We start from the raw sequence: 1,153,433 nt of genomic DNA, 5'->3' as shown, positions 1-1,153,433 counted from the left end.
TCCTTCCTGATTTAAAGATCACAGTTTAAAAAGCATATTCTAACCCAATGCAAAGAAGCTAAGAACCTTGATAAAAGATTACAGGAACTGCTAAATAGGCCAGTTTAGAGAGGAACATAAATGATGTGATGGAGCTGAAAAACACAGCACAAGGACTTCATGAAGCATGCACAAGTATCAATAGCTGAATTGATCAAGCGGAAGAAAGTATATCAGAGTTTGAAGACCACCTTGTGGAAATAAGGCATGCAGCCAAGGTTAGACAAAAAAGAATGACAAGAAATGAACAAAACCTTCAGGAAATATGGGACTGTATGAAAAGACCGAACCTGTGATTGATTGGAGTACCTGAAAAAGACAGCAGGAATGGAACCAAGTTGGAAAACACAATTCAGTATGTTATCCAGGAGAACTTGCCCAATCTAGCAAGACAGTCCAACATTCAAATTCAGGAAATACAGCGAACACCACTAAGATACCCCACCAGAAGATCAAACCCAAGATACAAAATCATCAGACCCTCGAAGGTGGAAATGAAGGAAAAAATGTTAAGGGGAGCCACAGACAAAGACCAGGACACCCACAAAGGGAAGCCCATCAGACTAACAGCAGATCTCTCAGCAGAAACCCTACAAGCCAGAAGAAGAGTGGGGCCAATATTCAATATTCTTATAGAAAAGTATTTTCAACCTATAATTTCGTATCCAGCACACCAAGCTTCATAAGCAAAGGAGAAATAAAATCCTTTCCAGAAAAGCAAATGCTAAAGGATTTTATCAGCACAAGGCCTGCCATGCAAGAGCTCCTGAAGGAAGCACTAAATGTGGAAAGGAAAAATCGTACCAATCACTGCAGAAAACACACTAAAATATAAAGAACAATGACACTATGAAGAAAATGTATCAACTAATGTGCAAAATAACCAGCTAGCATCATGATGACAGGATCAAATTCATACATAACAATATTAACCTTAAATGTAAACATGCTAAATGTCTGAATTAAAGGACACAGACTGGCAAATTGGATAAAGAGTAATGACCCATCAGTGTGCTGTATTCAGGAGACCCGTCTCACATACAATGCCACATATAGGTTCAAAATAAAGGATTGGAGGAATATTTACCAAGCAAATGGAAAGCAAAATAAATAAATAAATAAGTAAATAAGGGGCTGCAATCCTAGTCTCAGACAAAACAGATTTTGAACCAACAAAAATCAAAAAAGACAAAGAAGGGCATTACCTAATGGTAAAGGGATCAATATAACAAGAAGAGCTAACAATTCTAAATATATATATCTATATATATATATATGGATATATATATATAGATATACCAATACAGGAGCATCTGAAGTTGTAAAACAGGTTCTTAGAGACCTACAGAGACTTAGACTCCCACACAATAATAGTGGGATACTTTAAAACCCCACTGTCAATATTAGACAGATCATTGAAATAGAAAATTAACAAAGATATTCAGGACTTGAACTCAGCTCTAGATCAAGTGGACATAAGAGACATCTACAGAACTCTCCACCCCAAATCAACAGAATATATATTCTTCTCAGTGCCACATGGCACTTATTCTAAAATCAACCATGTAATTAGAAGTAAAACACTCCTCAGCAAATGCAAAGGAACTGAAATCATAACAAACAGTCTCTCAGACCACAGCACAAAAATATGAGAACTCAGGATTAAGAAACTCAGTCAAAACCACATAATTTCCATGGAAATTGAGCAACCTGCTCCTGAATGAGTCCTGGGACAATAATGAAGTTAGGGCAGAAATCAAGAAGTTCTTTGAAACCAAGGAGAACAGGGAGACCACATACCAGAATCTCTAGAACACAGGTAAAACAGCGTTAAGAGGGAAATTTATAGCACTAAATGCCCACATTAGAAAGCTGAAAAGATCTCAAACTGACACCCTAGCATCACAATTAAAAGAACTAGAGAAGCAAGATCAAACAAATCCAAAAGCTGGCAGAAGACAAAAAAATAACTAAGATCAGAGCAGAACTGAAGGAGAGACACAAAAAATCAATGAATCCAGGAGCTGTTTTTTGAAAAAAATAACAAAATAGATAGAGGCTAGATAGACTAATAAATAAGAAAAGAGAGAAGAATCAAATATACCCAATAAAAAATGATAAAGGGATATCACCACTGACCCCACAGAAATGCAAACTATAATCAGAGAATATTATAAACACTTCTATGCAAACAAACTAGAAAATCTAGAAGAAATGGATAAATTCCTGGACACATACATCCTCCCAAGACAAAACCAGGAAGAAGTTGAATCCAATAATAAGTTCTGAAATAGAGGCAGTAATTAATAGACTACCAACCAAAAAAAAAAAAAAAAAAACCAGGACCAGATGGATTCACAGCTGAATTCTACCAGAAGTACAAGGACAAGATGGTACCATCTTTTTTTCTGAAACCATTGCAAACAATTGAAAAGAAGGGAGTCCTTCCTAACTCATTTTATGAGAATAGCATCATTCTCATAGAAAAACCTGGCAGAGACACAACAAAAAAAACGAAACTTCAGGCCAATATCCCTGATGAACATCAATGTGAAAATCCTCTATAAAATAATGCAAACCAAATCAAGAAGCACATCAAAAAGCATATCCAACATGATCAAGTTGGCTTCATCCCTGGGATGCAAGGTTAGTTCAACATACTCACATCAATAAATGTAATTAATCACATAAAAAGAACCAATGACAAAAACTACATGATTATCTCAAAAGATGCAGAAAAGGCCTTAGAAAAATATTTAACATCCCTTTATGTTAAAAAATTTCAATAAACTTGATATTGGTGGAACATACATCAAAATAATAAGAGCTACTTAGGACAAACCCATAGCCAATATCATACTGAATGGGCAAAAGCTGGAAGCATTCGATTTGAAAAACAGCACAAAACAAGGATGCCCTCTCTCACCACTCCTATTCAACATAGTACTAGAAGTTCTGGCCAGGGCAATCAGGCAAGACAAAGAAATAAAGTGTATTCAGATAGGAAGAGAGGAAGTCAAATTTGCAGATGACATCATTTTATATTTAGAAAACCCCATCATCTCAGCCGCAAACTCCTTAAGCAGATAAGCAACTTCAGCAAAGTCTCAGGATAAAAAATCATTGTGCAAAAATCACAAGCATTCCTATACACCAACAATAGACAAGCAGAGAGCCAAATCATGAATGAATTTCCATTCACAACTGCTGCAAAGGAAATAAAATACCTAGGAATACAGTTTACAAGGGACATGAAGGACCTCTTCAAGAAGAACTACAAACCACTGCTCAAGGAAATAAGACAGGCCGTAAACAAATGAAAAAGCATTCCATGCTCATGGATAGGAATAATCAATATCGTGAGAATGGCCCCAATGCCCAAAGTAATTTGTAGATTCAATGCTATTCCCATCAAACTACCATTGACATTCTACACAGAATTAGAAAAAAAATAGTTTAAATTTCATATGCAACCAAAAAAGAGCCCATACAGCAAAGACAATCCTAAGCAAAAAGAACAAAGCTGGAGGCATTATGCTACCTGTCTTCAAACTATACTGCAAGGCTATAGTAACCAAAACAACATGGTACTGGTTCCAAAACAGACATATAGACCAATGGAACAGAACAGAGACCTCAGAAATAACACCACACATCTACAACCATCTGATCTTTAACAAACCTGACAAAAACAAGCAATTGGGAAAGGAATCCTTATTTAATAAGTGGTGCTGGGAAAACTGGCTAGCCATATGCAGAAAATTGAAACTGGATCCCTTCCTTACACCTTATACAATAATTAACTCAAGATAGGTTAAAAACTTAAATGTAAAACCCAAAACCATAAAAACCCTAGAAGAAAACCTAGGCAATACCATTCAGGACATAGGCATGGGCAAAGACTTTATGACTAAAACACCAAAGCAACTGCATCAAAAACCAAAATTGACAAATGTGATCTCATTAAACTAAAGAGCTTCTGCACAGCAAAAGAAACTACTATCAGAGTGAACAGGCAACTTACAGAATGGGAGAATATTTTTGCAATCTACTCATCTGACAAAGGTCTAATATCCAGAATCAACAAGGAACTTAAATAAATTTACAAGAAAAAATAAACCCAATCAAAAGTAGGCAACGGATATGAACAGACACTTCTCAAAAGAAGACATGTATGCAGCCAAGAAACATACAAAAAAAAAGCCCATCATCCCTGATTATTAGAGAAATGCAAATCAAAACTACAAGGAGATACCATCTCAGGCCAGTCAGAATGGTGATGATTAAAAAGTCAAGAAACAACAGATGCTTGCAAGGCTGTGGAGAAATAGAAACACTTTTATCCTATTGGTGGGAATGTAAATTAGTTCAACCATTGTAAAAGACAGTGTGGCAATTCCTCGAGGACCTAGAACCAGAAATACCATTTAACCCAGCAATCCCATTACTGGGTATATACTCAAAGGATTATAATTCATTCTACTATAAAGACATATGCACACATATGTTTATTGTAGTACTGTTTACAATAGCAAAGACATGGAACCAACCCAAATGCCCACCAATGATATACTGAATAAAGACAATGTGGCACATATACACCATGGAATGCTATGCAGCTATAAAAAGGAATGAAATCATATCCTTTAAAAGAACATGGATGAAACTGGAAGCCATCATTCTCAGCAAACTAACACAGAACAGAAATCCAAATACTGCTTGTTCTCACTCGTAAGTGGGAGCTGAACCATGAGAACGCATGGACACAGGGAGGGGAACAACCCACGCCGGGGCCTTTCAGGGGTTGCAGGGCAAGGGCATGGAGAGCATTAAGAGAAATACCTAATGCACCTGGGGCTTAAAACCTAGATGATGGGTTGATAGGTGCAGCAAACCACCATGACACATGTATACCTATATAACAAACCTGCACGTTCTGCACGTGTATCCCAGAACTTAAAGTGAAATAAAAATAAATAAAATAAAATAAATAAAGCTCACAGAGTTGTTCTTTCTGTACTATTTGATATTCTCAAGTGGCTGAGGCATGCTAAAAGCCTCTAAGCACAGTCTTGAAAATAAAAACGTATGATTTCTTAAAGGTAAATATATTCAGCTGATAATACCAAATATTTACATGAATCCAAGTTTAACTCAGTTCTCATTCCTACATTTGATATCACCTCTAGTAAAAAGAAAACAAAATTTCTAAAATTTTTCTGAGGTTTAGAATCCAACTAATATTCCTTTCCTTCTCTGACTGAAATGACCAATGAATAAATGACAAGGACCATTTGAAAGATATGTTTCTAGGTCTGATCAAAAAGAGAAAAAAGAAAGTCCCTGGGCATGGGCTACAGATTTGCATGGGACCTCATGAACCAAATCCAGCTTCTAGATTCCCTTTCTTCCCTGAGCTCAAGGGTGAAGATACAGAATTCTGAATTTCAGGGAAGCTATGCAGGGAGAAGAGTACATGAGATCCTTTCAAGTCAATAGCAACAGAGGTCTTTGTTTGTTTGTTTTTCATACATAGCATTCCTCTTTTTTTCTAGCAAATATCTTGTTGGATTTATAAGTGATTGGGATTATTTTTGTTGATATTGGAATATTGGAAAAGAGTTCACATAGTCGGGTGCTGAATGGGGGAGCAAGTCTAATATGAATATTGGTACAAAATTCCTAAAATCTCATCAGGAATTAGAAGAGGGCATCTTGTTTTGTTTTTGATTTTTTAAAATAGACTCTTCTAGAAGTTGTAATTAAATACAATTAAATAATTAATGAAATAAAACATATGGATCATCAGTTTTAGATTGTGAAAAGTTGTCTCCATATAGCACATGGAAAAGTTTATCCCACTTCACAACTTTTGCTCAATGTTGTAGAGACTGATAGGTGGAAGAACACAGCACATGGTAATAGGAGTAGTAGGGATCAATATAATAGACATAGTAGCAACACTGCCTGATATCAATTAATTATATGCCTACTATATGTATGTACATATATAAAAATACACATACACACATAAATATGTGAAAGTGTCTTAAATTTTTTTCGCTAAGCAGGTATAGTTGCCACATAGAGAGATGAGGAAACAATTAGAGAAGATAACAAATTTTGCCAGTCTAATAACTATCAAACAGCTAAACAAATAAATATCTAAACAGCTAAATATCAAATGCATAAGGATCTAAACCCACATTTTCCTACTCGAAAGTCACTACAAATTACACCATTCAACATTTTGCCTATTTTATTTCCTACAAAATTTCACAAAATTCTCTTTTCTACATATTATATTTTTCTAATTCTAGCTTTTCCTGAATTATTAATTCCCCTGGACTTTCCTGGAATGATTTCAAACCTTTTCACTTCCTGGCTTTATTTTAGCAGTCTTTGGGCCCTGATGGCCAGGCTGATCCTCATGAAAGTGGAAAGCTGCCATTTCTCATTAGCCCCTGCTGTTTGTTATCACAAAACCATCTCCAAGGTTAAGTAGTGTAATAGTGATCCCTGAGGTCTGCCTTTGCATTTTGCCTTTGATGGAACATTTGTGAGCATGAGCCCAAGCTAGGCGTTTACTATTATCTTACTACCACAAGAAGAGTATAATTTAATACAATCAATGATCAACTATATTTCAGGGATACATTCCACGATAATCACAATCAGAAGTCATTAGTGCTTCTAAATGGAAAATAAAGGATACTCCTGTGCCTTTACAAAGAAAATCACATTTGTTATAAATGTATTTACAGCCTTGATATAATGAGCATGTTACATTTAAGCAGTTAAGCAGCCTGTTTAACCAGGTATGACAAAATGTAGTAACCTCAGGGGATCAAAGTGATTGTCTCACAAGAAAGACAGGAAAAAGCAATAAAGCTGGGATCACCACTTGAAATGTACACAGGGGCCAAGTGGTTATCATAAAGCACAGTCTTTGCCAGGCACAGGTGCTCATTCCAGTAATCCTAGCACTTCGGTTGAACAAGGTGAGAAGATTGCTTAAGGCTGGGAGTTGAGACCAGTGTGGGCAACATAGCAAGACCCTGTCTCTACCCAAAAATAAAATTTTAAAAAATCAGCCTGGTACAGTGATGCATGCCTGCAGTCTCAGTTACTTGGGAGACTGAGGCAGGAGGATCACTTGAGCTCAGGAGTTTAAGGCTGCAGTGACCTATGATCGTGTCACTGCAGTGCAGCCTCGGTCACATGGTTCTGCCTCTAAAAAAGAAAAGAAGAAAGAAAAACAAAAAAAAAAACCACTGAGTAAGATACCTTTAATAGGGAGGGGCAGTAGTCTGTATCTTCAGTAGGGAGTAGTGTACTGTGGTGAACCAAAGTGCCCAAACCAGCTGTAATGCGGTAGTCACAGCTTATAATCCAATGTGTCTAGTATTGTTAGAACCCTACATTTTGTGGGGAGAAATAGCAATACAGATGTAAACGTTAAATCCCCCAGATGTTTAATGTTGGAAGTAGACTCAATCTATTTCAGAAAAATAGGCCAAATCTAACATTTGTGATTTTAATACCAGAGGAGTGTTTGGTAGTCATTAAAAGTGTAGAATTACTGGTTCCCTTCCAAAAACCCACAAATATCTATAGAAGCATTAGCCAAGGCTAGTTGTATATCATGTTTATGTTTGAAATAAATCATAATGTATAGGTATTTCCCTCATTATAAGAATTTGTGTAACATGAGTTATAAACAAATATTTATTGTATGCATGGTAAAAATAATGAAATATATTTTAGTAACAGAAGAAATCTTATACATTTTCTTAAGAGAATTTAAGTATCCAATAGTTAGAATCCAAGCATTTATATTAAAAACAGCCACACCAACATGACCTGCAGAAAACTCAGGACAAAGAAAAAGATAAAAACTCCAATATAAGACTCTCAGCCCTCTATAGCACATGTGAAACATATCATATATGAAACATTTTAAATAATGAACTGACGTATTTAAAGTAATGTTTTTATGGACATGATAAATAATCTGAAATGGTATATGCCACTTGTTTCTATGTAGTATTTGGTGTGTGCATTTTTAAGTTTTTCATTATCTGTATTTTCTATTTTTTAGTCTCATTGTAAAGATCTTAAAATCTTATGTTGCTTTTTCTATTTTTATTCTGATTGTATATATTTTAAGAGAGATAAAATAAATGACTAAAATTATACCATGTCCTTCCAAGTTCTGAAAATAAATACTTACCAAAAGACAAAAACAAAGCATTTGGAAGTTTCAGAGGAATTTTTATTTTAAATAGAATGACTCGTGCAAACTGTAAGTTATGTCATATCACTAAAGACATCTCATAAACAGTAAGGCAGAATTTTACATTCGGCATGAAAGGAAACTGAATTAAAATCATGTACTGTATAAGCAAGACAATGTATCAGTGCTCTCACTCACCTTGCCCAAGATCACAGTGAAAATGGTAAAAGGAATTGGACAGGAAATGTCTGAAAAGCCAGATCCCCAGCCAGAGTGAGGCTATGGGGAATTTCACAATTAAAGGCTGGCAGGAAAATATCATTGGAATGGTTATGAAACATTAGGACATCTTCCTGTTTCCTCCAGGAGCAAGAGAAGAAGCCTGGATTCTGCTATTAGCCATTATTTTGAGATTTCTGTTAGGATTTTTAGGCTTGAAGGCATGGAAAAGTGGAAATGAGTTCTACATTAGTAGTAGAATTCTAATGAGCTCAGTAATTATGGGAATCATCTGGAAAGAACAGCTGTCTCACCTTTGTCTGGATTCTAAAAATGCCTTATAATGAGAGGAGACCCTGAGCATAGTTTGTGCAAAATTTGGGGCCTTTATATCAGATAGATTTCAAAGCACAGAGCTACGAATAAAGATTTTGGATGGTACATATCAAGACTCAACACTTCGGCCATTCAAGTGGACTATATGTTGAGCGTATTATGAATCTTCTGGAAAGGGCTTGAAGTAACTAGCAAGTTTTCTCTAAAATCCATGGAAAGATTTATTTGTTCGCTTGCAAAAGTGATTAATTGAAGAGCCCTGGACATAGAGTGTCAGAGATCAGGTGAAGAAACTGAGCTCATTGTTAACCATCCTTCAATCAATTGCTTCTAAATCTCTGCAGGTGAGATTTGTGTAAATTTTCATAAGAAACATTATTACATTTTATATTTATCTTTCTAAGATTTACATTGAAAATACTGTAAAATAAGATAAACAAAAAACCAATGAACAAGAATTAAAAGCAAAAAGTAATAACAGTACCAAAAAAAGAAAAAAAAGTATAAAAGAAAAATAATTAACAAGGACTTCTAATGGAAATAATGAAAATAAAATACTAACACCACTGAAGAACTAGAATCAAAAATTAAAGAAAATGGACTAAAAGATCACAAAAAAATAAAACTAAAAAGATTAAAAATATTTTAAAATAATGAATAACAATAAAAGTATAATCATGTGATTATATTTATTTTATGTGCTTAAGTTGATTGTTAAAGAGTTTCATGTGAGTCAACTCTAATTAATACCACTTATAAATTTTTATATACAAGAAGAATGACATTGACCCTTCAGACACTGTCTTCATGCCTTACCTTTTCAAGATGGTCTTGATTTGTCTCATAGATTCATAATCTCTTCTTTGCACACCTCCTCATTTCAATTGCACACCTTCAAATGTTTAAACAATTTTACTTTTATTAACATTTCATACTCTTTGGAAGTTATCCTTGAACTTCTTCCACCCTAACTCTTAGATGGCTCTAAAAAGCAGATTTCCTAACTCCTTCCCCTGTGTGTGTATATGTATGTGTATGTGTAACATTATCTTCAGTTTTATGCAAATGCACACTGACCTGTCACGCAAATACATAAGCAAGTGTTGTTTCTACTTGCTGTCTTATTGCTAAGCCCTTTCAAACTATTTGGTGGAAAGAAACAACTCTTTCTTTTCTGGGGAAGAAAAGTATAGCATCAGAGAGTATCATTCTTATGTTCAGCTTCATAGTAAGAAATATTTGGAATGGGATTCTATGTAGTAAATTTTTACTGAATATTTGATTTTTAAACAGGTATTCTTATATTAATTATAACAGTTCCATAAGAAATTTGATACGACACTTTTCACTAGAGGTTGATTGGTTTTGGACACTATATGAATAAGTTTTATCTATTAAACCACAATAGACATGATAAAAAATGATCATTTAGCAACAGTTCTGCAGATCTGTTCATGCCCAAAGAAGCCACAAGAAAGATTTATGAAAGAGAATATCCAGCAGTGTTAACATTTCTGAGCTTCTGGAAGAAAACAGTGGATCAAGGGAAACATCTTCACATTAGAGGAGCAATAATATCTCATAAGGAGTCCATTGTTGAATTAAAAATTTAAAAAAAAGTTTTTTAATGCCTCCAAGTCTGTGGATTAGTCTTCTCTGTTTACCATAGAGAAACTGTATTGGCTTTCACATAGATGACTAGATGTTCTTGAGCTATTTATTTTTACTAAATAATTTCAGTTGATTGAATTAAAGCATTTTGTATTTTTTCAATGTGTTTATTAAATCACTATAAAGACACAAAAGATGACAATTCATCCTTATCCACCTGTCCTCTTTGATATTAGGATTGTTACATATTATTTTGTTTTAATATTTTTGTTACGTGACAGGAAAAAGCAAGGTATGGGGACAAAAATGACTTCTTTTTACATTCATTAGGAACTTTTCCTCTTTATTCTTTTCTCCTAGTCTATTTTGCTTCCCTCCTGAGGCACAAATCTCTTTGCTCCTCTGTTCTTTAATTCATTATCTATTGAATAACACCATGGGAAACAACACATTGCTCCCCAAGGTGCTTTCAATAAATAATGAAGCAACCAGATGACTATGTCTCACCAGCATGGGAGAGGAGTGAGGAGCTGAGAATTCATGAAAGGCATGGGATTATTTTTTGAAAGGAATTGTTTTTTTCACTTGTACAGTATAGAAGCCTTGGGTCCCATTTCCCTTCATGGGGTTCCATAAGCTTTTAGCTCTAAAGTTTTATTGAGAAACACAACTGGGGACTTCTCAGGAATCCACACTGATCTTGTCAGCTGCCTGGGTTGTGAAATTGGTGAGAGAGAAATGACAGGACTGTTGTCAGCAGCCACAGTGTCAGCAGAAAACAAAGTGCACAGACATGTGAATCAAAGGAGCCATGTTTGTGACCATTAGAAACTTAGATTGACTTGCTAATGTCTTACTCATGGCACTAAAACAAGAAACAGGTATTTGTAATGGTGATCGAGGTCCATTTATAACTGGTTCGGCAAGGGAGAGACTGATTTGTTGGTGAGCATTTTGGCACTGGTTTATATTCTCTAATCATGTCATTCAGCTGATTAAAAAACAAGGTCATAATTTGTTCAGGTTTAATCAGAATATATTTATATAAAATACATATTCACTACATTTTACATCTCTAAAATTTCACCAGACACTAAATAAGAATGAAGTAAATAAATTGATAAAAAATTAGATTAAAGGAAGAACTTCTGTTTTTGCAAATTCTTGTCACTATGCACAAAATCTGCTCACCATTTCATGTTGTGTTTCGCATGTTTTATTCATCAAGAGATAAAAGGAAAAACAGTGGGAAATTTTGAAAATAAGAATCTTAAGGCTAAAGAGGTTGCTAATATGTACCTTTGTTTTGAGACAGGACTGCACTCAGAACTCATGGAGGGAAAAGGTAGCTGCAGACTACTCTTCTGAAAAATAAGACGCAATTGAAGGCACACATGTAATTTCCTTTTGCTACTTATCTTGGCATCTGACAGCTCTTAAAATCATAATCGGCTTCGTAAGACTATCAAATATAAGATGGTAAGTTAAAAAGGCACTACTTTTCTTGTCTTGGTTTTGGTTGAATCAAAATAGCAGCCTATATATAGGTTCCCATATGAGATAATATTATGTAAACCCAAATAGAACCCTCTGGGAGCTACATTACCACCACCATCACCTTCTTTTCTTTACCCCACTAACTGGCACTTTTAATTTTCCTAGAAAGAGGTCTCAGTAAGGATAAAATTCAGAAACCAGTAAGCTTTAGGTGTTAGAACCCCTTCTGGAAAAGCAATGTCCAGAAATGTTGCCCTGAAAACTCTGTGCATGTTTCTGACTAAACCCCGAAGTACTCTTGTTAGAAAGATTTGGTTAATCTTGGTTTCAGTATTCCTTTTCCTGAGTTGATGTGGATGGGGAGATTATGGGAAGAAGGTAGATAAAAGAGCAGTTATTCTGTTAAATTTCATCTAAAAGTCATCTTCTGAGCTCACACAATGGTAAAAACACTGGCTTTTGACAAAGTTGACTTGAGTTTGAAATCAGCTTTGCTATGAGCATTAGATAAATTACTTACATTTACTGAATTTAAATTTGCATAATCATAAAATGGAGCTAAACCCATCCGTCTCGCATGATTCCTGTTAATATTAGGAATAATTCACATCAAGCACCTAACGCAGCTCTTGGCATCTATTAAATAGTAAATGTTCAATAAATTATAGCTAACATTGTTACTCTTTTCATCATCCCTTTAAAACATTATAAATTCACCTAATTTCCTATAGCAATCTTAACTATATTTATGCCTTTCTGTTTAAATGTAAACTTTTTTTTATTTTATACACATATATGTATATGTACTTTAGAAATAACTGAAAGTCTTTTTTTGTTCTTAAAATACCTGTCTCCATTACTGATATCTTGTTAAACAGCAACTTACAAGAACAGAAATAAGTTACTTCTGTTTTTTCCCCAAGCATTTATTACATTTGTCCTATTCAACATGTAGCCATAAAAGTGATTTATGTGAGATGAAAGCTAAAAGCGATAGCTTAATTTCTCAAAATTAAACAATTCCTCAAATCTATGCAAATTGAAATGCCCAAATGAGATGGGAGATGTAAAATGCTAACTGCAAGTAATGTTAAAGAGGCTATTCTTTTAATAAATTAAAGACTGATGCTATTAGCATTGTTAACAAAAGACTTTTAAGAACAGATGCTTCTACACTTTACTCGTGTACGTAATCTAGATAAGGTGTGGAAGTGATGAGCCCAATTTATAGCCCTCACAGCATTCCTTCAAACAGTAGTCACCAATGTATGAAAAGAGACCCTGTAAAAAATAACAAATGCTGCAGCCATACTAATCTGTATATTCTTGCCTAAAAATAGCATTTTAAAATGCACCTCCTCTGGTTCTTGTTTGTTCATTTCGTGTATGTAACTTCAAGATTTTACATAACAGCACCATAACAACACTGCACTAGAGACAGTTTTATTCATTTCAGTAGCTTACACTGACACTCCTTTTAGAAAAACAGCCATCTTGATGGCTAACATAAAAAAAACACGTATTAAATATGAACATATGAGCAGCTCAGAGGAATCTCTTTGTCTTATTTGTCAGGAACTGAGAATTTCATTCGGAGTTCTTGGAGCTCAGGGCAGATGGAAATGTGCAGTTCCTTAGTTTGAGAAGTCATTAATATTCAAACCTGTAATGGGTATTAAGAAAAACTGCAATCTGGGATTTGGACCACTGTACCAGAATTAGTTTAGATTCTTTGAATATTACGTTATGCAAATGTAACATATTGTTTCTTTTTAGAATTTTGAAGAAATCCATAGGAAAGAAATATCAGAAAAATAAGTTCAGATTATATACATATTAAACTAATATTTTCCTTTTACAATGTTTTTTTCAATAATTAATGAGTGTATATTTCAGAGCTACTAATAGCCTGAGAGACAGGAACTGAAGAATGTCAGCAGATCCCCTGTGTTTGAGACAATCTGTCATACTCTGCTGTATGGGAATGTTGGGGCTCAGCAAACAACACCCCAAAATGAAGGCCTCAGCAGCATCCTCAAAAACAAAAGTTGTTTTTTTTTTTTCTCTGACCTTCTGCCCTCTTGTCTTTCTGAGTCATTCTCCCCCGAGGATAGCCATTAAACCTAGAACCCCTCTTCGGCAAGACAGGCCATAGAAATCAGAACCCCTTTTCCCGAAAGCCGGCCATAAAACCTAAAAATGTTCTATGTAAAAACTGGCCATAAAGAAATCTTACTTAACTTGTTTGACTGTGGGTCATAAGACCCCCATTCCAGAGAGGGTCCTATCCGCACCCAGAAAGAAAGAATGCATGTTCAGAGAGGCCAAAAAGAGTCTAGGCAGGCATTGCTGGGTTTTTCCACTCAGCCTATTAGCATGAGATCATACCCTTCTTGTGTAATCACATTTCTACGTAACTGTCCATATTTTGTTGAACCTAAGCACAAAAATGGGCAAATTTCCCCTGTATCTTTGGGTCTTCATTCTGAATCCTCCTGTGTATACACGTTAAATAAATTTGTATGTCTTTTCTTCTAGCAATCAATCTGCCTTATGTCAGTGATTTTTCAGCAAAAATTTAGGGGGCCAAGTTTCTTAGCTCCTACAGAGACTTACTTGGTAATGAGAATGTTCTCCTTTCTTGAGTTATTTTGCAGACAACTGTATGAAGCTTGGCCTAATGCCAAAGTCAACCATGCTGGGAAATGAAATAATCTATGAAAATACACAAATAGATGCACACACATCATCTTGTAGTTTACAAAAATTGTCTTTGTGTGTTTTTTCTTATTTCCTATTATCTAGCTTAGTAAATTCACATTTAAGTGGAATCTAGGATTTTTCCATTCTACTGTAGGAAATGCATAAGAGCAAAAGTATGAGAACTCTCCAGTGTACATATATAAGAAAAAACAATGAAGTTTACATGAAATTATCAAACTGATCATCAAGCTAACAGTAAAATTCTTTGTTTTAAAAAGCAGAGTTATTCTTTTTTTTTTTTTAGAGTTTCACTCTTGTCGCCCAGGCTGGAGTGCAGTGGCGTGATCTTGGCTCATTGCAACCTCTGCTTCTGGGGTTCAAGTGATTCTTCTACCTCAACCTCCTGAGTAGCTGGGATTACAGGTACCTGCCACCATGCCCAGCTAATTTTTGTATTTTTAGTAGAGACAGGGTTTCACCATGTTGGCCAGGCTGGTCTCGGACTCCTGAGCTCAGGCAATCCACCTACCTCAGCCTCCCAAAGTGCTGGGATTACAGGCATAAGCTACTGTGCCTAGCCTAAAAAGTCGAATTTTTTAAATGGCTAAAATAATTGCAATAAAAATAGAAATGAAATTTGTATAGGTCAAGTGCTATAAAAAATTTCAAAATATAGACACCAATTTTCATACTCACCATTACAAATTTAACCATTATTTGAGAAAATAATTACGTAAAAGCCACAGACTTAGTTTTCCAGTCTGTTGACAAAATAATATGAGTCCTATACGCTCTCTTAAAGAAAGAAACAACACTTGCCCACAGGAAGACATGAGTTGTAGGGGCCAAAATTACAGCTGACTATTTCATACAGAAAAGAGACATCATTTTTAAATGTTTTTATATTCAAGTTATAAAACAATTAAGATCTAGTGGTGAATTTCTGCTCATGTTTAGATTAACTGAAAGTGCATTCCAAGTTTACATAACCATAAAATAAAATGCTATACATTATTTGAGAGACAATTTGGTGGGGCTGGGAGAGAGAGGGAAAGAAGAAAGCAAAGAAAGAAAAAAAATGAAAGTTATCTATTAAGTACATATGAATGACAAAGAAAAGCATTTTAGTTTTGGCTTCTAGAACAATTAAAGGAGGTGTTACACCTTAATTGTCGAACAGTTTGTTACTTTAGCCCTTTTCTATATATTAAAGAAAAATAGGAATAAGAAAATAAAACATTTTATTATAAATGGGAGCTAACATTAAGTACATGTGGACATAAAGAAGGAAGTAACAGACACCGTGGTCTAGTTGAGGATGGAGAGAGAGAGGAGGGTGAGGATCAAAAACTGCCTGTCGGGTACTATGCTTATTACCTGTGTAACTGAATAATCTGTACACCAATCCCCAGGGACACGCAATTTACCTATATAACAAACCTGCACATGTACCCCTGAGCCTAAAATAATTTTTTAAGTTTAAAAATAAATAAATACATAAATAGAGATACCTGGTATTTGAAAATATTTGGATCCTATTCTTCAATCAAACCTGATTGTCAATAGCTAATATTAAAAACAAGTACTCCTAGGCCGGGCGCGGTGGCTCACGCCTGTAATCCCAGCACTGTGGGAGGCCGAGGCGGGCGGATCACCAGGTCAGGAGACAGAGACCATCCTGGCTAACACAGTGAAACCCCGTCTCTACTAAAAATACAAAAAATTAGCCAGGCGAGGTGGCGGGCGCCTGTAGTCCCAGCTACTCGGAGAGGCTGAGGCAGGAGAATGGCGGGAACCCGGGAGGCGGAGCTTGCAGTGAGCCGAGATCGCGCCACTGCACTCCAGCCTGGGCGACAGAGCGAGACTCCGTCTCAAAAAAAAAAAAAAAAAAAAAAGTACTCCTTTCCTATTTCCTCATAATCGTCTATTGTTTCCATGGAATAAAACTACAGATGCACAAAAACCAGGTGTACTGTCTTTGTAAATAGCCCATATATTATACAACATTGAAATTGATTCTGACAGGTTATTTATTGTTGGCTTTACTCCAAGATTGGAAAATATTATAACATTGTGAGACGCATATATTGAGAAAAGAACAGTAAGGCAAAGAATAAATAAGAAGAAATAATCAGGAATGGATTACATTTTTTAATGTAAAGGAACATGTTTTGCTAAAGTATGTACAACGCCCAATAGCGGAATTTTGTTGAAATTAATTCTTTGAGCTATTTTCCGAAAATTTAATGTTTTGTTATAACATAATTTTTTATGTTGTATTCATCTTGTCATCATTTGGATGCCATCAAATAACTATTAACATCTTTTTTTCGGTAAATAGAATGATTTCCTATGAATTTAAAGAAATAATTTTATTTGTTTTTCTTTAACTAAAATTTTAAAATATATATCTTGTCTATTTATTTTGACCATTAACAGTGAATGATAAGTAGCATAAATTATTTCTACTAGTTCTGACTCTGCTTCTCTGATCTATGCTATGGTTTTAACAGGTTAAGAGAGCTAAATGTCTTTTAGTTTTCTGTAGCATAGTCAGTTAAGCCATCAGGAAACTTAGATTCCTGTCCTGGTTGTTGTAGAACGAGATTACTATTATAATAAAAAAACAGTAAGTATATCAGATTATGCACATCTTCTCTATGCTAGAGTTAATTTCCTCTAGTTGTAATCATGAATTCTTTTAGACTAATGTAATCATGAATTCTTTTGTGCTTTTTTTCTTCAAAAATGTTGTTTCTGAAATTCAACTATGGTTTAGTCTATATTGCTTATTAATTTTCTTTGCTTAAACTCTTACACTGAATGAATACTCTAAAAAATTTGTTCATATAACTGGAAGAACATATACAGAATATTTGCATATGTACTTAAGAGAAAAATTGCTACATGAGACAGCTTGTGGGTCTTAAAATGTGTTAAATAATGTAAAACTGTTTTCTGAGATGGTTGAAGCAATTTACATTCTAATTAACAACATGAAGATACTAGGTGCCTACAATCTTGCCAGTAGTTACCTATCATGTGGAAATTTTGGCCATTCTGGTGGATAAATAATAGCAACATGTTGCCTTTCTAATTTTTATTTTTTTGATTACCAATAGTATGAAAAATATTTCCATGTGTTTATTGGCCTTTTGCATTGTTTCACATGTGAAGAACTTACGCTAGTCCAACTTACCTCCCTTTTTCTCATTGACTGGTGTGGATTCCTTATATATTGTAGGTACTATTCGTCCTCTATTGTATGTGTAACAATAATCTTCTCCTTTATGTGAAGTTTCTTTTAAGATTTAACATTTTTATTATCATCATTTATTGGCTAAGAGGTAATTTATTTAAATGTAATGATAAAATTTGCTATAATAAATTACCTCTTAGCGAATTTTAGTTTAGTAAATAAATGATGACAAAATTGGCTATAAGAAATTACCTCCTCTTCTAGACGTCATTCTTTGCCATAAGTTATTGAATATCATTTTCTATATTACATTCTAGAATATGATCAGTTTTAGATTTCACAGTTTAGTCTTTGATCTCACTAGAATTTCCATTTTTTTAAAGTGAGGTAGAGGTATAATTTAATTTTTTTCCATATAGATACCCAATTACATCAGCTTTTTTGTTAAAATGCTATCTTTGTCCCACTGTTCTGCAGTAGCACCTCATTGTATTTTAATTGTCTATATATGTGTGGCTCTGAGTTTTCTCTTGTATCCTATCAGTCCATGTAGATCCTCAAACAAAATCTATGCTGTCTTTACTACTGTAGCTATATCTTTAGCACATATATCTGATCATGTAAATACTCTTTTTTTTTTTAAATACTAAACTGGCATTCTTTGTCCTTTGCATTTTTCTAAGAATTTTAGAACCAGCTTATCAATTTCACAAAAATGTGTTGGAATATTTAATAGTGTTCTGTTAAATCTGAAATTAAATTCTGGAGTATCAGAGTTTTTGAAAACTAGAAATTTCAATATACAGCCATGCATCACTTAATGACAGAGACACCTTGTAAGAAATGCCTCCTTAGGCGATTTGGTCACTGTGTGAACATCGTACAGTGTACTGATACAACCCTAGATAACCTAGCCTAATAAACACATGGATTCTATGATACAGCCCTTGGCTCCTAGGCTCCCAACCTGTACTGCATGCTACTTTACTGAACACTGTAGGCAACTGTAACTCAATGGTGTCTGTGTATCTAAACATATCAATATAGAAAAGTTACAGTAAAAATATGATATAAAAGATAAAAATAGGGCACTTAACATAGATGGAGTATGCCGGCATGGAAGTTCCTCTTAGTGAGTCAGTGAATGACTAGCAAGTGAATGGAAAGGCCCAGGGCATTACTAGACACTATGTAGACTTTGAAAACACTGGACACCTAGATTATATTAATTTTTTTTAAATTTTTTGTTAAATAACGAATTAACCTTAGCTTACTGTAACTTCTTTATAAACATTTTATTTATTTTAATTTTTGACTTGTAGAAACACCTTAAAACACAAATACATTGTATGTCTATAGAAAGATATTTTCATTCTTTATGTCCTAATTCTATGGCATTTTTCTATTTTTAATTTTATTTTAGTTTTTAAACGTTTTTGTTAAAAACTAAGACATAAGCACACACATTAGCCTAGGCTTACACAGGGTAAGGATCATCACAGTCACTGTGTTCTGACTTCACAATTTGTCCCTTTGTCCCTCTCAATGGTTTTCAGGGACAATAGGACTTATAGAGAGAGCTGTCGTCTCCTGTAATATCAATACCTTCTTCTGAAATATCTCCTGAAAGACCTGACAGAGGCTGGTTTTTGTTTTTTTGTTTTTTTTTTTTTTGAGATGGAGTCTTACTATGTAACCGAGGCTGGAGTGCAGTGGTGTGACTCGGCTCACTGTAACCTCCACCTCCCGGGTTCAAGCAATTCTCCTGCCTCAGCCTCCAGAGTAGCTGGAACTACAGGCACTCGCCACCACACCTGGCTAATTTCTGTATTTTTAGTAGAGACAGGGTTTGGTCAGGCTGGTCTTGAACTCCTGACCTCGGGTGATCCACCCACCTCTGCCTCCGAAAGTGCTGGGATTACAGGCGTGAGCCACCGCGCCCAGCCGGCTGTTTTTTTATAGTTAACTCTTTTTATTAAGCAGAAGTACTCTGTAAAATAGCAATAACAAATATACAGCTATCTAATGAATAACATAGATTTAATATGTACATGTCCAGTTATAAGCAGATCTTTTTCAACCAAACATGGATTAAAAATACAGTATTTGCAGGATGTGAAATATGCATATACACTGAAGGCCAACTTTTTTTTTTTTTTATTATTATACTTTAGGTTTTAGGGTACATGTGCACAATATGCAGGTTTGTTACATATGTATCCATGTGCCATGTTGATTTCCTGCACCCATTAACTCGTCATTTAGCATTAGGTATATCTCCTAATGCTGTCCCTCCCCCCTCCCCCCACCCCACAACAGTCCCCGGAATGTGATGTTCCCCTTCCTGTGTCCATGAGTTCTCATTGTTCAATTCCCACCTGTGAGTGAGAACATGCAGTGTTTGGTTTTTTGTCCTTGCGAGAGTTTACTGAGAATGATGTTTTCCAGTTTCATCCATGTCCCTACAAAGGACACGAACTCATCATTTTTTATGGCTGCATAGTATTCCATGGTGTATATGTGCCACATTTTCTTAATCCAGTCTATTATTGTTGGAAATTTGGGTTGGTTCCAACTCTTTGCTATTGTGAATAGTGCCGCAACAAACATAAGTGTGCATGTGTCTTCAAACTACCTGACTTCAAACTATACTACAAGGCTACAGTAACCAAAACAGCATGGTACTGGTACCACAACAGAGATATAGATCAATGGACAGAACAGAGCCCTCAGAAATGATGCCGCATATCTACAACTATCTGATCTTCGACAAACCTGACAAAAACAAGAAATGGGGAAAGGATTCCCTATTTAATAAATGGTGCTGGGAAAACTGGCTAGCCATATGTAGAAAGCTGAAACTGGATCCCTTTCTTACACCTTATACAAAAATTAATTCAAGATGGATTAAAGACTTATATGTTAGACCTAAAACCATTAAAATCCTACAAGAAAACCTAGGCAATACCATTCAGGACATAGGGTGGGCAAGGACTTCATGTCTAAAACACCAAAAGCAATGGCAACAAAAGCCAAAATTGACAAATGGGATCTCATTAAACTAAAGAGCTTCTGCACAGCAAAAGAAACTACCATCAGAGTGAACAGGCAACCTACAGAATGGGAGAACATTTTTGCAACCTACTCATCTGACAAAGGGCTAATATCCAGAATCTACAATGAACTCAAACAAATTTACAAGAAAAAAACAAACAACCCCACCAAAAAGTGGGCAAAGGACATGAACAGACACTTCCCAAAAGAAGACATTTATGCAGCCAAAAAACACATGAAGAAATGCTCATCATCACTGGCCATCAGAGAAATGCAAATCAAAACCACAGTGAGATACCATCTCACACCAGTTAGAATGGCCATCATTAAAAAAGCAGGAAACAACAGGTGCTGGAGAGGATGTGGAGAAATAGGAACACTTTTACACTGTTGGTGGGACTGTAAACTAGTTCAACCATTGTGGAAGTCAGTGTGGCGATTCCTCAGGGATCTAGAACTAGAAATACCATTTGATCCAGCCATCCCATTACTGGGTATATACCCAAAGGTCTATAAATCATGCTGCTATAAGGCCAACTTTTTATATACACAAGTTCTATAAGGCCAACTGCAGGACTTGAGTATGTGTGCATTTTGGTATATGTGAGAAGTCCTGGAGTCATTCCTCTGCTTATACTGAGGGACAACTGTAGTATAGTAAATACTAGATGATAAGAATTTTTCAACTCCATCATAATCTTATGGGACTACTGTAATATACACAGAATGCTATTGACTGAGATGTTACATGATGCATGATTGTATAAACATGCTATATCTCTCCATTTATTTTGATTCTTTAATGTCTCTCAATACTTTGTTATTTTTATCTTTCATATTTTCTTTAAACTCATTCTTAGGTACTTTGTATATTTGCTATTAAAATGTACATTATTAATTTAACACTAAAAATTGATATCTAAAATCTAAAGTCACCAAAATTAAAGATAATATGAAGAGTGAAAATGTTCTAGAACAAATAATGGCTTCTCTCTTTTTCTCTCTCTCAATCTAATTATTAATTTGAACTAATCTCTTCAATAGAAAAGACATTATTATATTGTTCTAATTCTTAAGCATTTCTAGTTCTCAGTGCCTGAATATTGTTTTTGGAATTTTTGGCTCAGTATGAAAAATGAACACACAGTGAACACATAAGAAATCATTATGTACTCTAAAAGTAAAAAATGGATAATTTTGATTATGATGAGGTTGATGGGCTAATTTTAATAGTCTCTGAAGCTGACTTATAGCGATAAAAATGGTCATCTTACATTATTAACAAACTTTCTTATATTGCACATTTTATTGTGTAAGTACATACATGTAACACCGATTTGCTAGAGTTGTTTGATTAATCCTGATCATCTAATTGTTTAAAATCAATTCATAATCTCCATATTTTATTCTTGATGTAAGCTACTATTAAACTCAATTATCTTTTTTAATAAAATATATATTATCTTATTCATGAGGTAGAAATTTCAGGTAATAACCTAAAACAAAAACAAAAAAATAAAATATATGAAACAATGGTTTTCAAGATACTGGACATCAAGCAATAAAGGATAGAGTTCACTGAGAGGCAAGAAAGAGATAGGGTTAGGCTAGGAATTCCTCCACTTACTGACTTAAAATGTTTACAAGCACTGACACAGTGAAGGGAAATCAAGGTGAAGTTCAGCTCACTCCATGAGTTGAGAAGATGGAGCTCAGGTTCCCGCATAGACTAAGGAAGGCAGTATTTACCAGGCAGAATACCAGAGAGAAGAGAACTTCACAGAGAATCTGTTATCTGCAGAGGGTATCACTTGACTATTCAGCAGTTATCAGAACATAAATGTGAGCAAATCTTTCAAGGCAAGGGAAAGAACCAAACAAATGGATTAGAGGAAACGGTACATCTATTTCTCCTGATGAAAGTATAAAGTCTAAAAATTTACAGGACGTTGAATAGAGTATCTACAAGGTTGTTGCCTCAGCAGTGGTGAAGATTTAACCTTAGATCAACTGCTCCTTTGGTTTAACAGATTTTTAAAACATTGTACTTTTTATCAGTGAATGCATAAAAAGATCACATTGTTTCCAAATACAAAATTGTGTCCCAGAATACAGCTCAAGAGTATTTGTAAGAATATATAAATATGCAGCACACAACGATGTAATATCTACAATGTCTGGATCAAATCAAAGATCTCCAAGAATGCAGAGAAACAAAAAAATACAATTGGACCTCTATATACATGGTTTTCACATTTATGAATATGGAGGTTCAAATAAGGAACTTGAGCATCCATGAATTTTTATATCTGCAGAGATCTCAGAACCAATTCTTCATGAATATAGAGGGCCAAATGTGTGTCCTGAAGCGAGGAGAAAATAAATTGATTGACTTTGACAATAATTGAAACAAATGTTACATTTAGCAGACAAGGATATTAAAGAAGTTACTAGAGCTAAATGCAATATGTTTAAGAAGTTAGGTAGAGACATAGACAAATCTCATGTCAAATCTTTACAGCTGAAAATTACAATATCTGAAATAAAAATTCTACTGTTTATGACTAATCACAATTAGACATTTCATCCTTTTTTTTTTTTTTTTTTTTGACAGTCTTGCTCTGTCGCCCAGGCTGGAATGCAGTGGCACAATCTCAGCTCACCTCCACCTCCTGGGTTCAAGTGATTCTTATGCCTCAGCCTCCCAGGTAGCTGGGATTACAGGCTAGAAAGAGGGAAAGTGTTGAAAAACTAACTGTAGAATACTACACTCACTACCTGGGTGATGGGATCATTTGTATCCCAAACCTAACCATCATGCAATATATTCATTTAACAAATCTGCATATGTACCCCGTGAATCTAAAATAAGATCTAAAATTATTTAAAAACTAAACAAAATAAAATAAACATATTATTGACCTATGTTGATATAAATAAATGACTGAATAAATAAATGAGGGAGAAGAAACAATTTTTCACAGAGAAATTCCAAATAACAAATATAGAAGGAATGAGAAAAAAATCACCTTTAGAACAGTAATGAAACAATTACTGAGGCAAGATGAACTTAAGAATACCAAAATTATTGGGCTAAAGTTTAGGTACAAAGGATAATTGTAAAGCTTAAAATATCTTGTCCAAAATACGTGTTAAATTACTTTCGTGGTTTTACCATATGTTTACAAAATCTGTGATACTGCTTTCTCTGGGAGAAGCTTAATTTCTTTTCTTGATTTTGGGGTAGAAATGGTGACTTACTTCTAAATAATGGAGTTTGGAAGGAAAGAGTAGTAACCTCAGGGTGGAGAAACCCAAGATATAGTACCTTCACCATGTGATCAACATTACTGTCACCAGCAATGTCAGGTGGACATTATGTATCACTTGATATGATGTGATAAAGGGGACATGCCACCTTGTTTTATTTTTTTCCTAATATCCATAACTTCAAGCTAATCATGGGGAAACACCTGGAAAAAAAAAAAAACAAGAGAAAGACATTTTGTAAAATACCTGATTACTACTCTCAGAGCGTCTAAGTCAGAAAAACAGAATGGTGATGACATTGTCATGCACTGAAGCAGAATAATGAACCTATGTAAATTACTAGTATATGCAGCTAGGTAATCTGGATAGATCCCGGAAGGCTAGAGAAAGCCTGTAGTTTAGTTAAGAGTATTGTGCCAATATTAATTTATTTTTTGACAAATGCACAATAATTATATGAGATATAACATGATGGAATGCTGCCTAAAGATGTAAGTAAACTCTGTGTACTACTTTTGTAATTCTCATGCAAATGAAAATTATGTCAAAATAAATTTTTAAAAATTGTATGATGCTCATCAATTGACTCAAAAGTTACTCTAAAGACATGGTAGCTAAGACAATGTGGTATGGAGAAGTATAGATACAGATCAATGGAACAGAACTGAAAGTACTGAAGAGAACCACACATATATGGTCAACTGATTTCTGAAAAAATGCAAAGGCAATTCTATGTAGCAACGATAATATTTTCAACACATGGTGCAAGAAAAATTAAGCATCCTTACAAAAAACAGAACCTTAATCTATACTTTCTTCCTTATACAAAAATGAACTCAAAATGGCTCATGACCACAAATATAAAATCTGAAAATAATTCTATAAGAAACAGGAGAAAATTGTTACAGCCATGATTTGAGCAAATTCCATACTACGATTCCAAAAACACATCCCATGTAAAAATAAATAAATTGCACTTAATCAAAATTAGAGACACTGATCAGAGAACAAAAGACATCCCATGCTGTGAGAAAAATATTTGCAAGTTACTGGATAAAAGGGCTCGGATCCAGAATATATACAGTCTTTGCAAAACTCAATAAGTATGTAATCAACCCATTAAATATAGGCAAAAGGTTTGAACAGATAATTCTCCCAAGAATATATACGAAGGGTAATAAACACATGAACAGATGCTCAACATCATTAGTCATCAGCTAAGTGTAAATTATTACATCACTACGTACTACCAGACAACTAATTAAATGACTTAAAACACACACACACACACAGAGAGAGAAAATACCAAGTGCTTCTGAGAGGTGACAGCCTGCTGGCAGTCCTCACAGCCCTCCCTTGCTCTCAGTGCCTCCTCTGCCTGGGCTCCCACTTTGGCGGCACTTGAGGAGCCCCCTTCTGGGCTGGCCAAGGCGGGAGCCGGCTCCCTCAGCTTGCAGGGAGGTGTGGAGGGAGAGGCGCGAGCGGGAACCGGGGCTGCGCGCCGGCGCTTCCGGGCCGACTGGAGTTCCGGGTGGGCGTGGGCTTGGCGGGCCCCCCGACTGAGAGCAGCCGGCCGGCCCTGCCGGCCCCGGGCAATGAGGGGCTTAGCACCCAGGCCAGCGGCTGCGGAGGGTGTACCGGGTCCCCCAGCAGTGCCAGCCCCCCAGCGCTGCGCTCGATTTCTCACGGGACCTTAGCTGCTTTCCCGCGGGGCGGGGCTGAGGACCTGCAGCCGCCATGCCTGAGCCTCCCACCCCCTCCGTGGGCTCCTGTGCGGCCCGAGCCTCCCCGACGAGCGCCACCCACTGCTCCACGGCGCCCAGTCCCATCAACCACCCAAGGGCTGAGGAGTGCGAGCGCACGGTGCGCGACCAGCAGGCAGCTCCACCTGCAGCCCCAGTGCGGGATCCACTGGGTGAAGCCAGCTGGGCTCCTGATTCTGGTGGGGACATGGACAACCTTTATGTTTAGCTCAGGGATTGTAAACACACCAATCAGCACCCTGTGTCTAGCTCAGGGTCTGTGGATGCACCAATCGACACTCTGTATCTAGTTGCTCTGGCGGGGCCTTGGAGAACCTTTGTGTCCATACTGTGTATCTAACTGATCTGATGGGGACGTGGAGAACGTTTATGTCTAGCTCAAGGATGGTAAACGCACCAATCAGCGCCCTGTCAGAACAGACCACTCGGCTCTACCAATCAGCAGGACGTGGGTGGGGCCAGATAAGAGAATAAAAGCAGGCTGCCCGAGCCAGCAGTGGCAACCCGCTCAGGTCCCCTTCCACGCTGTGGAAGCTTTCTTCTTTCGCTCTTTGCAATAAATCTTGCTACTGCTCACTCTTTGGGTCCACGCTGCTTTTATGAGCTGTAACGCTCACTGCAAAGGTCTGCAGCTTCACTCCTGAAGCCAGCGAGACCAAGAGCCCGCCATGAGGAAGGAACAACTCCAGACGCGCCACCTTAAGAGCTGTAACACTCACCGCGAAGGTCTGCAGCTTCACTCCTGAGCCAGCGAGACCAGGAACCCACCAGAAGGAAGAAACTCCGAAGACATCCGAACTTCAGAGGGAACAAACTCCGGACAGGCCGCTTTTAGAACTGTAACATCGGGAGAGTCTGCGGCTTCATTCTTGAAGTCAGTGAGACCAAGAACCCACCAATTCCGGACACACTTCGTTGTTTGTCAGGCTGCAGAGCAATCGGCACTCTCATATATTGATGCTGGAAGTATGAAAAGTACAGTTGCTTTGGAACAGAGGGAGACAGCCAAGTATAACGCGCTCCCGGAAGAATCTCCAATCAGCCGCGCACTGGGAGAACAGGGTGGAGCCACACATATTTGCAAATGGGAGGAGCCTGGCCCGGCCTGTTGCTGTGGTAACCTGGGATTCCATAGGTAAGATGGGGGCCTGTTAACAGTAACCCCTCTCACTTTACTGTGCTGTTCTTCCTTTTTCCTTTGCTTCCAATAAATTCCCTCCCCCTTTACCCTTCACAGTGTCTGAGAGCCTAATCTTTCCTGGTCGTGTGATAAGAACTTGATTTTTAGCTGAACTAAGGAGAAAGTCTTGCAACAAGAGTTTGGCACATTTATATAAACGTAAACATATACTTACCATATGACACAGCATTCTAACTGCCAAGTATATATTCAAGTAAATTAAAATTTTGTTTATGAAAGCCTGTATGCAAACATGTATACTAAGCCTGTATGCAAACATGTATACTTTGTTCATATTTGCTGAAAACTAGAAACAGCCCAAATATGCTTCATTTATTGAATTAATAAATTGTGGTGCATCCATACAATAGTGGAACAGCTATATCATAATGCTATTCCTCAATAAAAATAAATTATTAATCTATGCAATAACATGAATGAATCTCAAATGGATTATGCTGAGTAAAAGAAGTCACAATTAAAAAGTTATCTATGATTACATTTATACAGCGTTCTAAAAGAGACAAAACTCCAGTGACAGAAAGTGGAGTGCAGCAGAAGTTGCTTGGGACTGGGCATGAATGGAAGTGTTGACTGCAAAGCAGGATTGTGGAGTTTGGGGAATGATTTTGATAGACATGACTGCAAGCATTTGCCAAAACTTGCAGAAATCTTCACTAAAAAGGGTGAGTTGTACCAAATATAAATTATACCTTAATATAAAAAGCAAAAGGAACAGCATTGATCCCTTTTCTACTTTTCCTTACAAAAATCTAGGATTTCAGCATTTACTTTAGCTCCAAAGTGATATTTTAAGTAGAGCTTTTTGATGAAAAACATTTAATCCCCATGAAATTGTATTTAAATACTTTTTTTGCCCTGCATACTTCCTGCAGTGAATAAAGACAAGGAATCATTATTTCCTGAAATAATTTTATCTTAAGGATGCTCATGTATAATAATAAATTATAATAAATAAATGTTAATGTTAATAAGTGAACTTTAACACATGATATTAGTGTAAAATTGGTCCTATAATGATGTTTGAAATTGAAACTAGAACTTTGAAATTGAACTTTATTAATGAGAACTGGGTATCAGACTGTACTACTCCAAAAGTTTATCAGACAAAAGTTTAAATGAGTTAGAAGTTGACATACAAAAAATGCTAAACATTGATAATGATATACTTGTTATGTTTTCTTTGCATAATGGGGAAATTACTCTACCGTTGTTTAATAATTGTAAGCGTAAGATATTCCTGAAAATGTTAATGATATAAAATAATGTTAATGCGGGTGACAAAACCACTGTTAGTGATATAGTAATAATGGGTGTTCTATTAACTGCTCCCCTTGAACAGCATGTTTCAGTGAGCAAGAGATTCAAGGGCATTTATTCAATTAAAGTTGGATTACTTAGACAGAAAACCGTATTAGTGGACCAGATAACAATACGATAGTGTTTTAAAAGGCTTTTAAAACAACTATTGTAGTGTTATTTTATCCCTACGTACCCTATTCCATCATTGTCAACAGATGTCCAACTCCAGATTAAATACAGCAGCAATAATAAAGCTCCGTTTCCAATATCCTCAAATATTTGTAATCAATGTGTATGGCACATATGAGTACAGATACAATGTAGTTTGGACCTACATATGTGAGAAGTTTTATTACATATATGCATTAAAAATAAGAACTTCTAGTATTTACTCTTTATATTTATCCCACTATTTCACTTACCACTTTAGCAAAATACAGTGTCTGCTTAAATAGTGATAAAAGAAAAACTGCAGCCAAATTAAATGTAAAGGAGTTTAATTGAGCAATGAATGATTCATGAATTGGACAGTCCCCAGAATCACAGCAGAGTCACAGAGACTCCAGGAATGCCTCGTGGTAAGAACATATTTGTAGGCAAAAAATGTAAAGTGATGTACAGACATCAAAAGTGAGGTACAGAAACAGCAAGATAGGTTACAGCTGGCCATGTGCCTTATTTGAATGCAGTCTGAACACTCAGAAATCTATGAGTGGTTGAAGTATGGCTGCTGGGATTGGCCAACACTCAGGTATTGTTACAAGTTCATGCTATTAAGTTAGGGTTTTGGTTTTTGTTTTTTTTTTGAGACAGGGTTTTGCTTTTGTTGCCCAGGCTGTAGTGCAACACCACAATCTCGGCCCACTGCAACATCCACCTCCCAAGTTCAAATGATTCTCCTTCCTCAGGCTCCTGAGTAGCTGGGATTACAGGTGCCCTCCACCACACCTGGCTAATTTTTGTATTTTTAGTAAAGACAGGGTTTCACCATGTTGGATGGGCTGGTCTCGACCTCCTGACCTCAGGTGATCCTCCCGCCTTGGCCTCCCAAAGTGCTGGGATTACAGGAATGAGCCACCGTGCCCTGCCAGGTTTTCAATTTGTCTATTAAGCGAGGTTACAGTTCATCCACAAGGACTCAAGTATGGTAGTACAGAGTCCTTCTCAGGCCATACTTAGTTTGCTTTAACAATTTTCCCCTTTTGGTCATTTTCTCAATTTTGAGAGAATGACCATATCCTTTAGTATCATTATCATAAATGTACTTAAATGGTTTTGAAACTCACTGGGAAACAGAAAAGTGGGTTTTGCAAGGAGGGAAAAATGACTAAGCAGAGGGTACCTCCTTAAGCTGGGACATCCTGTTTACAGGAGAAAAAACAAAACCTGGTCTGTTCCAGGATGTGTGTGTTTTCTTGAAGCCTTAGTTTGATGATGTCACATTTAGCCTGAGTGACTCCATTTTAGTTTGGTTTGATTTGTTGGGGCCTAGTGCATAAGCTCAGTTCAAAATAGTGGCCTCCCATAATTTGGTTTTAAAAGATACCCCCCTTTTTGCCAGGTTCTTGCTTAGGTGAGAGTGTCACCAAAACTTAGGGCCTTAGCACCACTCTCAGTTACCATCATTTTGGGTTTCCAGTCTCAGCACGTCAGTCATAGGTTATGGTGTCCTCTTGGTGGCACATTTCTTTCAGCTTTTGTCATTCCAGTTGAAGAAAAACCGTTTGACATTCTGGAAATGGATGCATGCAAACATTTAAAACTTTTGAGAGAATACAGCACACCAGGGAGACTATTATTATGACTGTCAGGATGATAATACCAAGAGGTGGGAGTATGCTCCTTACCTAGGGTCCTCATAAACCAAACCACATAAAATTAACTAGATTAAAGAATGAGCTAGAAAAAGAGCCTACTCTTCTGAGTAAGTGGTCTTTTCATTAATCCCCTACAACTGATTTTTTATAATCTACATTTGATATATTCCTCCAGAGGCCACAAGCGCAGCAGCTGCACAGGTACTTTTCTATTTAGCCAATTCTATTATTTAGCATAATTTCACAAGAAAATTTAAAGTGTACTGTGTAACGATAGCCTTTAAAGTAGAATTTGCTGTAGAGCCTATTATGAGGGAGACATTTGTAGTTATTTCCTCTTTTATTCTAAACCATGGAAAAGGACCTAAGAAATGATGTCTTTCTAGAAGAGTGAAGGCCTTCTGGCAATGTTCTCTTTAATCTATGATGTGGGTTAAGAAGAGTTTCGACTGATTATGAGGCAGCATACGTACCACTAAATTTTCTCACCTACATTGGGTTTTCATCTTTCATCTATTAAAGTATAAGTTTATTCATGTATAAGGCTGGCTGCAAAATTCTTCACAAAAGTATACCCTATAACTGCTTATAATAGATCTCGTTTTCATTTCTATTGTTCTTAGAGGCATAAACAAAGAAAAATATTCAAAGATAAGAGTCTCGTGAGAGTAGACATTTTGAGCCATGATCTTGGGAAAAGCTGTTCACATCAAGGATGCCATCTTCTTCTGGGGAGAAACTATCCTGGTTAGTTTTACTTTAAGGGTACCGATGGCTGTACAGTTCCAGGAATGTGGCGGGACCTTTCTCAGTTGTGAGATTAGGAACCCAAGGTTCAAAGCTCCATAGTTTTGCTGTAGTGTGGATGGTGCGGACAGTCTTTCTCTGATGTTCTCAGAAGATCCAATCTTTAGGTTCTAGATTGTGAAGAAACTGTCCTCTGTGAACCATAAAAAGCTTTCTTTACCTGGTGAAAATATACTGTGGCATAATAATCTACTGTTACAACATCAGCCCCCTTGCATGGGAAAGCTTTATACAACCAGAAAATATGCATTGAAAATAACAGTTGAACGAAATCCCTTTATAAATGTTTAAATGGCCCATCAGGTAGCAAAATGTACCTGAAGCTTTGATTGTCTTTCCAGGAATATGGAACCAAACATTGCTTTTAAACTATTTACACAATTTGTAAGTCACCACATCAATATATTCGATTTGGATTATTTTATCTTTTCCATGACGTCATGGAATGCAGAACCTTTAATAATAAAAGCTTTCAGGACTCAGGAAGGACAAGGAGGCCGTCTTGGGTCTTTATGAGTCCATGCTTAACAATGGACTTATGTCCTCTGGAATAACAGTTGTTTCTCCGATTTAGCTGCATAGCACAGATAACTAATGGGCTGTCATAGGTAATTTGACTTAGACCATGTAGTTCACTCAAATTGTGTATTTAAGCAATTTTAGTATTGGCTGATTTAGCATGATAGTCTAGAGCTTGATTTTTAAAGCTTTAAATACCAAAGGTTTAAAACATTGGATATTATAAAATAGAATCTTAGGTTACCATAAGTCATTTACTTAGCCAAAATGATAATTCAAAATTTTTTAAAGGAAAAAATATTATGCTGATAGAGGAGACTTATCTTCCCAAACAAGAGCCAGGGAAGACAGCGTGAGGCCAACTGATTGTCTCCTTTCTTTCCTTTCCTCCCATTTTCTTTCGTAGTTTACTTAAAAGGTAAACGAAAACCTTTCATTATATTTTACTATTACATAAAAATCACTTTGAAAAGAGAAAAACAAATTTTATGTTTTCATTACTATACTTTAAATATTAAAGCTAGTTTTTAATAACATTTTATAAATCTATTCAGTTTTAATTAGTTTGACCAAAAGGTAATATTTTTATAAACCTTTTATAACCATTTACAATATTTTTTCAAGAAAACTGTTGTGCTTTTATTCCAATGTCCAATTTATGGAAGAAAAACTGAATAATGTCATTTTAACTTTTGTCGATATGTTCACACATAAAATATCTTACACTTAATTTTTATAAACCTGCTACAACTTATTCAAACCTCTAGCTTTATTTAATTTGAAACAATCCTTTAACCCTCTAACCTAGGCAAAAATTTACATTCCCGTACCTTCTTATAATCTCTTACAAAAACAGATTTTATTCTTCTTACACATCTTGTATGTGAACTTATCTTTTTCAGTAGTCTCAATTACATATGACAATGGGAACTCTCAGAGACTTTTACTTTTGGTGAAAAGCTTGGTAAGTAAGGGATTCTAATTAAGTACTAGGTGTGGAGTCTACCCTAGGACACACCAGGCAGAAGTGCAGATAAGGGCTACCTCTCCTGCACAGCTAGGGGGCATGACCAACTAGTCCACATCTCCCAGGCCTAATCTAGAATCTAATATCTCCAAGGTCGGTAAATTGAACAATTTTCAACAGCCTAAGAAGCAGTTTATAACCTTAAAGCATTTAGTAAACTTAGTATCTTACCTGCATAATTAAGACCAAATGTCTATTTTACCAATAATTTCTATTATATTATTAGTATTTTTAATTATACTTTAAGTTCTTGGGTACACGTGCATAACGTGCAGGTTTGTTACATTTGTATACATGTGCCATGTTGGTGTGCTACACCCATTAACTCGTCATTTACATTAGGTATATCTCCTAATGCTATCCCTCCCCTCTCCCCCCATTCCACCACAAGCCCCAGTGTGTGATGTTCCCCTTCCTGTGTCCAAGTATTCTCATTGTTCAATTTCTACCTATGAGTGAGAACATGCAGTGTTTGTTTTTTTGTCCTGGAGATAGTTTGCTCAGAATGATGGTTTCCAGCTTCATCCATGTCCCTGCAAAGGACGTGAACTCATCATTTTTTATCGCTGCATAGTATTCCATGGTGTATATACGGCACATTTTCTTAATCCAGTCTATCGTTGTTGGACATTTGGGTTGATTCCAAGTCTTTGCTATTGTGAATAGTGCCGCAATAAAAATATGTGTGCATGTGTCTTTATAGCAGCATGATTTATAGTCCTTTGGGTATATACCCGGTAATGGGATAGCTGGGTCAATTGGTATTTCTAGTTCTAGATCCCTGAGGAATTGCCACACTGACTTCCACAATGGTTGAACTAGTTTACCGTCCCACCAACAGTGTAAAAGTGTTCCTATTTCTCCACATCCTCTCCAGCACCTGTTGTTTCCTGACTTTTTAATGATGGCCATTCCAACTGGTGTGAGATGGTATCTCATTGTGGTTTTGATTTGCATTTCTCTGATGGCCAGTGATGATGAGCATTTTTTCATGTGTCTTTTGGCTGCGTAAATGTCTTCTTTTGAGAAGTGTCTGTTCATGTCCTTTGCCCACTTTTTAGTGAGGTTGTTTGTTTTTTTCTTGTAAATTTCCTTGAGTTCATTGTAGATTCTGAATAGATTCTGGATATTAGCCCTTTGTCAGATGAGTAGGTTGCAAAAATGTTCTCCCATTCTGTAGGTTGCCTGTTCACTCTGATGGTAGTTTCTTTTGCTGTGCAGAAGCTCTTTAGTTTAATTACATCCCATTTGTCAATTTTGGCTTTTGTTGCCATTACTTTTGGTGTTTTAGTCATGAAGTCCTTGCCCACACCTATGTCCTGAATGGTATTGCCTAGGTTTTCTTCTAGGGTTTTTATGGTTTTAGGTCTAACATGTAAGTCTTTAATCCATCTTGAATTAATTTTTGTATAAGGTGTAAGGAAGGGATCCAGTTTCAGCTTTCTACATATGGCTAGCCAGTTTTCCCAGCAGCATTTATTAAATAGGGAATCCTTTCCCCATTTCTTGTTTTTGTCAGGTTTGTCAAAGATCAGATGGTTGTAGATGTGTGGTATTATTTCTGAGGGCTCTGTTCTGGTCCATTGGTCTATATCTCTGTTGTGGTACCAGTACCATGCTGTTTTGGTTACTATAGCTTTGTAGTATAGTTTGAAGTCAGGTAGCATGACGCCTCCAGCTTTGTTCTTTTGGCTTAGGCCTGTCTTAGCAATGTGGGCTCTTTTTTGGTTCCATATGAACTTTAAAGTAGTTTTTTCCAATTCTGTGAAGAAATTCATTGGTAGCTTGATGGGGATGCCATTAAATCTGTAAATTACCTTGGGCATTATAGCCATTTTAATGATATCGATTCTTCCTATCCATGAGCATGGAATGTTCTTCCATTTGTTTGTGTCCTCTTTTATTTCGTTGAGCAGTGGTTTGTAGTTCTCCTTGAAGAATTCCTTCACATCCCTTGTAAGTTGCATTCCTAAGTATTTTATGCTCTTTGAAGCAAGTGTGAATAGGAATTCACTCATGATTTGGCTCTCTGTTTGTCTGTTATTGGTGTACAAAAATGCTTGTGATTTTTGCACGTTGGTTTTGTATGCTGAGACTTTGCTGAAGTTGCTTATCAGGTTAAGGAGATTTTGGGCTGAGATGCTGGGGTTTTCTAAATAGACAATCATGTCATCTGCAAACAGGGACAATTTGACTTCCTCTTTTCCTAATTGAATACCCTTTATTTCTTTCTCTTGCCTGATTGCCCTGGCCAGAACTTCCAACACTATGTGGAATAGGAGTGGTGAGAGAGGGCATCCCTTTCTTGTGCCAATTTTCAAAGGGAATGCTTCCAGTTTTTGCTCATTCAGTATGATAATGCCTGTGGGTTTTTCATAAATAGCTCTTATTATTTTGAGATACATCCCATCAATACCTAATTTATTGAGAGGTTTTAGCCTGAAGGGTTGTTGAATTTTGTTAAAGGCCTTTTCTGCATCTATTGAGATAATCATGTGGTTTTTGTCTTTGGTTCTGTTTATATGCTGGATTACATTTATTTATTTGCGTATGTTGAAGCAGCCTTGCATCCCAGGGATGATGCACACTTGATCATGGTGGATAAGTGTTTTGATGTGCTGCTGGATTCGGTTTGCCAGTATTTTATTGAGGCTTTTTGCATCGATGTTCATCAGGGATATTGGTCTAAAATTCTATTTTTTTGTTGTGTGTCTGCCAGGCTTTGGTATCAGGATGATGCTGGCCTCATAAAATGAGTTAGGGAGGATTCTGTCTTTTTCTATTGATTGGAATAGTTTCAGAAGGAATGGTACCACCTCCTCCTTGTACCTCTGGTAGAATTCGGCTGTGAATCCATCTGGTCCTGGACTTTTTTTGGTTGATAAGCTATTAATTATTTCCTCTATTTCAGAGCCTGTTATTGGTCTGTTCAGGGATTCAAGTTCTTCCAGGTTTAGTCTTGGGAGGGTGTATGTGACTAGGAATTTATCCATTTCTTCTAGATTTTTCTAGTTTACATCCACAGAGGTGTTTATAGTATTCTTTGATGGTAGTTTGAATTTTTGTGGGATCGGTGGTGATATCCCCTTTATCATTTTTTATTGAGTCTGTTTGATTCTTCCCTCTTTTCTTCTTTGTCTTGCTAGTGCTTTATCAATTTTGTTGATCTTTTCAAAAAACTAGCTCCTGGATTCATTGATTTTTTTGAAGGGTTTTTTCATGTCTCTGTCTCCTTCAGTTCTGCTCTGATCTTAGTTATTTCTTGCCTTCTGCTAGCTTTTGAATGTGTTTGCTCTTGCTTAAAACTATCTTTATCCCCAAGATTACTTAAGTCACATGAACTAAAAGGCAAGAACACTTTTTATTTTGTTTTCAAAATATGTAAGTGCTTATTTTTGTTTAAGCCAATAAATTAGAGCTCTTTTATATAAACATTACGCACAACAATATATAATTACACAGACAGATGGAAGATTATTACAGTAGTTGAAAGATTTTTCATTTGTCTGTTTTAAGTTTCTCACCTGGTTATTTGCTTTATGGTGGAGTCCTTGGAAAAACAGGGCCAGGAAAGGGGTTTCTGGTGCCTCCTGTTTTTCCCATGGAGTCCAGGCTGTTCAAGCCTGAATATCCAGTTTTAATTAAGCTTGCTTTTAACCGTAGGACTCTTTAATAAAGTCCTTTTAAAATTTCTTATTACCTGATTTTAGCCAGGCCAAATGGCCAATATTTCTGGCTTTTGAATTTTACCAAAGTAACCTCCCAGGTGCTCAGAGAAAGGAAAATTTAAGATAGTCCGTGGAGTTAAAGGCAACAGGTCTGGTGGATATGAAACCAGAAAGGACTTACTTCCTAAGCAGGGAATCCCACTCAGACCACCATTGCGAAATGGGAAGAACCTAGCTACTGAGCTGTAGCACAGGACAGTCTCCATCACACTTCCCTGAAGGAGTCTGGAGTAGTTAATTTTGAGCTTGTAAAGGTTTTTAACTACTCAAGATGATTTTTAGAGCTAACTATGACATAAACCCTAAAATTCCCATTCCCTGGAAGGTGGAGACCAAAAATACTGTCATGTGGTTACAAGGTCAAGCTCCCAAGAACATAAAAGAAGTTAGAGACCCCATCTAGTTTTTTGGCTTGTTTCAGAGACCTGCAGGAAAGTTTGTTGCTGACCAGCTTGCTGGGCCGTCTTGAGTGCAAGCTTATGGGGTCCTAAGCCCATATTTTATCCTAAGGTACCCCTCGAAACAGAAAACAAATTCATAGCATGTCAGTTTAAGGACTAGCCTCACAATTGTTTTTCTCATTAATAAAAAATTTACAGAAGAGATAAACAGCGATTTTTACCATTCATTCAACCATTTGCACAGAAAGAGAGAAGCCAGAAATCTGACTGGTAAGAAATTTTTACCCTTTTGCCCACATGCCAGGCTTCTGTGTTCCCTCTCTCTGAGCTGACCTAGCGACTCAGCTTGCGGCACCATTGCACTGGGGGCCAAGACGCATCATAAAGGAAACTTATCCAGAGCAAAATACATGTGATAAAAGATAGACATTAGCCACTCTGCTTAGCACCCAATATCAAACTGGTAAGACTCAAATTTGCCTTCAGATGGGCCCCGACATCTTTAATCCAACCTCCAACTAGGGGTTTGAACACATGGTCTCTGGGCAAGATAGTCACCCTGAGTAATAGAAAAGACAAGAAAGGGAAAGGAGAAAGAGAAAAGCATTGCCTGTGCAAGGTGGGGCAGGCAAAATGATCAGGGAGGCCAGAGAAAGATCCACCCATTTAGTGACACTGAAAAGCTCAGGTAGCTGCTTCTCGGTAGCAAAGGGATTTTTTCCAGCAGTCTCATCACCTCTAGTTTCCCCTTTTAGGGAGGAAAGAGCTTCCCATGTCCCACGATCCTGTACATGCCTAATCTTGTCACCCACAGCCGTCAGCAAAGAGTGGAAGGCAGATTATTCCAAAGAGAACAGCAGTTGACATCCTGTTGTGCCAAACCCGTTCTTAGCCAGAAGGGACTTTACCGAGAGCCCTCACTTTTAAACGTACTTCAATGCATTGTTGTTCATTTCGGAAGTTCCACTGTTAAGTTCTCTGTAGTAAGATTTTGCAGTTTCTATAAGACTTTGCTGCCTCCCAGGCCTAAAGTATAGGCCAGAAGGAGCTCAGTTTTCCCAAAATTAAGGACCTCATTTGCCTAAAATATTGGTTAGTTTCTGTTGATTAACTTGTCCAATGATTTTTCTTATCTAAGCGTGCAAGAAAAATGAAACAAAGGGGTAGAACACAAAAATCACTCTGAATTTTCAAAAGCCAAATGTTATAACCCGTGTAATATTACTGCTTACTACCAGTTCCTTTCTGACCCAGTCGGATGTAAGAGGCCTCTAGCTGGATCTAAGGCAGTTAATTCCCAGATCAAATCCATTCCTGGACCGAGTCTAGTTTCTTTCTCGACTCCAAACCCACTTTGGATCAGAAATTTGGTCAAAGAAACCCAGAGAGCTCAAAAAAGAAATCCGTGGAGTTTCGAAATCCAAGAAGGAGCTCACCCAGTATTCCAGCTGCTCTGAGAGACCAGTGGACACAAGTGGGTCCTGCAGGTACTTTGTGTGTTCCCTCAGTGATCCTGGGGCTTGCTAGAAGCTCCATTTTGGATCCCACTCCTGACATCATCTGATAAAACAAAATCTTCAGCCGAATTTAATTTAAAGGAGTTTAATTCAGGAATGAATGTCTCCAGATCCCTCATGGTCAGAACAAGTTTACAGACAAAAAAGATAAAGTGATGTAGAGGAATCGGAAGTGAGGTACAGAAACAGAGATTGGTTACAGCTAAGCATGTGCCTTGTTTGAATGTAGTTTGAACACTCAGTGGTCTATGAGTGGTTGGAAGTGTGGCCACTGAAGTATGGACAATACTCAGCTATTGCTACCCATGCATCCATGCATACTATTAAGTTTTGAATTTTTATTTATTTTTTTATTCTGAGGCAGAATTTTGCTCATCACCAAGACTGGAGTGCAAATAGCACAATCTTGGCTCACTGCAACCTCCACCTCCTGGGTTCAAGCAATTCTCCTGCCCTAGCCTCCTAAGTAGCTGGGATTACAGGCATCCATGACCACCACAACCAGGCTCTACTTCTCAGGCTTTTTGTACTTTTAGTAGAGATGGGGTTTCACCGTGTTGGACAGGCTGGTCTCGAACTCCTGAACTCAGATGATCCACCCACCTCAGCCTCCCAAAGTGCTGGGATTACAGGCATGAGGCACTGCGCCCAGCCAAGTTTTCAATTTTGTCTATTAAGCTAGGTTACAGTTCATTCACAAGGACTCAAATATAGAAGTATGGAGTCCTTCTCAGGCCATATTTGGTTTGTTTTAACAATAGTCATAATAGTCTTTTTCTAACTTAGTGCAAATAGTTATATATTTTGTTATAGAAATATTAATATTCATATAAACAGGTTGCTATTACTATAATAGACTGTTGTAGATTATTGAGAATATTACATAATTTGTAAATATATAGACATTACCACTCTAAAAATAAAGCAAATGGTAAATTCTAAAACATATCTAACCGACAATATTTTATATACGCATTTTAGAACTATAATTTCCCGTATATCATGAGTTAGATAGTCCATCCTGGGGTCGTTTTCATTTTCGTCTAATCTCTGAAAGATTATTTATGTGAAAGAGCTTTTTATTCCCCAAAGATACTGTGAAGTGTTACCTGTAAACATTTTGGGGTATTCATGTCACATTAATAATTAAATGTCATCCAATACTATAGATCTATAAATTCCCTGGTTCATTTTCTAGAAACATTTATAATAATTTATAAACACTAGTAGAAAAGTATTTATCTGATCTATTTTTTTAACTTCAATACATAATTCTCTTCATATTTTCTCCTTTTTCTTTCTCAGTCTTTTTCCCCATTTCTCTTTCTTTACTTTTCCCTCCCTTCCTTATCTCTCTCTATCTTTATAGGTATTTCTGTCTCATTTTTTTTTTTTTTGAGACAGGATATTGCTCTGTCACCCAGGCTGGATTTCAGTGGCACAATCACAGCTCACTACAGCCTCTACCTCTCAGGCTCAAGTGATCCTCCCACCTCAGCCTCCCAAACAGTTGGGACTAGAGGTGTGTGCCACCATGCTTTGCTAATTTTTGTAGTTTCTTTTAGAGACAGGGTTTCGCTATGTTGCACAGGCTGGATCTCGAATTCCTGGGCTCAAGCTATCGTCCCTCTTCAGCTTCCTAAAGTGCAAGGATTACAGGCATGAGCCATGGCATCAGGCCTCTATCTAATTTCTATATTACCTATAGTTAGAGGAAACTCTTCCCTTGGACTTACTGGGTCAGGCTCTTCTAATCAGACATATGTTTTCCCTTTTAATTTTCTTCCATATATTTTCAGCTTTTTTGAGTATACTCATTCTCTCATTTCACAGTTTCGGGTATTTTAAATAATTTTCCCTTAAACAATGTCTACTATTCTTCATATTCATTTTAACACCTACATTTTCTAAGCATTCTAATTGCCGTTTTTTCCAAATGTATCTTTTTGTCTTAATATACAGCAGTTCCTCAAATAATGTCATTTCATTCAATGTCATTTTGTTATAACACTGCCTAGAAAGAAATCTATTTCTGGCTGGGGCCACTGACTGCTTGGAATTTGTAGCTCTCCCCATGTCTGCCTGGGTTTTCTTTAGGTACACCAGTTTCCTTTGTGAAAAGAAATAAAATTTAAAAGCTGTTGGAACTCCAAAAGACATTTTAAGCCTTGAGAGAAATAGGACTGTAATCTGAGCCTCATATGATTACAACTTCTGTTCTCAGATTATAGATTAACTTGCTTTCTTCTTTTACAATTACTGGAGAGAATGAAATAATGTCAGGGACAAAAACCTCCTGCCTTCTTAATTAGCGACCCTTATTATCGATGAACTTCCCCTTTTTCTGTCCTGCTTTGCTTAGACCAGATGACAGAAAACCCATGATTACTACATCCTCTTTAGAAAGTGCTAAATGTACCCTTCCCAAAAGGAAACACTGCCTGTAACCAAACAACTGCTATAATTATGTGCCAGCGTTGTATAATACAAATAATGTAATCCTGCTGAAAGCTCGTCTGTCTCTGCCTATGGATAACATCTTAATGTGCCTACTTTGGAATGCTGACTCCATTCTTTTGGCATTGGTGTTTCCAGGTGGTCTAGCCTCATACTTTGTGCTTGAACAAATTCTCTTTAAATTAGATTCTGATCCTTTTGATTATCTTAGGTTGACCCCTCCTGCATCCTAAAGATGTGCAACTTTGGTGAACCAGTGTTTAAATTTCCCCGTCTGAGAAAGTGTAGGCATATGAGTGTGTTTACCCTGTGGTGGGATGATGCCATGTCCTGGCTGGTTCCTGTCTTGTTCCCTGCACTGCCAGGAGAGGTTCCAGCCACCCATCTCTTTTTTTTTTTTGAGATGGAGTCTCGCTCTGTTGCCCAGGCTGGAGAGCAGTGGCGCGATGTCGGCTCACCGCAAGCTCTGCCTCCCAGGTTCACGCCATTCTCCTGCCTCAGCTTCCCAAGTACCCGAGTAGCTGGGACTACAGGCACCTGCCACCGCACCCGGCTATTTTGTTTTTGTTGTTGTTGTTGTTGTTGTTTGTATTTTTAGTAGAGATGGGGTTTCACCGTGTTAGCCAGGATGGTCTCCATCTCCTGACCTCGTGATTAGCCCGCCTCGGCCTCCCAAGGTGCTGGGATTACAGGCGTGAGCCACCGTGCCCAGCCCACCCACCTCCCTTGACTGGAATATATGGGTTAGAAAATAAATGAAAAATTATTGTAAAATAAAAATTTTTAATAAGTCTACAATAATCATATAAATGCATGACAATAAATGACACAATTGCATGGTGACAGGAGGAACTCCTAACAATTTCTGACATCACCACTGTCACTCACTAAATCACCAAAAATAAGGTAAATAATTATTTTGCTTGTTTTTATTAATCTTTCTTAAATGTAAGTATGGCTTACATTTATTTCAGTGTTTAATATTAGAAGTGTTTTGAGTCTATTTAGAAGTTTGGTTATGTTTCTGTGACAACACATCTACTTTAGGAACTTTTACTCTTGTTTATATCAATAAGCCTATGGTAAAATTGGTTTCATTATACACTGCTTTGCTCAAAGTCACAGTTTCCAAGAACTTACTGATGAGGTTAAGTGATGATTTATTGTACTGTTCATTTTTTTAAAATAACAGATACTATAATTGTAAATTGTTTACAAACCACTTATACAGTATTACTATTTATGAACAGATATTTCTATTGCAAAAAACAATGACGTATTTCTGTCCCATGGCACAATAGAGTATTTTAATTTTCTGTTCCCTAATCCATTAATAATTCTCTTAGTGCCTGCAGTGTTTAGGGCATCCTTCTTTTACAGAGTGGTAAAACTGCAGACAGCAAATGTTGAATTCACTGTAACATGCAGCTCTGCTTTCAGCAAGCCCACGTTACACTGATTCTTGGTGTCAGTTCAATGTGATGACATAAAAATAAATATCCTCTGGACAAAAGTATTTGAGCATAGAGTATTTAGGATTTTACTTACTAAGAACAGTACATTTGTAGGCTTGTGGAACATAGTTAACAACTCTTCAAAGATGTTCATCCACTTTTTGGCTTGTTTTGGTGAATGAGCTCCTTATTAATCTGGTCCTTTGCATCTATAAAGTCATTATGAGACTCTCCATGTCTAAAATATCCATCATTATTGACACGTTACATGTCATCATAATTTTAACCCCTCTTTCTCATGGAAAATGGTTTTAAAGCACAGAGCTAACTTGAACTTGTGAAATCAAAGTTGGATCCTATGAATGTTCTCTTTTAATGGGCTCTTTGCAGTATCTTTCAGATATACATGAACCAGTGAGCAAAGATTTAAAACTTCTCTTCTTTTCATATGCTCATTAGTCTTTGAAGGTTCTCAATTTATGAAAACTTCTTAATTTGAGCTGCATTTTGAGTAGGCTTAAAGCCATATCATCTGCTTACCTCTGGGCATTTAAACCATACCATAGTTCCCCACTATTAGATCTTATATGCTAATCTTTTCCTACACAATCCTCAGCCAGTACTGCATTGTCTGTACATAAAGCACTCACATCAAATTCTCTCCTTTTTGTGCATGTAAAGATTTACATTTTATTTTTTTGCTTTCTAACTGCAGCCATATTTTCTTACATAAACTGTCTAATAGATTGAGCATCTATGTATTGTCTTTGCTTAACTCGGAAGCCATGATCTATGTTTATATTTTATAGTGTTAGCATTTCATGTCAGCCTGGAATGCCATCTTGCCAAGCAGTCACCTACATAGCCTACTATATAATAAATTTTCATTTTATCTGTTTTTTTTGAAGAAGAAAAGATTAATGAAATAGAGTCCTAGAAATTTTCTTGAAATCAATGCATTTTGTTCATATTCATCTATTGTCTACTGTACGTACACACGATTTGGGCTGCTTTTCCACTACATCGCTACCACTCCCTGTTCCATCTCTTGTAGATAATTTTTAAAGACTGGATACAAAACAGAGTTTCTACCTCACCATTTGTTTGGTAAAACTAGAAATAAACATGTGAATCCTTTGCATTTTAGTAATATTTTTAGTTATTATAACAGAAAAAAACAGGAATAGCAAAGAAATGAACAGGAGAAAAAATGAAAAAACTTAATGTACCCCAATTTTTTTTTTACAATCATAGTATCTGACCTCTATTTTCTCATTTCCCTCTGTGGTTTCACTATTGCATTTGCTTATATAGGTAGCATTTATATTAGTAATCTCCCAATCCCCATTTATTCTATTAAGTTTCTACTCCCAAATCCATAAATCCATCATTTGATTTATTTATAAAAAGTGTTTATTCCTTGTCTCACATGTGTCATTTGTAGTTTTAGAAATTTGAAACTAACTGCAAAGTTCGGTCATATATTGGAAATTATTTTCTCTTGACATTTCTTTAGAAGTTTTTATAAAGGAAGACAGAAAGATGAACCAATCTACATCTACATAAAGCTTGCCTGTGCTAACAGAAACTAGAAAAAAAAAAGAAAGAAAGAAAGAAAAGAAAATTGCCAGTAAGGTGATAGGTAGGCATTTCAAAAGACATGATCACTTGTTGGACTAAGCTGAAGCCAGTATCAGAGATTTTTAGCAAAGATAAGTAAACCTATTATAAAACCCTTCCAAAATTCTGACCCACAATGTAATGATTTGCGTGGCCCCCTATCCTGAAATTCCTGCAATATCAGAACTTCTCAACAGTTAGTGATTACTTATGGCTGGTAACAAGGTTTTGATCAATACTGTTATTATAGCCAAGCGGCACTTAGAGAGTACTAGGTCACACTTGGGTAACGACATCAGTATATTCCTGGTCCTACTGTTACTTCATCATTACCGATTTTTTTTTTTTTTTTTTTTTTTTGCTCCTTTTGTTCAGGTCCATGAATTAAAAACACTGTCTAGATTTCTGTTTACCTCCCACTATGAGTTCGACATGGCCCAGTCAGGTTGCGAACCCCCGATCCCCTATCTTTTTGAGGATCATTGGTTTGCCATGCCTCACTTAGTTTCCAATTTTAATCTCCACCATTGTTTCCTTTCTAGCTACAGCAGATTTCCTGACAAAGCTGATTGATTGGGTTTCAATGTATTGTTCTTGCTTAAGTCTGAACCGTGATCCCTTTATGTTTCTAAACTGGGAAGCTGTCACCTATAACCAGACATCAGAATGATTACATTAACAGTAATGACAATAACTAAAATATATTATGTATTTGATATGTACCCGTCACTGTGCCAAGTACTGCACCATGCTTTACCTCATTTAATCCTTATAAACATACTGTTTATATTATTATGCTCATTTTATATAAGGAAGCTGAGTTTCATAGAGTAAGTAGTTTAAATTGGGTCACACAGTAAATAATGCCAGAAAAATATGATCTGAATCCAGCTGGATGGAACTCCAGATCTCAACCACAATTACCATACTATATCTTTCTATGTACTTTTAAACATTTTTTTCTGATTGGATTTTTAAGATAAGTGATTTATTTAAACCCCTAGTCATTAATCCTGACTAATGTCTTCACAATCTTAGTTTCCACACTGTGGGGGTGTATCAAATGGCTTATTTAACAGCTAGAGCTACCCTTGGTCTTTTTGTCAGTTTTAATGACTATTAGGAATCAATGAAATAACTGAATCAGAATTATTATCTTAATTTTTTTAATGTGTCTCTTTGTCTAGCTACTCTTTCTGGGGGAAAAAATCTAGCAAATCTATGATTTAGGCTCAATGCCATATTTTAAAAATTATAAAATCTTTGTACCAAGAATAGACTCCTCAATGGTCCATGCCATTCCTAAAATTATAAGCAGCTCAAATCTAAAACTATGTTTTCAATCTTAACTCCCAGTCTAGTTCCAAGTCCTTGTGACTAGTCTTCATGCATTTTCTCCCATTCTCCCTTCTCTTCTCCTTTCTCCTAATTGATCCGGAACCATGCGCCACTGGCCTGCCCTCTCAAATCAAAATATCTTTAAGGAGTTTCTTTCATCATTATGTCAGTGGTAGCTCTACCAATCTGCACACTCCCAGATGGCTAAGAAATACTTTTAGATCATCTAATCATGTGCTTCTCAGATTCCTGATGACTGATTTATAAGAAGATTATGTTTCATAAATTGATTGGGTTAGATAAGGGACTATTAAAATTTCATTATTTCTTTCAACTGTTGTTATGACTATGACCACATTTAGAATTAAGTGATTTGTTTTAATGTAGGTATATATGAAGCCAGGATAAGGAAAATAAAGGGAAATAATTATTTCCTTTTAAAAAGTGGAATGATGCTAATATGGCCAAAATATGATTGACTTTGTCGGGCATCAGTTTACTTGTATTATATCCGGCAGCAAGAACATAGTTGAAGGAGGTCAGTAGGCATTACTTCTTGATAAGGCTTACATTCAAGGTTCCAATTTCAGATTGTATTCCTAAAAATATTCCTATGATTTAAATTTGCAAATGGAGTGGTTTTTAGCTCAGAGTTTATGTGATAAAACGACCAACTTAAGCATCAAAACTGGCATCAAAATTGAACAACACATTTTATTTCCAAAATAGAAGATACTGTTTTAATACAATACATTCTAAATTTTGGTGGTAAGAGTCTAGAAGGATCACAAATATTTAAAATGATAAAAAGTAGACTATTCAAGAATGTAACTAACAGAAAATCACAGAATATTATTTTATTTTATTATTATTATTTTTTTTTTTTGAGGCAGAATCTTGCTCTGTCGCCCAGGCTGGAGTGCAGCGGTATAATCTCGGCTCACTGCAAGCTCTGCCTCCCAGGTTCACGCCATTCTCCTGCCTCAGCCTCCCAAGTAGCTGGGACTACAGGTGCCCACCACCACGCCCAGCTAATTTTTTGTATTTGTAGTAGAGACAGGATTTCACCGTATTAGCCTGGATGGTCTCAATCTCCTGACGTCGTGATCCACCTGCCTCAGCCTCCCAAAGTGCTGGGATTACAGGTGTGAGCCACTGTGCCTGGCCAAGAATATTAATTTTATATAATACCAATGTACAATACAGATCATTCAATAAGAAATCTTTCTTACAATTTGATAACTAGATTATTTAAAGTTGTCAACTGTCTCTGTCTGTGACTGACCTGTAAAAATTTAAATATCTGAACATTTTTCTATAGTTTTATGTAATAACTGTAAGCCAAGTTTGAAAAGAAATCACAGAATATATTTTAAAATCCAGTTCCCATCTGGTGTCTCACAGCTTGAGTTTTGTTTCAAGGTGATTTTTAAAATTGTATGTCACATAGAGATGTCAGTGAGCAATGATGCATAACCATGTGTGGACTAATTTATGCCACAAGCACTCATTTGAAGAAGGAAGAGAGAAATGAAACTTGGTCATGTTTACTTGTTACAGAATCAAGTACTGTATTGATATCAAATGTTCATAGAGTTCATAGAGTCAAAATTAAAAAAGAAAACTCAACACTGAATGGGGATATACAGTCACAAAAATTGTATACTAGAAGTCTTTATTTTTAGAAACTTTTAGGAATGTATTATAACATGGAAAAATTGAAAAAAATTACTAAGTCATCTACAAAATTGAGAAATGTTGATTTTCTCATGATCCTTTTTTTAATCGCTAATGTTTTTCTTCATTATTTAACTGTCACACACCCACACATATATATGTATACACGTATATGTGTGTATGTGTATACAATGTACATTCATTGAATCATCTCATTATCTTTATTTTCAGAAATAAATATAAGAATCATCACAGAAGCAACATGGTGGAATAGGAAGCCCTGGACCTTCCTTCCCCATCTGTCCCCCTACAAATGTATTGATTCAGCAACAATCACTGACCAATTCCCTTTGTCAAAAATCAGGAACTAAGAAAAAGAGTCAGGTCTGGTAGTCAAGGAATAACCCACTTCAACTCTGCACTAGCTGAATGCTCACTAAGTCCTGGACATTGGGTATAACCTGAACTACCACCTCACTCTCATTCTAGCTGTGATAAAGATTTTCACCTAACCTGAAAATGGAAAATAAGCAAGGCAAATGCCCTGTCTATTGGCAAACTCCTGGTCAGATAACTCTTTTCTCTCTACAACATAGTTTAAAGAAAAATAAAACCCTAATAATTCATTGTTGAAAACTAATTGAAAGCCACGGAAAACAGTTTCCTATTGTTTCAAAGAAAGTCTTAACTGGGAAAAGGTTCTTAGCTAAAAACAGGAAAACTGTTCAAAATCTCTTTGACATTCTTGACAAGGAGGCAATACTCATATTCATGAAAGATAATAAAGGGCATAAGAAAAGGTGAGCTGAAATTTAAGTAGGAATGTGTATGACACATATACCAAAGAAAAAATGGGTTAACAAAATTAAATCCTAACTACGGAACTCACCTTTTAGTGAAGTATATTACTGGCATAGAAAAAAGGTTGAAGGATTCTTCTCAAAATTCAAAATACAGTAATGGAAATATGCAAAGGATAAGAAAGTAAAAGATATGGGGGACATGAGAGAAGTTTAAAATTAAATAATTTCATCTAAAAATAACAGATCAGGAAAAAAAAAACAGTAGAGAAGCAAAAGTAAAATTCCTAAAATATCCAAATGCATAGACCTGAATCTGTGTATTGCTCTAGGAAAAAAAAAATGATGAGAAAAAAAGCAGGATGACCTTCTCTTATCTGTAACTTTATAAATCAATATGAGAAGAAATGTGGTGCATACCAGTTGTTAACCCAAATATGCTCCAGTTATCCAGTGAAAACTATTTTATTTACTTTCACATAATTAACATGACTTGTATTGCTACGTATGAAGGAGTTGTTTGCAGCTTACCAATGACCCTTTTGAGAATAATTCAGATGGAAAATACACAAATGTATATTTTTATTGACTTTGGAGATCTGAAGAATCAACCTGAAATAGAGGAGACAAGAGAACTGTGAAGGGATGACATGACAGGCTATTGTCTTCTTCCCTCTGGACACTTTCCGATTCTGGTCCCTAGGCAAGAGTTCAAGAATCTGGGTTTTGCCTGAGAAAAGCTTACTTTTGAGAAGCAGAAAAGAAATAGAGATTTCAATTCATTCAGAAGGCTAAAGAGACTTGAGAAAGAAAAACAAAAAGCAATAAAAAGAGAACCCTCCAGTGAATGTCCCACTTTCAGGAAAATCAAATTGAACAAGTATCCACAGAAGAAAACACCTTCATTAAGAACTAAAAATTACATAAGCAATCACAGTACTTGGTTTTAATATCATATCAACAAAAGAGTCACTGAAGATGGTAGGAAAGACAGTCTTGGATTGCAGAAACTACCCCTTCCCCATCACCCAGAAGCAACTTTATGGTGCAACAAGGGTTCCAGTAAGCTCCACCATCATAGCATAAAGCACTCTGGGGTCGTACACTTGAAGGCAGTTTAGGCCACAGGATTGCAATTCCTGGGCAAATCCTGGTGCTGTGCTGGTCTTAGAGCCAGTGGACTTGCAGTGCACAAGACCTAGTGAGAGACCAGCTAGAACAGTCATGGGAATGCTGGCATCACCCTTCTCCCAACCCCAAGAAGCACAGCTCACAGCTATGGGAGAGTTTCTTCTGCTTGAGAAGAGGAGAGGGGCGAACAAACAGGGTTTGTCTTGCAACTTGGATACCAGCTCAGCCGCAGTAGAATAGGGCACCTGGCAGAATTCTGTGGCCCACATTCCATGCCCTAGCTAGCGTGTCAATTCTAGACACACCCTAGGCCAAAAGGGAACCTGTTGCCTTGAGGGGAACGACCTACTCCTAGGAGGATTCATTACATGCTGACTCAAGAATCCATGGGCCTTGAATATACACTAGCAGTACCCAGGCAGCACTCAAAGTGGGCCTTGGGTAAGACCCAGAGCCGTGGTGACTTCAAGAGTGACTCAACTCATCCCCAGCTGTGGTGACCATGAAGACAGTATCCTCCTGCTTAAGGAAAGGAGAAAGAAGAGTAAAGGGGACTTTGTCTTGCAGCTTAGGCACCAGCTTGGCCACAGTGGAGTAGAGCACTTAGCAGTATCTTGGGGTCCCTGATTCTGTGCCTTGGTTCCTGAATGGCATTTCTGGACCTGCTCTGAGCCAGAGGGGAGCTCACTGCCCTGATGAGGGGTACCCAGGCCTAGCAGCATTTACCACAAGCTGACAGAAGAGCCTTTTAGGCTTGAGCGAATATCAGTAATAGCCAGACAGTACTCACCATGGGCTTGGAGCAGTGGTGGCCATGGGGAAAGACTAACTCTGCATGAGGAAAGGAGACAGGAGAGGGAAGAGTGGGAAGAACTTTATCTAGAGGCTTAGATGCCTCAATTCTCTTTGAATACTCCAAAAGCCTTCCCCAGAAGGGTAGGTACAAACAAGCCCAGAACGAGAAAACTACAATAAATACCTAACTCTTCAAGACCTAGACATCAAAGAACACCTCCAAGCATCAAGGAAAATATGAACTCACCAAACAAACTAAGTAAGGTACCAGAGGCCAATCCCAGAGTGACAGATACATGTGATTATTCAGACAGAAAATTCAAAATAGTTGTTTTGAGGGAGCTCAACAAATTTGAAAGATAGCACAGAGAAGGAATTCAGAAACCTATCAGATAAATCTAACAAAGAGATTAAAATAATTTTTAAAAAGCAGAAATTGTCGAGCTCAAAAATGCAACTAGTATCCTGAAGATTGCTTCGGAGTCTCCTAACAGCAGAATTGATCAAGCAGAATAAAAAATGAGTGAGCTTGAAGACAGGATATTTGAAAACACACAGTCAGAGAAGGCAAACGAAGAAAGAATGAAGTATGCCACCAAGAAAATAGCATGCCTCAAAGATCAGTGATCTTTGACAAACCTGACAAAAACAGGAAATGGGGAAAGGATTCCCTATTTAATAAATGGTGCTGGGAAAACTGGCTAGCCATATGTTGGAAGCTGAAACTGGATCCCTTCCTTACACCTTATACAAAAATTAATTCAAGATGGATTAAAGACTTAAATGTTAGACCTAAAACCATGAAAACCCTAGAAGAAAATCTAGGCAATACCATTCAGGACATAGGCATGGGCAAGGACTTCATGACTAAAACACCAAAAGTAATGGCAGCAAAAGCCAAAATTGACAAATGGGATCTAATCAAACTAAAGAGCTTCTGCACAGCAAAAGAAACTATCATCAGACTGAACAGGCAACCTACAGAATGGGAGAAAATTTTTACAATCTACCCATCTGACAAAGCACTAATATCCAGAAGCTACAAAGAACTCAAACCAATTTGCAAAAAAAAAAAAAAAAATCAAACAACCCTATCAAAAAGAGGGCAAAGTATATGAACACTTCTCAAAAGAAGGCATTTATGCAGCCAATAGACACATGAAACAATGCTCATCATCACTGGCCATCAGAGAAATGCAAATCAAAACCACAATGAGACACCATCTCACACCAGTTAGAATGGCCACCATTAAAAAGTCAGGAAACAATAGGTGCTAGAGAGGATGTGGAGAAATAGGAACACTTTTACACTGTTGGTGGGACTGTAAAGTAGTTCAACCATTGTGGAAGACAGTGTGGTGATTTCTCAAGGATCTAGAACTAGAAATAACATTTGACCCAGCCATCCCATTACAGGGTATATACCCAAAGTCTTATAAATCATGCTACTATTAAAGACACATGCACACGTATGCTTATTGCGGCACTATCCACAATAGCAAAGACTTGGAACCGACCCAAATGCCCATCAACGATAGACAGGATTAAGAAAATGTGGCACATATACACCATGGAATACTATGCAGCCACAAAAAATGATGAGTTCATGTCCTTTGTAGGGACATGGATGAAGCTGGAAACCATCATTCTGAGCAAACTATCTCCAAGACAAAAAACCAAACACTGCATGTTCTCACTCATAGGTGGGAATTGAACAATGAGAGCACTTGGACACAAGGTGTGGAACATCACACACTGGGGCCTGTCGTGGGGTCAGGAGAGTGGGGGAGGGATAGCATTAGGAGATATACCTCATGTAAATGACGAGTTAACAGGTGCAGCACAGCAACGTGGTACATGTATACATATGTAACAAACCTGCACGTTGTGCACATGTACCCTAAACCTTAAAGTATAATAATAAAAAAACTGAATGATCTCTACAATGAAAACTGTGAAATATTAATGTAAACAATTGAAGAGGACATACGAAAAATAGAAAGATATTCCATGTTCACAGATAGTAGGAATCAATATTGTTAAAATATTCATACTACCCAAAGCAATCTACAAATTTAATGCAATCCCTATCAAAATACCAGTGACATTAATTATGGAAATTAAAAAATCAATCCTAAAATTTATTTGGAACCACAAAAAACCCATAATAGGCAAAACCATCTCAAGCAAAAAACAAAACTCAATGAATCAGACTAGCTGACTTCAAATTATGCTACAAAGCTATAATAATCTAAACAACATGGTACTGTCATAAAAACAGAAACATAGTCCAATGGAATGGAATACAGAACCCAGAAATAAATCCATCCATCTACAGTGAACTCATTTTTGACAAAGATACCAAGAACATACACTGGGAAAAGCATAGTGTCTTCAATAATGGTGTTTGAAAAACTGGATATTCATATGCAGAATACAACTAGACCCCATCTGTCATCATAACAAAAATAAAATCAAAATGGATTAAAGACTTAAATCTAAGCCTTCAAAATATGAAACTACTAAGAGAAAACATTGGGAAAATTCTCCAGGACTTTGGGTGGGCAAAAAATTCTTGAGTAATACTCCAAAAGTACAGGTAACCAGAGCAAAAATGGACACATGGGATCACTTTAATTTAAAAATCTTCTGCACAGCCAAGGAACCAAACAACCGAAGGAAGAGACAACCCACAGAATGGAAGAAAATATTTGCAAACTATCCATCTGACAGGAGATTAATAACCAGAATATGTAAGAAGCTCAAACAATTCAAGAGAAAAAAATTAATAATATGATTTTTAAAAGGGCAAAAGATCAGAATAGACATTTCTCAAAAGAAGACATACAAATGGCAGACAGGTATATAAAAACATACGCAATATCACTGATCATCAGAGAAATTCAAATCAAAACTACAATGGAATATTTCACTTCAGTTAAATGGCTTTTATCCAAAAGACGGGCAATAATGAATTCTGGTGTGGTGCAAAGGGAAGCTTCCTACAATGTTGGTGGGAATGTAAATTAGTACAGCCACTAAGATGTTCCTCAAAAAACTAAATATAGAACTATCATATGAACCAGAAATCCCACTGTGAGGTATATAGCCAAAAGAAAGCAAATAAGTATATTAAACAGATATCTCCATTCCCACATTTATTGCAAAACTATTCACAAAAGCCATAATTTGGAAGCAATGTGTCTGTCAACTGTCGAATAAATAAAGAATATACACAACAGAGTACTATTCAGCCATACAAAATAGTTTTGCAACAACATGGATGGACTGAAAGAATATTATGTTAGTGAAATAAGCCACGTACAGAAGTGAGATACATTTTTCACACATTTGTGGAAGCTACGAAATTAAAACAATTAAACTCACAGGGATAGAGAATAGAATGATGAATACCAGAGGCTGGCACAGATAGTGAGTGGGAGGGAAATGTTTAATGGATATAAAAACATAGATAGAATGAATGAGCACAACAAGCTGGCTACAGTCAAAAATAATTTACATTTTAAAATAACAAACAATATAATTGTAATGTCTGTTACACAAAGAAATGATCAATGCTTGAGGTGATGGATATCCCATTTACCCTGATGTAATTATTACATATGATACGCCCGTTTTAAAATATCTCATGTACGCCATAAATACATACACCTAACATAAAAATGAAAAAAAAAAGTTAGCCAATTGAGAATGGAGGAATGAGAGCTGAGCCTATAAGTAAGCCTTTTTCCCCTAAAGACATTTGCCAAAATGTAAAGTTGCATTTACAATGAAGTAAATAACTAAATAGCCTCAAAGATAAGCAGAGAATTTAGCTGTTTCATCAGCCCAAGAAGAAAGAAATTGCAATTGAGACCTTCCATGTGAGGAGGCCCTGGTGAAACAGACCAGGCTCTTAGATGAAAGTCTTGCTAGGTTTGGCCTTACATGAAGGTAAATCAGGCAAGATGATTGTGGATAACTATAGTGAGCAATAAGGTTGGGGCAGTACTTACCATTGTTGATGTCCCTTGGGTTGAAATTGATGTACAGTCTACTAAAATTTTATTTCAGTTGTAAGTGACAAACCTTTATAGAGGTGTTTGTTTCATTTTGTTTTGGTTTTCTAAGCTGAGTACTTGAATCTACAAGAAGGTTACTTCTCAGACTTTTCAGAAATTACTGAAGTTGGCTCTGAACTGAAATTAATTCCTTGAAACCCAAAATGCCATTTTGGTGTGCCACTGCAAGTAGGGACTAGTGGGTTTAGTTTATTAATGATGTTTTGGCTTTGGTCTCTCTCGTGGTAGGTTCATTGGGCTTCTAAATACATTCTGTAGTTCTTTATCTCAGTTCCAGACTGCACAGTTGAAATAGACACATTCAACAAACAGTAGAATTTCCTTACAAGTTTCCTGACCTGTGCAGTAAGAACTACTATGGTACGACTTGAAAGAGAAAAGAAATTAGAACTGCTTCTCCCTATTAAAATAATAATTCAAAACTGATGCTACATCCCTGGAAAGATGGCGAAGTTGTGTGTTACCATCGCAGACTTAAAGGAGAAAGGGGTAGTGATTCTTACTACTGTGTCCCATTTTACTTGTCTGTTTGTCTGTGAAGGACACAGATGGATATTGGAGAATGATAGTGGATTACTATAAATTTAATCATATTTTAACTCCATTTTCAGCTCCTTTTCCTGATTTTTTTACTGGAGCAAATCAACACAGGCTTGATACTTGATATGCAACTAATATTCAAGCTAACACACACACATATACACACACACATTATAATCTGCTAGTAGAGACAAACAGGATAAGTTTGCCTTCTTCTGACAAAGATAACATGCAATATATGTCAGTATACGTTTACTATCTTACCTAAGAGCTATATAAATTCACGTCTAGCCTTATAATAATAATAATTTACTTTTCAGGAATGAATTTTGGATATCATTCTGGTTTGCTTCATTGATATCATTGTTCTGACTGAGCAAGGTAAACAAAAAGTAGTGAATAATGATACACCTTCCTGTGACATATGCTGGGGCCAGGGTGAGGATCAAAGTGAGGTGAGTCAGGGACTCTCCTTGGGAGCTAAGGTGCACCAAAAAAAACTCTGGATCAATAACATTTTCAAGTAATATTTAAAGAAATCAATTAGATTTTTTAAATTCATGAGAAAAATATTAAAATTCTAAAAATAACAATTGAAATAATTAAATTATTAAAACAATTTAAATATTTCAATTATTAAAAGTGTAAATACTATTTAATTATTAAAACAATTTAAATAATGTTTAAATTATTAAAACTTAAATAATAAAATTTTAAATAATAATTTAAAGAATAATAAGAATGAGTAATACTTATTTTTCCCATTTGACTAAGGCTCCAATATGGTATAGAGTGGCACTATTATTAATCCTGAACAGTAAAACAGAGCCAACCAAAATTATTGCAGATGAAGCGCTTTATTATAGGAGTCTGAGTTTGCACAGATGTGGGAGGGATTTGAGGAACAAAGATCGGGAAGGCTACAACAAGATTATAAAAAAGGTCATTACTACTTTAGTCTGATGCACTGGAGTAACTTGAAGAGCTACTATGGGTTGGGGAAAAATGTTTAGCTACCAAAGTGACATCATGAACTGGGAGCTTATAGACAGTTTTATATAGTTCATTACTATATATGTAACTGGTGGAAAAGCCTGTGATATGTAACTGATGGAACAGCCTGTGAAGTCACCATGCGTAGATGAAGCCACTGTATCTGGCAGTCTGACAGCTATGTTCTCTTTAGAATTTACAGCCTTTGCTTCACTTCTGTTTTCCAAATCCTCTGCTAGTTCCTCTCATTGGTAAACTCTAACCTGGATCCATATAGGAAAGAATATGATAATGAAGTGTTTCCAGTCTTGCATGTGGTGGTTATGCCTAATAGAGAACAGACAATTCATCCATTTGTCATCTCAGCAGCCATACAAAGCTTTTTAAATTTATCTGAATACAGGTAAAGAGTGTATCATGCTTCTGTCTAAGCTGGCATAACTATCCTTTATACAGCATTCTAGGGTTACATACACAAAATAAATGTTTATAGAAAGCCAAAATAGGGGCCAAGATGGCTAATTAGAAGCAGCTGCAGTCAGAGGATCTCACTGGGAAGAATGAAAACGGCAAGTGAATCCTGCACTGGCAACTGAGGTCTCCAGGTTCTTTCACTGGGACTGACTGGATAGTTGGCATGACCCACTGAGAGCAAGGAAAAGCAGGATGGTGTGACGGCCCACCTGGATCCACATGGGGCAAGGGGAGCCCCCACCCCCAGCCAAGGGAGGTAGCGAGTGACCATGCTACCCTGCCTGAGAAACCACACTTTTTCCACAGATCTGTGAAACCAATGGCTCAGGTGATCCCCCTCATGAGCCCATGCCACCAGGCCCTTGGGTACCAAGTACAGAGCTGTGCAGATTCTCAGCAGCCACTCAGCTGGAAACTGCCTAAGGCTACCAAGTAAGTGGGGAGAGGGGCGGCTGCTATCACTGTGGCTGCCTGCTGCCTAAGTTGACTGAGCTTCCTGGGGGAGGAGCAGCAGCCATCAGTGAAGCTCCTGTCTGCCGTTTTTGAGGAAACTGGATAGTTTGGACCCAGGAGGAATTTCCCACAGCACAGCACAGCAGCTATGGCAGACTGTGGCCAGACTGCCTCTTTAGGCCAGACCTGCACCCATGCCTCCTCACTGGTGGGACTGCCCTGCAGGAATTTCAGCAACTATAGCCAGGGGTTTAGGGAAAGGACTCTGATCTTCCTAAGATTGAGCCCTTAAGGGGAGGGGTGGCCATGGTCTCCATAAATCAGTAGACTTAGTCTTTCCCTCTGCTGGCTCTGAAGAATCCAGGCAATCTGGATGAGTGGGATTTCAGCCTGTGCGGGGCACCCTCACCGTCAAGGGGCAGCCAGAGTGCTTCGTTAACCAGGACCCAGATCCAGTGCCTCCTGATTGGGTGAGACCCCCAACAGGGGTCACCAGACACCTTATACAGGATCGTTCCTGCTGGCATCAGGTTGGTGCATCTCTGGGATGGAGATCCCAGGGGAAGGAGCGGGAAGCCATCTGCTGCTGTTCTGCAGCCTCCACCGGTGACACCTCCAGGTGCGGGAGGAACCCAGGGAAATCGCAGCAGTCTTACAGAAGAAGAGCCTGACTGTTAAAAGAAAAACAAACAGAAAGCAGAAAAGGCCTTTGATAAAATTCAACATTCCTTTATGTTAAAAACTCTCAATAAACTTGGTATTGATGGAACATACCTCAAAATAATAAGAGCCATTTATGACAAACCCACTATGTCATACTGAATGGGCAAAAGCTAGAAGCATTCCCTTTGAAAGCTGGCACAAGAAAATGATGCCCTCTCTCACCACTCCTATTCAACATAATTTTGGAAGTTCTGGCCAGGGCAATCAGGCAAGAGAAAGAAAGAAAGTCAAACTGTCTGTTTGCATACAGCATGATCGTATATTTAGAAAACCCCATCGTCTCAGCCCAAAGGCTTCTTAAGCTGATAAGCAACTTGAGCAAAGTATTACTACTATTGCTTTTGAGAATATATTACTTTCTTATTTTTTGAGAATCATTATTTTTAAGAGCTTTTCGAAGAACGGAATGCGGCTAATCCTGTGTAACTCTCTCTGCCTTTGTGTTTGGTTCCCTAAGTTTTTAGTGTAATGAAAATGCACTGAAAAGATGGTGGATTTTAACCCATCAGTTTTCTCTTCTTACCCTGTGTCCTTGGTTTGTTATATCTCTATTATCATTATAGGATACTTTTGACAGATATTTTGATTGTTCATTTCGCACAGTTTAGTTACACCTTCTATATTCTCCTAAATTCTTCACTTAAAATTATTCAATCAAATACGTTCATTTTTATATTTTTATTTTGAGGCATATATGTGTGTGTGGGGTGTATATATATGTGTGTGTGTATATATATATACAGACACATACACACAGATATATACACACACACAAATATATATGTATTATATATATATACCACATATACTTTATATATATAGATATATACCAAATATATATATACCATATATATATTATGATGGGGGCTTTTAGTAGAAGTACCTCAACTGTTTGTTTCATCAAATAGGTTTTTATATCTGTAGACTGTCTTATATTTGCATTATATACTATGATAGCTTTATAGTTACTTTGTTTTTCCTATGAATTATTTTTCTGAGACCATATATAAATATTTAATTTGTCTTTCACCTTGAGGATCAATTGGCTATTAATGATTTCTGACAAAAATTAGTTTGTATTTTCCTTCCTTACTACCATATAGCAGAATATTTACAACAATGTAAGAAACTTCCTCCAATTAAGTGTTTGTTGTCAGCTATTCTTAAAAAGTCTAGCTTTTCATCAAAAGACAACACTCTTTCCTTCTTAAACCATTTCTGAAAATAGCTGTAATCTTTTAACCATCTGCCATCACTGCATAACAAATACTAGTCACTAGTCATAGACCAGCTATTTTCTTTCTGTTGTATTTATAATTAAAATTTATTTATTTATATTATTAAAATTTCTGAATGCACACAACTATTCACTCTTTTGTTTCTGTATTTGGCAATACACTAGGGTAAACTACTTCCTACTAATTTAAGAGAGTTAATCATATGAAATAATGGAATAACAAGCAATATGTATATAATATGTCTGCAGGATATATGTAATGTTAAATATGGTTATGAAAACATGACAGCGTAAGTAATAACAGACAAAGTCTAAGGAAAACCTGGCAAGTCATTGTCCTTTGGCAGGAACAAACATCTGAAAAAATTAATTACTTGTAGAAGGTTTGGATTGAATGGGATAACGAACTTCTTTTCCTTCTAATAAAAATCAACTTGCCAATAACATCAATTGAATGTTTAGTACTGGGCGAACATTTCAGTGCTGACAAACTTCATAAACATTCTAGCAAGATATGTTACTATTATAGTTGTCCAGACAATTTGCACTCAGTCCACAAGAAATAAATTGCCATTTATGCACAGTGGTAAATAGAATGGGGAAATGTACATTAGTAAGATGAAAAGTAAATATAAAAATTTAAGCATGAAATATAAAGGAAGTTCAAATTTTTAGCTAAAGGTTCTGCTCAGACAACACACACACACACACACACACACACAGAGTAGTAACCTAAAGATTAACAAAGTAGTTGTTAAGGTGTAAGGAATCTCAAAAAAAATTAAACAAAGTTAAAGGTTTTCTAACTCATTTATATTTATGAAAATTTTGGAAATCAATGCTTTAAGATTGTTTTTTATTTCCTCAGCATCATCAACACCATTATTTTTTTCTTAAGGAATTGAGTTAATACATCAATGGAATTATGTTTTCACAGTCATCTCGACTAACTTGTCGTACTTTTCTGTTCAGCTTGTTTCTGCTAGTACCTTTCCCCTAGTGCCTGTCTTCTTTATTCTGGGTGTATTCATGGCCGAAAAATCAGTTTCTTAGGCATGTTTTCCAGTTGAGTTGCTTTCCCCTTTGACAAATGGTTTTGAATGAACTCTTCTCACCTTTTTCAGCTCTCTTTTTAAATTACCTACCAAAATGGGCCAATAGATTAACTTTTTAGTTGCAGTTACAAACTCTTACCTATTTTTCTAGATGTATGCTCTCTCAAATTCCAGGGGACCTTCCAAGGTCCCTCAAGTCGTCCCTTTTTTTCCCATAAATTTCAGCTTTCTGCTGCCCTCTCCTGGCCTTCTGTGGCATGTAAACATTTAATCCTACTGCTGAAAGTATAAATCTAGAGTTTTACTTCGAGGGAAGTAAAGTAATGATTCTGAAAATTTAGTGAGTATCAAAATCTCCTGGGAAGATTGTAAATAAGTTACAAAGCCCCTCACTAGGAGTTGATTATTCTGTATATCTGAGGCAGAGATCATGAACCTTCAGTTTTAATAGACAGTGTTATTGTGGTTCATGTGAACTATAAACCACATTTCAAGAAACCCTGAAATAGGAAAATCTGACTCAAGGTACTGGTCATAAGATCTTTGATTGAAAAAATAAGTCTTGAAACAATGATATTAATTAAGAAAAAAGTGTTTTGCATGCCTTTCAATTTAAATGTTTTAATTTTTATGTAAACAGCAAAACAAAAAAAACCAATATTTTGGAGTTATCTAACTGATATCCAAAATTAGACCAAATTTAAAGAAATATAAATACCTAGATACAAGTAGATACAATGACCTCTAACTTATTAGCTAACTCTTCTTATTCTTAGAATTATCTGCTCTGGCCCAATTTTGTTGTTGGTTAGTCATTAGGACAAGTCAGATCTTTCTTGTCATAATCGAATAATTCCAATAAATTCTACTGATCGTATTTGCAAGTATCAGGTCAATAGTCTTTAAATATGGATTTTTTTAATCTAAAAAATATAAAACTTGCTTAAGTGTGCAGAATTAGATACAATATTAACTTTATTTCTCACTGATGTCTATAGCATTTATTTGCCAAGGTCTCTAAATGTATGATTCATAAGCTTAGCCCATATGAGAATTACCTGATAACTTTAATAATATACCTATACTTGAGTCTCACTCCCAGAAATTCTGATTTAATTGATCTGGGTACATTCCAAGTATCAGGATTTTTGAAACCCCCTGCCCCAGGTGAGTTTAATGTACTCAGACTCTTTTTCACTTAGACTTCTGGCCAGAACAATGGTGGTTGTTCATCTGTTTTCTTATACTCTCGGGAGCCTGCTTTGCCTCATCTCCAGTTACCATCATTTTTATTCTTTAATTATTGATAGAATATGTAATTTCTAAAACACGTAAAATTGGCTGGAGGATATTCACGGTTATGGTACATCTGCTAGGCTCAGTATTGGGGGGCAAGGTTTTAAAGTCTTCATTTATTTCATCTTAAATAAGTAGAAGCCTGACATTTTCCAGAGTATTGCAGGACAAAGGACCCTTGAGTCCTTGATCTTTTTTTCTCAAAAAGAGTTGGAAAAATTAAAAAGCTAGGTAGCATACTTTTTTCTGTATCTATGGCTTCTGCTAGTAACATATAATTATCTTACTCTCTTAATTCTGATTCTGGGATTCAAATCTATACCTGTGTCGGTCCTAACTTGCATGGCATAGGTAATTTATATCCATTCTCTGTAAAAGCTTGATAAAAATATAGCATCATCTTCTGAAAGAAATTGGAATTCTAAAAGTAGTTACATAGCTAAAGATTTGACAGCATTATCAATGGGATGTAAAGTGGCTTCAGGTCACTTATAAACAGATGTTTTCTGAGTTTGGCCTCATCAGTATGAATTTGTCTAAAATATGGATTTAACATTTTACAATAAATTAGAACTCTAAGTAGTCATCCATCTCTAAGGCTAGAATGAAGGTATACTGAATAAAGTAAAGAACTGAGTACATTAAAGGTGCCCATTGTCCTTAGATCATCTTACGCTGCAATGTAAGCAGTGTGAAGGACAACGCTTGCCTAAAGCTACAACATGGAAGTATTTTAGCTGCTTTAAAATGCTGCATTAATTCTTTATGTAATTCAGATTGTAGAGGAGAGAAGAAAATTAAGGCAGTCCTGCAGGTTTGCACTTAAGTCTTTAATGTGCATTTTTAATTGAAAGATCAATTTAAGTAGGAATTTGGACTGCCTTTTAAATAAGGTCAAAAATCTGGCTAGAGAAAGGCCCTTATCATAAATCCTGTGCTCAATTTTTTCCAGGGAAGAGTGAACACAAATATAATGAGATAAAGAAATTGTTATACTGTTAGTAGTTTGTGCACCTTCTCCCTTAAGGAGAAAAAGGGAAAAGTTCTCAAAAAGCATTTGTCTTGAGACAGTTGGAAAAGTGAGTATGTTCCCTCCAGAAAACGAGGGAGCATATGCAGAGGAAAGTGAAGCAGATTAAAACTGAACAAAGAAAAGTCATGGAAAGTGGTTATTTCCAGAAAACGAATACAATAAATTATAGGTGTGTATTAGTCTGTTTTCACACCACTGATAAAGACATACCTGAGACAGGGCAATTTACAAAAGAAAGAGGTTTATTTGGACTTACAGTTCCACGTGGTTGGGGAAGCCTCACAATCATGGTGCAAGGCAAGGAGGAGCAAGTCCGGTCTTACAAGAATGGCAGCAGGCAAAGAGAGAATGAGAGTCAAGTGAAAGGGGTTTCCCTTATCAAACCATCTGATCTCTTGAGACTCGTTCACAATCACGAGAACAGCAAACAAAAGAAACACCCCCATAATTCAATCACTCAACAGTGGGTTCCTCCCATGACACACCGGAACTGTGGGAGTTGCAATTCAAATGAGATTTGGGTGGGGGCACAGCTAAACCATATCAAGGTGCAAGGAATCCTTTGTGGAAAACGTTGAAGCACCTGCTTATTTGTTCCAGATTGATGGAGAACAGGGTGGAGACAGAGGATAACATAGGCATGTTAACTACAAGCTAATCTTCAGCAGTTACAAGGAGCCCTCCTGATTCTCAAAGATCACAAATCAAGTTTAACTAGGTTTCTGAATCTGCAGGGGTGCCAGCTTACAACTGGTTTACTAACGAATTAACATAAAACCTCTACATTTAATAAAAGTCATTCGGTTTTGTTGTTTTCTTATCCAGAACTGTCACTGGTACAAGACATAATCACTAAAAGAAATAGTTTCCCCACTCCATGTCCTAAAGAAGTCTATTCCTAAAACGGCCTTAACTCCGTTACAGATGAGTAGGGCTTGGAAAAGAGACCTTTGTTGAGCACTGACATTGTCATCTGCAGTTGCTGCACCAAGTCTCAAAGCCTCTAGCATAAACTAGTGAGAACAAAATGAAGTAAGGAGCTTGAAATAGGATGTATAAACATGTTACTACATACTGACTACATACAATCTTGATATAAATGACTGTCTATTTTAGCTCCACTTTATAATCAGTATGTTGAGAAAACCCTTCTCTTTCCCGGTATGTTTTATCCCTGTCCTCTTCGTGTCTAATTTTCATAAAAGAGTTATCTGTATTTACTGTGCCCATTTACCCTCTTTCCACTCTTTCTTCAATCCATTACAATCATTCACTTTTTACTTTATATTTAAAATAGATTTTAACAAGGTGATCAATGACTATTATGCGGCTAACTCAAATGGGATTTTTAAATTTATACAACTTTTATCTTTTTTGAATTTGCTTTTCTATGTGTCTCTAACACAACTCTCAACTGATCTTTTTCTGCCTTCTCCCACATCTTTACCAATTTATTTTCACTTATCTGATATTTAGATTCAGAATCCTAGCTCATGGTTCAGCAAACCATGGCCCATGGGTCAAGTCCGATTTGCTTCCTAATATCTGCTAATAAAAATTTATTGGAACACAATAATGCTCATTCATTTATATATTGTCTATGGCCAATTTCGCACTACAGTGGCAAATGTGTAGTAGCGACGGAGACCATTTGACCTACAAAGCCTAAAATATTTACTATCTGGCCATTTTTAGAAAAAAATGTTGACTCCGTTTATAGTATTAAATATTAGGCCAGTTTCTCATTTTTCTAATAGTTTTTGATATAAATTTCCTCAACTCCTCTGCCTTCAATTTGTATCTATAAAGAGATGACTTTCAAATTTATTGACTAAGTCTAGATGACAGTTCAGGGTTTTAAATCTTTATATCCACTTGCAATTTCACTAGTTCTAATGAGATGTCTCACAGATATTTCAAAGCCCGATTCACATTTTATAATTTTGAATTTAAATTCACACACAGACACACACACACACTTTCACACACAAAACTGCCCTCATTAGCTCCTTTCCTTAGTGAATGGCGCCACCATTGATCCAAGTGCTAAAATCCGAAGTCTGCCATTCACAGCATTTCCCTTTCTCTACACTTCACCAAAGGTAAGCAGTAGCAAGTCCAAGCAATTCTACATTTTAATGTATCTCATACGTGTCTAATTGTATCTCTAAATTAACTCAATTTTCGTTATCTCTCATCAGGACAAATGCAATAACCCCTTCACTGGTCTCCCTGCTTCCATTTGTATTTCTACTCTATCTTCTTTGTATTTAAAAAAAAAGAGGGGTGAGGAGTGTCTTTTTTCAAGATGCAAAAAGTGTTAACTGTTCTCTGTGAGAGGTGGTTGTAGTTAACATATTTATGGTATGCTGACCCACATGCATTTCAATTTGCTCTCTCTCTCTCTGACTCTTTATTTTTTGCTTCTATTTTAAAGGAATACATATAGTTTACGTAGCTTAGATAGTTAGGCAATCTCTAAAATATTTACGCACTGATAATCAGATCTTTTAAACTCCTACCTAATGATACATACCTGTAAACAAAGTTGTAAGTTCTGTGTATAGCTTACATCTCATTCCTGGCAGAATGCTTTATTTATAAAGCAGAAATACTGCTGCAAGCTGTAAATTTCCCAAATTAAATCTTTCTGAATTAACCTTAGCAAGTCTGCTCTTTTAAACCTGCATTTCTACAGTAAGCTAGTGTATATCAAATGTGAATGTAAAGGACCTAAAGCCCCCCCGCCACCCCGGCCACACACACACACACACAGAGCATTTTGCACATTATTGGGCCAAGCTTTTAAGCAGACTGAATCTGGTACTCAGTCCAGCCACCCCCTTATCCCTACCTGGGTCCTGGCATGTAACTTTATCTGTGTCAGCCTGATCTTGAACTCCCACATCGTTATCAGAAAATGGCTGGTTTTAAGGCACACTGAGTTCTAGGTAAATTCCCCCGCTAATGACACAAAATAATATTCCATTCTATGTCTAGTGCAAGTAAGTAATTTATCATTTATAGAATGAATTTGAATGTTTTTTCTTTGTGACCTACTATGCCGGTCCATCAAACACTCGCTCCCTTCTGTCTCCAAATTTATCCTAGTTCCCGCTAATCCCTGGGAGAGAAGTGCTGCAATATTCAAATGACATAAGCCTTTTCCTGTGCCTTCAGCAATCAGTTCCCTTGCCTCTCCAATCGCCTGACTTAAAATACATGCCTGGTGTTTGGAAAATCAATAGCAGGTACAGGAAGTGGGCTGGGATCAATTAAGCCAGCCATATCAATCAGTGGCTCTAAGCCTCTGTATTAGTTTAATTAATTAATTAATCATTCATTCACTTACAATTTGTATGTCAAGTTCTACTGTGTAACAAAATCCTTACTAAAATTGAGGAATGCATCAGTAAAAATGAAAGTGAAAAGAGATAAAACATCCCTAATTTCATAGAGGAAAGGTACAGATAAACAAACATACATAACTGCAACATGGAGTATGCGAATTGGAATGATTGTTTTGAGGAAACAAAAGACAATAAGAAGAGGGGCGAGGAGTGTGTATTCTTAAATGGTTGATTAACACATTTCTCATTACTAAGTTTATATTTGAATAGGGATATGAAGAATAAAGGGGGCAAGTTATGTTATTAGAGAAAAACATCCTGGTCAGCAGAGCGCAGCCAAGCTGTGGACATTTTAGGGTGTTCGGGAATACCAAGGAGGTTGGCAAGTCTAGAGCAAATTGAGTTGAGCAAAAAGGAGAGTAATGAAAGCCATCACCAGAAAGGAAATAAGGAAAGAGATTTTATAGAGCCTTACAGGGTGTTGAGGGGATTTTAGCGTTTCTTTTGAGTGAGGCGATAAGTTATGGGGATTCTAAGCAGAAGAGTGACACCATATGACATGTTTTTAAAAGGGTCACTCTAAAGTCAGTGTAGAGAAGAGAATATAGAAAGATAAGGGTGGAACCAAAAGAACAGTAAAGATGTTTTGCAAATTTCCATTGAGAGATGATAGTGGCTTATACTATGTTACAGTGGTGGAAATGATGTGAAGTGTTCAGATGAGTGCCTTTTGAATGCTGGGTCGATGAGATTTGCAACCAGAACGGATATGAAGTAGGAAATACAAAGGAGTGAAAGATGTTTTTGGTATGAGCAAATTGGAAAAATAAATTTAGCACTGAATTTATTGTGGGAAGTACAAGCTTTAGGAACAGGAAAGAGTTTTGTTTTGGACATGTTAATTTTGAGACAGCTATAAATCTTCAGTAGAGATGCTGTGTGTACTTTTGGATATGAAAGTGTACAGTTCACGTCACAGCATCTATATGGAGATATAAATCAGAGAGTCATTATAGTACAGTTGGTATTAAAAGCCATCTAACTAAGTGAAATTGCTGAGGGACTTCGTATGGATAAAGATGATAAAGGTCTGAAGACTGGGATCTAACCATGAAAATATAAAGAGGTTGACAAAGGAGCAACCAATATAAGAGGAAACCAGACAAACATGGAGCCTCAGAATACAAGTGAAGAACATGTATGAAAGAGAAAAGAGCAATCCTTTCTTTTAAATCCTCCGATAGGTCAAGCAAGATATCAGTTCCAATCACCATTGGATATACCAAATGATTAGTGATGAAGAGTATTTTTCTTTTTCTTTCTTTTCTTTTTTTTTTTTTTTTTTTTTTTTTTTTTTGAGAGAGAGTCTCGCTGTCTCCCAGGCTGGCGTGCAGTGGTGCGATCTCCGCTCACTGCAAGCTCCGCCTCCTGGGTTCACACCATTCTCCTGCCTCAGCCTCCCGAGTAGCTGGGACTACACGTGCCCGCCACCATGCCTGGCTAATTTTTTTGTATTTTTAGTAGAGACGGGTTTTCACCGTGTTAGCCAGGATGGTCTCGATCTCCTGACCTCGTGATCTGCCCGCCTCGGCCTCCCAAAGTGCTGAGATTACAGGCGTGAGCCACCGCGCCTGGCCAATGAAGAGTATTTTTCATAGAGCAGTGGGGAAAAAATGTCTAATTTAAATAGTTTGTGAGAAAGAATGTCCAGGCATGACTTTGGAGGAGTTTTTTCTGTACAGTGGTGGAGAATAATAGGTCAGTAGTTGGGGAATATATGGGGTATTAGGAGATACATTTTTCCTTAAAAATACTGAACAATATGTAATTACTGATTAAAATGCTATTGTGGAGGCTGAATAAATGATAATGTCGAAATTAGAATAAAGAATTCCCTTTCAGTAGGTAAGAGGGAACTAGTAGAACTATTGTCAGAAGAAATGGCAGAGTATAAGGATATGAGAGAAGATACATGGGTGGTATGTGTTAATATATTAGGGGAGACTATACAAGTTCCCTTCTCAGTGAAATAGGAAGAAAAATGGTCAGCTGAGCATAAAATAGGAAGAATGTGTAAACAGCTTACGTAGAGAGCATATGACATGAAATGGTTTTCTTATAAAATAGGAAAGTAAGATAGTAACATTATCTCATGGCACTAAAGACCTCCTGGTAATTAGTATTCGGTTTCTTCCAAGGTTGAAATTTTGCCATATGCATATGAAAAAGGAAGAAAAGGGCAAGGAAGTTGTTATTCTGCAAAGAAGTGATTATAATGATGGACCATGGAAACTGAGCTGTGCACAAGGGGGAAATTTTATTTTTTCTCATCATTTTACGTCAAGAGTTAAAATTAACCAATTTATTTATTTAGCAATGCCATGGTGCTTATGCACTAGTAAGCTAGAAACTAGTAAGTTTCTAGTAGACAAAGCAAATTTAACAAAATACTCAAACAAATAATTTAAAATTACTCTTGTAATAAGTATAACAAACGATAAGTGCATGATATAATAGGGAGATTTGAACATTTTAGATGATCAGATAGTTCTTCATTAGGGGATGCAGCACTCAATTTGTCATCTGAAGAATAAGGAGAGGTAGCCTCTGGCATATGAAAGAGTTCATGCAAATACATTGAGTGGGGAGGGAGTGTGGCATGGACCAAGGAACGAGCAAAAAGCTGGAGCTATGAGAGTGAGAAAGATCAAGGTTCAGAATGAAGCTGAAGAGGAAGGAAGAAGGCAGATAATAAAGGGCCTTACAGTTAGAGTGAGCGTAAAATTTATTGTCAAATTTTGTACCCTTATGAATGAAAGGGCTGCTAGTGAAAATTATGCCACTAAGATAACAGATATAAACTGAAACTGCCTTGGCAATGTAGTATGTACAGCCATTTTATTCAAAAAGCATTTTAAGGACTTAAATTTATCTACCAGTCACAGTGAATTATTGAACATTTTTGTGCAGGAAAGTGAGATAATCAGACAAATTTTGAAATAATCACTCTGACCACAGGGTAGAGATTAAAATGGATAAAATTCAGATTGACTCTTTAAAGAGTAATTTAAAGAGGCCATACAGAAAATAATAGAAAGATAAAGAGAAATTGAGAGAAAAGATTAATTCAAGATATATTTATCAGGTGAAATTTACCCAACTTTGCGACGTTGTGGTAATGGAAGTTGCTAGGACAGACTTGTGTATTTGAGGCTTTAATAACTGAATGGGTGACAAAAACATATTCTGAAATAGGGAATACTGAAAGAGAATAATATTAGAAGAAATATCATGGACTCACTTTTGAATATTTTCAGTTTGGAATACTCTTTTTTATTTTTCTTTAACAGTTGACTGTAGGCACAATGTTCTAGAGCAGACCTCTACAACCTACTCATCTTACATAACTAAGAAATCATGCTTGTTAAACAGGAACCACTTGTTTTACCCTACACTCGCTCTCTGACAACCATCACTCTACTCTCTGTCTCCATGAATTTCCTTATTGCTTATTTACCTCATGCTGTGGTTGAATGTTTCCCCCAAAACTCATGCGATGGAAACTTAATTCCCAATGCAACAGTGTCAAAAGGTGGAACCTGTTAAGAGGTGATTAGGTCATGAAGGCTGAACTCTGATGAATAAATTAATTCTATTATTGTGGGAGTGGGTTTCTTATAAAAGAATATTTGGCCCTCTCTTGTCTCTCTCTCAGCTCACCCTCTCTTTGTCCTTCAGCCGTGGGATGACACAGCAAGAAGGTCCTCACAAGATGCCAGTGCCATGCTCTCGGACTTCCTAGGCTCTAGAAGAGTGAGCCAATAAATTGTGTTCATTAAGAATTACCAAGCTCAGGTATTTTGTTATACCACAAGACAGACTAAAACACAACGTATAACTGGATTCATAAAGCATTTTCCTTCTATGACTGGCTTGTTTCACTTAGCATAATGCCTTCCATATTTACCCATATGGCAGGGTTTTCTTCCTTTTTATAGTTGAATAATACTTATTGTGCGTTTATTCCACATTGTCTTTATCCTGTCATCGGTTGATGGACATTTAGGTTTTTTCCAAATCTTGACTATTATAAATAAAACTATGATGAATATGAGGTTGCAGACATATCCCATTTTTTTTATATGTACCCAGAAGTGTAATTCCTAGATCACACAGTAGTTTCCCCTTTCATTTTTTGAAGAAACTCCATGTTTTTTATAGCAGCTGTGCTAACTTACATTCCTACCAAGTGTTCCATTTTCTCCATATCCTTGCCAAAATTTATTATATTTTATTTTTATGGCAATAGCCTTCCTAACAGGTATGAGTTGATATTTCATTGTGATTTTGATTTACCTTTCCCTGAGGATTAGTGATGTTAAAGATCTTTTCATATAACTCTTGGCTGTTCTTATGTCTTCTTTGGAGAAATGATCCATTCTAAATTGGCAAATGTTATAATTAATGTATTTGTATAAACTCTTTAGTTTTTTCAAAAATATCAACTTAGATATTTACCTAATATCTAAGATTTTTTGTAGTATATTTTTCTAAGTAAAGCTGCACAAAATTTTGAAATTTCAATTTCAAAATTCAAATTCAATTTCAAAATTGAAACGATAACAATTTTATCATTGTCTATTTTATACCATATTAATATTGATTCATTTTAATATTTAATACTTTAATAAATATTTATTGGCATTTATCTTCATTTTGTAATTCTTCCAGATTAAGTATGGTGAATTTTCTGATAATTTAAGTGTCTAAAAGTGTCTTTATTTTGACCTCACATTTAATAGTAGAGTGAGTACCTAATTTTATTTTTAAACCTAGTTTTGTTCATAACTTTGACAATATCTTACAACATATATTTTCTCTTTGGAAGCATTTAAGATATTCTCATCACAACTTACGTGTTCTGATATTTCTCCAGAGACTGTACTGATCTTTTTAATGCTACTTATAACTTAGGAGGATTCTTCTAGTTTGAGGATGTGACATTATTTAGTTTTGAACACTTTCCCTCGATTGTTTCCTTGAAGTTTACCTTATGTTCATTTCCTGTTTTGTCTTTCCGAAAGTTCTATTTGCTAGTGTTGTCATTTCTAGAATTATCTCTCAGGCTCTTGACTTTTCTTCCATGTTTTCTATTTAGTTTTCTCATTGTTGGCACTTGGAAAGAATTTTTCCTGTTGACATAACTGCTAATTAATTTCCTCTACACTCGTGCCAATTGTGCTAGTGAGCTCTTTATTTTGCTGCTGCTGCTGCTGTTGTCGCTGTTTAATTAGAGAAAATGTGAATCATGAGACAGACATGATTAAGCCACTGGAAGAAACTATGAGACCCCTATAATCCAATTCAGGAGAAGGACACAGAGAATTTCCCAGATAACAGCAGAAAAATTTCCCAGGATAATAGGTGCACAACATACCCAAGAGAAAGTAATTCAGATAGAAGAATTGAGATTCCCAGGGGAAATGCTTCCAAGAGGGAAAAAAATGAAGATTTATTGTTATGGATTAAATTGTGTACCCTCCCTGCTCTCAAAGAAAAATATGCTGAAGTCCTAACCCTCAGCACCTCAAAATGTGACCTTATTTCGAAATAGAGTTGTTGAGTATGTAGTTAAGTTGAAGTCATACTGAAGTAGGGTGGGCCCTTCATCCAATATGACAAGTGTCATTATACAAAGAAAAGAGACACAGACACAGGAGTGGCAGGTCTGGGGGAGAATGCCCTGTGATGAAGGAGGTAAAGTTTGAAGTGCTGCAGCTGCAAGCCAAGGAATGAACGCAAACCCCTAGAAGCTAGGAGGAAACAAGGAAGGATTCTCCCCTGCCGTTTTTTTCTTTTTAAAACTTTTGTTGTGAGTTCAGGGGTGCATGTACAGGATGTGCAGGTTTTTGCATAGTTAAACTTGTGTCATGGAGATTTGTTGTACAGATTATTTCATCACTCAGGTATTAAGCCTAGTACACATTAGTTGTTTTTCCTGATCCTCTCCCTCCTTCCACCCTTCACCCTCCAATATGCCCCAGTGTGTGTTGTTCCCCTCTATATGTCCATGTGCTTTCCTCATTTAGCTCCCACTTATAACTGAGAACATGCAATATTTGGTTTTCTGTTCCTTTGTTAGTTTGCTAAAGATAATTACCTCCAGCTCCATCCATGTCCCTGCAAAGGATATGATCTCATTTTTTATGCCTGCATAGTATTCCATGGTATATATGTACCACATTGTCTTTGTCCAGTTTATAATGAGTATTTATGTTGATTCCATGATTTTGCTGAGTATTTGGGTTGACTCCATGTCTTTGCTATTGTGAATAGTGCTGAAATGGACATACATGTACGTGTGTTTTTATAATAGAACTATTTATATTTCCCACTAATGGGATTGCTGGGTCAGATGGTATTTCTGTCTTTAGGTCTTAGGAATTGCCACACTGTCTTCCGCAATGGTTGAACTAATTTACATTCCCACCAACAGTGTATAAGCATTCCTTTTTCTCCACAACCTCATTAGCAACTGTTATTTTTTGACTTTTCCATAATAGCCATTCTGACTGGCATGAGACGGTATCTCATTGTGTTTTTGACTTGCATTTCTCTAATAATCAATGATGTTGAGCTTTTTCGATATGCTTGTTGGCCACACGTATGTCTTCTTTTGTGAAGTGTCTGTTCATGTCCTTTGTCCACTTTTTAATGGGGTTGTTTGCTTTTTCTTTTAAATTTGCTTAAGTTGCTTATATTAGATCTGGGTATTGACCTTAGTTTGCAATTTTTCTTCCCATTCTGTAGGTCGTCTGCTCATTGTGTTGATAGTTTCCTTTGCAGTGCAGAAGCTCTGTAGTTTGATTAGATACCATTTGTCAGTTTTTGCTTTTGCTGCAATTTCTTTTGGCATCTTCATCACAAAATTCTTGCCTATGCCTTTGTCCTGAATGGTATTGCCTAGGTTGTCTTCCAGGGTTTTTACAGTTTGGGGTTTTATATTTAAGTCTTTAATCCATCTTGAGTTAGTTTGTGTATACGGTGTAAGGAAGGGGTCCAATTTCAATTTTCTGCATATGGCTAGCCAGTTTTCCCAGCACCATTTATTGAATGGTGAATCTTTTTCCCATTGCTTATTTTTGTCAGGTTTTTTGAAGATCAGATAGTTGTAGGTGTGTGGCCTTATTTCTGGGCTCTCTAATCTGTTACATTGATCTATGTGTCTGTTTTTGTACCAGTACCACGCTGTTTTGGTTACTGTAACCCTCCCTACAGGTTTGAGAGGGAGTATGGCCCTGAGGAACGAATGCTTGCTTTTGAATTTCTGGCCTCCAGAACTGTGAGACAATACATTTCTGTTATTTTAAGCCACCTAGTTTGAGGAAACATTGTTATGGCTGACCTAAAAAATTAATGCATCCATCAATTTTCAGTGGGTGCAAAGATATTGACTAAATTATAAAACAAGACAATTATTAGCTAAACCAAAAAGTATTAAAGAGACATCATTGCAGCACACTAAAGTGTTCATCTGTGAGTAATATTTGAGCAAACGTAATAGTATAGGCATTCAATATTGACTTTACTAAAATTTAATATAACTGTAGCAGTATATGGGAAAATAAAAGTAGAAAGAATGACATCAAAGATCTAGATACTTACCATCACAGAAAGTCAATATTCTTTTCCAAAATTGATGAATCAAAAGATAACAGTATATGTTATTCAGATATATGGAAATATGAAAATAAAAAGCTGAGTCTATGCTGCAGATGCGAGGTGAGCCTCTGGAATAGTGAAAAGACATCACTAGAACATTCTTGACTTTTTTGTTTTAAATCTTTTATTTCCATTAATTTAGAAACTGCTGTTCATATATTGCTTGATAAAAGTAAAGCAAAGATACAAAAATTTACTGCCTATGCAATAAAAAATAAACATACAAAGAACGTTTAGACTCTCAGAAATTAAAAAGATGACAATATCGTTAACAGAATAAAAGATACGAGATAAAATCTCAAAACTCTCCCAAAAGTTAAAATAATATTTGAAAATACAAAATTAAATAATTAAAAACACATACAATTATTTTTTAAAGTTCATCATATCAATTCCAGAAAAATATAAAACAGATAAAAGGTACAGAAATAAATAACTAAAGATACCATAGAAGTCAAAATATGCAAAGACTTCTTTTGAACTCTTTATCTTTTCTGATCAGTCTCCTGAAAGCCTTCATCCTCTCACATACAGCTCTATAATCCAATCCCACTGGGTTTGTTTGTTTGTTTGTTTGTTTGTTGTTTTCATTTCTAAAACTCTTTATGCTTTTTTCACATCTGGGCGTTCTCTTATGCCCTTTTTTATACATGGAATTTAATCTTTGATTTTGCTTATATCTCAGTTTTGATGCCTCTTCTTTCTGGAAACTTTCTCTGGTGCCTTCCTACTTTTCTTCTGGGTAAGGGTTCCTCTTGGCACTCTTATAACTCTCTCTAATACCCATATTTGAGCACTTATTAAGCTCCCAATGTTATATACATATGTATTTCAACATTTTCATTTTCATCATGTTAGTCCCATACCTATAGGTTCTTTGTGTTATACAAATAAAGAGTAAACTACATTATTAGAGAAACGTGAATGTATATGTGATTTCTGTCTAATGTTTATTGTTTAAAGGTAGACTATATTATTACAAAATAGCACCAGCCAGATAATAGTATTGTTAGACATTTATAGGTCTTTTTTACAGAACTGCCACAGGCTATTTTTTCTATGCCATTCCTTAATTTTCAAATCAGTAGTCCAAGACCCTTTGTTTGAAAATTATTCAGACATTCTATTTTCTAAATTTAAAACTATAATACTCATGTACAATTACTGAGAAAAAAATATTAGAAGTGATAATATAACATATAGCTGAATCACTTTCAGTATTGTTCTTCAATCCACAGAATAAAATAACATTTTTAATTTCTATTATACCCTATATCTAATGCATTTTTATTAATTATTCAAAGACTATGCCAAATAACCTAAGAAATACATTCAGGAATCATCATTATTATTTTCCTATTGTCTGATAATGATTAATATCATATACTTATATGTTTATTAATTTCTTTGAACAAAACGTAACAAAAATAATATTTTATTTTTGCATTTCTCCGAAAGCTTTGTAAGTCTGGTAAATCAGATTTAAATTCAGTGCAAATTCTTAGAATGTCTGCTTGCCAGCTGGGAATAGAACCCCTGGGGATTCTGCAGGCATACTGAAGGATTGATATAATGATAAAGTGCTCTGAAGATCTCCAAAAATATTCTTGGATGAAAATAAAAAGAAAAAGACAATCAAATGATACCTGTTTTCAAAAAAAAAAAAGAAAAAACACACAGCATTGAGATTGCATTTACATCCAAGCAAGTAAAATGTACCCCAATTATTTGTTATTCTTTTGCATAACTAATTCAATAGTTGAAAAACAACTCAAAAGTCTGAAGACCCAGAACTCCTTCTTTATCAGAGTTCTCTTTGTTTGTTTGTTTTGTTTTGTCGAGACAGAGTTTCACTCTGTGGCCCAGGCTGGAGTGCAGTGGCGCGATCTCGGCTCACTGCAAGCTCCGCCTCCCGGGTTCACGCCATTGTCCTGCCTCAGCCTCCCGAGTAGCTGGGACTGCAGGCGTCCGCCACCACGCCCGGCTAATTTTTTATATTTTTAGTAGAGACCGGGTGTCACCGTGTTAGCCAGGTTGGTCTCGATCTCCTGACCTCATGATCCACCCCCCTCGGCCTCCCAAAGTGGTGGAATTACAGGCGTGAGCCACGGCGCCCAGCCTATCACAGATTTTTAATCACTGTCTTTATTTCCCTTACCAGTCTGCCAATTTTTTGCTCAAGACTCAAATGTATCCTTAACATGGATAGCATTTTAAGAAAAAATACTTCAAAGAATGAATATATTTTTGATGAATTCATTTAAAGTATATTGTTTATTTTTTTAAATTTTAATTATGAATGCATAATAGTTGTACATATTTATGGGGTATATGTGGTATTTTGATACAAGTATATAATGTGTAACAATCAAATCAGGGTATTTGGGGTATCCACTACCTTATGCATTCATCAATTGTATTGTGTGATAGGGACATTCCAATTCCATTCTTTTAGTTATTTTGAAATATACAATAAATTATTGTTAACTATAGTCACCTATTGTGCTACCAAATACTAGATCTTATTCCTTCTATCTAACTGTATTTCTTTTTTAACCATTAACCATCTCCTCTTTGTCTCCCTCTCCTCATTACTGTTCCAGGCTTTTGGCAACCATCATTTTACTGTCTATCTCCATGAGTCCATTTTTTTTTGTTAGCTCTCACATATGAATGAGAACATGCAAAATTTGCCTTTCTGTGCCTGGCTTGTTTCACTTAATGTAATATCCTTCAGTTTCATCCATGTTGTTGCATATTACAAGATTTCATTCCTTTTTATGGCTGAATAGTAATTGTGTATATGTACCAGATTTTGTTTTTTTCATTTTTCTTTTTTTATTATTAGTATTTTCGGTGGCACAGGTGATTTTGGTCACGTGGATGAGTTTTTTAGTAGTGAATTCTGTGATTTTAGTGCCCTTGTCACCTGAGTAGTGTACATTGTACCCAATATGTTGCCTTTTATACCTCACTCCCTTCTCAACCTCCCCTCAACTGAGTCCCCAAAGTCCATTATATCATTCTGTAGGTTTTGCATCCTCATAGCTTAGCTCCCACTTATAAGTGAGAACATGACAGGATTTGGTTTTCCATTCCTGAGTTACTTCACTTAGAATAACGCCCTCCAGTTCCGTCTATGTTGTTGCAAATGACAGGATTTCATTCTTTTATGGCCAAGTAGTATTTCACTGTGTCTGTGTACCACATTTTTCTTCAATTTTTATTTTAGATTCAGGGTTTACATTTGGAGGTTTGTTAGCTGGGTATATTGCATGATACTGAAGTTTGAGAATCAATGAGTACCGTCACCCACGTACTGAGCATAGTACTCAATAGTTGATTTTTCAACCCTTGCCCCTTTTCCTTCCTCCCCCATCTAGTAGTCCCTAGTTTCCATTGTTGCTGTCTTTATGGCTCTGAGTACCCAATGTTTAACTCCCACTTACAAGTGAGAACATGTGTATACCAGATTTTTTTAAATTCATTCATCTGTTATTGGACACTTAGGTTGCTTTCATATCTTGACTATTGTAAATAGTACTGCAATACACATGGAAGTGCAGATATATATATTCAATATACTGATTTTCTTTATTTTGGCTATATACCCAGCAGTGGGATAACTGGATCAAATGGTAGTTCTATTTTTAGTTCACTGAGGAAGCGCCATGCTGTTCTTCATAGTGGTTATACTAATTTACATTCCCACCAACAGTGTATGAGGGTTCCCTTTTCTCCACATCCTCACCAGCATTTGTTTTTGCTTATCTTTTGGATAAAAGCCATTTTAACTGGGGTGAGATGATACCTCATTGTGGTTTTTATTTGAATTTCTCTGATGACTAGTAATGTTGAGTATTTCTTACATAGTTGTTAGCCATTTGTATGTCTTATTTTGAGAAATATCTATTCAGATATTTTGCCCTTTTATAAAGTGGATTATTTGGGTTTTTCTTCCTTATTGAGTTGTTTGAGCTTCTTATATATTGTGGTCATTAATCTCTTGACAGATGGGTAGTTTGCAAATATTTTCTCCCATTCTGTAAGTTGTCTCATTCTTTTGTTGATTGTTGTGTTTGCCAAAAACCAGAAACTTTTTAACTTGATGTGATCCCACTTTACCATTTTTGCTTTGGTTCCCTGTTTCTGAGGTCCTCCTTAAGAAATACTTTGCCCAACCCAATGTTCTGGAGAGTTTCCGCAATTATTTCTTTCAGTTATTTCACAGTTTAAACTCTTAGATTTCAGTTTTTAATCCATTTTGGTTGGATTTTTGTATATGGTGAGAGATAGGAGTCTAGTTTCATTCTTCTGCATATGGAAATCCAGTTTTCCCAGCACTCTTTATTGAAAAGACTGTCTTTTGGCATGTTCTTGGTGCCTTTGTCAAAAATGAGTTCACTGGAAATGGATGGATTTATTTCTGAGTTCTCTATTCTGTTCCATAGGTCTATGTGTCTGCTTTTATGCCTATACCATACTGTTTGTGTTACTATAACTTTGTAGTATAATTTGAAGTCAGGTAATGTGTTGCCTCCGGTTTTTTTGCTCAGGATTACTTTGGCTATTCTGTCTCTTTTGTGGTTCCACATAAGTTTTATGATTACTTTTTCCATTTCTGTGATGAATTTCATTGTTATTTTGTTGGGACTGCATTGAATCTGTAGAATTTTTTGAATAGTGTGTACATTTTTTTCAGATAGTGTGCATATTTTAACATTATTAATTCTTTCAGTTCATGAACATAGAATGTGTTAACCATTTCGTCTCTTCCATTTCTTTCATGAGTATTTTAGAGTTTTCATTGTAGAGATCTTTCCCTTCTTTGGAAAAGTTTATTTTTAGGAATTTCATTTTATTTTCAGCTACTGTAAATGGGATTACTTTCTCAGTTTTGTTTTCAGATTGTAAACTGTTGGCATGTATAAATACAACTTTTTTTGTATGTTGATTTTGTGTTCCTCAACTTTACTGAATTTCTGTCAGAAGATGCAAGAGTTTATTCATACTAGTCATAAAATTAGTTTTCTGTAAATTTATGGGTAAATGTTAATGAAGTAAATTTACAAATTTACTATTATTAGCTTCTAAATATATTATTAAATAGTTTGTGTTTTGAATATATTCAAGTGACATTTGTTTCCAGGATAAGACACGCATATTCAACACTTCTTAGGCTATACTTTTAATCAATTGCTACTAATTTGTGGCCAAAAAATCTAAAATCTACACTCCCTTATATGCTTATAAATACTGTGGACCACAATTAATACTGTGTTATTTCCCCAATTTAAATTGAAATGTAGCAAATAATTTTATAAGCTATCTCTCTTCAGGAAATTCTGTCTTTAAAAAGTCACATTAAATCTTATATATTTTTAGATTACCAGGCCTATTTATTGCGCTGTTACTGCCATCTTTTTATCTTAAGGGGTTAAAAAAAATCACACCTAAAAAAATGTGGATTCTTAAATGCGCTGCTGGCCCTTGTATATTTATCTGAAAGGTAGGGGAAAGTACAAATTGATCACTTAAATGAGCCACTTGGGAAGGCAACAGGGACTAATCTCAAATAATAAAAGGTCAAATCCTGTCAAGGAAATGTGTTTGCTATCCAGTGTTTTTTAAAACTCACTTTAAAAATGCCTGTTAGATTGGGAAGCATGCTAAGTGCGAGATCTGCTGTGAGAGGCACAGACTGTGGTCAACTATAATTTTAACTAAACCTGTGTATGAAAGAAAACTGACACTACAACCCATATCCTTTGCCCTCAGAGGTTACAACATTTAGAAAGTGTTTGAAATGTTCAGTGCAACATTTATATCAGTAAGAAATGTTAAATTGTTGAATAACTCGATTTTCTTATTGCTGTGGGAATTTAGTTAAATGCCCATTAATTCTCAAGATTTTGCGTGTGTGTGTGTGTGTGTGTGTGTGTGTTTGTGTGTGTGTGTTGGAGTTTCACTCTTGTTGCCCAGGCTGGAGTGCAATGGCACGATCTCTGCTAACTGCAACCTCCCCCTCACAGGTTCAAGCGGTTCTCCTGCCGCGGCCTCCTGAGTAGCTGGGATTACAGGCACGCACCACCACGCCAGGCTAACTTTTTGTGTTTTCAGTAGAGACAGGGTTTCACGCTGTTACCCAGGATGATGTCGATCTCCTGACCTCAGGTGATCCGCCCACCTTGGCCTCCCAAAGTGCTGGGATTACAGGCGTGAGCAACCATGCCCAGCTGTCTGATTTTTTAAAAAGCCTCAAACTTAAAACTTATATCCACTCACATTCCCTGGTTAATTAATCTACAGTTAGGATAGCATTTCTCATTTTGCAAAGTCATCATTTCCACAAATTTTACTCTCTTCAAAATCTATAATGTTTTATCTTTAAAAAAAAAATCCTTAGCATTTGTGTACGTGGGAGCAATGTAATTTTAGGGCTGAGATCTCAACTGCAGCTGCTTGTGCCATTTCTCCTCTGTGGACATTCATGTATATAACATGCCAGTAGGCTGTATTTAGGATGACGTACACTATCAGATAGATATTCAATATTATTTTGTTCTTTATTCAGTTGTTTTGTTAATATTGATATTAATCAAGTTTTCTTCAAGCATAAATGCCTTTAGCAAAATGCAATTGGCAGATCATTGGGCTACAATTGTTTGTACTCTCAATGATAATCCATATTTTATAAAGGCTGTATATTGATCATACACCTCAAGAATCAGAATGTGCTGGTTGAACCTAATTCTTTTTTTTACTGTGCTGTGCAAATTATGAGTAGCCCACATGTTCAGGGCTCACTAATCTAAATAAATATAAAGTCATGTTTTCATATTACAGAAGCTTGTATTCCCTCATCATAATTGGCTGCATCTCCAACTTCTCAGCAAAACAGAATGCTCCCAAGTTATTACTGAGAGTTCACAAAAGACAGTGTCACTTGTTCTTACAATGTATTGTGCCCTCTATAGTTGCAACACAGGGTCTTCCTTTGTTGCTACTCCAGCTATCCCTGCCCAGTGTCCCTTCAATCACTTGAAAGGGATTGGCTATTTCCACCTGGCAGTGGAATTTCTTAAGAGACAAGCGATATGCTTGTCCAGGATATTCTCCCTGATACTCCAATATTCCCACTCTCTGTGCAGTGCCGGATTCTGAGTGTAAACAGAGAGAATGGCTGTTTTCTCAAATCTGAGCTAAAATTTTTCATCCGTTCCTCAAATCAACAGTACTTAGGCCCAAAGTTTCAAAAAGTTTCTCATGAAAGTAATTTTTCCTGCATCTCCCCTCTGCTGCTCAAATTCTGCAGGTAACTCTCAAAAGTAAAAATCAATAATGAAAACCACTCATTACAAAAATAACCTGTCTTACTCAAGCACACAGAAAAACATATTTATCCTGCTTCCTCACTCCAGCCCACAAGCAAATAAAGCAAACTTCTTCAGGAATGTAACTCCAGCACATCTTCACCAACCAATATATGTTACCTTCTAGTATACATGTTAACTTCTGGTTAACTGCTTCCTGACAACTGACTACATCCCAAGCCCATGAAGATGATTTGCCAAAAATGAAGAAGCATTCTGCACCAATTGAAACAGTTCTATTAGCTATGACTATGTCCCAGGGCAGAAGTCTGCCAAACACATATTTGTCCTTGAATTAGATATAAAACACCAGTTCTAGTCATTTGTTGTAAATTGTTGTGTTGGAATGCAATATACTTAACCACTTGATTATTTCCTGGAGGATTGTACTAAAGAAATAAAATAGTATTCATCAAATATTTAAGCATGTGCCAAACACTATTCTAAGGATTTCACACTATTAAGAAAAATTCTGAGCAAAATGGAAATGAGTATCTACAGAACCCTAAATTCAAAAGGTATGAGAAATTAGAAGTATTGTCAGCATGCCAGAAGCAAGAACAACACAAACAGAGTGACTACAGAAACCAACAGAAAAACCACATGCGACTGAACTTGATTGTTGTCCCTAACTCAACTGCACCATCAGCAAATGTGTGATGCCTTGTATAGACTATGGACTATTCGCGATTTTTTTTTTTTTTTACTTAATAAATTTCATACCAGCCCCCTTCCTCAAAGCATCATCTCTCAGAGCTTAACTATGAAACACTGTTTTCAGTTTGTTCCACAGCACTCTCTGATGCTCTATTCTTGCTATGTTCTTTTTGTTTTTGCATCTGTTTCCATTTTTTAAAAGAGATAGAGTCTGGCTCCATTTCCCAAGCTGGAGGGCAGAGTGCAGTGGTGCAATCCTAGCTGATTGCAACCTGGAACTTCTGGTCTGAAGCAATCCTCGTATCTTCGCCCCCTGAATACCTGGGACTACAGGGACGTGCCACCACACCTTGGCCAGCTTATTTTTTAAAAGTCCCCTTTCTCTGTTTGATTTTGTATTGGTTTTGTTGTCGTTTTCAATTTCATTAACGTTTACTTCTACAATGTCTAATTTACCACTTACATGTCCAGCATATATTTTACTACTCCCATTGTAGTTTTTATCTTTAAAAGTTCAGTTTGGGTTGCATTTATTTATTTATTTGGGGACAGAGTCTCGCTCTGTGGCCCAGGTTGTAGTGCAGTGGCAAACAGCTCACTACAGCCACAACCCCCTGGGTTCAAGCAGTCTTTCCCCCTCAGCCTCCCAAGTAGCACAGCCACCAGGCCTGCCTCATTTTTAAATTTTTTATAGAGATGGAGCCTCATTATGTTGCTCAGGCTGGCACTGAACTCCTGGGCTCAAGTGATCCTCCTGTCTAGGCCTCCCAAAGTGCTGGGATTACAGGTGTGAGCCACTGTGCCTGGCTTGGGTTGCTTTTAAATCTCCCCTTTCTCTACTTAACAGGTTCAAATCATTCCCCAAATTTCTTAAACATATGGAATGCAATTATATGAACTATTTTAATGACCTATGCTACTAATTTTATCACTGTTAATTGAGTTTAATTGACTAAATTTTCTCCATGTGAGGGGTGATAATTTTCCTTTTTTGGGGGGAGGGGGGCTGCCTATAACTTTATTGAATGCTAGACATTGTAAATGTTGCTTCGTTAGGTGATGGGTGTGTTTTTTTTGTATTTTTTTAAGTATGTTTTATTCTTATCCTGAGATATTTTAAACTAGTTGAAAACAGTATAATCTTTTGGGATCTTGGTCTTAAACTTTGTTGGGTGGGACCATAGTAACATTTATTTGAGGCTTAATTTTTCTCCACTATTGAACATGCTACTAAATATCCTATCAATTTTGAAGTTTTCCACTATGATTTGTGAGAAAATGAACTGTTTCTGGCCAAGTGTGAGCTCTGGGGATTTTCTTCCTTCTAATCCTTTCTGAACTCTATTCCAGGTGTGGTAGTTTCCTGATTAGTGCTCAGCAGAATACTCATGAGATATTTGCATTTTTGGAGTTCTCTCTCCGTGTAACTCTCTCATCACTGATACTCTGCCCTGCAAACTCTGGCCGTCTTGGCCTTCTTAGAGCCCCAGTTCTGTTTTTCATACTCATGTAGAGTAGCAGACTCCATCTTGCTTTTTCACTCAGTGCCACAATCTAGTGTCTCTCTAGGTAGTAAACTGGAGATGCTGTAGGGCTCATCTACCTGTTTTCCCTTTTTTAGAGATCATGGTTCTTTGCTGTGATGTCCACTGTCTTAAGAAACATTGACTCATATATTTGTGTTGTTTTTGAAAATTGTCTTAGACAGTGTTATGGACAAATTCAGTGTCTCCCAAAAATACATGTGTCGAAGCCCTAACCACCACTGTGGCTATATTTGGACATGGGGCCTCTAAAGAAGTAATGAAGGTTAAATGAAGTCCTAAACATGGGGTTCTGATCTGAAAGGATTGGAGTGCTTGTAAGAAGAGACATCGGAGTATATATATTCTTTATCTCTCTCTCTTCCCTCCCTTCCTCTCCCTTTGTCTCCCTACCCATACACAGGAAAGACCACTCACTTGAGAATGCAGGAAGAAGGCAGCCATTTGCAAGCAAGCAAGATGGCCGTCACCAGAAAATGAGTCTACTGGCACCTTAATCTTGGACTTCTGACCTCCAGAACTGGGAAAAAATAAGCCAAGACACAAATTTCAGTGATACAGAGAACATAGAAGTGAAAGTGTGTCCGGAATTGGTGGGTTCTTGGTCTCACTGACTTCAAGAATGAAGCTGCGGACCCTCGCGGTGAGTGTTACAGCTGTTAAGGTGGCGCATCTGGAGTTGTTCGTTCCTTCTGATGTTTGGATGTGTTCGGAGTTTCTTCCTTCTGGTGGGTTCGTGGTCTCGCTGGCTCAGGAGTGAAGCTGCAGACCTTCACGATGAGTGTTACAGCTCTTAAGGCGGCGCGTCTGGAGTTGTTCGTTCCTCCTGGTGGGCTCGTGGGCTCTCTGGCTTCAGGAGTGAAGCTGCAGACCTTTGGGGTGAGTGTTACAGCTCATAAAAGCAGTGTGGACCCAAAGAGTGAGCAGTAGCAAGATTTATTGCAAAGAGCGAAAGAACAAAGCTTCCACAGCGTGGAAGGGGACCCGAGTGGGTTGCCACTGCTGGCTCGGGCATGCTGCCTTTATTGTTTTATCTGGCCCCACCCACGTCCTGCTGATTGGTAGAGCTGAGTGGTCTGTTGTGACAGTGCGCTGATTGGTGTGTTTACAATCCCTGAGCTAGACATAAAAGTTCGCCACATCCCCATCAGGTCAGTTAGATACAGAGTATGGACACAAAGGTTCTCCAAGGCCCCACCAGAGCAGGCAGACACAGAGTGTCGATTGGTGCATCCGCAAACCTCTAGCTAGACACAGGGTGCTGATTGGTGTGTTTACAATCCCTGAGCTAGACATAAAGGTTTTCCACGTCTCCACCAGCCTCAGGAGTCCAGCTGGCTTCACCCAGTGGATCCCACACCGGGGCTGCAGGTGGAGCTGCCCGCCAGTCCCATGCCGCGCCTGCCCTCCCCAGCCCTTGGGTGGTTGATGGGACTGGGCGCTGTGGAGCAGGAGGTGGCACTCGTCGGGGAGGCTCGGGCTGCACAGGAGCCCACGGAGGGGGTGGGAGGCTCAGGCATGGCGGCTGCAGGTCCCGAGTCCTGCCCCGCGGGAAGGCAGCCAAGGTCCAGTGAGAAATCAAGGGCAGTGCTGGTGGGTTGGCACTGCTGGGGGACCCGGTACACCCTCCGCAGCCGCTGGCCTGGGTGCTGTGCCTCTCATTGCCTGGGGCCGGCAGGGCCTGCCGGCTGCTCCGAGTAGGGGGGCCCGCCAAGCCCACGCCCATCCAGAACTCCAGCTGGCCCGCAAGCGTGCAGCCCCAGTTCCCGCTCACGCCTCTCCCTCCACACCTCCCTGCAAGCTGAGGGAGCCGGCTCCCGCCTTGGCCAGCCCAGAAAGGGGCTCCCACAGTGCAGCGGTGGGCTGAAGGGCTCCTCAAGTGCCACCAAAGTGGGACCCCAGGCAGAGGAGGCGCCGAGAGCAAGCCAGGGCTGTGAGGACTGCCAGCAGGCTGTCACCTCTCAAAAGCATGGAGCTAATATCAGCAGAGTCCAGTAATATTAATACTAGTAACATTTATGAAGTATTTATTCATGTGTTAGCTATACATGTGATAAGCACATCATAATGCTTTATCTCTTTGTCTTCCCTCCCTTCCTTTCCCTTTGTCTCCCTACCCATACACAGGAAAGACCACTCACTTGAGAATGCAGTAAGAAGGCAGCGATTTGCAAGCAAGAAAGATGGCCCTCACCAGAAAACCAATCTGCTGGCACCTTGATCTTGGACTTCTGACCTCCAGAACTGGGAGAAAAGAAGCTTCTATTGTTTAAGCTACCAAGTCTGTGATGTTCCCTTAGAGCAGCACAAGTGGACTAAGAGAGTCTGGAAGATAAATCCTGTCCATTACTCCGTACTGGTCCAAAGCAGAAGTCGCAGGTGAGTAATCTTATTCAGCCAAGACACAAATTTCAGTGATACAGAGAACATAGAAGTGAAAGCATGGAGCTAATATCAGCAAAGTCCAGTAATATTAATACTAGTAATATTTATGAAGTATTTATTCATGTGTTAGCTACGCATGTGATAAGTACATCATATGCTAAGTGTTTCTTTTCAGGATTATTTAGAAAAGCTCAGAACTCCTACTCAGAAAACCAACTCTCTCTAGACCTCCAGCCCATTATAGAAAGCAGTGAGGAGGGTTCTTGAGAACTCTGGGTGCTTCAGTGACCTAGCAAGAACTTCATGCTTGCTTTTATTTCTCCTTCTTAACAGCAAAATTCTGCCTTGTGACTTAGGGACTAACATCACTGGTCATCCATTTTCACCAAATAATTCCAATTTATTTAAAAAGCCAAGTGAACATATTAGAACTAAAAATAATATAGTTGGAATTGGGAAGTCAGCAAATGGAATTGACAGCAAATTGGATACAGCAAAGGAGTACATTTGAAATCAGATCAATAGAAAATATTCAAATAGCAGTAAAAGGGAAAAATGGAAAATACAGAAAAATAATACAAGACATGTAGAACATAGTAAAAGTTTTATATGTATGCACATAGAAAGAGAGGTAAAAGACAGTGGATCAGAAGCATTATATAAAGGAAAAACATCTGAAAATGTTCCAAAGGTCATGAATAACATCAATCTGTAAATTCAAGAAACTGAAAGTCCTGAGAATAAATGCTCAATAAAAGTCCCAAGAAAACCATTATAATAAGCATCCTAGTAAAACTGCTGAAAACCAAAAGCTAAAAGAATATATAAAAGCAGGATGAGCACTAGGCTTAATACTTGGGTGATGAAATAAACTGTACAATAAACCCCCATAACACAAGTTTACCTATGTAACAAAGCTGCACTTGTACCCATGAGCTTAAAATAAAAATTAAAAATAAATAAATAAATAAATAGAGATGGTGATGAAAAAAGAATATATGAAAACACAAATATGGATATGTTTTCTTCAAAGAAGCGAGGATGAGAAATTTCTCAACAGAAATAATGGCAGACAAAAGCTAATGGAATGACATATTTTAGTGGAGAAAGCAAATGATTGCCATTCTAAAAGTTTATAATAAAAACAATCTTCAAGACTGTATGTAAAATCTGCATGCTTATAGCAACACAATTTGCAATTGCAAAAATATGGAACCAACCTAAGTGCCCATCAACCAATTAGTGAATAAAGACAACGTAATATAAATAGACCATGGAATACTCCTGAGACATAAAAAAGGAATGAAATAATGTTCTTTGCAGCAATTTGGATGGTGCTGGAGGCCATTATTCTAAATGAAGTAACTGAGGAATGAAAAACCAAATATTGTATTTTCTCACTTATAAGTGGGAGCTAAGCTATAAGGATGCAAAGGCATAAGAATGATACAATTGCCTTTGGGGACTCAGGAGGAAGGGTGGGAGGCAGGTGAGGGATAAAAGACTACAAGTTGGGTACAGTGTACACTGCTCAGGTGATAGGCGTACCAGAATCTCAGAAATCACCACTAAAGAATTTATCCACGTAACCAAAAACGACCTGTACCCCAAAAACTATTAAAAAAATTTTAACTGAAAAAATTTTAATATGAAATAAATACATTTCCAGACAAATAAAAAGTGAAAGAATTTTTTCCAGAAAACTTGCATTTAAAACAAACAAAAACCCAGTAAAGTGAATTCTGCTGGCAGGAAGAAAGTGATCCTGAAGGAAACAAGAGAATGAAAGAAGAAAAGAGGAACATAGGGAATGATAAACGTGTGCAAACACAGATGAATACTGACTATAAAAACATCAATAAGCTTGTATTCATTGTGTACGTATGTGCATGTACATGTATGCTTCCTGGTGACTTTCAAATATTGTCTTCAACTTTGACCTCTCATCTGAAATGAGCACCCATATAGTAAACTTTTGTTTCAACATCTCCTTTTTTAAGTCTAATATACATCTCAAATTTAGTATGTTCAAAATTCAAATTGTGGCCTTCCCTCCTAAACAATTGCATTTTCCATAGATGTCAATTTCTTGATGAATGTCCAGTTTAGTTTTCCAATTACTCAGGTAAAATATCTTTAAGTCAACTTTTACTCCTATAGTTTTTCCTAGGTAGATATACTTTCAGCAAATTCTGTCTTCACACTATTGCCAGAACCAGATAACACCATCTCCACTGCAAACATTCTGATCCATCTTTCCCTTGGATTACCGCAGTTGCCTCCTGAGTGGTATCCCTTCTTCTCCCTTCCCTCCACACAGGTTAATCTCAAGACAGCAACCAGAGACATCCTTTTCAAAACCTAAATCAGACCTTGCCACTGTTCAAAATGATCCAGTAGATTCTATTGCATTCAGAATAGAAGTAAAGTTCTTTCAGTGGTAAACAAGGCTATCCTAAATATGCCTCCCGTTATCTATCTGACACCGTCTCATACCTCTCTCTCCCTTTTGCTAACTCTGCCCCAGCCATAATGTTTTCCCTGCTTTTTCTCAGAATTCCAGGCCTGTGCCTCACTAAGAAACTTTGTAATTGCTATTTTCTGTAGCTAGAATGCTCTTCTTCCAGGCATTTGCAGCTTTTCTATTTCATCTCCCTCAAATGTCCTTCAAATCTCTTCTCAGACATCTCCTTACTTATCAGGCCTTTCCTGACCGCACAATTTTTAACATTAACCATACTCAGCACTCCCCATTTTTTTCCTTATGGCACTTACCACCATCTGATAATCTATACATTTTACTATTTTTGTCCATATTTTTTTCCCACATGAAAGCTAAGTAACATGAAGGCAGGTATTTGGCAGATAATCTTATTTCAGTGAGTACATCCACAGCATAGAAATAGCCATTTAGACACCTAATCTTACTTGTTCAGAGGAACATGTAGCAATACTGGACATTTAGAATACACATTTTACAGATGGGAAACAAAGTAACTACTTTTGTGAAGCTCATCAGCAAATAAGTGCTGAAATCAGGAGTAAAACCCAAAATGCACCAACTGTGTCCTTTCTGTTTGCCTTTGAGCTATCTTCAAACCTTGCTTCAAACCACTAAGAAGAAGGATTTAATCAGTCTTTGTGTCTCCACTGGAAAGACCTTGAGCTAATGTACACAAGGAATTCTTAAGACAGCAAAGCCGAACCTATATGTTTCTTTCAATAGGTTGGATTTCAGAGAGCGATTATCTTACAGTACCTCTGGCAAAAGTAATGTTTACTCCTTGGAGCCTTTTAAGATAAAATTAATAGAAAGTATTTGAGGGACTCTAACCGCCAGCTGAATTAATCATTATTTTTCACTGGGATTCTTGAACTTGAGATGTAGTGAATGGAGTCTAGAATTTTAAGTGAGAAGTCTTCGGAGAGACACACCCATGTTTCCCACAAGAGAAGCAAAGGGAGATGGTCTTCAGAAACAAAGGTAGTGATGAAGCAGAATCAGGAGAGGAGAGAATAGGAGGAAGAGGCTTTTGATCATTCTTCTAGTGCACTTTTTTACTGACTTTTAGTAGAAATGCATAAACATTTTCTACCATGATATAACCTGAAAGTTTTCAGGGTTTCTTTTCTATGTTTCTCTTTATTTGAAATCTGTTTTTATTGCAAGAAATGAGGATATAATTTTGTATATATGTGAACATCAACTGCCAAAACCTCATTCATTGAATTGTTTCTATTTTTCATAGTGATTTGGGATCACTTAATCAAAACAATCTGTATAAAAATAAGTTTTACACATTTTAATGAGCTATGCTTTCTAGATGCAAGCTACAGTACTGGTCAGTAAGAATGTTAAAGATCAGACGTATCCTTGAGTGTAATTCAGGAGCCACTTATTGCCCTGAAAACCTCAAAATTCGTGTGTAACATGGCAAAATATATTTGAAGATTACTATGCTATAAACACATATTATGAAGAACAATCCATCTTATTTCTGTGCTGTTTAATAATCAGATTATATGGTTAAATGTTTTCATTAATACAAATAGGTAGATAGTAAAATAAACATTTAATTTAAATAAATTGTATAGTAACAAATACTTCCATAACAAATTGGCAAAAACTTAGTAGTTATTAAAAATTGGTATAATTCAACAGTTATATAGAAATGATAGGCTTGTTTCTATGTATAAGACTGACTTTTGGTAAAATCCACACTTTCTTCCATTGGAAAAAATTATCTCCTTTCTCTTTTACCAAGACATGATGTTTTTCAAGTGTCAATTATAGAAGGAACTAGTACAAAGAGTTTCATATGTTCATGTATTTGGTACATATCTTACAAGTTTTTATTAGAAAATAAAGTCTAGTCACAATTTTTTAATATTGCCAGGTTTTTATGGCTGTAATATTGACACCCATTATTCTCTATTTGGAAACGTTTACTATTATTTTAAAAAGTGGTCACATTTTTAAGAAGGAACTGTCTTTCTAGGAAATAAGATTACTTCCTACACGTCACTCAGGAAAATATTTATCTGAGTATACATCTAGTATTTAGATGATACCAAACGGTACCAAATTGGCCATGACTCATCTCATTTATAGTTGATCTCCATATCTGTTACTACTGCCTACTTTTATTTTATTTTAAACATAGTAGAAGTGTATTTCAATGTTCTTAATATGAAGAACAATTGATATTCCAGTCTTATGTGGTGCTTCTCTCTTACTTTTTTAACTTCTCAAGGGTTACATGTGTTTCTCTGTTTTTATAACATTAAGTAAATCATATATTACTTGAAGATTTAGTTTCCATTTGCATCACTTCTCAGATCATTAATAAAAGTTATGCTAAGATCAATCCCTATATGAGCTCCCTTTAACTTGACAGTCTACTATTTTTCATGATTCTTTGTTTGCTGTCCTTCAGCATGTTGTCAATCTTGCTGACAATCCTCATGGCACAGGGACGAGTTAATTTTTCAAGCAAGACACTCTGAGAAATATGAAGCAATTTTAAAAGACTTGCAATGATGGATTCTCCTAAAGCAAAATTCTTCCATTGCTTATGAAAGTTATTTATGAAGTTATTTATCATTAATATGAGATGAGAATAATCACAACTCATTTTTTTTTAATTTAGAAAGGAGAGCTTTACTTCCCATACAGGGTTGCAGCCTGCAAGGTGGCCATTCTGACAGGCTAGGAAGCATAGCCTCAGGTCAGAAGCCAAAAACAGACACTTCTAAAGAGGGACAAAGGGAACTGGAATTTATGCTGAACAGGGGAACAAATATGCTTAATCACAATTCTAGTTTTTGTTTTGTTTCGGTTTCGTTTGGTTTTTGAGGCAGGGTCTCACTCTGTCACTCAGGCTGGAGTCCAGTGGTGCCATCACAGTTCACTATAACCTCCACCTCGTCAGCTCAAGCAGTCCTCCTGCCTCAGCTTCCCAAGTAGCTGGGATCACAGGCATATGCCACCATGTCCAGCTGTTTTTAAAAATTTCTTGTAGAAATAGGGTGTCCCTGTGTTGCTCAGGCTGGTCTCAAAACTACTTGGCTCAAGTTATCCTCCTGCCTCGGCCAGCAAAGGTGCTGGGATTACAGGCATGAGTCACTGTACCGGTTATGATTGTTGATATAATGTATTTTAGTGCTGTCTCCTTTAATACATGTATAGTAAAATAGTAATAAAATGTGATTACAAATTGTATCAGGCCATTTAAACCATTATATGTAAAAGCTTTGCTCCTATTTATTTTTACTTGTTCTTAAATGAAAATCTGGATCATTTTTGTGTTCCAATTATGAACCAGCCCCAACTACCTCAATATGATTCTTCAATTATCTAAAATATTTGCCAGTTTGCTAATCGTGTGTAAAAATGGTATCATTCATTCCATAGAGAGACTCACAAAAAGAGCAGTTGAAGCAACGCAATATCTCTCATCTAGTTTATAATAGGAGATATATTTCATGATGAATACATTGACAGTTTCCTTTAAGCATTTTCTACAGCCTTCAATCAATATTCCTTAGGTTTTGTGAAATTTATATAAATTTTTTCGGATATCCCCTTAACAGTCAGTCTCCTCAAAGATACCTGTTTTGTTAATTATAAAAGAATGTCTTTTCATTTCCTGTTTTACAGATATAAGATTTGTATTAATTTCTATTTATAGTGTCTAGGTAAATTTTTCTAGTTTATCAAAAGGAGAGACACTGGTTATACTTGATTTAACTGTATTTGAATGATAGCAATGCCTAAAATCTTGTGATGACTTTGATTCACTAATATACAACAACAGTTTCCTGAAATCTAAATTAATGGCATTAGCCCAGGTGTTTTCAGATGTTTGAAATAAAACACCTTTTTTTCAAACGAAATCATAGGAATATCTCAAGATATGTAACAGATAAAAGCAGATATCTTTATGTGAAACAGGTGCAAGGGTCTGGAAGCTTTCTTCCATCTGTCTCTAGACCCCCAAGATTTTCCACTTCACACCCTAAGTCACCTCCAGAGAATTCTAATATGGTGAGAATATCATTCTGTTGATTGGGAAAGTTGGCATGGAGATATACAATCAAGAGATATACATTCAGAGGCAGATCAATGGCCTATGCAGATCTTAGCAAATAAGGGTTAAACACCCATTCCCCCACCACACACACACACTCACACACACACACACGTTTGCTCTGAAAACCTGCAAGTATTCTACAGAAACAGAGGTGATCACAAGGAAGATTCTACTCTATTGGCTGAGATATGCCAGATGTATACCAGGTTTGTAGCCTAGGAGTAGTAGGCTATCCCATATTGCCTAGGTGTGGGTAAGTGCACTCGATTTAGGTTTGGGTAAGTGTACTCTATGATGTTCTCATGAACACAAAACTGCTTGACACATTTTTGTGAACATGTCCTTGTCATTAAGTGATAGATGACTATATTTATAAATATGGTACAGGAATCCCTCTCTGTACTCTAGCCCCAGGCACCTGAAAATCAGACATAAACCTGATTACAGTGACAGTCTACTTAGCAAGTAAAGGAAGAAAACACTCAGGAAAGCCATCTTAATAAACAACTAATTGGAATAATTTAATTTCCAAATATTTGATTCGTTTTTAGCTTGTTTCTCCCCCTTTGGGTGAGCTGAATTGACAAGCCCCCTGGTCTAAAACAAATGGCAAAAATAGACACATTGACCAATTTCTCATTCTGTTTGGAAATGGGTGAGAATTAAATGAATAACACAAAATAATTCTTGATCAGACACACTAGCTCATGCCTGTAATCCCCACACTTCGGGAGGCCAAAATCGGCAGATTGCTTCAGCCCAGGAGTTTGAGACCAGCCTGGGCAACATGGAAAAATCCTTTCTCTACAAAAAAACACAAATATCAGCTAGGCACGGTGACGTGCATCTATAGTCCCAGCTACTCAGGAGGCTGAAGTGAGATGATCGTTTGAGCCTGGGAGGTGAAGGTTGCAGTGAGGGTTGCACCACTACAGAATGAGACCTGGGCGACAGAATGAGACCCAGCCTGAAAAAAAAAAAAAAAAAAAAAAAAAAAAAAAAAAGCGTCATTTTCCATTTGCAAATAAGTGTAGATACAAAAATCCTGAATAAATTATTTTTTAGAAAATGTTTTATATCTTTAATTTTTATAATCATACGTCATCAAATATACTATATGTATGTCATACATATATGACATAATATGCCTGTGTGTTATAATAGCTTCTTGAGAGCCTAGTACACTTTAGAATAAATTCATCATAAATGCTTTTGTTTAAAATTCTAAATTTAATTGTTTTGATTTAAATGCTAAATGGCACTGAGAAAAAACTGCACGTTACATGAATTCTTGAATAAAAAGGTAATATTTATAAATTTATAGTAATATTATAGTAAAAGTGTATTTATAAAATTAGGTATTACTCAAGTGTCCCAGAAGAAGTCAAGTTATCTTTTGGAAAACAGAAATTTTTACTATATTTTCTTAGAAGTTATGCATGAAGTAAAATATTTTATTAACCTAAGAAATCTGAATGATGATATACTTTTTTAGTCTGAAAGTTTACGCATTTATATTTTTATTTTCTGCTATTTAAAAAACATTTATTTATGTTCAGGAGAATATGTGCAGATTTGTGACATAGGTAAATTGCGTGTCACCGCAGTTTGGTGTACAGATTATTTCATGACCCATGTGATAAGCATAGTACCTAATAGGTAATTTTTCAATCCTCACCTTTCTGTCACCCTTCACCCCCAAGTAGGCCCCAAAGTCTGTTGTTCCCTATTTGTGTTAATGTGTACTCAATATTTAGCTCCCACTTGTGAGAACGTGCAGTATTTGGTTTTCTATTCCTGTGTTTTTTCACTTAGGGTAGTGGCCTCCAGCTTCTTCCATGTTGCTGCAAAGGATGTGATCTCTTTCTTTTTTTATGGCTATGTAGTATTCCATGGTGTATATGTACCACATTTTCTTTATCCAGTGTATCATCAATGTGCATTTAGTTGGATTCCTTGTTTTTGCTATTGTGAATAGTGTTACATTGAAGATATGCATTCATGTATCTTTATGATGAAATGATTTCTATTCGTTTAGGTATATAACCAATAATGAGATTGCTGGGTTGAGTGGTACCTTTCTTAAACTTCTTTGAGAAATCACCACATTGCTTTCTATAATGGCTGAACTAATTTACATTCCCACCAGCAGTGTATAGGCATTCTGTTTGCTCCATAACCTCGACAGCATCTGTTATTTTTTGACTTTTTAATAATAGCCCTTCTGACTGGTGTTGTTGGCATCCCGTTGTGGTTTTGATTTGCATTTCTCTAATGATTAGTGATGTTGAGCATTTTTATATGCTTGTTGACCATGTGTATGTCTTCTTTTGAAAAATATCTGTTCATGTCTTTTGCTCACTTTTTAATGGGGTTGTTTTCTGCCTGTTAATTTGTTTATGTTCCTTATAGATTCCTGGATATTAGAACTTTATCAAATGCATACTTTGCAAATATTTTCTACTATCATTTGGTCATCTGTTTACTCTGCTGATAGTTTCTTTTTCTGTGCAAAAGCTCTTTAGTTTAATTAGGTCCCATCTCTTAATTTTTGTTTTGGTTGCAATTGCTTTTGGAGTATTTGTCATAAAATCTTTGCCAGGGCCTGTGTCCAGAATGGGATTTCCTAGGCTATTTTCCAGGGTTTTTATAGTTTCAGGTTTTATATTTTTGTGTTTAGACCATCTTGAGTTGATTTTTGTACATGGTGTAAGAAAGAGGTCCAGTTTCAATGTTTCCCATAACTAGCCAGTTATCCCAGCACCACAATACTAGGATTTTGATGATCACAAATTATGTATGATTATATTTTTATGGATTTTATCTGAGCACGAATCTCATGTGTGATTGATTTTCAAAATATGTTAAATGAAATATACTTTCGAGGTCCATTTATTCAAGATGAGGTTCATGTCATATAAAATATAAATAATTTCTTAAAAATTATAAAGACTAAACCGTCTTCTAAACACCAGAGTTCACATGGATTCCTAGAGTAGAGAGAATGTTTTTTATTAAATGATACAATAATTTTAATCAGTGCTTCTACAGAGTGTAATATATATCTCAAAGAAAGTTCAGTGTATTCTTTAATCTGATTTTTCAACTTCATTTCGTCAATCAGCATACAAGGAAAAACATCTTTCTCCAATAATTATTAATTATCTTTCTCCAATAATTATTATTATTTCTTTAATAAGTGTATTAAACCACCAAGTTCTCATTCATTCACTCACTAATTCATTTATACATTTATTTATTCAACAAATTTTAATTGAGAGCCTCCCACATGGCAGAGACTGTGCTAGGAGTTAGGTTATGAGCGTGCACGTGAACACAGCCACACACCGATTACTATATAAGGAAGTTAATAATATATAGACGACGACAGATACATAACTGGATTTAATGTGGATTGCTAAACTCTGTGTTAGAATAAAAATTTCCTCCTTAAATATATCTGCCGAAGGTCAGCAAGGTAACTTCATCTCTATGCAGTGTGGACAATATGATTTCTTTCAGTATATTAAAGTTAATTCATGGTTGTATATGTTCTGTGTTTAGATTCATACACCACTTCCCCCAAAACAAATCAAAATTTGGAACTAACTGACTAAGAATTGACGTCAATGTTAAAATTAAGAGAAAAAGGCTGGATGAGGTGGCTCACGCCTGTAATCCCACCACTTTGGGAGGCCAAGGCTGGTGGATCACCTGAGGTCTGCAGTTGGAGACCAGCCTGGCCAACATAGTGAAACCCCATCTCTACTAAAAAGTACAAAAAGTTTGCTAGGCGTGGTGACGCATGCCTGTAATCCCAGCTACTCAAGAGGCTGAGGCATAAGAATCGCTTGAATTCGGGAGGCGGAGGTTGCAATGAGATTGTGCCACTGCACTCCAGCCTGGACGAGAAAGTAAGATTCTGTCTCAAAAAAAAATCAGACAAGGACAAGAAAACAGTTGTAAGAACCCTATTTGATATGTTCAAAAGCTTAGTAGAACATAAAAATATAAAATACGCAAATTTGTAATAATGAAAATTCTAATATCTGTTATTAAAATACTAGATGGAATTAATAGTAGATTAGACCTTGCAAAAGAAAAAAATAATGAATTTGAAGACATGGTAGTCCAAGTGAAGCACAAATTGAAGCAATACAGAAAGAAAATTAAGACAGTAGCATCAGAGAGTTTTGAGACAAATGCAAATGACCTAGAATCTAAAATTGGGGTCCCTAATGGAGAAAAAGTGGGATGGAGGGACAGGAGAGAAAAAGTATATGCACATTTTTCTAACTTGAAGAAAATTATAAACTTAGAAATCCCCCCCAATCTAACAAACCTCAAGCACAAAAAAAGAAGAAAAAATATATCAAAGCACATTATAATCAAATCACTCAAAATTGGTAATATAGAGAAAATCCTAAGGCAGCAAAAGAGAAAAAGCATAAATTACATACAGAAAACCAAAAATAAGGAGAATGGCATATTTCTTTTGAAAATATTGCAAGTGAAAAGATAATGAAGTAGCTTTTTAAAAGTACTGATTTTTTTTAAATCCTATAAACCTAAAATTCTATATCCAGTGAAAAATCTCTTTCAAAAACAAAGATGAACTAAAATCCTTTTAGACATTGAAAAGCTGAAAGAATTATTCACCAGAGGGTCTAAACTATGAGAAATATTAAAGGAACTCCTTCATGCAGAAAGAAAGTTATACCCAATGGAGATATAAATCAATGCAAAGGAATGCATAGCACTGAAAATGGTAACTATGTAAGTCAATGTATCTTTGTATTATTTGTAAGTCTTTAAAAGAGAAATAATTGCTTAACAAAAATAATGTGTTGTGAGATTTAAACATATATAGATTTAAAATGTATAACGATAAGAACAAATGGCTTGGAGAGAAAGAATGGAATTATATTGTTGAAAGGTTTAATAATTTGTATGAGGTAATATCATATCATTTGAAAGTAGACTTAAATAAGATAATTATACATATGCTAAACCTTGATGCAACCACTAAAATAAGAAAACAAGATTTATAGCTAATAGGCCAACAAAAGACATAAATGGAACTATAAAATGTACTTACTTGATCCAGAAACAAAAAAGGCAAAGAAAGAGAAAAACAAATGAAGAATAAATGGAATGAACAAAAAGCAATAGAAAGATTATAGATTCAAAGGTAACCATACTGATAGTCACATTAAATGTAAAAATCGCCTACCCAGCACATTGAAAAGGCAGAGAGTACCAGACTGGATAGAAAAGTAAGTCACCAATATGCTGCCTAGCCAAAAAGCAAAAAAGACAAAAAACACTTTAAAGACACAATTAAATAAAGGGTAAAAGCAATAAATATGATTGGCTCTTCTGAAACTCAAAGGTTTAATAAAATTAGTCCTGTTTTCCATCAAGTAACATGGAATCAGCATTTCACTCTGGAACATATTCTCAACGGTCAAGGTCAAGAACATTACTGGCAAGTAGATAATTGTGGCCCTTTATCTATTGTTCCAGGTGGACTTAAATAGATTTATGTATATTCTGGGTTTGGCTGTGTAAACTAGTGAATGAAGCCAATGCTGTTGAGATGGAGTCTCGCTCTGTCACCCAGTCACCTCCCATGTTTAAGCAATCCTCCCACCTCAACCTCCTGAGTTGCTGGGATTACAGATATGGACCACCATGCCCGGCTAATTTTTGTATTTTTGTTTTTTCTTTTTGTGATGGAGTCTCACACTGCCGCCCTTACTAGAGTGCAATGGCACAATCTTGGCTCACAGCAACCTCCACCTCGGGGGTTCAAGGGATTCTCCTGTCTCAGCCTCCCGAGTAGCTGGGATTACAGGTGGCCACCACCGCACCCGGCTAAATTTTTGTATTTTTAGTAGAGATGAGATTTCACCTTGTTGGCCAGGTTGGTCTCGAACTCCTGACCTCAAGTGATGTACCCGCCTTGGCCTCTGAAAGTGGTGGGATTACAGGTGTGAGTCACTGTGCCCAGACTCTTGGGTGCATTTCATCAAATCAGGGCACTCACTTCACTTCCTACTTGGTATGACAATGGAATAATAAATATTACCTTCACTGGACCAATCATATTTCTTATTACCTTCACAGGAATGGGTTAACAGGAAATGGCAATAGATAAGTGAAAATTGGATATAAAGGCTGGCAAGGGGGACGAAGTCACAAAGAATTAAAGGGTTGGTTCACAAACTCCAGTATTGTTTTACAACTTAACGTGAAGGCAACTAAAGATATATCTCCATTATATAAGCTATTACACTTTTAGGGGAAATTGTGAGACAGGAACTGAAAGATGGCAAGGGAATTTAATAGAAATCTCTCCTGCTTTACCATAACTTTTAAATTACAAGTCTAATAGTCACTAGACTGGCTACAATTAAAGATACCAGATGCCACAATTTTTCAAAAGGAACACTTTACCTATTAAATTGAACTAGCATTCTAGATGTACCCTAATTTATAAAATAAGGCTTTTTAAAATTTTTGAATTTAATCATATACAACACAATCAGATTATTGCTAAGTGAAGAAATATCTACCTAGCCAAAAAAAAGTGACAAAAAGTCATAACACAGCAATTTTTATGGAACTTGGTCTGCAGGTTACACAACAGTAAAAGAGCATGGGCTTTGGAATGAAAACACTCTGGTGATGGTTCCAATCTATCTGCCCAGTAGCTCTTGTGGTCAAAATTAAAATTGTAACATTTTATTTAGCCAACTTTATTGTCCAAATGCTGTCAGCACAGTATCTCACCTTCCACATGCTTTTTCAATGTGACTTTACCACTTCCCCTTCAAGATGTAGAGTGTCGTCTCTCTTTCCTTGAACCTGGGCCGGTCTTGGTGACTTGCTTGTAACCAACAGAATGTGGCAACAGTGATGCCATATGACTCTTCAGACTAGGTCAGAAGGAGTTTTACAGGTTCTGGCTATGTCCCTTGGAACACTTGTTCCCCAGAAATGCAGTTACCATTCTATGTGAAGCCTGAATCTCATGAAGTCACAACTGGGGGTCTCCAAGTGACTGCCTTACATAGCCTAGCCTTAAATTCATCCCAGTCCAGGCATCAGACATTTGAGGAAAGTTCTTAGATGATCTTAGCCCACAGCAATTCAAATAACTCCTGCTATTCCAGTGGGAAGCCAGCAGGCTTGCAGACATGGAACAGAGACAAGCCCTCATGTATGCTTTCTGAATTGCTGACTCAAGGAAATCATGAGCATAATATAATAGTTGTTGTTTTGTATCATTAAATTTGGATAACTTTGAGGTTTGAAGAATTAAGGAAGATAAGGTATAAAGATAACTAATTTATTAAACAGTCCACTGTCAGCCCTCACTAAGGGTAAATTTCCTTCTTTTATGTACCTTTAGATCAAGAGCTCAGACAATTAAACTAGAATTGATCATGTATCAAAACTTTACAATGCCCTAAGTAGGAATGATAATAATGACATAATGCACACCTTTGAATGAAGTATTGAACAATTTTTTGAAAAAATTTTTCAGTTGAACTAAACAAATTTTTAAAGTCTCATTTTAATAGCTAATATGCCTCTTATTTTAAAGTTATATAGTGTGAATGAAATAAAAATTCAATCTAGGTTATACTCAATTTTCCTATGTAGTTTAGTTTCTTTTTCTTTAAGGAATGGCTTTGCTTTCTTTTGAACGTTAACGCCCAGTAATAATGATGACTTTATTAGTTACACAGGTAGGGGAGTAAGTCTTGATTCATAGGAAGAGTCAACGCTAAGTTGGGAGCCTGCAGTTTTCTTAGCATGATTTTTGTGTAGTGAACTCTTTGGGACAACATGCTATTTCATTAAATCATTCCTCTTCTAGCCAATTTTTACTACTACCTCCCCATACAGCTCTCCCTAAAAACTCTATCATTCTCTTACTTCCAATTGTATCTACTACTAACTGTATAATGTTTTGTGTTTTGCAAAAAAAGCAAATTAGGTGGCACTAATTTCGTTCAGGAAAGAGCACTAGTTCTAGGAGAAACATGAGTTATTCTTGCTGTAAAAGAAGGGATGACTGCCTGCAAGTTTACTTGTTTATCCTGGAGGCGCTGTTGAGTTTGCCCAGCCTGGAAGAATCTTACAGCAGATCTGAAATTATTAATGTTTTAAAAACATAAATGTTAGCATTTAAACATGTTTGAAAAACTTTAATTTCCTGAAAATGGATTAAAGGAAATGGCAAAAGATTAAAATTGATATAGAAATATATAATGTTGTGTAATAAATATTCACTTCAATTTTACTGATCCATATTATCTGGGGATAAAAACCAGACCATAAAAATAATTACTATTCTTATTGATATAAAGCATATTTCAAAGAACAGTAGTAACGTGAGTACCTTAAAGTTATTTCAAATGATTGAGAATGATGCCATAGGGTTTTTGGCTATGATGTGACGTCTAACTTTTCTTCTTAATTATGGCAGCTGTTATCATGAATTCAATGACATCTTTTTCCAGCCTAGATTTTGCAACAATATATGTTTTGCAGCATATCTATAAAAGAACCTTATGCATCTTTATCTTTATTGGGAATATACTCCCAATAAACAGGGTATCCATTGGACAAGTGGTAAATTTAATTTTTCCTCAAAATCTAACATAGGGCCGGGCGTGGTGGTTCACACCTGTAATCCCAGGACTTTGGGGGACTCAGGCGGGTGAATCACTTGAAGCCAAGAGTTGGGACCAGCCTGGCCATCATGGTGAAACCCCATGTCTACTAAAAACACAGAAAATTAGCTGGGTGTGGTGGTACACACCTGTAATCCCAGCTACTCGAGAGGTTGGGGCATGAGAATCGCTTGAACCCGGGAGACAGAGGCTGCAGTGAGCTGAGATCGAGCCACTGTACTCCAGCCTGGGTGACAGAGCAAAACTCCATCTAAAAAAATAAAAATATACAAATAAATAAATAAATAATTCTCATTTAGTTCTATCTGCACATCTAGAAGTTCATTTTAAAACAATTTAATATGAAGGAAACATTTTATCAAGGTAAAGCTGACTTGAAGAATTTGTGTCTGATTCCTTACTGTGGCTTCCTCCTTGTCTTTTCACATATCCAATAAACTTCATATTTGTTTTCCCTGTGTATGTATAATATCTAGAGAGAGTAAATTCATTTCTGCTCAAGTGTATGGGTTTATATTAACGTATCTGTTTAGTTTATGTTTTTAAAAATATTTAGGTCAGAGTAAGTAAGAAAAGGGAAAGACCTCATTTACTATAATTTTTTGGAGGGGCCAGCTAAGAAGTACAGTTGTATGTAGGTAATAAGAATTAACTACAGTTAGAAGTTTCTTTTGTAGCAGGAGGTTTCATGACTCTAATGAAGATATCCTTTGTGTGTTGGTTTTATTACTTGTTTTACTGTAGGCTTACATTACTTGAGGCATTAGTTTCTTTCTGTAATTTGCAAAACTGACATTATTAGGAATCACTGTATCAGAGGTCATCATGCCTGCCCACCCACTGTCAATACATACATGAGCAATAAATTTAGTTAACTTATCTTGCAACCTAGGTCTTGTTGGAAATGAGGACTGCTGAGTCTTTTGACCTCTCACAGTATCCCTCTTGCTTTAAGTTTCAGGCTATTAGTTTCTGCTAGTAAAATTATAGCTTCGAATGTTCATATTCAAAAACTTAAAATGTCTAAAATTGAGTATCCAAGCTTCTGCCTTAAACAACTAAAAAAGAAGAGTAAAATAAGTAAGTGTAAACAAGAAAAAATTAAAAAGTAAAAATTAAATAAATAGCAAACCAAAAAAATGAGAAAAACAATGAAAACAAGTTATTTCTTTTAAAAGACTGATAACATTGTTAAATCACTAGGAATAGTAGTAAAAAAAAATGTAGAGAAAAGACATGTTTTCCAGTACGAAGAGTGAGTGTGGATAAATTATTATAGTTTCTTTAGACATCAAGTAATATATTGTTAACGTTACGAGCAACTTTATGCTAATCAATTCAACATCTTTGATGGCTTGGAGAAATTTCTTGAAAGGCACAAGTTAACCACAAAGGTTCAAAAAATCAGTAAATGGACCTAACTCTATATGAATTAAAAAATTGAATTCATAATTTAAAACAGTTCCACAAATAAGGCATGCACATCTGCTTACATTGCTTGTATTCTACACTGTACTGGAGATGCTAGTCAGTGCAATAAAGCACATAAAAAATAAAAGACATACAGTGTGGAAAGGAAATAGAAAAACTGTCTTATTCACAGATCACTTGATTGACTATAAAATCCCAGGAGTCTACCCAAAAATCCTCTGTGACTAGGACGTGAAATTAGAAAGGTACAGTGTACAAGATCTAGTATATATTTTTATACTCGCAGAAAAATATTAAAATACAATATTGAGGGGAAAAGTGGGACTTACAGTAACATCAAAATTGAAACGAATTCCCCTTCCTGTGTCCAAGGGGAACATCACACACCGGCTCCTGTCGTGGGATGGGGGGAGGGGGGAGGGACAGCATTAGGAGATATACCTAATGTAAATGACGAGTTAACGGGTGCAGCACACCAACATGGCACATGTGTACATATGTAACAAACCTGCACGTTGTGCACATGTACGCCAGAACTTAAAGTATAATAAAAAAGATAAAAAAATATTCAAACAAATTTATCAGAAGGCTTGTGAGCCTCAAACTGAAAACATGAACAATTGCAAAGATAAATTAATATTTAAATGTATAAGAAGTTATAGTATGTTCATGGGTGGGAAAATTAAATTGTAAATATTTAAATTTTCTGCAAATAGCTCAATAGTATCAATACAACATCACTTAAAATATCAAGTCATGCTTATGGACAAGCTCATTCTAAAATTTATGCGGCTATGAAAAAGACCTGGATAGATAAAAATGTCTTGGGCCAGGCACAGTGGCTCACGCCTGTGATCCCATCACTTTGGGAGGCCGAGGTGGGCAGATTACCTGAGGTCAGGAGTTTGAGACCAGCCTGGGCGACATGGTGAAACCCTGTCTCTACTAAAAATACAAAAATTAGCTGGGCGTGATGGCACATGCCTGTAATCCCAGCTATTCAGGAGGCTGAGGCAGGAGAATTGCGTGAGCCCGGGAGATGGAGGTTAAAGTGAGCTGAGATCCTGCCACTGCACTCCAGCCTGGCTGACAGAGCAAGACTCTATCTCAAAAAAAAAAAAAAATCTTACAAAATGAAAACGTAAAATACTATTTCCACTCACTATCTGATTTCAAAACTTAAATAAAGCAACAACATTCAAGACAGTATGATAGTGGCATGAGGAAAGATAAATATGTCAATGGAACAGAACATAGAGTCCTTAAATTAACCTACACATATAAATAGATTTTTGACAAAATCTCCAAGGCAATTCAGTGGAATAAAGAAACTCTTTTCAGGTTGTGTTGCTGGAGCACTTGCATAAATTCAGGAGATATATTGGCCCTGATCTCACATCATAAAAGTAAAATAATTTGAAATTATTCATAAGCCGAAAGAAAAAGCTAAAACTATGAAGCTTCTGACAGAAAACATAGTATACACTTTATAGTAAACAGAGTTTTCTTAGAAAACTGAAATGTCACAAAAAGCACTAACCACAAAACATGATAAAACTGAACTCCATTGATCCCGTAAACTTCTGCTCATCAAAAGTCACCGTTAAGGAAATAAAAACATAGAAGCCACAGACTGGGAGAACATACCTGCAAACTCACATATGCGACAAAATACTTCTTTTATTCAACATATATGAACAACTCCAATATAGCATTTAAAAAATTTCAACCAAATTAGGACAAAAAAATCAGAAAATTTAAAGAAAGACATAAATTGGAAATAAGTGTATGAAGAAGTGCTCCATATCTTTAGTCATCTGTGAAATGGCATTAAAAATACAATGACATACCACTTCTCATCTACTAGAATAGTTAAAATTAAATGTCAGCATCAACATTGGAGAGGATATGGAGCAAGTGGAACATTCCTACATTGCTAGGGCTGTGTAAAATTGTACAATCTCTTTGAAAATTGTGTTTTTTAAAATAAAGCTAATCATGTTTACCGTATGACACCACAGTTTCACTTGTTAGGCTATCCCCTCAAGTAAAACAGATGTACTGTTAAATGATTACAGATAAAATATTTGGTAGATTTATTATTAGCTGCCAAAAAGCCAAATGTCCATCAACAGGAGAATGGGTTTTAAAAACTCTGATATGTTCAGAGTGGAATATTACTTAGGAAATAAAAGTGAATTGCTGACTTATGCAGCAACCGGCATGAACCTCAATATAATGTTAGCATTATCTTAAGCATTGTCATATATGGCAAAAGTAACATATGTTAGTATAATGCTATCAGAAGTGTGATTGTTTATGGAGTCTGGGATTAATCTGAAGAGAAAAAGAAATTTTCTGAGTTGATAGAAATATTCTACATTGTAACACTTGTCAAATTTCATCAAAGGGTATACAAGGTATGAATTTATCCGTTTATGTAAATCTTACCTCAAAAAGAAAAATGTCCCAGAAGTTCAAGTGTTGATGAGGATACAGAATAGCTATAATTTTTATACATTGTTGATAGGAGTGTAAAATGGAATAACCTCTTTGGGACACCTGTTGTCAGTATCTACTAAAACTGAACATACATATATCCTGACAACTAGCATCTGTACACCTAGTTATTTATCCGAGAAATATAAATGCCTATGTCTGCAGGAAGATATTAAAAATGCTCGGACTGCATTATTTATAATTGCCATAAACAGGAAACAAGCCAAATTTCCACCAAGAGGAGAAAATAATCCAGCTTATTTAAGAGTGGCAATATTGACATTTTCGACCAAATAATTATTTTTGTGGGAATTATGTTGTGGATTATAGGATTTGACAGTATCCGTGGCCTCTATCCACTAAATGTCACTAGCAATCTCACAGTTATGACAATCAAAAATATCTGCAGACATTGCCATATGTACCATCAGGGCACAAAAACTACCTCAGTTGAGACCCACTGAGATAGAGTAACATGGTATATTAATTTTCTGGTATATTACTCAACAATAAAAATTAGTGAACCATTAATCAACACAACATAATAAATCTAAAACAAGGTAGTGTGTTGATAAATGTCTAACAACATGTTCTCTGAGGTGAAGGTGACGGGGAGGCGGATATGGAGCATTTGCCATGGTTTCTACAACTATTTCAAAGTCTAGGTTTTAGATGGTAAGAGATTTATGTTTTTTGGAAAATTTTCTAACATTTAGGCCATCCTAATATATCTGGATATGTGATATACCTTCATTAATTAGGTTATAGGTGCCATTTCACAATTTATTGAAGGTTTTATATAAAAGTTTGCGAATCTATAAATTTTGAAGTCTTCTAATGTTGAGATTCTGTAGTATTTATAAGATTGACATTTGTCCTCAGAATCTATTGCTTGTTTGTGGTTTTTGAAATGAAATGGACCTAAATTTTTAGTGATTTTTTTTAATAAATGTTCCTTTTGCGTTTATTTGTAAATTCAAATGTGTCTTTTTATCAGTCACTAAGAAGAAATTGCTTTGTATTTTTAAAATTTAATGTATTTACATACATATATCTGTATGAAAGATCCCTTTAATATATGCAAATAAGTAAAGGTCAGGCCTTGCTTAGAAGTTAAAGATGATTTTGGGACCACTGACATTTTTTTTATTAAGCCTGTGGTTCTGAATTGCTGATAATATGGATATTAAATGTGACATTGAATTCTATTTAAAGATGCACTCACAGGAGTAATTAAGAGGGAGTCAAGAAAGGAAGCCTGGCTTTTGACTCCAAAAGAAAACATTTGATTTCTAGATCACATCGAAGGACCAACCAATCATGCCGTTACGAATTCTGTAACATGGCTGTAATATTTAGATTTCAAATAAATAACGCAAGTGAATTCTTGAAATTTAACTTTCTATCTTCATCCCCATTTCACTACTCTTTTTCTCTGCAGACTCAAGGTGAAGGCTGATTACAGACTGTACTTGATCACTAACGAATGAGTCAGCATCTTTTTCAGATTTGAAAGATTCCTGGATTGAGTACTGAATTAATACCTCACATAGCAATACAGTCACTAAAGCTATTAACATTTCTTTGCAAAGCAAGGAGCACTTTGTTATATCACTCCAAATCAATGTCATTCAGTAATTTGGGGAAAACATTACCTGTAAACTACGTCCACTTCTATCACAACATGTACAAGTTCTTAGAAAGCAAAGGAGGGTAAACACTGGGCTTCGTTCTTCCTCGTGTTAGTTTAAAACTGTAAAATAAATTAGTATTGGTAAAACACACTTGTGAATGCCACTTGAACATCTCTTTTGCATCCTTCACTAGAGTTCGAGAATAATTTCAAAAGCATTTCACAAAAGTTATTTACACTTTCAGTAATGGCTTAGGTGCATATAATAGAAGTAAGTTTGCGTCACTCAGTAGCTGTATCTATTCTCATGTACATTTATCTCTGAATTTCACCAACTCCACATCAACCTTCCTGATCATAATTCACCTCAGGGACACTAGATAAAAATCCAAAATGTTTTTTAAGGAACGAAATTGGTGTTTGTCTTGGAAGCAATACTTAATGTATGTCATGTGAATATTTTGTTACAGCAAAGTTATGTTTGTTGTGAAGAGCAAAGCAACTGCCCCTTTCAAAAATGAGAACATAAATTTCTCTTGCCCATAAATGTAAAAGCATGCCCTTGCTAAATAATACATGGTCAGTACCAAACTATAACTGCAGTGAGTAAATTGATTTCTTTGAGAAACTTAGCCAGTACCAGGTGTTAAGAAATCTTATTTCATGTAACTTATTATAAATTATAAATATAAACTTACACTTTAGCCATTACATGTCTAATGCAATTATTTGTTGTCTCTTAAAAGTTTATAAAAGTCACAATATTAAAATCATCTCCAAACATTCCCAAAGATATGAAACACATTGAACTTCCTTTTAATTAAGAACTAAATGCAGTTTGCTTTATTTAGGGTCTTTCTGCCTCAGTTCTTCAGAATATGACCATAATCTGCTATAATTAGGAAGTACTTCATACCTTAAGCAAGTTTTACAACCCACTAAAAAGCTAATTAATTTTAAGTTCGAATTGGTTCTCTTGCACTGACATTGCTGTGAGTAGTTGGCTTGGCTCAAATATAAAGTGCATTTATCTTTGACCTTATATAACTGAATGCAAGGGTAGCTCATTAGAAGAATTGTAGCATTTCTCTTGCATGGATGTATTAGTAATGGTTGGTTTTCAAACGGAAAAAAAATGATATGGGGCTGCGAACTAGTGAAATTCAAGCAAGGTCAAATACCACATGCAGTTTAAGGCCTCTTTTCACTTGCTCGTGACATCGGGCAGGAAGCAAGTGTCTAGAAGTCAGATAGAGTGTTTCTGCCTTCTTCGCTGTGCTAATATTTCTAATTTGGGTTTTAAACCATTCAACCTAAGGTTATTTAACCTTACTGGGCATCTTTACAAAGCGATGTTCTTGCATTTTCAGAGAAATGTATGTATTTACCTATGTGCATAAGATGCCTCTTATAATCACCTCAAATCCTTCTGTCTCCGCCGCTTCCTAAGCCATTGTTCTGGTCACCATGTCCTCGCAAGCTTTGACCAGCTTTGTGAAGATGCACTTGGAAATGCGGCAATGCCTTGGCTCATGCCAGTGTCCTGTATTTTTTCTCTTCTGCCCTCGGATACATGGGTTGCCAAGAAGTATGGAGAGTTAACAACTATGAAACTGCTCTCAACTAATGGAGATCAATGTTTCCCCTTCTTCCAGCTGTACAGTTTCCTGAGCTAATTTACTAAAACTCCTTGGGAGGTCCACCTGCATAAAGCTCAGGTGGCTAGTAACAAATGCCAACTTGATGTTTGCTCATTTTCCTGTTTTATTACTTAACTCCTGCTCTCTGAGATCATTTCCCAAATAAACTACCTGCATGCCAAACCCTCCCTTAGTCTTAGCTTTCAGGAACCTGAGACAAGACAGGAAACAAGACATACAACAATGAACACATTGAGAGTCTTTTTTGAATATGATTGTCTCCTACTTTATAACATGATAAATATTAAGAGACTAATTTCTAGGCTTCTTAATTTCGCCAACAGGCAAAATTTTTTAAAAAATAAAGGACTAATGTAGCATTGACAACTACTTTTTTTTAACAAGTATAACATTTAAAACAAGATAATCATCTTCTTATAATCCTAGGTTCGAAAATGTCACCTATATCTGGATGTAAAGAATGTGACTTGTTAGGGCATTGGGTAAGTTATTAGGACTTTAGTCAAGTTATTAATATCTTGAGCCTCAGTTCCTTCATCTGTAAAATGGAGATAATAATCGCATAATAAAAAGTTCTAATAGTAGCACAGTAGATAATAGATAATAAAGTGTATCAGATATTTCTTGTGGCTTAACAAACCAGCCTCCATCTAAGCAGCTTAAAATATCAACCATTTAATTTTCTCAGGATTCTAAAATGTGGGCTGGAATCAACAGGCCTGTTTCTACTGCTTTCTGTCTCTGGGGTTATTCATGTAGTTGTCACAATCTAGAAGTTTCACAAGAGTTAGGTAGTTAGTTCCAGATGGCCTCACTCGCATATCTATCTGGTGGGTTAGCTGGGTGCCTTGAATCTCCTCCAGGAGGTCTGGTGAGAGGGCTGCTGGGATTTCTTACACTGAGGCAAGCAACATTCCAAGTGGGAGAGAGGGGAATCTGTAAAAATGCCTTGAGGCTGAGACTGATAAGTAACAAAATGTTAGTTCTTTCTCATTGGATTGGTCATAGCAAATCACAAGGATTTGGAAAGGAAAGAAATAAACTGCACATCTTAATGGGAGAAGCAGTAAATAATTTCTGGCCATTGTAAGGTGTGTACCTCAGGAGTAGTGCTTGTAAAGAGCTAAGTACAGTGCCTAGCACACGGTCTCTACTATTTAAACAATAGCTTATTTTCGTTACATGTTACTATTTTCTATTCCTGTCTTATAAAAGAGGAGTAAAATGCAATTTTCTTGGAAGTGCAGAAAATGTATTAAGCTGAAGAATAGTACTTTATATGTAATAAATCTAGCCTAAGAGAAACTAAACATATTTATTTTTCTCATTTCACACAAATATCAAATCAATGTATATGTAGATAAATATCACTAGTTCCAGCACCACAGCATCAGTGTTTAGTAATTACTTGTGAAAAACACCATTTTATTTATTTATTTATTTATTTATTTATTCTTGAGGTAGAGTCTCACTCTGTCACCCAGGCTGGAGTGCAGTGGCACGATCTTGACTCACTGCAACCTCTACCTTCCAGGTTCAAGTGATTCTCTCACGTCAGCCTCCAAAGTAGCTGGAATTACAGGCACTGGCCACCACACTCGGCTAATTTTTGTATTTTTAGTAGAGACAGTGTTTCACCAAGTTGGCCAGGCTGGTCTTGAACTCCTGACCTCAGGTAGTCCACCTGCCTCAGCCTCCCAAAGTGCTGGGATTACAGGCATGAGCCACTGTGCCCAGCCATAACACAATTTTTCTTTTACAATCCGGTCATATGGAATCCAGTTTGCCTCGTTTTTGCACAAAAGCTCTTACCACAATATGAGCATAACATGATTTCCATGTCATTTTCTGCCCCATCAGACCTAGAGCATCCAAATATAAGAACATATCTATTCTGCTTGGGAACAAATTAGAAGGTTAGGATTGTGTGGTTCCCTTTCTACAAATATTCCTAAACTTCATGTGTAAATTAAGGCATAAACTTAATTATAGCAATGGACATAAAACAAGTACAATCATCCCTCTGTATCTATGAGGGATTGGTTCCAGTATTTGTATTGGAATTTGATATGTTCCCCCACATGTACCAAAATCACTGGATGCTTACGTCTCTTACATTAAATGGCATAGTTTGAGTATAACCTACACATATGCTCCTGTATACTTTCAGTCATCTCTAGATTTCTTATAATACCTAACACAATGTAAATACTGAGTAAGTCATTTTCACACGGCCGAGACCAGCCCAGTCATGGAGACCCTAACGCAGCAGCACTAGAGGAGTTAGACACACACACAGAAATAGCGTGTGTGGAGTGGCAAATCAGGGATCTCACAGCCTTCAGAGCTGAGAGCCTCAAACAGAGATTTACCCACATATTTATTGACAGCAAGCCAGTGACAAGCATTGTTTGTATAGATTACAGATTAACTGAAAGTATCCCTTATGGGAAATAAAGGGATGGGCCAAAATAAAGGGATGGGCTGGGCTAGTTACCTGCAGCAAGAGCATATCGTTAAGGCACAGATCACTCATGCTAATGTTTGTGGTTTAAAAATGACTTAAGCAGTTTTCTGCCCTGGGTGGGCCAGGTGTTCTTTGCCCTCATTCCGGTAAACCCACAACCTTCCAGCATGGGCATCAAGGCCATCACGAGTATGTCACAGTGCTGCAGAGATTTTGTTTATGGCCAGTTTTGGGGCCAGTTTATGGCCAGATTTTGGGGCCTGTTCCCAACACATACCGTATTTTTAATTTGTACTTTTTCATTGTTAAATTATTATTTGGAATTTCATCCAAATATTTCTGATCTGCAATTGGTTGAATCTACAGATGTGGAATCCATAAGTAACCATGGCAAACTGTATAAAGATTTTGCCTGGGAATATATGGCCAAATGTCAACTCCATTCTTGTTACTTCAGTAACCTCCTGTTACTCTCTTTAATAAAAGAGGAACATTTTCCATAGGTGGTTTTAAGTATTAGATGAAATAATGAACGTGTATGATGCCTTAGAGCAAAAGTCATTATTTATAATACACACACACACACACACACACACACACACACACTCAAATGTAAGCTATATTTACTATGTTACAATAATGCACTTAATATCTAGTTATTAACTACTGAGTGCCAAGACTTCCACAGTAGTCTTTGATTGTGCAAAGAATGTTGGTCCGCTAATCACTTTCATAGGAATTTGATTTCGGCATCACTTGGTTTGCTGAATGTCACACCTCATCTCTGTATGCCTGAGTGCCTGACCACTACTCCTTGTCCTGTAGACCTACCCCCTAGGCAAAATAACTAGGATTACCTGCTAGCTTCCCTTCAGTTAAATCAGATACACTTCCTACCGGGTGACCTGTCTGGCGTTGTAGCTGCTCAAGACCCATAGTGAAAGGATTAGAAAGTGATAATCAAAGTAGCTAACCTTGCTGCTCTACGACTTGTCCATTTTAGGAGAATTGGATCAGCTACACCAAGTTCGTCTCTAAACAGCAATAAAATTCCAGCAGACACTCTAATTACTATCGTAAGATCTCAGTACATTGTGATCTTGGTAGGATTTAACTAAAATCTTCCATAACCCGAAGAAGCTATCCTCTAATTTCCTGATTTAGAATTTTTTCAGGTCATCTCTATCTGCCTTCTGGAATTGATACAAGTTGATAATATATAAACAAAAGACTTATACCTATTGCACCCAGGCCTTGCAAAAGACCAAATCAGTGAGGGTATTTTCTAAGGTATACTAAGTATGCTTTTTATTTTGACGAGTTACTTAGCAGGACTTGCTTATTCAAACAAACTTTCTGAAAACTCTTTAGAATTCCTACAGTTTTCAATGATTCTTATTTTGCCTAGTATATATTCTGGTGCTGTCTACGTGTTCTCACATGGCAGAAGGGAGAGAAAGGGCAAAAGAGGACAAATGCTATATCTTCTCATGGTAAGAAAGTCTAAGAGCAAAAAGGGCCTAATTACTTCCCTCCAGCCCCTTTATAAGGCACTAATTATTTCATGAAGACACTACCCTGATGACTTAATCACGTCCCAAAAGTCCCTACCTCTTAACACCACCACGATAGGGGTTAAGTTTCAACACATAAATTTTGGAGGGTATGCATTCAAACTACAACAATTATTTAACAGCGTTGTATTATTTTCTAAACCTAATTACCAAGGTAAACCAAATAATTTATATCATGAAGAGTCATGTAGTTTAATGTAAGGTGAACACATGTAAATGTGGGTGAGCAGTGGAAGATTAAAAGTCAAATTTACTAATTCATCATGTTGGCATTCTTTCTAACAATCTTTGAGATACTTATGTAAATGTTCATGTGAGCAGAAGGTGGTTTAAATTTGAGGAGAAAAAGAGTCACAAGGAAGACATTTGTGATGTTTTCAAGAGTATTTGTTTTCCTCGTGGGGCTTACTCGGGAATAAGATGTTTCACTCTAAACGTTGAGGTCTTTAAAGCAAAAGAAATGATCCTTTACATGATGACTGGAAACAGAAAATAAAATACCACTACAGTAAGCAAAGTAATAACGGGAGCAAATGGTTGTAGAATGGAAAAGAAGAAATGAAAGTGAGTCATAGGCTGTGTGGAGAAAACGAAAGAAACATAGAAAAAAGATTATTCAGAAGAAATGGAAGTCAAGAAAAAATGAGTCTGAAAGAATATGTTGCTGGTGTAGGAAAGTCTTAGAAATACCGGTGATAATAGGACAGTGAGATATTTGTGGAAGCAGCATTTTAGCACTTTGAAACAAGCCAAGGGGAAAGACTAAAGAAGATAAATCCATCCAATTCTTGAGGGAAAATTACCACATTCCCAATCAACAGCAATTAGAGGCCAAACTTTAACTCACCCCTGAGTGCTTCTGTAATTAGATTTGGAATATTTGCAGTGATAAATAGTCTAGTAAAAATATTGATTGGAAGAATGGTACAAAGTGAAAAGATCTTGGAATGTATAATATGACCAAAAAAAAAAAAAACCTGTGGTTTAACTTTCAGCTTGAGCTCTTAATAGCAATGTGACCCTGGGCAACTTATTTCAGTTCTATCGAGATAATTTTTTTGATATATTTATTGAGATAAACCTCAATTTCCTTATCTGTGAAAAAACATTTTAACTGTCTCATGCTGTTGTGCGTAAAGTTATTAAATCTAATGGATTGTAATAATTAGAATTGCCTTATCTGGGCACTGCTTTGGAGAGAAATACTTATTTTTGAGAGACAATAGTATTTCTTTAAATCAACACCCTGATGTCCATCACTGTATATCTTCTCTTCCCTCTTGTTTCTTTAAATTAGGAAAGTTTAAGTAGAAATGATGGAAGTGGCTGGATCTAATATCATTAATATCATTAGAGTAGTTAAATTTATAAAATCATAACTTCATTATAGAATTTAAGAGCAGTTTTAGCAGCTCTAGGAAAGAAACTACTTAAGCATTTATTCTTTTTATAGTTTAGCCTATAACACAGCAAGTTGCTATTTTATTTTCTCTCTGTTTTATGTATTCTTAAAAGACAAGTGAGCATAAAAAAATCCTATTAAATGTTGCATAATTAATGTTTGAAGGTTATAGTCCCACTTTCTTCTGTAAAACTTTTAAAATCATAAACCTTAAATTAGAAAAAATATATGTTTGTCCAAATTCATAAACCAGATTTTAGCCTTATAAAGAGTTTCTTAAAGCTTTTCTTTTCTCATCACCTATCAGTGTAGGATTTTCAGAGTTCAGAGATTTTCCTACAAGAGAAGGTACTTTTCTTTTTCTCTATTCACCACCTCTCCCAAGAACTTCCCATTGAGAAAATAAGAAACATTAGAACAAGTTTCATGCTATTTATTCAGCCATAATGGAACTTTGGTGATTTAAGAGAGATACCTGCAAAGAAGATTAGGATATGACATGATCAGATCTTTATTTTGGACTATATTTCACTCAGATATAAAGTACTTTATATCATTCAAAATCAGCATCCTTTTTCAACAGTTCGTACATATAATGTTTATGTCTACCTCTATAAATATTATTCCCATTATCCCTCCTTCTGACAATTTTTATGTAAATTTGGTGACATTCTTCTAGCATTCTTATCTCCAGGATAAGTCAGACTGCTTCCACAATGGGTAAAAGAGGACAAGAAAAGATGTGACTACAATAGTCTGGAACCCAAACAGATTAAAGTATGAGATATTTCATAGCATAAGCAGTATATTATTAATCATATTTCCTAGTACATAATACATGCTCAATAAGAAGTTATTGCATTAATGTAACTGAAGACTGAACTAGAATTACCTGAGTGAAATTGCACAGGATCTAGGAGATTTAGAAAATAGTAGAAGGCTTGCTAGCAGCATCTGGCACTTGATTGGCCATACAGATTCATCAAATGGGAAAGACAGCTGATACAAGGAGGAACACATGACTGGGAGAATCATGTGAACTAAGAGACTAGGTTCTAAAAAAGAGAAATAGGAGCACATTTGGGGATGGAAGATGAACTATTTTTATTTTTAAATGTTAAAAATTAGACACCTTTATTGTGTTAAAATGTCCTTCATGGAGTTGGAAAAAGTTTAAGACTGTAGAAATGTCCTTACAATGTTAATTTATCTGGAGCTGGGGATTTAAATCCATTTAATGTGGCTCAATTCTGTTGAGCAATCTCCTTAACTGTCTTGGGATTCGTTCCCGTGTTATCATGATTCGTTTCAGACTGTGAGTTCCTAACAGAGAAGTTAGAAGAAAATGCGAACTTAATCTCAAATAATGTAATAGATTTCTTCAAGCTATACAACTTTCTCTCCCAAGTTTTTCTTCCTGTACCAAGTCCAAAGTATGAACATGCCTTGTTTCCCTGTTTAGCACTTTTAAGGTTTTACTCAAATATAAAGTACCCTATATCATTCAAAATGAGTAATCTTTTTCAACAGTTTGTACTTACAGTGTTTATGTCTACTTCTATAAATATTATTCCCATTATTCCTCCTTCTGACAATTCTATGTAAATTTACAATTTATATAAAGCCTTCTATCCCTAGACAAAATTCTTTACCACTTGAAGGTTACAACCACTCTGCTCTGTATTACATTTAAAGATTTTTATGAACTTCAAAACTCCCATTTCCTAAAACTTCTACTGCCTCAATCAATTATTCCTGATCAGATTAAATAAAATATAGCAGCAATACCTTTCTCATGACTTTCTCTATCTTCTAAAATTACTCTTCTGAGAAAAATGGGTGTGGCTTCATTTGATTTCTGCTTTTGCTGAGCGTAACCTCCAGTAAACATACACTTTGCAGTATGGTACAGTGTTTAAGACCATTGTCTCAGAGCCAGACTGTCTGGGTGCAAACCTTGAGTCTACCACTGGTTTAGTAGTTGTGGCACTGATCAAATCACTTAAAGTTCCTGATCCTCAGTTTCTTCATCTGTACCCGAGTAGAACAGTAGTTCCTATTTCATAAGGCTTTGTGCTATGTATCTTATATTTGCCCACCAGATTCCCCTCTGAACCTAGTTCCAGTCTGTTCTGTGCCCAGGGAGGTTTATTCATATGAATGGAATCATTGCGTTCTCTTGCCTGATAGCTTCCAACTGGACCAGAGCTGAAGGAGGTGGAGTGTGAAGTAAGAGTATTTATTCTCCTTTCTTCTTGCCAAGTTACTGTACATTGGCTACATTCACCAATCAAGGGCCATAGCTTCTGGTTGGCAACAATTCATATAACTATAGATTCCATTAATTCCTCCTTTCATTTGCCCCTTCAGGTCTAGGGATGGTAAAAGACTTCCACTGTGCTAGCCCCATGCTATCAGTGCCCTTCTTGAGGTAGATTCAGCTCTCCTTGTATCATTTGTTTAAAATATGCCATTATTTTCCTGTTGGCACCCAGAGAGGAATTGAAGAAATTAAAGGAGGTAATATGTGTCCAGTGCCTAGCAGAGTCAGTTCTACAAAAAGGGTTAGATATTATATTATACTACACTATTATCATTATTATTCTATTATCTCTGGATATTTGAAGTTTTTATGACATAATAACATGTATCATTTACATACAACTGGTAAGTTCAAAGTGCTTAATGGAAATCAACTAATTTAATAACACAACCCTGCTGAGTAGCCACTATCATTATACTTTACCACAGGAACTAAGGAATAGAGATACGAAGTAACCTGCCAAAGATCCTACCTGTAGTACGTACCAGAACTGGAATTTAACCTGTCAATCAGCCTTTGCATTATTTACTCTTAGCAATCTATATTGTTACCTTCATATCTTCTCTTGAGCCAGTAACCCTGAAGTATATTTTTACTCTGACCTGTCTTTAATATCACTCTGTTTCTCTCTTCTGCTCTCTTTCATGGAAATTTATTTCCATTAAATCTATCTTGTTCTTGCCCTCATAGTTGTGCATGTTTGTGCTGATATAAATTTTCTCACCAACTGCTAATTTATCTTGCCTCCTAAAAATCAATGGAGGTAAATGTTGTACATATGCATTCACAAAATAGAAGCAAAATGATTTACACATGCACCAAAAAATAGAAGCAAAATGAAGAACTTAAGTGAACATGTTTTAATAATGGAGCTTAAATACGAGCAAACAAAAATCATATAATCATAAATAATGCTAATACAGAGAAAAATGATAAGCATGGGATTACCACATCAAGCATCATAGAGATAATAGAAAAAAATATCCAAATACAAAACTTTTCTTGCCATTTCAAAATATTAAACATAATAACATAATTTTAAATGTAATTCCAAAACCTAATTCTAATCCTTTACTGTTTTCAAATAAAGAGTAGCGCTTAATTTTAATTGGATTTAGTTTAAATAAGATGTAATCATCAAATAATAGCATATGTTTATAGTACATATTCATCATATTATTAATTTTAAAATATAATTCTTTTATTTCCTATGTCTTATACTATTTTTGTATTTCCCAACAATGGTACTTTTCATGTTTATCTCGAGGAAACAAATTTACATTTTAAATATGAAGTGAAATTTGCTCTTATGAAATAACACTCAGAAATATAAGTATTATTTACTTTTGATTTACTATTTCACACACAGAAATATATATTATTATAATCTTTAACGAAAATAAATGTGTATCAAAGGCCTACTATATTCCAGATACTTTGCTAGTTACTGGGATTTGGAGAAAAATTAAGATTCCGGATATACTCCAGGAAGCTTAATATCCAGTAGAGAAGATTAGCTTTAAGAATAAAATATTTCAATAAAAAGAACAAAATATCCTGAGGAAACCCCCAAGTGAAGGAAAAGAATAGTGATTATAAGCTATCAAGGAATGTTTATAGGAGAATCAATCATTCGAGCTAGGTGTGATTATTTTAAAAGCTTTTAAAAAGGAGAGATCATGAAGTTGAAGAAAGAATCATTTCCAGTGGAGGAGAAATGCTTAAGTACAGGACAGTGACTGGAAAATTAAGCATATTTTCAGCCTAACCAAACTCATCTTCCTCTGGAGGATACTGTATACCAAGTATAATAGTAAAAAGTAAGACATGAACAGCAGGGTGGTGGCAACTCATGTAGATTATTGATTGTTAGTTGAGGAGTTTAGACTTCCTTGTTGAAAATCTGAATGTCACTCCTTCAGAAAATGTATGTTGTCATCGGCATATGGGCTAAATTTAGGGTAAGAGAAAATAATGGCAAAGACACCAATAAGAAAGCCATTGAAATAGTGAATGTAGAGTATGCTATGCACTTGAATTCTTACAATATCTTTGTGAATATAAAGCAGAGGAAATATGTAAGAAACATTTGTTGTGTCCTGTTCATGATCATTCATAGAGATTAGATAGAATAGGTTCACGCATTTCCTCTCAAAGGCATTTATTATTTGACTAGATGACTTTCTACATCGTTTATGAGAACCTTTATGAGTAAGTGGTTTGTATTTACTAATGTAACAGTGAAGAAAAATAGCATAAGAAAAGAGAGCAAGCTGTTTTGGTTACTGTGGCTTTATAGTATAGTTTGAAGTTGAGTAGTCTTATGCCTCTGGCTTTGTTCTTTTTTGGGATTGCTTTTTTGTTCAGGATCTTTTCGGTTCCATATACATTTTAGAATGGTTTTTTCTAATTCTGTGAAGAATGACATAGTTTGATAGGAATAACATTGAATCTGTAAATTGCTTTGGGGAGTATGCCTATTTCTATGATAGCTGTTCTTTTAGTCCATTAGCATGGAATGTTTTTCTTTTTTTATTTTTATTTTTAGTTCTGGGGTACATGTGCAGGATGTGCAGGTTTGTTGCACAGGTAAACATGTACCATGGTGGTTTGCTGCATCTATCAACTGATCACTTAGGTATTAAGCCCAGCATGAATTAGCCATTTTTCCCAATGCTCTCCCTCCCCCAACCCCCCCCCGACAGGCCCCGATGTGTGTTGCTCCCCACCCTGTGTCCATGTGTTCTCATTGTTCAGCTTCCACTTTCAAGTGAGAACATGCGGTGTTTGGTTTTCTGTTCCTGCGTTAGTTTGCTGAGGATAAAGGCTTCCAGTTTCATCCACATCCCTACCAAGGACATGAGCTCATTCCTTTTTATGAATGCATAGTACCCCATGCTGTATATGTACCACATTTTCTTTATCCAGCCGATTGTTGATGGGCATTTGGGTTGATCCCATGTTTTTGTTATTGTGAATAGTGCTGCAATGAATATATGCATGCATGTATCTTTGTCATAGAATGATTTATATTACTTTGGGTATATAACCAGAAATGGGATTGCTGGGTCAAATGGTATTTCTTTTTCTAGATTTATGAGGAACTGCCACAATGTCTTCCACGATGGTTGAACTAATTTAAATTCCCACTAACAGTCTAAAAATGTTCCTATTTCTCCACAACCTCTCCACGAACTGTTGTTTCTTAACTTTTTAGTAATGGTCGTTCTGACTGGCATGAGATGGTATCTCACTGTGGATTTGATTTGCATTTCTCTAATGATCAGTGATGTTGAGCTATTTAAAATATGTTTGTTGGCTGCATGAAAGTGTTCTTTTGAGAAGTGTGTGTTAATGTCCTTTGCCCACTTTTTAATGGGGTTGTTTGTTTTTTACTTGTAAACTTGTTTGAGTTCCTTGTAGATTCTGGATATTAGCCCTTTGTCAGATTCATAGATTGCAAACATTTTCTCCCATTCTATAGATACCCTGTTCACTCTGATGGTAGTTTCTTTTGCTGTGCAGAAGCTCTTTAGTTTAATTAGATCCCATGTGTCAATTTTTGCTTTTGTTGCAATTGCTTTTGGCGATTTCATCGTAAAATATTTGCCCATGCCAATGTCCTGAATGCATGTATACCTAGATTTTCTTCTAGGGTTTTTATAGTTTAGGGTTTTACGTTCAAGTCTTTAATTCATCTTCAGTTAATTTTTGTATAAGTTGTGAGGAAGAGTTCCAGTTTCACTTTTCTGCATATAGATAGCCTGTTGTCCCAGCACCATTTATTAAATAGGGAATCCTTTTCCCCATTGCTTGTTTTTGTCTCGTTTGTTAAAGATTAGATGGTTGTAGATGGGCAATCTTATTTCTCAGTTCTCTATTCTGTTCTGTTGGTCTATATATCTGTTTTTCAACCAGTATCATGCTGTTTTGGTTACTGAAGCCTTATAGCATAGTTTGAAGTCTCATAGCATGATGACTACAGCTTTGTTCTTTTTGCTTAGGGTTGTCTTGGCTATACGGGCTGTTTTTTGGTTCCATACAAATTTTAAAGTAGTTTTTTTTTAATTCCATGAAGAATATCAATGGTAGTTTAATGGGAATAACATTGAATCTATAAATTACTGCGAGCAATGAGGCCATTTTTATGATATTGATTCTGCCTATCCATGAGCGTGGAATCTTTTTCCATTCGTTTGTGTCCTTTCTGGTTTCCTTGAGCAGTGGTTTGTAGTTTTCCTTGAAGAGGTCCTTCACTTTCCTTGTTAGCTGTATTCCAGGATTTTATTCTCTTTGTAGGAATTGTCAGTAGGAGTTCATTCATTATTTGGCTCTCTGCTTGTCTGTTTTGGGGTATAGGAATGCTTGTGACTTGTGCACATTCATTTAGTATTCTGAGACTTTGTTGAAGTAGCTTCTCCACTTAAGGAGCTTTTGGGCTGAGACAATGGGGTTTTCTAGATACAGGATCATGTCATCTGCAAAAAAAGACAATTTTACTTCTTCCCTTCCTATTTGAATATGCTTTATTTCTTTCTCTTGCCAGCTTGCCCTGGCCAGAACTTCCAATACTATGTTGAATAGGAGTGGCAAGAGAGAGTATCCTTGTCTTGTGCAGGATTTCAAGGGGAATGCTTCTAGCTTTTGCCCATTCAGTATGATACTGGCTGTAGGTTTGTCATAAATGGCTCTTATTATTTTCAGGTAGTTTCCTTCAATACCTAGTCTATTGAGAGTTTTTAACATAAAGAGACGTTGAATTTTCTCAAAGGCCTTTCCTGCGTCTATAGAGATAATCATGTGGTTTTTGTCACTGGTTCTGTTTATGTGATGAATTACATTTATGGATTTGCATGTGTTGAGCCACCTTGCATCCCGGGAATTAAGCCAACTTGCTCGTAGTGGATAAGCATTTTGAGTTGCTACTGGTTTCAGTTTGCCAATATTTTATTAAGAGTTTTCGCATTGATGTTCATCAGGGATATTGGCCTGAACTTTTCTTTTTTTGTTGTATCTCTGCCAGGTTTGTGTATCAGGATGATGCTGGCATCATAGAGTGGGTTAGAGAGGAGTCCTTCCTTTTCAATTGTTTGGAATAGTTTCAGAAGAAGTGTTATCAGCCCCTCTTTGTATTTCTGGTAGAGTTCAGCTGTAAATCTATCTGGTCCTGGGCTTTGTTTGGTTGGTAGGCTATTTATCACTGCCTCAATTTCAGAATTATTGGTCTATTCAGGAATTCAAGTTCTTCCTGGTTTAGTTTTGGGAGGGTGTATGTGTTCAGGAATTTATCCATTTCTTCTATGTTTTCTAGTTTTTTGCATAGCTGTTTATAGTATTTTCTAATGGCTATTTGTATTTCTGTGGGGTCAGTGGTAATATTCCTTTTATAATTTTTTATTGTGTCTACTTGATTCTTCTCTTTTCTTCCTTATTAGTCTAGTTAGCAGTCAATCTATTTTATTAACTTCTTTCAAATACCAGCTTCTAGATTCATTGATTTTTTTAAAGAGTCTTTCGAGTTTCTATCTTCTTCAGTTCCTCTCCGATCTTGGTTATTTCTTGTCTTTTGCTGGCTTCGGGATTTATTTTCTCTTGGTTCTCTAGTACTTTTAGTAGTGATGCTAGGGTGTCAATTGAGATCTTTCTAGCTTTTTGATGTGGTCATTTAGTACTGTAAATTTCCCACTTAACACTGCTTTAACTGCATACCAGAGATCCTGGTATGTTGTCTCTTTATTTTCATTGGTTTCAAAGAACTTCTTAATTTCTACCTCAATTTTTTTTTATTATTATTGTTATACTTTAAGTTTTAGGGTACATGTACACAATGTGCAGGTTTGTTACATAAGTATCCATGTGCCATGTTGGTGTGCTGCATCCATTAACTCATCATTTAGCATTAGGTATATCTTCTAATGCTGTCCTTCCCCCCGCCCCTCACCCCACAACAGTCCCCAGAGTGTGATGTTCCCCTTCCTGTGTCCATGTGTTCTCATTGTTCAATTCCCACCTATCAGTGAGAACATGTGGTGTTTGCTTTTTGTCCTTGCGATAGTTTACTGAGAATGATGGCTTCCAGTTTCATCCATGTCCCTACAAAGGACATGAACTCATCATTTCTTATGGCTGCATAGTATTCCATGGTGTATATGTGCCACATTTTCTTAATCCAGTCTATCGTTGTTGGACATTTGGGTTGGTTCCAAGTCTTTGCTATTGCGAATAGTGCCGCAATAAACATACGTGTGCATGTGTCTTTATAGCAGCATGATTTATAGTCCTTTGGGTATATACCCAGTAATGGGATGGCTGGGTCAAATGGTATTTCTAGTTCTAGATCCCTGAGGAATCGCCATACTGACTTCCACAATGGTTGAACTAGTTTACAGTCCCACCAACAGTGTAAAAGTGTTCCTATTTCTCCACATCCTCTCCAGCACCTGTTCTTTCCTGATTGAATAGGAGTGGTGAGAGAGGGTATCCCTGTCTTGTGCCAGTTTTCAAAAGGAATGCTTCCAGTTTTTGCCCATTCAGTATGATATTGGCTGTGGGTTTGTCAGAGATAGCTCTTATTATTTTGAGATACGTCCCATCAATACCTAATTTATTGAGAGTTTTTAGCATGAAGCGTTATTGAATTTTGTCAAAGGCCTTTTCTGCATCTATTGAGATAATCATGTGGTTTTTGTCTTTGGTTCTGTTTCTATGCTGGACTACATTTATTGATTTGCATATGTTGAACCAGCCTTGCATCCCAGGGATGAAGCCTACTTGATCATGGTGGATAAGCTTTTTGATATGCTGCTGGATTCAGTTTGCCAGTATTTTATTGAGGATTTTTGCATCAATGTTCATCAAGGATATTGGTCTGAAATTCTCTTTTTTTTGTTGAGTCTCTGCCAGGCTTTGGTATCAGGATGATGCTGGCCTCATAAAATGTGTTAGGGAGGATTCCCTCTTTTTCTATCGATTGGAATAGTTTCAGAAGGAATGGTACCAGTTCCTCCTTGTACCCCTGGTAGAATTCGGCTGTGAATCCATCAGGTCCTGGACTCTTTTTGGTTGGTAAGCTATTGATTATTGCCAAAATTTCAGAGCCTGTTATTGGTCTATTCAGAGATTCAACTTCTTCCTGGTTTAGTCTTGGGAGGGTGTATTTGTCGAGGAATTTATCCATTTCTTCTAGATTTTCTAGTTTATTTGCATAGAGGTGTTTGTAGAATTCTCTGATGGTAGATTGTATTTCTGTGGGATCGGTGGTGATATCCCCTTTATCATTTTTTATTGCATCTATTTGATTCTTCTCTCTTTTCTTCTTTATTAGTCTTGCTAGCAGTCTATCAATTTTTTTGATGTTTTCAAAAAACAGCTCCTGGATTCATTAATTTTTTGAAGGGTTTTTTTTGTCTCTATTTCCTTCAGTTCTGCTCTGATCTTAGTTATTTCTTGCCTTCTGCTAGCTTTTGAATTGCTCTTGCTTTTCTAGTTCTTTTAATTGGGCTGTTAGGGTGTCAGTTTTGGATCTTTCTTGCTTTCTTTTGTGGGCATTTAGTGCTATAAATTTCCCTCTACACACTGCTTTGAACGTGTCCCAGAGATTCTGGTATGTTGTGTCTTTGTTCTCATTGGTTTCAAAGAACATCTTTATTTCTGCCTTCATTTCGTTATGTACTCAGTAGTCATTCAGGAGCAGGTTGTTCAGTTTCCATGTAGTTGAGTGGTTTTGAGTGAGTTTCTTAATCCTGAGTTCTAGTTTCATTGCACTGTGGTCTGATACACAGTTTGTTATAATTTCTGTTCTTTTACATTTGCTGAGGATAGCTTTACTTCCAACTATGTGGTCAATTTTGGAATAGGTGTGGTGTGGTGCTGAAAAAAATGTATATTCTGTTGATTTGGGGTGGAGAGTTCTGTAGATGTCTATTAGGTCCGCTTGATGCAGAGGTGAGTTCAAGTCCTGGGTATCCTTCTTAACTTTCTGTCTCGTTGATCTGTCTAATGTTGACAGTGGGGTGTTAAAATCTCCCATTATTATTGTGTGGGAGTCTAAGACTCTGTAGGTCACTCAGGACTTGTTTTATGAATCTGGGTGCTCCTGCATTGGGTGCATATATATTTAGGATAGTTAGCTCTTCTTGTTGAATTGATCACTTTACCATTATGTAATGGCCTTCTTTGTCTCTTTTGATCTTTGTTGGTTTAAAGTCCATTTTATCAGAGACTAGGATTGCAACCCCTGCCTTTTTTTGTTGTCCATTTGCTTGATAGATCTTCCTCCATCCCTTTATTTTGAGTCTATGTGTGTCTCTACACATGAGATGGGTTTCCTGAATACAGCACACTGATGGGTCTTGACTCCTTATCCAATTTGCCAGTCTGTGTCTTTTAATTGGAGCATTTAGCCCATTTACATTTAACGTTAATATTGTTATGTGTGAATTTGATCCTGTCATTATGATATTAGCTGGTTATTTTGCTCATTAGTTGATGCAGTTTCTTCCTAGCCTCGATGGTCTTTACAATTTGGCATGTTTTTGCAGTGGCTGGTACCGGTTTTTCCTTTCCATGTTTAGTGCTTCCTTCAGGAGCTCTTTTAGGGCAGGCCTGGTGGTGACAAAATCACTCAGCATTTGCTTGTCTGTAAAGTATTTTATTTCTCCTTCACTTATGAAGCTTAGTTTGGCTGGATATGAAATTCTGGGTTGAAAATTCTTTTCTTTAAGAATGTTGAATATCGTCCCCCACTCTCTTCTGGCTTGTAGAGTTTCTGCTGAGAGATCAGTTGTTAGTCTGATGGGCTTCCCTTTTTGGGTAACCCGACCTTTCTCTGTGCCTGCCCTTAACATTTTTTTCCTTCATTTCAACTTTGGTGAATCTGACAATTATGTGTCTTGGAGTTGCTCTTCTCGAGGAGTATCTTTGTGGCGTTCTCTGTATTTCCTGAATCTGAATGTTGGCCTGCCTTGCTAGATTGGGGAAGTTCTCCTGGATAATATCCTGCAGAGTGTTTTCCAACTTGTTTCCATTCTCCCCGTCACTTTCAGGTACACCAATCAGACGTAGGTTTGGTCTTTTCACATAGTCCCTTATGTCTTGGAGGCTTTGTTCATTTCTTTTTATTCTTTTTTCTCTAAACTTCCCTTCTCACTTCATGTCATTCATTTCATCTTCCATCACTGATACCCTTTCTTCCAGTTGATCACATCGGCTACTGAGGCTTCTGCAGTCTTCATGTAGTTCTCGAAACTTGGCTTTCAGCTCCGTCAGCTCCTTTAAGCACTTCTCTGCATTGGTTATTTTAGTTAAACATTCGTCTAATTTTTTTTCAAAGTTTTTAACTTCTTTGCCATTGGTTTGAATTTCCTCTTGTAGCTCGGAGTAGTTTGATCAACTGAAGCCTTCTTCTCTCAACTCGTCAAAGTCATTCTCCGTCCAGCTTTGTTCCGTTGCTGGTGAGGAACTGCATTCCTTTGGAGGAGGAGAGGCACTCTGCTTTTTGAGTTTCCAGTTTTTCTGCTCTGTTTCCTCCCCATCTTTGTAGTTTTTTCTACTTTTGGTCTTCGATGATGGTGATGTACAGATGGGTTTTTGGTGTGGGTGTCCTTTCTGTTTGTTAGTTTTCCTTCTACCAGACAGGACCCTCAGCTGCAGGTCTGTTGGAGTTTGCTAGAGGTCCACTCCTGACCCTGTTTGGCTGGGTGTCAGCAGCAGTGGCTGCAGAACAGCAGATTTTCGTGAACCGCAAATTCAGCTGTCTGATCGTTTCTCTGGAAGTTTTGTCTCAGAGGAGTACCTGGCCAAGTGAGGTATCAGTCTGTCCCTACTGGGGGGTGCCTCCCAGTTAGGCTGCTAGGGGGTCAGGGTCCCACTTGAGGAGGCAGTCTGCCTGTTCTCAGATCTCCAGCTGTGTGCTGGGAAAACAACTACTCTCTTCAAAGCTGTCAGACAGGGACATTTAAGTCTGCAGAGGTTCCTGCTGACTTTTTGTTTGTCTGTGTCCTGCCCCCAGAGGTGGAGCCTACAGAGGCAGGCAGGCCTCCTTGAGCTGTGGTGGGCTCCACCCAGTTCGAGCTTCCTGGCTGCTTTGTTTACCTAAGCAACCCTGGGCAATGGCGGGCGCCCCTCCCCCAGCCCTGCTGCCGCCTTGCAGTTTGATCTCAGACTGCTGTGCTAGCAATCAGCAAGACTCCATGGGCATAGGACCCTCCGAGCCAGGTGCAGGACACAATCTCCTGGTTTGCCATTTTCCAAGCCCGTTGGAAAAGTGCAATATTATGGTGGGAGTGACCCAATTTTCCAGGTGCTGTCTGTTACCCCTTTCTTTGACTAGGAAAGGGAACTCCCTGACCCCTTGTGCTTCCCGAGTGAGGCAATGCCTCACCCTGCTTCGGCTGGCGCAGGGTGCGCTGCACCAACTGTCCTGCACCCACTGTTTGGCACTCCCTAGTGAGATGAACCCAGTACCTCAGATGGAAATGCAGAAATCACCCGTCTTCTGCATCACTCACGCTGGGAGCTGTAGACCAGAGCTGTGCCTATTCGGCCATCTTGGCTCACTCTGCCTCAATTTTATTATTTACTCAGGAGTCATTCAGGATCAGGTTGTTCAATTTCCATATAGTTGTGTGGTTTTGAGTGAGTTTCCTACTCTTGAGTTCTAATCTGATGGCATTGTTGTCTGAGATACTTTTTGTTATGATTTCAGTTCTTTTGCATTTGCTGAGGAGTGATTTACTTCCAATTATGTGATCAGTTTTAGAGTAAGTGCCATGTGGCACGAGGAGGAATGTATATTCTGTTGTCTTTGGGGTGGAAATATCTGTAGATATCTATCAGGTCCACTTGATCCAGAGCTGAGTTCAACTCTTGAATATCTTTGTTAATTTTCTGTCTTGATGATCTGTCTAATATTGACAGTGTAATGTTAAACTTTTCCACTATTATTGTATAGGAGTCTAAGTCTTTTTGTAGGTTTCTAAGGACTTGTTTTATGAATCTAAGTGCTCCTGTATTGGGTGCATATATATTTAGCATAGTTAGCTCTTCTTGTTGAATTGTCCCCTTTACCAATATGTCTTTTTTGATCTTTGCTGGTTAAAAGTCTATTTTTTCAGAAACTGTGATTGCAAACCCTGCTTTTTTCTGTTTTCCATTTGCTTGATATATTTTCCTCCATCCTTTTGTTTTCAGTCTATGTGTGTCTTCGCATGTGAGATGGGTATCTTGAACAGCACACCCATGGGTTTTGACTCTTTATCTAGCTTGCCACTGGGTTACTGTAGCTGTAATTGGGGCAATTACAATTACTGTGTAATTGTAATTGAGGCAAATGTAACTGGGGCATTTAGCCCTTTTACATTGAACGTTAATATTGTTATGTGTGAATTTGATTCTGACATCGTGATACTAGTTGGTTATTTTTCAGATGTATTTATGTTTTTGCTTCAGAGTGTCACTGGTCTGTTTATTTCAGTGTGTTTTTTTGTAGTGGCTGATAACGGTTTTTTCCTTTCCACATTTAGTGCCTCCTTCATGAGGTCTTACAAGGCAGGCCTGGTTGTGTTGAATTCCCTCAGCATTTGCTTGTCTGAAACAAACAAACAAAAAGATTTCTCTTTCACCTATAAAGCTTAGTTTGGCTGGATATGAAATTCTAGGTTGGAAATTCTTTTAAGAATGTTGAAAATTGGCCCCCAATCTCTTCTGGCCTGCAGGGTTTCTGTGGCTTCTGCTATTATTCTGCTGGGCTTCCCTTTATAGGTGACCTGGCCGTTGTCTCTAGCTGCCATTAACATTATTTCTTTCATTTTGTCCTTGGAGTATCTTATGATTATGTGTCTTTGGGTTGTTCTTCTTGTGGAGTATTTTACCAGAGTTCTCTGGATTTCCTGAATTTAAATATTGGCCTGTTTTTCTAGGTTGTGGAAGTTCTCCTGGATGATATCCTGAAGCGTGTTTTCCAACTTGGTTCTGTTCTCCCTGTCTCTTTCAGGTACCCCTGTCAGTCTTAGGTTCAGTCTTTTAATATAATCCCATAGTTCTCAGAGGTTTTGTTCATTCCTTTTCATTATTTTTTCTCTAATTTTATTTGACTTATTTCAGCAAGATAATCTTCAAGCTCTGATATCCTTTCTTCCACTTTGTCTATTTGGCTATTGGTACTTGTGTTTGCATTTTGAAGTTCTCTTGTGTTTTTCACCTCTATCTGATCATTTATGTTCCTCTTCAAACTGGTTATTCTGGTTAACAGCTCCTGTAATGTTTTATCATGGTTCCTAGCTTCTTTGCAGTGAGTTAGACCAGCATCCTTTAGCTTGGCAAAGTTCATTGTCACCCATCTTCTGAAGCCTGCTTATGTCAATTCTTACATCTCAGCCTCAGCCCCATTCTAAGCTCAGCTGTAGACTTGTTGCAATCTTTTGGAAGAGAAGAGGCACTCTGGCTTTTTGAGTTTTCAGCATTTTTGTGTTTATTCTTTCTCATCTTCATGGATTTAACTACCTTCAATCTTTGAGGCTGCTGACTTTTGGATGGGGTTTTTGTGGTGTCTTTTTCATTGATATTGTTGCTTTCTGCTTTTGTTTTCTTTTAGTAGTCAGGCCCCTCTTCTGTAGCCGTGCTGTGGTTTGCTTGGGGTCCACTCCAGCCCCTATTCACCTGAGTCTCTCCCATCCCTGTAGATATCACCAGTGGAGGCTGCAGACCAGCAAAAATAGCAGCCTGCTCCTTCCTCTGGAGCTCTTTCCCAGAGGGCCATGGGCTGATGCTGGCTAGAACATTCTTGTATGAAGTGTCTGGAGACTCCTGTTGGGAGTTCTCAGTCAGTCAAGAGGAGTGGGGTCAGAAATCCACTTACATAAGCAATCTATCTGCCTCTTTGCAGGGCGGGTATGCTGCACTGAGGGAAATCCCCCTCTTCTGGGCTGCCTTGACTCTCCAGACGCAGCAGGCAGAAACGACTGAAATCACTGATCCAGGATACTGCAGCCAGCCCTCCTCCCAGGGGCTCCTCTCAGGGTTATCAGTGTTCTATCCATAAACCCCTGTCTGGGGATGCTGAGATTCCCACAGGGAGGCCCCACCCAGTGAGGAGTGGATCTGGGTCTCACCCCATCTCGTTCGCACCAGCGGCAAGGGAAAGCAGCCACTGGAGCCATGGGGATGACGACCACCCCTCCCCCCAGGGAACTCGGTCTTCTTAAGCAGTTTCTAGCCAGCCACGCTGGCCAGCAGAGATACCAAACTAGTGGGTATTAGCTTGTGGAGTTCCTTGAGAGCGAGGCTGCTTGTCTCCCTGTGCCATATTGTCTTTATGGTAGAACAATTTATATTTATTTGGGCATATATCCAGTAATGGGATTGATAACACTAAATGTTAGCAATGATTAGCAGCAACCAGACTCTTAAATTTATGTAAAATATCCTACTATTTTGTAAAACAGTCATTAAACAGCTATTATATGACTGGGAAATTCCACTCCTATATAGTTACACAAGAAATTTTTTTAATATATTAAAAGAAGATTTTAAAAAGATGCTCATAGTAGCTTTATTCATATTGCCCCAAGCTGAAAAGAGCTTAAATGTCAATCAGTAAGAGAATGAATAAGAAAATTGTGGTGCATTTATTTAATTAATACTATTTACAATAAATGGAACAAATTACTAATATATACAACAATATAGATGATTCTCAAAAAAGTATATTGAACAGAAGATGTAAATATAAAAATTAACATACTGTGTAATATGTCTTTGTGTGTCTACTACCTCAAGTGACATGTTAACAACTTCAGACGGGAGAGGAACAATCTTGTCAGATAGGGAAGAGTTGTTTCTGCTGACAAGAAAGGCTGAGTGGAACTTAGACTTCAGATACTGAGAAATATCTGATTACACCAAAGCACCACATATCAATTCTTAGAGTCCCACTCTTTTCCAACAGATGTCCTAAATTTAAATAAGATATTTTCAGAAGCAATCAATTCAATTTATTTTGTAATTTGGCAACCCAAAGAATCAGACTCTTTTCCTGATTTTTTATATAATAGCCTTGTGCCTTCAAGAGATAGATTCTACTAAGAGGCAACATGGATCTCTCATCCTCTGACAATTCATTAAGGAAGAATTTTAGGCTCTAATCTAATCATTTTATTTTTTCTATGAGAGTGCTAAGTAAGTGGAAAAGAGCCTAACACAGTCTTATGTTACATGTTACATGATAAGCACTTTATTCTAAGCAACTACACATAAAACTATAACTACCTCTTCACAACTATGGACTATGTGCTGGGGCATTGCCTTGTTCTCTGATATTTAATTCTAGGATCTGTCTAGAAAGATATTTATTACTTTCAAACCCAACCAGATCAATTTAGCAACTTAGGCCTTCCCTTTTCTTGAGATTCTCTGGCCTTCCATATCTCCGTGTAATATTTAATCTATCAGTCTGTGTTCTGTACCAAAAAAAGATAATCCCTTCTAACTAATTTAGGGATTTATTTCAAGGTAGTAAGTAATTTAAAGGATTTCTGGAAGGGCTGATGAAACACAACAGAGTGTGAGCTGGTAGGAATGCACCAAAAGTCACCCCACAGAATTTGATCTTCAACTGTTGCTCTAACCCAGATCAGGAGGCTGCCTGACAAGTTGGGAAGCCACTTCTACAGTATCCTCTGCTACGATGAATCCTTTCATTACATGAATTAAATTATATATGAGAGCTAAATGACATAAAAAGAACACAGTGTATAGCTGCATTGGTTTATAAGAAAGTTTCCCAGTTTGTTCACCTTGTATATTAAGTAATAACATCTGAAGGCACAGTACACTAATACAGTCTGTGCAGCAAACACCAATAGTTGTCACTTCCTCCCTAAACATGATATCCATTCACCATCGCCTTTCTCCTGGGCCCAGTTTGTGAAGCACCCTTGGAGGTTTTTAATATGCAATTTGAACTATATTAGAGTTTGAGTTTCCTATTTTATTATGTCAGATTGGCCAAAACATAGGGGATATGCATTTTATTTCACCCAGAGATAGGAGAGGTTTATGGAAAGCCCAAGACCTGAAGTGAAAGCAAAATTATTTGCCTTTTGATTGAATCTTACTGTATACATCTCATTCAACAAATCATTTAACTTCAATGATAGATTTTCCAACTCTTCACTTGTCTCTGATATAATTATATAACTATAGCCATAGCTTCATTATTGGCAAGGTGTACTTTCCCTCATCTTGACGCTGAACTTGAGCATGGAATTTCTCTGGCCAATGAGAAGTTAGTGTAAGTTACTTAAGCAGAGTCTCAAAATGTATTTGTGGAGTTCAGTTTGCCTTCTTCAACCCTGGTGATTCACCATGAGAAGAAAATGACCCCAGCAAGCCACTGATCTTCTACGTGGATCTCAGAATAAGATGCATGGAGATGGGCAAATGCACTGGGTGATTGCTAGACCCAGAAGATTGAGCATCATAAGGAGCATAGCTGAATCCAATCTGTAGTCTACAGCTGGAAGCCTGGAGCCTAGATGTTAGAGTACATCCTTGGCCGGCCACAATGTGGTCAGCCCCTGACCCATGAGTATGAAAATTAATTGCTACTATTTTAAACCACTGATTTTTAGGGTGACTTGTTTCACAGCATTACTGTAGCAATAGCTGACTGATACACATTAATATTTTAATTATATACTTGTATTCCTGTGTATAAAAAATTGTTATGATTCATCTAGCTTGCCCAAAGTAACATATTCTAGACAAGACGTGGTTGAAAGATGTTAAAACTATTATAGAAGAAATAATTAGAAAATGATAACTTTTATAATTCAAATAAAATATATATTAAGATTTTAGCACACATCTAACAATACACTTTTATTTATATAGGGACTGTATTTTTTTTTTTACTTTTTTTTTTATTATACTTTAGGTTTTAGGGTACATGTGCACAATGTGCAGGTTTGTTACATATGTATCCATGTGCCATATTGATTTCCTGCACCCATTAACTCGTCATTTAGCATTAGGTATATCTCCTAATGCTGTCCCTCCCCCCTCCCCCCGCCCCACAACAGTCCCCAGAGTGTGATGTTGCCCTTCCTGTGTCCATCAGTTCTCATTGTTCAATTCCCACCTATGAGTGAGAGCATGCAGTGTTTGTTTTTTTGTCCTTGCGATAGTTTACTGAGAATGATGTTTTCCAGTTTCATCCATGTCCCTACAAAGGACACGAACTCATCATTTTTTATGGCTGCATAGTATTCCATGGTGTATATGTGCCACATTTTCTTAATCCAGTCTATCGTTGTTGGACATTTGGGTTGGTTCCAACTCTTTGCTATTGTGAATAGTGCCGCAATAAATATACGTGTGCATGTGTCTTTATAGCAGCATGATTTATAGTCCTTTGGGTATATACCCAGTAATGGGATGGCTGGGTCAAATGGTATTTCTAGTTCTAGATCCCTGAGGAATCGCCTCACTGACTTCCACAATGGTTGAACTAGTTTACAGTCCCACCAACAGTGTAAAAGTGTTCCTATTTCTCCACATCCTGTCCAGCACCTGTTGTTTCCTGACTTTTTAATGATGGCCATTCTAACTGGTGTGAGATGGTATCTCACTGTGGTTTTGATTTGCATTTCTCTGATGGCCAGTGATGATGAGCATTTCTTCATGTGTTTTTTGGCTGCATAAATGTCTTCTTTTGAGAAGTGTCTGTTCATGTCCTTTGCCCACTTTTTGATGGGGTTGTTTGTTTTTTTCTTGTAAATTTGTTTGAGTTCATTGTAGATTCTGGATATTAGCCCTTTGTCAGATGAGTAGGTTGCAAAAATTTTCTCCCATTCTGTAGGTTGCCTGTTCACTCTGATGGTAGTTTCTTTTGCTGTGCAGAAGCTCTTTAGTTTAATTAGATCCCATTTGTCAATTTTGGCTTTGGTTGCCATTGCTTTTGATGTTTTAGACATGAAGTCCTTGCCCACGCCTATGTCCTGAATGGTATTGCCTAGGTTTTCTTGTAGGATTTTAATGGTTTTAGGTCTAACATTTAAGTCTTTAATCCATCTTGAATTAATTTTTGCAATACACTTTTTTAACCTTGCAAAAATCTTTCTTCCTTTTGTAGAATATTTCTTTTTGTTGTTAGTTTAAGGCTGGTTGAAAGCATATTCATAGATGGAGAAAAATATAAACTAATAGAAGTAGCTCTATGGAGGAATTTCAATGTTTGCTGGAATGAATTTTATCAAATAGTCTAAGTAGAACTCATTAATTACATCAATTATGAGAAATATTTATGAAATACAAATATGGGTAAATTCCATGTATAAATTAAATTTCAGATATTATCTCATTTGGTCCCTACTATAATGTTGACAAATTCTTTTTTTATAATCATTCCTCTTTTAGAGATAAGAAGACCAAAGTAAAGTTTCTTGTTGAAAATATTTATCAACAAAATTTACTTAGTAACTATTTAAATAAAATGTGCTTGTAATAAGTTAAATCAATATAATACAAATATGTAAACATTTAGGAATTGATAATATTATATTCCCTCACCATTTTAAGCCAGCTATTTGGCTGGGCATGGTGGCTCATGCCTGTAATCACAGTACTTTGGGAGGCCGAGGTGGGCAGATCACTAGAGGTCAGGAGTTTGAGACCAGACTGACCAACATGGTGAAACCCAGACTCTACTAAAAATAGAAAAATTAGCCCAGCGTGGTGGTGTGTGTGTGTGTGTGCCTGTAATCCTAGCTACTCCAGAGGCTGAGGCACAAGAATCACTTGAACCTGGGAGGCAGAGGTTGAAGTGAGCTGAGATTATCCCACTCCACTCCTGCCTGGGCAACAGATCAAGACTCTATCTAAAAATAAAAATAAAAATAAACCAGCTATTTTAGCCACTTTCCTAAAATCCAATACTCTACATGTGTCAAAGTGATAATGGGTACAATTTCCAAGGTAATCGGTTAAGTTTCCATTAAATATTTCCTAGAAAAACACTTCAAAGAATATAATGCTTCACCTTTAAAATGAAGACCAAAAAATCAGCCTATTGAAATTAGTTCCCTCAAAAACATGAGTGCCCCTTAATGTACAGAAAACATATTTTAAGGAAATAATACTGCCGAAGTCCTTACTCCTCTTTATTGCAAGATGACATAAGTGATTTAAAGTTAAAAAATACATAAAATTAATTAAATTTTGAAATTTATGAGAAAGATATAAAACCCGAAAGGCAAATGACTGCAAGTTGCAAGAGCAGACTAATAGCAAAGAAAAAAAAAAAAGAGCAAGTTATGTAGGACTAGCATATTAGGTGTGTGTGATCTAAGAACAGTGAAGTCCTTTGCCTTTGAAATGTGACTACAGCCCTGTCATGCTCTAATACTCCACAGGGCAGCAGAATGATTGGAGTGAATATTAACTCAGACAGTTCTGGGGAGTCTCTATTTAGCAACAGCTGTATAACTAGCACAAACCTAATATTGTAGAACAGGATAGATAGTAAAACACCACATAATCTTTTGGTCATGGGGCACTGTTACATAAATGCATCTGTGTTGTTCATTTGAAGACTGCCAGCAGCAGTTTATTAGATTTAAACAAAAGGGCTAAAGTCAAAACTACACAATATGCAATTGTAATAATCTTCCCTTACATTCTATGCAGGTGTGTTCGTGTGAGGCATCAATCCATCTGTTAAAATCACATTTATATTTCACAGTTTGTATTTCCTTGTAAAGAAAGCTATCATAATTCTTAGGATCAAAAGTCTGCAGAGCTACAGATCTAGGTGAAATTCTCAACTGAGTTACTTAGTACCGATCTGAACTAAGCAAATGTCAGCTTTAGAAACAACTGTACAGTCTTCAAAGAGTGTTTGGAGATAGGTCAACTAATATATATTAAACCATTATGCCCTTAAGACAGTAATTAAAACATGAGAAGTACTGAGTATATGTCTTTTTCTATTGTCAATATTATTGATCCATTTTCTTATGCTTTTTCTGTTCTCACTTCAAATTTTAGAACACTTAATTTGAAAATACAGTCTAATGTGCTTGGTGAAAACATGAGATGGACAGGAATGATGACAAAAGTTGGGAGAGATGGAATCATTGAAAAAAGAATGTCAGTATAATAGCCAGTAAAGTTTTGCTGTGCTCAGGGTTAAGCTGGTGTAGCAGTTTAACAAATCTAGAAATCAATCAGAGAACACGGCTTATTCTTCCTGCTGCAGACAGTAGAAAACTATTACTGTGTTCATGTAGATCAGTGGTCTTACATTCTCTAATATTTTCTAAAATGTCCTACACTGTACATCCTTATCAGTTCAGGCTGCTGTAACAAAATACCCTAGACTCGATGCATTATACACAACAGAAATTCATTTCTCACCGTTCCAGAGGCTGGAAGTCTAAGATCAGGGAGCCAGCATAGTTAGGTTCTGGTGAGCGACCTCTTCTGGATTGCAAACTGTGTACCTATTACATCTTTTGACGGTGGGAAGAGGGTGGGAAGAGACCTAGCCAGCTTTCTGGTCTCTTCTTATGAGGGCACCAGTTCCATTCCTAAGGGCCCCACTCTTATGACCTAATTACCTCTCAAAAGCCATCACATTGGGGTGAGGTTTTATCATGCAAATTTTGGGGGGAACACAGTCCTTTGCACAGCTTAAAATCACATTTATAGGAAATACAATCTAAGGGCCAGGCACAGTGGCTCACGCCTGTAATCCCAGCACTTTGGGAGGCCAAGGCGGGCAGATCACGAGGTCAGGAGATCGAGACCATCCTGGCTAACACAGTGAAACCCCGTCTCTACTAAAAATACAAAAAATTAGCTGGTTATGGTGGCAGGCGCCTGTATTCCCAGCTACTCAGGAGGCTGAGGCAGGAGAATGGTGTGAACCCAGGAGGCGGAGCCTGCAGTGAGCCGAGATCACGCCACTACACTCCAACCTGGGCGACAGAGCGAGACTCCGTCTCAAAAAAAGAAAGAAAGAAAGATCTAAAACAAGTCATTAGAATAATTCAAAATCACACATTATTGATGCAAAAATCTTATATATTTTTAGTTTGTTATTATACTTTAAGTTTTAGGGTACAGGTGCACAATGTGCAGGTTTGTTACATATGTATCCATGTGCCATGTTGGTGTGCTGCACCCATTAAGTCATCGTTTAGCATTAGGTATATCTTATATTGATTCACAAGTATCAGTGTAGCTCATAACCAAAAGAAAAGAAACAAGATTTGTTGCAAAATAATTAGCTATTATAAAAGACCTTATGAAGTCATTACATTCCTGCACCTTCTCAGGCTAAGTTTGAACACAAGAGAAGGAGCTTAATATAACTAGAGCAGGAAAGTAAAAAAAGAGACGTGTGTCCAGATACTAAAATAAAAACTGTATTAAGCTAATTAATAGTTGTCAGTAAGATAGCTAATAACAGTAATAAATAACAGTACAGCCCATTGTTGTCTAATATGATAACCCCTAGCCTGGTGTGATTATGGAGCATTTAAAATGTGGTCAGTGCTACTGAAAATTGAATTTTTAATGTTATTTAATTTTAGTAAGGTTAGATTTATATTAAAAACTAAGAAAATGTACAATATCTCAATAATGTTTACACTGATTAATTATAGATTTGAATTACAATTAGGAGATGCACTGTGTTAAATATAGTACATAATTAAAATTATTTTTTTCTGTTTTATTCTACTTTTTGTAATGTGGCCACTAGAACATTTCAAATGATAAATGTGACTTACATTTGTATCTCCATAACACAGTGTTGCTCTCGTCAAAGTGAGTGCTAGACCTCTGAGCATATAGCAGGATAAAATTGATTAATGATAAATTCTCTCTCTAATTTGTTTCAATATGTGATTTTTATAACTGAGACACATTATTTCAATATGTGATTTCTGCAACCTAGATTTATGCATGTTACAAAAATTAAATTGCATACATAGGTGTGTGCGTATACATATATATATATAAAATTTTAAAACAATGTTTATTCATTAAATTCAGTGAGAATTCTGAATTTTATGTGTTCTGCTGAAGTTGCTTAAAGTGTGTTAAAAGGAATCTCATGTTTCCTCTGCTACACAGACCCATCAGTAATCTTGCTTTTGCCAGAATTAAACTGTAACCCTGACAGCCTTTCACCAAATATGTTCTTGGAAATTCTGGAGCAATTTAACTTTCTTCTTTCCAAAGCAATGTATATAAGACATCAAACACCTTGCATAATTAGATTGGTTAAAGTGTACTTTGGTCCCTGAAAACATTGATTTTCAGCTCAATTAAATTTTTCAGAAAATTTTGGCTAGCAATGTTCTTCCTCTCTTTCAAATAAATTAATTACTCAGTCCAGTTTTGTAAATTAAACCAAAATTAAAAAAACTAATCATAATCTCATTTTAGCAGCCATTCAGAAAAAGCAATCTACTTGGATTTATCTAACTTCTGCAAAAATAAAAGCTGTAAAAATGTTTGATGCTCAAGCTACTTTTAAATAATATATGTTTGCTTAAATATCTCATGACAATCCTGGTTACTATAAGATTGATTTTATTTTCTAGCAGCTTATAAAGGATATCATTTAACTATACAAATATGTAAAGATATCTGAAAGATATAGCATATCATTTTTGTGATATTTGAATTATGATGCTTAATTTTTCTTTTAATGAATCAAAAATTTTTAAATAATTTTATATAATAAAAAATTAAATATACATTAAAAACTCATCCTAATTCCAATTTCAAATGAATGCAATTACCATTGCATAGTTTATTTTTTATTTTGTTGCTAACACTGTGATATGCTTTGGCTGTGTCCCCACTCAAATTTCATCTTGAATTATAGTTCCCATAATCCCCATGTGGTGTGGGAAGGGAACCAGTGGGAAGTATTTGGATCATGGGGGTGGAGGTAGGAAGATGTGGGGAAATTTGGAACTCCCTAGAGACTTGTTGAATGACTTTGGCCAAAATACTGATAGTGATATGGACAATGAAGTCCAGGCTGAGGTGGTCTCAGATGGAGTTGAGGAACTTGTTGGGAATTAAAGCATAGGTGTTTTCTGCTATGCTTTATCAAAGAGACTGGCAGCATTTTGCCCCTGTCCTAGAGATCTGTGGAACTTTGAATTTGAGAGAGATGATTTAGGGTATCTAGCAGAAAAAATTTCTAAGTGGCAAAGCATTCAAGAGGAAGCAGAGCATAAAAATTTGGAAAATTTGCAGCCTGATGATGCAATAGAAAAGAAAAACCCATTTTCTGGGGAGAAAGACAAGCCTATTGCAGAAATTTGCATAAGCAACATGAAGCTGCGTGTTAACAACCAAGATAATGGGGAGAATGTCTCCAGGGCATGTCAGAGACCTTCGTGGCAGCCCCTCCCATCACAGACCTGGAGGTCTAGGAGAAAAAAAGGGTTTAATGGGCCAGTCCCAGAGCCCCCCACACCCCTTGCTGTGTGCAGCCTCAGGACTTGGTGCCCTGTATCTCAGCTGCTCCATCCATGGCTAAGAGGGAGCAAGATACAGTTCAGGCCATGGCTTCAGAGGGGGCAAGTCCAAAGCCTTGGCAGCTTCCAGGTGGTATTGAGCCTGCAGGTGCACAGAAGTTAAGAACTGAGCTTTGGGAACCTCCACCTAGATTTCAGAAGATGTGCGGAAACACCTTGGTGTCCAGGCAGAAGTTTGCTGCAGGATGGACCCCTCATGGAGAACCTCTGCTAGGGCAGTGCAGAAGGGAAATGTGGGGTTGGAGCCCCCACACAGAGTCCCCACTGGGGCACTGCCTAGTGGAGCTGTGAGGAGACGGCCACCATCCTCCAGACCCCAGAATGGTAGAACCACTGACAGCTTGCACCATGCAACTGGAAAAGGTGCAGACATTCAACATCAGCCTGTGCAAGCAGACAGAGGGGTCTGTACCCTGAAAATCCACAGGGGCAGAACTTTGCAAGGCCACAGAAACCCACATCCTGCATCAGCATGCCCTGGATGTGAGACATGGAGTCAAAGGAGATCATTTTGGAAACTTAAGGTTTAATGACTGCCCTACTGGATTTTGAACTTCATGGGGCTTATAGCCCATTTGTTTTGGCCAATTTCTCCCATTTGGAATGGCTGTCTTTACCCAATGCCTGTAACACCATCGTATCTAGGAAGTAAGTAACTTGCTTGTGATTTTACAGGCTCATAGGCAGAAGGGACTTGCTTGTCTCAGATGAGCCTTTGGACTTGGACTTTTGAGTTAATGCTGGGATGAGTTAAGACCTTGGCGGACTGTTGGAGGGGCACTATTGTGTTTTGAAATGTGAGGACATGAGATTTGGAAGGAGGCTAGGGCAGAATAATATGGTTTTACAGTGTCCCCACCCAAATCTTATCTTGAATTATAAAATAGCTCCAATTAATCCCCATGTATCATGGGAGGGACCCAGTGGGAGGTAATTGAAACATGGGGGCTGTTCTCATGACAGTGAGTGAGTTATCATGAGATCTGGTGGTTTTATAAGGGGCTTTTCCCTCCCTTTACTGCACACTTCTTGCTGCCACCGTGTGAAGAAGGGCATGTTTGCCTTCTCTTCCACCATGATTGTAAGTTTCCTGAGGACTGACTCCCCAGCCCTGCAGAACTGGGAGTCAATTAAACCTCTTTCCTTTGTAAATTACCCAGGCTCAGGTGCTTCTTCGTAATGGCCTGAGAATGGACTAATACACTGAATGCAACATTCATTGATTTTGAAGCATTCCTTTCATGTCCTTAATGCTTATATATTGTCACTTAATAATGCAGTGAATTACTAAAGTACCTAGAGCTATTGAAGTTGACTCTAAATCCACTTTGTAGACCTATCATTGCTGATATCCAAGTAGTGGTCTTTGAAAGTGAATATGTTTTTCTATGAGCTATTTTTTAAGGGATTTGCAAATTGACAATCTCTTTGTATCTATTCTCAGTACTTTTGAAAGTAACATTTTTTCATGTTTTTTAATCTTTATGAAACTTATTTATAAGCAGCATTGAATCATTTTCATATAGGATACTTTCATCTATTGTATGAAAATGTGCTTGGCTGCAGTTCATTGCACATTTTCATGGAAGTGTCAATGATCTTTGACATTTTTCACAATTTTATCAAGCCTTCTTAATGCAATATCATTGCTTAGTGAAATACAAATTTTTTTATTTTAATTTCTTTCTAACATAAAATAACAATGTTTCATACAGCTGGAAATATTAATATTCTTTAATATTTTGGCCTTATTTATCTTATAATGCATTGTGCTATCCTGTAAGAAATAATGAGACCTTTATTTCTCCGATTAAGACAGATTTAAAACAGTTTGGTGACAGTAACACAGTTTTCAAACTTTTCTCATAAATTTCAGAAACGTGATACTATATCCTTGCTAATTTAATCAGTGTGCTCCTTAGAAAAATTTACATTAAATCTTGTAGTTTTATTGTTTCATTTAAAAATCTGTTGCTCTTTGGTGGCTCATGCTTATAATCCTAGCACTGTGGGAGGCTGAGGCGGGAGAATCAGTTGAGGCCAGAAGTTCAAGATCAGCCTAGTGAAACTCCTCTCCAGAAAAAATAAAAAAAAATCTGAGTGTGGTGGTGTGCAACTGTAGTGCAGCTACTTCGGAGGCTGAGGTGGCAGATGGCTTGAGTCCAGGAAGTGGAGGCTGCACTGAGCCATGATCATGCCACTGGATTCCAGCTGGGGTGACAGAGTGAGATCCTGTCTCAAAATTAAAAGTGTTGGCGGACTAGTCATATGATAAATGGTTCAATTATTAGATAAGCTATAAAACTATGTTAAATAACCAGCTAAATATAATTGATACATTTTCTTTGTATTTGACATTTAAAAATATTTTTAAATTTATAGTTAAAATTTTCATAAATATATTATAAATGCAAACATACACAGGTATATTACATTGATAACTCAAATATCATTTACAACTTTGACATTGTAACATCATTTTCCAAAATAGGGAACAACTTTTGGTAAAAGTTGAGCAAAACAGTAGAAAACGTTCCCTTGATTTATAGATGAATTCCAGGAAAATTCATTGCATATTACCACCACTGAAAATATTTTGCTTATATGTATAATGGAGTTACATTCTAGGCTCAGATGATTTTAAATGGCAATGAGGAACATTCAAAATTTGTGCAGCATGGGAGAATTTTGTTTGTTTTGCAGGACAGCTCCATGGTTTATAAGATATCTAATATTCTTGGTCATCATCTACTAATGCAGCAACATCCCCTAATATTTTAACAATAATCAAAGAAATGCCTCCAATAAATTTCTAAATGCCCTGAGTGGTTGTGGCTCTGTTATCAAGGAGAGCACTGACTCAGATATAAAACAGTGAATTCTGTTATCCATGGGAAAACCATTGCAGACTTGTGCCACATTTGCCTCTCATCTGCTATTCTGTGTCCTTTTATATTAAATCAATAATCTTAGTTATATCATAATCTCCTTCATAAAAGCAGCTATTATTAAAAGCTTAATCTTTGCAAGAGACTTTTGGGTTCATCACAGAAGGATAATATTAGGGGGCTTTTTAGCAAGTTCATAAGAATTAATTTTTTTTTATATTTCTGATACGAAATTTCTGTTTCTGTACACTAGACACATAGTTTTACATTAAACATATAATATACAGATTCATCTTTACATATCTTTTATATAAATACAGTCATTTAGTAAATGTTGTAGTGACCACAATATATATTTTAAATGAAAAAATAACATAGCTTTGCCCTCTGAAACACAAATGAAAGTAATCATTGACTTGCTTTTGCATACAATATTTGTGTCTTTATTTCAAACTAAGGAAGGACTTAGTGTGCATTTAATATTATCAAAATATTAAAATACACATTTAATCCTCACAACAATCCCAAGAAGCTATTAAAGATGAAGAAACAAATATCAGATTAAATGACATTGTCAAAGTCATAGTGAAAGTCAAGTTTGGTTAAGCTTTTCTACTTTACCACCCTGCCTTCCGTCTCAGCTTGTCTGTGCATGGAGTGTTACAAACTTTTCCCTTTAAAAGGCCCCCCCTGTTAATGATAAATAAATATCATAGTGACTTAGTGCTCCTTTTCCCCGGAAGATAAAAATAATTTTGGAAGTATGTTTTAATGCATCTATTTTTTGTTTGTTTGTTTTGATACTTTGCCTCCTTATTGTCATTCTACTCAACTTATTCTCTTCACTTTTAAGGCTATTGAAGCATCTTGCTATTTTTGATTGTGTGCTGTTCAATATAATGAGCATTTTGGTTATTGAATAAGTGTTAAATGCATACTTCCCCTAAAATATGTTTGCTATAGTCTGTAGACTAATAACATGGATTTTGGGAATAAACAAGCCAATGCTACTGTGTTTCATATCTACACTGAAAGTACTGAATTTCCTTAAACAGGTAAATTTAAAAGTTGTACTTGTATTTGAGGATTTTAAGAATATTGCTAGTTTTATAATTAGAACTGTGAGAAAATCCATGGCAGAAACCTCATCAGAACTATCGGTGTGAATAAATCGATTTACTTCTTTTTAGACGCTTACTCTTCTGTTATTTTTATTTTTCTAAGATGGTTTCTATAGTCAAAATTTCTTTGGAATACCCATAAATCATCTATTCCACTAATATTAGTCTCATTGAATAGCAGTATTTATGATGGGATGATTGGAAAACTATTTATCATCTCTCTATGGTCACTCAGGCTTTTATCCCAGTCTTACTTGTATCTGCATTTCTTCTCACTTTTAAAGAGACGGGTTCAGCCCAGCCAGGCTATTCATTAGTCTTTGACATAAACTTAGGTTTTTAAGCACTTGTTCCTCTGAAGACTTACATAGTTTCTCTTGCAGTTTTACGTTGTTAATTGGGACAGTCAGCTATTCTCACAGCTTCATTTCCAATCATCTCCCATTGAATTTCCCACCACAGAGTAATTTTCCAGCATTGGAAAATAATAAGCACATTCTCTCTTTGATTCTGCTGTCAGTTCCCCAGTACCTGAAATACTCCACATTATTTTCCTAGGCAATTTTTTTTCCTTTAAAAAACTAGACCTAGCCAGGTACAGTGGTTCATGCCTGTAATCCCAGAAATTTGGGAGGTGAAGACTGGAGGATCACTCGAGCCAGGTAGTTTGAGACCAGCCTGGGCAACAAAGTGAGATCCCTGTCTCTACAAAAAAATGTAAAAAATAGCCAGGTGTGGCAGCACACACCTGTAGTTCCAGCTACACAGGAGGCTGATGCAGGAGGATTGCTTGAGCTCAGGAGGTCAAGACTGCAGTGAGTCAAGATCGAGCCACTGCACTCTAGCCTGCAACAGAGTGAGACCCTGTTTCATAAAAAAAGAAAACTGGAACTAGACTCATGGGCAGTAGGGCAAGGTGAAGGAGAAAGTGAAATATTTTCTTCCTAGGCATACTGAACTAAATATCTACTGTCTGTATGAGTTTAAGATTGTCTGCAAAACACCTGGTTATCTTCATTCTCATGCTCTCTCTTTTTGTTTTCTTCTCCACAAGCAATACTTTCTAGTATCACAAACCCACAGTATAAATAAATGTAGAAATATTAAATGGGAAAGCTACGTAAAAGTGTCCCTCTTCTTCATTCTTACTATTGATATGTTCTAAATTTCTATTTATATATGTGAACCTTATAGGAACAAATCATTGCTTTTTGTCGATTCTTCACATCCACAAGGTTCTTTCACTCATGGATACCCCCATAAATGTTTGATTTTTATTAAGAAATTAACTTGTAGAACCGCTACTGATAAAACTTGAAAACAGCTGATATTAGTTTCCACCTTAAAATAAGTACATACTTATAAATTTAAGGTTGTTTATATATTTTGTTTTACTGGATGCTGTGGTGAAAAAAGAAAAGCGACAAATAGAAACTGTAGGAAAAGAGCAATACCTATAATTGTTAGAGATGAGACAATTAATTAATTTGAAAGTGAAATTGCACTGCCTTATTTTGACCAAAATGGAAAGAAAATAGCGTGGCTAAAATGGAGAGAATAAGATAATCAGATCACTGACCTTAGAAATGAAGTACACTGTCCAATTCTCTAGGGATATGCATTCTCATGCAATTAAGATATATAGTGGAGACTAAATAGAAATTTTGAGAATTAAAATGATATTTTAAATGCAAATCTAATGTAAGGAAACTAAAAGAAAGAATCCATAAATAACGAGTCATGCACATTGTACAAAAGAAAGGAATTCTTTAAAAAATTAATAAAACAACTTCAAATGATAATTCACTTTATATTTATAAACATGTATATTGGGATACTTGTTTTCATATAATCGAACATGACCTAAAACAATTTTAAAACAGTTTATGCTGTAAACAAATAGCTGCTCATAAGAGAATCCTCATAGGAAAATAAACATTCCAGAATGGAGCCTCCTTAAAAGTACATTTTATAAAATCATTTCCAATTTCTATATTCAAGTCCCCTGCAATTTTCATTAATTTCTATGGAGCAGAAATACATTTGCTTGTAAATGTATGCCTTATTACAATGACTTATAGTGTAAGGTGCTTAAACAAGCAAACATATATGACATATTTGAAATGCTTAATCTCACTAAAGAAGTTTCAAAACTCAATTTTATTAATAATAATTTTAAAGATTTACATGTTTACTATTAGAAATAAACAGATACATGTGCATTAAAATAATGGGGCTGGAGCAGAGGAGCAAGATGGTTGAACATAGGCCTCCACTGACCATTCCCTCTGCAGAAACACCCATTTTAACAACTATCTACACATACAAAAAAAACCACCTTTATAAGAACCCAAACTCAGGTGAACCCTTAGTATCTGCTTTTAACTTTATATTTCTTAAAAGGAGGCATTGAAAAGGTAGGAAGACAGTCTTGAATCACCAAAACCACCCTTTCCCCCAACACCTAGTAGCAGCAGGTGACGTAGATAGAGAATTTGTGTGTTTGGGTGAGGGAGAGCACAGCAATTGTTGAACTTTGCATTGAACTCAATGCTGACCTGTCATAGTGAAAAGAAAAACTGGGCAGAACTCAGCTGATGCAAGCCCATAGAGGGAGCAATTAGAACAGCCCTAGCCAGATGGAAATTGCTCATCCCAGTGATCAGATCTTGAATTCTGGCAAGCCAGATCAGTGGGGGTTAAAGGCCTCTGGGTTCCTAAATAAACTTGAAGGGCAGTCTAGGCCACAATGACTACAATTCTTAGGCAAATCAGAGTGCTGTGTTGGGCTCAAATCCAGTGTACATAAGGGACATGTGACTTAGTGAAACATGAGCTGGGGTGAATAAGGGAGTGCTTGTGGCACCCATTCCCCAACCCCAGGAAGCACAGCTTGTAGCCCCAAAAGTGACCCCTTCCTTCCATCTGAGGAAAGGAGAGGGAAGAATAAAGAGGATTTGTCTTGCATCTTGGATACCAGCTCAGCCACAGTAGGATAGGGCACTGGGCAGAATTGTGAGGGTCTCATTCTAGGCCCTAGCTTCTGGACAACTTTTCTAGACATACCTGGGCCAAAAGGGAACCCACTTCCTATAAGGGAAGAACAAAATATGGGAAGATTTCATCTGCCACTCACTAAAGAGCACCTGAGCCCTGAATAACCATAGCAATACCCAGGTAGCATTCATCATGGGCCTTATATGAGACTCTAGATTGTGATGGCTTCAGATACTGGCTCAACCATAGTTGGGTAGAGCACCAAGTGGGCTCTTAGGGTCCCTAATTCCAAGCACTGGTTCTTGGATGGCATTTCTGGACCCACTAGGCCAAAAGGGAGCTCACTACCCAAAAAGTGAGTCTCAGGCCTGGCAGCATTAACCACAAACTACAGAAGAGCCCTTGGACCTTAAGTGAACACAAGAGGTCACGTGGAAGTACTCTGTGTAGGCTTGTAATGGGGGTAGCCACATGGAGAGGCTCCTCTGCATGTGGAAAAGGGAGAGAAGACTGGGAAGGACATTTTTCTCATGGTGTGATGGCCAGGGTAGCAGCAGTGGAATAGAGAGAGCATCTGGTAGAGTTTAAGGTTTTGTGACTCCAGTCCCTGGTTCTTGGACAGCATAACTGGATCCACCTGGGGCCTGGGGGAACTTGCCAACCTGAAAGGAAAGACACAAGTGTGATTGAATTCACCACCCAGTAATTGTAGAGACCTAGGGCCTTAAGCAAACATAAGCAATAGCCAAGTAGTAGTTACAGTGGGCCTTGGGTGAGACCCAGTGCTGTGCTGACATCAGGTTTGACTCAGCACAGTCCCCATGGTGGTGGTCACAGGTTTACTTAAGTCACCCCACACCCAGCCCCAGGCAGCTCAGAACACACAGAGAGAGATACTCCATTTATTTGGGAGAAGGGAAGGGAAGAGAACAAAAGTCTCTGTCTGGTAATCAAGGAATTCTTCTGGATATTATCCAACACCACCAAGGCAGTACATCTATGAATATGCAAGAACCACAGCGGTACTGAAATTAGTGTGCCCCCTAATGCAGACATGGCTTAGATCACAACCCCCACATCCCTTCAAATACCTGAAAAGCCTTCCCAAGAAGAGCAAGTACATCCAGCCCAGACTGTGAAGACTACAATAAATACCTAACTCTTCAGTGCTCAGATCCCAGTGAACAGCCACGAGCATCAAGTTGCTCCAGGAAAACATAGCCTTACCAAATGAAATAAATAAGGCATCAAAGACCAATCCCAGAGAAGCAGCTATATATGAACTTTCAGACCAAGAAATCACAATAGGTGTTTTGAGAAAACTCAAAGAAATTCAAGATAACACAGAGAGGGAATTCAGAATCCGATTAGATAAATTTTAAAAAGAGAATAAAATAATTAAAAAGATCAAGCAGGAATTCTGGAGTTGAAAAATGCAAGAATATATGAGTCTCTTAATAGCAGAATTGATCAAGAAGAAGAAAGAATTAGAGAGCTTGAATACAGACTATTTGAAAATACACACTCAGAAGAGACAAAAGAAAAAAGAATAAAAAACAATGAAGCATATTTACAGGATCTAGAAAATAGCTTTAAAAGGGCAAATCTAAGTTGCTGGCCTTAAATAAGAGTTAAAGAAAGAAATAGAAGTAGAAAACTCGTTCAAAGGGATACTAACAGAGAATATCCCAAACTTAGAGTAATACATCAGCATTCAAGTACAAGAAAGTTATAGAACAATAAGCAGATGTAACTCAAAGGAGCCTACCTCAAGGCATTTAATAATTAATCTCCCAAAAGTCAATGATAAAGAAAAAATTGTAAAAGGAAGAGAAAGAAACAGATAACATATAAAGGATCTCCAGTATGTCTGGCAGCAGACTTCTCAGTGGAAACCTTATAGGGCAGAAGAGAGTAGCATGACATATTTTAAGTGCTGAAGGAAAAACAAAACTCACTGTTACCTTTTACCATAAAAGAGTATAACCACTGAAAATATCCTTCAAACATGATAAAGAAATAAAGATTTTCACAGACAAACAAAAGCTGAGGCATTTCATCAACACCAGACCTGTCCTAAAAGAAATGCTAAAGAGATTTTTGCAATCATAAAGAAAAAGGATGTCAATGATCAATAACATGTCATTTGAAGGTACAAAACTCACTAGCATTAGTAAGTACACAAAAACCGACAAAATATTATAATACTCGAATTGTTGTGTATAAATTACTTTTATCTTAAGTAGAAAGATTAAAAGATGAAGCAATCAAAAATAATAACTACAGCAACTTTTCAAGGCATATACAGTACAATAAGATAAGAATAGAAACAATAAAAAGCTGAAGAGTGGGGAGACAAAGTTATAGTGTAGAGTTTTTGTGAGTTTTTATTTTGCTTGTTTGTTTGCTTAGACAAGCAGTGTTAAGTTGTTATTAGCTTAAAATAATAAGTTATAATATAGTATTGCAAGCCTCATGGTAACCCCAAATAAAAAAAAATACAATGGATACATATAGAGAAAAAAGCAAGAAATTAAGTCATACCAGCAGAGAAAATCACCTTCACTAAAAGGAAGACATGAAGGAAGAAAAGAAGAAAGAGAAGACCACAAAACAACCAGAAAACAAATGATAAAATGGCAACAGCAAGTCCTCACTTACCAATAATACTATGGAATTAAAATGGACTAAACTCTCCAATCAAAGACATAGAGTGGCTGAATGGATGAAAAAATGATACCCCAATGATCTGCTGCCTACAAGTAACAAAATTCACCTATAAAGACACATATAGACTGAAACTAAAAAAAAAAAAAAAAAACAGAAAAAGATATTCCATGACAATCTTTTGAAAGAAGAGCAGAAGTAGCTTATACTTATATCATAAAAAAGTATTTCAAGACAAAAACTACAAGAAGAGACAAAGAAGGTCAATATATAATGATAAAGTGATCAATTAAACAAGACGATATAACTATTGCAAATTTACATGCACCCAACACTGGAGCACCCAGAAATAAAAAGTAAATTTTATTAGAACTAAAGAGAGAGATAGACCCCAATATAATAATAGCTGGAGACATAGCGACCCACTTTCAGCATTGACCCAATCTTCTAGACAGATAACAAGGAACCATCACATTTTATTGGCACTGTAGACCAAAAAGACCTAAGAGATATTTACAGAACATTTTATCCAATGATACAGAATACACATTCTTTTCCTTAGCACATTGATCTTTCTCAGGAATAGACCGTATATTATTTTGTGCATATAGCGCACAAAACAAGTCTTAAAACCTTCAAAAAAACAGAAAAAATATCAAGCATCTTTTCTGATCACAGTGCAATAAAACTACAAATCAATAACAAGGGCATTTTGGAAGCTCTGCAAACACGTGGAAATGAAACAATATGCTGCTGACGTACTAGTGGGTCAATTAAGACTGTAATTTAAAATTGTCTTGAAATGATAATGGAAACACAATATACCAAAACCTATGGGAGACAGCAACAGTAGTACTGAGAGGAAAATTTATAGCTATAAGTGCCTACATTAAAAGGTAGAAAACTTCAAATAAATAACCTAACAATGCAACTTAAAGAACTGGAGAAGCAAGAACAAACCAAAGCCAAAATTCGTAGAAGAAAAAAAATAATAAATATCAGAGCAGAAACCCTCTGTTGCTGACCTCCACCTGTGTTCCTTCCTTTACTATGGCAATGACAGTTTTTCTTTTGTTCTGTCAGCCCCAGGACAGTGTGTGGAGGCTCACATTGTGAAAATTTACTCCTAGAACTACCATAGCGACATACCAGGAAAACAGAAATAATTTTCAGTTTGAAAGAAATAGCTTTGCTGCTGCAAACTTTGTTAGACAGCCAAAAAACTGAATGCCCAAAGTGTGAGAGGGGAAAGTTCCCCTCTGAACACACATCCTCACTGGGGAACCTGAAAATCCAAATCATAGGAGAAGGATTTAACCTTAACCAGAGCTGAAATGAATTTAGAGAGCTAACCAACGTATAAAAGTAGAACAGCAGGAAGAGCTCCATAGGCACTCCCAGTCCCCTGGGAAGCCATTTTTTACTTTGTCTCACAGGGGTACTAGGCGAGGGCTGCCAGTGGAACTGGGGAAGGATGAAAGGGAGAAGGAAACTTTCAGCTGAACTTTGTAATAATTTTGCCCAAGAGTAAATTTTCCTGGGCAGAATCTGGGGTTAGGTAGCAGGGGGGTGAATAGGAAGTACAGATAAGAGCACAGAAGCCATGGCAGGATGGAAGGGGTGAGTCCTGAAAGCCCTGCTTGCTTTCTCAGTGGGAAGGCATGTAGACTGGAGCAAGATCTCAGCCAGATACCTGGATATAAACTCAGTGCTGTTGGTGAAGCATGGAGGGAGTGAGACTGACCTTGCTGGTGGCATGGGAGCTGGGTGAGACCTGTCATTGCTGGTGTTACCCCCACTTCCCTGGTGACCTGTATGATGCAGCAGAGGTAACCATAATCCCCCTGGGAACATAACCCCATTGGCCTGAGAACCACACCTCCATCTCTCACAGCAGCTGCAAGAAGCCGCACCCATGAAGAGTCTGAGCTCAGACACATCTAACCCTGCTCCTAGTGGACTTTCTTTACCCATCCTGGTAGCCAGTGACAAAAGACATAATCTCTTGGGAGTTCTATGGCTCTTCCCATTGCCTGAGAAACAAAAATGCCTATCCAAGTGACCTTAGGGCAAGCTTGTACCCGCACTATACTACTGCAGCTGATGCTGTCTTGAAAGCACCACCTCCTGGCTGGAAGCTAACCAACTGAAGCCATTACAGCAATTCATAAAAGAAGGACCCTGCTCCAAGAAAGGAGAAAACAACAGCTAATTCTACCACCTATAATATTCTGACTAACCAGAGGTCCTGAGTCTGTCTATGTGACAACTTCACTGCCTGCACAACTAGCGTTTGAGAAAACCAGCATACTAAACAAAAATAAAACCAAGGACCTTCACAGAGTCCAAATCACTCCCCTGCTACCTCCACTGCAGAAGGAGGCTGTATCCACAGCTGAGAGACCTGAAGACAAATCACATCACTGGACACTTCTGACACTTTGTAGACACTCCCCAGTACCAGCCCAGAGGCTGATGACTCCACGGGGTGGCTGGACTCAGAAAAGCAATAAAAATCACTGCAGTCTAGCTCTCAGGAAGCCCCATCTCTAGGGGAAGGAGGAGAGCACCACATCAAGGGATCACACTTTGGGACAAAGAAATCTGAACTGCAGCCCCTGAATCCTAGATCCTTCCTCTGACATAGTCTGCTCAAATGAGAAGGAACCAGAAAAACAATTCTGGTAATATAACAAAGCAAGATTCTTTAACACCCCTAAAAGATCACACTAAATAACCAGCAATATATCCAAACCAAAAAGAAATCTCTGATTTGCCAGAAAAAAAAAGAATTCAGAAAGTTATTAAGCTACTTAAGGAGGCACCAGAGAAAGGTAAAAACCAAGTTAAAGGAATTTAAAAAATAATACCAGATATAGATGAAGAAATCTCCAGAGAAATAGATATCATAAATTAAAAATAATCACAACTTCTGGAAATGAAACACACTAAGAGACATGCAAAATACACTGGAAAGTTTCAACAATGGAATCAAACAAATAAAAGAAAGAACTTCAGAGCTTGAAAACAAGGCTTTAGAATGAACCCAATCCAATGAAGTCAAAGAAAAAAAGAATTTAAAAAATGAGCAAAGCCTCCAATAGTTGTGATTATGTTAAATGACCCAACCTAAGAATAATTTGTGTTCCTGAAGTAAAAGAGAAATCTCAAAGTTTGGAAAACTTATCTGAGAAAATAATCAAGGAAAAATTCCCTGGCCTTGCTAGAGACCTAGACTTCCAAATACAAGAAGCACAAAGAATGCCTTGGAAATTCATTGCAAAAAGAACACTGCCTACGCACATAGTCATCAGGTTATCTAAAGTCAACACGAAGAATCTTAAGAGATGTGAAGCAAAAGCATCGGGTAACCTATAAAGGAAAATCTATCAGATTAACAGCAGTATTCTCAGCAGAAACCCTGCAAGCTAGAAGTAACTGGGTCCTATCTTTAGCCCCCTTAAACAAAACAAGTATCAGCTAAGAATTTTGTATCTAGCTTCGTTAAACAAGACAATTATCAGCCAAAAATTTTGTATCCAGCAAAACTACGCTTCATACATGGAGTGATAAAGTCCTTTTCAGACAAACAAATGCTGACAGAATTCTCCACTACCAAGCCAGCACTACAAGAACTTCTAAAACGAGTTCTAAATCTTGAAACAAAACCTCTAAATACACCAGAATAGAACCTCCTTAAAGCATAAATCTCACAGGGCCTATAAAACAATGAAGAAAAAAACGAGGTCTTCCCACAACAACTAGCAGGATGAATAGAATAGTACTCACATCTCAATACTAACATTGAATGTAAGTAAGCTAAATGCTCCACTTAAAAGATACAGAGTGGCAGATTGGATAAGAATTCACCAACCAAGTATCTGCTGTCTTCAAGAGACTCTCTTAACACATAAGGACCCACATAAATTGAAGGTTAAAAGGCAGAAAAAGATATTCCATGCAAATGGACACTGAAAATGAGTAGGAGTAGCTATTCTTATATCAGATAAAACAGACTTTAAGGCAACAACAGTTAAAAAAGACAGAGGGACATTATATAGTGAATGATAAAAGGACTAGTCCAACAGGAAAATATCACAATCCTAAGTATATATTCTAACACTGGAGCTCCCAAATTTATAAAACAATTAATATTTGATATAAGAAATGAGATAGACAGCAACACAATAATAGTGGGGTCTTCAATACCCCATTGACAGCACTAGACAATCATCAGGACAGAAAGTCAAGAAAGAAACAATGGACTTAAACTATACCCTAGAAAAGAATGGACATAACAGACATTTACAGAACATTCTACTTAACAACTGCAGAATATACATTATATTCATCAGCACATGGAACATTCTCCAAGATAGATCATATCATAGGCCACAAAACAAGTCTCAATAAGTTTAAGAAAATCAAAATTATCTTAAGTATTCTCTCAGACAACAGTGGAATAATATTGTAAATCAATTCCAAATGGAATCCTCAAAATTATGCAAATCTATAAAATTAAATAATCCACTCCCGAAAGATTGTTGGTCAATAATGAAATCAAGGTGGAAATTTTAAAAATCTTTGAACCAAATGACAATAGTAATACAACCTATCAAAAACTCTGGGATACAGCAAAAGTGGTGCTAAGAGGAAAGTTCATAGCATTAATTGCTTACATCAAAAAGTCTGAAACAGCACAAATAGACAATTAAGGTCACATCTCAAGGAACTAGAGAAACAGGAACAAACCCAACAGAAGAAAAGAAATAACAAAGATCAGAGAAGGACTAAATGAAATGCAAACAAAAAATACAAAAGATAAATGAAGCAAAATGCTGATTCTTTAAAAAAATAGATAACATTGGTAAAACATTAGTAAAGTTAACCAAGAGAAGAAGACAGAAGATTCAAATAAGCTCAATTAGAAATGAAATAAAAGATTACAACCAATGCCACAGAAATAGAAAAGATCATTCAAGGATACTATGAACCCCTTTATATGCACAAACTAAAAAACCTAGAGGAGATGGATAAATTCCTGAAAATACACAACCCTCCTGGATTAAATCGGGAAGAAATAGAAACTCTGAACAGACCAATAACAAGCAGTGAGTTTGAAGTGGTAATAAAATAATTTCCAACCAAAAAATGTCCAAGACCAGATGAATTCACAGCTGAATTATATCAGACATTCGAAGAAGAATTTGTACCAATCCTATTGAAAGTATTAGATAAGATTCCATAAAATAGAGAAAGAGGGAATTTTAACCAAATTATTCTATGAAGCCAGTACCACCTTAACACCAAAACCAGGAAAGGACATAATAAAAAAAGGAAACTACAGACCAATATCCCTGATGAATATAGACGCAAAAATCCTCAACAAAATACTACGTGAGTCCGTCAACATATCCAAAAGATAAGCCACCATGATCAAATGGGTTTCATGCTAGGAATGCAAGGATAGTTTAACATATGCAAGTCAATAAATGTGATACACCACATAAACAGAATTTAAAATAAAAATCACATGATTATCTCAATAAATGCAGAAAAATCATTTGACAAAATCCAGCATCACTTTATGATTAAAACCCTCAATAAAATCTACCTAGAAGGGGTACAGTTTAAGGTAATAATAGCTATCTATGAAAAACCCACAGCCAACATTATACTGAAGGGAAAAAGTTGAAAGAATTCCCCCTGAGAACTGAAACAAGACAAGGATGCCCAATGCCACCACTTCTTTTCAACATAGTACTGGAAGCAATAACCAGACCAATAAGACAAGAGAAAAAAAGAAAGGTCATTCAAATCGGTAAATAAGAAGACAAACCGTTGCTGTTTACCCATGATATGAGTGTATGCCTAGAAAACCCCAAATACTCATCAAAAAAGCTCCTAGATCTCGTAAATGAATTCAGTAAGGTTTCAGGTTACAAAATCAATCACACAGATCAGTAGCACTGCTATACACCAACAGTGAGCAAGATAAGAATCAAATCAAGAACCCGACCACTTTTACAATAGTGGCAAAAATGAAATAAAATAAGTAAAAAAATAAAATACTTGGAAATATCCTTAACAGGAATATCCTTAAAAGGTGAATGACTTTTACAAGGAGAACTACAAAACACTGCTGAAATAAATCATAGATGACACAAGCAAATGGAAACACATTTCATGCTCATGGATGAGTAGAATCAATATTGTAAAAATGACCATACTGCCAAAAGCAATCTACAAATTTAATGCAATTTTCTACAAATTGCCATCACCATTCTTCACAGAACTAGAAAAAACAATCCTAAAATTCATATAGAACCATAAAAGAGCCTGCATAGCCAAAGCAAGATGAAGCAAAAAGGACAAATCTCAAGGAATCACATTACCTGATTTCAAACTATACTATAAAGCTATAGACACCAAAATAACATGGTACTGGTATAAAAATAGGCACATAGACCAATGGAACAGACTAGAGAACCCAGAAATAAACCCAAATACTTACAGGCAAGTGATCTTCAACAAAGCAAACAAAAACACAAAAGGACACCCTATTCAACAAATGGTACAGGGATATTTGGCAAGCCACATGGAGAAGAATAAAACTGGATCCATACCTCTCTCATTATACTAAAGTCAACACAATATGGATCAAAGACTTAAATCTAAGAACTGATACCACAAAAATTCTGGAAGATTACATCAGAAAAATTCCTCTAGACATTGGCTTAGGCAGAGACTTCATGACAAAGAACCCAAAAGCAAATACAACAAAAATAAAGATAAATAGATGGGACTTAATTAAACTAAAAACTTCTACACCACAAAATAAATAATTAGCAGAGTAAACAGACAACCCACAGAGTGGGAGAAAATCTTCACAAACTATGCATTCAACAAAGGACAAATATCCAGATTCTATAAGGAACTCAAACAAATCAGCAAGAAAAAAACAAATAATCCCATCAAAAAGTGGACTAAGGACATGAATAGGCAATTCTCAAAAGAAGATATATAAATGACCAACAAACACATTAAAAATGCTCAGCATCACTAATGATCAGGGAAATGCAAATCAAAACCACAGTGTGATACCACCTTACTTCTGCAAGAATGGCCATAATAAAAAAAATCATAAAATAATAGATGTTGGTGTGGATGTGGTGAAAAGGGAACACTTTTACACTGTTGGTGGGAATGTAAAGTAGTACAACCATTATGGGAAACATTGTGGAGATTCCTTAAGGAACTAAAAGTAGATCTACCATTTGATCCTGAAATTCCACTACTGAGTATCTACCCAGAAGAAGATAAGTCATCATATGAAAAAGACATTTGCACACATGTTTATAGCACCATAATTTGCAATTGCAAAAATATGAACCCAGCCCAAATGCCCATCAATCAACCTATGGATAAAGAAAATGTGATATGTATATACACATACATACACACGATGGAATGCTATTCACCCATAAAAAGGAATGAAGTAACGGCATTTACAGAAACCTGGGTGCAGCTAGAGACCATTATTCTAAGTTAACTCCAGAATGGAAAACTAAACATTGTATGTTCTCACTTATAAGTGGGATCTAAGCTATGGGATGCAATGGCATAAGAATGATACAATGGACTTTGGGGACTCAGAGAGAATGGTGGGAGGGGAGTGAGGGATAAAAGACTATACATTGGATACAGTGTACACTGCTTGGGTAATGGATGCACTGCAATTTTAGAAATCACCACTAAAGAACTTATCCATGTAACCAAACACCACCTGTTCCCCAAAAACCTATTGAAATAAAAAAAAAGATCAGAGCAGAAATAAGTAAATTTGAAATTATGAAAACAATACAAAAGATCAATGAAACAAAAAGGTGGGTTATTTTTAGAGATAAATACAATGAACATACCTTTAGTCAGACTCTGAGAAAAGGAGAAAAGACACAAATAAATAAATCCGATTTGAATAAGTACACATTACAATCCATACCACAGAATTTTAAAGGATCATTAGTGTCTACTACGTGCAACTATATGCCAATAAATTGGAACATCCAGAATAAATATATAAATTCTTATACACATACAACCTACCAAGATTAAACTATGAAGAAAGCCAACACTTGAACAGACCAATAACAAGTAATGAGAAGGAAGCTGCAATAAAAATTCTTCCAGCAACTAAAAGCCCAAGACATGATGACATCACAGCTGAATTCTACCAAACATTTAAAGAAGAACTAATAGCAGTCCTACTCAAACTATTCCAAAACATAGAGGAGGAATCACTTCAAAACTTACTCTATGAGGCAAGTTTTAGCCTAATAACAAAAGCAAACAAAGATACATCAGAGAAAGGAAACTAAAGGCCAGTATTCCTGATGAATATTGATGCAAAAATCCTCACGAAAATACTAAAAAACCAAGTTCAACAACATAATAAAAAGATTATTAAGTATGTTTAAGTGGGATTTATCCCTGGTATCCAAGAACGATTAGACATATGCAAATCAATTAATGTGATACACATTATATCAACAGAATGAAGCCCAAAATCTGTACAATCATTTCAATTGATGCTGATACAGCATCTGATAAAATACAATATCCCTTTACTATCTAAACCCCATAAACTGAGCTAAAAAAAACATACCTCATCATAAGAAAAGTCATCTACAGGAGACCCACAGCTAGTATTGTACTGAATGGGAAAAAACTGAAAGCTTTTCCTTTACGATCTAGAATACAACAAGAAAGCCATCTTTCACCACTGTTATTCAATGTAGTACTGGAAGTCCTAGCTGGAGCAATCTGAAAGATGAAATAAATAAAATCCATTCAAATTGGAAAGGAAAAAGTCAAATCATCCTTTTTTACTGATGCTATGACCTAATGTTTATACAAAACTAAATACACCACCAAAACACTGTTGAAATTGATTAACAAATTCAGTAAATTTGCAGGATAGAACATCAATCGACAAAATCAATAGGATTTCTATGCACCTACAGCAAACAATCTGAAAAATAAATCAAGAAAGGAATCTCATTTACAATAGCTGCAAATAAAATACTTAGAAATTAACCAAAGAAGTTAAAGATATCTACAATAAAAACTATAAAACCTTGATGCAAGAAATTGAAGAGGACACAAAAATTGAAAAATATTCCATGTTCATGGATTGGAAGAATAAATATTGTTAAAATGACCATATTACCCAAGGCAACCTATAGTTTCAATGCAGTGTCTATCAAGGTAGCTATGGTATTCTTCACAGAAATAGAAAAAATAATTCTTAAAATGTATATGGAACCACAAAAAACAGAATAGCCAAAGCTATCCTGAACAAAAAGACCAAAACTGGAGAAATCACATTATCTAACTTCAAATTACACTGCAGAGCTATAGTGATCAAAGCAGCATGGTACTAGCATAAAAACAGACACATAGATGAAGGGAACAGATTAGAGAACCCTGAAATAAATCCATCCACCTATAGGTACTCATTCTCAACAAAGATACTGAGAACATACATTGGGGAAAGGATAGTCTCTTCAATAAATGGTGTTGGAATAACTGGATATTATAGCAGAATAAAACTTGACTCCTATCTCACCATGTACACAAATCAAACCAAATGGGTTAAATACTTACATCTAGGACCTCACCATAGGAAACTATTAAAAGAAAACATCAAGGAATCTCTCCAGAACATTGAATGGGGCTGGAATTTCATGAGTAATACTTCACCAGCACAGACAACCAAAGTAAAAAGGGACAAATGGGATGACATCAAGTTAAAAAGCTTCTACACAGCAAAGGAAACAATCAACAAAGTGAAGAGACAACCTACAGAATGACAGAAAATATTTGCAAACCCATCTGTCAAGAGATTAATAACTAGAATATATAAAGAGCTCAAACAGCTCTATAGAAAAAAATCTAATAAACCAATTTAAAAATGGGCAAAAGTCTGAATAGACATTTTTCAAAAGAAGGCATACAAATGAGATATATGAAAAGGTGCTCAACATCACTGATCATCAGAGAAACAAATCAAAACAATGGGATATTATCTCACTCCATTAAAATGACCTTTATCAAAAAGAAAAGCAATAACAAATGCTGGTGGGGAGGTGGAGAAAAGGGAACCCTGGTACACTGTTGGAGGGAATGTAAATTAGTACAATCACTATGTAGAACATCTTGGAAGTTCCTTAAAAAACTAAAATTAGAACTGCCATGTAATCCAGCAATCTCACTGCTAGATATAAACCCAAAAGAAATGAAATCAGTATATGAAAGAGATACCTGCACTCCCACATTCATCGCAGCACTATTCACAATAGCCAAGGTTTGAAAGCAAACTAGATGTGCATTAGCAGATGAATGGATAAAGAAAATGTGGGACATATACAGGACGGAGTACTTGTCAGCCATAAAAAAAAAGACCCTGTCATCTGCAACAACATGGATGGAACTGGAAGTCATCATGTCAAGCGAAATAAACCACGCACAGAAAGACAAACTTCACATGTTCTCGCTTATTTGTGGGATCTAAAAATTAAAACAATTTTACTCATGGAGATGCTTGAGGTGGCAGATACCCCATTTACCCTGATGTGAAATGAGAGGTAGCTGTAGAAATCCTGAGTAATGATTTACACATTACATGCCTGTATCCAAATATCTCATGTACTCCACAAATATATGCACCTACTGTGTACCCACAAAAGTTAAAAATTAAAAAAGAATGAGACAACAATGAATGCTGTAAAATCAATATTTTAAATTAAAATCAAAATTAAAAATATAAGTTAGATTATTGAAATTATTTTAATGTATGACTCTACATAATATATATTTAAAGTATTATAGCACAATATTGCCATTAACATAAAAAAATTAAATGTCAAATTTATACTATCAGAATAAAAAACTGAATCTACAAAATTCATGCCAATGAAAATAAACAATTTTAACATATAATCTAACTGATAACTGAGAAAATTATGGTTCTTAAATACATAAAAATAAATTTTAATGTTGCTAATTAAGCAGCTCTTTCTTGAGAGAACTTACCTTAATACAAAACAGACTAAAAAACTTTGCAAGAAAAGCCCTTAACATCAAACACATTCTCTGTCCACATAAATCCTGGCAGAGTGAAGAGAAAGTGATTTCGACATGCTTTCAGGTACTTCTCGCCACCCCTAGTGGCAAAAACATAAAATTTACCAAATATGTCATGTGCTTCCATATGAAGAGAGAGCCATGAAACTAATTCTAGGCAATGAATCTAGAAATGAACCGTGCCACTTCCGGGATAAGAATGGACGTGAAGGTGTGCTTTCTCTCTGTACACTTCTTTGACCATGTGCTCTTCTGGATGGTCTCTCAATGGCTGTGAAGCAGAGCTCCATCATGATGCATGTTGGACATGCATCCTCAGAGAACATTAAATGTTGTGCTGACACATTGCAATTTTGAGACTGTTGCCTACCATGAATCAGACTTCCGAAATGAGAAAGGTTTGAAGCCTGCATATTCAGGCCTGCACTATTTCACCAGCCTCACCAACAGAAGTGCCTGGCCTCTCCTCTGAAAGTACAATGCCTTCATAGAGGAGAAAGATAATTGACATCATTACTATTTCCAGAGGTAGGGTTAGGGTTAGACATAAGTTTGGGGTTTAGTTTAAGTCTTAGGTTGAGCTTCTCATTAATTAACATGCTCTCAGGGAGCCACAGCCTAAGAGTTGTATATTATCTCTGACTCTGGAGATAGCTTATGATATTAAAAATATACATAGCTCAGTAGACAAAATAATAAATGTTGGAGTCAGGGAAGTATGAATTCAAATACTTATTATTTACTGACCCTGTGAGTATGAACTGGTTACTGAGTATCTGCAACTACGCTTTGTCTGGAAAAGAGGAATATCAAATCTGTTCCCATAGACTAGTTATTTGGAGGGAATATAATACATTATGAAAATACTTAGCACAGTATCTGGCATATGATAGTAACTGGTAATTATCATACGCTTACTAAGTGCTCAATAAATAAAAGTTATTATTAAGTTGCCTTGATTCTTCTCCAATGGTATCATTCTATAACTCATAGTGTATATGTTGTGAAGAATCATTGTTCTACTCCTTTTTCTATTATCTTCTCTTTAAAAGTTTGAAAAAAAATTGTTCTAATATTCATTTTTATATAATTGTTATCTATACTTTTAACCAGATTATAACATACTTATGATTTAATATTAGATTGTATCAAATATTTGTTTGTTTGTTGAGATGGAGTCTAGTTCTGTAGCTAGGCTGGAGTGCAGTGGCGCGATTTCGGCTCACTGCAACCTCTGCCTCCTGGGTACAAGTGATTCTCCTGCCTCAACTGGGACTACAAGTGTGCGCCACCACGCCCAGCTAATTTTTTTTTTTTTTTTTAGTAGAGAAGGGGTTTCATCATGTTGGCCAGGATGGTCTCTCTCTCTCTTGACCGTGTCATCCGCCTGTCTCAGCCTCCCAAAATGCTGGGATTACAGGCATGAGCCACTGCGCCCAGCCTATCAAATATTTTGATAAAAATTAATAATTTAACTTTTGAGCTTCATACCTATGTCTAGTCCGTAGTAGGATTCAAAAAATGTAGTTTTATAATTTTGTAACAAATCTTTCAATGTTGTCATTGGCATGCAACTTTAATACATTTACTAGATAAATTGACCTAAATTCTCTTTGATCCTTCAGCCTGAATTCAAAATCTCAAGCAAGCAAACAGTAATACCCCGGACTTCAAGGATGAATGTTGGGGCAAGCAGGAATGATGGTGGAGAAATGAGAGGTAGCCGTAGAAATCCCGAGTAATGAATTTAGTCTCTAATTGTTTGTCCTTTTTTCCTAACGCATTTTTCTCACTGTTTGCCATTGAGCTTACTCTTAAGTCTCGCTCCCCATTAGAGACCTGGTTTACAGCAAACTGCACCTGGCCAACTCACGTTTGTCTTCCTCGCATGCTATTTCCATTTTTGACATTAAATTTTCAGTGAAATGTGCTCTTTTTTCCTACAAAGCTATTTAAATTCCCTCATTATTCTAAATGGTCTTATTTCACTTCCACAGAACATTTCTCGTATTTCAAATGGGGTCTTTGAAAGGGAAGGGTCACAGAAATCCTATTTTCTTCTTTGTCCGCCTTTTTTTTTTTTTCGTTAACTATAAAAGCACGTGGGATCCAGATGACAGTGCATCCTCTCCTGAAAATGTGTTCTATATTGGAGAAACTTAACGTCATACAATTTTGTCAACAGAAACTCGCACCACCCTGGGCTGTGTTGGGTGATTGTAGTGGAATACAGTTCTGACACATTTGCAATCACTTGTGCATTGTCTGGCCCAAGCAGCCTGCACTCCATTGGCCCTTCTGTCTCACAGTGCTCACCTGCTGGCTGTCATTTTAAGAAGGGCCTTGATTGCAAGTGGCCTTAGCTTCAGGGTACTCTGGAGCTATATATTTTTCTGTTTTTTGTCTATTTTTTTTAATCTTGCAGTTGCTTTTGAGTTCTGAGAAAGAAAAAAATACCAATACATGCATATATACAAATGTATGCATATATATGTCCCCATTACATTGAAATTATGATATATTAATATAATCACTGAGAAAAGTTTTACTCTTTTTTTTCCGGTTTTATAAAACCAAGGTTTTATTTTGTTTGACTCACTTAAACCTGAGTTATTTCACTTCTCTTTTAATACGTTTAGAAGTCACAAAGCTTCCCAAATTTCCCTTAACATTTTTTCAAGACTTTTATGTAGAAAACATACTCAACTCTGTAGCATTGCAACTAGGTCAGATAGAAATTCCCTGGAGGAAGTAGGGAATGTATCTATCATTTTCATATGCTTATTACTAGGAGCTCATCTGAAATCTTATTAGGGTTGAGTACAGGGATTTATTTATTTCCCTTCCCTTTGGCTAATGACTTATTTACATATTGACCTGTTCCATGGGATTTTGGAGGGAATAAAAAACAATAAATGGGCATTTGTCTCAAAAATGAAATAGTATTCAAAATTGTATTTTTATGAAAATCCTTCTTTTGTTGCATTAACAATTTGAAATGATGATTGTGTCATGAAATAATCACTAAATGACATATGGTCCTTAATCAGCATTGTTCACTGCCGGCAGGATCAGAGTCACTGGGCTTGCAGACTCAGGTTTTAACTCATGGTGGCTTAGTGTATTGTATGAAAATCGGAGATTGGGTATTTTCAGCCAAAAATACTCAACTCTGATTTTACATACGTGGATACTACTGGCCTGCATAACAAAATGAAGTTTGTTATCTGCTTTTATTCTATTATTGTGAGGTTTGCTCAGGATATTTGTGTGAGATTTTATATTGAATGAAAGATACATGCTGCACCTTTTTTTAAAAAAGCAAATTGTGTACATTTAAAGATAATTCTGCTAATGCTGTAGCTAAGCTTACTGCAGTGTTGATCCTAAACAACATTCCTCGTCATGATTTATAGAAACGCGTCTCTCTTCAGCAAATATCAGCTCACAAAACTGGTCTGCATAAGGACTGAGATTATCATCAATAGAAACACTATTTTTGATTCAAGATGTTATCTCCACAAAATCATAAATTTTAATCTGGTACAGTAAGAATTAGAAGAAATTAAAATATTATCCTTCCCTAATTACTTGGTGCCAAATACAGCATTGTTAATTTTTTAACGACAAGTATATTACCGATATCAATAGCTTTTACAAATAGATATTATTGAGATAGAATATATATTGAAGATTATTTTAATAAAATAGCATTGCATATATGTTTATGATGGGTGAACAGAAACTGCTAAGGCATAGATTTCTCTCTATTTACAGCAGAAAGTAAGTTCCAAGATAAAAACCAACTTGCTCTTTTTTAGCATTATATTATGTATCACTGAATTTTTATATATGTATAAATACTTCAGGTTATTAATCCACTTTGATGTTACTAAACCTTTGAGGAGAAATAGGAACAAGTACGATATTTCTTCTTTTACAGATAGAGCAAACAAGATGATAATGCATAATATCACGAAATTGCCCAAATAAAATTCCTGTCAAGAAATATTTTCATATATACTGGGTGTTCTGAATATATGCTTGCTTTCATTTGTTTATCTTATCTAAATTTTAGTTATAACAATCTGAGATTGTTACTTTCTATTTGTTTAGGAAAATAAACCGTCTTATGGAGGTTAAGTGACTTTCAGAAATTCCAACAACTTGTCGACAGAAGAGTTAACATTATAACACCGTTCTTCTGTCTTCTAAGGTGTATTCCATGTCTATTGCAAATTGAAACGAATAAAATTAATTCATAATAAGAATATATCAGCTATTTCTATGATAAACAAAGCCTATAGGTCCATTGTCTTCTCTAAGAAAAACATTTCTGTGTAGTGAGACAAATTTTGTCTTTTCTGGCTACCTGATTTCCTGGATTACTTTGTTGGAATGGATCCTAAGAACACAGTTCATTGCCATGATTCAGAGTAAATATTTGGACATAGATGCTGCTCCCTGGATTTGTTTCAGGGCTACAGTTTGGCAGTCTCAGCCCTACCTTTGACTGATAACAAATCGAGATGGCTACTATAGTAAGCTTTACTCCTAAACTTAGAGAAGAGAAAGAAAAAATAAATCTGTGAACTCATAGCTTTATGTTATTATTTATATTTTTTTCTGACTAATAAATGCCATACTTTAAAAAGATTGATCTTATCTCCAGCAGCACTTGTGCACACAAATCTTGGAGTACTGGTCATGTGCAGCTTACAAAGCCTTTCTTTTACGAGTGTCTTTTATCTTTTCAATTAGGATCTGAGCTTTTTGATACCAGTGACATATTTTATGCCCTTTGCCATTCATAGTGCACTAAGTCAAAGCCTTTACATAGTAGATTCTGGAATTTTTTTAATTTCCTTTTTGATTATTTAATTTATTGTGTTTGACTCCACTTAATATTTGAAAATGTTACAACTTTAGAAACATTGTTTTTTTCTTTTTCATTTTGTATATCCAGATAAAATTATTTAAATAATATCCTCTATTTTCCTGATAATTGTCTGCATCTCATTTAATTTAAATAATTTTTTATTCCTAATTTTCTTAATGTTAATAATAAATCCTCAATTTAACATTCTTTTTCTTTACTGGTACTTTAGTCATGTAACAGTTCATCAAATTCTGTTAGAAATGAATTCTGTTCATTTATAAAAATTTTTATATGTATCTTCAGAAATCAAATTTTAATTAAATCACTACATTCTTTAAAAAATGCATCTTACTGCATATTTTTATATATTGTAATTATACATTTTCAAACCAGTATTCGTATTTTCTTTTATTAAATGGATTCATATTTATTTATAAACCATTTCTTACTATTGTATTTTTGCATGTCTTTGGAGAAATTACATGTTTTAGAATATATTGTCACAGAAGGGCCTCACCGGGTTTCTCTGCCTCCTTCTATTTTACAAAATAATGTGATATTTGATTTAACATAGCAATATGTCCAGTGATACTTTTTGAGTCTCCACAAATAACGTCATGAAGATATTCTATTTTTGTCCACAGAAGGCTTTTACTTTTAGCTCTTATGTTAGGTCTATTATTGATATTCTATTAATTTTTAAATGTGATATGGAAGTCAAGGGTTCATATATATATTAATGGGTATATACGTGTGTGTGTGTGTGTGTGTGTATATATATACACATATATAGTTGTTTAAACACTATTTGTTGTAAATAATTTTTGTTTCCCAATTGACTTGCTTTGGCTACTGGGTCAAAAACATTTGAGGCTTTTATCTGGAATTTTTTAAAACTTTTTCTTCTATGCCATACCATTCATGGTCTTTTGTTCCACCAATATCACAATATCCTGATTATTATATATTTTATTGATAATGAATCTTGAAGTGAATTAGAGTAAGTTCTCTAAGTCTGTTCTTTTTTTCAGAATTATTTTGTTGTTTTTCTATATAAATTTTTAAACAGTGAGTTAATTTATTTGTAAATTTTTGCTAGGATATTGGGATTGCATTAAATCTATATATCAATTTGGGGAAAATTAAAATATTCATAAATGAAGTGCTTTAATCCATACACATGCTATATCTCTTTATTTCATTACTCATTTCCCCCCCAGCAGGAAGCTCTGGGCACACAACCACCCTCAAGTGCCAGACGTCTCTTGCCTGGTCCTTGCTATGAGACTCAATGTTAGGCAGATCAAGATTTGGGATATGCAGACGGGGCTCCTGCTTTTGAATCTTTCCAGCCACCAAGATTGTGTAACAGATCTGAGCTTTACACCCAGCTGCGGTTTGATTTTGGTCTCTGTGTCATGGGGTAAGACTCTTCACATCTGGGACCTGAAGAACCATGGTATGGAGGTGAAGGAACTACTTGGCAATTCCAAAAATACTGTATTTGCTCCTTTCTCCACTTTACCAGTGTCATTTTTACCTTAAAAAAAGGACTTTGTTCACTTCTCTTCTATGCCTAAATACCCTTAGAGTCTACTCAATGAGCTTTTGGAGAAGTCTTACATATTTTTCATTAAATTTACCATAAAGTAGTTTACGTTTTTAAATGTTAGTGTAAATTGTTCTTTTGATAATTTTGTTTTCTAATTGGTCACTGCTAATGCATAGAAATTCAAGTGATTTTTTGATATTAACTTAGTGTCTTAATTCTTTAGTGCTGCTGTAACAAAACACCATAACCAGATACCTTATAAACAAAAGAGATTTATTTCTCTCAGTTCCTGTGGCCGGGCAACCCCATGATCAAGGTGCCAGCAGAGTCAGCGTCTGTTTAAGGCTATTTTCTGCCTCATAGAGGACACCTTCTAGCCATGTTCTCACGTGGCTGAAGGGACAAGGCAGCTATCAGGTTGTTCTTTCATAAGGGCACTAATGCCATTCATGAGGGCTCTGATATAATGCACTAATTATTTCTCAAAGGCCCTACCTCCTAAAACCATCGCACTGTTGATTAGGATTCAACATATGAATATGAGGGGAATGCAAACATTCAGACCATTGCACTTAGTGACCTGAATTTTTGTGGAATTCACTTACTGCCTCTAGTAGATATTTTTATAGATTTCCTTAATTTTATTTTCCAACATTTAATTGATAGTATTAAAAGATAGAATTAACTTTTGGGTATTAACATTATGTTCTGCAACACTGGTATATTTACTTTATTCCTAATATGTATTATTTGGTAGACTCGTTAGAGTTTTCTATACACAAAAGAGGTCATAGGAGAAAGACAGTTTATTTTTGTCTTTGTAAGCTCTATATCTACTTATTTTCCTTGACTTATTGTATATACTAGCCAGTATCTCCTCATATATTAAATGAAAAAGTGAGAGAAAAATCATTTGCTATGTTTTTAACTTCAGAGGCAAATGCACTATGTCATATTTAGTATGATACTAGCTACAGAAATTTTTAATAACTTCATTCATTAAAGATATGTCCTTCTGTTGCTAGCTTGATGAGATATTTTTCATCAGTGGATATTAAATTTAGACATATTTTTAAGACTCTAAAGGATCACATAATATTTTTTCTTTTTTCTGTTAATGTGTTACACTAAATAATTTTTGTATATTTTTGTATCTTAAATGAATCTTATATTATTAGGATAAGCCATATTTTCTTATAATATGTTTTATATGTAGTATTCAATTTGCTAATATTTTTAATAGAAATATTTGCCTCTTATTCATGAGAGGTATTTGTCTATAATACTTCTCTGTTTGAGTATCCTTGTCTGGTTTTGGAATCAAAGACATACTTGCCTAATAAAATAAGTTTGAAATACTTCTTTTTCTTCTATTTTCTAATATAATTAGTATATTATCATTTTCTTAAATGCCTAGAATCCACTAGTGAAGCAAAACAGTCCTAGAGGTATCTTTGCAAGAAGATTCCATCATTAAAATTTTATTTTTTTAATATAAATAATACTATTGAGATTTTATATGTCTTGTGCCAATTATGTCTTTCAAAAAATTCAAAACAATTTTTTTTCCTCCATTCACATTGTCAAAGTTATTCACACTGAGTTATTTATTGCATTTTCTTAGTAATGTAATACTGAGAAATGACATCCATTATTTCATTTCTTATTTTGGTAATTTGTAGCTTCTCTCTTTCCAGAGGATTACTTTGTTGACATTCTCTACTTTTTTCCATTTTCATTTTTAATGACTTCCACTGTTTAGTTTCTTCTTTTTTCTGACTTTATAAATTTGAGAAATATATTATGAATTCTATGTATTTTTGATTTGTAAAGATAGTTACTAATTACCTTGTAGTATACTCTTTAGCTTCATCTCACACATTTTGAAAATTCATGTTGTCACTAATATTCATTTCTAAGTATTTCCTAATATTGGTTTCTTTTTTTTTTTGACTTGTGGTAATTTAGAATATGTTGAGTAATTTTCACAAATTTGGTGTTGTCAAAATTATCTTTCTGTTATTGATTTTTATTTTAATTTCCACATGATCAGAGAACATACTCTATTGATTTCTGTTTTTTAAAACTTATATTAACGTATTTTGCTATATTTATGTCTATGTGCTTCAATTTTTATGCTATTATAATTAGTATTTTTTAAGTTTAAATTTTTTTATATTCAGCAATGAAAAGAAGAAAGAATTGGAACATTCCATAATGTTAAGATGTTAATTTTTCCCAATTTCGTCTATTAATTTAACAGAATCTCAATAAAAATCCCAGCAAGATGAGAGGCTGAGGCGGGCAGATCATGAGGTCAGGAGTTCCAGATCAGCCTGGCCAACACAGTGAAACCCCATCTCTACTAAAAAATACAAAAATCAGCTGGGAATGGTGGCAGGTGCCTGTAATCCCAGCTACTCAGGAGGTTGAGGCAGGAGAATCACTTGAACCTGGGAGGCGGAGGTTGCAGTGAGCCGAGATCGCGCCACTGCACTCCAGCATGGGTGAGAGAGCTAGACTCTATCTCAAAAATAAATAAATAAATAAATAAAAATCTCAGCAAGCTTTTTGTAGATGTTCTGTTCATAAGATGGTTCAATATTTATCTGGAAAGGTAAAGCTACTAAAATAATCAGAACAATTTTTCAAAAGAAAAAGTTACAAGACTCCTATTACCTGATTTTAAAACATGTTATTCAGCTTCAGTAATTACAACTATTAGCTATTAACAAAAAGATAGAAATACGGATCAATGGAATACAATAGAGATTCCAAAAATATACTTACACAAATAGGGTCAAAACACATAAAAACTTACAGCAAAAAGAGTGAAAAAGAAATTCTGCATCTAGAAGAAAGCATAGGACAACAATCTACATTACCTAGGGCTTGACTGTGTTTTAAAGTACGGCATTAACAGTATAACACCTGAAAGAACATAATGATAAATTAAACTTTAAATAAAATTTTAAAATATTTTGCTCTGTGAAGGATGCAGTTGCAAGAATGAAAAGACAAGTCATAAACTGGGAGAAAATATTTGCAAATAATATATCTGATAAAGAACTTGTACTTAATTAATAACGAGGCAAAAGATCTAAATAGACTCTTCACTGACAATTCCCAAACCTGGCAAGGATTCACAGCAGCAGGACCTCTCATTCATTGCTGATGGGGATACAAAACGGCACTTTGCAAGGTAGTTTGGCAATATCTTACTAAATATAACTTAGATTTATCATCCAATGTAGCAAGCATGTTCCTGAATATTTATGCAATTGATTTGAAAATATATATCTAAAAAATACATGCAGAGGAATGTTTTTAGCAGTTTTATTCATAATCACCAAAAATTTCAAGCAATGTTGAAATAATATCCTTTAGTTAGATTAATGGATAAAGAAACAGTGGTACATCCATACAATGGAATATTACTCAGTGATAAAAAGAAACAAGCTATTAACTAATGGAGCTGCTTAGATGAACTTTAAGTGGATGTTGCTATACATAAGAAGTCAGGCTGAAAGTCTGCATGTTGAAGTCCATTCGTATGACATTCTGGAGAAGGGAAAACTGTTGGATTGAAAGGCAGATCAGAATATTCAAGTGATTGTGGAAGCGAGAGTATTTGATGAAGAGAACCACTAAGATGTTTCAGTTCAATGGAACTAATCCGTATTATAGTGTAGGGGTGGATATAAAACACTATGCGTTTGTTGAAACCCATAAAGATATACCACAAAAAGTCTGGACGCAGTGGCTCATTGCCTGTAATCCCAGCACTTTGGGAGACTGAGGTGGGCGGATCACGAGATCAGCAGTTCGAGACCAGCGTGGCCAACATGGTGAAACCCCATATCTACTAAAAATACAAAAATTAGCCAGGCATGGTGGTGAATCCCTGTAATCCCAGCTACTCAGCAGGCTGAGGCAGGAGAATCGCTTGAACCTGGGAGGTGGAGGTTGCAGTGAACCAAGACTGCGCCATTGCACTTCAGCGTGGGCAACAGAGTGAGAATCCATCTCAAAAAAAAAAAAAAAAAAAAAAGATATACAACAAAATGAGTGAAACTTAATTTATGAAAATTAAAAGAATTAACCAGAAGAATGTATTGTATGCAATGAACATGGTGACAAAAACATTCTAGCTATATCACACATTTATGGAAAATCCTCACTGAAAAGGGTGGGCAGAAAACTAGCTGACAAGTAATTTTGGGAAACGGTGCTTTGATTGGAAACTCTAAGACTAGAAACAAAAGGAACTGTACATAAACACTATAGTTGTTTTTCACAGCCGCCTGGGTTAACAATTCTGAAAAAGCTGTACATGTAGAGTAGGGTTGAACGAATACGTAAATACATGGTGGATGCTGTGAGGCAGGTCTATTTCTATTGGGAAAGCAGTTTCAGATAGGCAAGGACAGGGGAAACTAGAATGAACCACGTGGTCATGGAATAGAGTTACAGACAGCTGTATGAACTTATGTTTAGCTTAAAACAGATACAAATGTATAAGCAGGTAAATGATTATATATATTTGTGTAAACATGAGTTAGTACACGTATATATATTCTCTAGTTCTATCAGTTGAAGACCTAGAAGTAGCAACACTCCAGTAAAAGTGACCCACTCAACTACCAGATCTTTGTTTCTAAAACTGTTCTTGAAGAAAATAAATCAAGGTTCCTCAGAGAAATGGCCTAATCCAAAGACGAGCAGGGAATACACAAGATGAGCCTAGAGTACAGCTACTCTCAAGAAGACGAGAAATAACAACTCTTAGTGAGGATGTGGAGAAAGAGAACCCCAGTACACTGCTGGTGGGAATGTAAATTGGTACAACCACTACAAAGAACAGTTTGCAGAATTCTCAAAAAAATAAAAATAGAACTATCTTTTCTGGGCATATATTCGAAGTAAATAAAATCATTAGCTCAAAGAAATACCTGCACTCTGTTGTTCATTGCGGCATTATTTACAATAGCCAAGGTATGAAAACAACTTGAATGCTATCAACAGGTGAATAAATAAAGAAAATGTAGTACCTATACACAATGGAATAGTAATCAGCCATAAAAAAGAAGAAATCCTGTCATTCGCAACAACATGAATAAATCGGATGCATTATGCTAAGTGAAAAAGGCAGACACAGAAAGATAAATACTGTGCCATCTCACTTATATGTGGAATTTATAAAAATCCAACTCATGGAAACAGAGTAGAATACTGGTTGCTAATGGACAATGGCCTGGGGGTTAGGGGAAACGCAGGCACGCTGATGAACGTGCACAAATTTCAGTTATAAGATGAATAAGCTCTGAGGATCTAATGTACAGCATGGAGACTAGAGTTAACAATACTGTATTGTATACTTGAAATTTTGCCAGGCCGGGTGCAGTGACTCACCCTGTAATCCTAGCACTTTGGGAGGCTGAGGTGGATGGATCATGTGAGGTCAGGAGTTCAAGACAAACCTGCCTGACATGGTGAAACCACATCTCTACTAAAAATACAAAATACTAGCCTGATGTAGTGGCAGGTGCCTGTAATCCAAGCTACTCGGGAGGTTGAAGTAGAAGAATCGCTTGAACCTGGAGGTGGATGTTGCAGTGAGATGGCTGCCTCACCCCATTCTATCGTCTAAGAACACAGCAAGAAGGCGCCCTCTATGAAAAGGAAAGTGGACCCTAACCAGGCACCGAATCTGCCAATACCTTGAACTTAAGAGTTCCAAGACTCCAGAACTGTGAGGAATACATTTCTGTTATTTTTAAGCCACTCAGTTCATGATATTTTCTTATAGTAGCCCAAATAGACTAAGACACTCTCTCTCGAGTGTGGGTTGTAGCGAATAGTGACTTGCTTTCAAAAACTACCGTGTGCACTGTGGGAGGCTGAGGCGGGCGGATCACGAGGTCAGGAAATCGAGACCAGCCTGGCTAACACGGTGAAACCCCGTCTCTACTAAAAAAAAAAGACAAAAAATTAGCCGGGCGTGATGGCGGCGCCTGTAGTTCTATGTACTTCTAGCTACGCGGGAGGCTGAGGCAGGAGAATGGCGGGAACCCGGGGGGCGGAGCCTGCAGTGAGCGGAGATCGCGCCACTGCACTCCAGCCTGCGCGACAGCGAGACTCCGTCTAAAAAAAAAAACAAGAACTACAATGTGGAAGAGAGGAGAATGCTGTGAAAGAGAGGAGAATAATGCCTTTACAGTTGAAAAAGCTGTTCAACACTACTTTGGTGAGGTAATCAAAGTTAGTATCATCAACGATAAGTCACGCTGTTAGCATACATCCTTACTACAAGGTGATGAAAAAGATACTTTACAATCTAAAGCTCTTTTTATGCAATCTGTCTTCCTCCTCTTTCTAGTTTGACCAGTATTAATACATTGGCAATAGAAATGCTTTCCTGCTACTCCTAATGACCCCCGTGTTTGTTATTCACAGGTGTTACCATGAGAAAATATCTTGAACTTCTACTCTGTGTGAGTAAACTTTCTAGAAGAACCAAATGATATTTACTTGTAATGTAATAATTACTATGTTTGAGTTTAAGTCTACTAAAATGGTATTTGTTTTTCATCTCTAGAGTGAATTGGTATTTTTAGTATTCCATTTTATCTCCTTTTCATTTCTAGTCATGTTTCTTTGTGTTGTTTATTTTGTGGTTTCTCTTATGTATCTTTAATTTGTAACAATCTAGCTTCTAAAATAGTGTACTACTTTATAAACAATAAGAATTTTACAAAAATATAATTTGAATTACTACCTTCCTGATATTTGTGCTCTCATCATATATTTAATTACACAAATGTTACAAGCTATCACAGTTCATTCTTATATTGCTTTTAAACAGTCCATAGTATCTTAAAGATATTTAAAGAGATAGATACAAATAGTAATATAAAGTCATGAACATAGATGCAGATGTTTCAAAATTTTTGTAAATATGTTCTTTATATTTACTTATATATTTGCTGTTTCTGATGTTCTAGGTTTATGTGTATTAGATTTATAGATATTCACTTTCTATAGCCTGAAGAACTTATTTTAGTCTTTCTTGTAACGCTTTGCTGCAGACAAATTCTTTGAGCTTTTATTTAAACGTACCTTTATTTTACAAGATTATTTTCTTTGAATATAGAAATTTTTATGCATAATTTTTGTCCAACAGTATAAAGATTTCATTCTAACGTTTTTTTGGTTTAAATCATTTCTGGTAAGAAATCAGCAATTCTCTTAATGTTATTTCACCTTAAAGAATGTGATGTCTTTTTTTCTCCACCAGTTTTTACTATTTCCTCTTTTCCTTTGTTTTTCAGCAGTTTCACCGTGATATGTCCATGTACAGTTTCAGCATACACATTGTGCTTAACCTGTGAATTGATGTAATACCAATTTTGAAAAAACATTTGCTATTCTATCTTTAAATAGTTTTTTCTGTGCAATTTTACTTCAGATTCTTGAGCTTCAATTACTATGTTTCATATTATGTTTTAATTTTATATTCAATATTTATATTTTATAGCATCCCTTAAATCTTGCAAGCTGCATTTTCTTTTATTTACTCTTTGATATGGTTTGGATTTGTGTCCCCACTCAAATCTCATGTAGAATTGTGATCCCCAGTGTTGGATGAGGAGCCTGGTGGGAGGTGATTGGATCATGGGGGTGGATTTCTCCCGTGCTGTTCTCAGGGTAGTGAGTGAGTTCTCATGAGAGCTGGTTGTTTAAAAGTGTGTATCACCTCCCACTTCTCACTCTTCTTTCTGCTGCATCCATGTAGGATGTGCCAGCTTCTCCTTCCCCTTCTGCCATGATTGTAAGTCTCCTGAGGCCTCCCCAGCCATGCTTCCTGTACAGTCTGTGGAACTTTAAGTCAATTAAGACTCTTTTCTTTATAAATTACCCAGTCTCAAGTAGTTCTTTATAGCAATGAGAGAATGGAATAATACACTCTTTTACTTTTGGTGTTTCAATTTGAACAGTTTCTAGTTACTTGCTTGTTGGTCACTGACTCACTGATTCTTTCCTCTGCTGTGCAGTCTTCCAATAAGCCAGCTGATCAGAAGAATTATTCATTTTTGTTGCGATATTTTTAATTTCTAGCATTTTCCTTTCACCTTATTCTTTATAATATATGTCTGTGCTGGTAGTTCCCATCTGTTCCTGCTTGTTGTCATCTGCTTTTTGCCCAAGGTCATTTAACATATTTCACATAGTTACTTTAAAATAGCTGGCCTTTCCTTAAGACCGTTTAACATTTTTATTACAGTTATTTTTAAGTCCCTGTTTGATAATTCTCACATCTCTTGACTGCTTCTCTCCTGACAATGGGTCTCATTTTCTTTCCTCTTCATTTGTCTCATAAATTTTGCTTACGTTCTGGACAATTTGTGAAAAAAAATTGATGCTGATGTAAATATTTGTGGCTATAAAAGGGCATGCTCCTTCTGAGTCAACCTAGTCTATAGTTGACCTAGGTCTGTTGTTGCTTCAGTTAGATTTAGTTCCCTACAGGTTTCAAATTATTTGAGGGTAGTTTTAGAACTTTTATTTTAATAAACTTGGGATCTGAGTGCCTGAACCATTTATTTTCCTGTCATCAGACCTCATGCTCATGCACTTGGGATAGGTTTATTTCATCTTTCTTTCCCCACACTCAGCTACAAATGGCATCTGCCTCATGCTTACTGTCAGACCCAGAGTGCATATAGGGATGCCCTCCATTTTTTTTTCTCATGGTCCTCAGACCTCAGTAATCTCTGTACATTTGCACCTTTAGAAGTCATTCTCACCTGTTCTCTAGGCACAGAGAGGTGCTTTTCCCTATTAAGTATAAGGCACCATGGCCTAAGGGCTTTCTTGCAGTTATACTGCTCTGCTCTCACATTTTAGCAGGCTCATCACATTACCACATGAAGAGTATCTGAAGCGTCCAGAGGTTTCTATCAGTCCTACTTCTTCCCCTCAGACTTCAGCAGCCCCCACACACCTGAACCTCCCATGGAATCTGTCTCAGCTCTCCTGTGCTGCCCATAATGTTTCTCATGAGACCTCAATAAGGCTTGTGGGAAAGAGTTGGCAGATAGTTGCCCATGTTTTTCATCTATGACTCCTAGGGATTCTGTCATACCAGTCTGTTATTAGTCTTTAACAACTCACTGAAAGTGTAACTGTTTTCTTCTTGCTCACAGCTTTGGTGGCTTCTTCATTATTCAGCTGTTTGGCCACAGATTAAAGCATTTGTGGATCACTTCTATTATAAGCAAATCACTGTGTGGGTTATAATTTAGTAGGTTTCTTTGCATGCTCCCATCTCTAATGAGCTTAAGAAACTATGACTTTAAGTTTCTCCTGGTTAGGATTGAAGAGACATCCTCTTGCAACTCTATGTTCTAAGTGGAAGAAGAAGATATCACCCATTATTTTTAACGGACTAATTCTCCCAGTAGTATCTTTGTAAAATGATTAATGAAAAACGTTTTGAATATTTTTTTTTAATTGCAATTTTTTTATTTCTAAAAGCTTACTTAGGAATAAAAGCTTTTAATTTTTCTAAAAATTTTGAGATGCCCACGATATTGGAATTTCTCAGAAAAATAGACAGTTTCAGCCAGGCATGGTGGCTCACACCTGTAATCTCAGCGCTTTGGGAGGCTGAGGCGGGTGGATCACCTGAGGTCAGGAGTTCAAGACCAGAGTGGCCAACATGGTGAAACCCTGTCTTTACTAAAAATATAAAAAATTAGCTGGGTGTAGTGGCGGGCGCCTATAATCTCAGCTACGCGGGAGGCTGAGGCAGGAGAGTCACTTGAACTGAGGAGGCAGAGGTTGTGGCGAGACAAGATCGCACCATTGCACTTTACCCTGGGTGACAGAGCGAGACTCCCTCTCAAAAAAGAAAAAACTGTACACACACACACACACACACACACACACAGTTTCTATGTCCTGGGCTTACTAAATCCCAGGCATAAATCCAATTTACAGTAGCTAAAATAACAAACAAACATGGTTAACTGCTAAGAAAATATCATGGTTTTACACCACAAGTTAAAAGCAAAATTCTCCTGTATGTAAAACTAGAACAATATTGCTATGGAACTAAGAATACTGAAGTGTAAGTACCAAATTCTAGGTGAGATTAAGATAGTTTTGGGAACATAAAAGTCATGTTGAGTACAAAGAATGATGACTTAATAAGTTGATCACTTAGGCCTTATTTAAATCAATGTTTAAAGCTTAAGAGAGGCAAAACAATATTTTTTACGATACCTGAATATAAAATATTATTTGCATTTTAACATACAATCACCTTGAATATAAATTTGAAAACTCCAGGTTAATATATTCTAAAGTAATAATGAATGGTTTAATCATAAAAATTACTATTATTCAATAAATTCAAAAATGTGCACCCTCATCCAAACGTAGTTAACAAATTGGTGTTGCTCTATTTCAACCATGTATTTCTTGTTTAAAAAATCCATAGTTGTCCAATTAATCGGAAAAGTTCTGAGTTACAAATTAGCAACCAGTTAGCTCAAGAACAAAAACAATAAAAACAAATTATTGATTAAATCTGAGTATACATATACAATAAATATTGACTGAAGACTATATTTATTATTAAAAAGTCCATTAGTTCTTCAATAAAAAAGGACAAATTATAACTGCAATATGAGTAAAAGTGAAAGAGAGAAACTGAAGTTTATTAAGTAGTTACCATGTGACTGGCACTATTACATCACAACTTTATTTTTTACAGTGTGCAGTTTATGGAGCTTGTGGGAAAGAGGTCAGTTTCTTAGCCTTAGTCAAACACTAGTGGGGCTTAGTTTCAAAATCAGGTATGACTGCCTTTTAATTCCATCTGTAAGAAAAAAAAACTGGAGGTGATAGGATTAGAAGGATAAGAAGATGAGGCCTAACTTCAAAGATAAGAAGTTTTCTGCAAAACCACAGACCGTAGAAAACAGAATGAGGGGGGCCATCAAACAATAAAATTCTCTCAGGGAACATTAAGTCAGTTCTTGGCCACAAAGAAAGGAACACAAATATTCCGGCAGCTCTACACACTGGTTATCTAATAGTGAAACAACTTAGGCAAGGAGTTAAAGTATTACCAAATCACCAAGGGCTATGGCTGGAAGAATCAATCAAAGGAGGCATAAAAATGCCTCATAGTTGCACCTAGGGACTCTTTATAAAATAAAGTTTGGTTAAAACATAGCTAGAGATCAGCAAATAGCTTGAATATCCTCCAGTAATGCTCAAGGCAATGAAAGAGTTGACTGTGTTCATATACACAGCTCCAAGACATTCAAGTGGTAGAAAGACTGGCAATTTTAAAATATAAAATGACCCTGAAATATCAACCAGCTGGAAAAAGCAACAACTTTCTACTTTTCTGAACAATTGTCTTCTTCAAGCTACTTATTGTCCCCTGGACATTCTTTAGGAAATTAACTTAGAATTAACTTTTTATGTATTAATTTACTAAACTCAGTCCACTAGCCATGATCTTTATAATATGTAATATCTCCAAAGAATGCTTTATATTTGGATGACAGCTTTTATTTAAGCATTAAAATGTAGATGTTTGAATGACAAAAATTAAGAGCTTTTTATCTGGGCTTTATCATATCACAAAGGGCAGAATTGTGTTTTGGGAACAATTTTGAATATTAGAATTTAAACACATAGATAAATACACATATACATATATTAAGTCAGGTATCAAATTAAATAGAAATTATACTATCATGCTATAAAACTATATTATAATATAGCTATGAAATATGGAAATGTAAATGCTATATTATAAGGGAGATTATTTTCTTTAAAAGCTCTGCCTATGAAAATCAGCAACAGAGGTCAGTAGGTTTGTTTTCAAATATAATGCTTCAAAATGTACCCCAGAAATATCAATTCTGTAGGTTATTGGCAGTTCCTTTTCTCCTCACGTAGAGAACTTAATATAACAAATAAGGATAATTATCAAATCTGTGGCTATATGTGTGAAGTCTTTATTTTTTATAGTGAACACTTTTCCTACAAGCAACAGAAAAACCAACCATGCGGTAGGAAAATATTTCACTTCACAAGAACCTAAAGTGAAGCAGTCACGCCTTTCCTTACTCATCTCACAAAAATCAGGATTCTCAGTCAGCACCAGTATTAGTTAAGATTAGTTTTGGATTTAAGGGACAGAAAATTCAAAATAAAAATAGGTTAAAAATATGGAAATGTAATCATTTACTGTGTAAAAGTTCAGATACATGTACCATGGCTGAAAGATGCCCCACAGAATTAGATATCTAACATCTTTTTATCTTGCTGCATCATTTTTATTTGGAATTCCATTTTCAATTCACCTTAAGGTACAAAAAATTGCTTTAGCTAGAGCTATATGCAACAGGATAAACTAGAAAGAGGGAAAATATCAAAAGTTGCATATCTTTGATCAGAACTTAATGACCTGACAGCAACTAACATCAAGAAAAGTTGGTACATATATAGACGTTAAGCTGTTTCTATTATAATTTTCTTGTTTTTCCCTGGGATACCAAAGGATTATCACAGCTTCAGCCACTGCAGAGTTAGGTTTTATTCAAGGGCAAGAGGCAGAAGAAGCAGGAGCTATCTCCATCCGTTATCCCCTTATTATTTAAGAGGATATTCTTTTTCCAGTTGCTTCCTCAAGATATCTCCAGTTACAACTCAATGGACAGAACTAGGTCACATGCCCAGCTCTAGCAGCCAGGACAGTCATGAAAGCAAGGATTTATCAAGGAGAATAAGATTGGCTTCTATGACCAAAACCAATGATAAGGAATCCTCTTCGACTGGGAACTTTGGAGTCAAAACAAGGAGTTTTGTTGGTATGCAAAATTGGAGAACACCTATTAGCTAAGCAAACCATAGTGTTTGCCAGTTTAACAATGTTTTGGATGTTAAAAATCCAACAACATAATAAAGCCAAACACAAAAATATTTAGCACAAATTGTTCAGTTTTGGAAAGTGGTATTAGAAAATTGAAAAGAAAAGAAGAAAGGAGAGAAGGAAGAAATGGAATAAAGATCAAATGTGTTACATTTCCAAATATTTATTCAAATAAACAGGAAATCAAAGCATGTTATAAACTAGAATTGAACAAAATTGAAAATACAACATATAAAAATATTACACAGTGCAGCTAAAATTTTTCTAAAAAAATTAAAAGTCTTAAATGTTATGAGAAAGTAGGAAATAATAAAAATATATATTATTAGATTAAAAAAGAAAACTACAAATATATTTTAAGATATGAAAAAATAATTTGAAATCAGTATGCATTTTTAATTTTTAAAAAAAAATCACGTGACAAACTAAGAATAGGACACAAGATATTTACCCTATTGAAGAATATCATGAATCAATAAAAAACCCCTTATTAACAAGGAACAAAGAAATGATGCCCAATTGAACAACTATTATTTATGTTATTATTTTAGAAAATATAGTAGAAAATTGAAGAATTTAGTCATCTTGGTAGTGGAATGTTAATAATAATGATAGCTTTTATTATTAATACATAGAAATATAGGTACATTAACTAACATGATATTCAAATTTATGAGAGAACGTAGTAACATTCAAGACAAGATATATCATACCTTATGCCATATCCCTGCTCTATACTATAGTTCTATAATATCAGAAATAAACAGATTTTTTAAAAGTAATGTAGAAGTGTTGATATGGTTTGGTTGTGTCCTCACCCAAGTCTCATCTAGAACTGTAACTCCCATAATTCCTGCATAATGTGGAAGGGACCCAGTGGGAGTTAATTGATTCATGGGGGCAGGTTTTCCCCTGCTGTTCTCATGATAGTGAGTAAGTCTCATGAGATGTAATGATTTTATAAAAGGGCAGTTTCCCTGCACACGCTGTCTTGCTTGCTGCCATGTAAGACATGTCTTGTTTCCCCTTTGCTCTCTGCCATGATTGTGAGGCTTCCTAGCCACGTGGAACTGTGAGTCAATTAAACCCTCTCCTGTATAAATTACCCAGTTTCAGGTTTGCCTTTATTAGCAGCATGAAAACAGATGAATACAAGTATCTTTCCCGCAATACAAATAAAAGAAGGGTTAAACAACATAAATCTGCAAGAGTGTTATGAAGAAAATAATAAATCTCTACTTAAAAATGTAAAGCAAGACCTGAATAATTAGAGAGATATCACATATTCCTAGAAAAAAAGAGTTACCGTGGAAAATATTTTACTTATATTCAAATGCAAATAACAATGCAATTATGTTTCTATAAACCAATAAAACCTGAGTCAATGGACTTCCCTAGAATATTATCTTTATAGGATTCTGAAACTCAAATGAGAGGTGCTAGGGAGACCTCAGCTGATCTAAGAATCAACAAAAAATCTACTGGCCTGCTAAATTCAAAAGATATGCCTTAAAATACTGTCATTAGGTAAAATAATTCATGGTTTCTATCATCACTCTCACACACACAGAACAATGAAAACCACAAGTTCCTCTGATTCATACATATTACATGTTATAATTTGAAATAGTGCTGCTGTTCATGTGAATTATGATGACAGCTTTGGGCCACGTGGTATCCATTCAACCTCCAACAGTCCATAGACTAGAGGTCAGCCATGTGGGCAGTCAAACAGAGTTCCAGTAAAATCTCTGGAAACTAAAGTTCTGAAGAGCTTCCTCGGTTGGCAATATTCTATGCATATTGTCACACATTGATGTCAGGAGCGTAATGCATCCTGAAAATAATAGAAGCCTCACATTTGAAACACCCACACCCCCACTTCATTGAACTCTGCCCTGTGCACCTCTTCCCTTGGCAGATTTTATTCTGTATTCTTTCTCTATAATAAACCATAACCATGAATATATCACAGCTTTCAGTGAGTTCCCTAGGTCTTTCTAGTGACTTGTTAAATCTGAGAGTGATCTTGGGAAACCCCAAACATGCAATTGGTATTCAAAGTGAGGATGGTCTCGCGAACCGTGTCTTCCAACTTTACAGAAAATATCTCACATGTTGCCCCTTACAGATACTCCTTCTTTAATGACATTGTACAGGACACTGAATGCTTGTAAAATCATGCCTAACATGAATTCTTAACATGGAGTCAAGAAAGTAATAATGAGCTGTCCAGCTACCAAGAGATCATAACAGATAAGGAGGTTTTCTCAGACGTATTGTTCCCAGAAGTACCAGTTACTGAAGGAAAGAAGAAATTCTGGGTCATCAAGGAGACTAAAATAAACTGCTGCCATAACCAGTGCTGCTGGTGTTTACTGACTGGGGTATCCACTGGGAGGATGTCAACGTGGAAACACACTATGGGCTAGAGGAGCCTGGTGGCCTCTACCATTGCAAGGTGTGAAACCATGAACATCCGGGGGCAACGGTAAAGATGCTTAGTCTATGAAATATTGCATCACAGAGGGAAACCTGACTCTCCAGTAAGCCTGATGAGCTCAGATGAATTGTACACAACCACAGACACTTGAGGTTGTAGATTGTCTCTTAGGTATCAGACAGAAGACGTGGTCTGCTAAGAGAACACTGTAGTGCTATTTTCCAATTGAATTTTATATAAAATTAGAAATTCATTCATCCGGAAAATAATTTACTTCTAAGGTTTACAAATTATTTAACACCTTTTAATTAAACTAAAGTTTAAAATGTATATGCATATATACTACATAAATGTCAGAAGATAATTTTAATAAATTTGTAATAGTATTTATGATACACTGTGAGCTGTACATTTGGCAGAGTTGCTTAAACATCTAGGGAAAACAATGTAAGCTTAAATATAAAAGAAAAAAAACACTAAGTTTGTTTTAAAGTACCTCATTTACGTAACAGAGTGTGACCATGCAGCTCAGTCTTTGCTTGGTCATGTTTAACTGTTTCTAAAATGATTGGTTTTTAGTAAGAAGCAGCTTACCTTGGGCTTAGAGGGGAAATCAGAATGTTGTATCAACAGTAAATAATAAGATGCTAGTACTATAAAGGAGATTAAGGAAAAGTATGAGAAACACTTATTAAAAAACATACACATTGGCCGGGTGCAATGGCTCACACCTGTAATCCCGGCACTTTGGGAGGCGGAGGCAGGCAGATCACAAGGTCAAGAGATCGAGACCATTCTAGCCAACATGGTGAAACCCCGAATCTACTAAAAGTACAAAAAAAAAATTAGCTGGGCGTGGTGGCGCGCACCTGTAGTCCCAGCTACTCGGGAGGCTGAGGCAGGAAAACCGCTTGAGCCCGGGAGGGGGAGGTTGCAGTGAGCTGAGATTGCGCCACTGCACTCCAGCCTGGTGACAAAGCGAGACTCCATCTCAAAAAAAAAAAAAAAGCATTTTAAATATGTAAAATTAACCCAAGCAATGAGTATTTAATCAGTTCACTGCTTAAAATCTTGTGACAATGTATCTCTTATCATTGTTTCTATATAATAAAGAACACTTGTACCAGTGTTCGTGATAAATTTTTAAAGCGTGGAGACACTAATGAAAGTCATATCAGCTTATTTTCAAAGAATCCCAGAGTATCTAGGCTCAGTGGGGGAAAACAGCCACTGAACGTGATACTCAAGGACATATCAGGAGGGAAAGGGCCGAAAATACATTGGTAATCAGCAGTAGTTGATATTTGAAAATAGGCTAGGAGGCCCTGTACTAAGTGCATTCCATGTGTTCCTTCACAGGAAGCAAAAGCTGATGTCAATTATGATAACTGATCAAAATGGTGAATTATATGAAGCCCGATTTAATAGCACAGTCCGACCCTTTCTACCACTCTCCAGTGTCAGGAAGAGAGTGTAGAGAGTTTGTATTTGCATATTTAGGAGGTGGAAGTAAAATGATCTTTGTCCTTTGATAAAATTAAGAACTGTAGAAATTTCAATGATACAAGGGATTGCAGCTACCATACCCTGGCTGCTGGAAATTGGCTTATTTTAATTATGAGATCATATCCAGACATAATACATGTTCCTGAATGAGCATAATTTTTGCAATGTTCTCATACCTAGAAATATAATGCTGTGAATGACAGCAGAATGACAAGGGTGGCTAAAGAATAGCTCAACAAACATGCTCAAGGCAACTGGTGAAGAAATGTGACCCAGTATTTTAACCAGGTTCTTAAATCATTGCAGTTTGGCAGTAGACCTGGCGGAGGGAGTGGGCAGGAAAAAGAGGTTTTTTTAAAAAAGAAAAGACGAGAGACAACACAAAGACCTGCAAAAATAAAGCTACAGGCATTTCAAGTGATTTAAACAACTCTCTTTTATCAAATTGCACCTGTGTATGCAAGGCAGTGTTGTTTAACATAACGGTAGAGGAGTAACTGGGAATTATTGATAGCTGTTCAGGCTATTTCAGAGGAAGGCAGAGCTCAGCACTTCTCCAACCTGCAGCCTTATCTCTGTGAAGCAGCAGCCCTGAGAACATAGCTCACTCCATCTGTGTTATATTCTCTGATGTTAGCAGCTGAGGAACAGCAGGTGATAGACTCCTAACCTCTAGGGAGTTGGAGCAATAAATAAATACTCGAGACAAATAGCTCACTGCATCACCACTGTTTACCTATACAGAGCTCTTTGGAAATTATGCGTTATCAGTTTCAAATCATACACCTTAAGCTACGTGATGTTTGAAGATGTTGTAATATTTGGCTGGTAGCCAGAATCTTAGTGGGTTATAGATTCCAAGTGTTTTATGAGTATTGTGCCTTTGACCCTTGTTTCCTTTCATTATAATGGACAATGCTTGTTAGCTTGTTATTTAACATACTGCATTATGCACAGTTTGTCCTGTGTCAGTAAGCCTGATGTTTTGGTGAACATTTTTGTGAACAGTAGAAGGAAAAACTGACAGAATTCTGTATTGAAATTTCATATTATTATTTATTCCGTTGCTATTGTTGCTTCAACAAGCTTGAGTTTTGGTTTGTTGGTTTGTTTGTTTGTTGCCTATTGTTTGCTCTGCTTAATGGAAAACAGGAACAGGTAGTTTTACTTCATACCTAAGTAGCCTGATAAAGTTCTGGTCTGCAACAGGGAAAGGATATTGGATCTCTTGGAATTGACGAGGAATCTATATAATTCTCTAAGGTACTCATTTTACTGAAGTTTACATGGCATGTAAAAATAGCCAATGTTTTTAAAGGGATACAGATTGCTGTTATGTTACATAAAAGTTTTACCTTCCAAGTCGTGGAAAATTAATAAACTAACAAATGAGAAAGGGAGAGGAAAAATAGTAGTGAACTATAAGCTTGTGAGTGAAGAATGTAGTAGCATATGTTAAAAATGTGGTATGGGCCGGGCACAGTTGCTCATGCCTGTAATCTCAGAACTTTGGGAGGCCAAGGTGGGTGAATCCAATGGACTCAGTAGTTCGAGGTCAGCCTAGGCAACATGGTGAAACCCTGTCTCTACCAGAGACGAGATTGTGCCACTGCACTTCAACCTGGGTGACAGAGTGAGATCCTTTCTCAAAATAAATAAATAAATTAAAAGTGATGTGTCAAGTCTTTTCTCCAGCTGAATATGCGTGTCTCACTGGCTTTTCTGCATGTGCTATCTGTGAAACTGTAGAGGAGAAAAAGCTATTTCTTTTCCTCACCCATCACTGGGTTCATGACTGTGACTTCTATAACAAAAGACAGATTACAAGAGAAAACCATACAAACGTATTTAATATAAATTTTACGTAATATGGAAACTTCAAAGGTGAAAACCCAAAGAAACAGGGAAAACTGTATATTTTGTGCTAAGCCTGATGAAGAAGTAGACAGTTGTGGAGGCACATGATTGGGAAAAAGGAAGATATGATCTAATAGCTATAAACTGGGAGAAAATTTAGCAAAACCTGTTTGTTCTGACAGAAACCAGAATATTTCACCACAAAATGTACTTCTTTGGCATATTTCTGTATGGCTATTCAGAAGGGCTGCAACCCACAGAAATACTTCTGAAAAAAGCTGCCCTTTTGTGTGGGAGATTTGCATTATAGAGAAAATCTGCATTAGTTAAAAAATACAGCAATGCAAACAGATTTTTTCTGAGGGTCCTCTTATCTGGATCTAGGAAAGATTAACTCACAGAAAAACAGACTAAAACCTTATACCTTTAAAGAAGGTTTGACTGAAAAATGTCACTGCAGGCCACCATGTATGCTTTCTGAGAGTTGCTATCGGTGAGATTTCTGCAATAACAAGACTGCTTTTGCTCACCATGCCTTTCCTCCTCCCTCCCTCCCATATCCTATCTTGCCCCTATTGCTTCTGTAACTCCAGGATGGTACAAAAACTTTAGCTATCTGGCACTTCCTTTGAGTCTCATACTCTATGCATGGCTCCTATATCTATATACATGTTAGTAAAATTTGTAAACCTTTTTGTTCCTCTTCATTTGTCTTTTATTTTTTTGTTTGTTTGTTTGTTTTTGTTTTACACAGGTATCCTAGCAAAAACCTTGTGAGGACTGAGAAAAAATATTTCTATTTTCTCCCCTTCAGATTTTTTCTTGGTGTTCCTGTGTGACATTCCTTTCTTCTGGGTATATTTCAAAAATCCCCTGAAATGAGAGTCTTATGACCTATTTTCAGGGGAAGCTCAGCTAGGTTTTATGGTCTGCTTTAGGAGACAAAGTCAAGGTGAATTCCTTTTTTTAACTGTTTCTATATCCTGCTTCAGAGACATCTTCCTGTTTTTGTGGTTTGATCAATTCCTTCATCTTAAAATACTCATTGTGTCAAGGTGCTGTATTTTGGATAGCACGTCCTGAACCACATCCTTGTATAAACTTGGGCAAGTTCCATAATCTTAGAATATACTTAGTTTTCTCATATGAAAAACATGCAAAAGGAGATTAAATAGGACTCTTGAGAAAAGTAAACAAATAAACTATATTAGCAGCTTATTATCATGCCTGGCACATGTTAAGTGCTTAGAAAATACCAATTACTGTAACTACCTAAATAAGTCACCAACTAAAAAACCAATGTATCTAAATTATAAATCCAGTGATTCTAATTCTAATTCTTGAGATTCAGTCATGGAAACTGTCCATTTTTTTCACTAAAGATTATTGGTTGTGCTATTAATAAAATTTGCACATAATACCTATCGCTTTACGTTTCTTATATTTTTCAATGTTAGTCATTCAGGTTTCAGGAATAGGACATGGCATTCACATGGGAAATAAAATCTGTACTCAAATTGGGCAACATTTGGCAGATGAAGAGACTTTGATGTCTTTTGTAGTGTTGGCACACATTGCCTATTTTGGATTTAATTAAGACTTCAAAAATTTAATTTTCTTGGAAGTAGTCTTTTTAATGTCCACATCCAGAGACATTGTTTTGTAAATAAAACTGTTGACCTTTTTGAAAAAGTTGTTCTGTGTTTTTGTTGTGTTATATATATATCTTAAAACTGGTTTTTATGCATAGTTTAAGAAGCAATTGTTAAAAAAATTTTAAAGGGCTATTGAAAGGTTTCACTTCTTCACCCACGAGTTAATACTTGACATTTAACAGCTAGTGTTTTATTTTAGCTAGCAAAATTTTAATTTTTGTAAAACAGATGCTATTTCTGTGCAGTGTGTAGAGCCCACTCAGCTGATTTAATTTTTTTTTTTTACTCAGAATGAGTTAATTTGTTCCACAAATTTCTCAAATGTTTTGAGATGATAAAAAGGTAAAATACTATGAATGTTAGTGAGTGAAAATGGGGGCATACTTTGAAAGGAAAATGATGTAAAGTTGGAAATTGAAGTACTACAGAAACATTTGCCTACTTCAGAATTCCCTAGGATCTTATTTCTTTACTCAGAAGGCCTTTAAAAGTCAGATTAGGGAAAGAAGACCCATGAGGTTATTGTGCAGAGACAGTGCTAGGGAAGTTCAGTTCATTTGGGCCATCATCATGGAGATAGAAAGGGCTAGGAAACCCCAGAGTCAAGAAGAATAAATCTCTTCCTCAGTGCCATGACAAGCCATGTCTGAGCCTGATGCAAAAGAAGAAATGGGCTCTGCAATATACACTTACGTAAAATATCCGTAAATTTCATTTGTTGAAGCAAATGAAAAAGTAATAAAACGTAATAGAAATCAAAAACCATGAGTATACATAAAGGCCTGAGTTGTCTCACTTGTTCCAACACTATTGTCAACCCTTAATTAGCCCACTCCATGGGGGATGTGACAGTTTTGTGGCCCTGACTAGGACCTAGGGCTCATTGGGAACAACTTTTTCTCTTGCACAAAACACAGGGTTGTAAAACAAAGAAGCAACAATAGCCTGTCTTTATGATTTTCACCATGGATTTTTTAAAGTATTTTTTTAGAACAGTTTTATATTCACAGCAAAAGTGAGAGGAAGGGTCACAGCATCAATGTACCTCCTGTCTCCACACATGCATAGCGTTTCTCATTAGCAACATCCCCCACCAACATGGTACATTTCTTATGACTGATGAACCTATACAGACACATTATTATCACCCAGAGTCCAAAATTTACATTATTGTTCACTGTTGGTGTTGTACATTCCATAGGTTTGTACAAATTTGCAATGACATGTATCCATCTTTATAGTATCAGACAGATGATTTTCACTGCCCTGAATTTGATCCCTCCCCTCAACACCTAGAAACCACAGTGAAGTTTTACTGTCTCAATACTTTTGGCATTTCCAGAGTGTCATATAGTTGAAATGATACAGTATGTACCTTTTCAAATTGGCTTTTTTATTCGGTAGTATGCATTTACGTTTCTTCCATGTCTTTTCGTGGATTGATAGTTCATTTCTTTTTAGCAATAAATAATATTATATTGTCTGGATATACAACAGTTTACTTAGGCATTTACCTACTGAAAGACAACTTGGTTGCTTCCATGTTTTGGTAATTATAAATGAAGCTGCTTTAAACATCCGTATGTAGATTTTTGCTTGGACATGTTTATAGTTCCTTTGGGTTAATATTAAGGAGCATAACTGCCGAATTGTAGGATAAGAGTATGTTTAGTTTTGTAAGAAACTGCTAAACTGTCATTCAAAGTGGCTATACCATTTTGCATTCCCCCCAGAATGAATGAAGGTATCTGTTGCTCCACATCTTCATCAGCATTTGGTGTTGTCAATGTTCTGGATTTTGGTTACTGTAATAGATGTTTAGAGGAATTTCTTTATTTTAATTTGCATTTCCCTCGTGATATAGGATATGGAGCATATTCTCATATGCTTATTGCTATTTGTGTATCATATTTGCTAAGGTATGAGGTCTTTTGCCCATTTTTAAAACTGTTTTCTTATTGTTATGTTTTAAGAGTTCTTTCTATATGTTGAACAACAGTCCTTCATGAGATATGTCTTTTGCAAATATTTTCAGTCTGTGATTTGTCTTTTCATTGTCTTAACAATATCTTTTACAGAGTAGACATTTTTAATTTTCATTAAGTTCAGCTTGCCAATTCTTTCTTTCATGAATTATGCGCTTGCTATTATATATAAAATGTTATCGGCAAATCCAGGGTCATCTACAATGGTCCTATGTTTCCTTTTAGGAGTTTTATAGCTTTGCATTTACACTTAGGTTTTTGAACCTTTTTGAATAAATTTTTGTGATGGGTATAAGGTTAGCATTTAGATTTAGTGTTTTGCGTGTACATATCCAGTTATTCCAGCACCATTTCTTGAAAGGACTATCTTCTCCATAGTATGTTTTTGATCCTTTGTTTAAGGTTAGTTGAGTACATTCATGTAGCTTTATTTCTGGGTGCTCTCTTCTGTTCCATTGATCTGTTTATCCTTTTGCAAATATTAGGCTACTTCGATTACTGTAGATTTAAAAGTAAGTCTTGATGTCAATACTACCAATCCTCCAATTTTGTTCCAGTCTTTCAATATTCTCTTGGCTATTCTGGTTCTTTTTCTTTTTCATATAAATTTTAGAATCAGTTTGTCAGTATCTACAAAATGACTAGTGAGATTTTGATGACGATTGCATTGAATCTACAGATCAAGTTTGGAAGAAATGACATCTTGGCAATATTGAGTTTTCCTGTCCATGGACGTGAACTATCACTCTAGTTCTTGGATTCCTTTCATCATAGCTTTGTAGTATTCCTTGTAGAGGTCTTGTACATATTTTGTTGGATTTACACCTAAGTTTTTATTTTTGTGGGTTCTAATATAAATGACATTGTGTTTTTAATTTCAAATTCAAATTTTTATTGCTGGTATGTAGGAAAGTGATTGGCTTTTGCATGTTAACCTTTTGTCCCACAACCTTGCTATAATTGCTTATTAGCTCTAGGAGGGTTTTTTGGTCAATTCTTTAGGCTTTTCTACATAAATGATTGTGTCATCTGTGAACAAAGTTTTATTTTTTCCTTTCCAATCTGTATACCTTTTATTTCTTTTTCTGTTTTATGTCATTAACTAGGACTTTGAGTACAATGGTGGAAAGCAGTAGTGACAGGAAATATTCTTGCCTTCTTTCTGTTTTAGTGGGACAGCTTCCAGGTCCTCATCATTAAAGATGATGTTACACTGTAGGCTTTTCATAGATATTCCGTTTCAATTTGAGGGAGATTTCTTCTATTCCCAGTTTACTGAGAGTTTTTGTCATATGTCAGTGTTGGATTTTGTCAAATACCTTTTCTGCATCTACTGATACAATTTCATGACTTTTTAAGCCTCTCGATGCAATGGATTGCATTAATTGATTTTTGATGCTGAACCAGCATTGCATATCTGAGATAAATCTCACTTGGTTCTGATGTATAAATCTTTTTATATCTTGTTGGATTAAATTTGCAAATACTTTGTTAAAGTTTTTTTTTGCATCTATACTCATAAGAGATATTAATCTGCAGTTTTCTTGTAAAGTCTGTCTGATTTTGATATCAGGATAATGTTGGCCTCATAGAAAGAGTTGAGAAGTACTCCTTCTACTTCTATTTTCTGAAATAAATGGTAGAGAACTGGTATAATTTCTTTCTTCAATCTTTGTTAGAATTCACCAGTGAACCTCTTTGGGCCTGATGCTATCTGTTGTGGAAGGCTATTAATTATTGAGTCAATTTCTTTCATAGATATAGGGCTATTTGGATTTTGTATTCCTTTTTGTGTGAGTTTTGGCAGACTTTGTTACTTAAGAAATTGACGCATTTCATCTAGATTATCAAATTTATGGGCATGCAGTTGTTTATAGTATGCCTTTACTATCTTTTTGTTGTCAATGGAGTTGTAGTGATATTCCCTCTTCCATCTCTCATATTAAAAATTTGTGTCCTTTTTCCTTTTTTTTTTTTTTTTCAGTTGGCCTGGTAGAGGTTTATCTATTTTATCTATTTTATTTACCTTGCAAAAAATCAGCTTCTGGTTACATTGATTTTATTTATTGATATCTTACTTTCAAATTCATTGATATCTTACTTTCAAATTCATTGATTTTTTTGCTCTAGTTTTCATTATTTATTTTCTTCTCATTATTTTGAATTAAATTTTATATTCTTTTACTAATTTCCAATGGTGGAAGCTTAAATTATTGATTTTAGATCCTTCTTCTTCTTCTTCTTCTTCTTTCTTCTTTCTTCTTCTTCTTTCTTTCTCCTTCTCCTTCTTCTTTTTGATAGAGTCTTGCTCTGTAGTCCAGGCTGGAGCACAGTGGCGCGATCTCGACTCACTGCAATCTCTGCCTCCTGGGTTCAAGCAATTCTCCTGCCTTAGCCTCCCAGGTAGCTGGGATTACAGGCATGTGCCACCACGCCCAGCTAGTTTTTGTATTTTTAGTAGAGACGAGGTTTCACCATGTTTTCCAGGCTGGTCTGGAACTACTGACCTCAAGAGATCCACCTGCCTTGGCCTCCCAAAGTGCTGAGATTACAGGTGTGAGCCACCGCACTTTTCTAAAATATGTATTCAATGCTATAAATTCTAGGAACTGATTTTACTATATCTCACAAATGTTATTGTGTTTTCATTTTCATTTATTCCCTTTTTTTGTTTTTCTTAATTTTTTTTGATTTATATGTTATCTTGAAATGTGTTATTTTGAGATTTTTCCAGTTATCTTTCTGTTATTGTTTTCTAGTTTAAATACACTGTGGCTTGAGAGCACAATGCATCATTCTTTTTTAAAATTTTTGTTAAGGTGTGTTTTATGGCCCAGCATGTGTTCTATCTTAGCTAAGGTACCGTGTGAGCTTGAGAAGAAATGTATTCTGCTGTTGTTGGATAAAGTAGGTCTATAGATGTCAATTACATTCAGTTGATTGATGATGCTGTTGAGTTCAACTGTGTCCTTAAATTTATTTTCTGCTTGTTGGATGTGTCCATTTGTGATAGAAGGATGAGGTCTTCAACTAAAACAGTGGATTCATCAATTGCACCTAGCAGTTCCATCAGTTTTTGCCTTCCATACTTTGATACTTTGTTTTTAGGCACATATACATTACAGGTTGTTATGACTTCTGGAAGAATGAACCCCTTTACCATTATGCAATGCTCCTCCTTTTAATATTATTTTTAACTGACAAATCATAATTGTACATTTATAGGGTACAATGGGATATTTTGATATGTGTGTACAATGTGAAATAATTAAATCAAGCTAATTAATATATGCATCACCTACTTTATCCATCATTTTTCTGGTGAAACATTTGAAATGTACTCTCTTAGTTATTTTGAAATACAAAATACATTATTGACCATAGTCACACTGCTGTGCAATAAATATCAACACTTATTCCTCCTATCTGAAACATTGTACTTTTTGCCTAAAATCTTCCCATTTTCTCCTTCCCCGTCACCCACCCAGCCTCTGGTACCTATTATTTAGTCTCTACTTCCATGATTTCAGCTATTTTAGATTCCAAGTGTAAGTGAGATCTTAGATTCCAAGTATAAGTGAGATCTCTTGATGTAACTCTTTGAAGTCAAGAGTTTGAGGCTGGGCACGGTGACTCACGCCTATAATCCCAACACTTTGGGAGGCAAAGGCAGGCAGATCATGAGGTCAGGAGGTCGAGCCCATCCTGGCTAACACGGTGAAATCCCATCTTTACTAAAAATACAAAAAATTAGCCAGGCGTGGTGTCGGGCACCTGTAGTCCCAGCTACTCTGGAGGCTGAGGCAGGAGAATGGTGTGAACCCAGAAGGCGGAGCTTGCAGTGAGCTGAGATGCATCACTGCACTCCAGCCTGGGTGACGAGCAAGACTCTGTTTAAAAAAAAAAAAAAAAAAAAAAAGAGAAATAAACATCTATCTTATTTGAACTACTGTTTATGTGGAATTTTGTCAAAGCCACCTATATCCTGTTCAGGATTTATATATATTATATATGTATAAATGTATATATTAGAAGGATTTTCTTATTTAATATATTTTTCATTTTATAACTTCTATTTGGCCTCTTTTCAAATATATCTGTTTTTTATGTCACCTTATCTCTTATAGTAATTGATTTCCTCTTTCCTGCTTCATTCAATTTAAAGCTACTTATTTTATAGTCTCTGTGTCACAGTCTGATCTGAGAAGCAGTACCACCAGATTTGTATATAATAAGGGATTTGTAATACGGATTTGCCTTATATATTTGTGGAAACTGTTGAAAAGTCTTTGTGAAGCTATTGTTTCTGTGTCTAGTGCTGAGACTAAAGTCATCAGCACACGCAGTCTGAAAGATAAAATGGACGTAAAATGAGGGAAGGAAGACAAACTGGTACCTGCAAGAATAAACCCGAATCTATCAGGACAGAGTTGTAACCCTGCTTCCATGTGTCCAACTTTAAAGTTGGGGTAATCTGCAGGAGGAACTGCTGCGAGCTAAACCATACCTCACTGAAAGTCGGAGTGATTGAAAGTGGGTGTCTGGCAGCTGTGGCATTTCTGAGAGCCCAGCTGCTGTCCTACTCCAACAATGTGATCCCACAGATAAATGACACCTGCATGAGCTACAACAGTGCCATGTTCCCAGTGCTGACTTTCTGAAAATAAAGACAATATAGATGCTCTTTCATTTCATCCTTCCAACTCTCATACAAAATATCTCTCATGGCCCTCACTAACAAAGATGATATGGTTTGGCTGTGTCCCCACCCAAATCTTATCTTGAATTCCCGAGTGTTGTGTGAGGGACCTGGTGGAAAGTAACTGGATCACAGGGGCAGGTCTTTCCCATGGTGTTAGGTGGGTCTCATGAGATCTGATGGTATTATAAGGGGGAGTTTCCCTGCACAAGCTCTCTCTTTCTTTGCCTGCAGCCATCCATGTAAGACATGACTTGCTCCTTCTGCCATGATTGTGAGGCTTCCCCAGCCACATGGAACTGTAGGTCCATGTTAAACCTCTTTCTTCTGTAAATTGCCTAGTCTCAGGTATGTCTTTATCATCAGCGTGAAAATGGACGAATACAAAAGAACTATGCTTGGAGGGGAATTCTGGGGAATGCAATTCCAGTTTAGTTCATTTGGCATGATACAAATCCACCATAGTCTCTGTAGTAACCAACATTCAATATTTTCCTAGTAAACATTGGCTCCTGGTATTCACACTCCTATCTAATTCCATCCCACAATTAATAAGACTTACATATGTGACAAATAGAATATTGTCGAAGTGAAAGTGTGTGATGTAGGAATTAGGTCATTAAAAAGTTTACAGCCTCCTCTCTGGTCTTCCATTTTGCTCATTTTGGGAGGAGTTAGCTACCATATTCTGAGGACACTCAAGTAGCCATGTAGAGAAGATCATGTGGAGAAAAAACGGAGGCTGACTGCCAACAGTAAGCACCAATTCTCCAGCCATGTGAAGTAACATTAGAAGCAGCTTCTTTATCCCCAATCAATTCTTTAGATAATTCAAACCAGTCAGCCCTCAAGTCTTCCAGCTGATATGTCAAATAATGTGGAAGTGGAAAGAAATCACTCATCTGCACTGAGTGTGTGACCCTTAAAAACTGAGAGATAATATGATTAGTGTTGTTTAAGCCACTAAACAACAGTTAAATAACACAATCTTTAGTGCTAGATACTGCTTTGAATGGATTATTTCTTCTCCTGGTTTGCCATTTTGTATTTTGAACTCATTTTGGAAGAGTTTTATTTGGAGTGACACTAGATGGTTTGGTTTTAGAGTATTTACCATCAGAGAGTCTTGCATTTGTTTCTGTCAGATGCATGAGGGGATCCACTGATCTAAGTATAATTTGACACCAATACTTTTAGCTTGAGGATGCCCACATCTTACAGACAATTGAAAAAAAATGAAGCCCAGATTCACATGACATGAAATGCATTGTCTTAATTTGTATTTTCCTGAAAGCATTGCTTGATACAATGACTTATATATATGTGGCATATTTGGGAGGGGGGTCTCAGTAAGTCAGAATGAGGCAGGGAAGAACATGATACCGATAAAGAGTATGCTACTGAGCTGTCATCATCGCTGGAGGGAGATAGGGCTCAATCCTTCTGGGGTGTTATCAGAAACAATGTGAAATATCCCTCAGAATCTTCCTTTGAAAAGGAGTTGAGAAATGTTGAGAAATGTTTTTCCTAACTCTCATCCTCCATTGATTGAGGATTGTCCAAGGTGTGTTATGGGCTTTAGAGAAAAGCTGGGGGATGGGGCAGTTACATGAGTTGAGACTCCACTAAACGCAAAGAAATTCTCTACTACAGCTGTAGCAGAAATTGAAGATGGACACAGAGCATATATATATACACATCACAATACTATTGCATCACTGCACTGCAGCCTGGGTGACAAGGTCTCACTCTGTCACCCAGGCTGGAGTGCAGTAGCATAATAGTGGCTGCACACCCTCATATCTCCCTGACACACCCTCAACCTCCAAGGCTGAAGCCATTCTCCCACCTTAGACTTTTGGGTAGCTGAGACCACAGGCATGCACCACCACGCCTAGCTCATTATTGTATTTTTTGTAAAGACAGGGTCTCTACATGTTGCCCAGGCTGGTCTCAAATTCCTGGCCTCAAGTGATCCCCCTGCCTCAGTCTTCCAAAGTGTTGGGGTTACGGGCGTGAGCCACCACGACTGGCTTAAGTTATCTTAATGTGCCAGCAGGAAAATTATGTTTTCTTATTCTATCTTTCCAGTGAAGGTCTAGCACTTTTGCAGATCTAGCACTTTCTGCTTTACCTGAAAAACTCAGTTCCAATTCACTATCAGCACTCTCTACTTCATCTTCTATTCTAATGTGAACATTGGAACCAAGCTACTAAAATTTCTTTCTTCCCTGAGAGTAAAGCTGCAGCATCACCTCCTAAATTTATTGCTCTAATTTTCCATCTCATCATCAATCTGAAACATAAATATTTTATTTACTTTATTGAGAGTTTAGCTGTCCATTTTTAATATTTGTTTTTCAATGTTTTATCCGTAATTTTAGATGCTTTACAATAGAAAGATATTCAGCGTATCTAGTCAAACACATTAACAAAATGGAAATCCCTGGCCTTCTTGCTTGATTGCAGTGTGGAAATTCTCTGAGGAAAGAGATGCTAGCCTTTCTGTCATTAAATTCTAATCATTCTCCAGTGAATTCTCTAGAAGAGATTTTGGATACAATGATCCTTGATAGGATCACTAAAATATGATTTGGGAACTATTGAGTTTTGGGTGGGTAGTTGGGAGGGGAAATGCTATTGGAATGCAAGACAAGACTGTGAGCTTTGGCTGCAGAAGTAATTCCCCAATGTTTAGCCTAAGATTGAAACCATTCTTAGTTTCAAGCTAAATTAAGTAGAGCATTGCAGAAATCATCTAAATAATTCATGCCAAAACAAGACATAGCTATGTTTTGCCAATATTTTGTAGCTATTTCAGATTGTTATTTATTTTTAGGGAGTAACGAATGGCAAGGGGTAAAACTGATATCAGGCAGAATTTCTATAATTATAGTCTGAACATATTATATTTTATATCCTTCTATCAGGATATAAACTAAAGAAACATTTACTCTTCTCCACTTCATTTTACACTTGTCTGGGCTCCTTGGCAAGTGTCCATATTCCCCTTTTCCTTCTGTGGTTAAGGAAACAAGTCTTTTTACTTTCTTTGAGAAGTTAACTGATCTAAATTGTTAATCACAGTCAAGTCTCTGCTTTGAAGAAATGTATACGTATTTCCTTGATCTTATAAATTGATGCAAATCCACTTATCAGAATTTTTCTACTTCTTACTGCTTCTTTGGAAGTCCTACTGTTCAGAAACGTCCAGTAGTTCCCAAGACTGGCCATGCATTACATATCAACACAGGAAAGCTTTTAAGAAATAAAGATTGTTCACTCCTGATAGGATTTAAGATTTACAAAGGTGTGGATCAAGTACTGATAATATTAACAAACTTCTCCAAGTGATACATATAAATTCTGCTTAGCCCAGATTCTCGGACTCCAGTGAGAATGACTGAATTAGAATATGTCAACTATTTTCCTCCAGGATTTAGACAAGATCTTCTAGCAACTAATGTACCCTTGAATGAACAAGGAAACTGTGGCTTAGAGAAAAGGAATAAAAATTACTGTTGTCAAAATGGGATCTGATTACTAATGAAAAGTAAATTGTTTAGAAGAAAACAGTAATGGGCATTTTTAGAAAGAGGAGTTAATTTGCTGTTTTAGTTATCTCTACCTCAGTAAGACTGAAAGAAATTTGTTTCAAATTAGACAAGAACATAAGGAAATACTCCTTCAGAGTAAAAGCTACAGGATAATGTCCAGTTATTTTTATAAGATCAAACTGGTTTTATATGTGAGCCCAACATATGAATGTAATTTTTTAGAATTAAAAGGTTTAATATTTTTATTTTCATTGTTAACTGAGGTATAATTGATGTATATCAATTACACATACTTAAAGTTAAAACTTGAGAAGTTTTGACAGATCCGTACACCTGAAGAACCATCATTACAATTAGTGTAGTGAACATATTCAACACCCCCCACCAAAAGGTTCTTCCTGCTTTTATGCAATCCCTCCCTCCTTCTGTGTAATCCCACCCTCCATCTATGTAATATCTCCTTCCAACTTCATCACAGCCCTCCACAGGGAATCGCTCTGATCTGCTTGCTGTCTCTATTAACTGACTTACATCTTCTCAAATTTTAGATAAATGGAATCGTGTAATATATAAAGATCATTGTCTGGCTTCCTTAATTTAGTATAGTTATTTTTAGATTTATCTACATTGTTGTTTGTGTTAGTGCTTCATTTTGTTATTGCTGAATAAGATTCCATGTATGGACGTACTACTATTTGTTTATCAATCCACCTGCTAATAGAGAATTGAATCATTTACAGTTTTGGGCTATTACAATAAAGCTGTTATGAACATTTATGTGTAAATCTTTGTATGACTATAGGCTGTATTTTCACTTGCATAAATACCTAAAAGTCAATAGCTGGATCAAATGGTAGGTATTTCTTTTTTTTCCATATATTTTCAAAAGCTGCCAAACTGTTTTTTTTTTTGAATGATTGCACCATTTTCTAATCTTATCAGCAATGAATGAGAATTTCAGATCCTCCGCATTCTTACCAACAATTTTTATGGTCAGTCTTTAATTTTAGCCATCTAAAAAGTATGTAGTAATCTCTTATTGTGGCTCCAGTTTGTATTCCTATAATGACTAATGATATTGATTATTTTTGCATGCTTATATTTTATTCATATATCTTCTTTAGTAAAGTATCTGTTCAAATTCTTTTATATTTTGTTTTTGGTTGTTTTCTTATTGAGTTTAGGGATTCTTTATATTTTCTCTGTATCTTCTAATAAGTCATTTACATTTTTTTTCCTACAAGTTTGTAGTATTGGGAACAGGGCCCCCAAAATCTGGCCATAAACTGGCCCCAAAACTGGCCATAAACAAAATCTCTGCAGCACTGTGACATGTTTGTGATGGCCATAACACCCACGCTGGAAGGTTGTGGGTTTACCAGAATGAGGGCAAAGAACACCTGGCCCACCCAGGGTGGAAAACTGCTTAAAGGCGTTCTTAAACCACAAACAATAGCATGAACGATCTGTGCCTTAACGACATGCTCCTCCTGCAGATAACTAGCCCAACCCATCCCTTTATTTTGGCCCATCCCTTCATTTCCCATAAGGGATACTTTTAGTTAATCTAATATCTATAGAAACAATGCTAATGACTGGCTTGCTGTTAATAAATACGTGGATAAATCTCTGTTCAGGGCTCTCAGCTCTAAGGGCTGTAAGACCCCTGATTTCCCACTTCACACCTCTATATTTCTGTGTGTGTGTGTCTTTAATTCCTCTAGCGCCGCTGTGTTAGGGTGTCCCACCAAGCTGGTCTTGGCATTGTAGTTTTTCTTTTTATTGTCCTAACAGTGTCCTTTGAAGCACTAAATATTTTAATGTTGATAAATTCAAATTTATCAATTTTTATTTCATTATTTTTACAACGTATAAGACCCAAAGCCACTGATATGGTTTGGCTCTGTTTCCCCACCCAAATTTCATGTCTAATTGTAATTCCCAGTGTTGACAGAGGGAGCTGTTAGGAGGTGATTGAATCATGGGGGGTGGACTTCCCCCTTGCTGTTCTTCTGATAGAATTTCCACAAGATCTCATCAGTTGAAAGTGTGTAGCACTTCGCCCTGTTCTCTCGCCCTCTCTCTCCTGCTGCCATGTGAAGAAGGTGCTTGCTTCCTCTTCACCTTCCGCCATGGTTGTAAGATTCCTGAGGCCTCCCAGACATGCTTCCTATTAAGCCTGCAGAACTGTGAGTTAATTAAACCTCTTTTCTTCATAAATTACCAAGTCTCAAGTAGTTCCTTATAGCAGTGTGAGAATGAACTAATACAGTCACAAAGATTTTTTTGTTTTCTTTTAGTTATTTTATTTTATTATTTTATTTATTATTATTATTTTTTGAGATGGAGTCTTGCTCTGTTGCCCAGGCTGCAGTGCAGTGGCACAATCTCAGCTCACTGCAACTTCCACCTCCCGTGTTCAAGTGATTCCCCTGCCTCAGCCTCTTGAGTAGCTTAGACTACAGTGCCTGCCATCATGTCCAGCTTATTTTTGTATTTTCAGTAGTGACAGAGTTTCACCATGTTGGCCAGGCTGGTCTTGAACTCGATCTCAGGTGTTTCCTTGGCCTTGGCGTCCCAAAGTACTGGCATTACAGGCATGAGCCACCAGATCTGGCCTTTTTTAGACATCTTATAGTTCTATATTTTACACTTAATTATAACATCCAATTTGTGTTAAAATTTTTGTATTCAGGTAGACATGAGTTCATTTTATAAGGAAATAGGGAGGATATTGAGTTTTAATTATTCAATCACCAGATGCCGATCCTACCTCCACAGAAATACTTTTTACTTTTGCCAAAAAATTTGTTGTCCATATTTGAACTCATGTTCTGACCTATTAAACTGTTTGTCAATCTTTATGCAAGTATCATACTGAATCCTATTAAATACTTTAGCTTTATATTTTGAAATCAAGTAATGTTAGTATTCCTACTTTGTTTCCCTTCAAAGTTATTTTGACCATTTTTGTTTTTTTGCCTTTCCATATGCATTTTTACAATAAGCTTGCTAACTTCTACAAAAATAAAACTGATAGGATTTTTATTGGAATTATGTGGAATCTACAGATCAATTTTGGGATAAGTGTTATCCTAACAATACTAAATATTCTTACCTATGAGCAAAATATGTCCCACCATTTACTTACGTTTTCTTTAATTTCTCTCAGCAATGTTGTGTTTTTATTCAGTGTTCAAGTGTTGCATATTTTAGGTCAGATTTATTTAAGTATTTAACAGTTTGTGATGCCATTGTAAATTACATTTTTTAATTTTTATTTTTCTATTTTTATTGCCAGCAGATAGTAATACAATTGATGTGTTTCAAATCAATATTTTGCACTGAAGACTTTCTAAACTCTGTTATTAGTTTTAGTAGATTTGTTTTAGATTTCATCGGATTGTTCGTATGGATGAGTAGGTTATTTGCTAATAAACAGAGTTTAACTTATTTTCCCATTTGTATGCCTTTGATTTTATTTTCTTGTCATATTACATTGGCTACAACCCCCAGTATAATATTAAGGAAAAGTGGTGAGGGCAGTCATTCTTGTCTTTTTCCTGATTGTACAGGAAAAATCAGTCAGTATTTTACAATGAAATATAACATTAGTTGTAAGTTTTTCATAGATGCCATTTATAAATTTTGAGGAAGTCTTTTTCAGTTTCTATTTTTCTGATAGTTTTATCAGGAACAAATATTAGATTTTTGCAAAATGCTTTTTCTATATCCATTGAGATAATCATACAATTTTTCTTTTTCAGTTTGCAGTTATGATAGGTTTCAATAGCTGATTTTCAAATGTTTAAAAGAACCAGGTTGGGGATGGTGGCTCACCCCTGTAATCCCAGCACTTTGGGAGGCCAAGGCAGGTGGATCATGATGTCAGGAGATCAAGACCATCCTGGCTAACATGGTGAAACCCCGTCTCTACTAAAAAATACAAAAAATTAGCCAGGTGTAGTGTCATGCACCTGTAGTCCCAGCTACTCAGGAGGCTGAGGCAGGAGAATCGCTTGAACCTAGGAGGCAGAGGTTGCAGTGAGTTGAGATTGCACCACTGCACTCCAGCCTGGGTGACAGAGTGAGACTCTGTCTCAAAAAAAAAAAAAAAAGGGGCCATGCAAGTCTGCATAAATTCACTTAGTCATAACATATTATACTTTTAAAAATAGCATTTCATCTGACTTGCTGATTAAAATTTTTGTACCTATGTTTATAATGGATATAAGTCTATAAGAATATAGGTCTGTGTTTTTGTGTGAGTTTGTGTTTCTTGTAATGTCTTTGTCCCTTTGGTATTAGGAGAAAGCCGACCTATAGAACAAGTTGAGAACTATTTCTTTCTCTTCAATTATAAGAAAGAGTTTGTGTAGAATTAGTATTATTTATTCCTTAATGTTTAATAGAATTCAGTAGTGAAGGCATGTAAGGTCAGAGTTTTCTTTATGGGAAGATTTAAACTGCAAATTCAATTTCTTTAGTCGATATAAGGCTATTTCGGTTATCTATTCTTGTTCCATGACCTTTAGTAGTTTGAGGTTGTTAAATAATGTGCCTTTGTTATTGACATTGTTGAAATTATTTATATATTGTTATAACACTGGTTTTAATATTTCCTTAATACCTGTAGATTTCATAGTGATGTCACTTCCCTAATTCCTTCTGCTGTTAGTTTGTATCTTCTCTCTCTCCCTCCCTCTCTCTCCTTCTCTGATCAGCCTGGCTATAGTTTAGTTTGGTTAATATCCAATCAATTTAATGTGAACAAAGTGTTTTACGTGTGAGCACAACATAAGCATTACATTTCAGAATTAAAAGTTTTCAGATCTGCGTCTGTGCAGCATGGCCACTGTGTCTGTTCAGGAGGTGAAGCATCTAAAGTTTGGTATGAAGTAGCTGATTAGTGCTGTTATCTCCTCTTTCTAGCCTATCCAGGTTTCAGGATTTTCTTAGCAGTGGGTAAAGAGAATGATCCAGAAAGGGTTCATTCTATGGTTTAATTCTTGGAAGTCAGGATTTGACTGGTTACTCATCTGATTCATGGAATGAAAGGCAAGAGTCTCTAAGTTTGTCTGGAGCCACAATTCACTTCCATGAAGAGGTAGCCAATCAAATATAGGAAGAGAGAGTTTAGTTTACTGATTACTTTTTGGATAGTTTTGAGATTTTTATATTGTGACATTAGTCAGAGCCTTTGCATATGTTTCAAAGCAAAGCCTAGTATTAGGAACAATACAAGTACTGATATACGGGAGAAGGACAGAAAAATTCCTAGAAGCCAACAAACATTTTGGAGGGTAGTGCTGACGTATGTGAAAGGAGTGGTAGTGAGAAGCAGCTTCAGAGCCTGATTGCCAGGGAAGAAAAGTCAAGGACAAAGAAGAAGCTCTAGTAGGTGGGAATTGAACCACTAGAGACCAGGAAATGTCACTTAAAAATATACCTTAATAAGTTTGCAAGGAGGACAGGAGAAGAACAGCTAATAGTATTGTCACTATTAATGCCTTGGCAGGCATTAATTTTAGTAATTGAATAGGAATTTAGAAAAACCTATGTTTTAGACATGAAGTCCTTGCCCACGCCTATGTCCTGAATGTTATTGCCTAGGTTTTCTTCTAGGGTTTTTATGGTTTTAGGTCTCACATGTAAGTCTTTAATCCATCTTGAATTAATTTTTGTATAAGGTGTAAGGAAGGGATCCAGTTTCAGCTTTCTACATATGGCTAGCCAGTTTTCCCATCACCATTTATTAAATAGGGAATCCTTTCCCCATTGCTTGTCTTTGTCAGGTTTGTCAAAGATCAGATAGTTGTAGATATGTGGCATTATTTCTGAGGGCTCTGTTCTGTTCCATTGATCTATGTCTCTGTTGTGGTACCAGTACCATGCTGTTTTGGTTACTGTAGCCTTGTAGTATAGTTTGAAGTCAGGTAGGGTGATGCCTCCAGCTTTGTTCTTTTGGCTCAGGATAGACTTGGCGATGCGGGCTCTGTTTTGGTTCCATATGAACTTTAAAGTACTTTTTTCCAATTCTGTGAAGAAAGTCATTGGTAGCTTGATGGGGATGGCATTGAATCTATAAATTACCTTGAGCAGCAAGGCCATTTTCACGATATTGATTCTTCCAACCCACGAGCATGGAATGTTCTTCCATTTGTTTGTATCCTCTTTTATTTCATTGAGCAGTGGTTTGTAGTTCTCCTTGAAGAGTTCCTTCACATCCCTTGTAAGTTGGATTCCTAGGTATTTTATTCTCTTTGAAGCAATTGTGAATGGGAGTTCACTCATGATTTGGCTCTCTGTTTGTCTGTGATTGGTGTACAAGAATGCTTGTGATTTTTGTACATTGATTTTGTATCCTGAGACTTTGCTGAAGTTGCTAATCAGCCTAAGGAGATTTTGGGCTGAGACAATGGGGTTTTCTAGATATACAATCATGTCATCTGCAAACAGGGACAATTTGACTTCCTCTTTTCCTAATTGAATACCCTTTATTTCCTTCTGCTGCCTGATTGCCCTGGCCAGAACTTCCAGCACTGTGTTGAACAGGAGTGGTGAGAGAGGGCATCCCTGTCTTGTGCCAGTTTTCAAAGGGAATGCTTCCAGTTTTTGCCCATTCAGTGTGATATTGGCCATGGGTTTGTCATAGATAGCTCTTATTATTTTGAGATACGTCCAATCAATACCTAATTTATTGAGAGTTTTTAGCATGAAGTGTTGTTGAATTTTGTGAAAGGCCTTTTCTGCATCTATTGAGATAATTATGTGGTTTTTGTCTTTGATTCTGTTTATATGCTGGATTACATTTATTGATTTGCGTATGTTGAACCAGCCTTGCAATGGCAACAAAAGCCCAAATTGACAAATGGGATCTAATTAAACTAAAGAGCTTCTGCACAGCAAAAGAAACTACCATCAGAGTGAACAAACAACCTACAGAATGGGAGAAAATTTTTGCAACCTACTCATCTGACAAAGGGCTAATATCCAGAATCTACAATGAACTCAAACAAATTTACAAGAAAAAAACAACCCCATCAAAAAGTGGGTGAAGGACATGAACAGACACTTCTCAAAAGAAGACATTTATGCAGCCAAAAAACACATGAAAAAATGCTCATTATCACTGGCCATCAGAGAAATGCAAATCAAAACCACAATGAGATACCATCTCACACCACTTAGAATGGCCATCATTAAAAAGTCAGGAAACAACAGTTGCTGGAGAGGATGCATAGAAATAGGAACACTTTTGTACTGTTGGTGGGACTGTAAACTAGTTCAACCATTGTGGAAGTCAGTGTGGTGATTCCTCAGGGATCTAGAACTAGAAATACCATTTGATCCAGTCATCCCATTACTGGGTATATACCCAAAGGACTACAAATCATGCTGCTATAAAGACACATGCACACGTATGTTTATTGCGGCACTATTCACAATAGCAAAGAATTGGAAGAGTTACATTTTTTATTTAAGCAAACTTTCAGTTGATCAATTCGTTAAAAAAACTCTTCATCTGCTTACTTATTAGATAGCCGCTATGATCATTTCCCACTAAATGTAAAGAAGGGTCGATAATATTATCGATCCATTCTGTGAAAGATAAACAAAAACTCAGGATTCGAATTCACTACGCCAATAAATAAATAAATAAAGCTGAAAACTGAGTCATGAAAGGAACTGCCTTTCCTTTTGTTCCTAAGCAGATAGCTACAGATAAAAGTTAAATGTCTCCATAGGTAGCTACTCTATGCTCACCTTATCTTATGTAAAGTGCCAATTTACTGAGCACAAGATGAATATATAATGGAATATTCCCCTACCTGCTCCTTTTCCCTGACAACATGTGAATTACCAGACCCACCTTATTTCTCTTTCAGCCTATTTTTCCCTTTTACATCTTGAAGCACTCAAGGTCATCTATGGAGAAAGGCACAGACCACAGACTGTTTCTGTGATTTCAGGTTTATTTCTTCCGGGCATGCCCTTAACCTTGGCAAAATAAACTTCTAAACTGAGTGAGACCGGTTTCAGATACTTTTTTTTTTTTTAATTGAGATGCAGTCTCACTCTGTCACATAGGCCAGAGTGCACTGGCGCGATCTTGACTCACTGCAACCTCTGCCTCCTGGGTTCAAGCAATTCTCCTGCCTCAGCCTCCCGAGTAGCTGGAATTACAGGTGCCTGCCACCACACCTGGATAAGTTTTGTATTTGAGTAGAGATGGGGTTTCACCATGTTGGTCAGGCTGATCTCGAAATCCTGACCCCAAATGATCAGCCCACCTCAGCCTCCCAAAGTGCTGAGATTACAGGCGTGAGCCACCACGCCTGTTCACAATTCTAACCAAAATTTTTATTTAACAAATATTCAGTATGATTCATACTATTAAATTTAATCATTGTTTTTCATTTGTCTTTATCTCGGTATTTCATATAATCATTTCAACTGTAATAATTTTTGAACATATTTTTCCAATTGAAAAACACTCACATAGAAAAATCAACAATAATGACAAATATAAAGAAGAATGTTAAATATGTACATGTGGCTCTTGAGCAACACGGGAGTTAAGGGCTCTGGCATCCCAGTGCAGTTGAAAGTCTATGTATAACTTTTTACTCCCCCCAAACTTAACTAGCAAGAGCCTACCATTGACTGCAAGCCTTATGAATAACATAAAGCCAATTATCACATATTTTTTATGGTATATTTATGTGATTCTGTATTCTTACAAAAAAAGTAAGCAAGAGAAAATAAAATGTCATTAAGAAAACCATACAGAACAGAAAATATATTTACTGTTCCTTAAGTGTAAGTGGATTATGGTAAAGGTCTTCATCCTCATCATCTTCACCTAGAGTAGACTGAGATGGAGGGGGAAGAAGGGTTGCTCTTGTTGTCTCAGAGGTGGAAGAGAGGGAGGCAGGTAAGCAGGCACACAGGGTGTGACTCTTATTGAAAAAAATCTTTTGTAACTGCATCCACATAGTTCAAACCAATTATTGTTCAAGGGCCAACTAGAAATATAAGAAATAGTGTTAAAACCACTCAAAATCTCACAAGACAGAAGCAAAGATTTTTAACAGTTTTTCTGTACACATGAACTCTGTCTAGAACCACACTTCTATAGATACAAATGCAGATGTCTTTCTTTGTACTTTTGTTCCTTCTTAGGGGCCTCTGTTAAGTTTTCCTGTAATCAAGCGCAAGTTACAACAATAAATATGAAATGCCACTTAAAATGTTTTAACGTCTACTGGGGTGAAAATGAGTGTAACATTCCCAGTTTAGAAGTCTTTTGACCATCCCAGATCCATATAGACAAATAAGAGGTGAACCTCCAAACAAATTCCACCTATTCAGATAGCATCTCAAAACTATGCCTGGGAAATGGGGGTAAGGAGGAACTAGAACCATTATCCCCTTGTCTCCTTTTCCCTTCACTACTGAGAATCTCCACCTTTAATTCTCTTGAAGTGTTTTTAATGACTGAGAGTTAAATACATTTGTAGGTTGCAAATTTGAATCTTGCATTTAACAACCATTCTTTCAAAAGACACCACATTTGAACAATCTTCATTTTCTTTGGATGTTAATGTTAAACATCAAAAAAAAAAGAAGCTTTCTGTTTTGTTCTCTAATTATAACCCAGAGGTTTGGACAATTTTCCCGAAAGATGTTTATTTTCTTTGGAAAATAAATTAAAGGGGTTTTTCTCCTTAGTTACACACATAAAATCTGTTATTTAATTTATGTTGAATTTAATGAGAAATTAGCAAATGTGTTATAGCACAGTCTGCACTTAATGGGGAATGGCAATTTCTGTTTAATGATTATTAAATGGTTTTATTGCCAAAATGCATCATTAATACACAATATTAAATTGGCATGGAATCTGAAACACAAACTGCATTAATGGCTTTCTTTTCATCCTCTCCAAATTTTCCCTCTGCACCACTGCACACAAGTGACACCCACAGAGAGCTGGGTGCAGAGTCACTAACTTCTTTGAAGCAGATGTCCACCACAGCTTGGTGGGCACAGGATCACTCAGCTTCCCTCACATATAACATTCCAGAAATTAATCACAGAAGGAGGGAAAAGAGATTATGTTTTTTTTCTTCCCTGGAAGATTTAAGTTCTAAACAAGAAAGCCAATGCCAGCATTATGCCTTATCCCTGCAAACTAAGAGGGAAGGCTAGTAACTAAATACGCGGTAGAAAGTGAGTTGATTCTGCCCTGCAGTATCATTGATACCAGTTTTCCAAAAACTATGTCCAAAACATGAGAGTCAGAACAAAATGGAGTTGAAATACTAATTTCCTTCTTTTTCCTATTGCATTATCGGTACTTTGTTAGAATTCTCAGTATTTTTCCCAGGGCTGTCATACTTCTGTAAAATGAAAGCAAATATGATTCCGTCATAATAAAATAAGCAGAACCAAGAGGGTAGCTAAAATGATATATCAGGAGTGACATAGAAATGTGATTTCAAAAAAAAAAAAAAACCTAACTTGATTTTAAGCAGTCATTGCAGAATGTGTTAGCAAATGATGACAGCTTTCCAATCCTTTTTGTAACTCCCATTATAAACTTTATATGAGCTCTCTAACACTCCCAGTTTTTTCCATTTATTATTATTCAGGATATTTCTTTATAATGAAAATGATTTGACTGTATACGATTCTTTATTTTTTTAAAGATGTAAAATTACAAAAATAAGATTATAATTATTTTAAAGAAACTACTATAGATAATATTGAGAAACAATTCCTTTTAGGGTTCAAGCCTGAAATCTTACACAGGACAAAAGCAGCAGTTAAAAATTGATTGCTGGATAATGGCAAATTATGTGATACTTCTCAGTGTGTGTGTGTGTATTATACAGATATATATATAGTACATATATAATATATAATTGTGTATATAATAACTGTATATATATATATATATATATATATATACGTCCTAACAGTGCTTTCTTTTTATTTGCATATTTCCATTAAAATGAACTAGCATTTTCCCAGAAGACTTCGTAGTTTACTAGGAGCTCATAAAATTAGAGACCAGAAAAAATAAGAAAGAAATGAACAGAGTTACATTTAGCTTCTATGTATTGCCCATAGCACTGTCACATAATAACAGCGATGAAATAGCAGCTCTTATTTTGATCTCCTGAAATCCTATTTGTGTGCTCTGTCTCAGCTTTAGCAAACATGGTTGCATTTGCTAAAATTCATTGGATTCTGTAGGGTAAGTAAATACATTAATTTTGCCCAAAATGTTATATTACTTTTATTCAACTCTTATTGTCTTCAGTGATATTCTAAAGCCAAATTTGGGAAGGATTTTTTTTGGGGTCATTGATATCCAAATGGGAATACAGAAAATAATGGGCATATTTGGACATGAGGTCCAGCTCAGTGATTGTATTTCAGATGGCAAGTATACCTTTTTGTACAGAAGATAATATAACTTATCAATGTTAGGAACATTTTGATATATAATTAGCTTAATTATCATTTTAGACCAGAGATATATTTCTATCTTTAAAAGTAAAATTTGTCTCCTGAGTGATAATAATGTTCTAACATAAAGTAATGGGAAAAAATTGAAAAAGTTCCTTATTAAGATGAGTAAGTGTGATTTTGTACTTACATATATGATATGTATGTACGTGTGTGTGTGTGTGTGTGTGTGTTTCTAATCAGTTTTTCAGCTTGGTCACTCTGGAATTAACTGTCACCCTGGGTTTAAGTTATTGATCCACATATTGAGATGAATTGCAATCCAGTGATCAGACTTACCATTAGCCCATATCTGTTTTTGACTGGTATGCTAAGAAGCAGATACTGCTTTGTCCTGGAGATTAAATACTGACTTGGAGCGCTGTATTTATGAATGGAGAGATTTATTAAAACCACTCTTGGTTTAACATGTCTTTCTTCTGTCAGGCCCTAATAACAGAAATGCTTTTCTCCACCCATGTCAAGGACATCCTTGTTGTGTCCTGATTGATTTGGCCAACCTAGCAGCTGAGATTCCACTTAGATCTTATGACTCCCTTTTATTCAGTTGCAGATTGAACCATCCTTTAGAATGTATGTTTGTAGTTTGTTTGTTGAGCTACTACTATGCTTGTTATGATCGTCTCTTCTCTTACAAATACGTTCACCAGAGCAGACCTAATGACAATGGTTGATTATGTTAGCTCTTTTGATTTAAATTATAATTTATTTTGGACAAAAATCTTTTAGGGGTATAATCCTACTGGGGAAGTTCTTAATATATTTGTATGCTTTGTCTCCATATTGTGTTTCTGCAATTTAAATATAAATACCTTCAAAGAAGAGAACAGAGCAACAGAGCGTAAAAAAGCACTATATTTTTAATTGGGTTGCATGAAGAAGCAGATTTCAGTTCACACAGGAAGATACTTCCTAATTTAACCTTGAACTACTCCAAAAGTAATTAGATAACCCAAGAACAGAGGAGTGAGTTCGAAGATATTAAAAACCAGATTAGCCTATCACTAGATGGTGATGTTTTATATGCCTTAAAATAACAGAACCAGAATAGTTTAGAATATGATCCCTAAGAGTACTCCCAACTCTACAATTTTATAATACTGTGTAATGGTACAAGTCCAGTGTAACTAAGGTTATAAGCCCAGCTCTTTCTACATGCTATAGGCCCTCATCCAAAATGCTGAACCTTTCTGATCCTCATTCCTCTCATATTTAAAATGAGTATAATAATGTTTTCAGGGCCATGGTGAGGATTAAGGAGAGTGTGTAAAGCTCTCCAGCACTTTATTTGTTGACAATGTTATAATTTCATTGTAGTTATTATTAAAATGATGTTTGATAAGACTTTAAAGGCTGTCCAATTCAAATACTCTTTCAAATGCTTAAATGTTCTTTACAGCATTATTGCCAATGCAATTCTGTGATTGTTAACTTTTAAAACATAGATTTATTATCTTTTCATCTTATAAAATCTGGATATGTAAAATACAAAAATGTGGATTTGTTTTCCTTAAGTTGAGGTAGAGGTCTCTTGTCCTACCAATTTACCTCCTTAGCCAGAACATCCTCTGAACCTGAAAATCATGGATTATTCATACGTTTTCACAGCTGCATAAACATCATTACTTTTAAGGTAGCTCTCCCCTTATCTGAATATCTACCATTATTAGAAAGCTCTTTCTTATAATAGAAAACAAAACTGCCTCTCTGGCCTTCATCTCCATGATAGTGTTGCAACAATTTGCGGCCAAACAGAACAAGTCACCAACAGGCATTCTTAAACATTTGGAAACAAAAGTTAGTTTTACCGCTCTTTATTTTTCAAAGGTCAGATTTCCCAATCTGAAGGAATACAGTTTATATACATTTTCAAATGCCTCCAAATCCATTGACACTCTATTTTGTTTTATTTTATTTTATTTTATTTTATTTATCTTTATGATGTTACCCAAACACCAAGGGTTATTCTGACTAGGGGAAAGTATTATAAGACTGTGACCTCCCTTATTCTCAGAATATAATCTAAATCTTCAAGCAATCGTATCCCATTAATGAATAACATTTAGATTTCCGCCAAATAAAAGTTCTAAAGCTTTTTATACACTCTGCTGCTAAAATCAAACTGTCTCATTCCATATAGACAGGTTATTTTTTTTTAATTTTGAACCTAGCCCACTTGATGTTCTCTTGTTAAATCTGTAATCTAATAGGTATGACAAATCATTGATCTAAATTGTTGATTTGAAGTATTGAACAAGATAGTTGTAAATACAAACATCATAGTGAAAACCTCTCTCCAGACTGGCAGCAAATGATTCTTTAAGTGTCTTCAAATGCAGTAATTCTAGTCAATCCAAAAATACTATGAGCATTCAGTCACTACTTCTTTGTGAAAGGTAATATAGGAGGACATACTCACAAGTTAATTAAAAAAGTCGTATATTAAACTGGTTGTGTTTAGCCCAAGTAAAAGCTACTTGTTAACGCTTCATATGTGAGACTAGCACACAGTCAACACATTTATTGCAATAATAAAAAGTAAATATGAGGAACTTTTAGAATATGTAGTATTTGAGGAGATACTACTGGATGATGGTGTAAATATATACTTTGCATTACAACACCAATTTTAAGTTTAACAATTTATTCTTAAATCAATAGCTTTGATGAGGAAGGTATGCTGTTTTTCGTATGAAGGGATAATATTGCAGTTTGTACAACTGTAATAAGAACTTCAGCTGAGACAACTGACTTGTTAAAAACATGGCTAAAGATAATTCAAGAATAAAAGTTTTTATCAGCACAGGAGGATTAAACATTTTAGAAAAGATGGTCATTATGATGTACAAAACAGTGATCAAGTTAACTCTAGTACTGATGAAAATATCAGAAATTTCAGATCTGAATTCTCAAGTAAGAAAATAAGCTATGAGAACAAAGAAATCTGAATTTAGATCTATACAACTAGTTCTCAAACACCATGAACATGTACAATATTTTTACAGAAGACAGTGCTCCACATTTTGAGTAATAAACTTTCATTCTTTATTCTGAGAGAAGTAAAGCAAAGCATTTCTACAGAAAATAGTTGTCAGGGCAAAGACATAGGTGTCTGGGCATATGCAAAAATGTATGTCAAAAAGCCAAGGAGAAAAATTAAAGATGTCTGATATCCAAAAAGTTGTATGCTTTAAAATCATAAGAAGTCGATGGGTTGATTTAGATTCTCTTTATGCATAAATCATTTCACTAGATCAAAATATCAATCAAACTTAGTATATAGAAATTCTATATTATTTTAAAAATTCAGAATGAGAAACTTTTATAATTTTCAAATCTATATTTAACAAGAATATGTCACAGATCCTGAATAGAATTTTTTTTTTTTTTTTGAGGCAGAATCTCTCTCTGTCACCCAGGATGGAGTGCAGTGGTGCAATCTTGGCTCACTGCACCCTCTGCCTCCTGAGTTCAAGGGACCCTCTTGCCTCAGCCTCCCAAGTAACTGGGATTACAGGCATGTGCCACCACACCTGGCTAACTTGGGTATTTTTAGTAGAGATGGGGTTTCATCATATTGGCCAGGCTGGTCTCAAACTCCTGACCTCAAGTGATCTGCCCGCCTTGGTCTCCCAAACTGCTGGGATTACAGGTGTGAGCCACTGCGCCCAACCCTAATATAATTTTAATTAAAACATTTAAATGGTAAATATATGTATTTAATTCATTATTGTTTTCTTTTTCCAAATGAGCTTTAAGAGCAGAAGAAGCATATTTTGAAGAAGTGAATAGTTTCAGAAGTAACTAATATTTGACAACAGTTACCTTTTAATTATACAAGTTTCTGAAAAATTTTTTTAATTATTGGCATTATTTTACAAAAGTCTACCAATTACTTTACAATTTTTAAAAAGCAAACACAATGGCCAGGTGCGGTGGCTCACACCTGTAATCGCAGCACTTTGGGAGGCCGAGGCCTGCAGATCACTTGAGGTCAAGAGTTCAAGACCAGCCTGGTCAACATGGTGAAACCCCATCTCTACTAAAAATACAAAAATTAGCTGGGAGTGGTGGTGTGTGCCTGTAATCCCACCTACTCAGGAGGCTGAGGCAGGAGAATTGCTTGAACCTGGGAAGCGGAGTTTGCAGTGAGCCAAGACCACGCCACTGCGCTCCAGCCTGGGCGGCAGAGCAAGACTCCATCTCAAAATAAATAAAAAAACAACAGGAAAAAGCAAAAAACATAAACACAATAGCATTTCTAAGATTGACTTAATTATTTCCACTATTTTTCTTTTATTAATTAATTTAGATTGAGTCAATAATTTACTTGCACTTATATAGCTATAAAATTTGAAAAGAGTCTATGTCATTTAAAAATTATGGGGCTTTGATAACTGCTTTTTTATTATTTAAATTTTTAGGTGGAATTAAGTATGTTAATAAACTTCTTAAAGTAAGCTTTTAACAATTTGTCTTTTCCCTATAGATAAACATGTCAGCATAGTAATCATTCATCTGGGGTTTCATTCTAAATTCCATTTTATTATGATGGACTATGAATATTAGGTCAGATAAATTGAGTTTTGTTAATAGATGTGTATATCTTCATGAAACTAAGGTGGCTAAAGGAAAAAATATTATGACATGAATATATGATATTTTTATGCAATAGTTTCAAGTAAACTATTTTATAACCAAAACGTTTCAAATTGTTCTACTCTGTGGTCTTTTTAACTCTGTAAGTAACAATGTAGCATAGTGGACATAGAAAAATTATTTCAGTATCAGAGTACACTTTTCTAAAAATGTTATATGCTTGTGATAATTGATTTCATAATCAACACATTCATCTATTTAATTCATTAAACAAATATTCTTCCTATCTACTCAGTGCCAGACAATATTTTAGAATTTGGAGATACCCCAGTGAAGAAAACATTTTAAAATGTCTTCCATCTTACATTGTAGTCTATATATTGAATAGTTGGGCTGAAAGTGGATGTCAGCTTCTTTGTGCACAGTAAATATTTTGATGCTGTTGACAACTCCACCTTCTTGATATATTCTATTTTAGTTCCGCTTCTTTGCCAAACTACTTTTCTACCAACTTGATGTTAGTCTCCTTTGCTAGTTCTTATTTCAATACTTTAAATATTAGTGTTTCCAAAAGTATGTTCCCTGGTTCCTTCATTTCTTTGTTGTCTAGCCATGAATATTTACATTCCCTTCTAAGACTTCATCCACCATCTTCATATATTTAATATCCACTTCTAATCTCTGATCTATGCCACGCCTTTGCATTCCATATCGTTATTTGGAATATGATCATTTCAAATAATGATTATATTCCTGATCATATTCCTGTCTATATCCAAAGTAAAGTTCAGGCACGAGCACTGTAAAAGGCAAACAGGATGATTTAATTGATGCATAATAACATTAACAGAGTATGAGGTACCAAATAACAGCTTCCAATGTAAAATGAAAGTATTGTTAGTATTGAAATTATTGTTTTATATACATAAACAAACACAGCAGTACAAATATCCTTTAAAACATACCTCATTGGGCTAGGTTGCAGTGATCAATACAGTTAAAACATCAGAAGACATTAATTATTAGAAAGATGTAGATTTGTCTAATACTGCAATCAAATGAAATTATATGTAAAATTCAATAACATAATTTTATTATAAAAACTTAAATATTCTTCTAAACAACATCAAAACCATTATCAGGAAACTGTAATAATTAATATAGAAAATTTTATATTGAATACTATAAAGTTTAACTTGACAAGAATTTAAAATGCTAACAGCATCACTAAATAGGGTTCATAATTGAAGTAAAAACATTTATTCTGTGACAAAATGAATAATAATTGTTGACCAACATGTTTGGCCCATCTCCTCTCATAAAGTGATGGCTGCAGTCTCTAGGAGTTGATTTGCAAATTCACTAGCTGAAGGAGTATTTGGAACACCCCAGCCTGGACAGGAAACAGAGAGACTGAAAAATGGTGTATTGTGGAGAGTAGCCCCCTTGCCAGGCATCATTCATGCTGAAATGTCAAGGAGAGAGACCCTGAAAGCTGAATCTGAGCTTAGTCTTCAAGGGACTCTGAAATACAAGCATAGGATTAATGCTTCATGACATGGGAAAAATGTGTGAGGAAGAGTGAGAGAGTAGAGTTGTTCATGTTTGTGCAAAAACACACACGCACATGTATACATATATATACATACACATATGTCATGTTCTTAGCAGATTGAGAACTCTTAGTGTTTGTGCATTGTTTTAATATCTTAAGATCTTAAGTTTTGCAAGCAATAGTAGACAACATTCTTGCCGGGATGTCAATGTTGTCAAAGCAGACTTTAGACAAAATAGTGGAAGTTAGCACCTATCAACAGCTTCCAGTGAGAAAGAATCATAGAAAATGATATAAGAAAGCTGTAAAACTTTATGCCAAAACATTTTAAAACTTAGATGAAATTTACAATTTCCTACAGAGATTCCAACTAACAAAACTGTCTCAAAAAGAAATAAATAATCTGAATAGTCCGTAACTACTAAAGAACTTAATTCAGCAAGTTTAAATTTTCCCACAAAAATACACCATGCCTAGATGGTTTTATTAGCAAGTAATAAATATCACATAATAGATGATAAAACTTTTTACAAATAGAAAAGAGGAACCATCCTACAACTCATTTATGGGATTATATAACATAAGGACATTATGAAAGAGAATGTTTTATATCAACTTTACTATTGAATATAGATACAAAAACACAGAAGAAAACTCAGAAACAATATATAACTTACTGAAGAATTTGAGATTAACCCAGGATTTCAGTTAGTTTCATGCCAAAGACTATTAATGTAATTTGCCACCTTAGGAGAGTGAAGGTAAATATCTAAATGATCATTTTGATAAACACAGGGAGAAAAATATAAATAAAAAGTCTATAATCTTTCATGTTACATCCTTCAACACAAGGAAGAAAACTTTCAAAATATGATAAAGAATATTTACCCAAAACTCATAGTGAAATGTATTAAAATCATGTATTCTTTTTAAAATAGAGATTATATTATAAATCCAGACTATGCCTACTGTGAGCAATTTTATTCCATCTTTTACAGGATGCTAAAGTCAGTGTAATCAGAGAGGATAAAGAAATAAGATGCAAGATTTAAAAGGAAGAAAGAAGTGTTTCATAATAAGCATATTATAAGATACTCTAAATAGAAACCCCCCCAAATCTGTAGATATATAATTAATATATAATTCAAGGTACAGTCAGGTAAACGGAAATAATAGAGAAGAATTTAATGCCAGTAATCGGGTTACAAAATGTCTACATGGATTAGAGAAACAAAACAAAGTGAAAATAATAACTAGATAGATTAGGAAAAATGGGGGAAGAAATCAGGTACTATAGGGAGATCTGGTGGTCTATCCCAGGGGCAGGCACTACTGCAGAAAACTTCAGCCTTTTGCTGGTTACCAGCCTCCAAAACCTGTGCTCTTCTGAACTTACTTCCCTCTTTCCCCAAGTATGACCTAGTCACCACAGAAGGCACCATTCGTTTCCAGTTACCAGCACGAACACCATGATTGCCATAATCAATTGCTGTAACCAGTTGCCTAAAACCACCTCTGCTATGGCTGCTGATACTGTGAAAGCCAACAGTTGCCTGTGGAAGCCACAGGCCAATGGCTTCCACCTTCCTCCTCTCTCCTCCGCTCTAATCTCCTGAGAGTGTTGACCTTTGGCAGAAATAATCCCAATCTCGTTCTCAAGGAATTCTAGAAATTCTGTTTTAAGTATCTAGCTTCAGCAGTAGAGGGATAGAATTGAAGGTGAGTGTGGGCCTCCGAATCAACAGAAAATATCAGGTGAAATTAATACAAGAAATGGGCAAAATTTCTAAATGCAAAAGCTAGATATAAAATCATTAAACAAAAATAAATTAAATTTTCATATAAGTTATCAATCAGAAATTAAAATAGGCCAGGCTTGGTGGCTCATGCTTGTACTCCTAGCACTTTGGGAGGCTGAGGCAGGAGGACGGCTTGAGCCCAGGAGTTTGAGACCAGTCTGGGCAACATAGCCAGACCCTGTCTCTAAAAAAAAAAAAAAAAAAAAAAACTTAAAAATATTAGCCAGGCATGGTGGCATGCACCTGTGGTCCTAGCTACTTGGGAGACTGAGGCCTGAGGATCACTTGAGCCTAGGAGGTTGAGGCTGCAGTGAGCCATGATGGTGTCAATGCACTCCAGTGTGAGCACCAAAGCGAGACCCCCCATCTCAAACAATAGGAATAAATTACTATGAATGATTCTAAAACAACTAAAATATCTAAGAGTAAAACTAAAATTACAAAACTTTATTATAAGACATTAAAGAGGCTGGGCACGGCGGCTCATGCCTGTAATCCCAGCGCTTTGGGAGGCCAAGAGGGACAGATCACTTGAGCCCAGGAGTTCGAGACCAGCTGAGCAACATGGTGAAACCCTGTCTCTATAAAAAATGCAAAAATTAGCCGGGACATGGTGGCATGCACCTATAGTCCCAGCTACTCGGGAGGTCGAGGTGAGAGGATCACCTTAGCCCAGGGGGATTAAAAAAAAACGGCATTACAGAATATGAGTTGCAAATCATAATCAGACTAAGAAGACTCAATATTTCCAATATCAAATCTCCCCAAATTGATATATAAAATCAGAGTACCTCCAATCATCATCACTATATCATCTGTTTTGTTGTTTTTGTTTTTTTAATGCCAAAATGTATATAAAATATCTAGCTCCAATATATACCTGAATGAGTATGAAATGGCTCTACTATATGTAAAGCATAAGCAATGAGACAATATATATACATATAGTAATTAAGACTGAGTAATGAATAGATAAATTACAGAGACTAGAGTACCCAGGCTTACACGTTATATCCCAAATGATAAAACTATCATTGCCAATCAATAGAAAAAGTATGGATTGTTAAAAAAAATTATACTAGCAAAATTAGTTGATCTTTTTTTTAAAAAATAAATGAGATTTCTATTTCACATCTTATACAAATCATTTCCAGGAATACTTAATATGTAAGTAGTAAAAGCAAAATTTAGAACTTTTACTTTTTAAAAGTAGGGGATTATGACACCTGTTAATCAAAAGTCACCATAAAGACAGTATACAAATTGAAAAAAATTTTCAGCAATATTAGCTGAGAAATACTTTTACCTAGAGACTACAATTTTTTTTTACCATATTAAAGGTAAATAATTACTCCAATAGAAAATGAAAAAAAATACATATTTCACAGAAGAAAAATTTCCTGTCCAATACAAACATGAAAAAACAATCGGCCTAACTAGTCATTGTAAAGTACTTTTTTTTTTTTTTTTTTTTGAGGCGGAGTTCTGCTCTTGTTGCCCAGGCTGAGTGCAATAGCACGATATCGGCTCACCGCAACTTCACAGGTTCAAGCGATTCTCCCGTCTCAGCCTCCGGAGTAGCTGAGATTACAAGCATGAGCCACCGTGCCCGGCTAATGTTGTATTTTTAGTAGAGGCGGGGTTTCTCAACGTTGGTCAAGCTGGTCGCGACTCCCGACCTCAGGTGATCCGCCCACCTTGGCCTCCCAAAGTGCTGGGATTACTGGCGTGAGCCACCATGCCCGGCCATAAAATACTTTTTCACAATCACAATGTAATACAATTTTACACCCACCAGAGAGAAAATATTAAAAAGTCTAACAATACTAAGTGTGAGAATGTGGAACAAATGCTGGTGTAATGTAATTTGATATGATACCTTCGGAAAATGACTTGACATTATCTGGTAGAAGTAAAAGATATGTGTATCTTGTGATACCATAATTCAACTCCTGGAATAAATCGTTGAGAAACTGTTGCACATATACATATAAGGAGAAATTATAGTAATGTTAATCATAGCCTGATTTTTCTTAGCAACACCTGAAAACAACCAATATGTTTTCTGAAAGGAGAGCAATTAACTATGTGTTTGTATATTTTAAACCAGTAGATGAACTTGTCACATTTGTTGAAACAGATGATACTGTGCTACAGTGCATTCTATTCACACATTCATTCTAATATAAGACATTATTACTATTAGGCTTACACAGTTTAAGGAAATAACAGAATCATCACATATTGTGCATTTTTTAATGTATGTAAAGCAAAAAAGTTCAATATGTTGCTCACAGTAGTGAAAAATATTCATGTTTTTTTATAGATAAGAGAAATAAGACCTATATAAGTTATCAAAAACAAATGTTTAAATGGCTAGTTGATAACAAACTTTTAAACCTCTGGAAAATGAGTAGCATTCATCTGAGAATTCTGAAGTTTCTAAAGTACAAACCTCTTAAAATAATTAAAAGGAAATATTACATTTTCTAGAACACTGGATGTTGTGTTTGTCCTAAACTTTTTTTTTTTTTCAGAATGAGTAATTTATTGAAAAGATCATTTAACTTCCTCTGTCACATACTTTTCATATCTATAAAGCATTAAAGGCAGAAAATAACATAAGCTATGTTCACTATGTCAACATAGTTTTTATATACAAGCGTTTTTATAAAAACCTGTGTGCACATATCGTCCAATACTCATAAGTTGTCTTAATGATATATGGTTCCAATGAACATTCAAGCCAAATAAATGACTTAGGAAAAAATGTAAATTAATCAAAGACATTCTACTTTTTGTACAAAGACGTTGCATTATAATCCAGTCAGTACTCAGTGAATCATTCAATCTCATCTTTAGGTAAATTTTATTTTTTTTTCTTTTTTTTTTTTTATTATACTTTAGGTTTTAGGGTACATGTGCACAATGTGCAGGTTTGTCACATATGTATCCATGTGCCATGTTGATTTCCTGCACCCATTAACTCGTCATTTAGCATTAGGTATATCTCTTAATGTTGTCCCTCCCCCCTCCCCCCACCCCACAACACTCCCCGGAATGTGATGTTCCCCTTCCTGTATCCATGAGTTCTCATTGTTCAATTCCCACGTATGAGTGAGAACATGCGGTGTTTGGTTTTTTGTCCTTGCGATAGTTTACTGAGAATGATGTTTTCCAGTTTCATCCATGTCCCTACAAAGGACACGAACTCATCATTTTTTATGGCTGCATAGTATTCCATGGTGTATATGTGCCACATTTTCTTAATCCAGTCTATCGTTGTTGGACATTTGGGTTGGTTCCAAGTCTTTGCTATTGTGAATAGTGCCGCAATAAACATACGTGTGCATGTGTCTTTATAGCAGCATGATTTATAGTCCTTTGGGTATATACCCAGTAATGTGATGGCTGGGTCAAATGGTATTTCTAGTTCTAGATCCCTGAGGAATCGCCACACTGACTTCCACAATGGTTGAACTAGTTTACAGTCCCACCAACAGTGTAAAAGTGTTCCTATTTCTCCACATCCTCTCCAGCACCTGTTGTTTCCTGATTTTTTAATGATGGCCATTCTAACTGGTGTGAGATGGTATCTCACTGTGGTTTTGATTTGCATTTCTCTGATGGCCAGTGATGATGGCATTTTTCATGTGTTTTTTGGCTGCATAAATGTCTTCTTTTGAGAAGTGTCTGTTCATGTCCTTTGCCCACTTTTTGATGGAGTTGTTTGTTTTTTTCTTGTAAATTTGTTTGAGTTCATTGTAGATTCTGGATATTAGCCCTTTGTCAGATGAGTAGGTTGCAAAAATTTTCTCCCATTCTGTAGGTTGCCTGTTCACTCTGATGGTAGTTTCTTTTGCTGTGCAGAAGCTCTTTAGTTTAATTAGATCCCATTTGTCAATTTTGGCTTTGGTTGCCATTGCTTTTGATGTTTTAGACATGAAGTCCTTGCCCACGCCTATGTCCTGAATGGTATTGCCTAGGTTTTCTTGTAGGATTTTAATGGTTTTAGGTCTAACATTTAAGTCTTTAATCCATCTTGAATTAATTTTTGTATAAGGTGTAAGGAAGGGATCCAGTTTCAGCTTTCTACATATGGCTAGCCAGTTTTCCCAGCACCATTTATTAAATAAGGAATCCTTTCCCCATTTCTTGTTTTTGTCAGGTTTGTCAAAGATCAGATAGTTGTAGATATGCGGCATTATTTCTGAGGGCTGTGTTCTGTTCCATTGATCTATATCTCTGTTGTGGTACCAGTACCATGCTGTTTTGGTTACTGTAGCCTTGTAGTATAGTTTGAAGTCAGGTAGGGTGATGCCTCCAGCTTTGTTCTTTTGGCTTAGGATTGACTTGGCGATGCGGGCTCTTTTTTGTTTCCATATGAACTTTAAAGTAGTTTTTTCCAATTCTGTGAAGAAAGTCATTGGTAGCTTGATGGGGATGGCATTGAATCTATAAATTACCTTGGGCAGGAAGGCCATTTTCACGATATTGATTCTTCCAACCCATGAGCATGGAATGTTCTTCCATTTGTTTGTATCCTCTTTTATTTCATTGAGCAGTGGTTTGTAGTTCTCCTTGAAGAGGTCCTTCACATCCCTTGTAAGTTGGATTCCTAGGTATTTTATCCTCTTTGAAGCAATTGTGAATGGGAGTTCACTCACGATTTGGCTCTCTGTCTGTGATTGGTGTACAAGAATGCTTGTGATTTTTGTACATTGATTTTGTATCCTGAGACTTTGCTGAAGTTGCTAATCAGCTTAAGGAGATTTTGGGCTGAGACAATGGGATTTTCTAGATATACAATCATGTCATCTGCAAACAGGGACAATTTGACTTCCTCTTTTCCTAATTGAATACCCTTTATTTCCTTCTCCTGCCTGATTGCTCTGGCCAGAACTTCCAGCACTATGTTGAATAGGAGTGGTGAGAGAGGGCATCCCTGTCTTGTGCCAGTTTTCAGAGGGAATGCTTCCAGTTTTTGCCCATTCAGTATGATATTGGCTGTGGGTTTGTCGTATATAGCTCTTATTATTTTGAGATACGTCCCATCAATACCTAATTTATTGAGAGTTTTTAGCATGAAGTGTTGTTGAATTTTGTCAAAGGCCTTTTCTGCATCTATTGAGCTAATCATGTGGTTTTTGTCTTTGGTTCTGTTTATATGCTGGATTACATTTATTGATTGTCCTAAACTTTTAAAAGGACGTTTGTGGCTATACAGGGAATTATGGACCAGTAGGACTTATGTTATATCCCCTCCCCACTTAAGACAAATCATAAGGTAATTGATGAAAAAAATAAAGCTAGCCATAAAATATGTAAATAAGTTTAATTCCTTGGGAATAAACCACTATATTTTCCATGAAAGCATAATAATTTTTGGCCTCTGTAAGTGCAAACCAGTGCATTAGCAGTCTGAAAACTATAAGACATTTGAAAGAGATCAAAACAATAATTGATCAAGAAAGTTCGACTTTTAAAAATTAAAAGAAATTTTACAAGTCCTTAATGAAGAGATGAAAAAATCATTGACCTTGGCATTATAGAATAGTCTTAGCTTGAATACTAAGTGAGCTAAATACAAAACGAAACAAACATTGCTCAAACAAAATAAAATGCCATATTAGCTTTTATAAGAGGAGATGATCTGCGGATGTCTCATCTTCTGCTCAACTCACTGATAATGAGAAAAAGGGCGTAGAGAAATATCTCAGTGCCACCTGTCTCTCCACATGGTCACTCAGATTCCACCCTGTCACTGCAAGCCCTATAGACCATACAGTTCTTGCCACCTCCCAAGTTGACGATGCTCACCTACTCTCCCTGGGCCAGTCTTATTTTATGCTTATTTCCCATTAATCAAAGAACATGACCTTTTTTTAAATCTTCAAAGACTTATTTTTCTCCAAATACTTTTTTAATGAAAAGCTTTGATATTCAGAATAATTGTACTGATGTGGCGTTCAGAAGTTATTTTGGAGTTCTGAAACAGATTGTTCACTAGATCTTTCTCTTTGCATTTCTCCCATAATGCACCTTGTTCTTCTACAGATGATGTAGGTGTTTCTGACAATACAGGTAAAGAAAGCTCATAAATATTTCAGTTTATCATCTTACTACACACATATTAACTGATATGGTTTGGCTTTGTGTCCCCATCCAAATCTCATTTCAAACTGTAATCCTCAATGTCGGAGGAGGGTCCTCCAACAATATAGGAGGTGACTGGATCATGCAGGTGGACTTCCCCTTTGCTGTTCTTGTGATAGTGAGTTCTCACAAGATCTGGTTGTTTAAAAGTGTATAGCACCTCCTCCTTCACTCTCTTCCTTCTGCTCCAGCCACATAGTCTGTGCCTGCTTCTCCTTCACCTTCTGACATAATTGTAAGTTTCCTGAGGCCTCCTCAGCCATGCTTCCTGTAAAGCCTGCAGAACTGTGTGTCAATGAAACCTTTTTTCTTTATAAATTACCCAGTCTGAGGTAGTTCTTTATAGCAGTGCAAGAACAGACTAATACATTAACCTAATACCTACTCTATGCCAGGGGAGTGGACATGCATTGCAGGAATGCCCTCTCAGTGAGTTTGTCCTCCTTCACTAACAATATCAACAATACTTATGTGGATCACTTGAAAGGTAAAAGCAGCCAGCCTGCATTTGCCCTACAAGTCACACTTAGAATATGAATAAATGGAATACATTGAGAGTATTCCTCCAAAGAGAAATCTAAAGATCATTTAAGTTGCCATAAGGAGAAATAATTTTAATCACTAAGAGCATTATATTTATATTATGAGGTGGTATGCTTTCTAGTTTTTTGTGTTAGCTTCATTTTAGACTTCATTTTGCATTTCTGACTGTGTTTTACATATCTTTTCCTGTATCACCAATTTTTTCTGTATGTTGTTTATTTTGTATATTCCTATGAATTGTAAATTTTCTTTCTGTCTTTTAGGAACAAGATAGTGCATAAATAACTACACCTTTGACATATTCGTAGGCTGGTTTGGAGAAAGTTAAAGGTATACTCATGCATACTAAGAGTAGAGGAACAGATGGGTGTCAAGTATAACACTAACCTAACATATCTTTGGCATATAGTATTCAAGTGATTATTGTCCCTAGATAATCTATTTGTTCCTTCTTAAAATGTATTCTCAACCAGAAGTTCTCAGTATGCATGAAAAACAGATTTTGAGAAATTCATGTGTTCTGAAGCATATAAAATAGGTTGAAGGAAAATGTTTCCACATTGGGAACTTGACAACATTATTATTGTGAGTATAAGCACTGGGATGTGAGTTTAAGTCACGGAAAAAGGGAGGAAAATGTTGATATCAGAGAATTAACAACAGAGAGATCGATGCAGGGAATATACAGGAAAAATTAAATGAGATTCCCAAACTTCTGGCCAGGAGAATGCACAGCCTGTAGCTGTTATTTAAAAGATCAGAGTAAGTAGAGGAAAAAAAATCAAGTTGAAATAAGACTAAAATCTCTATTTCTGTGTATTTAATCAAGTGTGGGAGATATGACACATGCTTTAAAATGGCAATTAGTAATAATTGAAAATATTATAAAGATTGCTGCAAGAAAACGGAAGGAGAATGCAGTTAAAGAGAAAAGAGCATGGGAGAAATGTCAAAACCAGCTAAGACAGCACAGGATGCTAGCGGTATGAATAGGAACAAAGGCCTGAGGACGCAGTGAGGTCTTCCAGTTGACAGAGAGTTCAAGAAAGCAAACAATATTTTTTAACCTAGACTTTCAGAAGGCATCAAAAAATTACTTCAGTAACAGTAATTTCCCTTGAGTGATGCAAGGGATGTAGCCAAGCTGAAAAAAATATTGTAACTCTGAAAGACATTTAGAAACACAAAGCAGGAAAATGGAAGTGGAGGGAACTGCTATTTATTGAGTAACACCTATCTGTCAAGTTCTATGCTAGCTACTCTTCTTGTGTTCTCTGATTCCGCACTTCAAATATTGTAGCAAGAAGATTTGCAGCCAGTGGAATAAAACAAGGACATATACAAAGCAGGTAAACTACAACAAAAAAGACATTTACAAAGTACAATACTTCAAGTCACCAATCAAGAAGGGATTTAATCATTTCACAAGAAATTTCAGACAAGCAAGGCTGAGGGTCTACAAAGCAATTGGCACAGGTTCTTCAAAATGTTATGATGCTAAAAGATAAAGATAGACTAGGGAACATTTCCAGATTTAAAGGGACTAAAGGAACGTGACAACTAATAGTATCAGAGTGTGATAATGGAAGTTAAATTAAAATAATGATATTTTTCAAGATTGTATGATAATAGTTTAAAAACCTGTAATTTGTATGATGACTTTTTATTTCTGAATAAATATTGACTGTCATCCTTTTTTATTTGTAATGTTATATAATGTACAGTAAAATAATATAAAAAATAATGCAATTTCTTTTTTATGGGGCCCCTAAAATTGTATGAAGTTCAAGCCCCACAAACCCATGAATTTTCTCCTAGAAGCAGAGGGAGAATTTATACTCAGAAATGAAAGAAAAAGGGGAAATTTTTTTTATAGAGTAAGCATGTGCTCTAGTAAAGAAAAGAGGTGGGAATATTCACCTGAAATGTGCAGTCATCTTCTGGTTCAAGTGATCTCAGACCACTTTAGATGGGTATGTTTACATTCCAATATTTTAAATCTATACTCAATATTAAAATGATCAATTAATGTGTACAACAGATTTCTGCACACCACAAAGACCCACCTATATTTGATTTTACAGAAAGACTGGCATTTCCACTGAAGCAGAATGAATCTGCAGAACTCCACTGGAATGTTTAAACTGTGAAAGAAAACTCATTTACAAAATGCTGGAGTTAAAAATGAATAACTTGAAAGCTGGATTACCCTAGATATTTGCATTTAACTCCCTAGGCTCCTTTTTCATTCTGTTCATCTGTTATTAGCTGATTTTATGATTTCAATGCGCACATCTATACGAACAGGCCCCAATACAAGGGTCTGGTCACCTAATGTTTAAAAAACTTAAAGTTCTCATCAGTGAGTACAATGATCAGTTTCCCATTTTTATACCCGTGTTTGAAAGAAGCAGACCTGGCTTTCAAATCTCAAGTATTTCATTAAAATCATCATACGTGGTCTTTAACCATTTTGGTTCCAATATTGCTCAGTATTTTTTGACTGTTTGGATTCTCAAGCTGGGGTTTGGTGCTGTTGTCGTCAAAACTAGACACTATTTATTACCCATTTCCAGAATCACAAACCTCTTAGTATAAAATCCACAAATGTAGGTTATATAGATTTTATTCAATTGTATATTTGTACATAGACTTCCATGTTCCATCCAAGTAAGTAAATAAAGTAAGTAAATATTTTGAGTGTCAGTTGTCACTTCAGTGCTTCAGAATGACATGTAGGCCCCAAAGCAAATTCTTGCAAGATATTGTGTGCTAGTCACCTACAGGGGTGTTCAAAAGATTAAGTGTAATTTCTTGGTAACAGTTACCGTCATCTTAAATACATGGCGCTTAACTTTAAACTCATCAGCCACTGCATAAACGCTGTCTTGTTTAAAGAATATGTTGTCCCTGGCTTTTCCCCTGAGTTAATACGATATTAACAGGGTATTAGTTACACTTATCTGTGACATCAGCCCGCAGACTCACCCGCAAACTGCGACTATGAAGCAAGAGATGAGCTTTCAGGAAACAAAAACAAAAACATTAAAAGCCTGTCAAACATCTATCAACTACTGAGTTCTTGTGGGAGAGCTTCCTTCTTAGCTTCCATTCCCTGACATTGATTAGAAGCATGGGATCGGAAGGCAGCTCACTATTAGCCCCCAAATTACACTCTGGGAAGATACACAGCATCTGGCTGAATATGCTGTCAGACATTCTTTTATAGCAGGGCCAGAAAGAGAGAGATTTTGTATCTTATTTCTGTGGCCAGCACACTGTTAATTTCTAATCTGGTACAAAGATCTGATTAGTTAATGAACATATTTTGTTGATAAAAGCTCCAGAAAACAGTTAAAATGCAAACTACTTTGTTTTGGGAACTATTGATACTGTCCAAAAGACTTGCATCTGGCACCCTAGACATTTCAGCTTTCATCAAACTCTGCATGTCCTAGTTTTTGGCCATCCCCGTTCATGATTATTCCCAATTTTTTTGGAAATTACCAAAGGACTAATTAGGTCACTTGTAGCTTGGCTTCAGTGCCAGGTCCAGGATCCCAGCTGGAAGTGAAGGCGCTTAGGAGAGCAATCACCATGTCTAACACTGCTGCTTGGCTTTGGGGATAATTGACATTTCAAGAGCTGAACAAGCTTAACATTGAATGAAATGCACTGAGGCAGAGCTGACACTAGGAAATGAACACATTTGTTTTACAAATATTTTCCAGGCATTTGCTATGCGCCAGCCATTGTGCTAGATGCTGAAGACAGAAAGGTTAAAATTAAATAGCACCAACCCAAGGAAACTACAGCCTATGGATTTAGATAAGTTGTGATTTACAATATAGTACGATGAATGCCAAAACTGAGGCAAAGTAGGAGCATAAAATGGGTTATAAAGGAAAAAGGAGGAAGGTTTTGAGAAAGAAGAGTCCTGCTAGGGGTGACTAGGAAATAATAGCAGATGTAAAAGAAAACATTATAAGTGGAAAACAGATTGTATATTGAAAACATGGCACCTTCTCAGAAATCAAAATATTTAGAATATAGAGTGCACGCTCATTCCCATGATTCTTAATACTCTGCATTATTACCTGTGTCTTACTTTCTTAGCATTATTTAAATGTTCACTATTCTTTAGTTTTTCATGCTTTGGTTCACATCTCCAACACTCTAAGCTCTTTCCTGGTTTATGCTCTTTGCCCATTTGGTACTGCCACGATTGGACCAATCTTAGCCTTTTTCTCAGCTTAGATCTCATCTCCTTAAGGACATATTTAAGTGACCACATCTCCCTTATATTACCATCATGAAAACCTATAGAATCTTAATAGTAATAGTTGTAGCAATTGATAATCACTGAGTTTCATCATTACATTAGTCCCCTCCTATCCGCAGAGGGGTATGTTCCAAGACCCCCAGTGGGTACCTGAAGCCACAGATAGTATAAAACTCTAAAAACACTGTTTTTTCCTACACATACATACCAAGGGTAAAGTTTAAGTTGCAAATTAGGTACAGTAAGAGATTACTAATTACATCTAATAATAAAATAGAAAAACTATAACAATATACTGTAATACATGTTATGTGAATGTTATGCTCACTCTCTCTTTCCAATAGTAATATAATACTCTTAGACCACAGTTGACTGCTAGTAACTGAAACATTCGGAAGTGAAACAGCAGCTAAGGGGGCACTACTGTACTTGTTTATCGACTATATTTGAGCATTTCTATCTCTGTTTCCGGATATAATTTTTATTGTTTGAATGTTATTTCATCAGTATCTAGATCAGTTACTGGCATATAGTAGAGTCTCAACAAATATGTGTTAAACAAGTGAATGAACATTTCCCTCCTCTTCACTCTTACCTTTCAAGAGAACATGGATAGTTGGTCATACTTACCTTTGTATCCTCACAGTTTAGGTCAGTTCTTGACACACAGTCGATACTCAAAAGATAGATGTTGATTGATTAAATAAATGAATGCAGGGTGGAGAGCTATAAGAAACTGGGCTGATGACGGAAGTCAGAAGCCAAATCCTAAAGGGCTTTTTAAGCCTCATTAAGGAATTTAGATTTTTCTCTGGGGGCAATATAAGCAAATGAATGGTTTCAAAATTGGGAGTGACATAATCAGAATTGTTTAAATAATAAAGGTGTCCCAGATGCAGTGTCACAATGAATCAAAGGGAAAAAACTATAGCAAGTCTGGGAAATAATTCTATACAAACAATCTATATGATTCAATCTCTGTCCTAGGGATTAAATATACCAGTATAAGAAAGATAATGCTATCAGAAGATATTCTCCACATGGGCCCTTTATCTTTAGTTGGTCTTTTTTTTTTTTTTTACGATTTTATTTTATATTTTTATTTTTTTATTTTTTATTTTTTTTTTATTACTATACTTTAGGTTTTAGGGTACATGTGCACAATGTGCAGGTTTGTTACATATGTATCCATGTGCCGTGTTGGTTTGCTGCACCCATTAACTCGTCATTTAGCATTCGGTATATCTCCTAATGCTGTCTCTCCCCCCTCCCCCCAACCCACAACAGTCCCCGAGTGTGATGTTCCCCTTCCTGTGTCCATGAGTTCTCATTGTTCAATTACCACCTATGAGTGAGAACATGCGGTGTTTGGTTTTTTGTCCTTGCGATAGTTTACTGAGAATGATGGTTTCCAGTTTCATCCATGTCCCTACAAACGACATGAACTCATCATTTTTTATGGCTGCATAGTATTCCATGGTGTATATGTGCCACATTTTCTTAATCCAGTCTATTCTTGTTGGACATTTGGGTTGGTTCCAAGTCTTTGCTATTGTCAACAGTGCCGCAACAAACATACGTGTGCATGTGTCTTTATAGCAGCATGATTTATAGTCCTTTGGGTATATACCCAGTAATGGGATGGCTGGGTCAAATGGTATTTCTAGTTCTAGATCCCTGAGGAATCGCCACACTGACTTCCACAATGGTTGAACTAGTTTACAGTCCCACCAACAGTGTAAAAGTGTTCCTATTTCTCCACATCCTCTCCAGCACCTGTTGTTTCCTGACTTTTTAATGATGGCCATTCTAACTGGTGTGAGATGGCATCTCATTGTGGTTTTGATTTGCATTTCTCTGATGGCCAGTGATAATGAGCATTTTTTCATGTGTTTTTTGGCTGCCTAAATGTCTTCTTTTGAGAAGTGTCTGTTCATGTCCTTCGCCCACTTTTTGATGGGGTTGTTTGTTTTTTTCTTGTAAATTTGTTTGTGTTCATTGTAGATTCTGGATCTTAGCCCTTTGTCAGATGAGTAGGTTGCAAAAATTTTCTCCCATTCTGTAGGTTGCCTGTTCACTCTGATGGTAGTTTCTTTTGCTGTGCAGAAGCTCTTTAGTTTAATTAGATCCCATTTGTCAATTTTGGCTTTTGTTGCCATTGCTTTTGGTGTTTTAGACATGAAGTCCTTGCCCACACCTATGTCCTGAATGGTATTGCCTAGGCTTTCTTCTAGGGTTTTTATGGTTTTAGGTCTAACATGTAAGTCTTTAATCCATCTTGAATTAATTTTTGTATAAGGTGTAAGGAAGGGATCCAGTTTCAGCTTTCTACATATGGCTAGCCAGTTTTCCCAGCACCATTTATTAAATAGGAAATCCTTTCCCCATTGCTTGTTTTTGTCAGGTTTGTCAAAGATCAGATAATTTTAGATATGCGGAATCATTTCTGAGGGCGCTGTTATGTTCCATTGATCTATGTCTCTGTTTTGGTACCAGTACCATGCTGTTTTGGTTACTGTAGCCTTGTAGAATAGTTTGAAGTCAGGTAGCGTGATGCCTCCAGCTTTGTTCTTTTGGCTTAGGATTGACTTGGCGATGCGGGCTATTTTTTGGTTCCATATGAACTTTAAAGTAGGTTTTTCCAATTCTGTGAAGAAAGTCATTGGTAGCTTGATGGGGATGGCATTGAATCTATAAATTACCTTGGGCAGTATGGCCATTTTCACGATATTGATTCTTCCAACCCATGAGCATGGAATGTTCTTCCATTTGTTTGTATCCTCTTTTATTTCATTGAGCAGTGGTTTGTAGTTCTCCTTGAAGAGTTCCTTCACATCCCTTGTAAGTTGGATTCCTAGGTATTTTATTCTCTTTGAAGCAATTGTGAATGGGAGTTCACTCATGATTTGGCTCTCTGTTTGTCTGTGATTGGTGTACAAGAATGCTTGTGATTTTTGTACATTGATTTTGTATCCTGAGACTTTGCTGAAGTTGCTAATCAGCATAAGGAGATTTTGGGCTGAGACGATGGGGTTTTCTAGATATACAATCATGTCATCTGCAAACAGGGACAATTTGACTTCCTCTTTTCCTAACTGAATATCCTTTATTTCCTTCTCCCGCCTGATTGCCCTGGCCAGAACTTCCAACACTATGTTGAATAGGAGTGGTGAGAGAGGGCATTCCTGTCTTGTGCCAGTTTTCAGAGGGAATGCTTCCAGTTTTTGCCCATTCAGTATGATATTGGCTGTGGGTTTGTCATAGATAGCTCTTATTATTTTGAGATACGTCCCATCAATACCTAATTTATTGAGAGTTTTTAGCATGAAGGGTTGTTGAATTTTGTCAAAGGCCTTTTCTGCATCTATTGAGATAATCATGTGGTTTTTGTCTTTGGTTCTGTTTATATGCTGGATTACATTTATTGATTTGCATATGTTGAACCAGGCTTGCATCCCAGGGATGAAGCCCACTTGATCATGTTGTATAAGCTTTTTGATGTGCTGCTGGATTGGGTTTGGCAGTATTTTACTGAGGATTTTTGCATCAATATTCATCAAGGATATTAGTCTGAAATTCTCTTTTTTGGTTATGTCTCTGCCATGCTTTGGTATCAGGATGATGCTGGCCTCATAAAATGTGTTAGGGAGGATTCTCTCTTTTTCTATCGATTGGACTAGTTTCAGAAGGAATGGTACCAGTTCCTCCTTGTACCTCTGGTAGAATTCAGCTGTGAATCCATCAGGTCCTGGACTCTGTTTGGTTGGTAAGCTATTGATTATTGCCACAATTTCAGAGCCTGTTATTGGTCTATTCAGAGATTCAACTTCTTCCTGGTTTAGTCTTGGGAGGGTGTATTTGTCGAGGAATTTATCCATTTCTTCTAGATTTTCTAGTTTATTTGCATAGAGGTGTTTGTAGTATTCTCTGATGGTAGATTGTATTTCTGTGGGATCCGTGGTGATAACCCCTTTTTCAGTTTTTATTGCATCTATTTGATTCTTCTCTCTTTTCTTCTTTATTAGTCTTGCTAGCGGTCTATCAATTTTGTTGATCTTTTCAAAAAACCAGCTCCTGGATTCATTAATTTTTTGAATGGTTGTTTGTGTCTCTATTTCCTTCAGTTCTGCTCTGATTTTAGTTATTTCTAGCCTTCTGCTAGCTTTCGAATGTGTTTGCTCTTGCTTTTCTAGTTTTAATTGTGATGTTATGTTGTCAGTTTTGGATCTTTCCTGCTTTCTCTTGTGGGCATTTAGTGCTATAAATTTCCCTCTACACACTGCTTTGAATGTGTCCCAGATATTCTGGTATGTTGTGTCTTTGTTCTCGTTAGTTTCAAAGAACATCTTTATTTCTGCCTTTGTTTCATTATGTACCCAATAGTCATTCAGGAGCAGGTTGTTTGGTTTCCATGTAGTTGAGTGGTTTTGAGTGAGTTTCTTAATCCTGAGTTCTAGTTTGATTGCACTGTGGTCTGAGAGACAGTTTGTTATAATTTCTGTTCTTTTACATTTGCTGAGGAGAGCTTTACTTCCAACTATGTGGTCAGTTTTGGAATAGGTGTGGTGTGGTGCTGAAAAAAATGTATATTCTGTTGATTTGGGGTGGAGAGTTCTGTAGATGTCTATTAGGTCCACTTTGTGCAGAGCTGAGTTCAATTCCTGGATATCCTTGTTAACTTTCTGTCTCGATGATCTGTCTAATGTTGACAGTGGGGTGTTAAAATCTCCCATTATTATTGTGGGGGAGTTTAAGTCCCTTTTTAGGTCACTCAGGACTTGCTTTATGAGTCTGGGTCGTCCTGTGTTGGGTGCATATATATTTAGGATAGTTAGCTCTTCTTGTTGAATTGATCCCTTTACCATTATGTAATGGCCTTCTTTGTCTCTTTTGATCTTTGTTGGTTTAAAGTGTATTTTATCAGAGACTAGGATTGCAACCCCTGCCTTTTTTTGTTTTCCATTTGCTTGATAGATCTTCCTCCATCCCTTTATTTTGAGTCTATGTGTGTCTCTGCAGGTGAGATGGGTTTCCTGAATACAGCACACTGATGGATCTTGACTCCTTATCCAGTTTGCCAGTCTGTGTCTTTTAATTGGAGCATTTACCCCATTTACATTTAAAGTTAATATTGTTATGTGTGGGTTTGATCCTGTCATTATAATGTTAGTTGGTTATTTTGCTTGTTAGTTGATGCAGTTTCTTCCTAGCCTCGATGGTCTTTATAATTTGGCATGTTTTTGCAGTGGCTGGTACCGGTTTTTCCTTTCCATGTTTAGTGCTTCCTTCAGGAGCTCTTTTAGGGCAGGCCTGGTGGTGACAAAGTCACTCAGCATTTGCTTGTCTGTAAAGTATTTTATTTCTCCTTCACTTATGAAGCTTAGTTTGGCTGGATAGGAAATGCTGGGTTGAAAATTCTTTTCTTTAAGAATGTTGAATATCGGCCCCCACTCTCTTCTGGCTTGTAGAGTTTCTGCCGAGAGATCAGCTCTTAGTCTGATGGGCTTCCCTTTGTGGGTAACCCGACCTTTCTCTCTGGCCGCCCTTAACATTTTTTCCTTCATTTCAACTTTGGTGAATCTGACAATTATGTGTCTTGGATTTGCTCTTCTCGAGGAGTATCTTTGTGGCGTTCTCTGTATTTCCTGAATCTGAATGTTGGCCTGCCTTGCTAGATTGGGGAAGTTCTCCTGGATAATATCTTGCAGAGTGTTTTCCAACTTGGTTCCATTCTCCCTGTCATTTTGAGGTACACCAATCAGACTTAGGTTTGGTCTTTTCACATAGTCCCAAATTTCTTGGAGGCTTTGTTCATTTCTTTTTATTCTTTTTTCTCTAGACTTCCCTTCTCCCTTCATTTCATTCATTTCATCTTCCGTCAGCGATACCCTTTCTTCCAGTTGATTGCATCAGCTCCCAAGGCTTCTGCAGTCTTCGCGTAGTGCTGGAAACTTGGCTTTCAGCTCCATCATCTCCTTTAAGCCCTTCTCTCCATTGGTTATTCTAGTTATCCATTAGTCTAATTTTTTTTCAAAGTTTTTAACTTCTTTGCCATTGTTTTGAATTTCCTTCCATAGCTTGGAGTAGTTTGATTGTCTGAAGCCTTCTTCTCTCAACTCATCAAAGTCATTCTCCATCCAGCTTTGTTCCCTTGCTGGTGAGGAACTGCGTTCCTTTGGAGGAGGAGAGGTGCTCTGCTTTTTAGAGTTTCCAGTTTTTCTGCTCTGTTTTTTCCCCATCTTTGTGGTTTTATCTACTTTTGGTCTTTGATGATGGTGATGTACAGATGGGTTTTTGGTGTGGGTGTCCTTTCTGTTTGTTAGTTTTCCTTCTACAAGACAGGACCCTCAGCTGCAGGTCTGTTGGAGTTTGCTAGAGGTCCACTGCAGACCCTGTTTGGCTGAGTGTCAGCAGTGGTGGCTGCAGAACAGTGGATTTTCGTGAGACCACAAATTCAGCTGTCTGATAGTTCCTCTGGAAGTTTTGTCTCAGAGGAGTACCTGGCCGAGTGAGGTGTCAGTCTGTCCCTACTCGGGGGGGTGCCTCCCAGTTAGGCTGCTCGGGGGTCAGGGACCCACTTTAGGAGGCAGTCTGTCCGTTCTCAGATATCCAGCTGTGTGCTGGGTGAACCACTACTCTCTTCAAAGCTGTCAGACAGGGACATTTAAGTCTGCAGAGGTTCCTGCTGAGTTTTTATTTGTCTGTGCCCTGCCCCCAGAGGTGGAGCCTATAGAGGCAGGCAGGCCTCCTTGAGCATGGTGGCCTCCACCCAGTTGGAGATTCCTGGCTGCTTTGTTTATCTAAGCAAGCCTGGGCAATGGCGGGCACCCCTCCCCCAGCCTCGCTGCTGCCTTGCAGTTTGATCTCAGACTGCTGTGCTAGCAATCAGCGAGAGTCCGTGGGCATAGGACCCTCCGAGCCAGGTGCAGGACACAGTCTCCTGGTGTGCCATTTTCCAAGCCCATTGGAAATGCGCAGTATTAGGGTGGGAGTGACCCATTTTTCCAGGTGCCGTCTGTTACCCCTTTCTTTGACTAGGAAAGGGAACTCCCTGACCCCTTGTGCTTCCCGAGTGAGGCAATGCCTCACCCTGCTTCGGCTGTCGTACAGTGCGCTGCACCAACTGTCCTGCACCCACTGTTTGGCACTCCCTAGTGAGATGAACCCAGTACCTCAAACAGAAATGCAGAGATCACCCATCTTCTGTGTCACTCACGCCGGGAGCTGGAGACTGGAGCTGTTCCTATTCAGCCATCTTGGCTCTACCCCCCTATTTGGACTTATAAAGCTGATGCTATTGCTTTTACATTTGTGTCCAAATGTTCCTTTTCTTGGACATTGAATGATTGTTTTTTTAAATGAAGCTCATTTATCATTAAACTATGAGGACATATTAGGAGGAGAAAACTTATTTTCTCAGAATCTTGTTCATTTAACAATATTTAACATTAGCTGCCTTCCTTTTTTTCAGGTTTTGAGATTTTACTTGAAAATTTATAAAAGCAGAAAACCATAACATCTTACAAAATATGTTGAAAATAAGGTTGTATTTACCAACCACTGGGGGAATATTAATTTACAAGAGAGATACAAAAATGAATATGCTGCCTTTCAATAGTGCACCTCAACCAATTTTTTAAATGCTTCTAACTTAGTAATATTTAAATAAATTTGGGAACCAGTTTAAAGGTTTCAGATAAAAGCAATTTAATGCCTTAGGAAGTCTGATAGGCAAGATATTTCAGTTACATAGTTTACTTAATACTGTATGTATTTCATCGTTCAATATAAAAATAATGATAGATTTCCTGAAAGTTTATCAATTTTTGAATATCTAGATGATCATGAATAGAAGAGTATAAAGACTGTCATTAGTAATTTCTCTTTAGGAGACAATGTATATACCACATATGTGCACCTACCTAACCATAATTACATAGAGTGTCAGCAGCAGACCTCAGATTTGAAAACACAGTACTTGTGCATAAACTTTGCATTGGTCTGAAACTAGGCTTGATTTCTCTTAATCTCTCCTTGTCTCCCGGATTTCATCAGATGAAGGATAAATAAACATGTCTCTCAAAGCCATCTTTGTTCGAAGAAGTTTCTTTCGTGCTACACATCTAAAGTTCTTTCTATGAACATCTTGTATGAATTGATACCTGATTAAGCTGCATCTATGTATTTGTATATGTGTCTCATTGCCTCATAAAAATCCAGAAGTCTTTAAATGTGATTCAGAACCAACAAAAAAGCAAATAAACATTTAAATAAATTAGTAAGAAAATGTGATGTAGCACGTAATAAAAGAGTAAAATGTGAACTGCCTATCTAAAACAGGATAAAACTGAAAATGTGTTTAAGAAAATAATATTTTAACAGCTTTTAAGGGATAGAAATTTTCTGCTAACTAGAGATACTTATTAGTTCATTTGTTTGTACTCCTATGATCCATAAAATTGAAATCTACATTCCTTAAGCTAAAATGAGACAATAGGGCATTAAAATGCTATGACTGTGCACTTTTGATGTCTTATGACTTCATTAGAACATACTAATTCTAACAGGTCATTAATTTAATATTTCTCTTATTTATACATCATTGATTTCACTTGTCAAGATCAAAGTCACTGATAAAAATCTTTGCAGAATGGCTGGGAACTTCCTAAGAAATAAAACCTGAACTTCATCCTGTAGTTCTAACACAGTGCATATAAAGGAGAGACCGTACCTAAATGTTTAAATATCTTATCCCAGGAACAAAGTATCAGGAAGCAGTTTTTCTTGATTTACGGAAACAACAGACCAACTCTATTATCCTTTTTTACAGGAGTCCACATTTTATTCTGCCCAAATACCTCAGGAGCAGTCCACAGGAACAATAACCTCAGTTGTGATTTATGATTTCTTTTCTTTTTTGTTTTATTTTTTTGAGACAGGGTCTCCCTCTGTTGCCCAGGATCGCGTGCAGTGGTGTGATCTTGGCTCACTGCTGCCTCTGCCTCCTGAGTTCAAGTGATTCTCCTGCCTCAGCCTCCCGAGTAGCTGGGATTACAGGCACACGTCACCAGCCTAATTTTTGTAGAGACTAGGGGGTTTTGCCATGTTGCCTAGGTGGTCTCAAACTCCTGGACTCAAGTGATCTGCCTGTCTCAGCCTCCCAAAGTTCTGGGATTACAGGCATGAGCCACCATGCTCAGCCAGGATGATCTATTTTCTTATTACACTTATTTTCTGACTTTTTTCATGGTACAATATAAACTTTCAATTCCACTAAATGAGTAATAACCTCTCAACTATTTTTAGGAAAAACAGTTTGCTGAAAATATTAAGCACAAGTGATTTTCATTGGGTAATTGTTTTTCTGTGTGTTTAGTAATCTTCAATTTTGTTATTTAATTGAGTATTTAAAAGACACTAGGAAAATCAATTGATTATGTGGCTGATTCAGGAAGAAAAATCTTAGCATATTCCTAAAGCCTGTATTATGAGTTAATTTATATGCTGCAGTAAAATGTTGTAATTGACAGTATTTACAACTGTTAGTAGCAGAATCTAAGGAGACAGAAGGCAACAACTGGCCAGTCTTCCCTGTGAAGTCAAAATTCCATTCTCTTCCCTGGGGAAGAGGCAGAGTCAAATAATGGAGGTGCTCAATTTCTTACTCTCTGAGGCTACCTAATGTCTCAGCCTCGCAGCCAACAGAGTGCAATCAAGTCTCTAAAAGAACAGCTGATGCGGCCGAGCGCGGTGGCTCATACCTGTAATCCCAGCACTTTGGGAGGCTGACGCAGGTGGATCACAAGGTCAGGAGATCAAGACCATCCTGGCTAACATGGTGAAACCCCATCTCTACTAAAAATACAAAAAAAAATTAGCTGGATGTGGTGGCGGGCCCCTGTAGTCCCAGCTACTCGGGAGGCTGAGGCAAGAGAATCCCTTGAACCCAGGAGGTGGAGGTTGCAGTGAACCAAGATTGCGCCACTGCACTCCAGCCTGGGGGACAGAGTGAGACTCTGTCTCAGGTAAAAAATAAATAACAACTGACGCACATGCACTCTTTTCACAGCTGCTGGGCTTGGATGGTGGCGTATACTGAATACTCATGGAAACATTAATATTTACTTCCATAATAGAAGGATTAATAACACACAACCTTCTTTAACTGACCGAAATCATTCTCTTCTTTCAGTATTGAAAAAGCCTAATGGTGAAGTACAAACAGAGCTTTTTATTTTATTTTTTAAGCAAAGGGAGCATTTAAGACTCTCACTTCTGTATTGCTTAATATCAATATATTCTCTTTCTTCCCAACCACCAGCACCAGCACAAGAAGAAGAAAGTATACACACATGAATACTCTGTACTATTTTATGACTCATCTCAAATCTCATTATTCAGAATTTTAATGTGGGTCCCAGGGAATCTATAATTTTTTCAAGAAAATAAAATTTTGAAAATGTGCTGTAAACTCTTGATAAACACCACGTTATCTGCCCATACAGATATATTTACTACCAGCCACAGATAGAAGCATAATCTTAAGCTCTGAGAACATTCTCAGATGTGTATTACCAATGAAAACTGTAGCAATTAAGCCATGACACAATCGAATTAAATGTATAATTTTAATAATTGACTACATACATAGTATATATGAAAGTTTTCCCCAAATCATTATTTAACTACATGCCTTTTAAGTTATTAGAAATACAACAGCTGAAGTCTGTCCTAGCTCCTAATGCCTATAAACTAATAAGTGATTGTCAATTTTTTATTTTGCATAGTTAAATGTGATCACATCCTTTGATCTATATTTCACTATCCACCCCCAATGCAATACACCTAAATGAGCAACCTAAAAGTATTATTTTCAATATTTTACCGTCACAAAGACTGTTCCATTTGTAACTAGGTTTGTTTTGGTGGCTATAGAAATAGCTGTTCGTAGAGATCCAGGATTTCGTAAAACACAGGGCAAATGGGAATTTTTAAAAACTGGCTTTACATCTACTTGATTTATTTAGACAAACAGGGTATAGTTAAAAATGTGTTAATGAGTTTTATATTTATGTGAATTGACAGAAGAGGTAAAAGTTATCTGACATGTTTATTCTCCTTTCTGAAATAGACTGAAAATACGTTGTAGTTGGAATTTAGTATCTGGCAGTTACAACAGGCTCATAAACCCAGGATGACTTCGGTGCTTCACTTAAAGACTGCAAATGGTAACATAAATGTGAACTCTCTTTAGATATTCAATTTAGACTGTAAAAGAGATTAAGAAATGAAAACCACCAATTATATAGGAAGAGAGCAAGAAATTGCGTTCAGAAAAAAATCTATTTCAAAGCAAAATGGATAACTCCCCAAAAAAAGAAAGTGCAAGGGAATAGTTATTATAAATTCAGATAACAGTTATTGCAAATCAGATAACAGCACTGCATATATTATATTCGTATAATATTGCTTTATTATGTAGACTGCATATTACTGAAATGATCTTTCAAGGAATTGTCATCTTACTTTATTCACCATTGTTCTTTGCTTATTTTTTGTTAGTGCAACTGAGGAAAATGATTGAGCAAAATTAAGTCATTCAGAAATTCAGTAAAAGAACTAAAAATAGGATAGACTTTACTGTTGGAATGTGTTTTTGTTTTTGTTTGTTTTTGTTTTGTTTTGTTTTGTTTTGTTTGAGAAAGGGCTTCACTCTGTCACCCAGGCTGAAGTGCATTATCTCAGCTCACTGCAAACTCGGCCTCCCAAACTCAAGCCCTCCTTCCACCTCAGCCTCCCGAGTCGCTGGGATTACAGGTGCACGACTCCAAACCTGTCTAAGGTTTGGTTTTGCCATTTGCCCAGGCTGGTCTCGAACTCCTGGGCTCAAGCAATCTGCCTGCCTCTGCCTCCGAAAGTGCTTGGATTACAGGCATGAATCTTAATTCCACTGTTGGCATTTCTTTTCAACTGTTCTTAAAAAGAGTCAAAATTTGGAAATTGTCCAATTTAATTACAGTATGAAACCATTATTTTGTTCTGAGTTATAAAATTGTGGGTATAACAAAGAATAACTGTGATGCTTGGATTCCTACAAAATCATGTGTTAAAAAATTTTGAAGAGCTTTAAATCACAGTAGAAAATTAGTAACATGAGAATTATATTTTAGTTACAAGCCTTACATATAATAAACATTTCCAATAGGGACACTCAGTAGTCAATTTGATTATCTCCCCTTGGTTTGGGGGATGTCACAGTGCCATCAAAAATGATCCCAAAACGTGATCCACATGTGAAAAACAAGTAAATCAGGTTAGCTATTGGTTCCACATTTTGAAACTCCACATCTGCAGAGCTTCAGCCTTCTTTCAAGAAGCTCCCTCCATCTAGAATGTATACAGCCTTGGATTATATGCCCAGCGGACCTGTGACTCATCAGGAGCAAGGCCAGCTTCACTCAGATTGCTCTCCATAGACTGCCTAGTCCTCTCCTCCAAGCCCTCTGTTTCACACTTAGACAACTAGCAGAATGCCATCTAGGCTTACGCTGTGCTGTTGCTGCATTGCCAATAGTCAAAGGTGCTGTTTGAACTCTCTGAAGAAAATAGTCAAATGTGTCCTTTCTCTTTATTCTGCTTCTCAAATTAATACAGACTTTAAAGACACAGCTCTTTCAGCATTTCACACAGTTCTTTATCCCCACAGCACATATCTGCTTCTAGACAATCTAGGTCAAAGCTGTCACACAGTACTAGGAACCTCAGGCCCTGTCGTTAAAGCTGCCTCATCACGCCACACTTCACAAGTTCCTTGGTGACATTTGCTCTGATAGCTCAACCTCCTGCCAATTGTCTCCATTTTTACATGCCATGTAAAAACATGTCTAAACATGTCATTCTCTTATGAGGCATTTCAACTTCCATGAAAATCAGAAGATAGATATATACTTTTTTATTTATATTTGTTTATATACCATATATAAACATAGTTCTTGGCTCCTACTATGTATAAAACTATAGTCTTGGTCCCCACTCTCTCTATATATGTAATTATTATATTTATAATATAATTACAAATTTATAATATATTATAAATTTACATTTATAATATTTATAAATTTGTATTTATAAATATTATAAATGTATATTTATAATATATAAATATATTTATATTATATATAATTATATAATTACATAATCATATATAAATATATAACTGTCTATCCATATCTATATATATAGTAGGGGCCAGGGAATGGGGAAGAGAATGATGTTACCTGTTTCTATAAGCTATTCGTAACATTGAACTTCTCAGTGTAAAAGGACTTTGTTGCCACAGTACACAGAGAATTACTAACAATTGAGTGACATCAGTTTAACAGCATCCACGTTGTTATATATACACTTTCATAATCTCCCACAAAAAATTCTTTCACAAAAATTCACCTGAAAAGTTTGATTTCCATGGTACATTATCATGATCATGATTTTGATCATCATCTCCAACAACAACAATAAGAATCACAATATCTCAGCCTCACTTTATACTCTGTTCTTTTCTTCCATGGTAGTAACATTCTACAGACATTTCATAATTTCCAGGATGCTTCACTTTATCCAACCGTGCATGCTAAGGCACTAAGAATGTATGTGGAGTAAAGTGGAGAATTGTGGTGAATATTCGTTGAATAAATAAATTAATAAATTAGTCAGCTTGGGCTGCCATAACAAAATACTGTATAATGAGTGGCTTAAACAACAGAAATTTATTTTCTCAAAGCTCTGGAGGGTGGAAGTCTAAAATCAACGCGTTGCCAGGGTTGGGCTCCCCCAGGGCCTGTCTCCTTGGCTTATGATAGCTCTGTCCCCTCATTGTGTCCTGACATGGTCTCTTATTTCTCCATGCTTAAGTCTGCTGCCTTTAGGTGTGCCTAGATTTCTTCTTCTTATAAGAACGCCATTCAGATTACATTAAGGCCCACCCTAAAGACTTCATTTTAACTTAATCACTTTTTCAAGGCCTTAAGCTCAAATATAGCCACATATGAAGTACTGGGGATTAGAGATTCAACATACAAATTTTAGGGGAACACAATTCAATTCATCTCCTGAACTATAAACACTTACATCATCCACTCAAAACTCAGTATTACAATAAGACAGGCAAATGCCAATTTATGTGAAAACCTCATTGTTATCTGTTTAGTCAGTAAGTATGCATATCCTATAAAAAATTTAAAAGTTTATTGACAGAGAAGAAACTCAGTAAAAATAATAAATTTTAATAGGAAAAAAATCAAGAAAAGAGTTACAATGTGTGATGGTTAATACTGTCAACTTGACTGGACGGAAGGATGCAAACTTTTGTTCTGGGGTGTGTCTGTGAAAGTGTTGCCAAAGGAGATTAACATTTGAGTCAGTGGACAGGAGAGGCAGACCCACTCTCAGTCTGAGTGGGCACCATCTAATCAGCTGCCAGCACAGCTGGAATAAAGCAGTCAGAAGAAATTGGAAGGAGCAGACTTGCTGAGTCTTCTGGACTTCATCTTTCTCCCGTGCTGGATGCTTCCTGCCCTCGCATCAGACTCCAAGTTCTTCAGGTGTCAGACCCTTGGACTTGCAGCAGTGGTTCGCCAGGGACTCTCTGGCCTTTGGCTGCAGACTGAAGGCTGCACTGTTGGCTTCTGTACTTCTGAGGTTTTGGGACTCCAATTTGCTTCCTGGCTCCTCAGCTGGCAGACAGCCTATCGAGGGACTTTACCTTGTGATCGTGTTAGTCAATTCTCCTTAATAAACTCCCTTTCATATATACATATAGCCTATCAGTCTGTCCCTCTAGAGACCCCCGACTAATACACAATGCCAGTGTTTGTATAGGGAAACTAGTTAACAGGTTGTGGCTGTTCTTGTACAATCCCTTCACATGTGTATTGGGTAAGTAAAGAGAACGTGTGATGAATGAAAAGTACAAGAGAAAAGAAGAAAAATAAAAACAGAACTCTAGAGTTCTAAACCCAAGGGCAACATTTTTAGTTTAAAATTAATTATAGTGATGGATTTTGTTTAAAAAAAAAGAAAAAGAAAGAAAAGAAGAACAAATCATAAAAGTATTGTAAAAGAGAAGCAGAATTCTACAGTGGTAAAAAACAGAAGCTGGAAGCAAAGCAGACCTATGTCTCTCCCTAACTGATTTGAATGACTTATTTAACTTTCTGAATCTGTTTTTTCTTCAGTTAAAAAAAGTATTAATTGCGGATTAAAACAAGGCAAATAAAGAGCTTTGCACAGTGTCTGGAGAACAGTCAATATTCAATAAAGGACAGGAAAAAGAAGAAGGATATACACGAAACTGAGTGCTAAATAGTCAACTTACTCGCATCAATATAGGGTTATGGATATGTGATTCATGTGGCACATGCTTAGTTTCCAGGTCAGAGGTAGAAATATAAGATCAAATTATCATCTTGTTCATTAGCAACCTTTTGGTAGTTCATATTTGCTGAATGCTGACTTTGCAAAACAATACGCTAGACATTTTATGAGCATGGTCTTATTTAATGTTCCCTACACACACACACACACACACACACACTCACACACACACACCTAGTGTTATTATCCACACTTTACAAATGAAACAAAGCAATTTTTCCAATGTCATGCATTTGCATTTAACTTAGGTATTTATAATTCTAGAAACTAAATTTTAGCCCAGCCTACTTATTGTCAATTGTGGTTGCTATTAAAATTGTTTCCAGAGAAGCCAACTGAAGTATGTTAACTAAATTATTTTATGTATGTAAGATTAAAATATATTAAAATTACCTATTTATTGCACATCTCAACCAAAAATAAGGTCAAATGTTTTCTCTTGCATTCTATTTTATAAAGAAGATGTGACTACCAAGTAAACAAGTTAACTTTGGACATACATGGAAGAAAGGGGCTCATCTGTAGTCCCTTTCACTTGATAGATATGGGCCATGGGAACCTGCTTCATTGCTCGCTTTTCAAAAGAGAACTTTTACTTTGATAAAGAGATGCCTACTAGAAGGTACCCCGTGCCCTGTCTTCTTGCCTGCCTTGGTCACTGATGTGGAAAGACAGGATTCCTGGAGCAACATGACTGATTTTGTTATCATGACAATAAAGCTAATAGCCTCTCAGAGGTGTCGAATTCAACAGCTCTGGAACCACATTAGAGCTTTAGGGTATAATTTTTGAATTAATTGTCCATATTGCTTAAGCCATGTTTAATTGAGTTTTCTCTTACTGAAAGCCAAAAGCCTCCCTAAATGATGCAAGTTCCATTCACTGTGCAAAAACCTTGAATAATCAAATGTGAATTAACTGTGACAATTCCTTATACTGATTTATTTTTTTCTCTAGTACACATACAAGATTACTATTTTTTCCCTGAGGAAAAAATAGATAATAATTTTAGACTAGAAAATATAGAAAGCTGTTCTTACATGAAAACTATTTTTATGTATGACTAAATTAACAAAAAGGCCCTTGGCAAAAAATGAAAAATTCTAGCAAAAATAATTTGACAGAGGATATGAAGATTTTCCATGTGGCTCTAATTATGTGTATATTGCCCATAAAACAATTGGCATTTTCCTTATTTAGATCAATACTGGGCCAAAAAATTACAAAATAAGAAATACCTCTTGTCATTGTAAATGTTCGTTTTGCTAAAATATCGTTGATTTTTTTTTGTACTGTTTCATCATCAGTGATATAAGAATTCTCTCTTTCTTCAACAATTGTAACACAATATATTTTCAATGCAGACCATTTATTAGGATTTTGGTTGCTTGTGAACTGTAAATGATGCTGTTGCTGATGCTCTCCCTGGTGTGCTTACTATCCCTGAGACACTTTCAAAAGTTTTCAAGTTATGATCATAGAATCAGTCTACACTAGACTCCAGTCATCTGTACCATCATTGAAATTTCTTTTAAGGGTAATAGAAAGGGCAAGAGAAAACATTCAGAAGCCAAAAAGACTCTTCTGGTCTCCTAAGAGGTTGATGCGACAAGATTCTCAAGCAGAACTGGGTATACACAAACACATAACCTCAGAAATGCAGCACAGATTTGAAGTGTACCTGTATTCACAAGTTAAATAAAATTGTTATTTTTTAACATAAGCAATTAATAATATAGTGTTACAGATTAGAAACGCATAAGAATTTGGACACTTTCTCACTGTGTGAAAAGAGCAGACCTTCTCTCAAAACTCTTCACAAACCATATCCATGAAATACTATAAAATCCCTGAAGACAGGTGATATCCTGTAACATAAAATAAAATGTTCTATTAACCTCTCTGCCATAGACATTAAAAAATTTTAGAATATAATTTTATATCAAAGTTTGACAACTCAATCAAAAAAGGTTTTTCTTTTTCCTATAATTATATTTTCTTATTATGTATTCAAATATAATTTCTCTTTATGTTAATAATGGCAATGCTGGAAGGTAGTTTAAGGGAATTGAGGCTTGCTAATAATCAGGTGAACTGATCCTTCACCGCTAGTTAAGCCTCAACATGACTACAGGTCTGGCTAACAGCTTGACTATAACTCCATAAGAGACTCTTAGCATAAATCACTCAGCCAAGCTGCTCCAGGATAATGGATCTTCAGAAATTATACGAGATAGTAAATACATTAAGCTGCTAAGTTTTGGGGTAATTTGTTAGACAGCAATAGATAACTAACACAGATACAAACTAAACAGGAACTATTTATTTGGCCATAGTAGTTGATAAATAAAAAAAGAATTTGAAGACTGATCAGAATCCATTTGCAGGACCAGAATCCACTTGCAGCGTCTGCAGTTCATGGTGTATGGGTATTGTTAAAAAGTATTTATTTCAAACAGTAGGTTAAGTCATTATTAATATATAATTTGCTTTTTTTTGCAACAAAGTCCCAAGTTAACAGGCATTTTATATATATGCTTATCCATCTAACTATCCATCTATCTTTCCATTGATACACTTATCTATCTAAAGATGGGACTAAATGAAGCCTACTTAAATATTAACAATCAAGGTTATGGGGCCTAAAAAGGGTACAATTTGTTTTACGTGACAAATTCTGTCTTAAAGAATTTAATTTATTTCTTAATGTGCTATTTATTCTATAATAATGATACTTCATGGTATTGAGTGGTAAAATCTTAAGGTACAATCTCAGGCAAAGAAAACGAAGGAAGCAGTTAAAGGCAAAAACAACACCAACAACAAAAACATAGTGATGGCGGTGATGGCAGTGATGGCCCATCTGGAGGGACCACTGCAAAGAAGTCGGCTGCAGCAGGGGAGGTGCAGTAGGGATGTGTGCTTAAGGAGCCAGCGGGGGATGGGAACAGGTGGAAGCCCCACTCCCTACTGAGTTAGTGGGTGCAGCTGCAGCTGCCCAGCCATAACTCTGAACTCAGGCACCCATACACTCTTGGGGCCCAGGAAGCCCCCCTACTCTTGCAGGCTTGGAAGTGCCTGCTCCTGCTCCCTGGCTTCTCCCTGTGCCCGGCACCTGCTCTGATTTTTAAGGGAAGTTGAAGCCAAGCCTGGGCACTGTCTTGACCTGGACAGGTGTGTGTGCACTTGGGGTGGCGCTGACATGCCAGGCCCCTTTCCCCCTCTGAAACTTTGGGCACTGATGGGGCACCTCCAGGCATGCACTGAGCCACCCTCAGTGCCCCCACCCTGAGCCTCCCTCCCTGAACTCATCAGTGCCTCAGCCCCATCTGAACCTTTGGGCACTGAGAAGCTCAGGGAGGGAGACGCGGGGAGGGGGGCTGATGGTGGCTCGGTGCAGGCCTGCAGATGCCCCTGAGCACAAACGACTTGGTCACTGTGGACAGCATGTTGACAGAGGCAGGAGGAGGACAGGCTCCTGGGTGGAAAGGGGTGGGTCCCTGGTGAAATCTCACCTTCAAGCCAGGGACAGCCTGAAGCCTGCCAGTTCTAGGTGGAGTCTGGTGCCCACAGTGAGAACCTATAGTGCTTTTTCTGGGTCTGCCCATGGCCACCCACGGACCAGTCAGCACATGCTTCCTCACTTCCGAGCCCATAAAAACCCCAGACTCAGCCAGACTAGGACAGATGTCGAGACCTGTGGAAAGGAGCTACCCACTGTGGGTCTACTCTCTGCCTAGAGCTGGACACTTTTTGGATGACCTGGCTGCAGAAAGGAGCAATCGACTTTGGATTTCCTGAGAGCTGTTCTGTTGCTCATTGAAGCTCTTCTCTGTCTTGCTCACCTTTGAGCTGTCCACGTACCTCATTCTTCCAGGACATGGGACAAGAACTTGGGACCCACTGAATGACTGGACAGAAAGAACTGTAACACAAACAGGGTTGAAATGCGCCCTCTCTCCCCACTCACCACATTGTGAGAGATGAGGAGAAAAGAGCTGCAGGCCTTTGGGAAGCCCAGACCTAGGGACTCCATGAGCCAGGGCTGTGACACCCTCTTTCAAGCTCTGCAGTTCCTGGCATCTCCAAGCTTCCAGGTACCACTGCATTCCCCTTGTCCAGACACAGGTGCCTGCTGCAAACACCATGTGCAATACATCTGGTCGAGCCACAGCTTTGCATGGAGACAGCACCTGTGCCAGTGCCTGGAGCTGCCTGCCAGATGCAGCAGCCTGTGTGTCTGGCTGTATGCTGTGGCCAGACCCTGCACTTGCTCACCCACATGTTCCTCACTGTTCAACGCCTGGCTCGCGCCTAGCAGGTGTGGGATCCAGGCCAGTAGCTCAAGCCGAGCACAGCTTGCTGGGCTAAGTGGGCAAAATGAGGCCAGTGGGCACAAGCAATACTCAGGCAGAAGGTGCTGCCGGTCACAGGCTTCTGGCTGGTGAAGCAACACTCCAAAGATCTTGTGATGATGGCACATATAATCTAATCTATGTCCGTAGAGGCAGGTATACTGTGGTACTGTTTGCTAAAACAGGAGATTTTACTTTAACAAAATCACATTTTTTTAAAACACTTTCTTATTCAAAAAAAGAAAAAACAAATGGCACATAACAGTCATTAGTCCATATGAATTCTGAAATACAGAAGGGAATATTTCTGAAGTCTTCTCTTTTACAGAGGCAAGGTACAATGTATGTTCCTTGGCAAGGATACATGTACTTTCTGGGAATGATTTTACATGGCTCTTAAGCCTTTGCTGCAGGCTCTTAGCTCTAACTTCTGAGTTATTCTTTATTTTCCATAAGAAATGGGTAGTGTTTGCAACTGAGTGTCTTTCTCAGTCTGCTTCCTGCCCGTAGAAATTTGGTTGCCCAAAGGCCTCTTTTCCATTTTTTCTGTCTCTTTTAGTCAACATTTGTGGGGACTTTGCCAATAAAATTATCTTGAAAATATAATGAATTTTCTATGAGTCTTACTGGGTTTATTTCATTAGAAATTTTCATTCAAAATCACACTCACAAGTCTTTTTGAGGCAGAACTCTATCTAGTTCATTTTACAAGACAGGGTGTTATGGGACTATGCTGTTAAGATTCATGCCCATAATATGACTAGTACTTTTGTGTAGATGAGAAGCTCTAACTCAAAGTATTGACTTAAATTTTATGTAAGTCTTAACCCTCAATTTGAAACTGACTCTGAGCATATTTTATCCATAGTACCCTGAATTTTGTCTTCCTAAAGTCATTTTTATTTTGCAAATCTCTTGCTTTTTGCTGATAATGTAACCCAGAAAATACTTGAACAGGAGGGTTTCTTCTAAAGTCTTTTTGAAAACTCAACTATTATTTATCTCTTTCTTGCAATACATTATCAGAGACAGCTAAAAGCAGCCAACTTTAGTTTCAAAGTGCTGCCTAGAAACGTAGTTATCCAGATTCACACTCTATTAGGTTCATTTTTTATCTTCTATGTCACTGAAAGTGATAGTCTTATTAATTGTTTCAACAATGCATAGCAGCTCCCTGTGATCCAGTAATGTCTTCCTTTTCAATCTATATAAACAGCCTCTTTTCTACCCTTCAGGGCTCAGTTTGGTCCCAAAGACATTATCATATGTTTAAATATTTCTCATGACAGTATCCCACTTTTAGGTGCTAATTTCTATTTCAGTTCCATACTCCCAGGTGAGAAAGAAACCCAAAGTTAGTTTTTTTTTTCTAAAGCACAATTTATTATTTCTCATGATTCTGCAATCTTGGTTAGGCTCAGTTGTTCAGCTCTTCTCTTCTGCCTAGTACCATCTTGGCCTGGATCATACAAGGAAGCTTCAACTAGAAAGGATGATACACTTTATGGCTGGCCAGTAATTTTCTGTTTCCACCTGGGCTGTTCTCCCGGCTAGCTTATGCTTCCTTGTATATAATAGTATGGTGGCTTTAGAGGAGTCAGACTTCTTACCTGGTGGTTGACTTCCAAGAAGGCAGAAGTTAAAGCAGCCAGTTTTCTCAAAAGCTTGATCCAAATTTTCACAGCATGCCATCCAACTCATTTGATTCTTCAGACAACTCACAAGGCTAGCCTAGATTCGAGAAGAAAACTAGACTAAGCTTCTTAATGTCAGGTACATCATGAACATATAGGAAAAGAAGAAACTAATGATTGGCAACTTTGAAAGCTGCATATTTATAGTTTTCTCATTAGCATTGCAATTTTCTCATGCAAAATACTTTAAATCACCATAATTTCGAATTATGGTAGTAATTTTTTTCAGTGTTTAACATTTTCAAGTTATAATTTATATCTAAAATCATTTGACTCTACAAAGCTTCTTGCTAGCCATTAGATTTCTAATTAGATTAAAAATTAAATTCTTGCTAGCCATTAGATTTTATATTTAATTTTAATATAAAATCATGTTACATAGAAAATGTATTTTATAATTTTTAAATATTATATTAATAAATAACATATAGCAGGATATAGAATACATATCATCTAGTATCCACAGTTCCCATAGATGATTATGTATTCTATATCCTGCTGTGTTATTTATTAATATATTTAAAAATTATAAAATGTATTTTCTATATAATATATATAATACATATATATATTTTGTTCACATATATACTATGGGTCCCTAATAACTAACTGATATTGTTGTGTTTGATCTATAGGTAACCCTGTTCTATAGCCATGTGATAGCATAAGTTGTCATTTGTAGACAGGTTTATGTAGTGTATGAGGCTGTTGTCTCCTGCTCAATAGAGACCCTGTCTTTCCCTCCAGCCACTCCTCTAAAGCCATGTACAGTGGAGATATATATACATCAGTTAGTGCTTTTAACCTTCCCCCAGCAAGTCAATATTTTCCTCAGATTTAAAGAAGTAGCTGTTTCCTCCAAGGACTTTTTTTCTTAATCTCTATATCTTAAGATGCAAAGAACAGAATCTAAGTTTAAAACCATGCTTCATCGGAAATACTCTCAATGTACTAATGGAACACATTATCATTGCTGATTATTATTTTCTCTAATACCATTAAACCTCTTGATTATTTCTGATACTCATATAATAAAATACATTTTATATTGGTAACATCAGGTAAATAAATTGTTATGGATATCAAAAGTATGAGGAGTACAAGCCAGAGTTTTATATTGCCCCCCACCTTAAAAATTACACTGTTACACACTGATATCCCTGAAAACAAATGTGTTAAAACATATCACTCTAAATCATTCACAGTGATATTACTGAATTAATTGTTTATTTACTTACCCTATTTGGTAATCAAAACAGGTGTACAGGAACCATATCATGCAGTGATTAAGCTGCACCCCTGTTAATAAGTGTGTCTAAAGATTTTTTCACACTTTGTTATTTGACTAAGGCTATATCTTAGAGACTTAAATAAAATTCACTCAATATTTCTATAAAGCTTTTTGAAAATAAATATGTTATATGCGTAACAGACATTTTTGTATTTGGGGGCCTGCCTAGTATCTGTGCCTTTTCCTATGTTTGGAGACTTCTCCATTGTATAAGTCTTGACTGGAAGCAAATTTCTACCACAATTATAAAAGCCGAAAGCATAAGATTCTAACTTACAATTTCTTCTGATAGATAGGATTCCAGAATGTTAATCTACATTCGGCCAAGCTTATGAAGCTCCTTGGTGTGTGAGTCTTGAGCTAATACACAAAGACTTGGGCATCATAAAGCATTCTTTATAGCAGAGTCAGTAAGTGTAAGGTTTTAAAGACAATAGCATTTGGCGTCCAGTGCTTTTATTTTTGGCAAGATGAATTCTGGAATGGTGTTTTTACCAATGAAAGTAGTAATCGTGTTAGGAAAGAATTTTGGCTCTTTATTCTTATCAAATTTAAGACCCTAGGCTTCTTCTATTCTGGTATTTATGTGAGATCCTTGACATCCTTCCAATAAAGTTATTTTTTTGTTATTAAGTTGCCAAAGTCAGATTATGATGGTTGCACATAAGAAACCCAACTGATAACTTGGTACCTAAAGTGATGCAGCAGAATCCGAGGAAAGCGAGAGCATCTTGGAATACTTATTTGGCAAAAGTAAAAATATGGCCGAAGCGACACCATCTTTAGGCATAGCTCTTGACTGCTTTGAGATCTCTCAGTTTCCTTTTGAGAGTTTGCTTTTAAGATGATACCTCTGGGAACACACCTTCCGTACTGGAAGCCCAGAAGGTCACATGTAGATACTGTAGTTGAGAGCCCTAAATGCACTCCCAGCATCAACTACTACCCCTGTGAGGGAGCCATCTTGGACATTCGGCACAGTAAAGCCTTCACATGACTGTAGCCACGTGGGAAAAAGAGACACTCCAAGAGAGAATCATCCACTGATGCTGTCAAACCATGGAATACTAATACATTGCTGAGTAAAGCTATGCAGTTGGTGGGTATTTTGCTATACAGCAATAGATACATAGAAGTGACATATCAGTTAGCATCCAACAAGAGATAGAAACCACAACATCAGTTTGAACAGGGAAAATGTAATATAAAATCTGTTAATTAGTAAAAAGTGGTTCATTTCAGCTCACTGCAACCTCTGCCTCCTGGATTCAAGCAATTCTCCTGCCTCAGCCTCCTGAGTAGCTGGGAGCCTGCCACCATGCGTGGCTAATTTTTGTATTTTTAGCAGAGATGAGATTTCGCCATGTTGGCCAGGCTGGTTTCGAACCTTGTTTCACATTGGTTACGCGCATAGCAGGCAAGGAGAAAATCTACAACTCTAAAACAGTCCTTATTTTTGTAATTGCTCATGAAGAGGTATCTATCCTTATCTTAATCTTATTACACATATGAAGTTAGGTTTCCTTTCCAACCTCAGCTGGTTGTGGTGTTTTATCTAGTGGGTGAACCATCATTTCTGAAAGGTTTGAATCCTTAATGATTTTGGCTTTTTGATTTTATTGTTGTCATTTTCTATTAGCACTTAACATTTGTCATGGAAGTACTTAAAGGCACCTGCAAGAATCCCCTGGGTTCCAGACATAATCCTCATTGGCCTATTGTGTAGCAACAAATTCATGTCCCTTGAATTATTAGGATCAATCACTGCACCTAGTGGAGTGACACCTTTATTTGTTTACTCACTCAGCAGCATGAAAAACCCCTAAAATGTGCAGGCAACACTCTATGCTTCAAAGGGAATTGAAAGCATTATTGTGTTCCCTGATGAAAGCATTCCCTTTTTGGGAATTAAGACCTCAAGGTTTCCAGGGCGGGAAAAAACATTCTGTGTCTGTATGATTAGGTAAAATCATGAAAGACACCAATCCCTAGCTTTGATATTGCAGCCTATGTTTCTGGCGTTAGGGGAAACAGAAATATGTAATATTGTCTCTGACCTAAAGTATATACTTCACCCTATGAGACCACATTTTTTCAGAATAGTGTCACACATTACCACTATAAATGACTCTTCAGTAAAGCATTCTACCTTTGTATTTGGCCAACTACTTCTGAGTGAGAGAGTATGTAACAAGGCCAATGGACTCTGTAAGACCATTGTAGTTTATGTTAAGAAACTAGTGCCTTAATTAGAATCAATGCCCTGAAAATCTCATAACGCTCATTAACGTATTATAAGACTGCAGATAGTTGTGCTAGGAGAAACGTAATGGGCACTGAGGGCAAAGCCATATCCAGAAAATATTTTTAATTATGGTGAAGTTAAATTTCTATCTCCTCCCTCATGTAAAAATGTAATATATCTGCTTCCAAATGGCATGCTGGTCCACATGAGGAAAGGTGCTATATAGAGAACTCATTGTTGGTCTATGTTACCGGGAGATTAGGCACTGAGCAGTGACATTATTCGTGTCAGCTTTGGTGAAAAGGAAGTCCTCTTATTGAAGTCCATATTTCATCCCTACTGCTATGATCTCTTTGTTCACGGGACCATTGAGTGAGTACTGGGATGGCTGGGGAAGGAAGCTACTGGTAACCATGGAGTTATTTGCCTACTTTGTAATTTAAGATCTCTTCCAAATTGCATGCCTTTTGGTAGGCATTCACAAAAAGCTAAAGTTTCTTCACAATATGTTCCTACTAGAGATATCTGTCCACATACATCTTCCCAAGAATTTCTTCTAGCCAATTTGTCACTCCTTTCACATCCCTAATCATCCGGTCAAACTACTAACAGCTGTATATCAATCAATGTAGTCCATAGGTCTAGATACCTTTCATTCCATCCAAAGCAGACAGCAAAATATATTGCTTGAAGTTCTGCCTAGTGGGAGGTCACACTACACTGCTGCCCTCCAGGGTCATCTTTGTGGGACTGAAAATTTGCTTCTGGTCACTTTTAGGTGCCATAAGCATATTATCTAGAACCATCCAAAAACTATTGTTTTCTTGCTTTTAACCCCTCAGTCCATGGATTATAAGTAACTCCTCATGAGGCCAGAAGTACGGTTTGAAAGAGAGGAAGCAATGCTGCAAGAGTTGGTTCCAAGTAAGTCTGAACCACCTGTTCATACAACTTATTAGCACCTCTGGGACCTGCCTGAGCCAAGTTTCTAATATACTATGTCCATTTGATGATGATTGCTTTTGCTCATGCCCAACCTTTAGTCTGATAGATCAGAAAATGACTAGTTCATGATTGAAAGATCAGACCTCATGGTACCTGATATTCCACACTTAGCACTGAGTCTTTACCGATGCCAAGTAGCAAGCCAGAAGCTCTTTCTCAAGAGGAAAATAGTTATCTGCCAAAGAGGGCATGGGTTTCCTCCAAAATCCTTAAGGAATTTTTAATCCTTTGTACTGCAGTTCTGCAATAGGTTTTTGCCAGGTTCTCCATACAGTATTCCTATTTGCCACAGATGATTAGAGCATCATTGGATTGCCTTGATTATAGGCCCAACAGAAAAGTCGGATTGTACTGAAGGGTAGATTGCAACAGAGCCTTCTTTTCCCCTGGGAGACTAAACTTACAGGTAATTTGGTACAGAAACACAGAAATGTGGCATACGTTTCTTCCAAATTAAAAACAACAACAGCAACCCCACCGAACACTGCCTTGTGTATGTGTGTTGGTGGGGTGGGGGGTGGGGGCAGGGGTTAGTTAGGCAATGTGAAGTAAAGTAACCTGTGTTTCAAGTTGAAGAATATATCTTGTGCCCCAGACCATTTGACTTACAGAAACTATACTGATGTGAGAAGCCCCTGAAATTTTGTGGGGTTTATCTCTGTCTCTCTGACTCATCTACGTATTACTAAGATATGTAAAGAATTTACTGCATCCAGCTCATCCAATCCAATTTGGGCAATAACATCAATTTATAGAAACAATGTGATATTTTGTGGAATGTGGTGATCAAGAGCTCTGAAGACTGTATTATGCACAGAGGAGGGGAAGAGACATAACCCTGAGGTATGGCTGTGAGAATGTACCATTGATCATGCTGGACGAGACCAACTTCTGATGGTCCTTGCAATTTTTGCATGGAGAAAAAAGGATTGGTTAGGTCAATATCTGAAAATCAAGTCTTAAGGATGATACTGATTTTTCTAGTAAAAATATTATATCTGGATTATTGGCTGCAAATAGAGTCATCAAAGTCATTCTCTAAGAACCATCAAACTCTTGTGTAGGTCAAATAGTCAAGTTAAATGGAGATGTGATAAGTATCACCACCCTGCATTTTTACAAGTCTTTATGATGACAGTACAAATATTTTCAAAGCCTTCAAGCATTGTTTCTTGTTTAATATCTGAATAGCGAGAAAAAGGCCCAGTGGCTTTCATTTAGACCTTGTTACTATTGTGGCCTTTATGCATGGGCCACAAAGCTAATGTGGATTTTGCCAGTTGCCAAGTGTGTCTTTTCTAATACATATTCAGAAACTGGAAAAATAGCTATGGAATTGATCTGTTGACCAACTAGGAGCCCACTGTGACAAACCTGGGCTAAGACTTCAGCTTTCCCCTAACTACCATTACCTCCTGCTTTGGCAATCAATGGCAACAAACTTTGAATGGTTCTGGGCACAATGGAGTCAAAAAGCTGCTGCTATGATAATAGAGAAACTTGCTAGAAGGCAAGGACTCATAGCCTATGAAAGTTGATGCTGTGATGAATAATAGTAGGCTCTCTACATAAGAATCCACTAACTTTTACGTGGGACAAAGCATATAGGTAAAAGGAAAGTTCTTTCCTCCTGCTCTGATCTTGCAGTGACCTTCTAGTGTCCATTACAGCATCAAGTCAAAGTCTAAAATCTCAAATCCAATCAGCTCAATAGTCCCCCCAAATCACATCATCTGAATCCGTTAAGTAATCCATTAGGTATAGCACCTGGGAACAATTTCTCTCCATCTGTGAATAAACGACATTAAAAAGACATCTTCTCTACCCAACCACAATGGTGGGACAGGCATAGTATAACAGTTACAGACATTACGGTTCAAACAGAGAGGAAATGGAATATAAAATGGAGTAAGCATTCTAAAATAGTTTCTAAATCAAGCCCAGCAAGGTCCATATGTTTCATGACCTGGAGTAATTCTTTGTGGCTCTTGACTCTGTCCTCTGGTCTCTGCTAACCTCACAAATTATCCTTCCTTTTTAATGATAGTTAGCAGGATTTGCAGGTAAATTGTTTGTTTGTTTGTTTTTTAATTCAAGGGTATAGAAATTTATTTTTTAAATGTAAACACAGTCCTAATATTATTTAGAAACTACATGGAAAATGAAAATCACAGAGTGTCAAAACTGCTTTGCAAGTGTTAGTTTAATTTCAAGACATAAAACATCAGGAGAATCAATCAAAATACATGATTTGAAGTTCACATTCATGTATTTCCCATGACTTCATTATGAGACTATATCAGTCAGGATAATCTAGACAAAAGATTAGCAAGTAAGGCTCCATGGACCAAACCTGACTTGCCAACACCAACTTTTTACTTTGCTTTTAATATTTTTATTGTGGTAAGAACATGTAACGTGAGATCTATTATCTTAACAAATCTTTAAATAAACAGTATAGTATTGTTAAGTATAAGCAAAACGTTGTGCAGCAGATCTCTAGGACTTACTCATCTTGTATAACTGAAGTTTTATACAACTTGAACAGCAACTCCCCACTTCTCCCTATCCCCAGCCCCTGACAACTGCCATTCTACTATCTGTTTCAATTAGTTTGACTATTTTAGATACTTACATAAGTGAAATCATGCTGTATTTGCCTTTATGTGACAGGCTTATTTTATTTAACATAATGTCCTGCAGGTTCACTCATGTTGTCACACATGGCAGATTTTTATTTATTAATGGTCAAATAATATTCCATTGAGAGCATGTACCACATTGTATTTGTATATCCATCCATTGATAGATATTTAGGTTGTTTTTAAATCTTGGTTATTGTGAATACTAAGATGAACATAAAATAGAAATAAATTTTTGAGATTCTGACTTCAATACCTTTTTTTTTTTCTTTTTTTCTTTTTGAGATGGAGTCTAGCTCCAGGCTGGAGTGCAATGCTGAGATTTTGGCTCACTGCAACCTCCACCTCCCGGTTTCAAGTGATTCTTCTGCCTCAGCCTCCCGCGTAGCTGGGATTACAGGCACATGCCACCACACCTGGCTAATTTTTGTATTTTTAGTAGAGATGGGGTTTCACTGTGTTTTTCAGCCTGGTGTTGAACTCCTGACCTTGTGATCCACCTGCCTTAACCTCCCAAAGTCCTGGGATTACAGGCATGAGCCACCGCACCCAGCAGGCTTCAATTCTTTTAATAAATACCCAGAAGTCGGATTGCTGGATTATATGATAATTCTATTTTTAATATATTTAGGAGCCACTATACTGTTTCTCATAGAAACTATGTTACTGAAACATGAGAGGTTTGGTCTAGGTCCTGCTGCTCCTGCACAGAAAGCCAATCAAAGACAATGATTATTGCCAAGGAAGAAGAATTTAATTAGGTGCACAGCGAAGGAGATGGGAGATCAGTCTCAAATCCAACTCCCTGCTCAACTAAAATTAGGGGTTCGTATGACAAGGAAGAAATTTCACTACGTATGGAAAAACAGGAACTCAGGAGGAGTAAGAAGGCAATCATAATGAATGAGGAGCCTGGTTCTCATTGTCTAGATGGGATGTTTCAGTTCTTTGATAACTTTTGAGAAGTCTGGTTTTTCATTGTCAGGATCTGCTAAGTTTCAAGCTTAAAACCAGAAGGGTCAATTTCTATGTTTATCAAAAACAAAACAAAACAAAACAAAGCTGTCTATGGGACTACTGGGTCGGTTTCAGTCCCCTCTTTGTATTGACTGATTCCTTAGTCATGGGGAATCTGGTTGTTGATTTTTCTGGCTGCTTCAAGCTGAGAAGGGGGTGTCCTTTGCAGCTCCATACCATGGGTGACCACGTGGCCACCCAGGAATCAAAGGTTAATCTAATACTGTAGTTTTCTTCTGAAAAACAATCTTTCTCTCTCTAGTCCTCCACTTCTACCAAAGACTAATCACAGCAGGACCAACTTACTTACCAAATAATCTTCAGTCCCATATACTTGGCCTGATTACCCATAAAAAGTGCAGCAAAAATCATTGTCCACAAAGGCTCTTCTAAATTGGCTTTGCTGGAACTTCTCACAAGGTCATTTCAGTCAAAGCCATGGGAAAATAATCAGTTCCTTCAACTGTGTCCCATTATAAAAGGAAACAGATTCTTATTAAATGTATGCAAACAAACACATTGCCATAAATTAAGAATCACAAATAGTTTACAAATTCTGGAGAAATTAGGCAAAGAGAGATAAATATGCCTCAAATTCTGTATACTCTACTCAGTATACCTAAAGTGTATTTAAAAGCTATAGATAGCTCAAAAATGTTCTCCAGACCCTGAAAAACAAAACAAAAATAATCAGCAATATTTCAAATTTAAAAAGCCATAAAAATTATTTCAGTTCTCCATTAAGTCAGTCTATTCAACCAACTCCTGCTCTGCTTCATATTGGGTTGGTAGTCTTTGTGAACACATTAGTCTTTTAATTAGGGTCCCGGAAGTTTTCTCTCTAATCCAGTGGCACAATTTCCAAAGTTATGAGAAACTTGCATTCAAAAGTCCTTTCCATGAGCTCATCCAAAGAAGCAAGCTCTGGAGTGTAATTGATTATAAGTCACTTTTGGGAAGAATCAACACAAAACAACTGTGGATGACAAAAGTCTTAAAGCAGCCATAAGTAAAGACACAGTTAACAAGGAAATTTCATTATTTCTGTTGGCATACAACAATTTAAAATAATAATTGTAATCATTACTGACAATATAAATTAAGACACATCAGAATTTCAGGAATGTTACATAATCCTGAAACAGATATTAATAACACGTCTGTATAAATATAACTTGAATGAAGCTAAATAGCACCTCACATTTGACAATGCTTCCTGTATAATTTTTACATAACAAATAGCCTAATATGTTTCACTCGGACTTCAGGGGACCCAATACCTGAAAACAGTTACTCTGAGGTCAAAAAGACTGAATTTAAAACTTAATATTTTGCTGCTGGAAAATATGTCAAATATTAAAGTTTTAAGATACTTGATATCACAAAATAGAATCACAAGTTACTCTAAAATAGTCATTCATTTAGCCAAGATGATAATATGAAGACATTTACCCTTTGATAGTGAGTAGACTCAATTTCCCAAACAATAAGATCTAATAAAGACAGCATGAGGCCAAATAAATCTGTGTCTCCCCTATCCTTCTTTTCTCCTCTGCATTTTACTCATAAGGTAAACAAAAATCTCTTATTATCCCTTACATACAATTTTTTTCAGAAAAGAAAACCAAATTGTACCTTTGTATGGTGTATTATTAATGTTAAAGCTAATTTTAATAAAATCTTATAAACAAATTATCTAATTTTAATCAGTTTGACCATAAGGTAAGATTTCCATAAACCTTTTATAAACTTTTACAACTTGCTATTAAAGAGCAGATCAGTGCTTCAAGAAAACCCTGTTATTCTGACATATGGGCTCCAATGCTGGCTTTGCATCAGTGTGCTTTTGATAGTTTCTTTTGCTGTGCAGAAGCTTTATGTGCCTTCTGTGTATATCACAGGAGTTTGCTCCATTATACAAGACACTTATTGGGAGATCTTACCTAAATAATCCCTTCTTGATTTTTGCTTCTATTGATGTAGCTGAGGAACATTTACCTCAAGATTTCTAGAGGTCCTATGGTTTGAGAATTTCTGTGAGTCACACCCTTAATTTAAAAAAAAAAAAAAAAAGGCTTTTCGTGTGACTAAATACTCATGAATTTTGATCTTCATGAGGTTTCAGGAAAGAGTTTTAAGGTCACATCCCCAGCATTTTCTATAGATCACACTTTCCTGTTTGTAAATTTCTTCTATCTTACCATAGTTGCAATGTGGATTGGCTGAGAATTTCCAAAAATCATCAGTACTTCTCCTTTTAGTATAATAATTCTTCTCTCAATTTATCTCTCTCTTCTCAAATTTTACTATCCCCACCAGGCATAAATCAGGTCACATCTTCAAAACTTAGCTTGGAAAACTCCTTAACTAAGGATTATACCATAGTTCATTGAATCAATCCCTGTTAGTGTATATTTGCACTGTATTCTATTCTCTTTCTTTTATAAATAGTACTACATTTTTTTTCCTGTACACATGCCTTTTTGTATATTTTTGCCAGTACATGTTTGGGATAGGAAAGAATTTCCAGATACAAGGGAAAATGTGTATGTGATATTGTCAAGTTGCCTAACTTCTTTCCATACTTGTTGCATTATCTTGTGTTAAATGAGAATGCCTATTCCCCAAGTCTTACTAACATAATAGTTTCAAACTTTTAAAACTTTTTCCATTACAATAGATGAGAAATGACATTTAGTGCACATTCATTTTGCATTTTTTGCTAGTGTGCATTAGTCTGTTTGCATTGCTATAAAGGAATGGCAACTGGGTAATTTATAAAGAAAAGAGGTTTATTTTGGCTCATGTTCTTATACGGTATATAAGCATGACATTAACATCTGCACAGCTTCTGTTAGGGGCCTCTGGAAGCTTACAATCATGGCAGAAGAGGACAAGGAAGCAGGTGTATCACACGATGAGAGAGCAAGGGGAAAGATGTCATACTCTTTTAAACAAGCCGATCTCACATGAACTTATATAGTGGGAACTCACTCATTACCATGAGGACATCGCCAAGCCACTCATGAGGGATCCTCTCCCATGACCCACACACCTCCCACCAGGCTCACTATCAACTTTGGAGGTCACATTACAACATGAGATTTGGAGGGGACAGAACATCCGAACCATATCAGATTGTGATGAAGAATGAGCACCTTTTCCTCTTGTTCACTTCATTTGTGAAGACTATTTTCTCTGTGTATAGAATACTTAACTTTTAATAATTTGAAGATATTATTTCACTGACATCTGGCTTGAATTTTTTTCTGTTGAGGAATGTGGCTTCAATCCTATTTTAAATTCTTTGCAGGTAACCCATCTTTTTTTCCGAGTGCTTTAATGATTTCTCTTTGTTTGTTTTGTTTAGTTTTAGTAGTGTATTTATCTTATTATGTGGAAGTGCGTTTTCTTCATTTGACTTCTTCCTGATAAATATAATGGCTAAATATAATTTCAACTTTTTATTTTACATTCAGGGGGTGCATGTGCAAGTTTATTACATGGGTATATTTTGTGATGCTGAGGTGTGGGATACAAATAATTCTTTCCCCAGGTAGTGACCATAGTACCCAATAGATAGTTTTTCAACGCAGAGACCCCAAGTTCCCTTTCCTCTCTAGTAGTCCCCAGTGTCTATTGTTGCCATCTTTACATCCATGAACACTCCATGTTTAGTTCTCACTTATAAGTAAGAACATGCAGTATTTGGTTTTCTGTTCCTGCGTTAATTCTGTGTTCATCCTGTGCTTAGGATAATGGTTTCCAGCACATCCATGTTGCCTCAAAAAATATAATTCCATTTTTTTTATGGCTATGTATTATTCCATGGTGTATATGTACCATATTTTCTTTTTCCACCATTGGTTCACACCTAGGTTGATTCCTTGTCTTTGCCGTTATAAATAGTGCTGCAATGAACATACAAGTGCATGTTTCTTTTGGGTAGAACGATGTATTTACTTTGGGATATATACCCAGTAATGGGGTTGCTGGGTCAAATGAGAGTTCTGTTTAAAGTTCTTTGAGAAATCTAAAAACTACTTTCCACAGTGACTGAACTAATTTATATTGTCAGAAACAGCATATAAGGATTCCTTTTTCTCCACAGCCTTGCCAGCATCTATTGTTTTTCAAGTTGTTTATGATAGCCATTCTGACTGGTGGTGAGATTGTATCTCATTGAGTTTTTGATTTGCATATCTCTGATGATTACTGATATTGAGCATTTTTTCATGTACTTGTGACTGCTTGTATGTCTTCTTTGGAGAAGCGACTGTTCATGTCTTTTGCCCACTTTTTAATGGGGTTATTAGTTTTTTGCTTGTTTAATCAAATTCCTTATAAATCATTTTTTAGATGCACGGTTTGTAAATACTCTCTCCCATTATGTAGGCTGTCCATTTATTCTGTTAATAGTTTCTTTTACTGTGCAGAAGCTCTTTAGATTAGTTAGGTCCCATTTGTCAATTTTTGTTTTTGTTGCAATTGCTTTTGAGGACTTTGTCATAAATTCTTTCCAAAAGACAATGTTAAGAATGGTGTTTCTTAGGTTTTCTTCTAGGATTCTTAAAGTTTGAAATCTTACATTTAAATCTTTAACCAATCTTGAGTTCATTTTTGGATATGGTGAAACGTAGGAGTCAAGTTGCATTCTTCTGCATATGGTTAGCAAGCTATTCCAGCACCATTTATTGAAAAGGGAGTCCTTTTCCTATTGATTATTTTCATCAACTTTGTCAAAGATCAGATGGCTGGAAGTATGCAGCTTTACATCTGGGTTCTCTATTCTGTCCCACTGGTCTATGTGTCTGTTTTTTGTACAAGTACCATGTTGCTTTGGTTATTGTAGCCTTACAGTACAGTTTGAAGTTGGGTAATGTGGTGCCTCCAGCTGCATTCCTTTTGCTTGGGATTGTTTTGGCTTTCAGTGTTTTTTGTAAGGGCGTGGTGAGCCCTGTTTTGTTTTCCTTTTGTATGACAGATCTTTCCCCAACCCTTTACTTTGAGTCTATGGGTGTCATTACACATTTGCTTCTTAATTTGAGGCTTTATGTTATCATCAGTTTTTCCTTTTTTCAGTTATTATATCTTTAAATTTTAATACCTTTTTCCTCCTTGGAATCCAATAATGGATACATAGACTATTTTTGTTAATCTCTTGTCTCATATGCTCTGTTCTGTATTTTCTGTTCCTCTATTTTTTTGGCTATATTTGAGAAGTTGTCTTCTGATCTGTCATCCAGTTCAGTAGTCTTTCTTCATCTATATCAAATCTCTTATTAAATCCATCTTTGAGTTCTTGATTTCAGTTTCTCAATTTTCCAGTTATAGAGTTTCTCAGGTTATTATAATAGTTTCCATTTCTGTGTAAATCATTTATTTTAGCTCCTGGAATATTTTAGGTATAGACTTTATTTTCCCTATATAGAGACCACAGCTATCTGGCTTCCCCATAGATATTTCTATTTTATGTTTCCTTGGGCTTTTATCACTATATTAGTATAACAGTACTGTGATGAGTAAGTATCAATCAGGTGGCTAACGTAACAAAAATATATTTTCTCACAATTTTGGCTTGTAGATGGCCATCTTCATCTGATGTTTTCACATCATTTTCCCTCTGTGTCTTTTTTAATATCCTCCTCTTATAACAACATCAGGTAATATTAGATTATAGCTCATCCACTGTCCTGATTTTATCTAAGTCACCACTTTACAGGCCCTATCTTCAAACAGAATCACTTTATGAGGTACTGGAAGTTAGAACTTCAACATATGAATTTGGGGGCAGAGATGGCACAATTCAGACAATAGCAGTCAATTCGCCTTATTTCTTCACACATTTGGATATACTGGATTAGGCCATCAGTATTGTTCATTTTAAAATGAATTGTAGAACTTCCAGCTTCAGTAGCATGGATGTATAGTCCCGGCTAGTTTGCAGGCTGAGGTGGGATGATGGCTTGAGCCAAGAAGTTCAAGTTCAGCCTTGGTAACGTAGCAAAACCCCATCTCTAAAATATTAAAAATTTAAAAATAATTGGAAAATAAATAAATTGTAGAACCTGAGACTTGAGGCAATATAATATTATCTGGATTACCTTAATCACATAAGTGCTGGAGTTGATTTCAAGCTGTGATTCAGACCCAGTGAGAGCTAGTCTATTTCAGTTTCATCTTTACTCCTAAATTGCAGATCTTTCAGGTTTCAAATTAAACTTGGTATTTTACCATGCTTTATTTTTTTAGTGGGTGCTAAATCACAACTTTACCCTGCTAGGCCCTTGAATTTGTTGAAATATTTTGCTTTGCTTTTCAGCCTCTTGGCCACGTCTTCAGGAACATGCTAATTCTTTGTGTTGAGAGAAAAGGGAAAGTGACCTCAATGCTTGGGTTACTATCCTAGGTATTTTTTTATCTCTTAAATCTTGCCCCACAATTCTCACTGGCTTGTTAGTTCTCTGTTGTTTAGATAGACAGACAGACAGACATGTACACTGATGTAGATATATAGCTATACAGAAATTCTCTTTACAAATTACTGATTTTTCAGTGGCAATTTTGATCCAAATTACCTAGACTGTCATTACCAGGAAAAAAGCTCCACCCCACTGATACTTCTTAATGAGCTCAAATTAGCTATGATAGCAAGGATACGGGAGAAAGAACAAACTAAAAATGAGTTTTATTTTTTTATTGATACATATTTCAAGTCCTTTTAATTATTATTTGAGAGGTAAACAATTAATGTTAGAGACATTTACTATATTACTTCCCTTTTTCTTTTTGAAAGCATCCCTGGAAACTTACGCTTTTAAGTATTTTCTTCAAAAACTGATTTAGACAGATAAAATAAACATCTTTGAGTCAAAGAATTTTAAGAAATGCATATATTTTAAATGTTTGCTAAATTAGAAAAATAAATGGCAATTATACACTATCTGCAAAATAAACAAGATAGGTAATTTTCAATTCTGCATGCTGGAAGTCATTGTTTCTGAGTGTGAATTCTTTAGGTAGCTTAAAAATTAAGATGAAAAATAACAGTCATTATAAGCCATATGCAGTGGCTCATGCTGGTAATCACAGAATTTCGGGATGCTGAGGTGGGAGAATTGCTTGAGGCCTGGAGTTCAAGACCAGTCTGGGAAACAAAGTGAGAGCAAGTCTCTACTATATATATATACATAAATACATATATGTATATTCTGTATTTAGCCAGAAGTGATGGTGCATCCGTATAGTCCTAGATAATCTCGAGGTTAAGGTGGAAGAATATCATGAGCTCAGGAGTTTGAGGCTGTGGTGAGCTATGATTACACCATGCACTCCAGCCTGGCCAACAGAAAGAAACCCTGACTTTAAAATTAATAATAATAATTACAGCAATATTCACTATAAATTATTTTAAATAATCTGTGATGACGTTAGATTTCTTGTACATAACTTTATTTTATACTTATTAGCTTTCAACATTGTGTGAGAAATCAATATTTTGTGTTTACCTGAATGTTTTGTTAACTAAATGTGAGGATATCATTTGAATTGTGATACTATTTATTTGCACCATATCATTGAAAGAAGGCAAACATAAAGATTGTATTACAAACCTAGACTTTCTCAAAAGTGATAATTACCCCATTATGTTTTCACAATTTCCTGTTTACAACTCTTTCTAACATTATTAATTCAATATGGAAAGTAAACATGAGACTCACTTTATTTTGAAATGTAAAGAAGTAACTTGAAATTCACTATCAGTTCTTTATTTCTATGCTAACAAGAGGAAGGGTTACATTTCAGCAGAAAAGGCAGTACACTGAGTCAGATAAGCAATAATTGTATCCTTTGGGCATTTGTTTATCAAATAAAGAAGCCCTGAATAAATATGGAATTACTCTATATTGTGGGGAAAGACAACATATTTTAAAAATATATTGCATTATGTTGTCATCAAAATTAATTATTTTGAGCATTTGCAAATTCAAAGCTGGATTTTAAATTAACAGATATGTCCCAAGAAAAAGAAAATTATTCTGCAACACCTCTAGTCATCCTAAAATAAGACTTTCAACATAGATTATGATTTACGCCCAAATAAAATAATTACTTGACAAATTGGGTTAAAGTTAGGATGTAATGCTATAATCTAAGAATATTATTAATAAAATTGCAGTTTCTTAGCAAAGTGATCCAATTCAAGGTATGAAGAGATAGCAAGTCTCAAAAGTCAGTGTGTGCCTCTCACAATCTTTGAACCTGGTACACTGTTTTTCTGCCTAATTCCAAACCTGTAGAGTGAAAGCATGTATTTTACTCTGTCATATATTTTTCTTCAATTAACTAAATCCAGGTTTTGTTCATTTCTAATTAAAGCATTTTTCAACAAAATTTTTGGAAAAATCGTATGCTTGTTAGCAAGGTAAAGCATGGTGTGACTAGAGAGTGGTTTGTCTTTAGATTAGACTTAATAATAAAATGACAGGATGAGTGTTATTTGCTTTAAAAGACTCTTGAAAAATAGAATAATATAATATGTTCCTGTGTTGGTGTGAGTGTTAACTGAAAGGAACGTGAATGGGGGAGGAATTTGGAAGTGCTGACAATATTCTGTTTGTTTTATCTGTTTGTTTTATCTGTGTGCTGGTTACATCAGTGTGTTCAGTTAGAGAAAACTCATTTTACTGTACACTTATGATATATGCACTTATGATATATGCACTTTTCTGTGTATATTACAATTCCATGAAGATTTTAAAAATTAAATGGGATAGGACACATTAAAATGTATAGCAAATGTTAATATTTATTGAAATTGAATGGCAGGCTATATGGGGTCTTATGCTTTGCTTTTAGAATTTTAAAATGTTTTGAGATTTTAAAAACAAAAAGATTTTTAAAATAAAGTAAGATGATGCAAGATGGATAGCTGGGTTGGCAACAATTACTGACTTCCTGGCATGAAGCTTTTACATGAGAAACTAGCACTATTATAATTATGTAAAACAATGGCTTGGAACAAACATTTTGGTGATAAGTTTAATTGAATAGAATAAATTTCTAAGAAATTACCTCTTGGACATATATGCATTGATTGACACCTCCAGTAATGATTTGGTATCATATATACAAAGCTTGGAGGTGAATCTGAGTCTAAGAATCACATCTAAGAAAGGGAAATGCTCTCTATAAAGAAGGGCACTTCTTAGGTGATGATTCTCCACAAGTAGTGCCTGATCCCAGAAAGCACAGTTAGGGAAATGAGATCAAAAAGGTGGTAAAGTCAATAAACCATGTGCTAATAAATGGGCATTGCTGCGAGCAACTGCAGACTCAGATTTGCTGATTTCATACTGAGAGAATTTCTCACCAATGAGTCAGAAAGGTGAGGTTTTATCTAACAATCAATATTCCTTATTGTTTGAAAGTTTCTCTTACGGGCATTAATTTTCCCACACCTCTGGCCTGCTCCTGCAGCAGACTTCATGTGCTTCTGCAACTACAGAAAGCCTTCAGGTTGAGGTGTCTGAGGTAGGAAGCCATTGGCTTGTATGACATTCTTCACCGAAACTGCAGGTGACCTCCAGGGTGGACCAAAAGAGTAAGGTCAGGGCATTATAAAAATGCTATACTTTCCTGAATGTATTTAACCAATGTTTCAAATGTGTTAATATTACTACTCATCTAAACTTTTAATTCATACTTTGTGGTTTTGCTTCCTTTTGTTTCATATAAAGTTGATAATAAAAGTAATAGTAAGATGCACAATGTATTTGGTTCAGATGTTTTGTATGGGTTCAGGCTTCTAAGAATTTTCTCTGAGATTCTGAAGCAAGAGTTCTTCCACTTTCAAAACAGGTGACCTGTGCTAAATCCATTTCAGTTTAATTTCTGTTGCTGTAGAATGAGATTTGTTTTTAATACAATCTTATAATGATACTTTGTGATTCTATCATCCTTTTCATGGGTATTTTGTAAGCAATAAGGGCAATTTAACAAAATTCAAAATAACCTAAAGAATACAAGCAAGGCAAAATTTATTATGGCTACAGGTAACAATATGCAGAATGGTTGGATTGTTGACAACAATGAAAGTAAACATGATGACTTAAACTAAAAGTTCAGAACATTTAATGTAATAATTCCCATTTCAATGATATGTGGCTATGAGACCCCAGTGCAGCCTTCTCCAGACAGGAAAAAAAATAAAGCACAGAAAAAGACAAAAACTAATAAGGAAAAGAGAACCTTAGCTTTAGGCTATAATTGGGATGCAACTGACATACTTCAAATAGACAGAGAAGTAGCTGGAGGGAGAACACAAGAAAGAGGGAAGAAAGGGAGGAAGGGAGGAAAGGAAGAAGGGAAAGGTGGAGAAAAAAGGCAAAGAAAAGAAAAGAAAGAGAGAAGGAAGGAAAGAAGGAAGGGAGAAAAGAAAGAAGAAAGGAAGGAAGGAAAGAAAGAAAGAGAAAGAAAAGAGGAAAGGAGCGAGGGAGAGAGGCATGCAGGGAGGGAGGGAGAGAGGCATGCAGGGAGGGAGGGAAGAAGGAAGGAAGGAGAAAGAAGGGAGGGAGGGAGAGAGGGAAGGAGGAAAGAAAGGAAGGAGGGAAGGAAAGAGAGAGAGAGAAAAAAAAGAAAGAAAGAAAGAAAAAGAAAGAAAAGAAAGAGAAAGAGAGGAGGAAAGAACCTATCTAATTCTGGCAATAGCCTCCACTAAAGTCAAGAGATTGACTGCAAAAAAACATGAAAGATGTTTTTTGCATTCCCTAAATCAGAATCTGTACTAACTAAATATTAGGCAAGCACGCGTCTTTACCTTTCAGGTGCAGTTTGCAAAGGAAGTGACACCATGCACACTTTCTGGAAAGTATAGTTAACTACAAAGTGAGCACTGAAGAGGTGACAGACATTTTAAAAACCCTGTTGCAGCATCCTGGAAATTATGGAATTTATCTACAATATTGGTTTAGAACCAGAAAATCAGCTTATGCATGCAGTAGAAAAAAAGCCTGAAAATAATAGAGAATTGCATGGCTTGCTCCTTGCTAAGGCTAAAGCAACTTACCCTCAGCGATCACTGTCAGAAGGGAATTTCACCATTGCACAAATAATAAGAAAACAGGACCTAAGACAATTCATTTGTTCTGCTAACAAAAATTAAATCCTCATAGATCTAAACTCTCTTTTAAAAGAAAAGTAATTAGCCTCAGGCTAATACAAAATTCTGCAGCAAAAGAGTAAGGGAGCAACACTGAACAGAGCACATCTGTGACAATCATTTACTTCAGGGTCTAGAAGATTATAGTTACTTATTTAACAAGGCTTAGGACCTCCTGAGTGTCAGGAGAGGACATAAGGCAAAAACAAGATGAAGAAAAGAAAGCAATAAGTAAGTTATCAAAAACCTTCAAGGAAAATTATGAATCAGTGATAAAATCTCCATTTGACTCTTGAGCGGTTATTCACTGTTGGGGAAAATCATAGCAGTATATAGACCAGAATCATTAGAAGATTTTTTTTACGTATTTGCTTTATACTAAAGCCTCTTTCATACATATATGTGTGAGCCTCTGTGTGTATTCATTTGTGTATATAATATATAATATGTATATAGATTATACATGTGTAATATATATATAATATATGGGGAATATATGTATATATAATACATGAAGATATATTTTACAAATATATTATATATTATATATACTGTATATATATATACTGTATATACACACATTATATATAGTATATACTGTATATATACATTATATATCATATATACTGTGTATATACATTATATATAGTATATACTGTATATATATACATTATATTATATATAATATAATGCATAATATAACATATATCTCTTCATATATATGAGGAGATATATATATGTATGTGCTCATTTGTATATATAATATACATACACATGCACACTCACACACATATATATATATGAAAGAGGTTTTAGCGTAAAGCAAATAGTAGCTGCTCCCAAAAGTGTATGACTAGAATAAACAGGGAAGACACAATTAGGAGACATTTCAGAGATGACAGAGGGCTTATTACATTTAAAGTATAATTTCTTAGAAAGTATATATATATATCCTGATGAAATATGTGACTCAGAAACGGGAAATAAAAGCACTGAAAGAATCTGAGGAGAAAAAACAGATACCTGTAGTGGATGAAAAATCGACCTGGCCTCAGATGTCTTGTCTACAATAATGAATGACAAAATACATTGGTGCAGAAGGCATCAAATTACATCAAGATACAATGCACATAAATAATCTAATTAGGGTTTTTTATACTTATATTTACATATAAAATTTTTAATCTTACACTCAAGATTACACACTATTTTTAGAGTATAGAAAATATTTACCTAGAAGAATCCTAAAAGGCCACAATACAAATTTCAATGAACTTAAAAAAGCAGAAATAATATAATCTTCATTTTTGTCAGTATGCTATATTTAATGGGGTAGTTATCTAATCAAAATTTTTAAAACTTCTTCCTGGCATCCCTAGGTAACCCAGAATTCAAAGCAAAAACTGTACACTCTACATGGGAACAAAAAAGACAACAGAATCTGTGCAAAATAGAATGAAACAGCAAATTCTACACTCAAAATCAGAGGTATAAATCTAAACATTTCATAAGTAAATAGATAAGGATACAAATAATAAACTAACTCCTCAATTTAAGAAACTATAATTGGAATGCCAAACTTATCTCAAGGAAACAAAGAGATAGGAGTAATTAGGGATAAAAACAAAAGAAAGACTTAATTAATTAGAAAAGAAGAAACAGGGCCTGGCACAATGTCTCACACCTGTAATGCCAGCACTTTGGGAGGCCCAGGTGGGCAGATCACCTAAGGTCGGGAGTCAGAGACCAGGCTGACCAACATGGAGAAACCCCGTCTCTACTAAAAAATAAATGGTGCTGGGAAAACTGGCTAGCCATATGTAGAAAGCTGAAACCAGATCCTTTCCTTACAGCTTATACAAAAATTAATTCAAGATGGATAAGGGGGGAAGGACAGCATTAGAAGGTATACCTAATGTAAATGACGAGTTAACGGGTGCAGCACACCAACATGGCACATGGATACATATGTAACAAACCTGCACGTTGTGCACATGTGCCCTAAAACTTAAAGTATAATAATAATAAAAAAATTAAAAATAAATAAAAATAAATAAATAAATAAGTAAAAATACATAAATAAAAAATTTAAAAATACGAAATTAGCCAGCGTGGTGGCGCATGCCTGTAATCCCAGCTACTTGGGAGCCTGAGGCAGGAGAATTGCTTGAACCCAGGAGGTGGAGGTTGTGGTGAGCCGAGATTGTGACACTGCGCTCCAGCCTGGGCAACAAGAGCGAAACTCCTTCTCAAAAACAAAAACAAAAACAAAAAACAAAACAAGAAACAGTATAATCAACAAATAAATTTCAAAAACAGTTGATTGAATAGGCCAAAAAATACATTAAACTTAACTCACAAAATATATATATTAATATACATATACACAAAGAAAATAAAAGTACTAAATTTTTAAAATGAGAAAAGTGATACAAACATATTTAGAGATGTTTATTAAAATTTAAAACTATTACTTATAAAACTTGATTTAATATATGTAAAGAAATACATGGCTATGATACTATAAATCGAGTAGACTAATAGAGAATGACCTTCAAAAACATTCAAATCTAGATAACTAACAGGTAAGCTCTTTTGAACCTTTTTGAAGAGGTACGCTTTTTGAAATTATGTAACTATTTCTAGAATATTCTGGAGCTCATAAGAATTAGAAGCTTTCTAATTAACCTAATAAATATGGCACAAAAAATTTGAGATACATTTCAAATAGAAATATAAACAAATAAAATTATAAATAAAATTACTAGTAAATTCAGCACTTTACCAAGACCTAATGTATTATTATGTGTGGGATTTTTTTCAGTAATACAAAAATTTTTCAACATGATAAGTGTTTTATGCCTCAGTTTCCTCGTTTACAAACTGAATAACGATAAACTCTATCTCATATGGTGATTAGGAAAATTGAATGTATTAAGTTTAAATGCCCTAGAAATTTTGTTACATAACATCTTAAGTAATAGTGTCTATCCGTACTAATATAATAGCAATGAACATTGATTAATTACATTAACATTCATCAAAGTGGTTTTGAATCAGATGGATTTGTATTTAGAATCCTAACAATGAATTTAACCTCTTTAAATGTCATCTTTTTATAGATGCAAATATACAATTATGTTTTTCTTCTAGAATTATTGTGATTAATACATTATAAATTTTCATCGTAATTGTCATTACAATGAACTTATGTTTATTTTTTTATTTTTATTTTTTATTATACTTTAGGTTTTAGGGTACATGTGCACAATGTGCAGGTTTGTTACATATGTATCCATGTGCCATGTTGATTTCCTGCACCCATTAACTCGTCATTTAGCATTAGGTATATCTCCTAATGCTGTCCCTCCCCCCTCCCCCCACCCCACAACAGTCCCTGGAATGTGATGTTCCCCTTCCTGTGTCCATGAGTTCTCATTGTTCAATTCCCACCTATGAGTGAGAACATGCAGTGTTTGGTTTTTTGTCCTTGCGATAGTTTACTGAGAATGATGTTTTCCAGTTTCATCCATGTCCCTACAAAGGACACGAACTCATCATTTTTTATGGCTGCACAGTATTCCATGGTGTATATGTGCCACATTTTCTTAATCCAGTCTATCGTTGTTGGACATTTGGGTTGGTTCCAAGTCTTTGCTATTGTGAATAGTGCCATAATAAACATACGTGTGCATGTGTCTTTATAGCAGCATGATTTATAGTCCTTTGGGTATATACCCAGTAATGGGATGGCTGCGTCAAATGGTATTTCTAGTTCCAGATCCCTGAGGAATCACCACACTGACTTCCACAATGGTTGAACTAGTTTACAGTCCCACCAACAGTGTAAAAGTGTTCCTATTTCTCCACATCCTCTCCAGCACCTGTTGTTTCCTGTTTTTTTTTAATGATGGCCATTCTAACTGGTGTGAGATGGTATCTCACTGTGGTTTTGATTTGCATTTCTCTGATGGCCAGTGATGATGAGCATTTCTTCATGTGTTTTTTGGCTGCATAAATGTCTTCTTTTGAGAATTGTCTGTTCATGTCCTTTGCCCACCTTTTGATGGGGTTGTTTTCTTCTTGTAAATTTGTTTGAGTTCACAATGAACTTGTGTTTAAAATCATTGTGAAATGATTAAAATTCATACCAAAATGGCATTGGTTAAATCAATTAGCCATGCAGATTGGGTGAGCTAGGTGGGAGAATAGGAAAAATGACTGCAACAAAAAACAACACAAAGAAACCTTTTTTTTTTTTTTTTAGATGAGATCTCACTCTGTCACCTAGTTTGGAGGGCTCACTGCAATCTCTGCCTCCTAGGCTCAAGCAATCCTCCCACCTCAGCCTCCCAACTACCTGGGACCTCAGGAATGCAACAAAATGACTGGCTAATTTTTTGTATTTTTGGTAGAGAGCAGGTTTCACCATGTTGCCCAGGCTGGTCTTGAAGTACTGCTGAGCTCAGGAGATTCACAAGCCTTGCCCTTCCAAAGTGCTGGGATTATAGGTATGAGCCACCATGCTCAGTGAGACCAATCTTTTATTAAACTAGGAATTGTACATCCATTTGAAACTAACAGTCAGTGTTGTTCTGATCTGTGAAAAGCTAGAAGCAGTCCAGTGATAATCTGAAACATGTTATCAATACCATTTTTCTACTATATAACAGAAATTTCTAACAATAAAATTTTGCAAAAACGGAAGGGTGGAGACTCATTACTACTGGAAAGAAGCAAACACAATTGTCATTATCAGCAGAATATATGATTGTCTCCCTAACTTATAAACTCAAGATAATCAATGAAAATGAAAAACAGACTTAACAAAAAAAACTCATCTAATTAACAAATGATTATACAAAAATCAGATAACTTTGCTACCACTAAGGACTGAGCTGTGTCCCCTTAAAATTTATACATTAAAGCCCTAACCTCCAATGTGGTGGTATTTGGAGATGGGGCCTTTGGTATATAATAAGGTTTAGTTGAGATTATGGGGATTTGGACCTCATGATGGCATTAGTATCTATTCATAAGAAGAAAATCCAGAGAGGAAGTTGTCTGTCTCTCCCTCTCCCTCCTTGCCCTCAGCTCTCTCTCTCTCTCTCTCTCTGTCTTTCTCTCTCTGTGTCTCTGTTTCTCTGTCATGTGAGGACTTAGTAAGAAGATGGCTGTCCACAAGCAAGGAAGAAACTCCACAAGCAAGGAAGAAAGCCCTCACCAGAAATTGATTGTACTGTCACCTTGCTCTTGGACTTCTAGCCTCATAACTGTAAGAAAGTGAATTTCTATTGTTTAAGCCACCCAGTCTATGGTATTTGGTTATGGCAACCCGAGCTAACTAATACACCTATATACCAACTATAATCAATTCAAAAATATAATTTAGAAGTTTAGTGTTCATAGAACTAAGGTATAATTTTATAAAAATGTACAAAGCATATAAAATTAAAAGTATAAAATAATATTTAAAAACTTATAAAACCTAAGTGAATTTGAAAACAATCCATATTACTAGGTGTGTGTAAATTGTTTGTTTTCTAATCCTGAAAGTGACTGTATCATATGCTGATTTCCCAGATCAATTCATTCATATCCATATCCAATACACCCACCGATTATAGGCTGTCTCCTCTCCTGAAGATAGTTTTTGTCTCTCCTCTTCTGGGATAGTTTCTCTGTTGTCTCTACTCTTTAAATCTTTATATATCGCCATTTTCTAATTTTTTGGTACTTATCAGGCCTCATTTTTTTTTTTATTTTTTTGAGGTAAGCTTCTTTTTTATTAGACTTTTAAGTTTTAGGGTACATGTGCAAACATGCAGGTTTGTTACATATGTATACATGTGCCATGTTGGTTTGCTGCACTCATTAAGTCGTCATTTAACGTTAGGTTAGGTATATCTCCTAATGCTATCCCTCCCCCCTTCCCCCACCCCACAACAGGCCCCGGAGTGTGATGTTCCCCACCCTGTGTCCATGTGTTCTCATTGTTCGATTCCCACCTATGAGTGAGAACATGCGGTGTTTGGTTTTCTGTCCTTGCAATAGTATGCTGAGAATGATGGTTTCCAGCTTCATCCATGTCCCTACAAAGGACATGAACTCACCATTTTTTATGGCTGCGTAGTATTCCATGGTGTATATGTGCCACATTTTCTTAATCCAGTCTATCCTTGATGGACATTTGAGTTCATTCCAAGTCTTTGCTATTATGAATAGTGCTGCAGTAAACATACGTTTGCATGTGTCTTTATAGCAGCATGAGTTATAATCCTTTGGGTATATACCCAGTAATGGGATGGCTGGGTCAAATGGTATTTCTAGTTCTAGATCCCTGAGGAATCGCCACACTGACTTCCACAATGGTTGAACTAGTTTGCAGTCCCACCAACAGTGTAAAAGTGTTCCTATTTCTCCACATCCTCTCCAGCACCTGTTGTTTCCTGATTTTTTAATGATGGCCATTCTAACTGGTGTGAGATGGTATCTCACTGTGGTTTTGATTTGCATTTTTCTGATGGCAGTGATGATGAGCATTTTTTCATGTGTCTTTTGGCTGCATAAATGTCTTCTTTTGAGAAGTGTCTGTTCATATCATTTGCCCAGTTTTTGATAGGGTTGTTTGATTTTTTGATTATTTGATTATAAAATTATAAACTAAGGTATAATTTCTATTTGATTATTCTCTCTTTTCTTCTTTATTAGTCTTGCTAGCAGGGGCACAGAGCACTATCACACACCCTTAGGACAGGTTCTTTCTTCTACCACCACTGCCACTGCTGCCACTGGGGCCAAAGTGTATTCTCACCAGTGCCTGAAAGCCACATACATGTCTGCCTGAAGTCGCTCCCGCTAACAGCAACCTCCCCCACCACCAAGCAGTATGGCTGCTGTGCACAAACATGCACTCTGAGAATAGGCTCCTTGTACACTGCTGCAGCTGTCACCAGTGGCCCAAACACACTCCCCCCAGAGACTGAAAGCCTCGCAACTACCTGGGAATTCTCCCATTGGTAGAATTCCTCCAACCCCCACCAGCATCAGGGCCATTGTTCACTTGCATGTGACCTGAGTTCATGCTCTCTCCACCCACCAACATAGGTTGCACTGCTCCACCCATCATGGTCTCTGCCCCTCTGCATCACTAAGGGACCTGATGACAGGCATGCCCCATCTCGCTGTTACCCACTGCTGCCACTGCTGGCCCTTGAACAAACCATCCAGAGGCCAAAGAATAGACCCACCTTGATCCACTAACAATGGTGCTAAAAACTGACAGGGATAACTCCTCACATATCAGTAATAACCTTGAAGGTTAAGTGATTAAATTTTCCACTTAATATATATAGATTGGTTGAATAAACAACAAAACAAAAAAAAAATGAACCAACTATCTGCTGCCCACAGAAAACTCATTTCACTTGCAAAGACACATATAGTCTAAAAGCAAAGAGATGGAAAAAAGATATTCCATGCAAATGGAAACCAAAGCAAGCAAAGGTAGTTATATTTATATCCAATAAAAGACTTTGAGTGAAAAATAGTAAAAGGACATAAAGAAGGACATTATGACAAAGAGATAAATTCATCTAGAAGATATGACAATTCTAAACATACAGGCACCCAACACAGAAGCACCCAGATATATATAGCAAATGTTATTAGATATAACGGTTGAAATAGACTCCAATGTAGTAATAGTGGAGGCTTCAACACCACACTCTCAGGAGTCTAGAAAATCAACACAGAAACATTGGATTTAAACTGGACTTTAGACCAAATAATCCTAACAGACATTTACCAAACATTTTATCCAACAGCTGCAGAATGCACATTCTTCTCATCAGCACACAGAATGTTCTCTGGGATATACTACTACATGTAAGGCCACAAAAGAAATCTCAACAAATTTTTAAAAATCAAAATCATATTAAGTATCTTCTCAGACCATGAAGGAATAAAACTAGAAATTAATAACAAGAGGAACTTTGAAAATTGTAAAAATACATGGAAATTAAACAACATGCTTCTGAACAAACATTGGTTCAATGAAGAAGTGAAGAAGGAAATTTTAAAATTTTGGAAGAAAATGAAAATGGAAGCACAATATATCAAAACTTATGGGATACAGTAAAAACATTGATAAGAGAAAACTTTATAGCAATAAATACCTACATCAAAATATTAAAAAGATTTCAAAGAAACAACATAACAAGTCACCTCAGGAAACTAGAAAAGGAAAAAAACACAAAACAAAATTAATAGAAGGAAAGAAATAATAAAGATCAGAGCAGAACTAAAGAAAATAGACCAATAACAACAAAGGATTAATAAATGAAAAGTTGGTTTTTTGAAAATATAATTAAACCACTAGCTATACTAACCAAGGGAAAAAAGAGAAACTCAAGTAAATAAAATCAGAAACAAAAACTTAGACATTACAATTGATACTACAGATATGTGAAAGATCATCAGAGATTATTATGAACAACTATACACTCAAGAATCTCTCTCTCTCTAAAACCTAGAGGAAATAAGCAAATTCCTGTACAAATATAACCTACAAGATTGAATCAGAAAGAAATAGAAAATCTGAATGGACCCATAATGAGTAAAGAGATTGAATCAGTATTAAGAATTTTCCCAGAAAAGAAAAGCCCAGGACCCAAAGACTTCACCAACAAATTCTACCAAACTTAAAAAGATGAACTAACTCAAATTGTCCTCAAAGTATTCCAAAAAATTAAAGAGGAGGAAATTCTCTTTAACTCGTTCTAGGAGGCCAGCATTACCCTGCAAACAAAGCCAGATAAGGATACAACAAACTAAGAAGAGTATTGATCAATATCCCTGATGAATATAAATACAAATATCCTCAACAGAATACTGGCAAAATGAATCCACAGTACATCGAAAAGATAATACTCCATGTTCACGTGAGATTTATCACAAGAATGCAAAGGTGACTCAACATATGCAAATCAATAAACATGATACATCACATCAAGAGAATCAAGGATAAAAACCATATGATCATCTCAGTAGACAGAGAAAAATCATTTGATAAAATTCAACATTGCTCTATAATAAAAACCCACAATAAACTAGGCATAGAAGAACATCCCTCAATATCATAAAGGCCTTATATGATAAACGCAGAGTTCACATCATACTGAATGGGGAAAAGCTGAAAGCCATTTTTTTAAGAACTAGAACAAGACAAAAATGCCTACTTTCACCACTCCTATTCAACATAGTACTAGAAGTCTCAGCCAGAGCAATCAGACAAGAGAAAAATAAAAGGCCTCTAAGTTAGAGGAAGTCAAATTGTCCCTTTTTGCAGAAAACATGATGTTATAGTTAGAAAACCCTGAAGACTCCACCAAAAATCTCTTAGAATAGATAAACATATTCCGGAAAGTTAGAGGATATGAAATCAATATGCAGAAATCAGTGGTCTTTCTATACACTAATAATGAACTAACTGAGAAGGAACTCACGACAGCAATTCTGTTTACAATAGCTACGATAAAATAAAATACTCAGAATAAATTTAACCAAGGAGGCTAAAGACATCTACAAAGAAAACTACAAAACACTGATAAAAGAAATTGAAGAGTGCAAGAACAGCAAAACATCTCATGCTAATGGATAAGAAGAATTAATATTGTTTAAATGACCATACTACCAAAAGCAATCTACAGATTCAATACAATTCCTATCAAAATACCAATGCTATTTTTCAAAGAAATGGAAAAAAATTCTGAAATTCATATAGAACCACAAAAGACTCATAATAGCCAAAGCAATCCTGAGCAAAAAGATCAAAGCTAGAGGCAACACATTACTTCAAAATGTATTACAAGGCTGTAGTAATGAAAGTAGCACTGTATTGGCATAAAAACAGACACACAGACCAATGAAACAGCAATGAAACAGATAACTCAGAAATACATCCATGTATTTACAGCCAACTGATTTTTGACAAAGGTGCTAAGAATATGCATCAGGGAAAGAACAACCTCTTAATAAATATTGCTGGGAAAATTAGATATCCATATGCAGGAGAATGAAACTAGATCCCTATCTCTTACCATATACAGAAATTAACTCAAAATAGATAAAAGACTTGAACATAAGTTGTAAATTTACTTAAGTGTAAATTTATAAAACTACAAAACTACTAGCAAAAAACATAGAGGAAATACTCCAGGATATCGATGTAGGCAAAGATTTTATGGTTATGACATCAAAAGCACAGGTGACAGAAACAAAAATAGAGAAATGAGATTATACTAATCTAAAAAGCTTCTGCGCAGCAAAGAAACAATCAATACAGTGAAGAGGCAACCTGATGAATGGGAAAAATATTCACAAACTATTCATCCAACAGGGCACTAATATCCAAAATATACAAAGAATTCAAACAACTCAATAGCAAAATAAACCCAAATAATTTCGTTGAAAAGTAGGTAAAAGACCTGAACAGACATTTCTCAAAAGAAGACATTCTAATAGCCAACAGGTACATCATCAAATGCTCAACATCACTAATCATTAGGAAACTGCAGTTCAAAACCACAATTAAGTATCATCTTGTCCCAATTAGAATGACTATTAACAAAAAGACTAAAAATAGCAGATAGTGGTGAGGATGCAGAGAAAAGAGAACTCTTATGCACTGTTCATGGGAATGTAAATTAGTAAAGCCATTATGGAAAATGATGTGGAGATTTCTCAAAAAATCTAAAAACAGAAATATCATATATTCTTACAATCCTACTACTGGGTATTTATCCAAATACTATTGGGTATTTATTCAATCAATACTGCTGTTTAAGGAAATCAGTATATCAAGGGAATAACTTAATTCCTATTTTTAATGCAACACTATTCACAATAGCAAAGATATGGAATCAACCTGAGTGTTCATCAGTGAATGAATGGATTTTAAAAAGTGGCATATTTACACAATAAAATACTATTCAGCAATAAAAAAGAATGAAATCCTGTCACGTACAACAACATGGATGAAACTGGAGGACAATATATTAAGTGAAATAAACTAGGCACAGAAAGACAGACATTAAATGTTCTTATTAATATACAGAAATTAAAAGAACTGATTTCATGTAGGTAGAGAGTAGAATAATAGTTACCAGAGGTGGAGAAAGATGTGTGTCAGCAGCAGGTAGGGGACGGGATGGGAGAGGTTGGTTAATGCATACAACATACTGTTAGATAAAAAGAACAGCATCTATTGTACAATAGCAGAGTAGAGTGACTACAGTTAACAACAGTGTATTCTGTATTTCAAAATCGCTAGAAATAAAAGGGCTTCAAATGTCCCTGACACATAGAAATGATAAATTCATGAGGTGATGTATTCCTAAATACCCTGACTCGATAATTGCGCATCCTATATATGTACATATCCCATAAACATGTACAAATATTATTTATCAATAAAATAATCTTTATTTCTTGTCTGCTTTTTTATTGTTTGTTTCCTCTCATTAGAATGTAACCTTTCGAAAGAAACCAAATGCTAACAAGGGAGGTTAGTTAAATGATTACATTGCGTTTACACATTGGAACACTATTCAGTCATTAAAAATGTTGCCAGAAATGATCCCTTATTGCAATGGAAAGATGTCATTCTGTATTAAATGAAAAAATGGATATAAAATATGTAAGAAAAAAAGAATGTCACTCAACATATATCTTTAAAGCTGGGTGTGGTGTTGCATGCCTGTAGTCCCAGCTACTAGGGAGCCTGAGGTAGAGGGATCACTTAAATCCAGGAGTTTGAGGCTAGCCTGGGAACGTAATGAGGCTTTGTCTCTGATATATACATATATATCAGAGACATATATATGTTTATATATCTCTTTCTATATATATCTCTCTGTATATATAGATATATATAGATCTACAGATATATAGAGAAATATATATACATATATGTTAATATCTCTCTATATATCTTCATATATATCGATATATAGAGATATATAGATATAGATATATATGTATATACATATATACATATATACAGAGAGAGATATACAGATATATATACATATAGATCTTATATACCTTTATAGATCGAGATCTATATTACATTTGTATATGTCTATACATGTAGGCATACACACACACATACACAGATATATAAGTATCCCTCCTCCAAGGCCTAAAAGATTTATTACCTCAGAGCAGAGGGAGGATAAATGTTAAATGTTCTCTTCAGGCTTTTTAGAAAGAGGAGTTGCTTTTTTAAAATTTATTTTTGTGTTTTTGGACGTGCACCTCAGCATGCCCAAAACCAGGATTTTTTTTTTTTTTTTGAGACGGAATCCTGCCATCACCCAGGCTGGAGAGCTGTGGTGCAATCACAGCTCACTTCAACCTCTGCCTCCCAGGTTCAAGCAATTCTCCTTTTTCAGCCTCCTGAGTAGCTGGGATTACAGGCACCTGCCACCACACCTGCTAATTATTTTATTTTTAATAGAGATGGGGTTTCACCATGTTGACCAGGCTGATCTTGAACTCCTGACTTCAGGTGATCTGCCTGCCCCAGCCTCCCAAAGTGATGGGATTATAGACATGAGCCACCGTGCCAGGCCCCAAACCAGGATTTTCACTTAGCATAATCTATGACATACTAAATAGTTGTAGAACATTTTTAATATGTTCCAACCACCCTTTTTAAAGATAATGCGGAATCAAATGGAATGAATAGAAAGAAACATATCAAAATACTTTGCACATGCTAAGGGTAATTGCTTTGTAAGGGAAAAAATATGTTCTGGATTGTGTGTGCCTGTGTGTGTGTGTACTGGTTCACGATATTATTTGGGGTTGAGGTTAAAAAAATAGCAAGAAAAGACAGTTTGAAAGCTTCTACTCTACATAAATTTTATTTAAGGGAGACAGGAAGAAGAGGGAAATTCCCCTCTTCTGGTCAAAGGAAAGTAAGAAAAAAGAGGAGAGGGCTTGTGAGATTTCCTCAGACCTTTTCTAAGTAAAGTGGTCTTCATCAGATAGATGCAAGGGAATGCTGAGGACAGGGGCCACTGCTGCCGTGATTCTTCTCTAGGACATCTCGGGCTACTACACCCCTATCTGGAGAGCAGCCTCATTCAAGTTAACTTGGGCATAGGAGTCCTTCAAGTCTAGCTTTCCTGGTTCTTTCTGGTTCCCTGAGAGAGGGAATAATATGTCGTCTATGTTTTAAAAAGCGTTATTCCAGTGAGCTCTCAAGATATTTTTCTGAAGTATGTTTTACAGATGCAGAAACTCAAGTGCTATCGATTATCTAAGCTAGACAAGTGTGATTCCATAATGATTTAAAAGAAAATTTCCTAAAGTCAAGGAACTGGGATAAAGACCCTAGTTATTTGGTCTTAGCCAAATAACTTCTGTGTAGACTCTCCCTGAAGGTACAAAATGAGCTCTTGTATTCATTTCCTAGGAATGCTGTAACAAGTACCTCAAACTGGGTGGCTTATAGCAGAATTTTGTTTTTTATCTTACAGTTCTGGAGGCCAGAAGTATGCAGTCAAGATACACAGCAGGATCATGCTCTCTCTGGGGGATCTAGGGAGACTGTGTTCTATGCCTTTCTCTTAGCCTCTGGTGTTGCTGGCAATCCTTGACGTTCCTGAACTTGTCAATACATCACTGTAATCTCTGACTCCATTGTCACATGGTGTCCTCCCCTGCGTGTGTGTCTTTTGCTGTGCCTTTCTAGAGCATGTTGATCCACATCTATTTCCTTGCTCTGCTGAGCAATAAAACTTGAAAATGAAAATTAAAAAAGACATCAGTCATATTGGATTAAGGGCTCATGCTACTCCAATATGACCTCATCTTAACTGATTTCATCTGTTGCGACCATTTTCCAAATCAGCTCACATTCTGAGATTCTGAGAAGGATGTGAATTTTGGGGGGACACTACACCCTCTAGTACAGCTCCCTTTGCCACGTTTCTTCTTTCTGTATCTATCTTGTCATGTTCTTGCTCGTTGACCTGCATCAGGTGACTCAGCTGCATAGGTTTATTCGGCTGGTCTTATTTTCTTCACCCTTCCAGTTTGATGACACACACTGGGATACCGGCCTCTCCAAACTCCTAATAATCAATTTCCTTCCTACAGGTTTTTTCCCCCTTCTTCAAGGTACTTCTTTTCATTGATTCCTCTGAAATCCTCCTACTCCAGCCCTGCATTCCTGTGGATCTCCTCCTGACCTTAGAAAAAGAGGTTTTGCCTTCCTAGGCCACCCCAAATAGGTCCTGGTCCTACCACCTTACTAACTTATTTATAGAGGGTTCGGCAATGCAGCCGTAAATTGAAAATATCTTACATTCAATTTATTTCTGATTCCCTGTAATTCCTGCTGCTCTATGGTTTCACATTTATTGAAGTTGAGCATCCCTTCAGGGAAAGGGCAAAAGCCAAGGGAAGAAAAAATGTGTCAGAGCAGATATTTGAGAGAAAAACGTTTTTTAGGGGAACTCCCAGACTTAAGCTTTAAATTATTAAGTTCTAGCTCAGAGGATTCAGACCATGGCAGTCTTTTGTAAACCAGAGAGTAGGGAGAATGCAAGGTTGAAATGAGGTCCATTTTTCCCTATACAAGGAAGGTAAAAACTCCCCTGGTGGGAGGCTTGGGGGACAGTGGAGGAACAGAGAGAGACAGAAAGAGAGACAAAAGAGACAGCAAAGTTGGAAGGTAGGTATATGCATGTCCCTTACACTTTAAACATTCTGTGGTATAGAAAGTCTTTTTGCAAATCTTGCCTTAACTCTGATGGAAATGCCTCACAGAGTATAAATTAGAAAATATACAAAGGAGTAGAAATGTCAACATGGTATATCCAGGTACAGAGAAGGAAAAGTGGGGCCATTTGGTTTCCCAATGTGAGTGATATGCAAGAGTTCCAGAATTTCTTGATGGCCTCAGAGGAGAATGGGAAATGCTTCCATGGCTGGAGAGCTGGGAAAAGCCTGATGTTTGGAAGAGGGGGGAGCTAAGTCCTTTTTACTTAAAGCCAGTGTGCAGAGATGTGAGCTGTGGGTATAGCAGGGTAAGTGGCAGACACTCACAGATCAAGTGGAGGCCAGAAATATTGGACAAAAAAGAACATCCTTCCCCATTGTCAGTACAAGGGGAGAGGACAAGGAGAAGACTGTGCGAGAGTAACCCAGAAAAACTGGGTAATTACATAAAGGAGACTAAGTTGTAAACCCCGAAGATACTGTGTTTCTCTGACGTCCAAACATTAGCTGATATGAGTAGCTCATTAGCAGATTGAGTTTAATTATGGAGGATGTTAAAAGTTACATTTCTATAAATATCTGTTTTGATGGCAAATTTCAAGCCTATCATCTGGTTAAGACGCAAATATTCTTTTATTTCCTAGTACATGCACATCTGTAAATTGCTCCAAACACAGAATCTTGGAAAACATTTTTCAACTCTCTTCTAGTCCTTTATATCTTATCTGTGGGTTAATCAGATCATCTCTTTGTCAGAAACAATAGATGTTTTAATATTTACATCACAAAATTTCTAATCTAACTTTGATGTTGATCTTTAATCTGGTCTATGGGCAATCTAAACGTGTATGCATTGCTTCATACTAACATGCTTTTAAAAGATAGTAAACCAAGCATAGTGATAAACAGGAACTTCTTCACATTAATATTTAAGCTGTCGCGTTCTCCAAGGATACATCCAGGGATGTGGCACTTTCAAAAATAATCTTGAAGCAGAGTTACACTCTCAAATTTTCAAGTTTCCAGAAGATATTAAGTGATGCCTAAGTACTGAACTGCCAAACCATTACAGCTAAACTGTGGAAAGACTTCAGAATTCGATGTGACTGGACAGAAATGGGGCAGATGAAGTTTGAATGAAAGAAAGTAAAGTAACGCTTTTAGAGAAAAACATGTCATCATACTTATAAAACTAAAGGTTCTAAGCTGTCAGTTCATCCCCAAATGGAAATTATTCAAGTTATTACCCCTGTATATTAACACCCTTTAACTAAAAATATTATCAATAAAAATATTGAGTAAGAATAACATATTACTTGACCACTATGTGCTAGGTGATGAGTATATCTTACATGTGTTATTTTATTTAAAATTCTAGTATTCTTTCGCTCTTTTCCTTTTACGGGACAAGGGGAATATCAAGGTCATACTGACGTCAACGATCCGGCCTAGGGCAGTCTGATGTCAAAGCTCCGACATTTACCTACTATGTTACCCTGCCCTGCACTGAACATCTTCTCCTCTGGAACAAATCAGCCTTGTGTCTGTTCCTGAAATAGCGTCAGAATTATAATAAGAGTTCAAGGTAGACATGCCAGAATAAGAATAAATCTAGGGCAGGGCTACTAAAATTACCCAGGATATGGTATCTAAGGGTAGCCTTTTAAAAAATAATTATAGGTTCAAGATACAAATTGTATAGAAATCAAGAGTGGTACGCAAAATCCTGAAAGTTGAAATTAGGGACTAGCGTGTCTGGCTTGAAAAAGGGATGGCATTTACCAAACAAGTAAAAACTCTCAGAAATGTGTTGCTACTTTTAAGCTGAAGATAGAATATCTAGAATACCAAGATCCTTACCTCATGCTTTCTGCCTCTCCTTCTTCTTTTCTCAGCTAGATACTCTTCACTGGCAGCCACAATATATCTGAGACCTCAGCCCCATCATCTGGTTACAAATTACCTTGGCATCCCCTCAAACAGTATCCAAATATACAGCCTTTCCTGGGTACCTCCTCTTCTATTTGCACCCCCAATTTGCTATTTCCCGGGATTGTTCTTTGGGTATTTTGTTGCTGCCTCAAGTTGAATATCTCTCCTGGACACAGTGGGGATCTGGGACTTGACCTGCCTCCTTATTTCTAATATTAGAATTAACCATTCTTATTCCTCTTTTTATTCTCACTAAAGCCCTCTTGAGAGATAATTCTGTTTCCCTAAGTGAAATTGTCTCATACCTAACAGCAGTGTCTGGGTCCCAGTGCTTAGGAGCAACTGTCCCCTAACTGCCTCCTGGAAATAATCAGCACCTGGAATCTCCAATGCTATTCTGTGCCTCATGGCTTTCACTATCATCTGAAACAGCCAGTTCTATGTGATGCTTCTTAGACTTCTAACGGTGAGTCTTGCTTGCTGGAAACTATTACTAAGTAGAAAGAAAGAAATGGGTGAACAGGGATTTGGCTAGAAATAATTTACCATCATCACTGATAATTTTCGCGTTCTTGTTTGGCAATAGTATGAGTAGGAGTTTGTGTGACTTTAAGGGCCGGCAGGGAACGTGGAAGTTGATGTAAACAACAAACAGGACCTGAGATTTGTGTTCTGGGAAAAGGCTAAGTTGGAAAGAAAGATTTGTCCCCAGTGTTCTGAATTTGCCTTACTCAGCTGTATCTCTGGAGATACCAGTTTTTCTCACTTCTGTCCCACTACCTTGGTGGAATCTTGTGCCAACCTGTGACTCACGTCTCCCCCATGCTATGGAGGTTGGAACATCAAGCTCATACTGGAGAATGGAGACAGAAATTTTAAATAAAACTATAGTCAATAAAATGATAACAGGTTATTACAGCAGGTTATGTGGAAATTTTTATGCTCTATGCAACACCCATATTCACTGTGAAAAATCCAAGAAACTTGTGATTTCTGAAATTATTTACACTGCTCCTGAAGAAAACTGCTCTAATGGGCGATATAAAGTGTGCTGGGCCAGATTTCATAGTGATCTCTGGGCCTGCCTTCTACAGCTTTTCCCTTCTCTCTGATCTGAACCATCTCTTGCCTGTCCTTAAGCTTCAGCTCAGGCTCACCACCTGGAGGCCTTCATTAGCCAGTGCTAAGGTGTGGTTGTATATATTATGTCTGGTTGGTCAGTGCAGCCTGAAGAATGTTGAACTGCAAGAAGCAAAAAACATAGTTTGATTAAACTGACAATTTTTTCCATAAGTAATCTATGTAGTATTTTCATAGGAACAGAAAACCCATATTAAATACAGTGCATTTAAAAAAATCTGTTATATAAGTCATTTAATGATTGCATGTAAAATGTGCCACTTTGTGCCCTAGGACTTTGTTTATCTACAGCACTTACAATATCAGTAAAAGTTATGGTGCAGATGTTGACCAATGCACTCTGCCCACTAGACTGTGTGCTTCCTGAAGGAAGGAAATACGTCTTGTAAAATCTTTAAGTGTACAACAGTCTAGGATAAGGCCCAGCAAAGAGTAGCTGCATCTAGCTATTTCCTCATTTTTAATTTAAACTACAACTGGAATAAATTGTAAATTGACTGAGTTCTCTAAGTTCAAAGATTTCACTGAGGCATTGCTGAGGGCTCACCGGGTGCATGTTCCTTCCTCTGCAGAGATGAGCGTTATATGGAATAGAAAGGTCCTGGGCTCCTGAGGCTCTGTTCTAATGTTGAAGGTTAAGAGTAATCTCCATACTGAGTCTGGGCTCCTTTAAAATGATACACTGACGTTTGGGGATGACAAAGTATTCCAATCTAGAGTCCTTCACACACTCAAAGATCCTATGATTCCATAACTAAGCGTTAAAAAGTGCAGTACAAATATGGGGGTGAAGTACTGCTTCAGAACATGATAAGCTGAAATCAGGAAGAGCCTCATGACGAGATACATTATGAGCTTTGAGCTGAGAAAGGAGGTGCAGTTTATTGCCCCATGAAGCTACTGTGCTGCAAGTGTACAGGAATGATCTGCTCATAAAAGGCAGATTTCTAAAATCATGAGACAATTTTTACCCCACAGGTGACCAGGGAGTGTCACTCATTTTTCTTCAGAAATGGCACGTATTGACTTTACTTATATATAGTATGATGCTTAATTCCATGTAGTTAAAGTGGAATTTCAAAAATAACGGGTTCTCAACACTATGTGAGTGATCCCCTGGGGGACCTCTCAAAATGTTTGGTTTCTCGTATCTTGTAAACCCAGAGGGTAAGCACTAAATCGCACCCTATAAAAAATACTATGCACCCTTCATTTAAGTGAGGAAAAGGACCTTGGGGGAAAGACTGGGGACTACACATTTTCCAGTGCTTAGGGTCCCCCACCCCCAGCAGAAGTACAGCATGGGGAGAGGGACCTGCAGTGTGTGCTACTAGTCTATTACGGGAGCAGATAAGTGAATGCTCTGCTCCAGATTTCCCATAGCAATTACTTTTGTATGTAACACATGTATAAGTGTGCGTTTTAAACCATTCCAATCACTTCCTACCCATATGCTGTTTGAATAGTGAAGAATATATTCAACAAAGTGGACTGCCTACAGGAAACATTATTATCTCGGTTACAGAAAAAAAACCACTACTATATTCCCAGATGTTCCCTATTAATTTTTAGCGAAGTATTCCCACACTTGTTGCAATATAAATTAAAGATGCTTTAGATTTTCTAATCCTTTTGTACCTATAAGTTTTTAAAGCCCCTGAAACATTAGAACTACCTCTGCCCCAACAAAAGAGCCTGTCTTTCACACAGGAAAAGATTTTCCAAGCAGTTAACTTTAGTAGGAGACACTGCATATAAAATAAACGAATCTCTGAACTCCTAGTGTTTCTTCCCCCAGTGCCTTCATCTACTGTGATGACCATATTTCCTTTAAAGAAGACAGAAATAGAGAAGAAACGTTGCCACTTCCAAATGCTGTGGCCTGTTCTGCCCTCTAGCCAAGCATAACGGATCCTGGAAGACCTTGGGCGGCGGAGAGGAGATGGTGTGTCATGTAGTTCCCCCGGGTCTAAGGTGGTAGCTGGCCCTTCGGCGTGCAAACGCGGACGGCGGCATCAGACATACATAACGGGCAGTGGCCAAGCGCTTCGGCGGGGGAGGTTGGAGGCCCGATGCCGCCGGCCTCGCGGAGCCTTTCGGCGTTGTCCGTACGGATGAGCTCGGCCGACACAGGAAGGCAGCGTACAGGAGGGGCAGGGGAGGCGCGGAGGCAGGAGGCAGAGCGGTGGGTGCACCCGGCTTTGACGTCGCCCGGCTGCGGCTACAGCTCGCGCTCTCAGCACGTAGCGCACAACGTGACCGCACACAGCCTTCCTCCCCGGCAGCCCGGCCTCCTCCTCCTCCTCCTCCTCCTCCTGCTCCTCCTCCTCCCTCCTTTCGCCTCCGCGGCGCGCATCTCCGCGCACACCCAGGGATCCCGGCCGGCTTCGAACCCCGGACGCCCCGCCGCCCAGCCAGGGCACCTCGGCCCGAGCGGACGCAACGCACAGCCGGGTCCCCTCCGCCGGCGGCCGCTCCCGCGTTCACCTCTGGATGCCGCCACCACGTTAGCTCGAGCGGGGAACCCCTTCTGCGGCTCCCTCCTCTAAACTCGCGCCTGTCCCGACCGTCCCCACCCCCTCCACCTGGCGGGGGCGGCGCGGAAGCGAAGGGGACGCGCAGTGCCGGTGGGCGCGCGTGGACGTGTGTGCGGGTCGGGCGTTTGCCCGGCGTTCTCCCTTTCTCGCAAGTGGCGGTGCCCGGACTCTGCTTTCGGCTCCGGGCATTGGTGCGGCCGGCCGGGGCGCCTCTCCGCCGGCGGGCGCTGAAGGCTCTTTTGGAGCGTGGCGGCGGTGGCGGCTGTGGCTGGTGTGCCCGAGCGAGCTCCAGACGCGCACTCCGCTCCCCGTTGGACCCTTTCCTCCTCCCCCTTCCCCCTCCTCCCTTCCCTCTTCCCCACCCCCGGTCCCCCAGCCCCACTCCTCCTCCTCCTCCTCCTCCTCCTCCTCCTCCTCCTCCTCCTCTTCCTCCCCTCCCGGTTCGGCGATGCGAGTCTGTATCGTGTAACAGGATTGGCGTTGCAATGGCAACTGATGGAATGGGGGAAGGCAAGACGGCAGGGCTGGGGGCTTCGGACTGCGGGCGGGCGGGCCGCTGTCGCCGCTTGACGCCCCTCCGGGGACCTTCGCGAGTTACTTTGTAAAGGCGAATCCGGGCAAGAGAGCCCTGCTCGGCGTCCTGGGCCAGAGGCCGCTTCCTGCTCCGCGGCTGTCCAAGCCGGGCTCCCACCGCGCGGCCCCCCGGCCCCCTGCCCGCGCCCGCCGCCGCCGCCGCCGCCTCTGCGGAGACTCGAGCCCGCTTCCCCGGAGAACACTTCGCCTCGCGGCTCCGCTTCCCATCACCGCCCCCTGCTCCTTCCCGGCGTCTGCGATCTTCCCAGGCACCCGGTGTGAGTGCGGCGTGCGTGTGAGTGTGTGTCACGGTATCGTGTTGTGTGTGTGTGTGTGTGTGAGTGTGTGTGTGTGTGCATGAGCGTGTGGAGTGCGGGGCTCCTGCGCTCCGCTCGCGGCCGCCGCCGGGGAAGGACAGACGGACGGCGCTTCTTCCTTCGGCGAGCGGTTCCCGGGCACCTCGGCTCGGCCCGGCCGCGAGTGGAGCGCGCCTGGCTGGCCGCCGGCCTCCGGAAGGTCCCGCCGCGTCCCCCCTGGGCTGGATATGTTCATGTTCACGTGAAGATGGATTTACTGTACGGTCTCGTGTGGCTGCTGACAGTCCTCCTGGAGGGGATCTCTGGCCAAGGAGTGTACGGTGAGTGGAATCGCGATGCTATCGTGACCTTGTGATTCTTAGGCGAGACAGGCTGGGGAGCGAACATGCACGACTCGCGCCGTTCCGGGGCCCCTCCCGGCGTGGCATTTGATTTGCACTTCATCACGTTATTGGGAGCGATAAGGAGGCAGCGAGCGCGCTGCGGATTGGGCTGCCAGCCGCTCCCCCGGCGCCTGGGCTCTGGCTCGGAGTTGGGTCTAGCCGGCAGCAACGCACTCTTGCGAACGAGTGGCTTTGCGCTTGGTTTATCCCCGCGGGGAATCCGAGCTCCAGCAGTCTTTGATTTAATAATGGTTTGGCTCCTTGCATGCCACGGTGTCGGTGCCGCGGTTTCCCCGCACCCGCCAGGGAAGCTTCCAGTGTGACCCCGTGAGTCTCCCCACCCCTCTCCGCCCCCCGCCGCCTCCTCCTCTCCACCTTTTCCTTTTTCTGTGAATGCCTACATGCCTTGATTTTCCGGCTCAGGAAGTGGGGTGACAGTTGAGTTGCGCTCTGCACCAGCGGTTGCCATGAGCACTGACTTGGGGAGGGGAAAATAGCAGGCAAGATTCTCGGTGCCAGACACAATTAAGGGACGTGTTTGTGTGAATGGATGAGCAAGTGCATGAATGAACGGACTGCTAAGTCCGCGCGTCTGGGTTCCAGGGCAGGACACTAGCTCGCTGCAGCGGGAACACAATCTCATCTCCCCTCTGGAAAACCCAGATTTAGGTTTAGGAACTAGAGAAGGGCAAGCTTGTTAATTAGGAGGTTTTGAAGTCCTCAAAAGCAAATTCAGGTTTTTTTTTGCCCGTCAGCAGTTGGCACCCTTAGCTTTCAGGATGGAAACACACACACACACACACACACACACACACACACACACACACACCCAGGTCATAGTTAATAGTGGACTAAAATGTAAGTCTTCTCTTGGGACAAGCAGGTGGTGTCCAAAAAAAAACTTCTGCGTTTTTGAGGTCTGGTGGGAGGTTAGAGGTGCACCCCTTGAGGGGACATCAAGCCAAGACCCGCCCACAGCCAGTCCCACCCCTCGCCCCTGAGTCAGTGTCCACAGAATGTGTGCTGAAAATCCAGCCCACTCGCGCTTGGTTTCACTTAGGGGTTTGGACTCTGGTGCTGCAGGACTAAGTGAATGGCTGACCCGGGGCAAAAAGGAATGAATTATTTGTGGAAGTGTCAGAGCTTTCCCTGCAGACCCTGGAACTGACTGCAGAGTGGACACAGGTGCCGGTGAATCCTGAGTCCTCAAACTCTCTGGGAACGGATTGTCCAGTGGGTGGGTGTTTGGGGATGACTGCCACAGACCCAGTCTTTACTCTGTCCACTGTGTTCTGTCCAGGGCTGAACAGTGCTGAGGTGAGCTCTGGTACCCACTGCACTCCATCTGCTCTTCCCCTTTCCTGTGTTTCTAGCTCCCTTCTTGGCTCCCAAGAAACCTTCACTTTCTCCCGACTCTAGGGATCAGAATGTACCCTCTCCCAATCCCTCCTTCCCAAATGAAAGACAACTTGCCTGGTGGTGGTGATGGTTGTGGTAATGGTGGGGGAGGGACGTGTGTATGAGAGAGATGCTGAGTCTCCTGGCGGACCTCAAGGTTTGACTGACAACAGGAGGTGGGGCCTGAAAAGAGTAGGAATTAACTTAGTGCTCTTGTGACTATCCTGGACCCTGGTGCCCTCTGAACAGCTGAGAAAAATGGGGATTCTAGGGATGTAGGAATGCCTGAGATGAAGCCTTCCCAAGGGGCTGTTCCTTAGGATGGGAGAGTCTGAATTCTTCTCATCCCATGCCCAACTCTGTATTCCTCTCTCATTGATTCAGATCATCTTAGCTAAAAGGAATTTTTTGTTCTGGTTTGCTTTTTAAATTTGTGTGTATACGTGTGTGAGTGTATGTGTGTGTGACGGGGTGATGAGAAGTGAGAAAGGTTGGGGGCATGTGGAGACAGTGGTACATTGCTGGAACTATCTGGATCAGAAGGGCATGGTTCCATTTTCCTGTCACTTTTTGTTATTCAGATTATTTGTCCTGGCAAGTCTCAGATTGGGTAGTGGAAAAGGGTAAGATCTAGTAGTGAAGACAAATAGGAAACAATTGCATTAAAATAATCCTGTGTTTATGTCTGTTAACAATAAACAAGGAGGCAGTTCTGCTACTGAGCTGATGACTGTGATGAAGGCGGGGGTCTTTTTCATTTAGTTTTGTTTTTATATTGATGTGGTTATTAGTTATGTAGCTAGGAACAGAATTGCTTTTGTGTGAAAAATATTAATCAGTATTCCTGGCCATTGTAAATGTCACAGCTATGAGGTGGGTTACAAATTATATGTTACTTTTCAGATATGTTTTACCTGTCACAGATGTTAGGTTCTCAAAGAAGATTAGGCCCCTAATCTTCAGCATTAGCATCGCCCTGGGACTTGTTTGAAGTGCACATTTTCGGGCCCCTCTAAGACTTTCTAAATTAGAAACTCAGAGCGTAGGGCCCAGTGATTTATGTTCATCACCTCAAGTGATGATTACAGTGGACACTGAAGTTGAGAAGCACTAACATAGGCTTACAGTTTCATTGCTTTCATTTTGTAAGTCATCAACTTTCTTAACCTAAGTAGTTTCATTTTTATTTGTGGAAGCATTTATAAGGAAGAGAACACTTTTTAAATTTATCAAAAAAAGGAATCAATTGTAAAGGAGATAGACATAAGATTTAGTGTAAAGTTAAAAAATGTGTTTTGAACATTTTATATGAATAACTTTGAGAATGATTAATTTAAAAGGCAGGGTTATTATAAACAGAAACTTCAAAAGCCTAGATAGGAACTTCGCTAGCATAAAAATCTGTATTCCTTTATTTGCCTATATTTGCTACATGTAAAGCCATTCATACTACACACAAAGTAATATTTCTCAATAGTGTTTTCTAGTATCGTGGTTGAAGAGGAAACACAAATGGTTTTCTAGGTTACTCAGGCAAAATCACTTCATTGTAGCCTAAAATTGTTTACATGATTGAGAACTATGTCATTATAAACTTTCTTCCCAGGAATAGCTAGGGTATCCCTTTCCTCCTCTACTTCCTCACTGAAAAACTCTGAGCATGAAATTCAGATTCTATTTTTTAGTGAATTGAGAATATTTGTTGTAACGCATGGATTGTATTGTCTCAAGTATTTTAATCTTCTTCCTGTTATGCCCAATCTGTTTGACAACCACGTGCAATACTTAAGTATAAAAGTTTCTGCTATAGACCTAGGAACTTACTGTCATTTATCTGGGAATATTGCTTAGCAAACTAACTGCACAATAGCTAAGATTTATATATGGTGTCACAGTTGGATGAGGGAGATTATCTCTTAACTGCCTACATTCCACCAATAATTCTGTCCTATAATTTTTTTTGTAAGTGGGATTTGTACTTTAATTTATTACATTTTCAATATCAGATGTAACATTACAGTAATATGAATTACTTGAAAATATTTCTGAAGGAAAAATTGCAAGAAAACCTCTTCATAATAGAATAGCACAAAAAAATCATATGGACTAACCAAGGCAATTTTAATGGATACTACCCATTTGACATATATATTTGGCAATATATATATGTGCATTTAAAAAATTTTACTTCCTTAAGCTATAGATTTTTGCTTATTGGATTTTAAAGTTATTTATATTAAAATAATTCTCCCAAATACTCTTGGAATGTTAAAGTTTTGTTTGAATTTTCCTTTTAGCTTAATTAAACACCACTGGATAACAAAAAGTCACTAAATGAACTGGTATCTATTTATCACGTTATTGATTTTGTTGCACTCACATTTCATTAGATTTAGGTTAACTAATCAACGTAGCCTCAAGAATTGGAATGTAAAACCTAGCTATCGGTGTGCTTATTGAAATACCTAGAGCTAAGTGATCCAACGCATTTTCTTAGTTTTGAAAGTTTTCTTTGTAAGTCATTCTATGGTAGTAAGTCATTTGGGTTAACTGTGTTTTCTAGAGGTCCTATTGATAATGACATCATATCAAGAATTGTATCTCCTGTAAACTTATCAGTTGGCTTGCTAAAAAAAGAAAAAGTACTCTATTGACATATTCTTTAATTTTACTTCTGGTCACCATGCCTTTAATTTCCAAGGAAGTTATTAAACATTATGAATGCATCAGCACAGACAAATCCCCACTACAAACAAAAAACAAAATACAACTCCAAGTCTGAATTGTTTTGTTGGGAACCAAATCAAACGATGATTTGGTGTCCTGAAATGGTTAATTCACTGTCCAAAAATAGCTTTCAGAATGCATTAGAAATAATAAATAGAGTTAGCTTAAGAAACACGTGAGTATGACAAATTAGCAAGCTATATTAACTCAATTCAGGTAATATCAGTAAATCTCATACAATTTAAGAATGACACCCCAGGCAGTAGCTGGACAGAAATGGCCTTGGTGAAATTAAGAACAAGGGCATAAGTGATACAAGAAGGCTCTGGAAGATATTTCAGATGCTACTTTAGTGGGTTGAATCTGGATGGATAGGAAGGGATAAGAATGACATGGATGGTCGGTTGGCCATTACCATTCAGTCTCACGATGTTGCCATTCTCATAGCAGAGCTGTCCCAAGGTACATCGATGATGATTTTTGTTCAGATTGGGTTTGGAGAGGGCGTGTGATGAGATACTGCCTTTGACTAAACCATATTTAGGGTGTTAGTCTGTAGGACAAGAGGAAGAAATTATTTTAATAAATGCTGTTAAAAAATCAATGTGAAGCTCTATTATATACCATCAGCTCCAACCTCTTTTTCCTCTTCTCACTCCATTGTCCCTACACACTCATGCACATTCTTATATTGTCACCACCTTGGCTACGATTACGAAGGAAAAGTGGCTGGGCTGCTCATTGTTTCTTGGGATAATTTTTGCCCGTTCAAAAATTGTCCTCGTTGGTCATATTACTGAGATTTCACATGCAAAATTGGCAGATTATTTTATATAGTGTTGCTTGCTCATGTCCTATATTTCCCTGGGAAAGCCCCTAAGTGGACTAATAAGTATTTTAGGTTGAGCAGATTGAGCCTAACTTATTTTACAATGAATAAGTCAGTGAGAGTGCCAGGGTTTAGACAATTAACAGTCAGAGATAAAAGTTTAGAGATGAAATAATTCTGGTGAATAGATGTCACAAAAGTAATTCTAGGAAGGCATTTTTCATGATCTTGATTTCTTTGCTTAATTTTATCATCTCTGGTTATGCTTCTTTATACTTATATTTTGCCAATATTTTTATTTTTGTTTTATAGTTGTGAAATACCTCAAACCCTGGTTGAGAAGCAGGGTACAAATAAACTTTTCTGAAAGGATGTGCTCTGTACTTTTAAAAACTTATTATTTTAATGTAACTGCAGTAGGACTCATGGGGATGGGATTATAGCATAAGCCTTGTGAGTTCAATTATATTTTATTAAAACATTGTCAGGAACGATGGTTTTGGGTTGTGTTCCAGGTATAGAGGTGATTCATCACTCATATTCTCTGACTTGGTCCTCATGCTTCGAGAAGAGTCTTGCAAGGGTTGGGCTCAAGGTTTGTAATCTACAAAGGCAACAGCAAACAGCCAGATACACCGACCTACTCTGGGAACTGAGCTCCAGAGCTTGTGCTTGTTGGTAGCTCAGATTAACTAAGGGAATGTGCTGTCATCTCAGTTAAGTAAGAGAAGGGCTTCCTTAGGCTCCCTTTTGGCTATTTTGGAAGGATATGCAAAGTATATTGCATATATTTAAAGTATGGAAAGAGTGAACATTTTTAGCTTCTTTGTAATTGACATTAACTTAATGGTCCCACAAAATAACTTTTGTTTCTTTGCTTCAGTGACTGTGAGTGTAAACACTATATTACTTAGAGCAAACAATAAATATCGCATTCATAGAAAAGTATATCCTATCTTTATTTTCAAATCCAATTAATAATCTTTTGGCCCTGTAAAATCATAAAGCTGGAAGTGAGAAGAGACTTTAAGATATCATTAAATCATCTCACTAATTCAAGGCACAGTGATTTTACCATTATGTCAGGCAGATGGAGGTCCTGCATTATTTGTGAAACCTATTTTCTCCAGGGTCCAGTCGTATTCATTAGATGGATTTGTTTTTTACAAATTACTAAAATCTCTTATTAAAATAATCTCTTATTAAAATAATGGGGCATGTACTTAGTTATTTCCATTTTATACCAGTGCAATTCCATTTTCTTTTCTAACTATACCACCTTGCACTTATCCCATTTCAGGTTTTCTATATCAGTTTCTTGCTTTTCCAAGACACTATGCCATTTCTAATCTTATATTTTAAAAACTGTTTCTTTTCCTGTTGATTTCATTGATTGAATTGAGTAAGATCTATGCTTTCTGTTTCAACATCCAAATGACATATTCCCTAGGAGTTACAAAAGAGGATTTCAACTATTATAAACATATTTTTGGCTATTACACATTTACTACAAAGTTATTTAAATACATATTGTGGTATGATGAAAGGCATTAGAAATTATGATGTAACTTACTCTTTCTGTCTCTACAACTTTGCATGAACAGGAACCTCAGTTTCTTGCTGTTTCTGCTCAAATCTATATTAAGGACTGTTGTGTGGCTGAAATTTGGGGTCATGTGTATGACATGTTACAGTATCTTCAAGCAGTATATTTTTTGTCTTGTTTTGTTGTAATGTGAACGGTGGAAATAAAAATAATCAAGTGATCCTGTGGAAGGGGAAACACATCTTCCTGAAAGAGGAAGGGTTTGTTCACAGCTAGGTGTCTCTAAGTCTTAAGGGACAGCACGAAAGGCAGCTGAGATCTGAAGGAGGTGAGTAGGAAGTAAAGGCTATTAGAAAAATGTATCTACCCTTTAAATAATGGCAAAACAGCAAAAGCAGATATTTGTTTCTTTCAGATATTTTTATCTGAAGCCATTAGAACTTTGTTGTAGTGCATCAGGGTGAAAAAGAAAAATGTCTGCTGTCTGCCTGAAGAAAGACCATCTTGAGGGAGATTTTTTCTGGTGTCCTGAAAGGAAAGGATGACGGGATAAAGGGCTCTTAATAAAGCCTGTGGTCACTCTGAACCAGATTACTCTTCTTACTGATGGATTGTGGGATTTGGGAACACAAGGAAAGGTTGGGTACAGATTGATCATTGGAGCATTCCATCTTTTACTCCTGAGTGTAACTGAGTTGGTTTTTTGCCTCACCTCTGCTGGACTCCTTACTAGGAAGGCTAGAAAATACTGGAGGAAGATGTGCTACTTTACCGAAGTGGTGACCAGTGAGAATTCCCCACAGAAATTCCAGGGCGATTTAGCTTCAGTTCTCATAAATTCAGTCAACTAATTAATGTATAACTGCTGTGGATGATGCATGTAGCTATGTAGTAATGTGTCCGGAATTGGTGCGTTCTTGGTCTCACTGACTTCAAGAATGAAGCCGCGGACCCTCGTGGTGAGTGTTACAGTTCTTAAAGGCGGCATGTCCGGAGTTCCTTCTGATGTTCGGATGTGTTCAGAGTTCCTTCCTTCTGGGTTCGTGGTCTTGCTGGCTCAGCAGTGAAGCTGCAGACCTTCGCGATGAGTGTTACAGCTCTTAAGGCAGCACGTCTGGAGTTGTTCGTTCCTCCTGGTGGGTTTGTGGTCTCGCTGGCTTCAGGAGTGAAGCTGCAGACCTTCGTGGTGAGTGTTACAGCTCATAAAGGCAGTGTGTACCCAAAGAGTGAGTAGCAGCAAGATTTATTGCAAAGAGCAAAAGACGAAAGCTTCCACAGTGTGAAAGGGGACCTGAGTGGGTTGCCACTGCTATTTCCGGCTGCCTGCTTTTATTTCCTTCTTTGGCCCCACCCACATCCTGCTGATTGGTCCATTTTACAGAGAGCCGATTGGTCTGTTTTATAGAGAGCTGATTGGTCCGTTTTGGCAGGGTGCTGATTGGTGCGTTTATAATTCCTGAGCTAGATGCAAAAGTTCTCCACGTTCCCACTAGGTTAGCTAGATACAGAGTGTCGATTGGTGTATTTACAAACCTTGAGCTAGATACAGAGTGCTGATTCGTGCATCCACAAACCCTGAGCTAGACATAAAGGTTCTCTTAAGTCCCTACCAGATCAGCTAGACACAGAGCTCAAATCTATATTAGTTATTTCCATTTTCTACCAGATTGGTGCATTTACAAACCTTAAGCTAGACACAGAGTGCTGATTGGTGCATTTACAAACCTTGAGCTAGATACAGAGTGCCGATTGGTGCATCCCCAAACCTGAGCTAGACACAGGGTGCTGATTGGTGTGTTTACAAACCTTGAGCTAGATACAGAGTGCTGATTGGTGTATTTACAATCCCTTAGCTGGACATAAAGGTTCTCCAAGTTCCCACTAGACTGAGGAGCCCAGCTGGCTTCACCCAGTGGGTCTCACACCCGGGCCACAGGTGGAGCTGCCTGCCAGTCCCGCGTGGTGTGCCCGCACTCCTCAGCCAGGGGGCGGTGCTCATCCGGTTGGCTCAGGCTGCGCAGGAGCCCACTGGTGGGGTGGGGGGGGTGGGGGTGACGTTGGGGGGGATGGGGGTGGCAGGGGGACACTCAGGCCTGATGGTCTGCAGGTCCCGAGCCCTGCCCCGTGGGGAGGCAGCTAAGGCCCAGCGAAAAATCAGCGCAGCGCCAGTGGGCCAGCACTGCTGGGGGACGTGGCACACCCTCCGCAGCTGCTGGCCCAGGTGCTAAGCCCCTCACTGCTCAGGGCCGGCAGGGCTGGTCGCTCCGAGCGCGGGGTCCGCCAAGCCCACGCCCACCCGGAACTCCAGCTGGCCTGCAAGCGCCCCACGCAGCCCCGGTTCCCGCTCGTGTCTCTCCCTCCACACCTCCCCACAAGCCAAGGGAGCCGGCTCCAGCCTCGGCCAGCCCAGAGAACGGCTCCCACGGTGCAGCGGCAGGCCGAAGGGCTCCTCAAGCATGGCCAGAATGGGCGCCGAGGCCGAGGAGGCACCAAGAGTGAGCGAGAGCTGTGAGGGCTGCCAGCATGCTGTCACCTCTCAGTAAGTGCTGTAAAATCAAAGAGGTTATGCATTAATCCAGGAGACAGAAACAAATGGAAAAACAAATAAAATAAGGCTATGAGAAATACACAAAAGTGTGTACCTAGACAAGAGGGAGGAATTACACTTCCTGTTGTGGTTGGAGAAAACTTGAAAAAGCACGGAACAGTTAAGACTTGAAAGTGGGTAGGCATAATATAGGTAAAGAAGGAAGAAAGGGCATTGCTATATAGCACGGGTTCTAGGTGGAGGAACAGTGGTCCAGAAAGAAAAGTAGTCCTGGAATGGGTGTGTAATAAAGCCTCAGCAATTTCTTTAAAGTTTACCCCAACTAGAAAGATGTATCTGTCCTTTAACCTATGTCATCATGTAATTTTATTGTATGATACTCTGGAACTTGCTCAGATATATATGTCCATCAAGATTCTGAAGTGGTGTGTGTGTTAAATGTGCGAAGCTAACTGACCATTTCTTCAGAAGATAGGACAGTTATCTCTAAAGTTCCTGTGGGGGCAACTCCTTTTGGAGGTGAACTCAAAGGCTTTTTAAAGTCTTTTTAGAGTGCTAAAAAGAAGTGCTGTTTAGCAGCAGCAGACTTTGGGTCCAGAATGACTTAAATCATATCGTTCTTTACGAATGTACAGCCAGAGAGATGAAGGCATTGCCCTTGTGAAAAGAGAGGTATGTGCTTTCATCATTGTTTTTTATTACAGTGCAAGACAGCATGATGTAGTTGAAAACTGTTGGGTAACGTGGGCTTTCTTCTTGTTCAGCTGCTGCTTTACTGTGTTACTTCAGGCAAAAATCTTAATCTCTATCCCTCAGTTTCCACATCGAATAAACTCTTAGAAGAGTGGGCTGATGCACAGAAGAAATGTAGATATTAGCAAGAATAAGAAACTATGGCTGCATTTTTATATCTGGAGTAGAAGGGAGAGGGAGCATGGAGAGTTTCCCTTCTGTTCTTAAAAATCTACATTTAGTTGCTCTAGCAGTTGAACCTCATAACAGGACTATCATTTAGTTTTTAGAGCAGAATAAGAAGCTAGGAGGTAACAGAGACCAAGTAATTGTTTTTCTGGAAAAAATATTCTGGTTGTGTCAGTCTAGTGGGAAATGACAGAAATTGAATATTTTTAAACACTTTAAGTATTATAAATATGTGCATGAAAATGCGATTTGATATTGTATTTCGATGCACGTGTACTTCATACTGTTGCTTATGCTAGTCTCCCTTTCCCAATCCACATAAGCCAGGAGTTTCTCCTTTTTCTCCTTAATGGTGGTTAGCAAGGAGCTGGCATCCTCCCCCGTCATTTAAGGCTCCAGAGAACATTAGTGTATCCTAAACCTTATGGCTATGGGTAAATTTATTCTTATATAAATCTATAAGTGTGTTCAAATACGTGTATCGATCTTGTTTTTGAATCAAGGAGTAAAAATAATTTTAATATTAATAGTCTTCAAGACGAATAGTCTTCATTTCAAGGCTAACTGAAAAATAGCAGTTTGCAAAAATCAGCCATCCAATTGGAAAAAAATAACCTGGGGATATATTTATTTATAAGAATACTTATAATTGGTAGTTAATACATAAAAACAGAAAATGAGGATAAACCATTAAATGGGGTCATCACACAATTACTCTGTCACATCTTCTAGTTTTGATCCAGAAGTAAACAAAATTGGTGTTTCCCACCCAGTCACCTAATCATTTAAATCATTTTTAAATTAGAATTAACTGAAAAGGGCTGAATGGGACTTTACTCACCATTAAACTGTAACAGCCACATACCTAAGAAAGCGTTTTATACATAACGCAATCGTTTTCTTTGGCAAACACTTTCTATTTTTGGAGGGTGGAAGGTAGTTCTCTTCCATATTCTCTATTCATATAATTAACTAGATGGCTGTAATTGCTTAATTCAATTATTCTTCTCCATGTCTGAATATTAACTCAGTATTCGTCGAGTATATTGGTCAAGTATCTCTTTAACCACGTAGAAGGCAATCTTTACTTCGGACTGTGAAAGACAACAAAAATTGTTAGTTGAGAAGATTTTTCCCATTATGTGAAATGAGCAATATTGACTTTGCTAAACAAATCACCTTAAGCAAAGACACACAGTACTGTGTAATATGGACAGATACAACTGCCAAGTAATTTTACAGCTGTCAGTCTAACTTGGTATTTCAGAATGAGTTAAGTTATTATCAAGAATTGGCATAGTTAATGTTTTTATTTCAGTTCTGAACTTGTTCCTTGTTTTTCATGGGTTACTCTAGGCCATTATTGTGATTCTCTCTCATCTTTTGAGTAACTTATATTTTTCATTTGGTTCATGTTTGACACTGGTTTGTACCACCTGTAAGAAGAGATTCTATATTCATTTTAGAGTTTCAGGTCTTAGTCCCAATTAATCAAACTCAACCTTTGACTAATTTTGTTCTTCCTTTGTTGTGCATAGATTTATGTAAATATACTCGTCTACGGAAGTGCAACCCTTTTCCATTATGACCATTGCCTACAATATTATAAACTACATAATGACATCATTACTGTGAAAATCGGGGTTTAGAAACCTCCCAGTCTTCCCCCAAGACAAGAATAACTCCCAGTGGACTGCAGCCTGAAATAATCTGTCTTGTTACTCAGAGACTGCTTATTCTCTGATTATTTCCTGTGCCTCACTATCAAACATCCCTCCAATTCCAGCAGCTGGGATGGAAAGTGGCCTTCTTCTTGCTTCCTGTGATTTTGCAGTTGAACTCTGTGGTCATTATATCTTTTTGATTAATATTTCAAACAGTGTTTCAGTTTTATTTTCTGTCGTCATTGATACTAATGTAATGCCTTAACTCTCTAAGCTTACTTATGCAAAGAAGTACTTTGACACCCTTATGTTTAACCACCTCCTGTCTTCCAGAGAGAGCTAAAAAAGATACACACACACACACACGCATGTGCACATGTGCATATACATACACACATTCATAACACAAATATATGTTTGTATATAGAGTATTTGCATGTATACTATAAAAAATACATATTACATGTTCAAATAGAAATCGATTAACTATGTTAAGAGTATATAAGAGTATGTGTGTGTATTCAAAAAATGCATGGAATAGTAGGTAAACTTTAGGCTAATCCCAAGCAACTGTGTGCTTTTTCCACTTCCCTTGCAAAGCTGACTCTAATTCAGTGTTGGCAGCAGAGTATGCAGTCTGTCACCTAATACTCAGTTTGTGTTTCAATATTTGTGGTACATTCATGTTTCTATTGTTCATGGGTTTACAAAATTACCTTTAGAAACTCCAACTACTGGCCGGGCGCGTTGGCTCAGGCCTGTAATCCCAGCAGTTTGAGAGGCCGAGGCAGGCGGATCAACTGAAGTCAGGAGATCGAGACCAGCCTGCCCAACATGGTGAAACCCCGTCTCTACTAAAAATACAAAAACTTAGCTGGGCGTAGTGGCGGGCGCCTGTAATCCCAGCTACTCGGGAGGCTGCGGCAGGAGAATCGCTTGAACCCGAGAGGCGGAGGTTGCGCCACTGCACTCCATCCTGGGCGACAAGAGTGAAACTCTGTCTCAAAAAACAAACAAAAAAACAAAACAAAACAAAACAAAAACTCTGATTACTTCTTTTTTTGCAGTTGACAGAACAGAAATATTTCTTAGCTGCCTAACAGCAATGCATGTGCAGTTTATTCTACCTGCATTACAGTAATGTGTATATTTGAAGCTTAGCATCTCTTGCATATTCAGAAGACCATCCCTGCCATTCTATTAATCAGGACTTTAAGTTGTATTTTATTCTTTATAAGTGAGCTTTCAGTGCCCTAGCCATATCTATATTCATGTCTGGATTCTAAAATACATACACAAACAAAACTTCAGTAATTTGGATTATCTTCCATCTTTTTTCACCTATAATTGAAAAATAATTAAAGATGAGATATAGTAATTTTTCATAAAATAATTGCCATTTATCAAGTGACTACTGTATGCCACACCTTGTATTAGAAATTTTATACACATTGTACCGTACTCTAATCTTTGTTTGAGATAGATACAAAATCTGAAGCTCATGAAGTTTAAATAACCACCATATAGTTACTGGTGGTTGAATTTGGAATCAAATATGAAATGTATGTAAAAATAAATACTTGCATTTATACTTATTTATATTATTAAAATTATATTCAGATATGTGTGTGCTTATACTTATTCTAATTAAATCATAAAACGTAGCTTACATTGTGCTATGCATGAAAATTATCTTAAAAGTATATACTTGCAATGCAACTTGGGTAATACATTTTAGCTTGTCACATCAGAAGTATATGTAGGTAGCTAATGTCAGTACTTTATACCATATGGTTTTCTTTCTTAGAAAAGAAAGATATGATTTATAATTCTTTTTTCTTTTCAGTATTGAAATTGCCCATACTGAGGACTCTCTCTCATATAATTTATTTTTGAAATGATAGGATATTTTAAGCTTATTCATAATCAGTAACCTCTAAAAATGAAGAAATGGTTCTACTACATATTCTGCAGAAGTAGTTATATTCCTCCATGTAAAATAGTAGGTGTGTGCTTATAAAAAAATAACCACTGTCAGGTGTACTACTTTATTTCTCCCTAGGCTGATTAACAATCACTGGTCTTGGAAAGATTGATAGTTAAATGTCATATTTGGCCTGATTTTTGCTGAGTTCCCTCCGAGTATTGCTTGGGCATTTTTCGCACAGAGTTAATTGAGGAGACTCTATCAGCGGATTTCTTTTCTTGAAAATCTTGTTGTGTTGAAGAGGACAGTTGATTGCAAGCTCTGCCCTTCTCTTAGCTGACAGTGAGTTCCTCAGACCTCAAAGCTTACAAATTCGTGCAGTTTAGTGATTTGTTTTAGGCTTTTAGCTACAGTATTTGCCACTATAAAAGTCATTTTTCCTATGCTTTTTGAATACTGTTATTGTATCCTATAGTATAACCCTGTATCATTGTGGCTATTGTGTCATTGATACAGAAACTGCTTCAATAGGAAACCATTTCAAGAGAGAACAGGAAAGGTATTATATTCAGCTGTAGCGCCATGCATTTCTAAGCAGCTGATGTTTTCTTTAACTGATAAACATCCCCCCTCAATTTTCAGAGGCAATTGAGTCTTTAGAACTTTAACTCTTAATTCAGTCTGGCTGCAAGAGCACTGCCCTGAAATTCATTATACATTCACATTTTACAATTGGGAATTCATTAATTCTGTAGTATAATTGTTGTTACTGTATTTCAAAGCCAGATCTCTTCTTTTTTTTTTTTTAAAAAAAAAAAAAGCATGGAGAAGCACTGATTTTGTGAATTCCTTCTTTAAACAATGACTTCCTAATATCTAACCAAATACTTGAAACTAATGGGATATGACTTTTTGCACACTGGAAATAGTGCTAATGTTAAATGGTGGAGCCACCATGCATTTTGTAACCAAAAATTTCAAATTAAACTGGAAGCCTTTGTAAAGGGTAGAGTAAAAGATGAGTCAAATCCAAGTTCATAAGAGTTTAATAGATTTCGTGTTTTTACAATTTACACATTTAGTTCTATATTTGGGAGTACTCATAGAATATAGTACACCTTTTTAAAGTCTTTCTCTGCTTCCAATTTTTGCATTTTGTGATATATTAGATGCATGCTCTATTTTGAGTGAGAGTGGATAGTGACTTCATAATTGAGGTATACACTTATACACCTAAGATTTAAGTACATATCTATGTTGTGGTTTATCATTTAATTTTACCAATAATAATTAAATAATATCCATGAAAGTTGGAATAGAGTTTCTTAAATAAAATAAAAGGTAAAATATCTTATGAACCTAAAAATTCCATTTAAATGTCTTTGGCTGTGACGAAAGCTAATTTAGACTTTCTTAAGATATTTCTAAGTTTGTTCTAAGAATATTTTTAGCGGCTTAACTATTGACTGCTTCTCTTTCATTTTGCATAGCTGTCACCCTCCCGACAATTATTATGACATTTCAAAGGTTTTCACAGTAGTAATGAAAGACTCAGCATTTCTACAGATGGAAAGTTATTTATAAAGCAAATAATGAAAATAGTAAAGCAGAATTTCAACTTACTATTGTGCTCTGCTCTGGGGATTAGACTTGAAGTTGCATGGGTAGGAGCAGATGTGTTAGTCTGGTCACAATCTTAGCCTAGAGAAATAGGCCTAGAGAATAGGAATAAATTTATTGACATAGCCGGGTGATAGGAGGACTTCGTGTCCTGAGGATTAATAGAATAGATCAAGGCAGAATGCAGTGTGTTCATGTCATAGGTTGACTTCCCCAGGAAACTGAACCCAAGTGGAAGGTTTACGTGCAGGGGGTTTATTAGAGAGCGATGTTGGGAAGAACACCTGTAAGGGAAGAAGGGAGCCTGGGTAGAGCAGAGGGAGAAGGTGAACTCTGATTCACTTGCAACAGAGTCCTAGGCTGAGTGCATGGGATGCTGTAAAGTTGGGACGGACCTTCAGAGATGTTCCACATAGAGAAAGAATTCTGTTTACTCCCTTTTCTACCAGTCCTTGGACGTGGGTTGCCCCTGGGGCTGAGCCAATATATTTGGGTTAGGCAGCTCCCTTTGGTGAAAGGGAAATTCTGGGAGGAACTCAGTTGTGAGCAATCACCAGGTAACACTCTTGGAAGTTGGGAGAGTGGATGTCTTCTTCATGCAGAAGGAGTTCTGGATGTTCCATCCCATCTCAGACCACTTGTGTTGCTCATATCTGCTTGCTTATCCTATTTGAGGACTGGCCCTCCGGGAGCCGGCCTTTTATCTTAAGGAAACTTACAAAAGAGGATGGTTAACGGGACAAACGTCAGTCCCTATGTCTGGTCTCAGAACCATGTCTGATACTCATCATTCCCCTTTTCTACTACTTCTTCTAGAACCCATTACCCTCAGCTAGCAATTCTAAAGGATTAGATTGTGAACTTGGCGAAGTGACCTGAAGGGCCTAAGATCTTGGTCGCCAAGATCTTCTCAGGTCACAGCTGATGCATTTATCGGTTTTCTACCACAACTAGGTAAGAGAGCATCAACACATACTTCAAGTGGGCCACTGGGGTGCCAGAGGTCTTCTCCCCTGCTCATGTTACATAACAGCAGCCTTCCCTCCTCCAGCCAATCAGGATTTATTATCCCTGCCTGAAAAGTGACTTTGTTCTTTGCCTGCTTGTCTTTTGCATAAGGAGCCCAACTAAATAGGTGACAACCGTCACAGGAGTTTGAGACTCTTGCTATTGTCCCTAAGAAAAGTGTTCCCCCTCTGGGAACCAACACATCTTAGCCACACAGGCCCCGTAATTCTGGGGACAGGAAGCACAGATACCCTACGTATGTCATGGGAGTGAAGACAACTGTGAGGATACTACACTGCCTCCTCTTGGCTCTTGGACTTATGTATTCTACCTACTGGGGACACAGCTACATATAATAGGCATTAATTTAGGACTGTGTCATATCCTGCAAGTGTGGGGTCCAACTTTAAGAGTATCATCTCCAAGCTGCTGTATTAATGCTGCTCCTTCAAAAGTTTTCTATTAGGTGATGTGATAGAACCAGTAGATTCCATGATCGTTGCAGCACCTTCTTTTCTGTTCAGTGGATCCCTTTGATTAATGCAATGTTAGGAGAGATCCTGTTTTGGGTATATCACATATTCTGAAATCTCTTATATTGATGTGTTTTACGGGGCACTATAGGCACAAGGTAACTGTCAGTTCTGATCAAGATGAATTTCTAATCTTTCGTTTGTAAATGGAGTCCATTGTACTCAATTTCTACCAAATGCCTAGTTAGTTTCCTTGAGGAATGGGGTACATCAGGGTCCCTCCTGCTGGCAGGTTGGACATTTAGCAGCAGCATTAGCTAGTTCAATGCTGATGAATGGGAGCTTTTGCTCTTCAGTATATGGATAATGTCCATAATTTTCGCTATGGCTTCTTCCTTTTTGTGTCTATTGATGCAACATTGGAGTAGCTGATGTCAAGCTGACTAATGTCAATAAATCAAGTTATTCTGTATTCTGATTCCAATTACTATTGCTCTGTAACAACCGACCCCAACTTTGTGGTATAAAACACTCCCTTTATTATATTCATAAATTCTGTGGGCCAAGAATTTATATGAGGGATATTCAGAATGGTTTATCTTTGCCCCATAATTTCTGAGCCCTTACCTGGGAAGACTTGATGGGGGAGGATGACTTGACATCTGGAGGCTGGAATCATCTGCTGGCGTCTTCACTGACATATGTGATACTTGAGACTCTGGCTGATAGCTGGGACTTTGGCTGAATTGGAAAGTTTGGGTTTTCTTGCAGCATGGTGTCAGGATTCTAAGAGTAAGTATCCTGAAAAAGTACAAAGGATCTCTTGGAATTTTGCACTGGAAGTTACATGGATCAATTCTGTGACGCTCTATTGTTTGAGGCAGAGACAAAGGTCCACCCAGGTTGAAAGAAAGGGATTATAGATCTCGCCTCTTTACACCTCTTTATGGGAATAGTGTTAAGTTTACATTTAATGCATGACTTCTAGAATTGGAGAAATTGATGTGGCCTTTTTAAAAGAATACAATCTGCCACCTGCCTCTTTTGTGGTGGATGCTCTCTGGGGGGCAATAACATGGCCTACAAAGATCTCTCTACTTTATGCCCACTCCCATAGGAGGTACATTTGTTGCCTGTTTTTCTAAGTTATTGTTGCTGATTTTCTGTCACTTCTCTTTTCAGGCCTCCAGCCAACAATCAGCTAAGTTATTCAGTGCTGCCAATAAGACTATGTTTATTTTTACCGCAGCCACTTCTCTTTCCATACAACCTCTATGGTCCCTGATGCTGTATCCCATTGGGAATATTTTCTCTCATTGCACTCTTTGAAGGCACCCATTAGTGGGGCTGCAGGGCAGGAGAAGTATCTTTTTGGTTGATACCACATTTGGAGCTAACAGATCTGTGAACGTGTCTTGAACTTGATGGTTAGACAGGACTGTCCATGCAGTCATAGGGATGAGTTGAGGGAAATGAGGCAGTGCAGTAGGAAAGATGTAGGGGTTTGCCATTTCTGCATATAGCTTACTTGGGCTTTCTCTGTCTACTTGTGCTCAGTCCCAAATGTATCATTTTTATTTAATAATGGATTGCTACAGGACCTACTTGATCTTATGACTTGGCTGACAAAACCTAGTTATAATGGACATTTTTGGCACCATGGTCTCTTAATTGCCTATTTTGAGGCATTCTGCCTAAGTAAGTTCCCAGTAGTACACCATAAACTGTTTGTCAAGTGATTTGTAATTCTATATTGCAAATGGCACAGGCTTGCTGAAAAACCTTCAGTGGCTAACATTGTGATTTTTCTACAGGGACTTGCCATAGACTTTACCTGTGGCTTGTCACACTAAAGATACTTCTAATATCATGGGGCATGTGGGGTTATATGGTCTAAGCTTGAGGAATTAATTCTTCAGTTGAACCTATACCTCCTCCAAGGTCTTTAACTGCCCTAAGCCCCAGTCCAAGCCAGCATCCTTCTGTGGCACTGGTAATTAGGTCAGAATAGTATTCCTGACATGGACTGTGTTCTCTCTTAGATCTAAAGTGTTCTTGTGGATTGTCCTACCTTCTTATTGATGGGGAAAGTGAGCTAATTTGTTCTTTTTTTTGGAAGATTGCCCTTTATTTTGGAATTTGCATCAATTTGTCTTTCTCTTTGGAAAGATTGTCTTTCCATGACTCAGGCCATAGACTCCTACAACTCACTGAGGAGGTGTCTGTTTTCCATCCTCTGAGCACATGTCTTACCCAGACTTCCAAAGTACTTGCCACTTTTTGCTTATTCGGTTCTCTTACAGGATGTCATTGATATTATATAATGGACCAGGATAATGTTCTTTCTAATGTCCAATAAATTCAGATTCTTTCAGACTGCATTATGGCAGAGGACAGAAAAGTTATTATAATCCTGGGTCAGGATGGAATGGAAGATGCATACTGCTGTTATGTCCATGTGAATGAGAACTGCTTCTGGTTCACTTTCTTGGTAGAGATGGATAACAGTGTTTTTGCTAGATCAGTTGCCAGGTACTATGAACTAAAGTTGCGTTAATCTGCTGTAGCAAAGATACTGCAACTGCCAAGCACTTGCAAATGGGGCTTCTACTTGGTTGAATTTGTGTAGTTCAATTCCAACTTCCAGCATCTATCTGCTTGTTGTATCAACAAGAGTGGTGAATAAAATGGAGGGCACAATGAGGACTATAAAATGTGCCTCCTTTAGATCTTTAAGAGTGGTACTGACATCTTACATTTTTTCTAGAATGCAATATTGTCTTTATCCTAGCAACATTATCACACCATTTTCTGGAGTCCTCATCAGGGTGTTATTAAATCCTGTATCCTGGGAGGGTCCTCCCAGATTAAAAATGCCTCTCTTATCCAACATTATATTCCTTCCCATCTTAATCTAGCATCCTTGGAATCAATTCATCTACATACTCTTCTAACTTCTGCCAGTACTTATTGGCTAAATCTACGTCTTTCAGAGCATAAGTCTTTTTTCTTCTTCTTTTCTCCCTTGGTTATCTCAGCACCTTCATTGCTAGGTTAACTTGTAACTTAACCCTGGTGATGAGTTTGGCTGCCAGTAGGAGAGTTGGGGATATATTCTAAGGGGGAAATATACTGTCTTGATAGGTGGAGATCTCTTCATAACTGGAACTCTCAGTTATTCAACTTTATGTTCCATTTTCTGGTGACCCAGCATCTTTGGAATTGGTTCCAAAGTTATTCTAGTGATTCTGCTGGAACATATTGGCTAGGTCTTGTGGCTCTTTTGGGCTATTGTCCCCGTCCTCCTTTTGAAGGGTTAGCACTTCAGCCAGTTGTGACTTACCCTTAGTTATTGGCCAGTTGGCCAGCAGAGGAGGTGGTGGAAAATCCTGGGTGGGACTTACCTTCTTTTTCAGGGACAAGTCATCTTCGTTGTCTTCAAGCAGGGGGGAAGCAGGAAGCACTAGTGTCTTAACAGAGAGGAGACTTCTGTAGGTACCTAGTGTCCATGGGAACCTGATGATCAAGATTATTGACTGCATCAAACTAGATTTTGTTATTTCTAGGCCTCTTTATCTTCCTAATTTGCACCCTTACTTTCGTGTAGCTAATTTTTCAGGTGAATTCAACCATATCTAGAGCTTTGCTGTTATAATTAAGTTCTGTATCTGAACCTAAGGAATTTTTATGGTATTTGTAGAGGTGAAATTCTTTTTATTTACTCCATGGGAAGATCTTTGTCCTTAAATTGATGATTGTGCTAGTTTTCTTTTGTTTTCGTAACAAATTACCACAGACTTGGTGGTTTTAAGCAATATTAACTCTCTGTGTAGGTCAGAAGCCTGACATGGGTCTCATTGAGCTAATATCAAGGGGTCAGCAGAGCTGCACTTCTTTTTGACAGCTCTAAGGGAGAATCCATTTCCTTGCCCTTCCCAACTTCTACAGCCTCCTTATATGTCTTGGTTCGTGGCCTGTTTGTTCCGTCTCCAAAGCTAACAACATCACATCTCTCTGTGCCTTTCTTCCATAGTCCTGTCTCCCTCTGACTGTCCTCTTTTTCCGCTGTCTTGCACTTTCTGAGACCCTTGAGTACATTGGACTCACCCTGATAATTCAGGATGTCCTCTTTATTTTAAAGTCAGCTGATTAGTGACTTTAACTACATCTACAATCTTAATTCCACGTTGTCATGCAGTCTAACATATTCACAGTTTCCAGGAATTAGGATGTGGACTTTTTTTGGCGAGGTTTGGTTTGTTACTGGTTTATTACTGCTTACCACAGTAATACATCAGTGTCATCTTTCCATTTTCCATTGGCTTTCTCAAACGCCTGGGTAGCCTCCAGATATAACCATCTAACTTTGTAGTCCTTGTAATTATTACTTCCCCCAACTCTTTAAGCACCAGCGACATTTCACATACCTTCCTCTGGTATATTATCCCAGTTCACCTAGAGAAGACAATTACATAAAGCTCAAGAGCAATCTCAGTCATAGATCTCAGCAAATCTCAGCAAAGAACTGTTGCTTCCACAGTATTCCCTGGATGAATGAAATCTATTCTCCTGGAAAAATCATTGCTATTGTGTTGTTTGTATTTCCTGACTTTTTTGTGTTCCATAGAAAATTGATTTTTCTATTTTAAAAGACCTTAACTGTGGCAATTTCACATCTTCTTATGGTGAGAATTATTTCTTGTCCATCTAAGATTCTTATGGGATATTGAGGTTCTACTGGGATAGCACTCATATCCACCAGTGGCTCCATGAATTGGTTTTTGGAAGTTAGCAGGATAAAAATGGAGAGAAGATAGTTTGTCAGACAGTGCTTCAACCTGAATCTGGCTCAGATTTTCAATTACTTCCCTGTGGTGTAGTAAGAATCTGGGCCACACAGGTCAGTTCGTTAGGGATTTTGAAATCCTGATTTCTGACTCTGAGTTATAGTTCTTACTCATTTTTACTTTTTTGAAAAAATTAAAAGTGATATGTTTTCTTTCCACTATTAATTATCAGTTGCTGGATAAATATTTGTATGTGCCTGGGGGGAGGGGAGCAGCATTGAAATGATCTTTGCAATTTTAAAAATTACTGAAGAGTTATAAGGTACTAATTTTTTATGCAATATCCACTTGCCTGGTTTGCTGATGTTTTGCAGTACTTGTTTTAATTCAGCAAATAATTATATAATCCTGAAACTTTAATGAAATTTTAATATCATCTTTATAAGCTTGTTACTTGTGAATCAAAGTTTAATTCTATTTCAACACATGTAACTATTATAACTTGAACAAATTGGTATTTTCAGATAAAGGAAACTGACTTTGTAGTTTTGCCATCATTGGAGTTAGTCTCATTTATATAAGATTTAAGAACATTCGTGTGTTTCTGATACTTTTATTGCTGTTATGTATGTATAGTAGAAGTTCAGGTTTCTCTGTTGATAATTTATGATGTCTATATAAAACTTTGTTCTCAGGAATAATAGGTGAGAGGAATATGGGCTGTGTATAAATTTTGTGTAAATAACCTTCTTTATTCCGAAATAATTTCAGATGTTCTGATAGTACTTTATAGCAAAAGAAAGTAATAATACTTTCTAGCAGATAAATATATTTGATAACTAATGCTTCTGTATAACCTTTGCTAGTTCTTCCTGTTCTCCTCAATCACGAGTAATCAAGATCCTTATATTTCTGTCCTTGTCCCTCTTGCTTTTCTCACCATGCACCCTCTTGCCTTAGGCAGTTTAAATACCACCCCTGTTTGCCAACTTTTAAACTTACACTTCATATCAGGTCCTTGTTCTGAGTTCCAGATGCGTATGTGTAACTGCCTCTTTCACATTATTACTTAGCGTGCTCAAAGGCATCCACATTAATTTGTCGAAAGCTGGACTCTTGGTCTAACCAACTCTTTCTTCTCGTCCTACCCCTTCTCATTAAGTCAGCCAGGTCCACATATCATTCACCTGAAAGTCATGCTTGACCTTGACCTTTCGTTTTTATCCCTGAAAGCAGACGGTCACCTTTATTTGGGGAGCAGTTCTGCAGAATAGATCTCAGCTGTGCCACTGCCACCACCATTACCCCTTCCAGGTTTCTACTTTGTCTCATCGAACGCAGTATTCTCTTCATTAGTCTCCCATTTGCCCTGTGAGTACCCCTTCCTCATGCTTCATATAACTCCCTACATACATCCATACATCAAGCCTGTGTGATGGCTAAAAAAAAAACAGCAGATTACATCACTCTTCTGCTTTAAAAGCCATTCAGTGGTTTCTCATTCCTCTGAAGATACATTTGAACCTCTACTATCATTCTCACACACTCCAGATCTGGCCCTGCCCACTGTGCTGCCTCATCTTGAATTGCTTCTCCCTTTAAGCATTGTGGTGGAGACACAGTGATTTTTATTTCATCCCACGGAAGCGCTAGGCTCTTTCCTGCCTCAGTCTTTGTGTGTGCTTATCCATTGCTCCGAAAATGTCTGCCCTGTATTACAGCTCTTCAGAGAAACAGAACCAATAGGATATGTGTGTATAGGTATTTATGGGTGTACACACACACACACACACACATGCACACACACACACACAGAATCTCCCTTAAGGTCATCTACAGGTTCTTGAAAACTGTGACTTTAAGCAAAATGACATATAATGAAACAGATTTTACCATAAGCTAGTTAACATAAATGACAGTTAAGTTCCTGTGGTATGTTTTTGGTCGCAAAATCATCACCAAATTTCTAAATAAAGACCCAAAAAGCTTCTAATATTAAACATTGAAATAAATGTTAGTTACACATACTTTTAAGAAATAATAACACCAAGTAAGATAATTATTTACCCAATTTTTGGTGAATCATTGAGTGACAGCAGTCACAGTGGCAGTGGGTCAAATCAAGGAATAAAAGTTTGCAAAAAGAAAACTGTCACTACCTACCATCATGCAATTCAAAACAAACAATAACAAATATGATGGTCTTGCTGAGTGTGTTCATGCCGCATTGTTTTTTTGTGCATTTGTATGATTATCATCTGCTTCACATATTTTTATTTTACAATAATTTGTGTTCATTCATTCATTTATGCATTTTTCCAACCTGCTTATTCCAGTTCAAGGTTGCAGGTGGCCAGACTCTATCTCAGCAGCCCAGGGTGCAAGTTGGGAAGCAACCCTGAACGGGTCGCCTTTCCATCACAGGGTGTACTCACATATACCCATACTTACTCATACTGGGACAATTTAGACATGCCAGTTTGCGTAATGTGTATATCTTTGGGATTTGGGAGGAAACCAGAGTACCCAGAAAAAACCCATACAGATATGGAGAGCCTGCACCCTCCACATAGGCAGTGGCTTCTGCTGGGAATTGATTTCCTTTTCTCATCAAAATTATGATGAAAAGATGTTGAAAGAAACAATGTTATTCAAGGACCTGCTGCATATGTAAAATAAGGAATTGGCTCACATGATTATGGTGGCTGATAAGTCCCAAGATCTGCAGTTGGCAAAGTGGAGTCCCAGGAGAGCTGAGGATGTAGTTCCAGCCTAAAGGCTGGCATGCTTTGGGCCCAAAAAGAGATGTTTAAGCATGACTCCCAGAGCATGAAAAAACATGAGGTCTCAGTTTGAAGGCAGTCAGGCAGGAGGAATTCCCTTTTATCTGGACAAGGGTCTGCCTTTTGTTCTTTTCAGGCCTTCGATTGATTGGATGAGGCCCACCCACATTAGAGAGACCATGTGCTTTAATCAGTCTGTTGATTTAAATGTTAAACTCATCTAAAAGCATCCTCATAGAAGCACTTAGACTAAAGTTTGACCAAATATCTAGTATCCTATTACCCAGTCAAGTTAACACATAAAATTAACCATTACATTCTCTTCCTCTCTCCCAATTTTTTAGCCTAATTCATCCTGGTTTTTCGATATTCAGATTAAAAATAGAGCCACCTCAATAATTACCATCCCCTAAATTTAAATTTAAATCCACTGTTATGTCTCCTATAGCATTACATGTTTTCTCTCTGAGTACTTATTATAATTTATTATGCTCTATATATTTGTGGGGTTTTTTTGTTTTGTTTTGTTTTGTTTTTGAGATGAAGCCTCACTCTGTTGCCCAGGCTGGAGGGCAATGGCATGATGTCTGTTTACTATAACCTCTGCCTCCCAGGTTCAAGCGATTTTTGTGTCTCAGCCTCCTGAGTAGCTGGAATTACAGGCGCGTGCCACCATGCTCAGCCAATTTTTGTATTTTTAGTAGAGACGGGTTTTCACCATGTTGGCCAGGCTGGTCTCCCAGGCTATGCTGTATAAATTTGTGAAATGATTTGTTTAATGTGTAAAATTCGATGACCAAGAGGACAGGAACTACTATGACTTGTTTGCCATTTATACATAAAGCACTTAGCAGTTTGCCTGACACAACACATTTATTTTACTGGAGCCACAGAATTAATGAGTAGATCCATGAACAAACTCTTTAGCTTAAATTTGTCTATAGATAAACTTTTAAGCAGTTGCTGCAGTCTCTAAATAATAGGACAGTAAGAAAGTTTTCCAGTAGTAAGTTGCAATTTACTCCCTCATTTATTAAGAAGAAAAAAATACCCAATAGGTTTTTTGGCAAAAATGTAAAGTTACTCTAAAATCACTATGACTATGGAAATAATAATTAAAACATTTAATGAGTATACAAATATTTTATATGATGAATTTTAAACATTTGAAAATGTATTGATATTTCTAAATAATTATTTCCCCTAGGTACTAGACATGAGGTCAGAATACATATATAAACCAACCATCATTTTTAAGTGTTAATGTGATAGCTGCAGGTACAATTGATGTTAATATAATTTTAGGTAAAAATGTATTATCTCTTCTCCATTTCTGTTTGTATTCTAAAGAAGATCTGTTTAAATATGGTTTAAGAAAGAAGTGTTGAACACACATGAAGAAATTCCAAAGTTAAGTGATTTTATGAACACCTTCTTATGAACTTTATTTTAAGAACACTTCAATTAGGTGAAAATATGCTTCTGAAATGTGTTCTGCAGAGAACATTGGGTGATTTTATTTATCCAGTCTTATGCTACCTATGAAATGCTTTTACTTCCCATTCCTGGTCCCCTGTCTGCCATTGATCTTTCTCTGACTATACCAGCCCACTCAGATATTCTTTGCTGATTAACTTTGCTTGTGCTTATATTTCAGTGCCTTATGGTTTAGCACTTATTGTTCTCTATTTATTTTTGATTACGATTGTTCTTTGAGCAAATCATTATTAGACATTATGTATATAGCAGGCTACTTTCTAGTCATTGAGGGAAACCCTCAAAGAATCATAAAAATGGTTTTTGTCTTCAAATGGCATATACTGTCATTGGAAAGATATGAGAACTTATAATCATGCCCATAATAATAACATTTACTGAGAATATACTATATAGGAAGAACTCGATTTCAAAAATTCTCAACATACTTCTTTAATAGTATCCCAAAATTCAGAGGAAGAAGTTAAGTCTCAGACTGCATAAATAGTGAAAGGTTATGTAACTAATAAATGTGAAAGCGTAGATTAAAAACAGAAGTGTCACACTTGACAATCTGTATTCATGTCTCTTAACAACAATATAAAATGGCACAGTATGACATAGGCAAACCGTTGGAAGATTCACAGGAAACAAAGTTTGAAGTTGTGTGTATGTAAGCAGATATTTGCCTACACAATTTGAAGTGGTTAGTCATAGTTTATTGTTGTTTTGTAGGCATTTATTTATTTGTTTATTATTGATGCATAATAGATACACATATTTTGGTGGCGTCTGCAATAATTTAATACATTAATATAATTTGTAAAGATCAAATCAGTGTATTTGGGATAGCCATCACCTTAAATGTTTGTCTTTTAAAAAATGCATCTATGTAAGTTATAGCAATGTTATAGAATGCAGAAAATAAAATGACAAAGATACTACAATGTATATAGCTGATTTCATGTTTTATATTTCATGTTTAAGCTTGTGAAACTTTTAAAACAGCTATAAAACACATATGTTTTGGACAGAAGGGTATTAATATTTCCATGTTATTTTGTGGTAAGTGAAAAGTGGCAAACCACCTGCCCACCCTGATATTACTGTACTGCACAGAGTAAGTTAAGTATCAACATGGGTAATGCGAACTACTTTCTCTACAAGAGGAGATCAGTATTGCATACAGTGTTTATAAAAGGTTATGGTTTATTTCTCCAGTTGCGTTTTGATCAACTAGGATGAAAAATCTTATGACATTCAGTCCCTGAGCCAAATGGAGAAGTGGAATTGTGTTTCACAGAAATTATCATATTTTTTTGCCTTTTTAAAGCTTGTGTCTAATGTTAATGCCTACTATTATAAGGAAAAGTCATCCCAAGGATGACATTACAAAGATTCATCCAGTGCAATAAAATGAATAATTCATTTGAAATTGGCCATGTGTGTTACTGCTTATAATCTAATATAACATGTTGCAATTAATAGAAAACTTTTGAAGTTGATTTTGCAAGGTGAGGCTTCAAAATGTTCGAACAGACCTAAAATACGCTTGAATAATTAAAATCTTACAGTATTTTTAATCTTCCTGACTTAATCTGCATGAAACGTATTTTGGCAAATGGATACAAACATTTATTTTAATGAACGTTTGACTTACTAGAATACCATATATGGTGATAGAGCTAAAGATTAATCCAAACAGTATTTAGTATAGACGGTCATAATTCATAAGACATGGCAATGTGTTTCATTAGTAAACTATCTCTTCGATATTCATGTAAATTATGGTGCAGTAGAATGCTCCTAAATAGTTGAGTGAAACTTGGTCCAAGGGAAGCAGAAATATTAATCACACAAAGCACTATTTACACACACACTGAAGAGTGTGGATTTAAGGAGCAAGTCAATCTCACTTTCAAATGACAGATTCACAAACAATTTCATTTTACATAAAATGACTCTGATCCAAATTCAACCCTAAAATTAAATTGTCATCTAATATTTGTTCAGAATGTGCCATATTTTACGCTAAGGGTTGTAGAGCATTAAATGATGTATAAGAAAAACTTCTATTCATAGAAATTATGCTCATGATTGGGCAAGTATTTCATATGCATTCTCAGCTGCACACCATAATGAAGAATGCATTATTGTTATCCCCACTTCACTGATTATTATACCAAGCTTAGAGAGCATAAAAAACATGTCCAAGTTAACCCAACTAGTAGGTGGCACACCAAGGATCCAAGGATCCAGACCCAAGAAGAAAGACTCTGAAGCCTGCATTTTTAATCACTTTTCCACTATTTTGGCTTCAGAAGTAAAATTTAAACTGAAAATCTGCTAAGAATTGTATGTATAATATATATGCATCTATATGTATTACATATGAGTATTATATATGTCATATGTGTATATGTGTATGTATATACATGCATATATGTATATGAAAAGCTTCATGAAGTAATTGTACGGATCTTTGAAGTATGCTTTAAGAAACTAGTTTGGTAATCCTAGACACTCATTAGTAAGTGAAAAAAGCAAAACCTATTGGTATGTTGTATATATTTATATCTTTGTAGTTAACATTGAGTGTATTTCAAAAATGAAAGTTTATGTGACGTAGTAAAACTGAGAAAAATTTTCTTCCTTTTTTTTTTTTTTTTTTTTTTTTGAGACGGAGTCTTGCTCTGTTGCCCAGGCTGGAGTGCAGTGGCGGGATGTCAGCTCACTGCAAGCTCTGCCTCCCGAGTTCATGCCATTCTCCTGCCTCAGCCTCCGGAGTAGCTGGGACTACAGGAGCCTGCCACCACGCCCGGCTAAATTTTTTTCTTTTGTATTTTAATAAAGACTGGGTTTCATCGTGTTAGCCAGGATGGTCTCGATCTCCTGACCTCGTGATCCACCTGCCTCAGCTTCCCAGAGTGCTGAGATTACAGGTATGAGCCACCGCGCCCAGCCTGTTTTCTTCCTCTTTAATGTTGGGTGTTATTGTTAATCTGTTTTGTTAAATAGTTACATTTTGGTTACATCTTCTTTTGATCAGTTGTAAGCATTTTTGTTAATGCTGGTACTAGTTTTAGGAAATCTTAAAAAATTGTGTAATAATGAAACAGTCGGTAATTATAATAATTGTAATTATAAGAATTCTTATTTTTATAAGAATTATACGAATTATTTTTATAAGATTTATAAGAACTGTGAATCATAAGAATTGAATTGGGCCGGGTGCGGTGGCTCATGCCTTGTAATCCCAGCACTTTGGGAGGACGAGGCAGGCGGATCTTGAGGTCAGGAGATCGAGACCATCCTGGCTAACACGGTGAAACCCCGTCTTTAATAAAAATACAAAAAAATTAGCCGGGCGTGGTGTCATGCGCCTGTAGTCCCAGCTACTCGGAGAGGCTGAGGCAGGAGAATGGCGTGAACCCGGGAGGCGGAGCTTGCAGTGAGCCGAGATCGCGCCACTGCGCTCCAGCCTGGGCGACAGAGTGAGACTCTCTCTAAAAAAAAACAAAGATTGAATTATAAGAATTGTGTAAAAATGGTAGCTGCATTATTTTTAGAGAAACAGTGTCTTAGTTTCTTATCGCTGCTGTAATGAATTCACACAAATTCAGTGGATTAAAACCATTCAAATATGTTATCTAAAGTTCTAGAAGTCAGAAATCTGAAGTGAGTCTTATAGGGCTAAAATCAGTCTGTCTGTAGGGCTATGTTTTTTTCTGCAGCCTCTAGGGGAAAATCAGTTTCCTTGTCTTTTGCAGCTTCTAGTGGCTGCCTGCATTCCTTAGCTCATGACCCCTTCCTTCTTTTCCAAAACCAACATGGTAGCATTTTCAAATCTTTCTCCTACTCTGAAACTCCCGCCTAATTATTATTTTAAGATAGATATGTATTTTTAAGGTTTATTTTTAGTTTTAATTGATAAATAATAATTGCATAAACTTAGGAGTAGAGTGTAATGTTTCCATATACATGTGTAGTGATCAAATCAGGGCATTTAGCATGTCCGTCACCTCATACATTTATCATTTCTTTAAGATAAGAACATTCAAAATCCTCTCTTCTAGTTTTTTTTTTTCAAATTTACAATACAATATTGTTAACTGTCTTCACCCTGTTGTGCAATAGAACACCAGAATTTATTTCTCCTCTCTTAACTATAATTTTATACCCGTGGATCGATCTCTTCCCTTCTCGCTCTCCTTCCTACCCTCTCCAGCATCTGGTAACTTCTCTTCTGCTCTGTACTTCTGCAGCTTTTTTAGATCCCACAGATGAGTGAGATCATGTGGTATTTGTCTTTCCGTGTCTGTCTTATTTCACTTAATGTCCTACAGATTCATCCTTATTCAAAAATGACAAGATTGTAATCTTTTCTTATGATTAAGATTCCATTTTGTATATATACCACATTTTCCTTATCCATTTTGTCCATCGATGGACACTTAGGTTGATCTTATAAGAATCTTTGTGTTTACAACATATTCACAGCTTTTAGGGATTAGGTGTGGGAATCTTTGGGGACCATTATTCTGCCTACCACAGCCAGATTCTAGTATATAGACGGAAGTGACTGTTTTTCTATAAAAACATATCTTTATATATCCTACTGTGTGCGTATAGATGCTTTAATAAACTAATTTCAAATTGGCTGTGGAAAAACTCACCTGGTCTACACTCTGATCCACTGAATGACCTTTTAATGGCTTATTTCCTCCTTTTCACTATATAAATTATACTGAACAAGGAGAGTGCTCAGTAATGAGCTTTTAGCTATTACTGTATTTTTAAGAACTGATTTAATCAGTAACCCTCACAAAAATTTTTCTTTTCTATTTAAATAAAGAAAAGTGGAGAATCTATGCCATTTAAAAATCCTGGTGCTGGTTATTCCTAAATTTGTCTTTGCAGGAAAAATGAAAAAGTAGAAACATTTTGTTATTTTATCAAATGAAGATTATTATTACATAAGGAATGTGTCAGTCAAATTATGACTTCTTGATATTTTTTATGTACACAGCAGACCTTTTAAGAAGAGATTAAGAACTGTTAGGTAGGTTAACATTTGGTGCCTCCTTGCTTTCCTGCTTGTGAATGGCTGGTGATAGAAAGATGCAAGGTTTTATTTCCGGAACTAGGATGCTATTGTCTTGTATATTAAACTACTACTAGGGGATGGGTATCTAGGAATTATCGGGAAAAAATTGCCATATGCTATTTACGTAGGTAATTTCCATGTAGCAAATCTGATGGTGTAGAGAAATCATTAATTTACATATGCATGTCCCAAAATGGTGAATGTTAGTGATTGCTGCATGATTTAAAAAATGATTGACAAGAAGGACCATAGATGCTAAAATAGGCTGCTCATTAAATATGTTTTCAACTTTTGATGGACATTTTATTAAAAATGGTATAATGTAATACTTTAAAATATTTTCCTTTTAAAAATTTTTTGCTTATGAATAGAATTAAAAATAAATGAAGATTTACAGAACCTGTTATATATTTGGCTCTTCTTTTAAGAATAGAATGTGGTTTCTTATTAGTATAAGGAAGGAATATAATTATTGTGCTTTATCCAGAATAACGACAGTAATGCTCATAGCGAATGCTTACACAGTGGTTAGTATTTGCCAGGTGATATTTTAAGTGCCTTACATGCATATATACATACATACATACATACATACATACAAAATATTCTGTTGTTATCCTTATTTGACATATGAGGAAAATTAGGCAAAGACACATTAAGCCCAAGTCCCTTTAGTCTTAAATAAACAGCTGGAGTTTGAACCCAATCTATCTCCAGCTCATTAAGAAATAAATTATATTGGATTGTTTAAGATGTTATTAGGGAGTCGTCTTGATGAAATGCGAGTAAAGCAATCCACTTATTAATCTTCTAGAGGCTAAATTTACAAAGTTAATGTTTTTTTAGTTAACAGAAGTTGGGTTATGGAATTTACAATGTTTATGCTTTAATACAGATATTATTATCTAGAGATGGATAGATGATAGATAGATAGATAGATAGTTACATAGATAGGGCTGGTAGGGTTGAGGACTCTAGTACTTCTATATAATATGGATTTAGGAACACAGTTTGTTTGCTTGGTAGGATATGAAGCAGTGTTTGCCAAGCAATATGTGTGAGGCTGAGAAATGTCAATTTTTGATCCAAGTGTATCTGATAGATAATCTGTGGGAACTAAAGCTCTCTCCAGGCCCTCTTTTGGAATGGTCAATGGATGTATATTATTGTCTGTTTTTAATATGTTGCGAAGTCATGTTTTGAGCTCATTTCGTTATCTTAAAATGCATACATATTTGTTCGGTATAAAGAGTTATGTACTGCTGATTTATATATCAGGCCCTTTTCTAAGTGCTTTGGGAATACTGATTCAATTAATTCTCCTAAGAGTCCAATGAGATAAGTACCAGAATAATTCTCATTTTACTGGTGAGGGAGCTGAGTAGTAAGAAATGGGCACATAGGTGAAGGCTACTGAGATAACAAGTGGCAGAGCTGTCTCCAGAGTCCATTCCTTATTCATAAATAAAGTAGTTCACATCTAAGAGCAAGTTCTCCCTGGGAGAGAATCTTCTCCCCTCCTTATTTTACCCCACTTTACAATTTTTCCTACGTTACACATTTGTATTGAGGTAATTAAGCACTGTAACACCCAGTTCCCATTCTTCACCACTTGGGTTCTAGCTTATTTTCATCTGCAGATTGTACTGATTCTCTTCCTTCTCCTTCGCTCTCCTCTGCTCTCCTCTTCTCCATTCCTATCCTTGCATCTCTTCCCTATCAAATGAGTTCAGTTGACTAATGAACTGGTAAATAAATTAATACACTTTTAAAATGGCATTTTATATGCAGTGCCTGACAAACTTAGCTAAAGCTGTTATATGCAGATGAGGTATTACAGCAAAACTTTCTAATTATTTAATACCAAATTGTGTTATCAGAAATGTTCAACCTAAAATGTATTCTAAGAGGTTGATATCCTCATTATGATAAATAGCAGCTTTTTAGAAGATAGCCACTACTTATCAGTCTTTCTTTTGATTTCTTATTGACTCTCGTCTGGACTTTTGAACTCCTAGCAACGATTCAACTCCTTATTCAAATGCTATTTCTTTTTGGTATCCTCTCTTGCACTGGATCTTCTCTCTCCTTTCCCTTTTTCTCTAATACTTGGATCCTCATTATAGTATTTTCATTAGTCTTCTTTTTACAGTCACATTTGGACCTGGACTCAAGTAAACAGAAATGGTGAGATGTGTCTAGAGACATTCATTGAATCAGGGATTACAATTGTCCAGAGTGGGCAGAATGGACAATGTAAATGAAATAACTCATCATGCTTTGGAATCAGACTTGCATGTACTTGACTAAGGGACCTGTTTTATCCTTTAGACCAGACGTGGTCATTTAGGAATCAAGCTAATGATCTGTATCCCTGGCAAGCCTATGGACTTCTTGGCTTGACTTCAAGTATAACAAGTTGAGACATACTTAATTTGCATTGAATACATACATATGTATAGGTGTACATATGAATACTTCTGTATTTTTAATTAAATGAGTAATTTAATGAGTGTTTCATTCACTGGGAAGAAGATGAATATTGCTTCTTGCCATTGAGGAACTACTTGAGTAGGGAAAACAAAACAAAAAAAAGGTAAAGAAATCATTGCAAACTTGTTTATTCAGGAAATGGTTGATACATACTTTCTTGGTGCAAGTCATACTAAGCTCCATAATACCAGCTGTGAACCAGAGACAGGCGCTCCTGCCTTTATCAGCCTTACACTGCGATCTTGTGTATGAGAGAAAGCAGAAAGGGCTTGATGATAACATAAAGAAAGGAAGGTGAGAGAACAGTCAAGTGCCAAGGAAGATGTACAAAGAAGAGGTAGGATTCTTAACATTTGGGGCTTTTATGATATGCCAAAAATTTGGTTTATATGCATTCTAGAATGATACAGAAATCCCTCCACAATGTTTTAGAAAGGAATATGATATGATGATTTTACCACTAAAAACCAAAAACCACAACAATAAAGAGCAACCATAAGGAAGACTGGTGGGGTAAAATTGGAGGCAGGAAAGACAGTTCAGAAGTCATTGCAGTACATCTGGTAGGAAATAATGACGTAATCATGTCAATGTTAAATGAGGGAAGACTCACTGAAGAAACATTTAGAAGAAAAAGCCTTCAGAAGTTGAAAACTGGGTATACACCATCAGGGAGGAGAAATGATTCTCAAATCCTTGACTCAAGATAAAAACTATACAAGAAGGGGACCATTTGGCATTAAACTAGAGGGTGAGGAAAGAGGAGATGGAGAAATACATGACTTACGTTGTGACCATGTTGTGCATTAAATGTGCAAAGACACTCCCAGTGAAGAGAGCATATCTAATAGGAAGTGCTATAGTTCTGGAAACAAAGGCAAGATGTTACACAGAGTTATACATTTACTTGAGAGTTCTCATTCATTCAGCAGATATTTACTTACCTTCCATTCTTTACCAAGTACTGGGCTTAAAGCCAGTGATGCAGTAATGAGTAGGTTAAGGCCCCTTTTCTCAAGGAGCTAAGAATGGAAAAGTGAATCATGGGTATTTGAGAGTTTAAGCTATATAGATATTTGAGATTGTCCAGGCAGTGTTTCTACTGTGCAGAAAGGCACATGTGGAGTCTTACAGAGTGTTAACATTTTGATGGATTGCTGTTGGAGGAGAAGTCCTTGAATGAGAGACTGGGAAGCAGCAGCCTCTGGTAGGAGCTGAACTGGGAAACACATGGAAACATAGAACAGTATACAATATGAAATGCCATAAAAGTCTTAAATAAAAGAAGAATAAAAATAGCATTTTTTATCTGAAATCTAAGAGGTTATCTGTGCCCCTGTTGTAAGGAGTCATGATGTACTTGTGAGCAGAATTCAACGTGTAGTGCTTTGATGCAAAAATGCAAAGCATTGTACGCTGGAGCCCACGAGTAATTGTAAAAGCAAGGAGGGCTCATATCTTAGACAAAATAATTTTTTAAAAAATTACTATCTCTGTCGTATTCAAAGGGGAAGAAGGTGGAGGAAAGCCAAAGGATGTATCTATGTCTGGAATAGAGTTTTTCAGAGAGTGAAGTTCATAGCAGATGAGGCATGGTAAGGCAGTAGTGGTGTCTAGTGAATATGTTTGTTCATCAAAGTTTTAAGCAAATGACGTTTTCAAAAGATATAAACAGCTGTTCACATGGAGCTTACATTCTAAGAGGGTAAAATAGACAACAAATTTATATCTGTATCTATACACACACCTTTATACTCACACATATCAGGTGGTAGTAAGTGCTATAAAGAAATATAAGATGAGAAGATGAAGAAAAATGGCAGGAGGTTCCTAATTAAAGTAAAGTAGCCAGGGAAGACTTCCTGTGGTGACATTTCATCAAACACCTAAATTATGTGATGAAGTTAGGATAGAGCATTGCAGGGTGAGGAAATGCTGACTGCCAAGACCCTAATGTATGTGAATGTCTGATATCTTCAAAGAATGCCAAGAAACTACACAGAACTAGAGAAAGTAATAGAAGGTGAGACCAGGGAGGTAACCAGGGGCCAGTCGTGTGAGGCTTGACCATTTTAATAATGAATTGTAGGGTCTGAGTGGTGATGTGAAATAATCTATCACATGTTTTAAAGGGATCGCTTTGGTGCATGGGTAAAGACTTGACTATAGAGGGTTAAACCTGTATGAGAGAGGCCTGTTACAAGTCACTTGCCATAGTTAAGGGGAAGGATGATGTGGTCTGGAGTAGGGCAGGAGGTGATGCAAAGATTCATGATGCATTTTGAAAGTAGAGGCTTAACCGTTTTGAGTACTGGGTGAGGGGTACGGGAGAAAGAGAGGCGACCAGAACTACTCAGGAATTTTAGCCGGAGTAATGGTGCAGGATTAGGCTGAATAAATATGAAGGTGAAATTGTTTGGGAGATCTGTAATTCCTACTTCTTACCTAACACTGGCAATTGCATGTTCCAAAGAGGGTGCACATGGTATACATTTAATGAATGTTGGCATTAATTCCATCCGAAAGTAAGGATGGAGAGGCAGTTTTTGTTTGAGGTGCAAAAATTATCCTAGGTACTGTTGTTGCTAAGTTTTCTCATAGCAAAACTGGATTTCTAATTTATTATCTTCCCATGAATTCTCTCTGCCTGTTACTCTTACTGCTCAAATTAAATTTATTTTGATTGATTTCAACTGCAAAATGGGTTTTATATTTATATCTAAACATTTGTATGTCTGCACACACACCCATAATGCACACGTGTATTCTGTGGACACGTACAGACTTAGCTAACATGGACCCCTTTTCTACTGAGTATTTCTGACTGTAGATGTCAGGGGCCTCATCTAAATTATTTGCTTTAGGCATCATTAAACCAGCTTCAGTGATTCTGTTGTAGCTTTGAAGACTATAATCACATGTTCAAAGCCTGGCAGGATTTGATTGATGATGACAAAGGAGAGAGTAAGCAAATGAATCAGAGTTGTGTCACATCATCTCTTTGGGTAACAGTGTAGACATTTAATCTAAGTGTGTTTTAGTTTGCCTCACCAAAGCCAGTGTAGGAACAGTGCTGTGCAATTAGCATGAAAGTTCATCCAAGAAGAACAATGAAATGAGACCAGCTAAACTTTAGTATTACGTATATCATATTTGAAATCTGACACTTGACACTATCTAAAAACTAACTTGGGTAACATTTTCTATGGCGAATTCACATGAGTTTTTATTTCTTATAATATGTTACATGAGGGCATTTTTATGCAGAGCTACATGTATTTACAATACGCAGAATTTAGATTTTTAAGAGGTAGGAGTGGTACAAACTTTTGGGGAGATATTTAAACCTCCAAAAATTATTTCCTTAACGTTTCACCAGGATATTATTCTCAGAAAATTGTTTAAAACTAAATTTCTGTACTGGTTATTTTAAGTGACAATTTGGCTATATTATCTCAGGAGGAACTTAGCCATTAGGAGAGTGGTTTTCCTCTCAAATTCATTTTTGTATATTTATGCGGAATTTAGTTATTTTAAATTGCTGCCAAAGTTAAATAGTTTATTCATAAAATTAAATAACTGTGAGCATCTTAACAACCAACAAAACCAGCATCTCATAGTGGTTAGAGTTAGAAGCGCTTGAGTTGTTCTACTTGGATTTGTATCCCGTTTGTACCCCTAGTCAATTGAGTGATCTTGCTCAACTCATTCAACTTCATATACATACCCATATCCATAAGTATGTTTTATGAGACTTGTGTCCTTATTTATAAAATGCAGATAAAATAGCAGGTCTCAGAAAGTTGTTTTATATGCTGAAATGTGAAAAGGGATGTACATATTTATTATGATGTTTAAAACTTTGTAAATACTTATGCACTTTTTAAACTGCTTCAAGTATATGCATACATTTATTCATTTTTTTTAATTTTTTTTTTTTGAGACAGAGTCTCGCTCTGTCACCCAGGCTGGAGTGCAGTGGCGCGATCTCGGCTCACTGCAACCTTCACCTCCCGGGTTGACGCCATTCTCTTGCCTCAACCTCCTGAGTAGCTGGGACTACGGGCGCCTGCCACTACGCCCGGCTAATGTTTTGTATTTTTAGTAGAGACGGGGTTTCACCATGTTGGCCAGGCTGGTCTCAAACTCCTGACCTCAGGCGATCTGCCGGCCTTGGCCTTCCAAAGTGCTGGGATTACAAGCGTGAGCTACTGCACCTGGCCCACTCATGCATTTATTAATGCTGGCTTCTGGATGCTAGATATCTTCAGTTGATGTAGCTTTCTGTAGCTACAACAATTTTAGTGGATTTTGCTCTGATGATTAATTGAAACCTAGAAACCAACAAAAACTGCCTTCTTCATTTGCATGAATGAAGGCACAGTTAGACAGCTTTGGGGTTTCATACAGTTTATTTCCAGTTATACTGAAAAGTTGTTGCTTTTAAGAGTAAAATTAATATTATTTTATCTTTTTTGCTTAAATTCAAGTTATACCTTATGAAGATATATGTGTTTTAGGAGTTTTTGAGTCTGGGGGGATCGAAGTGTTTGAAAGTATATAACCATAGAAACATCAGATATAGTGATATGATATCCATGTTGTAACAAATTATTTGTCCTTTACTGGCAAGCCTTATTCCCTAAATAGGTTTTGGAAAAAAAATTCCGATTTATCCTGCTGCTTCTTAGTTGCTCGAGTATTTTAAAATAGGCAACTTTTTGAATGAAGATTTGCAAATGCCTGTGTTTTTTGTCAGTAAGTTTATTGTCTGACCATCGTTCTCTCAGATTATGTCTTACATAAGGTGTGTCTATTTTTATGTTTTCTAATTTAATACTTTGCCACCTTATTCTTGGATATTCACACACTGCTTGCATTAAACCTGCACTCACTGGAAGATAACAAGGCATGAATAATTTTCCTGACAGCAAATCAGCATTATTGTTCTTGGAAGTTTGAGTTGCAAGATTATAAAACATTAACACTTCTGATTTTAAGGACCATTGAATTTGGGGGGTTGTTCTCTGTGAAGACAGATTTAAATCAGATAACGGCCACAGTCCTTTGTATCCAGAAATTGATATTTTTCTAGTCTTGTAGAAAGGTATTTGCACTTTGGCATCAAAGTACATTTAATATGTAAGGGATGATGACAACTCATGACATTCGGCCTGTTGAAGTTATTTTTTGTAAATTAAATTCACGTCTACTGGAGCAACTTTTTTTCGCACAATTATCCCTACTTTTAAAAAGTATTATTATTTGTAAACCATCTTCTCTGTGTTAGATACTATGTCAGGTCATATAAAAATTAGGAGAGAATAAATTGATTATATTGTATTCAATTCTATTGTATGTCTCATTTAATCATGTCTAAATCATAATGTAGGCATTTATCTGATTTTATTAGTGATGAACCTGATACTCAGATAAATAAGTGACCTGCTTAAGGTCAAAACTTTGAGATACAGAATCCTTGGACTTTCTCTTAGAAAAACAACATAAAATGTATTTCTTGCCATGCTTTGTAGAGTACTTTAATATGAAACCCAGCTGTGATTAAAAATGAGTGACGATGATACAATTAATAAATATTTTTTACCACTTGCCATTTACTGATCTAAATGTTTTCTGTCTATAAAAGCGTTTAATGTTCAGCACAACTCTATTGGGTAGGTATTACTATTATTACCCATGATAATAATCAGATGAACAATTTGAAGCAGCGAGATGTCAAGTCACTTGCGTGAGGTCATACAGTTTATTAAAGAAGCGTTGAACTATGATTTTATAGCCCGCCATTGAAATAGTTTTATTTCATACTAATGCGCTCTTTTGAAAGTGATTCAGTTAGTGAACCTACACATGGATGGAAGACTCTAAGAGCAATAAGCCTTTTACCTAGCATCCTGTAGATTTTTCATTTATCACAAAGTAAATAAAATGAAAGTATTCTTTGTCCTATATGAACTGGTGTTCAAGAGCTCATGAAGTCAGATTAACTGCTACTAAGATCAATCAGTCTAACTAAAGTTTATAGTTTAGGCATAGGAAATACAAAGTTGATCATATTATTTAAAAAATGTAGCACAAAATATAGATTAGAAAAGCTAAAAAAGAAAAAACAGTTTCGTTTACTGGAGGCCAGATTTACAAGCGATTTTTCTTTTAGAACAGACAATATTAATAAAATTCTAAGACTGTGTTTTTACATTTGGGGAATTTTTTTACATGGGCACGTATAAAAATATGCATATTACACAGAACTTATTAAGTGAGCTTACACAGTTATACAACTAATAAATTATTATTTTTCTTGTCTACTTCTTGATATGATTATATAATTTTTACATAATTGAAATCAATTTATATCAAATATTTTATTTGATATTTTATGATAACATGAAAAGTGCTTACGATAGAACTAATTTTAAGGGCTGCATTTGATGTGTCAATATGCAAAATTTATTTTGAATCTAGATAGATTTTAGTTTTTCCCCTCTATTTTGAGAAATACCACACTAAGCAAAAAATTACAACAAATGGTGCATTTGGCTTTTTTCTTTTTATATTTAAGGTGAATTCCTTGAGAGAGGATTACTGGGTCAAACTATACAAACATTTTTCCAAATTACGTCCCAAAAGATATGTACTTTATTTTCCATCTTAAAGGATCCACTTACTGGCTAGATACATTTTGGTCTGTACTTCATCCTAGGAAAGGACAGTCTTTTTTTCAAACCTTTCACCTTTATAGCATTTTAATGTAGGAAGTTTCTCATCTAAACATTTCGGACCCAGTTAATAGAGTTTGCACCGATCCTTATGTTACAAAACTCAGGATCCTTTAGCTAACCTACAGGAAGCATTTTCGAAGGTTGCTTAGAGCCAGGGAAGAATTAGACCCAGGGAAAATGGTCTCGTCATATAGTTAAAGTGGACTGCAAACTAAAATTTGTGTTGTCTTTATAGCAGCATCAGTAGAATTCGCACAGCATTTGTAAAATAAGCAAAATGTGCAGTGTAGTTCACTGGAAATTACTGATGTGATACCAGTATTTTGGGATGTATCGGAATTCTTCAAACTGCAATTTGGTGTTTTTTCTTATATGCCCACTTAGTTTTGTCATGTTTACCTATGAATTTATTTATACTACATGTTTACTAAAGTGTTTACAACATATACTAACATCTCACATTTTAAAAAAGTAAACAGTGTTAGAGATTATCCCTGGATGGTTCAATTTACACACTTACACATGCACAAATACTATGATTATTCCTTCCAGGAGCAGCTTTTAAAAGCGCACAGCCTGTGCAGTTGGAGAGTTCTTTGGAATTCCAAAGCCCCCTGCTCTTTTTGAACTAAGGTTTAACTGGTGTTATTATGGGCTCATGTCTGTGTCAGGTGTCCAGAATTCAGCAGCAAATAAAACGGGCATAGTCCTGACCCTTAAGAGCTTCAATAGAGTGGAAGATTTGGAACAATAAAAAAAGACATCGTCGTTCCATGTAATGGGAACAATGACAGGAGCAGTACGGGGCGTGATGAGAGCAGTTAGGATACTGACCAAAAACATTTCTAGGGTCAATGAAAGTATCCCAGGTGCATGAAAATAATAACATTTACTGACAACATTTGCCAGGCAGCATGCCAACCACTTTACAAGCATTATCTCATTTCACATGTATATACTTATATGAGATGACATATTTCCATTATCCTCATTTTAAAGAGGAGGTGGTTGCAAATTAGAGAAGTTAAACAACTCCTTTAGGTTCACACTGTAAGAAATGATAGAGTCTCAGTTCAAACACAGGCAGAGTTAAAAGTAGGAGCATTTATTGTTGAACAAAAACTTGAAAGATAAGGGAAGTGTTAATCAGAAGGAGAGAGAGGTTGCGGAAGGAAGGAAAGAAAGAGGCCTCCCCAAAAAAAAGAAAGAAAGAAAAGAAACTATGCCAAGTCTTAGAAGCTAGAAAGAACATGACAAACTCAAGGAAATTTAAGAAGGTCATTATGGATGTTTCTTTTAATGTGAAAGATAAAATCGCATGCTGTAAGACCATAAAGGAAAATAATGATCAGTTCATGAAGGATCTTTTAAGATAACAAGTTTGAACTTTATTCTGAGGGAACTGTAGGACCACTGAAGTTTTATTAAGAAACATGACCTTTTACAGTTTGCTTTTTACAGTGTTTCTCATGACTACCATTTGTGTATTGGAGTAGAGGGAATGAACAAAACTGGGAACAGTTAGGAATAGTAATTTAGGGAGTAGATAATAGCAGCCAGGCTGGGAAAGTAAGGATGATATCTAGAAGACATATTTAAGGATTAAAAAGACTTAATGATTGGTTTGGACTCAATGATTGGATGTTTGTGTAGGAAGAGAGAGGTTTCAGGAATGCAGGTATGTTTCTGGGATGGGAGTGAATTCATGGCACCATTCATTTCTATAGGGAAAATGGATAAAATTTTGTGGGGGAGGATGATGAGTTTGCCCTTGGACATATTAAGTGACTGCAGACATATCTAATTTACAGTAGGACATATGAATGCACAGTTCAAGAGAGATTAAACAGGGCATCAGGATTTGTGATTTACATCCCGTAACAGTATTCATGTGGGTTTCATGTCCATGCATAGGTGTCCAATCTTTTGGCACCCTTGGGACACATTGGAAGAAGAAAAACCATCTTGGGTCATACATAAAATACACTAACACTAACAATAGCGGATGAGCTAAAAAAACAAAACAAAACAACAAAAAAACAGAAAAATCTCGTAATGTTTTAAGAAAGTTTACAAATTTGGGATGGGCGGCATTCAAAGCTGTCCTGGGCCACGTGCGGCCTGCGGGGTGCGGTCTGGACAAGCTTGCATTAGATATTATGAGAAACCCTTGTCTCGCGTCGATGTATGTAACACAAGAAGCTTGCAAAGTGACTAAGAAGGACCTTACAAAATCATAGGAGAAAAAGCCAGGAAAGTGCAGTGTTGCAGCAATGAAAATAAACAACTGGGAAAGGAAAATATTAAGAGTCAACTACTGATAGGAGAGATATTGGGTGAAAAGTAATTTTGGTGTCAATATAGAGAGTTGAGGTAGAAATCAGGCTAACAGGGTAATGTATGAGTGGCAGGAAATATTGTCATCCATTGTGGATAATTTGGGGAAGAAATTTGGCTTTGTTGGGATAGGATAGGCTAAAAGGTTATGTGATGACAAAGAGGGCTTTTCGTTTTTGTTTTTAAAAATAAGAGAAATTTAATCATTTTAAAATAGCAATGGAAATGTATTCAGGGAGGTTCCTGGAAAGGAGTTTGGGCTCGGGGGAAGAGAGGATTCAAAAATTACTCTCCAGCGTAGACCAGAGGAAGTGGATGTGGATAGAAAGTGTCCATTACATAGCATCTACTGTCCTTGAGAAATGAGAAATGAGGTCATCGTCTGGTTACACTGACGGGAGTAGAAGAGAACAAGATCATTTAAATGCTCCAGAATAGTGGTTTTCAGCTCTGGCTATGAAAACCAAACATCAGAGAATTTAAGTTAGAATCTCTAAGAGGTAGCATCGAGGAATTAGTACTGCAAAAGCTTTCCAGGTGATCACATGGTGTATCCATAGTTGAGAACTATTAAGAGGATTTTTTACCTATCTTTTCAGAGGAAAAAAGGAGCTGTCTTGCTCTGTGACCAAGGACGGATTTCTCAGCATTTGTGTTTTGCTTGCAAAATGGGAATAATAGGGCTTAACCTCACTAGGTTGCTATGAGGAATAGCTGAGCAAGGAGATGTAAAGCAACTACCATACTCTCTGGAATATAGGAAGTACACAATGAATATTGATTGTGTTGTTCTTTATATCTAAATAGAAGAGAATCTTAGAAATGTGTTTCATTTCTAGTATCTGGCTGTTCTGTGTACTCAAGACATTGGGATAGTTGTATTGACTTCGTTGGAATGGAACAGGTGGGGAATAGATACTCTAGATGTCCTTACTTCCTTTTGTACTATTATAATAATTCCTTCTCAGAGTTACAGGATGCATAGCTGCATATGGCTTATTTTGATGATTGCCATTGTTTTTAATATTCAGACAACTGAAAGTACAGGATTCTTTCCAGAAAGAAAGTCTCTGCATTGTATGGATAATTCTATAAGCACAAAAAGTAAGATTTTTACTGAAGAAACAGACATGAAACCAAAGTGTTTGGATCATCAACTTGTATTATCTGTCACTGAAATGCATTACATAATCTTTGACATACAAAATTTGAATCTGTGTATGATGCACACACACACACATACACATACATAGACATATACTACATACATATATACTCAAATTACAAGCTAAAGATTTAGTTTCCTTAGTATAAAAATAAGCTATTGAAATTTTGTTGCTCCATGTAACCCATACTTATAAAAATATATAACTTTTTGAGGTATATATTGCGGAAGTGATTGCTAACTAGGCTTTTGTCTGTGTGTTCATTTTATAAGTACAACAATTAAGTGCCTGTGTGACTTTTTGTAAACTTATGCTGTGTGTGTGTGTTTGTATTTTTTTGTTCACAAAAATTTATATATCCTTTTTTTAGTATCAGAAGTACTGCCTTATATCTAAGTCATATTCTGTGAGCCCTCCCCACAAGTTGTGTTTTTATACCTTGCTTTTATACCTTGCTATTCAGAGTGTGGTCCATAGACCAGCAGTATCAGTATCACCTGAGTGATACTGGAAATGCAGAATCTCAGGGCTCACCACAGACCCCCAGAATTAGAATCTGCATTTTAATGAGATCCTTTGGGTGATTTGTATTCACAGTAATGTTTGAGAAGCCCAAGTGCCTCAAGGGAAGCCTTTTCTTCTCTAGAAGACATTTTCTAATGAGCTGCAGAGGAAGGAGAATGTTTATTCCTTTAGGAAGAAAGGATGCACCTAATTTTAATTGCTTAACTGTAAAATATGCATAACTAATGTATAAGGGAGAAAGTAATAAGGGTTACATTTTAGCTAGTCGGCTGCAAAATAATAATTCCTTTATTTCAATAACAAACAGTTGTATCTCCTTCCTTTTGTATAAGGCATCCCTTCTTACCCTGAACTAGTTACATGTTCATTCTGCAGTACTTACTGTCTGAACCAATGCCTTTATATGGAAGATCTCCCGTTTTCAGGGAGGTAAACAGAAACCGCTGTGGTATGGCACAAATAGGGCATGCCTGCCCTCCACTATTTCCTTTTTTGGCATAAAACTATCTTCAATAATGTATTACTTAGCCTGTGTTTATCAGGCAAATGCAGACCATAATAGTTAATAAATTTTTAAAAACCAGAACAATAATACCAATATATCTGTAAACCTCCACTCAGCTTAAATGAATCAGAATTGCTATTAATATAATGCTGTTGTAAGAATCATATGCTGTCCTTCTAGTAGCTTAGTTATTTAATAATAGCATGTACATCCCCACAACACAGATATGACACAGATTATTTATAAGCCACTTTTATTCACATACGACCCTAACATGTTTTTCTTGTCACCAATGGGAAGAGATATCCTGGATGTGAGGCAGGCCCTGAGATGGAGGTTAGCACGCAGGATGTTTGTTAGGTGTGGTTATTAGAATCAAGACAAGCAGGAGTGGGTACAGGGAGGAGTTGAGTGAGGCTACAGTGCCTGTGACAGCCTCTGTGGACTCCATGGAGAGCTCTGGAGGTGGGATGGGTCTTCAGGCTTGTCTCAAGGTGGGATATGGGGCTGACCTTTATATATCTGGAGTATGAGTGTCCCTGCAAGGAGCAAAGTTCTCAAACGCAGCAGTTTCCTTCCCTTGAGACTTCCTAAAGCTACGCTTAAGTGTAGCACAAAATGAGCTGTAACTCTCACACCAGCTGGGGGGGATAAATCTTCATTCTTGAAGGGGAGTCGGGCTGGTGCATCATAGTATCCGTCATATTTTCCCTTGAGATGTAAAGAAATATAAGGTCCTTCGGTATACCTTGATATTCAAAAAGAGGTTAGTACTGTTCACCATAGTTTTAGTCTTAGGAGTTTTGGTTGGTCTTTGAAAATTGCCCATTTATTAATCTAATACTTAGTGAGAACCCTCTATGGGCAGTTCTGTATTGTACAATTTCTTAGTGTTACAAAGTTACATAGAATCACAATTCGTCAGAAATAATGAAGCTTAGTGAAAGAGACTTTAAATTCATTAAAAAAATATTTCTAAGCACCACATGGTGCCAGTCACTGTGCCAGGCCTTGAGTTTAGGATGGTGAACAAAACCAACGTGTTCTCAGACCTCATGGAACTTGTGGAGGATGTAGAGGCAGATATGAAACAAATAGTCATGCAAATAGGCCCATAATTATACATTTTGATAGGAGCTATGAAAGAAAAGCAAAATATGCCATGCAAGAGCAATTTGCATAAAAATGGATGAGGGCAATTATTGAGAAAGTGTCAGGTAAGATGAGACCTGGAGGTAAGTGATGGCAAGAGTGGGGAGAAGAGAACTTGAGACAGAGGGAAGAGAATATGCTAAAGCTGGTAAAGAGTTCAGGTTTGCTCCTTTTCTACCCACCTACCCCACCAAAACCCCAAAACTATGGCAGGTGGTAATGTGTCCAGAATTGGTGGGTTCTTGGTCTCACTGACTTCAAGAATGAAGCCGCCGAACCTCGCGGTGAGTGTTACGGTTCTTAAAGGCGGCATGTCTGGAGTTTGTTCCTTCTGATGTTCAGGTGTGTTGGGAGTTTCTTCCTTCTGGTGGGTCCGTGGTCTTGCTGGCTCAGGAGTGAAGCTGCAGACCTTTGCAGTGAGTGTTACAGCTCATAAAGGCAATGTGGACCCAAAGATTGAGCAGCAGCAAGATTTATTGCAAAGAGCAAAAGAGCCAGGCGTGGTGGCTCACGCCTGTAATCCCAGCTGAGGCGGGTGGATCACGAGGTCAGGAGATTGAGACCATCCTGACCAACACGATGAAACCCCATCTCTACTAAAAATACCAAAAATTAGCCAGGCATGGTGGTGGGCGCCTGTAGTCCCAGCTACTCAGGAGGCTGAGGCAGGAGAATGGCGTGAACCCGGCAGGCAGAGCTTGCAGTGAGCTAAGATTCCTCCATTGCACTCCAGCCTGGGGGACAGAGCAAGACTCCGTCTCAAAAAAAAAAAAAAAAAAAAAAAAAAAAAAAAAAAAAAAAAAAATCAAAAGAACAAAGCTTCCACAGTGTGGAAGGTGACCCCAGCGGGTTGCCACTGCTGGCTCAGGCAGCCTGCTTTTATTGTCTTATCTGGCCCCACCCACATCTTGCTGATTGGTCCATTTTACGGAGAGCCGATTGGTCTGTTTTACAGAGAGCTGATTGGTCTGTTCTGTCAGGGTGCTGATTGGTGCATTTACAATCCCTGAGCTAGATACAAAAGTTCTCCACCTTCCCACTAGATTAGCTAGATACAGAGTGTCGATTGGTGTATTTACAAACCTTGAGCTAGACACAGAGTGCTGATTGGTGTATTTACAAACCTTGAGCTAGACACAGAGTGCTGATTGGTGCATTTACAAAACTTGAGCTAGATGCAGAGTGCCGATTGGTGCATTCACAATCCCCTAGGTAGACCTAAATGTTCTCCAGTCCCCCCCAGATTAACTAGATACAGACTGCCGATTGTTGCATTCACAAACCCTGAGCTAGGCACAGGGTGGTGATTGGTGTGTTTACAAACCTTGAGCTAGATACAGAGTGCTGATTGGTGTATTTACAATCCCTTAGCTAGACAAAAAGGTTCTCCAAGTCCCCACCAGAGGAGCTAGATACAGAATGCGCATTGGTGCATCCACAAACCCTGAGGTAGACACAGGGTGGTGATTGGTGTGTTTACAATCCCTTAGCTAGACATAAAGATTCTCCAAGTCCCCACCAGACTCAGGAGCCCAGCTGAATTCACCCAGTGGATCCCACACTGGTGCGCAGGTGGAGCTGCCTGCCAGTCCTGGGCCCTGCGCCTGCCCTCCTCAGCCCTTGGGCGGCTGATGGGACTGGGCGCAGTGGAGTAGGGGGCGGCGCTCGTCGGGGGAGGTTCGGGCTGCGCAGGAGCGCATGGAGCGTGGGGGAATCTCAGGCATGGCGGGCTGCAGGTCTGGAGCCCTGCCCCGCGGGGAGGCAGCTAAGGCCCAGAGAGAAATCGAGCACAGCAGCTGCTGGCCCAGGTGCTAAGCCCCTCACTGCCCGGGTGGGCGGGGCTGGCCGGCGGCTCCCAGTGCGGGGCCCGCGGAGCCCACGCCCACCCGGAACTCGCGCCGGCCCGCAAGCGCCGCGGGCAGTTCCGGTTCCCGCCTGCGCCTCTTCGTCCGCATTTCCCCGCAAGCTGAGGGAGCCGGCTCCGGCCTTGGCCAGCCCAGAAAGGGGATCTCACAGTGCAGCGGCGGGGCTGAAGGGCTCCTCAAGCGGTCAGAGTGGGTGCCAAGGCCGAGGAAGCACCCAGAGCGAACGGGGACTGTGAGGGGGGCCAGCATGCTGTCACCGCTCAGCATAGTGGACAGGAAGAAGAATGTTGCCAGGCAGGTAAGGCTGAAGACTTGAGCCAGAGTATCTCAGGTAGAGCCTAAGGCGGCTATTGTCCGGAATTCAGGAGACAAGTAATGACTGTTTTTAATGATATGATTAGTTTACCAAAAAAGGAAAAAACCCAAAACAAAAACCTATCTGCCCTGTAGAAAATGGATTCAGCCCAGATTGTTGATGGATAGAATGCAAATATTCAGAGGATGCGGTAAGACCACCCAAAAGGGCATCTAATGAAACAGAGGGTCAATGCCATGCTTGAGCAAAGACTTAAGTTTGAGTGAGTCTCACTGTACCATTGATGGGAAGCAAAGGATTCTAGGCCCAGGAAAACAGTAACTTGTAATTAACGGAGACTGGAAACTCTGTCTGCTGTTCCGAGGTTCCACTTAGAATAATTAGTTGTATAAAGATAGCAAAGGAACATGGGGCAAAAGAGAGGGCAAAGACTGTCATCGGGCTCCTGAGATTAAGATTGAGAATTTTTCGTTTTTTTCTGACAACTAAAGCACTAATGAAGGCTTTAAAGCAGAAAAATGACCATCAGCCTAATGAGCATATTAGAAAGATAACTTTGTTAGTCCTGAGAAATAAAGTTTGGAGAGTGATTGGTAAGACTCGACTTAGGGAAATGGTTAGACAGACATTTCAGTAATCCGGATAATAAATAAAGAAGGCTTATTTTGAGACATTGAAAATGAAGATTGAGGAACAGAATCTAAAAATGTTTCATGTGAATCTATATATGTCTATTTTTATTTGCCAGTTTTATTTGATAATCCGAAGTCATGGGGCAATTTTGGTATTTGGAAACCACAGTTACCCTATTTTAGACCGAAAATACAAACATAAATGTTGTGTGACATTGCTGTTAGGGTGATATTGTGACCATCAGCACTGGTATGTGAGTAGCAGGTACAAGGTAAGTTTTAATAGACTAAGTAAAACATTGTTATACCAATATTTTAGTACAGTAAAGAATCTTGTACTCTGAAGTTAAATGACATCCTTTTTTTTTGTTTTTGCATGAACATTGTTTAGGATCATCTGTGTCCTTTATCATTTCTCTCACTGCAGATCTAAGACGTTTGACCAACTTTTAATAGAGGTCCTTACAGTATGCTAAAGAAAAGCATTCCAAGATAAATAAAAACTTGTCATAGAAACAACTATACTGTAACCTGCTGTGTAAAAGGAACCATAGATGTGTCACCTACTATCTATACAATCTAGGGCAAACTGTTTAATTTTTAGGGCCTATAAGTTGGTCAGGGCATATATGTAGAACCATTCTACAACATAAAACTGTAAAAATGAGAGTTTCAGTGATTTTTAAAAAATTTAGATGTCAAGTGAATAGTAGAACCAGGTCTAAATGAAGTTTCCATTTAATTATGATACTAATAGAAATATCTATATGGCAAAGATTAAAATCATATATTCAAAATTTAGCTATCGTGCATTTGCAGAGTTTTATGGGGTGCCTGACATAGTCTCTTTATTTCTATGTACTATAGTTTTTATCTGAGAAGCATTTCTTGTTATGAAGAAGATAAGCAGAAGTGTTATGTTTCCCTAGGTTGAGATCAAAGGAACTAAATTGGTTTTGACTTCCACCATTTCAGTGTGACCTCAATTTTAATTTAAAATTAGAAGCACATAGGGAAATTATTTACCATCTATCTTACAGCCTGGAGCTTAAAAAAAACTGATTAGATATAAGAATATTCATTTATATTCAGGTTCTGGAACCAACCCTTTGGCTCTATTTATATCCTTACAGTTTGATAAAATGTATAGTTGTTTTCTCATGGGTAAATAGGAAAGAGTTATCATTTATTTATTTATTTGTTTGTTTACTTATTTGAGATGGAGTCTCGTTCCCTTGCCCAGGCTGCAGTGCGGTGTTGCGATCTCAGCTCACTGCAACGTCCACCTCCTGGATTCAAACGATTCTCCTGCCTCAGCCTCCTGAGTAGCTGGGATTACAGGTGCCCGCCACCATGCCTGGCTAATTTTTGTGTTTTGAGTAGAGACGGGATTTCACTGTGTTGGCCATGCTGGTCTTGAACTCCTGACCTCAGGTGATCCTCCCGGCTCGGCCTTTCAAAGTGCTAGGATTACAGGCCTGAGCTACCACACCTGGCCTAGAAAAAGATTTATCAAACAAAAGGAACGAGGACCTTCAACCTTACTACGTTGTGAGCACATCTTTTACAAATTACAATGATTGAATTAAAACAATACTTATATGGGTAGACATTAAAGGAAAATCAGTGCCTCAAAAAAGGGGATGGTAAGGATAACATAGATGAATAACCTCCTGAGCATACGATGTAGCTGAACATTTTTCTCACTGAAATTACCAGAAGAAGTCAGCCATTGTTCTTTGGTTTGGGAATTAAACAAAAGAATTTGTTTGAAGTGATGGATAATTTCAGTATATTCTTGGGTTTTGCCACATAGATAACCAGCTAATGCTTCTGAGTTTTCTGCATAGATTGTTTAAGTGGCACACATCAAAGGGGTAATAGTTTGGGTTTTAGTTATAATCCATTACAAATTCACATTGGGATTTTAGGCAAGTGTTAAAATTTGCTCAAGCCTTAATTTTTTTTTTCAGTTATAAAATGAGGATATTAATACTGGTTTTCTGTAACTCACAAAATTGTAATGACAATTAAATGAGGTGTTTATGATGAATGGGAAAGCATTTGAAATAAAGGGAAGTGCTATGCAAATAAAGTAGTAATAACCCCTTAGATCCCTGAAGACATGCCTGCCTCTGGTGGTTCACAGAGAGAAGTATTTAATATATTCTGATGATATACGCCGACAGTACTGCATTAGATATTGTATGTGACCTAATTTCTTAAAAAAAAATCTATGCGTTAGTTTCATTGAGACCACCAGTCCCTTGAAACTTCAGCTTTTATAGTTTCTTGTCAGTAGAAACATCCTGTCTTCGTTCAGTTTTTGTTGCTACAATGGAATATCACAGACTGGTTAATTTATGTAGAAAAGAAATTTATGTCTCACAGTTTTGGAGGATGAGAAGTCCAATATCAAGGTGCTGGCATCTAGTGAGGGCCTTCTTGTTGCATCATCCCATGGTGGAAGGGTGGACGGGCAAAAAAGCATGTGTATGAGAGGGTGGAAAGGGACTGAACTCATCGTTTTATCAGGAACCCACTCCTTCAATAACAAACCCATGCCTGAGATACTGGCATTAATCCATTCATGAAGGCAGAGCCCTCTTGATTTAATTACCTCTGAATAGTCCCACTTCTCAACACTATTGCATTGGGGATTCTTTCCAACATGAACGTTAGGGATGCATTCAAACCTCACCACACCCTCACCACCATCCTTTAATTTTCCTGAGGTAGATAGAATAGTCCACAATGGCAGCTACACTGTGGTCAACATCCACAATTCATTTCCTTCTTGGCTTCAGTGCAACCATCTGGCATGAGAAGCTGCTCTGGAACAAGCCACCTATCTACTTCCCTATGACTATGACCAATCCTAGTGTTGCCATAGAAAATCGCCCAACTCTGAAGATTCATGCCATTCTGATGACATTTTATAACAGGCTAGCAGCAACACCTAGAAGATTTCCGCATCCGCGGGTGAGTTTCCGTACTTATTTTCTGTAATGGCTGCATCAGACCTCATGCAACTTCCTAAAGATGAGCTTTTGTCCCCCACCACCTTTAATTGACAACAGATGGTGTTATTTGTTTTCACTGGGAAAGCAGACATCAGCTGTCTGCTCTACCTGAAACATTCTTTCCATATCAACTTTGTCTACTTCATCTACATACCTCCCGTTTATTCTTGAGGTTACAACCTGGGGAAAATGTCCTTGACCCAAGTCACTGTGTTTTTTTCACACTGGAGGACACATGTGCTTATAATTGCTGCTTCCTTTTCATGATTTCTCTCACTCAATGAAGGCAGAATTGCCCCCTTCACAGTTGTCTCCTTGATGCCTGTCACTGTGTCTGAGTCATAGTTAAGTGTTCAATAAATATTTATTGAGTAGAAAATAGTGATGTCATTCATTCTCCCATCCCCCTCCAAATCTTATTCTTCTCTCTTTTGTGGCTCTCTTCAGGTTACCTTTTTGTTACCTTTAACTTTGACTTAATGTAATATGTATTTATTAAGTAACTGTCACTCTTCTAGGCATATCAGGAATTTATGCCTAGTTTTGTTCTTTGAAGGATGTTAGAAAATGAAACAGATACATGTGGAATACGTTATAATAGCTCATGTGAATTGAATACTTACTATGTTACAAGCACAGTGCTTATCACCATGCCCATTATCTCATTTAATCATCACTATGTTTAACCAACATTACATGTTAATTCCTATGTAATAATGTATTAGTTTTCTCTAGATTATGCTCTGGTGACATAATCCCAGAATTTCAGTTGTTTAGAACAGTAAAAGCTTATTTTTCGCTTACAATGTATGTTGGCTGTGGTTCAGCTGTGATTCTGCTCTGTGTCTTCTTCACTTTGCGAACTAGACAGAATGAGCAGCCCCTTTTGAAGATATGTCTTAGTCCTTCTTAGCCTTCTTAGGGGTTACCAACATTCAGACCACAGGAGGACTTGACATTCTTGTGTCAGAAGGAAAAGAAAGAAGTGGCAGAAACAGTTAACATCATCCCTGCTCACATTTTGCTGGCCAGAGGAAATCACATGGCCACTCCTAATGCCCATGTTTTGATGTGTTATACTTACGAAGAGATGCTGTTTGCTCTGGGTGCATGATCAAGAGAATTACATGAAAAGAGGCAAGAATGTATTATTAAGGAGTGGGAAGCCAGCCACAGTGGTGAGCTCCTGTAGTCCTAGCTACTTAGGAGGCTGGCGTGGGAGGATCATTTGAACCCAGGAGCTCCAGTCCAGCCTGGGCAATAGAGTAAGTCCTTGTCTCTCAAAAAAAATTTTTAAAAAGAAATAACAAAAAAAGATGAGGGAGGTTGGGCAGGATCTCCCATGCATATTTGAGTATTCAGAAAAGTGACATGGAAAGAAGAAGGGAGAATAATAATTCCTAAGGACTAGATCTTAACTGTATTTAATATAGGGTTTAAGAATTTGTGAAGGGACTTGGAATTGTAAATAAAAGGAAAATCAAGTTCTAATATGCAAGAATATGAGTGGTGGGAGTTAATGAGAGTGCTCGGTAATGCCAAATGCATGTATTCAAGCATAAAGATCATTAATTTGGCCAGCAGAAGGAGGGTGAACAAAATTTCAAAGGATTTGCTCTGTTTAAGTAATCTCCAAATATTTGTTATGTTGAAGTATATTACAGGTAAATGGCTGGATCTAATTTTCAGCATTGGAGATGCTCAATGATTACAGTTGTAATTGGGCTTCAGGTGACAAATAGTGGGCAATTTTGCCAACTCATGCTTTACCTTGTCTTAATTAAAGTCATGTTGTGCCTCAGCCAGCCTGACCCAGTCATGGTGAACACAGATACCCAATCATTTACTGCTGGGGAAAATTCAGGTTTGCTATTCCAAAAGACTGAAAGCCCATTCTTTCAATTTCTCCGTTCTTCCCTCAAAGCTTTGTACTGTATTTGAGCCATACAATGGCAACCAGATTCTTAATCTTATTTAAAAATTGTTGATACTCTGAAGGGCGGTGTATAAGCTAACCTTATAATTTAGAACTTGGAATAGACAAAATTTGGGGGCAAAGTTTATGGCCCAATTAGGGAAACAATTAGGTTATCCTGCCCTCTCATCATTATTTGAAGAAGTATGTTTGTAAGCATCTACAATATACATCTATCATTAGATGGGAAGTATTCACATGTAATCAGATCTTTATGATTTAAAAATTTGGAATTCAAATTGAAGAAAGTTTTAACTTGCATTTGCCAAAGATTTCCTGTAAACAGCAATTTTCTTAGAGTATCTTTATGTACGTTAACAATATCACAGTGGTGTCCACTATATATCATTTTGTTCCATGTATCCTGGCACAGGCCACACAGCGTCATGACTGCTAGTTATTGCTGTCATTCAAAAACTCAGTTATTAATGTCTTCTTCAATCAGAAACAGTGATTCATAGTTTGATAAAATATTCTGTTGCCGTTAGTCACTTGATGATTCCTTTATTTCTAAAATGTAGCGTCAATTCGATGCCTTGGTTTTCATATTACATGCATGCTTAGGTCCTCATATCCATCCTTCAATATTTAACTTCAGATTTAATGTATGCCAGCATTAAGCCAAGGATTATGTGTGCTCCTAGCTAAGAGCCTCCTGTGAACCTTTCATTGGAGCCTCTTTCCTGGCCAAGATGTGAAGGAAGGTTTGGGCCATCGGAATCAAGTGGATGGCTGTGTGCTGGGATGAGGAGAACAACAGATCAATCTGTGAGTCAGTCAGGCTTCCCTGCCAAGAGTAGAGCAGCCCTGGATACCTAAGTAATAAGTTAAATTTCAATCGCATTTAGAATCAGTGTTAAAAATCTATTCAGATATTGTCTGTGGTGAAAAGTGACCAACTGGATGACTGATCTTGTCAAAGGAAACAAAACATAAAATTCACAGCCTTTTAAAACGTCAGTACCAGGATCAAAAAGAGCAATGTAGCTCCTTATGCTTGACCTGTGAGTATAGGGAATTACCTACTCATCTGTGAGTTGTGCTACGTGCTCCCTTGAAAGCCCTTAAGGCTTGGTCATTCTGAGATTACATGTTTGCCATCCGAAAGCTGGAGAGATGTGTCACTGTGCCCTTTATCTGCCTCCTCAGATGCTTTCTGACTGAATACAAAGTTCTGAGTCATGGCTACTTCCGCTCTTCACTTGATGTGTGAAGACTTTGACTTACCTATGAAATTATTAGTATTAGTTTTAATGTACTTAAAGCTGTTTGCTAATTCATTCAAAAAAATAAGCCATCTATTTCTTTGTTAGTAGCCCACCTCATTGTGGTGATGATGCAGCTAACCACTATGCCATAAAGAGTACAATTTTTATTCATATGGCTTATATTCGGAATATTATTGAGCACTAAAATTATTAGGTACTATTTATGATTGTCTAGTTAGTAGTATCTAACACAATGCTAGGTGCTGTATAGACATTGTTTCCAATCATATTAGCAGTTTTGTAGATAATGTATCTCTCCCTATGTGTGTGTGTGTGTGTGTATATATATATATATAATTAAACTGAGGCTCAGAGATGCTATTATATCAATGTATCAAAATCATTATCACCTAGAGATTTGTACTTCAGGGCTCTGTATCAAAACCTTGATTCTTTCATCCTTTCAACCTGTAACAAAAAAAAGAGGCCTGTGGAAGCTAGAGTCCCTGGATGGGTCACATCTGACCACCATGAAAGGCTTTTTTATTCCCTCCAGTGTGCCTTGTATGTGTGGCCCTTTTCTATGATTGCCTTGAAGAGGAAATTTGGAAAACTCTAAAGTCTACTAAGTTGTGGTACTGGAATTTCAGCTCAAGTCTGCATGGATCCAAAGCTGCGTTATTTACGTCATCCTGGCTTAGTTTTTTTTGTTTTTGCTTTTAAACCCAATCTAATTTCATTCATGTTCCAAGCTTACAGACATTTGTAATTTTGTGGCCAGTTAAAAGTACTAGAATAGCCATTGTAGAAAAGTAAATGCAAAGAATAAATGCAAGGTGGATAAAATAAAATATTAGATGCGGCATTCAGAAAAATTACAAAAATGAGCGACATACAGTGCCTTCTTGTAACACATTTAGAGAACTTAACATGTATTGCCGTAAGAAAAATTGAAATAGAGAGTTTTAGAGAGTCTTGAGAAAGGACGGGTCACATTCGGGGAGTAGGGGATGATTGAAACATCCAGATAGACATCCACACAGACTTGATGGACAGGTAGGCTTTTGATAATGAGGAGCATGCAGAGGGACACTTGGCAAAAGGAACAGATCAACAGAAATGGAGGTACAATGCCCACTAACTTTCATAGAATTCACTTATCTTTCATTCTGAATTTTGCATTGCAAAAAGTGCACCAAGGTAGGTCCTCACTGCTTTATAGGCATCGGAATAATCTTTAAGACTGACTGTGGTACAATTTATGAGTGGAGCATTTTGCTTGATTAGAAGCAGCATCTCAAGCTAGTATGATTATTTGTATTTATGCATATGTTTATCCTTGTCTCCCTTTTGGCCATAATGATAATAATTATGTTTCTCAAAATTGCTCTGACTTTTGCCATTTTCACCCCTATTGAACACTGATAGGATGTAGCTAAGAGATGCAAAACCAGTGAGTTCTTAGCTGAATTCAGACTCTCAGATTCAGCTTAAATTGAAAACTTTTTAATTAAAAAGTTATATATTAAGAAACTCTTTGGGTTTTTTCTAAGTACTGGCATTTTTTAATGTAAATCTTTTATTAATCCACTCATTTATGTACAATGAATATGAATTTACCCACCATTCCCCAATTAAATTGTTCGTCAAGCTGTCTCTATCTCCCTCTTGGTCTATGTATAGTATTTAGTTTGCACATAATATGCTATATGGAAATATATAAATAATATGCATGCAACCTAAGGAAAAATCAATAAATATAAATTAGTTTACCAACCAACTCAGTTATGGTTTTGTAAGACATCCATAAAGAACTGTAGCAAGCTGGTAGGTTTAGTGCAGAAATTGTTTTTTAAAACTGTACTGACTTGATAGCAGCATGCAAGCTCACCAGTTCCTTATTTAAAAAAGGACTAATAGGCCGGATGCGTTGATTCACACTTGTAATCCCAGCACTTTGGGAGGCCGAGGTGGGTGGATCACCTGGGGTCAGGAGTTCAAGAGCAGCCTGGCCAACATGGTGAACCGCGTCTTTACTAAAAATACAAAAATTAGCCAGGTGTGGTGGTGGGCGCCTGTAATCCCAGCTACTCGGGAGGCTGAGGCAGAGAATCGCTTGAACCTGGGAGGCAGAGGTTGCAGTGAGCCAAAATGGGGCCACTGCACTCCAGCCTAGGCGACAGAGCGAGACTCTGTCTCAAAAAAAAAAAAAAAAGACTAATAAAATTTAAATGATATTAGAAATGCTTTATTATTCACCTAGTTTGCCAGAATATTCTACTCTTCACTATATATGAGACTGTTAGATCTTTTGTAGGCGTATGAGTTGAATCCCTTAAAGTTCTTTATTTAGTAACAAGATCATACCAACAGTGGTGCTCTAAAATCATTGCTGTCTGGTAGGAGGTAGGTGAATGATGGAGATGTTTTACATTTGTGCTGTCCAATAGGACAGTTGCTAACCACATTTGGTTTTTGAGCACTTGATATGAGGCTAGTAAGAATGAGGAAGTAAATTTTTACTTTTGTTTAATTTTAATTAATTTTAATTTAAATAGTCACATATGATTAGTCACTACCTAGAATATAGCTCAGTTTTAACTGATTCATGTCATATTTCTAATGTTTTTGGACAAATATATCTTGTGAACATTTTATATATGAGCTCATACAAATATGGAAAATGCATTTATAGTCCATTATCTAAAAAATTGTTCTATTTTTATGTTATGCTTTCTTAGGTGCAAACTTTAGAAATTAGTGAGATTTCAGTTGTCCCTTTTGTGTGTGACAATTTCTAAAAGTAGCCTAAGGAACCATTTGGCCCATTACTTTGTGCTTAAAGCAGACCCAGTAATTCACAGGAGAAGCATATAGAAGAGCTTTTGGAAACTCAAGACAGGCCTCAAGCAAAAGGTGTCTGAGATAAAGAAGTACGTGCCCCAAAACTGTACTGGCAGGTAAGTAATGAGGAAGGAGAAGTTAACAGCATTATAAAATTTAGGTCTTCTTTTTTTGGCATTTTAACCCAATACCTAGAACAATATTAAAACAACCATTATCTTACAAATTATATGAGTAGCATAAATGCATAAGCAGACACTGTTAATATATCTCTTCTAATTGGCTAATTTAGAGTTTACTGCCAGGAACAAAGTAGTCTGGAAATTTTAGCAGTGTATCAGAGGAGGGGCAGACAATGTGCAGACACTTACTTTGGTTCTCCTGTCAAATTTGACAGTAATGGCCCTTCATATTTTACTGTCTGCTTCAAAATTCAGAGTCAAATGTATTTTTGTTATAGCACTGAAACTCATAGTGCTTATTGGTCTTATGCTGAGATTTTGTGGTCCTGATCTCTCTTCCTTACTTTCTGTCGCTCCTACTCATTCCTCCCAGGAGAAGTGGAGTAACTTTTGTACTTGGAGAGATTGGAAGGAGGAACAAGGCCTCCCCCTTTAGTATTTCCAGCCCCACCCATGCTAGTGCCAAAGACCCCATTGAAGGGCTCAGGCTCAGATCGTTCCAGTGTGTCAGTGCTGAATGGACATGGTCAGTCCACTCAGTTCTGGGGTCAGTATCAGGAATCCCATTTGCTCACAGATTTCAGTCATACTTTACAATTTCTGCTTTATTAATAATCAAGGTGAGGTGGGGAAGAGGTTTGTTATTTATTAGACCCCTTTGAAACCTGATAGTTCTCACCTAAGCTGGTGATAAATGAGATTGAGGCTTTAGGGTTGTCTATTAGAATATCTGGGGGACCATGTCAATGTGCATTTGGCCTCTTCCTTCTATCCTCTGTCTAACTGACCTAATTCAAGTGCAGTCCCTGTAAATATCTCCACTGAGAACTGGCTTAGGATATTGGAAAAGCCCAGTTACTATTCTACTTAGTGTAGACTTGCATATTCCCCATTTCAGACTTTGACTACACCAGGCTACTATACTGTGAAACATTGTTCTGTATGTGGGCTTGGACTAGAATCATACACTTTACATTTACCTTGGTCAATCCCTCAATGCTTAACATAGCCATTGATCTGTATAACTGGAATTTCTCTTAAAATGTTCATGAATTTCAAATTTTATATTAATTTTTAGTAAAATGTTATTATAGAATGGTTAAAATAATTATTTTTGTAGAAATTAAAAGCACCATTAAAATGTTATTTTTAAATTTTCTGAATCTTTTTTTATTCGACATCTGTTGCTCAGGAGGTCAAGGCAAATAAAATAAATATGTTTGTCTTTTTTATGGCCCTACGTCTATGAGAAAGAATATAAAGGCAAGTAATAATAATAAAAATACCATATCAGCAATATGAATCAAATTTGCTTTAGGATTTTTTTTAAATTAAATAATGAATTCTACCCAAGAAAAAAATAAAGCAAATAGGTGGTTACTAAGCCCACCAATTATAGAATCTACTTTCTGACTGCCAAATACTAATAATAAAGTTAAACTTATGGAACATTTACTGTGTACCAGATATAGGGCCAAATCCTTAATAGATACAATATTCTAAAAATCCAAACCCCACCTGAAGTGGGTACTATTATTGGCACCATATTATAGAAGAGAAAAGTAAGAGATAGAGAAATTACATAATTACTAGGTCCTGGAAACATGTACCTTAACATCTTACAATGTGGAATTGTTTAAATCTGAGATGCATACAAATTGCTACACTTCTCATTTTCCCTTTTTCTTCAGTAGAGGTTTTATCTGATCAGATAGCGATTTAGATCCTTGTCCCACTGGAGGGTTTTAAATCAGGAAGCTTGGCCTTTTTAAAATCTATAGCCGTTTTTAAGAATCACTCATTGGTGAACACTTCTAATTTAGATGGCTTCATGGAAGAATGTTGTATTAAAATTAATGTATAATTTATCTGTGAGTTAGCACATTGAGTATGGAAATAAGATTAATGGAAGGCCAGTATTGGGTGTAAGAGAGGTAGGATTCTGCTCCAGAAAACTGAGTGAAATGCATCTGAGAAAAATCATTGATTTAAAAGGTGAAAAAGTGGCCGGATGCGGTGGCTCATGCCTGTAATCGCAGCACTTTGGCAGCCGAAGGTGGGTGGATCACTGGAAGTCAGGACTTCGAGACCAGCCTGACTAACATGGTGAAACCCTGTCTCTACAAAAAATACAAAAATTAGCTCAACGTAATGGCGGGTGCCTGTAATCCCAGCTACTCGGACCACCTGAACCCAGGAGGCAGAGGTTTCAGTGAGCTGAGATCGCACCATTGCACCACTGTTTTTTTTGAGACAGTCAAAAAAAAAAAAAAAAAGAATAACCAATCTCTGGGCAAATTTAAACAACATTTTTTATGGGAAAAATTGATTTTTATCCAGGAAAAGTGTATCATAACTTCTAAATAATCTATATAAATTTCCTCTAGAATGGCACAAATTCTGTTGTCAACCCCTCCAATAGAGCTACATAGTAGCCATATTTAACACTACTCCAAATATTGCAAAGATGTTTTAAATGTGTTCATAACTGATGAAAGAAATTTAAAATAGTTCATATAAAAGTATAGGTAAAATGTTTAATAAGTGAATGGGGGTTTATTTTTAGTGTGACATGAAAAGTTAACCACATGAAATCTTTTACCAGCAAAGAAAATTACATTGTCATCATGTGTGATTAATGTTGATAGGGCAGATGTGTATCATTCACAAAGGAAATCAGGATAGCTATATATAAATGTATGTGCAGATAACATATTAAATCCATATTCTAGATTGTTTGGGTGTTTTCAGCCCTCATGAAGTGAATCTCTCTTTCACAATAAATAATATTTCTGCAAGTTCAGGATTTATTTCTGGAATGGTTGGTGCATGTGTGTCTGCGTGTGAGTGTGTGTGTCAGAGAGAGAGAGAGATAAATGAAGTAAAGTTGCCTGCGAAGAGTAGATTCAGAACCTCCTCCCCAAAATATGCATTCCCATCTTCTGGTGAATGTCTGAAATCCACCTTGCAGCTTGTTTTATTTCTTTTGTTTAAAACTTTGCTAATGTGTTCAGATGTAGAATTCATTTGAATAGGATATGTTTTTGGCAGTTTGCAGTCTAATGTAAAACGGGGCTTTTGGGGTCAGACAGAGCTGGAGTTGACCCTTGCCAGTAGCTGGCTGAGTGGCCATAGGCAAGTTATTTATACCCTAAGGTCTCCTCAGTTCTATCTCTACAGGAAAGTAAGGTAATGGTAGTTACTTCAGAGTTGGTATGAAAAAGAAATGAGAAAACTATAGCAAAGATCACAATAGCTGGCGTATGGAAGGCGCTTAAAACTCAATGTGAACGGCTTTCTGAGATTCTTCCTTAAGTTCAGTTTTCAATACCCACAATAAGGGAAAGAAAATATGGTATCGGTAGGTCTCCAGAGGATGCTAAAGTGTTGGAGAGGTGAGGAAGGGGAAATATCAGGTCCTGCCAATAAACTTGATCAGCTTTTAAGTATCGTTAGGTTTAGATGACTGGAGCACATTTGCCTAATCAATAAGTACCATATTTTAAAATAGATATGAGTTTTATTCTGTGTGTTTTTACCTGGTGGAATATGTATAAAGTACACTTAATTTCTTGTATATAACACATTTCCTATAGAAATGCTATTTTAGCACCGCATGTGGGAAAAAAAACAAAGTATAGATAGCTTTTAAAGAGTACCAACAGTGGCAAATTGCTTGGAGAAGGTATAGAAGCATACCCAAATAGATTTTCATAGCCGGTAATTTTAAAAATTACATTATAAATGCTGTTTAAGAAGTTGAGAGACAGATCACCTTGGAATACTAATAAAATTTAAAATTGAGATGCCAGAGGTTATAACCTTCGACATCCAGAACTTTGAGCAGCTTGAGAAAGTTATATGACTCAAGTTTTTGTTATTGTTGTTAAAGCTTGTATTTGAAAAAAAATTTTGAGGTATTAGAAACATAACAACTTATTATTTTAGATTGGTAGTTTTTCCATGAGTGTGTGTAACCTCCTAAATTACATGAATTCTATTGAATAAGCTTTTATCCTGTGACTGTGGGGTGTCACACTTTATGCCAGATGACAGCAATTAATAAAACACAGAAGATCTATCTATCTATCTATCTATCTATCTATCTATCTATCTATCTATCATCTATCACATTTGAAGTATAATTTGGTGAATGCAGTGATAAAGTTGAATTTGGGTACAGAATAGGGAAATCATATTTCTTGGATTTAGCATTCACTTGGAAACTTGGGAAGTATTGCCAGACAAGATAGCCAGAATTTCTTCCCTCTAAACATTTTGTTTGAGTCCCAAATAATTTTTTAAACTGGTGATTCTGTGGTATGTCTCCCTTGCTAAACACAACTTTCCAGTCTTGGGAAGTAATAGGTTTTAGTGTTTCTCTGTTTACTGGACAAGTGCTTCACATAGGTGACTTACTCTGCTGTTGCTCCCCATAATTGCTTTTTGATGTGTTATGTTATGCTGTTGGCCAATAAAATGCTTGATCAATATGCACTATATCCCAGATAATCCTGTTATTTTCATTGGCTCCACTATGCTTTGTTTGGCATGTGGCTTTCCAAGCACCTAAGATTGGGAACATCTCAAACCTAACATCAGAACTGAATGCCTACTGTTTTTTTATTTTTTGATTATGGCCATTTTGGCAGGAGTAAAGTGATATCACATTGTGGTTTTGATTGGCATTTCCCTGATCATTAGTGATGTTGAGTATTTTTTTATGTTTGTTGGCCATTTGTATATCTTCTTTTGAGAATTGTCTCTTCTTGTCCTTAGCCAACTTTTCGATGGGATTGTTTGTTTTTTGCTGATTTGTTTGAGTTTGTTGTCGATTCTGGGTATTAGTCCCTTGTCAAATATATATATATATATATATATATATATATATATATATATATATATATACATATATATATATATATATATATGGTGAAGATTTTCTCCCACTCTGTGGGTTGTCTGTTTACTCTGCTGACTGTTCCTTTTGCCACGCAAAAGCTCTTTAGTTTAATTAAGTCCCAGCTATTTATCTTTGTTTTTATTGCATTTGCTTTTGGGTTCTTGGTCATGAAATCTTTGTCTAAGCCAATGTTTAGAAGGGTTTTTCCAATGTAATTTTGTAGAATTTTTATAGTTTCAGGTCTTAGGTTTAAGTTCTTAATCCATATTGAGTTGATTTTTATATAAGGTGAGAGATAAGGATCCAGTTTCATTCTCCTACCTGTGACTTGCCAATTATCCCAGCACCATTTTTGAATAGGGTGTCCTTTTTCCACTTTATGTTTTTGTTTGCTTTGTCAAAGATCAGTTGGCTGAAAGTATTTGGGTTTACTTCTGGGTTCTCTATTCTGTTGCATTGGTCTATGTGCCTATTTTTATGCCAGTACCATGCTGTTTTGGTGACTGTGGCCTTATAGTATATTTTGAAATCAGGTAGTGTGATGCCCCCTGATTTGTCCTTTTTGCTTTGTCTTGCTTTGGCTATGCGGGCTCTTTTTTGGTTCCATATGAATTTTAGAATGGTTTTTTTTCTAATTCTGTAAAGAATAATGGTGGTATTTTGATGGGGATTGCATTGAATTTGTAGATTGGTTTTGGCAGTATGGTTATTTTCACAATATTGATTCTCTGCATCCTTCACAATATTGATTCTCCCCATCCATGAGCATGGGATGTGTTTCCATTTGTTTGTGTCATCTAATTTCTTTCAGCAGTGGTTTATAGTTTTCCTTGTAGAGATCTTACACCTCCTTGGTTAGGTATATTCCTAAGTTTTTATTGTTGTTGTTGTTGTTTGTTTGTTTTTAGCTATTGTAAAAGGGGTTGACTTCTTGATTTGATTCTCCGCCTGGTTGCTGTTGGTGTATAGGAGAACTACTGATTTTTGTACATTAGTCTTGTATCCGGAAACTTTGCTCAATTATTTTATTCTAGGAGCTTTCTGGAGGAGTCGTTAGGGTTTTCATGATAAACGATCATATTGTCAGCAAACTGTGACAGTTTGACTTCCTCTTTACCAGTTTGAATGCCCTTACTTTCTCTTGTCTGGTTACTCTGGCTAGGACTTCCAGTACTATGTTGAAGAGGAGTGGTGAGAGTAGACATCTTGTCTTGTTCCAGTTCTCAGAGGGAGTGCTTTCAGCTTTTCCCCATTCAGTATTATGTTGGTAGTGGGTTTGTCATAGATGACTTTTATTACATTGAGGTATATCCCTTTTATGCCAATTTTTGCTGAGAGTTTTAATCATAAATAGTGCTGGATTTTGTGGAATGCTTTTTCCGCATCTATTGAGATGATCATGTGATTTTTGTTTTTAATTCTGTTTATGTGGTGCATCACATTTATTGACTTCCCTGGTATGAAACCCACTTGATCATGGTGGATTCAGTTAGCTAGTATTGTGTTACGGATTTTAGCATCTATGTTCATCAGGGATATCAGTCTGTTGTTTTCTTTTTTGGTTATATCCTTTCCTAGTTTTAGCATTAGGGTGATGCTGGCTTCATAGAATGAATTAGGGAGGGTTCCCTCTGTCTCTGTCTTGTGGAATAGTGTCAATAGGATTGGTACCAATTCTTCTTTGAATGTCTGGTAGAATTCTGCAGTGAAGCCATCTGATCCTAGATGTTGGTGTGGATGCAGTGATTGGGGAACACTTCTACACTGCTGATGGGAATGGAAACTACTACAGCCACTATGGAAAACAGTGTGGAGATTCCTTAAAGAGCTAAAAGTAGAACTACTATTTGATCCAGCAATCCCACTACTGGGTATCTACCCAGAGGAAAAGAAGTCATTATACAAAAAAGATACTAGCACACACATTTTTATAGCAGCACAATTCACAATTGCAAAATCATGGAACCAACCCAAATGCCCATCAATCAACAAGTAGGTAAAGAAACATATATATATATATATGACGGAATACTACTCAGCCATAGAAAAGGAATGAATTGACAGCATTTACAGTGACCTGGATAAAATTGGAGACTATTATTCTATGTGAAGTAACTCAGTAATGGAAAACCAAACATCATATGTTCTCACAGATATGTTTTAGCTAAGCTATGAGGACGCAAGAGCATAAGAATGATACGATACAATGAACTTTGGGGACTTGAGAAGAAGGGTAGGAGGGAGGTGAGGGATAAAAGACAACAAATACTGTGCAGCGTATACTGCTCGGGTGATGGGTGCCCCAAAACCTCACCAATCACCACTAAAGAACTTACTCATGTAACCAAATACCACCTGTACCCCAATAACCTATGGAAAAATAAAAAAAAAATTAAAAAAGAACTGAATGCCTGATTTTCCCTCACTGGACCTGCTCTTCTAGACCTTTTTTTTTCTCAGTAAGTGATAAATTCATTCTTTGAGTTGCTCAGGGCAAAAACTTTGACTCCCTTTTTTCTCTCCAGACCAAATTCCAACCTGTCAGCATAGTTCTGCTTCTACAAATATCCAGAATCCAGCCAGTTTCCCTGCTACTACCCTCATCCAAGTCACATGTCATCACCTGTCAACTGAATCACAGACAAGATCCTAACTAGTCTCCTGCTTCTTCCCTTGTGCCCCCCAGTCTGTTTTCAGTACAGCAGCCAGAGTGATTCTTTTAAAACTTACTTTTACATCTTTCACCTGCTTAGATGACTAAGTCACCTCCAGTGACTCCCTGTCTCATTCAGAGGAAAGCCAAAGATGTTTACGGTGGCATAGCAGTTCCATATGATCAGGTCCTTGTTGCCTCTGAATTTCGTTTTTACAGTGCCTATCCCCTACTACTCTAGCCACATGTACTTTCTGCTCAGTGTTCTTCATATATGGACGTGCATTCACCCATTTCACAGCCTTTTTATTTGTATTTGTTATTCCCTTTGTTTGAATGTTCTTCCCTATGAGCCTAACTTAGAATTTTCTCGTGAGCATCGTATGCTCTCAAATATTTTTGCAAGAATGTATGGATTTAGTGGGATCTACACAAAAGTTGACATATAAGTTGCCTTACTGATGTCTGTCTGAGGATCATGTTACATAATTAGGATTATTTGTTTCTCACAGTTCTGCCCAGAAAAAAGTGGAAAAGTCTTAATAAAAGACGCCCAATTCACTAGGAACTACTTGTGCATATTCCTAAGCCAGTGTCTATGAGCAGTGATACATGCTATGCACCATTCAGTGATGTCTTTCCCACCATGAGTTAAAGGTATTACTCAATGGAGATTAAACTATTCTTTTATTGGGCTTACATTATGTCTCTCAAACCATTTCCAGTGACATTGTGGTCATGGAAATGTAAAAGAAAATGATAGTAATTTAAATAATGACAAGTCTTTTAGAGCTTTGTATTTTTTATTATTAGGAAAAAACAATCAATAAATGTAAGTTTATCAGAAAAAAAAACATGGCTGTGATGCAATTCAAAGTATTACCAAAATACTTGCTTTTATCATATTATGAACACTTTGGGGCTGGATCAGGCCATTTCTAATATACACAAGAGTATTAACCTGTTTTAAGTATTCAGATAGCTATTGACTACTTATTTGAACATACTGAATTAAGTTTGCTTATTAACCAGTTGTATAAAATACAAATCCCATATCCTCTCTGGCCTACATGATGCAATCAAAACCACTTACTCTGGTTGCAAGGGACTTCCTGCTTTGTCCATTGATCTGATGACCTGACTACCCTATTGCTTGCAAGGACCCTCTAACCTCCTGCCCTCTATGCCCTCAAAATTCAGCTCATTGACTTGTATGTTATGAACCAAAACTGCTGCCTTTGATCTTTGGTGTCCAACCGTACAATTTGAACCATTTCCCAGTTTAAAATGTGTATTTTAAAACTAAAGGCATAGAAGATTGTATTTAAATTTTTATTTTGCCAAAAGAATAGTTCTGTTGATAGATAGCAACTAAAATAACCTTATATTTTCCTTCTTAGCTGCAGTAAAATTCAAGAAAGGAGAAAAATAAGTGGATGAACAGGGTTCATATATCACTAGTTGTAATGTTTTCTTAAACTATAAATGAAATTGAAATACCTATCTTTATAAATATGCACTTTATTTTCTTCTTTTCCCCACACTGATCTCTTTCATAGGAGAGTAAAGAAGTTACAGAGATTTGGAAGCGGCACGTGCCTGGAGATGAATGTCAGGCAATTTGTGTTCTGCTGAAGTGTGCGATATAATAGAGAACTATAGGTCTGTTTCCTTGGGTATTTATATCTTATAACAAATCTTAACTTTCAAAGTAATTTGGCTCTTGCTAGTCATTGAGCAAATAATCTTTAGCAAACAATAATGCATATTTTTTAAAATTAAGGTGTTGAAAAATTTTCCTCTACCATTTAAAGTTTAGAAAAAAATTAGTTACACCAGTGTGTGTGTTTTTCTTTATTCAGGCATCCTAAAGTTATAAATTTTACCTATACAGGACATATTTCGTATTACTCATTAAGCTGCAAATAAAATGGCAAAGTTTAAGCAGTAGGGAAAACTGGTGAATTATTTTACAAAATTCTCTGTGCTTCATGGAGCAAGGCATTTCAGTTTTGCAGAAGATGCATGCTTTCTGACTCACTCACAGCAGCTCTTTTTGTCCTACAAACCATTTCTTCCCAGTGGGAAACAAATCATATCATACATCTTTATAAGTATATTGTGCACTATAGGGAAGGGTGGTGCATTTTCAAAGTGATGTGGTGGATCTGCTGACACAAGGCAAACAGTACCTTTAATATTTAGCCTCAGATGTAAGTTTTTAGCTGGAGGCCATGATTCTGAGATTGCTATACACAGGTCTCAGTTACCTCTACTGATGGAGAAGTTCAGGTATCTCATGTTCTGACATGTGATTAATACAATAAATACATTTAAACATATAGAATATATATTTAGCTTTTGAATTAAATTGTGTTCCACACAATAGATACAATTTAAAAAGTTTCGTTAGGCCCATATCAAAATTTAGCTTTCTTTTTGGAGTACTGAGGTTGATAGAAAAGCAAGAGATTCCAAATTATGTGGCAGGAAGAAATTACGTGGGATTAAATACTTTAGCCTGGCTGGTAGATCAACTTTGCACTTTCTATATCTAGTTCATTTGTCCAATTCATGCAACAAACACATATGTTCTAGATACTAAGGACATAGTAGTGAGTATGGAAAGGAAGGTCCTTGATCTCATAAACTATTAATTTAGTTGGAGAGAAATAAATAATAAATAAGTCAACAAATTAAAATGCAAGGTAATTTCAGCTAATGATATGTGTTACGTAAAGTAGTATATCAGATTAATATTTAAAACACTAACTTGGGCAACAGGCACCATTATATATGGTGTTTGAAGACGGCCTATTTGATTCAGCACCCTGAAGGAAGAGACTTGGATGATGACCATGAGATGGCCCTTTGTGGACTGAGCATATTTGAGATAAACCAAGGCCACACTAAAGAGTGGGAAAAGGAGATAAGGAGAGATGGGGAAGGAATTGGATTACTGGGGGCATTACATTATGAAATATGTGTATACCATGTGACCAAATGGCAATAGAGTTTTTGAAAACCTACTGTAAAATCAAATTTGCCTTTTGTGGGGGATTATCAGTCCTCAATTTTTGGAAAGGTATTCCACAAACGTCCTTCAGAACTTAAAGTGATTTTGAGGAATTCTGATTAATCTTTTTTTCATTGTAACCATTACAAAGCTTATCTATAACACTATGGGAACACTGGGTATTGCCTTAATTTTCCTGCCTTGAATATTTGCTGGACTGATTTGATGTGATTTTCTCCATTCTGGCAAGTGATCTTATTCTACCTGTAATGTTTATAGAAAAATGTGAAAGATACAGCAGTTCCTGATTTTCTGTTTACCGGCTGAGTCATCCATTCCCGTGTGTCCACACATCTCTCTAGTAGTTAGGACTTCTGCATTTTAGTACATAAAGTCCTTGTAGCTATAATAAAAAGCGTGTGCATGTGCCTCCATATGCACACATATACAAACACACATACATTGCCACTTAACCATTTTTCTTCTTATCTCTAAGTGAAAAAGAATGATTGCCTTCATCTGTCTCATTGAAAATTTAGGTGAATCCATGGGGTCATGGGCAAGTGCTGTGTTACTCATTGAAGAAAAAATGATTTGCCAAAGGCAAATAAATAAACCTAAGGGAACTCTTATGACTAGACAAATGTCTGTAGCATTGGTAGCACAGGGCATTTTAAACTATGGGGGGAAAAAAGAGAGAGGAGGAGTAAAAGAAAATCAGACACTGAAAGTGGAGTCTATCAGTTATGTATGCCTTCACAGCATACACCCCGCAACCAAGTTTAGTGGTTTTAAAAAATACCATGAATTTGTGAATGGTGTGGTGGTTCTTCTGCTGGTCTTGCTTGTACTGTGTAATGAGGAGTCCTGTGCAGGTAGGTCAGCTGGGATGGCTGGGCTTTTCTCTATGTGGCATTTCAGCCTCAAAAAGAAAGCCAGAGCAGGCTTCCTGAGAGCAGGTAATCTCAAAGTACCAAAAGGTTGAGAATGAGGTCTTTTTGGAAATTCCAAGATCATTTCCACTGAAAGTCATAGAATCGGCCCAGACTAAAAGGATGTGCAAATAAATTCCTGTTCTTGACAAAAGGGGCTGTAAAGAATATGTGGTCCTTTTAAATTTGAGACAGAGTAAAACCAAGATTAAAGACTAGGTTGGGTGTGGTGGCTCACACCTGTAATCCTAGCATTTTTGGGAGGCTGAGACTAGAGGATCACTTGAAGCCAGGAGTTCGAGACCACCCATGGCAACAAAGAAAGATCTTGTCTTTATGGTGGGGGGCGGTGAGGTGGAGGGGCGGTGGGGAAGCTGTGAATGGTGGAACACACCTATAGTTCCAGCTACTTGGTAAGCTGAGGTGAGAGGATAGCTTGAGTCCAGGAGTTTAAGGCTGCAGAGAGCTAAGATTGTGCCACTGAACTCCAGCCTCGGTGACAGAGCAAGACCCACATCTCTTAAAAAAATAAAAATAAAAACTAAAGAAAAATAATAAACATGGGATGAGAGTGGTGGAGGGGAGAGAAAGGGATGGAGGTGGGAAGGAAAGGAGAAAGTGACACGAAACATGAAGGTTACAAGTATTCCTTCCAAGTTTTATGCTGTTAATCAGCCATATGTAAGTTAAGAAAAGTCTTCCAAGGGCTTGGAGGCTGTATTTGGCTGTTCTCATATTGCTATAAAGTAATACCTGTGACCAGGTAATTTATAAAGAAAGAAAAGACATTTATTTGACTCATGGTTCTGCAGGCTGTGTACAAGCATGGCACTGGCACCTGCTCAGCTTCTGGGGAAGCCTCAAGGAAGCTTTTACCTAAGGTGGAAGGTGAAGAGGGAGCAGGCACTTCACATGGCAAGAGCAGGAGCAAGAAAGAGAGCAGGGAAGGTACCACACACTTTTAAACAACCAGGTCTTGCGTGAACTCACAAATAGAAAGCTCTCATTACCAAGGGGATGGTGCTAAGCCATCCACTGGATCTGCCCCTATGATCCAATCACCCCTCACCCGGCCCTACCTCTAAAATTGGAGACTACATTTCAACATGATATTTAGAGGGGACACATCCAAATCATATCAGACACTATGGGTGCTGGGTAGGAGAAGGAAACGAGGAAGGGAAGAGGGCAGAAAGAGAGGACAAGAGCAACAGAGAGAGAGAGAAAGACTGAGGGATAAGTGGGGGAACTGGAAACAAATCCGCATTCTAATTTTAGCTCAATCATTGGACAAAATAAAAGTGTTTGCTAATCAGTGTTATGCAGAATATAGGTATCTTGTTAGTTCGGTGGAATGACCGGGCATAGCACTTTGCAGTGTGATATCAAATATGACCCCCTTTGAAGAAGCTAGTCTTTTGACAGTGATGATTTTATGTCTATGGTACACAATTTGAAGATGTACTCTGATGTTTTGGACTGATACATCAGTGTGTGGAATTAGCGTAGACTGATCTATTCGTGTAGTAAAGCATTCAAATGAAATCTGATAGTTTCATTAATGACTAAGAAAGGATTATAAAAGCAAAGTCAATTAGTAGTGAGATAGGAAAAATTAGGATTCTTTTATTTAAATCTTTGAAGGCGGAAAAAGTAAAAATATTGCATGTCTCTGCGTCTTGGCAGACTGACTATGTTGTTACTTAGAGAGCTGTGGTCCCAATTCTTACTGGGGTAGATTATATATAGACTCATCAATTTAAACCCCTAAATTGGCTAGATGAACTTGTAAGGAGAAGGAGGCTCCCATGGCCTTGTGTGGGCAACAACTGGAAGTCTTATATAGGCTCTACTTAATGTAGGACTGGTGGTCCATCTTGTTTCCTTCTTATTGATAACTTGAGCCATTCAGATGTACCAAGTACTTCACTTGGACTCCATTGATACATTCAATCAGAACAAAGTTCAGAAGTGTTATGCAGGACTAACCCTAACGTTCCGCACTGTGGAGCCATTTCTATATATAGTACAACGTATTTCACAGTCCTTGAGCCCTGAATAAGGGAAACGTGTATGATGGGCTACTTTTCACCAAGCTCTCTCTTTTGTCTGCTTTGCATGCTACAGACAAACTGATGGTAAGTTTTCCTGCCGTTGGAGGCCTCAAGGAAAAAGCCTAACAATTTTATGTCTGTCACTTTTATCCTCCAAGGGGGCAAAAAGAAATTCCTGTGCAAACTCTTCCTTACTGTAAATAGTTTTTGATAGAGACATTGCAGGAAACTAAAAATATGCACATTTCAACCTAAAAAGAGAAGAAACATAGGTGGTCTCTTTTTTCCTGTTGCTTTTAGAAAAATTGTGATTTTTTTTTTTAAATAAAGAGTTCCAGAGCTCTGTAAACACCCTGTAAAATAGAGTTGAATTATTCTACTGTTCTAATGAGTGATTCATCTGGTCAAAGTTAATGCTGTTCATTTCTCTTGGCTCACCATGATCTAGAAGCAGGGATTAATTAGTGCTTTTAGTGCACTCAGTCCATGCTGGGACTCTAGGTCTTACCCGTGTTTTTGGATTTTAGAATTACTGGCACTCATAGGGCACTTTTGTGATCGGGTCTGTTGGTTGGTTGTTTACCATGGTCATTTCATAGAAACCTTACATTGCTGGTAGAAGATTGAAGCAAAATATGTGTCACTTACTTTAAAAAAATAGTTTGTTAGCATTCAAAATAGTCGCAAGTTTTCAGTCCTGAGAGGAGCTTTCTTAGGTTAATAATGTAGCTAGATTGTATCATTTATTCTGCATCATAAATGTGTCATTTTTTCCCTTTCTGAATGAGTAAATTTCCTATAGTAGCCATACATAAAACAGTGCATGCGACTCTAGGAAAGTAAGCCTAAATCAAAACTCCGAAGCTGGGGGAGAGAATATAATTTTTGTACTTTTATGGATTCAATAGATTTCCTTGTAGTTAAATCAAGTTCACCTTTCATTAAAGAATGTCTTTTAGCATGGGCCCATACATACACAGACTTGCTTTCATATGCACTGGGCTAACAGATCTAAACACTATTCACTGATGTAGCTAAAACATGACCCTTTGACCTTGTCTCAGATGCCTCTGAAATGGGAATGAAAAAATCTTTTACCCACATATTTTAGGAACAAAATTTTAGCTTTATCTCAACTATGTATATAACTCTGACATGCTATTGTCTTTCTTATTTAAAATAAGAAATGTTTTAAATAAAACCATTTCGTTTCATTGTTGAATAATGGAAAAGGAAATGAATAGAGCTGTTTTATCCTACATTAGTAATAGAAAATAGCTTTATATGTAAGCGTCCTTTATAGTTTAAGGGTCATACCTTAAACTATTTCTTTTTAATCCTTTGTCATCTTCCAGAAAGATAACTGCCTTTGATCAATACAGATTTTTTAAAAAAAATTTGCTTCTAAACCTAGGATGTAGAGACTGGTGAAGAAAGTCACAAAAGTATTCACTTCATGGCCTGTCACCTCAAAGGAGTCCTTGATCTTGCCCTATAACCACAGCTGTTCCAAACAGCCTCTCTTCATTGTTCGCTGTAAATATTAGAGACCTTCGCTACTTTCTTCATGCCTCCTATCTCACTCCTCATCTCTATTTAGCTGATGGCACTGATTAGTATTTATTCGACAGAGCAAAAGGAGGTTGCCAATATACAACATAGTCAGTGCTCAAAAATATTTGTTAAATTAAGATGCTTAGGATTTCTATTTGACTTCTTATAAAATATTTTGTCAGCCTGTACTCAAAAACCTTCTGAAAACATACTTACACTGTACTCTAGATAGCTATACAGTCTTATAAACAGTAGATATTTTGTACCACATATCTCTGTATGTTGTAAGAAAGTGCTGTATTAACAGCATACAATTTTGGTATCACTAAATTTAAAATTCTTGTTAAAGTTTCTCATTAAGTCATGGGAAACCTACTGGCTACCATTACTTTTTTCATTACTTGGAAATGACTTATGAGCGATCAGGCAGACAGTTCAAAGCTGCCTTTTGGCAGTAGGGCTGGATTGATAATTGAAGTGCAGTGCACTCTTCCCTACTTTTTTTTTTTTTTTTATGATCCGATGAGAAGAGACGCAACTCGTGTAGTTTACCAGGACAAGGATGACTGAGGTTGGAGTTGTGAAACATAAGCATCCTCACCTGTGGGTTTAGATGCATTCGTTTTATCTCAACAGCATAGAACTCCAATAAATCAAGACTACAGAGAGTCCTGGAAAAAGTTTGGACACAATTCTTACTACCTTTAAAAGGAACCATGTAGACAGTAATTCAATAAGAATTAGGTTAAGTATTAAACTATTTTCCTGGAAAAACCATATATGATATTTTTAAAAATTTTTTGAGACAATATCTTGCTCTGTCATCCAAGCTGGAGTGTGGTGGCATGATTGCCGCTCACTGCAAACTCTGCCTCCCGGATTCCAGTGTTTCTCATGCCTCAGCGTCTCTAGTAGCTGGGATTGCAGGTGGACACCACCACCTGCAATCCCCAAAAAATACAAAATACAAAAAAATACAAAAAGCTACTTTTTTGTATTTTTGGTGCAGACAGGGTTTCACCATGTTGGCGAGGCTGGTCTCAAACTCCTGAGCTCAAGCAATCCACCTACCTCAGCCTCCCAAAGTGCTGGGATTAGAAGCATGAGCCACCGCGCCTGGCCCATATACAATATTATAGAAGAGAAAATTCAATGTAGCCATGTCATCTATATGGCTATAAGTCATGTATGTCACATTTCTTTGAAAATTTGCATTACACTTCTTTATTCTGTGTAGTGTAAACTAACAACCAAATAAACTCTTATTTTGGCTCTGTGGAGTGACATTATTGAGGATATATGAAATATGCAGTAGGTTGTCTATATAAATATATTAAATCTTTAATTTGTATGTATTTTATACATTCCAAAAAGACCTCTTCTTCATTTTAAAACACAAGAGTTGAGGGGATGATGACACAGAATAATTCGTCAGTAGACTTGATGCCGAGCCCTGGCTCTAGCACTGACCCACTGACCAGCAGAGCAACGTTGAGAATGTAATTTACATACTCTTGTCCTTATTTATCTGTGAAAGGAAGAGATGGGGACACACTTATTTTTAAAAATCTGTTCTAGTTCTACATTAGTATAATTTTAGACCAGAAACTCGCAAAATGTATGCAGGCAATGTTGTCAAATGGGGAAATGGAGGTAAAGTCCGTAACTTTTTTGAGGCCTATTGTTTGGTATGGGATCAAATTCATTGGTGGGGTCAAATGAAAATCTCATGACTCCTTATTCCAAGCATGTGCTACTTTCTACTACTTCTTGGAAGAAATAAAATATTGAATGCAGTAAATAGCTGTGTGTAAGTGCTTTGAGTTCCATGTATTGCCTTTTCCTTTTGTGCCTAAGTATACATCAGTAATTATCTTAATTTGATTTGCTGCCATTTGAATAAAATGCAAAAAAACAGCATTTGTCTTAGTTTCCAACTGCCTTCATTCTTTCCTGATAGCAGATTTTCTATCTAGTTATGTTTCAGATGGAATGGCTTAACAGATTCGTTTTAAGTTAAAATCATTGACTCAATTACAGAATATCTTCTTTGTGCATAATGATATTTTGAGGCATACTAGAAGAGGACAGGCATAATGTCTTCCCAAATGGTCTTATTATCTAGTTTAGGAGATGAAATAAACTGATGGGAAACAAATAGAGAATGACATATGGCTGTTGTAGCACACGAGATTCGTGATTTGAACTCAGATACTTTCTACTAAACTAGGTATATATTCACTAGGTATTGTGTCTAGATTTTTAAAATAACACTTCCTTACAATGTATCTCATATCAGTTAGTTCTGCTAATTATTGTTTCTGTGGAGAAAGTCTTTGAAACTTATTTAGGTGGGGAAGAGCGTAGAGACAGTTGTAGCTTGAAATACGTAGAACATACTGTTTATCATTTTAATTCTTTGTCAGTATACAGATTCAGTGGCATTAAATACACTCACGGTGTTGTGCAACCATCACCACTATCTATACCCACATCTTTTCAGCAATTATCTCCAAGATAAACTCTGTACCCATTGAACAATAACTTCCCCTTCCCTTTTTCCCCTAGCCTTTGGTTATCTCTATTCTAATTTCTGTCTCTGTGAATTTGCCTATTCCAGATACCTCATGTGAGTGAAATCACACAATATTTGTACTTTTGTGTCTGAATTATTCACTAAACATGTTTTCAAGGTCTATCCATGTTGTCATATGTATCAAAATGTCCTTTTTTTATGGCTGAACAATACTTGATTGTATATATCACTTTCTATTTATCATTTATCTGTGGATGGATACTTGAGTTGTTTTCACCATTTGGCTATTGTGAATAATGCAGCTACAAACGCCAGTGTACAAATATTTGTTCAAATTCCTGCTTTCAGTTATTTTGAATATGTACAGCATAGAACTCCAATAAATTCTAGGAGTGGAATTGACAGGCTGTGTAGTAGTTCTATGATTAACCTTTTGAGGAAGCACCAGACTCTTTTCCACAGCAGCTGTAATATTTTATGTTTTCACCAACAATACGTAAGGATTGCAATTTTTCAATATCCTTACCAACATTTGTTATTTTCTATTCTTTTTAAAATGATAACCTTCATAATAGGTGTGAATTTGTGAAGTCCTAGCTTTGTGGCTCTGGTTTGCATTGCCTTCATGAATAATGATGTTGAATGCCTTTCTGCATGGTTATGACAGCTTGTTTTTCCAGCATGTATACTAAAGCACACTTTATGACTATGTCTTACAGATACTTTAGTTGTAAAGGTTTATATACACGCTCAATGTCTTAATCAATATTTTTTCTTGGATAATTATATCTAGAAGTGGCAAGTCCAGACTCTGTGTTTTGTGTGTGTGTGTGTGTGTGTGTGTGTGTGTGTGTGTGTGGTTGGTGTGCGTCTCTGGCGTCTCTGTGTGTTTAAGGAATCTTCCATATATTTAACTCTCTCTAAAATAAACTCTAATTGACTATATTTTTTAAAGGAAGCCATTGTAGCAGCTATTAAACCCAACCAAAGATGTGTGAAAGTATTTTAAAGTTGTTATAATAATTATGATTAGGAGAAGGGTGTTTAGCAAAGGTCTATTGTGATTCAAATGACTATAAACTTGTCATATTTATATTCATAAGCAATGAATATAAAAGAAACGGAGATACTATAAAGTTATTTTTTACGTTTTCCAATTTCTGAGATATAAAAATACAGAGTTAAAAGACTTAATGTATTCCCTGACACCCCAGGGGCTAGTCATATTATACTTGGAATATTTTACCAACATTATTAACTTATGTTCATTATTGAAAAAGAATTGTGGTGAATTTGATGCAAAGAAAAAAAATACAGGGAAGTGTCACCTGTAATATTTTTCCCAATTGATTTCAGTTTTACTGAAGAAAAAAAATAATTTCTTTAATATGTTCATTTTGTTTAAAAGTTGGATAGATTACTTCATATGTATCATTTATTGATTAGCCAATCTTGATAAATCTGTGATAAATAATCTTGAATTTATTTTAATGATTCTCTTAGATTTTTTAAACTGATTACCCAGAAAATTTAACCTTTAAGGGGAAATCTTCATGACCAGAGTTTTGTAATGAAACTGTCTCATAACTGCTTGAACATACCCCTTTATCACAGAAACTCTCAGTCATGTATATAGTAAGAAGGTTTTGATGGGATTTTGAATGTATGGTCTCAGTGTAGTAACACAGTGAGTCACTAACACCTTAGCATGAATCCTTTATTTTATTGAGCTACCGATTAAGGCGGAGCAGGGCTCTTAGAGAATGGGCTTATCTAGCAGGACATGTTAGTTATGGATACAGGCTCTTGATTTGGACTTGAATCAAGACTCCATGACTTACTAATTTTTAGGAGTTAGGAAAGTTTCCTAACCTCTACAGGACTAGTTTCTTCATCCGCAAAAAGGGGAATAACCAAATACTAACCTCACAGTGATATTTTGAAAATTAAATAAACTACTGCACTTAGCAGAATGCCTGGGAGATGTTACATGTTTAGGTAGTATTAGCTGTTAATGATATTGGTAGTAATTTTTGGTAGGGGTATGAGGATAGGAGGAAAACAGAAAAGTGCAATTTCTAGGCACTTGCTATTTATTTATGTCACACGGAGCCCTTCAGGACAGCCAAGGATAAAATGGGCTTCCTGGGAGGAGACAGAGTGGGGAAGGTGATGCTGAAAGTGAAGCTGGATAATGGTTAAAAGCAAACGTCACCTGCATAATAATTTTACTGTGGTCCCTGAATATATGAAACATCAAAGAAAAACATAAATATGGAAATAAGCCTCTAAAATGGACTTTCCAGAATGAGTCAGAAATACTTTCTGAAGATGATGAAGAGCTAAATCCTTATCTGTTTTCAGGTTTCAGTTCTTAGGGTGAGTCAAATGCTTAAAGCTAGTTAATTCTCATGAAAATCCTACTTCTTGACTCTAGAATTACTAGAACAAAACCGTATGTGTTTTGGCTTCCTTTTTATTTAGCTTTAAATTTCATTTAGATATAATTAGCATGCAATAAAATGCACTTATTTTAAGTTTGTAGGCCCATGAGTTTTGACAAATTTGTACACCTGTGTAACGACCCTCACAATGAAAATATAGAATACTTCCATTATGCACCCAAATTATCTAGCCTTCCTTTGCAGCCAGCTTCCCCACCATGGCCTCAGGAAGCAACTTACCTACTTTCCAGAATTATAGATTAGATTTCTGTGTTCTATAATTTTATAAAACTGTAATTAAATAGAATATAACATTTCATATTTGGCTTGTTTCATTCCCTATGGGGATCTTATTAAAGTCAGATTTTTCCCATAGAAAAAGCATTATACCTTATGCAGATATCTGTTTCTTTACTTGGGGCTTTGCAAACTACCTAGTCATATAAGAACATTGAGTTATGGGGCAGAGATCACTATATGTCACTATATGCCTATATGCCTTTGCCTAGAGTCCGCACTGCCCCAGTGACTCATTCCAGGTAATAAACATTTAAGATGCATGACTGAGGGTGGCTCCTTCAAAGAAAATAATTCATGCCTCTCACTTCATTATGCTGTCATGTCCTTGCGATTCAACTAAAAACATAGTAGGATGAGTTTTTGTGGGTTGCTCTTTTTTTTTTTTTTTTTTTTTTGAGAAGGAGTTGCACTTGTTGCCTAGGCTGGACTGCAATGGGATGATCTTGGCTCACTGATACCTCCACCTCCCAGGTTGAAGCGATTCTCGTACCTCAGCCTCCCGAGTAGCTGGGATTACAGGCGCCCACCACCGTGCCCAGCTATTTTTGTATTTTTAGTAGAGAAGGGGTTTCACCAAGTTGGCCAGGCTGATCTCAAACTCCTGACCTCAGGTAATCCACCCGCCTTGGCCTCCCAAAGGGCTGGGATTACTAATTTCTTAAAGTATATCAGTTTTTCTTTTTTCTTTTTTTTTCTCTAATGCTATAGATCTACAAGAAAAATGGCTTGAAAATCTCTCCCCGATTATTACATTAGTCACTTGCCATGTCCAAATACAACAGGCCTTTATAGTATGCAAACTTTTTGTTAGTCACTTTCAGGGACGAGAGAGGAACTTGTTACAGGCTTTGTTCTAGATAAGCACGTGTGTATCAGTCTGGGATTTGTGAAAAAAATGTTTAGCTGTACCTTCAAAGTGGGGAAGGTTTTAATTATGAGGAGTGGGGAAGCATTCACCGGTGAGGAGAATAAGTACTAATAAAGGCCAAAAGGTTTGAGGGAGATAGAGGAAATCAGGGAGATGATAGATAATTTGTGATCTACACCATACAGTCTTTCTTACCCGTTGTGCTGCAAGTAACTTAAGAACAAAGAAGCTTTTTGGCTCCATTTGATCACCAGCATCTAGCACAGTTCTGGTTACACAGTTGGCACTCAATACATACTGGTTTAAAAATGAAAGGGTGCATGGAACCTCACAGTGGGAACTAGGCCTAGTGGGAATGGCTCTGAATCTACAATACCTATGTGGTTAAGAATCATGGTTAAAGAGTCTTTAAGTAACTAGCACAATTGTGTCTGACTTCTGAGAATACCAGCAACACTTAGGGCGAGTATTTCCTCCTCTTAAGTTTTGAGGAGCACTGGACCTAGAGTATTGCATAAGATGAAAGAGTCCTCTTTTGCTCAAACTGAAACTTAATGTGTCTATTAATTTATTATACCTTTCCAATGAAAACAACTCTTTGGGTCCTTCAGAGAAATCTGTTCATGAAGCTTTGCTTTCATGGGACTGTTGAATTTATGCACATGCTCTCAAGACATTATGCTAACACTTTATGATGAAAATCAGGATAGGATTAGTTATTACCAGCAATAGCTATTATAAATGTATGGGAGAAAATATGTTAAAATAGAGGAAAATATTCATCTCCATCTCCTCACCATGTTCTAACAAACTGGATCTTTAACAGTATGACCACCTACTCTAATGTTTGTCCTACACAAAATCAGAAATTCTTTAAAGGGAGCAAGCCTTAATTTAGGAATTAATTATACTTTGTGTGAAGACTATTTCTTCACTCCATGCTGAATCTAAATTCTTTTCTGAGGGAGAAAAATGCACTGATTGATTTATTTTGAAAAAATTGTAAGTTTTATCCTGAAAAGTCCTAGCACTTCTACAGTTTTGCTAGTCATTCAATTATATTTTAAATATTTAAAATGTGAAAGTCACTGACAAAAATCTCTCTGCAAGAAATATTTGCAGTGGCTAACCTCACAAATAGTCAGGCAAAGTTTTGTTTTTAACAAGTATTTTATTTTATTTTATTTTATTGTAAATTACAGGATACAAGCGCAGGACGTGCAGGTTTGTTAGATAGGTAAATGTGTGCCATGGTGGTTTGCTGCACAGATCATCCCATCACCTAGGTATTAAGGCCTGCATCCATTAGCCATTTATCCTGATGCTCTCCCTCCCCCATCCCCCAACAGGCCCTAGTGTGTGTTGTTCCCCTCCCTGTGTCATGTTTTCTTATTGTTCAGTTCACACTTATGAGTGAGAACTGATTTTCTGTTGCTTTGGTAGTTGGCTGAGAATAATGGCTTCCAACTCCATCCATGTCCCTGCAAAGGACATGATCTCGTTCCTTTTCTGGCTGCATAGTATTCCATGGTGTCTATGTACCACATTTTCTTTATCCAGTCTATCACTGATGGACATTTAGTTTCATTCCATGTCCTTGTTAATGTGAACAGTGCGGCAGTGAACAAATGCATGCATGTATCTTTATAATAGAATGATATGTTCCTTTGGGTATACACCCAGTAATGGGATTGATGGGTCAAATGGTATTTCTGGTTCTACGTCTTTGAGGAATTGCCACGCTGTCTTCTACAATGTTTGAACTAATTTACATTTCCATCAACAGTGTAAAAGCATTCCTGTTTCTCTACCACCTTGCCAGCATCTGTTGTTTCTTGACTTTTTAGTAATTGCCATTCAGACTGGCATAAAATGGTATCTCACTGAGGTTCTGATTTGCATTTCTCTAATGATTAGTGACGTTGAACTTTTATTCATATGTTTGTTGGCTTTGTAAATGTCTTCTTTTGAGAAGTGTCTGTTCATGTCCTTTGCCCACTTTTAATGGATTTTTTTTCTTGTAAATTTGTTTGCGTTCCTTATAGATTCAGGATATGAGCCCTTTGTCAGATGGATAGATTGCAAAAATTTTCTCCCACTCTATAGATTGTCTGTTCACTCCAGTGAGAGTTACTTTTGCTGTGCAGAATTTCTTTAGTTTAATTAGATATAATTTGCCAGTTTTTGCTTTTCTTGCAATTACTTTTGACATTTTTGTCATGAAATCTTTGCCCATGCCTATGTCCCAAATGGTATTGCCTAGATTATTTTTCCAGGGTTCTTATAGCCTTTGGTTTTACATTTAAGTTTTTAATCCATCTTGAGTTAATTTTTGTATAAGGCGTAAGGAAAGGGTTCAGTTTCAATTTTCTGCATATGGCTAGCCAATTTTCCCAGCACCATTTATTGAATAGGGAATCCTTTCCTCATTGCTTGTTTTTGTCAGGTTTGTCAAAGATCAGATTGTTGTAGATGTATAGTCTTATTTCTGAGATCTCTATTCCATTCCATTGGTGTGTCTGTTTTCATACCAATACCATGCTTTTTTGGTTGCTGTAGCCTTGTAGTATAGTTTGAAGTCAGGTAACGGGATGCCTCCAGCTTTGTTCTTTTTGCTTAGGATTGTCTTGGCTATACAGGCTCTTTTTTGGTTCCGTATGAATTTTAAAGTTTTTTTTTTTTAATTCTGTGAAGAATGGCAATGGTAGTTTAATGGGAATAGCATTGAATATATAAATTGCTTGGGGAAATACGGCCATTTTCATGATATTGATCCTTCCTATCCGTGAGCATGGAATGCTTTTCCATTTGTGTGCTCTTTGATTTCCTTGAGCAGTGGTTTGCAGTTCTCCTTGAAGAGGTTCATCACTTCCTTTGTTTATTGTATTCCTAGGTATTTTATTCTCTTTGCAGCAATAATGAATGGGAGTTCATTCATGATTTGGCTTTCTGCTTGACTGTTGTTGGTTTATAGGAATACTTGTGATTTTTGCACATCGATTTTTTTATCCCAAGACTTTGTTGAAGTTGCTTATCAGTTTAAGAAGCTTTCGGACTAGGATTATGGGGTTTTCTAGATATAGGATCGTGTTATCTACAAACAGACACACTTCAACTGTCTCTCCTTCTATTTGAATACACTTTATTTCTTTCCCTTGCCTGATTGCCCTGGCCAAAATTTCCAATACTATGTTGAATAGGAGTGAGAGAGGGCATCTTTGTCTTGTACCGGTTTTCAAAGGGAATGTTTCTAGCTTTTGCCCATTCAATATGATATCGGCTGAGGGTTTGTCGTATATGGCTTTTATTATTGTGACATATGTTACATCAATGGCTAGTTTATTGAGAATTTTTAACATGAAGGGATGTTGAATTTTATTGAAGGCTTTTTCTGAGTCTATTGAGATATTGTCTTTAGTTTTGTTTATGTGCTGAATTATGTTTATTGATTTGCATATTTTTGAACCAGCTTTGCATCCTGGAGATGAAGCCGACTTGATCATGGTAGAAGCTTTTTGATGTGCTGCTGAATTCCGTTTGCCAGTACTTTATTGAGGATTTTCACATCGATGTTTATCAGGGATATTGGCTTGAAGTTTTCTTTTTTTGTTGTATCTCTGCCAGGTTTGGGTATCAGTATGTTGCTGGCTTCCTAAAATGAGTTAGGAAGAAGTCACTCCATTTAAATTGTTTGGAATGGTTTCAAAAGAAATGGTACCAGCTCCTGTTTGTACCTCTGGTAGAATTCAGCTATAAATGTCATGCTGTCTTAACTAAACTGCTGCCTTTGCATGGCAGTGAGCTTTTCAGCTTGTTTGAATTTCTGCCAAACTTTAACAAATAAGTGTGAGAGCATGAATGGGAGATGTACAATCCCAGAATTTGAACCTGGGAAATTTCACATTAGCGGTTTTCTTTTGCCATAAGAATGAGCAGAGAGAGAAATTCTCCTCTGTAAAGCTGGTACTAAAATGTTGTAAGATTCCACAGACTAGAATCATTTCTTTTGACTTATCAAAGTTCTATTCATTTCCAGCTTAAAGGTGAAATGTCCTGTCCTGTTCCAGAGTTAGGCTGTAGTTGGGTTAAATTGACTTTTTTTTCTAACAATTCATCATTATTTGTTGATTAGTCATCAAATTTCAAAAATATTACTTTGTCAAGTCAATGGAAAACTATCCTCCTGACTGTGGTTGGTCAGTGAACATACTGGAAAATATTGTTTAATGCAATGCTAATACAATTGTCTTGGAATACAGCTTATGAAATTTTCTTTATTCTATTCAGAAAAATTTTTATGGTTACATAGTAGGCGTATATATTTATGGGGTACACGAGATATTTCAATACAGGCATACAATGTACAATAATCACATCAGCCATCATCTCTAGCATTTATCCTTTGTTTTTGTTACAAACAATCCAATTATAATCTTTTAGTTATTTTAAAATGTTCAATAAATTATTGTTGACTGTAGTCACCCTGTAATGCTATCAGATATCTTGACTTAAACAATCTATATTATATTCATGGTATTTTAATAATTAAATTTAAAAAAATGAAGACAGACCTCCAATTTTTCTGATCTGTAAAAATTATACCTAATATTCATAATCATGACCTATCTTTTCTTTCTAAATGTATTTTTTTACACCTTTCCCTCTGCCTAGAATGTAAAACTCCAACTCATTCTTAGGGATCTAGGCCATGGTCTTTTATTTCTACTAATAAGTGATAACTACATCTCCTGAAATGTCTATTTGCGTCTTTCTTTTGGCATTTTTTATGTTTTGCTTTTTACAATTAAAATAAAAAGTGATATCTGCTCCTACCACTTCTGGTTAACATTATACTGTAGGGTCTGGCTAGAGTAGTTAAGCAAAGAAAAGAAAGAAAGAAATGGTATCTAGATTGGAAAGGAAGAAGTAAACCTATCTCTGTAAATAGACAACATGCTTTTGCTTATAGAAAACCGTAAGGAATACACACACACATACACACATACACACACACAAAATTAGAACTAATAAACTAGTTCATTAAGTTTGTAGGGTACAAGATCAATACACAAAAATCACTCATGTTTTTATACACTGGCAAAACAATCCAAAAATGATATTAAGAAAGCAATTGCATTTATAACACCATGAAAAAAGAATAAAGTACTTGAGTAAATCTCACAAAAGTGCAAGGTTTGTACACTGAAAACTACAAAACATTATTGAAAGAAGTTAAAGAATACCTAAATACATAGAAAAATATCTCGTGTTCATGGATTGGAAGACTTACTCTTATTAAGATGACAATAATTCTCAAATTAATCTATAGCTTCCATACAATCTACATCAAAACCCCCTCTGCCTTTTCTGCAGAAATTAAGGTAATTCAAAAACTCACATAAAACTTGAAGGACCCAGAATAGCTAAAACAGTGTTGAAAAAAGACTAACGAATTTGGAGGATTCATGTGACCTGATATAAAAACTTACTACAAAGCTGCAGTAATCAAGGAAATGTGATATGATATATAGCATAGATCAATGGATTAGAGTCTGGCAATAAACTCATATATTTTTGGTAAGTTGATTTTTCATAAGGGTGCTAAGACAATTCTATGAGAAAAGCAGTCTTCAGAACTAATAATGCTACTGGGACAAATGGATATGCACATGCAAAAAATGACATTGGACTTGTCCTTTACACCACATACAGAAATTAATGCCAAATGAATTATAGACCTAAATGTAAGAACTAAAACTATGCAACTTTTAGAAGAAAATGTAGCCCTAAATCTTGATGATTTTAGGTTAGGCAATGATTTCTTAGAAACGACATCAAAAGCATAAGTGACAAAAGAAAAAATAGAGTGTGATTGTTAAAATAACTGCCCCACAAAGATGTCCACATTTGAATCTTCAGAGCCTGCAATTATCTTACATGATAAAAGGGACTTTGTGGATGCAATTAAGTTAAGGATCTCAACATGGGGAGATAATCCTTGATTATCTAGGTGAGCGCAATGTAATCTCAAGAGTCCTTACAAGAGAAAAAACAAGGCAGGAGAGTTGTAATCAGAGGAGGAAATGTAAAGATGGAACCAGAGGGTGGAATGATGCAGGGCCAAAAGCCAATACATGCAGCCTCTAGAGCTGAATGGACAAGGAAACAGATACTTTCCTAGAGCCTCCAGCAGTCATGCAGTCCTGCCAAATTCGAGTGAGATCCATTTTGCCTAGAACCGTAATATAATAATTCTGTATTAGTTTCAGCCATTGGGTTTGTGGTAATTTATTACAGCAACAATAGAAACCTAATATATATAGATAAATTGGACTTCATTAGAATTCAACCACTGGTGCTTCAAAGGACAACATCAACTGAGTGAAAGGACAACTTCAAAAATGGGAGCAAATATTTGAAAATCATGTATCTGATTACGGATTCACATGTAGAAAATATAAAGAACTTTAAAACTCAACAAGAAAAAGATAAATTACTCAATTAAAAAATGGCCGAAGAATTTGAATATCTTCTTCAAGGAAGATACACAGATCGTTAATAGGCATATGGAAAGATATCCAACATTATTGTTCATTAAGGAAATGCAATTCACGCACTAGGATGACTGTAATGAAAATGATGAACAATAGCAATGTTGACAAGGATGTTAGAAATTGCTACCCTCATACACTGTTGGTAGAAATGTAAAATGTTTTGGCCATTTTGAAAAACAGTTAGTGGTTTTTCAAAATGTTAATCATAAAATTACTTATGAGCCACCAATTTGTGTATATACATATATATATATGTCCAGGAGATTTGAAAATATAGTTTTACACAATAATTTGTATATGACTGTTCATGACAGCATTATTCATAATACTTCAAATGTAGAAACAACAAAATGTTCATCCACCTATGAGTAGATAAATAAAATATGGGCCATTTATATAATTGAATATTATTCAGTAATAGAAATGCAGTAATGGTATATGCCACAATATGGATGAACCTTGCAAACATGTTAAGTGAAAGAAACCAGACATAAACGGCATTTCTTATATGACCTCATTTATGTGAAATGTTTGGAATAGGCAAATTCATAGGAAAAGACAGTAGATAAGAGGTGCAAGGAGTGTCTAATGGGTGGCAAGGGAAGCGGAAACAGATTGTTATTCAGTGTGGAGTTTCTTTTGGGATGATGAAAACATTCTGGAATTAGATTGTGGCAATGGATGCGGAATTCTGTGAATGTACTAACCAAAGACTCCTGAATTGTACACAAAATTGTGAAGTTTATGGCTTGCAGATTGTATCTGAGTAGAGCTGTTATTAAAAATATACTAAAAAATGGCCGGGCGCGGTGGCTCACGCTTGTAATCCCGGCACTTTGGGAGGCCGAGGCGGGCGGATCACGAGGTCAGGAGATCGAGACCACGGTGAAACCCCGTCTCTACTAAAAATACAAAAAATTAGCTGGGCGTGGTGGCGGGCGCCTGTAGTCCCAGCTACTCGGAGAGGCTGAGGCAGGAGAATGGCGTGAACCCGGGAGGCGGAGCTTGCAGTGAGCCGAGATCGCGCCACTGCACTCCAGCCTGGGCGACAGAGCGAGACTCCATCTCAAAAAAAAAAAAAAAAAAAAAAAAAAAAAAAAAAAAAAATATATATATATATATATATATATATACTAAAAAATAAAATTCAGGGCAATGAATACTTTAAACAGAAATATGCAAGTATTTCCATACCTTAGGAGTGCTACCTCAGGATGACTGAGGTTGTTATGAAAGACTTCTTTATAAAAGAGATATCTAAGTAGGAACATAAAATAATTTGTTTACTCATATTTTCTTGTAGCCAGTGACTTCCCTAACAACAAAAAGTGCATTTTTGGGAGACACAGTATCAGATAAAATAGACAGTTCAAGGGTGTATAAATGGCACAGTGAAGCCAACAGGAATAGTTAGATGCCCTCATTATATATATTTTTTCAATTTTAACATGAATAGGCTTATTTTTTAAAGTAATAAATATATATTCCAAAAATATCTCAGGTTTTTATTTTAAGTTTTAAGTTCCGGGGTACATGTGCAGGTTGTTTCATAGGTAAACTTGTGAAATGGATCGTTTTTGTACAGATTATTTCCTCACCCAGGTATTAAGCCTAGTACCCATTTGTTATTTTTCCTCATCCTCTCCAACCTCTGATAGGCCCCAGTGTATTTTGTTACCTTCTATGTGTCCATGTGTTCTCATTATTTAGCTTCCATTTATAAGTGAGAACAGGCAGTGTTTGATTTTCTGGTTCTGATGCCTTCATTATTATAGGAGCACATTGCATAAATTCAGCTGTGTGGCCAAAACTAAAACAATCCAAGAATTAATAGCTATTTGTAGTTAAGACTAAGGTACTGACCTCTGAAAGAAAGACAATGCAATGGACAGTGACTACTAAGAAAGTTTGAACATGTTTGCAAACAGGGCAGATGTTCATGATGAAAGAGTGCTTGGACAGAGCAAAGTATGTGGAGACCACTTATAGATGATTTTTTGTGGTTCAGCCCATGTCTGCTAGGTACTCAATATCCTTATGTTGCTGTCCTCCTGCAAGCTTCTGTGACTTTGGCTTGAAGGGCTTTCTTTCAACCCTCATGGAGGGTGGGTGTGAGGAAATGCTTGGGGATAGACATACCCTAGGGCTGCCCTCAACCACTGCCAAATGAATGGTGGAGGATAAATATTCCCTGATTTTCTGTTCTTTGGAAACAACAACTCTGGAAAGACTGGTGGACCATTTCCCAGATGTGCCCAGTGGACTTGAGTCCCTGATGTCTGCAGATATAACCTGTTCTTTGATTCCTATCATGTTGGCTTACTTGCATTCACTGTCTTGCTTTCCTATTCTATTCTAAGCTTTCTAAGATCATCCTAGCAAAGACTCAGTTATACTCAAATCTCTGTATTTTGGGTCTGCATCTGAAAAAAGAAAATTTAGATACCACTGAAACAGGAACCATGAGTGAAGACATTACAGAACAATCAGAATGACAGACTAAATCTCATTGACTAACATAGGTGGTCAGGTAGAGTGTGAAGACACCGTGCTGTTGGTCAGGGTTATGGTGGTAGTAGTATTAAGTGCAGTCTCCTGTTAACGGTTAATGCTGTGCACCAATTCTTCAGGGAGTAGTCAATTAAAATGAATTATTGAAACAAGCTTAATTTAACTACGACCAAGTTGGAAATGGAGATATTACTAAGAAGAATAAAATAATAAATACTACTTACATCTGTCCAATGTACGTCCTTTCCCATTCTGGTAACAGACATCACCCTCCAGAACTCAGGAGTAAATATGTGACCTAGGTTGAACAAGTTGTAGTTACTTCTCCTCCCATCTGCAATAATTGCTTCAGAGCTGACCAGTCAGAGGCCTTCCCAGAGACTGTATACCCTGAGATGAAAGAAGGAAATGTTTCTTGCCTCTTGTTTTGCTAAGTGGTTTGCTAAGATTGAATGACATGTAAGCTGACAGCTCCCGGACTGAGGAAAGTGATACACAGTGGAAGACAATTGGAAAAAATGTACATAGGAATATTATGAAAATATATTTATGTATAAGGGAAGGATGAAAGGGGAATAGGTAGAGAGAGAGAGATTGGTAGATCGAGTCTGCAAGTGAAAGAGAATTAAGAAATTATGGCAGCCTATTAGACGCCTTATACTTCCTAGTTATGGGAGCCAGTGAATCACTCTTCTTTCGGCTTCTGTTGGTTTACCTTGAGTAATCAGTTGCACCTGAGAGACTCTTAACTGTCAATGTCTCTCTTTCCTGTGCATTACTGTACACCATACTTTCTTATAAGCCCTGTGCTTGTATTCTCATTTAATCCTTATAGCACTTTCCGAGATGTGTATTGTTATTATCTCAATTTTATAGATAAGAAAACTGGGGTTAGAGATCAGTAATTTGCTCAAGTTTTTTGTTGTTATCTGTGAAGCAGGATCTTAAACATAAAGTACAAGTTCTGTGGTAACCCGTCATTGTTCTGGAAGCTGAGTGGTGCTAATGCTGCAGAGAAGCTATTGGGTGAACCAACATCTGGAGAGTTGGGGAAAAGGCGGCCATCCTATTTGACATATGTTTTTGTTTCCTGCAGGACCTCTATACTGTCTCCAATAGTCACTCAATATATTTTCATTTAGTGCCAAATTACCTATTTGGAATAAAAAGTTAAGATTGTAAACCTTAGCAAATTGTATTCAACCAGGAATAGGTACTCCTGTATGCATACATGTTTCTAAAAGTACGTTAGAGTCTGGGCATTACAACTTAAGTGATACTGTTATAAGGAACATTAAGTAGGAAATAAAGTTTTGCTTGAATGGGGAAGTGGGATTCAGGAAAAGCTTTATTGAGTGTCATCTTGATATGAATAAATGTGTACCATTCAGGTTGAAGGGGAAGGCATTCTAAGGACAGGGAGCAAGTGGGAAGGGTATGAAGCCATGAAACAAAATGAGTGTTACAGAAACTATAACAGCTTGGCTGAGTTGTGGGGTATTAATGGGATGTAGGCAATGATTAATTCATGGAGGAACTTCTATGGGATTATAAGAAGTTTGAATTTTATTAGTAAGAAAAAAGAAATCACTGAAGATTGGGTATTCACAAAGATGGCATAAGAAGATAAACCTTTAAAAATGGAAGATGATTTTGATTTATGCAATAGGGGAGATTTAGGAGATTTTGTGATAATCCAGGCAGGAGGCTCTAAATTTCTGAATCAGTGCCATAGCAGAAGGAATGGAAAGGATTGGTATGAGAGTTTTTAAGATATTTAAGAAATATGAAATTTGGTTATCTGTACTACAACAACAGAACAGTGCTTTTCTCTACATAAAGCTCTGTCTTACTTATGGTTCTGCTACTTAAATTATATCTACATAACAAAATATTATCAGTCATCAAGTATTGACTGAACAACCATCATGTTCTCAGATTTAAGGTTAATCTAGCAAACAGTTATTCACAAGTGTGATCATGTTTTACATTGCATAACATATTATGTTAAAAAAATCAGTGACTTGATTGCCAGAAGAGAACTCATTTGATTCACATTTGTATCCTCAGTACCTAGCACAATGTGCAGATAATAGAAGGTACATAGTAAATGCTTGTTCAATGGGTGAGTGAAATATTAACAAATTTCATGGAATCACTGAATTAAAAATTAAAGGGTTTTATAAAATATGGATGATTTTATTATTTAAATAAACATTTATATGTTTCTCAAATATATTGTCATCAGAGGGATAACTGGCTAAGGTGCTTACTTTTTACCAGACACTTTGTGACCGTGAAAATGCAGGTGATAGAGTAATCAGAATAAGTAACTTAATTGCCTAGTGCCTCAGTTTACGCATCAGCACAGTAGGGATAAGATTGTCTTCCCTTTACATCACTAAAATGTGTTGAGGATTATGTGGATTTAAAGTAATTAAAAATAAAAGACTAAAGGGATGACTAAGCTCTTCAGAGAAAATGCTGTTTACACATAAGGTAATCATTTCAAATTCTAGAGACAGCTAATAAAGAAGTTGTCTTTAAAAGTAATCACGTATCATCTGGGGACCAGATTCCAGCCTGAAGACAGAAGGAGTTTTAGATTATTTTAATCTAAGATCCAAACACAGAGATTTAAATAACAGGTAGTTATTAATAAACAGACATAATGTAAAATTTATCATTTTTTCCATCCTCCTGAAAGTTAAAGGCAGATAGTTAGCTTTATTGCTGGGTGTTAAGATACTTATCAATTTTTCAAAGTTGAGAGAACTCAACATACGTATTTGAAATATATTTCAAGAAAATCTTGATTATTCAACCTCCCAAAGTCTGACAGCTGAAAGTCTCTGAAAATAAATGAGAAATCAGCTTTTAATGAGAATTGTCAAGGTGAATCAAAGGCTCATATTGCCATTTAAATCAGGAGTTACAAAGTTCTCTGTTCTCACTGGCTAGCTGCTTCTTGTCATTCAGAGCTCGGCTTTAATCTCATCTCCTGATAGACAGGCCCTTCCTGACCATACAGTCTAATGCAGCCATTCTCCCTCACGTCATTCTATCTGAAGTCTCTGCATTACACTACACTTGGTCATTTATTTACTTGCACATCTCCTGATAGACAGGCCCTTCCTGACCATACAGTCTAATCCAGCCGTTCTCCCTCACGTCATTCTATCTGAAGTCTCTGCATTACACTACACTTGTTCATTCATTTACTTGCACATTGTCTGTGTCACCCCAAGCTCTGTGAGAACAGAGACCTTTTCTCTCTGGCTTCCTTCTCTGTCTCCAGTATCAAAAACCATACATTATGTGTTCTCAGTAAAGTTTGATTGAATTAATGAGTTATGAATAAAAATCATAATTTGGATTGTCTTCAGAAGAAATATCTTAAGCTTTTACAATTTGGTGTTATTTACCCATCAAAGAGAGTGCTGTGGCATTCACGATAAGATGGACATTTGCTCACTTGCCGTAATTAGAAGCTTATGCAGTGAGAGACTGAGTTGAACCTGACAAAGAGGTTGAGGTTGTTTCTAATTCTGAATTAAGAGAAGATGTTTTGAATAATGCTATCTCATCAAAGAGTACTGATGAATAAAGTACAATTTTATTGAGAATATAAACAAACCCCAAGGAAAACTGCTGCTTCCTTTGATTGATTTATCTGGGTAGAATAATGGTTATGTAGCACTGTAGCACAAGGCTAGCATTGATACATCCTGCTCTGATATTTAAGCTAAACAATGGAAAATATTGTATATGATTTGATTTAGAAATAGAAGCCATAATATTTGCTCTAGAATCAGTACTGAAACTCTATATTGAAAATACAAAATATTATAATTACTAAAAATTAATAAGAAACTAAGACATGGTGTCATTGAAGATGATTAGGTTTCTAAAAAGTCCGTACACTGAACAAGCAAGGTTTAGCATATAAATTAGAGACATTTCCGTCAAAAGGACTGAAAATAATTTCAGTGTAAATATCAGATTCAGCCACATGTAAAAGCCATTCTCATCACATTTTTAAAACATGAATTGATTGTGATTCCATCTTTGCTGTTGCATGTTTTATGAAAAATCTTCAGTGAAGTATAGAGATCCATTTTTCATGACGCTATTATGGAGGACTGGCCGTTGGAAGAGCATTCCTTTCTTCCTCCCTCTTTTATGTCTCATATCCTACTTAGACCTTTAAGAGCAGTGTGTGCCATAATACTGTGTCAGGAATTAAGACATAAGTAATGAAAAAGCAACAACACCATAGCTAATATTCAGTGAATCTTTACTGTATATCAAACACTGTACTAAGAATTTTAAGTCTGTTATCTTACTTAGCACTAACAATAACAATATGAGATAGATGATATTATTATGTCAGTTTTACAACTGAATAAGCTTGCAGAAGTTAATTTACTGAAGGTCCATTTTATTTCAGAACTTGCATGCTTAACTGTTATTTCTTTACCTACAATAATGCAGCCCTGGGCAGAATGAGGGAAACAGGTATGTAAAACAATTTTTGAAACCCAGTGTGTATTAGCCAGGTTTATATACTAGAAAGCACTAACTAACAACAAAATTTCAGAGACTTATAATGGTAAACATTTACTTTCCTGCATAACTTCAGCTTGTTGCACCTGTGTTTTCATTTTCGGACCGTTGGCCACTGGCGCATGTTCTTTCCACGAAGAAGCAAAAGAGAAGAAGAGTTTTATAATTACTAAGGAAGCCTTTACTCTGAATTGGCAAATGGTCACCTCTGCTCAGGTTTTGGTTATCAATACAAGTCATGTGAGCAAGTCCAAAATCAATGGGACAACAAAATATAAGGATTTAGAGTGGGAATATGCACTGTACATATTTCATACGGTAGAGCTTTCTATGTTCTTGCCATGTTACTCAGCTAAGTTCATTCTAAAGTGTATCCCCCGGATTATTGGATCCTTCTTAAAAGAATATATTTGAACATATTTCCATAAAAACTTGATTGTTCACAATTTCCAATTCTTATATCCTCAAATAATCAAAACAGCCATCCTTAACCAGAGCTTGGGTTTTTGAAAATGAGGATTCAGTGAAGTTAGCAGGCAGAGGTAATGTGGAAATGATGCTTTTGTATCTGACTCTTATTCTCAAATCCTGTTGAGAACTACTTTCTAAAAATACTGCTTTTCTCCAGTCAGTAAGTGAGCTCAAATGCAGAAAGTAATGTAGGAGAGGTTGGAGAGAGATTTCTCTTTGCTGTATGTTCATGAAAATACATGCTTAGGGCTTTCATGAGCTTGAAAGCTGGATGAAGGCATAAAAGCTTTTAAAGCAAATTATTGAAGAAATTTAAGGCATTATGGTAACTTGTAAGTGCTTTCCTGATTTCATGTGATTAAAATTTTGCTTTGCTCAGTGTGGTTGAGCTATTCAAACTTATTAGCAATCATTTTTCTTTTCTAAAATGACACAAGTTAGAGAAGTCTGGTAAGCCAGCCAACTACTGTTGATATATGTTCCTTTGATGTGTAACCTGTGGAGAGGGCCATTGTCACCAAGTTGGCTAAGAGGAAACAGGCAGCATGTTATGTAGTGGAAGCATTATTTCCCATAACTGCAAACCATAGGGTAAGAAAACCAGTGCCTTCTTCTGATGTAAAGCCTCAGGAAATTGTAAATACATATTGTTTCAAAGAAAAAAAAATGACTTCCAAGAGACAAACTGGCTTTTTTTTCCCTTTGTGCTTTCAAATATATACAGACTCCATGTAGTCTCGTCTTTTCAGAGATTACTGGCAGGTGGAATATTTCCCCTTTAAATTTCTGTTTCCACAATCTCAGATCTTCTGTTGATAGAGCTTAAAATAGTGGCTCGAATGGAATCTTGTTGATATGGTAACATTTTGTAAAGACTCACTGCTGTGGTCTAGATATTTGTGTACCCTGAAAATTGATATGTTGAAACCTACTACCAAATGCAAAATGATGAAGAGATGGAGCCATTAGGAGGAGATTAGATCGTAAGGGCAATGCCCTCATGAATGGGACTAGCAACCTTGTAAAAGAGGTGTGAGGGATCTTCTTTGCTCCTTCACCACATGAGGACATAGAAGGCAAAAATCTATGAGGAGTGGGCCATCACAAGACACTGAATCTGTTGGGTCTTGATCTTGGACTTCCCTGCCTCAGAAACGTAAGCAATAAATTTCTGTTGTATATAAATTACCCAGTCTAAGATACTTTATTATAATAGTAGGAACAAACTAAGACATTAATTTACGTGTAAAAACTTGAGCTTTGGAGAGTATTCAGTAGAGCTGGGTTCAAGTTTTTGCTCTACCATTTAATTGGGGTGAGAATTTGACAATGAAAAGCAACCTCTTTGGATCTGCTTTCACATCTGTAATATAAGAATAATAATTCCTCCCTCTTTGAACCTACTATGTAAATTAGATGTAAATATATATATTCACATAGCATAATAACATGTAGTAATACTAATAATGGGTATCCAATAGTTTTAGTGATTGCTATCTCTTTTTAAGAAATGTTTTCACCTTGAAAATGGATATGCAGCAAGGACTACCTTCCCTTTGTATAGCGTAAGAGTCTATTGGATTCAATTGTAGATTTTAGTGTCTTTTGAGAGCAATCCTAACTTTTTCTAAAGACTGATGTATCATGATTTTTATTATTTTTAGATGTCTTGCAAAACACAAAGAGAACACATATTTCATTTTAAAAGTGAAAATAAAACTTACCCTATCTTTTTAAATTATCGTATTGGTCCATTGGCCCTTACTATAAATTTAAGATATATTATGGGATTTTAGCAGTATCATTTTTCCTGTATCTTGAAAGACACTGCTGTTTCATCATTCCTAGGGATTATTTCTTTATTCATCATTAATGTTCGACTATCAGAAAAATACTAAGAAATGCAATTAAAAGGGAAGATAATCTGCAATTATTAAATGAGTGAAAAGAAACAGCAGCTCTGTAGACTTTGATGATGTTGCTGAAATTTATAAGCAAAATCTCAAACCATGAATCTTCAGATTACCATATTCTCGATGAATTTTCTCAAAATCAAGAATAAGTGGATGAATAATATCTTTTTAAGGACAAAAATAAATATGGTATTCTCACTTCGTTAGTCATTCAACTGGAAGGACATTATCATGTCATACTTTACTACAAAAACTTGATCCATTCTATTTTGATAAAAGGTTATCTTTTGTAATATTTTTATCCAAGAATTCATTTGAAAAGAGATTAGTATGTTTAAATATTTTTATAAATTGTAACTTTTCAATTGTCTTTCCTGTTCTGTAAATTGTTCATAAAACTTAAAAATATATTTAAGATATTTATGTTAAAAAATTGGACCCAAATAGCAAATGCTGATGATTATTTTTCCTGGAATGCTAAGGGTAAAATATTCATATACTTTGACCTAACATTGTACTCCCAGAAGTTTGCCTTAAGAAAATCTTTCAACTGAAGCAAGAGTAAATTCATTGCAGTACAAAATGTAAACAAGCTAACTGGATAACATATGGAATGCTTTGATAAATTATGATGTATCAACAGCATAGCACATCATGCAGCCTCTAACGATGATAATTATGAAGATCATGCAAACTTAGAAAAACACTTCTGATGTTGACTAAAAACAACATTTAAAGCATTCAAAAGAACTTAATAAGTCAGTACTTTTTGTAGGAATTATGGTAGTGGATGAATTAAGAAGAAAAATATTAACTCTGCTGTTTTTCCATTATTTGAGAAGAAAGACAATTAGTAAAATTAGCAAAGCTTAATTTTGCCCTGTTTTGGTGATGTCTCACTATCATCATTGCTTGGCTGGGGAACTGAATTTAGATTTTGATTATTTCCTTAGAGTAAGATGGAAATTCACCATACTTTTGGGACACTGTGTATTGGGACATAATTTTGCTCAAGGAGCTTATTTCTTTTTTTTAATTTTTTATTTTTAAGTTCCAAAATACAAGTGCAGAATGTGTAGGTTTGTTACATAGGTATGTGTGTGCAATGGTGTGCTGCACCTATCAACGTGTCTTCTAGGTTTTAAGCCCCACATGCATTAGCTATTTGTCCTAATGCTCTCCTTCCCCTCAACCCCACCCCCTGACTGGCTCTGATGTGTGTTGTTCCCCTCTCTGTCGCCATGTATCTCACTTACGAGCGAGAACATGTGGTGTTTGGTTTTCTGTTTCTGTGTTAGTTTGCCGAGGATAATGACTTCCAGCTTCATCCATGTCCGTGAAAAGGACGTGATCTCATTCCTTTTTATGGCTGCATAGTATTCCATGGTGTATATATACTGCTTTTTCTTTATCCAGTCTATCACTGATGGACATTTGGGTGGGTTCTATGTCTTTGCTATTGTAAATAGCACTGCAGTAAACATAAGTGTGCATGTGTCTTTGCTGTAGAATGGTTTATATTCCTTTGGGTATATACCCAGTAATGGGATTGCTCAGTCAAATGGTATTTCTGATTCTAGATCTTTGAGGAATCACCACACTGTCTTCTGCAATGGTTGAACTAATTTACATTCCTACCAACAGAATTAAAGCATTCCTATTTCTGAACAGCCTCGCCAGCATCTATTGTTTATTGAATTTTTAATAATCGCCATTCTGACTGGTGGCGGTTTTGATTTGCATTTCTCTAATGATCAGTGATGTTGAGTTGTTTTCCATATGTTTGTTGGCTGCATAAATGTCTTCTTTTGAGAAGTATCTGTTCCTATCATTTGCCCACTTTTTAATGAGGTTGTTTTTTCTTGTAAATTTGTTTAAGTTCCTTGTAGATTCTGGATACTAGACCTTTGTCACATGGGTAGATTGCACACATTTTCTCCCATTCTGTAGGTTGTCTGTTCCCTCTGATGATAGTTTCTTTTGCTGTGCAGAAACTTTTTAGTTTAATTAGATCCTATTTGTCAATTTTGGCTTTTTGTTGCAATTGCTTTTGGCATTTGCATCATGAAGTCTTTGCCCATGCCTATGTCCTGAATACTATTGCCTATGTTTTCTTCTAGGGTTTTTATGGTTTGGGGTTTTACATTTAAGTCTTTAACCCATCTTGAGTTAATTTTTTTATAAAGTGTATAAGGTGTAAGGAAGGGATTCAGCTTCAATTTTCTGCATATGGCTAGCCAGTTTTCCCAGCACCATGTATTAAATAGGGAATCCTTTCCCCATTGTCAAGCAGCTTATTTCTACTCTTTACTCTGCTTTTGTCTCCTGTCTCATTTATCTTCCTCCTTTTAAGAAATATGCATAATAACATGATTAACTTTACCATCTTTCTTTAAGAATATTCTAGGCTGGGCATGGTGGCTCACGCTTGTAATCCTAGCACTTTGGGAGGCAGAGGCAAGAGAGTTGCTTAAACATAGGCATTTGAGACCAGCCTGGGCAATATAGTGAGACCCCATCTCTATAAAAAATAAAATTAGGGGGGTACAGTGGCACATGCCCATGGTCCCAGATACTTAGGAGGCTGAAGCAGGAGGATTGCTTGGGCCTGGGAGGTTGAGGCTGCAGTGAGCTGAACTCGCAGCCTGGGTGACAGAATGAGAATCTGCCTCAAAACAAAACAAAGCAAAATAGTACTTTGACTAGACAGGAAAGTATACTTTCAAAGAGGATCAAGACATTTCTTCTAAATTTGAGAACCAAAAATATCTGTGTTTGATTCTTGATAATTATCGTATTCTGGTTGTTTTTCCCCTTTTTAAACAGTTTATAAGCTTCCTGAAGACAGGGATGGCTTCTGAGTTCACATTTTATCTATTATAAACACACAAAAAATTTCTTAGATTGAATTAATTTAAATACTTCCGTGAGAACAAAGCAGGTACAATGAGTGCAATCAGAAGAACACATTTTGAGACAAAGGGAAGAGATTGAAAAAAATAAAAACAGATTTTTTGAGTATCTCAAATATGCCACTCATGGACATAAAATTTCTACATCTATTCTTGTAATAATTTTCACTAAAATCTCTAAAGTACATATTATTTTTTGTATCGTTAATAGATGATAAAATTTTGGTTCAAAAATGTTTTATGTTCAAGGTCACAGTGCTAATAAGTTTCTGAGCCAGAATTTCAACACTGGTCTACATACTTCCCAGTGTGTTTACTATACACTACTCCATACAAAGTAGAGAAACAGAACAACAACAACGAAAAGCCTACTACATAAGCTATTGTCTAAGATTGAGACACTTATCCAATTATCTGTAAAGTTGGTTGCCACCTTTTACAAATGGTGAAATGTACAAAATGTGTAATTATTTGACTAGTCCAAGGTTGTAATAGGCTACTGGGTAAAGAAGAATGAACTTTGGTATGGTTTTGATTCTCAGTTTTGTGTCCCGTAAAATCAACTGTTTGGCCTTATTAAACATGCAAGACACACTCACACACACCCCAATGTGATGTCTTTACAATAAACTACCTTGTTAATACCTGAAGCTCTTTGGCTAGATGTAGCAGCTACATTGGCGTATGTCACCCTGTGATAAATTTCAAATAACTTAGAATGAAAATAGAGCTGTGACTAGGTTACTATGGTAGATGTTTTAGGTTTTTTTTGTTTTTGTTTGTTTTGTTTTGTTTTGTTTTTTGCTTACATTTTCATTAGAAAAGATACAGCATGTCATGGGTTTATGTTAATGTTTTTACAGTCTGCACTCCAGATATACCAACCACAGGGTTACAAGACACTGACCTTGCAGTGGGGCTTGGGGAGTGCATTTATGGAATTTCATTTATAAGGAAAGGAAAAACTACCATGCCACTGAAGTCAACTGAAGACCTGGAAGCATAGTTCTCAAGTTAGTATGCTCGAATTTCTTCCTGACCTTATTAAATCCTATCTCCCTGTTCCTACTGGATTTAACAATGCTTCCCAACCTCCAATTGCAATAGATACAGCCTGTGGGGTACAGAATCTGTGTGACATACATACTCTTCTTAAAACTACAAAGCTAAAGAAGAAATACACTGATGCACAGACTAGAGATAGAAAATATACCTTAGATTTTTTAGATGAGCTAAAGAAGTTATCAGTTTAATGAGTATTTGGCCCATAGTAGGCCATTTATACTATTTTTGTTATTATCAATACTAACATTTGTCTTCACCCACAGTAATAAACTAGTATATTTTTGCAAGGCTCTCTTCTCATGTATGCACCTCATTGGCTCCTTTTAATTTGTACTCTTCCAATATTGCCAGATTGACTCTGGAGATTGAACACTGGGGAAATATGGCTGTTTTTTTATAATGATTGATTTGACATTTGCACCATCACGCATAACTTAATTTTGAGATATGACAAAAGCAGGGAAATGAAGAGCCAAATTCATATGGAAGGAATCTCTCTATTTTTTGTTGTTTTTAAAATCATACCAGTAATTCACATTAAAACTCCATTATGGAAGCAGTTTCAGCAATACTGGTCTATACTATAGAAATACATATTAAATTCTTTCTAGAGTAAGCTGATTTTTATGTTTTTTGTTTTTGCTTATAGCTTCAATATTTCATAAAAACTTTGATACTGGTTTAAAAATAGTATCTGTAATGAAATGGGAAAATAGAAACTAAGTTAAAAAATCTGTTTTAAGTATGTAGAAGCCAAGTTATAAGCATACATATAATCAGTCTCTGTGATTGACATTCAGATTTGTACTTCAGCTTCTAGGAAACTGGAGTTGGGATTAAGGAAAAAGCAAACATGATGTAATTATGTAATTTATAACACTGATAAAGGAATATATATATAATAGTTCATCAGAGGAAGCCCAGATTTCTTTAGCACTGAATTCCAAAATGCATCATGTGGGTTTTTGTGTGCTAGATATAAATTGATAGAAAATGTCCTAAATTATATTTTTACATAGTATCAGTATTAAATTTTATATATATTTTATGTGACCTTCAAAATTAGGAGCACGATATTAAATTGTCTTTTAGTAAAGTTGATTCTGTGAGGGACAAAATTTATGTAATTGAAGTTCAAATACTTACAATAGCTGATCTTGATCTCTGATAAAATTTAAAGTACCAGGGGAAAGGGTGGCTCACACACATTTTCCCTAAACATTACTTCTTGTCCTTCATGGACAGTATATGGCAAAACATCCAAAGTTTTATTTTCTAATGATTACCTATGAGGTTGGCATGGCAAAAGTAATTTTTGCCTGGAAATACTTCAAAACTTGTATTAATAGTCACCATGTTTGGCCAGTCAATCAGCGGTTCCAAGTGACATGGTGGAATTTCTCTCGGCGTCTACCCAGATGATTTTGATTATTTGCCAGAAAAGATGTTTATGCTTTTGATAGAATTAACATGTGATTCATTTCTTCAAATACTTAGATAATGAGACCAGACTTTTTTCCTTGCTATTTTATATGAAAGCTGTTCATTAAAATGATGAAAATCATATCATCAGTATTTAAAAGGAAATTACTCTTCACTGTAGTACTGGGATTTGATTTTTTTCTGTTTTTCAATTATGTGATAAAATGTCCTCTCCGTTATTCCGTGTACTACAGTGGTTCATTTTCAAATTTAATATATTGATTGCATTTTGTAAAATGGACACAATGATTAGAAATTATCTACTCACTCAGAAAAGTAATCTGGAAGAGTAAACTCAGAAGTCACTCATACTAAAATAAGCCATGGGTGTTCCAAAAATAGAAGACACCTACCTATATAAACTTCATACACACAGACCCATGTACACTTTATACACACAGACCCACATATACTCATGCACTTATGTCCCTTAATGATAGAAGATAGAGGTTGTGGGTAGCCCAGGGCCACATGGCGGCTGGAATAGAGCAGTGAGGAGCAGAGACTCTGGGGCCAGACTTGCTGGCTTCAAATTCCAGCTCTAGTGACTGGCTCCATAACTTTCGGCAGATTATTTGCTCTTTAGTGCCTCAGTTTTGTCATCTGTAAACAGAGCTAACAGTAGCAACTACCTTAAAGAGTTGGTGTTCAGGTTAAATAACTAGTATATGTAAAGTATTAAGAAGTTTTTCTCATTCATAATAAGCACTGAATAAATTTTATCTATTATTTTTATTAGTAGTAATAATAGCAGTGGTACTAGACATGAAGGCAAAGAGCATTCTTCGTTTTAAAGGCAGAAATCAGATATTACAATTGACCTGTCATGACTGGATTAACTAGAATTAGGGTATAATTCATAATTAAGAATATGAAAGCAAAAAGAATATTTGAAAATTGTATTTAGTTCATCAAACTGGACTAAGAAATACAGAGTTGGAATATAAGGGTGGCTGAATTAGGCTTAGAGGCCAGGGACAAAGCAGATGAAAGTTCTGTTGCTGGGCCAAGCCCAGGAGCCCAGGAGAGGAAAGATGCACTTGGAAAGCTGGCTGATACATAGGATTCTGGCATGCGGACCTTAGCAAGCAGCCCGGGAAGTAAGACCATAAAGGAGTAGTAAAGTACCTTTACTTAGCCTCGTGATATGGATAGGGCCACAGTTGCTGATCTTCAGCAAGGACGATAGTGTTTGAATTGCACAATACCTACTTGGGTTTAATCTGCTCTCTTCCTTGGTCTGACTCTAGCATGTAAAAAAAGCCACGATCCACAGAACCCATTTTCTTCTCCGTAAGAACTTGCCATATATAACCTGATGTTTTTGCTTGTACTTGTATACACCATGTGAAGTTTATTATCAACATAACAAAGAGAAAAGAGAATAAACACAAAAAAAGTTCATTTTGATTCAAAGCAGTTTTGATGCAGTCCATAGAATTGAAAGGTTTTTTTTTTCTATTAACTTCGAAGTTTTACTCTCTACTCTTTGACCTTTCTGGAATTTGTGAAAACAGCAGCATTCTACAATGAAATCACTTCTTAATTTTTTAAAATAAGGTTAACAAATTCATGAGTTGTAAAACACTCCTTCCGTGTCATTTCTTCCAATCAGCTCTTCATATGCTTTTAGCTGATTTTCTCCTGCTTATTAAGAGCAGCTGTGTTTAAGCAGCTGGAGCACAAGTTGGCCAGTAAATGCATGCTATATAGACATTTAATACCACTTGGTGCTTTATCAGGCTTTACAACTCTAATTAGTTAAACCACAGAACACCCAAGCATATTAGGTAATTATTACTTTTCCCCCATTTCACAGATAAGGAAACTGAGCGTGAGAAAGATTTGTTTTCTGTTAGACTCTAACGGTTAAAGACGTGTGTAAGATGAACACTGGGTTTGTGAAAAAACGTGCTGGCTAGTGATATGGCAAGTCCTCAGGGCGCTGGAAATGAGAAATGTAGTGACATTGCTGCCAGTATTATCCGAAAGATTATAATGTGGCTGATAGCAAGCTACATTTTCAGAGCTAGTAATAGTCTATGTATATTATGCTGGATTCTCTAACCAACAGTTCATGCTCAACTGCTTGGAAAACACTCCCCAAAAGAATAATGCTCATTTCTTCAGTGTTGTTATCTTAATCAAGTCTCATCTTTTCATTGATATTTTGATGGAACTTATATCTATTAATGTTTCCAGAGGTGTAAAATGAGTCAGAGAAGCAAATTCCTTAATGGATATATTTGGTTACGGAATTATGCATTAAATTAGAGACATAATCAGTTGTAGAAGGGTTGGTAATTGGTATTGTTTCTTTAATGGATATATTTGGTTACGGAATTATGCATTAAATTAGAGAAATAATCAATTGCAGAGGGGTTGGTCATTGGTATTGCTTCATAGGGATCTGCTCAAAAAAACAGAAGACCATGGTAAATGAATTCGATTGTCTGTTTCTTAGCATAATTTCTGCCTTTACTTATTGCTTTACGCTGAACTAGAAAGAAAATATTAAAATAACCAAAAAATAAAGAGCATTTATATTAAAATTCTAATCAGAGTCGGGTAAATTTGTTTCATATGTGAAGTTTAAATTAGTCTGCTGTTCTGATTGGTTTACACTATTGGATTGTGCTACTGAGGCCAGAATTTCTGGTTCCATTTATATATGGGCCAGTTAATTTTCCATTGTGAAAAAATATATTACTGTTTCTGAGGTCTGTATTCCTAAGTCCAGCTAGTTGCCTTCCCAGAAACTTGGCTGCCTCTCTTGAGTAGTCCCAGTGGAGGTGGAGAGTTCCTCCCAGAGGACCCAGAGAAGACATGCTGCCTATTGCAGGATCTGGTGGAATTTCCACCTGAAATATTTGGTCCTTCATAAGGCAACTCTGCAAAAACCTGAGTATTGACATAGCGGATGCCATCAATTCATCCCTTAAACATTTTTGATGATCGATTCTTATGTTTGAATCAGGTCAGAATTTGTTTAAAATTATGCAGTCAAAGTTTAATAGCCTTAATCATAGTCAAGTGATTGTTATAATTAATAACATGATCCCAAATATTTCTGATTTAAGCAAGATGTACAGCTAGCAGTTATTCTAATACATAAAATATGGCCCATGATTTAGATAAAGTTTGTGTGGGGACATTAAAAATATACAAGCGGCTTTTATAAAGTAATAAGAGAGCACAGAGAAGTCAAAATTATTGTTCATAGTCACTGTATACACACATACCTTGTATTTTGTAGAGAAGAAAAGTCAGCAATGTAATAAATCATAAATGCCACAAGCAGTGCAACAATTTGGAACAGCAAGGGATGGGATTGAATAGCCTCAGATTCTATTTGGAACTTCTTTCTGCAGTAAAATAGACGTGGAAGACATGCTGTGTGGAAGGAGTAATAAGAATAAATGGTGGAGACCAAAAACCAGATCCAGATTCTGACTGCATATACTTTTATTTAACAAATGAGCAAAGTATGTATGTGTGTGCATAAGAATGTACTGTTCAGGTGTGTTTGTGTGAATGTATGCAGTACTTTTTTAATTATACTTTAAGTTCTGGGATATGTGTACAGAACGTGCAGGTTTGTTACATAGGTATACACATGCCCTGGTGGTTTGCTGCACCCATCAACCCGTCATCTACATTAGGTATTTCTCCTAATGCTATGCCTCCCCTATCCCCCCACCGCCCCCCAACAGGCCCTGCTGTGTGATGTTCCCTTCCTTATGTCCATGTGTTCTCACTGATCAACTCCCACTTACGAATGAGAACATGCAGTGTTTGGTTTTTTGTTCTTGTGTTAGTTTGCTGAGAATGATGGTTTCCAGTTTCATCCATGTCCCTGCAAAGGACATGAACTCATCCTTTTTTATGACTACATAGTATTCCATGGTGTATATGTGCCACATTTTCTTAATCCAGTCTATCATTAATGGACATTTGGGTTGGTTCCAAATCTTTGCCATTGTGAGTAGTGTCGCCATAAATATACATGTGCATGTGTCTTTATAGCAGCATGATTTATAGTCCTTTGGGTATATACCCAGTAACGGGATTGCTGTGTCCAATGGTATTTCTAGTTCTAGATCCCTGAGGAATCGCCACACTGACTTCCACAATGGTTGAACTAATTTACACTCCCAACAGTGTGAAAGCATTTCTATTTCTCCACATCGTCTCCAGCATCTATTGTTTCCTGACTGTTTAATGATCACCATTCTAACCGATATGAGATGGTATCTCATTGTGGTTTTGATTTGCATTTCTCTAATGACCAGTGATGATGAAGTTTTTTTCATATTTGTTGGCTGCATAAATGTCTTCTTTTGAGAAGTGCCTGTTTATATCCTTCACCTACTTTTTGATGGAGTTGTTTGTTTTTTTCTTGTAAATTTGTTTAAGTTCTTTGTATATTCTGGATATTAGCCCTTTTTCAGATGGATGGATTGCAAAAATTTTCTCCCATTCTGTAGGTTGCGTGTTCACTCTGATGATAGTTTCTTTTGCTGTGCAGAAGCTCTTTAGTTTAATCAGATACCATTTGTCAATTTTGGCTTTTGTTCCCGTTGCTTTTGGTGTTTTAGACATGAAGTCCTTGCCCATGCCTATGTCCTGAATGGTATTGCCTAGGTTTTCTTCTAGGGTTTTTATGGTTTTAGGTCTAACATTTAAGTGTTTAATCCATCTTGAATTAATTTTTGTATAAGGTGTAAGGAAGGGATCCAGTTTCAGTTTTCTGCATATGGCTAGCCAGTTTTCCCAGCACCATTTATTAGATAGGGAATCCTTTCTCCATTGCTTGTTTCTGTAAGGTTTGTCAAATACCAGATAGTTGTAGATGTGTGGTGTTGTTTCTGGGGCTGTATATTTTTAAGAGAAAATATACCTTTGGTTGACAATATGAAATGGAAATACAGAAAGAAGTATCACTTATAAAGTAATATATCATTTAAACTTCTAACAACTCCATGAAAGGAAAATTATTATCCTCATTTTGCACATGAGTATACTGACTTAAGGAGGTTATAGAACTTGTCTAAGTTGAACATATATCTCTAACTCCAAAATCTGCTTATTTGAGTATGATAGTAGCAGCTTTGGTTTAGAGAATATTCATGTGAGGTTGCTTTTGCCATTGAAACTAATGGCAAAAACCACAATTGTGTTTGCCCCAAGGATATAATATATTCAGGATACTAAGTGGGTCCTGTGCCTGTTATTTCTTTAAGTAGAAAAGCATTCTTTCTTTTCATTTTAGTTTTTGTAATTAATTCTGTGGCATATTTGAGAAAGAAGATAACATTTTTAAGGTTAATATTTTATGGCATCTTATCTGGACACATTCTCATATTATATATTAATTTTTAAAAAACCTTTTCCTTTATTCATTAAATTTGATCGATGTGTGAGGTTACACTTAATTCCAGTTTAAATATTTTCCTATCTTCAACAATGTAAGATTTATTTTGCCTAAACATTTTATTCAATACTTCATTAAAGTTTTTGCTTCGTGAATGTAACCATAGATCTTTAAAAGCAGATTTACAGTTCCTCATGCTTAAGATGAACCTTTCTTTAAAAGTGACCTTTTTGAAATTAAAACATTAGAAGTTATTAATTGTACATAAGTGGAATACAAAACAACAAGAGAATAATCTGTACCTGAAATATACTTAAGTTTGATTTATCAATTGGATTATTCTTTTAATAAACTGAATGAATTAGGACACTGTGAGCTGTAGTAATGGAAATTCTGACAGAACTGGCCTAAATAAGAAGAGAATTTCTTATCTCCAGAATTTCTCAGTGCTCGAGAATTGATGGTTGACTGAACCATAGCATCAGGACCTCTCTACTCACTGCCCTGCCATTTTTGGTGTATTAGTTTCTTCCTTTGGCTGGTTTACATGGTGCTTGCACGATGGCTGAGCACATGACCTGGGGCTGTGTTGGGTTTTTCTTCATAGTCAATGAGACACAGAAAATCTGTTCCCTAATCACGAAATGTAAATATTTTTTTTAACCTGACTGGACCAGATTAACTGCAGTTGCCAGTTAATGCCATGCACTGGTAAGCCAGCAGTACTCAAGATCCATCCCCTGGAGGCAGTTGTGGGGAAGATGCATGAACAAAATTGTGGATTAAAATGAGGAGAATGATTATTAGATTTTGGCTCTGGACACTAAAAACACGTATCATTTCATAATCCAGTATTAATGTTAGTTTCAACCTTAGTTTTTGTAAAAGATCTCTGATTATCAAAGAGTTGATTTTTGTTTTGTTTTTTCTCACCCTGTCTTATGGTGCTGACAGAGAGTGTTATTTTGAAAAGCAAATAAAGGTATTAAAAACAAAAAACTCCACAAGGTTAGATATATTATTTATTTCAGTAATCAGCCAATTTTATATCAAAAATGACAATAAGTGTGATAGTAAGTTCAAAACCAGCCTGGGCAACATACTGAGACCCTGTTAAAAAAAAAAAAAGACAGTAATTTTATGTTTTAGTAAGATGTGAGGGAAGAAATTACCCTACCAAAAGAAAGTTAAAAACTCTCCAAATGGAAGCTTAGTTCATAAACATCAGTGCAAACTTAAAAAAAAAAATTGGAAGTACATGTTTTATAGCCAGCAAAGTAAATGTCACCAAAAGTTGATCATGAGAAAAATTCTCCATTAAAAAATACTCTGACCCCAGCAACAATTTACAATATAACAGGATTATTTTTTATATACTGTAACGATTGGCAGAAAGATAATTTTACCAATCTCCAAATATTTCTTAACAGAAATTATTTAAATACTCTTTAACTTTATTCTCCTTAGATAATATAAGCTTAATAGTGTTTGGGGCAATATCTATGAAATTTAAATTGGAATAAATGATCAATTAAAGGACTTTAAGTGGTGTAAATCATCCATGCCACCTTCTCTAAAGGCATATTTGAAGTTTCTCTTTACTGTGAAGAAAATGCCCTTTTTTCTTGGTGATGTATTTTTGCTAAAAATTGGTTATTAATCCATAGTCCATTCAGTCATATTCAGTATTTAGATGTACTTGTCAAAAACTGAATTCCAAAATAGCTGCATTTTGTTATATTTGTATGATTCATTAAGTTTTATATGTTCTATTAAAAGCATGACTGCTGATGAATGCTTTAAGTGGACAGGAATAAGGGATGCGGAAGAGCTGTAACATTCTTACTTGCGGTACTGGAGTAAAATCCCCCAGAACAGCAGTTGATTGATGACTTTAGGCTACATAGACAGCATGAGTTCCATAAAATCCCCATGTGATTTTAAAACTTTAACTTTAATAACCTCGCTGTGTCATAATTCAGGCAAGCTGGAACATAATCCATATTATTAGGGCCCCAGCAGTACTGACTAATGAAGAAAAGAAGGAAAATGGGATTTGGTGGACACAGGGGAGTGAGCCCAGGAAATCTGTAGGGCTAGATTCTTATTGGGAGCTAGCATGGGAGTAGCCCAGAAAGTCCAAAAACATATCCAGGTGTTTGTAACATGCCAGCAAGCAGAGGAATATGAGGTTTTAGACAATCTGACAATTCATAGTGAATTTCAGCCATGCCTGGAAGTACAACAAATACAATTTTGTACTTTTTGTTGATGAGGTGAATGTTAAAATCAAAATAAACAAAATAAACAAAAACTATACATAGAGTTAAGGCCGTAGTTTAGTGGAGCACTCTCAGATCAGGTTCCCTGGCCCAGTAAGAAATGGGGTGTTAGGGAAGTGGAATTGGAAGTCTAGGCATTTTCTGGGTCAAGCAAATGCAGATGATAGCAGCTACCCCAAAGGAGCATGTGTTCAGCCCTCCCACAAATGCTATAGACGCTGGATCTCATCACGGAAAACTCTTAATTTTACCTTACCTACAAGTGTTTTGCATATGAAGGCATTCTCTGTCATAGTTGGAATGAGCTCGGAAAGATGAAATTTAGTTTCTAGAGAAACAGTATTGCTGCTTGTTTGGGCAAGCAAATGTTGAATGGTTGCTAGAGTGTGTCATTCAACATGTAGCATTTCTAGGATAATGTATGATAAGTGTTTTTCCTTCAGTTGTTATGTTCCTCATTTTAGCTTGCCATAAGTAAAGCTTACCATCTTATTCTGTTAGATACTTTTTGTCACAGGTTCTATAATAAACATGAATGGCAAATAATTACATATGATAGTCGTTTGGATGGATATCTTCTAAAATATTTTAAAATAATACTTTATTGGGCTGGGCATGGTGACTCAGGCCTATAGTCCCAGCACTTTGGGAGGCTGAGGTGGGAGGATCACTTGAGCTCAGGAGTTCCAACCTGGGCAATATAGTGAGACCCCATCTCTACAAAAATTAAAAAAAAACAGCTGGGCATAGTGGCACATGCCTGTAGTCCGATTTACTCAGGATGCTGGGGCAGGAAGATCACTCCACAACCTTAGGGAGACCGGCACCCGGGACCCACCAGCATCTCACCCCATCCAACCAGTATGCGCTCTGTCATATGGCCGCAACTGCTGGCACAAGAAGCAAGGAAGTCAGATCCTGCTGCTGCCACTCAACAAAGAACTTTGTCTGGTACCACCCTCAGAGAATTGAGACCAACAGTTTGGGAATGCGGACTTGCTCGGCCCCTCCAGCTCAGCAGGTTTCCAACCTCCAGCCAGAGAACAAAGCTGGGGGCCTGATAACAGCCCCCCAAAGTTAAAATACACAGCCGAATAATACTGAGCTGAACCTGGGCCCTCAAAAACGTATAAGAAACAAAGCCAGTGAACTGGACCTACCTTATGCCACAATCAAACTGCCAAGGACATCAAAGAAGATAGAAAAGCAAACACAACAAAACAAAATAACAACAACAATCCAAAAGGCAGCAACCTGAAAGATTGAAGGCACAGCAGCCCACACAAATGAGAAAGAACCAGCACAAGGACTCTGGCAACTCAGAAAGCAAGAGAGTCTTCTCACCTCCAAATGACTACACTAGTTCCCCGGAGCAGTGGTTCTTAGCTAGGCTGAAATGGCTGAAATGACCAAAACAGAATTCAGAATATGGATAGGAGCAAAGACAATCAACATCCAGGAAAGAATTGAAATCCAATCCAAGGATTCTACAGAGTACAATAAAACTATACAGAAAATGAGAAAAAAAAAAGTGGCCGTTTTAAGAAAGAACCAAACTGAGCTGATGGAGCTGAAAAACTCAACAAGAATTTCAAAATACAATCACAGGTATTAACAGCAAAATCCACCAAGCTGAGGAAAGAATCTCAGAGCTTGAAGACCAGCTCTCCCCAATAAATCAGTGCGACAAAAAATAAAGAAAAAAGAATAAAGAAGAATGAACAAAACCTCTGAGAAATATTGGATGATGTAAAGAGACCATATCTGTGACTCACTGACATCCCTGAAAGACAGGGAGAGAAAGCAAGCAATGTGGACAACGTATTTCAGTATATATTGTTCATGAAAATTTCCCCAACCTCACTGCAGACGCCAGCTGATATGGTTTGGCTCTGTGTCCCCACCCAAATCTGATCTTGAATTGAACTTCCATAATTCTCACGTCGGAGGGACCTGGTGGGAGATAATTAAATCATGGGAGCAGTTTCTCCCATACTGCTTTCATGGTAGTGAATAATTCTCCTGAGATTTGAGGGTTTTATAAGGAGAAACCCCTTTTGCTTGGCTCTCTTTGCCTGCTGCCATCTGTGAAAGACGTGACCTGCTCTTCCTTGCCTTCCACCATGATTGTGAGGCTTCCCCAGCCTTGTGGAACCATAAGTAGATTAAGCCTGTTTCTTCTGCAGATTGCCCAGTCTCGGGTATGCCTTTGTCAGCAGCATGGAAACAGACTAATACATCAACATTCAAATTCAGAAAATGCAGAGAACCCATGTGAAATACTACAAAAGACCATCCCCAAGACATATAGTCATCAGATTCTCCAAGGTCAAAGTGAAAGAAAAAATGTTAAAGAGAGCTAGAGAGAAGGGGCAGCCACCTACAAAGGGAACCCCATCAGGCTAACAGTGGACCTTTTAGCAGAAACCCTACAAGCCAGAAGAGATGAGGGCCTATATTCATCATTCTTAAAGAAAATAGTTTCCAACCAAGAATTTCACGAACAGCCAAAGTAAGCTTCATAAGTGGAGAGAAATAAGATTCTTTTCAGACAAGCAAGTGCTAAAGGATTTCAATACCACTAGAATTGTCTTGCAAGAGTTCCTGACGGGATTGCTAAACATGGAAAGGAAAGAACATTACTCACCGCTACAAAAACACGTATAGTACATAAACCAGTGATACCATAAAGCAACCACACAAACAAGTCTGCATGATAACCAGCTACCAACATGATGACAGGAATAAACCTGCATATATCAATATTAACTTTTAATTTAAAGGGGCTAAATGACCCAATTAAAAGGCACAGTATGGCAAGTTAGATAAAAAAGCAAGATCCAGTGGTATGTGAGACCCATCTCACGTGTGGTGACATCATAGGCTCAAAGTAGAGATGGAAAAAAAAAAATCTACCAAGCAAATAAAAAAAAAAAAAAAAGAAAAAAGCAGGGGTTGCTATTCTAATTTCAGACAAAACAGACTTTAAACCAACAAAATTTTTTTTAAAGGTGAAGAAGGGCATTACTTAACGGTAAAGGACTAGATGCAACAGGAAGACCTAACTAACCATCCTAAATATATACGCACCTAACACAGGAGCACCCAGATTCATAAAGCAAGTTCTTAGAAACCTATGTAGATACTTAGGTAACTACAAAATAATAGTGGGAGACTGCAGCGTGCCCATTGACAGTATTAGATGATTGAGGCAGAAAACTAACAAAAATATTCAGGACCTGAATTTGACATTTGACAAAATTGACCTAATATACATCTAAAGAACACTCCACCCAAAAACAACAGGATATATATTCCTCTTATCTGCACATAAAACATACTCTAAAATTAATCACATAATCATACATCAAGCAATCCTCAGAAAAATTTTTTTAAAAAAATGAAATCATACCAACCATGCTTTCAGACCACAATGCAATGAAAATAGAAATTGATACTAAAAAAATGACTCAAAACCATAACATTATATGGAAATTCAACAGCCTGCTACTGAATGACTTTTGGGTAAATAATGAAATTAAGGCAGAAATCAAGAAATTCTTTAAAATTAATGAGAACAACGATAAGATACAACATACCAGAATTACTGGGACATAGCTAAGGCAGTGTTAAGAGGGATATTTATAGCACTAAACTCCCACCAAAAAAAGATAGCAAAATAGCAAATTAACAACCTAACATCACAACTGGAGGAATTAGAGAAACAAGAGCAAACCAACCCCAAAGCTAGCAGAAGACAAGAAACAACCAAAATCAAAGCTGAACTGAAGGAAATTGAAATGCAAAAACCCACACCAAAGATCAACAAATTCAGGACTTTGCTTTTTGAGAAAATTAAGAGAAATAGAATACTAGCTAGACTAATAAAGGAAAAAAGATTCAACTAAACATAATCGGAAATAAAACATGAGACATTACCACCGATCCCCCAGAAATACAAAAATCCTCAGAGGCTATGATGAACAACTCAATGCACACAAGCTAGAAAACCTAGAAGAAACTGATAAATTCCTGGACACACACAACCTTCCAAGACTGAACCAGGAAGAAATAGAATCCCTGAATACCAATAATGAGTTCTGATATTGAGTCAGTAATAAAAAGCCTGCCAACCAACCAACCAAACAAACAAACAAAATCCCAGGACAAGATGGATTTACAACCAAATTCTGCCAGCTGTATCAAGAAGATCTACTACCATTCCTACTGAAACTATTCCAAAATATGGAGAAGGAGGGAATCCTCCCTGACTCACTCTATGAGGCCAGCACCATGCTGATACCAAAACCTGGCAGACACAACAACAAAAAAATACAACTCAGGCTGATATCCTTGAAGAACTTAGATGCCCAAACCCTCAACAAAATACTAGCAAACTGAATCCAGCAACACATGAAGAAGTTAATCTACCATGATCAAGTAGGCTTTATCCGTGGGAAGCAAAGTTGGTTCAATATTTGCAAATCGGTAAATGGGATTTATCCTGTAGACAGAACTAAAAATAAAAATCACATGATCATCTTAATAGATGTGGAAAAGGTTTTTGGTAAATTTCAACATCTCCTCATGTTAAAAACCCTCAACAAACTAGGCACTGATGGAACATACTTTAAAATAATAAGAGCCTTCTATGACAGATTTACAGCTAACATCATGCTAAATGGACAAAAGCTGGAAGGTTTCCCCTTGAAAACTGGAACAAGACAAGGATGTCCTCCCTCAGCACTCCTATTCAACATAGTACTGCAAGTCCTGGACAGTACACTCAAGAAAGATAAAGAAATAAAAGGCGTCAAAATAGGAAGAGAGGAAGTCAAACTATTCCTGTTTGCAGGACTATATGATTCATACCTAGAAAACCCCATGGTCTCTGCCCAAAAGCTCCTTGACAGGATAAACAACTTCAGCAAAGTTTCAGGACAAAATCAATGTACATAAATCAGTAGCGTTCCCATGCACCAACAACGTGCAAGCTGAGAGCCAAATCAAGAATGTAACCCCACTCACAAAACTTAGAAAAAGAATAAAATAACTAAGAATATAGCTAAACGGGGAGGTGAGGGATCTCTATAATGACAATTACAAAACACTGCTGAAAGGAGTCAGTGACATGAACAATTAGGAAAATATTCCATGCTCATGGATGAGAAGACTCAATGTCGTTAAAATGGCTATGCTGCCCAAATTAATTTACAGATTCAATGCTATTTCTGTAAAACTACCAATGACGTTCTTCACAAAACTAGAAAAAACTATTTTAAAATTGATATGGAAACAAAAAAGAGCCAGATTAGTTAAGGCAATCCTAAGCAAAAAAAAAAAAAAAAAAAAAAAAGGTGGAGGTATCATGCTAGCCTATTTCAAACTATACCACAGGGCTAAAGTAACCAAAACAGCGTGGAACAATACAGAATCAGACATGCAGAACAATGGAACAGAATAGAGGGCCCAGAAATAATGCTGCACACCTATAACCATCAAATCTTCAACAGAATTGACAAAAACAAGCAATGGAGAAAGGATTCTGTATCCAATAAATGATGCTGGGATAATTGGCTAGCCAAATGCAGAAGATTGAAACTGAACCCCTTCCTTACCCTGTATATAAAAAATCAATTCAAGATGTACTAACAACTTAAATGTAAAACCTAAAACTATAAAAACCTTAGAGGATTACCTAGGATATACGACCTGGCAAAGATTTCATGATGAAGATGCCAAAAGCAATTTCAACAAAAACAAAAATTGACAAATAGGATCTAATTAAACTAAAGAGTTTCTGCACAGCAAAAGAAACTATCAACAGAGTAAACAGACAGCCTACAGAATAAGAGAAAATATTTGCAAACTGTGCACCTGACAAAGATCTAATATCCAGAATCTATAAGCAACTTTACAAAGCAAATTTACAAGCAAAAAACAAACAACCACATTAAAAAGCGGGCCAAGAACATGAACAGACACATTTCAAAAGAAGACATAAACATGGCCAAGAAACATGAAAAATGCTCAATATGACTAATTGTAAGAGAAATGGAAATCAAAACCACAATGAGATACCACCTCACAGCAGTCAGAAAGCCATTATTAAAAAATCCGAAGATAGGCCAGGCGCGGTGGGTCATGCCTGTAATCCCAGCACTTTGGGAGGCCGAGGCGGACGGATCACGAGGTCAGGAGATTGAGACCATCCTGGCTAACACGGTGAAACCCCATCTCTACTAAAAATGCAAAAAAAATTAGCCAGGCATGGTGGCGGGCGCCTGTAGTCCCAGCTACTTGGGAGGCTGAGGCAGGAGAATGGCGTGAACTCGGGAGGCAGAGCTTGCAGTGAGCCAAGATAGCGCCGCTGCACTCCAGCCTGGGCGACAGAAAGAGTCTCCGTCTAAAAAACAAACAAACAAAAAAGATCCTAAGATAACAGATGCCAGTGAGGTTGCAGAGAAAAGGTAACACTTATTCACTGTTGGCAGAAGTGTAAATTAGTTCAGCCATTGTGGAAAACAATGTTGCAATTTTTCAAAGAACTTAAAACAGATGTGCCATTTGACCCAGCAATCCCGTTACTGCATATATTCCCAAAGGAATATAAATCATTCTACCATAAAAATACTTGGCTGGGCATGGTGGCTCACGCCTGTAATCCCAGCACTTTGGGAGGCCTAGGTGGGTGGATCACCTGAGGTCAGGAGTTCAGACCAGCCTGACCAACATGGTGAAACCTCGTCTCTACTAAAAATACAAAAATTAGCTGGGCGTGGTGGTGGGCACCTGTAATCCTAGCTACTTGGGAGGCTGAGGCAGGAGAATTGCTTGAACCCGGGAGGCGGGGGTTGCAGTGAGCTGAGATCGTGCCACTGACCACTGCACTCCAGCCTGGGCGACAGAGTGAGACTTTGTCTGAAAAAAAAAAAAAAAAAAAAAAAAAAAAAACACTTGTACTCATATATTCATCACAGCACCATTCACAGTAGCAAAGACATGAGTTTAACCCAAATGCCCATGAATAGTAGATTGGATAAAGAAAATGTGATGCATATACACCATAGAATAACTAGCCATAAAAAAGAACAAGATCATGTCCTTTGCACTTTGCAGGAGGAACATGGATGGAGCTGGAAGCCATTATCCTAAGTGAACTAATACAGCAACAGAAAACCAAATACCACATGCTCTTATAAACGGCAGCTAAACATCAAGTATATATGGACACAAAGAAGGGAACAACAGACTACTGGGACCTACTTGACGTGAAAAACTGCCTGTCATGTACTATGCTTATTACCTGGGTGAAAAAATAATCTGCACACCAAACCCTTGCAACATGCAATTTACCTATGTAATGAATTTGCACATGTACCCTTGAACCTAAAATAAAAGTTTAAAAAAAGATAAAAACTTCATCTCAACTTTTCATCTAAGGTCTTACTGATTAATGTTTTAAAGTGCTTTATTATTTGAGACTCCTGTATAAAATCTCGAACAATTTAATATAAAAGCTCTTTTGCAGAATCATATGTGTATCATATGTATATATTCAAATTTTTAAGAAAATATAATAAAATTTACAGATTATAGCTGCCTATTTTACTTCTTTAAAAAAAAAACAGGAATGATAGAAAATTGTCTAATCAGAATTCTGTGAGAAGCTCTATTGTTAAAAATAATCATTTCTCATCATAAATACACCCCCAATATTTTATTATAATTGTCATTATTTAATATGTATTTCCTCTCTGCCCTTGCTGAAAGAGTTAAATTTATATGCACTTATAAAAAGGATAAGCATATTTTCATTGACTGGCAGGAAACAGTTATTTCATAAAAGGCAGAAAACTTGTCAAGATGGACAAAGAGGATGTGCACATGTGTGCTCTCCCTGAAAGCGGAGGCTAATTATGAAATCCACTACTTAAAAGCCTGTTTTATTTTGTCAATTTATGTCACTTATTTATTTCTGAAATCCAGAGATGTTTACTTATTATTTTTGGAAACTTGACTGTTGTTCTTCATTTGCTGAGGTACAAATAATGTACTCCCCCAGAAAACTGCAGAGTGAGCCAGTCATTTTCAGTAAACATTACTTTTATATTGAAAATATAACTTCCTCCAGATGCTGGGTTAAAATCAAAACTAGCATTATATTAGCCTAGACCTAAAATTTCTCCAGGATATCAAAGTGGACTAATTCTTTTCTTACCCCTGCCCAACCCTATCACAGGTGATTTTAAACCAGGATTGGATACTCTTTGAAGAGTAATGTTGTTTTTAGAAAACATTACGTTTGTATCCATAGGCATAGATGGTAATAGAGTCTTCACCCAACCATAGTCTTTTTTTTCTAGGGCCTCTGGCATTATGGTGTCAGTCATACCTTCTTCCTGCCACACTCCCCACTTGCCTTCATTTTCACTGTCGACTATTCCACAGGATTCTACTTTTTAAAGTCATGATGACTCATATTTATTAGAAAGTGGACTATTCACACTGATATCTCAACTATGTAAGATAAGCGAAGTATTTATAATGACAAATGTGGATAATCCAAAAATCTATTTGCCTATCTATGGATCTGTTTGAAACTCTTTTATATAACAATGTGGAGACGTGAGTTTTGAATGTACAAATTAATAAAGGGAGGCCAAATCAAACATTTGTTAAAGATGACTCGTAAGTCAATCATATACAGTTATAACACAAGTTATAGACATAGGGCTAAGGATACTATTCCTAACAAACAAATCTTTTATTCACATTATATCTGTAGTGCCTGAGGTAGAACATGATGCGGTATAGCAGGTACTTAGTAAAAGGTTTTTGACTGAGAAATGGATTTAGTTTGATGCAATGTAACATTTGTGAAAATTTTTCTCTATTTTGAACTGTTGAATGTTGACTCAAGCTTTTTAACATTGTATCTGCCTCCCCTCCCTTTCCTACCAGGTGTTGGAAGTCTCTGACTTTCTCTGGTTCTTAAAGACCTGTCATGAAAGGGTCTTTTCTCACAATTGATTTGTCAGCCTAGACTATTGGGACGTTATGTAGACCTAAGGAACTGTAGAACCAAACCTGTTTATTTTATAATTGCAAATTACACCCTTAAATTTTCCCAGAGATAAAATGATACACCAATTTCTGAAATGTTCCTGATTTTATCATGATCTTTAACATGATTTGAATACTAAAATGTGCCCATCCTCAAAGTTCTGTAAATTTTACTTCTATTAGATTTGTAAATCTTGCCTCCCTTATAGTGCCATTTTTCTTCCTTGGTTAAATTAGTCCAGGTAACACAGTCATTCTGGGGATAGTTCAATTTTACTCCTGAATAATAATTTGTGAAATGTGTATTATGTACCTACTTTGTACAAAAATAAAATGAGCTATGCACCCCGGGAAATGGAAAGATTCCAAATGCATGGTTGTTCCCTCCCAAAGAAGCTATGCCACTGTGGAGCTTGCTGAGGCTAGTGTCAGAGAGTTTGGCATTCACTAGATACATGTGTCTTTGGATCAGTCACTTTGTCTCTCAGTCTTACTTTTCTTTATTTGCGAACTGGGGAGAAATCCTTGATTACAGAGCTCTTGTGTGCATTAAATTTTTTTGATGCAGAAATTTTAGCAAATAAACATCACATAAAGATACTAAACATCCCAGAAAAGCTTACAAAAGGAGAGAGGAACTATACCAATTAAACGTCTTAGTTTTATTTTAGTAAAAGTACCATAGAGCTATGTTATAATAGCAAATACTTACTGAGCTTGTATTATATGCCAGGCACTTTTCATTTTAAACTCAGATAATTTTCCAATAACTGTATGAAGTTGCAGCTGTTGTTTTCTCCATTCTGCAGACTGGGATGCAAGGCTGAAAGAAACTTAACTTGACCAGGCTGTTCCAGCTGGTGTATTAGGGATCCAAACCTAGATAAACTAGTTTCTCTGTTGTTCTGCTCAAGGTGATGAAATTTTGGAAGCTGAGTTTACTTCTGGCTGTAATCCGGAAAAAATGTCTTTAAAATGCAACCTGGGAAAATACATAGAATTCTAACAAGTGCAGATTAATTTCTGAGAAGATCCTTCCTGACCCAGGGGATTGTGTGAAGAAAGGATCAGGGATGGGAATGTACTGGGCAGGATTTGGAATGACTTTTGCAGGTGTCTGGAGCGAAGTGAAGAGGTAATGAATTACAGGTTCTAATAGATGGGATAGATCAGATGGTGGAGTCTTAAATGTCACTATATAGAGTTTCTGTTTGATTAAGTGGGCAACAGGGTCCTATAACCTGTCCTATGTGTCACTTGCAATGACAGAACCAACTTAGAAGCCAGGCACAACCTAAGGTCTGATGCTGGGAAACGTGAGTGAAGCTACCCACCCCAATGCAGCCAAAAAAGCTGGAACAAAAGAACTGGGGGTCAGGTGTCTGGAAGGAAGTCACTCATTAAGAGTGATTGTTAAGAACCTAGCTCAAGATAGGCCCTAAATTCAGAAATGTCAAAATTTTTGAGCAAAGGAAACTTTTAAGCCCAAGCAACAATTTTGTTTGGTTGCAGGCTGTTTGAAGAACCAGTTTGCCCTCGCTGATGGCTAGGGGGATGGAGGAGCTTTCTCAGGGTTTACAAGCAGGGCTTACATGGAAAGCAAGGTAAATGATAGAGTTGTGTTTGTGGAAAAAATAATTACCAAAGGGTTGAGATGGATGAAGAGACTGAAGATAGAAGGAGCAGTTTAAATGAAATCTAGTGGAGTTTTTGTCAATGATTTCATTGTGGGAGGTGGAGAAGATCTAGTGACTCTAATTTCCACTGATTCACTCTTGCTCTATTTTCTTATCTTCATTTTTCTGGGAAAATGTCTCTTGCAAGGTAAATATTTTTAACTTTTAAAAATATGATTGTGGTGGATTGTTACTTACATTCCTGCCTCTTGAGTCTTCCTGCTGAGGATATGGGAAGATTATGACTTTAAGTTGAACATACATGGCAACTTAATGACAACATTGAGTATGGCGTCTTCAAATATCCCCAGCACACATACTGGTCAGAATAAAATGCTGTGTCTTTCCCAGACTCAGGAGTATATAGTCTTTGTTCCATTCTACGTCCAATTTCATCAGTCTCTCTTATACACAACTTACAAACTCTCCACAGCCACACACTCCCAGTTCTTAAAAGAATGAGACTCCAGTGACTGAGAAAGTTACAGCATTGTTGAATATAAAGCAATGAAAAGTCAGTTTCTGAGTTCTAATTCTAGTGCTACTGCTAGATAGTTATACAACCTTGGTTAAAAATATTGGAGAGGCCGGGGGCGGTGGCTCACGCCTGTAATCCCAGCACTTTGGGAGGCCGAGGCGGGTGGATCACGAGGTCAGGAGATCGAGACCATCCTGGCTAACACAGTGAAAGCCCATCTCTACTAAAAATATAAAAAATTAGCCGGGTGAGGTGGTGGGCACCTATAGTCCCAGCTACTCGGGAGGCTGAGGCAGGAGAGTGGCGTGAACCCCGGGGGGCGGAACCTGCAGTGAGCCGACATCACACCACTGCACTCCAGTCTGGACGACAGAGCGAGACACCGTCTCAAAAAAAAAAAAAAAAAAAATATTGGAGAGATATTTGCCTTCAACTTGGCGAAGAAAGCCAGAGAAAGCATTGGTGATGGTTTTTTTTTTTTTTTTTTTTTTGGTCAGTGAGAACACACACAATAGAAATTGTATCTCTTGTTGCTAGCTTGTACTTTGATAAAGGTAGCCATTCTGTTCTAATAATCTCCTTTCCCATAACATTTGTAGGCCGCAACTCAGGATTCAGAATGTCATTTTGGCTTAGTTGAACTTATTTGCTTGTCTGGACTTTCCCTTATTCTGTAACTCCACTGGGAAAAATTAGAAAAGAGAAATGTGGGAATAAGGAGAAGAGAGGTCAAATCGGTCCATAACAGCTTGTGGTGAATAACTTTCGTTCTCAGTTTCCACACTGATAAAAGAAAGCATTTGGGGGTGGAGCCAAGATGGCCGAATAGGAACAGCTCTGGTCTACAGCTCCCAGCGTGAGCGACACAGAAGATGGGTGATTTCTGCATTTCCATTTGAGGTACCGGGTTCCTCTCACTAGGGAGTGCCAAACGGTGGGTGCAGGACAGTCGGTGCAGTGCACTGTGCGCATGCCGAAGCAGGGCGAGGCATTGCCTCAATGGGGAAGCGCAAGGGGTCAGGGAGTTCCCTTTCCTAGTCAAAGAAAGGGGTGACAGACGGCACCCGGAAAATCGGGTCAGTCCCACCCTAAAACTGCGCTTTTCCAACGGGCTTGGAAAATGGCACACCAGGAGATTGTGTCCCGCACCTGGTTCGGAGGGTCCTATGCCCACGGAGTGTCGCTGATTGCTAGCACACCAGTCTGAGATCAAACTGCAAGGCGGCAGCAAGGCTGGGGGAGGGGCGCCCGACATTGCCCAGGCTTGCTTAGGTAAACAAAGCAGCCAGGAAGCTCGAACTGGGTGGAGCCCACGACAGCTCAAAGAGGCCTGCCTGCCTCTGTAGGCTCCACCTCTGGGGGCAGGGCACAGACAAACAGAAAGTCAGCAGGAACCTCTGCAGACTTAAATGTCCCTGTCTGACAGCCTTGAAGAGAGTAGTGGTTCTCCCAGCATGCAGCTGGAGATCTGAGAATGGGCAGACTGCCTCCTAAAGTCGGTCCCTGACCCCCGAGCAGCCTAACTGGGAGGCACCCCCAAGTAGGGACAGACTGACACCTCACTCGGCCAGGTACTCCTCTGAGACAAAACTTCCAGAGGAACGATCAGACAGCTGAATTTGCGGTCTAACGAAAATCCGCTGTTCTGTAGCCACCTCTGCTGAAACCTAGCCAAACAGGGACTGGAGTGGACCTCTAGCAAACTCCAACAGACCTGCAGCTGAGGGTCCTGTCTTGTAGAAGGAAAACTAACAAACAGAAAGGACATCCACACCAAAAACCCGTCTGCACATCACCATCATCAAAGACCAAAAGTAGATAAAACCACAAAGATGGGGAAAAAACAGAGCAGAAAAACTGGAAACTCTAAAAAGCAGAGCACCTCTCCTCCTCCAAAGGAACACAGTTCTTCACCAGCAACGGAACAAAGCTGGATGGAGAATGACTTTGATGAGTTGAGAGAAGAAGGCTTCAGATGATCAAACTACTCCGAGCTATGGGAGGAAATTCAAAACAATGGCAAAGAAGCTAAAAACTTTGAAAAAAAATTAGACGAATGGATAACTAGAATAACCAATGCAGAGAAGGGCTTAAAGGAGCTGATGGAGCTGAAAGCCAAGTTTTGAGAACTACACGAAGATTGCAGAAGCCTCGGTAGCCGATGCGATCAAATGGAAGAAAGGGTATCAGTGATGGAAGATGAAATCAATGAAATGAAGAGAGAAGGGAAGTTTAGAGAAAAAAGAATAAAAAGAAATGAACAAAACCTCCAAGAAATATGGGACTATGTGAAAAGACCAAACCTACGTCTGATTGGTGTACCTGAAAGTGATGGGGAGAATGGAGCAAAGTTGGAAAACACTCTGCAAGATATTATCCAGGAGAACTTCCCCAAGCTAGCAAGGCAGGCCAACATTCAGATTCAGGAAATACAGAGAATGCCACAAAGATACTCCTCGAGAAGAGCAACTCCAAGACACATAATTGTCAGATTCACCAAACTTGAAATGTAGGAAAAAATTTTAAGGGTGGGCAGAGAGAAAGGTCAGGTTACTCACAAAGGGAAGCACATCAGACTAACAGCAGATCTCTCAGCAGAAACTCTACAAGCCAGAAGAGAGAGGGGGCCGATATTCAACATTCTTAAAGAAAAGAATTTTCAACCCAGAATTTCATATCCAGCCAAACTAAGCTTCATAAGTGAAGGAGAAATAAAATACTTTACAGGCAAGCAAATGCTGAGTGATTTTGTCACCACCAGGCCTTCCCTAAAAGAGCTCCTGAAGGAAGCACTAAACATGGAAAGGAACAACCAGTACCAGCCACTGCAAAAACATGCCAAATTGTAAAGACCATCGAGGCTAGGAAGAAACTGCATCAACTAACGAGCAAAATAACCAACTAACATCATAATGACAGGACCAAATTCACACATAACAATATTAACTTTAAATGTAAATGGGCTAAATGCTCCAATTAAAAGACACAGACTGGCAAATTGGATAAGGAGTCAAGACCCATCAGTGTGCTGTATTCAGGAAACCCATCTCACGTTCAGAGACACAGATACAGTCAAAATAAAGGGATGGAGGAAGATCTATCAAGCAAATGGAAAACAAAAAAGGGCAGGGGTTGCAATCCTAGTCTCTGATAAAATGGACTTTAAACCAACAAAGATCAAAAGAGACAAAGAAGGCCATTACATAATGGTAAAGGGATCAATTCAACAAGAAGAGCTACCTATCCTACATATATATGCACCCAACACAGGAGCACCCAGATTCATAAAGCAAGTCCTGAGTGACCTACATAGGGACTTAAACTCCCCCACAATAATAATGGGAGATTTTAACACCCCACTGTCAACATTAGACAGAACAACGAGACAGAAAGTTAACAAGGATATCCAGGAATTGAACTCAGCACTGCACAAAGTGGACCTAATAGACATCTACAGAACTCTTCACCCCAAATCAACAGAATATACATTCTTTTCAGCACCACACCACACCTATTCCAAAATTGACCACATAGTTGGAAGTAAAGCTCTCCTCAGCAAATGTAAAGAACAGAAATTATAACAAACTGTCTATCAGACCACAGTGCAATCAAACTAGAACTCAGGATTAAGAAACTCACTCAAAACCGCCCAACTACATGCAAACTGAACAACCTGCTCCTGAATGACTACTGGGTACATAACAAAATGAAGGCAGAAATAAAGATGTTCTTTGAAACCAACGAGAACAAAGACACAACATACCAGAATCTCTGGGACACATTCAAAGCAGTGTGTAGAGGGAAATTTATAGCACTAAATGCCCACAAGAGAAAGCAGGAAAGATCCAAAATTGACACCCCAACATCACAATTAAAAGAACTAGAAAAGCAAGAGCAAACACATTCAAAAGCTAGCAGAAGGCTAGAAATAACTAAAATCAGAGCAGAACTGAAGGAAATAGAGACACAAAAAACCCTTCAAAAAATTAATGAATCCAGGAGCTGGTTTTTTGAAAAGATCGACAAAATTGATAGACCGCTAGCAAGACTAATAAAGAAGAAAAGAGAGAAGAATGAAATAGATGCAATAAAAAATGAAAAAGGGGATATCACCACCGATCCCACAGAAATACATCTACCATCAGAGAATACTACAAAAACCTCTATGCAAATAAACTAGAAAATCTAGAAGAAATGGATAAATTCCTCGACAAATACACCCTCCCAAGACTAAACCAGGAAGAAATTGAATCTCTGAATAGACCAATAACAGGTTCTGAAATTGTGGCAATAATCAATAGCTTACCAACCAAAAAGAGTCCAGGACCTGATGGATTCACAGCTGAATTCTACGAGAGGTACAAGGAGGAACTGGTACGATTCCTTCTGAAGCTATTCCAATGGATAGAAAAAGAGGGAATCCTCCCTAACACATTTTATGAGGCCAGCGTCATCCTGATACCAAAGCCTGGCAGAGACACAACCAAAAAAGAGAATTTCAGAACAATATCCTTGATGAACATTGATGCAAAAATCCTCAATAAAATACTGGTAGGCCGGGCGCAGTGGCTCACGCTTGTAATCCCAGCACTTTGGGAGGCCGAGGCGGGCGGATCACGAGGTCAGGAGATCGAGACCACAGTGAAACCCCGTCTCTACTAAAAATACAAAAAAATTAGCTAGGCGTGGTGGTGGGCGCCTGTAGTCCCAGCTACTTGGAGAGGCTGAGGCAGGAGAATGGCGTGAACCCGGGAGGCGGAGCTTGCAGTGAGCCGAGATTGCGCCACTGCACTCCAGCCTGGGCGACAGAGCGAGACTCCGTCTCAAAAAAAAAAAAAAAAAATACTGGCAAACCAAATCCAGCAGCACATCAAAAAGCTTATCCACCGTGATCAAGTGGGCTTCATCCCTGGGATGCAAGGCTGGTTCAACATATGCAAATCAATAAATGTAATCCAGCATATAAACAGAACCAAAGACAAAAACCACATGATTATCTCAATAGACACACAAAAGGCCTTTGACAAAATTCAACAACCCTTCATGCTAAAAACTCTCAATAAATTAGGTATTGATGGGATGCGTATCAAAATAATAAGAGCTATCTTTGACAAACCCACAGCCAATATCATACTGAATGGGCAAAAACTAGAAGCATTCCCTCTGAAAACTGGCACAAGACAGGGATGCCCTCTCTCACCACTCCTGTTCAACATAGTGCTGGAAGTTCTGGCCAGGGCAATCAGGCAGGAGAAGGAAATAAAGGGTATTCAATTAGGAAAAGAGGAAGTCAAATTGTCCCTGTTTGCAGATGATATGATTGTATGTCTAGAAAACCCCATCATCTCATCCCAAAATCTCCTTAAGCTGATTAGCAACTTCAGCAAAGTCTCAGGATACAAAATCAATGTACAAAAATCACAAGCATTCTTGTACACCAATCACAGACAAACAGAGAGCCAAATCATGAGTGAACTCCCATTCACAATTGCTTCAAAGAGAATAAAATACCTAGGAATCCAACTTACAAGGGATGTGAAGGACCTCTTCAAGGAGAACTACAAACCACTGCTCAATGAAATAAAAGAGGATACAAACAAATGGGAGAACATTCCATGCTCATGGCTTGGAAGAATCAATATCGTGAAAATGGCCATACTGCCCAAGGTAATTTATAGATTCAATGCCATCCCCATCAAGCTACCAATGACTTTCTTCACAGAATTGGAAAAAACTACTTTCAAGTTCATATGGAACCAAAAAAGAGCCCGCATCGCCAAGTCAATCCTAAGCCAAAAGAACAAAGCTGGAGGCATCATGCTACCTGACTTCAAACTATACTACAAGGCTACAGTAATCAAAACAGCGTAGTACTGGTACCGCAACAGAGACGTAGATCAATGGAACAGAACAGAGCCCTCAGAAACAGTGCCGCATGTCTACAACTATCTGATCTTTGACAAAGCTGACAAAAGCAAGCAATGGGAAAGGATTCCCTATTTAATAAATGGTGCTGGGAAAACTGGCTAGCCATATGTAGAAAGCTGAAACTGAATCCCTTCCTTACACCTTATACAAAAATTAATTCAAGATGGATTAAAGACTTACATGTTAGACCTCAAACCATAAAATCCCTTGGAAGAAAACCTAGGCAATACCATTCAGGACATAGGCATGGGCAAGGACTTCATGTCTAAAACACCAAAAGCAATGGCAACAAAAGCCAAAATTGACAAATGGGATCTAATTAAACTAAAGAGCTTCTGCACAGCAAAAGAAAATACCTTCAGAGTGAACAGGCAACCTACAAAATTGGAGAAAATTTTCTCAACCTACTTATCTGACAAAGGGCTAATATCCAGAATCTACAAGAACTCAAACAAATTTAGAAGAAAAAAGCAACCCCATCAAAAAGTGGGCAAAGGACATGAATAGACACTTCTCAAAAGAAGACGTTTATGCAGCCAAAAAACACATGAAAAAATGCTCATCATCACTGGCCATCAGAGAAATGCAAATCAAAACCACAAACCACAATGAGATACCATCTCACACCAGTTAGAATGGCCATCAGTAAAAAGTCGGGAAACAACAGGTGCTGGAGAGGATGTGGAGAAATAGGAACACTTTTACGCTGTTGGTGGGACTATAAACTAGTTCAGCCATTGTGGAAGTCAGTGTGGCGATTCCTCAGGGATGTAGAACTAGAAATACCATTTGACCCAGCCATGTCATTAGTGGGTATATACCCAAAGGACTATAAATCATGCTGCTATAAAGACACATGCACATGTATGTTTATTGTGGCACAATTCACAATAGCAAAGTCTTGGAACCAACCCAAATGTCCAACAACGATATACTGGATTAAGGAAATGTGGCACATATACACCATGGAATACTATGCAGCCATAAAAAATGATGAGTTCATGTCCTTTGTAGGGACATGGATGAAACTGGAAACCATCATTCTCAGTAAACTATCACAAGGACAAAAAACCAAACACCCCATGTTCTCACTCATAGGTGGGAATTGAACAATGAGAACACATGGACACAAGAATGGGAACATCACACTCCGCTGACTGTTGTGGGGTGGGGGGACGGGGGAAGGACAGCATTAGGAGGTACACCTAATGCTAAATGACGAGTTAATGGGTGCAGCAAACCAACATGGCACATGGATACATATGTAACAAACCTTTACATTGTGCACATGTGCCCTAAAACCTAAAGTATAATTAAAAAAAAAAAAAGAATGCATTTGAAGGATGTGATTGCTAAAGCCAAAGTGTAAAGACTCTGTATTCTATGTCTTCTAAGACTCTGTATTTGAATGTAACCAAAGTTTAGAGGTAGTGGATTAGAATAGAAAGAGTCCAGTCTCAACCAGAGACTCTTAGGTGAAATGGAAAACTATTTTTTGTCATTAAAATTAGGAAATTGGATCAACTAAAATTTTCCTAAAATTAGGAAATTGGATTTCAACAAAACACTTAACATTAAAAATTATTTATCATGAATATAATTAGGGAAATAGATTTATTAAAAATATACTAGTAATAAAATTACCTCGTTCCTTGGAAATTTTCCCAAGAATTATTACCAACTTCTAAGTTGTTTAGTATTCCTATCCACCAGATATTCATTCATCCAGAATGAGTTATTTCTTATGTTCCCAGGGTAGTCTCTGAAGACAAGATAATTTTTCAAGGTTTCACCATTATTTGAGTGCATCAAACACAAACATAAGAAAAAACAAACAAACATGCATTTCAAAAAAAATCTTCAAAGTTATTTTTCCTAGCAGCAAAATTCATATCCATATATTTGCTTTTCTGGGAAATAAAATAGAGACAAACTACTAGGTATGTGATATACTCATCATCAGAGACAGTCAGATGGCAAATGCAGACTGCAGCTCAGAGAAAGGAACACAGCCCAAATCAATATCACCTGTAATGGAACTCCCACGCCAAAATCCAGGACATAGGCATCAAGAGAATCAAATGCTCTTCCATAATGGAGAGCGATTTCAGCAACAAACATTCTTTGAAAGAAAATGGATTTCTTAAATGATAACGGGGTGGAGGGGGAAAAGGAGGAAGGATTAAAACAACAAAACCCAGACGAAAATACATAGAATTGCTATTTTCCCACCTGAAAAGTAAACAGAATGCTTCATTTCATTTCACCTGTGGCTTAGCTATTAGGAAAGTATAGGTAGTTTCATATTATCTTCATTACTGATAAATATTTATTAAACATCTAATGTGTGCAAAACATTGGCAAGTTTCAGAGATGCAATGAAATATAGGACAACATATATACTTTTATGCCATATTTTTTCTTATATTATGAACTATATCCTATAGTATTGTTTTGATAAGTATATATACACATACATACATATATGAATACATTACAGTCACACACATATGTATACACATACTTGTATGTATGCAATGTATATGTAGGAAAATATCAGGAATAAGTATTTCAAAATGTCAGTAACATTAAAATAAAGATGACATTTTATTTTACCTTTTAGAGTTTTCCAAAAGCTTTCAAATGTCCACACTATTATTTGAAAAAATGAGCTATTTAAACATTAAATAAATAATAAGTATATAATTCATTTCAGATATTACTTAATAAGTTAATTATCTATTTATGTTACATAATAGTAGAAATTACTGAATGCCTAGCAGGGGTTCCAAGGAGCTGACCATAATATACTAGTTGATTTCTAGACATCACATGTCATAGCCATAGTTATAATGTTTTTTAGACATCTATTCTGCGCCACCCACTTTTCTTGTTGCTAGAAGCAGCGAAAAAGTACACAAAATTTTTTGCCATCAGAAAGTTCACATTCTAGCGGGGAGAGTTAGAGAATGATAATAGAAACCACCAATAAATATGCAGTACATCAGATGATAATAAATGTATAGCTAAAATAAATCAATGAAGTGGCATAGAGTGCCAAAGCAGAGGTTAGGGCCGCCTTTTAAAATAGGTTGATTAGTGAAGGTTTTCCTGAGAGGGTAATATCTGAGTAAATATCTCAACGAAGTCAGGGAATCAGCCAGCAGATAGCTGAGGGAAAAGCAATCCATGGGGGAAGGAGTGTAAGTACAAAGATGGTGTAGCAAGAGCTTGCTTAGCGTTTGAGGTATACAAAGGAGTCACATGGAGACTGAAAAAAGGCAAGAGTAGGGCATCGTAAGAGATGTTATTGTGCTTCTAGTAAGAAATAAAGAATTTGACTATTACTTTGAATTTAAAATTTTTAAAAAAGCCATTGGTAGGGTTTTACCAAAGGAGTGACATGATCTGACTTTTTCTCACATTTTTTTTTACCAGAGGGAAAGAAAAAGACCAGTTAGGAGGCTGTTGTAGTTCAGGGGTGAAAAGGTGATGATGATTTGGACCATTATAAAAGTGGTGGAAATTATGAGGTGTGATCAGATTCTAACTGTATTTTGACATTATAATAAATAGGATTTGATGAAAGATTAGATACTGTAGCATAAGAGAAAGTATTCAGGAATTTCCTCAATATTTTTGGCCTGAACAATGGAAAGGACATAGTTGCAATTTCCTAAGGAGGGTTAAACTGTGGAAGAGCTTTAGCCCGAAGCCAGTTTTAGACATACTAGTTTGGAAATGCCCATTTAATATCCAGGTGGAGTCACTGAGTAGACAGTTGAGTAGTCAGGTCTGGAATTCAGAAGAAAGTTTGAGGCTGGAGGGATACATATGACAGTAGACAGTCAAAGGTGGTATTTAAGTCTGTGGACCTAGGTAAGATCTCTGGCAGAGTGAGTGCTTATACAGTAGAAATGAAGGTCAAGGGCTAATCCTGGGAGAAGTACAATATATAGGGTCACTGAATTGAGATAAAAGCAGGCTAATATGAAATGGCAAGGGGAGGAGGAAAGAAAACTAGGAAAGTTGATGTCTTGAAATATTATTTTTAGTCTGGTTTAAAATAAGCCCCAAATGATCATGAATCTTTCAGAAATAAAGTATCCTTTCTTATTGGAAAACAGAAAAATAACTGGAGTCCTTTTGTAAATAGTATTGTTGCTGTTATTTCTCCTACTGTTTTTCACTTTCCTCTTTCACATACATAATTTCCTCTTACCGCTCCAAAAAGAACAAAGATAAGATCTACCGAGAAAGGACAAATGGGAATTGATTTGTACCTCGTAGGTATTACATGAAAAAAAATTTTTAAATATGGCTACAAATAGTTTTGAAGTTGTTTGTTTTATGTTCCAATATGTCAAGGAATAGATATCAGCATGTAATACTAAGGTCTTGGGAGATCTGGCTTTGAGTCTATTAATATTTCTGTTGCTTTTTATATTGTGCAAATTCTTGGGATATGCAGGATTGATATATAAAATGTCTGATAATGCAGAAATGTCTATCAGTGATTAATAAGAGATCAAATTGGGGGAAAGATTGAAATTATTAATGTAGAATGGCATGGACATCCTTTATTTAAATAAAATGTCAGGGTGTTTCGTGGAAACCCAGAAGAACAATATGTACGTATTTAGGTATGGGGTGAAGAAGTGAGAACATCATCATATTTAGCCTGAAGTGCAGCTTCATGCAGTAGATAATGTTTTGATAGAACAGAAAAGCATAGAAAGCAAAAGTGTTTATCCCCAGGCAAAGAACAGGCTTCAGTTATTTCTGAGCTGGTCATCAGAAATCACTCTAATAAGTTAAAGGCTGGTCTGTGATAAAAGGCTAAAGGAAAACCACCTACCTAAGCAGTCTGGAGGCAGAATTTAGAGATATGCATTTCAAAATTTTTTTAAATCAAAAACAATATTATCCTCTTAATTATATTAAACAATTATTGAAGTTGATTTATATTTTAACCTAATATTTACATATGTACTAATACATTAATATTACACATATGTTTCTCATTTTAGTAAGTACTTTCACCTTTATGAATGCCCTTCAAAAGTGTAAATTAATGAGACTCTATTTGTGCTTTAAAAAGGCTAGGTTGCTTTGCCTCCTACATGTTCCGTAGAGATCAATTCAACCTGGTGGCCGCAACTTGGCTTGGACAGGGTAGATTCTGAGAGAGACTCTGCCACTCTCTCAGTGTGAATGCTGGGCAACCTCTGCTCTTTAAATTCAACAAGGAAGTGTTTTCCTGTGTGTTACCCGGTTATCAAAAATAAGATTCCCCTAAACAGAACTGATTATAACTCGTAACAGAGGCAAAACCATTGTCCCATCTGGCAACACATAGAATTTCAGGAATTCCGCTTTAGTATTAAATGCAGGGGCAGTGTTTACAAAGATGCAGTGTCATATAGTGAGACAAGAGTTTGGTCTTTTCTTTTTTTCAGGATGGCGAATTTAAAAGTAAAAAAAAAAACAGCGAATGAATCATGTATTAACTTACATAACATCTAGGAATTTCTGTGATTTTCTTCACCAAATCATCTACTCTACTGATAGGTTGTTCAGTAGTACTGTAGACTCATTTAGTATCACATACACATTCTCTGCAATATCAGTGTCGATGATAGTGGTTTTATATTTATAGAGCATGGCTTTTAGATGCTTGATACTGTTGATTCTGAAATAAGTGAAGGAATATTAACATATTGAAGTGGTTTGCCAAACATATTGTACTGTATCCTATAGCCACAGCCACAGCCACAGCCACAGTTGGATTATAATCATTTTATTCACAAAGAAGTCACTAGTAAAGAAAATAAAATGCTATTTAGCCTTAAATATCTAGTTTAGAAGTTGTCAATAAATAGCTTTGAAAGACATTTTATAGAATTGACTTTACTAGAGTATATGAACCTGAGTACCTGGGAGTGTGAATCATTAGCTCAAATTAGGAAAGACGCGGGGGCAAGGGTACTGATTTAGTTTGAGTTCTTTTTGGAACTTGTTGAAATTATGAGGACAAAAGAACATCAACGAAGCAATACCCAGCAGGAAGTTTTTTTAAAGTATGCTAACAATTCTCAAGTGAGCTTAGGAGTTGAGAAGGAGATTTGGGGATAGTAGCTGTATTTGTCAGCTTGGGCTGCCATAACAAAATACCACAGATTAAATGGCTTAAACAACAGCAAAATTATTGTCTCACAGTTCTGGAGGCCGGAAGTCTCAGATCAGGGTGCAGCATGGTCGCTTTCTGGTGAGGGCTCTCTTCTTGGCTTATAGACAGCCACCTTCTTGCTGTGTGCTCATATGGCCTTTCCTTAATGCATGCATATGGGGACAGTTGGCAGTATGAGAGCGAAAGAGTGCTCTTTGGTGTCTCTGCTTGTAAGGACAACCAGTCCTATCAGATCAGGGCTCTTCACCCTTCTTACCTCATTTAACTTCAGTTACATTCTTATAGGCCATATCTCCAAATATAATCACATTGAATATTAGGGGTTCAGCCTATGAATTTTGGAAGGAACTTAATTTTGTCCATAGTAGGCAGCAAAGCCAAGGACTAGGTAGAATTGCTGGTGCTTTGCATATTGAAAATATGAGTATAAGAGCCAAAGGAAAAGTCCGATAGTAAAGAATGATGAAGACTAAGGGAAATGATTGATGCTGGATAGTAAAGTACCCTCATGAGAGAACCATACTGGAATAGTGGAAAAATGACCTCCAAAAAAGACTGTTCTTCAGAGAGAGAGAGAGAGAGAGAGAGAGAGATAATACTGGTGAAACCTATCGACATGAACTTTTTTAGAATTCTAGAAGTAACTCAAAACGCTGCAACAATCCAGAGTATTTATTTGAGAAAAATCATTGAATTTCAATAAGAGCAAAGAACTTTCTGGCATTTTTTTGCTTTCTCTATGTTCATCCCACACTCCCTAACCAACCAGTAGCCTCCTGAAAGCAGTAGCTATGGAAACTAGCAGGGTACCAACCATCGGTGAGAGACAACAGATTTGGAACCCCTCAAAAAACTCCATCTTCACTGATTTGTCACTATTTGACCTGTCTGGCAGATCCCTGGAAGAGCCCCATTCACAAGTTCTATCTTTTTTTTACCTCACGTAGAGCTCATTCAGTGAGGAAAGGCCTATCACTCAGGAGTTTGTTGAAAAAAATAAATAAATAACCTCAGCTGCAGTTGTGAACATTGTTGCTGTCTGAAGTAGTGATACCATTTGGGCCAAGCAATAGACTGACCACAACTTTAAAGGAAAATTTAAGGAATGAGAAGACCATAGGAAATATGATAATCTCCGCCATACTCCTGGAGATCTAGAAGGCCGCAGGCATGTGCACGCTGGCCACATTCAGGGTTGTGTGCATGCCCAGAAAGGAATTCAGAAAACCTTAATTTCTCACCCTTGACTGATCTCGAGGCTTTGCACAAACAAGAAGTGAAGTCTAAGACAGTTTTTAAATGTTAGAACTTTGAAAACACACCTCCAATACACGCAGAGAGCTCCTATTCAAAAGCTAAGAAACTTACTGGTTCAATGCATTTAAGAAATCTCTGTCTCATCATTTGCTGGTCATATGCTAACTAAGCAGAGACTTCTATGGATGCATGTGACAAAGTATACAGACTTTCCGAATTAGTCCTTAAGCAAAAAAATTAGTCATTAAGCAAACAGCAGCAACAACAAACTATGGGGATGGGGGACTCTGTTTCTTAAATTGTCCCGTTTTCAACCAAAAAAAAAAAAAAAATAGTCGCAAGAAACAGGAAAGCAATGGCTCTCATACAGAGGTTTAAAAAAAAAGTCAAAACTATGCTTGAGGAAGTTCAGATGATGGATTCAATTGAGAAAGACTTCAAGTTAGTTATTTTACATATGTTCACCAAACTAAAGGAAACTATGTAATAAACTAAATGAGAGAGCTCTAGGCAGTATCCTGAGACCACATGAAGAAATAAAGAACGCAGGTACAAGTTACTATAGACATGCATATAAAAGAGAGTACAAATATATTTTAGTTTGTAACTTTTTTATCTGATTTAAAAGGCAACAGCGTAGTTTTAGAAATTGGGTTGGTGGATTTATCATATGTAAGGATGTAATTTGTGTGACAATAATAGCAGAAAGCAGGGGAGGGGCAAACATAGTTATATTGGATCAAAGTTTTTGCATGGAAATTAAGTTGTTAATAATTTTAACTAGATGGTTAAGATTTTAGATTAATCGTATTTAATAATAACCACATCTAAACTAAGGGATATAATTTTTATCCATTTACAAATGCTCAATTGATGCTTTACAGAATTTACAGTTACAGAATTTAACTGACTTGTTCGTGGTCATACCAAGAGTAAGCACAGAGTCAGATTTTAAATCCAAGACTTCTTATTTGAGAATCTCTGTGTTTAACATATTTTAGGCTTCGAAAGAATTTTATAAAGCGGTAAGCACCTTTTATGCTTTTACCTGGACAAACCTGGGAATGTCAAGTAGCTGTGAAAAAATGCTATTTCTCTTTCAGCTGCAGCCAGTTTCTCTGACTGTCACCCTTACTTGGCATGACTGATTCCCAACTCCTGTCCTCCCCACTTTGTATTCTGTTCAGAACAAACCCTGGATGGAAACACATAAAACCTAGGAAAGGAAAACAGGAAGATAAGGAAGTTGGAGGAATCATGTTCTTAGAATCTCCCCTTCAGTTTTTGATTCTGTTGAGCACCAACAGTGATACAAAATAGAAGTGCAAGGATGAAAAACCAAGGGGCTGGTGTTCAAAGGTTTCAAAGCCTGTAATGAACGCATGTGGCAACTGATGACTGCAATTCTGTCCATTACCTTTTATTGTTGCCCTGGCCCTCTTCCGTATATACTGGATGCAGTCTTTCTTTCATGTATAGAAGAGTCTTAATTCAATCTTGTTTTGCTGTCACTGTCTTATCAATAATGAAAAAATTAGGTTAGGACTAAAATAGAGCTGTTTTAGTCGAGATTTCCTTTTAGTAATTCGTGTGAGACACCCTCATTAAAAACTGAATGGGCCTAAATAACATGCTTCAGGAAAATATACATTGGGGATAATTTTTTTTTAAAAAAAACTTGTTTTGTTCCTTTGTGAATCATGGAGGATAAATAACCTTGGTTAAAATAAGTTATTGACAGCTTTAACATTAATTCATTCTGTTTACTGTGTACCTAAAATGAATCAGGTACTGTTCTAGGTATCAGGCTCTAAAGTGAACATGATTCAACTCCCTGACTTTCTGGAGATCCACCGAAGGTAAAAAAGGGAATAACCCAGGAGCTAGAGAGACCAAGAAACATTCTCAGGGTTTTAAATTAATATGAAATCCCAGACGCTCAGTCCCCCTTTCTGGAGCTCCCACAACCCTTCTTTGATGGCCAGATCCCTGCTCAAAACCAAAGAGATTTTCTTGTGTGTCTCATTTTGGATCCTTTCCGTTTCTGAAGTTCTTTGGTTAGAGTTAGTCGCAAAGCAAAACTTCTACATTTGTATGGAATTACTTCCTGATGGTCTAAATGCAGTCCTTGAATTTGTTTTCCCATAGAAATATGATGGTTCTGTTCATATTCAATATTCAATAAATATTGTAGCCTGCCTTAATAATACTATGATGAGTAGATTCTGTAGGTAAACATATACCTGTATGTGTGTTAATATTACACAAAATTAGTCCACATTGTTAGTTGATTAATAACTGTGTCTTCTAATCCTTCCCCAGAGCAATCACCTGACCCCCTTGAGTGTTTCCCAGCAGGACTCCTTTCTTCGCAGCATACCTAGTTATATGCTGCTCTCACACTGTATCTTATTAGTCTCCATTTCCTAGCCTTACTAGATTCTCATGCCTGTTAAGCTATATCATTCTGCTTAAATCATGTTTTCCAAGTTCATGTTAAAATGAAGCTTCTGTATATTTTTCTCCCCATCTGTAACTTCTCTTCTTCTGAATTATCATAAAATTATGTTTGTATTTATTTTAGCATACCAATATACTACTTGGCATAATGGTTTTTTCTCCTAAATACAGTACTTTTTTCTCCATTCCACCATTAAACCAGTCATTTAAAAGGCAGAAATTCTGCTTAAAGAATCTAAATATTTCCCAAAAGTGCTTAGCACAGCACTGCATACTGAGATGAGCACTTAAAATACAGCCTATTCATAAAGTGGGCTACATTAATTCCAGCCAGGCATCTCAATAAACACTATTTTTAAATTGATTAGATGCAGTTGATGGGCATTGCTTTCAAGCCCCCATACTATCTCCTTCTTGATTTCTTTTTGTAGCCCGCTGCTGTACATGAGACTGCTGCTGTTTTTTTTTTCTTATCATTATTAAATACTTGATGTTAGAATCCAAGCAGCTTCTTTTTTCCTTTGACCATGACAATTTCTTAAATGTCATTGATTGAAACCACAGAGTTGAAATGTGTTTTAGGGAATAAAGCTTTGTTGGAAGAAAGTCACCTGTGTAAATAAAACATTAGAAGTAGAACCCTGCATAGTTTTCCTTTGCTTTTGGTATGTGCAGACCTTTAATCTATAGCTTTCATTCTTCTTTATAATGTATGTCAAATCATGAACATGTGTTCTTTGAGAAATAAAGTGTATTCTGCCTCTCTCACATGATCCCTGCCCCTCTTTCTAATCTTTTGTGATCTATAGAAACATGAGATGTTTTCAAACCAAATATTGAGTCTATCTGACCACAAAATGGAGATTTCCTCTTTAGTGAAAGCGTGTGTTGATGGATTTTATGGTGTGCCGTTTAAACTGCTTCTCAACCATTAAATATGGACCCTTAAATGCATGTAGGGTTTGGACATCAGCTTTTAGTGGCATCAGCCTTCCTATTTTGTTCTTTTTTTTTGCACAAATATTAAACACAGCCAACAGTGACTTCGAATTAATTCATGGATATGAAACTCATTTGTCACAGAACCTGACAGATTTTTACAATACCAATAGAAGGCCAGGATTTTTCATCTAAATATTGAACTTGGTGTTGCATAGTTGAATAATGAAGATGATTCTTCTTTCTTAAAAAATTAAAATCAATTTTAGTTGGCACAGAATTTAGATAATAATTTTATACTCACTTCTCTTGGTATCATTCTGTTAGTAAATTAGATGAAATTTAGAAAAGGTTGTTTTACTTTTAAAAATAAATCCAGTCTGAAACTGCAGCCATCTTGGTGATCTAAAGGGTTCTGAGAATAAGCTATTTCATATTGGCCCTGTAATATTACTGTCATGGTATCTACAGGTTTGATCCCATTAGACAGTCTCTTTGTATTATCTAGTACAGACTGGATGGGAGAAACAATGTGATTGGCTTTGCTAATTAACCTCACCTCTGGTGGGAAGACAGAGTCCTCACAGCCCAGCACTTTGTAGGCCATTAACCAGTTGACCTGGTATTCAGTGTACTCGTCTGGACCCATCAGTGACTACCCTCTATACAAAAAATAAACCAACCAATAGCATTAACAAGGAAGCAAACACACACAGAAAAACAAACAGCATAGCACTATCTTACAAGGAAGCATCTTTGCTGGAGAGGGGAGTATTAGGCTTGGCAGACACATGATTGACATATCCCATCCAACCATTCATTCAGAATTGGATTTGAAGAGGCAATGATTGCCTCACATTGAGCTTTCCTGGCAATTAAAAAAATATGCAATTTAGGAAGCATATATTTTATTATAGTTGTTAGCCCATAATTACAAGTTTTAAATAGGAAAATTGTGTATTTTACCTTCGGAAAGCAAGTTAGTAAAGTACACTTTAACCTGCTAATGGTTTTTTTAAAAATCAGGGAGCTTACACACATAGTCTTATGATTGGTTAGGCATGAACACAACTTGACTTTTAATAACAGTTATTTTCTCACTGGTGATATTAATCTTAGCATTTAGTCTCTGACATACTTTCTATAGTCTTTATATTTCAAATGTGTGGACATTATCTTTAATTCTTTTGACCATATTTAGTATTAGAACTTCATAAGACCCATTCTTAAAGCTTCAAGATGTGCCTGAGGGGGACCAAAGAAGTTTGGCTAAATGTTTCCTAGTAAATATAATGGAAAGACACTGGATTAAACAAAGTTAACCAGGTTTTTTGCAATACACGTTCTCAAAGCCTTTCTATGTTACATATTTTGGGACTCTGGACTGTGGCAGAGAAGGTTAAGAAACCGACCCCTGTCTTCTTTATACTTAGAAAGCTCACTGGACTAATGCTCTGTAGTATTCACTTTGCCAAATGATATTTTAGTGCTTAATCTCTTAGATAGCATCTTTCAAAACATCTCCCTTGTTGATTTATAGATTTTTATGAAGTCTGGTGACTAGATTAGATGATTTATGACTATACCTCTAGCAGGGTGCATGAGTGAACACAATATATTTTTGAATTATCTGAGTATATTCATTTGAAGTGGCAAGAACAAGGGTCATTAACTTATTAACCATGGGGAAAAACTAGAAAATTGATGGTGTCACCTGCTCAGAAGTTATATTCAGTTCATTGCTTTGGATCATGCTTATGTCCTAAACTCTTTTATACTGAAGTGTCAACTATTTAACCAGCTATCTCCTTATTTCAGGGTTAGTGTTTACTTTCTGCTTGTACATCTTTAGACAATAAGGCAAATTATAATAATGTATAAGACAGTGAACTCTGTGCCTGATGTTTTTTGTCATACTTTCATAATTGCCATTATTATTTTCTGCATCTTTTTTATATTTTTCTACTTCCCATTCTTTTTGTTTTTTTAGAGTGCATGCATTACTCTATAACCTAGAAGATAAAATACTTTTATAGGTCTATTTTCTTTGTCGTTGTTGCTGGGACAGGGTCTTATTGTGTTACCCAGGCTGGAGTGCAGTGGTGCAGCCATGGCTTACCGCAGCCTGGACCTCCCAGGCTCAAGTGACTGCCCCACCTCAGCTCCCAAGTAGCTGGGACTGCAGATGTGCACCACCATGCCTGTCTAATTTTTCTATTTTTTGTAAAGACAGGTTTTTGCCATGTTGCTCAGGAAGGTCTCAAAGTCTTGGGCTCAAGCAATTTGCCCAGCTTGGCCTCCTGAAATGTTGGAACTACAGGTGTGAGCCAGTGCACCCAGCCTATAGATCTATTTTCTAATTCAACACAATGCCTGACACGTCTTTGTATTATCCAGTTGTCAGTATCCACAAATTAGTTAATACCAAATATAAGAAGCAATTATTGCTTGTTAATTAAAACAAAACAATACTAAAATGTATATAAAGATAAAGTAGCATTTTTATAATAGCACCTTAGAATTGTTTTCTCAAATTTTTTTTTAAAATCTGATTTAACTGGTTTATTTTTATTCCAGTTGACTTGTAGGTACATAGGAATTTTTCTTAAACCTTTTTTTGTGAACACAAATTTATTGTTGTTAAACAAAACCTAAATGATATTATTATGTCTTCAACCTACTAATGACTTAAAATACTGTCTCTTTTTAAACTGTACTAGAGTGTAAAGGATATAGTAACAGTCTTGACTCTGAATTTACCAGTAAGAGTATAAATATCACTAAAATTAAATAAAAACTGAAAGAGCATCAACTACACTAATCATAATCAACCTCTGACTTATATTGTGTACCAACCGATTCATCAAATGTGCTTCTCTGGGGTTTTTACAAAACTCACAGGAAGTTGTCTAAGTACAAATCTTTTCAGAAATAAAGATGAGTTTTTAAATGTCTGTTAAAGGCATAATAACAGAAGATATTGTGAGTAGAATATCCTAAGGAGAAACATGTGCTTTTCAAAAAGTAAATATTTTGGCTCCCTATAAAATACAATCTTAATTATTTATTAGGACCATGTAGTCGCAGAATCATGGAACACAAGTGGTGCTTTAAGATTATGCTTTAAGGCTACATCGTCCATTCTTTTGCCTTGAATGAGGGATAATTTGTAACAAAATAATTATTGTTTCTTATTCCTTATCCTCCTCCTTCATGGTTTTCCTATCTTTGTGTCTTTCTCTTTTCCTAACTCTTTCTCTCTCTCTGTCTCTATATTAGTCAGTTTCTCCTTTCCCTTTTGTGTTAGACAAAGTAAGGAAAGTAGATGATAATACATTGAGAGAGCAGTTCAGTAATCCAGAATAGTATATGGTAAAATGAGTGACAGCACCAGTATTTTACTTTCTGAAGAAGACAAAGGAGCCTTGTGTGATTCTCCCTATTAAGCAGAGACAGATTCAGGCTGCTCAGGGGAGGAGCAGCCAGAGCCCTGGAGGACAACCTAAGAACAGTACTGGGAAGTGATTGCAAGGCTTAAGAAGAGGATAAAATGGAGTGGTTTCCAGGGGAACTCAAACACTGTAAGAAAATTAGAGATTGTAGATGAAGAAATTTCTCCAAGCTCTCAGACCGATGAAGAGGTAAAACTATAATTCAACTCTCCCCTCCCTACTTTTTTTCTGATTCCAAAGCAGATGTTCCTTCTGAAAATTTACTGTGTGTGGGCTACTGGCAGAAAAGACTGAAAGAATAGAGAATATAAAGAGGAAAAAGGGAAGAGACAGTGATGTCTTTATGGGGACAAGAGCTTATGGGTAAGAGAGAGAACTGCAACATTAAGAGTCTGAGCATCAGTACAGAAAGGGTAAATTTAGAAACCAAACAAGGAATTTCCTTAATATACCCCAAGTGTGGGAAAATTATGTGGCATCCTAATTGCTGTGACTGCTTTCTGCCTCTGGACATATTTTGTTTGTCTTGCAAAGTGTTTTGGTTTTATTTTTGGATTCTTCTTGTTCTTAAATTGAATTAGTGCCTACATTTACAGACTAGATTATACCCCAAAGTGCTCATTTTATTCCACTTTTGAAAAGTCTGAAAATGACAATACATGATTCTTATTCCTGTATGGTCACAATTTTCAATAGAGATCATAAATAATTACTCTTTCAGACACACATTCATCACTTCACTCAGGGACTCACCCCAGCCTGCTTCAGTCATTTGTCTGCCTTGGTATCTAGGTGGATTTGAATTTTTTGAAATATGAAGTAAGGAGCAAGCAATAATCTAATCTTAGATTGTAGGATGAGTCATTTGACATGTATTTACTGATCAGGCAGTAATCTAGGACATAAAATATAATATAGTGAAGAAACCAGAAAAAAATTCCTTCATGGTGCTTGTGTTTTAATGTGCATGGCAGATAATTACCAAACAATCAAATAAAATATATAGTGTGGTTGGGTGTAGTAGCTCATACCTGTAATCCTTGCACTTCGGGAGGCCAAGCTGGGAGGATTACTTGAGGTCAGGAGTTCAAGACCAACCTACGCTACATAGTGAGACCCTGTATCTAAAAAAATACATTTTTTAAATTAGCCAGGCATGGGGGTGCGTACCTGTGGTCCTAGCTTGGAAGGCTTTGGCAGGAGGATTGCTTGACCTCAGGAGTTTGAGGTTACAGTGAGCTATGAGCACACACTGAACTCCAGCCTGAGTGAAAGAGCAAGATCCTGTCTCTCTCTCTATGTATATATATATATATATATATATATATATATATATACATATACACACACACACGTATACACAGAGAGAGAGAGAGAGAGAGAGAAAGTGGGGGGAGGGACGGAGTGTGTGTGTTGGTGATAAATGCTTAAGAGAAAAAGCATGAAAGGGGACAGGAAGTATCAGTGGGTTGCTATTTTAAATAGGATAGATAGGAAAAGTCTTACTGTGGAAGTACCACTTGAGTCACTTGAAAATGAGTGGATGGGCTGGGCGTGGTGGCTCATGCCTGTAATCCCAGCACTTTGGTAGGCCGAGGCGGGCGGATCACGAGGTCCGGAGATCGAGACCACGGTGAAACCCCGTCTCTACTAAAATTACAAAAAATTAGCCAGGCGTGGTGGCGGGCGCCTGTAGTCCCAGCTACTCGGGAGGCTGAGGCAGGAGAATGGCGTGAACCCGGGAGGTGGAGCTTGCAGTGAGCCGAGATTGTGCCACTGCACTCCAGCTTGGGCGACAGAGCGAGACTCCGTCTCAAAAAAAAAAAAAAAAGAAAAAGAAAATGAGTGGATGATCCCTGTGGCTCTTTTAAGGAAAAGTGTTCTGAGCAGAGGGCAAAACCAAGGGCAGATGCCCTGAATGGATTTGCCAGTGTGTTCTAGGAATCTTGACGAGGCCAGTGTGGTGAGCATGGAGTGAACCAGTGGGAGAAATAAGGGTCCAGATTTGGAACGCTTTACAGGTGATTGCTACTACTTCAGCTTTCACTGACTATGGTATGAACCATATATAACTATAAATATTAGGCTGTAAAGAAAGTGAGCTTATGCCAAATCTACTCTAAGCTACACCATGAAGCTGGATATGGTTTACCTTATGTAATTATCCCCCACTTCTCTCAGATACAAGTAAGGGTAAACTGTGCTCTTTAAACAATCTGTATAGTTCACTGTGAGCGATTGTTTCGAAGAAAGGATGCAGGTAGGTCCCAAAGATAACAGAATAGAAATGATGAGGTCTTAAAATGGGTGCTTCTTGAGTACAAATTTCTCTTTTGATTGTTGAGTGATGTTCTGGTTATCTATTCATTGCCTGTCAGCTCCATAGCCACCCTTCATTATCTGCTCCGCTGTAATGGAGTTAGACCCTCCAAGTGTTTCTCCTTTGTACATCTTAAAATTAAGCTTTGTCAGTAGAGGGCACTAAAGCAACATTGCAGAAGGAAAAGGGTTTATCTTCCTGGTTCTGGTATGATTTGGTTTTGCTTTTTGCTTCTGTTGCAAGAATGCCTGCATGGGAACATGCGGTGGCACTGTGCTTTAGTCACACACCCAGTGCATGCAGTCCAGGGCACCAGGTTCTTGCTGTGGCTGTCCCTGGGTTATAGATGGTCTCCTATGTACAGTTGTTCTCCTGCTGCTCTGCTGGTGAGCAGGCTCCAATGCTCTGACTCCATTTGTGTGTGTACCAGCCAGCCCTCACCAGCCTGTACCCTGAGGGAAGTTTCCACTAGTCTAGACAAATGTGGGTCAATTCTGGTCTGGACAATTCAGCAGACTTCTCCACTACCTACTGGGCCGCAGCCATACCTTCTCCAGTGATGGGAATCCTAGACTTGGGGAGGTCTCCCACTTATCCAAGTTGTTCCTTCTTAGGTACTCCATTACCCCTGAGATATAATAATGAGCCCTGATTTATATATATATAGGAGAGAGAGAATATGTGTATGCGTACATGTGTATCACTAATTAGGTGCTGGCGCCCAGATACATACTGTATAATTGCTATGCTAATCACCTAGGGTAGAGTAGACAAGGGGATTTTTACCTTTCAAATATCTTAGAGTTCAGTGGGAGAGAGAGAGAAAAAGAAAGAAACATATACACACACAATCGCATCATATGGTAAGACCTATGATGGAAGTGACAGAGTAAATGTAATAGGAAGGTCAAGTACATCTGACAGGGAGAGTTAGAGAGGTTTTGAGTGTGAGAAAACCCTGCCTTTAAGGACCACCCTATCAAGAGTTGTTGTGTTGTTATCTTTGTATATAACACTAAATCTCAACACAAAAGATAATTTCTAAGGATGCTTAGTCTTGTCACTGACTGAAACACTTTGACTTACCCATTATAGTTCCAGAACTATAATTTACTGGGAATCACCTGGTAGTTGAATAAGGAAGTCGACTTTTTAGATGCTTACTTAACACTCATGAAATTATGCACTGACCAGATTCTCCTAATTGTAGGAAAAATAATAATTCACAAATTTGAAAGCTCATGTCAACTATTTAGTCATACTTTGATAAAATATTGGGGCAGGAAAAGCTCTCAATTTTATTTTATCACTAAGCCATATATATCCAGGGCACATATTTGCATATGGTTACAATGTGCTAGCACAGATTCAAAACATCGTACATTTGTTTAACTACTGCTTTTTTTAAATAATTAGGACTTAAAAGAGTCTAGCAATTATAGTTTAAATTGCAAATGGAAAAACATAGAAGTTCTATTTATCTGAATCTGTATTGTCTTAAACATCAGTGCTGGTAGAATTACTTTGCATTTAGCAATATTTTTCCTTATCATATAAATAATACATTAAGGTATAAAACTGCCCACCTGTGCTGTACATGGTTATTATTCATTATGTTGTCCTTGGGAAGTCTGGTTCCTAAATATTTATTACTATGAACTCATCCAGTTGCTTTAATTCATAAGGAATATGTGGAAATCTTAATCTTGTTCTTTTGAAATGCAGCGAACGCTGGAATTAATGTGGTAGCTGAAGTAGGGGGAAGTTTAAACCACAATTCTTTTGCACAGGATCAATGGATCAGTTCCAGTGTAAACAAAGGTTGGTTTAGTCAAATTAGCCATCTGTCTCTGATGAGTTTAAACAGTAATGTGACACATTTAGTACTGTAACAAGCTTTTGCTTATTTTTAAGTTTTTTTTATTTTATTTTATTTTTTTTTACAGAGAGAAGGTAACAGTGGATAATAGCAGTCCCGGGTTTCCTCTTTAGATTAATTCTGGAGCTGCATGGTAGGGTCTTTCTTTCACGTACAGCAGTTGGCAGAATTTTTTTTTTATTATTAAAGTTTTAGGGTACGTGTGCACAATGTGCAGGTTTGTGACATGTGTATCCATGTGCCATGTTGGTGTACTGCACCCGTCAACTCGTCATTTAACATTAGGTATATCTTCTAATGCTGTCCCTCCCCCCTCCCCCCACCCCACAACAGTCCCCAGTGTATGATGTTCCCCTTCCTGTGTCCATGTTTTCTCATTGTTCAATTCCCACCTACCAGTGAGAACATGCAGTATTTGTTTTTTTTGTCCTTGCGGTAGTTTGCTGAGAGTGACAGTTGGCAGAATTTGTAACGGTTGCACGTTTGAAGGAACTTCCGTTTCTAGATGCTACAGTTCTCAAATTTTTCCACAGTCACTTGACATCTGTTGAAAGTCTTTTTTTCTTCATGGATTAACCTGTTAAGTCTGCCATTCTTCCATGAAGTGGTCTATAAGCTTTAATTACACGCATGGATTTAGCGTCATATTTTACTTTTGAACAGACAGAAAGATGTCTACTTATTTTGTTATGTGGCTAACTTTAAGGCAAGATCATATATTTAGGGAAATTGGACCTCTGAAATCTCTTGATGGCAAGGCTATATGGAATATATATGCTTAGCTATTAAAACTATTGGTTATTTAACCCATTTCCTATTTAGAAAAAAACAGTGCAGCCTGCTCCCAGTGCTCATTTCTCAGAGCAAAGGGGAAATGGTTTAAGTAAAATCCTTTTACTACTTACATAGAAGTTAGTAGTAGTGCAATAGAGCGAGACTCCGTCTCCAAGAAAGAAAAGTTACTAGTAGTTCTGGATTGTCTTGCTGGATAATTTTCACTTCATTACAAACTCCCAATTATTTCTTACAATGGTGTAAATATATTCTGGTACTTATTCTTCTCCATTGTTCCAATGGTATGATAGTTGAATAGGGTGATTAACAAGTCAATAGAGGACTCCTAAACTCTTAACTCTTAAGTGACAAAATGCTTGGAAACTCCCATCTGCTGCAGCAATGTAAGACTCACAATTACCTCCATACTTCAGAATAGACAGAACATAGGACAGTTATTCTTATTCATTTCTTTGTGCTAATATTTAATCACCTTTGTACATACAATCCCCCAGATCACAGATGTGCTCTATAAATACACAACCACCATCTGGAGGAGAAATATACCTTTAAGTTTGTTTTTAATGATTCATTTGTGCATATTTCATTTGGTAATTTATATTTGCTTGACTGTGTCTTTGTGATAGATTGAATTATCCACCCTAATTCTTCACCCTACCCTACATCCACACCCATTGTTTTGGGTCTTTGTAGTTTCACCACCTAGAGGGAGGGTTCCATTTCTTGATTTGAGTTCAGCCATGTTACTTGGTTGGATCAATGAGATGTTAACAGATGTGGACACACGTAATGGCTTTCAAGGTATGCCTGGGCTGGGCCTCCTGGGTTCTGCCATTGCCATGAGGTCTCAGTTAACCTCTTCCTCCAAGAAGTAAAAGAGGCATGTGAAGTCTGCTTGGAAGGCAAGACTAGCTGAGAGCAGCCTAGACCAGCCAATCCCCGGCCAACTGGCAGTCATGGGAGTGAGAATAAACAATTGTTGTTTTAAACCAGTGAGTTTGTGGGTGGTTTGTTATGTATCACATTTGTGTCTAAAATTTTGATTGATTCAATGGCTTTTATTATGAAGAACATTGCCTTTAGAACTATTGTACTGGAAGTTAAAGAAGATGAAAAATTTCAGTCTGCACCTATTTCATGTTTGTTTCCTCCTTTTTGTCTGAATTTATTTCTGTCAAACATCACCACTTCTAAGTTCCATTATCTGCTTCTATTTCTAGCCTGTCACTTTATTATTGAAATGCACTCCTTCCCAACTTAGAGCCACTTCTTCCACGTCCTTTCTAACACAGAGCTGGCTAAACCCTGGCCTGTAGTCTCGGAGAAAAATGGCAAACTCCTCACAATGACTGCCAGTTCCCTCTCAAGGTCTTTCACAAAAGCAGCCCCTTTGCCTGACTGCTAATATAAGACATGACATTACTTCCATTCCATTTAAACTGTTTGCATTTGACTTAATTTCCCAAAGTTAGGTGTTAACCTAAATAAACTAGTACCTAACTTACATCTGCATGCCCAAAAGAGGAAAACAAAATGGCTCCTTCCAGAACAATGAATTTGCCCTAAAAAGGAAATCGTGTTTCTGTTCTTAGAACCATCAAAAGCAAGTAATTGTCCTGTTATATGAAAGAAATTGCGTAAGTGATATAAATGGAATGTACATAGCTGCTTTTTAATTTTTTTTTTCATTTTGTTAGGAATTAAAGTACAGACTGAATACCCAACACCTGGAAATCGTAACGATGACAAATAGGTTCTGAAGAAACAGAAGTAAAAAACATGTTGACATATTAAAATAAAACTTTTCACAATTCAGTTTCTAATTTTGAGACACAATCTGGATTTTCCTAGGATTTAGCTGAGTGGCATTCACAAATGGCTGCAACAGGAGCAGCAATATTATGTTCCCTCAGCTCTGTCCAAATGGATCTGTGAGACATTTAGGTGCTTCAGTTTCTCTCCAGATAGCCTGGGAGTTACTGCGGAGGTTTTCCATTATGTGTTTCACTGTAGTTCTAAAATTTGTCACGTGTTATCTGATACTGTCTACCTTTTCTGCTATTGGTGCCCCAACATACCAGACTTGGTTCAGAGTGCCAGGACAACCTGTGCTTTTGAAGCTACTGATATGGTTAGGCTCTGTGTCCCCACCCAAATCTCATCTCAAACTATAACCCCCACATGTGGAGGGGGGGACTTGGTGGGAGGTGATTGGAGCATGAGGGTGGTTTCCCCCATGCTGTTGTTGTGATAATGAGTGAGTTCTCACAAGATCTGATGGTTTCATAAGTGGCGGTTTCTCCTGGCTCTCTCTCACTTGCTGCTATGTAAGACATGCCTGCTTCCCCTTCCACCAGGATTTTAAGCTTTCTGAGGCCTCTTCAGCCATCCAGAACTGTGAGTCAATTAAACCTCTTTTCTTTATAAATTACCCAGTCTCGAGTAGTATCTTTACAGCAGTGTGAGAATGGACTAATACAGCTGCTATTGTTGTTGGCACCAAAGCTATTGAATCTAAAGCCAGCACTTTTCATTGTTACTTGATCTTTTATTAAAGCTACCAGCTTCTCCCTCAATCACACCTCTACTCCAGGGTTTAAATATTATGAGTTCATGAAGACTGGGCTATAAATCAACCCGAGTAATAGATGTTTCCCCTGTTTTAAAGCACTCTTACCGAAGCAAAATTAGCTCACTGTCTTTGAACTTCTGTTGAGCCACATGTCTCACCCCTTGGACACTTTTCTTCCCAGTAGTTTTCTAAGTTACGTGAGGCTCCCTACACATATCCAGACCCATTTAATTACTACAGTGGAAAAGGTTTAGGCTGCTTAAACTAGGACCTCATGTAGATTATAAAGAATATTTTATAGTGATGAATTTGACCTTTTAAGCTGCATTTATCATGATAAGGGAATGCCATATTTGTACTTTTTGCTTACTGTCTTTACTAATCAAATAATATAATAATTAATGCTATTTAACAAATAGATATTTGGGACCTACTGTGTACCATATCTTTTGCTAAACTGTGGAGCTAATAAAATGATCAGTCAGAAGTTACTTATTTTTTCTAAATAAGTGTCCAGTCTACTAAAGACACATATATCCATTAAAAATACACAGGAGTGATAGGAGGATACCGTGATACAGTCAGTGTCATGAGGTCACTATTCTTAAAATTCCAAATTAAGACATAGGCATGATAGCATATGCCGATTTCAAATTATATTCTAATATGTGCTGGTGTTTTGAGCCTTCTCCATATGTGTGTGGAGGCAGACAATACGTGTGGAAGGAGACATCATCTCCTATTTCTGTATCTTCCAAGCCTCTTAGTCCTAGATGAATTTATGTAAAACGTTTGATCCAATATGTGTCTTTCAGATTGGAATTTTACTTATTGATCAATCAATAAATCCCAACATATATACTGAGAATCAGCTGGTGGGTCTTCCACAGTGCTGGATATTGTGGGAATGGAAGGGCAGATGAGAATAAGGAAGACTGGAATGTATTCAACATGCTCTATGCTCAGAGTTTGTAATCTAATTGGCACATGTCTCAGACATATGTTGTTTTCTTTCCCAGTGCTTATTTCTCCTTCCTCCAGCACCCTGATATTCCTTTGAAGGATTCATCCTGCCCCCATTCTAAGCTATGTGTAGTGGGAAGATTCGAGGACACCACTGACTCAGTAGAACCATTTCTGGTCTCAGTGATTGACTTAATGATGGATATATGACCTAAATCAGGACAAGAAATAAATAATCCCAGGATTAAGTGGATGCTGTCAGAAAAGATGCTGACTTCAATGGAGGTGTAATATGGGGATTGGGGAACTAGGGCTTATGCAGCCATGTTGCTACCATAAGGGAAGGCATGATGTTTTGGAGGCCATAGGATGGAGCCTAAGATGTAGCCTATTGCAAGGAAGGAAGAACAGGAAAGCATAGCAAAATCAGATCACTGATAATATTGTTTGAGGCACTAGATGAAACCTAGAATTGAACCTAATCTGTACTACATCTGGATTTTAATTTGCTTGAGCTAATTATTCCCTTAAAAAATGACTTTGGATTGGTTCTACTGTGACTGGCAACAACAAAAAGTTTTAACTGATACAAAGAAAAAAATATTGAGTGGTATGACTTGTGAAAAAGAGTTCAGTAGCAAGAAAATTAGAAGAAAGTAGTATCACTGAAAAGCACAGATTAATTCTAATGCGATAGTGCAAGGAGGTGAATATGATGTAGCGGAAATATACTAAAGTAGATTTGCTCTATTGGTTCCTGGAATTACCGGACTAGAAATAGAAGTGAGAGCAGGGCTAGAGGTATGGACCTATGGGTAACTATTAAGATGACAGTTAAATTCATTAGAAATGAACTCACAAATAATAAACAGTAAAATGCAGTGGACTTAATGAGAAAACTTTATTGTTAGGGCAAAATTGGTGGGTGAAAAAGATAATGAAGGCAATAATAAAGAAGGAAAGACAAAGTCAGGAACTGTCAAGGTTATAAAAACCAAAGAAAGAGAAACATTTATAATGCCAATTAAAATGGATAGATCTAATGCATTTCTTTAATTCTATGACTGTAATCGTAATTGACTTGGAAGATGAAAACTGGAAATTTTTCTCTGCCCTTAAAGTGCTTGGTAATGAATCATAAATACGTAGAGGCGAAGACTGCCGTTTGATGCAATTATAAGAGTCTGTAGCTCATCTCCCCTCACTTTGCACTGTTAGCGTCAAATTATGTGAAAGACTTAGCACCCTTGTAAGGAGCTCCTAAGGTGGACTAAAAACTCTAGATGTGGTGGTTTCTGTTGAATTACCCTTATGGTGTTCAATTTTCTACATTTGCTTTGATCATAGTAATATGTTTGTTGGTCTTTTCCTCATTAAATTATTTTCAGAATCTTTCTCCCTTGTTTTTATAGACTTCTAAATATAAATGCACGCAATTCTCTGAACCAAATAGAATATACATTTTCAAATTTATATGGTTTTTACCTACATAGAAAAAAGTACTTAAAATAAGAAACCATTATTTCCTTAATTTCAAAGGGTAAATGCATTCAGTGTTGCAGTCAACATTTGACAAGTCTTTACCAACATGTCTTAGGTTTAAGGAAGAGTCTCCCCCACTAAGATGAAAGAATACTGCTTAGTTTAATGCTATGGAATGACAACAGTGAACATGCTATGCTCTTAGAGATTAGTTCATTTAATTCTCATAACAATTCTATGTGCAGATGTTATTATTATCCACAGTTTACAAGCAAGGGATTGAAGTTCAGATAGGTTAAGTCACGTATATAATAATAATAATACATTTTCGACTCGCTGCCTAAAATAGGTCAAATACTTCCTTTCCCTTTTTATATGAGTCATTGCTAGTATTGTCTTTTGAAGGACCATAAAACACATAAACATTATATGTGATTGTACATCTTGTATCCTCATTTTGAGAGTGATCATATTTCAAGTCTTTCTAAAAGAGAGATACCAGATCCAAAGTATTGTATCCTCTACTGGGAATGTAATGTTAATTTCCTAGGTGTTTTTTTGTTGTTGTTGTTTTGTTTTTTTTTTTGAGGTGGAGTCTCACTCTGTTGCCCAGGCTGGAATGCAGTGGCATGATCTCGGCTCATTGCAAGCTCTGCCTCCTGGGTTCACGCCATTCTCCTGCCACAGCCTCCCGAGTAGCTGGGACTACAGGTGCCCGCCACCATGCCCGGCTAACTTTTTGTATTTTTAGTAGAGATAGAGTTTCGTCGTGTTAGCCAGGATGGTCTCAATCTCCTGACCTCATGATCCGCCCCCCTCAGCTTCCCAAAGTGCTGGGATTACAGGCATGAGCTCCTAGGTATTTTTAAATCTTATATGGAAAATTAACTTTAGTCTAAAAACTTAAAGGTATGCAGATTACATGAACTTAATTTACTTATAATTTAGGTAAGGTGAACACTAGCAAAAATATTTGTTTTATTTTATTTTGTTTCTTTTTTTATTTATTTTTTATTATTATTATACTTTAAGTTTTAGGGTACATGTGCACAATGTGCAGGTTTGTTACATATCTATCCATGTGCGATGTTGGTTTGCTGCACCCATTAACTCCTCATTTAGCATTAGGTATGTCTCCTAATGCTGTCCCTCCCCCCTCCCCCCACCCCACAACAGTCCCCGGAGTGTGATGTTCCCCTTCCTGTGTCCATGAGTTCTCATTGTTCAATTCCCACCTATGAGTGAGAACATGCGGTGTTTGGTTTTTTGTCCTTGCGATAGTTTACTGAGAATGATGTTTTCCAGTTTCATCCATGTCCCTACAAAGGACATGAACTCATCATTTTTTATGGCTGCATAGTATTCCATGGTGTATATGTGCCACATTTTCTTAATCCAGTCTATCGTTGTTGGACATTTGGGTTGGCTCCAAGTCTTTTCTATTGTGAACAGTGCCGCAATAAACATACGTGTGCATGTGTCTTTATAGCAGGATGATTTATAGTCCTTTGGGTATATACCCAGTAATGGGATGGCTGGGTCAAATGGTATTTCTAGTTCTAGATCCCTGAGGAATCAGCACACTGACTTCCACAATGGTTGAACTAGTTTACAGTCCCACCAACAGTGTAAAAGTGTTTCTATTTCTCCACATCCTCTCCAGCACCTGTTGTTTCCTGACTTTTTAATGATGGCCATTCTAACTGGTGTGAGATGGTATCTCATGGTGGTTTTGATTTGCATTTCTCTGATGGCCAGTGATGATGAGCATTTTTTCATGTTTTTTGGCTGCATAAATGTCTTTTTCTGAGAAGTGTCTGTTCATATCCTTCGCCCACTTTTTGATGGGATTGTTTGTTTTTTTCTTGTAAATTTGTTTGAGTTCATTGTAGATTCCGGATGTTAGCCCTTTGTCAGATGAGTAGGTTGTGAAAATTTTTTCCCATTTTGTAGGTTGCCTGTTCACTCTGATGGTAGTTTCTTTTGCTGTGCAGAAGCTCTTTAGTTTAACTAGATCCCATTTGTCAATTTTGGCTTTTGTTGCCATTGCTTTTGGTGTTTTAGACATGAAATCCTTGCCCATGCCTATGTCCTGAAAGGTATTGCCTAGGTTTTCTTCTAGGGTTTTTATGGTTTTAGGTCTAACATGTAAGTCTTTAATCCATCTTGAATTAATTTTTGCATAAGGTGTAAGGAAGGGATCCAGTTTCAGGTTTCTACATATGGCTAGCCAGTTTTCCCAGGACCATTTACTAAATAGGGAATCCTTATCCCATTGCTTGTTTTTGTCAGCTTTGTCAAAGATCAGATAGTTGTAGATATGCAGCATTATTTCTGAGGGCTCTGTTCTGTTCCATTTTTCTATGTCTCTGTTTTGGTACCAGTACCATGCTGTTTTGGTTACTGAGGCCTCGTGGTATAGTTTGAAGTCAGGTAGGGTGACGCCTTTGTTCTTTTGGCTTAGTTCTTTTGGCTTAGGATTGTTCTTTGGCTTTGTTCTTTTGGCTTAGGATTGACTTGGCGATGTCGGCTCTGTTTTGGTTCCATATGAACTTTAAAGTAGTTTTTTCCAATTCTGTGAAGAAAGTCATTAGTAGCTTGATGGGGATGGCATTGAATCTATAAATTACCTTGGGCAGTATGGCCATTTTCACGATATTGATTCTTCCAACCCATGAGCATGGAATGTTCTTCCATTTGTTTGTATCCTCTTTTATTTCATTGAGCAGTGGTTTGTAGTTCTCCTTGAAGAGGTCCTTCACATCCCTTGTAAGTTGGATTCCTAGGTATTTTATTCTCTTTGAAGCAATTGTGAATGGGAGTTCACTCATGATTTGGCTCTTTGTCTGTCATTGATGTATAAGAATGCTTGTGATTTTTGTACATTGATTTTGTATCCTGAGACTTTGCTGAAGTTGCTTATCAGCTTAAGGAGATTTTGGGCTGAGACAGTGGGGTTTTCTAGATATACAATCATGTCATCTGCAAACAGGGACAATTTGACTTCCTCTTTTCCTAATTGAATACCCTTTATTTCCTTCTCCTGCCTGATGGCCCTGGCCAGAACTTCCAACACTATGTTGAATAGGAGCGGTGAGAGAGGGCATCCCTGTCTTGTGCCAGTTTTCAGAGGGAATGCTTCCAGTTTTTGCCCATTCAGTATGATATTGGCTGTGGGTTTTTCATAGATGGCTCTTATTATTTTGAGATACGTCCCATCAATACCTAATTTATTGAGAGTTTTTAGCATGAAGGGTTGTTGAATTTTGTCAAAGGCCTTTTCTGCATCTATTGAGATAATCATGTGGTTTTTGTCTTTGGTTCTGTTTATATGCTGGATTACATTTATTGATTTGTGTATGTTGAATCAGCCTTGCATCCCAGGGATGAAGCCCACTTGATCGTGGTGTATAAGCTTTTTAATGTGCTGCTGGATTTGGTTTGCCAGTATTTTATTGAGGATTTTTGCGTCAATGTTCATCAAGGATATTGGTCGGAAATTCTCTTTTTTTGTTTGTGTCTCTGCCAGGCTTTGGTATCAGGATGATGCTGGCCTCATAAAATGTGTTAGGGAGGATTCCCTCTTTTTCTGTCGATTGGAATAGTTTCAGAAGAAATGGTACCATTTCCTCCTTGTACCTCTGGTAGAATTCAGCTGTGAATCCATCAGGTCCTGGACTCTTTTTGGTTGGTAAGCTATTGATTATTGCCACAATTTCAGAGCCTGTTATTGGTCTACTCAGAAATTCAGCTTCTTCCTGGTTTAGTCTTGGGAGGGTGTATTTGTTGAGGAATTTATCCATTTCTTCTAGATTTTCTAGTTTATTTGCATAGAGGTGTTTGTAGTATTCTCTGATGGTAGATTGTATTTCTGTGGGATCGGTGGTGAAATCCCCGTTTTCATTTTTTATTGCATCTATTTCATTCTTTTCTCTTTTCTTCTTTATTAGTCTTGCTAGCGGTCTATCAATTTTGTTGATCTTTTCAAAAAATGAGCTCCTGGATTCATTAATTTTTAAAGGGTTTTTTGTGTCTCTATTTCCTTCAGTTCTGCTCTGATTTTAGTTATTTCTTGCCTTCTGCTAGCTTTTGAATGTGTTTGCTCTTGCTTTTCTAGTTCTTTTAATTGTGATGTTAGGGTGTCAATTTTGGATCTTTCCTGCTTTCTCTTGTGGGCATTTAGTGCTATAAATTTCCCTCTACACACTGCTTTGAATGTGTCCCAGATATTCATTATGTACCCAGTAGTCATTCAGGGGCAGGTTGTTCAGTTTCCATGTAGTTGAGCGGTTTCGAGTGAGTTTCTTAATCCTGAGTTCTAGTTTGATTGCACTGTGGTCTGAGAGACAGTTTGTTATAATTTCTGTTCTTTTACAGTTGCTGAGGAGAGCTTTACTGCCAACTATGTGGTCAATTTTGGAATAGGTGTTGTGTGGTGCTCAAAAGGATGTATATTCTGTTGATTTGGGGTGGAGAGTTCTGTAGATGTCTATTAGGTCCACTTTGTGCAGAGCTGAGTTCAATTCCTGGATATCCTTGTTAACTTTCTGTCTCATTGATCTGTCTAATGTTGACAGTGGGGTGTTAAAATCTCCCATCATTATTGTGTGGGAGTGTAAGTCTCTTTGTAGGTCACTCAGGACTTGCTTTATGAATCTGGGTGCTCCTGTATTGGGTGCATATATATTTAGGATAGTTAGCTCTTCTTGTTGAATTGATCCCTTTACCATTATGTAATGGCCTTCTTTGTCTCTTTTGATCTTTGTTGGTTTAAAGTCTATTTTATCAGAGACTAGGATTGCAACCCCTGCCTTTTTTTGTTGTCCATTTGCTTGGTAGATCTTCCTCCATCCCTTTATTTTGAGTGTATGTGTGTCTCTGCACATGAGATGGGTTTCCTGAATACAGCACACTTATGGGCCTTGACTCCTTATCCAATTTGCCAGTCTGTGTCTTTTAACTGGAGCATTTAGCCCATTTACATTTAAAGTTAATATTGTTATGTGTGAATCTGATCCTGTCATTATGATGTTGGTTGGTTATTTTGCTCATTGGTTGATGCAGTTTCTTCCTAGCCTCGATGGTCTCTACAGTTTGGCATGTTTTTGCAGTGGCTGGTACCCGTTGTTCCTTTCCATGTTTAGTGCTTCCTTCAGGAGCTCTTTTAGGGCAGGCCTGGTGGTGCAAAATCTCTCAGCATTTGCTTGTCTGTAAAGTATTTTATTTCTCCTTCACTTATGAAGCTTAGTTTGGCTGGATATCAAATTCTGGGTTGAAAATTCTTTTCTTTAAGAATGTTGAATATTGGCCCCCACTCTCTTCTGGCTTGTAGAGTTTCTGCCGAGAGATCCGCTGTTAGTCTGATGAGCTTCCCTTTGTGGTTAACCGACCTTTCTCTCTGTCTTCCCTTAACATTTTTTCCTTCATTTCAACTTTGGTGAATCTGACAATTATGTGTCTTGGGGTTGCTCTTCTCGAGGAGTATCTTTGTGGCGTTTTCTGTATTTCCTGAATCTGAATGTTGGCCTGCCTTGCTAGCTTGGAGAAGTTCTCCTGGATAATATCTTGCAGAGTGTTTTCCAACTTGGTTCCATTCTCCCCGTCACTTTCATGTACACCAGTCAGATGTAGGTTTGATCTTTTCACATAGTCCCATATTTCTCGGAGTCTTTGTTCATTTCTTTTTATTCTTTTTTCTCTAAACTTCCCTTCTTGCTTCATTTCATTCATTTCATCTTCCATCAGCGATACCCTTCCTTCCAGTTGATCGTATGGGCTACTGAGGCTTCTGTAGTCTTCCTGTAGTTCTCAAAACTTGGCTTTTAGCTCCATCAGCTCCTTTAAGCACTTCTCTGCATTGGTCATTTTAGTTATACATTCATCTAATTTTTTTTCAAAGTTTTTAACTTCTTTGCCATTAGTTTGAATTTCCTCCTGTAGCTCTGAGTAGTTTGATCGTCTGAAGCCATCTTCCCTCAACTCGTCAAAGTCATTCTCTGTCCAGCTTTGTTCCGTTGCTGGTGAGGAACTGCGTTCCTTTGGAGGAGGAGAGGTGCTCTGCTTTTTAGAGTTTCCAGTTTTTCTGCTGTTTTCTCCCCATCTTTGTAGTTTTATCTACTTTTGGTCTTTGATGATCGTGATGTACAGGTGGGTTTTTGATGTGGAAGTTCTTTCTGTTTGGTAGTTTTCCTTCTACCAGACAGTACCCTCAGCTGCAGGTCTGTTGGAGTTTGCTAGAGGTCCACTCCAGACCCTGTTTGGCTGAGTGTCAGCAGCAGTGGCTGCAGAACAGCGGATTTTCGTGAGACCACAAATTCAGCTGTCTGATAGTTCCCCTGGAAGTTTTGTCTCAGGTTTTGTACCTGGCCGAGTGAGGTGTCAGTCTTTCCCTACTGGGGGGTGCCTCCCAGTTAGGCTACTCGGGGTCAGGGACCCGCTTGAGGAGGCAGTCTGTCTGTTCTCAGATATCCAGCTGCATGCTGGGAGAACCACTATTCTCTTCAAAGCTGTTAGACAGGGACATTTAAGTCTGCAGAGGTTCCTGCTGAGTTTTTGTTTGTCTGTGCCCTACCCCCAGAGGTGGAGCCTACAGAGGCAGGCAGGCCTCCTTGAGCTGTGGTGGGCTCCACCCAGTTGGAGATTCCGGGCTGCTTTTTTTACCTAAGCAATCCTGGGCTGTGGCGGGTGCCCCTCCCCCAGCCTCGCTGCCGCCTTGCAGTTTGATCTCAGACTGCTGTGCTAGCAATCAGCGAGACTCCGTGAGCATAGGACCCTCCAAACCAGGTGCGGGACACAATCTCTTGGTGTGCCGTTTTCCAAGCCCGTTGGAAAAGCGCAGTATTAGGGTGGGAGTGACCCGATTTTCCAAGTGCTGTCTGTCACCCCTTTCTTTGACTAGGAAAGGGAACTCCCTGACCCCTTGTGCTTCCCAAATGAGACAATGCCTCGCCCTGCTTTGGCTTGGCTCGCATATGGTGCACTAAACTGACTGTCCTGCACCCACTGTTGGCACTCCCTAGTGAGATGAAGCCGGTACCTCAGATGGAAATGCAGAAATCACCTGTGTTCTGCGTCACTCCCGCTGGGAGCTGTAGACCAGAGCTGTTCCTATTCGGCCATCTTGGCTCCACCCCCCCTTTGTGTTATTTTACCTATCATTTTGATGTTGCTCATTCATGTTTCTAAGTAGCAAAAAATTCAAGTGAAAATGTGATTTGTCTAAATATTGCAGGATCTGGCCCGCAGCCTGCAATGCAACAGTGCTCTTTCTTTGTTCCAAGGCAGATCGGCAGGTCAAGAAATAATAGACACACACAAGATAGTGGGTCCATGGGGGTCACTGCCTTCTGGTCCTACGATGCCGCAAATGCACTGGATATACCAGCATTTATTATTAAGTTTAGTGAGGTTGGGGGTAGGTTATTGAGGGATTTAGGATCATTCGATTATGAGGTGAGAAGGTCACATGGGGATGAAGTAATTCTTTAACATAACATCTGTATGCAGAAGTACAGTATACAGAGATAAGAATTTACAATATAGTGTGTGTATCAGTAATTTCTAATAGAGCCTTAAAACAGAAACAGACTTTCCATAACCTAAGGATTAGCAAGATATTTATCAGCAGTAACAGTGGCAGCAAAAGCTGCTTACAAACAATCAACAGAAACAGGACGTGAAGCTAGACAACTGGTTAGACCAGAAATTCTCAGAAGGGAGTATGCCTTATCCCTAAAGAGGCCTAGAAGAGCCATGGCAAGATGAGGGTGTTTATAGCCCTATCTTATCCATATGAACAGGCGCCCCTCATGCATCTGTTTATAGGCTCTCCACAAGGGTTGCATTCCATTCCCAGAGCTATGAACATCTGCTTTCCTGGGATAGGAATCTTGGTGATGTGAAACCTCCCTGACTGCACGTCTGTTCATAGGCTGTCTGCTGGGGAAAGCACATCACGCACTGTTGGCTCATTCTGGCAGCCCAACCTGGCATTGTTTTTGCACAATCCTGCATGCTATTTTGTATTTACAATAATCAGGAGCATTTCATCTTTTATTCCATAGCAGTAGTGTCAGGGGGTCTCCCTACAGTCTAACTACTATGGCAAACAGGAATGGTGAAAAATGCTTGAAACTGTATAAATGTCATACTCATACATATCCTACAACTTCTAAAAAGTCTTCAGGAAAGTTTCTGACTGTGACATGCATAACGGCATTTAGTCAAACATGTAACTTACCCCTACCCATCAAAACAACTGCTTCTCCAGGTATAGTTCTAGCTGACCATTCTCAGTGTCTTTCATGAAATAAAATAATTCAGCAATTTAAGTCAAGGGTTCAGAATGCTGGAGTAGAATTCTTTGTTAATGATCACTAAGAATGTTTAAAAAAAATTAAAAAGGGAGATTTTTAATTTTACCTTTATAAGAATACATGTTTTTCTTTGTTATTATTTAATTAAATCTTCTCTATTATAATAAAATAACTAAAAGTGTATAATTGGATTGTTTATAACACAAAAGATAAATACCTGAGGGGATAGATACTTCATTTTGTCTGATGTGATTATTATGCATTGCATTCCTATATCAAAGTATCTCATATACCTCCATAAATATATATACCTGCTATGTACTCACAAAATTAAAAATAAATTTAAAAAGTGATAATTGCTCATGATAGATTTTCTAAGAAAGGATGGAGTTGATATCTGTCTATGGTTTATAGAAGTTTTTCTATGATGGTTATCTGAAAATAAACTCGCTAAAGTTATGCACCAATGAGCTTTATTGCAGATGTAGTTTATAAAAAAGTTTGTAAAAAAAAAATTAGCCTGGCGTGGTGGCAGGTGCCTGTAGTCCCAGCAACTTGGGAGGCTGAGAGGAGAATGGCGTGAACCCAGGGGGCGGAGCTTGCAGTAAGCTGAGATCGTGCCACTGCACTCCAGCCTAGGATACAGCGAGACTGCATCTCAAAAAAAAAAAAAGTCTGTAAAATCTCCCTTGACACTATAGGAGGTAATGATCTATGTCTCTTTCCTAAAAAGTTTTCTGAAATTATTTTTTGGAATACATATAGTTTGTACCTGAGGGTAGATATTTATTTTCTTGGTGTAGTAGATTGTTTTACAAGATAAAATATATTGATGATCTTATTTATGAATTTCACAATCAGATGCAAAAAGAGAGAATTTATTTAAGGCTATGTAAAGTTAGAAGAGAATTATTTGATTTGATCAATTTGGTCTAAAAAAACTAATGCACCCTAAAGCAAATAAATATTAATCTAATCAATACTTTCTGTTGTATAGATCATTTAAAAATCTGGTTAAATGTAGCTTTTAAAACATTTGTTTTACTTAATTTTGTTGCTGTAATATGTCTATACTTTTTGTGGATGATTATTTTCTAGTCTTATTTGCAAATGTACTGGAAATCTATTCTCAGGCAATGACAGAAGAGACCATGATCTCCTTCTTTTATTGGGAGGTGGAAAGTTGCCACAAGTTTCCACAGCCACTGACCAAACAACTTCCATGTTTTTGATTCCTATCAATATGTATGATGACTGTTTGATGAGATGATGTATCATGAGCTGTAAACAACTAGAAGATAAGCTCTCAGAGGGCAGAAACAGCGTTTGGTTTGTACTGCTTTATTCTGCATGCTAACATCATGCTCTGCCTATGATAAGCACTGATTAAGTATTGATTGAATGAGAGTATGGTGGGTCAGAGGTGTGACTGTGTTAGCAGTGCCGTGTTTAGGTACAGGAGAAAAGCTTCTAGAGGACTTAGGCACTGAGAACAACTGGCCTCAGTTCTTGTGAAAAGGATGTGGTGGTTTTATTTGGCCTTAAGTTCCACGTGAGCTTGGTCGGAAATGTGGATACAAAAAAGGTCAAGGGCAATCGTATTACGTATTATAACATCTAAGGAAGGAATCTTATTTTGTTAGCTTCATGCTCTTGCCAGCATTTTCTGTTTCTGCCTTCTGTTTACTCCTTGCCCTTAGTGTGTAAACATGCTCAACTTTCTCCAGCATTAAAACTAAAGAACTTATTTGGCTTTTACCCACTCCTTTTATCTCTTTCCTCTCTCTCATGTCCAAATTATTAAGGAGGATAATTGGTAGTGGATGTCTTCAATCTCTCCTTTCTCATTTCCGCTTAACCTCTCTGCAGTCTGGCATTGCCACCACTGCTGTGCTCAAAATAGTTCCACTGAAGCCTCTAAGGCTGATATTATGAGGGTCAAATGCAGAGGGTATTTCTAAGAAATTCTTGCTGCATTTGAGGCTTCTCCTCATATCCACTTCTCGAAACTCTGTTCTCTTGCTCCAGACTTCAGAGTTTCCTCTTTTCTAACTACCCAACCTTATGCCACATCACTCCTGCTGTATACTTTAGCTTTTCCCAAGGTTCTGCCCTCAGTTTTCAGCACACTTCTTTGCTCATGCACACATGCTTCACAGATGATCCTTTCCACTGCAAGTATTTTTAACACAACCTCTATAATAACTGTCTTTTCATTTCTTTCCTACCTCCTGCCCTTCCTTTTTCTATTCCTTCCATCCTCCTTTCTTTTGTTCCTTCCAAGAATCCATCTATAAAATTCTTGACAGATACACAATGGCTGTTTCCTATTGGGAACCAAGCGATTGTGTCTAGTTTCTTTTTGTAGTTTTTTTTATTTTCTGATTTATTTTACAATGAATGTGAATTAGGTTTAAAGTCAGAAGTAAAAAACAAAATTATTTCCAACTAGGAACAAACAGAAATAGTGATTATTCTCCAGAATAAATACCCTGTTTGACTCTCCTGTAATCATCTCACACACTCCACCTTACCCTCTGTGTGAATGAAGTGAAGGGCAGGAACCATGTCTTCATCACCTTTGTAGTTGTTCAGTACGGTGCTTGGGACTTAGTAAATACTCAGTAAGCATGCTGATACTGTGATCAGCTCACTACACGCCCTACAATTAAAACGACATTCCAGAATCTTGGGAGACGTGGGTGAAAACTCAAAGCAGATGGGGCTTGGACCAGCATTCTGGAGAGGAGAGTGCACCATGGTGATCTCAACAATTCTTCTACTTTTTTCTTACCAAAATCCGTCTATTTTCAGCAAAGAGAAGGGAGTCTGAGGAGGAAGTATAAAGTCAGACGGTGACAACAGACTTGCTGGGTTGGAGAGAGAGACTGTCACAGCCGGGGCTGCCAAGTAAATCAGGACTGGAGGGTGAAGAAGAAATCTCAGAGAACTAAACTAGAAATAATATACAGTAGGTGATTTCCTCTGAAGGCATTTGCCAATTCTTACACTGCACAAGTGTAGGGTGAAAATCCTTGAAATCAAGCAGAAACCTGTTCCTGGGAGACCAAATAGCTGAGCCAAAGATATCACCAGTCCAGTCGTCCTGGGGAAAGAGAAGTTAGAGTTTAGTGCCTAGGAAAGTGGAGTGATCCTTTTAAATACCACTAGCTTACAGTTTTGATCCCAAAAGTACTACGATCCAAGAATAAGAGCAATCTGGAAGAAAACACCATCCCTAACAAATCCCAAAACTCACACTTAACTGAAGATATCAGTACCTTACCTGCCTTCTAGAATAAAATAAAATTCTATTTGGAGAAAAATCAGACCAACCAGAGCTTTTGTGCAATATCTTGTGTACTATATATAATATTCATTTAAAATTACCTGGCATGCTAATAAACAGGTTCAGATGACCACAAATGAAAAAAACATATTAATATTATTTAAATTTTGGAGTTATCAGGAACCCCTAAATATGATTAATATTTTCAAGAAATAGAGAAAAAGATGGAGAATTTTCTTAAAGAACTGGAATCTGAAAAATGCAGTGATTGAAAATTAAAAATTCAATATATGGATTCATAACAGATTTGGCAAGTCAAAGGAGAGGGTTAGTGAACTGAAAGATCAGTGCCTAGAAATATCCAGATTAAAGCTCAAAGAGGGAAAAGCCTGGAAAATGAAGAAGAATATTGAAAAACTGGTGACATGTGCCTACATATATATATAATTTAGAGTTCTATAAAGTGAAGAGCAAGAGAATGGGACAGAATCAATAAAAAATTTAAACTGAAGATTAAGCCACAGATCCAAAGTCTATACATTCCAGGAGGGTAAATATAATGAAAAAAAAAAACACATCTGGACACACCATAATAAAACTGCAGCAAAAAGAGAGAGAAAAAAAACATAAAATCAATTAAGCTTTTTTTTATTATTTTATTTTATTTTATTTTTTGAGACGGTGTCTCACTGTCGTCCAGGGTGAAATGCAGTGGTGCAGTCTCGGTTTACCACAACCTCTGCCTCCCGGGTTCAAGTGATTATCCTGTCTTAGCCACCTGAGTAGCTGGGAAAACAGCTGTGTGCCACCACGCCCGGATAATTTTTGTATTTTTAGTAGAGGCAGGATTTTACCATGTTGACCAGGCTAGTCTCAAACTCCTGACCTCAGGTGATCTGCCTGCCTTGGCCTCCCAGACTGCTGGGATTGCAGGCTGAACCACCGTCTCAAACTCCTGACCTCAGGTGATCTGCCTGCCTTGGCCTCCCAGAGTGCTCGGATTCCAGGCTGAACCACTGTGCCTGGCCAGCCAGGCTCTTTTAATTTTGTTCATTTTGAGTTCCACATTTACAGAAGGTGACTGAAAACGTAGAGAATATCCAGTGGCAAGTGTCCAGAGATCATAAAAGACCAAGAGACTGGTCCTGGAAACCAGAAAACTATAAAAAGGTGAGAGATGTGGGAACGTTAAACCAGAAACGACAATTACAGTAGTCTTAAACCAGAATGAGACAATTACAGTAGTCTTAAAAAGTTTCGAGTGTTGTCAGGATGAAAAGGCAATTTTCTTGTTCTGTGTTATCCAGAGGACAGAGTTGGGAGGCAAGCTGCAAGGAAGCAATTTGTGACTCAACATAGGCAAGTTTAACAAATGAAGCTGAATGAAAATGGAACAGTGAACTTCCAATCATTGAGATTTTTAAACTGGGATTTAGGGGACAAAGCCTCACAAATGTAGAAGATATTCTTAAATTGAATGTGAGTTTAATGAGCACTCCTGTAAGACTCCTTGTAACTCGAAGATTAAATAATTTTGTAATGTGCATTCTAGTGACTGATGGTTGTGTTTTCGTGACCACAACTCACTTAAGAAATCATTGATTTAGTCATTAACTTAGCAAGTGTTACTGAAGACCCACCCCATGGAAGGCCCCCTCACAGGCATTGGAGCTACCAAGAGGCATAAGACACAGTCCCTGACATTATATTGATTGTGCACATGAGAAAGCCTATTCTGGAGAGTTTATAACTTATTCAGGTCACTATAATGTAACTTAGTACAAGAGAAGACAGGACATATATTATTAAAATAGAGCTGAATAGTGTAAAAGAATAATTCATCACCACTAAATGGGTATTTTATTCCTTTTTACAGAGGAGATTACGTGCTGTTTGTCATATATTGAACAAAACTGCTATAAATATAACCCTTTTCAGGACACTCAGATGACCTTAACATACTGTAGCTTAATTCTCTAGAAGGCATACTTGGAGCCTCAATGTTCTTATCTTAAATTGTCTTTCATTTCTTCAATGATCTCTACTTTCTGTTTCAGTTGTCAGTGTAATGATTCCAATTCTGTGGCGTGAAGTGATCAAATAAGTCTTTATGTAATGGCAGAAGAAAGATGTTATTAATAGTAATTTTTAAATGCATTTTCTGTGCCATTAAAGTAAAATCCTCTGCACTTATTTCCTGCCCCAAACATTTTCTCCTACTGAGTCTAATAGGTTTAGCACTCCTTGATCCCATCATTTTAATAATCTAGGCTGAAGGGTTGGCTTACATTGTAGTTTGAAATAAGGATACAAATCTTCAAAAATATGCATACTAAAGCCTATTTTAAAAACTATCATCTAGTAGAAAAGATGCTTTACATTTAAAAGCACCTTTAAACTGGAGGAGGAAATAAAAGAAATACCACATACCTCAGTTCTGTTCTGTCTGTCCTTGATTTGTCCTCAAGCATTACTGAAAAGTAGTGTCAGTTCCACTGCCTGAAGATTGTTTTTGGAGGAAAATAAATGTTTCAACTGTGAAGCTGTGTTCCCATTTGATACACCTTTCAATTTGCAAGCTGCTGAAGGAAGAAATAAGGACATTTTGTTTCAGTGACAAACTAAGGCAAAAGCAGCTTATAATATGATGGATAGCAAAATAAAAACAGTTATCTCTGTCGTGATCGTGTGCTGAAGGCTTAATGAACCCACCCCTAGTCTAGCTATAAGCTCACATATAGGCAGGCAGACAGGCCTGGAGTCACCTGGAGACTGAGCCCACCTGGGGATTACAGCAAAGTGCAGGTGCCTTTGCTTCGTCTGTTTCCCTGAATGGTCCTTACCTGTTGTCATGAATCACAGTTTCATTTGAATTTATATCGACACCACCTGAAGATTCCATGGATCGATTACAGATGTAACCTCTAAGTATTCTGAATTCCAGTCTCTTTGTCATCACTTTTTCCGCTTCAAATAGATTTTGCTAAAAGCATACTAATACATAGAAGTAAGGGCATTCTCTAAATCACTTTAAAATTTTAAAAAATTAAAATTAAAATAATAGATAATAATTCAGGGTCAATATCAATTAAATTGTATTTAACCTCCACTTTTTGTGTTGAACTTCTACTGTATATCCAGAACTATTTTGGTGATTCTAATTAACGTAGGTTTTACCATAATAACTTTGTGTACTTACTGGGTGTTTTGTCATGTGAAACCTGAATAAGCAAGAAATACGGACTTGATTATATTTTCATTATTTTTCTTTCGTCCTTCTTGGCCTTTGCTTATTTGGCACGCCTAGATAGGGAGGAGAGGCTGTTTCCTGTTTCAAGAGTATGTTGTTGTTAATGTTTGATAACTATATAAATGTATACAACAATACTGATGAGCCAAAGAAATTAAGCTTTGCAAAGGGCAGCTTTAATTTGTTGATCTGGAGCTTGGAAATGTGGGTTATTTTGTGATTGAATAACGTTCTTGAATATTTAATGCATGGCCCCATTTACCTTGATTAGCTCAGCAATTCGTGACAGATTATTTCCAAAGATGCTAATCAATTTTAAATCAAAATAGATTGAATTGCCTCTAAAATTGTGGAGATTACCCGAAAGTGTCAATCTTTTTGGGAAATTGAAATTCTGGCATCTTAATGAATGCAGCCTAGTTATGGAAGTACTGTATAAGAATAATGGGTTTTCAAAATACTATAAAGTAGGGCTAAACTTCTGAATGTAATAGTCACTTTTAAGCTAATTTAGCACTAGAATTATTTTATCTATTATATTTGAAGGAAATACCTCTGCTATCATTGCTGATTCTATTCCTTGTAACCGTTAAAATTTGAAACTTAGAAATATCACCTCACTAGTTATTAGCTACCTCATTCACTTCTTCTGGATTGTTCTAACTTTACAGTTTTAGACATTCTCTGTGGTCAGATGGTAGTAAAACTACTCAGAACTGCATGTATAAAATTATTTAAAGCAGAAAGAGAAGGCAGTTTCTTTAGAGAACACTTCCAACTGAACATAGCATTTCTACTGATATTTAATCGTGTGTGTGTGTATATATATATATGTATATTAAATATCTAGAATATATTTATATGTGTGTGTATATATGTGTATATATGTATATATATACACACATATATATTCTAGATATTTAATTAAAACACATTATGTTGTTTTGATTAATCTATTTCACATGTTAACTTGCATTTCTATTGCAAGAGAAAATCATTGGCATACCTGTATAAAGAAACTGAAATGCAAAGGTTTCTGACTATTGGTTTATATTAGTTAATGTGTTTAATTTTAGTTCAGTGGAGTATTTAAAATAAGGAGAAATAGAAAAGGAAAGTGTTTTCCTTTTAGAGTCATTCAGGGGCTTAATATATTAAGAACTAGAAGGACAGTTTTTGTTTTGTTTTGTCTAAAAAGTATAAACATGCCTATGGGCTGGGTGCAGTGGTTCACGTTTGTAATCCCAGCACTTTGGGAGACTGAGGCGGGCGGATCACCTGAGGTCAGGAGTTTGAAACCAGCCTGGCCAACATGGTGAAACCTCGTCTCTACTAAAAATATAAAAATTACCCAGGTGTGGTGGTGAGCACCTGTTACCCCAGCTACTCAGGAGGCTGGGGCAGGAGAATCGCTTGAACCCGGGGGACAGGTTGTGGTGACCTGAGACCGTGCCATTGCACTCCAGCCTGGGTGACAGAGTAAGACTCCATCTCAAAAATAAAAATAAAAAATAAAAATAAACATGCCTATGGAGATAAAAATCACAATTTTTAATAACATAAAGATATTTTGAAGAGTGGTCATAGCATTTTGGAATTTGTATGATCCCATCTCATATTGAGCTCCTACCATTACTACCTTTGGTGCTTTGGACAAATTATTAAACTCTTTGAGCCTCTATTTTTTCATTCATAAAATGAGCCTAATTACTACTGCTCTGTAGGATTTTTTGTTTATTTGTTTGTTTTTCGGAGAGGGCAATGGCAAGGTCAGGATTTAATAAGATATATGTAAATAACTTTAGCAGTCCATCACTGCACCTGGTAAATGTTCTTGTTAAAACTGCTCTTAATGCATGAATAATGAGTCAGGGAACTTTGCAAGGTACCCTGCGGAAGACTGAAAGGAGTACATGTGATATCATCTAAAAAATAATCACCCACATCCAGATTCTAGTTCCTTATTCAATAATTGAATATAAAAAATTACAGTCATTGAACCAATGAGTAAGATGCTCTGGAAGGAGGAAGCAAGTCTTCCCTTGAAAAGACTGGGGTCAGGGAATGTGGGAAATCAATTTTAATTTCTATATATGTGTGTGCCTTCAAAGTGGAAGTTATTTTCACTAATTATTTTATCCATGACGGGTTTTGCTATCCTTGGATTTAGATCAATGACAAAATATCAATGTCTTCAAAAAGCATTAGAAAAGAAATAAAATTCTCATGTAAGTTGAAATTCATCCTGTACTGATATTGTTTGACAAATTATTCTTCCTTAATTCTGAATGACACCATTCCTATACTTTGAGGAAGGTCAATATTAATTTAAATTTGAATTTATCTTTAACTCAAGGGAAATTTATTTAAGTTTTTCATGTAATGAATCTAATAGATTGGAATCATATTTCAAGGAGTGGTCACTGGTTCCTTCAGTGTTCTAAAGTGTACATTCATTTCCAACGTGTCAAGTGCTTAATTTAAAACACTTATTGATTCTTGACTTTTGCTTGCGTGTGAGCTCATTTATTTTAATGGAATTGTTAATAAAATGTCAGCTTTCTCCTGTTCTGTGTTCTGTATCTATTTTCTGACTACACTTACTTGTGATGTGTCATAGAAAAAAAATGACTAATATAATTTCTCAGGCCTTGAAAAGTACTTACACTTTAATGTCCATGTTATAGATTTTTACGTTAGAAAGTTGACATGGGTTCATAATATGCAGTTTTACTTATCATTGACATCAGCCTCCTCTGGGAAATTAATCTCATGAGTTGCTTGTAGTGGGATAATAGCAGCAACTGTGCTTTTGGATGATCATTTTCAGTGTTTTATGATTTTAGGCAGCATTTTTGTTGCAGATATCTTGAGTGCATTGCATTTAGCTTGATTTCTCAAAGTGTATATTTGTTGAGTCAGAAGGATGGAGTGACTTTTCAAAAGAGAGGAAAACATCATTAAAGAGAGAATAGTACATTGTGAATGCAAATCCTTAGAGAGCTCATAGTTGCTACTGAGAATAAGTGAAGTAGGTGATTTAATAATGTGATGTTTCCCAGGGAATATGGCTCAGAGGTCTGCACTTCATAATATCTGAGATCTGGAATTAGTCTATCTGTTAAGCCAGGTGTATAGACATGGCATTTGCCAAATAAGAAATGACTTAAAAAATAGGAGGTTGTTCCAACATAGTTCCCCTTGTTCTCAAGCAGTGGGCTCTACTGATTTATTATCTGGCTCATGGAGAGGAGAGTTTATTATCAAGAAGCATAATGACCTTCTAGTTAAGTGCACCTTATTTACCTGAAGTATTACTGAGATGGGGAAAAAGTCTTTGGACTCTTGGTTTATCTCTTAATTCCAAAAAAGAGGAGAAAATAGTCCTTACTCATTTGGATATCATTATCTCACAAATTATAGCTTATTAAGGTAAGAATGCCCATATATGGTGTAAACTCATTATTTTTTTTCCAAATGAAAAGATGACTCCAGAAGATTAAAACAATGTGACTTGGAAAGTAATTATGGAGAGTAAGGAGGGATAAAATCTTTCCACTTCCCCCTGACAAAATAATCAAATAAAAACTTGGGAGAATTTAACCTTTGCCATTTTTATACTTGGGTTTACTCATCATTTTTAAAAGAAAACCATCAACTATTTCCATTAAGCATTACATGTAAATTCAAACTCTATAAGATAGAGTAACAATGTAATTGACCACATGAGTTGTATTTTTAAGTCATATGCTGTATACAAAATTGCAATTTAAAATAATTGCATGGAGGGGAAAACAAAACAGGTGGCCTAAGACATGTGGACCTTCCATCTTATGAAGAGAACTGTGGAGAAACAAATAACAATCAGCTGCTTAAATTAGAATGTAGGTATGCATGAAATATAAAATAGATTAAGAACTAAAAACAAAATAAAAATATTTTAATTGGTAGGGTTTTTTGTTTGTTTGTTTTGTTTCGTTTTTGAGATGGAGTCTTGCCCTATCACCCAAGCTGGAGTACAATGATGTGATGTCGGCTCATTGCAACCTCCGCCTCCCGGGTCTGAGTGATTCTCCCTGCCTCAGCCTCCCAAGTAGCTGGGATTACAGGCACCCACCACCACTCCTGGCCAATTTTTGTATTTTTAGTAGAGACAGGGTTTCACCATGTTGGCCAGGTTGATCTCGAACTCCTGACATCAGGTGATCCACCCGCCTCAGCCTCCCAAAGTGCTGGGATTACAGACATGAGCCACTGCGCCCAGCCTATAACTTGATTTTTAACAACCAAGGGCATATGGCCTCCAAAAGAGGCAAAAGTTAGAAGATGAAAACAGTAAAAATTATGATAGCCTAGCTCTTAGCTAATTATCTGTGTCTCCTGAATGTGTGTTTGACAGTTTCTAGTGTCACCAGACTTTATATACAGCAGACCGATGCTATAGATGGCTTATGGCTCCTAAGTACCTTTATTGTCAGATTCCTGTAAGAGGCTTAAACATGTTAGTCATCCAACTTTCTTTTTAAAAGGTTTCCCTATAAAGATATCTAATGTTACAGAATATTAGATAAGAAGAAAAAGCATAAAAGTAGGCATAAAATAACAAAATGTTTTTTGGCAAATGCTTTTTGTATATTGTTGCAAATTATGAGCATATTCCTATTTGTTTTGTGTGTGATGTGATATGTAGATCAATAATAAAAAGCTTAATGTTTTGTTTTATTCTAAGCAATTAATTAGTATCTTAGAACAGTTTATACCAAGTTTTATATATTTATCAACACACATATGAATACATAACATTAACATGTGTTTTCTTCAGGAATTATTTATCTCTCTATAGATATATTTAAAATTGCATTAGTGTTTTCTTCTTATTAAAAAGAAATTTAGCACATTTGTTCTCCTGCAGTATCTGTGAAGCATGGTGAACTCACTACCACCTGCCCATCCTCCACCCCCACAAATTTAGTAAGTTTTTCTGATTATAATATTCTGCTTCTAGAAATCTAGAGTACCATCAGTCAGTTGCTGTGAAAGAATTATTTCTTTGCCTACCTTAGTAATATACATATACGTGCCCAGTTAGCACACCCATACCTCTTCACTCTTTACTGCTCCAGTCACCTACAACAAAAAATCTCTTTATTTCTATTACATAAGCACCCCCATGACCACACACAATAAAGCATATATATATGACCACACACAATAAAGCATATATATTTTTCTCTCCTCATCATGGGCACTCATCACTTTAATTTTCTACACTATTGATATTTTTAAAAGAAAGAATTACAAAGTGAGGAAATTTAAGACACACTTTTTAAGACAACATTTAAGACACACTTTTTCTTTATATTAAAATTTTCAGCTTTCTAGTTGAAAAAACAGTTTCATAAATAGGGACAAATGAACGCATGTAATTAGGTCATTAAACATTTTTCTCGGTTTCAAGTATAAGCTATTCTTCACGATGTTTGAGTAACGTCAGTTCACTCAGTAGCCTTTTGCACAAATACGTGGGTAACTGAAGGACAGAGGTGTCTATGTGCTGCCCGAGTTCATTGAGTTGATTGCCTGGGAGAATCTAAGAGTACATTGCCTCTATCTTTCTGGAATAGACTAATTTATACTGAGTCATTTAACATCACATTTTGCATTTAATATAAATTTACATATATGATTTTTTTTCAAATCTTATCTGTGATTTCCATATTGCTTTTTTAAAATGAAGATTAAAAATAGTATTTTTGAAAGTTATAACTTACTTTCTAAATATTTTGCTCTAAATATCCTTTGTTTTCTTTTGCCATTTTGTACTTTTGCTATGAGTGTTCACATGATGGCATGCTGATATCTCTGCATTAACTTTTACTGAAGGATATATTTTAACATTGTAATTTTCCTTCGGAGCTCTGGGGTGTTTTAAGCTTGACTTCTCTTGATTTTAGTCATCAAAAGACTCCCACATTGAGAGTTAAACTGTAAAAGTCAGCTGAAAGCATTTTTTGCAAGCATGATATTTTCCTTGCAGTAATTTAAAAAATTCAATCTACGATTCATTTTATCTGACTGGTATTTTCAGTTTAAAAGGAGGATAAATAATCATATGTGAAAACATTTATTGACGTATATAAACTATTTGTTAATAATACAACTATCCTGAGTCTTAATCTGTGATTCCTTCCAATTATTTCTTCTGATCGTTTCTCTAATGAATGTTTCTATAGTGCATGGGGCAATTTTTTTATTATCAGTAAAGCGTCCACTTTTTTTTTTCTTATGGGTAACAGTGTATTTTCTAATCATTTTCTAGTTTACTCTTGAATTAGAAATCTTTCAGTTACGTGTGGTAGAAAACTTAACCAAAATGGGCTTTAAAAAATTAAAAGATCATAATTTTGCCTGTGTATCTGCAAAATAAGATTTTTCTAACTTGATGTACATCTTGAGCTAAAGGTTCCTGATGTCATCTTTGAAGTTTGGCTTTGCTTATCTGCAGTGCTTCAGCTATGCCCAACCCTATGAACAGGGACGGTGTCCAGGTCAGCTTCCCACATGGCAGCTGAAGTTCAGAGGAAGATTAGCATTTCTTCTCATACTTCCCCTTAAAAAGATGGTGAGATTACTCTCCTGCAAAACCCAACAAATATCTTCCTATGGCTCATTGGCTTCATCTGAGATACTCATCCCTGAATCAGACTCTGTACTCAAGAATATATTCAAGTCTATTACTCAGGAGTAATTTAGTACCTGGTTTAAACATGTGTCCCTTTGAATCTAAGGCTCCAAATGCTAACAATGAGTTCAAAGGAATTGAGCAGAGGAATATCTGGGTGCTGCTGGTGAAAGAAATGGGGATTAGATGCTGAGAAGGCGACAATAAATGTCTGCTACAGGTCATTTGTAAAAGAACATTTTACAACACTCCTTATGAAAAATGATCACTGATTTGTGTTTAATTTCCTGTAAACTCATGGTTTTGCTTGGTAAAACTTAATGCACAGGAAGGATATGGTTCCAGGATATGTACTATAAAGGACTGATGAATATGCAAACAGACGACATAAGCATCACCTGCAAGTCAGGTCTTATTTCCAGGAAACTATGCATAAATGGACTTTGTGCCTAAGAAAATGTACTAAGTCTTTGAACTGGGGCTAATGATTGAGCTATAGTTATTTTCCACTGGCTCTAGAAATAAAGAGTCTCATTCTCTTTGATTTAATTTCCTGACAATGGAATAACTGATTATTATTCAAAAATGTATTTGGTGTTTCAGAATTTGAAATAAACATGTAGATATTGGTTCTGTACTATTTGCAGTTGAGAAAACTGAGGTGCAGAAAACTCAGTGAATTTGACCAGGGCCACACAGCTAGTAAGTGACAGAAATGGTATTTTTACCTGTACAGTCTGTGTTCTTAATTGCTGCATATACTGTCCTTCAAAGTTGGGCCTTTTTTAATTCCTAAAAATATATTGTGGTGCTTGATAACTTATGTTTCTAGACTTGCCCACCGTGGCTTATTTATCTTTTTGTACTACTGAGCATATTATTCTGAGAGTTAAAACTAACCCCCTTGGTTTTAACTAGGGTGTTAGATTAGATTCCCCTCTCATCTCTGTCTTAAGTACTTGTTGATGTTTGGCACCCAGCCACTGGATAGTCATTCATTCTATATTCAGTGTGTGAAGATTCCAGAAGAATCAGGAAGCAATGCCCCATTGATCTCTATACAAAGACAGCAGACACTTTGCTCACTGACTGCAGTGGTGTCAACATGTGACACAAGCTTGGCCTATCAGATGTGAACTTTACATCTTGGTATGTGCAGCGTATCACAGGTTATTCACAGTAGTGGTAACCAAATGGAGAGTCCAGCAGCGTTACTGAAAATTACTATGATGATGCCAGGGGAAGCATCTTAAATATTCGTTGCTGTGGCATCATCTTTATAATCAACTAGCCAGCCCCCATCCAAGCTTAATTCTCTAGTCTGCTGTGCAAGTCTAGGAGTCACTCTAAATGCTGAAATAAATTCCTTTTCTGCAAAAGCTATTTACCATTACTTTCTAACTATGACTGGCAGAGCCACTTTTCTACTGTGTTCTTCAACTAATTTGTTTATTCAGTAAAGTTTCTAAGAAAATACAAAGTGAACATAGGAACAAAGGTAGAACTTTTTGTATATGAAGAGACAAAACATAGTTAATCTGTATTTTAGAGGTGACGGCTTAAATTACAGAGCTTCTTATCACAGGAGATGGGACAGGGCCACTGGTCTCCTGCTGGCATAAGAATATCTAGAGAGGTGGGAAAGAAGAAAGAACTTAGCATTGTCATGATGTGACCCCCTTGTAATCAAATGTTTTGGCTGACAAGCAGTATCTAAGAGTATCAAAGAAATAAATGAGTGGTCTTTTGCTAATCATTGGAGAGGAGGGATAAAATAAGGGGAGGGATAGGAAGCACCCTTAGTTGGGACTATTATTCCTATGTGATCTTTCAAGTATAAAGGACAATTTATATGTGTATAAATTAAGACCTGACTGTATAAAATGGACTGCAAGGCATGAGATATAATGGAAGTATACTGATGGTAGAATTACAGGATATCGTTCTAGTCCCAGGGCTGGTGTCAATAGGTTTGTGATTTATGGAAAAATATCTGAAGAGTTTCCGGTGTTCTTGTTTGGAAAACAAATATTAGAGACATCTAAATACCCCTCCTTCGCCAATTATTACCACCGAAAACTCAGAAGGGCAGAATTGCAGGAGTTAATTTTAGTCTGGAGTGGCTTTCTGATCTAATTTTACTTGCTTCTTAAGCCCAGCTAGGAGCTCACAAATGAAAGATGCCTCATCAGTGTCACATTTCTCAGGAACTTGGGGGCATTGCCTGTCTCTTTTAGACTTAAAAAATGAGGCCTGTTGTTTAAAGGAGGGAAAAAAATATGCCAAGTCGAGTTTTCTCTTCAACTGCAGCTAGGAATTACAGCAAGTCTTCCCTCCACCTTTCTGAAAAACAAAACAAATGAATTGAAAACAGTAAAAGGCTGTCAAGGTGGTCACCTTGTGAAAACCAGAACTCCTTGTTGTTAAGTCTGCTGTTGGTGGCTTTGTTGTCAGCTTCTGAGTTTCAGCTTCTCAATCCAGTGTCACTACATTCTACATAGTGTTTTAGCCTACTAGCCTATTCCTAGAAATCAACAAGATTTGTTGAGCTTTTACATTATTTCAGATGTTACACATTCATCTTAGACTATTCCAACAGTATCTGAGTTCTTACACAAAGAGGGAAGGTACATAATAAATGTTGTTGAATTGATTCATATGTGAGTTACTGACTGAATTTGGAGAAACCATTTAATATTAATTTTTACAGCGTTAGAAACAGGTCAATTAATTTTTAACTCAGAACATATGATAGGGAATGCCAACTTACTGTACTTTTAGTTTCTTAAATTTCACTCTTCAGCTATCATTTATTTATGGTTCTTAGCCTTAGGAACAATATGTATCAGAATTTATATCCTAAGAAATGTTTACATTGTGATTGATTCTGCTATTACTGGTGAAATGCTTATTTACCCATTCATTTTTCCAGAATGGGTAAATAAAATTATCTATTTTTCTATGTGGGTAGAAAAAAATCACTAAAATTTGCTGGTGAAATGCTCATTTACCCATTCATTCTTCCAGATGAATGAGTGGGTAGGAAAAGTCACTAAAAATACTTGTGGGAAAGAATTAAACGATTCAACATTTTCCACATCAGGAGATCTTGCACAAAATATTAAATTGTCCCATGTATATATTAAAGTGATTGTTTTAGAATATTTCTTTCATTGTAAGCTCCATTAGTACATAAACTATTACTGTTTTGTTCACTGCAGTATCAGCCATATAAAAAAAAGAAAGTCTTCAATAAACATTTGAGCAATTTGAGTGAATACTTCTCCTATATAATTTGTAATAGTTCCTGTTTTATTAAGGTGATGCTTTCTTTCATCATGAGCTTTACTTCAGTAACACTGCTGTATAAGAAACATTGTTTCTGTAAAAGTCATCAGTATTTTAGATTTGTTAGAAAAAAAGCATAAGCTATTGACATGGAATGACTATATATAATAGCAAATGGTGAAACAGTTCTTATCTTGAAGATGAAGTACATGAAGTGTACATCAAATAAATGATACAATAACTAACTTTGGGTATATAAAGATACTATTAAAAGTTTCCTTGAATACTATTTAGTAAATTTTTCATGGCATTGTGTATAAACCCAGCAGAGTTTTGAAGTTCACCTCTGAATGCTGGTTGAGAGCTAGAAAAGACCGTGTGTTAAATGAGGATGATAAAACATGGGACCTATTTTCTTCCCATTCTTTCATCTAGCTCAAAGATGGATGACACCCTCACAGTGAGAATAAGCCATGGATTTTGAGTGGCTTTATAGGGAATCTACTTTATAAGAGACTGACATCAATAATTCCAACATTATGCTGTCATCTCCTAAGAAAATCATTGAACTGTGGATTGAAATTAGTATTTCACAGTTGAAATACTATTAAGTATGGACCTTGGAATGGACAACGATAGATTTATGATGTCGATAGAATAAAGCATCTCTTAATAAGTCATTCAAATCTTTGGCATTGGAAAGGTGATACCATTTCAGTAAGTAAAATGGAGAATTTGATTTATGATTTTATAGTCCCTCAACTCTGGGGTCCATTTGAGTCTTTATGAGTGATTTTGAACTACAGTTGAATTGAGATCACATTAAATGTTTATAATGAGGAAATTAGCATATACACCAAAAATTTTACTGAAAATTTCCTAGTGCAGAAAAATGAGAAGAAAAAGCTATAATGGGTAGTTTCAAGGTCACTTTTAAAAAATTCTGACACTTATTTAATTTAAATTCATTGTTGGACATCAAAATCCGATATAAACGGGAAATATTTTACGCTCTAATATGTTTATGTGTCTGTGTATGCCACCTGAACTTAGAAAATAAAATACTAAGTCATTTGATACGCATGGTGTTCAATGGGCAGTTTTCAGTAATTCTCACGGTGCCCCATGAAACGGTAGCACTTGCCAGCTCTGTGATTCTTGACAAGGACTTTACTGAATGAAAGTTTATTATTTGTGGGTTATTGTGCTTAGGTATGCAAAATGGCTAGAGCGATTTGGAATATGTAGGCCTGCAAGTGTTTATGATTAAACACACACACACACACACACACACACACCCCTGTTTCTTTGAGGGGTAGACCTGACTCTGTGTTGCCATAAGTTGTTCACCTTCACCATTCCTTTTTCACTATCTTCCTGCTCTTCCTTTCTCCTCAATTCAGTGAAGGTAGACTTCCTGCCTGAACTGGCTGCTTCCCCAGTTGCATTGATATTTCTAGTTTAAAAGTGTGTTTGTCTCTGTATCTGTCTTCATTTGCTGCCTTTCCTCTCTTTGGTGTGTGCAATATACAAAAATTTTAAGTAATACCTTGAACGAAACAATTTTTATACTCAGGAAAATATAAGTCCTATTTTAAGTCCATTAGAATTGAAACAATAGAAAAAAGGCAACAAACAAAACAACCTCTTTCACATTTACTGTTTCCACCAAAAGAAACTTTGAAACAGTTTTGTTAATAGATACTTTATGTATTATAAACAAAACAATCTCTTCCATGTTTACTATTTAAATATGAAATAATTTTAAATGTTTAATTATTTAATAGATACTTTCTGTATGCAAATACAAGAACCTCTTATGTGTTAGCTATTTCCACATCATATAAATTTTTAAATGTCTAATTATTTAATAGATATGTTCTGTATTAGAAGTGGTTATATTTTTTTCTATAAACATATTTAATGCTGAACTTATGACATAGTCTTTCAAAATTCAATTTCATTCCACCAGTAATGAGGTTTCTTTTGGGCCAAAGTGTGAGTTGTCTTCCTTCGTTCATTCATTCATTATAGTAAGGTTTGTTTACTGAAGGTCTTTTTTCTGACAGGTCCTATTCCAAGATCTGAAGGAACACTAATGAATGAAACATACTTTTTGCCTTCACGGAGTTAACATGTGTAGGTAGGTTGGTAGACACAACACAAACCAATAAAAATAAGAAAACTGTGGATTACAGTATCTGCCATAATAAAGTTGAGACAGGGCAGCAGAATAGAGAACAACAACTTGTAGGGGTAAGGCTGTTTTTGCCAAGATACTTAATGAGGCCTGTGCCAAAGAAAAAACATTTGAGCTGAGATCCAGACTGTGGGAGCAAAGCACTCCCATTCTGAGCTGAGTAAATGACAACTGCAAAGTCTGTCAGGCAGGCATATGTTGGAGCAGGACAGAAAGAATCACTACTGATGGGAGGTTAAATGTGATGAGATCAGAGAGACAGGAGCCAGCTCCTGTAAGGACTTGTTGATAACCACAAGCAGTTTGGATTTTATTGTAATCACAATGGAAGATCACTGGAAGGCTTCCCATTTATCCTTATATCACCTAGGTGATATCAGTCTTCCATTTCAGGAAGAAAATGGAGGAGCGGAATAACTAAAAAGAGCAACATGACAATTCAAGGATGTTCTCATTACCTCAGATTTTTTTTAAGACATTGAGTTAATCAAAATAAATAAAATTAGGCAGAACTCTCAGGCTAATATCCAAAGGCTAAAGGCCAAGATAAGTTAAGGTTTGTACAATTGCTTAGAAGGGCTTTTCATGTCTTATTTAGAAAATGTTAAACAAGGAGAACTCTATCTCTTCTTTAGTTCTCACTGTGTATTTCTGTCTTAGTTCGGGTTTCTATAATAAAGTTCTATAGACTGTGTGGCTTATAAACAGCAGAAATTTATTTCTCACAGTTCTGGAGGCTGCAGGCTTGAAATCAAGGTTTTAATATGGTTTCTGGTGAGGGCTGTCTTCTAGGTTGCAGAATGCTGTCTTCTTGCTTCATCCTTATGTGGTGGAAAGGGTGAGGGAGCTCTCTGGGGCCCCTTTTATGAGGATGCTAATCCCATTCAGGAGGGCTCTGCCTGCATGGCCTAATCACCTCCCAAAGGTCCCACCTCCTGTTACCATTACAATTGAGAGTTAGGAATTTGACATATGAATTTTCATGAGACAAAAAAAATCAGACTATAGCATTACACACTTGGCCCCCCAAAATTCATATTCTTCACACATACAAAATAAATTAACATCCCCACATCCCTAAAAGCTTTAACTCTTTCCAGCATCAACACTAAAGTCTAATCTAAACATCATTTGATCAGATATGGATGTAACTCAAGGTACGATTCATCCCAAGGCAAATTGCTGTCAAGCTGTGAATCTGTGAAATTAAACATGTTATGTTTCCAAAATACAAACATTGGAGGCAGTCTTAAGATAGACATTTCCTGTCCAAAAGGGAGATAGAGAAAAGAAGACGTAATGGACCCTAACTCCAAACTGCAAGACAAATTTCATGAGATGTTAATCCTCAGGAATAATCCTCTTGATTTGATACTCTGCTTTCCAGGCCCACTGGGGTGAAAATGTCATCCACATGGCTTGGTAGGAAGGCCCCCCACCCCAGCGGCTCTCTGTCTAGGTCCCACAGCTATCCTGGGCTGCAGTCCCTCACCTGCAGCTGTGCCAGGTCGTCATATCCTTTGAAAGGTAGATGGAGGCAGCGATGCCCCCAGTGCTCTACTGGGCACAGATCCTTTTGCCTACATACTTCAAATAAAAGAGCTCCCCACACTTCCCCCTTCTGTGTTTTCATACCACTTTCCTTCAAAGATCTGATCCACTTTCATGGATAACCACTTATAATCTCCAAACTCATTTTTTAACTCATTGTCCTTAGTTCCAGAATAAATATTTCAAGGGTTTTACAAAATATACTCACGCACAATGCTATCCCATCCCATCTCAGCAAAGGTGCTTCTAGCATTCTGTCTTTTCGTATTATAATTTACTTTAATTACTCAATGTAGACTAAATTCTGTCATCTAGACATGTCTGTTTTTCACAGCATTCTGGTACAAATGGCAGCTACTTTCTCATGTTCTCTTGTGTGTGTAAAGTGTGTGAACGTTGAGTAACCCGACTTTCTTCATAGAAACCTATCTACATCTCGAACCATCTTAACTCTTTGCCTATATTCTCATAAGAAGGTGTGTTCCTTGGCCGGGCACGGTGGCTCACACCTGTAATCCCAGCACTTTGGGAGGCCGAGGCGGGCAGATCACGAGGTCAGGAGATCGAGACCATCCTGGCTAACATGGTAGAACTCCGTCTCTACTAAAAATACAAAAACAATTTTAAAAAATTAGCCAGGCGTAGTGGCAGGTGCCTGTAGTCCCAGCTACTCGGGAGGCTGAGGCAGTAGAATGGCGTGAACCCAGAAGGTGGAGCTTGCAGTGAGCCGAGATGGCACCACAGCACTCCAGCCTGGGCAACAGTGTGGGACTCTGTCTCAAAAAAACAAACAAACAAAAAAGTTTTGTTCCTTTATGCACAAGACTTATTTTTATGTCTGTGTTTATCTTATTGCCTCCTATATTGTTCTAGTCAGTATATCTAAGTTACGCACTAGATTTCATATCCATATGGAAATAACCACCAAAAACAAACAATGCAACAGCAACAAATAACCTTTCTTACTTATACGTGGAGACTTTGTTTTTATAACAACAATGGGAGTAAGTGTTATTCTTTTTTTCCCTTCTGTGTCTCATTCATATTTTTTAAAATTCAGAAAAACTACTGGTAGCAAATATATATATATATATATACACATATATATGTATATATATATGTAGAGAGAGAGAGAGTCAATCAACAAATTAGGAAATACGTGGCTGCCACTAATTAACTCTACATTACTCAGATATTTTTACAGGAAGCATGCTCCTTCATAAAGGACCAGTATGGTAAAAATAGAGCAAACAGCTATATAAGAAATAGTGTAAGGAACTTGAAATATTTAGTCTGGAAGTAAGATTTATAGGAGACATAACTTTCTTCGAATATTTGAATTGTAGCCTTGTTGAAAAGTAGCTGTCCTTATGTTGGAAGGCTTCCATAGAGAATGGAAATGATTACACTACTATATCAGGAAGACTTCCTAACAAATAGAACCATTCAAAAATAGAATTCTTTTTCACTGATGCCAGGAAGTACCCAGTGATATTTAGATAGAGGCAAGACGTGTCAGGAGAGGCATAGTGGGATTCATGTATGAGGATGAGCTGGACTACGTTAAAGTTGCATTCGTTTTTTCAGTCCCTGCTTCGGTTCTCAGATTCTGTGTTGCAACAGAGTATAAAGAGTAACCCAAGCAATCAACTGAAAGATCTTAAGCCCAAATTTAATTTTCTTCAGTTATTGAGATAATCTCAGCAGAAACAAAATTTTGTATGAATTGTTTAGGCAGTTCTGACACTGAAGATAAGATCCATAGAAGTATTATCTGGGAGGAATTCTTTAAGTATAAAGAAAAATACTAAGAGAATAATGCTTACCAGTATCACTAGGGACAAATTGAAATCACTATTCAAAACCTTTCTTTTTCTAGTGTCTGATAATTTATAGCCAACCTGTTATAGCTACTTGAAAGGGACTAAAAGTGAAAGGTTTATCAGCTCTGTTTTAGTTAGGATCAAACATGGCTATGTGAAATCCTATTCTCTCTCCTTTTCAGGTCTGGTCTGTTTTGTACACTCTTTACAATTGATATTACATTGAGCTTATTTTCCCAATTTATTTTTATGCAAGTGGCTTTCTAAACTGATGTGTCAGTCCTGCTGTCCTGGGAGTTCCTCTTCGGAATGTTTAAATCACCATTGAATGTATTTTTTTCCACAAACCATATTCATAATTCTGTCTTCTGAATCCTCTTCCTTATTCCATTGCCTAATTTGAAAGTAACCAGTCTCCATTATCTCCTAGGTTACTATGGCAGCTGGATAGTCCTTTGTTATAACCATGATTCTACATTCTCTGCAATTTATCTCTCTGTTCTCTCTTTTATATTTTCATTTATCATATTAAGTAGATTTGATATTATCATGTATCCTCATTTCAATCCATTTTATGCTCAACTGCCAACAAGTTCTTCTTGTCAAATTCTAGTGAAATAACTTGGAAGAGCACAATGATGGTACATGGTAAATGTGCAAAAAAAAAAAAAAAAAAAAGCAGCCCTTTTGTCTCTTCTTCCTCTACCTCCTAGTGACCATAAAAACAGAAAAAAAGTCTAAACTCACGCTGGCATCCAGAGCCATAAAATAAACTCTGGATGTTAGAGATCTAGGCTGGCTCTGCTGCAGGAAACCGTCCAGGGGCCTCAGTTCCATCCTTTGTTTGACTTCACACCTTCTGACCTCAAATAATCCTCCCGCCTCAGCTTCCCAAAGTGCTGGGATTACAAGCATGAGCTGCCCCGCCCGGCCTGCGTTCTTTTTTCATACTAAGTGTTGGAAATTCCTGTGTATATTTTATATTTGCAACACATCTCAATTAGGACTTGTCTTCGATAGCCACCTGTTTGGCTAGTGGCTACCATACTGGACAGCACAGGACAGGCCTGGAATGGTGGCCACTATTGCAGAGGCAGTGACCCTAACGCATTGTTCTCACATGTATAGTGAAGCCTAGTCAAGTGTCTGAAAATTCCAGCCTATGAGGGAAAAGAGAGAGAAACATACGAAGTCCAGGGCAAGCAATTTAATTTAAGATACTGAGAAGAAATTTGCACACAACACTTGCATTTGTGTACCATGACAAGAAGTCGTTCACGTGGCCGTATCTGACTGTAAACAAGGTTGGGAAATAAAGCTTCTAAATGGGTGTTTGTAGGAAAAATAGATTTTTTTAGAGGAAAATCAGCTGTTTTTTTAATCAGTTCCATTTTTCATATTTATTTTATTTTATCTTATGTGTCAGCCTTAGTTATGTGCCTTTGCTCAAACTGGTTAGCCCATTTGCATGTCTTCTCTGACATCCAAACTCCATTTGCCCAAACACTTTGTGCTCAAAAATTACTTTCCTTATAGAGAAGATGCTGACCATTCCAGACAACAGGAACCTACTGAACTCTCATAGCTCTTTATCTATACTCCTCTCATCACTAATAACTGAATTTTAGTAGTTATTTATGTGCATGTCTTATCTCTGCTACAAACTTTTTGTCCACAGAGAATAGGACTGTGTCCTATTCATAATTTTCTCCTACTTCACTGTGAAGAATGTGCTTTGAGCATCATTTCTTCTCAGTACTCATTCAGTGAATGCGTGAGTAAATTAATTATTATTTTTCTACATTTAGGTCCAACCAAGTAAAAAATCAATAGACAAGACTCGTAATGGATATGTGCCGAATACATGAAGATCTTACCATAGATTAGGAATTATTCCATAGAAAAATTAACTCTGGATTTCAATTCAAATTATATTTTTTATTGATTTTGTATTAGTGTTGCAAGAAATGGCAGTGTAAGTTGAAATTTGGGGGTTAATTGAAAACTAAGGGAGAATTAGTACACATTTTGCAAATAATGACATAAAAATAGTATATTTTTTACTAGAATGGATTATTAAAAACTTGATTAATTATACATTAATTGGTCCATTTCTTCATTTGACAAACACTTTAGTACATAGTGATGCAACAGGCATTTAAAAAAATATTTTGACACATCTTAATTGTACTTATTTATAAGTATAATTTGCTGTTTTCATACAGATCTGTGTTGTATAATGAGTCAGTCAGTGTAGTTAGTGCATACATGACCTCATGCGGTTATCATTTTTTTGTGGTGAGAACATTCAAAAGCCCCTTTTCTAGCTATTTTGTAATATACAACATTTTACTGCTAATCTTAGTCATATCACTATGCAATAAAACACCAAAATTTGTTCCTCCTAATTGTAAGTTCACAGCTGTTGACCAACCTTTCTCCATCTTTCCCTTACCTCTCCGCTATCTGACAACCACTGTTCTACTCTCTGTTTCTGTGATATCCACCTTTTTTTTTTTAAAGATTCCACATATGAGTGAGATTGTGTGGTTATTTGCCTTTCTGTGTCTGGCTTATTTTACTATTTTACTTAACCTGATGTCCTACAGGTTCATCCATGTTATTACAAATGACAGGATTTCATTCTTTTTCATGGCTGAATAGTAAGTCCGTTGCGTATACAGCACATTTTTTTTTATCCATTCATTTGTTGGTGGACAGCTAGGTTGATTCCATGTCTTGGCTATTACAAATAATACTGAATGAACCATGGGAGTGTAGTTATCCCTTCAGCATGTTGATTTCATTTACTTTGTATGTGTAGCCACTACTAAGATTGCTGGATCATATGATAGTTGAATTTTTAGTTTTGTGTGGAACTTCTGTACTGTTTTCCATAATGGCTGTACTAGTTTACTATCCCACCAACAGTATAAACAGTTTGTTAGTGTTGCCTTTTCACACATCCTCACCTGCATTTGTTTCCTTTTTTTATAATACCCCTTCTAAATGGAAGGAAGCTGTATCTCGTTGTGGCTTTGATTTGCATTTCCCTGAGGATCAGTAATGGGCATTTTCGAATATACCTGTTAGCCATTTGTATGTCTTCTTTTAGAAAATGTCTATTAAGATCTTTCTGCAGTAGACATTCTTGAGACTTCAGATATAGCATGAAGAAGTCAGACATCATTTTTGTACTCCCCTTTGTAATATTACAATGTAATTCACTATAATGTGATGGAGAAGAAGAGCATTGAAAAAAATATATGTGTATATGTAAAATTACCCACCAACTGTTGTAAATGTTATCAAAACTGGTCACCTATAGCAGGTTCCTAGTCCATAGCTCAGTATTCAAAATTAACATCTGCATCCAAGGAATAATTATGGAGAAAATTAACAACTGCATACAAAGAATAATTATGGTTTAAAAAACCATTTTTTAGGATGAAAATATGACAATATGAATTACTGAGCAATTAAAACACCAAAGTTTTGAAAGAGTTCATTTAGATTTTTTTAGAGCAATTTGATCCTTGGTCTCCCTTCACTTTTAACCCCAGATATATTTGTTTTATTAGAATGTTATCATAAGTATTGTGTCACCTAGCTGTATGAAAAGCATCATAAAGTTGCCGTGTATTCTAGGTTATTAAGGAGATCTTAGGGTTACACATTTTATACATCTCTTTTTGGTACTAGGCTCTATAAAAGATGAGAACCCTTATTTAGAGAGGGAAGCTAGGACTAAGCATTCATGAACTAGATACAGGTTAACCACATTTTAAAAGAATGTCACAGGTACATAGTGGAAAAGGAGAAGGTAAATGTCATCTTGAACATCAATACCACTCAACCATATTCCAGAGAATATGCGTTGGTATTGGCAACCAGGAAAATTGTATTGGTATTGACAACAGAATAAAGGGATAAAAAGCAAGGATACAGTTAAGATAGTAGAGGAGGCCGGGCGTGGTGGCTCAAGCCTGTAATCCCAGCACTTTGGGAGGCTGAGGCGGGCAGATCACGAGGTCAGGAGATCGAGATCATCCTGGCTAACACGGTGAAACCCCGTCTCTACTAAAAATACAAAAAATTAGCCAGGCGTGGTGGTGGGCGCCTGTAGCCCAGCTACTAGGGAGACTGAGGCAGGAGAATGGCGTGAACCCGGGAGGCGGAGCTTGCAGTGAGCCGAGATCGCCCCAGTGCACTCCAGCCTGGGCCACAGAGGGAGACTCCGTCTCCAAAAAAAAAAAAGGTAGTAGAGGATAATGTAGTGAGAGAGTGGTGAATCAATTAATTTTGCTAATCATATCACTTATCTAGGACTGCTTTTACTAAGCCACCTAAATATGCCTTTTTTTTTTATGATACCTAAAGCACGTTTTACTCTCTGACCTCTTGGCTTTTCCTATAACTAATTTTGGACATGCAACCCAGCTATATCCACTGTATTGATCATCAACAGATTTTAAAACAGCTTTATGTTTCAAGTACATATTTTTTAAAAAAGTAAAATGGTCTCAATTGTCTCACTGCAGTCCATTCTATAATGGAGAAACATCAGATAACCAAGTGCTACTTTGAAGGATGAATTTGAATTTTTAAATGTTAAACAGGGCATTTGTGTATGTGTGTTTAAACTTTTTCTGAAGCAGGATGTTTTTAATAACAATATGTATTAAAAAGTATCGTTTAGCTGGACACAGTGGCTCAAGCCCATAATTCCAGCACTTTGGGAGGCAGGAGGGGGATCACTTAAAGCCAGGAGTTTGCGACCAGCCTGGGCAACAAAGCCAGACCCCTTCTCTGCAAAATAATAATTAAAATAAATTACTCAGACATGGTGACAAGTGTCTGCACTCCCAGCTGCTTGGGAGGCTGAGGCAGAAGGATTGCTTGAATCCAGGTGTTTGGAAGCTGCAGTGATTTATGATCACGCCACTGCACTTCAACTACAGACAGGGTGACACAGAGAGACTCTGTCCCCCCAAAAAAATACAAATAATAAAACAAAAAAACCCAAAGGATTATCTTTGATATTTAAAATGTTATACTGGATTCACAGACTATTTCAGTTCTTTGTGTAGTATTTAATAAAAACCTTCTCAGAAAGTTAGTTATTAGACTGGGCTTATCAACATCCTAAAAGGTACGGATTGAGATACGAATCTTCATGATGAAATTGATGAGTGGCGTTTCTCTGGCTAGGTTCTTTGGTTTATGTTCGGTGTTGTACACATTAGACAGAATTTAGTTCTGTGAGGGAGCCTTAATTTCATCAGTGTGATCATTGAGTATATGCATTTATTCTTTCTTCATTTGTTGGTTTATTGGTAATTTTTAGAAATGGGGGTCTCACTCTGTCACCCAGTCTGGATTGCAGTGACATGATCATAGCTCAAACTCCTGGCTTAAGGGATCCACCTAAAAGTAAGGGATACTTTTTAATATACATTATGTAATTAAAAACATTCCTGGATGCCTCAGAAAAAGTTCCTTAGCCTCCTGAGGAGCAGAGGCTACAGGCCCAGCTATTTTGTCTTTTTTTAAAACCTTCAAATGGACCTTTTCAGTCAACTTATAAATTAATATAGCATAATTAATTCTGTGTATCCATAACTCCAGTAATTATGAAGGCTCTCATCTTATTTCTTCTCTTTCACTTTTTTGCTAGATAATTTTACTGGAAATCTTGCACATGTTATTTCATGTATTAATACTTATATAATGTATTTCCAACTAATATAGACAATCGAATGGTATATTAGTTTGCTAGGTCTGCCATCAATAAGTACTATAAACGAGATGGCTTAACAGCAGAAAAGTACGGCCTCACAGTACTGGAGTTTACAAATCTGAAATCAAGGTTTCAGCAAGGCCATGCTGCTTCTGAAAGTTCTGGGGAAGGAGCTGTTCCTTGGCTTCTGGTGTCTCTCCACATCGTATTACCTTTACTTGTGTCAGTCTTTGTATCCAGATCTTTCCCTTTATGACATCAGTCATACTGGATAAAGGCCCACTCTAATGACCTAATTTTAACTTGAGGTTAATTGACCTCATTTAACTTTACCTCTGTAAAGACTTTCTATCCAAATAAGGCCACATTCTGAGGTATTAGGAGTTAGGACTCAAATATGTCATTTTGGGGTGACACAATTCAACTCATAATAAACATTAATCTGTCTAACACCAGTATTTACAAAATCCTTAACACTATCTAATACCAGTTCTTATTCAGGTTTCCTTGATTTGCTCTAAAATATCTTAGTAGGTTTCTGAAATATTGGAGCCAAAGAATATCTGCTCATTATATTTATTTGTGATGTCTTTTTCATTCTGTAAAGGACTCTACCTCATCCGTTTTTTTGGAAATGCTATTGAGTTGTCAAGAAACTGATTTACTTGTCCTATAGAATGTTCTGCATTTTGAATTTGACTGAATCATTTCTTACGGAAGTCATGTAACCCATTCTACTATCATCTCTTAACTTTAAACTGGTAGTAATATTCAGAGGTTTGATCATATTTAAGTTCAGATTTTTTAAATGTTACATCATATCATGAAGCACATAGTATCTGACTATTCCACTTTTAGTGAGGATAAAATTCATCAGTGGTTTCAGGGATGGTTAGCCTTATTTTTGTATTATAAAATATACATTAATATTTAACAAAATTCACTGATGATCATTACTTAGATCCATTATTATTTCACTGGGGTTTCAAAATAGTAATTTTATTACCCTTTTTGTATTTTTAGCTATAATCTTTAATAGAGAAGAACTCTCCCAAATTATTCAGAAAAAGCAGGGTGAATGTTTGATATTTTTTCTTTTTTTAACCAACTTTGAATATAAGTTGCTTCTAACTACAGTTGTAGAGTTGGTTCTATTAACTTTGGTTAGTCTCCTTGTGAATATATGGATTTTAAAATGTCTAATGTGTTTTGATCAATTGTAATCATGATTATTTTTAATGCTAAAATTGTTGCATTCTGGACCCATTGGAACCCCTTCTGCTTGGTTCTGGCAACTTCCAAACCTGTCAGCACATGCCCCAGGTTCATCTTTTATGTATCCTTCCAAGAGTCCAAAAGTCAGCTATTTCTCTGGGAAACGCTGGTTCAAGTGAGAATTAGTATTTGGATACCACAAAGTTGGTACTAGTTTTTAAATTCTGAATTTTAGTGAAATTTCATTTCAGATTTTCTGGCTCAGCTATCTAAATCAGTATATATTTTTCATGACCAGTTTTCTTTATGTTCTTTTGTCGTCTTGATTTTCTTATTACCAATGAATAGAGAAGACCCCTGGTTACAACTGTAATCATATACAAAATAACCTAAATAGGGAAATAATTCCCGTTGGATGAAACTGGAAATCATCATTCTCAGCAAACTATCGCAAGGACAAAAAACCAAACATTGCATGTTCTCACTCATAGGTGGGAATTGAACAATGAGAACACCTGGACACAGGAAGGGGAACATCACACTCTGGGGACTGTTGTGGGGTGGTGGGAGGGGGGAGGGACAGCGTTAGGAGATACACCTAATGCTAAATGACGAGTTAATGGGTGCAGTACACCAACATGGCACATGGATACATATGTAACAAACCTGCACATTGTGCACATGTACCGTAAAACTTAAAGTATAATAAGAATAAAATAAAAAAAATAAAAAAAAAAAAAGAAAACAACCAAAAAAAAAAAAAGAATTCCTGTTACTGGCTGAGGCCTCTAAATGGTCAATTGTTCAGTCACAAGATTAATTTACCTTTTGAAAGACTTTTAAAATATCCAAGGAGTTCATTTAACAGGAGCAGATGAGGAAATGTGTTCAACATAGTTTTGACCGAATCGAAGGGGTATGAGCCACACAGATTTATGTGTGGGGATTATACATGTTTTTAAGTATACTTTATCATACTGTTTTGTGAAAATATGCAAATGATTTTTCAGGGGAAGTAGACATGCAGATTTTTTTTTAAATCACTTTGAACACTTCTAGTGTTGGTGTATTTTCCAACAATGTCTACTACTAAATTTCACATTTTCTTTCATCTTGAAATTAAATATAGACACATACATCCCTGTGGTTATCTGGACAAAGATAAATGCCCGGACACAAAATGAGAGAATGCACAATTGTGGTAGAATAAATTAGATCTGATTGAAAATGAAAATCTATTTGTAAATTCTCAAGCATGGAATTGCAGTGCCTGTGAACTGCCTTTTCTCGGGAGACAGAGCCTGGATGTCGTGATTTAGTAAGTAGAACAACTCTTCAAAAGATAAGTTCTGCTTCTGTTGTTGTGCCTCTTATTCCTCTTACTATCTTTAGAATAGCCAATCTTTGCTCATCTCTATTGCTGGAAGATATAGGTATATGAGCTGATAGTGGTAGGGAGCTATAGGACAACTGCACTGTTCAGATTCTAGTAATGCACATAAAAATAAATTAATTGCGTACTTACAATTTATAAAATACTTTCTTGGTCTAGAGAATAGGGAATAACGGTGTTTATGTATATTGTGACTATTGGTAGAAGGGCATTAATCTGGTTAAATTTTAATTCTGTATCAATGGGGGGAGAAAGAACTATATTTGCATAGACATACAAACTAGTTTTCAATGATTTTCCAATGTTAACAAATACATATGCAAAATCTACAATAAAGGATAAAGCTCACCTTTATAGCAAATCCTGGAGTATTGATATCTCCACTATGCTAGGATTTGCTTGGGATTTAAGATATCTCAGTCTAACAAAGACCAGTAAGTGGGAAGACAGCCAGGTAGGTACATTTTATGCAACTTTGTTCCATTATATTATGGACTAGTTCCAGCTGAAATAATTAGGAAGAAATATGCCTAAAAAATGAACACACACCTTTGGTTTCAAATATGGGCTAAGATTAGCTGATTAGCTATCCTGGAGTGATATGAACATATTGGCATATAATACAAGGAAAATAAATATTGTAGAATAAAAAAAGTGCCAGAATAGCTAAGTATTAAAATATTGAGTGTCTACTTCCCTGCTACATGATTTATAAATTATAAATGCTACATGATTTATAAATTATAAATGCTGTAGTTTCATAAATTATAAATGGTGATGTTAGAACAATAAATAAGGAAACTGCTTTTATAAAAAGTTTTCAGACCAAAATATGTAATAATACACAGGGTATATATATATGCCAAAAACTGCTATGCCAAAATCCTTCCCATTAGTACTATATGCTTTTCCTTTTCAGTGCAAGAATTGAGATATTTTTTCCTAATATTTTTGTTTTGTTAAGCATTGGGCCCCTTTATTTCATATACATTGCTAATGTGGAAATACTTGTTCCAGTGCATTTGATAACAATTTAAGTAATGCCATTATTTTTTTCCTGACTTGAGTGTGTTAGAGCCGGGCGCGGTGGCTCACGCCTGTAATCCCAGCACTTTGGGAAGCCGAGGCGGGCGGATCACGAGGTCAGGAGATCGAGACCACGGTGAAACCCCGTCTCTACTAAACATACAAAAAATTAGCCGGGCGTGGTGGCGGGCGCCTGTAGTCCCAGCTACTCGGAGAGGCTGAGGCAGGAGAATGGCGTGAACCCGGGAGGCAGAGCTTGCAGTGAGCCGAGATTGCACCACTGCACTCCAGCCTGGGCGACAGAGCGAGACTCCATCTCAAAAAAACAAAACAAAAAAAAAAAAAAACAGTAAAAGAGTGTGTTAGAAATAGAAACTTTGTTGGTGAATTCCTGAAGGAAAGGTTTCGTGTGTTCACTCAAAGTACCATTTCTCTTGTACCTATAATGATGGGAGAGACACTGTCGGCACATGTTTATACTAACAGTAGATTAGAATGAGGATGCCTTCATAATAGCACAGTCTAACAGCAAAAATCAAGGTCTTCTATGCCTGCCTTGTTCCAGTAACAGCTTCATGAAAAAAACAAATATATTTATCCTTTGCTCAGCATTTTGTTGTAGGAATATTAGCTCAGTGAACAAGTTGCAACGGATATAATTAGAGTTGATAAGAGAGGGTAACTGCCTCGGAATAGTCTATGGAAATGAAAAGAATTATATTACAGCAAAGAAAGGTACGTAAGGAAGATTCTGATATCTGGATATTGATAGAAAAGTCAGAGATTTATAACTAACATGCCAGGTTTCCTGTCCAGTAGACCTGGTTTCTGCTCCTTCTGCTGCTTGCTTTCTGCCTCCCAGGTGGAGCCTGTTAGATGATTACTTAACTTTCAGAAAAAGTACCCAAAATAGAATATTATACCTAATCCTTACTTAAAGGAATATTTATCAGAAAGTAAGATACAAAGTGAATTTTTGTGAATTACATTGTATTTTCCATTGACTTATGTTAACATTTCAGACATAGCGTTTGTGATTTATTATTAAATTTCAGTAGCCTCTGACAGTGCAAATTTTATTGCTTCCCTAATTTGTAGACGTCAGAAGTTTCCGATTGGGTAACAGAAATTTCTTAGATTATAGACAATCACAATTTAAAGGAAATGTTCAGATAAAGTAGTTATAAAGGGAACAGTACCCCAATAACACTAACAATTACACACTAATATGTTTATTTTTAAATTTTAATATTATGTTGCTTTAGCTAGAGCATTATTTATGTAATGTTCAATTTTTAAACTGTCTATTAAATTGACATACAAGCAGATTCAGTAAAGTATCCAGGATCTCTCACCAAACCAATCAGCGGTAATGTATAACTAGTCTATTAACTGAATTTGTGTATTAAAAGACTCAATATTGGCCAGGTGTGGTGGCTCACGCCTGTAATCCCGACACTTTAGGAGGTTGAGGTGGGTAGATCACTTGAGGTCAGGAGTTTGAGACCAGCCTGGCCAACATGGTGAGACCCCTCCTCTACTAAAAAATAGAAAAATTAGCTGGGTGTGGTGGTGCATGCCTGTAATCTCAGTTACTCAGGAGACTGAGGCAGGAGAATTGATTGAGCCAGAGAGATGGTGGTTGTAGTGAGCCGAGATTGGGCCACTGCCCTCCAGCCTGGGCAAGACACTGAATCTGTCTCAAAAATAAAAAAGACTCAACATTGAAAATCTTAAGAGTAGTTAAATGTCATTGTCGATGAACATTTTAAACGGTTTCTAAATTTATGAACATAAATGACCTGTGGAAAAAATAACTGATGTGAACTTCAGTCCTTTTTCAGGGGTCTCCACCCTGCAGGGTCACAGACTGGCACCAGTCCATGGCCTGTTAGGAACTGGGCCCCACACAGCAGGAGGTGAGCAGCGTGTGAGTGAGCATTACCACCTTAGCTCCACCTGCTGTCAGATCAGGCCAAACCCTATTTTAAACTGCACATGCATGAGAGGGGTCTAATTTGCCTGCTCCTTATGAGAATCTAATGCCTGATGATCTGAGGTGGAACAGTTTCGTCCCCAAACCATCCCCCTGCCAACATCAGTCCATGGAAAACTTGTCTTCCAGAAAACTAGTCCCTGTTGCCAGAAAGGTTGGGGACCACTGTTTTATTTTACTGAGCATATACGTATAATATATTATGTATATTATAGTAAAATGTATAGATTACTGAGCATATTACATATATTATAGTAACATATGTATGCTCAGTAATATATATATATTATAATTAATTAAACAATATATCAGCATACTTAATCTCTAATTCCAACACCAATCAGATATCTTTCTTTTAAAATTTCTTAGGTAAATTCTCCACGTTCATTTTCCCACACCTGAAAGTTAAATTTTTGTATAAAAAAGGTGGGGAATCAGGGGCCTGGGCAAGGTGGCTCATGCCTGTAATCACAGCACTTTGGGAGGCCGAGCCAAGGGAATGGCTTAAGACCAGGAGTTTGAGACCAGCCTGGGCAACACAGGCTGACCCCATGTCTACAAAAATATTTAAAAATTAGCCAGGCTTGGTGATGTGTGCTTGTAGACCCACCTACTTGGGAGGCTGAGGTGGGAGGATTGTTTGAGACTAGGAGTTAGACATTACAGTGAACCATGATTGCACCACTGCACTCCAGCCTGGGCAGTAGCATGAAACCCTGTCTGTAAAAATAAATAAAATTTTGTAAAAATATGGATAGGTACAAAAGATATTATTTTTCCTTCTTCCACCTGCTTGTGGAAAATTTATCACAGCATTAACTCATTCATTCATTTGGTTCAAAAATTTTTGGTCCAATTATAAAAATATCACAAGCAAATTGTTAATATATTCAGTGTGTAGAATGAAAAAATATATTTTAATTATTAAATGTACTAAGTATGTGAAGAGACAATTTACCCAAAAATGCAGATATCTAATAGCTTTGAAAAAAAATTCAATCTCACTGATTTTCAAAGAAATTAAAATTAGGGTGAAATAATTTTTCAAACATCAAATTAAGAAATGTTTTTAAATAAGAGATAACCTAGTGATTTTGAAAGAACAATGAAATGGGTATTTATGTACACTGCCACTGAAAATGAAAATTTGTTCTTATTTGAAAAGCAACTTGGAAATATCTGTGTGAAGCAAAGATAATTTCTGTCCTTCTACTGAATGATCACCGTCCTCAATACACATGCAGTGTGAGAAATACTTGAATAGTTATTCAACAGCATTAGACATACAATAGCATTTAATCACCACAAATAACATTCCTTGAAGGTAGGTCTATTGCATTTTGCAGATAGAAAATTGAGGCTACGAAGAGTAAATAAAACTGCTCAAAACCATGAAGATGGCAAATAGGGGATATATAATTTGAAAATAGAGTTGTCTGAGGCCAAACCTGGTTGATTTGATTTATTAGACTATTACCTGTGGGGAAATTATAAATAAAGTAAAAGCAGCATGATTTCTAATTTTCCATAGCAATATTGCCAAATTTCTTTGTTTTATGTTTACTTTTTTTCTGGATTTAGGGATACAAGTGGAGTTGTGTTACATGGATGTATTGTGTAGTGGTAAAATCTGAACTTCACACAAATAGTGTACATTGTACCAAATAAGTAGTATTTTTCCCCTCATCCCACCCAAACACCCACCTTTTGAAGTTGCCAGTGTCTATTATTACACTCTGTGTGTCCATGTGTATGCATTACTTACTCCCACTTATAAGTGACAACAGGTGGTTTTTGACTTTCTGCTTCTGAGTCATTTCACTAAGGATAATTGCTTCCAGTTGCATCCATGTTGCTGCAAAAGAGACAATTTCATTCTTTTTATGGCTGAGTAGTAGTCTATGATGTATGTATGTGTGTATATACACATACAAATATCTAATCTATTATCTAATGTATACACACACATACATACACTATAGAATGCTACTGAATAAATGTGAAAATGTGACGTGTGTATATATATATAATATATAATATATTTTATTTATATATAAATAAAATATATTATATATTATATATATATCAACAGTTGACTGGATTTTAAAATGTGATTTTATATATATATATATATATATGAAATACCTACAGCCAACTGATCTTTGACAAAGTCAAAAAATGTACACTGGAGAAAGATACCCTATTCAATAAATGGTGCTGGAAAAATTGGGTAACCATATGTAGGCAAATGAACCTGGACCCCTCTCTCTCACCATATACAGACATCATCCCAAGTTGGATTAAAAAATTAAATGTAAGACCTGAAACTATAAAAATTCTAGAAGAAAACCTAGGCAAAACTTTTCTGGGCATTGGTCTAGACAAATAATTTATGGCTAAACCCTCAAAAGAAAATGCAACAAAAACAAATGGGACTTAATTAAACTAAAAAGCTGCTGCACAGCAAAAGAAATAATCATCGGAGTAAACAGACAACCTACAGAATGGGAGAAAATAATTGCAAACAATGCAAATGTGTTTCTAAAGGCTTTGTTCTGCATGCTTTGAGGGAATGTAGCTTTGGCTGTTAGCCTTAATTTTAAAACAGTAGGATAGCAGCCAAACTATGGTGATTATAGAATAAGTTTCAGGAAGATTAAGTTTATATACCAATCCCTGCACAAACATTTCTATAAAACTCAATTTCATGTGTTACACAATGTATTAATCTGATCTCATGCTGCTATAAAGAACTTTCCAAAACTGGGCAATTTATAAAGCAAAGAGGTTTAATTGATTCACAGTTCAGTATGGCTAGGGAGGCCTCAGGAAACTTACAATCATGGTGGAAGGGAAAACAAACACGTCCTTCTTCACATGGTGGCAGAAAGGAGAAATGCAGTGTAAAGAGAGTTAAAGCCCCTTATAAAACCATCAGATCTCATAAGAACTAACTTACTTTCACAAGAAAAGCATGGGGGAACCAAGCCTATGATCTAATCACGAGGTCCCTCCTCCAACACTTGAGGATTACAATGCGGGTTATAATTCAAGATGAAATTTTGCATGGGGACACAGCCAAACCATATCACACAGCAGTCTATATCTATATCTATCTCTTGAATGACTTCTAGAATGACTTTCTAGAATTTATATTAATTTAAAAATTATAAATCAAAAGTTCCATTTGTTATATGCATTGATAATAACAAAAATAAGCCAAATGTTTAAATAATATACTTAATTATCTATGGGAGAGAAAAATACTCCAAAGTGGAATTTTAAAAATATTCGATAGTTACTTTTTGGGAAATAATATTATTCAAACAGATACTTAAAAACTATTTTAGATGATTTAGGCCAGGTCCGGTGGCTCACACCTGTAATCCCAGCACTTTGGGAGGCTGAGGTGGGTGGATCATTTGAGGTCAGGAGTCCAAGACCAGCCATGGACAACACGGTGAAACTTCGTCTCTACTAAAAATGCAAAACTCAGCCCAGGCAGTAGTGGTGCGCACCTGTAATCCAGCTATTCAGGAGACTGATGCAGGAGAATCAGGAGAATCGCTTGAGCCTGGGAGGCGGAGGTTGCAGTGAGCCAAGATCACAGCATTGCACTCCCATCGGGGTAAAAGAGTGAGGCCTTGTCTCAAAAAATATATATATATATATAAAATATTATATAAAATTATTTATAAATATATTTTACATGATTTTGTTACAACAGTCCCAGAAATATTTTAAGTTAATAATATTGTACATGTCTATTCAGTTCTTTCAGAGATGGGGAATAACTGGATGGCTTAAGTACTATATATCTGCTTATTATTATAGGTCTTACCTTAAAGATTGCAAAGATAGTTTAAAATGTAGAATTAACAAATGTTAGGAGGCCACATTCATGATAGCTATGCACTGTATTACTTTGATACTGGTAATGAGTATTATTAGAACGATTTTCTTAATTTTCTTCAAGAATATAAATAATAATTAAAAGATAGATGTAGTATTAGAGAAAATAATAAAATGAAATAAAATTTCCCTAGATGCATGTAAAGTAAGTATTATTCTGGTTTTTGGCGTGATACTTTTAAGATATAACTGTCTCATCTTGAATTATGAACTAACAGGCTGTATATATTGCACAAGTCTGTCATGGAAATAATACTTTTATTGTTGCTCATATAATTTAGCAAGGTCATTGGTGGGGTTTGGGACAGTAAAAAAATTTATTATATGTTCTTCATAATATTATAGACCGAACTGTATTTAATGCAGTGCTTTAAAATACTTACCTTCCTCTCAGAGTAAAAATAGGCACAGATAATGTGATCTGAAATAGATCATATTTTAACTTGTTCTATGGTGATGAAAATTAACTTAGAAGATTTATGATCTTTTCCTCTGCTAAAGTACAAAACAATTTCTCTGAATTTCTTTTGTCATTTTTCTCGTTTTCTGTCCTGAATCATAATTTTAGATATATATGTATATCCATATATATATCCACACACACCACACACACACACACACACACACACATATATATATAAAATGAGCACTCATTGTAAGCTCATTGAGAGTGTGGTATCTGTCTGATTAATATTTGCATTGTCTGCAGAACCAAGATTGAACATTGTACTTAGAGACTTAATAAATCTTTGTCGAATGGATGATTGAGTGAATATATCATCTCCACCTTCTGTTTATGTCCATTGTGTTAGTTGTTGACACCAAAAACCCTGGCAAATTTGATAGGCACTTTGGGTTCATTCTGCATCGAAATCAACTTTAACATATTAATAATGGAAAATTAAAGATTAATTAAAGTTGCAAGCAAATGCACAATTGGATTCATTTCAGGGTTCTTGGAATGAGGAAGCTTTGAAAGAAAAGAAGAATTTGTATTTGTGATACATGGTTCAAAGAGAATAAATGTTCTCGAATGGTCACAGATTGCTGGAGGCTCTATAGACAAATATATTTGCTGGCCAAACTCAGATTCTAGACAATGTCATTGCCATAAATAGAATAATAATTTATTTAATTACAGAATGAAAAGTGTGTATTACCAGGATGTATGAAAATACTACCCCAACACTGTGGTCAAATGTGATAACTTTATGTTAGAATTTTTTTTTTAGGAATAACTATTGGAAATTAATTTAACTTTGAAACTTTGGAAATTAATAATAGCTTTAATGTCTTTTTTTTCAGTCAGATTTGTCACATAACTACCGTTGCGTACACATGAAATAACAATTGTCCAAAGTTAGTATTTATTGTTGACAGGTATTTATCATCCTGGTGGTATTCTTGGGGAGAAAAAAGGTAATTATTTCTTAATCATGGCTGTATATCTGGGATACCAGTTCAGCTTAAAAAAGCAAAAACAAAACTACTACACCTTATCAGGCCTCCATTTTGATCTTCATGGTTTTTATTATGAGTTCTGCATACTTTGGCTAAGGAGTAAGTCTTTTGCTGAAGCAGAGATTCTGGGAGATAAAGTACTATCTAGTCTCTCCTTCCTATAGGCATTCTTAATCTTTATTGTTGATATCTTAGTGCCTCTTTCACATGGCTTCAAATAGGATAAAGTTCACCATGCCCTTTATTCTCATAGAGGAAAGGAAATCTTTAAAATGTTTGTGATTTTACAGCAAAATCTGTACTCCTAAGACCTTCAGAGAAACTCTCAGGAGGTGCTGGTTTATTGGTGCTCAGTGGTTTTAGGGCCAGTTGTGCCCTACTTAATTGATTCTGTAGAAGGCATTTGGTCACAGCTTGAGGGTCTCACACAGTGCTTTAGGATGTAGACTTATTAATGAATTTCGTGTTTAGCTATAAGCCTTAGTGATAATTTTAGGATAACAAAAAAATTCTACTTAACATTTTGTTGTAATTATTTCCTAAAAATCCATTTGTCCTTGGCATGTGATTAGATTTGTTTATCTATCTAATCCTCTATCTGTTCATCTACTGACTGTCGGAGTATCAAAGGCCAATTCTTCCAGTTCTTCAACAGACAAAAAAGAGGACTTTTGACAGCAATCTTGTTACAGGTTCTGTGAAATGTTGTTCCCTCTTATTGCATATACACAGCTCATCACTGAAAGAGATATCTACACCAGGCCTTCCCAACCGATTCCCATAAGAAGGTGAATTCATTCTATTGGAGGATCAGGGAATCATACAACCTTGGAGGAGATTCTTCAGAGTTCCCTGTAACTAGGTGACATTTCACTTATTACAGCTAATATAATATTTTATTGTCACTTATATTTTTAGATTTTCAAAGTTTCTTCCTTTGTAAATTCTTAATATCATATTCCTGTTCTCTTAAAATTCTACAATTTAACACCTTTAATGTTACTTCTATTATAGCTTTTCAGCACCTCTTTTTATGCTCATTAATATGTATAAGATTGTGAAAGTGAGACTTGGCAATTACTGAGTTAATGTGATGTGCCTAGAGGAGACAGACTACACCACCTGATTTGATTTCAAAATGAATCTTCATTTAGTCCTCAAAGAGTTACTAAATGATGCTGTCAGTCACTAGTTATTGAACAGCAGCTTATTTTCTTGAAATGTATGCAGAATAAGATTCTTTTCTCAAATATTTCATTTCATTAGGTTCTTTGATAGTATTTGCTTTAAATAAAATGTTTTCAAATTACTGAAGGTGATTTCTCTATATATGCATACTAGTGCTGGGGTAGTCAGTAGAGTTCAACTTTTCTGCAAGTAAGAAAGTGATTTTGAATAAATAACAGTAACAAGCACAGAAAACTAGAATGCAAAAATATTTTACATGAGCTAACCCCAAGAGTTGGCATCTTTACACAGTTTATTAGCAAAAAGGCTGACTAATCTCACTGTTGTAGGCATTCACTTGCGGAATAAATTTTATCCTACTGCTGACATACTATATCTCATTGAGGCAGCAATCACTGTCTCAATTTTGTTGTTCAAATTCAAAGTAGGTTGCATATAGTCATTCTTTATTCTTTGTTAGAATCCTATAGAAAACAGGCTTCCCACAAAAGTATATATGAGTATGAAGACTACCAAGGAACTTCTGATCTTGAAAGTAGCCTTGTTTTCAGAAAGTGATTCACTAGTATGCAAAGGAATGCTGATGATTAGTTTGAGCTATGTAAGAAAAAAAAAAACTCATGGGGAAAAAGCGAACTGAAGATATATTGAAATGTAATAAACCGTGAAGAGAACCAAGTGCTAGCCAGCTCTTTCATTGAGTACTTGCATGACATGGGCAGCATTCCATTTGCTGACGTGATTTTACCTTTGTAAGATGGTGATGGCAACAGTTCTGAATGCTTAGAGTTTCTATCAGATAAACAGCATTTTAAAAACCTTGAACAATTTAAAATTTTATCATGCAAATTTTATATAGTCCATATACTGTTTGGATTATCAGTGCCATTTGCTTCTTTTCTTTTGACTACCTGGTTTATGCATTTCACAGACCACTATGATCTCCCGCAAATAAATGGGGAGCAGAAAGTACAACAGGCCACCAAAAAAAGGTAGCATTTAGGAAGTATCTTGTTTATTCCTGTCAGTTAGTTTAATTAGCTGTCAATTCTTTGAGTATGATGTTCAGGGATAAAACATAAACTAAAAAGCCTATTTCATTTAGTAATAAATGAGTGCCACAAAAAAGTTATCATAAATTCAGTGTACAACCATAACTTAATGAATTTCATTTAAAAATTTGGGGAGAAAAACATTTAAAATGTGTTTGAGAGTGCTAGTTGTCATTAAGATTTTAGTTCAAATTTTTTTAGTGTCAGATAAGCACTAATTTCTCTTCATCCATTTATATGTTTATTAAATCTTGTCAGTCCTCAAAATTATTATAGACTAACAAGAAACTTAAATTGTCCACATCTTTTTTTTAGAAAAACCTACATCATCATAAATACCAGGACTGATATGCATAACTGAGAGAGTCCTCAGAATGGTATACAGAAGATTAATTTTTTAATTATGTTGTTTAATTTTAATTATGTTGATTTAATTATGTTGATTGATTTTTTAATTATGTTGTTTTGCAAATTATCAGATCATAACTTTGTCTTACCTGTTATATGAGGGACACTTCCTCTTATCTAAGAGGAAAACTATAGTAATTTGTCTGTTTCTCCTGGTTATGACAAACATGTTTCCCATTGCACATTTTGTTTACTTTTCTAGTGAACCTCTGTTGTGCAGAGTATTATGAATTATCATCCTTGATTCCTTGATTTATTACATACTCTCAGTAGTTCCATACATGGCCTGCTTTTATTTATTTGTTTACTAGCTTTTGGGTTTACTTATAAATCTCTAATAAGTAATCAATAATGACAGTTAAAATGAAAACTAAGACCTTACTTGCATTTATGTGGTGTTTCTTCATCCATTCCTTGCTTATGCTCATTTTTCAATTGCTCTTTTTTATATAGTTTTAATTCATCAACATATATCCCTTAAAATGTATTATACTAATCATTGTTAACTTTATAAAAGAAGTGGCATTCATTTCTATGATACATTGTTAAGACTAAATCAGTCACAAAGCACACAAACTAATAGAAATATAGGAGGTGGGATGTCAAAGGGTATAATAATTTCCCTGAATCTGGTGCATGAACAAAATGCACAGACCATTTACTTCTTTGGGAGAGGTAAGTAGTCAGCTTATGTCTCTTGCTTTGCAAAAAATGGCTTTGTAAAGAGATTTCACTTACTATAGTTTGGATATTTATGAGGTTCTATTCCTTCTCTAGCCTAAGTACGTCATCTTAGTTTGAAATCTCATATGTCGACTCATACATCTAACTGACAATACTCCTTATAGGGTGACCTACTCGATTCAATAAAATATTCATTTAAACTTAAAATGCCCAATCATCTAACCAGGGTCGAAAACAAGTGACTTGGAGCATTGAGATAACCCAGAGAGCCCAGGGCTGTGTAGCATTAAATAGTTCCTACAAGACAGCCTGCATTCAAAAAACCATTCCTAACCTACCAATAATTTTATTTCCCTACTGCAGCAATGCTTTATAGGCAAGAAAATTCTGGTATGATATATAAAAATAAATGATAATTTAAAATCTAAATCATTTCCCAAAAAGCCACATAAATATAGACTTGTTATAATGGACATTTTGCGGGTTATTGCCAAGACTAAGCAAAGGACTAGTTCTTGGAAAATCTAAAAAGAAAAGTTAATTTTCAATAAATTAAGATTTATTAAACAACAAGGAGGTATTATGCATTTTCTATGTATGCTCCTGCTTCCAAATTTAGAAATAAGCAACCAATAAACTTAAAAAGTAACATGAAGAGATGTCAGGCTCAAATAATTACCTGATATTCTTTTCCATTTTTCCATTCTGTAAAGAAGTCATTTAGATGTCATAATAATAAAGCCGAAGTGCTAGGAATATTGAATATTAATAATTATGACTATTCAATGAAGATAGTGATAAAGTTTTCATTTTCTGTGAGTCTTCTCTGTGCCATAGTCTTTCACTTTATTTCATTCAACTCATACAACTCTGTTGCTTATGGTTTATAATTTTTATTTTACAAATAAGGTGTAGAAATATTTGGTAATCTGCCCAAGGTGTGAGTTTTATTAATGTATGGCTCATATTCCTTGTTATGGAAAGATACTAAATCTTCTTTAAATCAGATCCAGATGGATTCTAGTTTTTTATCTGATTGAATGTGGTCTACAAACTCTCCATTGGGATTATCCACAGTAATGTTGATACAGCTGAACATACATCAGGAAGATAGAAATAAAGCAGTGTTTCATAAAATATCTATGTCCCTTGTTTTGAACGGGGCCTGTGATACTGCTTGTTTACTCAAGGTTTGGCTAAGGAAAAGTGATTGCAATGAAATTAGAAATCATTCAAAATGAGCAGTTATTTTTCATAGCTAAGGGAAGAGATTTTTGTGTTTCTGATATTGTGAATTGATAATAAATGCATAAACTTTCTGAAACTTACTTATACATAAGAATGATAAAGGAAAACAACCCACAGTATTGTTTGTGGGTTTGCCGTCCCCTTGTGTATTAGTCTTTTTTCACGCTGCTGCTAAAGACATATCTGAGACTGGACAATGTACAAAATAAAGAGGTTTAATTGGATTTACAGTTCCACGTGGCTGAGGAAGCCTCACAATCATGGCAGAAGTCAAGGGGGAGCAAGTTACGTCTTACATGGATGGCAGCAAGCAAAGGAAGAAAGCTTGTGAAGAGAAACTCCCATTTTTAAAACCATTAGATCTGGTGAGGCCCATTCACTATTATGAGAACAGCATGGGAAAGACCTGCCCCGATGATTCAGTCTCCCACCAGGTCCCTCCCACATGTGGGATTTATGGGAGCTGTAAGATGAGACTTGGGTGGAGACATAGAGCCAAACCATGTAATTCTGCCCCTGGCCCCCCCTCAAATCTCATATCTTTACATTTCAAAACCAATCATGCCTTCCCCACAGTCCGCTAAAGTCTCAACTCATTTCAGCATTAACTGAAAAGTCCAGAGTCCAAAGTCTCATCCAAGAGAAGACAAGTCCCTTCTACCTACTACCCTGTAAAATCAAAAGCAAGTTAGTTACTTCCTAGATACGATCGAGGTACAGGCATTGGGTAAATACAGCAATGCTAAATGGGAGAAATTGGCCAATACAAAGGAGCTACAGGCCCCATGCAGTTCTGAAATCCAGCAGGGCAGTCAAATCTTAAAGTTGCAAAATGATCTCCTTTGCTTCCATGTCTCACATCCAGGTCATGCTGATGCAAGCGGTGGATTCCCATAGTCTTGGTCAGCTCCGCCCCTGTGGCTTTGCAGGGTATAGCCTCCCTCCTGGCTGCTTTCACAGACTGCCATTGTGTGTCTGCAGCTTTTCCAGCCGCATGGTGCAAGCTGTCCTTGGATCTACCATTCTGGGGTCTGGAGGACAGTGGCACTCTTCTCACAGCTCCACTAGGCAGTGCCTCACTAGGGACTCTGTGTGGGGGCTCCAAGTTTACATTTCCCTTCCGCACTGCCCTAGCAGAGGTTCTCCATGAGAGCCCTCCCTGCCCCTGCAGCAGACTTCTGCCTGGACATCCAGGGGTTTTCATACATCTTCTGAAATCCAGGCAGAGGTTTCCAAACCCAAATTTTTGACTTCTGTGTACTGGCAGGCTCAACACTAAGTGGAAGCTGCCAAGGCTTCAGGCTTGCATCCTCTAACCCATGGCCCAAGCTCTGCGTTGTTCCCTTCCAGCCGCAGCTGGAACAGCTGGGACACGGCACCATGTCCCTAGGTTGCACACAGGGACCCTGAGCCCAGGCCAAGGAACCACTTTTTCCTCTTAGGCCTCTGAGCCTGTGATGGGAGGGGCTGCCATGAAGACCTGGGACATGCCCTGGAGACCTTTCCTCCATTGTCTTGGGGATTCACATTTGGCTCCTCCTTACTTATGCAAATTTCTGCAGCTGGTTTGAATTTCTCCTCAGAAAATGGGATTTTCTTTTCTATCGCATTGTTAGGCTGCAAAATTTCCAAACTGTTGTGCTCTGCTTCCCTTATAAAACTGAATGTCTTTAACAGTAGTCAAGTTACCTCTTGACTGCTTCGATGCTTAGCAATTCCTTCTACCATATACCCTAAATCACTCTCTCAAGTTCAAAGTTCCACAGATTTCTAGGGCAGGGGCAAAATGCAACCAGTCTCTTTGCTAAAACATAACAAGAGTCACCTTTGCTCTAGTTGCCAACAAGTTTCTCATCTCCATCTGAGACCAGCTCAGCCTGGACCTTATTTTTCATATCACTATCAGCATTATTCTCAAAGCCATTCAACAAGTTTCTGGGAAGTTCCAAACTTTAGCACATTTTCCTGTCTTCTGAGCCCTCCAAACTGTTTCAACCTCTGCCTGTTACCCAGTTCCAAAGTCGCTTTCACATTTTTGGATGTCTTTTCAGCAGCGCCCCACTCTACTGGCACCAATTTACTGCATTAGTCTGTTTTCATGCTGCTGATAAAGACATACCTGAGGCTGGGCAACTTGCAAAAATAAATAATAAGAGGCTTAATTGGACTGACAGTTCCACATGGCTGGAGAGGCCTCACAATCATTATGGAAGGCAAGGAGGAGCAAGTCACATTCTACATGGATGGTGGCAGGCAAAGAAAGAGAGCTTATGCAGAGAAACTCCGGTTTTTAAAACCATCAGCTCTCATGAGAGCCATTCACTATTACGAGAACAGCATGGGAAAGACCTGCCCCCATGATTTAGTCATCTCCCACGGAGTCCCTCCCACAGCATCTGGGAAGTACGGGAGCTACAAGATGAGATTTAGGTGGGGACAGAGATGCAACCCATATCACCGTGTGAAATTTAAATAGCTGTTTTGGACTGTAGAAATCTCCATGAATTTTGCACCAAGCAGGAGAGCAAAATTAACAGATGATATTGAATCCATTAGCAATTTTAAGAAAATCTTCAGTTAGTGAATCCTCCCTAAGATTAACAAACATCTCTGCACTTTTGATGAATCTTTCCCCTGCTTTTAAAGCACTAATTTAGCAATTATTCATTTCAATTATCCTATTGTCATCAAGGGCTGCTCTATTGGATGGACTTGACTTTATTTTGCAACCTTGTAAAATATCCCTGTATACTTGTATGAAAACTGAAGACCAAATGTATTTCAAATCTAGTTGTGTCCATGAAAGTAAATCATATATATATATATTTAATTCCTGGCTTGTAATTTTTATATCATAATTCTGATATGGCTTTGTAGTATAAAGCCAAAACTTTGTAAAAAATAGCTATCTCAAAAAATATCAAAAAGCGATAAATCTGTGAAGGACATAGAAATATGCATGTAGCCATATACCTACTATTAATTTTGAGCTTTCTCTAACTCATTTACCCTTGAATATATTTTGCTAAATTAATTAGACAAAACTTATTTTTAAAACTATGAAAATGAGGATGAAACCATTTCTGATTAGAGAAAATTTGTATCTCAAGAGTTTTGACACCGCAGGTACTTTTTACCAATACTGGGTAGACAAAGTAAAAATTGCTGAGGAGTGGGAATACTCCAGCACTTCTTGGGGGCTAGAATATGTCCTCAGCTGTCGTCTTTATAATATCATGCTGTTTAGAAAATGGAGACTCAATAACTACTACAAGATGAAAATAGATGCCAACCACTCACTGCCTGCTGAGATTTGCCAGTGTGAGTGGAAAGTAGAGAGGAGTACTTGTGGGAAAATGAGGTAAATATGAATATGTTAACAGATGGAAAGCCACTGTTATTTTGACTTCTGTGATGTATTCATGAGCTTTCAGCTTTGTCTGTCACCATCTGTACTTCTCTTTACATACATGGTGGACCTTGATGCTGTGTGAGACAGGATTTAGAGCAGCTTTCTGTTGCAACTGTTGGAAATGTAAGGTCTCAGATAAATAATTAGAGTGAGTCTTAAAATTGAAGCCTCTCAAAGTTGAAAGTCAGCTTTGAACATGAGAATGACGGGACAGGAGGAATGAAAAGAAATAAAAAAGGCAAGTCTAGTGATCATGATTATGATGACTGTATGTGTGTCTTTGAATGAAGGAGGCTCTTGCTCATCAAAGTTTCTGATTGACAGCTTGACAAAGGCAGGGAAGTTAGTGGAAAAGGAAGAGGAACAATATGGAATATCTGAAATATATGATCACTTGAAGTAAAAGTCATGTAGAACAGCAGTAAATACAAGTTACCAAGTTTAAACAATAGATATTAAATGTTTTGGAATTGTGGAGAAGAAAATATAGGGTCAATAAAGATACTCCAACTGATGTTTCTGAGTGTCGTGATCTGAAAAAATGTAAATGAAAAACTTTTTTAAAGAAAGATTACTTATTTTTTAAAACTTGAAAGTATGTCATAAAATGTCAGTTCAGTAAAATGTTTTCACTGTGGTATTTTAAACTTGAAAAGGAAAAATAAGTGCGTTAGAAGGGCAAGGTATGAGGATGTAGAAACAAAAAATGCAAAAGGTTTCTTTCCTTCCTTTTCTCTCTTTTTTTTTTTATTACTCCACCATCCAATCCTTCAGAATATCTTCTTGCCTATATTGTTAGAATATATCTAGAATCTGACCTCCAGAATACATCCAGAAGTTTTATCCCCTCTGCTAGTAACATCTTGGTACAAGCCAAATCTCCTAATAAGTCTCTCTGATTTTACCTTACTTACTGTAACTTATCAACGTAGGAGTTAGAATGATAATTAGAAGGTGGTCAATAATATTGAGTGAATAAATGAATGAATGAAGAAAGAAGAGAGAGGTTTCATGTCTTTGACACAGGTTTCCTTGTAGTATAATCTAGAAATTTTGATTCGATTAAGTTTTGTAAAATAAACATTAGATTTTAAAATTAGATACATCTGCATTTTTCAGAGTCAGAATGAACTCTAGTCCATTGCTCTCTGTGCTGAATGAGGCAGCTGAAGCCCGGTGAAAGACGGAGATAATATGTTCTGTGTCATAGTTTTACTTAGACCTGGAACTAATTTCCAGTTTGGTGTTTCCTCCAGTATGAAGATAAAAACTGTTGAGAAGAAATTGAATGATGTCCAGAGTCATGCAAAATGCTGCTTTGTGAATGGCCCTGTAGCAGAAACTTTGTAATTAATTCTTTGCAACCTTTTTTATATTAGGGAAACTTCCCTCCATTCCTCTTTTCCTAAATTTCTGTCATCCTGGGACCATATAATTTTCTCCCACACCTGGGAGTTTAAGAATCAAGAGCTAAAGCCTCCTTTTTTTGTTTTCTTTTCACCTGGAAATTACAATGTCTTTAAGAACGAACTGTGGAGCTACATTTCACTCACTATTGTCAACCCATGATAAATTCTAACTGGAAAATCTAGCTTCAAACTTCAGACTGCTGATTATTTACAACATCTTACTAAAATGTCAAATAAGACTTCTATATCACAGTGCCTGTGTACCTGTAACATTACTGAAATGGGGGTAACAATATCCTCCTGTTTTTAACTGTTTCTTTACTTCCGACTACTTAAATAGTAACTCAAATATAGGACACTTTGGATAGTTAGGATTTTTTATTTTTCTAAATTAATCTATGGTACTTCTAGTGAAAACTGCATTTTTTGTAGTATTTTAATTTTCACCAATGGAGAAATAAGCCTGATACGATATTTTTACTGCCAAATTTCTAAGTCAAATATAAATCATTTCTGGCCCATAAATGTTTTTGTCTTTGAATGCCTCCTACCTAGAATGGAGAAACTGAGTAAAACATCATTTCTCGTATGTGATTTAATTTAGTGGATCATGAAAAGTCCTCGAGCCATTTGGTCACTGATAAGTGATTATATGACTATGGTATAATTTGATTACTTTTGTCTGTAGGCAAAGATTGGATATTTTTGAAGCAGAGCTATTTTAAATCTGTATCAAGACACAGAGAAACATTACATTAGCAGTTCAGGATATTAGTGTCTGTAAGAACTCATTCCTCTTGGCTATTAAATAATAGCCAAGATTGGACAAAATACCTTGCATCTATAAAACTTATTTTCCATTACAAGCAGACCGTATCATTTGCAAATTTCATTTCCTGTAAACCAGTGTATCATGTAAATGTTGTCAAACAAAACTCTGATAGTCTACTCAGTTAGATGTTGGTTTAAAAGTTTCTAAGTTGAAATTATTTTTTTCCTCTCTGGAAATAGTACTGATTCTTTGCCAAGTCAGATTTCCTCCTACGCTTATCACTTTATATGTGGAAAATGGAGTAAAAGAGTAGGAGGAATAAGGCTAATATCTTTTCTTAGCATCACACTAACTTAGGCAAGGACTGGATATGGTTAACTCATATTTGCAATGGCAATCTCATCATTTATGTACTGTTTAGCGATATTACTTGTTCTTAAGTGTTAGGGTGTTCTTATATAAAGACATAATTTCTCAGGGATTTTTCCCCTTCTTTCTCCATTTCTACTCTTGTACAAGATGAAGATTACCATTAAAATAGCAAGGGTAATTATTACTATCAGAACAATTCTCTAGGGTGCTTCTCCCTATCAGTGTAAAAATGAATCATATAATCATTCTGTAATTTGAGAATTTTTACAATAGCACGTTGTCCTAACTATTACAGAAGAATTTACAATATCTCATTCTTCTTAGAGATTCATATTAGGGCACACCACAAAAATATTTTGCTTAATCTTTAATACTAGGTTTCAGAAGCCACTAGAGGTATTTGAGGACACCTTCTGGTGGACTAAGTTTATTCTTTCTTCTTCTTTGAACAATAATTAGAAAATGAAATGCATCTTCATCACTTTTGAAAAAAAGGCAAAAACGCAAGAAAATAGTATTTTTAAAAATAATATTAATGTCTAGTAAATAATATGTTATATTTTAATAGGAAAAAATATGGAATTATTGATATTTGTTGCTTGAAATCTTAATTCTTGTAATTATTTTTGCCAAGTCATAAAAGCAATTGGGAACTAAATGTTATTGCTATTGGTGGAAATTGCTTTATTGTAGATAAATCGTTAAGTATTACTTTTATAGTATTATTGCTGCTTAGGCTTAGAAGACATGCTAGGAACCATTTCTTTGATGTATTAAAATAGTCATCCAATGCTTATGTAAAATACCACTAGAAACTATTTTAACATTGTGCAGTTCTTAGCTTAACTGTAAACTAAGAATTTGTAAACCCAGATATGTTTAGTTCTTCCCTCTGAAAGTGTTTGATTTTGTGTCATTAGGAATTAATTTTACACATGCCAAAGTTTGAGCTATACATTAGTTTTTAAATAAATATTAAGGAAAAACTTAGCTGTGAAATAATTTCTAAATAATTGAAACATTGAATTTTTTGTAAAGGAACCACATTATTTATGATATTTGTGCCCAGTTTAGCATATGAAATTTGAAAGGGATGAACCTGGAGGAAGAGAGAATAGAAAGGATATTATTGCATAACCTTTGGAAGGTAAGATGTGAACCTGTACAGTGGCAGGGAAAGTAGAAATGGAATAGACATGATTAACTTAAGAGGTATTGTAGGAACTGGAAGCTGTAAATTGTTGGTGTAAGTATAACTGAGGTTTTGTGTGGTTAGCTGGGAGGGTGATGCCATCACTAAGGGAATGAATATAGGAGATGTTATAAATAATTAGTATCTGGAAAAGCTTGTTTTTTTTTTTTCCTTACTCATCAGATATTAAATGTTTACCAATGGTTATTTAGAAAAACATTTCACCAAAAGTAATCAATAAATGTGTAGGTCACTAAGTGCCTCTATGAAATATCCCTGTAATTAAGGTTAGATGCCAGGAAGAAGCAGGAGATCCTTCATTAGATTGCACAGTTTACACCTGTGGCTTTATGGGACTCTAGCATTAAAAGTATGTAAGTAGTCTTCACTGTCAGTCCTTGCTTTTGGAGTGATTTAAGCCTTATTTGAAAATTAAGCAGTTATGTTCAGATTGAATATTGTTATTTAAATCATCATCATTTCACCCTATATCTCAAAAGACAAGATGTTATCTATTTCAAATTATTTCTGACTTTATATCAGGATTTAGTAATTATTATATGCAGATCACCTTGCAAATTAAGTTTGAGAAAAAATTTAACATGTTTATAACATTGTTACCACAAAGAGCCTGCTACTGTTACTCTCAGAACTAATTGTTTTAAAATAAGTGTTGTGGATATTTTCTTTTGATGGAACTATTGCAAAATCTGACTTGCCCATGAAAAGCCAAAAGTGAGGCTCCTCATAAATTAGTTACCATTTCAAAGGCTTCAAGATGTCAAAAGATTTCTAATTCTTCAAAGCCATGTCTTTCACTCATCTATTTAGCGTGATCTGTCATCCATTGGTCAAACATTCTCCACTTAATCTCTAACTCACAGGAGATTTTTCTCAATGTGTTTTCCCTCATCAAAGAAGGGTCAGTAGGAGAGATACTGCTCTTGTATATTAAAACTTATATAAAATAATGTTTGCAGGCAGGTGCAGTGGCTCATGTCCGTTGTCCAAGCACTTTGGGAGCCTGAGGCGGGTGGATCGCGTGAGCCTAGGAGTTTGAGACCAGCCTGGGCAACATGGTGAAACCCCATCTCTACAAAAAATACAAAAATTAGCCAGTCATGGTATCGGGCACCTGTAGTCCCAGCTCTCAGGAGGCTGAAGTGGGAGCATCACTTGAGCCAGGAGGTGAAGGCCGAGGTGACCTGTGATAGCACCACAGCACTCCAGCCTTGGTGACAGAGAGAGATCCTGTCTCTAAAAAATAATAATATTTGCAAATACAATTGAATTCTTAATAAAAATATCATGGAATACAACATTTGATATTGAATAACCTTTTGTTTTGGCCATCAATGTGTTCTTTTAGAATACATGCAATATGTCTGCATGTTGAAAATATGTCTCCTTCAAGTAACAGAAGAAAGCTCTGCACTGAAGTTTGGCTAATAAATCATATTGAAGTTAAGGTTAAACTTCTATTTTCTTTAGAAAAAGTATGTAAGGTTGAGTTTTGCCTTTGGCATTGTGAACTAGAATACAAGAAGTCTTGTCCATTTTAAGAACAAAAATAATATGTTCCAGGCAGCACTGAGTCTATTTTTAAGTACCTTAAAAGCAGCAAGATATGGTGGGAAGGGCAGTAGTCTGGGAATAAGAAGGTCTGAACTGTTTACTAATTAGCTGTTTTGGCATGGACAGGTGCCTTAACCTTCAGGGGCAAAGTTTTCTCCTCTATAAAAGAAAGAGGTTTGCTTGATGATCTGTCGGGGTTCTTGACACATGTAAGTGGGAATCTCTCTGGAATGTCACAGTTTTTTTTCTTGATTAAAGCTAGGCAATATCCTTCTCACACATTTATTCTATTAGAATTTCTCTCTTATGAATGAATGAATATCATTCTTATATCTCAGAGGTTAGCACAAAGAAACTGAAATTGTCATGATGGAGGGCCTTTGGTCAAATATTACATATAATTTGGCGTTCAGGAATAACTTAAGTCCAAGATAGAAATCAAAGTTGAGAACCAGTAATTACTTAAATCAGGTAAAGACAAAAGCTCCATAAAGCAAAAATCAGAGTTACAGTCATAAATGAAAACGTGGGTAAGGACTTGGCAAAATCAGAAGAATCAGCGTATGGACTCTGGTTGAGACATTAATGAAGTGGGAGCTTGCTTTCCATATCGTGTGTTCAGTCTTCCTTCCATTTCACAATGAATTACTTTCTACTTGACACTACTTTAGGTTCCAAAGATATTAAAATTGAAATACATGTTTTCTAGCATCTTGAATCTTAAAGCTCTTACAAATAAAATGACTAAAAACTGAAAAAAAGTGTATTTATTGAATACTGATTGAATATCAATCCTTGTCTCAAGCACTTTACGTGAATTATTTCATTTAATATAATAATTTTGAAACGTAGATGTTATTTTTATTTATTTATTTTGAGACGGAGTCTCACTCTGTCACCCAGGCTGGAGTACAGTGGCACGATCTTGGCTCACTGCAACCTTCACGTCCCGGGTTCAAGCGATTCTCCTGCCTCAGCCTCCCCAGTAGCTGGGATTACAGGCATGCGCCACCACGCTTGGCTAATTTTTGCAGTGTTAGTAGAGACGGGGTTTCACCATGTTGGTCAGGCTGATCTTGAACTCCTGACCTCAGGTGATACACCCGCCTCGGCCTCCCAAAGTGCTGGGATTACAGGCGTGAGCCACCACTCCCAGGGAAATGTAGATGTTATTATTAGATAAAAACATTGAATGTTAAAGAGATTTAGAAGATTGTTGATGCAGAACTGGCTTTCAGTGCTAGATTTGACTGTGTACAAAAGTCATGTTTTTATATTTTCAATTATATTTTCTCCGTTACATACCCATACACCTATGTTCATATTTGTTACTGAAAATTTATAAAACATGAGTTAGGGAAAATAAGACTGATTTAAATATATATAATCTCATGCTAAATGATAGACTCTGTGTCCTTCAGATTTTTTCTAGGTACACATTTATATAACATGTATCCATAAAAAAATAAATTTCACTGTGTATGTTTTCTATTTTTTTTCTTCACTCAGGGATATATTTATAGGCCAGTAAATATTTTTGAGATGAAATTCAATGACATCATATGATATTTGATTAACAAATATATGCATTTCCTTAGCAAATTTCTTATCAGTAAGCACTTATTTTGTCTCAGTCTTTATTTTACAAAAAAAAAAAACTAAGTTGTTTACGTGTATCTCTAAAACTTATTTAACATTATTTTATTGTTTAGGATATTCTAGATTAAATTTATAAACCTTTGTGAGAGTTTTGTTATGGTTTGTTGAAAGGTGCACCCAAATCTTTTTGACATTTTATACTCCTAGCAAGTATGACTGCCCTTTATTCATGTCCAACACTAGATTTCACATATATGTGCATATTGTTATAGTTTTGGTAATTTGGCAAGTTGTTTATATTCATGGATCTTTGCCTAATACTCAGCTTGAACATTTTTATATATGCTTTTTAGCCATTAAAATTTGTTAAATTGATTTTAAATTGATTTTTTTTACTTTAAGTTTATTCTTTTATTTTATTTTTATTCTTAAACTTGTAAGTTCCAGGGTACATGTTCAGGATGCACAGGTTTGTTGCATAGGTGTAAACACATGTCGTGGTGGTTTGCTGCACAAACATGTCAAACATGACAAACATGATATATGATCAACCCATCACCTAGGTATTAAGTCCAGCATGCCTTTTCTGTTCTTTCTGATGCTCCCTGATCCCTGACAGGCCCCACTGTGTTTTGTTCCCTTTACTACTGTGTTCCTGTGTTCTCATAGTTCAGCTCCCAATGATAAGTTAGAACATGCAGTGTTTGATTTTCTCTTCCTGCGTTAGTTTGTTGAGGGTAATGGCTTCGAGCTCCATCTATGTCCCTGAAAAGGATATAATCTCATTCCTTTTTATGGCTGCATAGTATTACATGTTGTCTGTGTACCACATTTTCTTTATCCAGTCTATCATTGATGGGGTTTTGGGTTGATTCCATGTCTTTTTATTGTCAGTAATGCTGCAATGAACATACACATGCATGTATCCTTATAACAGAATGATTTATATTCTTCGGGTGTATAGCCAGTAATGAGATTGCTGGGTCAAATGATATTTCTGCTATCTACATCCCTGAGGAATTGCCACACTGTCTTCTATAATGATTGAACTAATTTATATTCCCACCAACAGTGTTAAAAGTGTTCCTTTTTCTCCACAACCTCACCAGTATCTGTTGTTTCTTGACTTTTTAATAATTGCCATTCTGACTGGCACAAGTTGGTATCTCATTGTGGTACTGATTTGCATTTCTCTAATGATCAGTGAAGTCGACCTTCACTATGTTTCTTGGCCACATGAATAACTTCTTTTAAGAAATGTCTGTGCAGCTGTGCGTGTCCTTTGCTCACTTTTTAACGGGGTTGTGTTTTTCTTTAAATTTGTTTATGTTCCTTATAGACTCTGGATATTAAACCTTTGTCAGATGGATAGATTGCAAAATTTTTCTCCGATTCTGTAGGTCATCTGTTTAGTCTGTCAAGTTTCTTTTTGATGTGCAGGAACTCTTTAGTTTAATTAGCCCCCATTTGTCAATTTTTGCCTTTGTTGCAATAGCTTTTGGCATTTTCATCATGAAATCTTCACCCACGCCTAAGTACTGATGGTATTGCCTAGATTTTCTTCTAGAGTTCTTATACTTTTGGGTTTTACATTTAAGTCTTTTTTTTAAATTTTATTTTTATTATACTTTAAGTTCTAGGGTACATGTGCACAACGTGCAGGTTTGTTACATATGTATACATGTGCCATGTTGGTGTGCTGCACCCATTAACTTGTCATTTAGCATTAGGTATATGTCCTAATGCTATCCCTCCCCCCTCCCCCCACCCCACAACAGTCCCCAGAGTGTGATGTTCCCCTTCCTGTGTCCCTGTGTTCTCATTGTTCAATTCCCACCTATGAGTGAGAACATGCAGTGTTTGGTTTTTTGTCCTTGCAATAGCTTGCTGAGAATGATGGTTTCCAGTTTCATCCATGTGCCTACAAAGGACATGAACTCATCGTTTTTTGTGGCTGCATAGTATTCCATGGCGTATATGTGCCACATTTTCTTAATCCAGTCTATCGTTGTTGGACATTTGGGTTGGTTCCAAGTCTTTGCTGTTGTGAATAGTGCCACAATAAACATACATGTGCATGTGTCTTTATAGCAGCATGATTTATAATCCTTTGGGTATATACCCAGTAATGGGATGGCTGGGTCAAATGGTATTTCTAGTTCTAGATCCCTGAGGAATCGCCACACTGACTTCCACAATGGTTGAACTAGTTTACAGTCCCACCAACAGTGTAAAAGTGTTCCTATTTCTCCACATCCTCTCCAGCACCTGTTGTTACCTGACTTTTTAATGATGGCCATTCTGACTGGTGTGAGATGGTATCTCATTGTGGTTTTGATTTGCATTTCTCTGATGGCCAGTGATGATAAGCATTTTTTCATGTGTCTTTTGGCTGCATAAGTGTGTTCTTTTGAGAAGTGTCTGTTCATATCCTTTGCCCACTTTTTGATGGAGTTGTTTGTTTTTTTCTTGTAAATTTGTTTGAGTTCATTGTAGATTCTGGATATTAGCCCTTTGTCAGATGAGTAGGTTGCAAAAATTTTCTCCCATTCTGTAGGTTGCCTGTTCACTCTGATGGTAGTTTCTTTTGCTGTGCAGAAGCTCTTTAGTTTAATGAGATCCCATTTGTCAATTTTGGCTTTTGTTGCCATTGCTTTTGGTGTTTTAGACATGAAGTCCTTGCCCACGCCTATGTCCTGAATGGTATTGCCTAGGTTTTCTTCTAGGATTTTTATGGTTTTAGGTCTAACATGTAAGTCTTTAATCCATCTTGAATTAATTTTTGTATAAGGTGTAAGGAAGGGATCCAGTTTCAGCTTTCTACATATGGCTAACCAGTTTTCCCAGCACCATTTATTAAATAGGGAATCCTTTCCCCATTTCTTGTTTTTGTCAGGTTTGTCAAAGATCAGATAGTTGTAGATATGCAGCATTATTTCTGAGGGCTCTGTTCTGTTCCATTGATATATATCTCTGTTTTAGTACCAGTACCATGCTGTTTTGGTTACTGTAGCCTTGTAGTATAGTTTGAAGACAGGTAGCATGATGCCTCCGGCTTTGTTCTTTTGGCTTAGGATTGACGTGGCAATGCAGGCTCTTTTTTGGTTCCATATGAGCATTAAAGTAGTTTTTTCCAATTCTATAAAGAAAGTCATTGGTAGCTTGATGGGGATGGCATTGAATCTATAAATTACCTTGGGCAATATGGCCATTTTCACGATATTGATTCTTCCAACCCATGAGCATGGAATGTTCGTCCATTTGTTTGTATCTTCTTTTATTTCATTGAGCAGTGGTTTGTAGTTCTCCTTGAAGAGGTCCTTCACATCCCCTGTAAGCTGGATTCCTAGGTATTTTATTCTATTTGCAGCAACTGTGAATGGGAGTTCACTCATGATTTGGCTCTCTGTTTGTCTGTTATTGGTGTGTAAGAATGTTTCTGATTTTTGCACATTGATTTTGTATCCTGAGACTTTGCTGAAGTTGCTTATCAGGTTAAGGAGATTTGGGGCTGAGACAGTGGGATTTTCTAGATGCAGGATCATGTCATCTGCGAACAAATATAATTTGACTTCCTCTCTTCCTATTTGAATACCTTTTATTTATTTCTCTTGTCTAACTGAGCTGGCCAGAACTTCCAGTACTATGTTGAATAGGAGTGGTGAGAGAGGGCGTAATTGTCTTGTGCAAGTTTTTAAGAGGAAGGCTTCCAACTTTTACCCATTCAGTATAATATTGGCTATGGTTTGTCATATATGTCATATGTGGCTCTTAATATTTTAAGGTATGTTCCTTCAATATCTAGTTTATTGGGAGTTTTTAACATGGAGGGATGTTGAATTTTATTGAAGGCCTTTTCTGTGTCTATTGAGATAATTACGTGTTTTTTGTCTTTAGTTCTGTTTATATGATAAGCTTATTCATTTTTTTATTGGAGTATTCATTTTGGGAATTTTGTTTGTAAGGCTTTTTACATATCATAATATTAACCTTTTCATTCTTTATTTTGCAGTCCCCCTCTTTTGCTTTTCAATTTTCTTCATAGTGTTTTTTACATTTAAAAGAGGTTAATATTAATTTATTGGAGTTTATTGGTGCTTCTCTTTTTTACTTCTGCCTTTGTTTTTAAAAAATTTCATTTTAAAACAAGAAAGGCCTTGCTCTCTCAAAAATTGTTTTAAAGTACAATATATTCTCTTAGGCATTCCTAAGGCTATGATAAATCCAAGTTGTTTATTGCTATTGTAGTTGTTTATGTAATAAGTGAGAGTTGTTACATCCATGGCATATTGTTGGAACCTGTCATACTCTGTGACTTGGAGGGAGACCCCTAGCTCTAACAACTCAAAATGAGTATAATTAGAACCACAGAGCAGGGCTGCCAATGGATTGGGCCAATGGGGCCTATGCCCCTGTCACCTCACACTTGCTCTGATTGGTGACTCTTCCTATTGTAGCTGCTTCTTCATATCCTTCTATTTATCCTGATAAACTCATGGCACACCTTGCTCCCAGGTGTCCTCTGTTATGAATAACCAGGATCATGCAGGTTTTTCCTCCCATTGGGTATTCATGTTCTTCTACTCACATTTCCCCAAATCAACCTCCTGGGTTCTAACCCTCAGTTATACAACTGTAGAATTGTCTTTTTAATTGGTTGAAGAATGCTGTCAACAACAAGTAATGTTTCTGAGTTTTTTAAAAAAAATGCCAGACACTTCTGTAATCACCCTTCATGTATAAACTCATTAAGTCATACAACCATTCCATGAAGTAGGCATCATTATAATTTTCTCCATTCAACAGCTGAGGAATTGGAGGCTCGGGCTTTTAAAGTTATCCAGCTGGTAAGAGAAGGAGCCCTCTCCACAGCTTCTTGCATTAAACATCTTCACCCCTTCCCTCTATACTTCATGATAGTCAAGTTCCCCCACCTTATTTTATTCTTTCTTTGTTGCCACCATGTCTAGGACATGGCTGGCTAATATACTAAATCCACTCCAACCATTACATTCTAACCTCCACTGGCATTAACTAAACGTACATTACCTTGTCATGGAAGCAGACAAGGTCTGCTTGTGGTCCCACAAGACAGTGGCCTAAGATTAAAATACAGTATTTTAGTATACCTTTTCTTTGTTTAGATATGTTCAGATAGACTAATGTCATTGTGTTACAATTGCCTAAATTATTCAGTACAGTGACTTGCTGCACAGGTTTGTAGCCTAGACGTGATAGGCTGTGCCATATAGCCTAGCTGTGCAGTAGGCCAGAGCGTCTAGGTTTGTGTAAGTATAGTCCATGATGTTTGCACAATGACAGAATTGCCTAGTGATGCCTTTCTCAGAATGTGTCCCTGTCACTAATCAACACATGACTGTATATACTATGAATATGACCATTTATTTTGTAGCTAAAAGATGTATATAGGAGTAACTCAAAATGCAATAACTAATAATGAATTAATTGTGCTGGGGTAGTGGATTGCATATACTTTTTCTCCCTTTTTCTGGATTATCATTAGTTTTGATGTGTTACTTTTACAATTAAAAGGAAGAAAAAGAATCACATAGTTCACATTATTGTTTTCTATTTATTTCCTGTTCCCCACTGTATTACATTGCCTTGAATGGAAAGCATTTTATCGGGTATTCATTGAAAATATAATAACACGATAAACATTCTATTTGTACAAGCCTGGTCTTGTAACAAGCTTAAAGTTATTTGGAAAGTGATATAAATGATTTTTCAGCTATTAACTTCCAATTTAGTTTATTATTATTATTATATAAAATTGGAACTCTTAAAGAACACAAGAATTATTTTACTTTCCAAGCTTTCCATGTTTTTTTGCTTTCGTAGAGTTTATTACCAAATTAATTCCCAATGAGTAAATATGCCACTAAGAGGATTGAGGCAATGTTGAAATTTAGAATTATTTGCACACTAACCAAATAACAACATCTATTATCAGTTATTTTATTTGAATTGAGTAAATCCATGTAAGCAAAACTAGATGTTTTTAAATTAAAAATAGAAAGCATTTTGCCAGAGAAGACTAGTTCTAAAAATGGAGGGAAAGGCTGTCATGATATAATTGTTGCTTGAATAAATAAATGTTTTCCTAAAATTGTATTTCTCAGATTGGCTCATATAATAATTTTTCTTCTCTGTTTTGATTTACTTGATTTTAAAACATGTCTAACTAGTTTAATCTAGAGTAGAAATGAAGTGCTATTTTTTAAATGTCAAGACAATTTTACAACTTTCTCACTACCAAGTGATTTAGCATAGACTGTGCAAAAATGGTAAGGTGACAACAGCCAGAGTCTGTCAGTGAAAAAAAAAACTCCGTTAATACCATTAATCACAAGAACAGAAGAATGCTCAAGAATATCTCCCCTTTGTCTTTAATTTTTATTCTAATAGCCATCTACCACGTACCTTGCAAGATACAAAAGAAAAAAGCAGACACACTTGTTTCTTGCACTATCAACTCCTAATATTTGGGGATACTAAACCAGTGGTGAGTGTAATTTACAACCTCACCTCCAGCACCACCGAAGTAGAGAAGTCCGTAATCTTCCCATATTTCTGCCCATTGCCACCAACCTTCAGATAACACTTGTAAGTGAATCCACTGTTTCTGGTAAATCATAATATGCAAATTCACTCCCTGAAAATTTCCTATAAACTTTAAGGAAAAAATAGTCTCATTACTAAGTAAACTTCCATGCTTTCATTAATTGATGACAATTTGGCCACTGGAAATAGCTACTCCTGGGATAATTTTTCATTCTTAATTTTGACAGAAATGGTGGGTAATCCTTTAGTGGAAGTCCCATTAAACCTATCCCACAGGGATTGTAAATTAGTTCAACCATTGTGGAAGACAATGTGGCGATTCCTCAAGGATCTAGAACTAGAAATACCATTCTACCCAGCAATCCCACTACTGGGCATATATCCAAAGGATTATAAATCATTCTATGATAAAGACACATGCACACATATGTTTACTGTGGCACTATTCACAATAACAAAGACTTGGAACCAACCCAAATGCCCATCAATGATAGACAGGATTAAGAAAATGTGGCACATATACACCATGGAATACTATGCAGCGATAAAAAAGGATGAGTTCATGCCCTTTGCAGGGACATGGATGAAGCTGGAAACCATCATTCTCAGCAAACTGTCACAAGATCAGAAAACCAAAAACCACATGTTCTTACCAGAACACATGGACATAAGGAAGGAAACATCACACAGCGGGGCGTCTCACAGGGTGGGGGGCTGGGGGAAGGATAGTATTAGAGAAATACCTAATTTGGCTGACAGGTTGGTGGGTGCAGCAAACCACTGTGGCACGTGTATACACCTATGTAACAAAACTGCATGTTCTGTACTTGTAACCCAGAATCGAAAGCATAAAAATAATAATAAATAAATAAATAAAAAGATGAAAAAAAAAACCCTATCCCACAGGAAGCCTCACAAAATCTCCTAGCTGCCACTGTGATGGAGCTGACCTTACAGTGAGCCTGCCTGTGGTGTCACTGACTGTTTCAACTCCTTGGACATTTTACCTTTCTTTATACAGAGAAGAGATGTGTAGAAGGGGATAGCAGATAAGCACTTTCTGTTTCTTTATAGATTTTAGCTTTCGGGCCGCCCTTCTAATATAACATGAAAGTGCTGACACCAGTTAGAATGGCAATAATTAAAAAGTCAGGTAACAACAGGTGCTGGAGAGGATGTGGAGAAATAGGAACACTTTTACACTGTTGGTGGGATTGTAAACTAATTCAACCATTGTGGAAGTCAGTGTGGCGATTCCTCAGGGATCTTGAACTAGAAATACCATTTGACCCAGCCATCCCATTACTGGGTATATACCCAAAGGATTATAAATCATGCTGCTATAAAGACACATGCACATGTATGTTTATTGTGGCACTATTCACAACAGCAAAGACTTGGAACCAACCCAAATGCCCAACAACGATAGACTGGATTAAGAAAATGTGGCACATATACACCATGGAATACTATGCAGCCATAAAAAATGATGAGTTCATGTCCTTTGTAGGGACATGGATGAAACTGGAAACCATCATTCTCAGCAAACTATCGCAAGGACAAAAAACCAAACACCGCATGTTCTCACTCATAGGTGGGAATTGAACAATGAGAACACATGGTCACAGGAAGGGGAACTCACACACCAGGGCCTGTTGGGGGGTGGGGGAGGGGGGAGGGATAGCATTAGGAGATATACCTAATGTTAAATGATGAGTTAATGGGTGCAGCACACCAACATGGCACATGGATACATATGTAACTAACCTGCACGTTGTGCACATGTACCCTCAAACTTAAAGTATAATACCAAAAAAGAAAAAAAAAAGTGCTGATTTCTTTCCAAATCTAATCCAAAATAATGTTAAATAAGCCTCTTGACTTAGCAGTTTTTGAATATTTATATTTTGCTATTATGTAGGTCATCGTATATAATTTTCATATTTCTTTGGAGTATGTCATGTATATAGCAATCAGATAGAACAGAATCATACTTATTTCTAGAGTTTTCCCATTCGTGTAAAACCTGAGAAAATATTTTTTTTTAATTTTCAGCCCTCAGTATGGAGCAGATTTGACATTTTAAAGGCAATTTAAATGATTATTGCTTGCCTAGTAAATTCTCAGGATTTCTTGTATGCTCACACACTTTGCAATGAGGTGAAATCATGTGAAAAGCAATGCACCTGGCATTTATATCCATTATATCCGAAAGAGGTGTCGAATTTAACTAAAATATACTTTAAATAATTTCCTCATTTGTTTAAGCTTGATTTTAATACTATTTAACTCCTTATTTAAACAAAAAATAATCATAAGAAATTCAATTTATGAGGTCTGAAGAAGTTTTGCTGGGCACAGCTAACGATTCCAGCCTATCTTTGTGCTGGCTGACTTATTAAGTGTCGTTTAGAATTGGATTAATTTTGGTCTCAACTCTCAGTCCTCATCACAATCAGAGTTGCTATTCACATAAGTCGTTCTTTGAATAGGCTTCAGAAACAAAGACTACTTATTCTCCTCAGCTCTGATTAAGAATTTTATAGCACACAGGGACAAATAATTGGGGTCAGACTTTTCAACTGCAGCACAGGATGAAGGGCAACAAAACCAACATGTGTCCGTCCACTTTGAAGCTGCCATAATTATATTCAGTTTTTAACTCCCATAAAGAACAAATCTATTCATTACTCTTCTTTCTTTGAGACATTTTTTACAATTATGGATAGGCAGGACCTTAGATAACTGGGAAAGGGCTCACGAAGTTGGTTTGAGGCTGTCCTAAGACTGTCTATGGCACTGTTACCCACCTAGAAATACTTGGATTGTTAGAGGATTGCAACACTGTACTGATTGCCTTCCACTCCTCAGCTGTCTCTGTCCTGTGCTTACCTTGTAGAAATGCAAAACCCACATCGCTGTCAGTGTGTCACTTCTGTAAGCTACTACTTTCCATAACTACCCATTATTATAGGACAAGGTCTGGTTTCTTTAACTTCTTACCCAGTGTTTCCCGTTTTCTGCCCCATCTTTATACAGACATTTCATTAAGTAATGACACTGTGTTAACTGAGTTTTCATTTTACCGTTGTTTTAAGTACAGAGATAAAATGTATGGGTCATTTTGTATAAGACCCGTCAACAAGGTTAAAATATTAAATAATACAAAATGATATATTGGCATCAAAAATGCACTAGGCTCTGTTTTAAACACGCACACATACTTACTGAATCATCAGAACAACTTCATTTATCCCACCTATTACAGAGAAGGAAACGGAGGCACAGAAAACTAAATGATTTCCCAAGGTCAAAGAGCTGGTAGGTAGAAGCGTGAGGATTCACACCCAAGCAACATGGCTCTCAGAGACTTTCAGTGTACCCACTACATTCTGCTGCCTCTTTATCTACTTCTGGGTGTTGAAAATTATGACAAGCTATCAAAACCTTTAAAGAATGTCCTCATTCTTGCAATTGTAGGGCCTATTAATGAAAGGAGGAGGGTGAAAGGTGACAGTCTCCTTCCTCAGAGGCCTTATCAAGAACTTTTATTGGATATCATGCTACAAGATTTGTGTCTCTCTACTTTCAGATTTCCTTTTGCTTGAAACTTTTATTGTTACTTTTTCATTCCTGTAGCACATGCAGTTTGCATTCTAGCATTTCAATCTCAGCTACCCATAGTCAGCCATTGGTACATAATAACGCTTAGTTTTTGATGAGGGTAAAGGAAACCTTTCTCACATACTAAGAAGTTCTATTTTTCCTCCTCTAACTTGCAGCCTTATTTTGGCTTCTCGTTTTTAGTGTTTCGGCAAGCATTTGTCATAAATCTTTGTGACTTTTGTTGAGAAAGTAGTAATTTATGATTCTGGTTCCATTTTAAAGAATAGAGTTACTTTCTTAATGGCACCTTCGCTATCTTCTTTAGTTACAATTACTTCAGTTCACTGCCTCTGAGTTGGTGGTGTGTCTCAAACACTTGGCCTTGTTTTTTCTAGAAGTAATTCAACTACCCTTCTTGTTCTCTCTTCAACTCCTTCTATTACTGACATGGTGCCCAGTAAAGTGCGAGGGTCAGAAAGTGAAATTGAAGGTACCTGCAGAATGAAGGAATGTATATATAATTTTGTATTATAATATGTTATTAACATGATAGTAATATGAGTATATTAATATCTAATATATCATGTGTATGTGTAGGTACAGAAAGCCTCACCTACCCCGCTGCTCTAAACATCTATTTCAGAGGAGACTTCACTTTGAAATAACAGTCCTCTTCAAAGGTGTCCCTGTAATTCAAAGAACGAGAACGCATTCATTACAATGTGAGTTGAAAGGTGGCATCAAGTTATCCCATGGACATCCCTGTATTGTAAATGAGGCACAGCTTTGTCACAGAGAGGCTGGAATTGAAATTGGAAAATTGGAAAAGAAGTTTCTTTTCCGTTTCTTGAGGATAAACCTGGTGCGTGTTGTCTCTCTGTCTCTCTCATCTACTTATCTCTGTTTTATCTCTCTCCATCTGTCAATTCTGTTTTCACATAGACCCAAATAAGGATGTAAATCCCAGCCTCAGTTATATAACAAGAATCACTTAATTGTTCCTAATCCAATTTTTTTTTTTTACTTTTATTTTCAGTGTGGGGGTCCTGCAAAGCTTTGTTACGTAGATAAACTCATGTCACATGGGTTTGTGGTACAGATTATTTTACCACCCAGGAATTAAGCCCAGTATCCCATAGTTATATTTTCTGCCCCTCTCCCTCCTCCCACCCTCCACCCTCACATACACCCCAGTGTCTGTTGTTCCCTTTTTGTGTTTATAGGGTCTCATAATTTAGCTCCCACTTATAGGTAAGAACATGCAGTATTTGGTTTTCTGTTCTTGTGCTAGTTTGCTGAGCATAATAGCCTCCAGCTCCATCCATGTTCCCACAAAAGACATGATCTTGTTCTTTTTTAAGACTACATAGTATTTCGTGGTGTATATGTACCTTATCCAATCTGTCACTGATGAGCATTCAAGTTGATTCCACGTCGTTGCTGTTGTGAATAGTGCTGCAGTGAACATTCACCTGCATGTGTCTTTATGGTAGAACGAGTTTTATTCCTCTACATATATACCCAGTAACGGGATTTCTGGATCAAATGATAAGGCTGCTTTTAGCTCTTTGAGAAATCACCATACTGCTTTACACAATGGTTGAACTATTTTCACTCCTAGTAACAGTGGATAAGTGTCCCCTTTTCTCTGACACCTTGCCAGCATCTGTTATTTTTTGACTTTTTAATAATAGCCATTCTGACTGATGTGAGATGATATCTCATTGTGGTTTTGATTTGCATTTCTCTAATGATCAGTAATAATGAGCTTTTTTTCATATGTTTCTTGGCCACATGTTTGTCTTCTTTTGAAACGTATGTGTTCATGACCTTTGCTTACATTTTAATGGCGTTGTTTGTTTTTTTTCTTGTACATTTAAGCTCCTTGTAGACTCTGGATATTAGACCTTTGTCGGATGGATAGATTGCAGAAATTTTCTTTCACTCTGTAGGTTGTCTGTTTACTCTGCTAGTAGTGTCTTTTGCTGTGCAGAAGCTCTTAAGTTCAATTAGATCCCACTAGTCAATTTTTCCTTTTGTTGCAATTGCTTTTGGTATCTTTGTCGTGAAATCTTTGCCTGTTTCTATCTCTAGGATGGTATTGCCTAGGTTATCTGCCAGGGTTTTTATGAGTTTAGGGTTTTACACTTAAGTCTTTAATCCCTCTTGATTTAATTTTCCTGTATGATGTAAGGATGGGGTCCAGCTTCAGCCAGTTATCCCAGCACAATTTATTGAATAGGGAGTCATTTCTCCATTTTTTTTCTGTCAGCTTTGTCGAAGATCAGGTGGTTCTAAGTGTGTGGACTTATTTCTGGGCTCTCTATTCTGTTCCATTCGTCTAGGTGCCTGTTTTTGTACCAGTATCATGCTGTTTTGGTTACTACGGCCCTTTAGTGTAGTTTGAAATTTGGCAATGTGATGACTCTGGCTCTCTGGCTTTGTTTTTTTGTTTGTTTGTTTGTTTGTTTTGTTTTGTTTTGTTTGCTTAGGATTGCTTTAGCTTTTTTGGTTCCATATGAGTTTTAAAATCGTTTTTTCTAGTTCTGTGAAGAATGTCTTTGGTATTTTGATAGGAATAGCATTGAGTCTGTAAATTTCTTTGGGCAGTATAGCTATTTTAATGATATCGATTCTTCCTATCAATGAGCATGAAATGTTTTTGAATTTGTTTGTGTCATCTCTGATTTCTTTGAGCGGTGTTTGGTAATTCTCATTGTGGAGCTCTTTGACCTCTCTGGTTAGCTGTGTTCTTGAGTACTTTATTCTTTTTCTGGCCATTATGAATGGGATTGCCTTTATGATTTGGCTCTCATTTTGCTGTTGTTGATGCATAGGCAGGCTGATGATTTTTATACATTGATTTTTTATTCTGAAACTTTGATGTTTTTTCAGCTGAAGGAGCTTTTGGGCCAAGATTATGGGGTTTTCTAGATACAGAATAATGTCATTTGCAAAGAGAGATAGTTTGACTCCCTCTGTTCCTATTTGGATATCCTTTTTTTCTTTCTCTTTCTGATTGCTTTAGTTAGGATTTCCCTTAATTCAAATATTAATTTATATGTTTAATTCAAATACTTATGAGAAAGAGAATTTGATTAATTTTTCCTATCCCTTGTGTTATTTTATCCTGGATCTCACATCCACCTTTGGTCCATCTCAGGTCCAGTCAGCTCTGATTCATGTCTGCTGATACCAACAAAGCAACAGAGGCTGTGTGTGTGTGTGTGTGTGTGTGTGTGTGTGTGTGTGTATGTGTGTGTGTACATAGTAAGTGAGAAATGAATTTTAAAACTAAACTACCCAGTTTTTCTTTCATTAGTTGTTCTAGAGAGGTTTGTGAGTATTGTAATAACATTCTAAGGTTATACCTATTAGTAATCCATTCTAATCAGTCCTCTCAATGAGTATTTGGCCATTAATTATACTGTGATGAAGTAAAATACTGTATTTTAAGTTATATCCATTACAAACTAAAGTAATGCCATTACATAAGGAGTAATCAGAAGAACCTTAGAGCCTCTACATTATTATAGGAAAGCAATCAAAAGAATAACAAAAAGCAAAAACAAAAATATGACGATTAAATGAGATGAAGGTGCCTGCCACAATGATTGACACATAACTGGTGATTAAAAAATGTTATCTATTATTTTAATAATATTAAGTATATGACTCTGTTCCCAGAATTTTGCTTGGAAATTAAGAACTCTTACATCCAGATAATCCGCTATCCCTCTCTTTACATATCTGAATTTTCTCGTTTTTCAAAGTTCTCCTCAATCACTACTTCGTATATGAAGGTAGAGCTTATCAATAAGGCTCAAACATGAAACCCAATTGACCTTATTTTTCGTCAGGTGCTTCATTTTTATGATACACAATATTTATATATTTGCTATTTTATTTTTTGTATGTCTGTGACCCCTCATTCTGTACCTAAATTGTGAATATCCTGTAAACAAGGGCTAAGACATGTAGTCCACACATTATCCATCATTGTACTGTATGTTTGAGTGCAAGCATTCATATGATTTCTAGCAGGAATTTGTAGATAGCTTATTTTAAAAGGAATTTTTTCAGTGGAATAGGACTAGGAAATAAAGTAATTTTAATAAAAATTTAATTTGAGATTTAAATTTGCTAAAAACTATTTTGTATGACATAATGTTTGTTGTCCTCGGTTATATAGCTGGGTTTTTAGGAATTGTAGGACTACTGAATAACTGAGTGCCCCTGTTGCTTTCCAAGTCTTAGATTTTATTTTATTTCTGCAACACAGACGCATGCACACACACACACACACACACACAAAGATTTCTTTTCTTAAATGATCAACTCCTGCAGAATTTTTGTGACAAGCCACAATTATAAAAAAAAGTCTCAATTTTGCTAGTAAAGTTCAATTTTGAAACTTTATGTGCTTTGATCATCTGATGTTTATATGTTGCTAACGTGTTCAATCACTTCCATATGAGAGACGGATGAATAAAAAGTCCAAATAATTATTTAGTTTTGAAACCTTCTAGGCAAAAATGTCACTTATTTTAGTCATTTGATTTTTTATGCTCCATTTAAAAAAAATGCTTCATTCTTCGCATCACATGAGTGTTTCCAAAACTTCTACATTGATAGTAATCATTGGGAACACGGAGCTTCCTGTCTTTCCCTGGGAGATTCTGAGTCAGCGACTCTTAGGTGGAAGTTGTAATTTTAACAAGAGTTTGTATTTTTAAATGTAACTTGTATTCTGGGAGAATTTTAAAAAATACCTCAGGCAATTCTTAACATCCAGGAAGTTTGAAGAAACGTCTGTATGAAGCAGTTATTCTTTTTGTCTGTTTCCATCATTCCTAGTTACAAATCTTTGTGGGCTTCACCTAATACAATCACTAGTTTTATTGAGAACACCTTTTTTTTTTTTTTTTTTTTTGAGACGGAGTCTCACCCTGTCTCCCAGGCTGGAGTTCAGTGGTGCAATCTCGGCTCACTGCAAGCTCTGCCTCCCGGGTTCACGCCATTCTCCTGCCTCAGCCTCTCCGAGTACCTGGGACTACAGGCGCCCACCACCACGCCTGGCTAATTTTTTGTATTTTTAGTAGCAACGGGGTTTCACCGTGTTAGCCAGGATGGTCTTGATCTCCTGACCTCGTGATCCACCCGCCTCGGCCTCCCAAAGTGCTGGGATTACAGGCGTGAGCCACCGCGCTTGCAAGTTGGATTTAAAGGTAGCAAAGCAATTAGAATGTATTAAGCTTCTTTTAATGGCAAAGAAAATCACTCACCTAAAAGTATTGTTAGCTGTTGAATTGTCTTCATTGCTTTTAAGATATTTCTGATTAGAACAATTTACTATCCTCAATCAATTATGTAGGGATCCTACAGATTTTATTTCAGGGACTATCCTGAAAGCACATTACTCATCTATGGGTTTCTTTTGTTATTGTTGTTTCGATCCTTTCAAAGTGCTCTTTGAAATTTAATTGGGTTTCTGGGAAAAGTGGATAGCTTTGAACTTCAGTAGGATCGTTCACGTCACATGAAAATAAAATGGGCATCATATGTTGCTCAGTTCTTTTCCATACATACCTACCTCTGGTCTTTTTTTTTGTTTTTATTTTTTTCATTTTTATTTTTTTCATTTTTGATGCCTACTTGTGGTTCAGTCTGTAATCCACAGTGTGTACAGGTATTCTTGGGGCTTGAATATATTTGAACTGCTGAGCACAGAGCCTGTAAAGGAGAGGATGCTCACAGTGGGAAACCATTCTCCTGAGAAATAAATGTACTACAGAAAATTTAAATTGCTTCCATTTTTTCACAGTGCTATTCTGTTAGTAAAACTAAGACATGTTCTTCGTTGTTATTTCTAGGTTTGAATCCCCTCTGTTCTAAGAGCTTTACAATTCTCTTTCTTATTTCTATTTTGAGTAACAAGTTTGACCAAATGTTCTTCCTGGTGCAGCTGCCTGGACCCTACTGTTTTGGCTTTGTGCTTCCATCTCACAGTAGATATTTATACACACACACACACACACACACACACACACACACACGCATTTTTTTTTTAACTTGGACTACATGGAATGATGAGAGTATTTAATTTTGACTCTTTCATTGAAGTAATTAGGAAACTCCAGGGTTATTCTGATTTGACTCCATATCTAGCCTCCCTGGATAGCCTCTTAACTGTTAATGATTGCCATTTGTGTAAGATGAGTTCTTAAAACAGAGTTGTTACTGATAAGCAGTTTTACACTTGTACAAAATTTATTCCCTCAGGTTTCAAAAAACAATATTTGAAGATATTCTTTTAAAAAAATCAAACTGAAAGGAATTCCTTTATAGGATGTAAAACTGTGAAATAAATAGCATTCTATACCTTTCTTATTTAAAGGTTTATAATTAATGTGTTTAGACAACAATGCATAAAATTAATATGTGTTCTCAGTCTTGAGCTGTCTGCATTTCTGATGATGGGACTTGTTGGCCTGTATGGTTATAGAGTCATTCCAAGGTGAACAATGGATCAGGAATACTAATATTATCCTTTGTCATAGTCTGTTTGACAATCACCACCTAGAACCAGGGGCCCCCTGGGTTCTGTTTTCAGTACACCATGGCATGCCATTATGTAATATCTTATCTTCTAAAGAGGGCACATCGTTGGATGAGCCTCATGGTGAGACCTGAGTTGCCAAAATATTACTGTATAAAATTATATATATTATCTCCCAATACTTACTAAAACTTTCTTTTCCGTCTTTCATTATGAATTTTGCAAAAATTTGTATACCTTTTTCCCTTTTTGTAGTAATTCTTTCCCCTCTCTTCTCTTTGTGTCTCATCTAAATGAGTAAGTCTAATGTTTTTCTAAAAATAGAAAGGCAAAAATACACGAAATTGTAAATGTTGTAATACAGTGCTTATGTTTTACATTTCTTCTCTCAGTTGTAACCTTTGTTTCTACTTAATCCTCAGACTGTTTTGAAATCATTTCAAACCTTCTTTACTCTTTTTTTCCTTCATGTATCCATGTTCACACGAAAAGCAGGAAAAGTATTTACTTACGACTTATCATCATTTAAAGAATCAAAGTTTGTAATGCCTAAAACAGGAACAAGATGTCCTCAGAATATTTTCTGTATTAGTCATATCTAAAAAGAGAATTAAATCTTTTAGGAGTCAATTTTAATAATGATGATGAGTGAGAATGAAGAAAATGATATTACCTTTCATGGTAAAATATTAGAATCAGATCAAATGAAAATATTTATTTTGAAATTTTGAAGTTAAAAATAACAGATACAAATTAAGGTAGACAGCCACTACTGTATTGAGAAATCCACTCTTGATCATTCAAAAATAAATTGCCTGGTTTGAAAAATTTAATTCTATTCTTCTTTACCTACTTCTGGTCACTACTCTGAAAATAATTCTACTTCATAGCATTTTCATAGAACTTGGGAGAAGCAGCTACCCTAACACATAAATCAGTACATTTTGGTATTAATTCCATAACCATTTTGATAAGACTAATAGTGTTAGAGACAGAGAATAATGAAAGAAAATGCAGTCAATTGGAAGTTTTCCTTTCAATATGTAATTTCACTTTAAGAGTTTAATATATCCTGTTGTAACTGTCTCCTACTGATAAAAATTTTAAAAACCCACACCCACACAAAGGAGAAAGCAGAAAAGAAATAAAACAGGAAAGAAGGAAGGAAGGAAGGAAGGAAGGAAGGAAGGAAGGAAGGAAGGAAGGAAGGAAGAAGGGAAAGGAGGGAGGGAGAGAGGGACGGAGGGAGGGCTGCAAGGAAAGAAGGAAGGGAAAGGAAAAGATGGAAGGAAGATGACTGATTGAAAAATATATCTCACAATTCTGAAAAAAAAAATGAAACTAATGGTTAAACACTAACCACAATGTAAGAGGAATTCTTCATGCTTTAAAGTAGTACAACCCAGCCTCCTATATTCTTGGGGATGCAGGACCTGCACTATGGAGAAAACCAGGCCACTGTCTATACCCCAAATCTCCAGGACCTATGCCAGCCTTTGGAGGTAATCCTTCTTGAGAAAGTAAGAGTCGTTTTCCTTTCACCCATCATCAGTAAGTCAACAATTCAAAGACATCAAGAATAATGGAGGGGGAATTGATGGCATCACATTTCCTTCTGGAGGTGTATTTCCACCATAAAATCTTCTGCAGAACAGTAGAAATAGGCTGAGCCATAGGGATTTACAGATTTTTCTGGTCAAAGAATTATAGACTGCCTCAATTTCCCTAAGACATAAATACTTCTCTCCCTAGTTAAAGAATTATTGAAGGGCAGAAGAAAATATACCTTCATCCCACAGAACAATACTAGATAAATTTCTGCCCATTGCTGGAAATTGAACTGGAAGCACTGCATCTCAACCCTGCCAAAAAGTAGTATATTCTTTCAGTCGCAGAGGACAAGAGTACAAAGATTAATTCACACATTCCTTCAGTTAGAAAATTTTTTCTTCTTTGTTTATTGTATATATTAAGGGTGCATTCCCCCTCACCGCAGTCCTTCGTAACCACCAGTTTACCCTCTGCTCTCACCATACACAAAAATCAACTCAGAATGGATTGAAGACTTACACATAAGACCCGAAACAATAGAACTTCTAGAAGGAAATGAGGGGAAAGCTGCTTGATATTGGTCTTGGCAGTGATGTTTTGCATATGATGCCAAAATCACAGGCAACAAAAGAAAAATGTAAGTGGAACAACATCAAACTAAAAAGCTTCTGCTCAGCAAGGGATACAACCAACAAAGTGAAAAAGGCAACTGAATAGGAGCAACTATTTATAAACCATGTGTCTGATAAAGAATGCATATCCCATATATAAGAAACACATGTAACTCAGTAGCAACAAAGCAACCTGATTTAAAAATAGCCAAAGTGCCTGAATAGACATTTTCCCGAAGAAGACTTACAAATGGCCAACAGGTATATGCTCAATATGTCATTAACCAGGATATCATGACAAGATTTAAAAAAAAAAAGAGGGGGGAGACATCTTATGGAAAAGATAAAAAATTAAATTAATTGCATAAAAATGAGCAATATCCTCTTAACCACTTGGAAGAAGAATGAACTTGTGAAAATAATTTAATAACAGTAAATGATTTTAATAAAAGGTTAAAATTATGTTTAAAGCACATAGACGGACTCAGGCTAAGATTTTTTCAAAAAAGGAAATAAAGTAAACTTTTTTTTAAGTAGCTGAAAAAGAAAACGAAAATGACATAAGTAACTCCAAATTCGAGGCAAAGAACTGTCGAGTTAACATTGTAGAATATAAGTCATATTGAGGAACACTGTTAGAAGTTAACTCAGAATGTCTTCTTTGGAGACAGTATATTATCTTCTCTCTCTCTAAACATTTTTGTTTTCTAAATTATTGTTTGTACGATTTCAGAATGGCTTACCACATAGCGTCTTGAATTCAAATTTCTTCATGCCTTAATTCTCAATTGTATTTTAATTTATGAAGGGTAATGAGTTTGTACTAGTGTATTTCTCATTGCGTTTATTAAATATTTTCAGAAAGCGTGCCTGTTAAAATGCATCCTCTCGAGAAATATACCTGTCTAACAAACCTGCGTGTATATTCCCGAATCTAAAATAGGAATTGAAATTATTTTTTTAAATGCATGCTGTTTGATAATATGTGACTAATACTTCCTTTTATGGAAGAACATATTCCAAGAAGAAACACTAAATTTTCTCATTCAAAGTTGGTAGTAAAAAATATATGTTAAAATATTTACCATCAATACAATTATGTAACTCCATTAACTAATTCAGACCTTTCGACTGTGTGTTGGCTCATATGTGCTTTATCAGAATATTCCTTCATTAATCTCTCTAACACCAAGTTCAGCCAGTTGTTCTGGTATGTCAGCTTTGGTTCTAAAGATATTATTATACTGACTAATCTAGAATATCTGAGGTGTTGACCAGAGTATACATAGAGCATGAGGGTTTTTTTTTTTTTTTGAGTATATTCCAAGTGCTTCTCTTAAGTAAATTTATTCAGTAAGAACTAGTGCTACTTGTAACCAGAATATATTCACACAGAGTCACTATATTTCTATTGCTCCTATATCAGCAACTTTGAGAAAAGAAGCCCTTTAATTTCAAGCATCGTATTTCTTTCTTCAAAGAGTTTATTCCATTTAATCATGTGCATTTATTTATCTCTCACAAAGGGGCATTCTAACATCCCACTTGTCTAATGATTTGTCCACTAGCTTATGGTTTCACACCTATATAACTCTTTTAAAAGGTAAACAATTGGCCAGTCATGGTGGCTTATGCCTATAATCCCAGCACTTTGGGAGGCCAAGGCGGGCGGATAACCTGAAGTTGGGAGTTCGATACCAGCCTCACCAACATGGAGAAACCCCATCTCTAGTCTCTACTAAAAAAAAAAAAAATTAGCCAGGCGTGGTGGTGCATGCCTGTAATCCCAGCTACTTAGCAGGCTGAGGCAGGAGAATCACTTGAACCCAGGAGGCAGAGGTTGTGGTGAGCCAAGATGGCACCATTGCACTCCTGCATGGGCAATAAGAGCAAAACTCCTTCTCAAAAAAAAAAAAAGCAAACGATTTTCTTGCTCACACTGACTCAATTGTCTATTTTAGGATAAGCATTATAATTATTTCTTGACAACTTTTCCATTATCTCTTAATAATCTAAAATATTATATCCCCTAAAGCCATATAAAAGGCAATAGAAATAGAGGGCTTGTCCTTCCCTCCTTTCCTTCTTTCACTTAAAATGCTTGTTACAAACTCATTTAAGTAATCTGTTTTTTTTCACAGCCCATTCTCACTCATAATCTTTATTTTTTTATTTTAATTTTATTTTATTTCATTTTTTGAGACAGAGTCTCACTTTGTTGCCCAGGCTGGAGCGCAGTGACATGATCTCAGTTCACTGCAGCCTCCGCTTCCCAGGTTCAAGCGATTCTCCTGTCTCAGCCTCCCGAGTAAGTAGGATTACAGGCACCCACCACTATACCTGGCTAATTTTTGTATCTTTAGTAAAGAAAGAGTTTCACCATGTTGTCCAGGCTGGTCTTGAACACCTAACCTCAGGTGATCCACCCGCCTAGGCCTCCTAAAGTGCTGGGATTACAGGCGTGAGCCACTGCACCCAGCCTCTCACTCATACTCTAATATTTAAGCTTCAATTTACATTCACTCATAAGTATTGAAAACCAAACAAAACTATTGTTACTACTGTTTCTTTGTCTTATATTCAAGATTCCTTAGTAAGACATTTTTTGTTATCTAATATTTAATGTGCCTTTTTAGGTTGATCTCTTTAATGTGCCATTCTTTTACATGCTTTTTTCCCTATGCTTTTTTTTCTTTTTTTTTGAGACAGAGTCTTGCTGTGTCATCCTGGCTGGAGTGAAGTGGCATGATCTTGGCTCACTGCAACCTCTGCCTCCTGTGTTCAAGCAATTCTCGTGCCTCAGTCTCTCGAGTAGCTGGCATTGCAGACGTGTGCCACCACAGTCAGCTAATTTTTGTATTTTTAGTAGAGATGGGGTTTCACCATGTTGGCCAGGCTGATCTCGAACTCCTGACCTCAGGCGATCCGCCCACCTCGACCTCCCAAATTGCTGGGATTATAGGCATGAGCCACCACACCCGACTGCATTGCATTCTTAAAAACTAGATAATATATATGCATACACACCTTCATGTTCATTTTGGCTTATTATTTTGTACAACAGAAATGTTACAAGTTGCTTCATTATTCTCGTCTGTATAATGTCCATGCTTTATCATCTAATGTTCGTATTTTTTTAAAGGTGTTGCATGGTACTGTTTTCTCATCTTTCTAGACTATTTAACAAAGTTGAATGAAGTGATTATACATATATAAATGCCTTTCAATCACACTGTTATACCCACTTCTCCACTGTGGTTATTAGTGTTCATTTGTGAGTGCTATCTTCCCAACAGTCCCCATTTCCAGGAGTGAATGTCTCCTGGTTTTTTTTTTGTGACAGAGTGTCACTCTGTCGCCCAGGCTGGAGTGCAGTGGCGCAATCTCGGCTCACTGCAAGCTCCACCTCCAGGGTTCACGCCATTCTCCTGCCTCAGCCTCTCCGAGTAGCTGGGACTACAGGCGCCGCCACCATGCCCGGCTAATTTTTTTGTATTTTTAGTAGAGACGGGGTTTCACCGTGGTCTCGATCTCCTGACCTCGTGATCTGCCCACCTCGGCCTCCCAAAGTGCTGGGATTACAAGCGTGAGCCACCGCGCCCGGCCCTGTCTCCTGGTTATTCATATTTAATCTTTTCTCAAAATCATCTTTGCTTGGAAGAATGTGGAATTATCTCACTCAGAAGAACAGATTTCAGATCTGCAGACATCCTGAAAGAAAATTTTTATCATTCATAACTTCAGGGAATCATTCAACACACTTTCAGGTCTTTAATTCCAGCCATTATAATAGGTGCCCATAAGCTAACATCTCAAACAGAATCTTTTTATCAAGACACCACCACTGTTAAACCTGAGAAATTATTATAAGCTCAGAGAATCAGGTACATGTGTAAAAGCTTATTCTTATAGAATGTGAAAACTATTTACACAGTTTTAAAAACAAAACAGAGAATGAATAATAATCTTTTATTGATGCCTTAAGGACATTTAATAGTACTATCGAATTAGCTTGTAGATGGTTTATATATTTAAAGTATTAAAGAAATATTGAGGTTATAAATATACCATGGCCCAGTCATTCCTCTTCCTATAAGGCAGAATGTGAAACATCATGATTTATGATAAACAATACTGCCTTTTTTTCACCCAACTTCCCCTTCATCGTAAATAAATGTTGATGCAGTTCAGAGGGAAAGAGAAAGTGTGTCACAAGAATGTCATTTGCTCTGTCAGACATCAAAAATTAGAGTTGGCTGCCTATGTCACTCTCCCACTTCCCTGGATGAAATAGAAGTGTCAATCAATCACTTGGATCAGCAGCCTAAAGAACAAAGAGGCTACATTTATTAAGCTAAACCTCCCTATTGGGGGCCGTTTTCACAATTCTAGTAGCGGAGGGAGTACATAATCTATAATATGACAAATGAAAGATTTCAAAGTAATGTATGCTATAATTTTAGCATGACATTTAACATCTGCTACCTCATCTTTTAACATGTTCATCTACGTGGCTTAATATTCCATAAGATTAGAAGACTCACAGGAGCAAAGATACCCCTTCCTATTTCATCAGCTAACTCTAGTTCATGGAACTCACTGCACCTGATAGGTGTCAGTGCTCACCCAAAATCGGATCTCATCAGACGTTTCCAACTGCTTCCACCTCTTTAGCTCCCTTTATTAACCGGCTATAGACTAGTCAATTATTCAGAGCTTAACAAAGAATTTCAGATAATTCTATAATTAAAACAACTCTTATCAGAATGACTGCTCTAAAATTTAGTTAACTAATATTCATAAGATCTTTACTTTTTTGGCTTGAAATTATGAGATTTTAAACCTTGTACTTTTCAATTTGGCTCATAGATGAAGATGAGAGTTAGACAGTAGTCTGATCAGGAGGGAAGAAATTACCAGGAAGAGTGAGAAATGAGTAAAACAGACTTCTAGACAGTTCAAGATTTACTCAGAATTTACTATGTGAGGGAGATGATTATGCGACTTATTTCGGTTATCTTTCACTGAGTAACAAATCACTCCCAGATTTAGTGTCTTAGAATGACATAAATTTATTATTTTTCACAAGTCTGCAATTAGAACTTCGCATTTGTCAAAGACAAAAGACTTTAACATGCTTTGAAACTCTACAGCACCCCTTTGTAAGGAAAATTTTTATATTTAATTATGAGAAGGCAAAGGAATTTAAGAAATATGACAAAGCTGGAATAATCAAAACTCAGCCCCAATCATCAGTTGATCATACTTGAAAAGGTAGCCTTTACTTAAAATTACTCTTTTGACATTTCTTCCATTTCTATAAATGTATACATTAATAGTGCATGTAATAAATTATAATACCATTACAGAGCCAGACCATATGAAATACTTTAAACTTTATTAGAAAATGAGAAATTATTATAATTTTTATAACTTAAGGTAGACTGTTATAATAACCCCAAATTATTAGTGACATAATATAATAAAACTATGTATTTCCCAGCAATATAACAGTTACTCTAATGTGCACGTAAAGTTGGTGGCCTTCCACAGTGTGACTCATGGTCTCAGATGCCTTCAATCTTATGTCTCTACCTTCCACTAGAACAATGTAATTTTTGCCTTTTAACCAGAGCACAAAAAATGAGAACATGGTAAAGATATAAAAATTTCTTAGCTGTTTTGTCTTAGAACTAATAAATATCCCTTCTGTTAACATTCTGTTGGAGAATTAGTTAAATGACCCCATCTAGAATGCAATGGGACTGGGAAATATATCCTTGGTTAGACTAGTGCTAAGGAGCAACAATTCTGTTTTTAAAGAAGAGCACAAATCTTTAGTAGACCACTGGTCATTTCTGTTGCAGTATGATAAAAATGTGTGTTTTGGAAGAATTCCTAAAGGTCATCTGTTATATGTCTGATAGTTGAGTCCTTTTTATGAAATCCAATACAGTGGCCACCTAGCCCAGAAGGTCTCAATGTGTCAGAACATACTGGTATATATCCACCATTTAAGAGAGAAGTTGAAATTTTAAAAGTAACTAAAAAATAATGTCTTAAAGTTTTCATAGGATTTACTTTTGTCATGATATAGTTGATTTCATTCATTGTTACCTTTATTCACATTCAAGTTTCTTCTGTATTCAAGTAATATGGCGAAATACTATATAATCTACATGTCATCCAATGTATTTATCGGATCCCTTCAGCAAGATCTGGGGTATCTTATGAGCATGTTTTGAATGTGTACATCATGCATCAATATGTGTAAGTTTGTGTGTGGGGGGAAGGCATTGAGAAACTTTTGACCTGCCTGTACATGTGTGATAGCCTGCTTATTACCACTCAGTGCTGCTTTTTCATCTTTAAAGAATCCTGTTCGAAATATTTCTTTTTAGCCCTTTCGGCCGGAACCGCCATCTTCCAGTAATTTGCCAAAATGACGAACACAAAGGGAAAGAGGAGAGGCACCGGATATATGTTCTCTAGGCCTTTTAGAAAACATGGAGTTGTTCCTTTGGCCACGTATATGCCAATCTATAAGAAAGGTGACATTGTAGACATCAAGGGAATGGGTACTGTTCAAAAAGGAACGCCCCGCAGTGTTACCATGGCAAAACCGGAAGAGTCTACAGTGTTACCCAGCATGCCGTTGGCATTGCTGTAAACAAACAGGTTAAGGGCAGGATTCTTGCCAAGAGAATTAATGTGCGTATTGAGCACATTGAGCACTCTAAGAGCCGAGATAGCTTCCTGAAACGCGTGAAGGAAAATGATCAGAAAAAGAAAGAAGCCAAAGAGAAAGGTACCTGGGTTCAACTAAAGCGCCAGCCTGCTCCACCCAGAGAAGCACACTTTGTGAGAACCAATGGGAAGGAGCCTGAGCTGCTGGAACCTATTCCCTATGAATTCATGGCATAATAGGTGTTAAAAAAAAAAAATAAAGGACCTCTGGGCTGTAAAAAATATATATATATATATATATATATTTCTTTTTAGCTATTAAAAACATGTCTTCTTGAAGATTTTGCCCTTGAAAGTGTGCACCATATTGAGCAAATCTAGTGCCTTTCCATGATGGTATCCCTCAAAATGTACCCAAAGAAGTTATCTATCTCCAATTCCTTCAAACCAGTACAAGATATACTTTCTGTGTATTCATACCATTCTCCTCTAAACATTACTGAGTCTTTCCAAGGACTTCTCTTCTTTGCCTGTATATATTTCCATTTGCTTAATTTGTGTCAGTGTGGGGAAGTGGCAAACATTTTATTGTAACATATATTACTGCATTTTCATTTACACAGAGGAGGATAAAAAAAATCCACTGGGTGGGACCGAAGTCTCATTATACTGAACAGCTAGCTGCCTAATGTATTCACTGTTATCCCTATATAGTTAACAAAGATGCACAGAGAAATCTTGTGACTAAAACTGTCTTTATTACTACGTAGGTTTTTGGCCCATTAAATGCATCTATTTTCTCATCTTGGTAGACTGTCACATATACATTAGCCTCAAAGATTCCTTTAGTTTATGTTAAGATTAGAAGGAAGCTTTAGCAGTCAGTTCCACATTCTCTTTTCCCAGAAGCATATCCTGTTATCTGTGCAGCTTCCAAAGACAGGGAAATCCAGGTTTCTCAGAGTCCATTTTAATATACCAGGTATATATCTTGGAAATGAGCAAAGTGATCAGGAAAAAAGTCAAAAAATTCTTTTCCGTTCAAATCTATTTCTGATCACTTCATTCCTTCCACAGATTCACTGAAGTTTTTCCCTTTTCCCAGTGTCCTCCTTTGGGTATTCTTAAAGAACCCTTGATGGACTTGGTTCAAATTAGAGATCTTCTTCCCTGAGTAGGAGAGAACAACCTCCAGCCACTTCGTAAGGTTATAATGTATGATGCTTAGCAAGTCGTTAAAACCTACAGCTAGTAAGCCTTATTTCAGTGATTATGAAGGAGGGTTCAGCGGGTTCTAGTAGTGGAGAAAGACAGGGAGGAATCCACTGAGGTGCCTTTTCTAGGGAGTAGCTGCCATTTTAGAATCCCTTCTGTGGTGAGCCATGGTTACTGGCATATGTCATCTCTCTCAGATGAGTTAGAGAAGTTGAGAGCACCTGCCCTATACAAATGTTAATTAATAGTGCCTCAGCTAAGTAAGAATTTTTAATTTGAATCCTTAAGGTTATTTGAAAAGCAAGTCCTTCAGTTCTCTATTCATTAACCTTTATTATAAATTCCAATCACAATCACTTGAAAAAATTAAACTATTCACCATTTTTTGCAACAATTGCAGTTCCCTTCAGCTTGAAAATAAGCAGTCCTTATTCATATTAACTAATAGAACTTTTTTTCCTGTTATTATAAAGACTATATGTAACTGTCCTGAAGATCCTAATGTATCACATTGTAGTCAGTTCTCAAAAATGTCTTCATAAATTCTCATAGATGCCGTAAGAATAGTTCAAAATGACAGTTGATGAAAAACAGATGTTATCATTTGACATTGAGATTTTTAAATTTTATCCTTACATTTCATTTGGAGAGTCTCTTCAATATCTTTAATAATGTTAATGATGTCAGTGTCAATATAGCACTGCTTGGAAATTATTTCCCAGTTTCTGACTAGCAGCTCCTCTGCAGCTCATCTGAGGCTGGAAATAGATGATGCTCATTTAAGTCTGATCTGTGAGATACACCTTTCTTCTGATTGCTTTGCCTTGGGGGATACTATTTTACGTGTTTCAAAGGATTTTGCTGAGAGAAAATAAAGAGAGAAAAGTGACAACTCTACAAAGTTTAATATTTAAATGCACTGAGGGTCTAATATTTGTTACCACATGATAAGTCCCATTTTTAAGAAAGGAGTAAACCTCAAATCCATTTACCCTATAAAAAGCTATTTGTACTAAAAAGAAAAACCTTCCAATGAAGATAGATATTGAGAAAAAAGAATATGTGTGGTAGTGCATGTGTTAGTTAATTATAATGAAACATTGCACTATATATATATAGAAAACAGTGTGCACAATAAATGCATCACTTCTATGTCAATTTTTAAAAAGTAGTGACCAAACTGGAGCAAAAGAACATATAGGTTGTCCGTCTGTCAATGATGACTGCAAAAAAATGAAACAATTTGAATTTATGGAGTCTTGTTTAGGCTATGTAAAATTTTTTTCACATTTTTAGGTAGCAACTCTTTTTAAATCATGGGTTTTATTTATTTATTTATTTATTTGCATAAGAAAGCACATTCTGACCAAGATTGTGGAATATTTTCGCAAAGCATAAAAAAGTTGGTCAATGTCAGCTTAGGTAGCTTTGCTTTTGCTCTGCATGATTATGTATATTTAGAAAACCTGAAACTTTTTTTTCTATCTTTTGTGTTACTTTTTGGCTATGTACTTAGTTATAAAATGAGATACTAGTATTATATGGCTCTGTCTAGCTATAGTTTTAATGTTATTAACCTCTTAAGTGTGTTTAACTGTCTCTGTTGAATCTATGTAAGAAGGTAAATTAAATGATTTCTAAGTTGACTTTTATTTACAAACAAAAAGTTATGCTCCTTTGAAATAAAACAGTCACTGTGGCCAATTCTCATCCGTCCCTACTTATGAAAAGACTATAGTAGGCACAAAACATACTTAAGAATATGTTCTGAATTTATTTATAGTAGAGGTGGGTCTAATAGTCTACTTTGCTCCTTCTGTAGCAAAGTCCTCATTTATTTCTGCCTGAGACCCATAAGCAACTCGAATTTAAAATATGAAATATGCTTTGTGGGTATAATAGCGTTTAAATAAAAGTATACTCTTTCAGACACAAATAGGATTGAGGAGTTTCCAAAAGTAAAGAACAAAAACGTGCCATATGCCTTCACATTTTTAGGAATGGTGCTGGACTACTGTTGCAGGACAGGCAAAGACAGAATGCTAGTTTAATGAGTCCTGGCTGTTCATCTAATTTTAAACTTGAAGAATCTAATGGAGTTCAGATTCCTCTGGAAGGAACTGGAGAAATGGTTTCTTTTCACCTATTATCATCTGTTTCTACCAACACAATAGTTGTGGCACCAAATGTGTAGGATTTTTCCTCGTATCAGCAACCAGTTCTCCAACTCTCTGGACACCAACTGGGTAACCTACAATTTAATGAAATTCTGACACTAACTATCTGGAGTTAGTATCAGATCCTGCAAGTTAAGAACTCCGTTCCACATGACTGCCTTCACTTCAGAGGCCAGTTGCAAGTCCTGGACCACTGAAACTTTTGACCGACTAGCAATAAATTGAGGGGTTTTCTGCAATCTCTTTCTTATGCTTGATAATTTGCAGCATAAGGAACTCAGGAAGATACTTTATTTACTATTACTGGTTTATAAAGCATACAAATGAACAGCGCGTTGAAGAGATTCATAAAGAGAAGTCCAACAGTGAGCTTCTGTCCTGCTAACTTCGGGTACACCACCCTTTCAACACATGGAAGCATCACCTGTCTGGAAGTTCTCCAAACCTCATTACTAAATCTCAGCTCCTCTTCTCTTCCTAGAAGTTCTGGGGAGTGGTATTGAAAGGTTGTTGGTGGGAGTGGGGGGATTGAAAGTAGACTTCAGGCTGGGCACAGTATCTCACGCCTGTAATCCCAGCACTTTGGGAGGCCGAGACAGGCAGGTCACTTGAGGCCAGGAGTTCGAGACCAGCCTGGCCAACATGATGAAAACCCTGTCTCTACTAAAAATAGAAAAATTAGTTGAGCATAGTGGCACATGCTTGTAATCCCAGCTGAGGCATGAGAATTGCTTGAACCCAGGAGGTGGAGGTTGCAGTGAGCTGAGATCTTGCCACTACCCTCCAGCTTGGGTGACAGAGCGACACCCAGTCGGAAAAAAAAAAAAAAAATAAAGTAAATAAATAAAGTAGGCCTCAAATAAAGCTTCATCTTTCTGGAAACCAAAAGCTATCCTTCTCACCAAGAGTCATCTCACTAGAATAAGAGGGATTGCTATTACCCAGAAAATTCCATGGGATTCAGGAGCTCTTTGTCACTCTGAAAGACACTCTTATCACCCCAATCACTCAGGAAAATACAAGCATTTTAGGAGCCTTCTGTCAGGAACAAGGGACCAAGGTCAAATACATATTTCTTATTTTACCACATCTCCTCAAGTCAAATGAGAGAATTTTAGAGGAGCCTAACGCCCTGATATTTTGTTTCTGCCTGAGAAATTTAGAGACAATAAGCTTTGACTGGAGCTGTGTCCTCATGTGTGAGAGAGCTCACTGCATTAGGAATGAAATCATTTCTACTGACCGTAAGAACAAAAGCCTACATTTCCCATGGATGATAATGGATCACAGGACTGGGAACCATCTACAGTGAACTTAACGAGAATTTTGCTACGACTGCTGTCTGGAGGCACCAAATCTCTGTAGAGTTGACTACTGTATGCCCCCACAGAATGTTAAGAATTGCCATCATAAATGACCAGCTAGAGAAGTTTATTGCTGTGTCTCCTGTCACTGTGGAGATTTTACATATAACGCACGTAAGCATCCAACAACGGAAAACACAGCATTAGTGTGGAAAAACTACCATACAAGGCAGCCCAGTAACCCACTGGCAGCGAAGGAAGCCTTCTTCTTTTTCTTTCTTTGTCCCATTTCTTCGCTGCACTAACTCCCTAAATGGATTCAGAAACTGTGGCCAGGACGCAGAGGGTGGCATTGGGATAGGCATGAGATAAGAGCCTGGCCTTTCTCTTGTCTTCTGCAAGAAACTTCCCAGGCTAGCAGTACCAAGCCAAGCGACAGTAGGGTATGCGGGAAAGTATTACCTTCTGTGAAGTCAGTAGCTCCCTGGACTAAACAGTTTTATTACTAAAATGGTGATATTTAGCCCGTGAGAGCATGTGAGAGCAACATGAAGCTATTTTATTATCAAGAAGGAAATATAGGAAATATCTCATCCACGGGGTAAGGAAGAATGAGTCCATGGGTCAGGTTTAAGAGAATAGTGTGGGAAAAAGATAAATTGTTTTCTGATTCTATACCATTGTGTTCAGCACATTCAATATAATGATTAGAGTCGCTACAAGAATGCATGAGATTCATTCATAGCATGTGAAGAGAGTTCTGTTGTGCCACAATGAAGTCTGCAATAGAGGGGGGCTGAAATAAATATCATGGATATTAATATCACCAATTTAAATTTGACTGTAGAAAGTGGGTGCTCTCTGATCTCCCCCACCCTGTCTTTTACTTTTTTTTAATTTTCTACACCCACATACCCTGGCTTAGGCTTTTTTTAATTTTACTTACTTCTGGGATCTAGCTAAGGAGATGCAGAATGGGAGAGTGGATGTTCTCACTGACAAGTGGGAGGACTATCTTTTTGAACATTATGTAAACTTCAGTCTTGCAAGTCTTCATCATGCAAGAATGGTTTTTTTTCTCTTTTTACCCTTAGACCCCAACAACACTCCCCACTGTTGTTTTTACAAAGAATTTTCTTTTAAAACAAACCAACCACCAAAATATTTCTAGTATTTTCATTTCACAGTGAACCATACCCTAAAGGAAGGGGAAACCTATAATATGACTGTTTAAGCCGTAGCTCTCGGCCGGGCGTGGTGGCTCACGCTTGTAATCCCAGCACTTTGGGAGGCCGAGGCGGGCGGATCACAAGGTCGGGAGATCGAGACCACGGTGAAACCCCGTCTCTACTAAAAATACAAAAAATTAGCCGGGCGTGGTGGTGGGCGCCTGTAGTCCCAGCTACTCGGGAGGCTGAGGCAGGAGAATGGCATGAACCCGGGAGGCGGAGCTTGCAGTGAGCCGAGATTGCACCACTGCACTCCAGCCTGGGCGACAGAGCGAGACTCCGTCTCAAAAAAGAAAAAAAAAAGCTGTGGCTCTCTGTTTAGGCCTTTATGAGCTGTAATGAAACCAGGAAAAACTCTCGGTCACAAACACATAATCATTCTTGCTAATAATGTTTCTGTAATCTTCCACTCAGATTTCTTGTATAATCTTCTCACACCTAATTCCCAATGCATGAATATAACATTTTCCCCTACTTCTTTGTGAGTGGGTAAGAAGACAAAATTCCCAAGATGTTTTTGCTTTGTTACCTCCAACCAAGTGCTCATACACATCTTCATGTTAAACTTCCTCTTTAATAATTACACACAGGGATGACTCTCTGATAGAAGTTCTTTATTTTTTAAGGAAGTGAGTAAAAAGTTGTACATAGGCGTGGGTTTGTGAGAATCTCCTGGAGAAATAATAGCTACACAATTTTGCAGGCTGAGACTACAAAGCTATGTGCTTGTCACATAAAGTATTGACCCAGACTGCTTTGTGTGTCCCTACAAGAGTTATGGACATAAATTATATTTTGTTCCATTTGTTTCTATTTTTCAGCCATCGTACCTCTACTATTGTGGTATCAAGAAATTGAATTCCATTTCTGACTCATTGCTTTGCTTTTTCTGTTTGTGCTTGTCTTGTTCCAGACAATTTACAAAGGGATCACATGACATCCAATGAATTTGCTGTGCAGCAATTTTTCTCTTTGTTCCCTCCCCTTCTGCTTAGCCCTCAAAGTATTCTTCATTTTCTTATTGTCACTATTTCTTATTGCTGTCCCTCTCTGGATTTTATTTTGTCTTATGAGTAAGAGTGGGTAAGAATACAAATTAAGAAATTAGTTACACTTGGGTTTTTTCAATAATTTTTTTCATGAAATTTTTCCTTATCACCTAATAACAAAGAAAGTTGGCAAACATGAACTCACAAATTAAAAAGAAAAAATAAAACTCTCTTGTTACAATTTAAATAGAGTATGCAAGGTGTGATTTGCAACTTAAAAGTTGTACTTGTTGTTTTGAATTCTGGGGATATATGAGGGAAAACATTTACTTTCAGAAGCTATAGATGCTTATTCTCTGAACAATGTGTGTAAACAGAAAAGGTTGCTACAGCCAGAAGATGAAGGTGGCCAAAAGCAGACATTTTTCCATGATCTTGCTGCTGTTTCAAGTGTGTTTTATCTCTTCCTTCCTTCTTTCTTTCTTCTTCCTCCTCATAGTCAACATTGATTTTCAGTGTGGGAATCAAATGCCCTACCACTGAACTTCACTTATCTTCAAAAATGGAGAAAGCATACCAGGAGACTTGAGGTGACAACCAGGATCAATGTTTTCTGTTCTTACTTTTGTGCACCCATACACCAGGTTTAGCACTTACCTTTACACTAACCATCTTTTCCACTTTCTCTCTCCATACATACCCTACAGAGTCTCACCTCAGAGCAGATACTGTGATAAAGTCTTAATCTCTGACTTACTAATTTTCTCAAATGCATCATTGTACATTTTGTAATACTTTGAGTATATAGTCCTTAGAAGTAGGTATTATGTCACTATTCAATTAGGTTATGGTATATAAAGATTTCAATGTACAACTCCTCCCTTTAAACTTGAGAAAAGTAAGGTTTAGCTGGTAAATCCAGTCTTAGTGACCTCTCATGGAGTGCATGATTCACTACTATTACAAGCTAAGACTATGAGGCTCAGTGACCATTACATCTAATTACTTACCGTCATCAAGTTCGCCCTTCTATTTTTTTAAAGTTCTGGTGAATAATCAAGGTTTTAATACAAGATGGCCCTTTTGAAAACCCAGAAGTCTTACATGCATGCTTTATGAATATAAGGTAAAAAGTTTTACTCCTTAGCAGGCGGCCTACAGGCAATCAAATCACCATTCATTTAGAAGCAAGATGATCTCTCATTTAAACATGTACTTCTGTCCTTTTTCCACCATCTTTCCATGCCATCATAATGGTGCTCATGATTGTCCTGGCTGATGCTCTCAAGAGCAATAATAATGCTAAAAAGAGAGGCAAACATCAGGTTCTTATGGGGCCGTGCTCCAGAGCCATCATCTGGTTTATCACTGTGATGATGAATCATGGTTACATTGGCAGATTTGAAATTATTGATGATCACACAGCTGGGAAAAGAGCTGCGAATCCCTCAGGCAGGTTAAACAGGTGTGGCATGATTAGCCTCATCTTTGATGTACAACTGAAAGACCTAGAAAAATGGCAAAACAGTCTGCTCTTCTCCAGTCAGTTTAGTTGTGTTGACAATCTCGGCTGGCATCATGGACCACAAAGGAGCAAGATGAAAGCGCACAGGAGGGAAAATCCTGGGGATTATTTTTCTAGGGATGTAATGCTTACAAATAAAATGCTCAGTAGACAATAAACAAAAATAAAAGTAAAATAAACGTGTACTTCTTTAGTGTTTCTTATGTGCAAGAGCCTACGCTGTGGAAAAGATAGATATATACCTTCAATACAGATAATCTAGTAACTGTGTTTTAGCAGAAAGGATATCCCCAGAACCTATGTAGGAAGGAAAAGTACAACTTTCAGGGACAAGCCTAGGATTGAAGAACATCCTCGGGAGTTTCCACGCAGAAGGCCTTGGACCCTCTCTCTTATGGATGCCTAAATTCCAACATTCACCTGAGACCTCCCTCTTTAGGGACACCCCTAGTCATATACAGGTGAAAGGTGTCTTTCTTTGCAAGGGGCAGCTTATTGATATCTCAATTTTTGTTCTGGGTTTATTATTATTTGAAATATTACAGGCATTTGAGGATGAACTTGGACAATTAGTACCGTATTTGATACTCTTTTATTATAAAAACAAAATACAACATAAATGCGTAATTTATGAACTGAATTATGCAATGGTGAAATGCAGAACAATGAATATTTATACAGTAAATATACGGAGACAGAAATACATACATAGAGAAGTCTAATTCTTTTAATTTTGCGAGCCAGTCAACACAATTACGATTTTCTCATCTGTTTTGAAGCTAGAGCTCTCCTAGTGTCATATAGTAGTTCTCCATATCCAAGGGGGATACATTCCATCATCCCCAGTGAATACCTGAAACCCTGGATAGTACTGAACACAATTGCCACCAACTGGAACACATTTGTGTTCATGTCTTCTACCCACAAATTTAATGCCTTTTATATCTTAAATGAGCATTTATCATGCACTCTGGCCATAACTTTGGCAGTCTGAGGTGGAACAGCAAAAGTGGCATGAATTTCTTTTTGCCTCTTTACAATTTCATGATCTCAAGATTTGTTCTCACCATAGATCTTAGCAAGTTCCGCATAGAATTTTGTGCTTTCCTTAAGTTGAGAACGTGCATGGTTTCATTTAAAGGAAGTACTTTATGGCATATCTTAATTGCTAGCATCACTATTTTTGCACATTGCAGCCATGATTAAGTAAAACCAGGGTACTTGAACACAAGAACTGCAATTCAGTGACAGTCCTTCTGATAACTGAGATGGTTAAGTGACTAAAGTGTGGGTAGTATAGACAACATGGGTATGCCAAACAAAGGGATGATTCCTATTCCAGTGCAAGATTTTATCACGCTACTCAAAACAGCATGTGATTTAGAAGTTAGGAGTTATTTCTGGAAGTTTCCTTTTAATATTTTCAGACCACAGTTGACCAAGAGTAAATGAAATTGCAGAAAGCGAAACTTTGGATAAGCGGGGGCTTGAATACACAGATGTGGTATCCGCAGGAAGGTGAAGGATGTGGGGATTAGAGTACATGCTGGGCTTCATGGTGCCTACATTCCATTTGCTGTGCCTCACTTTTTTAATGCCTTTAAACTTTTGTTTGCCCGCGTAGGAAATGAGGGGTATAATAATACCTATAAGGTAGCATTATTGTGAGGATAAATTTGTTAATACTCTGCTCCTGCCTTCACTGCTGACCTCATCTCCAGTGAGATTTCCTGCTTGTATCACCTCAGTGCACCAGCCTCCTCTGACTAGGTCCCTGACCAGGTCATGTGCATCCCTGACTCCTGTGCTGGAAACTCCTGTCCTGTCTCCTGTGCTGGAAACACTGAGCCTACAGACAACTGTTTGCCTTACTCTCTCACGTAGGTCTCTCTTCAGATGATCAGAGAAGCCTTTCTTGCTGTTTATTCGCCATTAGGTCTGTACCATCTGGGACACTACCTGACACTAAACAGACACTCAGTAAATGTAAGTTCAGTGAAGAAAGAAAGAAATGTGTATACATACCTTAACCAAGTAATCACAAAACAAGAACTGAAAGTATCCTCTCCATTGCCTCTGTTATCAATTATATTGTTAAAAATTGATCCCAACCTATGAGAAATCACATGACAAGTAGTGTGTGTTTGAGCCCCCACATTTTCTACACCACAAGCCTGTTTATCTTTTCTTCACTAGACTGCAGTGGAGGGTTGTTTCTTTTCCTAGATAGAACCTTAAATCAATATATTTGACTGGGTCATCTATTTTCTGAAATCAAATAGGAAAATATTTGTTCTGTTGCACAGAATGTGTGCATTTGACACTGATTCTGTCCCAAGATACATTGTGACAGCTGTTTCTAATCATTCTCAGCTTTGTACTCATGATATTGGGTCTAATTAATAAGTTTCACTAAAACTTCAAGTACTGGTTTATATTTCTATTAACAGTATTCTACCAATTGACATAATAGCATATTTAACTTTTATAGTTTATCTACCAAGTATATGTTGTGATACTCTGCTAGTTGTCATATGTTGTTTGTACCCATGACAAATCTGATTTTCAAAAAACTGCCAATTTCATGAGGAAAGGGAGTCTATATGGCTCAATAATATAACCTTAGTACTTATTGATGCTTATTGATGCTTAAATATGTTGAGAACATATTTATTTATATACTTATTGTGGTAATTAGGTTATCTTTTAATTTTCCTACTATGTCCTTCGGAATGTCTAAAAAAATGCTTTACTTCCGTCACTTATTTGACTTTTTTAAAATTGGCACTTTTGCACAAGTGTGCATTTTGAACAGCCTCAGTTGGTCAGTGGAATTTCAGTCAATGAAATTCAGCCAGCGGGTATTCACTGTGTTCCTGAAACCTCGCCAGTCTGCCTGCTCCCCGTCCGGCTCAGTGCTACCTGCATCGTGAGCCCACTCTATTTCTGCTCTCCACATTTGCTTTCCATCACCAGCTGCCCTTGTTATCGTGTTCTCAGTTTGGAAGTCCTTGACTCTGCTTGATCAAATCTTGCCTATTAAAGGATCTCATCAAGGGCTTTCTTGGCTCTGCAACTTTGCTTGATCACTCAGCTCAGAGTTCATCGGTCTCACCTTTTGGCTCCCATAAACCTGTATTTATCATTCTCTTTGTGGCATGCGTTTCCTTCCCTGCTTTATAGTTGCTTTGCACAGATCTGTCACTCTTACTGTATTGTAATACAGCTGAAGGTAAGGAATGTTTGTTTGACTGTCTATTTTCAGTCCCCCAATGAAATCAGTGCCTACCATATATTCAGTTATTAGCTGTACCCTTGAATTTAATTCTACCTCTGGAAATGGTAAAGGGCAGAGATAAGAGAAGTAAAATTTTTTTACATAATGATACCTTGGATTCCAGAGGAAATAATCACATCTTTCCCTCATGAAAGCATAACTGTGGGGACAAAGGGCACCCCTAGAGTGAGAGGAAGATCTCACTGTTTTTGATATTTTGACAATTCCCTTTCCAGGGAATTTCTAGAAGCCTACATAAAGTGTAGAATCATGCTGAGTTAGACTCCGGGGTTTATTTTAGCTTTTCTTTATTACTTTATGGTATCTACCAGAGATACCAACTAGAAGAATTTATTTTCACTCTTCTCTGGAAAAGCGTTTATATAAAATTGCCCAGTGATTCTCAGTTTTGCCAATCCTAGGTTTAACAATTACCTGTGACTTAAGTTGCCCTCACAGTCCCAATGAGCAGACCCTAAGACAAGGTTTCATGAGACAGTGACATGCTAGAAAGCATTCCCATGAGTGAGGAAATGGCACAGGGAAGGGCAGCAAGTGAGGATGTGAGATAAACAAAGTCCCATGGACATAGTCCCTCAGGGAACTCTGGTAATAGTGGAGATCACACTTCAGAGATGTCAGATCAGGGGCCAGATATTTATACGTCCTCATTAAGGTCTGCCCCGAATGTGCATTTTTTCCTGTGTGCAGGCAAAGCAGGCTGCAGCAGCTGAAGGGCTACTTTCCTCCAGGGATCCTCAGGGGTATGCTGTTGGGAGTGAGACACTGGAGCTGATACATGTGATGGGGAAACAATCCAAGAGGTATGGATGGAGCAGTGACATTGTCTGCACTGTGCTGCCTATACTCCTGCAGGTTTCTGCTGAGAATCTTGGCACTAGCAAGAGAGGTGGTAAGAACAGTGCACCCCAGGTGCAGGCAATAAGAAGGTACATTTTCTGTAAAGAATTTACAAACCAAAAAAAAGAAAAAAGGCTAAAAGTCAGCCTGCTTTTTAGTATCTTCATGCACCAACAATTGTGGAAACTGACTAATAAAATACTTCTAGCCCTCATATGCATACACACTCATACACACACACACGCACACACCACACACTCCCTTAGTGCGTAACTGTCCTGGCCCACTCTTAGGTACTTGAGTACCTACAACCATAATCCCTGCCGTGATTAGACAATAATATTTAGACTATACATACATACATAGACCCACACATACGCACCTGTATGTAAAAAAAATTTAGTCGGTCATTATCCCTGTAGGTACAAATAATTTGGCATTCTTTTTAAACCACATGAAATCAACCATAAAAAAAGAAGGTGCTTTTCTACAGCTATGAAGTACAGATGTGTCTTTCTGCAACTGAACCACCACAAGTATAGAGGGAGTAGGGACAGCAGAAGGAGAGAACCACTGACAATGGAGAATGTTCACCTAACGTTGCCATTCATTCATTTTACAAATGTTTCTTGAACGACTACTAGCTGTTGGATACTGATTGCTATGCACATTTTATGATAAATGATTATGTAAGTATGAATTATTCCATTAACTCATTTAGGAGATAAACATACACACACATACACACACAAACACAGGCACAAAACATATCTTACATGTACACACATCAGCTGTGCATGTATCTATTTATATCGTGGTTCATTTCCTTATTTGACTTAAGTCATTGCCATATCTCTCAATATAACCTGCTATATATATCTGGATCATAACTAACTATTCTAAAGAAAGACTCTTCATGTGTTTGGAATAACTTCTCTTCCTTGCCTTTCTTTTTTTTATTATTAACCAGAGCACTACTGCAGTTTATTACAGCATCCTGAGCAAGACAAAAGGACCTAATTCACTACAGAAGCCTAATGCATAAATTCTGCAGATTATTTGCTAGTGAGTCAGCCTATTTACCAAGATAATTCAACTTGCAAATTAGTCATGTAGAAAGATTTAGTTGGCGAAGATAGAGTAGGCACATTTGCCCTAAAAATAGACACACTATGCTTGTTCCTAAGGCAGTACAGTAGCACCACACATAAGGGACACAGTGAAGCAGCGAGAGACTTTTTTTTTTTTCTTATCCAAATGATCAATTCCTTTCCCTGATAGAGCTTGGAGCACATTGCCAAGCATTTGTGCCAGTTTTTTCTACACTGGAAAATAAACCCTGGCCCATGCTAATGAGTCAGGCCCTGACAGCACCAATTGGTCTGGTTCTTCTTTTGCTTTTTGCATTGCTGACGTTTCTTCCTTCCAGCTTGGGAGTTGCAGCTGCAGGGATAGAGCTGCAGCATATTTCTGGCTCCTGTCTCTTGAAAATGTCATAATGGAGCTAGAGAGGGAAGTAGCTATACTGGTTTACACATATGAGAAACGGGAGCTGTTTAGAGCCTGATCAGGAATATTTGAAATTATTTGAAAAATGACTAGGGCTCTAAACAGCTCCCATTTCTCACATATGTAAACCAGTGCTAGGCTGCAAGGTCAGAACACAGTGTTTGCCTATCAAGTTGTATCCATATTTCTTGGAAGGTGGTGGGATGGTTAGATATACGTGCCACTCCTTTCTGGAGAGGACAGTAAATTTCGGTATGCTGTTGAGTAGCCTCCCATTGCAAAATTGCAAAATCTTACCTTACTCTTGTATTGAAGATGAGCTAAAATCTTTACCTTTTAGATTGTTGTATTTTTAGATCTCAAGTTTGCAAATGTAATAGGAAGCTAAATCAATGCACAGATGGTTAATAAGAATACAGTTCAGTAATGGATAGGTTGTACCCAATCCATCCACTGGTGTTTCTGAATCATACCCTAATGTAGAATGTATTATAACAATTAAGTCTAAAGATACTTCAGAATGAGGTCTTGAGAAATACATGGCTCCATGCATATTTGGCAAGCTACCTATAATGGGAGAAATTCTTGACTAGAAAGACTGGTACTGTGCTTTATGAGGAAAGATACCGCACGTAAGACTTGACGTTATGTAGTGCTCAGAAAAATGTTGCCTTTATTAGAGTGTGGGATGACTACTCAGAATAAACTAGTGCTAGAGCTCATTAATGAGGCTTATTCAGCAAATTACCCCTACAGTGGATATGCTTGCATATTGCTGGACTGAAATACCAAAATTTGCATGTGTTTTTCCAGCTGTGCTTGTTTGTTTAATTTAAATGATCAGCTGCAGATGAAATTCTGATCATATTCTTAAATTAGGAGATGGCCCCAGTTCCCTGATCACATTTGAAGGCTGATTTGTTTCACACAGTAACTTCCTATCATTTGTTGCCTCCACTCTACTCTGTACTTCATTTGAAATTTGGCAACCCTTTCCATTTACAAACTGTGGGTGGATTTGAGTACAAGACATGAGGAAATACTATAGCCACTAAAGAAATGGAGGGGCAGACATTGTCTTCTAGTAATTTGCAATCTTTCCAGAGTTGCAACATATAAGCAACATGGAACAACTGGAAGTATATCAAAGATGTGAAATGAAATACAAATAATAGCTGTTATTTACTGAGGTTTACCATATGCCCTTGATTAGGCCATAGTTAGGTCACATTTAATTAAACGTCTCAAACCTGTAGTAGGGATCCTTATCATCCTTATTCTCCAGTTGAGATATCTGAGGCACAGGACAGTTGAATATTTTGCTTTAAAATCTGAATGCTAGTTGTCCTTATAGTTAGCCATTATTTCATACAGTAGAAGCTTACTTAACTGCTTTGGGATGGAGAGGAGTAAATCTGACTTCATTTCTCACAGAGGTGAGTTTAGAGGAATTGCCCCCGCCCCGACCAAAAAAAAGAAAGAAAGTACAATTCTAGGCTAAAAAGAATGAAGTAATGTGCCTGCTCTTTAAGTAGCTTTTTGTATGGTGTTAGAGAAAGACAAATCAACCAAAAACTGCATTGCAGAATGGGAAGTACTGTGGTAGGTATACGTGCATACAACTTTGATGAACACACAGAGGAGAACTCAAGGGTGGCTAGATATCATTCTTTTTTCTGCAAGATACAGATGCAGTGAGCATGTATCAAGAACTTGGATCCTGAGCTAATGCTTTCCTGAAGAAATGAACTGGCTAGACTGCAAGCTTGTCCAACCTGCGGCCACCAGGCTGCCTGTGGCCCAGGACAGCTTTGAATGAGGCCCAACATGAATTCATAAACTTTCCTAAAACAATGTTTTTGCGATTTTTTTTAGCTCATCAGCTGTCTTTAGTATTAGTGTATTTTACGTATGACTCAAGACAATTCTTATTCTAATGTGGCCCAGGAAAGCCAAAAGATTGGACAACCCTCGGCTAGAGGATACTTTCTGTGGTTTCCCTGAAAGCCTGGGTATTATAAAGAAATATGTTGTGTTCACCCAGAGAGTATGGCATACTCCATCAGGGGAAGTTCTTTTCCCTGCCGTTCTCCTAGTCTATCTATGAACTCCAGCTGGGGTCCCCTTTTTGTACACCTTAAAAAGAAAATGCCATTTGTTCTGCTTATCTATACTACTAGAGACTAGCTACATGTAACATTATGAATTTCAGTTTATACATAAAGATGATTCTGTATAACTTAACTTGAAATCTATTTCTAACCCTTGCTACACTAGAATACACTTGCTACACCTGAACTATTATATAAACTTTCGCCATTTAAAAAATCTTGAATATCTTATCAGCTTTCATTTATGCTTGTTAGAAAGACAACTTCTCAAATTGAGAAATGAAAACACTGGGAATATCAGAGATGTATTTATGGATGAGTTTTCCCTGAGATGTCCCAGTTTGTAGACAACTATAATCTATGGACTTTACTATTGAAGTTTTGGGTGCCCAGAATGCAGGAGTAAAGCTTGAGAAGGCGTTTAGTCATAAGGATGGCCTCTCTGACTAGAAGCGACCAGCTTGAGAGAGAGACAAAAAAAAGGAAAAGAGCCCCAGAAAAAAGCCTATGATTTTAGGTCAGTTGGAAACGCTGTAGATTTTCTAGAAAGACATTGAATGATGCACACTGTTTGATGGCCACGTTCTGCCAGATTCATAGGGAATGGATTTGAGAGAGCTGAGCCCAGAAGCATAAAGTCCAGGGGGCACTTTTTCAGTAACCTGGTCTTGAGGGAGTAGAATCATCCATCACAGTATTGTTGGCAGGAACAAAAAGCCATGTGCCTCTCAGTACAAGAGAGGTTTGGCAGGACTAGCATTTTTCAATATGCCTTTAATACTTGTGAGTTGTTACCATGAATGCAAATGGCCATTTATGATGACTCTAGAAAGTTTTAGAAAACAAATTAAACATTATTATGAAGGCCACAGTAGTCACATGGCACGGGTCCTAGACAATGCTAAGCCAGGTGGTTAAAATGTGGGTTGAGGGTTTTGTGAGTGAAAACTACTGATGCTCAAGAAGGCCACTGTCTAGGTTATGCTGAGACGTGCTTCTGTGGTCCACGCCTCAGACTCACTGATGTGTGGGTCCAGGTAAAAATGTGCACAATCCCTATTTAGGAAATGATGGGTAATTTTGGAAAAAGTATACAGCAGCCCAAAATATTTGCATTGCAGAAATGCATTTTAATGTCTGGCAGAACACAAAATCTTGGTTTAGTTAAAAATTAAGAGAATTGGGTATATTTAAGAGGGTGCAGCAGCTCTTTCTCATGAGTGATACTTTCACTAGAGCTAAGCATGATAACTAACTGTATTTGCCTACTTAAAGTGCAGTTGTATGTTGCAATGTTGGTTTCTTTTGCTTTGTTTTGGTTTTGAGATGGAGTCTTGTTCTGTCTCCCAGGATGTAGTGCAGTGGTGTGATCTCGGCTCACTGCAACCTCCACCTCCTGGGTTCAAGCAATTCTCCTGCCTCAGCCTCCTGAGTACCTGGTATTACGGGCACACACTGCCACACCTGGCTAACTTTTGTATTTTTAGTAGCAACAGGTTTTCGCCATGTTGGCCAGGCTGGTTTCAAACTCCTGACGTCAAGTGATCCACCCACCTTGACCTCCCAAAGTGTTGGGATTACAGGTGTAAGCCACCGCTCCTGGCCTGAGTGTTGGTTTTAATTAAAGCATTATAAACTACCATCTTGAAATAGTGGGGTTCAGAGTAACCAAATCCAAATTTATGCACACCACACTTAAATGTTGATTGTAACTATAAAAAAACTAGAAAGTAACTATAAGGTGGAAATGACATTAGCCCATTTAACACAAGCTATATTTACCACTTCCCAAGTATCTTTGTGATGTACTTAACATCTCAGACATCCTTAGGGTAACTTATCATTATCTGTAAAATACTTTATTTTAGGCAATAAATACAAAAGTCCACACTGGTTTTACATACACACTGAGAATGATATTCTACCTTCTTTGACCTCAGAGAAATAGTCTAGAATTAGTAAGAATCACTCGATCAAAGTATAAACCGTGTTAGCTTTCCAACTGAAAAGTCACTCAATAAGCTATGAACTCAAAAGACACAGTTTCACAATGCTACAAATTATCCTATTTCTATGAGATATGACATTTGTTGTCTGTTTTTCAAATGAATTAAAGGGTAACATTAATATTCTCAGCAGCAGGAAACACCTATAAGTAACAAATTACTGGATAGTTTTTAAGTAACCTTTTCAAGGGGGCCTGTGTCTGAGTATTATGAGGAGCTGAATTTTTGTCAAAATTGAAAGTATCACAGAAAAACATTCATATGGCAAGAATAAAAAAGGCACCTATTCAATAATTGATGAGCTATTCTTGAATGATGATTTCCTAAAATAGAGAACCTTAATGTGTATTTTTGTCACCAAAAGTCTTATTTTTTGCTATCAGAGTGACTTTTTTCAGATATGAAAAGCTTTTATCTTTTAAGAGATATATTCTCTTATTATTTAGCAATGGTTTAAAATTAATTTGAGAATGATAATTATGGATACATATGCTAATATCAGATATGTCCACCACATGATTAGATTTTCAAACACATGCAAAACTTTACAATGACTGATAATTGTTTCACTGACCATATCTCAAATTTTTCTCTGTGAATCTTCAACACATTCCTGAATTAGCACATGTATTAGTTTCCCCGCATAGCTAGATGAGATATTTAAATAGCAGATAATGCTTTGTCTGCTTTGAATTACAAAGAGATGATTTCATTTTTCTCAGTGTGCTTACAATTGAAGTCTACAGCTTTATTCCGTTTTCATGGAATAACAATGTAAATGGCAGCATCAGCCCCACAACACTTCATTTGCCTGATGTCCTGAATCCAGAATTTCTAATTTCCCTTAGTAAATAGTTTTTCAAATGTCTCCTTAGTCCTGAATTAGATTTTATAAAGCTTTAGGGAATATCTTCATTAAGATATCAAGCTCTTGCTTCAAAACTGGCAATAGTCATCTCGATTATTTTATAGGGTAAAAATATTTTTCACAGTGATTTTAAATTATTTCAGTTGTCTTGTCTTCTCTATTTTTCTATGTGTTTAGTTTTGGTAATCAAAGAGTAGTTTCTCCAAAAATTCAGGTGGATGGAGGAACATCACGTTTTTTCTTAATCAATAGTTAGTGTTTCCAGAAGACAATCCTAGCCAAGAAACCAAGTAGAAGGAAGAGAGGCCTCTGTTTCCCAGAAGGACAACTCTGCTGGTTTTAAGGTTTCTATGTCTAATAGTATCAAAATGCTTTTAATAAAAAAAAAACTATTGACTGTGGTTGTGACCATCTTACAGCTACCCAAATTAATATTTCCCCTCAAACACATTTTTCTAAAACTTCCTATGCTTTGTTTACACCCTGCCCTTTCTCTTTTAAAAAGGCAGTTATATCTATCATTACTGGCCCAGTGCATGCCTTCCTCATGTGACCACATGGACAGCTCCTGGACAGTCATTCCTCTTGATCTTTGTGTCCCAATATTTGACACAATTCCAGGCACATAGTAGGTATTCAATAAATAGGAAAGGAATCAATGAAATTATATTAATGCCTGGGTTCTGATATGCAACCAACTTCTAAACTAATTATTCTTCTTCAAAACTCTAATCTTCATCTACCTAGATCACCCAACAAAATAAAGATGATTGTTTCAAACTAGAGTTTCCAGAATGTCATCCTTCAAAAATTCATTGTTTAGAATATATTTAGACTATATTGTACAAATTAGTAATATCAAGATTGGAAGATCAATTTTTCTGACATTCATATTTAAAATTTTCTTTTTTTTCAAATTTTATATTCAAGGCAAGCATTCTTTCAGAAGGACACAGAAAGTATAAGGTAGTTCCTAAGGCCTTTGTTCATATAAGTGAAAATATAAATATACTGGTGGACTGAGATCCTATCCTGTTTTCAACTAAATATACCGTGGAGAAATTTCAACTAAATATTCCATGGAGAAATTTCTTCTACATGTGACGGAGATAAAATAGGAGCCAGAAAGTGCATATAAGTTATTAGCTTTAATATACAGATTGTTATCCCAAGGACTTATAAATCTAATTTAGCAGATATATATGAGATAACACAATATGACACATTTCAACTGCTAGACAAGAGTTGTGGCTCAACATGTAGGTGTGAGATTCACTTAATCATCAGAAGTGGACATTAATTCAGTCATATCTTTTAACTCCGGACATTAAATAGACTTTTATCTTGTGCCATAGATTTTTAATAATTCTTAACCACAAAACTAAGAGCGAAAAATCCCCATGTGAATCTTAGTTAGTTATTCTACAAAGTCTGTAGAAAATCAGTCAGAGCTTGACATGTGCACAGCACCCATAGGTTAGCACGATCATTTAGAGTATTTTGATCTAATAGACATAGTCTTTCAAGAGTTGGTCATTTATGTTAATGTCCATTGGATAACCAAGTCGATGTAAATAATATGCGTCTATATTTGTGTCTCTCAGACTTCGTTCGTTCAAGTAGTAATGCTTCAGATTGTTCATAAGGGTCTTTGAAATAAAGAGTGCTTATAGTCAAGTATGTTCGGCAAATTTAAAGGTTCCCTTACTGTGGCACTTTTTAGACTCTTTACTGAAGTATAGCGTGAATTGCCATTTAAAAAATGTAATGTAGACAAATCTCAATGTTTTTAGTTACTAAGTCTCTATTTTAGACGGTCTTCATCTATTTTTCACCATGAAGTTTCAAAAATGTGTGCCGTTAAGTATAACTTATTTTTGTAATTATATAATACTGTTACTCCCCAAACCCTCATTTGTGCAACGGAAAAACAGCACTGTGGGTAGGATTTTAAACATGATCAAATTTCTTCAAAGCACGGTTAGTAGTAAAGCCAAGACCTGGATTTACCTCTTGTAAGTGTTGTGCTTTTTCCATCATAACAATAACAAAGGCGTAATATTTAACAAATTCTTTCTGTGTGCCTGGGCATTCGCATTAATATTTTATGTACCTTTCCACATATGAGTCCCATAACATTCCAGTGACGTGAATATCATAATTTTATTTTTACTCAGGACCTTTGAATAAAAAGATAAATATAAATGACTTTTAAGCAATTTTTTTCACTACATTTAGAAAATTTTATATTTTTCCCCTCCCTAAACTAGATGATTAAAACTTACATCGTGAGTCCATTTTCAAACCTGAGTGAGTTGCCATTGCCTATGGTGATACTTGTAACCTCTGATTAATTGTTTAATAATTATTCATTCTCTCTAAGGATTCATACAGGAATATGAATATATACTTATATATTCTCATATATTCATATGTACATGAAAATAAAAAGAGGAACGAACCTATCCAATCACACATTATGACATGGTCAGGGCTAACCAATATTGCCTATGTCTGCACACAATCCCCAGTCAAAACAGATAATGACATAAAAACTATAAGGGCTGCAAATGCCTGATGAGTCCTTCCTGTATGCACAATTTTAAGCCCTTCACATGGATGAGTGTGCACTCAGTCAATCTTCAAAATAGCCATATGAGATAGATAACATTTTACAGCTGATGAAAGTCAAACTGAATTAATTAACTTGCCCCTAGTCAAACAGCTAGACTGGTGGCACCAGGATTTGAATTTAGATAATTCTTATACTCGGTCATTTTGTGTACTGTCAATATTTAAATGAATGAGCTGCCATCATTTGAATGAATAAGACTTTCAATTGCCATGAAAAATATTATTCCAAGTGCTTACTTGATATAGGATCTTATATGTTTAAACAGAAACAACTTAAGCTGCTCTGTTATTGGTATTATTTGTAGGTTGGAGCAGTATTTGTAATTGTGATTCAGTAAAGTAACATCATGGTACCCCTTTTTTTCTTTTCCACAGAGCATAAATTTTGTTTAGGTATTTAAAATTTCTTACACCCCCAATAAAGTGTCTTCCCACTCAAATTAATTAAGCATGCACTTTCTTCAATGAAGTATAAGAAACGCAGATCGTGGCAAAGGGATCATATGTAAGATAATCCTAGAAAACTACCTGGGTAATAACACAGACATAATCTTGATATTCTCTGTCTTGGCACCACTATCTACTCAATTGCTTAGGGAGACAAACAAACAAAAAGAATTGTCTCCTTCTTTTAGTTTATAATCGCTGATCAACTCATCAGCATGTTTTAGTGGCTTTACTTCCATTATCTCCTGCAACAGTTCCCTAAGTGAGTCTCACTGGGAAAGGGTCTTTCACAAATATACCTCGGATCACAACCCTGCCTTGCTTAAGACTATTACCAATGTTGTTACAATCAAATGCAAAGGGTGCAGAGGAGTCAGCAAGGCACTGTAGGAACTGTACATGTAGATCTGTACCTCTCTGACTTCAACTCCATTCTCCCATGTATTCATTACCTTCTAGAGACACTGTCCTCCTCTCTTTCCCACCTCAGGGTCTTTGCACATGCTTTTCCCTCTAGAATGCTGTTCTCATTATCATCATCCAGACCTCCTTTTCAGTCAATTTTCAGATTATGTAATGGTATGTTTCCCTCTCCTTGTTTCCCTCTTAGCTACTGATTCTATCACATTATTTTACTGTCTTCTGAAGATTCGTCATTACATGATATTAGTTGGTATTACTCCATCTTTCCCACTAAAATACAAATCTTGTTTCTCTTTTTCACCGATTTATCTTCAGTACTGAGAATGGTGCCTCGGACTTTGAGGAACTCAATAAATATACATCACATCATGATTAATAAGTGAAGTAGGCACTAAGCATTTGCATGAAAAAGCAAGTCTACCAAAACTGATTTATGAAGATTGTACCTAATGTGAATTTTCAGCATTTGATAAGTCACAATGCAGAGATGCAGATGATGATGGATGCTTTTTAAAAAGAATAAGACTTTCCCAGAACAGAATGTTATGAGAGAAGAGTGCCATGGAAAAGACAGAAAGTCTGCAGAGCATGAATAAAGTGAAAGAGAAATCCAGAAATTACAAAACCATTACCTGTGTTATATTTGCTAAGGATTGTTGTAGTTTTCTAGGTGAGAAAGAACTGGAGCTAAATATCAAAACTGTCTTTCTCCTTTGACATATATGTACATATAAAAATATATATGCATGTATATATATGTATATATATATATATATATATCTTCATATTTGGTAATTACATTCATTTCTTAGGGGTTTGTTTGTCTTTTGTCTTTGAGACAGTCACCCTGTTGCCCAGGCTGGAGTGCAGTGGCGCAATCTCAGCTCACTGCAACCTCCGCCCCCTAGGTTCAAGTGATTCTCATGTCTCAGCTTCCCAAGTAGCTGGGATTACAGGCACCCGCCACCACGCCTGGCTACTTTTTGTGTTTTTAGTAGAGATGGGGTTTTACTATGTGGGCCAGGCTTGTCTCGAACTTCTGACCTCAAGCGATCCACCTGCCTTGGCCTCTCCTTAGTTTTTTTCTATAATAACTTATGGATGATCCTATTATCAGTTTGTGATTTGATTCTGTTCAACAAAGCTTTTAGTATTTTGTATAAATAACTATTCCATGTAGCATTTTACAAAAATGTAGTTCTTAAGGTCAATAAGTTTATACGTGTGTGTATGTGTGTTAATATACATATGTATGTATTTTACATATATATACATGTATATGTATGTATGTGTGGGTATGTATACATAAATATATGTGTAACACGTATATGTGTGTATATATACATAAATATGTATATATGTATAGAGAGAAAGAGTGAGAGACAGAAATGATAGGGAAAAGCTCTACTTAGAAGAGGCTGTCCCACTAGGGTTTCTTATTTGGGTTTGATATGATAATGACATAGTAGAATACAAAACATATATGTAGAGAGAGTTCTGAACTCAGATGATTGAAAATTAATGTTTTAAGGTGACGTTTTTATTGTGAAACAGCAGCACATTCCAAATATTAAAAATCAAATATATACCTGATTTTGAAAATTAATCTTTATGTAGACTAACCAACATTTTCCCTAGTTTATGGTGAGATTGAATGACAACTTACTATAAAAACATCTGTACTACTGTAATGTAAAGATAAAATGCCTACTTAAAATCTTGAAAGCAAGCCACAGGAACAATTGCAGTAAAACACAATTGTACTTTAAAACTACACATTAATCTTTCCAAATATGAGAATGACTGAATGATACTAATATGGTATTCTTCAGAGTAATTATCCTTATTCATTAATAATACATAGAAAAAAGTGAGTAAAGAGTTTCTTTAATTTTTTCCTGTTTTCTAGTTCTGTATCAGGTTTGAAGTGGGATAAAGAATATGGTATATTTTTAATGCAGTGCATCCCTAGGAAAGTTTCCTTGTGAACAGATCATGAAATTAAAATAGCTACTCAAAAAAAGAAATGAAAAATCTGGCAAGATCAATAAATGTGCTTTAGTGAAATCAAGGAATAATTTGTCTTAGGAATTTAGCACCAGTTTATTTCTTTCTCAGGTGCAGCTAATCCATAGATCTAGACTAACTGCATGATAAATTTTAGTCCTGGCATGTTCAAACGATAGATCTCTTAATAATGAGAAGCACATCTCTCACACAATCTGCACTGAATCAAATGTTTAGCAGAGCCATGTGAGGCTTCCCCTAACTCACTGTTCATTGGCACTTTCTAAGAGAGAAAGATTGGCAGATAATTGAAACAAATTCACCACTTGAGGAAGTATCTGGCATTACATGACATCCCAGGAAAGAGAAAAGTGGTTCTTTTTTGACCCTGTCTCTGTCTCCCACCACACAACCTAGTGACAATTACTCAGTTGCAATTAATTCTTGCTTCTACTGAGAATGTTGCAAAAAGATAGTAGGGCTACAGAGAATGAGGAGATTGTGTCTGTATTTATATTTGAATGAATAATTACAAAATGACATGGAGAACCTGGTCCAAAGACTTTTTTCTTGTTACTATTGATCAAATTGGTGACTACTCTGAATATTCAGAATAGTGTTGAAAGCACAGTATCTGCAAACCGTGGCATTTGAAGATCATAGCCATCCTTCCCTCTGTTTTACCTGACACCTCTCAGTTCTCTCTTGCTATTCCTAGGAGGATTTATCATTTTCCTGAAATCCGTCTCTGCGTTTTCAGGCTTTGGAGGTGGATGTGGGGGGAAGGGAGCAGGAGGGTGGTGTTTTCTGCCTCAGACAACACATTAAAGCCATTTTTAAAATACTAAAGAAAAGTAATGGCTTTGTATGCCATTTTATTTTATTGACAATAATGGCATGATGGCAGTTTATGGGAAGTTTATACCTGTTTAGACTAAGATTTATTTAAATACTGTCAATTTAGAAACAATCTAGTAAATAGTAACATTTTTATTTAAATCATCACATAGTTGTAAAAACCACCTGAAATTAATTAGTCCTTGCTAACTATTATTACTTTGATGTGTTAGTTTCCAGACATTTTTCCTACCATTTAAGAAAGTAGCTCACAACTTACAACATGTAGAGAATTCCAAAGCTTGCTCTTCTTCACCAAGCAGTGTATTATAAATGTCCTGCCTCCTCTGAAAATATGAATTTATATCATATGTTAAAGTCTTCATATCAAATACTACAATTAGTGAATCCTCTATTGTTGGATAACTATGTTGATCACTGTGTGAGAAACATATATATATATAAATACTTGATATGTATATAATGTGTGATATATTTACATATCACACACACAGATGCTTTTTCAAAAAATGTTTTTTACAAAATATTAATCTGCATATTTTCTAGAAAATAATTTTAGGCGCTATTTTTTAATTGTATTATCTAACTAGTAATATTAGTAACTTCCACATTTTGCATATTTCATAGTTAAAATGGTTGCTATCTTTCTGTTAAACGAACAGTTATACCCAGATCATCTTGTGTTGTCAAAAAAGTAAGGACATGCTTTAAAGAAAAGAAAGGGCTCAAAAAAAGTAGGGGCATACTGAAAACATATAGGGTCCTTCTGAAAGAGATCCCAATGACCAAATTTGGAATAACTTGATCCACAAGATAAATAATAATAGAAGTAAAAAAATCACCGTTCGATCACCACTGTAATAACTGCCATAGGCTAGATCCTCCCATGGAAGTGAAATTGGCAAAAATTTAGGAGGCAGAATTAGTGGGCAGAAACATGATATCCTCTAGCAAATACTTTGTGAAGTATACAGAAGAATGTATCCCCTCCAAAATGTCCATGTTTTCATCTGCCAAAACTCTATGTTATTTTATATACTCTACAAAATAAACAACCAGGTACTCTGAAAACATCCGGGCTGTGTAAGGCAGAGAACCCTCCCACACTGGAGGACACAAAGAAGACACAAAGAAACTAGCTTTGATATGGGATCCTGGGATGGATTCTGGAACAGAAAAAGGGCATTTATTAAAAATCCAATGAAATCTTAAAAAAAAACTATACGTTTGTGAATTTAGTATTGTACAATAGTTAATTTCGTAGCTTTGATAAATATTCTGTGGCTATGTAAGATTTTTACATAAAGGAAAGCTGGGTAGAGGGCATACGGGCACTCTCTCTTTTGCAAGTCTTTTAGAAGTCTAACCTTATGTCAAAATGTACACACATATATATTTATAGACACAGATATAAAATGTCTCAAGAATAGTATATCAAAGTTGAACTCAAACGAACATTACTTTCTGAAAGTCTGTGGAGAAATTAGCCTTTAAATTTCACTTCACTGAAAAATATCCTAACACTCCTTGACATTCCTGAACAGAAAACAATTTAGTTCTTGTTCCTAGAAGATTATAGCCTCAGTGGCTTTTCTCTGTGTGCGGGTGTGTGCATGCTTAATATTTCCTTTACTCCTAGACATTTAACTGACATCATATTCACTAGTTGCCAAAGGTCTTCTGTTAGAAAGCATTCTTAGGATTTGATGGTAATGGATGCTATTATTTTGTGCATTTAGGAAACTCTTTGTACATGCATCTCCTACTGAAATTAAATGAGGGTGTATTTATCTGATTTCATTTTATTGTCTGGATGGATGTGTGCACTAATATTTAAAACCTGTTTTACCAGATAGTGCTAAAAGTGAATATCTCCACATCTAAAGTTTGTAATGTGAATATCAAACTTGGTGCAGCCTCTCCCAATAAGGCATTAACATTGAACCATATTTTTCAAGGACAAGGATTTCACAAATTTACAGAAATACACCAGGGATTATGGAGACTTATCAGACAAGCTAAATTTAAATTGCGTGATAACTTTAAATGAGAAATTGTGTTTGAAGGTCCACCTTGGGAGCTGCTCCAATTCCCATCCCACTTGGGCTACTTCTTTACTGGATTTCCCCTATCTACCTTCCTTTTCATCGTGCCCCACCTTTCTCTCCACACTTCGGATTGCCTTCTCCTACAACGTACCAACCCAAGGTGCCTTTTCCATGTCTCTATCCTTTAGAGTTAGAAAAATAAAAACTATGAGATTATGGATGGTTGTTTGCTTTGGATTATCCATAGCTAGGCAGTGGGAGGGTCGGTGGAGAATGAGAACTTCTATCTTAGTCTATCAAATCGGAATTTTTCTTATAGAAAACAGCAACATGAAGAGATCAGTTACCTACGTCACATAGATAGATACGTATTGCTCCTGTGTAAGACTCTCTAGCTCCACTTTGTTTTTTTTTTGTTTGTTTGTTTTTGTTGTTGTTGTTTTTTTTGTTTTTTGAGACGGAGTCTCGCTCTGTCGCCCAGGCTGGAGTGCAGTGGCACAATCTCGGCTCACTGCAAGCTCCGCCTCCCGGGTTCACGCCATTCTCCTGCCTCAGCCTCTCCGAGTAGCTGGGACTACAGGCGCCCGCCACCACGCCCGGCTAATGTTTTGTATTTTTAGTAGAGACGGGGTTTCACCGTGGTCTCGATCTCCTGACCTCGTGATCCGCCCGGCTCGGCCTCCCAAAGTGCTGGGATTACAAGCGTGAGCCACCGCGCCCGGCCCCCACTTTGAATTAACTAAATAATATACAGTCCATGTCACATCTAGAATTTCACTGTTTGCTGAAATAATAATAAGAATCACAAGTAATAATCAGAATCACCACCCTCATAATTGTATGTGGCAAGGAATGATGCACTTCTAATATACAAATGAGTATAAGGGATAAAGTTCTAACACACATGCGAAGATGTTGGTGGAGTATTGCAAAGAGTGCTGAATTCAGTCACTCTGAACCTCAATTAAATTTGTTCTTAAAACTTTTTTTTTGAGACAGAATCTCACCCAGGTTGAGTGTCGTGGCGTGATCATGGTTCATTGCAGCCTGCATCTCCCAGGCTCAAATCATCCTCCCACCTCAGCCTCCCAAATGGCTGGAACCACAGGCACAAGCAAGCACACCGGCTAATTTTTAAAATTTTTTGTAGAGACAAGGGTTTCTCCGTGTTACCCAGACTGGTCTCAAACTCCTGTACTCAAGCAATCCACATGTCTGGGCATCCCAAAGTGCTGGGATGGTAGGTGTGAGCTACCATGCCCAGCTGCTCTTAAAAATTAAATGAGGATTAAGGCCGGGCATGGTGGCTTATGCCTATAATCCTAGCACTTTGGGAGGCCGAGGCAGGTGGATCACCTGAGGTCAGAAGTTCGAGACCAGCCTGACCAACATGGTGAAACCCTGTTTCCACTAAAAATACAAAAATTAGCCAGGTGTGGTGGCTCACGCCTGTAATTTCGGCTACTTGGGAGGCTGAGGCAGGGGAATCGCCTGAACCTGAGAGGCGAAGGTTGCAGTGAGCTGAGATTATGCCACTGCACTCCAGCCTGGATGACAGAGCGAGACTTAGTCTCAAAAATAAAATAAAATAAAATAAAGTTAAATAAAATAAACAGTGTGTTAGTTCTCAGAACACTGACTTATCTTTTGACTTTAACAATCTTAGTCACTAGAAAAATTTGGTAGGAAATAATATATTAAGTTCTATCACATGATTCTTAAAACGCTACATAAGTAAGAAAATAAAGCATCCTAATACATGAAGAATACATACAAAATTTCAGTTTCCAGCTAATTACCATATTGAAATTAAAGAGTACACACACACACGCACACACACACACACAGGCGTGGGGATAGGGGAAACTGAGTACAAATAAAGACTGACAATTAGTAGCTGTGTCATCTGGGCAGGTTAACACTTCTGAACTTCACTTTCCGCGTTTGTCAAATGAGTTGCTCTGATGATTAAATTAGGTGAAGAGTGTGTGTAAAGCACCTAGTGTCTGGTAGATGGATATCAGCATGAATAAAGCTTAGTTTCCCAGCTTTTACTAATAAGTGCTGGGTATAGTTACTTAGTATGGAAGAGGAAGAAAGTTAGCTCACAGAAGTGAATTACTTAGGAATTTAAAACATTTTGCAAATGCTTTTGACTTTTTAATTATTTTTATGACCAATAAGAAGAGTAATGAATTTCAAATTTAGCTCATGATACTATCAATGGGGATAAAATTTAATATATCATTATAAAGATGTGTGCCATGTTTAGAGTCACTAGAATGAAAACAAGAAGAGAAAGCAAGGATTGTACATCTAAACAATACAAAATAATTTGCCTAAGCATAAAAATATCTTCCACATACATAAAAAACAACTGGTTATTTAATTATGGGTAGGAAAAAGGAGATACAATAATCATCTGAGATTAACAGGTAAAATCTATCGTCTGAATATCTATCTACCTATGTATCTATAATCTATCATCTATCTATTTAAAATCCATCTATGTATCGATCATATGTTTCCAGGGTTTCGAGTGTATAGAATCAAAATGTTAACTCTATACTTAGTCCTTATAAGTGAGCTGACACAGAAGAGACATGTATTGTGGCTTTCATATTGATGGCATTTGAAAAAAGGAACAAACATATTCTTCATGAAAAATTTCAGCTGATTATTTTTAACTTTATTTTTGCACTGTCACCAGCTCAGTTGATACCTACGAATAAGAAAGGAGTTAGAGAAAGAAGGATGGAAAAAATAGATATCATGAAAATTATAATGTAAAAAGTTAAAAAACTTCAGACCTAATATTTGAATGAGGGAAACAAAACTTTATTCAATGTAAATATACCTTTAATTTAAGCTTTTTCACTTGATCCTTGCTTTTAAATGGTTCTTAGCTTGAATTTCGGGGATATCCTGGCAGTTCTCTCATTCTTTGGAAGACATGTTTAGTTAACTCATTTTCCTTTTGTTAACCTGGAAGCTGGAGGAGACAAGAGGGGGTCAAGAGAGGTCTGCCACTCCTCTTTGGAGACAAGCGAGGTCTGCCACTCTTACTCACGTTTGCCTTGCTAATTAAAACCTAAAGAAAAGCCCAGGACTTACTAGGAAAAAAAGTAATTGGGAAGTCAACATTAGCACTCATAGTTTCTTTTTAGTCTGTGGAGAGTTTGCTCCTGAATAAACTCAAATATTTAATTTATTGCTATTACAAACTACTGAGAATGCTTAACTAAGGAAGAGTAGAAAATTTATGAATTTGGAAATAAAAATCAGAAAATGCTGGCCTGGAAATTTGTTAAGCAAAAGAGAGCATAAATATCTATGCCATGGCACGCTTGTATGTTTTATAAAAGTGTCTCTTTAGTGACATTTAAACTTCAAAGAATATTGTTAACTTTGTACAATACTTTATTACAGTCACCAAAAGTTCAAAATTGTCAAGCACATGATTTTTTTAACTTGAAAAAAATGAATTTAAAAGTCAACACAATTAGCAGATGATCTAACACCAAAACAAACTAAACAAACTCAAAAAGAATGCATTCTTGCAAGTATTTTTTAAAAATTAAGAACATTTAGGAGGTATAATCTAGTTTTTGCAATGCGAGAGTTCTTTGATTCCATTACTATGATCTTGTTAGCAATAAACAGCTTTAGTCTTCATGAGAGGTTTCTTTTACATTTGATTTTGTTTCCTCACATGCGTCGGTTGTATATTGGTGTTCACTAGTAGTTCAGTGATCTACTAGGGATAATTACAACTCTATTTATGCACCATTATACAAAATAAATATTTTCCCTATATATCAACACAATATGGTTGTACTTTTTTGTCCTTCAAAAACAGACTCAAAGCATTTGCAGCACAGTTTCGCTTTTGTTTTTGTTTCTGTTTTGCTTTTCAGCTGGGCCACATATTAAAGGATGGAAGTTAGAGAAATGTGTCCCACTGTCCATCTTTTTCTGAAAACATGAATCATAGTGTTCAAGCTTTGTTTTGTTTGACTATCTATGATGCCAGCCAAAGAAGGCAGGATTCTTCCCCACAATTTGCAATTTGGTTTGTTCTGTTTTGTTTTTTCTTGGCTGATTGACTTACCTAATTTAAATGCCTCATGAAATGAGCTTTTAATCTTTGACTCCCTTTGAATAGCATCATTTGAAAATGTAAACATTTCAGGTAGACGTAAGTAGAGACCCCAGAGTGAAATTCTCCAGATACGTTACATCAAACTGACCCAGAAGGTAGGTGCCTAGATTATATTAGGGGTTATTGATTGACCAGGTAAAATGTAACATTTTGACATAATATGTGTGTTCTACTCTCTGGAAAGAACAGCAGCACTTTTCTTATCTTATTCTCAGCTTTGAAGTCTGTTTGCTGTACTATATTTCTCAGGTTTTATGCTTGAAATAGGCATGTTTTCTTTGCATATAAATGAATGTAAAACAACAAGAATCAAAATGGTCCTCTGAAAGGGTGCACCATTTGTGTTTGCTCTTCCTGACAGAGGAAATACAGTTTGTGCTACGATGCTTTATTATTATTATTATTAACTTACTCTTTTTCTCTCTCTTTATTGCTTTCTTTTAGATATTGCTTTTGAATCTAAGGAAAATGGGAGTCCTTATAAAAAGTTAGTGTCTGATTTTAACAACAGTAAGGGCCTTTTTCACCAGTCAAGGTCTGTAATACCTATGGCTTCATGAGAAAAGGATTACAGTGAGAAAAGGAGTCCTACAGTGCTCAGAGCTTTGCATCCAGTTGAGCCCATCTGGCCACATGTGTCCATTTTCATCAGCTCCAAATTTTAGAATTTGTGTTTTATAGCACCAAGAAGAAAATGGCAACACATACTTAGATAACTTCTTTCTTCACCTCTACTTCCTTCTTCTCTTTTCTTTTTGCATTTGCTATCTTCAAGTTAATTAAAAGACCTTTTATATTAAATTGGTATGTAAAATTTTCCCAAATAAAAAATTTATTGGAATTACAACAGATACTGCCATTTCCAAAATAGAAGACCAGGAAAGATATTAGACATAGTCTGTCTCATTCCTTCCGTATTTGAATTCTTTATCATTCATCTTTATCTTGCGACATGAGTGTGTTACTATGTCAGAATTATTTCCGAAGAGATTGATGTCAACTGGTGTCTTGTCAGTTATTACAGTTAAATTGAGTAACCTTCCATTTACAATCATTATTCTGAAAGTAATTTTTTTAATTAGCTAAAAATATTAAGCTACCATATGCATTGTATGTGTGTATATATGTATACATGCATGCATGTATTGTGCATATTCCTTCCATCCAAACCCCACACTGGCATAATTTACCCAGTAATCCTTATTATAAAGTTGACAATCTTTTTAATTACTTGGATCATTTTTACTACTAGCTTTTATTCACACAACAAGGCTTATATCTTGTTACCTTTTAATTTTTTGATTATTATTCTTTGTATTTGTGTATACCATGTATTTCCTTGAAGAAATTTCAAGCTTTGATAAGTATGCCTACCTCAATAAAAAGATCTCTCCAATTAGCTCACAAGAAAAATGGTCCACTTAGAAAAATATTTTATCCCCCACTGAATTATCAAGCCGATTCCATAGTTATCAACTTAAATATGAATATGCAGTATATTTATAACAATAATAATATATTGTATATATTCAGAGATATGGTATATTTTCATTACATGATTTTAACACAAATTAAACAAATTTAGCTAATGCTACAATTATAGCTGGCATATATAAATAAGCAGCAAATCTGTGTAAGAAATGTATAAGGAAAGGTCATTAGTACTGTAGTTAAAAATACAAGAGTACTAAACATAATAAATCAAGTTTATCATCATGTGCTAAGACGTGTTCTGTAAAGGAAGGCTACTGTAAGAAATATTTTATACATTTTTCTCATGATTACTTGACACATATTTAAAGATTTCGAGCATGTTACTTTCTTTGGGTCATGGCCTGTGACTTCTTATGGGTCAATCAGCCTACAATAAATATCAGTTGGTATTTCAATAACTAAATCTCTGATAGAACCAAAAAAAAGCCCCCTTTTGTGAATTCTTCTTTCAAGTGTGCAGTATTGATAAAATGAGGACAGTCTGATTATGTCCCTGTGCCTCTGCATTTAGTATCACTTCAGTCTATAATCCTCCTTTCTTCTTGATAACCCTTTGCCATTCCCTTTACAAATATTCATTTATACCATGGAAGTATCAACTTAAAATCTAGTTCAACCACTGGCAGATGGATAACTGGTACACCAGTATAAAGTGAATGACTTGCTCAGAGTTGCGCTTCTTAAAAATAAATCAAAATTATTATTATTATTATTATTTTATTATTATTATTATACTTTAGGTTTTAGGGTACATGTGCACAATGTGCAGGTTTGTTACATATGTATCCATGTGCCGTATTGGTTTGCTGCAACCATTAACTTGTCATTTAGCATTAGGTATATCTCCTAATGCTGTCCCTCCTCCCTCCCCCCAACCCACAACAGTCCCCAGAGTGTGATGTTCCCCTTCCTGTGTCCATGAGTTCTCACTGTTCAATTCCCACCCATGAGTGAGAACATGCAGTGTTTGCTTTTTTGTCCTTGCCATAGTTTACTGAGAATGATGGTTTCCAGTTTCATCCATGTCTCTACAAAGGACATGAACTCATCATTTTTTATGGCTGCGTAGTATTCCATGGTGTATATGTGCCACATTTTCTTAATCCAGTCCATCGTTGTTGGACATTTGGGTTGGTTCCAAGTCTTTGCTATTGTGAATCGTGCCGCAACAAACATACGTGTGCATGTGTCTTTATAGCAGCATGATTTATAGTCCTTTGGGTATATACCCAGTAATGGGATGGCTGGGTCAAATGGTATTTCTAGTTCTAGATCCCTGAGGAATCACCACACTGACTTCCACAATGGTTGAACTAGTTTACAGTCCCACCAACAGTGTAAAAGTGTTCCCATTTCTCCACATCCTCTCCAGCACCTGTTGTTTCCTGATTTTTTAATGATGGCCATTCTAACTGGTGTGAGATGGTATCTCACTGTGGTTTTGATTTGCATTTCTCTGATGGCCAGTGATGATGAGCATTTCTTCATGTGTTTTTTGGCTGCATAAATGTCTTCTTTTGAGAAGTGTCTGTTCATGTCCTTCGCCCACTTTTTGATGGGGTTGTTTGTTTTTTTCTTGTAAATTTGTTTGAGTTCATTGTAGATTCTGGATATTAGCCCTTTGTCAGATGAGTAGGTTGCAAAAATTTTCTCCCATTCTATAGGTTGCCTGTTCACTCTGATGGTAGTTTCTTTTGCTGTGCAGAAGCTCTTTAGTTTAATTAGATCCCATTTGTCAATTTCGGCTTTTGTTGTCATTGCTTTTGGTGTTTTAGACATGAAGTCCTTGCCCACGCCTATGTCCTGAATGGTATTGTCTAGGCTTTCTTCTAGGGTTTTTATGGTTTTAGGTCTAACATGTAAGTCTTTAATCCATCTTGAATTAATTTTTGTGTAAGGTGTAAGGAAGGGATCCAGTTTCAGCTTTCTACATATGGCTAGCCAGTTTTCCCAGCACCATTTATTAAATAGGGAATCCTTTCCCCATTGCTTGTTTTTGTCAGGTTTGTCAAAGATCAGATGGTTGTAGATATGTGGCATTATTTCTGAGGGCTCTGTTCTGTTCCATTGATCTATGTCTCTGTTGTGGTACCAGTACCATGCTGTTTTGGTTACTGTAGCCTTGTAGTATAGTTTGAAGTCAGGTAGCGTGATGCCTCCAGCTTTGTTCTTTTGGTTTAGGATTGACTTGGCAATGCGGGCTCTTTTTTGGTTCCATATGAACTTTAAAGTAGTTTTTTCCAATTCTGTGAAGAAAGTCATTGGTAGCTTGATGGGGATGGCTTGAATCTATAAATTACCTTGGGCAGTATGGCCATTTTCATGATATTTAGTTTTGTCTGAATACTCTTTTAATTTAACCTCCATTTAATCTCTCTTTAATCCTTTTCTAATCTACAATCTCTCTATATGGCAAGAACTGAATAGTATTCCACTTTTTGTCACCAGAATTCATAGAATACTTATAGTAGTATCAACAGTGTTTACTGAACAAATAAACCCTTTCCAATGAGCTGACCTTCTTAACAGAATTTCTGACCTAATGTTCTTCTTGTTCCCTTAGACCTGGGTTCTATTTCTCTCATACCAGTTAGATATAATGCTTGGAAAATGGAGTAAGGAAGTAAATTGCAATAAGATGCTAGCAAGTGATGTCTGAATATGTTATTCTCATTAAAACCATGTGCTATGGTCTGGATGTTTGAGTCCCCCCAAAATTCATATGTCAAAATTCTAACTCTCAGTTTGATAAGGGGTGGGGCCTCTGTAAGGTGATTTGGTCATGAGGGTGGATCCCTCATAAATGGAATTAGGACCTTCATAAAATAGGCTCAAGGGAGATTGTTTGCTACTTCCACTAAGTGAGGACATAGTAAGAAGCCATCATCTAGGAATCAGAAAGTGGGTACTCACCACAGCCTGAACTTTCAGCACCTTGATCTTGGACTTCACAGCCTCCAGAACTTTAAGAAATAAATTTAGGCTGGGCATGGTGGCTCACACCTATAATCCCAGCATTTTGGGAGGCCGAGGCAGGCAAATCATTTGAGGTCAGGAGTTCGAGACCAGTCTGGCCACCATGGTGAAACCGCATGTGCACTAAAAATACAAAAATTAGCTGGGTGTGGTGGCACACACCTGTAATCCCAGTGTAATCCTCAACCCGGGAGGTTGAAGCAGGAGAATTGTTGGAACCTGGGAGGTAGAGGTTGCAGAGAGCCGAGATCATGCCACTGTACTCCAGCCTGGGCAACAGAGCAAGACTTCGTCTCAAAAAAAATAAAAAATTAAAAAATTAAAAAGTACCCTAATTTTTATAGCAGCCCAAACAAACTAAGATAGAAAATTTGTACTTGTCCTGGTGCAGTGGCTCACACCTATAATCCCAGCAGTTTGGGAGGTCCAGCAGGAGGACTACATGATCCCAGGAGTTTGAGGCCAGCCTGGGCAATATAGCAAGAACCCATTTCTGTAAAAAATTTAGAAATATGCCTGGCATGGTGATGTGCACCTGTAGTCCTAGCTACTCAGGAGGCAGAGGTGAGAGGATTGCTTGAGCTCCAAGGAGGCCAAGGCTGCGTGAATGATGGTGCCACTGCAGTCCATCCTGGGTGACAGAGAAAGATCCTGTCTCAAAAATAAAAAGAAGAGGCCAGGCGCGGTGGCTCATGCTTGTAATCCCAGCACTTTGGGAGGCCGAGGCGGGCGGATCACGAGGTCAGAAGATCGAGACCATCCTGGCTAACATGGTGAAATCCCATCTCTACTAAAAATACAAAAAATTAGCCGGGCATGGTGGTGGGCGCCTGTAGTCCCAGCTACTCGGAGAGGCTGAGGCAGGAGAATGGCATGAACCCAGGAGGCAGAGCTTGCAGTGAGCCGAGATCGCACCACTGCACTCCAGCCTGGGCGACAGAGTGAGACTCTGTCTCAAAAAAAGAAAAAGAAGAAGAAGAAAAATTGGTACCAGGAGTGAGGTGATATTGTAACAAGTAACTAAAAATGTGGAAGCAGCTTCAGAATTGGGTAAAGGGTAGAGGCTGAAAAAGTTTTGAGGTGCATGCTAGAAAAAGCCTACCTTGCTGTGAGATGACCATTCAGGGTGATTCTGGTTAGAGCTCAGAAAGAAAAGAGGAGAGTTGTAGTAGATAAAGCCACCATCAACTCAAAGAACATGTGAGTAATCCCAGGGAGAATGTTGGTCGAAGTATAGATGGTAAAAGCTATTGTGATGAGGTCTCAGGTGGAAATGAAGAATATGTTACTGGAAACTTGAGGAAAGGTGATCCTTGTCATAAAGTGGCGAATAATTTGGCTGAATTGTGTTTGTGTCCTAGCGTTTTATGGAAGGTAGAATTTGTGAGTGACAAAGTAGAATGTTTGAAGAAATTTCCAGCAAAATGTTGAGTGTGTGGTTTGACTTCACTTGAATACTTCTAGCAAAATGTGAAAAAAGAGAAATTATTTAAAGACAGGATTTTTAATCAAAAGGGAAACAGAAGTTTAAAATTAGGAAAATTCTCAACTTATTTATATAGAAAAGAATGAGAAAGCACAGAAAAGAGTAATAGGAATGTGCCATATCAACAGAAGCCAAGAGTTACTCATCAAGACAATGAGACCTCATCACAATAGCTTTTACCATCCATGCCTCTACCAGCATTCCCTTCAGGATTACCTATATGTTTTCTGAGATGATGGCAGCTTTCTCTACAGCTCTCCTCTTTTCTTTCTGACCTGCAAAGGACATTTCGGAGATTATGCCCCTTCCATTACAAACCCAGAGTGCAAGTGCCTGGAAGGGTGGCAGCAGAATGATTTCATGGTTTTGTTCACTGTATTCTGGCATAGTGCTCTTTAGCCACCTCAGATTTTGCTCCAGTAGGCCCAGGTGGGGTACGGGATGTAGGAGCTCTCTCCAGAGGGCACAGGTCATGAAGTTTGCATGGTGTCATCTCTGCTGGTGCACATCATGCGTGTGCTGTGGGAGTGTACCTACCTCCACCTAGATGTCAAAGAATGGAGTCACTTGGAGCCTCACTCGGAGAGCCATCCCAAGGGCAGTGCCTAGTGGAGTCATGGGATGTGGGCATTTTTGTGAGTTTGGACCAGCAGGGCAGCCTTCCTGTGATTCTAACCTGGAAGAGCATCGTGTCCCTAATTACAACCCACTAGAGTTTCAGAATGGGCTGTAGGGGCAGGACTACAAGCAATGTTAGAGATTCTCCTTGCTTTAGTGTGTCTGGGAGGCTGCATATCAAGTCAAAGAAGATTATTCCTGAAACTTAAGGTTTTGGACTCACTCAGGACCTGTAATCCCTTACATCTTTCCTATTTCTTTTTCTTTTTTGGAAGAGGAATATCTACGCTATTCCTGTTTCACTATTGTATCATGAAAATGCGTAACATGTTTAATTTCACACATTCACAGCTACAGATCAGTTTCTCTCAGGATGAAGTATACCTTTCGTCTCATCCATATCTGATTTAAATGATATTTAGATGAGACTCTAAACTTAGGTTTGTGAGTCGATGCTAGATAAAACGAAGATTTTGGGGGCTACTGAGATGGAATTACTGTATTTTGCATGTGAAAAAGTCACAAATTTTGGCAGGTGGGAGATGGAATAGCATGATCTGAATATTTGTGTAACCCCCAAAATTCATACCTTGAAATCCTAAACATGAAAGTGATAGTATTTACAGATTGGCCCTTTAACAGATGACAAAGTCATGAAGGTGGAGTCCTCATGATTGGGATTAGCACCCTTATAAAAGAGGCCCCAGAGAGGTCCCTCAATCCTCCTGCCATGTGAAGATGCAGCAAGAAGATGGCAGGCTGCAGCCTGGAGGAGGGCCCTCACCAGGAACCATATGCTAGCACCTTCATCTCAAACTTCCAGCCTTCAGAAGTGCGAGAAATAAATTGTTGTTTATAAATAACCCAATCTGTGGATATTTGGTTATATACCTTGAGTGTATTCTGTTAAGGTTTATACCAAAATTCTCTTGGGGTTGGCAGGACTGCAGATAGTAATATACTATGTTTGTTTCCTATATACACACACTATAATAAAGTTTAATTTATAAGAGATTAACAATAATAGTTAATAATGAAATAGAACAATTATAACTATATACTGAAACAAAACTTACGTGAGTGTGATCTCTGCCTCTCTGAATATTTTGTCGTACTCTGCCATGGGTTTCTGAAGCCATAGAAAGTGAAACAGCATATAAGGGGGGTTCCTAGTGAATATGTGTAGATAGCCAAACTATATGTAAAACATATTTTAAACAAGGTAGGATGACTAAAGTTGGTTAAATTATAGAATATTGCTAGTGTTTATTATCTGAGCTGTGAGGCAAAGATAGGTTGCTGAGTTTGTCATTCATGAAACATCTCTAGTGATTAATCCATGTTTCTTCTTTATATGTTAGCAACCAAAATTATATCTGGTACAAAAGTGTTACTGATATAGACATTACTCTGCATCTAGATCCAGTTTTGTTTCTCCAATTAAGATTTTCCCAAAGAGTCTTTATCACATCAGAATAGTAACAGTAGTTTATTGGTGTTAAAGGAAATGGGTGAACTGAACAACCTGATGATAGAAGATACTCAAACTTATATTAAATATATATAATGATTTACATTTTCACTATTAAGATTCTTTGAACAGAAAGGAATCTTTTCTTTGTGTTTTTTATTTGCAATAGAATTATATCTAAATCTTTACAATGTTAGTAAAAATGATGATTACATTAATTTTAAGAATTTTTTGCTTGCTTTTATCTTTCTTTAAATGTCTGTTTTATTATATCTAAATTTATGTTTGGTTCTTGGTGACATGGTATAAATTTAAATCAGGAGAAAACATCACAAATCTTAATAATGATCAAATGTTCAACATAGTAGTTATATATACAGTAAAATATGAATCAAGGAAAGTAAATTCAAAGACCTCAACCTTGGCAGGTTTCAGATCCACAAGTACAATGTATGTTAGCATTTTTGTAGAGCTCTGGAAACTCAACATTAATTTTTAGTTTTTACTTAAACTAATGAATCAGCAAGTGCTTAATCTCATACTATTTCCCTTTTCTTATCTATCTATATCGCAAGAAATTTATTTTTAGATACTCCTTTGTAATTTAGCAAAGGTTATTATTCTTTCCATTAATAGTCAACATTTACTGAGCACTTTGGCATATACTAGCTATATTTTTTGAATTATATAAGTTATTTTTCATAACTAGTTGATGAAGTGGTCATTTATTATCTCATACTGTAATAAAACACTCAGTCTTAGAAAAATTAAGTTATTAGGCCAAAGCCATACAACTGGTAAGCATGGCTCTTGGATTGTAACAAGGTGCTGCTTGTTGCTAGTCAGTGGATTTATCTGCAATGTTCATGGACATTATGGAAATGAAACAGTTTCATTTGGGATAAGTAGCTGGATAATAGTCTAGGACTATAACTCAATTTCACAGCAGAGTTTTTCCACTGTATCTCAGTAGGACTTCATATGTCCCTTAATTCCCGAGTGACATTATATCTCTTTCATTCTCTTGGCCCTTAAGAAAAGCTAGTTATCATTTTATAAATGTGATGTTCTTCTGAATAGACTCTCACACCCTAAAAAGCCTGCATCTGGTACTCTTCTTTACTTGGAACTTAAAAGAGCCTGAGACATAGGCACCGTGTAGTTTTAATGATATTCATAACAGAACTGAAGGTTGATTTCTGTTCCTCTAATTCTAATAAATTTCCAACCATGCTGCTGCCATGATTGATTAGCTAACTCACTCTATTCCCTTGTTTTCATAACGTCCTTTTGTAATTTATGTTTCATTGTATATAGGACATGTCACTTGGTGTTTACCCCAATGAGGGATTAAACAAATGTCCAGTCCCAAAAAGCTGAAAAGTGTCTTTGTTTTCTCACAGTAAAAAAAAAAAAAAAAATTTTACTTATAATAAATATAGCATCAAGAGGGAGAGGGATGGCCAGTCTTTTTGTTATATAGATATTTACCTTGAAAATGTCCATTTCAGACGTTTTAACCAGAACGTTTGACTCTTTCCAATTAATTAGCAAAACAAGATTTGAAATTATTCCCTTATAGGATTCTTGAAGACCCAGGCAATGCCTTTAGTTACTTTTTTATTCCCCTTTTTCATGTTACTTCTTTCTTTCCCACTGCCCTTCCCCTTGAAAACAGAGATCCATTTTTAGAAACTCAAACACCTAATGCAATGCATGAGACATAGTGGAGACTTGGTAATTTTCTTGGCTTCATTTTATTAAAGGACAGGCTCTTAACTTCAGCAATTAACCGAGCACAGCTTCCGGCCTATATACGAGTAATTAAAGCATGTGCTTTCCTTGATGTCTAATGTTTACTTCCAGTCAAATAGTTTGCAGCCTGGTAAAAACTTTTATCATTTTATAGATATTTAATAGTGATAGGCCAGGTTTAATGTCAGTTTGAAATACTGAAATATGGCTCCAATGTCAGTTGGCCCGATGGAATGATTTTATTCACATGGAATTAAAAGGTTTAGCACTATACACTTTATTCTAGACTAAAGCAAAAATGGTTCTGAAAAAACAAAATGAAATTTTGATGAGATATTGATAGCTTTCAGAATCACATTAATAAATCTCTGAGTTACATCCATTTCCTTTATTTGTAATATATTCAGCCTTCAGTTAGAGCGTGGATTAAAATATTTGACTTCTGATTAAGGATGAATGCAAAACTGTTTAGCTCAAAGGCCCTTTTCTGAGAATCTCACCTTGAAATTGCATGGGCAACATGTGGTTTGTGTGTGTACCTCAATAGCATCTGAAAACCTTAAGGCTCTTTCCCAAGGAAATGAGGCTGATGTTGGTGATAGCCTGGAGCATTTCTTTCATTCCAGCCTCTCCCTCCCTCTGTAAATCTACTGTCAAAATAATTTATTTTGTCACAGAATTTATACATTATCTGTAATCTACAACATTTCAAAAGTATTTTTGCAACTTGAAATATTTTCAGCAGGACACAGTAGCTCATGCCTGTAATCCCAACCCTTTGGGAGGCCAAGGCTAGAGGATTGCTTGAAGCCAGGATTTCGAGACCCACCTGGGCAAAATAGTGAGACTTCATCTCTACAAAAATTAAAAATATTAGTTGGGTATTGTGGCATGCGCCTGTATTCCCATCTACTAGGGGAGCTGAGGAGGGAGGACTGCTTGAGCCCAGGAGAAGTTGGAGGCTGCAGTGAGCTGTGATCACAACTGCACTCTAGCTTGGGTGACTGTATGAGACCCTATCTCTCGAAAAAACACAAAAGGAAATAATTTTTTTATTTCTGTTTTGTTTTTTCTTCCAAATAGTTGTCTGTAGAGTTTCCTGTCTCAAGGTTTTTGTTTGTTTGTTTTTTGCCTCACATTATTCATTCTTCTCCTTTCCCATGAAGATTGACAGACATTTTATATCAGGAAAACTGAAGACAGTTGTGAGTGTTTTGATGACTACACTTTCCTTCTTCTTTCCAAAAAATATTACCAAACTAAATGGGTGCTAGACTTTACTGGGTTACTAACTGTGAGACATTAGACAGGCTTCTTAACTGTGATTTTGTTTCCCAGTTTGTAAGATAGCAGTACTCCTAGTCAGAGTGCCTACTTTTCAATGTCTTTGTGAATTGTTAATATTTGCAAGAGTATCTGGCACATAGCACTCCATAGGACGTCTTACGGGTATTTGGGATTATATCAAATGATCTAATATGGCCAGGGCCCTTGTTCCAATATAGGAACGGATGCCTGATGATCCATTCTAGAATATGCATTGATAAGCAGAATTTGTGAATTTGACAGACCAGTAGAGTAGATGGCTGTGAGCTGCCTGCTTTACACATAGGTTAATGCTAACATTTTCCTTATGTGCTCCTTCATGCACCTACTGCCAGTTAACATTTTTCATTTCCATATGCTTTATTTTCCTATCTTCTGGTCCTATATAACATTTTCAGCTTATAGTTGTAGTTTTTTGTTTCCCAAGGCCAACCGTTATGATCCTAGTGACGTAATAAAATTTAAATAATTGAGAGCAAAATATGGGTAAGCTTATACTTAATTATTTAAGGGATGCAAAGTTTGGCTACACTCTCCCTATCTGGACAGTGACATAAATGGCCTTAGTTCTAGGCATGATAATTTGTCCAGAGTTTGAGGACATTCTAGAATGTTCAAACCCCACCACATTAGCCACTTATATGCATGCCTTAGTTTTCTTTTCCTCTTTTAATATTATACCCTGGAGTGTACTCTGAAAGCTTGGGAGTTTTTTTGTTGTTGTCGTCTAACCACTAACCCCTTCACACTGGATAGAAAAAAAAAGGACGTTTATGGTATTCCTATTATAATTATAGGGGGATCAATTCATATTATCTTGCCTTTCTTTTTGCAACCTACAAATCATCCTTTTCTGATTACTTCCATTTGCAGAAGAGATATACTTTTCTTCCCTCATAAACTGTGATGTACCTTTCTATAGGAAACAGAATAATTCTCCTACATTAAGCCGGTGGCCTGCCAAACACATTGTGGTGAACTTTCAAGCCCTAGAAGATACAGATTTAATCCAGGGTTGAAAGCCTATTCAACAGACTAAAGTTGAATTAGGAAAGTATTTGAGACTCTCAAAAAAGTATTTGAGAGTCTCAAATGTATGTGTCTTAGACATCTTTTATTTTCAATAACTAGCAGAGTGATTGATGAATAGTAGATACTTTATAAATACTTGTTAATTCAATTAGTAAAAAAGTAAATTTGATATTAGACCAATTTTTGTTGAGCAAAAAATACTTATTAAGTTTACTTTAGAGAGAACTTATGGTAAAAGCAACAGGCTGATTTACATAGAAAAATTAGGAATGTGGACATTTTGCAGTTATTTTTAGAATAATAAGCTTTGAAAAGTTGTTATTCTGTGAAATGGTGTATTTTCTCTCTCTCTTCAGCCATCTATTTGATTCATTTACATGTTCAAAACTAGAAGTACATCTCAAATGTCTCTTTTATGTAAGTGATTCTAGTTGCTATGTCATTTGTTGTCCGAAATCACTTGTTATATGTTTGTTACAAAGACAAACTTTAAGAAGAGTGAGGAAGTACACCACAAGCATGTAAAAACAAAAAAACAAAAAGAAAACTGGCAAATACCAGGATCAAATTAGTACAATAAAAATGAAAGGAAAGGATATAAATGATTTCTTGGTTTCCTTAAATGACTTTTAACATGCTTATTAAAATTTTCCAAGACTAGAAAAACGAAGTTATCACTACTTCATTTTTCTCTCACTCTCCCATATTTTATCATCCTCTTAAGTAAACTACAAGATACAAGGCTCACTCCAGGTTAATTACGCTTCTCTTGGTACTAAGTGGTTAAAGCCTTTAGTGCCAAAGATTAACTTATAGGCATGTCTTCTAACCAGTGATGAGAATGCAAAACGGTCTTTGCTCTGATCCTGACAAGCTTCCTGTCTGAAGACAACAAATGTTAGTTGGCTCTTGTTAGTATATGGACCAATTTAAAAAAGTTTTTAAAACAAAATGAATCTCATAGCCTGTAATGATTGTGGTGCTTATTATGGAGCAGAAATCAGTTACCATACATACTTCACAGACTTTGAAGTTTTTTGCGCTTTACTCCTCAGTGATATGTGAACGTGGTGTCACTGCTCACATTTTTTTTCTTTTTGAATTGGTCCACACTGTTTCTTTAGAATGCTCCAACCCACAAAGCGGGGGACGTAAATTAGAATCCAAGAAGCAATATTACAAATTGACTGTCTTTCTATTGATGATTATACTATATTCATGAGGTTTTCTTTCTTAAAAAAAATCAAAATAATGTGAACGTGACTTTCACCTCTACATGTCTTCTCGGTGGTTTGAAGTGATAACAGCTTCTGAGGGAAGTGGCCTGAAGGACTTCTGCTGTGTCATAAAAGAGAACTCTTAGAAAACTGAAGTGTACCTACAGTACTGATTAGAAACAGGGATGGTAGCAGGTAGCTTTTTATTAGGCTCACCTGAAAATACACAGTTGCTTTTCTTAGAGTTCAATTTGCTGTCTAGAAGAAAGAGTAAACGGATGATTTCAGACAAGTGTGATGAATGTTTGATAATAGTGTGATATATTTGTGATAAGTGAGGCCATCTAGGAATGCCATGGTGGCCACCTGGAAAAAGAATCTCTTAAATTTTATATGTACATTTTTAAATTATTTGGAGAGCAGAGTCCCTTCCCATCACCTCCATCTTTAAAACCTTAGTGAAGTTCCCATTATCTTTTATGTGGTTTGGCGAAGTAACCTCAGAACAAATCTCTTGGCTTCCTCCCATAACAGGCTATGTTCAATATAGCAGCCACATTGGCTCTTGAAGCTTTTAAATCATATAATATTATTTGCTTTCTCTAAATCTTTCAGTGTCTTCCCATTTCACTCATAGTAAAAGTTACAGTTTCCAAGGGCCATGATCCAGTCCCTCCACCTTTCTGGCTTTATCGCCACATGCCCTCTTCCACCAATCCACTCCAGACACACAAGGCTTCTTGCTGTTCTTCAGAGATGCCTGTCTGCTTTGCAGTCTTTCCTCTCTCAGGTCCCTTTGCCGCCAAACTGAAAAGACTTCCTTCATGTGTCCACCTGGCTAACATTCTTGCCTGCGTCGTGTCTTTTCTCAAATATTACCTTCTTGGGAAGAGTCTCAATCTGGCCATCCTATTTAATCCTCTGTCTGCCCAGACTCCTCAAGCAGGCATTCCTGACCCCTCTAACCTTACACTAATTTTACTTTTTTAAAAAGAGCACTTAATAATATCTCCTAATATTATCTAATTTAATTATTTTGCATTTAGAATTAGGTTTCTACTGATCTGAGGACAAATTACACAAATATAGAGGCAGCTTGGAGAAGAATAGACTTCCTAGCTTATTCAGAGTGTTGATAAAACTTTGTGGAGCTTTCATTGTCCTTGCTGATTTCCAGCTGCTGGCCGCCCTTAGCACTTAGAGTCCTTTCTCCATTTATTGCATGTGGATCCGTACATCTCAGAGCCAGCAATTGCTCATTGAATCTTTCTTGGGCATAAACTATCTCTGATTTCCCCTTCTGCCTCACCTCCTTTACACTTCCAGCGAGAGACAGTTGTCTCCTTTTAAAAGATCATATGATTAGATTGAGTCTACCATGCATATAAGAATAATCTGGGCTGGGCACAGTAGCTAACACCTATAATCCCAGCACTTTGGGAGGCTGAGGCAGGTGGATCACAATGTCAAGAGCTAGAGACCATCCTGGCCAACATGGTGAAACCCCGTCTCTACTAAAAGTACAAAAATTAGCTGGGCATGGTGGCGTGCACCTGTAGTCCCAGCTACTCGGGAGGCTGAGGCAGGAGAACCGCTTGAACCCGGGATGTGGAGGTTGCAGTGAGCCAAGATTGTGCCACTGCACTCCAGCCTGGCAACAGAGCAAGATGCCGTCAAAAAAAAAAAAAAAAAAAAAAAAAAAAAAAAAAAAGAAGAAGAATCTCCCTCTTTTAAGGCTCACAACATTAATTATATCTACAGATTCTCTTGTGCCGTGGAATACAGTAGTTACAGGTTTCAGGGAGTAGGGTAGGGACATCTCTGGGGAATCACTATTCTTCCTACTACATGTGTTATTTGTTATCTATCTCCCCCTATTAGAATGTAAGAAAGATTCCTGTAGTCAAGAATCTGCACCTGTTTTGTTTAACTAATGTATTCGGTGTCTGAAGGGAGGCCTTTTTAGCCAGTGGCTGCTCAATATACAGCATTAAATGCAGGAATGAATAAACAAATAACTCTCATTTTCACTATAATATTAAGGTATTGCACTATTGATTAAGGATGAATCAGAAAAAAATAATTAACGTGGAAATTCTCACCTTACTTTGAATGTATATTTTAGGTTAAATCTGATTACATAAATGCATTCCCATATCCTTCTCTAAGAATATACATATGAGAAAATCTACTAAAAGCCAAAGGACAAATTAAGAACTATATTTTCATGGATATAAATTGCTACTTTTGGTGACATTTGAAGGTATCATGGAATTCTATAAAGAATTCTCAAAGATTCCAGTTGAATAAAGGCAAAATATATGAATAAGCAAACAGAATAAAAAGTAAGATATCTAATAAAAATAATGATTACTGCATTATTAGTAAAATGATTGAAAATAAAACCAAAGAGTCCATCGTAAGCTTGAAAAGTAGTAAATAATTTGTAAATTATTATACTGAATGTTGATTAGGTGCAATGAAATGGACATACATATACCACCAGTGGAAGTATAAACTGCTGCATTTTGGAAAGTGAAACAAAACAAAATACACCAGAATCTTAAATTAGCTCTTAGGTTTTAGTCTATAATGCACAATGGAGAAATCATGCCTAATGAAACAGAAACTTGGGCCAGAATTAATATGCACATCTCTTCATTGCAACCTTAGAAGAAACTGGAAACAACCTACATAATGTTTTGATAAGGGAATGGATTGTATTTTACGAATAATACAATACCTTTTAAGAAATGAGAAAATATTCACAATATATTAAATGAAAAAATGAATAAAAGTTCATACTGTACATAGCATAGTATATATTTCTATATTTGTACATCATATAATTAAGAAAAAACATCAAATTGTCAAACAGTGAGTGGCAGTCCCTAGAGAGTGAGGTTGTATATGATTTTTGCGTTCTTTCTAACTTTACAAAACTTTATAATTCTCTTCAGTAAGGATGCAGTGCTTTAATATTGAGGAAATTATTTAAATCATTATGGGAGTATAAATATTATGTTCAACACAGGATGAAAGGCTGACTCATTGAACCACACCTATTTCTATCAGTAGCCATTAAGTCCAAAGAATAGAGAAATGAAGAGGAAATAAGCCAATTACTACTTTAAATATTTCATGTCTCTCTATGTCTATTCTTTCTGATTTATCCCGAGAAGAGAAAATTAATAGGATGTGAATACTAGGATATGTCATGTTTTCTCTCTTTATCCCAACCGTTCCCTGGTAAATTCTGCTCCTCAGACTTTTATTTTGTTTCCAAATCTACTGCTATTTTAGTGTCTGCTTAATAAAGCATGCTAAATTTGTACCATAATTAAGTAAATAGTTACCGTATTGTCAATCACTTGTAGTATATTTAATAAACACTTGTCATAATTCAGAAATTTGTATTGTTTTTATAATTTTGTCATTTTAAAGGATGCTGGAATGAACTACTTAATTACATAGATTAGTTTGTGATTATCTCCCTGGGATAGATTTCTGACTTAACTGGAAAATTTTATTAGTTTTATTAAAACTTATTTCCGAATTTTTTTCCAAAATGAAATCTAATTTGCACTTCTACGAGCAGTGTGAGAGTATAACCTTTTACATATGTTAATTCTTACAACTAGGAACAACTCCTTTCTTGAATGAAACCACTTGCATAGTATTTCCACATAAAGAGATCAATTAATTTTCGTTTCTCTGGACCATTACCTAGGTTTAGACATTTATACTTTATAGGAATATTTTAGTTATACTGAAAATGATTGAAAAGCTTAAAGTCAAATAATCCTTAAGGTTTTCAATTGTTTCTCTTTTATTCAAATATTAACTGTGCAGGTGCTACTTACAATGTTGAGTCACACATGAACATAAATAATGTTTTAGAAATGTTCTTTGTAGAGGTAAATCTTTTGATTAAATTTATATGATTGCTTCATGTGTCATTTATACTGTAGCAATTCAAGCACTTTAAATCTCCCTCTTATTGCCTTCATGCCCCAAGTGCTTGGAAGATTATGCAAAATTATGTGACAAAGGCACAGATTCTAAAAATAGAAGCTGTAACTGTCAAAGTGATTTTGCATTTTCTAATTCAAGAATGGTATTTGGGAAAGACTCTGAAATTGGACGAAGTATTGCACCTTCAAAGTCAAGTGCGTAGCTTTGTTTGGGGACTGATAGTTTCGTTTTTTTCCACCGGTGAGGAATAGTAACATTGCTTAACATTACTACTCCCCTTATCTTCGAGAAACAGGCAAAACATAAAAGATATGTTGAGAAAGAGAAATGAATGATTAATTCTCAGACATTTTAAAAAGCACCATGTAACCATCTTTTTCTTGGCGGAAGACTTTGTGGAATTTATATATATGAAGAATGGTACAGTATAGCAGTAATACATCAGAGTTTATATTCATCAGGAGAGAGCCAAGTGAAAAACATAAAACGAGGGTATGGATTAAATTTTATTTAGAAATTCAATTAAGAACTGTAAGATGAAGGGCACATTATAGTTTCTTGATTTAAAAAGGATTTTAATTAATTTGTACTTCTGATAAAGCCGCATTGAGCCATCCTTGTTATTAATCATTTTTACATAAGCATAATGCATGTATTTATTAGAGAAGAAATACATAGAAGAAAATACTTTTTGAGATATTGCTTAGAAAGCACCGATTAATTATTGCTATAAACATCATTCATTATTTCAGACTCCAAAACTTATAAATTACTTTTAATATTTATCGAAACTTAGCTGCAGTTTTTCATCATTGTTTTCATGGGTAAAGGCTTTATGACACAATCTAAGATTCATTTAAAGGTAAGATGAGAAATTGTCTTTAAATACTTAAAAGATATCTGTCGTAATCACTCCTTCAAAATAAGGCAAATAAACCAACAATCCTATCATAGCTTAAAAATGATAGGTAGGCTGGGCATGGTAGTTCACACCTGTAATCCCAGCAGTCTGGGAGGCCAAGGCGGGAGGATTGCTTGAGCCCAGGAGTTTGAGACCAACGTGGGCAATAGAGTGAGACTCCATCTCCACAAAAAATAAAAACTTAGCCATATGTGGTGGTGCACACCTATAGTCTCAGATTCTTAGAAGACTGAGGTAAGAGAATCACTGGAGCCCAGGAGTTTGAGGTTCCCGTGAGCCATGATACCATCACTGCACTCCAGCATGGGCAACAGAGTGAGACCCTGTCTCAATTTTTTTTTTTTAAGCTTGGTATTGGCCCGTTGCTGTGGCTCACGCCTATAACCCCAGCACTTTGGGAGCCCAGGGCAGGCGGATCACTTGAGGTCAGAAGTCCAAGACCAGCCTGGCCAACATGGTGAAACCTCATCTCTACTAAAAATACAAAAATTAGCTGGGCATGGTGGTGCAAGCCTGTAATCCCAGCTACTCGGGAGGCTGAGGCACGAGAATCACTTGACCCCAGGAGGTAGAGGTTGTAGTGAGCTGAGATTGCACCAATGTACTCCAGCCTGGGTGACAGAGCGAGACCCTGTCTTAAAAAAAAAAAAAGATTGGTATTATAGAAGACGTTTCTTTTCTCACCCATTCCTATGTTCATGGCTGATGACTCTCTATAACAAAATAAAGATTTAACAGGAGAAAAACATACAAATTTATTTAATATAAATTTTATGTGACACAGGAGCCTTCAGAAATGAAGACCCAAAGAAACAGGGAAACATGAATTTTTATGCTGAGTTTGATGAAGAGTGGAGAATTGCGGAGCTGTGTGGTGAGACAAGGAGGTTATGTTCTATCAGGGAGGCCTTAGCAAAGCCCACTTTTTGGATACATCTTTGAGTCCCTGTGTCTTCAGAGATAGGGACATCCCTTTTCTCTGGATATAGAGTGGGCTTCAGAGGAAAATCAGATAATTTTTATGGCCTGTTTCAGGGGAGAACAGAAGAAAGTTCAGGAGACCTTTCTTTTTTTGCTATTTTCTCAAATGCCAAGGTGCTGTATTTTGGCATAGCATGTCCTGAACACCATCATTATGGAAAGCTAAAGCACGCAAATTCACACTCAGTTTGAACTGGTGATGGTAATGGTCATGGAAATGATGAGAAACAGCAGGAAGAACTGTTAGCAAACTAAGAGTCATTCAAGTAGTAGAGGGTGAGGATATGAGTTGAGACAATGGCAATAGAGACGGAGAGAGTAGATTGGTATTTGCATGTGATTTGTCAGTTTAATGGACAGTACCTGGTGGTCAGTTCATTGCAGGGGGAAAAAAGAGAGGGAAAAATACAAGAAGACTGCAATATTGACCATGAATGTGATCATCCAACATTCATCTAGACAGCATAAAAGGGGAGTTTACCAAGAAGACTGATAAGGAGTGGACAAGAGGAAAAAATCTGATTTCCAGATTCCAGAATGGCAAATAAGAGAAGACTTTTAAGGAAGATGACAGTGCCAAATGCAGCAAAGATGTTAATTTGGTTAAGAAAAGAAAATGCCCAATTGAATGAGCAGGTACGATATCTGGGACTTAACAAGAGTGCTTTTATAGGATTGGGGGAAATTAGACTAAGTTGATAAATTGCTAGTGAATGCTGTTGGAAATGGAACATGGTGACTAGGAATAAGAGGAAAAGAAGGCCACTCAGCATGGACGCTAGAGAGAGACAGTGTGGAGAGAAAGACCGCTGTTTTTAACATGGGAAAGATCTTAAGAATGCTTTTGTGTTGAGGGAAACAAGAAAAGTCAAGAGGGAGAAATTATATACTGAAGAGAGTTAAGTGATGGTGCCAAATGCCTAAAGAGACGAAAAGGTGGAGAATTCACATCATAGGTGAGGAGGGAATAGTCCTTCACAGGACTACAGACTCTTTGTGAATGGAACAGAAGAGAAGGATTTTGAAAAATCAACTATAATACTTAATGGGTACATTTTTAATGTTAATGTTTGTGTGTGTGTGTGTGTGTGTGTGTGTGTGTGTGTTCCAGTATCCTCAGTTGTAATTTCCCTATTCCTTGCAAATTTTAGGACAAAGATGAAACATACGTGCATGTGATATTTTATAAACTACATAATGCTATACAAATGCAAAAATTTTGAAAAACACATTTTTAAAGGAGAACAGTTTATGCTCTGCCTTCTCTTTTCTTCTTTTACATTCTCCTCTTCCACTACCTTTTCTACACCGTTCCAGCAACATTACAAAATACACATGCTTTGTAGGCTAGAAATGCAACTTCTGTATCATTTATAGCATTTCATTGGAAGGATAATGTATTCCTTAGTGAGCTGGAAATGTGGCACCTGAGGACAAGTTTAGCCTTCTGATTGTAGCAAATAAGACTCTGTTAGAGAATCATGGCTTTTCTTTTCTTCTTTTCTCCTTTTCTCTCTCTCTCTTTTTTTTTTTTTTTTTTTTTTTGGTCTCTGGGGTTTCTGCCCTAGCATACACCAGTTATTAGTTTTTGAGTTTCCTAAATAAGGTTTGTGAAACATAGTAGTAACAATACCACTTAGTTTGCCAATGTAACATTCTCCTGTTTTCGAAAAGCTCCTCGAGGTCTGAAATTCCACTTTTAATGCCTTTTAAAGATGTGCTAATACTACCTACACAGAGCTATGAATATAGGCATTGAGCAAAATTTAATTTGGGGAATGAGAAACCATGAAGGTCTTAAGTATTTCTCCTAGTCCACATAAGATAGACACCGATAAACTACACGCTTGTGTTAACTTTTGACCACAAAATGGAATTGTATTTTTATACTTTTAGACCCCACTTTCTAAAGGCAGAGCTTTACTTGTTACGAGGCATTTGAATATTGATTATTTACTGTCTCTCATTGATTATTTCCTGTCTCTCATCTGTCAACCCCTCGAGAATGACTGTATTAATTCTACTTCACAATGAATCAATCTTACCACTCAATGGACATCATAATTTATCACATAATTTAATCAGCAAAACTGTGCAATGAGATTGGCTGGCATGGGGTTTCCATAAGAGAGCTTATGGTGACTGTGCTGGAGACACGGCCTCAGAAGATGTAGCTGAGACTTCTGAGTGAATTGATCTGATTGAGCAGATAGACAGGATCCCACAACAGCTGTAGGCTGTGGGGTGGCCAGTAATTTGCTGCCAGTTGGCCTAGTACCAAACAGATCATCACCCAAACTCACAGTTTTATTTCATTTAATCATTCAGTGTTGATGTGCAAACATAACCAAACTATAACAGAATTTGTTGGTAATAATTTAAGCATTTTGGTGAGTACCTCATTTCTAAAGTTGGTCATGCTGATTGTACGTAATTAGGCTACATTATCACCCTTTTCTGGCAAGCAGAACAAAACATGGTTTGCTTTCCCCCTCCCCTTATTTCCCATGTAATAGCTCAGAATCTTAATCTTAAGACATTCTAAGTTTTCAATGTCTGTTTTAATTGTACATGTTCCTGTCATCTTCCCTAAAGTGACTTTTGCTGTTTTCAAGGCTGGAATTCTGTTCTATTTTTTATCCCTATAATACCTGTTGAAATAAATGGAGGTAAGAATTAATGATAAACTAAATAGATGAACAAAAATAATGAGCAATTGTGTCATTATTGTTTTTGGTTGTTAATTTATCTATTTGATGTGTTTTTTATTGAGATTCTACTGTTGATTAGACAAATGAAGCACCCAGAACCGTACTGGAGACATAAAGAAAAAAAAAAAAAGGCCGGCCAGGCGCGGTGGCTCACGCCTGTAATCCCAGCACTTTGGGAGGCCAAGGCAGGCGGATCACGAGGTCAGGAGATCGAGACCATCCTGACTAACACAGTGAAACGCCGTCTCTACTAAAAATACAAAAAATTAGCCGGGCGTGGTGGCAGGCGCCTGTAGTCCCAGCTACTCGGGAGGCTGAGGCAGGAGAATGGCGTGAACCCGGGAGGCGTAGGTTACAGTGAGCAGAGATTGCGCCACTGCACTCCAACCTGGGCGACAGAGCGAGACTCCGTCTCAAAAAAAAAAAAAAAAAAAAATGCCTTACCACTAAGGGTTGGTTGGTTTGTTTGTATTTGTTTGTTTTGAGACGGAGTCTCGCTTTGTCGCCCAGGCTGGAGTGCAATGGCGCAATCTCAGCTCACTGCAACCTACGCCTCCCGGATTCAAGCGATTCTCCTGCCTCAGCCTCCTACCACTAAGGGTTTTAAAGCTTATATGTTGTTTTTCTTGCAGCGTTTTGTTCATTGTTGGTGTCACTGACATAAATCCTACAAAGTATATTTTAATATTAGCTAAACAAATATAACTGGTAGATTTTAAATCAGAGCCAGATACAAATGTGTAAGTATAAGGGGATAGAGAGAACAGTCAAAATGTTTATTCTGTATAAATAGTAAGTAGAGGAAGATAATTTGCAGAAAACAGTAAGGAAAAAATAATAGCCATAAAAAGAAGGGAATTAAACATTGAATGTACAGTTGTGTGAGTTTGAGAGAGAATTCAAATGAAATGTTACCTTTGATAGCTTGGGACCATGAGTATACACATTGAAGAATAAAGATTTTGACATTAAATTTGAAGGAAACAAGAAAAATCATAGTACAGGAATATGAGTGCTGCAGTATATTTTCTCATAATAAATATATACTTTTAAATGTTCTGCACCTTGAATTTTTTTTCTCTTTATGATTGCTCTGTCAACAAGGTTATTTTTACCAGAACATTATGCATTCAAACTGGAAGAACATCGTCAGGGTTAAAAGGGAAGTAAATTGGAGGTAGGTGCTATTCTTATACCATATGTAAGCCCTTTAGGTGTCACTGCTTAATTATATATTCTCAGTGCCACACTCTAAGTGTGGACTTGGATCCTCTTTACGGATACCTCCTCTGACCACATCAGCCGACCCATGGTGAATTTTCTTTCTTCTAAAACCCTGGAGCTTGTTATTTTTATATCTCAAATTTGATAATTACCATGCATTGTTATACAGCATTTTTTTAGTAAAAAAACAGACATGATTTGTTTCCTGATTTTTTGTAAACTCTTTATGAAATTTTTAAAAAATCAATTATTGAGCATTCAGTGTTTGCTGGGCACTTCGCTTTATTCTTATAGGCATTTATTCAGTCTGCTCTAGCAGCTATAAATGTGTTATGTGTGCTCCTTAGAACTGAATCATGACGCCATGCCGTGCTATGCAGGGTGTTTTAGAATCTAATTCAATCATATAAAGGTCTTCTGAGGTTTCCGAAGAGATTGAAAGAAATCTTCTTCTAAGATAATGAAGCAGCAGTAGCCAGTTATTTTGAGAATACAGAAGCAGATGTTGGACAGTTATTCCTCATTCTCTCTTCCAGCTATGCAAATAGATATTTCGTATTTCCAGTTTCTGTACCTGCTTTTCCCATTTTGCAATTTCTGTGGGTCTTTTATCTTGTCATCATCAAGTGATTGGGCACAATGAATTTCCATGTCAGACCCCTTCCTCTTCCTGTTCCTCCTCTTTTTTCTTTTGTTGTGGTGTCGTGGTATACTTCTTTAAGATGGATGCTTCCTTCTTTCTTTTGTCTTATCTTTGACATTTCTCTTCTGTACATTCCCTTATTTGTTGCCTATGATATTTGCAAGTATCTTTCAATACCAAAATTTCTACTAAAAACCTGGTTTTCTTTCTTGGCTGGAGAGGAAATAATTCCTAGAGAGGCAGAGGGCTCATCACATGAATACAAATAGACCCTAAGTATTTGTTGAAAGAGTAAGATTTGTTCTATAAAGAAATCAAGGAAAGTTACTTATTGAGTACACAGGTACAGGTAGATACAGTTGTGTATATGTCAATTATTCTGTCCTCAGGCAATTTGAAATGTTTTTGAAGAAGCAACAAATACAATGCTAGAAATAGTTAAATACTAAATCGTGTCTTACACACTTTGTACTACATAGAGATTCAAAATCAAGAAAGGGTGATATGAATATAAAGAACTAAGGGAAATAACTGAAAAGAAGAAGTTTGTGCTACATATTAGGGAATTTTTAAAGCAGGATGGTGCCCTGAAATACATTAAATTGCATGAAATACAGCACCACAGAACCTGAGTTCAAGTCACACCTCTACTAGTTAAACGTTGTGTGTCCATAGAAAAATCCTTTACATTCTCTCATCCTTGATTTTCTCATATGTAGCTGGAAATAATAATGATAGTTTAACAATAGCAATCGTTTATAAAGCCCTCATCAGATACCAGAAAATGTATAAATATGTATTTTCTATAATCCCCATAACAACCTCTCCAAAAAATAGTTGTTTCTTCATAGCATAAAGTATAAAATGAGATGGAAGATGATTAAGACACTTACCTAAACTCTCACAGGCAAAAGTTAGTAGAATTGGACTAGGACCCAGGTGTGCCTGGCTCAATACTGCTTCCTATAAGACTCTTGAGAGAATTAATGCAGATGAAACTGTAACTCTCAAAATAATATTGATTTTTATACTTCAGTATTTTTTGAGTTATAAGTAACCTGGGCATACAATATTTAGGCTATAGTTCTATATCATGGAAAATGTGGGCCCAGGTAGTTAATTGAAGAGCCATGTAGTATCATGGTAGACTCTGAAGCCAAACCACTGTGGGTTTGATACCTGGACCAGACACCAATCATGTGACCTCAGTAGTGTCATTTCGTTTTATGGTGCCTCAATTTATCTTCTGTAAAATTATGTTAATAATGGTTCCATTCTCAAAGAGATGTTGTGAGGATAAAATGAAAATATATGAAAGTACTGAAGACAGTGCCTGGTACATAGTAAGCGCTACATAATTGTTAGTCACCAGATGTTTCTAATTCTTGACGTATCTAAATACGTGAAGCAAATGTACTTGATAATGAAAACTTTACATTCTCTGTATTTTACCTGTCTTAATCTGGGTCTCTTCAACTAGCCCCTAAATTTACCCCCTTGTAGCCAGAATACAATTGTATAGCATTTCTTTTTGAAATATCTCCTTGTGTGTGTTTACATGTATTTATATATAAATATCTCTATGTTTGCATGTATTCATATATGTGCTCATGTAATTTATATTTATAGAGATAATCTATTTATAAAGATACTTATCTATTGATCTATAAAGAAAAGAAAATGTCCAGATTTGCCTACACTTTCTTTTATTTTAGCTTTTGAAAATTTCCTAGGTAATTCTTCCATCATCATTCAATGTTAGGTCTTAGTTCTTTGGGGTTTGTTTGGGGTTTTTTTTTTTTGGTCATGTTTTTTTTATGTTATAATTTAAGTTCTGGGATACACGTGCAGAACGTTCAGGTTTGTTACATAGGTATACACATGCTATGGTGGTTTACTGCACCCATCAACCCGTCATCTACATTTGGTATGTCTCCTAATGCTATCCCTCCCCAGCCCCCACCCTCCGACAGGCCCCAGTGTGTGTTGTTACCCTCCCTGTGTTTATGTGTTCTCATTGTTCAACTCCCACTTATGAGTGAGAACATGTGGTGTTTGGTTTTCTGTCCTTGCGATAGTTTGCTCAGAATGACGGTTTCCAGCTTCATCCATGTCCCTGCAAAGGACATAAACTCATCCTTTTTTGTGGCTGCATAGTATTCCATGGTGAATATGTGCCACATTTCCTTTATCCAGTCTATCATTGATGGGCATTTGCGTTGGTTCCAAGTATCTGCTATTGTGAACAGTGCTGCAATAAACATATGTGTGCATGTGTCTTTATAGTAGAATGATTTATAATCCTTTGGGATATACCCAGCAATGGGATTGCTGGGTCAAATGGTATTTCTGGTTCTAGATCCTTGAGGAATCACCACACTGTCTTCCACAGTGGTTGAACTAATTAACACTCCCACCAACAGTGTAAGTGCATTCTTATTTCTCCACATCCTCTCCAGCATCTGTTGTTTCCTAACTTTTTAATGATCGCCATTCTAACCGGCATGAGATGTTATCTCATTGTGGTTTTGATTTGCACTTTTCTAATAACCAGTGATGATGAGCTTTTTTTCATATATTTGTTGGCCACATAAATGTCTTCTTTTGAGAAGTATCTGTTCATATCCTTCACCCACATTTGGATGGGGTTGTTTTTTTCTTGTAAATTTATTTAAGCTCTTTGTAGATTCTGGATATTAACCCTTTGTCAGATGGATAGATTGCGAAAATTTTCTCCCATTCTGTAGGTTGCCTGTTCACTCTGATGATAGTTTCTTTTGTTGTGCAGAAGCTCTTTAGTTTAATTAGATCCCATTTGTCAATTTTGACTTTTGTTGCCATTGCTTTTGGTGTTTTAATCATGAAGTCTTTGCCCATGGCTATTTCCTGAATGGTGTTGCCTAGGTTTTTTCTAGAGTCCTAATTTTAAAAAGATAAAAGGGTTTTCATGGTTTTAAGTCTTCTAGGGTTTTTATGGTTTCAGGTCTTACATTTAAATCTTTAATCCATCCTGAGTGAATTGTTTTATCAGATAATACATATAAGAGTCTAGAAGTACAAATGTGACTAAAATAATGAAAGCCTTCTGCGTTACATAAAGTAGAACAGAAAAAAAATAAAATTCCTCAACTTTGAAAATATGTTTATTAGGAAAAATCTGTTTGTTCACTTAAAGTTACAGGCTAAGTTTGTTATTGAAAATTGAATTGTGCACTTGCCTCATGACTATTAGTGCACAGTCTACTATTTCTCCTCAATTTTACCCATTCCAACACTTATGAAACACATAGATTCTCTTACTAGTCAGAAAATACGAAGACTTGGGTTTACTTTTTGTTTTTCATGCTTACTACACACGAAAGTAAATATGAGAACCTGTGGCATAAATTGCTAGTTAAAAGAAAAATGGTCCTTTACTTATTTTCTAACCTAACACGTATTTAAACATTCTGAGTACTGTAACAAACTTAAATAAAATGGTGACTATACTGTTTTTATATATGAACATGATTTAAAAGTTATAGTTATGTATGAATTCATTCTCAGCTCCTATACTTTATTAAGAAAAACCTACTAAATGTATATTTTTTGTCTGTTAATATATAATAATTATTAATATGTTCATTGTCTATAATTCAGTCATGTTTATTTTCTAGGAATCATCATGTACATTTTTGGTTGCCTTACAGTTTTCACTGCAACTCTCAAAAATCAAGTTCATGTTGAATAACATCATTTTCCAATCACTAGGTATTTCCTTTAGGCTAACATTTTAAAAATTATTGCTTTCCAATATGTTTAATGTTATGTTTGGCACTTGCCATGAAGTCAGAAATTTAAGTATATTAAAGACCGAATATTATATGTAGGTATATATTATAACATGACTCATCATATTTTTTATTCTGAGAAGAACACTATGGGGAAGTAGATAAACATCAACACTCTGAGATACGACTGCATATTGTGAACTTAATTTCAAAACTGGTATAAACTGTTGAAAGTTTTCTTTTTATTCTGCATCAAGCTTTTTTCTTTTTTAAATTAGGACTCTAATTTGTTCAGTTGTGATATTTATGTTGCAATATATGAAAATCTAAGCGTATCAGAAATAGTTTTTTTGTTTCTGTTTTTTGAGCTGGCTTTTCACTCTTTGTCACCCAGGATGGAATGAAGTGGCACAATTATAGCTCACTGCATCCTTGAACTCCTGGACTCAAACTGTCCTCCTGCCTCAGCCTCCTGAGTAACTGGGACCATAGGCATGAGGCCCCACTCGCAGATAATTTTTAAAAATGTTGCAGAGACGGGGGTCTCACTATGTTGACCAAGTTGTCTTGAACTCCTGCCCTCAAGTAACCTTCCCACCTCAGCCTCCCAGATTGCTGGGATTACAGGGATGAGTCACCACGCCTGGCTAGACGCAGTTTTAAATCTTTAATACATAACTTTATATTTATTGTCAAAAATTATTCATTTTAAACCTTTCTAATAATTGTGGTTTTGAGTATAATTCATGATCATAATATATTTTTGTTCTAATTTTACACTTTACATTTAATCATGTGAATAAATCCACACATTTTAATGGTTATGTAGTTATGAAATTCTCAAATTAAAATGTTACAATTTTAAAGAGACCCAGTAACAAATATAGAAAGGCATGTGCACTAGCATATATAAAGAGAAACATTAAGTCTTCTTTGTATTCTGTTTTAGATACATTCATTCAAAAAGCAATACAGTAGCCTGTCTGGCTTGTTTAAACTTAACACCATTTTTTGCAGATAAAATCAAATAGCCACGCCTATATGATACTCTTTCTGATATGGTTAAATTGCTATCACAGTTGAGGTTAAGTTTAAGATGGTTTCTTGATGGTAAATATTGGGAGTCTAGGACCTTTTACACTAGGTTACAGATGCCTTCTTGCTGATTTATGGTGTTCTAAGTCAAGAAGCTTTGGTTCTGATCCAGGCTTAAAAAACTACGTCTCCTTCAGTTGTTTATGCAAAACCTCAGTGGTTTAGTTCTTTTATTTTTTTAAGTGAAAATATTTTTCTTTTGTGGATAGTTTAAAAGTTGAAATGAATGAACAGATAAAAAAGCAATTAAAGGACGCCACATGCTAACAAATATGTAGCATTTTTATTATAAAATTTTTTTATTGTGATGTTATGTATACTCACGATGGTGGGATGAACTGGTATTTTCATTTCATAAGGGGACAAAAGGGAGCCAGAAAATGCAGGTTCACAAGCGATTTTGTATTTGGAGAACATGATTAAACAAACTTAATTGTCCTCCTTCTTCTGACTAAGCCACTGTCCAACCCAAACTTCCAGTGATCAGTTGTCCTGGTTTTGGTACCAAATGTTCGTTTATATTTGTAGTCAAAATACAAGGTTTTCCAAGAAAACCTTTGGTCCCTGGTAAGCCAGTATGATTAGTCATGTCACAAATACATTTCCTCATTTCCTGTACTGGCAAAAGTCACAAAATTTTCTTACTTTTGAAAGATGGAAAAATAGCTGGTGTTCATATCAATGTAGAATGTTAACTGATTATCAATATCACATTCAGATTTCATTGGCCTTTGAAGCTTATAAAATTTTGAAGGAAGGAGGAAGGGCTTCTAAATGAATAGAATATGAAATAACAAATCAAAAACCAGAGGCAGGTCCTTGGAAACAGACTGTGCAAATAAGGGACCTTAAGCTTAAAGGTGATGGGAAATTAGCTTCTGCTGATTATAAATCCACTTTTCTCTTTCTCTATACCCACAATTTTAAAGAAAAAGCTGTTATCTGTGGTATTTTAATTTTGACATGGCAAATATATTAATGCATTAAATGTGTAATTATATTTTTATTTTTTTAAATAATTGCAATCTAAAAACTTTAAAATTTTCCCAAAATTGAAGAAAAGTTTGAAAAAAGAAAACCTAAAATAAATAGGGATTCTAGTTTTAATATAAAGCAGTGTATTTGGAAGTAAGTTATTTTGCCACAGTAAGTACACAGATTCTCATGGATGTGAAAGAAATGATCGCTTTAGATTCCCCAATTAAAGCAACCATAAAGTTTTTTAATTTCTCAAGCCTGTCAGTCTCCAGATAACAAAGATTTTTGACATAGCAAGCTATTTGTATCCCTTCTTGCAATTATTATTATTATTATTATTTTAATTATCTGGTTTCTTTGGTTAGCAGCAATTCAAGGTTCATCTAACAAACACTTTAGTTTTTAAGACTTTGGAAGATTACTTTCTTTTTTAGCTGCAAAAGCTTCTGAAAAAATACTGGTCTGATCTGATATTTCCCGCCAGAATGTCCCTGGCTCATGAAGAATTAAAAGTAATGAGATGCTCAAATTTACATTGTTGCCATGCTTCTGAGCTTTTTCTTTACCCTAAATGTGATCCTTATTTCCATTTAGGCAATAACAGACTTACGTGTTTTATGTTTAAATTAAGAAATCTCATTCAACAGATATTTTTTCTTTATTTTTTTTTTTTTGGCTTAAAAATATGTCTACCTCAGGACAGCAAGTATCAGTGGGAATGTAGGCTGAGCCACACTGCCATGTAAAGCAGCTCCTCATCTGTTCCTAGCAGATGTTAGCAAAGTCTTGCTTCCTGACAAGATTCCAGAAACATCACAGGATATGTGCAGCTCAGTAAGGTCTCTCTGGACTGTTTACCCTGAAAGTTCTCCTGCTTGTTGAAGGCAGAGTCTATATTTATTTTGTTTGTCATTGTACCTTCCACTCAAATATATTTGTTGAATAAACATAGATTTTCTTGAAATCTGGCTAGGACTCAAAGGCCTACTTGCATGAGTCTGTATTATAATAAACATTTTTATGTGGGTCAAAATTTTTATGTGGGTCAAACATTTTTATGTGGGTCATGAGATATCAGCAAAACTAGATCTTTTATTTCAATGTACTATGGTGACAGTTTTCCATCACTTTAAATGCTGGATCATTTGCTTCATGAAATGATAAAAGTTAATGATTTCTAGGCTTCATTTTTGTCTTTGTCCCTTTGACTTCAATAATTAACTCTGTCTTTTTCCTTTCCTCAACCTCACCTTAAACGATGTATTTATCTATCTATTTATTTATTTTCTTGTACATTCATTATTCACTCAGTTACTTACATACACCCTCCATTTGATGCACACTTCAGGAGATCTGAGTGTTAAAAGTTTGAAATTCTGAAAATTTGATAAGATAAAAGGGAACTTAATTTAAGTTACAGACAGAATTACAGGGATCTGCACAGTTTTGCCTCACAGCATGCCAAAAGTAGTCTCCTTTAGCCCTCTATTTGTTTGAGGGATGCATATGAGAATAATTAACATAAAGAGTTGTCAGTTTAAAATAACTTTTAATTAATGCTTCTAAATTGCTTAAATCAAATCTCTGAGATACTTATATTGAAGGGGGTTTATAGACACCAAAGCTCACCAAAGAGAAAACGGAATGTCTGACGCTAATCAAATATAGCTGTGTGTTTCTAGTATTTGCTGGTGTTGACATTGAAAATTAGAAAAACATTTTCAAATTCATGTATTTTACTGTGAGAATGACTTTTAGAGATGATCAAGATCAAACCTGACATTTAATAATCGACAAAACCAAGATTAGAGAAATGAGTTGCCTTGATTAGTGTGTTATATTTATATGCATACCTGTGACAAGAAAAAATACAATTTAAACAGATGTCCAAAGTGAGATGGGGTTGACATATAACCAGGGAAGGCCGACTGGCATCCACAGAGTGCTAATGGCTGCCATTATATTGAGTCTGACTTTCACTCCCTCAAACCTCAGAAATAACTCTGAATGGATCATCCCATTTCTTAGAGGCAGTTTCACACTTGTCTGTTCACAGAAACTGATTCCTAAAAACTATGGCAAAACAATGCCACCCTATTTATAATGAGAAATCACTGTCACATGAGCAGGAATTCTGGAGCACATTTGTGCATTTTGTCCCTTTGGCAAATCTACAGTATAGGCAGTCACAATCAAAAAGTTGCTAGGACAGCATGAAATCACAGCAGTTTGCACTGAAAGGAAGGAAGAAGTGTTTGACCAGAGTTTGGTCCAGAAAAGCTTCACAGAGGATATCATACCGGAGGAGGGTTATTATGTGTCTGCCGAGAGAATGGAGAATATGATTCCAGCCACAGAGAACAGCACCTTAAAAGCATAGAATAAAAAGTAACATGCTGTGTCTCTAATCTAGTGTGTTACATTGTAAAGTATGCAAGGGCTGGCTAGACAGGAGATGGTAGGAGTGGAAACAGCCAGGATAAGGGTTGGAAAAAGAGAAAAAAGACTAGACCTTGAAAAATTTGGTCCATTCCTTGGTAGGAAAAGAATTCAGCCAAGGAGATCAAGAAGAAACATACAGAGAAACAGGAAAAATTCCAGGAGAAACTGGTGTCCTGGAAACCAGGAGCAGATGTTAGGGAAATAAAATTAGAAACAAAATCTCCCAAACCGGAAAGCCTCTCCCACAAAAGTAAAGGAGAAAGAAACCAGTTTAATTATTGAATAAGCATTAAACTGGAATGTAACGTGCATCACAGAAATCCACTAAAGAGATTGCAAAGATAGAAAGAAATCACCCTTTTATATGTCCAAGCAGGTACAACTCATTTCCTACATGTTCCCAAGATAAACAGTAACTAGTTCTCAAGTAAGAGAACTTGACACCATCATTTGTCACACATAATTCTTCCTAACTTCATTTGGTAATTGGGGTGACCATGCATGTTGTCATGTTAGCTAGTTGGCTTTATCCACAGGAAAAACAACTGTATCTTTACGACGGAAGGTTGTTTTGAAGAGAGGCACCAGCCAAAGTTAGGCTCCTTCTCTTCCTTAGGAACTGGGAGACAGAGACACGATCTATCTTCCTTGATGATTCCATTTCAAAAAGTTACTTCCTTAGTCTTTGAGAAAGACATTCTGGGGTTGTAAAGCTGGCTTATTATCTTTTAAAAAGAGTTACATATATTTCAAAGAGAAGAGGAAGAACTGACAACTTTTCTAAATAAATGCTTTAAGAAAAGGACAGAGGAAGTTTATTTCCTTATTTTCAACGGGGAGAATTAAGCCTCTCATATTTAATCTGTATTTGCCTTTAGGGACTGTTTTAAATTGAGAGTGATTAACACCTCAACTGCTGAAGTTCTCCGGATTATAGAAGGGGCACAACTAAGACTCTAAGGAAAGTCATTCTGCAGCTCAAAGAGGCCTGTCCTCTGCTTCCAAGGGTAGCCTCTCTTTCTAAGAGCATATTCAAGGAGCCAGCCTACATGGTTTCTGTCTGAGAGTCAAGACATTCACCACTAAATAGTTAAATGACTTCTCTCTTACTATCCTTTTAAAGTCCTTTGGTTCTATGCTTAAAATGTTGTTTGTATATATTTTAGGGAATTATGTCAGAATCCTCTACCCTTAGGCATTTTAAAGTGCTTGACTCTGGCAACAGTTTTTATTCACAGCTCTCTGGGAAATCCCTCCCCCCTTTCTTCACCCTGAGGCCCAAGGACTGCAGAGTCGGACAGTGTTTTGCCTTCTCACTTCTGCAGCTGCAGGGGGTGAGTGAGGCTGCTTTGTTTTCTGAAGTGTGTGTGTGTGTGTGTGTGTGTGTGTGTGTGTGTGTGTGTGTGTGTGTTCCTGCAAAGGGGAAATTGACGAGTCTCTGTAATTGTTCAAATAGCTTTTTATTTTTCATTTATTTATTGTCTAAAGACATTCCTAGGAAGCAGTTTTCAAAAAAAGACCCTATAGATTCAGAATAAGTTTTCTGCATGTATGCCATTTAAAATTACAAAAATTAGTAAGGTCAGTCTAAGAAACATACACAATATATTATTACACACATTTTTAATCATTATATGTCAGGTTTGGGGACTTTTTGTTATTTAATTTCATGATACATCATCTATTTTAGAAGTCAACATGTTTATGTGTTCACACCTATATTTTGACCATACAGCATTTGTATAACATTTATTGTTTCATAGATTCAAAGTATACCCTGTGTTGATCAAAGCTGTTATGAAGCAGCAGCTATTTGCTGGTGCTGTGCTGGATGTATCTGAAAATTTTTTAAAAAGTAAAGACTTGGTGCTGATCATGGGAGTTTACAGTCTTCGTGGTGAAACGTGACTGACAGATATAGATAATGCATAACTTTGTATAATTAGTACAGAATTTTGTGGCACAAAGCTTCTATTGCAATGGAATTTTTAACATTTAGACATCAATAAGAAACGACCAGGGAAGATGTAATACAGAAGGTAAAATATGGCCTTTAGTTTGAATGATAGTCAGTGTATCCATCAGGACATATGGTTGTAACTGAGAGGTAGAAAGCACTTTATACTGAAGGAGGCTGAGCAGGACATCGTATGCTGAGGAGTTAGACTCAGGCCAAAGTGGCGTTGCTTTGTCTTTCTCTTTTTCTGTGGGTCACTCATCCTCCTACCTAGGCTGCTTTATGTGCACCTGCATCACTTTCCCCTTTTTCCCTGAGACCAGCTTTCTGTACATTTCTAAGCATGATAGAAAAATATAACTCACACTCCAAACCCCCAATTTTCTGTTCAAGATGCTACTTGGCATCTCAGAGTCCTGATTTCAATATCCTGAGAAAAAGAGAATCTGACTTGGTCAAGTATGGTCAGAAATCTTCAGTCAAAAGGATACCCAGTTAAGAAAGATGGACTGATAATCACTTCTAGAAAAAGAGTAAGGTAGGCAGAGGACACAGCATTCAGGTGGAGGTAGAACAGCTTGTGAGAATGCACAAAAGCAGAAGGGTGCCTTTGTTCGTGAAAGGGAAAATAGCACTGTATTTGGGATAACAGAGGCTGAAACAGTTGATTTAGTGCCAGTAAGGAACTATCCGAGGATTCAGTTTACTTTAATATACTATTCTTAACCTGGATAATGGTGGACAGTATTTAATTTCAGACTAGATTTTAGAATAGGAACTCAAACTAAGAAATCACTTATACTGTTATTTCTTGCTATTTATGTCTCCATATCTAGGATAATTTCAACAAGCATTCTGGCAATACCTAACAGAAGAAAGGAAACAAAATACAAATAATCAACAACAATAAAGACAAAAACAAACTCCTCAAAGCATCCAGGAATGAGTTTTCAGGATTAGATAGAAAGGAAAATATGGAAATAGTGTTTGTCATCATTTTCGTCTGTGATTTCTGAGTAACCATACATTAAGATCAGAGGAAACAATGAAAATAAATGTAGCGAATATTCAAAAGTGAGATTTACTAGCCAAAGGGGATTTCCTATCCACATATTATCATTTTCCTTTATGTGGAAGGCTGTGCTTGTCTGACCCATCCCTTAAATACGGATAGGTTTGGACATAGAGAGGGTCTTTCTTACACGTAAACGTATCCTCAGTCCAGAGAGATGGTGAGATCTATGACTTTCAAAGTTGTCATATCCATTCTATGCAGGGCCTAGAGTATGTCAGTTAAGTATATTTATACTGACACATGGATATTTAAAGTATAAATATGTTAAAAATAATTATGCCCACGTGCTGAATTTGGCAAAGAAGTGTTTTCTGCCTCACATGTTTCAAAACAATTGAGTATCTTGGTTGATTTACTAAGCAGCATAATTTAGAACAACTTCTGCAACTTCTAATTTTTATCTTTTTTACTTTATTTAGCTGAAATTGCTTACATCAAAAGAGTACAAAGGAGGGTAATAGAGGAGGGGTTGTGTGGGCATAAGAGGTACCTGGTAGACAGTTAGGACAGAGAGAAAAACACCCAGCTGTTTTGGTGTATTCCCCACAAAGATCCGAGTGCATGATAAGGTCGTAACAACTTTAGTCTCCACCTCCAACTTCCATCCTTTCTCTCTAAAAGATAGAGGGGTGGGTTTGGGGGTGGGTGGAGAATAACCCAACCATGGGACCAGAGTAACCCACTTTACTCTGTTTGTCTTGGTCTCAAACAACCTGTTTGTGAACTGAAGAAAGGATGCTGATTGTAGAAGCAATTTGGCCTACGAAATTTTGAAATAATGTTAGAGAGATCCTTAACGTTTCCTGAGCTTGTACAGCAACCAGATCCTAGTAAGATATTCTAAAAACAGTAGCAGAAACACGAGTCATACCCTCTGAAGATAACCTTGAAGAAGAACAGTCATGGGGCTGTACAGTCTGATCATATTTGCTTTGGTGCTTTTTTAAATTCATTATGTATCAAGAGCTGCCATTTGTTGAATATGTACCATGTGCCATATATACTATTTTAAATCCTTCATATTATCCTCATAAAAACCCAGTGAAGCAGATATTAATACTCTCATTTTGCAGATGAGGAAAACAAGACACTTTCTAAGATGACACAACTTGTAAATGCAGAGCGGAATCTGAAGCCAGGCAGTCTGCCTCGTGAGTTTATGCTCACAGATACTCTGTTACACTGAGTCATGCTGCAGCCTATATATAGTCCCTGAACGATATAAATACCATAGTTGTGGAAGTGGATTCTTCTTGTTATTATTATTTATTATTAGTTTGACAAATTGCCAGAGGCTAGCTTCAACAGGTATTGATAGACTTGGTACTTGTCTCTCCATTTTTCCTTTTTGTCTTCATATGTTTTCACTCTTCTTCTTAGCTAATCAGTACTTTTCAGCAGGGCTCACATTTTATACTACCATTTCCTGAGAACACTTTTACCTTGTAATTGTCACTTTTGTTAACATTTCTTCTGAAATGATTACCGCGTTCACGTCTTTGAGGAGTGGTGGCCATTTCATTGTGAAACTGATGATTATGTCTTTGTTAACTACGTGTTATCAGTAAATGGTTTAATTTTTTCCCTGATAAAATTCACCATAATCAGTTTTTCTAAAATCAAAATCATTGAAAAGATTATAAATGAAATCTATGCTTTCTTCTTTTCTTTCTTTCTTTTTTGGACGGAGTTTTGCTCTTGTTGCACATACTGGAGTGCATGGTGCGATCTCGGCTCACTGCAACTTCCGCCTCCATGTTCAAACAATTCTCTTGCCTCAGCCTCCTGAGTAGCTGGGATTACACGTCCCCCTACCACGCCCCGCTAATTTTTGTATTTTTAGTAGAGATAGTGTTTCACCATGTTGGCCAGGCTGGTCTCGAACTTCTGACCTCGGGTGATCCACCTGCCTCAGCCTCCCAAAGTGCTGGGATTACAGATGTGAGCCACCGCTCCCGGCCTAAATCTATGCTTTCATAAATTAGAAAAATACTCTAATGGATATGATATAGGTTTCCTTAATTCATTATACCAATCTGAATTACAACTTGCATTTATTATTTTTCCCTCTGTCATGTATGTTAGTGATTACAGTTCTGGGATTTATGAACATTATAAAATAGGTAAGCAACTGCCTCAGTTGCTACCATCACCGACTTTCCTTAGAATATCTTAGAGACAATTTGTTCATTTTGGTCACAAAAAAGCTACCCATTTCCTTCTTTCCTCCAAAGAGAGGAAATGTGTGACTTCTTTGCTCCTGACATTTAGAAAGAAGCAGTGACAGCATTGGTAATGGCTGGGGGGGAAGGGACGTGGAAAGAGGGATCATTGATGCCCACTCACCTTTCTTTTGAACTATTTAAAACTTTGAAAGAAAAAATAGCTTTTTAATTATCTGTGTCCTATTATGTGTTCTTCTCTTGAATAATAATATTATTATTCCATGTTTAAAACAATGCCCTATTTGCCATTCTTGAAAATATTTATGATTGTGTTTCAATTGTTATTTTGATAGATAATTTCATATGCAAAATGTATGCTAGCTAATATGGCTCTTAATAAATTATATTTATCACTTATTTCAATTATTTTTCAATTTTTCCTGAAATAATTTTGCTGTACCTAAGGGAATGAATGTCAGTTTCTGGTCTTGGTAAATGTGAGCCTTCATAATGAATTTTGTTTGGATCCAAAAACTATCAGGGTCATAGTAGATATTTATATTTATATAGTTATAATTATTAGACTTAATACACAATTTACTTAAAACATAAATAAAAACATTTTAGAAATAGTATAATTTTATAAATCTAATTGGTATTATTATTAGATATACATCATATATGTAAAATTGGTCAGTATTATCTTCAACTAGGGCTCATAGACTGTTCGGCTGCTTCACCCAGGATTATATAAGCAGGTAATAACACAGTTAGAACTTGAAATCATGTCTGCTCCCATCAAGAAAAATGTTTGCTCCCTTTTATGAAACCCTGGCAAGACAAATTTGAAATAGCTGAAGGCATCAGAAGTATTCATTGTGTGGTTCCTCCATTGTTATAGGCTCAGCTATCTTTGTATTCTCTGGTTGCGTGGTTTCCTGATTAGCTCTGCAGTGTTCTGTTCATCTGGGCCACCCTACTGGGCTTAACACCCTCATTTGTTCAGTGACTTTCAATTTGTTTTTGCAATATTTTGTTCTCCACTGGAGAGTCTCCAAGTGGGTATATCAGGTGGGATGGAGCCCCTGGGAGCTGTATGGAAGTACAGCAATCAGGAGCAGTGATTTGGATGGCAGTATGTGGTAAAGTTGCCCTCTCAAGCCATACTGCAAAACATAAAAGTATGAAATATACTGGGTTGGAAAGGAGGGGATGCAAATAATGGTAAATCTCTGTAGTTCTAAGTGCAGCCCATGTAATACCAAGAAGAAAATAGAAGAAATCGAGAAGGAAAGGAAGGGTAATACAAGATAACAATTCTATGAGGAATGATCTTGGAAAGTTGCTGCTTGAGGAAAAATAAAATAGAATCTGTACATTGACTTTTGTTCTAGACTTTAAGATTATTATGGGGTTTAGTAACAAAATGAGGTTGTATATTATGCAGAACACTGGAGTCACCTGGGTACTAGAGCCCCTCATGTGGCTCAGCAGCAACTCGCCTCAGGGTCCATTCTCCGACTCAGTCCCTTCGCCTCTATCAGTGCTGCCAAGTGTTGACTCTCTACCTTCCTTATTGCCTCCTGGAATTTTTAATGTTATGTCTATATGATTATCAGGTTCTATTTTACAATACTTTGTAAGCCTCTGGATATATTTTTCATATTCAAGTATAGGAGAGAGTATTTGATGGTATTCATTAGTTAGTAACCAATATGGAATATCATTATGTTCTATTTATCTCTTTATCTAATCTGTCTATCTATCTATCGATCTATCTATCTATCTATCTATACATAGAGACTTTATGCTAGGCTGCCTTAAGCACCATGCTGTCCATAGATGACAATTTTTTTGTCTGAGGCATGTTCAAAATCATCATACCATATATTCACAATTAGAGTGCTTTGTGCATTAGCAATTCTAATGAATCGTCTGGGTGCGGTGGTTCACAGTTGTAATCCCAGCAATTTCAGAGGCTGAGACGTGTGGATCACATGAGGTCAGGAGTTCAAGACCAGCCTGGCCAACGTTGTGAAACCCTGTCTCTACTAAAAATACAAAGGTGGCAGTTGCCTGTAATCCCAAATACTCAGGAGGCTAAGGCAGGAGAATCACTTGAACCCGGGAAGTGGAGATTGCACTGAGCTGAGATCACGCCACTGTACTTCAGCCTGGGCAAGTCTCAAGAAAAAGAAATTAAAGAAATTCTAATGAGTCTCCATTCAGAAGAATGGTGTGATATGTGTCATTTACTTTCCACACAGAATTTTATTGATGTTTCTTCAATGAATCACATATTACATACAGTAGTGATTTAACAATGGACCTTATTAGGCAAGCATTTGATATGCACTACCAAGTAATCCAGTGTATTTTTCTTTTCTGTTTTTTTAATTATACTTTAAGTTCTAGGGTACATGTGCACAATGTGCAGGTTTGTTACATATGTATACATGTGCCATGTTGGTGTGCTGCACCCATTAACTCATCATTTACATTAGGTATATCTCCTAATTCTATCCCTCCCCCATCCCCTGACAGGCCCCGGTGTGTGATAATCCCCATCCTGTGTCCAAGTGTTCTCATTGTTCAATTCCCACCTATGAGTGGGAACATGCGGTGTTTGGTTTTCTATCCTTGCAATAGTTTGCTCACAATAATGGTTTCCAGCTTCATCCATGTCCCTGCAAAGGACATGAACTCATCCTTTTTCATGGCTGCATAGTACTTCATGGTGTATATGTGCCACATTTTCTTAATCCAGTCTACCATTGATGGACATTTGGGTTGGTTGCAAGTCTTTGCTATTGTGAATAGTGCCGCAATAAACATACGTGTGCATGTGTCTTTGTAGCAGCATGATTTATAATCCTTTGGGTATGTACCCAGTAATAGGATAGCTGGGTCAAATGGTATTTCTGGTTCTAGATCCTTAGGGAATCGCCACACTGTCTTCTACAATGGTTGAACTAGTTTGCAGTCCCACCAACAGTGTAAAAGTGTTCCTATTTCTCCACATCCTCTCCAGCACCTGTTGTTTCCTGACTTTTTTAATGATTGCCATTCAAACTGGTGTGAGATGGTATCTCACTGTGGTTTTGATTTGCATTTCTCTGATGCCCAGTGATGATGAGCATTTTTTTATGTGTCTCTTGGCTGCATAAATGTCTTCTTTTGAGAAGTGTCTGTTCATATCCTTCACCCATTTTTGATGGGGTTGTTTGATTTTTTCTTGTAAATTTGTTTACGTTATTTGTAGATTCTGGATATTAGCCCTTTGTCAGATGGGTAGATTGTAAAAATTTTCTCCCATTCTGTACATTGCCTGTTCACTCTGATGGTAGTTTCTTTTGCTGTGCAGAAGCTGTTTAGTTTAATTAGATCCCATTTGTCAATTTTGGCTTTTGTTGCCGTTGCTTTTGGTGTTTTAGCCATGAAGTACTTGCCCATGCGTATGTCCTGAATGGTGTTGCCTAGGTTTTCTTCTAGGGTTTTTATGGTTTTAGGTCTAACGTGTAAGTCTTTAATCCATCTTGAATTAATGTTTGTATAAGGAGTAAGGAAGGGATCCAGTTTCAGCTTTCTACATATGGCTAGCCAGTTTTCCCAGCACCGTTTATTAAATAGGGAATCCTTTCCCCATTGCTTGTTTTTGTCAGGTTTGTCAAAGATCAGATGGTTGTAGATGTGGGATATTATTTTTGAGGGCTCTGTTCTGTTCCATTGGTCTATATCTCTGTTTTGGTACCAGTACCATGCTGTTTTGGTTACTGTAGCCTTGTAGTATAGTTTGAAGTGAGGTAGCGTGATGCCTCCAGCTTTGCTCTTTTGGCTTAGGATTGTCTTGGTGATGTGGGCTCTTTTTGGTTCCATATGAATTTTAAAGTAGTTTTTATCCAATTCTGTGAAGAAAGTCATTGGTAGCTTGATGGGGATGGCATTGAATCTATAAATTACCTTGGGCAGTACGGCCATTTTCACGATGTTGATTCTTCCTACGCATGAGCATGGAATGTTCTTCCATTTGTTTGTGTCCTCTTTTATTTCGTTGAGCAGCGGTTTGTAGTTCGCCTTGAAGAGGTCCTTTACATCCTTTGTAAGCTGGATTCCTAGGTATTTTGTTCTCTTTGTAGCAATTGTGAATGGAAGTTCACTCATGATTTGGCTGTTTGTCTGTTATTGGTGTATAGGAATGCTTGTGATTTTTGTACATTGATTTTGTATCCTGAGACTTTGCTGAAGTTGCTTATCAGCTTGAGGAGATTTGGGGCTGAGATGATGGGGTTTTTTAAATATTCAATCATGTCATCTGCAAATAGGGACAATTTGACTTCCTCTTTTCCTAATTGAATACCGTTTATTTCTTCCTCCTGTTTGATTACCCTGGCCAGAACTTCCAACACTATGTTGAATAGGAGTGGTGGGAGAGGGCATCCCTGTCTTGTGCAAGTTTTCAAAGGGAATGCTTCCAGGTTTTGCCCATTCAGTATGATATTGGCTATGGGTTTGTCATAAATAGCTCTTATTATTTCCAGATATGTCCCATCAATACCTAGTTTATTGAGAGTTTTTAGCTTGAAGGGCTGCTGAATTTTGTCGAAGGCCTTTTCTGCATCTATTGATATAATCATGTGGTTTTTGTCTTTGGTTCTGTTTATATGCTGGATTACATTTATTGATTTGCGTTCATCAGGGATATTGGTCTAAAATTCTCTTTTTTTGTTGTGTCTCTGCCAGGTTTTGGTATCAGGATGATGCTGGCCTCATAAAATGAATTAGGGAGGATTCCCTCTTTTTCTATTGACTGGAATAGTTTCAGAAGGTATGGTACCAGCTCCTGCTTGTACCTCTGGTAGAAACTGGCTGTGAATCCATCTGGTCCTGGACATTTTTTGGTTGGTAGGCTATTAATTATTGCCTCAATTTTAGAGCCTGTAATTGGTCTATTCACAGATTCAGCTTCTTCCTGGTTTAGTCTTGAGAGGGTGTATTTTTCCAGGAATTTTTCCCTTTCTTCTAGATTTTCTAGTTTATTTGCCTTGTGGTATTTATAGTATTCTCTGATGATAGTTTGTATTTCTGTGGGATTGGTGGTGATATCCCCTTTATCCTTTTTTATTGTGTCTATTTGATTCTTCTCTCTTTTCTTCTTTATTAGTTTTGCTAGCGGTCTGTCAATTTTGTTGATCTTTTCAAAAAATGAGCTCCTGGATTCATTGATTTTTTGAAGGGCTTTTTGTGTCTCTATCTCTGTCGGTTCTGCTCTAATCTTAGTTATTTCTTGCCTTCTGCTAGCTTTTGAATGTGTTTGCTCTTGCTTCTCTAGTTCTTTTAATTGTGATGTTAGGGTGTCAATTTTAGATCTTTCCTGCTTTCTCTTGTGGGCATTTAGTGCTATAAATTTCCCTCTACACACTGCTTTAAATGTGTCCCAGAGGTTCTCCTATGTTGTGTCTTTGTTCTCATTGGTTTCAAAGAACATCTTTATTTCTGTCTTCATTTCATTATGTAGCCAGTACATTCAGGAGCAGGTTGTTCAGTTTCCGTGTAGTTGAGCAGTTTTGAGTGAGTTTCTCAATCCTGAGTTCTAGTTTGATTGCACTGTGGTCTGAGAGACAGTTTCTTATAATTTCTGTTCTTTTACGTTTGCTGAGGACTGCTTTACTTACAACTATGTGGTCAATTTTGATGTAAGTGCTACGTGGTGCTGAGAAGAATGTATATTCTCTTGACCTGGGGTGCATAGTTTTGTAGGTGTCTATTAGGTCTGGTTGGTGCAGAGCTGAGTTCAATTCCTGGATATCCTTGTGAAGTTTCTGTCTCGTTGAACTGTCTAATGTTGACAGTGGGGTGTTAAAATCTCCCATTATTATTGTGTGGGAGTCTAAGTCTCTTTGTAGGTGTCTAAGGACCTGCTTTATGAATCTGGGTGCTCCTGTATTGGGTGCATATATATTTAGGATAGTTAGCTCTTCTTGTTGAATTGATCCCTTTACCATTATGTAATGGCCTTCTTTGTCTCTTTTGATTTTTTTTGGTTTAAAGTCTGTTTTATCAGAGACTAGGATTTCAACCCCTGTTTTTTTTTTGTTTTCCATTTGCTTGGTAGGTCTTCTCCATCCCTTTATTTTGAGTGTGTGTGTGTCTCTGCAAGTGAGATGGGTCTCCTGAATACAGCACACTGATGGGTCTTCATTCTTCATCCAATTTGCCAGTCTGTGTCTTTTAATCGGAGAATTTAGGCCATTTACATTTAAGGTTAATATTGTTGTGTATGAATTTGATCCTGTCATTATGATGTTCTGTCATTATGATGTTAACTGGTTATTTTGCTCGTTAGTTGATGCAGTTTCTTCCTAGCATTGATGATCTTTACAATTTGGCATGTTTTTGCAGTGGCTGGTACCAGTTGTTCCTTTCCATATTTAGTGCTTCCTTTGGGAGCTCTTGTAAGGCAGACCTGATGGTGACAAAATCTCTCAGCATTTGCTTGTCTGTAAAGGATTTTATTTCTCCTTCACTTATGAAGCTTAGTTTGGCTGGATATGAAATTCTAGGTTGAAAATCCTTTTCTTTAAGAAAGTTGAATATTGGCCCCCACTCTCTTCTGGCTTGTAGAGTTTCTGCCGAGAGATCCGGTGTTAGTCTGATGGGCTTCACTTTGTGGGTAACCAACCTTTCTCTCTGGCTGCCCTTAACATTTTTTCCTTCATTTCAACTTTGGTGAATCTGATAATTATGTGTCTTGGAGTTGCTCTTCTCGATGAGTATCTTTGTGGCATTCTCTGTATTTCCTCAATTTGAATGTTGGCCTGCCTTGCTAGGTTGGGGAAGTTCTCCTGGATAATATCCTGAAGAGTGTTTTCCAACTTGGTCCCATTCTCTTCGCCACTTTAAGGCACACCAATCAGACGTAGATTTGGTCTTTTCACATAGTCCCATATTTCTTGGAGGCTTTGTTCATTTCTTTTTACTCTTTTTTCTCTAAACTTCTCTTCTCACTTCATTTCATTCATTTGATCTTCAATCACTGGTATCTTTTATTCCACTTGATCGAATCAGCTACTGAAGCTTGTGCATGCATCACGTAGTTCTCCTGCCATGGTTTTCAGCTCCATCAGGTCATTTCAGATCTTCTCTATGCTGTTTATTCTAGTTAGCCATTCATCTAATATTTTTTCAAGGTTTTTAGCTTCCTTGCGATGGGTTCAAACATCTGCCTTTAGCTCGGAGAAATTTGTTATTACCCATCTTCTGAAGCCTTCTTCACTCAACTCATCAAAGTCATTCTCCATCCAGCTTTGTTCCATTGCTGGCAAGGAGCTGCGTTCCTTTGGAGGAGAAGAGGTGCTCTGATTTTTAGAATTTTCACTTTTTCTGCTGTTTTTTCCCCATCTTTGTGGTTTTATCTACCTTTGGTCTTTGGTGATGGTGACGTACAGATGGGGTTTTGGTGTGGATGTTGTTTCTGTTTGTTAGTTTTCCTTCTAACAGTCAGGACCCTCAGCTGCAGGTCTGTTGGAGTTTGCTGTAGGTCCACTCCAGACCTTGTTTGACTGGTATCACCAGCAGAGGCTTCAGAACAGCAAACGTGGCAGAATGGCAAATGTTGCTGCCTGATCCTTCCTCTGGAGGCTTCATCTCAGAGGGGCACCCAGCTGTATGAGATGTCAGTTGGCCCCTACTGGGAGGTGTCTCCCAGTTAGGCTACACGGGGGTCAGGGACCCACTTGAGGGGGCAGTCTGTCTGTTCTCAGATCTCAAACTCCATGCTGGGAGAACCACTACTCTCTTCAAATCTGTCAGACAGGGATGTTTAAGTCTGCAGAAGTTTCTGCTGCCTTTTGTTCAGCTATGCCCTGCCCCCAGAGGTGGAGTCTACAGAGGCAGGCAGACCTTCTTGAGCTGCTGTGGGCTCCACCCAATTGGAGCTTCCCGGCCGCTTTGTTTACCTACTCAAGCCTCAGTAATGGCAGACGCCCCTCTCCCAGCCTCGCTGCCACCTTGGAGTTTGATCTCAGACTGCTGTGCTAGCAGTGAGCAAGCCTCTGTGGGCGTGGGACCCTCCAAGCCACGTGTGGGATATAATCTCCTGGTGTGCCGTTTGCTAAGACCTTTGGAAAAGCACAGTATTGGGTGGGAGTGTCCTGATTTTCCAGGTACCATTCTGTCACTACTTCCCTTGGTTAGGAAAGGGAATTCCCCGACCACTTACACTTTCCAGATGAGGCGATGCCCCACCCTGCTTCGGCTCACACTCTGTGGGCTGCACCCACTGTCTGACAAGACCCAGTGAGATGAAGCTGGTACCTCAGTTGGAAATGCAGAAATCACCCTTCTACTGCATCGCTCATGCTGGGAGCTGTAGAGTGGAGCTGTTTCTGTTTGGCCATCTTGGAATGACCGTAATCCAGTATGTTTTTCTTCAGCTTTATCACATTTAATCTTAATGAATCCTCTGCTTCATGAATTGATTATACCCTAAATTTCAATTTTTCATAATCTACCTCTTTGCCACTTTATATATCATCTCCTTCTAAGTAGCCATCTCTCCTCTCCACAGAAAACCACAGCTTTTTAATGGTAATTTCATTTTTGTTACATCCAAGGCTTACTACTCTAAAACTTACCTACTTCAAATCCAAATAATTTAACCTTTTCTTTAACAAGTTCTTTATTTTTTCGATAGTCCACCAGTACTCTTGTTGTTACTTTACAAGTTGAGTAGATAGCATGTCAATCTTTTCAATTGTTTGTAATTAATCTTTTGGAAATTTTGTGCCCCCCCCGTTTCCTACCTCCAGCAGATTTTGAAACCCCTCAAGGCTACGCATTTTTTCCTGCATTTTTTCTACAGTGTCTTAGTTCCCTGTACAAAATGACTGCTCAGTAAACTTCTGCAGTGTAACTAATTACATTGTTTTGCTGAAATGGCATGACACCTATGAGGCACGAGGCTGTATGGCAATTTTTAGATATACGGTGAAGACAGGAAAATGGAGAGTAAGAACAATAACTCAAAATCAAAGGGGTTGAAGAAAATCAGCAAGTATTTATCACATTTTAATCCGCTACTGAGGTGAGAAGAACTAAAGGCACAGAAGATAAGGTTTAAAGTTAGCATTAAATGAAAATTGTTCTAAAAATGAAGTTATGCTTATAGAAATTTATGTATTTTTTTTTTTTTACAACTTGAATAAGACAACAAACCTAGGTCTGAAATTGACCAATAATAGTTGGATTATACAATTTAATTTTTCTTTTTGTTAGACATATTGGCCTGTATGTATACTGGGCATGTAAATATGGATACTAATGATATTTTCCAGAAAACAAGTATAGAATAAATGTGTGTAAAATATTTGGCTCATTTACAAAAGATGAGCTCCAGCATCAGGCACACTTTTTTGCAGTAATTCTTAGAACTATTCACAAAGGTTTTCAAAATTAAATGATCAAAAATCCCAAGCTGATTAAAATGTAGTAGGTATAAAATAAAGACTGATGAACATGCTTTGGGACAGAGACGTTGCAAATAAATTGTGTTTTCGGTTTAAAGGAAAATGCTACAAAATATTGTTTATAGTTTTGAAGTAAATACAGTGGGAGTTAATTTTCTTGACGTTTCAGAAACATGAATTACATGGAATAATCTTGTAAATATAGGTAAATAGAGTATCATTGGCTGATTGAGTGGAAACTAACTAAATAAGAGCAAATCAAGTTTTCCACATGGTAATAGGTAATAGATTACCCATTGTGGGCCAGGTTCTTTTGGGAGGGGCAGCTGTGGGTAAAATATAACTTTACTTATGTTGTACACATAAATCACACATAAATGATAAATCACAGCAAATAATTCCTGAACATTTCATAGAAACACAAAATTAATTACATTGTAAACTCTAAATCCGTTGTTCCAGAGGTTAGAAAATGGCAGATGTGAATTATAATTAGAATAATCAGGAAAAGTTTTATGAGTTAACTAAAAATTGAGATCTGGATAGTTGTGAGGATTAGACAAGTAAGATGTCGTTAGATGGTTTAATGGAAAAGGAAACTGTAAAATGTAGTTATAGAATCAGAAAAACGAGTTAAAAGTTAATATTCTTTTTTTTAAGGCCCGACATTAGAAAATGGCAGATTTAGGGAGAGCAAGTTATTTAAAATATCATGAGTACATCAGTTTGGAATAGAAGAAAGATGAGGCCAGATTAAGGAGGATTTTAAAGGTCAAGCTAAAGCATTTTGAGTTTATTTGGCAAGTTATTCCCATCACGTGCCATTGAAGATTTTTAAGGAGTGAAGACGTTAGTGGATTTTAGGAAGATAAAGCTGGCAGCAGTATTCTGTATAGAGATCAAACAAAGTGATAAGGGCTTTGATTAAGATGGAAGTTGTAGGCTAAGCAGTTACGAAAAAGAAAATTAACTAAGAGTTTTTTTTTTTTCCTAAGAGGCACTATATATGAAAGTCTTTTTATTAATGATGACTAGTTGAACCCTCCGAAGAACTAGGAAGTAGATACTATTTTTCTAATTTTATAAAAAATTTAAAAAAATTTAAAAAGCAAGTTTGGAAAGGTTAAATAAGCAACCAAGTAAATGCTTAGAAATAAATTAGGCCAGAATTTAAGATAAGCCCTATATTGGACTTCTAAATTAAAGCTCTTACCACTATAACACACTGAAAAAAAGTCTTTGAAATATAAGTAAATGATTAGTTGTAGGGATAAGGTGAGGTTTAAAGAAAATCGAGTCAAAGCTCACACTTGGATAAGTAATGAGTTTTATGTTTAATCTCTCTTAATATCTAATAATTTAGTTTGGTTATAAATTTTAGAAGGCGTACCATTACAAATACAAGATGGGAACAGAAAGGATCACATATTTCTATTTCTAAATAATAACATTCATCCGTTTGAGAAAGAAATGTATAGAAAACCACAGAAGCAAATCCAGTCTGTGTTTTTGTTGCTCTTGTATAATACTGCTAAATTGATCTGTCACAGAATTTGAAACCATTCTGATGTTTCATTTCAAAATGTTAGTGGCTGCCTTCATTGATGACAACCGCATTTGGCAAACTATACTGAAAAAAAGATATTCATGATGTGATTTAAATCACCAACAGGATAAAAATAGATATGAAAATCTTAATAATTTGAGCATCCAAGAATATCAGGAGCCCTGCCCAGATTTAAAATTGAGATATTAATGTCACGTGTGTCTTATGTTCTAGCAATCTTGCTTATATAGAACAGAGTGAATAACCAGAAATCTAGGGAAAAGACCTGAACGGCCAAAATTTATCTCACCATATGTAAACATTTAAGATCAGGTACATTATTCATGAGAACTCAGGACTTCTCTTAAATGAGATTTATTCTTTCACTCTTATTTAGATGTATATTTAATGATCTTTACCATCAAAGGTAATTAGTGGGAAGTCCTGGGGGAAATGTTGGTGTATTATATTTAAACTACACAGTCATAACATTAAAGATGATGTTCCTATTATTGACACCTATTTTCAAGGAAAGTATGGCATATTATTATTAGACACTGCTTAAAAAGTCAAGTAGGTTTATAACAAAGATATTTTCCCATCCCAAATATGTAAAATTAAGAGAAAGTGTTGACATTGTAAGTGGGAATTCTTCACTAGGAGGAAATTTTATTTATATGGAATACCCTATTGTCCTTTGATGGCTTATTATAAGGTTTTTAGTTATTGAGTATAATATTTAAAAATGAATTTGTTAAGAAACAGTTTACATGTTCACATAATTGGTCATAGGTTTTCTTTCAGCTACATCAAGGTGTTATTCTTATGCCGTACAATTCACCCATCTCACACCAACATTGAATGTTATTTCGTAGATTCACAAAGTTGTGCAGCTATGACCAAAATCTAATTGTAGAACATTTTCACCTCATGTGCCCTCCAAAAAGAAAGCCCCCACCCATTAGCAGTCACTCACCATCTTCCTCTTGAGAGCCCCACAGCCTAGCCCTAGCCAACCCCTGACTTACTGTCTCCATAGGTCTCCTTTTTCTGGAGGGCTAGATAAATGTAACCATATACTGTGTGGTCTTTCGTGACTTACTTCTTTCATTTTGCTTGACACTTTCAAGGCTCACTGATGCTGTATCATGTATTAGTAGTTCATTCCTTTTATTACCAAAAACTATTTCATTGTATGGATATGCCACATTTTAAAAATTTATTTATAAGTTAATAGATTTTTTTTCCACCTTTTAGGTGGCATAAATAGTGATGATATTAATGTTTGTTAATGAGTTTATATATGCATATATGCTTTCATTTCTCTTGGATATATACCTAGGATCACAGATATTTTTAAAGTGATATATTGGGATTTATATACTTTATCCTTTACTGATCTTAACTGTCACAATTTTTCCCAAAGCTAATTGAATGAATTAGTGTTGCTATATTTAAATAAAACAATTAAAAATCTCTCCCACCCTTTCTTCTTTTCATAACTCTCCAAATGATCAAAGATAATAGCCTAGTTTATGTGATTCCATATTCCATACTGTTCTCATATGCTTATAAACATATAAAACACATATACAAACTTATACAAGTGTAAAATGTATTGTATACACATATGAGGTTTGTTATATGATTTTTAAAAACTGGGATAATACTGGTAGTTGCATTGTTCTACAATACAAATTTTTTTCATCATTTAAAAACATACCATGAGTTTTCCTCTAGGCCAAAAGAGATAGCTCTGACTCATTCTTCCTAGTGACACAGCATTCTATAAAATTATAATAAAAAGTATAATAAAATGTATATAAACATTTGCCTATCATTGGATAGTCAAATTTAATTACTTTCCCTCCAGCTTTTTGCAGCTACAAAGCTACGATAATCATTTTTTACGTATGTTTTTATAAGTAATACAATAATTTCTATAGGCTAGATTCCCCAAATTAGGATGACTGAATCAATAGTAATCCTTAAATTTACTATATATTTCTAAATTCATTTTCACAATGGTGGGTAGCAATTCGTACTCTAACCAATAATTCATGAGAGTAACTGTTTCAGTCTCTCCACCAGCACTGGATATAGTAAATCTTTTTAAGTTTGCCAATTTTATGTGTATTTCGTTGTTGATTTAATTTGCATTTCTCTGACTACAAATGAGAGGGAATATCTTTTCATATGTTGATTAGCAATTTAAATTTCCGCTTCTGTGAATTGCTAATTCTTTTCCTTTGCCCTTTTTCTATCAAATTTGTTTGTTTTCTTCTTACAATTTATTGGAGCTTTTTACATATTAGGGATATTAACATTTGCTTATCATTTGTGTTGCAAATATTTTATCACTTGATTTTTGACTTTTTTGTACTTTGCCATTATTGCTTATAATGTATGCAAATATATCTATTCTTTTTTCCCCCAGTCATTGTGGTTTGCTCAGGAACACTTTTTCTGCCTGCTGGTGATAGAATATTTTCATATGATTTTTAAAGCATGTCTTAAGTGCATTTCAACTAATACTATGTTTATAGAAAGGAAATAATGTTTCTAAGGTATTCAGTAATATTCCTGATGTTAATGCAATATCCAACATTTTTTGCTTAGTTCCTTTTCTAAATATCAGATGCTTTATATAATTTGAGAGTATTTTATAAAATGAAATTATATATATTTTATTTTTGTAAATATTTCAAAATAATCATTGAAAGATTACAGTATATACTGTGAATGTTTTCTTCAAAAAAGGTTACTTACAATGTTATCAGATATGAAATGAAAAATAATGCTAATAGATATTTTATCAAAAAGGTAGGAATACTTATTTATATGATGTTATAACATAAATCATCTCAATTTATAAACCTAGAAACTTAGAATTTATAAGTCAATATAGAAACTATCTTGGTGTTTATTATTATCTGGTTGTGTTTCAGTAACAATGAGAATCTCTTATTCTTACAGTTGGAAAATCGCTATGAGTATGGAAAATTTAAAATTCATGTAATACCTCTTAATTACTACATTTTGGGAATGAGAGAATTTCAGAGATATTCCATACAGGAAACTACTTTTTGCCTTACCATCCTCAAACTGTTTCACTGGTTCTGTTCTTCCCTTACTCTTATTCGGAATATAAAAATGTGCCTGGGGTAAGGAGATTAATTATTATAATGTTAATATTTTATGAGAAAATATATTAAATCGTGTCTTGAATATAATTCATGACTGGAGAGTCAGTACCTTAATTTAGATGACTAAAAGAGATTGATACTTCAAAATAACTTGAGTCTGTATTTGAGACTTTAAGTAGTACTTTAGGTTTTAAAATTTTACACTAAAACTTAAAAATTATTTCAGTGCATTAGAAAGATCAGCATTTGAAAATTGCTTATGTTTATTTTTAAAAATATCATAATTGTTGCTTAATAATAAGCTGTCTTCAACAAAACTTCCATAACACAATCCCATGTCCTAGCAGGGAATCCTGGCTGGCAGTTTTAAAGTTTGAGAGAAAAATAAGAGTATCATTTATTTTTCAAGTGTATTTCAATTTGTAAAATTATTATTATCTTATAGAACTCCTTTTTCGCCTCGTTTTGTTAGTATGGTTTTAAAGAAGTTTTTCGCGTCAAAGGATATTTTAAAATTCCTTTTGTGCTGTCAACTAGGTGTAGAATATATTCCCTGCTTTTGATGAATTTGTAATAAGGTTCAAGACATAAAATGTACATTCAGAACATTATTAATCAGAAAAATATAAGACAAAATTTAAGAAGTGGTTAGGTAGTGCAGTATCAACTAAGCAAGATGGGAATACAGAAAAGGATGTATTATTTGAAGTTTGAAAGTCATTGGAAACCTAAAGGAAGTGTATGATTTGTATTATTTATTTGTTTACATAAGGGGTGGTTTACAGAGAGGGTATTGACAGAGCAAAAGGAGAAAAGAAGAAATAAATATAGGCTGTGCTAGAAGGAAGTTTAATGAGTTTGAATTATGTACAATATAAAGAAAACTATTTCAATAAACAACACATTCTTACATGTGGATGCTGTTTAAAATAGTAAAGTCTAGCTTTCTAAATTTCTCTTTGAATGCCCAAACATAAAAATCGTACACACACACACACACACACACACACACACACACAATAAGTAGACCTAGAAAATACTAATTCAGGTACAGGTCTCTGATGAACTTTCTTTTCATAAGAGAGGATTTTGTAACCTATGTTAAATCTCTCCCTCCATTCACAAATATTTAGTCCTCTCTTAATCTGCTTTTTATTTTTTTATTCAAAGCATTGTTTTTCTGCAGTACACAATAAGTTATGTAATTATTTGTTATTTTCTCTTCCCCTGGAATGCAAATTTTCTAAGAGTAAAGTCTTTGTTTCACCACTGGATTATATCACTCATAATAATATTAAGCTCATGGCAAGAATGAGTAACTGTTGAATGCATTGTTGAATGATTGAATTCATTATTTATTGAATGATGTTGAAAAAGTAAGTTTATCATTTGAGAAAAAAATGAAAAAAGAATATGTCTTTTGCCTTCATATTTCAACATAAATGTCAGAATTATTGAAGAGTTATTTTTTTAAAAGATGGCTGAATAAGGAATAACATTTTAGGCATTAAATAATAGAAGATATCACAAAGAAAGTTCTTTTGAAATGATTTACCTAAATGTCTAAAAGCCTGTATATACAAAAATATTGTAAACCTATTAAAAACTAAGTGCCTCGTTATATGCTACGAATGTATAAATGGGATAATATTCTTAATATAAAATTAGCTCACAAATCATGATGAAAAATATTCAACTTATCTAAATGATTAATCTAAAAACTAGGCAAAAAGTTATTAAACTTCCTAAAAGAAAAGCGGATGACCACTATATTGATGGGAAAAAAATCATATTTTATTCATAATTAAATGAAATGCAAAATAAAATGCTAGTGAGTATCGTTTTTCATCTATCACTATGACACTATGAGAACATCTTTTTGTTGGCTGGTGGTGTCGGGACTGGGGGGGTGGTTGGAGGACTGCAGGGTGGAGGGTGGTGGTAAAAGGATGAAAATCCTGAGTTCTCATACATTGCTGTGAGAAGGAGTTATAATGATTGCTACATTTTTGAAAAGCAATTAGGAAATTGTGTCAATCTTAAAAAATATTCTTTCTCTTTAAATACTTCCATTTCCAGAATTTTTTTAAGGAATTTTTCAGAGAAGTGGACAAAATTATATGTACAAAGATCTTCATCTCTGTATTATTTTTTGTTCCTAAGTTTCTAAAAATTGTTTAAAATTAGGAGAGGAATAAAATAAATTATACCATCATAATATGGATACATCATTGTTTTAAATTGAAGTTATCAGAGGATTTTTACTGTCATTGGAAATATTTAATTATATATCACTAAGGGGGAAAAACTGTATTGCAAAACTATATATTCAGCATGTTTTCTATCTACCTATGTAAAAAGATATATATCTAGGCATAAAACTCCAAATTGAATAGTAGTGTTTATCTCTAATAATGTTATTACTCATTAATTTTTACATTTATTTTTATAATTTTTGTAGTATCCAAATTGTTCTGCATTTTAGATTATCATGCTTATTATCTAGAAAAGAAGTAATAAGTATTATTTAAAATTCATGCAATGTATTTAGGAGTGCATGTATGGCATAAAAATGGTGGAAGTCACTTGCTGATTTTTTGAGGTACAAATTTAGGTTACATTTTTTGAAGTCAGAAAGCAAGTTAACATGACTTTTCTCCAAGCATATGTTATTGTTATATGAACTCCCTAATTATGCGCTTTCTAGTAAAACTCTTTCATTCTGAGCTCAAAGTTTTACACTAATGACAATGTAAAACCTGAATAAATATAAAATGTGATGGTATTCTTTAGAATAGATGGTGTCATTTAGATACTATTTATGAAAATTAGATACAATAAATGGAGTTATATATCTTAGATCCTAATAACGAGTGACATAAAATTGCCATCGACTAGCAGTATTTCATGTTCTTGCCCCCGCAAAGCATAACCTTGCAAAGCACAAGACTAATGCAGAATTTTAATTCTCTCTTGCTTTCAACTATAGACAAAGTGATCCAATTTTATTACACTGTATGATTATTCAATTCTATTCTCTAATCTAGATGGTAGTAGAAATATTTAATTTGTAAATATATTTTGTTAAAGTTAGTGTTTACTGGGTCTATACAATCATTTATTTCTTTCAGTTGCAGATTAATGTAGCATAACTTTCTTTTTTTTTTTGATTTTTATTATTTGTTTTGTTTTGTTTAGACAAAGTTTGGTTCTGTTGCCCAGGCTAGAGTGCAATGGTGTGGTCTCAGCTCGCTGCAACCTCCGGCTTCTGGGTTCAAGCGATTCTCCTGCCTCAGCCTCCGGAGTAGCTGGGATTACAGGCATGAGCCACCACTCCCGGCTAATTTTTTTGTATTTTAAGTACAGGCAGGGTTTCACCATGTTGACCGGGTTGGTCTCGACCTCCTGACCTCAGGTGATCCACCGTCCTCAGCCTCCCAAAGTGTTAGGATTACAGCATGAGCCACCGCGCCTGGCCATATCTTTCTTTTTAGAAAGTGTGTGGCTAACATAGGGTACTTTACTTTGATATTTTTAGGGAAAAATAATAAAATTTATACTTCAAGAACACTTTGCCTTTGGAAAAATACATTTTTACTTCCCCAGATAGATACTAAGAACATCGCTTAGCAATAGATAATCTTATTTAGAGTCACCTGAAGTAAGGTTTGGAGAAAGGCCAAAAGAGATTAGCCAAGTAAGGAAATTAACTAAAGCAGAGAAAACTGAATTTCAGAAGGGAGGTAGGAGGTCAAGAAACATATGTTGGTAATTGTTGTTCTTGTGTAGATAAGATTTGTTTTGATTTTGCAAATTGTGGAAGAACAAGAGTAGTACAGCTTTTAGAATGGCCCGCCCATAGAAACCTCTCGTAGTTTATGGCCTATCATTCTGTAGTTTTATTTTGTGATGGCGTTACTCAAAATTAGAAAATTGGCATTTGGTTACCTGCAAAACAGTATTTTTGGTCGTTCTAACATCAAATTTGTTATTACTTTATAGGAAAATAGACACAAATTATGACTTTAAAGATATTTCCTGGATGCTATTGAAGGGTTTGTTGTATGTTAGTCTTTTTTGAGCATTTTGGTTAAATGAACACTTAATTGGTTTCATACTCTTTTTTGATACAGCCAGAGACAAATATTTTTAGAGACAGCAATCTATAGGAAAGATTTAAATTGTTTAGACAATTCCAAAAACTTATCATACCCTGAAACAAGACGGAGGGATGCTCTTGCGAAGACAAAGAATACAACTTCCTGTGAAATTACTCATAAGAGTTAATGGATTACTTAATCCTAGTGTATTTGAACTGTTTATTATAAAATAAAGAATAATTAAGATAGCTCAGTTATATTTGCATTACTCTGCCAATGTTAACAGCAGTTGGCTAATAAACTCAGATTTTATTCACTACTGTCAGTCTTTTACTTGATGACAGATGATTAGTCTGTGGAACACATTTACTTGTAACAGTTCTAACAATGTAGATTAAGGTCTCTGCTCATTACATTTTATTTTCACATACAAATTCTATTTTTTTGTTGTATGCAAAACTAGTAGGCCAAAGTCAAACTAAAAGTAATTGTATTATATCTAACTTTTAGTAAAACATAGTATCAAACATAATCTTTAAGGAATTTAAATCTGCTTGGAGATAAGTACTGTTATATGACTTGAAGTTCATGTAATATTTTAAGTGCTTCCAAAGAAATAATATATTCACTTGAAAAAGGCAAATAATAATAACAATAATAAAGAAAAACTGTACTCAATCTGTACTGATGAATAATAAAGAGCCAGAAGACAAAATTTAATAGTATATACTTTAAAAATATAGTACATATTTTTGGTAACAGACGAAGATGTTATATTGTCCATTTTATTGAGGGATTAGTAGAGCAGTTACTGAACTATAACCAGCTGGTAAAAGTAGCCAGGTGAAGGGCGAAGAAAATAATTAGGTAGGCATCCTCATTTGGCTTTTATTCTGGCTCTTGCTAATAGAGATCATGGAGAAGAGACCTAGCTCACCCGGGCTTGTCCCAAAAGGACTAGAAAGAATATTAGCTCTCTAAGGAAATTCTAGAACTGCCCCCTTTTCCTTGGATTTTTTTTTTTCAGACTAATACATCAGAGCCAGATGTCCTTAGGGGATTTACATTTTAAAATTCTTTCTACTCTTTCTGCAGAAAAGACACTATTATGTAAGAGGGGATTGGTATTTGGGACTTTCTAATTCAGCACTCTTCCAATAGCCTTCCTGACCTCCGTCCAACCCCAAAAGTCCAAAGCCCTCAATCTGGGGAAGTTTGAGCTATGTGAAAGAATGCTTGAATTCTCCTTGCCCTGTGGGAAGAATAGACCCTGTAGTCAGAACTGTAGTTACTGGAAGTATGACTTATAAAAGTGCTTTGGAGCTAGGATTTTCCGCCTTTTCTTTTTCCCTTCATACATGGCTATTGAGATTGTCTTTGTGATTGAGTTCTTGACACCTTAGCTCTAAAAAAGATTTAGATAAATTAAAAGAGCTTCCGAGAAAAGCCACAAAAATGATGAAAGAGTTAGAAGTATTGATTTATGAGGAAATATTAAAAGAATGAATATGCCTTGGCATGGTATCAAATGAGAACGTGTTGCCATACTATAGCTATAAATATCTGTAAACAGAAGGAGGAGAAAAAATTATTTAAATGGTCCAATGAAGCAGTTTGTTATGCAAGAAAGAGAAGGTTCAGACTGCGTATTAATGTCCTTTCTTCTGGATTTCCCCTCTAAATATTCTGGCCACACCTTTACTTGGAAACAGAATTAGTTACCATTTACTATCTAGAACACCTCATACTGCTTAATGTGGGGAAAAAAAGGAGAATAAAATGAGAATATTATTTCCTTATCAGTTTGAGAAATGTTGTGCAATGTTTCTGAGCCGTCTAGGCCTTTCCTAGGTTTCTGTCTGCCAGTACTGCTTGTGGGCACTGAGTAGTTTACGAACGGCAATGGGTTGCGCTGCCAGCAGCGTAGCTGCAGTAATTCTGCCCATCCCAGTACAATCAACTCTTTATGTTCTATGCAGTGAAGAGCTCCCTTCATTTATTGTGGGAAGAGTTATCTTCGCCTTAGCAGCTGTGCATACTGCAAGCTTCAGCTTCCGCGGGAGAACCTTAACAGAAGGGAAAGGCAGGAGTGGGCCACCAAGATGGACGTTTTCCAGCTGTGCTCAGAAAGGCATGTCTTCCTTCTAATCCAGAAGGGGAATAAAAACGAACCCCATCTTAAGTCTTTCAGAAATAATATACTGTTGAGAGGCAGATGGAGATGAAAGTATTGAGTTTTATTTGATTTATATGATAATCGGCTTGGGCAACTGTTTAGTTCCCCAATCCCATTGAAGGGTATAGAAAACAAACTACAAATTTCCCCAAAGGAACTTTATTTTGTACAGATGGGTTTTCTTCAAATGGACTTAAATTGTTTCTTGGAATTGATACATACTATATCATGAAAGCAGTGTTTTATTGGGTAATTCAATTTTAGATGAGACCATGAAATTCTATTTTACCTATAAACTACTAATAATTCCATTTCGGCTTTACTAGGCAACTCTCCTCATGTTGTTTATGGGAGAAAATGAACTCTAAGCTTCAACTTAAAATATCAAGAGGACATACTCCTGGAGGACAAATTCCTTCCGTGGAAATTTGTACAATGCAGATTAGCATCGCTCACTTTTAACTATCTGTATTTGCTTTTGTTTTTTAGTTTGTTGTTTAAATATATACAATTTTTATTTAAAATAACAACAACGAAACAAAGTGAGTATATCTGCGCTTGCTTTAAAGAAAAGACTTTATTTGGTCCTTATTTGGTTATCATTCAACAGAAGAGCTGTGCTCTATCATTTAATATAATTCTGGGGCTGGCTCGGTGGCTCACGCCTGTAATCCCAGCACTTTGGGAGGCTGAAGCGGGTGGATCACAAGGTCAGGAGATCGAGACCATCCTGGCTAACACGGTGATACCCCATCTCTACTAAAAATACAAAAAATTAGCCGGGCGTGGTGGCGGGCGCCTGTAGTCCCAGCTACTTGGGAGGCTGAGGCAGGAGAATGGCATGAAGCTGGGAGGCGGAGCTTGCAGTGAGCAGAGATGGCCCCTGCACTCCAGCTTGGGCGACAGAGCCAGACTCCGTCTTAAAATAAATAAATAAATAAATATAATTCTGGATTAAGAAATTAGCGTATTCAGTATTGTGTCATTACATATATACTTACTCTTTAGATATGACTCATACATATTATTAAAAGTAGAAACAGTAAACTCAGAGGAAATCACTGCAATGATTACCTGAAATAAAGATGGTGAAGCCACACTTGAGACTGTCCAGATTCTATTTGTGGTTCATCTATAATCATGTAATTTGGTGTAGGTCCTCTTTTATTTTTTTCCTTTAATACATAACTTTTAATAAGCTTATTTTTATTTCGACAGTTACTATCTATACATTTATGAACACTTTAAGGTATATAGTTCAAATTTTTAAAAATGCAAAGTAAAAGCATACATGTTAGACATGCAATATGTATTTAAATACATACATTCTAGAGTAAATTAGATGCTATCTAGAAATACTCTTTGCACTCATCTATTTTGGCTTTCTCTTTCTCTCTTTCTCTCTCCCCGTTTCTCCCTCCTTCCCTTCCTTCTTCCTGCCTTCTCTTCCCTTACTTACTTATTTGCTTTCTCTTCCTCCCGTTCCTTCCTCTCCCTCTGTCTCTTTCTTCTTCTAGCCCTTGTTTATAAAAGAATGTAAATGATTACCAATCCATTTACCATGCTGTGTGACTTTTTATTATAATTCAATGAGCAGAAGCTGTTTGAAATTTGTGTCAGTATTTGATGTGTATACAAATTTGATACAGGCCGGGTGTGGTGGCTCACTCCTGTAATCTCAGTACTTTGGGAGGCTGAGGTGCGTGAATCACTGGAGGTCCGGAGTTTATGACCAGCCTGGCCAACATGGTGTAACCCCACCTCTACTAAAAATACAAAAAGTAGCCGGGTATGTTGGTGTGTGCCTATAATCCCAGCTACTCAGGAGGCTGAGGAAGGAGAATTGCTTGAACCTGGGAGGCAGAGGTTGCAGAGAGCTGAGATCGTGCCACTGCACTTCAGCCTGGACGACACAGCAAGACTCCATCTCAAAAAATAAAAATAAATTAAACACATGAATAAATAAATAATTTGATACAACCCAGATAGTCAAGCATTTCTTAATAAGTTAGGAAGTCTAATAGTATGTATAAAATATATTAAAATAAGGTATATAAAAGTGAAGGAAGACACAGTCACTAGATGTTTATATCATTACCAAGATGATAAACAGAGACATTAATAGCTTCAGCTATTCATAAGGGAAAGAAAAGAGGCTGCTTTTGCAAGGATAGAAAATTGTGTTAGTATGATCAAATTATTGACTATTTTCAAAAGCTTTACTAATTGCTTTTGCATCAAGGATGCATGTATTCAATTCAAAATAAAAACTATCAAGCATTTCTAGTTCTAAGTGCTCTTGCGGAATGACATTTTACTGACAGTGTTCAATACACTAATATGGTAGTTTTTGATGCATTTATTTTGAAGTAATTCAGGATAAGTACAATAAAATAATACCTATTGTCAAAACTGGTGAGAAAGCTTCCATCTTGAGTATAGCAAGCAAAATATCAGACTGATAAAAACATAGCCAAATTTGAAATGTTGTGTTAAATATGATGAAATATTTCTTCAAAATGATTGGGAAAACACAGAAACTGATGACTTTTAGTTTTTACTTCATAATTTCATAATCTTATATATTCAGAGTAATCTTTTTAGAAAAAATGCAATGTGGTGAAAATATATATAAGGCATGAAAGAAAGAAAAGTAAATGCAACCAACGCAGCAAATAGCTGGATAATATTAAGCACATTAAAAAAATCAATATCTCAAATTTCCATTTATTTGGCAGAATACTTATAGCAAATCCATGCATTTTAAAGCCAATAAACATTATATAAATGATAACCCAATTAATTGAAAATTGAGTAAATTGATGTGTTACTGTAGATATACACATTCAATACCATCAAAATTATTTGATTTTTATTATTTTTAGAGTCTGAGTGTTTATAACTTAATTTTAATATGTACGTGGAAAGGAGTCTTCTTTGAAACAAAGGGAAAATGAAGGTACTTCAAAATCCATGAGGATGTCTGTATTCCCTTTATGAGATTCAATCAGTAAGGCAAATTCATTTGAGTGAGAAAGAATGAAATCCAAGGCCACTTGGGATAGAAGGCCAAGCCAGGCTTCTAGTTCAAGATTCAGGACTCCTAAGTCAAATGGAAGAGTGATATATATGCAAATAGATGTATGCTGTCTCATTAGAGGTTACAAACTTTCTATTTTGCAAAATATAATGTTAAAATCCACTATCATTTCCATTTAAAGAAAGGACATATTTTACCACCAGAAAATCAAAATAAAAGTGAAGGATAGTAACACAGAATGAAGAAGAGTGCTTAGAATTAGGTAATTCCAGCTTTTTGAAAATCATACTCTGATATCCTTATATTATTCTAATTTTCCTATATTCTGGTGAAAACTTTCTCATAAACTGCCCAGGTATGCAGATCAATGATCAACCAAACAACTGAGTCCTCAGTTCAAACCCAAAGGATTCAAGAATGGAATCCTATGCAAGCAGTCCAAGAACTCATCTGGTCCAATCTCTTATTTTTAAGGGTAAGGAAACCCACATTCTGAAGCCCATTAGAAGGCGCTGGATAATAATCATGCTTTAAATCTGAAGGCGAGTATTTGGCGGTGAAAGCAACATACTTTAAAAAAAACAACCAGAGGCCGAGGCGGGCGGATCACGAGGTCAGGAGATCGAGACCACAGTGAAACCACGTCTCTACTAAAAATACAAAAAAAAAAATTAGCCGGGCGTGGTGGCGGGCGCCTGTAGTCCCAGCTACTCGGAGAGGCTGAGGCAGGAGAATGGCGGAAACCCGGGAGGCGGAGCTTGCAGTGAGCCGAGATTGCGCCACTGCACTCCAGCCTGGGCGACAGAGCGAGACTCCGTCTCAAAAAAAAAAAAAAAAAAAAAAAAAAAAAAAAAAAACAACAACAACCAGAAATCAGAGACAGCACTAAGAGTTTTAAATAACCCTAAAGTTTTCTCTGCATTTAGGCATGGTGTAGTAGTTTGCTAGAGCTGCCACAATAAAATACAACAGACTGGATGGCTTCAACATCAGAAATTTATTTTCTCACCATTCTGGGGCTGGAAGTCCAAGATCAAGGTGCTGGCAGGGTTGGTTTCTTCTGAGGCCTCTCTCCTTCGCTTGCAGATGGTCACCGTCCTGATGACTCTTCACATGCTTGTACCTCTGTGCAGTCAAGCACTCTGATGTTTTTTTTGTGTGTTGTAATTACTACCGTCATATAAATATATATATGTATAGAGAGAGAGAGAGAGAGAGAGAGAGAGTACAACATGACATTTTGAAATACATATACATGGTGAAATGATTACTAGTGGCAAGCAAATTGACGTATTCATTCACATAGTTATTATACAATTTTTTGGTGTGGCAAGAGCACCTATAATCTACTCTCCTAGCAAATTTTTATTATGTGATGATTGACTATAGATTTTATGTTGTACGTTAGATCTCTAGACTTATTAGTCCCACATAACTACAACTTTGCACTCTTTGACCTACATCTTCCCACTTCCTCCGTCATCCCTAGTAACCACTTGTTACTCTGTTTTTATGCATTCAACCTTTTCCTTTCTGTATCTGATTTATTTTACTTAGCCTCATGTCTTTCAGGTTCATTCACCTGACACTTAGGTTTTCATTTCTGTGCTGTTGTGAGTAATGCTGCAATGAACATGGGAGCACAGATATCTCTACAAGGTGCTGATTTCATTTCCTTTGGGTATATATCTAGAGAGGGATTGCTGGGTCAAATGAAAACGCTGTTTTTAAAGTTTTGAAAAACTTCCACACTGTTTTCCATAATGAATGTACTAATTTTCATTCCCACCAACAGTACACAAAGGTTTTCTTTTCTCGAAACCTTTGCCAATACTTGTTATCTCTTGCCTTTTGATAATATTCCTGACAGATATAAAGTGAAATTTCATTGTTGTTTTAATTTGCATTTCTCTCATTGGGAAAGCACCTTTTCATATACCTGTTGCCCATTTTTATGTCTTCCTTGGAGAAATGTCTATTCAGATCCTTTGCACGTCTTTTCATTGTTTATTTTATTTATTTACTTATTTTTTGAGGTGGATTCTCACTCCTGTTGCCCAGGCTGGAGTGTAATGGCACGATCTTGGCTCACCGCAACCTCCACCTCCCAGGTTGAAGCGATTCTCCTGCCTCAGCCTCCTGACTAGCTGGGGCTACAGGCATGCACCATCACGTCTGGCTAATTTTGTATTTTTAGTAGTGACACGGTTTTTCCATGTTGGTTGGGCTGGTCTCGAACTCCCTACCTCAAGTGATCTGCTCTCTTCAGCCTCCCAAAGTGCTGGGATTACGGGCATGAGCCACTGTGCCCGGCCCTATGCACATCTTTTAATCAAGTTATTTGTGTTTTATTTTTTCTACTGAGTTGTGTGAATTTCTTACATATTTTGGTTATTAACTCTTTATCATCTATATGGTTCACAAATACTTTTTCTTAATCTGTAAGTTGAGTTTTCATTTTGTTGTCTCCTTTGCTGTGCAGAAGCTTTTTAGTTTGATGTATCCCTGCATGTTAATTTTTGCTTTTGTTTCATGAACTTTGGGTGTGATACCCAAAAAACCATTGCTAAGGACGGTATAAAAAGACTTTTATTTCATGTTTTCTTTTCTTTTTTTTTTTGTTTGAGACAAAGTCTTGCTCTGCGGCCCAGGCTGGAGTGCAGTGGTGCCATCTTGGCTCACTGCAACCTCCACCTCTCGGGTTCAAGTGATTCTCCTGCCTCAGCCTCCAGAGTAGCTTTTTTTATGTATGGTGAAACATAAAGTTCTTAAATTCATTCTTTTGCCAGTGGACATCCAGTTTTCCGAGCAGCACTGGAGAAACTATCCTTTCCTCCTTGTGCGTTATTGGTGCCCTTGTTGAAAATTGGTTAACCATATATGCTTGAGTTTGTTTCTGGGCCCTTTATTCGCTTGCATTAGTCTATGTGTTGGTTTTTATGGCAGCACAGTAGTGCTTTGGTTACTATATCTTTGTAACATAATGTTTTTTGTTTGTTTGCTTGTTTGTTTGTTTTTGAGACAGAGTCTCGCTATGTCACCAGGTTGGAGTGCAGTGGTGCGATCTCGATTCACTGCAACCTTCACCTCCAGGGTTCAAGCGATTCTCCTGCCTCAGCCTCCCGAGTAGCTGGGACTACAGGTGCATGCCACCACGCCCAGCTTATTTTTGTATTTTTAGTAGAGACAGGGTTTCACCATGTTGGCTAGGATAGTCCCGGTCTCCTGACCTCGTGATCCGCCTGCCTTGGCCTCCCAAAGTGGTGGGATTACAGGCGTGAGCCACCATGCCTGGCCAGTAATATAATTTAAAATTAGGACATATGTCTCCAACTTTGTTTTTCTTTATCAATATTGCTTTGGCTACTTGAAGTCTTTTGTGGTTCCCTGCAAATTTTAGAGTTTTTTTGTTTGTTTGTTTGTTTAAGTGCAAAATGGCATTGGAATTTTTATAGAGATTGCATTCAATCTGTATACCACTTTGGATAGTATGGACATTTTAACAATATTAGTTTTCCTAATCCATGGGCATGGAGTATCTTCCCACGTATTTGTGTCTTCTCCAATTTATTTCATCAATGTTTTACAGTTTTCAGTGTACAGATTCTTCAACTCCTTGATGAAATGTATTCCTAAGTATTTTATTCTTTCTAATGCTGTCATAAATGGGATTGTTTTCTTGACTTATTTTTTGCTTAAGTCTTTATTGACATAAAGACACACAACTGATTTTTGTATGTTGATTTTGCATCCTGCAACTTGACTGAACTCATTAATTCATTCTTAAGGTTTTGGTGCTGTCTTTAGGGTTTTCTATGTATAGGATCATGTCTTCTGCGAATAGGGATAATTTTACTTATTTCCCGATTTGAATACCCTTTATTTCTTTTTACCATCTGATCGCTCTTGCTAGTACTTTCAGTACTATATTTGATAGCTGCACAACGGGTGGGTATGATTGCTTGGCAGGTGACAGTCTAATGACCACAACCTAGAAAGGTTTAACAAGGGGATTTTATTACTTTTAACAAGTACAGAGAACACTAGGGAAGTTCCCAAAGCAGTGACTCTCCAAAGAAAGATGAAAACAGGGCTTTTATTAGGCTGATTAGCTGAGTCATTGCATATAGAGGTGGAGTAAAGGCAGCACAGGAGCAGTTGCTGATCATGCTTCCACATCTATGCGTAGAAAATGGTGAATAGACACCTCTCTGGGTGAGGTTTTTAGTATACTAATGAGGAGAGGTCACCAAAGTTCATCTCCAATTCAGGCATGTGTGGATCCAGCTGGTTTTCTGGGGCAGAGCTTCTTCCTGGAACTTTTTGAAACAAGACCTCAAGGTGCAACAGTTGCAAGTAGGCACTTTTTCACAGTGTGTACCAGAAAACCCAGGGACAATGGGTTACAAATCCCCCCTGAGACATTCTACTCCTCATTGTTAGAGCTGGAGGTCATTGGTCTGTAACTACTTCATGTAGACCAGGGGCACTGAGTCCCCTTAAAGTTAGAAGACTGAAACTCTTGGGCTACTGAATTCAAATAAGTTTTGGGGTCACCTGGAGTTGTTCAGAGGGGCTGATATTTTTGTTGTAATACAAGCTAGAGATGAAACTGTTGAAGTCTGGAAGACACAAAGTTTACTATCACTTTAAATATTCGAAGACCAAAAAGTAACAGGGGAATGATGGTCGCTAGAATCCGCAGTAGAGGGAGAAACCAGGTGAGGTGAGGTATAGTGGACTTGACTGTCTTGCAAACCTTGTTGCTTGAGCTACCCTTCTGGTTGAAAGAATGCAGCCATTCTGTGTATCTGAATATTTCTTTTATGTTAACCTCTGTTTTCCCAGAGGTGCTCACCCAGGTGCAACAGAAGGTATTGGTGACTGCACATACCCCTCGCTGTCCTGCTAGTAAATAGTCTAAGGCAAATTGATTGTCCAGCCCTACACTGTCTAGTGAATTTGGAGAAATATGCACATTTTGGAGAGCCTCCCTGTGTTAGCTGCCAAAGTGTTGGATGATAGGGTGAAATTTTTTTAGGGTGATCTCATGGCATGCAAACCCCCCAAGGGGCAGCCAGCCCTACAGCAAGTCTGGTGTCTGACAAGATTAGTCCAATAGTCCTTTTGGGTCTGTTATGGTGGTTGGTTTTGTTATGGACTATTATCCAGATGAGCCCCTGTAGGCTCACAGTGCACTGTCCTAGGTATATTACATTATCTACAACAGAGTAATCCACTGCAAGTTGTGGAGAGGAGGAAACGGTTTAACCAACCAAGTAATTAGGGACCCCAAAGGGGAGAGGTAGTCTCATAACATTGAGAGGATAAGGATTCTCCATGAATCTCCGCTAAGTAAAAATAAAATCTCCATTAAGATTTACTTTTCCAATGGGGCTCTTCCCGCAGCTCGAGGAGTGCTGTCTGATAGTCTGCAATATGCAGGGGCTTGTTTATCTCTTACCAAATTGATTGTGACATTTGGTGTTAGGGTCTGTTGAGTCCCCATAGCTGTCTGTGAGGGCACACCAATGGATGGTGTTTAGAATGCAAAGTTTATTGAGGTCAAAGGCAAGGAGGGTAGACATCAGACTTGCCTCCGTTACCTTCTTGTTCTGAATGCATTTGGTGCTTTTCTCCTTTTTCTGAATAATTTAAATAAATGAGGTCTATTTTCATGATGATATTGCCCTTGGGGTGAGGTCCACACAACCCACAGACAGTGAAGGGCCCCTTTATGCTGAGATAGGTTCAGGCGGGATTTTGGATCCACTTCTTTCCACCGTGATGTTGTTGTTCCCCTGCAAAGGGTAAGCAACAGGACACCCTATCTGAGTCTGGGGATACGCATGGCATATTCAACCCTCAGACAGATTATCTCTACCAGCTATAACACGGGAGAAGTTTACAATTGCACTGGCCTCCCAGAGACCACTGGCCACGGGAACTAAGAGGCCCAAGAAGCATAAGGAAAAGACAGGGTTCATTTTAAGGGGTCACATGGAGGGCTTTACTATCAATTGAAGACCTAACAGAGTGAAAGAGGGAGATAAGCATAGGGGTTCCTACAAGGATGAGAAAGATGCCTAGTATGTCCAGAGAATGGCAAGGGCACATTTTAGTTATATGAGCCTTTTCTTCTGAAAACCAATTTGATATCTCTGACAGGTTCACAAGTGTGTTCTGGGGAGGGGTCCTCTAGGGGCTCCTGGGCTTTCTTCTCTCTTGAGTGATGAATGCAAGGTGTTACCCTCTGGAGTTTAAGGGAAGAATGAAAACCTAGAAGCGTTTGGCCAGGCCTTGTCCATGCAGGCTGAGCTGGTCCAGGGTGAGGCCAGTCTTTCAGTTCTTCATGTATACCCAGTCTCTTGGCTTGTACAGGTCAAGTTTACCTCAGGGGGGATTGGGAGACTGAGGTTGCCTTAATGGTTAAGAGCAGAAAAGACACATGCACTCAATTAAATGTCCATTCCCATTCAGAAACTGTCAAAAGAGAAGCATCTGCCTCCTAGCTTCTGAGAGTTCCCACTCAGGGTCGCGCTAACTGGGAGAAGAGGATTGATGCTGGAAGTGGGAATAGGAAGCCCGTGGTGCTTTGGCTGTGGAAGTGACTTCTCTTGTAGAGGTGGGGAAGGCCCAGGTGGTTGAGATGACAGCCTTCCCCTCTCTGTCCTCTTGGTTCCTGAGTTTTATGGAGCAGAGGAAGTCCTCCTCATCTGGGGGGCTCTCTAGGATTGGGAGCACTTTCTCCGGCAGTTTAGTGGGAGATCTGGGTGGTCCCACCTAGAGAGTGCAAAGCCTGCACTATATCTGTAGGGTCTTTTTCTGGTACAGGGCCATAAAACACTGGACATAGGGTATTACATCCCATTTCTCTTATCCCTTACAGAAAAGATCTAGCTGTAGAATGATGTGGTGATTAAATGACCTGATATTCCACCATTGTTCCTGGCTGGGGCCCACTCCAGCCAGGCTATATTGCGGAAGAAAATCATCTGCTTTTCAGTCATTGAGGAATACCCAAAGATCTTGCAGCGTTAGCAAATGCACCCTAATGGGCCTTTCTCCGGGAGAGTGGTTGAGTTCCTGATACCTTTGGGTCCTCATTCAGGGCTGATCATAGGTCCCAAGGGGTTTAAGTAAAAAGGTATTGGCCATGCTGATACGCGATCATTACTTCTCTGATGTGTAAAAGAAAAGTAAGCAGATGTGTGAGGACAAGCTGGTGGGGCCCTAATGCAGCCCTGCATGCTCCCCACAAGCTCCAACTGTGCTGCCCACATACGCAGGCATCGGGCACAGTAGCTGCCCCTTCTTTTAAAAACATGTCTGAGGCCGGGCGCGGTGGCTCAAGCCTGTAATCCCAGCACTTTGGGAGGCCGAGGCGGGCGGATCACGAGGTCAGGAGATCAAGACCATCCTGGCTAACAGGGTGAAACCCCGTCTCTACTAAAAATACAAAAAATTAGCCAGGCGTGGTGGCGGGCGCCTGTAGTCCCAGCTACTCGGGAGGCTGAAGCAGGAGAATGGCGTGAACCCCGGGAGGCGGATGCATGACAGATCGCCATTGACTCCAGCTGGACAGAGCAAACTGTCTAAAACATACCCAGAATGTACCCAGGTAGTAAGAGCCTCTTCTCCTAAGTTAAAATGTTCCCAGCCTGTCAAGGTTGAGGGTTTCTGAGCATACTTGGGTCCCTTCTGGTTTTGGGAAATGTCTCGCCCACCACACGCACCTAAAGACCTTAAACCCACCTTTTTGGGAAAAAAAAAAAAATTATCTTCACAGTTAATTTCACTGTTAGCCAGATCTAGATTACCAGTGACCACAAGGGATATGTCTCTCAATCCCCCAGGGCACCAACCAGCCAAAGACAGGGTTTGTTTGATCGCTTGGGTGACAATCTAATGACCACAACCAAGGTGGATTTAACAAGGGATTTTATTATTTGCAACAAGTAAAGAAAACGTTGGGGATAGTTCTCAAAGTAGTGCCTCCCTGAAGAGAGGTGAAAAGAGCCTTTTATGAGGCTGGTTGTCAGAGTCATTGAATTTAGAGGTGGAGTGGTGGCAGCACAGGCACAGTTGCTGATCATGATTTTTCATATGTCACATGTATAAAAATAGACAATAAACTCCTCCCTGGGTGGGATTTTTAGCATGTTTGGTGGTGAGAATTTGCCAAAGTTTATCTCCAAATCAGGCATCTCTGGATCTGACTGTTTTTTGTTGCTCTGGGGCTGAGCTTCTTCCTGGAACTTTTTGAAACAACAAGACCTCAATGTGGAGTGGTTGCAGGTAGGTACTTTTTCACAGTGTGTACCCCAAAACCCACAGACTATGGGTTATATGTTGAATAGAAGAGGTGAGAATGGGCATCCTTGTCTTGCACTGAATCTTAGAAGAAAAATTTTCAAATATTCACTATTGATTATGATGTTAGCTTCGGGCTTTTCATAAATGGCCTGTGAGGAAATTTTCCTTCTATACCTAATTTGTTGAGAATTTTTCTCATGATAGGATGTTGAATTTTGTCAAATGCTTTTTCTATATCTATTGAGATGATCATATAGTTTTTGTCCTTTATTCCATTAATGTAGTGAATCACAGCTATTGATTTGGGTAAGTTGAACCATCCTTGTATTCCAGGGATAAATCCCACTTAATTGTGGTGAAAGATCTTTTTAATTTACAGTTGAAAATAATTTGCTAGTATTCTGTTGAGGATTTTTGTACCTTTATTCATTAGTAATATTGGCCTGTAGTTTTCTTTTCATGTAGTGTTTTTTTCTGGCTTTGGTATCATGGTAATGATGGCCTTGTAAAATGAGTTAGTATTCCCACCTCTTCAGTTCTTTGGAAGAGTTTGAGAAGGATTGATTCTAGTTCTTTAGATGTTTGGTAGAATTCAGCCGTGCAGCTTTCTGGTTCTGGACTTTTCTTTGTTGCAAGCTGTTTACTGCTACGGTTTCTTTTTGTTGTTGTTGTTATTGGTCTATTCAGGCTTTCTGTTTCTTCTTATAAGTACACCAGGCAGATTGGATTCAGATTCCTTCTTACAATCTCGTTTTAACTTAATCACCTCCTAAAAGATCTTTTCTCAAAATATGATTATATTTTGAGGAACTAGGATTAGGACTTCAACATAGAAATTTTGAGAGAACACAATCTAGCTTGTAACACATGACTTACTGAGGCAGGAGAGGTAGTCAAGGAAATGATCAGGTTTTCTGGCAGCAGCAACTGTAGTGACCATACCCGACACAATAAACCTTAGCATCCTCATTGTAATTAAGCTCATTCAAGCCAAGCTATCTTCAGTGGGGACTTTCCCTTCTAGAAACGGTATGCATTTTCATTTCACCTTTCCTCAAACCGACCTTTTGCTCATTTGTGATAGTAAAAGACACACCCCTGGGTGGAGATTTAAGATGCTAATGAAATATGCCACGTATGAGCAAGCGTGTATAACTACTGTGCATGTGCACCCAGAAGACCACCCAGAACATGCTTACTAGTAACGCCTCTTGCCACGTCCTCTTGAATAATCATGTAAAACTCCAATAAACAGAGTTTCTCAAGCACTAATTAATGTTGCCTCACCCTGACGGGCGGCTCATCCTGAATCCTCTCTTTCAGGGTGTACTGTCTATTCTGCACCTAACTTCCAAAATATTCTTTTTCTTTTGCAGTGAATTATTCTATGCTGCATCTCCTTTGCTGTATGTCTCATGTAAATTCTTTTAAGCCAAAAAGAAAAGAACTGAGGTATCACAACAGCCATCAACATTTACAGACTATTCACTAAAGCATTAAGCGTTGTAAAGTAGAGAATGTCCCTCCAAAAATGCTCTTGAAATAATCACCACAAAAAAAAATTAATGACAAAATGGGAGATATTGAAATGTAGGGAATAGTATTGCAGTAACTTTATTGAAAATACTCATTAATATCTGTTTAGTAACTTATGATTTACAAAAACCTTTTGCAAATATTATGCTATGTTTTTTCTCACAATAATCTTGCGAGGAAAAAATGAGATTAGGTGAGCAAGTCATACTAAATGTAACAACTGTCAGGTGCGTCCGTGTGAAGAGACCACCAAACAGGCTTTGTGTGAGCAATAAAGCTTTTTAATCACCTGAGTGCAGGTGGGCTGAGTCCAGAAAGAGAGTCAGCTGGGTTTGCTTTTGTGAGTTTATATAATGGTTTAGTCAGGATGGTAAAACTAGGTATCCAAAGGCAGAAGTACCTAACCATGCCTGGGAAGGAAAGCAGTTATTATTTTGTAGAAGGGGTTGGAGTTTAGGAGATTAGCTGGACACAATCAGCAGGGAGAGCACATGTGTTTTCATGAAGAATTATGCTGAGATAGGTAATGGATGAGGCAGAGATTTTGGCTTTACTGAAGTAATGGGGGCTGTCCGTGAAGCCTTGTGGCAGTACAGCCCAGGCAAGTTGCTGAGGCTGATGGGTGTCAGGGTCAAGAACAAATTGCATTTAATTTTTGAAATAATCATGTGTCAGGTATTTTATAAATGTTATTTCAATGAATCCTGATAACTCCTTTTGCCTACTTTGTATAAGAGGAAACCAAAACTCAGGATACAATAGGAAACTAATTTCTTTCTTAAACGGTCCTTTCATGATAAGTCTCATGGAATTATATATGCATATGTGTGTATACGTGTGTGTGTGTGTGTATATTTTTTAATTTAGAGAGCATATAACATCTATAAGTCCTAGAATGAAATTCTGCTGAAGACACGATGAGGCTTTACTAATTATTCTTATGATTTGTAACTTCAAGTATTTGAGGTACTTTTTCTGGTTTCCCTGAAATCATTTGTGAAACCATTTCTGCTCCATATCTATTAGCAATTCATAATAATTAAAAGGATGATTGGCTTATTTTCTTAGGTATTAACATGAAACTTATAATGGAATAGCATAATTGATGCACACCTTTTCAGTGAATAAGGTGGGGTAATGGATATACAAGAAACTCATTAAAGGTTAAGAGTCCAGGTAGACGATTTTCAGACCCTGTATCTCATTTAACAAGTGCTTATTGAGCCTTAACCAAGAATAGTTATAATCTTAAAGATGTTGAATCCTGGCCCTTGAGTTTACAGTTTGCTAAGGGGTAAAGGATAAAAATATAGTTATAATGATTGACATTTTTGGCGGCTGTCAGTTTGGTGCCCATCATGAAATTCAAGAAGATGTGATCAGTCCAGGTGTGGTGGCTCATACCTGTAATCCCAGCACTTTGGGAGGCTGAGGCCAGCAGATCACTTGAGGTCAGGAGTCCGAGACCAGCCTGGCCAACATGGTGAAACCCTGTCTCTACTAAAAGTATAAAAATTAGAGGGGCATGGTGGCATGTGCCTGTAATCCCAGCTACTCAGGAGGCTGAGGCAGGAGAATCACTTGAACCTGGGAGGCAGAGGTTGCAGGGGGTGAGACAAGATCGTGCCATCGCACTCCAGCCAGGGGGACAAGAGCAAGACTTCATATCAAAAAAAAAAAAAAAAAAAAAAAAAAACCAAAATTAGCCGGGCCTGGTGGCACTGGCCTGTAGTCCCAGCTACTCGGGAGGCTGAGGCAGGAGAATCGTTTGAATCCAGGAAGCCGAGGTTGCAGTGAGCCGAGATTGTGCCACTGCACTCCAGCCTGGATGTTACAGCGAGACTCTGTCTCTAAATAAATACATAAATAAATAATAAAAATATTTGATCCCATAATAGAAATCCACTTGCACAGGCAACCACTCTTCTTCCTTTGACTATCCTTTTCCCACTACGCTCAGAATTCCCTTGTCTTTTATTGAAACTTTGTACTGAAATCTCTTCATGCCCCCTGGATCTAGCTACCAAAATCGCTTAGGTACTTGAGAGCTATTGAAATGGAAATTTATTAAAATGCTAGGGTCATGTGTCTCTACCTCTAAGATACATTCTCCCAGTGGAATTCTAGATTTTAGGAATTCTTTCAAAAGTTTTTTGAATGAAGGCTTCAATTATTTATATTGTCTTACACTCCCACGTGTGCACACACACGCACGTGCACGCACACACACACACACACACAATGTCTGTTACAAAAATGACCAATTCGTTTTGAACATGCTGTATTTTGTATATTTAGAATTTAATATACAACATTTATGTTTAAATATGTAACAGTATAATTCAAATATGCCCCCAATGTTTTGGCTCCCACTTAGAGTCCTAATCTTTCTACCTGCTGTTTCCATATCCCTGTCTATGCTTTAGGCTAACTGGACAGTTCTCCACCCTTGAAAATGCCCTGTATTATTTTACTTTAATATTACTCCATTCAGAAAATGAGAGCAGCATATAGAACTCTTACTTTTCCATTGGGCCAGGAAATGCACTAGTGCCCTTGCGTGAACTTACACACAATACAGTTGCAGATCATGGTATAAAGTGGGGTTAGTTACAGGTGACTGTTTAAAAGAAGGCAGATTCTGTCCTGGGGGAATAGTAAAGTTAACAAAAAGATTTCCAGAGCATCGTCAGAGCATAATACGGAATCGAATTCCAAGCAATATACAGAGATCTAAATGGACACAGTCAGTCATATGCTGACTTCAGAGTTATAAGGTCCCCGTCCTATTTCCTGAAATGAAGCTTAAGCCAGGGCAGGTCCTGCCTTCGAGAAATGGATGTATCTGATGTGATAGATCTTGCCATCTAATCTCCTGCCAGTGCCTCTCACTGGCGGGAGCCACATAGAAGGCAGCAGGCAAAGGAGGGCCAGGTTAATGCATGACTTTAAGGATCAGCCTTCTGGGGGTACAAGAATGAGAAGAAAAGAGAATGGACCTGGAAAGGTCGGCAGTTAATTTGCAGCTCAGGGAAGAACACAAAGGACTGACTCTATTATCGATTGCTTTTTATCTCTAAACATTTCAGAATCTATTATTAGAAGGTAAGATCTTTTCTTTTTGAAAACATAATTCATGTTTTTTTTTAAAAATGAATGTTTTCAAAGACAATTTAAAATGAAAACGAAAATACTAACATACGCCAGAAAAGCCTTTGTGCCAAAGAAAGAAAAGTTTATTATTTTAAGGAGATAGTATAGTTGGTATGAAAAGTCACATATAATTTTGTAAATAGGGAAGCTTATTTCAACCTAACTAATTTGCATTTGAAGATATCTATTATGTGGTTTCTATTAAACATTTTATCTTAACTATAAAAATTTGACTTTGTCAATAGCAATAATGATGGTTATCATTTGTTGAGTGTTTCATTATATGATAAGCACATAACTGTTACCTGAAGAGGTTAAACCCATTTGATCTCTTTAAATGACTCAGCCCATGTTAAACATTTAAGAAATGGAAAGGAGGCATTTGGACTCATGTCTAGGGCAGTCCAGTGCCGGTAAACTTTACTGCCCTCTGACAGCCGTTTTCTTTTAGCACTTGTCTCCCTATCACGTTATATTTCTTCGTTCATCACTTCAAGGAGGCTCTAGGGAATACTTTCAATTTCAGTTCCCTTTTGTCTCTGTTACAGTTGCTTGTCAATATTTGTATCAATTCAACTGTTTATTTTCTTTACTCCTACACCACAAATTCTGTACACTGCCAAAGAAGGCCAAATAAACAAAGAGATTGATTTCACTATAAGTTTATTTTTTCTATCCTTTCAATCTCCACTGGCTTCTCAGTACATAGGAAATATTTCATGTTTCTCAGTAATTCTCTCTCCATTTTTCTTGGAAGATGTTTTAAAATTCAACTTTTCTCCGCTTGCGAACTAGCTCCCTCTTCTACTCAAAAATTCAGCAGTGACTTTTAGATTAACAGAAGCCGCCAATATAAAATTTTCTTAAGTTCTTGCCACCATTTCTACAAAGATTTTTGCTTCTGCGCTTATTTCTTTCTACTCTGCCTTTGTCTGTCTGTTTCCATCTCTGATTGTGGCTCTTTCTGCTACACTTAAGGAGGTGTTCTGTTCCTTTCTAAGTCACATCCCTCCAATGTGCAAAGGATTTCATCCCTTTTTGCCTCGTCAAGAAACTATCCCTCTCTCAAGCAATTATATTTAATTTCTAATTCTCATGAATTTACAATAAGCATTTAAATATGTTAAGGGGCCTGATGCGGTAGCTCATGCCTATACTCCCATCATTTTGGGAGACTGAGGTGGGCAGATCACCGGAACTCAGGAGTTCCAGACCAGCCTGGCCAACATGGCGAAATCCCATCTCTACTAAAAATACAAAAATTAGCTGGGCGTGGTGTCACACGCCTGTAATCCCAGCTACTCTGGAGCCTGAGGCACGAGAATCCCTTGAACCTGGGAGGCAGGGGTTGCAGTGAGATTACACCAGTGCACTCCAGCCTTGGCTACAGAGTGAGACTGTATCTTAAAAAAAAAAAAAAAAAAAAAAAGTTAAGGATTTTCCTATTTTAAGCACACACACACACACACACACACACACACATACACAGAGAGAGAGAGAGAGCACAATACATTAATTTTCTTCAATTCTAAGTATTCCTCCAGCTACTGCAGCTAAACTTTTCTCTTTATAGACAGGCTTCTTATGAAAAAGTTTATACTCCTAACTTTATTTTCTCATCTCTGAATTCAGTCGGCCTTCTCCACCTAAAACGTCACTCTTGTCTTCTTCCTAGGGACCTTTCTCAATTCTGATTTTACTTGACCTTTTCCTAGCATTTGATGTTATTGAACATTTCCTTATATTTTGGCTTTTATAACATTGCACTTTTCCCATTATATACCAATATGTCAGGTCATTTCATGTCAGTCATTTTTGTGGAATTTGTCCATTTGTATATATTGGACATCGTAATGATGTCCTTTACACTTTCTTCTGCTGCTTCCTACACTTTCATTGGATTATAAAAATTCCCATGACTAATTTCCACTGTATGCTGATGATTGCCAAATCTTTATCTCCATTCCATATCTCTATCCTGTGTTTCATGTTGCAGTGCTCCAAACATTTCAAACTTAACGTGTTGAAATCTGAACAAACAATTTTCCAAAACCCATGTTTCCTCTTGTCTTCTCTAGCGCAGTGAATGACAATAGCCACCACCTGGAAGTTTGAGACAGATGCCTTAGAGTCATCTTGTCTGTTAGACTCGTTACCAGTCCTTTCCATTCCTTTATGCCCGTTATTACTCACAAGCAAATAAAATGCCACGTTTTTAAAATCCTACCATCAAAACCTGTTACATTTATCACCTTTTTCCATTCTCATTGCCATGTTTTCTACCTTTTTCTCAAGTACATACCACTGTCAAATACTGGCATTATTGCCTCAGTCTCCTCAAGGTGCCCATTCTTAGTCCATTCTTAACACGTTCTTCCCTGTTGAAACCATTACGTGTGATTGCTTTTAGAATGACTTTTAAAAATGAAAATCTGGCCGTGCCGCTTGCCTGCTTAGAATTCATTGTTCATAAAACGAAGTTCAGGCTTTTTAATGTGGCTGCAGACGTCTGTTTAGTTGGTCCCATACTTACGTGTGATCGTTTCTCAATCCTTGTTTTATATAGTTTAGAACCAGCCATGCAAGAGTTTCACTTCCTTAAACACAGTGGTTGTGTTTGTGGTACACTCCGCCATCCCAGTTTTCCTTCCGTTAGTCTGGTCTTTCCATTTTCAGATAGGTACCAAGTTTTTCTCAGCCTTTCTTAAAAAGACACACTGAACTGTTGTCACTCTGTATACTTCACCATCTAAAATCTGACTGCTTTGTAATTGCCTGCTTTTCTATCTTTATCTGCCATGAATTATATTGTTCATGGATTATATGCTTTGCAAGGGCAGAAATCCTATCAATTTTGTCTATTATTGTATTCCCAGTACTTAGAATGGTGGCAGGCACAATAAATGCTAAATAAATATTTCTTGAGTGAATTAACAAAAATAGGATGTGTGCCATAAGACAACTATAATTAAGAATATTTACTCCAGTTGGAGGGAATATTAATACCTAATAGGTAAAGTATTTTCATAAACATGTAATACTAAGAACAACTCTCTGAGTAGGAAGGACTATTGTTTTATGCATGAAAGAACTGAAACAATGTTTGGGATTTGTCCAAGGTCAGAAAGAAAAGGATTTTTAAAAATGCAATTAGGATAACCTCTAACCTCTGCTTCAGTTTTGCTTTTTCTGTCCCACACTGGCTAAAATTTTAAAGTGCTAAAATATAAAATTTGCATATGTGTTTTTCATCAGACACAAGATTATATGATGCCTAGCAGATTACAACTAACAATAAAACAAGAATAATAGTTACCACTTACTGGATGTTTGCTATGTTACTTACTAGCTGTCCTTTAATTGATGTTAGCTTGACTATTTGTTTTGTTTTTAAATTTTTAATTGTTAGTTTTCAAATTGACATAATCATTGTACATATTTATGGGGCGCATAGTGGTTTCAATACATATAATAGTGATAAGATCAGGATTATTTGCATACCCGTCATCTTATACATTCATTATTTCTTTGTATTGGGAACATTCAATATCATCCTTCTAGCTATCAGAAAGTATATAATATATTGTTGTTAACTATAGTCATTTTACAGTGGAGCAGATCACTAGAATGCATTCCTCCTATCTAGCTATAATTTGGCATCCTTGAAGAAATCTCTCCCCATTCCCCCCTTCCCTCTTCCCTTCCCGACTTTCAGGATCCTCTGTGCTGCTTTTCACTTCTGTGAGGTCAAGTTTTTTAGCTAAAAAAGTCGACTATTTGAAAAGAGCTACTTTTGACTCAACTCACTTAGATACTATCCCCAGATGTATTTGTGTTTATAATGAAAACAGTAAACACATGCTACACTTCTATGAATATGAAATGTCTAGTATTTGGGTTACCTAATTTATGACCATTCTTAAAGCTTCATTGTGATTCATCTTCAGTCTTACAGTGGAGAAATCGTCATGGTGTGGAAATTGTCAGATTTTTGTGGTTTTATTGTTTAACCAAGTAGGTTTTTTTGAGAGTTGGAAGTAGGGGTGGGGGTATGGATATAAATTTTCAAATTGTAGAGGCACTAGATAGTTGAGAGTTGTCACCCAGAAATTGCTAAAAGTAGGAATTTAAAAACATCTTTGAGTTTGGTTTTTTTTTTCATCTTTTACTCTCTTGATACTTCACTTGCAAATGGATATGAAAACTTGTTTCAGGAGATATTTATTTGCATAAAGAATATTGGTGCAGTCTTTTAACTTTCATTATTTTATAGAACCAGATTGTAATTCTTACCTTCCTATTTATAGTATGAGTGGGAAGTATATTTTATTATAAAGGGGACAGGCTGAAGACCATCTTTGTTTCCTGTTGGGACATTTCCAGATTGGATAAAATCGAAGGAGAGCCATCTGTTGAACATTTAGTATTCAGAACTGTAGAACTACTCCTGGCATCTGGTTTTGCCAAGTCCTAGCTAAAAATAACTATTAAATGGGGTTTGCTTCCTTTTTTTATTGGTTTTGAACTCTTCTGGCAGAGGTTGTATATTCCCTAAGGAGAGAAATGTGAGAAAAAAAAATGTAGACATTTATTTTTCATTTTCATTCACAAAACATTCTGTTGAATATTAACATCAAATATGCCCAGACATTTCTACTTTTGTTTCTTTTTTTTTTTAATGTTTCTTTTTTGTTGTTGTTGTTATACTTTAGGTTTTAGGGTACATGTGCACAATGTGCAGGTTTGTTACATATGTATCCATGTGCCATTTCTGTGTCTCTCCTGTAAGATTTTTAGAAGTTGTTATTAAATAATGATTACAAATTCATTGATTTTATGTATGTCATAAACACACACACACACTCTCATACGCACACAGAGATACCCCTGTCTGTAGTCGCATAGTAAGTTGCAATTTTATGATAATGTAATAAAAATGTTAAATTATACTATTTCACCAGCTCTTGGGAAAGTATTTTTTTTGCATGTAACTCATCATCATTTACATGCGAAAAAAGAAACAAACAAAATATTTTTATATAGGTTAATAAATATTAATATTCTATCCACAGATATTAATTAATGAATGTCTTCTCTCATGGAGCCAAGGGACCAGTATATCAAGATTGAAACAAACAAACAAACAAACAAAAACCAAGAAAACGACAACAGAGATTTGTTATATTTCTGTTTATTTAGAACCTACCCAAATACCAAACTCTATTTACAGCTTATTGTTATTGGCCATCATACATCTTGTAAAAAATTTGAAAAGCTCACGTTCTTTAATAATAATCATTCTGGGACAGCAAACTAGTGTTTAAGGGAAGAATCAACTATTTTCATAATTGGCTCTGGTTTGCCTGGGAAAATATTACATCAAAACTGTTTGTCTGTGAATTATGGAAGGGAGGTTTTAATACAAAGGAATGTCAATAGGCGCCACCCTGGCCAGTCTTTAACAACAGGATGAGAGGCAAAACATTCATGCTGACAATATGGCATTGTGAAAAATATTTGACTTACGCACATGCCAAAACTAAAGATTCTTTCCTCTTTAGGAAATAAATAAATCTCTTCACCCTCAAAAGAAATGTTTTTGATAAATGCGAAGGATAAAGAAGGCAGAAGGAAATTGTAAAGAAAATGAGGGAAACAACTGAGCAGTTGAGAGTGATTGTGGTAAACAGTGATCAGCTGTTTGCACTCAGAGGGGAAGAACGACAGTTCAGTTATTTCTAGATGCGCAGAGGTATACACTCTTTTCCGAGAGTCACGATAAATCAATGAGCCTTAAAGCAGTAGATTCCGTTGTGGAATTGAATAGTGAATAGCTTTGTTGGTTTTCAGGGACATATGGCTGTTTTATTCTGAATTAATTAATTAATTAATCTTAATTAATATTACCTTAACTGTTTTCTTTTTTAATGCATTTTAAAATGATAGAGCTCATACAATTGTGAATGTTTGAATACAGAAGAAAAAAACACCTAGAGCACTAGCGAAAGCTTTAAGAAATCAATTAACAGAGCAATATGAAATTATAATTAACTAAACGAAAACTTTTTAAGGAGATGAATAACTTTCCTTTGCATCTTTATGTCATTTTATTTAGATAATTAGTGAAAATGGCATCTTTGTTCCTTTGGGTCTTCCTTTTTGTTAGAGAAAATATTTTTCCTCTGTGGCAGTTAATTATGCTATATCAACTGAAGCTGAAGCTAAAAAGAAGGCATCGTGAAAACCATTACAGGAAAAATGACAAAATGAATGGAAAAATGGAATGGCTGCCTATACATGAGACTGATAAGTGAAATGTAGTGACATGATACAAAGCACACAGACATATATTTATATTTGGTTCAAAGTTAGGCTTTTCACACTACTTTCTGTCCTCCTTTGAGCGGTGGGAGTATTCAGTTCATAATAGACTCACAGCGTCTCATTACTACTTAGAACTTAGTTAACATTGCCTTCCTGATGTAATGCAATGCCCGGAATTCGATAATTGTTCCTGAAAAAAAAAAAAAAAAAAAAAAATCACCGTTCCTTTTAATAGCTTGAGCCTGTACCAGAGGATAAGTGGAAATTAGTCCTCAAAGTAACCTCAGCTGCTTCATTGATTACTGAGTGCCTCGAGCATCTGGTTATTCAAGGTGAGGCTTCCATGTTCAAGTGTGAATCCCTTGCGATCTGCCGCAGGACTCAGGGTAGTGCTGCCTGCTTCTCCCACTCTGCGGCTGACTCCCCTGCGGTGGCATTCTGCCAGGCAAAGCTGCCTCTCCTTGCTCCTACTGCTGTGACTTCAGAAGGTATGGTTTTCCCTAATTTATCCCAAGTACGAAATGAGTTCCTCTCCTCTTTTTTCCCCCACACGGAACCTAGCCTTTAAGTGTTTAAGGAAGCTTTCTTTGTTTAGTAGAAGTACAACATAGAGAAGAATTTGCTGCTACTTTTCTAAGTGGCTTATCTGCCTAAATCTAGGACAATTTATCTCCTCTAAGAATATCCTCAATTGAGCACCGATTCTCCAGACTGTAGGCCTACCTGAAAAACATTTCTCCGTTTTTCCGGGTCAACATCTTCCCAAGACTAAGCATTATTTCTATGCTGTGCTGGAATTCTTCTTAGTAAAACATAGCTGCATTTTCTACTCCTATCAGAGAAATCTACTGCTTCCACAGATATAAGAAAACAATATTCTGAAAGGAGTATATTTTCCTAGTTCTAGGTTTTTAAGTGAAAGGTAGTAAAGAATATAAGAACGTGGGTTGTGAAATAAGAGATACTAAGGTTTGAATCTCAGTTCCACCATTCACTAGCTATGAACCTCTGTTTTCTCATCTGTAGAGTGGGAATAATTATTGTTCATTTCATATAGAAATTGAAGAAGATATATATACACACATATTTATATATGTTATATAAATATATATACACACATATTATATATATAACATATATATTATATGTATATATATAAACATTTCGTGCTGGACACAAATTTTCCGTAACTGTTAGCAAGTTTAAATAAATAAAATCCCAATGTAGGAACTCACAGGCCTAGCTTATGGATGGAAATAAGCCAGGCCAGGCGCAGTGGCTGACACCTGTAATCCCAACACTTTGGGAGAATGAGGCAGGCGGATTCCTTGAGGTCAGGAGTTTGAGACCAGCCTGGCCAATATGGTGCACCTGTCTCTACTAAAAATACAAAAATTAGCCGGGCCTGGTGGTGTTGGCCTGTAATCCCAACTACTTGGGAGGCTGAGGCAGGAGAATTGCTTGAACCCGGGAGGCCAGAGGTTTCAGTGAGCTAAAATCAGACCACTGCACTCCAGAGTAGGCCACAGAGCGAGAGTCCGTCTTGAAATAAAAGATGAAGAAAGAAGCCAGGTTCAGGTTCCAGTCACACCCTCTCCCACAATACCGTGCTGCTGTTTTCTCCACTTCAGCCCTCTGTCTTTTGCAAATAGCTGCCGCCAAAATAACAGATAAGGGCACAAAAATATTTCAATTACTTCTAGCGAAAGGAAAGCACATACACTTTTCTTCCAAGGAACCTAAAAACTTACAGAGATCATTTTTAAACTTTAAAATGAATTCGTCTTAGTCAAATATGTATTATCAAAGAAAATATATGCATTGAAGTAAATTCCTATTTTCAGATTTTCTTGAACAACTGAGTGTATTTGTTTTATTTTTGCATTAAAGAACAAAACCTGGACTTAGAATTTACTCCAAATTAAGAAATTACGTACCAAAGAGCAGATATTTCTTACACTTTAAATAGTTTCCATTTTACACTTTATCGTCATCAGTGTTGAAAAGAGTAATCCAGGTTTAGTCACTTCACTCTCTGACATGTGTAAAATCAGCTTATTTGGCCACATACCATTGCATCAGGAAGTCCAGAATCCTTGGATTTTGTTATGGCAAATGTTATTAATTTCACTTGCATTTTCTTAAGAAATAGTTTCCCAACCAACACTATTATGTGAAATTCAGCTGTTTCTTTGCATGTTATTAACTGCAGTGTTCCTTAAAAGGACTGTTTAGAGTAAGATCAATGCGGAGGGAAATGTAAGTTGCCACGTTATAAGATAGCAGATGACACTGAATGCAGTTTCTTATATAGAAAGCAACAGCAAGCTGCCGTTAAAATGTGAAGATAAGGCCTTCATTGAGAATGAAATTATAGGAAATTAAATATAGAGGGTGGGACCAATCATCAATACAAGCAACCAATCTGAATCAATATTCTGTAAATGTTGGGTCTAAAATCACAGAAACAGCATAACAAAGCGGGATGAATTTTATGACATTGGATCTTGAGTGTTTGAATATATAACATGACTGAAACTTAATTCTATCTCTGAAATAAACAAATTTCATTTAAAATGTCAATTATAATCAACGCATAGTGGTTGCCTGGTCTGAGAATGAGTTGAAGACTGAGTCCAGATTTATGAGAAAAGAGGACCTTAATTGACATTTGCCATGCTATTGCATTAAGAAATGGCAGCAAACTCTTTGCTGATCCTCTTGTTACACTTTCTCATAAAAGGCTACATTCACAAACCCTAAAAGGTCAGTAAGAATTTTTATAAGACAATTTTGAAATGAATTGTTGGTTTGGCTTTGGCACTAACAAGTGACAGTGCCACCAGTATCAGAGACCCATCTGGAAATTATATCTCTGTGATTGAGATAGATTCTCCAGAGTAGGATAACTAGATGGCACTCGTTATTGATGTCTTCTATATAATTACCCTGGATCCTGAAATTATGAGTAAAAATTAGTATTTTGGCTATTTTTTATTTTTCATTTTGGTTTACTGACTGGGAAGGACCACAGTGATAAAGGATGTTTGGTTTGTTTGGCACTCCTATTTTTCATTATAAATTGACAAGTAGGAATTCTATTTATAAGTTGGTTTATGCATTGATGTCTTGAGAGTTTAGCTAGCCAGAATCATTCCAATTGAGTATATCCTGCTGTGATCTCTGGTTGTGCTGATAAAATTAAATGATTACCTGTGAAACTGAGGACCCCTAAATTATGACTATCAAGATTGTCTCTGGAAGGCCTCTCCGAGTAGCCAGCCAACAGCACTGCAATGATATTTTTCCTTTCTTCTTCTAATTCTAATGAGTCTAAGATCAAAAGCAATTTCTTACTCATATATCTATCTTTAGAGCATACATATTTGATAAATTCTATTATTATTTTTTGAGACTATGTAAGTCTGAATTTGTTGAAAATTCAGAGTAGGACTGGCATTACTAGGGAAAACACCTGTGTGGATACAAACTCATGATTATATAATGTATGTATGCTTATGTAAATGTAAGTTAGCCACAGAAATCATGCTTTCTGTTATAAAATTTTTAAGGTGTATGTCTTAGTCTGTTTGTGTTGCTATACAGGAATCCCCTAGGCTCTGTAATTCAGAAAGTAAAGAGATTTATTTGGCTCATTGTTCTGCAAGCTGTACAAGAAATATGGTGGCAGCAATTGCATCTGGTGAGGGCTTCAGGCTGTTTCCACTCATGGTGAAAGAGGAAGGGGAGCCAGCATGTGCAGTGATCACATGGTGAGAGAGGAAGCAAGAGCAAGTTGGAGGTTCTTTTTATTGTAACAACCGGATTTCACAGTCACTCAGAGCAAGAACTCACTCATTACCTCCAGGTAGACACTAAGCCATTCATGAGGGAATCTGCCCTCATGATCCAAACACCTCCCACTAGATCTCACTGACCAATACCACCACACTGGGGATTAAATTCCACCATGAGATTTGGAGGGGTCAAACCAACCATATCCAAACTATAGCAGTATAATTTACAGAATACTATTTTTAAACTTTTATTTATTATGTTCTTTTTTCTTGAGAAACATAAAATCTCCTTTTGTATTATTTGTAATTGCAAATAAAAATTTACTAATATTAAATAAAGCTATGCAAAAAATAATGTTTCATTTTCTAAATACTAATGCCAGTTCCCTCATTCTTTTATACCCCTAAATATGACATACACACCCCTGTACTTTGAAGACTATATGATTATAAATGAAGACATGATAGTCCATTTTAAATAGACTCCCTGTAAAAGATATGAATTTATTATTAGTGATTAATTTCAATTAGTATAAAATAGACACATTTTTTTCTTTCTAAATACTTAATAGGCCCATAGAAAATTTCAAAATGAGCAGCTCCTAATGAAGGTAATGGCTAATTGTACTTTGATAATTAAATTAGAATTTTGTGAGCCAGTTAGAAAGGACTGTACATCATATGAACAACACTACGTATCCTTAATGTTGCTTAACATCAAGTTTCAGGAGTGAAAATATTCACTACTGGGTTTGATATATTTGCAAATATTTCAGAGTTGAAGAAATGAATCATAATATCTCATAGCTCGAAAACATGCCTTCTGTGAAATAGCGTTATTTGAATCTATACATACCTTTTATTTCCAAAGAAAGCAATTGTTGTGTTGTGAGTAGAATGTTGAGGTGTCCATGAACCTACGACTACGTCTTCACAGAATTCTTAACTTGACGGATTGACTAAAATGGCTACCACTGTTCACCAACCCACTTGAACAACTGTTTTCCTAGAAGTGCTTATTTAGGTATTATGTGAACTGTGCCTTTGGTTATAATTCCAAACATACAGCTGGGTTGATAATGTGCCTTTTGAAAGACACTAATATTCATGTATCTCAAAAATAAACGCCTCTGTATATATTTCATATATATATATATATATGAGGACATTATAGCCCATGATACTAGCAAGATATGTATCCAGATAGACCTTTTGTGTTTTTAGCATCGTGTTTCTTCTCTCCAGTGACATAATAGAGTTCTTCAGAGGCTACGTATTTAATATATCCTATCTAGACAGTAAAATGATTTCCATAAACATGCACAAGCTGTTTAAAGCAGACCATATCAAATACAATGAAATCTCATTCAGTCTAATCCTCATGATCTAGTTTGATGGCATGCTAATTAAAAAGAACAAATACACAATTAGGGTATAACAGCTATTGAAAACCAGGCTTGTCTCACCTAGATTAGTAGAAAGAATAAAGTAAACATACAGATTATTTTTAGATACTTTCAGAACAAACTCGTTCTGTTGCACCGTACAATTATTTAGAAACTCTCAAAGGGAAAAATCCGACTATGTAATAGGAACTGCAGTGCAGTGTTCTGGTGTGTGTGTAATTCAAAACAACATATCCTGGGAAACAAGGTATTTTCAAAATAAGGGGTATTTATAGACTAGCTTACACTAAACAAAGTGGGCAATGCAGGTGTGACATGTAGTTTATTCCTGATGTTTCCTCTAATACAAACATACATTAGCGTACGCAGTCTGGTCATGTGATATTGAATAATGTATAATTCCAAATGCTTAATATCATATCATACATTATGAAACTAAGGGTAAAAATTATTAATAGCCATCATTTGAACAACTTATCCCCCCATTTTCTTCTTATTGTCTCTTTCTCCTGCTTTATCAAATGTCTGATTTCTTTTGATTTTATTTTTACAGCTCTATTTCTAAAAAATATCACTGTGCTGTCAGTCTCTAGTAGTATTTATATCTGAGAAATTTTAAAGTGCCTTTCCTCTTTCTCATTCTTTACCTTTTATCTACATTTTTCTATTTTTTTCTCTTAATTCAATTGACACAAAAGCCTTGTTGTTCTTGCCAAATTAGTCAGATAGACGGGAGCTCTGATTTCTAAACAGATTTGTATCAACATTTCTCAGAAAGAAGAATAGCCAATAAGGCAAGTTGGTGCCCACTTTTCTCTTAATCTTAGGCCTTTGATCTGTCAGTGACACCCACATCACCTCTTGTAGCTGTGCTGTTACTGAAGGATCTCTACAAACAATTTTGAACATACAGAATTTTTAACATACTTACAGATTTTACCTGCCTTGAATTTATTACTTTATGTCTTGGTAATTTCTATGGGAAACTGAGTAAAGAATACAGTTTATATAAAAACAATATCACTATAATGTAAATTACAATTATAGTTAGTATTAGGGTTGAAATGTAAGTGGAATCAGATTTGAAAAGAGAACTGATGAATATTTGTAGTTTTGTTGTTTGCAAGATGTAACAATATTCAAGAAGGCAGGTACAGATACATATTTGTGTTTTCCACATTGGCGTGAATGTGAAAAGAAGAAATGAAAGAATGGTAGTCATTCATTCAACAGATATTTATTAGGCATACATTGAACATATACTACGTTGGGCACTGTGCTGGGTACTGTGGAAAAAATGGTGAACGAGACAAAAAAGATGCCTGAACTCTTACACTCGGGAAACTAAGTAAATAAAAAATAAATAAATAAATGTAATAACTACTTTTTTTGAGCACTATTAAAGAAGCATATCATGTGATATGGTGGAGATCTTGAGGGGGCTTACTTTTCTTTGAGGGAGGTGAAATTTAAGCTGAGATCTTAATGCATTAATGTAAAAGCTCTTTCCTCAAACCCTAAGATGCTAAGACTAAATAATTAATCTAATGTAGTGACTCAAAGTGGGTACTTTAAACAAAATAATTTATGGTTACATACTATTGCAACTTACTAGTTTTGTGATATAGGGCAAGTTACTTATACTTCATAAAATAAGAAAAATAATGCCAACTTCAAAGAATTGTTAGGAGGATGCAATTATTTCTTCTTCTTAAACATATCTTCTTTGTTCTATTTTCTCCTTAATGCCAGTCTCCATTCCTTCCGTTCTTTCTCGGCTAAATTCTTGAGATGGCTGGGTATTTGCTGAGGCTAATCTCTCATTCCATTCTTCCTCAACATTACTAGAGTCTCCCCCATGCCCTGCCTCCCGTCACTCTGTCCACCAAAACTTTTCTGTTGAGGTCAATGATGACTTGTGTGTTGTTAAAGGTAAAGATACATGAAGCCTACAAGACATCTCCTAAATGTTGATATTTACAATTCCTGACCTCTTCCTGAGCCTCAAACCTTCCACTCCTACCCTTTTTCTTGTATGCGTTAGTAGCAGCTCCGTCACTCCATTCAGGTAAAAAACTTACAGTCATCGTCGAATTCTTTTCAGGGCTTCACACTCAGAAAAGTTCTGTGCTTGGTTTATTGCTCCACTGTCACTCTACTGAAATTCCTAAATTTGTATTGAAATTTGAACAAGGGATCCTACATCATTTTTCTTTCTTCACTAGGACCCACAAATGTAGCTCTCCTGCTCATTTCTCTCTTATACCCTACATTTGAGTCCTGAAATCCACTATCTTTCTCCTGAGTTAAACTGGAAGCATCCTAACTGGCCTTCCTGCTTCAAATTTTGTCTCTCTTTAGTGTATTTTCAACACAACAGCCAGAGTGAGCCTGTATGTATGTATATATAATATATATGTGTGTGTGTGTGTATAACATATACATGTAATCTGACACAAACACATACATATATACACACCTATATGTATTTATGTAAGATTACATTATTTCATTTTTTAAAATCATCTGATAATTTTAAACATGATGACTTCCTACCTTAACTCAGCGTAAACACAGAGATCAAAAGCCCTACAGGATCTGATCTCCTGTAACTGTTGACCTTATTTGCCGTGACTATCGCCTCGGTCTGCATGATTCTATGAGCTCCATCTCAGGATCCCTCCCTCTCCGGATCTTTGCATTATTGCTTCCGACACTTGGAAGGCTTTTCGCCTGCATAGCCATATGGCTCTTTCCCTCGTCTACATCAAGGCTTTGCTCCAATATCTTCTTTTCAGGAAAGTATTCCCTGACCCAATCTATTTAAAATTGCAACGCCTCAACCTCCGGAAACCTTTTCTTTTACCATATACCTTTTTTTTTCTATGTAGTACTGATCACCAAATAATGTTGCTTACATTTTATTTAAGTTGTATCTGTCTTGGCTACTACAATATATGAATTACGAAGGCAAGAATTTTGTTTGCTTTTTCACTGCTGAACCTCATCATTCTAAAGAGTAAAAGGCTAGCATTTAGTAGGTATTCAGTAATAGCTTTAAATTAATGAAATTAAATAAGGAAATATACATAAAGTGCATGCTGTTGGTTCATGGAAAGTCTGCAACAAATAATACTTTTACTGCCATCTTACAAACCATCCAATTTCAAAGCTACACTAGATTACGTTAGCAGTTATGGAATTCACATTCCCCTTGTTTTATCTGGAAAGCCAAAGCTCAAAGATTTTAAGTGCTAATTCAACAGATATTGCCCATTCAGTGTAAAGACAGAGCTGATCTGGACATCCACCTCAGGGATCCTTCCACCACATTAGATAAACTTTCTGAGCAGTCACAGTTGCTTGTATTTTATTCTATTTGAATTATCAGTCATGCCACAGCCTGCATCTTTACAATATTGAAAATCTGGCTAGAGAGATATCAATAACATCTTTACTTTGCTTACAGAGTTGTCGAGAAAAGATTAACAACTCACATAACCCGATTTTCATTTGTGTATAACTTGAAATAATTAAAGATATTAAGAGTAATATATTTAAATAAAAATTTAGATATAACCACTATTTGTTCACTGCATGTGGTTTAAAGAAATTATCCCACTAATGGTCTGAACAATCCTGTGGATGTATTATAATCCCCTGTTACGACTGAGAAAACTGATGCTTCCGGAGGTTCAGTGATTTGCCTGAGATCGTGCAAGTAGTAAATAAAGTATGAATTAAAAGCTATGCTACCTTACTTCAGAAACTTGCTTTTAAAAAATAACACCACACAAAACAGACTTGATCCACTGAAAATGCAAATTTCCTACGAAAAAGATTTTTAAAAATCAATGTATAATTGTGTTTCATTATGGTGAGTCAAAATCACAAGACATAAGGTTTGAAACAGGTCTGATATATCTCAACTCTAGATGTATTTTTTTAATTTTTGCTTTTTCTGTACTAAGTCCGTGCTGTAGAGCACCACAAAAAAGCCAAGATGGTTTTTTGCTTTGTTTTTCTATGTCATCTGAAGATTTCAAATAGTTCTATATATCACCTTTTGAGTGTGACGAGTCATAATTCCATTATAGACTAATTTTTAGTTTGTCATTGTCATCCCTGTTGAGAGCTGTACTTCCTCCAAATTCTGAATGCCACCATTTTCCTAGAGGAAATAATCTGAACCATATTTACAACATAGAGGGATCCAGAAATATTATTATTTATCACTTGAAACTGAGAAATCATTTCAATAAAAACTACTACTACAAATATATTTTAAAATGTAGGCTCAGAGTATTTTTGTTTCTCCTCTGTCAAGTCAAAATAGAATTTAATATTAACACATATTACTTAGTAAAATAGATTTGAAATCATTTTTGTCTGTGAAATTATCTTCTTATTTTGTTAAATGATGACTTATTAAATTTGTGTGAGTGTGAAGGTTCAGGGTGGAAACTGGGAGAAATAAAGGAGAAAGACTTATTATGTTGTGTGGGCTATTATTGATAGTGGAAATGTGATTAAATTTATAACTTTAAAAATTATTTCTGTATTATATTACCAACAAAAAATAATATGAAACAAATAAAAATTGTCTGATCATTTGGATTATAGTGATCAAGTCTTCATAGCCAAAATAAAGATTTTTGATATTTTTGGTAATTTGGGATAAAATACTAATCTTACACTGTTCATCTACTGTGACTACATATTAGAATGTAACTGCATCTAAAATAATTGGAAACATTGATTTTCTACTATTGTGATAGTTCGTGGAAAAATCATCATACACCAGTCAGATTGGCTATTATCAAAAAGACAAAAAATGACAGAGGTCGGTGAGGCTGCAAAGAAAAGGGAATGCTTTTACATTGTTGGTGGGAAATGTAAGTTAGTACAGCCTCTATGAAAAACAGTGTGGAGATTTCTCAAATAACTAAAAATAGAACTACCATTTAATCTGGCAATCCTCCCAGTGGTTATATATGCAAAGGAAATCATTGTATCAAAAAGTTAACCTGCATTTGGTATGTTTATCGCAGCACTATTCACAATAGCAAAGACGGAATCAACCTAAATGCCCATCAACAGATGACTGGATAAAGAAAACATGGCGTAGAGATACAATGGAATACTATTCAGCTTTAAAAATCATCAAATCGTGTCTTTCGCAGCAACATGGATGGAAGTAGAGGCTGTTATCTTAAGTGAAACAGCTCAGAAACAGTACCACATGTTCTCACTTACTAGTGGAAGCTAAATAATGTGCACACATGGACATAGAGCATAAAACAATAGTTATTGGAAACTCAAATGGTAGGAGGTTGGGAGGGGGCAAGGGCTGAGAAATTACTTAATGAGTACAATGTTCATGATTTTGGTGATGGTCACATTAAAAGCCCAGACTTCACCATTAGCAAGATACCCATGTAACAAAACTGCACTTGTACTCCTTAAATTTTACAAATTTAAAAAATTGTTATTAAATTTTTATTTTAAAATATAAAACTAGAATTATTTTCTGAAAGATGTTTTACATTAACAGTGAGTTAACTTAGTGTTTAGTTTTGAATTTTTTTTAAGTGCTTTACATGTTTTTCTTTCAGTAGGACTTGATGATGACCAAAGTTCCCTCTCAGCTGCATGGGCACACATGTGCTATTCTTTTCTTCTGATAGGGTTATAGTTTTGTGTATTAACTCAAATTGACTGTTTGATTTTTTCTTGTTACCATTGTTTTAATGTTGTTTGGATTCAGCAGCATGCCTGAATTCTGCCAATGTTGTGCTAACATGCTGTTGCCAAAAGTGACTGGAGTAAGGCCAGTGTGGTCACTTGGCCAGTTTCTGAATGCAAACCAGTCACTAGTTAACAGAATTTGAGAGCTTGAGGGAAACTTCCAAAATGACTGTCTTTCAGCTTTCCAGCTGAGAAAGCTGAGACAATGAATACGATCACCTTGTATGGAATTACACAGAGAGTTAAAGAAGTTTAGATTTGATCCAGGACTTCATGGGATAAAAGTAACAGTTCATGTAGTAAAACTCAATATTATTATTTCGTGTGCATAGACATATCCTAAATCACTTTGCAAGTTTTTATTATGACTAGACATGAGAATAACTGGATATAATTTCCTATGCTTCCATTTTTCTGTATCCTTGGTTAAATTGTTTGACTTCTTTATGCCAAAATGTTCATACGTGCTAAATGAGAGTTGTTGTATTTGATTTCCTTTTAGAAAAACATGCAAGTGGTCAATTATTGAAAAGGACTATTTTTGAAATGGTTGAGATTTAGAAATGAAAATTCACTAATACATAAATTTAATTACTGGCAGCAAAGGTGTTCTTGATCTAGTTAAACTAATAAGTGAGTGCAAAATAAGGCAATTGGTCTTTATTAATCCTATTATATAATCTAATAAGCTTCTCTTTCCTTTAGTCCTGATAGGCTAATTTGGAAGCAAAAACCAAGCAATGCTAAGTAGCTTTCCAGACAAGTATTAAAATAACCAGGAAAAATATCAAGTCATTTGAGAAAAAGGCAGGAAATATGTCTGCATGAAATATGGTATGAAAGAGTCGGAGAGTCAGTAAAGAATCTGTGTCAACAGAAGCATTGTGAAAGGAACTTTTTCAGATATCTATGTGTATAAGCTAAACTAACTACATATAGATTAAAATACTAGTTTCTATAGTATAAATTTTATTTGAGTACCTTCCTATTGGCATAATGACATGTATACTAATTTTTCCGTTGATTTTTCTTTCTTGCTTCACATCAAAGTGCTCAAGGCTAAATACAGGAAATTATATTTTTCTTTCTAATCTCAGCATTTGATTGAAGAATTATGTCACCTACCATTTTATAAAAAAGTATTTTGCCATAAAAGTGCGTTTTCCCCTAATGTTGGAAGTAGTGTTGTTTTTCAATATTTTGGCGGGAATTTATGTATGTTTATGTAGATATATGTATTTATCTTTAAACTTTTCATTGATCTCTAATAAAATTCTTAATGGAATGGTACAGCAATTTACAAAACTTTCATTGTAAAAAAGTTGCTGGTTTAGTAAACCTAAGAAGAATTGGATTTTTAAACACTGATAAAAACAGCCTACTCAGTCTGAATTTCATTAATAGTGTCCAAGTTCTACAGCTTTAGACATCACAGAAACACAGAGATAACATAGTCTATTGTCTAATTTTTTCATAGAAACTACCTTTTGACTTTATTGAAACACACAAATTTAGATAGGCAAAGGATCTGAAAAATATTATGGAATGCAGCTGTTTAAATTGATTCTTCGTTTTACTCATATGTATTTCAACTGTCAAAAAGGAAATGGCCTCTGTGGTTCTTTGAGAAACCATTTGCTTAGGTTTTTGAGTCTAAGTATCTCATATCTTTGATTTCTTTTTTTGGTGGCTGCAGATAGATGAGAATCATTATGATATAGCTTTATTATAATATTTACTGTAGTATGCTACCTGTCGTGATTGAAATTGACTTGGGAATACAAGTTATACTGGTTATCTTCATCAGAGATAAAGAAATATCCTCTGTACATTTAAACCTCTCTTTTTGAAGACACAGTTTCACTTTGCTGTCAGAGTTCTGCTTTCCTGGCTTAAAATTTACCAGATATTTGTAGATTATTTCCTCTAATGGTGCATTGAATTATGAGCCATGTCATATAAATACTGTTTGAAATATATGTCCTTCTTTCTCTGCATTTCTTTGTATATCCCAGTTACTCAAAGCACAGGCACATGGCACAAACTATGGCATTTGATATCTCAAGTAGAAATTTTGTTATAGATTAATATATCTAAAATATATAAAGGAATAATAATAATTCTTGAAAAGTGCATCAGCTTTAGATCTAGGTATATACAAATAAATCAAATTGACATACAAAATACCTGATATAAAATAAAATTTATATTAAGTGACCTGTCATTCACTCACAAAAATTAGAGAAATGTAACCTTTAAAATTGCTATTTGTGAAATATACATATAGGTATAGATACAAGTGATTTTGCAGTTCTTCCTTTTAAATTGTTATGCCTTAATATTTCCAGCCCAAGTGCTTTCCCTGCAGCTATTTCAAGAAAATAAACATCAGTTTGAATATTATTAAAACACCTGATTGGTTCATTGAAATTATTTGCTTTCTTTCTCTCTTTCTAAATATAGAGGATTTTTCCCCCACTTTCTATTCTATGATTTGGGCTAAATTTTAATGTTGAATTCTAAAGGTGTGGCTTTGGGTAAATCACTTAATTTTTCTTTGGTTTTCTCATTATAAAATGATTGCTAGATTACCTGGAGTTCTGTGATTATTGATTTTTATATGTATTTTTCACTATCCCTTTGTGTCAAATTGTATATATTAACTAGCAATAACTAGTTCACTATAGTCAACACCTGGCATTTTTATTATAAAAATTTGAGACTTTCCAAGTATTCATGATATGTAGTTTAAAAAATTTCTTGGAGAGCAGAAGATACAGATGAAAAGAATTTATTAAATGATCATAAACAGCTGTACTTTTGTTTCTGGAAGAAAATAAACCACACTTGAATCTTACAGAAAAGTGATACGCTCATTAATGGGAAGTGAGAAGCTTTTGAAGAATATCAACTTTGAGAAACTCAGGCAGAGCACCTATCTTTCTGTGCTAGGAACTACTAAGGTTCACTTGGGCCCTCCCTATTAGAGTGATAGCCTCTCATATACTTTTCTTTCTTTTATTTTCTTCACTTCCCTTTCTTCCTTTTGTCTTTTTTTTTCTTTTTTACAAATAAGACATGTTTAAGAAAATAAATATCTAGTCTAACAAACTAAGCTACATTGTTTGTCTTTAGGTAGTTCTTCAACATAATAGAGACTATGGGCTGAGCATGATGGCTCACACGTGTAATCCCAACACTTTGAGGGGCCAAGGCAGGAAGATGACTTGAGTCCAGGAGTTTAAGACCAACCTGGGCAACATGGTGAAACTCCATCTCTAATATATATATATATATTTGAATTTTCCCCCTAGTTTATAAGAAACACATTGTTTTAAAATATGAATTAGCTTTATGTGCTTTCACATATATGGTATTTATTAAATAGGCAATTAAGTTTAAAAGCAAGAACTAGTTAAAAATTTTGTGACTCCTGCTCTATTTACTGTATCCACAATATGAGAGCAACCAAATGTTGCTATGGTTCTCATCTTTTTTATTTGGGGATACAGTGCCTTCCAAAACGCTTATATTCTCAGCAATCTTAATTGGCTTATTGGGCAGCAGGTCCTAAAAAGAATCCACAACTTGTATTTTAAAATCACTCAGTTTGCTTGCTTCTCTTCGTTGTCTCATATTTATCATGTGAATTTCCTTCAGTGAAAGGCTTTTTCCCTGAAGGTTGTTCTTACCTCTCACATTAGATACCTAGAAAAGTAAAAACAGAAGTAAATTTAAAAAAATTCAAAACAGTTGGATATGTACCCAGGGATACAGTTCTTTCAGACAGACTTACGAATTCACACTTGCCAATTAGTTCCAAGAGTACAGGCTGTGAGCACGTACAGTGTGAATGAAGTTTCTTCCAAGAATGCATAAAACGTGCAAATTGTAAAAATAGGCTTGTATTACTTAGGATCTTTAAAATGCAGCATGATATTAGCTTAAATTTTGGTTGTATGCCCTGAAAGAAGAACAATAGATTCTTTAGTATGTAGTTTTCTTCTCTGAACACTTCTTTTTTGTACTTGCTCCAGCTGATCATTAAAGTTTCCCTGAGTTAGTGGAAATATAGGGTTTCATAGCAGTTGACAAATGCTGTGTGGAGAAAATCTTTCCCTTTCTATTTCTTCAGGAATTTGTGTCTAAATCCACATTTGTCTTCCAGTGATTTAGTTTATCCCCCTCTGCCCAATATGGAGTGCTCAGACCATAAAATTATATGACGTCAAGTGATGGCTAAAAAATCACCTCAGTCTTTTGATCATGAAAGAGCTTCAGAAAGAAAATGACTTTGTTAAGATTATCATAGGAAGAACAGTGTTTCTGTTTGTTTTTCACAAACACAACGTGTAATAGTACATTACTCAACATTACACAAAGAAAATGTGTAAGAGTACGTTACTGTATGTCATTCAGCAATTGTAGGCAGGAAAACTTTGTCATTAAGAGTGAGACACTTTTAGATTCCTGTAACTTGCATTCTAGCTTCCGCCTTTTCCTTGATATGTGAACTCTTGGTATTCACTTACTTTCTCTAAGCTTTAGGATTCTTCTATGTAAATGATGATGAGTCAAGTATCCTAGATTGTTGAACTTTAAATGAGTAGCTTTATGTGCAGCACACAACAAAGAGCCCAGTATATTTAAAATCATGGAAATACACGCATATAAATGTTTGTGCTGTATATGCATAACATGTGTGTATGTTAAATTTATAATTTGTGTAGTAATTTACATTATACAATGTGAATAAATCATGATGAGAAGCAATTCTAAGAGCCAGGAAGATGAAATAAACTGTTATTTCTGGAAGACGAGTGCAATAATCTGGTCTTGCTTTCCATTAGGATTTATCGGCAATAAGGATTTATTCATGTCTCCACCTGTCAAAATCCTTGCAATAAGGCTGTGGGAAATGGAAGCCCAGAAGCCTTCTTGTTGTGGAGAATCAGATGATATCCTTGTTTCTTACACCCATGTAGGCCTGAATTCATGCAATTTAATGTCAAAGACAAAACTGTTACATATAAAGGTACACAAATGCGCTGGATGTTTCCCATTGGTGCTTCCATACTCACTCTCTAACCCTGTCTACCTGGCTTTGTTCCTTGACAAGCTGACTCAGCTGAGCTCTCATTGGATTAGGCCAATGGAACAAAGGGGGGAGAGACTGAATTCTAGGAAGAGAAGAGGTTAGGGGGTTTATTCCTCTAACTTCCTCTTTTAGGAAGCCACAGTTTGTCAACGGCTGTGTTCCTCTGTCCAAGTAATGGCTCCTGCCTAGAGGCCCTCATCAGCTAAAGGTCTGGCCAGATCCAGACTTCTTGTCTGTTCAGGCCCAGGTGGGGAAGTGGCTTCTAGCCCTCACTAGGTCCAGAGTCTTTCACACTCCTCGCTGTTTCTCAACTCCATCCTCTCCTTGGTAAGTAGCCTCTTCGCTAATATCTCTTCCATCACGATTTTGAGTGTGCTATCTGATTCCTGACAGCACTTTGACTGATGAAAACAGCTTCAATGAAATAAAATTAATGATTTCTCTGTAGAGAGGAAGGAACAATACATTATTTAACTCCAGGGATCAATAGCAATTAATGTCTCTATTTCTAAAGCCAAGACAAGCCGTAACCAATTTGCCTGAATTTCTTTCTGTATGTATGATTAAGAGTTTATAAAAATGATACAATCGTGTGTGTGTATGTTTGTGTGTGTGTGTGTATACTATCTTACTGGCTTAAGGGTAGAGTGATGACATGACTTGCATTTTAGAATGACTGGGGCAACAGCCTAAAGGAGAGTGACTTGAGAAGGAATAAAACTGAAGGCAGAGAGACATTCATTTGGAGACCTTTGTAATTTGGATAAGAGGTGAAAGTAACTTTAACTAGATCAGTAGGAGGAAAGTTGTACTAGAGAGGAATAACTGGAAAGCTATTTGAGGGGTACTATAGTACAATGCTTGAGAATGCTCAGATGCTTACTCCCTTTGTGACCCGGGGCAAGCTATTTAACCTTTCTGAGTCTCATTCTTCACCTCTTCAAAGTCGGGAGAATAGTACCTATCTCATAGGGTGTTTGTTTGGATTAAATTGTTATGAGTAAAGTGCATAGAATAGTTCTTGGCACATTTTAAGCATAATATAATATATATTTTAAATCTTATTAGCAGTATATTTATGGATGTGGAAAGATGTGGGGAGAGAGAACCCGTCTAGGATGACTTGCAGATATAGGATGTGACAGTGTGTGATTTTTTTGGTACCATTCACTGAAGTGGGTAATTTAGTAGGAAGTTCAGATCTTCAAGTTTTTCTGTTAATTCCATGCACATTTTTTTCCTCAAATTCACACTGCTGTCATCTTAGATTAATGTCCCGTTATCCCTAGTAGAGTCCTCCATAATGATCCAATGCATCTTTCTTTCAGTTCATCCTACCCAAAGTGGCCTTTCTGTAATTTTATCTAAAACCAGCTATGGCTTTCTGGTATTTCCAGAATAATCTACAGTTCAAAGCTCTTGCTCGTTTGACCCACCTATTATATATTGCTTTATTTCTTCACTGTACTCCATTATCAGATATTTCTGAGCCTTGTTAAAATTTATTCCCTATACCTGGCATATATACTTCTCTCCTGCACATGCCTAGTAAACTTCTAATCATCTTGCAAAGCTGAGGTCACATTCAATTTTTGATTCCTTCTTGCGATATTAGTTGTGTTCTATCAATCCCTCATGTCCTCATGTCATATTAAGTGATGATCTACTATAGTACTTTTCAAAGTATTTTTGTATTAAAAAAGAGATCCTCAGATTATATTGTGAACGTTATTAATGCAGCTCCTTGGGTATCCTGACCCAAGAGATTCTGATCCATTAGGTCTTCAGGTTTTAATGCAGAAGCTTATTTTCTGACAATCAATAGTCAAAGAGAAAATGATTAACACTACTTGTCTACATGCCTATGGTGTCTCCTCTTGGTATAAAGTTATTATTCCCTCATGATTGTGATATCTCCTATGGGATAAGTGGATGGAGGCAATCATCCCCGTTACATTTGATGCGTGACTTCAGCGTTGCTGAATTTTCTATTTCAGTTTCATAGTTTAGTTGAGAGATCAGTCAGATACTGAATATCCAAGCAAAACAATCAGAATATACCACCTTTCATACCCATATCTTCAATGCTATTTCCCACTTCTCTATTACACTCTAGTTCTAGTTTTTTTCTGTTTGTCCTACGCTCATCAACTTTTACTCCTAAAGTTGTGCTACAACACAATAATCATGCCCTGTTTTTTAATTTTGTTGTAGCACCGTTCTTCTACTTTTTATTCAGATATATGGGCCTGTTTTCCCTTGATCAATCTTTCCCCATTTGGTATGTCATATTTGGAGCCTACAGCTTTTTGATTTAATTACTCTGAAAACTGCCTCATCTCTCTCTCTCTCTCTCTCTCTCTCTTTCCCTCTCTCTCTCTCTGTGTATGCAATACTGAATCACAACATTTACAACACTTTTTTCTGTTTCACAAGGGTGAGATAATCACTAATAGAAATCAAGAAAACCTCTTGCATGTTTAAATTTTAAAACCATTTATACAAGATAAAACAACTGATATTAGAACCTGAACTATTCATACGTAGACAAAGGTTCATAGTCAAAAAGAAAATATGCATGAATGTGTGATCTTTGCATTTTCATCACATTTTTCAAGGAAACTAAGTTGGGAAATAAATATGAAAAGAAGACTCTTGTGATAATATTGATAAAACAATGAGTTGGCTCAATGGTTCTGCCACTAGAAAGATACACAGAGAACTCCAGAGTCTGGATGAAATTTTACCAAAGAAAAAAAAGTTGTGAGTTTCTCTAAATGGAAGGTAACTTTGATATTTTCAGACTGATTAATCAAATGTGCATTTTTGACATCTATATTGCCAGTGATTCTGGTGCAGTTGGCTCATGGGTAATACCAATGTATCTGACTCTCCTAATTATACTTTGTACTTTAGGAAGAAATAAAAACTGTTTTTTATACTTTTGCATCACTCAGAGATCTTTTTTTTTTCTTTTGAAATGGAGTCTCGCTCTGTCACCCAGGCTGGAGTGCAGTGGCTTGATCTCGGCTGACTGCAAGCTTCACCTCCTGGGTTCACGCCATTCTCCTGCCTCAGCCTCCCTAGTAGCTGGGACTACAGGTGCCTGCCATCATGCCTGGCTAATTTTTTATATTTTTAGTGGAGACGGGGTTTCACTGTGTTAGCCAGGATGGTCTCGATCTCCTGAACTCATGATTCGCCTGCCTCGGCCTCCCAAAGTGCTGGGATTACAGGAGTGAGCCACTGTGCCTGGCCCACTCAGAGATCTTAATACAACATTTTGTATAGAGTAGCTACTCAATTAAATATTCATCAAATTGAATTGAATTGAATTACTTAAGATTTGTTTTTTCTCATACCCATTTCTTCCTTGCTATTTCATGCTTTCATAATTATCAAATTCCTTTCTAGTTTAAGTTCTTTTTCCTCTTGTGCTTTTGCCAGCTTCCGGTTTCAAAGTTCTGTTGCAAACTAATTCTAACTGAAGATGTCATTCCAGCTGAAAATGTTTAGTAACTCTTCTATAGTTAAAGACAGTTTTGTTTTCTCTGTCATGTTGTTTTTTGTTTTGTTTTGTTTTGTTCTTTGAGATGGAGTCTTACTCTGTTGCCCAGCCTGGAGTGCAGTGGCGTGACCTTGGCACACTGCAACCTCCACTTCCCAGGCTCCAGAGATTCTCATGCGTCAGCCTCCTAAGTAGCTGGGATTACAGGCCTGCACCACCATGGCTGGCTAATTTTTTAAATTTATTTTTTAGTAGAGACAGGGTTTGTCCATATTGGCCAGGGTAGTCTCGAACTCCTGACCTCAAGTGATCTGCCTTCCTCGGCCTCCCAGCATGCTGAGATTCCAGGTGTGAGCCACTGCACCTGGACTGTTTGTCTTTTATGTAGGAAATGAACCATCAATTTCATTACATCTGCTAATCAAGTCAAGCCACAAGTCATTTAAAAAATACCTGTACTTGAGCCTTTTATTAGCAGTCTTACATACAGTCACCGAAATGTCATCTGTAACAATATACTCTATATATATATATATATTCATGACTCTTTTTTCTTTTCTCTGGGGCTTATTCAACACATAGCAAAGTTCATTCCAGGAAAACAGGTGGTTAGTCTTTAAAATGGGGAGAAGAGTTCTCCCACTTCAGGATTTGTGCCTCTGCTTCTCTGAAAGAGCCATAGGCACCATCTCTCCTTCATTATGTATGGCAACTACAGAACTTCTATTGATACCATGCAGCTGTCCAAAGGAGGAGGATGTATGTGTGTGTAAGAGAATATGGTAGTGGCGATTCCAGCTATGGTTGGAAGGGAGAGGGAGGTTTACGTTAGCAGATGCAATCCAATGCTGATCAAATATTTCCTGTATTTGCATCTTGGCTTTATGACTTTGAAAAAAATATTCAGATGTCAGGTAAATAAACTTTAAAGAATATTAATAACAACAGGCTACTCTTCATAGAAGCTAGAATTATTTCACTGTCTCAACCCGAACTGAGAATCTGAATATCCACACATGATAAATAGAATCTGAGATGTGGATATACCACAGAAGTTACGTTACTTACTTGCAGGTTGTATTTTCTGGGTCCTGTCACATTAAAAGTCCTGCCTGCTCTGTCTAGCACTGCTCCTGAAGGATAAAATCGGATTGAGCTCTGTGCTTCCAGGATCTGGATCTCCTCATCAGATTGTTTGAGTTCAAAAAACTTAGCAGTAATTTTTATTTTTTAGGCTTCCTTATTTTCTTGCTAGAAAGCACTAATATAATAATAATAATAATAATAAAGCATGAAATGAAATAGAGCACAAAACTACTTCCCAAGACTGTTGTCAGAGGATAACCTAATTTTCGCACTTTAAAGCTTGTAAGTAGAATACCTATTAAAGAAGAGAAAATGTTATTTTACATGTACAAATCTTTAGCTTCCCCGCTTTACAACTGTGTACTCTTCTGTTTTAAGTTATTTCTGCTAAGGTTTAAAAATGTATACTCTGTGACATATGGCCCATGTCTGTTGGTCTATTTCTCCACTGATAGGAAATCAAATCCAAATATAACACTGTTAACAGAAAGTACTTTTTCTATGGAATATCTGGGAATATCTCTGTCTCTGTCTGTCTCTCTCTCCACTCAATTTCCTCCTACGTTTGAAGTTGAGTATTTTTAAAGAAGAGCCATTCTTAGCATTTTAATGACAAATAAACTAGCTATTTATTTCTGAGTCGAATATTTCATACAGTTGTAAAGTAGTAACCTCCAGAACTGAAAGGGACTTACTCAATATAAATTATTAAAAACGAATTATTAAAGAAACATTCTTTTTTTAATGTTACCGATCAATAGTTATTAAGGAGAGAGAAGATGGAAGTGAAGGCATAGCAATTTTCCAGACAAAAAGTTTATGGAAATTTAGTAATGCAATGTGGCTACATTCTTATTAAGGTCATCGCACTGCTCTTGGTTTGTAAGCGTCTTTAACTTGTATAACTAAGCAATCGCTTGTGAACAGTGTTGTAGTTTTTCTTTTTTCTCTGGCTTAGATAAAAATGCAGTAAGTTGAGTATCACAGGGTAGTCTATGACTGTTAATTAGCTTTAATAGTTCCTACTAAATCTGTTTGTAGCACAGAAGAAACCACACAATAGCAGATGGTAATCTCATTCTCTGGTGGGAGACAACTGGCATTGAGTGTTGACAAGCTGAGCAGGTAGAGGTTGGGTTTCAATTACCAGCCTTTAGGGCAATCAATGTTTGATAGTCAGAAACAGAATGCATGTTTTAGTCAAGACATTTCGTTTGATAAATAAAATCTGCAGGAACTATTTTTTGTGATGTTAACGATGCTCTATGAAACACTAGCTGTGTCAAAAAACTATTAATTGAAAGGCAAGGAAAAATACCAGCCAAGTTCTTTTCTTAGTCCAGTGATCAAGGTCAGGTCTGTCACATAAGAGAATCTCAAGAGCAAATGCATAGGGTTACCTAGAACTGAGTACAGAGTCACTTTTGTGTGTGTGTGTGTGTGTTTCCACTCTCAAGCTAAGACAGAGCAGACAGCTAATCATTCAGGAACCACAGTCTACTCTGTCTGCCTTCATTCACCTTCAAATATGTCCTGTGTAGTCACCTATATGCTTTACATGTGTTTCCTAGAAAGGTCACATCCTTGCCATAATATACCACAGGATGTCCTTGAAACTCCTCTGCCGATGAAGCCCTTGCTTATGTCTTCTTTACCCATAATCTCTTGTAAGGTTTTGGTTCAGTTTAATCTGGGGTACAATGTTTTTTGGGTAAATGACAGAGATTGATAGATTTCCCCTAACTTTAGGGCCAACACAAGTACTCAAAGCATTCTTAAATCTCTTTAACCCAGGCTCTTCCCCTCCAGTGAAAATAGAGGAGGTTATTGATATAAGTTCAGATTTTATAACCATCCCTCACTTAAGTTTATTATATGTAAGTTTAAGATACAATAAAATTGAACTTCTACACTTGGAAAACTCAAGTTTCTCTTTATTAGTATTTGGAAGGTTGAGAGCATCATTATTCATCACACTATTCGAAGGAAGAAAGGAAAGGAGGAGAGAAAGGATGGAGGGATGGAGGAAAAGAGGAGAGAAAAATGTTGAAGGAAAAGAAAGTGGTAGAGACAGGAAAATGCAGGGGAGCATGAAGGAAGGAAGGATAGGTAGATGTATCGGATGCTATCATTCATACTCACATACAGGTTTGGTAACTATATTCTCATATAATCAGGGAGAAATGCCAAACTGTAAGCATCTCATCTTTCTCACAGATTTTTTTTGTTGTTGTTTTTGAGACAGTATCTCTGTCACCCAGGCTGGAGTTGCAGTGGCACGATCGTAGCTCACTGCAGCCTTGAACTCCTGGGCTCAGCCGATCCTCCTGCCTTGGCTTCCCAATAGGTTAAGATTACAGGCATAAGCCACCACACCCAGCCACAAATTGTTTAATAGTGTATTTGTTTGCTAGGGCAGCTGCAAGAAAGTACTGCAAACTGGATGGCTTTAACAAATTTATTGTCTCACACTTCTGGAGACTCTAAGTCCAAGATCAAGGTGTCCACAGGGTTGATTGTTTCTGAGGGCTGTAAGGAAGAATCTGTTTCAAACCTCTCCCCTAGCTTTTGGTGTTCCTTGGAGATGCAACACATCAGTCTCTGCTTTGATGCTTATATGGCATTCTTCTTGTGTGCTTGTCTGTGTCCAAATTTCCCCCCTTCTGCAAGAACATCTGTATATGTATTAGAGCCCACTCTAAAGACTTCAATTCAACTTGATTACCCTTGTCAAGATCCTAACTCTAAATAAAGTCATATTCTGAATTAATGGAGGTTGAGACTCCAGCATTTCTCTTTTGGGGGAACACATTCCATCTATAATAAATGACATGCCCTTTTTTAGTAATATTACAGAAAAAATGTCTTTAAAGTATGTTTCTCCTATTGCTGCCATAAGACAAACAAAAGATTCAAGGTAGTAGAGCATAGTGTACTTTCTTCCCATAAAAAATAGTAGGTGAAATATCTATTAGGAAGTATATGTATCATGGAAAATAAAGCTTTGATAATTTTTATCAGGTCTATAGAAAATATGGAGATGAGCCTGAAGAGATTAAATACCCTTGACACCTTCTTTCTATAGGTTGGAGTTTAGTAGCATGTGTTAGCTGAAAATGGGGTATACTTTTAATCATTCAGTTTACAAGGTGTTGATGTAATAGGAGAAACATATATTTAATACTTTAAGATGAATAAAGGTCTAGAAATGGGTAAAAACAATTTCATTATTTGAAAAACAAATATAATTTTGCAGATTATAATAGATGTTTTACAACTTGCCTGCAAATCAGAAATGTACACTCACAGAAGAGAAGATTTGTTTGAATTTGTTCAAACTCAAGGATGTTATTTACAAATGTCAGTATCTGTGACTTGCCTACATAAAGCAGATAGTCTACTGTTCCAGTCCAGAATAATAGGAGGTGATTGACGATCCACAAACCAGTAAGAATATTATAATATGACACCTCGGGAAAATATTGTAATACAATCATACTGTGCATTTTAAGCAGCACACTTTCAGACATTTTTATATGTAGAAGTTACCACATAATAAATAGAACGTAGGAAAGGCAATTAGTCTTTACTCCTCAGATTAAAGGAAAGTATGATATAACTTATCTTACCATAAGAGATATTGACGTGAATTAGTTTCATTTGATCAAGTGACAATCGGTTAGGAAAAGATAGAATTTAGAAATAGAACTGCAAGTAATTTGTAAAATTAGAGTTCTAGTGTTTGCACATATTCAAGAATTATGTTTAGCTTCTCTATTTCTTTCCTTCCTTCCTTCCTTCCTTCCTTCCTTCCTTCCTTCCTTCATTCCTTCCTTCATTCCTTCCTGCCTTTCCCCCCTCCCTTCCTTTCTCCCTTCCTCCCTCCTTTTCATTCTACCATAAATCTAGACAGGCCATTTTTTTCTGCTGCATTAATTAATTCATTTGGTAAGCATTGAATGAACAACACAATGTGCTGATCACAGTGCTTGGTCCTTGGGATAAAATGCCGATAAAATCAGGTGCAATTCTTGCTTGTAAGGAGTTTATTTTTAACAGAAGGTGACTGACTGACTTTAACAATCAGAGATATGTGTGTAAAACTGAATCACGTTAGGTAGTATGAAGAGCTGGTTTATGGAGCTCTGAGTACCCATAAATGAATGATTGGATTTGTTCACAGGGGTCAAGGAATGTGTCCATGAGGAGGGGACACTGGAGCTGAGTTTTAGGTAAGCAATTAGATTAGTGGAAAGGACTTGGAAACTAGGGAGAGCAACATGCATGCAAAGGCCTTGGGCCAGGATTAAACAGAGGAAGTTAGAAAGACTGGAAAGAGAGAGAAAGGAGTTTGAATACCCTGAGGAAGCAGAGGAAGAATTTCCAGGGTTTTTAAGGTCATGTTAATGACAATTTTACATTTAAAGTGTTAGAAAACTGTTGAAGATTGTTGAGTAAGGGATTAATATGGTCATTTTGAAAAGATCACTAGTGTTCTACCTGGAGATTCAATGGGACAGGGACCATCAGACTGCTTTTGCAGTAGTTGCAGTGAGAGATGATAGTGGCTTGCATTGGCATGGGAATGGCAAAGATGGAGGAAATGGACAGATTAAAAGGGCGAGTTCTTATGTTTGTGGTATATGAAACATTTCTGATGGTATTGCCATTCAATGATGTGGGAAAGGCTGAAAAAACACAGCTTTTTTGAGAGAAGAGAGGTGTTGAACATGAATTCAATTGGATATATTGGGATATATTTAAGACATCAAGAGAAACTGTCAAGTAGACAGCTGGGCATAGGGGCCTAGAAGACAGGGCAAAGTCTATATGGAAACTATAAATTTGTGGACCATATAAATGGTAACTGGGCCGTTCTAAACATAATGTATGTGTTCTCCAGGTAAGAATGGATGAGAAAAAGCTAGAGTAGCATAGGGACAGTCTTATGGTTTTTGACTCTTTTCCCTATACAACCAAATTGGGATGAGCCCTAGGTCCTCTCCCCATATAAATCACTAATGGGAGAACATGGTCTTTCTAGGGAAAGGCTTATTTAGTGTTGACTAGCATTACAGGAAGCTTTTCTTCAAAAGATATAATCAGAGCTTTAGGTAAACTCTTCCAAAAAAAAGGTATAAATGCCCTTAGCTTCACAGCACATTGTCAGCAGTCTCCATCTCAAGAAGATACAAAATAATTAAAAACAAATATCATGACATAAGTAAATATTTTTGATTTGAGGTTTTCATAAATATACACACATGTATCATGTGCAAGACAGTCCTTAGGTTTCTCAAAATTAATGCTTACTTCTCTGTTTACTTAAAGAGGAAGTTTATTTCCAGAATTGAATTATGCAATCTTTGCACTAAATACTAAGTAAAAAAAGATTTTGAGTACCTGTACAGCTATTTATTATTGTATTTATCTTTTCTTTAGTGTCACTCATCAAATGAGTAATGTAGAAGCAGAAATATTTCCTTGTTACTGAGGTGCTCTTCTAAATGTTTGGCTAGAGACTGTCATCTGAATTAGGATTATGTGTAACCATTAATTTGCTGTCATAGTTTGATATAGTAATGTAGGTCAGTGACAAAACACCACTTCAAGGTACTGGTAGCTAACAGGAGCTTATCGACATGAGAACTTGTCAAAAAGGCCTTTCAGTGTAAATTAAGGAAAGTTTGATATATGTCAAAATAGCTGTGGAATTAGGCCCTCAGGTCTCTCATTCTCAACCATTAATTAAAATAGTGGCTTCATTTGCGTAATAACATTTCTGGTTTATGTCACTTTTTGACTATTCATTTTAGGTATTGTAATTTCAGTATGGAAAATGCCATTTTATAATAGCTTGTTTGGATATTTCTTTTAATTTTCTACAAATATTTGGCTCCTTTTGAGGTTATAATAGGGAATCAAATACATACTTTGCATTCTAAATATTAAAATGTTATTTCTAAGAATGCTGATTCTAGTGGTTGATTAGACAGAAGCCCATCAGAAGTGCTTCTCTGTTGATAAGACTGCTAGTTAGTTATTAGATATTTCCTTATTTTTATATATTTGTTTGTGATATTAAGTAAATGAAACAGTACTTAAACAAGTTATTTTCCGTGTTTATTTCTGAAAAGCCCAGTTTCAGTTGAAATTTTCGGCAATAATTTTCCTTCATTTATTTGATGAACTGACCTCAAAAAGAGAACTTTAGATTTGTTGAGAATTTCGATCATTTCTTTACGTGGCAATATACATACAGTTGGGGTTTACTTTTACAAATGCACTTATTTTTGGTTTCTTGGGGTTTTGTAGAAATTATTGAGAAGAAAATGTAATGTTTTTTAGTAATGAGCAATAATATTACTTTTCACATGTTTGCTCCATACATGGAGATTTTAGACTTTCAACAAAAACTAAAAATTTGAATGGTTAATGCCATAAGCCAGAAAGTATGGTAAGTCCTAGATATGAATTATATAATGTGAGTGCTACAACGGTATGATACTAGGTAGAAAGCCATATCATCCCCATTATACAAATGAGGAAAAGGAGATTACCTTAGATTATGCTAGCATTTCCAACTCAGCAAATCCAACTTCGCACACATCACAATAAATTAGCAACATTGGGAAGATTTAACTCTTTTATCATTGAAGACTTTATAACTAGAGGAAGGTTTTTTTTTTTTTTTTTGCCAATACCATTAGGCAGATGTGGAAAAAAAAAAAAAACTTGTGGCAGAAAATTATTATTGAAAAAATAACATTACTTTTTTTCTTTGCTTTAAATTTTGACTGTTTGAGTTACTGCTCTAAATTATGTTGATATTGTAAAATTGTAATATTGGTATTTGGGAGATAAATCCTCAGGACAGTGGGCCACTAAAAGTGGCCTTGCCAAGTTGACAGAGACAGTGACCTAAATCTTAATGAGCTTGGTCATTCTTTGGATTTTTGTGTATTGTCTTATTTGCTCTACACATGAATGGAAAAGAATTCAAATAAGATTGGAAGAGTGCAAGAAGCTGTTGAGTTTCATTAAGGAATGTGGGAGAAGGAAAAGCAAGAATCTACATTGGCATCTTGGAAAATGACAAATACTTGTTATGCTCCAATAATGACCCAAGATTTATATCACGTGATGCCTTCTAAGACCCTGCCCAGAAAGTCACTTACAGTAACACAGTAAGTGAAAAAGGCAAACTTTTTAGAAGTTATAAATAGAGGGGTTGGTTTTGCTTCAGGCAGACTTGCTAGGGCAAAGAAGAGGTTGAGCTTTCTGAAGGCCAGAAACAAAATATAAGACAAGTCAGAAGATTGTAAGTCCATAAAAAATGTCTGGAAGTTCACAGAGAAAAATGTAGTGGATCCAGATAGACAAGTGTTTCCTTTACCCATCTGGATTAAGAGAACCGGGGTAACTGTAAAGTAGAAAGTAGAAAAAGTATTATAGTCAGGGAGATAGAGCTTAGCTCCAAAACTTAGAAATAAACTACAGAATCATTGTATTAGCTCTGGGGAAAAAAATGTGTTCATTGTACAAAAAAATTGAAAAATACAGAACCATATTAACCCAAAAGCAAAGATATCAGAAAATTAACTGCTCCAAGGCATCATCATTGTCAACATTCTAGTTAACATCCCTCTAGACAAGTCTCTAGGTACACAATATGCAATAGTACATTATTGGGGTCATACTATGCACATTATTCTTAGCACTATATTATGGATTTCTTGTCATGTCAATAAACTATACCATTTGTGTATTGGTCATATTGTAATCTATTTATGGATTTTTCACACTTTATTAATCCAATACTTTATCGCTTGATATTTATAATTTTAGCAATCATTTAAAAAATAAAACCACCTTAATGATTATACTTGTTCATATCTTTTCCCTCTTGTATGATTATCTCTGTTATCACTTTTTTTTTGGAGACAGAATCTTGTTGTCACCCAAGTTGGAGTGCAATGTTGCAATTATACCTCACTGCTGCCTCGAACTCCTGGGCTCAAGGGACCCTCCCACCTGAGCCTCACAAGTAGCTAGAGATACAGGCTCATGCCACCAAGCCCAGCTAATTTTTTTTTTTCTTTTGTCGAGATGAGTTCCTGCTATATTGTGCAGGGTTGTCTCAAACTCCTGGCTTTAAGTTATCCTCCTGCCTCTGCTTCCAAAAGTGCGAGATTACAGGCGTGAGCCACTGTGCCTGAACAATTATGTTTTAAGAAAAAAATTTTGAGAACATCTTTTTAGAGAACTCTTAGGTGTACATACTATCTGTATATGTACTGAGTTTACACATAAACTAGAAAATATTAATGGTGTACACCTGCGGCCAGCACACTATGGGTGGGACATGGTTCCATTAAGCATTAATGATCACATGCTCATAAAATCTTTTGTGGAAGGTTAAATTATTAATCAACTTTACAGATACAGAAACAGAGGCACAGAAAGGTCAAACCATTTGCCCAGTGTGACACAGTTAAGTTTAGAGCTCTTGCTGAAAACCGCAGTGCTCACTCACGCTCTATACACTTCACACTCTTCTCAAACTGTGTTTTTAAAAATCAAACGATGTCAATATTTTTCCATGCCAATGTAATATTTGGAGTTACAAATGTATGTTTTTCCATATATGCTGTTATTGACAGTTTCTCCCAATATAAATATACGGTGGGCATACTTGTATATGTATCTTTTGGCAATTTGTCTTCTTACAGTAATTTTTTTAGAGATGGGCCAAAAGTGAAATATATTTCATATTTGGATCAACACTGACAAACTGCTTCCCCCCACAGCTATACTGACGCCATCCAGTAAGTATGGAAGTATATATTTCTTCACACTTACTCCAGCATTAGGAGTAACCAATTAATTATTTTATTTATTACATTTACTAATATCTCAGGCAAAAAGAAATTATTGAATTATGTAAATTTCTTTAAAAATGATTTAGATAGAACAACATTGAACATGTATAGATCACTTATTTTTGAAAGTACATTTTGAGTTGGGCATGGTGGCTCATGCCTGTAATCCCAGCATATGGGGAGGCAGAGGCAGGAGAGTTGCTTGAGCCCAAGTGTCTGAGACCAGCCTGGGTAATAACAATGAGACTCCATCTCTACAAAAAAAAAAAAAAAAAAAAAAGAGGAAAAAGAAGTTAGCCAGTCACAGTGGCTTGTGCCTGTGTTCTCAGCTACATGGGAGGCTGAGGCAGGAGGATTGCTTGAGCCTGGAAGTTAACCTTCCTTAAGTCTGCAGTGAGCCAAGGTAGTGTCACTCCATTCCAGCCTGGATGACAGAGCCAGACCTTACCTTATTTTAAAAAGTAAAATAAAAAGAAAATACATTTTGAAAGGCACCGATCCATGTGTTTTACAACTTAGATTAGTTAAAGTCTAAATAGCTTATTTGGTTTCACATCTAACAAAAACATGATCTCATCACTTCTTTGGGGTTAATATAGAATAATTTCCAAGATAACATTTAAAATTAAAGTTGTGCAAATTTTGGTGTAAGAATCTAAGCAGAATAATTTTACATTTAACAATGAGAGAGTATGGCTACAAGTAATGCTTAGTTACTTTTTACGTATTAATATTTCTTCATTAGTTTAAAAACGGCAGGGAAATATCATTAATTAGCAGTTTGTATTAGAGAAAATAGGTTTATATATGTATATATATAATTAAATTTAAAAATCTTGTATATTTAAGTGTTGTGAGTCATCCATTTGATTTTCCACCATTATTAAGATTCTAAGGTTCTGTGATAGGCCAGGCATGGTAGCTAATGCCTGAAATTCCGGCACTTGAGGAGGCAGAGGTGGGAGGATCATGTGAGGCTAGGAGTTCAAGACCAGCCTGGGCAATATGGAAATACCCTATCTCTACAAAAAAAAAAACTTTAAAAATTAGCTGGGCATGGTGGCATGACCTTGTAGTCCTAGCTACTCAGGAGGTTGAGATGGGAAGATCCTTTCAGCTCAGAAGGTTAGAGGTTACAGTGATTTGTGATGGTGCCACTGCCTTAAAAAACAAAAAGGACTGTCATGACAATGCAAATTTCCTATATTGTTTATTTTGTTAACAAACTCTAACATTATTAATGACAATTCTTAGAAGAGGTGTTTATTAATTTACTCAGCAGAATGAAGTATATGCTCTTTACCGCTGAGAGTAGGGTCTTGCTCTGTCGCAAGCCAAAATGGTACCAGTGCCTTTGGAGAGGCCAGAGTGTGAGGCTCAGCCCTGGGAGCCTGAGGTTACAGGTAATCTGGAAGATGGCAGATATAAGAAGGTTCCTGGGAAGTACCATGCCACATAGCCACATATGTGAGTCACTGAGATACATACTTACAGAGCGAATTTCAGGACTCCATCCTCAAATAAATGAAAACTGAATTGTTTGAGCAGAAATTTTGGATAATTCAGCTCCTATATATAAATCTATGAGATTGCCAAAGCCTAATATTTAAAAAATTAGGAGCTGAATTTTAATATGTACTAATAATTGCTTATGTTTCACATTGTGAGGTTTAGACAAATGTTTTTACTTTAGATTCTCATGGCACTAATTAACTTAATAAGGGTATCTTTTTTATCAGAGTATAAATGATTTATAATTGTTTTTCTGTATTCTATTCTTTTTCCCCAAATCCGCGAAGACACAAAGGAATGTCTAGACTTTTAAAAATGGGAATGCAGCAGGGTAAAATGAAATTTTAATATACATATATAAATCACAAAATGTGTTTCTAGCATAAGGCAGAATTGGCATCAAAACTAAGCTTTGGCAATTCACAAACCTTCACTGGGGATATTAATTTTGTTCAAATGGAAATAAAAATCACATGATTTTCAGGGTTTTAGAGAGGACTATAGATCATCAAAAATAACATGAATTACACAGGTGCTTGATATTTACTAAGTTTACAGTCCGTGAGGGTATTGCCCCAGTGGAGTCTGAATCATTTCTACCTTGTGGTAACTGTTCTTCTGCCTTTTGTAGAAGGAGAAAAGAGCCAGACTTGGGGTATATTCCATTATCTCACTGATCCCTCTCTCCTGGGATCCAAGATGTTTTTTGACAGTCTAAGAAACTTGTCCTTGGGGCTAGTCACAGGCAGTGGCCGTGATTTCTCAATGGAGAGAAACAGTGGGGACACTGGCAGGCCAGATCCTCTCAATTCTCTGCCTACTATTGCTACTCTTGGAAAAGCAAATTGAAGTTTTCATTTTTGTCATATTTCATAGTAAATTTCATTTGTTTTCTTGATGAGTTAGGCTGGAAAAAGTAATGTCTCTCTCTAATTACCCAATTTATGCTTAAGATTGGAGCACAATGATAAGACTAATTTCATTTTGGTTAGTATTTGCTGGGGCTTTATGGCTGGTTCCAAGAAAATTGAAGAGCCCTTAATTTTAGAGAAGGATTTAAGTATCCATTTCAGTCCAGAAAGATTAGAAAATGATGTCTTCAGTACCTCTGCCTTTAGGAGTCCTGATCTCTTAAGGTGCAATGATAATTTATAAGAGGCAAGGAAGATTTGGTTCAAAGAACCTTGAAGAGTTCATTGACCACATGACATATGGCTTCTGACACTATTAACAGGGTGCCATTTCACAAGTTTGATTTAGAGGGAAAGACCTGATCAAAGATTTTAAGGATTAAATGCCATCCTTTCCTGCAGTGTTATAATTGCTTCTCTCCCTCTTTTACTATATTCTTGTAAAAATTTCAAAACGTATAAAAAATGGTACTATAAAGGCAAGAGGTAAGCTCCCTTGTTTTTATCTCAGCTTTCTTGTTTGTTTGTTTGTTTTGTACCCTATGACCTAGTTGCCAAGATTTCTGGAATAGTTATGGGGTTTTTGGTCTAAAATTTACTGATTTGGTGAACATCTAATTTAACCTTTAGTTGGAGACAATTCAGGATGTAGCATAAGATCCAATATAAAAAAAGGAACATGTATATATATATTCCTTTTATATATATATATACATATATATACATTTTATATATATATACATTTTATATATATATACATATATATACGTTCATTATGTGATGTTACATTCATACCAAAGAAGAGGAAAGCTTTGTTCCCTACAATATTTACCTTCAAGTTGGGGTATTCCACTTAGTTTATACAAGTCGTTTGAGCAGCATATGAGATTAGTTAAATATTTGATGGATTTTCAAATATCTTCCAGGTTCAGGTCAAATCTACTGGGAAGAACATAGTGAGGAACTTAAGGTGGGAACACCCAGGTAGAGACAGGGAACATGGATGACGGATGGCTGTGCGTGACTGTCTAGGGTTGATGGCCCGTGGTTCTTCTCTGGCATACTTGTCAGAAGTTGTCAAATGCTGTATTTGAAAAGAATGTTATGAACCTTAGATTCAGTGTAACTTTTTTTTCATCTCTAAAATATGCAAGGATTTTTGAAGCTTTAGGCTTAGATGCTAATAGACAACTTTTCTAGATGAAAACAAATAAAGGTAATCCTGATGAAATCTGAAGCTGCAAATGTGGAAATCTTCGTGAAATAACATTTTCAGAATTGATAGTGCTTTGTTTTAAAAAATAGGACACATGTTGTTTTGTGGAAGATAATTCAGAATAATATTTTGTAATTTTGTATTCAATTTTTTATAAAGTTAATACTTGTCAAACAAGATAGTTTTTACACAAAAAATATGATTGCTTTTTATCATTGTCTTACCATTAGAATTTAAATTACATAATTGCTTTTTTGTTTACCATTAAAATTTAATGTACATTTAATGTAAGTTTAAAATTAAATTGTTATTGAATGTCATTGCTCTCTTTTGATGACAAACTTTCATCTGTCTTTCAAAGTAGTATACCGTATACTGCACATAAATAAGTAATTTGACTTTAAATAGCAAATTAAATTCAAATTTAACTTAAATTGAATGTTTAAAGTTTTTTCTTTAAATTCTTGGTTAACATCAACCTAAAAAATTATGTCAACTTTTATTATTTAGCAAACATTAATAATTGCCATCTGAAGCCAGAAGCTTCTGGATTTAATTTAATTGCCTTACTTTGTAAAGTCTCTTAGAGTGGTTCAGTTACTTTATAACAATGCTGCCCAACATGTACTAAATAAATAATACAAAATATTAAAAACCTTTCATAATCAAGGCCTTTCAACTAAAGTCATATTAGAAAGATATGATCTTCTCCTGATTAAATCCAGTTTATCAATAGGATCTTACTACTTTAACTTTACAACTCATCAAATTAAGGACAAGAAAATATTTACCTCTAGTGGACAGGAATACAATGTTAACTAAACATGGCGGTGGGAGGTTGGTAGAGAGAGTGCAGAAATAAGTTTACACTGATGTGGACATTGTAGTTTAAAATAACCAATGGAATCAAACAAATAAAATGATCTGCAGTCTGACTTAAAATAATCCATATGTTGTTTATGTATCAGAATATTTTTCTATTTGGGATTACATAATTTACAATTACAGAAAGATTTTAACTATTTTTTGAAGAAATTATTGAATAGATATACAAGTTGAACATTTAGCTTATGTGCATGTTTGGATATGTGTTTATGTTCATGGGTGCAGGGAGTATGGCAGTGGGATCAAAGAATAGTCTTTATTGTGTTATACTGTAGGACAAGTATGTAATTTCAAAGATCTTTGCACAGAAGTAAAACCAAGTAAGCTAAGGCTGAAGGAGAGGCACATGATCACAATGATGACCAAAAAAGAAATAGCGATTTACCAAAGTGGTCTTCTATTTTCCTGCCCTGTTCTTTTAGAAATAGAAATGATAGGCAGAGCCAGACTGTAGTAGACTGAGGAGGGCAAAGCACATGCCGAGGATGGCTGTGAATGTGTAATCATTATTTCTAATCACTAGACAGTAAAGGAAATACAGGAGGAGTCCTATTGATGGGAGGATAAATGTTGCTCTTTTGTCTCTGTTTTTTTTTTTTAATGGGACACATTAAGCTTATTTGTACACTGTAGCATATTTAAATGCTGTGAGGATTAGCCTTGTTTTACAGAAGATATTTAACAGCTTTGAGAGATTCCTTCATATGTGGTCCCGAAGTTGACAGAGTTGAATTTGTAAAAAAAAATAAACTAACAGAAAGAGAGGGAAAAAAGAAAAGAAAGAAAGTGGCCTTTTAGAGAAATTTATTTTTGAAGAATGTGGAAGGATACTGGAAAATAATATTGTAGTGGCATAAAGTTGCAGTCTTGCTAGAAGCATAAACATGATGTGTTGTTGTTTCTTATGATTAAAGTAATTATTCTTTGCAATCCTAAAATGCTGGTACGATATTGTTGAAATATTCAGTTTTTCACTTATCACTCCTTTTTACATATGAGTAAGCCTAAAAAGCAATTTTACTATTTGCTTCCAGCTTGATTTGACCTACTGAGATCTTTTTCCTCAGTCAGACCACACATCATTCATCTTTTGAGTCCAATTCTCTGCAGCCATATCTCAGTCAAAATTCACTAATGCGGCCTTAATTCCCAAAGGCAATGACCTTTTGTCTGTGCTGCTCCTAACTGACAACTCCATGGTAAGTCATATTTTTGGACAGTCCACTGTGCTCGGCTGTCTACTCATGTAACTTCTAAAGCACCTCATTTTCTTTGTTCTCCTTCTACCTCCCTGACTTTATAATCACACTGTCTCTTTCTTTAGCTTCTCTAGTTAAGAATACATATTTATCATGGTTCTATCATGACTTATTCTCACTCTACATGGTCTCCTATAGAACTATCCTCTATTCTGGCCGGGTGCGGTGGCTCACGCTTGTAATCCCAGCACTTTGGGAGGCCGAGGCGGGCGGATCGCGAGGTCAGGAGATCGAGACCACGGTGAAACCCCGTCTCTACTAAAAATACAAAAAAATTAGCTGGGCGTGGTGGCAGGTGCCTGTAGTCCCAGCTACTCAGAGAGGCTGAGGCAGGAGAATGGCGTGAACCCGGGAGGCGGAGCTTGCAGTGAGCCGAGATTGCGCCACTGCACTCCAGCCTGGGCGACGGAGCAAGACTCCGTCTCAAAAAAAAAAAAAAAAAAGAACTATCCTCTATTCTATGTAGCATCAACTACCATTGAAAGCTCTAAAACTTAATGTCCAGCAACAACTTGTCAGCTATTGGTGAACTCACCATCAGCATCCAAAACTGAATTCTTCACCTTCTTCTTCAAATCTTCATATTTTTTTCCTGCCTTTTTTTTTTTTTTTTTTTTTTTTTTTTGACAGGGTCTCTCTCTGTCACCTAGGCTGGAGTGCAGTGACACGATCTCAGATCTCGTCTCGCTGCAACCTCCTCCTCCTGGGTTCAAGTGATTCTCCTGCCTCAGCCTCCCGAGTAGGTAGGACTACAGGCGCCCACCACCACGCCTGGCTAATTTTTGTATTTGCAGTAGAGACTGCGTTTCACCATGTTGGCCAGGCTGGTCTCACACTCCTGACCTCAGGTGATCTGCCTGCTTCGGAGTCCCAAAGTCCTGGGATTACAGGCATAAGCCACCACATCTGGCCCTGTTGAATTTTTTGATAATAAAACATGTAATGTAACTAGGCTAATGAGGAAGATGTTAGGCAATGGAGTTGTCAACAACAGGAATAATTATGGACTAGGGCTGTATGCACAAAAAATATATTCACAGTTTAGAATATCATTGTGAAAAAGGGAGGTGGGGGAGATCTCATGTAATATATTAAACCAGAAACTCGGGTAGGAAAGAAAAGAATGGAAGCCACCATATCCTCGAAGTACTATACACGTGCTACATTGAACATTTTGAGATAAACAGAAGAAACCAATCATTGACAATGCTGATTAGCTAAATGTAACATGTTGTAGAAAACTGAGAAGTGTTTTATGAAAGCGTATGATCACTTAAATCAATAGAAAGCTGGGAAGAAAGTTTGATTATTGTTATGTTTGCTTTAGAAGCAAAACTGAATGACAGCTAAGAGAATGGTGTAAGTAATACATACTGACTCTTTGGCCTTGTGAGAACAGTAAGGTATAGGCTGTCAGTCTGTGTCTGTCTATCTGCCTCTCTGTCTCTCTCCCTCTTTCTCTTTCTCTTTCTCTGTCTCTCTATCTCTCTGTCCGTCTTCAAAAAATCTATAGTACATGAGTAATGCTGGCACAGCATGGTTTACTGAGCTGTTCACTAGAGCTTCTAGGAGAGGGACCAGTGAACATCCTTCTCTCCACACGACTTAACGAAACAGATCTGTTACCTTAACCAAGAACATAAGTTACATTGATCTAGTGTGGAAGAGTAGCAACATGCCGGTGGCAACTTGAATTCCCAGAGAATAGCTGCGTGAGGGATTTGAGGGATTAAACTAAAAAACCAGGCTCTTACTTGAAGCTCTTAGGGGAGAGAAAACTCCTAGTACCAAAACCATAAATGTCTGATAGCAGCACGTTTTTCAGGAAGCATCACCATTACTGAAAAAAGTTTCTTCATCAGAAACATTTCTCATCTAAGCCCTCATGCCAACAACCCTCCACACCCCATGAATTGGGCTTAGAGCCCCTCATCCCAAGATTCCCCCAGTGGTGGGTAATGTGAGTTCCATGGCGATTAAGAAACTATCTCCTATTAAAATAAAAAATTGTCATCTTTCACCTAGTCAGGCTATAAACTTCAGTGTCATCCTAACTTTTTCCCTCACCCTCAGATTCAGTTAATTGTCATGTCCTATCTAACAAGACCTCTAAAATGCATATCTCCTCCGTTATCCATTCCCAGGCCTCTCCAGTGTCTCTCCTATGTCTGAGACATAATGGCAAGCTGATAAGGCTGTACAGTGGCAAGGTATGGAGTAAATGATAAACTACAGGGGATACATTTTTACATGGTTATTTCAGAAACACAATAGACACTGGCATATTACAAAGGCATATTTCAGATTTCCCTTTGAGCACACTGTTTTCTGTCTCTGAAATCTCCTTCCTCCTTTGCTCCCAAGAGCATCTGTCCAAACTTAGGTTAAATGTCACTGACTTTGTGAAACTTGTTAGACTCCCCCAGGCAGATTTAGCTATCCTCTGCTTTGTCTTTGTTTAGTACTTTTCATTTTCTTCTGTTAGAATATCTATCCTGTTCAACTATCATATAATTTTAAATAATTTAGACAAACCCAGTAGGCTGTAAGCCTTTAGCAGGTGCAGCTCATGGCATTAATCATCATATCCCCAGCACAGAGTCTCATGCCTGCTATATCAGCTGCTCAATAAATATATGCTTGAAAGTCTATATATAAGGTGAAAGGATTAAAATGCCCCTGGTTGTTGCCATTGTAGAATAATTTATTTGTATGCTTTCTCCAGAGTGAATTCGGTTTAACTTTCAAAAGTATATTCTAACAAGATAAAAGAATGTCTCTCTTTTGCCCTTTTAGGCTGACCTCTTCAACCCAAAGCCAAAATGTCCTCGGATTAAGACAGTTGATATGATTAGTGTTAGGAAAGCTTTTACATAACGAGATTTGGTTTACTTCAAGAAAATTTGGATGAATATGAGTCTCATGCAATATTTTAACATTGTAATTCATTGCTGACTCTACAGGGCAAAGGAGATCATAACCCTTAGTCCAATTTAAGGATGATGAATTGCGGTTTTTTACCAACAAGGCAGAGGATCAGAGATGTCTTGCTTCAGGTATAAAACTGCAAATTGCGTTTATATTTAAAGTAAGCAAATGCACTGCCATAATAGTTGATATTTTGCTAAAGTAAGAAGTTGACGTCATTATAGTGATAGTTGCTAAAATAGGAACTAAAACTCAATTAGTAAATAAATACCTCCTCTGTGCTGTGAATTATGTGATATGGGGATGGTGCCAAAAATGATGCTCAGTCTGGCACTGAGATGCTTACTATCGTGTTTGAATGTTGAGAGAAAGGAAAATCACAAAGCAATAAATACATACCTCCTGGAAAAAAAGAGAAGATAATCATTTATAAGTAATCCAAGAAGGTATCAGGAACATGGGTCCAATTATTGGTATGGGAATCTTAGATGGGAGAACATTATAAGCAAAGACACTTAAAATGTCAGGGTTCTTTGCATTCTCACTGAGGATAGCCTGATATTACAGAGAAATGGGACTTCTAGTTGGATGGTAAGCATGAGGACCCTTGAGAGAGGGCTTAATGCTACCCATGCACAGCGATTAGGACTCTATGAAATGTCGTAAGGAGTTATTGTAGATTCTTAAGCAGAGAAACAACATAATGTAAATAGAAATTTCAAAATACTATTTTGATCATTGTGAAATGTCATGGATTTGGCAGGTACTGGAGGTAGGATGATGAACTGGGACAACATTCTATTGTTAAGTTTGGTTAAGTTTGGAGCAATTCTGCTACTTACATTCTTAATGTAGTGTATGGTGCTCTAACTGCTTTACTAATAGTTTCTCAATAGTTTTTTATACCCCTACCCTTGTCTAGGTCTGGGTCTAGTTTGGGAGTTATTTAGAACACTAATTTAACTATGACAGGCATAGTTTAAATAGACAGCATCAAGTAGTGAAAAGAACAATAGGCCGGTGGCTTTGGTCTCGTTTAGCCACAACTAGCCACAGGATTGTGAGGAAGTCATTTGATGTCCTCAGGCTTTTCTTTCCTAATTGGGAAATAAGAGTGCTGACCTATATGAACTCTAAGGTCCTTTCAAGTGAGCTTTGTGCAAACAAAAGAATTAAGGGAAGCTTCCAAAATACTCTCCTTATCACTGAGCACCTAAAATATTGAGCACACTTTAATGAATACTAAAAGTAAGATGACTTCCACACTTAAAATTCGATGGAATATTCCACCCTCCTACAGGATAGGTCGTGGGTTCATGATGACTGCAGTATGTAGACAATTACCTTTTCCAAGAATGTGTTATAATGTAGAAGAAAAATAGCAGAAAATTAACCCTTGTATATGTCACAGTGTGCTTACTGTATAATTTAAGTGGTTTAAATAAAGCCACTTATTTGCATAATGATGTTTTTGAAACATATACCTTAAAAATAACAATACTAAGCATTGATTTGAAATTAAAACAAAAATAACAAGTGTAAATTAGTCTGGAAAGGATGTCATGTCACTATATAATTAGATATGTTAATAAACATGTGGGCTATCAGCTATGAAGGTAAAATTAGCATGGAAATATATTTTAAGATAATGGATCTGTATTTTCTGTTGAACACTTATTTTATTTTATTTTGCAAGCATTTATAGATTTCCATCAGTTTGTTAACCTCTATAATACGGATATGACCATATTAGACAGATGCCTAGAAATAAGTACTTCACTAGTATTACTTATCTAAATTGAAGTCCAAATTTGATCACTGCCTGAAATGATTTGTAGGAAATGTGGTGTGAAACATATCAGAGCACTAAGAGAAACACCACAGATAAGGATTTCTAATGTCATAAAACCAAACAAATTATTACAATGTCTAGACAGAGTCCAGAGACATGATGGAAAATTTTTAATAAATTGGTTTTATAGACCAAACTGGACATTTGACTTAAGCATCATTTAATTTTTCAAATCAGTAAAATGATGCATAGCAGAAAGTTTGGTTACTTTAAAAAGACAAAGGAAAAGGATATTTTAATTCTTGGAGTATTTTTCTTTAGCCAACAAATATAATACCCAGAACCTAGTCTAACTAGCTCTGTCATTGTAGGTTTCTGGGTGTTTGGTAAAAATGCAGATTCCTGGGGTTTCCTGCAGATATATCAGGTCTCTGAACACCTTTGAAATTTGTATTTTTAAAAAGTTCTTGAAGGGTGTTTGTTATACAGATTTAATGTCAAGACCACTTTTCTAGAAGTACTGTTTTGTTCTTATTCTACTATTGGAAACTTTTACCTGTCATTTTGATGACGGATATTGGAAAGCAGGGTTCTGAGTTTCAAGGTTGAGTAACAGGATTATGCTTTGGTACCTAGAAAGAGCTGGACATAACCAGTTGTTTTATTAATCATAAGTGGTCTTTTCCATCTTCCAGTTTCTGCCTGAAATTGAGAAAGATAATGAAATACACCCTGATGTCAATTATTAAGCTCTATGGGTAGACTGTGCATTTATGTTATATAAAACAAAATAGCAGATATTGAAAACTATTCTATTTTACTTTCAGAACACAGCTTTTCCCAGAATGATTTTTTTCATGAGTTGGCCTTATAATCTTTTTTTCTTCCATAGAATCACCAAATTTATTTTAAAATTCTATAAGATCGATTGACTTTAACGTTAGATAAAACATTCCTAATATGCTGGCACTGGCGTTAATTGTTAAGCAATCACAACCTCTGCTAGTAATACTACTGTTTAGGTTGAAGATATCTATCAGGAAATTCTTGAGATCACTGTCCTTTACATGTAGATATAACCTTTCCACTTGCCTTCAACTGAAGTGATCATTCTCTTCCACTCCCAAATGTATTACAAACAAAAATGCTTAGTTCACAAAAGGAGATGATCTCCAATTTGAAGCTAGCAGCTGTCAATAATTTACTTGATGGCAAGCAGCATATCTTGTTAGCTAAGTACTTCTCATGACCCACAGAAAGTTTCCATGTAGTTGTCCCCAGTGATATGTAAGTCAAGGAGTGTTAGTTAAATTTTGCTGGCCCCTTGGCACTGAAGTAGGAGAAAATTATATTTAGAAATTTGGGCAGCTTTATGCTAATGAAGTTTCTTTTGAATCAGAATTTTAGACTCAGGCGACAATGGTATATTGTCTTCTTCCATGGCTTAATCAAGAATCATACTTTGTTTACATCAATACAGATGTCTATAATTATGGTAAATTAAGTTGGTTTTCACTTCCTGAAAACCAAATCATCTTATTCGTGAGCTTCTTAACTTGCGCGCTACATGACTTAAATAATTAATAGACAAATGTCAATGTCTTCCATACAAATTCCCTTTTCTCCTCCAATTGTCTTCTTTCTTTTGCACTACAAATTTTTGGTGCAATATTCTTTATTATGTTAAAGTTTGAACTCAGAAAGGAAGGGACCTTCTCACATTTTAACAATCAAATTTTGTCTTGTGGTCTTGTATTGATGGTGATTTCCTGAGGTTCTTCCACTACCTTGTTCCCCTGGAAATGTGTTGGTCACTGTTAGATAAATTTGAAGATTTCGTCCAGCAAAATCCTTAATGCCTTGGGAAGGTGTTAAGACTGATGAATCTGACTAATCTGACTATGGTGAAGTCTAATAAGAATTGCTTTTGTAGTCAAGACGGTTCATGAGAAGATCACTGACTTACCTTTTCATGTATCTTGTCTCTCTTCTTCCTGACTCGACAGCTCCTCCCACGGTTCGTATTGTGCACTCAGGCTTGGCCTGTAACATTGAAGAGGAGCGCTACTCCGAAAGGGTCTACACTATCCGGGAAGGAGAAACCCTCGAGTTGACTTGTCTAGTCACAGGACATCCACGTCCACAGGTGAGTCCCGAACTGTGACACTGGAGAAAACATTCTCTGACTTTTCTCAGAAGTCAAAAGGTGTATATTTTAGAATATTTAGCTAAAACTGTGTGTGCGTGTGTGTGTGTGTGTGTAACTCAAGTGCAAGTATGTGTGCAATGCAGGACAAGAGTGGGGATTTCGGAACATTCAAACTTGAGCTATCTTGTGTATAAGATGAAAAAAGAAATTTTTGTTTTGGTATTGTGGGAAATGTAGAAGACACTTCTAAGGAAGCTGTTAAAGAGACAACTACAAAAATATCTCCGTAGGATAACAATTCATATGGCAATGAGTTTATTTTAAAACATGGAACATGATTTCATGATGACATAATTGCAACCGAGAGGTATTTGTTCTGAAGAATGTGAAGCATGAGGTCACACGTACTTTTCTTACTCCTAGTTATTTTATTCATAGAAAACCTTGAAAAACAAACAGTTGCAGATGCTGCATGCACTCAGGCCTTCAGAATCATCATCTACAGCTTTCTTAAGCTAATTTAATAGAAGCAATAAAAATGGAGACTTTTAAAGGGTACTAAAATCACAACAATATGCCAAGGCAAAGCCCGGGCGTGGTGGCTCACGCCTACAACCTCAGCACTTTGTGAGGCTGAGGCAAGGAGATCATTTGAGGCTAGAAGTTGGCGACTAGCCTGGGCAACATAAGGAGACGGTGTCTCTACAAAAAACAATTTAAAAATTGGCTGGGCCTGGTGGTGCACACCCGTAGTCTCAGCTACTCTGGAGGCTGACGTGGGAGGGTCATTTAAGCCCAAGAGGTCAAGGCTGCAGGTTGTCATGATTGTACCACCACACTCCAGTCTGGGCAACAGAGAGAGACCCTTTCTCAAACAAACAACAGCCAAAAAAAAAAAAAAAAAGAATAAAAAATGCGTAGGAACAAAAGAAACAGTTATATAGAAGATAATATGTTTAGGTTATATATAAATGATGCAACAATCTAATTTAGATGCAGAATATTGAGGATGTTTTACTCAAAAATTGATAATTCTTATTGTCAATAACCTTAGTAGCTTAAAATTCACGTTTGTAATCAACATAAGCACTATGGTAGGAAAAGTAGTCGCACTTAGTAGACAAAATTACAGATTTTAAGTATTTGTGTTACAGGAAAAAAAAAATCCAGCTAACAAATCTACAGAGGGAAAAGCCAAGAGTAATGTGCAGATTTTATGAACTCACCATTTTAGCCCTGTTTTTAACTTCTGCCATTCTTAACTCTTACTGACGGATCCTTAACTTAAGGATCTTTTTATTTACCATTTTGACTCTGAAATGATAAAAATAGAAATAAAAAGCATCACAGAATGAAGCATTAAACAGATAACACCATGGCTAAAACAGAAATGGTAAAATATGTTTAATAAAACTGATGCTGTTGGTAAAATGAAAAAGAAGAAAAGTAATCTAGAAAGAATAATTATTAAAAATGTTGAAAAAGGAAAACTCACGATAACTAAAATTTCAAATTATAACATTTGCTATTAACTGAAAATGGATTAAAGAATAAATTTGTCTTAATGAAGTTTAGAGAAACACAATTTGAGCCAGGATAATTATGCTTGATAGAAAAAAATGATTCCAAAAGACAACATACAGGGACAGACTGATGACTGATAATTGTTAAAATTTGAAACAAGGAAATGGATATGTGAAGCATTTTCATTTTAAAATTTATACAGAAAACAATGAAGTCCAGTGAAAATAATGTTACCAAAAATTTAAACAATGATAGACTTAATTCAAGATAATATTAACTCAAAGAAAATACAGTGTTGTTACAATTTGATTATATTGTTTGTTTTTTAGACATGGAATAGAAATTTCAGAATCAAAAGTTGAGATCTAAACAGGAGGGTCCAAACACATCCAAAAGAAGCCTTGAAGGGCTTTATGAGAGGCAATTTATGGCAAGAGAAGTCTCATTGAGGCTCCCATTAGTCCCTCCCTGAGTGTACTAAATTTACACCTTCTGAACCCCAAATTACATTTAAAAATGCAACTTCTTATCTCTGTTTCTAACACACTCCAGGTGTTGCTCTGCTGCCTCTCTCTCCATCCTCCTGTCCCTTTAATATTAGAAATTTCCCATTTTGTCCATACATTTTCCGTTTTTATCATTCACAATCAGGAGTACAACCTTTGACCTCTAGACAAACCAGATTAGGTTCTGAAACAAAGTAGATCATTCATTTTTTTTTCCCCTAAGCAATTCCATTTTTTGGAAACATTTCAATGTGTTTTGATCCTAAGAAAAATGTATTGTTTTGGTATCAATTTTTTTTATTCCTGGAATTAATTAAGGTGTTTGCAGGTGAATCAGTTTCAGCTTATATTGTCCGTTGAAAAATTAACTGGGCCTCTTCATTGTCAACAAACTGTATAAGGAAAGCTGACAGAATACCTGGGGCTTGGCATCCTGGTCAAAGTCTAAAGGGCATGCTGTTGGCAGCTGGTCCTGAGGATGATTTTTCTTGGCTGATATAAGAAAGATGGAATGACTTTCTTGCTTGGTCTAGTCTGAGTATAATGATAGTTGGAAATGCAGTGGAAGAGAGAGGTTCCTCATTCACTCATCAGCAGATTTATTAATCTGCTGCCTGTTCTTTTTTTTTTTTTTTTTTTTTTTGAGACGGAGTCTCGCTCTGTCGCCCAGGCTGGAGTGCAGTGGCGCAATCTCGGCTCACTGCAAGCTCCGCCTCCCGGGTTCACGCCGTTCTCCTGCCTCAGCCTCCCGAGTAGCTGGGACTACAGGCGCCCGCCACCACGCCCACCTAATTATTTTGTATTTCTAGTAGAGACGGGGTTTCACCGTGGTCTCGATCTCCTGACCTCGTGATCTGCCCGCCTCGGCCTCCCAAAGTGCTGGGATCACAGGCGTGAGCCACCGCGCCCGGCCTGCTGCCTATTCTTATAGCAGTAAGAGTAATAAAGTTTGTTTATTTCTAAAAGTATTGTAAAGAGCATTTTTTCTAGCATCTTTAATTTTTTTATGGTATATTGTTTAGTGATGGGTAGTGGCCTGAGAGTATTGATATATCCAAAGAAAATAAAACAAGTGAAGGATAGGTCAGTACGATGCAATGGTTAAGAGCATGATGCTGGAATCAGGTTGTCTGGATGTAACCCTGGGTCCACCAGGACTAACAGTGTGACCTTGGAAAAGTTCCGTAATCTCCCAGCTTTCTGTGCCTCCGTTTTCTTTTTTATGTATTAGGGATGATAATAACTATCTTATATCATAGAATCCTTTTGAGAGTTAAATTTATATTATGGATATATATACACACATATATTCTGTGCGTGTATATATACACATATACGTATATATACAAGCACACACACATACAAATACAACTATACATTCTTGGTACATAAGCATTATGTCAGCATGTAATAGAAACATGTTGGCTTTATTATTTTTCAGTAATTTAGGAGGATCAACTCTAAGATCTAGATTTGGATGTGTAGGTATGAAAATAAGTAGGTTTTAAAAATGGTTTTAGCATTCCTATATCCTGCTTTAAATTAGATGCATTTAAATCAATTTCAGTATTTGTTGTGTTTTATTGCTCTGCACAGCCTATACATCTCTGTTAATTAGCCTTTTTAGCTCGCAAGGAATAGAACTACGTTCAGACTACCTCGTTTAATGAGGGTTTATTACGAAGATATATGAAAAAGTAAGAAAGAAGGAGAAAAAGTAAGTGTTTGCGAGTAAATCTAACAATCTAGCACAAAGTCTAGATGTCTACAGCTTCAGGATTCAGCTACCCTTTTTCTTTCCCTCCCTGCCCCCCTCCTTCCCTCCCTGCCCCTTGCCTTCCCCTCCCTTCCCTTCCCTCCCCTTCCTCCCCTTCCCTCCCCTCCCTCCACTCCCCTCCTCTCCCCTGCCCTCCCTTCCTCTTTCTCCTTTCTCTTTGAAAACTGTCATGTCAATAATTTAAATACATTATAAATATAGTCTTCTTGCAAATGACTTAAACAGTAGGATATTTAATATCAGTGTTTCTCTTCTCACTCCTACCTGCCGTCCTTCCCAGAAGTAGACATTAAATAGATTGGCATATCACCTTTCAGTTCTTGTTCGATGCATTTCCTTAAATATAATTATTTATGTTCATGTTCCATTTTGAATTTTTAATAAATGTGATAATGAAAAGTATTATTCTGTGACTAGAATTTTTCACTTGGCCGTGTGTCCAAAACACCAAGTATGGGTCTAGGCTGGTAGTTCTTCATGTGTGGTTTCTGGAGATAATTGATTAAAAATGAAAATTCTCACATCCCTTCACATTAGAAACCCCTGCATTGGGGCCAGCAATTCATGTTTTAGCAAGCCCTCCAAGAGAATCTGATGTACGCTAAAGTTTGAACCAGTGGCTTGGATCATTGTCTGCACTCAGGCTGAATAGTTCTTTGTATGGGTGCCCTGAATTTTGCTGTGAGTACTCTCAAATGTGTATAATTGCTGCTGTGTCCTTCATCATGAAATTACTTACAGATGGTCACTGTTATAAACAATCCAATGAATACTTGTAGGGTGTATGTTTGTGTTGCCTGTATGTACATCTTTGTGAAATGTATGGTAGCATTGCTGTAGCATAGTTTCCTTCCTCAAAATGGAACTATTTAGCCAAAGTTGAAAGGGACCTGTTACTTGCTTTCTCAATGGGAGTGTATTTTTTTTTTTATTTTTGGCAATGTGATGCAAGAAAGTAAATAACACTCTATTGTAGTTTAAATTTGCATTTTAAATCACTAGCCAATTTGAACATTTTCCCACATGTTTATCAGTCATTTGTACATCTCTATTTACTGGTTGCTCTTACCTTCTCTTTTCTTACTAGTTTGCTGCTTATCTTCTTGTAGACTTGTGAAGACAAATATACTACATAAATAAATTCAATTGCTGATAAACATGTTGCCAATTGCACCTCCCAGTGTGTTACTTGTGTTTTAAGATTGTTTAAGATACTTTTGTTCTCAAGTTTTTGTTTTTAAAAGATGAATCGTTTTTGGCTTCTGAGTTTTGTAGCTAGTTTAGCGAGATCTCCTTATATCCATTTTTTTTCTAACATTTTAAAGTCATTTATGTATTTGACAATTTAATCATCAGGAAATCATTTCGTCTTTAGTATGAAGTGTTAATCTAGTGTTCTCTTTGTCTCTTTCTTCTCTCTCTTTCCCTCTTGCCCTTATACAAACAGGATGGTCAATATTCTACTACACAGCTTCAAAATGCTATTTTTAGCGTTAACAAAATTACATTAGTCTGCACCTTTCTGTTGTTCTTTTCTGTACCAATTCCATTTTAACTTCTACAGCTTTACTATATCTATCTATCTTTCTATCTATCATCTATCTATATATGTGTATTTTTAGACAGAGTCTCACTCTGTCGTCCAGGCTGGAGTGCAGTGGCACAATCTCGGCTAACTGCAACCTCCGCCTCTTGGGTTCAAGCGATTCTCCTGCCTCAGTCTACTGAGTAGCTGGGATTACAGGCACGCACCACTACCCCCTGCTAATTTTTGTATTTTTAATAGAGGCCCAGTTTCCCCATGTTGGCCAGGCTGGTCTCAAACTCCTGACCTCAGGTGATTCGCCTGCCTCAGCCTCCCAAAGTGCTAGGATGACAGTTGTGAGCCGCTGTGCCCGGCCTATAATACATTTTGATATATAAATGAGCAGGTCATTCCTTTATAGTTGTTCTAAAATATTTCCTCAGTTGATCTCAAATATTTTTTATCTACCCTATGAATTGGAAAATATTATTTTCATGTTCTCCACCCAAATAAATGTTGAGATTTTAGTTACATTGCATTATTCTTGCAATGAGGTCATATGTAGAAAGTATGATCAGTTTTTAAAAGGAAGTTCTCAGTAGGAATGCTGAACATTTGAACTTTTAATATTTCAGACTTCTCAGATAGCAATACAATTTAATTGTAACCAGTATAATGTGTGGGTCTTTGAATTTCTTTTAATAATAAACATAGTTATGCCTGTTCGCAAGGTTGGAAGATACTGACCTTCTCCTTTCAAAAACAAAACAAAGAAAAAAATGTGCATCAATCAAAGCAGCTCTGCTTTTCTTCTTTTTATATGCTGGCATTCTGGGTAAGATTTCATTTGAATAATATTTTTCATCACTAAAATATTTTTGAAAGCCACTCTTTAAAAATAATTATGTAAATCCAAAACACTAGGAAGCATTAAAATTGTCTAGTAGTTTATTACACCTTAACCTTAGTGAGCATTTGCTTTTTGCATAAAAAAATTTGGCTGGGCCATTTTTCAATTTTATAATAGAATTGTATTCAGTCATTTGATTGTTGTATAAATGCATTTTTAACTACCAAGGCTGTTGCAGAGTTATTGATGCTTTTGTCCTTGTTAATCTTCTATGCAGATTCTCAAATGGTAATCTTACCATGATAAAAATCTTAGCAAACGTTAGTAGCCAGTTCTTCAGTTTGAAACCATTAGTGCTACATGTATTGTTCTTTGCAGATATTTTATATATCTTGATTCATATTCCTATACTTGTTTCTGATTTAGTCTATTACATTTTTTACAAAATGAGAATGCATGCACTTGAATAAGAAACATACTAGATTTTTGGATTTATCTCCAATTAATGTGGGCAGGTTTAGGTTCTACTATAATCAAATATTATGTTAACTTTTTTCTGTTTTATAAAATTAATATAATTTGCTTTTTTCATCTGTGATAAACATATCTAGACTGAATCTGTCTGCTATATCATGTTAGAGAGTTTCCAACTAAAATAACTAATACTTTTTCAAATAATCTTTGGATAAGATGTGGAAAATGTTTAGGATAAGCATCCAAACATTTATTTTTAAAAAAATCCCACAGCAGCTGGGTGCAGTGGCTCGCTCGTGTAATCCCAGGTCTTTGGGAGGCCGAGGTTGGCAGATTGCTTGAGCTCAGGAGCTCTAGACCAGCCTGGGCAACATGAGGAAACCTCGTTTTTACAAAGAAATAAAAAAATTAGCCAGGTATGGTGACATTTGCCTGTAGTTCCAGCTACTCGGGATGCTGAGGTGGGAGGATTGCTTGAGCCTGGGGAGGTCAAGGCTGCACTGAGCCCTGATCTTGCCTGGGCGAAAGAGCAAAATCCTGTCTCAAAAAAAAAAAAAAAAAAAGAAAAAAAAGATTGTCATATCAATGGCTGCTTTCACAATCCCTGCCCCTGCCTCATATACCTAGTCCCATCTCCAGGTGATGTACATCTGTATTAAGTTCATGCTTATATGAGTGAATGTACTTAGCATAGCTTGTTTAGGATGAAACACTTACAGTCTTCCTTATCATCTTCATATAGTTTTGTTTCCATTGATTTTTATATACAATAAGAAAGGCTTTTTGGGGTCAACATACTCCTAAACTGCTAATACTTTTCACTCTCAGTGTATCAGCATCAACCAAAGATTTTTAGAAATTTTATTAAAATTCTATAGAAAAATTATTTTTGTTCATCATATTTACCTATCCAGTCTTCTCTCAGAATTCATCTTTTGTTTAATTTTATGAACAATCTAAAACATCTCATTCATTCCAGATACTATCTCAAAAAAAAATTAGTCAGTGTAGTTAATGAGACAATATGTGTAGATCATTTAACAGAGTGCCTAGCACAACATAAATGCTTAGTAAATGATAATCGTATTTGTAATTGAGTCGTTGATACTAAATAATAATTTATTTACAAACAATAATCATAAACTATTACTGTTATTACTATATACTTAAATTTAACTCAACGAAGTAGGTGGAGTATTCTTGTCTGTTCCATTGAAATTTGTCTCTTCTTTATGCCCGGATTTGGCTCCTGGACTTTGAGTAGAGGTAATGTGGGTCTAGAGTGCGATGATACTGGGCTAGGACTAATTTAAGAATAAAATACTCTTCTATGACTTGGGTTAATTATGAGTAAGAATACCTGGAGCTAGTCCTAATAATGCTGTTATGATAGTTCTTCGAAATTTAAACATCATGAGGACTTATAGTAAGTGAGCTAGAGATAGAGGAGCTACCTTCACAGAATATTAAAACTTAGAAGACTCAGGGAGGTGGGAATGTTAGCACATATTTATTATATGAGACTCGTTTTTAGAGAGTTTCCAAGGCATTCGCTGTGAGAAATGCAGTAGTGAGATGGACACTGGCATCTCTGAGAAGCTCAGGGTGGCTGTCCTCTGTATCCCAGGGTGTAGTAGGAGATGCTAGCATAGAACGAGGATCTCTAAACTCAATGGTCTGATTCTGCCATTTTCAGAAATGGCAGAAGTTTAGTAGTAACACTTTAGCAACAGACTTAATAGAGATATCAGTAGCGTGAAGAGCAACAAGGTCAGAATAGCAACCAGAATTCTTTTATCCACAAGGGTTTATGACAATGGATAGTATATCGTAGTGTTTTTAGGGATGAAATACAAGGGTAGCTGACTAGAGTAGTACTTGACTTATCTAAAAAGACAAAAATGACACCTTGAGGAAGTAGACATTTTCCGCTAAAATGGAAGATCACAATCATTCACCCAGTTTCCAAATTTAAACTAGTTCATGGAGCCAACTCTCACTGGTTGAAAGGGAAACCAGGTTTTCTTAAAGAAAGGCCTAGCAATATCACGGAAAGATGCACAAAAATGCTGTCTCAATCCTTCCTTAAAAGGATTTATGGCCATTTTACATAGCAACTTGCACTGGAAAAAGTGAACTAGCAAAGCCTTTTAAGGGCTCTTAAAGGTACAGACCCTGAGCTAGCACTGACATCAATGGACTTGTAATGCTAATGGGGGCTTATGAAAAACAAGAGATAAATGGAGTCCTAGCCTGGTAAATGGATTGATCTATGGTTCTTTCCCCAGACTCCCAAGTACATAATTGGGACCAACATACTTAGCAACAAGCAGGATCCTCACACTGGTTATGTGATCTGTGGAATAAGTCAGAATCATTTTAGTAGAAAAGACCTGGTGGAATCCAATGAAACTGTTTTTCCCAAACCAATGTATGAAATCATCACTAACACTGCTTCTCAGGGGAAACTTCAGAGGCTATATGCTACCATCGAAGCTTTAACAGTGAAGGAGTCATAGTCTCCATCATGCATCTCTTCACTTCACATGTAAAGTAACTAAAAAGTCAGGAGGATTATGATATATAATAGTTTATAGTAAACAACCAAATCAACACAGCTGCTGGATCAGATGTGGTATCTTCACTGGAACAAAATCACACCCCTGGCACTAGCTGGTGTGCAGCTAGTAATCTAACAAATGCATGCTTTTTAATTCTTATCGTGAAAGAGAATTTAGAAATTTGCTCTTATGTGGGATAGACAGTAATCCACGTGTACATATCTGCCCTAGATCAGGGCTAACGCTCACTCTCTGTAATATTACAGTGCACAAGGAACTTGATTGTCTTGGTAACCTATAGACGATTACACAGATGGCCTCCTAACATGATTGTTCAACTTTACAATGGTGCAAAAGTCATAAACATTCAGCAGAAATCTTACTTTGAATTTTGAAATTTGACTTTTTCCCAGGCTCGTGATATGCAGTACGATACTCCCTTGTGATGAGGTGCAGTGGCAGCGAGCTTCAGCTCTCAGACAGCCACGTAATGCTGATAATCTACAGCGTACTGTGTAGCCAGATGATCTTGCCTAACCGTGGGCTAATGTTAAGTGTTCTAAAAAAAAAAAAATGTTGTGTTACTAAGCTGAATTTAAGGCAGTTTAAGATGGAGATAGGCTAGGCTACACTATGACATTTGGTAGGTTGGATGTATTAAGTGCATTTTCAACTCACGGTATTTTCAAATTGTGATGGGGCTATCCGGAGATAACCCCGTTATAAGTTAAGGAACATCTGTACTGGTCCATTGTATTGATTACATTATGGAATTTTTTACCTAGTGAACAGGAAGCAGCGAGTAGTCTGGATGCCATAGTAAGATGTGTGCATAACAGAAGGTGGTAAAAGTTGTTGCTCTTCACAAGTCCTATCACTAAGAATGGGGTGCAGAATAAGATAGACCTTTGGATTCTATGGGCTGCATATACTACATTTAAAATATTTCTTCAAGTCATTTTGTCAGTTAATTTTGAAGGCTGGCAGTTTCAAGGAGGGCTAAGAGCAAGAAAGTGTTCTGCAGCAAGTCCAGCTTTGAGTGAAAATCACCTGACTGCTCAGGCAATACAATCTAGCTGCTTTGATGTTGGATAAAGATGCTATGTAGATTCTTCAGTAAGTCTAAGAAGAGAATCACAGCACACAACTTCAGATTTTGGAGCAAGACTAAACATTCTGCGGCAAAGTACTAATTGCTGTTTGAAAAGCATCTGTTTGGTTAATTAAAAGTAGGTTTTAGTTGATACATGCTCCCTTTGTTGTCCCTTGGTCAGGGAGTTCTGAGCACATTCTACATGCCTTCTCAGAGATTCACAGTAGAATGGAGTCCGTTACTCTAAGCAATGACCAAAGGAATCACACTTTCTTATATTTTTTTTTTCATTCTTTGTATCACTGTTCTAAATCCCCTACATGATTTCCCTGGGGTTATTTCCCAAAATAAACTCCTTTTTATAGAATTTTATCCCACATTTCCTCTTCTCAGCCAAAAGAATAAGACACTACAAATCTTCTGGACCCAAGCTCAATGAGGAGTGTATCCATACATGTGACCCTAGTATCTTCTTCTTTGCTGCTAACCTGTGTTGCTTAACTGTGATTCAGAATTATTGTACTTTTATTTTCAAAGAAAAGCCATAAGTCATTGGCCAGGATATAATGTTTAGTGAAATTTTGTTTTTATTTCTTAAGACCTTTATATAACATAATTAGCATGAATATATTTCTAAGTCTGTCTGGACTGCTGTAACAAAATAACATAAACTGGGTGGCTTATAAACAAAAGAAATTTATTTTTCACAGTCCTGGGGGCTGAGAAATCCAAGATTAAGGCACCTGCAGATTCATATATGATGAGGGCTTGTTTTCTCATACTTGTTCTCTTTTTTATTTTACTCTCACATGGCAGAAAGGGTGCACAACTCTCTAGGGTCTCCTTTATAAGGGTTATAATCCCATTCATGAGGTCTCTACCCTCATGACCTAGTCACCCCCAAAGGCCTCATCTACTAATACCATCCTACTGGGGATTAGGATTCCAAAATATGAATGAATTCTGGGGAGGGACACAGATATTCAGAGCATAGCAGTATAGGCTATATTTTCCTTGTTTGTTCTTCTCATCTCTTAAAAAATGTCTTTTACTTGAACTAAATCTAAGCATTTTAAGTTTGCAAGTTCATGCACAAGGAATTTTGTGTGACAGAGATTTATGATATAAATGCAAAGTGAGGATTTGTTTGGTCCTAACAAGTTTGCCTCTCACATTTTCTGATGGTCAAAATTGGATCATGTGGGAGCTCAGAAAATGGATCTCAAAACTCAGAATCAAAATAATTAGATATATAACTTAGGTGAAAATTTGAAATTAGATGTCTCTTTGTGAAATCTATGTATTTTAATGAAAAATATTATATAGGTAGAACAATAAGATCAGAACCATTGTTTTACTACAAGAGTTGATATGAAATAAGTATTTGAAGATTATCAGGGCATTTCAAGAAGAAAGAAATACCATCTGTCAACATAGAATTGAAAATCTATTGATTGCGTTGCACGTTGTTATAAATATATCATTTTAAGGAAAACAGTTGCAGTTTTTTTAATGTGGAAATTCTGAACAGTTACATGAACATCGATGAATTGGATTTTGTATTTTTATTATTAGAAGACTCTTATTGACATAGTTCAGAAATGTATTATTTAAGTAGGAAGATCACTAAATGGTAGATATTTCACAATATGTTTTTGTTCCTCAGATTAACCAACTTCAGCATAGCCTGAAGAGAGTTTTTTAATCATGAAATGATAATCAAATTAATTGATCTAGTTTATGAGTCTGTATTATGTATATGCCTTAAGTATGAGAGTGAGTGTGTGTGTGTGTGTGTGTGTGTGTGTGTGTAAGTCCGGAAAGTATGAGTTATTTGTTATATCCACCCCTACTTTTTTAAAAAGGTAGCATGAAATAAATATGGTAGCAATCTACTTGTGGTCCTATTGAACACAATTTATCCTTTTCACTTTTGGTTAGCACATTAAAGATGCCAATTAAGACAATTAATTTACTTGAGTTTTCAAATCTCTAATCTAATGAAACACTCATTAAAATGACTTTAAAGGAGGTTTGAGACTTAAGCTTAATAACTTACAAATATAGAAAATACTGCCTATCTGCTTCTATGCTAAGGAATATGCCATCAGTGGTAATTAATAATCTATACAACTGCTGGTTGTAAACATGAGACATTTATTCTAAATTAGGCTTATCACAGCCATTTTCTGAAAAGCTGCAAGATGCTTCAAACAAAATCAGTAAGGAATAACAATCTTTCTGTGATCTGAAAAAGTTAACTTATACTACACAAGGAAAGTGCTTATAAAATGTATTCCCAGAACTGAAAAATAAGAAAACAGTTATTAAGAATGATTCAATCAATTTTTTTTTTTTTTTTTTTTTGAGACGGAGTCTCGCTCTATCGCCCAGGCTGGAGTGCAGTGGCACAATCTCAGCTCAGTGCAAGCTCCGCCTCCCATGTTCACTCCATTCTCCTGCCTCAGCCTCCCGAGTAGCTGGGACTACAGGCGTCCGCCACCACGCCCGGCTAATTTTTTGTATTTTTAGTAGAGACGGGGTTTCACCCTGGTTTCGATCTCCTGACCTCGTGATCCAACCGCCTCGTCCTCCCAAAGTGCTGGGATTACAAGCGTGAGCCATCGCGCCCAGCCAATTCTTTTTTTAAGGAATTGTTAATCTTTTATTTTGACTTCCTTTTAATGCCAAGGTCTTAACAAAAAACTAAAAATAACATTTATTTTCCTGGCAGTTTTATCCTTTTCCATCAGCAAACTTTGTTTTCTTCCTTTTTCTGCTTCTTGTGGTCCATGAGAAAACATTATCTTCTACAACCTGGCCCTTCTTGTTTGCTTACTCGCCTTTGGCAGAAATCATTAAATGATGTTGGATAAGCTTGAGCAGAACACGATCCTTAGTTAATTAGTGCCTTCAGTGGTGGGTTTCATAGAAATTCTCTATTTTTAAAAATTAACTTTTGTGCATCTGGGTCTGAAATATGGTATCAAATTTACGTGATTTTTTTTGTGCTGATATGATACATAATCAGAACAACTCTCCATTTTGAATAACTCTTTGTGGTGTCTTCAGGAAGATGTAGTGTAGTCAGTCAAACTTACAGGTCATTTTGAAAAGAATTTTCTGAAATAGCAGAAAAGCATGATGTCTGCTACTGTACAGAATGAATGTAAACATATTTCATGAGATATGTTAATTTTATATCTGCTAATATCCAGTATGAGTCTAAATGGTTCTCAAATTTCAAAATTGGGCAAGTGCCTGAATTGCGTGATAGTGCCTTGTATTACTTCCTTTGGGCTTCCATCAGAAAGTATCACAAAGAAAGTGCTTAAAACACGAATGTATTCCCTCACCGTTTGGAGGCTAGAATTCTGAAATTATAGTGTCAGGAGGGCCATCATCCCTCTGAGACTCTGGGTAGAATCCTTCCTTGCCTCTTCCTAGCTTCTGGGGGTAGCTGGCAATCCTAGGTGTCCTATGGCTTTCAGCTTCATCACTCCAGTCTCTGCTTCTGTTATCACATGCTTGTCTTCAGATGGGGTTTTCCTCTTCTTGTAATGACACCAGTGGATTGGATTAAGGGCTCACTGTGTTCCAGTATCCTCATCTCAACTAGTTATACCTGCAGCACCCTATTTCCAAGTAACATCACATTGTGAGGTACTAGGAATTAGGACTTCAGTGTATGCTTTAGGGGCACATAATCAACCTGTAACATGTATTATTTATTCATTGAAATTAGATAATACATACTTTTACTGAACAAATTCTAAGGCTACCTTTAAAGGGTCTATTGTACAGCACTGTGACTATAGTTAATATGTTGTATACTTGAAAATTGCTAAGGACGTAGATCTTGTATGAAAACTATGTGAAGCAATGGATATACTAATTAACTTGATTTAACCACTTTACAATGTATACATATATCACAACATCACGTTGTACACCAGAAATATATAATTCATACTTTTCAACTATTTGTTGATAAAATATTAATAAATAGAACACGATAAATATGACTGGTGTGCATCATTAATATTGAAGGAAGCGACAGTGCTTTTCCTACTGACTATATTTGTGGTCCCTTCTACTTGTTCCCACCCCTTCCTCTTGGCTAAATAAGTAAACACCTTATTTGTCACCTCTTCCCAAAAGCTTTGGTTGGTTTAAGAGGCTTGGCTAAGTGCTTCTTCCATGTGGCCACAGAATGCCTGGCCACTTCCCTACTATCATATATCCCAGGACGCTGTTTTGGGGAGTGAATGAGATTATAGGCCTTGGAGTCAAACGGCATGGTTTTAAATTCTACTGTCTCCACTTTCTAGCCCCGTGAATTTGGTTAATTTATTTAACCTCTCTTTTACTTGTTTTCCTCTTGTGTAACATGAAAATAGTTATAGTAAGTATATAATACAGTTCTTTAATGATCAAATAAAGTCATACAAGGAAAGACCTAAAAGTCTGGATAATAATGATTATCATAGAATTATAAAAGAGAATAATCAAATTATTTTCAAATTTTCTGTGTTTCAGTGAACTATAAATTCTTAGAGAACAGAGACTTCATGTTGCATTCTCATTTTCTATGATAGTAAAGTATATATATATTTTTATTTATAATATATAATATATACATTTATATAATCTTATATATAATATATATATGTGTGTGTGTGTGTATATATATATATATATATATATATATATATATATATAATGATATGCCTTAGATAGTCCTGGTTTGTGGCTGTTGTTCCACTATACTTTTCAATAGGATTGTCTCTCTATTTCAAAAAGTCTCCTGCTCTGGAGGATAAAATATATGGGACCTATTGCAGCACCATTCACAACAGCCAGGATACAGAATCAACCGAAATGTCCTCCGGTGGATGAATGGATAATGGACATGTGGGGTATGAACACACAATGGAATGTTATTCCACCACACAAAAAAGAATGAAGTCACATCATTTGCTACACCATGGATGGAAGTGGAGGTCATTATGCTAAGTGAGATAAGCCAGACTCAGAAAGACAGATGTTACATGTTCTCACTAACACGTAAGAGCTAAAAATAAACTAATCTCTTGGAAGCAGTGAACAGAATTGAGGTTACCAGACGCTGGGAAGGGGAATAGGGAAGGCGGGATAAAGAGGGTTTGGTTAGTGTGTAAAATCTACAGTTTGATAGAAGGAATAAGATCTAATGTTTCGTAGCACAATAGGGTGACTATGCTTCACAATAAATTTTTGTACATTTCCAAACAATTCAAACAGTAGTTTGGGAATGTTCCTAACTTACATAAATGATAAATAAGGTGATTGTTACTTCCAATTACTCAGCTTTGATTATTACACACTGTTTGCTTATATCAAAACATCACATGAACTCCACAAATACGTAAAAGTATTCGGTATCCATAAAAATTAAAAATAATTAAAAGTTATATATATATCTATCACACACACACACATGCAAACACACACACAGACACACAATATAGGACCCTAAACATAAAAATTTCACATGTAGAAAGTCTCAAATATTTATTTAATGAGTGAATATGACAGGCATTATTACTTTGGAGTCAAATGACATGATTTTAAATTCTAATGTCTCCGCTTTCTAGTCCTGTGAATTTGGTTAATTTAGTATTTTAATTAATTATGCTGCCTTTGGAAAATACTGAATTGTATTTGCCTGTGCTTCTGCTATTTACCTCTAAGAATTAAGCGTTTAATAAGGAAATGTTCTGATTCACTTATGTCCGTGAGGCACTGTTGGAAGCCATATACCTCAATGCCTGTAGGAATGTATTAAGTGCTCCCTTGATGGCTTAAAATACTTCATTTGTCTTCTTATTTTACTACCCAGCTTGGACTTAAAGACACTTGGGAAATGGGACTCAGTAATATGAAGCTGTTAAAGCCCTTCAGTCAGAGAAAATTCTAGCTTTAAACCCTCTACATCACTTTTGACAACAGCACACAGTTTAAAGTACAGATGTAATGGTGAAACATTGGGATCTCAAGTCATTGGAACATATTCACAAAGTACTAGATTTCTAGACAATATCTCTAAATTTACTGCTTATAATTTATTGCTTACGCCAAACTAAAAAGTTATAATCCTGTGTCTTAATAATACAGAGATGATGAAAGCTTGTTTTTTGTCAGATAAGGAAAAAAAATCAATTTAGTAGAAAATAAAACAGAGTTACAAAAATTATATGCTAAAACATTCATACTGACAACTAGCCATAGTTAATTTTGCTAGAAGGCTTTGAGGGAACATTGTCTATGGCACAAAACAGAAAGCCCAAGGGTAAATTTAATTGCTTTAGAGGCAGAGAGAATTTGGATGCATGAAATAGGATGCATGAGTGATCCATAAGTGATACATTCTATGAAGTATAAACTTCTCTAATATATCTTTGGATCCTCTCTGGAGAGCAACATATTGACTTGACCAATATTTTAGTTAATAGAGTTGGTAAATGTTCCAATATTGTGATGGCACTCTGTAACATTATGTTGAGCAGTCTGAACATTGCTAACATCCTAGTCCACCTCTGTGGTGATTTGGTGTGTTCATGGATTAAATTAAAAACTACATTTAATATACCATTAGACATGCAGGTAAGCTAAGTCAGTAGCTGCCTAGGTACAGGCAGACAGTCAAAGATACATCATCCGGGCAATGCTGGCTTGCTTCTTAGGCAGTTATCCACAGGAGAGCATTAACCTTGGTAAAATAAGGCCACTCCAGGTTCTAATATTCATTTTACAAGTTCATAAATATGGTTTTGTTAGTATAATGGAAGTAGATTAGAGATGGGTTTGCACTTTCCAGACTCATAAAGGCTGACACATGTACAAATGATCCAAAGATCAGATTGGGGACATTTCTCATTATGTATGAGAAATAACGAGAATGCATGCAAGTCAACCAAGGAACCAAATAGTAATCAGTTTGACAAGCAAAAACTTTTGGCTGGGGGACCTGAAGGCCATCTTACCTACTATGGAGTAGGAAACCATGGGCTTGAGTCCAATAGCAAAGAGTTTCTCTCTCAAACAGTTCTCAAATAGGTACTACTTGCCAAGCTGTCCACTCACAAGCTTGTTTTTCCATTGTCAGGGCTGACCAATTACTGTTTTGGTTGATGCATTCTTTCTTTAGCCATATTAATATTAATACATTCAGTCACATTACAATCAAGTCCCAGAGATGTGTTAACAATTCGGCTTCATTAAGCTGACTTTGCATGTATCTATTCCAAATTGTACATAATTAATCCTAACTGCCCTCTCTGAGGATAGTCTCTTTTCAGTTCTTTAGGATGGGTGCCTCTTCTTATATTTTATTAGAAAAACAAAATTTTGATGAAACTTTGATTTTATCTTATTTGTTCCTTTGCATTTCATGAATATGCAGACTAAGCCTAGAAAAATTAAGTGACAAGACCAAGGCCACCTAGATTGTTGGGGACAGAGGCTACCAAAATGCTGACTTCAAGCTGCTTCCACTGTACTGCTCTATGTCTTCACACGTTTATACACCTTCTGTCCCCTTTTTAGGACTTGCATACTTTTCAGCTTTGTAGACTGAAATGATCTTACTTGACTTGTTCAGATTTTATTTTATTTATTTTTTTTTTTTTTGAGACGGAGTCTCGCTCTGTTGCCCAGGCTGGAGTGCAGTGGCGCGATCTTGGCTCACTGCAAGCTCCACCTCCCGGGTTTGTGCCATTCTCCTGCCTCAGCCTCCCCAGTAGCTGGGACTACAGGCGCCCGCCACCACGCCCGGCTAATTTTTTCTATTTTTAGTAGAGACGGGGTTTCACCTTGTTAGCCAGGAAGGTCGTGATCTCCTGTTCAGATTTTATTATCATCACCCATCGAAAGCACAACCAATGTAACTAACTCCAGGATTTTTCCACTGTCTTTCTGGTTACTTATTAAATCGACTATAGAAAGGAAAGCTGGTGGTTAATTTTTGTTATTATTTTTTAAAAATAGCACTGCAGGATTATCATCATTTCTTAAAAGGCAAAGCAAAAACAAAACTATATTCTTCTGAAAATGGGGTTTGAGAATTTGACAATGACAAGCGCTGAGCATCAAAAAGATTTAAATTTATGGCAGAATGCATAATTCTTTCTCTCTTTGGAGTTTTACTTACAGTTTACCTGGTTGCTTTTGTAACTTGCATCAAATGTAACAAAATGGTATTCATGTAATGTTTATTCCTAACTGCAGTGCAGATGCATGAAGTATATATATATATATATATATATGTATAAGGTTATGTTCTAGGTGACATGCAAAACACAAAGTGTACCCTATCACAAAATATAAAAATTTTAAATTTTATTGCATTAAATAGCAAAAAACAGATTTGAGTGAAGCATCTTCTCAGAAGAGCATACCAGTATTCATGCGATCCCTTTCCAAATCTCATTTTAATTTACTTTTCTTGAAAATAGAGGAGTGATTGAAATTCCATTCGTTCTTTGTGAACTTTTACCCTCATCTACCAACTTATTGCCCTTTCCCACAATATGTTTTCCTCTCTTTTGCTTTCTATTTCTTTCCCTAACCCTCGCTTCTCCTTCCTTTCTGTTACCACAATCTATACATTTAAAAGAAGCATTCAATATTTGCCCAAAATTAATAGCCATAAGCATAATAATGTAACAAAGACCTTTGATATGTGATGACTTCATCACTAAAGAGATTTTTGGAGTGTACATTTGAACAATAGACATTTTCACTGCCTTTCCATTTAAAAAATGTATTTTGTTTATTTATTTATTATTTATTTCTTAAGACAGGATCTTTTCTCTGTCGCTCAGGCTGGAGTGCAGTGGCATGATCGTAGCTCATTGCAGCCTCAACTCCTGGGCTCAAGCAATGCTCCTACCTTAGCATCCTGAGTAGCTAGGATTACAGGCACAAGCCACCACACCCAGCTCGTCCATTCTTAATATTCACATGTATTTTACATGTTTTAAAAGATGACAGGTTGTATAGAACTGATTATCTGTTTGAATTTTTTTTTTTTTTTTTTTTGAGACGGAGTCTCGCTCTGTCGCCCAGGCTGGAGTGCAGTGGCATGATCTCAGCTCACTGCAAGCCCCGCCTCTCGGGTTCACGCCATTCTCCTGCCCCAGCCTCCCGAGTAGCTAGGACTACCGGCGCCTGCCACCACACCCGGCTAATTTTTTTTTTTTTTTGTATATTTAATAGACACGGGTTTTCACCATGTTAGCCAGGATGGTCTCGATCTCCTGACCTCGTGATCTGCCCGCCTCAGCCTCCCAAAGTGCTGGGATTACAGGCATGAGCCACCGCACCCTACCCTGTTTGAATTTTTGTAAGCATCTGTCCATGAACACTTAACTGGGAATTTCTAGCTCTTCAGGTCAACTATTTATTTAGTATTTTTCCATGGAAAGTTGCATGAACATCAAGTGACTGCATTAATGTCAAATATATCAGTATCTATTAGTATATAATGACACCAGCCCATGAAAACAACAACAACAACAAAAAGAATGAATGGCCACATTTAGAATGCTTATGCATATATTCGTTTTTCGGAAAAATGATAATAAGGAATCTAGCATTTTCCTGGCTTTTCTATACAAACCTCATTTCAAGGTATCCAAATAATTGTTGAAGAAAGTGTCTTTTTTTTTTTTTTTTTTTTCCAAGACGGAGCTCTGTAGCCAGGCTGGAGTTCAGTGGTTAGATCTCGGCTCTGCAAACTCCGCCTCCCGGGTTCAAGCGATTCTCCTGCCTCAGCCTCCCGAGTAGCTGGGACAACAGGCGCACCGCCACACCCGGCTTATTTTTGTATTTTTAGTAGAGATGGAGTTTCACCACGTTGGCCAGGCTGGTCTCCAGCTCCTGACCTCAGGTGATCGGCTCACCTGGGTCTCCCAAAGTGCTGGGATTACAGGCATGAGTCACTGTGCCTAGCCGGAAGTGTTTCCTTTACTGGTGAATTTCAATTAATACATACTGAAGAAATTACGGAATTGAAAAATCAGCGTTTTACAGCACCTAGAAAATAATGGATTTATGCAGTGATCATTAATGACTGCTAAAATCATTAGTTGAAATATGCTGAGGAAATTAAAAATGGGTGGGTCAGTATGACAATACCTAGATCCTATGGTAAGTCCTAACCTAAGAATGGTACAACCAGATAATATATACCTCTACGAGCCTCTTGATAAGCACTAAGCTCTATGGTGCCATCCATGATTTATTGATGTTCTGTTATCATACACATTTTAAAAATGGAAATAAACACAATTAAGCCTCTAGAATGAATTACAAACTCTGGAAAATACCTGGATAGAGAAATGTATTAATTGGCATCAAAATACTGTCACTAAAATACATAATGTATGAAAATCTACAGGGCAAATCACCTAGTAGCTGACATGAGATGGGGGGAGAGGGGTGAATTTTATAGATTAATTAAGATACTTAATGATCATGTCATCGTTATGCAATGGATAGACCTTTTCCAGATTCTAATTTAAAAAAAAAATACTTAAAAAGATATTTTGAGGCAATAGAGGAACACAACTTGGTTATATTATATTAAATTAGATTGGTTATTTTATATTACATTAAATTATTATTTCATAGGATATTTAATTATATTTTATTTTATATTCATTGAACACAACTTGGTAATTTTATATTAATTATATATTTTATTATATATTGTATACCTTATATAATATATTAATTATATATTTTATTATATCATATATACCTTAAATATTATATTATTTTTGTTTATATTACAAGGTTAAAAAATGGTATTATGGTGGTTTTAAAAAATGTGTTTGTTAGAGATTCATACTGAAGTATTTACAGAGAATATGATATGATGTCTTGAATTAAAGACCAATAAAATAAAAATAAATTATTTAAAGGTGAGAGGGAGGATAGGGGAACTATGAATGGCAAATTATCATTTGTTGAAGCTGTGTGATAAGTATATATGGCCTTACTAAACCATTCTGTTTACTTTTGAGTCGGTTTACAATTTTTCAGGATAATACGATGAACATGAAAAAGTAGCACGGGATTGACTGTAGCACGCAGATGAACAGGTGATAGAGCCTCCAGAATCCTGTGCCATAGAGCTCTCCACAGATCTCCACAGTTGGAGATTTAGTCTGGAGAACATTTTAAACCATTGCAAGCTAAATATCTAGAAAATGGTATTTTTAATCATAGTAAAACACCTATAAAAAGTTTAACCTTGAATGTAGTAACTTCCTGCTACAGCCACTATAACATGGGTTAATCAATATTTAATGAATTGTACACGAGAATTAACTTGCTTTTTTGTTTGGGTAATGAGATAGATCGATGTCTGACAATATCTTTTTTTTTTTTTTTTTTTGAGACGGAGTTTCACTCTTGTTGCCCAGGCTGGAGTGCAGTGGTGCGATCTCAGCGCACTGCAACCTCTGCCTCCCGGGTGCAAGCGATTCTCCTGCCTCAGCGTCTCGAGTAGCTGGGATTACAGGCACGTGCTACCACGCCCAGCTAATTTTGTATTTTTAGTAGAGACCGGGTTTCTCCATGTTGGTCAGGCTGGTCTTGAACTCTCTACCTCAGGTGATCCGCCCACCTCGGCCTCCCAAAAGTGCTCAGATGGGATTACAGGCGTGAGCCATGTGCCTAGCCTGACAATATCTATAAAAAAAAAAAAAGAAGAAAGAAAAGAAACTAGGAGGCTGAGGAAGGATCTCCTGAGTCCAGGAATTCGAGGTGGTAGAGAGCTATGCTTGTGCCGCTGCACTCCAGCCTGGAGCCTGGAAAATAAAGAAAACCGTGAGATCCCATCTCTAGTCCTTTTAATTGTGAGCAGTTAAATACCAGGACCAGTTGTCTAATAAAGCCATATTTAGGGGATGGGAGGGGGGAGCATGTCATCTGAATTTCTTAAAAAAGAAAAAGTGTGTGTGTAGGGGAATGGGTGGGTGTGTGGGTGTGTTTGTCTATTTGGAAGAGATCTAGAGTTAAACATAAAAAAGGAATGAAAATACTAGAGGAAAACATGATTTTTAAAAAAAAATCACAGGGGAGGGAAGCCTTTTTAAGGATGACAGGAAACTCCGAAGCCATAAATAACTAGTATGTTTGAATACATTAAGTAGTAGTAATAATAATAATAATGCAAAATACGTGTAGGGAAAATCCTGAATTACATTAAAGGCAAATGTCAAACTGGGAAATAATATGTAAAATATTTACAGCTTATATGCAAGGAAAAGCGATAAAGTTTTCAACAAAAGAAAAGCACAGCATGTTATAAGAAAAAGTACAGTGCAAGAGAAACATGGTCTAAGAATGTGAATAGGCAGAAATACACACACTCAAATGTCTCTTAGACCAAAACTAGCTTAATCTAACACTTATTAATAAGCTTGATAAAAATGGAAAATAGAGACTTAGAAATGTTACATTGCAGTAAAAAAGTAATTGATAATATACTCTGTCAGTATGCATACCCTCAAAATTTGCTGATGGAAGCACACATTTTTAATCAATTTGGAAATATCGATTAAGACTAATGCACCTAGATTTTGACCACAATTTCATTTCAGTGTATTCATACTTGCATATGTATATATGTGTATACTGTCATTTATATTATGTACATGTATAACAAGGGTTTTCATTGCAACATTATATACTAGCAACCTAATTGTCAAACTTTAGGGAATTAGATACATAAATCAATCAAAAAGCAGAATACTATGCAGTTTTTAAAAATAATAAAGCCTTCCTATGTATTCTGATGTCAAACTTTCCCCAAGATATATTGTTAAATTAGAAGGGAAAATGACAAGGCAAGTGGAAACACAGTGCTGGCATGTGTATTAAAAATTCATGGAGTAATCCTGAAAGAGCATACAAAAAGCTAATAATAATGTAGGGGGCAGGGGATGAGGAGGAAAGGTACTTACTTTTTATTATATACATTTCTTGTTTCTTTTGAATTGTGTGTCATATGCGTATATTATCTATTCCATACCTTAAATTTAAAAACTGAATAGTACTCAGTTTTTAAATACTGAGAGATTGGTGAGGACTAGAACAAGAAAAATAATCTCGTTCTAATCTGACATCCTTCACTAAGCGCTGATACTTAACACAGCGCTTTACATGACTGGACTGTAATTTTGGACCCACTTTGAGGTCTCTGCCTGGGGATCCCGGGTGCTTGAGTCTGTGGCTTGGCTCCTGACAGTTTATGGTGAAGGCTGGTCTCGCTGAAAACACAGAGGACCTCTAGGGGGCAGTGTTTCCCAGAGCTGTGGCCAGCTTCGCAGTCTCAGCTCTGGGTTCGTTACTCTGATCTGATCACTATACATTATACGTATCAGAATATCACTGTGTACCCCATGACTATGTAAAATTATTATTTGTCAATTTAAAAATAAAATTGAAAAAATTTAAAATATTCTTCAAGAGTAACCTTTTTGCTACTCTTACTTTATGTACTGAATTTGATCCCTGTTATTGCAGTAACTTTTCTGATTTTTTTGTGTGTTCATTCGCTTATTTTCATTTAATTAATTTATTTATTTATCTTGACTCTTCATCATTCAACTTGAATTGTGTGTCCATTCTTGCAGCCGTGGAAATTTTAAACCTCAGAGGTTTTTCTTTCTCTTTTCCATCCTTTACTCCCGTCTATAGCTACTTGGGCTTTCCTCCCTAACTCTTTTTCCCCTCTGCTGGCTGATGCCTGGAATCCCTTGCCTGTTTTTTGCTTCCTCTTCATCTCTGGGCTCACTTTGTCATAGAGCAGAATGATGGTAAAGAAATTCTTACTTAGGGTGAGGTTCTTAGCCATCAACATTTCCAGGAAACTGGCGGGGTTGGGCAATTGTCAGTAAGTATGCTCAAGGTTCAGTCCTGTTACCAAGACATTCAAGAGAAATGCATGAACAATTTAGCCTTCCTGAGATTTTAATTCATCTCAGTCCAACTCCCACTGTATTTCTTAGCCCTGTCATTTTGGTTGGAGCAACATTTCATAGTTTTGGTAGATTAGGTCCCAGTGACCTATATACTTTTCCCCAAATGATGCTTTCAATTTCTTGTAGTTAATATTAACCCTGTTTTACTTTCCATCTTCGATTAAATAAATTTCTTCTCTAAAGTCCTTCTCTGGTCAATACTGTCCAATCAAATGCATAAGAATTAGACAATGAATATATGTATTTTATATTTGCTGGTTAATTTAATTGTTTATAATTGTTCACTCAACACATATTTAGAGAATATCTGCTAGAGCATTGCTAGTTAAATCAAGGTGATAAAAATGGTCTAAATGTGCAGTCAATTATTTAAGCCTGGCTCCCTTGAAAAATAGAAGGATGTCTTGTTCATTGTTTATCTATATTGCATATGTGTTTTTAATTGTTTATCTTCTATAAGCATGTCTTAGGTCAGGTTTCCTGGAAACAGTTCCTGAGATGAGGATTAACAAGAAAGAGATTTGTTAAGGGAAGTGCTCATAGGAGATTGGCAGGGACTGAAGAAAGCAGGACGGAGCAGGAAGGAAGCCAAAGAAGGGTGTGAGCTCAGGCAAAGGCGCTGAGAGAGTGGCTTCAGCCTGATCCTTCTTAAAAGCTTTATGCCTCAGAGCTTCGCTGTCCTTTGTAGCTTTGAGTCCACTGCACTGTCAGCCGTGGTCAGGTCCTGTCCCTAGAAAAGAGAATTCCCAGGCTGGTAGTGGTGTGGTATGGTATTTTAGTCTTGGATTTCTGACCTTGTACTCCACACAGTAACCTAGGACTGCTAAATATATATTTGTAAGAGAAATGAATGGAAAGTAAACTAGTAGGGAATATCAAGGAGCTTAGACTCTAGTCAGAAAAAGATTTTGAGGAGTGTGATGAAAGCTGAAAAAATAAATTGCTGTTGTAATTCAAAGGTAGAACAAAAGATGTGTACTTCAGACCAAGTTGACCAAACTCACTGACCACTCCAAATAACACATTTCTGGGGCACAGAATAGTCATCACATATTAATTGGCAGAGACATTGGCAACTGCAGAATTACAATTTGTGTTTTTGCTAGTGTCTTTTTTAATTGGAATCTTTTTTATCAGAGATACTTCCATTGGAGACAAAATGGAATTATAATATGACCCATTATCTCTTTTTACTTAGAATAAATAAAAATGACCCATTTTTATAAAGGTGGTTTACTCAATTTACCAAAACACCTCCATCAACATTTGGTGGTTTATCTGACTACCTTAATATATTAATCTATTATTGCCTGATACACATTTTTCTGGATTTTAGATTTAAGAATAAGGAAATTGCACAGACTATTTAGTTATGACTAAATAGTAACAGGTTTTTTAGTCAATTTATCATTTCCAAGACTTAGTTCCCTCATTCATCTAAAGGAGGTTCCCTTTTACCGCAGAGACTGGATTAGAACTTATAATTTGGACTCTGGTAGTGTTACGCATTTTTCAACCAATGCCTGATTATGTTTAATTAAGAGATGAATAGCTGGAAGATACTTCTGACAGACTGAACCGGCACTCTCAAATAAATCATATAGGTGACAAACTACTACCACTGCATGTCTACACTGCCTTGACAGAGGTATTTATCAGTGGCTTCACCAGTAGTTTCTGTTTGGCCACTTCATCCAAGAAAGTCACAGTTGCAAAGACTGTCTAGTCAAACCCTTCAATTTTTCACTTGAGACAATGGGAATGCAGAGATGACAAGTGATGTGTCAGAGGACACAAAGTTAATGCAGGGAAGAACAGGAATTGTGTGTCAACTCTTAGACCTAGGCTCATTACATTACGCAGGCTGCTCTCATGCGGAAGTGAAGTATTTCTCTCCTGTAAGAGAAGATGGTCAGGTGCTTGTCTGCTTCAATTCAATGTACTAAACTTTAAAAAAACTAAGCAAAACACTTCATGTTTAAAAATGAGACTGGAAATACAGATTTGTCTAAAGCAAAAAATATTACTATGAGTTCTATAGTTAGCAATATTATTAAACGTTTCCACCTTTTTTCATAGAATTATAGTATTACATAAAGCTCTTTAGGTGTATTTGACAGTTATCTAGATCTAGTTTAAATCTAGGATAGTAACTAAAATATTTAAGCTGGACTTTGCCTTAGGGCCTCCACATGAGAGGGCATAAATATTTTAATTGTGTAATTGTTATTTTAATTATTTAAAACAATATAAATATTTTTTAAATGTTTACATTACATTGGCCTTGTTTCAGCACATATACTCTTTCAACTGTGCTTAACCTGTAACTAGCAATAGCATAGTGTGAATAATATCCATCTGGGAACCACATCGTACATTAGAAAATCTATATAATGGTATGCAAAAGTTGTTAGGTGTGGCTCTGTGGGACTCTACCCTGTTCTAAGCAAACAAAAGAGGAATTCACAGTGTATCATGGTTACGTGACATTGCTTGTTCGCTAACCTCTGTCTGAAATAAGGTTCCACTATTCTTAGTTTGTTCCTTACTCATCATTCAAACCTAAGCTGAGGTGATTTCTTAATATGGCACCAAAAGCACAAGAAATAATCACAACAAAAGTAGATAAATTGTACTAAATCAAAATTAGAAACGCTTGTGCTGCCAATGGGACCATTAAGAAAGTGAAGCAACACCTCACAGAATGGGAGAAGGTATTTGTAAATCATATATCTGATCGGGAACTTGTATACAGAGCTTATAAAGAACTCTTACAGCTCAATAGTAGAAAAATAATGCAATTTAAAAATGGGCAAAGGATCTGAATAGACATTTCCCCAAAGAAGATATGCAAATGTTCAATAAGTGTGTCAAATACATGCTCAACATCTTTAGTCATTAGGGAAATACAAATTAAAACTACAAGGAGATACCACTTTATATTCACTAAAATGCCTACAAACAAAAATAAGGTCAATAACAAGTGCTGGGGAATTGGAATCCTTATACATTGCCAGTAGTAATATAAAATGATGCAGCCACCTTGAAAAACTATTTGAGAATTCCTCAAAAAGCTAAACATAGTTACAATATTACCCAGCAGTTTTACTCCTTAGCGTACACTTGAGAAATAAAAACATACCTTCGCACAAAAACTTGTACACATAAATGTTCATACAACAGTGCTCATAGTACCAAAAAGTGGAAACAACCCAAATATCCATCAGTTGATGAATGGATAAATAAAATGTGGCCTATCTATACAATGAAATGTCATCAGCAATAAAAATAAATTCACTAATAATACATGCTGCAAAAAGGAAGAACCTTGAAAACATTATCTTATGTAAAGAAAGTAGTCATAAAAGAAAACATCGTGCATGCTTCTGTTTATATGGAATGTCCAGAATAGGCGAATCCATACAGACATAAAGTAAATAGTGGTTATTTAGGGCTGGTGGGGTTGGGGAAAGTCAATGGCAAGAGATGATGAGTGACAACTAATGGCTACAGGGTTTCTTTTAGAGGGAACCAAAATGTTCTAAAATCTGATTTTGGTGATGGTTGCACAACCACATGAATATATTAAACACTGAATTGTAAAACTCTAAATGGGTAGTTTGGATGGTATGAATGAAATTTCAGTAGTGATTGCAGTGAAGCCATTAAAAAAATAAAAGCCCTACTCTTAGTATAGCCTCTACAATAATTTATCTGAAACTCAATTTGAGCTCATTTTCCTTTCTTTTGGTTGCTTGTGCTTATATTTATGTTGACATAAAAATTCCTCATATGTCAATCTTTATAGCTAAACTCAAAATTCCTCATGATCAGAGACAAATTCTTCTTTATTATTATTACTGGTTTTTTAAATTTTTTGCCAGGGTCTGACATAGGTCTTCATGCATAGGAAGCATACAACTGGACTTCACTATATTATCCTTTACATTCAAACAGGCTTTTGAAATTATTTCAAAAAATGTTAATATTCAAAGTTGTTATGGACAGGAAAAATCTCTCCCTAAATGTTTGAAAATAAATATAAATTTTAATAAGGCAAAGGTTTCGCCTTGAAAGTGTGAATGATAACAATAAATTATAAGAGAAGACAATCAATATTTACATACTGAAAGGGACAAAATGTAGCAGGCCATTAATATGATTTTATGAAGGACAAATCAGATCAGCCTCATTTTACTTTCTTCTTGTTATAAGGATATTATAATTCAAAAAAACCCTTATGACTATTTTGTCTTTTGTTAAAGCACCATTAAGCTTTTCAAACATTGTTGAGTTTGCTCTGACTTTTCCTTGCCTCAGTATACTTGAGCAAAAGAGCTGGATTGAACCACCAAAATCTTGTTATTCAAATATTATCATATGGTTTTACTGAAAGATTCCACTGTCATCCTGGTTTCATTAATAATATCAGAATGTAATTTGACGTGAATTTTGAAGACAGCTTTAAGTAACAATTATGAGTTGATTTTATATTCAAAATTATGCTTGAGAAAAATAGAAAGTCCCTTACCTCAGTGATTTGCAAGATTTTTTTAAAATGAACTCTTTCTTCAACCAAAATCTTATTCAAAATCCAGTATATAAGTCAGAAGAACAGAGTTGTTCTGCTTATCAGGGACTAAAAAGGGGGTCAAGAGACCCAACTCGTGGCCACCGTCATCCCCTGGGATACCTCCAAAGATTCCTTCAGGCTCCTTAGAGTAAAAAATCACTGCCTTAGTTAAGTGGAAAGTAGGCCTGTGCATTTCCCTGCATCTAAGGAGATGTATTTTTTTATAGTAACCAATTACCTTCAGCTAAGCTAATTTAATGGCATTTCACTAACTGATTAGCAAACATCTACCTCATATGTGTATTGTTCTATAGACTTTCTAAAAATAGAAAGGTGTTAGTAGGTTAACCCCGTGAAAACACACCGGTGTGATGAAAATAGCTATGGAATGAGTTGCATGAAATTTGTTACCAATAATATTTAAAGTGTCAGTTTTTGCAAATGGTTTCCTTGGAAAAAAACCTAAAGATATTTCCATAGTCAAATTATTTGTATTCCCTTTTCTTCTTAATTAAAAGCCCAATTGGAGTACTAGGGGAAAAGTGGCGTAACAGCTGACATGGGAATTGCTTCTAACCCTGGATATGAGTTTGAGAGTGGGTGAAGGGAGTGAACAGGTCCATCCTAGAAGGGCAGAGGATAGGTGAGAACCTTTCCTTCCCTTCCTCTTTCAACTCCCCTTCCCATCTCCTTTTTCTTCTCTTGACCAAGATTTTAATCTCTATTTCTATCTTGTTCTCTCTCCTTTCTTCTGGTGTGACATACCTGGTATCAGAGATAGCTTGGCCATTCACCCACAATGAAACCCTCAGTAAGACCTTTAGCTTTGACTTCAGTTTCTTCATCTGTGCAGTAGAGATAATCATGATGCCTCCCTCGTGGGGTTGTGTGATGATAAGTGAGGCAGCCCGTGGAAGGCACCTAGCAAAGGGCCTGGCAGGTAGTTAGGTCTCAACGAAATTAACAATTGCTCTTTCATTAGTTGTTTCCTTTCCCTCTGTCTTCCCTTAAATTTCATTTTAATACTTAATGTGTTGTATTTCTTATTTATACTTAACTAAAGAAAAATATGCTAAGCATTTTCATTTGACTTTGTCAAGGTTTTGGCTTGAGGATACTTTCATGAAATAATAGCATGTAAAGGAAAAGCAAAACGTTGTTTATGAATATCTAGAGTGTCAAAACTGGGGTGTACACCACAGCAAACTGTCAACTTAAAAGTGATTTTCAGCATACTGTGACTTATCAAGGATGAAGTCCTAGATTAAAACAGTTTTTCTGGAAGTTGGTCACCACAATTGAGAGAGAAAATTATTTTCGAAATCCAGAAGAAAATAAGGAATGAATATTTGATATTTGAGAAATCATTTATAAACAAAATTTTACTGATAAAATTATTTATGTTTTTTAAGTTTTTTAGCTATTTTCTAACATTATTGATGTTTTATGTCTAAAGGGAGAAAAGAATGGTCTCTGTAGCTTAAGTGACTTATTCAAGATCAGGAGGTGCAGAGTCAGCCACAGGAATGGGACGGAACTCTGACTTTTATCATTCCCACTGCTGTTTGATGACTCCTTCCAGGGCAATGAGCGTTCCCAGCACCTTTCAAATCAGTCTGTTTTTCCCAGGGTTCTACTTATATGCAATTCTCATTCTCTGCTGCAGAGTGAACATTTGCAAAAGAGCCTGGAACCACGTTTTAGACTTTTACATTTCAACTTCATTTTCATCTTTTTCAAAGAGGAAAAAACACACGCAAACTTTTAGTTGGCCAACAGACTTGCTCGCACTGTACTTTTGTAGGTATTTTCTGTTCAGAATTAGTCGTGGGGAAATAGGACAGAATTGCATTAGGGATTTTCAATTAATTGTGTTTAAAATCTTAAAAATGACAAGAAGGAATTCAAAGGTGAAGGTGTTGCTAGTGTTGGAGCAGCACTCATGCAAAGGCAGGTAGAGCTAAGACTCTGGGGGCAGGAAAGGATTGGGGTGCAGATGCGGACGTTTGGAACCATTTTTAAGTTCCTCTGTCTGATAATAAGACCCTAAAATCTTGCATTGGCTACTGTCAGAGCATATGCATTCAAGACTAAAGTTAGTAATCCTACACAGGAAAGAAAATGGCAAACAGACAGAAGAGGAGGAGTGACTTCCTTTTAACTTTCCCTGGAAAGCTTCTAGGGACAGCTTCAATCCTGCTAAGTGTAGATTTTTCCTGCAGGATTGCGGTTAGAGGACATCACGTGAGTCAACAAGCCTCTTTTGTTTTGCAAGTCAAATCAAGACATATATTTCTAGGTCTTTCTATTATTTTGAGAGCATAGTCACACGTGTGCTCACGTGCCCACACACACACACACAAAGAGTGCACGCTTACATACAGCCTATTGCAAGCATAAATTAAAATGTATTTGTAGTTTTCTTACAGTATGATTACTCTCCTATAAAATATTTAAGAAGTTCTTGTATTTTTCCATCACTATATTTTGTCCTAAAAACACTGTCAAAGAGCTTCCTCACATCACCCTCCTCATCTCATGCCACCTTGTCATTTGAGCCACAGGTAAACCAAGAAGAGATGTAAAGTGGTATTACCATTCCTTTTCCCCATTAACGTTAATCTATATGTTTTGAATATATTTGGGTCTTTTTATTTTATGTTGTTCTGTTAAATCATAGCAACTGAAATTACTTTCTCTCCGAGTTCTTACATGGCATATACACATATCACCCACATGAATATTCACGCTTCTCTTCTCAGTGATGCCACTCCAAGATGACTGGCAGTCTCTAGTTTATGGAACCACTTGATCCTGTTCTATTAGGCACAATCAGCATTGCACATACATGCAGTAGAAAATTCTGGTACTCTGGAAAGTAAGTAGAAAAAAAATCACATTACCTTCTTTGGAGCACAAATAACAGTGTTTAAGTGTCTGATATTGCTTAATGGAAAAATCCATGGTACAGTTCAAACTAAATGAAATAATGATGTAAGTTAGGGTGCTCCTTCAAACAGCATCTTAAGTAGATAGTTATGCACTTCTGAGTTCAACCCCACAGCAGCCATGCAGCCTCAGATCTTGTTGTGGAATTTCATATTCCCTTAATGGAAATGGCTCCACGCTGTGCTTTCACTTTTCCAACTGTGGCAGTAATAGTTAGTAATCAAGTCATAATGTAATAATCACAACTACAGGGAAATGCTGGCTGATGTAATGGGTTGCAAGGGGAAAAAATATTGGTGTTTTTCCAGACTTTATTTCATCAGTCTTTTGTCGTATGTTGAAAGAATCTGAGAATATAGATGAAAACAGACCCTCAAAGGTGCCTACACAGGTGATGCTATATCACTTGCTTATTTCTACTGAATTTTTCTCATCTCAGTACTCACAAAGATGTCACAAACTTGAAATTTTTGTGTTAAAATCTGAAAAACATTATGCTCTGAGTAAGAGCCTAGAACTTTCCAAATTCTACAGTCTGTCATATACTTTACTGATACTTTAATGAAGCAAGGATCAACAAAGCATATTTATGTTCTATAGCTTGCAATTACTTGAATTTTTTCAGAATCTGATTATTTATGATGTTTCAGGAATTTTCATAAAAAAATGCTACTTGCTGATTAGAATGAGTTATTACTACTGCTTCTTCCATTAATTATGGTCTCCTAAATTTTCAATGAAGACACAAAGTCCTCTGATTTAGAAATACAAATTATACACTCATTCTATGAAAACTGTCCTGTCTAGTCTTTTTACTTTTTGGATAAGGAAACTCGTACATGAGAAAGTAACTGAATTTATGTTCTTCACATACAGAATGGTATAAATGAATATAGTTAATGATGACAATGGATCATTTCGAAGTGCCTATAGCTTCCCTTTTATAAGAACACATATATGACATAGCTTCCCCCAAAAAAATGTGTAGGGAAGGGCCCATGAAGTCCTACTATGTGTAGTACTAGGCAATGATCTTAAGGATGACAGAATATTTTCCTAAACTATATCCCTCAGCTAAACCTAACTACTTTACTTAAATGCCAAGTCCTGCCATTGGAGGCTTCCTCAATCCACAGAGATTTTTTTCTCCTCCTCAGTTTTACCCAGGTATAACAAGTAGGGCTTAGCTTACAGTGAGCCTTACTTCACAGTACTCTGTGAAAACTTTATAATCCCAAAAGTGTTAATATGTTTACAGAAAAATTAAAGCATATTTATTTAAATCATATTTTGCTATTATTCTATTGCATATGGCAGCCTTTATCCTTAAACATCCTTCCATTAACATTGCCAATCATTTATCTACTCATGGAATTCATGCTTCATTAATGCCGAGAGTGTTTCGGACATAGTTTGGAGTAGAGTTTCATAGTATCATCAGATTATCACAGGGTAGACATAACTGTGCAACCCAAACTGCATCTTTGTGTCTAAAGGTTACATAATTATAAGGTTTTGGCACCAAAGAGATCAGAATTGCATCTAGACACATGGCAGTAAAACACTTCAAGTTTTCAGAAATGGAGGGTTTAGAAGCATTTGGCAACTTGCTTTCTCATTATTACAGGGTTTCAGGATGGAATGTGTCTGAATTCTAGTCCTGACTATTGTTTGTATTCCTGTCTTTTCTGTTTTTTAAATATTCGATAGAATCCAGCCATTTGTTCTTTTAGTATCATTCTTTTTACAGTAAATTTTTCAAAATTATTTTTATAATGATTTTGCCTGTGTATAAAAAGGAAATGAGGGCCCGGCGCAGTGGCTCACGCCTGTAATCCCAGCACTTTGGGAGGCCGAGGCGGGTGGATCACGTGAGGTCAGGAGTTGGAGACCATCCTGGCCAACATGGTGAAACCCCGTCTCTACTAAAAATACAAAAAAATTAACCAGGCGTGGTGGCACATGCCTGTAACCCCAGCTACTCAGGAGGCTGAGACAGGAGAACCGCTTGAACCCGGGCAGTGGAGGTTGTGGTGAGCCGAGATGGCGCCATTGCATTCCAGCCTGGGCAACAAGAGCAAAACTCTGTCTCAAAAAACAAAAAAAAAAAAAAGGAGAAAAGGAAGTAAGATGTTTTGAGGCTGCATGAGTAGGTTGTAGCCTTTGTCCTATTGTGTTAGGTACTTAAGCCCATAAACAAAATAATGTTTAAAACTCAAGGGAAGGGCAGAAAGAACGTTGCTCAATCCTACCAATAAATGTTTGTTAATCAAACCATAACATTTTGACCCTAATGTTGAGCACCTAGAAACTATATCTTTGACCTACTAAAGGGCTGGAAATTATTTTAAGTGCTTTACATTTGGTTCAGAAAAATAAATCAAATTATTAATCATTTATATCATTCATAATAAATAATACCGGTAAAAATAACACAAAGCCAACAGTGGACAAAATTTAAGTTTAAAATTTGTAGAAGAAAAAAACAATTGAGAGAAGATTGTGTTTTCTATGGGATTTTCAAAATGGTATGTGTGTGTTCATTAGAAGTAACCTATAAAAACAGATATTGTTCAGATATGCATACACTTAAAACATTATCTCCAGAAAATAATGGAAAAATTAAATTATTGTGACAAAGTTTATATTTGCCATTTGTTGACCTGAGAAATTAGGAATCAACAGTCACAATGACTGGAAAAGGAAAAAATGACATAAATAACAATTAAAAATTGGATATGGACAAAATTACATAAATGAGTCAAATTTTTTATGTCATTAATTCGTTATGATGGATACAAATGAAAATATTCAACAAAATGAGTTTTAATGGAATTTAAAATCATTTCATTTCCTTCCCAAGTCATTAAATTGCCTTTGTGATCTCAATTTTAAAGACTGTTTTTTTCACTTAAAATATTTCCACATTCATATAATTATGATTAAAAGCTGTATTTACCAAAAAAAGGATCATATTTTGAGATCAAAGTGGAGAGGTCACAATAGCTTTTACTGTGTCATTTCCCTGTCCCACCTTTGCGTCTATAGACATGGTTAGATTCTTAACAAGGACAGTGTTACCAGGTACTTCATGTAATCATCCCTCATTAATCCTCAGAATAAACTCATCAGTTCATTCAACAAATGTTTATTGATTACCATTACCATGTAAGCCACTATATTCAAAGTTAGGTATATAGACAAAAATAAGACAGACATGGTTTCTGACTTCAGAGAACAGGAAAATTATGAGTTACTGTGCTAAGTGCTTTGAATGGGGATGTTCTGGATAACGTGAAGACAGAGCACCTCTCCTAGACTTTGGGAGTCCAAAAAGGCTATCCGTAAAGAGTGAAGTTGAAAGTTGAATAATTAATCAAATTGCAGTGGAAGCGCTGGAGAAGACTAGGAGCAGAAGATGAGCACCTCAGGCAGAGAAAATTACTTGTTCAGAAGCTAGGTGGTGAGAGCTTGACACCTTCAGAGAACCAGAAATCGGTCATTATAAGAGGGGAACATACAATTCCAGAGACTGAAGAGATTATAGGGAACAGATCCTGAAAAGCTGAGGAAAATCTACATAAGGACTTTGGAGTTGAGTCCTCTCTGAAATATTTTAATTAAGATATTGACAGAATCCGATTTTAATTTTGGAAAGATTATACTAGCTACATACTAAAGAATCATTGAGCATGGGGAGGCAGGGAATAGTGGCAAGATGGAAGAGAAGGAGGCCAAGTAGAAGACTCATAGTTACTTTGGGCAGATATGACGGTGGCCTGACCAGGGTAGTGGCAGTGGAGATGATCGTGTGTGAGATTTATTTTGGAAGTATAGCCTATGGGATTTAGTGATTGAGTATATATAGGGAGTGAAGGACTAGACAACGTTAAATAAGTCTGGGGTTTCTAGTTTGAACACTGGGTAGATGGAGGACAGGTGAGTAGAGATAATACGATAATAAATGTTGTGGAGTAAAGAATGGGCTTGGGAGTTAGGCAGACCTGGGTTTCGGTTCCAGCTTTATCCCTGTGATAATTTGGGCTAGTTACTTAGTCTATTTAAACTACATCTGTTTGTCCACCTATACACTGAAGATAAGAGGTACCTCCCTATTTGGCTGTGAGGATTAAATGAGATAACATATGAGGATTATATGACCTCATTTAATCTTAGGTCCGTGCCTTGCTCATAGTGTTTGCAATTACCAGCATTAGTTGTAATAATAGTAGTAAAGATTTGTGGAGGCCAGAGATGATGATTTCTGTGTATCTTATGTGGTAGGCGTTGTGATTTGTGATTTGCTTTGTAAAGGTCTGAAGAGAGCTTGATTGGAAAATTTTAAACTTCTGTGTTATTGGGAACTTGGGCGCATTAGTTTAGTTGGTATTAACATGGAAGGCGTCTAATGTGAGATAAGATTATAGTAATGTCACCCCTCCTCGCAGTGGAGTTGTGATTTCTCTAGGAGTTTTCAGATTTGGCTAGTCAGTTTTTAAATAAAATAATTTTATCCTATGATAAGCTAATTAGTTTTTTTTTAATGCATTCCCAAAACAAAGTTAAACACTGGCTTCCACAATAATGTCAGGTTTATGCCATTACATTTAGGGTCTTCTCCGTGGACTTCAAAGCAAATAAGATAGTAACATACTCAAACTATCATGAATAGAAAATAGACCGACCAACGAAAACTCTCTGGAATGTTTTTATATGGATATTTAAAATATGCGTTTTGCTCTCATGGAGATATATATATTATTAAATCTTGATTAACCTTATAACAAAGGGAGTGATGTGCTAAAGCCATCTCTCAATGGCCTGTGAAAGATTATTCTTAAACACAATGACTATTACAAATTAAATGACCCTGTGTTACAATTAAATATATTCAAACCAAATGTAATACATATTCAAAACTAATCACTTCCTAATTCTTTTACCCTATTACAAAGGCTCTTGACATTATTTATGTGTACTGAATCCACGTGATGGAAATGCTACGTAATGATGAACAGCGCATCTCTTCCTAACTCTGCATTCAATGCCATTATAGTGATAATTTGAAAACTGCCCTGTTGAGAATATTTCATCATAGAAATTGGCAAATGCTACAGATCGAAGCTTTTTGTTTTGCTCGGTTTCATTTGTTTAGAGAGCTAGTTGTTAAACATTTACCAGCATAACACGGAACGTGGTTACCTTCTTACAGCAACACTAAAAAATAAAATCATGTTCTCACATTTGAGTGGAAGTTGAACAATGAGAAAACATGGACACAGGGAGGGGAACATCACCCACGGGGGCCTGTCTGGGGATGGGAGGCTAGGGGTGGAATAGCATTAGGAGAAATACCTAATGTAAATGACGAGTTGATGGGTGCAGCAAACCACCATGGCACGTGTATACCTATGTAACAAACCTGCACATTCTGCATATGTATTCCACAATAAAAATAAAATAAAATAAAAATAAAATCATAAAATTTTTAAAGAAAAAAATCACAAATTTTTTTTAAAATTGAAGTGAAAGATATTGACTGGAGCCGACACAGTGAAAAGCCCTAATTACTAAGAAAATATTTTAAATTATTTGACACTTCCTTAGAAGGTAAGACTTGGAATGTAGAAAACTTAGTTCAGCCCTTTAAAAAAGACTTTCGATGTCCGATGCACTCTGTCTTTTTTAAAGGTATCCTCTTTGAGTAATTCCATAGAAGACTAATTGCACTGTGTTCCAAAAATATGCTTTAAGAAATGGTTGAAAATTGCAGTCAACCCAATACTTTTAGCCTACCTGGAGCAAATAATTATGAATTTTAGTAGTTTGGCTCTATTATTTTTTGTTTATTATCTTTTACTGATGATGTCTATAATGACATGTTCCATTTGCCAAAGATTTTAGAGCAGAAAAACCTGTGAAGAAATTTTCAGTAGTATGTGATTTATTAGTGAGTTCATTATAGATGGGTCTCAGAAGTACACATATAGGACAGAATTCAAAACTAATGCCTCTCTGCTTCTTGAAAACAATTGCAGTTATTAAATTACTACACAAGGACACGCTGACTTAAATAGCTTTAATTTTCTTCATGGATTCGAGAAAAGGTATAGGGGTAAATTCTGTGATATAATAAGTGGTTTGAATATCATCCTTTTAGCTAACCCTGTTGTAAAATGGAACATGACTCTGAAAGTTGTACTGCTCCATAGATGTAAGCAAGGTCACAAGTTGGTTGGTGCTTGTTGGAGTTTTTGAACTTAGAGTTGAATTGTTATTTTTCTTTATGAAAATGGTAAAAATTTTAAATGACAAATGTAAAAATTAGGATAAAATTAATAAATTAATTTTTCATTTTGATATAAAGAATGGCTAAAAACGTTGACTTATAAGTGAATATTTGTCAAGGCAAATCATCTTCTGCCAACTGCAAGGCAAATGTGCTGCTTTTGCTATTCAGATGTGATCACCACCATGAAATGAAGCCTGAGAATTGGCCTAAGAAAGTCCAATGCAGATTAATCTATTGGAACTTTCTAGCTCTTTGCATGTATGACAGTCACAGTAATGGTCATAAAATAAAGAACATCATCAGTTGTCGTACCCTATAACAGTTTTTTAATGAGGACTCCACTGAAACACTAAAAAACTAGTAGTAGATCAAAGACTTTTCTAATTCAAAAGATAATCCTTCAGCCAGAAAATATAAATCACATATTTTCTAAGAGAAGCTTGAAAAATATTGCTTCATATTACTATTTAGTTGTGTCCTGAATACTTTCCTTAGGTGATGAGATCATAAGGCTTTTGGCCGTGGGGGATGGGTGGCGGTGGTGGGGGTGGTGGAAACAAAATAACAATTTATAATTTGAATCCACATACCTAACTAAATCCAGGTTCTTTTTTTTTTTTTGAGACAGAGTCTCGCTGTCGCCCAGGCTGGAGTGTAGTGGCACGATCTCGGCTCACTGCAAGCTCCGCCTCCCGGGTTCACACCATTCTCCTGCCTCAGCCTCCCGAGTAGCTGGGACTACAGGCGCCTGCCACCTTGCCCAGCTAATTTTTTGTATTTTTAGTAGAGACGGGGTTTCACGGTGTTAGCCAGGATGGTCTCGATCTCCTGAGCTCGTGATCCGCTCGTCTCGGCCTCCTAAAGTGCTGGGATTACAGGCGTGAGCCACCGTGTTTGGCCTAAATCCAGGTTCTTAAGATTGTGAGACATGAAAACATAAAGGAGAAATTTCCAATTTATTAACCCAACTATGTAATGCCAGATTGAACTTAGAAAACTTAAAGTAGTAGCATCTTAGAAGCTGGATGTCACCAGGACAATACAGCCAGACTGGCACGCAGGCAAAGGCAAGAATTACCCTGGTAAATTTGCCTTTGTCTAGGATCTACCCCACAGCCCGATAGGCCCTAAAACTCAAACTTTGCAATGAACTTGGGAGGCTGAGTCATGCTGAAAAAACTCATAATAATTCTAAGTTTATAAGCAGAATGATGATTCATTTATGTTACATTTACCTGCCAAAGAGGTAGTATCATTCTTTGGCTATGACATTTTTTCCTTGTTAGAAAGCTGTAAGGAAAGCCAAATTTTCATAAAGAGAGATAGATATAGGATTCACATATAATGATATTAAGCTTTCAAATCTATGCTCTTCATCTCCATGAAAGCGAAGTCCAAGATACCAGGGCCTGTCAGGCCAAATATTATGACCTTTTGGTCTTAACTTTCCTGTTCTGTATTTGAATAAGGTCTGCCATCTTTGTCTTTTGTACTTTGCTCAAAACTTTCCCTATTGAACTTGTATTCTTCAGATTGATGGCCTAGATAGTGTTGCCCAAGCAAATTCATGGAGTAAGAGAGAAAAACATCAGAATTTCCATTGGTGCCTATTTGCATCATTTTTCTATTTTATATATATTTTGCAATGCACATACTATTTAATAATAACATCAAACAGTGTATGGTATAAATTTTGTGTCCGTCCCTGATCTAAGGGCTTTGAACGCATTTGATGTTTGGGATAGCCTTGTGAGAAAAACACAAATAAAGCCAAGATTAAGTCATGTTAACTCATCCAGAGTAGAGGAGCTGAAAATTCAAAATAAGATTGTCTGATTTGAAATTCCATGCTTTTAACCACTACACCATTCCCACAGTGTTCCCTAAATATAATCCATAGATGAATGAATACACATATATTAGTGAACAATATGTATTGATCGGGCTATATAGGTAAATCCATTTGTCAGCCGTAGCCTGTTCTTTCTGATTTGAAAAAGTCTTTTGCATGTCTGAGTGTCAGCTCTCTGATCTGCTTGTTGTAGCCTGGTTTTGTAGTTGAAATGTCTGTGGGTAATCACAGCTCCCTGTTTACAGACACTACTACTGTGTGTCTGGATTCTGGAAGTGACCACCTGGCATTACCTTTATAATATTAAGATCACTCTAGCAACATTTAGTGTCACCACAGACTTAATGAGTGTTGCTTTCTTTATAACTAATTCAAAGAGCAATGAGTTCCCCACTCTCCTTGTTTACTGTGCAAAAAATTATCTGCAAGACTGTACAGTATAGTGCACTCTTTCCTAGGTTGCTGGTTTAGTTTACTCTCATTTATCTCCATCACACAGGTGGGCTCATAAGACAAGGAGGCCGTCATTTAAGGAAAGAGGTTAGTTTCTTTCATCTGGGCATGGTGAGCACCCAGACGCTTAAACATATGCAACAGACCAAGAGTAATTCAGAAAATAGCATCACGTGTAAAGAGGAAAAACCTTTTTTGAAGTGAAATTTCTTCCTGAAGGTATTTTTGCTGCTGTACTTGGCATCTTGTTAATAAAAATATTACTTAGGCTATTTCAGTTCTAGTCTTCATACTTGTGTAATGCAGCACTGTGACTTAGGCCATCTGCTTTAACATCTTATGATATGCCATTCTTTGCTGCTTTTAGCAGATGAATCTTTCAAACAGCAGCTTATAAAACTTGATCCTTATTTATTGCATTACCTTTTTCCTTGTTAAAATCTTCTGGACATCCAAGATCTAATTTCACATTTCACTCTTGACCATGCACTTGAGATGGAAAGGGGATAATTAGTAAACGGAGATCATGCAGTTGTAAAAGATTCTAGCTAAATGACAATTTCTGATCCAATTTGACTTTTTGTTTTGTTTTGTTTTAAATCTGAAGCCTTGAATTTTAAAGAGCCTGAAGAACATGATATTGAGGAGGCATCAAAAATGTGCTGCTAGTTATAAATGACTATATTTTTTGATGGATTTGTCCTTCCTGACGATGTTTTTCCAAACCCTCTGAACCTTGTTAAGCCTACACAGCTTTCATTGTCATTGCTAGGTGATATGACATTGAGGTAATTTGCTTTTGCTCAACTTTTATGCCGTTCTTGTCCATATCATTAACTCAATGGGCTAGAATGCTAACACCTTTAAATAACCCATTTGTTGTCATAGTAACCGATATTAAAGCCAAATATAATCTGTCTCTTGGATTCCATATGTAAATCTTTGCTGGTAGTTGCATTCTTTAGTAATGCTATGGACTGACCATAGTACAAGGTACTATGTACAAAGGGGATACATATTACAAAGGTATCCTGAAAATTTAGATTTGCTTGAGGAATCAATTCAGTGACATCCTGTATCAGCTCCCAGTTTACAATGTGTTCAGACCCAGTCCAGTCCCGTCAAATGTATGTTCAGAGAACTCTAAGAAAGATGCTGATCTAAATATTGCAGGGACTATATAGTCAAAAATTGTATTTGTTCACTGTGGGTGTTGTCTATGCTGTCAGTTTTTCTCGTTTACTTGTAATTTTTTCTATGATGTTTCTAAACCTTTAAAAATTGCACTCTGGGTACTGAGAAGAGAACAGGTACACTATAGAAAGCCTTTCAAGAGAGACACCTTCTGGACACATCTTATTATCAGCTCTGTATCTTAGGCGACTTCTGTGTCCTTGAGAGGCTCAGTAAAGATTCCACCTCTTGCTTAAAGCTTGACTATCGTCTTTCACTTCTCTTACGTCACTTTTTTCCCCAAAATATATGCACTGCATTGAGCATACAAAATTTGATTATAGTGCTAGGGAATCTCAGAGAGAAAGCTGTCTATATACAAAAAACAAAACAAGTTAAATTTCCCTCATCTCACATATTAATTCATCTTGCATCAACTTAAAGATTCATTGCTCTCATCTGGGCTTTGTACTCATTTTCTCCAGGCAGGTCAGTTTTTCCCATATTCTTATATTTCAGGCCATGCTATCCTTTTTCTCCTCCTCTAAATTACCATTTTTCCATCTAGCACCATTTGAGACTGAATGAATTTTCCTAACTCCCTTGATCTCTGGAGATGCAGAGTTATTTTTTGTCTAGGCTCCCCATCCACCCCCAGCTTCAAAATGAAAGAATATTCTCAGCAGCAGCTTATCTGTTGAATATGTATGAAATATCCTAGATGTTAGATCGTCTTGTCAAAGTCTCTTATATAATAGCTTGGTGGCAACATTGAGTCTTCTCCCTTCCCCCATATTTCTTCAACTAGCCCCTTTTCTGTTCTAAATATGCAAAATCCTGCTCAGCCCCTGGGTCCCTCTCTACTCTCTCAGATTCCATAGTTATCAAAATTCACTTTCCTATGACTTCAGCAACCAGTGTCATTGAGCCCTTATTTTCTAAAGCCACTTTTCTTCTGAGTTCCTATTTTATATATCGCCATTCTTTTCAGTAGCCACATCTAGTATAATGCTACATGTGTACCAATGGAATGTTAGTACTGTGGGTCGTCAAATAATGTCACAAGAGAAAAGTGGCCTGTGTTCAAATTTGATTTAGAAAGCCTGTGTTAAACGAGCCAAACAGGTTTCTTTACCAAAGAACACCCATATGTTCATTATATGCCAACAATGAACATTGTGAGTTTTTTAAGGGGAAAAGCAAAAGTAGCCTTTCTCAAACATATCTTTTTGGTACACATTTTAGGACACTTATTTATAGGATTGGTTATTTTGATTTGCTTGTTTTAAAGTACAAGCTTCAAACAAGGGTATGCAAGTAGAAGGATATTTTTAAGGAATCAACCTAAATATCTACAAAACCTGTATGTGTAGTTTCCTAAAATCTGCTTCGGAAAGATTTGATGAGATTTAAGTTCTCCTCCCCCACCCATTATAATCACTCTTATCTCTTTATAAAAGACAAAAAGTCTACATACTGAGCAACGCTTAATCATGTTATTGGTACATTACTCCTTGGAAAACAATAACAACAACAACAACAAAAGCACTCCAGGGCACTAAACAAACAAATGGAAATTGGTCTTGGTGTAGAAAACAGTGAATAGCTTTTAGGTTTGAGTGACAGATTCTTCTGCAACTAAGGTAGTTTTCAATTCTTTTTGTTTTCATCGTAATTGAAGATATACCCAATAGAGTTTCAGCTGACAGATTACGGGAAACAATTTTTGATGATTTAGTATGGCACTGTATATTCTTTTTGTAGCTTGGAAGAATTTCCAGGAATTAAAATTTCCGTATTCTTATTATGTGGCAAATTTCTCAGTTCTTAATTAGAAAAATGAAAAAAAATAAGCAGCATACTGAACCCTCCGTTCCATTCCAGCAACAAGTGATGATCTTCCAAGTACATGAATTATTGGAAAAAAAAATAGCTTCATCGATTTGATTAACAGATGCATTTCCAATAAATACTTTTCACATTATGTAACACATTTATATTGTTTAAGTCAAGTCTGTACTAATATAATTTTAGTGATAAGATTCTCAGTCTCAAAAAACCTACATTTTCCCACTTCCCCTGTGATTATGGTTTGGATTTGTGTCCCCATCCAAATCTCATGTCGAATATAATCCCCAGTGTTGGAAGAGGGGCTTGGTGGGAAGTGATTGGATCATGGGGCGATTTTCGTCCTTGCTGTTCTTGTGATGGTGAGTGAGTTCTCAGATCTGGTTGTTTAAAAGTGTGTAGCATCTCCCCCTTCTCTCTCTTCCTCTTGCTCTGGCTATGTGAAATATGCCTCCTTCCTCTCCGCCTTCCACCGAGACTGTAAGTTTCCTGAGCCTCTGCAGCCATGCTTCCTGTACAGCCTGCAGAACCGTTAGCCAATTAAACCTCTTTTCTTTATAAATTACCCAATCTCAGGTAGTTCTTTATAGCGATTTGCAAACAGACTAATACACCATGTAATATGAAATCATAATTAATAAATGATTTTCCAGCAAATGAACATGTTACATGAAGATAAAATTCTGTGGGGAAACGTCTCATGCAAAATGATTCAAGGAGAAAAGGAAATAACATAGCATTTCTATTAAAGAAGGCAGTGCTTTCATATTTTTCAGTGAAAGATATTGAGTATCAGATTGTATATTCCATGGACCTATTTAAAGAGGTGATGTAACCATTTTACTTTCAAATCTCAATAGCTAAAATACATCTTTGCAACTAGTTAAACTTAGGAAAATAATGTTAGATGTCAATCAAAAAATATATGAGAAGTATCTGTTTTTTCAAAAGTCACCTAGGAGGAATATGAACAAAACATATGAGGAGACCAGTGCTACCAAACGCTCTGGAAAGAACTGACCTAAGGCTTCAGATTCTCTTTCTGAGGCCCACACTCCTCTGTTCTTCCTGTCTTTTCAGGCCAAGTGACGCTTTCTGGGTACAGTTCTTGGACTATAAAAAGTGATTCACTAATCAAATTATGCAGTCAGTTTAAAAAACTGTTAATAGTTTTTGTGTTCGATAATTACAAAAATTGTGTTAAAGTAATTCTATAGGCCAGGCACAGTTCTAGGCAAACCACTCGTGAACAAAATGATGCCAATTCCTATCCTCATGAACATTCTAATGAGGGGATGCAGGCAATAAACATATAGAATAAAATATAAGAGTAGTAGGTGGGGAGAGCTGGAATAAGTTGTCGAGGGGTAAATAAGATCCAATTAAATGTTTAGGAAAACCTTTGTAAGAAGCTGATATTTGAGCAAAAATCTAAAGGAGGCAAAGGAGTGACACACGTAAATATCCAAGGCAAAACGAGAGAAAACAGCAAGGGAAAGGTCTCTGAGGTGAGGTCACACAAATATGACTGAGGAAAATGTCATTGTGAGTGGACTCGTGTGGGCTATGAGAGTGTAGGAGGTAAGATCTGAGAAGCCAGGGAGCAGAAACACAGAGCCATGGTGTCTATTGAAATGACATTGTCTTTTATTCTAAGCCCGGAAGCTATTTAGAGTGCTTGGAGCAGAGGAGTACAAATAACTGCAAGCCACAACAAAGTAGTGTTGTTACTCACAACTCAGCTAGCTTTCAAACTCGGGCTCTCTTAACCTAACTGTTCCTGTATGTATCCTTTTCTTTCCCCATTCCTATCCCCTTCCTTTTTCATCCTGTCCCCCCCCTTTTCTCTTTTTTCTTTTTTCTTTCCCTTTCTTCCCTTGCTTCCTTCCTTCCTCTTTCTTTCTTTCTTTCTTTCCTTCTTTTCTTTTTCTTTCTTTCTTTCTCTCTCCCTCTCTGTCTTCCTGTCTTCCTTCCTTCCTTCCTTCCTTCTTTCCTTTCTTTCTTCCTTCCTCCTCTCTCTCTCTTTCTTTCTGGCTCTAATTTTAATTGAATTACCATTTTATGATTTGTTACATTTAATAAAAAATGTTATTTGGTTTCCTTCCAAATTACAAACCAACTAAATCAAACTGTAATAAAGAAGGAAAAAGTTATATTTAAAATCACAACTATGTAAAATCACTTTTCTCCTAATGGAGTATCAGAATTTCCTTCCAGAGAAATGACTTTTTGTTTAGCATATCTTCTTTAAGTGTGCAGGATGCATACTTGAGTGCATGCTGTGTTTGGAAGGAAAGAAGCAAATAGATAAACTGGATAAATGTACTACTATTACAAGTAAGGAGGACCAGGGAAATGTAGGCAGAGAAATGGGGTGAGACAGGAGAAAGAAAGGGTCATAGGAGCAAAGGGCACTGTTGGTGAGTGTCACTCATAGATAAATTCCTGACTGGAGTGGAAGGAAAGTGACGGAAAGACTTTTAGGGACACGCATATTGAATATTTTATTTTTTGATTGGTAATATTGATAATCCTATGATGTAATCATAGCCCCTTTCTCAAACCATCCCAAAATTCAGTAGTCTCCTACACATACTCCATGTTAGTCATGCCCTGGCCACGTCAGTTGTAAAGGAAAGTATTGTAGGTTGCTGTGGGGCTTGAATAAAATAGCCATCAGAGCGAGGTATAAGATCAGGCCTTCAGGAAAAAAAAAAAAAAAAAAAAAAAAGAAATTTGATTTAAAACAAAAAAAGGCCCACTAAAATAACCCAAACTTTGAGGAATTTGTAGGAATCTGGAGGTGGGCATCAGACTTCCCACTAAATGTAGAGAGTGGGGTAGGGGAAGGGAAGAGGCAGGAAATGGGTCAATTTAATTTATGTAAAAGTCTCAAAAGATGGGATAACATCAGTTAACACCTGGACTATACAAATATGCCCAGTACTTGTTTCCAGTAATACTTATTCTATGATCTCGTTTACCAGACAAGCAGGACTAACATGCCTATACTGCTCAGATATAAGAATAATGTCCTGGAAGCTTATTTTATGTTAGAACTGAATTGGGTAGGACCAAGGAATGTGAAAATATGAGGTACTATGACAAGCAGATGACAAAATGAAAGTTAATGCACCTATTAAACTAAATTGTCATTTTTAAGTAACAAGGCAAAGATGAAAAATTGAATTTCAGTGAAATTTCATCCTATGGAAATAGGGGAAGCTGAAAAGAAAATGAGGATTAAAAGGAGGAGGGAGAAGTTAGGGCCTAGGAAAACTTCCTGTGAAGAAAGTAGTTGCATATAAATTTCGAAAAGCTTCTGAAGATGCAGGCATAGGGCCAACAGACAAATCTAAGTGTTAACAACCTGAATCTGAACACCTACAATGAACACACAAATCTGATCATGTTATATCTTACATAAAAGCACCTGTTGGATCCCGCTACTTGTAAGGTACAAAATCAGTCCCCTGCCACCAATCTTTCATCTCCCATGACTCCCTGGAGGCTTGTTTGTGTAGTCAAACCCATTCCAAGCTCTTCCTCTGAGATACTGTTTTCCTTCATACTACCAGGCTTTGCCTAGAATTTGGTATATCCTTTTTCCCTTTGTCAATTTACAATCTCTTTAATGTCTTAGATACTTCAACCTTTCAGAATTCTGTTTTCTGTTTTCTTGCAAAATTAAAATGGATAATATGTCACGTGTTGATGTGGTTTGGTTGTGTCCCCACCCAAATGTCTTCTTGAACTGTAGTTCCTATTATCCCCCCATGTGGTGGGAGGGACCCGATGGGAGGTAATTGAATCATGGGGAAGGTTCCCCCATGCCATTTTCCTGATAGTCAGTAAATCCTTATAAGGTCTTATGGCTTTATAAGGGGCTTCCCCCTTTGTTCAGCTCTCATTCTTCTCTCTCCTGCTGCTATGTGAAGAAGAATATGTTTGCTTCCTCTTCCATCATGATTGTAAGTTTCTTGAGGCCTCCCTCCCAGCCATGTGGAACTGTCAGTCAATTAAGCCTCTTTCCTTTATAAATTACCCAGTCTTGGGCAGTTCTTTATAGCAGTGTGAGAATGGACTAATACAGTAAATTGGTACTGGCAATGGGGCTCTGCTATAAGAATACCCGAAAATTGGAACTGGGTAACAGGCAGAGATTGTAGCAGTTTGGAGGGCTCAGAATAAGATAGGAAAATGTGGGAAAGATTGGAACTTCCTAGAAACTTGGAGGGCTCAGAAGAGAGGAAGATGTAGGGAAGTTTGGGACATCCTAGAGACTTCTTGAATGGCTTTGACCAAAATGCTGATAGTGATAAGGACAATGACTTCCAAGCTGAGGTGGTCTCAGATGAAGATGAGGAACTTGTTGGGAACTGGTGCAAAGGCAACTCTTGCTATGCTTTAGCAAAGAAACTGGTGGCATTTTGCTCCTGCCCTGGAGATTTGTGAAATTTTGAGCGTGAGAGAGATGATTTAGGGTATCTGGTGGAAGAATTTTCTAAGCAGCAAAGCATTCAAGAGGAAACAGAGCATAAAATTTTGGAAAATTTTCACCCTGATAATGTGATAGAAAATAAAAACCAATTTTCTGAGGAGAAATTCAAGCCAGCTGCAGAAATTTGCATAAGTAACAAGGAGCCGAATGTTGATCACGAAGACAGTGGGGGAAATGTCTCCAGGGCATGTCAGAGACCTTCATGGCAGCCTCTCCCATCACAGGCCTGGAGGGCTAGGAGGGAAAAATGGTTGTGTGGGGCAGGCCCAGGGGCCCCCCACTGTATGAAGCCTCAGGACATGGTGCCCTGCATCCCAGCTGCTTCAGCTCCAGCCGTGGCTAAAAGGGGCCAATATACAACTCGGGCCATTGCTTCAGAAGGTGCAAGCCCCAAGCCTTGGCAGCTTACATGTGCTGTTTAACCTGTGAGTATACAGAGGAAAATAATTGAAGTTTGGCAACCTCTGCCTAGATTTCAGAGGATGTATGGAAATGTCTGAATGTCTAGGCAGAAGCTGGCTGCAGGGGCAGAGCCCTCATGGAGAACCTCTGCTAGGCCAGTGTGGAAGGGAAAGGTGGGGTTGGAGCCCCCATACAGAGTCTCCGTAAGGGCACTGCCTAGTGGAGCTGTGAGAAGAGGGCCACCATCCTCCAAATCCCTGAATGGTAGATTCACCAACAGCTTGCAGTATGCTTCTGGAAAAACCACAGCCACTCAACACCAGCCCATGAAAGCAGCCTGGAGGGGGCTGTTCCCTGCAAAGCCACAAGGGCTGAACTGCCGCACGCCGTGGGAACCCACCTCTTGCATCAGCGTGCCCTGGATGTGAGACATGGAGACAAAGGAGATTGTTTTGGAACTTTAAGGTTTAATGATTGCCCTACTGAATTTTGAACTTGCATGGTGTGTGTAGCCCCTTTGTCTTGGCCAATTTCTTTCATTTGGAACTGGTGTATTTACCCAATATCTGTACCCTCCTTGTATCTAGGAAGTAATTAACTTGCGTTTGATTTTACAGGCTAATAGGAGGAAGGGACTTGCCTTGTCTCAGATGAGACTTTGGACTTGGACTTTTGGGTTAAGGCTGGAATGAGCTAAAACTTTGTGGGACTGTTGAGAAGTCATGATTGTGTTTTGAAATGTGAGGACATCACATTTGAGAGGGGCCAGGGATGGGATGATATGGTTTGGCTGTGTCCTCACTCAGATCTCATCTTGAATTGTAGTTTCCATAATCCTCACATGTCATGGGAGGGACCCAGTGGGAAGTAATTGAATTATGGAGGTGGTTTCCTACATGCTGTTCTCATGATAGTAAGCTCTTTTGAGATATAATGGCTTCTTAAGGGGCTTCCCCTTTTGCTCGGCTCTCATTCTTCTCTCTCCTGCCACCATGTGAGAAGGATATGTTTGCTTCCCCTTCTGCCGTGATTGTTAAATTTCCTGAGGCCTCCCCAGCCATGCTGAACTGTGAGTCAATTAAACCACTTTCCTCTCTAAATTACCCAGTCTCAGGTAATTCTTTATAGCAGTGTGATAATGGACTAATACACATGTACATGTTATTTTCTTCCTTTATTGAGAAATCACTCTCACCTTTTCCTTCTCCTCACTCCTTTGCCAATTCTTGCTGTATTCCAACATACAGATCTGTTTAGCATTTTCATATCTGTCAAGCTTTGAATTCAGGTTGTCACTCCCAAACTGTGCTCCTGTAAGCACTTGTGTTTCATCACCAAAATGGTATAATGTCAGTGTGTCTCAGTTTGCAGTAAAAACATAGTAAATTAACAGATTCAGTTTTTTTTGTTTTTGTTTTTGTTTTTTGAGACGGAGTCTCACTCTGTCCCCCAGGCTGGAGTGCAACGGTGGGATCTCTGCTCACTGCAAGCTCCGCCCCCTGGATTCACGCCATTCTCCTGCCTCAGCCTCCCAAGTATCTGGGACTACAGGCGCCCGCCAAAACACCCGGCTAATTTTTTTGTATATTTAGTAGAGACGAGGTTTCACCGTGTCAGCCAGGATGGTCTCGATCTCCTGACCTCGTGATCCACCCGCCTTGGCCTCCCAAAGTGCTAGGAGTACAGGCTTGAGCCACCGTCCCCGGCCTAACAGATTCAATTTTTTTAAAATTCTGCATGTTTCTTGAATAGTTTTAAACCTTTATTGCTATCAGTAGCTTACTAGATTATGAAAAATGAAATAGCCAGTTCACATTAACAGAAATATGCAAAGTTGTGATTAAATTATTCTTTTGTTCTTTTTGAGAAGGGACTTGTGTGTGTATAATGATTATATTTTATGTGAAAAGAAGCGATGCTGTCACAATTAAATATATCACGACCCTATTCTGTTCTGAAAGTGGTTTGCCTGAATAAAATTAATAATTTATTTCTTATTTATTATAAGATTATGTTATTGTTAACAATGTTTGTGTACTTCATGAGAATCTAGTATTTATGAATTCTAGGTTTTCTATGTTGTATCCTACCTTTAATCAAATTATGTTCCCTATCCACTTTCCCTTTAGCTGTAAAATGGCCTGATAAAGTAAAAAGTGACCCCTGTTTTACTGTCTTACCAATCTGGATTGAAAGTGAGGTTGTCCAGATCATGGCAGTAGAGGAAGAAGGAAGAATAGCTGGGGTGAGGGAAAGGTCACTCTGGGAAACTATAGCCTCTTCCCTTATTTCCAGTAGCGCCTTTCCTGCAAACCACCACCAATAATAATAATAATCATAATACAAGAGAAACCAGCCTTGTTCTGAGTCAAATACTATTAACTTCCCTGTTTTTTAGTTGGAACAAACCCAATAACAGGTTAAAGCTCTTGTCAAGGACACCCAACTAATAAGCACTGACAGCATTGTCTTTACGTTGATTGTGTTTTTTAACCCGAAGATTTTAAAGAAACGTTCTTTTGTCTTGAGTGAGATTGTTTCACTACCAAACAATTTGGTATCTATCCAAGTGTGAGTGTGAATGATTTATGGGAAATCTGAACATCTCGGTGTGCTTATTGTGAAACAGCAAACAAGTGATATTTATTCGTGGTAGCTGTACTTTTAATGACAGTAACAACAATCTAAGAATTGTACGATGGTTTATTCATCTCCAGCATATGAATGCTGAGGATGTAGTACGTATACTACAGGGGTAGTGAGTTATATAGTAGACAACGTCAAGTGTTTTTCTAAAAAAATTATGTACTAAATATAATAAAGTGCTTACACTGTAATAGGACTGTTCTAACTTTTGAAGATATAACAGGGCATGAGATAGATCAAGTCTAACCTGTTATGAGGCTTACATTTTAGTGGAGAACACAAGGAATACAGACAGAGTTATCTTACTGAGATCTGAGTGATGACAAAGACCATGATCCATGTGAAGATTTTGGTGAGATGTATGAGGCAGGAGGTAAAAGAGAAATTTTCCAGGTAGATGGAAGAGTAGGTGAAAAGACCCTGAAGCAAGGACTACAATGAAGAATTCTAGGATAGAAAACCAAACATATATGGAAGTCAAAGTTTCTGTAGGCATTTCAAAGCTCCATAATAGACAAGAGTAGTGGGAAGCTATTAGAGACTTTTAAGCAAGGATATAATTAGTGTACTTTGACTTATATTTAAACATTATTATTTATCTTGTAAGAAAAATAGACCACAGGGGAAGAAAGAATGAAAGCAGATCAACCCAGTAAGAAGTGACTGATCTATTTCAGGTGAGATGATAATAGTGGCCTGGATGGTAGTGGTATCCATGGAGATGCAGCTCCTCCCAGATTCAGATGATGAAACATAAACCCCATCTTTCAATGGACAAAGGGCCAAGGAATTTGTGTCTATGCCTTAAAATTGCCACAATATCTTAAATTCTTCTTCTTCTTTTTTAACAAAAGACACATATGTGTGTGGAAAACTTTCTTTGTCTCTTCAGGCTGCTACAACAAAAAACATAAACTGGGTGGTTTATAAACAACAGAAATTTATTTCTCACAGTCCCGGAGGCTGGGAAGTCCAAGATCAAAGTGCTGGAAGATCTGGTGTCTGGTGAGGGCCCACTGTCCTCTCACATGGTGGAAGAAGAGAACTCTAGTCTCTTGGGTCCCTTCTATGAACTCTAATCCCATTCATGAGGGCTCCATCCTCATGACCTAATTAACCTCTCAAAGGCCTCACCTTCTAATACGGTCGCATTGGGAATTACATTTATAGATATGACCTTTGGGGGTACACACACATTCAGTCCATAGTAAACAGTGTATTAACTCATTAAATTATAAATAAGTACACAAACAAATAAGTAAATAATAAAACTTTAAAAATACAATGTAATCCAGAATTCACCAACAGCAGTCTTGCTCCCTGAAGGCAGCTTGGATTGCACCATGTGGTCTGTTCCAAGTTTTGAGTATTCTGCTCCCCGAAAGTTCCAGAGAACTGTTCTGGCTCCAGCAGTGAAGTATTCTGATATATGGCTCCATGCTGGCGTTGCATCTTTTGCTATAGTGCAAGGGTAGGAATACACTGACTCAGTGTTTAATCTAATGTCAAGCTACACTACAGATACAACCCAGAATTTCCTTCATAATCCTGTATCTCTACCCATGTCGTTCTGATGCTTTTTAAAGAATTTCTTCAGGGCCGGGCGCGGTGGCTCACACTTGTAATCCCAGCACTTTGGGAGCCCGAGGCGGGCGGATCACGAGGTCAGGAGATCGAGACCACGGGGAAACCCCGTCTCTACTAAAAATACAAAAAAATTAGCCGGGCGTGGTGGCGGGCGCCTGTAGTCCCAGCTACTCGGAGAGGCTGAGGCAGGAGAATGGTGTGAACCCGGGACGCGGAGCTTGCAGTGAGCCGAGATTGCACCACTGCACTCCAGCCTGGGCGACAGAGCGAGACTCCGTCTCAAAAAAAAAAAAAAGGAATTTCTTCAGGACTTCCGGATACAATCATAATAGTCTGTGGGTGTTCTCTTTTAGCTTTTCAATAGTGTGAGGGGCTGTTTCCTTGCCATGTTAGTGACAGGTTACAGATGCATTGTCTCCTATTACCTTCTCTAGTTATCAACGCTTTATAGACGGGATCTGCAGCACAAAAGAAATACAAAGAAGAATCTTGGGACCTTTTTTTCAGTAAAAAAGTGAAATAAGTGTCTTACTCCGTAGGACTTAAGCTTATTCCTGTACTGTTTACAGAAAAATCTAAAACTGTTTCTCTAAAAAAAAAAAATGTAGCCTAAAGTTACTCTCTGTCTTGTCTTAACAATAAACTCTGAAGAAGGTAAAGAGGCCATAAGAATTTTGTTCAAACATGACTCTGGGCATGGTGGTTCATGCCTGTAATCCCAGCACTCTGGGAGGTTGAAGTGGGTGGATTGCTGAAGCCCAAGAGTTGAAGACCAGCCTAGGCAACATGGCAATACCACATCTCTTTAATATATACATATATATATATATATATATATATATATAATATATATATATATATATAATTTAGCTGGGTGTGGTGGCACATGCCTGTAGTCTCAGCTATTCGGGAGGCCGAGGTGGGAGGATTGCTTGAGCCCCAGTGGTGGAGGCTGCAGTGAGTTGTGATTGTGCCACTGCATTTCAGCCTGGGTGACAGAGCACGATTTTGTGAAAGAGAGAAACAAAGAAAGAGGCCGGGCGTGGTGACTCATGCCTGTAATCCCAGCAGTTTGGGAGGTTGAGGCGGGCAGATCACGAGGTCAAGAGATCGAGACCATCCTGGCTAACATGGTGAAACCCCGTCTCTACTAAAAAATACAAAAATTAGCTGGGCATGGTGGTGCGTGCCTGTAGTTCCAGCTACTCGGGAGGCTGAGGCAGGAGAATCACTTGAAGTTGAGAGGCGGAGGTTGCAGTGAGCTGAGATCGTACCACTGCACTCCAGCCTGGTGACAAAGCGAGACTCCATCAAAAACAAAAAACAACAACAACAAAAAAGAAAGAATGAAAGAAAGAAAGGGAAGGAAGGAAGGAAGGAAGGAAGGAAGGAAGGAAGGAAGGAAGGAAGGAAAGAAGGAAGGAAGGAAGGAAGGGAAATATAAATTTACTTTTGGTTTTCAGGTAATGGTAATCTCACGAAATATACTAATTTTTTTCTGAGGTCTTATAGCAGCATTAATTGAATTTTTTTTCAAATCATTCTTGCTATTAGAGAAATAAAACAAAAATTTTAAAATTACTTTGATAAGCCTAATACTCTGTTGCTTTTAAGCAAACTGTTTTTGTTTTCTAGCCACTAATAAGATTTACAATTATCTGATGCTCAAAATTATATTAAAAAATAAAGCAAACCAAGCTGAACAAAAATAAACAAAACCCAGACAATATAGTTTGCATGATGCCAGCCTTCTGCCAATTTTAAGACTTATTTTGTTACTATAAAACTGTATAAGTTCAATTATATATTAAAAATTTGTCATATAACTTTTAAAAAATATAATTTTATATTTAGCTTTGCCCTGTGTAAATTATTTCCTTGTGGCTACTATCTAGCAATGATTTTCTGCAAATTCACAGAAAAAATTGTCTTCTTTCATTAATCTATTTTCCTAAACTTTCTAACATGATATTCTCTCTTCTGTGAGGCTTATATAAGATGTGGAAAGAGGCATGCTTTTTATGTCATAATTTTCTACTCCGTTATTCCATCTGATGTTTCTCATTTTTTTGTAAGATAAATTCATCCTTTTTACTCTCCTACTCCTTGTATAATATATGTTATATTTATTTTTTGTCTTTATTTTTCACGTATTTAACAATACCATTTGACCCAGCAATCCCTTTACTGGGTAGATACCCAAAGGATTATAAATCATTCCACTATAAAGACATATGCGCAAGTATGTTTATTGCGGCACTATTCACAATAGCAGAGACTTGGAACCAATCCAAATGCCCATCAATGATAGACTGGATCAAGAAAATGTGGCACATATTCACCATGGAATACTATGCATCCGTAAAAAAAAGGATGAGTTCATGTACTTTGCAAGGACATGAATGAAGCTAGAAACGATCATTCTCAGCAGACTAAGCCAGGAATAGAAAACTAAACACCACATGTTCTCACTCATAAGTGAAAGTTGGACAATGAGAACACGTAGACACAGGGAGGGGAACATCACACATCGGGGCCTATCAGGGAGTGGGGGGTTAGGAGAGGGATAGCATTAGGAGAAATACCTAATGTAGATGACGAGTTGATGGGTGCAGCAAACCACCATGGCACGTGTATACCTGTGTAACAAACTTGCACATTCTGCACATATATCCCAGAACTTAAAGTATAATAATAATAATAATAAATATGTACTGATGTTAAACATCTGAAACTAATCTGGACATGGTGGCTCACGCCTATAATCCCAGCACTTTGGGAGGCCAACGTGGGCAGATCATTTGAGGTCAGGAGTTCGAGACCAGGCTGGCCAACATGGTGAAACTCCAACTCTACTAAAATTACAAAATTAGCAGGCATGGTGACACGTGCCTGTACTTCCAGGTACTGAGGAGGCTGAGGCAGGAGAATTGCTTGAACCCGGGAGGCAGAGGTTACAGTGAGCTGAGATCACACCACTGCACTCCAGCCTGGGTGACACAGTGAGACCCTGTCTCAAAAAAAAAAAAAAAAATCTGAAACTATATCAGCACTATAGGATATACACACCTATTTATTTTATTTCTGTCTCCACATCCGGAGGAGTTCCACAGTTGACTCCTTGGTTTAAATACTACCCTTATCCCAAAGATGCAGGTTCAGCAGACGCAGCACCTCTTGTCCTGCAAGGTTTAAATTTTCCTTGTGGCCAAAATGGTCCTGAGACCAAAAGACACTGGTTAAGATACAGCCTGAAGTATAGCCTTAGCATTACATGGTAGAAGGTAATTTTTATTCACAGAAAAACACACTGACACAGAAGAATATGTACAATGCCCATTTGATAACTGAGGATTGCAGAATATAGCAGTAACTTCTTGCTTTGGCCACAGGCATCGGATAGATTGTGGGGAATCTTCCTGTTCTCCAAACCAAGGACTGCAGCCTAACCCTCTGCTACCTATTATGCTCCTAGGGATCATCAGGCTTTTTGTTAATACGCCCGTGTGTGTGTGTGTGTGTGTGTGTGTGTGTGTGTGTGTTTCATTACCTGCTTCAGAATTAATGGGTTTTTGTTCTTTCCTGTTAACCTTTCTTCTTATTTCCTTTGGAAACCTTAATACAGCTTTAAATACATCTTTTATTTGAAAAATAAAGAGAGGAGTCATTTGGTTTTTGCAGTTTGTTGACGTTATTACTAGTTTTCATTCCTGGAGAAAGTGCTATTCTTTTCAGGGCAGATAGTAAGTAACTGGCTCTTTCCACACTTATCTGGATGAACCTCAGGAGTCATCTAGCTCAACCTCCTATACCTGTCAGTAGTCTTTGAGTTGCATGAAGGGAGTTTGGGAAATTGCAGCCTTCTGGAGGGTATTGAAGTAGGTGCCTTTATATCTCTCCCAGTAGCCTTCAAATGCCTCTTATTTTCTACCAATATTAGTGATGTTAGAAATGGGTGGGAAATGACTAGATCAGGATCGGGAGAAGGACTGATAAATTTGGGCTAGCTATTACTGGGAACAAACTGAAAATCTGGACTTACCGATTATTGGAGATAAAGCTGTGTTTTGCACATAATTGGTGCTCAAAGCATATTTGTAAAATAAATGGATAGAAAGTATATATAAAATCAAATTGTTGATTAGCATAAACATCAGGTTAATGTTTGGAGTGGGCTGTCGAGTGAAGAGCATAGGGCAGCATAGTGTAAGAAGTGAGCTTGGAGAAAACTGGCCTCTGAGCCAAAGAATCTCTCTGTGAAGCTCAGCTCCACTAATCATTAGCTCTATGTGACTTTGAGCAAGAAAGTTGCTTTTCTTACCTCAATTTCTTCATCTGCAAAAAGAGGTGATAATGACAATCACTTCGTAGAATTGTTGTGAATATTAAATGAGTTAATGTTCATAAAAATGCTTGAATGGAGCACTACATAAGTGATTACCATTATTTTCTTAAGCAAATGCTTGCAATTATGAATAGGATGTTCCTATTTGAGTGAATTTCCAACTAGGTAATGAACGACTTTAACATTGTGTATTTTTTTTTAATGTTAGAAATAAGAATAAATTTAAAATCCTGTATGTTTACAAAAAATACTACCACTGTGTACCTACAGTTTTACAACTTACTTTTTTCACTTAAAATATGTCTTGAACAATTTTCTGTGGTCAGGACATAAAAATTTTTCTCTTATTTCATAGTTGTTTTAGAGTTAGGAAGGCACTTGGAAGTCCTTTATTCTATCCTTCTACCTCCATATCCTGAATTAATTGTGCAGTTGGCTCTTGAAGAACCCAGTGGGTAGGGGCACTGAACCCTACACTGTCGAAAACCCATGTCTAATTTTTGACTTCACCAAAGCTTAACTACTAATAGCTTACTGTTGACCAGAAGTCTTACCAGTAACATAAATTGTCAGTTAACACATATTTTGTATGTTGTATGTATTATATCCAATAAAGCAAGATAAAGAAAAGAAACTGTTATGAAGAAAATCATAAGACCAAGAGGGGAGGATGTCTTGAGCTCAGGAGTTCAAGACCAGCCTGGGCTCCTCACAGGGACACCTCATCTCTACAGAAGAAAATTTAAAAATTAGCGAGGCATGATGGCATGTGTCTGTAGTCCCAGCTACTCAGGAGACTTCAGTTGGGAGGACTGCTTAAGCCTGGGAGGTCAAGGCTGCAGTGAGCCATGTTTGCGCCACTGCACTCCTGCTTGGGTGACAGAGTGAGACTTTGTCTCAAAAATAAACAAATAAAAAAAGAAATGAAAAGGAAGTCATGTGGAAGAGAAAATATACTTCCTGTTTATTAAGTGGAAGTGTATCATTACAATGGTCTTTATGTTTGTTTTCTCATTGAGTAGGCTGAGGAGGAAGAGAGGAGGAGCACTTGGTCTTGCTGTCTTAGGGATGGAAGAGGTAGAAGAAAATTCACATATAAATGATCTTGTTCTAAGAGAACATGGGAACTAAATACTGTTTTGGTATGCGTATATAAAAATATACAGACACAGAACCCACATTTTCAAAGCCTTTTCACAGGATAGCATCTTCTACACCTTTAATCAAGGTGTCATGTCATTGAAAAATACCAGCTGGTCTGTGTGCTGTAACCTAGACAACAATATGTTTGCCATAAAGGCTGACTGTATTTTATGAAACCTTTAGAAATCAGCATTGACATAGATCCAAGAGTCAAATGAAAAGGATATAAGTAAAATTAATTTTAAAGAATTAAGACAATTATATTTGTATGTATATAATTGAGATTCTTTCCATGGAAAATTGTATTCTAGTATATGTGGCCAAAAAAATATGTTAGACACCAGAAGCCAGAGATAGGCTTTCCAATAGCTAAGAAGTTGTAGTAGAAAAGACAGATATATAAATAAAAATTGCAAGAGTGTAATATTGGATACGTAGGGCCTTATTCACTTAATTCCAGAGGGTACGTAACTTATACAGAAAATACATTGCTTTAGGGCAAATAGAATTTTATTTAAATATATTAAAATTAATTGACTTCTATTATCTTCTCTATAATAATACATTGGGTATTATTCATTTGTGAAGCCAATACATTACAGTTCTGCAGGTAGTTTTTAAGAGACTACTGCGTGTCAGGCACTGAGCTAACTGTTGGAGATAAAATAATTAACAAAACAGGTAAGTTTGTCCCCTTAAAGGCAGAATCTCTCGCGAGAGAGCTAAATAAAGAAGCAATTATCAAGCCTGCTAAATGCCATAAAGGGAAAATCATCAGGGGTAGGAATAGATTATTTATAGATCGTAAATTTTAGAATTATTAAGCTAGAAAGAATTGCAGTGGTCATCTAATTTTTTACAGAGCCATAAACTAAGACCCAGAGAGAATAATGGTGTAGCTATAGGCAGAAATGAAACAATCACATGTTATGTCCTATCACCATTGGTCGCCAGTCGCCACTTAAAATTGTTGGAGTGTTTGGTTTCATGAGTTTAATATCCTCTATGCAAGGCAATATTTTATCAAACCATTGAATAACTATATAATTATTGAAAAGCAGAACTGCAAGCGTGTATGTGTGGGGGAAGGTGTTACAATCTGTATGAACAATTATTATAAATGAAATAGTAGCAATCTTCATAGGTTATTAGGATAAGACACTTAGTAGGTTTTATTAAGTGCCAGGGAAGCAGAAAAGATACGAAGGAAAATAAAAATAACACCTACTCTTATTTTCTATGCACCATTTCATGTTTTCTTCACAATGGCCTTCTATGTTGGATATAATTGTCTCTATTTTACTGATGTGGAAATGAAGTTCTAGAAAAAAGAGTACCTTCTTCAGGATCACAAAGTGATTTCATAGTAAAGAAGGGATTTCAATTTAGCTATTTTGTTTTGTTCCCCTATGTAAAAATATTCTTGGTAGGTAAACATCACTTTGCCAATTGAATGTTAAACATTTGTTTTACCTCAGTGGAAAAATCATAAAATATGTGCTAGGGTTTTTTGATACAATGAAACATTCTGGAATGCAGGACAGTCAAAGGAAAAGAGTTGGGAGATGAAAGTGTTTGGGGCAACATTTCTACTCTTTTCACATAATTATTCATATAAATAATTTGGGCCACAAATAATTCACTGGCGACTTAACCTTTTGGTTCAAGGCGGAGTGACCTTTAATTAAAGAAAACACCTTTGCTAAAGCAAACAACTAAAACCTTTCTAACATTAACAAATTTTTACAAAGGAAAGAAACACACACAAAAACCAAAGACAGTAATTTTTAAATTTCTTCTATCCTGTGAAGGAATTGACATTTTAACGGAAAAGATAGGATTTTTCCAACTTCCAGGGAGTGAAAATAGCCTGAGGCAATATGAGGGTGTTTGGATGTTTATCTAAAAGTGCCTGGAGCCTGAAGGAGAGCAATGGCTTCACCATTTGGCCTGCATGTGTCTCCAACCGTAAAGCACAGATTTGGCTTTTGTTAGGATGACTTAAGGTATTTCCCTCCCCCCAGGCCATCTTAAGCTTCCTAAGAGTTGAATTAATTACACTTGTTTTAAGGAAGTATTAAAGTAACCTTTTAAATGATCGACTTTGCAACATGAACTACTTCTGAAAGGCCATCTCCTGGATTGGTCATCCCCTCCTAAAGGTTCAGTGTTCAAGCAGAACATGAAAACCCTCAGCGATTTCAACAAACATATCTGGAGCAAGTTTCCTTCAAATAACCCATTTTCTAAAATCACACGTGTGCCTCTTTATACTCTTGGATGGTATGCATAACATTTCCAAATTTAGCTGATTCAGCCGAATGTTATGAAGAAACCATCTGATTAAAGTAATTGGTAATAAAATATGAATAATTAAGTGACACCCTCCTTAGAGGTATTTGCTTTCAAGAGAGCTGGCTAAGCGCTCACTAATTGGGAGATCAGGAGAGAGCAACAGCAATTTAGCACACTGCTTCTGCTTTACATTTTCCTTTCTGGGTAATGTATTTTTTGCTAAAACGCCTCAGTTGTGTGTGCAATATTCTAAAACATGCACTAGTTCCATAGTAATAATCATTAATTATTTTCTATCCACGATATCTGAGACTTCTTTTCAAATACTTCTTTTTCTCTCCACTCCCATACCACGTTCCTTTTCATTTCCAATTTGTACCTTTTCCTAAATGGAGTATCCACAAAGAAAGGCACATTTGGTGTTATTTTCCCAGACACTGACAAAATACAGTGCTTCTTGAACTTTTTAATAATCTAGTTACTCTTTATTATTATGATTGCTATTTGATTGAATGTTCGTAACTTAACACACTCCTATAACCCGGTTCAAGAAACTGAACATGACAAGCACAATATTCTTCTTCTTAAAAAATGTTTCTAGCTGGGCACAGTGGCTCACGCCTGTGATCCCAGCACTTTGGGAGGCCGAGGTGGGTGGATCAGGAGGTCAGGAGTTCAAGACCAGCCTGACCAACATGGTGAAACCCCCATTTCTACTAAAAATACAAAAATTAGCTGGGAGTGGTGGTGCACGCCTGTAATCCCAGCTACTGAGGAGGCTGAGGCTGGAGAATCGCTTGAACCAGGGAGGTAGAAGTTGCAGGGAGCCGAGATCACGCCACTGTGCTCCAGCCTGGGCAACACAGCAAGACTCTCTCAAAAAAAAACAGCAAAAACTGTTTCTAACCAAAAATAATGTCTATCCTTCCATTATTTTTGGTGAAATCACTTTGTGTTGTATCAGCTATTTGAGTGACAAGGTTATAACACTGAATGTGCGCAATATGTTTCAAGGACTGAAATATACAGAGAAAAAGATTGCTACTAAACTCTGGAAAAAAATGTATGCCTAAAAAAAGATATAAAATGTTGATATGAAGCCTGTTGTTTCAAAAAGCAAGGATGCAATAACATTTGTATATATGGAGGAAAAAAACTTTTATTCAATCAAATATTTATTAAAATAGTGTCTTTTCAGGCAGATAACTTAATTTAGAATAAACTCATTTGTTAAGCATTGAAAACTTTTTTTTCCCCAAAGGAAAATTCATTATCTTATTGCAAGGTAATAGTAAAATAGCCAAAGGTAATAATAAAATAACTGACTTACAGCTCCTTTTGGTATGTGTTCCCTTGAAATATTAAGAAGTAACAAAAATTCTCTTCAATTAAAATTGTATGCCTGGTATCTGTTTTATCTGAAAGAAGCTTTTTATGTTTGACATCAAATTGATCAAAGCATATTACTTGCCTTTTGCAATGCAAACACATCTTTTTGAGAAGGCTGAATTTCTCATCCCTTAGAAAATTTATAAATTATTTTACACAATGTACAGTAATTTATATTAGACACGTTAAAGTAGAAGCCTATAGTGAAATATTTATGATTAAAATAGTGATATGTTTCAACTCGGTGATACTAGTCCAGGAAACTAATGCAATGTGACAGAATTTGTCCGTAATTTAATTTAGCACTTATCAGAGCCCTTTTTTGTAAAAAATAAAGTTTGACTTTCATAAACGTTATGGTCATCAGGGTCACATAATATGTTTTGTTTCCCCCAAGCTAGCATGAGGTTCATATTAGGCCCTCAATATAACTTTATGATGGTGATAGTAGCGCTCACATTTGTGGAAGATAATTTACGTTTGACAGTTATCCGAGAACAACGAAACCCAGCTACATTAATACCAATAATGGAGTTTTTGGTAAAGAATAAACAGATTCTTGCAGAACCGATCACAATTTACTTAAAACGAAAAATTTAGATATTTCTTCCCCTTTTAAACTTTCTACCTCTTAGCTCATCCTTACTTTCTATTAATTTAAAAAATACTATTACAAATCATTTTGTATTATTTGGTGTCCTCTGCATTAGTCATAGTTTTACTGAAAACAGTGTATTTTGGGTTGCTTTATTTTGTTTTTACATCATTATATGTGGAAAAATTAATGAATATATCTCCTTTTTGTTCCTGAACTTTTACTTTCAATTCTTCCTAACACTGCTAAGCTTTAAAGTCTTTTCATAAATCTTATTCCCTGAATAAATGCCCATCTGGGAACATGGCATTTCCACATTTTTTTGGAGCTGTCCATGGGGTAATTTATAACACAAACATTTTAATTAATAACGTTGATGTTTTTATTATTCCTAAATAGGTAATTTGTTTTTTGGGGTTTTTTTTGTAAGCACGTATGTCTTTGAATTTCTTAGAGTACAGATTTCCCTTAGAATTACCTGGGGGCATTACTGAGATAATTTCTGCTTGTCAATGCTTACCCAGAATATTCTAAAGAAAGACAGCAGCATGTCGTAGAAGGGAGGACAGTATTCAGCACCTACTAAATGTGAGTCACTGTGCTGGGATAAAGCAATCACCAAGACCTACACGATCTCAGCCCACAAGTTATATTTTTTAGGGAAAAACGGGTAATACACAAATTCATGTATGTTCTGATTTCCGATGTTGCTAAGTGCGCTGAAGAAAATTAGAGTAGATGTGGTGATTGGGAATATAGGAACTGCTATTTTTAATAGAGTGTTCAGGGAAGCCTACTCTGATGAAACGACATTTAGGCAGAGGCTTGCAGGAAGTTAAGAGGGACAGCAAAGAGTACAGGCTCTGAAGCAGGAGGACTCTTGTTGTCTTTCAGGAAGGTAGGTTTGCCTTGAGTTCAGTGACTGGGGGTGAGTGACAAGATATGAAGAAGGATATAGGGCCTGGTGAACAGGAGTGAGTTCCATTTTCTGGGCAATGGGAAGGCAAAAGAGGATTTAAGCAGTTAGAATGTGACTTGTGTTTTAACAGGATCACTCTGGCTGCAATTTGGGACATAGATTAGAGGGGTCAAGAATGGAAGCTGGACCTTGTGTCTAGGGAGAGATGACGGTGAATTGGGCAAGCAGATGAATATTTAGAGTACTAGAAGAAAGTAGATCAAATATATTTTGAGTGGAGAATTTTGTTGAGGGACTGCATATGGAGGTGATTCAAGAATTTTGATATGAGGAACTGGGTGAATGGTGCATGCCATATGCATGGATATGGAGTTTTAATTTGCTACTTTTTGACAGTACACCTTGACATCCATTACGAACAGATATATTTGTATAACGAAGATTTTATTTCTAATATTTTTGTGCAGCTAAGTGATAATCTGTGACCATTCCAGAAAGAATATCTTGATTGTTGTTTCCATTTTGCCCCATTTCAGTGACTGAGAAGAAATATGCCATCATTTTTACCTGTAAAACTATGTTTAAAATTCCTGCTCATTATTTAGAATCATTTCTACTGCATGGTCTCAGGTGAATTCAGAGGTATAAAGGAAAGTTTGCATTAAGGGCAAGGCCTGGGAGACCTGGGCGTAAAATGCGGCTCTTAAGTGTTGCAAATCATTTGATTATGTTAGAAGTTAGAGTTCTCCAATTTGCTTAACGTGATTTTAATTTTTTTTTTTTAATCAGGGAACTAAGGTGTTTTAGATTTTAGGACTTTACCTTCTTGGTTCCTGCCCGATAAGTGAATGACTTTTTTCCTTTGCAAGGCTTTCTTTTTTAATGAACTAGATTCTCTGGCATCTGAATTAATAATGTCTGTCTAAATTAGATTTAGGTTGTGGGAAAGGGAAGACTTGCTCTACTCTTGGGGAGGCAATAGCTATTTTTATAGGAACCTGAATATTATAAGTACTCCACATTCAGGGTATTTGCACCAGTAAGTTATATTAATAGGTAACTTGATAACAAATTTCTAAGAACTGGGTCAGAGGGAGATATTAAATTGGTGCCTTACAAGGTTTCTAACAGCTTGGCTTATTTTGCAAGCAAAGTTAGAGTGCATTTTCATGGAGACTTTTCTTTATAGTTTATGGCCCAGTTCAGGAAAAAGCTTCTGGAAAATAAACTTTTCCAAAATCTAAAAGCTGATATTTTGTTTTAACTTATTTTGGACATTTTCAAACTAGTTGATTATTGGGTATTTTAATACTTTGCTAATGTATAAAGACAAAACATCCTTTTATCTGCTCTCAGAAGGCACTGAAATGGCTCTTTATTTATTTAGCAGTCACTTATTGGATGCTATCATTGCTTCATCTATCTTTGCCCAGAAACTAGGAAGCATTTGAGAAGACATCACTAGCAAAATCAGGTTTTTTGTTTTTGTTTTTGTTTTGTTTTCTTTTAAAAGGTCATTCGAAGAAAGCATCCTGCCTACTTAACATTTCTTTATCCCAGAAATAGCATGTGAATCTGTCTCCTTCATCACTGTTACCTCTCATGACTTTCGTCAAACACCAACTGCACCTACACCTACACATTTCCTACTAGGCTTAAGTGTATCCTTCAGCTTTGGTCTTGGAAAAGTATCTTGTAATAACACTCTTGCTTCCCCACAGTGTTTTGTTTTTTTTTTTTTTCTGAGATGGAGTCTTGCTCTGTTCCCCAGGCTGGAGTGCAGTGGCGCAATCTCGGCTCACTGCAAGCTCCGCCTCCCGGGTTCACGCCATTCTCCTGCCTCAGCCTCCCGAGTAGCTGGGACCACAGGCGCCCGCGACCACGCCCGGCTAGTTTTTGTATTTTTAGTAGAGATGGGGTTTCACCTTGTTAGCCAGGATGGTCTCGATCTCCTGACCTCGTGATCCACCCGCCTCGGCCGCCCAAAGTGCTGGGATTACAGGCCCCACAGTGTTTTTTGCTTGTAACCCATTTTCTCTAACCATACCTTTCACTCTCTGCTTCTTGACCTTTGGACCCACGCATTGGCATTGGTAAAGTGTTTAATTCCCAAGGCCAATTTTAGCCTTCAGATATGGCTTCCTGAGCAGCCACTGAGGTCAGCTAATGAAGTTCAGCCATGTGGGAAAGTTAGTTCCTCTCGGCATGAGTCTAGATATACGGGAAACAGGAACAGGAAGGGATAAGACAGATAATTTATTATTATTATTTCTCCCCTCAGGGAATGGCAATGGAAGTATGTTTTCCCTTTGCAAACCTTCCGGATAATCTGGTATGCAGAAGAAAGGCATATCACGAACAACACATCCTTTGCATTTCCTCACGTTTTTCCTTGCCACGAGGTTGTCCATCCCCTTTTCTTCTCTCATCTTCATTTCCTGAGCTTGCACCTCTCAAAGGAAATGTCCATACTCTAATCCTTGCTTCAGGCTCTGGTCTTTTTAAAGGATTCAGACGAAGATAACTGTTATTAATCTACTCATTTAGCAAAGATTGTGAGGAACAGAAAGGTTTTTAAGATCCCCTCTGCCTACACCGTCTGAATTGCTATTAGTTGTTCACATTATTCTTTCGAGGATGAGTTTCTAAAAAAGCAAAAACAATAAAACCTCCTCCTTCAAAAGACACTGAAACTTTTTTGTATCATAATTCCAGGACTAAGAAAAATTTCTTCCCAGTCGAAACTTTTAAGTAATAAATGTATTATCAATTAATAAATTGAATGATTGAACCAACGAATCATGAGCTATTACTAATAGGCATTTTGATATGTCATAGGATGTGATACGTGACTTCTGTCATTAGCTTCTCTTTGTCTTTCAAGTCTTATTAACTTTGGAAAGTAAGCAATTTGGAAGACAATATTGTAAGTGATGCTTGAGATGCTTAATAAAAATCTCGCACTCTTAAATTCAGTAAGATAATGAAGATTTTGATCATTTCAACATACTCTAATTATATAATTAGATATCATAATTACATGTTCAAATTGTTACACATATGAACAGTAATTTCTTAATTAAAGACAAGCCAACTTTGTAAGTATACCGTAATTGACTGAAGTGACAAAATTAAGTAAATACTTCCATCAAAGAATATTAGGGAAGAATAAAAATACATTTTTATAATACAATGCCTTTCTATGAACTCTAGCATTTGCTGTTTGTTGGAAGTCTTATGTGTATTGTATTCATTTTGTGAGAGTTGCAGTGAGACTGTTACCTAAAATAATGAATGTATACATGTATTAGGTGAGGCAAAAATCCTTATCATGAAGTGCCACAGTAGCATCTTGGAATGTATGTCATTTCCCGTGGCCTGATAAGTTCAATATATATTTATTTCCTCTTGGCGTTGTATCTTTAACATGTACTCTTGCCAGAGGAATTGACATTTGAACATATTTAATATCCTGGGACTTCCTGGGAATAAAGTATAGAAGTTGTAGTGGTAGATGTGCATTCGGAATACTGAGATCCTAGGTTTTTAATGATTTCCTTTACTTAAGGAATACAATATCTGAAATTTGCTATGATAAACCAAAATTTCAGATGTGTCCAAACCTTAATTGATAATTGATAAACGGTGTCTATAATTTACCTCATGGTATTTTGTATACTAGAGGGTTTGTTATTATGCTAGATGACTTATGATTATAGTTTCACATATATCCACATATATGCATTTATATAATATATAATATGAATATTTATATTTAATATTTATAATTTAATGATATAAGTATTTATAGCATATATGCACACACATATTATTAAGACAATATTAAGTTACTGTGTCTGGTTATTTTATTTTTATTGCTATGTGATTTTTGGTCTTATTATCTGAATATAAAAAATAAGTTCAGTGACAAGAAAAAGAAATATTTAAAAAAGATATTTTGCTGTTTTTAATTTGAACTAGCCAGGTAGACGAAAACATTTTAAGGGTTGCCCTCAATAGTTCAGGAGGCAACAAACAGGCTGAATAGTTTCAATTGTGTCACCTATTTTCTTAGAGGACCTGAGTGCAAGTTGTGGGGCTAATAGAGAGATCCATTAGTAGGGGTTCTAACTCATAACTTTTAAAGGTTTGAGTTCTCTCTCCCCAGTCCTTCTGGTGGGACTGAAATGTTCTCAGAAATGTCTAAATGTAGGTTTGAATTAAAACAGTCTAATATACTATTAGGTCAATACTCTGCCTTTTGGTTAACCACATAGCATGGTTTCTTTTATAAACTGTAACAAAATGTTGTTTCCCCCCCCTTTGCATAAAATTTTCCACAGTAACATCTGTTTCTTTGAATTTTAGGACCAGTAATTCCTCATTTTTTTTCTCCCTCTGCCATCTTGCTTTAATGACCCACCTTACTCATAGCGCATATCCCATGAAGAGTATTCAAAGCAATGAGATATCCTTAAGAAAATGACAACCAAAGCCAAAGTACAAAGTTGGACTTTTTAAGAAATTAAGGACAATACACTGATGCAAGTTGAATATATGTTCACATAATTGCTAGCTTGAAAACTAAGTGTGTAAGGAGAGATGAACAAATCTTTATCATATACATTGTAATTTTGACATAGATTTTAGTATATCTGTTTTGTAGTAAGAATTTTATTTGTATTTTGCCTATCATATACTTTAGTGTTTTATATGCAGTTCTCTCACAGTTATAAGGTCTAATGATTGTAAATATTGTGAAATATATCTTCATTTATGTCAGGCTGAAACTAAGTATTCATGGGTTTTTGCAGATACTGGTTTTATCTTTACATGGGTAGATGAACTGGTGACATATTTACTATCAGGCAGCAAACTTTTAGTTTTAAACTTTATAAAGTTATTTATTAAAATGCAAGTACACTGATAATTTAAATACTGAGTGTGAAACTCTTTTATAATAGCAGTTACTTTCAGTTGAAGGCACATTAAAGTTTTTGTGAATTACGCAGAGTAGCTTCTGCATGTTTCAAGTAGTACCAGGTAATGTTTTTATTTAGCAGAACGTAACTTCTGATTGTTCACACTCTTGATGGTGCCACTTCTCTCTTTAGTTACCAATGCCCTCCTATTTTCCATCATTCGTCTTTCTCTCATTAAAATTATAGAATTGAAAACCATCATTTAAACTCATGGGTTTGCGGACAATACTTAGGCAGCTAAGAGTATCTGTCAACAAATAAATTTCACTGGGCAGTTAGATTCTATGGTGTTGATTTATAATTTTGGAATGAAGCTGCAGTTTTCTTCTATAGGTACCACAGGTAATTCCCTGGAGGGAGCATACTTTTGGAGAGTGGGGCCTGTAGAGGTAGCATAGTAGTACTGACTTTACACTTCAGTTTCTTTGGCCTGGCTTTCAAGGCGAACCTCATTGAGGGTGGTGGAGAGTGAAGGGAGAAAAGGTTTATCAGTCAGGGTTCAACTGCAGACAATAGAATTCATTTAGCTTGTTTAAACACAAGTGGATTACTCTAGGTAATTAATTCCTCACAAAACATAAAGTCTACAGAGAAATGTCCTAAAGCTATGCCTGCAAGGATAACATACAGAATATCACAGCACTTGCCCACCAAGAGAGCTGCTTCTTCTGTTAGAATCACAAAGTAACTCTCCCTACCAAGGTCCAAGAAAAATGTACCTTAGTTATAAGCAAAGGATTAAGGAGCCTGCCCTAAAACTGTTGGATCTGTTTCTTGACTATGTATACTGTGATTTGCACCAACAAAAACTGATGCTTTGCAAAGCACATCTCTTCCCACTTAATCTGGTTCTGAATTCTTCCTGATATAACCCAAATTCTGTCTGCAAGCTTAGAGCAAGGGAGTCTGGTAAACATAGATTTTAGCTTTCTGGCCCCTGAATTGAAAGAAGGCTTTCTAGTCAAAAGTGGAATGAGATGATGAGTGTTCAATAAACTGTATCCTGTGGTCATATGCGGCAATCATATGGAGAAGTTTCCCATCCATCTACCCTCATAACCCATTTGATCTTACCGTCTTTGTACAAAAGTCAAAATATCTACTTTGCTACTCAAGACACATGTCTCAAAGCTGCCAATGTGTTGACAATTATATCCTATCATTTCCCTGCTGTTTGTGGAGAAGAACACTCTGTTTTAAGAAGATTATCAGACCTTTTTTATTTTAACTTTTGAATTCTCCATCTTCTCCCCTTTTTTTTTCTTTCAACACGAAGGTTCAGTTTTTTTTTTCTTCTTCTTATTTCATCTGTCCCAGGGACATTCAGTTCCAAGAAACCCAGGTAGTGTTATTATAGGATAACTTTGTGTTTTATTCTTCATTGCCATTTCAATTAGGAAAAAAAATCTGGTAGAAATATAAATATGTATAGGAAACATTACAATGGCTGAGTAAAATTTATTAATGTGTGCTCACTTTACCAAGAGTTACAGCAGCCTTCCGTTTTCACTTGTTCTTGGAGAAAGGTTTCCTGATCTACCTAAATTAAAGCTACTGGAGTCAATGTCTCTTAACATCAAAGTGAGATTGAGCACAGGCTCTGGACTCAGATGACGTATAGGACTTCCATCCTCGCTTGCTCATATACGACTGTGGAATCTGAGAAAGTCATTTTCCTTTCTGATGCATCAGTTCCCTCATCTGTAAATTGAGGATCTAGTACTTAGTTAAGGTGATTCTGAGTAGGGTTAAATGAGATACATTAATAAATAATTTGGCTAAATAAGTCTTTAATAAATATGTGTGACTTTCAGTAGAAAAACAGTCAATACAGATGCTTGTTGGAACCCTGGAACCACTATTTACTAATTGTGCAGTACTAGGAAAGTTAGTTAATATTTCTGAATCTCAATTTAGTCATCTGCAAATTGAAGACTGCAATATATTTACTGGTGGGGTTTACATGAAGACAATGATTGAAAAACCCTTTTTTTTTTTTTTTTGAGATGGAGTCTCGCTCTGTCGCCCAGGCTGGAGTGCAGTGGTGCAATCTCGGCTCACTGCAAGCTCCACCTCCCGGGTTCACACCATTCTCCTGCCTCAGCCTCTCCGAGTAGCTGGGACTACAGGCGCCCGCCACCTCGCCCGGCTAATTTTTTTGTATTTTTAGTAGAGACAGGGTTTCACCGTGGTCTCGATCTCTTGACCTCGTGATCCACCTGCCTCGGCCTCCCAAAGTGCTGGGATTACAAGCGTGAGCCACCGCGCCCGGCCTGGTAAATATAAATTCTTACAATATTTAACCCTACATTAATCTAGTGGACTGAAATATTTCAAATGTGTGTAGGAATAGTGTACTGTGAATGCTCTCTGATTCATTGGTCCTGAAATTGGGCTACTTACATGAATATTTAAAATGGTCCTCTTTAATGTATATTATTTCTTATGCCTCAGTTTAGTTTTGCGTATCTTATTGATAGCTTTCAATCACTTGGATGTTGAATGGAGTTTAAATTGTAAACTGACAGATGTAAAGGTCATTTACATCTCCAAGTGTTGCAAGGTACCCATATAATGTGGTGGTGTTCTTGCTCTTATTTTTCTAAAAGCCATTCAAATATAGTGGCAAAATGTGAGGTAAAAATTTGTCCATAAGACTGAAAATGTACCGGTAGGAATTGGAGATGTTAATTTTCTCTTTCCAGTTTCAAATGCCTGGAAAAGTGCAGAGAGGCAGATGATTCACTCTATAATATTCCTTAAGCCATTTTAATGTAACTTGTTTTGGGGGGGATTTTAGATGAATTATTAGAAAACACTATTCGAATTGCACTGTATTATGTATTTGGTATAGTTTGGCTAAATTTACCTGCTAGGAGAATACTTTAATACTGTAATTACAAACATCTCTGTCAAACCTATATGCCTTAGAAGCATCCCATTTTTCTATAATTGTGCTGTTGTATAATTGTGTTGGTGTTTAATCCCTTAAATAGCAGGAGTTCATTTGGTTACCTTATGAAAAGATGTAAAAATGACTGTAGTGGAGCACAGTGGAACAGAGCAATTTATTTTTATTACATTTCTAATACTCTGCAGTGTTTGCAATACTGTTAATTTAGATTATATTCTATTATAAAACATCATTAAAGGAATTCCTGCTTCATTTTCAACAAGATTGAGAATAATGGTGAAAAAAATTCCCATAAGAAACTTATAAGGAAAAGATGGAAATGCTGTTCCACAGCAAGACTTAAAAAAATCTTCCATTTGTAAAATTTGTGATAAATCAATATTGATTATTAAGTGTAAAAGTGCCAAATTTAGATCAGGGAAACCTTTTGAAGCTATGGGAAAAACATTACAGCCAACTAGAATATCCTCCTGTATTTATTAACTCTCATTACAAAAAAGGGCTTGGAATATACGGTATGTCATTATAGCACCTTTCCCTACATAAAAATGACATACTGATGATTAAGCTGTGATTTCCTGTTTTAGGCCATTAAAGGCCCAGTTTAATTTTTTTTTAATGAATAGTTTATTCTTTCTCTCATGAGCTGCTACTCAATATTTTTTTTTAGATTTTTAAAATATAGCATTTCTAATGAATGCAGTTTTCTTTATTTCTTTAGTTACTTTTAGTTGTTTCTTGAAGGGCATTACTTTTATTATTTTTCATTTGATTAACAGAGAAGATCTTTTATTTATAGGGCCTTCACATTTTAAAAATGTATTTGTGTATTTTTAATAAGTAATTTTTTATTATAAATTGTTTGCCTGCTAATTCTGAATTTAGAAATATTAGCTAAAACAAAATAAGCATCAATTCTGTCTCACAGAAAAAAAAGTCTAGTGATAGAGATTATTGAGATGGTATAGTGGCTTCATGGTGTCATCAGGGACCCATTCTTAGCACATGACTTCTATCTTGAGGTAGGCCCACAATTTAAATTGGATCCTGGATTCCCAGCTATCACATTTGAATTTCAGGGAATAAGGAAGAAAAGCTAGAAAGATAAGCTCCTTTTAAGGAGCTTCTTCAGAATTCCCACGTGACACTTCTGGTTATGCGGTATAGTATACGTGTGTAAAAAAAGAAAATAGTTAATTTAGCAAGCTTGAAAATACCATGCCTGCTTGCAAGGTTGGCCTTTGGCTGGCATCTGTGAATTTGGATTTCAGGAAAGTTCCCACCATTCTCCAGCTGATAAGAGTGGCTCACTATGTCTAGTTCTTTCTTTTTTTTTTTTTTTTTTTTGCAAACAATATAGTTTATGCTGGAAATTTGCTTTAATTTTGGGAGACTGGAATTTTGATATATTGGGCAGAGTGTGCCTAAGTGGCCAGCCCGCAGCAAAAATCTTGGGCACTGAGTTTTTAATGAACTTCCCTGGTAGACAGCATTTCACAGGAGTTGTCATAACTCAACATTAAACATATCCTGTGTGACTCCATAGGGAGAGGACTCAGGAACTTGTATCCTTTTTTCACCAAACTTTGCCCAATACACTTTTTCCTTTTACTAACTGTGCTTTGCCTTCTTTCACTATAATATGTCATAGTCATGAATATGACTATACATATGCTTCTTGACTTACAATGAGGTTACATTCCAATAAACCCATTGTAAGCAGAAAAAAATGCATTAATTTGCCTAACCTACTGAACATCGTAGCTTAGCCTAGCCTACCTTAATGTGCTCGCTAAACATGCTCAGAACAGTTACATTATCATACAAGCGGGCAAAATCATCTAACACAAAGCCTATTTTGTAATAAAGTGTTGAGTATCTACTGTAATTTATTGAAAAGATCGAAATTTGAAGTATAGTTTCTGCTGAATGTGTATTGTTTTCACACCATCATAAAGTCAAAAATCAAGTAAAAAAATCATTAAGTCAAACAAATCATAAGTGAAACCATCAGTCAGAGACCGTATAATGAGTTCCACAAAGTCCTCTGTGAATCATTGAACCTTGATGGGGCCTTGGGGATCCCTGATAAACAGGAAAATTTAGTAAATGACTATTTTACTACTTTTCAAGTTATAAAACATGTTTTAAAGTCTATCACTGATCCAGTACATTTTTTGTATAACTGAGATAAATACTAGTATGTTGTGTTTTTATTAACATTCTCTTTTCATCAAGGTGGACTGTAAAGTTTTGGTCTAAATGACTGGAAGGATGGAGTTACCAGTAATCGAGATGGGAAAGACTGGGAGAGTTGGTTTGGAGGGGAGATCAAGAGTTCATTTTGGCTATGTTATGTTGGCGATGGAGAGCTGGCACTTGGTGGCTAAAAGTCTGGGATTCAAGGGAGAGGCCTGAACTACAAATACCAAGTTAGGAGCCATCATTACATAAATGGTATTTAAAGTACTCCATGAAGTGACTGAGGAAGTGAATGTACAAAGAAAATGATGAGGCTTTAAGGCAGCCAAGTGTTCAGAAGTCAGGGAGATAAGTAAAAACCACCAACATAGACTAAACTCATTCTATTTTGGGTGCATTGTGGAGTGGGATTTTGTCTAATTCATAATTGTATTCTCAGCAGAATTATATTGCCAGGAATCGATTCAAGCAACAATGTTTTTTTTTAAAATTATTGGTATGTCTCAGGCTCAGTTATTTGGGCTAGAGATACCAAGTTTAAGAATAGTCCTTGCCTTAATGAACTTACCGCTGGTTAAGGCAAAATTATTGTGTTTTTGGAATGATTCTTTAAAAATGGAGCTTGAGATGAGGATTCATGTGCAAGTGATTTATTAAGGAAATGCCCTTAGGAGAAACTGATAATGGAGGAAGAAAGCAGGAGAGGAAAGGGAGGAAGCTGGGCCAGGATGTGGTTTCGCGAGGTTAGTGTCAGCCTGACACTGCAAAGAAATTGGGGTGTAAATTATGCTGCAAAATCAATCCCATCTAGAGGCACGGGAGCAGGGCTTTCATATCCCACAATAATCATTCATCGGCTAAGAGTCACAGGGGTAGGGAATAAACTTTCAAGATTTCCCAGGCTGTCCCTCTGACTGCAAGTAACTCTGAATCCCTAGTACCTTATTTCATGAGAAACAAAAAGTCCTAGTGAGATAACATATAGGAAGGGTAAAGGAATCTAAGGGAATCAGACAGAACACCAATTATCTCCTATGACATATACACAGCTGATTTCTAAAGCATGTGATAAGAACTCTCACAGAAGGAATTTCGGAGTGCCATGGCAACAAAGGGGGCAGGACGTAATAGAGCTTTATGAGAGAGGGAAAGCTTTCTAAAACAATGATATCTGGAGGACCAGAGGGTATTAACTAGATACTAAATGAGGGAAAAAGGGAGAACTTTCAAGTCAGAAAGGATCCCAGTATATAATAGCACATAGTCTCATGGTCATGGAAGGACTGGAGCTGTAAAAGGGGGAGGAAAAGTTTTCTTACTTTCTATGCTTGTTGTGGCATTAAAATCAGAGGATGGAACAATAACATTTTATAAACTTTTAAAGAAATCGAATTCTGATCATGGTGGTTTGGGGCCCAAGACTAATGTCTTGGCAGTGCTACAAAATCAAACTTCTCTATGATGATTGCATTAATTTCCAGCATTTTATATTTATAAGCATTTGTACCAAGAAGTACCCTCCTGTGTCACCTCTGGTGTGAAATAGTGCCTGCAGGCCCTGTCATAGTGCTCCATATGCATATAGGAAGTCTGATACTGTTTAAGAGAAGTGCTAAGTTTATCTGTTATCACGGATTGTTTATTTGTACAAGAGGGGAATAAATTCTTCAAAGGTTAAATTCAAAGAAAAGACAAAGGGAAAAAAGGATCAGAAAACCTATTGCTATCTGCTTTAAGGCCCATCTAGTGTTCAGAAATATCATGTCCTCACCCTGCTATTTTACCTCTGTTTCTTACTTGTCTACCGTGATGAGTCCCTCTTCATCATTCTGTTTTCTGCATAGTGAGAAGACCTACTTCGTGAATCCCTTGTTCTTCAGACTCCTCCTATTAATTAATTAATTTATTTATTTACGATGAGACAGTGTCTCACTCTGTTGCCCAGGCTGGAGTGGTGCCATCATAACTCACTGCAGCCAGGAAATTTTTTTATTTTTATTTTTTGTAGAGATAGGGGTCTCCCTATGTTGCCCAGACTGGTCTCAAACTCCTGGCTTCAGTCCATCCTTCTGCCTTGGCCTCCCCAAGGGCTGGAGTTAACAGGCGTGAGCCACTGAGCCCGGCCAGGCTCCCTTTTTCTGTTACTGCCATGAGCTTCTTATCTGCATATATCTTGCAGAAATATTTTAAATTGCATCTTAGTAGTAGTAGTGGTGGTGGTAATAGTAATAGTAATCATGGTCCCTAATATTCTGGATATGTTAGAAAAATGGGTTTTTATGCATTGAGTAATGTTAAGGTTAAAATGTTGCTTTGTTAGAAAATTGTGGTTCTTGTTTTTTGAGACGGAGTCTCACACTGTCGCCCAGGCTGGAGTGCAGTGGCGCGATTCCCGCTCACTGCGGGCTCTGCCCCCCGGGGTTCACGCCATTCTCCTGCCTCAGCCTCCCAAGTAGCTGGGACTACAGGCGCCCACCACCTCGCCCGGCTAATTTTTTTTTGTATTTTTAGTGGAGACGGGGTTTCACCGTGTCAGCCAGGATGGTCTCGATCTCCTGACCGCGTGATCCGCCTGCCTTGGCCTCCCAAAGTGCTGGGACTACAGGCGTGAGCCACCACGCCCGGCCAGTGGTTCTTTTTTTATAAAAACAGATTCAGAAGTAAGTGTGACATATTGCTATAATTATTGTAGACTGATACGATTTTTTAAGAATTGAACCTGTATGCTCTAGAGTCCTGTGCCATTCAGAATTCCACTTATTCTATTAAGTAATTCAAAGAGAACCTATTTCCTCTGTAATTTTCCCTGATATCAGTGCAGGACAAAAGGATAACTTTTATTTTGAAAACTCTAATAAACTCTGCCTATTAATAATTACATACCATTGATAGTTAATATTCTTGCAGGCTGGCGCTCTGTAACCTTTTTAGGTTTAGCTCCCAAGGCTCTGGTGGCAGATCATCCCAATAATTACAGCAGATCAGGTGATGTTTATCTGATTTGTTTCTCAAGGATTCTCTTACTGCTAAAGGATCTTCCGTCAGAGTACAAATAATGCTGAGACAATGCTCACATTGACATGAGTACATCTGGCTGAACTCCTTGGCAAACAATAGAAAGGAGCTTCAGTGTACAAATCCTCATTCCCTAGACATTAATTAAATGGGGCAACCTAGAAGTCTCAGGTCAAAGTTTTTATGGAGTTTGTTGCATCTACACAATATACTTTTTGGATTCAGCCAAGTCTATCTATGCTTCAGGCTTTTAATATTTTCCTAAGATGATCTCAGTCAATACTGATTTAGTTTAAGGCTATATAAGAGCAATGATGTTCCAGGAAATATCTATATCTATATCTATATCTGTATCTATATCTATATCAGACTGTGTTGGGAATTGAATAGGCCTAAAATAAGAGAATCTCCGTTGTTTCTTCAGGTTAGGAAGAGAGTTACCAAAAAAGGTATTTCCTAAACTCTACTATCATTCTTTTTCTGTTAACGTTATTTTTACAGAAATGAGTTTAATGTTATATTGTAAGAGGATTTAAACACAAATATAATAATATAGCTGATATGGTTTGGCTGTGTCCCCACTCAAATCTCATCTTGAATTGTAGCTGCCACAATCCCAGTGTGTGGTAGAAGGGATCCGGTGAGAGATAATTGAATCATGGGGGTGGTTACCCCCATGCTGTTCTCGTGATAGTGAGTCCTCATAAGATCGGATTGTTTTTTAAGGGGCTTTTCCAGCTCTGCTCGGCACTTCTCTCTCCTGCCGCCGTGTGAAAAAGGATGTTTTTTTTCTTCCCTTTCCCCCATGATTCTAAGTGTCTTGAGGCTTCCTCAGCCATGTAGAACTGTGAGTCAATTAAACCTGTTTCCTTTCTAAATTACCTAGTCGTGGGTATGTCTTCATAGCAGCATGAGAACGGACTAATACAATAGCATATCTGAAATTTGGATGTATTTTATTCACATTGTGAAACTAGGGGTTGTCCAAAACATCCACTCTTCTGTTTTTCCAGAGGTAATGAACTATCAAATTTTAGCTGGGGGATAGGAAGAAGGTGCTATTCAGAGTAAAGAGTATATTTCCTAGTCTTTCTTGTGACTAAGGAAGAATAACCATATCATATAAGCAATGTCATGAGGCAGCTTCTAGAACCTTCTGTAAAAAACAAGTAGCAGCTGCTTTTTGCCTGTTCCTCTCTCCTAAACAATCTTAAGCAGTAGTTTATCATACAGCCCAAAAACCAACATTAAATTAAAATAAATTCTGATGAGTACTGAATTAAGTTAAAATAAATTCAGGTGAGTTTTTTATTCATTCATTCATTCATTCCTTAATATGTAGAGGGTACTTAAGGTTTATATTTTCCTGTTTGTGTTCTTTTCACTGTTGATATGGTTTGGTGTGTCCCCACCCACCTTAACTTGAATTTTATCTACCGGAATTCCCACATGTTCTAGGAGGGACCCAGGGGGAGTTAATTTAAAATGGGAGCCGATCTTTCCCATGTTATTCTTGTGATAGTGAATAAGTCTCACAAGATCTGACGGGTTTATCAGGGGTTTCCGCTTTTGCTTCTTTCTCATTTTCTCTTGCCACCACCATGTAAGAAGTGCCTTTTGCCTCCTGCCATGATTCTGAGGTCTTGCCAACATTTGGAACAGTAAGTCCAATTAAAACTCTTTTTCTTCCCAGTCTCAGGTATGTCTTTATAGGCAGTGTGAAAACAGACTAGTACAACTGTATTCATAGATTTTAGTATGAAATGGTTTTCTATTCATTGGCTTCTGGATACTTAGCAATTTTCCTTTTAATTTTCTCTTTGCACAATAACAATGTGAATAAAGGTTTCCATGTATCAGTCATCTTTTGATAATTTATTTATAACTGTATTGAACTAAGTTTCAATAGCATGCCTGTCCTACCTCTAATTTTTGATTAGTGAAGGTTTACTTTGCTATCAACTACATGATCAATTTTTGTAAATATTTAATGGACATAAGAAAAAAATTATCTTGTGGATACATGACTTTCTGTATATTTATTGGTCTGATTTGTTGATTGTATTTTTTTAGTTTGTGCTGTATTTCCTCTTAACTTAGAAAGTTGCACTATCAAGAACTGCCTGAATCTCAGAGAGCTGTATTGGAACTTTCTACTGCAATTGCATGTTTGTCAAATTCTTCCCTTTTTAATTTTGTTTGCTTTTTGTCTTTAGTGGCTCTATACTTTACTGAATACCAGTTACAAGTAATATATTTATGCTTTTGACTTTTAATATTACAAAAAGTGATGCTTTTCTCTCCATTAGTTTTTAACTGCAAATTTATTATTAATTTAATCTTATTATATATAAATATTATCACTCCTAATTGGTTGCTTGATTTTAGTTTATGTAATTCCATTACAACTTTATCCATGCCTTCTTCTCCCATCTTGGCTTCCAATTTTATATTGTTCCAATCATTTATTGTTATTTGTTGTTAACTGTACGCAAGCTTGTTTTAACTTTTAAATTCAGTCTAGTAGGCTCTTTCAGTGGGTAAATTCAATCTATTCACATCTAGTCTATGACTGATAAAAATGTTGTATCTTACTATATAGTGGTCTATTGCATAGAATGGTGACTCTAGTTAATAATAATATACTGTTAACCAGTTTCAAAATTAATGAAAGGGTAGGTTTTAAATGTTTCATCACAAAAAAGTATTTGAGGAGATGAAATTGTCAATGGGCTTGATTTAATCATTCCACAATGTAAACTTATGTTAAAACATCACATCGTACCCCAAATATATATACACCCATATATATATTTGCCAATTAAAAATAAAATAAAAATTAAATATATATTTATTTCAAATTATACATTTTCTTTTACCTTTGCCCTATTTTTTCAGCTCATTTTATCAAGTTTCTATTTTTTCCATTCCACTCTCTTCCCTTAATCTCTTTTTTTTTTTTTTTTTTGAGACGGAGTCTCGCTCTGTCGCCCAGGCTGGAGTGCAGTGGGGCGAACTCTGCTCACTACAAGCTCCACCTCTCGGGTTCACGCCATTCTCCTGCCTCAGCCTCCCGAGTAGCTGGGACTACAGGCGCCTGCCACCACTCCCGGCTAATTTTTTGTATTTTTAGTAGAGACGGGGTTTCACCGTGTTAGCCAGGATGGTCTCGATCTCCTGACCTCGTGATCCGCCCACCTTGGCCTCCCAAAGTCCTGGGATTACAGGCGTGAGCCACCGTGCCTGGCCCGCTTTATCTCATTTTTCCTTCCATTAATGAAACTGATTTTTTTCTGATATTTTAATTGATATTTATGCTTTTTAAAATGTATAAACAAGATCTGTTTCTCCCACAAGGACTCATTTTCCCCTTTCAACTACTCCAAGGTTTAAGACTCCAGAGTAACTTTTTTCTCTCCTTTCCTTTTCTTCCATCCCTACAATGTTACCTCTGCTTTGCATTACATTTCCACCCAAACTTCTAGGTTTTTCTAGGTTATTACAGATCTTATTCTATGTCCTTTTGGTTTTAAGAAGCTTTATTTAGTATTTAAATTGTATACTAACCCAAGCAAATCCTCCTTATTCACTAAATGAATGTCTATTAACTGCCCACCACAATGTGCTTTTCTATATCTTCTCAAAATCCCAGACCTCAGATACAATTCATTTGGTGGGAGTTAGAGTATTGTTTCAAACATTTTCATCATGGGGGGGCTGTTTGAATGCTGAGGTCAATGAATATTTGCATATCACTGAATATTTTTATTTCACACAAATGAGCTCTTGAATGGATATGGGATATTCGGAGATAGCCCTTTCCCTCACCTTTTTCAGTAAATGTGGATGTTATTCCACTGTTTTTGAGCTTTCCGTGTTGGAGATGAGAATCCTGAAGACAAACTGACCTCCATACCACTATAGGAAAATCAATTAGAATTGAGTTTGGCTATCAGTCACAGAAAAACCTGAATAAGAAGTAAACAAGAATTTTATTTTTCCCCATACAGAAGTCCAGCGCTATAAATAGTTTAGGTTAGGTAGGTATAACTCCATGGTGTCAGGATTTCAGGTTTCTTCTATTTTACCACTTCTCTGTGCTTGATTTTCATTTCAAATCGGCCCACCGTTCAAATGGAAGCTACCAAAACTGTGCAAAACATGAAGTGCTGCTTCCCTGTAAGGACATTTCTGCTTGAAACAGCAAGAATGTGGCTAAATGGATGGCTGGGAAATGTCTTTATCCCGGGCAGCCATGTGGCGATTAATAATTTAGGGTTCAAGAAGAAGGAAAGACAACATTAGGGAGTGACCGGGCCCTGTGACATTACAAGTTTGTCCCTTTTTCCTGGAAGCCTGAACAATTTTCTTTGTAGCCTTTGAGATGACAACTTTTATCGGAGTACGTGTGGAGGTGTCTTTTCTCATCAGTTAGGCATATGACTTGGTAAACTCTCCTAATGTGTAAATTTATGTCTTTCTACCACTCAGGAATATTTTATTTCAGTATTTATTTCTTAAAAGTAGAGAATAAAAAGGAAGGAAAAGTTTTCTAAGTGATTATTTGCATTTCTTTCTACTGTTGTCTACTTTTCTATTTCCTATGTTTCATTTGAGAATTGTTGCATTTTTAAAACTTCTTTACAATAAACAATATTTGCTTCTGGTAAAGTAAATTAAGTATAAATAAGAATTTAAAATACAACTTAAGAAAAGAACATATTTCACTATCCTCTTTTTATTCCCAGTCCCATTTACAGAGTTTTGTATGTTTCCTTGTGTAATTTTAATAAACATTTAGTAATATGTACACACATGAATACACACATATGCTATTTTAACACAGATGGGAATATTCTCTTCTGTTTCTTGCTTTTTGTCTTTTTTTTTTAGGACTAGAAGGAATTTTATTAATTTTTTTTGCACACAAAACAATAAACATTTTCTAAAAATACATACAAACAAAAAGACGCATATCAAACATATTAGGAAGGTTGCACATGGGAAGACGGGGTATAGAAATGGGGGGTGGGAATTAAAGAAAATAAATGAGAGAGGGACTTTGTATGGATCAATGATAATAACTCAATCCTCTATTTGACAAAGAAGAAGGAGAAGGAAGAGGAAGAAAAAGCAAGTGGGATAAAGGATCAGAAAGGGAGGAAAATAGAAAAAATTAGAGTATGACTCCAGGGTAGACCTGTTTTGTTGTCGCTGGGTTGGTTGGTTGGTCTGTCTGTTGTATTTTTCATATGTTTCGCCATGTTGGCCAGGCTGGTCTCGAACTCCTAGCCTCAAGTGATCAACCTGCCTCGTTTTAATACATTTTGTATTTTATTTTTTCTAATGACTGTATTCAGTTCAATTTTAGAGTCAATTTATAACCACCTCTCTATCATTTAGCATTTATATCATTTCCAATGTTACAGTTTTACACATACAGTAGGCTAATTTCTATGCATCATTTTGCAAATGTTAGTAAGGTAAATTTTAACCAGATAATTGCTAAGTGAAAGTGTGAGTATGCTTCCATTTTTGACATAATTTACAAAGTTCTCCTTTTCTTCTTACGAGTATGTCAGTAATACATTTATAAACTACTGGAAATCAGAAATTATGCCATTTGCATCTTTGTGTATTCCATATATATAGATGATTTTGAATAAATATTTGATATTTCTTTTTGCGATTTACAGGTTTTTAAAATTCATCTCTTAATAACATATTTATTCTATTCACAATTAAGGGCAAACATGGTTGTATTTATACAGATATTTTAATTATGTGGATAACTTTTTAAAGATACTTTTTATGCCATTAGATCATACATTTTAATTAACTTCATATGAAAATAGGTATATATAATGGCAATATTATAGGATTTCTGTTTTGATGATTCAGTATTTAGTTTCATTTTCCATGTCACAGCATATGTGTTTGAACAGAGGATTTCTATCAGCTGTTTCTCAACCTTAAAAACAAACTAAAATATATAGCAGGGCACGAAGGGAAATAAAATGAAATTATTTTTACTTTCTATTTTGTATCACTTTACAGTATGAGTATGTGGCTTTTATTCAGGTTTTATACACTAAAATACACAACAGTTGAGTTGAATACCAGTCATTATTGCTAGCAAAAACGAAGTCTGTTGTACACAGCTGTGTTTAAAAGAATGGTATTGTTTATAATGAAATGTTTTAGATACTCAAAATGTTTTGGCAGTTTAGTAGAAATGTTCTCCTTGAAAAGTTTACATTTTAAAAAAAATAATTATTGATGTAAAGTGAATACTAATGATCAAAATAGACAAATCATTTGTGGGCTTATTACAGCAAAACCATCAAAGAAAAAACTCTTAAACAACCAGGTGTTTAAAATTATACATAATCTCAATAAGCCATTATGGTATTATGTCTAAACTATTCAAATCAAATAGGAAATTTCAAACAAAAGAATGAGGCATGTCCAAAAATAAAATGAGAATCTACTTGGATAAAATAAGTAAAATTATCTTACAAGGTTTGGAAAATACGAAAAACAAATTTAAATGTCCAGCAAAAAGAAAAGTTAATCCATATTTTCAAAGTACTACTGACATTTAACTCCCTTTACGTTATAATTTATATTGCCCTCCACACTGATTAGGCAATTGATGAATTCTATGCAATTGAATTCAAATTACACACTGTACAATGATGACGTTACGTTAAAAATTTTTTAATTCAATTGTGTCTGTAAACCTTAATGTTTTTTTCAATAATTTGATGAGAGAGGCAATGTAGCAGCTCTAAATGCAAACTCTTCAAATGAGTGATTGCTATTTGATTTCTCTGTGGGAAAACCAACCTAAAGTAACAATCTTTGTTGATGCTTGCTCAGATCAGGTGGACCAAAACAGCAGGAAGTGCCTCTGACAGATTCCAAGACTCAAGTGTCTTCAATGAGACTTTGAGGATTACAAATATTCAGCGACATCAAGGAGGCCGGTATTACTGTAAAGCAGAGAATGGCTTGGGGTCTCCAGCGATAAAGTCAATCAGAGTGGATGTATACTGTAAGTAAATTTTCCAGAAAACTAGAATTAAGCCTAGTATGGATTTCTTTTGTCCTGCAAGTCTATGGTTTTCTCAAAAACCATAGCGTTCTGTTTAGTTGAGAATGAAAACTGTGTAAAATAATGATAACTCCCTTAAAACATTCCTGAAGAAAGGAATCTTCACTAGAAACTTTCATAACTTCTATGATATAATACATATTTATTATAGAACACTTAGGAACAATATTAACAAGAAGACAATTACCACTTGTAATCCCACCAATAACTAGGGTTTTAATGTATACGTTTTTTATCTTTATATATAAATATATACATGCATTTTTATTAAAATAGGATCATGCTGTATATTCTTTAACTTATGTTTGTTTTACCTACATGTGAATACAGCTTTTTTTTTTTAAATGTACATCATACAAACAGAGCATTATGAATTGGCCTGTCAAATGACCAAAAATCTCTACGTTTAGTCTGCTTTTGGTCCAACTCTGTTAAAAGTAATCAGCACCAACCCTGGACAATGCTGTGCCACCTGAAAAATGTTTGTTGATTTATTTTTGTTCTTAGTCTCATTTTCCTACATTTTGCTCTTGATGATAATATTTTAAATCTTTTTGGTCTCCTTACTTATTTCCCCGCTGAAACAAAGCAAAGGCCTACATTTAATTTGGGCATTTGCCCAGGTTTTTCTATCACTTCATTATGTTTTTACAAGAATTTGCATTTTAATTTTTAAATCTCTAATGTAAGATAACTATTTTTCTTTTCTTAAAGTAATTTAGACATAAGCAACAACTGAGAAGATGTTGTTTTTCTGCCTAGCTTTCTTTCTTTCCGCTTTCCTCTCTTTCGGTGCAGGATAGGATGTTACATAGTTAGCAAGGGGCTTGAAATTATACGCGGTCTACTTGTCAGATGCTCTCCTGAATCTCATTTAGTTATTTAGATGACTGAGAAGTGGGGGATAAAGCAGCACTTGTAATTTGCTTTCCACATTCAGATACCTGCTTTCCTTCTGGAAAGGACGGGCGAGAAATCTTTGTTTCATCCTCTATAGTATCTTCTATTTCCTGAGGCACCCTGCCCCTCATCCCTTGGCATAATTTAGAAACCTTCATCCCCTGTACCACCCTTTCCTTATTTTTATGGGTGCACAGGTTGACCATACCTGTATACTTCCCAAAATAATATAGCCCCTGGCTTCCATTTTCCTGACTAAATATTTTCAGTATTTTTATTCATATACAATTTTAAATTAGGTTAAGTTTAATTTACATGAATTGAATACTTTTTCTAATAGTCTAGAGTACATACTTCTGTTTTAGTTATTGTAGTTTAGGTCATGAAATTTTAAAATACACCTCTTCAATACCTTAAACACAATTGTAAAATCTAAAAACTTCTGAAAATCAGTGGGTATGTTTTGTTTGTAACTTTAATAAGCAAAACTTGATATTAACTAGTGTGGTGTCAAAATTTGACCTGAAATGACTTGAATAGAAAAATAGAAAAAAGCTTTACACTCTTTATTTACCAGACTTTGAATAATCACGTTTTGCCCAAGAAATGTGTTTGATTATACAATGTAGCCAAATATCCAGCTCAGTGTGTCATGTAATAGATGGCATATATACTATATAACCTTTCTAAAATCTGAAAATTTCTGAAACACATACCCCAAAGGTTTTGAGTATGGGATTTTTGACTTGCATTTCTGCAACAATAGGTCTGATAATTTAAAAATTTTATTGCTGGGTTAACAGGTTAAATACAAAGGGGGAAATTCACATTTTTAGAGACTTAAAAAATATTTTTCTCTTTTCCTTTTACTAGAAAGACTTTTTCATTGCTAGTCTGCAGTATCCCTTCTCCTTTCTACCTGCTCATGTCTCTTGCTGTGCAGACTGGATTGTGCCTGAGTATCTCATTCATATCGCACACCTTACTGGAAATAATAGCACTGTTCTCTCCAGATTTCCCAAACCCTGCTACCCTTCTAAAGTTTGACTCCTCTTCCATTCAACCACGCCTGAAGACATTTATTATGTTACCTTCCTCCTCTTTGACTTCCTTTGGGGTTTTCTCATGCAACCTCCACTTGACCAGCATCTCGTTGTATGTTATTTCAGGGAAATATCACTGTGATGCATTCCACGTTGAAGTACTATTTTCAGTACTTGTTTGGTGGGTAGGCTTTATTAACAAGCTGTCTACAATTATACCATTGGAGAAAATAACATGATGTTAAGTTCCATACTCTATGAATAAACATGACATCTCTCCAATATAAATTTCCCAGGGAATGCCTTACCTTTAGCGCCAATGATCTTTCTACTATGCGGGTATAGACATACATTTAAAGTGGTTATTCCTATTTTTGAGGGCTTGAATAAATGAATTCCTTCAGATAGTAAATTTTCAAACATGCTTTGAGTGATAAGAACACTTAACAATAGAGACCACTAGACCTATCTAAGGAGTCCATGTGCTCCAAATAGAACCTTGATTGAAGACCAGAGTTTTTAGGTTCAAGTACATTTTCTCTACCTGAGTTTCTATAATTTAAAACATGCTTTATCCTTGTTGATAAAGACATGACTAGTGTATTCATGTTAAGTTTAAATCTGGCAATGTTGGTGTCTAAAATTGAATTACAATCCTTAAGATTTATTTGTGCTCTAATTTTGAATGTTGGACAGCTTAATAGAATAGATATTCATTTATATAAACTATAAGCAAGTGAATTACTTATTTCAGGTTCTTTTGCTTTAACTATTTTAGGAAATGCTAAAAAAAATAGGACTGTTTTTATCTGTTTGGAATCATGCCTTTAAAATCATCCACTGCATTTTAGGTTTCTGTTTCTTTTTCTAAACTGATTTCACATGTGGAAGTTTCATCAACATCAGTAGATCTTGGAAGCAGGATATGCATAAAAACAAAATACACTCATGCAAAATCGGCAGTAAAAAATATTTTTACAACACCAAGCTGAGGCAGACTATGACTTGGATTTAACAAAAAGAATAATTAATAATGTTAGAAGTTATTCTTGAATCCCTTGTAAAAGATTGTCTCTAAAATCTGCCACATAATCTATTGATATAATAACACATAATGTCTATATTAATGTAATGCATCAGTAGTCTTAGAGAGTTTTTATAATCATGAAAATGGGTATCTCTCAGTAAATCCCACGTTCTACAAGTTTCTACCTTTAGAGCTAAAACCTTCCTAAAATAAAATTGTGTGCTAACCAGTCATTATTTTGATGAGGAAATGTAGTTTCAGGAAAGGAATTTGACACAATGGTGAATAATATAAAATGAGATGACTTTCTTTAGATCGATATTTTTAAATCTTTGTAATAGCTATATTAACATTTTGATCACTTTGAGAAAGTTTATGTATCTTTATTGGCGACTTTTTCCCATATAATTTTCTAAAATTTAATTTAGTAGAAAATATTAAGCTATATAGATTTTATAAAGGAACTACCACATGCATTTTTTTTTTTTTTTTTTTTTTTTGAGACAGAGTCTCGCTGTCGCCCAGGCTGGAGTGCAGTGGTGCAATCTCAGCTCACTGCAAGCTCCACCTCCCGGGTTCACGCCATTCTCCTGCCTCAGCCTCCCGAGTAGCTGGGACTACAGGCGCCCGCCAACATGCCCGGCTAGTTTTTTGTATTTTTAGTAGAAACGGGGTTTCACCGTGTTAGCCAGGATGGTCTTGATCTCCTGACCTCGTGATCCGCCCACCTTGGCCTCCCAAAGTGCTGGGATTACAGGCATGAGCCACCGCGCCGGGCCTGCATGTTTTTTACTATGTTAATCAAGAATACAGTTTGAAAAATTATTATAATCATGTTCCTCAATTTATAGGACCTATAATTTTATCATTTAAGAATTGTAAAAGCATTCCAAGAGTTTTAGGAAATATAATTTATTGATAAAATATATTTACAGGCTGGTAGATTTTACAACCACACAGCGACTTGAGTTTCTTTCCTGAATCTGATTTGGTTATTTATGCAAATATTTCTGATCAAAAGCTAACCAATTACAATTGTTGTTGTTGTTGTGGTTGTTGGGGAAAGTCGCTTCTGAGTGTCTTCTGAGTGTCTGAACATAGTTTCCCCCGTGCGCACACAAATCTCATCTCGAATTATAATCACCGTAATGTCCACGTGTCAAGGGAGAGACCAGGTGGAGGTAATTGAAGCTAGCAGGTGGTTTATGGCTGTGCTGTTCTCGCGATAGTCAGGGAGTTTTCGCGAGGTCTTATAGTTTTATGAAGGACAGTTACGTAGGCGCCTCCCCGTTCGCTCAGCAGCTTTCTTTGTGGAAAAGGTTTCTGTTGCTCGTCAGAGAGGGGCTGTTTCCATTTTGTGCTCCGGATGGCGGCCTTGCGGAGAGCGTTCCTGGCTGTCTCTTTGCCTTGCGCTGTGATTGTAAGTTTACTGAAGTCACTCTCGCCGTACTGAACTGTGAGTCAAACCTCTTTCTTTCATGGGTTACACAGTCTTGGGGAGTGTTTTATAGCGGTATGAAAACGGACTAATAGTATTCTCAGAAAAAAAGGAAGATACTGCATTCATGTAACAAGCACAGGAAAACACCAACAAGGGACTTTCAGAGAATATAAAATAGCTCTTAAATATTAAAAGTGGTAACATAAAAATCAGCAGAAGGGCTGGAAAATAAACAGTAAAACAAAATTTTACAATCAAGTAGATACTACAAGAAGATAAGAAAATTAGAGTATTTATCTAGCAGATCAAACGTTTGAGTAATTAAGAGTTCCAAACAGTGCAAGTGACGTTTTTTAATTAAGAATTTCGTGTCATAGTTGGACATGTGTTCTTAATTATAAGGCTACCACTGGATCCTTAACACAATGGAATAAAATCTTCAATGCACATAGCATGCGACTTCAAAACATTAGGAAAAAAAACAAAGATCTTTAAAATGTCCAAAGAGTTTTTTTTCCCAAAATGCTCGCATATAAAAAATTAGGAATCAAAATGGCACAGGACTACTGCACAGTCGAAATCTGGGGCTAGAAGGGAGCTGAGTAAAGCTTTTGAAATTCTGAAGGAAAATTATTTCAACTAGACTCTTCTGTATGGCCAGGCTGTTTTTTCAAATATCAAGAAGAAAGACATTTTTAGACGTATAAGATTTCAATTTTTTTTGGGTAATGCACCCTTGCTGAGGATACTACTTTTATCTATTTTCCTCCAAAACTAAGAAGTAAACAAAAAAGGGAAAAATATCCCCAAAATAAGAGGCTATGTATAGGAAGATATTGAAGTTAATCTCAGAATGATAAGGAAGCAGGATAGCACGACAATAGAAGCATGTCATACATTGAGCTTCAGAAGCAACCAGGGCAGATTGAAGCTGGAATAATGGATGCTTACGTGATATTTTAGAGACAAGTTCTCATGGAAAGCTTAGTAATATGGTAATGATAGGTGGATACAAAATTCAGTATACAAAATATGTGAGTCATTAAGGGAATGTAAAAAGCTGTATGAAATGAAATGTAATCCAAATATACTACAAGGTTCAGCTGTAAAGATTGCTTGCATAGTCATAATAACAACACTTGATTTAACCAAAAGCATGCTAGAAATATATAGTGGATGAGAGGAGGTTAGTATAAGAGTTAAATGCTTCCTTTCTGTAAGAAGAAATCAGTAAGACAATGTGAAATGAAAAATAAGTCTATAAATAGAAGTTGAACACTTACAAACATGAAGGCAAAACCATTTATAAATAGTTGAGATGCATTAGAAAACGTTGCCTCTGGGTATTGGAAATACCTAAGGTTGTTTGATGTATCATTATTTGGCTTTTAAAACTACATTTGCATAGTTTGATTTTTAAAAAATTAATAAAGTATAGGTTTGAAGATTTTTACCTTGGAGGTTCTTGTTATTAAGCTCCATGAAGTCAAAACCAATTTCATTCCAAATCTTAGCAGATCATTATTAATTCAAAAACTTAAATCTAGATTTATACTCACAGTTTATTTATTCATAAGAATTGGTATTCCTTGATATTTGACACCAAATAAAGTTGACAAAAACATATCTCCTATATAAAAGATAGGCAAATAGCATAGGGAATGTTGGTACGACATTCTGATAACTAATTTTGCTTCTAAACTTTTCAGAATAAAACTCTAGGTTGATTTCCACTACAATTTTCTTACATGTTGTTTAGAATAAAATATTTTTAAAAATAACTGACTTTTGTGTCATTCGTTGAGTGGCTATTCAAAATATAGCTCCACCAAATTTTGTGGGGCTAAAAAGGAACTTAATAATTTGTACCTTCAATGAGTTTAAACTACTTAAGAAGACAAAGTGACAATTTAATTCATATAAATGGTTTACAAATATTAAGTAATAAAGTTAATAACATAAATTATGCCACCCAACAGTGACTGATATGCTAATGACCCTGAAAATATAGTGCTGGAAGTAAAAGGTTATTGTGGCCTCTTACGAAAGAAGTAGGATTTACATTGCAATTTTAAGGATGGGTTTTGAAAGAATTCTCCCTGGTAGTTGTACATGTTTTTTGATAGCTTGTGTTCGGAACTCCTTTTTTCAAGAGTGTGTAACAAACAGCCTTGGACAATAGAGATAGTGTCTGCCTTTAGGGAAGAAGGCAGATTTGTTTCCTGACCAGGATAGTAAAGATAATATTTACCTCAGGGGCAAAAATTAATCAGGCTTTCTTGCAGGACCTTTATAAGATGGGGAGCTTCCTGAGCTCAGGGTCTCTTAGCTGTGTCAGGAACCAATGGTGTGCATGGCATTCACCTGTGCTGCCCAACACGTTGTCCCTATGAAAATCAAGGTGGGAAAACCTATGAAAACAGGAAGCACATACTTTTGAGGCTTCAGTAATGAGGTCTTTTCTCTCAGACCCAGAAGTCCTGTGTTTTCAGTTAGCATCCATGAAACTATGGCAGCCTAATGTATTAGCCAACAAGTAGGGAAAATATCAGACCCCTCACCATTCTTAACAGAGTCGTGAGGAAGGCCAAAGATATCTTTTAATGGGTGAGAAATTTGATTAAAGGCACAAAATAAGGGAGAATAATCCCGCAGTGTAGGGACTAGTGGTTAAGATGGTGGGTTTGGAGGAGAAATGAGAGCTTAAATTGAAAGATAGACTGTTAATTATGTCATAATTATGTTGAACTTTTACTGCCAATATTTTTACCATATGAATGATGATTTGCCATTTATGTAAGATGCAAAATAAATTGTAACTTTCTTATTTTTTTACGTTTTTTTTTTTTTAGCGACAGGGTTTGCTCTGTCACGTAGGCTTCAGTGCAGCAGTGCAATCATAGCTCACTGTAACCTTGGACTCCTGGGCTCAAGGGATCCTCCTGCCTCAGGCTCCTGAGTAGCTAGGACTACAGGCATGCATAGTGGGGTCTTGCTATGTTGCTCAAGCTGGTCTCAAATGCCTGGCCTCAAGCAGTCGTCTAGCCTCAGCCTCCCAAAGTGTTGGGATTACAGGCATGAGCCGCTTGTGCCCAGCCCCTGCAATTGTAATTTTATAGCTGCAGAACTACTGATGAGGGTCAGCATTCTAATACCGATACTGCTTCATTTGTCCTAAGAAGCAATGGCCACTTATTGAGAACCCTAAAATCTATCTTTGGAGGAAGAAAGAGTATATCCTAGGTAGGAAAAAAAAATGGTTCCATAGAATTTTGATGTGCTTATTACCAAATATATTTGTTGCCTTAAGATTCTTGAGGACATTTAAACAATTTTCTAAGAGTGTGTTCATGTAATTTTTTCACTTAGCCATGACATAGGGTAATAGAGGTCATATAACGTTAAAGGTTAGGGTTTGATTAAAACTTATTTTGAATTCAAAAAGAAATTAGACTGAGAGGCATTAGCTTAGTAAGTTTTTATGTGTGCAGACACTTCACACTTGAGACAAATCTTTTCCAATATCCATTAAACATGTTGTAAGCATTCTTATTTCTGAAGCGCATATCCCCTACTTTCACGTCACTTAGGTAGATTGCTGCATTTCATTATGTTCAGAACAAGCAGTGATATTTTTGGTCCTTGTCTGATAGATTTATTACATTTTCATCTGGGAGATTAGTATAACATATTATCAGTTTATTTTACAAGTACAATTTACGTGTGTTAGAAAGAATTATAAACCAAACAGCAAAAAATAAACTCATTTGATAATGAGTTTATTTTTATTGGAACCATCAACATGATTTTTGGACAGAAAAGTTTAGGAAAAGGGCTAGAATAATGACTAATGGGAATTCTGGAAACATGACAAACCCTGGAAAGGAAACAATCCTTTTTGTAAATCCTATTAAGCAAAATTTTCTCATTCACCACCCATCCTCCCAAAACATCAGCCTTGGGTTTGGAAGGTCTTAATAATGTTTGATGTGGCAATTACAATGCTTATTAAAATGAGTTGCTGTCATGCAAATTGCCCTATTAGTAAAATTTGAGACAGGATTTTGCAATTTTCTGAATTATACCGATGAAGAGTACTTGCTTATCAGTGTTATTTATGAGTGGGACATACAACCAATCTAATTTCCAAATAGTATTACAGTTCCTAATAAAAGAGCTTTTTGAAAAATCCTATTACATACCTGTTTACTGATTCGTGTTCAGAGGACATTAGGGAAGAATTACTTTTAAATCAGTTTAGTCCTATCTGAATTATTATCCATTCACTACTGGTCAAATGCACCCTCTTAAGATGCATGCACAGAGCACCTACTGGAGTCTTCCGGAATCTCACAAATACACAATCAGAATGGCAACTGGCAGCTTTCCCTCAGTTTCTCGGCACCTGTTCCTACTGCCTTTAGGTGCCTCATTCAACCTGATTCTGAAAATCTCAGGCATTCTATAAGCCTTCTGAGTTGGAGGGGTGGGAAGGCCACTTCAATTAGTCTGTCAGTTTGCAATGTTAACTGACGACCTACAATATGAAAACCACTCTACTCGAACTACTGGTGAGAGGTAAAAATACAAGGCTTTTGCCCTGTAGAACCTTATAATTAGTTGGAGACGTGAAAAATAGACATAAAAGTATTTTGGTTAAAAATTAGATGAGTAAGTCTAAAAAATTTGTTTACATATCAGAAGTACTAAGGGAAAAGTGATGCGTGACATTCATTGGAAAGCTCTCTCAATATGTTAAGGAATTTAAAAAAATGGATATAATCATTATATCAGTGTGCGTTTAATTTCTAGGTTGTTACTCTTATAAAAACTATCCATTCCTGGGCAAACGTATTCTCAGGAATACATTTGTAATGAAAGGTTGTAGTGTTTTTCATGAAGATAGAAGGCTATTCGAATGTGCGACTGTGTTTATACTTTGGCTCTTAGTGTTACCAAGAGATCTTTTAAAATGTTCGCATCTAAATTTCGTAAAGATTCTCTTTCATCTAAAAATTATTTATAAATGTGGTCATTTAAAAGAGGTAAATCTATGGTTAAACTGAATAAAAGCTCTTAAGAACACAGTCCATTGTCTGAGTGGGATTCCCTACCCAAAGGTTAAGTGGCAGGCAGGTGCTCCTGCTGACTCAGCCAGAGAACGGACACTGGCATCCAGCGTTCTGATTTCCAGGCAGTTCATGGAGCCCTCTGAATCTGGCTTTCTCCCTGAGGGCAAAGTCTGCTACCATCAACTCTGTATTGCACAGACATTTCATTAAAAAAAAAAAAAAGGTTTGGAGAAGGAATATAATTTGTACGAGTAAAGTGAGCTAATGGTTTGAATATAAAAAAGGGAGGATGTTTAATGGGTTTTTTCCCTACGTATTTTAAAGTCCAGCAAATTCTGAGTCACACAGGAGATAAAGTAAAAGTTTGAAAGGTAAATTATTGCTTACTTAATTATTTAGCACTTGAGGCCATACTTTCTCTGAATGTATTCAGAATAAATTATACTATCAAATTTAAATATAACAGTTTCAAGAAAACCTGTGTACCTTTGCTTTTGCTGTTTGGTCTATACCGTGAGTCAGGTCAAGTACTTTGAAGTATCCATTGTTGACTGGTATTATAGGAGAAGGTGGAAGGATTCTCAGAGTAAAAAAGCCACGAGATTCATACAAAATAAGAAGCTCTTTAAAATTAAAATGATTTCTACCTCCAACTTTAAGACAAGAGTTTATTTTTTCCCTTTGACAATAGAAGGAAATGATTCTTGAGAAGAGTGTCAGAGAGTACATCTGACCTTGCTTCGATACTTGATATTTTCAAAAACTTAGCTCTGTTCTCTCTTGATAGAGGGAAAAATTTAATATGTCTTAGCTTCTGAAACATACTGGTGTGATTGATCCATGAAATACTGAAGTATCTGAAAAGCAGTCTACTTTCAATCTCTTAAACTGAAAGTGAAGTGAAAATTTCTGCTCCCTCCCAGAGGGCACTGCAGTGTTTTTATGCATGATCTCTTGAGTTTGTCACCAGGCTTAGAATATAAAAATCCCTGTTTCATGAGGTAGCGCTGAGGCAGATATGCAGTCAAGACATCCAGATGGCTGTGAATGAAGTAAATGAAAGGGTTTGTTTGAAACGTTTTCAGGTGTCCATCCCTAAGCACTGTATTCTAAATGTAGAAGGGAATATGTGAAAAAAAGCTTTTAGAAATATTTTCCAGTTTTCAGAATGAGCTAAAATAAAGGGGAACACATTCCATTTTTTAATCCCACTTCCACTATGTTATTCCAGTCTCTCATCATTTCACACCTGGTTCCTGCAAAAGGCCTCCCAGCAGACCTCTCTGTCAATAATAGTTCTCTCCTTAAATTTATTCTGCAGATTATTGCCATATCAATCTTCCTTAAATTCAATGCTTATCACAGTACTTGCCGCTAAAAATTTACGTTCTTTCTATGTTTTTGATTAATACAAATCCAAGCCGCTCTGCTTATTTTTTCTCCTGTTCTGTTGAAATTTAATTCCTCATCCTGCTAAAGCAACATCCTTCGACCTCACCTCCCTGCTCCCCATCCTCTATTATGCTTCTTGACCCCCATATCCATAGCTATACATTTTGTTCTCCTAAAGGTCTTGTAAACTCCTACAGAGTAGAGGTCACCTTATGTCATTGTTTACTGTAACTATGTCCAAATGAACAACTCAGTGACCAACTTAGGGTATGAGAAACACGTGTTGCTTAATTACTCAAGGGCACTGGAGATAAAATCAAACTGTTTGATGTTATCTCTTTTAAAATGTGCATTTGAATTTTTATCTTCGTCCTTTAGACTTGTGGACTTTCATTATCTCTGAATTCTAAGGAATAGTCTGTCAGTCATCTATCTATCCTCTCTCCAGTTTTTAGGACAAGGTCTCACTCTGTTGCCCAGGCTGGAGTACAGTGGTGCAATAATAGCTCACTGCATCCTCGAACTTCTGGGCTCAAGTGATCCTCTCACCTCAGCCTCCTGAGTAGCTAGGACTCCAGGTGCACACTGCCATGGCTGGCTAATTTACTAGCTTTTTGTAGAGACTGAGTCTTGCCGTGTTGCCCAGTTTGGTCTTGAACTCCTGGCCTCAAGCAATCCTCCTGCCTCTGCGTCCTAAAGTGCTGGGATTACAGGTGTGAGCCACCACACCCAGCCCTACCTATATACTTATTTTATTTTATGTTTATTTTTGAGACAGAGCCGGAGTGCAGTGGAGTGATCCTAACTTACTGCAACCTTTAACTCCCGGGCTCAAGCAATCTTCCCACCCCAGCCTCTTGAGTAGCTGGGACTACAGGCAGGTGCCAACATGCCAGGCTATTTTTTTTTTTCATTCTGTACAGACGAGGTCTCACTCTGTTAACCAGGCTAATCTCAAACTCCTGGACTCAAGAGATTGTGCTGCCTTAGCCTCCCAAAATGCCGGGATTACAAGCATGAGCCACCAGGCCTGGCCTCCCTCTATGTTTTAAAGTCTGTGATGACTCATTCTCAATGATAACAATAACTTACTGCTTACACGTTGTGTTCTTATAAATTTCCTCAAAGCAAGCATTCAGGCAAAGACATGATGGCATTTGTCCATATGTATATTATGAAAAAGAGAGCAAGTGACTAATAATCTTAATGGCAGTTCTGTGAGGGGTCAGTATGTTTTGGTTCGGAAACTGAGAGTTAGAAATTAACTATGTTCTTTCTTTTTTCTATGAACAGCAGTATTTTCAATGTGAGACTGAGATCTGCAAAACAATGCTTTTGAATAGTGCCCTTTGTGGGAGTAAAATTCTACTTCGTATGGTACAGTATATATAGTGAAGCATTCAGTATTCATTCAACAAACTATTATCAAATGACTTCTGTGTCGCAGATTTTGTGTGACTCAGTGCTGGGAACACAGTGGTAAACAGAACCAACATGGTTATATCATCAGAGAGAGTAGAATCCAGCATAGCAGAGTTAAGATAATTGTTGTAGTAGCTGAAATGCTAAGCTAAGATTAGAAGATCATGGTTCCATTTTTTCTTGTGTTAGCTCTCAGACTTGCAAAATTGTGAATTTAACAAAGAGACTTACTTAACTTTTCTAGGTCTAAGCTTGTTTTTTCCTTTCTAAATGAAAAAATTGGATGAAACATCCTTAATCATCGGCAAAAGTTTTAGATTCTTTAATTATGAACTTTTTTTCTATTGAAAGAATATTTTACCTTAAGCAGAAACCATCTAGAATGAAGATTTTTGAGTGTGTTTTGTAGTATGGAAGGAAAAATAGACCTATTAAACATATATTTACTTTCTTTTTCTAAGAACAGTTCTGAATAATTTTAATATACCAATAAACATTTTCTGAATACCCATTAGGCTTGGAGATATTAAAATGTATAAAGCATATGATCTACCCAATAATAAATTATAGACTCTTTGAGAAGTAAGAATAGACATAAGATCATAAGCACAAGGAAGAAATAGTACAGAAGCTGAGGGGAATAAATAGTCGCTAAAGACCATCGTGATCAAAGAAGTGTTGAAGTTGTCAAGAAAGAGTTGACTTAGCAAGTCTAGGTGAGAGGGAGATACTTTTCTGACAGGGAGAATGTGGCTACATACATATGCATACATATGCACGTATGTACACACACACATATGCACATATATATGCACAGACAAACACATATATACACATACAGAAACAACCTATATATGTATGTTATGTATCTATATATATCATTTGTCATTTGAAAAAACTTTGCTAGTATATGTGTGAATGATGAAGGGGCTGAGAGAAAGCAATCAATAGAAGCCCTCTTTTCTACGTTTTTGACTTAGGCCCCTCCAATTTAACCAGGTTGTTCAAATCTTCACAGCATGTTGTTGGCAAAAATAGGAATTAGAAATTAAGTCTTGTAACTGTGTACCCACAATTAGTACATACTAAAATTGTTTTAGAATATATAATGTTGGTAGTAGAAGAACTCAACATTAGAAATACAAAACTAGCTCATTTTCCTTTTTAGCATGTCATTTAGCAAATAACATGTTTTATTAATAACAGTGAATAACAAGTTCACTATGAGTCTGAACTGTTGTAAACTATTGTGAACAAGCTAATTCATTCAGTGAGCACACGTTTTTGAAGTTCCACTGTTAATAGAATACTAGGTATGAAGAAGGTGTCGCACCCAGTGGGAATTAGAGGAATGAGATAATGTATTTTTAAAAACCCATGAATATAGTTTCTGTACTCTAGCTTAGAAGATAATGCAAAATATACCTAAAATGAAATAACTGATTATTATATACCTTTTCAGTAAGTGCATTAAACTTTTGACAGAGAAGATTTTAGTTTTATCACTTCTATTTCAGGAGTTCCTTTCCCATTGAATTTGTGTTTTATTTTACTAGAAAGACATATGCATAAATTACACATTTTCTGCATAACCTTATAATAAAATCATTTACTAAATTGTTGCTGCTTAATTTTCTCTCCATGGTAAGTCCATTTCCATTCAGCTTTGTCTACCATATATCTTCTCTTGTAAGTTAAACATGTAGTGTTGTTCTAAGACAAGAATGGTAATATTGGTAATATTGACTGTAACTGCTGGATAAAACAGGGTGGAATGACTCCAGTCTTAGTATGCATAAAAAGTTAATTAGCAAGGCTTTCAATTAAGATTGTATAGTCTTTTCAAAATGTTAACTGTGTATATGCTCATTTCTAATTCTGTTTGCATTTTTCATCTTTGTACTTTTCTAAATATTCTGTGCCAACTCTTAATTTTTCTTATTGACATCTGTCAGATCTCAACACCTTTCTTACGTTTCTTAAAGGCCCCAAAGACATTTATCTGCTCTGTTGCAATTAGAGTGTATCCTCAGGAAGTATTTTTGGAGAAGTTTCCTTCTCATAGCTCTGAAACCATATTGCAGGTTTTAACTCTGGTTATATATCCTAATCTCTTATGATTTAAAACATTTGAAGACTCTTGGTCTAACCCCAAATCTCTTGAATCAAAACTAGGTGTGTCATTTTAACACTCCGTCAAAAGTCTTCCTCCAGGGTTTCTGAAAATTACCCTGGTTCACAAAGCCTTCTGCCTCCTGAGCTTCTACTTCTCTTTCTCTGTCACTGTGCAATCTTGCTTGGGCCAATCATAAAGCATGGTGCCATTTGTTTTCACACCAGAACTCCACTACCACCAAGCCTCCATGAGCCCAGCAGACTTAATTGAAAATTGTCCAGATATGATTGAGGCTCCTAGCAATACCTAAAGCTTTACTTGGACCTGATGGAATCATTGATCCTAGTTGCTTGTGTTCCCTCAGTGTATTCAAACATTCTCTGTCTTCCTGGCAACATTCATCCCTGCATGCTTCTCTTTCCTTCTTCCTTTCAGGACCCACAAAACAAATCTTCCCCATCTGTCATCAATTCCCATGTCATGACAAATAGCATCCCTCTTCTCTAAGCCCTGATAGGCCCTCCCTCCTGACCTGCCAGCTTTACCTTCACCCTGAACACCTTTAAATGTATTCTTAAAGAGTGATCTCTTTGGGGAAACTAGTGCCAAATATTAGATTAATGAAATACCTCTAAGTTGTTATAGCCACGTAAGAAATAACTGGATTCCTGTAACTGCAGAGTGCCCAGGTGGTGTTCGTGATAGGATCTGTAATTGCTTTTACTCTTCTCCTTTTTTAATGTCTAGGTATATGTTAAGACCATAAACACAAATCCTTTACTTTCAAATTGAACATGAGAATTGGAAACTCTTTTTAGGAATTTAAAACACCAAAACTGGAGAGAAAAGTTATTTTCCAGTATTTCAAAGATCTTCCTTAACACTACATTTAGCTATGTGTTATGTCAGTTCTATAGCATAAACATTTGTCCCGCAAGCATGTATTCAGTATTATGTGCTACTACCTTGGGCATTAAGGTCATTAGAGCACCATTGTGAGTACAAACATGAGCCAAGCTGCTGGCTTCTCATCCTGGATTTACACTTTGTCACTTGTATAAATTTTTATAATTCAGATATTTTCACTGTCTGAACCTCATGCAACTAAATGCTGCTCATTTGTAAAATGGAGACAATAATAATAATTGCTTGCTTATAGGATTGCTGTAAGGATAAAATTAGTCAGGGCCTGTATAGTTATTGGTTCAATGGCTGACACAAAGTCAGAGCTCAGGAAGGTCAGCTCTTAATTCCTATGGACAAATGGCATGCAAGGGTTATAGGAGACAAAAGCTCCAAGAAGGATTGTTGTCTTTGACAGCATTGTGACCTTCACATGGGTTGGTGCCTGATAAAAGGCCCTTTCTAAAAAAAAAAATCAGGAAGTTAGTGGAAAGTTTCCAAGGGTAGGGATTGTTAAGCAAATATGTCAATGAGTTAATCTAATTGCAAGCATACATCTCCACCTTTTACTAGGGTTATAGCCTTGGGCAATTTCCTTAGCTCTTTATCAAAGGTCAGTGATGATATCTCATCTGTAGTTTTTATTATCTAATCATCACAACTACTTTTACTAACATTAATCAAGTACTTGCTGTTTGCCCCCAAAAGTGTTAAGCCCATTATAAGGATTTTAAGTTTTACAATTATAGAAAGGTTTAAAATGATGAATGACATGGTAAGAACTCAATAAAGGATGCTAAGAAGAAAAAGAGTAAGACTGAAAGGAAGAGGCAGTGGGATATGTCATATTTAATTTGTTTATATTTAGGTGTAAAAGACTTCACGTATATTAAAATTTTATCACTATTAGTACTACTGGTACTCTACCAACGATAATATCTCATAGCATTTAATATGTACTGTACATGTGTCAAGTGCTTTACTTATAGGATTTCACCTAATTCATTAAATATGTACAAGTCCCATTTTATAGACGATGAGGGGGAAGAAACATAAATAATGTAAAGCAGAGAGGATATTTGATGGAATTGAGAATGTGGATGGACTGAAATAAAAACTAAGATAACTTGAGGAAAAACTCTTGTAATACAAAGGTAGACAAGAAGGAAATAGAAAAACAAAGTAGGCTGGCAGTGACTAGGAAGTTGAAAGAGTTCGTATCTGTTGTCCATTTTGAGACACTAAAATAGAAAGTTATTTTGGTGAGAATGTGAGCAACAGCTGGGTTAGAGGTCGGAAGAGAATTGTACATATTTGAGACAAGTATTGTGAAACACAGGACATGCCATTTACTTCGAGGAGAGAGGCTTGTGAAAGAGCACTAAGGCTTCAGTCAGGTTGACGAGTAGGTGCACCAGGCAAGACAGAGAACAGCAGATGGGAGGCCAAGGTAGAAGGGAGAACCATCTGGGTTTGTAATTTCAGAGCTGGGATATCTTTGTGTGATCCTAAGGTCTAGGTAATGTTTTTGTGAGAGTCTTGCGGAGGTGAAATGGAGGTGACTGTCCTTTCAGTAGAGGGTATTAGGGAATATGGAGCTAGTGAGGATGTATTGATACAGATATTGAAATCACAGCATTTGGTAGCAGGAATCATGTAAGAGAGAGGGGTTATAAACCAGGCGAAAAGTGTTCCTCAAGAAGCTGATGGAGCAGGTAAACTAGCAGATAATGCAATAAAAATAGAAAAAGGGGTTTTCCCAAGCGGCTGCGGAAGATGGCGGAGGTGCAGGTCTTGGTGCTTGATGGTCGAGGCTGTCTCCTGGGCCGCCTGGCGGCCATCGTGGCTAAACAGGCACCGCTGGGCTGGAAGGTGGTGGTTGTACGCTGCGAAGGCATCAACATTTCTGGCAATTTCTACAGAGACGAGGTGCAGTACCTGGCTTTCCTCCGCAAGCGGATGAACACCAACCGTTCCCCAGGCCCTACCGTCTCCGGGCCCCCAGCTGCATCTTCTGGCGGAGCGTGCGAGGCAAGCTGCCCCCAAGACCAAGCGAGGCCAGGCGGCTCTGGACCGCCTCAAGGCGTGTGAGGGCATCCCACCGCCCTACGACAAGAAAACACGGGTGGTGGTTCCTGCTGCCCTCAAGGTCTGCGTCTGAAGCCTACGAGAAAGTTTGCCTTTCTCGGGCGCCTGGCTCACCAGGTTGGCTGGAAGTAGCAGGCGGTGACAGCCACCCTGGAGGCGAAGAGGAAGGAGAAGGCCAAGACCCACTACTGGAAGAAGAAACAGCTCATGAGGCTACGGAAACAGGCAGAGAAGAAAGTGGAGAAGAAAACTGACAAATACACAGAGGTCTTCAAGACCCATGGACTCCTGGTCTGAGCCCAATAAAGACTGTTAACTCCTTAAAAGAAAAAAAAATAGGAAAAGGGAAGTGGTTGCATATATGAGTAATTAAAAACTAATGTGATATATTGATTATGGAATTAAAGTCTTACTGGATTGCCTCCAGTGAAACAGATTTATTCTATAAAAAGAGAATAGTTTTAGAAATATGATGATGTTCTTTTAAATTGTTTCGTTCATTCTGTTCTGTCTTCAATAAATATTTCTAATTATTTTAGCTCTATTGTATTTGATTACATTTTACTTCAGCAAAAAATAAATTAAAAATGCCATATATGGTGGTAATAATTGGTGATTTTTTTGTGCTAAGTCTTCTCCACTATTATGTTCTTTCTTCTTCCTTTTTCGTTCTTTGGTCATCCTTATTACTATATAGAATATACATATATAAACACATATATACAACATACAAGTAAATATATATAAATATATATAAAGCGTGTATTCTGTTTTCTTTTTCCATTTTTTCTCTATTATCAGCTCTGTTTTTGTTTCAGCCTCCTGATTTTCTCTTTCATTTACCCTTATTCATTGCATTTGGTTTACATATTATTTCTGGGTTCTTATAAATATCATCTGTATTTTATATTACTGAGATCTGTATTATGGTTTTATATTTTTAAATTTACTTAAGGATGCTTTTTACTATTGGTCAGCCATTTAAGCCAAAACTTGCAATGAAGTAGAAATGTCATACATTATATTGTTCTAAAACTTCTATCAAATTCATCTTTATAGTCTTTGCAAATTGATCTGAATTACTATTCCATAAGCTGAAAAAATAGTGGAGGAAGAAACTGTCCTTGTTTTTCCTGTTCTTCAGTTATGTAACAAATACCTGTCTGCTTATTATTAGTATTTATTCCTCATAATGTATCATTGCTTTTCTTTGAGTATGATATCAATGTAGTATCTTATTAGTAGACTTCATCCTGTCATGTTATTTGTATGACCTCAGAGCAACAATCACTTTGAAATGAGGGAGTTGGAAGACGTTTTTCTCAGTTCCACTCTAGCACTGACATTTTAATACAATCTTCATTTCTGATGAAAGTTTATGGTTTTGAAGCAACAAATAAGTTGCTTACCTGGCTTTCCTCCGCAAGCGGATGAACACCAACCCTTCCTGAGGCCCTACCATTAGTGAAACCAAAAAATTAGTAGAAAGTGAATATTTTAAAAACGAATTTTATTATTATTCTTTCAGAGATGCTTTAACTTTTTCATAATGATTTGTTGAATGAAAGAAACAGTGTTTCTAGGATAAATAGTCAAAATTGTTGGAATGTTGAATTGGAAGATGGGAAGTTACCTAGACATCAAGTTTTATGTGTCTTTATTTTAAAAATCAGATGTGAAAATACTATTTCAAATTATATATATGACATATATATGTATAGAGAGGGAGAGGGAGAGAGGAGGAGATTTATTTTAAGAAATTGGCTGCCACAATTGTGGGAGCTGACAAGTCTGAAATTTGTAAGGCAGGTCAGTAGGATGGAAATTTAGGTAAGAATTAATGTTTCAGTCTTGAATCCTAACTTCACAAAGCAGCAGGATGGAAACTTAGGCAGAGTTTTTATATTGCAGTCTTGGAGAGAATTCCTTCTTTTCTGGAAACCTCAGTCTCTGTTCTTAAAGTTTTCAACTTTAAGCTTGTTCACATTGTGAAGAATAACACGTTTCATTCAACATTTATTGATTAAGATATTAGTCACATCTAAACAATAACTTCCAAGTACTAATGTTTGACTAGGCCAGTGGGCACCGTAACCTAGGCAAGCTGACACATAAAATTACTCATCACATCTCTTTAAATTATTTTGAGAGTTTATTCTTCATCCAAATGTCTAATCAATTCTCTTTAAAATAAAAGACATATAAAATAAAAGTTTAAAAACATTGCTAAAGTAAATGAATCTGGTTGAAAGCTTTAACAGAATATCTGTACCAGCATTGTAATCTTTTCGTCGTGATTGTATTCATTTATAGCTAGTACTCATCCTATCATTTTATCAATTTTTTTTGAGACAGAGTCTTGCTCTGTCACGCAGGCTAGAGTGCAGTGGTGTGATTGGCGCTCAGTGCAAACTCTGCCTCCTGGGTTCACGCCATTCTCCTGCCTCAGCCTCCCAAGTAGCTGAGACTACAGGCGCCCACCACCACTCCTGGTTAATTTTTTGTATTTTTAGTAGAGACGGGGTTTCACTGTATTAGCCAAGATGGTCTCGATCTCCTGACCTCATGATCTGCCCGCCTCGGCCTCCGAAAGTGCTGGGATTACAGGCATGAGCCACTGCTTCCAGCCCTCAATTATTTTTTAAACAAGTTAAAGTAGATATCACTATCCGAAGTTTAAGAAGTAAAGACTACCCATTTAATCTATTTTAAACAAATTGCTGTTTTGACCAGTTTGTTTTGGACTAGGTTACCCAAAAGTAATTCAATGCACATATATGAAGACAATACACATGTTGCTCATATGTGCATATCTGTAGCTAGAGATATATGGCTATGAATAGATAATTTTTTACTTAAACAGGATTGCTGCAAAAGTGCATATGAATGGTATCATTTTGCAGGAAATCAAGGACTGAATATGTTACCGTAACTCCATAGTGCTAAAATAATATAAGCTTTCTTGGCTGTTATGGTACTTTTTTTTTTTTTTTTTTTTTTTTTTTTTGAGACAGAGTCCAGCTCCGTTGCCCAGACAGGAGTGTAGTGGTGCAATCTTGGCTTACTGCAACATCCTCATCCTAGGTTCACGTGATTCTCCTGCCTCAGCCTCTTGAGTAGCTGGGATTGCAGGTGCATGCCACCATGCCGAGCTAATTTTTGTATTTTTAGTAGAGAAGGGGTTTCACCATGTTGGTCAGGCTGGTCTCGAACCCCCGACCTCGTGATCCGCCCTCCTTGGCCTCCCAAAGTGCTGGGATTACAGGCATGAGCCACCACGCCCATCCTATGGTACTTTTTTCTAATCTTCTTGTTTCAGATTCACCAACAAGAACATTTCTGACAAACATGCCTGAGGGCAGTTGTCTTAGTCAATCAAGTTACCAAACAATACCGTAGATGACTGGGCAGCATAAATATCATACATTTATTTCTTGCAGTTCCGGAGGCTGGGAAGTCCAAGATCAGGGTGCTGGAAGATACGGTATCTAGTGAGCCACGGAGCACTTTCTGCTTTGCAGATGGCTGTCTTCTTACTTTGTCTTCACATGGTGGAGAACAGAGAGTGACAACAAGGGTCTATCTCTTAAAAGGGTGCTAATCTCATTCATGAGGCTTCCACCTCATTACCTCATTGTTGACCAAGGGCTCCACCTCCAGATACCATATCATTCGGGTTTAAGATTTCAACATATAAATTTTGAGGGAACATAAACATTCAGTCAATAGCAGCAATGAACCCTTATAAATATGTATTATGTATTATAAAAATAGACACATGCACTCTTGTGTTCGTCATGGAACTATTCCCCATATCAAAGATGGAATCAACCTAGATACCCATCAATGGTGGAGTGGATAAGGAAAATGTACATATACAGCGTGGAATACTATGCAGTCATACAAAATAATGAAATCATGTTCTTTGCATTAACATGAATGCAGCTGGAGGTCATTATCTGAAGTGAACCAACACAGGAACAGAAAACCAAATACTGCATATTTTCCCTTATAAGTGGCAGCTAACCACTGAATGCACATGGACACAAAGAAGGGAACAACAGACTGGGGACTGCTTGAGGGTAGAGAGTGGGGAGGAGGGTGTGCATTGAAGGCTACCTATTGGGTATTATGCTCACTACCTTGGTGACAGGCTCATTCATATACCAAGCCTCAGCAACACATAATTTACCCATGTAACAAACCTATACATATTCCTTTGAACCTAAAATTAATAATGCCTATGTTGCAAATGATGATACATGAACTCTAAAGAAGAAAAAGAATGCCTATTTTGTAAACGGCGCATGAATCCTAAATTGAGAGTATACTTTTAAATAATGAAAATAATGTTTAACTTCTTAAAATGGGAAGCTCTTATAAACTAGCTTTTTAGGGTTATGCCACTGTTCATCTGTTTATATTATAATGTAGCTTGTAAGACCTGATGTTCTATGAAGTTAGTGGGCGGTGTTAAATCACTGCAAAAAGTATACGCTCAGGAAGGAGCTAGTACTTAAAATTCTGGCTCCAATGCTTAGAAGTTGTTTAATCTTAAAGTATTTAAAACCTCTGCATCATTCTCTTAAATAATAAATGGAAATAATGATTTCTTCATCCCAGGGTTCTTGTCACTGAGAACTATTAGTATATATTAGTATACTAATTAGTATATATTAGTACACTAATATATACTAATTAGTATGTATTAGTATATATTAGTAATAGTATACTATTACTACTACAGCTACTTATACTCTCCTATAATATGTTTAATGCATACCAGTTATTTCACACGATGTGTTTGGTGCTTTACATAAATTTTACAACTCAAGGGAAAATTATTTAGCTTATTTTAAGGTATTCTAGTTCCATTTTCCCTGAAAACAAGTAACTAGAAGCAGAAAACACTTTTTAAAAATGACTGCAATATTTTAGAAATTAAGTAGATTACAAAGTCATTATATAAATGTCTCTGTTTTGAAAACTCTTCCTTATAAGCTTACTATTTAACTAGTGATATATATGTATATATGACTAAATGCCTGGAGTAAGTGCCAAAATAAGATATATTTAAAATGTAAATTAAATTAAAATTAGCCAATACTAGAATGCTCAAAAATCATAATTTGCTGCATTTTCTGTTTGTGTCGGTTTTAACTTTATTTCAAACGTGGCTTTTTTTTCTTTATTATTATTATTATACTTTAAGTTTTAGGGTACATGTTCACAGTGTGCAGGTTTGTTACATATGTATTCATGTGCCATTTTGGTGTGCTGCACCCATTAACTCGTCATTTAGCATTAGGTGTATCTCCTAATGCTGTCCCTCCCCCCTCCCCCCACCCCACAACGGTGATGTTCCCCTTCCTGTGTCCATGTGTTCTCATTGTTCAATTCCCACGTATGAGTGAGAACATGGCTTTTAATTATTTTTCTTTATTAGGCATGGTTTTCGGATGACTTTCTATAAATGCACTTCTCAGGCACTTAAGATGTTATCCACAGATTGAAGGGAATATGTAATCTATTTATAAATTCCTCAGCTGCCTTTCTGACTTGGAGTTGTCAGTTACAGACTTAAGCAAATTTTAAATGTCTGTTGCAATAGCATTTTAAATTTCTATTTAAGATACACAACAAAAATTAATGAACTGTTTGAACTTATCTCTTTTTATTTGGTTTTCATTTTTTCAAATCACCAGGTTATTTCTTGATTTGAATATCAAAAGAAACCTTAATATGAAGATGATTAAACTTTGTAGATGTAAGCCTATATTAATTGTTTATCATTTTCCCATGGCCCAATAAAACCAGTTCATCAAACACATCCAACACACCCTGCATTGAGATGTAGTAGCTGGTGGGCCTGAATGTCTTTGCATTTTAATAAAAGGTATTTTCAAATTTTAAATAATTTAAGAGCTTAAAAGTGCTCCTTGGAGATTTGAGAATATTTTTTCTTTTTTCTAGTAGATTAGCAATATTATTAATAATTTTGTTGAAAGAGGATGCTTTTCATGCCAGTTAAATAAATCTAAAAACTATTGCTAACCTTGATGGAAACTAAAAGAACAAAATACAATCATTGAAACTTGAAATATAAATAAAGTGCACATGAAAAGAATATAATTTGAAGTTGAATGAAGAAAAATTTTTATGCCACTGGTTTTAAATAGAATATGTACTATCATTATTTAACAGAGACACTGAATTTTATGCCTAAATGTGAGAATTGTACCTTAATGCACAAGAGAGAAAAAGTGAGAACTTGTGTTTTATATCAAACATATTCATATTACAATCATTCCAGAATATATAAAATAAGTAAGAAAATGATACATTGTAGCAGAAAACACAAGCAATGCATTTGGTGCTGCCTCTATATTTTATAGCTAAATGGCAGTGGGAAAGGCATGAAGTATCTTTAAACTCAGATTTCCTATTTTAAAAAACTAGTATGATAGTAATAATCTTGCAAAGTTGTGATGGGGGAAGAGAGAGTGAGAGAGAAAGAAAGAGAGTGAGAGTGAGATTCACCTAACTTCCTAGGATAACTTAAAGCATCGTATCTCTGTGACATTCCTTTATCTGAATCTTCAGTTCAATACTATAGTTTTATTATTGGTTCTTGGTTTATTATTAGCTGATGGCTTTATTTTGTCAGATCCAAGTGCTTATCTTGAAACTCCTTCCTAGAGAGGGCCCAAGGGTCCAGTTAACCTAGTTGAATGAGAATTATTTACTATTCCTTTTATGCAAAGGGATAATCCGTATTTTTAAAAGGCTCAACGACTTTGAAGTGTGGATACTGTAAAAAAAAAAAAAAAAAAAAAAAAAAAAAAAAATATATATATATATATATATATATATATATATATCAAATTGGGTGAATTAACTACAATTCTTCCTTGAAAACCTACTGATGATTAAATCTGTTATATATGCATCTAAAATGAAACTACTTTGAAAATGCTTTTTGAAAAAAGCCTTTATTATTGGTGAGTCAGCAGAAGAAAAATGGGAAATGAATGACTCACATTCTTCTGGATGAACTTAAGCCTGAACCTTCTGAATCTGTTATTATTTAATTAAATCAGTCTTGTCTCTCAAAGTATTTAAGAGCATTGTTGCTGTGTCTAGAAAAACTCTTTCAGTTAAATTTCAACACTATTATCAGAACGTGATTTTGCTATTTAGGATACAGTATAGTGAAATAGAAATATAATTACGGGAAATATGTGGAAACATTTCTTAAACACCTCTTTGAGTTATAGTGCTGTGGAAGTGATTTTTGAGTTACTTGTGCTAAAGAGACTTCAGAAAATTTATTCTGCTTTTGATCTTAGTGGCTAAAGAGGTAAGTCTGACCATTTAATAACTATACCATAAGACTAAATTAATTGAAGACCACTATAGGAAATCTTTTTCCTACTGTCCTTTATTGTTATAGCATGTCTAATGTAATTTTATAATAAATGACAAGTGACAAATGACATTTTCAGCAGCTGTCTGAAGGAAGCCTCTGAAAAGCACCCGAAGAAAGGAGTACAATTTTATCATTCTCTGAGCTCTAGGTGTGCTGTGAATCCAGGCTAGGACACCTTAAATAATGCCATAATTCACTGACTTCACAAACACTAATTAGGAGCTTTCTCTCTGCTAATATGAGAAAGCTAGTATGCTAAGCCCTTTATGTGCATTTTTCTATTTTTGTGCATTTTCTATCATGAGAACCACGACTTCCGCATCCTAACTTATACATTGGGAGATCAAAGATAAACAGGATGACATATTCTACATCTTCAGAAAGTTCATAGGCTACTGCAAAAAAAACTCAGAATAATGAGGAAGTATTACATAGTCACATGGTTAAGATCTCAGACTCTCTGGGACAAATGGGTCTGATTCCTAATCTCTCTCTATGAGACAATAGGTGAGATTCCAGATATTAAAATAGTTAATAGTGCTATGGTAGCTACCATAGAATGTGATGACAAGTATTAAACAAAATAATATGGTAAGATGCTACATTCAGTGCCAAACAATATTAGTTGCTGTTTCTGCTGTTGCTGTTGCTGTTATGACAGATCCGGCCTGGAATCTAGTTATTACAGAGGATAAAGAAGGTTGCATTTGATTACTGAAATCTTACTTTTTTGAAGAGGACTGAGAAAGTTTTCCAAGAAAGATAATATTTAAGATAAGTCTTAAAGTATGATTAGGAATTTCACCAAATAAGAATAAAAAGGTTTCCTGAACTTGGGATTTTTAAGCAATACAATGACAGGTTTCCAATGGGATTGAGATAGCTCTAACGGGAGGTTTACATGAAAACTGTACTGATAGCACCTGCCTTTGAACACAAGACTGCACCACTGGTGAGTTTTGGGGAAGGAGGTCTATAGCAGTGAATATCAATCTGTTTTTACACATGACTGGTTAGAAGACACTCTTGCTAAAGTTAACAAGCATACGTGGTTCGCCTATTTAGCTAACACATTTAGTAGCTAACTGAGAATGACTGAACACATTCTATAAAGTAATAATTTTGTATAACTTGTTTTTATAGCTAAATTCAACAGAGTTTTGTACAGTAAACTCTAAACAATATATTCTGAAGATGTACTATTTTTCCATATCTTGTTTATTTATTTATATTTATTTATTTTATTTTTAAGACAGGGTCTCCCTCTGTCACCCAGGCTGGAGTGCAATGGGGTGATCTCAGCTCACTGCAGCCTGTGCCTCCCAGGTTCAAGCAATTTCCATGCCTCAGCCTCCCAAGTAGCTGGGACTACAGCTGCATGCCACCACACCAGGCTAATTTTTGTATTGTTTGTAGAGATGGGGTTTTGCCATGTTGCCCAGGCTGGTCTCCAACTCCTGAGCTCAAGCGATCCGCCCACCTTGGCCCCCCAAGTTCTGGGCTTACAGGCATGGGTCACCTCGTTTGGCCCCATACCTCTTTTCAAAGAATTAGAAAAGCAATTGTTTTTCTTCTGGTCTGTCCGAAATTTCTCTTAGTTCATCTCACACCTTCTGGGCTTACAGGCATGAGCCACCCCATTCGGCCCCACACCTCTTTTCAAATAATTAGAAAAGCAGTTGTTTCTCTTCTTGTGTGTCACAAATTTCTCTTAGTCCATCTGACAGTTATCTCCACTGCAATTGTCATTGCCTTGCCCTTATTATCAACTACTAATTGCAGAAAGTTCTTAATGTCTGTACTTGAGCCCAGTTTAGATTTTTAATGCTGGGTCTTCATTAATTGCTTGGCTGGGGTGGTGGTTTTTCTCCAGTATGCTCACTAAGGTGCAAGCAGTCAGTTACTCATTATCTGGGATGGTTTTTCTCATTTACATGAGCTGTAGTAGGCTGCACTTGATTAGCATCCAGTTTTCGATGCCTGGGTATTCCCTCCCTATGTGCTCCTCATGGGTGGGTTCATTTTACTCTTTTCTGACTGAGAAGGAAAGCTAAAAAGTAGATATGCAATATTACTCTTTTCTGACTTTGGTACATCAGGAGATTTATTATTTAACTATGATGTGTCCATTAATTGCAAAGATTGGCCGGCCCATGAAAAAATGGGTAGAAAAGTAGCAACTCGGCCGGGCGCGGTGGCTCACTCTTGTAATCCCAGCACTTTGGGAGGCCGAGGCGGGCGGATCACGAGGTCAGGAGATCGAGACCACGGTGAAACCCCGTCTCTACTAAAAATACAAAAAATTAGCCGGGCGCGGTGGCGGGCGCCTGTAGTCGCAGCTACTCGGAGAGGCTGAGGCAGGAGAATGGCGCGAACCCGGGAGGCAGAGCTTGCAGTGAGCCGAGGTTGCACCACTGCACTCCAGCCTGGGCGACAGAGCGAGACTCCGTCTCAAAAAAAAAAAAAAAAAGTAGCAGCTCATTATTAGTGGGAAAATTCATATTATTCTTACTTTGGTAATCTTGTTGTTTTCATGGACATAGTGTTATTTTTCTAGTAAACAATTTTGTTTGGAAAAAGTAGTTAATCAACAGCCTAATCACATCAAAATGTTAAAACAACTGATGTGACAACCGAAACTTTTTGAGAATATAAAGATAACCATAAGATGGCCTTTTCTAATAATGGATACTATAAGAATTGGTGATAATATTTCTAGAATTTTCACACATATATGTGTGTGTGTGTGTGTGAATATATGAGATATATTTCCTAAATGTATATATTCAGAAGTTAATGTATTTTGTAGAAAGAAATTTTTGCTTTCTTAAAATGAAAGAAATGGTACTAGTTAATTTTATTGAGTCTTTAAAAATATAGATATATAAAAGAAGTATATGTAAGAACATTATGGTAGGTTTCTAGGGTCTTCATATTGTTTTCAAATTTTTGAAGTGCTAATATGCATGAGATTGTAGTCCTAAGGGAGAAAATAGACACATACTTGCGTACTCACACACACACACACACACACACACACACACACAGATACGTATATATATGTTAGAGTGGCTAAATTCAGATGCTACAAGTACTTTTTGAACTTAAAACAATTTAACATTCAGTTGAAATACTATCCTTCCCTAAATCTAATATAAGAACCAAAGGGCAAGTCTCAACTTGATGCATTTTCAAATAGTTGAATGAATGAATGTCTCCTGGAAAACTGAGCTTATGCAGAGAAAAAAGCTGCACTAACTGACCTCTAACTATATTGTTTCAAACAAGGTAGTGTAATAAGATTGAAAATCCAGTGCACATACAAGTCTCCATATTGGATTTTCCACTATATTACCTCAGCCAGTTATAGCTGTATTCAACTATGGATGTGAAATGAAAATTGATTTAGATAGTTCCATAGTGAGCTACTTTGTCTTTTTTCCCCTCCTGGAAATTTTTCTGTTTATAAAACTCATTTTATTAAGAGAGGAAAGAAAAATACCCAATAGTTCATATGGGATCATGATTTTCTGAACATTATGAGACTAAATGTTACATAATGTTGTACAGGTATGGCAACCTTGTAGAGATGCACTTTTGCTTTTATTTTGTTGTTTTGTTGTTGTTGTTGTTGTTATTTTTACATAGCCAAAGATAATGTTTTCAGGTCTATTTCTGGGAACTTTGACCTTACGTTCAAGTCAATCTGTGAAGTAACTTAATTGAATTTGCTGTTTTTATATTTCCTCCGGAGATTATAAGAAAAATTCCAAAGGACACATACATTGAAGGTCGATGTGTTTATATAATACAGCATGTCCTGACTTTCTAATATTTCAGCCCAAAGGACAAGAAGGCCCTTCGACCCAAATCATTGATTTTAATCTGGCTTGCTGTCCTGGGAGGCTGTGTATATTGCTGTCAGTGAGACTGGTTACACATTCATGCTATTTTACCACAGCAGCGTTGCAAAGGGTAATTAGGTTACAACTCCTAGATCAGCAAAGTGGCCATGTCCAGGAACTATACGGAAACCAAAGGAAGATCTGGCATGTTTCAATTTGCACAAGTAAATTAACTCTAGCCTCATTTTGGGTGTAGTGACAGATTTGAATTTATCATGGTTTGTTTAGTAAATAGCCAGGAACCTGAGCACTTCTGTAAGATGCTACCACTACCCTACAGCTAAGGTGACAGATAAATGAGAAAAACGATGGCATTTGGCAGACAAATTCTGGAGAAGTAATCAAAAGAGTGACATTTTACTAGGGCATTGTAACACAGCCTCATTATTTCTTTTTATTGCTACATGAAGTCTTATAGGTGTTAATTACCACCATCTCAGTGAGAAAGACCACCAAAAATGATTTTAGATATATTAAGTCCATCTCCTACCTGACAAAGTGATTAAATACCTCTTTAGGTCTGTACTCTTCAAAAATCATGTATCTAAGTTATGTCTATCACATTAATAATTTAAATATACATTGAATTTTAAGATTTGTTTTTATGATTTAGGAAACAATTATGGGATTAAACTTTTAAATAATGATTGTCTAACAGCAAAAGCATGCTTTCAATCATCATGAAACTGCAAATCAATGACAGCATTTTTGTTTAAAAGGTGATGGGGAGGAGGAAAAGCAAATGGATTTAAAATATCTCAGTTTTTTTTTTAAGGAGGAATAGAAATGACAGCTGACTCACGATCAGCAGCTGTGGTTGCCATAAATAATATTTTTCACCTTTATCTTATGATTCTTAAGCAGAGATACTTAAACCTCCTATATTCCATGGCTGTAGGGCAATAATCTCTATGGTTTCTTGTCAAGTCACTCTGGGAGGAGTCTTTTCACAAAAGAGCAACATGATGGCTCTAAATTGTCCCTGTATCATGAGGGATTGCTGTAGCAGCACTGATAAAATTGTTCATATACTTTAGTGTGTGTTCGTGGCTGAGTATGTATGGGTATTTCTATATATAGATGGGAGAGGGAGGGGATGGTAGGGTGAGAAAGGGGTAAGGAGAAGAGAGAGAATGTGTGCCACAGGATAGAGTGAGATCAGGGTTGCAATTTCAGGATACCAGAGCAGTTGGCTCTCCTGTCTGCTTGTCTTTAACTGAAAAATACCTCAAATTAAGTGAGCTGTCGCCAACAGCAATAGCAAAGCTTCTTGTTTCTAAGGACTGCTTAGACTATTATACAGGCAGAACCTGGTGGGGGTAGAGGAGTAGCTACAAGCATAAACACCACACATTTTTCATGCATTTACTTGAAGTTCAGTAAATATTGGGAGTACATGTTCACGGTGATTCTTCAGCATATTGGAATGTTGTTTTTTTTTTGGGGAGAGTATTTGAGGATTTTTTTGATCTCTTTGCTCTGACATGCTAGAAATGAATCTCCTCCAATCATCTTTTTGAATATATCAAGAATATTTCATTTTTGTTCTTTGTAATTTTACTGCTACAAACATTTTTTACGTTTCAAAGCCCAGTTTATAGTATTTTCCTAAGAACAGAGTCTTATTTATTACTGTGGAATAAATTACCCCAAAATTTTATGGCTTAAAATAACCAACATTTATTATCTCACAGCTTATGTGCTTCCGGAATCCTTTCGTGGCTTAGCTAGATCTCCTCTTTAGAGTCTCACGTGAGGCTGTCATCAGTGTGTCATCTGGGAGAAGTTTGACTCGGGGCAGATTCACTTTCAAGCTTACTGACATGATTGTTGGTGGGCTTCAAGTGCTGTTCCCTCACAGCCTGTTTGCCAGAAATATCAGTTCCTTGCCATGTGGCAGCACACAGCGTAGTAACCACCTTCTCTTAGAGCAAGCAAGCAAGAGAGCAATAGTGGACACCCAAGAAGGAAGCCAGAGTGCCTTTGTGACATACTTTTTGAGGTGAAATTCTATCACTTCTGCTGTATTCTGTTTGTTAGAAGTGAGTCAGGAGATCCAGCCCACATTCAAAGGGAAAAGCTTATACAAAGACATGACTATCAGATAGAGGCAATCATTGGGTTTTTGTTTTAGGAGCTACTTATCACAAGTAGTGACATGCAACCAACCATGTTACCAAACAAGCAAACAAAAAGAGACAGTTTCCTGAGTCATTTTTACAAAATCTCTAATGGGAAAATATTTTTTCCTTTAGACTATTTTTACATTGATGTTTTTACTACACTTTTTGTAATTTGATGGAGTATTTGGAACATAAAAAATGTAGAGCAATAAGACACACAAACACATGCACACACAACCTACTTTAATAATAAAACGTGAACAATGTAGTTAAACCCCCCGATGTACCCTTCCTTTCCTAGGGATGGCTGACATCCTGACTTTGATGATTTTCCTTCCAATATATTTACTGGTAATTTTGCTAGATATATGCACTATTAACAATGTGTTATTATTTTGTTGTTTTAAAACTTTAATGGTATCTTTATGTGCTCCCATGAATAAATGTTAAAGATTGTTGGAAAGTGCGTAGTTCATAACAGCCAAAAAATCTGAAACTTTTAAAGAGGAAACAATCAACATATCTATTAATAGCAGAATGGATATATAAATTTTGGTGTATTCATAAAGTTGAATATTATGCACAGTGAAAATGAATGAACTAGAGTCACATTAACATGGATTCATCTCACAAGCATTAAATTGAAGAAAATATGTTTAATACATATTTTTATTCAACTAATTTTTAAGTGGTTCAGAGTTACTTGCCAAAAATGCATATAAGTCACCTTTCCTGAACCTGAAGAAATTATATCTTGCACTTTGTATTTTTGGTTTGCCAACTGTTTATATGGGGAAATTAAACAGAATATTTCTGAAAACTCTTAGAAAAGTGTAAACTTTTAATTACTAATTCCAAGCCTATCTTATGATTATGCTTATTGTATATGTTAAGTGTAGCTGGGATTTACATAGGTTTATTCAATTCAAAGTTTAGTGTCCTAGAAGCAAATTATTATTGCTCGTTTTTTTCTTTCATATTTTATTCTGAATGCCTAGAGAATTGATAGTGTAGTTGTGCCCCCATTTCCCCACCTAATTTCACTTTCTTATAATTGGGAAAATTGCAGCAGCTGTGGCTATTTACTTTTAAATAATAACATGTGTAAATAGCATCTTTCTAACTCTTCATTATTGGCAGCAGAAATAAATGGGAATATTGGCCCAGGCTCATTGTAGAAACAGAGCCACATTCAGAATGAGATAAAACAAATTATTATAAACTCATAGCAAAACAAGAGAACAGATTGTCAAAAGAGGGTGGTAATAATGATAATCAACAATACATAATAATCCTAGAAAATCGAAGAAATCCAGCAGATATATTTCTTCAGAGAGGATCAGATTCCATCTGTTGATTTACAAATGTCGAGTAATTGGAGAAGGATTAAATTACTAGACATTTCAATGACAGTTAAAAGTCAAATCGTGTTTAAGGCACATTGGTTAATAGCATGAGCTAGACTGTCTGGATTTGAAAATCAGCTCAATTACTTAATAGCTATGGAATCTTGACAATTTCCTAAGCGCTCCAGTTCTGTTTCCTTACTTGTAATCCTCATATGCTTCATAGGATTTCTCTGAATATTGAGTTAATTTTCACAAAGCATGTAGAAAGTAATTAGGCTATAGTAAGCACCCTATAAATGTTAGCTTTTACAAGTGAAGCATGTATGTGTGGATTTCCGATTATTTGAAAATCATTTAGTACTATAAGTTTATAAGAAATTTGATATTTAATAGGGCAAGTCCTTCTCATTTTTCAAGTTTGTCCTATTATTTTGGCAATTTATTTCATATGAATTTTAAAATTAATAAAATAAATAAGCCAAATTCCATAAAATAATTTTTATGTAATCATTGCATTACATTTATAAATTGATATCGGGTGGGAGTTTTTGCTTTACAATAGTGAATATTTTTATCCGTGACCACAGAAATTGTTTCAATTATTTAGGTATTTTTCTCAAGAACGTCAATAAAATAATTCTATTTTTTTCTTAATAGTTTTGAATTTATTTTGTTTAATTTGGCCCCAAATTTTTTATGAAATCTTGTTTTATGAATGGATTTTCTTCTTCTTTTTTTATCTAAATGAGTATTGATGGTATGAACATATGTACACATATTACTGATTTTTATGTATTAAGCTTGCATATAGCAAGCCTTCCGTCCTGATTATAAATAGGTATTGAAATGTTTGAATGTTATTTTCTGTCTGCATTGATTTGTCATCTGTATTTGTGGGTTTTTTGTATCTTTTATCTTAATGCGACTAAATATAGTACTCAATTTCCAAACATCAAATTTTACCAATATTTCTGTGATAAATACAATTAAGAATGATGCTTGCTAATATTTAAGATTTTTGAATATGTTTATAAATAAGATTTATAATCATAGATTAGGTAAAAGTTCTTTCTCCTTTGGTGTTAACCAGTTTTACGGTTAGGATTATTTTAGCCACATGAAACAGATTTTTTCTTTCCTAGGTAATTTGGTAAACATTCTCTGTAAATTGTCTACATGTTTCTTTTTACAGTTTTGACTCTCATTTAATTTTATTGAGTTATTCTATTCATGTCTATTTCCTCTCGAGTCAATTTTGATACTGTGTACAAATGTGTATAGTATATATATTGCCATCACATAATAATGTGTAATAATAGGCAAATTGCTTAAACTTTCTGACCTTTAGCTTCATTAACTACAAAATGGGAATATTAACAGTACCTAAAGCATAGGGTGCTTTTAGGATTAATTAAGATAATACATGTTAAGTGACTAAAGAACACCGCCTGGCATATAGTTTTTCATTTTTTCCAGAATAATTATTCTGTATTACAAAGTAATGACACACTTTATCACTATTGCCTTATTTTTCTGCAATAATGGTGCTGCCATAATATTATTCTGGTTAATATTTTCTTTTTCCTAATCATCTTTTTTATTTAAAATTCTATTCATCTGGTTAATTCAAAAACTTTATAAAATTATGTTAACATATTTTATGCATGTCTCATAAAAGATTAGACATTTTGAAAAGCAAATGTTTGTCTTTTATTATGAAGTTAAACATATATTTGACATAGTCCTAGCATATTACTCATTTATTTCTATTTTATATGGTTTATTTGCTTCATTTTCTTTCATACCATTTATATGTTTTAGTTTTATTTATTCTTTTAGTGGGTTTTAAATTCACACATTCTATTTTTATATTTTAACAACTAAAATTTTAGCGTGCATATTCAACCTTATATGTTAAACATTAATCAGTGTCTCAGTTCCCTTCATGATATATGTTTTAAATATCTTTATTCAACTCAGTCCTCTATGTGCTTCAAGTCTATTAGTATAATTAAAAATGTTTAATATAGTATTGTTACTACTGAAAATTAAAGAGAGAATATTATGCTCGGCTTTTGTAAAACAATTATTTCACCTTAGGTGTCATCTAATTAGTGGTATTTTTAAAGAAGTGTCATAGAATATTTGTTCTATATAGCCGTATTGGTATCAAATAGCAAAACTCCCTTTGAAAAATGCAAATGTTGCTAGTCTTATAGGTTATGAAATAGCGTAAGAACTTGGGAAGAGAAAGAATATAGAAATGAATCTGGGCTACATGGGTATTTAATAAAATAACCCAAAGTTATACCATTATCAATTTATAAAATTTGTCATTATCTGGGTTGATTTCCAATTAACTACATGGATTAAAAAAATGTTCTAAAACATCCCAATAGAGTTCTAATTTGCAGCTGGTTGATTGTTTTACCCTACTATTATCTACAAAGCAATTATTCATGAATAAATAAATCTTGACTAGCTTTCAAGGAAATATTGACCACTAATACATTTTCATTAAGGAATATTGAAGCAAAAGAGTTTAAATCAATAAGACAATATTAAAACAGGGTGAAGTTTAAACAGTAAACAATTATAAAACTTAAGAAAATAAATGTTTTTGTTCCACATTGATACATACACACATATACACATACACATACATAGATTTTAAAATTTATTTATTAGATATAGTGAATGTATAATAGAGGAAATAGAGTCTTTCCTCTAAATTGCATGGAAAGAGGATTTAAGTCAGTATGTGTTAACAGGAGGAATTATCATGGAAGGCGTATTCCTGGAATTGATGTCTAAGTTGAGACCTTAAGAACTATGTAAGAGTTGTGGATGCAAAAACGGAGGTGGAGATTTCTGTGTAGAGGAAAGTATAACATATAAGGCACAGAGGCAAGAGAACCCAGGGGATTTTCATGTCAGGAAGACCTGGATTTGAATTCTGGTGCTGAACTATTTTGTAGAAGTCATTTTATTTCAAATACTTGTATAATCTCTAACAATAATATCCATCTCGATTTTATGTTTTAGAGATTTGCTATGCATATATATGTGTGTGTGTATGTTTTGTGCAATTCCTAGCCCAAAGTGATCAATATGCTATTATAATTACTGTTTTAGTGTTTGCTATAATTATTACTGTTGCTTATTTAAGATGCTAGAATTATTTCAACATAATTTGAGCACACCTAAAATGAAAGAGTAGTAAGAATTAAAGTAGGAGGAAAAGGTAAACTAGAGCAGATGATGAACCATCTTATCAACCTTATTAAAACACATGAACATTGTGGCAGTAGGGATCTATTGAAATGTCAAAAATGGAATATAGAAAGCTCTTTCTTGCTATACTGTGATGAATGAATGTAGGGGCAGGTGGAATGAAACCGAAAAGAGAAATACTTGTTAACATAAGAGATGATGGGCCTAAATTGTGGTAGATGCAGTAGAGAGTGATAAAATCGGAGAGATTACTTAAAGGTTCAACTGTGCTGGGCTTAGTTATTAGATCCAGCGGTTGAACCAGAATAAATCAAGGCTGATGAAGGTGTCCCAAATGTAGTAAATTAGATAGATGATGATACAGTTTCCTGGAAAAACAGAGGGATGAGCCCATATGCAGAGGAAGATAATGAGTCTAATTTTGAACATGTATACATATAAATGTTCAGAAAACAACCAAATTTATGTGTTTAAGCAAGCAGTTTTTTGAGCTGGATTTCAGTTTAGGAGACATGTCAACTAAAAATAATTAGACATTCTCAACATTTAGATTAAAGCTAAAATAATGAAGTGAAGTAAATTGAATTGCGGTTCTGTAAAGAGTGAGAACACACCTGAGAAACACCCAACCATATTTAAATATCAAATGGAATAAAAAGTTTCCCCAAAAAATCCAAAAAAGCAGTCTAATTTGTTTGAGAGCAGATTTATATGTGAATGTCATTAGGAAAGCGGAAAATATAAAACTGTATGAGTTATAGTTCTTGTAACATGTTGGTGTTATTTTCAACTAATTCATAATGTCAAGTACAAAGACCAATTTTGCCTTAAAGTATGCATCTTTGGTTGCCATCTTAGTCTGCTCAGTCTGCTATACAATCCTGCAGCCTGGGTATAAACAATAGAAATTTGTCATCTCCCAGTTCTAGAGATGGGAAGTTCAAGATTAAAGTGTCTGCCCTGTGGGTTTCCAGTGAACCTCTCTTCCTGGCTTGCAGATGGCTGGCTTCTTTCTGTGTCCTCTTCTGCTGGCCTTGGCACTGTGTGCGCGCACTCCTAGTGTCTCTTCCTCCTCTTATGAGGACCTCAGTCCTATTGGATTAAGACCCCACGTTTGACCTTATTTAACTTTAATTACATCCTTAAAGGCCCTATTTCCAAATAAAGCCGCATTAGGGGTTAGGACTTCAACATATTAATTTGGTTGTGGGGTACGTTACTTAGTCTGTAAGAGTTACAATATCAAAATAAGTTTAAAATTCTAATCTGCCATAGGATTAAAACTGCCTCAATGAAATAAATATTACAAGAAAAAAAATCTAGCCCTTAAGAGTATTCTATATAAAGAGATAAGAATAATTATCCTGATATCATAGATAAATAGAAGAATCAAATATTAAGGGTGCCTGCTCCCACACATACTTGGAACAACTCCTGGCATAGATTAACGTGTTAAACTATCAAGTTTTGAATGAACACTAAGTGAAAAAGTTACTATTTGATTAGTTCATCAGCAAATAAATGTAGACAATTAGAAGTTTATAGGAACAAAGAAATAATTCAGTTTCAACTTTTTAATATAAATATGAATAAAATTAAAGATCAGTCTAAATACTTTTCAAATGTCATATAGTTATTTAATGGAAAAATTGTGTTTAGGACATAGCCTTTTTAATTTTTATTTCACCCACATTAGCTCATGATGTATATTGGTTTGCAGGAAAAACAGTATAATGTGACTTGCAAAGCAAAATATGAAAATAGAAATCAGGAGAGAAAAAAGATCAAGAGAAGTGATGTTCACTTATTTAATAGGAAAAAATAAAATAATTGAAAAGATAAAACTAAATTTCAACTGAAATGAACTTTCATCTATGAATCTGGAGTGAAAGTAGTAAACCCTTGTTTCTAAAAAAAAAATCACAAGTTAAGGTTATATTAATGTGTTTGTGATTAAGTAAAAGCATAGTGATATAAATGAAAGGATTCAATACAGAATAATTTGCTGACGATGATGGCTTCCAGCCTCATCCATGTCCCTGCAAAGGACATGATCTCATTTGTTTTTATGACTGCATAGTATTCCATGGTGTATGTGTACCACATTTTCTTTATCCAGGCTATCATTGATGGGCATTTAGGTTGGTTCCAATGCTGCAATAAAACACAACAGAAAACCAAACACCACATGTTCTCACTCATAAATAGGAGTTGAACAATGAGAACACATGGACACAGGGAGGGGAACATCACACACCAGGGCCTATTGGGAGGTGGGGGACAAGGGGAAGGGAGAGCATTAGGACAAATACCTAATGCGTGCAGGACTTAAAACCTGTATGACTAGGTACAGCGAACCACGATGGCTCATGTATACCTATGTAACAAACCTGCACATTCTGCACATATATCCTGGAATTTAAAGTAAAATAAAGATTTTAAAGAAATAGAGGAATCACTACACTGTCTTCTACAATGGTTGAACTTGTTTACACTACTACCGCGTATATAAATGATCCTTTTCCTCTGCAACCTCGCCAGCATCTGTGTTTTGTTTTTGTTTTTGTTTTCTTGTTTTTTGTTTTTGTTTGTTTGTTTTGAGTGGAAGTCTCGCTCTGTCGCCCAAGCTGGAGTGCAGTGGCGTGATCTCGGCTCACTGCAACCTTTGTCTCCTGGGTTCAAGCGATTCTTCTACCTCATCCTCCCTAGTTGCTGGGACTACAGGCACGTGCCATCATGTCCAGCTAATTTTTGTATTTTTAGTAGAGACGGGGTTTCAGTATGTTGGCCAGGGTGGTCTTGAATTCCCGACCTCATGATCCACTGGCCTCCCAAAGGACTGGATTGCAGGCGTGAGTTTAGTAATAGCCATTCTGAGTGCTGTGAGATAGTATTTCATTGTAATTTTGATTTGCATTTCTCTAGTGATCAGTGATGTTGAGCTTTTTTTCGTGTACTTTTTGGCTGCATGTATGTCTTCTTTTGAAAGTTTTCTATTCATGTCCTTTGTCCACTTTTTATGGGGTTGTTTTTCTCTTGCAAATTTGTTTAGGTTCCTTGTAGATGCTAGATAGTACACCTTTGTCAGATGCATAGTTTGCAAAAAATTTCTCTCATCTTGTAGGTTGTTTCCTCTGTGGATAGTTTCTTTTGCTGTGCAGAAGCTCCTTAGTTTAATGAAATCCCATTCGTCAATTTTTGCTTTTGATGCAATTGCTTTTGGTGTCTCTGTCATGAAATCTTTGCCTGTGCCTATGTCCTTTTGCTTATAAGTGGGAGCTAAATGATGAGAACGCATGGATGCATAGAGGGGAACAACATACACTGGGGCCTATCAGAGGCCAGAGGGTGGGAGGAAGGAGAGGATCAAGAAAAATAACTAATGGGTACTAGGCTCAATATACCTGGGTGATGCAATAATCTGTACAACAAACCCCCATGACGCACTTTTACCTGTGTGACAAACCTGCACCTGTACTCCTGAACTCAAAAGTTTAAAATAAAAGTTAAAGAATAGAATAAGAATAAAATAATGAACAAATAAGTCAAGTTTATTAGAACACATTAAAATATATTAACATAACTAATAAAAGTATGTCTAACAATCCCAAAACAGTCACTAAGAAGATACTGGCAAATTAAGGAAATACCCAAATTTAGTTCTAAAAAAGATAATCTGGTTAAGATAGAATAAAAAATAGAATAATTCAGTATCATGAATCTGTGAGTAACTACTCCAATAGAATATTTTGGTGAGAAGAACTATTTGAGTTTGAAATATTTCAATTTGATAATTAATTGTTTATAATTGTTAGTTTAACATTCTTCACCTACCTCTGAACCATAGAACCTTATAATTCTGTGCTTTAAATACTTTTATGTGATGTGTATATAATTGAATCTGCAATATCACAGTAGCCTATTAAAATATATAATAAGAATGATTTTACAAAGAAAACCCCAAACCTTTAATTATGTGTAAATGTGACCTGAATTAATACAGGGATGTGTTGTGAACATGATTTTAGGAGTTGAATAGTATGGATATTTCAGGTCTTCACAAATATATAATAGTTTACTTACAATAATACAAATATTTAAAAGTCAAAGAGTTATGAAAAAATGAGGATGTTTGACCTTAAATATTAAGCTACAGTAGAAAGAACTATGTAGTGTAGATATAAATAGAAAAAAAATAGTAAAAGTCTCAAGTAATGATTCTATCAAAAGTAGAAAACACAAGTATAAATATTTTTATTACATATGAAAACTTTATTACGAGTGCTATTGATTTGGCTCCCCATATAATATTGTACACATGTAATTATTATTATTTGTTTAACATTTGTCTTCCCCATGAGGACAATCACTGGGTTTTGGTCACAGTCAATTGTCTGTCGTCTAATAAAAGGCTAGGCACAGTAGGTTGTCAACTAAAATTGTTTACCAAACAAGTTAGCATTCTAATAATATATAGACCTGTTATCTACCAAAGTCCCTGGTGGATCTTCAATGCTTTTAAGACCAATACTCCCATATGTCACTCTGATAGCTCTTCGCAGTTTCCCGAATATACCTTGTTCTCTTATACCTACAAGTATGAGGTACTTGTATACTGTATACAGCAGTATACTGTTCCCTCTACCTGAAACAGTACTCTCTAAACTCAGGTAGAGTATCCTTCTCTACATTCCTTCAGGCAGAATTTGTTGCTATTTCTGACTGAGTCTCTGTACACATTTGGATAGGTTGTGTAGTTAGTCACATTTCCATAACATAATTGTTTCTGATAGTTCCCATGGCACCACGACACAAGATGATGATGGTTTATATTTCTGTTTGTTTCTGCCTCATTGAATTGTGAGTTATTCCAAAGTAGAAATGTTCTTTTATTTGTTTATTCTTATACGTAGGTCAGTGCCTGGTACATAAATGGTAAACATGAAACACTTTTGTATGATAAGTGAATTAACTGAACAATGCGTTTTGTAAAACTTAAAATAGACTGGGAAAAAGGTATTTTGTATCTCCAAGAGCCCAAAGTTAGAAACAAATAAAAGGCAATATAGTCAAAGGTTTCCAGGCATAGTCCCAGCTTTAAATATCTATTATGAATAGTGAAAAAACATTGATGTCAGCCTCGTGGCTCTCTACCAACTAGAGATGCTTTTGAATGCTTTTGAGATATGGAAAGAAACAATGGCTCTAGAAAAGGCTTGGGAATTTAATGAGTTGCCAAATGTGCATTTCTTGTTTTAAACCAGAAAATGACAGTGCTATGTCAGTTACTTTAAAACACCACGGTACTTGTCAAATGAATTTTAATATTACTTAATGCCTTTAACATTTTTTTCGATCAAAATGGAGCTGTGCTTGAGTATACTTTTGGATTATGAATCTACAACACCCAACCCCCTCAATGTGTATATTAAGTAATATATCCCTGGGATGCACTCTAAGGGGAATCTTCTTTGTGATACTATTAGCCATGGAACAGAATTGATTATGATGAAATATTACGATGTATATTTGCAGTTAATCCTCTAAGCATTTATATTAACCTTTGTTCCTCAACAATTCACAAATGCAAAACTAGTACAGCAGGTTTAATATATATATATGTATATATACACACACACCACATACATATAATAAATTGACATAAAATTTCTAAAGTAGACTGCCTTCTGAAATGATTAGCAGCATGCATTCAAAATGTATATTTTCAGTAAAGAAACTACTTCCTTTTGAACAATAAGAAATCACCTACATTGATCTGTGTCATTTGTCAGTAATGAATAATTGAGGAGAATCCTAGAAAAATAGTTATACTTTTCATATAAATTGCCCCTTCCTTGCTTAGTTTTCCTTCCACTTAATCCGAAGGAGCTTCTCAATTCTCTCAACGGTAGCAATGTGAAATTGTTTGATTTTTTGTATTATTTTTACTTGTTTTTGTAGTGTATTCAGTTAAAAATTTATAAAATATTCATTATGTTTGGGTCTTAGTATTATTAAAGCAAGAAAACTACTTTGTATTATGTACACTTAGAATTCTCTCATTGTACATTCCATATCTAGAAACTTCAGTACATTTCCCACAATCTCTTCAGAGATTATGGCTTTCTGGAGTATAAAAAACAATATTTCTAATAAAAATAAGCAATATTTTAAAACATTATGGTTTTTAGAAAATTGCCTTAATTATACTTGTGGTTCTGAGCTAATGGCTTATAAGTGTATGATTTTACTTTTTCAAATGTATATTTGAATTAGCCTATATTAAGGCAATATCTAATGTGTCAGACATCCTATCTTTTGATATTTCAATTTAAGTATATGTGAAGATGCTCAATTAACCACAAAGTGAAACATTTTAAGTTTATGACAATTAAAAAATCACATCCTTTTGTTCACATCGTTAACTTAAAAAATATTCTTTAGGTTAGTCACCTTTCATCTAGGAAAATGAAAATACAACTGAATCAAAACTGGTTTTGAAATTAGTCTATAGAAATGTGTTTCTTATGTAGACTTGTCAGAAGTTTTTATAGGAAAGTTCCTAGAATGTTTTATCCTTTTGTCATTTTAATATAACTCTGTATCTAGTTGTTTTGTATAAACTTGTAATAATGCATTAAAGTTCTAATGAAATATATAGAGCTGTTTCCCCCTAAACAAAATGTTCATAGTGACTCAACTTTTTAATTCTTGCAGAAAGAGCTTTGAGGTTCAATAGACTAGTCCTTGAATCTTTGCTTAACTTCTTAAGTCACTTAGCATCTCTGAGAAATTAGCAGGTGAGTAGTTTCTCACCTATAAAATGACAATGATAGCACCTTTGTCAAAGCATTCTTGTAAAAGTTGTGTGAAATGTCAAATTCCTGTACAGTTTCAGACACATAGTTGGCTCTGACAAGTGATAACAAATAATCTAGTATTATTATTGCGATTTATTTCCTCATTGTCAATTGTTTCAAATAAGTGTTTCAAAATTTCAAACAATTTCTTATTGCTGTTTCTTACTTTCCCTCTTCTCATTTGCCTCTGGTTAACTGAGAGTTGAGCAGTTAAATCAAGAAGCAATTTATTAATGTATCTAAAATCTTGGAATGAGACTAGAAGCCAAAGGCAAGGTGCCAACCCCTGGAATTAAAGGGCATGAACTTCTTTTTGTCTAGTCGAAAGAGCTCTGTGTTCATGTATGAACTCCAGTATTTATTCCGGTGATTGACAGTATAAGCAGATTAACTCCGGATTGTTGCAATGTTATATTTGACATTTTGTATTTAGTTAGTAATTCATCGTATTGTCTTGGCCTGACTGGAATGTTGTGAATGTGGAAGGAGAGTAGAGTGTTTCTTTAACAATATATGTAATTTTTTGCAATTTCTGGATGAGTTTTCTCATTTAAATATATTTGACTTATATTTTAGAGGAAATTATCATTTAAAAACCTTTAATCGAGTAGTATCTAGTTAATAAGCTGAGAAACAAAACTACAGAAATTTTCAGTTTTAATAAACTACAGAAAATTTTGTCTATTATACCGTTGTTATTTTATCATAACTGTCAAGTAGAAAAATTGATTATGTATTATTAGTAAATATAAAAATCTCAGTTTTTTATCTAATGCCAGGCTTACTTTTGTTCTAATTAGATCCATAAATTCATGCCTTAGTATTAAACTTTTCGTCATATGTAAGTAGTAGTTTATTTCCATGTTGACAATTTTTGGAAATTCTTAGCCAAATTACTGGTTACCAATAAGTATAAATCTTTTTATTAGTATCTATAGATAAGTGAAGGCAACATGATATATTTTGAAAAGTTATGGGTACAATTATATCTGATTGACACACTAGATATTGGCTTCACGCGTACAACTTAATTGAAATTTATATATATATTATATAAATATATTTTATTTATATATGAAATAATATTTCATATTATATATATATATGAAAAAGTAACATATAAGCCATTGGCTTACAACTCCTTGTATAATTAATTACTTACAGAAATACCTACGAATATTTTAAGAACAAGAAATGAAAGAAAATATTCTGAAAGGAAATTAGTTGTTAAAGTTGTCAAGTGTTATATTTGGTCATATTGAACTCATAAGTAAGCTGAGATTCAATATACTCAGCATGCCTGTGTTGAAGGATGTATGTAAATAAAGCAAAGTGGCTTTTGTTTCCTGTCACCTTACCATGCCCATTTGGAAGGGGAATTTTGGTAAGTTCATATGAAACTCCTTAATGCCTGAGAAAGGACCAACTAAATAAATAAAACTAATTAATTAAATTTCTATCTATCTATATATAGATATATGAATTAGCCACTTAATTTTATCAATAATGAGACAATAAAAGAGTACTATTTAATGTCTCATGTTATTTTACTTATACCCAGAAATATCAGGTCTAAATGTTGCTAAGGTTTAACAGATTGACATACTCGAGGTGATTCAGTTCCCAGTCAAAAGAAAAATCATTGAATTAGTGTCTTGAAGGCAGAATTTCTTCCATTAGTCTTATTAGCATTTTATTACTTCGCCGTGAAATTTCAGCTTCTTTAATTTAACATAGAAATGTAATTTAAGGTGAATTAATTTGAGTTTGAGGCAGTTTCTTTAAATGAACTTGGTTGATAGCTCAATATCAGAATATAAAACTTAGCACACGTTTATTCAGCTTATCTTTGTTTCTAGAACTCAGTACATGCCATTTAACTGCTCTAGATTCTGAATTATGTAATGTATTATTAGTTTTAACACTCTCTTTAGTAATAACTTTTCATCAATTGTCCAATGAGACACAGGTAGTTAGGGGAAAAGAACTCGAGCAAAAGAAAAACAATAGGTTATATCAGTTGAGAATACCCAACTTAAAAGAATCTGAAGAGTTGTGTATTAATTTAGCAGCATTTTACTCAAATTATCGTAATGAAATCATGGTAAATTATGATGAAAAATTATATGGAGTGTAGATGTTATTGAAAACAAAATTAAATTGACATTTGTCAATATGTTAAGCTTTTTTTTTTTTTTTTTTTTTTTTTTTTGAGATGGAGTCTCACTCTGTCGCCCAGGCTGGAGTGCAGTGGTGCAATCTCGGCTCACTGCAACCTCCGCCTCCCGGGTTCAAGCGATTCTCCTGCCTCAGCCTCCCGAGTAGCTGGGATTACAGGTGCATGCCCCCAAGCCGAGCTGATTTTTGTATTTTTAGTAGAGATGAGGTTTCACCATGTTGGCCAGGCTGGTCTCGAACTTCTGACCTCGTGATCCACCCGCCTCAGCCTCCCAAAGTGCTGGGATTACAGATGTGAGCCACCGTGCCCAGCCCAATGTTAAGCTTTTATGGTGAGACTTTTTGCTAACGTAATATAAGGGTGGACTATAAGATTTCCTTCACAGACTTGCACATGGACAAGCTTGACAGTTTCATCTGACAACTTAGGCATGTCCATCTTGCCTTTTTAAGCAGAATCATGGAATCATGGCTCTGGTTTCTAATCTGAAGGAATTTTGTAAAATGTCTCTAAAAAAGAGATTTTTTTTTTTTTTTTGGAACTTAAGGCCTTACCTTCTATGTCTGCTTTTGATGATGCCACTCAGTGTTGAAAGTGAAGGTACTGAATTTCAGATATCTCATTGTTACCTGAAGTCCAGCCAATAGCCAACCTTACTATTGCTCGCATGCTGGAAATTTATTTACAAACTAGTGTGGAGGAATCCTAGCACATTTTGACAATCATGAATAAGTGGCCATTGATCATTTTGATTGAGAGCCCCTAGTTCTGCAGAAATGATAAATCTGACCCAAATAAATTATGTGGGTTCTTGTTGTCACAAACCTTAGAATGTTTTAGCGTTCTCAACAGCAGGAAACCAGTTCCTGACTCCCTTTTCTTTGCTTTTTGTGGTGGTGTTGTGGGGGACGTTTGAATGCTGGATTCAAAGACAATCACACAGCAGATGATATGTCATAAAGCAGGACATTGACATGAGGTCACCCCAAGCCGGTAATACTTTTCTCTTGTGTATGGTATTCCTGCTGAAATTCCCATTATTTTGATTGAGATTTCTATATATTGTTTATATATGAACTATATATGTAGAGAGAGCAGCATTTTAGTCAAATTATGGTAATGAAATTATGGTAAAGTTATGAAAAATTATATGGAGTATAGATATTATTGAAAACAAAATTAAACTGGCATTTAATTGTGGTCAAGATGTTAAGTTTTTTTTTTGTTTTTGTTTTTTTTTTTTTTTTGAGATGGAGTCTCACTTTGTCACTATGGAGAGAGAGAGAGACAGAGAGAGAGAAGCAGCAAGTGATTGCTTTCAGGCTTTTTTTCTTTTTTAAAAAATATTCTCAGAAACTCCATAAGAGGAAAAGCAAACTCTCTCGTGGCAGAGAAGGGAAGGCAGTTGTCAAATAAAGAGATGTAGACCTACTCCCATTGCGTCCAGGCCAGTTACAGATACACAGGTTTTCTGTAACAGATGTCTAATACGTTGAGAATGGTCAGTTTAAAATGGGGAAACAGAGATATTTATCCATAAACAATGCGTCTATGGCCAAATGCAATGGAGTTGTACCTTTTATCAAATGGAAATATGCAATAAAAGAGATGCAGCTGTGGTTGAAATGCAATTAAGTTATATGCTTGGGACATTACACAGGCAGCAGTCACTCATTATTGCAAGGCTAGTCTACCAAGATTCTCAAGTTTTACCTGATTGAGACTATAAATGAAGTAATTGTATTTAGAGTAAAATATCATTTTGTTCTTATAACCACTCACTTGTCAAATAAGAAATTGAAATATTTTTCTAGGGTTGATCTTCCGGAATATTTCCAGTAACTCCCTGAGATGTCTTCCATGTGTAGCTGGAATGTGCTTTAACTCTTGTAATCTAATATGCCTGAGAGGAGTGTCAATCAGAGCACTCCATGATGCTTGGAAGTCCTTCGCTTTTGCTGTTCTTGCCTCCCTTCTGCTCCTTTTGGCCTCTGTAACTTTGTCTCTTGTGAGAAGAACACTTACTGCTAATGATTTTTTTCTTCCTGGAAAATCTCTATTGCCTTTCTCCCTATGCACTCAGTCAGAACGTGCTTTATGTTTTTCACAGTCAGCTGGCTTGGAGGTGCTTCCCACAGCAGAGCCTTTATAAAGAGAAGACATGAGTACACAGAGAGGTTAAGTATCTTGCCTTAAACTGTAATATTAGTTTTATGAGAAGAGCAAGTATCTTGGTGATTACTTAGTTCACCTTGTAACCAGTATGATAAACCAATTCTTACTCAACTTTAATGAGAATTTTTTTTTTTTTTTTTTTTTTTTTTTTTTTTTTTTTTTTTTTTTTTTTTTTTTTTTTTTTTTTTTTTTTTTTTTTTGTTTTGATCCAGTTAACTTTAAAAAAAAAAAAAAAAAAAAAAAAAAAAAAAAAAAAAAAAAAAAAAAAAAAAAAAAAAAAAAAAAAAAAAAAAAAAAAAAAAAAAAAAAAAAAAAAAAAAAAAAAAAAAAAAAAAAAAAAAAAAAAAAAAAAAAAAAAAAAAAAAAAAAAAAAAAAAAAAAAAAAAAAAAAAAAAAAAAAAAAAAAAAAAAAAAAAAAAAAAAAAAAAAAAAAAAAAAAAAAAAAAAAAAAAAAAAAAAAAAAAAAAAAAAAAAAAAAAAAAAAAAAAAAAAAAAAAAAAAAAAAAAAAAAAAAAAAAAAAAAAAAAAAAAAAAAAAAAAAAAAAAAAAAAAAAAAAAAAAAAAAAAAAAAAAAAAAAAAAAAAAAAAAAAAAAAAAAAAAAAAAAAAAAAAAAAAAAAAAAAAAAAAAAAAAAAAAAAAAAAAAAAAAAAAAAAAAAAAAAAAAAAAAAAAAAAAATTACTTAAAAAAGTATGTATCAACTTCAGCAATAATAGTCTGGCCAAAAAAAAAAAAAAAGACGGATGGTATCTGCATCTGGAAAGCTAATCCTAGAGCAGCATTAAAAGTATATATATAGACAGTCGGTGGATTCTCCTAAGTTAGACACACCACTGGTGACTGGTGAGAGTCTACATTTGAGAGTATTGTTAATTTTTCCCAATTTTCTGAGAGCTAAGCCCCGACCAGAGATGGCAACTGAGAGCAGAATCCTACGTGCTGGATACTTGGCTGGATTGTCTGATTATTCTAGCTGACACACACTGTCTTGTCAGCCTGGAGGCCCTGTTGATCAGTTTTGAAATTAATAATTAGAATGAGGAGCATTTGGTAATCAGTGGAAGGTACAAAGTTTGGTTATGCTCTTAGTAGTGTCAGGCTACAACTCAAGTCATGTATAATATGTTCTTACGTCAGGTGAAGTTTTTGTTGTGACGGTTCATATTTTTGTTTTGGCTTTTGTTTTTCATTTTGTTAATCGTTTATTTCAAGTTTTATTCCTCCTATTTCTTCAAGCTGTGTAGACTAGGAGTCTAGAGCTGGAGATAAAGTTCTCTCTTGGTTGTATCTCTTTTGAGGACTCTTCTGAAGACCTATTCTTAGAAGAGGTGCTGATAAAGATATCTTGCCTAAGACCAGACAATGCTGACGACTGAGTTGTGGATGAGAGAGCCAATGTTGTTAAAGAAATGCAATTATGTTTCCTTTGAGTAGATAGAAAATATAGGAAATTACATATCTATAAATATTTTTTGAACTGATGAAATAAATTCTATATATGTTATTGGTATTAAATCTTTTGAAAGCTTTTAAGAATGAATTAAAGGTTAAAATAGTAAACAGTGGTGGGGCGCCGTGGCTCACGCCTGTAATCCCAGCACTTTGGGAGGCCGAGGCAGGCAGATCACGAGGTCAAGAGATCAATACCATCCTGGCTAACACGGTAAAACCCTATCTCTACTAAAAATACAAAAATTAGCCGGGCGTGGTGGCGTGCACCTGTAGTCCCAGCTACTAGGAAGGCTGAGGCAGGAGAATCTTTTGAACCTAGGAGATGGAGGTTGCAGTGAGTCAAGATCACCCCATTGCAGTCCAGCCTGGGCAACGGAGCGAGACTCTGTCTAAAAAAAAAAAAAAAAAAAAAAAAAAGTAAACAGTGCTGCTTATCAAAACAGAGAAAAACGTGTATATGTGTATATGAGCCTTCAAAAAATGGAATTATCTCCTATTTTGCCCCCAATTCTTTATTTATGCAAATCAAAGTAGAATAAAAATGTGTGTTTTTATTCTGCCTGTTGCTATGTAAAAGATTAGTTTGGGGCAAGGGTTTATTACAAGAGCCAAAAATATGTATGAGGACTTATAGTTCCATTATTACTACTAATTTGTTCTGAAAATATTACTTTTAACTGAGTTTCTTTGTATGTCAGTTTTGGCAAAGGCCTGAAAAGTGCAATCATTTAAAAAGACCATCCATGCCAGCACTGCAGACCCTTCCACTTTGGTTTATATAAGCAGCTGAGAGTGGAACCTAGAAATGGAAGCAATTGAGGGGTCCTTCAAGAGTTCCATCCTAAAATCTGTAGACTGTTTTCTCTACAAAGGATGGGGTACCTTTATCGCTTGCCTCCCCTCCTTCTGTCATCACCTCTACAGTCCTGAAGGAGTTATACCATATGGCTAGTGAAAATGGAAGGGTCAAAGAACAAAGTAGGTAAAGAGGGAAGAAAGGCTAAGTAACACCACTTGCAGTCTTTTCCCCTCAAACTTTTAGGATATCACACCTGAACTAGAAGACAGCTGGGAGGAATAGAGAAATTTTAAATCAGAAACTTCATAGGTCTTTTACAAAGTTATTGAACTGACATTTTAATTATATAAATGGGACTGTTCTTTATATATTTATTATACTTTAAGTTCTAGGGTACATGTGCACAATGTGCAGGTTTGTTACATATGTATCCATGTGCCATGTTGGTGTGCTGCACCAATTAACTCATCATTTACATTAGGTATATCTCCTAATGCTATCCCTCCCCCCTCCTCCCACCCCACAACAGGCCCCGGTGTGTGATGTTCCCCTTCCTGTGTCCATGTGTTCTCATTGTTCAGTTCCCACCTATGAGTGAGAACATGCAGTGTTTGGTTTTTCATCCTTGCGATAGTTTGCTGAGAATGATGGTTTCCAACTTCATCCATGTCCCTACAAAGGACATGAACTCATCATTTTTTATGGCTGCATAGTATTCCATGGTGTATATCTGCCACATTTTCTTAATCCAGTCTATCAGTGTTGGACGTTTGGCTTGGTTCCCAGTCTTTGGTATTGTGAATAGTGCCGCAATAAACATACGTGTGCATCTGTCTTTATAGCAGCATGGTTTGTAATCCTTTGGGTATATACCCAGTAATGGGATGGCTGGGTGAAATGATATTTGTAATTCTAGATCCTTGAGGAATCACCACACTGACTTCCACAATGGTTGAACTAGTTTACAGTCCCACCAACAGTGTAAAACTGTTCCTGTTTTCCACATCCTGTCCAGCACCTGTTGTTTCCTGACTTTCTAATGATGGCCATTGTAACTGGTGTGAGATGGTATCTGATTGTGGTTTTAATTTGCATTTCTCTGATGGCCAGTGATGATGAGCATTTTTTCCTGTGTCTGTTGGCTTCATGAATGTCTTCTTTTGAGAAGTGTCTGTTCATATCCTTCGCCCACTTTTTGATGGGGTTGTTTTTTTTCTTCTAAATTTGTTTGAGTTCATTGTAGATTCTGGATATTAGCCCTTTGTCAGATGAGTAGATTGCAAAAATTTTCTCCAGAAATGGGACTGTTACTGTGATTGACTCAGGGAACTGGGAAAGCTGTGGAATGTGCCTAAAATTTCATCCGATAGCAGGATAAGAAATAGCCTATCACATAGGCTTTCAGGGCCAGTGGGAGAGGGAATGGAGTTAATTTATAGCTATATCTATTAATACTCATTTAATAAACTGTTACATACAAGCAGCAGATTTCAAAATTGGCTGTTTTAAATTAACCAACTAACTTAGTGACTCACCTACTAACTAAATAAATAAGTAAAAGTGAACTTTATAGAATTGCTTTACGGTCACAGAATGAAATTTGGAAAACAGTCTGTGAGCTAGATGACATGGAGAAGCACAGTCCTCAATCCCTTCACAAGCCAGTGAGGACATGGCTGCCTGTATTGCAGTGTTTGCTGAATTTCTCAATGTGTGCTGCTGTTGCTCATATTAAATTCAGGGTGCTATAATTAGCACAATTGCTTCTGCTTCCCAGGATACAACATTGTTGTCACTACTCCCACCATATGCCACTGGAATGGGTCCTTCCAGTTCTTCACCAACAGAATATTGGGAGACTAGATGTGTCTGAGTGCAAGGTTGGCTACGTGTTTTCCTCCTCATTCTGAAACACAAAAGTGCACCGTGTTAGTCCGTTTTCATGCTGCTGGTAAAGTTATACCCGAGGCAGGGCGGTTTACAAAAGAAGGAGGTTTATTGGACTTGCAGTTCCACGTGGCTGGGGAGGCCTCACGATCACGGTAGAAGGCAAGGAGGAGCATGTGCTATCTTACGTGGATGGCAGCAGGCAAAAAGAAAGCCTGTGCAAAGAAACTCCCGTTTTCAAAACCACCAGATCTCACAAGACCCATTCACTATCACCAGAACAGCATGAGAAAGGCCCCCCACCCCTACAACGCACCACCATGATTCAGTCATGATTCCCACCAGGTCCCTCACATAACCTGTGGGAATTATGTGAGCTACGAGATGAAATTTGGGTGGGGAAACAGCCAAACCATATCATGCCCATAGTAGAGATAGGCTGGGAAAGTGTTGTCTGTCCTGAGGCTGAAAGACTATAGCGACAAAGAAGGCAGGGAGATAGTTTCCAGTGCTTCAGAAGAGGCTAGCCTGCCTCTTCACCACTGGTCCATGGAGCAGGGATGAGTTTGTCTTCCCACACTTTTGATGTCGCCTACTGTTAGGGTTCATCAGCAACCAGATGAGAGCCCCAAAGATGTGACAAAGAAAAATAACCTATCAACAGTGTCCTGTGTCAGAAGCAAAGGTTAGTAAAAATTAAATGGAACATATACCCCGTGAAACATAGAACACCCCAAATGTTAATAAATAAAAATAAATAAAAAGAAGGGTAATATTTAAAGAGATTTCTTTGCCAGGTACATTCATTTGAGTACATGTGCACGTACATACACATATGCATACTAGATTTGGTGATACTAAAAATCATGATTTCTTAACTAAATAGTTCAGTAAATAAATTGAAAATGGGGATCAAACTAGTGGCCTAGGACAGGAAGTGCTAGAAATACCTCAAAATATCAAGCACAAAATATGAAGATATATAAATCATGAGGAAGGGAAAGAGGGAGAAAGACTTGGAGGATATAGCCTATGGAAGTAATATACAAATACTGGAAATTTTAGAAAAATAATTACATTAATTTGAAAAGGCTTGAATTTGTAGCTGTGCTTACTGAAAATCCTGAACTCATACTGAATCAGGAGAAAAGATAACCGCTTGAGCTAATACAAAAAAAAATATGAAATCCGAGGAGAAAGAGGAAATCACAAAGCAAAAAAGGACAAATTTTAAAAAAGGATTTATATCAGAGTTCTTATATTTGATTTCGAAAGATAAAAGGCAGCAGAATAATATCTATAGGTTACTAAAGAAGAACACAGCAACTCATGAATCCTGTAGCCAGTAACCATGTCATTGACCATCAGGAGAAAACATTGTTGTACAGGAATCCAGTGAGGGTTCCTTTATATTACACAGTCTAAGATATGTACTCTAGAAAAGACTGAAGGAAAAAAATAGTGACCTCAAATGGGTCAAGAATGTCAGTTGGCCGGGCGCAGTGGCTTATGACTGTAATCCCAGCACTGTGAGAGGCGGAGGTATGCAGAACACGAGGTCAGGAGATCCAGACCAGCCTGGCTAACATGGTGAAACCCTGCCTCTACTAAAAATACAAAAAACTAGCTGCGCGTCGTGGCATGCACCTGTAGTTCCAGCTACTCGGAGGCTAAGTCAGGAGAATCACTTGAACCCGGGAGGCGGAGGTTGCACCCCAGCCTGGACAACAGAGTGAGAGTCCTCAAAAAAAAAAAAAAAGGGGGAGTGGGGTGTTTAAATCTAACGGATATGAATAAAACAGTCTGCAGTGTGTGGAATAAGAACCCAATTAGATTCTTAAAACTGAAAGCTATGAGTTTAAGGGAAATCTAAAATCAACAAAAAGAAAATATAAGAGTTGAGGTTGGCAGGAGAGAAAAGAAATAAAAAGTGTTCTAAGGTTCCTTATCGGGGCAAGGATGTGGGCAGCAGAGGGTGGGGGCAGAGTGTGCCCTGAAGGTCATCTAAAATTTTTGCTTTATTGACATGAGGGGAAAAGGGAGAAATTAATCACCTTGGAAATGAAAAAAAATTACCTCTTCTTGGGTATTGTATCAAAAATTTTTGTATTTTACTATATATATATACATACATATATATATATATATATATATAGAGAGAGAGAGAGAGAGAGAGAGAGAACCTTAAATTCTGGTAGCTAAATATTTGTATGGCATAAGTTCTAATCATAATAGAAGTAAGTAATAAAATGATGATTGTTAAATTATTTCTTCTTGGACATTTTAAACATACCTTGATAATCGTTGTATCAAAGGAAAATCAATAGGCAAACTATATACCATTTAGAAGGCACTTAAACAGATAATTGATAGTAAAAACTTTGAACATAACAAATGCCAAGTTCAATGGAAAGTAATGGAACACCAGAAATTCTCATCCTAATGAATCACAAAAATGTAATTAAGTACATTAATACAGCATTAGTAAAGTAAAAGCTGAAAATAGCATAACAGCAAGCAAATACAGCTAGACATTTTTAAAAATGCAAATCTGGTTATTTTAAAAGAAAAAAAATGTGACAAACGTCTTCTAATTCTAATAAAATAGGGAAGAAAGGAAGTAAAAATATTCCTGATTTGGAATGAGGAAAGAGAGATAACCTTAGATAAAGGAGAGACCACAAAATTAAGAGAGGCTTCATGCAGTTCTTAAGGAAATTGATTATTTTCTCGCAAAATTTAAATTGTTAAATATTGTCCAAAGAGCAGTGCCAATCAAAAAATATGCTTTTAAAGTTAGTATTAGAAATGTGATTAAGTGTCTGTATTTGGTTGATGGCACCAGGTCAAATGGATATCTGAGTTTTCACTTACCTAAAATTAAAATTTATATGTGTATTTAATTGATTGTCAATGAACAATCCCAGCAGAGTTTTATGTTTGTCTGTGTGTGTGTCTATTTATTTATTCATTTATTTTAGAGACAGGGTCTTGTTCTGTGGTCCAGAATGGAGTGGAGTGGCATGCAGTTATGGCTCACAACTGCAGCCTCAACCTCCTGGGCGTAAGTGATTCTCTTGCCTCAGCCTCCTGAGCAGCAAGGATTACAGGATGCACCATGCCCAGCTAAGTGTTTAGTTTCTGTCGAGGCAAGGTTTCCCTATGTTGCTCAGGCGGGTGTTGAAATCCTGGCCAAAGTGCTGAGATCATAGGCATGAGCCACTTCTCAGCTGCTTTTTTGTTGTTGTTGTTTGTAAAAGAAAATAATCTGGACATTAACTGCAAGACAGATGCCTGAGAATAACCAAAAAAGCCCGAAATAGAATAGCAGCGAGGGACTGGGACAGGGTGAAGTTTTATTAGTAGAGTTCAGAAGCTAAAAACTTCTATGTCACATTAATATGGTTTTGCACAAGAAAAGAAAAATAAATTCTTATAACAGAGTAGATAAGCCAGAATTAGATCCTAACATGTGAAGCTTTAATATATGATAAACTTTGGATTCAACTCGTTGTGGTAGAATGAGTATTCAATGGTGGTGTGGCTACTATATCTCCATCAAAAGAAAATAAAATTAGACCTCGAAGTGACACAACATTCAAAATTTGGTTCTGGATGGAGTAAAGACTTCATCTGCAATCTAGGCGAAAACTAGCCATACTTTATTATACTTTGCCAACCAAAGCTATGCAAGAAAAGACAGTCATATCTTACTATATAAAAATTAAGTTATATGTCTATGAAATGATATTTGCTGAACAAAATTAATAGAAAAATAACCAAAAGATTATGCACAATATACAAAGATTTTTTTAAAATTTTTAAAGAAAAAGATAACTAACCCAGGATAAAAATAGACAAAGGATCTAAGTAGACAGTTCAAGGAAGCAAAAATCTGGAAAATCATCAAATGAAAGCCCAGTCAAGTTCACCAGTCATCAGGGAAGTACAAATATAAAGTAACAGTGAGCTATCACTTCACACAATCAGAGTGCACAAAAATTTAGAAGAGCAAAAAAGCCTGTTATGGCTGAAATTCAGGAAGAAGAATACTTACATAGTTGTGGTGAAATGTGCATTCCTTTTGGAAAGCAGTCAGGCAAAATTCGATACAACTAGTTACAAACCAGGTTCCTTACAAGAATTTGTATCAAAATAAAGCCACCAGTTTGAAGATACGAGTTTAGAGACAATTAATGGGAACGATTGACTAAATTAGAAAACATTCATGACCAGGGATATTATACAACTATTTTTAAAAGGTTGGGGAAGATTAGAGCTCTACCTTGGAGGAATTTCCATGAAGTAGTTTGTGTGAGAAAAGTAAGATTTTTTTTAAGTGTTATATTAAAATTCCCATGTACTTCCTCCTCTTTGCATGCACAACCCCTCCCACTACCAACTTCCAGTACCAGAGTGGCTGATTACAGTTGATGAACCTGCGTTGACACATCATTATCACCCAAGTCTATAGTTTACATTAGGCTTCACTCTGAGTGTTGTAAATTCTATAGGTTTGGACAATGTATCATGACACATATCCACCATTTTAGTATCACACAGTAGTTCCACTGCCCTAAAAATCCTCTGTGCTCTGCCTATTTATCCCTCCTTCTCTACAAACGTTTGGCAACCATTGGCCTTTTTACTGTCTCCTTTGCTTGCCTTTTCCAGAATGTCATATATTTGGAATCATATCATGTTGCCTTTACAGATTGGCTTATTTCACCTACTGATATGCATTTAAGATTCCTCCATGTGTATTCATGGCTTGAGAGCTCACTTCTTTTCTGCACTGAATAATATTCCACTGTCTGTATGTACTACCTTTTATTTATCAGTTTACCCACTGAAGGACATCTTAGTTGTCTCCAAGTTTTGGCAATTACAAATAAAGCTGCTGGCTGGGCGTCGCTCACACCTGTAATCCCAGCACTTTGGGAGGCCGAGGCAGGCTGATCACCTAAGATGAGGAGTCTGAGACCAGCCTGGCCAACATGGTGAAACCCTGTCTCTACTAAAAATACAAAAATTAGCCAGGCAGCTGTTTGGGAGGTTGAGGCAGGAGAATCACTTGAACAGGAGGCAGAGGTTATAGTGAGCCAAGATCGCGCCACTGCGCTCCAGCCTGAGTGGCAGAGTTAGACTCCATCTCAAAAAAAAAAAAGCTGCTATAAATATCAAAAAAGCATTACATGATTTAATTTTTACAAAAAGACAAAAATCTGTATACATTATATGCGCACATGCACACACACACCACACACACACACACACACACACCAGGGATATGTTCTGAGAAATGTGCCCTGAAATGATTTCATCATTGTATGAACGTTGTAGAGCATACTTACACAAACCTAGATGGTATAGCCTACTACACACCTAGGTGATGTGGTATAGCCTATTGTCCCTAGACCACAAACCTCTACAGCATGTTACTATACTGAATACTGTAAGCAGTCGTAACACAGTGATATATATTTGTGTACCCAAACATAGAAAAACTACAATAAAAATGGGGTATTATACCTTGTGGAACCACCATTTTATATGCAGTCTGTTGTGACCGAAACATGGTTATGCAGCACATGACTGTATGTATACTGTGTGTGTGTGTGTGTGTGTGTGTGTGTGTGTGTGTGTGTGTGTGTAGATACTGTATTAGTCTGTTCCACACTGCTGTGAAGAAATACCCAAGACAATAATTTCCAAAAAAAAGACATTTAACTGACTCACAGTTCTGCATGGCTGGGGAGGCCTCCAGAAACTTAAAATCATGGTTAAAGGCACTTCTTCACAGGGCAGCAGGAGAGAGAAGAATGAGAGCTGAGGGACGGGGGGAGCCCTTATAAAACCACGAGATCTTGTGAGAACTTACTATCACGAGACTAGCATGGGGGACACTGTCCCGTGATTCAATGACATCCCACTGGGTCCCTCCCACCACACATGGGGATTGTGGGAACTACAATTCAGGATGAGATTTGGGTGGGGTCCCAACCAAACCATATCAGATACACACACACACACACACACACACACACACACACACATATATATACATAGTTTAAAAATTTATATCCTTTGATATTTTCATTTTTCAGGAGTTTGATAGAAAATGAGTGAGGAAGAGGTAAAAGAAAAATCCTGGGACAGTTTTTCCAGGACATATCAAGGTTCAAAAACTCTTTCTCTATAATGATATGCAAAACCATCAGGATAATATTAGCAAAGATATATAAAACATGTAGTTGCATATATTTTAAAAAACTTACTGAAGATGCAATGGATTCTAACTTGTGTGAGTAAATGAGTAAAAGCAAAATTTCACATTAGAGTGAATGAACCTAAGTTTTATCCATAGCCTTATTCTTAGAACTGTCCCATTTGAGAAAGTTGGCTGTAAGTATTTGTCTTTCATTATGAATGATCAAATAAGATTACCCATTATTCAAAAATTGCTATGTAGGAAAGATATGAAACATTTCCTGTCATCAATATTTGAAAAAATTTCCCATAGATTTATCAAAGAAAACAGCGCTTTTGAATTGATATCTGCAGAACTACAAATCATTTCTATTGATGCTTTGTTCTTAATTATTGATGTCTAACAGTGATTTAATTTCTCTTTTGTATAGCTTCACAGTAACCATTTCAGTTAAGTTGTGATCATTGACAGACATATGCATATAATTAGCATTATCTATTATGAGCTATCACTCATATAGTGCATTCATACTGTAGTTGTATTAGTAATATAAATTCTTGTTCATAAAGTGAAAATATGCTTTTCTAGCTTTAGTGCCTCCACGAGTATATTGAGCAGTTATTTGCCTTAAGAAACCATATTTATATATCTTCTGTATAGGATTTTTAAGATTTCTGGAACTTTCCAGAGAAAAAGATGACATCCAGTATAGTTTTTAGTGTGTCTTTCCATCTGGGTTTTCAGATTAATTTGGTTTAGTTCAAAGATTAAAGACAGAAAAATTGGACCAAATGGTGGAATAAACTCCTGTGGAAAACATGCTTCTGCTGTGAATATTTTTTAGATTAATTGATTTTTTAACTTGTGACTACATCCTGTGACTTCAGTTGCAGTTAATAACTGATTAATCATAAGCCTATGGATTAATTGCACCAGTGCATATTGGGAGGTGAGTTAGCTTGTTTATGTGACTAGAGAAACTCGAGTGGTAGTGGAGAGTGGACTAAACAGATGCTTCCATAATTTAGTGAACTGAACTCAAAAGAAGCTATTTAGTGTATAATAACTAACTTTGGAGTTTTCAAGGTTAAGAAAGTGTATGCCTTGATGTAAATATATGGAGGGATCAAAAATAATTTTAAGTTTTCTAGCCTAGAATCCTAGAAGCTTAAATGAAAACCTTCTGAAAAATAGGGAGACACAACTGATAAAATAAATCTTGGCCAGGTGTGATGGCTCATGCCTATAATCCCACACTTTGGGAGGTTGAGGTGGGCAGATCACTTGAGGTTAGGTGTTTGTGACCAGCCTGGCCAGCATGGTGAAACCCCGCCTCTACTAAAGATACAAAAATTAGCCGGGGTGGTGGCGCGCAGTTGTAATCCCAGCTACACCGGCGGCTGAGGCACGAGAATCGCTTAACCTGGGAGGCGGAGGTTGCAGTGAGCTGAGATCGCGCCACTGCTCTCCAACCTGGGCAACAGAGAGAGACTGTCTCAAAAAAAAAAAAAAAAAAAGTAAGAAATACATTTAAAAAATGTCTCAAGACCCTTGGGGTGTCGCTCTGCCAGCCAGAAATCTCTGTGGCCAGTGGCACCTTTGCCCAAGTTTTGCTCAGGTTCACTGGGTTTGTTTTGCCCACTCGACCTGTTAGGCTGTGCTCACCTTGCACTACCGTCCTAGATCTCACACCTGTCAAGGATGAGCCAGGCAGGGAACGGTGAGGGCTGTGTGAGCAACCACAGGGTCTGGCCACTGTGTTCAGCCAGGCATGCCAGTGTGGCGGGGTGGGCAACTCCCGGCATGGGCGTTGGCTCCCTGCTAGGCCGAAGCTGGAGCAGGTGTACTACAAGCGGCTTTCACTGCAGACACTGGGGAACGTGGTGGTGCCCAGAATCTTGGAGACGCGAGGAACTGCAGAACTCCAAAGAGAGTGTCACAGCTCTGGCTTGGGGAGCTCCTAGGTCTGGGTTTCCCGAAGGACCATGGGTCTTCTCTGTTCCTGCCTTCTCTTCTTCTCATCACCCACAATGTGGCGAGCAGGGGGGCATGTTTCAGTCCTGCCATTCAGAAGGTCTCGAGTTTTTGTCCCGCATCCAGGAAGCATGAGGTACAAGGACAACTACAGGTGTGAGGAAGGCGAAGAGGAGCTTTATTGAGCGATAGTACAGGTCTCAGGAGACCTGAAGTGGGTAGCTCCTTTCGCAGGCAGGTCATCGCAGCATCTGTGCGGCCCTCAGCAGAGAGGAGACTCAGAGCCGGTAGCTCCTATGTGCAGGCAGGTTGTCATGATGAGTGTACAGCTCACAGTGGAGAGGAGACCCACAGTGTGTAGATCTTTTCCCTAGGCAGGTCATCCCGTTGTCTGTCCCAGTCTGGCTGAGTCTAAGATTTTAATGGGCTTCAGAGGGGAGGAAGTGCGTGCTGATTGGTCCATGGGCAGCCATGGGCAACCCTGGAAAAAGCACCATAAGTTCTCACCTTGGTAGAGGGAACTGGCAGGCTGGGTCCCATGCTACAGAGTCCATGGTTTGAAGGTGGGATTTCACAGGGGTCCTGCCCCTTTCCGCCCAGGAGCCTATCTGCCTCCTGCCCTCTTCATGGTGCCCTGGCTGTTCATGCTAGGGGGTGCTTGCAAGCTGGTGCCGAGTGGCCCTCAGCCCCATCTTGGCCTCTCTGCTATACTTGTCACCACCTAAAGTCCGGAGGTGGGTGAGGCAGTAAGAGGCTGGTGTGTCAGTGCCAACCCTAGCACACACACACCAGGCCTGGTCATGACAGCGCTTGGGCTGGACCACAACTTTGCTCCAAAATTGGAGCAGGTGCTGGGAGCCAGGAGAGGCAGGCAGTGGGAGCAGGCACTTCCAAGCATGCAGGGGCAGGTGGGCTTCACGGGCCCAAGAGCACAGGGATGTCCGGGTCCACTGCTGCGGCTGGGTGGCTGCAGCTGCGCCTGGGATCACAGGGCTCCCATCCCACCAACTTCGAAGGGGGCAGGAATCCTGCCTGTTTCCGGCTCCCGCAGTTTCCATGGAATGCACAGCCGTAGGTGCATCTCCCCCACTGCGGTCGTCGTCTTTGCAGCAGCCACTCCAAATGGGGCCACTGCTGCCATCAAAGTATAACACTAAAATAATAATTATTTACTAAAAAAATAGCTATTTCAAACATTGGGCGTTTTCCTAATGCTCCTTGTGTTTTATTTTATCCTAGGAGTTTAAATGCACTCAGCTTAAGGAAAAAGAAACTCTCTCTGCTTAAGGAAAAACGAAACAGGAACAAAACAAAACAAGATTCTTTTGATCACATGTTGTCCTCTAGTCCGCTAACTACTTTGTTTTATTTTGTTGTTAGAGCCAAGTTTCTTGAAAGGATTATACACATTAATCTCTCCATGTTTTTACTTGACTTTCACTCTGTAAAGTACAGGAAAATGCTAGACCCATCATTCCGCTGACACAACTCTGGCAAAGGTCACCAGTGATCTATTACTTGCCAAATTTAAAGTCACTTTCCAGTTCTGTTGTCTTTTCACCACTTACTCTGTGCTCCAACCTCTCTATGGCTGTGGAAGTGCTATTTTATTTACTGTTGATTTGTTTTGACTCTACCTCTCTTCTTATCACTTTTTCCTTAGTCTTTTACAAAGCCCTCCCTCCCGCCCAACTTTTTTTAATTTTTTTATTTTATTTAATTTCTTTTCTTTCTTTGCCTGTACTTAGTGCTGCCCAGGCCTCTCTCACTGGTCCTTCCCTTTTTCCATTCTGCATACTCCTCGAGTGGTCCATTACCCTCCACAGCATACTGATGACTCCCAAATCCATATCTGTAGCCCAGACTTATTCTGGCTCTAGGTCGTGTACGTTACAACTGGAGAAGTTGCGTGAACCAAACAGAACTCAACTTTCTTACCTTTTACAATTCCCATCCCACTCCACCGACAGCCAGGTAAAGTTCTCTCTTTGCATTGCATGTTTCAGTTAGTGCACTGTCTACCCAACTGCCAAATCCAGATCCTTAGAGACATTTTTTTAACTCCCACGTTTTGCCCAGCCCGGTTTCTAATCACTCAAGTAGTTCAGTTCATTTAAGCCTCCTCTCCATGCCCATTGTCACTCTTATTTCAAAGCCCCTGTCATTGTTCATCTCAGTTGTTACCACAACCTTCTTACTGATCTCCTTACCACTCTGTTTGCCACCTCCAAATCTCTTCTCCAGAAGGAGCTAGAATGATCTTTCTAAAGCGAAAGTCTGGCTAAAAAAGTAATGGAATGGATTTTCTTTAGCATAGACGGTGCTACCAATGATCTGGTCCATTTTTGTCTCTCAAACATCATACCAAATTACTATTCCTCAATATCCAGCAGTCTTTTCTAGCTTTGCTGGATATCTGATATTGGCTCTGATATCTCAGAACTTTATGTGTGTTACTTCCTACTCTTCACATGTATACCTTACTGTATACTTGTGAAGATTTTTGGCCCCTGTTGAATAATAAAAATCATATGCTCTTAAAATAACATTTTGTAATTATTTAATTTAATATATTATCTGGGATACTCTCTTCATAATTTAGGATTTATTTCAGGTGTCGTCTTTTCAGGAAGCCTTTACTATTCTTTGCAGAAAGAAATAGTTGTCTGTATTTGGCTTACATCTCTATAGGATCATTTATTTAATTCTGTTGTTTTTTTTTTTTTTTCATCTTATTCATTTATTTTCCTTTTTTTGACTCATGAACTGTAGGCTATTTGTAAACTGAGTTATTTATATAATGCTTAGCATGTTGTAGACATGTAAAATATGCATGAAAATAACATAAACATTTTAGGTTAAGACATATTTGGTAATACTCATCTGTTACATATATAATGGCAAATTACTTCATCTCTCTGAAACTTGACTCCCAGGACATTAAAAGAGACGAGGTTTCTATAAAAATGAAATTAGTTGGCATATGTAAAGTTTCTTCCAAAACAACCTGGCCCCAAATAGGTATTCAATAAATTTTAGGTATATCACTCATTAGTTGATTATTTGTACACCATGTCCTGAACACCTACATGTTGAGATTAATTAATAGAAACTCAGAAAAATACTGCAAAGTAAAACTGGGCAAGTAGATAATTCTTATAGGTATACAAAGAAAAACTGTGGAAAAGTTCAGATTGTCTTGGAACATTTCTCTTACCATTACGACAAAACCTATGTCAAATTTTTTCATACCACAAATTCTTTTTGGGAGACAATTGGGAGACAGTTATTTCTAGAGTTGAGGAAAACAGCATACATTACATTAATTTTCTTTAACTGACTTTAATCTACTAGTGTTTGGCACATTTAATCAGCCAAAAGTTTCAAGAAAATTAGTTCAGTTATAAAGGGGTAGCTACTGCATTTAAATGAAAAAACAAATTTTTCTTAGATTATTATTATGATATATATTAGTTTCCTTGCTGAAAACTGACATTGACTATATTCATGAGATTACTCTTCCTTTATATTAATTTATTAGATTATTATTGAGTATGCCTATTATATTGGTTTTTAAGAATATAAATGTAAGTAAGGTATGAGTCCTATACACATAGAAATATATTTTATAGGAAACCACATGATGTTATTGAAATATATTTAAAATAAATATTCATATATCAAAGAAGATACTCAGTTATTTACATTACTGTATATATGTGAAGAATTTTGGCCCTAGTTTAATAATAAAAATCATACCCTCTTAAAATAACATTTTGTAATTATTTAATCTCTAGATATTTGAATTCACACATTTAGCCTATAAAATTAAATTTATTTTAAAGAGAATAAATATAAATAAAATAATAGAAAAGAGTTCAGTGTGGTTATGTAATATTATCAGGGTCATAAAGTATGAAAATTGACAAATAAATACAGAGACAGATTTTATACTCCCTGAACTACATTTAAAAGCTAGAGAAAATTATGAATGGTAACTTCAAGTTCTTATGCTAAAACTGTGTAGCAGGTGCTTTTTCTTCCTGGAAGCGATTGGAAGATGTTGGCTCTCAAGTCAGCCCTTGTAACGAAATTGTCCTCAGCTGGCAAGAGCCACCTCACTGTGGGAAATGCTAATGCAGTGAAGCATCAATATCCTTTGTAGGAAAACTCTGCAGGGTGACTCTGAAAGGCGTTCTCAACTCAACAGCTCCATCTGACCTATTTGGAAGTAATGCATCACAGGTGAACTCATTCCACTGCCTAATCCCTCTTTTTGTAAAACACTACCACATGAGTTGATTCTGAGGGCACTCTCCAATAAACTTCCAATATGCATGTCTTCATCAAAGAATAAGATTTCCAGAGAACCCATTCTAGGTGATCTGAGGAAGATAACTTTAAAATGGAATTTTAGAGATAGATCCCTCAGCCCCATTGTTGGCAGGTAGCCACTGATAGTTTTTTTTTTTTTTTTTTTTTTTTTTTTTTTTTTTTTTATTGAGACAGAGTCTTGCTCTGTCACCCAGGCTGGAGTAGAGTGGCACAATCTCGGGTCACCACAACCTCTACCTCCTGGGTTCAAGCGATTTTCGTGCCTAAGCCTTCTGAGTAGCTGGGATTACAGGCATGCGCCACCTTGTCCAGCTAATTTTTATATTTTTAGTAGAGACGAGGTTTCACCATGTTGGCAAGGCTGGTCTTTAATTCCCTACCTCAGATGATCCACCTGCCTTGGCCTTCCAAAGTGCTGAGATTACAGGCATGAGCCACCACGCCTGGCCAACCACTGATAGCTCTTGATTGCTATAGTGAGAAGTTGTTAAAATCTTCACATGTGATAAGGATAGGTACTGATGAAAGGTAATGGCCTGTGAGTTCAATACTTCAGGTTTCTGAGGAATTCAGAGGAAAGTAATAATTATAAGGACAATGGAATCAGTTAGGTTCTGCTGGGTTCCTTTTATGCAGTGGAGAAAAAAAAAATGAAAGGCTGAGTGTAATTAATCATCACTTGACCGTGGTATGTGAGAATAAGACCTCTTTGGCAAAATACAAAGAGATTCTTATCTTGAGCAGTCAAAGGTCATAAAAGCAGATAATAAGGCTTAGGACTTATTTAAAAGTATAACAGAACTTCAAGAGGCCTGCATCCTCAGCTATGGCAGAGTCTGACACTCTGGCTGGGAACAAGGGGAATCTTACGGGAGGTTACATCTGGCTTTATGGACTCCACAACCTTGAAGCCTCAAATTTTCCTAAACCATCTGGACCTGTGGAAGTTGCCTATTCCTCCCAATTAGAGGCAGTCATTTCCAACTTGCTTGAAGATGATACAGAAACTTCTTCCCTTGGAGGTAACTCACACCCTTCTTAGGATATAACCCCACCTCCACTCTGGCCACCAGATCTATATAGAGCCAATAGATAACATTACTTGGCTCTGGAATGGACTTCTAAGAGAGGACTTCTAAGAGAAAAAAAGATTATGCTTTAAATTAGCTGTAGACCCCAGCCAGGAGTTAGAGAAGTATGTATGGAGCTAGATCCTGAGGCTCCTGGATGAGATGAGATGAAGAATAAGGGAATGAATAAAATTGAGGATGGAGAATAGGATCAAGTGAGGATAGTGACACAGATTATTGATATGGGAACATTCTGCCATGATACAAGATTTAACACTTAGACAAGGACAGCAGGCAACAGTGTTATACGCTGCTAGGATGGCTCTTGGAATCTTGGGGGAAGTAATGGTCTCCACTAAATAAAGTATAAATGCCCAAACTTCTGTGCAGACAGCGAAAAAAGGACCAAATGACTCAGAAGTGGGAATGCTAAAGTGAATATGTCATATAAGTTCCAGAAATATCATCAGCTCACTTTTTCTTTGTAAAGGCTTGGAGAAACCTCATTGACTAAAGCAGTAAGAATGTGCTGATGACTGAGACGCAAGCATCATTAAGAAGCTCAGCGGTGACTGGACTGTCCTCTCTAGGCAAATGTTGATAGCAGTACATGCTGTTATAGAATTGGCCTCTCTCATAACAGTGGGGTTGACAAGTTTTCAAAATAATAGAGGTTAGGAGGTAGTTCTCAGTTGTCACGAGAAAAGTAGGCACACTTATTTTTTGTTTTTTTTTGTTTGTTTGTTTTTGAGATAGAGTCTCACTCTGTGCCCCAGGTTGGAGTGCAATGGCACGATCTTGGCTCACTGCAACCTCCACCTCCCGGGTTCAAGCAATTCTGCTGCCTCAGTCTCCCAACGAGCTGGGAGTACAGGTGTCTGTTACCATGCCTGGCTAATTTTTGTATTTTTGGTAGAGATGGGTTTAACCATGTTGGCCAGGCTTGTCTCTAACCCCTGACCTCAAATGATCCACCCAAACTCGGCCTCCCAAAGTGCTGGGATTACAGTTATGATCCGCTGTGCCCAGCCAGGCACACTTATTGTTCAAATATATCTAAGAGTCCAGAATCACAGAGAGCTATGGAGATAGTTAACAGATCACAACATCTCTAGGGGAAAATACGTGGCTAGCCAACAAACTATTGCACAATCTACACAATTAAAATAAATTAAAAACGGGTGAATAAGAGCCTGCATATGGCTGCCTACTAAAAAGCCATGCTCCTTGTCCAATTTCTGTACCTGAGGCAATTTTCAGACTTAGAGCTCATTGACCAAAGACTTCAGCTGAATCACCAGAAAGAACCCCAAAACACTATAGCAAATGTATATGGTAATTATTCTCTCAGTTCTTTCTACAAAAAACCTACATCCATTTACTTGAATAATCATACACTAGGGAAAATGGACTCCTGAGATACTTTGAGAAATGTCATACACAGGATCCAAATTGACCTGGATATCAGGATTCTGCAGTGGGCACATTGCCATGGATTATCTGGTCATATCACGTACTACATCAACTAAAAATGCCAACTTAATAGAGTGATAGAATGGCCTTTTAGAGAGGGCAATTGAGTCTTACAGAGAAAATGTTCAGTAAGGAGTGGGTGCTACCCTCTAGAATGCAGTTAAATTCTAAATCAATGACCATTATTATATGCTGCTTTTTCTCCTTATAGAATACACAGGTCCAAGAACCAACAAGTGACCTCACTATCATCACATCCAGTGACCTACTGGGGGATTGCTTTCCTTCCCGCAACTCTGGACTCTGCCAGTTTAGAGGTCCCAGTTCCCAGAAAGGGAGAAAGCTTCTATTAAGTGACTTAGCAAGAGTCCCATTAATCCTTAAGCCATGGCATCAACTCAGTTAATTTAGGCTTCTGTATCAGGAAGCAGCAGATAAGAGGAGTCACTATCCTGGTGGGAGTGACCAGCCTATATAAGGCTGTTGGTAGGACTGTTGTAACATAGTGCGGCAGGAAACAATATGTTTGATACCCAGTTAATGCAGTGAGTCATTTCTTGGTATTCTGTTGTTCAGTTTTGGTCTTAAACAGACAAGTACATCAGCCTTGCTTTGAGAAGATGTAATGATCAAGGGCTCAAATCTGACAAAATTCTAGTAATGCAACTAGGTAAGCTACCTACACGAAAAAATGTACTAGCCCAGGGTGAGAGGAATCTAGAATGGCAATAGTAGAAGGAGATGATGGATATAGTCCTACTATAGTTGCTTTTGAAAGTTTTCCCGGAAAGAGACTAGCCAGAGTCTTGGAGTAGCTTTTCCCAGATAGATTTATCACACCTAGCAAGTAGATCTGACTGGATGCTGCACTGCACCAGTCAGATGCCTTCCTCAGGACTGAAGCACTCCTTCCTCCCACTGCCGAGAGTATTAGCAGATGATTGCTATCAGCTAAAATTGCCCTCTCAAGAAGTAAGCCAAACAGAGCAGGCCCTCCCAAGGTTATGTCTCCTAGCGAGGAATACCACAAATTGAATGACCTGTTGATAGGGGAGGGGGTGGGTGTATAAAGGCTTAGCCCCTTTGCCTCAGGACAGGGCAGCTTTGAGGGGATATCACAGCTCAGAAAGTTCTGCAAAGCTACTGAGACCTTTTGTAGTTCAACCCTGCCCCGAACAGTCCTGCTTGTTTCATTCTCTCACATGTGTTGATCTATAAGATACTTCCGGCGCCATTTCTGCACACACATCTCTGAATGTGTTTTCTCAGAAACCTGTCTTAAATACGAATATTCAATATATATTTAGTAATATAAAGAATATATATTAAAATAGATTTAAGTGATATGTGTATATAAACTACTTACATTATATAGTATACATATAATTATGTATATCTACACATGTGCATACATGTGGGCACAAACATATATAATCTCCCTTAAAATTGTATATTTTTAGCTGTGCTATCATTTCTCTTGTCTTAAACAAATCTTGTTTTGGCATATTGTTTTTAAATCTGAAATGCAAAAAACACTTAGAAATTTCTAAACGTGAGTGAATTCAACAGATAACCAAGCCAGTACTATAAGCCATTGTCACAAAATGAGAATCTTGAAATCCACGGACCCAAAGGTCATCCAGACCAGGGAAGAACAGGTTTGGTCTATTTCTGACTGAGTCTGTTGACACCACCACCCAACAAGAAGAGAGCTGGGGATACCTCAAGAAATGGGTGTTGGAAAGTACAAACCTATCAACTGTTTGGAAGTCATCATTGTTTGCCGTCCAATTCTGTTTTGTTCCTGAGCTTTCTGAATTCAGAATTTAATTTTAAAACATATAGAGTTCATAACTTCTAAAAATAAGCCTGTGACTAAAGAGATTATGTTTTGAACAAGAAAAAAAATAAATTGTTTACAATTGAATTAGAGTATCTTTTATCAAGTCACTAAGGCTAAATTCAATTAATCAATATATATGATGTATATGAAAGGCTAATCACCAAATTAATGAGTATTTGATAGGTTTTACAAATCTCAAAACATTTTATGATAATGATGCTGGTATCCCTAAATATCCGAACTTAATAAAACCAGACAGCATATATCGCTGCAAGCTAATAGAGTGAATTTAAATGGAAACTTCCTTTAAGCTTTACCAAAAAGCAGCAGTTGTTCTGTAAATTTACGCTACTAAAATTAGAGGCCTTTGAGGTAGCTGTGAAAATACTCTGATGTTGGAGGAAAAAAAAAACCCTCAGAATGTTGCAAAACTAAAAATTAAAGTAGGGCTGTCAAGCGAATCACATTTGAAAAACACTTTTTAAAAAATGGGGAAATTTTGGATTCTGGTCTTTACTTTGATTCTCGGGTAGCTATTACTTCACTACTTTGGTTGGCATTTTATTATGTTAACACATCAGAGAGAATCTTTTCTAAGGAACAATGTCTTTTAAATATTCAGGGTAGCATATGCTCACACACTTCACTCTTCTTATGTCCATATAAATACTGTAGGTTATTTCCAGGCCTTTTTTAAAGTTTTTGTCATGTAGAAGCATTTGATAGTCTGGACAATGGGCAAGTGGCATATTACCTATTTATAATAAGCGTTGAATGTATTATGAATTGGTGAAATAAAAACAAGAAAACAGCATAGAATCAATAGGAGTTTAAATGAGACTCCAACAGTGATAGTAATAATATTATTAATAATAGTAATAGCTAACTTTTATTAAGCATTCATTAAAAGTAATGTCAAAAACTGAAATTACTTTTGCACCAACTTTATACTATGTGTCCAGGGCTTTATGGACTATCTCATTTAATCCTTCAACAGCCTAAATAATATGGTATCATTATTATTCCGATCTGCTGACAAGGAAATTGAAGACCCCAAAGTTAAGTAACGTTTCTTGGTTATAATTAAAAGGGGTACAGCTGGGTGAAGGTGGTAATGAACACAGCAGGTTTTGCATCATACTTCAAGTCTATACTAAGTTTATACTAGCACATGGAACTAAAAGCTTACTGCTTTAAGGCGAGTACACTTTTAAAATTTATTTTTCGCTTAAGAAAAGAACCTGGAATGTGCCATATCAGGGGTTGGCAAATTATGGCCCATTAGCCAAAGCTGGTTGAGGAGTGTCTGTATTTATAAATAAAATTTTATTGGAACTCAGGAACATTCATTATTAATTTACCTGTTGTGTTTGGCTGCTTTCACCCTGCGATGGTAGAGATGGGTAGTTGAAACAATCATTTGAACCACAAAGCCCAAGGTATTTATGAATTTACCTTTTTCAGAAAATGCTGAGCCTCTGCTGTACAGTCTTTCTTTAGGATACATGCAAAATGACACATAATTAGTTCCAATATCCAGTAATAGAAACAGGAGTGCCTTTTAATAATGCCTTTTAGCACTCTTCAAATGAACGAATATAATCTGGAATATAAAATTTGAGGTAACATTTAGTCCTTTGCAAGATCATATTTTGGTACTATGCATATTCTAATAATTTGTAAAGATAATGTTAAAATTATTTTTATTATATCAGTTATAAATAATTGGAAAAAGAAGTGTATTAAGACAAAGAGGTCTAGTATGGTAGTTCAGGCCTGTAATCTAGCACTTTGGGAGCCTGAGGTGGGAGGATCGCTTGAAGCCAGAAGTTTAACACTAGCCTGGACAACACAGCCAGTCCCTGTCTGCACAAAAAAAAAAAAAAAAAAAAAAAAAAAAATATTAGCCGGGCATGGTAGCACATGCTTGTAGTCTCAGCTACTCAGGAGACTGAGGTAGGGGGATGGCTTGGGTTCAGGAGGTTGAGGCTGCAGTAAGCTCTGATTGCGCCACTGGACTTCAGCCTGGTTGACAGAGCAAGACCCTGTCTTAAAAAAAGAAAAAAGAGAAAGAGTAACTCAAGCAGCTTGATATTAACTTTTTTTTGTCACTGAGGTTCATTGTTTTGGGTAAGCTCTTGAATTTGCGTGTTTTAAATTTTTCTCACTCTCATGGAACTCTGTTTTATGTGGCTGTTGACAAAGAGTTGGAAATATACAAGATTAATTTTACTATATCAACAAATAGAGATACTAATATACTTTACTGCTTATCATTGGGAACATCTTTGTAAATGAATTCAATAAGCTGAGTGAAAAAAAAAGTACCTAGTGGTAAGTAATACAGTCAATGAGGAATACGCATTTTTGGTTGGGTTATATAAGCACAATACTTTAAAAGTCATCTATCTCATAACATTGCCATTTGGTTGTTATTATTTCCTCTAGATTTGGATGATCCAGTAGTAACTGTTCATCAAAGTATAGGCGAAGCTAAAGAACAATTTTACTATGAGAGAACAGTGTTCCTCCGGTGTGTTGCCAATTCCAATCCTCCTGTTCGGTATAGCTGGAGACGTGGCCAGGAGGTCTTGCTGCAAGGATCTGATAAAGGAGTTGAGATTTATGAACCATTCTTTACCCAGGTATGAATTAAGGTACAGTATTTCCACCCTACTTTGCTAGGATACTTTCCTAATTCAGGCAGCATGAATTCATAGCTATTTGAAAAGATAGTTTCTCTATTCTGGCCTTTCAAAAACCAATGTGTGCTTGACTTAAAGATTAGAGAACTGAAATATAAAGGACAACTTATTTTTATGTGGTTAGTTAAATTTAAAATGTTAACTTTTGAAAACATTTTTTTAACTTACTATGTCCTAACATATTTTTTTAATCTATAAATTTTCCTGTGTTTCACTATAATGTACATAGTTATACATTTTGGTAGCTGATTTGGGTTTCGTGAAAAGTATTTCTCAAAAGGAGAGATTTTGATTTCCCCATTTGCAAATGGTGAATAACTATTAAAGAAATGAAGAAACCTGTTTGAAATTTATTTGGCTTTAGTTTTAGGAAAGATACGTCTTTAATTTCCTTTAGTCATGTTTGTTTTTGACTAGATTTAGAAATAGAGCTTTAATTATGCTAAAAATGAAAATATTTAATGAGTCATTAAAAATGTATTTAATAAAAGTTGAATTAATTTTACATAGAGTGAATGTAATATGAAATATTCTTGTGTAATACACAAAGAGTAAGGAATTAAGTCTTGAGGAAGATATTGAAATTTGTGGGAATATTTGCGTGCTGTTATTATAAAGGTTTTTTGATGAAAAAAGCATAAACCTAAATTTACAATGAAAAAATTTTAAATAAAATATTTGTACAAATGCTGAAAAGTATTGTGACAATGAAAAATAATTTTTAAAGTTATATAAATTGGCTGGGCGTGGTGGCTCATGCCTGTAATCTCAGCATTTTGGGAGGCTGAGGCTGAGATGAGGTCAAGAGATTGAGATGATCCTGGCCAACGTGGTGAAACCCCATCTCTACTGAAAATACAAAAATTAGCTGGGCATGGTGGCACGTGCCTGTAATCCCAGCTACTCAGGAGGCTGAGGCAGGAAAATCACCTGAACCCTGGAGGCAGAGGTTGCAGTGAGCTGATATCGCGCCGCTGCACTCCAGCCTGGCAAGAGAGCGAGACTCTGTCAAAAAAAAAAAAAAAAAAAAAAAAAGAAATTAAATAGATCCTGCCTAAAAGATAGGCAGGAATTTGACACATCGTACATACATTTCAGATATCTATATATCCCTAACTAGGGAAATGTATAACTAATCTTTAATTATTATAAATATTTTACTTCACAGTTTTAAAGATTAATACAGCTTTCATATCTAAACTGTAATAACAGAAGGTTATTTTGACTTTGTAAATACCCCAGCATCCCATTTTTCACCATTGAATATATTTCTTTATATGGTAAACGAAGGCCTGAGCTCCTTCAGATTAATATAATTGCCAGTATTTAGAGATTAACTGTGGAATAATGCAGTGATTATATGATAACATCTGCACACATCATATATATTCCTGTTTTGCAAATAGATTGTAAATAAAAATATGTATTCTTTGTTTTTTAAAAGGTATAGAACAGTTTTAACTTGCGAAAATATAAATCTCTGAAAATCAGCATCGCACATGTATTACTAGTCAGTTCACCGTAACGTAGTAGTGAAATGAAGCCTGTTCTAATCTGATTGTCTCTTGATTTAGGCCACTATGACACTAAGTGTTCTATGCCAGTAGGCAGGACTGAATTTCCCCCCATACATTCCGCAATACTTTAATGCATTCTTCAGTTATTACTAAAATGATTTTTTTAGTTTAAAATATTATCCAGATAAATGATCATCTATTACATATTTTACTTTTCTATTGTCAATTTGTTTTTAAAATATGGACATTATTAAGATTTAGAAAACATGTTTTCCTCTAGAATCTTGTAAAACATGGTAACATTTTATAAATAATGAGGTAATTCTGAGCATCTTTTCTCTATATGGCTATTTCTTTTTGCTTGTTTGTTTGTTTGTTTTTGAGATGGAGCCTTGCTCTGTCACCTGGGCTGGAGTGCAGTGGCATGATCTCTGCTCACTGCAACTTCACCTCAGGGTTTAAGCGTTTCTGATGCCTCAGCCTCCTGAGTAGCTGGGATTACAGGCACCTGACACCACACTGGGCTAATTTTTGTATTTTTAGTAGAGGCGGGGTTTCACCATGTTGGCCAGGCTGATCTCAAGCTCCTGACCTCAAGCAATCCACCTGCCTTGGCCTCCCAATGTGCTGGGATTACAGGTGTGAGCCACCGTGCCTGGCTATATGGCTATTTCTAACTTGCAAATGGGTCTAATCACTTGGAAATGAACACATGGGCCTTGGCCAGATTTTGGAAAATCTTTCATACTATCAAAGTATTTAGGAATTTATTTTAAATTTATTAAACAAGAACAAACACACTTTTAAAAAATTGATACATTGTAATTGTCCATATTTATCTGATATGGTGTGATGTTTTGATACATGTCTACACATTGTATCATAATCAAATCAGGGTATTTAGCATATCCATTACCTGATACATTTATCATTTCTTCATGGTGAGAACACTCAAAACATTCTCTTCTAGCTGTATCGAAACATGCAATACAATATTGTTAAATAGTCAACTTAATTTGCAATAGAACACTAGAATTTATTCCTCCAAAGTGTAACTTTACACCTATTAACCAATCTCTCTATTCTCCCTTCTATCTCCCTGTCTCTAACCACTGCTAATGATTATCGTGCTCCCTAATTCTATGAGGTCAACTTCTTTAGATTCCACACATAAGTAGATAATATAGTATTTGTCTTTCTGTACCTTAACTATTTTACTTAACATAATGTCCTCCAGATCCATCCATGTTGCTGGCTCTGGGACCGACCCATCATTTGCAGCAATGTGGATGGTTCTGGAGGACATTATATTAGGTAAAATAAACATTCATTATTTTATAGCTGCATTCATTATTTCATAGCTGAATAGTATTCCATGATGTACATATTCCACATTTTCTTTATCCATTCATCTGTTGATGGACACTTAGGTTTATTCCATATTTTGTCTATTGTGAATAGTCCTGTAATAAATATGGAGGTGCAGGTGTCTCCTCGACATACTGTCTTAATTTCTTTTGGATCTATCCAACAGTAGGATTGCTGGATCATATTATAGCTCTATTTTTAATTTTTTGAGGTACCTCTATACTGTTTTCCATAATGGCTATACTAATTTGCATTCCCGCCAACAGTGTATAAGTGTTCCTCTTTCTCTGCATCCACACCAGAATTTGTTATTTTTTGTCCTTTTGATAATAGCCATTCCAATGGGAGGGAGGTGATAGCTCACTATGCTTTTGTTTTGCATGTCCCTAATAATTAGTGATGTTGAGCATTTTTTCACATAGCTGTTGGTCATTTGTATGTATTCTTTTGAGTAATGTCTATTTACGTCTTTTGCCCATTTTAAAATGAGATTTTTTTGGCTATTGAGTTGAGTTCTGTGTATTTTCTACATATTAACCTCTTATCAAATGCATAGTATGCAAATATTTTCTCCCGCTCTGTAAGTTGTTTCTTCACTGCGTTGATTGTTTCCATTTCTATGCCCAAGCTTTTTAGTTCAATATAATTCTATTTCTCTATTTCTGTTTCAGTTGCCTGTCCCCAGACCAATGTCATGAAGCATTTCCCCTATGTTTTCTTCTAGTAGTTGTGTTATCTCAGGTCTTACATTTAAGTCTTCAATTCATTTTGAGTTGATGTTTGTATATGAGGAGAGATAGAAGTCTAGCTTTACTTTTCTGCATGTGAATATTCAAGCTTCCCAGCACTATCTCCTGAAGACACATTGTCCGTTCCCTAATGTGAGATTTTAGCACTTTTGTTGAAAATTCATTGGCTGTAAGTGTGCTCATCTGATTATGTGCTGTCTATTCCATTCCATTGGTCTATATGTCTATTTTTATGTCAGTACTATGCTGTTTTGGTTACTACAGTATTGTAGAATATTTTGAAGTCAGATAGTATGATGCCAACTTTGTTGTTTTTGCTCAAAATTGCTTTGGCTGTTCGGGATCTTCTGTGGTTTCATACAAATTTTGGATTGTGTTTTCCTGTATCTGTGAAGAATTTCATTGGTATTTTTACAAGATTGGATTGAATCTGTGGATCACTTTGGATAGTACAGACATTTTAATAATGCTAATTCGTGCAATCCATTAACCTGTGATATCTTCCAATTTAATTGTATCCTCTTCAGTTTTTCTCATCGATGTTTGATGGTTTGCATTGCATTAATCTTTCCCCTCCTTGGTTAAATTTATTTCTAGGTATTCTTTAGTTAGATAATAGGGCAGAGGCCTTCTTAACACTGAGGGCTCATCATCTCAGAGAAGCCGTCTCTGAAAAGCTGATACGATGTCTCATTTCTTCCTTTTTATACTTCCATATTGGATTACTCTTTCCCTGTTTATTTTATCTTTTGCTTATTGTGCTAGTGTTTTTATGCCTCTCTCTCTCTCCATATATATATATATATATATGTTTGTGTGTATTTATGTATATGTAACTTTATATAAACATATACATGTATACTTCTTAGATGTTATTGATTTCTTGAACTACTGTATCCCATACTTCCATGTGTACTCTATAATGAAAAAAACTTTTATGTTACTATTGTTTGTATTGGAGCACTTAAATAATATTTTAATTTTTAAATTTATCTCCTTAGGTTGATAGTCATTGGCCTTTGTGGCTTCATGACGTAAGTAAGATTTAGTTAAAATAAGATCTAGTATATTCAAGATATGGGCATACCTTTGCCAGAGACACAGAGGTCACTAGGCAAGACTCCTTCTCTAATGTGTGTTGATATATAAAGGAAAACTTAAGGTGATCAATAATTATGATATAAAATAAAAATCATTGTCAAAATAGAGGTACACAACACTGCTATGGAGGGAGCATTCAAGGTGGAGACATTAGCACATGCAAGTAATGCAGAAGAAAGACAGTGTCTCCAAAGAGTATCTGTATCTCTGGTTAGTTAGCACAATAATTATTATGCGTGGAGAACAGGGAACTGTGAAGCTGGGAAGTCCTACTGGGAATATATGGTAGAAGGGTTCAGTTAATAGATCATATGTCTACTTAAGTTTTAATGTTAGAAAATGAAACTTCTTTTGAAGATATGTTTTCAATAATAATGTTATTTAATAATAATGTCTTGTTTTTAATAAAATAGAATTTCTAAGATAATGAGATATATCTATTTTGTATAACCGTTCATAATATGCTAATAACTATAGCAATTTGATTTGAATATTTATTCCTGAATTCTGTTGAGTGACAAAAATCTTGTTTATACCTTTTTATAGACAATGTTTCCAGAAAAAAATTGGTCTGTGTTCCTAAAGCTGATATGAATTCATAAGCACATAATGCAGTATTTCTAAGAGGAATAATTATGCTTTTTGTCCTTCTACTCACTTACTACTAAAAGACATAGGCTAGCATGTATCATTTTCTATTTATAAGTTTGTAATAAATTAGTCATTAGAGCTTCATAAAATGAGTCTAAATTGACAGACTTTAGTTTTTACTGATATCTAAGTATCAAAATGAGTGAATATAATTTTTTTAAAGTTCTAGTTTATTTTATAAGTAATATGGAAATACTGCTTGAGGCTGCTTCATTAGAGCAATGTCAACATTGGTAAGGGCCACTGACTAGTATACATTGTATGTCTTTCTTTTATTTCTTTTGTTAAAAAATAATGTCAAATTTAAATATATGTATTGCAGATAATTTTGTAATTGTTTAAGAAATGTTAAACAATTGCTTAAATCTTACAAATTGAAAATTCACTTTCCATTTGTCCAGAACTTTTGTAAAGATGTTCATGACATCATCTTGTGTATTGTAATTATACCATCTAATTACAAGACTGAACATATTTACATCAATTACCTAATTAGTTATAATTAGTCTAATTAGACTAATTATACAATTAGACAATAATCAACTCAAAATTCCTTTTTACAAATCATGAAAATTCACATGCAAAAAGCCTCCCAACACCCAACATATCAAATTCAAATGATCAACAAAATAAAATTAATGTTAAAGTAGTTATAAATAGTAAAGCCTAAATTATACTCATTATCATATGTATACATATATGCCATTTGATAACATTAATCTGTGTGTGCATATATTCTCTGCTTTCTTATACATTCTGCTGTATTGTTTTAAAATATTTTTATTATATCCTGACTTTCATGAATTAAGAAGGTAAGGCTCAAAATTTTCCATAATTCTGTTATTTAAAAAAATATTCCATTAACAGACTTCATCTGTATTGCCCACTCTCCCATTGGCATGGTATATACATTAATCTTACATATTAACTTAGAGACCATGTTACCTGGGCCCTCTAGGTTCACAGATCTTGGTATCTTGTTTTTGACTGCAGGAAATCATTTTAGCTCACCCAGAACAACTCTCCAATCCCATGATAGCTGAACCATTGGGAAATCATGAATCTAGAGGCTTTTCTTTCTTTTTTGTCTATTCTTTACAGTCCGTTTTGTTATTGTGTTCTGTGTTTTGTGTTACCATAAAGGAACACCTGAGATTAGGTAATGTATAAAGAAAAGAGATTTATTTGGTTCTCAGTTTTGCAGACTGTACAGGAAGCATGATACGGCATCTGCATCTGGTGAGGGCTTCATGCTGCTTTCACTCATGGCAAAAGGCAAAGGGGAGCTGGTATGTGCAGAGATGAGAGAGGATGGAAGAGACAGAGCGGGGAGGTATCAGATTTCTTTTTAACAACCAGCTGTCAAGGAAACTAACAGAGTTAGAACTCACTCACAGCCCCCCTCAGGTCCTTAATCTATTTATGAGGGGTCTGCCCGCATGACCCAAATACCTTTCATTAGGCCCTACCTCCAACATTGGGATTAAATTTCAACGTGAAGATTAGGGACAAACATTCAAACTATAGCACCTTCTCATATGCCCATTTTGTTGCTGTGTTCTGAATAAGAATTAAGTAGGATATGGATGTGCATACCATTGTATTTATAGGGCCACACTTGTAGGTCTTTAAAGAATAGAAATAATCTCAAAGAGTAACACAAATTCTCTTTTGTAATATCAATATTACCACCAAATTCATATTTTTTACCTTTAGATAACATAAATACCAGCAGTGTCCCTGACCATAAAAATTCAGGTATACAAAATATTTTAAGAAGGCATCCTTTACAAAAGCCACCTCTGCGTTTTAATGGCCAGAGCTGCACTGATGTTGGTTCTCTGTACTTGATTTTTGTATATATTTCCCTTGTGGCTTACTTTTCTTTTACATTCTCTTTTCCATAATTGACTGTTCAGCTCTCCTATTGGGTGGCCCCAAATGCGGTTTCATAAATCTATCTTGCAGGCTACCCTAATGTAAAGATTTTTAAAATTCCTATTACTACCATTAGAGTCAACATGGTTCAGGAAGGTTACTAAAAACTTACTGTGTGCGATATGATGAGCTGGCTCTATTCCTTTCTAGTCAGCAATCTTTTCTGAGTTGACAACATGCAAAACACTGCCCAAATGGTAGAGAAGAGAATTTGAGGTGATCTCATTAAATGGAAAGGCAGGATCAATACAAGACATAATGTAAACGATAAAAACATATATAAATATATACACAAATGCGATTGATATAAATAGACAAAAAGCGTTAACTCAAAAAATAAAGGAGAATACATATAGGAAGAATACACTTTTAGAGGATGGATCAGAAGTAACAGCTTTTAGGTTGAAATCTCTTCATATTGAGGCTGGTGCAGTGACTCATGCCTGTAATCCCAGCACTTTGGGAGGCCAAGGCAGGCAGATCACTTGAGGCCAGGGGTTCCAGACCAGCCTGGTCAATATGGTGAAATCCCATCTATACTAAAAATATAAAAATTATCCCAGTGTGATGGCATGTGCCTATAATCCCAGCTACTTGGGAGGCTGAAGCATGAGAATCGCTTGAACCTGGAGGCAGAGTTTCAGCGAGCCGAGGTCGCGCCACTGCACTCCAGCCTGGGTGACAGAGCTAAACTATGTCTCAAAAAAAAAAAAAAAAAAAAAAAAAAAACACTTTCTTGAAATAATGGCTGTCGGATAACATTCAAAAAGACTGGAGAGTAGAGTTGTTTGGTGCAATGGAGAATTAGGGTTGGTGGAAATCAAGTTTAAGGTATCTTCCAAGAGGAGAAAGCAAGCCTTGGTGAAAAAAATTAGAAAGAGATTAGTAGCATTAAACACAGAATAAGTAACTTTAGAATAAATACAAATCTGCGATCATAGCCCATCTAATGTGACCTTTTCCAAGCTTTGAAATCTTATCTCATTTTATGCTCTTTGTTGCGCTGCACTCCAGTCACAATATATTTTTTGAAGTACACATCAGTTCAGATAGGAACAAAAAATGACTCATAGCAAGGAATGGGGAGCGTTAGGAAATCATAAAGAGATACCTCAAGATAGTGACATAACTAATTTGATGAGAATGAAGAGTTTGTGTGAGGAATAAGGAAAAAGTGTTTTGTTTAGAGTGCATAGAGTCTCAAATGACAAACTAAGGGTTTTTGAAATGACCTTTCAGTGAAGGGGAACAATTTAAGGTTTTCTAGACCTTAAACCTTGATCCCGCCCACCCCCTGAAAAAAAAGAAAAGAAAATGAGAAATGCAGGATAGATTATCTTAAGAGATCCAAAAGGATAAGAGACTACATTTCTTCTTGGGGAAAATGTTGAGTGGGATAGACCAAAATTTAAGTATGTCCTATAATGTATGCTAGCAAACATTGCAACTCCAAGGACAAGAGAAATTAGGATAATCTGGAATTTATTAATTATAATACTATTGGTGATTTTTAGTAAGTTTGCTTTTTTTCTTTTTGTCTAGAGATTTGTCAGTTATCTATACATAAGTGCTCATTGGAACCATGATAATGGATCAGATTTCACTGGGAATATATTAGTAAAAGGTTGCAGACTTCAGTAACTAGAATATTCAATGGTAAAACAACCAAGAAATGACTAAATTATTATATCTGTAATTAATTGCCTATCTATGAGGGGCTGTTACAGTAGTAAAGGTAATCTGAAGTGTTAGAAATAAGCAGAGAAGTATGGAAGCATAGAAAAGAAAGGTTTATTAAATTTTAACAAGAGATCATCATTAATGAAATTACTAGGTACTATTTCAGTGGAATGTTGGAAAAGTGTTATTCAGAAAATGCAAACTGAAAAACAATTTGTCAGTGGAAACAGAAACAATAAGTACTGACAGAGTATAATTAACTCTATGTAAGTAAAGAGACTTTATTATTAAATATACATCTAAATGACAATGTTCATTATTTGTTTATATTTGAGAATCATTATCACTCCATGGTTGCTTTTAGAATATTGACTACATGCAATAAATCTTTCAGAATGATTAGAGGTTTGTTATTTTTGAGGTAATTATGTGTGTGTGTTTTATATATATATATATATATACACACACATATATACACATATATGTAGGTATATATATACGTATATATATGTATATATATATACATGTATATATATATACACATATATAGTGTGCATGTGAATATATACACACATAAATACGTAATTGCATGTATTATATATTGTTTCATTATTTTATCATATATATGTAACTCCATGTATTTGTACCTATGTATCATCAGTATCTATATCCATGTGTTTTTTCAGTTGTAATTCTACTGATTTTCATTTAAGTTTTATTTCTTTTGATATGGCTCAAGTTTTGTCTTGAGTTTTGTCCTGATAATTTGTCTTCAGTTCAAATTTCCTTCCAAACCTAAAAGCGTAATCTAGATAAATCGTTATTAGAGTAACAGACCCGCTTTCTTTTTTACAATGTGCACAAATATCTATTGATTATGTGTAATAATGTAAGCAAATTTTTCTCTGTGTATTTAAGCTCTGATTATATTTTACTTATTTAATTATATTCCGTTTATAACAGTGCCAAACAAATAGTAAATTCTGGAGACATAAATATATATAAAGCAAACCTTGGGTAGTTACAGTACTATTAACTGAAAAAGTATTAACTTAAAAACTGTCTCCTCTCTGCTAAGCCCTGTGTCAGGTGCCCAGAATATAATGCTGAGAGCAAGACAGACATCATCTCTACTGTCTGGGTACTTACTGGCAAGGGGAGAAGTCTGCAAGGAGATGGCATAGTTAGATTTCATATATTTAACAAGTGAATAAAAATAATCATGTGAGGTTATGTATATGTTAATTAGCTCAATTGTGATTATTTTACAATGTATATCAAAATACAGTTGTATACCTTAAATGTATACAATTATTTTGTCCATTATACTTCAATAAAGCTGAAAAAAATATTGCTTAAAGTGTAAATCATTGTGGCTTGCTTGCATTCTTAAGCTACACTAAGTACAATCATGAGTTTTTTAGTTGATTGTAGGGTTTAGAGCATTATGATTAAAAATAGAAACAAAGAATAATTGGGATTGAACATGAGTAAAGATCAATAAAAGGATCTAGCTGAGAGAGAGAGATACTGAATGTATGAATAAGAAGTTATAATCGGATGTAAATTCCCATTACTATAGAAGGAGGAGTAGACTTAAAGGAATATATTTGAAGTTCAATTTAGGATATGTTGAGTTCAGATGTGTCTGAAGCATCAGAATGGACATATTGACAAACATTTGTTATGTGTATCTGAAACTTAAGGGAGAATTCTGGAAATGGGGCTTAGACTTGGGAGTGAGGCAAGAAAATAGAGCTTGTAGTAGAAATTCATCAGCAAGGATAATGCCACCTAATGAAATGTTACAAAGTGAGGTTAACTATGGAACAAGTAGAATTCCATGGAATAACACTAGTTGTATTGAGAAACAAAAGCAAAGAAATTTGAGCAATAAGTGTGACAAAGTTAGCAGAGGTAAGATGTATCACTTTATTTAAAAATTATCTGAGTTGACTAATTCTAGCATATTTTTTTTCAGCTGTTCTTTCTAGCTAAGCACACTTTCTAGGCATTTTATATCATGTATGGGAATTCTGTAACACGAGAATAGTTTTATATGTGAACTCGAGAAACATATAGATTTCTGTGTATATTTGTATCGATATATTTATATTTTCTTGTATGTTAAAAATTCAGTTTTTCTTCTAAAAAAAATTAAAAGGTCGATTTTTTTTATACCACTGAGGAAAATGCTAAAGGAGTGACTGATTTAAGATTGAATTTGGACAGTTAATGAAAGTACTTATGGCCACAATTCCATGCACACTAGAATAGAGATTCATTTGACACATTTGCAAAACTGTGTGCCTATTTCTGGGTAAGCTTTCTTGCAAATAAACAGCAGTGTTTTTATGTAGTAAGTCACTAAGTATTCCAGTCCTCGTCAATAACATATGAAAGTATTGCAAGTTTTAGAACTCGACAAATGTTATCCAGGTAAAGTGATGAAACACATTGTTCCATACACAAGTTATCTGGAAAAAATAAACATTTTGAATTTTTATAGTATTCCTAATACTATAAAATCATTGAGACAGTGTTTTGCTATAAAAATAAGTAAGTTATTGACAAGAAGACCTATTTCGAGATGATGCATTAATGACTTTAGAAGGCAAAGAAAGCCCAGGGGACCTAATTTGAATTGGGCAGGAGACTAAATTTTGTTGTTTGTTCTTTTTTTCCTTTCAACAATTTCAATCCAATGTTTTTACAAAATCTTTCTTGGTTCATCAAGAGTTTGTTAGATACTCCTGGCCGCTTGCTTGATTTGCATCTATCTACATTTGTGCAGATTTACCTGGAGAGTTAGCCCTTAAGCTCTTGAACCTGAAATAACAAGAACAATAATAATATAGAAACACTTATGAATGCTTCTTTCCTTCAGTTTTAGATATGTCACCTCTTATTGCTCCATATACAAAATATTTATGTCTGTAAATTTAATTATCTATCATTAGATTTAATTAACTTTGTTCTAACAACCGTATTTCATTTGTTGGCTCTTCTTCAGATTCTTTTGTCTTCTCATGTCGATGTCTGAATAGATTGTAGTGTTTGTTGAATGCACTCCATTATTAAGTACACTGTTCTGATCTTTGCATAATAATTTGCATAACTACCACCAGAAATAGACTTTTCCCCTGAGGAAGCTAGTTTGCAAAGAAAATGTTATGAATTTTCATTGTAGTCTGTTAGCTTTTATCTCCAGGCATACTTAATATTACAGTATTATTTTAAAATGCAGTGTTATTTTAAGTTAGTTCATTTATAACTTATTTTAAAGATAGGGCATTTCCCTTAAAAAAAGGCAGTCTGTCATATTCTGATAATAATATGATTTAATATAATGTAATGTGATGTTTCATTCATTCTGGTTGTGTTGGCTTTTTCTAATGACTTTTTTTTTTTTTTTTTTTTACATTTTCAGGGTGAAACAAAGATCTTAAAACTGAAGAATCTTCGACCTCAGGACTATGCTAATTATAGCTGCATTGCTTCAGTGAGGAATGTATGTAATATTCCAGATAAGATGGTGTCATTTAGACTGTCCAATAAAACAGGTATGGAATTATCTCTGTATGTTACATGTATCTTATCTACAACTAATCTTTAAAAACTCTCTTTAACTTTTTTAAAGAACAAATGATTTCTATGGTGTATGTAGGAATAAGCACCTTTATTCCCAAAAAATCCTGCGATATCTGAAAAGCTTCATACATGGACACAGTAAAATGTCATTGTAACATACGCCATGTAATATGTTTGCATGTATAACATACCCTGCTATAGTTCAGCAATGATAGGAACACTGATTTTGGCTAAGATTTAAATTGTCTTAAACTAGAGAATGCTCTATTTCATATATTTAAAAGTCATTAAAGTACAAGAACATGAGAGAAAATTAAACTTTATCAATAATCATAAGAAATAGTTGATGGAGGCCGGGCGCGGTGGCTCATGCCTGTAATCCCAGCACTTTGGGAGGCCGAGGTGGGTGGATCCACGAGGTCAGGAGATTGAGACCATCCTGGCTGACACAGTGAAACCTCGTCTCGAAATACAAAACATTAGCCAGGCATGGTGGCAGCCACCTGTAGTCCCAGCTACTCGGGAGGCTGAGGCAGGAAAATGGCGTGAACTGACTGTCTTTAAAAAAAAAAAAAAAAAAAAAGTTGATGGAAATTATGTTTCAGAAAAAAATAGAAATATAAAATCTTAGTGGACTTAGCACTTATAAAAGTTAATCTCGTCTGACTTAAAAAATGGGAAATTGGATATTGAGAAACAAGAATAAACAGGTTAACTTATAAGAAGTGGTTATAATTATTTTATTCTTTGTGGCATGAAATATATTGTGCCTTGTAACTAATTTTGTTTTTCTTAGCTTCTTTAATTTTTTTGAAATATATAGATACAGAGAAAATTAAAAATAAAATGAAAGTATGGCCTATGGGATGAATAAAAGCATTAGTATGGAATGAGGAAGAAAAAAAACAGGATATATTATTACTGAAGTTACCAGCTTGCACTTTAGCAGTGCCTTATTAATTTTTAAAATGTTTAGTGTTTTTTATCTCAGTTTATTTTTATAACTATAGGAACATAAACAGGTAGATTTTTCTTGTCATGTCTTTTTCTATCATCTGACACATAATGAACTGTCCTGCAGCAATTAAAGCATCCTCACTGGATTGTTTTGAGAATGAACTAAATTGACATACGCAAAAATTCTTTAAAGACAAAGATAACCAATAAAATTATATTTAATATTTTTATGTTGTAGATGTGATTTTTATCATTTCCAAGGTCCCACAGCTCATAAGAAATGGGGACTAGACTGACTCCAATGTTTGAAGAGTTATTCTAAATAGGAGACTGACAGCTCTTCTTAGTTTTCATAGAGATGGAGAAATTGAACTTAAATCTCAGCCAGAGTGTTTTCTTAGGAATAAATAAGGACTTCATACCTTAAAGCCAAAAGGGGAAGATTACTAGGAAAAGTGATAGAATTCCTGAGATCTTTTAAAGTAACTGGATGACTTTATTTCTGTGATTATTAAAAAAAATTTGGCTTGGAAAACAGTCTTTGAATATCTGTTCTATGGAGGGCACAGGAGTGCTGTAACTAGAGATATTTTATTTAACCTTTCAGCTTTATGTTGGCATTTTTTATTTTTCAGCTGATATGTATCTAGACTGGGCAAACATAAAAACCTATTATTCACCTTTATAAATTATCTCACAAAATTTTTGATTGATGTTCACTGCAAAATGAGTATTAGAATTATAGTAAGTGAGTTTAAAAATATAAGCTAGTACCTATTCAACTCTTCAGTAACTGTAATCAGACATGTCATATGCCTCATACTTTACACATTCAAACTGAGTTCACTTCAGAAATTTTTCCATCTGGTGGTGCTCATAGTTGGAAGGATTTGTGAATTTCAAATAGGTGAAATAATTGAGGTAGCTTTCAAAGTACACAGGGTATAAATTAAGCTTAGAACATCCTCATGCAAATAAGTCTGTAAACTACGAATAATTGCATGCAAGATGTTTCATTGCTCTTTTAATAGTGGAAGAGGAGCATAAGTTACTATTGCTGTAATCAATGTGAAAGTCAGTTGCTCCTAGTGATTCTTACTGTTTTGAATCTCTAAGTGATGTATGTAAAATTACTGTATTTTAAACTGTTGGTTTGCAAAAATGTCAAGGAAAATGTGTACCTTATTGAGAGGAGAAAATTATAAATATTGTAATATGTTTGGTTAATCTCTGTAAACCAATATGTTTATAAAAGTCTTACTTTACTTTAGAAATTCTTCTTGCAATGAATGTCAAATAATTGGCTAATCAATGAACTTTTGGTAGAGACAGAATGCCATTGGAACATCTCCACAATCACATCAACTTTTTAATTGCAATCAGTCTATGGACCTGATTTGCACAACGCCCAAATGATACAGGATGTAAAGATGGAAACAACGCATACTAGAAGTAAAAATTTCTAAAACGTTCTTACTGCAGAACAGTTACACCATGGAGTAAGTTTTCTGGCTCCATCCCATACCTGCGGAATTAGACATTCTGGCACATGGCCTGGCAATGTATACACTTTAAACAAGTTTAAATAATTACTTTGGTTGATAATAATATACAGTCCTTGTTATCCTACTGTTTCCGTGAGCCCATTCCATTTGTGAATAGAAATTAATTTTCTAGAACTGCTTTGAAAGGCAGTGTCTAGGTGTCATGACAAAGTCAATGTCATCTGTAGAATTCCAGTGATGTGGTTTCTTAACTTTCCTACTGTGAAATAGTATTGTGTTGGAACTCATAATTGTATATCAGCCAGAGAAAGTGTTAATTAATTTGTTGACTCCAATTTCTTGTTTGGCATGCTATGAAAATGCCTCCTGCCACAGAAGTGTCATTATGTATCACACCTAATTTAGCTGTCTTAAAATTTATCAAGATAGTTCACAGAATTTTATAAAAGGTAAAGTGACTTATTTATTTATTGTCATGCACCCAACCAGTTGACACAGTGCTCAGGAGGGTCTAGAAGTTGTTTTGGTTGTTTCTGTACTCGTATTTGGATGAAAAAGGGACTCACCTCTTGATTGGTAAATTATTTTTAAAATTTATATATATATTTAACCTGGGAGCATAAATTCAAATTGCCATGAATATATACTCCTTGATTGATAAATTCTTAATGTAGCTGTATTTCTCATAGTTTATTAAAATAAGCCTGTTAAAATTTATAAGTTTAGATGGTAATATAGATGTATTTTGAAATTATCATAATTAGGAAAACTGAGTATAAATTATTTCAAATTTCTCATATTATGTGTGTTACCAACACTAGGACACATAGAAATTATGATAAAACAAATTTTATTTATTTTAATCAGTTTCAAGCACTTATGACTTGATGTCTCACAACTTCAAAGGCAAATAACAATTAAGTGGGTTATCTGTGTTAGGATGAAAAACATATTTTTTACCTGCTTGGGAGGTTATGAAGTGTATAAAAAAAAAGGGATAGGTGTGGCTCATTTAGCCTAATTATGTGAGTCGATTTAGTCTGGTGTACCTTAGCATTTATAAACATTATCTAATTAAGATATCATCTTTAAATGGGATTTAATTCAAGGAACCAAGCCATAAAAGTATTATTGGCTATAGAAATAGAGGGAAAATATAAATCTTTCTCCTCCCTCCCTCTCTCATTTGTTCTTCAATTTTTTTTCCTTTCTCTTCTACTCTTTTTTTTTTCTTTTTGTCTCAATAAATTTTCATGGAAGAAGACAGAGGTCAAGAAACGTCTTTGTTTCCTATGTTAGGCAACTATTATCTCTTTTTATTATTTTATATAGCTCTTAGGAAAGTTACAGTATAAATGTCCAGCAATTGTTGTGAATTTCAGTATAAAAACTTTTGTATACTGTTATCTATTTATGATAGTTTTCTTTATGTTTAGAGGAATTTAACTAACTTACTTAAGCCTTATGAAAAAGAAAATATTTTAGTTATATAAATTTTGATAGCTGTGGGCATGAAACAAAATACAAAAACAATTTCTCTTGTGATATGCTACACCTATGGTCATAGACAGCCGGTGTAAGTGCAAGAGGAAGTAGCAGTAAAGATTTTGCTGTAAACTGCACCTTAGTACTAACATCAGCCATTTTCCTTAGCCATATGAACTTCTCTAGCGTGTTGTGTTTAGATGATCTTCATAGCATCTAGATAATCAAGAGAATCATTTATTAGAATCTAGATATGCTAGTTAACCATCAGTAACAGTTTCTAAGGACTATTTAGGTTTGTGAAAATAGATGTTACATGTATGATGATGTCCTGTGTTAGTCAGCTTGGGCTGCCATAGCAGAGCACCACAGAGTGAGTGACTGAAACAGTAGAAATTTATATTCTCATAGGTCTAGAGGCTACAGGTTTAAGATCAAGGTGCCATCAGGGTTGGTTTCTGGTGAAGGCTCTCTTCTTGGCTTGGAGATGGCTGCTTTCTTGCTGTGTCTTCATATAACGTTTCCTCTGTGGATTCATGGAAAGAAAGAGAGAAGGCTCTAGTGTCCCTTCCTCTAGTGTCCCAAATATGGACACTAGCCGTATTTGATTAGAGTCTCATCCTTAGGACCTCATTTATCCTTGGTTACCTCTCTGTAAAAGCCCTATCTCCAAATACAGTCACACTGGGAAACAGGATTCAGGATATGAATTTGGAGGGAAAGACACAATTCAGTCTATAATACTCCCAAATTACTGAATGTGGACTTTATATTTAGGATTGCTTTTCCTTAAAATTTCAGACATAAGTTTATAATATATGCTAAATCAAAGCAAGAAAATGAGTCAGATGTGTTAAAGAGCCTATTCTTCACTGGGAACTCAAATTAAATAAGTGACTCTACTGACAGCATTTATGGCCCTGTATTCATAGCTTTGGGGAAATACAAAGAACGCAATTCTAAAGGAAGAAGGTAAGACGAAATTTTAGGGAGAGACAGATATCACTCCTGTAATACATCATGAATTTTTAAAAGCATGGTCAAAAGATTATAGCAGGGACATAAATGATAAGTCAGTGAACTTGTGCATTATTCTTGGATTTTTTTTCCTGAGTTTCTTCTTCACTGAGGGCAAAGCTAATATGTGAAATGGAAGAAAAAACATTGGACTTTTCACCTTTCATGGTCTAAAATATTGGAAATATGGGTGCTTTAATAGTTTTTTTTTTTTTTTTTTTTTGAGACAGAGTCTTCCTCTGTCGCCCAGGCTGGAGTGCAGTGGCGCGATCTCGGCTCACTGCAAGCTCCGCCTCCTGGGTTCACGCTATTCTCCTGCCTCAGCCTCCTGAGTAGCTGGGACTACAGGCGCCCGCCACCACGCCCGGCTAATTTTTTGTGTTTTTAGTAGAGACGGGGTTTCACCGTGGTCTCGATCTCCTGACGTCGTGATCCGCCCGCCTCGGCCTCCCAAAGTGCTGGGATTACAAGTGTGAGCCACCGCGCCCGGCCCAATAATTTTTTATCATAGATAACAATCCAGGTTATCTGAACAACAGTGTTTACTACTACAGCCAATAATGGAACACAACAAATGTTATTAGAATATTGTAGATATAGAGAATAAGATGTTCCCTATAACTCTTTTGCATAAGTTTTAACATTCAAAAGTCTAAGGTTTAAATTTTGGTTCCGAAATTTTTTATGATGTTACTAATAGTTAGTTTCTCTAAACTTATTTTTCGCCTTCTTAAAAATGAAGAAAACATTTTTGTTTTCAAAAATAATAACACATGGGCATCTTTTGGGGAGAGCATTATTCTGCCTACAGCGTATAGCTTCAATCGTGGATGATTAATCTTGAAATAAGTTCATGATCATTTTATGGATGACTTTTGTCACTGCATCTGTTAGATATTAGTATTGCCCACTAAAATCTATAGAAATGATTCATATTCTAGGTATATTTATATCTAACCTATTAGGAGAACAAATGTTTAACATAAATACAAAATATTTTTTACGAAATTGATAATGGTTTGTTAGCAAATAGAAGAAACTTGCAAGGTTGCTGACATTCAACAGATTCTTCATTTCAGTGCTCTGTCATTTCCTAAGGTAATCAAGCACATATATGACCTATTTTCACTAATGTTACTTCAGAAATGTAAAAATATAGATGATGATAAGGCAGCAAATCTCGAACAGAAGCAGTAGTCATTAAGAGGTTTCAACTTTGGTTTTCCTAAGGCAGTGTCTAGAGCAATAAGATGACCCAGATTTTTAAAAATTCTATTACTGTCGTAAAAGGAAGTTGGCATGCTGCTGGGATCTCCTTACATCTGTGCATTTTGTTGTCCCAGCAATGAAATTTTTCTATTTCTTTATTCAAATGTATCTTGAAACTATGGGTTCTTAACATAAACATACCCCATAAACTAGTAACTCTCCCAGAAGATATCATAATCCAGATACTATAAATAGCCTTAGTCAAATGAAAGGCAACACTAAAAGCCATCTCACAATACAAATACTTTGGACCATATCAAATAATCTGTGTTTTAGCAAACATCTAGGATATTCATTGATTATATTTTTCTAACTTTAAGTATGTATCATTTTTAATATGCTGTTAGATTATAATTATAATTGAAAAATTTAAAATAGTTATTCATTAGAAAATCTTGCAAAAGTTCAGACCATGTATTTTATATTTGTTTCAGTAGATTGGGTCAAGGATATGCTAAAATAAAGTAATAGGATTTTTATGCTCCCAAGAACAATTAATTTTTAGTTTTCAAACTGTTGCTAGATAATGGATTTGTAGACCACAACTTGGTTCTTTTCGGAGTTTTACTGGTCTAGTGAAATACTAAGAATTGCATTATCATAGGCAATAATTCAGTTGGTAGAAATGCATTTTACAATTTGTTCATGGTTTTTGAGCTAGCCACGTATAACTTGTGGCTTAGAATAGCTCCATGATCATTTACTGACAATTTGCTTTTATAGGTTACTGGCTCTAACAAAGGAGATACAATAAAATACAAAATATTATTTTCTTAAGTTCATGTAGCCAGTCATAATACTTATTCACTCCAAATACTAGGATAGATTATGTCAAAATGTCATCTTTAGGCAGGGCAACCATCCCAATTTGCTTTGGACTCAGTGGAAGTCCCACATCCTGGGAAACCCAATAGTCCCCCCAAAACAAAACCATTGGTCACTCAGTGAACTAATCCACTATCCAGCCTACCTCCATTTAAGATTCAAGTCTTAATGTCAGTGCGTATGGAACCTTAAACAACTCTACCTAAAGAAGCATTATTGAACAAGAGCTGCGTGTGGATTCTGGTTCTCTCTACAGTAGAGTAGTATGATCAATTCCTTCAACTCTGTGAATTTGCTTTCTGCTAAATCATGTTTATGAGGTGTTTTAGGGTAGGTAACATAATGATGGGAAGAGAATGCTCACAATAAGATTTCACATTAATTTAGCAAAATAATGACAATAACAACAATAACAAAACACAGAGGAAATGAGGTTGCTACAAAGGAGTAGATGCAGCCCGTTAAGTACACAGTTGCCCTTGAGCCCCAAGGTCCATGCGAGCAAAGTTCAGGCGTACAGAATTTGAGAAGATTAATACCTGATTGTGCTATTATCCTTTTATACATGGGTCTTACATGATTATTTCTTAAAAATTAACTGACAAGTTATTTCGGGACCTAATGCACATATTTGAATGAATCTTTGAAAATATTTGTGTTATCAGTATTTCTGGTAGAAAAAGTCACTGTCAGGAAGATTTTATCCTAACTTAAGAGAAGATGCATACCTAGCCGCTGTTTTTCTCCAAGCTGTAAGGCATTTATAGTACTAGTTTCCCCAGATTCGTACCTCACTACAGATATTGTGAAGATAAAATTAAATTATATGTTTATAGTGCCTGGCAAATAGTAGGCTTTTAGTTATGGTGGTGGTAGTGGGTGTACTGAAAATATCCTTTGTGAAGAAAGCAAAGAGGCTTTCTAAAATATCATCTGGCTCATCAATTTTCCATTTTCTTATTTAGTGAAAAGTAGAATCTATCTACTAATATATATGTTTCAGAAGTAATATTAAATCATAGCTAAATTCCAAAATTTTGTCAATAGTTGGCAAAATAAGTAAATATAAAATATCGTATATCCATTTAATGTAAATTATATGACTATTATGCCTGTTTGAGTATGTTTATTACGTTAGTTTTGCTGAATTTTCTAAAGCCTTTTTGGAATATTGTATATTTACTTTCTTAATGAAGAAACCTAAACATGCTCTTATTGTGTCTGAAGCCCAAGCATACTAATCGCTGCCAGGTAAATACAATTTTTAAAAATATTTTAGTAGGAAAATAGAAAGTGTTTTTTATCTCACCAAAAACACTTACAGGATACATCTCCAAGTTATAGACAAGGCAAAATGCAAACAGCTGTCCTTTGGCTCAGTCATAAATGAGTGAGTTTTTCCCCCCTGATATTCTGATATGGTGAAATACATTTTTGTTAAATCTTCATGCTAAAATATTTATGCTTTCAAAACATTTTCTGATGTTAGCTTCACTCATAGGATTTAATAATGTAGTGTAGCTAAATTTAGCCTTGGGGCCACTGTTAATATTACAGAGGCATGTGTAGCACAACTAGGCATGATTTAAAACATCCACATTGGTTTATGTGGGCTTTTAATTAGATCAGGAAAAAATGACTCTATGTGGTAGTCCATATTGCAGGGATTGTGTATCCAGTCCATTGTTATGGGGACTAACAGGAGAGAAGATTGGTACGCTGGAAAATAGTGAACAAGCCGAGTATCAGGGATATATTAGCATCAACGTTTAACTGTACATCTGGATGCAGCATGTACTTTTTGTCTGCAGTTGTGGCAACTATTTCCAAAGCATCACAGTAATTTCAGCTGTTCCCTCAATTTCCAGCTTCTGCAAAGTCTCTTTTAAGAGCCACCTTTATATTTATTTTTTTCTTGATAACAACATACTCTTCTTGCTACTCCTGTTGCTGAAGAAAATAGGTATGTCTAGTTGTTTAGTAATATGCTTTAGTTCATATTTCAAAGGTATTTCTTCCTTCTACGTCCTTTTAGTCATTCTGCTTTAGTTGCTGTATTCTACTGTATAATCATTTATGGATTGCATTTTCAATCACGTTCTATCCAATAAATCTGCAGTTAGTCAGCAGTATTGATTTTTGATAGGCACCCTGTGTCATAGGAATTTTTTTTATTGGAACCTTGCCCTCATGTTCTGGGGACCTATTGCCTTGGTTTCACAAGCATGGAAATAATCAAGAAACAAGGTATTGGATTTTGGTCACAAACAGGTGTGACAATTGAAGCTACTCTTTACGTTTTTACTTTAAGAAGCTACTCTTAAAGTTTTTTACTTTGATTTGGCATTATGACATTGTACTCAACAAAGGAAAAAGTAGGATTTGTAGTCTTCCCGTTGAAGCGTTACTGGGTAGTAGAGTTGTGTCTTTTTAGAAAATTCTTCAAAACCAATTTTCTTTGTTTTACTGGCAAATGTTTGTAGTTCTGAAATGACCAAATAGAGGTAATTTTATACAGCTTGATTTAACAGGCAACAGTAGATGAGAATCCTTCAAAATGATTGTCACATATTAAGTGCAAATTAAAATACCTATGTCCAAAGTGAAGAGAGAAAATATTAGGCACCACAGGAAAGACATAAACAAAACTATTGGAAAAGCAAGCAGGTAATATGGGTTCTTTATTTATCTGGGATTTAATATACAAAGACAATTGTCTTGAAGGGGAAAAAGGAGGAAAAGAGACTACATTTCTTCTATTCTTAATACGTTTTTCTAATTCCCTTGATCAGGAATACTTAATAAAGTCCTGTCTTACTGCATATTGTCTTTCAAATTTAAACTTAGTTCAATGTGAAGAAAGCCGTAATGCTTGTGGGTTTGTTTTTTCATTTTGGAATCATCAGTAAAACGCAATCTGATGTGATAGCCCTATAAAATTATGATACTGTGAACTGTACAAAGATATTATATTACATTTTAAGGAACTGGAATATTCAGTGAATATGCATGGTCTGCACACTAACCATTGTGTGTTTAAGCAAAATGTTAGATATGAATACAAGTTTAATAAAGCATTATTGTATGCATACAGATCCACAGTTAAAGAATACGTAGGGCCTGGCCCAGTGGCTCACGCCTGTAATCCCAGCACTTTGGGAGGCTGAGGTGGGCGGATCATGAGGCCAGGAGATTGAGACCATCCTGGCTAACACGGTGAAACTCCCTCTCTCCTAAAAATACAAAAAATTAGCCGGGCGTGGTGGCGGGGGCCTGTAGTCCCAGCTACTCGGAGAGGCTGAGGCAGGAGAATGGCGTGAACCCGGGAGGCGGAGCTTGCAGTGAGCTGAGATTGTGCCACTGCACTCCAGCCTGGGAGACAGAGAGAGACTCCGTGTCAAAAAAAAAAAAAAAAAAAAAAAAAGAATATGTAGGCTGGACAATGGTGGCTTACACCTGTAATCCCCATCTCTGCTTTGGGAGGCAGAGGCAGGAGGATTGCTGAAGGCCAAGAGTTTGAGACCAGCCTGGGCAATATAGTGAGACATCATTTCTATGAAAAAAAAAATTTAAAAAGTATCCAGATGTGGTGGTGCATGCCTGTCATCCCAGCTACTTGGGAGGCTGCGGCAGGAGAGTCACTGGAGCCTGCCAAGTCCAGGCTGCAGTGAGCTCTGATCACGCCACTGCACTCCAGACTGAACGACAGAGTGAGAGATCTTGTTTTTTTGTTTTGTTTTGTTTTTTAATAAAAAAAGCATATATAATATGGGTCTAACTTTCAAGTCATTGGAGAGTTAAATAGGCAGATCAATACATATAGACATTAAGAACTTGGAAAACATAAAATAATTCTATCTTGAAAATAAATGGTATTTTTTGTTTTTGCTCTACAAGGATATTTCAGTAGCTCATTAATCAGATAAAAAAGAGAAATGTGATGGTACCAAAATCTGTATTGAAAATACCAGAACTAGAATTTGAAAGCTGTATTTTCAGTAGCTTCGAGAAATAAAATATTGACAGAGAGGAAGTGAATTCAGAGGTGATCCAATGTTTTATGCTTCATTTAAAAGTAGTATTAAGAAGGTTTTATTGCTTTTTAATATTTCCTTAAGCAATATTCCATTTTGTGTAGTAACCTATTTAGTTCTTCTGTATGTATTCCATTATAGTATTATTCAGAAAATAAATACCTCCTTTATCATGCAGCCGCATTGTCCTAGAACGTGGCAACGATCTGCTCTGAATGTCTGAAATCCCTGATAAGAAATGTACCTCGTTGAATAGTTAGGCTTGAATTGGCTCTTGTTGAAATTAGATCTGTGATAACAGTACTAAGCAGCATTAAGTATTTATGGTAAGTCAATAAGTAGTGACACCTACTACGAGGTCTGTAGTTTAAAATTGTCATTTCATTCAGGTAAAACGCTTTTTTATGGCTTTGTAATTCAGTTCAGTAAATTGGCTTCTTCTAACTGCATGCAAAACTTGGAACTAAATCCCTCTCCTTGGCACATTTATTTTTTAAAACATGGTTTTAAAATTTTATTTTATTAATTGCAGTAAGAACTGAACATGAAATGTATGCTTCTAAAGTTTTAAGTGCACAGTATATTATTGTTGACTATAATTACAGTGTTGTACCACGGATCTCTAGAGCTTATTCTTCTTGCTTGGCTTAAACTTTATGCCTGTTGATTAGTAACTCCTCATTTCCCTCCGCACTCAACCCCTGATAGCCACATTTCCACCCTTTGATTCTATGATTCTGTGAATCTACTTTATTTGAATCTGTGATTCTACTTTAGCTACCTTATATAAATGCGATCATGCAATATTTGTCTTTCTGGCTCATTTCACTTAGCATAATGTTCTGAAGGCTCATCTATTTTGTCACATATTGCAGACTTTGCTTATTTTTTAAGGCCAAATAATATTCCATTATATGTACATACCACATTTTCTGTATTCATTCATCAGTTGATGCACATTTAGGTTGTGTGCACCTCTTGACTATAGTGAACAGAGCTGCAGTGAATATAGGAATCCTAATATATCTTTGGGATCCTGATTTCATTTCTTTTGGAAAAATAAGCAGTCCTGGAAGTAGGATTACTGGGTCATATGGTAGACACAGTTTTAATATTTTGAGGAACCTCTATATTGTTTTCCATTGCAGCTGCACCAGTTTGCATTGCACAAAGCTTCCAATTTCTTCACATCCTTGCTGACCCTTACTGTCTTTCTTTAAAAGTAGCAGTCATCCTGACAGGTGTGAGTTGGTATCTTACTGTGATTTTGATTTGCATTTCCTTTATGATTTGTAACACTGAGCGTGTGTTCATATATTTAGCCATTTGTGTGTCTTCTTTGGAGAATGTCTGCTCAAATCTTTATCCCATTTTTGAATCAGGTTATTTGTTGTTTGTTTGTTTTCTTTTTGCTATTGAGTTTTGGGATTTCCTTAAATATTTTGAAATTTATCTCAATTGGATATATGGTTTGCATTTTTTTCTCCCACTTAATAGGCTGTCTTTTCACTCTATTTTTTTTTCTTTGCAGAACCTTTTTTTTTTTGGATGTGGTCCCACTTGTTTATTTTTGTTGTTGTTTTCTATGCTTGTTGTGTTATATCTATGAAATCATTCCCAAGATCAGTAGAATAAATCCCTTCTTCTATGTTTTCTTATAGTAGTTTTATAATTTCAGGTCTTATATTTAAGCCTTTAGTCCATTTTGAGTTGCTTTTGGTGTATCGTATAAGTTAGGGATCTGATTTAAATTTTTTTTGCACATGGATATCCAATATTTCCAACACTTCTTGTCTTTGTCTGGGAGACTATCTTTTCCCCATTGTGTTTTCTTAACCCACTTGTCAAACATATATTTGTGGATTGGTTTCTGGGCTTTCTATTCTGCTCCATTTGTCTATTTGTCCGTCTTTATGCCAGTGCTCTACTGTTTTGATTACTATAGCTTTGTAATACAATTTGCAATCAGCTAGTGTGCTACCTCCTGCTTTGTTCTTCATCCTCAAGATTGATTTGGCTATTTATGGTTTTTGTGGTTCCATATGAATTTTAGAATTTTTTTCTATTTCTGTAAAAAATACCATTGGAATATTAAACAAGATTGCATTGAATCTGTAGATCACTTTGGGCAGTATGGACATTTTAACAATATTAAGTCTTCCAATCCATAAAATGTGAGTCTTTTCATTTGTTTGTGTCCTGTTTCACCTCCTTCACCAATATTTTGTAGTTTTTAGTATACGAGCCTTTTGCTTCTGTAGTTAAGCTTATTCCCAGGTATTTTATTTTTTTGGTGTTATTGTAAATGTGATGGTTTTTCAAATTTTATTTTTAGATAATTTGTTGTTAATAGTACAAACAGGACTGGTTTTTGCACATTTATTTTGTATCCTGCAATTTTCCTGAAGTATTTTTTCATAGAGTTTTAAGGGCTTACTATAAATAAGATCATATGTTCTGCAGACAGGGACAGTTTCACTAGTTCCTTTCCAGTTTTAACGCCTGCTATTCTTTTTTCTTGCCAAATTACTCTGGCTGGGACTAACAGTACTGTGTTGAAAAGAAGTGGTGAAAGCAGGCATCCTTTCCATATTCCAGACCTTATAGGAAAACCTTTTTGCTTTTCACACTGAATATAATATTATCTGTGGGAATTACATATAGGCTTTTATTACTTTAAGGTAATTTCCTACCATTCCTAGTTTGTTGAGAGAGTTATCATGAAAGGGTGCTGAATTGTGACTAATGCTTTTTCTACATCTATTAAGATAGTCATGTGATTTTTATCCTTTATTCTATTAATGTAGTATATCATATTAATTGATTTTCTTATGTTGAATGATACATTTCTTTTTAACAAATTATGCTCTGAATATTTTTCTTTCTCTTTTCCCCTCTTTATTAACTATGTAGAAGGCATATCAATATAAACATAGAAATAAAAAAAAAACTTGATATATCTGTGCCTGAAAAGGAAATATCTCACACAAGGTTTTAAGACAAAATCTATGTATTTCTCGGGATTCTTAGGGAAGGCCTTAATTTATTGAGGCACCTCTGCCTTCTATAATTAGTGTCCTCATCCAGACATCTTCAGTGCACACATATCCATTAGAGGGTAGAGCAGCAATCCCAGACATGAGCTAGTAATGAGTATGTGGTAAGATTTGAGGTATACATGACACAGTACTTCTCTGAGTTGTGACCCAACTCAGGCAATCAAGATATTATATTCTTAATGTATTTTATAAAATTACTTCTGGAATTAAAAGTAATTGACAGTTGTAATGCTTGAATGTGTTAAGTATGAATTTATATATAATTTGAATGCTTTTATTTATTTTATCTGCCCTTTAGTCCACAGTATATTCAGCAAAATGTTGATCACTCTTGTCCTTTTGTCCACTTCTTATATTTTATAGCATACCCTAAAAGCATAAGCAAAAATTTTCTTCCATTTTGTAGGTTGGCTTGGATGATAGGTATTTTTTTTTTTTTGGCTATGCAGAAGCTCTTTAGATTAATTAGCTCCCATTTGTCAATTTTTGCTTTTGTTGCAATTGCTTTTGACATTTTTGTCATGAGATCTTTGCCCATGCCTATGTTCCAAAAGGTATTGCCTAGATTTTATTCTAGGGTTTTTATAGTTTGGGGTTTTACATATAAGTCTTTAGTCCATCTCGAGTTAATTTTTGTATAAGGTGTAAGGAAGGGGTCTAGTTTCAATTTTCTGCATATGGCTAGCCCATTCTCCTAGCACTATATATTAAATAGGGAATCCTTTCCCCATTTCTTGTTTTTGTCAGGTTTGTCGAAGATCAGATGGTTGTAGATGTGCAGTTTTATTTCTGAAATGCCTATTCTGTTCCATTGGTCTATGTGTCTGTTTTGTACCAGTACCCTGCTGTTTTGGTTACTGTAACCTTGTAGTATAGTTTGAAGTTGGTAGTGTGATGCCTCCAGATTTGTTCTTTATTCCTTAGAATTGTCTTGGCTATATGGGCTCTTTCTGGGTTCCATATAAATTTAGTAGTTTTTTCCTAATTCTGGGAAGAATGTCAATGGTAGTTTAATTAGAATAGCATTGAATGTATAAATTATATTGGGCAGGATGACCATTTCCACAATATTGATTCTTCATATCCATGAACGTGGAATGTTCTTCCATTTGTTTATGTCCTCTTTGATTTCCTTGGACAGTGGTCTGTAGTTCTTGAAGAGGTCGTTAACTTCCCTTGTTAGCTGTATTCCTTTGGTATTTTATTCCTTGGTGTTTTTTTCTCTTTGTAGCAATTGTGAATGGGAGTTCACTCATGATTTGGCTCTCTGCTTGTCTACTGTTTCTGTATAGGAATGCTTGTGATTTTTGCACATTGATTTTGTATCCTGAAACTTTGCTGAAGTTGCTTAACAGCTTAAGAAGCGTTAGGGGTGAGATGATGGGGTTTTCTAGATATAGGATCATGTCATCTCCAAATAGATACAGTTTGACTTCCTCTCTTTCTATTCGAATACGCTTTATTTCTTTCTCTTGCCTGATTGTCCTGGCCAGAACTTCCAGTACTATGTAGATTAGGATTGGTGAGAGATGGCATTCTTGTCTTGTGCCGTTTTTCAACGGGAATGCTTCCAGCTTTTGCCCATTCAGTATGATATTGGCTGTGAGTTTTTCATAAATGGCTCTTATTATTTTGAGGTATGTGCCACCAATACCTAGTTTATTGAGCATTTTTAACATGAAGGGATGTTGAGTTTTATCAAAACCCTTTTCGGTGTCTATTGAGATAATCAATTGGTTTTTGTCCTTAGTTCTGTTTATGTGATGAATTACGTTTATTGATTTGTGTATGTTGAACCAGCCTTGCAAGTTGAAGCTGACTTGATCGTGGTGGATAAGCTTTCTGATGTGCTGCTGGATTCAGTTTGCCAGTATTTTATTGAGGATATTCACATGGATGTTCATCAGAGATATTGGCCTGCAGTTTCCTTTTTTTATTGTATCTCTGCCAGGTTTTGGTACTAGGATCATGCTGGCCTCATAAAGTGAATTAGGGAGGAGTCCCTCCTTCTCGATTGTTTGGAATAGTTTCAGTAAATCCATCTGGTTGTGGGCCTATTTTATTGTTGTTGTTGGTAGGCTATTTATTACTGCCTCAATTTCAGGCCTTGTTATTGGTCTACTCAGGGATTCAACTTGGGAGGGTGCATGTGTCTAAGAATTTATTCATTTCTTCTAGATTTTCTAGTGTATTTGAATGGAGGTGTTTATAGTACTCTCTGATGGTTGTTTGTATTTCTTTGGGGTCAGTGGATATCCAGAATCTACAAGGAACTTAAGCAAATTTATCAGAGAAAAATATCCCCATTAAAAAGTTAGCAAAGGACATGAACAGACACTTCTCAAAAGAAGATACTTATGCAGCCAAAAAGCATATGAAAAATAACTCAACATCACTGATTACTAGAGAAATGCAAATCAAAACCACAATGAGATACCACCTCATTGCCAGTCAGAATGATGATTATTAAAAAGTCAAGAAGCAACCGATGCTGGTGAGGCTGTGAAGAAATAGGAATGTTTTTACACTGTTGGTGGGAATGTAAATTAGTTCAACCATTGTGGAAAGACAATGTTGTGATTCCTCAAAGACGTGGAACCAGAAATACCATTTGACCCAGCAATCCTATTACTGTGTATATTCCCAAAGGAATATAAATCATTCTATTATAAAGATATATGCACACATATGTTCATTGTAGCACTGTTTACAATAGCAAAGACATGGAATCAACCCAAATGCCCATCAGTGATAGACTGGATAAAGCAAATGTGGTACATATATACCGTGGAATACTATGCAGCCATAAAAAGGAATGAGATGTTCTTTGCAGGGACATGGATGGAGTTTAAAGCCATTATATTCAGCAAACTAATGAGGAACAGAAAACCAAACACTGCATGTTCTTACTTCTAAGTGGGAGCTGCACAATAAGGACCCATGGGCACAGGGAGGAAAACAACACACACTAGAGCCTGTCTTGAGGGGTAGGGGGAGGGAGAGCATCACGATAAATAGCTAATGAATGCCAGGCTTAATACCTAGGTGATGGGTTTGTAGGTGCAGAAAACCACCATGGCACACGTTTACCTGTGTAACAAAGCTGCATGTCCTGCACATGTATCGCAGAACTTAAAATAAAATAATATATTTTTTAAAAAAGCATAAGCAAAAAATTTTCTTATTCTGTCTCCCTTTTTCTCCTCACTCATTCTCTTCTCTCCCCATTTCTTTTATCTTTCTTTCCTTCCCCGCTTTTTTTTAGTGTTGAATAAACTTTGCCATTGTTCTGCATTCCAGGTGCCTCATCTCAGTCCTTTCAACTTAGCCCATTCATTGTTCATATTTCAGGTCCATGATACAGGGTTAGCCTGGGCAGAGAGTAAGAGCATGAGCTCTGCAGTCAGACAATCTACATCCTTGTCAGGCTCTTCCTCGGAGAACTATGTAATTTTTGTGTCTCAAAATCTTCATCTTATTACTAACATCTAGCTGCTCAAGTGTATTACGTCTTATCTTTTTTAATGTGGCATTTTGGGGTGATAGTTGAAGCATATGGAAGGTAGGTTAATATTGTTCTTCGTGACCCCATTTACTGTTCTATATTAGATAGTTGTTTCTCTCTTTTCTTGCTGGCAGATTACGAACTGCTACTGTTGCTCTCCATTTTCATGCCTCAAGAATTCTTTCCATTTTAAATTTCTCCTCATTACCTCTTAGATTCTGAGAATTTAAATCACTGAGCCAATTAAAAAGTTTTGTATGTGTGAGATGTGAACACATCCAGAACAATGGCTTAAAAACCTCTTCCACGGACACTTCAGGATTTAGGCTTTGTAATTATGACTTATGTGGCTCACAAATCCTTTTCAGCTTCTATTTTGGATGGTGAATATTTCTGCAATTCTGACTAGCAAATCGAGTTTGTTTTTACTCTATCCAATTTTTTCATAATATACTAGATGGCATCAATGCTATTCCTTCTTTCTGTTAGAGAGGCAGCACTGATTCTTCTCCTGGCCTAAATATCATCAAATATTCACTCAAACTTGGAAATCATGAACTTTGTTTATTTTGCACTGGAGTTTACCTACAGCCTTTTACATTTATCTTAAGCCAGATTCCCTAGAATAGAATCCCAGCTTCACCTTTCACTAGCTGTGTGACTTAGGGGTTATGAAAATGGTTTCTCAGTTTGGTAAAAAAAATAAAGTAACAATAGTACCTATCTCCTATAATTAAATGAGTTAATATATGCAAGCCTTTTGGAGAATGTCTAGGACCTTTTAAGGGCTGCAATTGTCTCCTTCTAATTACAAACTCCACAAGGGAAGGATTTTGGCCTGTTTTTTTTCTAACATCTCCAATGCCTGGTATGCAATTGGTACTTAATAAATCTATGTTGAATTAGCATTTTTTCTTAAAATAGAACATATGTACATCTCTAAATTTACAATGAGTTTATTTGGTAATAATTGTTGGCCTAGCTAATTAAGCTCCTGATGTGATTTTTAATCTTTGCTATATCACGGAACCAATGTAGACATTTGAGTAGCCAAACACAGATATATCATAGATTAAGAGGCTACATGCACAGATGTTTTCCTAATCGTGATAAAAACTTGCTCTAAGCAATTCTTTAGAAATTATGTAACAGAATTTTCGGCCGGATGCGGTGGCTCATGCGTGTAATCCCAGCACTTTGGGAGGCCGAGGCAGGCGGATCACGAGGTCAGGAGATCGAGACCATGGTGAAACCCCGTCTCTACTAAAAATACAAAAAAAAATTAGCCGGGCGTGGTGGCGGGCGCCTGTAGTCCCAGCTACTCGGGAGGCTGAAGCAGGAGAATGGCGTGAACCCGGGACGCGGAGCTTGCAGTGAGCCGAGATTGCGCCACTGCACTCCAGCCTGGGCGACAGAGCGAGACTCCGTCTCAAAAAAAAAAAAAAAGAAATTATGTAACAGAATTTTCTCACTTTTTAGAAGAGCAAACAGAGGCCCAACAGAGTTAAATTTATTCAACATTATTCTTTAAGATTGGCTATAAATAAATGTTAGCCAAAATTTCTATAAAATAAAGTTACAGAGTCATAAAGGTGTTCAAAATATTACACTGTGATAAAGTGTCCCCAGAATGGATTATGAAAAAGAAAATTAATCTTTTTCAGACAAAATCTTTTTCCCAGTAGGAGAGTACCTTTCCATATGGTAGAAAATGAAAAAGTAAAAACTATAGCTGTGAGATCAACACCAGATGGCCTTAGAGGTGATGTCTTTATCTCGTCTGCTGTTGCTATTTCACACTCAAGAAAAGAGCTTTAAATCTTGACTAATTTGCTAAATCCCCATTAAAGCATGTACATACTAGCCCTTTTGTGAAAAAAGCCACGTAGCCTTTATTTCAGTTTTAGAGTCAATATTCGCCTGAGTTACACGGTTTATTAAAAATAATGTTCAATGGTGTAAATGAACAAATAAGTACAAAGGAGTGCAAACAATACCCTGTATTTATTTTTTTTTTTGAGTGGTGCATTACATTTCAATAGATAAATGCTTTGCCATCTCCTTGTTAGTAATATAAAACATAGGTAAGTTTAAATGGGTAGAACAATGAAAGAGTTTGCAAATTGTCATAACTAGAATTTGTCAATAAATGGCTCATGAAATTCTTATCATCTGTCACACTATTTCACAGTGTTTGTAGGTTTTTTTGATTATTTTATTTTATTTTCTTTAGTTTTTGAGACAAAGTCTCGCTGTCTCCCTAGGCTGGAGTGCAGTGGCACAATCTCGGCTCACTGCAGCCTCCATCTCCCGGCTCCTAACAATTCTCGTGCCTTAGCCTCCCAAGTAGCTGGGACTACAGGTCTGTGCCACCACACCTGGCTAATTTTTGTATTTTTCCTAGAGGCATATTTTTGCCATGTTGGCCAGGTTGGTTTTGAACTCCTGACCTCAAGTGTTACTCCTGCCTCGGCCTCCCAAAGTGTGTGATTACAAGTATGAGCCATCATGCCTGGCCTTTTGATCATTTTAAATTAAGTTTGATGAATACTCAGAGCTTAGGTGGAGTTTTGGTTTAATAATTTTTAAATTCAACTTTCTTTTATTCAGTAAACCTTTATTGAGCACCTATTCTTTGTCAGATATTCTTCTGCGTGCTGGTGGTACAAAGATGAAAAACACTACCCTTTTTACTCTGATGTCCTACTCCTAAATATCTCACAGTGAAAGCATAGGGGCAAATGTTCTAATGAGGGGGTGTTATAAAGAGCTATTCTCACACAAAGAAAGAAGCAACTGAGTTGGTCTGGACAAAAGTTGGAAATTTTGGTGAAGAATTATTATTGTTATTCGAGCATGATAAATTGCCTGACGACTGGTTTAATGAGTGGACAAGCACTGGAAGAGAATTCCAGGCAGAAGAAATAGAAAGTTCATGCTTTGCTGATCTTGTGGTGAAAGTGTCTTTACAATCTAGTACTGTGCTTAAAATTCTGGTGTTTTCCATTAATAACAAGAAAATTTATGGACGACAAATACTTCAGTTGGAAATGCTTAGCTTGGATTTTTCTCTCTATGGGAGATGACCCTCTGGGATACTGTAGCAAGTGAATGCCCAGCTTCCTGTAAACTTGAATGAGACCAAGTTTGCCAGGACCTCACCTGTTGGAAAGAACAGTAAAGGATTGTTAATCAAGGGAAAGGAGATACGTGTAGTGCTAATTTTTTTCTTCACCATACCTCGTCAATGTTTATAAAGACCTTCCAAGCTGCTAGGGATTAGTACTGCAACTATTGGTATAGCTTATACACGGGGATCATCTTTTTTGCTTCATTGACTTTTGCTCACCTTGGAACACAAGTTCTATTTCTCTTGCTTTTCTATTTATATTGTTCAGTGATTAGATTCCAGCATAAGTGTCACTTACTGTATTTTGTAAAGTGTTAGTTTACTGAAGAGTGTACCTTTTGGCAGTTTTCTTTGCTCACTGTGCTCTGATGACATAAACATCCCAGTCAAGCATGATAAATGCATATGGCTTCATAGAACAGGCAGGTGAAGTCAACATACAAAGTCAGTTAAGACAAGGAGAATCATGTGGAGTGTGCTGTTTCTCTTGTTAAGTTGTAAGCTTCTGACTGCAGGGATTCTTTGACTCTTTTGTTCGCTGATACATCACAGCTTACTGTCACAGGGCCTGATACACAGTAGATGCTTTAGAAATACTTATGAATGAATGGATAGGGAACCTATTGTAGTAGGGAGAGCAAGCAACGCCTAAAGGCATTCATTCACTGATAATAACAACGACAACAGACACTGTGCCAGGCAAACAAACCCATCCAGGGAATCTCTCATTTAGGACCCATGGTCATATGAATCACATCTCTTCCTAAAAGTTACGCAATTTTCCGAAAAGGAACAGTTATTCTGCCTTCGCAATCATTTCCATAAATGTCTGTCCTGCGAATATTAAAGTAATCAGAAATGCATGTTGGCTTCAATATTTGTAGCAAAAGTTTACTCCTACATTAAAAACTTTATGAATACAATTTCAGATATTGTTATTTCCTAGAGCATCATTTTAAATAGAATTTCCCAGCATGATACCAATCTTGGGCTTCATGAGAATCAATCAATATGTGAATGATAGTATTTGAATAATAACTCCACATAAATGAGTAGATTATTTTGAGTTTTCGTATCAACTTCTAATGTATTATCTCATCTTTATTTTGTGAAATATTCACTGCTACTTATATTTCAATGAAATACATGTTGAAAATGAATTTCAGTGAAATATATGAAAATACAGTGATATCTTCATTGCAGTGAAGTGACTAGTTCTTCCAAGAGAAATATTTTTCTATTCCTTGAATCTGTAAGCACAGTTTAAGCATGTTTCTCTACGTACAAGCTGGATTTAGTTTCTTTAGCATATGTATATGTTCTATGGTTTAAATAATGTAGAGTCACGGAACAGAAGGAGAAACTTAATTGTGCGTTTTTCCCTCGTCTCTCTTAGATTCATACTGTGCTCTCATTATTTGATTTTTCACCCATATCTTGATTGATAATGGTGCTTTCACTTACCACCTACCCCTTCCTTGTTCTTTCTTTACTCTTTACACATTGTCTCCGTGTAGCCACCCGTTGATCACTGGATTTACATGGAAACGAAGTCATAGCACACACACAGTGGGTGTCTTGCCTTTCCTCCTGTCCTGGCCTGGAGGTTACTGCAGTTTCTTTGGACAGATTGCGTATTTATTCTTCGATCTGAGAACTTACACTGAATGCAGGAATGTGTTCTGCCAGAGCATGAGATGGGAAAGTTAAGGCCCCGAGGATAATTCCCATTAATGAAGGATAGGAGTTGATGGATAAGCACCTGAGCCAGGCTCCTTGTTCTTTAGATAGAGAGCTTTGAGATGACCTTGACTTGGTCTCTCAGAGGGTTCCTAGCAGCAGGGAGCCAAGTTTCCCACAGTGATAACCTGCTCATTAGTGCCCCTTTACTGGCTTTTCTTCCTTCCTTGTTTTGCCCTTTTCTGCGTCTTCAATATGTTTCCTGTGATCCCAGCCCAAATGAACTGCTGTGCCAGGACCTGCTTTTACGGGGATTCAAACTAAGCAGATATTTCCTACCTGAGCATTTTAAAATTGGAGTTTATTCTGTTTATTTATTTACGTATTTATTTATTTAGTGTGTGTGTGTGTGTGTTTGTGTGTGTCTGTGTGTTTCTCCTTCCTCACAATCTTCTCTGTGAATTAGGTTACTTTATAATACTCAGATTATTTCCATTCAAAAAAAAAAGTCTTGAGCTTAAGTTAGAATATCTCTAATTCAAGGCAACTGGCAGGTTTATACAGTTGTTAACTGCTTTATACTAAGTTGCTCAGAGTCTGGATGGAAAGCTGGGTTCCTTTTTCATAATTAAATGCTCCAGATCTACAGAGAGCCAAAGTCTGTAAGAATGTAAAGATGATTAACATTGTATCTTGCTTTCAGATTTTAAAAAGGATGCTGATCTTCATATTTAGCTATTATGTTAGGTAGCGGCAAAAACAAAGTACCTAAGAAGTCAATGACTTCTGCTAAAATAGTATTTTCTTTCTACATAATGTATTATTAGTTAACCCCAAATTAAATATTTGCGTCACACACCCAGAAGACGTCATGAGGAACTGAATCACTACAATTTTTAGTGGGCATGAGCCCCAGTATACATACTTGGGTTTGAAAAATATATATCTGTCTCTACTATTTCATAATTCAGTATTATTTTTTCTTTGAAATCCCTATTCTGCCATAACCGCAGAAAACTTTATCAATTTGGAATTCCCACTTAATTTAAATTCTAGGAGATGCTGTTGTGCCAAGGCCTGGAGCATGAGATCTGAATCCTTTGACAGGCGTATATTTCCTGAGACTTCTGTCATTATTGTTTTGGCACTTCTTAGTGCCAGCTGATCTCTCTGCTCCCTCCATTCCACCATTGTGGGACTGGGTGTTGTTTCCCTGGAACATGGAGTCTTTTCCATGAGACAACTATGTCCTTGTCTGTATACGTAGCCACACTCAGTGACCTCAAATAGGAAGGGACAAACTGGTCTCCTATGACCTTGAATACCCAAATGTTTGGGATTTGGTGTAGGGGTCAAGTGGCCAGTTATTCCTCTCTTGGACACACTGAAGTGTCTGTTTCTCAGTCCGAGAAAACTTTGTTTGCCAGGAGAAGAGGTGCTTATGGGGACATAAAGGAAGAATTCCTTTTTCTCAAAGCTATTTTCTAAAATATACTTTCTATGTTGCAGTTATTGAAATTCTATTAAGAGTTTATGATTTTGGAAAATAGAAACCACAGACTTTTTGTTCCCCTTTCCCTTCCTTTCTTTCCCTTTCTTTCTCTCTTCTCTTATTTTCTTGTCATTCGAATTCGCTATGCCTCTCCAGGACCAATTCTTTCTATCTGTCTGTCTGTCTGTCTGTCTATCGTCCCTCCATTCATCAAGTATTCCCACTGCAGAGCACATCAAGCGTGCTAGAACACTGGCATGCTCATCTTGATGAGGAGCCTCAAATCTCTGTGGCAATGTCTATCATGACCTGTGCCTTCCATTATTACATGTTGGAAGACTACCAGCCTCGTATTCTGACTGGCACCATAGTCATTTTTAAGCACTGCCTACATAGAGAACATTTACAGCTGGTGGTGTAGTTGGAATTATTTTAATGTAATTGGAGCCATGATTTGACACAAACTATAAAACATTTAAAATAATCTATAATTTAGAATATAAATGCTCTGCTTGATCGGAAAGATTCCCTCTTTTTTACTTTATGTATTTCACCTTTTTCATTTTTCATTTTGGTTTGATGAAGATCTCAAATAAATATTTCATACTGTCTCATCCAGTGTTTCCTTATCCCATTTCAGTTTTCATGTTTAATTTTTTATTACTTAACAATGAGAATAAACTAATAATCTATGTCACGTGTTGCTGTGATGAATCAATGGACATTTAGATTCTGTAACTGTTTTAGAACAGTGCACTTTTTTCATGGTAATAAGGGAATTTATGACCTCTATGACCTTCCATGTTTATCCTTGTATAGTAATGAGATAATTCAGTTAACACGTGCTGTAGATGTATGCTAAACACGTACATGTGGCTACGTACACGATTTAGTAAAATGAACTTTATCTTTCTTCATGTCTTGTATACCCACATAAGTGCAGAAGAAGAAGCTTGTAATGGATAGACTGAGGGTGGTTGGGCAGTTTTAGGACATTGTGAAAACATATCACTTACCTACACAAGTGCTAACATAGATACAGTACCTTTTGCCTATGAGCTTTTAAAGGTCCTGGGAAAATGCTGAATCTTGAAAAACAATAGTTTCAATTTCCAAATAAAAATATTATAAAACAATATTAATAATTATTTATTTGAAATATAGAGATATATTTAAATCTGTTTTATTTATATGGTATAGGACTTTCAAAAGTCAAAATGGCCAAGATATTTCTGCGGTATGCAATCAGAATAACTGTGTTCTATAGTGACCACATATTTTATAGTAGTTACTCACTTATTCATTTTCCCATTTACTGCCTCGTGTTACTCATATTTCTTAAGCACCCACTAAGTTCCAAGCACTGGACCAGGCTGTGAGGGTAAATAAATGACAAAAGAAAACACTTTGTGCATCCTTCGTACTAGCTGTTATTCAAAGGGCTTTAGATTGTGCATGTTAAATTATCTAAATACTTCAAGATAGTTACAGTTATTTTCCCCCATTTCAACAATGGGAAATTGAGGCCCTCAACTGAAGACAAAGAACTTGCTCAAGTTCACACAGGTATTAAATGGCAGAGTCAAGACTTGAACCCAGGTACCTTACTCTGGAATGTGTACTCTTACCACTTAACTATCACATTATATAATACTTCAGAGAATGCAATTATGACACATTTCATCTGGCTGAAGAGTCATAGTGGTAGCCTGGCTAATATACAAGGTAATATGAAGAAAAAATTGGCAGGGGTAGCTATGTAAACCTATAAGAAGAGAATGACTAGCCTATAATGTTTTATGTTACTGTTTGTATACCCCCAAATTAGCAAATGATTCACCCAGTATGAAATATTTTCCTTAAAATATTTTAATGGACAGAAATATTTTTATGTTTTTCCTATATCAGTTTTTACTCAACAACATGATTTACACTGAAGCTTGATAAATCCTAATGTCTGCGGTTCTTAAGCAAAGCCTTATAGTTTTAAAAAGTTGATATTTATGAGATAAAAAGTAAAATACTAGAACAAAATGACAATGATTTCAACTTTTTTCTCTTTTTTGAAATTTAAAGCTAGCAAATTTTGGTATTAAAATATATACAAATATTTTTAAAGTCTTGAAATTCTTAGCTGTTTTGTGGTCTATCTGGGCTATTTTTAGTTTCAGGTATAATCAGATAAAATAAGTGCCACTATCAATAAAAGTAACTTGAGCAATACTGTGTTTCCAAGTCAAATTTGGAAGAAAACATTTTTAATAATGTTGTGAAGGTAGTTCTAAAATGTATTATAGTTAGAACAGTGATCTTGTTATATATGCATTATTTTTTGAGCTTTGAAAGTATCTTAAGCTTTTTGTCATTAAATCATATCTAATAGAAAACAACTCATCCTACACAAATCAATTTCAGTGGCAAATATTCCTTGACTTAATATGTCCACAGTCCAAATACATGCTGTTAATGGCCTTTAGGCCTTGGGCCTTTTAATTTGACTAAAATGTGATGTAAAAGAAATTAATCTTTGTTAATATGACATAAATGTGGAGATCTCTATAATTATATTTTAATCAAATACTTTTATATGATTATGCTATTTACTTTAAGTCAGGCTATAAAGATTTTCTTTACCTCTTCATGATGATATATTAATAATTAAGTATAATATCTATTTTCAGAATATTTAATTAGTACTGTCCTCCATCATTTTATCATTAAATAACTCTTTGAGACTTTTTTTCACCAAAATATGGCAACTTTTGCATACTTTTTTTCATGATGTGCATTTCCCAACAGATTTTCAATCATAAATATTTATAATTTCATGTTAACTCTTCAGAAGGGCTAATAGTATGACATTTTAAAAATTCCCATATTATTTAAAGTGATGTTAGAAGACTCAACATGAAACATTGATGTTTAAAAAGGTCACACAGGCACTTCATGTCTTTCCCATAGAACTGTAATGTGGAATTATTTTCTTGCCTTTTCTGGCTTTTTTTTTTTTCAAACAAGGCAGACAATTTTGAACTTCACAAGTAGTCTAGCTTTTATTCTGAGTAAAACACTCCTCAACTCTAAGCTGAAGTTAATATATTAAAAAAAACACACAGTACAATTGAACAGTTTAAATATTTCTGATGTAGATTGATTTCATACAATACAGCCCTAACTTTAAGAAAATATTTCTGAGTGTGTGACCTGAAATGTCATTATAATGTATTTCCCCTGTTTTTATTTAGGGATGCATTATTTAGGCTAGCACGGCAGTGTAAGCAGAAAAAAAAAAGTGCTATATGTGAATAAAGTTTTTGTACAGTTTCTGTTTGGAGTGTTTGATGAAAAGGCTGCACACAGCTTTTTCTACTGAATGAGTGTTTATCTTTGTATTTTTTAACCTAAAAGATTACAAAAGACTTGTTTTCAGTAAGGGGTTGTTATAACCCAAACAGTAGTGGCAAGCATGGTTTGGTGGCTGTTTGAGCTCTCGAATGTTTGTTTCTAAGTTTTAAAGCAATGTTTATAGGAGCTCACTGCCTAGACCTTTGTAAGTGAAGAGGTTAGAGATGAAGTATGGACACTGCATTAGAATTAGGTGGTTTTGTTTTTTTCTTTTGAGAACAAAAATCAGGCTCACTGAATGGTGAAAGCCTGGGTGATCTATGACTTTATCTGTCACTTGATTGTATTCAGATTGCAAAAATTTATCATTTCATCTCAGAATGATCCAAAAAATAAATAACCATCTTCACCATGAAAATACAAGGACTGAATATCTGCAGTATCTGTACTGGGAATGACAAAAACAGAAGCTGATTGTCAGCATTAAAAAAGAAAGGGATATTTTGTTTTAAAACCTTAATCACGCTTATTATTCCAGTTTCAGAACAATAATACAGGAAACATAAATTTTATTTCCCCTTTCTATGTGTAAGATTCTTAATACAGTTCTACGTGTTCATACCATTTAATTAAAATATGAAACCATTAAATCTTGTTTAAATTTGAGTAATACGGTATGATTTTGGCAAAAGAGGACTATATTTCATTTTAATTTTGTGAATGAACCAATATAATGCATGCTGTTGAATTCTGGTTGTAGCATATCTAAATAGGTGCATGTTCTTTTGTTTATGTCTTTTAGCATCACCGTCAATTAAACTCTTGGTGGATGACCCTATAGTTGTAAATCCTGGAGAGGCCATAACATTAGTATGTGTTACGACAGGAGGAGAGCCTGCACCTTCTCTCACCTGGGTCAGGTCCTTTGGGACTCTGCCTGAAAAGACTGTTTTGAATGGAGGAACTTTGACCATACCTGCCATCACCTCAGATGATGCTGGTACTTACAGCTGCATTGCCAATAATAATGTGGGAAACCCTGCGAAAAAGTCCACCAACATCATTGTGAGAGGTAAGTTTGCTGAGAGAATGTTACAACATAGATTCCTAGGGTTAGGCTCTCAGAAAGCAAATAATGGTTGATATAAAATTACCTCCTCAAATATTGCATATATCTATAAAATACAGAGAAAAATCATGTATAAATAATAATGGTGGGTAATTATAAGTGGAACTTAAACAGGTTAAAGATTAATAACAGTGCTTTATATATGCATTGAATAGCTTTCATAACATATTCTTAGTGATACCATCAAATGCTTTTTATAATACGTTGTTAGCTAAAAAAAGATGGAAAGAAAAAATGTGGCATACAGCATAAAACATTCACTGTGTAAAATATACACTGATTGTATAATAGTTTAGGAATTCAGTAAATTTATCAATTTAATAAACTTTTATTGAGCGCCTATTACAATCATGGCTTTAAATTGTGGGGTTATATAGAGATCTAGCAAACATTACCCTGTACTCAGGATTCCACTGTCAGATAGTGAAAATAATATATATCAATAGTCATATGATACAGTGTTCTAAAAGAATAAACAAAAGATATAGAAATTAAAAAATGTATAGCCACTTCTGGCTGAGTTATTAGGGAATATGTAATAACATTTATACTAGGTCTTATAGGTCGAGTAGTGTTTTGACAGATTGAAATTGAGAAAAGACAGAAAAGTCAGAGATAGAAGACGTGTTGCTTATTTGAGGAACTGAAGCAAAATGTAAGTCACGAAGTCCAAGCAGCAACGCTGTTCTAATGTGGCCGTTAGCAGCTAGTATGCTGGCACCACTCAGGCATGCTTTGTCTCCATTTTGGAGGATGGAAAGACGTTCTGAGGCAGATGTACAAAGAGACCATATACTTCTTCATATCTCACTTCACTTGGTATGGTCCTGGGTTGGAAGTGGAGGGTGGACACTGAGGCCTCTGAAGTCAAAATGGACATCCATATGCCGAAGATGACCTTTGGAACATGCAAATGAAAATTACTTATGACGGAAGCAAAACATAATCAAATGTATAGAGATAAACATTTTTGATTTTGTGAATATAGATTGTGGTGCTTTTAGTTATCTGTTGTCATGCAAATTATTAGAAATATGCTATTTGACAAAGGTATACTCTATTCAAAACATTTCAAGGTACAGTGTAAATCAAAACATTATGGTAGTTTAACTGGCAGTATGTTTTATTTTGTTTTGATATATAAAATAATCGTACATGTTATAACATCTGCCACAAAATTGTATACCATACAATATTTATTAATTATAACACGTACGATTATTTTATATATCAAAACAAAATAAAACATACTGTCAGTTAAACTACGATAATGTCGTATGAGATAGAAGATTATTGAAAAAGCTATTCTAAATTGGTTTATACTTTGATTTTTTAAAAACATGTCATTTATTAGCCTACATAAAAAGGCCAATAAAAGCAAAATAAATTGATTAAATTATTCATAATACTTCACACTCAGAACTCGACTTCTAAATTAGTTTTTCTTACAGGGTCATTGATGATCATGCTTTGCTATATGATATTGTTCTTGTGTCATTAAAAGCATTAATAATTCCAAATTATGGAGAAATACTGCCTCTGAGATTTTCTTTTAAGTCAGGTCATGATTACTAATAGCAACCATGATAGACTATTGAATGTAAGAGGCATTCTGATCTCAGAATTGTTAAAATTTAAAAATAAAGATGGATTTTAGAATCAATGAAATGTGCTCTTTATTTCAATTGTTTAACGAACTTGTACTGCACAACTACCATATGCTAAGGACTCAGCAAATGTAAGGAATGCATAAGTGTGACTGCAAAGATCAGTGACCAAACGTCTGCCCTCGAAGGAGTTTATAGTTCTTTATGGAATATAGAAATACAAAGGAATTGTATATGGAAATATATATAAAACAAAGAATTCACAATGGAAGTATCCAACTTTTATTTTTAAAATATTAGTATTGAGAAATTGGGCTCATTTTAAGCCTTGTGTCAGTGAGCAACCGGATTCTGTTCTCTCTCTACCGCATTTTCTTTAAAAAGAAATAGAAAAATTGTATTGTCATCGGTGTTTGTTTTATTTCTACTTTTTGTTTGTTTGCTTTAAAAATACTTGCTTTCCTAAGTAGGCATAAAATAATCTACCAAATCTTGCTGTAATTATTAAAGTATTGAATTATGATGATTAAAGCATTGAAGTATTGAAGTATAATGATTAAAGTGTAGTATTAAAGTACTGTAACATCTATCCTTAAGTGCCATGGATACAATGCAGAATCTTTTATTCCATTAGTTTATCAAGAACAGTAACTTGTTAGAGAAAAATGATGCATTGAAGTTAATTTTCATAATGGGATCATTTGCAACTATATTACAACTGGCAAAATGTCCAGTATAAAATACCTGTGTTGCTTATGCACCCTTTGTAAGGGACTAACCCAGTGAACAACAAACCTGTGCCTAGAGGATGATTCTCTCCTCTCTACCCTACCTAACACGTTTCACCGGTATCCTTACAAAAGAAAGTTTCCAACTTTGACACGAAAGACCTGAAGTAAAGCCTCAAAAATGTATTTCTTCAATCTTATGATTTCTTTTTATGCCTTTAATTTGTCTGATGTGTACATTTGCATAATCATATTGCCAGTGGGACTTAGCAGTGGCATTCACATAATTCATAAAATCAAGTTTGTATATAGTCTTACCAAATATAGAAGTAGCCTTGGTTTTAAAGGTTCCTAGATTAAACTGTGGGGAGAAAAACCACTACAATAATATGAGGCATCTGATTTCTGGTCCACAGAAGTCAAGAAATTCAGTTAAGGAAAACAGTTTTCTTTTTATTACATCAAAGAAATTATTTTCAAGCCTTCTGAATGTGTAGACCTCTGTGAGTCTTAGATTAATTGTGTCATGTATACTGTAGATATAGAAATCTAGGTTTATCTCCCCTCATTCTTCTCTGTAATTAAATCAGGATCCATGGACCAGGTTTCTGAGTAAGCACAAAGATATTTTGTGCATGGAATTCCCATCCTTATTTAAGAATGTCCATGCACAGAATAAGAGTGTGGAGTGCTGATAGAAATAAAATTCAAGAAACATTTCCAAATTCTTTATTCTACGTTTTTAATAATAGAGAATAGTGAAAAGTAAATCATGGAGATAACATTCTATGTAGATAAGAAGTAGGAAACTGAATACAAATCTCACATGGTTTACTACTTTGGGAGAACACTTATTAATGTAGCATCAATGCCTTTTCTTATAGTTTTTTAAGAAATTGCAGTTACTGAGCTACATTTCTCATAAGTTAGGAGAGAAGCAGTTGCCTAATATACCTGAAGGGAATGTTACATTGATTTCCTAGCCACATGTTGTATGCCCTGAGCTCAATGCTTTCCAGACTCTTGTTAGATATGTCAGTTCCATGTAAAGGTCTCTGTTTTCATGATTCATTCTATTTAGAAATGCCTACATGTCTCTTCTGTCATGAATTAAATCACTGTGTTGAACATGTATGGTTCAAAATATCAAGATATTACTGTATTTTAGTGTATAGTGGCCTCTTTGAATGTTCTGTAGTATATTCAAATCACAAACCCACATTTAGTTCAGTGTTTTGGATGCATGGTCCAAAATAGTAATAACTCTAAGCCTGATTTAATGCAAAATTTTCTCCCCTCCCCAACTTGGGTCCACTTTGGGCTGGAGACCTGAAGTAAGAAAGGGAGATGGAGCACAGTTGACTTTTTTGTCTGTTACCTCTCCACCTACCTCTCCACTTAGCCCAACCCCAGCCTGATAGGTATGTTCTGACCACCCTAGCTCAGAGTGAGCTATGAAGATCTTCTCTATTTAAAGCTTTCCCAATTCCTTGGTGAAATGTTAATGGACCCTTATAAAGTTTCTCTACCTAGGCGATATATACATCTATGTAGATCAAAGAGGTGTCCAGTGATGGGCGTTTCCCTGAGTCCATGAATATGCCACATTTCCTGAGCATCTTGTGCTGTGCCCCTACCCCTTTCTGCTGACGGCTTCTCCCTTTCTCCTCTAAGCAGCCAACTAAACAGAGTCCAAGACATGGTCATGTCCCTTCCCTGTGAGACTCTCATCTGTGTGTTGGAAATGCTTACCAATAGACTATGAGAGCACATAAATTTCAGTGGACTACCTCTGTTCTCTTGCCACACAGGTTTTAGTTTCTTCACATATGAGTCAGGCAACATTGGAGGGAAAATATTTCAAAGCTGACAGGTCCCATGGAAAGCTCCTCAGTAGGATTGAGATGAAACACCCAGGCTCTTCTTTCTCCACCTTGGGTTTGGAAGAAGTTGCATCTCACAATTTTCTCTAAAGATATCCTTCTAATTAAATTTGGTTTCTTACTCTTCTTTTACCTTTAATTGTCTATAAAGTCTAAGAATCACCCAGGAAAAGTCTGTTTTATCGTCTAGTTTTACAAAAATGTAGAAGGATTAGAGGAATTTTCAAATTTTCCTACTGCATTCTTGAAGGTGATTTATCAGCCAGTCCTTCTGGTTCTATCTTCAAAATATACTTTTAATTGGATCCTATCTTTCCATGTTCACTGCTACCACACATGTCCAAATCATCGATGTATCACTCCTGGTTGATTAAAATAGTCTTTCTATTGTTATTCTTTCCACTGTAGCCCCTCTTCTAGAAATTCACCTGCTATATTAGATAAAGTAGCCTGGGCTAAGTTAATAAATATGCCCATGCATGTAATTACTCAAAAGAACTTCAGATTTTGTTCATGGAAGAGTACAGAGTGTTTACTAGTTGATAATGCTGCTGAGTGTACTTGCGTGTGTGTGGTGGGGGGGTTGTTCCATGTGGGCATTCAGGTATCAGGGCTGATCATGTCTCTGCCGTTTTCAATCTGTGGCTGCTGAGGTTACTATGGATGTTGCCTCCATCCCTGTCATCGGCAAATGGGACGGAGCTTGAATGGGCACACGTGGGAGATTTTTATGAGCAGATACACATTAGTTCCAGTCACAGTCTGTTGACTAGAATTCAGACACATGCCTATACCCAATGGCTTGAAGGCTGGAAAATTCTTACTATGCACTCAGAAATAATAAAAAAACTCATTATCCTGATCAAATTCCTCCTGTGGCTTTTCATCTCACCCAAAATGAAATTCAAATTCCTCATCATTTCATATGCCTCCCATTTTTTGTTGCTCTATTTTAGACGAATTGGTCTTTCTGCTTTGAATGTTAGTTTTCAAATACTACCCTCTGGTAAACAACTTCTCTGATTCCCCTATCTCAGAATTACGTATCTCTAATTTCCATACCATGATTTATTGCTTCTTATCACATAACTACCTGGAATTATTTTATCCATATTTCCTTACTTATTGTCTGCTTTTAAATAGGACTATAGAGGTAAAGAATTTGTCTGTTTGTTGTCTTATTTAGTGATGTAGTCTTGGAGCCTGGAATATTACTCAGCCTATAGTAGATGCTCAATAAACATGTGTTTAGTGAAAGAAACTCTGTTTTAAGTTCATCAGCTCATATTAGATTTCTTTTCTGGATATGACTCTTTGATAACCTAAGTATGTATTAAATGATTTTAAGCAAAATTGGAAAATTCCATGTCCATACTCAGTCATTGAATAATTTGTGTGATGTGACCAACTTGTTTGAAAGGTCACATTGTTCTGATTATTCATTGCTATGTAAAAAACCATCCCAAAAGAGTAGCTTATAACAATAATAATCATTTGTTTTGTTCACAAATCTGGGAGTTGAGAGGCTCAGCTAAAAAATTCAGGGTATCCCATATAATTGCAGCTAGAGGGTGGCTAGGTCTGCAGTAATCTTCAATGCTTTTTTATTCAAATAACCAGTGCCTGGACTAAGAAGCTCCTACAGTTGGGCTCCTCAGGGCTGTCTGTCTCTTCTCTTTGTTTCTCTCTCATTCTTGTCTCTTTACATGATTTCTTCTCATTGCAGCTTCAAGGTAGCCCGACTTCTATAAGACTACCAGGCCAAGTGTTCCAAGAACTGCATGGGTTTTTCTAATGTAGCTTCTGAAGAAATGCAGTATCATTATTGTATTGCATTCTTCAGTGCAGTGACAAAATCTGGCCCAGTCCCTGGAAGGGTCAAATATCTCTACCCTGTTATGGAACAGACACGTTTTAAAGCCACTGTAGTATGCAGTATACTTCACAAACTATATTCTTCACAACATGCTCCCATGATGCCTTGATACCCATTTAGACCTTTACTTTTTCCATTTTTGAACCCATGGCCTCTGCAAAATGACACTGTAAATGATTTTAGAATCAATGAAATGTACTCTTTATTAATTTTAGAATTATTTCAGCATTTTTTTTTGGGTAGGATCTAAGAGTCCTAATATAAAGAAGTAAAGAAGTATGTTAATATTGAAATAGAATTAACCTTTGTGGAAGAAGTCAGTATGTATTCAGTGAGGCATGAATTTCACTTTCCTAACTGCACAGAAATATGCTGTAACCTCCGGGAACATCATAACTCTCTTCCAAAAAGTGATGATTTAACTAATTCTAGTTTATCAACATGAAAGGACTGTATTCTTTAAAGATGAATTTTATTTTTTATTATACTTTAGGTTTTAGGGTACATGTGCACAATGTGCAGTTTGTTACATATGTATCCATGTGCCATGTTGGTTTGCTGCACCCGTTAACTCATCATTTAGCATTAGATATATCTCCTAATGCTGTCCCTCCCCCCTCCCCCCCCACAACAGTCCCCGGAGTGTGATGTTCCCCTTCCTGTGTCCATGGGTTCTCATTGTTCAATTCCCACCTATGAGTGAGAACATGCGGTGTTTGCTTTTTTGTCCTTGGGATAGTTTACTGAGAATGATGGTTTCCAGTTTCATCCATGTCCCTACAAAGGACATGAACTCATCATTTTTTATGGCTGCATAGTATTCCATGGTGTATATGTGCCACATTTTCTTAATCCAGTCTATCATTGTTGGACATTTGGGGTTGTTCCAAGTCTTTGCTATTGTGAATAGTGCCGCAATAAACATACGTGTGCATTTGTCTTTATAGCAGCATGATTTATAGTCCTTTGGGTATATACCCAGTAATGGGATGGCTGGGTCAAATGGTATTTCTAGCTCTAGATCCCTGAGGAATCGCCACACTGACTTCCACAATGGTTGAACCAGTTTACAGTCCCACCAACAGTGTAAAAGTGTTCCTATTTCTCCACATCCTCTCCAGCACCTGTTGTTTCCTGACTTTTTAATGATGGCCATTCTAACTGGTGTGAGATGGTATCTCATTGTGGTTTTGATTTGCATTTCTCTGATGGCCAGTGATGATGAGCATTTTTTGATGTGTCTTTTGGCTGCATAAATGTCTTCTTTTGAGAAGTGTCTGTTCATGTCCTTCGCCCACTTTTTGATGGGGTTGTTTGTTTTTTTCTTGTAAATTTGTTTGAGTTCATTGTAAATTCTGTGTTAAATAATTTGTTCTGAACTTATTTGACTGAAACATTCCAAATATCAGCACTGCTAGTATTTCTAAATTATCTTTTTGCTTATTACAAAAAGACTTATAATTCCAAAGTTGTATGATTAAAAGTTTTTAACATTTGAGTGTACCAGTATGTTTAGAGAATAGTAATAACTAACATTGATTGAGCACTTATTGTGTACCAGGCTACCGGTAACACTATGTGCATTAACTTTTTAATCATCTCAATACAGTTATCAGGTAAAAAATTATTATTCCTATTTTTTTTTTCAAAAGTAAAACAGAAGGCCGGGCGCAGTGCTTCACGCCTGTAATCCCAGCACTTTGGGAGGCTGAGGCAGGTGGATCACAAGATCAGGATATTAAGACCATCCTGCTTCATCCATGTCCCTACGAAAGACATTAACTCATCCTTTTTTATGGCTGCATAGTGTTCCATGGTGTATATGTGCTATACATATGTAACAAACCTGCACTTTGTGCACATGTACACTAGAACTTTAATAAAAAAAATACAAAAAAAAGACCATCCTGGCCAACATGGGGAAACCCCATCTCTACTAAAAAATACAGAAATTAGCCCAGTGTGGCAGCATGCACCTATAATCCCAACTACTCGGGAGGCTGAGGCAGGAGAATTGCTTGAACCCAAGAGGCCGAGGCTGCAGTGAGCCAAGGTCACCCACTTCACTCCAGCCTGGAAGACAGAGTGAGACTACATCTCCAAACAAACAAACAAACAAACAAAAGAAACCTAAATCAGAAGAGAGAGCATTAAGTAACTTCCGAAAAGCAAGCTTTATTTAAATAATAGAGCTGGGATTCAAAGACCACACAATAAGTTTCCAGGGCCATTTTCTTAGCCAAGGAGCCATTCAAATTTTAGCCAAATTTTTACAAATATTTAATTTTCTCCCAAATATTTGAATTGATAATGGTCCTTTTCTATTTCCTCTATTCTTGCATTGCCAAAGATGTACTAGGGATTCTTTCTAGATTATGAATCCCTTCTTTTTATACTCATGAAAAAAATCTCAACAATATTCAGTCTTCAGACATTTTTCTTAGTAACATTGCTTTGTTTCCCAAATATACAGCCTCTTTTAATTGAAGGAAATTCTGTTTTAATCAATATTTTTCCTCCAGTAATGGTGGACATAATCTTACTTAATGTCAAGTTCTAACTAACGTAGTGTTTACAGTTTATGATTTTCTAAATATCATTATATTTTGAAGGACTCGATATGACTGAATGTCACTGGCTTTCTTACAAATGGCTGTACAAAACTTTTAAAGAATTTGTACTTACTGGAAGAGATCAATGGGATCACTAAAGACAAAGATACAAAATATCCCCATAACTAAAACATTCAGCGTAAGCAAGAAAATACAACGTATACTTATAATTGTGCATTCAATGTTTTTCTTGAACAGTATATATCTTAAGCTATTAATCGGAACATCAGTCAGAGTTAATTGGCAATTTCCCAGAATGATTTGTGATCTAATATAGCCCGTATGCATTTCTGAATATAAATCAGTAGTGAATTTCCAGTTACTGGCATGGTGTAGTTCTTCCCAAGCATTTAGATTCATCAAATTTAATTTTTACTCATCAATAGCTTTGTTACATAATCTTCCATTATTAAAACTATAATGATGATGGCTAAAATTGTAGAAAACGAATTCCTTCACATTCCCCAAAAGCAGAACTGGCTGCTGTGTGCAGGTGTCCCAATTATTCATGCAGATTAAGTGCTTATTTCTCTTTTCCCAATTTAATATTCTGTAGTAATTACATCTCCCCAAAACACCAGAGAGAATTTTATTATATTATTTTGTAGCTCGTAAATGGTTTCATTATTATCTTTTAAAAATTAATCAAGGCTATGTAAAATTTAAAAATTATCATTCAGTAGTTCTCATCTGAATTTAGGTAGCTCAGTTTCCTTTTGTAAATAAAACTAACTTATCGTTATTCATTAAAATAATTTATGAAGAATTATAAATATAATTTCAAATAAAAAATTTCATCTAGATATTGAAAAATCTTATAATTACTTTTATGTGATGATATTCAGGCAGCTTAGTTATACATGGTTCTTTTATTAAAACTTTTAAATTTTCCTACTTAGTAAATGGAGTCTCTCTTCTCATATTTACTCTAGCCAAGAGAAAATCTTGCGATTTTCTTTGATAGTAGTGCTCTAAAAGTCAGCGCTGGTTAGTGTCCAGAAAAGAGGGATTTTATTCAAATATTCACATTTCTAAAATTCTTTAGTTTCTTTGAGACTCTTGGTAGTTTTTTTTTTTTGATACCCTACAGTTGTAAAACAGTGCCAAGATGATGAATACTAATATGAAAACGCATAATTCAGCATTTTTACCATTGTTATGGCAGGTAGTTAATTCCCAGATTCACTGGCTTACCAGATTTAGTTTGGACTAAATGATCTATAGGCAGGAAGCTATAGAGCAAGGTATCTGTGATCTGGTTCTGGTTTTGCCTTAAATTAGCTCTCACATCATGGATATGTAAATAGGCCTTTGGTTACTTCTCTGTGATACTAAGAAACTGCAGTACATAAACTTTAAGTTAGATTTGCTCTAACCATCTATAATTCTTTTTTTTTTTTTTGATGTGTTGTTTGCCTCTCATGTTTAAGTGATTCTCATGCCTCAACCTTGTGAGTAGCTGGGATTACAGGCACCTGCCACCATGCCTGGCTAATTTTTTGTGTTTTTTTGTAGAGATGGGGTTTTACCACGTTAGCCAGCCTGGTCTTGAACACCTGATCTCAGGTGATCCACCTGCCTCGGCCTCCCAAAGTGCTGGGATTACAGGTGTGAGCCACCGCACGCAGCCAACCGTCTATAATTCTATAAGAGCAAATGCTCCGTGATCCATGCCCATTACAAATGCAGAAGGTCACATGTCTTTATGGATTCACATGTATTAACATATAATTATTGAAGAACACTAATTTCCTAATGAAGTTCTATTCTAAAAAATTATGTATTTGTTATTTACATCAGGATATTAAACCAGGAAAATAAATGCAAGTGATGCTATAATAGGTATTTAAAAAATTTCTGCTCTATGCCATATCTGTGTCAGTTGCTACAAGCGAAAAGTCCCTGAGGCCATAGAGTTCATACACTTATGCAGCAAAGATATCAGAGCAACTGTCTCCATATGGCATGCAAAAGAATGAACTAACATCACAACCGAAGCATAGGCGATGTGTTGTTCAAATCTCATATAAAGAAACAATTAATTCTGATTAGGGAGATAGAAAAAATTCCTCAGAGGATGGTGCCAATTAGTTGGGCTTTGAAAAATGAGAGTCTACATATTCAGAAATAAAATGTCTCTTTCATTTGCTGCCCAGGATGGTGATATTAACTAGTTTTTTGAACTTCCTTCATTTTCTTATTTATGAAGTATTAGAAACTATTGATAATTATTTAAAGTAAAAAAAATATGTTTAACTTCTTTCATAATAGAATCTTTTCAAAAAATAAGTAATATATACATTCTATTCTATCATTAAAAATAATGCTTAAAACTTAGCAATTTTTAATTGCATGAGATTTTACATACAATTTTTAATTGAATTAGCAACCTGACAGATTTTCTGTTTGCCTTGTTTTTCTGTCTCTTTTAATTCTGTTCAAATTCCTCCAATATCAGTGCTCATTCTAAATGCTTCCAATGATTTCTAAATAGATTTAATCAAATATAATTCTTTGTTTCTTTTCTAGATTCTATAGGATAATTTCTTAATTTTAGTTTTCAAAGAATCTTTTCTTATTCTTTTTACTTTGTTGGCTCAACAAATATACTTATCCGAAAACTGTATGAGAATGGATATCATCAACCCAGTAATTCAAATTCATCTTAGCCAAAACAGTTTGTTAAGATGAACCAAGAATTAGTGACTGCTTAAAAAAAACAAAAAACAAAAAAACTTATACATTGAAAGTCCATAATCATAGTAGTTAAAACTGATTAAACTATACATTTAATACATGAACATTTCAATGTATGTAAATTATATTTCAGTATTCAAAATAAGGTAATTAAAAGCATTGAGATATATTATTTTCTGCTATCTTGAAGTTTATGTAAAATCAGTGTTACTTACTCTAATTGTTTTAAAAACTCAGGAGAAGCCATCTGGGCTTACAGATTGCTTTGTACAAAGATTGGCAATTTTAGATTTACTTTTTATAATAAATATAAGACTAGTCAAATATTTAGGAATAAACATTTTTACATCTTAGTTTTGTGTTTCTAGGAATCTGAATATGCCAGTTCTGTTGTCAAGTTTATTATTATAAAGTTGTTGTAATTCCTGTAATTATCTTTTTTAACTTGGGGGAAGGGGGTCCAGGGTGTGCCGGTAAACCAGCTCTCTGGGAAAAAAAAAAGACTCGATTTATAGTATTTACCAATTTTCATGGCATATATAATCAGATTATGGCCAATATCCAAGTTTTGTAGTTGGAAAGAAATGCATATAATCTGCTGTCTTGACGAAGTGGTTCCAACAAACCACTGTTGTAATCTATAGTGAGACCAGACTGTGATATTGATTATCTGTGTCAATATCATTCAGTTTTTCTCCATTAGTTTTACTAGAAGTTATTCAAATTCCCTAGTTATTTTAAAGAAGCAACATTTGAATTCTAGGTTTTCTTGATTGTTGTACATGTGTTTTCTGTTATAATGATTTCTGTCCTTGATTATTCCTTCCTTCTATATCGTTATATTTCAAATGCTAATTATTTTTCTAATTTTTAAAGCAGTGGTTTGATTACTGATTTTATTATTTTCTGTTTTTCCTCATGTAGGCTTTTAAGACTGTAAATGTTCCTTTAGATATACTATTAACTGTATCCCAAGAGTTTTGATATGTAATGTTTATTATTATTCAGTTTGAAATACTGTCTTATTTTCACTGTGATTTTTTTTTTCTTTGACCCAAGGATTACTTAGAACTTTATTTTTGAAGTTTCAAACACGGGGGTTTTCTAATTATATTTTTGTTATTGGCTGTAGCTTAATTTTATTTTGGTCAGAATTTAGATTCTGAATGTCTTAGTTAGCACGTGTTCCTATAACAAAAATACCATAGACTGGGTGTTTGTAAACAACAAATAGTGATGTCTCACAGTTCTAGATCCTGGAAGTCCAAGATCAGTGTGTTGGCATGGTTGGATTCTAGTGAGGACACATTTCTGGGCTGCACACTGCAAACGTTTCATATCCTCACATGGAATAGAGCAGAGAGGGAAAGCCAGCTCTGTCTGTAACTCTTATATGGGTGCTAATCCCACTCATGAGGTCTCTATTCTGATAACTTTGTCTAATCCTAATTCCTTCTGAAAAGCCCCACGTCCTGATACTATCACAAGTGGGTTAGGGTGGGGAAGTAGGGTTATAACAAAAGAAATGTTGGGAAAACACATGCGTTCAGTCCATAACACTGAATTACTTTTATTTTTACTTTATGACTCAGCATGTCAGTTTTTTTTTAAATTTTTGCTGTTTTTTCGCTTCTTGAAGTTGGGAATTAGATAATTTACTTGAGACTTTTCATCTTGTCTACCGTAGGCATTTAGCAGTGCAAATTTCCCTGTCAGCACTTCTTTAACTGTCTTACAAATTTTGATATCTTCTGTTTTCATTCAGGTCAGAGTGTTTGTTTTTTAATTTCCCTTGGTACTTATTTGACCCATAGATTATTTAGAAGAGTGTTGTTCAGTTTCCAAGAATTTGGGGATTTCCTATAATCTTTCTGTCACTTATTTTTCTTTTAATTCTATCGTGGTTAGAGAACAATTGCAGTTTAAAAAATATGTTCAGGTTTGTTTTTAAGCAGCATATGGTCTATCCCATGTTCCATGGGAACTTGAGAAGAGTAAGCATTCTTCTGTTTTTGGGATAGTGCTCTTTAAATGTTGATTTGATACTACTAGTTGAGTTCTATAATATCTTTGTTGATTGGTTATGTAGTTTTTCCATCTATTTAAAGGGGGGATATCAAAGTCTCCAAGGATAATTGTGGATTTGTCTATTTTTCCTTTCAATTCTATCTGTTTTTGCTTCACATATTTTCTGCTTTTTTTTTTTTTTTGGAGGGGAAGGGTATATACAGATTTACAATTGCTGTGACTTTTTAGTGGTTGGACCTTTTGTCATTATATATGTCCCTCTCTGAATCTGGCAATTTTCTTTGCCCTAAAGTCTACATTAGCTAGCCACCCTGCTTACTTTTGATGGTTGTTTGCATGATACATATATTTTGTCCTTTAATTTTAACCTACCTCTATCATTATATTTGAAATGATTTTCTTATAGATAATATATAGGTGAGTCCAGTTTTTTAAACCCACTTTTCCAATCCTTGTTTCAATTGGTGTATTTAGATAATTTACACTGAGTATAATTATTGAAATATTAGCACTTGTCTGCAACTTACCTTTTGTTTCCAGTTCTCTGTTTCTTATTTCTGTTTTCTTTGTCTTGACTTCCTTTGGGTTACTTGAACATGAAGAACTTCTTCTTCCTAGAATATGGAGTAGTGTACTTTTCCCTATTCCTTTCACTAAGTATAATTGCATATTTCAGGTTTACATTTTGATTTATTTATAGTATTTTTAAGTGTATGTTTTTATATAGCTTTCCACCCTCTACCCCACCCACCTCAGTCCCAGCTATATTTCTAAGAGTTTCTCTGTATCTTTAGACATTTTATAGTAAGTGCTTAGATGTGGATTTTTTTGTGTATTTATTGTGCTTGGATTGTTATGAGCTGCTTGAATATGTGGATTACAGTTGCGTAAGTTTTAGAAAATCTTGGGCCAGTATTTCTGCAGATATTTACTTTTTCCTCATCCTTTTTCCTGTCTCCTTCATTAATTCAATTTTTACTTACTTTAGACCTTCACTGAGTTTTACATATTTTGTGCTCTTTCCTAATTTTTCCTACTTGTTCTTCTCCATCTGTGCTTCAGTCTAGAAATTGCTTATTGCCCCAACTTCTTGTTCACCAGTCTTGTATTCTGTTGTTTCTAATCTACTACTAGACGTATTTATTGAATTCTTCATTTCACTTATTTAATTATTTTTATTGTAAACTTTACATTTGATTTAGTTTTATAGGTTCCAATTATCTGGCAAAATTTTTCATCTTTTCATTTAGCTTTTCCCAGCTTTGCATCCTATGTTCTTAAGTATTTCTATTATAGATATTTTACTATTTTTATCTGAGAACACCTGTTTTGATCATCTGTGGTCTGTTGGCTTTGCTCTTATTTTTCTTTGCCTTCTCTCTTGACAAGTCTCATTTTTCACTGACTGCCATTTATTTTGTATGAAAAACTGGCTCAGGATTAGGTTATCTTTCTTCAGAAATATTTTTCTTTTCTTTTGTATATTACTTTATCTTATATTAGTCAGATAAAGTACAGTCTTATTGTTTCATTCCAATCCGGGGCTGAGCATATTGAAGACTGGTGTGTTAAAGCTGTATTTGTCTGCTATTTGCCCTGTTCCTAGGACATAACCTTTCAGTGTTTCCAGTCAAATACTCTGGACCATTCACTGAAGGTTTTTGCTTGGATTTTCAGCCTACAGCTGTGTACCTGAAATAGACAATGACTTGAAAGAAAAGTAGCTATAGTATGTGAAGCTCATTTTTTTTTTTTTTTTTTTTTTTTTTGCTTTTTCCTTCTTGGAATTTGATCTCTCAAGTTCAGGTTGCCTGAAATGATATCTGATACTTTCAAAAAGGACTTGAAAAAATCTCATTGGTTTTTCTTTTTTCCCTATGGGAGTGTTGATCAGCTGCCAGTGACCCCAGAAAAGTTAGAAATGGAAATGCAATTCAGTGGACTTTGAACTGAATATATTTGTAGTGAGATAGACTAACTTTGTATAAGTATTTGAAGAACAATGATGATAGAACACAGAAAACTCAAATTTCATAAGTGAGTAAAATAAAACATAACTGAGTAGCTTAAGTTGGTTCATTTTTCCAGCATAAATTTGATACTCCCTTAAACATCTATAGTTAAAGGAGCTTTCGCTATCTCCTAATTTTGAGGAGCAAAAAATGTAACAAAATATGAAAACACTTATAATCTGATGTATTTACATAGTAAAGGTGATAACAGTAGCATAATTTTACAACGTAATGATCAACAGCACTGAAACAATAATTGGCAAATGGTTCCATCAGAAAATGATGACAAAATTTAAATTGAGCAATAAATTCACAATTCTTTCTTCCCTAATCATATATGTATGAATTGCAGTCACTGCATACTAAAAATAATATGGCAATGGATATGTATTTTCCTGGTGATAATTTAGGAAGCATTCATACTTACCAGTTGACATAGGATATATGGTTGTATGTAATACAGCAATTTTGTTTAGGAAACATGTCATTTCCAAAAATAAGCTCATGATAGCATTTTCTGGATGAATAAACTCTAGTGTTTTTGTTTTGTTTTTCTAAAAGCACATGTGTCCAAATTCTCTACCTAATTTTCATGACCATGGAGAAAAAAACTAAAGGCACAGATGTTATATGTTTAGAAGCTGCATTATAAGTGGGTAGTACATTGTTTTACAAAAATAGTTTTGTGAAATTATATTTAAAATATTACTTAATTGGAAAATATTTGATTTTTAGAAGCTTGATACTTTCGATACCTAGAGACATCTTATCATTAAGTTGTTCGTGTTTCCGTTTCATCATCTATAGACTAAAGATAATATGGTATACATGACCTGGAAATGAATTTTTGAAAAATGTATACATTTAAGAGCTACAACTTTTTTTTAATTGAGAAAGAGATGTTTATGAGTAAAATGAGAACCAAAAAGTAATACTATTTTAAATATTTTTTAAAGGAAATTTTAAAAATGAAGGTGTTGTCAACAATGTAAAATGCCAGAATGAGTTAAGGTAGATGAAGACTGAACCATGAAAATAATGCTGCTGGTATACGGTAACACAGAGACACGAGGAAGAAGGCACGTTTTGGCAGATCGTGGAAATAACTAGTATTTAAGAAATAAAGACTCTGAAGTTGGATGATTTGAAGAAGTTGACCATGAATAAAAGTAAAAGTAGGATATGTGAAATAATGGTTTTTAATATAACAGAGACTTGAGCACTTGCAAAAGCTTGAGTTAAGTAACTAGCAACAAGATGGAGATTGAAAATTGAAGAGAGGAAATGAGCAGAGTGCTGGAGCATGATAGATACAGGCCCAGGTACAATAGCCATAGGACAAAGAATGGATCATTATGAGACAAAATGGAAAAGGCTAGAAAGAGGTGGAGGTATAAATGAGCTTTGACGTGGTATGGAATTCACTTTGGGCATTTATACTTAATGCTGTTTTAGTGAAGTAAGAGGCCATAGCTTTTGCTGACTGTGAGCAGTAGGCTCAGGTATGGTTTTGAGGATAATAAGAACAGATTCTGGAAGAAAAGATAAGAGAATGTGAGGGAGGATGCACAAAGCATCACTTAGCAACAGAGAGATTGTTGCATATTAAGTGGCCATGTTCTTAATATTTATTAATAACAAACAAAATAATTTAAAACTAACTCATATATATCTCAAGATTTGTTTTCTAGAAAAATATTTTTAATTGAGAGTCAAAAATTATATTTTCTCATTGAAGTAAAACCTTTCCAAAGTCTCCATGGAAGAAAATTAGCTTGATCTTGTGTTATAAATTGTTATAAATTTCCTCCAGAAATAATTGAATTAAACGTTAGTGAAATATAAACTTATTTTTACTACTCTTAGTCTCTAGCATGTCGGAATTGATTTTAGAATCATTTCTTCTACCTTATCTGTAATGACAGGACTATATCCCACTAATGCCTGAATTACATAATTGACATTCAGTATCTGTTAAATTGAATTAGACAAAGTGTTAACTTTCACCTTCCTATGCTTTCCTCATTCTACTTTACTGAATTTCAGGTGAACTGCAAATAGAAATCAGGAGAAAAGGCCGGGCACGATGGGTCATGCCTGTAATCCCAGCACTTTGGGAGGCCGAGGCGGGCGGATCACGAAGTCAGGAGATCGAGACCATCCTGGCTAACATGGTGAAACCCCGTCTCTACTAAAAATACAAAAAATTAGCGGGGTGTGGTGGCAGGTGCCTGTAGTCCCAGCTACTCGAGAGGGTGAGGCAGGAGAATGGCGTGAACCCGGGAGGCGGAGCTTGCTGTGAGCCGAGATGGCTCCGCTGCACTCCAGCCTAGGCGACAGAGCAAGACTCCATCTCAAAAAAAAAAAAAAAAAAAAAAAAGAAAAGAAATTAGGAGAAAATCAGCTGAACCAAATAACACAGTATATTTGACAAGATACATATTTTGTCAACACAGCCTAAAACTACTTATTACCACATAACTACTGACATTTGGATGCAATAAATGTCTTTCTAAAGTAAAACTGAGTGCAAAGGGATAATTTGGCTGTTCTTATCACTAAAATTTTTGCCAAATTTTAAATAATGATTATCTGTATTTTTCATATTTGATTTGACTGCATTCCAATATTATTTCATTCTAGCTTGTACCCCAAGTAGTATTAAGAATGAGGGAATACTTAACAAAAATATAATTCCATGCTGAATTTTTCTGACATCTAAAAGGTTGCAGTAATGACGTTTCATCAGTGCTTGGGTTTTGCTCAATTTTGCAAACAAAAATGTTAGAATCAAGGACAAAATTAAATGTATGGCTCCATTGTTTTGAGCAGTGAGTAGTTGTGGATCTCTCAATCTATTAATGAGAAATTATTCACATAATAAATTGTTCTAATTTATGCCTTCTTTGGATGACTAAAAATATCACCCAAGCAATCTGTAAATTACAAAGGGTATTTTATTAAGGAATTTTTATGTCAAGTGAAGATTAACTGTTGATGTTCAGAGAGTTTTCCTCCCTTTGCTCCTCTCTTCCTCCCTTTCTTCCTTTCTTCCTTCCATCCTTGTTTCCTTTTTTTTTTTCATCTCACTTACATATGGAATCTAAAAAAAGTTGTACTCATAAAAGTAGAAAGTAGAATGGTGGTTGCGAGAGACTGGGGGCATGGGGAGTACTGGGGAGATGTTGGTCAAAGGATACAAAATTTCAGTTAGTGAGGAGGAATAAGCGCAGAGAGGTCTCTTCAGCATGGCAAGTGCTGGTCAAATATTAGTAGCTTCCTAGAAAACTATGTCCTAAATAATGTATAGGTGTTATCACGCCTGGATAGGAAGGACTGTTAGGGTCATTTTTCAGCAATAGTTAAAGAAAGTAGAAATGGAAATGTTATATATTTGCTGTGCTTAGTAGTCAACACTTTCTTTCCAAGAGTTTATTTTTGAAAGATTATTTTACTTCTCTAGTGAAAACTGTGTGAATGAAGTTATCTCAGTTTTTTCTTAATAATTTTCCCCCAAATTTGAGAAGGAAAAAACAGGTACATAGGTTGGTGAGTTGTGCTGTCCTAATGTCTAAGTTGGATTTATATTTCACAAATTTGATATGGATATTTTCTTTGATGTGTTGACATTCTAATGAGTTTGTGAGAGATTCTAGCTCCATGGTTTTGATGGGAGGCTGTCTCAGCTTGACTGACCGTTGAAGCATATGGTTCTGTTCTTAACTGTCATTTCAGAGTTACTTGTCAGGGAGTATAAACTCAGTTATGGCTACAAATATCTTTCAAAGCCTTAATTCAGCATATTGATATATATGGAGGAGAGCATGTACTATATGTTTTCAACTATTCTTCTAGGTCAGTAGATCTCATTCTGAAGGATGAATCAGAATCTTTAGTAGACCTTAAAAATCTGGATCCCCAGTCTCTAAAATATCATACTTGGAATCACTAAGGGATGTAATTCAGACATTGTGGTCTGATGTTTACCTTTTGTTAAGAAGAACTGGCTTCAATACAGTAAAATCTGTCCCTGAATTGACATATCCTATCATATTATATCATATTTCCTCATCCCTCATGTATTAGAATTCCTTTTGCTGATTTGTCTTGGCCTGATGTTTTAAGTCTACACTAAGCAGTTTTTAAATAAATAGTCCTGCAAAGTTGTTTCTTGTTTGTTGTAAGAAAATTTTCGAAGATATTATTCATCACTCTTATACCATTTTTCTGAGAAGCATAAAAGAGAAGTTGTACTTCTCTTGTACAACTTTTTTAATCTGCAAAAACTCTCTGTTTTATAATTGACCATGTTTTCCTTATTATTTTGGTTGCTGTAATGTTTACTGTGTAATATATGACTTACCATTGTAAAATATATAGAATTTATTGCACTTTTTTTTTTCATCAATGTCAGTACTGGCTTTGTCTTATTTTCTTAACTGGGTATTATCATTGCTTCTTTTTTTTCCCTGCAGATGCGCTATGTGAACAATAAATATGAACACCTGGTAAAATGTTCTTAGACCATGGCTAGGTATAAGTAAATTAGTTTCAGCTTCTAACTTGGGTTAAGTCCCATTATGTAGAAAATGCAAAATAACATCACACATATACAGCGATCATTCTGAGCCCAGAAGAACACAACTAAGAACGGGAAAACAACAAAAGAAAACAAAAAATAACAGTAATATAACTATGAAAAGGGAGAGAACAACTGCATATGATAAAGTTCATGTACATCTTTCACAAAAGAGGCAGTATAGCAAATTAGGAAAGGAATAAATCTTTCGCGCTAACCCTATGATGATTGTAAGGAATAAGAGCTGATAGTTACAAGCAAAGAAAATGACCAAACCCAAAAGCAACGGACACAAAGTAAAAAATGCATGCCTGCCTGTAGCCATTTAGTGAAAGGGGAAAAGATCGTGTTTCTGTCATAATCAAAAGGAATCCAGCACCTAACTGTGCTGTTCAGTAGTGTAAATTCATGATGCTGGTGCCTGAAAATGCTTAATGTTTAAAATTGTAGTTTTAGAGTGATGTTTTCAATGATACTAAAAAAAAAAAAAACTTGTTTTAAGTTCATGATGAGTTGCCAAGGAGACAAGTTTTAACTTCGCTGCAAAGCCCTATGAAATGAGAAATTATTATCTTATAAAAAAATGGGTGAGTAGAAATGTGCAGGATGTTCACGTAAGGAAATGTTTTCCAGGTCAGATAAATTTCAATTATGACTCTATTTTGTTTCCATGAATAATAACGATGAAATAAAACATACGAAGCTAATGTATTGCACCAGTGCCTAAGTCAAGGGGGTGGATTCAAGAAAATTAATTCTAATATAATCTTCTGAATAATAGCTTTATAAGATTCTCATTGGCTTGTTCCCAAGTTTCATGTGGACTTCCAAATAAAGGTGCATGGTTCATATAGCATGATTTCAAATACGTAGATAAAATAGGAAGTGAAAAAGGAGAGTCAGAGTAATTAAAGATGTTTTTAAAAAAATAATGCTTATTGGTTGGGTAATACACACACACACACACACACACACAGACACACTCATACACATATGTTGAAATACATTGTACCCTGATAAAATGTGATGGAACATGGCATTGTACTTTCAGCAGCCCCATTTATACATCTTCATTTGGCCTAACTGAGCTTTTACAGAGTTATATGTGGCTGCATACGTGTGAGAAAATGTTAAGAAAAATGTATCATTTTGATTTTTAACTGCAAGAAATTATGAATATTAATGAAAAATATTACATATGGTATATATTGGATGGCTCCACATTTTATATTTTTTTTTTTTTTTCAAAATATCTAGTAAGTTACTGTTACAGAGTATTAAGTTTTTTTTTCCTCTGCATGTTTTTTGGAAAGACAGTTCATCTGTTTTAATTAAACTTAAAAAATATTGTACAAGTTTCTGTGAGATTTTGAGTAGTAGTTTACAAAAAGCATATAGTATTTATCAGGCACCATCACCAATCGTACCCATTTGTATAAGAAGGATTAATTTATTTGCTTGACAAATATTTTATTTAGTAAAAGTCAGTTTTCTTCACTAGTTTTATTTGTTAGTTGTTCTTTGGGTTTTGGTCAGTATTCGATACTAATTTTTATATTGGTGATAGTTTTCAAAGGGTCATAAATGTTTAGCTTAATTTGAGGAGAATAGTTTAATAGGAGGATAATCTAGAAATGTAAAAATGCATACTCCACTGTTATCACTGGAGGGTACAGATTTTGTGTCTGTGGATATAAGTAACAATAAACCAGCTGATTTTTTAATATTAATTTCTCAACTTCTTAAGAAAAAATTTTTTAAATATCAAGAATAGTACAAAGAACTCTCATATATAGCCTTTACCCAGCTTTGCTGTTGAGTTTTTCTGTTAAGTTTATCATTCTTTATATAAATATGTGTATAAATGTTTTATGAGTCCTTTGAGCGTAGCTTGGTGATATAGTGCCCCTTTACACAAAACAATTCACTGAGCATTTCCTGTATAACCAGATTATAGTTATTAAAATGTGGAAATTTTATCTTGACAAAATACTATTTCATCAATAGCCCATTATTCAAATTTTGTCAGTTGTCTGATAATTGACAAAATGGAACAAATTTGTTCAGGTTAATGATTAGGTGACAGCAATCAATCTGATGAATACTTGGTAATAGCTTCAGATATGTCCCCTCTGGATGAAACGCTTTACAGGTGTTGTATCTTCCATGTCACCAACCTAAGTGCTGTGACAACTTACTTTGTGGAAGTGAGGGTGCTCAGGAAGGCAGCAATATGAAGTACCTCTGTTTTCAGGAAGATTGAGAGTCCAGAGAATACAAAATATCTGGAAAAGAGTTTCCATGTAGACAAAGAACAGTGGCAATTCTTCAGACTCATTACATGAATTGGGGAAAGCATTACAAAAAAGATGACATTGGATCTGGGCTTTAGTGACTGGATCCAATGTGGACAGAGAGCATGGACAAGATGTCTTACAAGGCAAATCCAACAGTAAGGGCAAATTCTGGGAGACTGAACACAGTAAAGGAAATGTGGGGAAAGGTTTGATTATGTGGAGAATGTGTCATAAATGAAAGAGTGAGAAGGAAAAAAAAGATCAGACATACCTTAAAGTAGTGATACAAGAAATTTCATTGAGGAACATTGATTGAAGTGCTGCATCACATAAAAGTCGAGCAGACAGAGGGGGATAAGCAACTGTATCTCAGAGAGTTGAGAACAGAAGGTTTTACTAAAGTGGCACCTGTTCTGAGATAGAAACTATGGATGTAAAAGCAAGCTGTGAAGAAGTGATAGTGTAGACGGAGAAGACACAAGAGGTGCCCAGATTCAGGACAAACGAAATGGAAGTATAATTGGTCTGGGAGCTGTAAACAAAAGGTCAGAATAGGTTGTATATAGCAAATGCATCAGCAGTGTGGACTGAGCTGCTGGTCCTCAGAACATATTCTCCCTGGCAATTGTTAAAAGTTCTGGGTTGGGCATGGTGGCTCACGCCTGTAATCCTAGCATTCTGGGAGGCCAAGGCGGGCGGATCACGAGGTCAGGAGATCGAGAGCATCCTGGCTAACACGGTGAAACCCCGTCTCAACTAAAAATAGAAAAAATTAGCCGGGTGTGTTGGCGGGCGCCTGTAGTCCCAGCTACTCAGGAGGGTGAGGCAGGAGAATGGCATGAAGGCAGAGCTTGCAGTGAGCCGAGATCGGGCCACTGCACTCCAGCCTGGGCAACAGAGCGGGACTCCACCTCAAAAAAAAAAAATGTTCCATTACTGGTGAGAATCAAAACTATTGAGAGGTTAAAAGTGAGTGGTTTATATATTACTATTTTGAGAGAGAGAGATAAAAAGACAGTAAATAAGAAATAGCTTCAGAAGATAAAGAAGTTGAGGAAAGACTTTCTGTATTATATAGTTGTTGTTGCTTTGTTTTAATTAATGAGGAGCTTCTGATCATGTTCATAAATACATGGGATAGACTTTACTGTGAAGAAAAAATTTAAGAGAAAATTGATGTGTGAGTGATGTTCAATGCAAAGCTGGAGCTGAGTTCAGGAGCACAATTTAAGAGCTCAGCTTTGGAAAGATCAACCCGGCATCCTCAGAGACAGGTGGGAAATGAAGGCGAATGTTTGAAATTATAGAGAAACACATTTTGAAGGAACGTGAGAGGATCGTCTAGAGTTATTGAAAGCTAAGCTAAAACCAAAAGTTGGCACAGTACGAATTCCTATTCCAGTACCCATGAAGCTGCCACTCTCTGGAATGACGTTTCAGTATCTTTAACTCTCTGCCTGCTTTTTATCCCTGAATTCTCAGGCACCACCAAATACATGAAGTCTTCTCTTACCCTTTCACAATAATAAGTTGTCTTATAATAAAATATTGTCAGTCTTTGTCTTTATCAAATTTTTGGTTTCTATACTTTTCCCCATCGCTAGGCTCTTCATCTGTGCACCTTTGCCAGAAAAAAGAGTGATAGACATGGTGTGAGTGCTGAGAAATACGGAATAAAAAGCAGCTCACATCTAGTGTTTGGATATTCTGTGTTGGAAGTAGCATACTCAGAACTACATGGATCAGTTGTATGCTTCATAATTACCATCATTTTACAGATTTGGGAGATGAAGTCTCTATAAAGCTAACCATACAACATTACACTGCCAATAAATGATGAAATCATATCAGAACCAGGCAGTCTGACCTCAGAATACTTGCTCTTCACTGTTTTCTATATTGACTCTCCCAGAAATCATTGCCACTCACCGAAAACTTAATAGGCTATTAATCTCTTACTCTTAAATTATGACCATATCAGGTATTTAGATATTCCCTAATGATAGTTGGTTACGTTCTTAATACTCAGTGTTAGAAATTCGTAGGTAAAGAAGGTTGACTTTAAGGTGCTTAATATTGAGCCCTCAACATTTTTATCATCTTCTGAAGAAATCTGGAAATAATAAGTGTTTTTGTGAAACTTTTCTCAAGCTTTGGCCATGTGGAAAGGAAGTAGTTCCATGTTAATCTATGTGAGATCAGGTTGGACTCTTTTGTTATTGATAATTATGGGAGTTATGTTTAAATAACATTTCAAATGTTATAATTAGGATTAACAGGCTTTTGAAGATCCTGTAAAGTAAAAAGATATGCTATGGCACTTTTTAGTTTGTGCCTTAATATCTCAATAATCCTTCTGGGTGAGCTGATGACCTGCCTTCTCTCTTCGAGCCGTGTATTTCTAAAGGATGGCAGCATAAACTTTTTCAGTAACAGAGGCTCTCAAACCCGAGAGTGTATCAGAAACACTCAGAGGGGTTGTTAAAACGCAGATGGCTGGACTCTATCCCAGAAACTGAGGATTGGGTCCGGGGTGTCATCCGGTAACTTGCCTTTCTAACAAATTCTCAGGTGATGCTGGTGCTATTGGAGTAGGGTTCATACTTGGAGAACCAATACTTTAAACTATCACTATCATAGTTTCACTTTGAAAAAGTAGAAATAACTTTAATGAATTACTGGTCTTACCATCAACTCATTTTCTTTAAGAATGAATTTAGATCAACTCCTCCAACGTAATAGTCATTGTTTCTCTTAGATGTGTCTTAACATTAGACTGGCTTGTGTCCAACAAGTCTCTAAGAAATGCAAACAGTTGAACGCAAAATATTTTCTTGAGGTGCTCACAGATTTTGCACTTAAAAAATTGTATTTTCACTGTGTATAGGTACAATATAAGCTTTCTATAATGTCTCTATCCACATGTATTCTTCTATCTACCTCACTACAGAATCTAGGTCCCAGATTGGCTTTTCTCCTTTCTAAGAATATGTGACTCTTATTTCTTATCCGTTAACTATTAATGAATACATTTTCATGTACCTGCAACATGTAATACCTGCAACCCCCTCTTCCCAAACAACAATAACCAACAACCTTCCTGGGTCATTTTCATAGAATAGAAACTTGTATTCACTCTTGTTTAATATTTACCCGGACAATGTCTTTGAATTTTTCCTTAAATTGAGCCTGAACAACTCTACGATGGTGACAGACTCCTTTGGTTCCTGTATAAAGTTACAGTAGGTAGCTCACCTTGATGTATAGATTCACAACTAGGATTGTGAATTTTATTGTTATGATCATTACAAAGAAGTGGGTAAAAATGCTACTTGTTGCATGTCTCCTTTATGCAGTTGCAGAAAATAAATTTGATTCAGATCTCTGAAACAGGAATAGTAATTTTTGTTGTTGTTTATTTGAGGAATTGGAGTATTTTTAAGTCCCAGATACTGTGAATTGTGAAATTAGTATTTCCCTCTTTGCCTTCCTTCCTGTAAAGAGTAAAGCCAATTTATGGCTCAACAAACAATTGTACAGGATGGAAAAGTATGTCTATACCACCAGCATTTTGACCTATCTTATTTGCTTGTTTGATAGAATTTTGTCATTAAAAAGAGAAAAAAAAACCCTACACACTATAGTATGTATTTTAAAAATATACTTTAAAAACACCTAAGGAAAGGTAGGGTATAATTTTTCAAAGAGGAAAGATTATACATGTCTATTTATAATACATATAGCATATTAAATTTATTTAGTTTTGAGTTTCTTCACACCTCAGCACCCTGCCATCTTTTAATTAACCAACACATCCAGATCTTCGTTTTGTGGTTTATTATCAGAAACTCTATACCTGCAGGGTATTAAAGATTAAATAGAGTTTACCACATTGGAGAAGATAGCTTTATAAAGGGATTAAATTAACCTCTTTAACTCTCAAAGACTGTTGTAGTTATGTGACATTCCATCTTTGAGCCACATACTGGGGTGTGTGTGTGTGTGTTTGTTGTAACCATAAGTATTTCTTTGACATTTGAAATTTTGTAGCAACGAATTTCCTAGACTGATCCTATTTTCATATATTTTAATAATGCACCTGACTAAATTTAATGTTGTGAAAGAAAAATTACATTGGATGCTTGTTGAAAATGGCAAGGAATATTTAAAACCATTCCAAAGGCGGGGGGAGAGATTTAACTCAGGTGAAATAAAAACAGGAGGATTTTTAAATGCTGGGTGAACTAATAGAAAGTACTGGAATAGGCTGGGTGCGGTGGTTCACACCTGTAATCCCAGCACTTTGGGAGGCCAAGGCAGGCGGGTCACTTCAGGTCAGGAGTTTGAGACCAGCCTGGCCAACATGGGGCAACCCAGTCTCTACCAAAAATATACAAAAATTAGCTAGGCTTGGTGGCACACGCCTGTAGTCTCAGCTACTCAGAAAGCTGAGGTGGGAGAATCGCTTGAACCCAGGAGGCAGAGGTTGCAGTGAGCTGAGATCACACCACTGCACTCCAGCCTGGGCGACAGAACGAGACTATGTAAAAATAAATAAATAAAATAACAATAAAAAAAAGTACTGGAAGACTTCATGGGAGAGGTTGGTCAATGTGATTAAGACATCTGTCTTTGCTGTCTCTTTTCACATTTCAGAGTTAGGCTCTAGGCTCTTACCCTCCACAGAGAATGGGAGATAGGGGCAATGTCTCAGGGACTTCAAAGATGATGATTGTATTTCGAAGGGATGGCTCCCAGATACTTGAGAAAGACATTTTTGAGTTTCAGATTATTCACAACTCAATGGAGCAGAGGAAGAACTTACAATTTCTCCAAATTTTCAAGTTTTCTAGCGTAAATGGTCTATGAAAATGAGGACCAGGGGCCTACAGTAAAAAATAAATCTATGTAACAGAGTAGAAGGAGATTACCAGAGCAGGGATGAGATTGGGGGAGGAAGGTGGGCATGGTTAATGGGTATAAAAAATCGTTAGAAAGGATGAATATGACCTAGTATTTGATAGCACAATAGGGTGACTATATTCAATTATTATTATTTAATTGTACATTTAAAAATAACAAAGAGTATAACTGGATTGTAACACAAAGGATACATGCTTGGAGGGATGGATAACCCCACCCCACCGAACCCCAAAAAAGAAAAAGAAATAAATCTATCTAAAGTTTAGTTAAAATAAGGGGAATGTTTAGATGGGCCAGGTCAAATGTATTCACTCTTGATCTTCTTACCAGATAAGGTAATTAAGATAATTTATATAAATTCTCAGTAATTACAGATATTTCTCATTTAGTCATTCAATATATCTAAGTTATTTTATTTGCTCTGTAGTGTTAAAATGAAAACATATATTTAAGTGATTTTAACACGTTTTTCTTTTAAATTGAAATATGCATGGATCTGGTTGCAATATTCTACATCTCAAGAAACAAAGCAAACAAACAACTATCTCATGTTCTAACATGGGCACCGAAAGGAAAGAGAGAACATCAAGGGCGGGCTTCCAATTATGGCAAGATAATTTAGAAAAATCCTACCTTTCTCAACAAGCCTGAGTTTACAACTGCTGTTCGAGTGATAGAACTGGGATAATGTCATGACAATTGTGATGTGAATGAGAACAGTCCACTAATTTAATTTGGAATGTTAGAACTGTTCAAGTGATAGACAGAACTCAAATAAACTGTTCAAATGATAGAACTCAAATGAACAAGGTAGACAGTCATGACAATTGTGAATGAGAACAGTCCATTAATTTATTTTCTTAAACGTTGTATCTTACCAGTTATAGAGGCCGGTATAAAAGAGATGTTCAAGAAAGAATACCCAATAATGTAGTGGAAAATGTAAATAATACAAACATGAATGGGAACTAGAAAATATCGGATTAATTGATTACATCATTGCTAATCTTTGAGCCCTCACTGCCAGAGTAGCACCATTGAAACCCAGCACATAAAGTATCCTAGTAAGTGAGTGCAACTGGTATTTCACCATTGTATCAAGCAATATACCACAAATGGTTTGAGGGATTATTGGGGTTAAGATAAGTGTTTTAAGTTTAGATGTGACCTAAACAAGTTTCCAGTCTGAGGGAATAGAGTATGGAAGAGGAAATGCTGATATTTCAAAAGAAGTGGCCAACTAGATGTAGGACCTCAGGATACCATGAGAGAGGTTGGCAAAGGGGGCAGAATCACTTTGGAAAGGGAAAGGGCACCGCTTATGAGACAGAAAATAAAAAAGCTCAAGAAAGGTAACGAAAGATTTTAGATTAAGTTAGTGTCATTATCTCATCTAATTTTCACAACTGCATGATCAATTTTATAAATATTAAGGATGTACTATTTTCAAAAGGATTTCAAATGAATTATATTTTGTACCAATCTTTCTAAGCTGCCACTCATCTGATAGCTGTTTCTAATCCTAGCTCTTTAGCAACTAATAAAAAATATAATATACCTGAACACATTCTCATTTCTCATAGTGAAAAAGTATTATTAAATTTGATGGAAAGGTGAGCTCAAAATACTCACTAATTTTTATCACTATAGGGCCAGCAAAGTAATAATCTTCTATTCAAATAACTGGTGCTAAGGTATCATGCTAATTCAAATACCATTTACATGGTAGCCACATGTAAATGGTTTTATTTATGACACCAATATAGACATTTTGGTAATTTATCAGCTATATATATATATATATATTTCCTTACTTAAAATAGGGCTAAAATGGTAGGAATGGCAAAATAATAATGGTAATTATTATTTTAGTTCACTTTTTCCCCTTTCTTAAGGAAGAATTTACCCCAAAAAGTGTAATTTGTGCCTGCCTAAAACGTCCTTTCTTTCTTTAATTCTTACCCAAAATGCTTATCTGCTGATGTTCTATTGAGAAAGGATATTCGAAAGACATTTATAATTCAACCATACTGTGCTTAAACAATTCAATGATTAACTGTACTAATTCGCTTTGAGTAAATTCACAAAATATATATAGCCTTGATACTTTATAATTAAATAGAACCCTAACTTCATTTCATCATCTGATTCTACATTCAGATTATGAGGGGTGCTATGTTAAACCACTTTCAGGAAAGGGTGTAATGTATTTTTGTTTTTGCATTATTAATGAACTTCCATTCAGACTAGATTGGCAATTGGAGTTGTTAGATACAGAGAAGTGAGTATAAGAATACTTAATAGCATATCAGAGAAAAAAATTTAAAAGACTTCCCTTCTCATATCCGTTTTCTAGAAACTTTAATACTTTTAAGACTAACACTGCATATACTTTTTATAATAACATAAGATATAAATAAATTAAGTCAAATTATTCTTCAAGCAAATGAGAAAGATTAAGTCTTGTTCATATCAGTGCTTGGAGTTGCACAAAAGCTGATGCATTTAACTCCTTTTTAATGCTGTTTGCGTATTGCAAAATGTACATTTCAGAGACAGGAACAAACTGATAAGTTAATTTTGTTTTCTAAATTGTTGGTTGGAAAGAAAGAGGCATGCGGCCCTTAGTGTAGGTGAGTTTATTAGACGAATCTGAAATATATTTTTATAACTTCAATGTACCATTACTTATTAACTTAAAAAATTAAGATCATTCCCAAGTCCTTTAACTTTTTAAATAATAAATATTATTTTCACTAGAGAGTCACACCTTGTTGATTATTTCGTGATGCTCATACGGGAAATGGCTACAATATGAAGAATGGAATCTAATCTTGGAGTCTTTTCAATGATTCTCTTCGACTGGTAGATTTTCTTAGGTCATTGTTTCCCAAACTTTATTCTCTGGGATGCTAGTCCTCAGAGATGTTCCCCCTTGGTAGATGCAATCAGCCTCTCTAGTAATGTGACAGTTGCATGTTAGCATGTTCAAAGCTCTGAAAAGTTTGGGAGAAATGCAAACTTTTTTTCATATAGTCAATTTTCAAACTTTATTTGTTACACTTTGGTTGTTTCTTTGTTTCTTTGTTTGTGGTGGAGTTTTGCTCTTGTTGTCCAGGCTGGAGTGCAGTGGCCTGATCTCGGCTCACTGCAACCTCTGGCTCCCAGGTTCAAGAGATTCTCCTGCCTCAGCCTCCCAAGTAGCTGGGATTACAGGCACCTGCCACCATGCCTGGCTAATTTTTTGTATTTTTAGTAGAGACGCGGTTTCACTGTGTTGGACAGACTGGTTTTGAACTCCTGACCTCAGGTGCTCTGCCCGTCTCAGCCTCCCAAAGTGCAGGCATGAGCCACCGCACCTGGCCTACACTTTGTTTTAATGTAACCTCTATTAACCTTTTCCTGAAACAGGTTTTAGCAAATGCTATTTCAGACAATGTAAATGTGCGTAGATGTCAGGTTTTTCCTTCTTCTATCTTTCTTCAGATTATCAACTGATTATCAGTTGAGTAATTATCCATATTTGCTCAGAAATGATTATTATCTGAAGCATATAAACAAGCCCTTTTCGATGAAATCCTCCTTTACAAAGAGAGTTGTTTGATAGCTGATGTCCCATACACATAGCTAACTAGTCAATGGATGTGCTAGAATGAGGTTTGTAGTGTTGTGTACAGAATTCTCTTCCTCACATACATTCCCATGTTGATGCTGTTTGTTCATCAAGTGTTCTTCTGTTCCCACAACAAAATCGCTGAATCCTTGAGGACATCAAATCTGTTCTTTTTCCTATTCCATTTCCCCAGATGCATCTCAGTACAAAAGTCTGCAACACAAAATCCAAATTAACAGGAACTTATCATACTGAATGGAAACAATTGGCATCTGTAAAGTTAATGCTTTGAAATGTCAATTATAATTAAATTCAATAAAGAGTATTGAGTACCAACTATAGCAATGCACCATGTTCAGGATTTGGGGGCAGTGAAAAGAGTAAGGTGTACCCGCTCCATCCCCAGGTGTTCACAGTCCTACTGAGGAGAAAGATAGGTTCCTAGTTATAGTAGGACAGATTATACATACTATCATTTACTATCTTTTAAGTTGCTTTGCTGATGTAACCTATTTCCAACGGCTTATTTCATTGGCATTCAGTGGGTCAGGAAAATACTTCATGTTTTACACACAGATATTTTTATTCTCTTCAGTAAAGAATAAATATATAGGAAATTGATTTTTATTTATCTGATTACACTGTTAATGCTCTCTATATCCAGATCTCAACAAGGTTTTGTCAGTTCTTCAGGTTGTCCAGAATCTTGCAACCTGATTATAAAACATAATCAGTTTAGAGAGTCTTTTCAGCAATTTGTCAACCTGAAATGGTGATCAGTGGTCACTCTGTATCTTATCATTCTTCTGAAATAGACACTTAACAGAAGCTTAAAAGCTGACACCTCATATTTATTATCTCCAGAGACGCTTTTCACATTAAAGTGTAAGACTGTTGTCTTTTTTTGTTCTGTCAATAAATTTTAGTTTATTGTTGAATTACTATATATTGCATACTTAATGGAACATTTGACCAACAAAACAATGTACGTTATAATTTTAAATCTAAAACTACAATCAAGATACAATCTCACAGCCTCCTCTTTGTGGAAACCACAAGCCTAGACTTCTCTGAAGGCAATGTTCCCTCTTTCAAGCATAAGCTCAAGATGTAATCTAGTTTTGCATAACAGAAGTCTTCCATTGAACCATTGATACTCACATTCACAGGCATGGACTCTTATTTCTAGGGAAGATCAGCAACAAACCCTACCCAAATTTTTGCAGCGAGTAGCTTCTGTTTCAGTAATTGGGTTTCACTCCATTTACAGAGCACATCTGTATAGCCTGAAGAAGAGGGATTTCAGTAAGTGCAATTAGAATGTCCTTGCAAGTAAACTGTTAAAAAATGAATATTGGCCAAGCCTGCATTCAATTCACAATATTAAAAACGGGAGGCTATAGTTACATTGCAATGTTTCCAAACTGATTATCCAGAACAGAGGTTCAGCTTGATGCCAGTCTTCTACATGCACTGCCAGACTAAACAAGTACCTTTTAAGGTTCATCCATCACGATTTATGATACATTAAGCCAAATCTAATGTTCTCTCAGGCTGGCGTTAAGGGATTTTCAATACTCAGACTGAGAAATTGCATTTGGGGAAAGGGATTTCTCCTATCCTTTTTCCATAGAATTTCTTTAGTTCTATAGAGTCTCGTTAAGTCTATTGGACCTCTGTTATACTCCAGTACTAATCACAGATTGATTTTAAGAGTTTAAAATCTTAACTGGTAGCAGGAAATAACTTTCAATTAACATTACATGAACTACTATAAATTGTTCACTGAAAAAGAGAGTGTTTAATTATAAATGAAGGAACCTGCTGCCCAGTTGATTAACTACATCAAACACTTTATATTTTCAAAACTCAGGCACAATTGTTAATAAGCTATTTCTCACAATGTGTCTCTAAGGGAACCTAACTCTATCACCTTCTATTTTTATAAATGATGCGCTTGATCCATAAAAATTAGATTGCCCATCTTGGACCACGTAGACATGAAAAACTGGAATTAGGTTGCAAGTTCTCAATGTACCCAGACCTGGTTTACAGAGCTATGCTCTTAGTTTTCTGAGCTAAGTAAGAAAACAAAATTTCTGTGTCCTCTGTTACTATATATGAGTACACGCACACACACCTTTGTCTGAACATTTCTTTTTTGTATGCAAAACCAGTTATGTTATTTTGTTAGAGGGACAACATAAACAGAGAAATGACTCTCTATTAAATAATCTGTGTTACTTATTCTGATATTCCTTAACTTGAGCTCACTTAGCAGACTTGTTTCTCTTTTTTCCTTTAGATTCTGTCATTCGAAAGACTAGTACAGTTGACTTAGGCCAAATCATAGAATTATCTGATACTAAGATTAACCAATGTTTTTCGCTATGAGTTTATTCTTAAAAGCATGCTTGATTATATTGCTTTTTATTAATTTGTATAATTGTATGTTATATATAATCTTATGTATTAATTGATTATAGGTTTATAATCTAGTATTTTTTCTTTGGGTTTTAAAGTTGTTTTTATGAATAAATATCCTATAACAATACAGATATTGATTTCATATTTTTATCAGTATTTTTTGAGTTGTTTAGTATTTTAAATCTAATTTGGCTGGTAAGATTGCAGTTCTCTCAATATCACTTTAATATGTCACTATGCAGAGCACAGAAGTAGAAAAAAATAGCTGCATGGTAAATAAATGACAACCACTTGAACATCTCAGTTTTGTGTGTGTTTACATATGCAACCAACATATATCTTTGTAATGAAAACTGTTCTAAAAGGTATCCCATATGAACCCTGATATTAATCATATGGTTATTAATAAATTAATATATGCAATAGTAAAACTTTCAAAATTATAACTTTAAAATTTCTCTTTAAAAACAGGATAAAGAAAATTCTTAGCAAATGAAAGGAAACTCTCATTTAACTGTTACGGTGCTAGTAAAAGTAAATGCTCTTGACATATTAAATTTTACCTGTTTTTAAAAGAAAATATATTTTATACTCATATGATTTGCTTTGTACTATAAAACTTCAATTACATTGGCATTGTATGAGCACAATTACTATATACCAAATATGGCAGCCAGATATGGACATTTTCATCACATTTCCCTTCCCAAATACAATGTAAAGTCGTAGGTCAGTGCCTGTGAAAATCTGAATATATGATTGTAGGTAACAGAATACCAAAATGTATCCTAATTTCACCCTAGAGTAACTTAGTGATAAAGACATGGTTAGGGGTAAATAAGATTCATAAGTTGCATTTTATTATGGAAAAATGTAACAAATGACAGTATGAGAATGTGACTTAACTATTTGTCTTCTCATGTTTTCATTAAGATTAAAACTTAGTGTATTTTCTAAACAATAATTCAAGGAGGCTCTCCTCTGAGATTGAAACTCCTTCAGGCATATAAAACATTTCATCGCTATATGTGTCTGTGGTTTTTCTAGACATAAGTATCATAAATGTTGTGTGAATAAGTTGGCCTCTGATATGTGAATATGCAGGCTGCAGTACATGAGGGCCGTGGTTACGTCTATTTGGCTCATGTCCTGCAGTCAGAACCCAGCCTAGTGGCTAGTCTTAAGGAGGAGCCCTTTTTCATATCTTAAATGAAAAAGAAAGACACAAACATTGTTTTTGATATCTATCTATATCTTCCTATTAAGATGCCAACAAGAAAGCAGATGAAAATATTTGAGGCTAAAGAGTTTTAAAACTTAGAAAAGTTTTTAAGATTTAAAAGTATATTAATCTCTAGTTCATTCTGCATGATTCTATAGATTTTTATAGTGCTCACTGGTTTTTATTGGACTAACTGACAAAAATGTGGTTAAACTAAGGAGGGGCTATCCAGAATGCTGTCAGCAGCCTTCTAGTGTCTGCAGGTCCTCTAAATTCATGGCATTTTTGACAATATCATTACAAATTTAGGCTTAATGTTAAAAGTGGATACCTAATGTTAAATGACGAGTTACTGGGTACAGCACACCAGCATGGCACATGTATACATATGTAACAAACCTGCACATTGTGCACATGTACCCTAAAACTTAAAGTATAATAAAACAAAACAAAATAAAAATAACAACAAAAAAAGTGGCTGACCAGTATTTTATCCTGGTAATTGTGTTTCACTGTATGTGCTACATTTTGTCATGTAGGGATAGTTGTTTTAAAGGAGAGGGAAATGGGGAAGATGATGAAAAAAAGAGAAAAATTTGTGTATAAGAGAATCACTATCACAAAAGAGAGAAGGCTTTTCCATATTGAGTATTGTGGTGTCATTCGAAGTTCAGGTCCTTAGTAGAAAGTCTATAGATGTTCCCTTGGCAACCTTTTGGTAGTCGTTACTACTGACCTCTTGTGAAAACAGCACTGCCTTTAGACCTAGAAAACACTTCTGTTATCACACAAACCTGTTTTCTAAGCTATCTGTGGAGAAGTTCTTTTGGTCAGCTGCATTAGAGAGCCAACGAACAGTTTTAACTGGAAACATCTATGTATGGTAGGATAGAAAAGTTCATCGTGAATGTTTTGAAAATGCTTTTTGCCCCAGGTTTTCTTTTTCAGTTCAGATTATTTCAATATATGAAAATGTTTCATGAATGTGAATGGACTCAAATATTACCAAACTAGTGTTGGTCAACATGTAGATACAACCTTAGGAGAATGTTCATATGTCCTTTGTGTAATAGTTGAGTTGTTCGGAAAATTATACAATAAGTAGTGACACAGGGAAAGAATTAGATTAAATGAGATCCATATTCTTACTTTTAATTTTCATACCCTATGACTACGTAGAATCTGTCATTTGTTCAAAATTCAATGTCAATATTTAAGTATAATTGCACATAGACTTAAGGCATTACTTTTGATATCACTGGCAAGTATTACCAAATATACAAAAATCAGTGTTCACAGTCTTTAATTGACTTAGATTTTTTTAGATTATTTCTGTATTACCTGAATGAGTTTATTGATGTGCACACAACGTGGATATAACAGAAATATATGTCTACTTTGTTTGCTTTTACTTTATTTCAGCTCAGAGATGATTATCTAGAGTGAACGAATCCTTAAAGTTATGAAAGTAACACTAACTCCTTATGGAATTTTTATGTTGTAGCATTAAAAAAAGGACGATTTTGGATCACACCAGATCCTTATCACAAAGATGACAACATCCAGATTGGCCGTGAGGTGAAAATATCTTGCCAGGTAGAAGCTGTTCCTTCTGAGGAGCTAACATTTGGTTGGTTTAAAAATGGTCGTCCATTAAGAAGTTCTGAGCGGATGGTCATTACACAGACTGATCCTGATGTCTCTCCGGGAACAACAAACTTGGACATCATTGATTTAAAATTCACGGATTTTGGGACGTACACATGTGTAGCATCTCTGAAGGGAGGAGGAATATCTGATATCAGTATCGATGTTAATATATCCAGCAGCACAGGTAAGAGGCATATATTTATGATGTAAAAGATGTTCACGTTTAGAATGATTGAAGTTTAACAGATCAAGTAGGTTTTAGTTAAAAATATTTTTTCCCTATCAAGTTTCCTAAAAACAAAATTGTAATGTTCTGAATGCTCAGTGAATACTAGGTTCTGAAGCACTGTTTTATCAGTTTTGATTTAGATTTACATAAGGTTTTACAGAAATTATCCAAATAAAATTAATAGCATTGACTAAGATAGATATAGGCTTATAAGTTAAATAATACTAGTATTTCATCAAAATACTCTGAAGGGTCTAAAATTAAATTAATGAAATTAAACAACAAATGTCTAGAGTTAAGACAATTTTCAGAAATTGTAAACAAAGCGTAACTATATAGTGCTAAGAATAAAATACTGAGAGATAATTTAAGAGTGTTCAAATGCAAAATATGTAAGAAATGTACCCTACACTAACAAAAATTAATATGTTAAAGTTGTAGTCAGATGTGATTTTTTTCCAGAATCATATGGGGAAGTCTGTTTATAATGAAAATAGTGAAGTACGAAAATATATTGGAGTGAAATTCTTTCTTTTAAAGTTAAAAACGAAAACATGTTATTAGTTTTTTCTTGATTAAACGTACATCTGTTGACAAGGAAAATTACAGGGATTTGGTGGAGGAGGGTTCATTCAGATGCTTTAAAGCCCTGTGATTCTGTGAGGCACAATCAGCATACATCCAGAGTTTCAAAGTAGCCGTATTTGTTTTGCCAACTTGTTACCAAATTGAATTTTAATGGAAGATTCTTACATCATGCAAGGTAAATAATATGTGTTAAAAACAGAGAGACAAATGTAGTAGACACATGATCAGGCAGCATTTTGTATCTTGTACTTTGAAGTATTCACCTATAATTTTGTGCCTTCTCATGGTTCCAAATTGCAGTGAACACTGGAATGATTTTACTCCTTAAGAATAGAAGTTTACGACTCAGGCTGACAAAAATGTGCTAACTTTGCACAATTGTGCTTTGTTCCTGGAAGATATTCAATTTTTATCATTGATAACTAAAACAAAAGGAAATTAGGGTGATGAAAAGTACTTGTATTTGGACATTATTTCTTTTCTAGCTTAAAAAAAAGCCAGAGACAATAACACTTTATAAAAAATCTAACTGATATTTAAACATTGGTGCTAGCACTAAGAGATGGATTCTTTTAGGATATCTGAGGGAAACACACAGTCAGTTATCACTTGTTTATGTATTCATTCAATCAACAAATATCCATTGATTCTTCACCTCAGTGTGCTAGGTGACACTGTACACTGTACTGTATGACATTCCAATATGATATTTCCTGTAAGAGAGTGAGAGCAATTTTGTAGATTCAGGATAATTTGTCCTCATTTTCTGAGGGATAATTTCCCAGAAATGTTCGAGACTTAATCAAAACCATTTCTTTGTTTGGTTTGGTTTGGCTGGGTTTTTTTGTTTGTTTCCTTTACAGAACCAGTGACACAAAGCTCAGATCCAAAAAATCAATGCTTTTATCTAAAAGAACTCCTTTGATGGGAGCACAGTTTATATACCATTAAACTTAGAAGATGGAGCACAGAATGGAGAGAAGAAAGCAGCATTATATATAGGGCTCACAAAACGAGCCGTAACATTTATTTTTAAATATACTAGTTATATTGCCTATTTGAAACTATGTGTTATGTATGACAAAATGGTAAAGATGACCAACATTGATTTGTGAAATTTCCAACAATCCTTTAAAGAAAATTCAAGATTAGTAACAAGAGATTGGTTGTAATCATTAAATTTTCTTAACTATCATTAATTTGCCTGGCTACCCAAGGTAACACTATTGGAGATAAAAGAAATACATTGTCTTCTTCCAAAATACTACCCCTGGAAAGTACGCACTTAATACAGATAGATGTGGTTTCTCCATAGAGTGGAAGCTCCACGAACTCTGAGAGTTTGTCTGCATCACTCATTGCTATAATCTCAATAGCCGAAACAATACATGGCACATAGAAGGTACTAAACAGATGATTATTAACTAACAAAATGGCTACTTTATGCATACACATTTCATTCTAGGCTTTCATTCCTCCCTTCGTCTCTGTAATACAGGCATTTGCTATGCCTCTTACTGCCCTTGTTGTAATTCCCTGACTTAAAGTTATTTGATAGACAAATTTATAGTGACTTAATGTTTTATCACTCCCAAAGACAGAAGCAGCTCCTCAATTTGTGGTGTCCAGTGAAAATAAAAATGCATGCCCCTTGTTCAAAAATTAATAAATTCACTGTGGCAACATGAGAGCATTAAAGCAAATTTGGGGCTGTTCTAAGTGTGGCTGCACGGATGGCAGGCTCTTGAGACTAGATGGCCCAGGAGACTGTACTGTGATAGAAGGCCTAGAGAAGATGATGCTTAACCTAAAGAATGAGCTGCTGAAGGTGATTACATATTCTGTCTTCAAGCCAAAACTGAACTTTGAGGTTCCAATTTGCTTACAATAGAGTGGAATACTAGAATGCAGTAGAAAGTTCTATAAATCTGAGATTGTATGATTCAACTGACATCATTAAAATGATTTTTATCCCAATACTATTGAAGACTAAAGTACTTTAATATGAAAATAGGTGTATTCTAGGATATAGTTTGAACAGTGAAAATGAATAAGCTATAGCATACAAGGAAATCTTGGATTATATCAATTTTATGAACCCTGGAGGATACTGAGGAAACTCACACAAATGGGGTGAGTGAGTCAAAGAAAAGGAAGCAACAGTGTAAGACATAAATATATGCATGGTGATGTGTTAGATTCTTGGTTTTGCTAGTATTTCTGTTATAGGAAATCGGGCATTGATCAAATGGTCAGTAGCTTACTTGTGTGCTAAGCATTTCTTTAGCTTAAGTATAAGGCATTTTAGGGTGACATTTTACAACATTTTGAAAATCTCTGAGCTTTTTGTTTTTCATATAAAATCTTACATCGAATCTCAGTTGTTACTGTGTTGTTTCTTTTTCCTCTCTCTTTAATGCTTCGTCATTCAATTTGAGTGTTACTGTGTTTTAAGAGACATATAATGATATTTTTTAAGGAGGGGCTGAGGTACCACAAGGCATTTTTACCTAAGACAGAAAATCATTTTTCTTAAATGACAGAGCCACATTTCAACATATGTTTTTGATGACTTTTAAAATTGAAATAGAGAATATTTCAGGGAAGTAAATCCTAATTTGCAGAATTATTCATATTCTCAAAAGACAGTGATTTGATTTCAGAAGACAGTTTAGGGCCAGGCATGGTGGCTTACACTGTAATCCCAGCACTCTGGGAGGCTGACTCAGGAGGATCCCTTGAGGCCAGAAGTTTGAGGCTGCAGTGAGCTGTCATGGCACCACTTCACTTCAGCCTGGTTGACAGAGCAAGGCTCTCTCAAAAAAGCAAGGCAAGGCAAGGCAAGGCAGGGCAGGGCAAGGTAGGGCAGGGCAAAGTAAGGCAAGGCAAGGCGGATTGGAGAGGAGAGAAGAAGGGAGGGGAGGGGAGAGGAGGGGAGGGAAAGAAAAGAGAAGAGAGGCCTCATGTATTGTGGAGTTTGAATTTGATTGAATGATAAAAACTATGATATATGTGATTGTAGGTTGCCTTACTTTCTCATTAACTGAATATTAGATACCTTTTTCCTCCTGATTCTTTAAACATGCAAATTGTTTCACTGGGTGTATTTTTTTTTATTTAAAACTAATGTTTCCTTTAGATTTCTTTCCCGTGTTAACACTCTGTGTTATATGGTGATAGTACAAATGGGCCTTGCCCTTAAGGAGCTTACAATCTAAATCATCAAGACAGATTACATAAAACTAGGCAATATATAGTGGTTGCATACTGCGCTTAAAGCTTGATCGGACTTCTGTAGAAATCGTGAATTTTTTGTTCATGTGGGTATAAGAAACTTTCACAGAGAAATGACATTTGAGTAAAAAGTTGACAAAAGTAGCGTTGTGCTAGTGACAGTGGAAGGAGGATATATTTAGCAGGATATATAGGATGAAGAAAGTCTCAAGAATATTAAAGTGATAATTATTGTTTTTACTGTAGGGCTGATATTCATTGATATGAATGTAAGCAAATTATATTGGTTTATTACAACTTTATAGTTTTTTATTACTGAAGCTATATTTTATCTGGCTAGACTGCAGGTAACTTAAAATTGTTATAAATGTTTCAATTAAAAAGTTAAATATACTGAAACTTTAACTGTTATAATTCAATTTTATAAAATAAAAAACTTCACATACTTGCTGAAAAATGCATTTGAATTTTAGCCTAAAATTTTGACGAAAGTTAAATTCTTAATTATTGTCACTTAATTGTCACTCATTTACAAAAATGTAATTGTTATACAGCAGTAGAGTTAATTTTCAGAGGCATTCTTGCAAAATATCTCATTGCTTCTTCCAGTATTATTCCATGGTAGAGTCCTTGGGTGCTCATTAGCTTGCATTTATTTCTTTGCATGACTTGACAAACTTGTAGGTTTATAGTAAACTCAGAAGCATCTGCATCATGCCTCGAAAACCTAAACAGTGAAACTGCTGATCTGTGGAATTCCCATGATGAGACATCTGGTGGACAAATATAGCAGAGGACTCAATACAGATTTTGATGATTTTTTTTCTACCTTGTTAGAGTACATGGACATTTTATAGGCAGAAAGTGGATCCAAATTTAGAGGTTTAAACAAGAAGCTCAAGCATAGGCATAGGTGCATAGTAGTGACCAATTGAGAAAATCTGTTCAAAATTTTAGTTTGCTGCCACCCATTTAGTTACTATAATTACTTTAGTTAACCAGTGTCTGTACAAGTATTCACATCTGCAAAATGAAAGTTGTTGATAACACAGGACTGCAGTACACAAGAAAGAAGAATGGTTAATAAACAGGAGGGCAACAGAAAAAACGACTAAGTCCGCTTAATTGGATTTGCTTCCTCGTCCTTTCTCCACTTAAGGAGGAATAGAAACTCATGAAATTCTGCTGATTAAAACTGAAGCTCTACAGAATGGCTATAGTCAGGAATAGGTTATTTTACGTAAGTAGAAGTCATAAGACTATCACATAAAATACCCTGACAAAGCTTTGATCGGGGGACGCTACCCTGCAATCAAAAGTTACGTAATTAGCATCTGAGTTACTGAACAGAGAAACATTAATTTCTTTCCTTGAATCCAAAATTGTGAGGTATAATCCATGACCTCTGAATTAATGATGGACATCGGAGACTGGCAAACATTTTGTAAAGGGCTGGATAGTAAATATTTTCAGCTTTTCAGGCCATATGGTTTCCATCACAACTATTCCACTCTGCTATGATAATGGGCAAGCTGCCATAGGCAATAAATAAATGGGCACAGCTGTGTTCCAATAATACTTTATTTACAAAACAGGTGGTAGCCATATTTTGCCCACAGGCTATAATGCATTGACCTCAAACCTACACTTCTGATATCCTATTAATACAGAAATAAAATAATTACAAAGCTGAACCTCATGGGCTTACTAGAAAATTAAACTCACATGTAACTGTTACTTGTCTATACAAACATTAATACATTTTATAAGATTGAGGCAAAATCTTGTTAACAGATATAATCTAGCATTTGCTTTAATAAACTATAGAAGTTTAGGGGAGCACACAGAATAGTGTTACTGAATCTGGTCAGCAAGAGTTCCATAGAGCAGGTAGCATCTGAGCTGGATTAAGAATAAGGCACTAGATCTTAGAAGGAAATGAATCTCATTAGATCTTATTAGCTCACATTCACACAATCAAGAATGACCAAAGTATTTATCAGGGAGGCAATATGATCTGATTTGTGCTTTGGGGGCCAATTCAGTTGGTGAATCTGCAGAGTTCAGAAAAGGGACAGTTAGAGAAATGATGGTGGAGAAATAAAAAAGAATTTCAAAAGACATTCTTAAGGCTTAACAATCAATCTGACAAAGACAGCTTTTCCTGTTTCCCAAACAGTGAGACTACCTTTGCATTGTGACAGAGTAGTCAGTGAATTATTTGGAGATAATATAACAGAGAGAGGCAAAACACTTTTATTAAGATAAAAATTGCCTGGGTGACAGAGTGAGACCTGTCGGGGAAAAAAAAGAAAGAAAAGAAAAAAAACTGGACAACGGGGACAAGGAATATTTTATGAGTAGTGGCTATGTGAGAAAAAAAGATACAGAAAGCTTAGCTAATAAAAGCTTTGAGACTCAGGAAAAACATCTGAGAAGTCAGTTAATCTCATTGTATGTTAGATTTCTTATCTCTCCACCACAGTTTGGAATATGTACAAGGCAAAGTTTGAGGAAATAGAATGAATGAAAGGGAGCATAAGAAAACATTCTGCAGATTGTGTGTGAAGGGTACCACTTATTCAGTCGGACGGATAGATAGGAATCAGATAAGGTGCTGGGTAGTGCTCACAATCTCACTCATAAAGGGACAGTTAAGTCAATGACCAATGTTCTTAAGTAAATTTAAGTCAATTTAAGAAAAGAGCCTGATTGACATCAGGCAGGCTAATGTAGCGCAGAGTCCAGGCCCAAATTTACCTCCTCGTAGCTTTATGACCTTGGTCTTACTGGGCCTCAAAACTTTTCATCTATAGAAATATGGGTTCATCTGGAGAACTGATTTCCAAATAGTGTTTTAATGGCAATGTGGAAAATTTGCAAGTGCTACCGAACTGCAGAGAGAAGGGAAATAACCAGCAGAGAATTTTACTCATTTCTTCCCTTTTTAACTTCAATCAGAGTAAAATATGTTTCTTTTGTATACATAGGACTTCTATGTAAGATTATATTTGGACAAAGGATTCTGATTCTGAGACATATGTGTGTGTGTATATATATATGTGTGTGTATATATGTGTGTGCGTGTGTGTATATATATACGTACACACTAGGAGTATTTACTACTTATAGTTGAAAGTCATTGGCTTAGATGAGTTCTTCTATTCCTTTTAAGTATGTTGTTTTGCTTCTATGATCCCAAAATGTTATGCCTCGGTCATTTAGAATACAGTAATGTCACATAAAGGATTTACGTTTGTGAGAAGGTTTGAGAGAAGAAAACGGTTTGAGATTAGTTGTAGCTGAAGGGATGGTGAAATATCCTCATGTTTCTGGTGAGCAATTAGAAAATCAGTTCTGATGATCAGGAAAAGGTCAGAACTAAAACATAGACTTCACAAGTAATTGTATTAATTTGAAACAGATGGGCTCACCTAAGAAGAGAATAAGAAGCAAAGCTATTACTCTCCAAGGAGATGATAGAAAAAAGAAGAAACTATGAAGCAAATGAGCATGACTGATCAGTAGAAATCAAGGAAAATAAGCTCTCTAATTTTAGTAGAAAAAAAGAACATCCATGCAGTAGAAAGCTTTTTGTATTTAGAGCATCTTCACAGCCTTCCGTACTTCTTCATCGGCATGAAAATAAATGTGAATGATTGTATTTGTCCCAGAAACCATAATATTGATGCATAGATTTTGATAATGGAAGTGAGCTCTTATTTTCATTTAAGTGAAAGGATTGAATATGGAAACAGTGAGGGAGTATGAAAGAGACAGACAGAATGAGACAGAGGATTAAGAGGAAGAGAGGAAAGGAGAGGGGAAAATGGGAAGGTCAAGATAAGAGGTCATCAGAGTTTAAATAGAGTATTTCGGTATGAAGAACATCCATCCTCAGATTATGTGGCATCTTCTTAAGCCACAGGTAGCATTATAGACACTCACAGAAGGTGACAATTATATGAATCCTCTTTTCAAGAAGACCATTTAAGGGAGTGAAAGGGATTATTTAAAAAATTGTTAGTTGCAAGTTGTTTTGAGAAGCATAAGTTATATCAATATTTTATTATTTATATTTTGAGGGACATAAATATAAAAATGGGGAGTATTCTATTATTTCCTATAATCATTCAGTAAACATTAAACATGTTTTTCTATTAGAATTTTTCACAAAAAATTGAATCTGTATTACTATGGAAAGAACATTGGATTTATGATTTCCCTCCAATTATCATCTGAAAATACTCCAATATTTTCCCCAAATATCAGAACAAAGGTTTGACTTTACAACTTATTGTTTAACAGTGGTTAATTAGCTTTTGTCTAATTACTGTCCCATGTGTTTGGGACTTTCTTCATTTGATAAAATTAAATACTTTTTCAAATTCTCAGGTGATATGAAAACAAGAGCAGATCAATGAGAAATAAGAGGGTATACCCAATATATGCTTCCATTGCCCTTCATTCTTTTCTAATGCAAGCAGTGGGAACATAGAAGCTATTTGAATTTTAAACGACTGGATATAAAATTTTCCAATCCAATGAGGACTGAAAATATTTTTTTAGCTTCAAAATTTGCATTTAAAATGATAACAGTGAGTAATAATGTATTAGAGTTAAAGAAACACTTGTGACAGATATCTCCATTCGCTGATTAAGAATAAATGCCTCCACCAGATTTATAATTAACAATGGAATGTACATTACAGCAAATTATTTTAAGGCTATAATACCCAGACCAACCCTGAAGTTTTTTATTAGAGGAGAAGATAGAGGTATAGGAAATGGTATGTTCACTACTAATACAGTTATGATCACACTTCAGATTTTTATGGTCACAGATGACACTACTAACCTACCATTCAGAATTGGCAAAAAGAAAATTAAATAGCAATATTTATGATGATTGGATCCATAGGCTAACATTTTCATCACCATATTCTTCTAGGTGGTATTGAAAGCTCTAGAACTCTAGACCTCTTAGCAATGGAGAGAACAGTTATTAAAGTGATTTAATTTGCATGTGGTGTGTGTAAGTTTCATTGTACAGTTTGGAATGTCTTAAAAGCTTTCTTTCCAGGGTTCCAGATAGAAACTAGAGCTATGCTTAGTGCGAAGAACTTCTCCCCTCAAATCTGCTTGCCAATAAATATCTTTTCAGTTTTAAAAGAACCTAATTAATTTTCATCATCTTTTGATTATTTTTCATTCAACATTGTTAGATATCAGTGAGCTTTGCAAAAGGGATTAGAAAAATTTAGAAAATCCTGAGTTTGGGCTTTGATGGTGCCTTTATGGAATATGTGGTGTGTTCTAAATATCTATTCTTAATTTAAAAAGAAAGCAAAAGATTAATGGGACAGGTCCCCACATACTTGTTTCATAAAACAATTTTAAAAGATCCCTACAGGTCTTAGTCATTAGCACGGATTTAAAATACTGAGGACTTATTGATGACCTAATGCCTTTCATTTTACAGAGAAGGAAATAGAGCCCAGAAGCATAGATACTGTGTTCACTTCCTAAATCTTTATCCTGACTTGAACTTGAAATCTCACATTTCAAATCCAGTATGAAAGCTTGCAGCATGCATTAAAATATTAGATTAAATGAATATTTCCCTTTATTATCTCAGGCAATTCAAATATTCAGTCCTACCCCTTTTACAAAGGCCTTGCAAGAAGTGGTCATTGTAGACAAGTGTTGCAATACTCTAGAAGTGATTCAGGTAACATTCTGGTTGGATCATGTGATGGCATATTCTGTTGATCATGGGGCACAAGATTATCAGAGCCATATTCCAAGGATACCACTCCAAAGAGTGTTAGGATGTTAGGTTCTGCTTGCCAGTCCCATATCCCGCTCGCAAAAGTTGGGAGAGATCTTACTTATTCTAACCAATGCAAGTATCTTTAATAGTATTTATTTCACCATGGAAGACCATATTCAACATCATGCTACATTAAAATTTCTTTACTTCAGCTCAAGATGATACTTGTCTTCTCCTAGCTGCCTGAAAACAGTGGACCCATGGTTTGGGTTTCTAAATTGCTATCTAACTGCAACTGGAGTGTATACACATGAGAAGCATAATATTAACAGCATCCCTAGGATATACAATAAAATTTACAGCACACGAATGAAGGTCACGTTGTTTATGATGAATTATTTTTTCAACTCTTAATGCAGTATATAACAGAAAGACAGAAAAATGCATAAATTGTAAGCATGCAGTTTTGTGAACACACATGTCAACACCAAATTTAAGATACAAAGTGTTGCCATATGCTGAAGTATTTCAAAGTAAGTTACAAATAGAAAGATATCTAAGGTGTTTGGAATGCTTCTATTCTCGTTGTTAAACACTTTACAGTTGGTATTTCATTGACTCCTCAGGACACCATTTAAGCAGATTTTGTGATTATATTCATTTTACATGTGAGAAGCTTAAGCTGTAGAAAGCATAGGCCTGACTTTTACTGACATCACAGTTACTAAGTAGTGACATAAACTGTTGAACATAGGTCAATTCTGGCTGAAGAACCTTGGTTCTTTACACAGAACACACAGTCTTCCAATGTAATGGGCTCAAGTAATGAGATTTTAGGCTTCGGAGATACACTGTGAGAAATGTATTTTTGATGAGGGAATCCATTTTAGAAACCTCAAATCACATTGTGTCTGCCTTCTGACCTATTTGACTAAGGAATTGGAGCCTGGCAAGTCCTGTTGGGTGAAATTTAGCCCAAGAGGACGCTGAGGATCAGGACCGAAAGCTTTAGAAAATGTTTGCAGGGGAGGGAAAGAATTGAGAACAGTGGAATCCTCTCCAAGTATATGATGGGTAAAGAAATCAGAATTTCCCAAATTTTATAGATGTTCTGTCAGCAATAATGACCAAAAATATGTGAAATAAGAAGACTGCCGCTGCACTTTTGAAAAGATTCTATGCAGAATATGAAAGGAAATACAGTTAGCCCTCCATATATAGGGTTTCTACATCCATGAATTCAGTCAATCTTGAACTGTGCTCACTGTGTGATGGGATCATTCCTACCCCAAAGTCAGCGTCGTGGAATATACTCATGTGACAAAACTGCGTACGTACCCCTTGAGTATAAAATAAAAGTCGAAATTATAAAAAAGTATTCAGAAGAAAAAAACAATCAAAAATACAACAATAAAAATTATACAAATAAAAACAAATATAGTACCACTATTAACTAGCATTTACATTGTATTAGATATTATAACTAATCTAGAGATTATTTAACGTGTGTGGGAAGATGAGATAGGTGATATGCAAATACTATGCCATTTTATATAAGGGACTTGAAAATGTACAGATTTTGGTAACTGATGTGGTCTGGAACCAATACCTCCCCCCACCTCCATCTCCATGTCCTGTGAATATCAAGGTATCAAGGAAGAATTGCATCTGTATGCTGGTAATTTAAATATGTGAAGTAGAAATAATAAAATGACAAGCAGTTTAAATGTCGATGTCTAAAATGCATTTGGCATGAATGACAGTCCACTGTAAATGAAACATAAGTAGTCCATTTTTACCAAGGCTATCTAAATAATACTTGTAAACAAAATAGATATAGTTGACATTTAAACAGAAATATCCCTTTCTTGGGAATAAAATGCAATGTAAAACCATATTTAAACTCTTCACACTCAACATATTAGCGCAGAATGAGTTATCTATCATTCCAATCAATCACATTATATAAGTTTTCATGTGGTTTTAAATTAGGTCCATATGTTTATTGTAGACTTCTATATACTGCTACAGACTAGCAGAATGGTTTGTAAAATGCAATCATGCTTCAGTAGAATATTTGTTAATAAGGCCTTCATGCAGCTATAAGAAGACACTCCTTTTTTAATTAACCAGTTATCTATGAACAGATCTGTTAATTAAACCTCATCTGCTCTAAAGAACTTGTGACCCTGATATGTTGATGGAACATTGTATTCACGGCTTCTTTCATTTTGCTCTTGACAAAGGATGAGAGAGCCAGCTTCATTTTATGTCAAAATGTTTATTAAGGTGGCTGTAGTGTCTGTTTCCACAGGATAAGGCATATTCAGTGGTATACAATCAGTGGTGTAATTAGGGAATTTGTAAAACAGGCGTTGTCCGGGGTGATCATTTATAAGAGAGCTAACAATGTCACATGGGTTCTAGAAGGAGACAAATGGCCTTTTTATTGCAGAAGTAATAAAAAATTGATTTTTTTCTGGCCATTCTGTGTTGAAGAGTTTACCACTGTGAGCAACAGAAAGTAAAATAAATTGTGAATTACTTTAAAGCATCTTTCTTTTTCAACGCTTTTATAAAATGCCTTTGATGTATAATTTATAGCTTATCTTCCTTTTAATTTAGAATTCCTTTATCCACCGGAAACCAATAACATAATTAACATGATCAGACAGCTCCTTATAACTTACTAGTCCCTCGTTTTCATGGCAACACCCTGACCTTTGTAAAAATGGACAGCACTGACATTTTGTTATCCTTGTAAGGGAGGAATAGATGTATATAGGGATGTCCAAAATTCATTGTTTCATAGAAATAGAATGAGATTTGAGATACCTGTATTATGTGCCATTTTGTTATAATAACCAAACATATAGATCAAATTATTGTGTCTAATGGGAGACAAATGCAATCTTCTTTCCTTGGATGGCTTTGGGGGAATGCCTCTGACTACTCAGATTAGAAAAGGTTTATTCCTGTGTTTTCTAAAATGTCATTTTCTTCAAATAGTATCCTCATCTAGAATGCATATGTGTCTCCTGGACAACAGACAATAGCAATAAAATTTATTTATATAGGTATAAATATATTTATATATTTGAATTATATAAACCTTTGACCGTATAAGTAGCTATCCTCAGTACTTGAGACATCATAAGTATGAATAAAACAAAATCTATGCCCTCTATATAGAAATGTATGCATAATAATAAAGTATGGTTATTGATACTACACAAAGTACAGTGATAAAACACAATAATAACTAACATATTAATATATGGAGTGTTTACTATATGCCATACCTTGGCTTAAGAGGTTATGAGTGTTAAAAAATGTGTAGTAGGTACAATTATGCTCACTTTACGTAAACTGAAAGGTGCAGACTAGCCAGCTTTCCCAAGTACACCCAGCTAGTAGATGATAGAGCTAGGAACTAAATCTAGGCAGCCAGACCTAAGCCTTCCTCTTTACAAATATATTACAACATTCAAAGTGTTTGGAGGACATTTTCATGAGCATTGTGCCATTTTTTCATTATTCATTAAATTCTTCTTTTCATCAGCTTAATTTGCAGATAAGAAAACTAAAATTAAGACATCCCTTTGCCCAGGTTACACAGCTAGTATGTGGATTACAACCTGAGCCCAAGTCAAATTTCTAATCTTGTAAATTTACAAGTCTTCCAAACTCTCCATGGTTATTAAAAGAATCCTTTAATTTGGAAATAATTGTTAGCAACTATCAGCTACAAGAAGCCTTACTTCTTGCGAAGTGTAGGTCTTGTGAAATATAGATACATGTTTTCATAATATATAGTGTAATTCTTGAAGATAATGAATAGCCAAATTTATCAGTCTTGCCCCTAGTCCTAGGCATATTTATCTATTGAAGGGAATCAAAAATGTATATTAAAATAAATTGGTATTATCTCTAACATTGGGTACAAATTGTAACACATGTGGCTCTGCTTTTGTTACTCCCAGATTACTTGCTATTAATTTAAAGGATAACGCATTTGTATAAATGTATATAAGTGTATTTGGATAAATCATGGCACCATTTCTAAGAGCAAGTAGGCAAGGATGCAAATATATTATGGAATATAAGGACTGTAGGAATTGGGGAAGGTTAGCTGGCTTTTTAGCTATAGGCTCCTCCTGCCTATTATTAGTAGTTTGTATAATAAACTGTTTGGAGTGCAGTATTCAACTTTTGAGGTTAAAATTCTTTATCGACTGCTTATACATAAATAACTATAGTTTTCCAGATTTACTCTGCATTATTTTATTTATTTATTTATTTAGTTATTTATATTATATTATACTTTAAGTTCTGGGGTACATGTGCACAACATGCAGGTTTGTTACATATGTATACATGCAGCATGTTGGTGTGCTGCACCCATTAACTCGTCATTTACATTAGGTATATTTCCTAATGCTATCCCTCCACCCCTCACCCCATCCCACGACAGGCCCTGGTGTGTGATGTTCCCCTTCCTGTGTCCAAGTGTTCTCATTGTTCAATTCCCACCTATGAGTGAGAACAACTCTGCATTATTTTAAAAAATAACAAACATGAACTAAAACTTGATTAAGAAAGTCAACTTGAGGAATTGGTTTCTAGTTCTCAGAAATGGTTATAGGTTGACTAGTTCTTCATCGAATGACCTAGTCATTTCTTAGTAAATGAATATCTCAGCACTTTACTTGATGTTTTTCATCTTATCATACCCCCTTTCTTTTATTTACTTTATTATTATTATTATTATACTTTAAGTTTTAGGGTACATGTGCACAACGTGCAGGTTTGTTACATGTGTATCCATGTGCCATGTTGGTGTGCTGCACCCATTAACTCATCATTTAGCATTAGGTATATCTCCTAATGCTATCCCTCCCCCCTCCCCACACCCCACAACAGTCCCTGGTGTGTGATGTTCCCCTTTTTTTTTTGAGACCGAGTCTCACCTTGTTGCCCAGGCTGTAGTGCAGTGGCACAATCTCGGCTCATTGCAACATTTGCCTCCCAGGTTCAAATGATTCTCCTGCCTCAGCCTCCCAAGTAGCTGTGATTACAGGCACCCGCCACCACGCCTGGCTAGTTTTTGTATTTTTAGTAGAGACAAGGTTTCTCCATGTTGGCCAGGCTGGTCTCAAACTCCTGACCTCAGGTGATCCACCCACCTCGGCCTTCCAAAGTGCTGCGATCACAGGCGTGAACCACTGCGCCTGCCCCCCCTTTCTTGATACAGCAAAAAAATCCAGTGTTTCTTTTATAAAGTCCCTATTCCCTCCAACATTCTCAATTTAATACATATTTGTTGGTTACTACAATTTTGACATAATTCTTTAACAAGCTGAAATATCTTGCTCCTGTTTACTTAGTTGTTTCAGAAAAAAATAGTTTTCCACATGTGAGACTTTATATACTTAATTAGTTATTATTATTTATTTATGTATTTTAGTATATGAGAAACATACAAGTCATGGAGGTTAAAAAAAGAAAGAACTATTTGTTTTATGTTTTTTTTCAAAGAGTTTAGGACATTCTGTTAAGAGATTTAATTATTCTAAAAAATGTTTTATTTTAAGCTACAGTTAGAAAACCAAGTTTTATGAAAATCATAACAATTCAAGATACTTGAAATCTTAGCCAAATAGTATTTTAGCAACCTTAGCTGAAGTCCCATTCACTTATCTGTTCATGAGGCAGCAAGAATAGAACATGTGTTTATTTGCAACTGGTCTTGTAGCTTGAGTAGCAGGGAAAATATGAATGCCATGCAGAGAATGATTTTCTATTTTGTTCTTTCATCTTACACTTTGTGTTCTATTGAATCCCTCAGAGACTATTCTTATGCCATAGCAACACCTGCTGGGTGAGGGAAGTTGGAACAGCCACAACTGTTGCCTGCCAAACCTGTTTTCCTGATTGAATGGCACTGCATGCTCCCCATCTCCAATACCAAACCTTTTAGAGTTGCTGCCCTCCAGGAACCTATTTCTCCCCATATGTTTCAAGTAATGAACAATGCCGTTCTAATAAGATTTCCCCATTTCTTTCAAAAATAGTCATTATGTATGTGTGCGTATGCATGGACATTTCCCCTTAGAACTTCCAAATGCACATGCTATGGTATTTTAACCTCATGTTTGTTTTTAATGTGGGCTTTCTTCCTGTTCAACTGCTAGATTTGTAAACATTGTCTATCCTGTTTTGTTAGCATTTTCTGATTTATTATAGGTGAGGTACTTAAAAGTGTGTGTCAGTGTGAAAAGCAGTTTTTATTTACAGAGGGTGATAAGAGATGTATTATGCTTATTTATATTGTGGACAAAAACGGCAGGCATACCATCTGGTGTGAAGACATATTTATAAATAACTGCTTCTTTCATATATGAAACATTTACACACAGGACTGCAAGTAATACAAGTCTTAGAATATAGATCCACATGGACGTTCTATCATAAGGCCAACTAGCCTTTCCTTTACTGCTGATTGAGGAAAGTCACGGAATGGACAAATTACTCAATATTACCAAGTGCTTCCAATATTTTAGTGTATTATTTCTACCTCCTTGCATCATTACTGTATCCAAATCAAAGTCTATTAGATGTACTAACATTATAAAAATCTATTGTTTTTTGGTAGATGTTTAAAATTAAAAAAAGAGTTCATATATGAAAAATGATCTTGGAATTTATATGCTTTATAATTAAGCCTTGGATAATCAAGAGCTGATTATTAATCAATGTTTTTCTTACTTTGGTTGCTTAGTAACCTTGACTCGTGCTCTATCAATCAATCAAGAACTCATTACGCACCTCAAAAAAAAAACCTTTAAAATGTTACATGATGTGGGAGCTACTGAATAAATTGAAAAACCCTGATGCTTACATCAGGACATTTTAGTTATATATGTTAAGTGCACATTTCATCATGACATATACAGAATAAATTGGACATGCTCTAAATTCAGAGACATGGAAGATGAATAAAAGATGCAGAAATCAGAAAAGACTAAATAGAACAAGAAACTTAAATTGGACCTTAAAGAATGTAACAATCATTGGATGGGAGATCAAACTCATTCCTGAATAGAAGAAAGGAAGGTGAGGCATTGGGAATAAGTCAAGTGTGTTAAGCAGATGAAAAGACCGGCCTCAAATGAATAGAGAGCTTTCCACAGAAGCACTGTGGCTTATTAAGATTTGACAAGTAAGATGGAAAACAAGCAGTGGAATTTAGACTTTCTATTCTGGTAAATGGGAAACTACTGTAGATATTGAAATAATATAGTGACATGATTTTTAAGAAAGATTAATTGAAAAATGGTAAATAATATTTTTTAGATGAAGAAGAGACATTAGTCAATCAGATCTTAGTAACTCATTTAAAAGGGGAAAGACAACCCGGAAGGACATGTAACAATATAATATTATTATATTAACCTATGGCTTAGGCAAGTTCTGCATATTTTCAAACCACCACCACACACACAAAAAATTTAGGTGCTGCGTATTATATAACTCAACATGTTAACTTCACATTTTTGTATACTAAGAATTGTTTCTAGAAAGTATCCAATAGCAACCTTTATTCCTTTAATGAGAAATGAGCTGTAGTTTAGCCACCTTCCGTCAAACCATGTGTTGCCAATCATGATCTCTAAAAGGAAGCAAATATCAGCAGGTCCATTAATAAATGAGGAATGTCTAGCATGTTGGATTTTTTTTGTCATCCTGAACATCTCTCAAGCACACATTGCTGTATTTTAAAAATTGACACGCAGTTATAATCATACTGGAAATGGGTCAAGCATATTAGTTTAAAAGGTATTATTCAGACTTGGAATGGAATTATTTTTAAATAGAATTAAATTCTCAAATTTGCCTTGTATCATTATATGAATATTTCCAGTGGCCACTGACAATTGGTGTTCTTATAAATTTTGTATTTTAAGGCAATTCTTCTAAATCTTAGTGGTGTGTTCACATCAGCTGTGACGTATATGGTAATTATAATGTTTCAAATATTAATGTATGGAGGTTTTAAAATACAGATCACAGTCATGACATTATTCTCACTTACACTGAATGTACTTTCTTGAATGGAAGAGAAATGAGTGGAGTTACAACAAGCATACTGACAATTTCACTTAACCAGAGGCTTATCTTCCTTAGCCTGTTGTGAGCTATCATTACTTATGTGACATTGACAGTTGTTGCAAACGCAAATTATTTAGTTCCTTGCTTCTATGTAAAACTACTTTGTGACTTCTCAAAACTTCAAAATCTGAGTATATCCATGTGCATGTCTCATGCTTATGAAGCCAATCTGTAAATGTGCTAGCAAAGAAGAGATGGAGTACTGCTGGCACAAACATTGAAACAGCACTCAAGTGTGATAGAATATCTTGCGTTTAAAACCGTGCTCTGAAATAAAGATGTTGCTTACCTTGGAGTCTCCATCAGATCACCAAAGATGAAACCCATCGAGTCTACAGCAATTATTTAACCCATCTCTTGTTTTGAAGGAACGTACCTGTGCGCATGCGAATACGCACAGACACACAACCACACACACACACACAGACACACACACACACCCCATAGATTTGGTTCATTTGGATTATTTGCATCTACAAATTTACCACTTACTTTAGTGCTACTTTTTTACATTTGTTTTTATCTGGTCAGGATGAGAATTATTGAATTCTGTTCTCTAAGGGTAACTTTCATAAACATGATATCTCTGAAGTTTTATTTATTTATATGTTAAAAATAGACTATACATTCTACTCGAGAACATACATATCTTTTATAAAGTACTTCCCTCCAAAATTCAGGTATAATTGAATTAGTGCCATGCTTATTTTAGGATTCTTGGAAATATGAGTCTGATTGTCTTTTGGAAGAAAATTCTATTTATTACTGAGCTTCTTATGATTCTTATATTGAAAGAAATATAGCTTTTGTTTCAGTATCTACTATTAAAGTGCACTACAGTCATATATTGAAACCAATAATTCCATAAAAAGCACATTCAGATGTCTTTGTTTCAGACAGCATGATATTTTTCCACATAGTTCAAATGAACTAAACTTCTGCATTCTTTTAAAGGCATTTTCTAAGTAAAGAATAAAGATGAAATTTCTCAGCTGCCTTCCCAATGAAGAAATGAAAATATTTTCTTTTTCTATATTTGCTTTGCTTTACAGTCTGATCAGTGGAAAAGTTGACAGAAAAGCAGTTTGTTCAATTTGTTTGTCTATTTATTTACGTTTGGAATGAGAAACTTTGGTGTCATATTATGTTTTTCCAGTTTCTCTGATTATAACATCTCCTACAGTACCATTTCAGGCAAAAAAATATCAAGGGCTGTGTGTAGACTATATGTTAGAGAATGTATCTGCATTTTTATTAGGAGTGGCTTTTTCTGGCAAGCACATTGCATAAATGTGGATCTTACATGGTATAGACATTTCAAATATTTATGCTAAATTTGACATGTTTTCATTATGAGACAATTTTTTTTAAATACTTTAAGACCTAAAAACCAAATGATAAAATTAAATTTCATGTCTTCAAATTGCCTCTTTCCTCTATGTTTTAAAAAAAATAATTCATAACTTACCTATTCAAATATTTAAATGAAAGAAAAAGGAAAACAGGAAGAGTCTTTTCTTGACTTAACTTTTTCACACACCCACACATCTCAAAATCTGCATCAGAAATATATTCTAACAATATATTTTGCATAAGATTATGCTACTTGTAGGAGCTACTAATTGTAGAATTACTATATTTCATTATTATTATCACATTTGTTCCAAAATATACGATTCATATCGTTATGTTTATCTCTAGTATGTATTATTTTGATAGCTTTTTATTTTCCTGTGTTCTCACCATCTTCTTCAGCTCTGCCTTTCTTTCTTTCTCAGTTATTTCACAACTTTCTTATCTATGCCAAGCAGGAAAGCAAGACACTAGACTTTAGAGACGGATTAAGGCTCTGTGCCCTTAAGGTGCTGCCTTGTCAGGGATGTAAACATAGAAGAAAATACAGGACAAAGTCACAAGGACAGGTTAAATGGGTAAAACATACAATGTAGTGTGTAGTCAGGAAGAATAAGTAACCAGGTCAGCCTGGGGTTACAAAGGGAATAACATTTGAACTGAGTTTCAACACATGGGGCAGACAGAAGGTGCTAGAAGACAGCAAGAACCAGACACTCTGACCATGGAAAAGAACTGCTCATTCAAGGGCTCAGAGGTTAACTAGTTGGTGAAACTTCAGTAAAGGAGTGTTAACAGGAGTTAGTGATTTTAGAAGAGCATTTCTCAGTTTATGTTTTCAGAACGTCATTTCCAGACTGATACATTTGTGCTATAAAATGTGAAGTTTTCATTGAATGAGTTTTAGGAAATAGATTGAATTAACATTTTAAAAATTTCTGGGCTTCTTGGGCCCTGTAATATGTTATTATGCACCATATATATTGTTTAAACAGTAAAAAAAGAGGGAAATAAAATAAAATTTATCAGTAATCCCACACTCTAGAGAGAACCACTCTTAGTGTTTTGGTATAGTTCTTTCTAGGATTTCTTTTCCTCTAGACTTTTCCCCATGTAAGTCTCCTCTTCCCTGAATTAGTGCCCAATTACCTTGCTATTTAATGTATATATTAGGTGTAAAATTTTGTACTGTGTTTCTGTATGTGAGAGATGGTGTGCTGGATGGTAACAATATAAAGACAGAACATGTATAGCCTACCCTTCAAGAAGCTCCCTGTTAACATTCATTGAAACATTTTTTTAAATATATTTTATTGTATATATTTGGGGATTACAACATATCATGGGATACATATGGATAGTAAAATGGTTACTCTAGTGAAGCAAGTTAACATATTCATCATCTGGCATAGTTACTTGTGTGTGTGTGTGAGAGAGAGCCAAGAGCAGCTAATATCTAGTTATTTAATATATAAAAATTAGATACAACTGTTTATACTGAACAGTAACATGTTGTACACACTGAATAATAGTCGTTTTCGCTATTTATAGTACTTGCTAAAATGCTTTTCCCACCTAATATAAATGTCTTATCAATAAATATAGGTCTATTACATCATGATTTAAAAAGACTGCGTCATATTCTGTTGTTCAGCTGTTTTATGATTTAACAACTCCATTAAGCTGTTCTCAGGTTGTTGTTCTTTAAATTAAACCAGTGTTGTGTCAAGCACTGTCATCGAGGTTGGTAGTCTTCATACTGACTTGAACAAAACTGTTTATGATGATAAAGCTTAGACAGGGCAGCAGGAAGCCTGGAAGAATGAGGCTAGTGACAGAGAGACCACTTAGGATGCTGTCGCAAGAAGATAAAATGATGACTTCTAGTGAGAAAACTGCCTATGGCCATGAAAAGAAACAGGCAGATATGAGACATAGTTTTAAATAAATAACAAGATTTGATGGCTGTTTTGAAGTGGTAGATGAGGATATGGTGAAACAAATAATACTGTATGGTTTTCAATTAATAGATGGAATCTGTTGAAATTAACTATTAACCAAGTCAAGAAATAAAATGGTGCTTAAGGCTTGAAAGACTTTTGGAATATAAAGATAGGCTGCAGTTATGAGCCATTGGAATAAAGTTATAATTTGTTATTGTCAACACGTAAAACAGAGAAGTCTATGAGAACAAACATCTCTCAATAGAAAAAATTATAAGAACAATTAAGAGAGGTGAGTAATTCTTAGAGGTAGAAAATTTAGTGGGGACAGAAAGATAGAGAAACATATAAGAGCTTTGAGAAATTATACAGTCTTTTTGGCCAGGAGAGTTGTAGGGAAAGGTTAACCCTGACTTCTAGATTTAAAATCTATTTTTTTTTTTTTTTTTTTGAGATGGAGTCTCACTCTGTTGCCCAGGCTGGAGTGCAGTGGTATGATCTTGGCTCACTGCAGCCTCCACCTCCCGAGTTCAAACAATTCTCCTGCCTGAGCCCCTGAGCCTCCAGAGTAGCTGGGACTCCAGGCGCCCACCACCACGCCCGGCTATTTTTTTTTTTTTTTTTTTTTTTGTATTTTTAGTAGAGACGGGGTTTACCGTGTTAGCCAGGATGGTCTTGATCTCCTCACCTTGTGATCTGTCCTCCTCGGCCACCCAAAGTACTGGAATTACAGGCGTGAGCCACCGCATCTAGCCTAGGAAGAGACAGATATTAAATAATATTTTAGCTAGATTTTGCTATTTTGTAAAAACTGGGCTAATTTATCTAAAAATCAATTTCTATGTTATTGAGATTGAAATTGAGGTTTATATTTCTGTAAAATTAATTCGGCAGGGAGGAAAGTTTATCTAATACATGAAAAACATAAACAAATTTTAAAAGGGATATTTGAACTGTTCAGCATGATAACATTTAAAAAAATTGTAGCCAGTCAAGAATCTATTGTGATTTGGTCTAATGTAATAAGTTGTGTAAATATCCATTTTATTAAGTTAGGAAATAAACACTATTTTTGACACCACTTCTCTTTTTAACTTTTTATTATTCATTCTTGTAATCAGAACATCAATAACGTTGAGGCTAATAAAGTACAAATTCTTAGTTTCAAAAATGGTAAGGCCGAGCACGGTGGCTCACGCTTGTAATCCCCAGCACTTTGGGAGGCCGAGGAGGGCAGATCACCTAAGGTCGGGAGTTTGAGACCAGCCTGGTCAACATGGTTAAACCGTGACTCTAATAAAAATATGAAAAAACTAGCTGGGTGTGGTGGTGCACACCTGTAATCCCAGCTACTCAGGAGGCTGAGGCAGAACAATCACTTGAACCTGGGAGGCAAAGGTTGCACTGAGCGGAGATTGTGCCACTGCACCCCAGCCTGGGCAACAGAGTGAGACTCCATCTCAAAACAACAACATCAACAAAAGATAAAATTAATACAGACAGTGTTTTGGTTGGCCAAGGTCATGTAGCTTGTTTTTGGAACAGATATGGATTGTATATTTCAAGTAATAACACTCCATTAGTCTTTAAAGTTATCCATTTTTTATTTATTTTACACAGATTTATCTAAATTTGGATATTTATTTTGAGGTTGGTATATCTTATAAGCAGTTTTGACATGTGAAAAATATTCAGATATAGATAATCGATCGATGTATTTATTTAAGAAATATAGATGTTGGCCTTATCCACTGTGATAGCAATAATAAATTACTAAAGAAATAAGAGGATAAAAGAAAGATAAGATAATTTGCAAAATACTTATTGTATACTCCCTCACATTCATCTCGACTCTTTTATATTTGAAACAGTGACCAAGTGACAGGTAGGGATTTTGTCCAATTTGTCATGAGCAGGAAGAGAGGAGTCTATTGCTAACACTCAAAAGTTATTAATTCCAGATACCATTGTTTATTGAGCCTGCTTCAGTATTCACATCTTTATATTAGCTACCTGCTATAAATTAGTTTTTGTTTGTGTTCTGTTCAAATTGAAGTATTTATTATCTCTTATTCTCAATGTTCTTAATTGTTTATTTTAATATTAAATATTTGGTCCTTAAGATTATCAAGGGGGTTTAAATGAAAGCATAAAATACTTAATTGTGCCTGTCACGGAGTAGGGGGATAATAAATGTTAAATGCTGAGGTTATTCTGCACCCTTTCCCATGGAGGGTGAATAAGTATCACAGTTCCATTCCAATCCCATTGTCTGAGCATGCAGCTTAGATTTGATTTACATCATTCGCTTCGAAAAGAACAAATACTTTGCCAAAATTATTTAATTGTTTCTATATACCAGAACAAATTACTTACCCGTTTGAGTTTATAAAATGAAGCCATTTTAAACATATATTTTGTTAATGACAATTTCTAGGATGTATATATCTAATTCAAAATGGTGGTGGTTAATGTTTCATATTGTTTAAATTCTAAGATGTTATACATTATGTAATTAGTGTTTTAAACAATAAGTGAAGGAATTAAATGAAAAAGTGAATTGAAGATAATTGTCATATCACTTTGAACTGGAATTTGTGTCTACAATAAGGGAAACAACATTTCAAAAATCGTTGAAAAATAATTTTAAACATAATTATGTTTGGTTTTGTACCTGGGCACTGGGGCATAATCAAACTAGAAGGAAGAATAAAACCTTTCACTTTTCATTAATGTGCAGTACTACTTCCAAAGGGAATATATAACATTTATCAGAAGTATAGAATTATTCATGTTTCCGGTTATTCGTATTTATAGCATTCTATTTAGCTTGTGCTTTTTTGATAGATGTTCTACTGCACAAATGCATTTGAATTCATATACAATTGTATAGGAAATAAGAATCTTCCAGCGGAACTAGTGATAATGTTTGCAAGAAAGATCGTTGTATAGTACTTCCCTCATATCACTTAATGCTTTTCATTAAATTCTAACATAAATATATTTCAGCACAATAAAGTAAGTTACAATAAAATCAATCTAACTTCTTATAAATATTCTCCGTAAATCAGAAATTAGCTTTACTTGAGAAAAATTATAATTCTTTTTTTTTTTTTTTTTTTTTGATACGGAGTCTCGCTCTGTCGCCCAGGCTGGGGTGCAGTGGTGCAATCTCAGCTCACTGCAAGCTCCATCTCCCGGGTTCATGCCATTCTCCTGCCTCAGCCTCCCCAGCAGCTAGGACTACAGGTGCCCTCCACCACGCTGGGCTAATTTTTTTGTATTTTTAGTAGAGATGGGGTTTCACTGTATTAGCCAGGATGGACTCGATCTCCTGACCTCGTGATCCGCCCGCCTAATTCTCCCAAAGTGCAGGGATTACAGGCGTGAGCCACCGTGTAAGACCAAAATTATGATTCTTATATTCATTGAAATATATTTTGAAGATTTAATTAAGATTAATTTTGTAGAAATATTGGCAACATGGCAAACTATTTACAATGGCATCAAAATATTTTGAAGTGAAATAATAATAAATTCAAATATCACAAAAAATTAAAAGTCCAAAAATGGATAATAGAATGGATTGTCAAATTGCTTGATTTCACTCCCACTAGGGAAAAAACAAATCCTAAATCTTAGCAATTTGGCAAGTTTTAAACCAGTCCAAACTTGTGATTTTAGATCAGAGGTTTCTCTTTTTCCCTTTATGACTACTTGCACTTATTGTGACTACTAAGTCTACACAGCTGAATGCTACTCTTCTATGAAATGCAAATGTTAAAGCCCCAGTTAATGGCTAATTATTACAGGTCATTTAGAAGATTATTCTTATATTGACCATTTTTTAGTTGAATGCCTTATTTATTTTGCTAATGTTTGAAGTCCTCATTTAAAAATATACAATGAAAGCAATTAAGAATGATTTTAAGTGAGAGTATATTCCATTTATTCCCAAGGTTTTTGATCATCCGAATTGTCACATTTCTTCAGCCAGCAGAAATTGTTTCCTTATGATTTTCTGTATCTGAATATGCTTTACCAGTTTATACTAACCTTGAAAAATTTTCTTTTTCCCATTTCAAGTTCCACCCAATCTGACTGTTCCACAGGAAAAATCACCACTGGTAACCAGGGAAGGAGACACAATAGAACTGCAATGTCAAGTAACTGGCAAACCTAAACCAATCATCCTTTGGTCTAGAGCGGATAAAGAAGTTGCAATGCCTGATGGATCAATGCAAATGGAGAGTTATGATGGAACACTGAGGATCGTGAATGTATCTAGGGAAATGTCAGGAATGTACAGATGTCAGACCAGCCAATACAATGGATTTAATGTGAAACCAAGGGAAGCCTTGGTGCAGCTCATCGTTCAGTGTAAGTACCTTCCTTTTTATTCATTTCCATGTGGGGACAAGGGAAGAAGTGTTACCATTATTCTACTAGTAATATGAGGTGATTTTTGTAATTGGATTGAATGAACTATTTCTACATTTCTACATTGGACTGAATGAACTATTTCTACATTCTACATTAATGATACACAATTTAAACTATAATCTACCCTAAATGTGCTTTTTACATGAACTTATACACACTAATAGAAAGAGTTGTTTTAGTGTGTGTGTGTGTATGCTAATTATGATGGTGTTATCTGGTTGATTCATGCCAAAGAATCAACAAACCCAATGGTGAGAAACTGTCCATGTGCAATAAGCAAAGTGGAGACTGGAAGTAATTGCTAATTCAGGTTGTAATACATGTTTGTTTTCACAGTCCATGTTTTTACTTCAGGCAATTGCATGTCCTTTTCCCAAATTATCTACCTATTTCAAGCATCTCTTTGCTTAAATTGTGGAGATCTAATCATTGAAATGTTATATTTGCATACCTGAAGTTGTAACAGTGAATTACATAATTATCTAGTAATATAGTGATAATTCAGGAAAGTCTTAGATGCTGAATTTTTGCCTGATTTAATCTTAGCAGGTAAATGTTTTACTCTGAGAATTGAATAAGATAAATTTTAAACTATTTTTATATTTTTACTGAAATCATGGTTATAGTTCTAATTAAAAATGTAGATATTATGGACTTTACATTTGCTTTTATCATTAAAAATACCTGAATCCACACACTTAAGGGACAATAAAATGTACCAGTGTTACTATTGTTTGGTTTTTACAGAAGGCCCTGGTAACTGGGCTGCCCAGTGGTAAAGACACTGCTGAAAGAGAAGAAAACTAAACACAATCTGCTCAATCTCTAATAGTGCTACTGCAAATTTTAATTGATATACTATTTGTTAAATATATGGTATAAAGTTTTCATTAAACAGATGAATTAGGTGAAACCATGCACTTCAATAAACGATGTCATTTTTGTCTGACTCTTTTGTAACTCAGGAAATTGAAAATAGAATTTAGTACAAGAATGTCTATTTTTATATTAGACTTAAAGTTGTTCGCAGAATGAATGAACTATTTTATATTTGAGAGAATAAAGTGTGAAAATATTATTCATGGAACTGTTTAGCTACAAATGTAATTATGTATGAGATATGTGAGTGTGGGGTGAGAGACAAGGTTCTGGGTGCTGCTTAACCATTCCCTGCCCCTCTTCTATAGCACCTCAGATTCCAGATATGCTATTTGTCCTAAAAATATGCAAACTGATATTTGCAAACAAATGCCAAACAACTTGGCTGGTTTCTAATCGATTATGAGTTTTTTCTCCAAATAAGTCAGGTTTTAGATGTCAGGTTCCATTCGGCAGTTTAATATTGCCTTTTTCTCACTGGCCTCTACACTCATGACAATCTGTTCATGGGTATGAGGATCATGTGAAAACAGGTTTTAGAAAAAAAGAAAAGAAAGAGAGAGAAACTGCTTCCCATTTTCTAAAAAAAATAAGATACCCTTAAGTGACCATATAGGAATTTGATATAATTTGGAACACTTCAGTCTTGCTGGTAAGCGCAGGATTCTGAGCTGCTTCGAGGTATGCACAAAGCTTCAGTGTTCCTGCAGCTATTAGTTCAATTAGTTTTCATTCTGCTCACTCCTTTCTGCAGAAGCTCTGGTACTAATAAAACCTACAGAACCCAGTTGGCTGTAGAAAACTTCAAATTAAAGTTTCAAGAAATGAGAATCTCCATTCTCCATAGAATATACTTAACTCCAGAATTCTATTGATTAACTAAATTTCCTATTTTTTCCTTTCTTCTCCTTCTTAATTAGCCCCCTAGAGAATAAATTCAGCATAAGATTTTAAAATTCAACTCTGTAATAGGAATGACAATAAACAGTGGCACAGTTGTCTCTCGTGTGACAAGGATGAACATAATTGAGTAAAAAATACTGATAGACACAGGCATAGTTATTTTAACGTAGGTAAAACGACACAATTTATCTGCATCCCAAGGTGACTTCCCAGAGCGTGGGTTATAATCCAACCGCATTTCCTCTCAGAGGCAAACTTCCCTGGCCTGCCCAGGAGGCAAATGGATGCAGGCGTTCTTGCCAGCTGTAGGTGAGGATCATGTTATCATGGCTTTCAAAGACCTCCCTTCCATATATTTCTGAATCTTCTGAAGAACCTGGTTATATGTCACTATTTTCCAGGTGCAAATAACTGGTAATAACTCCAGAATATTCTTGAGTACATCAAAGGTTCATTTTCCAGGCGTGTAATCTCTGCCAGCAGATCTTGCCTACATGCCTATCTAAGGCTTATTCTTGCAAAACTAATAGTACAGGAATTCAGATAATGTTTTTAAATTGAAAAACAGTCTAACTTTTATAGTGATTTTTTTAAGAGACAGGGTTTCACTCTGTTGCCCAGGCTGAACTACGGTGGCATGATCATAGCTTACTGCAGCTTTGCTCAGTAAAATTGGGCTCAACCGATGCTTCCGCCTCAGCTTCCCGAGTGGCTGGGACTACAGGTGTGCACCTCCACACCTCGCTAATTTTTTAATTTTGTGTAGAGACGGGGTCTTGCTATGTTGCTCAGGCTTGTCCCAAACTCCTGACTTCAAGCGATCTTCCTGCCTCACTTCCCAAAGTTTTGAGACTACAGGTATGAGCCACCATGTTCATCCTGATTTTCTTTAATTTGAAAACAATTTATTTTTTGCTTAACTTGGATACCTGTGCTACATGTAAGAAATATTAATATGGAATATTAAAAACTAAGTTATATCATACATATGTGGACATACATATATATATATCTATATATATTTTGTATCATCCTTAGCAATTAAGTCCATCATTGCAGATAACAAGCTATGCTTTATATATTTTGTATTCCCAGCATAATATATTTTACATTATAGCTGTTCAGTAAATTTGTTGAGTAAACATAAGTTTACTCAACAGTAAATTTGTTGTGTAAACACACAGAAAAATGCATGCCTGGTTTGTTAGTCTGTTGTTGCACTGCTATAAAGAAATACCTGAGACTGGGTAATTTATAAAAAAAAGAGGTTTAATTGGCTTATAGTTTTGCAGGCTGTACAGGAAGCATGATGCTGATATCTGTTTCTGGGGAGGCTTCTGGAAGCTTACAATCATGGCAGAAGGTGAAGTGGGAGCTTGTACATCATGTGGCCAGAGCAGGGGCAAGAGGGCAATCTGGGAGGTGCTACACATTTTTAAATGAATACGTCTCACTAGAACTCACACTGTCCTATCGCAATGACAGTATGAAGCGGGAATGGTGCTTAACCCATTCATGAGAAATCCCACACCAAGATCCAATCACCTACCACCAGGCCTCACTTCCAACACTGAGGATTACATTTCAATATGACATTTGGGTAGGTACACAGATCCAAACCATATCACCTGTTTTTTTATTACTTAAGTATCAGGGATAGCTGAGGATTTGCTGCATACAGATTTCTTCCATAAGATGTTTATTACGTTGACAAATTCTGGAACTGCCTATTTTACACAAAAGCACACACACATTTATGTATAATTTTATCTTTTAAGACGTAAAAGAATGTAAAAGAGGTAGCAATAATAAATAAGATAGAAAAAATCCAGTGTTTTCAAGACATTTTTACTTGCTTAGTTTTACTTGCGTCCAATTAAACAATAAGCACTCAAAAAAACTAAAGGAGCACAGAGTGAACTGTATGTAGGACATCAATGAGTGTAGGGCATCCATCCCTAAAAGGAAAGTGTGTGTGTGTGTGTGTGTGTGTGTGTGTGTGTGTCTGTATATATATATTTCTAGATAATATAAATAATGGAACCATCCACTTACGGTTCTAAGTATCCAAATGAGGTTTATTCTTAGCTGATGTTATGTTTAAAAGGAAGCAATATAATTTATAAAGTTATAATGTTTATACAAGCTTTTTGAATTACTCTCACTAATTAATTTGCCTCTTGTTAAAATTTGTACGTAATGAGGGACAGAAGCCTAGAGATACTTTAGACCATTCTATATCCTGTTAAGAGTAACATAGTCACTACAGTGAAATAGTTTGATTAATTCTTGTTCACAATGCTAATTTTTAGAAAGCAAAAGGTTTTTTCTTTATGACTTTTAACTTCTGCAATTGCCAGTTATTACACAGATTATGGACCAAAGTATGAAGTTGAAAATATAAGTTTTTTGAAACAAAAGTATTTTAAAATTAAACTTAAAAGGTTTTTCTGGGTAAAACTGCAAAGTACAATGTAATGTTTTAATAACATTAAAAAATTTTGTCCATTGCTTAATTTATTCCCATTTTTTGGAATGATAATACAATTTTTTTGAATGTTTGGCTCATTTTTATTTGAAGCATCATTAGAATAGCATAATCGAAAATAAAGGTATTACATATATTAATTTATTCATAGTATTTAAAAATCATAGTATGTATAGAGCTTACTGAACAAAACTGAAACAACTTTCTTTTTTTTCTTTTTCTTTTTTTTTTTTGAGATGGAGTTTCATTCTTGTTGCCCAGGCTTGGGGTGCAGTGGCGTGATCTCCGCTCACCACAACCTCCGCCTCCCTGGTTCAAGCAATTCTCTTACTTCAGCCTCCCAAGTAGCTGGGATTACAGGCATGTGCCACCATGCCCAGCTAATTTTGTACTTTTAGTACAGATGGGGTTTCTCCATTTTGGTCAGGCTGGTCTCGAACTCCTGACCTCGGGTGATCCACCCACCTCAGCCTCCCAAAGTGCTGGGATTTGACAGGTGTGAGCCACTGCGACGGGCCAACTAAAACAACTTTCTAAACAAAGCACCTGATTGTTTGAATATTAATTAAATAAAAGTTCCATTGGATTTTCAAATATGTATGTTAAATAAGAAACCAGGATATGCTGGCTGGCGGGTGGCTCACACCTGTAATCCCAGCGCTCTGGGAGGCTGAGGTGGGTGGACCACAAGGTCAAGAGATTGAGACCATCCTGGCCAACATGGTGAAACCCCGTCTCTATTAAAAGTACAAAAATTAGCTGGCTGTGGTGGTGTGCACCTGTAGTCCCAGCTACTCAGGAGGCTGAGTTAGGAGAATTGCTTGCACCCAGGAGGTAGAGGTTGCAGTGATCCGAGATTTTGCCACTGCACTCAAGCATGAGTGACAAAGCAAGATCATCTCAAAAAAAAAGCAAAAACAAAACAGGATACTGGATTTACTTACTGTCTTCCTAAAAGAAAGTATTGTTTTTTATATCTGTATTATATAAGTATACTTACACTTATAAAATTATATGCTACAATTTCAATTTGATAAACTATGACATTTTATTTGTAATATAAGCTGTCCTTTAGTTTCATCTCAAAGCACTATTAAAGTCTTTTAGTAATGTGAGTATATTTCAAAGTATAATTCCTTGAAAATTAACTGGAGAATATATTGCATTGAATGTCATCTTTGCTGTTAAGTCTCCACCATGTATATGCACATTTGTTGCACCTTCAACTAATGACATGATATTTCTGTTAAGAGTTATAAAATATATACTAAAAACCAAAGACAGATGTTAGTGTTAGATTGTGTTAAGTAACTACCTTTTACTTAATTCCAAATCTAATTAATATACCCCTTGTAATTTGTATTTTCCAAACAAAGAAAAATTATGAAAGAAAATAATCAGGGCTGTTGATAAACCCATGTTCCTCACCTGTTTCAGCTTCCCAAGCAAGACCAAATTAGGTGAAGGAGAGAGAGCTAGAGATCAGGATTTTATTTTTGAGGCTTTTTCTCAAGAAATCTAGTGAAGAGAGTATGCTAGTTACTTTTAATCAAAATGAATATTCAACAAAAGCAAAATCTCATAAGCCTTACAAAGCAAAATAAAATTAAAGATAGTTTGGAAAGTGCTGTAACACATATGTTCATTATTGTTAGACAAGTTGCTGGGTAATATTCTGTAGTATTGAGATAGATAGAATTAGTGTACTGAGGTAATATAACAATTTTGTGATTTTCTAAAAGCAAAATTGTTCTGGAAATATCAGTGTGACTAGGGATTTATCTAAAACTGATATCAAAGACAAGGTAATTATTGATAAAAGAGGAAATACAAGAGGATCTAGGCCAGGCAAAAAGGCTATCCAAAAATTTTATAAATGAATGAATGAATTTTTAATTTATTAGGAGGGTAATAATGACTTTCAGCTCAGTAGCCTGAACAAGCTTTACTTGTCCAGGTCTGTTTCTTATTTTCTGTAACAGTTCAGTCCATCTCTTCCCAGTCCCGTAAGCATGGTAATTCAATGTTGCCTCTCTGGCTGGGCTTTTGTGCTCCTCTTCTATTTATAACAATTCTTCCAATCTTTCCGCCATTTAAGTGCTAGCTAAGTTGCACCCCTCTATACTGCCTCTTGGTGATGACGAAAGATCTTTATTGATAGCTCCATGGACACTAGCATTAGTATGTAGAAGATAATTTAGAGCTTCAAAGTAAAACTTCATTTTGAAGATACACATTAAATGATGTGTTTCTTTCAAAATCACTAGGTTTTATTTCAGTATTGCCTTTCTCAGAACTATGCTGTAATATTGGCTATATAGATAGTTTGGGAGATAATTCTAATGGTTGTGTATATTTACACTGAACTGTTATTATCTAATTGGATTTATTTCTTATACCAAAATGACTTGTTTCTAACAGCCTTTGGTTTCCTCCCATAATACAAATTTATACTCAGAATTTGAGGACTTACCTTTGAGATTATTCCAAAGACTCGATTAGAAACATTAATGGTAAGTTCAAAGTGATTTTCCAAATGTTTTTGGTGATGACCGCATTAAGAGTGTATGTCCATTGCCACTATAAGGATAATGACTTCGAAGAGAGCTTTGACTTGGAGGATTTTCTTTGACTCATAGAATCTTAGTTTCACCACTTACTTACATTAATATTTCTATTTTGTCATATTCCATCATCTACCTCTTCTCTGTAGTTAAGATCTTATCTTAAAAAAGAAACAATGTATTATAAGGTAATGTGCCATTTAAACTCTGTACAAAATAAGATCTAGGATTATTATTTCCAGTCAACATATATCTTACTTTATCTTTCCATGGATTTACATTACTCTTGAGTATTTGAAAACTGAACTTCCCACAAATAAACGTTATTTTCCAGAATGTTTCTATATACTTTAGTTGAACTGCTGCTGACATTCTGGGCATTTTCCTTGCTCTCTGTATCTTCATTCCTCCAGAGAACACAGCATGCTAGATAACTAAGGGACAAATAACCAACTAAGGAAATTGTCCAAGAAAATAGAAAGAAACTCTCCGTCTCTTAAGGACTGAGTGCATTGCATATATATATATATATATAATATGTAATATTTTCAGATAGAGCAATTGACTATACATTATCTGAAAAGAAGATCAGTTTATCAACTATGTGGCTCATGTGAGGAAAATAAGTGCATAGTTTATTTTTCTGGTTTCTTCTCTGCTGCTGTCTTAATGTAAGTACAACCATAATTTAATGTTTAGAGAAAGTGTATGTATTAAAAATTTTATTTTTCAGCATCTATGCAAAGAAGTGTGAGAGTGACCAGCTAGTTTTAACAGAATGATTAAAGGTACAAATTAGCCAGGCAAGACTCATTTTTATTGGTATTGTCAGCTAGGTACTTTTGTCCACCCCAACTGTGCAAAAATGAATTCAACTGGATAATATCATTATATCATTTCCATAATACTGTAAGGCCGTAAGGATATTTTCTCCCCTTGAAATCCTTCACATATGTGATTAAGTTAAATTTATTTTATAGGTGTTTTTTTTCCATTTTTTGAGACAGGGTCTCTCTGTTGCCCAGGCTGGATTGCAGTAGCACAATCATAGCTTATATAGGCTCAACTCCTTGGCCCCGGCAATCCTCAGCCTCCCAAGTGGCTGGGATTACAGGTGTGAGCCATCATGCTGTGCTAATTTGTACATTTTTTTTTAGAGACAGAGTCTTGCTATGTTGCCCAGCCTGGATTCAAACTCCTGGCCTCAAGCGTCCCTCCCATCTCAGCTTTCCCAAGTGCTGGGATTGAAGGTGTGAACCACTCACCCCACTGAGTTAAATTTTCAATAAAAAGTTTACATGCCTCTGTTCCTGGGGGCTTTTTTCTTTCCTCCCTTTTTTGCTTTATGCAAATATAGTTTCTTCTAAGAAAAATAAACATAGACACACATATAAATATGTAATTATGACTATAAAAGTTCTCTGCCTTCATAATCTTTCTTAGTTAAAAAGGAATTTATCTCTCTTCCAAAAACTAAATTCATTCTTCCAAAATACAGAATTTGGGCATTTCATACATACTATGATCATCTCCCCTGTAACACAAAGGTAATAATAATAAATAGTTATAATAAATCACACATAAAGGTGAACAATAATATATCATATGAACGTTCCTGTGATATTACCAATTTATTTTAAATATACCAACAATAATATGCTTAGTGCTAAGGGAAATATAAAATGCTATCAAATTAACTTACAGGGTTTACGTTAATTTTTTCTAATCAAAGACCATGCCCTTTGGTCTTTGATTAGAAAAATATAAAAGAACTTCAGAAGTTAAGCAACAATGTAAGAAATTGATTGTCAAAAGAGTACTTTAATGCATGATAAAGCCAATCTGAAAGTGAGAAATGAAAGGCAGTATTTGAGAGAAAGACATAACTTCCTCTCCCTCCAGCAAGAGATACACATTTACTAGTGTTTAATCCACCTACAGGCAGTATTCATATAGAATTTTAGCTTATATGTTGTTAGCAATTGTATCTTTATTATCAATTGTTTGATGTAATATCATATTTTAATATTTAGTACTAGCCACACATTTTTTGGTTTTGCATATATCATATTATGTTGGGTTATATTATGTGACACTAATAACTTTACTTTGTAGTAAATTCCTGTATTGAATAATCTACCAAGGGTCTTAGATTCCACTGCTTTTGAACTTGCCGGACTACTAGAGGCATATTTGGTATCGGATTCATACACAAGGGTATAAGACAGAAACAATAGCTTGCCAACATGCCCTCCCACTCCTATTCCCTGCAGATCTTTGAAAATGTCTAAAAACATGTTTTAATTGAATCAGTGGAGGAAAAGGAATGCTCCTGGCATCTAGAGAGCAGAGACCATGGCTACTGCTAATTGTCCCAAACACATATGGCAGTCTTCCGACACAGAGTTTTCTTGCCCAAAAAATATATATATATATTTTTTTGTGTTTGGAGAAGGAGGTTCTAGCCTGTTTATTGTATGGTGTTTAGAGGCTACTTAGGCTTGTAATCTTTAGATTCCAGTAATATGTCCTTCTCCCCTATATCACGACGATAAAAACTGTCTCCAGACATTGCCAAATGTCCCTAACTGGCAAAATCACCACAGGTTAAGAAACGCTGCCTAGATGATGACTTATAGACAAGGAGACAAGGTCTACATAATTTGGGGATGGGAACTCTGGCAGAATCCTCAGCCCCACAGGAGCCAAAATCTCTGTTGTAACATATCTATAGGCAGAATTTCCAGGGTCCTTGAAGAGACATGCCAGTTGCAAGGGCCACTGTACTAAGCTCAAAGCCATGGCTTCCTATTAAGTATTAACATTCCTCTCAAATCCAGAAGCAATTTAATGTAGAAATGCCACCTAAGATTATAGTTGACATCCTTCCCTTGTCAGGTTATCAGGGCATCAGAGCTAGAATTTTAAAAGAAGGTCAACTTCTTGTACAGTAGGGAAAAGGTTTATTCCTTTAATTGCAGCTACTGTTTTCATCTGCCATACTAAACTCTTAGCAATTCTTTTATATTTTTCTGCATTTGATAATAATAATTATAGTTTCATATATTAAGAAAGCATGTTTCCAATATATCTTTTTGTTTTTTAACTTGCCTTTTGATTCATCTTTTGTGAACTGCTCTGCCTGTATTCTTCTTTCATAGGCCTTTTGGCTTTGTGCCTGGGTTTGGCAGGGAGTAGCTGTATTTCATGCTGTTCCATGAAATCATTTCAGTCTACCTTGTGAGTTCCTTTCTCCTGGGAAATGAATATTTCCTTGAAGCCTTAAATATTATAATAAGCAAAAATAAAGGTGCTTCAAAAGGACACCTCAGGACTTAAACTGACCGTGCATTATAACATTAAAATAAAATCTCCCTGATTATATACCATTAAGACTTATTTTAAATGTGGAAATTACTCCTTCTTCTTAATTCAAACTATTTTCATAAAGAAAGAAGTCAAATACTTTTCTTGAAATTTAATATGTGTATTGTTTTCTTTGATATTGTTTCTCATTCAATGAAATACAAGTTTTAAAATGTTTTTCTAGAAAAAGATTATTATTTAACTTGAATAGCATTTCTTTTAAGAAGATAATTACACTAAATTAATCAAGGGAGGAAACTATTAAAAGCTAAGCAGGAAACTGAAATGTATTTAAGAAAAATAGGAAGTATTCATTCTTACAATTTAAGTTATTTGCCTTGAAATATATGGATGAAATGACAGAAGCGATCAGATGTTTCTTGAGTATTCTCTTTCTTTGTGCCCATCAGTTTCAACAGTTTATCCAGTGTTTGAAGCCATATGTTCATAAACACAACATAATTGCCTTGTGTACAACATAAAATGATGAATATAGTGCTTTATAGCTCAGTTAAAAGATGTAAGTAATTTGAGTACACCAAGTTTTCCCTTTAAGTGCTCACTTGAAGCTCTAAGTTACAATCAGTCATTCAGTCACAGATATACATAGATATAGAGGCAGATGATGCAGATATTTCGAGAGCTATGTGTGAGTGCAGTGATGTATCCCTATCTACTCATCTATCCATCCACCTGTCTATCTGTCTGTGTCTGTGTTGCCTCCATGCAGAGGACATATTTACTGAGTGAACACTCATTCCTGCTAATGCATTTTTCTTCTTTGTCTTTTATGATATTGTAAATGCTAGTTCTGTTTTTACTTTTCAATCTTGTTTTGGCTGCTATTTATTCTTCCTATCTGTATATCAGATTTTGATTCTTTTGTTTCCTTACTCTATACTCTCTTGCTTGGCAATATAATGACTTAAACTGTCATTGCTAAGCAGATCTTCCCCAAATTTGTATTTGAGATATTCAGCTACTGCAAAATGTCGACTTAGTTTCTGTATGAATAACTTAGTTTCTGTATGAATTCTAAAATCTAATGTGACTAAAATTAAAAGTATAGTAATTCCTTTTATTTTTTTCTCCTCTTGAATTCCCTGTTTCACCAAAAAGATTCCTCTCCTCTCTATGAGCAAGAGCAAAGTCATTCTGTCTTTCCTTTTTCTAGCATACATTTCAAATTAGGATATTGTATTCTGAATTAAAGACCTGGTTTGAATTCCAGCTTTGCTATGTATTCATAATTTTTCTAAATATTCACTTTCTTATTTGCTGTGATGGAAAGAAATCTTGTTATGATGGATTTTTCTGAAGATTAAATTAAGTGATGCCTAAAAAGCATTTAGACCAGTGTTTCACAATTTAGTAGTACTCCTTAAGGTTACCTCTTATTTCCAAAATCCTCTGAATTCTTCCCTGCTTTTCCGTTCCAATGTTTTTTCAAAGGTCAGACCCTTTTACCTCCTGCAAGAAATTCCTACTAGTTTTACAACCTTTGATCTCTTTCCTTTGGCAACATTGCTGCATTGCTGTCAGATGAACTTTTCTCTTTCTTTTTATCTTTTTTTTTTTTTTTTATGAGTGGGAATACTTTCAGTGGCAATTGATGGAAAATTCTTGTCTGACTGTTATAGGCAGGAAAGTGTAGTGGGTTCCAGGAATGTAAACATTACCATCTTCTCAACTATCAACTCAGTTCTTTCTGTACTTGCTTCACTTACTATTTCTCATTTCCAGTCCACCTGAAAAAGCTTGCCCCTTTGTCTCTCACCCAGAGATTAACTGCAAAGACGCGTTTGGTTTGACTTGGGTAACCACACTCCACAGCAGGGGCGTAAATGCGAGCATTGTTCCATTTGGAAATTCTCTATGGCTACTCGTTACCTGTGATTCAAAGTTTGGTGTCCTAAACTGGCAAATAGCATTCCCTACCCTTTGTGAGATCATATTTCATGTTCCAGTCAAGGCGAACAGTTTATTCTCTTATGCACATTTGAACTCAATGCTTTTTGTCATTTCATTCCCTATGTAATGAATATCCTTAAAATAATCTTTGTGAGCCCACTCTTTACAATCTTCAAGACATTACTCAAATATCATTTCCCCCCTGCTATGCCCTGAAGTCTCCAGCTATGTGTAATTTTTTTAAAATTCTAAATCTGTACCTTTTTAAAAATTTTCTGAACTTAGCAATTTCAGTCTTCAACTCCTAATATACAGAGACATTTTTCTTGTTTCTTTTTTTCTCTGTCTCTCTCATAAGAGATTATAAACTCTTTCCTTCACGACATAATTGCATACTGTAAAAATGCCTAGATCAGTAAGTGCATACATTGGTGAATTATTTGAAATATGGTTGTTTTTCATTTATTTCATTTTCAATGTTTATTTATTTAGGCTGGGTGTGGTGGCTCATACCTGTAATCCCAGCACTTTGGGAGGCCAAGATGGGCAGATTGCTTGAGTCCAGGAGTTCGAGACAAGCCTGGGAAACACCCCATCTCTGCAAAAAACTACACAAATTAGCCAGGCATGGTGACGCACACGTATAGTCCCAGCTACTTGGGAGGCTGAGGTGGAAGACTTACCTGAGCCTGTGGAGGTCAGGGCTGCAGTGAGCCATTATTGTGTCACTGCACTCCAGTCCGGGAGACAGAGTGAAACCCTGTCTCGAAAAAAATATATTTTAGATTCAGTTGTTTTATTTTCAAATAATTCACATTATATTTTTCAGCTACACTGTTGTCAGTGAAGCTATAAGTCTACACATACAGTTTTTTGACACTGGAATTCAACCTAGGTGACATAGTAAAATAATAATAAATAATAAAATGCAAAACAGGTTTAACCATAGCTACAAATATGGTTACAGTCTGGAATAGGGGCATAATAAGGAACTATAAATATGGAGGATCGATTCTAAGTCTGTCTCTGGATTCAAGTTCTAGCAGTGCCAATTTTAATTGTGTGACTTGTGTCTGTTTCTACCACCAAATTTTCTATGCAAATAAAGGGCTTAGTATGATGGTCTCTAAGTAATCTTCAAATATGGAAGTTATTACCAACAAAATTTTCTGATTTATATAATAATGCAGATGTAACAGAAACCACATATTCTATTAATTGTTTCAGAAATCTCCTAGAAAGTACATGCTTGAAGGATGCATGGATGACAAAATTGCATTGCGACAAGTTATCCGCGTTAAATCGGATATGTGTTATAATGAAAGACAAGAATAAAAAAATACGAGATTGAAGGCTAGAGGCATACATAATTATATATACTTGGCTTTGTTGCATCTAGAGAAAATGCAGTACATTTGCAATCTTATTAAAAGCAATTCTTGCTATATATAATGACAAAATTTCAGTGCCTGATGAATTAAAATTTTCATAGTTTATGAAGGATGATGTCTTATGAATTTTACCTTAATCTTTCCCTTTCGGTGTTTTGTGGTTAGCTTCTATTTAGAATGTGGATGGTTGCTAGGTACACTACTGGATCCATATATCATGCATCTAAACATATGTTATTTTACAATTCCTTAGTTTTAAAGGCTGTGGATCTGTTAACTTATGAAGGATACTGCTATATTATTTCTTCTTGATGTAGCCAAACTTTTACATAAATACAAAGAAAGAAACCACAATGCTTGATAAATCGACTTAAATTATTTTATTTTTGTCTGCATGTCTGTTTCTTTGTAGATACTCCTTGCAGCTTATCTGTAAAGAAGATAAATTTTACAAAGCAATGGAAAAATATAGTAGCCTGGAAATTCATATTTCTCTCTCAAAAGCCATTTTATGTCGAATGCCTAATTTAAAAATTATTTTCTTTTTCTTTTATTGTCTTTTTTAAAAAGCTTCTAATTTTTTTTTTTTCCTGCGAGTACACTGTCATAAAGATTTGCTTCCAGTGTTTCACATGTATTATTTCATTTGGGTAAGAAAAGCTAATTTGTTCAGCCCACACAAATATATTTGTCTGGAGTTGAAAAACATTTGAGTTGAAATGACCATTTTGATCTTTGGCAACACACAAAGTAACTTTTAATAAGTCATGTGACAGTGCCACAGTAGGTGTGTTAGGTTTCCTTCAATAGTGTTGGGAAAGTGTGATTATTTTCTTAGGCTGCTTTTGAATATTCTTAGCTTCAGACAGTTTTTCTCTCTCTTTCCTCCTTCCTCTCTCTTTCTATACACACACATACGTTCATACATACTTTTAGGGGATTGTAATTTGAGTCTATTGCTCCTTGAGTGAAGATGGAACATATTTGTCACTTGTTTTAAACAATCAGATTGGTTTTCTCTAGAATTCTACGTAAGACATTCCTGATCTTTTTTTCATTTTTGTACATAAGATGGGTACCATCCTATGAAATATGTTTGGTCCCAAATTGTAGCTTGACCATAGTTCTAGAGTTTTGACATTGATGACTAAATAAATGTATTCTAGTATTTACTAAGAATCCCATCTGATCCTAATCTTACAACTCTCAAATGTAGATTCCAGTAATTTCATATTTTTATATTTTAATTAGCTCCTCCATAGAATTCCTTAACACTGATGCATTTTCATTGTTAAAGAGGTTCCCACAGGTGGAAAAAGATTGAAGTTCTGCATTTACATTCTCTTTGTTGACACTTGATCCCAAAATGTCTGTGCCTTGAATTGGCAGCTTTAGTTTTGAGTGCGGACCTGTAAAGTTGTGCACAATATGTCTATAAAATGTATGTATGACCCTACTGAAAGTGAAGTTTCTGCATTTATCCAATGACACTAAACCTAATAGAAATGTAAATGCATACTATTTTCCTTTTAGCAATAGTAATGCTACACAAATCCGTTTAAATATGGTGCTGAGGTTTTAAAGTGTTTTATCTCCTTTACCAGGTAGATAATTTTTTTTTTTTTTGAGACGGAGTCTCGCCCTGTCGCCCAGGCTGGAGTGCAGTGGTGCAATCTCGGCTCACTGCAACCTCCGCCTCCCGGGTTCACGCCATTCTCCTGCCTCAGCCTCCCGAGTAGCTGGGTCTACAGGCACCCGCCACCACGCCCGGCTAATTTTTTTGTCTTTTTAGTAGAGATGCGTTTTCACCGTGTTAACCAGGATGATCTCGATCCCCTGACCTCGTGATCCGCCCGCCTCGGCCTCCCAAAGTGCTGGGATTACAGGCGTGAGCCACTGCGCCCGGCCCACACCAGGTTGATAATATTTTGACTTGAAATGTTGATTGTTCCAAATCCCTTTACACGTTGTTATTAGGTTAGTGAGAAAGTAATTGCGGTTTTGGCTATTGCTTTTAATGTCAAAAACCACAATTACTTTTGCACCAACCTAATAAAACAACAGCAACAACAAAAATAACAATGAACTGACTTTTTAAAAAGCCAGATTACAAAAGAACATCTACTTATAGTGTATCCTCTATATCTCATTATTACTGTTTTGTGTACTTACGTCTTTCTTTAATTTTGTCAAAATTATGACGATTCTTCCTACATTATACTCATGACATGGGCATTGTTTTCATTCTTGGCTTAGTGATGTTTACTTTTTAATGCTTCATTTTTTTCAAGGTAATGAAACTATTTTTCATATTTTTTGACTTTACTCAGTATTCAAATTTGAAAGCTTTAAGGAATTCAGTCAATAAATATTTACTTCAATTAATTCATTCAATAAATATTAATTGAGTCAATAAAATTTTACCAATTTCTCTGCTAGATGAAGAGAAATTCAAGTAAGAATTAAAGGTAATCTGTATACTAGGGAGATTATAATCTAATGTAGAAGCAGACAAAGACTTCTAAGGTAGGTTTCAGAGGTGCCATGTGAACGCAGAGGACAGACAGTGTACGCTAATTATGCTTTGTCCTGACAGCCATGTGTCTGGTGTGTATTTTTACATTTGAGTTCAACAGTATCCATAGGTATAGATGTGAATGGTAAAAAGATTTCCCCCTGTTTTCTCACTTTGTTTTGATTCTCTCAATGGAGACTTTTTTTTTTTTTTTTTTTTTTTTTTTTAAGTAAAATGGCTTGAGCCTTACAGTTTGGGAAGTTGCTTGGCCTACCTTCCTAATATTTCTGAGAATTTCTGGAGACTCCAAGTCTCCTGTGAATCCCTTGCTTTGAATTCTTCCTGTGTTCTCAGTATCTACGTTGCTGTCATCCCTTAGCAATTATAATTTTTCCCTCACATTACTTCATTTATTAGACATAATCTCTTTTCATAATTTTTTTCAAAGCAGTCTTAATCTAAGGCCAAGAGGCAGAACAGATTATTGACGATTTCTAGAAGCTAAGAGGAGGGGAAATAAAAGAAAGAGATACTCTGAATGAATTAGCAGTATTCCCAGATAGCCATCATTAGCCTTTTTCTGCATAAGCAACTTTTCTTTGGTAAGCCTTTTGTTAATTCCCATCTGAGTGAGATCTTTACTTCTCTTTATCCTTAGCGCTAAGCCACTAGCAGAAGGCACAACTTATAAACATCCTACTTATTATGTATAGCAATTTAGTTTTTTCATGGTAATGTTCTCCTGTTTAGACTCCTGTCACAATCTAATGGACTAATAAGGGTGTTTATTTAAAAAAAAGAACGGGGGAAAAAAGTCAATTACCCCAGAAAAAAAAAAATTATGGTATTTCCACAACATAGGGTCAATTTGGACTTTAAAACAGTACATTTTTTACTTCTCTCTATAGTGTGTGAATATTTATATTTCTGCATGTGCTAGTGCTCTTGTGTCTGTAGGAAGGAATATCACAGATAAAACAGGCAGAATGCACTGGGAAAAAGAACAGAGAACAATAAATACCAGAAATATTAAGTCTAAAATTCAGCATAGTGATAAAATAAAAATATCTAAGCAAACAGACATTTTGCATGCAGTCCTCTTAAGGGTTTGACATCATGTTAGTTTCATTTCTTGCAATGTGTTTTAGATCATTAGAAGCAATATTTAGAACACAAGATGGTAGCGTAAATTTATATAGGATCTCTGAAATTTGAGAACATGTATTTTTCACTCACTGGAGCAGGAATGTAGGGTCTATCTCTCTAATAAATGAGGGCAGTTTTTTTAATCTGTGTTTTTCAGCTTTATGTGGAATTTTAAAACAATTTTCTTAAGAAATCATGTAAATATTTTCTTGTATTTTTCTCCCTGAATGTTGAAGATTGCATATATTTCTATAAATGTTCCTGCTCTGATTTCAGGGTTGGTTAAATCCTCAGACTGTGTTCCTCTGCTCTTCTCATTTCCCTTTTTATGGCTCTATGTCTTTGTAGCTGGACATAATGTAGAATTGGAATGTATTTTATTTCTTAAATGTATTTGCTACTCAGTTTAAATATCATTCAGTGGAATATTTTATATCGCTCACTAAAGACAATACAAAAATAAAACTAGATTTAAATTTTCTTCTTCTTATTTATTATTTTTTTTTTTAACGTGGGCCTTGATGAATTCTTTTTGACCCTCTGGGTCAGAGGCCCTTATGGAGCAATGCTTCCCTTTCTAGATCTAAAATAAAACCTGTCTCTATGGACAGCAAAGGCGCATGAAGTCAGGAAAATGTTTTCCTTTGATAAGCTTGAAAAGTCAATTTCAAGGATAAAGCACCTTGATAAAAGTCAATCAGACTAGATAAACACAAATGGAAACCAAGAGAAATAGAGACATAAATAGATATGCAATATCATATACTTTTCCTAAATAGGAAGGGAGGTTACACATAAAATGCAAGTATTTTGCAAGCTGGAAACATAACAAAACAGAAAATAAGGTAGAATGTGGAAAAAAATAATAAAAATGACTATGAATAAGAGATATAAAAATATTTTGGGCAAATGTTTTAGAGGCTTTTGCAGGTGAGTTGCATAAACGCTCCATAATTTCCTGTTAACTTGGATCTATACGAGGTGGATTAACAAAGAAAACAGTTTAGACTATTAATTTTATTTCTTTAATTTTTTGATTATGAATATATATTTACAATAAATAATAAACTTTGCTTTAAAATATACTCATGTTAGTTATATTCATTATGAATTTGTTTGGTAAAACATTTTCACAGTTCCAAAAGCTGTGTCCAAGTTGCGTCATCATAGGTTTTAAATTAGTAGAGTAATAATGATGGTTTTGAGCTCTTTCCTCATGTATAGATATTCAGAGTGAGTCATGGAAATTCATATGATCATAGCTTTTTCAGTGCATTTAAGTATATATTTAGAAATACTTTTCATATAAAGTTATAACTTTATGTTGACTATACAAAGTTAAACATAAAAAACAAATTGTGAATGATAAAGAAATGATCTCAGCTAATTTTCGTAAATCTTAAAAATCTAGCAGACTTAAGGATGTAATATAATAACAAATACGGCATTATTTGGGAAAATATTTGAAGTGCTATTAATGATTTAATATAATTTGGACCTCATGTTCTGAAAGACTTACTGGTACTCTTCAGAGCAATCCTATGAAGAACACATAGCTACTCACCGTTTTTTAAATGGCTAAGCCGTTAAAAACCATGCAAATACTGTAACTGAGCTGGCAATTGAATCAACTAAAAGAGACGGAATCCACAGGACAGCTTGCAGACTCTTTCACCCTAGATACTTGTAAAAAAAAAAATACAAAACTTATTAAAGAAATAAGTTTTAAAATTTTTACATCTATTTTTGCCTGCATTCTAATAACATTGTTATGTCTCTACCAAATAAACAGACAAGAGGATCATTAATGCTTTACTGGTGCCACCTTAGTGGTTAGTCTGGGAAACTACTTCCAAATGGTTTACCTTTTTCTTGATCATTATAACTCTCCAAATTCTTATTTCATTTTTTGTTTTTGTTTCTTACATCTGGGCTCCTTAGATTTCTGTAATTCTGCATTTTGGGCGTTTATTTTTTCTCCTCTCTAATTTTATCAGTATCTTTCTCAGACTTCTTATTTGGAAGCATATGTTACATTCTTGTTTTCACTTCCAAAGTCCTAGTTCAGACACTCCTTGGCTCTTGCCTACCCTTTCTTGAGTCCTGGCTTCATTTTTTGATATTCTCTTTTCTTGGGATTCTGTGATTCTCATCCTCTTATGAATGAATTGCAAATCCTTCAGCCCTGGATTATTGGCACGACTTAATTGGCCTCAAGCCTTCCCAGCCATGACTTTTCCACATGAACTCTCCGTTGCAGCCATAGATAGCTCAGTTTTCACTTCCCCATGTTTTCATATTTCCACCTTTTTGTTTGTGTCTATTTGATTTACATTTCTCCTTTGCTTTTTTTACCTGAAGATAGTTAGGCATACTTTGTTTTATTGTCTTTTACTTCTTTGACCTTTCACATACTGTGTTTTTTTTATAAATTAAAGGTTTGTTTCCAGCAAGTCGATGGTGCCATTTTTTTTTTTAACAGCGTGTGCTCACTTTATGTCTCCATGTCACATTTTGTTAATTCTTGCAATATTTCAAACTTTTTTATTATTATTATTATATCTGTAATGGTGATCTGTGAGCAGTGATCTTTGATGTTATTTTAATTGTTTTGAGGTACCATGAACCATACCCATAAAAGACAGCAAACTTAACTGTTAAATATTGTGTTCTGACTGCTTTACTGACTGGCTGTTCTGATGTCTTTCTTCCTCTCCTCCTTGGGTCTCCCTATTCTCTGAGACACAACAATATTACAATTAGGCCAATTAATAACCCTACAATGTCTTTTAAGTTTTCAAGTAAAAGGAAGAGTCTCACATCTCTCATGTTAAATCAAAAGCTAGAAATGAATAAGCTTAATGTGGAATGCAGGTCAAAAGCTGAGAGGGTGAAAGCTAGGCCATTTGTACCAGTTAGCCAAGTTGTGGATGCAAAGGAAAATTCTTGAAGGAAACTAAAAGTGCTACTCCAGTGAACACACAGATGATAAGAAAGCAAAACAGCTTCATTTCTGATATGCAGAAGGTTTTAGTGGTCTGGATAGAAGATCAAACCTGTCACAACATTCCGTTAAACCAAAGCTTACTTGAAAACAATAACCTAAATTCTCTTCAATTCTTTGAAGGCTGAGAGAGGTGAAGAAACTGCAGAAGAAAAGTTTGAAGCTAACACATGTTGGTTCATGAGGTTTAAGGTAAGAAGCCATCTCCATAACATAAAAAGTGCAAGGTGAAGCAGTGAGTCCTGATGTAGAAGCTGCAGCAAGTTATCTGGAAAATTTAGCTAAAATCATTAGTGAAGGTGGCTAGCTCTAAACAACAGCTTTTCAATGTAGACAAAACAGCGTTCTGTCGAAAGAAAATGTCAGTAGGATTTTCATAGCAGGACAGAAATCAATGCCTGGCTTCAAAACTTCAAAGGATAGGTTGAATCTCTTGTTAGGGGCTAATGTAGCTGGTGCATTTAAGTTGAAGCCAGTGCTCATGTGCCATTTCAAAAATCCAAGGGCCTTTAAGAATCATGCTAAATCTACTCTGCCTGTGCTTCATAAATGGAACAACTAAGCTTGGATGGAAGCACATCTGTTTACAGCATAGTTTATGGAATATTCTAAGCCCACTGATGAGGCTCACTATTCAAGAAAAGATTCCTTTCAAAATATTACTGCTCACTGACAATGCACCTGGTCACTCAATAACTCTAATAAAGATATACAAGGAAGGCCAGGGGCGGTGGCTCAAGCCTATAATCTCAACACTTTGGGAGGCCAAGGTGGGCAGATCACCTGAGGTCAGGAGTTCCAGACCAGCCTGGCCAACATGGTGAAACCCCATCTGTACTAAAAACACAAAATTAGCTAGGCATGGTGGTGCGGGCCTGTAATCCCAGCTACTTGGGTGGCTGAGGCAGGACAGTGACTTGAGCCCAGCAGGTGGAGGTGCAGTGAGCTGAGATCACACCATTGCACTCCAGCCTGGGCAAAAAGACCAAAACTCTGTCAAAAAAAAAGAGAGAGAGACACACAAGGAAATTAATCTTTTCATACCTAATAACAACATCCATTCTGCAGCCCGTGAATCCAGGAGTGATTTTGACTTTCAAGTCTTATTATTTAAGTAATATATTTTATAAGGTTATAACTGCCATAGGTAGTGGATCTTCTGATGAATCTGGGCAAAATAAATTAAAAACCTTCTGGAAAGAATTCGTCATTCTAGATGTCATTAAGAACATTCATAATTCATAAGAGGAGCTCAAAATATAAACATTAGTAGGTGTTTGGAAGAAGTTGATTTCAAGCCTTATGGATGAGGGATTCAAGATTCCAATGGAGAAAGTAACTGCAGAAGTACTGGAAATAGCAAGAGAACTAGAATTAGAAAGTAGAGCCTGAGGTTGTGACTGAATTGCTGCAATCTCACAAAAGAACTTCAGTGGATGAAGAGTTGCTTATTGTGGATAAGCAAATAATGTGGTTTCTTGAAATGGAATCTACTCCTAATGAAGATGCTATGAACATTGTTGAAATGACAACGAAGGATTTATAATATTACAAACTTTGTTGATTAAGCAGTGGTAGGGTTTGAAAGGATTGACTCCAATTTGAAGGATGTTCTTCCATGGGTAAAATGCTATCAAACATCATGACATGCTTCAGAGAATCCTGAATGAAACGATGAGTTCATTGATGCAGCAAACTTCATTGTTTTCTTATTTTAAGAAATCGCCACAGGCCAGTGGTGGTTAACAACCACCACCCTGATTGGTCAGCGACCATCAACATCGAGGCAAGACACTTTAGCAAAAAGAGCACAACTCGGTGAAGGCTTACATGACCATTAGCATTTTTTTTGCCTTAGAGGATTTTTAAATTAAGGCAAGTAACATTGTTTTTTTAGACTCAATGCTATTGCATACTATATAGACTGCAGTATAGTGTAAATGTAATTTTTATATGCACAGGCAAACCAAAAAATTTGGTGGCTTGGTTTTCTGCGATATTTGCTTATTGCAGTGGTCTGGAAATGAACTGCAGTATCTCGGAGGTATGCTTGTACATGCCAGCTCCGTCAAGATATCTGTACTGAACCTTCCCACTGAAATATGACCTCCCGCCTCTACACCCAGGTTAACAAACATAACATCAGTAACAACGAAAACAGTATTTGTGGAACGCTCACCTTATGCTAAACACTATAGTAAGTGCTTTATATGCACTATTTGGTTTAAACTTTAAGTCACTCTCCAAATGTACATGTATTTTTATTTGGTTTTGTGTTTATTTAAGCCTTCTGTGTTCCTTTCCTAACCTAGGAACTAAGCTTATTTAGTTTGTTAAAGCTAAAGTGATGATTGATTTATCTTTGTATTTTCTGTTATAGACAGTTAGTAGTTGACACTAAATTGGTATTTGAAAATGAAATATTAATAAAAAATTACTAAATTATGTAATAAATCAATGGAAAATGTTCACTCTGAGAATGCAGCACCTGAAATGTATGTTTGAACTGATTTACCATTTGCATCATGGAGGTTGATTCAACTGATTATTTTACAGACAAGTCAAATCATTTTATGCAAATAAGTATATTCAGTTTACAGAGAAGAGATTTTTCAGGAGACATTCGAGTGTATCTCTATCCTTTATACCAGTCTTTGATTTTTAAATTAATTCACTTTTGCATTTTTTTCTCTGATCTTGTCATCATACACTATTTTAATTAATGTAGTCCCGACATACACGGAGATCGAGGAAATCATCCAAATCTTAATGTAAAAAAATATAAATGCCTAAAATCTAATGATGACAACACAGTTCAGGAAAGTGCTGATGACAATAGCACGTACTCAACTGAACTTGTTGACATTATGTTTCTTCTTTGCTGGTGAAGACTGCAATTGAGAAAAACAGTAAAGAGAGAACCTGAGAAAAAATGTATACAATTTCATTATTTCTACTTTTACATGACCTACAAAGTATATTATTGTTTTCCATAGTGGATATCAGAGCTATCTACATGCTGATATTCTCTACTCTCCTTTGGATCTCTTAATGTAGATTGTCCTAATTGTTATATAGTGTCAGAAATAAACTGTAAAAAATAACCTGTATATATAAGAAGCAGCCTATTACAAACATGTATTTAACAAAGTGTCATTTTTTGTCAACATGTCATTAAATAAATTAAAAAATATATGCCAGAGTTTGAAACTAATAGGCTCTACATATGCAGTTAGTAGAATTTATGAAAAATTTATTTCTAGAACTCCCACCTACTACTTGCAAGCATGTTTTGATGAAACATTCTATGGGTAGAATTTAGAGGTTCAACAGAACCACCCAGCTGAACTTGTTACTTTTGCTTCTCAACATATGAGCAGAAAAGAGATTCATTAGATTATCTTATAAAAGTTCACTTATAAGGCAGTTATTTAAATTTTAAATTTTAGAACATGCATTCACATAGAAAATAATGTGATGAATGGTATGTACATTGTTATGGCCAACCACAGATTTATGTAATATTCGTGAATTACAGCAAGAGCAATGTTATTACAAGGTCATAGTTCTGATTTCATGCTATGTGGGAAGTCATTTTGTTCTCCCAGCTCTAATTCCACAGTAGAGTAAGTTTTTGTGTGTTTGTTTGTATGTTTGTTTGCAATTGTTCTACTTTTCTTCTGATTATCTTTGCCCAGCTCCAAATTCACTTTTCCCTATGATGCTAAAAAGTTATCTACTTTCTTTATTCTCCAAAGTAAACTTCTAATCATTAACCTCAAATACTCTCTGCACATAAACATAATGTGAAGTATGAGTTAACAAAACAAAACTCCATTCTCTTACTGCAAATGGATATTAATGGAAAATAAATCTGATCTAATTAATTCATGTACATCTGTGCATTACTTATATTTATTTAATTATAATGAGGTACCAAGTTTAATTAATACAGTATTTAGTTGGTTAAGAAAAGGAAGCTAGACATTCAAAGCATTGAATGAGTTAGATGAAGACATTTCTATGCAATTGTTTATATTCAGTGACTAGAAAAACTTAAATTTCTCGCTGTACTAATTACATAGGTGGGAACACTTACCTATGTCATTAATGCAATGCAAAAAATTAATGACATTTTGTAGGGCACTTAGGGGAGTCAACAATACAATGCAAAATTTATGTGTTTTGCATTGTGTTAATGACTCCCCTAAATGTTCCCACCAAATATTTAAAGTGGGGTAGGAGACAAAACTGGGAAATAAAAATATAGTTATGAATTTAAATAATCAGTTTTATAATAGGCATAATTAAAGAAAAAAGTGATTACTTTATTGGAATATGTCAGAAAGGTGAATAAGGCACCCATATTTTACCCAGGTAAGTCCCCTAATATTTTACCTCAGAGTATATACATTCAGCTTTAATAAATTAGAATTTTATGTTATTTTTTCATATGTAATTTTTTTTCCTAAGATCTTAAATCCTTATCTGATTACCTTTAAGCTAGCACTTAGATTATCTCTAAGATTTCTTTGGATCGGTTCAAAAAGCATATATTGACTATTTGCATGCCAGCAATTGGACTAAGTGCTGAGGATCCAAAGATTATTATGATCTAATTTCTATCCTTACACAATTTCCAACTGGCCAGGAAGTCAGAAATATCCATGGATCATTTCCATGCCAGTCAGTAAAGGCAAAGATGCCACAGGGACTTGATGCTACAAGATCATTAATGGAGGAAGATTCAATCCTACATAGTAGAAGGAGTAATCAGAACTCTTCCGTAGGTGGGGTCTAAACCGAGTTTTGAAAGATGATCAGACTTAATAGGTTGGGAAAGGCGGGTAAGGGACAGAGAAACCAGCCTGCATGAAGATTCAGAGGGCTACAAATAGCATAATGTATATGGATGACAGAGGTAGGCTGAGCATTTCTAGAGTGAAAAAGATAGAAAAGGCACAGCTCGGACAGAAGAGGTGTGTCGGGATCAAGTTACGGAATGCTAAAGTGTTGTCTGTCTCTTCCTGCTGCTGCCTCTTTCCCTGAGAAACTAAAAGTTCAAAATTCTTATCTACATCTAATCTGATTCAGTAAGTATGTCCAATTGAGGAAATTAAATGCACTGCCTCACTGGGAGAAGATAGAATGACAATTTAGTCTTGTATACATAGTGTTCATTCATTGTATCACATTGACCATAAAAAAGAATTCTCACATCCTAGTTGCTATAGATCTGCCTTTTTTCCCTTTGAGTTTGTGTTGCTGATAGAACTTAAATGTGGTTGGTTAGAGAAAAGTGGGTACTGATTAGATTTTAATAATTGGGAACCAGAGGGATAGGCCAGATAGCATGTCAGGATTCCATAATTAGGTATTGAGGTAAAAAAGTTTCAGGTACTCTGATTTGTAAAGAGTTGTCAAATTGAAATCAGCTGCATTTATGTTTTATTCTCATCATAGTTCTCTTAGGAGAAACTATAGCATAGTACGTTGGCTAACTTTTTTAGAACATCTAATCACTGTATTTGAGTATTTCTGTCATGTATTATTGCTTTAATGTTTATTCCAGAGAGTAGAATAAATTTATATATAAGCAAAAAACTTATTGTAGTACCAACTTGATTTATGTGGAAAATGTAAACTAAACTATAGGACTATTTGGAGTGCTATACTGTACCATTTTATTTATCTATCAAATGAGTGCTACATTAAATTGCATTGCTTAATTAAATATTGTAAACCTGGTGATACTCACTAGGAACAAATACACATTATTTTATTTATGAGTTGGGCAATGGGAATATTTTCTTGTACTTCCATGCTCTTATTTTAAAAATAGAAAGAAAGGATAATCACTTAATTTGCTGAGTAATATTTAATGATTGAACAGCTAAGATGTGCTCAGGGAGAAATAAACATTTGAATTATTTTTTTTAATAAGGATCTTACGTATTTTTAAATAGCATAAATATTATTGCAAAAATAAAATACTGGAGTGTGAGATCTGATAGAATGATTGTTAATTATATTTATAAAGCATTTTAATTTTTAAAAACCCCTCCAAGCACATTATTTTAAGTGTACTTCCAGGGCAGATATTTTATAGACAATGACATTATAGCTTAAAAGTTTAAGTGACTTAACTAAATCACACACCTGATTAGTGACAGAACTGGGGCCAAAATTTCTAGAGCAGTGCCATTTTTCACCCATTCTGTCAAATCCCGTAAAGGATTTAAATATTTAAGTCTGTCTAAAATAGCTTTGCTGGGCAGAAATGTAAAATATATCATGCTTCTTAACTGTAGAAACCAAGGGATATCAGTCTTAGAAATTGCAGCTTGTTTAGCATGGTGGTCCAGGGAATATTTGCTTTCAAAGACTTACTTCCATATGCCAGATATATTGTTTAGCTGCTTGTATGAGCCAATTAGGAGAACAATAACATTAGGCATTGGCTTCTTCTGCCAACACTACCTGTTAGGAATCTTTTTATCCACCTTTAGCTTTGAAATTATATTTACCCTTTATGTTTTTGTTTTTCTGTTAGTATCTTTGCCCTTCATATTTCTTCGGAGGACCTCTGAAATGTTTTTTGTTTCTGTAACATACACATTTCTAAAACATAGGTCCCCTGGTCCACATAATTTATATATAGAACAAGGCTCAGTATATATTTATCCATTATGGAATATTCAAACTCATGGTTATCCAGTAGTTGACTACTGGTTACCATTTGATGCCTAGTAAACTCAAAAGTAGAATTGTAGAAACAAATAAAGGTCACAAATGAAACAAATGCATTTGGAAATTGCATGCTTTCCAAAATAATTTTTATCATTACGATACACTCTGTGCTCATTTTATTTTCTTAGATCATAATTGGAAATGAATATACTTGAGTACTTTTAGAATTTTTTCCACTCAATTTTAATATAATTCTAGCAAAGGAAACAACTCATGGCATTAAAATGAGTATCGCTTACGTGAGAGGCAAAACAATCTGATACACATTATATCAGTAAACAGATAATTGAGGAACAAGAGGAATGCTTGGATGATCATTGAAGAGTATCAGTGCTTTTGCACTGTATTTAATTTTCCTACCTGTCTTCTTCAATTTTTTAATCTTGGAGGAAAAACAAATTGACCTTCTCTAATGATGGTTACACTCTAAACAGGCTACGTAAAGTTTTATTCCTTACTTCTGAAAGTAGCAAGGTCATGTTCTCGGTGTCTTCATTAAGTTATCTGTGTTCATCTCACACCTAAGAAGATACCGTAAAATTTTGATGTATACTAAAATAGCCTTTATTAGTAGGTGTATGGTGAGCACTTTCCAACAATCAGACTTGTTCTTGTTACCTTCACTTACCAGATGCATGAAACCCTACAGCAAACATATCAAGCCATGGTGGACACCCAACATGAAATCTCAAACTTCAGTTCATTAAGTAGAATCAATGTGAAAAATTGTAGGGCAGCGATTTATGACTGAATGTTTGGATTTTTTTCCTTAAGCATTTGTATTTGATATTTATTACCTGCTTGTTCAATACATAACATTCTTCACCATCAGGTATCTCTGTTCATTAGTCCATCATTTCTCTAAAAATCTTGACCCAGAAGTGGGGATTAAACCACAAGACCAGATTATCACTCTTATATGATACAAATTCCATATGAAGTCCTCAATGGATCCTCCATGGATGTTACCACAGTTTATCAATTACCTGGAACTTGGAACTTTTAAAAGGAAATATTCTTAAAGTTTCTTGGCATGTGCATAAATTGTTGGAGGTAATGAGTTGTAATGAGAAAGAACATTGGTTAAATTAGCCTTCAAAAAGTTCATCTAAGTCTCCAGCCTGCTCCAGGACAATAATAGTCTGTTAATACTATTCTCCCAGAAAAATGCATACTTTTCTATTTTACATCTACCTAGCTAAAATGAGAGACCTAGGGGGTTATTTTATGACACAGGAACTCTGTTTAAAGATCAGTTTGCATCTTGCCTTTTAAAGGAAAAAAGTTAGCAAATTTTAAATGGAATTCTTATAGCTTAAAAAATAATAGAAAATAAAAGTTCAATGTCCATTTCCTCATCAGGTGGTACTCCAAACAAGTCAATTCTGAGAAAGAACTAAATAATAGGCATCATCAGCTTCCCTAACGATGGGGGATTAAAGGCATTTTCCTTTTATTGTACACTTGATTTATATTATTTAAGTTATCTGATATGATAGAATAGTTGACTGGGTGCTCACAAATTCACATTTTATATTCAGACTGGAATTCTGTTCACTCTTTATGTTATTAATGATATTTTATATATTTTAAAATTATAATTAAAACATAATTATATAAATATAATATAATTATAAATACAATTTTAATTATATAATTACAATTATAATAATTATTTTATTTTTAATATATGTTGTAGTGAACCACTTTTACATCTTTTTTTGTGAAATGGAGACAGAACATTATTTCAAATTTAGCTACTGTAAACATTAATACCACAAGATTCTGAAAACAACATGAGACAAAATGAATGGCATCTTGACAGCTGAAAGATACCTGAGATTAACTGACCATAATAGTCCTTGCAATGTATGCTCAACACTTGAAATAAAGTAATTATTATTAACAAAATTTTTTTGAAAACAGTTCCTAATCATACATTTCAAATTGGTAAACGGAGGTGAAATAGTTGCACTTACTGTTATTTTCCAGAAACACCTATGTTTACTGATGACCGCATCATAGGACTCTAGATAAACTAGTGGTTCTCAGAAAACATTTTGAGAAGTATAATCCTCTGACAATCAGCTTAAAGTGCTGACAGCATCCATTTATAATTGCAGAATATTATAATACAGTTTTTAATTTTTTAAAAAATTTTAACCATTGATTTGCATAGTTTTAAAAATACTACCCGTGGCTTATAAAACAATGTTTAAGTATACAAATAAAAATATAGACAAAGCATCATAATTCCTACCACCCAGCAGTTAGTATCAATAGCATTAGATTGGTATCAATATACATATAGGGAGATGAAAAATAGAAAAATAACTGTATAAATTTAATATCAAAATTAGGTCATATTATACACATTTTTTCAGAAAACCAAAGTGTAGAGAATACTTCCTAAATCATTCAATTATGCCAACATTATTCATATATATATAAAAACGTAAATAACCATACAAGAATGTAAAAAAATCCCTACTAACCAAAATCCTTCATGAACATGGACATGAAAATTCTAAATAAAATTTTAGTTACTGAATCAAGCAATATATAAAAATAATAATACATTGTGATGATGCAGAGTTCATCCTGAGAATATGAAGTTGGTTTAACACTCAACAGTTAAGCAATATAATTCATCATGTTAATAAACTGAAGAAAAAAATCCATATGCTTCTTTCAGTAAGTGCCCCCAAAATTTGTTGAAATCTAACAACAGTTCCTAGAGAACAACAACAACAAAAAAAGCTCTTGGATAGCTAGACATAGAAGGGAACTTGCTAAGCCTGATAAAACTAGATACCACAATCCTAGTTAACATCATATTCTGTGATAAAAGACTGAATGCTTTCATCTAAGTTAGGAAAAGGCAAGGATGTCTTCCCTTATTATTTCTATTCATTAACGTACTAGAGGTTCTAGCTACTACAATAAGACAAGGAAAAGACATAAATCGCGTCAATATTGCAAAGAAAGAAATCAAACTGTCTTTATTCACGGATGATCTTATCTATGTAAATAATCTAATGGAATCTACAAAAGATACTAGAGCTAATAAATGAGTTCAACAAGGTTGCAGAATAAGGTATCAATATACAAAAATTAATTGTAATTCACTGCATATCTTCTGTTTATCTTCTATATATGACCAAAGAATAAACAGAATTTAGAATTAGGAAAGAATGCCTTTTTAAAAAACATGTTAAAATCTGATGCTGTATGATTGTCAGGGAAAAATCTGTGAAAAGATGTGAAAGACCTGCACACTAAAAGCTATAAAATACTGCTGAGAGAAAAAAATTAACAAAGACGTAAATAAAGGGAGAGATATGAAGTATTCATAAATTGTGATACTCAATATTGTTTTCAGTTCTCCTCGATTGAATCTATATTTTCAAAACAAGCTCATTTGAAATTCTAGAAGTTTTCTTTGTGTTTTTGGATTTTGGTGTGGCAAAAATTGACAAGTTGATTCTAAAATTTAGACGGAAATATAAAGGAACAACTATGGCCAGAGTAGCTTTGGAAAGGAACAACAAAGTTGGGTGACTAACACTATCTGATGGCTTATTAGAAAAATAGAATGTGGTCTTGGAATAGATGGACTTAGATTGATGGAACAGAATAGAGATCCATAAATAAACCCACATATATGTGGACATACATGGTTATTACAAAAAATGCTAAGGCAGTTTAGCTGAGAAAGGATAGTGTTTTAAACAAATTATACCATAACAATTAGATTTCCATACACCAGAAAGTGAACTTTGATCCACCTATTGATCTGTATACAAAAGTTAACACAAAATTTATCATTATTTGTATTTCTCTGATGACTAATAATGTTGAGTATCTTCCGTGTAATTATTAGTTATCCATATATCTTTATTGATGGTGTCAATTCAAATTTTATCTGTTTTTAAGCCACTGTCTCATTATGTAGTTCTGAAACACCTTTACATATTCTGAATATATATCTTTAATTAAACGTATACTTTGCCAATGTTTTCTCACATTGGCAAAGTGAGAAAAAAAATGTAGCTTGTATTTTCATTCTTTTAAGTGTCTTTCAACAGAAGTTGTTTTATTTTTAATTTTGATACTGTCTAATTTATCATTTCTTTCTTTTATAAATTCTGTTTTGAGCATTGTATCTAAGAAAACTTTGCTTAATCTGAGGTCACAAATATTTTCTTTTACAAGTTTTATGGTTTCATAATGTTTTAAATGTAGCACCCAAAATGCAGTTCACAAAAGAAATAAATAATAAATTAGACACTACAGAATAAATGCCATAAACTTCTGCTGTTTGAAAGATACTGATAGAAGAATGAAAAGACAAGCCATGGTTTGGAAGGAAATATTTGCAAATTTAGAATATGTAAAGAATTTTCAAAACTCAGTGATGAGAAGATTGTAAAAAAATCAGCAATATAGACATTTCATCAGAGAAGATATATGGATAGCAAATAATCACCAGAATGAGTACTCAACATTATTACTCATCAGAGAAATGCAATTCAAACCACAGTGAGATACCACTGCTCACTTATTAGGATGCCTCATATTAAAAAGACTAGCCATACTAAGTGTTAGAGGGTATGAATAGGCGATGGAACTTAACATACTCTGCTGTTGAAGAATGTAAAAGGGTACACTGTGGCAAACTGTGGTAATTTTTTTTTCTTTTTTCTTTTTGGAATTAAACATTCACTTATTATAATCCACATCTAGGTATTTACCAGTGAAAAATGAAGCCATAAGCCTACTTAACAGCTTGTACACAAATGTACATAGCATCTTTGGTTGTGATAGTCAAAAGCTGGCAGCAACTCAAATGTCCACAAATAGGTGAAGGAAACACACTTCAATCAAGGACACATGCAACAACGTATATGAATCTCAAAACAGTTATTCTTCATGGAAGAAGCCAGCTTTTTTTTAGAAAAGTTCATATTGTCTGATTCAAGTTGCATTAATTCTGGAAAATGCAAACTCACGCACAGTGAGAGAGAGTAGATCATTTCTTGTCTGGGGACAAGGTGAGGAGGAAGGGTTGAAAGGAATGAATTACCAAGGAGCATGAAGAAACTTGGGGTTGATGGACATGTTCTCAAACTTAATTGTGGTGATAACTTCACAGGTTTGTCAAAGTATATGTCAATGATTATCAAATTACACACTTACATATGTGTAGTTTATTGTTTGTCAACTATACCTCAACAAAGCTAAGACAGGCTTACACAAAATGCATATATTTATGTTAAAATGTCATATTAATTATACTTTATCAAATATGTTAAATTCAAGTATAAATTAATTTTTTTTTTAGATGGAGTCTTGCTCTGTTGCCGAGGTTGGAGTGCAACAGTGCAATCTCGACTCACTGCAACTTCCACCTCCTGGGTTCAAGCAATTCTCCTGCCTCAGCCTCCCAAGTGGCTGGGATTACAAACATGCGCCACAATGCCTGGCTAATTTTTTTTCTATGTATTAGAGACAGGGTTTCGCCATATTGGTCAGGCTGGTCTTGAACTCCTGACCTCAGATGATCCACCCACCTTGGCCTCCCAAAGTGCTGGGATTACAGGTGTGAGCCACTGTACCCGGCCTAAAAATTTTTAATGTAAGAAGTTATTGGATTTCTTAATACACCAGGAATATTTATTTCCCACAACAGATATTTTGTCCTAAAACATTTCTCTAAACTTAAAAAAAGAAATTATGAGAAAAATTAAGACACGTAAACCATTATGTATTTTTAAACAATATATAGAACTTCAGACCGTATTCATGAATTTAAGCCTTCTTATTCTTTATTCAAACTAATTTTCTATTCTTGTTCTTGTAAGTTTTGTCATTAGTTTTACACTCGGAAGGTTTATGAAATTTACATTGTTTTATAATTATTATTTTTTAAATTTAGTGTTAGTCTAATATTTGTATTACATTAATTTAGTGCCCACCACTAGTTCTGTTTACTCAGCCCCTCTCCATTCCCAGCATCTTCAATTCAATTGCCCCCACTCCACAACCTGGAGATAACAGATACAATATATTTTGCCTTTAAAAATATGTAGTTGAGAAACTTAATTCTTGCTTTCATAGCTTAGCAACATTTTGGCTGGAGATCTGTCTTGCCTGTGCTGTCCCTCTCTCTCCCCGCTCCATTGATTATTGCTGTGAAAATATCTAGGGTATATATACCACCACTGCTGCTACCAATACTTCTCCCAGGCAGTTTATTCTGTCCGTGTGAATTGCTGAAGAACTATGTCTTATACCCTTGTATTTCAGTAACCTAACCAGGATATATACCAGTGTTGAGTATTATACATCACTTTGTTTTTCTCTTGGGATAATGTGGATTCTCTATTTTAAGAAAAAAAAAATTACATTTTGTGTAGTTTGCAGTTTCATTTGTTCAGGTCACTGCTTCGGGAATACTTTGTTTTTGTATTGAATAGTGTTTGATTTCTCCATTTATTGGTTCCTTTCGTATTAGAAAAGTCTCTTTCTTTTCCTATATGCATGTATCCTGGTTACATCAAGTCTTTCTACCATGTTAGTAACAACTTTCAGCCACATAAGTTTTGTTCCCTTTTGTTTCTAATTTCTTGATTGTTTTGGCCCTCAAATTGTTTTCATACTGCTTAGTGTTTCTTTTCATCCTGTTTTGTTGCTTTAACTTCTTGTTTATGAACCCCTATTTTACAGAACTCAATTTCCTATTAAGATATCCTATTTCATAGAGCACTTATATACAATTTTCTTCTATTCCTGCAATTGTGATTTTTTTTACTAAGCTGGGTTTCTTGTCCACATTTGTACATCATATTCCTTTCCTTTTTCAATTGTTGCTTATATTTTGTATTCCTAACCTGGCTGCATAAATGGCTTGAAATTTTTTCCATCTTGTTCCTGACTTGACAGTTTAAAAGAGACAATTTACTTGCTGTGATATAATGCAATTGACTTCCCGACTGTAGTTCCACTGTTTCCTCTCCTAGTTTAGTGCTCAAAGTCTGAGTATTTTATGTTCTGTCCACATTATGGGCTGATGATGTAGTATTTTTTTCTCACCTAAAATACTTTGATAAGCTAACCTATTTTCTTTGTGTGTCATATTGAAATAATATGTAGTTTTCTTAGTTTTAGCATCAAACTATGCTTTCTTTAATAATCAAAGAATTACTTAGATTTTAAATGTTATTATTTTCTTCTCTATGTTGATACTTGAAGGAACATTATCTCTGAAAACTCAAATATTCAAAGCATAGCTTCCTTTGGATGCTAAAACACCACGATTATGAACCTAAGCTATTCAGTTCTCTTCCCAGGTCTGCTGCAACCTTAGGCAATTTACTTAACTGCCCTATACCTAATATTTGAACTTACGGATTACAAAGGCCTAAAAGATCTTGAAAGCTTTTGTTTTACATTGGATCCTAAAACTTTATAATCATTCTATGCCATTTGCTTATAAATTTGAGAGTTAAACTTCCTGTTATATTTAAATATCATGATATAACAGGCAACAATGCACTGTTAGCAATTTAACTTACAAAGATCTTGCACACTGTTATACATATATATATATATGTGTGTGTGTGTATATATATGTATACTCACAGCTGTCTGGAACCTAAGCACAAAAGCTATTATTATCCTTAGAGCAGTTACATGCTTTGAAGTCAGGCTTTCTACCCTTTAAATTCCTTGTTTATTAACTAGATATAATTATGTCTAACTCACAGTGTTGTGAGAATTAAATACATCTGGCATATAGTAAGTATCAGATAAATGGCAACCACTAATATTCGTGTAACTTTTTAGCTATAATATTTTTATTTTTATACATGTAATTGCAGGGTTTTTTTAGGCAAGATAACTAAAAGTTGTAAAGGGTAAATGACTTGTAAAATGTGTGCAGCCATCAAAGGACAATGCTGGTATTTCAATCCAGGTGATTCACTTCAAACTTCACCTTAATTAAATACTATGTGTTACATCTAATGAGCATGTATCATTCTTGTGAAACCCAACCACTTAGACATGTGTGAAGGTAGACAGAGCAGATGATCTTACATGTCCTAATTTGTTAGGTATGTGTGCCCTTCCAGGCTATTTCTTCATCAATTGAAATATTAGTCAGGATGATTCAAAATTTAAGAATGAGATTTGATACCCACAAAGATAATCCAGAGAAAAGGGGGTGGAGGAGTGCCTTCTTTTTGGTTTCCAAGCTGTCAGACGAGGGAAGATATAGCTGCCCTTGTTTCCTTGACAGAGCCCTTCTTTCTTAGTCAACACTTTTTTTTTTTTTTTTTTTTGAGACGGAGTCTCGCTCTGTCGCCCAGGCTGGAGTGCAGTGGCACAATCTCGGCTCACTGCAAGCTCCGCCTCCCGGGTTCACGCCATTCTCCTGCCTCAGCCTCTGCGAGTAGCTGGGACTACAGGCGCCCGCCACCACGCCCGGCTAATTTTTTGTATTTTTGGTAGAGACGGGGTTTCACCGTGGTCTCGATCTCCTGACCTCGTGATCCGCCCGCCTCGGCCTCCCAAAGTGCTGGGATTACAAGCGTGAGCCAGCACGCCCGGCCTCTTAGTCAACACTTTAAATAATGATGGACTCATGTTTATTCAGTTATACTTATGAGAATAAGTTTACCTCATTGCAAATACACCTATCAATAAATTGCAAGGAGGAATATCGTGAAGATTTTTTCTACTCTTCAATTACAGTGCAAAAAATATATTTTGTTTTTGAGATAATTGCACCTCATTTAGAATCAAGTAATTTTGTCCCTATTTGGGCTAGTAGTGAATCTAGTTTTGCAATACCTTTCCAAACACTTGGCCTTTTTAAAAACCAATCAATAGTATCTGCAAATACTGCTTTTTTGCTAGTGCTTATGATCTCAATAGTTGGAAAAAAAAGGTTTTTTTAATTTATTACCTTAATTACCGTTTTTAGCATTATGTTGTAAAATAGGTGGACTGTATTGCTTTGCAGCTTTTTTTTACCTGCTGTGACAACAGAATTTTTGCCTTCTGATTCCACAATTTATACTTAAATCGTATTTTAAGATGATGTATTTTAAATTTGACTAAAAAAGTCAACACTATTGATTGGTGAATAAAAATAATAATAACCAGTGTATGCCAGAGATAGTATTTTTCATCTACTATATTCCATTCTGCATTTCTATTTCACTTTATCATTTTATTGACTAGCAATTTAGTGAACAGTGGATTGTTTCCTACTGGGAAGGGTAGATTCCTGAGATTTCTTATGATAGAACAATTTGTAGTTGAACAACTTAACATTATGTAGGAAAAACAGAGCAAGGGAAATTAAGGTTAGAAATGAAGGCATCAAGTTCCTTGTCCAATTTGTAAGTACCTTGAATAAGATAAAAGTTGACCCACTAATTAAGATTATATAAATAAAATCATACACATATTTAGTTAATAATGATGGGTAGTGGATAATTAGTGTTCATTTAGTATTCACAGTTGGCAACATAAACTTTAAAATTCTCTGAGAGGCTTGAAAATGATTTTAATTATTTTTATTTTGCAAAAGATAGCTATACTAAAAAGAACTTCGTACAAGTGTCAGACTTTCCCCGAGCTTTTCTGATTTTGTGACTCAGTCTTATTGGCTTTCAACTTCTGGGTCTCATACTGGATTCAGAAATTCAGAAGAGCTTGATATTGGAATTTTAAAATTAAATAGAGAAGTTTATGTAACCTTTATTTAGCTTACTTAGCTTTATTAAACATGTCCAGATAATGTATTTCTAAACTTTCCTCTAATACATAGGTTTATATAACCCTAGGTTTCTATTAGCTCCACCCTTCTTATAATTGACTTGGTTTCCTCACTCTTTGTAGACAGATAAATTATTATTTTTTCTTTTCATCTGTTTTTATAGAGACTGGATCTCACCAGGTTGCCCAGGCTAGTCTCGAACTCCTGGGCTCAAGCCATCCTCCTGCCTTGGCCTCCCAAAGTTCTGGAATTTTAGGTGTGAGCCACCATGCCTGGTCTAGATAAATTATTTTCTAAGCCCTATGATATTCTACTTCATTTCCCTTTTCTTCTTCAGGGCTCTTCAAAAATAACTCTTTTTTCCTTCTCTTCCATCTATTTCTTTGTCTAAATTTCTGACTTGTTTCTTTTTTTTTTCTGATGATATTCAATAAGGGTTATTCAAAAATCTTCAAATAACAAAATCACCGTTTTCCTGATAAAGCACAATATACATAAAATCCTGTATTCACAGGCCTTTAAACTTAAAGTGTCTACAGAAGTTTTGATGGTTTATGATTTTGAAATCAGTCACACACAAAACTTGTTCACTCTACTTCCTTCCCATTATAATAGAATTTCATTAGTAATACTCATAAATATAACAAACATTTTATATTCTCTTTTGCATTTTTTTTTTTTTTTACAATACAACAGTTTTATTAAGTATGTGAATGTACTTATTTGGTACAAAATGTAGTCACATTTCTTCCTCTCCTCTGCCCCTTGAGGTCACCACTCCAGAACCTTATGTTCCTATAAACTCATTTTTGGCAGCAGTAACAACAAAAAAGTGAAAGAAAATGCAATTCTGACAGTAATGCTAAATAACCAAAGTAGGAAACACAAATAGGCAGGGGTTAGTGGGTTTCTCAGCTAGCTCTTTAAGCACGGGCCTTAGTCCTGTTCATTTTAAGGAAACATTTTAAGAATACAACCCCCCAAATGTTATTTAAGTGGTACTGCTTACCTGTGTTGGTGGCACTTTTCTTCCATCTAACCTGATGTTATAACAAGCTTATTTGTAATTTCTTCGGGGAATTCTGCCCTAGTATATACATCTCTATCAGTCTCCCTTTGAGCTTAAAAAAGTCAAGACGCAAAAACAGAAGACTAGGAAGTTTCTTAAGGATGCCAACTGAAACTTTTATGAGACCTACTTCTTAGAAGTCAACTGGCCAAATATCTACACAGCTGTAGCCAATGGATTCTGAAAACAGATCCTGCTGAAAAATATCTCCAATACCCAATTAAATCTAGTTATTTTTGTCTATAGATTTTAAATGATCATCATTCACAGTGGAATAAATGTATCCCTGTATTCTAAGAAAAATTCGCAGCTTTCTTGATTGAGGCTACAGATGTGTTGGAGCTGTTTCTTAAGATCCTGAAAGTTCAATCTTTCAAATCTTGGGCAAACCTTAAGCAAATCTAGCACCTAGTTTTTGGCCACTGTAAAGCTATTTCCTGTCATGAAGCTATTCCCACCAAAGTTCCCTACTTCACCCATTCCTGGGTTGCAGATAGGTGCTCTCCCTTGCTGTTAGATTTGCTCAGCATCATATGCATTGGCTACTTCCAGAATATGTGTGGAAAACTCATTCATATCCTTGAGGGGCATGATGTTAAAAGCTACTAGGCTCTTTTTGGTCTGAAAAGATCTCCGATGGCCATCACTTTCCTATATGTTTTTGAAGGAACCACAGTGTGGTTACCACTGACATTCTCTGCATTAAATCACTCGTGAGCCCCTATTGATGCAACTGTTATGTCATCCATTTCATCAACAATATTGGCTGGAGTCCTCTCTGCGATATCTAATTATCTCCACAGTAGTGATCTGAGAAATCTCAGCATTCCAAATTTTGAATATTTCACCCACAAGAATGGCAGAAAGGTGCTGAGATATGGTAGAGTACAATCTTCTGGGCTTAGGCTCTTGATCTTTTTTCAGAGACGACATCAGTGTTCCAAAGCCCCATGGGACTCTGCACAGCCACTGGCTGTTCCGTAGGTGGAGTAGCCATGGGTTTCCAAGGCACTATTCCACATCTTGGTTGTGGTTCCCTCAGGAAAGAGGCCCAGAAGGCTTAGGTTTGGTGGGTTCTCAAGGCACCTCGGAACCCTGTTGCTCCTGCGGCAGTCTACCTTTCCCTGGTTTTCCTTGGCATTTTGGATATGAACAATGTTGAGTAGAGATTTAGAAAGATAATTCAAGTATGTAATAATTTAATTTCCTATCAGCAGAAATTTGGTGCTCTTTGAAAGCAATGGCAAAACTTAGACAATAAAAAGCTTTTCCTAAAACCTATAAAAATAATGGTGCTTATCTGATATCTCCCAGGATGCTACTTAAGGACTTTACAAAACTCTTAACATAAACTTACCATTTTCCTCCTTTTGTGACCACAGGCTTAGAAGTGAGTAGACACTGGATGGATATAGACCACTGGATATAGACCAGTGCTTTTTTTTAAATGTAAAAAATTAAATGGGGTCTTCATTTTTTTCAACCAACTGAATTAAACATGTCACCTCTACACAAAATATATTATATAATATACAGAATTTAAGAAATTTGTTGTTTAACTTGCTTCAATTCTAAATATTTTTATCCTGTTAGACGAATAATAAATAATTTTATATTAAAGAAATGAATATAAATGTTTATTATTGTATTAAAAACATTTGATAATTTTCTTATGCTAATCTTTTCCTTATTTTAAATGTGTGAAGAACTGGTTTTTCATATTTATAAAAGTATATTGAAGAAGTTTCTGCTGAAAAAACTTTGATATAAATATTATGAAATGAAACATTAAAACATTCAGAACAACTGGCAAGACTTACTTTCTTATAATGGATTCAGCAAAATATACAGTCAAAAAAAAAGCAATGGTTGTGAAATAGTTTAAACACATCAATTACCTGTCAAAAATGACAAATTAATTTAGAAATTGTAATTCATTAACTTCCTAAAATGTAATTAATTTAAATTGTGCCATATTTATTTAACACAAAGCAGTGTGCTAGGTCCAGTCCTTAAACTTTTAAATTATATTATCAGTAGTTCTTAAACTTTGGTCTGCAACAGTACTATGTAGAAGCTTGTTAAAATGCAGAAACTCAGGATTCTGCCCAGTCTATCAATTTGGGATATCATGAATTAGGATCTGAAAATCAAAAAACTCTCTAGTTGGTTCTAATGGATGTTGATTTGATAGCCAGTAATAGTAATTTAGTAGGGCAACATGGAATTAAGGTAAATAGAAATAATTTTTGTTTTGTTTTACTTAAATTGTTTTTTGATGCCTCAAATCCTTTTCATAAAATATTTATCGCCATCTCTGTTTGATCAGAGAAATGCTATTTTACTCTTATTAAATTTTAGATGTATGATTTTACTCTGTACTAAACAAGATAAACAGAATTCAGAATTCCATATTTTTTATTTTAATATTGGTATTGACCAATATGGGTGTATCCACAAGAATGATACTTGTCGATAAAGTAATGAAGCAAGGTCTGAAAATGATGTCTTCAGAAAACTGATTAAAGGAGCTATCCTTTGTGTTTTAAAAAAGGAACACAGTATAAGGAATTATATTTAATTGCATTTCCACTATCCTATGTTATTACCTTTTCATCAAGACAAACAATTAATGATTTAATATTTTCAATTTTAGAAGCTTTATACTTAAGGGTGTTTTGCTCTTATATTTAAGGCTGTTTTGCATCAACACTTGAATTGACTATTAAAATCCATTTATAGTGCAAGAGGCGTGAGAGGAAGTAACGTGGCACTGACAGTAAGTTATTAAAATATATTTATTAATCTACAGTTTGGTCTGTTGATGTTCATTTTTATGTGTGGACTGAGTTTCTGTGTTTATGTATTTGAGTGTTTTGAGTGTGTGAGTGTGTGTGTGTTTGTTTGTGTGCATGTTTGCCTTTTAGTTAATTTGTCATCCAAGCACTTCTGCCCAGGAGTTAGTCCAGCTGCAAAGCTTGAGGACACAATCCTTTGCAGACTGCCCTCACTCCTGACACCAATTGCAAGTCCTGAAGGTCACTGTTGGGTCTGATAACTTGTTAGAAGGACTCAGAACTCATTGAAAGCAAAGCAACTGTATTTAAAGTTACAGATTATTATAGGGAAAAATACAGACTAAAATCAGCCAAAGGAAGAGTCATATAGGGCAGAGCTTGGTAGAGTTCTGAGTGTGAGGCTTCCATCCTTTTTCCAATGGAAGCAGGATGGGCATTACCTTCCCAGCACTGATTTGTGACAATATGCGCAGAGTATTGCCAACAAGTACAACTTACTCAAGCCTCTGTGTTCAGATATTTCTTTAAAGGTCCATTATATAGGTATGATTGATTGATCCATTACCCCGTGGTTGAACTCAGGTCAACTGATAGGGTCTGACCCAAAGCCTGCTCCCTAAATCGCATGGATGGTTCTTCTGGCGTGTCTATGCTACAACCTAGGATTGTTGGGTGTGACCAGTTCCCAACCTAAGCAAAGACACTTGTATCAAGTACAACATAGACACCTCCCAGAAGCTGAATACAAAGGCAATATCTTTCTTTGTGCAAGACAAAATCTTACTTTACATAGTTTTTTAAAGCAGAAAGATTAAATAAAAAGATAGCCAGTATGGATCCTAGTATATAAGAACAACATAGGGTCCAGGTGCAGTGGCTCACGCCTGTGATCCCAACAGTTTGGAAGCCAAGGTTGGCGGATCTGTTGAGACCAGGAGGTTGAGACCAGGAGTTCAAGACCAGCCTGGCCAACATGGCGAAACCCGTCTCTACTGAAAATACAAAAATTAGCTGGGCGTGGTGGCATGCGCCTGTAATCCCAGATACTCGGGAGGCTGAGGCAAGAGAATCTCTTGACTCGGGAGGCGTAGGTTGTAGTGAACTGAGATTACACCACTGCCCTCCAGGCTGGGACACAGAGCAACACTCTGTGTCAGAAAAAAAAAAGTCTCAAAAAAAAATAGAAAAAAAGTGACAATTTTGTAAAATGTAGTGTAAGTATTATTTATCATCGGTGGTGTAAATGTTCAGGATTTATAAATAGTTATTAATTATGAAGTACTGAGAACCAAACTAAATTTGAAACCCAATTAGCAAGTAAATAACGTTTCTGGAAGTAAAATGTTGATAGAGAAGGTAAATTGCTTCCAGGTGTTTTCAAGCAATCTGTATTCAATTAGGAATAATGGATAAAATGTGCTTAATAAACAGTGCTATTTTATTAGAAGCATACCTCGCATCATCATAATGCTAGAATAATAAAATGTATTTATATTTCTAATAATCTGTTAACTTATTTTTTCATCAGAGGTTACTTTCCTAGTGTATGAGAAGAATTTTTTTTTAAGGATAACTATTTACAATGAATAACTGAAGAGCCAAGTAAAACTCAAAATTGAATAAGTTATAGTTATTGGGGAATGAAGTATACAATTTCAGTACTTTTGGTTGAAAATGTTTTCACATCACTCATTTTCACTTGTCAATATTAAATGATATGTAAGCGATTAGGTTTAGTCGAGGCATATTCTATGCTATTAATCAACTTCATGCAAGGCTCAGGAATCGTCAGGGCAGACATGGATGCTATTTTTGCTCACAATTCATTTTGTAGCACTGAGCTCAAAATTTAATTTCTCTACATATCAAAGTGAAACAATTTACACAGCTATGCTCATTTTATAGGAGCGTTTGGCAAAGTGCAAATAAGTATATGATTACTGAAGAACTCTGGTCTCTATCAAATTACTCTGAAATAGTATCAACAAATGATCCGAATGATAGAATATTCTATTCTTGAGTGAAAAACATTATACAAATAAAAGTCACTACACTGTACTATTCTAATGCATAATAAATTTAAGCATAAATGATTTCTATCAACTGTTAGAGTATAGAAATTACTAGTAAATTGTTCTGAAGCATTTCATTGTAACAAACATGGAGCTGCCAGTAATTGTCCCCTTATGGGAAGAAGAAAACTGTGAGATTTAAAAAAATTGTTCAAAACTTAACTAATCGCTTGAATGGTAAATAGTCCTGAACTTCTTCTGGTGACATTGGTAGATTTTAATCTACATTTTATTTTTTCTTTTGAATAAAAATATAGATTTAATTTTACTGTGGACATTTTAACAGTTTTAGCCACCTCCAAATTTAAAATTCCAAATTAGATTTGCTATAGATTATTATCACTCTTTTCTTTCTTTTGCTTATGTTCGTATTGTGGATAGATTTTAATTGAGAATTTCTTAAGCATTGTCAGTGGAAGCAGTTTTATTGTGTTGTATACCTCGACTATTGAAAGTATGTGCTAGTTTTGATCTTTTGACAGAAAGAGCGTATTGTTAGGAGTAGCTTTTATTACTAAATCATGAAATTATGAGTTGGAAGCAAATATTCGCCTCCTAGTGAGATCATACAACTATGCAATTTTCTGAGTCCATGACAAAATGCTAACCTGTAAACAAGTCTCTTTTTGTATTTCAACCTTTGGATGGGATCCAAGACAGTCTTATCCTGAATTCTATGTTATTACAGATAGTGATCTAGCTAAGTTCTAGCCAACTGATCTAGCTAGTGTATTGAAGGAACAAAATATTTGAACATTAACTTCTAATTTTAGGAGTTTATTATAAAACACAGTCGTATAAACTATTTTGTTTCTCTTGCAAACATTAGGGAAAATGACCAAGTTTTAGTTTCAGTGAATGAAGGAATTTCATATTTTTCCCTTAGAAACATTCCAGTCTGAGAGGAGAAAAACTGATTATGGTTTTAAGTTTGGAAATGTTCTCACAGACATCATTAACTTTTTCCATAAAAAGTATTGTTTTCATGTGTACCATTTAGTAGATAAAAAATTTCCAAATAATTTAAATGTCCAGGCCATAGATGACTAAACTTTGCTGCTTTGACTCTTAAGACACAAATGAAAACATGATGATACTAGGGACTATTAAGGCAAATTATCCAGTGACAGCTGGTATTGCTCTTTAGTAAGTGTTCTCTTTGACAATAGAATGGACAAGTCAGTACTGAAAAATAAAAGTTGTTTTCTAAGTCCCAAGATGAGCATAATATTTGTTTTCTTTCTGGAAACTATAAAATCTTTACATTCTATAAAAGATTTAAATAATCCTCAGGAAATGACCTTTCTAAGGCAGAGGATGTCTTCCCTTTTATTATTCTGTATCTTGATGCTCCTGTCGAACTATGTGACATTTCCACAGAACTTTAAATAGAAATATGAAAGGACAGAAAAGGAAGTGCATTCATAATAATAAAAAATGTCTGGCCATACGACCCCAATAAGACAAGTCAAATATATTACCACTACTTATTTCATATTGAAGGACCAGATGGCAGCCAGACAAAATCAGTGAGGATAAAGCCTAATTCAGAGTATGTGCTCTGATACTTGCACTGTAATCCCATAATCCTTTAAAGAAACAATCAATTATCTCTTGCTTCTGTGTTTTCTAGCTCTGTCTTATGCAGGGTGTGTGTGTGTGTGTGTGTGTGTGTGTGTGTGTGTATGTGTGTGTGTGTTCTAATCCATATATGATTATTCAATAACTAGAAGCTTGATGTTTATACCTTTTTGTACTTAATCAGATTAGTAAGCATATTTTTATAACCAGCAAAGTAAAGTTTGACATATTATCCAAGCAAAATTTGTATTTTATTATCTATCTGGATCTAGGAGCCTTACTATAAATTATTTTTAATCTTTGATCTTGCTTTTTAATAAATTACACAATGTTCAAATACTCCTATTTTCTAAGGTATAACTAGACATTAGCAGAACCTCAAAAATAAAAGGAGATAAAAGTAGTGGTTAACAATTTTTTGAAAATGTCTAACAAACGTCAACATGTTTCATTACCTGTTTCCTCTATATGTTTGCAATATTTCTCAGAACATTTTTTTCTTGTTAAAGAATATCATGAATTTTCAAGAGGAGAATAGAAACTGTAGCAGAATTTTTAAACAAATTTTACTATGAAGATTTTAGTTTTCATTAAATGCTCATGATTTATATCTAGTAATTTATTTAAGAAATATTAAATGAGTACTTGGATTACTATAGTAAACAAAGCTTTACAAGTCCTACTCTCACAGTAAACTAGTCTCTTATGACTAACATTCCATAGAAACTTTGTAATAGCTGAGAGGGAGTAAGGGACCATAATAAGTGCTTCATATATGATATCTCATTTAATTTTCAAGACAAACCTAAGAGTTAAGCACTGTTATCCTCAGTGAAATTGAAACCTAAGGGAAATGAAGTTAACACATTTCAAGGTCACATGTCTAACAAGTGATAAAGTCTGCATTTGAACCTATGAACTCTTAGGAACATTGTATTATATCGAAGAGTATTCTTTAGTAACAGCCTGTTCTATAAAAGACAAAAGCAAATACTTTGTCATATACATAAAAATTGGGGCTGTTATTTTAATTTCATAATATGGATAAATTAAATGCTGGGATACTAGTAAGAGAAATTTCAGTTCAACTAAATGGGCTGTGGAAGTGCTAGCCTCCTCTATTGTTCTTTCAAATTCCGAGAATTCTTTCTGATTTTATGAAATATTCATGATTTACTTGGTGGTCCCTGCCAGCTGTCTCCTCTGCCATCTGGTTTGGTCCTGCCTAGGTAGATAATTGTGTAGAATATATATAAGTGCCTGTGTATAGTTCAATCTGAAAAAAACACAATCTACATGGAAGTCACTTTCGAAGTTCAAGCAATCCATTATCTCATATTGTCTGTATATTTTCTTTTCCCGTTGGCAAATCACTCAGTAGTTTACTGGATCTTTATTGAGTAGCTATTGCCAACAGAAGATTAAAGTTGATGTAATATTTAGTCTTTCCTATGATAGTACTAGCATTATGTAATTCTAGCCATGAAGAAAAAGATGGATTAGTCACATATTGTCACCTGCCAAGATTAAAAATTAGGAGGTTTTGAGCTTTCCACTTTGTGTTTAAATGTACCTGGAGTTCACTCTGGTAAGAAATCATGTTACCCAAGGCAAGTCTTTTTTTAATTGTCTTCACAAGAATACCTTTTTTTTTTTTTTTTTCCAGTGCAGCTATCCTTTTCTGATATGTGTGGGGGGAGTTCCATTTTCCTTCTACTATCTTGCAAGTATTCCTAGCCCATATAAATGGAGCAAGCCACTAAGAGCTGCTAGCAGAATTGGGGAAAACTACACAAACACAGAAAGTGGAAGTTTGAAATGGTATTAGAACTCAGAGTTGTGTGCACAGATACAAAGAAAAGTGATAACCGAGCAGAGAATTATGGGTGCATGTAATGAGTAATTTTTAATTCATGTAAAGTACTAAAATCTGTGACTTGGTTTGTTTATGTAAACATAAATGAAAAGAGATTATTACAAATTTGAGCTTATGCCATGGATATGCTTTCTTTAAAATGAAGGATGGAGTTTACTCTAGCAGTCCAGAAACTGTACTTTGCACATAGCCTTTTAAAATCCTTGCCTCTAGTCTGAGAACACATGGGATTCTGTTGTGCATAGTACTATTTTCCAAGCGTTATGGTGGAGAAACAGTTGAAAATTACTCTTCTAAAATAATCTATTCTGAAATATATCTCATTCCTGCTGGTAGAATCTTTATAGAACACGAATTTCAATTCTACCTGGAAAGAGATAGATAAATGATATCTCCCTAAGATTCCTTAAAGCTCGACTCCATCCATCCCTCTTTCCAGCTCACACCGGGCATCCTCACTGACGCATATGAAATCTGCACTTGTTTATTCTCTTCATTAAGATTTGGTTTTCTGTGAGTCTTTCTGCCACTCGTTAGCTTCTTCCTGACCATAACATGCCTACCCTGGTGTCCAACTGCTACACTAAATCTTCTGAAAACTGAAACACAGCTGTCACCATGCACCACGTCAGCAGCTTCCTATCAGCAAACACGTCAGAATGTAACCTTTGCTTCCCTGGTGTTTCAGTTTTTATTAAGTTGCTTATGTTCAAATTAAACTTTATGGCAACAGCTGTCTCAGTCGTTGAATCAAAATTATGCTACTCTTACTTGATTTTTTCCATCAACCCTTCTTATTTCTATCCAGTCTGTAAGGTAAATATAAATTCTTAGTAACTTTGCTTCTTTTTATTTGACTCTAGTTTTCTATTTCCTTCTTCATAATTTATGGAATAATCAGCATGATTCTCCCATTTTGAATCTGAGGACACAGTAGTAAACCAGAGAGAAGAAAAAAAAAATACAACCCTTCTCATACATTCATATATGGCACTGCTAGCTAGTACCATCCTAAGAAGCCATGTTCTCCACTCTTTACTACTATTTTACTTTAATAATATTAATTTCAGTATTATATTACTCATTTTTCCTTCCACCATAACATGCTATACTCTGTACTTGACATAATAGTAACATACTTCTACAGCAAATTACAACATACACACATGTGCGCACACCCCTACCCCAGAATATTCAGTCCCAACACTTTTTGGCATATATAGTTCCCTTACTAGATATAACAGTTTATTAGTAAGGAAGATGTGCCCTTCTGAGGCCCTTAACAGTTTTATATTATTATATTTTGAATTAATCCAGGTGAAATTGCTTTGCACATAGAAGCAACAGTAGTTGCTTTTCACATAGTTGTAAGTTTCACTGTCATTCGTTTCCCTTCACGATCAGGGAGGCATTGTTCTAACTTTTTGTTAGTCTTATGCATAGTTAGGAGCTTAATTAAACAAAAACGGTCAGATGCACTAGTGTTGCTCCTTAAAATGATTTTCTATTTTCATATCACCAAGGTAAATTCCTTCTCAATGTGGTGAGTGACGCGTGGCTGCATCTGACTTCAGAAAAACTCAGAACGCAGGCCTTCTGCTCTCTGCATAAAGGAGGAATATCTATTAAGCTGCTCCGTGGTTTCTGATAAAGAGTAGCTCTTGTAGATATCATGAATAAATAGTGAATAACAACATTTTGTACATTAGACATTTTTGTGTCGAATTCTCAGTTATGCTTTGGCAGGGCAAATCACAAAATATTTTGTGACAGTGCTTCAGTAGTAATCAAAAGGACTCATTCGTCACATGGACTAACAAACCAGTGATGAAAATCCCAGCCCTGTTTGCTTGACCAGTGTGATGCCAAAGAGTCAGCGTGGGCATATTAGTGTTCATCATTTGCTTGAGAGAACTGTCATTTGAAAACAAGCTTTCTGTCAATAAATTTATTAAAATAAGTTGAGGTAAATGCACATTCTATGTTAGGTGTTTTAGTGTCACTATCGTTAACTATTAGTACTACCAACATGCAGACACATACATACACACATGCATACCTACATGCCTACCTACATAAAACTGGTACAGAGTTGTGAGTGTCACTGTAATGACATGAAATTGAGCTAGGACCACTTTGAGTAAATGTGAAAATTTGCCTTCATGAGTTACAAAGTCCATCTCTCAGAATGGTCGTGAAAATCAATAAGCATTCTTAACCAAGCTTTCTAAGTAATTTCTGTTAGAAAATCAGACACACTTGGCAGGTTACGCTAAAAAGTGTAGAATAAGTTACTCACTTCTACTGACTTCAATAGTTAAATCAGTGCTAGGCAATAAAATATAGCTTACTCTTGATGCTTTGGGACAAACAATTTGCCAGTATGTTTATCAGACAGCATGCTAAGCAGCTAGTTGTGTCTTTTGGGTAGTTGATTTCTGTTGAAACTAATTTCCTTAAGACATTTATCTTTTGGAAATTTCATCAATAGCCTGTTTGAGATTATCTGGAATCTGGCAGAGTTAATTATGAATTTAATCAGCCTGTACATGAGAATCAGAAAGAAGATCTACCATCAGTATTTTGGGGGAATATGATTGGGATATTCTGGGATCAGAGGTGGCAGATGCCCAGGTTGTCAGCCTTCAATATTGTTTTCCCATTTTATGTGGTCTTTAATATTCAGCAAATCACCCTGGTGCTTTATAATTAAAGGGAGTAGCTTTACCTCAGAAAGAATTCCTGAAGAGGCTTTGTTGGTATAAATAATAAAGGCATAGATGTAGAGGTAGCTGATGAAACTTCTTGTACAAAGGGCTTCTGTATCCATATGTGCATAATTGAGTTCTGTGTGTGACACTGTTCTTGAATTGAGAACAATTGATATATTTGTGCCATCTGTTATGTTGTGTCTGTGCCAAGTGCCAACACTATAAGCAAAAAAACAGTGGTCTGTGAGCACTATAGTGTACTAGTTACTAGCTTCACTTGGAACTTGATATTTTAGCAAGATTCCTCAGGCTGTCAAGGCTAACAAACTACAGTGGCACTTTTTTGGTAGGCAAAGATAACACTCCTCATGTTTGCCTCTTGCTGAGTCACATGCTTGCAGCAACCTTTGAAACCTTAGAAGTCTTGAAGTTTTCTTTTTCCTAGAAAAAAAATGACTCAGTTGTAAATAGGTAATGGTGACTCTCGATAAGGTGAATAAGGCATTATTAATGCAGCAAGATAAGTTGAAGAAGTCTGTGATTCTTAACATTCTTTTCACTTGATTAACCTGTTCATTGAAATTATGTAAGGTCCATAAAGGTGTTCTTTGGCTTTGCTTTGTGTTATTTTCATGATCAATATATGTTACCATCCTGAATGTGCAACTGACTGATGCTCAACTTTTATCAGCTCCACAGTAAACCATTCAAGCAAAAGTTTGCTCAATTGTCAGGATAAGTGCCATATTCTATTGCTTAATTTTGAGAGCAGATTTTTCTGCTGTTGTTTGGATCCTTTTTAAGTACATAATATCTTTTTGACAGCACAGTATTTGGGGTAGCAGTAACTCAGGTAAGAAATAAGTATGCCCCCACAAAATTTACTCTTCTCCAAAAAATTGACAAAGCAATTCAGCATCCCATGGGACATAAAAACTTACATGTATGATTACATATAGATGCATAGTCCTTTAGGTTCGGTGCAGTTCTTTTCAACAGACTCCTACTTATACTTAAGTACTTGCACTGGATTCCATACACAGATCAAACAAATTAATAGTAGAAAACAAAATTGATACTACTAGATTATCCCTTGCTAAGGTATTTTTTTATATTTTATCACTTCTTTCTAGCCACTTTCAAGTTATTTCATTTAATCCTTATAAGAACTCATTGATAAAGACAGGAGAAATCTAAATCTAAGATTCACAAAATGTAAACTAGGAATTGAATCCCAGGGAAGGTCAGTAGCTTGGTCCTAGTAACTGAAGCTATCAGCTTGAGCAATGGGAGGAGAGTTCTCTTTCCATGTCTGTAGCTCTACTCTATTCTTCTTTTACTGCTGTCTAATTCTCTTAAGAAGTTTTAAGGGAGAAAATGAATATGAAACAAATGTACTGATATTTAAAGAACAATTACTAGTTAAAAGTATTTTAAGGGAAATTCATCAAGTGCCTAGTTAGAAATTTCAGGATTAAGTATAATTTAGAATGACTGTTATCAGGTCCAAGCTTAAGTTTTGCCAGCGTTAGCAAAACTGGGTGTTAAATGTGAAAGGGCAAAGTGGAAACTTGAGTTAAGTATAAATTTTGTAATTTTTCTTAACAGAAAATTAGAACATGGAAGTAATTGTTAATTCTTTTGCAAGTTGGCAATTGCACCTAACTATCCATCTATCTGTACTTTGATATGGTTACCAGAACACATCTAGTTAAATAGTTAAGGACAAACTGTAGTAGTATAAATCCATTGTGTAAGATTATAACTGGGGAATTGATGGACAAGGTAAGTACTCTTGAGAAAGGTAATGGGGACAGCTGGATACAAGAATCCACTGGAAACCACTATCATGATTTTGATATAATTGCACTGATTTTCTATTAGAGATGTGTGAGCAGAAAGCATCTATTTTCTAGGTGCATCTATTTATTTAAGTGCATAGAATTAATATAATTAACATTAATAGAATTAATATTACAATTATATTTATATATTATGTTAATTATATTATAAAAATAATATGATTAATATTATAAGTGTAAATATAATGCTGTAAGTATATTAGTGATAAAATATAGTTATATTAGTTGAATAAAGATATGTCAGATATTTTACATGATTCCACTGGGTATCTCAGAACTCTAGATTCCAACCCCCAGGGCATATGTACTGGTCTCTGCATCTGCTTGTTTACTTATGTTATCAAACACAGAAAATCATATAATCAGTATGTCATCTTCCTGGTATTCCAAATGAGTATCTGGTGTAAATTTCTACTTCCTCAAACTGTTTCACTTCCTCTTCCTTAATAATGTTCAGTAAAAGTGTTGCTATTTGTCATCCAAATATGGAAGCATTTATTTTATTTTTACTTGTGTATGGGCAGAAAGTATTTTCTAATTGGAAATATTATGGGTGCTTTGATTATATAAAGTATAACCAAAAGTAGAATTATATAAAATATATGAAATATAATTTAAACACTCATGTTAACAAGAAATATGATAGTGAAGAGTTACCACACAGCTGAAACTCTTCTCTTTTAATGTGTGGAGTGCAAAAAAATTTAAATTTTGACACTTTCAGCACCTTGATATTACTGAAAACTAGGTCTGCAACCAGGAAGATATTGAAATTCATCCCTACAGAGCAAGGAGACTAAACAAATTAAACAAGTTCTCAAAGGTATGACATTTAATTTTTAATTCTCCAGTGGCACTTGAGATATCTCAACTTTTGGTAGGAATTTTTTGATGATGCTTTGCTGCAAGTACACTTAAAGGCATTATTTTATTAGTAGAACAATTCAGTTGACAGAGAAAAGCCAATTGAAGATTCTGTTAATTTCAAATTTATAAGTCATAAAATAGAGCTGTGAAGAAAATTTCAGAAAATTTTATTTAAAAATTAAAAATAATATGACCACATTAGAAAATATGTTTATCAGAAAAATATTAATGAGAATATTAAGAGGGATTCAGCTAAGCAACTGAATAAGGTACATGATTATTTGCCAAAAACAATTTTATTTATTTTATTTGTAATGCTCCCTTAACCAATACAATGTAATTAAAAATATTTCTTTAGGAGCGTGCATAGATATAGGCTATATTTTACTTTTTAAAAATATTTTTGCATCAGTTTTTTGTTTTTTTTTTTTTTTGATGGAGTCTCCCTCTGTCACCAGGCTGGAGTGCAGTGGCACCATCTCGGCTCACTGCAACCTCCACCTCCCGGTTTCAAGTGATTCTCCTATCTCAGCCTCCCAAGTAGCTGGAATTACAAGCATGTGCCACCACGCCCAGCTAGTTTTTGTATTTTTAGTAGAGACGGGGTTTCACCATGTTGGCCAGGATGGTCTCTATCTCCTGACCTCGTGATCTGCCTGCCTCGGTCCCCCGAAGTGCTGGGATTACAGGCATGAGCCACCATGCCCAGCCTGCATTAGTTTTTTAAAGGAACTAATTTTTGGTTATACCAATATATTAAAACTAATTTGTCCATTTGTAAATAAATATTTTTATTTTAATAATTATATACCATTTTAATAATGCTACTTTTACACCATTTTAATCATAGTGTAATACTATTTCAATAATTTATGGACCTCCTTTACACGCTTTGGAAGATAAATTATATGGTTATCCTACTAGTCTTTTCATGTTAGTACTCGTATCATATGGTGTCTTTTATTGTAGTCACTTACGTATATAGCTGAAACACTGAGGAAAATTGAAAAGTTCTTGTTACAACACTTGTGTCTGACATCACTCAAATACTATGTCTGAAAGAGTATTTAATATTTAGGTGATGCTCAAATACTTTTGAATGGATGGTTGGACTCATAAATCTGATTATATGCATATCACATATTGCTCAACTTCTGAAGCTCTAAGTTGAACTGATGGTATCTTCCTATCCATCACTTTTGTCAATATGCTTTTGGTTTGTCACCTCTGTGATTTTGTTTGTAGAATCATTCGCCTCTGTGGCCAGTCCACATCTTTTAGTTAACCAAGACCCAAATATATTAAAAACGCAGACTCAGAAAGTGTACAATGCTCTGATTTTTAGTCCCAGCCCCTCTCTACTGCGAATGCTACCTTCTCACAATTTTCTCGACTTCTTTCTGTCTGTGTGATCAAAGGATTGTTTACAAAAGAGGTCATGATAACCCGGATCACTTCATCCTACAGTGATGTGCTCTTCTTGTGAAAACTTACAGCGTTGGTGCTCTATATCACTCCTTTCACACCTACCACTTGACATTTTTAAACTATTAAACTTATCATTTGTATTATTTAAATTTTCATATATTTATGCCTTATCTTCTTTAACTTAGCCATAAGCCCTATGAAAAGAGGGAGTTTGTATTATTTCTCAAAATGCCTGAAATGCTGGCTTGCATACAGTAGTATCAAAAGCATAAATTTATATTTTAATTTATTATATCCTAGTACAGACTTTTTTTTCTTGGAGACAGAGTCTCGCTCTGTCACCCAGGCTGGAATGCAGTGGCGCCATCTCTGCTCACTGCAACCTCTGCCTTCCAGGTTCAAGCGATTCTCCTGCCTCAGCGTCCTGAGTGGCTGGAATTACAGGCGCACACCACCACAGCCAGCTAGTTTTTGTATTTTTAGTAGAGACAGGGTTTCACCGTGTTGGTCAGGCTAGTCTCAAACTCCTGACCTCATGATCCGCCCATCGCAGCCTCCCAAAGTGCTGGGATTACAGGCATGAGCCACCACGCCAGGCCCAGACTCTTAAAAAGTCTCTTGAAGGGTAAAAAACGTTGTAGATGGTAGTCTTCAATCTCAATAGATATTTATTTATTGTCATAAATATATGCTGTTATCCAGAGATAAATAATAAAGGCTTTTTAAAGTCAACGATTGTCAAAAGTCAGAATTTGAAACACAGGTATTCCTCAAAGATATTGGGAGTTCAGTTCCAGACTACTGCAATAAAGCAAATTCTGAAATGAGGCAAGTCACACAATTTTTTGCTTTCCTAGTGAATATTAAGTTTATAGTTACGTTATACTGTTGTCTATTAAGTGTGCAATTGCATTATGTCTAAAAAGTGTACATAGCTGAACTAAAAATGCTTTATTGTTAAAAAATGTTCACAATCATCTGAACCTTTAGTGAGTCATAGTATTATTGCTGGTGGAGGGTCTTGCCTTGATGTGTATGGCTGCTGACTCAATGCTGTGGTGGTTACTGAAGGCTGTGGCAATTTCTTAAAATAAAACAACAGTGAAGTTTGCCACATTGATTAGCTCATCATTTCATTTCATGAAAGATTTATCTGTAGCACGTCATGATGTTTGATAGCTTTTTGCCCACAGTAAAACTTCTTTCAAAATTGGAGTCGATCCTCTCAAACTCTGCCACTGCTTTATCAATGAACGTTATGTAATATTCTAAATCCTTCGTGGTAATTTCAGCGATGTTCATGGCATCTTCACTAGAAGTAGATTCCATCTCAAGAAACCACTTTCTTTGCTTCTCCATAAAAAACAATGCTTCATCCACTGAAATTATTTTGTGAGATTGCAGCAGTTCAGTCACATCTTCAGGCTCCACTTCTAATTTTAATTATCTTGCTATTTCCAGCAAATCTGTGGTGATTTTCTCAATTGAAGTCTTGATCCTAAGTTTTCCATGACTGTTGGAATCAACTTTTTCCAAACTCCTGTTAGTGTTGATGTTTTGACTTCCTTCCATTAATCACAAATGTAGATTGTGGCGTAATTCATGTTGATTTAGCATAATTCTTAAAGGCCCTAGGATTTTGGAATGGCAATTGAGCATTGACTTACACTTACACTAATGCACTTAAACCCCTAACGATATAATCAATCTGTAATTTGAAGGTTTGAAGCCATGCATTGACTTCTCCTCTTTAGCTATGAAAGGTTTAAATGGCATCTTCTTCTAATAGAAGGCTGTTTCATCTACACTGAAAATCTGTTGTTTGGTGTAGCCACCTTTATCAATAACCTTACCTAGATCTTCCGGATAACTTGCTGCAGCTTCTACATCAGCACTTGCTGCTTCATCTTGCACTTTTAAGTTATCATGATGGCTTCTTACCTTTAACACCATGAATCAAACTTTGATAGCTTCAAACTTTTCTTCTGCAGCTTCCTCACATCTTTCATCCTTGATACCATTAAAGAAAGTTAGGACCCTGCTGTAAATTAGGGTTTGGGTTAAGGGCATATTGTGGCTAGTTTGATCTTCTATTCAGACCGCTAAAACTTTCTCCATATCAGCAATAAAATTGTTTTGCTTTTTTATCATTTTTGTGTTCACTGGAGTAGCACATTTAATTTTCTTCATGAACTTTTTCTTTGCTTTCACAAGTGGGCTATTTGGAGCAAAAAGCTTAGCTATTGGCTTATCTCAGCTTTCAATATGCTTTCCTTAGTAAGTTTAATCATTTTAATCTTTTGATTTAAAGTGAGAGATGTGCAAGTCTTCCTTTCATGTGAACAATTAAAGGCCATTGCAGGGTTGTTAACTGGCCTAATTTCAACATTGTTGTGTCTCAGGGAAGAGGAAGGCTTAAGGAGAAGGAGAACATGAGAGACGGGGAAACAGCTGGTTGGGAGAGCAGTCAGAACACACACAACACATAGTAAGTTTGTCCGAAGTGCGCAGTTCCCGGCATTCCAAAACAATAATAGAAGTAACAATAGTAAGATCACTGAAAAAGTGGTTACCATTTTGGACATAATAATAATTAAAAAATTGGAAATATTTTAAGAATGACCAAAATGTCACACAGAGACACAAAGTGAGTAATATGCTGTTGGAAAAATGGCGCTAATAAATTTGCTCAATGCAGGGTTGGCACAGATCTTCAATTTGTAAAAAATTCATTGTCTGTGAAACACAATAAAGTGTAGCACAATAAAACAAGGTGTGTTTTTACATAGTTACAATGTTGAATAGCAACCTGTGTTTACATGAGCAGTCAATTCATCTGTATTTTGAAAGTCTAAGAAATGACCTATTTTGCAAACTCAGTATTTAAGAAAAATGTAGTTAGCATAATACGGAATGTGAGTGGAGATGTAAATATTATCTTGCCTCTGTGAGTCACTCAGGAAAGATTAAGCATTTTTTATAATAGGGATTCTGTAGTATTTTCTCAGTGTGTCTAAATGCAGCAACTATGACTTGGCGGAGGCAATGATAACAGTTTTTTTCCTGTTACCAACAATAATCTCCAAAAGCTGAAACTTCATATTTACAGTTACTTGATATAAAGGAATTTATGGCACATTAAAAAGTGCATTGCTTCTTCTGTCAGTACCTGTATGTGAAATACAGTGAAAATATGTATTTTTATAGTTACTGACTATTTTGAAGTATATCATGAGAGCATCCACTATAATGCCTGGTAATTAATATCAGCAGCAAAACACATTGCTGTCTAAATTAATGCCCATATTCTTTATTTTGTTTCTTCATTTAATGCAGCACTTCAATATTAGCATATATGTTAAATATCTTCCTTAAATTATAATAAACAAAGAAGCCAATTTTGAAACCTAATTACAGTGATGTATTAAAACATTTTCTAAATATGAGTGGTTCCTAACATGTTTTTCATCGAATGTTTATGTTTGTTATAATAGAGAAAAGAGTAAATTAAGACAATGTGATCACTATGCTTGATATGACACAATTTTACAGCTACTGGAATTATAATCATTTTAGTTTTATTTTCTTGCTTTGTTTTGTTTTGTTGTTTTGTTTAAACTATTATACCTAGAACATAATGAATGTCTTTAATCCTCAAGAAAAATAAAATGACAAACATACTTGTTCAGTATAAAGATACTCTGAAAAAAACTGTTAAGCCATAAGCAAAAACTGGAAAGAAAACAACCTCTACTCACTCACATTTTTGGTGACGAAATTTATTTTTATAATCCCTTACTACTGACACTAAAGCAACACATTATCTCCTTTTTTGGCCTGAGATGAGCCTTCACGATTTCTCCAGCAAGATTTTCAAGGATATTTCTTTTACCGAGTCCCCCTACATTATCTCCCCAATTTCTGCTGCTGTGAAAAAATTCTTTATTTCTGAAAAGTTTTATACATACTAAGTTTACTACCATGTTATTGATCAATATTATATCTGTAACTGGTTTGTAAAAGATGATCAATTTATATTGCATTTGTCAAACTATTTGTCTTCTTAAGTAAAATTCTGACTTAGAGCTATCAGCATATAAAATGGTTAGTTATAATAGACTTCCTGGTGCCAAAGGCAACATTTTAACTACATTTGTGGGAGGCCAATATTTGCCTAATTGTGTCTATTGTCAAATGACCATTTCATCTTTGGATGTAAAAATGTGGACAATAATAAAATAGATTGTCTAATTGTGATTACTTACTACTATAGTTAGGGTTACTAATTCTAGAAAATGGACTCTCTGTTTTCATCTTTTATTTTTGTTTCTTGCATTAATGTTTGTCAATCCTTGTGACAGGAAAAAAAATATTAGAAATTTAACCTCTTCTTATTTCAACCCCTCCCATTCATATCATCCTTTAAGAAAAAAGTGAGGGCCTTGAATCCTAGAGTGACTAGTGAAAGTGTTTAAAAAAAAGAGAAGAAATTTGAAAATCGGCTTTTTTTTCTGATATGAAATTTCTAGGGTTAATTTTTACCCTTGGAGCTTGATGATACATATGAATATAGTCATGTGAACCATAAAATATGCTGTATCTATTTTACAAAGCAAAACTGTAAATCATAAAGAATTGAGAATTTGGTCTCCATGTCATTAGTAACATAATTTGGTTAAACAATCTTTTTTGACTTGTGTCTTAAATTCCATGAGAATGATGAAGTTTGAATAATATAAAATGGTATGTTTACATTCCAAGGCATAAACTCGTTAAAATTACAATTAATCTGCAATTATCTACTCATTAGTTTCAATAATGGTGCATATAATTTGAGAGCAGATGAGTAAGAAAAGCACAGTTCCTGTCTGTGAAATTATATTCCTGAAAACTCAATTCTAGAAGAATTGCTTTTGGAAAAATATGAGAAAAAAGTATATTAAGTAACAGAAGAAGTGTCTGAACGAATGAAAGATCTTGGCAGTCATTAAATAAAACAATGAAGACAGCAAACTCAATTCAATATCAAATTAATAACATTTTATGTACCAATAACATACGATAGCTTCAATTTCGAATCAACCTTTTTATATTTTCAAAGAATTATTCATAGATTGGTTTTTATGCATGCTAGATAATGTAAAATAAACGCAAATTTCTGCCTGAATGTCTAACCAACTGTTAGAGAAAACAGCTCTAACCAAGCTGTTTTCTTACTTCCTGATTCACAAGTATGAAGTACATCAAATAGTGTCATTTGTTCTAGAGGTAAAGAATGATGTCTCTGTCCTTTTTCAGCTCTATTTTTTAAACTTTACAGTAATCTTGGTTCAATTTCTGTAACAGTAGTTCATTGATGTTTGATGTTCTGTTTTGTTCCTTTTTGTTTTGTTTTAAGCTACTGTGTTTTTGTTTTTTGTTTGTTTTAAGCCACTGACTTCATTTTTATTATTGTGGTAAAATACACATAAAATTTACCATCTCAAATATTTTTAAGCATATGGTTTAGTGGCATTAATACATTCCTCATGTTGTGTATCCAACACTGTCATCCATCTTCATAACACTTTTCATCTTGTAAAACTGAAACTCTCAATATATTAAACAACAACTCTCCATTTTCTCTGAAAATTATTGTGTTGATACCTATTCACCAACGTGGTTAGGTATTAGAAGGTTGATCCCTTTGGGAGGTGTTTAGGTCATGAGGTCAGAGCTCTAAAGAATCGGATTAGTGCCTGTATAAAAGAGGTTCAAGATTGTTGTCTTGCTCCTTCCACATGCAAGGACGTAGCAAGAAGCCTTATGTCTGAACCAGGAAACTCGCCCTCCTCAGACACTGAATCTGCTGGTTTCCTATCTTGAACTTCCCTGCTTTTAGAACTCTGAGAAATAAATATTTGTAAGCCACTCAATTTATGGTATTTTTTAATAGTAACTCAAACATACTAAGAAATCTCCTCCCCCAGCCTCTGGCAACCACTATTTTATTTTTGTCTCTAAAAGTTTAACTTCTCTAAGTACTGTATATGAGTGAAATCATAAAGTATTTGTCTTTTTGTGACTAGTTTATGTCACCTAGCATAATGTCCTCAAAGTTCATCCATGTTGTAGCGTATATCAGAATTTCATTCCCCTTACAAGCTGACTGATATTCTCTTGTATGTATAGACCTCATTTTGCTTTTCCATTCATCTGTTGATGAATACTTGCTTTGATCCCATCTTTTAGATGTTGTGAATAATGCCGATATGAACCTGGCTGTAGAAATATATCTTTGAGACTCTGCTTGCAATTAGATACACACTTAGAAGTAGAATCCCTGGATCGTGTAGTAATTCTTTTTTAAAAATTGTGGGAAACAACTATACTGTTTTCCACAGTGGCTGTACCATTTTGCATTCCCTCCAACAGTGCTTAAGGGTTCTAATTTCTCTACATTCTCACCAACATTTGTTATTTTCTTTTTTTTTTTTAAGTAGTAGCTCTTCTAATGGGTATTAAATGGCATCTCGTTGTAGTTTTAATTAGCATTTTTCTGATGACTAGTGATGTTGAGCATCTTTATGTGCTTTTTGGCCATTTGAGTATCGTTGGAGAAATATCCAAGTTCTTTGCCCATTTTTGAATTGAGCTATTGCTTTCTTGTTGAGTTTTAGGAGGTTTTATCCATTCTCCATACTAATTGCTTATAATAAATCTGAGTTGCAAATATTTTCTTTCATTCTGTGGGTTACATTTTTACTCTGTTGCTATTTTAATGCACAACTTGAAAAAAAATATGAATTCCATTTGTTTTCTGTTGTCATCCATGCCTTTAGTGTCATACCCTAAAAATTACTGCCAAATTCCATGTCATGAAGTTTTTGTCCCATGTTTTCTTCTAAGAGTTTTATATTTTTAAATCTTACATTTAGCCCTTTGACCCATTTTAAATTAATATCTGTGCATTGTGATCTAATTTAATTCTTTTGCATGTGAATATCCAGTTTTCACAACACCATTTGTTGAGAAGACTATCTATTCCCCCATTGAATGACCTTGCCTCCTTTGTACAAAATAATTTTACCATATATGCAAGGGGTACTTCTGGGTTCTCCATTCTGTTTGATTGAGCTATATGTCTATTTTTATGCCAGTACCACGCTGTTTTGATTGCTGGAGCTCTGTAGTGACTTTTAAAATCAAGAAGTGCGAGTCTTCCAGCTTTGTTTTCTGTTTCAAGATTTGTTGTGGCTATTCTGGGTCTCTTGAGATTCATATGAATTTTAGAATGGGTTTTTCTATTTCTGCAAAAAAAAAATGCCATTGGAATTTTAATAGGGATTGCGTTGAATCTGCCTATGTCTTTGGGTAGTTTTGACGTATTAACAATATTAGGTCTTCCAGTTAATGAACATGTGATGTATTTTCATTTATTTGTGTCTTGTATCTTTCAGAAATGTTCTGCAGTTTCCGTTGCACATGTCCTTTAATTCCTTGATTAAATTAACTCCTAAGTATTTAAATGAATTCTTACATATTTTATTACTTTTGATACTATTATAAATGGATTTTTTTTGTAATTCCTTTTTCAAAATGTTTATTGTTAGTGTATAGAAATGCACCTGATTAGCTGGGTGTGTGGTGGCTTATGCCTGTCATTCCAGCATTTTGGGAGGCTGAGGCGGGAGGATCACTTAAGTCCAGGAGCCAGAGGCTGCAGTGAGCTATAATCATGAATAAAAGTGTATCTCCAAAAAAAATAATAACAGTAATTTAAAAAGGAAGAAATGCAACTGATTTAGTATGTTGATTTTGTTGCTTTCTTACTTTTCTGATTTCATTTATTTGTTGTAACAGCTATTTAACATGGAATCTTTAGGGTTTTCTGCCTGGTTTTCTATCATCTGCAAACAGAGGTAATTTTAGTTTGTTCTTTACAATTTGGATGCCATTAGTTTGGGGTTGGCTTCATTGTACCTGAAACGTCTTTAGCTGAAACATTCTTTTGCCTTTTAGAAAAAGCTGCCTACATTTCATTGATATCTACACTTTTAAATGCATATATTCTAAATCTCAATTCATTTTTTTATTTCAAAGCAGGCTGAGTCCTGTCATGACAGTTTTGCCTTCCATACTGAGCTTCCTGCATTGTCTGTTAAACATTGACCAATTATTTGATTAAGGCATGGAGTCCAGGTCAGTGTTTCTCAAAGGGGCTGACCTGCAAGCTTTTTGTGTAAGCTGCACAATAGGATTACGTTGTTTGTATTAAAATCTAAGTTGATGCACTACTTCCTTTATTGAAAAAGTCTTCCTCAAAAAAATTACCAGCTGAACTTAACTGCACTGTCATGTTGGTCGTTTTTTTGTAAGCATAAGTTTTCAACTCCTTTGAGTAAATACTAAGGTCTATGATTGCTGGATCACATGGCAAGAATATGTATACTTTTGTAAGAAACTGCCAAAATATTTTCCAAAGTGGCTGTGCCATTTTGCGTTTCCACCAGCAACGAATGAAAATTCACATTGCTCTACATCCTTGCTAGCATTTGGTGGTGTCAGTCTTCTGGATTTTGGGCATTCTAATAGCCGTATCATGGCATTTTATTGTTTTAATTTGCATTTCCTTGATGACATGATGCACAGCATGTCCTCATAAACATAATTTCCATCTGTCTTCTTTGGTGAAGTGTCTGTTAAGGTCTTTGGCCCATTTTAAAAATCAGGTTATTTATTTTCTTTTTATTGAGTTTTTAGAGTTTTTGTATGTTTTCAGTAACAATCATTTATTAGATATGTCTTGGTAAGTATTTTCTCCCAGTCTGTAGTTTTTCTTTTCATTTTCTTGACCATGTCTTTGCAGAACAACGAAAAAATAATTTCAATAGAGTCCCGCCGAAAAGTTACTTCTTTCAATAATTATGCCATTGGCGTTGTGTCTAAAAAGCTATCACCAAACCCAAGGTCATCTAGCTTTTTTTCTATGTTAGTTTATAGGAGTTGTGTAGCTTTGGACTTTGATGTCATGTGGTTTGGATTTGGATCTAAACCTGTTATCTGGAATGTGTGGGTTACTTGAAAATGTAACTTCTCAGATTTAATTTCCTTATCTATAAAAAGTAGATAGTGATAAGACTTTACAAATTTTTTATAAATATTAAATGAAGTAATAAGTATATGAAATGTGCTAGCATGATTATATACTGAATTAACCTAAAAAATGTTGGCCATCTCAATCCTTTATTCTTCTATATACATTCAGACAGATCCTACAAACGTCTCAATATCTTTTCTCAAGTAGATGATTTTCATATAGTTCTCTACTGAATAAATTGGATTTATTTAAAAACTTGATAGGCAGTTCTTTCTGACACCAAATACTGGTGTGTTTTCCACATCAGTTCTCCAATTCTCCAGCACTAACTGGGTATTCAAGAATGCAATTCAATTCTCACAGTAAATATCCTGAGTTAGCATACATCCTACAAGTTAAAGGACTCAGCCCCACCCACTAGATTGGCCCCATTTCAAATGCCAGTCACAAATCCCAGTTTGCCATCCATACCTCTAACCTACCAGCTATATATTCTGAGGTTCCCATGATAACCTCTGCCACCTCAGGTTTGACAGGTGACTAGATGAACTCACGGAACAGAAGAAAACATTTTAATTACATTTACAGGTTTATTATACAGTAGGTTTTACTTTCCATTGTTTCGACAACCCAAAGTCAACAGTGTTCCAAAAGCACTACAGGATTAAAAAAATTGTATTGATAACAATATATTTTACATATTTGTTAGGTACATGTGAAGATGTGTTACTTGCATAGAAGGTGTAATGATCAAGTCAGGGTATCTGGGCTATTCATTATCCTGAGTATTTATCATTTCCATGTGTAGGTAACACATAGCTCTTTTAGCTATTTTTTAGCTGGTTACCTCTTTAACTATTTACCTCTCTTTTAGCTATTTTAATTATATAATACATTGTTGCTAACTATACTCTCCCTAATCTGCTATCGAGTATTGGGGTTTATGTCTTCTATCTAACCGTATATTTGTACCCACTAATCAACATATCTTTATCCCCTCCTCCCACCCATACACCTTCCAAGCCTCTGGTATCTATCTATACTCTATCTCCATAAGATCTAATTTTTTAATCTCTCACGTATGAAAGAGAATATGTGGTATTTATCTTTCTGTGACTGTCTTTTCTCACTTAAGATAATGTCCTCCAGTTTCATCCATGCTACTGCATGACATGATTTCATTCATTTTAACTGCTGAATATTCCTCCATTGCGTACATATGCTACTTTATCCATTCATCCATTGGCGGACACATAGGTTGATTCTATATCTTTGCTATTGTGAATCATGCTGTGATAAATGTGCAAATTCAGGTATGTATCCCTTTGATATATATGTTTCTTTTTCTTTGGATAAATATCCAGTGGAATTGGTGGATTGTGATAGTCCTATTTTTAGTTTTTTTGAGTAATTGTCGTAATGATTTCTATAGTGGGTATACTAATTTACATGCTCACTAGTAGTGTATGAATTGTCTTTTCTCTGCATCCTCACCAGTATCTGTTTTTTGGTTTTATTTGGTTTTGTTTTGTTGTCTTTTTAGTGATAGCCATTCTAACTGGGGTAAGGTGATTGGTAAGGTAATTGTGGTTTTGATTTGCATTTTCCTAATGATTAGTGATGTTGAGCAGTTTTTCAGATACCTGTTGGCCATTTTAATGTCTTCTTTTGAGAAATATCTATTTATGTCTTTAGGCCACTTTTAATGAGATTTTAAAAAAATTATTGAGTTATTTGGGTTCTTTGTATATTCTAGATATTATCCTTTGTCAGATTAATAGTTTGAAAATATTTTCTCCCATTCAGCATGTTGTCAGTTCATTCTGTTGTTTCCCTTGCTGTGCAGATGCTTTTAAGTTTAATAGAGTCCCATTTGTCTATTTTTGTTATACTAGCCGGTGATTTCAGTGTCTTAGCCATGAAGTCTTTGCCTAGACTGATGTCTTAAAGTGTTTCCCGTGTGTTGTTTTCTAGTTGGCTTTATAGTTTTAAATTTTACATTTAAGTCGTTAATCCATCTTGGGTTTGTACATGGGTAGAGATAGGCATCCAGTTTTCTTCTTCTGCATATGGGTATTCAGTTTTCCCAGCACCATTTATTGAAGATAATATCTTTTCCCCAGTGTATGTTCTTGGCATTATACAGAATGTCAGTTGGCTGAAAATATGTGGATTTATGTCTGGACTCATTATTCCATTCCATTGGTCTATGTCTGTTTTTATATGAATACTACGCTGTTATTGTTACCATGACCTTGTATTATATTTTGAAGTTAGGTAATATGATGCCTCTAACTTTCTTCTTTTTGCTTAGGATTGCTTTGGCTATTCTGGCTCTTTTTTAGTTTCATACAAATTCTAGGATTGTTTTTTTCTAATTCTGTGAAAAATGATATTGACATTTTTATAAGGATTGCTTTGAATCTATGGATTGCTTTGGGCAGTAGAATCATTTTAATGACATCAGTTCTTCTTATTCATGAAAATGGAATGTCTTTCCAATTGTTTGTGTCCTCTTTAATTTATTTCACCAGTTCTGTAGTTGCCTTTGCAGAGATCTTTTACTTCCTTTGTTAAATTTATTCCTATTTTATATATATATATATGTATATATATATATTTATTATTATACTTTAAGTTCTAGGGTACATGTGCACAACGTGTAGGTTTGTTACATATGTATACATGTGCCATGTTGGTGTGCTGCACCCATTAACTCGTCATTTACATTAGGTATATCTCCTAATGCTATCCCTCCCCCTTCCCCCTACCCCACAACAGGCCCCGGTATGTGATGTTCCCCTTCCTGTGTCCAAGTGTTCTCATTGTTCAATTCCCTAGCATCAAAGTGAACAGGCAACCTACAGAATGGGAGAAAATTTTTGCAATCTACTTATCTGACAAAGGGCTAATATCCAGAATCTACAATGAACTCAAACAAATTTACAGAAAAAAAAACAACCCCATCAAAAAGTGGGTGAAGGATATGAACAGACATTTCTCAAAAGAAGACATTTATGCAGCCAACAGACACATGAAAAAATGCTCACCATCACTGGCCATCAGAGAAATGCAAATCAAAACCACAATGAGATACCATCTCACACCAGTTAGAATGGCCATCATTAAAAAGTCAGAAAACAACAGGTGCTGGAGAGGATATGGAAAAATTGGAACACTTTTACACTGTTGGTGGGACTGTAAAGTAGTTCAACCATTGTGGAAGTCAGTATGGCGATTCCTTAGGGATCTAGAACTAGAAATACCATTTGACCCAGCCATCCCATTACTGGGTATATACCTAAAGGAATATAAATCATGCCGCTATAAAGACACATGCACACGTATGTTTATTGCGGCACTATTCACAATAGCAAAGACTTGGAACCAACGCAAATGTCCAACAACGATAGACTGGATTAAGAAAATGTGGCACATATACACCATGGAATACTATGCAGCCATAAAAAATGATGAGTTCATGTCCTTTGTAGGGACATGGATGAAGCTGGAAACCATCATTCTCAGCAAATTATCGCAAGGACAATTTATTCCTATTTTTTTGTAGCTATTGTAAGTGGGATTGTTTTCTTGATTTTTTCTCAGCTAGTTCATTATTAGTATATAGAAACACTACTGATTTTTATGTGTTGATTTTGTATCCTGCAATATTACTGAGTTTATTTATCAAATCTCGGATTTTTTTTTTTTTTTTTTTTGAGACAGACTTGCTCTGTTTCCTAGGCTGGAGTGCAGTGGCATGATCTCAGCTCACTGCACCCTCTGCCTCCCGGGTTTAAGCAATTCTCTTGTCTCAGCCTCCCAAGTAGCCTGGACTACACACACACACCACCATACCCAACTAATTTTTGCTTTTTTATTTTTAGTAGAGACGGGGTTTTACCATGTTGGCCAAGCTGATCTTGAACTCCTGACCTCATGATCCACCCGCCTTGGCTTCCCAAATTGCTGGGATTACAGGTGTGAGTCACCGTGCCCGGCCCAAATCTAGGAATTTTTTAATGAAGTCTTTATATTTTTCTAGACGTAAGATCATGTCATCAGCAAAGAGGGACACTTTGACTTCATCTTCTTCAGTGTAGATGCCTTTTATTTCTGTTTCTTGCCTAATTGCTCGGCTCGGACGTCCAGTACTATGTTGATGTGCTGCTGAATTCTATTTGGTAATATTTTGTTGGGGATTTTTGCATGTACCTTCAGGGATTTTGGCCTGCTGGACTGTGAGCCTGTCTCTGGAGAGGGTGGAACCACTGTCAGTGGGAGCAGCTTAGGCAGGCACCTGTGGGGCAGGTGATCTCCCCTTGTCTTGGTCCCACAATAGCCTGCAGCATCAGCATCAGGGAGATTTGCCTTCAGGGTGTGTGAAAGTGCCCAGCCTCCCGCGTTCCACCTTGGCCAGCTGCGCCACAGGTGGTGTTAGCCCCAGGGCAGGTCGCAGTTCTTTGAGGACTGAGGTCTCAGAATGGCACCATGTTGCACCTGCTCAGGGCTCAGAAACATGTGGGACCCAGAATGAGTTCCTTCTCTGGAGCAATTCCTCTACATAGTATCTAGGCAGCTTTCTGTGTTAGTCTGGAGGCCCCCAGAGAGTCAAGGGGTTTTCTCATGCTTAGGATTATTGAAGTCATTGGTGGGGTTGTGAAGCCCTGGGGGTCCGTCACTCACTCTTTCCCTGCATCTGCAGCTTCTTTCCTTATTATAGTATTTTAAGAGAGAAGAGGAGGGACTATATTTACGTCACTTTTATTACTGTGTATTATTATAATCATTCTATTTTATTATTAGTTATTGTTGTCCATCTCTTCCTGTGCCTAATTAATAAATGAAAATTTAATTTGTGGACCACTGGTAGTATCTGCAAGTGGAAATAATGTGACATAGGCTGTTTTTAAGAGCATGCATTCTGAAGTCAGATTGCCTTGTTTGATTCCTCAGTCTGCTACTTTTTAGCTGGGCAACTTTGCTTAATTTTTCTGTTCATCTTCTCTTTATCTTCTATAAATGGGTTATTGTTATAAAAAGATAATCTGTGTGAATATCTTAACATAGTATCTAGCATTTAGTAAATATTCAGTGTCAAGAAATACAATCTTTATTTTTATAATCGTCATCCTTTAGTATACATGTAGTGTGGTCGTTTCATAAATAGACTTTTTAACCAGCTATCTTAGTATAAGTGACAAAACTTGTATAATATAATAGTATATTATAAGAATCATATATTTTAATTGAACAAAACACAGGCACCTACTTTTCTTAAGAAATCCTACTTTTAAGCATTTCAGAATATGCTAAGTAGATTTTTCTCATAATATTCCTATATATTTCATTTCCTTCATGTTAAATACTTCATAAAAACATTCTGAGTAAATTTTATGCCATAAAAAATCTGATTCTATCAGAATAGTGAGCTCTAACTTTTTTTTAACACCTGAAGATTTCTTTCGTCATATTCGAAATTTTCACACTATACATTTCATCATAACTGCAAGGCCTATCCTTCTCACTGGATATTCCAAAGAATGAAATGTCCAACTATTAATAGCTAGTATGCTTAAAATGAACCATCTATCAGGAGAAATTTTCCATTGACAGACTTGAGTGCACTATAATGAGTGTGCTTGGTTTCATATTACTTAGCTTTTTTGAGGTGAAGAAACTACCCTGGAATCAAAGTAGTGTGGGCAATCTTTTGAATAAAAGGCCTTTTAAATAGCCTTTAATTTAGGGATGCTTTGCAACTCAGACTCTATTAAACTTTATGAAAATAGACTATGTTTGAAGAATTTTAACCCAACATTATCATTCTTCCTTACAGGCCATTGAAAATTGAATGGGCTGAATCTTTCAGGTGTGGACAAATGACATTCACATAGAGAGAGAGTCTAGAAAAACCCCCTTTGCTGGTAATAACTGATTAGGTCGGATACTTTCAAAGAATTCTCACAAAAGTCATCTTAAAAAAGTAAATATATATTTGGGGATATTTTCCCATTAGGTATAATTAATTACACTGATAACCTCTTCCACTTAAAAGGAAATTTCTCCTTTTATAAGAAGAAAAAAATAGCTACAAACACGTTTAGGTTTGTTAGGCAAATACAAATATAACTTGAGAGCAAAGACTGTATTCACTTAACTTATTAGCATTTGACTCTAGTATCATTAATCTCCACTTCAGTATTACATTCCAATGGACCTATCTTTGATTTTGTAATCATTCCAAACTTCTCTGCCTGTGCGCTGTTAAATTGCAACAGTATCCTGTTCATTGACTGAAACGTTCTGGCTCCCAGACGCCTTTGTTCTCCATGTATTTGCTTTTCAGGTTTTCAAGTAGTTCTAGCAAGTCAATCTGTCGGCTGTCTTCCCTCATGAGTTTCCTTCTGAATTCTTTCCTTCCTGAACCAGCTTAGACTGTCCCTTTAACTAGGCCTTAATGTTTTGCCTCCTTGTCCTTTTGACTCCACTCATAGTGTCGGACTCTTGACTTTTGAAGGATAGAAGGCATCTGTTTCAGTTATTTCTTGCTGTGTAACAAGCTACTCCAATACTTCAGAGCGTAAAAGAACTACATTTTATTATATGTAATCATAGTAATTCTAACTAGTGGATAGCTGATCTGGTCTCTAATGTCCAAGATGGTTTCATGTGTCTGGAACCTTGGTAGGGACAACTGGAAGTCTAAGTTAACTCTGCCCTCTCCTTTTCCATATTGTCTCTGGACCTCTTCACATGGTTTCTGCAGAAAGATTGAAGTTTTACATGGGGTTCAGCGCTTCCAGAGTGGGTACTTCAAAAGATAGGAAGTGGAACTGCCAGACACTTGTGCCCTGGTCCCAGAAATTGGCACAGCATCACTTCTGCTCTGTGTTCTAATAGTGAAAATAATCACAGAGCCCATCCAGACTTAATGAAATGAACATAAACTGCAGGTCTTGATGGGAGGAATTTTGAAGATAATGTCTACATCTTCACCCTTTTAATACCACTCATGTATTCATTTATTCAATGAATAATGATATATCAGCAACTATAATGACAGATACTGTGACAGACACATGGGGTGCAACAATGATTGGAGAATTTTTGGTCCCTTTGTAATGGAGCTTACATAAACAAGATATGAACAAATAGTGAAGCTATGCAGAAAATACATGCAATGATAAATAAAAACCATAGGAGAAGTTACTTTACTAAGTTGTCATCAAAGATAGGCTTCCTAAAGAGGTAAAATCTGAATGATGAGAATGAGCCAGCTATTGAAGACCAAAGGAAAGAACATCTCAGGCAGAAAGAACAAATTAGAGGTCTAAAGTCTACAAAAGGCTTGTCATGGAGAAACAAGAAGAAAACTTATGTGTTTGGGAGATAGTCATCAAGACAAGAATAGTTGAGAATATGGCCAGAGCCAGAAATTGCAGGACCTGGAAGTCCTGAATAGCAAGCAGGGGTGAGTCCATAAAGTTTTTTGAACAGGAAAGTAACACGAGCTGATTTTTCTGTTAAACACACATTTGACAAATCTCAGAAGAATGAGAGAACAAAAGAAGTACATTGACCTATCACGAGTCTACTGCAGGGAATTTGTAGTAATCGATGTGAGAAATAATGGTAGTGGTAGTGGATATAGGGACAAATTTATAAGCTCCTAATATATTTTAAGGTAGAATCAACATAAATAATTACCTTTTAAAATCATGGACAGTGTTCTTGAACAGTTATCACTCATTATTTCTACAGTTTAACCATCAATTCACATACCCCAAACCCAAATTATATATAATACACAGAATAAAATGCTTTCACTATATTCCTTAATGGTACTAAACTTGTCAAAGAAAAAATATATATTTTACATATCTTCAGTCTTAACTTGTTTTTTGATAGCATTTGGTACTTTTGACAACTCATATTCTCTAAAACATGCAGCTCCTTTAATTTTTGTAACACAACACTCTGGATCCCCACATCTCATTGATTGTTTATGATTTTTGTCCTTTAAAAGCTTTTATTTTTCTCTAACCCTGTAAGTGATTATATTCAAGAGTAAAGTCCATATTTGTCATTTTACTTATTTTTGTCTATACTTACTCTGAACTGTGTTAATAACTGTAACCTTCAGTCAGCCCTTTCTTCTGAGTTTCAGATCCATATTTTCCCTTGACAATTAGATACATGTTTCTAGGCATGTAATAGACAAAATATTATGTAAAACCTCTCCAATGTAAACAACTAAAAATTCTGGACAATATTGTAAAATTAAAAACATTTAAAATGTTTATTTGAAAAATACTTTGTGAAATTTAATGAAGTACAATGAAGTTACATTTGCCTTGAGGGTATTTGCTTAACATGGACAAATTTGAGCTTCAATTCTGATGGCATCTTTGGGCAAGGGGTGCTGAACCTCAAACCCAGAGTATTCACTAGGGGAGGGATCTGTTGGTAGAACTGTCTCCGAAGAAGTTGGAACTCAAAGGATTGTATCTGTAGGGTAGGAGTAAAGCAGAAGTAAACCCAATATACACATTCCCACTCCCAAGGGAGTGCAGGAAATGTGTAACTTGGAAATGAACAGGATGGGATGATGTGGTAATCCATTCTTGAAATTATAGTCACTAGTTGACCTTTATATGGATTTTTAGCTCAAATTCAAGTCACTTGATAATTTAAATTAGCCTTAAGTCATGCACTTAAATATTATCCTAGACAGTGATGTCTATAGTTGCCTGTGGACATAAATTTTCTCTGGAGAAAGAAACCGTCATTTTAGTCATCAAAAAATCCTATAAATATTTTTAAAGGGCAATAAATAGCATAGAATCAAATTTATCAAAATTGATCGAGAACACACAGGAATACAGTACTTCGAAAGAAAACCAACAGAAAAACTTCCTCAAAACTTCAGTTGAAATTATCAGGCAGTCGCCTGGTGTGTTGGCTCACGCCTGTAATCCCAGTGCTTTGGGAGGCTGAGGCAGATGGATCACAAGGTCAGGAGATTGAGACCTTGCTGGCTAACACGGTGAAAGCCCATCTCTACTGAAAATACAAAAAATTAGCCGGGCGTGGTGGTGGGTGCCTGTAGTCCAAGCTACTCGGGAGGCTGAGGTAGGAGAATGGCGTGAACCTGGGAGGCAGAGGTTGTAGTGAGCCGAGATTGTGCCACTGCACTCCAGCCTGGGTGACAGACCGAGACTCCGTCTCAAAAAAATAAAAATAAATTATCAGGCAGTATAAAACAATTACTTTGTTTAAAGAAATGGAAGATAAGCTTAACTACTTTTTCAGGTAGTGGAAACATACAAAAAAGTAGTGCGGCAGGTATACAAAATAACTACACAGAAAAGGAATAAATGAAGTATACATTATTGGAATTAAAAACACAATATATATTTTGCAGATTAAATAGGATTGGAGAAAGAATTAATGAACTGAATGAGCTCAGACAAATTTATTCATAATGCAGTACAGAAAAACCAACAAGTGGAAAATTTGAATGTGTTTAAAGACATCAAAAACAGAATGAAGAGGATCATCTAATAAGGACATAAAGAAGGAAATAGAGGTGTTAAACAGCTTATGATGAGAATTTTCCAAAATTACCTCAGATGAAAGACACCAAATTTAACAGATTTAAGAAGCCCAACAAGTTTCTTTTTTTTTTAAATTTTATTATTATTAAACTTTAAGTTTTAGGGTTCGCAAGGACAAAAAAGCCCAACAAATTTCAAACCCATAAGTAAAAAGAAACCCATCCCTAGAAACCGTATATTGAAACTACAGAACAGCAATGACAAAGATATTTTGAAAGTGGCTGGAGGAAAAAAAGACATTCATGTCAAAGTGTGAGACTTTGAGTTGACCTCTTTACACCAACAATGGCCATCTGAAGACAGTGGAATTATATAATGATGCGCTGAAAAAACAAAGCCTGCCAAACTACAAGGAAATACCTTTTAATGTTTTATGTATGTATATATACATATATATATAAAATATATATGCATATAAATATGTATATATAAAACATTAGATATATACACACATACATATATGTATATATAACTTATATTTATGTGTATATATAAAATATTAAAAGATATATATGTATTTTAACTTATATGTACATATATGTATATGTGTATACATAATATGTATAAATCTATATATGTATAAATTCTACATATGTGTGTGTATACACATATACATATGAAAAATTAAAAGTATATTTCATATACATATGTGTATATATGTATGTGTACATATAACATATATACATGTATACACACATATACATACATACATACATGTACTTTGAGACCTTTATTTACTTCTCCACATAACTAATCATGGATTATTGCATGCCTGTGAGTGGCTAAGTCCTGGATCTCCTCAGGAAAACACAGCACTATTGCACGTGTATGGTGTCCTATAGAGAACGTCAGTCTTTGGGCATAGCGTTAAGAGCTCTTGGTTTCCCAGCCCCACAAACTAAAATATATTTTTTAGAAAATCATGATCAAAGAGTTCACTAAAGATATGATAGATCTAAATGATAACTTCAGACACAAGGAGAGTGGTCACAGATGGAAAGTCTACCATGAAAGAAGGAATGAAGGGCCAATAAGCTAGCAAATGTCTGGACATTTTATAAAATACTATAGATATACAATATTATATTATAATGTACTGTAGAATTTTTTTTTTTTTTTGAGACAGAGTCTAGCTCTGTTTCCCAGGCTGGTGTGCAATGGCGCAATCTTGGCTCACCACAAACTCCGCCTCCCGGGTTCAAGCGATTCCCCTCCCTCAGCCACCCGAGTAGCTGGGGCTACAGCCACACGCCACATGCCCGGCTACTTTTTGTAGTTTTAGTAGAGACGGGGTTTCACTATGTTGGCCAGGCTGGTGTCAAAGTCCTGACCTCAGGATCCGCCCTCCTCAGCTTCCCAAAGTGCTGGGATTACAGGCGTGAGCCACCAAGCCCGACTATGTACAATAGACTTTTTATTAAAAAAAAGGATTGAAATTCATGACTCAGTAACACATGTTAGAATGAGAATAAAAGGAACAAATTATCCTTAGATTATTGTTTTCCTCAGTAGTATAATAAGGTATTGATTGATGTTTTTGGATAACTTAAGTATGCATGTTGCAAGCTTTGAGACAATCAGAGTAACAGAGACAGAGTAAGTAAATCTTCAAGAAGCAGCAGCAAAAAGATCAGAATGATAATGTAATCCATCTGTCTAAAAGAAGGCGATAAAAAGTAGCAGAAAACAAATAGTACAAAATAATAAGTTACAGTAAATTTAATACAAAAATGTAATCAAATAAAAGTACAAAATAAGTTACAGTAAATGTCAATGAATAAAGTGCTAAGTGCCCTGGGTTAATAAAAGATTGACAGAGTTAAAAAAATCCTAAAAAATAAAACATAAGCTCATGATGTTTAAAAGAGATGCTTGTAAAATTTAAAGATACTGAAAGTATAAGATAAAAATACTTATAAAGATATTGAAAGTATAAGATTAAAAGGATGGAAAAATATCACATGTAAATACTAACAAAATAAATGCCAATGTAGCTATAATAATGTTAGACTATATGTGTATGTGTGTGTGTGTGTATACACACACACACACACACACACACATGTTATAGCATTGCTGGAGATAAAAGAGATTATAGTGATAAAGTATTCAATATTCAACTCATGGACAACATAAAACAATTCTAAATTCATATATACTTAATAGCATAACCTCAAAACAGGTAGAGCAAAAAGGAGGCAGAACTACAAGGAGAATTTTTTAAATTAGATATCTAAAACATAACTTTTTTAAGAGGAGTTTAACATAAGCTTCTGAATTAATTCAACTGGAATAAGTAGGCAAAAAATAAATGAATAAACAATTATATAGATGATTTGGACAACTCCTCGATATTAGACTTGGCCCAATGGATGCATATCACACTTCAGAAGTGCAGACTATTCCTTCTTAGCGGGCACACCCAGAACAGAAATACATATATTGCATCATACGGCAAGTGTTAACAAATTCAGAGGATTGAAAACGTGGACTATTTTATCTGACTACAATTCAGTTAAGCAAAAAATCAACAGCAAAGAGAAAATAAAACATTACCCATATGTTTGGAAATGAAGAAACACTGCTTCTGGATCTGTGATTGACAGGTCATGAAACTGACATATGCAGCATACACCAATCTACCTCTCCTTTTCTTCACTGTCTTCATGACTGGCACTATTATCCACTTCATTGCCTAAGGCATCATTTTTGGTCCCGCTGACCTCACCTTAGTTCAGGCTTTCACCAGTGATTTAAGTTTTTTGCAACTTGTCTCTTCCCTCTGTGGTTTATGCTTTTCCTGTCTACCACAGTGTTTTTCCTAAAAAAAAAAAAAAAAAAAAAATTAATTTGATCATATAAATCCTTTATTTAGAAATTTTAGAAGAACTCCTCAATGCCAAGAAAATGCATTCCTTGAATAGAGTCTCTTTCTTTTCATCTTTATATCCCCCCCAGCGCTTATGGTCTTCTTTTGTACATCAGCTATGCTAATCCATCTGCATTTCTCTGAACACCCCTTCGTTTTCAGATTTTGTACCTTTGCATATACCCATCCCTCTACCTGGAATGCCTTCTCTTACTGCTTACTCAACTGACCATTTCCTGTACATTCTGGAAGACACAGCTGAGTATCATTTTTGTAACATACTTGCCTGGTCAACTCTCATGCTGTCATTCACTTCTTATTTACTTAGCACTGTAGAATTATTTTTCATACACTTTTGTAAATTAGCTTTTTAAATAGCTGGCTTCGGTATCAGACCATGAAGTAAATGAAGAGAGGAATCTTTTCATTGCATATTAAAAAAAAGAAGTCTTACCACTTTTAGACAAAGGGCCCCAAACAAACAAAAAAGGAATGTTTGATAATATTAGAATTAGTAGGAAAGTTTTAAAAAATTTGCTGAAAGAGGTAAGAAGGATCAGTCAGCGCTAGTAGTTTCACCTGCAAATGCATCTGTAAAGCAAGGAGGCTCATTTCCTTCCTACCCTCAGGAAATCAAATTTCCCAGCCCAAGCTAAAATTTCTGGGCTTAAATATGTTCTTCATTCACCTCCTACACTCCTCCTCTGTTGCTGCATGTGTTATTAAAAATGGCTTCTTCTAGTAAGAGTAGCTTTTAGCTTGTTGCGAGTCACATCTTTCATCTGTTTTTACATATCTTTTCTACAGATCCCCCTGCAGTGGAACCAGCATTCTTGGAAATCCGGCAAGGACAGGATCGAAGTGTCACTATGAGCTGCAGAGTACTGAGAGCCTATCCAATACGGGTGCTGACCTACGAGTGGCGCTTGGGCAATAAATTATTACGGACGGGTCAATTTGACTCTCAGGAATACACAGAGTACCCTGTGAAGAGTCTTTCCAATGAAAACTATGGGGTTTATAACTGTAGCATCATAAATGAAGCTGGAGCTGGGAGATGCAGCTTTCTTGTTACAGGTAGGATTCCAGATATTTCCTTTTTATATATTTTGTTTTATTAGACCAAGAGATTTTAGACCTATGTCAATATAAGAATGAAAACATTTTGTAAATCAGTGGAACATAGAACAGCTTGACTCCTCAAGTTAGAGCTTCTACACATTTATTTTTAAGTCAAGTTTGCTTTAATAGTTAAAAGAATGCACAGGCCTACAAAATTACATAGAAGTTTATCTGAATTCTAGTAGAGTTAGTGAGGAGGAGGTTGGTTATTGTATTAGTCAATTCTCGCACTGCTATAAAGAACTACCTGAGACTGGGTAATTTATGAAGAAAAGAGGTTTAACTGACTCAGTTCTGCAAGCTGAAAAGGAAGCATGACTGGGAAGCGTCAGGAAACTTACAATCATGGCAAAAGGCAAAGGGGAAGCAAGGACCTACTTCACATGGTGGCAGCAAAGAGAGAGAGAGTGAAGGGGTAAGTGTCACACACTTTTAAACTATCAGATCTCATGGGAACTCACTCACCATCACGAGAACAGCAAGGGGGAAATCCACCCCCATGATCCAATCACCTCCCACTAGGGCCCTCCCCTGACATGTGGGGATTATAATTCCACATGAGATTTAGGTGAGGACACAGAGCCAAACCATATCAGTTATTTTGAGTGTTTCAGTAATAATGAGACCTACTGTGGTGATGGCTGGCTTTAATTAGATCAAGTTGCAAGTATTTTTTTTTTTCTATTCAAATCTCATGTGAATAGATAATTGCTCTGGTTTTCTTATTACCAGAATTTTTTTTCTTTTGTTTATTTGCTTATTTATGTATGTATTTATTTACTACCTGTCAATATATGGTGACTTTCAATTTTGTCTTTGACTGGCCATATGTTTACAAATATTCCAAGAAAAAGCAGTAGAGTTGTATCTGACAGATAATAAATTAGGGAGAAGTATTGACATTTTTTGTCATTGTCTTTTAAACATTCCCTCTCTTTTATGTCTTATGTTTTTACGTTATTTTTATAATCTATATACTGCACGTTATTTATGAGTGACAAATTAGGAATGCATTAAAGGAAAATAGTCCTCATTTTCTTTGTCATAGGTAAAGTTAGTTGTAATAGTTGAAATGTTCATGGTAGTAAAAAAAGTGGACATTGTGTATTATCTAAAAAGAAGTCATAAAAAATGATTAAAATGTTCCAGACTTGAAACTTATTAATAGCATAAATTCTAAGTGGTAATTTCTAACTCGTGAGGGAACTCTCTGATTATGAACTGCCTTTAGCCATTTTTGCTTTCTGAAATGTAATATTAGCTAGTCTGTTCTAGGAAAGCATATCAGATGTCTGGATGAAACTTTGAAACACCAATTAGATCATTTACTAAAGCATATCAGGATTAGTATTCCTTATGAATTTCTCATAACTCGAAACTTTGAATCTAACATAAGAGAGCCAGGGAATAGAAGTATACAAAGATCCATATATTTTTAATGCACAAATCTTTCAAGGTAATGCTGTTTACTTCTGAAAGTCAAATTAACTAAAAACATTTTAAATTTTATTTTTTACAATTATTTTACTCTTCTTACCATGAATGTTGTATAGTCATCCCAAAGTAGACTTGATCCAACTATACACCAAAATGTGCAGAATTGAACTAAAAGGCAATGACATCTATATCTGTATTAGCTCACAGGATATCTTAAAAGATTATTCCTCTTTTCCTTTTTCTTTTAAAATTCCATGTTTATGATGTATGTTAGAGTAAGGGGCTAAGAGAATAGAGTTGTGTTCACTTAGATGTCAGAAGGAGTGTGAGAATAGTTTCCTGCTAGGAAAAAGAACAAAGTAAGCAAAGGTATTTTGGAAACTGTGATGAGCCTAGCTTGTAGTATACTATCCATGTTAAACATAATTAACTGTAATGAAAATACTTTGCATTTGCATGTATTTTATTTACTCGTATTTTAATGGTGAAGTCATAGCAGTTTTGTGAGGTGTAAGTGAGCTTCATGAGCTTTAGCAGAAACCCAGATGCCATTTTTCATCTTCTATGATGGGCTATTTTGTGCAAGTTCTAAAGGTTAATGTAGCATATTGATTTATTAGAATAAGCCCATTCGTAAATTTAAAATTCCAAGTATTATCTATATTACTTATATATTAATATGTAGACATAAATACTTCTATTTTAATAGTTCTGTAATTTTATAGCACAAGATTTAACTGGAGCATGCATTTCAGTTTATCAAAGATTCACAATGTCTCAATATTTAACTCTGGAAAAACATATTCTTCAATACTTCAAAATATCTGGGCTTATTTTTTCATGGCATGACTGAACATCATTCTATGTTATACCCCATTTTGTCCCATCACATTGCTTGATGTAGGAAAGAAAACCAGTAAATCTAGAGTGATTAAATAGATGGAGGATGAACAAAAGAGTTAATGATTCAGTGAAAGAAAATTTCTGAAAATAATTTTTAAATGAGAAAAAAGTGAATACAGAGAGGGTAAAAGGATGGTTTAAGTTGAAAATAAATCATATATATTTTAGGAAGCTAGCTAGTGCCCTCTGAAAAAGATGTCTATGTTCTAATCCCTGGGACCTGTGGATATTAACTTATTTGGCAACATAAGATATCATAGAGGAACTCTCCCAGTAGAGGACACAAAGATAAGTAAAGTCTTAAGAGGTGTGAAGGACAAAATAATAATAAGTATCTGCTTAGCAGGAAACCCATAAAGAAGTAAAAGACCAAATGCAGGAATAAAATTAAATGAAAAAAATAATAACAGAGATTGTTTTAAAATTTAGAAAGTAAAAAGGACGACTGTATTAGTCCGTTTTCACACTCCTAATAAAGACACACTCGAGACTAAGAAATTTACAAAAGAAAGGGGTTTCTTTGGACTTGCAGTTCCATAGCTGGGGAAGCCTCACAATCGTGGTGGAAGGCAAGGAGGAGCAAGTTATGTCGTAGATGGTTGGCAGCAGGCAAAGAGGGAGAGGGAGCTTGTGCAGGGGAACTCCTCTTTTTTACTTTTATTCTGAAAAAGAAAAGCTAGAGAATTGGTAGTTTGCAAAACTGCAGTACAAAAAAAAAAGCTAAACGGTGATCTTTATACTTAAGGGAAAGGCTATCAGTGAAAACCAGGATCTGTAAAAATAAATGAAGAGGATTAGATATAGTAAATAAGTGGGTAAAGATAAAAGACTATGTTTCTTTTATCTTTCATTTTCCCTAATAAACATCTCTATAAATGGTGGTCAACAAATAGCAGCCTGAGGTTAGCACTGTTTTTGTAAAGAACGTTTAATTGGAACACACCTTTCCTGATTTGTTTATGTGTTGTCTATAGCTGCTTTCACGCAACAACCACAGAGGTGAGTAGTTGCAACAATGACTATATGGCTCAAGCCAAGAATATTTACTGTCTCACCCTTTACAAATAAGTCTGCCAATCAATCTCCAGTTTGAAGAAAAAATGACATTGTAATTTAGGGTTCACAGCATATTTAGAGCTAAAACATGCCAGTAGCACAAGCGACGGAATTTGAATTATACTGTTGTAAATTTATTACATTTGTGATGTGGGAAGTGTGAAGTAAATAGGGACCTCAGAGAAGCATGAAGTATGGAATGTGATATGTTAACTGGTACAATACTGACTCTCAGTAGAATCGGTAAGTGAATGTTGCATACTTTAAGCCATATAAAAGTCCTTAAAAAGTTTTTTGAATTTAGTCAAAATACCCCAGGAAATGAGTAACAGATGAATGAAATATTGAAGAGACAAAACAAAGGGCAAGATGGTAGACTTTAACTCAGTCACGTTAATAATTACATTAAATGTAAATGAATTTAATGTTCCAATTAGCTGTCAGAAGTGGTAGAGCTGGATTGAGAAAAAAAAAAATGCAAACTATCTACAAGATACACACTGTTTGCTACCAAAAACGCACTTCGAATACAAAGACACAAAAAGAGTGAAAGGAAATGGGGGAATGCCTAGCTTTCAAACAGCAGACATAAAAATGCTGGCGTGGCTGTACTATTATCAGAAAAAGTAGACTTCAAGATAGAGTAATGACGAGAGTTAAAGAGGAACAAAGTAATACTACAGGAATTTATAGGAAAGACATAACGGTTCAAATTATGTGGACATCTATTAATAGAGCCTCAAAATTCCTAAATAACAAATACTACCAGGAGCAAAACACTATTCCATAATTATAGTTCAAGATTTTAATACCCATTTATTCGTGATTGATAGAATATGGAGATAAAAAATCACTAATGTTTTAGAAGATTTTAAGCATACTATTAAGTAAATTAAATTAATTTACCCGACAGAAATGAAAGCACATGTATACACAAAGACTTATGCACAATCTTTAATATCAGCTTCATTTGTGATAGCCTCAAACCAAAAACAATCCAAATATCCATCAACAGGTGAACAACTTGTGATGTATTCATGAAATGGAATTTTACTCAGTGTTAAAAATGGAAAGAACTACTGATACATGGAAGCGGATGGATGTCAAAACAATGTCGAGTGAAAAGAACCAAATCATATGATTTCATTTATATGAGTTTCCTAAATCGGAAAAAGTAATCTTTAGTAATGAAAAGTGGATTTTTGTTTGCCTGGGTCAAGGGTGGAGGTGACTAATTATGAAGGGGCAGGAGGTAACTTTCTACAGAGATGGGAATCTATATCTTGATTATGGTGGTGTTTATATAGCAATATATATTTTTCCAAACCCATCAATAATCACATTTAAAATGTATGAATTTTATTATATGTAAATTATATCTGAATAAGGTACTATTGTGTTGTAAATGGATAAAACATCTGCTAGCTAAGGTAGGCTTGGGAATAGGAAGTGTTTCATAATGTGAATGGCATTCGTTCCATGTAATGTTATAATGTATATAATTTTTCTAATGCATATTGTAGTAACATGTGCAAAGTAATTTAGCAAAATTAATTTTTCCTCAAGAATGATTTGTTCCTTTTTCTCCTCCACTAACCTTCAAAATTCTTTTAGTTGGGGAAGCTAAAATGATTATTCTTCACAGTATTTCCCCTCTCCATATCAATGTTTCTCTCTTATATTTCTTGCATTAAGAGACAGCAACTGTTACATCAAAAATATAGAAAGACCCAATTTGTTGGTAGCAAAAGTCATATATAAAAGTTAAATCCGAAAGATATCAATCAGGTTTGGAGTATTACCATTTTGTAAGCAGAGACGGTCACTGCTGTGTAAAATAATGGAAAGACAGAGATACCAGTCTCGAACAAGCTAGGGTGTAGGGTTGCAAAACTGTGTCTTACAGCTTGCTCACATTACTTTTGAGTCTGCATGAGATCTAATTTGTAAATAATAAGAAACAGTCTAAAATTTCAAACAGTTACCTCTGAGAGAAAAGAAACTTTCTAATATTTACTGACACCAGAGAAGAATAGAACAAAGAAAACTGAATGTAGAAAAGCACATCTATGTATATTAATATCCTATGTTTAGTACTGCTATTCTTAAGGGCCTGTTTAGCTCTTAGCACATTTGGATTTCTCAGTAGAAATTGAATGGTAATAAAAGCAATCTGTGAAGGAATCACAGAACTTTTTAGTTCACTGGAATCAAAGCCATCTCTCAAACCTCCCGGTGTCTGTTTAAGCACCGGGCCTCTGTCCTTCACCCTGAAGGAGTGATTAATGGATGAGAACAGTGCAGAGTGTGTTGCAAGGGCATGCCTGAAACCAGACTTAAAGTGGTCAGGAGAGAGATTCCACAGATGATAGCCCACGGCCTGATCTGGCATCTTTTCTCAAGAGAGATTTTGTGACAGGGCTCTAAGTTGAGAAAGTCAATAGAGGTTTTCTTGTTACAAATTCTGTCAAGGATTCAGACCACAGGTTATAACCAAAGTATTATAATTTCACATTACTTAAGTGAGTATTACTTAAGAAATCTCCTTCTCTTATCATTCTAATGACTGTGTCTATTTTAAAAGAATGTATGACAAAGACCGTTACTAGGAGCCTCGGGATCCAACTGCAGAGGCGGATAGATACCTGCTTTGCAGTCAGATCCAGTCCAGTGATTCCTTGCAAGGTGATAAGAGCAGTTATTTGTGCTCTATTCTTTTTCTTGTTCTAGGATTCAAATTCAAGACTTTTAGTTATTCCTGGAGAGTCACAGTGATGCAGGTTCAATAACCAGTTTCCTTTATTCACATCTAAATCTACTTTATTAACTCAAGTTATATGTTTTGCAGAAAATAAATGTTCCTAGAAGATAAACAGCATACCTTCTGGGCTTCTCTCCAACTCACTTGAACACCTCTTGCTCCCTGCCCAAATGATATTCAGCACATTCACATTCAGCGATGGACCACCCACAGGTGCAGCAGCAGCACTTGCCAAGAAGTTAATGTGGTCTATGAGTACACCATTGAACGTTCAGTTCTTTCAGCCTGAGAGTCGCTGGATCGTTTCATCCATCTGTTCCCCTCCACACACACACTCAACCAATGGTCCTTTAAATGAATACAAGGCTTTTAGATATTTTCGAACTATTAGTTTAACTTTTTTTTTTTTTTTTTTTTTTTTTGAGACTGAGTATCGCTCTGTCATCCAGGCTGGAGTGCAATGGCATGATCTTAGCTCACTGCAACCTCCACCCCCCAGGGTTTGAGCGATTCTTCTGCTTCAGCCTCCTGAGTAGCTGGGATTACAGGCGCCCACCATCATGCCTGGCCAGTTTTTGTGTTTTTGTAGAGACCAGGTTTCACCATGTTGGCCAGGCTGGTCTTGAATTCCTGACCTCAGATGATCCACCCTCCTCAGCCTCCCAATGTGCTGGGATTACAGGCATGAGCCACCGCGCCCGGCCAGAACTATTAAGTTTTAAGGAAATACATAGCTTTAGTCAAGACTAAATACATTTATTTGCAGCTTATGGTATATTTATTATTCCTGAGCTAAATATTTAACAAAGTACTTGTAGTTCTTATTCTAGAGATTTAGTCAATCCTTATCTTTGTAAATTCCTGAGTCGACAATACTTCAAATAATGATATAACATAGCAAATACGGTTGAGTCCTAGGGATAAACTTGTAGTTTAGGTTTCCGTACTCACAGAGGCAAAGTGGAGACCCTTTTGCAATAAGTCCTCCACCCTATCAGAGAGTCCACTAGCCTACACAATAACTGTAAATTAGGAGGAGAGAAAAGCTCCTTTCCTGAAGTAGATGTAGTTCCTATGCCAGGGCAAGCGTGGTAGCAAGAGTAATACAGCCTGGATTTCAGCCTCAGTCGTGCCTTCAGCCAGGCATGCACTTGGCTGTGAGCAACCATACCCAACGGTATTGGAAATTAGTGTCAAATGGACTTTGGACAGCCTGAGTTCAAAATGTAGCTTCGTGACTTGATGGTTGCTTACTACAGCACAAGTGGCTTACGATCTCTAATCTTCACTTTAGTCTTGTGACAAGACAAAATGATAAGGATATTGCCATCTTGCATGAGACTGTGAATATTAAAAAACGTGTGTCTGCAAGTTGGTTAGCATGGTGCCTGACAAATACAGCAACTAACAACAAAAGTGCCTTAAAACATCTTGTTCTGTCTGGGAGAGATTAAACACCAATTCTTCCTTAGGCCTGGAAATAACTGTTTTATCCAATATTAAGCTCCCAAGTCCCTTGAACCTGGGAGGCGGAGGTTGCAATGAGCCGAGATCACGCCACTGCACTCCAGCCTGGGTGACAGAGCGAGACTCTGTCTTTAAAAAAAAAAAAAAAAAACTTTATTGCGCTGGATGCGGTGGCTCACGCCTGTAAATAATGCTTTAGAAACTGCTATTTTTAGTATTTTCTATGAACAGTGTTCTGTGGTAGAACACTGGAAGCAGGTTTACAAGGTCATGAATAGAAAGATCTCAGTGGAAAGCATTTCATGAGAACCTTGTTGAAAACTTTTTCAGTGGCATATAATAATTTTACATATTTATGGGGTCCAAAGCAATGTTTCGATACATACAATATGTAGTGATCAAATCATAGTAATTAGCATATCTACTATCTCAAACATTTATTATTTCATTGTGTTGGAAACATTCAATATCCCATCTACTAGCTATTAGAAAACATATAATATATTGTAAACTATAGTCATCCTACGGTGCTATAGAACACTACAATTTATCCCTCCTATCTGTAATTTTGTATTCTCTCAAAAATGTCGCCCTATTCTGTCCTGCTCAACTACCCCTCCCGGGCTCTAGTAACCTCTGTTCTACCCTTTACATTTATGAGATCAACCTTTTTAGCTTCCATAAGTGCATGAGATCATGAAATGTTCAACTTCCTGCTCCTTGTTTATTTCGTTTAACATAATGCCCTCCAGGCTCATCCGTGTTGTTGCAAATGACAGAATTTCATACTTTTTTATGGCCAAATAGTATTCCATTGTGTATATATACTACATTTTATCTTCCAGTTCATCCCTTAATGGATACTAAGGTTGATTTCATATTCTGACTATTGTGAATAGTACTACAATAAATATGCGAGTGTAAATATCTCTGTACTGTACTGATTTCCTTCCCTTTGGATAAATATCAGTAGAGGGATTGTTGAATCATATGGTACTTTCATTTGTAGTTTTTTGAGGAACCTCCCTACTGTTCTCTGTAGTGGCTGTACTAATTTACATTCCCGCCAACAATGTTTGAGTTCCCCTTTCTTGCCATCTTCACCAGCATTTGTCATATTTTGGCTTTTTCATAATAGCTGTTCTAATTGGGGTTGGATGATGTCGCTTTTTTTTGTTGTTTTTTTTTTTTTTTTTTTTTTTTTGAGATGGAATTTGGCTCTTGTTGCCCAAGCTGGAGTACAATGGCGTGATTTTGGCTCAGTGCAACCTCCACCTCTAGGGTTTAGGCGATTCTTCTGCCTCAGTCCCCCCGAGTAGCTGGGATTACAGGCTCCCGCCACCACACCCAGCTAATTTTTGTTTTTTTAGTAGAGAAGGGGTTTCACCATATTGTTCAGGCTGGTCTCCAACTCCTGACCTCAGGTGATCCACCCGTCTCGGCCTCCCAAAGTGCTGGGATTACAGGCGTGAGCCACCATGCCCAGCCAGATGATATCTTACTGTGGTTCTGATTTGCGTTTCCCTGATGACTAGTGATGTCGAGCATTTTTTCAAATATTTTTTGGCCATTTATAGGTCTTCTTTTGATAAATGTCTATTCAGATCATTAGCCCATTTAAAAAATTAGATTGTTTATTTTTGTGCTAGAGATGTCTGAGGTCATTGTATTTTCTGGATAGTAATTCCCTGTAATATGAATGGTTTGCAAGTATTTTCTGCCATTCTGCATTGTCTTTTCAGTCTCTTGATTGCTTCTTTTGATGTTCACAAGCTTTTTGGTTTAATGTAATCCCATTTGTTTATTATTGCTTTTGTTGCCTGTGTTTTTGAAGTCTTATTCATAAAATCTTTTCTCAGCCCAGTGTTCTGAAGCATTTCCCCTGTGTTTTCTTCCAGTAGTTTTATAACTCCAGATCTTACATTTAAGTCTTTAATCTGTTTGGAATTAATTTTTATATAGAGTAAGAGATAGATGTCTAGTTTCATTCTTCTGCATGTGGATATCTAGTTTTCCTAGCATCATTATTGAACAGACTATCCTTTCCCAAAGGAATGTTCTTGGCACCTTTGTCAAAAATCAGTTGGCTGTAGAAATGTCAATTAATTTCAGGGTTCTGTATTCTATTCCATTCGTCTATGTGCCAGCACCATACTGTTTTGGTTATTATAGCTTTCTAGTATATTTTGAAATTGGTAGTATAACGTCTTCAACTTTGTTTCTTTTGCTCAAGATCGTTTTGACTATTTAGAATCTTCTGTGGTTCCATGCAAATTTTAGGATTTTTTTTCTATTTCTGTGAAGAATGTCATTGGTACTTTGATTAGTAATTGACAGCAATTGCATTGAATCTATATATTGCTTTTTTGTGTGGTCATTGTAACAGTATTCTTCCAGACCATTAACATGGGATGTCTTTCCACTTTTTGGTGTCTTCCTCAATTTTTTTTAACCAGTATTTTATAGTTTTCCTTATAAAGATCTTTTACTTCCTTTGTTAAATTTGTTTCAGGTATTTGTGTGTGTGGGGTGGGGGCGGGGGGAGCGGTGTGCCTGTTGTAAATGGCATTGTTTGCTTTATTTCTTTTTCAGACTGTTCACTCCAGGCGTATGTAAATGCTACTGATTTGTGTATGCTGATATTGTGTCCTGCAACTTTATTAAATTTATTTATCAGTTCTAAGAGTTTTTTTGGTAGAGTCTTTAGGTTCTTCTGCATATAAAAGTATGCCATCAGCAAACAGGGACAATTTGACCTCTTTTCCAATTTTGATGCCTTTTATTTTTTTCTCTTGCCTAATTGCTCTGGCTAGGACATCTAGTACTGCATTGAATAAGAGTGGTAAGAGTGGGCATCCTTGTCTCAGTTCTTTGAAAAAAACATGTTTAGCTTTTCTTCATTCAGTATGATGTTAGCTGTGGGTTTGTCCTATAGAGACATTATTGTGTTGAGGTTCCTTGTGCTGTGGGCCTTCTATACCTAATTTATTGAGAGCTTTTGTTTTTTTACATGAAGGAATGTTCAATTTTATCAAATGCTTCTTCTGTGTCTATTGAGATGATCATACGGTTTTTGTCCTTTATCCTGTTGATGTGATATATGAGAAGCTATCCATACCACAGTATATGAAAGGAAGAGAAAATTCCTTCAATATCTGATATTACAGAGATGAAGAAAAATAAATTAAATTTCTAATATAAGTGAGATTTTTCCCTTGTTTGGATATATACTCTATTTCAAATTTTGTATGTGGGTATTTTTTCACATATTATTTTACTTACACAATTCAAATTCATATAACATCTCCCTACATGTACCAATATACATGGACCTCCATTCCCATAAATAAAGATATTTTATTTAATTATGGGAGGTGAAAAATAGCAGTTCCTCATGGGAGAAGAGAAGGCCCAGCAGAAGAGCAAAGATGATGTAAGGGAAAGGTGTATATCTGTTCTCTGATTGTCCCTTTGCTTCTGGTTTGCCCCTATCTTATGGGCTGGTGTCAGAAGTTGACAGAACTTTTCAAGAACGAAATTGGAGGCATGAACAGGAGCTCAAGTGATTGACTGGCAGGGACAAGTTATGACTTTTGACCATAGGCACCTTTGTCTTTGTGGACCGCTTCATTAAAAAATTAAGTAATACATTAAAATTTAAAATTATATATTTATGACTGCATTTATATAAATAGGATCTATAATCCCAATTATTATTGTTATTGTTTATTTAGTATTATTATGTTCATTTTTCTTCCAATTTTAAAATGAATTAAATTTAAAACATTTCCTTGGACCTCTGAATTATCATAGGTCCTAGGTGCTGTGACTCCTGTGCCTAATGAATAAATCAGTTCTGTCAAGTAAAATGGAAGTGTCGCAACTTCTCCCAACTCTCCATGTCAACCCAAACACTTTCTGCCAAGCCGATCCCCGCATTCCACTGTCAAGGAAGTGTTGGAAGCCTCTGGAGATAGAATACCTGGTAGTGGTGGTGATGGTGAAGGTGAAGGCAGTGGTTAGCTTTGTCTAGCTAGCCTTGTGGGCATTTACTGTGGACTGGTGGAAGATGGAGCAAGAAAGGAAGGGCAGGAAAACCTGATGTTAAGTGGCGTTGTGATTACATGTGAGAAATCTCTTGGGGGTTCCCAGAAAGAGCCAGGAAAAGGTTTTGAAGATTGTAAGAATGTGGGTTCTACTAAATAATCAGAGTTTTGGGTTATTTTACATATTGGCTTATAAATGCTTTTGTATATCTTGTGTATTTAAGAGGAGTACAGATAACATTTATGTTTCTTTTATGGCTCACATGCAAATAAGCAGTTGAGTTTCTATGTGGTTGACTAGATGCTTTAGGGATTGAGTCTTCAGCAGAGAATCAAGTAGTATTTCTTAGGTGCGGGGTATGTAGGGTGAGCTGGATTGGTAAGAGAACTAAAGTGTGCTCACGGTGCCTATGACGTGGGAGATTTGTAACAAAGGTGCACTCACTACAAAATGGGCAATTTGTGCTGATCTCAGGAATTGGGCATAATGTACATTAATCATTTTCTGCTTCCGTCTCATTAAATAACATCCGTGGAATTTCTTCTGCACTCCTGATAATATCTGTGCTCTCTATGCCACCAATTCACTTACTCTACAGTTGGTTCAGTAAAGCATATGGTTGTGAAATGTGAAATAAGTGGCATAACTCTTTTTTTAATAAAATTCTGACACTATCCACCTGGAGATCAAGTGGCATAACTCTTGAAGCAGTAGTTTGCAGAGCATTATGTACAAGCAAAAGAGAATCACAAAATTGACCCAGAGCCATAACTGTGACAGAAGCCAAATGCAGCATGTCACAGCTATTTTGACCTTGTGCTTTCCTCACCCACTGACAAAAAAGTAGTAATGACAATTGACATACACCACGTATTAATTAAATGATTTTTTAAAATATAAAATTAAGCAAAAGTAGGTTTGTGTTCTTTCTGCGTTCTTACAGCATTTGCTGTAATATTTCCATAAGGAGGGATTTCTGATTGTGTCATTTTACCATAACATTCCTAATATAATATACCTTAAGGAAGGTGAACTCAGAACCTCTCAGTTTGAATGCCAGCTTTCTTTGTATGTTTAGGTGAATTATGCAACTTCTCTTCCTTCTGACAAAATATCCATTTGGGTCTTTTTGAGGTAAGATCTGCAGACCAGACAAGGACAGTAGTATGTTTCAGTTCAGTAATTATGACAGTCTTATTAAGTTTGAAGATTTGCAATTCAAGCCAAGAAATATGCCTCTGTGTATTTGACCTCTCTCAGCTCTGTGAAGACTGAACAAACTTAATATTTGTGAAAGTTCTTTGTGAGCTGTAAATTCCTATATAAAATTGAGATACCATTTTCATTTATCAAGGTTTTTCTTGCTCCGTAAGTCCATGTTTTTAGTTGTAAATTATAAAAGAATAATTTATAAACAGCAGTGCAGGACCATAATTCTGGTATGTGTCTTAAATGCTTGCTAGAGTAGTGGTGAATGAAGGCCCCTTGGAAATCTCTATAATAGACAAACAAGAGGATAGAGAATTTGAAGATTCCAAGTATAACATAAATGAAAATATAGTTTTTATTTCCCAATATTTTTTAAGTCCTAGGCAATTTCCTAATTTCCTACTTGCCTGCCAAGTGTAAACATTATCGTTTCGTCAAATTTAAATAATCTTTTTGAATTTTTGGACAAGATTCTTAACTAAACTTATTTTGAGAAAAAAATTGACATGTATTACTCATATTTTTCATCATTTTCTTGCAAAGTTTATGCAGGATTTCAGAGTCAAGGAGTTATTCATTTAAGTTGAAACAGTATTTATCTGTTAAATGCATGAATTTATTTTATATTGCCCAAGAAAAGTATATATATATATATGTATATTTGTTGCATAAACCAATAGAACTTTGTATAGTTCTGTAGGACAATGTCAAAAAGAAGTCATGGGTGACACAATTGTGTTGAAATAATGCCTCATTAAAGTTTCAAGAAAATAAATGCAAACTCATTTAAAATTGTCTAGTTAATTTTAAAATTCCCTCAAATTCCTGTATATGTTAACAATAATCAAATTAACTTATGGAAATCTTCCTGAAGAATGTTATTTGATTTGATTTTCTTTTGCTGTTGGGGTGGCAAGGGAAGTGTAGTGGGAGATTAACATTTATTAAATACTTATATTTTGCCCAGTGTTCTGATAGGTATTTTATATACACTAATCATATAATTTTAAAAATAATAATTTGTGTATTAAGATCCTTTTGGATCTTCAGATATGTCTTTTTATTCTAGCCCAATTCATAAAGTACTTGTCATTTTGAGAACCAAAAAAAAAATTTTTAAAGACTTCTTGCTAGTAATGAAATCAATCTATTGCTATTATTATTTTGCTGATTAACTATGTTTATTAATTAATTTGTGAGTAAAGTCTCTTGATTTTCTATGACAGAGCTCTACTCAAATGACATGAACTCTTCTGGAACATGTGTTAAACTGGGGGAGAAATTGTACAATGGGAAATATATCAGGTTAGCATTCAACTGACGTGTGGAGTATGTGTGGAGTGAACATTTGATGGTTTGGTAGAACAGACATGATTTTGTAAGGATGAAGCAATTACTAAACCATGTTATTTCTGAAAACCCAAGTAGGTTGCCTACCTATTTCAGTCTGAGTTACTTGTTTCCTAATAACCAATGGCAGGATTCTTGGTGAATTATACAGTCTTGGGATCTGATCATCATTTTTCTAGTTTCTAATTGTTAGCAGTAAGCCTGGAGGGCATCATCGTGGGCATTATTTTAATGATCTTTGCCTTTCTAGTGGTTATAAAGTATTAATACAGGAAGATGATTTTAGGAAAGGTTATACAACTAGATTTGTGTTCATCCTTTATTTAAAATATTGAAGAGAAATGATTTTTAAATTTAGATCATTTTAACTCATTATACTTAAATAACTTTTCAAGTATATATTTTTATAAACATACATTCTGTGAATATCTAAACATTTAAAAAGTATCTAAAGGAAATTAGATTAATGTAATATTATATTCATGTGAACTTAAATTATTGAAGCAAATTATAAAAAGACTAAGTTACAAGTTTTCATACAAGTCTAAAGATCTTCCTTTCCTTTTTTTTTTTTTTTTTTTTTTTTTTTTTTTTTTTGAGACGGAGTCTCGCTCTGTCGCCCAGGCTGGAGTGCAGTGGCGCAATCTCGGCTCACTGCAAGCTCCACCTCCCGGGTTCACGCCATTCTCCTGCCTCAGCCTCCTGAGTAGCTGGGACTATAGGCGCCCGCCACCACGCCCGGCTAATTTTTTGTATTTTTAGTGGAGACGAGGTTTCACCGTGTTAGCCAGGATGGTCTCGATCTCCTGACCTCGTGATCCACCCGCCTCGGCCTCCCAAAGTGCTGGGATTACAAGCGTGAGCCACCACGCCCGGCCTAATTTTTTTTATTAGGAAAAGAAAATTGAAGTTGCCATAATTTTAATTACTTCATAGCTATCGTTCTTTATGCTAATACATATTAATAAAGGAAATGAACTGTATATCATGGGAATCGTGCTGTATGTCATTTTCTTTAAATGCATCTCTGAAGATTGGAGTATTGTAATAAACATAAAGCTTAAATAATTGGAATTTGTCAAATTATGGGTTATGTACACACACACATTATTATTCCATTTTGCTCTATAGTACTTATTGTTATTCCATTGATATTTTTTGATATTCTATGCATTACTCCAGTCATTTTTATTTACTTAAATAAAAATTTAATGAAAAATTTAAAAATGTTTTTATTCATATGACTACAATTAAATTGATTACATTTCTCAATTATACTAACAAAAGTAGGCTGGGCACGGTGGCTCATGCCTGTAATCTCAACCCTTTGGGAGGCCGAGGCTGGTGGATCACCTGAGGTCAGGAGTTTGAGACCAACCTGGCCAACATGGCGAAACTCCGTCTCTACTAAAAATACAAAAATTAGCTGAGTGTGGTGGCTCATGCCTCTAGTCCCTGCTACTCAGGAGGCTGAGTCAGGAGAATCACTGAAACCCAGGAGGCAGAGGTTGCAGTGAGTTGAGATGGCACCACTTTACTCCAGCCTGGGTGACAGAGCTAGACTCCATCTCAAAAAAAAGAAGCAAAAATAAAGAAATTGGAATGAAACACATTTTTTTCTAAATTATAACTGAAAATTATAAAAGAAATTGACCTCCAAAGTTCTACTGAAAAACGTGGTACATATTTGAGTGCTTTATTCAGGGGAGATATTTTCCCGGATAATATTAACAAATTTAAAAATATTCTTTCAATTGACAAAATTTAAATTAACATATTTCGGATGACAGCTCTGTAAGAAGTACCTGAATTACTCCTTCTTTTCCTACCAGCTGCAAATGACTATCTCAATAAAAAGATTTTGATTTTTTTTCTTTTTTTTTGAGACATAGTCTCACTCTGTCACCCATGCGGGAGTATAGTGACGCAATCTCGGCTCACTGTAACCACCTCCTCCCTGGTTCAAGCGATTCTCCTGCCTCAGCCTGCTGAGTAGCTGGGATTACAGGCGCATGCCACCATGCCCTGCTAATTTTTGTATTTTTAGTAGAAACGATGTTTCATCATGTTAGTCAGGCTGGTCTTGAACTCTTGACCTCGTGATCCGGCCGCCTCGGCCTCCCAAAGCTTTGGGATTACAGGCATGAGCCACCGCACCTGGCCCAGATTTTGAGATTTTTAAAAAGAGTTTTATTTTAAGTACAATTGATTTCCTTTCAGATCCTCAACCGATGGGACAATATATGAAGAAGAGATATTTGCCATCTGGAGCTTATAATTTGTTTAAAAAACAGGAAGATAAATTAAGACAATTAACTGTTGAAAGGGTGATAAAATATAATGTGGTCATTTCATGGAGGTATTGTAGTTAGTAACAGCAGTCGCTTTATCAAAATGAAGGTAGTTATAAGGATAGGGATTTTATGAATAATCCTAAGGAAAGAAAAGATTTGCCAGAGTTATTAACTCTTTCTCATTTCAAATACATGCGATAAATAGAATCTTCTTAGTCATTATTTGTCATTAAGCAGGTCTTATATAAGATTATTTAAGCAAGGAAAATAAGCACTTATTTTAGCTGAAGTTTTCTTCTAAGAGTTTTTAAGTTTGTGATTTTTAAAAAGTCCATTAAATATTCTAAATATTATTGTTTTTATTTACCAAAGTTTGCTTTTTTACTGATGTTGGTATATGAGAGAATAATGCATAGAATACCAAAAAGGATATGAGAGTAATTTGACTTTAAAAAAAAATACGCTGATGACATCTTAAATCTCTTTTAATTTGTTCTAGAGAAATTTTTAAAAGTATTGCTTGTACTGCATCTACAAAGTGCAATTGGGAGTAAGTTTTAATTATCTCTCTGTGTGAGACAAATTCTGTTAAACTTTACTGAAGCCTTTTGCCAACATTTGGGTATTACATGTTAGAAATATTGAACTTCTCAATCTTTTCAGTTTTTTTTTTCTTCTTTGGGTGTTGCATACTCATGAAATAAATAGTTTTCAGTTGTAAATGAATACTTAGAATTGGAATGACATCAATTCTGAAAATAATAAAAATAGGAGCACAAATAACCTGTCAGCTGATTGCATGATTAGGTGAATTTTGCATTTGTCACCCTCTCAAATTATATAATCATGGGCCGGGCGTGGTGGTTCATGCTTGTAATCCCAATACTTTGGGAGGCTGAGGAAGGCGGATCACCTGAGGTCAGGAGTTCAAGACCAGCCTGGCCAACATGGCAAAATCCTGTCTCTATTAAAAATACAAAAATTAGATGGATGCGTCATCCCAGCTACTCGGGAGGCTGAAGTAGGAGAATCACTTGAATCCAGAAGGTGGATGTTGCAGTGAGCCAAGAGCACGCCATTTGCACTCTGGCCTGGGAGACAGAGTGAGAGTCCATCTCAAAAAAAAAAAAAAGAAAAAGTGTATATATATATATACACACACACATACATACACACACATACACACATATATGTATATATACTTCATATATATACATTTGCCCTACCAAATAAACTCTATTGTCAAAACTAGATCACATAAATCATAGGTCTTTCATAACCTTCACCTTGAGGAATAATTAGCAAAGTTTCCAAGCAAGTAATTCCATAGACCCAGTATTCATATTTAGGAGGTACCAAATCTATCAGATGTAACTTCCTAATATTCATTTTCCCTTTTTAGGGGTTTGATGTAACATAAATGTTAAATATACATCATTCAAATTAGCATAGGGAATCTACCAGGGAATCTAGGCTTGGAGTCTTTCAATTTTTATCCTTTGCTAGTTAGAGATTCTATGTGGCTAACTTTCACTCTTCACCAAAGCTATGGTTCATACCTACATAAATGGCATATTTGTTTGAAATAACAATTCGGCAGACAGGTCAAGCCTAAGAAAGACGCTTTTTAGATGTAAACTTAGCATATTCTGAACTCTCAGATAAGAAGCTAGTAACAATACATTGCAAACTGTAACATCCTGAAATAATTTAGAACAGAGTTTAGCAATCGTGGGTCATAGATGTGACCCCAGAGCCAAATTCAGCTGGCCAACTGTGTGTATATGGCCCATGAGCTAAGAATGATTTTTACATTTTAAAGGTGTGATTGCTTTGTATTGTTCAGTACCCTCTACTGGCCTCAACTATATTGTGTCTAAATCTGGGAAAGGGCCTCAACAAGAAATAAAAATGATTTTTTAGAAAACATTTTTGGGACTTTTTATGTATTGGGATAAAATTATGCTATGTTTTCATAATTAAATGCTAAGTACTATGATGTAAATAATTATCATAGAATAAAGAGTTATTAAAGGAAGGAAGGATAGTCGTGATTTTGGTATTAAAAGATAGATAACAACTGAAAAGCAGAGAGGAACTGCAGGAGGAAAGTAGTTTATGGGGTCAAGGTGTGTGAAGATGAAAGTGGGGCTTTAGAAACATTCAGTTATTGTCATGCTGAGTCACTAGAAAGTGAATAGGAGAAGTGAAGTCATGTGGAAAGTTCATTGATTGATTTATTCAATGAATACTGAGTTACAAAGCTTTTGTTGGTGTGGAGTGATAAGAGTGAGATTCAATGTTATTAGAATAAACTCTAATTGTTACAAAGAAGAGGCAATCTAAAAGATGAATCTCTAAATGCAAGAGAAGAATCAGAAAAAGATGAGTGGGCAAGACTTCCTTTTATAAGTGAATTTAGCCATAAATTCCATACAGCTTGTTCCCAGTTTCTCTGGTATATGTTCATCATAAAAGTGCTTTAGACATATTATTATGAATTTGTCAGTTCATAAATTCATATATTGGCTGAACGTATTGTTTTTGTGACTGAATTTTTTTTAAATAATGCTCAGATTGATATTCGTAAACAAGTTTTCCAGATTAATAATAGGAATACTAACTTGATACGGAATGTTTTAAATAAAATCATTTCTGGGAAATGAGACCTTTATTTTTTCAGCAGATTTATTTTGAAGAGGCATAACCTACAAGAGAAATCATAATATTGTAACCAAAGCAATTGTACCTTATGCCTGAGCAGATTGAAAGGCTTTCTATAAAGATCCCAGTGATTTGTAAAGACTGACAATGTAATCAATAGTTTTGTTATTTAACTAATCAGTAAACCTGCCTTCCAGGGCTATAAATTCGTAGGAAGCTCTTGAGTGCTGAAGTGTGGTCGCAGGGTAGTCTGCCTTAATGTGATGTGTACAGCTCTGCCTCCAGCAGAAGAAAATGAATTCAAGTAAGGGATGAATACACCAGCTATATTGCAATTTAAAAATAATGTCGTGGTAATGACTGGCCATTGAAAAATATATTCGCTGTTACTAAAATGGGAAGACACAGTTTTGATAAACACTTCTGTGTCTCAAGTACAAAGGCACTTGACCTAAATAATTTAGCTGGATTATAAATTGTTACACACATCTTGCATTCATTTTAAAAATGAAACTTTAACTGAGAGATGGTGTCATTGACTTCACAGTTGTATTAATTAGTTGTTATGTTTTTATTTCCTGCATACATAATGACAAGTTATCACTGTTGAACAAACTATTAATGACATTGAGTTTTATTGCTGCTATGACATTCATCTTAATTCCAAGATACTGTTTTAAAATCACATACAGTTGTTTATTTTGTTAAATACCGCTTGCATGTTTAACATTTTTAAATTCCCTCTTCATATTAATTTAGTATCTTTCAAGCCAATGAAATAGGTAGAACCCATCAGATTAGTAATAATTCCTGTATTACTTACTTTTAATATGATAAGAGCTAATATTAAATACCCTACAAATAAATGCCAAATATAGATAACAGCGATGAGTATATTTCTATTTTTTTAAATTTTCTTTTGACTCGACAGAATTAAATCTTATTTTCCTCAAAGTATTCTTTATGCTCCCAGTTTCATGACACGTACTTTTATATGGCTTTGGATCTAAAACAATAGGCCTTCAAAAGGACAGAATCTCAAGAGATAATGAAATTTTTCACTCCTTTTCCAGGATGAGATACTCACAGTCATTTTCCCTCCCAGTTAGAGATGCTAGTGACCATTCCGTCTCTCAAGACTGAAAACTTAGGAGTCTACGCCCAGGATCCAGTCAGAACACACATGTTGATCAGCAGTATGCGCAATCACTTTTGAATTCATCAGCTTTTCTTCTTTTCTCAAATCATGTATCTTTTTTTTTATATAGGCAGTATTTTTTTACTAGTTTCCTGCCTAAGGTTTCTCACTCATTCGATCCATTAGCTTCTTTCCCAGCAGTTATTGTTGTAAAACATAAAATAAATTTATATCATTTCCCTGATTAAACATTTAGAAAAATGCCTGTTTCTGTAGCAACATTTTTTGCTCTCTTCTTTTCTAATTAATATTACTCAAGATTCATTAATTTGAAGAGAATGTAATTTTGGTTCCAATAATTGCATGTTCTGTGTTTTGCCCTATGGAGGAATGACAGAGAGCTGCATATATTTTTATTGTATATTTTACCTAACATTTTAACACATAACCCACCGCCTTAGCCAGTCTATGTATGTAAACACAATATGACTTTGGTTCTCAAATCGTTTGGCTATATTGATTAGCTTCTAGAGCTGTGATTTCTGATTTTTAGAAGGCTTTTTTTCTTTCTTTTTTTTTTTCAAATCAGTGTATCACCGGTGTTTAAGTTCACCTTGGATTTCAGTATACATTTGAGAAGTTTTAAATTAGGTTTTATTATTTTTGGTACTTTGCAAGTGTGTTTTTTGTGAAATTCTTTCCTTACCAGCATTTAAATTATTTGGTTCCTATCCAATTATTTGCCATCACTCGGTTCTTTTCACACTAAGAAAATGAAAATCAGTGGATTCACTATACAATCTTTTCTCCCGTTTACATGAGGACTGGTTAAAATCATTTCAGAATCACTGGACTTTAGAGTAAATATTCAACATCTTATATCACTAAGATGCTTCACAAGTTAGCCCTGACATATTTTTCCTGTATTCTGCAAGCACATGGATTATGTCAGCCATTGTGGTGAAAGCTGATGATATCATCCCTGTTCTTGAGAAGTGCACAGTTTCGTAGGAAAGGTGGGCACTGAATATTATAACAGTACCATATCCTATAGTAGTTTCTAAAGTATCTACAACATACTCATTTTTCTCCACCTAAGGACGTACTTTATTTCTTCTCTTTTTTATCCCTTCACAAACCAACCTTTTCTGTCTGAGAGATTTGATTTTTTCTTCAAGATCAGTTAAAATGCCGGACGTTTCTCTTGTGAAGGCTTTCTTTGGTGCCACTAGACAGTGTCAGTTATTCTTTCGTAGAATGTTCCATGGTGTTCGTTTATATTTTTCTGTTGTATGACTTCAGTCTTATTAAGTATACTTATAAATTCTATTTTCTTTTCTTTTTCTTTCTTTCTTTTTTTTTTTTTTTTAAGGTAGAGCCTTGCTTTGTCTTCCAGGCTGGACTGTAGTTGGGCAATCTCGGCTCACTGCAACCTCCGCGTCCCGTATTCAAGCGATTCCCCTGCCTCAGCCTCCCAAGTAGCTGGGATAACGGGTGCCTGCCACCACTCCCAGTTGATTTTTGTATTTTTAGTAGAGATGGGGTTTCAACATTTTTGCCAGGCTGGTCTTGAACTCATGACCTCAAGTGATCCTCCCACCTTGACCTCCCAAAGTGCTGGGATTACAGGCATGAGCCACTGTGCCCAGCCTAAATTCTATTTTATTTTTCTATTATCTGAAGTCTAATCTTACTATTTATTTACCTTGTTAGTCTCTCACAGTGGAATGTTTTCTTGTGTTATTTGTGTATTCAAAATGTTTGTGAATTTATGATCATTGGGATTTAGAGGAATTCTCTGCACTTTAAGTTGACAGCTTGTCTTTCAAGATCAACTTGGCATTGGCTCTTTTCAAGCACTCCGGCAGTATCAAAAGTCAAAAACATTTTATGGTAACATAAATATGTTTGTCGTCTTCCTATACTGGTGAGAGTCAAATGTTTTCTAGTATATCCTATGTCTGAAACTATAACTTTTCTAGATTTTAGTCATAGGTGGTGGCCTCATTACCAACTTCTCTTCTTGCAGTAGTCTATTAACCTTATCTCCTGTGGGCCTGAAAATGCATCTCCCAATGGTAAAGAAGACCAACAGCACTCTATTTGTCTCCCCAAACTCTTATTAAATGTCTTGTTTTCAGCAGTGTTTTTTGATCCCTAGAGACTTCTTTTTCTTGCTTGCAAACATACATATAAAAAGAGGTTTGGCATAATTTCATCTAGCATTTCTGGATGGGAAATATAAATTTGTTCTTGTTTTGAGTCAATTACGCCACCAACTATATCAGAATTTGTTGTCTGTATAAGTTTTTTTTTCTGAGATTATGCAATCTGATAATAAAATGGGCTTATTTTATTTATCTAGATTTTCTCAGCACCTCGTAGGAAAGCAATATGTATTAGCTACGTATTGTCTCTTTTACAAAGTGAAAAATTAATAGATATCCCTAAATTTGCAAACATGTCCTATAAACCCGTGGTTCTTTTAAGTTTATATTCATACAGTCTGTTTTCCAAAATGTGAATTATTTTCAAAAGCAAGATATGTGTGGTCTTGATCACTATTATATACTTTCTTTTGTTTTTGTTTCAAAACCTGTATTGACTTTACTGAAATCAGTTCCTTTATCCAAGCATATTTTAAGTGTTCACAGTGGGAATAATAATTGTTTTTAATTTATGTTTGAAATTTATGCATAAAATTATATTTTGCAATCTCAATGTAATCATTTTTCTAAACCATTTTGCAAAATAAAATGCCAGTATTTCTATATAAATCTATAAAATATTTTCAAAAACAATTATTTTCTATATAGATATTTTAGGGATATTTTTTAAATCCAAGATTTATATATAATCATACATGATGATTCCAAAAATTAGCTCCCAGTTCAGTTAATGAATATAGTTCTAGGTCAGTTAATCTGAAAATATTTAGATTGGAACAACATTGTGTAAGAATAAAACTAGAATGTGACAGAGTAAGAAAATTTTCTTGGTGTGCTTATTGGAAGAATTAAAATGCCTGAGGTATAAAAAATATACGTATTTCTGAATTCTTTCCCTGTTCAACCAGTAGATGTCATGTTTGGATGTCAAAGCCCAAGATTATTATAAGGATATTTCCTTGGTTTTACTGTGTCTTTCTTACAAATGAATGAATAAGCATAAAGTATAATTGGCTCTGAAATTAGAGGAGAAAATTAACTATGTCCCGTTTAAGAAAATTTAAGATGCCCTTTTCCAATAAAATCAGGAAGCATTTTTTCTTTTTAAAGCTTTTCCACAGTAGCTTCAGTAGAAAGTATGCTGTGAGGTGTAAGTAAGCATGTCTATATTTAATCATAACAACTGAAAATTATTTCTGATTAGCAATTACTTATTACTAATCATTACTATTTATGCACCATCTAAAAACATTTTTTACCTTTAATTCCAAGTAATATGATTATTCAACTAAAAAAAACTTTATTTTTTAATCTCTTGATTCTAAGTAAAAAAATGTAATGGATCTTATTGTATTTGATTATTTATTTGTATAACCTTTCATATCCCCATCTCCATTCTGCACCTTAATTTATTTATCTATAATATGAGATATTGAAATAATCTCTAAAGTATTTTCTAATCTAATGCTCCATGAAAAAATATTACGTGTGATTTACTCAATGCGGATAAAGCATTTAAAAAATACATTGGAAAGTCTTTGTAATAGCCTGCAATTAAATATAAAGATGATAACATTTTACAGTGAAATTTGATTTGTAATATTTTAGTGGGTTAGATTGGAGCTTAATTTTTTTACTACCTTGAAAATGGATCTTGGTGAACAAATTCCTATTACAAGATCATGAGGATCTGTTTTTTAACTTCAGGGTAAAAATATTTCAGTAACTTCAAAAGTGTTCATTTAGATAAATAATGTTCCTAGAATAATGGCAATTTGTATTCATGGTATGCAGCCAGTTATCCTTGTGGTAGTCAACGAAAGTCAACTATACTAGGATAGCTACTTCCTGAAATGCTTCAAATATTTCCTGTTATTATTCTATCCTACTTCGCTCCATCCCCGTTATCTGATGTCTCTCAGTCTTGCCCCGGAGAGATCCTGGCTGTTGGACCAGGCATGCTGCTGCTGGTCTCAGAGGAGGAAGAAGACGGGAGAGATGTTTCTGATGACTTTAGGATAAGTTTTTACATCTTTTGTTATATAGACTTGGAGGTAATTTCAGAGAGAAATTTCAGCCTGTTTAAAGCATTCCAAATTGTAAGGTCTGTATTTCCTTGCATCAGAATAACCTAGGGTATTTGCGAATGTCTGGATTCCTGGTCACCACCTTAGAGATGAATTCATCCTTATGAATACTATATTTGGAAAGACATCATTCTTTTCAATAAATATATGGCCTTTCAAGAGGAATTTTTTTTAATGTTATGAGATAATTTTAAAGTGCCAGTTCCTCCGTATTTAAATCATATTTAATCTAAAGTCAGTTAACATATCAAATCCAGTTTGACAGGCAGATGTTTTATAGCAGCCTACACAGTTCAGTTTCAGGACTGAAAGTTATTTTAAATGACCATCTTATGGGCAGCTACCCATCTCAGCCCTGCTAAATGGCTGTTTAAGTGTTGACTGAATACCTCGAGTAAAGGGAAATTTATAGTCTACTGAAGTAGGCCATTTCATATTCAAAGGTCATTGGTAGAACATTTCTAAGTCAAAATATGTACCATTTTAATAGGAAATCACTGGTATTCATCTTATTTCGTATATCTGTTAACATTTATTCTGATTTCTTCTGTGATCTGTTTCAACTCGAAATAGAGAAAACTGTATTTGCCCCCCCTTTTTTTTCCATGCTAAATAACCCCTAGTTGTGCCTGTATTCTCTTCTGGATTCTCTTTGAATGAGTTGTTTATTTTATTAAGAATGGGCTACTTAGAACTGAATCAATCACCCTTAGGTTTCTTCCTTGATTAAATAACAGAAGCAACTCCTCAATCCTCATAGAAAAGAAACACTAGACTTTTACCTCCCCTATTCAATCTTGACACTACTCTGTAATGAAAACACTCTAGGTTTATGTTACTCATCTAAGCAGCTCATTACTTCTTTAGTAAATTTGTAGGTATTAGATGTGTATTTTTAATTAAAACCTCTAGCTGTCCAACTCAGCTACTACTGAATTCACCTCCTTTATTTCATTTTGAAAAATTTTGTTTCAAATGCAAATTATCAAGAATGTTTTGCTTGTTGACTCCTTCACTCAGTATCTTGTTTTCCTCTCATTTGAGATTTGAGACTTTGCTTTTTTTTTTTTTTTTTTTTTTTTTGAGAGGGCCTGGCTCTGTCCCCCAGGCCGGAGTGCAGTGGCACAATCTTGGCTCACTGCAACCTCTGCCTCCCTAGGCTCAGGTGATCCTCCCAGCACAGCAAGTAGGTCTTCCTGAGTAGCTGAGACCATAGGTGCACTCCACCAGACCCGGCTCTTTTTTTTTTTTTTTTTTTCTGGTAGAGACATTATTTTGCAACGTGCTCAGGTTGGTGGGTCTTTAACAACTGGGCTCAAGAGATCCGAGCACCTCTGCTGCCCAAAGTGTTGGGATTACAGGCATGAGCCCTACAGCTGGCCTAATCTAATTAAAAGAAAGAAAAAAAGAAAAGGTGTTAAATGAGTGATGATAAAAATACAGCTTTTCAACTTACTAAGAATTGCGAAGCTATATGAAAAGTCTGGAAAAAAAATGTAATTAATTCCATCAATGAGGAGGCCATACCTCCTCATTCATTGTGTTCTTAATAACTAGGACAATATTTTGCATTGAATAGGATCCCATTAAATATTGTTGTATTATTAAATAAATATGTTATTTGTAATAGAAAAAATTATACTTCAGAATATTGGGAAGTTGGATCTATAATTCCAAATGGTATGTAAACTTTTCATCTTGGGAATTAAGAAAAACTGAGATGGTTTGTATGTGCTATATACACTATAATATGTAATTCACATTTCTGTAAAAATCTAAATATAAGCTAAATATTGACCAGATCTTTTACTAATTGCTTTAAGTTTTATTAAGTTCACTTTACTGATGAAAGCTGCAGGTAATACAAACACAAATTTTCATTTCCACTAATTGTTTTCTACACAGTGGATCACTCACTTCCTGAAATACCTCTTTTGACCTCTAGGATACCACATTTTTAGTTTTCCTCAAATTTATGGTTGTTCCCTCTCAGGCTTCTGTGTGATTTTTATCTCCTCCCATAACTGTTAACCGTGGATTGCCCCAGCGTCAAACTTTCACGTTCTCTATCTACTCACGCTCCCTTGGTGATATCATCCATCTCATGGCTTTAAATTTAAATTCTATCTGCATGCCTATGGTTAGCAAGATTATATCTCCAGTCCTGATCTCTCTTGTATTCCAGACTAGTTATATCCTACTGCATACTTGGTGTATCCATTTAGATGACTCAAATTATTTAAAAATGACTTTGATCTTCTTTCTCCAGATTTCATCCTCCCATGGATTTCCATTTTGGTTGATGAAAATCCCATTCCTCTAATCACTTAGGCCAAATGCTTTGTGTTCTTCCTTCTTTTCTCACACTGCTCATCCAATCAACCAGGAAATCTCACATCTGTTCTCAAAACATATCCAGAGAATTGATTGGATTTTACAATTACTAATGAAAGATATAGTAGAAATGGTAAAAGGGCCAAAGGGAATAAGTATGCTGAACACTACAGTATGTTTTCATTCAAATTTAAGCACACTTTCTGTTTTCAGGAAAGGCCTATGCTCCAGAATTCTATTATGATACCTACAATCCAGTATGGCAGAACAGACACCGTGTTTATTCTTACAGTCTACAGTGGACACAGATGAATCCTGATGCAGTGGATCGGATTGTGGCATACCGGTTGGGTATCAGGCAGGTGAGGAATCTAATCGATGTCCTTTTTTCTTTGTGGTCCTCTGTGAAGACCTTGTTGTTATCATTTTTCTAATAGTTTTGCATGAATTCCAAAACATATTTTATGTATATGTGTTTCTTTATAGATAGATATGTTTTCACCATATGTATATTACTCCACACAAACTGTTCTGAGTTACTTAAAAATCTTTGAAATTACACATTTTTCACTATGACAGCAGACATACTAAAGTGACAGCCTTTGAGCCTTCTAAAATCCTTCATCACTAGATATACGAGATAAATTACATGGTATAACTTCATAAAAGGAACTTATTTCAGATGTGCTCACGCTCACCTATACTGTGTAACCATTTGTCTTATTTCCTAAGAAGCCAGAAGTTGTACATATTTTTGCTTTAGGAGTTCAACACTTACACAGAATGTTGCATAAGCTAATTTAATATGTCTGAGAAATAGAAATACTTTTGTAAAATGAAAAGAAATTGAAGTATGATAGTTTCTTAAGGGAGCTGAAGCAGAAGGGTTATGTGGAAAAAACTGTATCTTTTTCAAAGGGTTAAAATGTTAAATTCACGTATCCTTTGTATAAATGATATTTTTGAAATTTAAGTGTGGGTCTTTACATTGTTTCTTGTTAGCATATTATCTGGATGAATTTCAGCATAACAAAACATTTTTGAAGATTTATTTGATTACCACATAATCTATTAGCTCTCTCCCAAAACCTTGTATTATCCCTAGATTGGCAAAGTGTATGTTCCACTTCCTTAAATAAATCACAGAAAAATCTTTTGAATTGGGATGGTAGAAAGGATAAAATTTTCATTGAGTAAGATTGATCAACCTCCAGGGATTCATTCAGCTATTCTATCATAAAACCATTGTTTTTTATCTTGCTCACAAGGTTACAATAAAATACTTGTATGACGCATTACTCACATTAAGATACACTGTGGCCGGGCGCAGGGGCTCAAGCCTGTAATCCCAGCGCTTTGGGAGGCCGAGGTGGGCGAATCACGAGGTCAGGAGATCGAGACCATCCTGGCTAACACGGTGAAACCCCGATTCTACTAAAAATACAAAAAAATTAGCCGGGCGTGGTGGCGGGCGCCTGTAGTCCCAGCTACTCTGGAGGCTGAGGCAGGAGAATGGCGTGAACCTGGGAGGCGGAGCTTGCAGTGAGCCGAGATTGCGCTACTGCACTCCAGCTCTGGGCAATACAGCAAGACTCCGACTCCAAAAAAAAAAAAAAAAAAAAAAAAAAGGTACACTGTAAGTAGCATATTCTTATTCAGCCTGTTTAAGGTTCTCAAAAAAGTGAAAGAGCTTTTCCTAGTGAAAACATCCTGGCCTTTGATAATTACTGGATTCTTCTCTAAGTGCTCACAGGCTACCGATACAGCAGACCATAGTGGATCATTCACAATGTTTCTCTGGTTATCCTTCATTGAAAAAGGTCTGTAGATAAATCTGAACAAAACTGAAATCTATATTAACATCGTTCTACTCATTCTAATTTGCTAATTTTCTTAAACAGAGAAGATAAAAACAATATCAGCAACAAAACAAATCAGCAGTTCTTTCTCCCTCAGTTTGTGGGCTTATTTCTTTTTTTCTTAACACAGCTAATATTTTATAACCTTTCATATTTGGAGTATCTATAAGGATTCTTGAGTTTACACACCTCATACTCTTTTTAAAAGTCCTTACTACAATGTTTAATCATTCACATTCATTTGTTTGTTATACGTGCTTTGTAAAAATGTAAGAATCTATGACTAAATTTTCATTTGTAAAATTAATGGTTTTCTGTGGGTAATTATTGTGCTATTTTCTGGTTATGGGTTTATTTGCAAAGGTAGACTCATAATTGTATCTTTAGTTTCTTACTTTCTTCCTCAGTTATGTTTTCTTGGAGTCTCTGGGTAACTTCCCGTTACCAGCTGTGTGTTTTAAGTTCATAAATTTACCCAACCCTTCTCATCATCCTCTTCCTTTACTCTTATGCATCTCAAATACTTTGTTTCTACTCAGTATCTGTGTTGTGGGTGCAAATCAAAATCCTTACCTGTAAGTGACATTTTAGTGAGTTAGAATTCCTCCCAAGAGAGATCCCGTTATTGAAGCCTTCTCTTTCTCATCCGTATCTTGTACTCATTCGCAAACTATCCTCTGTAATATTTTTGCTAGGATTGCTACACCATTTTCCAGTGACAAAGTCTTCTTTTATTTTCCTTTCCTGACATGAACATCTCCAAATTCAATTGTTTATATTTTTTATCATAAAACTGGTGTATAACTCGCTGATATGCAGTGACACACATTTCTCAGTCATTGTATTGTTCCTTTTGAAAAATTAGTGAATTTTCGCCTACTCTTCTTCTTTAGAATAAATTGTACATATGTATAAATTCCATATATATGTATAAATTTCCCTTTTCTATGTTTTTTTAAAATAATGAATTCCAGACACACTTGGCTTCCAATTCTAACCAATACAGCCTCATATTTTTATAGCTACATAACCTTGAGCCTGTTTCTGAACATATCTAAGCCTGGGTTTTTATCCCGTAAATTGAAGATTATACTTGTCAGGCAATTGGAGTATGAAGTGAATTATGTCTCCTACTTGTTCCACAGGCCAGGCACTCTTGTGCAGGGCACTGCTTGCACAAACAGTTATGGCAGTTCTTATACTCGTCTGTCAATGTTGTATACAAATTTTTTAAAAGAGTACGTTGCGTGAGCTGAGCATGTATAATATTTTTATTATTTGAGTTTTATTTAGTATACTCTATATTCGAAGCCTAAGCATTATTTCGAGTCATAGTTTTCACAAAATAATTTCTAGACCTTTTTTTATTATGTCTCATTTTCATTTCAAACCTATTGTCTTCTGTAAGATCTATATCATTGATTCGCATTTTTCTCTTCCACTTTGAGTTTCATTCCAAGCCTTCTTGATTGGATCAGTAAGTCTGATACTAATACTGTTCTTTCCAGGTTTTGTAAGATGCATGCTATTCACTAGAGGAAAAAAACATATTTCTAGTGTAATAAACCATGGTGCAGAAAACAAATATTTCCCTTACTCAATTTTTGAAGCTAGCTCTTTACCTGCCACTGTATACATTCTCTTCTAGACTCCTTTGTTCTTAAGATTTTCTTTTATATCTAGAAATAAGTGTTTTTTTCTAGGGTGCTTTTTATGATGCCGTATTCTAATTGGTAATTTTACTCTTTCCATGGAAGAGAAAACTTTGATGTATCTTTCAGGGATGTCTCAATAAAGAGTAATGACTTTGTGCTATTCTGCCAATGTGAATAAGATGGTGCTGTTTGTAGATGGAGTGTAAGAAGAGAAGGAGCATGTAGACACACGCCGCTTTTTTTCACGACTATAACCTCTGCACTGAACTCTTGCATAAAACGTCTCTGCATGCAAAATGGCCCCAGCAAGCAACATTGCCTTTGAAGATTCACTTACAAACAAAAGTTTAGGATGATAGGGCAAAAGTATTCTAGATACAATAAAATCGACGTAGTTCTTTTTTAAAACAATCCTTTTTAATAACAGGAAACAAAGGCATTAATGGAAATAGGTGCATTGTTATATTATCTCAGAAAATTTAAATTTCTCCTTTACCAGGCATTAACATTTAAATATCAATATTATCTTAGGACACAGTCAGATACTAACTTTTAAAAATCACCTTTGGATAAAGAAATCACTCTTGAATTGTGAACTGCTTATTATTTTAATGAAGATTTTATATTACATGCATGTAGCCTTTTTCATCTGCCGAGCTATTTCAGAATCCGAAATCAATGAGCTTTTGAACATAGTAAACATAACTTGGATGGTTTGAATAAACTGAGTTAGGCATGTGCCCTAAGCAATATACATTTTTAAATACATAGATTTCTGTCCTGATAACTATGGTTCACGTCTTTTACTAAAAGGCCAAATTTTATTCAAAGGATTATTAATTTATGTTACATATTTTGTGATTTGAAAGTCATTATTTTAGGCAATATTTCTATTTTTAGCCCATACATGTAAATGATTTCTTCTATCCATAAAATACCTAGGTTATCTAGTACAAAATATCTCATCTCTTAATATGAAATATTGCCTTGATTACATAATGCATTTGTGTATGAGATGAAGTCTGAAAACAAATTCGAGTCTTTAAGACTAACAGCAAATTCAGTTCCTAAGACCTTACCTTGTTTTTAATCCAGAAACCTTTAGAAACCTTATTAGTGATTCTTAAATAGGACTGTAAAAACCATTGCTGTGTTATTAAACTCATAGATGTAGGGGGTTGATAAATTGAACCCAGCATTCCCTTTTGGTTAAACTGTATGGTCTGTACTTAAATTTGATTAGGAAAATTGTCTCAAATTTCAGTATTGACTTACACTATTTTCTTGTAAAATAATGCATTATATCTAGAAAAAAAGCACTGAAACTCTGGAATCACTGCTTTAAGAAACTTAAAAAGAGAACCAACATATAATGAGAAGCTAAAAAATTAATTTGTGGAAAAAAGTTTTCTCAGATTATGTCCTAACAAAGTTGTACTTTTTAGGCTCAGCTAAGCAATTGTTTAATCTCCTTAGACAGCTATTAACCTCCAGTTATTTGCTTCATTTGCTGCTTAACAGGAAAGAAAAAAAGGTTATTTGAATGTCTACCTTCCTTGGTATCTAAGGAATTAGAAAACAAGAGAAATGTTTCTAAGTTATCTAAATATACCAAGCAACATAAACATCATTTTACTTCATTTGAAATGTACACAATTACAGTTTTAAATAATAAACAATTTTATACAGTTTCCTTTTTTATATTCAGCCATAGAAATACACAATGATGTGACTTTTTGACTATATCTTTGGAAAGTAGGATATTTTATTTAAAAAAAAAAAAACCTTAATTGACCAATTCCTGTCTTCTGAAGTCGCGTTGTATTAAAATATTTAGAATTATCATACTTATTTGCTCTCCCATTCAGTCAATAAAATTTTGGTTAAATTAGTTATATGGTAATTTCCAGGAATTTAGAAACGAAGAAGTGTTGTCCTCAACGCCTTATAAAAGTGGTTTAAGAGAAATAAACAGTATCATAGAAATTGATGGGGGCAGTTAGTCCTGCCAGGTAGTGGGGCAAGAGACACGATCACTAAGGTGCAAACTTCATTTCTTTGTTAGTTTTATAGGTTTATTCCTAAACTTTCTTCTTAAACGGTGACCACTAGTAATCACTAATTACTAATAAAATATTAATAAGCAAAAAAGATATGTTTGATACAATTGATTGTTGGATAACTTTATTACAAATTTAATTTTGGTCTTCAGTAGATGTGACTATAATGGTTTGAGCTATTGCTTATTTCTCCTTCCAGTTAAAACATTTTTAAAAGTTATTTTAGTGAATAATTTTTTGCTTACTGTTACTTGTTGTGTGCTTGACTTAACCCATTTAGGTAGATTTTATTGCAAGAACTGTTTGGAGGAACCATTTCATGCCTTTCCAGGAAAATCTGTGGAGATTTGATAATCTGGATTCTCTGTATAATCTTAAATCATGAATAAAATGACATCTTCCATAGATTAATCTTCTAATACCATACTGAGTATACTGAATGTTATTACAGTAGAGACAGGTGCAACAGTTAGGCACATATGTGGGGCATGTACTGATGATTTAGATTAGAATAGTGAAAGGGGAGGAGAAGAACAATGGAATTAAGAAAATGCTAAAATAGGCAGAACTGGAATTTTGACTTTGTTTTGGGGAAAAATTTTGAAAAAGACAGTGACCTTATTTCTCTGTCATTCACTTCAATTTCCTTAGTGAATGCTCTGGAAAGCATTAAACATATAGAGATGAGAGAGAGTGAAGGACTCAGAGACATGTAGAGAAACCATTTTGTAAGTGGTCTCTGTGGCTCTGGAAAAGAAATAAGCCATATGTCAGTTGTAAAAAGTGAAGTTTATCTTCATCTTCCAAATGAAGGATGTTGCACAGATCTGCTTCATTCCTGCAAACTAATTTTACAATGTATTTATTAGAAGGGATGTATAAATGGTAAATTTGAGAGACCTGGGTGAGGGATGGACCCTTGATTGATGTAGAGGTTCTGTAAAATAAGGGTACCTTGTCTTGGAAAACTCCAAATACTTCTTGAGGATTTTCTCTGAGTCTGTTGCCTTTGTATAGATTTAATTCTGTTTAGAAATACGGTTTGAGAAAATTAATTAGAAATGTGAAGGAAACAAGCAACCTCAAAGACACTTAAAAGAGTGAAAGAGGGTTAAATTATTGACATAAATAAGATTTTTAATCAATGTTTACAAGTATTCCCATATTTTCAGATGTGGACTTGTTAGGCTGGAGTGGTAGGGGAGCATAAAACCGTTATCCAGATTAGAAACATGCTACTAGAATTTGGGTGAACACTTTTTCTTCATTATGTTAATTTACAAGTCAGAAGCATTAGATATGAAACTGAAGGGGGTAACAATTTAGGCATAAATTTTCCATCTGAAGACAGTAGTCATAGAATTTCCAGCAAAAATGAACTGAAAGGTAGAAAAATCTTATATTTGTATGGAAACTAGGAAGACAGTGTGTGAATGTGCATTTGTGTGTATGTTTGTACTTACAAACAAAATTTTAAAATATGAAAATGCAAATTTGCTTATGAGCAAAGTACAGCAGGTCCTTGAATAATGTCATTTGTTTAAGGTCATATGGTTATAATGTTGATGAGAAAAAAATTCAGTTCCTGTCTGGGACCACTCTCTGTATGGAGATTGGATATTCTCCCTTGTCTGTGGATTTCTCTGGTTTCCTTTCACATCCCAAAGATGTGCACATGAGGTGAATTGGCAAGTCTAAATGAATCACTCCCAGTCTGAGTGAGGGTGGGTGTGTGTCCGAGTGTGCCCTGAAATGGGATGGAGCCCTGTTCCATGTTGGTTTCTGTCTCGCACCCTGGCTGCTGGAATAAGCCCGTCCCCCACCCCATGACCCTCAACTGGAATTATTGGGTAATAATTATCTTCCTTGTTTGTATTAATATTTCTTAAATGTATGTATAGCTCACATTTGTTTTAAGTTTAATATTAGAAGCGTTTGGGGCTTTATATAGAAGTTCTGTGATGTTTTTCTTACCAGAAATATGCCATAGGATCTTAACTCTTGTTTAGATATAAATTAACTTAAGGTAAAATTGGTTTCCTTATATGTCATTTCACTTAAACTTGCAGTTGATTTTGAGTCAATCATCATTTTCAATTGGTCCTTTTAATTTTAATGATAAATGACTATTAGTTTAGCTTTATCATTTTCAGTTGTAGTTCAAGTTTCTTAAATTATCTTGAAGTGTGGAGTCATCCACATCTTTTCATGACTTTTATACCAAAAACCTGACTGCTTTTCAACATTTAAAAGATTTAACTAAAATAGCTGGAAAAATATTTATCTTTGAATAATAAATGTTTGACATGACAGCTGCCAATAAAACTACATAACTACTGCTGTACAACTACTCACTAATGGACTGCTATGTTTTCCCAGCTTCTGTTTTTTGTTTTAAAATGTTCAAGAAAGAAATGCAAAATATCATTGAGTGTTTAAGTTGCTTTATCAGACTTCAAGTTTTGGAAACCATTTGTAAAAAGATGGAAGCAATAATTTGACTAGAAATTTGAAGGTAGTTGTTTAAATGTCATAGGCATCACTTACCTTTTTTATTTCACTTTTAAGTTTAGGTGTACATGCACATGTTATATGGGTAAACTTGTGTCATGGGGGTTTGTTGTGAAGATTATTTCATCACACAGGTATTAATCCTAGTACCTACTAGTTATTTTTCCCGGTTCTTTTCCTCTGCCTAACCTCCACTCTTCAATAGGCCCCAGTGTGTGGTGTTCCCCTCTATGTGTCCATGTGTTCACATGATTTAGCTACCACTTATAACTGAGAACATGCTGTATTTGGTTTTCTATTCCTGCATTTATTTGCTAAGGACAATAGCCTCCAGCTCCATCCATGTCCCCACAAAGGATATAATTGCATTCGTTTTTATGGATGCATAATATTCCTTGGGGCATATGTACCACGTTTTGTTTATCCAGTCTACCATTGATGAGCATTGATGGCCGACACTGTGCATTTACTAGATACGGGATCATGTCATTAAGTCTGATAGTTTGACTTCCTTCCCACCTATTTGAATGTCCTTTATTTCTTTTTCTTGCCTGATTGCTCTGGCCAGAACTCCCATTGTTGTGTTGAATAAGAGTGGTGAGAGAGGGCATTCTTGCCTTGTGCTGGTTTTCAAGGGGAATGCGTCCAGCTTTTGTCCATTCAGTATTATGTTGGCTGTGGTTTTGTCATAGATGGCTCTTATTATTTTGAGGCATGAAGGGCCATAGGAACAGTTCCAAAGAAGTTAAACTTTACCTTGAAAAGTGGGGAGACACTAAAAGAGTCAAAAGAGAAAAATCAGATAGTCATTAACGTGGTACTAAATTAATAGGGGACAAGCACAGAGTAAAAGCTGTTCTTTTTTTCAAATGAAATATAATGACCTGAATCTGATGCTGCATTGGAAATTTGAGAGAAATATATGTGGCAAAATCTGGAGTATTTAATGATTGAATGGAGGCTAGGGGAAGGGAGAGAGCAAAAAGGCAGGGATGAAAACAGTGTTCACCATTTACGTGCTTGCTGTCTTAAGATAACCTTGTCAATTCATATAAATATTTGTCTCATTTCTATATATTAAGAACATATCCTTGAACATGATTGTTTATATTAAAAATGAAAATTAACTGTCATTGAGATGGATGTTAGGCACAGGTTTAATGAAATATTTTCAGGAAATGTAAAATTATAACATTTATAAACAAAATCTCAGGAAAACTTCAAGTTAAAATATAAAAATATCTGCAGTGTACTAATATATCCATGAGGTTCTTTTGTTTTGTGTTCTAAAGATCTTTAGCTAAAACTTTTCCTTTAGAGTTCCATATCTTAGCAAAATGACACAATACAAAATTCATAGGTAGTTTTCTTATATTGAATAAGCAGTTTCTCTGCTTAGATAAGCTAATTTTGAAGATATATGTGTTTATGCTATAATATGAGGTACTGCAATGATAGGTCATAATTTTTATAAAGGAAGAATTTTTGAAAATATTTTCAATTTAGATGTATTTTTTTTCCTTTATAATATCTCCTCTATGATTTTTAGATTATCCTTTCCTCTTATTAGAAGGTATCTTAGTATCCCACTAATGTTAGTGAACTCGATTAAGTACTTCTATGTATTGATACAAAATTATCTTTGGAATGTCAACTGTATTTTGGAGGGAGAATGTTGATGCAGGTACCAGGCCTTAATTTCTCCTTTTGGAAGGGACATACAGTGCTTCTGCTCACACTTTCTTCACCCAAGCAGCCCCTTGACTTCATCTGAGTAAAACACGGGAAAAAAAAAATGTTCTTCCTTGAACTTGAAAGAAATAAAAGAACCAAATACTCGTAAAGAGCTCAAATTACTACTAAGTTCTGCATTTCTGAATAGCAATATTTGATTGAATATATTAATAGTGTATTTGATTTTCTAAAAATATAACCTCAAAAAGATCTACTTTTTAAGTTTATTTGTAGAATACTAAAGGAATAAGTATAAAGATTTGATTCATCTTTTGCAGTTAAATGTATTATGTTCTATTATGTGTACATGGGATAGGAAGTGCACCAGACAGAAAATATCCATGATCTCATGAAGCTTATAGTTCAGTCGAGTAGGAAGCAGACAAAAAATTAATGGATGGAAAGCAATTAATGCTATGCAACAAATAAAACAGACAGAGGGAAAACTGGCATCGTTAAAATTCATTCTGTATGCCAAATGATTGAAAATTTGGGAAGGTAGCAGAAGCTGATCTTTACATTTCCCACATGTTCATTATTTTGGGACAATTTTCAAACCACCTTGATGGAAAGTGGACTTCTACTTCAATCTGGAGAAAGAAGGAATCTAATTTTGAATAATCAAGCACAATAATTGAAATGAAGCAATAATTTCTCTCATGTTCATTTGACATTTTACTTACTCTTAAAAACTATACGAGGTAAGGTAAATTACCTAAATATTTAGTGGCTACATTTATAACCCTAAATTATGTTCAGGAATAAGAAATTAAAAATCTTCCGATCTGGAATACAGTTTAAATCTATATATTTTGAGGATGTATTATGTCTGGGGGATTTGTAAAAACCTATGGACAATTTACAAGACAGATCACGTGCACAACAAACTCTTGACGAATAAGAACTTATGAGGATCCAGGAGGCATTGTCATGGAAGCAATTAGTCCTGCTTTAAAAGTGGTTAAGACTCCTAAATGTTTCAATCAATACTACATTTTCATGCTTAAATAATTATTTTAAATTTTCTATCTCAATAATCACAATTTTTAAATAGGATAGAATAATCCTAAATAGCTCCAGAGAATTGATCAGGGTTAGAGTGCCACAAAAGCTAAGAGAGAGGTGGCAGAAGATAAAATTTGGTCCAGTCAGCATATAAAGTACTAGGAAATCAAGAGCTGGAGCTTCAGCTATTTCCATCCCCTTTCAGTCAGCCTACTCTAGGCACTGCAAATAGCTTTCATTTTACATTTTTAGCCTCTGAAATTTTGAAAGAGGTTTATACCAGTCCAAATTGTTAGTTCATATTTTGTAATAAGCACCAGAAATTGTAATTTTAAGGATCATTTTGGTTTTATTTCTGATATGATAGTGGTGTGATGATATGTGTGAGAGTTATTGTCTCTTTGTGGGGACTTATATCAATGTAACACAATGGTGCCTGAAACTTTTTGTTGCCTTTAAATTGGTACATAATATGCTAATTCCTAGGACAAAGATGTGCCTCTCACTCTGAGCTAATGAGAAGACAGAAACAACCTTAACTACGTACTCAGGAAAAATTCCTACTTTGTGAAACTTTCCTTTTTATTTAGGAAGAAATACTAATACTGTATACAAATAAACAGCTACTGTGGTATCAGGTACTAATAATTTTTTTGAGGGGTAGAATACAATCAGATAATGGAAAAAGAGTGGCATTGCTATTGTATAAGATATTGTGGTCAAGGAATGCCTCTCTAAGGACTTGGCATTTGAATAGAGACATGAATGATATGAAAAATGGTGCCACAAAATAATTCAGCTAAGAAATGAGAGCAACACATAAGTATGTAATAGGAAAATAAAAGCCTAAGTAAATTATGCATATATAAATCAAATACATATATATAATATCTATTTCTGTAGGCACTATATCATCAAACGTCTCGGACAAAATTTACAGTGGTATATTATGAGAGCAATAGAGGTCTAAATTAAAAAATATAGTGTGAATCTAATCATTAGAATCATATAGAGGACAACAGGAGAGAATTGGCATTTTGCAAATTAGAAGAGTGATCAGCAGATATTCTCAAATTGTTAGAATGAGAGGACTGATAGAACACTTGTTAGTGGGAGATGAAAATGCAAAATCCACAACTGATTTGCTAGAAAGCAAGACAAGCAGGCCGGGCGCAGTGGCTCACGCCTGTAACCCCAGCACTTTGGGAGGGCAAGGCAGGAGGATCACCTGGGGTCAGGAGTTCGAGACCAGCCCGGCCAACATGGTGAAACCCCAGTCTCTACTACAAATACAAAAATTAGCCGGCCATGGTGGCATGAGCCTGTAATCCCAGCTACTTGGGAGGCTGAGGCAGGAGAATTGCTTGAACCTGGGACGCAGAGGTTGCAGTGAGCTGAGTTCGTGCCACTGCACTCCATTCTGGGCAACAGAGCAAGACTCCATCTAAAAAAAAAAGGTAAGCAAAGAATGCGATGTTGTAATTGAGATTGCTTAATGGGAGTCAATTGGTAATTAATCTGTATATTGGCACATTTTTAATGTGCCATTAAATTTAAATAATGGCACATTTTGTCAGGGTGGGCAAAATGATTTCCTTCTGATCCAGAAACACACATCTCTCTACTGAGTAATTGAGTCTATTATGGTTATACATCATTTTAATAAATACTAGTCTAGACTGCGGGAATATTACAGTGATCCAAACAAAGGAAATTATCTCGCTTCCTAGAGTTGTGTTATAAAGGATACATTAACCTATTGTTAGACAGTTATAAAGTGCAACGTTCTAGCTAACAGATGGCAAGTAAATCTATGCTCTAATTTATATCAGCGATAGAATTGTGAAATATTACCAAATTTTAAACAGAACATGTGCATAATCATCTTTTTTAATTAATGGTTTTACTAGAAAGTGCCATGATAGATATTATTTTATAAAACAAGGCAATGACAAGGCTCAGTGTTTGTATCAATATCTAGGTTTATTCAGCATGACCTAGGCACCTATTTACTTGCAAAAATAAAGTACAGTAATTCTGGTCCCAATTATTACTTCATATTTTAAATATTTTAGGACTATGATTTAGTAGCACACAGTAAACTCTCAGTAAAATTATTATTATTATTATTATTTTAAGGACTCATCTCATTCTAAGAAAAGTAAGCTTAAGCACTCATTTTGGGGGTATACATTGTACAGATAAATGAATGAAATCATTTCAAAAGCAAGAAAAATGTCATTCCTTTCTGAAGTACATCTCCCTCTCCCCCTGCTTATTCTATAATATCTACCACAGAGTGGCTTAATATGCAATATCAATACTAACTGTATAATATTAGTAGTAATTATGTGCTATTAAATTATTGATGACTCTTTTATAGAATAACAATGTGCCATTGTAAGTTTTGAAAATTTTATGAATTCTATTAATATAACAAAATATTTTTATTTAAATTTTCAACAATTTTATCTATACAGCTATGCATATTTTCAGTGCCCACTATATACCTGTTGACCCTCAGGGATTTATGTTTAATTTGGTTACTTTTACTACTTTCAGAAAAGATTAACTATGGCTGCTCACCAAAGAGGAGATTTGTGTTTTTTTGTTTTGTTTTGTTTTAGTTATCTGATGTTCAAAGAATTCAATGAACATTATTTTTTTCTTTTTGTCATCATGAATTGAACTTTATGCTTATGATTGTTTCATTTTTTTCTGTCACGTAGATAATCAGTCATATTGATGCTCAAAGCATCTAGCAATATAGTAACTCTTTTACAATATTTTCATAACATATTGGATACCCAGATAATAACTTGATAAATTTTAAGATTTAAGAAACATTACGTAGTCTTTTTCAATCTGTTTGCATTTGCATGCATTTCAGTGTGTGCATTGTTTACTGTGCATATGCATAATACCAAAAATTGGTATTAACAATATGTATGAGATAGTTCGCATGCAATCTCAAAATGACTTAAATAAAATGGAATTTGGAAGCATAATGATTACACTTGCCAAGTGAAAAGAAAATAGAAAGAAATTGTTTTATTTGTGCTTCTGCAGTGGTTAGTACTTATTTTGTCATAGGTTTCAAGAAATCCCAGCTGCTTGAAAATAGCCTTTTCTAACCTCAAAATTGCACCGTTGCAAATTTCATTGAATATCTGAAATACTTTCTGTCCACACCTCTTCTTGTATAAAATGAGTTTTCAAGGACTCACTTTAAGGACTTAACTTAACTCATGGGAACTTAATAATGATATTGTGAGACTGAAATAAAATAAAAGATAATCATCTAGGTACAGAGCCTTGTGCAACATTAAAAATGTGCCTGGTTGTCTGGTTTGAATAGGGCTGTCCCTGCATGTTCCATTATTTTTGTTTTAATAGAATGTGACTTCCATATCCTTTCTCATAGTTACAGAGATTCCCATTTATTTCCATTGATTCCACATAGACGACCCTGATTAATACAACTTCAGAAACTGGAGGTAGCCTTCTAATGGTACAAATGTGAATTTTCTAGGAAATAAGGATGTTGAAAGCCTGAAGTTGGATATGTCAAAAGAGAAATCACCTGAGTTTGGAGTTTCTAGTCAAGTTTCATCTTAGGAGTTTAAGGATTAAGAACTATATAAGTTTTCATTATTTATAGACCTCTACTTCTTTTTTTTTAAAGTTATTTTTTAAATTTTATTATTATTATACTTTAAGCTTTAGGGTACATATGCACAATGTGCAGGTTTGTTACACATGTACACATGTGCCATGTTGGTGTGCTGCACCCATTACCTCGTCATTTAGCATTAGGTATATCTACTTCTTTAAATGTAAACATGTGGCTATGAACACTGAAACACGTTAGCTTGTATAGTACAGACATAAAAATGTTTGATAAAAATAAATGGCTTTGGTATGAATTTTCTCAAATATTCTTAGTACATTTGAATAATCATAAGTAATGAGCAACGCTTTTTGAGTTGCTCACGGGAGGATTGTATTAGGCACGTAAAAGTACTTAGCCTTATCAAAGCTCTAGATAGCTACATATTCTTTTGTAGATTAGACCCAATTTTGACCCAATTTTCCTAATTAGCACTTCTGCTATTAATGCCGGTATCAACAATAATGGCCATACGAATTATAATTTCTTAATCAAATATTTAAAATAAAATTGGCCTTTTTTTTTTTTTTTTTTTGAGACGGAGTCTCACTCTCTCTCGCAGGTATGATCTCGGCTCACTGCAACCTCTGCCTTCCGGGTTCCTGTGATTCTCTTGCCTCAGCCTCCAGAATAGCTGGGATTATAGGCACATGCCACCAGGCCCAGCTAATTTTTAATTTTTTATATTTTTAATACAGATGGGTTTTCACCATGTTGGCCAGACTGGTCTTGAACTCCTGACCTCAAGTGATCCACCTGCCTCGGCCTCTCAAAGTGCTGGGATTAAAGGCGTGAGCCACCATGCCTGGCCCAAAATTGGCTATTTTTTTTTTTTTGCCAGACATAAGCCATTTTATTTTGATTTTCTTATTTATCTTTCATTACTGATCATGTCGTCAGAGAACATAGTTCCTAAGACATTTATTCGTCGAATTTTGTAGAGTAGTTTTGTGACTTAATACGTGGTTAATTTTGCCGGGCGCGGTGGCTCACGCTTGTAATCCCAGCACTTTGGGAGGCCGAGGCGGGCGGATCACCAGGTCAGGAGATCGAGACCACGGTGAAACCCCGTCTCTACTAAAAATACAAAAAAAATTAGCCGGGCGTGGTGGCGGGTGGCTGTAGTCCCAGCTACTCGGAGAGGCTGAGGCAGGAGAATGGCGTGAACCTGGGAGGCAGGTAGAAGTAATAGAAAAAGTAGAAATTGAAGTTGAAAAAACATTGAATCTGAAACTTCCTACATATATCAAGGGTGTTATGACAAAGTTAAACATGTGGTTCCAAAACAACTATGACACATACAATAAAACAGAACTTTGGAAAACAGTAAGTTCTTTAGTAACTTGAAAAAAATTAGTGCTTTCACAGTAGCTAAAGCTGAAGTGAAGATGAAAACAAAAACTGTCATTTTACATAGTCTTTAATATTTAGTACATATTTTATGTGACTTTACATTCCTAATATGTCAGTTTAAAGTATATTAAAGGGATAAACCTAGAGGCATCTGGATATACCTTATGAAGTAATTGCTTAAAAGTCATCCTCATTCCCAAGCAATATTCCTCATGGTGATGAATAATCAAGATCTCCACACAAGCCACAGTTTTCCTTTTTGACTTTACTTTCAGACTTGGCCGTAGCTCTTCAGTTAAGATTACCATGCCAGTATGGTCCAGAGAATGCTCAGGTTTGGTCACAGGCTCAGCTCAGCATCCTTAAGCCCTAGCAGTGAGCCTCAGTTATTAAAGGAAAGGAAAAGGTTTGAACAAGGCTTTCCAGAGTGGTTGAGAAATGTGGAGAGCATCACAGGTTAATTAAATTGCCTTTACAATTGCATAAAAACGTGGAATAAGAGATTTTTCTGATTTTATTTTCTGCATTATCCTCAATGCCTGGTATTGTTTGGCACTTAGTGGTTGTACAGTAAATATCTGCTGAATAAATGAATAAATACATGTGGGATAGTTTAGCTGAATATTTATTCTAGGTTTGATTTTCTTCTCCTTTAATAGTTTGAAAATATTGTTCCATTGTCTTTTGTATGCACAGATGCTATCAAGAAGCATGCCAATCCGATTTTCCATCCTTTGTGCTTGAATACTCATGCTTATTAGATTTTCCAATATTTTCTATTTCTTTAATATTCTTAAAATTTACTATAACAAGTTTGTGTGTAAGTATTCATGTGTGTCATTTGTGTATCTTTTTCTCACCCTTACATATCCCCTTCAGTACTTTAAAAGCCTTTTCAATAAGGAGTGTTTTTTTTTCTTTTTAAAAAACATTTATTCTGAAATGATTACAGATTCACAGGAAGTTACGTAGAAATGTACAGGAAAGTTCCGTGAAACCCTCCCCCACTATGCCCACTTCAAGCCAGAATCCTACACAAACACAAGTACATTATGAAAACCAAGAAACTGACATTGGTACAATCCATGAAGTTTAATCATAGTTCACCCATTATACATGCATGCACTCATTTGTTTATCTGTGTTTGCATGTGCGTAGCTTTGTGTAACCATAATGCAAACAAGATACTCAACTGTATCATCACCATAGACTCCCTGATGTTACTCTTTTATATCTACACTTATCCCTGGAAATCACTAATTTCCTCCTCATCCCTGAAATTATATCATTTCACAGTTGTTACATAAATGGAATTATGCAATACCTATTTGTTTGAAATTAACTTTTCTATTTAGTGTAATTTCCTTGAGATTTATCCAACTTGTTGCATGTATCAGTAGTTCATTCTTTTCATGGTTGAGTAGTATTCTAATGGTATGGGTGTCCTACAGTTTGTTTAATAATTCTTTCTTTAAAATACATTTGGGTTGTTCAAGTTTTTAGCTGTTAACAGGAAAGGTACTATAAGCATTCATGTACAAGTTCCTGTGTGAAAATAAATACTTGTTTCTCTGGGATAAATGCCCAGCAGTGCAGTTGCTGAGTGGTGTAGTAAGTCCATTTTTAGTTTTAAAAGAAACTGCCAAACTATTTTATGAAGTGGTTTTATTGTTTACATTCCCAGCAGAAACATATGAGTGAGTCACTTTCTGTATATGCTTATCAGGATTTGTGGTTTTCACTATTTTCATCTCAGCCATCCTGATAGGTGTGTAGTCATATCTATTTAGTTTTAATTTGTATTTCTCTAACGGCCAATGATATTTCAGATGCTTATTTTCCATCTGTATATCTTCTTCAGAGAAACGTCTGTGCATGTCTTTTGCCCACTTTTAAAAAATATGAGGTAATATCCTAGAAAATTGTACCATTGTATTTTCAAGTAATGACTACTTTATTTTTTTCTTTTCTAAGTATATATGGATATTGACACATTTCTTTCCTACATATTTCTTTACTTCCTTTATAATTTTTAAACCATTCTGATACTCTCCTGATGCCTTATGAGAGCATTGTTTGACATAATCTGGTTCAAAACCTTCTCTTGTTAGATCTATTTTGCAATTCAGCCTATCTGTTGGGTTCTTTATTGCAGTTAGTATTGCAGTACCCAGTATTTCTCAAAGGGTTTAAAGCTATATTTTTGCCAAGTAACAACTTATGAAATCAATTCTATTTCCTTGAGTTAGTTTTGTTGATTTTATATTTTTATCTTACATTTGGGTTAAAAATTTAACATTAATTGCATCCTCAGATAGTCTAGGTTTTTTTTTTTCTATCATTATTTATCGTGGTTGAGCTTTTCTGTGAGCCCCATATTTTTGGTGAGTGCATATTCTTTTGTGAGCACATATTCTTTTACCCATGTTAATTGTCCTGGGCAGTAATATATTTCTGTGAGATAAGCTAAAGCTCAAATCGTAACTTCTTTCTAACCACCTGAGTTCAAGAATAAAATAGAAAGTGAATAGTACAAATGATTCATCTCAGAGTATAGCCTTTGGCATTGCAGACTGGACTTGACTCCACTCCATACATTATCATAACTCTCAGGGAAATTTATTGTACTTCTGCTTTGAAAAGACTCCTTCACATGTAATCATTTTGGGAAAAAATGGGTGGGGAGGAGAGAAAACACTCAGGTTGCCAGTTTGCCTACAAATTTTATCTACTCCTGACCTATTACCTGGTATAATTAATTTTTGTTTTCTCAGAGGAAAAGTCTTCAGTACTGACAGACTTATAAAAATGATGCGGTGTGGGACAGAAAAAATAAAATATCATATGCCAACCTATTTCCTGTTTGTGACATAATCCCCTTTCCATTAGTGGCTGCAATTTTCCCCTTAGGTTCAGGAATCTCCCTCTAATTTTATAGTGTCTCCAAGGTTGAGTTTGGGGAGGGGCAAAGATTCTGTTAGTTTTTTTTTGTTGTTTGTTTGTTTAATTGAGAACTGCAGTGTGGACAATTAAATACTTTCTTTGCTTACCCTAAGCTAATATTTTTATACTGTTTCATTATTTTTGTTGATGTCATCTATATTATTAAAAAGATTGACACCCTTTGTTCTTTATTTTTCTTTTATTATTATTATTATTATACTTTAAGTTTTAGGGTACATGTGCACAATGTGCAGGTTTGTTACATATGTATCCATGTGCCGTGTTGGTGTGCTGCACCCATTAACTCATCATTTAGCGTTATGCTAAATGACACCCTTTGTTCTTACTCAGTTGTCTGACCTTAATGAAATATTTCCTTTTCCTGCCAAACCTCGTGTCCTATCCAGTCTTGTAGTCTTGTCCTGAAGTAAATAAATCTCTTATTTTCCTAACTTCCTTTCTTTGGTTGTGTTCTTTAAAGGTGCCAACGCACAATATGTGATTGCCATAATACTTCAAATTATTTGTCCAGTACCAAAAACATGTTGATGAATGAAGTTGTCAGAGTTTTAATGTTACCTCCCTAGACCTATTTATTTGAAAAACCTGTACTTGGATATCTCAGTGGCCTCCCAAACTTAATGCTTCTATATTCTAACCTATTCTATCTCAAACACACATTGTCCTCCTCCTGTGATCCCCGTTAGACTGAATGGCTATTATCTGTCCCATTGCTCAAGCCAGCAAGAAATGTGCCTTGACACCTTTCTCTATTTTATTCTCTATATCCAATTAATCCATAATTTCTACCAATTTTATTTTTCAATATTCTTCAAATCCTTCAACCCTTATTCGTATCTACCACCATCACTAACTTCAATTTCTTACCAGAGAAATTACCAGTTTCTTCCAAAATAAACTCTTGTTCTCCAAATTGTTTTCCATTTATATTTTATATTTTTAATTGCTAATATTTTTCTTACTGATTATACAGACCCTGTATATATTAAGCAGGATTATGTCATATGTTTTGGAAATAGTCCTCCATGCCTTTATCTTTTCATTTGTTATTTTTATTTTTCATATTTTTGCATTTTTATGCCATTTTTCCATTGTGTGGTCTCTGAATTTCAGATCCTCTTAGTAAACATAACACACTCAAAAATCTAAAAACATTCTCAAATATTTACTTGTAACACTTTATAGTTTCTTTTTTTACTTTTAAATTAGGATCTATCTATCATTTATATTGGTAAATTTTCCAATTTCCCGAAATAGATAAAGATTATTACTATTTCAGGCCGGGCGCGGTGGCTCATGCTTGTAATCCCAGCACTTTGGGAGGCCAAGGCGGGCGGATCACGAGGTCAGGAGATCGAGACCACGGTGAAACCCTGTCTCTACTAAAAATACAAAAAATTAGCCGGGCGTGGTGGCGGGCGCCTGTAGTCCCAGCTACTTGGAGAGGCTGAGGCAGGAGAATGGCGTGAACCCGGGAGGCGGAGCTTGCAGTGAGCCGAGATCGCGCCACTGCACTCCAGCCTGGGCGACAGAGCGAGACTCCGTCTCAAAAAAAAAAAAAAAAAAAGATTATTACTATTTCTAAGCAAGGTCATATCTCCATGTTTTTCATATTGTATGTTCCCAGATTATTATTATACATTTTGAGTGATAATTAAATTAATCACTCACTGCACTCTTTCTACACATGTACCAGTTGCAACCAAGTAATTTTAGTCATAATGGTAGTAGGAATAGAAGATGTTATTATCGCATTAGCTAACACTTGTATAATGCTTACTTTCTGTTAACCATCTTTAAGTGCTTTATATATATTAATTCTTTTAATCCTCAGAATAACTCATTGAGGCAGATGTAGGTTAGACTTTAACGTATAAGGAGGACAAAGACTCTGTCTATTTGTTTAAGTAATAGGCTCTCAACAGATGGCTTTCAATGACTGAATCAATCTACCATATTGTGCAACATTTTCCATTAAAATAGAATGTTGTAGTTATTTGCCATTCAAAATACCAAATGACCTTAATGTACATCTTTGTATAAGACATCGCGTGTTTCTCCGACTGTTAATTTCCTGAAGCAATGCATTAAGAAATCTTTGATGATTAAAAAACATTTTTCTAGAAACTGACAGGAATATACAGTACAAATATGAGGTTGGTAATAAGTTAAAATAATATTTAAACAGAGGCATACTTCAGTGGAGAGTGATACTAGATTAGATACTTAGTAAATATAAATATGTTAGTAGAGAACAATAATCTAAATATGGATTTCATATAGGAATAAATATGGATATCACATTAGGGCTTTCTGAAAAACATTTAAAATATGTATTCTAAATTGTCATTGATTGATTCAGTTATCAATTTACTTTGTGCCATTTGGGAGGCATGTTTGTGGTATCTCTTTAAACAAAGAACCCTACTGGATATATCACTATTTCAACAGTTACTACTGAAAAGACGTAGGTCTTCCCAGAGGCCTCACACAGCACCTCTGCTTACATGTCATTGGCCAGGACTAGGTCATATGACCACACCTAATTTAGACGGATGCTCAGAAATACAGCACTGCCAAAAATTGTTAATGAGTAAGTGGAGTGGGCAAAGATTAGCAAGTAGCATTTCTTGTCATATTGTCCTATATATTCATTAAGAGAAAGTTACTGCGTTTCATTGGCCATAAAATCACTAAAAAGCAATATTGTATTTCAGGTAATTTTTAATTTTGAATATTCTAAGACTCAAAGAAAACGTATAGAGAGCTTGAAATTATATTAAATTATGTTTGAATATGTTTTAGATAACATCCTCATGCTCATGTCTCTTCTCCCTTACACTTCCAATTTTAATGCTCACGTTAAAATTGGGATTATAAATATCAAATATATATATAACAATAATATAAAAAGTTTACTCTGCTTGATCCTTCATTGCTTTTATCATGCCAACATAAGTTAGATGGTTTTAAATGAATGAATAAATGTATCAGTTAATGTTGTACGATTTCTACGAGAAGAAAATATTACTGACATTTTAAATCCAAAGTGTAGTAAGTGATGCTAATCTCTATTTATACATTTGTATAAGTATTCACAACAAGAAGCATTGCCTGTTTTTCTTACTTTTATTCTTCTATGTCTATAATTTTAGGACACTTTGAGAGTTAAATTTTTTATCATTGTCAATAATTGAATTAAAGCTACGGTACATCAGTATGTTTAAATTTATATGTCAACATGCTCTACTGTGTAAAGTCTATGAAAATATATTAATGAAAATGACTGCTCAAATGGATATTTACGTGACATCAAGCTAAAATAGCCTAACAAAACTTAGAAAATATCCATGGTGACATTATACATTTTAACCCAGTTAAGTTGAATAATCCATCAAAGTGTATAGTAGCTATTATAAATAATTTTACAAAAGAGCAATGACTAAAATAATTTAAGCAGGAGAATAAGATTGAATTTTAGTAGCAATACATACTATGGACAGTAATTGCTACTCACCAGAAGCAAGAACTTCAGTTGAAAGGCTGTTAAAGGAAGTTATCAATGACACATGGAAGGGACAGGTGGCACTGCAGAATCAAAACATTAAAACTATTAGTAATAAATCTAGAATATAGCATATAGCAGTAGTAAAATATCCTGTAGGTTTATAGAAATATACCTATTCTTTTTTTTTTTTTTTGGGGACGGGGTCTCACTCTCTCGCCCAGGCTGGAGTGCACTGGCACAATCTTGGCTCACTGCAACCTCCACCTCCCAGGTTCAGGCTTATTCTCCTGCCTCAGCCTCCCAAGTAGCTGGGACTACAGGCGCCTGCCACCATGCCCAGCTAATTTTTGTATTTTTAGTAGAGACAAGGTTTCACCATATTGGCCAGGGTGGTCTTGAACTCCTGACCTCAGGTGATCCACCTGCCTCGGCCTCCCAAAGTGCTGGGATTACAGACATGAGCCACCACGCCTGGCCAATCTAGTTATTGTTAAAAATAATTGAAGGAAGTGATTATGATTCCTTTTATATAAAATAGATACTGTATTAGTCCATTCCCATGCTTCTATGAAGAAATGTCTGAGACTGGGTAATTTATAAAGGAGAAAAGTGCCTAGCAAAGGGGTAAAAGCCTCTTATAAAACCATCAGTTCTTGTGAGAACTCACTCACTATCACAAGAACAGAAGTTTGGGGGTAACTGCCCCCCTGATTCAATTACCTCCCACTGGATTCCTCCCACACCACGTGAACATTATGAGAACTACCATTCAAGATGAGATTTGGGTGGGGACACAGCCAAACCATATCAGGTACCAAGATGAATAAAAACTAAAAACTCAAACCCTAATTATTAATTTATTACTACCTCCTGGATATTTTTGTAGTAGTCCTTAGAAAACCTACCTGATGAAGAAAGATGCTGACTGAGCTGCTTAATTCCAATTTATCAGGGTTGAAATCTATAACAAATTAATTTTTAGGTTGAGGTGTCCTTTCACCTGCCGATCCAAGCATGACAAGAAAATAATTAGAATGTGTTTTTTCCAAACTTGATAGGAAGCAAGTTTTTCTTTCATAATAATTTATGGGAACCTGCTAAAGAATGATTATTTTTACTGTTACACATGGTCTCTTGGGTGGCTTTCAATGTTGGTTTGCTTTAACAGATGGGAGTAATAATTACATGGTAGGGGGATATGTCAGTAATACATATAAATTCTTTCCTGAGGCAGTGTGACATACCCTGTCATTTAATGATTTATGTAACAGTTATGAGTACAAACTCAGCACAAGCAAAGCACACATCCACTGGAGTCTCTAAATAAAATGGAAAGCAGAATCAGAATTCACTGTAACTATCAGGTCTCACAAAATCGAGACCTTTTTATATGACTAACCCTTGTCCTAAAGAAAAAAGCTAGGTTTGTTATCTTACTCTGTCGCCCCATGCTATGTAATTGAGTTCAACATAATTAGGCCTTCCCAATGGTGAAAAAAAAATTTATAAATTTCTAAGGGAATGTAAATAAAGCACACATTTGTCAGGAAAAACTGAAAGCAGCACATTTGATATAAGAAGAAGAAATGGAGAATAGTGATTAAGATTACAAGAGTGGCCTTAAAATTGGACAGTATTGGGTAATAATATTTATATTATCTTCTGCTTCTTACCAACTGTATGACCTGGGAAAGTTTATTGGTTTAATCTACTTCTTCAACTGAGGAAATGAAGATAATAATACTAACCTCGATAGATTCTTTATAAGATTTAAATTAAAATGATGTGTAAAATATTTAGCAAAATATCTGGCAATAGTGAGTCCTCAAAAATATTATAGTTACTACTTTTCATTTTTCTTAGTAAAAAAATACTTTAGTTGAGTCTTCTCAACCGTCACCCCAAACTGCAATTCTAAAAATTGTGGAAAATTAATCAAATGTGCCATTAAAGGGTCAGGCTTTCTGATGTCTGGTGGTGGAATTAAGGGACATATACATAGAAGTCTAAAAAAATGAATAAAATATCCATGGTGACATTATAAATTTCATATTTAGGCACCCTACTGGCTGAAATCACAGTGAATTTAAGGGAGACTGATAGTACAATTTGTACTAAAAACACAGAAGGTAATTTTTAAAATAGCTCAATCTCTTTGATTACATTTTTAATTCCTATGTAAAGAATAATGTAGTTGTCAAAGTTGTTTCTAGAAACTTGTAGTATTAAAATGTGAATATACTGTTAATAATTTTTAGATTTCTTTTTTAATTGTACATTTTTAAGGTATACAACATGTTTTGATATAAATATACATAATACAATGATTACTACAGTCTCGCAAATTAACGTATTCATTATCTTATATAGTTCTCTTATGTTTGTCCATATGTGGGTGTATGTGGTACAAGTACCTAAAATCGACTCTCTTAGCAAATTTATATTATGTAATACTATTAACTGTGGTCCTTCTGTTCTGTGAGAAATTTCTATCCTTATTTATCCTACATAACTGAACGTTGTACCCTTTGGCCTCCATCTGTCCATTTTCCTCACACTTAGACCCCTGGTAGCCACTTTTCCATGTTCATGTTCTATTTCTGTGTATTTGGGTTTTTGTTTTGTTTTGTTTTAGATTCCACATATAAGTGAGATCATGCACTCTATTTCTTTCTGGGTCTGCTTTATTTTACTTAGCTTAATTCTTCTAGGTCCGCCCTGCTGTTGCAAATAGCAATACCTTGTTTTTTTAAAGCCGAGTAATATTGAATTGTGTAATTTGCAATTTCTTTATCGATTCATTCATTCATGGACATTTACATTGTTTCCATATCTTGGCTGCTAGGAATAATGATGCAATAAACATGGGTGTGCAGTTGTCTTTATAAGCTGGTGATTTCTTCTGGGTAGGTATCTAGAAAAGAGATTTCTGGGTCATATGGCCATTAGATATTTAACTTTTTAAGGAAGCTTCATACTGTTTTTCACAATGGCTGAACCAATCTACATACCCAGTAATAGTGTAGAGGTTTCCTTTATCTCCAAACCTTTGCCAACGCTTGTTATCTCAACTTTTTTTTATAATAGTCATGCCAACAGAGGTAAGATGATATTTCATTCTGGTTTTGATTTTCATTTTCATGATGATTAGTGATATTGAGCACCTTTTCACCAGCCTGTTGACCAGTTTTACTTCTTCTTTAAAGAAATATCTATTGTCTTTTGCTTATGTTTGCAGAGGTCAGATTATTTGTTTTTTTTGCTGTCGAGTTGCGTAAATTCATTATATAGTTTGGACATTAACCCTTTATCTGATAATGTGGTTCACACATGATTTTTACAGTTTATTGCTAGCTTTGCATTTTGTTAATTGCTCCCTTTGTTGTACTGAACCTTTTTAGTTTGATGTAGTCCCAATTGTTTATTTTTTATTTTGCTGCTTATGCTCTTGGTTAAATATCCAAAAATTTCTTGTTGGAGCCAGTATTAAGGGGCTTCCACCCCTTTTTCTTCTAGGATTGTATAGCTTCACGTCTTATGCGTAGATCTTTAATCCATTTTGAGTTAATCTGTGTATGGTGTAAGGTAAGAGCCGGTTTCATTATTTTGCATGTAGATATTCATTTTCCCACACTATTTACTGAAGAGGCTATTCTTGCTTCATTGGGTCTTCTTGGTGGACTTATCAAAAATTTGTTGACTGTATATGCTTAAGTTTATTTCTAGTTTCTCTGTTCCATTTGTCTATATGTCTGTTTTTATGCTAGTCCAATATTGTTTTGATTACTATTGCTTTGTGAACACATTTTTATATTATTTTCTTTAAATAAGCTTATTTAAAAAACATTTTTAATAAAGTTGCCACTTGTATCTTAAGGACTGATGTTTTCCGTTAGAGGCTCATTTCCCCACAGATGAGAGTATGTTAACCTGACTGTGACCAAAGTGACTATTATGAGCCAGAATGTCTCATATTAACTTCTACTACATAAGACATTTACTTTTGTAAGTTTAGATAGGAAACTTGCAAAAGTTCAAATATCATTTCATTTTTAAGTCTTAAAATATCTATTATGATATTTATTATAAGTATTATAAAAAAGTCTTGTCATTAAAAAAATCCTGGCAAATTTGAGGTCAGACCGATTCTTTGCTCTGAACCCTGTTTTCTGTTAAGATGTTTATCAAGACAATACGTGCACTGCTGAACATACACTCTTAGCAGGAGTTTATGATGTTGCTGTGGTCCTGTTTCCTCAGAAGCATGTGATCTTTGCTCTGCCTTTCACCCTTTGAAGCATGCGATGTTTGTGACCTACTCCCTGTTCATGAACCCCCTCCGCTTTTAAAATCCCTAATAAAAACGTGCTGGTTTTGCGGCTCAGGTGGGCATCATGGACCTACCGATATGTGATGTCACCCCTGGCGGCCCAGCTGTAAAATTCCAAACAAACAAACAAACAAAAAATCCAATAATAAGGAAATGCTTTGATGATAAAATTGTAGTTACTAGAATTTTTTATATGTGCTAGATTTTAAATCATAACCTATTCTTTTAGAAACTAAAATAAAATATTATTTAATGTATCGAAATTTCACCTTCTTATGTCCTATTCATTAAATGTCAAATCTTTTAAACTCTACCAAATCATGAATATAAACAGTATTATTCAATATAATTTACTTAATCATGATTATAATTCATTATTAAATGTATTGCTAACTATATAAAACAGGAAATAAATTATTTAATATAATATGATAAATGTGCTCTTAAAGTTAAAAAGATTAATCATTCCCTAAGGTAAGTGTTAGCAATTACCTGTCGAATATTACAAAGGGGCAGGAATAAGAAAGGCTAACAAGATTCATTTGTACATTATTTATTCTGTATGTTTTCTGAGATACCACATTTACTCTTTTCATTTTTATCATTTTATTTTTTCTAGAGTTATTATATTTAGAAACAATAATTCTACATATTTTAATAGAGTTAAAATATAAAAATATAGAAACAATTTAAAGTTAATGAGCTCTTTCATTGATTTTCTTGGGATTAAAAGAACACAGCAATCACTCAATAAATATTGGCTATATTTTAAATATTCTTGGTTTTCATAATGTACTTGTGTTTGTGTAGGATTCTGGCTTGAAGTGGGCATAGTGGGGGAGGGTTTCATGGAACTTTCCTGTACATTTCTATGTAACTTCCTGTGAATCTGTAGTTATTTCAGAATAAATGTTTTTTAAAAGAAAAAAAAACACTCCTTATTGAAAAGGCTTTTAAAGTACTGAAGGGGATATGTAAGGGTGAGAAAAAGATACACAAATGACACACATGAATACTTACACACAAACTTGTTATAGTAAATTTTAAGAATATTAAAGAAATAGAAAATATTGGAAAATCTCATAAGCATGAGTATTGAAACACAAAGGATGGAAAATCGGATTGGCATGCTTCTTGATAGCATCTGTGCATACAAAAGACAATGGAACAATATTTTCAAACTATTAAAGGAGAAGAAAATCAAACCTAGAATAAATATTCAGCTAAACTATCCCACATGTATTTATTCATTTATTCAGCAGATATTTACTGTACAACCACTATGTGCAAACAGTACCAGGCATTGAGGATAATGCAGAAAATAAAATCAGAAAAATCTCTTATTCCACGTTTTTATGCAGTTGTAAAAGCAATTTAATTAACCTGTGATGCTCTCCACATTTCTCAACCACTCTGGAAAGCCTTGTTCAAACCTTTTCCTTTCCTTTAATAACTGAGGCTCACTGCTAGGGCTTAAGGATGCTGAGCTGAGCCTGTGACCAAACCTGAGCATTCTCTGGACCATACTGGCATGGTAATCTTAACTGAAGAGCTACGGCCAAGTCTGAAAGTAAAGTCAAAAAGGAAAACTGTGGCTTGTGTGGAGATCTTGATTATTCATCACCATGAGGAATATTGCTTGGGAATGAGGATGACTTTTAAGCAATTACTTCATAAGGTATATCCAGATGCCTCTAGGTTTATCCCTTTAATATACTTTAAACTGACATATTAGGAATGTAAAGTCACATAAAATATGTACTAAATATTAAAGACTATGTAAAATGACAGTTTTTGTTTTCATCTTCACTTCAGCTTTAGCTACTGTGAAAGCACTAATTTTTTTCAAGTTACTAAAGAACTTACTGTTTTCCAAAGTTCTGTTTTATTGTATGTGTCACAGTTGTTTTGGAACCACATGTTTAACTTTGTCATAACACCCTTGATATATGTAGGAAGTTTCAGCTTCAATGTTTTTTCAACTTCAATTTCTACTTTTTCTATTACTTCTGTTTCTGTGATGACAGGGCAAGAATATTTCCCTTGGCTGTCACTAAAGACCTTGTTCTCTGTGCTTAATGCTTAGTTTTCTTTAAAAAGATCCTTAAGTATATTTGCAAGGCCTTTCATTTATTTACTGGTGAGCTTTACCAGATACTCTGCTTGCATAGCCAGTTCACATCTCTTCAGACAGCAGTGGCTCACTAAGACAGGTGAAGGAAGAAAACTTGCTAAACTGCATGAAAGACTGAGAGACCCACTGATGCTGTGGACGCATTCAATGCTGGCTTTACCTGAGGGCTGCTGTGTTTGTTTTGCTTTATAATCAGTAACTTATGCTAAAAGAAATATAAATAAGAAATACTATAGGGAATTATTTTCAAGATACTCAAAGCTAAATGGAAGTTGAAAGTAGTTTGTTGTATAAGTTAAAAACTTTTTGAAAAGGTCAGTTGAGAATTTGACAAATTAACAAATGCATTTTTCTATTCTTGTAATTTTCTTTATTAACTGCTCTCTCATTACTTAAAATTACAACAGAGAAGGCTAAGTTTTATGGCACAAGAATGGGAAGACCAACCCACAGCTGCACAAAACAAGAAAGGTGACAAATGAACTTTTAATAGATTGTATAAAGTCCAAGCAAAAACGGTAGCCTTGAAAACCTAGTATTTAAATCAAATAGAGGTCATGGTGGTGGAAGTGAGCAGCAAGTGGCTAGGGGAGAAAAAGCATTGAGTTCTGAAATGCTTTATGTCAGGAATAAAAAATATCACGAACAATTCCCAAAGGAAATACAGAGTTCCAGGCATGGGAAAGAGGATGATTTTAGCATAAGTGAGAGAAGAGCAATAGAGTGGGTCTTATATTCCCTGATAAAGAAGGGCAATAGAGTGGATGCCTATATTCCCTGATAAAAGGCACCTACAACCGAGCAGAGTAGGAAAGAAGGATGCATGCTCACTTCCCAGCGTGTAGTTGAGGAAGATTGCAAGACTTGCCTAGAAGTTCTGAGATCTGGGTCCCACTTGGGGGAGCCCTCAAGTAGCATAGTAGAGTAGGGTAGACTGAGTCAAATTTTCAGGGAATGGAGCCTGATATTTGTTTGTCTTACTGTAGTTCTGGGGAAGCTGTCAGGATTCACCAATCCCACACCCCTTCAAAAGAAAAGGGAAAGATAATGATGTTAGGCTCAAGGAACTTGTGATTTGCCTAAGAAAGATGCAGACTGATTAGAACTAGTGACTAGAGGCCAAGACAGTTCCAAGGACTTAAAAAATAAATGCTATAGATGCTAGACACTAGAACACAACTAGAAAAACCAGTTGAAGTTGACTGAGTTCAAACAAGAAGTATTCTCTCCTCTACCACACCAGGATGCTTTCAAGGAAAACTCTTTAATTTAGACATAATTCAATTAATAAAAATAATATAAGATTCCAAAGACCAAAGGCAGATAAAAACTTATAAATATCTGGATATCTAAAAAATACACAGTCACTTCTAAAGGTGTTAATAGCGTGAGCAAAGTATGATAAGCAAAATATTTCTATGATGTGAAAAGTGCCTACTCAGAAGAATTCTTGCTGAATGTAAAAAGATGATACTCAAATTTGTGGTAATGAAAGAAGAAAAGTTATATAATTAGTTGAATAAATGTTTGCTATTATTAGTAGAAAATAAAAATAAGATTCATTTAATGCCATGTTAGTTATTATCTCCTTTCCCCTAAAAGGGGTTATTAAAACAATAGTGCATCTCAAAAATCAGTGTTACGTTTTATTTGGGATTGTAAGACAATTTGATTTTAATCCATGGAAATGTCATCTTCATGGTTTCTTATTCTGTTGGAAAATCATTAGTGTGCATGATTTAGGGTCTGTAATTCCTGAATTTTTAATGTCATCTATTATTTTTACTGTCAGTATGGTTGCTAAACATGAATAGGAGTTTCCTATAAAATGGATATATCAATATCTTATAGAGTTACATAAAAATAAATGAAATAAGCACACATATATGCCTTGTATTCAGTTGTTGCATTTCCTGTTTTGTTTTAGTTTTCACTTACCTGGTACTTTTCAATGGAGCTCATTATAGTGGTTAAAAAGATTTATAGTCTGGTTCACCACATGTGCTCACTCGTAAGTGGGAATTGAACAATGAGAACACATGGACACAGGAAGGGGAACGTCACACTCTGGGGACTGTTGTGGGGTGGGGGATGGGGGAGGGACAGCATTAGGAGATATACCTAATGCTAAATGACGAGTTAATGGGTACAGGAAATCAACATGGCACATGGATACATATGTAACAAACCTGCACATTGTGCACATGTACCCTAAAACTTAAAGCATAATAATAATAAAATTAAAAAAAAGAAAAAAAAGATTTATAGTCCAAAAAAAAAAAGAGGAAAACATGACCACTTTTATTCCCTTCACATTTCAGAATCTGTTGCAGCCTTCTGCTTTAAATTAGTTAATTTTGTTTCTTATAAAATTAAGAGAAAAAATTAACGTGGTTTTTCCTCTGGAGACCTTTTCAGCAATAGCTTTTTAATTATCTTCTGTGGTAAAAATAACAAATTACAATTTTTAATAAAAAGTCTCACTTTAGGGTACTTGGGGGTTTTTAGGCTAACCTCTAAATCATCTGAATGGAATATACTTCCTGGGGATAAAAGAAAAATTAAATGGATTTTTAAAATTGACATGAAGAAAATAGTTTAACACTTACTTATATGTCATCATGCTTATAAGTATGATCTGGGATTGTCATCTGCTGTATTGTTTAGAACCCATCTTCTCTGAGGGTTTTCTGGCATTGCGTTCAATCAGTGGAATAATATTGCATCTCCTTTTGTGTACGTGCAAACATTGCGTTTAGTTTTCCATTTTTACATTTTGCACAGCTCACTGAGATACAATATGAAGTATTTAATTGCTTATTCCACCAACTGCTGAAGTATACGCTTTCATTACAGCTTAAATTAAAGACTTGGAATCAAAGTTATTGCTTTTTAAATACACATATGAAGTTATGGACACTGGAGTTTGTAATAAGTGACAACATCAACGTATCTCCTGACTAAAATTACTTGAGTAGAACACTCATTATAACAAGAGGATACCTGCATGTCCCTTTGTAATGTACTACAAATTTCGGTGGTATTAAACTCTTATTTAAACTTATGTTAACATCAAGAAAAGTACACCTTGATTAAACTTGTGTCTTTAGGTAACAGTAAAATGTCAAATAAATTATTCTGTATATATTTTTGTGTGTTTAAATTGATTTTATCTATCTTTTAAAATCATAGCACTTTGCCTATTGTTCATATATATATAAATCTAAAATTAAGAGACAGTAAAAGCATCATAATTTGTATTATGTTATAGAATTTTAACCTACCGAACTAATAGAAGCTTCCTAATACCTAGTATTAACTATGCATGCTTATCTGAAAGATAAGTGCTTTCTGTGGAATTAGGATTTTTTCCTTCACCACTGTATGTAAATTCAGTGACTGTATGCAGTTTTCACTGAAATAACTTTGATTTTCTGCCGTATTCCTTGGAGGCCAGTTAAATATACATTGTATGCTGGCATTTAATTTCATCATATTTTTATCAAGTTAATGACCAGACATAGTGTATTATAACTAAATACATAAGGGCTCTGGTAAAAACAATTAAGGGAGCAATATATTCAGGTAAAGCAAAGGAGGAAGTGATACCAAAAAGAGTCATTTTGGGTCTAACCACGTTCTGTACCTGCCACTTAAAAGAGTTACCTTAACCTGTCTCTGCTTCAGTTTTTGCCTTCATGAAATAGGGCTAAATATAGATACTACCTGCTAGGGTTTGTGGGATATTGCATATAATGATAGGTATAAGACAGTTAAAATAGTGGCATATAGTAAAGACTAATAGATGTATTTTTTTCTTAATTTTCTGAGCTGAAAATACAAGTTAGGAAGTTATCAATTTAGAGATATTAGAAGAAGCTATTAATAGTAATGAGGTGGTTTGGCAGGACTAATCTGTGCCTCACCAAATGTAGCCTCTGGATTATTTGTATCCAAATTACTATGTGGGAGAGGAGGTGCTTTTTAAAGATCATATTTTTAGATCTCATTGAACCATAATTACTGATGGTTGAGACTTAGAATTTTGGTTAACAGTGTCATCTAGTGATTCTCATATATGCGGAAATATGAGAACCACTAATACAGAGTACCAAAAACGCCATATACAAAACTCTGTTGAACATCAACATTTAGAACACAGGAAAAGAAAATAAGGAGTAGCCAAAGATGCAGATGTGGGAAGCAATATGAGAGAGAGCACTGTCATACAATTCAAGGGAGAAAGAGTTTTAAGAAAATTCAGAATTCCTTCTCTCTTTTATTCTCTAATTCTCTTTATTAAAAACAGAGAAACATTTCAGGCCTACACAAAATAACATAATCATAATTTTTACATCTACCATTAATCTAAAACAAAACAAAACAAAAATCACTCGGTAGAGTTGAAGTCCTTTCTTTACCCCTCACAATTGCATCATCATCTCTTGCACTCTTCTAACCTATTTAAACAGTATCTTCAACTCAGTGTTTACTATTTCTCTTCATTTGTTTATTCTTTAATATGTACATAGCTATACATCCTCTTTAAAATGCATAGTTTAAAACTAAATTTTATAACATCTAGTTCAAAATTAATTTTAGTTCAATATTACTTTTGTGAAAGTTTTCCATGTTGATGTATGTTGCATAGGTTCCTTTTTCATGCCACATTTTATATTCCGGTTTATGAACAGTCTACAATTTCATTGTCACCTCTTAAACGATTGAGGTATAGATGATTTTCCATTTTCTATGCCATGAATATACTTGTTTCCAAGTATAAGAATTTACCAGTTCTCATTGTAACATGGCTTTTAATGCAAATTACTCTCCAAACTTACACCAATTTGCATTTTCATCAAGGATACATGTTTGAAAGACAATTTTTCATGGATTGCTTCTATTTCTTTGTGTCTTGTGCCCAGAGGCACCAGTTGCCCTTTTATTACAGCCTGTCTTTTCGAGTCATTAGCATAGCAAATGTCTTTTGAATGTAGTGTCTTCCTCTGGAACAGAGGGGAGATTTGTTTGTTTGATGTCCTTTGATGTCTCCTTTCTGGGCAATGGTTGGACAGATTTGGTTACTATCAGTTATAAAGACTAAGGTTTCTTAAACTCAGAGTCCTTCAGATGTGATGCACAATCAAGGCATGTGCAGCGTCCCCCTTGGCACATCTGCAGTACTTCTGTGGAACTTCGGAGGTGGGGAGGATCAATGCTAAAATAAAGCTTGGGATTTATGCTGAGTCATGAGTCATTTTCTCTGACCAAGTAGTCTCCAGTCTTCTGCTAATAGTCAAGATATTGTGGCAGGCTAACTTGTTAGCTTATACGTAGGATAAATATCTCATTTGTTTCCCACCCCATCCCCTGGTTCTGACGTGCACAAAGATTCTCATTGTTTTACATCTATACAAAGCCCTAATAGTTAATTTTTAAAAAGTTTTTGCCTACTTGATGGTGGAAAATAATGTTGTGGTTTTAATTTCCATTTCCTTGATTCATTGTGAGGCTAAGCCTCTTCTTCAGTTACTTACTTGTTTGGGCTTCCTCATCTATGATTTACTTGTTATTTAGCTCAATTTGCTACTGAATTCTTTTCCTTGTTTATTAAAATGAGTTTTTAATAAAGTCTAGTTAATTGTGTATATTAACATGTGTAAAATATCTTCTTCAAACTTCTGGCTTGTATTTTTCCTGTTTAATGGTGAATACTGATGAGAACAAATTTTTTAACTTGAAAGTTTATATTTAATTAATTTTAAATTTGATAGACAAATTTATCAATCTTTTTCTTCATGATTCATCCTTCCCTGTACTGTTTAAGAAAGCAATATATTGGCCAGGCACGGTGACTTACACCTGTAATCCCAGCACTTCAGGAGGCCGAGGTGGGTGATCACTTGAGGTAAAGAGTTTGAGACCAGCCTGGCCAAGATGGTGTAACCCTGTCTCTACTAAAAATACAAAAAAATTAGCCAGGCGTGGTGGTGGATGCCTGTAATTCCAGTTACTCAGGAGGCCGAGGCAGGAGAATTGCTTGAATCCTGGAGGTGGAGGTTGCAGTGAGCCAAGATAGCACCATTGCACTCCAGCCTGGGTGACAGAGTGAGACTGTCTTAGAAAAAAAAAAAAAAGTAATATTTTACCTGAGATTATAATAACATTTTTTCTGTATTTTTTCCTAAATGATTTAAATTTTGTGTTTTAAATTTAATTGTTTAATTCTCCTGAGACTGAATTTTATGTATAAGGTATGATATAAGGTTCCAATTCAAGTGGTTTTTTTCCATATGCATAACCAATTGAATAGTATGTATTTTTCTCTCTTTTGTGCAGACACTCTATAGATTTCATATTTGGGCTTTCTGTCCCATTCCATTGTTTAATTTGTCATTTGTGTAGGACTGTGCTAGTAGCACACATCACATATGTGAACATATGTGATGTGTGATATGTGTATGTGTGTGTACATGTGCATATAGTGTGTACGTGTGTGTGTACATAGAGAAAGTCCTAGGTAAAAATCCAAGGGAAAATGGCATTCCAAAGTAACAAACAGAATTTCTGTCCAAACTACTTTTGCCCTCAGCTGTTTGCCAACCCAGACAAACTTGAACTTTGATTCTTAATAGTTTGGCACCATTGAGGCAGACAGCAATGTAACTCAAGGCCTTCTCAAAGCAAGGGATCTTCTTCACTCTAATTTGTGACACCAAAGAGTATCACAATCAAAGTAAAAGTAAGCCATATTGTTGATGACCTTAGGAGCATGTTAGAAACAATGGTACATCTATCCAGAGTGTGTCTTTGTCATAGGCCACAGATAACCCCCAACAATAGAATTTTAAGCCGTATTATCAGCACCCAGTGAAAAATAACCAAGCAAATAAAAGGAGAAAAGCCCCATGAAAAAGGATACCATAGATTTCAGCTATGAAAAATATCAGACACATATTACAAGGCAATGATGCATACTATATGTTTAGATACATACAGAAAGAGGACTGTGTCTGTCATATGTATATATATATATATCTATCTGAAGGAGAATAAAAAAATTTGTCATAATTTTATAAGCCAGCAAAATATTAATAGCTTAAAAGTCACAATTTACAAGAGCAAACGATGTTGTGGATTACCTGTTATCTCATCTAATAAATTATATACATAAATTTAACAAAGAAAGCTTCAAAGTGCTTGTAAAAGACATTCAAGTGTATATGCATATGGAAGGATAGAGTGAGAGAAAAGGAAAGAGAGATTTCTACGTAGACAACTCTATAGATCTATTTTGGTTTTGTTTTTCCAATTATTATACACTTTATTGTTACTAAAGTACAATTTTAAATAGATTATGCTGAGCATTCTCACTTGTAATTCTAAAAAAACCTCTGATATATAAGCATTAAAAATAAAGCATCCTCTACCTTTTTGCTGGATCTTCTTTATCCAATTAATCAAGTTCCCTTTCATTCCTAGCTTGTTCATAGTTTTATTATAAATAGGAGTTGATATTTCCCAAATTTTTCTCCATCTAGTAGAAATATGTTTTTTCTTCTTTTACCAGTTAACTATGTTAACATATTTTCTAATGTTAAGCAATTCCTTCATCCTTGCAAGAGAAACAATACTGGATGTAAAACTTGATGAATTTGCGAACAGTACTGTTTGATGAATTTGGAAACAATACTGTATGTTAAAACTTTATGAATTTGGTTTGTATACATATAGTTTTTCTTTCTTGTACCATCCTTACTTTTTGGTTTAAATTAAATAACATAGCTGGACCGTTATTGTTTTTCTTTTTAAAAATATCTGCAAGATTTTTTAAAAGATTAGAATTCTTTCCTGAACATTTTGATAACTGTGCTGTGAAATTATCTGAGCATTGTGATTTTTTAGTGAGGGAAGCATTGTGAAACTCATTCTTCGTTTAACATATTACAATCACACTTTCATTACTCTGACACCATTTATTTCAAGGAGACCATCGCTTCCGTCTTGCCAAATCCCACGGTAAATTCCTAGCCTTCATCTTAACTTCCCAACATTCTTCTTATGGAGATGTCCTCTGATTAACTGAAGAGTGCCCCTCTCCAGCCTTCCCACTATGACTCTTAATCTCCTTGTGATTTTTTATTTTTCCTTATTGTACATATGACTAACTGAAATTTTATATTATAAATTTGTTTATTGTGCCTCTCTTTTTAATAAACTTGAAAAATTAAGGATTTGTCTTTGTTTTATACTTCTAATGCCCAGAATATATGGGAACTGTTATATATGCAATGCATATGTTTGCTGATGTGATAGAGTTGTAAGTATTCAAGAATGTCGTATGCCATTAATATGTTAAGCAAGAAGTAGCTAAACTTAGATCTCTCCCGACTTTGAGATCAGAGACACTCTGGAATTTTCTGACTCTTACTAAACATTAGATGATATATTAAATCTATTAAATACCTTTGATCATTTGGCAATTACCTGCAAACATCTGCATGTAAACATCTCAAAATTTGTTTCTCATTATAGAAACTTGAACTTTAATAATATGTATTCATTAATATAACGTAGTTTTTTATTTCATAAAATTTCAGAATTTGTTTTCAATTTTCTTAGTACCTCTGAAGAACATACTGGGAACATTATTATTGTTTTGATTTCAGGCTGGACAGCAGCGTTGGTGGGAGCAGGAGATTAAAATAAATGGGAATATTCAAAAGGGAGAATTAATTACATATAACTTGACAGAGCTAATTAAACCAGAAGCTTATGAAGTCCGACTGACTCCTCTCACCAAATTTGGTGAAGGAGATTCAACAATTCGTGTGATCAAATATAGTGGTAAGTAGCCTTTCATTTAAAATTATTTATTTATATATTTAGCTATATGGAAAATTTTGGTTGCTGCTATCTACCAAATTTAGACACAAAGTAAAACTTAGCATATTGACTTTCTGGATCATTAGCCGGTTAACTAAACAACAAAACCAAAACCGATACCTGAATCACCATAAATGTGACATTTGATTACAAATGTAGAGATACAGAATAATTTAGTTAATTGTGAACCTATGCGTTATAAGCAATGTTTATTTTTGATCCCACAAGTTATACTACAGTATTTGTCTGCATTTTATCTTTTCAAATTCTTGATGACTTTAAAACTTATTAAGAAGTAAAAAAAAGGCCGGGCGCGGTGGCTCACGCTTGTAATCCCAGCACTTTGGGAGGCCGAGGTGGGCGGATCACGAGGTCAGGAGATCGAGACCACGGTGAAACCCCGTCTCTACTAAAAATACAAAAAATTAGCCGGGCGTGGTGGTGGGCGCCTGTAGTCCCAGCTACTCGGAGAGGCTGAAGCAGGAGAATGGCGTGAACCCGGGAGGCGGAGCTTGCAGTGAGCCGAGATTGCGCCACTGCACTCCAGCCTGGGTGACAGAGCGAGACTCCATCTCAAAAAAAAAAAAAAAAAAAAAAAAAGAAGTAAAAAAAGATCAAAATGCCATTTTCTGTTTTTTAAATAAAATTAATAGATTTCAGTTTTAGAGTAGTTTAAGGTTTACAGAAAATTGGCAGGAAGTATGGACAGCCCCGTCTCCCTGACACAATATCCCTATTATTAACATCTTACATTATTGTGGTACATTGGTAAACATTGATTAACAAATACTAAGAAATTATTATTAAAATCAATTTTACATTAGTTATTTGTGTTTGCAGTTACATGGATTTTGACAAGTGTATATAATTTATCCACCATTACAGTATCACACAGAATGGTTTCACTGCCTGAAAAGTCCCCATGCTCTACCCATTTCTCTCTCCTTTCTCCAGTCCAGGCAACCAATGATATGTTTACTCTGTCTATAGTTTCTCCTTTTCGGGAGTGTTGTAAATTTGGGATCTACAGCATGTAGCGCTTTTTAGACTGCCTTATTTCACTTAGAAATACATAAGATTTCTGTATGCCTTTTTGGTCCTTCATGGCACATTTCTTTTTATCATTGAATAATCTCCATTGCATAAATGTACCGGTTTATTTATATACATATCAAAAGACATCTTAGTTGCTGGATTTTTGTCTTGGTTGTTGGTGGCCATTCATTTTTCATATTGCTAATGTTAAAAAATGCTAAATGTTTGTGCGTGTGTGTGTTAGTGATAGTTTTCTTTTTATTAACTATATGCATAAAATATTTCTTCACTACTTAAATGTCCTATTTGGAGAAAAATAGAAATTAGTGCAGGACTTTGAAAAAGTTAAAAGTGGATCTAAAACTTTTATCTAGAATTAATATCTCAGAGAGAAACAATGGCAGTTAGATATATTTTTTCTTTCTTTCTTTTGGAGACAGGATTTTGCTTTTGTTGCCGAGGCTGGAGTGCAATGCTGGAATCTTGGCTCACCCCAACCTCCACCTCCCGGGTCCAAGCAATTATCCTGCCTCAGCCTCCCGAGTAGCTGGGATTGCAGGCATGTGCCACCATGCCCTACTAATTTCGTATTTTTAGTAGAGACGAGGTTTCTCCATGTTGGTCAGGCTGGTCTCGAACTCCCGACCTCAGGTGATCCACCTGCCTCGGCCTCCCAAAGTGCTAGATTACAGGTATGAGCCACTGCGCTCAGCCTAGATATGTTATTTTAGTGTATACTAAAGAGATAAATATTTTAAAAATTGAAATGTGTGCATTTTAGAATTTTAACATTCAATATTAGCTATAGAATTTTCAATGTATTTCAGGTTTGAATGAATCATTTTTTAAACAGTTCGTATTTATTGTATTGCTTCAGTAGAATATTATTATTACTATATATATAATTTTTGAGGTGGAGTCTCACTCTGTCTCCCAAGCTGGAGTGCAGTGGCGTGATCTCCACTCACTGCAACCTCCACCTCTTGAGTTCAAGTGAATCTCCTGCCTCATCTTCCCTAGTAGCTGGTATTACAGGCACTTGCCACCACGCCCAGCTAATGTTTGTATGTTTAGTAGAGAGAGGGTTTCTCCATGGGCAGCCTGGTCTCAAACTTCTGACCTCAGGTGATCCACCCGCTTCAGCCTCCCAAAGTGCTTGGATTACGGGCATGAGCCACAGCACCCGGCCAAAAGTGATTCTTTTTATCATTGATTATCAGAGTCTGAGTTAAAAAGATAATAGAATGCTTTGTTCGCAGCTGCAGTACTCCATTGTGTTTACCCTTAAGTATACGTTTCCTGCTTAAGGCGGAACTAGTGAATACTGTCAAACGTGAAATGTGAAGTAAAACTATTAAAAACTCATTAAAGTTGTTTGTCCTCACAGTTTTTACCAAAAACATAAGATGTATAATGTAGAGTGCATTAATATCAATATCTTTAAAAGATGAAGGTATTCGGACCCAGAAAGTTTCAGTGTCCTGCAAAGTTAAATGACTGTGAAATGACAAACCTGACTAGAATTAGGGTTCATCACTCCATTAGAGAAGATCTTTACTTCTTTGCTAAAGTTAATTGATCATTATGACTTTCCTTAAGAGATTTTAAAAAGTTAATTAGCTCAATAGTTGTTATTGAAAACTCTGAGGCAGCAAACTAAAATGAAAAATACATGCGGAAAATAGATATTACTTTTAATAATAAGTTTTCAAAATTGTTTTTACACACTTAGGCATACATATTAAGATCTCCAACTTTTTTTAGAATTATTTTTATGTAATATAGGTTTGGGCAATGTATACTTTAATGGTTTTTAGTCTGTTTGGGCTGCCATAACAAAATACCGTAGTGGGAGGCTTAAACAACACAAATTTATTTCTCACACTTTCAGAGGCTGAGAAGTCCAAGATCAAAGCACTGGCATAGTTAGCTTCTGGTGAGAGCTCTCTTCCTAATTTATAGACGGTCACCTTTTCACCATGTCTTCTTCACATGGCAGAGAGAGCTCTCTGGTGTCTCCTCCTCTTGTAAGGACACCAATCCCATTGGATTGGGGCCAAGATTAATTTAATCTTAATTACCTCCCTAAAGGCTTTATCCCCAAATACAATCATACTGGGGATTAAGCATTGACATATGCATTTTTATGGGGACACAATAGTCTATAATATGCATTTATAAAAAAATTATACATGCAAGTTCAAATGAAAGAAGAAAAAACTGGACTCACTGAAATATTTAGAAGTCAGATGTGCAAATTTTCACAAGTTAACTGCATTATGTATAGCGAATTTGGTGACTAAAATGTTGGAGGAGAAATCTCAATTAAAATTCAGTCTGGTAAGAGCTTTACATGTACATATGACATATCTTAGAACTAAATTACAATTCGAGGATGCTTACATCTTTGAAAGATAGCACAGAAGTTTTAAAAAATTTCATATTAACTATGAAATAATTGTAATTTTTACTAATTTTAAAATTAAAATACATTGATATCTTGCCATAAAATTAAATTGTTATTTTTAGTTCACTTTCAGTTCCTTTTCTATGTTATTCTTTTCATAATTTGCAATGTGGAATGTAGAATCAGAAAAACAACTACAGTAATGGGAATTGTCTTCTGTATGTAGGAATAGTGAAAATCATTGAAAAACTTACTCTGTTTGTTAAAATGTATCGTTTGTATACTAATGTTACAATTGTATATGAATATTTTTGCCCATCAGACTTTATTACTATAGCACAAATATTAATAAAGGTGGTTAATGACAGCCACTAAGAAAATGACAAATGAGATAAGTTCTGCACTGTAGATTAACTGCCCATTGTAATCCTGGGAAACTACATTCTGCCCATTGTAATCCTGGGGAATTACATCAATGCTCTCCTTCATCCAGATTGGAATATTTTTCTCAGAGTGATAAGTGGTTAATTGATACATACAGATACAAATTTGGCCCTTAGATGAGAGATATTTTTGTTGATGTGTTAGTAATATTTAAAGTATTCATTTATCTTTGGGTGGAAATTCATTGGCACTTGTATTGCAAATATAATTAGTCTTCTGGGAAAAAAATTCTTTTGGTACCCCAGAACACAAAATGTGTTGCTCATCATTTTAAAATTCTGTGTGCATGCATACGTGTGTAAGTATACGTGTATTTTACTGTAATTAAACAAAAAGGCATTGATGTAGCTATTCGTTTTAGTACACATATTACAACATGATATCAGGATTGCTTTATTTTCATCTGTGCCATGTACTTTCTACTTTACTCTCAGTAGAAAACAGCAAAAAACAAAAGTGGAAATTCTGCTAGATAATTATTTTCATTTTTAAATCATCCAGATTATAGATTGGCCTAGTTTCAGCCTCAGTTTTGATATCTGAGTATTTTTGTTTGGTACTGGTTCAGATATTTAAGAGGTCAGAAACTCTATACCTTGAAAAGGGAACATTTCCTGTGCTATTTAGCATTGGTCTTTTTGGTAATTTGAGGCTGTTATTGCTGAGCTCCAAAGCAGATTATATTCAATCGTCTAAAACAAAATGGATTGCAGATATAAATATCAATGGCCACAGTGGGAAAGATCATTAAGTTTTGGTAAGGAACTATGAGATACTGATTAGACTTTTATTTATAAAAGACATTCAAGCCATGCTAACATTGTTTTTTTGTTTGTTTGTTTCTTTTGCTTTTCTTGTAGCTCCTGTAAATCCTCATTTGAGTAAGTATATTTTAACTTACAAAATGGCACTATATTTAATAAATACAATAATAGAATGTTTATAAATATACAAAGATTGTTTAGTAACTATACTTAGGTGGTTTAAAACACAATGGTTCAGAATCAGTAAAATTGGCATTAAATGTAGATTTTAAATTTCAAAGGATAGAAGTATAAATACAAATTTTTTATTACTCATAATTGAGACTTATAGATTTTCTTAAATATTGAAATATGGAGCCATTTACCAACCTGCTTAATATTTGCTATTTCTGCAGCTGTGGGATTATTTTTTCTTTTGTGGGATTGCATATCATTTTTTACTGTTGTTACACGTTTCTTTGATTTTCCTTCTTTGAATGTCTATATTCCACTTTATAGAAGAGTATGGTTACTTAGAAAGTTGGTATTTGATGGGTTTGAGACTTTCTTTTATAGAACACTAGTTTATACCCCAACGTATTTGGTCTAATTTAGGTTATGAATTCTGTAAAATTGTTAAATTTGGGGACTTCTGGAAAGGTTTTATTTTGTTTTATATTAAACATTATAAGATGATATGTATCTACCTGAAAAATATTCCCATATATGAAAACTTCTCTCTCCCTGGAAAATAATATTAAATCAACAGAGGATTTACTATGAAGACATATTCTAAAATCAGAGCTATTTATTTGTAATTTAAGGTTAGATTGTTTACAAGTTTAAAGGACTAAAGAGCATCGTCTCTGGGTGCAAAAGGAGCACTGGGTATCAGGATTCTTATTCCTGAGTTTTTATTTTTATTTTTTCATCATATTGGGAAGGATTCAGGGAAAATTCTGCAGATCAAATAAAGCAAAACTTTGAAGACCACATAATGGAAAATATTTAAAATATCTTTAATTATTTCTATGTAGTCCCAGAAACTCTGCCAAAATCATGTCGTAATTAGAAAACCAGTGGAAAATTCAAGATCCACTCAATTCTCAGTTCTATATCTTTGTGAAAATCCTGGACTGTATTACTTTCCTACTTATTAACTCTTTTAGTATTTTATATTACATTGGCTATTGAAAAGTTTGTACAGCTCACTGCATTATCATTATCTATCAGATATTCTTTATTCTGATAAACTTTTTAAATGAATAAATGTATTTGCACATATTTATAACTGTCTCTTTTTAAAGTGACAGGACAATCATAAAATTCTTGGGTTTTGACTAGTGAGTTTCATTTTCATTTTACCTGCCAACTTTCTATAAATTTTCTTCAGTAATAGGTTTATTTATTATAAAGATATATGTCCTTAGAAGGAATCAAGAGCTAGTGATGTTGCTTAAGTATCTTTGTTTGACTTGAATTATTATACTAGTTATAATATTATAAACAACTTACACCATATAAAATAACCTAAACTATAAAAATTTTTAGGCACAGCTGACACTTTTTGTAGTTTTCGTAAGCTGCGTTTTTGCTTAATTTTGCTATGAAAGACTTAAATATTTAGGTCTCAAAAATTATTGTATTGATTTTAAAGACAAGATATTTTCTCTTTTTAACCAAGTTTAAATTACAAAAAAATATGGTTCGACAGTGTTATAAAAATTCATTATACATAATTTTAAATAACATATGAAAAGTAAGACTTGGCAGTAGATATATAAACTGAAATCCTTAATCTGCACATTTGTTCTGCGACTCTTTTTTGGGCATATGTAATATGTAATTAAATGACTGAAAACATTCAAAATCAAACATTGCCTTTATGAGATTCAAAACTCCAGAGTAGCAACTAATGGAATTTCATGTCATACCTAAAATATCTTTAAAGAAATACATGCATGTATGTAAATGAATACACTGCTACACTGCTGTTACCAACATTATTTTTCCAGCTTGTAGCATCAGAAAGTCATGTCTTGTTTGGTACAAGGTCTGTGACATAAATATGTGCCTAATATTTTATGTACAATATTATTTGGAAGTTTATTGATTTATTTATTTAGACTCCCTTAAATATGTATATTTCCTGTAACCTTACCTACCCAGAATATAGAATATAAATAAATACAAAGAGATAAAGCAAGTGTTTAGTCTAAAAAACAAAAACAAACTCATTCCCTAAATTGAAAGTGAAAGCCTTCTGTTTTATTTTTATTTGTAAGTACCCAAAATTTTCAATTAATTCAGGTACATGATCTCAACCAGGGCTCCATTTCCAAGGATATCTGATAAATCTAACCCCTGTGGGTAGGTTGGAGAGACACTAAAATGGAAGTCTCTGTTCTTTAAGTGTTTATATCTCTATGAATTCCAGGGAATTTGGATTCCATTTGACTTTATCATTTAATAGCTGACCTTTGCCAAAGTTTTCTCCTCTGTAAAGCCTCATGAGTAAGGATTATTGTGATTTCATAGAGTTGTTATGAGGCTGAGTGAAATAATATACATTATGTTTATTTTTTCTCAAGGATACACACTCTTTAATAATGTATCTAGTGGACCTTACCAACTTCTTTATTTATACCTATTTTTTCAAGCAATAAGATAACCTTCGATACCTAGAAACATTACTACTACCACCCACAATTCAGGGATAGCTGAAAAAGTCTTTCTCTGAACTTATGTTGGCCCTGAACGTAACATAAGTTAGGCATCCAAGAAATCACAGGCCTTCAAAGTCTTTAAAAGATCTTTTAATTACTTCATTTCCATACTGAATTCCAAGTATCTGGGAAACCCACATTCAGATAAAGTAGGAAGGATAAATACTTTTCAAAATAATTTGCTATTAGCTTGCCCTAAACACATTTCCATTTATGCAAATGGATATTTAAAAGCATCTCTGGACATGCATGAAAAATTATAAAGTATACCAATTTAAAACTACCCTCAGGTAAATTAAAAAAGGTAATTTTCCAATTGACAGTTTTGTTTTGATTGTTTCTATACTGACAAAATGAAAGTTGGGAAAATTCTTCAGCAATAATTCAAGCATAAATTGTATTCTTTAATTTCAGTTACCTGGATATTTTAGAGAAAAATTATGTGAGTCTTAATTATTCAATAAGATATTAACTTACATGTAAAATTCTTTTACTTTTTCATTAAAATTAGATTGGTTTCATGTTTAGTTGTAATCTTCTGCACCATTATGGCTCTCATGCCATTATCACAATATTGCATTATTATGATGTAATATTTTACATTTTTCTTATGAAAATATTGCAGTATGTGTATTAGTTTAATTAATAATAATGTAATTAAAATTTATCCACAGGAGAATTTCATTGTGGATTTGAGGATGGTAATATTTGTTTGTTCACTCAAGATGATACAGATAATTTTGACTGGACAAAACAAAGTACAGCAACAAGAAATACAAAGTATACTCCTAATACAGGACCTAATGCTGACCGCAGTGGCTCCAAAGAAGGTATGGACCTTTTGTGTTCATAGCAGTTAGAGACTTTTAAAAACTGCTATAAATATGAAATACCAATTTTAGCCATATATTTGAAGATTATGAATAAAATACTAAATTTTCTATACAGTATCGATTTAGATATTTACAAAACATTGTAGACAATTTTTTCTCAGAATTCGCTGATATGTATAGTAGAGAGAATAGGAATTTTTTGATAATTCGAGTCTAAATTTCTAATTTGTCCTCAACTTTTTATACGTTTTATCTTTAATTTGGTAGATCATTTATTCTTTGTGTTAAAGCCACTATTAGTTACATATACACATACAGATTTTATAAATGAGATACAAATCTTCCTATCCATCTTTATTTTGTATGAAAACTGTAAGACTTCTCAGTGATTTGAAATTTCATTATGCCTAAGAATAATTTGTTTAAGCACTTTATTTTGTCTGTTTTAAGGTTTTTATATGTACATTGAGACATCACGACCCAGATTGGAAGGCGAAAAGGCGCGACTTCTCAGCCCTGTTTTCAGCATAGCTCCCAAAAACCCTTACGGACCCACAAACACTGCATATTGTTTCAGCTTCTTTTATCACATGTATGGACAACATATAGGTGAGACAGCAATAATTACTAATTATTATAAAATTAATGATAACTAAGAAGAGAAAGGTTCATAAACAAACACAGAGCATGAAAACAATTTTTGGTCAAAGAATGCTATAATTTACTTTTTAAATGATTTATCTGCAAATTGCAAAAGAAGATACTAAGAATTTTTTCCCACCATCTAATTTAGATTAGAATTTGACATTTTAGAGCATCACCTACCTCCCTTTGGAGTCCTAAATCAGGTAGACAATCAATGAGTTAAATTCTTTACCAGGTCTCATGGAATTGTCACAGCATAATTTAGGCTGCTTCTTTCCAAAGAAACTTGCTTCAATAGTGACTGAATGCATATTAATCATGATGAAAAGCAATATTGTCATGTTGCTATATTGACAGTTATTTTTAGCACCATCCACATATTTGAAATATTGGTGTGATTTTTTTCATGTTTTTAAAGTATGCCAAACACACCCGGTAAGATTTAAGAACGTTCTAGGTCCTCCACAGCATACAAAGATAAAGGCACATTTCCTTCCCTTAGAGACCTTGTACAGTAATAGAGGATAAGATTAGATGCACGACTGTGCTATATAGAGCACGACGTTACACTGAGAGTAGACCTAATAAACTCTGCGGGGAAAAAGATCATGCAGGTCTACCGTTCTTTATGTGCAATTCTCAAATCCTGAGAACTGAATATCAATTTTTAAAATTTAATTATTTGACCTTACATGTTAGCCTGATATATAACCTGAACTGATATGAACGTATTTATAGTCTCTATGCAAATAAATGTGGACATTTATAGCATTTGCAGCAAAAAGTATTACTGTTCTTAATAATAGGATTCTACTCCAGACCATTCCAGGAGATATCGCATAATGTAAGTGATATAATCTATCACCTTTCTAACATAAGGCAAAATTCTGAATAATGAAGCATATCTAACCCCATAGAGCTTGAACCAGGGATTGTGGATCTGTATCTAGTTAAGGAATGAGTCACTGCATCAATATAAATAAGAGCATTTCTGTGGTATGCAAAAGGAGTATGTTTTCAATAAGCAGAGATTAGCACAGAGAGGGTTAAGGCACTGGTAATAAGTAAAATTTGAGAAGTTAGGATTACATTAGTGTCTTCATATAAATTAATAAAATAATAGTATAAATATATATGATATAAACTAATACAATTGGACACATAATATGTATCAGCCATCATATTATTTAAGCTAAGTAATACTCTCAATTAAATTTGTAAAAGTGAACATCACTGTCCTTCTTTTACCGTGGAGAAAACTGAACCTCAAGAAGTTTGTGTGAACTGCCAAGTAAATGGTTGTGCTGGGATTCAAACTCATACCAAACAGCACTAAGCAGTATTCTTCACAGTATCCTGACAAGCCTAAACGGACAGCACTTGGGTTTTTTTTGTTTTGTTTTATAATTTATTTTTATTTTTGTATTTTATGAGACAGGCTCTTGCTATGTTGCCCAGGCTGGTCTCAAGCGATCTTCCCACGTCCACCTCTCAAAATGTTGGGATTACAGGCGTGAGTCATTGTGCCCAGCCAGAAAGCTTTTGAGAAGTTAAACTACTATAAACTTGAAGTCAGGAGACCCAGGCAGGAAGTTGGCTGTAGCACTTCATCACTATAATACTTTAGAGAAATCATTTAAAATGTCTGAACCTTAGTTTCCTTATCTGTAAAATGAGAATAAGAAGTCTTATTTCAGAAAGCTGTAGTTTAAGTTAAATTAGGCAACATACATGGTATCTTCAACCAGATGGCAGACACTCAAAATCTTAGGTTACTTTGAATCTGAAATAGCAATAATAATAGCAATAATAAAATAATAGTTGACATTTATGAAGTACTCACCATGGACTAGGATACTTTGTGGATTATTTCTCTTAATTTTCACGATCAACTTTTGTGCTTATTAAAATCATTATCCTGCTTCATAGATAACAAAATTGAACTTTAGTTACCATGCCCATCATATGGCTAAGTAGTGAAGCCATAATACAAACATGGGAAGCTGGACAGAGTCTGCCTGTTTCATTACTGTGCAGGAACACTTGTTGGAAGATTTTGCAAGCCTAGCTAAGTATGTGACAGTTATTTAGTAGTGGCTGAGTTATTAGATTTTCTGCAATCAAAAAGCATAATGAGATATTTGATTTAGGAAAATAAACATCAAAATAGGTAAAATCATTCAGAAACAGAATCTAGACTGGGAATCACTTAAAAAACCAATGAAAGGAAACAAATCACATAATTGCCAAGCCATTTTATTTATTGTGGGATTACTATATTATTACTAATGTAGGATTAGCTCAACTCTAATTCTTCCTTTTTGTCAATAATGTATACTCTATTTCCTCTTTATTTTGAATATGTTTCATGTACTTTCCCCTCTTCCAGATTACATTGGATCACATATTTTAATTGATTTTTAAATAAATATTTCCAAGACCAATATTTTGAATTATTTTAAGTCATAAAATGTGTTCACCTTATTTATGAGACTAGATTTTAGGGCTTTATTTTAAAATAATTTTAAAAATACTTTAAAAATACTTTTAATACATCATTGTAATATACTTTTAACTTAATAGTTGTTAGTCTTATCTTCTTTATTGTCAATGAATGTCCAGTTGATGTTCTGCTAGTTTTATTCTGATTATTTTGAGATAAGGGGAAATTAGGAGGACAGATCTCCATTTCTTGGCAAACATTTACATTTTGACCCCTGTGTCATTTCCTTGCTTCATCAGACTGAAGGTTGCAGGCTGGGTATCAGGTCTATTACTTGGGTTCCTCTCAGCAAGCTGCAGGCATGCTGCTTACTAAAATCTAGGCAAAAATAACTGGTCCAGACATTGAGTAATCAGTTAAAGCTAGATGAGATAGTTCATTAGAGAGATCTGCTGGTAGTTAAAACGTGCCCGCTTTGCATGTATTATTTTCAGACTTTCATTCATCTGTAAACTCAGGAGGCATTTATAGCCACTGGTTTTGCAAATTGTATTTTCAGTTTTAGTCATTCTTTTGGAAATCCAGATTCAAAGATGCCTTGTCCTGAATTTCTAATAGCTTAATTAAATTTATAACTTCGTGAGTAATTGTAAATAAATCTTGAACTTTTAACTGTGACTAAAGGACAGTATACCATTGAGAAGGTTCATAATTATCTAATACAGAAATGAGCAATACCCTACTAAGAAGTGAGATTCCTCTTTGAGCTAAAGTCAAATATGTTGCATTACTTATCATGTTCAGTATAACAAATTTCCCCAAACTTTTGTGATTTAAAACAACAAATATTTATTATCTCACCGTTGCTGTGGGTCAATACAAGTATAGCTCAGCTGAGTGCCTTTGGCTCAAAGTCTCTCCTAAGGTTGTAGTCAAGCTTCCAGAAAAGGACTCCTCCGTAATTTGAAGGCTCAGTTTGGGGAGGATGCACTTCCAAGCCCACTTGCTTGATTTTTGGCAGGCTTTGCTCCCTTAAGAGATTGGACTATAGATACTGATTTCCTGCTGGCTGTTGATAGGAGGCCTGCCCTCAATTCCTCACCATGTGGACATCTGTACAGGGCTGTCGCATGACATGGCAGCAGCCTTTCTTCAAAGCAAGGAATCCATTAAGAAGAGAGACAGAATGCATGCCCAGGATTTTTCATAACCTAACCCCTGAAGTGATATCCCATAATGTCTGTCTTGTTCCATTTAATGTGACTGAGTTCATAATTCAGGCCCATACCCAAGCGGAGAGAAATGCACGAGAGTGTTGATGCTAGGACCTAGGGTGAGTTGAGCTCTGCCACACTGGTACAATTTCTGTTTAGTTAAGTGTTTCATCAAAATTGATTGAAGAGAAAAACATGTTTCCAAATGAAAACTATAATGTTATCCTTAAAGTACCTGCTGATTTATATGTAAGTGATACAACATCTGGCCATTGATAATAATAAAAGATTTTTTCAGCATTCCTGTGACTACTAATGGGCATTTCAATTCTCGATGAATCCACTGAATTTCGAATGTTCTTGCAAAAAAAAGGATCTCATATGAGATCAGTAGATATGACAGAAGCTTATTAAAAATAAGTTAAATGCATCATTCATTTCTTTAAAAAAAGAATGTGCAATGTAAGGGTCATATCGTACCAGGAAATTAAGGCACTTATGAATACATTCGTTGTAGTTGATATGAATGGTTCAATAAAGTTGTGTCTCTAGAAAGCTAATTCCACTATGGAGTAAACAGGAGGAAAGCAAAGGAGTTCATTAATGAAGAAGCAGGAGACTGTAAAAGAACTGATAAATAGAGAGATGTGGGATTGTAGAAGGGCTTATTTTAAGAGGAAAAAGAGGTAATAAAAAGGGTAAGCTTAGATGGGAATTTAGAGCTTTGGTTGGGGAATGAGACTTTAAGAGAGAAACTGATGCCATTTCCACTAAAGTGGGAAAAAAAAGAACTAAGTATTAATACTAACATGGCGTGAACCCGGGAGGTGGAGTTTGCAGTGAGCCGAGATTGCGCCACTGCACTCCAGCCTGGGCGACAGAGCGAGACCCCGTCCCAAAAAAAAAAAAAAAAACATGACTTCTGATAGATTTCTAGCTGCAGTAACAGCAAGCTGACATGAAAGTTGCCTTCCGAACAGTCTCCACTTTCGCTGCAAAACAGATATAGAGGTACATGTTCAAAGAGGAGATAGCTTTAGGAGAGTGGTAAATGGGAGCACAAAGTAATTGACAATATAGAGACAGTTGGAGAGGTTGGAGATGAGGACATCAGTTTTTAGGTTTCTGAAATGCATTTTGGAATATAATGACTAGTTTGAATCCCCATCTGTGCATAGTACTGCATTTCGCTTGCTAACTGATTTTCTTGCTGTTTTTTTTAAAAAGTCCGTAGCTTCCAGGGTAAAGATCTTTCTCTAAAAACAGTAACAGGACCTCAAGGATATATGCCCCTCTGGCTTCTCCTTGGGGTAGCTTCATAGTCTGTTCCAGTCATACTTGAAGTTTTTTGGGTAAAGCTCTCTTGTGCCTGGAGCCTCTTCAGAGGCTCTTTCTTTTGTCCTGCCGAAGGCTTGATGGGAGTAGAATTTATGTCTCTTCTGATGACACCCTGCCCTGCATGTAAATATTCAAGTACCCCCCCAAAAATTAATAGATACTTGTTTAATTCTCTAATTGAATAAGTACTTTTTCTCCTATTTAATCATCTAAGTCATGCATAACCTTCCTTAAAAAGGCAATTCAGGGATATCTGCTGAAATTCTTTCCTATCTTCTCTGCTCCTTTTGTTCCCAAAACTCCTGATGTGCATACCTATCATAATGTTTGTCACACTGACCCCTGTAAAATTGTAAACTCCTTGAGAGCAGTAACCATGATTTATTTACATTTGATTCTCAGAAACAACATTTACACAATACATTTAAAGAATGATCCAAACTAGATTCTGTTGCTTCTGGATATACTAGAATAACAAAACAAGGGAATTGAGAGTATGCAATTTAGTTTGGAAATAGAAGGTAGTTTCATCAAGACATTATCGATTGTAAAAAAAAAAAAAAGAGAAGACGAAGTTTATTATTGACTTAACGAATTTTCATCTATATGCTCTGGGAACTAAAGCAAAAAGAAAAGCAAAAGTGTCACATATTCTTAACAATGCAAAGAGAAATGCATATTATAAAAGTACACTTCAGTAGTGTTATTAGCAATATCTTTACTTAGTAAAATATTCATATAAAGGATAAGGATATAAAACTGGTTCAAATAAAAATTTAATATATTGATAAACCACAATACAGGATAAAATGACATTTTTGTTTTGAGCTGAAATATTAAGGACAATATTAAGGACCAGGTATGTCACCTTATGATGATCTAACTTAATGTAGAGAAAGAATGTAAAGAATCCGAAATTAACTACTCATGAAGTTTCTCTTAATAAGATAGATTAAGCAAGAGTTTGGCAAGAATGGATTAATGCTTTCTAACAAATATGCTGGCACTCAAGGATTTTAAATAGGAACTTAAATATATTTATACAAGATATTGAGAAAGCAAAGATAGTATTTTGCATGATTTTATGAGTTTGATTTTTATTCTCATTTTGGTCAAAGACTGTATATCTTCTGATTAGAATTTAAAATGTGAAGATTCTTGCTTACATATCAAATATATTCTCAAATAGGAATCAGCTCACAAATTGGGATTTTTTTCCCTTGGAGTTAAACGCCGTATGAGAAAGAATGTTAAGATAAGGAGCCATTATTTTAGAGCCTTGATTTCACTGACTCTAGGAGAATCTCAGTGGAATGAATACAAAATATTAAGGTACTTGCATTCTGATAAATTCTCAGAATTAAGTTCCTTGAAGAAGACAACTCTTAGGTGGCTGAGGGGATGGATAAGGCTCCTTAGTGTTCTGCATTTAGATATTAGGGAATAACTACCAAACCGTGAGCTGTTTGGTAATAGTTGATATTAAGTCACGCTCTCTGTTAAGAATTAGTCAATGCTCTCAGTGAAGTCCGGTTTGTATTTAATACTGCTAATGGCAATGCTGTAAATGTGAAAATAATGCTATAGGTGGAAGACATTCATTCAGTAAACTGCTTTGTTAAATGAGATGAATTTAAAATCGAGGAGGTGGATAGAATCTAGCCATGACTTATTACAATGTATAATAAAACTCTTTTTACAGATACTTGCTATAGACCTGCTAGTAAAACTATATGTAATCTTTAATACATTTATCTTTTTAGAATCCAGGTTTGAACCACTAACTACTTCTAAACTCATTTTTTCTATTCTTCATTGATGATGGTCCCTTAGACAATGTATATAATAAAATCTAGTGTGTTTAAGCGAAATTAGTGATATGAACTGAGGAAGGCTGAGAACTCAGCCGCTGAGAAAGGCTGCTACTTCAAACCATGGAGGTCTCATTTTCAGTATAATTAATAGACAACATTATTTCATCAGTTGAATTGATGGTACGCAATTGAATTAACTGCTTCTGTTTCTCATCCAGTGTACCAAACTTTCAAACTAATTTCATTGACATTAAAGATTTATTATAATGGGTATTTTTTACCCTTAGGTTTGAATTCACTCATTTCTGTTCAATAGGATGAATTGCATAGGCTGTGTGCCTACTCCTAGGGTTTAGGATTCTATAGAGAATAAATGACAAATATGATAAAAGTTTTTTTATTCATCAAATAGCTCATCATCTTTTTGAGGTAATAAATTTCTGAATAAAATAAAAATCAGAAAGTAATATTTATCAAAATGTAGAGCAAGCCCATGGTGTGGGTGAACAAGGGAGAGAACACTGAGGGGCACATTAAAGTAAAAGTGTCTGTGGAAGAGAAGAAATATAAAGCATCCTCCAAAAGAGGTAATTATGTAGGAGGTGAAGAACAAAGGTCAAAGAATATGAGAAGTAGACAGAGCCAATGTATGACAATGGAGAATACAGTGCTTATGGAAGAGTAGAGAAAGTGATGGAACCAAAGAGGGGAAAGGTCAGCATAAGGGATCTGACTTACATCAGAGAAATAGAAAGGAAAGCTATAATATAAAAACATTTTGGACTCTAATGTACAAATTCACCTGTGCACCAGAAGGAATGGTAATACCTGTAGAAAATAAACTGACATTTTTCATTTAGGATAGCACTGCAATTATATGTTGAAAAAATAACATCAGTGGACATGGGCAGCTGTTTTTATTCAAGCAGTAAATAATGATTTTATAATTTCTCACTTTGTATGTATGTGTAAAACAAATGACGCTAGCAATTACCTATCAATATACATAGATCTTGCCTAGAGCTGGATGATTTTAGCACATTCTCATTTTTCATGAAATGTGAAACTCAGCAAGTCTGTGTTACTGATCGTAACAACAATGCCATTTGTATGCAAGTGATCTCCAGACCTCAGAATAAACCAAATTACAAATTAATTCAGGTAAATGTGGCAATTTCAAGACTCTATTGGGAATATGTATGCACATTTTAGGACATATACTTAAATTATTTATCTAAAATATATACAATACATATTTACAGTACAATAATTAAAAGTAAAATTATGTTAAGAACTTAAGAGAACTAGGTAACAGTAGTGATAAATATTATTTATGCAAATTATAGTTTATATTATAATATATATTAAATAATATTAAAATAATAATCAGGCTATTGCATAATGCCATGAATAACCTCAAAGTTTTGGCCATTATTCATGAGATAAGACAGCACTTGTGTCATTTAGCCTTTTTGCCTGCAGTCGTTAAACGTAAGAGCTGACTAAAGTCCTCTAAGCTCTAGCACCTGATTTTTGGAGAGTGGTGACCAAAAGATGAGAATTAAGAAACTAAGGAAAAGAAAAAGTTTGAGTTTTGCTTAGTTTCTGCAAACTTATATTCTAGAACTATATAGAATTTGAAAAATCCCATAAAATTGAAAATCCTTGGGGATGATTAAATTTATACGTTTTGGTATCTGATGTCTACTAAAGCATGGACACAGTGTCTCTGGGGATTTAAACTTACTTTTAAGGAGTATTAACACAATCCATCATATTCACTTCCGAGTTTTTTTACTATAATACTATAATGTGCTGAATCAGCTTTGCTGAATCTAACTTCTCTTGAATAGCTTTATTCTATTTCACAAGTTCTAATTTTGTTGACCAAGATGACTTGACATAAGTTTAAATATCTTTTGGCACTGATTTCTCTTTTATAAACTTAAGAACTGGAAACTTCCTTGGAGAAAAGTTCCAAAATCATTTGTTGATTAACACTGCTTTTCTCATCACCTCTAAAATATATCAGTAATAAGTAGTTTGCATTCACTGACTGGGATGATCATATAATTATGACTATATATGTAAAACATTGAAATTATATTTGAAAGATTTATTTCAATCAGTTGTAGTTCTGTGTCTTTTTCTTATCAAACAAGTAAAATTTGCCTTTTTAAATGACATCTAGCCGCAATTGAATACACCTGGTTTAGCCTATTCTCAAACCTAGTAATAACTCCGGGATAATTCAGACCTGGCTTCTTTAAACCTGGGCAAAATATTTTTTTACATATTATGTATTCAACAAACATAAATAGAAATAACTCTTTTGAATTTATATTACATATGTAAAAAGAAAATGTTAAGAAATATAAACATAATTACAGGCAAACAGAATTCCGTCAGTGAGAAACAATATTCAGTACTGACACAATACCCTATCATTATTGATATAAGAAAGATAAGTCACACATATTAATATGTTTTACTAAATCATGTATTTATTAAAATGCATGAATTCTGAAGGACATATAGTATGCACTATTTTGTTAGCGAACTATAATAGATCTTAAAAATATTCTTTTAATGTTTTCTAAAAAGTGCATTTCTTGATTGGATGTATTTCCTGTCAATTAAATCAAAATAAAAGGTCATGCAACCCAAGAGAAATAAAACTCTATATGAAAGGGTATAAGAGAAGCCTCAAAAATTGTCTGGTGAAAAATGCCAAAGGATTACCTCTTATTATTCAAGAATGAATAGAGAGGAAGAAAATGGAGAGAGGAAAAACATGAGGTTCTAATGAAGATTCTATAGAATAAAAACTGGCTCACATGGCACATAGTAGAAGAAACATATCCTGGTGAAAAAGACTTACTGACTTACTTCAAGTGAAAGGAACATGTGTACAGCATATGCTTTATATATTTAACAAAGCATATAATAATATGAACTTTATGAAAGAATATAAGAGAACAGTGGACCAAGAAAAAGATGGAATTGGATAAAGTCTAGATATAAAGGAGAATCCTATGAGGTCACAAAAGAGTGATAACACTTTAAATAGTATAATAGCAGAATAAACATGACATTAGAAATAAAACAACAGAAAAAAACAATATACTATGGAAATTAAAGTCAGTTCTGTGGAAGACGAGTTTGAGATTCTTTCTTATCCTGAAGAGGAAAAATGATAGAAGGTAATTTTGAAGCAAAAAGTGAAAATGCGACACTGAAAGATAAAACCAAAAAAGAAAACTGGACAACCATAAGGATAAATATACATGAATTATTCCAAAATAAAATACTGGAAATGATTCAGCCTTATAATAAAAAGTAAATGGTCTATTATAAAGTACATTTTATTCCTGTAATATACTATTGGTTCAATATTATGGAATGCATTAATATAACCTAATACATCAATAGAGGAATAGAGAAACCTTAGTTGAATATCTTCATATAATAATAAATGTAGTGCTGATTATATGAGAAATAATATATGGTTTACATACTTTAATTCACACTAAAAACTTATGCTAGTTATCACCATTTAGTTGTCATTTGCCTGATGAGGAATTGAGGGAATGAGAGATTTACAGATGAAGCCAGAGTCATCCAGCTGTGCTATAAAGAATGCAGTTTGTGCTTAAAAAGTGGATACCCGTATTTATATACTTCTATTATATGCATACCTGTGGTCTTATGTGTAAGTAATTAAAGAAAATTTCTCTAAAAAGTTGAAGGATAAGCTACTCTATATCATATAACGATACATATGCAGGTAAATATTTTTTAAAAGCTAAAGCAACATACACCAAAATGTTAAGGCCACCCTCTGAGTGATTTAATTTAATGATAATGTTATATTGTCTTTTCTGTTCATTATAATTTATGTAGCATATTCATATAAATAAGTTTATATACTACATTATGTGGAAATTTTATATGGATATTGTGAAGTGTATATGTTAACATATTACTAATTTATATCATTATCTGTTATCAAAATGAGATCGTCTTAAGGCCAAGGAGTAGTAAATGATATCAGATAAGTCCTATTGCCGTAAACAAGCATAAAAATGGGCAAAATGTATTAGAAACCATTTTTTAGAGAATAGACCAAAACACAGGGTAGGACTGCAATGGATGAGAAAAGAGAAACTAATGGAGTGATCTCCATGACAGTCCAGTTCTCTGCCTGAGGAAAATTTCCTGACCTTGCCACAGATCCCAGAAATTCAAGCAGAATGTGAAGATCCCACTCAGTCAGGAAACAAAGATTAGTGTACTGTACAATTGATGTCATTGGAATCTGTGGGTCAGGGTAACAGAAAGAAAAGAGATATGCAGGGTTGAATCCAGAAGCCTGTATGGGGTTCGTTCATGACTATTTGCTGAAGGCTAGACTGTATATGTAGAAGACTAGAAAAACCAAGACTTACAATACAGCAACCTTTGTGGGATTGACAGCACAACAAAGATGGGGAGAGCAAGGAGACCTGAGAGGAGAGCAGCATGGAATATTGAAGTCTCCGCCATGAAACTTTGTGAGAGTGGAGAGATCTCATAAAACCCCTGGCAGCACAATGAAACCAGAAAGGCTAGAATCATACCTGGGAGAAAGGCCTTCTCTAGACATTCTCTAAAACAGCCTAAATGCAAGCCCCAGTAAGATTCATTGGTAAGACAGATTTAGAGATTGAGTCCCATAAAGTTAGAGAATTTAAGGCAACAATTTTGGCTTTTCGCAGATCTGCATTAGTAGTGGAAAACCAAGCCTATACAAGTTCAGCACGGTCAATTTATAACTGAACATTGTGCTATAACAAGAGGCAATAGCCTTCTGAGAAAAATTACAGCTGAAGAGTCTCTATAATGTTCTATCTACGATGCCCATTACTCACTGAAAGTCACTAGATATACAAATAAATAGAAAATATGATTCATAGCCATAAAATGTTAACATCAGTTCGTAGAAACCAAACTTAAGAAAGTTAGACTTTGGACTTAGCAGATAGAGGCTTTAAAGAAGGTATTATAGGCCAGGCACGATGGCTCACGCCTTTAATCCCAGCATTTTGAGAGGCCAAGGCAGGTGGATCATGAGTTCAGGAGATCGAGACCATTCTGGCTTACATGGTGAAACACCATCTCTACTAAAAATACAAAAAATTAGCCGGGCGTGGTGGCGGGCGCCTGTAGTCCCAGCTACTTGGGAGGCTGAGACAGGAGAATGGCGTGAACCCAGGGGGCGGAGCTTGCAGTGAGCCGAGATTGCGCCACTGCACTCCAGCCTGGGCGACAGGGCGAGACTCCGTCTCAAAAAAAAAGAAAAAGTATTATAAATGTGTTGAGTGAAATAAGAGAATGTGCTGAAAGAATCAAAAGAAATAAAATGAATGAATGGATAAAGAAGTTCAGCAGAGAAAGGGAAACTATACAAAAGGACTAGGACTAAATAAGAATTATACTACAAAGTACAGTAAACAAAAAAATTTACTGGATGGCCTTAACAGAAGACCGGAGATGACAGAAAAAAAAAGTCAATGAAGTTGAAGACAAAGAAAATTTTCCAATTTGAGAAAATAGGGGAAAATTTTGAAGAAAAATAAACAGAGCCATAATGACCTATACAAGAATATCAAGTTACATTATATATAAGTACTTTTATATATATGTACTTTAATATTATATATATTTAAGCATTTATATATAAGTCAATTGTGCAAAAGAGAAGAAAGAGACATGTGGCAGAAAATATTGTTAGAAATGATGGGACCAGGCATGGTAACTCACGTCTGTAATCCCAAACACTTTGGGAAGCCAAGGCAGGAGGATTGCTTGAACTCAGTTGGAGATCTACCCGAGTAAGATGGAGAGACCCCATTCATAAAAAAAGAGAAATAGGTAGGCATGTTGGGGTGCCCCTGTAGTACTAGCTACTTTGGAAGCTGAGGTGGGAAGATCCCTTGAGCCCAGGAGTTTGAGGCTGCAGTGAAACACCAGTCTGGGTGACAGAGCAAGACCCTATCTCTTAAAAAAAGAATAAGATAAAATAAAACAAATTTTAAACAGAATTAATGGAAAAGACTTAGAAGAAACTGAGCATAGCCCTGAGCAAGATGAATCTAAAGAAAACCATATTTACATTCATCACAATCAACTACGGCAAACCAAAGACAGAGGTGAATTCTCTGAAGTGGCCTGAGAGAGAAAGAAAAGCATACCATGTGCAAGGCAAACAAAAATAAACGATGGTTTACTTCACATTAGAAATAGCATACAGAAGATAATGGAACACCTTTAATATGCAGAAAAAAAACCCCACCTGAATTCTAAACCTCACAAGAAATATGAGAGAAATGAGAATATTTTTACTTAAAGGAGTCAGAGGAATGTTGTCCCTAGAAGCTCATCACTGCCCAAAATGCTAAGGGATGCCCTTTGGGCCATGGGTGCCAGATTGTAATTCAGATCTACAGGTAGAAATGTAAACCACCAGAAATGGAAATAAGTGGAAATTGAAATGCCATATTTCCTTTCTTCTTATAATTTATAGAAAATATATTCATATTTGGCTCTTAAAAAATAGTACCGTAAGGTAAGGTTTACAATGTAAACAAAAGTAAAGGATATATTTGAGTAAAGAAATGGGGCAGATAAATGAATTATAATGTTGTGTAAGGTTGTTACATTTGTGGAGTGAGATATAGGAAGTGAAGTGAATAGGATAAGGTAATAGTGAACATCTGAAGGGAGTTTGAATTATGATTTGTAAATATGAAGAAGTAAAATATTGACTCATTAGACTCTGAGAAGTTATATCTTGTTAACTCTAAAATAATCACTAATGCATAGTAAAAGGAGATATAGTTAAGTCAGTAGAGTAAATAAATTGAAATCTTACATTTTTATTTTTTTATAAATCCTGAAAAAAGTCTGTTCCTGATAAAAAGGAATGGAAGGAGAGAGGGAGAAGGAAAAACAGAAGAAAGAAATGCAAACCAACAGGATGGTATATTTAAGTATAAACACATCAATAACTACATTAAACATAAGTAAACTAAGCATTGAATTTAAAATGACTAAGAAAACAATAACATAAATACCATCAATATTACGCTGAGGGAAACTCACCAAACACACAAAAATTATATACTGCCGAATTCCATTAATATGACACTCTATAAAAGAAATCATTGATTAGTGATAGAAGCCTGATCACTAGTTATCTAGCAAAGGGAGGTTAGCTGGGAAGATAAACTACAGAGGAAAGTGAGAGAATTGTTTGAGGAAATGGAAATGTTCTGTATCTTGAACACTGATACAATCAAGATAACGTTGATTGTATCTTGATCAAGTACTAACATTGTAGTAGATGTTAGTCTAAAATTATTGGCCTGTACACATAGAAATGAATGAATTTTATTGCATGTAAATTTTGCCGCAATAAAGTTGATTTTTAAAATTATCTAGTAAAATATTGATTGCCTAGTGATTAAGATGTAAGACTCTGCCTAGTGATTAAGATGTAAGACTCTGAAACTCCCTGAGTTCAAATCCTGCTCGTGCTATTTTCTTACTGTATGACATAGAGCAAATTGTTTAACCCCTCTAAGTTTCCTCATCTATAATGTGGGGATAATAATAAAAAGTACTTCATTGGATTGTTGAGAGGATTAATTCCTCATCTGGAGTAAGTGTTTGAAATATATTTATTGTATTAATATTGTCATCATTAATATCATTACTGTGTACAGCACGTTAAACTATTGAAAGATATCAAATAATGAGATAAAAGCTATCTTCATTTTATTTTCCAATAACTCTTTTAGAAGAAAAATGAGACAGGTAAAAATCAAACTGAAAAAATAAGATGCTAAATGATAATATAAAACGACAGGATTAAAGTCCAACTCTGGGGAAGTCAGTCAGCACATGATTACATGCTGTTTTAATTTCCTCTAGCTACTGTAACAAATAACAAATGATCACCAGCTTCATGACTTAACACAACACGAATTTATTAGCTTATCATTCTGGAGAACAGAAATCTAAAAAAAAGCATTCTGGGCCTAAAATCAAGATGTCAGCAGGGCTGACTTCTTCTGAAGCTCCAGGAAAGAAGCCCTTTCCTTTGCTGCCAGTAGCCCTTGTAGCCCCTTCCTCCATTTTCGAAACCAGCCATGTAACATCTCTATCTCTCATGGCCTTCTTTCCTGTATCAAATCTCCCTCTGCCTCTGTTTTATAAAGCTATATGTAATTGCATTTGGGACTCACCCTAATAATCTGGAATAATCTCCCCATTGCAATATCAGGCAACATTCACATGTTCTAGGGAATTAGGACATGGTTACTTTTGGATCAAATGTCAAATGTCATAAAAGCAAGATAGGAAATGAGAGAAGAGAGGACAAGACACTAGAGTGTTCTGTAAAATTTCAGTTTAAAAGGTTTACAAGTGTTTGGTCAAGGAAAAACAAATTTGAGGTGAAAATGAATATGCAAAATAAAATTTTATTGTCATTTTTAGGTGTCTTAAATGTTTATCTACGTTTGAAAGGGCAAACAACAATAGAGAATCCACTGTGGTCTTCAAGTGGGAATAAAGGACAAAGATGGAATGAGGCTCATGTTAATATATACCCAATTACTTCATTTCAGGTAAGAAAAGAATTTTGGCTAATTAATTGCTGTAAATGAGCGTAATATTAAAGGTGGTCTTGAGCAAATATTAAAATATGAATATTCAGAAATTCCATGATATAAGCATCACAAAAATTTTATGATTAAGTTTTGCTTTAGTTCTAAAAGCTGTTTTATAAAGATAAATGCGCTTTTCCTTTATTCATTAATACTCATCAAGTAATTGGTTTGAATAATAGTTTATCAAAATTTAAATGATTTGCCTGGAAAAAATGTAATCCATTTCTATAAACTCACATGCTTATATTTTACTCCTTGAAAAATATATATATATATATAAGTTTCTATAATAATGGAACTTGGTAGTCAATTCTCAATCTGTTTGAATTTTTCTTGATTAAATTTTATATACTTATAATAAAAATTCCTTCTGATTTAATGCCATATCAGTAATTGATCACTGATTATAAAAATTAAGATGACTTTAAATAAGTTATTTTTCTTTGTTTCTATATAGAAAAGAAGTAAAGCTTAGAGAGTTAGCTAAGAGAGTTACCAGTAAAGATATAGAAATTGTAAAGACTGCCACACTGGCCATGATAGCTAGAGACAACAGATCGTTAAACTATTTCAATGGAGTGAATATACTGTTTACTGATTTTAATGTGTATAAACATATATACATATATAAATATATATATACATATCCAAATATTTTTATATTTTAAAAATATAGTAAAATATCTTCAAAGTCTATGATATATATCTTCTATAGCTCTATGCCTTATTTCAAAAGAATTCAAATCTATTTCATGACACTGTATTTACAGCATTGAATGTTTCTTCTACTGGTGATGTTTTTGGATGCATTTCATGGCATATGTTGTAAGGGAATAGAAAATTGTGCCAATTTTTAATTGGTGGAATGACCTTTTCTTGTAATCTAATCTGTAAATTCTAATTGCTTTGAGATTGCGCTTCTAAATCAAACCAGGATGATAAAAATACATAGTCATTCACAATGATAAAGAATCAGAGAGTAAGACTAGCCAATTATCTACAGATATATAAAAGATTTATTCACATATGATTCTGAAAAATAAAAGAATCATTTTGTTTCTATGAAGAACAATACAATTGTGAAAATGAATGACAGCATATCATCAAACTAAATTAAACTGGGAAGGCAGGATTCCAAAGTATTACTGATAGAAGTAACCTTAATATTAAAATGTATATACTGATACTGTCATTAAAAAGCAATTTTTTTCTAAATAGTTGATGTTATTCTAGATATACTTTCACTTCCCACATGACTGCCTCTGCAACACAAAATTCCAGCAAAGTTCACAATAAACAAAAATGCCAAGGTCATAATATACCACACATTTTTTGAAAGATTTCCACTGATTATAGCATCCTTTTTTTTTTTTTAAGAACTTTTCAGATATTGTACCATACTCTTCTTGTTTGCATTGTTTCCAGGAATAAATCTGTGGTAGCCTTAAATGTATTCTTTTGTATGTAATGTGACTTTTTTTCTCTGGTTGCTTTTAAGATTTTCCTTATCATTCGTATTTATAGATTGTGTTGTGATGTGCTTTGATACAGTTTTCTTCCTTCTATATGTGCTTCGTGTTCATTGAATTTCTTGGATCTGTGGATTTATAGTCTTTATAAAATTTGAGATTTTTCTCAGATATGTCTTCAGATATTTCTACTAGTCCTCTTCTCCTTTGAAGATTTCAATCACACATAGATAAAATCGCTTGAAAGTGTCACACAACTCATTAAGGCATTTTTATTTTTTTCTATTTATATTTAATTTGTGATCGTTTTTATTACGTCTGCATATTCAACAATAGTTTCTTCTGCAATGTCTAATTTACTTTTAGTTTTATTCAGTGTATTTTTCATCTAAGCCATTGGATTTTTCATCTCTGTAAGTTCAATTTGAATCTTTTTAAAAAAATATTTGTATGTCTTTAGTTAATATTTTGAATGTAAATTTACTTTAAGTTTTATTCAGTGTATTTTTCGTCTAAGTCATTGGATTTTTCATCTCTGTAAGTTCAATTTGAATCTTTTAAAAAAATTTGTATGTCTTTAGTTAATATTTTGAATGTATGAAATCCAGTTATAATAACCATTTTAAATCATTATCTGCTATTGCTAACATCTATGTAAGTTGTTGGTTGCTTTCAGTTAATTGGTTTTTCTTCTCGTAATGGATCACTGTTTTCATTTTTTTTTTTTTTACAAGTCTGGTAATTTGATTGGGTACCAGACATTTTGACTGTTACCTTGATAGGTGCTGCATATTTTTGTATTCTTACAAATATTCTTGAGCTTTTTCAGGGAAGATAGTTGAGTTACTTCAGACCAGTTTGATTATTTTAGGTGTTGCTTTTAAGATTTGTTAGGCGAGACTAGAGTAATGTTTGGTATAGGGCTAATTATTTCTCATGATGGAGGCAAGACTATTCTGAGTCCTCTACCAAATGTCCCATGTATTATGAGGTTTTTCCGTGTGGTGGCTGGGAACAGTCACCATTCCCAGTCCGGTGAAGGCTGGGCACTATTAACTCAAATTCATCCCTCTGGTTCTTTCCAAAGTATTGGGTAGATTCCTCATTTCATGTCCTGATCAGTACTCTGCTGAATACTCAAGGGGGACTCTCTGCAGTGCTCTATTTCTCTCTTTTTCTTTTTGTCTGCCACTGTTTTTCTCTGGTATTCTGCCCTGAACATTTCAGCTTCCCTTGTTTTTTTGAACTCTCATGTCCTCGACTCAGATTTTCTACCAGGTTTCACCTTCTTTTCCTCTACTTGCACCATGGCCTATAAACTTTGTATTGTTCAGTAGAATTCACCTTGTTTGACTCCCATTTCCCAGGGATCACACTTCTTCATTATCTGATACCTAGTACCCTGAACACTGTGGTTGGCCCAGTTATTTGGTAGTTTAAAGTAGAAAGATAGCTATTGTTCCTGTTATTCTATTTTTCGTGGAAACAAATGGAAAAATCTGTATTTGTAAATAGTTTGCATTGATGCATTTTTAAGCTATTTAAATTACCAGTGGAAAATAAAGACAGATAAAATCATCTTTTCATTTTGATGGAAGCTCTTTCATTTCCCAACATTATTTCTAGGTCTATTGACTAAGGTCTTTATTTCATTAATCTTGACTGTTCAAGGAAACGTGAAACACAACTAAATAATCCCACGCCACTTTTGTTGTTTTTGTCTCGTTTCATTTTAGAGAATATTTGTTTCGAATTGTTTTATACAAAGTATTTTTTTTACCCAAAAATCTTTTATAACTTGTCAAACTTCTCAAAAATACTTTCTTTGGTATGTAACATCTTCTAGGAACTCCTGATAACAACAATGATACCAATATATTGCTATAAAAATTAAGTTTTGAGAAGTTTTAATATTACTCGAATGTAATTTTCTGGCATTTGAGGATGTATTTACTTCAAGTGGAAGGCACAACTTTTACCTCTTGAAATTTTAAACAGAGTATAAGTGACTTTGAGTCTCTTTCACTAGCATTTACGCTGTTTTATTTATTTTGAGTTGCATGACTTTAAATTAATTTGATCCATAAATCCTTTATAAAATTACTTGGACAGTCCTTTGAGTGTGTCCAATTAGTTCCTTAGCTGAAAATACAATTATTGCTTAGTACTTTTCAAGACAAGTAGAAGTTTTATTCTATTGAAATTTATGTTGGGTTCATTTACTAGAATTAACTTAGCATGATCAGTGCTTGGGATGAAAATAGGTTTTGCTTCATTTGGAAAAATTAGGGCAACGATTCCAAAGAAGCAAAAATGGATATATTCTTATAATGTCAATTAATTTTACATCCCGTACCAAGGAAAATATTTAACCATCCCCTTTTAATGCTTTACTTCTTTCATAGTATATTCCAAATGTTTTCCAGGGGTAAAGTATACAAATAGATTGTGGGACACAAAATGCTCTTTACATTTTCTTAGTTTAAAAGAAAGGGATTCTGGAAATCTCCTGCTCTTACATATTAATTTAAAGACTTAGAAACAGGTTTTGACATAATTTTTGAGGAAATTAAGATACAGATGCTTAACACTGTAACAGGGACTGGAAAAGAGACTATACTGCTCTCCTTACATCATGCTGCCTTATGTCCCAACTAAGAATAATACTAAGCTAGAAAACATTGTCCTCATTAGTGACATTACATGCTCGTGTAGCATATCTGGCATTCTAAGCCACATTCCAGGGCAATTATACGGACACAATGGTGGCTCCTGACTTCACCACTGAAAACATTCACCAGTTGCAGCTCACAATTTGATGCATTTCTTTGTCTTTCCCAACAGTCGACTCTCATGTTATTATTTAATATAAGAAATGTTGACAACTAATTGACGTTTGTCCCACAAGATGAACTGGCAGAGTATGGTGAAGTTAAACTCACTGTTCGTATTTGGGATAGTTTCCCCAGGGAAAAAGCCAAGGCTACCCGCTACGTCTATTATGCTGTCTCTCTTCAAATTTGTTTTGTAATGGTTGAGGGTAGTTCAATTATTTGCTAAACCAGTGATAAAATAAAGATAACATTATTAATGCTAGTGGTTATTTTTAAATATATTTATATCCTGAAGTTTTTCAAAGTGATATACGCTGTCAATTTTCAAACTGCAGTCTGAGGGTGTTGCATTTGCCTTAGCAGTAATGATTAGAGGTGATTTGCCTTTTGTCAGGAAGAAAGTATGTTGTAAATATTTGCGGAAGTCACCATTAACAATGAAGGCAAATCAGCAGAAGTGCATTTTATTATCTAATTCCCCCACCTACTTTTACTCATTCGTGATTCATGTAGCTGTTCTTTTCTTGCTGAGAAATTACATTTGACACATACTTTTATAGCATCATCTATATCTTTATTTTGACATCTATATTTATATGCTTTAAAGCATTATAATGTATGTAAGAAACTGTCAATTAGTGAATTAAAACAATGTTGTGAGGTATAATTCTAATACAGAAATCCACATTAATTTTTTAGAATTCCCATTTGAATTTATTTACCAAAAGTTAATTTTCTGATTACACAATACTTTTTATATGTTAAGTTTGCTGAGTTGCATGAACACACTGTGAAAACATTTCAATTTTCAGCTCGTCATTTCAATGAAGGGAAATAATTTTAAACAATAGTGCTGTTGTGTGGGAGGAAGAGGTTTTGCATAATTTTATCCCTCTTTTAGGAGACCTAAACTTTAACATTTTCTCCATGGGTACCTAGATGCTGTTAATTCCTTCTTCAAGTCAGTTAAACCAAATGCATTTCAGAAGTACTGAGGAGGAAATGAAAATGGTTTTTTCTCTGTAATGTAATAGTAGTTAAAATAATGATGGAAATTCATAAAAAGATGACAATTTAACTCTTTAAACTAGAGAGTCTTAATTCTCAAGATAAATATAATTAAGATTTTTTGTTGTGTAAAGATAACATCTTCTATGGCTAAACACATCATATTTAATGGACATAATTTATCATCTTTATATTCTAGAAAACATCAGCAAAGATTTGTTTTTACAAATGCTTAAAAGTTTGGCTAAGGCACCTTATTTGAATTTAATATCTACACTTTATATTTGTCTAACTCACACGAAAACAATGTCAAGTTTCAAGATCTCTCTCTAGATCTTAGTCTAGGAGTCATTTATGAATCTGTTTGAATCTATAAAATTTAATTACAATAATTCAGAAATATAATTGTAGTCAAGAGCTCAGAGCATAAATAAAACAATGCAATAAATATTTATTTGTGAAATTCAACCAGTTAAAAAATAATCTACATCTTTGTAATAGCAAAACTGTGGAAATTAAAAGGAAACAAGTAAACATGCTACACAGGACCTTTCTTTTCCTTTTTGTTCAAAAAGGTCCCTGTGGAAGAGTGCAGATTTCTCTGGCATATTAAAATAGATTCTTTATCATCACAAGATTACAAATAAATATTAAAAATATAAATTATGACTGTACTAAGAGTTTTATTGCTAGAAATTATCTTTATCCTACCAATAAATAACTAGATTTATTTACACATGTGTCTAAAATTCCTGCTGTGCTTAAAGAAATTACCTTGCTTTATCAATGACAAATGTAATATCAATAATTGTAAATGTAAATGTAAGTAATATATTTGCAAATCAGCCTACTTTTTTAACTGTACCACTTCATTCATTCGGTATCACCAAGGGATGAAATATTCATATAAGGTAATGTTCTAGGTATAGGAAGCCCTCTGGACACGTGATGCTTTGATTTTTGTTGATTGCTAGTTTTGTTGTTGAGCAAACTACAGACTTACAGTCAACATATTGCCAGTAGGTAGGTAGCACACATATTAAATTACATTAGTCAATCTGCTTCCTGATGTTTACTACAGATGGTTTCCTGACGCATTCTCTCAATATGACTACAAAAGGGTCTGTCTTTCACAATTTCACTGCTCTGGGACTTTTTTTTTTTTTTTTCAGCACAAGCCTAGGTCCAATCTTTTGGTTTTGATCAAGCTGCACAGGGAGGCAGGAGGACAGGATGAAAAAGAAAAATAATAGAAAAAGGAGGATTGTTTAATCCTTTAAAGGCGGTAGCAGAAGAAGTTTTGAAATGCTTTGAGTAATGGCAGGATCATTGTAATTAAACTATGGCTTTCCCAGGACAGCAGTTTTGAAAAGTTCAGAAATGACTTTGATGAGATGTATGTTTTAGTTTTGATTTTTAAAGAAATCTCACCATTTTATATGACTCCCGTCTGGAAGTAACAAGAACTTACTAAGTGAAAGCAACTGTGTACTTTGAATAAGAAAAAGCGTAGATATTTTCTTCAAACTTTTTACCTTTACATAGCTAAGATGGGAAATCCATGTACTGCCATTTTGTTTTGGCTTCAGTGATAAAGAACATTGTGGATGTTTTTCAAACATCCTTCCTAATAAAAGGATTTTGACTTCAGCTTTATCTGTGTAAATTTCAAGTGCGAGCAGGTGCAGAGCATTTTAACCCACCTTTATTAGACTCTTCACCACATTTCACTTCCCCACATAAAGCACATGGGAATGCAAACCCCTTATCTTTGCTATGGCTACATTGTAAACCCTGTATTGCACTCTACAAGCAGTATTAATATTAACTATTGATTTATTCTAACATTGACTCTCCATCAGGTAAGGAACACATATCAAAGAGGGAAAATATACCCCAAGACTTAAAAACCTACTTTTTGGAAAAAGGGAAATATTTTCTCACAGGTAGCTTGCTCATAGGGGCAATTCGTAATGACCTTGCAGAACAATGTGCTTTAAATAAGTCTGAATCATAATTATTTGAAACGTAGTCACCTCAGCCTTGTTCATAATAGTTTTAATGTCTAACAGTGACTATAGGGTACTGGTTAAATAAATTACATCCATAATGTGGAATATTCTGCACCTTAAAATGACTTCCCTTTCTCCATATTCAGTTCTCTCAAATGTTTATATTGCTCATTTTTTTTCTAAATCCTTTCTCATAGACCTTTTAAATAAAGGACTGTTTAAAAGTCTTCTGAGACTTTTTAAAGCCACTTCCCGGTTACCTTTCCAGACACCATCCTATCTCAAATAGAAGTCATCATTTCCAAGCATCCAAAATAATACTTCATTGCAAATTCTATCTGAGGACTGAGAATTTGCTAAACTGCTAACTTGGTTCTAAATATTTGAACTACAGCTGCCATTTTGCTTTGTCTTCAGTGAAACAGACCATTTTAAATGTTTTTCAAAGAGATGGCTTTGGAGAATCTTTAAGAACATGCTTATCTTAACATAGATAAGCAGGAAACTCCACATTTATCATATTTATATATCAGTAAGAACTCAAATTTTTCTCTGCTATCAAATCATGAAAATTATTATTTGTTTGATGAACTACACTTAAGTGAAGGACGGGGTCTCAATACAAAAGTTGACAACTGATGCCTCTGCTTACTACGTGGAGACTCCCATTGATAATATTATGAGAGCATATCAAAGAACATTGGATCAATTTCTCAAAAGTGGCCTAAGTTCTCTCAAAATCATCATAATTAAGCTATGGCTTTCCCAGGACAGCAGCTTTGAAAAGTTCAGAAATGACTCTGATTTGCCTTTGAGGAGATGTTTTCAAACAAAAACAAAACAAAAACTTTGGCATTGATAAAAATAAACATTGTCAAATTTGTTGTGATGACATAAGTCTAGAAATGTTATTAATAAAGCACATTACTAGATTGACGTTAGAAACAGCTCTTTATTAAACTATTCTTTGGAATGACCAAAGTAGATATTTCCTTTTAACATGTAAATATTTTTCTAGAACTATAAACCCACCACTAAATGCATGAATTGCCTTACAGTATCAAAAAGATTAAAAAGTTTTGCTGAAAGCAAGGAATAATTTGAGAGTCATAAAGAAAATTCTAAGAGTCTGGTTTCTGTAAAAATAAACAATATATTAATTTGCTAATTGTGCTTCTATTGTCATTGTATTTTTAATAATAAAGGATTCTGATTATACTCATTTATTCTTTCAATATTCACGCATTGAGCCTCAGTGACCACCATTGTTATAGATACCAAAAATTCAAAGGTATACCATGAGATATTCAACATAAATAGACTGATAAATATCTTCAAGTTTAAAAAATGGAGTATCAGCAGTGAAATCATGGAGGTAAATTATAAAGTCAACATGGGAATATGACGAACATATTCAATCTATTTGTGAGAAATCAGTGTCAGAGATAGAAAAACTTTTTTCCGGGCTTCAATATACATGTTACTGTTGTAAAGAATCCAGAATTTATTTATTCTTTAAAATATTTCTAGAAAACTAACGTTATGAGTTACGTTCAGATAAAACCAGAATCTATTTCAGAGAAAGAGTTTTCAAATAAAACACTTTTTTCTTATCCCTAAAAATTAAAAGAGGATGTGTAGTCGTTGTTTTAATTGTATTATTTAATTAAATTTAGTTTTGCTTTAAAATCGACACAGAGCTTTTGATGTGAAAAACTAATAAAATGCAAGGAAGATTCAGTTACTGGTTTGGGGATGAAAGTTTATGTTTTCTGCAAGTTTTAATTTTGAAAGCCATCAAATATAAAAGATGCCAGGATTACTGACAAGTTTACTTTTGTCACCTTGATTTCTCAAGAGAAATTGATCTGCAAATCAAAGCTCCACATTTAGGTTTGTTTCATTCATATTTGTAGCTCATTTTTGAAGGTATTCGAGGTCCTGGAATAGAAGGTGACATTGCTATTGATGATGTATCAATTGCAGAAGGAGAATGTGCAAAACAAGATCTAGCAACTAAGAGTAAGTATCTTTGCTTGAGATTGGTTTGTTGTAACGTTAAAGTAACATCACTATTAAATTAAAATTTAATTTAATTAATTTTAAACAGTTATTTTTAGTTGGTTTATTTAAAAATTTCTTATATCTAATATTCTAAAGTTTGTTCAGTTATTTTTAAAGTATTAAATTCAATTATAGACATATTTGGCCTAAGATAAAATAGAAGTGAGATTTTGATCTAGATCTATGTAAGGCAAGTACACTTTGATTTTTAATCAAGATTTTAAAACATTTTATTTGATATTGTTTGTTTTAGAAGATTTAAAAACTTTTATTAAAATATTTGATGAACCTGTATACGTAGCACGTATTTACAATGTAAATTGTATTAGTCAGTCTTCATACTGCTATAAAGAACTGCCCAAGACTGGGTAATTTATAAAAGAAAGAGATTTAATTGACTCACAGTTCAACAAGGCTGGGAGGCCTAAGGAAAGTCACAATCATGGCGGAAGGGGAAGGGGAAGCAAAGTACCTTCTTCACAAGGCGGCAAAGAGAATTGCTGAGAGAAGGCGGAAGTGCCCCTTATAAAATCATCAGATCGGCCGGGCGCGGTGGCTCACGCCTGTAATCCCCGCACTTTGGGAGGCCGAGGCGGGGGGATCCCAAGGTCAGGAGATCAAGACCATCCTGGCTAAAACGGTGAAACCCCGTTTCTATTTAAAAATACAAAGGAAAAGAATTCGCCAGGCGTGTAGTCCCTGTAGTCCCAGCTACTCGGAGAGGCCGAGGCAGGAGAATGGCGTGAACCCGGGAGGCGGAGCTTGCAGTGAGCCGAGATCGCGCCACTGCACTCCAGCCTGGGTGACAGAGCAAGACTCCATCTCAAAAAAACATAACAATAACAATAAGAATAAGAAGAAGAATTTAAAAATCATCAGATCTAGTGAAAACTCACTTTCATGAGAACAGCACGGGGGAAGCGCCCGTATGATTGAATTACCTCCACCTGGTCTCTCACTGGAAACATGGGGATTATGCGGATTATATTTCAAGATGAGATTTGTGTGAAGACACAAAGCCTTACCATGTCAGCATAGATGTTTTTATTCCTCCAGTTTGTGAATATAGTGAGTATATTTCCTGATTTAGCCAATGTTTTTTTTTTTTTTGAGACGGAGTTTTGCTCTTGTTGCCCAGGCTGCAGTGCAACAGTGCAATCTCTGCTCACTCTGCAATCTCCGCCTCCTGGGTTCAAGTGATTCTCTTGCCTCAGCCTCCTGAGTAGCTGGGATTATTACAGGCTCGCGGCACCACACCCCGCTAATTTTTTGTATTTTTAGTAGAAACGGCGTTTCACCATGTTGGCCAGGCTGGTCTCGAACTCCCGACCTCAGGTGATCCACCTGCCTCGGCCTCCCAAGTTGCTGGGATTACAGGCGTAAGCCACTGTACCTGGCCTTTTGCCAGCCATTTTAACAGGTTCAGCATTCTAAAGAGCCTAAATACGTATATTAAGTAATGAAGTAGACCTAATATTTATGGTCTAATGTCCTATCTGCACCACAAGCTTGTTTAATAAGTTGATTTTCACTTTATATCCTTTTTTGAATATTACAGTTTAATGATATCTTTAATTTTATTTTTTTGTCACAGGCCCATTTTCTAATAAAGAGATATAAATAAAACATGATGAATAATGCACAAAGATTTAGAATTATGTGTTTAGCTGCTTCTTAAAATCCTCATCTCCATATTTCACATTCGAAGCTATGAAATCTAAAATCATTCCTGTTAAAAATGACTGCAGTTGAAGGATTATCTTAGACTCATCTGGAATCTTTTATTTTGTGGTCATATATAGAGAAAGTAATCAAACTAAATTTACACAAATTACTCATCAATTATTTAGCACATACAAAAGCATGAAAATCTAAGTTGTATAAATCTAGAGCAAATCAGAGTCTTTGGTAATTTTCTATATTTAGTGAGAAATTATATCAGTCTAGATGTTGAAAGTTGAATGTATACAATTGTCCACTGATTACTTTTATGAACTGAATTGACCCAATTCTTAAGTATTGTCAAAAGACAAAAACTAAGATTTTTATATAACAATGCGCCATTTTGCTCATAGTATCTTGTCATAAACTTAGTATTTCAAATAACACATGTAGTAAAAATGTATCCTTGTGTCTGTCTAGTTCTGCTTTAGAAAACCAGTAGGTATACTCAAAAGAACAGTTTTTCTAATGCACAGGAATATTCTCAAAGGACAAGAGAATTTGTTTTGAATTTCATAGTATGACTCAGTGGCAGTAACATGTTATTAATTGAAGGCAGTTACAACTATATACAGAAATTTTACATTTTCATAATGTAAGCACAAATATTATAAACAAATTCAATAAATTGAATTAAACTTTTCAAAGGAGGAAAGCAAAGGAAATTATTTACTCCCTAGTGCAGAAAGAAAGCATAACTGATAAAAGCAGCCACAGTGAAATGCCTGTGAAAGCCAATAGGGACTTCATTACCACAAGTTCTATTACAATAGAACATTTTTATCATTAGTTTTTTTCTCTTAAACTAGCAAGTCCAAGAAATGTGTAGCAGTTTTAAAGATGAAAATACCCTCTATATCTATTGAGGGTGTTTAAACTCTATAAATTAGGGGAAATAATCTTAAATGAACACAAATAATCTATTTGGTATCAGAAAGTTTTCTGTTACATTTGTGTCATTTAATTACCATTTGTTGTTCATTTTATGACTAGGATTTGATTTATTGATGATTACTAAATGAATATTACATTCTAAGTACAGACCAGCCTGAAGGCTGAAAGCCTCTTCCTTATTCCTCAGGCTGCCAATTCTTTCCAGGCAATAAATGGAACTATGGTCCACACCATGCAGATATAAGATTTTGTCTCAATTTTCAAACTCAACTCTCCCCTAGATACAAGCCATTTTGCAACTTTAGCTAGGTTAATGAATTATACCCCTGTCATCCCTCCTTGGTAAGGCATGCATTCTAAAAGGCATCAACTGGACACCAGGCTTCAACAGAAATCCCAATTACAGTAGGACTTTCCAGATCGTTTGGTGAAAGGGATTTTTTAGTTTGAATGGACTTCATCATGCTTCTAAAAGTTAAAATAAAGAGAAAATGATTTGTATAATTTATAGATAATGGACTGATCTAAACATGGATAATCTACTAGTTGCAATAGTTAATTTCTGTACAGATAACCATCCCTTTCTAGTTTTCATTAACATAGATTTTCTTTCAGTCTTCAAGCTTATCCACTTCTGGAAGCTTGAAAAAAAATCTACTTTTTGAAGTATTCTGATAATTTTCTCCATGTTCCTGCTTTCATGTGGCTAGCAGAACTCTAAGACTGAGCTCAGCCACAAACCTATGTGAATATGTTACGAACAAGTTTTCATAGCATATTATATCAATTCAAAATCTGTAAATCTTTTTATCAAGTGCCTTACCATATATTCATTTTCCTTTTCACTTCCCTTAGCAATGACGCTGATAAATAAAACAAAATAAAAATAAATATTTTCCAGAAATATTTTCCATATACTTGTTTTATTATTCACCAAGGTTGTGTTAGTAGCTACGTGGAATGCTTATTCTTCCTCTTTTTTTTGTTTGCATTTATTTTCCTTATCTTTAGATTCCGTTGATGGTGCTGTTGGGATTTTGGTTCATATATGGCTTTTTCCCATTATCGTCCTCATCTCTATCTTAAGTCCTCGAAGGTGACCTTATCCTGGCAGAGGCTGTAAAAGATTCACCAGGCACTGGCATGAAGAAAGAGTGTTTGTAAATGGACATTGAACAAACAAACTACCAAAGATTCCTCCACTGACTACTGACTCAAAAATAAAATAAGAAAAACAAATTTTTTTAAGCACTGGGGATAAAAAGACATCCTGGAAGTATAACTTATTCCAAACTAAACATAAAAGATAATCTTGACCTGAGTAGAGAAGAGACCTTCAGGTGCTTTTGTGGCTAAAAAGATTACAACGTCATCTGGTTGAACTCTGGAAAAAAAAAAAAAATGAAAAAAAGAAAAAAAAAAGAGCTATAGAAATCCTTGTCAAAGCACAAAGTCATGGCTGGTTTTGTTTCAAATGAATAGTTTGCTTGTTACCATGGAAACCTAATGGCCTGCCAACAAAAACCTCACTGTAAACAGGGTACGTGAAGAGCTGGCATTTATTTTCCTTTCAGGAAGGCTTTCATAGAGAATTAAATAAATGTAGGCCCTTTTACCTTTGGCTGTTACCGTTCCTTGAAAATAACCCGGACTCAGAATTATTTAAAGCATTCATGTTTCTCCCCACCTTATCCCCATCCCACCTTTATTATTATTATTTTTCTCCCATGGCTAAGCTAGATAACTGTATGCTGTCTCTTTTTGCATGCACTACTATCCAGGCTGGTAAACCTGGGCTTACATATTACACAGGCTTATCGGAGTTTGCTTGCGGCCACTTGAACACCCAAACTATGTCATCTGTTCCAATGAAGAAACCAAACCACCATCTTTTATAAATTGCCATGGAAACCAAGTGCCTTCAATGAAACAAGCCTGAATAATTTTCAACTCAGAAGCTTGCACTGCTAAGAGTGGTTTGTGTAAAACTATTTTATAAACAAACTACAGAGCCTAAATGTGCAAATTACAGGCAAGACAACAAAGCCGCTTCTGAAGAAGAAAGGACCGAAGCTGCTGCGTAAGCCCGTGCAGACAAGATATTTGTTGTTTAACCTCCTAGACAGCCATGGCCTTTCGGCTTCTTGTCCATTAGAAAATTACTTCCATTGAGACCAGACATGGAGCAACGCTTTTTTTCTTCCAGGTTATTAAATGGGTCAACCAGAGCAAAAGGTTATTAAGAATACTTAGTGCAGAAGGTGGTAAAACACAAAAGTGATTTTTTTACTCTAACCTCCATTTGAAATGAAATTGGCCCTAGCTTTAGAGGGAACAAGAAAATGTTTGGGACTGCAGTGCATACTAACTCTACAGTGGAACTGGGCCTGAAAAATCTGGCTTTATTCGAAACTCTGAGGGTTATATGCCTCTGCCCTTTAGTCAGACTCTGTGCAAATTGTGAAATATTATTTTATTATTTTACCAAGATTAAAAAACACTTTTACAAAAAAACAAAAACCTGTAAAAATGATTTTGAGCTACCTGAGGACAAATCATATCTTTAACCAGCCAGTTTTCCAATGCATTGTAAATTTCACTTAAACCTGTTGGTTATGAAAATTTGAAGATCCTTTTCCTTAAATTATCTCAGCTTTTAACTTCATTTAAAAAGACTTTTGTCTAAGAAGAATATTATTATTATATGTTCTTTCAACACCCCAGGATTAAAAAAAAAACTGATTATGCAAGTAATTGGAATATAAGTATTAAATTATAACATTTGCGAATATTAATATAAAAGCACAACAAAATGTAGTGGAAAATGACAAAGCTTGATTTTTTAAAACAATTCTGTAGAAATGTTTGTGCAAATTCAGTAATTCAACTTAAAATATAATTTTACAGCTATGTTCAATAAAGCCTCTTTCCAGGTAAGGTATGACAAGCAGTATGTGTGTTTGTTGAGCAATGTTCACTTATCACTAAAATGAAATTAGTTATACAATTTATTGGTTACCATGGGATAAATCTTCAGTGCTCCACATACCTTAATGTCTGCAGAAAGAAATTTTAATAGGAACTCCTGATGTACTCTCCTAGATTTGTAATACATGCAGAAAGCAGTTAAACCTTTGAAGGTAAAATATGAAACATATATGAACCTGGAATTTAATGTCTATTTTCAGTCAGTTCAAAAAGGGACCACTTTGAATATTTAGGTAGTGATGGAATTGATCTGAACCAAGTCCTTTAAATTAAACATAATAAACAAATGTGTTTCATAACTTATTTGAATGAATTAGGCATATTAAAATTTTTTCAGAGTTTCACAGTAACCCACATACTTTATCAGACCAAAGAGATTCAAGTACACGATATCTGGGGCATTTCTTTTACTTTTTGCAAAATTTCTCTTCACCTTGACTTCCATTTTGTGGCAACTGGCCCCTTTTCTCCACTATCTCTTATCAGTAGATCACCCTTTTTAATTGATTTTCTGCACTCTCATTCCTGATAATAGCAATGAAAATGTCTTAGATCTAAAAGGAGACTCTTAACTCATTGCCTCTCCCTCCCTTGATCTTTAAGTTGATTTCAGTGAGGCTTTTGCAAAAAAATAAAAAATAAAAAGACTATATTCAGAATATTTGAAGATACATGTGTCCTTTTCAGGTAAACACTCAAATGTCCTATTATCCTAAGTAATCCTGCACAAAGAACCTACTGTAAGAAAAAGTTTCAATCCTACTACTCAGCATTTATGAAATACTGAAATCTTTCCTACCCTCTCAAACAGTAAGAATACACAATGCTTCAGAAGTTGATGAGAACTGGCTGGTACCACAGATTAATTTTGATTAAATTTTTTTAAAATTGCAGATGAATGTGAAGAACAAAGGGGCAATCAGAAGAAGTGCAAAGCAATCAGACTTATTGAGATGGTAATAAAATGTGTATCTCAAGTGGGTTCTGGATCATTCACGTAAACCAACAAACAATTTGAATCAATGTTTTTCACTACAGATCATATGTTCAGTTGCTTTAATTGAAAGTAAATGGATAAAATGCAGAAATTTTAAAAGATTGGGATAAGTGAAATGTAAATTTTTTAAGTAGCCTCTTCTTTAATATTAGTAAAAATAATGAAACTTTTAAAACACTCATTTAGCAACTGCCTTCCTTTTCCTAATTTTTTTGTATTTATTATGAACTGGACTCACCAACATATTTTTCCTTTTCCATTTTGATAACACATTTAAAGTGTAATTGATGCCAATATTTTTTGTTCTTTTATAGAGAGGCACCAGGCAATGGAGTTTTTAATGTTGTGGAAGAAAGAATATACCATGTAATCTCTTACTGCCAGTAATTGATCCTAATTACTTTGGAGTATTATTCTATTTCATGAGTTCAAGAATGCTTGTCTCTCTAGGTGTTAACATCTCTGCAATTGGGCCTATTTTAATTGCAATTGGCAGCCTTTCTTTGTAGTGATATATAAAATGCATCATAGATATAATGAAATTCACTAAAGTCACTAACATTGCCAGAAGTGCCAAACAATGCCTAATATTACTACTTTTCAACAAACCCTGAACTGAGAAGAAAACACCCAACCATATTTGTGAGATTGACATCAAATGCTCATTGACTATGCAGTATTGGAAAAGAATGTAATTTTTATTTTGTCCGTTTTAAAAATCTGAGTCCTCTCTTAAGTACATTATATACATACCTAGGTACACTCTTTTTTTTTCCCTGCTGCGTGTTTTTTAATTCTACCACAAATCACAATATGCTATATATCCCTGTTTAAAATGTTTCCTCCTTCCGTGTTATTCACAGTACTTTGTCCCAAGTTTGGCCTGCCATTAACTTTTCTTTAAGAGATTTGAAAGATGCATGGTACACCACAATGTCATGCAATCGGCTAAACTAAAGGTATTTCATTTCACACATATCACAGAATTGACTTCGGCATGGCAATGAATTATGATAATTATAATACTGAGAATTACAACCCAGCTAGTCAGTTACATCATGTAATAGAGTAAAAGCAATTCAATTCTTTTGTATTTTAAAATATGATGAAATACAAATTACAACTGTATTAACTTTTCACCAAACATGCATTTTTATTTTAAAAACTTTATAATAAACATATATGTCAATAAAATGTGTAACTTGAAGAACAATTAATTCATTTAGTTATGTAATTAAGACTGTATGAACCTGGCTGTGGTGTTGTACATGATCAATTTTTCTTTGCTCTGATTAGTGATTTGAAAGATGGTGATGGAATAATCTGATTTTTATAGACTGTTTTCCAAGTATTCTTGTGAATGCGTATTATTTACCACAAAACTTTTTTTTTTTAACGTGCCTTTCAAAGATCAGGGCCAATCAACAGACATTTAAGCTGGAAAATCTTTACCCCAAATTAATTTGCTTCTTGGTTGATGACTACGTTTTACTAATTGTTTCATCTGTGTCTCACCAAAGCAGAAGGTACACTCTTCTTGCAACTGGGTAGTTGACGTCAATGAGGAGTTATTGCATTTTCTGTGAAAACAATAAAATCATAGGGTTCAATCGCAAGCTATTTCCTTTCCTACAGTGTTCCCTTTGTGGCTAACTAGTTTATTAGTTTTCTTAGTGCTCATTTTTAAAAAGCAATGTCTAGCATTTTCTACATCTGTGTAGGAGAAAAGCTACCACAGAATGATCGGAACTTTTTTCAAATCTAATATAAAATGTTCTTTGCCGAATATCCACAATATTTATCAGTAAATATGTATGTTGTTATTACATAGAAAAAGAAAGACTAAAGACTTGAAATCTGTATGTGAACTATGTCGGTTCTGAATCAATCCATATGTTCATGTCTGCTTAGAAAAAGAAGCGAGGCTTAGAGAGGGAGAAATATTCCATATATTTGTATATGGATGACTTTATTAACATATTAATTTAAAGCTTAATAAATTATGAGTGGTGATATCACTACCCTGAACCTACATTGAATATATTGAAATTAGGGAACTGGAATCCAAAATGTTGAGTAGGGCAGAGGTTAAACCCTGGGTAGAAACTGAAATAGTTTTCTCAAGGAAATATTTACAACTGATTGAATTTAATTTCAATTGTACTAATTTTCCATAAGTTGAGCTAAAGTGTATTCTTATTTTTCAATAAAACAATGGGAAATTCTATAAAATAGGGATTAACTTGTTAGTTTCAGTTCGTTTTTGTATGGCTCTTAATTGTTGTCCTGGGTTTCCAGGATATCATTTTTATTTCTTGAGTCTCAGCAATATATTTACATGTGTAAGTTTAATCGAATATACATTGTGTTAAATTTATATTGAATATTAGTTTCACTTGAAATCTCAAAGTTTAGATTTAATTTCATTCCTTTTGATATTTTCTTCCTGCTAAATAGTTTCAGATAGCTGTATGTTATTTTCCCTTGGATTTTTTTTCAATAAATGAAATTATGTTAAATACTCTGTTAGTGTTTTGGGGAAATTTCTGCTGTCAATAGCACTCAAGTTAGAAACAAAAAGATTTTTAGAAGAGCAATTATGTTTGCAATTTAAGATGAAAATGCCATCATTTCTCTCACTATTGAAAAGCTTTTATGGACTCAACACTGCAGTGAGCACAATTAGCCCATTAAGATATGTGTGGATTTTTACATCCTTTCTAAGGGATCATTTATAAGATTGTGTTAAACAAACAGGCGCTAAAATCTTCCTGAATTAATGTGATTTAAGAATTATAACTCAGTTTAGTAACTATGGACTTCTGTATGATATGTGAAATAATTGCGGTTTAATGGTGCTAATATTAATCAGGAAGATAGTTTTAATCACATATTTCATGGGGACACTAGACTAAATGTGAGTTTTCTGGGAGAAACAAATAATATTGCTTGACAAGGATTGAATGAACCAAAGTATAAAGGGAATTCTAAGAATTAACTTACTTATAATTGTTTCCCTACTGACATTTTAGCTTTATTTTATCTTTATTTTTGGTATTATGTATCTAAATAAACCTAAGAAATTTTGGAAATGCAGATGCAGTTAACATTAACAGACTCATTAACAGTGTTCAAAAATCAACCCCCCAACTGCTTTCTAACTGTGTGTTAATTGCTGTTTATTTTTCATATGCTATTTTAGTTGAATTAAGGATCTTACCTATATTTGTATTTCCGGTAGTCTTTAGTTGTCTACATACTTGCTTCCCAAATGAAACTGTAACCTCTTCCATCACAAGGATGTGTCATTCACATCTTCAGCAGTCTCTGTTGAACCTAGGTATATGGTAAGTCATGGTTCTATGGAGACTACTGACTTAATGATTATTGAAATAATTTATGATTTAGAGCCATATTTAGACCAGAACTTATTCAATTAGCCTAGAAATGAGCAGCAGCTTCATCTTTCACTAATAAAATCAATGTAATTTCATAGACAGAAGAGATCTCCTGTATACTGAGAAAAAATGAGAAGCCAACTGAAGAAACAGTTTAACCATTTGCAACGTAATTTGCTAGCACTTCTTAGTTTTACAGAAAACAATTGTATTTCTTAATAAAAGAGCAAATGTTAATGTTTCTGCAAAGAAAATCATTATATGTTTAAAGTAAGGAAAATTAGACATTCTGTATATTTTATCAATTAGATATCATAATTATACATGAAAATAATACTTTAGGGAATCTCTATAACTAAAATGTATTAATTATAGAATATTATGCTTCGTTGTACAACAGTAGGATCATATAAGCTCCAGCTAAATTCAAAATCTTAGCTCCTTTCTAGAGTTTGCTGCAGTATATATTTCTTGGGATCTAAACTTGAAGTGTAGTATACTCAGACATGTAAATATTTTTCAGAGTTGTATGATAATTTGAATTGTAAAACAAAATTTTAAAATTAAGACTATTTTAGGGTAATAGTTCATGTAGCAGGAACTAGATTCTTACGAATGGAACAAAATAATAAGAAAAATTAATTTTCAAAATTGGGAACAGTGTTGAATAGAGAGGACTATTAATTTTTATTATTTTAACTTGTTTCTGCTTTGAGTTACATTTTTTAATTTTCAAAACTAACACAATTAAACAGGCTGATGAGTCCAAAATATAAGGATGGTATGGTGCTAATATATGGCAGCCAAATAATAATAAGTAAATGAAAAATAAGTACTATAATGTCTGTTGTAAATTTTTAATGAAAGAGACATACATCTTTCTCTTTTCAGATTTTGATAATATCTTGTATAAGACTGAGATTTTGAATGTATCCAAAAGGCTTTTTCCAATGCAGTCATATCTGGGGGTGCTGGAAGGGTACCCATTCTGAATCAATCCCCCACTCTAGAATATGATGCAATTATTCTGCAGTTTGCCATTCAGTTATCCATTTCTTCATCCTTAGCGTTACTTTTTTCCATTTAGTATTCCTTTAAACTACAAATACTTTCATAAGAGAAAGATATTAGTCCCTAATAATATGGGGTATATTTTGTCCGATCAAAATCTTCCAATAACTAGAATAATAGGCTGAGGAAACTTAACCAGAAAGGACTAGGAAAACGAAGGAGAAGCGTGCTAAAAGAAGACGTATAGGACTTGAAAGACCACATTCATTTCATAATTTTCCTGAGAATAGGTTCAGATTGCATGCTCAATACAGAAAATGTAGATAGAATGAGAAGAATGTCCAGCTGTCAGATATATGCAGTGGATCAAAGAACAGAGTTGCAGAGTTGATAGAACAGAATCACAGACAATGAAGTCACAGAGATGGGGACAATATGAATAGGTATGGATAATGTAGTTTAAAATGAAATTAGTTAAATGAATGCTCATATCAGTACAAGAGAGACAAAAGGAAAATTTTGTAATCAAATGCATTTGGTAGAGACATAAAATCTAGAAAGTGAAAATAAAATTAGTTAAATGAATGCTCATATCAGTACAAGAAAGACAAAAGGAAAATTTTGTAATCAAATGCATTTGGTAGAGACATAAAATCTAGAAAGTGAAAATAAAGTGTTCAAATCAAGTGAGTTTGAAAAGGAGTTGCAATAAACGGATTTGCAAATATTTTACGGCATGTTCTTCTTGCTTTCTCTTCTTTCCTTTGCAGTGACTATTTACATCTTGGCTTCTCTGTCCACTTTCTCCTTCCTGTGTTATGTGAAGTCACATAATGTAGGTTAGTTTAGAGTAAATTTTACTTTAAGACGTATTTCAACAAGTTCCTGTCTCAAAGTGCTTCTGCTCACACTTTTACTCTAGCACTTTCTCATTAAGTAATTTTAATCAACTTATTTAATGTTCCTACAACTCAGTTTTTTTCTCCTGTAAAATAGGGATAATAGCAACAGTAATAATATGGTATTTTACAGGATTTATGGGGGGCTCAAATGAGATAATCTGCGAAAAGCACTTAAATAATTTCCTAGAGTATAGCAAGCATTAAAGAGCACTCTTTACTGATATGCTCCCTATTATTAGAGAAAGAAAAAGAAAAATGTTGTAAATCTTGATGTCTGTTACAATGCACAAATGCCAAGTTTGGAAATTAGCATCATCAAGTTATTTCTACTTTCTCTAATAATCTTACTTCAAGCCCATGCTTATGCTTGCATTCATACACACACAGCATTTACATAACGATTTATCATTTTCAAAGTGTTCTCAAACTCATTATTTTATCTGTTCATGGGTTAGTGACTTACGCATAGTATATGTGATTCTACATATGATGGAAGACTTACAATTTTTTTTCCATAACCCTGACGCGGCATGTAGAAGGGCACCCTTTCACATGTGACCCAGGAGCAAAAAATACATATATATATATATATATATATATATATATATATATATATATATAGTGCTTAATAAGCAATGTCTCTTGTATTTTAATACCCAGTGAACCTGTATACATTAACAAATCTAAAGCAACATTATTTTACGTAGCATGAAGAAGAAAAAAAAAATTTTTTTTGTGATTACAAGAACCACCAGTTTTAACAGTCAGTCCTATTTCAGAGATGTTAAAGTGTCTTTAAAAATTAAACATTAACTGGCCGGGCATGGTGGCTCACGCCTGTGATCCTAGCTCTTGTGTAATCCTAGCTCTTTGGGAGGTCGAGATGGGTGGATCACCTGATGTCAGGAGTTCGAGACAACCCTGGCCAACATGGTGAAACCCCGTCTCTACTAAAAATATGAAAATTGGCTGGGTGTGGTGGTGGGCGCCTGTAGTCCCAGCTACTCAGGAGGCTGAGGCAGGAGAATCACTCGAACCCAGGAATCAGAGGTTGCAGTAAGCCGAGATTGTACCATTGCACTCCAGCCTGGGCAACAGAGCAAAAACTCCTTCTCAAAATAAATAAATAAATAAAAGTAAATAAAACATTAAAAATGATAAAATATGGCATCATTTATAATTATTCCAGATATTTCATTTGAATCTCATAGGAAACCTGCTTTGTGCATTAGAATGCAGCCAGAATGGGACTTTAATGTTAATCAATACCTCGTAGGATGGTTATTGACAATTCAGATTCCAAGGTTTTAGCACCAGACATTTACAGTCAATAGGGATGGGGGAAGGGAGAGGGCCTAGGTTTTAAACAAGCTGCTTAAATAATTCCGGTGTATATGATCAAAAAATCAGAATTTGGTAAAAGTTGTAGTGGAAAGAAGGTACATTCAAATCCCGATTTTACCATTAGTAGCTATGTGACCTTATGTAGATGGTTCAAATTCTCTGTTCCTTAGTGTCCCTTGGACACACCGTAGAGCAGTCTGGAGCCAGACTGCCTCGATTCTTCCTTATACAATTTCCCTCCATTATTTCATGTGTAAAAGGAGGTAGTATATTGCCTAATTTATGAGCTAATAGATGTAAAACACTTAGAACATTACTGGTAAATAAGAAGTGCTACATAAGTGTTTACTCACCTGTAAAAAAAAAAGGCGCAGCAATAATAATAGCCATCTCATAATGCCATAATGCCATAATGATTAAATGAGGTAATGCATATGAGGTATAATATTGAGCAAATAAACCATTTTGGATTTTTTTTTTCAAAATAATGGCCTAATGCAGTAATCTATCTTCTAAATAACTTTAATTTTTTTCATGACTAACCCTTTTTTAACCTTGTTTTAGGTTGAGGATAGACAAGGAAGAATTTTCCGTGATGTTTTAATGATGCAAATATTTTAATATTGTTATGTAACTGACATAAATTATATTAGCCCTCAAATGAAGTAAGTTCTCTGGTATTACTTTCTAACATAAATGAGTTTTGAATAATCATGCTTATTTTAGAATGTAAACAATTAGAAAAATTAGACAATAAGCACAAGTTTGGCATTCTTCAAAAGTTAATCATTAATATTTATAGACATACATATATTTTAGACAGAAATGTTGCTAATTTGTAGAAATTTAACCTTTTATTTTGACATAGATTTACATCCAGTTGTAAGAGATAACACAAAGGTTTCATATACACTTTACCCTTTTTCCCCCAATAACTTTAAAGCTGTAGTAAAATATCACAAACACATTGACATTGATACAATCCACGAATCTTGTTCCCCAGTTTTATTTGTGCTTGCGTGTAAGTGTGTGTTTAATTCTGTGTATTTTAAACACATCTGTAGGTTCATGTATCCATCACCACAGTCAATACACAACAGTTCAATCACCACAAGGATCGCTCTAGTGTTGCCTTTTGACAATACATCTCCCTTCGGCCAGCTAATTCTATACCACTGGCAACAATTAATCTTTTCTCCATTTCTACAGTTTTGTCAATTCAAGAATGTTACATAAATGGTATTATACGCTACATAAATATTGGGGAGTTGCTTTTTTCAGCCTAATTTCCTGGAGATTTATCCAAGTTGTGGTATGTATCAATAGATTGTGCCTTTTTATTGCTGAGTAATATTGTGTAGTATGCACGTACTACATTTTGTGTAACCATTTATCCATTGAAGGACATCTGGATTATTTCCAGTGCAGGGCTATTATAAATAAAGCTGCTACAAACATTCATGTACACATTTTCCTGTGAACTTAGATTTCCATTATTCTGAGATAAATGTCTAGGAGTATAATGGCATGCAACCTAGTAGTTGCATGTTTAGTTGTATAAGAAACTGCCAAATTGCCTTCCAGAGTGAGTATAACATTTTGCATTTCTGCCAACAATGTATGAGTGATCAAATTTCTGTACATTCTCACCAACATATGTTATTGTCACTGTTTTGTTTTTGTTTTAACTATTCTGATAGGTGTATAGTGATATCTCACTGCGGTTTTAGTTTGCATTTTCCTAAAGGCTAATAAAGTTGAACATCTTTTCATTTGCCATCTGAATATCCTCTTCTGTGAAATGTCTAACCATGTCCTTTGCCTGTTTTATAATTGCATTTTTAAATGGTTTAGTTTTGAGAACTCTTTTTATATTCAACATCAAAGTCATTTGCCAGATATGTGGTGTTCAAATATTTTCTCCCTGCCTTCACCTTGTCTTATCATCCTTTTCACATGGTATTTTGCAGAGAAAAAGTTTTTAGTTTTGATAAGGTCAAATTTATTTATTTTTCCTTTATGGATTGTGCTTTTTTGATGTAAAGTCTAAGGATGCTTTGTCTAGGTTTAACTACTGAATATTTTCTTGCCATTGTAATTTTCAAATCAACGTTGCCCTTATCTTAAAATAGAAAATAAAACAAATTTTTAGACTTGTATTATGTTAGGTACATTTATTTTAGCTCAAAGTACTGGCTTTTTTATAGCAATGATGAAATATGTAAAATTATCAAGTAAATGTGGCTAAAAGTTAGATATTTTAAGTATTAAATCTAAATTTAGAAGGTGACATTTAAAGTTAATTATATATTATCTGACATTCCATAGAAACATTCATTTAAGAAGAAGAAAGTTGCCTCTCTTTATCCCAAAACATACCCACAGATTACAACCTTGAATTTTTTGAATTACCCTTTAATATCACCAACAGGAATTATATTATGTAAAAAATCAGAGGGTTATACAAATAATTATGTATAAGGATATTGTGGTAATTTATAATGTTGAAAGAAATGGAAACGATCTAATTGCCCATCAGAAAGGGAGCATGACATAAAGCATTTGTGCTCTTATATCTACTCCAGCTTTAATAGCACAGTGCATCCTGAGGACAGCTGATTGCATGCGAGATTTTTTCAGGAACCAGGACCTATCCATGATTGTAATTCAAAAGTGTCAGACATTTAACAACACCACAACCACTCTCCTGTTTCCCCACCCTGCACCAGCAGCCTTGGATCAGCTCTTCAGCTTTCCATCCCTGAGGGAGAATGGCTCTGAGGAGCCTGTTTTATAGACACCCGGAGTTCTCCAGTGAGACCAAGTTCATTACTCACCATGGTCCCTGGATCAAGGGCAATCCTTTATTGGTTGTCTTAACTTCCCTTTCTCATTTCCTCAGATCTCAGAATTTACTGGCATCACCATCCAGATAAAATACTGCATTGAAACCCTTGTCTCAAACACTACTTATGAAATAACTGAACAATGATTTATTTGTAGAAGAGAGAAGCAAGAATGTGTTTAAGAAAATGGGCTCAAACTTAACATAGGATATATGTATTAACATATAAATATGTCAACTATATGTTGTTAGGCTAAAAAAATACATGAAGTTATATGTCATCTGATATATTTATAAAAACATGTATACCCTAAACTGCTAGGATTCTTCCTGCCTGGTAGATATAGTGAAGCAGTTTCATTCTTTATTCATTTTCTATTTTCTTTCTGGGTACTTATTTTTTTTTACATTGAATATATGTTAATTTTGTTCTCTTAAAAAAAGAAGGAGGAAAACACCTGATGAGAGGAAAAAATGGTTTAGTGCAAGGAAAAGTTTTCTTTGGGATTTTTGTTTTTCAAAAGTGGATCTTTTCTAGATTTCGCCTAGAAAATAAAGCTTTAGGCATTCTACAAGGGAAGTATAATGCAGTAAGAAGAACCACGTCTGCCTAGTGAAGTCCTAGGGATACTGAAAGCAGGATAATTATCAAAGGCAAATATTACTCAATGGTGCACATTGGCAGAGGAAATCAACTAGGTTGAAGAGTCAAAATATGCTCTACTTGCTGAAGCATACTTAATTCAAAGTTTAGACTGGGAATATTAGTTGGAAGAAAAGAAAAAATCTTGATTGTGGGTTCATGAAAACCATAATATGTGTATTAATGATTGCTAACAATGATGAGTTTAAATGCCAGAAGAAACATGCAGAATTTCGGTGTTAGAATATAATGGACATGTGCGTTAAGACTATTTTCCCACTTTTATCCCTTCTTTCCGCTACGCTAATTATTTGTTGATCTCAGTCATAGTCTCTCAACTGTATTTATTTGTTCTGGAATATAGTGCACTGCATATGAAAGTAATCGCCATCACAGTGAATGCATTTCTTTTCATCTCTCTGGCCTGGCTAGCTCTGTTGATTTGGGCATGTGGTAATGAGGCCAGTGCTGTAGATTCAAACCCCATCCTGATTAGCTGTACATGGAGAGATGAACTCCATGGACAAACGTGCTACTCTCAAGCAAACATCAGACCAATGCTTATTATCAGTCAGAAATGGGACTAAGATTGTGCAGCTAAATTGATGGTTTTCATTATCTTTATTGAATAAAAATGTCAAAAGTTTGTTTTTCACTGGTGTATTAATACCCTATGCTTCTCCAGTATTCCCCTTGTCTGGAATGGCAGCAAAAGTCACTAAAATTTAAGCCAGAAAACTGGGAATCAACCTTGATACCTCCAAATACTTCATTCCCTCTATTCGATCAATCACCATACCTGTTTGTTTTGCCTCCTGAATATATTTCAAATCTATCTTGTCATGTCTAATGTCCCTAGCCCAGACTAGGTTACCATGTACTCTTGCTAGGATACTGCAGTAACTTCTTCTTGTAGACCTTTACATCCAATCCTGCCATCTCTAGTCATTCTCTATGTTATAGCTTATGTGGTTGTCTTAAAATGCAAATACTATACACATTCTCCTTCCTGAAGCCTTTTAAAATCTTCCAATTGCTCACCAAATAAAGACAGAATTCCTTAAAGTAGGACATAAAGCCTGTATGACCTGGTTTCTTCTCACCAATCCAGCCTTATAGCTCCTGTTTGATGGGCACTGGTACTCCCCAACACATATCATATTTCATAATCTATCATCAGATTTAAATAAAGAAATGAATGATGAATGATTATCCTACCACCTTCACTCACGTTGCTTCAGAATTTTTTTTTTTTTTTAAGTTTCCCCAGTGCCATCTCCAAACTCAGGGTTGTGTCTGCTTTTGTTGTGTCTCTTAATGCTCTAAGCCCCTCTTCCTTTCTCCAGTTCATTCCTGGTCTCAGCTTATACATACAACCCTCTGAAAATCCTCTATCATTTAGGCCAAGTAGGTTTTCTATTATATTTACCCTTTCCTTTAGAACATTCCTCAAAAGTTTAATTGAATATTTGTGTATTTTATTATTATCAGTTAATTACCAGCTTATTACACTGTAAGTTCTAGGAAGCCAGGGGAAATACGCTTGTTTTGGTTACCTTTAAAAAAAATTCATAGGAGGGTCTCAAATATTTGTTAAATGACAATGAATGACTATATTTCCCCTCTTTTGATCCCTTAGAAGCCAAGTCCAAAGATTTCCCCAAAGATTCATTCTCTTCCGTCATTTTGTACAGTTCATCACACTTTTTAATTTTGAAATTAAAACATGTTGGTGTTACTATGTTTGCTGGTTTTTCCTAATTGTTTTGAGTACCATCTATTGCTTCACATACCAACTATTTCTTCTTTTATCTTTAACCACAGTTGTTTTCCACAGGTCTGTGTTCATCCCACCCATTATAAGAACTACATCTCAATGGATGATATCAAACTGACTTCAATCTCCCAGACTATATTTGTTATATAGATTCAAGACGTATGATGAATCATATACTCTACAGTCCAAATCATAAATCAGTTTCTTCCTCATCACTAAAACACATTTTTTCTCCTAAATTATGATATTTTTCTGAATTCTCCATCTTGGTTAATTTGATCACCATTATGCTCCCATTTTTCTAGTCAACTATGTTCAAGTATATTCAAAACCCATAGAATCATCTTTACCTCCATGTGTTGTATCCAAAACTTAATCAGTATTGCCTCCTTATTCTGTCATCTCTAACCCTTTTAAAATGTCATTCTGCTTCCAAAGGAATTCAGATAGAACCTGTGTTGACATTGTAATAGCATACTAACTCATGTCATTACCCTTGTACCCGAGATTCATCATCATAACCATGTCAATTTTGCCTTCCTAAAGATAATTGTACTCCTTTACAAGAATGTGGAGCCTCAAATATTTTGGTCCCCTGCTCAGGGATCCTTAGTATCTACCTATTGTATGCTGACTAAGGTACAAACTCCTAAGTGTGTACCCACAATTTTTTTTAAATGTTTATAATATATCTTGCCAGATTACTATGCATTGCAATTTTACTGAAAAGCATACTGTCCCTAGAACATATTCACACTTTCTAAATTCTTTAAGCTTTATCTTACTATTCCACTTGACTTAAGTGACTTCTAGCTTATGATCTTGAGGTAGGAGTCCTACTCATTCTGGAACATTCGTGTCAAGAGCTACTTTTTATTCTGATAAACTTCTTGGACTCCGTAACACATTTTGGCACCTCTTTTATGGATATTTTGCTTTATATCATAACTATTAGGTCCTTGTCTTACTTCCTTAATGGAGACTGTAAGCTCCTTAAGAGCAGGTATTATTTCTTATCAGTTTTATGTTCCCAGTCATGCAATTTCAAAGATTGGCATATACCAGGTGCTCGATTAATATTTGTTGAATTAAACTAAATATGTAGGAAAGCAAACTAATAAAAATGTATATATATATAGAAAAAAATTCAAGAAATCATTAAAACTTGTACATCAGAATGTATAGAATAAAGACTTTATTGTTCCTGCTGTATCATTTGTTTTATTATAAGATTTAATATTATTAATGTTTATATGATTTAATTGTCTTCAAATTATCTATTAAAACCTTAATGTGATATTCCCAAATATTCTGTGAGATAGTCAGAATAAATAATAGAATATTCATTCTAAAGATCAGTAAACTGGAGTACAGAGATTTTATAACAGACCTACTAAGACCTCATAACATAACAAGCCTAGAACTAAAACCAGGGTCTTTTAACATTCATCACCATAATACACTGTCTCATAATCCCAGTAATATTTGTTTGCAAATATAAAGTGAACTAATGTATTAATGGTGTTTGATAGTTTAATTTTTTTATCTAAATGCATAATATATGTAAACATATTCTGGATATTCTTAAAGATGATGAGAAGACTGACAAAACTAATGAAAAAATAGGAAATGGCAATAATTAGAATTTATTAGTTATTTATAATTATATATAGACACACATGCATAAAATTGTGAATACGTGTTTATGCATATAAATATATGTATGTGTATATGAATATACATACACACACAATTTGTTATATATGTGTGTAGATAGACACATAGATCAGCACATACACAGATATAGCATATGACTGAAAATTCTAGGTACATGATTATTTCTCCCGAACATCTTATAATTTAGAATAAATGTTATGGGGATGATCTCTCAGAAGCTAAACTAATCTCTTGACAAGGAATCACGAATCTGTATATAATATAGAAGTTCAAAGGAGAAAAAATTGGAAAAGATTTACATTATCATCAAAATTTCATCATGTTCATCCTAGTTTGAAATTATCTGTAATGTATCAGCATAAGCTAAGGTTCATATGACTGCAGCCACTTCAATTATTTTAGTGTTATTTGTACACAGCAATCTTCACATGAATAATCCAGATTCAGGTCCCTGGTGACACTTTGCATTTTGGATTCATAGTCACGTTGAAACTTGTACAAGGAAGACACGGTGTTTAAACTTCAATAGTCTTCTTCATTCATCCTTAGCACTGAATACAGGCTCAATAGAAGAACGGGAATTTGCATGGTAACAATATGAAATGTTTTGATATCAAAAATATATAACAGACTTTTCTGACACACTGAGTACTTGGTGTGAGTAAGAGGTTTAAGTGCACAGCGCACTGATATTGCTAAAGAAACGAAATGACTTAGTTGTAAGGAAAATCTATTTGTAATTTCCCCTTCACCCCATAATAGAATTTGTTGAGAAGTACTATGACTGTTTCCAATTGGCTATAAATATTAAGAAAGAATTTCTAGACTGTTAATTCTATGTTGAAATTGAGTAGAGATAAACTTCATAAAGGCAGAATTCAAGTAAGTAAGTCAAATAAACAGGATTACTGTTTACATTTATAGTGAATACACAAAGGAGAATGTCATGCTTCTTCTGAAAAGATTTCCCAGTAATGCTACTGCTAATTTATTTGAATAAATTTATTTTCTGTCCCAAAGAATAAGCTTAGAAAAATAACAATTTTGCAACTTGATAGTATAAGAGCAGTGTCCTACATGAAATCTTATTTCTGTTAGAAAGGAAAAGTTTGTTCTAAGAAATACTTGCTGACAAAAAAACACATTTAGGTCTTTTAAAAGTAGTTTAAATGATATTTGTTTCGTCAAATTTTTCTAAGATTTTTTGTGGGTTTTTTTTTTCTACATTTGGATTTATATTCTTTTTAATTGTGAGTTGGTTGGGTGCTTAGTATTGAGGGAAAGGCAGATGGTTTACCTGTACTAACTAGAATATAGGCCTTACAACTTAGTCATGCTGGAGTTAGACTATTCTGCTTTCTTTTTACTTCTGAATTCATTTCTTCAAGCATGCATGAATTCCAGAGAACTATAGAGTATGCTATGACAAGGTAGGTATGCCGCTTAGAACTGGGAATGCAATGTGAACAAGATGTATGACACTGCCCATTCTCAAGTTAATACCATCAATTTAAGTGAGCTTTTGCTTTTTTATATTTAAGGCAATCTAGCCTCAGTCATCTTGGTGGGAAACAGTAACAAGTCTTGAATGAAATATTTACGTGCATGCTTGCAGCAGCTCTATTCAATTCTCAGTAAATATTTCTTAAATATACCCCACCCACCCAGTATTTGTGAATGTCGGTTCTACTCTTGGTTTTGCATTGCAAAATTAAGGAGAATCACGTTGAAAATAAGATAACACTCTGCCTCCACAAACTACTCTTAGCCCATGAACCCAGTATCCCTTTGTTTTGTGAAACTGCTATAGTGACCAAAATACGGTGGTCATGAATGGAGAGAATGCAGACACTCTGGAGAAAGGATGCTCTGAGGCTCTGTCAAAATCAGTTACTCAGAGCCCTCACTTCTCTCAGATCTGATATTTTGCAAAATTATTAGTTACAGCTATAAAGCAAGTGTATTAAAAACTATGGGGCTATAACATAAGCAAACTATCTTTTTTTGAGGTTAGTTCTGACCCAAAGCCTAAATTTAATTTAAAAAAAGAAATATACTTACCAGGAGCTTAACAAAATCTGTGATGTTGTGCAGTCAATTGAGAAAGAAGCTCTGTCTAAAGTCTTTGGGTAAATATGCCCATTTCTAAAGAAGCTATTACAAGCCTGACTTTCTTTATCCTTAAGTAAATTAGTACTTATCTGGTTAGCTACTGCAAGCAAACCTTCCACGGTTGTGTTGCAAGTATAAAGGAAGGATAACCTAGAAATAACATCATTGGATTTAGAGGACTACCTGTATTTTGTTTCAACCATATTCTGTCCGCAATCTATAGAAATTTCTGCAGATTGAATGATTCTGTAAAATGACAACTTTCATAGTGATATTATAGTTAAAGTTGTTTCATTTTTGTTTAATCAGTTTCTACGTTGTAATAAAATGTTTCTATTCACAAATGTAATGGGCTTTAAAAGGGATGGGTTCAAGAAAGTATCTGTCTCTCTATTCATTTGATAATAAGAACAACAACAAATCAGTGACATCTATGAGCCAGGCATTGTTCTATGTATTAACAACACAACAGGATAAACGACAAAAATACCTACTCTTATGTACCTTATATCCTAATAGAAGTATAAACCACCACCACTGCCACCACAAACAAAACAAAATAAACTGCTTTATACGTTGAATTGTGACAAGTGCTGTGAATAAAAAAATAATAAAGTTGGGGACAAGGAAAGCATTGGAATTGTAAGCTGTTGTAAGATGATTTGCCCTTCGTAGGTTTAAGAACAGTTTAGGAAATGAATTGAAATGATGTATGATAAAAAAATAAAGAGAAAAAAAGCATTCATTTGTATCAAATGAATGAAAATTACCTAAAAATTAATTTTTTTCTTTCTCCTCTAATAGGAGGAACAGAAAAAATAAAAATCAAGAATTGTACATGTATAGAATTAATTCAAAATCAGACATCTCTCAAACAATTATGCTAGGATTGAAAACTATACTTGATTTTTAATAAATAGAATTTTAAAATATAACTATTGTGATATTAAAATTCGTATGAGGTGTGTTGATTATTGTACACATCTCACTTCTCCTATGCACCCGATTTTGTTTCAGAAGATGGATGAAAGGCGCTATTTGCAGGTAAGGTCTCACATTTTGGCCATACAAAAAATCAGAGATGTATTTACCATCATTTACAACTTCTGATGGGTCAAATACCTTTGTAAAGAAGAAAATCATTAAATCAAAAATTGAATTGCTGTCTATAATAAGTAGCGTGAACATTATAGTTAATATCCAAGCAATTACTTTACATTTAGAATATGTAGATCTTTATATTTCTGTGTGGGTTACCTGCAAATTAACTCAGTTTTTGTTATATATTGTTTAATAAATAATTCAAAGCTGGGTGTTCAGATTAGTTACTTAATCTGACCAATGTTTTCTGATTTTGACTCCTTGTCTCTCTCTCTCTAAAAGGCACATACATATGAAAAATAAGTTTCATAATTTTAACTCTAATTGACTTCTAAATATAGAGAAGTCAGTTGCCTTACCTTTAAACTTTTCTCCAATCTATGTTTCCAGAGAAAACATCCAAAATTTTAGAGTCCAACTCCTATCTTTCTTTGCTTGATTAGCTCTCTTGAATCTGATCAGTAAGCAAATTCTACCAATACCTTCTTCTTCCCACCTCTTTGCCTTACTGATTTTATTAATACATCCTTTTCTCTCTTGACTGTATAATTTTGCTCGTGATGTTTTCCTTTCCACGGTGTCTTCTTTTCTTTCTGCACAAAATGGCCCCATGCATGCTTTACTCAATGTTTTCTCAAATTCTAGTTTGTCAGTATGCTGTCTTTTGCTGTTTTCCACTAAAATCTCTTTATTATTTTATGTTCATGTGGACTTGTTCCCTCATCACTTTATTAGCTTGGCTTATATTATTTTGTCTTGCTCTAGTTTAATATTATGTTTTATTGGTTTGAATGTTGGCAAATGCTGAGCATTTTAGGAAAATAAAGCCCTAGAAATCTTCCTGTCCTCTGAGATGAGTGGGCATTCGGGGAGACATTTATTATTGAAGGGGTCAAAGTTCAATCTAGCAACTCAAAATTTAATCACCCTATCAGACCTATTTACGTGTTCCCTCTTCCATGATACACTTCTTAGCTGAGTTAGTTTTGGCTTCCCCAATTTTCCCAAAATATACTGTAACTACCTATTTTGTTTATAAGGACTCTTTAGAATCTGTCTTCTCTCTCAAACTATGAACTCATTTAAATTTATGCCTAGAACATAAAGTGTCAAGCACAAAGCATTTACTAATTAATTGGTCATTAAATTAAATTCCATTGAATTACAGCCAAAACAAAGATCTAAATGGCAAGAATGTTAACTTGGGGCTAAGCCCCAAAATTTTGAGTCAGGATTCCTTAAATCTTTCTAATAATAGCTTCAGATGGGGCTGAGTTTAGAATTAGTTGTTTTCTGTTGTAGAAAAAGGGACACTCTAGAGCAGGTATTCGAAAAAATATGAGAAGCTACAAAGTTGGGAAAAATATTGATGGTAAAGAAAGAGAAAAAGTAGTTCATAAAGTCTGAGAGGAGAGAAGATGTGGGGAGACATGCTATGTCACATAGATGAGAGAACTCCACAGATTTCTGCGGAGCTATCTTGGAATCACAACCAGAACTACGAGGACTGCTTTGAGGCTGTCTGTATTCTCAAGTTTTTTGTTCTTCACTGTATGTTTATGCAAGTGAGGCCCATATTTTTAAATTGTCCTTAACTCAGTACATATTCTTAAAATAAACCATCTTCTGCATTTTTAAAAACTCCCCAAGTGAAACTGAACATCGTAGTTTTGTGTCTGGAATTGGTGGGTTCCTGGTCTGTCTGACCTCAAGAATGAAGCCACGGACCCTCGCAGTGAGTGTTACAGTTCTTAAAGGCGGCGTGTCCGGAGTTTGTTCCTTCTGATGTTTGGATGTGTTCAGAGTTTCTTCCTTCTGGAGGGTTCGTGGTCTCCCTGGCTCAGGACTGAAGCTGCAGACCTTTGTAGGGAGTGCTACAGCTCTTAAGGCGGCACATCTGGAGCTGCTCGACCCGTGGGTTCGTGGTCTTTATGGCTTCAGGAGTGAAGCTGCAGACCTTCACCGTGAGTGTTACAGCTCATAAAGGAAGTGTGGACCCAAAGAGTGAGCAGTAACAAGATTTATAGCAAAGAGCAAAAGAACAATGCTTCCACACTAAGGACGGGGACCAGGGTGGGTTGCTGCTGCTGGCTCGGGTCAGCCTGCTTTTATTCTCTTATCTCGCCCCACTCACATCTTGCTGGTTGGTCCATTTTACAGAGAGCTGATTGGTCCATTTTGACAGGGTGCTGATTGGTGTGTTTACAATCCCTGAGCTAGACACGAAGTTCTCCGCGTCCCCACTAGATTAGCTAGATACAGAGTGCTGATTGGTGTATTTACAAACCCTGAGCTAGACACAGAGTGCTGATTGGTGTATTTACAAACCCTGAGCTAGATGCAGAGTGCTGATTGGTGTATTTACAAACCCTCAGCTAGACACAGAGTGCTGATTGGTGTATTTACAAACCCTGAGCTAGATACAGAGTGCCGATTGGTGTATTCACAATCCCTTAGCTAGACATAAAGGTTCCCCAAGTCCCCACCAGATGAGCTAGATACAGAATGCGCATTGGTGCATCCACAAACCCTGAGCTAGACACAGAGCACTGACTGGTGTGTTTACAAACCTTGAGCTAGATACAGAGCGCTGATTGGTGTATTTACAATCCCCTAGCTAGTCATAAAGGTTCTCCAAGTCCTCACTAGACTCAGGAGCCCAGACGGCTTCACCCGTGGATCCCACACCGGGGCCGCAGGTGGAGCTGCCTGCCCGTCCCGCGCGGTGCGCGCGCACTCCTCAGCCCTTGGGCGGTCCATGGGATCGGGCGCCGCGGAGCAGGGGGCGGCGCTCGTCGGGGAGACTTAGCCGCGCAGGAGCCCACGGCGGGCGCGGGGGAGACCCAGGCTTGGCGGGGTGCAGGTTCGCAGCTCTCCCCTGCAGGGAGGCAGCTGAGGCCCGGCGAGAAATCGAGCGCAGCCTCGGGGGGCCAGCTCTGCTGGGGGACGCGGCGCACCCTCCGCAGCTGCTGGCCCAGGCGCTAAGCCTCTCGCTGCCCGGGCCGGAGGGCTGGCGGCTGCTCTGACTGCGGGGTCCGCCAAGCCCACGCCCACCCGGAACTCTCGCTGGCCCGCAAGCGCGGCGCGCAGCCCGGGTTCCCGCCCACGCCTCTCCCTCCACTTCTCCCTGCAAGCCGAGGGAGCCGGCTCCGGCCTCGGCCAGCGCGGAGAAGGGCTCCCAAGGTGCAGCCGCGGGCTGAAGGGCTCTTCGAGCACGGCCAGAACGGGCGCCGAGGCCGGGAAGCCCCGAGAGCGAGAGAGCGAGCAAGGGCTGCCAGGACTGCCAGCACGTTGTCACCTGTCAGTCTGAGAACCATGAACTGAAGGTATTGTTCACAGCTCTTATTTATGAATAAACAGGGCCAGGTACGTGGCTTATACCTGTAATTCAGCAATTAGGGAGGCTGAGTTGGGAGGATTGCTTGGGCCCAGGAGTTTGAGGCTGCAGTGAGCCACCATTGGGCCACTTTCCTCCAGCCAGGGGGACAGAGCAAGACTCTGTCTCTTAAAAAAAACAAACAAATACACAAACCAAAAGAGTGAATAGTTAAAAAGTTTAGAAGCGTCAGTCAACCAGAGAAGCACACACCTGAGGGCTGTGAGGTGCCATTTCAGCCAGGATAATTTAGTAATACTGTGAGACTGGCTGACTGAAGACTATCGCTGCAGCGTACGTTTCTGAAAGGTAATGAAGATAGATCTCCGGTGTTTGTAGCCCCCCAGGTGTGGGACATAAGAAGTAGGTGAAGTTTCTAGAGCAAGTTTGCCTCACTTACTGCAACACAGAGCAATAGGATGCAGACAGCGGAATGCAATGTAAAGCCCCCAAGCTGAGGAGGCAGCCCATAGCCGAAAGAAATTCCCCAGGCCTAGAGAGACTATTTAAAAGAGTGTCTTCTCAATGAAGGTTTTGCCTTTCTTCTCATTGGTCCTATAAACTACACAAGGGATTGTTGTAGGACGACTTTCCTCTTGCTCAGCTAAAAGCTGGGTTCTTGTCACACAACCAGGAAAGATTAGGCTCATGGACATATAGAAGGGTGGGAGAAACGGAATTTTTTGGGCGAAAAGGAAAAGAAAAAAAAACAACACAGCAAAGCCAGAGAGGGGTTCCTGTTAACAGGCCCTCATCTCACAGACTGAATCCCAGGTTCCCATCCTGGAAAAGGAGAGGCCAGGCTCCTCCCCCCTCCAAATGGCGCGAGCTTCCCGCAGCTCCACCCGGTTCGCCCAGTGCCCAGGCCGGTGGAGGATTCCCCAGGGACCCCTTTATACTTGACTGTCTCAAGATAATGACCACCATAGGAAGGACCACAACTTTATCATCTCCAGTGTCTGGCTGCTTGTGTTACGTATGATTGATCATAAGATTTAGATAAATTGCCACAGGCATTAAAAAACAGTTATCTTTCCCTCTTCCTTTTTGTCCCACCCCCTGAGAGCAAGGACAGTGGAAAGGCCAGTATGAGAGAAGCAGACCCAGTTTACCCAGCCTACAATGCAACCTACCGGGCTTTACTGACCCTGGTAGGGGGGAAGGGGAAGAACATTAAGTAAACATGAATCTACATTTTTAAATCTGTAGGATAGGATCTCAGTAACTGAATTACATTGTTGTAATAACCCAAGGTGAATAACAAGTCATGGAATCAGACTAAAATATTCAAAAGTAATCTTGATACTCAGCAAAAATAATGGTAACAGAACAGAGTGGGTAAGAGTTACAGATAAAGCCATTTGATGTTTATACTTGACAGAGATGAAACTTTTCACAGAGTACAGCAGAAAATTTACAGAAGCGAAGCATAAACAAAGTGGTTTCATTATCTGGCTAATAAGCTGACTCTTGATCTATATCAGCTCATTGAATGACACCAGCATGATGGAGGGACACCATATATTTAAGGATAACAGCAATTTCCGGGTGATTTTAAACTTCCAGTTAAACACTGCCCTACATCAATTCCTCTCAGGATTATAGAGCTTGGTTTACCTCTCACCAACTGATTAAGTGAATGCCAAGAAATTAGGATGCCTGAAAACACATGGTGAATTCTGCTGAGCTTTTAGAATGGAAACATGGAGGGTGAATTAGAGCTGTAACATGTGGTTATGCTTTGGAAAGTGCATCATCTTAGAGATGCTGCTTCTCTGATTGTTACATTGACAAAGGTTAGCCGCACCATAGTGAGAGATAATGAGTGGCTTTAAATGAGCCATAAAGGAAGTCTATTGACTAAAACTAATTGCTTGTTACCCATGGTTGCCTTTGAAAACTGAGTAGTCATTTCATGCAACATAGAAAATTAGAAATATGTGATTATGACTTCAATTTGGATAAAAACTAGCCATTGTTTTTTCAATAAAAAATTTTGATGCTTACAAGAAAAAAAAATCCCTGTAGAATTTTAAATGTGGGATTCTGCATTGTGGTTGGAAAGGTATAGTCTTTCATCTATTGGAAGGATCTGCCAAATTCCTTCCCATTCTGCGATATCATTTCCCTCTAACCTTTAATAAGGTATAATTGACAATGAAAATTGTATATATTTAAGGTGAACAGTATGACTTTTTGATTACATATATTGTGAAACAAATACCACTATCAAGCTAATTAACATATTTGTCACCTTTTTGTGTGTGTGTTGAAAAGATTTAAGATCTACTCTCTTAGCAACTTTCAGGTATACATAGTATTATTAACTGTAGTCATCACGCTGTCAGGTCTCCAGAGCTCTTTCATCCTACATAACTAAAACGTTGTACCCTGACACTTCCGTTTCCCTCCATAACATAGAATATATTACTTTTACATGAGGTTTTTTTTTTTTACAGTGGTGATGCAGTTAAATATAAAGACAAAATGAAAATATAGCACTGAATTATTTACTATAGGTATGTGGCTTCTTTTATTGCACGGAGGAACAAATTTTGCCTTTTGAGAAGAAAAAAAAGTCTTTGGCAATGTCTTCTGAAGTATCCATTATTTAATATTAGATGGCAAAGGGGTTTATTATAAATTCTAAAGAGCCTATATAATTCTAATGGCCAACCATGTAATTCTTTGGGCACAAATTCTTTTTTCATAATCGTTACTATGAGAATCTGAAAGCAAATGTACTACCATCACTGGAAATTACAAGTGCCAAATTATTAAGTGCATTAACAATTTTAGGGTATTGGAGTTCCACTTAATGCACTGGAGTAGCAATTTACTACATGGACATAAGTGGCCTGAAAGATCTAATGCACCCCACAAAGGTAAGCACTCAATCACTTCATTACCGCTGGATCATCTGTGTATTCAAGGATTGCGGGAATGAAAATTATCATTAAAAATGAAAAAGGGAAAAGTACACCATAACATAAGCAGTTTAGGTATTGCATGTTCTTAAGAAGTTAGAAATTTTAAGAGCCTTTTTGGGATATTAAATGGATTAAGTTTGATGTGACAAATTGTAGTCGACAAAGTTAGTTTTCTCTCAATACTTGAGATTCAAAGTAAGAACTATCCTGAAATCTTACTGCAAATACTAAACACTATATTGTGAAGCTGTTCAAAGGAAAAAGGGAAAAAAATTCTATTCATGAGTAGAGAGCTAATTATTCAAGGTTATTCAATTAACAAGCAAAAAATATATCTGACCTTATAGACATAATGTTAAATTACATAAGGACATGAAGAACACAAGGGTATAAACATGGTACATATATTCAAAGGTTAAAGAAGTTTTGATTAATTGGTTTATTTTATTTTCATATTTCAGCTCTGGCTTCAAAAAGAACACCACATACAGTAGCCCCTGAGTTTGCTTTTTTAAATAAAAATAGGTTTACTCTAAGAATTAATTGATTCTGAATTTTGCAACTAGCTATCTTTATGCAAGTCTACTTTAAAATGCTTTTATAATTGATGAATATTAATGAATAGATTTAATAATCAAGTTTCTTATATGAATACGAGTCAGTTATAGATATAAAAAGCCCATGATATATTGAGAGCCGAAGTTATTTTGAAACACATTTTGGAGATGCTTCGTGTCATAGTCGAGGATATTTTTGGTTTGTGTTTTTGCTTGGCGTTGTTGATCACAGTAACAGGTTATTTCAGATAGTGCACGATAGAAATAAGGATGTGCCTGGGTGTAAGAGAACCTGACTTTTACAACGTCGATGAGGAGGAACTTTTACTGGCTGGAGAATAGAATTCTTTTTAAATCTAAGGCTTGTATGAGCAACAGAATATTAAGAATGTGCATGATACAGCCCCCCATTTACAGTGCCTCACCTGTCTCTGTATGTTGATTTCTATCTGAATCTGTTTTCCTCTCTTTCTGTTACCAGTTGGCTTTCCCATTCATGCAATAAATGTTTACTGAGTGCCTATTATGTGCCAGATTATGTTCTTGGCATTTGGAACTTGAACCTCAGTGAACAAAACAGATACATATCGAGATTTCCTGAATCTTTATCTTAGTTGTGGAGAGACTGATGATAAACAATAAATATAATTTTGAAAGCAAATTATGTTAGATGGTGATTCGTGTTATAAGGAAAAAATAAAAATGTAAAGCAGAGCAATGGTAATTTGAAACCATAATTTTTAATTTTAAAATTAAAAGAGATTATAATTTTAATAAGTTTCTGTTGATAAGGTGACGTCTGAGCAGAGACTTGAAGGTGGCGAAGAAGTTAGCTCCATGAAAGTCTGGGAGAAAAATGTTCCAGAAAGAGAGAACTGTTAGAACAAAGGTCAGAGGTGAGAGTGTGCTTATGTTCCAAAAACCGTAAGGCATCCTCTGTGGCTAGAGCACGTTGATCAGGGACATTAGTAGGAGATAAGATCAGAGAGATAATGAGGGGAAGAAGAGGATGTAGGGCCTTTTGTGTTTCCTGCTGAGTGAAGCATAAAGATTTTGAAGACTTTTGAAGAGGATACGATCTACAATGTTTGTTTGTTTATTTATTTAATTTTAGATTCAGGAAGTACATGTGCTTGTTTACATGGGTATTACATGCCTAATGGTGGGAATTGGGCTTCTAGTAGACCTATCACCTCAATATTGGACATTGTACCTAATAGATAATCTTTCAAACGTTTTCCTCTCCTTCCCACCCCCATTTTGGACTCTTCAGTGTCTATTCTTTTAAAATTTATATCAATGTGTGCCCTTTGTTTAGCTCTCACTTAAATGTGAGAAAATGTGATATTTGATTTTCTGCTCCTGTGTTAACTCAGTTGGTATAATGGCCTCCAGCTCCACCCGTGTTGCTGCAAAGGATATGGTTTCATTCTTTTTTAATGGCTGCATAGTATTCCATGTTGTATCTATACACCACAGTTTACTTATCTAATCAAGTAAGTATCTTTTGGTGGACACTTAGGTTGATTCTATGACTTTGCTATTGTGAATAGTGCTGTGATAAACCTATGAATGCATATCTTCAAAATATGTACGAATTCAAACACCCAACACTATTTCCAGTGTTTCTGGTCATGATTATCATTTAGGGTTTTCTAGGTGTACAATCGTGTCACCAAAAAGAGATAATTTGATTTCCTTTTTCCAATTTGGATGCCTTTTATTTCTTTCTCCTGCCTGATTTCTCTGGCTAGGACTTCCAGTACCATTTGAATAGGAGTGGTAAGAGCAAACATCCTTGTCTTGTTCCAGTTTTTAGTGGAAATGCTTTCTTATATAGTGATTTTTTATCCTTTGAGTACATACCCAGTAGAGGGGTTGCTGGGTTGAATGACAGTGCTATTTTTAGTGCTTTTAGATCTCTCCATATGTTTTTCCATAGAGGTTGAACTGATTTGCATTGCCACCAACAGTGTATAAGCATTTTCTTTTCTCCACATTCCTGCCAACATTTATTTTTTGACTTTTTAGTAAAAGCTATTCTGACTGATATAAGATAATATATCAGTGTGGTTTTAATTTGTGTATCTCTGATGATTATTGATGTTGAGCATTTTTTCATGTGTTTGTTGGCTGCGTGTATTTTTTTTTTTTGATAAGTGTCTGTTCAGGGCCTTTGCCTAGTTTTTAATATTTTTTTTAATAAATTCTGAATATTGGTTCTTTACTAGAGGCATAATTTATAAATATTTTCTCCCATTTTGTAGGTTGTTTAGTCTGTTATTTATTATTATTATTTTGCTGTGCAAAAACACTTCAGTTAAACACCATTTGTCATTTTTTTTTTGTTGCAATTGCTTTTAGGGTCTCCGTCATAAATTCCTTGCCTCGGCCAATGCCCAGAAGATTTTTTCCTAGGTTTTCTTAGATTATTTTTATAGTTTCAGTTCATACATTTAGGTCTTTAATTCATCTTAACTTAATTTTTTATATGGTGAGAGATAAGAGTACAGTTTCATTCTTCTGCATATAGCTAGACAGTTTTCCCTGCAACATTTATTGAATAGGGTGTTCTTTCCTCATTGTTTATTTTGGTCAGCTTTATCAAAGATCAGTTGTGAGTAGATATGTGACTTTATTTCTTGTTTTTCTACTGTGTTCCATTGATGTATCTGTTTATCTTTGTATCAATACCATGCTGTTTTATTTACTATAGCCTCATAGTAAAATTCGAAGTCAGGCGGTGTGATGCCTCCAGTTGTGTTCTTTCTGCTTACTTTGGCTCTTCAGGCTTTTTCTGGTTTCATATGAACTTGAGGATTTTTTTTTCTAACTCTGAAAAGTGGCATTGGTAATTTTATAAGAATAGTTTTGAATCTGTAGATTGCTTTGGGTAATGTGATCATTTTAACAATATTGATTCTTCTGATCCGTGAGCATGGTATGTTTTCTGTTTATTTGTGTCATCTACAATTTCTTTCATCAGTGTTTTGTAGTTCTCCTTGCAGAGTGATCTTTCATCTCCTTGGTTAGCTGTATTCCTAGGTATTTTATTATTTTTGTAGTCATTTGTAAATTGGATTGAGTTCTTGATTTGTTTCTCTGCTTGAATGTTATTGTATAAAAATGCTACTGTTTTTGTACATTGATTTTGTATCCTGAGATTTTACTGAATCAGGTCTAGGAGACTTCCACGGGAGTATTTAGGGTTTTCTATGTAGAGGATTCTGTTATATAAAATCCACCAGGAAATATTACCACTATCTTCAAAATATGTACGAATTCAAACACCCAACACTATTTCCAGTGTTTCTGGTCATGATTATCATTTAGGGTTTCTAGGTGTACAATCATGTCACCAAAAAGAGATAATTTGATTTCCTTTTTCCAATTTGGGTGCCTTTTATTTCTTTCTCCTGCCTGATTTCTCTGGCTAGGACTTCCAGTACCATTTGAATAGGAGTGGTAAGAGCAAACATCCTTGTCTTGTTCCAGTTTTTAGTGGAAATGCTTTCAACCTTTCCCAGTCAGTATAATGTTGGCTGTGGGTTTGTCATAGATGGCTCTTATTATTATGAGGCATGTTCCATCTATTCCTAGTTTGTTGAGGAGTTTTATCATTAAGAGATACTGGCTTTTATCAAATGCTTTTTCTGCGTCTACGGAGATGATCATATGGTTTTCGTTTTTAGCTTTGTTCATGTAGTGGATCACATTTATGATTTGTGTATGTTCAACCACCCTTGCATCCCTGAATAAAGCCTGCTTCAACATGATGAATTAGCTTTCTGATGTACTATTATTGGATTTGGTTTGCTAATATTTGTAGAGGATTTCTGCATCTATGTTCATTAGGGATATTGGCCTATAGTTTTATTTTTTTGTTTTCTGCCATGTTTTAAGTGGATCGTATTGACCGCTTTATTGAAAACAGACTACAAAGACCAAAGGTGGAAGTAGAGAATCAAATCACAAGGCTACTGTAGAAATCCAGGTAAAATATAGTAGTGACCAGAACCACTGGAAATAGTGCTGGGTGGTTGAATTTGTATATATTTTGAAGATAGTGACAATATTTCCTGATAGATTGGACATGTGGTATGAAAGTAAGCTAATAGTTAAAAAAGACTCCCAGGTTTCGGCCTGGGCGACTGGAAAATAGCGTTGCCAATAAAATAAAAAATTATATAGGTAGAGTTTTTGGGGTGCAGGGCTGGTTTGAGGTCAAGGGTTCTTTTTTGCATATTTTGTCTTTTAAAATTTTAAGATATATCTTTTTAAAATAGCAGATACGAGCCTAAACTTTGGGAAAGAATTCTGGCTACAGATCCAAATGTAAAACTTCTTAGATTCATTTGCCTACTTAATAACATAGGTAGTTCTAGCATGAGTTTGGTCAGGACTCATCTATGTTTTATTAAATCCATATATTTATTTATACACACACAGACACACACATACACAGTTATACCTATGGACTTACAGATATATCTGTGTATCTCTTGCCTAACATGGTGCTTTGAAGCACTCCCAATAAGCAAATTGAATGCATGACTGTAATGAAATAAATGAAACAAACTGAGTGATTTCTGGGGCCTTAGCCTTTCTGTCCTTCTAAAAGAGCATGACATGGTCCTCACTTCACAAGATGCTTTGAAGAATAAAAGAGGTATAAATATTATTGATCCATAGGGTACTATTAGACTTGCTTGTGGACATTTATTGATTCTTCTGTGCTGAACTATGACCAGATTGCTTTCCTGAATTATTTTAGCATGACTGCCACCACTTTCTGACACATTCTTGCCATCATCCCCAAGTCCACATGAATATTCTGAGAGTTTGAGAGGTTAGCATAGCTTCTTTCATAGGTTTATACCAGAGCATGTCACAGAACTCCATCTATCATGTGGATATGCATATAGAAAGGTATATATAAATATATCTATCTTTACTTGATAGCAAACCAAGATTTTCTTCATTCTATTCTCATGACCATGAAATCAAGAACACAAGATGTGCTAGTTATGTTATAATAATAATAATATTAATAATAATAGCTATCATTTACTGAGGTTTGCTATATGTCTGGCACTGTGCTAAGTTATATCCAATGACTCATTTACAATATTATCATGTATATGTGACTGAGATGTACTCAGTCTTGGTTACTGTGTGCTAGTTAGGATGAGAGTTTATCATATGAACTGAACAGGACAATATGCGATCAACAATAGGCATGCCAAAATACTATGTACATACGCTCTCCAAGGGCTTATTTAAATTTTCACTTCACTTTATAAGGAGAGGTACCACTAGTACAAAGTATGCTTAATCCTCAGTCCTTACTGAAACAGCAGTGTGAGTCTAGACGGAGAAATATTCCCCAAAATAAGAGGAAGCAGAATAAGATATCTAAAAGGATGACATGGGCAAAAAAGCCAGAAAAGAAAATATGATAAAAAAAATCTTAAAAGGAGAAAAAATAAAAACAACTAAAAGGGATGTTTCACTGAAGCCTTCACTATACCCCACGAGGAAGCAAAACCACTACAAGCAAGAGCACTACAATTACTTATTTTTCTTGAAAATACATGCATCTGAGCATTAAAACCCAGTTAGGTCTCCTCCACTTTTATCAGTGGCAAAACTCCTCTTCCAGACCAGAACATTAGTGGCTGTGGTGGTGGTGGTACATTGGTTGGGGTCAGTAGATAAGGACCCTTCTCTTGGGGATAAGGTGTATTGCATACCTAACATACCTAAGCAGGATTCCGTTGTACAGGACTTGTCAAACCTATTGTAATAGAAAGGCTAACTCAATTTTAAATGTTAAACTGCAGACAATTTCAGTCCTCCCCTCTCACTCTTCTCTTCTTGCCTCACATTTGGGCAAACCAATCAGGAAGCTATATGCTATCTCCTGTGGTACTGGCAAGCAGTTTAAATCACATGGTCCCTGGATTTCATGAGGAAACCATCACATTAGCCCCACCCTTAACCCCAATAAAAGCCCAGACTGGTCATTTCTCCTTGCTCTATCCAGCCATTTTAGGACATGCTTGGGAGCCTCCTCTGCTTCTCTCAAAAGCCTCATTGTGTTATGGATAAATCTATTAATTTTGGTATGTGTGTGGTGTCATCAATCTTCATATTCTAACCCATTTTCGATGAGGATTCATTGCTTCTCCAAAGGGTGAACATATCATCTGTATTCAACCAGGGGCATATCCAAGACTCTCATTTTGTGAGTCACCTTTTCTTTCATTTTAGACAAATTAGGTATTTATGTCATTATGAATATTTCTGATCATCCCCAAACCACTGAACATGATCAGGGCATTACTTTGATGTCTAATGACTGTACTCTATCCTAGTAGAAATTGTTTTCTACTCTTTGGCCCATGTTAGATTATATTTGGTAATGTTATCAAGGCGTATTCTTTAAGGAGGGCTATATAAAATGTGGTAAACAATGAAGAACTAGCAATGTAATCTGCTCTCACATATATCCTCTACGTTTAGCAGCTTCTAACATTTCAATAGCTTGCTCCCTAAGAAATATTAACATCATAAGACCTTTGTAAAAATCATTTTATTTCATCCATTTTCTTTTCAGTCTCCTGAAATGGGAGACAAAAGAGAGATTTCTTGGATGCTTGATTAGGGCTAAATTTTTTGTTCATTTCATTATTTGTATTTTTGTTCATTTCAGTAGTTGAAGAGTAAGACAACTGCCATGAAAACTGATGTTGTCCCTTCAACATCTGCCAGGCTGAAACAGTCCAATCTTAAATTTCATGCATTTCAATTCAACATTGCAGATTTCCGAGGGGAAAATGGAATACAGAACAATACTATATAAATCTACCATTCACAGCTGTAAAAAAAAGAAAATCACAGCCACATATGTAACAGTTACCATGTACCACATAATTGATTGAAAAACTTTATAATGTGCAAGTGTAAATTATTTCATTAATAAGAGTAATGCTTTGCTAAATTATAAATTTTTCACTATCTGGGAATTGAGAAAAAGAAACCTGAAGTATCTATTCTGCCAAAAGACTCAAACTAACAAAAATAAGCAAGCTAAAGTCATATATATCTTAAAATATAATTTTAGAATCATTTTGGAAGTTTGCCTATTGCATATATATGAGTATAATAGTTAACAGATATTTTAGGAAGTGAGTCAACTCTGTTTTAGGAAACACTGGATTTTTTTTTCTTTTTTTATTTCCTCCAAAACCCAGTATAGTTCAATATTTAAAGACAAGTTTATTATTCAAACTTTCCCTCATTTATGACCATATGATATAATAAAAACTTCTTTCCTAGTAATTATCATTTATTATAAACCGTTCTAACCACATTTTAAAATTCCATGCCTGTGGCAAAATAAAGAAATATATATATTTGGGCTTAGTTCCTGTTTACTGGCACCCAGCTTCTTAAACCCTTGGAGTCTCCTGAGTGATGAGTGACTTTGATTTGCTAGTGATGTGACTTTTTGGCTGAGGTGCTTCTAGATAGCTTCAGGATGGAGTTTCGTTGCCAGAAAGATCGTCTTGATTTGAAGCTTAAAAATTGTAGCCGCATCCTATAACTACCTATAACTACCAATGGCCATTGATGTAATCAGTCATACTTATATAGTGAAATTGTCAGTGTCTTATGAATCAGAACAACTGCATCTTGAATAGGAGCTGGGTAAAATGAGGCTGAAACCTATTGTGCTGCATTCCCGATGGTTAAGCCATTCTAACTCACAGGATGAGATAGAAGGTCAGCACCAGATACAGGTCATAAAGACCTTGCTGATGAAACAGGTTGCAGGGAAGAAGCTGGCTAAAACCCACCAAAAGCAAGATGGCCATGAGAGTGACCACTGGTCGTCCTCACTGCTATACTCCTATCAGTGCCATGACAGTTTACAAATGCCATGGCAACATCAGGAAGTTACCCTATATGGCCTAAACAGAGGAGGCATGAATAATCCACCCCTTGTTCAGCATATAATCAAGAAAGAACCATAAAATGGGCAACCAGCAGCCCTCGGGGCTGCTCTGTCTATGGAGTAGCTATTCTTTTATTCCTTCACTTTCCTAATAAACTTGCTTACACTTTACTCTATGGATTCGCCCTGAATTGTTTCTTGTGTAAGATCCAAGAACCCTCTCTTGGGATCTGGATCAGGACTCCTTTCCTGTAGCAAAATGTCCAAAAAACAAAAAACAACAAACAAACAAAAAAACACCCTAAACAAGGGTATTTGTAGAACTTCAGAGTTGGCAAGCACGTCCACATGCCAGGAGTGTGGCACACCCAAAGTCCTGTGTTCAGGATCCTTCCAGACCTAGCCCAATGTACCTCTTAATCTGGGTGTGTTTTATTATATTCTTTATAATAAACCAATGACAGTGAAGTGTCTTCCTGAGTTCTGTGAGCCATTCTAGAAATTATCGAACCTGAAGGAGGAGGTTGTAGGAATCCTCATCATTGTAGCCAGCTCACACAGAAGTGTGGGTACCCTAGGCTTACGATTCTTGTGACTTGTATCTGTAATGAGGACAGTCTTGTGGTATGGATCCCTTAAACTGGTGGAGTCTGACAATTGCTCCGGGTAGTTGATGTCACAGTTGCACTGAATCATGGCACGTCCAGTTGGTGGTCCAGAGAATTGAAGAAGTGGTTTTGGTATGGACAGAACCCACACATTTGATGTTAGTAATGTTGTGAGTAAAAATAGATTATAGTGCCATTAAAATAATATTAATAATTTTGTTAATATATAATTTCCAATCATATGTAATTATAGAAAATATAATTTTATTAATATTTATTGAAGATTTATTATGTTATATCCTTAATATAAGCACTGGGTACAAAATGGCTGCAAAGAAGATGCCTTGAAATCCTGTGGGGAGGCAGACATTTATCAAGTGAGCCAAAGAAAAAAAAGGAATAATAGGAATATAAAATCTGGTTGTGTGGTCATAAGTAGAGGTGTCTTGAAAGAAATATTGGTCCGGGTGAGATATTCTCAATGAACAGGCAAAGGGAGGCATCCCACGTGGAAAAAATAGCATATACAAAATCCTCAAGCAGGACAGGATATGGTGTATTTGAAAGAGTGAAAGAACTGTGGGCTGAAGTTGAGAGAATGAAAGGGAGGGTGGCCTCCCTAGTCTACTTAAGGCAGTGACTGGCTGATTATGTCATAAACTGTACCTTTATCCCCCTAAACAATTGGAAATTATAAAATGGCTTTATTGAGGAAAATGTCATAACCAAATTCATAACATAATTTCATAAACATTATTCTTCTTTCAGGATGCAAATACTTACAAATAGCAGGAAACCTAAATAAAGTTGGCTTACATCATTGAAAGTGCAGATATAGAGTGAGCTTCTGGAATTATCTAATTCAGTGCCTCAATGGTCACTAAAGGATCCCATTTCTTTTCTTCACTATATGTTTCACTTTTGTATAAGGCTCCTTTCTTTCATGATAACCAAATGAGTACAGCACTTCAAGGCTTCATATCACATATACCATCACCCAAAAGGGAAGAGGGAGTTATTCTTACAGAATATTAAATAAGATATCTGAAATTCGTCCTAATGATTTGGCATATATCATATATCTACCTCAGAAATAGCCACTGAAGTTAAAGGAATGAAATCTAATGTCTTAAGTAAAAAAGTCCAGCCCTATAGGTTATGCTGGGATCAGTTTCTTCTGAAGCGGGTTAACTGGTGGAGGAGAGGTGGACATGATGTAGGAATAGTGCTGTATGGTAACAGGACGATGGAAAAACCCAAATGACAGTTGAAACAAGAACTAGACAAAGAAACCATAGGATAACAAAAAGCCCAACATAAGGGAGAGAAAATGGCCAAAATCCCAATCAGGGTGACATGTCCATGACTCAGGCAAACCCAAAGAAGGGGAAAAGGGGTCAGCAACCGAGGGTCCTTGAAATCCCCTCCTTTTCTAGAGTATCTAATGACTATTCCACCCCCTAATTAAAGTAATACCTATAAAATAGGAATGCTGGGTGGCCACAGGAGAAGTGGGAAACATATCAGCAGTAGTTTCACATAACAGCAAGGAAGGAGTTGTTAACATTAGCTACAAGGACGATGATGAGCCTGGGCTGACAAGATCCTAACAAAACAGGGTGGGGCCTAAGCTAGATGAAACTGACTGGGTCCAACACAGTGTTGGGTTTGACCCATGCCATATCACAGACTTAATTATGTGCTCATTACCATACTAAATCACACATCCATCAGCATCATGACAGATCCGAGTATGCCCATATTGAGTATAAAAATGAGTGGCATCTCAATTGTAAGAAATCTCCACCTTTTCCCTAGAAAACCTCATGATTATTCCACTCCCAATTAGAAGAGCCCGTAAAATTGGAAACCCAAACTCCATTGTGCATGACTTACTTTCCCAAATACACCTGCATTCCCACTCTTGAGTGTGTACTTTCACTTTGCAATAAACGCTTCTTGTCGTTTGCTTCTTTCTAACTTGTCTCTGAATGCTTTCTTGTGGCAGTTTTAAGAACCTGGAACACCACGCTGGGCTAGTGATCTCACCAGTACCTGGAGACGCATCTAAGCCCTCTGGCAACATATACATGAAAAAAAATCCCTAAGTTAGTAACAAGGAAGGAGATAATGGATGCTGAATAAATACCAAACTACATATCAGTGCATTTGATAATCACAACACTCTGAGCTGGTGTTTAGGTAAACCAGTAATAATAATTTTAAAAACCTACTCACATAGTTAAAATGCTTTATTTTTAGCGTTTTCCTTACTTAGTATTCCTAAAATATAACATTGAATTCCCTGAATTCCCTAGCAACAGAGAATCGTATCTTTATTATTAAATAAATAATAAACATTGGAATTTATAAAACTTACGGGTTACTCTTTTTAAACAACTTTGTATAAGGGACACGTTGCCAATTAAAGGAGTTTTTGATTTTGGCAAAGACGTTGCCCTGTTAAAGCTTAAACTTAAGTCTAACATTGGAAGAGAGACATGAAGTTCAAAGATAAATTATTCAAAAATGATAAAAATATATTATAAGAAAATATAACTGCAGGGTTATATAACGGACATAGACACAAAGATTACAAACAGCATGTCAGAAAGTCCAATCTAGCAATGTATAAAGGTGTAATACATCCTGACAAGTGGGTTTATACAGGAAATGAGTTGATTCAACATGTGAGAAACAATATAATTAAACATACAAAAAAGGAAAAAATAATAATTTCAATAAATGCAGAATTTTTCAATATCAACTTATTATAAATTCCTGAACCTGATAAATGCTATCTATTAAAAACAAAGCTTACAGCTCACATTATAGATGATAGTGAAAGCTTTCTCCCAGAAATAGTAAACAAGGAAAGAATATTCCATCACTCCACTCCTATTCAACATTATCCTGGAGGCTGTGGACTGTACAATAAAATAAGAAAAAGGAGTAAAAGGCATACATTTGGAAAGGAACATATAAACTGTTTCTATGCACAGGCAAAATAATTGTCTGCATAGAGAAATCCAAAGATATAAAAATTAGTTACTACAAATATTGTGAGCTTAATGAAGTCAATATATGTAAGATATATATATGACAATTGTATTTCTATATAATAGCAATGAACAACTGGAAATTAAACTTGAAAAAAACAATAATATTTATAATAGTATTGAAAACATGAAATGGGTAAGGTATACGTAGCACAAAAAATGTAAACATCTCTATGCTGAAAAGTATAAAATATTCATGAAAGAAATCCAAAAGATTGAAATTAATGGAGAGATTTATAAGTTCAAAGATGGGAATACTCACCATTCTCGAGAAGTTGTTAAGAAACTAAATTTTCGTACAAATTTAATGCATTACAACCAAAATTTTAGGGGGATTTCTTTTGTAAAAATTTACAAGCTGATTCTAAAATTTACATGAAAAATAAAAAACTATAATAGTCAAGACACTTTTGAAAAAGAAAAAAAATGAGAGCCCACACTACTTTAAGACAATGTTAATTAAGACAGTGTAGTATTGGTAAAAGTATGGATACATAAATATGTGTGTCAGAATAGAGTAAGCTACTACAAACCCACACATATAAAGTCAACTGAGTTTTGACAAATATGCCAAGGTAATTTAATAAAGAAAAGACAAATCTTTGCAATATACAGTGCTAGCTTCTGGTGATAAACTATTTATAATCCTATCATATGCAAAATACATTCATCTCTTTCCAAGTTTCCAAAGTCTTATCCCATTATATAACTAGCAAAAAGTTCCTTATCTTGCCATTTATATCAGTTCCATATGGAGAAGCTGCTGCCTCACTTTAGTTTCTTAGATACAGTTACTGAAGTATGACCTAAGGTATAAACAGACGTGATGCCCACCCACTCTCAACACACAGTAGTGGGACAGATATACAATGACTATTATAGACATTCCTGTTCACAAAGGGAAAAATGGAAATAACAAAATCATTAATTAATGCTAATTTTGAAATTCATCCAAGCAAGTATTAGAAGGTCCTTGATTATAACTCATGCTAGTCTTTCTAAGGAATAATGCTTCCTGACAATTGTCTTTGCCTTCTGGGGGTTTTTATTATGCTTTTTGGGCTCTTGGTTTCTCCCTCTCAATCATCCTTCTTTTCTGTAAAAGTAACCCGTGTTTGCTGGTGCATAATTTACTTAGGCTGCTTACTGCTGGTCAAGTTTTGGGAATCCAAAAACTTTTCGCTTTTTACCGCCTTCGTGTCTTAATTGTAAATTCGCGGTGTTTAGTGAATGTAATTGTCTTCAAGTTTCACAGGCCCCACATGAATAATGCTGGGGT

At 35.8% G+C, this 1,153,433-nt stretch overlaps 1 protein-coding gene and 1 pseudogene across 3 annotated transcripts; both read left to right on the top strand.

Moving 5' to 3' along the window:
* The first annotated feature begins 287,690 nt into the window (after window positions 1–287,690).
* MDGA2 (MAM domain containing glycosylphosphatidylinositol anchor 2) lies at window positions 287,691–1,120,358 on the top strand. 3 transcript variants are annotated; one of them, XM_030813906.1, is made up of 17 exons: window positions 287,691–288,126; window positions 679,263–679,402; window positions 762,709–762,883; window positions 833,093–833,289; window positions 845,784–845,916; window positions 874,050–874,319; window positions 910,385–910,714; window positions 935,909–936,202; window positions 1,011,612–1,011,881; window positions 1,039,055–1,039,203; window positions 1,076,294–1,076,471; window positions 1,081,257–1,081,277; window positions 1,084,540–1,084,695; window positions 1,085,149–1,085,307; window positions 1,100,694–1,100,824; window positions 1,110,106–1,110,211; window positions 1,116,752–1,120,358. In XM_030813906.1, the coding sequence occupies exons 1-17, from the start codon at window positions 287,847–287,849 to the stop codon at window positions 1,116,856–1,116,858; spliced, it is 3,096 nt and encodes a 1,031-aa protein (XP_030669766.1). In that variant the 5' UTR covers window positions 287,691–287,846; the 3' UTR covers window positions 1,116,859–1,120,358. The 3 variants fall into 3 exon arrangements, with proteins under 3 accessions (XP_030669766.1, XP_003263799.3, XP_030669770.1); XM_003263751.4 differs by lacking the exon at window positions 1,116,752–1,120,358 and adding an exon at window positions 1,113,881–1,115,810; XM_030813910.1 differs by lacking the exons at window positions 287,691–288,126; window positions 1,116,752–1,120,358 and adding an exon at window positions 1,113,881–1,115,810 and having other exon boundaries at window positions 679,261–679,402; window positions 762,714–762,883.
* On the top strand, window positions 780,036–780,644 carry LOC100586257 (annotated as a pseudogene).
* Window positions 1,120,359–1,153,433: the final 33,075 nt, after the last annotated feature.

The sequence above is a fragment of the Nomascus leucogenys genome, chromosome 1a (genome assembly GCF_006542625.1).
Source record: "Nomascus leucogenys isolate Asia chromosome 1a, Asia_NLE_v1, whole genome shotgun sequence".
Lineage (NCBI taxonomy): Eukaryota > Metazoa > Chordata > Mammalia > Primates > Hylobatidae > Nomascus > Nomascus leucogenys.
This window is presented reverse-complemented; position numbering and strand designations above follow the sequence as displayed.

Coding starts and splice junctions, on each gene's coding strand:
- MDGA2 (XM_030813906.1), top strand. CDS start 287,847: ATGAGCGTGTGGAGTGCGGGGCTCCTGCGCTCCGCTCGCGGCCGCCGC. Junction 1,100,825..1,110,105: donor ACCCAATTACTTCATTTCAG/GTAAGAAAAGAA, acceptor TCATATTTGTAG/CTCATTTTTGAAGGTATTCG. Junction 1,110,212..1,116,751: donor ACAAGATCTAGCAACTAAGA/GTAAGTATCTTT, acceptor TTAAAATTGCAG/ATGAATGTGAAGAACAAAGG.